General features: G+C 44.2%; 5 protein-coding genes, 1 non-coding gene and 2 pseudogenes across 21 annotated transcripts; 6 read left to right on the top strand and 2 right to left on the bottom strand.

Moving 5' to 3' along the window:
* Positions 1-30,228: 30,228 nt before the first annotated feature.
* Positions 30,229-38,857, bottom strand: ZBTB18 (zinc finger and BTB domain containing 18). Of its 2 annotated transcripts, none has more exons than XM_036016169.1 (2): positions 38,756-38,857; positions 30,229-33,910 (listed from the first exon to the last, which is right to left on the bottom strand). In XM_036016169.1, exon 2 carries the CDS (start codon positions 33,894-33,896, stop codon positions 32,328-32,330), a length of 1,569 nt encoding a protein of 522 aa, XP_035872062.1. In that variant the 5' UTR covers positions 33,897-33,910; positions 38,756-38,857; the 3' UTR covers positions 30,229-32,327. The 2 variants fall into 2 exon arrangements, with proteins under 2 accessions (XP_035872062.1, XP_028387201.1); XM_028531400.2 differs by lacking the exon at positions 38,756-38,857 and adding an exon at positions 36,299-38,389.
* A 156,879-nt stretch (positions 38,858-195,736) lies between these two features.
* On the top strand, positions 195,737-386,197 carry AKT3 (AKT serine/threonine kinase 3). The gene is made up of 14 exons (XM_028531272.1): positions 195,737-196,002; positions 206,496-206,652; positions 306,919-307,044; positions 319,056-319,167; positions 324,121-324,265; positions 329,827-329,958; positions 333,882-333,947; positions 335,290-335,358; positions 350,585-350,707; positions 354,727-354,855; positions 363,806-364,020; positions 369,747-369,834; positions 377,853-377,955; positions 382,623-386,197. The coding sequence occupies exons 2-14, from the start codon at positions 206,607-206,609 to the stop codon at positions 382,706-382,708; spliced, it is 1,440 nt and encodes a 479-aa protein (XP_028387073.1). The 5' UTR covers positions 195,737-196,002; positions 206,496-206,606; the 3' UTR covers positions 382,709-386,197.
* A 1,803-nt stretch (positions 386,198-388,000) lies between these two features.
* SDCCAG8 (SHH signaling and ciliogenesis regulator SDCCAG8) lies at positions 388,001-571,513 on the bottom strand. The gene is made up of 18 exons (XM_028531105.2): positions 571,302-571,513; positions 559,048-559,200; positions 558,269-558,354; positions 557,156-557,269; positions 552,474-552,599; positions 547,373-547,513; positions 545,780-545,844; positions 542,570-542,758; positions 533,452-533,590; positions 526,959-527,111; positions 520,804-520,938; positions 517,786-517,902; positions 490,454-490,596; positions 460,701-460,828; positions 458,537-458,645; positions 449,367-449,498; positions 397,847-397,973; positions 388,001-388,100 (listed from the first exon to the last, which is right to left on the bottom strand). The coding sequence occupies exons 1-18, from the start codon at positions 571,366-571,368 to the stop codon at positions 388,071-388,073; spliced, it is 2,154 nt and encodes a 717-aa protein (XP_028386906.2). The 5' UTR covers positions 571,369-571,513; the 3' UTR covers positions 388,001-388,070.
* A 689-nt stretch (positions 571,514-572,202) lies between these two features.
* CEP170 (centrosomal protein 170) lies at positions 572,203-672,072 on the top strand. Of its 12 annotated transcripts, none has more exons than XM_028531102.2 (20): positions 572,203-572,472; positions 595,513-595,658; positions 598,393-598,482; positions 605,348-605,426; positions 613,465-613,523; positions 613,612-613,774; positions 614,867-615,001; positions 622,790-623,266; positions 627,807-627,970; positions 628,157-628,450; positions 639,608-639,757; positions 642,373-642,499; positions 644,661-646,487; positions 653,401-653,527; positions 660,565-660,661; positions 662,887-663,057; positions 665,246-665,334; positions 667,313-667,406; positions 668,173-668,224; positions 669,729-672,072. In XM_028531102.2, exons 2-20 carry the CDS (start codon positions 595,554-595,556, stop codon positions 670,016-670,018), a joined length of 4,590 nt encoding a protein of 1,529 aa, XP_028386903.1. In that variant the 5' UTR covers positions 572,203-572,472; positions 595,513-595,553; the 3' UTR covers positions 670,019-672,072. The 12 variants fall into 12 exon arrangements, with proteins under 12 accessions (XP_028386903.1, XP_035872038.1, XP_035872040.1 ...); XM_036016145.1 differs by having other exon boundaries at positions 660,565-660,742; XM_036016144.1 differs by having other exon boundaries at positions 572,206-572,472; positions 653,293-653,527.
* A 118,256-nt stretch (positions 672,073-790,328) lies between these two features.
* Positions 790,329-790,458, top strand: LOC114512492 (annotated as a pseudogene).
* A 143,136-nt stretch (positions 790,459-933,594) lies between these two features.
* Positions 933,595-1,151,493, top strand: PLD5 (phospholipase D family member 5). 4 transcript variants are annotated; one of them, XM_028531292.2, is made up of 10 exons: positions 933,595-933,891; positions 1,021,184-1,021,320; positions 1,056,702-1,056,870; positions 1,071,985-1,072,096; positions 1,099,983-1,100,110; positions 1,129,946-1,130,143; positions 1,133,691-1,133,827; positions 1,136,104-1,136,272; positions 1,139,650-1,139,764; positions 1,147,772-1,151,493. In XM_028531292.2, the coding sequence occupies exons 1-10, from the start codon at positions 933,703-933,705 to the stop codon at positions 1,148,026-1,148,028; spliced, it is 1,611 nt and encodes a 536-aa protein (XP_028387093.1). In that variant the 5' UTR covers positions 933,595-933,702; the 3' UTR covers positions 1,148,029-1,151,493. The 4 variants fall into 4 exon arrangements, with proteins under 4 accessions (XP_028387093.1, XP_035872103.1, XP_035872104.1 ...); XM_036016210.1 differs by lacking the exon at positions 933,595-933,891 and adding an exon at positions 984,656-985,330; XM_036016211.1 differs by lacking the exon at positions 933,595-933,891 and having other exon boundaries at positions 1,021,208-1,021,327.
* LOC118498315 lies at positions 994,394-997,490 on the top strand (annotated as a pseudogene).
* On the top strand, positions 1,103,695-1,103,876 carry LOC114512489. Its single transcript, XR_003685801.1, has one exon. It is a non-coding gene; the product is annotated as a U2 spliceosomal RNA (small nuclear RNA).
* Positions 1,151,494-1,153,433: the final 1,940 nt, after the last annotated feature.

Raw genomic sequence — 1,153,433 nt, 5'->3', positions numbered from 1 at the left:
GCACATGCCGCTCAGCTCGGTGCTTAAAATAACGAAACAGCGCCATAGGAAGACAGATGCATTCCACTAGTCGGAGTACCCATCCTCCAGAGAGGTGAGAAGCCTTCAACACGACCAGGTTCCACAAGCGATGAACACAGCCCCAGAAAAGTCCCGGGTTCCACAGTTTTCAACCACTTTGCAAGGTTTTTCTATGCCTATCAGCAATTTTAAATGTATCCTTTTCTGCGGCCCCCTCCCCTGCCATGCTGAATTGGCAGCCTGCAAAGGAAGCCGAATCTCCTCTTTCCTGCGGGGCCTGCTCTTCTTGTTGATAAGAGCTGTGTTTAACGTTTAGTCTAGACGAGCAGAGGACAAGGGCCAAGGGATAAAGTAGATGCAGGCAGAGGGGAAGCAAAGAGAGGAAAAGCATAAAACATTGACGTTCATCTCGTGCAGAGCGAAGGAATAGGCAATAGACAACAGAAATTGTACCTAGCCTTTCTTGGCTTATTCGGGAAAAAAATATGGAAAAGGAAAGTCAAGAGGGACAAAGAAAAAAAATCTGCCAAACAAAGGAAAAGAAGGACTCTGGCACTAAGATAAAAAAGGGAGGCACACAGAAGTCAGAAATTCTAAGTACATCAGGAAACGCCACGGAAGGTAATCTACATGTCTAAATATACACACACGAAAGCCAAGGAAAAAATAACAAAAATGAATTTAAAAGGATTTTGATCTTCATTCATCTAAATTATTTGGCAATGTTGTCTGGTAACCTGAACTTCTTCTGGATAATTCCAGGAAAACTTCAACTGTCCCGGTGAGGCTGGGGAATCCTTGTCGACTTCGTCATTCTCGTTTATTGCTAGAAGACCATTTTCTCTAGCTGAGTGCAGTGTTTAGGAGCGTGGGCTCCAGAGTCACTCAAACTTCAGTTCAGATACTAGCTCTGCTCCTTACTGGTGGTAGGACTAGGGATATAACTAGCTAGAAGCAAATTGCTTATAACTCATCTATATAATGGGGATAACACCAGTAACTCATTCATAGGATGGTTATGAGGATGAAATGAGAGAAGGGGTATAAATCACTTAGTACAATGCCTGGCACACAGTAATTACTCAACAAATTTGTTGCTTTATTATTATTACAATTTCCACTTTGTAGAAGGAGCTATAAAAGACCTATCTGCTAGTCCAAATACAGTTGCAATATCCTTGATGGCTAGGGAGAACTTGTTTTCTGGGAAGGCTCAACTGTCTCTGCCTCTAAAATAGGATGTGTTGAGAGACGGGGTGGGCAGGCCGGGATGGGAGGGAGAATTGGACCAACTGGGGCTTACAGAGAGGTGGGCTACAGTTAATTTCCAAAGATATTTCCAATATAATGAATTAGAGTGTACAGGGTGAGGCAAAGGTAGGTTTATAGTTGTTCAGATGGAAATGATACAATAATCAATACACAATAATACAAGAATACAGCCTGTGTTTCACATAACCCCAACTATAAACCTACCTTTGCCCCACCCTGTATTTAGGCACAAAGTCATCTTTATAATTTATTTGCCATTTTCCTAATCATAAAATACAAATGTACTACCATTTTCTGTTTTATGTCTCCCAATACTGATGTTCTAGTTTTTAATATAACTCCATGGGTAGCCAATTGCCTTAAGCAGAGCATGACGCTTTCAGATTATTTTTAAAATATTGTTCAGCCTAAATTACTTTCCATAATAAGACAAAAACCAAGTAAACAAACAAACAAACAACTAAAGCACACAGCCTAATTTTTGTGGATCATTGACACGGGCAGCTCAGGAGCAGCTGCTGGCTTCCCAGGGACCCCAAGATTCCCATCAACCCACCTGAGGAAGCAGGGTTAGCATGCTGGCCCCCCACAAGGTTTGGGAAAGCCAGAGTTGGGGGGCAGACAGTGAAGAGAAAGTTTTCTGATGGAACCAAACTACGGTAAATTCACTGTAAATACTGTGGGGTAGGAAACTGACATCCCAGCTTCAACAGGATCCTGGGAAATCTGCTGGGTGAGTCTTAAAAAAACATACATGTTTGCAGTCCCCATTTTATGTTTCTTCTAGAAGACGAGTTGTACCAGCCCAGTGACTTCTCACATGACACGGATATGTCTTCCTTCCACAGGACTGACCCTACCTAGCATCCAGCAGCCGACAAAAGTCGCAGCCCACGATGGTGTGACAGCAGCATGATGAATAACAATGATTACAACCGTTGGAAAACTGTAGACCAGACTTCCCATAGAATGAGTCTACCACAAAACGCCTGGTTGACACAGGAGGATGGTTAGCTACCACAGAATTATTCCTGGCTTAACGGAATGAAATTGCTGAATGTCTCCCTACCCCTTTTGATGATTTTCACAAATCTCCGGTGACTTACACTGGAGACTCAGACCACTGATGTGAAATGCACTGCTTATGACACGAGTGTGTGATACTTCGCAGGGCAGCAACGTGTGCGAGGTCCTCTTGAAATGTCTGCGAGTGTGCGTGCGTGCGTGCGTGCCCCTGAGAGAACTCGGCTCTCTGGGTGTTCTCTGTGCGGGTCGCCTTTCCAATGGTGCACGCCCGGGGACCTCTGCTGCCGAGAGAAAGTGAGCTTTACACCCACCGCCAGAATGTTTTTTTGATCATTTGGGTTGTTTTGTTTCATCCCTGCTTTTTGTTGTTTAATTTCGTTTACAGTGCAAATAGCCTCGGCAGACGCTAACAATTAATTTTGGAAAACAGAGCCAGAATCTCCTTCTATTTCCTCCCTCCCTCCCCACAGGGCCCGGCTCAGCATGGAATAGAAGGGACCTTGTGCTCCTCCTCTCGCTGCTGCTGGAAGGAGGAAGAGCCCCGAGTCCATCCATGTGCTGTAGGACCGAGCGCCCAGGAGGCTCGGGACACTGGCTGCAAGACAGAGGGAGGGGACAGGAGCCAAGATAGCGAGAAGCAAGGAAAGGCTCCTCTTTCAGATCCAAAGAACCTTCCAGGCCTGGGTGAAGATGCCAGTTGGTGCCCGAGTCTTCAAACACGGCTCCGCTCTCCCTTCCCCGTACCAACGGGAGCGCCCTCCAGCAACTTTGCTTAATTACCCTGCTCCGAGAAGCTCAAAAGCCCCCTCGGCTGAGTAGTCCACACACTGAGCCTGAACTGCCAGCGGAGTCCTATTCAGAATATTCATTAAGCTCCCGCACACCCTGTGTTCCTGCCTCGCTAATAAAGAACCGGGATCCAAAAGAGGATGCATTTGCTAAGCAAGCCTGAACCCAGAAACCCTGTCCGCGAGAGGCCCCAGGCAGGGAAAGACGGAGAGCCAGCGCGTTTCTGTGCCATTGAGTTTTAAACTAGTGGCCACCAAATGGTCCTGGGTGAAGACAGAGGGGAGGAACTAGAATATTGCTGAGCCGGGGGTCCAAAGATCTGGGGTCCAATTCCTGCCTCCACTCCTCGCCTGTGCGCCCTTGGACTAGCCAGTCATCCTGGCTCAGTCTCCCCAGCTGTAAAACTGAGGAAGAAATTCACGAGACTATAGGAAGGACCCACGAGACAGCAAAAGGGAAAGTGCTTTGTGAACGCTAAGGGGCCGTGCGAACGTAAGATCTGTGTCTACGCCTTGAATGCACGATGGCGTTTCCTTGACATGAACCGACAGGACTGAGAAGCAGGTTAGGGAAGGCGTGACCCTCTCAGGCGCACCTCTGTGACCTGTGTCTCCTTCCCCGGCCCCATCGAGACTGCCAAGGCAGCTCTGAACAAATAAGGCACTGTGTATTTGGCACTGTAGAGGACATGTTTTGGGATCAGAGATACGGGGTTTAAAAATGTCTCTGCTCGCTGTGCATCATCGGGCAAGTTACGTAACCTCGCCAGACCTCCCTTTCCTCAGCTGGAGAACGGGGCTGGTGATGCCCTTTACAGCGCTGTGATGCTGGTTAAATGACAGGATGTATGTTAAGCATTCACTCCAGTACCTGATGCATGGTCAAGACCAATCATGGCTGCCCAGCCTTTGTCCCGGAGAGTCCACAGCATGCATCCCCACTGTTCTTCGTAAATACAGTTGGCCCTCGAGCAGCACAGGTGTAAGTGTGGGGTCCACTTAGACACTGCGATGCCCAGAGGAGCGATGGCTTGGTGTTAGCTGAATCCTGTGTTTGCAGCCATTCTACGGAACGTAACTCCCGCTAGTAATAAGATTTGCCCTCAACCCCTTCAAGGGCACTGACTCTGTTTTACTTACTTTCTTATTTTCCCATCATCCCATGTGCCCCTCCCCCCAGTGCCTAGGAGAGTACTGTGAACATAGCAGCGTTCACAAAGTTAACCGAGCTAAGTTATGAGTCTGACTTTGAAGAAGCATTAACAGCTGATTGTTGATTCCGACATGTTACTGTTTGCTCCCTCGTGGGATCCAACTCCTCTCGTGATCGTGGGGTTTATGGGAAAGACTGCCCCACACAGAGATACACGACGGTAGTTGTGGGGTACTCCCCATCTCTTCCTTGATGAAGCGAAAGAGTACAGCAGCAAACGGTCACGGACTAATACACCTAAATTGTTCGTGGTCTGCAGTCAAAGTACTGAAGACCTAGACCTGAAATTTTTAAGAAAGTTGTATCGAGTTCTAAAGGGAAGTGTAGCCAATGAAGGGGTCTGTAACTTTCAGAACACCAATTTGGGACATGCGAGAGATTCTTATTTTAAGTCCTGCTCAGGTGAACCTGAGCTAGGGCAGGCGATCCTGACAGATCCCAGACCAGAATCTGCGAAACGCAGACACAGGTGAAACAATTTGCCCCGTTATTAGTAAGAGGATGGGAATGCCCATCCTGTCACAGATGAGTCTGTCCCCAGGTCTGAAAAACATGGGTGTTTTTTATTGGCTCAGCGCAAAACCTTCTACTGAGCTCTGTCGTGATAGCCCCGGAGTGGAAAAGAATCTGACCTGGTCATTTTATTCGTGGCATTTGAGGAATACCATGTCTAAAGGGATCCAAAGAAGAGGGTGCTTGGCCCCAGAACACTGTTACTCCCTCCACTCCCCCTCCCACTGTCCGCCTCCATGCTCTTGGCTCTTGACCCCTGGCTGCAGGCTCTGGCCCCTCCCTTCACTCTGCCGGTCCTTCCATGGAAGCAGGAGAGGCTGCTTCGAAAGTGGCCTTCTTCAAAGTCAGCAGCACAGGTTCCTAAGTCAACAAGTGAGGCTGGGACAGGCCTGAACACAAGAAAGATGCCATTGGCATTTAACGGGCAACAGGCATAGCAGTTAATGACAAAATGGTGGTACATCCCGACAGCGGATGAGCGTGAGGTGTTGGACTATGTGTCTTTGGAGAAGAAAAAATGAAAAATCCTCATTCCCCTCGATGACACGTCTCTTTGGATTTGGCTAGTAAACAACATGTTATGTGAATTGAAAGGTAGATGCGAAAGAGGAGCTCAGGAAAAGAATAGTCCGAAAGGCCTGGAAGGAAGGTGTGGGGGGATGAATCAGTGCATTTGGGTGGAGTGCAGAGTACGGAGTCGAACTCAAGAGGGGAAGAGGGAATAAAACCTCCATTCAACTGGGTCTTGTGATAAAAGCCCATGAACTCGGAGAGCAGAAAAACATACTCCAGCAGGCAATGGAGCTCCCCTGGACGTCTCCCAGGAGGGACCACTATACTTTGAGCAGCAATTAGAAAATGAGCACCACCATGGGGCACAGAGGATTGCAGGAAGACCAGAACTGGGGAGAGGCGAGTGAGGAGGCTCTGGTGAGAGCTGACAGCAGCAAAGAATGAAGAGCGCTGTTTGGGTGGGAAGACACAGAGAAGACTGAGCCTGTGGCCTTGGAAACTGAGGGGGTGGGAGGGGTGGAGAGTGGCGCAGGGGGCGAAGGGGGATACAGTGACAGGGATTTGGAGCCCCAGCGACTGGGAAGCAGAGGTGTTTGGTGAGTGAGGTGGATGGGACGTTTGGCATGTGGGGTGGAAGATGCTGGAAGCAATTGAAAATTGGCAGAACCTGGGTATGACTTCATCTGAATTACATTTCAGATATTAGCGCACCAACTGTTCCAACTTTGTTTCTTTGTTACCTACCAGCGTTTCTCCAAGAAAGGATGTCCAGGCTTGACTTCTGAGAGCTTGGATGACCTACACAGAGCTTAGCCCGGCTCTGATGCACTGGTGTGTTAGAGCTGACATTTTCCCCAGAAGACCCTGAGCAGAGATTGTTACTTATAGAATGACTAAAATCTCTATCTTATCCTTTTTAGTTCCTTCCCTGTCCCCCAGTCTCATCCTATCAATCACACACACACAATATAGAGTTTCTATTATTCCAAGCCCAATGTTTGCATCTGCGAAGGATAGATACAGAGGTTAATAAGACACCGTGCTAGGCTAGCTTCAAAAGAGCTTGCAATCTGGTGCAGACTCCAATGGTTGGCTAAATTTATGGTTACAGAGCACCGACTATGCACTGAACACTGATGTAAGAGGCACCGAGAGGCAGTATTGCCTAGTGGTTAGGCATGGAAGATAGTGGTTTGTAGATTGTAGGCACTGGAGCCCGATTTGATAGACTCAAAGTCTTTCTCTGATGCTTATTCATTGTAAGCACGTCAATTAAATTGTTAAAGGACAGGGGGCTCAGTTTTCCTGTCTGTAAAATGGGAGTAATAATTACTCCATAGGGTTTCATGATGATTCAATAAATTAATACATATAACCTACCCCATTATGTGCTATGAACTCATACATATTCCTAATACATAATAAGCACTCAATAAACCTTAGCTATTGTTATTACAAAGTGCCTCATGAATATGATCTCCTTTCATCCTCATAGTAGCTGGGCAGAATTAGTACTATGTCCCCATTCATGAATGAGGACCTCAAGACTCAGAGAGAATCGCTGACTTGGCCCAGGTTGCCATTACACGAAGGAGCTGTGGTGTGAGTCCAGGCGGGTCAGAAGTCACTCAGCAACACTGCAGTCCCTCTGGCTCCAGGGGAGAGCGTGTGAAGGAAGACACTATACATTTCAGGCTGACCTAGTATCGCAAAACTGGTGACAATTTTTAAACGGCTGAAAATTAAACCACCAATAGTGATTACAGCTGCTAACATAATTCTCTAATTTAACTTTATTCCACAAGTAAGCTTTTAACATTATTTGATTATGATAATAAATTCGATTGGCCAGGTATTTTCCTCTTTGATTTTGTGAACTATCTCTGGAGACAGGGCTTATTGAAAAATTAGCTCCTAATTTCCTGTGGCTGAAACCAGTTTGCTAAAACGAGTAAATGAACTGATGGATTTTTAAATGGCAACTTATAGTCAAGCATTTAAAGGCTCTGTGTGATCAGGCCTAGATCAGAGAGGCTACCTAGCCAACTCATAGCACTGTGAGCTGAATGTATCACGGTCGCTTTAAACAATTAAGTTTTAGGGTGGTTTCTTACACAGCCAACGCTAACTAGTACAGACTAACAGACTAACACAGGGGTCAATAAACTTCTTCTGCAAAGGGTCCGGTGGTAAATATTTGGGTTTCGCAAGCTACAAGGTGTTTGTTGAAAACTATTCAGCTCTGCTGTTGTGGACCAAAAGGAACCGCAGACAGTATGGAAATAAATAGTCACTTCTGAGTTGGCCCGAAGGATGTTGTTTGTTGACCCCCGGTCTAGCACAGGAAACAGACATTACTCAAATAATCGCAGAAAGAAGTGTATGCATGTAACCTGCAGTCGCTGCCTCGCGGCCGAGGCTCACTGGGCTATCAGAAAGAATAACTGGAGAACCTGTCCCCGGCTGCTAATTCAGATAGTGTCTTGGTCAGATGTCCCCAGAAGCAAACCCTGAGATAAGGCTTTGAGTGCAGGCAGTCTGTTTGGGAAGTGACCTCGGGAAGCACGGTAGGAGAGTGGAGACAGGAGACACAGACGAAGCCACTATGGAGCAAGTTCATGAGCACGTTACCCCATGGGCAAGTGAGGCTTAGTCACTGAGGACCTTCAGGAGAAGCTCCGGGTCACCAGGGGCTGAGGGAGTTGGACTGTGTGTTCTCCAGCTCCCATCCATCCTTGGTGGAGGGTGGCTGCAGGAGGAGGTGCTTCCGCGATGTTCTGGCCTCCCCCACTCCCCACACTGCTGCAGCTAGAAAAAGCTCTTGGGCAGAGTAGCAGCAGTGAGCTCGCTGTAAGAAGCTGGGCTGGGAGGCGGAGTGCCAGGGGGCGTGGGTGGGTACCGACGGCATCTGCTGCAGAAGGCTTCCCTGTGGGAGGCAGGTCTGAGCTGAGCTCTGCGATGGGCAGGATTTCTAGGGGCAGAAGCCACAGCTGAAGCGTGGATGTGGGCGAGGTCACTTCGGCACACTGAGAAATAAGGAGAAGTCAGGAACTCAGTGTCTCAGAAACCTACGTCTAGTGTAGGATGAGCCTCAAAGGAGACTTGTATTAACCGAAATCTCAGCTGCTGCAAACAACAAAAATTTATCCTGTCACAGTCCTGGAGGCCGGAAGTCCAAAGTCACGTTGTGGGCAGGTACGTGATTTTTCTGGAGGCTCTAAGGGGGTTCCTTTCTTGCTCCCGCCTGGCTCCTGGTGGCTCCCAGGAACCCCCATCATCCTGCTTTTTGACGTCACTCCAGTCTCTGCCTCCATCATCACGGGGCCGTCTCCCCTCTGTGTCTGCACCCGAATTTCCCCCTTCTTATGAAATCACCAGTCATTGCATTAGGACCCACCCTGACGACCTCATTTCAACTTGTCTTCAAGTGTAAAGACCCTATTTCCAAATAAGGTCACACTTCCGGGTCCTGGGAGTTAGGGCTTGAATGTGTCTTTTGGGGGTCTTATCCATGACCATCATAAATAAGATGAAGACTGGGGAGCATTCACTGGATTGAGAAACATGGACCTGTGTTTCTTATCAAGAGCTGATTCTGTAGAAAAATGGGAGGAGAAGACTAGCCATGGATAAGGGACGAAGAAATAGAGTGAGAAACACTTTCAGGATGCTGGGCAGTGGAAGGGAAGGAATGGATGGAGGCGAGGGTTTATGGGGTTGAGGGAGGGTATTTTTTGAGATGGCAGAGACCGAGCGTATCAGTGGAAGGACCCGCTTTTGAGGGACATTCTGACTATAAAAGTGGCCAGGATAGTCCTCAGCAGATGGGAGAGAATGGACACCTGGGGCCAGGCTCCTCTGTTGTAAGAATTAGAGGGGAGGAGCGAAGTTCCAGAACTTTCTCCTCTGTGCTCCAGGCCCTCACTCTTCCCACCAACTGGTCCCATTTGCCCGTCTCAGGATAATCCAGCCGGTAACAACTACCACTGTTCTGCCCCCCAGGGAGAGCTGATGCCCACATTTTCCTGGTATTTCCCTCCCATTTGTGCCCCTTGGCCAATGTTTGTCAATGACCGTCTGCTGTGTCCACCACACCCCGTCTAAAAGGGCAGACCTGAGAGGGGCGGGCGTTGGGTGTAGGACCTTCGGTAGATGCAGCCATTAGTCCACTGACCTTGAGAACAGCCCCCATGGGAAGGCAGGAGAGGATTATTAGCCTCACTTTACACACATACGAAAAAAATTGAGATTCTAAGAAGGGTTTCAGAGGAGACCACGTGGATTCAAACCCACTTCCTCAGATATCTTTTGGGACTTTTTCCACTGCAAAGAGCTGCCTCCCTCAACATGACACCACGGGCAGTTTAGAAGTTACATCAGAGTGGGGATATTATGGTTTCCAGGAAGAAACGGGTCACTTTTTCAAGACTCGTAGAGTAACAAGAAATATCTATGGCCTTGCTTTCCTAGGGCTGGTGTCTTGGGAACTAAGTTTGCCTTCCTTAAGGAAACCATAAAATTGGATGATTCTGATAAAATTGCTGCGTAAGAACTATTTCCCCAGCATCTTAGATATTTATTTATCCAGCAAACATTTACTGAGCTCCTACTGTGTGCCAGGAGTTGTTCTAGGGATGAGGGATAGACATGAGTTGGGTATCACCTCTGTCCCCAAGGACTGCAGGACCCGGAGAACAGCCAGACATGTGGGGGCGGGGAGGAGTGTAGGCAGGCTACCCTGGGCACACGGAGCAACAAATCCTAGGAACATACTCATGTGTTTGGGGAACGATGGCATTTCAAAGAAATTCTGGGAGAAAAGAGGAGAGGGAGAGGAGGAGGCCCCGAGAGGGGAGGAAGAGAGATCAGGCCAGAGAGAAAATAATAGTAGCAATAAAAACATATATTTGGGTGGCCTTGGCAGCTTACGAAACGCTCTTATATAATTTTTTTTCACTTAATTTTCACAGCAGCTCTTGGAAAACTAAACAGTAAGTCACTTCTTCCCCACACGGGTAGCTCTTGGAGATGGATGGGCTTTTCCTAAGCAGCAATGTATTCAAAATGAATCAAGTACGAAATCTACCCATCTTATACTGCATATTCATTAGACTCGTCTTTCTGAATTGCATTTGACAGCTTTTGCCTCGTTTGGGAGGACTCGAATGTATCAAGCTTAGCCCAAGCAGTGCTCCTCCCTGTCTTGTCTTAAAGGTTCCCGATTCTGCCAACAAAACTCTGAAAGTTGGTTGAAGCCTCGGGCCCCGCCTCCCCTCGGTCTCTGCTTCCTAGGCCGAAGGACTGTGCTCCACCGTGACACAGCAGAAGTCCTTCCTGTTCTTTGGTTCGCCAGCGTGGGCACCAAGAATGGACAGCGTCGACTGGGAAACTCATTTAGGTGGCTCTCTGGGCAAGTGTCCTCACCATGGACTTCCCTCTTAATGAAGTGATTCACACACTGCACATTCATTCACCCATCCGTTCGTGTAACAAATGTATCGAATGTCCCCCACATGCAAGACACACACACAGGCCTTGTGAAGAATCGAGGTAACAAGATGTGCACAAGGTATGTGCAGTCTATTGGGAAGGGTGAGGTGAGCCAGCGAAGATTTTACGTGCCGGTGAAGGTGACAGGCGAGAAAAGGGAGCCAGGTGCATCCGTTATTATGATTTCTGCAGCACAAGTTAGGGGACAGGAACTTCGCCAGGTTCTTGCTCATCTGTGTGACCTTATCTGATCCTCAAAACACAGTGGTAGACACTCAGGGCTCCATTTTCCAGGCAGGAACATCAAGGTTTTCCTTATTTCCTCCCATGTGGCGAGGCTTCCTGGGAGAAGTTTATTGTTTTGGGGGGTGGTGCTCATTTGCTTTTTTTATTTATGGTTGTTGCTGTTCAGGTTTGAAGTCTGCATAGGATTTTAACCTTTGAGTAGAGGAAGATGTAACGTGAAGTTTCAGGGACCCTGGCTTCCACGGGTTCCTTTCAAGGTCCCAAGGGGGCCATAGAGTGTGCTCACACATTCATACATTTTTGTGAACTTTACCAAAGAAATATATTTGAGTGTTCTTTTTCTTAAAGAGGCTGTCCCAAGCTGAATATACTTTGGGTCCCACAAAATCTGGATATGCCTCTATGTTTAAAAAGAGAAGGAAGGGCAGGAAGGAAAAGGAACCCGATGAGCAAACGCAGCGAGGGAGGAAGGGCCGGTGCCCATGGGAAGAAGGGCCTGTGGCCCCCGCCGGCAGGAGCAGCTGGAGGCAAGGCCAGAAAGGACCAGGGAGAGGACGAGAGGAGACTTCCCCAGCTCCTGTCCAATCGGCATCGGCTCCTCCTGGCCTCCTCTTGGCAACAGGGCGATGCTCCCTACCCAGACTCCCAACGGGGGATCCTCTATGGACCCTTCCCTCTACCTCCTGGATATGCACCTGCTTCTGCCCTGTTGGCCCCTTCCCAACATCCCGAGTTCATGATTCCCCCATTGGAGGGGGGAGGGGGGAGGGGGGAAGTTCGGGAGAGAGGGAGGGAGGGGGGAGAGGAGGAGGAAGAAAGGAAAGAAGGAAGACCTCTTTGGAAGGTTTCTCCCCTCCACACTCAGCCCTGCTGTGTCTCCCCATTCTTGGCCGAAAGGTCCTGACGGATCGTCTTCACTTACTGTTTCCATTGTCTCACCTCGAATGACTACTCAACCGCGTGCAATCTGGCTTCTCCCCCGCCAGCCCCAGCTCCTCGGAAACTTCTCCTGCCAAAGTCATCAGCCTCCCTACTCGAGCCACGCACTGTGCTCTTCCGTCCTTATTTTCCTTGGCGTCCTGACTTAGGACCCACTTCCCCAGGTTGTCCCCTCCCTCTCTGCTCCTTCCCACACGCCCATCCCCCTTAAACACTGGTGCTCCCCAGCCTCCGTCTTAGGCTGCCTTTTGCTCGGTCACAGTGACTGTTTCTCACATGCGTGCCACGGGCTCTGACTCTCCTTGTGTCCTAAGCTGAGCTCACCAGCTCACACACCCCACCCCCACCTCTCTTGCTGATTCCAAAGTCAATGTAAGAAGACCCAAAAAAGGATTTCACAGCCAGAAAGACATTTACGTTCTCTCAGACAGCTCCCTCATTATCGGACATGGAAATGGAGACCCAGAGAGGTTAAGCTCCTGGTCTACAGTCACACAGCGGGCTCGTGGGGCGCTCACACTGGGCAAAACCGAGATCTCTGCAGGCCTCTGCTCTCCCGGCCACGCCTCTTTGGAATCCGAGGGTGGAGCAACAAAGGCAAACACACAGCCCTTTAAGTTTAATTCAGAAAGACACTGGACGGTCATAGGCCCGTTTCCCTCAGGCACTGGAACCTGCTCTATGAAACTCAGACTCCAAGGCTGAAGCTGCTGGCTTTCTCCAGAAAGCCAGAGCAGGGCCACCTCAGCTCAGATGATGCCAGACTTCAATTGAACGTAACCGATGCCTGGATGCGCAGCGGAGCTGAACCCGGCTGGGGCTGCCCATGAGGTCTCGCCCCCGCGGCACCGTGGAAGTCTGCCTCCTGGCAAAGGGCACGTGCAGATTGGCTGTGGGTGGCCCAGAGTGTGTAAGCCGTTGGAAATAATGCCACTACAGTTCGCTGAGTGACTCAGAGGTGACTACGATCCTTCCTGGCACTTCCATGGGCCGCAGAGGACTGGCGGTAGAGCTGTCTCCTTTCCCATGCTGAGTAGCTGATGGCACAGGGGCACTGGACAAACCAAGTCCCATCTCCCCACCACAACCCCGCTGTGTGACCTCAGGCTGGCAGCTTGGCCTCTCTGGGTCTCAACTTCCATACCCGGTGACGAGACCTTTGTCTGAGAGGCTTGAAATACCTTTCTGGCTGTACAGTCCTTTGTTAGGTCTCGTCACTTTGATTTTGGAAAGCAAAGGAGGCCAAAAGAAGCTGTGGCCACAGGCCCTTCTAGAGTGAGCCACAAACCCCTCAGCTGGAAAAGCTTCCTGCCGCCCACCCATCGGCGGTGTTCCTGAAAGTGTGGGTGTACATCAGGTGAGTGAAAACTGTACTGTTAAAGTTCTAGAATCACCCAAAGCTTAAGGATTAAAAAAAATTGGATTTTTTTTTTTTTGCAAAAGGAAAAATACTTCTGGAATGCCCCAAACTTCCTTTCATCTATTAACTTGAATTTCCTAATGCAGATTTAATGGGATTCAGCGTCAGCAGAATGGGACCGGAACCCTGGTTCGTGGAGCTGTTACCCTCTGAACTTCAGTTTCCTAGTCTGTAAAATGGGTATTTATACCCACCTTGAAACATCACTGGAGAGATTCGCAGGAATTTGTCATGAGTGACACAGAGCACGTTAAACATGGGGTGCCACTAAATGTCAGCTTTTGGGTGAGGGAGCAAGACGTATATATGCATGTACGTGCCTCTCCCCCGAGCCTCCTTCAGGTCCTCCAGGACAGGCTCGGTCTCTCACTCTTCTTGGTGAACCCCACACACTGCACCTTGCACACCACGCTGAGTGGGATGAATGAATTTACCAAATGATGAACTTACTCTTTGTTCTTCCCCAAGCCCTGCCTTCCTGGAGTTCACACAATTCCTTCCCTCTTCACAATCAGCATCCCTCTGAGGTATCTTCGAGCTTCCCATCAGTCTCTCATACACATTCGCCACAAGTCTGAGGGGCTGTCCCTTCACGGAGAGCAGTTCTGACATGTATGTGTCCCATCCCAACACACGTATTTGCATGAATGTCCCCTGCGAACCACGAAGCTCCAGGCGGCCGGAGGGTGGACAGCAGAGGCCCCCATTCTCCAAAACAGCGAGCTGTGAGCTCCCCGCCCCCACTGTGGGGCACAACGTGGAGGACCCTTCACCCAGGAAACCACCCGGGTTTATGCTCACGCTCCTAAAACATCCTTGTAAGCAAATGCGTTAGTCCTGCCTCTCAGCTTAGCAGACGTGAGTATGAATGGGAGGAAGGGTGCAAGAGATGGGTGGAGGGGAATGTGACCAATGCGATTGGCAATGTGCTGGAGAGCAGGACAGGGAGGCTGTGCTTGCTAAGGGGTGGCAGGGCCGCTGTTCCCCCTCCTGGGACTCAGCTAGCATTTCCTAGTGTCCTCCCGCCCCTGGGCTGGCCTGGAGAATCTAACGCGTGCTCTTCCTCGAGCTGCCGGTGCAGATTTCAAAGTCAGAGAGTGGAACTATGAAACGAGCCAATCAGGAAAGTCTGTGAGCAGAGGGCAGGTGGGGTCCCTGGTGGGATGAGCAAAGTCAGGAGGCAGAAGCCACAGAGACAGTCGGTGGTGTGTCCCCAGTCCTAGCACAATGCCTGGGCCCCTCCCAGTGGTGCCCGAGGGAGTGGAAGCACGAATGCAGGAAGAAACGTGTGAATGAATGAGTGAACCGCAGCAGGGACTACACCAAGCAAGAACCCAGGTCCCTCTTCAAGGGTCAATACCACCCACTTCACAGTGCGTTGCGTTCACAGCCTGGGTGGCTTAGGAGTAACAAGCGAGAGGATATGTGTTGCAGGTCCCGGGCCAGGGGAGGGGTGATTTGTGGGCAGGTCCCTGGGGAGAAAGACTGCAGCTGGGGGGCAGCCAGCTGCCCAGGAAGCAGATGGGTGAGAAGTAGGTGGTGGGCGCAGCTGAACCGTGGGGGGAAGTCCCGGGCAGGAAAGGGGGTTGGTCAAGCAAGGACAGGAGGGGAACTGGTACATTTGGGGTGCCCACGTGGTGATGGGCGCTGGGCCAAGCTCCCTGCCTGTGTCGCCATTTAATCCTTCTACGAGCCCTATGAAGTCAGTATTGTGATCTTCGTTTCCTTGAGGGGAAAACTGAGGCCGCGAGAAAGGAAGAAACATGTAACCGAGGTCAAGAAACTGGAAAGGAGAAGCCTTGGGATTTGAACCCAGGTTTTACCAATTAAAGGCAACAGTCTTTCTCTCTCCCAGTACTGTCTCCTAGGAAAAATGAACAATAAATGAGGGAGGGTACAGAGCATAACAATATGCACGATACATAATAAGCCTCCACCTCCAACCCACTGCCTGCCACCCCACGGCCAATCAGCCCAAGTCCCGTTGACCTGATTTTCTGGGGAGATTCGTGATCTGCTTCCTTCCATCCCTCTCTCAGCCCTACCTTAGCTTGGCCCCACGCTCACTCTCACCTGAGCCACAGCAACAGCCTCCTGATGGACTCGGCCTGGCTTGCATCTCATGCCACCCGCAGCCCTCGTCCACAATGCAACCTGTGCTCTTCCTAGAGTGCAGATTGAAGTCTCACCTCTAGCACGAGGTCCAGAGTCCTGGGACCCGGCCTTGCCCAGAGGTGCTCTGGACTACCTTCTGTCACAGATTGGATGGCGGCCCCTCAGAAGATATGCCGCAGCCTAACACCCAGATCCAGCATATGTTACCTCATTTGGAAGAAAAAAAAAAGTATTTGCAGATATAATTGAGGATCTTGAAAAGAGGCGATGCTCCTGGATTAGCCAGTGGGACCTAAATCCAGTGGCAAGTGTCCTTATCAGAGCAAGAGAAAAGACACAGATGTGGGGTAGATGCAGCCTCAGGGAACACCAGGAGCCACCCGAAGCTGGAGTTCAAGTGCAAGGAAGGATTCTCCCACAGAGCCTCCGGAGGGAGCCCGCCCCTGCTGGCATCTTTGTCTTGGACTCCCAACCTCCAGAACAGTGAGAGTGTAAATTTCTGTGGTTTTAAGCCACCAAATTTGTGGTCAGTGTTACAGCAGCCTGGGGAGAGGAATACCCACCCCATGCCCCCATGACATGCTTCGCACACACTGACTGGCCTGAGAAAGAACTCACAGGCTCCTCAAAGCTTCTTGGTTCTCTGGGCCTTTGCACATGCTGATCCCTCTGCTCAAAACACTCTTCCACCCTCTTCTTGTGTGCCTGACTCTTACTCTCCTGTCACTTCTGCTGAAAAGTCTTCCCTGACACATCAGCCAGGTGAGACTCCTCTTCCTGTGTGTCCCCACTTGCTACGTAACTCCTCTTTTCCTAACACTTACGATACTCTAACTTCTTGTATAATTGTCTCACTGACCAGTAAGAAAGTTCTAGAGGCACGCACTGTCCCCAGGGCCGAGTGTACACTTTGCCCTCGGCTGATGAGTTTCATCCTACCCTCCCACACCCAACTCAAACTCTCTTTCCCTAGGCAGGACCGTGAGCAGAAACTGTCCTCCTCCTTGGGTAGAATCCTTGGGTTCCCTGGTATAATCTCCCCCCTGCCCTGGCCCCATGGTTAGGGCTCCTCCAAACCTTCTACAATTCTACTTTCACCTTGGGGAGGCTTGCAATGAGGCTCATGCCACAGTGGCTATAAAGAAGTCATCCCACAGCCCCACACTTGCCCGGACATAGTGTCCGATGTCCCCGGTGACAGCGACTGGCTCGTGGGTACCCACATCATCAGGTCAGATGACAGCCTCCCCTTGGGACTTAAATACAGGTGTTCAGAAGGTGCCACCCTCTTCCTTCTAGGGTCACTAGTTGGGCCAAAGCCAGCGAGTGCCGTCTTCATCTTGCCCCATTCCCACATGACGTGAGGAAAGCCCGTATTTAGCTGTAAATACAGACATAGACCCAAGAAGGTGGGGTGGGGCTGGGGAGGAGAAGGAGAGACCTTGATGTCATCACGCAGTCCTGGTGCCCTGTCATCCCTGAGGACATGGCCGCCCCAGACCTCCTCCACAGGTGAGTTAAATTCCCCTCTTTTTTCAAGCTGGTCTCAGTCCATTTGCTGTCACCTGCAAGGCAATGGCCTGCTGCTTGAAGGGGATCATCTCACCGGTCCTCCCGCCCATCCACGGGGGACCTTTGGAACCCGTTTCAGTGAGGAAACGCTGGCCCACATTCGCAGCCATGGAGAGAGGAGGCTGGGACCTGAACCCCGCCGAGAGCACTCAGTGGTCTCCCATCCTGGCCTCTCACCAGGCTGGACAAAGGGAGGCTTGACAGGGACGAGAGAGGAGGCAAAATCCTTTGTCAGTCCCCAGAGTTCCCCGAAGGCAGATCACAACCATTTGAGCAAAAACAGCAGCAATGAAATCCATATCGGTGACACCTGGGGCCTTCGGCCTCTCCACTGGGGCCACAGGGACCGAACTCTAACCAGGAGCCTCCTCCAAACTCTGATTGTTTTGCATCTTTAACAATGCGGCAGCGAATGCCTAGGGGGTGATGAGCCAACCCCACGTCCGAACAGCCTGCACCTGCCATTCAAAGCACGCGATCCAAGTGCCCTGGGGAGGCGGGTGCACCTCCACCTGTGACACAGAGAGCGCCAGGAGGGTTACGCGGCTTTGTTGGAGCCCCCATGCTGGCCCCGAGGCCTCACGCACATGAATGACCTCCCGGTCATCCCACATTCTGGACTGGTGGATTCCTGCGTCCCCAGGTAGATGACACATTTGCCCTCTGTGACTGCAGCGCTCTTTGTCACCCCTCAAACAAGGAGAAAGGGAGACGCATCTTCTCTGTTCATTGTACTGCGTTGTCTGATCGCCACCTCCCCCGCCTCGCCCACAGGGCACCGAGGTCCCTATGAAATAGCTGAGAGGTAACAGGAGAATTGAGTTCCGTGGCCTCGCCAGGATGACCTAGGCAAGGATCCCATAAAAATATACATGGACTTGACCCCAGATTACAAAACGAGGGGTAACATGAGAGAGGTTAGATGAACTAAATTCAATGAAAATTATATTTTACAGTACTTTAAAAAACATAAATGTTCCCCTTCCCTATGGAGCCGTGGGTTAGAAATTAGTATCTGCTGTTAGACCTCCAGGGAGAATATGTTATTCTCATTTCCAGATAAATAATATTTTGTCCTTGTTTCCCTTTAATTTCGGTAGGAAAATGTAATGGGCCCCTATTGCTGTGTGATCCCAGCACCAGCCTCATTTCAGGAAATTGTTCCCTGTCCTGCCCCTCGCGCACATGTGGCCCCCCACGTGCCCTAAGGCCACCGCTGGGACTGCAGGTTGGTACGAGTACCTGCCCTTGGCACAGCCCATTGGTTGATTGCTGGGCGCCCGATCCAAACTGGCCAATCAGAATACTCCCCCAGGATAGGGGAAGTGCAACTGACAAAAGAAGTCAGCCCGTCCCTGGGTGTCTGAAAATGAAGACATGTGAATGCAGAAGCAGTTGGCAGCCCCGTCCCACCATGTGGACTGAGGAATAGAAAATGCCAATCAGCAGAAAGAGAATCAGAGGCAAGGAAAGGAGGACGCATCCTGACAGCTCTGAGCCCCTCCTGCAGGCTGCGCCCAAGGCCCATCCATATTTCCCTTCTGGATCCCATTGAATCCAAGTGGCCTTATCATAAAATTCTTTTTTGGCTTAAGCTAGCTTAAGTTGGATTTCTGTTCCTTGCAACCAAAAGAGTTTTAGTGAATATAAGAATGTAGTCCTATTTCAGTCTCGCTTACATGCTAATGTTGAATTCCTCAACCCTTTCACTTAGTGACTTCAGAATGAAAAAAAACCCAAGTGAAAGTGTTTGAGTTGACTCTTATATGAATTAGTTGCAATTGTTCTCTTGTACTGTGTTTTTTTTTTCCCCATACAGCATTCAGGTGGGGTTTTCCTCCACCTGGAATGGTCGAAGGACATGCTGGACACACAGGCAGTGGCTAGGTCAATGGTCTGGCTACCGATGGTGAGACAGGGGATTTTTATGACAGTCACCAAGAATTTGGTCCTCTCTAATGTTCAAGTTCATTGTGAATGTGCCGTGTTCTCTTTTGATGACCTACTTAGCTCAAATGCTTTTTGATTTAAGACCTATCACCGATCCCCTTGGACACTCTGGATTCCATGAACTATGTCCCAGACAGTGGTGTTTGTCTCTCCCTGTCCTGGGGAAGCTGCCTGTCTACTGGAGTTAGCCTTTCCCCATGCCAGGCCCTGCCCTGTCTTGGAAGGCAGCAGGGAGCTGTCCAACCAAGACTCCGCAGAGGAGCCGAAAAGCAGAAAACCGCCCTGCAGTACGAACAGGGATGGCTCCTTAGCCAAGAACCCTCCCACGTGTTCACAGCCAGTTCAGACAACGAACAGCAACGAAGGTGACATTGTCCCCGTCACCTGCCCAACAGTAGCTGTGCAGTGTGAGGAGACATGGAACTAGGTGAGCTCTTGCCTGTTATACTTATTTAGGATCCCTCAGGTTTCTCTGATTAAAAAATAGAAACGGGCCCCAAACCCAGTGGCCTTGGGCAAAGACACGGAAGCATACGTCTTGCATGTGTCTGGCATGAGCACATGTGAATATAGCTGGATATTAAAAATCCAAAGGCCCCTGGAAACCCTCCCCAGCTCTGCCCGGGCCCTCCCTCATCTGAGAGAGTCTGCCTTTGTTCCCAACGAGCCTCAGACGCCCGAGCAGCAAATTAGTCACCATGTCTATTCTAACTGGAAAAGTATTTTCACTTATCAGCCCAAGTTCAATCAGCAGTTCAGTTAAACAGGTCAGAAATACCCAAGAATTGAGAGCTGGAAAGAACCTCAGAGCCACTTGTCCCAAGAGGTTTATTTTAAGGACTAAGAAACAGGAGTCATCAGAGAGGTGAAGTCACTTGTCCAAGATGGCAGAGCCGGCTTAGGGGGGACAGGGGAGGAGAATGCGTGTCCCCCCACGCCCAGCTCCAGGCTTAGAGACCAGGACTACCCTCTCCAGGCTTCTTTAGGAGAGGTGCTGCCTCTTCTAAATTCTCCAGGGAGAACGTTCCAAGGCGCTGGGGGCCCTGCGGCAAGATTTCCACAGGCCTGCAGTGGGAGCCCTGCTCACAGGGATGAGGTCCAGATGTCCTCAGGTCCCCTCCGCAGACACCAGGCTCACACTGCTGCAGTCTACCCCACGCCGCAGCCCAGCTGCACCAGGCTTCCCGGAGCTCTGGGCTCCCGCTCCAAACGCACCTAGGGCCGCAGCCACAGTTCCCGCCTGTGGGGAAGGCTGCCTACTGCAGGGGCGTGAGGTGGTTGCAAAGGCCAGTCCTCTCTCCCCGCGGCTGCCTTCCTCCCCTGGCTGTTTGCTGTGACAGTGACACTGCAGGGCAAACACAAGTCACACTGACGCCTGACCGTGCTCGGGAGAGAGAGGGCCTGATTGCTAAGCAGCCCGAGTGGGCCGGGGAGAAAACTGTGGGGTTTTCACAGAGCAGGTAGAGCTCACTGCAAATCTGGAGTGACTTGCTAATCATTAGAGGTGGCACCTTTATTCCATTTCGAAAAGTGGAGTCTCAGGGGCATGCCTTTCCCTGGCAAATGAGCCCGTAAAGACAATATAAATTTGTCTGAGCTCAAGATGTGAAATAAACAGATGTCATGCCTTCTCAGCTTCCTGATTCAGGGATGCCGGTGACACCCTGCATCGCCGGAAGCTAAGACCCACCTGGGTAGAATTATGCATGGTCGTGGATGTCCACTGGCCCCTCCAGAGACGAGCCCGATTCTTCCAGATTCTGGACTCACACAGATGCACAGGAACAGTACCCTCTCCCTGCACCTGGCCTTCTATGGAACAACAACAGACGTGCCCAAGATGTGCGGGCTTGGGAGCTCCCAGCTGGGAGAAGGTTGTGGTGGGTTTCACCATGCAGAGGTCCCTCTCTCCGTCCCCACCTTTCCCTCTGTGTGTGTGTGGTGTATGTGTCAGCTGCTACCTGAGCAGAGGTGACAACTCCAGATAGTCTGGCTGACAGGAGAAAACTGTTCTCACTCGGGTTCTATAAATTACTCACATTCTCACTTTAATATCAAGTACGATATGTATTAGAGTGCACGGTTTGGGCTAGAATCAATTTGGAAGGCTGACAAATAAAAAACAAAATAGGCGAGTAAATCCAAAGTAAAATTCATGACATGATTTTACTCCCCTTGCATTTCACTTCACAAATGCATATGTTTTACAATATCTTTAATAATAATTATTAAACATAGTAAAATACTTCCAAACTTGGCTCATTGCATAATTGTACTTCGAGGGGGAAAAAAAAATGATCCGAAGCCTTGTCAATATGCCACTTCCTCCTCCCCCAGCTTTTAACAGAGCAGCCTCCAGTGGAATAATCCAAGCTGTGTTCAAGAAGTTGGCAAGTAGGTCCAATTAAATGTGGTTTTACTGTATTCTGGCGCTTGCATATCTAGTTTGCCAAGAAGTAATCTTTCACAAAAAAAAAAAATCTGTACTGGCCCAGACGCAGCCTGGATGGTGCAATGTATCACATAACTTTACCCCATGACTAAGATAATCATTTTTTCTTAAATAGCTGTGGAAAACGTATCACCCATCCATCATATTACTATATGAATCACAAAGCACCATCCTTAACGGAGCCTCTTCCATTTATACATGGCAAACCGAAATGCATCTTCATAGCTCTGTGTATTTCAATTATTAAAAGCAGAAGGGGTTAGCGTTTCGCCACCTGAGCTGGATGTATTTATGCAGGTGTACTCCAGCCGGATTATCTGAGCGAGGCTATAAACGACCCTATTGACTATTAAATGCCGCCCTGTCAAAGCAATGCTCTTGCATACGCACAAACCTGGGTACCTGAAACTCGGGGGAAAATGCTTCGCTGAGCTTTGCAAGTGAAATCCCAGGCCTTCTTTTTTTTTTTTTTTTTGGTCTGATGTTTGACTCACTCCTGATCTCTGCTGGGGTGGGGGAGCTGACTCTCAGAGACCCTTCCAGCCACCCGACGCGCTATGGGAACCATCAGCCGTATCCAAAGTCCAGATGGAAAGCTGTCAACCCAGAGCCTCCTTCCGCTCTGACTACCGCATGATTCATCCCTGGCGCGAGCACAGGCCCGGAGGTGGCCCCACCACCTCAACTCCCATAGGTGAGCCAGGACAGAAGCACAGGTGCCCATTCCTCGGGTCAGCAGGGAGGGATCAGGTTAGAAAATGCTGCAAAGCCGGCAACCTGGCCTTTCTTGGAAACCGCCATGAGCTCATTAAAAACAAATGCAGAAATGGTTAAACAAAATCCTCTAAACCTTTTACAAAATTGCCAGTCTATTAGAAAGACTGAGCTCACGGCACAGTCCCCCTTCCAGCGCGTGCAATGGGGCGGCTAATGTCCTTTGGACTCTTGTCTATGGCACCAAGCGGAGGGAGGTTGGGGGGGGAGGCTTGTTTGTTTTTGGTTCTTGTTGTTGTTTTTTTATCTTTTTAAAAAACCAAACCCTTACATGTATCCACCAAAAGGACCGTTTCACCAAACACGTATTGTTAAAGCCATCGCCTTAAGAAAAGACTCTCTAGAAATTATAAAATAAAAAAAGATTTGTGTCATTATATCCGGGGTCCGGGGGAAGGAGGAAAAGGAAAATGGACGCGAATGCTCTGGGGAAGTGGCATTGCATCCCAGAGCGGAGTGGACACACTGAACGGGGGTTCTGAAGGCTGTGATGTGGAAAAGTTGGATCTGGGCAATACTCACTCAAAGCTACAAGGAAGGTAGCAGCGTTGCATTGCATTGCATTGCATTGTGGACTCACCCAGGTGCACATCCCTCCAAATGGATTTGTGTGCCATGACCCAATAGGCCCATAGACTGGCCTTGCAGCACCACAACGAGGTTCTGCAGTCCCGTGAGCTAGCACATCAGGGATGTGAGCCTGAGCCTGAGATGCTCTGGGCTCTCACCTGGCAACGTGTCCCCTTCTCCCGGTGAGGTCGGAGCAGCTCATTCAAATCTCTGGGCAAGTCATTGGAATCCCTGTGCTTCCCTGGGGAGCTGTGCCTGTTCGTTACCATTATATATATATCAATCATACTTTTGGGGGGTTAATATGATGATGTGAGAGTAACAAATTGAAGCTGTCGGCCTTGGTTTCTTCAGCCTTAAGAGAAAACATTTCTGCATCCAACCTAAGTTTGGGAATTAGATTAATCAGAAAACTGAAAGACCTTTGAAAGTTTTGTCTGAAGGAACCCAGGGTGTGACGTACATTACAGGAAGTTTGCATACCAGGGCATGCGCACACCTGCAAACCCACCCGAGAACGTGGGATCCTTTTCGTTACTCTGGTACTTTAATTTTCACTCAATTTCCTGTCAAGATTGCTTCCCCCAGGCCCTCCTTAAAACTGAAATAAAGTTGAGACTATTAGTGCTTAATGAATTTTGATCATAAAAATCCACATTGGGGGAAAAAAAAATCCATGTTGGCGAGAAGGCTTCGTGACAAGGAGAAACTTCTAGTGTAAAAAAATTTATTATTTTATTATTATTATTATTATTATTATTATTATTATAGTGACATCACCTTAAATGTACATAGCACCTTTTTCCCCCCTGAAACCTTAATACTTTTTGTATATTCTTTTTCACATCCTGCCAAGGAAGAAGGTGAGGTGGGCGCTACTTATGATTCTGGTCTTACAAATGGAGACATGAGGGTGTCAGGGTGGGCCCCGTCCCTGTCGCATTGTGAGACCTTCCCCAACTTCCTCCTGAGTCTCCTTTCCAGCAGACGACACCGAGAGGAGGAGGTGAGAAACGGTCCAAGAAACCAAGGCTGATTTTCAGAGCGAGTGGGAAAATATTCAAATCCCTCATTCCAGCAGCAAACACGTTCTGAGGCTCCTATCCGGCTGCCACCCTCCGCCGTGCGTTCATGTTTCTCCTCTCTCGCTTGCACGTCCAGCACCAGCTCTGCCAGCCCTGCAGCGACTAGCCTGCAAGTAGCAGTGCCTCGCTGTGGTTGAACAAATAACATGTTTTGGAAACCTAAGCAACCCTTTCCTGGCTGGGGAGCAGGGTGGGAGGGAGCGTCAGTCAGGAGCGTCCTGCCAGGGTTGCGGCTCTTGGGGAGCCTGAGGCGGAGAGGCCAGACTCTGTCCTCTGACACCAGCAAAGAGTGTGCTGCTATAAGATTTTTTATATAGACGGTAGCATCCAAGTCAGGAGGAGAAACAGTACAGTTGCAACCTTGGACTCAGTGGGTAAATATGCAGAGTAGACAATGCTGGTTAAGTATAGATTTACATGATGCAAATTGTGTCACCTGGGCACAACCAGAACGTGGATTTCAGATTCGGACTTGATCCGAGATGTGCCCAGAGCAAGGAATTCGACCTTTGTGTGCCCCTAAAGAGAGGAAAGCTCGAGTCTAAAATGATAGATATCCGTGGTTTGGGGAATGTACAAAACATCTACAAGCCCTCCCTTCCCTGCGCCCAGCCCTGCACCTGCTGGTCCACTTCTAGGATCCTTGAAAAAACTGGCAGTGCCTCTGCCCCTCCCTGCTCCATGTTTTTGTGATTTTAGCTTAGTGTCTCTGGAAGAACATGTGGTACAGCGGTCTGTAAGGAGAGAATAGCGGACACACACCCAGGTCTTCAAATAATGGGGAATAATTGGGCCATTAGATTATTATCGAATTCTGGCCATTGGATCTTTGCGATCTGAATAACAAAGTTTTTAACTCATTATTTCAAAAGCAACCAGTCCAGAATGCAAATTTCAAAATTCAGGATACAGATGTAAGCTTGGAATTGTTGTTGTTTATAATGCTTAAAAGTTATGTCATTTCAGGAGAGAGGAAAATTATATATGTATTATTAAGTAAGAATAACAATATGAGGAGGAATGGCCTCATTCTTTGAGGGTGTTATTTCACTGACTTTTAAACAAAAACACTTCAATTATTTAAAGTCCTTCCACGCTGGTCCAGTCTACCAACCGCCGCTATTTTGAAGAAAGTATTATTTTTATTGCCAGGGAAGCACCTTTGCAAAGCTAACTGAAGAACTCAAGCCTTCCCTCCCTCCCTCCCCTTCTTACACACAGGATTCTAGTACCGCTCTCAGGCATCCCTCAAGTAAAATAGCATAGAAATAGAATGTGAGAGATCACCACATTTTCTAGACTTCACACTTAGTATGAAAAACAAAACTTCTTTGTGCTCCGACACCTCCTCTATTTTTTTTTTCCTCCTAACCTAAAGATTTCATCCACTTCCATGTTTATTCTAACGAGCCTCTGAAACGCCCCAGCCCCTCCGTCCACACGCTCCGGCCTCCCTCTCTGCCTGGATGCAGTTTGCTGGCGCAGGCTGCTAAATTGGGCCAATCTCAAACGTAGTTTTCATTTCCAGTGCGTTTCAATTTTTTTTTTTACCAAAATGGTAGAAATTCAGATACAAAGAACAACGTGGCTGGAAAATGCAGCTGTGTTACGGTGTCAGAATCAATCAATGCATAAAATGGATGGAAAAAGGACATTGAGAAAAACGGACCATGGGCTATCAAGTGGACCTTTAGCTGGATTCTCCACCAGAATAAGAACCTCAAGGAATCTCCCACCGGCCAGGCTTCAGCTCCTTTCACTTTACAGTTGCAAAATCTGGGGGATTTTGAGGAGAGCTTAAACATGTATTGCACTAAGGGCTTGTGTATAGTGTCTGCTTGGACTACAAACCTGTGTCATTTTTCTCCTTTTGTCACATCCTCAAGAGACCCTTTTCTCAAAGGCAGTTAGTTATAGAAATAACTTTGTAAATCAGATTTTCTTGGAATGTGGTTTTATGCTCCAATATCTTCCACTCGAAGTGGCACAGAGAAGGAGTTATAAATGAGGAAAAATAGTGATTTTTATACCACATACAAATAGATGGCACTAACTTCTATGGCTGTGGCTCACCAACAGTAAATACTTTTCATGAGTGTCTTAATTACGTATTATTGTGCAATGATGCTTTTCTCAGTGTTGTCCACACAGACAGCCTTGGGAGGCATGGTTGTCTAATACCGTGCAGTAGGCATTTCGGTGCTTACACGACCCAGGTCCAAAGAAACGGTCCCCTGCAACAAACATATTTTCAGCCTGCTTTTAAAGACACATGTAAGAGATTCGCATGAAAAGCCTAAACGCTCTTACTTTGATCAAAGGTCATTTCTGAGCATGAGACACACAAAAATATTAGGGTTGTTAAGGCTCTCAAAGGTGACATACACCCTGTACCAAGCATGATTTTTTAATGAAGTGACTATGTCCTTCTTCATAGCTTTAAGTAGTATATATCTTTATATATTTTTAAATCATCCATTCTGTCAAGCCGTGTCGCCTATCAAAAGTTAGCTCTGGTTGGGCAGAGCACACATAAATGAGGGCAGGTCATTTTTTTCAAGTCCATTACATATGCCTTATGTATGGAAACAACAGATTCAATCGACCCTATAGGTGTTGCCAATATTCAAATCCATTTTCCCACATACCACTCCATAGGAACTGCAAGTATACCTGTTACAAAACTTCAACATTTAGGCCAATCTGACTTTTTAAAAATCCCTATCTAGTCATTTGAAGCATGCATATTGAGATTTCATAAAAACAACTTGATTTAATGATTAACTACAGAGATTATAACAAACTGTAAATAAGTCATTTCCGTGAATGGACTCTCCATGGGTGTCACACCGCCTCTCAAAGCCACTGCTAATATCCTCACTGAAACTGCTCCTGACTAATGTGCTACATTTTAAAGCCAAATTGGGTTTTCACTCTTCTCCTGCCAAACCAACTACAGAGAATGTCTCCTATAGCAAAACGTAGGCCCCACCACCAACCCACCCATGATGGAACGGGGCAAGGGGAGGAAGTACCTGCAGAGTCAGGAAAAAAATTAGTTTCGAATTTCCCGTAAACTGTTCTCAGTCCAGGAAAGTACCTAGCTTACATAAACTTAGGAATTGTGATGAACAGTATATTAGTCCCTGTTAGAATTAAATCAGGAAAGTTAACTGGATAAACTATCCCTCTCAAAAAAACAAACATCTATTTCTTTCAAGCACTTGAATTTTCTTAGGAAAAAAAAATCTGAGCGTGAATTGATAATTAATTCAACAATTATGTGTAAGCAGCTACTTACAAGGTAGTTGGGCTTAAAAAAATTTTTTTTCGAGGTACTGTTCCATTTCTGAGACCTCGCCCTTTCCTGTGACAGAGTTGTAAATTTAAAGGGTTTGGCTTCTTGCACAAGAAATTACAAAAATTAGTGAAGATTTTTAGGGCGTCAGTATAAAATATATTGAAAAATATTGAAAAATATTTTTATATGTAAAAAATCTTGAAAGTTTAATTTTTAAAATGTCTCTGAGAAGGAATATTTCTAGAAAACTCCAGTGACCTCGGTAATTTCTCACTCCTTTTCTAATATTAAGAAAATCTAAGAAGGACTGGTGAGTGTTAAAAACATAAACTGCTTCTTTTTAGGTAACTAACTTCACTTTAAGTCAAAAGATAACTGTTGTGTGTATGAGACCACAGGATCGCATCGTTTTAGACCACAGGACTGCAAGCCAAGATATTTTTGCCACGTTTCTGAAGGCAAAAGTAGACAAATTTTAATCTAAGGGACAAAATCCTACTTGTGTAATAAACTTGGACTATAGCCAAAATGAAACTCCTGAAAGCTGTTTGTTTTTAAGAAGTAAACGTACTGCTTTATTTTTAAAAACGTATTATCTCTAGCATCGTAATGGCAAAGGACTTGCATGAACGCGACTGAGCTCTTCTGTCCTGGATTTCAAAATCCACTTGCTCGATGCACCGTCCCTTAGCAGCAACTTCAAACATTGCAATTATTACCACAAAATTCAGAGTAAAGCCTAAAAATGAAATCTAAAATTATCTAAGTTTCCTAACCAGAGGTATGTAAAAATTGCCCCCATTTTATATTAGAAGTCAAAGAATGTTTTAAGTTTTGTTATTTTTTTTTTAATTGTTGTTCAAGGAGAGTGGTCTGCATTTTCCTTCCACCCCTGCCCACTGTTTTCAGTTCTACAGGAATAAAATGTAATCATCCAATACAGGACATTTTGAGATCTTAAGACCTGAAAAAAAAATCTGATCTGATACAATGGGATTTTTAAAGCCTAGTTTTAGATAATTTGTATTTTATTGATAAAACTTGAGAGAACCAAGTCACTTCTTGGGTAAAAAAAAAAAAAAAAACCCTCTTTTCTTTGATGATAGTTCAAAAAGACTGACCCGAAGAATGAGTGTTTCAGCCATTTTCATGTGAGCTGTTACATAATTTTTAATACAGTGCTCACCTCTTTCTAATCTTCCAATAACCTGTTTGTAAATAGTTATGACAAGTCTGTTAAAGAAAAAGTCTACTTGATTCACCATTAATCTGACAGCATAATTAACTAGCAAGGAAATCCAAAACCAGTATCCTTAACATTTTATACTTCTTGGATATTCCCTCGGGTACACCTAGCATACAATGCTGGGCGCGCAGAGAACTAGGGCATAATTGATTATCTAAAAAAAACAGATGTTGTCCAAAGTAGATGAAACTACTTATTTAATACACACATATGTATTAGCCAGATGTCAAAGGGAGACTCAATTTGGCTTCCAAGATGGTTATTGACAAATTGTTTTTCTTTTTTAAAATATAGCAAGGAAATAATTGATTCCTTCTTTTATCAACTCTGCAGATTTGTGTAATATTCTGTTGTAGTTATGCAAAGAATTTATTTCTTCCAAATGACAAAGACATTGTTTTTAGAAGTATATGCAGTTGTTTAAGACAATGCTCTTCGTTTTAAATTAGATGCTACACTATGTTCTCAGCATCTTCAGAAAGCTTTGAGACACTGTGTAAGGCGTGTCCAGCTACCAGTCCTTTTTGAGTACGCTTGTAACTGCCGAGAAATTACTTTGTGGAGCTCAAACGTACCTTCCCCTTTCATGTGAAACGTTTAGTTGGTTAGAAGCAAGTGTGAGTTACATGTAGCAGAAATCCTGTCTCAACAAAAACAGGGAAAAGTAGAACTCTAAATTGTAAGCTACGGTGCTTTCTGGTAAAAAATCTTTTTTGGATTTCCACCCAAAGCCATCGGGGAGCTTACAACTGGTACACTTTCAAGCTCTGGACCTTATATACTCTTTTTCTATGGAAGGAAATTAACCTCACTATAGGCTATTTAACATAAATGCATTTTGACAGTAATAACATAAAACTGTATTTTTGTCTGTATGTTTAAGGCTGGGACTTACAGGCAATTACAGATTTCAGGACTCGCAAAAATTCTCCCAGGTCCATGCTGGCCCCGCTCACACTTGGGACCACGTGTGGCAAACCCTCCAACGGTCTGGTCAGCACATGTGAGGGTCCGCCCGTCCCTCCGGTCAACCAGCACTGTCCTTGGCCCGATGTGCCCAAGGATACACAACCACGCTGTCGGGGTGATCGCAGGAATTCAAGAACAAAACTTCTTTTAATGGTTGCATGTACTTAATTACATTTTTGAATTAAAGCTTGAGAAAACAAACCTGGGGGCTTTTGAGTTCACACACCAGCGAAAAGGATGTATATAAGTTGATCTTGACCCACTGAATGCCTGCTAATTCAATTGCCTAGAATTCCAGTCATTAGCCAAGCAGTCTTCCAAATGAAGACATCCGGTCTCCTTCAATTTTCCATTTAAAGCAGAACACAGAGCATAGATCTGACCAATCAACTTAGGGTAAAATTACCCACGAAAGTGACTGATGGCGCATGGGTGAGGAGCTGGACAGCATACCATGGAAAACCCTATGCTGCCACTTGAAGTTTCACGGATTCGCCAGTTTCTGGGGAATTACCTCCACACTCTTGATCTAGGTTGTAGAAAAAAGATCAGACTTAGAAACTGTGCAATTAGTATCTTCTCGAAGGGCTAGAAGCAAAAGTGTTTGCACATTTCCATCTGAGAGATTTAAAGCATTCTAATAATTTCACAAGCTCTGAATAGAACCCACATGAAAAATAAAGATGTCATGTAGGATACACGTTGAGGATCTGTGTAGTTCATAATCACAATTAACATCACACGCAGGAAATTTGAGTTCATATAATTTATTGCAGTTAGCACACAGTTTAAAAATTCACCAACACACCAATAGTACAAAACTAAACAGCATTATAAGTTATTCCCCCCTCAGGAAAATAAGACATACTATGATTGTCAAAGCTAGGTGTCAGTCTAAGTTTTAGAACAAAGGAAGAATGTGAAACTAATGAAAGGAAAAGTAATCACTCACAATGACCACAAAAAGAAAACCCAAAAGAAAGTCCGTTTTTTCACAGACATTGATTGTCTTCTCTAAATTAATAAAAATTATTTTAACATAAACTGTATTTAAAAAAAAACAAAACAACTAGAAACTCTTCAAGTAACTAAAGATAATGCTCCAAGGCCATTTTCACAGCTTTTTTTGTTTGTTTGTTTGCTTTAAATGCCATTACAGCCAAATTAACACACGTTTGACCAAATATTTCCAAAACAGTCCAGCAACACACAATGGAGTTTTCCATTCAGTATCTTAAGCACAAAAATAGGCTATGTTTACAGTAGTTAAGGCGATCAAATTTTAAACAAAAGCAATTAAAAAAAAAAAAAGGGAAAAACAGCAAACGTTTTCCATGCTACTCCCATAGACCTTATTTGTAAGTGCAAGACAGGAAAGCAAACACTGTGCAAAATGCTCTCGCCCCGTGTGCCGGTCATCACGCCGCACGCCGGGCTGCAGCCTCTGCTGCCGCGATCCACATAGTCTACTAACCCCCTTCCCCCTGTCAATCAAGGCAGTCCAGTCCTTTCAGCCTGGGGCTCTTTCAGTCCATAGAATCTTTTCATGAGTTGGGGGGTGGGGGGGCGGAGGGTGGGAGAGGGAGGGTGGGGAAGGAAGAAGGGGAGAGAAAGAAAAGGGGAGCAAAAGAAAAAAAAAAATAAAAGAATGACCTATTGTCAATTTGTGCAGTAGTTACTCTAAAAATGCTCAACTGGGTAAATGTGTACACCTAAACTTTGAGCTGGCATGGGTTCTGTGCAATTTGAAGTCAGTTATAAATGCACACTGCACATGCAAATCTTTAAGCCGTTTGTAAACATTTATATTCTCCTTGTTATGTAGCGAAGTTATCAATTTGCAGCTTAAGTTTTTATTCAGCTTAACAGTTTCAACTTAAAGACAGTGGGAAAGTCAATTTAAATTATATAAAATAAAAGTAAAAACAGTGCATTTACGTTCTTCATAACACCAGTTTTTTTTCCAAGTGGTGCTATTTTTCTAAGGAAATTAAATAATTTTAAACTCACTCGTTAAAGTTATACAATGCAAACAAAGACAAAAATATATTGAAACTCATGCATTTCTGTAGCGTTAATATTTACTTTTCAAGACTCAACTAAGAGCATCAATACAACCTGTCAAGTTCTTTGACACCCCCCCAGCCCATGTAATCAATTACAGTATACAAGAACAGTAATTCACATTTTTCAACACACAGTTCGACACTGCTGAAGCTGCAATATCCTTCCTCATCCCGAGCAAACCTTCACAAAGACAGCGCCCCAGCGATCCCAGTGTACGTTCATAATTTCTCTCGTTGGGAACCGTCAGAAAACCAGAAGTTGCCACAGAAAGTTTTAAGTCAACTGCTTGTTTAAAAATAGATAATCCAGCATTTCAGAAATTTTCCATTTGGGTCTAAAAGCATTCAGGTTTCCAACAGCCAGAAAAGATTCATGCAATTTTAGACATATAAAGAGGCTAATAAAACTGGAGGGAATTTCTACTTGGGGGAAAAAAAAAAGTGGGGAGAAAAAGAGCTCCAAAGACAAGGCAATGTTGACAAAATTAAGCCCTAAGAAAGCATTTTGCGACAGGACGATTTGTTTCAAAGGTTCTTATTGGCTTACTTCCCCTACACCCTCAAAGAAAAACACCTCTCTATTCTCCAACTTGCCCTAAAAGTTTCTTTTATCAGTATGCTAAATTAGTAAGATTTTCATGCTATTCTAAAGTGCAAAAACAAGTTAATATCCCAACTTTTTAGTTCCAGGAAACAAGACTGCTTTTAGACCGTACCACAACTATATAGAGATCTATGTATATATATGTATATATATATATTATTTATATATATATATATATAAAATTATTTCCAGAGTTCTTGCGAGCTATCTTCTAAGGTCCAGTCTCTGACAGCGGGCAAGCTCAGTGCTTCGCTTTTGACAGACAAGGAGTTCACCAACTCACAGTGGAACTTGCGGATGTGTCTGTACAGGTCCCCCGACTGCGTGAACCTGCGCTCGCACCACTTGCACGCGTGCGGCTTCTCGCGGGTGTGCACCACGGCGTGGCGGCTCAGGTTGTGCGAGTACTGGAAGCTCTTGCCGCACTGGGTGCAGGTGTAGGGCTTCTCGCCCGAGTGAGTCCTCTCGTGGCGCTTGAGCGTGTACATGCAGGAGAAAGTCTTCCCGCACAGCGAGCAGGTGGGCACGTTGACGTCGGCGGCCGGCTTGCTGCGGATGCCGTCCTGCTCGCGGAAGTGCGTGCTCAGGTGGATCTGCAGGATGTGCGGGCTGGGGAAGACCTTGTTGCACAGCGGGCACATGAAGATCTGGCCGGCCGGGCTCAGGATGTTGGAGACGTAGGGCAGCAGGCTGCTCTCCATGCCCCCCTCCACCTGCACGCGCTCGCTCTCGGGGGTCAGCATCTCGTCGTCGCTGGCTTTGTCCTCCCGCTCGAGCTCCCTCAAGACCGAGTCCTCCCTCAGCGGAGCCAGATGGGCCGGCTCATACTGTACCCTGTTATTAGTGCTCACACTTTCTTTCACAGTGCTATGTTCCATGTCATAGTCATTAGTGCCAACATCACTCTCATCACAGGAAGCCTCTTTCTCCACCTTCACCTGCACCAGGTTGCTTCTCAGCACGTCCTGTGAAGAGAAATAAGAGCTGTTCAGATTTTCAACTCCTGAAAGGCTGGACTTGACAGACAGGTCCAGCACGCAGTCAACATCTGCTGAATCCCTCACGGAGGTGACAGACCTCTGGGACAAAGACTCTGTTGAGCTGCAGGGGCTGGCTACTGTTTTTCCAGCTGCTGTGGCGTGTGGCTCTGCCTCTGCGCCCCCCTGGGGGATGCCTGCTGAGTCCGAGGGCAATCGCATCCACATGTTCCCAGGCTCGGCCGCCAAGTCCCTTTTGCTGGGCAGGATGTTCAATTTCTCGTCTTCTCCTTCATCTTCGTCGCTGGGCAGGTCGCCGGCCATGTGGCTGCTGCCATCCGAGAGACTCTCGACTTTGTCCGAACAACTTGAGGCGTCTTCCTCCTTTTTGGTGCTGTCTGCCTCCGTGGTGGCTTTCTCTTTCAGCTTCTTTTTGCAGACTTTGACAATGTCATACATGTGGAGATAACTGGCAGCTGCTAGCACGTCTTCAATGGGCAAGTCTTTGAACTGGAGTTTCCCTTCATACATGAATTCAAGCAGGAGAGCGAAAGCTGGGGCTGTAACAATGTCGCTGTTCAGATGAACAATGTCTCTTTTGTCCAGCTGGTCCTTGTAAAAGAGGTGGAAGTACATGCTGCACGAAGCCAGCACAGCTCGGTGCGCTCGGAACTGGGCATCTCCCACCAGAACAGTGCAGTCACAAAGAAAACCCTGATGCCTCTGCTCGCTCAGACACTGCAGCAAATGTCTACTGTGGTCTGGAAACTCCATGCTGTCTTCATAACCTGGGAAGAGAGACATTTCTCATGAAAGCCCCGTCAGGAACAACTTTACAACTTCTCCACGCCAGTCCCCATACAAATAATAATAATTCAGCTTGGCGGCAGGGGTACACGTCCCTGCATTTTAATCAGGCGTATGACCCAGAGGCTCCAAATCACATGCACGAGACCTAAATGGGAGAAGAAAAAGGCACACTTTCCAAACTTCCTCACCCCAATCAGACAGTTTCTAATGCATCCCTACCTTCCCTGCACTTTCAATCAAGTTTTTAAGACCTGAATTCCAGGAGAGTCTCTTATTGAGAGTAAGAATTTAGCTCTCTCTCAGAAGAAATTTAGATAGCGCTACTCATCAAATTATGTCCTACGAAACCTACAGAGTAGCTTTCACTGCCAAGGGAACAACTCCTACAACGAACAAAGAAAAGTCCCAAACACACTCTGGAAGATTCAGAAAACTTGTCTGAACATTCTTTTTATTACTTTTGGTCCTTGATTGCCCTCAGAAAGCACAATTTAAACACACACATTCAGCTGAGGGGGAAAAAAAACCCCACATAATGAAATTGCATAATTAGTCCAGAAATTAACAAACAACTTTCTTTTAAAGTCAGAGTCCTACAACGACAAACGCTCTGTATAAAAACAGATGTGAATGCCTTAAGATTTGCAGGTAGAGCACACATGCACGAGATCAGAAGGAACTACACCAACAGATGGGAAAGATCATCTTTACTACAAATAAATCCAAGTATTTTTTTTAATGAATTGAGAAAAAAATGGTTCTATTTCTTTGTAGACTCTGCACATCTAGAGAATCAGGAGCCAGAAGGGCTTTCTTTAAATCTGAACAATCTTATCTAAACTTTGATCCTTTGCAAAAGCAATATGAGTTCCATATTAAAATGAACTCAAACTTTTAAGTAAAGGCATACTATGTTCAAGTGAAACCCAAAAGCTTTACAGCTTCAATATTAAAAAAGAAAAAAAAAAAAAACAAACCTTGCTAGAAAAAGAGAAACTATTTTTTCCCCTGACTGTGCCTTACCTCTGTCAACAGAAAATACTTTGTTTCAACATAACTTGATATATTTTGTTTTCCCACTGGCTTCTATTCTTTCAAATAGGCATTGTTGCCCTGATTTTCTGGGGGAGGGGGGGTGTGACATGGAGGGAGAGGAAAGGCAAGGCTGTACAATGGGTCAAAATGCAACTCCTTAAAACTAAAGAAAACCCAGCCTCCCCTTTCAGAGGCCAGGGGACCAGAGGCAAGGCTGCACACCGCCCATCTCGGAAAGCACACTTTGGGAATGGGTACGTATTAATTTATCGTCTAAACATTCCTTCCCTGCTTTGTCTACCCTTTGCCCACGATCGACTCAAACTTTCACCCCAACCCCAGATACCTCCTGCAGAAGATGCCACTGCTAGAAGAAACCAAGATTTACAATACAATCACTTTAAGTGCCCCACAGCTAACATCAATCCTAATCCTTGAGAGGGCTAAAAATAAAGATTGGAGGGCAGCTCACAAGGTAGCCGTGATCAAATTAGGAGGCTGAGAGGACAGAGAGGGACGAAGAAGGAAGCTTATAAACATCTGATCCAGCTGACTGTGGCCATATGGCAGCTGCTGCCCAGATAAAGAGATTAAGAATAGAGGAGTGCGATTACAGCTGTCTGGCCAATTCAGGCAGCTCGCATCTACAAGTTCTAAATTAGTCACCACCACAAAAACTCCTGCAAATAATCACTGTTCGGCCCAAGTGAAAGATCTCTTAAATATATATTTGAAAAGAGAAATGAGGAAACCAGTCCAACTATTCTCCTGAGGACAAAAGTTTTTTTTTCCCCTTTAAAAAAAAAAAAACAACAACCTTCGGTTTCAAAAGCACTATACAGCTGTATGTTTCAGGAGTGCTGCTGAATGGTTTGAAGAATAAAGTTTCACAGTGGAATTAATTACACAACAATCAAGCTTCTTAACTGGAATAATCTTCTCATATAAGTTTGAATGCTGGATTCCAGAGAGTTTACTATTTCTGCCCGACCCCAAAAGCAAAAGGAATCTAAAACAGCAGTGAAAAACAACAGCATAAAGCATTTTAATCCAAAGTGATCTCGAAAAGCAATATTCCAAAGCCTTTCTTGACATTTCAAAACTTGAAATATTTCTGTGTATTAAAGTTATTTACTTGCTCGAGCAAAAGGGATAAAAATTACAACTAAACAAGCCCAAGACTTTCAACTCCAATAAGATGTTCATTTAATACTCAATTTCATACATTATTCCTAAACTGGGTTAGAAAAGTAATGTGATTTTTTTTTCAATTAAATAAACAAAACACCAAAACACAAATACGCTCCATCTAATCTCTTTGCTACTCCTACCTTTAGGACACATAAACCTGATTAAGTCCTTTCCTCTGAGTCTTGCTGGCTCCAGGGCTGTTACATCGGTGGAAAAAAAGCAGACCGAGAGAGACAGATGCAAAGTGGAGATGATGTTGGAGAGGAAAGAGATACCTTCTCCGCCACAGATCCGCACACACTAACTCCCTGTCTGTGTGTTAGAATAAAAGGCTGAGGGATGGCAGGCTGTCAGCTGCTCTGACATCATGTTCAGATGGAAATGCTACCTCCAGCTGTGCTCCTTTTAATGCCATATGCTACTCCTCTACACTCCTGCCACCAGCTTTTTCTTAGGAGAACTTTTCTCTTCTGTTAGTATAAACAAAATACTTCAAAGTCTCCCTTTTTTTCCAAACTTTCTAACAGAAGAAATTGAAAAACTCAGCATATGGAGTTCTACTGTATTTATGGAATAGCAACACTTCTGTCTTAAGTTGGTGGACTGGCTTACATACTGACAGCGCACTCAAGCCACCGTGCTATTCAGGAAATCCAGACTCACTTTTATTCAACTCCAACGTTTAGTTTCAAAGGCAGCTTAGGGATATTTTAAACCAACCCACTTGACATCTCTAGTCCCATCTCAACATTATTATGGTTCTTTCTTTCTTTCTTTTTTTTTCTGCTGAGATAATGCTATACGTGTCTCAGGATGTTGGGAGAATATTCTCAACTATTACTTCAGCCTGCTCCACCTTATTATTTCTCTCTTATTTACTACTTATCTACAGCTACCCTCTCATGAAAATTTCTCACACTGCCAGCTAATGCAAATTTTGATTCTCAGTATCAACAAACTGAAAGTGCACTTTCTGAAATCCTGGAAAGTACTTCAGTTCAAGAAGACAAATTAATAGTCATACAACCTGCTAAAGTCACTTAAAATGCATGCTGCACCTGCGTATCTGATCTTTTCTGCTCAGAAAAAGCAGAACTTCGTCTTCCCCTTAATTTGTGTCCCACAACAATCTGTTTTTGGGTCACTCTGTAATGTTCGTGATCACACGGAAACCTTTCAGGGAGAAAGGGAGGAGACAGGTCCAGTAAGTTTGGGAACTTTTTAGCTAGACTTTGTGGGCCTTTTCTAATGGCTGATGAAATCCCAGCGTAAGCCGGGCTAGGCTGACCGGTGTCCTGCAAGGTGCTGCGACATCTGTGAATGTCAAATACATCTCCACAGGCTCCCGGGAGGGTGAGGAGAGAAGGAGCTGGGCCTGAGGCGCAAGTGCTGTAGCCCTGGTGATAAGCACTCCGTTCTCATTAGAAAACCATGGCAAAGAGTTAAAGAGTAACAAAAAACAACGTCTCTGTCTTGTCCTTCTCGCTTTCCCAAAGTCACAAACCTAACTTTCTCTAACTTCGCGATGAATGACATAATTATGATTGCCTATTTCAGGAAGCACTCTTCGGAGATAAATTCCTTCTCAGCCACACAACCTATTCGCCACAAATGCCCTCGCCCCATTCCAATATATCAGACATTAATCACCCCATTTACCCAGTGGGGTGGGGGCTGAGTGACAGTTTAATGAGTCGCAAGCACCGCAATGGGTCGGCGAGCGGCTCCCACTCCACAAATCAACCCCTCACGTCCGGCTACCGCGGGTCCAGAGAGGTTGGTGAGATTGGGTTTTGTTTTTCAAAGAGGTTGTGGGGGGAACCCTGGGGAGGGGGGAAGAAATGCAAATCTCTCTATAGTTGGCTGTGCATAAAACACACGGGGAAAGAGGAAGGTTAAACCACAGGGAAGGAGGTGGAGGGCGTAGAGCCGGTGCAGCAGGAAAACACCTTAAACAACAGACGTGAAAACAGACCCGGGTCAAGGCAACAACAAAAGAAAAGTCGTAAGAAGAAGACTGGGGGAGGCGGGTGGTTGCTACCGCTTCCCCGCCGCCCCAGCAAGCGAGCCCCCGGGGCCTCCGGGCAACTGCACCAGCCCGGGGGGAAGGGTAGGGGTGGACGAGGGGCTCCCCCGGAGCCCCCTCCCCCCAGGCGCCACTGCAGCTGCACCGGTCCCCGGAGCCGCGGCCGTCCCGGGCGCCACTGCAGCTGCGGCGGCTCCCAAGCCCCCTCCCCCAGCCCGCCGCCCTCCGCACCCGGGAGGCGCCACCGCAGCTGCACCGGCCGGGAGCCCGCCCCGCGCCGCAGCTGCACCGGCCGGGGGGGCGCGGCGCGGAGCCGGCCAGCCCGCACCCCGCCCGACCCCGCAGCTGCAGCGGCCCCGTCCCCGCGCCGGGGCCTCCCGCAGCTGCGCCGCCCCAACCGCTCCAACCACACAAACTAACTCCACTCGCGGGGGCGCCCCGGCCCGGCCCGCCCTCCTCCCGCACTGCCCCGCCGGCCGCGGCCGCACAGCTGGCGCCCCCCGCCCGCCGGGAGCCGGGGCGCGGACGGGGCGCCGGGTCAGAGGCCGGGGGCCGGCGCCGGGACTCACACGGAGCAGCCCTAAGTCACCGCGTCCCCGCCGCCGCCGCGTCCTCCGCCTCCTCCTCCCGGCCGTCGCCGCCGCCGGACTTGGTGGGCTTCCTCCTCCTCCTTGTACCCCCCTCCCTCCCGGCCCCCCCACCCCCCAATCCCGGCTCCGTCGCCCGCTCCCCCTGCCCCCTCCCTCCCACCCGCCCCCGCTGGCAGCCGGAGGAGCGCGGCGGAGCGAAGAGGGCCCCACTCTCAACGGCTCCCCATGGCAGCAGCCCAGCGGCGGGCGCAGCCTGCCAGACACAGCGAGGGAGCGAGCGAGGGAGCGAGCGCGGAGCCGCCGGGCCGGGCGGGGGGGGGGGGGGCGAGGGCGGGGGGGGCCGGCGGGGGAGGGGGCGGGAGGACGCACCACGCACGCACGCGGCGGCGCCGGCCAGATGTTTCCCCCCCCCACCCTCGGTCCGCCCCTCTCCTCCCCATGACTCCCTCCCCCCCGGCGTTGGGCTTCGGCGATTGACCGAAAGCTCCTGGACGGGCGCTCCCGCCCGCCCCCAGGCCTCAGTATTCTCCAATAGGAAGACGCATTTTCAGGAGGGCGGAGGCAGCGGCGGGCAATCGTCGGACTGGCAAGAGGTCCTAGCCAATGGGAGAAGCGAACTGGAGCTGCCGCTCGCGCGTCCCAATCGCAGGCAGAAACTGTTGGGGTGGGCGGGGCCCGGGCGGGCGGGGACCGGTAGCGAACTGGTGTGAGGCGGAGTCCTCGGGCGCAGCGGCGGTGGTGGCAGCGGCGCCCCTCTGGGTGACTTGGCCGTGAGAAAGTGAAAGGAGCCCGCAGGCGGCGGCGACAGCTGCGCTGGGAGGGGCCTGTTACCAGGCTCAGAGGCCTCGGGCGCTCTGGGGCTGCGGAGCAAGCTCCTCAGCGTGCACCGTGACAACCATAAATAATACTTTAAAACACAGTGGAGCTTGGCCGCTCTAAGTTATGCAGGTGTCCTCGCAAAGCAGGGCACTCGGGGACACAGATGAATCGAGTCCGGCATCGGTGGCTCGGTCGGCTCCCTGTGCTGTAGGTGACGACATCCAGGTCCTTGCCTGCCCGAGCGAAGGGGGAGTAGGGCTAAAGGACGTTCTTGCCCTGTCCTGCGGTGTCCCGTTTCCAGGTGCACCTCGGGACGCTGAGGACGCGACCGGCTCAGAGGGTCACGGTTTCTGAGCGTCTTTTTCCTTGTGCCGTCTTGCTACAGGCGCAGAGCAGAGCGCCTGCGTTTCTCGAACAACCTCCATGTCACATGTCTGCTTGCACTGTTACAAGTAAAGACATTCCCAAGTGACCAAATTTTAGGGAATTACAGTAAAATTGATACTTGTAGAAGCCTTAGCCTGATCCCTTAATTGGTACGTATGAAGCCACAACTTTAAACTACCGAGGGAAGATGTAAGGCTCTTACATTGCTTTTCCTTCCTTCAAATAAACTTTTATTCGACTCCTGTTCTTTGCGATTAAACCGTGTTAATTATGGCCACGAAGAAATGTAGAAACTTACACCTTCAAGAAATTGGAAATCGTGTTAAAGAGGCAAGAATGACAAGTAAAAAGCTGAATAGCAAAGTGAGAGAAATGGTTCAAGAATGCAAAACAGAAAACTGCCGAGTGAGGAAGTCAGTGCACTAGTCATTGTGTTTATTCTTCGCCAACTGAGCCCGCACTGGCAAGCCTGTTGCTAACCAACTTGCCAGGAGACGTTACAACGGGGCAAAATGTGCTTTCACTTTGTTGCAGGTGAAATGGGTAAACTAAGTAGGAAGTATTGTGTGGGCAAATCAGACATGTTGAATTGCTAATAAAGTCAAAACAGGAGCACAGAAAATTGTGGAACTGAAATACGATTGGAGTGTCCTGTTAGAAGCAGTGGTGATATTCTCTCCTCTTTCTGCAACCTTTTCATATGTCCCCAAGATTGACCACTGAAGTCAAAGTCATCTCTATAACTAGAGTTTTTTATTGCATAAAATACAGGGTGAGGCAAAAGTAGCTTTACAGTTGCGAGTATGCATAAGTTTATTCTTGTATTATTTCCCATATAAACAACTGGAAACTACCCTGTATATTATTTCTGTGCTTCTGGTGAATTCCAGATCATTTAGTCTACCTGTAGGAGGCCCCGTTTCAGTCTCACCTGTTTCAAGTTAGGGTAATTTGTAAATGTTCTTGATGAATGAAATACCCATAAGAAAAGATGTGAGTATGAGTGAATGCTTGACTAAGAAGTTTGGGGGGAAACGGGGGGGGGGGGGGGGGGGAATGCGTCCTCAAAGGTGTTTCTCACTTACTAAAAGTTAAAAGTAACAGATCTCTGGATGAATAGAGTGAGTTGATAGTGCAAGCACACTAAGTAATAAATTCATGAGAAAAGTAGAATGTTCAGCATGTCCCCCAAAAGCTTCTAAACTCAGCTCTATGGCATCTACAGCAAAATCACAGCTCTGACAAAAGGTTTTACAGACCACACCTATCTGCAGAATAACAGATCTGATGGGGAGATACTGATCCAAAGTTGTGAGCATTGTTTTTTAGGTGTAACAGTCATTACTAGAACCCATTTTTGAGAGCTGAGTAGTATAGCCAGGAAATATAGATTGAGTGGGTATTTGAAGAAGCAAGTGTCATCCCTCAATATGTAAAAGATTTTATAAATTTATGGAAATGCAGGGAATATTCATATTGTCAAATCAAAAACATGTCTGGAGTTTTTGTTGTTTAAAGAAGGTACGCTGGTGGGGTACAGAAGAAAACAAAAAAGTGTGAGACAGGTACTCCCCTTCCTAAGGTTCAAGTTTAGTTGGGAAAGAAATGGCATGAACATTTAAAAATCTGAATCAACAGGGAAGCTAAATAACAATATGAGAGCATATGGATGACAGAGCTAAATCCGCCATTCAGTTGCTATGACCATCTACCCCTGGTCCCTGGGGTGGTTGTATTTTCTCTGCTCCCACCTCCTTTTTTAACTTTCTGACTTTAATGTGTCTTATAAACTTACTCTACAAATGATGCTTGTAATCATCTTTGGAAAGCCATCAGCACTCAAAGTGCAAATAAACAAATTGAGACAACGGTGGTGCCATAATACAGAATGCTTACTATTTTGGAGGGTACCCGCTGACTCTAAATACCTTTTTCAAGTAAGTGCCTCAAAGCGGGGTCTTTTTACCTCTGCACAACAGGTTTGGCAAATTAGCAAGATACAAAGCTACTTGACAGAATCGGACAGCCAATAAAAATGCCTCCTTTTTTCCTTTCCCACTGGGGAAAAAAAAGTGCCCAAAGTACAGTCTCTAAACTATCAGAAAATTATACCACTGCTCCCCTCTGGAGGGATTCTAGTCCTGTACAGTTCCCATTCATCCATACCTTTCCAGGAGTCCTTGTATTATAAACAACAGAAGTCAATCTAACCTGGTTAGATTTCTTGCCAGAGAACAGGTTTTATGTCTTAATACCACATGCATTTGACCAGCAATAATTTAACACTAATAAAACGGACCAAATAAAATTTAATTGGATGAACAGCTCTATAAAATTAATGTGAACTACAGGTAAAATCCCTGAAATAAATCAGTGTTTTTACTACACATTGTGCAACAGGACATGCTGGAAAATTGCTTATGAAATTAATTTTTGAATATTGACTTCTTATAAACTTCATGTGTAATTGGAATTTTTCTGTAAAAATTAGGGAGGCGAGCATTAAAAATAAAAGAGTAGATATCTTAAAGTATACTGTTTTAAATATAGTGATTATAAAATGTAATAAAGTGAGTAGAGGTGAGCCTAGTTTTGCACCTGGAGAGAAAAAGAACACTAACACTCCCAATGTAATCGCACGCATGAAATTTCAGGAACTTATTTATTCTCTCTTTCTCTCTCTCTCTCTCTCTGTCTCCGCACCCCATTCTCTTCTGGCTTTTACAAATGAACAGATTGAAATGACCTAAAGGGAGGAAGAACACGGAAACACAGCTGAAACAATAGTAAAAAAAGGAAATGAACAACCGGGAACCACACACACCACAATAATGAAATGAACAGAGAAGATATTCCTCAAACAGTGTGTGTGTGTGTGTGTGTGTGTGTGTGGTGTGTGTATTCCCAAAACATTTTATATACTAAATCATTCCCTGGATTATAAATTCTGTAATGCTTGAATCTGTTTATTAAATCCCTGCACTATGATAAACGATAAATAGGAGAGAATTTATCCAGGTTCTCAGCTCTGAAGACAGAAATAATGTTATCAGGAACTTTTGAGGAAAGGTCCTTAGCAGATTTATACCAGACATTAATTGGGGATGCACCCTCTGTGCTGAAAGCAGAATGAGCCACCACCAGTAATTCAAACCTGTTTGAGGGTTAAGGACAGAGAGAAGCAAAAGATAGCCTTCCCAGAACTGTTTTTCCTGTGTAGCCAGTTTTCAGTTGCTTACTGTAAATCAGTGCTTTTACGTGACCATCATAAATCCAGAGACAGCGTAATGGCTAGCGGAGGCTGGTAGTTCAAGGCTTGGTTGACAACAAGGCTGGCCACTTCAGAGAACTCATTTAGAAAGAAAGCAAAGAGCCACCCAACCCACACCTTCTCCCCTTTTCTCAGTCTCTCTTGTCTGTTCTCCCTGTCTCTCTCCCCGCCCCCCCTAAAAGGCATTATGCCTTATGGCATATGGAAGGGAAAACATACAATGATACTTTTTACAGTTAACTTTGCACTATAATGCATTCATTATTCATTTTGTGTATGATCCCAGGCAACTTTCAAACCCCAGGCTGGCTCTCTTCCTTGCTACACAGAACGCCTTCCTGCCAAACACTGATGTGAGTTCAATCAGTTAAGAATTATTCAAATACTATCCTAAACAAAATAAATTTGTACAGACATGTCTGCCGCCCTTGAAAAATCGTACTGTATGTCCAACATTCGGATATTGCAATTGCTCTCTTGTTTTGGAGGTTGCATTAATTTGGATAATACAAAGATGCTTTGATTTCATCTGTGGGATTTTTACGTTTAAAGTAATCTGATGAAATAGGACTTTTCCAGATAAATGGATTCTGTTCAAGAAAAATTTTACATGAAACCTATGCTATTAATGCCTCACTTTTAAAATAACAGATCTTTGAGTGTTGGTTTTTCTAAAATTCTGCAAAGATATAGTAAATAGAGGTACACTGTTTTGTTCAAAATGAAAGAATGCAACTTCTAAATATTTAAATGCTAATATTTTTAGTTATAATCATTTGCTTAAATTGGGACTTGTAGAAATTCAGGTGCCAATAAACTTAGAAAGGGTAAAGAGAAGAGAGATTACCAGTAGGTATGGATGCTGTGCAAAAGACAGTAGTAAAAATGTACTATTGTTACTGCTGAGGAAAAGATAGAAGCATTCACGTGTCTGCATTCCAATACGAGCAGAAGTTTTTCCTTCCCTTTATGCGTGGTCCGCCCTTGAATTCAGCACCTTCTTGGACTTTAAACCAGCAGAAAGGAAAATAATACATCCAAAAATTATTCACTGAGAACTTACATGAAAGAACTAAGGAATGCATTCTCACAGTTCTTGTTGTGAAATTTCCACCACATACTAGGTGCCAACAATACATGAAGCACTCATTCCCTTTAGATTTAGGAAGGCTTCGTTGTGCATGAATGTCACCGCGAAACCGCTGGACAGAGATTACATTTCATTTTTCTTCCAGTGGCTGAGAAATGCACACCAACCCGAACTATTGAAGTAATATAAAAATGCCCTCATAAAAACTTTTCTTATAAAGAAATCCTATACATTTAACACGAAAGTCTCGATACATACCAGATTCAAGCTATTCCTGGTAATCAGAGCAGACAGAGGGTTAAATCTCCTTCCAGAAATTGACTTCACCCTGGGTGATAACAGGCAACTCAGAAGTTACTTCCCTTACAAAGAACTAGCATTTATGCTTAAGACTAAAATGATTATTTTTAAAGTACCCATTTTACAATGCAAATGTGTGTCTAAATTAAACTCAGTAAAAATAAGCATTTTAAATTGAAGCTGCAGTAATGGCTTTATGGGAGACAATAGGCAAAGTGGTTCTTAAATATGAACTCAGAACAGATTTCCAATTCCTTCTAGGTGCCTCGAGGCTTTCTTTGTTCCTTCAAATAGTGGCACATGTTCAACAGAGAACCCATTGCTGTGAAGTTGTTTGACAAAACTGAGGCTGTTCAAGCAAGCAAAAGAAAAAAAAAGTGTTGAATCAAAACCTCAAAGCACAAAACTGACCACTGGTCTACAATGCAAGGCCATGTCTTAGCACTCGAACTGCGGGATAGATGCAAGAATACAGGCTCACCGAGACAGACTAGCAACAAGAGTCTGCATAACAAAGACACAGGCACAGTAGAGCATTTTAGACAGAGACAAATGACAGGGAGAGAAGAGCAATCTAAGGGACAACAGCTTTGCAGAGGAGAGGTGGAACAGTGAGAAGCTGGTGACAATGCAGAATGGTGGGAGAGAGGTAGAGAGAAGGAAAGATCCCAGTGGGAAGTGGCCTGTGGTAGAGACCTTAGCGATGGAGATGGTGTAGCAGAAGATAAAAAACTGGAGATGTCGACTCTCCTTCCTTAGCTCTCCAGACCCTATGCCACTCTTTCATTGCCAAAGCGTGTTTTTTTCCCTTTTAAATATTTTATCTATCTATCTATCTATCTATCTATCTATCTATTTATTTATTTATTTATAGAGAGAGAGAGAAAGAGAGGGAGAGAAACACCGATGTGAGAGGGAAACATCAATTGGTTACCTCTGGAACGTGCCCCGACTGGCAACCTGGTCTGCAACCCAGGCACGTGCCCTGACTGGGAATTGAACCGGCGAACTTCTACTTTGTGGCATGATGCCCAACCAACTGAGCTACACTGGTCAGGGCCAAATGGTGTTTTACTTTTTGTCCTTAAATAATGCTTTATGAAACAGCCAGCTCCAAAAGAAAGATCAGAATACGCTTGGCATTTAATGCTTCCCAGACATTGTTGCCAAAATCAGGGCACAGGCGTGCACACACCTCGGTCATTAGTTTGGCTGATTTTGCTGGTAAGACCAGTTTGATATAAATTAGATTTTCTTAATATAAAGTCAGAGCTTCATAGCATACTCATTGTGTAGTTTTAAGTTGGCCTTATAGAGAAATTGTGGGGAATGTATTGAATTTTCACTGAGGAATGGGAACTCTTTATTAACCTAACTAATCCTATTTCAGGAATTCATTCATTCAACAGTCACTAAACATCTGACACATATAGGGTTTCGTACTGGGCCCATCAGCCACCATATAAAATATCTAGCCTGGATCATAACCAGATGCAAGAACGAGCGTTGGAAAGAAAGAGGGTTGAGCTACTTCAGCAAAGTGAACCAGGAAAATCCTTACAATCTAAAGAATTTTACTGACTCTATTTTTTGTTTACTATTTTCATCGACAGGATATAAGCTCTCTCAGGACGGGAACTTTGCCTATGACATTTGTGCCCTGTGATGGTAACTGGCACATAGTAAGCATTCAAGAAAGTGTCAGAGGCAGGAGGGAAGGAGAGTGGGAGGGAGGGAGGGAGAGATGGAAAGAAATAACTTCCACATTTGCATTTTTTCCAGAGGCTGGAGGGAATAGCAATGCTTTACATGTTCAACTGCTCCCTTTAAACTCAGGAAGAAGGGAGAAGCATAGTGTATTCTGTAAACTATCAGAAAAGTGCTTTTCGGGGGGAACTCCGACCCACCATAGAAATAATTCAGATGGACTCAGTGGAGGCTTACTTCTGGTAAATTCATGGCAATTCTCTAGCATATGTAAAGAGTACTTCATCTTTGAGGCATTTTAGAAATGAGTTATTCCTCAAAACATCTTTCATAGGCATACGATGTGTTATTTTTGTTGCTCGAAAGAGAATGTTGATACGGAATGTTAAGTGGTTTATCCAAGTCCCCATATTTAAGATTGGTGAGTTGCAGGACTGGCTAGTCATCAATTCATTGTCCTCCTTCTTCAGACTTTTAGGCCAATCTGAAACTAAAAGAAAAACGTCCATTATTTTTAAATAAATCAGGATCTAATGTGCTTTGAAAAAATATATAATCTATCGGGGCTTTATCTTTAAGGAAAAAGTCCATGATCTCAGTTGAACTACACAGACAAGCTAAAAATATAATGAAAGAAATTATTTCTGACTTTTCAAATGTAGCTTCAACCAAAGACATATGCCGTTGGTGGATATAAATCAAGGTGCCTCCTAGCAAGACGCCTTTGCTCTTTCCAGAGATCCTATTGAGACAGTCGAGTCCTAATAGCAGTAAATCTCATGGAGAGGAATCTATAAAGCTATATATATGGGTGCATCCTGTGACTATAAGAGATAAAAGATTATATTTTCATTTGCATGGTTTGCTGGGTTTTATTTGGCAGATACAATAACACGAGCTATGCGGAGGCCATAAAACAAAGTGAGAACAGCAGCTCATTTGGTGGCAGCTCATAATGGTTATGGCTAAAGGGCCTCCACAATTCATCTCAAACCCTCGTGCCTATATTTAGTGTTGTTTAAATGAAAATCAAACTCTCACAGCCATAAGGAGGAATCTGGTCAGAAATCGGAGGCCTTTCCTTCTGACACAGCTCCTGGGGTTATCAATCCATGACACGTAAAAACAGCTCCCGAAATATCCAAGACACAGCATCCCTTACCTAAGCACAGGAGTGCTGCATTTTCCCAGTCCTCCTCCAAGCAGCTCTGAAACTCCTGCAGAATGAGAGTGAGTGCAGAGAGAAGCCCTGCTCATTCTTCTGACTCACAGTTCCCAGTGAGAGAAACTCAGAGCGATTGTAAGCCCTGGTTGAGAGATCATGTTTAGCATTCAGATGCTGTTTAGTGCAAGATAACACTTTGGGGAGAGGGCGCTGGGAGAGGGAACCCAAAAAGAGGGTCGAGGCACGGGATGTTGGCCCAGACCATTCACACAAGTTCAGTGTCTTTTAATATTATTAAAAGTATTTCTATCGTGTCACAGTTCTAAAAGATTTTTTAAATTCATCATTTGTAATCACTTTATTCTTGTCATGGTGCCAGAGAGAAAACTTTGGCGCTCAGCTGTAATTGCTCAAGACTGTAGATTTTGCTGTTTTGGGAAAATATATATTTTTAAATAATTAGAACTGAAAATAGTTGTTAAAGAAAAATAGGTACCATATTAGCAAATGTACATCCACATAAGGTTTTAAAAAGCAGTGATTATACCAATTTAGTGAAAATGGAACTACATGGCTTAAAAAGGTGTATAAAATAACATTATATGTTTATTTGGATGTAAAATATAGTATTGATATAGAAACATAAATTTTATAATGTTAATTAAAATCGTGCCATTTGATGAGGTAGAAATATTTAATATTATAATATTTGTACTTCAATGAGTCTTGAGAATAAAAGAATAAGTTACTTCAATCATTTTTTAAATGACCAGCATACACTCTCCATACAAGTTTCATAGGTAAAAAATAAATAAAAACATATGGCCTAAATCTTGCCTACTATAAGCAAGTTGCTATTTTTTGAAAATGGGTTATCTTTTTTGATTTTAGAAATACTTTATTATTTTGAGATAAGTCAATATGGATGTTAAAGCTATTAATTCTAACTTCCCAAATTTGAAAAATTTTTATACCATTTAGGTTGTTATACACACACAGGAATCAATTTGGAGGGGGAAGACAAAAAGAAAAAAATGCTATTTTATACCACTGCTAACTGCAAGTGAACAATTCATTTCTGTTTTGATTTTTTTAAAAGATTTTATTTATTTTAGAGAGAGAGGAAGGGAGAAAGAGAGAGAGAGAGAAACTCAATGTGAGAGAGCAATGTGCCCCTTATATGTCCCAACTGGGGATGGAACCTATAACCCAGGCATGTGCCCTGACCGGGAATCGAACTGGCAACCTTTTGCTTTGAGGAGTGACGTTCAACCCACTGAGCCACACCGGTCAGGGCAATAATTCATTTCTTAAATAATGAGATAGTTGGCAGGCTTCATCTTGCTTTGGTAGTAAGCCCAAGCAGTTTGTGTGTGTGTGTGTGTGTGTGTGTGTGTGTGTGTGAGAGAGAGAGAGAGAGAGAGAAAGAATAGCTTTGATTGTGTATTCCTCAATTTTAACAGGAATCAATAAGAAAGAATACCTCAATGAACATCTCCCCGAATAGGATATTACACATTTTCATCTGAGACAAAAATGCGATTGTCAGAAATGCATCACAACCTGGTGCTTCTACTCTTGTCAGGAAGATGTTTCATGGCTCGCTCATATTCATCACTCAATCAGCTGATTTCCATGGCCTTCCAGTGGCTGCAGGGAAAATCTGACCAATGAGAAGAAAAAAAAAAGGTAAGGTAACACTGGTGAAGAGGATTTGAGGGAGAAAGAGGAGAAAAGATGGAAAGGTGGGGGTGGGGGAAGAAGAAAGAAGAAGGAAGAGAGCCAAATAAAATTAGGCAAAATTTTAGGAATAAAACAGTGATACAGGTTTTCAGTTCATTCATTTATCCCCATCTATCATTTCTTAATTGGAAATAACGTGCCCTACTATTTTAATGTAAAAGAAAATCTCCCTTCACGAAACTAAAAAATGAGGCACTAATGCCTTGTAAACATGAATATTCAAATTCTCAGATTTCGATAGCGAAGGGGCTGTGTGCTACTGTTTGGGCTGCCGCACACTCAGGCATGGGTGGACTTCTGAAACAAGAGAGAAACATGTAAGAAAACAAAAAATATGTATCTTTTTCTTTCAAAGATATTCTAGCATGAAGAAGTATTGCTTTGTGAACCGCCTGTTATCAAGGCAAGAAGATGCTAGCGTGGTCAGAACAAATATTCAGATTCTAAATGAATGAACAGAGTGATTTATGGTCCCCCCCCGGCCCCCACTGCCATGCTATGTGCCTTCGAACCCTAACCTCCATCACAAATATTTTTCCTTAAGTGTTTTTTTCTTCCTTTTGAGTTCTTAAAGCATATTATCATTATTATTTTTAGTGGCACCATCCCCAACAATCCTTATTTTCACTCAAAATTACAACACAGGGGACTATGGCCAATGCTACGCAGATGGTCAAATAGAAAATAAAGACTCAGTTCATGAATAATATCCACTCAGAAAGAGGACAAAAGCAACAGGAAAAAAGAGCGCAAATTGGACAAAATGTGCGTGCTATATTTAAAAAAAAACCCACACGCGATCATTGTCAGAGATCATTAAGGGTGCCCTGTAGTTTTAATGGTATGCCAGTGGCACCAATTTGATGTGACTGTTTGCTCTTATAGTCAATAAAAAGAGTCATAACTGCCATCAAATTTAAATTTAATTTATTTTCTACACAGCCCTTTCTGTTTTCCTTGTTTTTTTTTCTTTTATAACATTAACACTTTTTTTGTTAAAAAAATGTGTGAAAGATTAATTTGTAGAGTGAGGGGAGCTGCGGGTGCACGGCACAGGACAGATGGCGTGGGTGGGACATGACAGTTTTCGTCTGTGGCATCATTTTGTTGTTGCTGTTGCAAGTGAGCAAAATAAAGAGCTACCGCTACCGGGCTCGTTTCTTTGGGGGGCCCCTCAGATAAAGCGTGTTGCTTTACTTCATGTCGGGCCCCGCCGCTTGGGGAGCGGGCCAACCTCTCTTACCCTGTCACGAGCCTACCCGTGGACGTTGTTAGCCTGCGAGCACTTGGATTTTAAAATGGCATTTATTACAGAATTCCACCTGACTTTTGTGTCCAACAGAATGACATTGACCCCTCTTTTGGTAAGCTGACTGCGTTGAAATGAATTCAGGGTCTGTCCTCCCCAAGATCCTGTATGGTAAACCCAAATGCAGGAAGCTACAGCAAAAAAAAAATTTTGTGAAGGTGGGTATTTTTGTTTGTTTGTTTTTTTGCATCCCAGGCAAAAAAAAAAAAAAAAAAAAAATCAGCTTGCAATGCAAGGGGCGAGAGAAAAACGGTGCAGGTTTGCATGTGAAGGTTTGACTTTTGCCTGGAACAGCCCTCGTTTACACGTAAGGGCTGTAGGAGTTCATTATTGTAAAGGTTCTTATTGAAGGATAAAGCAATTACCACAGAAAATCACTGTCATATGGCATACACAGACATGCGGGGAAAAAGTAGAACTTTGAGAAGGAGGAAAAGGGGAATTCAGGACAGCACGTGGGAGGGAAGATGCGAGTTCTCCTCATGCACAAGGAGACCCACTACCAACACCTTAGCAGTTCCCTTCTTTCGGGTAACTCAACCAACTTGCAGTGCCCAGGATGTGTGACCGTGATTGCTTGTCAGTGATCGGGAGGGAGGGTTATAAATAAGGGCCTGTCAAAAGCGTCTGTGGCATCATTTTGGGGGGTTGGTGGTTAATTCATGGCAAGACAAGATTTGTTGGAAGAAAAATCTTCCCCAAACTTTTGCCTCCGTCTCATGCTTCTGTCATAGGAAGGCAAGGCAGTCCACAAAAGGATGTTAGGGGCACAGAGTTGATCAAACCCGTCACCCTTCTGCAGTCCCAAGTCCACTTCGGCCTTGAGATCACTGCATTCCGATGGCTGCAGCACTTGGTGTTCAAGTCATTAGAGATGGTTACGTACTTTTCTTAATTAGACGGTAGGCCCTCCCCAAGAGGGGCTGCACCTCATACAGAATGTGTTTCATAGACATACCAGCACTGTGGGGTCACGGAGGTAGTGCACAGGATGACAATAATAGTGTGTACCTTCATTATAGGCTTAGTGGGGAGTTAAGAGATAGTCCTTTGTAAAGCATTTAGACAGTGACAGGCAGGTAGTTAATCAGCCCTAGTTTCCTAGGAGTCATGTTTTAGACACCCTCAAGACTCCATGCCCAAGAGCACTCAAAACCCCCAATCTTTGATGAGAAACATTTTACCTTTGTTTTCCTTAGGGTTAGTGTGGGCAAATACAGTGCTGGGATGTATAGGGGTGGGTGGAGAATTAAAGAGATGATAGCTACACTTTTAAACAGAATATTCAGTATTGATGGGGGAAGGTGTTAGTGATGTCATAGGAAATCAGGGGAATCTGGTGTATGTACTATATGCTTATCAAAGAGAGTCCACAGAAAGGACACGGGATAAAGAAGGGTGTGGACCACATATCTAATTTAAAGAGAGTTATCTGTTTCATGTTTGTTGGCAGTACCCAAATTTCTCCGTGATTCAATATAGTAGTAGGCGTTACAAAATGGAGTTCGGCAAGTCCTTGCCCTGCATAAATGGAAACAATGGCAGAGCCAGTTACTTATACTCATATGTGCATGTAATTCCTTATTTCTCTGCCTCCTGATCCTCAGAATGTAGTTTCTCTCTTCTTCCTTTGTTCTCGGATGCAGTTCGGTTTATTCCCCAAACACCGGAGAATAGTTAACGCGCTGATTCCGGAGGAATTCTGATGGGTTGAGACTAGGGTGAAAATAATAAGCAATAGGTATTACATACTTTTCAATATAAACAAAAATCTGTGTGCGTGTACACAGAGGTATATCTAAAATTACATTCTGTACAAGTCCATTTTTCCCTTCGCAGTACAAAGTTTGTATTTATGCAATGCAGTGAAGGCTTCTGAATTCCACCCTTACAGCTGTTCTCCCTTCTTCTCCAGTGATAAAACTCTCCATTTTTACCCAGGACATGGCTTCCCAAAATAAAACTACATTTCCCAGCTCCCTTTTGCAGCTTGGCATATTCAGATGTTCATAGGATAAGTTTTGGACAATAAGATATAAAGTGTTCCATGGCAGTTTAGAGAAAGTCCCCATGAAAATGGTTAATATGCCTTTTGACTCCTTGCTTCTTTGTCCCTTTCTGCTCTCTGGCAGTGATGGCTGCAGCTTGGCTGACATAAGGAACCGTGAGAATGACAGCTTCACTATAGGGAGGCCTCGAGGGGTGACTTGGGAGATGCTGCTGAATTTCATGACCTTCTAAAGTAACCATACTGCCCTGGCTGGTGTGGCTCAGTGGATTGAGCACCAGCCAGTGAACCAAAAAAGTTGCCAGTTTGATTCCCAGTCAGGGCACATGCCTGGGTTGCAGGCCAGGTCCCCAGTAGGGGGCGCGTGAGAGGCAGCTACACATTGATGTTTCTCTCCTTCTCTTTCTCCCTCCCTTCCTTGTCTCTAAAAATAAATAAATAAAGATCTTTGAAGTAACCATAGCAGCCCAGCACTGCCTACTTCTCAACTTTGTTTTTCTAAGGGAGAAATCATATCTGTCTTGTTTAAGGTCTGGCTATTTAGAGCTTCTTTAGGTGCCGCTGAACCAAATTCGAACTGATGATTTATGGACGCCTTTTTCCTAAAGTGCAATGGAAAGTAGAGCTATAGACACATGTGAGAGATATTGCAAACTCAGTTCCAGAGCACCGCAATAAAGCAAATATTGAAACAAAGCGAGTCACGTGAATGTTTTGGTTTCCCAGTGCAAATAAAAGTTATGTTTACACTATACTGTAGTCTATTAAGTGTGCAGTAGCGGTATGTCTAAAAACACAATGTGTATAGCTTAATCAACATACTATGGCTAAAAAAATGTTAATCATCATCTGGGCCTTTAGCAGGTTGTGATCTTTTTGCCGGTCGAGGGTCACACCTCCACGTTGATGGCAGCTGACTGACCAGGGTTGCAGTTGCTGAAGGCTGGGGTGATCATGGCAGTTTCTTAAAATTAGACAACAATGAATGTTGCCTCCTCGAGGGACTCTTCCTTTCACAAACAATTCCTCTGCAGCCTGTGATGCTGTTCAATAGCCTTTTACCCACAGAACTTCTTTCAAAACTGCAGTCATGCCTCTCGGAAGCTGCCACTGCTTTATCAGCTACATGTACGTAATATTCTAAATCCTTTGTTGTCATTTCAGCAATCTTCTCAGCATCTTCTCGAGAAGTAGATGTTATCTTGACAAACCCCCTTCTTGGCTCATCCAGAAGAAGCAAGTCCTCATCTGTTCTTTATCATGCAATCACAGCAGTTCAGTCACATCTTAAGGCTCCACTGCTAATTCTAGTTGTCACTGCTCCCATTACATCTGTAGTTACTTCCTCCTTGATTGAACCTTTCAGTGTCATCCATGAGGGTTGGAATCAATTTCATGGTGATACTTAGACCTTTTCTTATAAATCATGCATATTCTTAATGACATCTAGAATGGTGAATCTTTTTTAGAAGGTGTTCAGTTGACTTTGCCCAGGTCTGTCAGAGCAATTGCCCCTGGTGGCAGCTAGAGCCTTACAAAATGTATTTCTTAAATAATATGCCTTGAAAGTCACAATTACTCCTTGATCTGTGGGGTACAGAGTGTTTTACACTAACAGGACTGAAAACAACCATAATTCCATTGTGCATCTTTATTAGAGCTCTTGGGTGTCCAGGTGCCTTGTCAATGAGCAGTAATGTTTTGAAAGAAATCTCTTTTTCTGTGCGATAGGTTTCAACACGGGCTTAAATATTCAGTAAACCATGTTGTAAACGGTTGTGCTGTCACCTAGGCTTTGAAGTTTCATTTTTAGGGTACAGGCAGAATAGATTTAGCATAATTCTTATAGTAAATGAGCTTCAACTTAAAGTCACCAGCTGCATTAGCCCCTAACTAGAGAGTCAGCCTGTTCTTTGAAGCCAGGTGTTGATATCTCTCTTCCTGGGAAAGTCCTAGATGGCATCTTCTTCCAATAAAAGGCTGTTTCATCTACTCCCAAAATCTGTCATATCTCAGTTTGATCTTCTAGATCACCTGTTGCAGCTTCTATGTTAGCACTTGCTGTTTTCCCTTGTACTTTGATGTTATAGAGATGAATTCGTTCCTTAAACTCTCCTGACCAACCTCTGCCATCTTCAAATTTTTTTTCTGCAGCTTCCTCACCTCTCTCAGCCTTCATAGAACTGAAGAGAGTCAGGGCCCTGCTTTGGATTAGGCTTTGCCTTGAGGGAATGTTGTGGCAGGTTTGATCTTCTATCCAGTCCACTACGATGTCCTCTGTATCAGCAATAAGGCTCTCTAGCTTTCATATTATTCGTGTGTTCCCTGGAGTAGCACTTTTCATTTCCTTCAAGAATTTTTCCTTTGCATTTACAACTTGGATAGTTGGTGCCAAAGGTTGAGCTCTCAGTCTATCTTGGCTTTCAGCACGCCTTTCTCACTGAGCTTAGTCCTCTGTAGCTTTTGACTTAAAGTGAGAAATGTGTGACTCTTCCTTTCACTTGAACATTTAAGTCTATTGCAGGGTTATTAACTGTCCTAATTACAATACTGTTGTGTCTCACGGGATAGGGAAGCCCAAGGAAAGGGAGGGAGATGGGGAAAGAGCCAGTGCATGGAGTGGACAGAACACACACAGCATCTATCAATGAAGTTCAAGCCTTACATGGGCGTGGTTCATGGCACCCACAACAATAACAATGGAGACATCAAAGACAACTGATCATAGATCACCACGATAAATATAACAATAATGATGAATAACGTTGAAATATTGTGAGAATCACCAAAATGTGACACAGAGACATGAAGTGAGCAAATACTGTTGGAAAAATGACACCAACAGACTTGCCCAGGGCTTGATTGGGGCTGCCACAAATCTGTAGAAAAATGCAATATCCACGAAGCACAGTAAAGCAAAGTGCAATAAAATAAGGTGCACCTGTGTATTGCCAGCAGGGTTTGCAACTTTCAATGGAACATGACATCATGAAAATACAGGAACACAACAAAGGCTATATTTAAATACTAGATTCTAATATCCTTCCAAAAGCACATATTTAATACATGTAAAAATATTAGGGAAAATAATGTTAGCTTTTGGAACAACTCCACTCCCCGACCTCAGTGGTTTAATATACAATGGTTTATTTATGATGTGACAGTCTCATCAGACTTTTTGGGGTGAAGAAAGAATGCAGGAGCCTCCGCTCCGTGCAGTTTTTCGGAGACGAAGGCTTTTTCTGTCTTAACCATCAGAGACTTGGGTCATTCTCCAAGTCTCAACAGAATAGAGAGTGTGTAGACTCAGACATGGGGTGTTTTTAATGGTCCGGGCCTAGAATGGCATTTGATACTTCTGCCCACATTCCACTAGCCAGAACTCAATTATAGGGCCGCAAACAAACTGCAAGAGAGCCTGGGAAATGTAGTTTAGCTGTGTTCCCAGGAAGAAGAGAAGGAACATGAACCACTAGCCGTCTTGCCTAATATGTAAATGGAAAACCTAGCTTTTAATATCCCCGTTCCTAACTTCTTCTCCAAAGGCCAAATTAAACAAGGGCTACATGCTCAGAGATACAAGTCATCGTGTGGCCAAATATTCTTCTCTGGTCACTTTGATAATGAAACATCTAAGGCTCCAACATTTCTGATCCCAGAAGATGAATGCCCCTAATGGTGTGGCTTTGATCGCAAGCTCTGGCCAAAGGCTGTTTTTTTATTTCTTTTTAAAAAGTGTATTGTGTGTGTGTATATATATAGAGAGAGAGAGAGACAGAGAGAGAGAGACAGAGAGAAAGAGACAGAGAGATACTAAACACCTTTAAATTATTCTATGTAGTGTTGTAGCAAAGCATTATAGATTGGTTATGTATAACAAGGGATCAAGTCTGATTTTTCCTTTTATTTTATTTCTTAAAATTACCATGCGAAGGGGACATAAAGTATTGCATAGGGAGTATAGTCAATTATATTGTAATAGCTGTGTGTGGTGTTGGGTGGGGTAGGCTTATCAGGGCAATAACTTCATAAGCTATGTAAATGTCTAATCACTACGTTGTCGAAACTAATACAATACTGTAGGTCAACTGTTATTAAAAATTCAAAAACAACACTATGTGAAAACTTTCCCTCTAAGATACTAAGTTTAATATGCTTTATGTTTTTGTCAATCCTTTTTAATGAAACTCCAAAATAATTTTATAGCTAGATTATTATATAGGTAAGACAGAATATTCTTCCGATACAAAGACCTCTTTTTTAAAAAAAGTTTTTAAGCAGCTTTATTGAGGTACACTTGACAAATAAAAATGGCATATATTTAAGGTACACAAGATGACGTTTTTGTTTTTTCTTTTCACCTCTTGACCTTCTTCACCCATTTCTCCCACCCACCTGCCCAAACCCCCACCCCGGCAACCACAAATCTCTTCTCTGTATCTATGAACTGTTTTTCTTATCTCCTTGTTTGTTACTTATTTGCGGGTACCTGTTTGTTTTTAGATCATGAATGTCAGAGACATCACACAATGTTCGTCTTTCTGTGTCTGACTTATTTCACTTAGCACATTGCCTTCAAGGGCCGCCCTCGTGAATGGGAGGATTTCGTTCTTTTTCAGCTGACTGCTGTTCTTTCCATTCCTGCTCCATGCTGCTCCTTCTTCCTGTTCACATGCTCTTCCCGTGACGAGGGCTGATTCTTTAACATCTATGGAGGACATTTTTAAAGTTTCCATATGGCTTTACACCACTAAGCAAAACAATGAAAAATATGCTTAAGTGGTGGTCTGGGAATATACTGCTAGAGAGAACAATGGGCCGTTAAGGCAGACAGAGTTTTCCCGTTGCCTCTTAAACCACTGTTGTGTGTTTCAGAGGCTTTGTGATTCTACGCTACCTGATACAAGTGCCAACTAAGATCATTCAGGGTATTTTTAATAGGGCTAGAGCTTCCAAAAACAGACTGAGAGAAAGAGAGAGAGAAAAAGGGGTGGGGATAAATATAGGTAGACGGGTGAGTAGATGGGTGGATGGGTGGGTAGATACTACTCTATTTTTTCCAAACATCAATCATAATGGTTTTATTGAATTAACATTTCCGTCACATTCTGGGCAATTAACTATTTAATGAATCATGATTGGGATAAAGAATAAGAGATTTGAGCCCTGGCTGGCATAGCTCAGTGGATTGAGCTCGGGCTGCAAACCAAAGTGTCGCAGGTTCGACTCCCAGTCAGGGTACATGCCTGGGTTGCAGGGCATGACCCCCAGCAACCGCACATTGATGTTTCTCTCTCTCTCTCTTTCTCCCTCCCTTCTCTCTCTAAAAATAAATAAATAAAATCTTTTAAAAAAAAAGAATAAGAGATTCGAGAGGAGTAGAGTCCAAGATTCCATTTTAATTGAGTTACGAGATGGCTGTCTGTACCAAAGGACCAGCAATTACTGTCCGACACATTTTATCTTGAGAATCCTGCCTTCGTTTTTATAACAAGTTTACCAGCTCCACTTTCAGAACTGCTCAGAAGACGTTGCTACAGTTAACTATCATTTCTTTTCATGGTTTGACTTTGAAATTCAGCTCTTTTCCAGGGGTTTGAGGCATAGGATAGGCAGGAGGCAAATTTTAGAGTATTTGTCTATTTCCCAAGTGAAATATAAGACAAGATTTAGTGTTTTGGATTATTCACTGGAACTATGGGTGAATTTAATTTTTTATGTTAATGAAAGAAGGCTGAAGAATGAAAGGAGACAGTGTATAAAGGTGTTTTTGTAAAACCAGGAAGAATTTTAAGTTAAAAATAAAATGATTTTCGATTGACTTCTGTATGTTTCCAGGAAGCCCCAATTTAGAATTATTAGATTCGCTACTATTGGGGCCACATATTAGGATTATTTTGTTACATGCCTAATACGCCTAGTGTACAGCAGGCACTCAAATAGTTTTGAAGGAATAGGTTGACTGACCAGGAGCCCCGGGGCCTGGCAGAAGAGTTGGGGTGCTCTTCAACTCCACTGAGAAATGAGAAGACCCCCCCAGGATGCTGGGCCTGCAGCCCCAGCAGGAAGCGCACCTGGGCAGTGAGACTCCACCGCCCTGAGAGAGAGAGAGATGTACGGAGAAGGCTCCTAGTCTGAATGCAGTGACTACTCCGCTCTTATCTGCCATGAGGGAGTTACCGAGCATCTGCCAGTGTTTTGTGGCTTAGGAAAGGAGAGATTGTTTTGGCGGTCTCACCATGGCTCTGAGGTTTAGGGAAATCGTCAGAAACACTTCAGCCCTCCGGTGCTTTTTAGGGTGGGCTCACCCTCCGTTCCCTCGAGTCTTTCCCCCACGCACTCAGGCTCAGAGGTCTGGCCGCGGGCCTCGGCCACTCACTCGTGAATTTTGGTGCTCATTAGAATTACTGGGGGGCTTTCCCCAAAATGCTGTTGCCAGGATCCCTGCTCCCTCAGACTCACAGAATCCAAATCTCCAAGGGGAGGGGCTGGACAGGGGGTCCCAGGATGTGTGCCTAAAAAGCCTCCCTGTTGAATCTGCTGCTTGTCAAAGATCGAGAAACCCCGAAACCCTGGCCCGCCTCACCCCTGCGGTGGAATGAAACTCAGTGTTAATTGGGACTTTGAAGGCAGTTGTCACAGCTTTGGGCCCCTCATTAGCAACTGAGTGATCATGAGGAAAATGTCAACCTCATTGCAGTCTCTGTCCCCTCCTCTAAGAGGCAGGATAGAGTCTGGGCATCTTTATAATGTGCCACTGTATCAAGCATTTACAACTCATCTGACACCTAGCCATTTGGACTGATTTTATGTGAATGTATGAGCGTTAGAAAAAAGGAAGGTTAAGCAAGTGCAGGTGAACTGTTCATAATTAGAAAAACCGTAACTAACAGAACAAATACTCATTTAATACCATCAAAAGAGTTAGTGTGTTTCTTAATAAATAAGAGGCTAGAATTTGATGAAATGTGATTTTTTTTTAAAATTTAGAAAACCCAGAAAGTAGATTATATCCAGTCATGAACAATCTGGTCTATAACCAAAGACACTTTTAAACAAGAGGCCAAAGTCAAAATATTGGATTGCAGTGAGGAAACTATCAAACAACTAAAAAATGGAATCCTTCCCATTATTATTTTTCGAGTTCCTTTTATTGCCATGGCTTTAATAGGTTGCAGAGAGAAAGAAAAAAAAAGGACCCCTTGGGACTAATATTGTGTGGTATTTTTTATTCAGCCTGCTGTCTCTTTGAAATACCGATTTCCATCTATTCAAGCCTTTTGATATAGATCAGTTAAACTTGAATGAACAGAGTCTTCTCATTTAGTTTGCTTATCCAAACAACAGGAATGGAGTGTGCTTTTTCCCCCTGAATAGTTTATAAATAGTCCATGTAAAACTGCCCATTACCTTTTCATACATCTAAACTCGTTTGTGAAAAATTACACCCCCTCAAACCTCCAGGCCTTTCAGCAGCTAAAGGAAACTCTTTCAACTTAAATGTATATGGCAGGAAAAATCAGCAAGTACTAATGCTCAAACCCCAAGGGGGCAGCCTGCACACAGATGAAAATATGACCATGCACGAACACAGATTTCGCTGCGTGACACTGGGCCTAGAGCAGAAAACCACAGGCAGCACCAGACATCGCACTCACAGAAGTAAGAGGACCCAGTGCCCAAGGGCATCCACACTCAAACAGAAACTCAGAAATTCGAAATCCTGCCGTTGCCTCAGACCACAGCCCAAGATCGACGGTGCATGCATCACAGCACATTGTTGTTAATTCACACGGACTTGGTAGTGCATTCCACTAACTCTGCAGTCAGACGTTGAGGCAGCAGGTGAAACAAGTTAGTTTTAGGAGTCTAGCCAAGGACTATTTGCTCCTTTGTGAGTGGGTTCTAAGAAGGCCAAAGCCGGAATATCAAGACAGATCATTATCTGGACAGTGGATGCAGGGCCAAACCGCCCCACAAAGGGGTACCCTTGACCGCACAGGAAACTAGATGAGAGACAACGTGTGGTTAATACAGGCCCATTACTATTAGGGGAAAAACAACCACGAGCCCCAGTGCTGATGGTGGTCGGAACGTTTCGTATTCAGAGAATGGCTTATGAATGGCTTTGGCTACGGGCTTGACCAAGGGGCCTGCCATGCGAAATTCATCTAAAGACTAATTTGCTTCTTAGGAAACAGATTTAGGTAAGGGGCAAACAATAGTAGCACTTACATTCAAACTGAAATGCAATTTATTTGGTTCCTCTTGTTTCCTAGCTGCTACTGGGGCGACCCGACATAGCTTCCAGTCCGCATCAGGATGAATTAGGGCAAGTCAGAAGCTGTTTCAGGCTCACAGGGCGCCTTTGGGGTGTGATATAACAGGCGTCTGCTGGGACAGAGTGGCGATAAGAAATGTCTCCCGAAGTTAAGGGTGTAGCATGCCTCGTTCATCCGTTTGTTCAAGAAGGCTTCGTTGAACTCTTCCCACAAGGTGTGAGGGTCATCGAGACACACACAACACTGTGCCTTTTAGGCCCCTTCATTGATAATGTCATTGATTCTTCTTTGTCATCGTCATCATCATCATCATCATCATCACATAAACAAATGCTCCACACAACAAATACAGCTCCACACTCACCATTGCTATTCATTCCTGGATGATGATTCTCATTTCAATGACCGTAGCAGAAACGGGATTGCGGGCCACACTTGCCCCAGATGGAGCCAAGTGACTCATTCCGCCCTGCCCGGGGCTGTGAGCCTGTGAATCTTGCAGGTTGAAAACCAAAAGAAGTAACACTCAACCTTTCAACTGTCTCTTCTCCTGCCAGGACAGTCAAGGAGGCCTCGTGATGAGATGGCAGAGCTATAGGATCCCTTGACTGTCCAGTTACAGTGTGATGGACACACACCTGGGCTGGTCACTCAGCCTATAATGGACTTCCCGAGTGGGGAACAGACCTTCGTGGTGTTACGTCATTGACACTCAGGGGGCTGTTTTTTTACTGCAGTGTCACGTAACTTATTCTGCCTAGTACTATTTATTTATTTATTAAAGATTTTATTTATTTATTTTCAGAGAGGGAAAGGAGGGAGAGAGAGAGAGAGAGAGAGAGAGAGAGAGAAACATCAATGTGCGGTTGCTGGGGGTCATGGCCTGCAACCCAGGCATGTACCCTGACTGGGAATCGAACCTGAGACACTTTGGTTCGCAGCCCGCGCTCAATCCACTGAGCTACGCCAGCCAGGGCTACCTAGTACTATTTATTGACAAATGCCTATTTCGCTTAAGACTTTAGAGGAGACAAGCAATCACCAACTTTGTAGAAATGGGACGACCTTTACAAATATATCTCCCAATGGAAAAAAAAATCAACCTCTCCCCTGGGCCTTTTCCTCTCAAGCAACCCGGCCACACGGACTCTTCCCCGGAGGTCAGACTGGGACAGCCGCCGCCTCCCTCAGGCCTGGCTTCCCGGCGCACCCAGGTTCCTCCGGGCATTCTGGCCTCAGCCTACTGCAAGCAACATTGGGATTGGCCAGGCACAGCCCTGTTACCGAGAAATGAAACTAAAATAAACTAAGCACAAATGTATAGAAACAGATGGGTTTGCTGAGTGTAGATTTCTAATAAAAGTGTATTTGATCCTCCTCTTCCAAAGCATCGGCAGATGTTGGGCAGCGCGTGCGGCCCCCACCTATTTCGTGAAGGCGTGCGAAAGCAGGAAGCATCAGAAACACCTCGTGACTTGGTCAGATTCTGGCTTTGTTTCTCACCCCCGCAACCCCAAATGACAACACATAAAAAACACTCCTTTCTACGGAACAATCATATCGCTTATGAGCAATAGGACTCTTGAAGAGCAATCGTCTCGTTAATAATTAATTTGTGATTTTAGAGCACTTTGTATGTTCAAAGTAATGACTATGGTAGCATGAACAATAATACTCATCATCAGATTTTAAGCCTATTCACGCACAGAGGAGAGTAAGGAAGTTCTTTATGATGTAAATTATTCCTAAGCTCTAGAAAATTCAGTTCACCCTGATAAACATTACTTAATTTCAAATCCTTCTATTAAAACACATCCTTGTTGGGGCAACAAGCTCCCCATTTAATTACCAGTTCCTTCAAAATAGAACTCTAAGGAATCTTACTTCGGGTGGGAGAAGAGTGGCCGCAGGTGGAAAGTGAATGCTTTCAGGGCACGGTTTAACTCCCTGGGAGAAGTAACTCATATATATTTCTAGTTTAAAAAATCAGGTGCCTTTCTTCCTGTGCGTACCATGGTTTAATCTCCTCTAAACACAGTGTTTAATGGGCGTGTGGTGCACTGGTTAAGAGTGGAGATTCTGCAGTTAGGTTCATGGATTTTAATTCTCCCTCTGCCATTTAACTAGCTGTGTGACCTTGACCGTGTTCTTTAACCCTCCTGGGCCTCATCTTACCTGGGAAATGAAGATTACAGTGGTCCCGCCCTTAAAACGGGACCCTACACGGTACACGCAGTCAAGGGCTTGTTGACTAAAAATGAATTCATGAACTAGCTGTGAAATTGGAAAATGGTAAAAAATACCACCGACTCTTGATTCTCCATGATACTCCAAACCTGAATGCAGAAAAGTCTCTCATACCAACCCCCATCAATAGCCACAAAAAAATCATGGGTATAGGAACTGGCTGTTGAAAGAACTCAGATTCTGAGGACTCAGGCTTTGGGTAATTAGGTAATATTGCATTACTCCCTCAAATACGCTAACGTTGGGCTAAAGGTTGTCTAGGGGCCCGCAGGTCCGCCAGAGCCCAGCAAGCCCAACACAGGTGCCCGACCAGACCTGGCATGGGGAGCGCAGGTGCACACTCCCACACGGGCAGCTACAGAGTCCAGAAAGTTCTGACAACCGAATGGTGCTCATTTGTTTGTTTTTAGTGCATGAAGAGCAAACTCGCTTGGCATCCAAACGCCTCTGGAACAGAGACGAGGCCATTTGGAGTCTTTATTTCTCCGTCTCAGTGTGAATCTTCCTGTGTCTCACTACAGAAACGATAATGCGTTTGTTATGGGTGCTTCCCCAGGCCTCGCCGGGGTCTTGTGTGATTTACGCCCTGCGGTGTCTTCCTAAAATCTGAATCCCATCTGGCCCCAGCAGTTTCAGATAAGAGACTATGGACCCGAACTTGCTTCCATGTGACGCTCTCTGCTTGGAATGTTTGCACACGGGAAGGCGGTTCACAATGCTATGCTGCTCCGCTGTCTCCAGGGTGGAGATGTGAGTTCCACGGAATCTTTTCTCTCGCCTCCTCAAGGCCAGAAGGAGAAAGAAGGGCGCTTTTGAGAGAGAGGGGGAAGGGGAGGCTTTGACAAAATATTAGAATTGTTCTGGGAAGTCTTTTCTCCCAGGAAACTGCTGCTGGCAAGTCTGCTGTAGAGATTTAAAGGGTTGGCTGGGTGGGGGTGGAGACCAGGACACAGAGGCTCAGCAGCGAAATAGTCCCTCTCCGTAGGCCAGGGCTGTGAGTTAGCCCTGAGGAGAAAGAAGGCCGGTCCAGGGACAAGCCTGAGGACAACGGCAGACATGACTTCTCAGAGTTCTAGCAGGGAGGCTGGGCCGCTGCCCCAGCCAGGTCTGTGTGTGAATCCGAACACTGAGCTCTTCTTTAGTCTCGCCCACCTTGCTTGTTTTAAGGTCCCAGAAGGCAACCAAATTAAGGTGATGAGCAGCCAGACCCTCCTGCTCATCACTGGGATTTGAATCCTGTGATCACTCATCATTTTTAGGGGTTGACTAGATGGTTTCTAAGCTTCTCACCCATAGACTCACAACCCCAACAAAACGGTGTACCTAGATGACCCTAGGGCCATTGCCACCTCTTGAAACCAAGATGATTAGGACTCAGAGCCCCAGATCCACAGCCTGTAGAAGCCAAAACCCTCCGGATGGCATTGATGGATCCTGCCAGAGAAGGCCTGTCTTTTGCACGATAACCTCCTCCCCGAGTGATGTATCTGCCCTGCAACCAGAACCTACATGTGGCACTTAACATCTCCTCGCAGAAAACACTGTCACGTGGAGCAGATGGAGTACATGGTGGACTTCTGCTGAGATGTGGAGGTGGGCATGGAGGATGTTTATTTACATTGCTGTAGCTCAGACAAGTCCAGTTGAATATTAGACTCTGCTGTGCATTAAAAATGAAACCATTGCCCTGATGGGTGTGGCTCAGTTGGCTGGTTGGTCATTGTCCCACAAAGCGAAAGGTCACCAGATCGATTCCTGGTTGGGGCACTTGTCTAGGCTGCATGTTTGATCCCCAGTTGGGGCCTGGACAAGAGGCAGCTGATCCATGTTTCTCCCCTTCTCTTTCTCCTTCCCTCCCCTCCTCAATGAAATAAAATAAAATACAATAATAAAATAAAATAAAATAAAATAAAACCATCTCTTCGATTGTAGGGACATATTTAGCTGGTCCTCTTTATCTTACTAATGACTCTAGCCCAGCACTGTCCAACAGAAAAATAATACACATATGCAATTCAATATTTTCCAGTGGCTACATTTCAAGTTAACTTATTACTATTTATTATTTATTAACTTATGAATAAAAATGACTGACATTTTATTTAGTTCAGTATTATTAATGGAATGCTAGAATTTCAACATGGAATCAATAATTCAAAAATGCTAATGAGACCTTTGACACAGCTTTTCATAAGGTCTTCAACACAATGTACTTAGAGACACCTCAATGGCCCAAGTGGACTTGAACCATTGCAAGTGCTCAGCGGTCCCATGTGGCTGTGGCTGCCTTTTTGGGGGGGCGCAGATCTAGCCTGGTCTTCCGTCCACACCCACCTCTCCTTCTGACCCCCTCGTTACCACCCCCAGGGAATTCTGAATTCCTCTTGATTACATGAAGACCTTCCCTGGTTTCTACTCCTATACCCAAGACTATTTCTCCTTAGTCAACTCCTATTGAAAAAGAGCCACTTTTCTTAGAAGTTAGCTGTTTCAAGAGCAGCTTCTTTTCTCCCCTGACCTCAGAAACTAATGATCATCGCCATCTCACCGATAGGGGAACTCAAGTGCAAGAGTGAAAGGTTTCTCACAGATACACAGTCAGGCTTCAGCAAGACCAGCTGAGTCCACGACAAGGTTTTGCTTGTCCGTCATGAATTTGTCCGATCCGGCATCTGGAGTTGCTTAGAAAGAAAATCAAGTGCGTTCCCCTTATCACTGTGCTTCCAAACGCTTATGGGAAATTAGGATTTAATGTAGATGGCACGAACAGTTGGAGGGGAATTCAGTCCTTTCACCTTGAACTAATTCAAACCTAATCCAGGTGCTTCTTCTTATTTTATATAAAATGTATCACATTTACAAACAGAACGATTAGAGTGGTAACACAGACTTCAAAGTTTGGGGAAACTGGACCTTTATTTGTGTGATTTTAACTTAAACCTCCAGGTCGGTTGTGTGGCTCGAAGGGGGGACAGGTTCTCAGTACTTTGTGTCCATGACAGTCCCCCATTGAGCCTCTACACAACCGGGTTTGTCCACGAAGCCATGGTCAGGAAGTTTCCATCATGAATGAGAGCGTGGTGATGCCACAGGATGGCAAGTGGGGCAGGGAGGAGAGGTGACACAGAAGGAGGTTGGCTACCCAGCCCCCTTCATTCAGCCTGGAGGGGGCTGGAGTCCAGAGAACGAAACAGGCCATTATTGCAAGCACCCTTTCTACACGTGCTTAGGGCGGTCCTTGTCCTCAGAGCTCGTTTGTGGGCACCTTGTCTTCTGCTCTTGAGGATACTCATTAGCATCAGCTGCTGTGGCAACTCACGCTCGGTGAGGTCCAGTGACATGCTGTCTTCGTCCACCCAGGCTGCTATAACAAAAATGCCATAGCCAGGCTGGGCCAAACGACAAGTGTTTATATTTCTCAGAGCTCTGGAGGCTGGGAAGTCCAAGATCATGGCACTGGCAGACCCAGTGTCTGGTGAGAGCTCACCATTTGGTTCATAGACACCATCTTCTGGCTGTGTCCTCATGTGGTGGAAGGGGTAAGGGGGCTCTCTCATTTACTCTTATAAGGGGGTCTTATTTACGAGGGCACTAACCCTGTTCACAACAGCTCCACCCTCCTGACCTAATCACTTCCCCAAGGCCCCACCTCCTGATACCATCACACTGGGAGTGAGGCTTCCACACGTACCTTTGGGGGACACAGACCTTCAATCTATAACACGCACTCAAGGCTCAGGACCACGGCAGTAGAACCTGACCTGAGTTCTGTGCCCCCTGCTCTTGGTTCCCATGGCGCCGGCACATCCCACCATCCGTAGAAGCCAAGACCAACTTTCCTTGAAAAGCAGAGGGGTCCCATCTAGCAAACCAAACGAATCCATAAGCACATATCATGTGGGTATCTTGAGCGAAGGCCTGCAAACTGCTTGACAAGGCTTCAGCGCTGTTATGCAATGAATGTGACTATTGTTTCTCTCAGCAGATTTCATTTTAATGACACAGCACCGTCCCCAGCAGGAGACTGTCTGGTGAGTGCCAGGAGGGCCGACGGTATTTAAATCACTTTAGACACCATAGAGAGTCCAAGATGGGAGGATTCACTCATGAAAGTTTTGCTAGCTGACTGTCCTAACCATTACTAATCTCTCTCAAAGCGGGGCTTCTTCCTAGTGATTCAGGGTCCTGCCCCCACAGATACAACTCTGCTTTTGGAGGGTGTCGGGGGCGCGGAGCATAGTAAAAGATATTTAACAGATGCTTCATGAAATAAGAAGCGGAAGAGAAAGTACATCAGTGAAGCAGTTAACCCATTTATATTTATGTTTGTTTCAAACCAATTGTAATTAGGAGACAAAACAGAAGATTAATAAATCAGACCCATTATCAGCTGTCATGTTAGTCATCAAGCCATATGCCCATTGGGCTCCTATGAAGCTAGCTGAGCACAGGAACTGGGACGAGAATGAAGCGTGTCACCGGGCTGGGGGATGTGGTTTTCCTCCCCCCCAGAGCTAACTCTGCCACTAATCTGAGTGATAAAAACAATAATGTTATCCGTAGGGTTGTTGGATGTAGCAAGCTTCAGCAAATAAAACACAGGACACTCCATTACATTTAAATTTCAGATAAAAATAAATAATTTTTAGTATAAGCATATCCCAAATGTTGCATGGGACACAATGCAATATTTAGGACATACCTATACTAAACATTATTATTTAAAAATATTTATTTGATATTAAATTCAAATTTCACTGGGTGCACTGTATTTCATCTGGCAATCCTAGTTGTGTGCTCATTGCGCATAGAAGACGCCTAATATACATTTTTTGAGTTAGCATTAACAGAAAATTAATAATAAGTGTAGCATAGACATGGTCTTTTTTTCTTCTTTAAGATTTTATTTATTTATTTTTAGAGAGCGGGAAAGGGGGAGAGAAAGAGAGGGAGAGAAACATCGACTGGCTGCCTCTCACACGTGCCCGGGCCGGAGACTGACCCGGGGACCGAACTGCAACTCCGGCACATGCCCTGACCCGGAATCGAACCCATGACCTTTCACTTAGCGGAATGATGTGCAAACAACCGAGCCACACCGATCGGGGCCAGACACAGTCTTCTGTAGCCAGCATTCCACAGTTAAACAAAGACTTAGTTAATTCAACTCATACAATTTCCATCTCAGAAAGGGATATGGAGGCCCCGGCCCAAGGCCGCCCAGTTAAAATGCAGCGGAGTTAGGATCCAGACCCAGGTCTGCGGGGTGCGAGCCTGCTCTTCCCCAGGACCTTGCATCACCTTTCAGACCTCGAGCCTGACACCATGCAGAAAACCACTGCTTTAAAAAAAAATCTGGTAAAATAGATATAATATAAGATGTGCCATCTTAACTGCTTTTGGGGCACAGTTTGATGGTGCTGAGTGCAGGCGCATCGCTGGGCGCCGCGTCTTCAGGGTCTTCTCATCTTGCAAAGTGAAAAGCGCTGCTCCCATTGGACACCTCCCCATCGCCCCTCCCCCAGCCTCTGGCCACCGCCGTTCCACTTTCTGTTTTTATGAATTTTACTCTTCTTAGGTCCCTCAGAGAGGTGGAATCATACAGTATTTTTCTGTTTAGTACTGCTTTATTTCGCTCAGCATAACGTCCCCAGAGTTCACCCATGTCGTAGCGTGTGTCAGAATTTCCGTCTTTGTAAAGGCTGCATAATGCCCCATTGTATGTATCTATAACATTGTGTTTATCTATTCATCTGTCCGTGGACACTTGGGTTGCTTCCACATTTTGCCTTTTGTGACTAATGCTGCTACGACGTGGGGGCACAAAGATTTGTTTCCATCCTTTCGGGTGTGTACTCAGAAGTGAAACTACTGAATCACTTGGTAATCCTATTTTAGTTCTCTGAGACATCGCTGTGCTGTCTTCCACGCCAGCTGCAGCCTCTGACACGCCCACCAACGGTGCACAGGAGTTCCAATTCCTCCCCACCCTCATCATCACTTGTTATTTTCTGGGTGTTGTTTTTTTGTTCATTTGTTTTATATGATCCCTTATAATGGATGTGAGGAATCATTGCTTTCTGTTCCCCTGATAAAATAAAATAAAAATTAATCTCTCTCTCTATATAGTAAATATATATATATATATATATATATATTTACTGACTCAGTTATTGGATTTGCTGGAATCTGCAAAGACTATTTGACTGTTATTCTCTTTGCCACTGTAATTGACACTAAGATCAGTTATTATTACTAACAGTGACCCATGTGCACGGAGCACCTGCCAGAGGCCGGGCACTGCACTGAGGGCATTACAACCGTTCCCTCGTTCAGCCCTCACGTCAACCCTGCGAGGTGGAGGCCGACCATTACTGTTGCCATGTGACAGGCGAGGAAAAGGATGCTGGAAGAGAGGTTAAAGGTCTTGTCCAATGTCACCCGGCTTGGAAAGCGAGGATTTAAGTCCAAGGAACCTGACTCCTACCTTTCAACACCATCTTTCGGTGGATCTTGATAAGCCAAGCACCATCAGACTCAAGTGCACCCATTGGAATAACTATGTGTAATTACTTGGGGGAATTGCCGTGGTGACGTTTTATACCTGTATTGTCCAAAATGCTGGCTACAGGTGGATATTTAATTTAAAATGATTAAAATTACATAAAATTTCAGGTCCCTGAGTCTGTTCCATATTTCCAGGGGTCAGTATATATCTAGCATTGGATAGCACCGATTTAGAATATTTTAATCGCCACAAAAGGTGCTGTTTAGACAGAGCTGGTCGGGAGTCTCTGGAAAAGCCACCACTAAGGCAACTCCAGTTACGTGCTAGAAGGAGCTAAGAGAGGAAAAAACGGTGTTCCCATTTACAAATGATTTATTAAAACAGCAAATTCGGTGTACTGGGTGATTTAATGAATGCCTGTATCTATAACCATCACAGAGAGGTTAGAAGAGAGAGTAATTAACAATTAATGGTCTCCCGGTACTGTTCAGAAACGTAGGATGATGATCAAAACAGTGAAAGGAAAAAAGTAGGTATACTCTAGAGAAAAATGACTTTGAACATCTAGTGGTACTTTTAAGGAAAAAAAATAAAAAGTAGAAGCGGCAACATGATAAAACTTCTCTGCAGCATCTCCCTGCCTCTGGCTGCAGTGACCAGGCCTGTACCCAAGCCCAAGCTCCACGCTTACATCTGTGACATCGGGCCAGTTACTCCATCTCTCTTGCTGAGGTTCCCTCTGCTGTAGAATGAGAAAAATCCCGTAAAACACGTAGACACGCATCTAGCAAATAGTGAGCATTCAGCACATACTAATTATTATTATTATTACAAGAGGGTGACACAATATCATACATAACAGCCATTTGTGCCTAAAACCCTCCAGGTGACATCTCACTGTCTACAGAATAAACTCCGAGACCCCCAGAGCGGCCCGCAGGGCACAAGTCCGGTCTGTATCCACTGGGCAGGCTTTCCCTCTCAGGGATCCCCTTGAGTCTCAGCTTTGTTAACACCACACAGCTTATAGTATTTCCGAACACCATGTCGTTTTCTATTTGCACAGCTTGCTGGTGCCATCATCTGCCTGGAAGTCCTCTCCGGGGTCCTTGGCCCAGTTGACACGGACCAATCTTCTCAGATGCAAAGAAATCAGGTTAGGAGCCTCTCCTATGGATGTCCATTGCTTCTTTCCTACTGCTTAATACTGAAATCATCTGTTTAGATGTCTTTCTCCCCCAGGAAGTAGAAGACACTTAATATGTGCTAGATCCTGCTCTGTGCTTGGAGAGTATAAGGAGGAATGAAAATATGGTCCCTGCCCCCACTAAACAGAGTTTGGAAGCAGGGAGAGATTAGATCTGTGGCACCCCTTTATATCCTCAAATCACAGCACATGCTGGGCACATAGTAGGTGCTTAAAAATGCCAAACTAGCACGAAACTGAGATGTAGAGAAAGGACAGCCCAGCCCAGTACTGAACTTCCTCTTAACATGTGTTTTGCTTTGTGTTTTTAAAGGAGGAATTGAAATGAGTGAGCAGGGCAGATTCCAGCTAAAATTACGTAGCGTCTCTCAGGCACACACTTCCACCCTTGAAGCTTTCTGTCGTACTTCGTGAGGCCGCCAGGCCTCAGATGCCGGGCACAGCCTCCGCTACCCACGGGACCCTGGCCCCCTCTCCATCACAGCACTGCCTGCCTTCTGTTGCAAAGCAATGGCTAGACATGGTTTTGTTAAATAAATTTAAATGCATTAATTTCAGATGAAACAAAAATTTATTTAACACTTTAGAGCCTAAGTGTTAGCCTGTGTTCCTTTTTCTACAGGGGCAGCCTCTCGGACGGAGAAATTCCCCTGTGAAAGTCTCCTCTCACAAACCGAGCATGGAGCCGTCACTGTGCGGAATTATGCAGCTGGCACTCCTGCCGTAGAAAAGGAGTCCTTTGCCCGAGCAGAAGCTGCATCTAGACTATAGCAAATTTCTGGGAGAAGTACTTGAGAGTCTTGATGATTTCCAGTTAATATGGTTAATATAAAGAGAAACTGATTAAAGAGATAAGCTCCTTAAAGGACAATTCACTTAAGGGGGAGTTTTAATGCTGCCAATAGAGATTGTCAGCCATATGGGAAGACAAACCTATACGGAGAAGCATTCTGGGAGCCAGTGGAATCTTTCAGTGTCTTCAATTACAGCTAATTTGTATTTTTCCTGGATGGGGATAAGCAGGTCAGCTTATATATGTAATATTATTTCACGTTCTATTGGGTAATATCGTCTGACTAATATAATTCAGGAGTTCAGTCCCATAAATATTTCAGATAATGACTTAGTCATGAGGGTAATAACCTCGTGACACCCCACCTCTGGGTGTTTCCAATATACAGCCAAATGTAAGCGGGAATCACAAGCGTGTGCCCTGCTGGATGACGATACAGAACCGCTCCCCACTGCACTGTGAATTTCAGGAAGACAGAGCCTTGGGCCCGCCCATTCCTCTATGAATCTCTAATGCCCAATGTGGTGCCTGGCCCAGAGAAAGAACCCAGAACACCTCGCCGAATGGGAGAAGGATGCAGGCCAGCAAAGAAAGAGAGAAATAAAATGGGACCAAGAATCATCTCAGGCCCCTCAGGGCCATAGATGGTCCCTATCCAGGGACATAAAGAGAACGTCAGGACACAGTAAGTGGTATCATCCCAGCCAATGAGCTAAAAATGGAACTCCCTTTGGTCAAAAGGTACAACAGTTGAATTAAATCAGTTTGACTAAGAGCTCTGTTGCTTCATTCAATTATCACTTTAGAAAATTGCCCTTTCTGATTGTTCATAACTTTCTAAAATTTCAGAGTTTTGGCTCGCTTTCTCTTTTGGCTATCAGTCCTAAGGCAGCTTGAGAAAGGGTGAGAAAGAACTCTCATATTTTTAATCTGGTAAAAATGAAATCCTCATCATTTCCCCCCTTCCAATAAAACGCAAAATAGAAACAGAGTAGAGAACCAAATACCTTCCCAGGGTGAATCAACAAAAATTGGGGGTTCCAGTTAGGAAATGCTAATTACTCACTCTGAATCTTCAAAAAACTGATATTTTTGTGACATATTTTTCTTGGTCCTTTCCCACAAGCATAATGCCACTTTCCCTTTAAACAACCCCAAGGCCCAGTGTTAAATTACGTCTTCCTTCAAGGAGGATATAATTTCATATGGGCACAGTGCTTTCAGGCTCACCGACCCTCGTAGTTACGATCTTCCTTACAGAGCAGGAACTGCGGCGTGAAGAGGGGAGGCCAGCCTAAGGTCAGGAAAGCAATTGGGTGAAGCAAAGGAACCTGGGTGCTCCACCGGGAGAGCACCGCTGGCTGTGCTTTGCATTAATAATTAGTGTCCCTGCCTGGAGAGCAGATAGGTCCAAACTTGGCCTTCTGCATTGCTTCCATTTGGAGTTCAATTTTGTCTCTTCATCTTTGCTGGCGTTGGCCCCGAGCTTGCTCTTTTATGGCTGGCTCCCTCCGACAATAAAAGTCACCATTTGCAGAGTCAAACAACAGGAGTGGTTTTTAGGAAACCAGCAGCCAAACATCCACCGCCCTGGCTTCCTGCCGGGCAATGGATTTGATGCTGGGTGGCTGTGGTGGCGGTGATCCTGGGCAAGGGCAGCATGGCTACGCTCAGGACTCCCAACTACCGCCCCGCTGGCCCGGCGAGTTAAGGAATGTCTAGGTTGAGAGCAATAACGAAGGTGACTGGGCAAGAGCAGACCCTGCATTAAGTTGCTGCATTCAAAGTTGCCATAGAAACCCTGTCTGAATGTCCTCCCTTCTGCAGAATTGATTTGATGTTTAAATGTTAATATGCCTTCCTACATTTAACGATGTATAAAATAGAGAGCAGATGAACACGGAAGAAAGAAAACATCCCCCAATGTCTGGAATTCTTAAGAACTGAATGCTTTCCCGATACTAAGTCATCCTTTTAAACCCATGACCCCTGGAGGGGTAGCATGGGGAGCCAGGGCTGGGAGCTGTTCAGGGGCCTTTATGTGCTCACGTCAAATGCCGCCCTCTGGAAGGCACTGCTGTAATTCAACGAGCCCAGCTTGTACTTGAAGCCAAATGAAATGCAAAGTTGCCTTTTCAATAGCGAACCTCACGGAGGAAGTGCCAGTTAGCAATTGTGAGAAGTTTCAGCTACTGTATTTTCACATATTCCATTTTACCACTAAACGTCCGTGAGAAAACATTGGGAGGCCCTGTAAAGCTGGTTGCATTATCAATCAATCTATAGCATGTTTTAAATAAATATTTCTATTCAATGTAACAAAAACCGCCAGTTGTATTGCTTGCACCTAAATTATCATCATCATTGCAAAGCAGATGCAGAACGCAAGACGAGGCAGACAATCAGCACTGTAATTTGCCCAGTAACATTGTTTTAGATCTAATTAGTGCTTATGCAGATCCTTTACAAAAATGTGAAAACTGCACCAGGATGTAATTGTTTAATGAATTTAGTGCAAAGCACATCGGCATCAATTCCATTTTCGCTGAAAAAACCAAGTTCAACTGCTATTTGCTCCAGAGCCAAAACATTGTGAATTGTGCCCACTGCGTTCTAGCCCTGCTCTGCTGGCTTGGATATTCCAAATAAATACTACAAAGTTAAAGCCTCCAGCTGCAGACCAGCCCATCTGTAGATGTTTGTTATATTTGGCAGTATTGTAGAATGATTGTGCCTTCCTGCTGGAAAAAAAAAAAAAAAGAGGGGGCGATAAAAACAAGGTTCTGTCAGCAAAAAAAGAAAAAGTTTGAAATATGCATCACCAAGCACAAGTGAAGTCTCAAATCGGAGTCTGGTTTACCTAGCGGTGAATTTTAAACACCTGTTCTCATCCAGCCTCCCGTGGAAACCGAAGGATGCCCTTTCCCATGGAAACCGAAGGATGCCCTCTTTCCCTGTTCTCCCCAACCTTTCACTTCCGCTAGCACCACAGAAAGTGGGATCGGATGCAACTGTGATGAGAACGGAATTCGAGTCACTTCTTGAACTTGTCAGGGATGGCGGTAGTCACTTTTCGTGACCAGTGGTTGTCTTTACGGTTTTTATTTTTATTTTTTCCCTGCGGTAAAAAAGCATAGAACACAAGCGTTACCCCCTTAACCATTTTTAAGGGCACGGGAGAGTGAGACCCAGCCCCACTGGTGCGCAGCGGGTCTCTGAAATGTCAGTTAGGGGAACGGGAAGTTGTTCAGTGGGTGCAGAATTTCAGCTTGTGATCGGCGTTTAAATATAAAAATCCATAACTTCTAAAAAGAGATGAGTTAGTTGTGGATGTTGACATGATTGGCTGGAAAGGTAATTTTTTTAAAAAAAATTTTTGTTCCAGCTTCTGCCTTTTTGGTGTAGCGCAGATGAACTGCCAAAGCACAGCTGTCTGTTCTAAACGACCCCTGCACACACGGCAGTGGGCGGGGGGGGGGGGGGGGGGGGGGGGGGGTTGATGGTGGGCGGTAGGGAGATGCTTGGGCCTGAGCTAGACGAATTTTGTAAAGTGATAAACTGCACATACCATTCTTCATCACTACCCTGAATGTCCCCGTTGAGGCTGAAACAACCGTGAGAAGCTTAGCGTCTAGGTTCCGATGGAACCAGGAATGCGTTTGTTCTGTTTCCGTTGGTAATCTGTTGAAGATCCAGTCTCAGGCTGTGGGGGCTAAGGATCCCCAAGAAAATGACTCTGAGGAGGCCAAGATGTACCTGCAGGAAGTTTGGGGGTTGGGGAGTGTCGTGGGGACCCACACCTGTGAGGAACTAGACTTCCAGTGCAGTGACGAGAGACCTCAGCCACCCACGGGGTGCTCTGAAGCTGAGGTGAGCCTTCCGAGTTGGGAGGAATTGAGGTGAGGGGTGCTGGGCATTTTCACCCCCACATCAACCAGGGACCAGATGTGGGCTGCCCCTGGGCGGGGTGTGGGCCTGGGTGAGCGCGCCCCCTTTGGCTGACTGAAAGCTGGGGAAGCCAGGGCCTGGGTCCTGAGCCGGGGGTCTTGTGGGGGATCAGCAAAGGGGCTCCAGTCCAGTTCTCACGTACTTGGGTCCACTTTGTGTAATAACTTCACCCCACCTGGGAACTGGGCCCCCAGGATTCCCCTGGGCCTCTGTCCCTGCAGGAACTTCCAGGGGAAGATCAGTGTGATGAATGATACCCACTGAGGTTGTCACCAGTTTGGGGACTGCAACCCCTCATCTCCGCCAGCCCCCCACCACCCGTTCTAAATTCCCTTCACTCGCAGCTAGCGCCTCTGTTAATACAGATGGCTTATCTGGAGGGGAGAACCTGAGCCACATCCCTTTGCCCCTGGTCGACCTGCCTTTCTCAAGGCCATGCTGCTGTTCTTGTCTGTTTATCATCAGAATTTGCCACCGACAGACACTGACGGACATCACCTGGGGGGCAAGCAAGTTCTCCCCTGCCCCGCCGTATGACAGCGACCCTACTTCTCTCCGTGATCAGGCAATTCCTCCTGCCAGGTGGACAAGTCCTTTCCTTGCCCGGTAGCCTCTGGGCATGAGGATGCCGGAAAACACATTGGCAGGTACAGTCCAAGTTCAGTGAGACACTGGCTCTGCCCCCTGGTGGAAGCACTCCTCTGGGTGGAACCCAGGCCTCTCACCCTAGAAGCCAGCGTGGGCAGGAGAGGAAGTACCGACTCCCCAGGTGAGCCACTGGCAGTGATAGTAGGCGGAGCTCTTCCTCTCTTACTCTCTGCTTCCCACACCTGCGCATTCTGCCTCCCAGGAACACAGTGCCACGTGATGGTCATTGACTTCCGGTCCTCCTGGCTGCTGTCCCATACTTCCAAGGAACCGTCTTCAGGCCAGGGGCTCAGCCATTCCTTTTCAAGCCTGTTACATCTCTCCCTCAGGACCAGTGCAGCCCATGGTCAAATGCCTCTCGCTGCGTCTCCTTTGCCGTGCTGGATCACTTGGTCCCAGGCTACCTTACACGGACCCCGTGTCGGCGGGACAGACACTCTGTATGTAGGCCTTTGAAGAGTAGCGTAGGAAAGCTAAACCCACAGCAGGAAAGCTAACCCCCCACCTAGAACATGTGTCAATCTTAATCAAGATAAATCACTTCCCTTCTGGCGTGGGAAGGGTGCAATGCAATCAAGTTCCCACTAAGTGGCTGTTTGGTCTCTCTGAGGGATGCTGTTTCAACTGGGCTCAGCATTTGTCTCTGCGGTTCGCAGGGTGGGCAGTCTGTGGTGGTGATGACTCCCTGGGCCAGCCCCGAGGAGTGGGGTGAGCCCAGGCTGGGCAGCCCGCACGTAGGCTCCACCCCTGTGGTAGTGACTGCTGTGTCTGTGCATCCCTTCTGTCAGCCCTGGACCAGCCAATCACAGAGGCTGGCGGCCTCCAACTGGTGAGTGGCTTGGGTTTTGGTTGGTTAGTGTCCCTTCTGCAGTAGACACTCTCTGATGGGCGTGAGAAAGTGATAAAAAGGGCTCCGCCCTTTGTGCCTGCCCCCCTAGTTCTGCCCATAGGTCCCTTCCCCAGAGTCCTTGCCCCTGTCGTTTCCAGTCCTGCTGCTTCCGGGCCTCTGGATTAACCTTGAGTCTCCACATGGGCCCCGAGTCTCTCTTTCCCTGAGTCTCCCCATGGGCCACTTCTTTTTCCTCGGAAGTAAGTGACCAGGTGCGTAGTCCAAAGCTCCTCCAATGGAGGAGGAGTCCCCATTGTACCTGTCTCGGGAGGGGCTACAGTGGAGTCGCTGTCTATTTTTGGCTTGCACCACAAGCTGATCTGACTCTTCCATTTTTTGTTCTTCTATTAGCTGATCAGTAGGGGGCTATGCAGTTCTCATGCACACACATGTGGTCACCACAGAGGTGAGCCGAGGCAGAGGAGTTAGTGTGACCATAGTGAGTGACGTGAGTGGGCCTCCTGCTCAGGAAGCTCGCTTGTTCCCTCTTGCCCTGCTCATGCCCATCCTCACAGACATACCACCTCCGTCCTATGATGGCTTGTGCATCAGCCTGCCTGACCTTATGACTTGGTGGGTCAGATAGAACCCAGATTATCATGAGCTGTTCTGGCCACATGGCCACTCAAGGTCTGATGGTCAGGTGCTCCATCTAAACCAGGGTCCATTAGCCTGCCAGGAGCTTTTTTTTTTTTTTTTCAAATGCTCTATAATTCTCTGCTGTAGATGGTGTACTCTTGCTCCAGAACCCTAGGGACATTGTGAATCTCCTGTCGGGCTTGCCGTCAACTCCAGGAGATGCCTTTTCCCACAAGACACTCCTAATAACAAACATTTTGCTAGTCACACAGTCCCAGCACACAGACTCTCCTAATAACAGGGACTCTGCTGGTCACACAGTCCCAGCTGCACGGCGGCTGGCCTCACAGCCTGGACCTGCCACAGCGTTCTGTCTGCCATGGCCTCCCTCAAAGCCAGCTGGAGGTCATGTGTCATCAAGGTCTCTGGGTACTCGCTGCATCTGACTCATGTGGACCTATTGACTTCATGTCATCAAATCAGTGGGCCAATGTGATGCTCTTCATAAGTCCAGACAGCCCACGTTCTCCTCAGACTGAATTACTGCGGAGGGCAGAAGAGTCGAAGGTCCGAGGAGAGACGGTGTATTGTATGTGTACTGCTGTCCCCTCCAAGTGCATGTAAACTGCTTTCAGTGCTCTCTTCTGACGGGAAGGGAAAAGCACACGTTTGCGAGATCAAGGTCACATTCATGAACCTGGACCAGTGAATGGAATGAGGGCTATGATTAGAACCACTCTCCCCAGGTACTTTAAGTCTTTACGGGTGGCACTAATCTCTATTAGCCTCCCTAGGCTATGCTATTGTTTCCATCAAGTATTTTGGCCAGGGAGGGAGACCCAGCTTCGGAGGCCTCCTGTTCGGCCCTTTCTGCCACAATGGTTATTGCTCCATAGACTCACACACCAAGGATTCAATGTGAGGTTCTGCCAATGACCAAGTATGCCATTCCAATTGTATGTTCAAAGACTGAAGAAATGGTCAGTTGGTGGATGCAATGAACCTCGTGAATCAGTCCAGGTCCCAGCCTTCCTTTATCGTCTGGCCCCCACATGCCCTCTCGTAGCTGAACAAGCGTGTTGTTGCTTCAGACCTTCAGGTATCGGTTTGAACTTAGAACTGGTGGCCAATAATCCTGGAAATGCCTGGCTATTTTCTTTTGCCCACTGTATGATTACCCGAGTAAAGTACTAGAAGTCTGTTTGGGGAGAGACTGGGCAAACCACTATCATAAACAATCGCCATGACTAAGCTTCACGGAGTGGGGTTCTTGCAGTTTTCCATTGACTTTAATCACAGGACATGATAATACTAAGAGACACCCTAAACTTACTCTTCCTTACTTCTCTTGCGGAGCAGTTGCTGAATTTCCCCTCGGTAGTCAGGACCCCAGCCAGCATCCTAACTCCCTTCTTTGCCCTTCTTTGATTCTGAGACGCAAGGAGCCCCAAGTGGCTGGGTGGCCGTCTTAACATCCTCTTCAATGGAATAATTGTTATGTCTCCCGGTGGAAGCGTTCCTCCCTCTGAAACTAAGACCTCCAGGCCAGCAGAGCATAAAGTCATGGGAACAGGAAGCAAAAAGTTTGCAAGTGGGTCACTAAGGGTATTAGTGAGTGAAGCCCTTCTCATTTCCACCCCTTGGTTCCTGGACCTGGGGATGCTGGCTATTGGAGAGCATAAATGCCATATGCTGGATTCTGATTCAGAGCACAGCCAGCTTTCTGGAGAACCTTGGCCCAGACCTGAAAGGTATTGCAACTTAGCTGGTCCTATAAGTGAGTCTTTAAAAAGCCAGTCCATTGTTCTATCAAGCCAGCTGCTTTATGATGGTGGGAACACGGTGAGACCAATGAATCCCATTAACCACACTTGTACTGCTGGGAGGCACGTTCCTTGGTCAGAAGTGACGCTGTGTAGAACACCACGATGGTGGATAGGGCATTCTGTACGTCTGCAGATGGTTGTCTTGGCAGAAACGTTGCATACAGGGCAGGCAAACCTGTATCCTAAGGTAGTGTCTATTTCCACAAGGACAAAGCATCTCCTCTTCCACCATGGGAGCAGTCAATGTCATAAACCTGCCATCAGATACCTGGCTGATCGCCCCAGAGAGTGCTGCCACATTGAGGGCTCAGTCTTGGTCCTGCTGTGGGCAGAATAGGCACCCAGTGTCGGCCATGGCCCGGTCTGCCTCGGTGAGTGGAAGTCCATCGTGCTGAGCTCATGTGTACCCTTCTTTCCTGCCACTGTGGCCACCTTGTTCACGAACTCGCTGGATGAGGTAGTTGGTGGCTGGGGCCGGAGACTGACTGGTACTCACAGAACGGGTCATCCCATCTACTTGCTCCTAAAATCACCCTTTGCTGAACACTCACGTGGGACACCAATAACCTTCACATTTTTTTTCTTTACTTCTCATCACACACAGCATCGCTTCTGGTCAAAGGACTCACTTGCAGGAAGGACACTTCCTATAGGATTGAAGAGACCGCTGTGGCTCACAAGGAGAGTCCCCAGAATTGAGGGGCTCAATGTCACTGGTTGCATCAAGGTCTCCCCACACGTTCCCGTCCCAACTTGCACGATCCCATTTCCCCCAGTCTGTGCTTTCACTTTAGTATCAGGTACCCAGCGAGGCTGAGTGTTCGTCTTAGGTTGTAATTCAGCCAATGGCAGGAAGAGGTCCCAGGTCTGGATTTTAGCAGTTTCAACCCTGCCGCTGCGGGAGAGAAGCCTCTCCATCCAGCCACACACAGACGCCCTCAGGTCATTTCTACGACACTCCAGTTGGGAATTTGAGTCCCTGAGCTCATCCTTTTCTTCCACCACCTTGTTTGGCAACATTAAGAGCTACCAACTAATGTCCTTATATTCTTAGTTTTCCAAAAATGTTCAGAAGCAACACATACAGAGTCACTTAGCTCCTTGCTTCTTATAAGTGTCAATTAGCAGCATCCAATGCAGATACCTTGCCTGTGTCTATAAATAGTTGTGTGTTCTCTTTACTATTGGAAACAGTCACTGGCATGTTTCAATCTAATCAGATAAGAGAGTCAATTCTGGAAACAACAGAACTAATTCAGAAAATTCATCCTTAAAATTCTGTTCCTCTAGAACCACGCTGGGTACCAAAATCTACTCATCAGGCTTCTCCAGAGAAACAGAATCAATAGGAGGTATGTGTATAGCTATATTTAGGAGGATATGCATTGTAGGAATTGGTTTACACACTGACGAAGACTGAAAAGTCCCAGAGTCTGCAGTCTGCAAACCGGAGAAGCGAGAAAGCTGGTGGTGTCGCTCAGTCTGAGCCCCAAGGCCTGGAGCTCCATGAACCTTATAAATAAGTCCTGGGTTTGGTGTGCCCTTCACACGCTACCAAGGACATCCTCTGACTTCCACTCTTTGCCTTAAATTGGTGATTCTCCGCAAGCGGCCTTTCATTGTCTTTCTCCAATGCATCGGTGGCACTCAGCAAGAGCTCTCTGATGTCTTTGCACTTTTAATTACTAGTCTTCCTCACACCACAAACTCAAGCACCTGAGGACACCCAGTCCACCACTGATAAAACTTGTGACAACTGCCTCAGTGCCTGGTGTCAGATTACGGACGGTCCAATTCCCAAAGCCTTTTAGGATGGGCACAGTTAGACCTGCTATCCTGGCACTGCTTTTGGCCAGCTAATGAGTTCTAAGACAGGAATTCATATGCAAGAAATGTATTGAGGAGTGCCCAAGGAACAGCGCCTGTGAGGGGCCGAGAGACAAGCAGGGTCCGCTTTGTCTCACCTTCTCCTCGGCAGTCAGGCCCTGCTGGCTCCTATCATGTCCCGCCTCTCTGAGTAACCTGAAGTCTCCATCCTGCGCTCTTCGTGGAGGTGACCCAGGCTGCTGCCATTTCTACATGGATGCTAGATGAGGTGGAGATCAGGCCCCTCTGACTCAAAACGTTCTCCTATCAAACCACATTAGGACAGTTGTTCCCGCAGTTTCTCTCTCTGTCTTTCTCTCTCTCTCCTACCTCTCTCTCTCTCTCTTTCTCTCTCTCTCACACACACACACACACACACACACACACACACGCCACTTCCACCTCCAGCCTCTTGAGCCATCTTTAGCTTCATACCCACACCATTGCTTCCCTAGGTATTTGGGGAAACAAAAAATAAAAATTGCCTTAGAAATGATCATTAGATCATCGTTAGTTTCTTTTTTCACATCGTTGTTCTTTACTTTTTGTCCACACTGACGGATACATGGGAAGAGTAAGAGGTGGGGTGGGGGGCTGGGAGGGAGCAGCCGTTTGATCTCAGTGATTTCCACGGGTCCACATTCACTCACCGAATTCAGCTGACACGCGTTGCTAGAAAATAACATGATGTTCAGTGTCTTCACTTTTTTTCCCTTTGCCTCTTGAACAATGTCTCCTAGGAGTGGAGTTGTCTTTCTCAGGAGTGTGACCTGGCTTCAAAGCCTGGTGGCTGCCCTTGCGTGGGGCCCCCCCACCCACCGACGCAGACACATGTAGCATCTGCATCTTCAGCGCACTCCTGTTCTCGCTCATTTCTTGCCTTTTCTTGGGGCAACGGAGGCTTCTGTGAACACTTGTCCTTACTTGAATAGGTAAAAAGTTGACCTATTTTAGTAACTGTTCTCTCACCTCCCATCTGGGAAAGGACTGCGGCGGGGGGGGGGGCCCAGTTGTAATTATTTACAAATAAATTATCCCATCACCTGTTAGAAATCACGTGACTACAAGCAGAAAATGGAGCATCTGCACTAAGCGCTGACTCCCGTTGGAGAAACTGAAGTGGACGGGATGCGGGTGCGTCACAGGCCCGCGGCGTTGGGAAGACGTTTAGACGTTCTGACGTGTGTGTCATCTGCCTTTTTCTGATCAAAAGCAGGGGACACTTTTTTTTATCCCTTCCCTATCAGAGTTTATCAGGAAGGTATTGCAAACCATCCCTCCAAACGGGCCCAGCGCAGGGAACAGAGCCAAGCAGCCAGCATGGCAAGTCAGTTTGAGACGAGTGGTTATAATGAGTGGGAAAGCCATTCTGTGGCCACTGAAAAGAAAACAGGTGAACCAAAGTGTCGCAGGTTCGATTCCCAGTCAGGGTACATGCCTGGGTTGTAGGCCATGACCTGTGCAACCGCACATTGATGTTTCTCTCTCTTTCTCTATCCCCCTCCCTTCCCTCTCTAAAAATAAATAAATAAAATCTTAAAAAAAGAGAGAGAGAAAACAGAAATATAATCTGCCCACTGCTTTCTATAGAATCCCTAAAGATTAACCTTTGAAAGGACTAGCATAGGTCGGAGAAATGGACACACAACGGGGATGGAGTTTAATGGGGACCAGAATGGCGTCTTCCACCTGGGGAAGCAGATGTAACACGAAGCAAGAAAAGCGGCGTGGCCGGTTACTCGGCTGCTTCTTGGAAGCTGGAATAGCCCAGCTGGCCACAGTGAGACTTGGGGGTAGTCCTGATTTATGGGGATTCTGGGGGTCCTCTTGTTCCCTTTTTAGAGATTGGCCCTGGAGCAGACATGTCACCCACTTCTGGCCATTGTCTCCAGGGGAGATCTCTTGGTGGCCTCTAGGGCAAGGACCCATACCCTTACAAAGAAACGTAATGAAAAACACTCCCTTTGCTCCTGTCAGCTGACGTTGTGTCTGCCTGTCACTCACGGGCGCTGTAGCAGTCTTCTTACAACGGGAGCAGCCCGGGCAGCGGAGCAGAGCCGGGAGGCGGGAGGAACCCAGGCTGTGGGTGTGGCTGAGCCAGGAATCAGCCAGCTGTGGAATGTCCCACCTGCCTTACCTCTTAGGGGGATAATACATTTTTAAAAAGTTATTTCTTAAAAAGTTTTAGATTACGAAAAAATTCGAGAAGATAGCACAGAGAGTTTTCATATATCCCCCCCACCCAGTTTAATCTTTGCATTTTTAATACCTTACATTAGAATGGTACATACTTTATAATTAATGAAGCAATATTGACATACTACTTCTAACAAAAGTCTATCATTTTTATTCTTAAGGGTTTCTTAACTTTTACCTAATGTCGTGTTTCTCCTCCAGGATCCCCCCGGGATGTGTGGCATTTAGTTGTCATGTCTCCAGTTTCTCAGACTTTCCTTGTTTTTGATGACCTTGACATTTTGGGGAAGTGCTGGCAAAGTATTTTGCAGGTGCTCCTCTACAGGGGTTTTTCTGAGGTGTTCCTTCTATTTATGCCAGGGTTCTGAGTTTTGGGGGAGGAAGACAACAGACGTAAAGTGCCGTTTTCGTCACATCATGTCAAAGGCATGTACGTACTATCCACATGGCTTCCCTATTGATACCGGTCACTGGACCACTGGCCTGGGTAGTGTTTGTCCAACCTCCCCACTGTCAGTTTATTACCATCGCATACCATCACATACCTCGCATACCATCCTCTGTAGAAGGGCATCACTATGGGCAGCCAAACTTGAGGAGTGAGGAGTTACATAAAACATTTAGAATTCATCGGCACAGCAGATTTGTCTGTTTTCCTTCATTTGTTTACTTGATCAATCATTTATTTATAACAGTATGGGCTCGTGGATATTTACTGTATACTTTGTCTTATCATCCAATACTACTTTATTTGTTTTGTTGCTCCGATTGTTCCAACTGTGGCCATTGGAGGAGATAATGTGTTTTTTTAAAGTTATATCCAGTTGGGTTTTCCGGGGTTTTATAATAATTGATGTAGCTTCTCAAAAGAAGATCTTGCTAGATCATAAATCAGCAAAGTTATCTGGGTGGCGCTTTTAAAAATTTAAGCGAGGTATATACAGAGAGGCTTACTGCCTGAAAACATCACATTTACCCTTCTTCCTGTATCACTTGGACTAATCTAATTAGAAAAAAATAAGGCAACCATCCTACTCAGGAAATAAATACCAGTCCTTGACCTCCTACTAACTGGCTGAGTAGCATCCTGAATACGACGGTCAGATCTACCAGATGCAACGTTGGAACACCATAGTCAACCATACTATAGACATTTAATTGTATGTGCGGATGCCACTGGTAATGGATTACTTTTGTTAAAAGGAGTGAAATCACGGGAAAAGAGGTACAATTCAGTGAAGGTATGCATCAATGGACATCGTCTTCTAATATTTGACATCAGAATTTCCCTGGACGCCCTCCCACGTCTGGTGCCCAGCACCAGGCAAGTCTCTGGGCCTCTGAGACAGGAGATTCCTGACTGGTTACGGATGGACGATGTTCTGTCACTACAGGAGCCACAGGGCTAATTTGTAATGAAATGATACATGTACATGAAATGATAAGTGTACAAATGCTTTTAAAAACTTAAGTAATGTAGCGCGGGCTGGGAACCAAAGTGTCCCAGGTTCGATTCCCAGCCAGGGTACATTCCTGGGTTGCAGGCCATAACCCCCAGCAACCGCACATTGATGTTTCTCTCTCTCTCTCTCTCTGTCTGTCTCTCTCTCTCCCTCCCCGCCCTTCCCTCTCTAAAAATAAATAAATAAAATATTTTAAAAAAAACTTAAGTAATGTCACAATTTACAATAGCCAAGTGTTGGAAGCAACCTAGGTGCCCATCAGTAAATGAATGGATCAAAAAACTATGGCAGATTTACACAATGGAATTCTATGCAGCAGAAAGAAGGAAGGGGCTCCTACCCTTTGCAACAGCATGGATGGAGCTGGAAAGCATTATGCTAAGTGAAATAAGCCAGGCAGCGAAAGACAAATACCGTATGATCTCACCTTTAACAGGAACCTAAACAACAAAACAAAGAAACAAGCAAAATATAGTCAAAGATAGTGAAATAGAGAACAGGCTGACAGTGTGCAGTGGGGAGAGGGGAGGGAATTTCAGGGGAAGAGGGGAGGGGTTTACAGGAACAAATATAAAGGACACATGGACAAAAACTAGGGGTGGGTGGAAATGGGAGAGAGCCAGGAAGGGCTGGGTGGGTGGGCTGGGATGGGAGTAAAAGATAGAAAATTGTACTTGAACAATTATTAAAATAAAATTATTTAAAAACTTAAGTAATGTGCTGATCCAAGATGCAATTATTACGATAAAGTTAGCTCTCAATTATCCAAACTTGCGGACTAATGAGGGTATTGAGATCATGAAGTCCCTACCACTTCTTTAGTCCTTTGGCAGCATTGGGAATCTCAGACACGCCACATTTTTGGTAAAATCAAGTACATGAGCACCAAGAGCAGGTGGGAAGAAGAAAACAAGTCAGAAATGGCAGGAGAATGTGGTGTGTGTGGACGTGCATGGAGGTGTGTGTGTGTGCATGTGTGTGGATGTGTGTGTAACCGGGGTGAGCCTACCCCCAGCCTTGCCTGGTGACGGTAGTGGCAGCAGAGGTGTGGGACTCATAGAAGGTGAAGGGACAGTGACAAGGAATGAATAAGGGAGAAGTGAACAGACAGAGACTAGAATTCAGTTGCTCTTTTTTTTCCCAGGCTCAATAGGTAGATCTACCTCCATCGTAGCCACCTGTATTCCAAGTCTGGAGGCTCATGGCGAAGTGCAAGGCCAAGGGAACTCATTGTTTCCCAGGAAGGCCTCTGGTCCCAAGGCTTGAGATGACCATGGGGGAGGAGAAGGGCTCTCCCAGCCTAGATATTTACCAAGTTTCTGCAAATCTCTGTGCTGAGTACTCAGGGAGTGGGGGAGGGGCAAACATATTAGAATTTAATGGGAGCAAGTTTGCTTCAGGCGTGGTTAGATTGTGAGTAAGAGACTTTCTAGTGACCTACGCAGCCCTGAAAGGCTTTGGGAAGGAATGATCTTAAAACTTTTTAAGTAAGTGACCAAATCTAAAATTAGAATATTTCCTACTACAGTCTAGATTTCTGGCTTCTCTTGAAAGTGTGAGATTTGGAAAATCTTAAGCTGAATTACTTCTCATGGGGACTCTTAGCTGGAGTTGAATGGTGGCAGCTTTCTCCTTAGTCAGCGTGTCTTGGGTTCCCCTTTTTTAAAAAAATATTTTATTTATTTATTTTTAGAGAGGGAAGGGAGGGAGATAGAGAGAGAAACATCAATGTGCAGTTGCTGGGGGCCATGGCCTGCAACCCAGGCATGTACCCTGTCTGGGAATCGAGCCTGCGACACTTTGGTTCACAGCCCGAGCTCAATCCACTGAGCTATGCCAGCCAGGGCTTTGGGTTCCCCTTTTATTGTTGTCAACTTACCCTTTTAAAGTACCTGTGACCTTAGTTGTTAGTATTTTGAGCTTACAAACCCCGTTCTGTGGAGAAGGGCTGAAGAAACAAGGATACGGGAAGACAAAGAGGTGTGAGGAGAGGAAATTGGGCTTACAGGAAAATGAGCCAAAAGGGTTAAATAAAGAAAAAAACCGGAGTCCTTAAAAAGACAAAAGTCTTTTAGATGAATAATGCAAATTAGATGTTGGGAAATACTCCCGACCAAAGATTTTTGAGAAAAAGTTTTGGGGAAATCCAGCAGCTATCTTTCTGTGGTGCGTGAGCAGAGCTAGCACAGGGAATGAACTAATGCACTTTATCATGAAGGGTTTTGCAACACACACCATTTACAAAGCCTAATTTGGGCTCAGGATTCTAAGAAACAACCGTTTCCCATAATTGGGGATATTATTATTAAAAAATATTTCCCTATGCTCGGTTCAGCAGTGAACTCAAATCAACTGGGTATTATTTCAATTTCCGAAAAAAAAAACAAAGCATCTACTTGGTGTGTTCCTGTTCGTTTTTTAAAAAAGTGATTAAATTCAAGTCCTGGCTATTAGAATTGTAAAAAGAATGTAAAAGGCAGAAATGAATTTATACAAAGGTATCTCAGTAAAAATAGCCCAATTTGATTTAAAATATTCCCCATATGCCCCCCCCCCCAAAGCTCTTACTATTTAGGAATTAACTTACTGCAAATGAGCTGGAGCCACATGTGGCCAGAGAGGCCGACAGTGAAATCAGCAAGAAACTGCTTATTCAGCCTCTTCAAACAAAAATGAATTGTTTTGATGAATGAGAATTCTTTAATGAATTACCATATGACATGCCAGTAATTTTTTCAATGTCAAGCAGAGAGAGTTTTCATTTGTCTTTTGTTGGGCTACAGCTACTTAAAAATAATGGAAGGTCACGGCCACGGAGACAACACTTCCCATTATGGCCCTCCAGAGGCAGGGATGTGCCCACACTGGACCCAAGGAGCCGGGGGTGGGGCGGGACTCGCCTCTCCAAGTCTCTGCCTTGCTCTTGTTTTCTCTCTGTGAAGAGGTGTGGCGGCATTTAGCGAACCCGAGGAGGACATTTGGCTACCGTCAGATTTCATACACTCTGCAGTGTCAGCATTGGGTTAGGTGGCTGCATTTAGCACTCTGGCACATAGGTTGGGGACAGTATATGAAAAATACAAGGGCCCTGGCTGGCATAGCTCAGTGGATTGAGTGCCGGCTGCGAACCAAAGTGTCGCAGGTTCGATTCCCAGTCAGAGTACATGCCTGGGTTGCAGGCCACAGCCCCCAGCAACTGCACATTGATGTTTCTCTCTCTCTCTCTCTCTTTTTCCCTCCCTTCCCTCTCTAAAAAATAAATTAAAAAAAAAAAATACAAGGGATGTTGCAGGAGTGGGGGGGGGGGTGGCTTCTGGATCCAGAGTTGGAAAGAAAACGATAAAAGGGCACCTGAGGACCCTGGCAACCGACAGTCAGGAGCCAGGTGAGCGGCGTGCACTGAGATGCCCAGCCGGGAGCCTGCTGGGGCTCAGGTGAGCTCGGCATGAGGGCGCACAGCATTGGGCAGACTCCTCTCAGGCCTGACCTTTGAAAGGCCACCACCTTGGTCCCTTTTAATGCTCATGTGGACATTGGGGGGTCTTTCCTGCCTCTTATTGACCCCTCTCCCCACTCCGTCCACCTGGGTTCTGTGGTACTGGCCCCAAATCTGGCTCCTTGGGGAAGGGAAATTCTTTCTGCTGGGCCTGCTGAGAAGGCACGACTTGATGAGGCCACAGCTACTGACAGCCACTTGCGCCATGAGCAGGGAGATTACCTAGAACCAAACTGATCCAAGGGAAGGGTGGGGGGCACTCTCAGGAGGTCAGGTGTGACGGTTAACTTTATGGGTCAACTTGACTGGGCTGCCTTGTGCCCAGATATTTGGTTAAACATTATTTGGGTACATGTATTTGGGTGTTTCTGGATGAGATTAACATTTGAATCAGTAGACTGAGGAAGGCAGATTGCCCTCCTTAGGGCGTGGGGGGGCCTCATCCAATCAGGTGAAGGCCTGAACCAAACACAGGGGATGAGTAAGGGAAAACTGCTCTGTCTGCCTGTCTTGGAGCGGGGACACGGATTGGTCTTTTCCTGTCTTTGGACTCAGACTCGAATTGAAATGTACATTACTGGTCTCCTGAGTCTTTAGTTCATTGCCTTCAGATCTTGGGACTTCTCACCTTCAGCAATAGCGTAAGCCTATTCCATGCAATAAATAGATAAATAGATGATTGATAGATAGATGGATAGACAGATACATGCATACATACATGCATACATACTTACATACATTCACAGAGATGTGTGGATAACATACACACATCCTATTGGCTGTTTCTCTGGAGAATCCTAATGCACAGGGTAACCTGATACCATGTAAATAAATTGTAGTGATTGTGGAATTCTTTTTAAAAGATTTTATTTATTTATTTTTTTAGAGAGGGAAGGGAGGGAGAGAGAGGGAGAGAGAAGCATCAATTCACGGTTGCTGGGGGTCATGGCCTGCAGCCCAGGCACGTACCCTGACTGGGAATCGAACCTGCAACACTTTGGTTCACAGCCCACGCTCAATCTACTGAGCTACGCCAGCCAGGGCTAATTGTGGAATTTTTTATTACACTTCCCATGCATGAAGGAAATGGTGCCATTCCTGCTCCCTGGTTTGTTGGAACTTCCAGACCATCATGATGTTTGGTGCTGGGGGGTATCAGGGGAGAGGCTGCCGGGTGGTCAGCGAATCTTGCCCTCAAGCCAGGAACGCAGCTGGGATGATACTAGAAAGAGGATCCAGCTCCCAAGGGGCAGGACAAAGAGGTGGCGAGTGGCAGGTGGAAGGACAGCCGGGCTGGGATTGGGGACAGGCTAGGTCCCAGAAAGAACTTGAGTGAAAGCAAAAATATGGAATTATTGGTTAGAGTGAGAATCGTTTGCTTTAAAAACAGATACGAGGAGGCCAAGTTGTCACTTTTTGAGAAGGTGCAAGAAGAACATGCATATTTTCACCAAGCGAGAAGCCCCACCTCCCATACTGGCCGGAGAACTTGGGAAGAGCCAGTATCCCTGAGACAAAAGCATAGGCTCATCCTCAAGCCCTTGTACAAGCTCTTGGTCAGCATCTGCAGTGCACTTTGAAGAAGGAATGTCTAATGTGCGTACCATAGAAGTTCTCAGAGGAGGGCAATTTTGCCTTCCAGGGGACACTGGGTCATGTCTGCAGACATATTTGCTTGTCACAACCGGAGGAGGACTCTTCCTGACCTCAAGCAGGTATAGGACAGGAACGTTGCTATGTATCCTACAATGTAAATGCCCTACGGAAGAACAAAAAAAAGATCCAATTCAAAATGTCCACACTCCTGCTGTTGAGAACCCCGCAGAATGAGCTCATTCCAAAGCACACCTGCAGGGACATGAGTGGACTGAGCTGGTGGATGGGCGATGCACCTCCCACACCCACATCCTTCGCACACACTGGGAAGCCGGTGTGGCTGGGGTGGGGGCTGGGATTGGGGGGCCAGACAGTGTCAGGTGAACCAGAAGGCTCCCAGAATGGTGTTCCGAGGTCTTGCCTGCATGCTCACTTCCCCACCGAATGATGAACTCTTAGGACAGTCTTCTTCCTCTCCAAGTCCCCCGTTGTTTATTCACTCATTCAGAGGACATTTCTTGTAAGCCCATTTTGCATTAGATGCTAGAAGTTCAACCATAAGTAGGGCTTGCCTCATAGCCCACAACATGTAAATCTTGTTGAATGATTTTCCTATTAAATTTGAGAGTTTTGGGTGGGTAAAAGTATGTGAGAGGGTAAGGTGCTACAGGGTAAGTATTGGATTTTATTATGTGACGACATAGATGTTTAGGATGTAGGAAGTGTATGTAAATATGTGCTGACCCAATGAGAGCCTACAGACATAAAACTGGAAATCCCTATTTTAAGAATCCAAGGAAGTGTCTTCAATCAATGTGTGAGCAGATGCTAGGAGTGAGTGCAGGACCAGTGGGCCCTCTGCCATTGACTGAGCTCTGACCCTGACCCTCACCCCTGCACCCCACCCTGGGAAGCATAGCCCCAGGCAGCTTAAAGTATGGCTTCCCATGTGGCAGATACAGACCTGGCCACGCCCCTGAGAGACACCCATCACGTCTAGGGTCACAGTGCATAAACAAAGGGGGAGGCGTACAAAGGAGGAAGGACAAGAGATGGGGCATAATCACTGGAAGCGTCAGCGTGGGGGAGAGAGGTACAGTGACTCCAAGCCGTTCGGAAAGACATTGCGCAAATCCTCAGCATCCATTCTCTCCTTTTCAGAGTCAGCCGTGGTTTCCGGATCGAGGTCCGGGGGTCAGCGACATCACAATCAGCCCGCCGAGGAGCTCTGAAAAGCCCTCGGAAAGGCTCTGACATTTGTCCTTTCATCCAGATGATTCTAGGCCGCAGGGCTCATCCCAGGCGTCTGCACTCTCTGCTCTCAGCTGCCACGGACACCGGCATCTGCCCCTCTCCTCTGGGCCAGCGGACAGTTGGACCCTTTTCTTCTGTCCTTTTTTTACATTGAATTTATTGGGGTCACGGTTTGCAAAATCACGTAGGTTTTAAATATACAACTCAGTACAACCTCATCTGCACGCTGCATCGTGCCCTCATCACTCCGAGCAAGGCCTCTTTCTGCCCCCATTTCCTCCTCCGCTGTCCATCTCCTCCTACCCCACCCCCCTGCCCGTGGCCGTCCCCATGCTGTTGCTGGTGTCTGTGTGGCATGCACATCTGTTTTTTGGCTAATCCCTTCTGGATGAAAGAAGGCACTTGGACTCTTTCCTCTGGCTCATCACCTTTGGCTCCTCAGCTGCTTCTCAGCAAGAAAACACCTCCCCCAGGTGTGGGACCACAGTGCCTCCAGATCCCGAGTCCTGCTCCCAGGGCTTCAGCTGGGAGGAGCTGCCCTGCAGGAAGAAGGACTGGAGCAGGGACAGAACAGCCCCGGGTGGGCTATGTCCTGCCCCGTGGTGGTGAGGGCAGACCAGCTGGCCTGTGTTATAACCCCGGAGAGAGCACAGGCTGGCTGGGGGGGTTTCCAGCATGGCAGGGCAGATGGCAGGTGTGGCCTCCATTCACGCAGAAGCAACAGAACCCCGACCCCTTTGCAGTCCCCCAGGAAATGATCTGCCACCCATGGAGAGCTGAGCCCTGGAAAGTTCTTGGTCACTTCTTTGAATTACTCTGGAGTCCTTCTTGGGGGTGCCCTAGCTAAGGGTCCCCTAAGTCCCTTTAAGGGGGCCCAGGGAGTCCCTCTAAGTCCCTGGTTTCCTTCTGGAGGGCCCATTACAACACGGATTGCTGTTTTCATAGACAGAGTTCTGCGGTGGGGCCTGAGAATGCGCATGTCCAGCAAGAGGCAAGTGATGGAGAGGCTGCGGGTCCAGGGACCAGAACCATGGCTCTGGGTGTCTGATGCCTTGGGGAGGTGGCCGCTGGGGGAACTTCCCTGTGCAGCTCCTGAAGTTCAGGCTGTGTAGGTCTATACAAGAAAAAAAAAAAAAGGGCAAAGGGACGGGAAGGGAACCGAGAAGAATAGACAAGCCAATGTCATCCACTGTGGAATCCAACAGGACGCTTTCGGGGCCAGGGCTCTGTCCTCCACTGGCTGTGCGGCCACTCTTGATGAACACTTGTATCTATTTCTTTACTGTCAGGGAAGCTCCTGTAGTCCTGACTCAGGTGAACAGCAGGTAGCCCGGAAAGGATAGTTCAAGCCCCTGCCTCAGTTTCCCACAGTGCTTCCCACACAGTTTCATGAGGTTATGAGAAAATCTGGCAGCTCTACGCCCCATACTTCTGAGTATCCAAGTGGGGGAAAGTACTTCCATCCTTAATTTACCCTGTAACGTTCTCTGAACATTGTTTTCCACATGAATAGCTTTTATGTGACCGTCTCGCCCACTAGACAGAAAGAATTAATTCCATTTTCTCTAAAATCACTTACAAAGGGTATGTTTCCCAGGAAGATAGGTTTATCACTGTTGTCATTGGCATCAGCAGCGTGCTTGCCCCGTGGGGCGTTCTAATGGTCCTGTCCAGTGAAAAAGTGGCTGGAGTCTGTAAATCCCAGCCTCAACACTCCCTGATAGCTCCACGCATCTCCTTCCAAAACAGATGTCTGCCTCTGCGGAGCTCCTGCTCTCCTCCGTGGGGTCTCCTGACGAGCCACCACGCCTCCCGGCATTTTGGAAGAGTTGACTGTACAGTCTGTGAACTATCTAGATGCTTTGCTTCTCCTTTTTCTTTTCCCACAGCCATCCCTTTTTTGTCTCTTCAAAAACCAGGTAGAATGTTTTGTGCAAATGAGTTCAATAAATAGCGTTGTCTGGCCAGATAATGGCTTCTGCCTGCCTTTTCTACATGTTTCCGTTCCTAAGCTCCAGCAGAGTTGGAAAAAGCTGGAGGACAGTCAGAAGAAGCAGTGATTATTGGGCAGCTCTGAGAAATGTGGGGTGAAGGGCTTACACGAGCCAGAAAAGGATGCTAGTGGCTTAGTAGCCGTATTGAAGAATTTCCAAGACTGAACCATCCAGGTTCTTTCCTTCCCGCCTGTCACTGAGGTAGGGCTTGCACTTTCCTGTCCCTTCCCAGTTGTTTCACCTAATGGCCTTCCCATACTGCTTATCAGCTAGTTGAGAACAAATTTGCTCTAGAGCAGGGTGCTGAGCAATGAGTCAGTGCTCTGTGGAGGTCGCCAAGGTAGCCCATGAGAAGCACATGGAGGTAACCGGAGTGGTTTATGAGGGGCAGCAGGGGACCACAAGTGGCCAGAGGACGTGGCTTGGCTATGAGCATCCCAGCCGAACTGCCCCAGTTCTCCTTTCTCAGTGAGGAGCCATCATCCATGGCCAAACTTGAAATTCAGCAGTGATTCCTGCCACCTCTGTCTCCCACGACCCCTCCCATATCCAATCTGGCATTGTGTCCATCCAATGCAGTTTTACCACTTAACTATCTCTCACATCTGTCCATTTTCTGCACCACCCCAGTCAAACTCTTACCTCGCATCTGGAAGCCGTGAGAGTCCCCCGTCTGGCTTATTTGCCTGCAGTCATGCCTTCCGATCTATCCTCCACACTGTGGCAGAGTGGTCGTTGGCCTGAGATCTGATTGTGTTACATCTCTTCTTAGACTGGCTCAATGGCTTTCATTTGCTTTTAGGACAAAGACGAAAGAAACTCCACCTGGCCCTGGACAGTCTGGTCTCCGCTACCTCTCCAATCTCACCCTTCACCCAATCAATGCCTGATACAGAGGAGACCTCCATATTTGTTGAGTAATGAATGTGCCACATCTAACTGTGGATTAAAAAAGTAAATTAATAACTGAATAGAGAAATGAGCATGTCACCTTCCCCTTAGGACTCTGCAAAATAATCTGTCCATCCCTCAAGGGGATCTTGCAGGGATCTGCATGTCACAACAACAGACACAGGTGCTGATTACGCTCCACCATGACCTGGAGTTCTGGATTGCAACTTGCTTCACTTGTTCCATACCTTACAGCTTTTGGCTTCCTTTTCACAACCCGTCCTGGGAATGATTCTACCATCTCATGCATTTATCTTGATACACAATCTCATTTCTCAGGACTTAGTGACTCAGCTCCTGCACCCCTTCAATGCCGACTGTCCCTCAGGGCCCTCTCTTCCTTCTTCCCACATGATGGCTCCTACATGGCCTTTCCTAGGATCACAGAGGAGACCCACACATAGCCACAGCCCTAAATGTTTCAGGTGTCGAGACCACCAACTCCAGAGACACTAGTTCATGATCTCTTAGATGGATCACAGACTCTGTATTTTAACCAGCTCTCCAGATTTTTGTTTTGTGCTGTGTCTGGGTCACAGCGCCTGCCCCAGTTTTTGCCTAAGAGTCCGTCCACTGATTCTTTGCTTTCAGCTCCGTGTCTGCCAGGATGCTGACCTTCTCTATGCTGAAATCCAAAGGAACAGTCTAAGGACACAACCATTCCTCTGATACAATATTTCCTGAACCATCAAAGTATCATTGAACAAAGTTTTAATGGACAACGTAGTCCATATAAAATTTTATAACAACCAGAACTTTAATAGAACAAGAAGACGATGGATTCTTTCTTTAGACTATATGTTCATTGTCACGAAACGCATGACCAGATTATGCTTTAAAACTCTGGTTATCTCTCCCATAAAAGAACATCTTATGAAGGTCTTAGCATAGAGTCTAGCACAGCATAGGTGCTCAATAAATACTTCGTGAATGAAGAAATGATTCAAATCTGCTCTCGTCCACCAAAAACTGTCCTCTCTAGTCGTTTTATTAATGGATTGTCTTTGTAATCGGGGCTGGCAACCGCACAGACAGATGCCCTCACAAGCGTGTTCCCATTTTCCATATTTAGAAGTCGAGCACCAAACCCCCAGCCACCTGAATCCGGACAGGACAGCAGAGTAACTGCTTGATCTCAGTGCCTGGGCTTCCACCGAGATGAACTACTCATCACACCACTGACTAAGTTTTGAAATGGTCTCTTTCAGTACATGAAAGCTATTAAAGTTCACATGAAGTCCAACGGCTTGCACATTTCACTCTGGATGTTCTACCGATCATGTGGGAAAAGCTGTGGTTGAGATTAAATCAATGTTGCTCGCCTATTTGGGAAGACAGATGATCAAGCGTTAAGATTGCAAAACAGCAAAGTGGCCTGGGACGCCGACCCTTCCGCCCCGGAATCTGATCCTGGACTGAGAGACCGAGGAAGAGATGGAGCGACTGAGGCTGCAGCAGCACGGAGCTGCGAGTAACATGAGAGGAGTGTGGCCTGGACGCTGGAACCCCTCTTTCCTAATGTCCCCTTTCCGTCCCTTGTATTTGCTCAGGGTGGTCATTCCGGGCAGCAACATTAGCTCAGCACCTAGTAAAGGTGGTGCTGGAAAGGGGACATGAGGGCAGCACCAGTGCCACCAGGAAGCCCAGCAGAGAGCCAGGCAGGCGGGTAGGTGTAGGGGCACCTTCTCCGGCCACCACCTTTCCTGGGACAGAAGTGCCACGAGACTCCCCGGGGCACTGGCAACATCTGAAGTGGGAGAAACAGAAGTGGCTGAACAAGAGGGCAAAGACAAAGGGCCCATTCACCTCCAAGGGCAGCCCCACCCACTGAACCTAAACTAACCTGGGGAGCACTAGCGAGCTCTTCTTCCCTTCCCCAGGGCAAACACTGGGAGTCAATGCAGTGGGGAGTAAGAGAAGGAAAGATGAACTCACAGAGAAAAGTAACAGAACAATAGTTCTGGGGAAAGCAAAAGTTCTAGGAAAGACAGAGCAGTCGTTTCAAGTGAGCAGATGTAATAGCCCTGACACAGAGGAGGTGATTGGATGCCTGCAAGAGGAACAGTGTCAATAAAGGGAAAGCTGTTAGAAATACTCTGTACAGGAAAATACAATTTCCCAAGCCCAGGAGTCCACAGGTAGATTAAATATCAGAATGGATTCCGCTGAATAAAGATTTAATGGGTGGAAAGATCAAGTCAAGGCCCTCTCCAAGAGAGGGTCAGGAAAAACGGAAAGAAAAGTGAAGAGGTAGGAGAAACAAGTAAAACTATCGTTACCTGCAGAACAGGGGGGTCCACAGGAGAAAAAATAGTGAGAAAACCATTGAATAAATAATTTTCATGATTAGAAGAATATAGAATATTTAGATTAAAGGGTCTCATCTAGCGCTAAGACCATAAAACGTAACTGGAGAGATAGCGTAATGCAACTTAGAAATGTCAGAGCTGCTTGCGCTCTGACGCACGCACTTTAAGTGCACGCGGAGGAAACGGGACCGATGACCTTCACTGGAACAAGCAGCGGACTGACGCCAGGATGCTTGATAGAAGTGAAGAGACGTCTTCGAAGCACTGAAGTTAAGGAACTTTGAACCTAAACATTTCCAATTAGCCGGTATTACACTGAAATGAAGGTATTTATGACGTCCAGTGGGTCTAAGGAAAATGCGTGCCACAGATTTATGCCTCTTGGCAAGACCTCTTGGGAGAGAAGGAAGGGAAATTAATCCAGAAAGAAGCTACAAGGTATTAGGAAATAAAAAGAAACAAAACACTGATATATGCTATAACACAGACGAACCTGGAAAACAGTCTGTTAAGTGGAAGGACCTAACCTAAGGAAACAAATCTTCTATGATTCCGTTTATAGGAAATGTCCAGACCAGGAACATCCACAGAGTCAGACAGCCAATGAGTGACGCCGGGCGCTGAGCAGGGGAGGTGAGGACCGATCACCCATGGAGCTGAGGTTTCTTTTGGGGGGCAATGAAAATACTCTGGAGTTAGATCCTGGCGATGGTTGCACAACTTTGCGAATATGCAAAAAAAAAAAAAAACCCACGAAATTGTCCATTTTAAAATAATACATTTTAAATAAACTAGGAAAACATATTAGGAAAGTCAGTTTATAAAAAAAAAAAAAGGAGCAATGATCTACTTTCCCTTCCTGTGCCTGCCAAAAATGTACATAACACTTCAGTCTTCAAGCACCAGACAACCGCAATGTGCGGGGAGGAGAGGGTGGGGGAGAGCAGACCAGAAACCACACTGAAAGTTTTCTTATTCAGGGCAAGGATGTAAATATGCATAAGCTTCAAGCATCGACAGGGAAAAACAAACATCACAGGGAATCGAAAGACAGCTGGAAGTTAACCCCTGAGAAACAGCGAGAAACAGCGGTATCTGGTGTAATTGAGTTCAAGCACTTACATATCTCAATACATATTACTTTTTGACAAACTACTTTCTGTTTATCTGCTTCCTTTTTATATTTCGTAAAACTATTTTATATATGTATATATTTTATATAAATAAAATACTCCATATAGAAATCTACTCATATTTACCATATATGAACTAAAATATTTTCTATTGATATACTTACATAAAATGTATTTAGAAATGTACTCTGTATTTGAGGTGTGTTATCTTGTTCACTTTTTTAAGTATTTTTTTAAAGATTTTATTTATTATTTTTAGAGAGGAAAGGGAGGGAGAAAGAGAGAGAGAGAGAGAAACATCAATGTGCGGTTACTGGGGGTCATGGCCTGCAACCCAGGCATGTACCCTGACTGGGAATCGAACCTGTGACACTGGTTCGCAGCCTGTGCTCAATCCACTGAGCTATGCCAGCCAGGGCTATCTTGTTCACTTTTAAAAATTCTATTTGTAGACAGGTTATGTTATCAGAGTAATAAATGGAAGACAATGAACTTTTTTAAAAAAGAGCTGTGTGTTCGGTGGGGTTGTTCTAAACCACCTATCATCTCACTACCTGATATCTTTCATACTGACTTATTTGTGTGTTCCCTGGCCCTGGAAGGTGGGCTCCAGGAGTGAGGTCACTACCTGTCCTAAATGCCTAGAAAGGCTGGGCGCTCGGGAGTCACTCATGAATCACGACTGTCCCTTCACACTGCTGACCCTTGCAGAGCAGAGCCTGAAAAAGCTTCTCCCAAGTATCCAGGCCGGTCAGCTCCGAGCCCCCACAAAGTAAGGAGGAGGGGATCGGAAGCGCTTTAATTCAAACAGCCCCGGTGTGTGACGGCTAGAGTCCCTCCACCGCTGTAACAACGAAGGGGCTGTCCGTCCCTAAAAAGTGAAAAATGTAGAGGCAGCCACTTTGCACCCAGCAACCACTGCCAGGGCGCTGGGTTTCCCCAGCTTTGCACTTGGAATGTGATTCCCAGAACAGCCTCTTCCCAGTAAGCATTGTCCCTCTGCAGAGGACGTGGAGAGTCCCCAGCCCCCACCTCATCCCCCCGGATTCCGTCAAAACCCTGTGGAGACCGTCAGAGCCTTGGAGACAAATAGCTCAGCAATGGAGGGGAGGAACTCAGATAAAGCCCACCCTCTGGCACCTTATCAGCAGCCCAAGCCACAGAGAGGACCACCCTGGTTACACAGGGGAGCTGCTGCCTGCACCTGCTGTAGGGATGCAGGAGAAAAGGTGTTGCAAAGGCTTGAGGTGTGTGGTGCTCTGTAGGCAATCAGTAACCCACTGACCCTAGATGAAGAGTAAATGCGCCCAGTCCAGTGCCTGACTCACGGCTGTCATTCAATTCAATTAAAGGCAACCCTTAGGGGAAGAGAGACACAGGGACCCAGGTTTGAAGGAGGAGGGTCAAGAAGAGCAAGGGCCCCTGGCTGGCGTAGCTCAGTGGATTGAGCGCGGGCTGGGAACCAAAGTGTCCCAGGTTCGATTCCCAGCTAGGGTACATTCCTGGGTTGCAGGCCATAACCCCCAGGAACCGCACATTGATGTTTCTCTCTCTCTCTATCTCCCTCCCTAAAAAAAATAAATATATAAAAATCTTTAAAAAAAAAAAAGGAAGAGCAAGGAACCTCTGAAGTTTCTCTACAATACATTGGAAAATAAATTTGTGTAAAATAAATTTATTTAGAGAAATGTCTTCACTTCATCAAGTGGTTCCTGGCTTGATAAAACATTGACCATAGATGTGCTTTAAGAGCTAAATCTTTTTCAAAATATCATCCCACGTAGCACAAATTTATTCACGCCCCACTTTCCTGAATAAATATATTGTTTTGATTAGATCACACATATATGAATATTTTAAATAGCTTAATAATATAAAAATGGTGAATGAATGCTTACTGCTTCACTGGGGAAAATGGAAAGAAATTAGCTTAACTGCAGTCGGAAGGGTTTAGTGGAGGCAGGAGGAAAAACACATCGATATGAAGGCAACCGTAACACAAAGTAATTCCCAACTAAATTTATCCTGTGAATACCTTCGCATACACCGTTAAAGACACCAAGTAGCCCTCTGACTTTGGTGGGCTATTTTGGAATCAAGAGAGTCAACTAGCAGAGATCCTTGATAATCACAATTTCTGTATTTTACAGATGTACTTCCTATTTGGATTTCGTAAATGCTTAGTTAGGAAAGGAATCTGAACGGTCATTTAATTGAATCCTAACCTGTTTACAAGCGGAACCTGACACACCAGCAGGCTGAGCTGGTTTGTTAGAGGTCGCATAGACACTCAGCTTCTCAGGGCGGGGACCAATTTCCTCAAACATCGTTTCAGTGTTCTTTCTAGCACATTCTATCATTGCCACCTTTTTTGTCTTTCATGGGAAATACGCCCCAAGTCATTCTAAGTCTTAATTCATTTAGCTACGTCCCAGTCTGCGTGAAGTCCAAGTTGAACCTCACACCCCTTTCCTCTTCAAGCTTTCTCACTCAGGGTCAACAGTGCACCCTCGCTCAGCACCTCATCCATTTTACGTTTTTGAAACCAGAATCTCACTGTGTGAGGGCTGTATCTCCTCCAGTACGGCACCTTCCAGAAAATATATTCACTGTGTTTAATACCAATATTCACGATATTTGATTATAGGGATGAGGCTTTATAGGTGTAAATTATGACTTTTACCATTGAAACCATAATTTTTAGAAATGGGAAGAGTAGTGTGGGAAAATATTCTCACCACTGGTGAAAAATCACGTTTTCGCAGGGTTTGCAAACAGGGAAATATTTGTGGTTTTGTCTCATATGTTTTGCTTTTTTTGGCAAAAGCAAAAGGCAGTTTTCTTTGCAATAAAAACGGCCTTTCGTTTTCGCCAATGCTTCACATCCATTTTTGCCAAGCAAAAAGCTGTTTTCTCAGGAGGAAACAGCTCAAGCTGAAATAAAAGTGAAGCACAATTTGTAAAAATTCCCCTCTTTGAAAACAAAAATCGCACCACTCCATGCAAATGCCACCTAAGGGGCCTTGCATGGGGAAAGACAATGGGCAGGCCACGGTCTCAGAATACACACGAACACGCATCCTAGGACGCGCAAAAATAAACCCCAAGTCATCTGGGTGGAAATTTCTAACTCGTGCCCAGAATTAACACAAAGAGTCTAACCCTCACCTCTGCCACCCAAATGTGCCTCAAGAATAACGCTTAACACACTGCTCAGTGGCTCCATCAGCACCGTTTATTCTGGATGGCCTGGGTATTGATAACCTCTTCCATATTATTACCATGCCATGATCCATTCTGATGTTTAACAAAGTCGTGCAAATGAAGAAAACAGGCATTATCGGCACTTGATGTAACGTCGGCGGACACTGAATGCAAAGGAAGGTGCGGCATCCCAACAGCTGGCTGAGGTCAGGACACTGAGCTCACTGGTGTCTCTTTGCCAAGGTGAGTAAGTGCCAGCCCATGGACTACAGCCCAGATGTTGTGGCTCCTTCTCCTTCGGGCTTTACCTCGGCAGCCTTTATAATAAACCCTGATCAGAAGTTCCCAGGGTGGGTCATGGAGTTGGTTTTTATTTCTGTTCTATTTCCTTTTGCTTTGCATTTTCCTAAGTACGATGATGGCTCTTGTACCCTTTGATGTGTCATAGCGTGACAGGTCACCTCTGCTCTCAGTGAGATGGCCACAAAAGCCTGTTAAAGTGAGTGACAGTGTAAATGAAGGAGGTGAGCACTTTCCCTCGCTTTATACTCGTTTCGAGCTTTCAGGAAGCTAACAATCAATCCAGTTAAGAAGATACAATAAATAATGGACACAAGTGAAACACCCTTAACAATATACAATTCAGTGGTAATTTTTCTAAGCGAACAATGATATGCAAGCTTTATTTTTAAGCTCCCTAGATTTAAACATGGCCTTGGTTAAAATCAGCTTCTGTTTGTCCCTTATTTTGTTGTGGTGGCAAATATACACATAAAATGTACCATAAAAATGCATCATTTTTAAGGGTGCAGCTCTGTGACATAGTGGTAAATTTTGTAAGGTGCACTAGAATGGATGAAGAAAGTGGGAAACGTGGGAGGTCAGAGAGGTCAGAGGCTCTCAAGAGGTGTGACTTGAGCTTTGGTTCAAAGCAGATGGTGCAGGACCCAGACAGACAGCAGGGGACGGAGGTGAACCACGTGTCTGTGGTTCACCAACGAAGCTCACCTGCGTGTCCTCATCCAGGTTGGAATTGATGCAAAGTATTTACTCTTATCTTTTGTGGCTGCTTGAAGTCATTTATGAACTAGTAATTCTGGCAAATATGGAATTTAAAAGTCAAAATCCTATTTTAAACAAATGAAGACTTGAGGGTCATTTCGCAATCTGGTTCAAGATTTGTTTAAATATGTTCAAGGCAAAATTTCTACAAGGGCTACAGCTCGAAGAAGAGAACATTACATATTGCTATTAATCAAACACGTTTCAATCTTTCTATTTTTCCATGTGATAAATGGTACACTTGTATAAAGGTGACGGTGGCTATATCATCTGTTTGCAATTGGCATGGTTACTGGAAATTTCATTATCCATAATTACACTTTATATTTGTAAGGAGATTTCACTGAAGCAAAAACGGAACCTACCATATGGTAGTAAACAGCAATTTCCCGTAACTCACTGTAGGGTGTGGTACCTTGGACAGCGCCTCGGCGTGCTGTGGGCTTCAACGTGCATTCCATGAACGGAGTGGGATGTTCGATTGAGTCAGCCTTCAGAAAGCAGAGGGCTCAGGAAAGAGGAATCAACAAGGATGGGAGTAGCATGACAGACAGCGGGGCGATGATGCTCAATTAGTGCATTAGCGCATCTCAGAAACCCCGAGGGCACCACTTGGGGCCCTGTGCTTCCTGTCTCCATGCGTATCACAGCAGGCCTCCCCAGAGCCTACATCAGTCAGATGATGGCAGGACATCTGGAGCGTGTCTGCCAATGCTGAGTCACCTACACTGACAAAGGGAGAGGGGACTGGGCCAGCTCCAGCCATGTGGCTCTACTGTGTGTCCTCTGCCCTCCGGCAGTCAATGTGGAAGTGCCATCAGTTCAGCGAGGGCATGATGGTGTCTGTCATCCTTCCGGCTGCAAAGTGAGTGCTGAGAAACTGACATGTATCAAAATGGACAAACACTCGCTTCCAGAGACGTGTGCCCTGAGATAAGGGGACAGTGAAGAACATCTAGAAAGTTGGTGACAAGAACCAGAGGCTCTGGAGACAGTGCCTCTGAACATAAGCTTTCATTCCCACTGTGCATGACACTTTACTGTGCAAGCCCTGCTATTGCCCTGCAAGAAGGAAATCCCGGGTCCATGATCTTATTTTGGGGGGGTGGGGGTGGAGGGAGCAGCGTGCAGGTTTCTCCTTGAGCGACATCCCAGAGTCTCAGCCTTTTGTTTCTTGTTTCTCATGCACAACAGTTCATTTATATTCCACTGGGTTTCCGCACATAAAATTCATCTCTGTGTGGGTGGAAGTAGCCCCAAAGTCCTTCCGTGCTGTTCGCAGAGTTATTTTCATTATCGGTACACAATGTGCTATCTCTGTAACTCACTGCACTCGAGAAACAAGTGTTGGGCTCTGGAGGGGTGACATCCAGTTTAATTGCCTTAACTCTCTTATTGCCATCAGCGTAAATGTTGCTCTCCATCACCTGTCATCAAATGCCTGCATCGCCAAACCTGGGACTACGCTTCCAACAACAAAACTGGTGTAGATTTCAGTGACTTATATTTTCAATTGTGCTCAGTGTCCTCTCTTCCAATCACACAAATGCAAATTGGTAAACTAATCTGGTGTGTTCTGTATCCCCTGCTGAGAAAGTTACGGTGACACCATGCAAGATCTTGAACATAATTTCAGCCTTCTGCGGGTAAGGATTTGGTCTGGCCTCAGGAGACAACACGAACGCTTATGGAGTGACTTCTACATGCTAGACATTTTCTCAGGTCTCATTTCATTAGTTACACCCACAATAGTTTTGCAGCGTGAGTAGTACTCGCCTCACCTTGTGGATGAGAAGACTGAGGCATAGCATGGAGGTTAAATAAATTGCCAGTGGTCATGCAGCTAATGAGTGGGAAAGCCAGGATTAAAATCTAGGAGTGTCTCTTTCTACGGCGCATGTCCTTTCTGCTCTGCTGTGCCACTTCTTCCAGCGAGTGCAAGGCCTGGGGGACCAGAGCTGCCATCAGGCATCATGTGGAGTGCAGCAAGGGAGAAAGCCAAGTGCACCCTGTTCAGGAAGTCAGGCAGCCATACACGCTTCTCGTTCTGCCCTCTGCATAATGCAATGGTGCTTGTGGAGAGAAACAGGCCTCCCTGCCTTCAAACCCCATGGGAGGCTGCTGAGTACAGCCAGATCACTACATACTTTCTGTCAGGTTTCTTGGGCACCGTAAGGCACTGTTAGCCTTAAATTACTCCTTAATATCTGACTCCAGTTTTTCTGCTTCCAGACCTAAGACAGTGTACCTGAGAGGACTGCAAAAAAAAAGAAAAAAAATCTCTTCTCAAAACCAAGATCTCAGAATAAAGAGCATGACGGTTTTTGGTCTCTACCAGCTCTGGAACCTGCCTGCCTAGTTTCAAATACAACTCTCCCACTTACTAGCGGATGGATCTTGGCCTCCGCATCTGTAAAAATGGAAATAACAGCAGTGCAGGTTTCAGAGGGGTGTGGCGGGGCTTAGTGAGTTAATGGACTCACAGCACGTGCAGAAACCTGATCCTTTGAAGGGACTGTTAGCTATTGCTTCTATGCGGACAGATTTCTCCTTTACACTTGTGGCAATGACCTTGGGGGAGCTTTCCTTGCCTCCCCTAGAACCATGGCCTCGCTGACCCGAGCCCTAATGGGTACTTTGACTCGTAAGGGTTTGAAAAATGCAGTTGTTTTCTGTTGGATATGCTCTTGACACAGGCCTGGGCTCTTTCCTGTGTATCCACGAAGTCATTCCTCGTCTCGGGTTTCTGCTATCTGAAAGAGTGAGGGGGCAGTGCTAGATGCCTCGTGCTGGTCATGGTCTTCGACTGAGAATGGAACCTCCTCACATCCTTCCCACCAGCCCTCCCCTGGCATCTGTCGGGACAATATTCCATTCTACTTCAGCCCATTCCACAGGCTCTGAATGTGTTCTGTGTCCTGCAGTTTTAGTGAATTCAAAACAATGAATGAAATAAAGGCTCTTGACCTCAAAGACCTTCCAGCCCATATCTTTTTATTTGTCCTCCGATTTCCTCTGCATCTACCTATTGATCCACCTGCCTTTGCATTTAAAAAAAAAGAAAAAGAAAAAGAAAAAATCCAGCCTATTGATTGGTTGCTTTTCTGAAGATGGTAGCCTGGCATCATGTATGTATTCAGATGAGTTTGCTGAAGGTGGTAACTTTTATTATAACCTGATAGTTTGGTACCGCTGTAGTTATGAGACACGCCTGAGTATCTTCCAAGACAATTATTTTTAAGCCTCTTTCCTCCTCCATTTCTATAAGTAGACAAGTTGGAAAAATAAGTAATGCTTTCATAAAATTGTGTCTATTATTTAAGGAATAGTGGCCCACCTTTATGGGCCAACTGTTGTTCTTAGCACTGGAAAAATGTGAAGAACAAAGCGCATAAACCCTTTGCTTTTGTGGAATTCGCCTTGTGGGAGGAAACAGCCAATAAGCAGGCAACCAGAAAAGCAGGGTTATTTGTGTCAAGTACAACAGAGAAAAAGGAGGCCGGGGCAGAGGAGAAGGGAGGAGGGAGCAGGGAGAGCAGGGTGACCTAATGGAGGGTAGGTTACAGGAAAGGTCACCACCTTTCTGAAGCAGTGACATTTAAGTGGAGACCTCCAGGGAGGAGAGAGCCATCCACTCATCCAGCTAGGGGCCAAGCATTCTGGGCAGAAGGAACCTGCAGAATCCCAGAAGCAGAAAAGAGCACAAAACTCAAGCCAGAGAAAGCGTACCAGGGTGGCCGAAGCTAGGAGGAGAGGAGTAGGGCCCATGGCAAAGGTTTGTGTGCAATGGTGGAAGCCTGTCTAGCAGGTTGGCAATTTATACCGTGTTCTAGGCTCTACACAAAGTTGCTTCCTTCTTCTTTTCCTCCTCCCCCTCCCCTACCTTCTCCGTTTCCTCCTCCCCTTCCTCTTCCTCCTCCTTCTTCTTCTTTAAACCCTCAACCAAGGATATGTTTATTGATTTGAGAGAGAAAGAGAGAATCATTGATGTGAGAAACACATTGATCAGTTGCCTTCTGCATGCATCCATCCAGGGATGGGACCTACCACTGTAGGCATGTGCTCTGCCCTGAAATTGAACCTACAGTCCTTTGGTGAATGGGACGACACTCCAGCCAACGGAGGCACTGGCCAGGCAAGCTTGCCTTTGATGTGGCATAGTCCGCTCCAACTTAACCACTTGCTACACCAAATTTTCCAAGGGCGCTGGAAGAAAAAAGAAAATGCCTAGGGAGGAAACAAGTTTTAGAGAAACTTTGCCAAATTTGGGTGGAAAGGTAAGGAAATAAATCTTTCATTGAGTACTCGTATTTTTAAAGTTGTAGGAGTTTTCGTCTGCCCAGGGACAAAGAAAAGGCTAGGTCAGTGAACTGCAGCATAAGTTCCTTTGAATAACAGCTTTCATTGTTTTACAGTGAATTAATTACTAGTATCACAAAGGGCCAAGTTTACCTGTTACAGATGCATCCAAAATCCCAGACATAATTCATATAAATAACATAACTTTTCCTGGTTGCTGGATCTGCACTTAAAATGAGTACAGCGAATTTCTCTGGTACATGCTCAAAAACTCAGAGTCCAGTGCTCACAAGCAAAACCTAGAGTAAAAACAAATAGTAGTACAAATACTTTCAATAAACTAAGTATTAAATGATATTCTGGATAGTTATTCTGTATAATGTGTTAGTTTGCACACTAAAAGTTAGTGCCCCATTAAGAAAGTATCTATTTCTTCTAGAATGTGGTCCAAACTTTATTGTAAATAGCTACACAAACAGTATTTAGAAAATGAATGCTCTTTATTTTTGAAGTCATTTTATTGTTTGCTTTAATTTATCTGAAGACCCTGCTCTTGCAATGTGCAAAGTAAAAAGAATAAGAAAACCTTTAATAACAATGCCACGGAGAATAGATCCCTTTCCCCACCACAGTGAATAGAAGAGAAGCCCCCCCCCCCCCCCCCCCCCCGCCCAGATTTAGGAATAACTTCCTCTCAGGCCGATTTAATTAAATATGTAAAGGTTACTAAAACATTTGTCAGTGGACTATTTGATTGCTTTGAAAGCAAGACACACGCCCACGTTCGTTTTCCAGATGAGAAAGTGGAGAACCACACGATTCAGGAAATGGTGTTCAGGACAATGTACTTTATAATCTGTAACAGTAAAGAAATCGTCTTAACCTTCTGTTCCTTGTGCAATAAAACTAAAAGCCAATCATTGTCCTTCCATGCACTGGAAGCCAGGAAATAAAGATCCCCCCCCCCCGAATTTGGGGAATAAAATCACTTTTCTAACAGTCCCTTTTAGAATGGGCTCCAAATTGCAAAATAAAAAAAAATACAGCGCCCATCCCTTTGCCGTATTTATATCTTCTGTATTTACATCAGAAGTGAATTTTAATTTAGGAAGTGCAGCCACTTGTATTTTTAAGAACAAATTAGCCTCATTAGCTGGTACAAAATGCTGCTGCTCCTCCAGCAATGATTTTGAGGTTTCTTTAAACATCAGATTCCTCTTCCCTTGGCTATCGGAAGCCAGCCCTCAGATTAAATGACAGCCTCCGGTCACACACACAGATAATGTGGCAGATCGATCGTTGCTTTCGGTCACCGCCTTTGCAGATATCGGGAACACCCAAAATGATGGAAGATAAGCCATCTGCCACAAGCATTTATAGAGGGAGTACCCTATTACCAATTTTTTAAAAATAGCCTGAGTGGAACAAGCTTCCGGGGGATTTCTGAGGTTCTGACATCGCTGCTCTGCGTTGAGGGGTCACGGCCAGGGTCACTCTAATGTCTGTGGAATGAAAAGCATGATAACAATGCGAACTTGTGTTTTTTCAGCCATGGCCTCCTTTTACTCCCCTGCAAGATACTTTAATAATCTCATCGCTTTCATTCAACTGGAAGTTTTTCCTCTGGTAAATGTCAGTCCTCCATTTCAAACGACAATACCTACTTTCATGCTAATTACTGCTTAATCCCTGACTCACAGGTAGTAGTAGGTCAGGGGAACATCCTTCCATTTAAATGCGCCGTTCCTGTGACCCTTTTAAGCCAAACTGCACAGTCCGTTTTTCTCATAAATCAGCTCATCTCTTGTTAATCACGTTTGTTGCTTTCTGCTGGTTTCCCTCTCTCTGTCCGTCTGCTCCCAGAATACATAGACCTGAGCACAACGTTTCAGGTGCGTTCCTGCCAAATGCACTCAATTACTCCACCTCTCCCTCACGACGCGACGCCTCTCCACAGACAGCACCAAATCACATTAGCTTCCCCGGCATATTGCAGACGAGTCTAATTTGTTGTCCACCCCCCCCCCCCCCCCCCCCCCCCCCCCCCCCCCCGTCTCTCCGGCATCACTGTGGTCTGGGTTTTCCCCGCTAGCTGCTTGCTTCTGCAGCTGCTTGTTTTCCCTCCGAAGCGTTAGGGTCATACCTGTCTGCCTTCATTCTCATTCTGTTGGATCCTTTTCATACTTTGAACCTCAGGAACCCGGGGCAGCATTTCTCTTTATTCACTGGTGTGTTTCCGTTGCTTCTTGATTTAATTTCATCTCTAAATCTAATTAACGTGCTGTTGGCTACATATTTTTTTTCCAGGTTACAAATGGACGTGCTCAGGAAAAAAAAAAAAAAAAAAAAACCAGCGTAAACAGGGATTCCCGGGGCCCTTCTCCGCACCCCCGCTACTGGGAAGGCTTCGGAAAGTGCAATTAACTTTCTCCAGCCCAGGGGATGGCTGCTCCAGCCACTTCACACCATTTTGACGGACAGCTGGGACTCCCCCTTAATCAGGCAGTTTGGAGCCACAACAATTACAAAAGACAGCAATTACTAAATGCAGTCTGTCGTTGGGAAGATGGGGGTTGGGAGGGGGAAGAGGAAAAAAGAAATGGCCCAAGTTCAGAATCAGAGGATAAAGGGGATCTCAGCCCTTTTGGGGGAGTGGGCCTAAACGGGGGAGGGCCCTGAAAAGTGAAGAGACCCTGAGGTTTGAGGAGGTGCAAATACAAGGACCTGGTTTTCGGGCAACCCTCCGGTTCACCCCTGACCTTCCAGGAATCAGAGACTAATGACAGCTTTTTATTGTGTTCTTAAAGAGTCCAAGAGTTTCTGAAAATCCTGCTCTGATATGTAAAGTTAGTCTTAAGATACTTCCTTATGTCTTTCTGATGTTTCCTATTAAAATGCACACATATTTCACTTTGTTTTTTAAAGTGAATGCAATGACTGGAAGTGGAGATAATACAATCATCACCAACCCCGGGGCTTGAAGAGCTGTCCTCACCCTGTTTCTGCTTTTCAGGCTTGGAAATGGAAAGTTCTTGATCTTTCTCTAAGTTCTCTTCAGCAGTTGGGTCAAAAGCACTGTACACTTTCTCGGTATCCAGTGAGAAGACCCCAAAACAGGATACGGATCAATGAGAAAATATTATTTCTCCATTGTAATGCTCAGAGTCTTATCACAAGATTAAGAAAACAAAATAACAAAAACAACACGTGTGTCTATTTCCGTATGTGTTTCATTAGGATGATTTCTATTTAAATGTGTTTTTTGAATATGGGAGCCTCGGAACAAGAAAGGCCATTTTTTTTACATTGGGTCAATGGAAGAAGTGTCAAAAACTGGTGGACCTTAGTAAAGAAATTCTCTCCAACATAGACTGGACATTCAGCACGAAGGAGAGAAAAACAAACTGAAAAGATGGTTGCCAGAGAAAACTTTTATGTTCGAGGGGAAGAAAAATCTCATTAGAGGATCTTATGAATATTTTATGAAAGTCTTGAACCTTACTTCTCTCCAACTTTTTTCTCTGTGATTATCAAAGAAAGAAAAGGAAGGGGAAACCACATAAAAATCCAGCTTTCCCACGAGCATTAAAAGCAGAGAACGGTCTTGAGATGGGAGGTGCCCGGCGGAGACGAGAACCTCGAAGGAGATCAGCTGTCCTCTGCCGGGTTAATAGAAGGCCGGTTGCGGGAAGCTTTCGCACCGAAGCTTACGGGAATCCTGAAGCAGGTGGAGCTCAGACTGGAAGCCTCCAGTTTGGACCGGCTAAGGCTTTAGCATACCTGGAGCTCCGTAGGGGAAGGCAAGTTAAGGGTCTTCTCTGTGTGCCGGAAGTCCAAATCGGATTTAGCAGTGATCTGAATTACTGCCTCTGGCCTTTGTTAGTCCCGCGGCCTTGCTTAAGACAATTGGTTTCTCCCTGTCTCATCTATCTCGTCTGTTCAAATGCCCTCTCCCACAGGATTGTGCTAATGACCTCAAACTTCATACAGGAATAAGACATTTTTCATAATCAAGGTTCCACAAAAATTTGAAATGTTTTCTCGTTACTGAGAGTGTTTATGGTGACCATTAATCACCACTAGAAAAACATTCAATTTTATATTCATTAATCCTAGCCCAGTAATAGTAACACTTTCATTTGGGGGCGGGGGGGGGGTGGTGGCGACCAGGGAACAGATGAGAATTAAACATCTTAAAGCATTTGACGTGTCTAATAAATCTGTAATTGCATACACTTCTAATTGCATTTATTCTGTGACGATCTATTTAAGCCCGTCAAATGTAGTACGCAGTCTTTCAAAGGCTTTCAGGCTGAATGTTTAGACTTTGGCATTATTCTATCCTGCAAGTACTTCTAAGTATTTTGCTATATTTCAATTTATTCTATTTCTTTATCGGTGATGTGAAGTAACAAGCAACTCCTGTCATATCAACCATATTGAAATTAGGAAATATTTGACAATCACAATGATGAATTTCCAAGCAATAAATAATATGGTAGGAGACTTAAATTCATTTAGCCATTAGCATTCCTGAAACCCCTGGACCTATCACTTGTGGACAGGTTACATATTAATGCACAATTGACCCAATTTGGTTGCAAATATGACTGAAATTAAGCAAACTACAAATATTTACTCTGATGACTGCAATTGCTAACTGATCAGTGACCTAGCCTATTTTTCATTGGCCAACCAGCACATGGCCTGTGCATTTGGACACACAGAACATTTTATAATTTCGGTTTAGCCCCCAGCAATGCATAGGCCAGAAAAACACGTGTGAAGTACGCTATGGAAAAATTCCAGATGCATGTGTGTGAGTGAACTTGATAATTGCCCATCGGCAGTCCTCTAATAAAATGAATATCAAAGTATTTTTGTTAATAATTCAAGGATTCCTAGTAATTACATAAAGAGGCTGTGTTATCCATATGAGGAAAGAAGTTTGAGGAAAAATGAATATGAAGGATCCAGAGTATTATACCCTTGAACTCACTCGTCAGTCTTTTTTTTTTAAATATTTTATTTATTTATTTTTTAGACAGGGAAGGGAGGGAGATAGAGAGAGAGAGAGAGAGAAACATCAATGTGCGGTTGCTGGGGATTATGGCCTGCAACCCAGGCATGTACCCTGGCTGGGAATCGAACCTGGGACACTTTGGTTCGCAGCCGGTGCTCAATCCACTGAGCTACGCCAGCCAGGGCTACTCGTCAGTCTTAGCGTGAGCAAATGTGGGACAGCAGAGTGTTGTCAGTCCCATAAAGTGACGAAACAGGAAGACACAACACAGCACCAACTGTGAAATTCTCCTGCTTCAAACTTGAACCTGAATTTAACCAAGCCCATAGCTCTAAATACCATTGTACAGGAAATTCAGTGATAGAGAGGCAGGTTCAATGTCTTTACAAGGAAGCAGTGGATCAAACTCAGCATGTAGGACATTCTAAAGACAAATGACCTGATTTATCCCAACTAAGCAATGTCATGAAAAAGAGAATAAAATAAACTTAAGAGACATCATGAAGGTGTTGTGTCGGATCCATTTGAAATAAACCAGCTCACAAATGCACCTCTGAGGTGAGCAGGGACTCGGAGGATGGACTAGAAATTAGATGACTTTGAACAAATACTGTTACTTTCGAACACTGTGGTGGGGTTTTTTTTTTAGATTTTATTTATTTATTTTTAGAGAGGGAAGGGAGGGAGATAGAGAGAGAGAGAAACATCAGTGTGCGGTTGCTGGGGGTCATGGCCTGCAACCCAGGCATGTACCCTGACTGGGGATCGAACCTGCGACACTTTGGTTCGCAGCCGGTGCTCAATCCACTGAGCTATGCCAGCCAGGGCTGTGCACTGTGTTTTTAAAAATTGCCCTTGTTCATTAGGAATGAACACTGAAGGACTTCAGAGTGAAATGACAGTTTGGATTTGCTTTAAAATACTCTAGGAAGGGTGTGGGGGGCAGTGTGTGCGTAGATGACAGAGGAAAGGATGAAACAAAATGTACAAAATGTTCATAATCTTAAATCTAGGTGATGAATACTCAAGAGCTCTTTCTTCTAATCTATCTACTTATGTTGTAAGTTTTAATTTTTTTCATACTAAAACATGTTTAAAGGAGTAAATGTTTCTACACTTCAGTTAATTGTCTATTCCCAGAACACACTGACAGATATCAGCATCACGATTTGGGGGAACAGATTGGAGCTGAAATCTTGATTTGCTTGCAAGTTCTAAACCACAGATCGCTAACAATAAGCTCAATTCTAAGCTCCAGTGAAACAAGAAGTCAATCACCTCCATATAGGAACACTCTGGTTTCCATGTTTAAACACACGCACGTGCACACACATACACACACACTATCCCACCTTATTCTTACCCATCTCTCCCACACTCCTTTCCCACTTCCAACAGACTAACAAGAGTGGGAGGTTTTGTGATTGTGTCATTGCATCTTGTTTATCATCACACAGCCTTCTGTTGTGGGTCACACAAACTAGCTTGGTGCCGTACCCAATGTGTGAGTTGACACTTAGGACCCCAAAGAGGCACTGGGCCTGGGGGGTCTAATCGAGGGCCTGCAGCGGTTGCAGCAGGGGGGTCCAGGAAAGGTGGACGGAGGTGCCCAGATATAAAATGGCCTCAATTCTTGAAATTAACATTAACATTTCCCTTGGATTTTTGTTTCACATTTGGAAATGGTTTTATTTTAAATGGCTATGCTTTATTTTTGTTTCCCATCTCTCCAACAGAACAGATTTTTTTTTTAGCCTAGGAAAAATGTATCTCAGGTTGCAGAGACGAGAAGCAGCCCCCAGGACAGTGGGAAGGGGTGACATGCGGTGACTGTTTGAAGGGTCAAATGCAAGCACATCCTGGCCTCTCAGAGCTCAGAGAAGGAAGAGGGTATTTACATTAGATGAGACAACAATAAATGGCAGTGTTCAACGTGCTTAGAAATAAATAGTGGCTGGGACAACGACAGAGGAGGCACATGGCTGTAGCAGATTGCGTCTTTCGTGTTTAATTTTCATTTAGTTCCTGGGCAAGGCAGAGGCTCAAAGGAATGACTCACCCGCCTTCTCATCCTTCAGAAAAACTTTTGTCGACTGCTCAAATGCCAAAGCCTGGAAATACCCGTAAATCTGTTACTCCTCTGAACTGGTCACTTTTCGTCTGTCTTTTATTGATTGGAGGCGATGTACTTCTGAGGTCTGGCCACCACGTGGTGTTCGAGACCAGGTGAAGAGGTACAAGGTGGACATTTCCAGCCTGTTCAACTCAACTCATTCCTCCGTCATTATCTCTGTGCCCAGAGGGAGAGAGCAGGAAGCCTTTCTCCTACCTCCCCCTCTGTCTCTTAGTTGCTCTATGGCACAAAAGTACAGTTAACAAATGAAGGTATTTTATCTGTTCTAAGCAGAAACATTTTTGTCATCTCAAGTCAAGAAATGAACTAAAGTTAAGTGATAGAATTAAACTTCTGAATAATAAGAGTAGTTGAGTTGGGTTCACCATGAGGTTATAACACAGTAGCAATAATGGGGAAATTGAAATCAAATACGTTTAAATGACTTTAAACCGTTTTTTAAATTACATACAGGTAACAATATGCAGGGCCATCTGGAAACAAAGACAGCATAGCTTTGAAGGTCAAGAACTTGACATCCAGTGAAAAATAATGAACCCTTCTTGTCCTAAGTCTTGGAACACACACAAACCATTCCACTGTGTTGCGTTGATTATAAATAGAAGCTGATTTTAGTTCGAGATAAACTGGAAAACCCAAAGAATTTGGGGTTTACTTGGGGACTAGATGACAGCCAACTAATCTTTTTTTATCTATGATTTCCCCTGAAGGAAAAAAGTTAGCCAAAATGTATATGTCAAGTTTGAGGCTTTCAGAACTGAGAATTAGTTCCCTTTGTTTCTTCATTAGCCATTACTATGAAAGGCAATTATTGATTTTATTTTAATTATGAATTTTGATATTCCTTAGGCCATAAGTTCACTTATTCAACAAGAATTTATGGAACACCTACCATGTTCAAGAGAATGAACATATAGCTTTAACACCATTATTTAATCCTTTAGCTTTTAAAAATTACTTTATAGTTAGGTAATAGTTTTTGGCTTTACCATTATATGAACAAACTCTTGTTACAATAAAAATATTAGAAAAAAAACAGTGATTCCTAGCCACTAACAAACAAGTTGCTTTGTTCTCTCCACTTTTCCGCTGGTATTAAATGTTGTTGCTCAAAAGATTATGCTATATTTTACTTTTAATTCAAATCCAAATTATAGCATTTTCAATGAAATTAGAGCCAAGTCTCACTGGTATTAGCAAGTGGTAATGTCACGATTTCCCCATATTACGTATTCCAGCATTTTTTCTGTTTTCCCAACCTGTTCTGTGGACAGGTTTCCAACTCCGTACCACATCTTCAAGTGTGATTCCACAGGAAAATTCGTATAATGGGGAAATATTCGCTATATTTCAGAAACAAACAACCCTCTGACTTGATCATGAATTTGGCGTTCAATGCAAAATATACTTTGATTTCTAGAATCTGGCGCTTATTTCCCATACAACTCCTAGGAAGAAATTTCATTCACGAGTTTTTATCTATAGCAGAACAAAAACTATCTAATTGCCTCTCCTATGAAGTCTGTATTTATCAATTATGGCTTTCTCAGGGAAATTCTAATTTGCAAAAAACGCTCCATATTCCAAGCTTTAACAGTTGGAGGTGGATGTCCTTAAGGATGGAGGGGGAAAAAGTTCTTTTTTAAATGGCACATTTACTAATTATAAAATGCTCTTATCTCTCTGCAGCCAAAGCCAAAATGAACATGTGCCTTGTACTAAGAAATCCCAGGGTTGTCACAACTTGTGCCAGCTGTTGCGGTTATGACACCTGTGCCAGCATCGCCAGCTCTGCCCACTGTCATCTGTTCCAACTGTTCCATCTGCACTGTTTGTACCAATTCTCCCATTTCTGCATCTGCACCTTCTGCAGAAATGTGCCCAACAATGCCAGCTGTGTCACTGGTGCCAAAGATGCCAGATGTTCTATTTGTCCACCCTGGGCCAAATCAATGCAGTTTTGTGCTCATTAGTTTTAGCTGGTAGATTCTATTTTACAATTTTTTGAGATGTATTTAGATTGAATCCAGGCAAAAAAAAAATCCCCCTTACAACAATTTTACATCTATCTATCCATCTTTTTGCCACCCCAGGTTTATCCGATGACATAAAGTAGGTCAATATCGCCTTGACCGTGAAAACCAGTTCGATGTGAATTGTGGCAGGGCATGTCCCACAATGTAAAACTCTATCAAAGCAAATATTCAAATATTGCAAAAGCTATGGGACACAACGATAAATTGGCAAGTCATTAAAAAAGAATAAACTTTGTTCTGATCAATGAGTTGAGAATGCTCAAAAAGCAGTGTGTTGAACGGATTAATCTATGGCATAATGTTCTATTAAGCTGCCTGTTTATTGGCTTTTTAATTGACAAAGCTTCACATGCGGCTTAATGCGTGTGTCATGCACTCCATTTCCTGGGTTCTGCTCTGCAGAGTATTAACCAAGGGTGCACATGGGTGGTCCGGCCAGACCTAACGCACCTACCACCACTTCCTGGTCGAACTAAGCAAGTTCTGGTCCTCTGGCCAGAAGCTCACCTCCCTGTCCTCTGTCCAACGTCAGTTCTACCCGTCCCAACAGAAAGCAGGCCGTGAATGAGAGTGCTCTTGCAGCTTTGAAGGGGGAAAATTTTTTTTCTTTTTTGTTCAAGATTTTTTTATTGTTATTCTATTATAGTTGTTCCAATATTTCCCACTGTGTCCTCCTCCACCCACCCCCCTCCCTGCTCCCACAGCCCCATCCCCACACTGTTGTCCCTGTCCGTGGGTCATTGAAAAATGCTCTTTGATGAGTCCCTCCCCCTTCTTTCCACCATTATCCCCTCCCCCCTCCCCTCTGGTCACTGTCAGTCTGTTCCATGTTTCCTATTCCTTTTGTTAGTTTATTTAGTTCATGAGATGCCTTTCATAGGTGAGATCCTATGGCATTTGCCTTTTACCAAGTGGCTTATTTCACTTAGCATATCCACACGCACAACCTCAGTATAGAATACTGTAGAACATCATCAGAACCCAAGAAGAGTGTTTTCTCTTTCCTTTCCTCATTCAGCCTCATTCAGGAGAGCCTTTTCTTAAGGAACACGAGCACTTAATCTCTGGATTCTAACTTGGATTCTTTTCTCTCAAGTCATTTCCTGGTGTGCAGGATGAGCCTGGAGCCTGTCACTTGAAAACTGATGTTTCACCAGGAATGTGAGGTCCGGAGGACACCAGGCCACCTCCTGTTTACTCAGCTTGGATTGTTCAGCTCGCCCTCTGGATGACAAAAGCTGCATCTGTTCGCTGCTGCTGGAACACGTTAACCACGAAGGTCTTGACAACGGGTAAAATGCCGGCTCACAGTTCCGTCTCAGGACGCGTACTGGCTGTACGTGCGACACGGTATAGCAAGAGAATGTCTCACAGCTTTATTAGGTTTCCAGAATCCATGCAGATAACGCGAAGCTTTCACAATGAATCACTCCATGACCCTAAAATGAGCAAAGTTTATCGAGATCTTAGGCTAAAAATCCTGGTGATGTCATTCCTTCTCAGACATGGTCTCTATATGTGCCAACCTGTCTGTGTGGGCAGGACACCCTCCACTCGGTCATACTTTCCTCTCCTCAGGCCAGTAGCTGTTTCTCAACACCTCAAGTCCTTCAAGCTTCTGCCCAGATTGTATCTGTTTCTGACCTTTCTCTCTGTACTTTTCCCCTAATCTTCTCTGAACATGGACAGGAGAATGAATAAAGGTCGGTGAACTGAAATGGTGGCTTGCTATCAAAATATGCCCACTACCTAGTTTGTGAGATCTAATCTGACCCTGTTGGCCTTGCTTCTAGAAACACCACAGACTTTTTAAATTCTAATTCCCTATGTTGCTAGATGCTAGGAGGAAACATCCTTAATTGGGATTAAAATAATTTTATGACTCATTGGGAGTGCACCCTGTACCTCCTCAGAACGTTTTAATTAATATAACTTCTGCTCCCTGCTGACAAAGATATTTCCAATGGTGTTTTGCCTCAACATATTTACCGCCTTCATTGATGTGAGTCATTGGAATACTTGAAGGAATCCGTAAACTTCATGGTTTTATGTGACATAGAGAATTGAGTGTTGCAAGTGCCAGGTAGCCAGGTAAACTTTGTGAGTTATTAATTACACAGCTGAGAATCATTTCCATCATCTGTCTGGCCTCCTTTACCCCAGTTCTTAAGGCAGTAATGATGAAAACACCCAGATTTGCAGGTAAAGAATAGAAAACTACACATTTCAAGATTCCAATGGCAAAGCAGAGAAAAGGACCCGAATGATTTTGAAATTTGCTATCATTACATGTAGCTTGCCTTTAGAGAGTTTCACAGGAATGGATACGTCACCAGGAAGAATACTAGCAATTGGTTCCTAGCCGTTGGGAGTAGTGAGCCATATCTGGGTCCTCTGAAGTTGCTTGAATATTTTTTTTCCTAATATCACTGCCCACATTTTCAAATTTGGAAAGAGAATGGAAAGTTTTAACTTTGTAGTTGCAGGATTATTAAATGCATTAGGATACTATCAGTATTGTTCTTTAAATCACAAGTATAGTAGCAGTTCTATGATCAACACTGGTGTAAAGATGATAAAAGTTAACAATAACTTACACCACAGCACCATGGCTCACCTGGTTCTATTGTCATTTTGCTCATTTCCTCACTCATTTCTACCTATGTTATTCTCAGGCAAACAATGTTGCTTGACTCACTGATGTTCCAGGCTGTTGTATCCCACTCCTAAATGATAGCCCCCAAACTCCAGTGTTGATGTGTATTAGATAAGCAACCTACATCTAAAAGTGAAGGACGTCTGTCAAAATGTAGAAGAGTTTGAGAGAACAGGAAAACACGTTCACAGAAAACAAAATAGGGCATGAATAGAAAAGAATGAATCATTGCCCCAGATCAATAAGATAAATTGGCAGAAGTGGGTTGTCTCGGTTAAATGAAACAAGGAGAGTAGAGATCATTCGGAATTAATAACTCACAAAGTTACTGCCCCACCAAGTAGAAAGCAGCTTTGGAGACTCACTGATCCAATCAGAAAACAGGTCCTCGAAGGTTAAGTGACAGGTTCATGCTCACACAGCTCATTAAATCCAGAATCAACCCATCCTAAGTTTCCTCATCTATAAAATGAGGGTGATGATAATAATAGTATCTAACCCACTGAGCTGTTATGAAGATTCCATGAGTTCATGGCTATAAAACATTTAGAATAAGATAAGGAGACACCGTATGTCAGCTATCATCATCATCATTATCATCAGCAGCGGCAGGATGCTCTATAATCTTGCTAAATCTTGCAAAGTTCAACATCATTTAAAGCCATATTTTATCTTTGGCTATACCATCTTATTTCCATGCTTGTTTTTGACCATCACATTTGTCCTCTGACCAGAGGAATTTAGCATATGAGTCTGGAATTAAGCAATGGCTCAACCACTTGATTTCCTCTGTCCTACCTGGCACACAGTGCATTCAGTCCATGCCGAGCACTGAGGTGCCCATGTTCATGGAAGAAAGCAAAGGCATGGTTAATCTGCACTAATGAAGGACAGAGAAACAGCAGTATTTGGCTCTAGAAAGCAAGTATCTCTCAATCAGTAGCATGCTCACAAATACTCAGGCACATTCTTTCCAGTGACCTCCTTCGTGCCAACAACAGGTATGCGGGGCTTGCCGGGCAGCAGGCAGAGTAAGACCACAGGGACCCCGGAAGAGAAACCTCCACTCCAAGCGGATTGAGTTAAGCATGCTGGCAAATTAGAAGGAGAAGATGGAAAGGCAATGATAGCAGCCATATAATAAAATGAAGGTCTCGTGTTTGTGAAGCCCTTCATACTTCTCAGTGTTTCACTATTATCTTCCGATTCTGGGCTTTAGCATTCGGTGTCACAGCAGAGCCGCCTGGGGGAGGAAGCATTTGCAAAGTAGAGTGTCGGGCCAATCGGATCAGAGTCTCTCAAGGCTGAAGACCTGGTGTCTGTTTCTAAGAGGCTCACCAGGCTACTTAGACGTGCCAGTGGGTTAGAAACACTCTTATAAGTCCAGTCAGTCCTCTTTCCTCTTCATTAAAGCAGCCTCCTCAAAAAGAAATCTAAATAAATTAAAATTAATTTATTTTAGAGCTTCAGCATTTTGAGCTTTCAACATGAAATGTTACTTCAGGGAAAGGGCCCGGGTTAAGCCGGGTTGACTTTTCCTTCCCTGGCTTCTGTTTTCATCTTCATTTCTTGCCTCGTTTCAATACATTCAAGTTGGATTGAATCACGGAAGCCAGAGACAGAACATTAGCTCCTGAATCTGCTCCATATGCTCCTGTAGGAGCCTGCCTCATTGTTAACCTTGTTACCACTCAAGATCCATCATAACAAGTGTTGTGATGGGCGATGACACAGACGGAAACGTGCTGGAGAGATAGGTCAGCGCGCTGGTATTTAGTGCCATTGCGAACACACAGCGGTCCACCCAGATCTCATTCAGAGCATCCTAAGCATGAATCCACAGTGGGCTGGGCATATACTAGACAGCTTTTCTCAAGCAAATCATATTTAAAACAGTTCCCAGCACTTCCATGCATGGAGGCAGGGTTTTTCAGCCCGCGGACGATGGCACACTCATGTGGCCCAGATGGCTCGTGGGTGTGCCAAGACAGTGACCCCTGTATCCCGGGGGCAGCCAGAGCTTCTGGGCTACTCGCCTTCAGACATCAGCAGCCTCGCCCCATTGGCCGTACAAATATGACCATTTTCTGTACGTGCCGTGACTCGAAGAACATTGGAGAACACAGAGCAGCAAAAGTCAAGTGCTGGGCAGAGCTCCCCAAATGAGTTTTTATTTTGTTTATATCTCAAGTTTTTATTTTGGATACCGACACAAAGCCACTGTGACCTGTGACTATCGTTTCATAAAAGAAAGGGGATTACTGAGCTGCTTGCTTCTAAAAATACTTTCACTTAAAACTAGTTTACGTCATGCAAGAGAGTACAGTCCAACTATGTAATGCCAACAAAATATTGTAGCAAGAAGAACCAGACCTTTTCTTCCTGATTTTTACTTGGAAATTTTTTTCAGTCCTACTGAAAAACTGAAAATACATCATGATAAATATCCATATTCCATTTACCTAGAGTCACAAATTGTTTCTATTTGGCCTCATTTATTTCATCTCTGTCTAGCTTTTCTTTCTGTGGCACCATTTGAGAGTCACAGACATCATACCACTTTACCCATAAACACGTTGCCACACTCCCCTAGGGCACAGAAGAAAGAAAACATTCTCCCAAACCACCACAACCCTGTTGTCCTTCCTAAGAAAATTAGCATGCATTCAAAGTCATCTAATAAACAGTTCACACTCAGATTTCCTCAGTGGTTTCAAAATTCTCCTTCACAGATATTTTTCCCATCCCAAATTCAACCCAGTTCCATACGTTAGATTTGGTTGTGACAGGTCTTCAGTATCTTTTATCTAGAATGGTGCCCCATGTGCTTTTACAATGTCATTTGTTTCTCATGATGTTGACTCTTGGAAAGGATCCAGGCAAGTTATCTTGTAGAACATTCCACGTTCTGGAGTCATCCGTTTTGTTGTGCTTAGAATCAGGGAGAAAGGGCATTGCCAAGCTCCTGAATATAGGGGAAAAGATCATCCAGACCAGGGATGTCCAACCCTTTGGCGTCTCTGGGCCACACTGGAATGAGAATTGTCTTGGGCCACACGTTAAGCACATTGCAGCACATAATCACAAAAAAAAAATCTCATAACGTTTTAAGTGAATTTACGATTTTGTGTTGGGCCACATTCACAGCCATCCTGGGCGTGGGCCACAGGTTGGAGACGAAGTGAATGCATTGAACCTGATGGAGAAATCCCCTCCACAGTCTGTGTTTTACTCCCCGAGGAGTGTCAGGGACGCAGAACGGTGCTTTCCACAGGCCAGCATTAGATAACCCCGTTTTACAGAATAAAAGGGACCCATCGCAGGACGCCTACCAAGGCATGGCGTCCCTGGGAAGCGGGGCCAGGTCGTCGGAAGTCTTACAGGGGTTAAGGCAGCTGCTAATCCCCATAAATGTGTGAGGCTGAAACGGCCTTATCTTACCCTGGATATTGTCTACGATCAAAGCAAAATGCACGCTACTAAACAGTTGCCAAAAAGAGACCAGAATAGACAAACAAACAAAACAGAAACAGACTCGTAGATACGGGGAACAGACGGACAGCTGTCCGCGGGGGTGGGGAGGAGGGGGCTGGCTGCGAGAGGTGAGAGGATTAGGCAGTGCAGACTGGCAGTGGCAGAACCGCACAGCGACGACCGTGGTCAGTAATATTGTGGGAACTAGGTATGGGGCCAGGTAGGTGCTTGGAGGGGTGGGGGGCCCCTCTGTAAAGCACATCATTTTCTAACCACTTTGCTACACCTCTGAAACGAACACAGAATAATAGTGAATATAAACTGTGGTTGAAAAATAAATTGTAAAAAATAATACATTTTTTAAATAAAAAGAGAGACTAGAATTTGACACCTGACCACTTGCGGAGGAGCCCCGTGCTGCGTGAGTGTCCGAGCCCCCTGGCACTCTGGAGGGACAGAAGGGACAAGGCTCCCAGGTGACACAGGGTCAAGGGGCTCTCAATGCCCTGTCACCCACCCACCTGCTTCACAAACTTGCTGGGTGCCAGCAATGTCCCATCACCCACCCTGTTCGTTATAGAGCTTTCAATCATGGACAATAACATAGGAACACATTCAAGCTCGAGCAAAGAGCTCTGTCGTGGTACACAACTTCCATCAAGGGACTTCCATAGTTATGCTGATTAGGGTTATCGAGTGTGACCACAGAGTCCAGGTCAGGGACAGACTCCAGGCAGGGCCATTGTTCCCTCTCTGGGCAGAGGGCCCCGGCTCCACCTACCAATCTTGGCAGTGCCAACTGACATTCTCCCAGGAGGGGACTGCGGCCCTGGGGTGCTGCCCTCCACGCCATCCAGGGTGTTCCCTCCTCCCTACAAGGTGCATTCAACGGGCAGGTTAGAAGCCAGCTGGTAGGTCTGCCCCCTCCTCAGCCCGCCTTCCACGCAGCTGCTGTGTGTGCCGCAGGGCGAACGAGAGCAGGGCAGCGCACGCCCCAGGGTCACGATGCAGATGCTGGTTTACTTCCAATAGACACTCGTGGGCTTCTGTAACAGGGTTTGCCCGAGGCTTACAGCACAGGCACCTCTCACCGTGGTCACTCCTCTCTCCTCTGACCGCTGCTGCCTCTGCTCCGGGCCGCTCTCGAATTCACTGCTTCTCCACCACCCTGGCAGGCGGCTGCTTCTCAGACCCGGATCAGCCAGAGATGGCACTTATGAGCCCATGGCCTGCCCCCTTGGCCCCGGCCCCATGCCCTTCTGTTCATTCACTCACTGTGCATCACCCACTGAGTCTTAGCAGGGTGGAGACTGAACTCCAGGGCTTGAGACACGAGTTATAATCAGGCTGGAGACATGGATACAGTATCGACAGAGAAGGTGGTGAGGGTCTTACAGAGGGAGGGATTCTAGCTGCCCACAGTAAGTGGTGGTTAGGAACCACAGAGCCTTTGCACTTGAGCCAGAAGAGACGGTACGAGCATTTTTCAGCGAATGGTCCCTGGACAGGCTCCGTAGGCTTGACAGAGTGACTGACCAATCAGATGCGGGCAGTGTCAGAGAGAAGGATCGACTGACTTAGAGGTTTCTAGCATGACAACTTAATCTGAAGGTCAGTGCCATTAACCGTGAAAAGAAAGTCTGAGAGATGGGCTTCGGGGTAGGGCAGACGAGCCTTTAGTCATTCATCTTTCAGAAATACTTCCTTCGCGCCTTCTGCATGCTGGGGACTGTGCCGCTTTGTGACACATTGATTTTTGAGGTAGCGTTAGAATGCCTAGAGGAAATGTTAACCTAACAAATTTTCAACATGAACCAAACTCAAAAGAGCAACTGTGGATGGGAATTTTATTTATTTATTTATTTGTTTGTTTATTTATTTATTTAGATGCCACCGTCTTCTTTCTAGAACTCACCAAGCCAATGGTCACACCAAGGGGACACATCTTCTCTGTTGACCATATCCCTCCCGTGGACCCACTGGCTCTGTATCTGAGTTGCCGTACGTTTATTCAACGTATTTAGTAGACAGTCCAGCCCCTGTTCGTGCACTGGGAGAAAGACTGAGTGTTACCTTCCCAGTATGGCTGATTGGATTATGCTCTAAGTTGGAGAGGGATCCTGCTATTCCAGCCTACAGTCTCCAAGCAAGTTCACTGCAGGTTAAAAACAATGGTTTGAGGATAAGAGTGAAACTTAAACAAATGGAGAACACTTCGGACTCTGTTATACGAAAGGACCAAACTGTACCGAGGAGCTCATTTTCTTACCTCCTGCGATAATGTCACCCACTCTGCCATTTTATAGCCCACATGGGCACCTCGTTCTGCAAAAAATAATAAAATGTGGTTGTAATGTAGACCTTGGACAAAACACATGGTTTATGATGTTAACTCCAGACAATCCCCACCAGGATCGAGGGATGGACTATCCTAACTCCCTGCCCAGTGAAACGTGCAAACCACCATAAAATAAAACAATACAATGATATCAAATGCCGCCATCTTGTTTCTGGAACTCAGCAAACCAGCGGTCAAACCGAGGAGGAGCATTTGTTGAAGACAAAAACCAGGCAACCCTGGTGGGGCCATCTCACGGAACTCTCGTCCTTCACGGGCATCCCAAATGATTAGATCACTTACGATGGAAATCCCCAAGTTATTAACGACACAGCGGCACAAGTTTGTGAGACCAAGTTCCCAACTTTTGGTAATAAACAGCATTGCAATCCTCTCTGGCTCGTTCCTTAGGCTGTTTCACGCAAGCCCAGTAAACCAAGACGTGGGCTGACATTCCTCCGGAATTCCTTGCATCCCAGGAGATAAGAAGTCACCGGTGAGACTCAGCTTGCCCCTATCAGAAATCACCAGAGGTGCTCAGAAACCCCTTGAAAGACAAACACTGTCTTAGGGACCCAACATCGGACACACACATTTAGGAGAAAGAAGGTGTGTTAGTTTCTTAAAGCCACGGCAATAAAGTACCACACACTGTAGGTGGCTTAACACAACAGAAATGTATTTCCTTGTGGTTCTGAAAGCTTGAAGTCCTGACTCAAGGTGTTTGTCACCACAGAGGACTCTGGGAGAGGATCCTTTCTTGCCTTTCCAGCTTCTGGTGGTTGCCAGCAATCCTTGGCATCCTGTAGCTGGAGGCGCCGCACCACCAGTCTCTGTCTCTGTCATCACCTGGTGCTCCTCTTGTGCATCTGTGTCTATGTTCAAATGTCCTTCTTTTCACGAGGGTGCCAGTCACTGGAGTCGGACCTACCTTGGTCTAGCGTGACCTTGTCTGAACTTCATTACATTTGCAAAGACCCGTCTTCTAACTAAGGTCCCGCTCACTTCACAGGTGGCGGGGCGGGGACCTAGACATGCCTTTTTGGAGGACACCCTTCAACCCACAGTAAAAGGAAAATGCAGCTTTTCTGCCTTTGTTCTGGGCAGTAAGAGGAGACATAGAAATGGTTTTGACTAAGCTCAGAAGGCCACTAAAGCTTCTAGGGAAAAATATTTTAAAGTGACATGAAATAGATTATAACTTTAAGATGTCCACTAAAAAATTAAAAGATGTAGCCTGGCTGGCATAGCTCAGTGGATTGAGCTTGGGCTGCGAACCAAAGTGTCGCAGGTTTGATTCCCAGCCAGGGTACATGCCTGGGTTGCAGGCCGTAACCCCCAGCAACTGCACATTGATGTTTCTCTGTCTCTCTCTTTCTCCCTCCCTTCCCTCTCTAAAAATAAATAAAAATAAAATCTTTAAAAAAATTAAAAGATGTAAACATCTGAAAATGTTATCTGCTTTTATTGATTTTATTGTGAACTTTTCATGTGGGGGTCAAATAGGCTGACGGGATGGGTGACAACCTGCAGGGACAGACACACCACATGGTGGCAGTTGGGGTGGATCAATGGGCAGACATGGAAGTCAAAGTGAAAACGGTTTGGGCTCCAAGATTGGAAGTCATGGTTTTAGCACCTCGAGAGATCATCAGTCATTTCCACCATGGAAGGCTCTCCTTGCAGAAACATGGAGTCAGAAAGCCGAGGTAGTGTGGCTATTTGTGATCTCATAAACTGGCCTCCTGTCATCAAGCACCAGAAATACAAGAGGTGCCTCATGTAAGCAAACACTAGGCATGGATGCCCAGACCCAGACTCTAAATCAGCAGACAGCACTCCCCCCGCACCCACCGCTTTGAGAAGAATTGCTATACGCGATACACTTTCGTACAATCATCACTTTCGCTGAAACCAAATTGCTCCATCATCTCTCAATCCAGATCATTACAGTGAAATGGTTTCAAAGCAATTTGCAGCGTTTTGCTTCTGAGGACCACACCCTGCCTGGACGGTCACTTTTACAGCGATCATTTTCTCACGGAGCTAAAAGGGGGAGCATTAGCCCCCGGGGTACCGGAATCCTGAACAAATGCATTTGTAGCCACTCTAAGATTGCGGGCACACGCTGGCACTCTGGCTAATACCGGGAATCACTGCGTGTGTACAGGGCGGCAGGACTGTCAGAAAGCAACACTTGGACAATATGAAGTCACTCCGTCTCTGGCTTTCTCAGCATCAGCCCCACTGGGTGCTATTTCCCACCAAGGTAGGACTCAAGGATAAATTAGCAGTCACTTTTTCCACCATTCATCTGGACTCCTGGGAAATAGCTCCATCTCAGGCCTGACTGGTGTGGCTCAGCGCGCTGGGCATCATCATCCCACAAAGTGAAAGGTTGCCAGTTTGATTTCAGGAGGGGGCAGGTGCCTGGGCTGCAGCTTTGGTTCCCAGTCGGGGCATGTACGAGAGGCAACTGATCGATGTTCCTCTCCTTCTCTTTCTCTCCCTCTCCCTCTCTGTAAAAATAAATCAAATCTTTTAAAAAAGAAGAAGACAAGAAGAAGAAATAGTTCCAACCCAGCTTCTCCCTAGTGGAGAGCAGGAGGAGACCTCGGCCATCAGCTGGTCCAGGACAGAAAGTCCCGAAGAGCGAGAGCCGACCTCCTAAGTCATCGGTCAGGGCCTCCCTCGGTCCAGGTGCACAGCGGACTTTTCAAGGGTTGTCGTCCGAAGGACATGCTGAGGTTCCTCTGTCCTATGGCATTGTCTCTGCCAGCTGCAACCAGTGTTTAAGTTCCCCCTTGCTTTCCCCCAGGTCCTCTTTCCAGATGCCCTGATTAGCCACACTGTGTGTCTGCTCTTCCCACGAGGTGACAGGCTGCTCCAGTCAGGAGTCAGGGACCTTCCCTTAGTGATCCCTGAACCCCCTCCAAGGCCTAATTCAATGACTGACACGTGGTAAATGTCTAGCAAGTTCTTGCTCAATAAAAGGATGTGTCCTGTTTAGGTCAGCACGTGAGGTGTGCCTTCACAATCGGAGTATAAATTCGCTGTATTGAAATGTATCAAAGCAGTTATTTCACAAGTCACAGAGGGAACGAGAGGTCATCTCAATGCATATGTTTCCATAGGGACAGTAGGAAGAATGGAGTTATAGTTTAGGGATCTATTTAGAAAAATGACAGGGTTAACAGCAAATTCACATCATCAACAGGGTAGGGTAGGGCAGTTGACTGCCAGGGCTGGCTGAGGGCACTGGGGGTCCCACAGGGTGGGCAGAGGCTTCAAGATGGAGAAGTCAAGGCCCTGGAAGCAAGCATTGCTCCACCTTGTAAAGTGTCTTAAGACTTTTCATGCTATTGCTCTCCGCAGCAGGTCGGGCTAGTTCAAGCATCTTTGACATTGAAGGGATTTGACATGCATCGCCCGTTGTGTGGCCTGCGCTGTACCTGTCAGCGACCACCGTCACCTTTTACAGATGAAGTCAAGAAAGCATCTTCGCTGACACCAGAGAGAAGAGACAGAAGACCCGCCACTTGTCTGCCTTGGTTGTCCCTCCTCGTCTTTCCCTGTACTTGTAGTCACATTTAGTCTTGCCCTGGTGGTCTCTCTGGCAATGAACTTCAACCTCTTTCATCCTCCCTCAATGTGTGATCCGAGTTGGATGCCTTTTTCCTCTATTGGGTCAAATTAGGTCATAACTTGTACAAGCAGCCCTGTATGAGGGGCCTGGCATTCAAGAAGAGGGGCTGAGAGGTGAATACGGTTTAAGATTCAGGGCCCTACACTTGCCCAGGATTCCTCTGAGACCCTGGGAGGATCCTTAGCCAGCCCGCACTTGTCCCTGCGAAGTGTTCTTGACACGTGTGAATACGTACATGTATGTACACAGACTGATGTTTTGTACCTCCGGCCCCCACGCCAGCATCCATCCCTGGTCTTGCATAACAGTCCCACATAGTCACAGCCCTTCTCGGGCGAGCTGAGCTGTCAGCCAGCCGACCTGGCCTAGAAAACCTCTTTCCCAAATCCAGTCCCCGAGGCTCTTCCCAGGCCCCTCCGCAGCCGACAGCAGCCTCCTAGTCTCCCCATCTGTTTATCACAGATTACGACTTCTCTCTGATCTCGCCGAGCCTTTCTTGACCAGAATCTGGGGTTGTGCAGATAAGACCGTCGTCTCTGCCTTGGCTTGCTTCTTTGTGTGTTTTTGTCTTTCTCTAAGACTTCATTTTTCTAGTCATTTTTTCTCCCCACAGAGAATACATTTCTCTCCTGCTTTGAAAGGCACATGTCATGGTGCAAAACAGAATTCTATTTGGTGGTAAAAAATTCGCAGCCCTCCCGAAAGTCTGGATATAAACTAGGCAGCGGAATTCCAGGTCCGCCTAAGACAGATTTCTGAACATTTTTTACCTTCCTTTGAAATGATTACTTGACGTCAATTCCGAATTATTAGTTAGCCTCAGTTATTCAGTTAGTTCCTCTTCACTTGGCCTTTCTCCCTCCGCAGGATGATCTCAGGGAAGCAGCTCTCACAGCCTCACTGCATAGAAGCCTATTTTCAATTCTTCCAGGGAGCAAGCTCCTTCCTGCCCCAGGACATTGGAACCCACTCCCCCCCCCCACCCAAAGCACGCTTGTCCTACGCTTGTGAGTATGCCAAGTCCTTTCCATCCTTCACGGCCCAATTATAAACACCCTCTTAAAAAGAGACCTTCCCTGACTGTGCTAAGTCCATTGTCATCCTCTCTTTGCATCTTTTCTTTCCTTATCAGACTATGGAACCATACATTATTTGTTAGTTTATGTCTTTTTTTCTCTTCTGTACTTTCCTTCAAACCATAAGCTCCACAAAGAGAAGGGCCATGGCCATCTTTTCCCCACAGTCTTCGAAACACAAAGCATCATCTGAGGAAAGATCGCCATCTCCGTGGCAATGGGCCAGATCACCTGGCCTGTCCTGGCTTTTCTTGAAGTCCACACAATAGGGGTGTACGCTGTCCCAGGCTCCTGGGGGGGGGGGGCTTGCCAAAAAGGGGCAGGAATAAGGGAACTCTGTTGTCAGCATCATCACTCTTGGAGCTCAGCAGTTTCCTTTGAGGGTTCACTGGTGCTCATGTTGCCTCTCTAGGAACCTCATTTGCTCTCCTTCTGTGACTTCCCCAACAGGCCAGCTCGTCTGTGCTTGCTTGTTGACTCAGGTGGGTCCGGCCAAGGCCAGAGGCTCTCATCATGGTCTGGCTGGTTTTACCAAGCTCCCTGGGACTTGCCTCCACAGCAGAGAGGGGCAAGGATCCGCTTCAACACCAGGGACAGCTCCCCCAGGCGTAAGGGAGGCAGGGGGACTTCCTGGGCCCTGGCACGGAGCCTTTCTGGGACTCAGCCCTCTGTCCCTTCCTCTTCTTTGCTGCAGCTTTGAGCCATTCTTCCTCTGTAACAACTTCAGAGGCTCAGAGAGCCATTAGAAAGTTGTTCTGGGTTCGCCCTGGCTGGCGTAGCTCAGTGGATTGAGCTCGGGCTGCGAACCAAAGTGTCGCAGGTTTGATTCCCAGTCAGGGCACATGCCTGGGTTGCAGGCCATGACTCCCAGCAACCGCACATTGATGTTTCTCTCTCTCTCTCTCTCTTTCTCCCTCCCTTCCCTCTCTAAAAATAAATAAATAAAATCTTTAAAGAAAAAAAGAAAGTTATTCTGGGTTCAAGGCCAGGCTTCACCCAGCCGCAGAGCTCAGGAACTTTCCCTCAGAAGGGGCATCTCAGACTTACACCTGCGTACACTGGGAAGGTAGCATGGCGGGGTTGGGGGGAGAGGGCGGGCTCAGATTCCCAGCTTCTTCTGTCAGGAATTTTGAGACGGAGGGGAAGGGAGGGAGAGAGGGGGGGAGAGAAACCTGGATAGGAGGAAGAAACATCGATTGTCTGCCTCTTACATGTATGCAACTGGGGACTGAACGCACAACCCAGGCATGTGCCCTGACTGGGAATTGAACCCACGACCTTTCAGTTTGCGGGACAGAGCTCCAACCAATGGAGCCACACCAGCCAGGGCTCCATCAGGAATTTATTGTCTGGCCAAGTCCAGGTTCATCTTCACAAACTATGAACCTGGAAGTTATTTGCTCTGTCTGACTTTCCCTTCTGTTCCTCTCTACGGCATGGGATATTTGTATGAATGCTGGCTCAGAATCTAGACCCGGCCTCTAAGATCAATGGGAACAAAGTAGGATCCTTAAATGTCTTGGAAATTTCTAGGACCCAAATCCTCCATTAGCCTTGAAGGATATGAATCCTTAGGGAAATGGGGGTCAGGACAAGACTCAGAAACAAGTACTATTGTCTCTGAAACAATCACTCCAAGGCAGTTGTGACATGTCTGTGGCTCTTACTCCAGCATAGCTCTGTGGCCAGTGTGCCTCGAGGTGTCCATGGAGATGATAGCTCAGAAGGGGACAACCTGGTATCCTTATGAGCAGTAGATGGGAGGGAAAGCCGCCAGCCAAGATCCACATCTGATGCGGAGCACACGGTTTCCTAGGGGTTCTGCACTGCAGAATATTGCAACCCGAGGGAGGAGGCAGAAAGCAACTGCAAAAGAGACCTTTCTTGGACTTCAACATTGTATTGTGTTCTGCTTGTATTTTTGGTATCCGTGGAGAAGATGCATGATGACAGAAAGATGCTAGGAATTCGGTAGTGCCTTCAGGTGCATTTGTATCTAGCCAAATTAGCTGCAGAAGCACCTACACACATTTTCAAACTGTCATGTGCATAGTTACATAAGATAGCCTGCATTCAGTGGACACGCAGTCTGTGATGGACAGGTGGATGTCTGGACCGCTGGCAACCCCTCCACACTGTCCGGGCATGACAGCGCTCATATTCTAGCCATGCGTCTAAGATACGATGTCAGAGGGCTTAGTCCTTTAGGCATGACAGACAGGCATCAATAGGGCTGGGACAAGGGGGTGACAAACCCAGGCAGTAGTCATGCCCTCCGAAATCAGAAGCCAGGTGGATGTTGGGACTGCTGACCAACTAGGGGCAAGCAGAGGGTGTGGACCAGCTCCGGGAAAGAAAGCTAGCAAGAGCCAGGTGTGGGATGAAAAACCCGTCCAGCAGGCTAGGGCTCAGGGCAGGACTCCGCTCAGTAGAGGCTGTCAGAGGTAGGAGTGTTAGAACAGGCAGGCAGCTGACAAAGCACCACGGCGCATGGCAGGATGCACCGTTCCAGGGGCATCCAAGAGATAGGGGCTTATCCTTGGGGTTGGTTGGGAGCAAAGGACATTGGCAGGCATGGAACGTTAGCAGCTGTGGCACAGCTGTGGCATCCTGAGTCTGCAGGGCATCTGACTTAGTTCCCAGAGTCAGTGGATGGCGGGGAGGGCTGAGATTGCTGACATCTTTGTATCGTTGGGATTGATTCAGGACCTGGGGCCAGACGGAGCCAGCCAGTGGGGGAGGCAGAACACTCAGTTAAAGGGACTGAAAGCAGCGGCTCCAGCAGCAGCCCAGTGCTCCCAACAAGCCCTGGAGAATCACAGAACATCCCAGACTCGTGAAATAGTATCACCTGGACTCACAACACATCAGCAGACACTCCCTAAGATGCTGGAGACCCAAGTAAGTTACTGAGAGAAAGAGAAAGACAGAGAAAATGAGAGAGAGAGAGAGAGAGTGCGAGAGAGAGAAAGAGAGAGAGAGAGAGGGAGGATAATTTCTGAGTCTCCCTTCTTTTATCACCCTATGTGCATAATTGCATTCAGTGGAGGGAAACATTAATACTTGGGGCCTCACTTCCAAAAAAAGAAAACGAGGGTGAAACAGCTTTAGGGGCAGAATCTTTGTGGGCTCTCTTGATTCAAATCCTTATTGTAATTCAGGAGCCAAAAGCTTTTCCACACCGCCCCCACAGCTCAGCCCGAAGCTGCCTCTCCAGACTGCAGAAATGCAGAGACGGCTCCTGGAAACGGCCCCCCTCCCCAAGCCCAGCAGAGCGTTTCCACATCCTTTGTCTATGTATCAAAACCGGGATGATTAATGTCGATGGTGGTGATGCTTTAGAAAGGATCCCTGAGACCCAGGGATGTTATCTAACTGCAAGTGTCTCCACAATGTTTTTCACACACCTCAAAGCCCTCTCCATGACATGCGCCCAGCGGAGCAGCCACGGAGGAAGGCCGGCAGGGACGATAAACCGAAACGAGTGATGTTAAGAATAGTAAAGAGTCCTTGGCGTGGCCTGAAGTCAAAACTGCGTCGTGGTGGGGAGGGAATTCTGCCCAGAGACCGGCATTCAGGAAGGGCAATAAATAAAAACTTTGGAGAGAAGGCAGCAGCCCGAGCCAGGAACAGGGCAAGCGCACAGCTGGTTGGGAGCCGCGTGGCGGCTCTGACAGGTGACACACACTGCCCACTGCACCTGAGAAGGGTCGCTTCTGGCAAGAAAGGACTGTAGTTAGTTCAAGAGCAAGTCTGCAGGGGAAGCCCCTGAGCTTTCTGTTCCGTGCTCGCTCAAATCCTTTTGAAGCTGTGAAGGATCCCCACTCAGACCGGAGGTCCCACGTGGCCCATGCATGAAGGCAGGACCTTGGAGGAGGACCCTGACCCAGAAGCTACTTTTAGGAATTGAATGGGGATCTGCCTCAAAGTGAAAGGGAAAGGCTAAGTTTCTGTCCTTCTGGCTACTCCTCCTAGGATGGAATTTCCACAGGCAGGGGGAGACATGGCTGGTCCTCTCCTGACTCCACCACCTTCTCCCCCCACAGAGGCAACGTTCAGAAAGTTTGGTTTGTCCCCCCAGTCACCGGCCTTGAATAAATAGTAACAAGGACAGTGCCCTTTACTATCCACCAAATGTGGGCCCAATGCCACGCACTGTCCACAGGAAAGTGACTCCCCAGTGGCTTCTGGTGTAGGAGTCACCTCTGGTTGCCTCTCTCACCCTCTGCTTCTGCCTTTCTAGGGGATTTTGGATCAACCTCTCCTCAGTGAGGGGCAAGGGACACATTAGAAACTGATCCTGTCCCCATCCAGGTGCCTATGGGTCACAGTGAGCCCATTCTCCTTGCCAGAGACTGGCTCGGGAATACAGGCACGAGCTCACGGCCTTCCTCTAGCGGCTGTTACTATTACTAGTTTAGGGGTGGTCATGTGACCTAAGCTGGTCCAATCAGCCCACAGGAAAGAACCGACCCTCCTTCTCCCTCTCCATCCTGCCCCTGTTGCTGCTGGCAGTTAACTTAGGACCCTGAGGAAAGCCATTCTGAGAAAGCACGCGGACACTGCTTAGGGAAGGAATCACCTAGAAGTGGAACCAAAGGCCTAATCATATTACACCTGGAGCCTGCCCGCCCCCGGGGCTTCCGGATGCGAGACGCTAGAAATGCCCTTGTTATCTCAGCCGGCTGGAGCCAAACAGGCTGTCACCTGCAACCAGAAGCGCCTTAACTGATATATCTGGAGTAAAATTGCTTCTGCCCCATGTTCTCTCCATATTCTCTCTTTCTCTCTCGCCATTCTTCCTTTCCTTCCTTCCTTTCTGAGGAGGAAGTCGAGCTCTGCTGTTTTCTAGCTGTGTGACCTTAGGCAAGTCCATCGACCTCCCTGGTCTCCAATGTCCTTGTATTTAACGAAGGATCTGAAATAGAACGATGGGTAAGGTCCCTTTAGATGCTAACATTTATGATACAAAAATGAAATAGTATACTACTTCTACTAAAAGGACAAGGGTTGCATGGAGTGGGTAAACCACCGAGATTAGTCCGAACTAGTTCAAGCTCAAGGTGGAGGGTTGCCAAAGCAATAAAACAAGAAGACTCGAGAAGACACGCAGCAGCCTCCCGCACACAGCAGGCTTCAAGTCGATGAGCACAGAAAATCAATGAGGCGAAAACCATGTGCCCCTGAGAATGAATGAGGTGAAAATAAATTGACCACAAAATCGTACGTTCCCTTTTCTGCTCGGCCAAATAGACGCTATATTCCCAGCCACTCAGTCGTGCCCCCTGGCCCTGGCTACCCGGAGAAGATAAGGAGTGAGGGACCCAGTGCCTTCCTCACGGGGAAGGACAGGAAGCACTGGAATGACCGGAGAAAGAAGGGGCTGTAGATGAGCCAAGGGGCCCTGAGAGTTGACCTTAGTGGCATTTCTTCCCCTTTGCCATTGATGTGGACGTTTTGACCACGTCCAGTCTCCAGGGCACACACAGCAAGGACCAAAGGCTGCGGCGGCTGGGAGGTTTTGCCCCCGTGAAGGACTGTGTGCAGAGGCTCCCTGCCCTAGCCGACCCGATGCCTCCGACGCGGCAGGCAGCAGTGGAGGAGTCCCGAGCACACGTGACTGCAGGGCAGGCAATTTAAAGACAGGAGATGCTTAAGGATCCAGGGACAGCGAGGCATTCTATGTCCCGAGTAACTGTGCAGGGAACCCTCAGGAGAGGTGCCTTCGGGACTCGAGCCAGGAATGGAAGAGATCTTTACTCGGACTGGGATTCCTTACAGCGGGACGCTCCATCGTTCAGCAGGGTCGTGGCATAAAAAGAAGCATCGATGACGGAAGTGGGTAAAAATACATAACTATCAATGAAGATGCCTCACAGCAACAGGGTTTAGGGGAGATTGAACAAGGCAGTAGCTGGGGATTGCGCCTGGAAAGAATAATGGACTGGGGACCAGGGTGGCGGAAAAATATTTATACTTAGAGTCTCAACTTTGGTTGCACTTAGAATTAACTGAAGGGTTAAAATATAGCAGTCATGACGCTTGGACTCCACCCCAAGGAATTTCGGTTCAGCTGATCTGGATCTGGCTTCACGTTTGGGACCACCGGAGGGAGGAGTGAAGAAGGCATGGTTTGAATCAGCTCTTACGACCTGCTCTTGCAGCTGACCCGGTCCTAACAAGCAGTTGGTTGGGCGACTTTTCTAGTAGGAGTGTGTCTGTGCTTTTGTCTCCACGTGCCACCACCAGGACCGTCTTCCCAGAGCCCTCTCCTCCAGGACCTTCACGGCTCCCCATCACTTGCAGGTTAAAAATTCCGGAACAAATTCATGGCTTTCTCATGCCTTCCATTCTTGTGATTCAGCAACAGTGGTTGAATTCTTTCCACTTAGACATGTTCCCAGGAGGTTCCTGAGTTGCAAACATAAAGATTAAAAAGAGAAAAAGAACTTTTCAGAAAATCGAGGTATGAGCAATTGCTTCAAAGGAAGAATCCAGAAAGGAACCCATGTAAAGATTTGGCTCTGGGTGGATACACTTGGAGAAGCAGAGGAGGGGCTAGATAAGAAATCAGTTGGAGAGCATTTAGATTCTTGACTGCCAGTCCACTGAGTGGGTGGGAAGCTCATCTCCCAGAGGCAGGCTCTCTTTAAGCTCATTCAAGTTTATTTTAAAATTACTTAAGCATTTTATCAGGAATATTAATTCTTTCCCAGGGGAAATTGAGAAATATAATACATCATGCAAAATGTTCTATCCAGACCAGCTTTGGGACAACTTTTCCTTTCCAGAGAAAATCTTACAACTTTCTGAGAAACTAAAGCAACTTGCTTTGTTTACATGGCTCTTAAAGCCAAGAAAATCATTCTAGTGCCATCTGATATTCAACCGTAAAGACAGGAGACTGTGAGCAATGCTTGCAGACTTTCTAGAAAAAAAGTTGTATGATTCAAGATTTTTACACCTGACAATCAATTTTTCCTGTGTTCCTATGTAAGGGCAAAACTAAGAATATAATTCTGAAATTATCCTGTTTTACTCTTTCTGAAAAACTCACTCAAGGAAGTGCTCTAGCAAAACAAAAATAAAACTGGAACAAGAATTTCTCGGAAGAGGGTAGCACACTGTCTAAGAATTATGGTAAGCAATTGAGTAAGTAAAATTTAGAGTTAGATAGGCAGTGGGCAATGGTAGTGTAAAATGCAAAGTAAGTGCTGACAAAGACTTCTTAAAAAGACAGAAGCACCTGGCTGGCGTAGCTCAGTAGATTGAGCACGGGCTTCGAACCACAGTGTCACAGGTTCAATTCCCAGTCAGGGCACATGCCTGGGTTGCAGGCCACGGCCCCCAGCAACCACACATTGATGTTTCTCTCTCTCTCTTTCTCCCTCCCTTCCCTTTCTAAAAATAAATAAATAAAATCTTTTTTTTTAAAAAAAGAAAGTGGAGCCGTGGCTGGTGTAGCTCAGTGGATTGAGCGCGGGTTGCGAACCAAAGTGTCCCAGGTTTGATTCCCAGCCAGGGTACATTCCTGGGTTGCAGGCCATAACCCCCAGCAACCGCACATTGATGTCTCTCTCAGTCTCTCTCTCTCTCCCCCCCACCTTCCCTCCCTAAAAATAAATAAATAAAATCTTAAAAAAAAAAGAGAAAGTGGGTTAAAAAAAAAAAGACTGAAGCACATAAAAGAAGAAACAGCCCCACTCCTTCCATCGTCTTCTCTGACATCCTTCCCCTCCCTGCTGTGTTGCCGCATGGCACCAGGGAGCCTAGAGGTCAGCGGTCTGTGAGTCTTCTGCCCAGTGGGCTGAAGTTTTGTTACACACTGATCTTCGTTCGCAGCAAAGCGCCTGTTTCCTCCAGCAGCATCAAGGACTGAGGTGCTCTCACCTCATTCCTAAGCGTGGCGTCCTCAGGAATAACCCTAAAAAGACATTGGAAAAATAAAGCAAGAACTGAGAGGAAGGATTTCTCCTCCTAATCTCAAAGCATAGCGCAAAGATCAACTCTTTCGAGATGTCTTCCGTAAAGAGGTCTGGTGCACTGTAGCCAATCCATGCTTTTTAAAATAAAGGAATTAAATAGAAACAACCGATTTACTTGATTTACGTTTCCACTCCAATATTTGGTTAAGAATACTTTCCATAAGTCATGTGACCACAGTAAATAATAGTCAAGCGTCTCATTCACCTGATTTGCTGGAAGTCAAATCACAGTTAGAACCCCCACCTTTGGTAGGAGTGCTCCACCCCTTACTGTAAGCTTAGAACTGGGATGTTTGGGTGAGGTGGGCCAGGTGGGAGGGGGTCTTGAGCATCCCACAGCCAGAGGAGGAGGTCACCTGCTCAGCCACAGCCTGCAGGGTCTCAGCCCCTCCCCACCACACCCTTGGAGCCCCTCCCTATTGCCCACAGCCTAGGGGCCCTGCCCTGCCCTCCTTTTGTCTAGCTAAAGGCAATTTGAAATTCAGAGGACCCATTGAATGCAGCCGTGGTTGGAAGCTACCAATTTATCTTAACATTTTCACAGATGTTGAAAATGTCAAGCTAAGAAACCTCATTCCTTAGACACACACACCCACACACCCCTTCTCTCTGTGGCACCCACTGCTCCCTGATACAATAGCCCACTCCAGCGATCTGAATTACCGAGAGCTACATTGATAAGTGACCTGAGCCCACTCACCTGGCCCCCAGGAACCAATGTTCCTACTTGGTACTTTGGGAGCCGTAACAGAGTAGAAAGCTCAAACCCCTTCTGATCCTGGTCCTGCTTGTTGCTATTTTTTTCACTCTGGACCCTCTTATCTCTGAGTGATAAGGTACAGAAAGTGCCTAACCCCCAATGTCACTCTCCTGCTAAGATGAGTCATGGAAAGTTTCCCATTAGATCTAAACCTGCATTTCCAGAAATTTCAAACATATGCTTGGAGTTTTCTCTTTGGCACGTTCTCATCGATCTTTTTTGGATACAGTCCCTCTTGAAACATCCAGCAGTTTTGCCCAGATGCTGTATAGCTTGCCGGCCCGGTGAGAATTCAGAAAAAAACAAGAAATGAGCCTTTCACTTGGAATGTAGGTGCCCTGCGGCTAGGGCGGGCTTAGCAGGTGGGACCTGCGGGCTGCTCACTGCCGGTCTGATCTCAGATAGGGGCTGTTTTCCAGCTCACCCTGGGGAATCTCAGGAGGAATGGCAGGAATGAGCTATGGTGATAACAGCACTTTCATAGGCGCCTGGCGTCCTTCAACCACTGGGACAAAACTCCCTCCTTGTGCCCCGAGGCACTGCTGGTTCCTCCCCTTCCTCCTAGCTGGCTCCTTAGGTCCCTGTCTGATCCAGTTCCTGAGTGACCCCACATCCCCACCTGGGGCGATGCTGCATTCTGAGGAGAGCCGAACCCATGGCCCAGCCAGATCCTGGGGCCGCGAGGGGTCGAGATGCCCGTCATCAGAACCTTGAAACAAAGACACTTTCGGGCCCCTTGAAAGTGGATGCGGCTCAGCTTTAAAAATTTAAAAAATAAAAATAAAGCTGAATCCATGCTAGGGGTCCAGGGGAGAGGACTAGAATGAGCTCTTTCAGATTTACTTATTCATTGCTCAGGGTGCCAAGAATTGGTCCCAAATTCCAGGGGCGAGAGCAGAATGGGGCTGGGATTGAACTTGCTGCTTTGAGATGACGATTGGCCTGTACTATCCTAGAGGACACTGCAGGGTAAAATTTAGAAGAAGAGAGGCCTGTAGGAGACAAGGAAAGAAGACAGTGGTTCAGAGGAGGAGGGTGGATGAAAGCTGACAGGTGGTGAAAATGACAAACTGTCACTGAATGCTACCTGCGGGCAGGTAATGTTCTAGACCGCTCCATGCAATGTGTCACTTAACCTCCCTGCATTTCTGAGTTCGGGGGTAGATCACATTATTCCCGTTTTGCACAGGAGGCTGCCGGAGCACAGAGGTATTAAACCAGCTCTCGATCGAGTGGAGATTTGACCCACCGGTCCAGCTCCAGAGCTGTGAGCCCCGCCCCACAGTACTCCCCTTTTCTACTTTGCAAAAGCAGGCTAGCGGGTGGGCCCTTGGGAATTTACCTGGTTTGAGGTCAGCTCTAGCTCTACGGCTTAGACAAGCCGTTTCATCTCTGAGTCCCAGTTTCTTTATTGGGAATGAGGGCGGTGATTGTTGACTTTTCAGGAATGTTGTGAAGATCAAATGAGATCATGCATTTGCATTTAGTTTGCAAAGGGGAAGGCACTCACCAAATTTGAGATAATGTCCCATTGTCCTGGTGCATCCTGGGACGGAGGCCTTGAAAATACCTCCTGAGAAGGGCACCCATGGACACCCACAGCCCTCAGAGAAACTTCCGCCCGCACTATTTGTTATACAAACGTGGAAAAAGCCCCTATTCCAAGTAAATCTCCTTCCCCTTTTAACAGAATGTTTTGTTCAGTATCTTGAATATACTACCGAATTTAGGTTGCTTCCCACAGGTATTCCCTTATAACTTGGAAACAAATTACTAGACAGCATGTCAGTTCTATGGTTAATATCCAGGTCCGGGGTGGGGAAAAACCCAGTTCTGTTTTGTTTTTTTTAAACACAGGGTCCAGCTTAGGAGACCAGCCACTACCTCACTGTTCACGGCCTGCGTCACTGCGTCACAGCTCTACAGCCGTTGTCAGAGAGTAGGGGGGTTCCCAGGCCCACCCCTGTTTCCTGCATGGGGGTGTGTCCAAAGAAATCAGCCAGGAAAGCTCAGAGGAGATGGCTCAGGAAAGGACAGGGCAGCGTGTAAGATTGGGCCCGGGGCTGGGGCATCAGTTTGCTAGGCTCCTGCAACGACCGTTGTACCACAGACGGAGCGGCTTCAACAGCAGACACTTATTACCTTGCCGTGCTGGGGGCCCCAGGTCCGACGAGACCAATGGACCAGCAGCAGGACCGGTTCCTTCCGAGGGCCGGGAGAGAGGGATCTGCTCCCTGCCTCTCTCCTGGTCGTGCAGACGGTCACGTTCTCCCTGGGTCCTCCTTCTGGACAAGTCTGGGTCCCGGTCTCCTCCTCTGATACAGACACGGGGGACACTGGGTTGGGGCCCATCCCGGTGGCCTCATTTTAATTTCATTGCCTCTGCAGAGATCCTATCTCCTATTATAGCCACAATGGGAGGCACTGCGGGTTAGGACGTCACCTGAAGTGACACCTTTTGGGGGACACGATTCAGCTCACCCCAGCTAGCCAGGGAAGGGCTACCTCCTCTTCGACACAGTGGGGGGCGAGCAGACGCTCCTTTAGAACCAGCACACGGAGATCTGAGCCCGCACGACAGAATCCCTCTGGTGCGCCGGGCAGAGGCACAGGGTAATGCAAGTAGGAAGCCTCTACCATTACGCTTATTAGTTAAGATTGTTGCCTAGTGCCTGTTACAAGGATCCATGGCCTCTGAAGGTACACAGTAGGAGTCTTATGAGGGCCTGAGAGGCAGAAGACACTGTATTTTTTAAAAGTGGCATTTTTTTAAGTGGTTTGCGAAGTTTTTTTTTTGTTCTTTTAGATTTTATTTATTTATTATTTTTAGAGAGGGAAGGGAGGGAGAAAGAGAGAGAGAGAGACATCAATGTGCAGTTGCTGGGGGCCGTGGTCTGCAACCCAGGCATGTACCCTGACTGGGAATCGAACCTGCGACGCTTTGGTTCGCAGCCCGCGATCAATTCACTGAGCTACGCCAGCCAGGACAAAAAGTGGCATGTTTTTGTTCCCACAAAAATGTGAATTCGGACATTGAGACCATTTTACAATGTATTATTATTTCCTTATATCCTGGCTCTGGTAACCAGGCAAGCTGGATCCACATGTGTCCGTCTCGATAGCAGTATACGATGTTTATGACCTAGGTATCACCATGCTACCTTGGATTATGGTCTTCCAATCCTACCCTCATTTTCTCTAGCCCCGATCCTATACTTGCGTGTGTCTCTCTATTATTATACTAGCTATTGCACCCAGCCCCTTGTGGAACATGTAAGGAGTAGAAATGAATAAAATTAAGTTTCTATGACCCTCTGACCGGGACTCATAATAAAATGTCACCAAAGGAGGAGCCGCCTGTGCTCTGTGCCTGGCCCTTCCTTTCACCTGTGCAGACACTGACTTATAGGAATTCAATGAGAATTACTGGGAGGGAACTTTAACTACTTCAGATGCAGAGAATTTATCAATAAAGCCACAACAACCAAGGAAGTTAATATTCTTCTGAAACCAAGTAGCAGTCCATCTCTCTCTCTCTCTTTTTCTTTTTTTAATCCTCACCAGAGGACATTTTTTCATTGCAAGAGAGGGAGAGAGAGAGAGAAGGAACTGTGTGAGAGACAAACACTGATCAGCTGCCTCTCTTATGAGACTGAACCAGGAATCAAATGCACAACCTGGGTAAGTGCCCTGGCCAGGGATTGAACCCATGACCTTCCAGCACAGGATGAAGCTCCAACCGACCGAGCCACGCCAGCCAACGCCAGTCCAGCTCTTGACATCTCCCTGCAGTCCTAACCTGCTCTGCTCCTCCCCCCAACTCAGCTCCAACTCAGTTGCTTCCCTGTCACAAAATCTGTGGGGGAACCACTGCCCCTCCCCCCACCGGTAACTTACACAATTGCCCCTCGGGATCCTAACTTCAGAACATCTGGTTAGCAAAGCAAAACCCAAATGATCAGAGGCAATACTGTGTACTGTTGTCACGATCAGACGGGGGTAGAGAGTCTGCTTTTGTCTCAGGCGCAGTACGGAGAAGTAAGGTAGGCTGTCCAAATATTTTCCACCGAGGTGGCAGGAGATCACACACGCAGCACGAGAGCCGGTGCCACCTGAAGCCACAGGGTCCCTCAGTGTGCACAGTGGGCAGCTGAGGTCCAGAAGTCAGCATCAAGCTTCTCGCTAGCACGACGAGCCATGGCCATCTGTCCCTGCAAAGCCAGCCGGCGTGACCTTCAGCTCCAGGCGTTGCTAGCACCGCTGGTTCCCACGATAAAGGATGAGAGAGCTGCCCTAATAATCTGTTATCAGCGACAACAAAAACCAAAGTGCTCGTCCTTACTTTTACTACATATATTTTTCCAAAAAAAAAAAAATCATATGAAGAGTCAATGGAAACCTGGACAGCAAGTTAAAGCTTGGCCATGAAGTATGATTTTATTTTCTTGGAAAGAAGACGCATGCATAGAATTAATATGCAAATGAAACAGAACATATGCATTGCACCAGAACATTCCTTCGTGCTTCATCCATCGAAACTACACGAAAATATGTAGCCGGAACAAAAGCCACACATCAAAACCTCAGGCCACTAACTCTCTATTGACAAACAGCAAGTCACTCTCAACTCGCTGGCTGCTGCTGTTGGCATGGAGACAGTAAACAATAACAGAGGTAGGTGAGAACAAATCGCTACAAAGATATAACCTTGCCAGTGAGGGGTTTGTCATCTAGATTGACTCGTTAAACCCTCATGTGAATCGAGTGCATTCCCCATTTATCTCCTGCATTCTTTTCTGTATCTGTCATACTGGGCATCGTTAGCATCGTCGGAACAAAAAGGGGACAATAAAGCAGGCGGCTGCTTCTCAGTGGGACCCCATCATGTGAAAGAGAGTAACAACCGTGTCCAAGATCAACAGAACTGGAGGTTATAAAATGTTTCTTTAAGTCCCAGTGGTTCCCACAATATCAAGCAAATATGTATGCTGCGTGTTATTTTTGTCAAGAATCGCATTTTTCCATAACCTTGTACTTAACTCTGATTTTTTTTTTAAAAGTTGGTTTTTTAAAAATGTAAGTCATCTCCTAAGAATGTGGTGTCATAGATCACTTAAAGGAAGTAAACACAGAAGAGTTGTTGGTGTGCATCCCTTAGCACGAGTTTTGGCACGCAGAAAGCACCGCCGGACCGTGGCTTAAGCTGTAAGGACGGGTCATTGTTGGCCTCACAAGAGTCTGGAGGGACGGGTGGCTTCAGGGTACTTCTGCAGCAAAGAGTGGACCCTCAGAAGCCCAGACTCTTCCCACTCTTCTGTTCCATCATCCCCTGTGTGCTGGCTTTTCATCCTCATACTTGTCCACAGAGTACAGAGTGGGCTGGCGAAGCTCGGGAAGCGTCTTCTCATTGGAATCCCAAAGCAAGGGAGAAAGGGCAGCGACACTGATTGGTCCTTGCTAGGCTCCCTCTTTTTTCTGGAAGGGATGCCCTGTGCAGATTTCCCTGTGGATCTCGTAGGCAGAGCAGGTCTCTTGTCTCTCTGCAGACCAATCGCCGGTGGAAATGAAAACAGGTTTAGACCAATCATGCTTCCCTTCCTGGATGAAATCTTTGCCTGATACCTGCTGGGGGAGGGGGTGGCGACATGGGCAAATGGCGATTGGAAGGCAAGGAACACAGCCCAGCCCAAAGGGCCAGGTCCCAGACCCCTTTCCTCTGCATTCTCCCAAATCTCCATGCCGTGTGGACTTTCCTTGGACCTTACCAAGCATGGCTCATGTGAAAGAGCTGCACACCGGATGGGATATTATATTCAAACTCTGCTTCCTTTCTGTCTCTCCAGGCATTTTCTTGTTATTTTTCTATTGGTCTTGCTATATCAGTTTTCTTGTGGATGCATCTGTCTGTTACTCTTGGCTTTGTCTCTCAGCCTTGTCTCTTGCTGCCTCCCATGTTTGAATAACCTTGTCCTTGCACACTACAGGCCCACTTCTCTCCCACTGAGATAAAACACTCAGGTGGGTCTGCTTGTAGTCCAACACTCGGATTCATGTGGTTGAAGCTGTGACGTCAGTCTGTGGGATCAGAGCTGAAAACAGCCAGACAAGTGCCCTCAAAGGGGGAGGCGCCAAGGCAGGTTGGCGGAGACGGGGACTCACTGGGGACTCCTGTTGCTGGACCGGACCCTATAACCTACCCCACCCACCAGTGTTCCTTCCTCATTGATCTCCCATGAGCATCTATTAGATGCATTTAGTAGGGGCAGGAAACACCTTATTGAAAGAAGGGTTCCTGTCACTGTCCAGTTACGAAAGCTGCTTTCTGCCCCTCCCCCATGGCAGGCCCCTCCCCCATGGCAGGCTGCACCTCTGCACCAGGTCTCCAGGACCAGGGACAAGACTGACCTGAGGCAGGACATACTCAGCCAGCTCCACTCCTATAGTCTGTGGCTCTTGTTGCTCCTCCAATCTTAATAGAACATTATCAGAAAACTATTGGCTTCCTAAAAAAAAAGGAAACAAAGAAACCCAGATCAGCCCAGGCGGGTCCACAGGGAAGAGCAGCCGGCCCTTGAAGTCCTGAGCAACCTTCTCTGTGAATCCTCTGCACTGTTGGCCTCCGCGTAAGCCCGGCTGGCCTCGCTGGGGCCGTGGCGGGAGGAGGCTGCACTCTGTCCCCGAGGCCCGAGTGTCCACACCCTCAGTCCACACCCTCTTGGTGTCCTGTGCTACAGCGGAGGCCAGGGTACAACATACAAACAAAACTTTTCTACAGAGGCAAGAAAAAGGGAATAAACAGAAATGATAGCAGATGATTTAGCTTACAACAGATGTGCCCTGCACTCCCCTTCCCGTATCAGAAGCCACCTGCGACAGAACGCTAACCCTGGGCCCTGCGGGGAGGGGCGTCCAAATGCTGATGCTTCTTGACTCGGGTGGATCTTGCCCCTCCGCTCCCCTGGGGATGCTTGCCAATTTCTGCAGATGTTTTTTGGTTGTTACAACTGGGGTGATGCTACCAATACCGACCTAATGAACAGAGGCCAGGGCGCTGCTAAACCCTCTACAGTGCACAGTGTGGACGTAAGGGACGTGCAAACCTGTAGGGAATTTTTTAAAGAGTTTATCTGAGCCACAGGGACAGCACATGCCCGGGAGCCAGATCGAGACTGCTCTGGAGAAGAACAGTTTTGCAGCTTCGCCAATGCATCTGAAATTAAGCAGGGACATTAAAGGAAGATTGGAGAAAGGGAGTTGGGACTGGCTTACAAGACGGTTAACAACATTGTGTGCTCTCCAGAGGGTTAGCCCTTCTTCAAGGGGCATTACTTCTGGTATTTGGGCAGGGTGTTAACTGAACTTAGATGCAAAACAACTGATGGAACCGGCTTAAAACCACTCACTAAGGAAGTCACAGGCCTGGGGCATGGTGACTCACCCGGACCTGCCCAGTTAGGAGTCTGTGATCAGATCACCCTTGAGGAGTTCCTTTTCATAGAAACCCCCTTATTTTCTTTTGTCCACGGCCGGACAGGCCTTCCAGCAAAGAATTATCTGGCGCCAAATGGGCTCGGTGCTGTGGACCAGGAAACCTGCCCTACAGACACTAGCTCACCTTTGCAGGAATCACGGGGAGGCTGTGGCCCCGGCTCCACCATCAGCCCGTCCCCTACCTGGAGGCCTATAAGGGCAGCGAAGGGGACGCCAAAGGGGCCGTGTCTGAGAAGGTCATCCGTGCTCTCTCCGGGTCCTGGGAGAGGGAGGGTCCCCTTCCCTCTCACTTGATGCCCAAGAGGGGGCTTCAAGAAACACATCCCACCAACTTGATCTGGGTCCTCTGGAACTTAGGGGGGAGAAAGACCTGGCATTTGGTTTTCCTGGGGTAAAATAACAAATACAATTGGCAGACTAGAGCTGATAGAACAAAGAGAGGAAGAGCTGTACTGAGAGCAAGCTACTGTGCTACCAGCAGCAGAAGAGGCCTGGTTGTCTTCAAACAACAACAAAATAAAACCCTACCTGCAGGGAACCTTTGAAGGAACAGACTTCCCTAGCTCAGGGGTGGACGGCTAGGTAGGCTGAAGGATGGGCCCATTCCCTGGGGGGGTGGGGGCAGGGAGACCTCCCCCGAATTCTCTCCCACCCCTGGAAGCCGAATCCCTGGGGTGCAGCCTTGTGAGAGTGCTTTAGGGAGCGAGAGCCTTGAATCTGCCCTCCTGCTTTTCTTTTTAATTTCAGTGCTTGGTTTCATCATAAATTACTTATGAATACGCCTCGCAACAAATTATTCACAATCTGGTGATTGAGAACTGGAGCCAGCTGTTGAAAAGGAGTTTTGCCCTGGATTCAAATTCTGGCTCTGCCACTGGACAGCAGGGCCTTGCCCTTGTAATCTCTGTGCGTCGGATATCTGTCTAGTAGGTCCGCAGGTTTTCTGTGGGTCGGTAAGACACAGCACTTAGCACAGAACAGGTGTTCCATAAATTGTATCTTTCTGTGTAGGTGGATATGGCCTAAAATGGCACCCATGGAACTGGAACACATGGAATTTTCCTTTAATTCTGCCTGGGCTCTTACCGGAGGACAAAAAAAATAAAATGATGAGACTCTTCCTGCTCCTACTGCCAAACCAATGTATATGTCACAGTGCTTCCGTGGCCCACATGTGTCTGCAAGGATGCCTCCAGTCACCAGAACAGGAAAGCAAACTGAATGCATCTTAGGGCATAGAACGTTTATTAGCTCACAGAACAAGGCTGCAGGTGGGAGAGTTCTAGGGGAAATGGGCAACCAGCTCTTTGTGATCAGGAAGCTTTCCACTCTCCCATTCCCGGTGTTGTTGTGCCTTTTGTCCTCAGCCTTATTGCCTCGGAACCTCAAGATAGCTGCAGTAGCTCCAAGCGTTTCATCCTTGCACAATACCCTAGAGAAGGAGGAAAAGGAGGACTTCCTCTCATGTTTTCTTCTGAAAAGCAAAAACACCTTTTCACAGATCTTTACTCAGCAATGTCCCTTTCACATCGAATTGGAATTGGCCAGAATTTTATCACATGCCCCTACTTAATCAATCACTGGCCGTGGGAAATGAGACCTCCAGAAAAGGCTTGGGCCAATCAAGGTTCACCCCAGGAGTGAGGTGGGCCTTCCTCCCTGAGTATAAGGACAATGGGAGATAAGTAGACACGTAATCCTGGTTGCTACGCTGCTCAAAATATCTCCGGGCCAAGATATTGTGAGATCACCGTGAATTTTATCCCCAACGCTGGGGATAAAATAAAAAATCTCGAGGAAGGGCTATGTTCCCGAAGAATTGAAGAGGGTGCACAAATCCCCTTAATTTAATTTTAAAAAGTCCCACCGTCAGGTTAGATTTAAGGAAATCTTTGCCTGGAGGTGCAGCATTAAATGTTAATGCAGACAGAAGGAATGAGTCCTTTCCAATGTGCAGCAATGAATTAAGGATTAGGAAGGGAAAATAACCAGAGGTGGTAGGAGCCGGGGTAGTCTTTGTCAGAAACTTTAATTCTGAAGCAGAAAAAGCTGAATATCTCCTCCGTTGAGAAAATGAATAAATCTTTCCATTCCTGTCTTTTGGCACTCAGTAACAATGGCTAGTTACAAGGCTGAAAATAGAAAGGGTCAGTTGCTTACAGTTCGGGTCTGTACCATAACTTTTCCTCACAGAGCATCTCAAAGGCTTTTTCTGTCACTGCTGACCATAGGACAAGCCTCCCTAGCGACGTATTTTTGTAATGTATCTGCAAAATAATTACGTGGACTTATAAAATAAATATTCACATGTGTGTCTAGAGTTTTACAAATGATAATTCACATTTTATCTAACACTTTGCATCAGACATTCCACAATCCCTAGAAAAATATTTGACTAGCTGCGTTCTGTTGACTAGATACAGTCTAGCCGTGTGTGTGTGTGTGTGTGTGTGTGTGTTGTTCTTGGAAGGGACCTTAAATCAAATACTGTAATGCGTTCCCTCCCCCCACTGATTTCTACTCGAGTAATAAAAATGTCAGGCTAAAGGAACAAACCAATTCTAGACCTAAAGGCTTTCTACACAGCAGTTGCAGAAATACCCACTATATACTTTTGGAGCAAATGGTTTAGCCACTCACCAGTGACCAAACTGGGTCTTTCTCACCTCTGTTCCGCCTGCCCACACGGCTCCTTTAGCTCCACCCACCTCCCTCCCAGCACGGCTGCCGCTCTGCTCTAAATGGGACCAAGTCTCCACTGCACTGCATGCGACCGGCTCACCCATTACCTTTTTCAGTACAGGTCCCCCGTCCACCCTCAGAAAGTCTAACTCAGTAGGTGGGGGATGAAACCAGGGAATAGGAATTTTTGCCCTCTCCCTAAGTCATTTTAAAACATGCAGTGAGACAGACCATTGCCATCACCCTCCTCAAGTGCCACCTTCTCCTGGAAGCTTTGCCGAATCTCCTCAGCTTCTTCCACCTTCTCCCAAGCATCCCATATACACCTTGTAACCTATATCTTAGCACCTGCTTCTCCCCCTCTGGTCCCCTTATAGAGAACCCTTAAATCTGGATCTCCATCATGTGACTCTTTCTGTTCCTAGCACAAGGTTCAGAATATTGAAGCCCATTGTACATGTTTGTGGAGTGAATTAATAAGTCAACGAAGCAGGAAAAACGGTCCACGGTTTTTGAAGATGAAAGATTAAGATGCCGTCCGGGTATTGAAGCCCATTGTACATGTTTGTGGAGTGAATTAGTAAGTCAACGAAGCAGGAAAAACGGTCCACGGTTTTTGAAGATGAAAGATTAAGATGCTGTCCGGTCCTTGGTACTCAGGTGTGTCTGCTGAGACCCTCTGAGTTTCTCCTCCCAGGCAGTCTCGAACCTTCAGCTGCAGGTCCCTTCGCACAGCACCTCTCCACCCCTAACCCACCCTCCAGCCCCTGCCGGCCAGAGGTGGCCCTTCTTGGAAAAGCCCAGACTTCAGGGGCACCTCCCAGATGGTTTTTCTTTCCTTCTGACCAGAAGTGGAGCTTCAATGAGAACACCCAATTGTGCAAAAACTGCTGTCTTGAGATTTCAGGCTCTGAAATGTATCAAACTCTGATGAAAGAGAAATACATGTAATTTGGGGGAAAATTCTAAGTACATTTTGAGAGGGTTCAATCCATCACTTTATCTTCTGGATTCCACAAACACCATAATACTGTTGTCCTTTCCTGAGAGCTAACTGTGAAGTTGGACGTGTGTGGGCAATTACCTATAAACAATCTTCCGAAATCCTCACGGGCACTAGACGGCAAAGTGGTTGCAGGAAGAGAGAAGAAACAAAACAGAGGAAAAGGGGTGCAAACAAGGGTATTATGCTCTCCAAACGCTCAGTCTTGTTTTTGTGGCCAGAAAGGCCGCCTTCAGCCGCGTTGCTGTCTGTGACAGGCCTGAATAAATGGGAGGGAACAGTGCCCCTTCCAGAGAAAAAAAAAAAAAAAGCAACAAGCAGCCAGAGGACGTAGCTGTTTAGGAATGCCTGCATGCGGGTTTCCATTTACCACGGCGGAGTTTTAAGCCTCGCTGCCTACGCGGTCACAATATAAACAGGAAGGATTAGAGTGACCCCACGTCCCCAAAGACCGAAGCCGTCCGGGAACAGCTCTAGTTACCTTGCATCCTGAGCAGCCTGCCCCTTGATGACAAATGTCCCAGATTCGGGCGTTCTTTTGTAGTCCATGGGAAAGCCCGACTAATCCGTGCAGCCCCGTGCGCACACACATCGGCTCCATTCAGCTCGGGCGCACAAAGCGCTGGCTGCGCTCCCGGGACGCGGGGCCCCGACGACAGAGACGACGGCGGCTCCTGGCTCCGGGCCGGACCTGAGCCGGGCCCCCTGGCCTGCGCGCCCCGCTTCACCTTCACGTGGGCGTGCCACAGACTCCCCCCGGCCCCCACCCCCCAGTCCTGCGTGCAGAAGCGGGCAGGGGCCAGGAGAGTCAGGGAAAAAAAAAGAACATTCCCACCCCTTCAGGGGTGAATGAGGTTTTTGAGCAAAGAGAAACATAGAACTGATGGGGGGGGTCTTATGCCTCCAACCTTTCTTGTTCTGTTCTAGCGGGGTTCACCCCACTTTTGAACCCTCCACCCTCCTCGCCTCTGTTCTCTTGGTTCATTTAGCTTTTAAAAAAATTATTGACTTTAAGACAGAGAGAACCATTGATTTGTTTTCCACTTATTTAGGCATTCCTGGGTTGTTTCTTGCATGTGCCCTGACCAGGGATGCAACCACGACCTTGAGTTTACACCGCGAGCTCCAGCCAGCCGAGCCACGCAGGCCCGGGCTCGTTCAGTGTTTTTCATGTCAGGCTCTGTTTTAAAGCCTTCCCGGGACCGCCCGACCTAACAGTCAGGGCAACCCTGTGATGTGGGTACCTTTCACAAGTGAGGCACACACCAGCCCTGCGGCACTGGACACGCAACCAGGCTTCCGGAACTCAGAGTCTTCACCACCGAGCTCCCCGCTGCTGGGGGCTGCCCTTTGCATAGAGATATCCTGCACCCTGCCCTGGAAGCCTCCTTGATTTAAATACCTCTGTGATCTGTGTTTCCATCTCCACCATCTCATTTGGAGAGAGCTAGGAGTTCCCTCACCAGTCAAATAAATACACCAGACGGGGCAGAAGAGGCAGGAGAAACGGCTCATCATCCAGGCATCTTCACCAGCGAAGGCAGGCCGGGAGGGACGGTTCCTTGCTGATGTAGGTGCAGGTTCCAAGAAAGCCCTCACTCCCAGCTCTAGCTTCCTTCCTCATTTAAGGAGTTGAGCTGATGTCTGTACTTCTGAGAAGAGGGCTTAAACACCAAGCTGTAAAAACATGCACCGTCTGTCCCGGCCACTCTCGGTTGGATGGATGAAAACAGAGAGGGTGGCCTACAGGGGTTTCTTAATTGGTGGCAAGTGATCTCCTTGGTATCTGGGGAAAACGCCCCAAATAGTATGCTAGGTACTCAGGAATAGCTCGATCATTCAGAAAACAGCAAGGCAGTGAACAAAATCCAAGGAAGCCCAGGCAGATTTTTTAAGGTTTGGGGACATATCGGAAAACTGCACTGAATATGCGTGTTTGGGGATGGGGAGGGATCATCTTTTTAGTAATTCGAGGAATAAAATTAAACAGCAAAAAGATACTGAATTTTGAATTTTGACCTGGCCAGTAACAACGACAACAACAGCAGCTAACGAAGCAGGGTGCGCCAAGTCACGCATTGCTGGTGAGAGTGCAAGCTGGACCGACCTTGGAAGAGCTGATTTGGAAATACTTAACGAAAGCCTTAAAATGTAGATGTTTTTGACCCATCAGTTCTACTTATGGAGTTTTATCCTAAGGTGACAATTTAAAGTAGGTCAAATAATTTGGATAGAATTTTGGTGCCGTTCACAGTGCGGGAAGAATAGAAACAGATTCAGATGTCCACCAATAAAGGACTACGTTGATAAATCATAATAATCTATTCAAAGAAAAACTGCTTGCAGTATAGTGATAACAGAAGAAAAGCAGATTTTAAAAGAGTATGTTTTTTTTAAGTACAAACATGTCTTGAACAGCGTATAAAATGTTAATATGCAATGATGTGAGTTTTATTTTCTCCTTTCTGCTTTTCTGTGTTTTTATTTATTTTCCACTACTATGACAAGGAATAAAGAAAAACACCACATTTATTTGTAAGGAAGAGGCAAGTCTCTCTCGATCCCCCCACAATCGTAAAAGCGAGCAGCCTCTTGAGCCCTTGGTGGGACAGCCAGCCCTCCACGTGGGCAAGCACGCTCTTCAGGCTTCAGGACCTCAGCAATGGAATGTGACCCCCGCCACCTGGGTGTCAGGGCCCAAGCACAAGAACTTCCCTCATCATCAACCCAATGCATACATGGGACTCGGGCTCTCCCCGGGCAGTTTAACTGCGAAGTGTAGTTATCCGACTCTGCGAATGCCCATCCAAGAGACGCGCGATTTCCGAGAAGAAACCTAAGTAAGGCGCTCACCGGCCACTGCTCCCGTAAGCTCAGCTGCTCCGCACCAATCAGGCCCTTAGCTCCGCGCGCCCACCGCATCGCATTAGTATTCCCCAGCAGTGCCTCTGCCGGGGTATGCTTTCATGCTCTCCCCTTTGCCTTCTCCCTGGGTTTAAAATGAAACAGTCGTTTGAGGATTCCCTTTTCTAGAAATCCTTTGCTGCAGGCTGTTTTTGACGTCAAGGGGTTGATTGCTCTGTGTGTGGACTCTCCTGATAAAGCCCCCTGCGGAGGGGTGGTGTTTAACCCAGGCTCCCTGGAGCTGCCTGGGGGCCGGGGACCCACCCCTCTCCCGCTAGAGGACTCCCCTTTGGCTGGTGCTGCCACAGATGCCAACTATAGGGCAGTTTCGCCCCCTCCAAAATTAACCCTCCAAAAGAGGAGTTCATCTAACATCTCTTGTATTTATTTTTTAGCACAAAATATTATTTTGGAAGGACATAGACTAATACCATTTCAGTCAAAGCAAGTCTTTAAAAAATTTTTTTCCAATTGTATTTATTTTTAGAGAAAGGGAAAGGGAGGGAGATACAGAGGGAGAGAAGCATGGATGTGAAAGACATACATCGATTGGTTGCCTCTCACATGCCCCCAACGGGGAACTGAACCTGCCACCCAGGCCTGTGCTCTGACAGGAATCGAACTGGCAACCTTTGACTCTGGGGGATGCTGCTCAGCCACCTGAGACACACTGGTCAAGGGCAAAGCTAGTCTTGAATGCTTTTAAGTAAGGTAAAGAATCTTTTCAAACTGGACAAGTTTTAGAGGATCATAATGGGAAAGTGGAATGTTTATTATTTCCCAGTTAGAGGGAATCTTGAGTCTGTATATTTTATGCCAGTTGGGTGGTTCTTTTAAATGTGTAATTTCCTAAAACTGATTAGAATTAGACTTTACATAGTTAGCTTTTGCCAGCAGTTTTAAAAGCTAAAATAGGGGAAATTGTAGAATGAGTGGATTGTCACTGCTAAAAAATTAATGGGGGAAAATTTCCAAAAGTATTGCTTCCTTCCCTAAATATTGATTAAAGCATTAAAGTTATTTCCGTGTGTTAAAAAATAAAATAAGATAAGATAAGAGAAATTGCATACAGATTTAAGTAGCTATTTCTGGAGAGATGACCTAATAATTGGAAATTCCTGGATGCCTTTTAAAGACCATTTGTTAAAAAGCAATAAAATAAATGATTATGTTCTACAGGCCTCCAATATGTACTGTGTTTTTTCCCTAGGACTGTCGTAACAGAGCCCCACAACCTGGGTGGCTTAAAACCACAGGAACTTAGTGCCTCCATGATCCTGGAGGCAAGAACTCTGACACAAAGTGGTTGTCAGGACCACGCTCCCCCTGAAACCTGTAGGGAAGAGCCCTTCCTTGCCTTGTCTAGCTTCTGCTGTTCTTGGTGATCCATGGTGCTCTTGGCTGATGGCTGCATTATCCCCTCTCTGCCTCAGCCACCCTGTGGCTGTCTTTTCCCTGGGTGTCTCTTGGCTCTTCTTGTTGATTGTTGGCTCAAGGGCCCACTGATTTCCAGGATGACCTCATCCTGACTATATCTACAAGGACACTATTTCCAAATAAGGTCACATTCTGAGGCACTGGGGGTTAGGGCCTGAACATATCTTTTCTGAGGACACAAGTCAACTCATAACATATCTCTACAGAAAGCATTAAAAAAAAAAACCCAACTGTCTAGTCTTGTGTAAATCATATTTGTGTCTTGAGATAAAATTCCAATGATTTTATCCTACAAAGATTAAAAAACTGCTGGATCCCAAATAAATGAGATGAACAGATAATGTTCTTGAAAGAAATGTTGCAGATGATGCAAAAAGCAGTTCTGATGGGTGATGACACTGGAGGATGGTTCATTTTAGGTGTTAACGTGACCGGGCATGGGCTGCCCGGCTTAGACATTATTTCTGGGTGTGTGTTTGAGGTGTTTCTGGGTGAGACTAGCATCTGACTTAGGCTGCCCTCCCCGTGGGAGTGGTCACCACCCAACCCACCGAGGGCCAAGATGGAACACAAATGGAGGGAGCCCTTTCCTGTGTCTCGCTGCTGTGCTGGAGCATCTGCTTTCTCCTGCGCCCACACTGGGATTTCCACCATCGGGTCCCCCGGTTCTCAGGCCTCCAGACTGGGGCTGAATTACACCATCGGTGTCATGTACATTGTACCAAGGTAATTTCTATTTGTATAATCACGTCGAAGAGTTAAGTTTTATACTCCTGTAAATCCACACCAATGAAAAGAATGGCTTTTCCGAGTCTCTGCCTTGCAGAGAGTGGACTGAGGGGCTGCCCGCCCTCCATAATCACAAGCCAAGTCCTCATCGTAGATTTCCTTCTGTAGAAATATAGAAAATTTAAATATGCAAATATGTCCAACGATCCTATTGGTTCCGTTTTCTGGAGAATTCTGCCTCATGTTAATGATTTATTTAAAGAGTTTAAATAGACTTATACCTTAATATTTGAAAATGAAAAAGCACATGTTTGGAATTAATATTCTATTTTACATACTCAGGACCCCTTAGTATATACATTGAATTCCCAGGGGATATTTCACTTGAAAAGGATCCTATGTTTTTAAAGTATGAAAATTATCCTGGATTCTTGGCTTGGTATCTTAGTGCATAGTATCTTCCCATTCTATATGATCTGCACTTTTTAATCTGTTTTTTAAGGAACCCTATTGATGGGTGATATATATATATATATATATATATATATATATATGAAAATACTTGCCAAACACAGGGGAAATAGTGAATAAGGCAGACATGCTTCTTGCTTCTAAGGAGTCCCCATTATTTATATTGAAAATCGCATTTAATTCTCTTTAGAAGTGCATAAATTAACACATAAGACACAATAAGAAAGAAACAGTAAGAGATTTTGAAAAGAAGCGACAATGCAGCGAGGGTTACTGGTAAGTAACACTCGACATCTCTAAAACGACTAATTTTTAGAAATCTGTGGCCAGTTTCCTCATATCTAACCTGGTCAAATACGAACTAGAAAAGAAAAGAAAGAAAGGGCGTGCTTCTAGCCAGTCATTACAATGAACTCTGCAACCGTGACTATGAGCACAGAGTGAGCTAACCCCAGGATTCTTATCAGCCTCGTCGTTCTGGGCCTGGGAGTCCATGGCCTGCCTGCATCACGGCTCACTGGGCTGACCGATGACTTTTTTCTCATCTTCTTCCCCATCCACTACCACAAACCTGTTCCCCCACTATTCCTCTTGGCAGAAAATGGCACCATCGCCTGCAAGGTTACTCCAACGGACAAATCAGTCATGACCCCTCCCTCTCCGCTATGCCTATCAAATTAATCTCCAAACTGGGCATCGCCACCTAGTAAGTGTCTTCTGAATCCTCACACGTATTCCTTGTTCTCATAACCACTGCCACAACCCTCGTCTTCAAAACAGAGATTAGCATTTAGTCTATCTCAGCCATAATTTAAACTCTCTATTTATATGAACTCTTTTTAATCCTGACTACATGTCTACGTGGTAGATACAGCTGTTATCTTGATTTTGGAGATGAGGAAATGAGGTGAAAAGATGTGAAGTCACGTTCTTAAGGTCACACAGTGAAAAAAGCGGCAGCCTGAATTCAAACCACGGAAGACTGCGTGCAGAGCCCACGTGCTTGGTGACACCACTCTTCCCTGAGTGTCTGCTTCCCGTGTCAGGACTGAGCACTTCAGTCCTCGCGTTCCCCGTACTCCTCACACCTCCTTACTCCTTTCCCCGCTTCCTACCCTCAGAGGATGACCTCGCCTTCCTCGAGAAAAACGGGAGCTACGGATTCCACAAAACAGCCCTCATCAGTCCCCATCTTTGCTAGGTCCCTGGTTATAATGAAAGGGGTGCCCATGGAAGAAATCCAAGAGTTTTATGAACTTAGATGGGAAAATATTACATTTCTGTTTTTATTAATTGAACAAGCTGCAGTTGTATTAGCAAGACCTGAAATCTTTATCAGCAGTAGAAGTCACAAGGGTTTTGTTCTGGCCAGGTAGGTCAGTTGGTTGGACTGTCAGCCTGTACACCAAAAGCTCACAGTTCAATTCCTGGTCAGGGCACATACCTAGGTTGTGGGTTCGATCCCTGGTCAGAGCACATACAGGAGGAAACCAGTTCATTTTCCTCTCTCTCTCTCTCTCTCCTTTCTTTCTCTCTAAAAGCAATGAAAAAATGTCCTCAGGTGAGGATAAAAAAAAAAAAAGAAATCACAGCTATTTTGATATTACACTACAGTTTTGCAGGTATCTCCAAATAGCATTTATGCTTCATTGCAACTTTAAAATTATAGTATTTATTAGACCCATTGTAAAATCTTGTAATGTAATACATTAATAAAGAAACACACCATGACTATATAATAACTCGTCTCTTCTAAAACTGTATTTACTGTCAGACTCCTCCCTCAAGCACCAAACTCATAGAACCAATTGCCCTGTCACCTCTAATTAAGTGTCTAGTAGACATCTCAGAGTTCATACATCCAAAACAGAGGTCTAGATTTTTCTCCTCAAACCTGTTGTTCTTCTTTCGTCAGCCACATCTCAGTAGATGGCTCTACCATCTACTTAGTTGCTTATGCCAAAACCAAGGAGTCCTCCATTCCTCCCTTTCCCTCCACGCCCATTACCAAGTTTACCTCTTAGTTTGCCCCTGGCACGCTGTTCTCCCCATCACTCAGCCTCACAGACCTTTCTCCTGTCCCTGAACACTGCAAGTGTCCTCTCTTCTCGGACTCTTGGCCCTCACGGTTGCTTCTGTTTGCATCTCCAGATTTTCACCTGCTCTTACTTCCTTATCATCCTCCAAGCCTCAGCTCACATGTCCTGACAGTAACTCAGGTTCCCACGTATTTTGCTCGTTTCTTGTCTGTCTCCCCTCTAGAACACGAGCTCTGTGCAGTCAAGGACCTCGCCTGCCCTGTGCACCGCTGGGTCCCGAGAGCCTGGGTGTGGATCCCATAACACACCAGTAACTGTGTACTGAATGAGTACGTGAATGTGTGGCTACTTTGAAAAGGAATGAAAATAGTGCCAGTGCATCCCTGTGCACCGTCCCCCCACATGGGGAGTGCTCAATCTCTTTCCCCCAGCGAGCCTTCACTTCCTCACCGCAACGGTGGCGTGAGGAGAGCTTCAGGTGGCTCTGACAAATGTGTCCTCCTGATGGCACAAACATCAAGCTGGAATGTAATTAAAGTCACGGAAGAGGACACTGCATGCACAGACTGAAAAATATCTTTGGGTAAATTTAAAACAAACTCGGACGAGGAGAATGGACTTCAGCGGCAGGTGGTCCTGCATTCAAGTCCCCGTTCCTTTCCTTCCCGGGTGTGTGTGTTGGCAATTTCTTCACGGCGCCTGACCCTCGGTGTCCTTGGCTGTCTAGGAGGGTAACAATAGCTATGCTACAGATTGTGGGAGCCGAGTGTTACAATAGGCTAAGGGGAGTCCATACATACCAAATCCTCTTTATAGTGTCACTTTCATCTGCCACTATAACAAGTCCCCTTAAAAAAAAAAAAAAAAAAAAGCAAGCACTGAAGAGTTGCGCAGAAGCTGACAGAGCATTTTTGATATTTAATGTCATACATAATAGAAGTCTCCTTCTTGTTTTTCTTTCAAATCTACACACTTCACAAAACAGACTGTTGCAAACAAAGGTAATTTACCAAGTATTTAGGCCGTACAAAATTTTTTTTTCTTTCTTGCCAAAACTGCATTTGAATGAATCCTTTCCCCAGTAATCACGCTGACATGAATCCATATCTGTATTCAGCTTAGACCGCCACTGTTCTTTAGGGATAATTTTCAAATCTTTCTACACAAGTCGACACCTGGTTCCCATTGATAAATAACAGCCTGGCTGCTTCCACCTCCTGCGTACTATTTTGACAGATCGCCACCTTGAAGAAGTTTCTTGTGTTTAAGGAAAGTGATTTGTCTAAAGAAAGAGGGTATTTTCAAACCACACTTGTAAAATACATCAAATGATAGGAATAAAAGGGGAAATGAGCTTTGGAGTAAAAGCAATAGCACCTGAATAAAAGAAATCTCAAAATAAAAGGAATAGAAAAAAAAATCAAGAGATAACACGAAAAGGAAAGTAGGAACCTAAACATTTATTAGAGGTAAAAAATGAAAGTGTAAGTGTCTTCTTATCTAGTGGTGAGAGTTTTAAATTACTTGGCCATGTTAATAGAACGGGAAAAGTGATATTTCAAACCAGTGGCTTTGCCCTTTGAAAAACTGTCTTTTTTTTTTTATGAATTCCAGGATAATGAAAACCAATTGCTGGAGTTAATACACAGACACGATTCCTACAGTTGGAGTTGACTGATTTTCCATTAGTAATTTTAATACAAATTACAACTTCAAATAGAGCTAAGAAATTAAGTGACAGTCTAACCCCTGACTATACCAAGATGCGAGTCACTAAGACATTCTGTTCACTGAAGCTCCAAATGACTTCTTGGTGCTCAGAGGTAAACTCTGCGAGCCCTGCCATGATTCTTTCTACACAACCTTGACCTGCAGCCTGTGTTTTGGTGATTTCTTTGTTTTTGTGATAATAGACTTTTTTTAAAAAAAAATCCAAAACAGACTTTAACTTTAGAAGGGAATTTCTTCTTGGCCAAACCCTTAAGGCCAATGTCTTAATGAAATGGAAACCCTTTTCCCTAAGAATTCATTTCTTAGCAACCCTTCATAGTTTTTGTAAGCCTATCTTTAAGTTTCTTTTTTGAATCACTTGCCATTTCGCTTCTTCATGTTGGTGTGTTACAACTGTTCCACATTCCATCTCCCCATCCTAAAAAATCAATGATCTTTGCCGTTGGAGACACCTCTACATGGGCAGTAAGGTGAGACTTCCATTCCAAACAAGCCATTCTTGTAGCTGTTTAAATCTTCATGCCCTGAGTTTGGTTTATACATATCAGGGCTTTTGCTAACCAAGCTCTTTTAGTTTGGTGACCATTTATGGGAAGGAGGTTAATTTGATGAAGACTAGTGGGTACCCGCTAAGAATGCTGTCCCTTTGAATGCTTCCGGGGCAACTGACACTTCAGTTATTTTGCCTAAAGTCCAGGCATTTGTAAAATTTTCAAAGATGTTAGCAGAATTACTTAGATACTTCATACTTATGCACAATTTATGGCATGTAGTATGAAATAATATAGAAAGAACAACAGCCATGTAAAACTATAAGGCAATAATTTACACTAAAGTGTGGCATTTAAAAAAAGGATATTGAGCCCCTGGCTGGTGTAGCTCAGTGGACTGAGCACAGGCCTGTGAACCAAAGGGTCGCTGGTTCTATTCCCACTCAGGACACGTGCCTGGGTGACAGGCCAGGTTCCTGGTGGAAGGCACACAAGAAGCACCCACACATTGATCTTTCTCTCCCTCTCCTCTCCCTCCCTTCCCCTCTCTCTAAAAAATAAATAAATAAAATCTTTTAAAAAATAAAACTAAAGAAAGACTACTGAAGGATGCTGTGTTCAAGTGAAAGATTGTCATGGTAGTTCTATCTGTACGTGTGTTAATGGTTTTCATGAAGAAACATTCAGAAAGATTAATATTTATTGGTCCAACCTGGTTTTACACATAAATAATACAAAGCACATTGGTTCTGTTAGCTATTGGACATAAGAGACATGTACATGATAATAAAGACACAGTAAAAGACAGTGAGAATCCAAAGTTGGACCCTGAGTTCTTTGGGAGAAGGTTATGAGACTCATAAATGGAGGCATCAGCAAACGGGAGGGGTAGATATGAATTTCAAATGTGTAGGACCATACTAGCTAGTCATTAACTTATAATGATTTATTATTATTATTATTTTAAAAAGATTTTCTTTTAAAGATTTTATTTATTTATTTTTAGAGAGGGAAGGGAGGGAGAAAGAGAGAGAAAGAGAAACATCAATGTGCAGTTGCTGGGGGTCATGGCCTGCAACCCAGGCATGTGCCCTCACTGGGAATCGAACCTGCGGCACTTTGGTTCGCAGCCCGAGCTCAATCCACTGAGCTATGCCAGCCAGGGCAATTTTTTGAGGGCCCTTATAGCTAAGGATTCTATGTCTGTATATATCTGTTGCTAAAATATCAAGTTTAAAAATTCAATCATTCTGATCTATTTTTCATTTGAGACTTAAAAAGAAAACCATTGGTATCTAGAAACCTCACGTGATGTGCTGAGCACAGAAAGGAGACAGTTTACTAGCCCAAAGCCTGCCTGCCTCCCTGTAGCTCAGTCATAATATCAATCACTGAAATAAGTAAAATATATTTGGTCATTTTCTTTTATGCTTGAGTAGCCTGTGTCACAGTCAACTACTTCGCTCACAAATTTTGCCACCTTTCTCATGTTCTCCTTTATTGTTTTCATACATTAATAGGAGCTCACATATATTATGCATCTATGTTCCAGGTATGATATGGTAAGCACTTTCTGCACATTCTTCTTCACCTGCTGTGATTTCCATTTTATAGATAAGAAGCTTGAGGCTTATAGAGAATGAGGCACTTGCCTATGATCACCCCGCTTTCAAATATGGCCAGGAACAAAGGGAGGCTATGTGGGCAGAACCACAGTTCTGCCACTAAACTAGTCTGGCTGACGCTACTGGGCAGTCCATGTCGGACACGAGTCACAGTGACCGGCAGCCCCAACGATGCCAGCACAAGTCACCAGGCATTGGTGTCAGCCCCAGGATTCTCGGTTCTCTGGACACTGGGTGTTGCACCCACCACGGCTACCTCCAGAAGGAATCTTTCATGTTACCTGCTGCTTAGGTTCACCAGATCCCAGTCAGAAGTCTGGGGCAGGTGAGCCTCACTGACTGAGTCTCGGTCACGTGTGTGGGCCCCAGCTGCAAGGACAGTGGAGAAGTCAGTAGCCTGGCCTTCTCACTTCACTAGTGGGAGGTGGCCTCTAACTTGTCCAAGATTCTCAGGATGAGAAATTTCCCCCAAAGAGGAAATGGATCATTCCCTTTTGCTCATCACCATCTCTCAAGCATCTAGCGCAATACTGACACTAAGTAGATGTTCAATAAACACATTTGAAAGGCATAAATGAGTATGTGGTCCAGTTGTCTGTGGGAGAGGAACTAGGAAAAGCAAGAAAACACTATCAATAGCTGGTAGCACTATGCACATGGGCAAACAGGTAAACCAGACTCGACAGAAGGTTCTGAGTGGTGGATGAGTTAAACTGGAGCCCTCACCCCAGAACATGAAGCTGAAACTGACAAGGGAGGGGGGTTGGCTGAGCTGCTTCCTTCCTTCCTGGGTATGTCATTCTCCTGGAAGAGAACCCCACTGAAGAGCCCCTGTACTGGCCATACCGCTGTCTTCAACTAGGGCAGCACCAACTTATTTGAAAGCATGCAGGGATCAGTGGGTGCTCGCTATTAGGGGCTAAAGGTTGTGTGCACAGCATCCCATGGGATCATCAGAACAACCCTGAGGAGTAGCTACTGTTTGTAGTTCCATTTGACAGAATGGAAGAGCAAGAGCAAGGCTTGGGGAGATTGCCTAAGGTGACAAAACTAGGAATTGGCAGAACCTGGCTTTGACCCCAAATCTTATCGACTCCAAATCTACCCTCTTAAGCTATGCATCGATATACAATGGAAACTGTAAAAGTAGGTTATTGTGCAAGGCATTTGTGTTACTAGTTTCACTGTTAACTTACCCCGTTATTTCTTATTTCATATTTTTACAGGAGAAATCAGCCTACTCTTGAGCTAGCTCCAGCCAGGGAAATGGAGGGTTGAGCCCGTGCTCTCCAAGGTTCTGAAAACCAACGTTTGCAATTGTAAATGCAACTGCCAGAGCAAAGGTAGCATAATTTTATATTGGCTCTTTGGTTTTTACACCCAGGGCAAAGCCATCTGTGAGCAGATGAAAAATGAAATAATTATGAAATTTAGGCAGTTCTTAAGAAACTTAAGTTTTCAATACACCCACATCCATTCACTAAAATTAAGGGAGATGAACTCGGAAAACAGACTTCTTTTATACACAGTTGGCTTCCCTCCACAGCTAGGAAAGTCAGTCCATGCCAGTAATGTCTGAAATCATGATGGGAATTTTCTGAGTGCTGCAGTAAATATATCCTCCTGGTTATGCATCATCAGCCCCGGAATGCTGCGGAGGCCAGGGTAAGCATCTGGAACCAGGGAACCTGGTGGTACAGGCAAGAAACAGCCAGTGGGGTGAGTGAGGATCAGAGTTAGAATTGGCAGCAAGAGAGTCTGCGAGAAGAAGAGAAATCAAAGGGAAAGGAGAGGAGTCATGATATGAAATAAAGAGAGAGAGAGAGAGAGAGAGAGAGAGAGAAAACCCTTAAAAGCTTGAACAGGGCCAGTCAGAAAGGAGCTGAGGTTGCGGCCATGGCAAGTGGTGGCTTTCAGTTCCTGGGGAGAAAGGTATCATCTGCTCTCCCTTCACTCCTAATACCAACTGCAGTGATCTCGTTTCTTTCCAAGTCTTTCTACATAGCTCCACAGGGGTTGACACTGGGCTGGGCTGACATCTGCTGCTACTTCTTGCTGCATTCTGTGCTATTTGGAGATATTCTATTGATATCATCCTTCTTTGACCTTGCTTCACTCTTCCCCCTCCTAGCTCTCCTTCCGCTGTCCCATTTGCAGCAACGGCTTCAGCGCACTAACAAGGGCCCTTTTATCTCTCGGTCCTGCTCCCGCTTTTGTTTCTCTCGTCTATTTGGAGTGAGCTTCTGGATATAAAGCCAGCACGAGTTCTCTCTTGCCCTTGAGAAACTGGTGAACGGAGCTGCCTTGCTAGGACTGGCAGGTAAAAAAAGTACTGTCCAATTCTGGAGTGGATAGCGGTCTGTTAAGCAGCCTTAAACTTTAGATAAGCAAATAACCATTTTCCTTTGCAGAAATTATCGCTGCGCCCTTGTAATCAGAGCCCCAAACCGAGAGTTACAGAGACCACATGTGTTTAGAATAAATAAATAAAAAGGACCGAGCTCCTGTCATATGGATTCTGGCGTAGGCTGTTTGGGCCCTGCCGCCACAGCTGAAGATGGGTTTCTGCTCACAGAATACTAATTGCTGTGACTATTCTGAACCGATCCGTCTTGGGAAAGAAAAATATGAGAGGAAAGCTTATTTTGGATTGGTCACCCAAGACCGTAAGCTGAGTTGGTAGAAATTCGATGTACCAGAGATACAGGGGGTTGGCAGAAGTGGGTTTACGGTTGTTTGTATGGAAAAAAGCAAATCGTACAAATACATAGAGCAATAATGAACAGATAAAAAATACGAGGATACACTGTAAACCTTCTTTTTCCCATCCGTGTGTGTGTGCATGCCCAAGATTTTTACGGAAGTGCCTGTGGATTTGTACCACGTCAGAAGTATCATGACTTCTTAGCTGTCGTTTAGGTTTTGTGTGCCGACTTTGTCGCAGAAGTCTGTCACCAGTGTTTACCGAGGGCTCGTTTGTACACAGCGGAGGGGAAGGCTGATCTGACTGTTTGTCTGATTCTGTTTAGATAGAACAAATTGATCTACAAGCGTGTTTACCGGAGAGTCACCGTTGGTCATGTCTCTGATGTACCTTCCTTCCTGCAGTGGATTTAACGTCAGAAGTCAGCAAACTGGAAGAGGAGAGGGAAGTAGGAACTCTTGCACCCAGATGGAACCTAGGATTCCCGTCAGGGGGACCTAGCATTAAACCCTGGCTCCTGTGACATACAGGCTGCTTGAGCCACAAGTAACTTAATATTTTTGAGCTCTCGTTCCCCATCTCTAAAATAAAAGTAAAAACCCTACCCTGACTATATCACAGGATTATTGTAGGATTAAGTGGGATCATGATGGAAACCAGCTTTTGTAAACTGTAAGATACCCTACAATGTCGGGGATTCAAAACCCTGATAATAATTTCACACGGTGACTATGAAATGCACAAGCTGTCAGGATTAAAGATCGCAGTTCAGAGGATGGCCACTTTAAACTGTCAACCTGTTTTCCCCAAGTACAAGTTAATAGTATTATAATAAATTCACAATGTGCTTCAACTTTTTCCCTGTGGGGTTTCATTCCATTGCATGAATTAAAACTGAAAAAAAGCGTTAGTAACTTGCTTCAACAAAGCTCTTTTCATTTTAACAATATTCTATACCTACATGCATGGTAAAGAGGATTGTTCGAAGAATCTAAAATATATCTGAAAGCATCACACCCAAAAGTGAAGCAATTCTACACATTTCTGGTTAGTTACCTCCTCCCAGGCACCTAATGCAGCCAGCCACGCCATTGGTGTGACGTCTGAAGTGATGCATTGAAGGGAGTTCTTTGAGGCCTCAGGGAGCCTTCTACGAACATTCTCTCCTGATGGGTGGTCTCTGGGAAATGGGGTGTTCCCTGTATCGGGCAGTGACCTTGCAAAGACGAAGCAAGATTATCCCAGGAGAACTGAGGAGGGGTTCAAATGCTAGACAGAGGTTTGGACTAGATCAGTAGTTCCCAGTTTAGGGCCATCAACATTTTCCACTGAAATTTCAAAAAAAAATCACCTTGGCTGGTGTAGCTCAGTGGATTGGGCACCAGCCTGAGAACCATAGTGTCAGAGGTTTGATTCCCAGTCAGGGCACATGCCTGGGTTGCGAGCCAGCTTCCCTAGTTGGGCGCATACAAGAATCAACCCGTCAATGTATCTCTCACACACCAATGTTTCTCTTCCTCCCTTACCATCTCTCAAGAAAGAAAAAAAAACCAACCATCACAAAAATTTCATTTTTTAGAAAAAGCATTATCTGCATATGAAAAATGGGATAGCTATAAAATCACAGAATAAACAACAGTCTGCAAGTATAATCGTTTAGCTTTTATTGGAAAAAAATCACTACATTAGCCTTAGATTTTGCTTTTATTGCAAAGCAGAGAAATTTCCTCTCACCCTGGTGCCAGTTTGGGGCTATTTGGTAACCGTTCAGGCGTCCTTGAGTAGCTATGATCACAAAGACATGTTAACACACAACTATTTCTCAGTCGTCAAGCACAAAATAATGCTTTTTGGTTAGAGTGTGTGAGCAGCTATTTGTAAGATTAGGGATCATTTCAAATTTTAAGAGCTTCTGCAATCACTTCGGGTTTTGATGAAAAAATGGTTTGATGCTTGAATTCTGGTCACTCACCACCTTACAATGAATTCACTTACAGAACAAACAGAAAAGTAGGAAGAGAAAAATAAACTAGAGGATTCTGCAGATTCCCTGCATTGACAGTGTTGCACAAGCTGTTCAGATATTGTAAAAGGGGACATTTGACATTCTCTCCAGGTGGAAGGAGGCGGAAGGTGCGGTTTCTCAGGAGACCGCACCAGTGATTTCAACTGCGCTTTGCTGGAGTACGGGATCCATCCGCTCTCTTCTACTTCTATTAGCTGTGAGTTTCTCTGTATTCAAGTTCCAGCTGAGAACCCGCCTAAACTTCGCTCATCCCAGAGAGGACAGCGCCTGCTGGGAAGGTGTCACTGGATTAAGGTCTCATGACCTAGGTACCTGTGAATGGCAAAGCTCTGCCACTTTGCTCAGCACGAAAGAGAAAAAATATATACGAAAATATGTTTTTGTTATTCCTAGCCATAATCGGATATTCACGAGGCTGGACCATTTTATATGGAAGCTCAAGAATCAGGATACACTGTTTCTTAACAGAACAAAGAATTTTTTTAAAAGACAAGTGATGTATTTCCTGTAAATGGCATGAATAAGATCGTGGCTGTGCTATAATATTTCAAAACCTTATAAATGTGTTATTGATGGCACGGGCGGTGAGGGGCCCAAGTGCTTTCTGCCTAGTGCAGTGGCTGCAACACATAATAATTGTCCTTTCAAAATCAGGGTTCCTTTCTTAAAGCTCCTGAGGGGACTGAGTGGATTTCTTGTCCTTGTTTTCTCCCTGTGTTACAGCCCATCCTGAACCTCAGCAAATGTAGGACCGCGAGTTCAGGGAAAATGAACCCAACGACACTGATGCTCACGTATTCATCCGCGCACTCATTCTCTCTGCGAGGATTTGCTGAATGTCTGAGCCATGCGAGGCACTTGTGAGAAGTTCTGGGATTACCAAGATGAAGAGTTTATAGCCTGGGGGGATCTCAGTTAGCACCTATCAGCTCCAAAGCAGTCAGCACAGTATTTCTCAAAATCGAACCTTTTTTTTTTAACTACAATCCACAGTAAAAAATAACCTTCATTTCCCGATGTGATAGTCATATACATAACTAATTGCACAAACATGCAAACACCCATGGAACCAACACTCAACTGAAAGAATATTTGTTGAGTCAAACTTATTATTCTTTGTACACACGGTACACTGTACTATTTTCTATTTCCTTTCATTCCATTTTGTTAAAGGGTGATATGACCGACTAAATTGACTTCAGAGCCCACTATCACATCATGCAATTTGGGAAACAGTGGTCTCAGATAAGTCAGCATGCAGCTAAAAATATCAAGAAAATTTTCCAAAAATATCTGGGAAACAAAGGTCATGGGTTCGGTCCCCGGTCAGGGTATATAAGGGAGGCAACTGATGTTTCTCTCTCATGTTGACATTTCTCTCTCTCTCTCTCTCTTTCTCTTTCTCCCACATCAATAAACATATCCTTGGGTTAGGATTTTTAAAAATATGATAAAATAAAATAAAGCACAGGAACCAAGACCGGGAACTGTGTTGTTCTGATTTCATGAGGTCTGCCTGTGCAGTGACGGCCATGTTTACATGTCTTCCTCCTTTCCCTGCGAGACCTTCTAATAGTCCCCTCGAAGCAAGCAAGTCTCTATCCCTTCAACTTGACAGAGGCTGACCTTGCTCACCTTTTCTAATCTTCCTCCTACATGACCGCAAGTGATTCTGCAAAATACTAACACAGAGACTCGTCCCTGCCTCACGAGTCTCTAAGGCTCCCCTTCCCAACAGGAGAAAAAGTTCAAGTCCCGAGCGTGTCCTGACGTCCTGCCTTTTCTCCCTGGGCCTCAGCTTCTGGCCACCAGCCCAGGTGAACACTAAGCTGAGGTGTCTCGCACGCACAACTCTGAGACTCTCTTCCCTTGGCCCCGAATCCACCGCCTTGTCCCCCTGGTAGACTTTCTCGTTTGTCAAGTCTCAGCTTACACACTTTTCCTACAGTCACACCTTTCCTGTCTCCCAGACGGTGCCAGATGCTGCAAAGTTCCATGAAAGCGGCCATCATGTTCTCTGTACATGTTCACAAATCTGTCTAGTCTGTCTCTAGCTAGGATGGGGAGGCGGGGCTTGCTTTGTAACTCCTAGCAGTCTTTCATTCTTTCCCCTTTTTAAAGCAAATACTTACTTGAACACTTAACTCTGCACTAGCCTCTGAAAAGGCAATAACTAAGATAGTCTCTGCCCTCCTAGAGCTTGGGAGGAAAGCTCAGCATCGATAACACAATGGGATGGGCGCTTTTGCAAAGACAGAACAGGGCCTCCTGGGAGCCAACAGCGCAGCTGGGGAAGGTCTTCCACGACCTCGTGAGGAGCAAGCTCAGCCGGAAAGAGTTTGGAGGGAAGGAGAAAGGGGGGCGGGGCCGGGGGTGGGAAAAGTAGCAGAAAAGGAAGCAGCACGTGCAAAACCATTAGGGCAAGAGAAAGGTTGGAAGTTGGTAGAAAAAGTGAGATCCTCGGAGGCTGGAGTGCCCAAAGGCGAGTGGCCGTCGACGAGATGAGAGAGGCGGTAAGCTGTATCCCTCTTGTTATGGGTGTGGCATTTTCTTCGAAGGGCAGTGATGGCTTTAGAGCAAATTTTATTTCACATGATCAACTTAAGTATCAATTTGAGGGGAGGGGCGAGGTGAGTTGGAGGCCCTTTGGAATATCTGGTGGCAGTGGAGGTGAGCGAAGTGAAGGCAATTAGGAGATTAAGAGTCAGAATGACTGGGATTTGGTGACTGATTTGATGTAGGTGGCTGTTTTGCCATGCGTCATCTTGTCTGGGGTGAGCTCCCAAGAACTCCTTTTCCTGTGTGGTCCCTGTTAAGGTGAGCCACAGAGAGATTCTCATGGGAAATCTGGGGGATGGAAGTTGTTAAATTAATTAAACAAGGAGGCCGTCAAGCCGGGTGACTCGAACTTCCTGGAGGCCAACGTAAGGCAAAACAAAACCTAATCTTGTAAATGTCTCAAGGTGACAAATATCACAACCCTCAGGACAGCCAATCACAAACAGCCAATTAGGCTTTCAACTATAGCCAATCAAAATTTCCTTTCTTTGCTTCTACACTTTCTCCATAATGTCCCTGGCTCCTGACCACTTCTGGCTTGGCACCGCCTGGTTGTAATTGACAAATCCTCGACGAAACCCTTAAAAATTTTAATAGGTGGCCCTTCATATTTAACAAAGTGAAGCGACAACCATTTCATAGCTCACAGGCGTCGTCGGCAGGCTCCTACGCCTCTCCGTGATTAACTCAAGAACAATTTATGTCAAATTAACCCTCTCTGTTAAATTGATCTCAGGTCTTTGGATTACAGTGCTGCTTTTTCAAATGCTAGCCTAGCAACTTGTCCAAATTATTGTATCCTTCAAAATGGGCTTGTTATTCTAAGGGAATAATATATATTTGCAGAGCCTGTTTTATTACAAAAACACTCTTGAGATTTTTCTTTACTGGCCTAAGTAAACAGTTCATTCGGGTGCATTTGCAAATTCCCACTTTTAATATCAGAATTCCAATATTTAAAGAGCCCTTCCCAAAAGTCCTTTAATAAATTCAAAGAATTCTATGTAATAAAAACTTAAGCCTTTGTTTTCTTTTTTATAATCTTTTACAGAGTGTAAAGGAAAACAGGAAATGTTGCAATAATCTCAATTTCCTATAGTAGATACTTAGTTCATTCTCACTGTTCTTCACCAGACAGGTCAGCATTGAGTTCTCATATTTTCCAGGGAGGAAGAAATACCCAGAAGACAGGTGACATGTGACAACATAATAAGCAGCTGTGTCAAAACTAGAATTAACAATTTTTAATTCTCAATACCCAGGGTATTCAATATAGTCCTACACATTTCCCTGTTCAGTAATAAATGTCAACTATGTTATGCATCTGACTTGCAAAATAAAATCTGCCATAGCATTCCATTTACCATTTAACTAGAAAATTGGAAAACACAATCCAGGAGAACGCAACTATTAAAACGGTAGATGATCTTCTTACAAATTGAAAACAGCTTCTTGAAGCAATTCTGTTAGCTAATGACAACCCTCAGCTGTTGGAAATAACCGTCCTAATAATCAATACCGTGTTGAGACTTTCACCTAAGCATTTATTGTAAAGGATGCCTTGCTTTTGAACAATCATTTTAAATCCTAGTAAACTGAAGAATTAATTGGAAAGCACAGAGGCTCAGCAAACTAATACTTTAGTCTGTCCAACCATCTGCTCAGGAGCCCCGTCCTCAAATCTTGGCTCCGTGAAGATGGGAGCACGGTGCGTTTGATGCGTATGATGGTAGATGAGCTGTCCTTCAGCATTTAACCACCCATCTTACAAATGCTCACGAAGAAACTCCGTCTCAGGAATACGCTCATAAAGGTTCTGCTTCCTTTTGCGCTGCCGTCAGCACCGCAGTGAGGTCAGGCTTTCTTTAAAGGTGAGGATCTGATGAAAAATGACTTATCCACCCAAATGACTAGTGTGCTTTTCAAAACAGGCCCCTCAGGAGTCGCTAGCCTTCGTCTAATCATTTCTTCTCCTCAGACCGTTTTTTCAAGTTTTATTTTTGGAATTTTGTTTTGCATTGTTTCGGCCGCTCTTTCTCGAATAGTGGGGAAGAATCCTAACCTGTTTTGTCAGGTTGGATATTCCATGTAAAAATGTTACGTGATGACGAACGAATGAGGCAAATTTCATGTTCGAGTTTGTCAACTGACTCAGTTCAAAACTGGAGTTCAAAAAAACAAACAAACAAAAAAACACAAACAAACCGTGTTGAGTAAAAGGCACCATGATTTGAATAGATATATAGCTTCCTAAGGGGGCTGCTCCTGTTTGCTTGCAGGGACTTGTTTAAAAGGAAAAAAAAAATGTCTCATGTCCTTGAATAAACCCAACATACTTACCCCTTAAAGTGTAAACCTGTTGCTTTGGCTGCTCAGCACCTGTGCTTTCCTCCTCTGACAACATGTCACTGATTTCCTTTGGGAACGAACCCCTCACCCACTTTCCTTCACTTAACTCCTGGGGAGGGTGGACCCGTCTGGCCGGACCGGTCAGGTGCTTTTCCGGTCACGAAGGCTCCTGTGACTGATGTAGAGGTGGGCCCCTGACCCAGCCTGAGGCTCAGTTCCAGAGCTTTGGCAGAAACCATTGCAAAGGAGAAACCTGCTGTCTTCTGAGGTTACCAAGTTAAAAATAAGAATCTGTAACTGCCAGGAGCCATCATGGGGAGAGGCCTTCCTGGCGGTGAAGCCAAAGATGGAGAAAGGGAACCTTGATGATACCATTTGAGTGACGAAGTCCAGCTTCCACCCAAAGCAGGGCCCCTGAACGACTTGGTCACAGGAGCCAGAACATTCATTTCATAAACTTACACCCACTTAAGCGTGTTTCCCTGTATAATGGGTTCAGTCAAGGCATAAAAAAAACAGGAAATGTTGCAACTTATACAAATATAAATGCAACATGGCTTATGTTGTGCCCACTTATCTTGCCATTAAGTTGAGTTTCACATCTTTAATCATGTATATTTCATTTTTCAATTTCCTAGCCACACAGGGTGTTTTTAATTTCTGGTTTATTTTACAGCGTAGGAGGTCTAGCGGTAGGGGTGGTTAATCTTGAAGACTGTTTCCATCAGTGGCTCCTGAAATGCAGGGGTATAATGGTTTGGAATAAGATGCGTTTGGAGTCAGCAATGTTACCTTCACAGGCCAGGAGAATTTAAACCAGACGTCAACCCTGACATCTTTTCACATTCCCTGCATGTGACAGCCATTCAGGTCAGCCGCTCCTCGAGTCTTTCTGGCAGCATACTTCCTGGGCTATCATAAAAAAAAAACACTCCTGGTCTATCCAATCCAGCACAGTAAACCCATCTGCAGGCTGTTTTTCTTGAAAAAAAAATCTGATCAATACATCTGTTTCCCCAGGGTAGAGAAAGAACAAACAGCCGGTCCCGATAAGCCTGCTCTGGCTTTGCTCATTTCCTCAAAGGCTATACATGGCTCACACTTCTTACTTCAGGCCTCTGCTATTAATAAGCCTTCTCAAGGAAGTACTGAAGCTCTCATTCCATCCAGATGCAAGCAGCACACCACCCACCCCCGCTCCTCATCCCTGATGTTCCAGCAACATTACCCAGAGCCCATCGTGACTCTGCGTTCCCAAAAATTCTGCTGTGTCCTAAAACCCAAAACCAGGGAATCTGCAGCAGGTGGCCTTGGGGCCATTGGCGCTTCAGCTCCTGTAACTGATATCCCACCGTGCTGCAACATTGTGTATATTCTCTCCCCACAGAGGAAGGCAAGTCAGCATGAACTAGCTCAGGACTTCGGTTGCACGTTGCACATCGTTCAGGTCACTCAGAGGAAAATTACAATGCAACTCACTGCAAATTCCCGGCATCATCAAAAGAGGGCATGCAAACAAGTCCTGGGCTGTGGATTCCAAAATATTACCGCATTCCACAGAGAGCCAAAAAAGTTTTATTCTGTCAGGTGCCATGGAGAGAAATGAGCATGCATGCATCAGGCAGTCTCTTGCATGTTGAATGGAATCCTCAAACACAATGGGATGATGACCCTCTGATTTCTTTATGTTTCTTTTCTATAGGAAACAACCTCCTGGTCCCCATTTGCTCTGCAAAACTTACCCCTCTGTCTTTTCTCCCATGGTTCCCACTCATAGCGACATATATCCTGGGTAGTATGCACTGCTGAGCTATCCATGCAAGAGCATTGGATAACTAGTGAGCTTTTTTGACAAGAGTATTCTGGAAACTTGGCAATAAAACGTTTAGGAAAAACTTTCAACCATTAAAACTTCTTATATGAAGAGCTTAACTAGACCCCACCTTACCCATAGCAAATAAAGTTACTTTAAAGGGGAGTACCTGTTCAGAAGAAAAATAAATATATGGGAGACTACCACTTGTGTTTGAGAATAAGCACTCGCTGTTTCAATAAGGTTATAGCTGATTGAGGGAGGAACAGCAAACCCTGGGAGGTTTGAAAAGGGCAGGGTTTTCCTGGAACACCCTTTGCCCTATTAAGGATGTTTTGGGGAGGGCAAGTAGAGATGAGGAAAGGTAACAGTTTTACTAAACGAGTGAGTGTTCCTATAAAATGTTGTTGAGGAAACCACTACTTAGCCAAGAACTGCCACGTCTTGAATTCATTTCAGATTAAGCTCTCCGTTTAAGATCTTCAAAAGTAAATTTACGCACCTCACACCAGTAGTTTGAGTTGTCTTTTGTCGTTGTGCAATTGCCAACTTGGAGGAAACTACTAGTATTTATAGACAGTATTCACAAATTACGCAAATCAAAAAAATGCAATCGACCTTTAGTTGCAAATGTCCGCACCACCACGTAGAGTGACTAATTTTTCAAATTCGTAAAGGAAGTTAGAACTGTGAGTCAGGGAGTGGATTGCTCTGATGAATGAAAATAAGATTTATGCTTCTCCCAGCTGGACTGCATTTTATTTTTAAAATCTTTGTTAAGGTGGATTAGTTTTGTGCCTGAATTTTTATTTTATTTTATTTTTTATTTTTTTAAAAGATTTTATTTATTTATTTTATTTTTAGGGAGGGAAGGGAGGGAGGGAGGGGGAGAGAGAGAGAGAGAGAGAGAGAGAGACATCAATGTGCGGGGTTATGGCCTGCAACCCAGGAATGTACCCTGGCTGGGAATCGAACCCGGGACACTTTGGTTCCCAGCCCGCGCTCAATCCACTGAGCTATGCCAGCCAGGGCTCTTGTGCCTGAATTTTGTTAATAGTTTCCCCCTATATGCATCTCCACTCTTCAGGATGCAATAGTTTCTATACATTAAGTCTAATATTGAATCAGACCAAAAATGGGTGTTGCCAGATACTACAGACTTGTGAATGGTACAGTCTGTTCTAACTTTCTCAGAAGTACGGGTGGATCACCACATTCTACGCCACACTGTGGAAGCATCACAATATGTAACACGAGCACTAAGGCAGGAAAACCGTGCTCCACTGCTAACCTAAATGCCACCTACCGAACTATAAAAACAATAACGAAACCATGTAGACATCTATTTCTTCAGACCTTGCCAAATTTTACATGGAATTAGGTTTGTGTAGCAGGTCTTATGCTATGAAAAAAAATCTTATTTTAGACTGCAGTGTGTTGCATATCTATTAAGCAAACATTCTTGAGCACCTACTGTGTGTCTGGCACTGGTGTAGGTATCGTCGTGACCAAAGAAAAATGCACAGCCTCTGTGTTTGAGGAGGCGCACCCAGGATAGAGGCGGTGGTGTATGCAACAGGTGTGCTGCGTACAGGCAGAGCACTGTGGTGTGCTTCCGGAAGTACTCAGAAAGAGCCACTGAGTTAGTTCATGGTGTGCCAACTAGTAATTACAAGGTTCTAGTATCAAAAAAGCAAAGAGTCAAGATGAAGAGGAGCAGCTGGGGCAACGATGGATGTCTTTTAAATTTACAAAGATAAAAATAGCCCCAAGATTCTGGAGACCAACATATGGAGATCGATAATGTGGCCAAAAATGTTTTTTAAAGAGAAAAGTTGAGGTCCCAAGGGAAGGAAGCCTCAGGGCCTCGCTCTAGTAGCAAAGCGAAGTAGAAACGGAGAGCGTAGAACAAATGCTGTGAAGGGCCTTTGTCCTACACAAACACCAAAGTTCTGGAGCTGTGTAGGAGCCCGAGTGCAGTTAACACAAACCTGATGTGATGAGCCCAGTGCCGTCCGAGGAAATAATGAAGCCACCTTTTGATTAGGGCAGCTGAGTATTGTCGTCCAGAAACCTCTTCACACCAACCGGACTTGAAGTCACAGAACCGTGCGGAAGGGGTCTCACTCCCAAAGTGACTCAGCTTTGGTTTGAGCTCCTCCTCCTATTGGTTGTTGTTGAATTCTAAAGGGAAGTGGGGCTGGGATAAATAAAGACTACAAATAGATTGGTTATAAAGGTGCTACAGTTGCCTAGGTATTTGTATTTCTTTACATTTTCCTCTAGCGTAGCCCAATGGACTGTCCTGTTCTTTAATGTTCACAAAGCCAGTGAAATAAACACATTTATATAAACAGATATGTGATTGGAACTAATAATCTTTTTAAAAAAAGATTTATTTATTTATTTTTAGAGAGGGAAGGAGGGAGAAAGAGAGAGTTAGAAACATCAACGTGCAGTTGCTGGGGATCATGGCCTGCAACCCAGGCATGTACCCTGACTGGGAATCGAACCTGTGACACTTTGGTTCTCAGCCCGTGGCTCAATCCACTGAGCTACACCAGCCAGGGCTCTAATAATCTTTTCAAATCAGTTAGTTAGGGTTATGGGATACCTGGGTATCTGGGATCCAAAATACCCATAAATCAGCACCCCTTCACACACTTATCTAGAAGGGTGGCTTATCTTAAATGTAGGTGAGATATCAGAAATCACAGGAGAAGCGGACAGCTGCCGGTTCCGTGTTAATGATTTTGCATGTTGAATTTTTATTAATTCTGTCAGCTACCTTAGAATTTAGGAGCCATAATCCTCACCATCTACATATGAGGAAACTGAGAAGAAATGTGCACAAGTTTGCACAGGTCACAAAGGCAGAAGCCAGACGTCCAGCCTGGAGAGAACCTGGCTCCAGAACCCAGTGGGAACAAACTCGTTTGCATTTTTGAGGTTTAAGGAGCAGGTGGGGACTGGCTTCTAAGTAAAAAAGAGAGAAAACTGTTACAGGTAGAAGCACGAAAGTGAAATAGGAATGGAAGTCGTGAAGAACAGAGAGACAAAGAGTGGTGAGATCCCAAAAAGGAACACAGCAGAAAGCAGGGAACAGATTGACAGTGACCAGAGGGGAGGGGGGAGGGGGATAATGGTGGACAGAGGGGAAGGGACCAAAGAGCAAGATACAGACAACGGTGCAGGGACCTGACTGTGGGAGCAGGGGCCGGGGGGGTGGGGGTGCAGAGGAGGGCAAAGCGGGGAAAACTGGGACAACAGTCACAGAATAGCAATAAAAAATTTAAACAGTAATGTGGTCACCGAAAATAATTTTAGTGAGGGCTTCCCAACCACCTCATTCCCTTCTCACCTTTGTCCCTGTGACCAAAGTCTCTTCGTGTCCTTCCAAACACTCATCCCAATCTGTATTTTTCCTTTATTTTTAATCTCGATTCCCTCCCACACCAGAAAGTCTGTTTTTCCCCCCACTGTGCAGATAGCACAGAGCTCTGCCTGGCATGTAATCAGCAAGCAAGAAGCATTTATTGAATTAATAATTAAATCAATCAGTTAAATAATATAATTTTCATAACTGAAGGCTACGTGCCCAGTAACATTTTCTTTCTTTCTTTCCTTTTTTTTTTTTTTTTTTTTTTTTTACCACTCTGCTAAGAGTTATGTCTGCTAATCACTCGCAGCAAAAGAGACACTACCCAAAACATATTCTCACGGGCTTGGTCTCTGCTTCTTGGGAGGACAATTCAGAGTCGCTTAGCAGTCAAGACTCAGGGACATATGGAATGGAGGGGGACCGGGTGTAGGGGGGAGAAGTATGGGCCTCTTGGAGATTAAAGATAGATTCTCTTGATTAGTAGACTCTGTGCTTCTTAGATTTGTCATCAGAATGGTTGCAGAATTGCGTGCCCAGAAGAGGTGAGCTCTGCTGGGGAGTGTGTAGGAGAAAGGTGATGTCACATGGAGGAGAGAGTTTATTTCCACCGCGTCCGGCCCTGCGGAGGGACGCGAGGGGGCGGAACTACAGGGGGAAGGCGGGAGTGGTGAGCAGTTCTGACTGCGGAGAGTGGAGGTAGCAAATGTGGCAAGAGAGAGGAGCGGCAGGACCGAGCTGAGTGAGCAGTGGGTTTGACAAGCTGGCACTGCACGGGGAGCTAACGAGGCCCACCTGGAGTGGTGAGCGACAAAAGAGACATTTGTGACTCACCGAGAAGGTTTACTCAAGGAGAAAATAATAGGATGTTTGGCCAGCATGAGGCTCATGCTGTATCTTGGACCCAGCTCCTTCTGGAATTTTGAAATGGGCAAGAAATGACTGACATGTTGGTGCTTCTGGACTGAAAACTTGTTTCTTCGCTGGTGTTCCAGCGCGGCTCCCCTGCCAACACCGTCCTCGTGCGTGCGCTCCACAGCGACTCTGCCTTCCATGTTTCTTAACATGAGACATTCTGTAACGACGGTCTCCCTTATTAAAATTGTTTTGTTTTAGTCTTTAACTTCTTGGCACAGATGCACTTTTGGGATGCTAATGATAGATTTGTTCCTTTCAACTTTTTCTTTTCAAGCTTTTCCATGAAGAGTTCAACGTCGCTTGGTTCTTCTTTCTGCTGTGTACATAACATATAAAAACCTGCCTTCCATTTTTGGTCATAAAAACCAAGTCTGAGGATTCATTCACCTTAGAGATTCCAACACCTCTTTTTTTTTGCAAAGCCTACAGTCCATCTGTTACCATCTCCTCTGATATTAAATTCTATTACCCTTTGTCATTTCCTCCAACTTTTGGCAGAGGAGACGATTCTCCAGCAAGCCCACTTACTTTAAATGACAAGAAATGTATCGAATTTTTATCAGCCTTTGCTGCAGATACATCATTAAACATGCCCCCAAACATCTACATTTGCCACTTCCGTACGTCACTGATGCCTTCCAGGGCCCAGGAACATCTCACCCCCTTCTGATAAGGCAGACTTACGTAACCTGAGGAAATGTGCGGGGTTGGGGGGAGAGATCTCCAGAGCGAAGGAAAGATGCAAGCATTAGAGGGCTGTGTTAGTTATCTTTGGCACTATAACAGATTAGCGGTATAAAACAAGGTAAATGCACTGCCTTGCAGTTTCTGTGGGCTAGGAGTCTGGGCACCATGTAGCCGGGCTTTCTCTGGGTCTCCCAAGGCTGCAATCCAGGTGTCGGCCAGGCTGCTTCCTCTCTGGAGCTCAGGGGCCTCCTCCAGGCTCCTGTGGTTGCTGGCAGAATCCTACTCCGTGCAGCTACAGGACTGAGGTCTCTGTCCTCTTGCTGGCTGTCAGCAGGGCGGCTCTGGGCACCCAGAGGTGAGGTGCATGTCTCCGGCATGAGAACCCTCCCAAGTTCTCCTCTCACAGGACAACTTAGCAGGAGAATCTGACTGCATTCTAGAAAGACAGACGTATGTAAGCTGTGGTAGTCACAGGGATAAACTGTGCTCAGTACCTTTGTGACTGTGCTGTGTGAGCAGAGACCCCGCCGTCAGTAGTGACCAGCTGGTCCTCCCTGTCCCCTGCGGGGTGGTGTCAGAGGGCGCCTTCCGCCTTTGCCTCACACTATACACAAAATTTTAACCAAAAGTGGCACCAGACGTAAATGCAATAGGCAAAATTACAAAATGTTTAGAAGAAAAAAAAAACATAGAAAAACATCTTCATACAAAGATTTTTTTTAGATGGGACACACAAAATATCAATAAATTGGATTTCCTTAAAATTAAGAACTTCTGTTCTTCAGAAACACCACTAAGAGAATAAAAGGCAGTCTACCAGCTGGGAAAAGAATATTAGCAATTCTTATATTTAACAAAAGATTTGTATCCAGAATACACAAAGACACTTACAACTTACTAACAGAAAAACAAATGTTCTAATTTAAAAAAATGAGCAAATGACTTGAGAGGTCATTTCACAAAGTCAGAGGAAAGCACAGCCAACAAATACAGAAAAAATTCTGAACATCATTAAAATGAATTAAAACCAAAAGGTACAGAGAATAAGTAGCATAGATGGTAGTAGGTAGAAAATAGACAGGGGGAAGGCAAGAATAGTATGGGAAATGTAGAGGCTAAAGAACTTATGACACATGGACATGAACTAAAGGGGGAGAATGTGGGTGGGAGAGGGTATGCAGGGTGGAGGGGAACGAAGGGAGGGGGAATAGGACAACTGTAATAGCATAATCAACAAAATATATTTTAAAAAACTATCAAAAAATAAAACCTCCATAAGATCATACAATACCCCCCAAAATGGTAAAAATTAGTATGGCTGACAATACTAAGTGTTGGCAAGCCCAGGGAACAACTAGAAGGCTCAGACATTGCTGGGGAAAATGTAAAATGGTACAGCCACTTGGGCAAACAGTTTAGAGTTAAGCATATAATGCATATGGCCCAGCTATTACACTTCTAGCTGTTTAGCAGAGAGAAATGAAAACATACGTCCACCCGAAAACTTGTACAGAGACGTACATAGCAGTTTTATTCCTGATAGCCAAAAGGTAGAAACAACTACATGGTCCGTCAGCAGATGAATAACCATCGTGCCCCATCTACACAGTGGGTGGTACGGAATGACACGTGACACAGACAATAGGGGTGCCTCGAAGACAGTAGGATGAGCAAAACAAGCCAGATACGAAAGAATACATATTGTATGATCCCATTTATGTGAAATTCTAGAAAGAGCGAAACGAAGTAGTAGTTGCTGAAAGCAGATAAATGTCACCTAGGACTGAGGAAGTGGGGTGGGGTGGCTGACTGGCAGCAGGCTCGGGGCCACCCGTGGGGGGTGGCCGTGTCCTTTATTGCCACTCTGGTGGTGGTCGCCTTTACATAAATCTCTTAGCATTGTGCACTTCAAAGCACTCTTTTATGTGATGGAAATAATGCCTTAACAGAGGGTAATTTTTTCACAAAAGAAGCTGGGAATCCAAATGTTAAAAATGTGGCAGCTAATTTAAACTTTTAGAAAAATACTCATAGGGGACTTAGGTAATAAATGCATCTGTGACCCAGAATTCGTCTCTAGAGTTTAGTAAGCTCGGACAGCTTTGCTACAACCATTGATCTAAATACTATCATTATGTCCATTTTACAGACGACAGAACGGAAGTCTTATTACATAGTTTGTCCAATTTCATGTACTAAAGCTGGGAATCAAACCCAAAGCCTGAGTCTTCAACTCTTTATTCATTCCACTCTGTTATGTAGCTATTTGCAGGCTTTTCTAAAAACATATTAATCCTGAGCCTCTTCTTCCTTATTGCTCTGAAGAAATTAATGAGTGACCTCAAACAACATTTCTTTTTCTCCTTTTGTTCAACAGGAATAATCTTAAAATTGTTCTTGGTGTTGTCACACTTCCCTGGAGTTCTTTCTATTTACTGACTATGTAACAGCTCCTGGCATTAAGTCTCTCGCTAATCCAGAGTTCTTCGGAATTTCTTAGTGATTTCTTAATGACTTCCCTTATTTTATGCTCACAGGATTCCAATCTTTTACCCTTTTCTATCACATACTGTTAACAAGCGTAACATGGCAGAAAAAATGTCCTAACCTCCATGATCTAAAGAATAAAGGAGCATAAAATGTTATACAATTAATAAATATTTTATCTCTAGAGAAAGCACTGCCTCTCCATACTATATTAGTGAATGTGAGTCGCTGGAAAAAGAGCCACTTATTGCATGGCAAAATAATGCAAAATAATATTTCTTAATAAGATAAATATAATAATTTATCTGTAAATTGTTATACTTATAAATATGCATACACATATGTGCTGCACAGTTACTGTACTCAAAACAAATTTGGAACTTGATAAAGTTTATAATAAAGTTTTGAATACATTTCTAAGTCAGAAGTATTAACCAACCTAGAAAAAAAGAGAACGGTTCTCCTGCTACGAAATATGAATATAATTAACACAAGTTCTAGTTTCTGGTAAAGGTGGGTTTGCACATGAATAAACACTTTTGCAGCAAAGTGGAGTGTACGTATATCTTAGGACCCAACATTCTCATTCCTGGGTATTTACCCAAACAAAATACATACACTTGTACACCAAATATCGTGCAGAATGTTCATAGATGCTTTGTTGATAACAGCCCCAAACTAAAAACAATCTAAATGTCCATCACCAATAGAATGGAGTTTATTTTTCAACATGATATAAACATACCATGTAATACGATACAGCAATGACAATGCACTAAATATTGCTACAGCAACAATACATGAATCTCAAAATATTGAGAGAAACATGCTGTATTTAAAAAAATACACACAGTGTAATTCCACTGATATAAACTTCAGAGCCAGGCAAAACTTATTTATGATATTAGTAGTTAGGATAGAGGTTACCTTGGGAGAAAGAGGTGGGGGCAATGACGTGGAGGGGGAGGAAGGGACTCCAGGAGTGCCGGTCATGTTTTCTAGGTTGGCTTTGGATACTGACCTACGATTACATGGGTAATCTGACTTGTCATGATTTATTGAACAGTGCACTCATATGTGCAGTTTTGTATGTGTATTTTACTACATGAATAGTTTAATTTTAAAAGTGAAGGTTTTAACCCTGGCTGGCGTAGCTCAGTGGATTGAGCACGGGATGCGAACCAAAGTGTTGCAGGTTCGATTCCCAGTCAGGGCACATGTCTGGGTTGCAGACCATGACCCCCAGCAACCGCACATTGATGTTTTTCTCTCTCTCTCTCTCTTTCTCCCTCCCTTCCCTCTCTAAAAATTAATAAATAAAATCTTTAAAAAAAAGTGAAGGTTTTAAAAAGACGTTTCATCCACCTAAAAATTGAGCGTGCATTACCAGCAGGGAAGGGCTCACTAAGGAAAATGTTAAGGCAGTTCTACTCCAAGTCAGGTCCATGGACTAACACCTGTCCCTGGGTGCTGGCCACCAGTCCAGATGAGAGACGCCCAGAAACTGGGAGTAAACATTCAGAGAATTCACAGCAGTTTGACACAGTACTTGTATCTGTTCAACGTAATAAAAAAAAGTAGGGCTTGTATTTCGTATGTCTTTGTCTTTTTCATTTAACTTTCCAGTAATTCATTGTATTGTAATTAAAACAATTAGCCTATGGTGATTTAAAGATAGGGTGTCCTTTGCTGTGGATAGTTTGGGAAGCACTGGGCTGAGGAACATGCTTCTAGAAGGGGAGCACTCGAGATGCACAGGGGCAGAGAGAGCGTAGAGAACGGTAAGTGCTTGGCTAAGTAAAACAGCCACCGATTGTATAAACATTAATAATAATGTCCTGCAGGAATTTTTAAAAAAAGATTTAATTAAGATGTATGGTTACAAAAATATACTAATTTGGTAGCTGTGGGAGAGATTTGGTTCAAGCATCATTTTTGCTTTTATTTATTATTTTGTCTCCCCCATTCACTCCGAGAGGAAGAATAAAGGTATTGATTCACTTTGGATATTATGTTAATTTTACGTGTTATAATTTCTGAAGTGATTACTAAAATAATAGACAGAGAGAGTGATTGCCAAGTCAATAGAAGACCAAAACAGTGATAAAAAGTAATCAGTCAGAAAGAGGGTAAGAAAGGAGGGCCCGCAGAGGGAGCTGAGGGAGCTCCAGAAAGTAGGCAGAACGGAGAAAAACTGTCAAAGAGGACAGCGGATTTCTTAAAAACCCAATTTTGCTGATTACTGTACAAAATGTAAAAGAATTAGGTGCTCCAGTTAGAAGAGAAAATTGTCAGATTTCTTTTTTTTAAATCCATATAAAGCGAAAGTATACAGAAAGGCTTAAAGAAAGATTTAAAGTAAAAGGATGGAAAAAATCATGTAAATACTAACCAAAAGAAAATTGTTATAACTTTATACACACACAGTCCTCTCTCACTAAATAGACATACATATATATGTATACACACACACACACACATATATTTATATATAAACTTTAACATGAGACAAAATAGATATTATGGTCAAAAGCATTATTAGAGATAAGGAAGGTCTCTTCATAATGATAAAAGATTGAATTACTTATGAAGCTGTAAGAACTCTAATTTGTATGTTTCTACTAGCATCACCTTAAAATATATTTATCAAATTTTTTAAAACGTCAAGAAAAAAGTGATCAATCCAGGTTATAATGGGACACTTTAATATATCTTTCTCAGTAATTGAGGAATATGGAGACTGAAGACATCAGTGAAGATATAAAAGATTTTAATAATGTGGTTTTTAAGATTAATGTACATATATATGTATATATATACACATGTATATGTATAGACATATGGAGACATGTATATATGTATACCCAACAACTGCAGAATACATTTTGTTTAAGTCCACATGTGAAACATTTGTGAAAATTAAGCAAAAACTGGGGCACAAAACAAGTCTCAATAAATTTAAAAGGATTGTAATCATTTAACATACACTCCCACATTTGGCGGAAGTAAGAAACATAATTCTAAGCCAAAATCAGAGCCTAAACTAAAATTACTTTGAACTAAAAGATAATGAAAATATGACCTCTTAAACCATATGAGACATGGATAAATAAATCATTAGAGAAAAAAGTGTCTAGCCTTAAACAGATATTGAAAAAATAAGAAAGCCTGAAAATGAATCAAGTAATCATCCATCCCCAGAGGTTAGAAAAAAGAAAGCAAAATAAAACCAAAGGAAGGTATGAGACAGAATAGGAGTAAAGGTAACCCTGGCTGGTGTAGCTCAGTGGATTGAGCATGGGCTGCGAACCAAAGTGTCACAGGTTCGATTCCCAGGCAGGCCACATACGTGGGTTGCAGGCCACAGCCCCCAGCAACCACACATTGATGTTTCTCTCTCTCTCTCTCTCTCTCTCTCTCTCTCTCCCTTCCCTCTCTAAAAATAAATAAATAAAATCTTAAAAAAAAAAAAGGAGTAAAGGTAGCAGCAATTCATGAGTTATAAAACAAGTACCAGTCGTCCCCTCCCCTGCCTGCACTGTCTGTCCTTTCTGAGTTTGACTTTTCCGTTTCCACTGCGCTGCCGGCCCCCACCGGGCTCACTGAACGGACAGCGGGGGGCCTCTCTCTAGGGGCGTTGTTCAGTTGTGAAGCATCGTGTGCATTGGAGACGGGCATCAGGTTAATCGTGAGGAAATGGAGAGAAACAAACCTGAGTAGATCTAAAAAGAAGTTTTGAGTTTGAATGCGCTGTGTTGTTGATCTGTCCTTCATTGTACTGAAGTCTGAATTGAAGTCTGTATTAAGGGTTGAGCCTCTATTTTGAGACAAAGCGTGGTCCGTTTTTGTTTTTTTTTTTTTAATTTTGAGGACATTAATAATGTAATTGGTAAATGGATTTTTAAAATACTGTGGGGTCAGGATCTTGAAAGGCCTTCAGATGAGCATGGAAACACAGACAAATAAAGTGAGGAAAGAAGGTGAAGTCTGAATGTGAAACCTGACCTTTTGGGGAAGAGTTGAGGTTGTTGCTACCCCTGCAAGCAGTCCCCGGGAGGGGGGGGCAGGATCGGTCTTTGAAGGCATGCCTTGACAACTTTGAAGGCAATTCAATTCTGGAACTGCAGTGGAATAAGGTACTTAGTGGGAAGCCAACTTGCTTCTTGTTCTGCTTCCCACACCTGGGGGGCATTCGTTTAAGCATCATTGGCAACAGGATAATTATTATTTAATTTTTAGGGATCTCCTGACAGTGATTTGGGTTGCTGCGTAGCTCGTACGTGTGAAAAACGATCTCTTCCTCTTTCTAAAGTTACGACGTGATTTGAAAACACTTCGGTGGGATCCGGGGCAGCCGTGCTCGAACACAACCGGGTCCCACCGCTGAGTGGATGGGCTGACAAACGAGGACACGGTTACCAGTTTAATCCCCAGATGGGCCAATTAGTTTCACGTAGAGAAGAACTCTGTTCCAAAGCCACAGCTTGCACCATTAACCCCAGTCAGCCGTCTCCAAATGGTGTGTCATTGATCACAAGAGGCCCAGGTATGTCGATTGCGCAGAGCAAACCCGTCATCACCTCAGAGAGCAGAGTCATTTTGCCATCTCGTACATTCTCTGTTGCATAGGTGACCCGGGACATGGCAGGGGTCATGGAGACAGTGAAGGCCTCTGAGTCCCCCATTTCCTGCTCTCTGTAATCTTACGATAAACGGTGAAAATGTTCAATTGCTTCTATTTTTTTTCCCCCAAGAAACCTGGATGCTTTAGAGGAAACTGATGAAAAGCATTATGGATGAGCAATACCAGTGGCAAGCAGCACATGACTTATGGACTCACTTCATCAATATTTAATAGTACCGTAGAAACCCAAACCAATGAGAAAAAGCCAATAACACACTTTCTAGCTCTTGAAACCTTATTGCATCTGGTTAGTTTGTGGAGTGAGAAAAATGAATATCAGAAGAAGAATGATGAAATCGTGAAATCTGCAAAACGCATCACTTCGAACATTCAGTAGGTCTAATGTAAATTTTTCTTAATCTTGTTTAATCTCAAAACAAAAAAAAATCTTACCTAATTCCTTGCTGTGGAGAAAGCTTCTGAGCCATCCTTAATTTGGGACTAAGCCTGGAAAATTATCTCGAAGGGTAATTTGAGGTAAAACAAGGTCAAATTCAAGTAATTTAAAAATAAGCATTAATAAAAACAGTGTCATGCTCACCATCACTCCTGGAAACCTACAATAGATGTTTTGATATGTGGATCCATTTAGCATACTTATCTTTTGGTAATAAAATGTAATTAAGTTAATGGTAAAACTTATTTTAGCAAAAAAAGCTGATGCAGTTCTTTGTCACAGAGCCAACACTCTCGGCTCTTTACAAATCTTTTGAATTAAGGCAACAATTTGGAGAATAAAGAACAATGATTTAAATCGCATCGCTGGAAACTTGGGTAAATCCCCTTTGTGACTCACGCCTTCTCTGGGGCAGGAACTTTGCATGTAAGACCAGAGCTCGTGAACATTTGCTCAGTATTGGAACCGTTACAGTTATCTTACACTCCACGTCATGTTTATTTTTCACATTCCCTGTCACTCTTGCCATTTCTCACCCCCGGAGTCTCCCAAACACTAAATCGTGTTTCTTTCCCTTTCGAGACGGGTGCAGGGGTAAAGGTTGCAAGGGAGGAAATTTGCTCCTCTCTCTCCTTCTTGAGAAACGCAGCACACAAGGCGGACCCTGGAAAAGAAAGCGGCAGCTTTACGTTAGTGGAAGTTGGGCTGGAGAATGTGCATCTGGGCCCGCAGGCCAGGGAGGTGGCTAACGCTCCAGCCCGGAACCAGAAAACCACAGGCCACGCCCGCAGAGCAGGTGTCTTTGGCAAGTGGGGAGTAGATTTGTCCTCTAAACTGGGGGACCCCAGGATGAGCTAAGTGCCCAGTGACTTCCCCCCAAGGTCCCCAGCAGATGCATCTCTCGGGAGAAGGGAGTGAGGGATCAGAGCGGTCAGGACTGTAATTTTAATCCACGTGGAAGCAAAAAAACAGGGGAAATGGAGGTTGTTCCCACCACAGAGCTGTTCATGCAGGAAACCCTGATTTTCCCAAGGCGTCCTGGCAGGTTTTGTTTCTGAGGTTGGATTCCCAGTGAGCCTGAATCAGAGATGGAGATTAGCTTGCAGCAAGTTTTTTGGGGGGCTCTCAGGATAAATGCCTGGCAGGGGGTGCAGGGGAAGAAGAGAGAGAGAGAGAGAGAGAGAGCACTGGGGTGAGGGGCTCTGGGAGAGCTGTGGGGGCATGGCAGGTATGGATAAAGATTTGTCTCGAACTGAGACAAGAGGCTGGACCGAGCATCCCCGGACTGAAAGGTCACTGGCAAGGGGATGTGACCTGGGATCCGGTGGGTCTCTCAGTAGACGGCAATTCCTAGAAAGAGGACTTAATTGAGAAGGGTCAGTGAGCACCATTCCCAGCAGCCGGAGGAATGTCTGTTTCTGTCCCTAAAGGAAAGGTTGCAGCTCTGGGCCTAACAACGTTGAAGGAACTCAATCAGATGCGTGACGCCTGATGTTCAAGGCACTGAGCCGCAGGCATGATTCGGTCTCCATCCTACTTGCACTCTACAGGCATTGCCACTCGGTCCTTCCTCCTTCCTGCCAGGACACACCAGCACTGTCCTAGTCTACCATGGCTCTACAAAATGCTTTCCCAGTTCACTCTTATCTTGGAAAAGTAGCCACCTCCCTTTCAAGCCTTATCTCTTTCTCTTTCTTCTCCTTCCATTATCCTTTAGAATTATTTCCCAGCAGATAACCCCCCTTTCCCTTCCTGTTTCATCTCTTTCCCCCAACTGGCTCTTTCTCCTCCTTTCTCCATTTATGTTGTCTAAGTTCTCTTCATCCTCGAAGAAAAATGAGTGTCCCAACCCAGGTCCCCTTCGGCTCCCACTCACTCTGCCCTGCCAAACTTTTTGACAAAGCAAAGGGGTTGGGCGGAAAAAAAAAAATGCTGCCTGCAGTGTCAGACGGACCCTGGTGTGAGCCCCGGCTTTGTCCCTCGCTGGTCTGGGAAAGTTCCTTAATCTCTCTGAGAGCCTATTTCCTCCTGCATAATGTGGGTGTGGCGGTTCCTACTTAATGAAGTTGCAGTGCTTTGGATCAAGTGACCTAGAATAGATAGGGTGGGCCTGAGTTTCATTTTCCGAATGCCAGGGTTTAGAAAATGTCGCTTTATTTCTAGGACTCAACTTTATTTCCATTTTGAGCCTCCGTGTGGCCGGGTGGTTAGAAACTTCCTTCCTGCGGGGGTCCTGATAGTGTCCCAGAGGGAAGGCGGAGGGGAGAATGGCTCCCACGGTATCCGTTCACGGGGGAGAAAGGGCTTCGGGTCTTGGTCCCTCGTGCACACGGGCATCCTGTGAGTGGTGGGTCGTCTCCATTGCCCTGTGGCCGTCAGTCCTTCGGAGTCGCTGTAGAGCTGTCATTCGCTGACGGGCTGCAACTGCTAGGCTGATCCTGCATAGTAGTCGAGCGTGGGGACCTCAGACGTCTGCCTAGAGCCATATGCAACCCCAGAAATCCTGGTCACACGGGAATGGTTGTATAGTTGTCCAAGTCCCCCTAGGCTCCAGGAAGCTCGGTGGGGTCTGAATGCCTTCACTGACCATGGGGACAAGTCAGCCTCTGGCCCTTCCCTCTCTCTAGTCTTACAGGGAAAGAAACACAATTTCCCTCTCTCCCCCCTCCCCCCTCTTTTCGAGTGGCGGCTGGAATCCTAAAGGCTATCAGTTTATTTACTCATTTTCCCAGAGGTTGGCTTTATAGGGCAGGACACAGGGCCTGCCTTCTCCGGAAACGCATCCATTTATACCTGTGCTCTTCCTCTTGCAGCCTGAAGAACTTTCTTGCCGTGTCCAAGTGCGTGAAGCCTTGTTCTCCGCGTCACCTGTCTTCCCAGGTCTGCGGCCTTAAGCCAGAGAGTCATTTCCATGTCTTCCCAAGGGCTAGGCTTTTGAAAGTGAAAAGCTAAGAAAGGACTCTTTCCTGCCCAATTGGCTCTGTGATCTCTTTCCTGAGGCCGTGGCTAGTTCTGTAAGTGGCAGCAAGGAGCTAGGGGACCCAGAAACCGGGAAACAATGGTTAATGTTTCAAAATAGCCTCCTGTCCTAGGGAAGCAGCTTAGCTCATAGTAGGTGGCAACAGCAATTCTTTTCTACTCCTGTCACTCCACGGTCCCCTCTTCCTCAGCTGGCCATTCATTTTCTCTTTACCTCAATTCAGTGACGTTTTCAACCCCCTTCCACCATGAAATTACGCCCACAAGAGTAACCGATAGCTCCCCCATCATACAATTCAGTAGGGACTTAACAGATTTTCTCTTTCGCTTGACTTCCTCTGCCATCTTTCCACCGGCGAATGTACCCCCCCTTTTCAAAATTCTCCACTATGCTTGGCTTCATAACTTCTTGTTTCTCTTCTTACTCATTTGGCTATTTTTTCTTCATCTCCTTCTGCCCTGCAGTGTTGGCATTTCCCAACCTGCTTTCACCACCCCTCTGCCTACCATCTGATTACTCAGACTGCTGAGTCTACATCATGTTCCTCTGGCAGAAGATCTTCCTCCTTCTCTCTCTCCACCGCCCTTGCGTAACTGTAGTCTCTTTTCTTCTTCTAATTATTGAAGCCCAGCTCAAATGTCTTTACTTCACTGGAACCTCCGCTGCACCGCATTTCCTCTTCCTGGAGTCCCCACTGCTAATTCTCTCCGGCTTCACTTTGTGTTCCTTTCGGTGCCTGGAGTGTCTCCTCCCACCCGATCCACCGCTGACCTTATTTAAACGCTCCTCTGCATTGTCATTAACCTCTCTTTAGGTTGACCCGACTTCGTCCTTTTCATCCCACTGTTCATTGTTTCCAGGGTATGCTCTCTCCTTCTTTCATACACATGCCTACTATTGCACCTGTTTGCATTAGAGTTGCTTATTAATGTCAGTCTCCCAGTAGATGGAACATCTTGAAAGTGGGCACTGGGTTGGACTCATACCCGTCTCTAGACCTTTGTCCGTATAGAGTCCACCAGCGCTTGCAAAAGTAAGTTAAAGTGATTGTTAAAATGTGAACGGTGTGATCTGTGGTCTAAAGCATTTTGTCAGAGCTGACAGTAGAACTTGGCAAATAGGCAAGTAGTTTTATGAAATCATGATTCGAGATTTAAGAAAGGGAGGTTATGATAACCCATCGTTAAGGAGAAAGTGCAGGAATAGTAAAAAGTTGGGGACTTTGCCTTTTCCCTCACTTTTTATAGGTTGTCCCTTCCTAATGATCTAAAGATGATGTTGCTCAGAAATCCGATTTCTAGGTGTCCCGTAACCTGAGGGTTTTCTCAGACATTTGGAAGAAGACACCCACAAGGAAGTAACTTCTCAGAAAACGAGAGGTGGCAGGCAGGGGGCCTGCTGGAGGCAAGCGCCGACGTGTCCAGCGAATTGTCATGCTCTGACTTGTGTACTCAAGGCTCGGGACAGCCCCTGGAATGGAGCAAGATAAGGTTAAGGAGTTTAAATGAGACACCAAAGTCCAACCATTTTCTGGAATTTGTAAATATTTTGATATACAATAGGACCGAGGAATGCCACTCCTCTTTGGTAATCACAGGCGTGAAGGAAACATCAAGGCAGTCTCTTACATGAAAAAGAAAAATCCACCTGATTTGAGATTTGTGCCTGCATCTGAGGGTTTTCGTGGCTCAGTGCTACATTTGTCCAAGTGAGCGACTGAGTCCAAATTGTACTTCCAAATTTTTATTTTTGATTTGTGGCACATTTATATAACATATACTCTTTAGAGATGAAATTTAATACTGTTTAATTATATATATTTTTAAAAAATGTTGAAAAATAACAAAGGGAAAAAGTCTAAATATGTAATATCATTAATGTAGGTAACAATGCATGAAAAAGACAATTTGTTGTCACATATTTGCCAAGCAGAAATGCAAACAAATGTAGAGAAGATACTACTTTAATTAATTTGTGACCAAATAGCTGTTCATTTTAATATATATTTTTGAATAATAGCTCATCATCTTTTTATACATGTGAGCACGTATCTGCATGAGAAACAAAAAGCACTTCTAATACCACAGAGAGAATATGCTTTTTAGTAGGGATTTAAAGCTGGAGTTTCCACTGAGATTCCCAAATGCAAGAAGTATGAAAGTTCAAGTGAGGTTATTTGAAGATATTATAAAGGAAAGGCCTATTATTCTATGACTCAAAGGCTCTTACACGCTTTAAGAATATAAAATAGTGTAGCACATTTGAGATAGAGGGGATTTGTGAAGGGATTATAGTGAGGGAAGCTGAGCTCACCGTCTCCAGAGGGGAGAGAGTGGCTTCTTCGGCTCGTGCAGGGAGCTGGGTGTGTGTTCCCTGCACTGGGGGGATTCTGTGAAAAGTGGGGAACGGGCTGCCCAGCAGCATCTGTAGCAGAACCAAGAGGGAGAGAATGGCCTGCAGGGCAAAGAATGTGTGAGTGTTGCCCGTGGCCCAGATGAAGTCCCCTGGGAGAGAGAGCGCTGGCCTGGGGCCACGCTGAGTCGTGCCTGGGAGACCTCCTGCCCGAGGGTGAGGGGACTCCAGGTGGGCTACGAAACAGAAGCTGAGGGACGATCAGGAGCAGCCAGCTGAAGAAAAAGGTGTATCACCCATGTCATGGGGTATTGACGTTTAACGAATAGCAGATATTTCTCCGGCAAAATGGGTTATTGGGAACAACAAAGAATTGCAATTCAGGGCATGCGGTCTAACGGTGAACCACATGTACGTCCAGAGAACTAGAGGAGGGGATCGCTCTTTTATGGACTCGGGGGGTGGGGTGGGGTGCTAGGGTGAGGAAGAGTCCTGGGAAGGAAAGTGGAAGTCCAAGATATAAGGACATTTCTTTGGCTGAGTTAGGGCAGTCTCTCATTCACTGATCTGCCACTGGGAAAGGCGGAATCTCTCTTCCTCCTGCTGAGGCTGTGTCACTTCCTGCTGGAGACACAAGGTGCACCTCTTCCCACTGGGGTCGCCATGCCTGAGAGTTCTCTCTTCTAGCTCTGACTCCATTTTAAATGAGGTTTCTGTTGATGCACTTCCACGCGGGGCTGCTGTTGCAGGAGCCCAGAAGCAACTCTGCAAAGAGGCCCTGGAGAGCCAGCCTCAAACACATGCCAGTAGCTTCAGGGGTGTGCGACCTGTACACCTGCGCACGGGGACCGGCACTTGGTTTAATGCTCTGCGGTGGCCATTTGAAATTCTTAATTCTTTTTCAATCAGGGGTCCAGCATTTGCATTTTACACTGTGCCCTGCAAATCCTGTATCTGGTTCTGTGCATCAGGCTGAGAGTGTGCAAGGCTGGCTTACAGTGGTACCAGCTGGATAAGAACCGTTTTGTCCTTCTCCCGGAGACTGATTCGTGTGGTGGAAGAGAAAAAAAAAAAACAAACAACAAGATGGAGAAACAGAGAAGCTGAGCGTGCCTGCTCTCCCACTACAGCCTTTCAGCCTAAGGAAGCCTTGAATTCTAAACCAGATCCAGTGTTTTCAATTAAAATCTAATATCAGAATTGAGAGAGATTTTGCAACTTAAAGTGGCCATCATTCTGTCTAGTAACTAACAGTCAACAGAAAAATTCTGAGGCTGAATTTCCCCCTACTATGCAAAAGCCAACCAGCATTATTTAATACACATTACAAATTCAACAATCAAAGGACTTCAGAGTGGGTTTTTAAAATTTATTTTTACCCTCCCGCAAGGACGTGCTTATTGATTTTAGAGAGGGGGGAAAGGAGGAAGAGTGAGAAAAACATTAATGCGAGAAAAAAATATCCACTGGTTGCTTCTTGTACGTGTCCTGACCAGCGACTGAACCAGCAGCCTGGCCCTGCGCCCTGACTGGGAATCAAACCTGTGACCGCATCGGTTTATGGAATAATGCTCTCACCAAATGAACTACACCAGCCAAGGCTCATACTGGGTTTAAAAAAAAAAAACTCGGGTGTAGATATGAAACTTTCCAGTTGATTCTGAAAGTATTTTCATTAGCAGAAGACACTATGTTTCAAAAGAGATGGGGAAACTTTCTGGAACAGAGCTGTATTTACATGAGATAACTGAGAAAGGAGTTGCGGTAATTACCCAGATGAGGGTTGGAAATTTTCTGTCATTATTTCACTGCGAGCTGTTGTATTGAAAAATTCAGTCCCCACACAGAGCAGATTCTGAAAGAGCTAGAAATGCACACCACTTCAGGAAGTTAAAATTATAGCCTGAAATGAGGCTTTGGGATTACAATAGGTATGTATTAGTTTTATTACACACCTTGATTCTTCCACACAGCCGGGAATAATAATTATGTACGCTTGCCGCTTTGGAATTAGAACATGAGTTCTAGCTCAATGCTTCACAAGCAGTTATTGTGGTCAGTAACTTTCAGTGACCCAAGAGTACTGAAATACTCAATGCAATGCCCAGGGATTGCTTAATCGCTAACAGACTCTGGCAGAAAGGGAGAGAGAGAGACTATGAATGAAAAATGTTCATTCATTCTCTAGTAACGTAGCACGGGGGAAAAAAAAAACCTGACAGTGAAATAAAAGGGAAGTTTCCAGAGAGCTTTAAGTATCCCAGTTTTTAGATTCATGGCATACCTGTTCCTCAGGTATTCTCATGTGTTATTAATACAATGCTTGACCTACACCTTAAGACATCTGTGAAAAAGAGAAAAAGACAATTGGTACTGATAGCGATTGCAACGGACTCTTCTGCTACTTATATATAGATTTCGACTATGCACTTTTGGAAATTGCTCTATTAACCATATAAGATATTCACTAATCACAGCTATTGGCTTAACGTGGTTTTTTTCCGGAAATCAACGGTGGCAGAGACTGGCTGGCTGTACTTTGAGCTTATTTCTGTTTCTTCCTGGGCAAGAGTCCCCTTCATGGCCTGCCTTGCAGTTAGGTGGCTTGGGGAGTTCTAGCTGGCCAATGGGAGGGGCGCGCATAAAGCCTTCCTTGAATGATTCTCCACGCTTTCCCTGCTTCTGCCAGCTCGAGGTTGTGATTTTGTGTTTAGCACATCAGAGCTCCAATGTGGAAGACATTTGGGCCCTATACGAATAAAACGCTTCCTTCCTTGCCTGCTCTTCAGAGTTTCACATGGGTGAGAAATGCACTTGTACAGTTAATGTGCCAGGGTCGGTTTTGTATTTGTTTGTTGTACAGGTAGTGCTATGCTAATGGATGTATCCACATTTATGCTCAAGGGATTTTAGCTTGCTGACCACTCGCCGTGTTGTTAGATACGACTGAATATTTTATCACATTGAATTCTCTTCATAAGCCGTTGAAGTATAGTTGTAACTGTCATTTCACAAATGAGGAAATGAAGGTTCCGAAAAGTTAGGCAACTTGCCGGAGACATACATTCTGTTGAGATGGGATTTGAACCCGGGTCTGCAAGTCTCCACAGTGTGCTCAGGATCTTCCCAGTAAGCCATCCAAGGGGGAAGTACTATGCAAACTGCATAGAGAGCACAGATAGCTGTATTTCTCCATTCATTCATTCACTCACTCATTGATTTACTCAACAAACACTTATTCTGTTTTATTTTGTGCCATGTCCTAGATGCTGGAGCCAAGGCATCCTTTTTAATAAGACTGACGCAGTAACTTAATTTTTCTTACTCGATGTCCTGAAATTCTAATTGTACCTTTTAGTTTACATTTCCCCCAAGAAATGGTAGAAATACTCAGAAATAAGCCCTCAGTATCTAATTTACTAATTTCTAGTCAAGAAGAGTGAATACTTTTTTCAGAGGCATAAATTACTGTGCTGGCCAAGTAGCGTAGTTGGTTGGAGGTCATTGGGTACCCTGAAAGGTTGAGGGTTGGCTCCGTGGTCAGGGAGTGGGTTGCAAGTCTGAGCCCCCAATTGGTCTGGGTCATGGTGGGTCGGTTGGGGTGCATGTGGGAGGTAACTGACTGGTTTTTCTCTTTCTGTCTCCTGCCCCCCTTCCTCTCTCTCTAAAATAAATGAACATATTCTTAGGTGAGAATTTGAAAACAAAAGGTGCATACATTACTACTACTGAGAGATGTTAGCCTTAAGAATATCTGGCTTCATAACGAATGGGGGCTTTTCCCCCTGAAGTTTAGGAGGGACATTCTCATGGATGAACATGCTGCCATTCGCACGTGTGATTGGGGTGTGATGACAATTAAGAGGAGAGTTCCAGTGAATGTTCTGTAGGCAGTGCCGCCCCACCACAACAGGTGGATCCTGCCCAATTCATGACGGTGCAGTCTGAGGGAAGGAACAACGTCATTGAAACAGATAATGGCTCTATAATAAATAACAATTCTGTATTAAAAGCTACCAGGCTTTTATTATAGAAATTTACAAAACCCCTACGGTACGAGAGCAAAGTAAAACAAAAATAAAAGTTTACAATTTTTCAATACTCTACATGAAGCCTAGAGCATATAATCCATTGTTTATACAATACTTAATTTTAGGGTTTAGTCCAGCTAAGATTTAATGGACTAGGCAAAGTGTTTTGAGGCAGTATGGCTCACGAGACAAATTTGGCTTTAATAAGCACATGGATATTAAAATTGGAAACAAGTGGAATTGAAATTGATGAGATATCTAGCAATTCAGAGCACCACAACTCTCAAAGTTCAATATTTAAAAGCTTTCCGGACACTTTTTTTTTCTTTCAGCACAGGTGTCATAAGGAACAATTTTCTTGAAAATAAAAAGTAGGTTTGGGTTACCGTTGAGTTAAAAATACGATCTTTTTTTTGTGATTTACAGCAAGAAATCTGTGATGAAACCATGTTGCCAATAAGTACTGTTAGAAGTCTGATAATTATGGGAACAAATTATGCATATTTTATACACAGAAAAACTGAATAAAATTAGGATACAGTCTTTTACCTTTTCAGTTTACATACCAGTTCATGATGTGTTGGGAAATATGGGAAAAGGAAAAAAGCAGCAATTGAGAACTTTTTCTCTTAGGTAAACTGTGTATCTTACAATGGCAGATTTGCTCTAGCATGGTCAGGGAAACATTACCCTTAACAAGTGACTATGAAAACCAAACTAAACCCAATCCCCGTTTATTTCTCATAGGTTTCACAATCCCACCCGCAATCCCACTACATGTGATTTCATAAGAGAAACGATGTGGACATCGATGCGTAACTACAACTCACTCTGTAAAGACCAGGAATTTAGTATGAAAGGATAAGTACCTGTACAATGTTGTCAGGACATGAAAAAGCAGAGAAGGAAGTGCAACTCAGGAAAGAAAGAAGCTAAAAGCATTAAGAAGAATCTCGCATTGGGACACATGTAACAGGTAATTCAAAAAGGCTAGAGCCCTGTGGCGGAATACTTTCCCCTCCCCCCCCGCCCCCCACCGCCAAAGTGTTCTAAAATCGACAAAACATGGTATCAGGGAGAAAAAAAAAACCCAGAAACCCTTTTCTGGAACCATGGAGTGTGATGTATGATAATATATGGCCATTTGGCCAAAATAGAGTCTCCATTGTGAATATTCTCAGGAGGCATGAACTTCAAAAGAAAGAAATGGTTCTTTTCTTCGTAGTGCACGCAGAACATCATGGCTTCCCCCAAATCGGTGAAAACTAACATCCCGAGAAAAGGTGTCATTTTAAGAGTGAATCAGGATCCCATCGCAACCTGTGTCTCTGTGTGCCCTCTGTGCTGGCGGGAAGCACCATGGGTGGCTCTCGGGAGAGGTGTTCGTGGTCTGGACGGTAAGGTTTTCTGAGACAGTGAGAAATGGTTTCAGGTATTGGGCTGACTCCTGGGGTGCACAGGGGCTAGGTCCCTCCACGCCGGCTCTAGACTCCTGGGGTTATCTCCCCGCACAGGACACCGCACTTCCAAGTGGGGGGGGGGGAGCCCCCGCCGGCACGCGCCAGCCCGATCTCGATCTCCCCGGGAGTCGCAAGGGGCGGGCGGAGATGCCTCGGGGCGCCCCGCTTTACACACGCCAGGCGGCGGGCCCCTCTCGGGGAAGGGAGCCTCCCCGCCGGAGCCCCAGGTGCCCGCCACCGGCCACCGGCCACGAGGGCGCGGGGAAACCCGGCACTTCCCGCCCTAGAACGACGGCCGGGCTCCCAGCCCCGGCCGGCTGGGGGGGATGTTCTCGCGAGAGGAGAGGGGGCGCGGGGCGCCGCGGGTTTGGGGGGCGCGGGGAAGCCTGAGGACGCGGGCCTGGCGGGGAGGGGAGGGGAGCGGAGCGGAGGCGGCGGGCCGGCCCGGGACGCGGGGAAGCCGCTCCCGCCAGTCGCCGAGAGCCAGCCCCTGACGTCAGGAGTTTTCCTCAAAGTCAACAACAAGCCCCGCGGCGGCGGCGGCGGCGGCGGCGCGGCGGCAGCGAGAACCGAGCGGCGGCCCCAAAAGGGAGGAAGGAGGGGCGGGGAGGCGGCGGCGGGGTCCCACGGGCGAGGCGGGGCCCGCGGAGGAGGCCGCATTCCCCAGGCCAGTGCTGGGGGCGCCCCGGGGCCCGGAGCCGCCGCCCGCCGCCCGCCGCCGCCTCGCTGGCGTGGCCCGGCCCCCGCCCGAGCGGTGTTTTCTGGTGATGAATTGAATTTGTAGCCGATATCCGATTCCCATGTAGAGTCTCCGCCTCCTCCTCCCTCCTCCTCCCGCTGCCACCCGCCGCCCGCCGCCGCCGCTGCCGCCTCCCGCTCCGGCTCCGCGGCCCGGCCCAGCCGGCTCCCTCCCTCCCTCCCTCCCTGCAGCCCTCCGCTCGCCCTCCCGCCGGCCGCACCGGGTTCCAGGGGGGCCAGAGGCTTTGCGGGGTGGGGGGAGGACAGGAGGGGAGGAGGAGGGAGGGGGGACCCCCGAGTCACCCCCTCTCCTCCCCCCGCCCCCCCGGCTCCATCCTCCGCCGCCGCCCGAGCAGCTGCGGGCCGCCACTGCCGCCTTTGCAGGTAACAGCCACCGCCCCCCACTTGCGCCCCTCTCTCGGTTCGCCGCCAGTCCCTCTGTACCCCCAGCCTGGTCCTCCCTCCTGTCCTCCCTCGGACTGGGGGCAGCGGTGGGGTGGGGAGAGGCGGGGGTGCCTGGGCTGTCACCGCGCCGGGGGCGTGGGCGGGGGCTGGGTCAGTGGAGGCTTTGGGTGTGGGTGGTGAGGCCGGGGGATACCCGGCCCTGATGACACGGGCACCCCCTCACTTTCCGGGAGAAGCTGGGGGGCAGCGGTACGCGGGGGGCGCGGGAGGGTGTCCCCGGCCTAGCGGTACCATCCGTGTCTGGGTTGCCCCGGCCCTGGCGCCTCCAGTCTCTGCGCAACTCCGCGCCCTCCCCTCGGCCCTCCCCGCCAGCCGCGCTACGTGGGGAGGGGGCGCCCGCTCGGACCGGGGGTGGCAGCGAGGTTATATAACGCGTGGAGCTCGGTGTCAGTGTGTTTGGGTTGGGGGGAGGGGGTTGTCTGCCGCGCTGCCTGCGCTGGGGCCGCCCGTGCGCGTGGGGTGGGGTGAAGGCGAGGATGCACCGGCGTCCCCCGGGGTCTCCTTCCTCCTCCACCCACCCGGCTGCCGGCGCGCAGAAAAGACGGCGCTGGTGGGGTGGGTGGGGATGTGCGGGGGGAGGTGGGTAACGTGCTTGTCTGTGTTTTTAATAGTAGTGGGGTTTTGATCCGCTGGGGAGTTGTGTGCTAAGAATAGAAATGTGCGGAAGATGCTGGGTTTGGCTGATCCAGTGATGCTGTCGCTGCTGCCGGCGGCGGCGGCTCTGGCTGCAAGTAAACAAACCAGCCTCTTCCTCGTCCATCGCCTCCTCCTGCGGATCGGTCTGCATCAGCCATGATGCTGGTGGGGCCCTTCAGAGCCCTAAGTTGAAGCCTCGCTGGTCGTTGTGTTCCTCCTGACTCCTTGGCAGGGTCACCCCTTGTTTGGGATTTCCCAGGAATCTACAGTTAGGCCAGGTTGAGTCTCTTTAGGGCCAGGTTTTCGATATTGACATTGACTGTTTACCTTTGAAAGCAAAGGAAATGTTTGCACATAGGTCAAAGTTAGGATGCTCACGTTTCTTTCATCAAAATCATGTTATGAAAATAAAACCAACTCATCCCACCAGTGTGGTGATTGGTTGAAAGCCCAATGGATTTGTAATTCATATCGTTTCCAGATAGAAATTTAGCATTGAATCCTATGTCTACAGGTTCATTACTAGAATTAGCAAAATGGTCACATTTTAAAGCTCACCCTAAAGCTAAAGGGTATGAAACAATGACTTTTTGCAGTTAACACGTTGCCAACTGCCTCAGATCATCAATGTAGATACATGTTCCATATTTGGAAAAGGGTGGTCATATAAGTTTTAGCACACTGTAAATCATTAGAAAAGTGCTGGGTTTTGTTTCTGGTGGAAACGCACTGAAGTAGATTGTACATCGTTAGGAAATAGTTGAAAAACCGAAGGTGGAAGAGTCCAATAAAGATGGTTTAGGAAACTTGGTCTTCAGAACTTCAGTGTCATTGCAAAATATGTATACATGAATATGACTATTCCAAGACGTGGTCGTGTAAAACATGAAAATATTTATTAACATGTCTATTCATAAGTTACTGGTGTTCTAAGGTATATGACCGAAGGCACAATTATTTGCATATAGACAGAGTGGGGCGAAAGGAGGCTTGCTTACAGTTGTGAGTGCGCAAAAGTTTATTCTAGTGTTATTTATTGTATTATTTCCCACACGAGCGACTGTAAACCTCCTTTTGCCCCACCTTGTATACATCAGGACTCTAGGGTTTGTTTTTCCTCCTGATGATATGTAACTTTGACTTTGAAAGTTTACCAAGGAGATTGTGTTGAAGATCTGCTTTGTGTTTTTCTCCCTCGGTTTGACTCTGCTAACTCTGATGGCCTTGAGCTTCTGGGTTGAAAGTGAGGCAAGTGTGTGTCTTACATGATGAGACAACATTGGAAATGAAGTGAAGGTTGACTTTTAGCTTAAGCTGTGTGTTTCTGTTGTGTATTTGCAGTACCATGTTTGCTTACAGTGTGTAAAAAGTGCTAATGTAATTCTGCGAGATAATTTATGAAACCACTATTTGTAGTCACTTTGTCCCATACGCTTAGCCTGTCCATGATTTGGTGAATTCTGTTCCAACTTAAGTTTTGGTTTGACACTGAACTTAGTTTAAGTTGTGTCTGTCCGAGTACTTAAAGGCTCTGCTTTGGACTTTTTATTGTTCGTGTAAATGTATGGCTGTAAAATATTTTAAGTATGTTTTTGTTCATTCAACAAGTATTAGGGTGTGAGCTGTGGGATAGGGGCTGGTTTGATTGGAAACTTTTCGTATTTACGGGAGATCACTCCCGTGAGAAAGGAAGTTTGTTTTCAGGTCACTGTCAGTCTAAACATGTTTGGTTAAACACATCACAGGCAAATACACCTAGCGTGGAGTCTTGTGCAACATAAGGATCTAAGATTTTATTTAAAGTTCTCCCCCTGGGGATTATTTATTAATCTTAGAGAGTGAAGGAGGGGGGGTGGAGAGGTAAAAAACATCAGTCGGTTGCCTTCTGACTGGGGGATTGAACCCTCAACCTAGGAATGTGCCCTGACCAGGGACCAAACCTGAAAGCTGTTGGGTGTACAGGACGTTGCTCCAACCAACTAAGCCAGCTGCCTGGGGCTAAACTCTAGCTTTTGATGTAAACATGTGAGAGGGTGTTTTTTTCTTACATAAATTCAATGGAATTTTCCAACTATTTGGGTTATTTTAAAGAGAGGAACCTGTTTTGCACATTGATTATGTGGAAGTTTAGAGTTCGCTTAAACTTTCCATAGTTTTGTGAAAGGGTAGCCACACTTTTTTTTGCTGTTTCATGTTTTACTCCAAGAGTTCACCCTTGGGAAGATAAGGCAGTTATTGTGAACAGCATGTTCATTGGATTTTTAGCATGATTTGATAGGATCTTGTCTTTATAGCGTGCTTAAGTTTCGGGCATTAAAAAACATTTCATTCGAAACCATTTAGAGTTGAATAACATGCAAGAACGAAAAAAGAATCCATTGCATTTTGCTGTGACCAAATCAGTCTTGTAATTTGACTTGCATTTTCATTTTTCTTAAGTTAATACAAAATCAATGCACATAATTAATTTTTGTAGATTTGTGTTAGAATATTTCAGTCATTTAGAATTGTTCTGCTTTTAAGCCGAAGTTTCCAGAGTTTACATCCTGGTTTCACGCAGCATGCACTGTTCTGTAGTCTCCGGGAGAGATAGTCCTGAGTCATCTGATAATAGTTATTTGATTATGGTCTTCTGTGTACGCTAGAGCTAGATTCAGTGTAGGGTTAATGGCAGCCAGTGCTTGGTGAGCACTTGCCATGTGCCAGGCACTGTTACATGTGACTAACCTGTACATTCATTTCGAGTCAGTGACGGCCTCGGCTGCACTTTCCAGAGTGATTTTAACATGGGAAACACTTACTCTGGCATTATAAAAACCCATTTCATTTTAACTTCATTCTGAAACACTTTCTTTTGGTATTTTTACTAGTTTCTAACTATTCGAGTTCACAGCAACAGTGCGAAATTTTGATACAATAGTTTTCCCAGAAGTAAGTTAAAGTAGTAAAGACAAAAGTTTATGGACTGATCCATAACATCCTTTTTCATTTCAGTTATTTCAAATGCTTAAGTACATGCCATAAATGTTTACACATTTTATTGTAGCACCAGCCTCTCAGTATATTACATGTAAATATATTTCCTTTGCCCGGTAATCTTCAAGTAGTAGTTGATTGAGAAATTAGGGTGTTTCTTGACCCATGAAGTTGCTTTTTAGTTCTTTTTCTTTTCATTATTCTTTATATTTATTTATTGCCAACAGAAGGTATTTTGCACATCTAAATAGGTACATTTTCCTAATATTCAAAGGGAAAGTAAAAAGATTTATTAGAAGAAGTCACTAGAAGACTTCCAAGTGAGAATTTCTCTCCTCTATCTCAGGAAAGCCTCTGACTACATTTGTGGGGTTGTAGGGTAGGAGGGGGAGGAATATGTATTTTGTCAGTTTTGGAGTTTAGTTCAAGTTTTGGCTGAATGAAGTTGGTGTTTGAATATTGTGTCTTCCCAACCATATTAGACTCTTGTGGACAGGAACATGTATCATCGTGACATTGTTAGCTAAGATGCCATTTATAAATGAACTGGACAGTAGATTTGAAATGGAAGAATCATGAATATTAGCTCTGGAAGAGCTGTGGGGCTATTTGGAGTTCATCTGACGCCATAGCTTTATTCTATGGCTAACTAAACGGGCACAGAGAATTCAAGGACCTTAGAGTGCATCACGCTGCGTGGGGCAGAGCTTGGAACAGGGACCCCAGCCCTTTGGCGGGTCCCGTGCTCTTCCCAATGTACCAGTGTGATGAACTTGGGTAGAGGTAACCATTCCTGCATGTTAACTCATTTTAATTGGTGGTAAAAATCTGCCACGCTGATTCTTGCCATTTCATGAACCATATACCAATTGTATTTTGTGTGTGTGATTTTTTTTTTTTAAATTTTATAACCAGGGAGGTCCCCAGGGCAGAGTTTAGAAGGATTTTACGTGTATATCGGAAAAATATGGCTAACCGTGTAACCAGAATTCTTTTAGTCTGCCATTGTTACTGTAGGTACCCTGTTGTTATAGGTACCTTGGCACAGACACTAGCCGCATTTCACAAGAGAAATGTAGGGGATACTTTGTCAATAGCTTGTCCAGTGTTTCAGGAACCAGAGGGATCCAATAAATGTTTTCCTAGTTATTCCATGTTAGACTATTAAATGAATCACTCAGCACAAGTTGCTTTTCTGTTTGATTAACGATGGCTGTGTCCATTGAAATGGCACTCAAATGCCCTAAACAGGTGTAGGAAAGAGGGGGAGAGTGTTTTATGTTTTAGGACATATATTTCAAAATTTATAAAGTTGAATTTTAAGAATTGGCAATTTTGACGAAATGATATTTTGTGTGCAAGTCGGAACCTTGCCTGTGTTTATTCAGGTGTTTTCCCATAATGTGAAACTCGCAAAGATATTTACAGAAAGACTTTTAGGAAAATCCAAAAAGGTTATTATTGTGCTCTGAAGAGATGAAAGGTATTTGAGATATATAATTTGTGTGGCTCACTTCCCCATATATTATGTTTTTTTTTTAAAAAAAACAGGATAATAACTCTTAAAAGGGACAGACTAACTTTAAGTTACTTGAAATACAGAGCAAGTTAACTTGAATTTCCCTTCCACTTCAGTACTTTACGTTTTATATAGCCTTACACACTTACAGCATGTATTTGTTTCACCTAGTTCTTGCATGTAGGTGAGTACTATAAAATTATATCATGGTTACCCTTGACCATCATTTGTATTTCAAAGTAGCAATGTTCTGTGGTATCTGAACATGAATTACCTTCATTAATTCAGTTGACCAGCATATCTAAAGTATATCAAAAATTGTAGTGTACAGCAAGTATATTCCACATAATATTAACTCTAGCCAAATTTATAGTTTAGAGAAAGTTATATGACAGAATTCTATTGTGGCTTTTTACCTAGAAATTAACATAGGAAATTGTTAACCTGTGAATTTTGCTCTTATTTGTATAAAAAAGAATTGCTGAGGTACCTTTAACTTTGTCCCCCTACTTTTAGTCTTTTGTTATAGTTTCATTTGTGATGGCACAGTTAACAGTATTTAATTTTTAATTTGTTTGAAAGTGTTGTGCTTTACTGGACTTTTGAAGAATAATTTGATCCAGAAAAAAATGTCCATGACTATTCTCAAATGTGATATGTATATTTGAGAGTTCATATCACGTTATTTTGGTAGAAAGCATGCCAACCTCGATAGGAGATTTGAATTGCATGTGAGTCACTCTCTGTCACCAGTGTGTTCTGGTAACTGGGAAGTGATGTCATTATTGGTTGGTCATGATTTTCCCAAATTCAAAATTGTAGATGCAATAGCTACTACACAGATTTGTTTTCAGAGTCAAATGAGGTAATAAATGTGAAAGCATGTTGATAGCAAATTATTAAAGGTTTGGAAAAGATTTTTAAACACTTTTTTTTTTGCTGGCTTCCCTGTGTACTCAACACTATAGTCCCTGTCACAGAGTAGATACTCAGCACATGTTTATTAACTGAATAAATATGTGGATATTATGTTTTCTTGAGTGAATGATATTTTTAAAAGATGTTTGAAGAAGTTTGATATTTGCTTAAAATTGAATAGTTGGTTGTCATAAGGAACAAATGTCTTTAAAATGTTCTTATAAGTATCGTTAAGAAAAGATGCCGTTCTTTCTTTTTCTCTCCCATAATGAATCATCTTGGGCAGTGTCAGTGCTTGATTTGTTTAGGGATAGAAACTTGAGCATCCTAACAACAACAACAACAAGTTGAAAATGTTAAGAACAAAAGGATAATTTTAATATGTGATAGTCTTTACCCCTAATGGAAGTCTATAGGAAATATATTTCAATGAATGGGGAAGACTATTTATTATAATTTTAATTATTTATATGTAGATGCCTCCATAATGTTCAAATTCAGGTTTGGTTTGAAGATGGCTTAATACCATTCTCTCTGTTGACTCAGAATATTAGTTTGCTTGGTCTGTCCTTTATCAAGGCTGAATCCTCATTCCTTGTTTAATCCGCTGATTTATTCCATGTTTGTGGAGTGTCTCTTACGTGTCAGGCACTGTCAACTTGTTTTACTAATAATAATGCTATTGAATCAGGTAAAAGATGGGAAAATGTGTTTTAAATTGTAATATGACATTCAGATGCAATTATTATTATCATCAAATTCTCAAATAATTGTGAACAAAAGCACCTTTATTATAACTGCTTTGTGTAAATTCTAAATTGTATCTGCCAAGAATTTTGTGTGAAATTTTTTATAAGAACGGGGAAAATTAGATTACCCAGCAATGGAATGCTTGATGAGATAGGCTTAGAGGAAAAATGAACCAAGTTCCGGACGTTATAGGACAAACTTCTACACTGAGGTCAGGGCTGTCAGGAGGAGGGGCCGCTCCCTCTGCCCTTGGGAACAGGTTACATCCTGGAACCCAGCTCATCCTTCCGCAGATCAGTGTTGGTAGTGACACGGGATGCTGCGCCGGACAGAGTAGGTGGCTGTGGCGCGGGGACGGTGCCGCCGCAGGAGAAGTCGAGAAGAGTACAGGTAACTCTTTATTAGGAGTTAATAGCGTTGTTTCTGTGCACAAAACAGCATTTATCTCCGGTGAGGGAGCACAGTTTTAGGGTGGTATACCTTTGAATGTCTTTGAAGTTACGGGCAAAGAATGTGTTGTTTTAGTCAGTAGAGACTCAGGAGCAATTTTTAAAGGTGAAAATTACGACTGGGTAGAATCCGTTCACATTTGCAGATGCAAATGGATCAAGTTCTCTATAATGTGTAGGGTTCACTGGCCCTGATGAAGATGACAAATTTTGTCCTATTGATTTAACATATATTTTAACAGTTTAATGTAAAGAAGCCCATTTTCAAATCTAAAATACTCGTGTTTGAAAGTGTCTTTGTAAAGCAAGATTCATTGACTTGGGGTTGATCGGGCTGTCTCAGTGTGTGGTTTCGTGCAAGAGGCGCAGTGCTGGCGGAGAGGACTCGTGCCTGGTCCCCGCTCGGGTCTCTCACGGGTCACTGTGTGACCTTGGGTGAGTCACTTGCCCGAGACTGTTCTTGACTCTTTCCTCAGCTGTGAACCAAGGTCCGTTCCAGCTTTGAGATTCTTACAGTGGCGTGTCCACTTAAAAAAATAAAATCAACTTTGACAGTAGTTTTGTTTTCCTGGTGTTTTTCTTTCAATAAAGGTATGGCAGTATAAATTATTTAACTAGGAAAGTGTGTGTTTTAAATATGGGCATTGGATATGTGTTATTTTTTGGTTATTACTAAGTGTTGATCCCTGGTCTCATCCATTTCTCATCCCGAGGATATTAAGATATAAATCTCTTTTTACCCAAACTGTATAATGTGACTGTCAGAAACCAAGAATTGTTTAGATACATACGAGGCCCTTGCTACAGCGCTACCGACGAGGAGGTCTAAAGGGCAGCCCCTCCAAAGACATCCTTTTGTGCTAGTGTTGCCCATATTGAACTTCCTCATGATTATTTATGTAAAGAGTTCACCCTTTTACTTATTTAGCTCCATATGTATTATGTAGTCAGTTGACCATGTTGAGTTCTTTAGGTCTCATAAATGAAATTAAAATGATCTTTGGATTCTGTACTGAAGGATTTTTTGGTTTGTTGCCTGTTTTGAATGGTGAGACGGGTCTCGTCTTGGATGATGTGGCCACATCCTGTGGCCGTTTCCAGAAGTGTGTCCTGTTCCTATGGATGTTAGTACGTGTTACCATAGGAGAAAGAAAGAGCCCTGTTGTTCAAATAAATTTAGGACTTGCGGAGATGTTTAATATGTTAATAGTGCTGTTTCAAAAGAAAGACGTGGTGTGTAGAATTTTCCCAACTTATTTGACCAAAGAACTTTTCTTTTTTTATCTTCCTTATTTATCCAGAATTTCCTTTCATATTCTGTCAAGCATATGTGGGGAAAATACACCCAGATTCCAATATCCCTTTGGCTGTCCACAGTAGGAAAGCCGATGGTTTGGAGGACAGTCTTGGCCTGCTGCCCCCTGGCCCGTGAAGGGGGTGGTCTTCTTTTTAGCCACGCAAACTTTGTCAGACTGTCATCTCGATGCCCGACTGCTGCACGATTCGTCTGTGCACTTAACAGGCGTTGGGAAGAAAACTGGAATTCATTTTAGTGCTAGCTAAGGAGTCCAACCTTTGTATTTGTCCCAACCAGCTGGAGAAAGTAGCAGATGAGTATTGCATAGTACACCCATCATTTTTTCTGGCTAACCTCTGCGCTTGTGTTCCTGGACCACGCTTTGGTCCCTTTCCGTGGAAATGTGCTCACTCAATTTTATCTCGGTGTTTTCCTTTTCAGGTTGAGAGGGACAATAAGAAATTGCCCTGTAAAACTCATTGCTATTTATGCGTGGGGGTATTTTTGAGGACTTTGTTTTTTACACTATAAGGTGTCTGTGAAGACCCATGAGAAAACAGAATTTCAGATTTTTGTCCCAGGAAGAATTAGTCCTTCTGAGTAACGTTTTTTTTTTTTTTTTAACTAAAAAAAAATACAGATAATGTACATATTGAAACCATTGTGTTTCTGTATTTGCATTGCTTCTTGGAAGCTCCTGCTAAATTTGTGGCCCATCTTTCACAAATACATAAGACTTTTTACTTCGGCTTCTTTCTATTTTTATTTAAGGCAGTAATTTTCAACCTTTTCCATCTAATGGCACACACAGACTAATGACTAAAATTCTGCAGCCCGCCAAGAAATACATTTTTTGCTGCTCTGACAAAAAATAAGTATCGTTTTGATATATTCACGCTGTACGGCTATTGTTGTGTTGGCTGTTGTTATTTTTTTATTTGGCCGCCTGAGGAAAAAGAGGTCCGCGCCCCAGACCAAACCATCAGGTAGAGCCTGCTTTAAAAATTCTTGCTGCATGACGGCTGAAACTCGCTGGTTGAAGGTAACGCGGATTTGGAGTCGAGAACGCAGCCGCTGGGACGCGCGTTGTGGCTCCGCCGTTCCGTTTTCAAATCGGGCAAGCTGCTTAATCTCCGTGGCCCCCCAGAGCCCCCACCATTTGTGAAATGCAGTTACTCGAACCCTCATCAGTTGGTTGTGAAGATTACCTGAGAAGAGTAGGTTTAAGCGCCTCTGCGCGTTCTCGACACACCTTGCGCGTTCCGTACTGTTTTCCACTCTCACGGTTCCTTTGTTTCCCTTTGTCTAGTTTAAAAAGTCATTGATTTTATATCGTTTACAATATTTTACTTATTGTAATCAACCTAAGATATTTCTCGGAACAAGGCAAAGTAAGCATACATGTGAGTTTCTCAGCACATGTGATTTTACATAAAATACAACCATTAAAGACACTTCCAGTTGCTTTCCCCTAACTTTTTGAGTTTACAGAGATTTTGAAACTAGACGCAGGTGAAGATTTACTTTTAGTTCACTTTCATTCTCTTCCCTTCCACCTGAAACATAATCACTAAACAAATTCTCTGTATTATTTGTGTAGGTGTGACAGCGGTTTTCTTAGGACTTTTTTTATTACAACCTCTTAGGGTAAAAGTTTCACTATCATTTGAAATCTGTCACAAGACCAGGGAAGTGCATTCATTATACAACTCTTTAATAAATAAGTTCCCCAGTTTGAAGAGCTAGACTTTTATGTGAGGTCAGGCCAGTTGAAGACATTTACAAAGAATTAGTTGTTTGTTATTGCTATGTGAGTTGCAAGAATGGAAAAAAAAAAAGAAATTCTTTCTTCAATACTTCCTTCCAGGCTGAGTCATCACTAGAGAGTGGGAAGGGCAGCAGCAGCCGAGAATCCAAACCCCAAAGCTGATATCACAGAGCACCGTTTCTCCAAGTTGGGGGCCGGTGGGGAGCCATCATGAGCGATGTTACCATTGTGAAAGAAGGCTGGGTTCAGAAGAGGGGTAAGTGTTCACCGCGACCGAAACCATACGGTTGGTAAGTGTGCGAACAGTTGGTGGTGGTCTGGAAGCTGATGGTTTTTCTGATGCTGGCAACAAAGTGAACTGACATGCTATGCCCAGTAAGAGAGAAATGATGTTTTATCTGTGTGAGGAATTTGCTTGTTATTTAGGGATTCTTTGTAATTCTTGATTTTGATCATTTACAGTCAAGTTTGGCTTTCTGGCCTGTTGTGTGGTGCATGCATGTTACAGAAAACTCTTGTTTTTTCTGTGTTGTCTACAGACTCTACAATCCAAAGAGAAATCTTTAGAATGCTTTAATATCTAAAAAGTGTCTTTAACTTATATGCATTTCAAGACATGTAAAAATAAATAAAATTATTGAATTATATTAAGCCAGTTTGGGTGGTGGTAGCGGGGAGGGTTCCCCCCCAAACTTGCGGATCTTCTGCAGTCTCATGAGTAGGTAAGTAATGTCCTGGGGTAAAAGACCAAATGAGGGAAGGGTTTGTGTGTGTGTTTGTGTGTTAGTGTTTACTTTTATGTTTTTATTTTTCATGATCTACTTTTAGTATTTCTTGTTCACTCCTACTTTAGGTAAACAATTCAATGCATTATTATACTTTTGTGTTATTGAAGGAAGAACTCTTCAATGTAAAACTTAAAATAAGTTTACATCCTCTATGAGATCACCTGCTAATGTGGTCAATGTGTTTATTAGAAATCTAGAGTTTAGATTAGTTGCTAGGCAACTATTGTTTATTCACATGGCCAAGTTGAGTAGCATGAGGGCCATTTTCATTCTCAGGACTTGGAAGTGGCGTGTATCTATTTTCTGGTTAAAAGTTGCCTCTTAAATAGTGATTTTAATAATCTTTGAAAGTTTGTATTTCATACCTATGTTGAAGAGCTGTTAAGAACAGTTAAATATGTTTATGTATCACTGAACATTTTAAAAGTCAACCTTAATGAGTTATTTATTATGCATATAATAAAATTCACTAGTTTTAAGTCTACACTTTGATGAATTTTGCTAAATTTATGCAGCAGGGTAACAAACGCTATCATCATGACTTAGAACATTTCTATCACCTGAAAAAGTTCCTGCATTGTCCTGGTAACCACTCACTGGCTGCTACTCTAATTTCGCTTCTCTAGAATTTCATAAAGTAGAATCATACCATATGTAGTCCTTCGTGTCTGATAACTTTCACATTGCCTAGTACTTTTAAGATTCATCCATGTTGTTGTGTATATCGTTAGCTTGTTCATTTTTATTGTGGAGTAGTGTTTTGCTGTCTGGGCATAGTCCATTCGACCCGTTTAACAGCTGATGGACCTTTGGGCTGTTTCCAGTTATTGACTGTTATGAATAAAGTTCCTGTGAACATTTGCACGCATGTCTTTGTGTGATGTCTTCATTTTTCTTGGTCAGTAACCTGGGAATGAGATTGCTAGGTCACTTGGTAAGTGTATGTTTTACTTTATAAGAACTGCCAAACTGTTTTCCAAGGTGGACGACTATTTGTGTTCTGTTTAATTTTTTATGTTACTTCTCATATTAGAAATTGGGAAAGCACTTTCAGATTTCAGTGCTATATGAAGGAAGGTAGTTTTTGATTTATTTTCTAACTTATCCATTATATTTATATTTTTCTTTGTTTTTTTTGGCAAGTCACTTGACTCTAGAAGTTTTACTTTATTAATCTCTAAAATTGTTCTTAAAAGTTTCTTGTGAAGATTAAATAAGATGATATGGATGTTTGGATAGTTTTAACATAAATGTAAACTGTTACCACCAGCGCATTTTATCACGGGTTTAGGGTAGTTGTTGAACCTGTTTAATTGTGTCTTCTCTGAAACACCAGTATAGAAGGTTGGAGTGTAGTGCATGGGATATAGAAAAAGGAAAACGAAATCAAAAAGAATTTCTTGGTGTTTTTCCTGCATTGGTTAGGGAGGGAGGATTCTAGTGATGGTGTATGTTTGTGTGTGAGTACATGTGTGTATTAATTTTAGGAGGTAATAGTCTTAAAAACGTAAGAATTGGAATAATGCGCAAAGGTATAAAATGAAAAGTGAAAATCTTTCTACCTCTACCTCTTTCCACTAGTTTCTCTCCTCAGAGGTAACCATTTTAGATCTTTTGTATATTTTTAATTCTTCTGCTGATTATTCTAGTCTTATATATAATAGAATACTATGTTACACTTTATTTTTGACTAAGTAATCTAGTATAGCCCCACTATGAAAAATGAACAATTTTACTTGCGATACTTACTGTTCATTTTTTGGGCCTTTTATGGTTAAATTTCTAGCTCTTGAATCATTAATTCCATGAATTACTTAGACATATTTTGTCACTTTATAAGTTAAGAAAAATCAGTTCCTATTACAACCTTTCCCTTGAATTCCACACATTTCTTTCCCGATCTATGGTAGCTGTAGCATTTATTTCCTACTATTAGGGTGTAATAGTTATGCTCGTTGATCCCACAAAGCAGTAATCAGCGTTATGCTGTGTTCAGCAGTTAAAGAACATTAACTGCCGAACCAAGTAGTGTGATGAGCGTTGGGGATCCATTGAGAACAAGTGGATTTTTACATGCTGCTGGTGCTTGGGATCATGCCGCATTTTAGTGCGGGCTGTGACTGTTTCTCCTGGATTTTCCGATTGCCACATTTCCCCCCACTGGTAGAAGGGTGTATGCCTTCATAACGTCACTTGGTTTTCCATCTTTAGTTTTTACTTTTTTTAATCACCATTTATCCCCCTGCCCCCGTGCCCTCTTCTACCTCCACCCACCTCCTTCCCGCCCGTAGTCACCACGCTGCTGTCCAGTTACCCATCTTTGAAATGCTGCCTGTTGAAGTTCTGATAGGAATTGCCTTTTTATCTGTGTTTGGTGCTCAGCTAATACTATGCCATTTAATTGCATTCTTGGACTAGTCCTGTGCTCTGAGACATACTTTCTCTTTTTGTTGGGGATTTATATTTTGCAGTTTTCTGGGATACTTCCTGCAGTAATTTTTCAGAAAGAGCATGTGTGGGGGGTGCTTGTCAGGTGAGAAGGGTGTTTGAAAACGTCCTTTTCACCCTCACACCTGACGCACCTTGGCTGGGTACAGAATGCAGGTTGACATCATTTCCCTCCAGAATTCTGAGGGTTGCATTCCATTGCTTTCTAGTAGCCAGGGTTACTGATCAGAGATGTGGTGCTAACGTGAAGACTTGTTTGTAAGCGACTTGTTCTGTTCTCTGGAAACTTCTTCTGTTGGTGCCCCTTGACCTTTGGCATTATGAAAGTTGAGGATGAGTTATAGTCCTTGTTAATTCATTCTGTAAAGTGTTCGGTGGACTGCTTGAAAATGCAGACTTTTAGTGTCTGTTCAGATCTGGAAAACCTGTATTTCTTTTATTTCTTCCCTTCTATGTTGTCTGTATTTTATGTTTAAAAAAAAATTTCCCCTAGAGCTTACATATCAATGCACTGTTTTCCTTTTTTTTTTTTTTCCATTTTCCATGCCTTTGTTTTTTTTTTTTCCCCCCTTTGTTCTGGGAGATTTCCTTGACTTGTTATTCTAGCCCTTCATTGAATTATTTATTTCAGCTATTACTTTATATTCCTGGGAATTCTTTATAGTTTATGGCTGCCTGCTCTTATTTTACTTATATAATATAATCTTATTTTTGGGACACTAAATAGATTTTATATTTCTAAGTTTTTTTCTTCACTTTAAGTAATTTTTTTCATTTGTTTATTTTCGTTCTTTTTTGGTGGTAGTAGTTTCCTTCAGGTAGCTGGTGATCCCTGCTTGTCTGGCTGCGTTTGTGAATGAAAGACTGGGATTGCTGGTAGTGTCCTCTGTTTTTACAATTCATGTATTTTTCCCTGTGCTTAGAAGAAGTTAGATTCACCGCCAAAGGATCTGTATGGTAGTTTTTAACTGTATTTGAAAGCCTTAGTTGAAATTTTAGGGAAACCAAATTGGGCAGTTTTTTTTCCTCCACCATTTAAATTTATTCTTTAGACATTTTCAGTACTATTTTAATAATAATGTTTTCGTCAAGTAAATTTCGCTATATAATCTGTTGGTGTTTGGCTACATTCCGTTCAAAGGATTTCTTCTAAATGAGCACTGTTGTTTGCTGCCTGTTTACCTGGGCAGGTTGTTTTCACCTGAACTATGGTGTCCTTGTTTACGAACAAATATGATAATACCTGCCTTCTTTACCTCGCTGTGTGGTTTTAAGCATTAGGAGATAATGTGTATAGGGGAGTGTTTTTAAACTATTAATAAAGGGTGTTGCTATAACATAGTTGTAATCATAACCCTTATGTTGAATGTCAGTCCTTCTTCTCAAACCTGTATTGCTGAGTCAGGTCTTGTAGGCTCCTAGTCAGATATAATCTCATTTTATCTTTACTTTTAGTGCAAATAAGTTGTTGTTCAGAAAATATCTTCTAGGAAAAGGAAAAAAAGACTTAAAGATAATTACTGATATAATATAACATAAATGCTTTCCTAACTTTATTAGTGGCATATAGTAATGAAGCTTTTTTTTTTTTTTTCCTGTACTTTTCTGGAGCAATTGCAAAATAGTGGATATTAATTGAGATAACACATTAACATTAGTATTGTTGATGTTAGAAATGACAGTAAAAGAAATACAGTGTAGCAAGCATGGAGTAAAGTGTTGTCTGCATTTTCCTTCTTGGTGGTCTGGGCTGCACATTGGCATAGGAGTCATCTGCATATATATTAAACACTTGTTACGTTATCTCCTTCCAAGACCAGCCTATAAAGTATACTCCAGGTGACTGGGTATCTCTAAACTTGATGTCAAATTTGCTTTCTTATTTTGTTCCATTAGAGCTAGTGGCAGTATTTACTCTGAAGGAATTTACTGCATTGATGAAGTTTTACCAGCTTGCAAGATTTTAGTTATAGAAATAAGTAGATTGCAATACTATTAATCAAGGTACTATTGCAATTTATAAAATTTTATTTGCTTAATGGCATCATTTCTTAAAAAAACCTGAGTACGTAGTCTCTTGTAAATGTGGACAGCTAGTTCCTTGGTAACAAATTATAATCTGTGATATATTTCTAGTGGACTCATAATCTCACCTTGGTACAAATTGAAGGATACCATTCATTGAAAACATTTTGATTGATGAAAATGCTGCATGCATGTGTTAATTTCTTACGCTTTTTCTCGTGTTAATATCTGACGATTGAACTGTCCTATTGTGTTCTGTATATGTTAAGCAGTTTGTGCTTTCAAAGAACTTTTTCCCTAAGTTTGCCTTGTTCTCGTAATAGTTTCCAATGGAGGGGTATCTGTAAACTGTCCTTGGAAAATTACATGTCTTACATTCTGTGAGGTGGGTTGTTTAGATGAACTACAATGTTAGTATTTGGTAATTCCAACCTAAAACTTTATAACTCCATGAGTTGTCATATAAAATAGCTTAATCTCGCTGTGCAAAATATACTTCAGTAACAAAGAGTGTAAGCTGAGTTATGCTTTAACACGTGGCTGTTGTGACGTAGTCTAGCATAAGTTGTAGAAAACAGAATGCATGATTTTGGAGGTACTCATCCAGGTCCAAGGGCCTTTCCTTCTCCTTCACTTCGTATGTACTTGTGTACTTTTAGTTCTTGTTTTATTCACCAAGTGACTTTTGAAACAAATTATGAAGTGATTAAGGAAAAAGAAAGTGGCCATATGGTTTCCTGTTTACCGCTCAGCAGCCAGCGTTTTCCATAGAGAGTAAAGGGCTGCCGCCGCGGCATCACAACTTTGAGATTCAGGGCGTTTGCAGTGCGAAATTTGTTTTTCTTGTTTCAGTTAGTTTGTGTTGAAAATCTTAACCAAGGAAACCCAAGGCAGAGACCCATCAGATGACAAACCAGAGTCACAGAATTACAAAGTTGCTGTTCCACTCACACACACACACCTTCCTTCCCAGTCAACAGTTGAGTTCTGTGTTCTGACTTTTATCCTGCAGCCTTGTTCAGTTCGTACAATATTAACGTTAGCTGCCAGCACTGGGAAGGTTTCCTGTGCGCATGGTCAAGGCATCTGCAGAGCGCCTCAGTTCTGCTCCTTTCTCTCCAGTATTCGTGCCTTTAATTCATTTTCTGGTTTTACCTCTCCGGATAGGACTTGCAGTACAGTGCTGAGTAAGACTGTGAGAGTAGGCATTTCTGCCTTCTCATCTTATGGGAAAGCATTTACTGTACCATAAGTATCACATTAGCTGCACCTTTGCTGCCGTTTATCGGGTTGAGAGACTTGCTTTCTATTCCTAGTTTGCTGAGAGTTTTTATCGCAAGTGGGCATTCAGTTTTTTCAAAAGATTTTTCCCACATCTATTGAAATGACCGTTGGACTTTTTTCATTCTGTCAATACGGTATATTACTTTCATGGCTGGAATAAATCCCATTTGGTCGTGATGTATTACTACCTTTAATATGGTACCAGTCTTGATTTACTAAAATTTTGTTAAGAATCTTTTCTTTTCCATTTACCAGAATATTGACCTATAATTTTTATTTCAGGTTTTGTATAATGGTTATGCTAGACTCATAACATAGGTTGTCATGGGAAATATTCCTTCCTCCTTTCATTTTGAAGGAATTTGCATAACATGGCTTTTATTTCTTCCATCTTGATGAAATGCATCACTGAAGCCATCTGGGTTGGAGAATTTTGATGATTAATTCAGTTTCTATAGTGGATATAGGACTATTCAGATTTTCTGTTTTATCTTGTGTTGGTTTGGGTAAATTGAGTTTTCTAAGGACTTTGTCCATTTCAACACAGCTTTTGATTTACTAGGCATAAAGTTCTTAAAATCTATAGGATTATGATTATCCCCTTATTAAATTCTAATATTTGTATATTGTGTTCTCTTTTTTTCTTTGACCAATCTTTCTAGGTGTTTATACATTTTATTGATCTTTTCAAGGAGCTAAATTTTTGCTTTGCTTATTTTATTTGTCATTTGTTTTCTATTTTATGCTTTTGCTCTTATTTTAATTTGCTTATCTTTTTTTCTAGTGCCTTAAGGTAAAATATATCATTGATTTTAAACCTTTTTTTAAAAGAAATATAAGCATTGAAAGCTATGGATTTATCTTATTTCCTGGCTTAACTGTGTCCTGCAAATTTTGATAGTACTGTATTTTCATTGTCATTTAGTGTAAATGTTTTCTAACTTCCCCTGTGGGAAGTTTCTTTGAACCCTGGGTTATTTAGAAGAGTAGTGTTTAATCTCAGAATATATGGGGTGTTTTTGATATCTTGGTGTTATTGATTTCTATTTTACGTTTTGATTGTAACTTTAGATGATACTATGTCAAATTTCAGTCATCTGAAATTTTTCGTGATGTTTTCAATGGTTGACTGCCATATGGCTCTCCTTGAGTTTCTGCTGGTTTGGGTGCAGTGTTTTATAAGTGCATGGCTAGGATGGGTGACAGAGTGAGTCATCTCTTCTGAGTCTTTCCTGATTGTTTTCTTGAGTTCTGTCAGTTACTGACAGGTGAAACTATGATTGTGAATTTGTTTCTTTATTCAGCCTGTTTCGCTTTATGTACTTTGAAGCTCTGTTATTCGATGCATCCACATTTATGGTCATTATATTGTCTTGATACGTTACATCTTTCATCCTTCTGAAATGCCCATCTTTGTTTTTGGTGATGCCCTTTGTCTTGAAGTTCTTTCTGTGTGTCTGATACAAATGATAGCAGCCTGAGATTTTTTTTTGATGACTGTTTACATCTTCTACCTTTTTTAAATGTCGTTTTACATTGAGTTGATGTCTTATATTTAAACTGCTTCTTTTGCAGATAGCGTATGTTTGGATCTGATTTTTTTAAAAATGTTATTTGACAGTCTTTTCCTTTTAATTGGGTGTGTTTAGACCATTCATATTTATTAATGGAATTTTTGACATGGTTTCCTATTTTTGTCATGTGGTCTTTGTTCCTTTTTATGTTCTTGCTTTTGCTTTTAGATTTAGCATTTTTTTACTATCCGTTTTTTTCCCTTCCAGTATTGGCTTGTTGGTTATGTCTCTTAAACATTAAAAAAATCTATATTTAATGTTGTTGTTGATGTGGTTGAGTTTAAGTCTAATGTTTTGTTATTTATTTTTTATTTGTCCCATTAAAAAAAATTCCTCTTTATATTTTTTTGCCTTTTATTGGGTTAATTTAATTTTTTTAGCATTTCATTTAAATTCCTCTATCAATATGCATTCTTTATTGGGGGGATATCCCCTCCAAGGAGCAATAATTGTTTCTTGGTGTAATGTGTGAAAAAACTTAGATATTACAATGTTTAGCATCTCTAATCAGGCATACTACATAGATAATATAAAGCATATCTGTGGTGTTCAGAATTTATGTGGGAGGCTAGAGTTACTAGGAAAAAAAGTAAAAAAAAAAAAAAAGAAAAAAAGAAAAAAAGCTTATCAGGTGAGCCCTAATGGAAAAAACCTGGGGAGACAGACGCTGCTCTGTCACCGTGTTAGCTTGCCTCCAGTAGTTCGCAGTGGTTGTGAGCAGCGGTTTCCGACCAGGGGACACCTGACTGCGCTGGAGACATTTCCGATTTTCGCTGCTAGGGGTGCAGGTGCCACCGGCACTAGTGCGTAGAGGCCAGGGTGCTGCCGAACACCTTCCCACGTACAGGACAGTCCCCCCCAAACAACACGTTTTCCATGCCAACATTTGAGTGGTGCGGAGGTTGAGAAACCCTGCTCCTGGGATTATGATACGTGCCCCTAATCTGTCACACTCTGCACGGGGTTAATGTTTTACTGCTTCATGTAAAAGACAAGATCCACGTGATACTGTGGTCATATTTACCCACCCCTGAGTGCCTTGAGCTGCTCTTCTTGTATATATTTAGATATAAATTTGTAATAAACCCCATGATACAGTTTTTTTTGCTTTCTGTCTTTTAAAGAAGAGCAAGATAAATAGAGCTTTAATCAGTACTTACTTGGTTTTTTGATTTCGTTGTTATTGCCTATAGATTGGAGTTTCTGTCTAATATTACTTTCCTTCATCCCGAACAAGCTTTTATTAGCATTTCTTTTAGAGCTGATGTGTTGGCAACCATATACTCATTTTTTATCTAAAATGTTATTTCGTCTTCACTTTTGAAGGCTTTTTTTAATAGCATTCAGAATTGTGATTTGATAGTTTTTATTGCATTGCTTCATAGATATAATTTCATTTTATTCCGGTCCCCATTGTTTCAGATGAGAATCAACTTAATTTGTGCGTTCCCTGTTTATAACAAGTCATTTTTCCCTGGATGCTTTCAAGACTTGTCTACCTTTTGTTTTCAGCAGTTCGCATATGATGTGGCTTGGTGTTTTCCTGGTATTTATCCTGTTTTGAGTTTGCCGAAATGTTTTTGATATACAAATTTATGTTTTTTTACCAAACTTGGGAAGTTGGTGGTCATTATTTCTAAAGAACATTTTCTGCTCTGTTCTCTGACCTCTCCTCTGCTTTTGGAACTCTGGTTTTCGACCATGATAATGCTTCACAGGCAAGTTAAGCACTCTTTTCTTTTTTCAATATATTTTTTCTCTCAGTTCTGTAGACTGGATAATTTCTATTAAGCGATTAAGTTCACTGATTCTTCTGCCGTCTCCAAACTGTTAACCCATACAAAGAATTTTTCCACTTGGTTCTCTTTAAATTAAAGTTCTGTTTCTCTGTTGAGATTTTCATCTGTGCATTTATTGTGACTATATATTTTTAAGTCCTTGAGTATTTTTATAATAGCTGCATTAAGATCCTTGTCTAATTCTAGCATTAGTATTTTCTTGGAGTTGGTTTCTGTTGACTGTTCCCTTTCTTCTCTCTGCCTATGATCACAATTTCTTGTTTCTTCATTTGTCTGGTAATTTTCAGCTGTGTGTATGTCATCATGGTGATATATTGTATAGTTTCCGCATCTGTTGCTATCTTCCAAAGGTACTTGCCTTGGTGGTTTTATTTAATCTCCACCCTTTATTTCCCCTCTTGGGAAAAGCAGCTGATATCTCTGCTTTTCTGCTTCCCCCTACCCCCACTTTTTGATTTTTGCTTTTAGGCTCATTTGAGTCTTTCCTATATGTGCACAATCGGGGTTAGCCAGAATTTGGGCAAAATTTGTAGGTTTGGGGCTTCCCCTCTGTGTCTTCCTCTTGTGTGGGTTATCCCTCTCACTTTCCAGCCATTTCGGCAGCTCTGAAATCCATCATCTGACTTCTTCAGCCAGTGAGTCTATGGTTTTTGGTCTGAGCTTTATCCACTCAAATCTGAAGACCTGGGGGAACCCCGTAAGCAAAAAGCCACACACATGCATCATCTCATCCACTGCAGTTCCCTTCTTTCAGGGGCCAACTTCCCTCCAGTTTCTGCTTGCTTTTGGTGCTTTCCACTGCCTTCAAATAGCTGTTTTTACATTTTATACAGAGTTTATAATTTTATGCATGGCGAGGTTAGTCTAGTAAAAATCACCCTTCAACCATTGGAAGTGGAACTCTGATAGGTATTTGCTTTAATGTCTAGATATAAAATTTTGTTTAAGCTTTATAGTCACTTAGTTTTAGTTGTTATGTAATGTAATTGTTCATAACAAGATAGGAGGAATAGAACTTTCTTCTACATTTATAGTCGAGAAAATTAAAGGTTTAAACCAGTTAAGCTCCAGCCACCTGGAAATATAGCTGAACGTTTTCTTTTTTTTTCCCCAAGGGAATTTATAGTCTTTTAAACTACAGGAGACTGGAAGTTATCTAGCCTTACTTATCTTACAGATTAGAAAACAGTTCCTGTTTTGAGTTGGGGGCAGAGCCAGGGTGAGTAATTGGGATCTCCTTATTGCCAATTTCATGATATTTTTTTTTCTTGACACGTGAATGTATCTAAGTTCTTTTTTGAACATCATTTATTAGTGCTAGGTTCGGGAGGGGCTCGGAACTGTTGAGCAGAAGGGTTTAAGACCCTAGAGAGTGGCAAGTGGGGCGGGTCTCTCTCGTCTCGTGCGAGCCTTGCACTGCCCGAGCGGTCCCATTCGCTGCTCTCCGTCCCCGCAGGAATGTAGCGCAGCTGCACCTCTCGACCTGCCGTGTTACCTGCCCTGGAGAGACCATCCCCGCGGTTCCAGACTCTCCGACACAATCACATCACCTCACTGAAGCGGCAGTCGCCGCCTACCGCTGTGTGTTCTTCCCTGGACGTTTTTGCTCATGCCAGTCCTGCTGGGCGTTCTTTCCTTTGTCTGTGTCCGCGAAGATCTTGCACGCCCTTCAAGGCCAGGTTCTCTGTCATGTCAGCATTTCTTTCTTGGGGGATCAGAGTCTCAAAGTTAGAGTGATTTCTGTTGCCTAGAATATAACCTTACTTTCGTGCCTTTGCTTCCTTGTGGCTGTATGTTGACTGGTGATTAAATAAATCCATTATTTCTGCTGCTTCATCGTCAGCCCCTTGAGGACAGGAACTGTGTTGAACACAACACAACTGTATTTCTTTCCCATATGGAGTCTACCAGTACCTTGAAGATAGTGTGCTCCTAATCACCCTTTGATGAATGAATGAGGAGGAGGAAGGAAGTTCTAGAAGCAGTATAGCACAGATTTCAGGGCCAGGAACTAGAATGGGGACAGCTGTGGCAAGGCGGGGCACGCAGCATAGGTCACAGTTGTGAGAGCAGCCTGCACCTAGGACAGGGTCAGGGTAGGGGCAGTGCTGGGATCCTGGGCTAGGTTGGATATCCCAGTCTACAGGTTTTTGTGTGTGCGAAAGGGTAGACATTGGTAGAAGCTAGCTGAATGGTTATTCTTGGTGGAGGTGGCCGGATAGAATGCTGATAGTCCCAGAGTGGGGTAGTCTACAAGGTATCTAATCTGAGTCAGACCACAGGACACTGTAGTGATAAAATAGTAGAGGTCATGGTTCTAGAAGATCACCCGTATCCAGGGTAAATTTCGCTTTACTCTTAGAACTGCACAGCACTTTCACTTTTGTGAAACCTAGCCCTTCAAACCTGTGAGAAGAATCTTTTCTACTGTGTTTCTGAAGGATTGTTCATCTCAGATACTACGGGTAGCTGAAATCTAAAATCTCGCTGTGTAAGGCATAACTCGACCATTATTTAACAGCTCTGAGTGCTAGTGGTCTTTGCTTTGTCCTCCTGAGCAATATAAATGAGTATTTTTCCATGTAGTAGGCCTTCAGATATTTCAAGATCGCTCTGATTTTTTTTTAAGCAAAAAAAATTTTTTTTTGTTTGTTTACTGTGTGACATGACGTCCAGCCCTCTCATATACAGTCTCGGTGTCCCGCACGTTTCTCTTACACCGTGGTGCCCGGACGTGCACAGAACACTGCGTACATGTCCCCACAGGGACGTGCGGTGACTGTGCTCCCCAGTCTGTCACTGCAGTCTCAGGCGCCGTCACTGTTCCAGCTTCGCCTTCTAGCCGTGTCATTCATACAGGTCACTTACAAATAAATACCGATTGGTTGTCCAGCTGCCACCAACTGACTTTCCTAACACTGGCTTGTAAAAGGTTCTGCTTTCTCATCTGGTAGCCACCACCGGGTGTTACTCTTTTCAGTTTTTGCCATTACATTGCTGTTTTATTTTACATGTCTTTGCTACTGAGGTTTAACTTTGTTTTCATGCTTGGAAGTCATTTTTTAATCAAATGAATTGCTTGCTTTTGTCCTTGCTCAATTTTTGTATCTGAGGCCTGTCTTTTGTCAAGTTTATAAGTTTTATAGACTCTTATTTATTTGTAAGAGCTTTTCATATATTTCCAGTACCATTATTTTTTAAATTTGTTATTGCAAATATTCCTTCTGGTTTGAATATACCATTTAACTTTACAGTATTTTTGGTCATTAAAAGCTTTCCATTGTTACACCATCTAATACATCGGACTTTTCCCTTCCAGCGAGGCCCCTGAGCTTGTGCTTAGAAACTCTTGCTCTGTTTTCTCTGGGCACCATGAGAATTTAGGAATTTTACATTATCTGAGTAACAGATGAATTCCTTTTGTAAAAGATTCAAGCAGTAAATAAATAGAGTATGATATGATTTCTTCACTCCCACTCTCTTGAAATAACCCCTGTCAAGTGTGATGTGCCAATATAAAGCCAAAATTTTCCTGAAATACTTGAGAGCCAGAAAGATACTTACCAAACTATAAGTAGTATTTGCTTCTTGACAAGACATTGGGGTTCAAGAGATTAGGGGACAGGAGGAGGGATAATTAAAGAAATGATACGTTTACACTTTGTTCTGTATGAACATTTGGATGTTTTTGTTTTGTCTCACTTTACATAAATGGCATCATAAGGACTTACCAGTGTGTCTTAGAGATTTGTGTGTGCCGTTACAATGTGGTAACTCAAAAGAAAAATGAGTAGTTTTATAAAACTTGCTTTAGGTGCTTCTGTTCTCACCCATCCGCTCGTCTTGTGTCTCAGGGGCTCAGACACCGTCAGTGTTGACCAGTGCTTCAAAGGGTGGGGCTTAACTTCAGGTCTTAGCTTTGCCATTTGTTAGTGACCGTGGGCAAAATGCTTAACATGCCTTGAATGTTCTTCTGTAAAATGAAGATGATAATGTCTGTTTTATGTGGTTATGAGACTAGAGGATCAGAATGTTTGATGAACTCTTACCATAGTGCATGGGGCAGAATAAATAGGTAATAAACAGTAGCTGCAGCTATTTAATAATCTGCTACAGGATGTTGCTGAATTTAATATCAGGTTTACTGATATTTAACATTTAGGCTCATCCATAGTTTTCTCCTGTAAGCCTTTTTCAATCGCTTATTAAAAATACCTTTCTGATGCTTAACATTTCGCAAAGGTCACGACGCTAACTGGAACTCGCGAGTGGCCATCTTCTCAGCATCTTGGGCATCAGTGTTTTTGCGTTTGATGGTTTCTTTCGAGTAGCCCAGTGTAAATAGTCACCCTTCCTTTCCTGTCGTGCGGCCTGAGTGTTGAGCTTCATCTTCCGTGCCTTAAAAGTCGTGTTTGTCTGTAACAGTGCGCTTCGATTCATGATAGGCTTTACAGGCTCTGTTGTTTGTTTTCTGTGTTTGTCCTTTGTTACGCTATTTCTCCCATCTTCCGCAGTTTTTCTTAATTAAATGAGATAGTGCTAAAGCAACAAGTCTGTCCACTTTTTTTTCTTTCTCACTCAGAATTGGGTAAGACCAAATGATAGTCACATCTTATCCTGTGGTTGAACTGAAAGGTTTGCCATAACACGAATTTCCTTTCAAAAGAGAAAAAGAAGAGAACACTAACTTTCGTATCTCGCACAGTCGGAAAGCTAAGGCATTCTATCTCAAGTTCAGGGGTCAGAAATAGAGGCTTAAGTCTGTTTTGCTAACATTATAATATCAGCCACGAGGAAAACTAAAACCGAAAATAAAAGGAATAAAAACCGGGAAGAAGGGCAAGGGGGAACTCAATTCTTCACCTTCGCAGTGAGAAGTCACTCGGTGTGGCCGCAGATGATAAATTAAGAAAGAGAGTCACACTGCCAGAAGCCTTCAGGGCGGTTATTTTTGAGAAGTGGAACGGAGAGGGAGCCTGTGTTTGTGTGTGTGTGTGTGTGTGTGTGTGTGTGTGAGAACGGGCGGCGGAAGAGGCACTTTTGTTTTCGTCATTTTCTGTGTGCTGCTGAATGATTACCTTGTGCCTGTGTTAGGTTATAATAACAATAAACTGTGTCTTATATGATCCCAGTTTATAGAAATAAAAAAAAGCATATTTTATATATACAAAAATATTTAAAGTGATTATCTCTGGATAATGAGTTTTTTTTCTTCATTATATTTTTCTGTATTTTGTAGTAAAGTGAATATGTTACTTTTATCATCAGAAAAATATTATGAAGGGAAAATATCAGGGACCTCCTGGATATAATTTGTCACTTACTTGGCATCAGTATGACTGTTTTTTATTTATACAAGTGCTGTATAACTTTTTTTCAGTTAAAGGAATTCTACATCGTATTCTCTACATGTTTGTAAGTGTATTAGTAAGACAGGCACTCTGCTAAAAACAACAGAAAGTCCAGCCAACATTAACACAACAAAGTCAGTTTTTTGTTTTTTTTTTTTTCACTTAAGAAGGGTCGAGGTAGGCAGTTGCTGGCTGTTTACTAGATAAGAATAAAAGCATCAAAGCTCCAGTTGTGTCTGCTTTTTCACTTTTACCTCGTTGGCTTTGCATTCTTACCCTCGTCGCTTCAAGGTTGCAAAGTAGCTGCACGGACCAGCATTACACTCCCGTGCAAGGCAGACAGCGGGAGACGGCTAGTGAGCCGTGCTGTCCCGAGCGACAGCTCTCTGGCGAGCCCACCGGCAGACTTCCTTTTCTGTCCTGTGGTGTAGAACGGGGCTCTGTGTCCCCTTGGTGAGAAAGCAGGTATCTGGCTCTCGGTCCCTGCAGGGGGAAGTGCAAGGGCAGAGGGAATTGGGAACTGATAGCGTGTTAGTCCGCCAACAGAGTCTGCCACAGAAAGTTTTGATATTAATTATGCTGTTTGTACTTCAGTTCTCAGTCAGACTTTCAGGAGAGACAGCAGCCTTCCCAGGGGTCTGATTGAAAACGTGGCACACAAGCGTTGTCTGAAAGTCAGCCCCGTGGAGATTACTCTAAAGTGCAGCCCTTCCGCCTGGGCATAGGAGCACTGAGCTTGTACTCCTCCTCGAGAAAAGATAGTCTGGTTGGTATCTGAGGAGACAGGGAATGAGCAGGTGTGTTGTAAAGTAGTCCCCGATTTGACTTCATTCTCCTTGCAGAATCCAGATTTCAGTTTCCAGCCTGTGATCTGAGGATTCAGAGTTTGTAGTGTATCAGCCTTACAAGGTTCTCATTTTTGTTTGTGTTTTTAAGCCAGAGTGTGCAGTGAAACTGGTAGTCGCAGGTTTTATAGCTTATGATTCCAGCTATACCAACCCAAATAATACTGGGTCAGCCCCAAATACCCAAATTATATCATTCAAAGTATTAGGTTCTCTGTTTATTTGGATTTTGTATGCACATATTTTAATGGTTGTTACCCCTTATTTTCTTATTCCTCTGTCCCTGCTTAAAATGACATTTTGAATTGCAGATCTGTGTAGTTGTCATTGTGATATTTATGGGTTCCAGCATTAAAATGGTGCTGAATGAATACAGGCCCATCAAATTAGACTTGCTTATAAAATTTTAGGTCTTAATAGTTGTGTTTATCAAGGAATTGATAAGCTTTGATCTTGAGTTAACTTTTTACAGAGGTATCTACTTAGGTCCAAGCCACTTTTTTTCTAGGTCCAGAAGGTCTTACCTGTCACCTTGTGCTTTTGAAGAGTGAACAGTTGTCCTTGTGAAGTAAATGAGCATGTTCATTTCTAGTACTCAGATAAACTCATTTCTTTATTTAATTATAAAAAAACATGTGCCACAGATTGGGGAGGAGGATATGAGGATGAAGATACAGGGCACCTGTCCTCATCAAGGCTGCAGGCTGGTGGGGGTCAACACTATTTAAGAAGAGTCAGTGTCCTCACCTCCACCTCGAGGATAACGAGAGTTCTACCTGCATCCTGAGGGTTATTGTAAAGATCGAGTTACATCATGTAAAAGGCTTAGAATTATGCCAGGTACACAGTAAGTGTTAGCTTACTATGTTAGCTGCCATTGCTATTATTATTAAAGAAGACAGGCTCGTGCAAAGTGCTTTGGGAGCAGAGACCATGCCGGGTGGACATCCTGGAAAAGTTAGGGGCGTGATAAAACTTTTACCTGCCTCAGTTCCACGTCATAGTTTTGGTGTTCATTTTTGCCGCTGCGTGCCTAGCGCTAAGTCAGTCCTCAACAAGTGGTGGGTGAATCAGTCAGAGAATGTGATAGACTCACACAACTGGAATTTTCTTAAAACATCTTAAAGTAGATGTCAGTAAAATGGAAAGACTGTAATATTTATAGTCCAATCTTACATGCCTGACTTAATCCTGGCATAGAATTTGGAATATTTTTTCACGTAAGTAAATAATAGAAGACAATTTAAGAAATTGAAAAGACACTCCTTTCAAACAGGCTTTTAAAGCAAACTGGGTGTTGAACAAGTTAAGGGAATATTTTCTAGCAAGGGTTTGAGATGCAAATATTCCGTAACTCTTACTACAAGCTGAAAAGATTTTGAGGCATCCGTGAAAGCCCAAGGAGCCTCAGGCTGTTAGTAGAGCTCTGATGGCTTCTGGGAAGGAGTGAGTGAGATCTTAAAGAAATGTGAGAAAAACGTTATCGGAAAACTGCGGAAGGAATCTGTGTTCTTTGGTGGCAGGAAGTTTGGCGGCTCCGTCACTGCGATCCCACGGGAAGTCTACAAATGGGCACGATGACCTAGGCGAGGTAGCAGAGGAGATTTCTAAGCGGAGCGTCGGAGATACTCCTGGTTCCTTCTCGATGCTTGTATATCAGGTGGAACAGGAGAGCCAGCCACTTAAAGGAAGCATTGTTAAGCAAAAAGGAGCAAGGAGCCGTTAAGCTTGAGAATCCTCGCCTCTTCATATGACCAGTGTTGCTAAAATTAAGAAATAGATCCCGGGGAAGATCAAATCAGGACACACTCAGGAAAACATGCTCAGTAGATGAAGCTTTCACATCCCTGAGGGCCTCAGAAAGAGCCCTTGAGAGAGCTCTTTGGGCAGACAGTAGGGGTTCCGAGAACGTTGACAGAGTTGCCCCTTGGCAGTCTCGGCAGACCTTCAAGAAACACGGGGACTTGACTCAGAGAGGTTTTTGGGTGTGGCCTTTACTTCACTGTGGAGTAGACCGTAATAAAATTCACAGGAGACCCACGAAGTTTTATCTTTTCTTTCCTTTTCTCTCTCGTTTTCTTCTTTCTTCTAAAGAGGATTGAATTGGAAGGGAGACTGTCAGCGGGGACCGAAAGGGACAGAGACAGTACAGAGGAAAAGGGGTCTTTGGATCCCTGGATCCCTGCTGGCAGGAAGCATTCTGAGAATACTCCATAGCTTCAGACAGAAGCTACCCTTTTAGAAAAAGGGAGGATGCCTCAGAAAGCCGAAGCAAGAACTTAGAGGGCCGGACCAGGCCTTGCCCTGGCATTGGAGTTGCTTGTATTGTATCGGATTTCAGAATCCCTACGGGCCAGGGACTGCCACCGCCTCCCGCTGTGCCCCTGGAGCGCAGCACAGTGGCCATTCCCCACATCCTTCACACTTGGCCGTGAGCTCCCGGCCCACGGGCACCATGAGATACTAAAGGTTGACTGCTATTTTAAAGCACTGAGTTTTGTAGTAATCTGTTATGCTGAGAAACATAACTAATGGAGTAACAGTTACGTCTAAATCGGAAAGCTGAGAAGAAAGCTCTGCCAGGGTGGCAGGCAGTGGGGCAGGGGGAGAACGTTGACACCGAGGAAAAATACGGCCTGTGATTTCAAAGGTCACGAGCTATTAGAGTCACAGGATCGCTACTTGTTGTTGGAAAAAGATGTGAACTCAAGAATATTTACAGATGTGTGTTCCGTTAAATATCAGGGAGAGGGATGACCTGACCAGTAATTATCCCTAAGAACTACATTTCTATGTGTAAAACGAGGAAGGACTTTTTCTACCTTTTTAGTTTATTTAGACTTGTTTCTTAGTAAGCGAAGTTATGTTTACATAGTGCATACTCTCAGAGGTTAACTTATTTTTTAAAAGTACTTAAAATAAATGTTAGATACAGTAGGGGTTTATACTCAGCTCTTATCAATAAACTTGTCTGTAAAGTGAATAGAAAGGAATAGAAATTACTTTAACTCCTTTTTATTTTGTAAATGTTAAATACACAGAAAAACTAAAAGTAAATAGGGTTAATGAGCACACAGACATCCATAAAATGTTGTGACACATTTGCTTTACATACACTTTTTTGCCCTAGATTTACTCAGGTGCACTCGGCAAATAAAAGTTGTATATTTTGATATATGTTTACGTTGCAGAGTGATTACCACAATCATGCTAGTTAACATATCCATCAACTCACAGTTACAATTTTACTTTTATTTAATGTATTTTTGGTTGAACCATGTGAAAGGAAGTTGTAGATATTGCTCCATCCCTAAGTTGTATTCGCCTGAATTTCCAAGGTATGGTATTCATACCTATAACACCATTAACACAACTACATCAATATGTTCCATAATCACATCTCATATGGCAGTCCAAAAATTTTCTTATAACTTAAAAAAAATCCAGTATACATGTAGTATGTTTCTTATACAGTATTATTTCATTCTGAAATAATAAAACTCTGACATTTGATTGCTTTTTATATGAAGGAAGACCCCCTAAAAGCCAGAATTATGTTCTGGAGGGCAGGCCCCTTGTGGTCCAGGCCTAGCACACTAGGTGAGTATTCTAGGAACACGTCTGTGTCAGTGCACCAGCTGGCGTTGTTGTGAGAGTCTGCATTTGGCTTCAGTGAAATTTTTTTTGAAGACTCAGTGCCTTTGCCCATTTCATGACGGGTGATTTACGGGCGCACCTGCTCCCACCGCGCTGTGTGTTCAGCACTTTCTGACCAAGAACAACATGACCCCCGTGCCTTCCCTTTTCACCCGATCTTGCCCTGAGCGGGTTTTTTTTTTGTTGTTGTTGTTTTCCTGGATGAGAAAAGTCCTCAAAGGGAAATGTTTTGCCCACGTGGAAGAGGTGAAACAAAAATGGCAGAGGCACGGAGAAGCAACAAAATCAACACATTCCAAACTGTTTGAACAGTGGGGAAAAATGTCTCCATAGGTGTATTGCATTAAATGGAGAGTGCTTGGAAGGTGACTCAAGTTTGAACATATAACAGTAATAAATACTCGATTATTTATGAATTCTGGGTTTTTGGGGGGTGGTTATGTGTTAAGCATTTGATCTTGTCAAATATCCCACATCCTGGATTTGTCTGATTTTTCCTCATTAGACTCAGGCTGAGCCGTTTTTGTCGGTGAGAACACTGTGCAGATGATGTGTATGTGATCAAGGAGGTGATTTCCGACCCCACTCACAAATCTGTGGGGTCACAGTTTCCTGCAGCCTTTCACTTTGGTTTAAAACTTTCATTGATGGTACTTGCCTGATCAATTTTTACATTGTGAATTTTAAGGAAATTGCTTTTTAATAGTCACATGTAGTAGATCATATTTGCAAGGAAAGATGTCCTACCGCCATTGAAAGAAGCCCTTGTTGCTTTTGCTTCTGAGAATAAATATGTATTTGGGCTGTGGTTTTGAAGATAGTTATTTTCTGCATTCCATGCATGTTTCTTTTCCTTAATAATTGCGAAAACTTTGATTTAATTTTAAGTAAAAATGTTACAAAGTTAAAAGCAAAGTTAATAACAGACCTACCAGATAATTTTTAGAATTCCCGAAAGTCAGGCTCATCGAACAGACGTGCAGTATGTAGTGATCAAGGAATCAGTACAAAGAATCAGGCCAGATAGTTGGATGTACTCAGTGTTACAAATTGTAGCCCTCCATTACTTACCTAGTTGAGAAGATAAGACACATATGACAAAAAGAAGAATATTTACAGCAGGAAACAGGAAATGCCAAATGACTGGTCAGTCAGTAAATGCCGTTGGTGTTCAGAAGCTATCCAGTTGGACTGGGGCGTGTGCAAAGCAGTGTAGGTGTGTGAAGTGTCTTAAGACGCCACTTACACTCTGAACCTGGGTTTTCGTGCATACTTCCCAATAAATACTGAGTGTTTCTCACAGTACAGCAGCCAAAGGAATGCAAAGAATAAAACACATTTATTGCCCCTGAAACACAGTTACTGAGTGAGGTATACATTCCTGTGTTTACTACGTAAAATCATGGCAATGCATTCATGGAAGTGCTGTAGTGAAGTTACCTACGTAGTAGCATTGCGGCACAGAAGAGAGTACCAGGAATTGGTGTTGCTCGGGAGATGGGCGTGCGGCAGGAACCGCTTCACAGAGGAGGTGGTGGCATTTGAGCCTGATAGGCAGGTTTTAGCCTGAGAGTGGAAGAGTACCCTGGCCACTAGAAGGTGGGCCAAAATGCCCAGGTATGTGATGGTGTGTGCCCTGGTGTTAGACTAGTGATGCATTTTCAGGAAGTTTAGTGGGAGTGGTCCTGATGTGAGAGGGGATGATGGAAATGGTTATTCACCCTCGTGTGTGTGTGTGCGGGTGTGTGTGTGAGAGAGAGACACAGAGACAGTTTTTTTTTTAATGCAGGAGAATAACACTTGAAATTTTAATGTTAGGTACAATTTTTCAGAAAAAGTATATGGGAAAATGAGCAGTGGACTAAAAGCGTGAACTCAGAAAACACTTGACTAAGAATTGGGGAATGAGAGGAAAAGAGAGCTCTTTAGAGAAACACAGCAGAAGTTATTTATTAGGCAGGAAGAGAGCTAAAATAGTAATGTCACTAGAACCAATGGACAAAAGATTTTACAAGAGGATGGCCAATGTCATACAATAGAGTGTACGAAGAAAAGGAAAACTAAAACTAAAAAAAGGCCACTGGATTTGACAATGGAGGAATGCCATGAATTCAACTTCAGTGATTTGGGGGCAGGGGATGGAAGACATATTTCTGGGGAACGAGGAGAGAGATCGATGCTGAAGTGTATTTAAACATTCGTTTGGGAAAGTGGGTGGTGAAAAGTAGGGTAGGGATGGAAAGAGGATACTTCGGACACGTGGAGGTGATTTGAAGTTAGAGGAAACCTCAGGTACAGTGCGTGATGGCAGAGGGGCACATGCAGGTGGGACAGCAGGTGCTGGAGCTGTCAGAGGAGGAATAACTGAAGGAGCAGAAGGTTGGGAGCAGATGAGAACCCGGGAGAAGGGTCAGTCTTGGGAAGCAGGAGAGGCAAACTTCCACTTGGTCCAGAGGGAAGGAATTGAGCAAGAAAGAAGGGAAGAGAGAAGGAAGGATTATTAAGGAAGAGAAGGGGAAGAAGGGAGCTCCACATGATGCCTATTAGGTTCTCTGAATTTGGAGAGAGCAAAATCAGGGTGGTCTGAGACTTCCTTTTCTATTTCTGTATCTCAGGAGCATGAATGGAGGAAGTCCCCACCCACCCAGCGTGACCCGCAGTTGGAGAGGGCATGGCAGAGGGCTAAAGGGAGTAGACACGTGGTCTCTTCTGCCATCAGAAAAATTTTAATATAAAGAAAATAATGGCCACCAAATACTCTAATATTATTTTAAAGTGCAATATTTGTTAATGCATAAACATTTAGCCCTGGCTGGTGTGGCTCAGTGGGTTGAGCACCGGCCTGCGAGCTGAAATGTTGCAAGTTCAATTCCCAGTCAGGGCACGTGCCTGGGTTGTGGGCCAGGTCCCCAGTTATGGGCGTGGGAGAGGCATCTGATAGATGTTTCTTTCACATATTGATCTTTTTCTCCCTCCCCCTCTCTCTAGAGATGAATAAGTAAAATGTTTAAAAAATTTATAATCACCTTATTTAGGAATATTAAATGTATTACTGAGTTTAAATTTTATGTTTTAGTATATGAACCTAAACATTTTATATAGATAAAATAATTGATCTAATTTTTAAATTTTATATATACATATATGTATTTTTTTTTTATTGAGGGCTTTTCTCTAGGAGGGTAATTAGTCGGGAATCTTAAAAGTAAGCAACCAGAACGCAGCACAAGCTTAAGCACTGGACAGTTAAAAGTAGGGAGGGACTTATCACGTAAGTGAAGAACCCCAGGTGGGCTGGTCTCAGGCGTCCTGTCCTCTGCATTCTGCCCGTGTCCTCCTGCCACGTTCCCACTCGCCAGCAGGCTCCTGCTCTGCGGGAGGCACGTGGTTACCGGCCGCCCCAGGGTACTGTCATGACTCACTCTCCCCAAGGAAGATCGCCTCTTCCCCACCAGCCGTGTAGTAAACACCGGGGCAGATTCTGTTTGTGTCGTGTTCCCGTCCCTCCTTATCCCGTAGCCGGGCGCACGGCACACCCTGAGAGTCCAGAGCCTGGGTTATAGGATCGTTTCTTAGAGGAGGTCCCCATGGTTGTGAGTTGGAGCGGCTGGCTCTAACGTTGGGGCACATTTCCTTTCACTCTTAACGTGTGTGTGTGTCTGCTTGTGTGTGTATTCTATAACAAACCGAGTCGTCTAATGAAAGCCTTATGGAAGAATCAGCCTTGTTTGCTTATATAATGAGTCTTCACAGTTTTTTCATATTATGATTTCATAAAGCTAGTGTAAAAGTCTTTCCTTTTTTGTAAGTAAAAATGCTTTTCCATACTACATGTCACAATATATTTGGCCTTTATAAAAATGGAGCCGCTGTACCTGAGTTGATTTCAGTAGTAGGGAAAAGGCACAGAAACAAACGAACACATGCGCGCGCATACACACACACACACACACACACACCCCTACCCCTACCCCCATCCGGTGTCTGGTCAGCTGACCTTGGAGTCCGACAGGTCTGGACTCTGAAGATTGCTGGGAAGATTCAAGATAACTAGGGAGAGTACGTAACACGGGGCTAAGCCCCTAGTCGGTGCTCGAGAAATGATGGCTATGGTAATTCTGCATGGTGAGTGTCGATCCTTTGTGACGTTGAAGAGAACTAGATGTGGATCTAGCTGACTTCGTGTGGTTCCGTCTTACCTCTTCAGTGACCACCTGTGTGTAACCAAGGCTTGACACTGCTGGGCATCACCGGGCCTGTAAAATAGTCAGGTGGGCAGGAGCACTCTTCTAGCTCAACGGTTTTACTATTTTTAAGGGACTAATTTGGGTTACAGAAAAATATGAAAAAGTCCTGGTACACTGTTAAGAAAATTAATGATCTTCGTTTTGGAGCTAGACAGATTTGGGTTTGAATGCCGATTACTCACCAGCTGTGTGAACTTGGACAAATGGCTGGACCTTGTGCCTTCATGTAAAGAATGGCAATAATAATAACAGTACCTACCATAAAGTTTAAGGATTTATGCTCATAAAATTTTATTTTGATTAATATTTGTGAAGTCTCTTCTATGTCCAGGATGAACTTGATATTTGGAATTATTTTTGTGACATGATACTTACTTCTTCCATCATTTCTTTCCTGGTAAATCTAGCTGGGAAGACTAATGTACATTCCAAACGTGTAGTTCTGTGTAGCTTTGGTCACAGCTGCACTGTGCCTGTGACCGGCTTCCCTTGGAGACCACGTGGCGTAGAGAGAGTCACGTGGACCTTTGTGTAACAGGGTCTGAGCACTTTAATGGTTAGCTACCTTGCTGGTAGTTAGCTTAGTAGTGGAGTTTGTTGGAATGTACTTGATAGAAGGTAAATCATGCCAGGAAAAAGAGGTGTACAAACTTACAAAAAGAGAAAATCCCCATCAGGCATTTGGAGATGAACTGTGGACTTGGGATCTGCTAAGATTCCCACAGTCAAGCCAGGTGTCACTTAAAATAAAGTCGTCACGAAGATCAAAGGAAACGAGTATGCAAGCCCTCTAGCATTGTGTTGTCCATGTACAGAGAGTGTTCTCGTCATTTTTACCTTCTCGGAGTATTTTTTTCCTTATGGTCCCCAAGCCACATTTAGCCAACAGCAAATCTGATGGAGAATCCAGTGCAGTTTTAATCCAAGGATTCTACTGGGACCTCATATCAAAAAGATCCCCCCAAAACAACTAAAACTCACACACACTGAGGAAGCTCAGTCACATTCCCAGACTAGAATGTCACTTTTTTGTTCTCACTTTAATTCTCGAAACCATTTCTCATGAGAATGTTTTTTAGCATTCATTCATCCATTTCATTCGTTCAGTCATTGAACAAATGCTTATTTAGTGCTCATGGGCTGGGTACTAAGGAAAAGCAGTGAGCATATATAGGAATATACTCTGTTTTAAAAAATAAGCCGATGGCTCATTTTAATTTCCTTTTATAAAAACTCGTAGTTGCAAAATACTTTACCTGAACCTATAAAGTCACTCAAATACATTAGTACAACACTGACTTCTGGGTAGAGTAAATGGCAAAGAAACTTGTTTAACTTTGTTTAATTTGGTGTTTCTAAACCTTTTTTGACCTCTTCAGCTCTTCTCCCCACTTGACTGCACTTTCGGAATACTAGTATATAAGTAGGTTTCCTTGGCTGGAAACAAATAATATTAAGTTAACTATATTTACAGGGCAGAAATGGTCACATATCAACAGTATTTCATGGCTCTTCCTGCACTAATTGGATGACTGTCCTGATTGGCCTAGGACAGTTCCGGTTTCTGCCTATCATTCCCGTGTGATTATTAATAGTCTCCTTTCTAAATCTCAGAAGTGCCCTGGTTTGGATGATAAATTATACGTCTCCCCTGTAGCTAACACTGTCGGATCTCTTACTGTGCTTTAGGCAGCATGCTAAGCATTTGATACATATTAACTGAGTCCTCACAATGACCCTGGAAGGTTCTGTTTTATCCTTTTATTTTACAAGTGGGTCACCTGAGCACAGAGAGGCTAAGTGTGACGTTTGCGTGCCTAGTAAGTAGTGGGGTCAGAATTCCAACATGGGTACCTCTGGTCCTGAGGGTTTGCTCCTACCCGTGACGCAGCTCTGGTGCAGTGAGATTGCTCGGTGAGTGGGCTCGAAGGAAGAAGGGTGGGACCAGGACTTGGAGAATACTGACATTTAAATCAAGCAACGGGAATAGAAACTTGGAAATAAGGCAGAGAGGAAGAGCTATGGAAAAATGAAGTTTAAGTTGTATAAAGTAGAATTGGGTGATTTTGATTCTCTAATTAGAGGATATAAATAACAAACAAGTCATGAATAGACAGGATAATTTCATAGAGCAGTAAGTGCTCCAAAGGGATGTGAACCCATGGTATGTACTAGAGAGTCTCCCTGGCCCGGGGAGGGGTATGTTTGCATGGAGTGATCTTGGAAGGAGTCTCTGAACAGGTGACTTGTTTTTTTTAAATTTATTGACTATATATAGAGAGAAGGGAGCAGGGAGGGAGGAAGGGAGAAAGAGAGACAGAGATACACTGACTGGTGGTTTCACCCATTTATGCGTTTGTTGGTTGATTCTTGTATGTGCCCTGACCGGGGATCGAACCATAACCTGGGCGTATAAGGATGATGCTCCAACTGACTGAGCTACCCGGTCAGGGTGAGGTGACTTATGTTTTACACCTTACTTTGGGAATTTATTATTTAAAATTGTGGTAACACATCACAGAAACTTGACCATTTTAAACGTTTGTAAGTGTCCAGGTTAGTAACAGCAGGTATTTTTGCTGTGCAGCCATCCCCAGGGTCCATCTTCAGAACTTTTTTCATCTCGCAGGACTGAAACTCTGAACCCACTAAGCAGTACCTCCCCATCCCCTTCTGAGTGCATCACAACAGGAGACAGAAGATGCTGCACTTTTTTGAAATAAGGACGCAGGTGGACAGGAAGTAACTGACGTAGTAGAGGAACGGTCCTAATACCTGCAAGAAGGTGTAGTATTGCGTCCTGAAACCCCCAAGTGCTCAGCATCAGGAGGCACCAGCCACTCCAGAATGGAAGGGTCACAGTGGATCTGAAAACGGTGGGGGTGGGGTGGGGGTGGTTGGAGAATCTGTGCGCTTACAGCTTACAGGTGGAATCCTTAGTTCTCTCCTCGTATACCCTGTAGCTAGGAGACCCCCTCCACCACCAGCCTGTGGCCCTGGGAGAACAAGGTTTATTCTGTATAAAATTAACAGAGTGCCAGCCTTCAGAAACCAGGGGTCGTGGGTGGCTGGTCGATTTCCAACGAGAAGATTAAGGGGCATCTTCACGCGGACCCTGGGACTCCTGGCTTGTTCCTGTGCTCTCCTTCAGAACTCCACAGTCAGGCCCACCCAGCTCATCTCCTGCAGAACACTCGGGGAGCTCCAGGTGCCGGTGGGCTCTCCGCCAGAGCCCCTCAGTGAGTTCCGTCATCAGCCAACAAGCCCTGTTGCCCCCATGTCTTTCAATTGATACTGTCAGAACCTCATTCTTAAATACAAAGTGACAATCCAACACCAGTGGGCATTTGGGGAAAGCCTCCATAAAAAAAGAGGTCAAAATAAGCAAACAAATGAAGAAGGGAGGAGGAGGAGATGCTACTTGAAGTATCCAGAGACTGCAGACACTGTAGGGATCAAAAGAAGTCAACACCCTCCCACCACCGACTCTCTGATAATAATATCAGAGCAGTCACATGTTTCTCCCTGCACTAGAATGATGGAGAAAACATAAATCCAGGAGGATGAGAGGTGACAGCAGATGAAAGACACCACCTGAAAATGAAGCTCGGAGCCTGGTGCACGAGTGACACTGATTCAGCGGAGCTGAGAAAGCCAGAAAGCTGGTCCTATACTAGGGCTAGTTGTGCAATCAGAAGTTGGTCTTCGTTTAATTGTGGTGTGCTCTGCTTTGTTTGGACTGCTGGTTCTCGTTTTTTGAGTAGTAGACTCTTCTCCTGGGCTGTTCCCCAACGGAGAAGTTGAACTTACTGAAATGTAGTTCTTGTTTTCTTAGGGTTCTTTTAAGTGGTCATGCTTTTCCATCTTCCCTAGTGTTTGTGAGCCAGCATGTCACAGGAGTGGATAGCTAATACTTTTCTGGGTGGCAGTGACAGTGGTGTCACAAAGGATGCTGAAAAGAAAATGACAATATTCAGCCTAAATGTGTGTTCTACATGTTTGTAAAGCAGCTTTAAACCTGGGGCTGGTATATGGTGACGGAAGATGCTTTGACTTTGGCGGCAAGCACACAGTGCAATATACCAATCAGGTGTCCTAGAAATACACACAACACCGGTATAATCTCATTAACTAGTGTAAACCCCAATCAATTTAATTAAAATAGGTAAAATTTATAGCATTTTAAATTAAAAAAAACTTGGTACTCCTTTTGAGATAATGTAATTAATGATTATTAGATCCCCAGGCTAAACTTGAGAAGACTTTTCATCAGCAAGTAAATAGGTGTTGGCGACTTAACTGCTGCGTGTACTGCTCTCCGATGAGGAAACGCTTTTTTCGTGATAAAGTGGCTGGACGGGTTAGTGTAAGATAGACTTGAATTCAAACGATGGATGCCTCTGCTGTTTTTCTGCTGTGTAACCATGGGTAAATTGTTTGATATTTCTGAGTCTCAGTAAAATGAGATAGTAACATCTGACTCAGAGGGCAGTTTTTGAGTAAGTGAAATTAAAATAGATAAAGCACTCAAACCTAGCTCCTTGGACCCTGGAGGGTCAATAAATGGTAGCTTCCCTCCTTCTCACCTTTCTGTGTGGGGTAAGAGGGAACGGTAGCGCAGGTCAGTTGAAGATATGTAACGCGTTTGAAATGGAATACCTGTGTTTTTAGATTTCGCCTTATTGATTTAAAGCGCGTGTGCTCCTTGTCACTCGATACATCTGCCGCTGTAATGCTGTGGGAAGAGCCGAGCAGTGGCCTCAGGAGATGAGCGCCTCTGAGCTTCCTTTTCCGCTCCTGACTTGGGGTCTCGTTCCAGATTTGCAAAGTGAAAGTGTGTTACTGCGAGATGATGGTTTGTTTCTGTGCGAATGTTATCTGATCCTGTGACCTGGAAGCCGAAGCTATCTTTTTGGGACCTGGGCTTCATGGGCTGTGGAGGCTTGGGATGCATTTATTGTCGTAAACTCCGTTTCATATGTTTGGAGGGCTTGAGGTGCTTGGATGTTGCTAGAGTAATAGCTGGCTTTCTCATTGGAAAATAGTTCGACTATGAACTGTTTTTGAGTGGAATATACCAGGAGTGGCCATTGCTTTTCTTCTAGAGAGATAACCATTGTTTTCAAAGTTCTATGGATTTACAAATGTTCTTGCAACCTCTTCCTTCCAAACAGTTGTGGGCGTTCTTATTCCCAGGATGATTTGGGGTGTGCGTGTGTTTTACATCACGTTTAAGGTTTGTTATGCTAATCTCAGCTACCAAAGAAATCCTTCTCTGACTCTGGGCTAGATCAGGTTATTTGTTTACACGGTAGTTTTCCCTCTTCAGAGTCTGGAATATCTGATTTCATAATATCTTCCCAGCTAGTCTGGAGGGCAGCGATGGGATCGCTCTCGCTGACTTTGATCTATAATGTCTGGCACATAGTTGACATTCAGGACATATTTTTTAAAATAAATGAATGTTAAAATTGTTTCCCAGCAAATGTTAAGTGAGTAGAAACATAATGGTAAATAAGAGCTCACATGCTTCCTAGAAATAATGACCGCAGTCTTTGCTGTTACCAAACAGTAAGTTTACAAGGGAAGAATAACCAAGGTGGTTGTATAAATGACTTTTATTATTGTTTGTGCAAGAACAGTGAACATTCCCTAGTACAGGAAGCAACTTTTAAAAATTGCTGGCAGAACGAAGAAGTCAGACTGTCCTTGACCCTTAGATCAAATGTTTTAGAGCTTGAATTTCCTTACATCTTCTTCAGTTTGGGATAAACATTCTGACACAATGAAAGATTGACTCTGTGATTTTTGGTCTTTCTAAACAAAGAGCTTAATTAATTTGCTAAAACAAAAATGAAAACCTTTCTGATTTTTACTAGGGCCATTTCAAAAAAAAAAAGTTCGTTTCCTTTCAAGTGCAAAACACTTTAAAATGAGCTCAGCCGTGTTAGATAAACATGTTGATTCATTTGGCCCAGAGCTACTGAATGAAGCTTGGAGGGGCACAGTCTGTTCCCTCGCACGCCCGGTGGCAGCACGGTTTTTTCCTCCCCTCCTCGCGGAATGGGGGCAGGATGGGAATCAGGGGCTCCCATAGTCAGGGTCACCTGAATTGTGTAGGAAGGAAGGGAAAAGATGTCTTCACAGTTCACTTCTTTTTCTTATTTAATCCTTATCATTGACAGAGAGCACATGCTTCTCACCAGAGCTCGCCCTGTGCAGGGTGTGGTAGTGGTAGCCGACTAACCTATGTAATGTCTCCACCCTTCAGAGCCATTTGACTTCATGCTCCGTTTTGAGTAATGACTCTCAAGTGAATCTCTTTGGAGTCAGAGGTATCTTCACTCATATACAGTGAATAGTGACAGAGATTTTATGAAGTACTTAAAGAAATTTTATAAGAAACCTAGGATGATTGTCGGTATTTTGGAATAGTTTTTAGGAAATGATCAAAATATGGGGCTCTTCCCCTGACATGAGCCATATAAGTAATCGTTCCGCTTGCGTTGCTTCCTGTGGCTTCACGCCAGGCCGCATGTGCGTCATGAACATGCGAAGGTCCGTAAGAAACACTCGCTGCCCTCGGGTGGCTTACCGTCTCCCTCCGCACCATTTCCCAAGGCGCACACCGTAGATGCGGGAGGCGTTCCCCTGGGATAGGTTTTCGCCATTGAATAAGTTTTGGAAATAATTGGACTAAACAAAATAGAGGGTTTCTTCCATATAAGGTTCTCCAAAAATGTACATTTTAAAATTTTAAAAAGGAATTATACTTTGTAAGGTTGTCCAAAGTGCCATGGCAGAATTGTTTTCTTACGAAACTTACCGAGTGGGACCCCAGGGGAGGGGCAGGTGAGAGAGGGGCGGCGGCAGGTGCGGGAAGAGGGCCAGTAGGTAGCGCAGCCCGGAGCACTGCCTGGGGAGCACTGGGCTCCGTGGTGTGTTCCTCCAGCCCGTACCCCCGAGCGCCCTCTCATCAGCCTAGCATTTGCTGCAGAGTCTGCTCACACTTCTTAATCCTGTGCAGGGTGGGATGAGGGGCTTAGCTCTTCTGAATTAGGAAGTTGGAAGTGGAGATGGCTGACTAATAAGGAAAATGGTACCTGTTGGCTCAGATGCAGCCTGCCTCAAAGCAGACGAACCATTCCTTCCGAAGACTGGAGAGTCTGGGGTTACTTAGGATAAACAATAGTAGATAAGTAGACAGGGTTAACTAGCTAAAACAGTAAGTGAACGAGAAACCAGACAATTATTCATTCTAAGGAAGACAAAGGTGGTGCAGGAAAAAGGGGGGTAATTACTATTTACTGCTTGTCCTCAGCTCTGCGTGTCCTGCGTAAGTCATGAGGATTTAGGCCTTAAGTGTGGACCTAACCAGAGTCCGTAGACTCTGGGGGGTGAAAGTGTGGAGGGTGGGAGGACTGGGAAATAGCTAAATCTTCAAGTCTATCAACAGGCAATCAGTATTTAGCTCCCCAACTGACCATGTAAGAATCATACTACATCACTTAGAGGTAGGAAGATAAATTTCAAAACAACCAACTAAAGAAAGTTTTTTAGGAAAGGAAATGTTGGCGAGAGGAGGCTGGAGACTGGTGTTCTTGGCAGACCTTGTAGATCTCGTTGATCTTAATAAAGAAAAACTCTAGTTGGGTGTGTGACATTTATTTCTGAAACTTATATTTTGGAGAACCCATTCACCTTAGCAGATTTTTTTCTGGATCAGAATTTTTCTGATTGTTTTAGCTTCTCAGTTAAATGTTATCAGAGGTAGCTCAGAGCTTCTGTAGTGTGTACTTGGATTTGAAACAACTTGTCTTTGTCATTGTCTTCATTGTTTAGCGTCAGAGGCCTGACTTCGGGGGTGAGGTGATGGCCGGCAGTTCCTGCACATCGACCCCCTTCTAGGACCAACGTTCTCCAGCCTAACCTGACCCTGCAACGCTTCGGCCTGTCTCTCACTTCTGAATGTGCGCATTCTATCTGTGTTAAACTCTTTCGTGTGTGCTGCATTACACTGCGCTCTCAAATCAGTTCTTATATGGACACACCCCCGTTTCCTTCCTTAATTTCCTTTTCTTTGCAGCGTCTATTTCGTTAGCATTTCAGCAGCAGGGATACTTGGCGCGGGGAGAAGCTGCTGGGCTCCTTTCCTGAGACCTCTTCCCAGAGCCCAGATCGGTAGGTCCCAGGGCAGAACAGGAGACCTGGGAGGAGGGGCAGGGGCTGAGGAATGCGGTCCCCCTCCTGCATTTCTGGTTCCACAGCTTCTAATCACCTTTGCCATCTCTACTTCCAGTGCTTTTAATAACTTCAGGGTTCATGATTGACTGGTTTACTTCTGCATTAGATTCCGAGTTCGAAATTGGATGTAAAAATTAAGTTACTGGTTAAGGTTTGCTCATTCGAGCAGAAAAGGGATCTGCTTGGGATACTGGTGGTCCCCGCAGTGATGCGCGGCCAGGCCGTGAGGGCCAGGGCTGTCCGGCTGCGCACAGCGCCCCGGCTCCTGAAACAGCCACCAAAGAACAGCTGGCGGCCGAGCCTCCTGCTTCTGAAACTCGTCCTCCTTTACTACATTCGTGTAGCTATTGTTCTCTTTAACGATAAACTTGTAAGTGAAGAGATTATTGCTTTTTTTTCAAGGTACAGGCCCTTGTCTGGGAAATGATGGCGTGGCTGATTTGTGTATCCTGGATTTTACATCCAGAGATGGGGAGGAAGAGGATACAGAGGTTTCCGGGGGGTAAAAGCACAGTTTCGGTCTGCTTTGTGCTCGAATACCCCTCTCTGAGCAGAGTTACGGGCTATGCTCTGGTCGGTGCATTTCTCCGTGTGTCCTGGCGAAAATGTAGTTCAGATCCCGTGATTAAAACTTCCACTGGTTTCTTGTCTCATGTAGTGACAGTTTTACTTCTTCATTCCCAGCTCGGATAGATTTTATTTATTTTTCTTGCCAGATTCCTCTGGCTAGGACTCCTGGTACTATGTCAAATAAAGGTGGCAAGAGTATTCTTAGAGGAAAAGCTTTCAGTTTTCTACCATTGAGGACGATATTAGCTGAGGGTTTGTCGTCTGTGGCCTTTATTATGTCGAGGTACTTTTCTTCTATACCTACTGTGTTTAGGAGGAGGTCTTTTTGCATTAATGTAGTTAGGTGTTCTGCTAGAGTCCTGTATGCTAACGTTTAGTTCTTGGATGTTGTCATGAATGATTTCTTTGAGTAGGCTTTCTGTTCCTGTCTCCCTCTCTGTTTTCCTTAGGCTGCTCTTTCTAGTGTAGTCAGATAGCCCTAGTAGAGCTGTGTGAAAAACAAAAATAAAAACCCAAGCGCTTAGCTGTCTACATCCCCCCAAGTCATTACTGCGTGTCTGTCTTCGAGTTAGCCGGTTCTCTCTTCGGCCTGGGCCGCTCTGTTTGCAGGGGTCTCTGATGCACTCCCCATCTTGTTGACTGAGTTCTCCCGCGCCAGAATTCGTTGTTTTCCCTCTCATACTTTCAGTCTCTTTGGTAAAGTACTCTTTTTGCTCATTAATTTTATTCCTGAGGTCATCGTATCGCCTTTCCGAGTTCTCGTATTCCTGAGTTATCTGCATAACTGCAGTATCAGATTCTCTGTCATGTGGCTCAGGCGTCCATGACTTTCGAGTTTGGTTTCAGGAGACTTTTTATTTTCTTTCTTTGCTTCCAGTTACCTTGGTTGGTCATGATAGTTGATGGGTTTTTATCTCTGTTAGCGCATTTGAGGTAGTGATCTCCACTCTCTTTTATGTATTGTTTTGTTCTCATGGAGTCAACGAGTTGGTAGGTAGGGTATTCTCTTTTGTTTTCCAGTAGGTGGTGCTATAGTGCAAGTTTCTGTTTTCTCTTACCTGCACTCTTTGCCCCTCTGGGATTCTGGTGGAACAGTGTGGCTTTAGCTAAGGAAAATGGCAAGTACTCACTGCAGTGGTGGTGTCCTCTCTGTCACCAGGTCACTGTGGTTATGGGGCACTACCCTGTGGCGGGGGAATGTGGTGGGTGATGGAGAACTGGCTAGAGCTGCCCTTTTCCCCCCAGCTATGTTTTTCGTTTTTGGCTTTACCTGGGCTCTCCCGGGGCAAGCAGGACAGAGGGGGCAGGTCCATGATCTGGTAGCTCCTCCCCCTTCCAGGTAGGCAGTTAGTACCCCCTCTACCTGGCTACCTCCTGATGGGGTAGGGAGGTAAGGGAGAGGCCTTTTCTGAGAGGGAAGCTGCTTCTGTCCCCACAGGCTCCAGCCTGGAGCGTAAGGGCCGTTGCCTGACCTCTCCCCTGGCAGGGCGCTCTCGTCCCCATCTGTCCCCCTCCTGACGGCCCTACTGTCCAGTAGACCCTCCTTCCAGGTGTCCTGATGTGGGGGTCCCTCAGGCGTGCTTGTGTGTGAAGCAGAGGGTCTCTTGTGGTTGTAATTGCCTGTCTTGTGAATTTGAGGGAGCAGCGGTGGTGGCTTCTCACTCTGCCAGGGTGCCAACTGCGACCCCAAGTTTTACGTTTCAGTTAATTGTTTACTTTGTTAGATCTCTTCACTATATACTTGACAGTGGTGGACAGTCTTTTCTGGCTTAACCTCCAGAATCCCACAATTCTTTTTTTTAAACTCTTTGACTGTTTATCTCATTTTCTTCTGGACTCTTCCTCCTTGAGTAGGCTTTAAAGGGTAGACTCCCTAGAATTCTGTCCTTGATTCGGAGAACCAGGTGCTGTCACCACTCGGACATTGTGGCTGCGGCGGCTGCACTGCTTTCATCCCTCCAGGGGCAATTGAGTAATATATATTCATATCACAGTTACATGCTCCCAGCTTCTGGGAGTGTGTCTTTGAGGTGTGCTTACAGTTCATAATGGAGAGTCTGGCACAAATAACGCCCTTTTTATTTCCAAATGATAAGCACGCAATTATGTGACATAACAATATCACACTCAAGCACACCATGTGACATGTAGGTAGAATGTCCAAATTAAAACTATAAACTATTACACCCATAGTAATATGGGTGTAATATCCTACCAACCATGCTCAAGCAGGTCTTACTTCTTCCGGACCTTGTATATACAGGGTTATTTATATGAGTATTATAGGTAATAGCAAAAGGTTTGGAGGTTACCCACAATAAGCTGAAAAGTTTATTAAGTTTTTGCTCCCTATTTGTTACTCATATCTACATGAAGCTAGATTTTATTTATATATGTCAACCAAAACAACATGTTGCAACAGAATGGAAAAAGCCCAAATGTCCATTAATAAATAGGAGTTGATTAAATTATGATACAGCATTAAAAAGGAATATTATGCAGTTGAAAAGGAAGAATAGTATTTATATGGCAAATCACAGAAAAATCACTGCAGTTACAAAGGAAAAAAGCAAGGTGCAGAACACGTTATACATTACTTTTTCTGTGCAGGAGGTGAAACAAGATTATATATAGTTGTATCTGCTTATATTGGCGTAAGTGACCTCTGGAAGGAAAAGCAAGAAACTGACACTTTACCCCAGGAAGCAATGCACCGACTGCACAGATGACAGGCGTGGGTGTGATGAGACTCTTTATTGTATACTTTTTAAATCTCTTCTCTAAAGATTTTTTTTTTAAATTGATTCCAGAGAGAGGGAAAGGGGGGAGACGAAGAGGAAAGGAGACAATGGCATGAGGGGGAAACATCGATTGGTTGCCTCTCATACACACCCCGACCGGGACTGAAGCTGCAACCCGGGCATGTGCCCTGGCCAGGAAGTAAACCTGCGACCTTTTGGTTTGTAGGATGACATCCAGCCAACTAAGCCACCTCGGCCAGGGCCTTTTTAATCTGTTTGATTTGGCATGTGTGAAAATGCTACCAGTTTAATTCAGTTTTTAAAATGTCTCCTGCTGTAACTCACACCTAGTTTAGACATAGCCTGAGTTTCTTCTTTGTAGAGCGAAACCACTGGCCACCGCATGTGTTTGGTAACGCACGCTGCAGGGCCTGCTGTCTCTGTAGTTTGTACTCGGACACTTCCATCTCCATCCTTGACGTTCCTTGCATTTCTTGCATTTGTGTGTGTTAGTTATGTCTTCTTCACATTTTAAGAACCAGTTTGCCTTCATCTCTGGGAGGCCATTCTGTGCCCCTGCAGGCTGAGTTAGGTGGTTCTCTCAAAGGACTTGTGGATTTGTGTATTGCTACTCTTACTGTACTGCGTTGGCCCGCCCCCTCATCGTACCTGCGCAGGGGCGCTCAGAGGTGGGCTGCAGTTTTCCTCCTTGTTTCCCCTGTACTATCAACCTGGAGGGCCGGGGTCAGCCCTGGGCCTGTTGTCTTCCGTGGAGACAGACGTGCGGAAGTGAGACTAACGTAGGACGGAGTGTAGTTACGTGGGCGTCAGGGGCTCAGACATACGGATGTTGGGGGGCGCATGTTCTGCCCACAGCACGGCCTCACACAGTCCTCGTGAGGAGGAGCGCTGTGCCTCTGAGGTAAGAAGCGCTGCGTGAGTTAACCTGTCATCGTCATCATTTGGGGTCAGCACGTATACTCTGCATATGGGCTAATGGAGGAGATTGGGAACGATCGGGTGATTTTGCTCTTCCCCGAGGAGCATAAGTGGTAACGTGAGTGAAGAAGGAAAATGTAGGAAGAAGAGCAGGCTTGCAGGTGTGCTAGTGGGAGGCTTTCTGCACTCTGCTAGGGGAAGGGGGAGGTGGATGCCAATGTCAGGCTTGTCGAGTTAGCGAAACTAAGAGCGAAAGAAAAGGGAACCCTGAATGTTCTTTATAGGTACGTGAGTGACCTTAGAATGCAGTTCTTAATTTGTTTGTATGCAGATCTTCATTTTCCCTTCTCTGACGTCATTCGACAGGTCGACTTTTCTCATGAGCCTGAGAAAGCAGAAGCGCAATTTAGACCTTGATCTGCAAGTCACACTGAATGTACTTTGCTGCATCTCGAAAAGTTCTGTTTCAGACATTTTGAATCTAAGCCTTATTTTGATATTTTAAAATTGGAGTATAATCTCTTTGTACCCTCTGGCTTTCAGATTGAGGCTTTCTTCTTTCTGAGTTAACGAATCAAGGGCCCACTTTCTTAGCCTTTCTAGAACTATTAAGACTCTCTTAACTCTTCTACTTTGGGCAATAATTGTCTCCACATTTACTTCATAGTGTCCTCCTTGGTGGAGCCACAGGCAGGGAGGGAGCACGGGATCCTTAAGGTGGTGGGCGGGTGGGTCACTGAGGACAGGGCCAGAACTGGGGGAAAGAAGTGGTTGTGGTCACTCCTGAGTAATAGGAATAATATTTAAGCGTATACATCCGGACATGACCTTGTCTTGGTGAGGTCCATACAGATAATGAAATGGTTTGGAGTGTGTTCTTTATGTGAATTGTGTTAATTTATATGGCATAGCTATCATGCCATTGGTTCTGTAATTTTACAGAAATTCTCACAGTGACTCAGCACACGGTTGACAGTTGGGAGTTTGGGGAAACCAAACAAATAGTTTATGTCAGCGGACATCTTTGGGGATAGTGGTCAAAGATGCATCATTAAATTGTGGTGGAGGACTGTTATTTTTTGTGTTTGTAACAAAAATTTAATACATATTATTTTACTTGTGACAAGCAGACATATATGCTCTGGAAACACTGAAATCAAGCATAAGAGAAAGAAAAGAAGAAAACTTAGAGTCTCTAATTAATATTAACATAAAACAGTCATCAAGTGGCAAACATTTTCATTGCAGAGAAAAATGATCTGTGGCCAAGATCAACTTTATTATGATACACATTAGATACACTGAGAGCTGAGATTTCACCCACTGACACCGGCGTTGCAGCAATGATACTAACGAAGGAAAGAAGGTAGTAAGTCCGAGTGGTGAGCGGAGCGCAGCCTGTGAAAGTGGAACCTGTGGAAAAGAGGAAGTCTGTGGGTCCCTATCTACGGCAGGTGTTTCTATTCCTCATTACAAAAATAACCTTCACTCGGTAGACTGGTTTGCTGATGAATGTACCCAGCTTCTGTGAGTGCGTGTTGTGGGCTGTGTTGGAGGAGACTAATTGTAAGTAACAGTCTGAAGGAGCAACAGTTTGCCTCCAGGATCCTTGCGCGGCCTGTTGAGTTGCTCCTTGGCCTTCTCATGTGGTTGTCGCCCTCCGTGGGCCTTGCCCTGCCTTGTCACCATCCAAAGGCTCCGAAGATAAGCCTGGACAGCCTATCTTCGAAGGACAGATAGACACACCGGTGGCAGATGGTTTTACATTTCATTGGGGCCTTTGAAGACCCAAACAGAAGTTTCTCAGGGTCAAACTCCAATCATTGAGGTCTATTGGGGGAAGTATTTTTAGAGAAGAGGATTTCACTCTGCTCCTTAAATCACAGCTGGGTGCCGGGTCGGAAGGGAGTTAACACCGTTTCGGGCCTGGTATGTGCGCCAGTGTCTGGCTGCGTGCGCTGGGCCCTCAGTCTACGCAGTATCGCTGGATCCTCACGGTGAGCTTCTGAGATCGGCATTGCTGATCGCATTTTCTAGAAGAGGAACTGAGAGATAAGGTGACCTCCCTGAAGAGGTCACAGTGGAAGCACAGCTTCAGTCCAGGACTTTCCGGTTCCAGAGCTCTCACCTCCTCCACTAGACCACCATTTCTCTGTCTTTAGATTCTTTTGTTTTACCGTACGTCTTTTTGATGAACAGGCAATATCTGGCCCTCAAGAATTTGATACTGGTCCATGGAGATGGTGCCCCAGCTCCCTCGCCAATCCCATCAGGCTTTGCTGCTTGTGGACGATGAGTCTCACTTGAACCTTTGGTTGTGTTTTTGTCTAGGAGTCTAGAAATGCGTTGATAGCAGAGATGGCCGGCAATTACAGCATTCATTTCTAAACATATGTGCTAGGTGTTTGTTCGCTTTTTAGCAGATTGCCCAACTCAAGTTTGTCCTTAGAGTAAGGTAGTGTTGATGAGTTATGTGTGAGTTACCATGTTCTGGAACGATTACAGCAAGAGTTAAATTTCTTGTTATTGGCACTTGGGAACAGATGCGCTAGGTACTATGAAGCGTTTGAAAATGTTCCTTCAACAAAGTGTTTTAAAGCGCTTAGTATGTGCCTGGGCTGTGCTAGATTCTGTACCGAACACAACACCGAAGACGTGGCCTCTGCCCTCTGCCCTCCGTGAGATGATAGCTGGGAAGGGAGACAGACATGTCAGGAAACTATTAACACCCAGATAGTGACAGTGGTAGAAGTGGGTGGGAGGAGGAGGGGGGGCGCCTGCAGAGGGAACGCTTACCTGTGCCCCGGGGGCTCTGGGACAGAGGCAGAGACGCAGTGGTGGTTTCAAGCGAAGCTTGAGTGCATTTGCGACGACAAGAGAATTCACGGTCTGCTGATACGTAGCGCACATGCTGCGTTTGCACAGACAGCACACGTGTGTGCACGTACGTGCAGTATTAAGGTTGAACACTTTTCTTCCCATTTCCCCTAAATCACACACAATCATTGCCCCCCGCCCCCCCCAACCCCGCAATATATTTTTTAGAACACTTCTCTTGTAGCTGCTCTCCAGCCCTTAAGATTTCCCTGTTTTTTGGAAGCAGGCAGACTGATTTCTGGGTGGTATGGGAAAGTCAAATTCATGTTGATTGCGCTGTTTCTGAATTCTTTACGACACGTGGACGTGAATGAGGGGTCACAATGGTGGAGGGGAAATGATGAGCAGAGGGGGTGATGGAAGTAGGCACCTGATGGCTTGATCATTTTTGCTGTCACACAAATGGCTTTCTTCTCTGTAGAATAATCTGAGGACCGAGAGTGTGACCAGCTATGTCCTGGTGCAGGAAACAGTGAGAGGACAGGTGTCTGGAGAAAAGCGTTGTGTTCAGTGGTCTATTATTCTCTGGCCCGTTTTGGTTGCAAGGCTTTGGGTTCCCCTGTGATTAAGCATTCACATCCATGCTTATCTCCGTTTCTCATGTGTGCGCGGTTCCCCGCAGGCCCGTGGGCAGGTGTGACAGCAGTTCGGTTGACTTGACAAGCCGCATGGTCCTTCGGAAAGAGTCCTGCGTCAGAAGTTAGGGGAGCTGAGTCCTGGTTCTTCCTCTGCCTCTAATTAGTTTGTCGACCTAGTCAGTTAATCTGTGAGGTCTCTGTTTCTTGCATTTTAAATAATGGGGTAGGATAATGTTCTCTAAGGTGTTGGCTCAGCTCAAAAACTTCATCATTTTAATGTTGACAGGGGTATTCATTCGACTGTGAAGTCTTTATGGAGCCTTTCGCACCCTCCAGGCCCAGTGTGCTAGGCGCAGAGGAAAGGAGCCGCTGGAGGGTAGACGTAGAGCTCGGTGGGAGAGAGTGGAGAGCCCAGAGCAAACCCACACCTCTCTGGTCAGTTGACGTACAACAAGGTGGCAAGGCGATTTAATGGGGAAGGGTCTCTTGAACAGCGATGCTGGGACAGTTGGCTTCTTGTGTGCAGAACAATTAATTTGGACCCCTACTGCACACTATTTAAAAAAAACAACCCAGTGAATCAAAGACCGAAGTATAAGAGCTATTGTAAAAGTATAAAACTCTTAAATAAGATGGGTAAATCTTTGTGGCCTTGGACTGAATGTTGGTTTCTTGATTTGACGTCAAAAGCACAAGCAGCCAATGAGAAGTTGACAAATTGGGCTTTATCGGGATTAAAAAAATACTTTTTTAAAAAAGATTGTTATTAATTTATTTTTAGAGAGGGAAGGGAGGGAGATAGAGAAAGAGAGATAAACATCAATGTGCAGTTGCTGGGGGTCATGGCCTGCAACCCAGGCATATGCCCTGACTGGGAATCGAACCTGTGGCACTTTGGTTCGCAGCCCGAGATCAATCCACTGAGCTACGCCAGCCAGGGCTAAAAAAAAAAACAAAAAACTTTGATGTGTCAGAGAATACTATGAAGAAAATGAAAAGATGATTCACAGAATGGGAGAAAATATTTGCAAATCATATCTGTCTGATAAAAATCTACTACCCAGAATATATTAAGAATTTTTTTAACTCAACAATAAAAAGGTGGCCTGAATAAAAAATGGGCAAAGGGTCTGAACTGATATTTCTCCAAAGAAGCTACACAAATGGCCAGTAACACATGACAAGATACCCAACATCATCAGTCATCAGAGAAATGCAAACCCAAATCACGTGAGATTTTCCCTCACACCAGCAGGATGGCTGTAATCAAGAAGACAGAGGTGCTGGGGAGGCTGTGAAGTCACTGGAACCCTCACAGGCTGCTTGCTGTCGGGACTGGAAGGTGGTACAGTGGCTTTGGAAGGGAGTTGGCAGTTCCTAAAAAGCTTAGATGTAGGGTTACCAGATGGCCCAACAGTTCCACACCTAGATATATCCCCAAGAGAATTGAAATAATATATTTATACAAAATTCGTACATGCATGTTTATAGTAGCATCATTTATAATGGCCCCAAAGTTAAAATGACCCAACTGTCCAATGACTGTTAGTGAATAAATAAAATATGGCAAAATCCACGAAATGGAATAGTATGCAGCCAGAGAAGGAATGAAGTGCAGAGTCATGCTACAACGTGGATGTACCTTGAACACTTCGTGCCAAGTGAAAGAAGTCAGACCCAAAAGGCCACATAACGTATGATTTCATTGACCTGAAATGTGCAGAGCAGGCAAATCGACAGAGACACAAAGCAGCTTACTGCTTTCCAGGGGCTGGAAGGAGTGAGGAGCGGCCACTTGTGTGTGCAGGGTTTCTTTTTGGGGTGAGGAAAAGGGCTGGGAGTCAACAGTGGTGATGGGCGCACGACTTTGTCACTAAAAACCACAGGTCTCATACTTGAACACGGTGGTTTATGCCCAGGGCTGCCCTTGTTCTGACTAACTTGAACATTTACTTCAACCTCAGTAGGAGCTTTGGAATTAACATTTAACTCTTTATGAGATGGGGATTATTTTTAGATTATCCATTAGTCAAGATAACCAAAGGAGGAGTCAGCCGAGTTCCGTGTGGCTTGCCAGCTCTTGTTTGTGGTTTGTGTGATTTTGGTTTGGTTAACAGTGCAGTTGGGAGACATTAGCACGTAGTACTACTAATATAATGTATAATTTATGTATTTATTCTGTTTATTTTCTCTTCCCATTAGAACGTGAGCTCTCTGAGTACAGGGTTTTTTCAGCGAGTATGTGTTGAATGAACACTTAGGAAGTCATTGGTCAGCAGTGTGGTTTAAGTACAACAGTGGGGACAGAAGCCGGTTTACTGGCTGAGGGTGGCCTGGGCTGGCAATAAAAATCAAACAGGAATAGTTCCCCCTTTCCCACTTAAAAAAAATTGGTAAAGAGAATATTTACGAAAATTTTCTTTTTATTCAGGGTTTGGTTTTTTTTTTTTTTTTTTTACTTCTGGTAGCTTGTAAAATTATCCTAAAATTCATGTGTCCTTTTAGGTTTCTTTTTTATAATTCATATCCATTTTGTAATTAGTTTATTACTGTGAGCCATATGATCACAACTTCTGATGACATTTTCCAGTTTTTAGGCAAAGTGAAAATTTTAGGTATTCCCTTCTTTAACCTAAATGTAGCCGCAAAATGATATTTAGAAATGGTTTTAGACCTTAGATTAATTTGTTTTTTAAAATTAGTAAGCAAATGTGCTCCAAAGTAAATATATGTGTAAATGACTTTCCATTATTCAGAATTCTAGAATTAGACATCTGTCTAATGGTTGCTGTTCTAAATGTTGCTAAATGATTAATAGTAATTAAAAGGTTAAATATAAGCTGAGGAAAGCTTTGAATTTTGAAATGTTTGCAACAGCTAGTAATCTGACTGATGCAGACGTTTTTGTCAAAGTTGAAAAAAGTTAGAGCTAATTAATTTCTTGGGAGACATATGATGAAATTGTAGGTGTGATAACATATTTGAGTAACATATGGTGGTTACGGGGCACCTTTCTAATGACTGAGCAGCCATTTAAATATAGGCTTTTTGGTGTTTTTCTTTCATTACCATTCTTCCTCATTGTGTAATTCAAAACCGGTTTTGTTTTCTGGAGGTCAGTAGTCAAGATTTAATGATTTATATTTAAAACATGAGCATGCACTTGTAATTCTATTCTGAGTGGTGTAAATTGTAGTAAAAAGATTTCTTAAAACTGTACCAGTCATTTTTTCCCTTTGCATATGCATGCATTGTGCTTATATGACTAGGTAACTCCAGTGTATGGGAGAGTATATCTCAGTGCATGTTGTTCAACTCAGATCACCCTTGACTGAGGAAAAAAAAATGCTGTGAGGTTACCTCTGTTTTACAGCACAGATAGGTACATATTTTTAACATTTATCCGTATTTTTCTCTTACAAAGATTCACTATTTGCATTTTGCCTCATTTTCTTCCATTCTTACTTTCTGAATATTGCTTAATTACGACAACAGATTAAAAAAAGAATTAACCATTCTGTTATTAAAATAATATCTAACACTTTGGTAGAGGAAATTTTGAGTTAAGAATTTTGCAAATAGAGGCAATTTAAGTAGTGAATTATATAGTTTGTTTTCCTTTTTAAAAGTTGGATTTTTAGCGCAGGTTACATGACTGCAAAGTGGTATATAAGTCTCAAACTTCCTAACTGTCATTCGGAAACACCCACCGTGGACTGAAAGTTCAGGACGGAAGTGCTCCCGCCAAGCCCCAGAGCCCGGAGCAGGCCCTGGCGGGCGCTCCAGTAACTGTTCCCCCTCCCAGCCTCACTCGGCTGGGTATGGCGAGGAAGTCTAGAAGTAAGCGAAGGCTGTGCTCTTCCAAGCACTTCTGAGATTAAAGAACTTTGGGTGTCTGAAATGAAATAAACCGAAGGGAATTATATAACTTTGAACTTCAAAGGAAAGCTGGTGTGTGAGTTCTAGAATGAGAAAGGAGGCAGCTATCACATTTCTTTGATTTCTCCTCTGGACGCTGTTAGGACTCTTACTGCATAGACTTACCCCTTTAAAATTCTGCATGTACTAGAGGGTCTCACATGTCCAGAAACCTCCCAAATGGATTTAATAAACTTTTTGATATTCCTGTAATTATTTTCACTTAAATTTGAGTGTCCTATGAAGGATTTTGGTATGGACATCTGTTGTATGAATTCTTCCTTGTTCTAAATCTGTTGCAAAATTTTCCTTGTTAATTGCCATGCTTTTAGCCAATGCTGATAAAGACAAATATCCGTGAGGGAACTGCTGGAATATTTTGTTCCATGTGGGCTTTGAACTGAAGCCATAAGTTAAATAATAAAGGTGAATTCTCAGGTGATTCACAGCAAAGCACTAACTTCTCATTCATTTAATAAAATTTGTAAAATTTGGATTATTACCTAATTATCTGTGAACACTCAGTTTTAAGACAGCAGGATTCCCTGAATTATAGCTTACTTGGTTTGAATAAGGAACTTTAGGGACTTATTTTGAGGTTATAATCATGAAATAATTTAATTGGTTAGATTGTTAATAGTAATTAGAATCTCCAGAAGCAAAATCCTAGTGGATAGGCTATTCACATTTTAAAACATATGGTGTTTCAGTAGAGTAAAATGATGCTTTAGGAATTAATAGATTGGTTTTATTAATGATCAACAATAATAAAATAAACTTTAAGTTGGATAATTTTTCTTTTTTTGAAATATGTTTATTGATTTTTAGAGAAAGAGTAAGAGAGAGAGAAATAGCTTTTGGTTGCCTCCCATACATGACTCCCATACATGACTCAACTGGGGATCGAACCCGCAGCCTAGGTGTGTGCCCCGACTGGGAATCAAACCCATGACGTTTTGGTGTACAGGACAGCATACCAGCCAACGGAGCCATACTGGCTGGGGATGGATCATTTTTCTTTATTAAAGTAACAATCCATGCAGTTCTGTGTAGCTACTAGGCAGTATTTAATGAAGAATTGAAAGATGATAATTTTAAGTTCAGTAGGAAAATTTGATACTTGATTTGATTTCATAGTTGAGTAATTACACTTAGAAATACCATTTTTTGCTTTTATAAGTTGTTAAGATATTTCCATTCAGATACATTTTAGAGTGTACCCTAAACTGTATAAAAGTAAGCGATAGGTAGCAGTTCTCTAAGTAAACGTTAAAATTCACTGTAAAAAAGCTGGCCCCAATCCTGAACGCTGTCATTCATTCTAGAGATGTTTCTGGAACATCGAGCATGATTTTGGAAGATTAGAAGATTGACATTTTAAATGCAGTGTCAACAGTCTTTACCTCGCTGCGGTAATGTGCACTGCCAGAGGTGCTGAGGGCGGGGTTTGAACCACTCAGGATCCTGTTCATTCTGTGCACTTAGGAAGTCTCGACAGGACTTTCGATAGAAAAGAAGGGGTTGAGAGAGAGTATGTTAATGGTCTTATTCACAGCGTGGCAAACAGTCCATTTTGAGGGGCATGATGCACTCTGTCACACAGAAATACTTTTTTTTTGGATGCTTTCATAGCCTTCTGTAGAGAGTGGATCATTGATTTGTACATAAGTCAGATTACAAAAAGATAATTTTGACATTATCTTTCCTTCCTGAATACCTTGCTTCTGTAAAATAGTGTGTCGACTTGATGAAATCATTATGAAGGAGTCTCAAAGCTGGCAATTTAAAAATGATCTTTGAGTACCGTTGCTAGATGCTCCAGGCCCAGCTCTTCGTGTCCCTGCCCCAGCTCTGGAATTAGCTGTGCTCCAGGGGATCCGGTTCCTTTTGACATAGGGGGGAAAATGCTTAGAACTCAAATATGGACACTAGTTGTGTTCACCATATTGGGTATCACTGTTCTGAGGCCTTTTCAGTAAATAGCTGGAAAATGGCGTGTGTGTGTGTGTCTGTGTGTGTATGTGTATGTATGTACATTTGTATGTATACTGATTTCTGCATTTATATGTTGATAACTGAGTTTATATTGATCTCTCACTTCCTGTTTTACATCGCAGAGTTCATTCTAGCTTCGCCCTTTCTGTTTATAACTTCCAGTGAGAAATTTGGTACCGTTATCTTCAATATATTATTTATTTGATCAGTCCCTTGCAAGTAACCAGTCTCTCACTGAATCCTCGGGGCCACTAGGCTGGAACCCCTCTGCCTCCCCGAAGGAGAGGCCGAAGGAGCAGTAAGCTCACCGTCACACTTTAATGCTTGCTTTGGAACTCTGTGGCCTCGTACAAGGATCTTCTAGGTGAAACTGCCGTAGAATAGGGGGTTCTTTCAGTGTTTTGGTATCCACTCAACTTTGCTGGTGTTTGGGGTATGGATAAGTCTTAGGTTTTTATACTGGTCTTTATGGACATTGTTTGCTCTGTTCTGAACTTACCTAATGGCTTGCTTGAAGCAAAGACAAGAAAGTTGTTTGGAGAATCCTGAGAAGATTCTCTCTCATTTAATTTGTAATTCTAGTAACATGGAGAACACCATTAACATGAAGCTCATCGAGCGAATTCGCTCTTTTACCCGCTCATCTCTCAATGTGTTAACAATTGGAGCATTTCAAAGACCGACTTACACTATAACCTTTAATTTCCAGTCTTCCACGTGGGTTTGTAAAAGTGACAAAAGGCAGGCAAGGAGCAAGAAGGAGCCAGTATAAGAAGAATTAGTGAAGGACTTGAGTGATGCATTTATTCATTAATTTGGCAAGTATTTATTGACTTTCTCATACTCATCAATTCTGCTCTGCTGGGAAGATTGTGAGTCAAAATAGAATTTGTGCCCTCATGGGACAGGGTTTCTCGCCTTAGCATTCTTGGACCAGATATTTCTTCTCTGTTGTAGGAGGCTGGCTTCTGCACTGTAAGATGTTCAGCAGCATGTCTGGCTTCTACCCTCGAGGTGACAGCAGCCTCCCTCCTGCTGCCCCACCCCCCCAACAGTCGAGAGAACAAAAAAGTCTCTCCATACTGTTGCCAAGAGTCCACTGGGGCTGGGGAGCGGAATCACTGCTTGTAGTCGAGTGTCACCATTCACAGAGCTTAAAATCAAATGCAGGTGCAGATATTAAACAGCTGAGCATTTAAAACATATATATCTATTATAAATACAAATATTTACATATTTTCAATTGTATATACAAGTATCAACTGTGATAAGTGCTAATTAATAAAGTACAGAGGACCATGAGACTGTAATCAAGAGAATAGTAACCCCATACTAAATTTGGAGTTCAAACAGATCAAGTCTTGACTGAGTATACATTACATCCTTGATGTGAGCAAAGAGACTGAAGGCATGTCTGTTACTTTAAGGATGGACATGTACGTAATACATCATCGTCCAAACCGGGATGACAGGAAGAAATGAGGTGGGAGCAACACATGGACTTCTGGAACCTGCTTCCAAGCTCCCACTCGGGAAAAACCAGTGCCTGAAACACATAGGGAAAAATTCAAGGCCACGCATCAGTTAACTGCTAAACTGTGTCGTGTTAGTAACATTGATACATCAGTCTCTGTCATCTAATTGTCAGGCCCCATTCTGATGGTCAGCACAAGAGGCGGTTCCCTGTTCCTTCTCCACCTTGACTCTGCAGAAGGCTTCGTGGAGAAAGACCGCATTCTGAGTCTTCAGTTTGGTTGTTGAGGTTCTCTAACAGGACTCAGCTGCTCCTATTAGTCCTTACGTTCTGGGACTTACCCTCCTAAACTGCTGAGGAGTTGGAACTTGATGTCGCCGACAATAGAGAGCCAACTGCGAGTCTTCGTGAGGGATTTAACATGATGACACAGTTGCGTCTCCTGGAAGAAATGACTCCTGTTAACCTGGGGTTCCCAAAGAGCAATGTTATGCAACTATCAAGTGTATATGCTGAAAGAAAAATTCTTTCTTAAACTAGATACCATAAGTCTCTTATTTCAAAAAACTGATTCCTAAGGATCATTTTAATACTAACTTAACTTTGTATCCCCTGATTTTCATTTTTAAATGGTGGTTTTATTTTAACCTCTTATACTACTTAAGGCCCCATGCATTATACATTTAAGTTAGTAGCTATGCTATTTAAAAATCTGAACTATACCTGTCTAAAGGTTTAGGTACGCCTTGTCACTTATTCCTTTGAATCAGTTTGCATTCTTCCGTTGCCTGCTGAGATCAGCTGTTGGTGGAGGGAAGACTGTAAAATTTGAAGTGTGGGCACTAGGAGGAGTTAGGTAGATCAAGATGGTGAGACATGATGGAAGAGGCGCGAAGACCTTGAAACAGATAGAAATGATAGCAGGATGTGGCAGAAAAACATGTCTTGGGAAAGGAAGTAAGAAATATGCCAGAGGCACATTTGCCACTTCAAGTATTTGCTTACAGCCAATTCTGTGCCTGGGAGGAAGGTTAAAACCTTTAATTTCCTTCTCCTCGCCCTTCCATTCCCATGACCTAGATTTGAGGCTGGCCAGGCCGGCACCAGTTCATCGTGTTCAACTGTGCTCAGCAGACCTTTGTGACGGCACCTTCGAATGAGCAGCTGCAGCATCGTTCCCGGATACACGGCATTGGAAGCCCCCAAAAGCCACCAATGAACTTAGAAGAGTACAAGCTACTTAGAAACCAGGGGTCTACCTGCAAAGCATTTCTGCTACTTAAAAGTTTCCAGTCTATCTGAGTTTGAAAAAAAAAAACAAGTTCAGAACACCAGAGCTAAGACGTGTGTGTAATGGAAACGAGGTTGTTTTAGGAAATTAAATTTGGCAAGTGATTACTCCTTAATAAGGAATAATTGTTTTATCTATTTTAGGGAAAAATTAATTTAACAAACCTATTATTATGTGAAATTTAGGTAATGAACATGGGCAGTACATAACATCCGTAACATTTTTAGCATCGACCGCAGAAGAGGCTGAATGGGTATCATCAGACACAAAGAACGCTCATTTTGGAATCAAAGCTGTTTCGGAAAGTGCGGCTGGTGACTGTGGTTAACTCGGCGTTTCAGGACCCGTCACAGTGCTGTGTCACACACACCTTTCAGGTGCTCACGTGCTGGATTTTGGATGAGAACCGTATTTTTTGTACTTTCCAGTATCGAGTAGTTTTTTTTCTTAGTTGAAAATGTTCTGTCACCTGGTGATTTTTGGTTTTGTCTCAAAAGCAGAGAAACTTCCAGTTATATTGTGCAATAAAACAGAGGCCTCCCAGGGAGCCCTGTTTCGGACCCTGTGCACAGCGTTGGCCCTGGCTCAGCACCTGCCTGTGATTGGCCAGCCAAACTTCTGCAGGCGGGTTCTCCCTCCTTTCCCTGCCACCAGGGGAGTTTTGATTGGGTGGACTATCAACGTGAATGGCAGATTGGCTAGTCAGAGTAGTCTTAGGCAGTTGTGGGTTCCAAGGTGAAATTCCTGGAGGCCAGCCAGCCTCCAGAACCCTCCTTGAGAAGGAACTTAACCTTGAATACTTACCCGGATTCTGCTTCTCTTTGTACCCCCCCCCCAGCCCCCTGTCCTGGTTCTGTTTCAGTTCTCCCATGCGCCCCTCAGGCCCATTCCTGCCCCTTCGTCTCCATTTGGCATTTTGAATCAGAGACCCCCTGTACCTTCCAGATCGAAGCACCCCTCTCCCTTCAGCGGTGGACTGAGCCTGCTAAGTTTAGAACAGGGCCACGCGGCGAGTACCCTGACTTTCTCTTCCCTGGAAAACAACAAACGGAAACAGTTGATCATTGAAAAAGATGGATATAGCATTCCCCCTTCAAAAAAGGAACTGAGAGAATATTATGTACATAATATTTAGGTATAATTTCACCTCTTAGAGTATTACTCATTTAAGCATTCTCGATACTTAGACCCAAATTTAAGCATTTGGGAAGAACCTCCTCTTTATTTATCACTGGCTTGGATATCCTTAAACAGTCCATGGGTCTTTGTGTATACGTTGTAACTGGCCTTGTGGCAAATGTCTCAGATTCAAAGTGGGATAGAGGCTTGAAGTGTGTTGTTGTTCGTTGTGATTCTGTCCTCATGATGTTCTTGAAGTTCTCTTCCCTTTAGAGGTCTTTTTTGGAAACATTTAAAACATGTATGTCTGGTTTGATGTAAATTAGAGTTGTGACATATTATAGAACAGTTTTCACAAGTAAAATTGGGTTACAAAGCTCAGAATTAGTAATTTTTTTTCTAAAGTGTTATCTCACTTCCTATATGTGTTTATAACCTAACAGTGTGAGTATGAGCAATTGAAGCTAAAGGATTTCAGTTTTTCTTTCTCTTTTTTAAAAGTATCATTTGATTCTTTCTTTTTGGTGAATTGACTAATTATTCAAGTAGCCAACAGCCTTAATCAACATCAACAGAAGTTTATTAAGAACCTCACATGTAAAGAGTAGCATGTTTAGATTCAGAACATTTGAAAGACATGCCCACAGTGTGGGGGCAAAGGCATTGAGCTTGATACCCTTGTGAATTATAGTCTATGTGTGTGTGGTCAAGATGCAGAGGGAAATTCTGGGTTCAAGAACGATATAATCACACTTACATAACCAGATCTTAGCACTAGATGACAATGAAAATGGGACAAGAGTAGGGGCCAGCCCTTGAAAAGGAAGAGGTTTGTGTATGTCCTCCTTTGAAACGAGGGAGAAGGGTATTCCAAATAGACTCTTTCAGATAAAGTGGTGGGAGGCTGAGGTTACTTATATCCAGTAGTTGCCGTGTATTGTGGAATGAGACGGATGGGGTTGGGGGGAGTGGGGCTTGAACAGGGTAAAGAAGAGGAGGCAAGGTTGCTTTTGGTAAATAAGCATCTATCCATTTGACTTGGTAGGGGATCAGGTCAACTAGAGACAAATTAAACTAAATAATTTCCAAGGTCACATGCATGATGGTAGATCTTTTTAGGCTTGGTTCTGTGATTTAACGTAGCAATACCCTGAACAATTACACAGAAAGTAGATTATATAGTATACGTCGGGTGGATATTGATGGAACGTGTACCATGAAAGAAAAAGGAGACAGAAGAAACACAGGCTGGCCAAGGATTCCATAGATAATGAGATGAGTGAGTGTGGGTAGATGGGAACTTACAGACTGGGGAAACGGGGAAGAATAAAGGGCCGGACATGGTCAATAGAAGGAAGGAGGGACTTCAGGAGGGGGAAATTAGAATATCGGGTTAAAATATTAAAGGCAGACTAGTTTATTTGTGCAGTAGCATCTGAGTACCTACTATGGGCTGGGCACTGTTCATTCGTGGTTCTAACAGATGCAGTGCCCGGTATGTACTGTTCAACAGTGGCCACTAGATGTCACTGCGACTCATATGGCAAGGCTAGCCTTGAGGGATCCTCAAGACAGGGCTTTGAAAGTCACACGTCTATAAACAGACAATCAGTAAGAGTTTATGCAGGGTGATTCTTGATTGTACAGGTATCTTATTTGTACACCTACATCTTGAGAGAACAGAAGCAAACCCCGGAAAGTTCGTGCGGTGCCTACTGCTCTGTGCCGTTGATTTGTTTTGCCATGTTAATCACACTAAATCGTTAGTTTTCTTCCAGTGAACTTTAAAATTTTTGAAAGTTTACACCAAAGTTTGTGAAGTTAGCTCCTTTGCTTAACACCGTTGTAGTTATCTGTTGGCTAGATTGGTTCTGGCATTGTAAGCATTCATGAAGCCGCTGACTTCTGAGTGGTCAGCACTGCGCATGTCCGCGCCGTAGCTGTGCGTTAGTTTCCCTCTTCCGCCGTCAGGAAGGACACAGCACCTACCCAGCTCTTTTTCATCCCACCCGAGTTTTCTGTTCCACCCGGGTAGGGTCACCAAGTTTAGTTTTGCTTCCTTAGCTTTATGTTCAAACACAGGAGTCATGTTTAAAAAGCTTGTCAGACCTCTCGGTTACCCACAGGGCGGGGGGCGGGGGGCGGGGGACCTTCCCAACAAGGTTCTTGCAGAACCTCTGGACAGTTTCGGGCAGCTGTGCAATGCAGTTATTAAACAAACACGCAGAAGACACACGCCGGCAGACTGCGCTGACTTCCTCAGAAACACCTACATAGGCAGCGCCCAGGCGCACTCTGTGTTTTACGGGACTTGCCTGTGTTTTTATGTTTCACTCATGACCATTTTTATTTATTTGATGGAGGAGGGATTGCTAGAACCATCGGGTCTCAACAGGAAACAATTTGGAGAACATTGTAATGGAAAAAGTGTAGTAGCACCTTGTCTGCAGTTGATCTGCCTGGCCATGTGTCTCAGCGCTGTTACACCCCTGGCCGCATTGCTGATCCTTGGCTTGCGCACTGTTATGGTCTTAAATCATTTCAGCCATGTTTGCAAAAAAAAAAAAAACAAACCTGTACTATATCTTAAGTGAATTATCTTAAATTTGTCCCTTTGAATTTTATTGTATTTATGGACAAAGTCAGTTTATATTTTAAGGCAGTTGTCTGCAGTACTTTTCAATGTAATATTAACCCTTTTATTTGGAAAGGTACCTGTTTACAAACATTACTCTAATTTCTATAGAAACAAATGTTAATCAGGAAAGCCCTCTGCACCGCGTGGCCAGAACAGAGCCTGTGGCGCAGATGTAGGGGAGACGTTTGAAGTAACTGGAAATAGGCAGAAGGTGCCTCTGCAGCTTGCTTTGAGAATGTTTTCCCTTGTCTGGGGAGAAACATTTTTTTTTCATTGGTTTTTAAGACTGGATGTTGTTAGGTAATATTTGAGCCTGTTAATTGAAGATATCTTCCTTTAATCTGCTCATGTCTCTTAGAAAAAATTGCTTTGGTTTTTGGACAAGCAAACAGGATCGAGTCGCACCTGCCGAGCGTGCAGGAGAGAACGCCTAAACGAGAGGGGAGGCCCGGACGGACCTCCCGGGGCGGCACCGCACTGCAGCCTTCTTAAGACTATGTCAAGCCAGTCATTCTGGATGATAGCCTCTGTGGTTAAGGGGGAAAAAAAGCACTGAAATGTGATGCAAAAATGCTCTGTTAATAAAATTCTCTGGAAACTGTCATTCCTTCTTGACTCTTAAATTCACTTTGCCATATAATTTTCAAAGTGAAACTTTTTTCTGACATTTGTGTTGGCACATTGAAAGAGTGTTTATTTCATTCCTTTGTTTGGAGGTCCGCAGTGAAAATATTACATATTCCTCCTTAGGACTGCCTCCTTTGTTGTGCTAGGAACAATGCGGTTACTTAGATAATGGCCATCCACGCTCTGTATCTCTAATCCCCAAAGGCCTTAACCTCCATTAGGAACAAATGTAGATTTTTGTTTGCTTCGAATAGCTTCCTGGGCATGTAAAAACTCTTTTGACATCATTATTTAGGGGCGCCCATCCTCCCAATGGAATCACGGCCTGATACAAAAACTTTGCAGCTGGTCAGCTCCCAAAGCCCCTTTTGATGGTTGTTTTGAAGCTCAGCATGGCAGCCTGCAGTTGTTTCTCTTTCCTGCGCTCGTGCCCCCAGCCCACCCCGTGTTCGTGTTATTCAAGACAATGAGGATTCTCCAGAGGTAGAGTCCAGGGCTGAATGTTTCTGATGCCGCCTTCACCCTCTCCTTCCTAATAACCCTTTTCATTCTAAGCATATTCATGAAGTTGACTGGAGATTTTGAATGAAAAGACCTTGTTCCTTATCTGTCTTCTCTCTCTCTTTCTCCCTCTCTCTCCCTCTCTCTCTGTCTGTCTGTCTTCTCTGATGCCTCATTGTCTTTAGTAAACTCATGTCTTAAAATTAAAAAAGAAATCAACAGCAGCAAATATCCAGAAGTGATGGGACCCCTCTATAGAGGGGGTTGTTCTATGTCTTGAGTTCACTAGATAGTGTTTGAGACAGACAAGGGATCAGCAGCTCAGTATGCAGTTCTCACTGTGGCCTGGTTATCAAACTTGGGAGGTTTTTGTGTCGCTCACTATGTTCTCTGTTGAAGAAATGGAGGACGAAGTAACTCAAACAATAGGCCATTAATGACATTAACTCAGTGCCACACTGATTGATAAGAAATTACCTCTGTTGTTTTTTGTTTTAAGTTAAAGTAGCTTTATCACATAGAGGCTTGTATTGGTATTATTTAGAGGAAAAATATTGCTCGAGATAAATCATGTTCATTGAAATACAAAGTTGAAATGCATTTTAATGGAATAATCAAGTAGGATATGATTTGGATATTATGAAAATATATAACATAGCCATAATTGAGAAGCTCTAAAAAGACAAATGACTAAAAGGCCAAGTTAGAGATAGATGTTAAACCACTGGAAAAAGTATATAGAGAAAACATGTTTGAATATAAAGTACTACCTATTTTTGAATTCAGTCAAATAAATGTTGAACTATGGCTAATTGGAAATAGAAACAGAGCAAGTAGAAAACTTACTCAATGAACCTGAAAGTTTTTTTCATTTTGGTTTCACATTAGGAATTCATGTTTTTGCAGTTTGTTGATATTTGTATTAAAGTTATATTTTGCTAAATTGATTTTTTGAAGGTCTACCAAAATGCATTTTAGAATGGAGATATAATTGACATATAGCATTATATTAGTGTCAGGTATACCATGTAATGATTTGATGTTTGTATATATTGCAAAGTGATCATCACAATAAGTCTAATGCATTGTTTCTTGAGAGCTGTTTTCAAAATGAATACTACTGCTTCTGCAGACGCTTTGTATGGTTGTTCTATGTCTTGAGTTCACTAGATCGAACTGCTGTAACCTCCAGCCCTAGCACCAGTGGTTATATGGGCAGAAGACTAGTTTAGGGCAAGACTACTAAACTCTTAGTCTGCTGAACTGAATACTAACATCATCTATTATCACCCATTTTTGTCATTTTGGACAAATCACTCTTCCTGTTATTGGTAAAATGAGAGGAATTGACCCCAATCACCTCTAAAAGCTGTACATGTTTCAGCATGGTGTGTTGTTTTGAATGCATTGGTTTGGGCGTCATTTTATTTTCTTATAAAGATATGCCCCATACTTCTACTTTAGAACTGAGATCTTCAACAAGATCCTAACAAGAGATTTAAAAGCCTCTCTTATTTCTGGCAAGAGAAGTTAATAAAAAATATATAAAGTTAATGGGTAAGCACTAATAAGTGTAGTTATCACAAATGAAATTCCCTCGAGGTAACAAGAACAAACGTTTCAAAAGTTACCACGAGCACAGGGCGGACTGTTGGAACCAACAGACGTCAGTGCAGAACGTGATCCATCAAGAGTGTGAATTTGTGGTAGGAGTAACAATTTTTCAGGTAAACTTTTTCTTAAAGGGTAAGATGCATACAGAAAAGTAAAAGGATCATAAGAATACCCCTGGGAGGTTTCACAGAGTGAGCACCCCGTGGAGCCGACACCCGTGTAAAAAACAGCGTTACCGCTGGCTGCCCTCACAGCCTTCACCGCCTCCCACCGAGGCACCCACTGTCCTCCGCCAGGCTGTGGGATGACAGCTTTTGAACTTGGAATCATAGGGCTGCTTTTTTCCCCACAATTATTTTTGTGACATCCTCCATGTTGTTACGTGTAACAGCAGTTTATTCATGCCCATTCCTAAATAATGTTTTCATTGTTTGGCGATATCACAGTTTACGTATCTGTTCTCCTGTTAGGTATCCGGGCTGTTTTTACTCTTTGGCTAAATATCTTGGTGTGCTACATACAGATTTCTGTTGGTTTATCCCTGGAATCAGGACTGCAAATGAGGATGGTTTGCTCCTGTAGATATGCTAGATCCTCTCCTGGAGTGCTGGGTTTTGACATCCCCACTGGCGTTCCATTGGTTTTTTCATCAACACCTAAGATTGTCTTTTTCTTTGTTCTGGCGGTGTGGAGTGCTGTGGCATTGTGGTTCATTTTGCATTTTCCTGATGACCACTGGAGATGAGCACTTTTTCATGTGTTTGCTATTTATTTGGAGTACTAAAATAATTTTATCACACTGCATTTGAAAGAAATGAAACTCGCTTATGTTAAGAAGGGACACTGTACATTAGATGGTACCTGAAGCATTTGGCATCATCACTTGCTCTGTCTCAGTATTTGATATATTGTGAAATTCTTTAAAAATCTTTTCAAACTTGATGAAACTTCTCTCTGTGTTTCAAACCATAAAATTAATTTCAAATGCTTATTTTTGTGTGTGATTAAGACTCCTTATTGATACTATTTTTGAAAAAAACTACGCAAATGAAGTAGTTTAAATAAACAGAATAATTTTATTCTTCTCTAGGAAAAACTACTAGACATTGTTGAGAATGTAATTGGAAGTTGATCTACATAACCCATCTTCAGTGTCTGTTCGCCCAGAGCTGGGACGACCTGGAGCGATGTTTTAGAGCCGCGTTTTGGAGGTAGAGGCCAGCCTCTCTGTTTGCTCCTGCGTTTTCCAGTTCCATGCGGTTAGGCGGATCCGTGGGGCAGGTTTCTGGACGATGGGCTGTGTGAGTGACAATCTTCAGTGTCACTTCTGGGCTGAAACAGGGTACCTCCTCCCTCTATCTGTTCTGGTGTCTGGTGACCTCGGACACCACATGCTCCCGAGTGTGTGTGGTGAGCCCTCCGACCCTTGTCCATTGTGCCGGTTAGTGCGGAGTGACCTACCACACTCCACAGTAGTAAGTGGTCTGTGCATTTTCAAAAGAAAAATACCCTGACAGCCCCGACATGTTTTTATGTCCGTGATTTTTGTGAGCAGAGTGCTGTCTTTTTGAACTACTTCAGGAGAAGTAGGTTTCTGTTAGGAAAATAGAGAAGACCAAGAAGCGTATCTTACTGTGCTACCAAATGCGAAGACAACATAAAAACAAAAGTTTAAGGCGTCTGAGAGTCATATTTATCATTCATATGAAATCCCATTTTTCATATGATTTTAATTGGTTTGCTTTTTAAAAAGATTTTCAACTTAGGAAGGTAACAGCTCTCACGGGAGGCATATATCACATAGTGTATCAAAAGGTTATGAAAAACAACCTACAAGAATTTGTTGTATATTGTGAGTACAAAGGGCTTAAATGAGCCTAGGTGAGATGAAAAATATTTAGAAAACTAAGGTCTTTTTTCATTTGCATGAAGTGATTTCTTTGAAAAGCTCTAATTGGTTTATTTTTATTCTTGATTTTGTTCTAGAAAGAATTCCCTTCAGCCAGAAATAAACCTGGGTTAGTCCTAAGGTAGGAAGTATTTTGTGTGCCACGTTATGTTTGCGAATCCTCTTGTGTTAGATTACTGAGGACACTGTAGTAGGAAGCTTTGGACATGGGATGTGTGTAGCATCAGGAAAATGATCGTAAATAAAATAAATGAAATTGGTTGGGAAGTGGAGATGAATAAGGAGCATGTGACAAAAATGTGCAGTGCTCTCATTGACCTATTTGAATATCTTATGTGCAATTCTTGTTTTATAACTAACGAAAGGAAAATCTTAGTTCCGTCTTTAACTTCACGATAGTTATTGTCAAGTCCTGATACTGTTGCATGTCAGTTTTCACAAGCATGTGTGACAGAATTGTCATTGGCTGAAGGGGTTTAAACAGTTTAAAACAACATCACTATGAGGAAAAAAGACAAATGCTCCTTAATAAATTATTATTAATTTTCACTAATTTTCACTAGTTTTCACAAGTGTTACTGAAAATAGGTGGTCCAGTGCCCTTTGTGAGTAATATTGATTTACTTAGAGAACAAGACACAGAGAGAAACATTCAAGGAAACAAAAATCTATGATGTTCAAGACTAACAAGCTTTTTGGGAAGATCCAGGTATATGTTTTTATAAGACAAAGGTCTAACATGACAACTTACGCTATAAGTCTTTAAATTAGTAGGCTAGAGGTTAGACTGCTAATGTCATTTATTGGTAATAAAAGGAATATAAATATAATTATATGTATGATGAAGTTAACATTAGTGATATACATTTCTTGGATGTAGGGCCAACATTTCCTTCAAAATACAGGTTTTTAGATACTTTATAGGTCGCACAAGTACTTGACTAAGACCTCTTCCCTCAAATTTCTCACCCTAGAACTTAATAAATGTGCCTGGAAAATTTACCCAGATAAAGTGTTGGGTTTCTAGAGGGCACAGTATAAATAATTACTTTTTCTTACCTGCGTTCTCTACAGAACCAGATATAAAATGAAGAGTAAAGATGGCGGCCAAAGTGTACGTCCGAGAAAGATTAAACGGGGGTCCTAGTACGACAGTCCAATGAATACGGACTGAATTGCAGAATTCGGCAGGCCTTCCCAAGTGCACTGCAGGCAGAACACCTACGGCAGTGCCCTGGGGCACGGGCCACTCTGTAAAGGGCCAGATAGTGAATTTCTGTGCAGGCCCTCTGGTCTCTGCCCCAGCTCCCCCTACTCAGCTCCGTGATCCTAGTGCAAGAAAGCAGCTGTGGAACAGTGGTGGGCGTGGCTGTGTTCCAATAAAACTTTATTTAGAAAAACAGGCTGCAGGCTTTGTGTAGTTCGTTTGCTGATCTCTTGCAAGTGGGAACAAAGGCAAATTTGCATTTTCTGCTACAGAATAATTTCAAAAGTTAGAAAAAGGGCTGAGCTTAATTCTGCACACCAAGGTTTTTTCCTCCAAAATCTATACACCAGATAAATTACCCTGTCTCACAAGAATTAGAGTGAAGAAAGAGAGAGAAAGAAACCTAGAATTATGCTAATGAGCTCCCCTTCTAAGGAATGCAGGAAAATTTCCTTCTGATCTTAGGAGGCGTCTTCCTTTCCCGTGGATGCACACGGGTCAAGGCACAGAGTGTTGCTCCGCACTGAATATTCCAACTTGGCATGCCTGGGGTTTTGGTGTTAATTTTGGCGTATTTTCTCAGGGTCAGCCTCTTTGGGCCAGTGAGAGTGAAACCTTTAATGAGCTCACAGGAGGACTCATCTTCCTACCACCTGTGTGAATGCGAGGACACGTCTCCAGCCCCCTCTGACGGCTCAGATTACTCTGTTGATCGGTTCATACTTACCGAGTGTCTCTGCAGTGCCCAGCATTGTAGTAAACGCTAGGGATGCGGCAGGGAACACAAGTGACATGTCCCTGCCCCTGCACGAGCTTGTGTCCTGTGACAGGAAGGAATGCGGGAAGAGGAAGAGATCTCCGGGCTGAAGCATGAAGGAGGAGCGGGATGTGGCCAGGTGGACAGGGACGAGGAAGAATGTGTCCAGGAGAAGGAGCAGCACAGGCGGAGGGGGCAGAGCTCAGCACGCTCCTCGGAAGAAGTGCAGGGGCAGCGCAGGGAGATGGGCCTGGGAACGGAAGGAGTGCGCGGTGCAGGACCGCTGGGCGAGGAGAGCCCTGAGAAGCGGTGGAAGGACTTGGGGCCGCAGGGAGATGCAGAGAACAGCCTGCGTTTCTTCTGAGTCGGTGGAGTCTGCGTGGGACGAGGCGTGGAGGGAAAGCGGCCGTGGGCCTGTGGGGAGGATTTGGAATGTGGCCGTTGTGGCCCAGGCCCTGGATTCTAAATTTTACTTAAGAAAAACTGAAGCGATATAAAATATTTTTCCTTTCACTTTATTTCTTTGGTAGGACTATGCTGACACTTAAGCTGTTGAAAATGTAAAGCCTAAATTGAGATGCTGTAGGTGTAAAATACACGCGGGATTTTGAATTTGTGCTTTGGAAGAGAAAAGAATAAAATACCTCCGTAATTTTTTTATTGATTACTTGTTGAAATGATAATATCTTGGATATATTTGTTAGGTAAAATATATTGTTTAAAAATAATTTTACCTGTTTCTTACAACCTTTTCAAATATGGTTTTGGGAAAATGTAAAACTCTGTACATGGCCTGCATTCTGTGTGTGTTGGACGGCTCCGGTGGAGGTCGGTCAGGAGACCTGCAGGGATCCAGGTGAGACCGCCAGGGTGCGGCAGCAGGTAGATGGATACACCCGAGAGCAATGCAGGGGGTGGGACGGAGATGATTTGGCATTTGATTAAACAGGAGAGATGGAGGCTCAGTTACAAGGACTAAAAGGAGCCTCCACGCCCTTAAATAAGGAAATGTATGGTGATGGCTGATAGGCAATCAGTCAAAAAAACAACGTGCATTATTGTTTTTCACTGACGATTGAAATGAAACTTGTAGTTAAAACAGTATTTTTCACTTCAGTTAGCATTTTTAATGTTTGCTATTCAGTAGGGACTACCTAGGAATTGGTTCCTTAGAGTTATTAATTTTGCATTTTTTAGATTGTATCCAAACGCTAAACTTTACAATGAATGGCTTATGGTCTTTATATCCTCGTCATTCGTCCCCCTGGATCAGTTACCAAGTGGTTAGCAGGATGCAAGTTTTTATATTTGGATGATATAAATTCTCTGAATATCCTCAGATTTGATATGATAATTAAAACTTATTTACACCTTTTCCTTAAGATGAAACTTATGCCTATTTAAAGGAATAGGCGCTTATTTACATATGAAGGTGTGTCAGACCCCTCTCGGATTCATAAAGTCGAAGCCCCCAAGTATCTGATGAATGCTAAACGTTTCATACTTTTCCCTGTTGTCCTCCTAAGAAGTAGGATGCATTTCTAGCTTCATTTTCCAGTCTCTTAAGCGTATGAAAGTAGTCGAGACAGTTTGTTGACCCCAGAGAGACCTTTTAGTCTCTGGCTTGTTAGACAGCAGGGTCTGTCCCCTTCATTGGCATTCAGATCGCAGGCGGCCACTGGGCTGGGGCAAAGCCCAGCACAGCTTTAGGGTTTGGACAAAGCCTCTCTGGCAGAGGAGCCCAGTCGCCAGGGTAGCTGGCGGTATTGTAAAGAACTGTTGCATAATGGGGAGACCGAGGAGAACTATTAGGATGCAAATGTGAAAAAAATGGTGGCGCTAACCTGCAAAAACAAACATTTCTTTTTTTTTGGTGAAGAGTCTGTTCATTGTGCTTTCTTCTATTTAACTTCTCTGGGCTGCAGAGGTGGTTGGTGCAATTTGAGTCTATTAGTTTATGTTAATCTCTGGTCGTGATGCTGCTCTGTATAATTTTAAAACGAACGGCTCATTTGTATGGAGAGACCAGAGTACTTTTAGTGTTTTGGAATCTTTTCCTAATTTACAAGTGTGTCCCATTTTAGCCTAGATCAGTTTTTATGTGTGATTTTTATTCCCAAATTAGGACAAGGAATCCTTTTGGCCCTTTTTTTCATTTCATCTGATTTATACCAAAAGAGTATTCTCATCTCCGACACGCAGGAGCTTCCCCCAGTGGACTTCTGCTGTCTGCTTCCATGGAGAATCTTTGCAGGCTCAGGAGGAAAGGACCGAAATCCTGAACCCAGGAGCTCGGTTGTGCTTTGCTGCCTTACTAAGGAGTCTGCTGCCCTTTCCCTCGTCTCTTTCACTCTTTGTTCCTGTCTCAAGTGCCCACTTTCCTCTTGCTTTCTACTTTCTTCACTTCTCTTTCTCCCCTTCTGCTTTGCATCTTCCTTAGCAAATGTAACAGAGCCCACAGGTTGGCCAGTGCTGCAGCAGGAAAAGAGATATAATAATAAAAAATGTTTTGTAAAAGGGGCTCTTCACCTAGACTTAGGGGGTCAGAAATAGCAAAGCTAGCTATGCTTTATTAAGCAGCTACTGCTTGCCAAGCGGTATTTTAGGTGCTTCCCATGAATTATCCAATTCTCCCAACAGTCTTGGAGGTAAGATGATCATCATCCCCGTTTGCAGGTGAGTATACTGAGACACAGAAACAGTGACTTGTCCACGCACGTGCTTGTCGATTGCAGTTAGAGTCAAGAAAGGCTTTCCAGAGGTTGTGAAGGTGAAGCTGAGGCCTCAAGGAGGAGCCAGAGCCACCTGTTCCACTGTGAAGGGAAGCAGGCTCCTGGCAGAGTCACCGGCAAAGGGGGACAGACTTTGGGACCGTCCTGGCGGTGCAAGTAGATGGGCAGGGCTGGAGGCGGTCTGTGAGAAGTGTGCTGGAGAGGCAGACCGCTCTGTACACAGGTAGGATTTCCCACATGCCATTCAAGTGTGCTGCAGCCCACTTACTCAGCACACATTCGCAGTGTCCGCAGAGAGCCGGCCACATGGGTCCCGGCCATCCGACGGGGGAAGAAAATGCCCAGTACAGGTAGCGTCCCCCTGACAGAATCAGATGCACGTGAGCGAAGTCTTCGTTCCTCTCTGTTTCATAGTATGTTGTAACCTGGCATGTTCCTTGGCTTTCTTATTTTGTGATTGGGCTTCCTTTTTTTTTTTTTTTTTTTTTTAATCTTAGCACTGCGTCAGTTGCCAAGGTTCCTAATTTCTTTAAGAGTATCTATTGCTGTATTCTCCATTCCTGTTTTGGTCTGTCTGAAATCTCTCTAAGAACAGAATTGTTCTACAGCTGGTGTTTTCCTGACTTTGAAAGCATTGTCTACAGAACTATTTTCTTCCCAGTCTTGCTATTTGTTTTCTTTGGGGAGTGTGTGTCTTTCAGCTTCCTTTCGTACCTTTTATGTTTTTAACATTGGGCTTCGAGGGCAGCCGTGGAGGCCTAGTGTTTTTTCCTTAAGCTCAGTTTTCTTGAATCGGAATGTTGATTATTGTAGCTGATAATGATTAGTGGTTATAATTTCTCAAACATATTGATCACCCCTACAGTATGTGCCGGGTACTCTGCTGATTGCTTTGTATATATTATATAACTTAATTCTTATAACAACTTTATGCGGTGGGCATTATTGTGTTATTGTCTGATTTTGTAGTGAAAGAAATGGCACTTTAGGTGGGTTAACTTTATCTAGGCTACACCGAGAATAAGTTGGAGTGTCAGGATTTGAACCCAGGTATCTGACTACAAAGCACATGTTATCATCTGAAGCCTTCTGTCAGGTATTTGCATTTTTTAATGTATACAGATTTGTACATTTTTAAATAACTACGTAATGGATAATTTGAACTAAATATAATCAAAGCTAAATGTATCCTGCCCTCCATGCCCCAATTACCTATCACTATATTTAATATTTATTTAGGACATGCTTTGTGTTATCGCTAGCAAAAGGAACTAATTTCACTCGTTAACAATAAGTGACTTATTCTCAATGTCAAATTCATTCTGCCATTCTCCTTATTTTCCCATGGTTCCGTGCTGCATACCTGTCATCTTCTACCTCTCTTCCCCAGGTGCTTCTAAATGGGGCCCTTTCGTTGGGTTCCAATTCTGTTTTCCATGTGTGACTGTGTAAAGCGGATACAGTCGTGAGCCGCTTCTGCAGCTCAGTCTAATCAGAAAGGATAGAACTAGCTGAACAAACTGGTAATAATGACGACAGTGATGATAATGACCGTGACAACGATGATGATAGAAGACTCAGCCACTCAGACAGTGAAGTTTGTTGCCCAGTGTGCTACAGGAGTCTCTGACAGTGAAGAAAAACGGTGGGAAATGTTTTGAGGAGAAACAGAACAAAATATTTGTCTAGCTGTAAAGTATTACCTGTTATTTTCAGTATGAGTAGCTTGTTGTTAAAGTTGCAGATGTCTTAGTAAAATGATATTTTAACAAGCATTGAAAAATAATATAATGTGATTTACTTTTCCTTTTTCTAGCTCACACTTTTAAATACAGTGTTTTGGCATTTCTGTTTATTTGTGAACTTTATGCACTCACACATGCGTGCATTTACTCAGAAAATCTTGGCCAAACGCTGTTTACTACAGCGCTAGGCGAGGCACAGGAGACACCCTGACACACGGGGCTGACACAGTCTCCACCCGCGTGGACGCGACTGTGTGTCTCTGTTGGATTTCAGGAGGATCAGCCCAGCCAGATTTTCCCAGTGAGAAGCCCCGACATGTTTCCCTTTGGGGCTCTGGGGGCTTTGTGTTAATGCATTTGAAAGTCCTGACCTTAGAGTTAGGTTTATAGTTATGTAGATATGGATTCGGTGCCTATGTACTTTTCCCGGTGGTTGGTTAGCCCTTAGTTCTTGGCATTCTGAAATGTTCCTTCTTGTCCCCCCACCCCACCTCCCGCTACCTACAGCTCCACACAGAGTGCCGTAGACCCATGTAGGTAGAGCTGTAGCTACCAGGAGCCATGCCTTTTAACTGCTGTGTAGTGTTCCGTTTCAGTAAACAGCACTAGGTGGTACTTACTCTTTAATGAATGGCGTTTTAGAGTATTTCCACTTCTATTTAATTGTTGAGTCTCTTCTGAGTCAAAACTTTAAACAGCTTCTGAACAAAAACTACCCTTTGTCTCATGAACATACATTTTAAAACAAAAGTTTTGAGTTTTTCCTTTAGTATTTTGGATCGGGCTCTCTTGCAGAAGGTGCTGGTTAAAGAGCTGAAGTTGGCTCTGGCCAGTCCTCTTTCTCTCCCTTCCCATGAAAGCGTCAGAACGGTCATTTTGCTCCGAGTGTGTGAGCTGGCGCAGCCCAGTGCTGAACAGGTAAAAGTAAACACAGTGCAGGGAAGCAGCTAATTATAGTCATTGCAGCTGGTTTCAAAGCACTCCTAACAGTTTGTGCGTGCTGCTTACTTGAAAGCATCAAATGGGTGCGAGTTGTGAAACAGAACACCTGTCTGTTGTTGGGCATGTGTTTATGCAGATGATGGTTGTTGCCAAAGCACCTTGATGTCGAGGAGCCCTGTTTACATTTGCATTCTCCCCAAAGGATTAACAGTGTTCTCTCACCGCGTTTGCGGTCTCTTCTCCTCTCAAAGGCTGCTGTTCGGAGCGTGGTGTGAAAGAGGCAACAAGTGCTCGCTAATCACTTGAATATACATAATTAGCTCCAGTCGGGTGCACTGGATTCTTTGTGGAACCATTACAATGCTGATTGGCAAAGCACATGACAGTAGGCCTGTTATCCTGTGGGTCCTTGTTGTCTGTCCATGGGTATCGATTCTTTATCTTTCTGAACTTAAGTTTGTATTATCAGGACACAGACTCTTTTGTTGTCCTTTTTAGCGATACAATGTCGATTATACAACCTGCTTTAAAGTCACCAGTAAGTAGCAGTGTTGCAGACTTCTGCATCACCTAGAGTCTGTTACTGTTTGAAAACACTTTTGAGATATTTAAGTAATTCCAGAGATTAAGAAACATTCAAGCTTATTGGAAAATTACATGCCGGAAAAAAACACATTAGAGGATTTTTAGAGAAATTAAAAAAAAATGCAAATGTAAGATGAAGAGATCTTTCCTATAAGCAAAGAAACAATACATTCTCATGTTTCCCAGTGTTCTCGCTTTGCATCACATTGTTGAATAGCTCTGTTGTTGGAATATTTAGATCCCAAACTTTGCATCTTGAAATATGGGTGCAAATGAGGGTCACAGGCATTTCAAATAGCCTTCCATAAAAGCTGGTAGACAGTGGTAATTGTTTTCCTTCCCCACGCCCCACCTCACTCAAATCCATGGAGGCCTGGTCTCTCTCAAGTTGTGGACAGATGGTCACTCACAAATTTAGCTTTCTAGAGCTCTGAGTGTGGTTGTCCTCCCTCCATGGAATATTCTGGTAGCACTGTCAGACTTCCCAATTCTGACTGAGAAGTGTTAATAAAGAAGACACTTTTCACATAGATGAGAAAGGAAGCTTGTTAACTTGGGCTCCCTAGGAGGCTGTCGTGCTGGCGGAATGGAACTGAGAATCCTACCCATGGCCGCCGTTTCCTAAAGTGTGACAACTGAGACTAGTTGAGGTGGCACAAGGGAGAACGTTTTAAATTTTAGAGTTAAGTATTTGTTTTTATATATATTAGGAGAAAATAACTAGCCTAGCAATGCTGTTCTTTCACGGGGTGGGTACCCATACAAACCACCCCCAATGCAGAACAGACAGACAGTTCCTTCAGAGCTTGCCTAGCAAAGGTGCCAGCCACCTCACCTTACATTTGGGCCACCCGTGAGGCAGGCAGAGGAGCGGGAAAGCTTTAGAGCACAATAAAAAGGGCCCGCCTCAGTGTGCCCTTTTGGCGTGGGACGCCAGGGGCAGGCATCTGACGTGATTGTTTTGGGGATTATGGTTAACGTTCTCCCTTGGGCTCCCGTTGGAAGCAGGGGCGCACCTGTGGGAACCGGTAGTCATGGACCAAGTCCTGACTGTTCTGCACAGTTTGCTGCAGATCCTGTGGTTTTGGCTTTTGGGGCTGGTTGCCAAGGTCAGAGTTGTGTCGTCATGGATAGTCTGGCCATTGTCTGCTTTCCTAGCCAGACTTCCAGTAGGTTGTGTTTGAAGGTAAGACTGAGTCTATTTAGAAGAAAAAATGTAAACCTGTGTAGAGAAAAATACTGAAAAGGTAATATAGGTAACAGGAGAGGTGACAAAAAATTGTGAAGGTGGTAAATGAACGAAGTTAGGGAAGGAAACTAAAAATTGATAAATTATAATTATGTATCAAGTTTTCCCTGAGTGTTTTTTATAGTTTACTTCCTTTCATCCTTGTAAGAGCTCTACAGGTAGAACATTCAAGTGCTGGAATTAACAATGAAGATCGTGGGGGTTGGTGAAATGAACGGTCCCAGGTCACACAGCTAGCAGACAGAAGGGCTAGAATTCTAACCCTGAGCCTTCGGATTGGAAGTCCCTAAAAAGACGCCTGAATTCTTAGCTTACAAATGTGATTGATTAATCCATGAGCTGAGATATTTGGGTATATGAAAATTATCTTTCAGTGTTTTAGTTATAGTGCCTCCTTTGTTCTCTTGATCTTCCCAGACCGCTTTTGGTTTTTGATCAAGTGGGGGCTGAAAACTAATTCCTCTGTGGGCTTGGCAGTATCTGGGACTGCTGGCTCCTCAGCCAGTGGCTAAGTGTCCCTTGTCTGAGGTTGTCCTCACTCTGCACGTGGAGGAAACTCGGGCTCATCCTCGGGGCTGTTGCTCCACTGAGATCATCCAGCACGAGGAATCTGGGTTTTGCCCGTTATCTCTTCTTCTTGCCCCCTCTTCTTGTTGCCATGTCAAGTAAATGTCCTCTGAATTCTCATGGACTGTTCTCTGTGGCCGTCCCAGCCGTGAGCTCGTCACGCCATTGTAAAGTGTGCACGAGTGAACTGCCACCACATGGTAGCTGTAGCAGGCCATTGCACTCTTGGCTTTTATTGTGGCTTGTGGTGATTTCTTTGAATGTCCCAGATATTTACATACACAGTTTTATTTTTATAAACAAAAAGAACCCAAAGATATTTTAGAAACATAAAAATATGTAATGCTCTTAGGAAGGAATAAATAGAAAGGGAAACATTGAAAATATAGGCGAGATGAAAAGAAATTATTTTATTCTGGTATTTACTCTGGTATGACCCATTCTCATTGGTTGAGGGGAGTTAACAAATATATATAAAACAAAGAAAAGTGTATTCTTTATGTTTTTGCTGTCCAGAGATAAGTTATGAGTATTTTGATGTCCTTCTTCTATTGTCTTTGCACATATTCATATATATTTGAAATCCAGCATTTGGAATTTTGTAGTTACTTTTTTCTCTTACTACTATAAACATTTTTTTGGTGTCCTTAAGGACTTTCCATAAGCATTTTATACAACTATGATTTACCTAACAGTTCTCCTTAATCATTAAGGAGAATGAGTTAAAACTCATTTTGAATTTTTTTTTTAGATAGAATTACTACAAGTGAAATTACTGGCTCAAGGATGTAGTTGTTTTCATGGCTCTGTGTAATCTCTAAAGTGCTTGATTTTTATCTGGGAAGGCTGTTCCCACCACGTTCCACTGTTCAAACTCAGTACGTGCGCCCTTCCTTCTGCACGTATCTCGGATTCCCTCCCTTTCCATCTTCTCAGAGACATCCTGGCCCAGTTTCCCCTGCCTGTGTCACCAGGCTCCCCGACACCACCCGGCCACGCCCACCAGCGTGGAGACATGCACTTGCGTCTTCTCTCTGAAAGGGGAAAGCCCTCCTCTGAGACCTCGCTTCCCACTCCAGTTTCGGCCTGTGTGTCTGCACCCCCTGTCCATGGGCGTTCTTGCAGGACCCGTCTACACAGGCGGCTCGGGCTCCCTCACTGCTTCTGCGTGCGAAGCCACTCACTCTCCGGTCTCTCTGCACTTCTCAGCGCCTCACTGAGGAAGCTCTTCTCAGAATCATGGGCATCCGTGCTTCCCAATCCAAGGGGCGTTTTTTTCCCTCCCCGTATCTATCTTCATTTCTCAACATCATAATTACCAACTGGTCCTTGAAGCATCTCCTTGGCTTCTCTTAACTCACTGCTCATTCCTTTTTGATCGCTCCTGGCTCCTGAAGCTGGACTCGATGGCTAATTATTGGGGGGCCTTTCTCTCAGTCTAGGGCTCTTTTCTCTGGGGAAAAGCTAGGTTCCTCTCCTGGCAAGTCTGGCATTTAGCTCCTGCCTTAAAGGCCGCAGCTGGGTTTGCAAACTTAAGGACATGTGCTCTAGACTCTAAACTCTTAGAAAGCTTTCAGATTTGTGTTTTTTGAAGTTTTCCCACAACTGGCCATCCTTTGAAACCTTGAAGAAATGCCAGTTTTTCTCAAAGAGCCTTGTGATTGCCTGTCTAGCCTTAACTGTTCTCATAAAGTTTTAAATAAATCAAGTTTTATCATCCATATTCACAGTTGCTAGTATGACACATTTGCAACCTGAAAGCTCCCAAGAACTCTTTAAATTTTTTCCAGAATTAATTACACTGTATAATTGGCATAGCGTCACATGCTGGCTCTTCTAATATTTCCCACACAATGTGTTGATAAGGCAAAGCTGAGTTTATCACTTACTGCAGGGAGGGAGCACAGCACCCGGACAGAGCTCTGGTGATACCTGGGCTGTGTCTTGGAGGGAAGGAGGCAAGGTCGGTGTGTCCTACTGAGGACCGAAGTTTGGTTTGAGGTGGGTCAGTACAGGATCATGATGGAAGAGCATGGGATTCAGAGAATCTTAGAGAGGAAATAGTTGACGCTTTCCAATGAGTAGTTGGCGGGTGTGTCAGGAAGTGGCTGTACTGACCAACCAGACTGTGTGCCTGGGCCACGGGCTCCAGGGAAGGCCAAGTCCTCTTAGTTGCAGCCCGGAAGTTGTGTAGGGAGTGGCGAGTTCCGGTCTTTAGCATCCAAGTTGTATGTGGTTGCTGTTGAGCTAGTCATGTCATAGGGTGCAATGTTTTACTTTAAGCTGTTGGAGTGGCAGTTTTTCATTGTTCTGGAGAGATGTAGCTGAATGCCATACAGTTACGTTGATTATAAAGTGTCAGCATTCTCCTACGGGTAACGGTCAAGTTAGGATTATAATTCTCTTCCTTTTTTTTTTTTTTAAACTCAGGCCAGGGTCAGATCTACTAAATTTTCAAATTGATATTTATAAAATATTTATGATACTTCATTTTCCAGGTTTTCTTCTTTTTGCCTTTTACTAGAAGTACTTTGGCATGTGAGGGTGAAGTTCTTTTTCTGTAAATAAGATGATAAGAAATGAGGCTTCATGAGTTCAAATTACCCCTCCAGCATTGTTCAAAGAATAGGGTTTTCAACTTTGCATGTTTCTGCCCATAAATTGCAGTTAAAGACAGAAATCCTCATAATAATAAACCTTTGGTACTGTAGGTTGAGGTATGAAGATGGACCCTGGGATTAAAGGGTGTCTGTGTCTCCCCTTTTGTTCTGGCCAGTGGTCTGTATTCTGACCTAGTATGGATAATGCAGGTTGGGTTCCCTTTAAATGTTCCTGTGTTCACATTAACTGAAAACATTTACACGTGTGTGAATCGCTCCTTTTCTGTCGTGACTGGGGGTGTGGAAGGAACCCGTTGAAAACAGAGTGGGGCTGGGGACTGGGGGCAGGCTTCCTGCAGTGCTGACACTTTTCCCCTGGGCCCACGCAGCAAGCCTTGGTGAGGCCGCCTGCACCGCTGCCGAACGGGCAGGGCGGGGTTGGCAGAACCCATCTGGGCTGGCTTTGACTTTATGCGGGCAGACTTGCTGGAGGAGGCCAGGGGTTTGTACAAAATGAGTTCCCCTTTGCTCTCCGTCCCTGTCCCTACTAAATTGCCAGGTTTTTGATGAGATGCTCTGGCTTCTAAGGGCTGTGAGAGCCATGAAGAAGACAAATTTGACTCTTAATTTGAGCACGCTGATGCGTTTTGAACTTCATATCTTGCACCTTTGGTTCATTTTATTCTGAATTTTTGTGACAGCTTTTTAAAAAAGATTTCATTTATTTATTTTTGGAGAGAGGGGAAGGGAGGTAGAAAGGGAGAGAAATATCAATGTGTGTTTGCTTCTCTGGTGCCCCGTACTGGGGACCTGACTTACAACCCAGGCACGTGCCCTGACTGGGAATTGAACTGGCAACCCTTTGGTTTGCAGGCCAGCACTCAATCCAGTGAGCCACACCAGCCAGGGCTGACACCTCTTTTATGGTTGTGGGACTGTGATGTGGACAGTGGGGTCTGTATGTTGCGGATGCGACAAATTCACATGGACTACAGAAGTCCTGTGGAGAAAAAGGGATGGCATGACCACTTTCTAAGTGAGATAGTGCCCCAACTCTTGCCTGGACAGGCTGTTATTGCTTTTCTGGGAACATTACCTCAAGGAAAGTCTTCATTCATCATTGTCAGGCAGTAATGATCAAACAATAGATCACTTTCAAAGAACTATGAGAGCTTATTCTGAGTGAGGGTCAGTTAGCTAAAGGGCCTTAAGACTTTGGGAAACAAACTCATTTCGAGCTTGGACCCTTATCATTTAAATTGAGGGTATTAGCAAAGCAGGTTTCACAGGATCTTACGCATTCTTTCTTAGGCCTGATGGCCCTGGGGAACCCGCCCTTCCCAGCACAGAGCCGCACCCACCTCCAGCATTGTTTCAGGCTTAAGTCAGTTAGGGGAAGTAAGGCAGCCAAGAGATTAGGAGACTTCTTGGAGACAGAATGCGGACTCAGGCTGTGTCAAAGCCGAGGGGCGAGGGTCCATCACCGCCTTTTTCTATAGCCCCCCAAGTCCTTCCCTGAGGGCCCCTTCAGGACCAGGCTTGTCTTAGGTCGTCCCTCCCTTGAGGAATCTTACCTGTCATTGGCTAACTGGTCATCTGCCCTGGGACCAGGCAGGGCGAAGTAAGAGGGGGCAGAGGCGGAGCCCCAGCCATGGAGATAAGCTTTGTCTCCTTAGTGGCTTATGGTCCCCAGGTCCTTTTTAACCACGTGGTGGTTTAGCTTCTAAAACCAGGCAGGGCGGTTCCCAACAGGACTGAGTGCTTACCCATTGATAAAGAACTTCCTCTTGGGATGAGAAAGAGAATATTGGTTGATAAGCTGAACAACTATCAAGTCTTTAGGGAAAATTATTATATGTTATTTTGAGAAATTACTCTTGGAAGTTTGTCATGGAAACAGAACTTAGGTATTACTAAAAAACCCTATTAAATATTTGCTATATTTCTAGGTTGTTATCTGCATTAGTTATTATACTTTAATGTGTAAGATATTTTTACATCTAGTAGGTAGGTCAAATGATAAGATTATTTAAAACTGATTCTTCATCCAGGGAATTTTCCCAGATGTTCCGATTGGAATGGGTTTGGCCCACATATTGAGGAGGAGCTTTTCCTCAGCTGGAACTCCAAATTCATCAGACCTCAGACTTGTCAAGATGCCCAGCATCAGAGCAGTCAAAACAGACTTGCAAAGACCACTGGCGCCCACCTGCACCACACACAGGTTGTTGGTGGGGCCGTTAGACTCCAGGTCTGCCCGGAGTTGGGCTCCTGTAAGCACGCCCCTCGGGACAGGGCCAGGGGGCTTCCCGACCTTCTGGGCGCTTGATGGATGGGGGAACCGGGGAACGGGGGATGCACGCAACCGTGCTTCTGTGTGTACTTTCAGCGACGACTTCGGAAATTGTGATAGCATGCTGCTTATTCATTTTGAACAATTGTGGCAACTTTTAGCCACATCTGTGTGGCATACATATTCTTTTCATTAATGTATACAAATCTTACAAGCTGATGAGCACTTTCACCAATTTTTCTTGGCAACAGTGCTCTAGAAGAGTTACACATACAGTTACACAAGAGTTTAACTGTATATTGATAAAGTCAAAGTGGCCTAGGGTGTCCCAAAAGGAACGTAAAGATTCAGGATCTCTTACTTAGATTATTGTAGTTTATTTAGTGGCTGGTGAGGACCACATTTCAGTGGTTCGTGCCCCCACCCCTAGCCCTTGCAAATGAGCATGTGCAGCGAGCAAAGTTACTCGCTGGGTGTATTCTAGTCTCTGAAATAGAGACAGGAAAAAAGGCTGAGAACTGGTGCCCAGCCATCCCGCCAGGTGGCGCACCCTCACCCCCGGAGTGGCCTGCACTCGCTTTCCCTGCCCCTTGCGGATAGCACCTTTGCCTCCGAGTGTTCTTGCTTCGCTTCTGTCAGAGGGCGGAGTCCTGCCCATCAGTCCTTCAGGGTGCAGCTCAGGCTCCATCTCTGTTGCCCAGTTTCCATTGTCCCCATGTGAACATGACCTCGCCCTTCTGGAACTCTGCCAGCGCTTTGTCCCAAGGTCTACGCACTTACCTTTTTGTTACCCGTGTGCCTGATTCCCCTTTCTGTGCTGTAAGGTGCCTTTTACTCATCTTTCCCCCCAAAACACCTTATACGTTTTTGCTGACCAACAATGTGCTGAGTGAAGCGTGGATTTCAATTTAAAATTCAGATATGTTCTCCCTGTAGAAATGGAGTACTTGCTATTATTTCTTAAAGGGTGGACTGTGACCCACCTGTATTAGAATCCATTGGGATGCTTGCTAAAAATGCAGTTTTCTAGAAAGCAGAATTAGAATTTCTAGGTTTGGGATCCTGCAAGATGGGTACGTTTGCATTAGGTACCTTGGTCATTCCTATTTACACTAAAATTTAGGACTCCTTAAATTTTGTTGGAAATCAATAAGAAAATGTATTTCAGCTTAGAGGTGTTTATTTAATACATAATCTTGTCAAAATATAATTAGCTTTAAGTTTAGTAATTTTTGTAATACAGAAAAACTCCTCATATTTGTATTTGAACGTCTTTGAAACTAACTTCCTTATTGATCCTCAGTTTTTTATTTCGATCACTGATTTGTTCACATAATAGTTCTCTCGTGCAGGGAGGTTCATACAACTAAAAATACAGATTTAACCAACTGATTTTGTTACTGTGTAAAGCAGAAAAACGTGTACTGCACCCTCAGTAAGGAGCAGTCTTACCTTTCTCCCAGTTTCTAGTGTCCGTCCCCCCGATTTCTCTGGATTTCTTTTGTCCTGCCTCATGTGGTCTCTGTCGTGTACCGGCTGCAGACTCCCCTTCAGGGACCTCAGGGACGGCCCCCCCCTGCATGCCCCCCCCCCCCCCCCCCCCCCCCCCGTCTCACATGCTGTTGGCACAATGGCTCAGAAAAGCACTACTGATTAATTTGAAAATTATTTATATGTTTCTTCTAAGATGGAATTTGTTGGATGTGACACAGAAAAGATTGCACATTTTGTAAGAATTGATTTGAAATGAAGTTTCGTGATACAGACAACTTTATTTAACTTGACTTTTGTAGAGTCATCTGAGAAGCCGATGAAAATCCTCCATCCTTTGTCATGCTGTTTTCCTTGGGGGTGGCTGGCTGACTGTGCTTGTATCTCTTACCTAGTTGTGAAAGGGGTGTCCAGGCAGGTAGAGGCTTCCAGTGTAGGGATCAGGTCCTTGAGTCAGTAACGGGGTGGAGTGGGAAGCGTTAAGGCGGCCTATCGAATTATCTCGAGTTCCAGAGAGCACCTACCTGTGTCCTCAGATCTGGGGATGGAGGGGCAGTTGGGTCGGAGTCAGTGGGGTTCCAAGGGCTCGGTGCTGGGTTTACCTCTTCCAGGGCACATGGAAAAAGAAAACAGCTTTGAAAGGGTGGGTCATTTTCAGTATTTTCTTCCTGTTGTTGTTTTTCTTCCTTTCCCTTTCTTTCTGAGGAGTGACAGGCATCCATGAATAGTGATGAATTCAGGAAAACTCCGAGGCTCGACGCTGTCGTGACAGCTGGCGGACAGACGCTCCCGATCGGAGTGTGAGACTGAGGTATTCAGAAAGCACTTCAAAACGCCCTCCTGTGCCAGCCGCTTTATTTTTGTTATGTTGAGACGGAATATTTAGCCGCTTTATAATAATGCTTCTTGATAAAGGACCCAGTCAGAACTGGGTCAGATATTTATGGTTTACTTATTTGAGTATGACAATATCTAGTCACTTCCATAAATTGTCTTCCAGACCTTCTCATTACTTGTAAGGTGATACAGAAGGGGAAAAACCCCACACCGTTTACCTAGCAGCAATTTCACTTTGGACGTTTTAACTGGAAACAAGAAATGTTGACTGGGAAGTGCCTTTGACAGTTTTGAAAAAGAGTGTTCAGATTTGTTTCATCCATTTTTTGAGAAAGATTAATTACTTCCTAGACAAGTGATATGTTTTTATATTACTCGCGTCTAATATCAGAATTGAGGTATGATTTGTCAGGATGCTGTTTTTTCTGAGTTAGTTGATGTTTTACTGAAGATGTGAATCTTTCATTCATTTTTCTGCATTTAGGAAGAAAGGCTCCCCATCCACTGGGGTACGGGCAGGGGGTCCCCATCTGGGGTCCTCCAGTGTGGAATTTGTTCCTGGCAGTCTGGAAGCATCGGTTGGTTCTCTGTGGGCCCTGTATGGGCCCTGTATGGGCCCTCTGACTTCAGTCAGAGGCTTTGCCCTGGGTGCAGTAGCAGGTCTGTGGAAAAGATGAAGTTTTGTCATTGCGGAATGCCTTCTGTAGAACGGATTTTGGTAGCTACATTTTTTTCCCTCCTTACCACTTCATTTATATGTCTGAACTCAAAAGCATGAATAGAATATGTTTTAGAAATGGAAGAAAATTAGATGTAACTGCCTTGATAGAATTATGACTTTATATTATAAAGTGAATTTAGGTTTGTTGCTGTTTCAATTTAGGCATCTATTTCTGTAAAGTTTTGTGTTATAGTATGTTTCTCTTTCATGGTAACAAGTTCAAATGTAAGCATAACATAATAATAAAAACTTAAGCCAGCAGTCTAGTGCTTGCAACATGAATTTAGCAGATGTGTCCAAATGTATGAATTGTTCTTAATGTCAAACATTTTGTTCATGAGAATAACATAACATCTGCTGTGACCTTTTAAGCGATGTAAATTTTAGTGACTGTAAAATTAAAATGTATGCATTTCCGAAATGAGTTATGAAATTATTTGGAAGGTTTTATGCTTGGCTCTTTGAGAGATGTTATTATGTAATACGAAGAGATTCAGATCTGGCATAAAAACTGAAGTATGTCATAATGCCCACGTTTCTTTTATCTTTTTAAAGAGTTATCTGTAGGGGAATCTCCCTGATGCACCTTGTCCAGGAGTGACACAGAGCGTTAACTGCACTAATATCTCTTCCTGTGTAACACTGGCATTCTTGGATTCTGCTAATCTACTGATACCTTTTTAAAAGACAGACAGGATTACATTGGCATAATACATTTTCCGGGGTTGTTAACTCCCCTGTCTCCCCCTTATGCAGAAAGTTAGAGCGTACAGGATGATAGGGGACTACTCTTTGTTTTCGTGGCCCTCTCTACCAGTGGAATGTGGAGCAGCACGTACTGTAAAAGAATGGTTTCTCTTTCACGGCAACAAGTTCAGGTGTAAGCATAACATAATAATAAAAATTTAAGCCAGCAGTGTGGTGCTTGCAACATGAATTTAGCAGATGTGTCGGAATGTACGAATTGTTCATACGTTGTGCTTGTTTTTGCTGAGATTTACACTGAGCTAGGAAGATACAAAAAATAAAGAAGGACAAATGGTGATGCATTTTGATTTGCCCTAAATTGCGTTAATCCTTAATGTTTATTACTACAGTTTAACTGATTATAAACACTCGAATTAAGACAATATCATGATATTACTAAGTCTGTTTCTTTTTTTCCCTCCTCACGTCTTTTAGACCAGAGCAACTGGGCCAAGTCAGAGACCCACTTAGGAGAAATCACTGAACTTGATGTTAATATGGGCAAGCACAGGAAGAGGCTACTCATCTGTTAGCTTGTGTTTGATACTTGCTCAGAATTGATTTAGTCCTTTTATATTGAAATAGGTTTTTGACTATTTGGGGTGCGTGTGTGTCTGTCTTACCAAAGTGATTTTAAGTTCCTCAGGGGCAGACAGTGCTTTCATTTCTTTCACCTTTTTTATTTAATTGTGATAAATTCAAACATGAAATTTACCATTTTAACTATTTTTAGTTGTACAGTTGCTTTCATTTCTTATGTGTCCCTCATAATACAAGGTAGTTAAGTAAGAATTTACTTAGGCTCTGCATTAGATGTGTAGTGTACCAGAGATTGGCGACCTGGTCACCAAATCCATTCGCTCACCCTCTCCCGCCCACCCTGCACCCCGGCACAAAGCTGGATGGTGTTTCCCAGATGCTTTGATGTCAGCTGTGCCATGAGAGTAAGTCCTGGCCAATGAGGTGAGAGCGGCAGGGGAAGGTAGGCCGCTTCCAGGCGTGGCTCGTGAGCATCTGTGCTCAGCCGTCTCTCTCTATCTCATCTCTTCTGATGGCCCTCCTGTAGCCAAGGAGATTAGGAAGCCTCTCTAAGGAAGGAGTCGGGGTCCCCGAGTCACTGCCTGGAGCGGAGCCACCCAGAGTGGAGATGGGACGTTTTGTTTAACTTCACAGGAGCCCAAAATAAGGTTTGGGCTGTGTCAAGACACTGTGATCTCATGGTTTATCCCTTTCAGCAGCTCAGTAGTGCCCTCAGCACTTTCTGCAATGAGTCATTGAGTGCATTCAAAGTTTCAGCCTCGTTGGTTGGGAAGGGGAAGTGGGAGTCCAGAGAACAACGTGGGAGTGGGGAGTGAGAAGTCGAGTGTGGCTCCGACTGCAGGGGTCAGGGTGGCACTCGGCGAAGGGAGATGAGGAAAGGATGGTAAGAAACACCTGGGCGGTTGTGTTAGCGAACCGAGACGGAGAACCTAGGGCGGGGGCCACCGTGTGAGCACTGAGGAGCTCGGGCCGTGGGAACTGAGGGGTGGGGGACACTGTGAAATGAGAAAATCAAGTGGTGGAGAGTTGGATGGGATTTTAAATGGTCGTGGTTTTTAAAAAAGGAATTTTGCCTCATTCCACATGTAGTTTACAAATGTGGTTTTTGCTTGTTGCAGGTTTAGGTGGTGAAGATCCTGACAAAACCTGATATTCAGGAAAAGGTGGCTTGTCTACCTGAGCAGAGTTGCCAACCTACATGTCTTATGTGTTGCAACTTAGATTTATAATTTGAATTATTTTCTGAATGAGTTGTTACCTTATGTATGTGAACAGAATTGAATTATGGCTGTTTTATGCGTATGTAAAATACAGTGTATTATATAGTAGTTTTACGATGCCTGCATACAGCTGAAACGTATCATGTGTTTTAGAACTCCCCCCAGAGCCAGAAGTGTATAGAATTTTGAATAGACTATTGAAAAGGAAAACAGTCATCACTTCATTTATTCATATTTTAAGTTGGTAACTATTTAAGATTTTGCGCCTCAAAACTGGATTTTTAAAAATAAGATTTTATTTACTTCTGGAGAGGGGAGGGGAAGGAGAAAGAGAGAGGGAGAAACATCAATGTGTGGTTGCCTCTTGTGTGCCCGGAACCGGGGACCGGGCCCACAACCCAGGCACGTGCCCTGACTGGGTATTGGACTAGTGACCCTTTGGTTCACAGGCCGGTGCTCAGTCCATTGAACCACACCAGCCAGGGCTCAAACCTGGATTTTATAAGGCAATAAAAAAAAAGCAGGTTGGTAAAATGTGGCTTAGGTAGCTTTAAAAAAAACTTCAAAAATAAAAGTTAGTAACATGTATAAGTGAAAAGTGTAGTACGTGACCAGTCTGGTGTTTCTGATTTTCATCTCCTACGTAAATGATTACAAGGAGAACATATGCAGCCATTGACGAGAATGCCCGCATCCCAGGTCCTGTGCGCGGTGGTGGTGGCTGTAAGATGCAGGGATTTTCCTACCCCCGGTCACAGGTGCTTCAGCTGCGGATGGAGTTATCTCTTAAACAACTGGTGAGAGACGGTGTGACCTGCGCCTTGGGCATTGCTGATGTGGGAACAATGGCTACTCCTCATGAAAGGGAAAGGTCTTCCTTCTTCCTGTGCCTTAGATCCAGCACAGGAAGAACGTAGCTTGCTCCTTGAGCCCTAAACCTACTCCCATGCGTGTAGAAGACATAGGTGTGTTGTGTTGTGTTGTGTTGTGTGATGTCCTGGATCCAGTGTCCTGGAGCCGTTTTAAAACTGAGATGCTACTACAGGTGCGTTGAACGTCCAGGGTTTCGTACAAGTACAATACAGAATTCGTGCTTTACCGTCTGCAGTCCTCGGGAACTGCGTGCCCTGGAATTGAAGTCCAAACAAGGGTCCACTGGCATGTCTCCTGACAGCTCTACACCTTGGTTTCTAAATGTGTAAAGCCATAACCCTCTAGAATTTTAGTGTTAAAAGTGAACTAAGGAGCAATTTGCCACAACTGTCCACTCCAAGGTCTTTTCTCGTATCTTCGGCATGTGGGCATCCGGCCATAGGAAGCTCAGTATCTCATTCTTGTCTCTTACCAGATGTGTGGGGTTTGGAACTTCTGACCAGGACATCTCTCCAGTGTCCCTTGTGCGCCCTCTACAGAGCAGGGGTGGCCGATGGGGATGTCAATACCCTGCCTGCTTCCCAAGTTGAGGGGAGGGTGGCATAAGTAATGGGTGTGAAAAAAAGAGACGGATCATAAAAATATCAAACCTTATAACTACTATGAGGTAGTGTTTTTCCAAATAGTGACCTGTGTAGGAAGTAACTACCATTTATATTAGTAAAGTTTTTTCTATGGTAAACTAAGTTTTGGACCTCTGATGAATTAAATAGTCATGCGCCACATACTGATTTTTTGGTCAAGGAAAGACCACATGTACAAATTGCGTATTATAAGATTATAATGGAGCTGAAAAATTCCTGTCGCCCGGTGACAAATTCGTACCCTCTGAGCACAAGGCATCACTGGCATGTGTTGTGGTGCTGATGTAAACAGACCTACTGCGTGGCCTGTTGTATGAAGGCGTATGAAGGTGTAGCACAGTCACGTGCAGCACATACTGGAGTCATACCAGGTCAGTAATGACTGTTACTGGTTTGTGTATTTACAGTACTTTTTATCGTTATTTTCGAGTGTACTCTTTCTACTTTCTGCTTATTAGAAAAAGTTTGCTGTAAAACAGTAGTTTGTGTTATACAGGCGGCAGCCTCATACCTCTTGTGTTGACTGTGTCTCTTTAATGTACCATTTTCTCTTGTGCTGATTTAATCTCACATTGTTTTGTTCATCATGGCCCCTAAACGCACAAAATGCACCGCTAATTGTTGCAGTGAGAGGCCACATGGAGGGACTGACCCGGAAAGGAAAGGAAAAGTGATGAGGGACCGTGAAGGTGGAAACCAGGGGTGGTTGGTGGTCGCCACTCAGGCAGGCCCCTCCCGCTGCAGCTACGACCCTGGAGAGCAAGAGCGTCTGCCCCACTGGAGCCACGAGGCCGACACAGACTTGGGGAGGGCCTGTCTCAGATGGGGAGAGACCGCTCCTGAACACACTGAAGACCAGACAGAAGTGTGTCCCTCTCAGCACCGTGAAGATCGTGGTCAAAGCAGAACGTTTGCTGGCGATGCTGAAAGAAAAGGCTGTCCCCGACGGTGATGCTGACTGTACCGCCGGCTCTAGGTGGTGGGAAGGACTCAAGAACCCACGTTCCTTCCTAAGGCGAGCGTGAGCAGCGAGGCTGTGAGCGCCGGCGTGAAGGCAGCCGAGGATGTTCAGAAACCCTGGGTGCTTGGACTGGGGAGGAAGATCACCTGCCAGAGAAAATACTCGGTGTGGGTGAAAGCCCCCCATTCTGGAAGCAGACTCCTGGAAGGACTTTCATCCATGAGCAGACCGAGTCAATGTCAGGTCCCAGGCTTTGAAGGGCAGGTGACATCCTTGTTTGGGGCAGTGCTGCAGGCTTACATATCGAAACTGTTTGTGACCGGGCACAGGGAGAACCCAGGGCCCGCAAGGTCATCAGTGAGTGCACACGGCCAGTGGGCTACGGGGGCAGGAAGAGGCCGTGGTCCCCCTCCCGTGCATCCTCCTGCATTGCTAGGACAGCGAAATGGAGAACGACTGCTTGGAGAACAGGATACCTTTCAAGAATTTGCTTGTGGTTGACTCTGCTCCCAGATATCATCCTTTTATTGGTGATCTTCATCCTAATATCAAAGTGCTGCTTCTCTTTCCAAATACCACCTCTTTGACCCAGTCAGCGGATCAGGGCGTTTCAGCGGGTCTCAGGGCCCATAGCCTGAGGAGCACCTTTGCCCTGGCTGTCCCTGCAACTAAGGAAGATGCCGAGGATACCCGACTGCAGTCCTGGAAGGGCCGCAGCGTCTGTGACTGCATCTGGGACGTTGCTTGGGCTTGGGATGATGTCCCCAAGGAGTGTGTGAGATGCGTGTGGAAGAAGACACTCAAGAGGTTTGTTTATGACTTCGGAGGATTTGCCAAGGATGCGGAGGTTGCAAATACCTTCAAGGCTGTGGTGCAGCTGGCAGGCACCTTTCCCCTGAGGGTGGACGTGGGTGACACTGAGGAGCCCTGAGAGGTGGATCCTGAGGGGACTGGCCAGTGAGGAGCTGTTGGAACTGGAACAGGAGTGCATGGCTGAAGATGAGGCCAGAGAAAAGGGAATTGCAGGAGACAGAAAGGAAGAGGAACCCCAAGAAAATTTACAGTGGAGGGTTTGTCAGAAGCTCTTGCGGACCTCGACCAGCCTCTGACAGGGCTGGAAAACACGGACCCAGCACCGAAAGGCTGTCACTAATGGAGAGGGAACGTTGCTGGGGTATCACTAGCTTACAAGCAAATCTGTGCTGAAAAAGAAACCAGACAGCCCCCCATGGTCGTGCTTCTGAACAGAGGGAGACCTCCTGAGGCAGGTCCTTCGGGATGTGTCCCAGGGGAAGGCCTTGTTGTCACCGGAGATGATGGCCCCGTGCGTGTTGTGGCCCCTGGAGGCCCCGCAGTTGGACGAGATGCGGAGGAAGACGGGGATACCGGCGATGCTGGCCCCGCGTAGGCCAAGGCAGACCTGTGTGTCTTAATTTTGAACAGAAGTGTGGAAACAGTAAAAAAAGATTAAGATGTCTAAAAATAGAAACTAATTTATACAATGAAGATACAAAAAAGAGGATACTTTTGTACAGCTATAAAATGTGTTTGTGTTTTGAGCTATTACTACAAGTCAAAAAGTTTTAAAAAGTTAAAAATGTTATAAAGTAAACATGCTAGAGCAAGCTAAGGCTAATGCATTATTGAAGACATAATTTTTTAAATAAATTCAGTGTGACCGAAGCGGACAGTGTTTATGAAGGCTGCGGCAGTGTTCTGGGCCTCACATTCACTCACTCCTCACTCACTGGCCCACAGCACCCTCCGCCTCTGCACGCTGCATCCATGGTAGGTGCCCTGTACAGGTGTGCATGTGACCCACCATTTAAAAACTGCAGGACGAGACTCCTCTTGGGAAGACATTTAGATTCCCGATGCACAGTGGTGGCAACTAAAGGCCTGTGATACAAATAGGACTTGTATTATAGTCAAACAGGAATCACTTAGACACTTCTGCCACAAGATTAGTATTATTATTTTTAAGTCTGACTTACTTTTAGAGAAGGGAAAAGGAGGGAGAAAGAAAGGGAGAGAAACATTAGTGTGTTGCCTCTTGAGCGCCCTCTTGTGGGGACCTGGCTTGCAACCCAGGCATGTGCCCTGACTGGGACTCGAACCAGCAACTCTTTGGTTCATAGGCCAGCACTCAGTCCACTGAGCCACACCAGCCAGGGCAGATTAGTGTTATTTTTGAATATATTAAATAAAACCTTGACTAGTATAAAACATGACCATTTTATAGTAACAGTGAATGACAGACTCAAGTGGCTTTTGCCTGGATGCCTTAATAGTTGTCTTAATAGTTCTGTCTAGTAGTCATACAAAACAGAGGAGTTTGGGGGTAAGTTTTTGCTTTTTACATATTCAGAGACTTATTCTACACTGCCTTTAATTATTAGTAATTCCTCCAGTTTCTGCCCCTAATCCAGCAACTAGAAATCTGTTCCCTGAAATGCACACAAATACACAGAGTCAGCATGACTGAGTGTAGCCCTCCCCAAGGGCAGCCTCTCCGCCCTCATCTCCTGTGGTTCTGGGCGGACACCCCTGCCCAGGTCAAGCTGGTCAGTGGACATGTGACCCATGAGCTCCTCCCAGGAGGCAGAGCAGTGGAAGACTGAGGCAGCTAAGAGATGCAGAGGTACCACTGTGTTGCGGCTAGAATTGCCGTTTTGGCTGAACTTCCTAAGTTCAGCTCACACAACTGGTGAGCAGACCCAGGAGCCAGTGAGTGGAGAGAATGTGGAAAACGCAGCAGACACCCTGGGAGCTGCAGAGAGGGTGGCAGGGGCCGTGGGACAGACGGAGAGAAGAGAGAGATGAGGGACCAGAGACCGAGACCAGACCGCGCACCGTCCCTGGACGAGACTTAGGGAAGTGATGTCGTTCGCCAGGTCGAATTTGCCGCAGTTCTGCATAGCTCTCTTCCTTGGATGAGTGTTTGTGTTCTTACAGTAAAGCCGCCTTGCTTGTGTCAACCTCAGTGGGGTTTCGTGCCTTGCGCTAAGTGTAGCCTGGGGTCAGGCTGCCATCTTCGTTAAGGCACCAGCAGACACCAGCCACCTTGTTTTTCTTATGGTGACAGACTTGGACCAGAGATTTGCAGATACATTATAAATTGTGTGTGGTACCTGTTACACCTCTCACGCAGACTTCAGTTACTCTCACTGAGGGAGAAAACATGAACTTTTGGCTTTTCTGGCATACACGAATGAACTCTGAAAAAGACACGTTGCAGGTCAATCGACATGAGAATGCTTACCAGCCACGCTAGGTTCGTTCGGTTCCGCAGTCCTTCACTTATGAACATTTTCTGAGCAGCACTGTTCTGTCTGGTTTAGTTTTCCCGGTCGCCACGCCGCCTTAGGTAAAGGGCAGTCTACTGAATTGCGGTTGCAGGAAGGAAGCGTTCTTCTGAAACTACTCTCTGTGCTCTTGAAAAATGCTTCTTATTAGAAGAGGCTTTTAAGACGGTCTTAATTTATCCCTGTGGACAATTTGATTTTCAAATTATTATCCCTGACCTAATGCAGAATGGCATCAGAGAGTTAAGAAGTCATTTCTAGAGTTGGGTAAGAAAAAGGGGTGACCAGAGGCGGTAGGCAGCAATACTTCTCTGAAGCCAGGCCGGCCATTATTCCGTTAGATGTCCAGGTCCTGCGTTCCTGGCCAGCATCCTCAGTATGGTAACGAAACGGAGCTCTCAGCCCACAGACATTTTCTGAACTTGGTTTTCCTAACCAGAAAATCAAGGTCTTGTTTCACCACAAAGAATGGCTCTTTATGCTTCAGTGATGAAGAGATCACTCATCAGTGGTCACATCTTTCTGCCTCTTTTCCGAACGGGACAGGGGTGGGCACGAGCAGGTTTACAGTTGTGTGTATGGAAGACAATGCAAGAATAATCTCTGTGTTTTGCACACTCAACCGTAAGCCTCGTTTTGCCCACCCCTGTATTTTCCTTTTGCTCATTTAATTGACCAGGATACTTACTATATAATTGCATGCAGTTTTAGAAAAATGTTTTTTTCTTTTTTGTTGTTGTTGTGGACTGAACCCTTGTTAAACACCAGTGCCACGACCTTGTTGATGTATTAGGGTCCACCCGGCTTGAGGGGATACCCATAGACTCAGACACGTATTGCCCGTCAGATAGTTCTGAAACAAAACAGCAGTGTGTATCAGACCAAATTCTGATCTAGCATAATAAGCTTTTAAGACCCATTTTAATATTTTAAACTTTAAATCAGAATACAAAAATGAAATTTTATCTGAAGGTAAATTGATCGGGGGCCCAATGCTGGTCACTGGTAGTATAAAGGATAGCCACTCTACTAGTAGTGGGTGATACATTTTATCTTCTGAGATAGAGATTTATCATAGAAAATCACTGGTGGAAGTTGGATGGGAATGCTCCTCCTGAATGTAATTATGCCTACCATCTGTGGTGGGTTACAATCTTTTAGTATAGTATTGTGATGTTATTACCATTGATACTGATAAATAATTTTTAAAGACACAGATTACTTCAAGCTTGAGTAAGGACTTGAGTTCTATATTGAGCTAATAACTCCTTAAAATATTTGACTTCTTCATGTTTCAAATATATTGATCCAGAACAGTAATTGTGGATACATGTAAATTGTAGAAGTTCAGACCTATTATTTCACTCCATTTGGAATTTTAATGATTCATATGAGTTCTAGTCAGGTATTTTGGAGTGTTTCAAACGTGGTTCACAGAAGGTAGATAAACACTTTACATTTTTATCTAAATGGCACACAGCTGGAATTAAAATGGATTTGCTTACTAGAGAAAAACTAATAATTATTTACTACACATTTTTTTGTCAGAAGAATGTCATTTTGATATACACTGGACCTTGATAAGCAATATCCTAATGTTTTCGAAGACTTTTCTTTTTAAATAGGAGGCAGATTTTTAAAGAATTTTGAAGTGGACCAACAAAAATACTAAGTCAGTTTATGCTCTGCTTTTATTTTTAAAATGTGAAAACTTTTTGACATTGTATTATTTTCCCTGTGCCTAGAGTGGCATTTGCCATATAGTACTTAATAACTGACAGATTTTCTTGAAAAAAATTTTAAGACATCCACAAGGAAATTCTGTTAGGCCTGTGTTACTGATCTGTATGGAGGCTTACATCTGCTTCAGTGAAATACAGGATGAACCAGATGGTCCTAATGAAGGTCCTTCTCTTAGTGATTTGGTATCTTTGAAATGGGTTGGTAGAATCTTTCCAACAGCCATAGCTTATTCTTTTGGAATTTTCAAAATATACCATACCTTAACTTAGCTACAGTCCAATGAACCTGTATCCGTTCTTTTTTTTTTTAATTGAGTTAAAGAAAAAGCATTTTACAAAGTGGACACATTGTTTAATTTTGTTTTGCATTTACTAGATTGCAGTGCAAGGCCAATAAATTAAACCCAGGCAGTTCTGTTGCTAATTACATACAACTTCTCTTGAGTATCAGATATTCAAATCCGTTTTATGAATATGGTAGAGAGAATAACAACTGTAAAACAAAGCAGTGTGCATGTAAGTGACTGTTAGCGTGCATTTCAGAAAGGATAAATGCTCACCATATGGTACAATTACTGTGTCCAAGTTTTCAAATTAGCTTCTCTCATCCTCCTTATTACTGTCTTTAAAAAGAGAGAAGAAAACCCAACGTGATTTATCTACTCTGCAGCAGAACTCTTGACGCAAAACAGCAGCCCAGTTCTGTCCAGTTTTTTTTCTCCCTTCGCATAATAGAGGCTGTCGGACTTTTTTATACTAATTACTGTGTGAGCCTCAGATGAACCCCCTCCAATTCACAGGGCTTTGTTCAGGGAGGAGCTGTCAATGTGTCTGCCCGTTTGCAGCTGTGCTGTGGCTTTAGCTTGCTTAACATTATGCTGCTTTTTAGACTTGACAGAAGGGATTTTTTTTTTTTTTTATTAAGGCAAAGCAGCCTTGTAGCGAAATGGTTTAAGCAGCTGCATTGTAGGGAAGCACAAAGAAGTTATTATTGTGTCTGTGGAGGGGGGCAGGACAGAGGGGGAGATACTCGGCTGCTGTTGAAGCGATTGTTGACTTGCCATCTGCCAGATAGGGAGAAGAAAAAAATGACGGCTCCAGCAGGGTGTTCAAGAGGTTGTTTGGAGAGACGCGTAAACATGTGCAGATGTCGGACTGAATAATGGCTCGAACTTGAGACGGTTTATGATGCGCTGATGTTTGTGCACATACAGAATGAATGTATGTGTGGGTTTGGTTAACCAAGGGTACATACTAATTATCATTGTTTTCCTGCACGCCCCCGCTCCCCTTATTTCGTTAATTAGTTTAGGGGCTTAATACTTCCTCTTCCTCCTCTTATTCACATCTAGTTGGAGAAAGCAGCGACTTCTTCAAATGGCAGTGGAAACTTTTCTGGGTTTCCACAGGGACCATAGCTTATCTATGTGGATGGCATTACGTGCAAACTGCTAACTGATAACAGGAGAGTCTGACTGAGAACTAGGTGAACTGGCACGCTCCTAAGGCACGCATTACTGTTTCATATCCTGGTCAGTGTGCAAACGGGCATCCGAAACGGAATGGGTTTGTTTTATAGCTCACCACTAGGGGGGAGAGAGAGAGCTCCAAGTGTGTTTCACTAAGTGATCCCATTCTGCTTTGAACTTAGGTGCCACTAGTTGGGAAACAAAGCTCTGTGGGAGCTGGGGCTTCTTGCTTAATACTCTTCTCCTCCTGGTTGTCATTGATTCCGTGAACGACGGGCTCCCATTCGTATTACGGAGTAATCAGTTGGTCGTATACTTCCTTCTCCCTTCTTGTCACTGGGTAATAGAGATGTCATATATCTGTAACGTTTTAAAAGCTCGAATAGCACATATTCAGGGTGAAGCGAATATGTTTATTTAAATATTCATTGTCTTAAATAATTGAGAAAAACTAAGGACGTTCAGTAAATTTCCTCAAAACTTCTTATATTCTGGAACAACTCAAATTTTTGCAAAATTTCAAAACTGATCATAACATGAATAAAATTACTAGAAAATGAAAAGCCCTGACTTTTTTTCTCCCCTCTCCATTGCTTTTCTTTTCCTATTGGAATTTATATCACAAAAGATATCTGTGGGGAATTAGAGAGTCTTTATTTTGACTTTTGGTAAATTCATGCTTTCCTAAAACATTGGGGGTTTTGTTGCACAATTATTAAGCAAAAATGTTTAGAGTGTGGTTAAAAGGCAAAAAAAAAAAAAAAGGCCGGGGGGGAGGGGGGGCAGAGATTTGTGTCCAGAGTAATGTCTTTCAGAAAGGGCTGATGGGAGATTACCTGTTGTTTTCTACTCTTCCTAAAAAGGTAGAGCTCAGATCTAGTATTTAGAAAAACTTTCTCTCTGACTGTCACTGCTTCCTCAAGACGCCTGAGTCTGATTTGCTGAAAAGGGGTAGAGAATCGTCAGCCAGCTACACTGAACTTTTCCTTTGTCTCATATCTTTAGTTTTTTCTTTTATTTATAAGGCCACGAATGTGTTCATATTTTTGCATGTAGACGCATATACAGATACTCAGAGTTTCACTCAGAGTCAGTCCCGATACACCCGCCAAGTCTGGGAGCAAGCCACGTGCCCTTTTCCTGTTAGAGGTATTGTTACTCTGGGAGAGGCCGCTCGGACAGCGGTCAGGGTGTTCGCGAGTGGCCGAACAAAAGCACGCTGCCGCAAGAGAGGACTTGCAGGCCGTCCTGGGCTTTGTGCATCGTGTCACAGCAGTTCCCATGTCTTCAGAGCCGGTTGCAATATCTGGTAGTACGGGCATGTGCACATGCTAAGGGACTGCAATAGTAAAGGCAGAGTGTGTTTGAAGTTACCCAGCTCAGAGTGAATATCACTTAATTTAGATGAGTGACTTTATGAAAGTCCCGTAACCTATTTAAGTGTCCATTTCTTCAGCTGTGAAAGAAGGAAACAATAGCTGCTATTCAGGGATCTCAGGAGGGCTAAATGAGATAATATACTTCGAATGTCTGGAGCGGATGCAATAGTGGCTGTTAGTGGGCTTTCGTTTTTGTTAGGTGTGAAGTATGAGTCTGAAGGTCTGTAGCTGTTGTCATTGGGGGGGGGGGGGGGGGGGGTGCTCTGTGGCAAAGTGAGCACATGAAGTTCCAGAGGCCGTGTAAGAGACACAGCTGTTGTCTTAGAGCCCTGTTTGTGTAGTGATGGATGATTGTTTCATAAATATGAAGGGAGATAAATCATCTGAAGAATGTAACTATTTCGGCGGGTATGGTGTGTTATTCAGTAGTGATGGTTTTACGTCGTATCCCATAAAGCTACTTTTCTCCTTAGAAACCCCAGCATGAGATTGCACAAAATTGTACTCATTCTCGTAATCCAGTATTAATCTCATTATTCCAGAGTGACGTTTTCCCTGTCACGGCCAATCCCTAAGCTGTATTTGGATTATAATTATTTTCAAAGTTACCAGATAAGGATGATGAGGAACAAACACCATGAGAGAAGTGTTAGCTCCTGGTGGCATCTCCAGGCGTCCTTGGGTTGCCGCCACTCTTTATTTCTCAGGGACGGAGCTGACCAAGCCCACGTGGGACACAAGTGCCGGCACAAGCAGAGGTCTTCTCAGGGAGGAAGTAGCTTCGAGTGACTTGAGGGTGTCAGGAATTCAGGGTAGAGGGGCCAGTGCCCACACTGATATAGGTGGTTCTTCAAGATTTTTCTTTGCAAGTGGTTTCTGCTGGGCATTCTCTCTTTACTAAATATTAATACTTTCGGATGCAGAGTCAGGGGACCTCGCTCCTGGGAGGGGAGCCTGATACAGTTTCCCAGAGTGGGGACGGGGCTGGACGTGGTGGCTAAGGACTTCTGCTGAGGTCTTGAAGAACTGGTTATGCAAAAAAAAAAAATAATAATAAACCTCAATTTGAATGCTATACAACACAATGCTAGCTGTATATAAGGATATTTTAATGTTTAATAGCACATGGTAATGGATGCCAATGTTTATATACAGATAGTGAAGTGTTATAGCTTAGTTTTTTGGTTTTTTAAAATAATGGTATGTTTACCAAAAACAACTCGTATTACCAAAGAAGCAGAAATATCCCCTGGTCTGTGAAAAGTTGTATCACAGATTAGGATGAGACTGTGTAACAGTGCCGACATTTTCACATATGAATGAAGCTGTACTTGGTATATTTTCAAGGTACTTCAAAAAATTTTTTAGGAACTTCTAGCTTTAATGGTATATACATGTACTTGAATTGTGCCTCAGAAAAATCCTGCATGAATAGTAATTTTTAAAAATATTGGCCAGTAAGTTGAAAACAGAAGAGTATTTCACTGTCTGACATATTCTTTAAGGCATCTTGCTAAATGTTTTGGCTTAAAATTTTTAATGTGTTGTAGTTTCAAGGAAATCTGATTAAAGATGTTGGTAAACTTGGTAGCACTTTTTAGAACAGAAGATGATTAAGATACAAAGGCAGAAAGGCACAAACCGTGAAGTTCGAGTATTTTCTTGGCGAGGAAGCCACTTATTTGTTTGAGACTGCAACACAGCCTCAGAGTTCATGATTTCATACTTCTGAGTGGAAGCACACAGAACAGCAGCTGTTGCCGCCTGGCATGTTTCTGAGGAGAGATTCAGACTCGAGTACACATATTTGTTAGAGAGGGAATCTTGGGAGATGACCCCCTTGGCATCTGCATGACGTTTAACCAGCTCCGTCAAGGTAGCTGTGTGTGTGTGTGTGTGTGTGTGTATTTTTGTAAAAAAAGGAGTTAATCAACATTTTTTCTTCGACCTTAAAATTCTCTATGATATGATATTACTTAAAAAGAACAAAACCGTTTAATTCCAGGGGCACATATTAAAAACCTCGTTTGTTTATACTTCTGCCAGGAATGGAGTAGTTCCTGAGTGGACTGTTACACCTAAAGTTATAGAAGCAAGATCTTTTAAAAAAGTAAATGCAAATTCTGAATAAAAGCGTAATTCTACTAAATGAAAACCATGTCTCGGGAGATCTTCCTGTGTGAAAGTAAATGTTCTTATTTACCTGCTGGTAATCATTGGGATCCACCTCGAGCAGGTCCCTCACTGTGAGAACTCTGTGTTTTTCGGCCTGGGTTTGTCTGGGTGGGGTGGGGGGGTTGTAGTTTAGACTTGCATAGTCACTAATGAACTTACCCAGGAGACTCTGACAGGAGATTAGCACTTCCTCTATTCTTAGATGTCTTCCGTGCTGCTGGATTATATAGGGTTAGTTATTCAGTGTTTCTGTGCATACTAAGAAAATCTTCGACAAGTGAACGCGTGCCAGAAAACTTTCTCCTACTTTTGGGAACTAGGTACTTTCTGGGGAGAAGGAGTGAAACTCCCTGCATATTCCGTTAGGTTCTGGAAAGGAAATTGATCGTGCTTATGCCTCGTAAGGATTTTTTCCAGTTTCAACATCAGCCTGAAAAGTAAGTGGGTGCTCTGATCCTCGGCACCAATTCATCATGCGTATTATATTTTATTAATAAATGAGTGACTTGTGACAAATGAGTCTGTTGGCTGGGTGAAGAAGAAACCCCGATCACCTACATATAGTCTGGGGCTGAATGTTAATCACGTTGAATTACTTATTCTTTCCCCGAAGGTCTGTAGGTTCTGATGTTCTGCAGTTTTTAGAGAAATTATTCTACAGAGACCATTACAATAGGAACTTAATGAAATATTTACACAGTGCAGAATCACTTACACGATTTCTTTTTATTTCATTGTGTTTTGAGTGTCTTCCATGATGTGGAGGCTTCCAGTCATTTTCTCCCATGGATGCCTTAATTTTAAGAGAATCTTCCCTTTCAAACTCAGGAACTGTTGAAAACAAGCTTCATTATCTTGTGGAAGTGTGGACAGTGGCAGGAAAGAGACACACTCACGCCTAATTGGCAGCCGTACTCCTTTCAGGTTTTTAAAAACGTGCATTTGGATTAGGACGGTAGGTGAAGAGCAGTTTCTGAGATTTCTCTCTGTGTGTTAGGTAATACTGCCCTCAGAGGGCCAAGGTAAGGAAATTCATTTTGTGCTCTGAGAAGCAGCTTTGCTGCTGCTCCTCGGATCTGTACGTTTGTTTTGGGAGGGAGAAATGACTTCTTTAAGGAATTGAATAGGGTTTCATTCATGGTTCTATTTTTTTTTTTTTGCCCTGTTCTCTGAAAAATGTTAGGTATATCTGTACACTTCAGCTTGACAACAGCATTTAAGCACATTTAGTTCTTTTCTAAGAAAATGGTAACAGATGCCAAATGAGATCAGTTTACAAAAAGGATAAGAAAATTACCTAGGAAAGTTAAGGTGATTTTTCTTGGGCGTATTTTACTTTATATCCCTTTGATAACAGGTAATGCTGGCATTCAAAATCATTTGAGCCGTACTTTTGAAAATACAGCAGCATTCACTGAAACAGGCATTATATTCCCTTCAGTTTTATGAACTTAAACATAATCACATGTTTAAAATACAGTATAAATCAAGAGTAATTTACTTCACGGGATATATCATTTTTAAATATAAGTATACCAGAAGTTGCAACGTACCATTATTCCTAAGCACTCATAAAAGCCTAACAGTTACGTGTGGCTTAACATCTCTGAAGCCAGAGTATTTGCGATTAAATGATGATTAACTTGTGCAATGAAAGCCGAAAAGTCAGAAGGGCCTGATGTCAGAATACTGAGTGGTACGCTTTTGCTTTTGCTTTTTGTATGTAGCAACTTTCTTCTGAAAGGAGCATTGAGATATTTAATAGTCGTATCCAGTGAGGTGCAGGCTTTTTCTCTCTAGATTTACTTTTGATACTGAATTAAGAAAGACTGTTTATTTCTGGGACAGCATTATCAGGTTTTAACAAAAGATTTCAATTGGCTGCATATAAACGATATGTAACTATTATCAGTAATTATGGAAAGAGGACATTTGTAAAGTGAACTAACAAAACTTGGAGTTTTACCCACTAAAAAAAAAATAGCACATACTTTGATCAATAAATGCAAAACTTATTGTTTGGACAAATGAAATGAGTACATTTTATTTTATTTCATGTACTTGATTTATTTTTGTATAGTTTAATGTATTGCATGTATTAGGTACTTACTAAATCTTTTTTGATTGGCCATATTTTAAGACGTTTATTCATTTAACAGATGGTTGCGTAAGGCTGACTGTGAGCACGATGTTGCTCTATGTGCTTTACAAATATTAATTTGTGTCTTCCCCACTATTACTGCCCCCGTTTCCCAGAAGAGGAAGCTGAGGCACAGAGAGATTGAGTGATGTGCCCAAAGGCACGTAACTAGTAAGGAACAGTGTCGACATTTGAACTTTGACCTCAGAGTTGTGTTCCCAACCTCTATAATGTACAGTGAGGTCTGTCTGGAAAAAGACCAGCCATTGTTAACATAACGAGAATGGTTTGGGTGACATCGATGTAACCCGGCACCCAAGGACAGTGGACTGGAATGCACATGTGTGAACAGTGATGACTTCACTGTTCTAGTCAGTGGGGGCAGTGGGCGCCATTGAGTGAGCATGTGTACTGTGTGGCTGTCACATTCAAAATGACTGAGCGAGTAGAGCAGCAAATCTGCGCCAAATTTTGCATTAAGCTTGAACATTCCTCTGTGGGAAACGTTTGAGTGATTCAGAAGGCCGCAGCTGTGGGCAGCTGGTGATTGGCAGCTTCGTCACAACATCGTGCCTGGTTTTGTGTCACCTCTTGTGCACAGTTTTTGGTGACACATCAACTTACCCAGGTGACTCAGCCCCTGCTAAAGCCCAGATTTGACACCCTGCGACTTCTGGCTTTTCCCAAAACTAAGCCCATGTTTGAAAGAGGAGAGCTTTCAGAATGTTGACAAGATTCAGGAAAATATAACAGGCAGCTGATGATGATTAGAAGAACTGTGTGAGGTCCTAAGGTGCCTGTGTTGAAGGGGACTGAGGCGTCATTGTCCTGTGTGCAGTGTTTCTTGTATCTTCTGTAAATATCTTTATTTTTCATAGTGCATGGCTGGATACTTTCTGGACCAACCTCGAGTGCTACTTTGTCCTGAAAGCCTGAGCAGTGTGGCAGGGTAGGGTTTTATCGGTGTCATCAGCCTTCTTCTCAGACCTCAGCCTCGTCCTGCACTTGTTCCCGTGTCCCGCCCCTCAGTGTGGCAGTCTGCCCCAGGCGAGGGCACCAGCCCCAGCCCCCACCTGTGCTGGGAGGGTCTGTCTCGGGGAAAGCCTGGGTCGGTCCATTCAAGGGTCCTCTCCCTGTGCGCACTCCTCCTTTTCTCCACGTGCACACTGTGCTGTTCTCTGCAAGTGTGTCGCCTGGGAGACACACAGGAGACGGTGCCACAGACTCACCTTCAGGATAACCGAGGGTCTGTGGTTTGACGCGGTGTCATTTTTGGGTCCCACGCAACGGAAAATTCATCTAGGAGACAGTCCACTGGTGAGAGTCTGTTATTTCTCGTTGAGTTTGATTCTGTGGAGCCGCGATTTTAATAGAGGGGTGAGAGGGTCATGTCACCTGAGGGCTTTTCCAGGTGGCACAGGCCTCCTCCTGAGGCGCCAGCCCGCCAGCCTCTGCCAGTCCTGCCGCAGCCCTAGGGAGACGCCAGCATTGGACGTCCTGTCCAGCAGGTGCGTCATAGCCCCCGCCGCTCCGCTGTAGGTGCGGGATACGTGGCGAGGAGGTTTTTGTTACGGACTTGCTGCCCCCATGTTTGGTATCTGTTCAGGCATTTTAACTACAGTGTGTATATAACACAGGATGCTGATGACACTGCTTTGTGTATTTAGAGACTGTGGTGTGGTGGGATGGAAAGCATGTATATAAGGAAGTTGTAAATTTCCTAATGCAGTTATCTTGTACAATCGGCTCAGTTCTTGGAGGAAGTCTACAGACCTATGGCTACTTGGTTGAAATAGCGCAGGAGTGGCTGTGTGTTGAATGCAGTGTGTAGAGTGGAGACTTTGCTGTAATGCAGAAAGCAGATTAAAGGGAAAGCTCTGCTTTCACCATCCACAAAGGCGTAAATGTAAGCAAAATAATAATTTAGCTCACATTTAACCCAGCAGGAAGCTGAGTACAGATTGGGCAATTCTCCACAACATATCTACAGTTATGTAAACTAATCTCATGGTTTATCCTCATTAAATTGCCAAGATGCAGTTTTTCTGTTGGCTAGTTTGTATGGGTGCTTGTTTCTCTCTCTCTCTCCTCTCCTCTCCACCCGCCATTGCTTTTCTCTCACAGTAAAACTTAATACTGTAAGTCTATTAAGATGTTCCATGTTTAAAAATAATAAGTAACATATTTTTGGTTTAAAGCGCAGTGTTCCCTAAAAACAAAGGGAACGAGGATTTGATTGACTAATTTACAGAGCCCCAAGAAACAAACCCCAGAATGCTTAGAGGTGGATGGTAACTGTGCAGCTCTCCAGGTGACAGCAGAAGGTTACGGAGGAGAGGAAGTCCGGCTGCAGCGGCCGTCCTGAGGTCCTTGAGGAGCCAGTGTTCTGGCGTCTCATGTTCAGGGCTCAGGCCCTTTTCTCATCGCGGCTTCAGCTTCAAAGCAGACCATGGAGCCCAGCCTTCCTGAGGAAGTAGATATGAAAACTATTCTTAATATAAAAATGACAAGTTCATGCATTATGCAGTGGAAGCGAAATGTCTTGACTATAATATACTGTTCAAAATAATCATGATGGAGCATATGTGATAACGCATAGGAATGTGGGTACATCTGGAAAGCTTTTAAGGCATCTTGGAAGCACAACTCGAAATCACCAAAATTGTAAACACCTTCCATCTGGCCAGTGGCAGTGGTAACATTGACCAGGACAGAGCAGACAGATCTCTCAGGGACCTTATGCGATAGACGACCTGGAGGAAATCATGAAGATTTGAGCGTTTTGCTGTATGACCTTTCTAATCAATACTGTGTAGAAAATCAGGAGAGAGAAAGACAAGCGCGGGCAGCATCTTGCAACTTGAAAGGCTGAGGTGTGTTGTGTGTTACGCTAGATGAAAGCAGCGTGATAAACTGTGTTGCCACGTATTGTCTGAGGCTTCAAAGAGGAGTATGTGCGGTGCCTCGTCTTTCATGAACTATTGAAGGACCAGATGCCGATATCCCTCCTGGTCCCTTCGCCCACTGCTCTGCATCAGATAGCCAGTACCAGGGCTCACCCTTTCTCAAGGCACGTGGATGCTATTTGGAAATGCCAAGGCACGGGAGATTTTGCTGTCCTTCAGTATGGCCCTCTGTGTCACCAAGAGTGACCAAGAAAGAGGGAGAAATGTTCATTTTGAATTGTAATCGCTCAGATCATCCCCTTCTCTCCATGCATGCTCTCTTTGCATGGCTGCCTGCTACACTTCAAGCTCTGTGCGGGCAGGTCCGATGCCTGTATGGTTCGTGGCTGCATCCTCAGTGCTTGTACTTACTTTGACACTATGTTTGAATGAATGGTCCATTAGAAGCCTGTCTGTCCCTACTCTCAGATGTAAATGTTACAGAGCCTGATTTTTACATCCACGTTGCCACTGAGCAGTACCTTGACGGAAGAGCAGGGGCACATCTGGCAGTCATCATCCGCTCTGAGAGTCAGCACAGGTCCAGGGCGGGGATGAGGCTGGTCAGGGAGGTGACGTCAATGGTGCCATCAAGTTGAACGCTTTCAAGTTGCCCAAGGGCAAGGAAAGGACGTAGTTGAAAGGTCTTAATAAAAGGAGAATGATCGCCGAAAAACTTAGGTTGGCAGGACCTGGAATACCTAATCAACATATATTTACTAAGCACCAACAATATGCAAAAGCATTTTCCTATTTTTTAAAAGCTATAGTTCAGATGGTCCCTGTGCAATCGAGAAATTATGATGCTATCTCCTGGCAGTGTAGGTAATAGAAAAAATCCTTCAGCATTATTTCCAAGACACATGTAAATGGGGATGATGGCAATTCAGTGAGAAACACATTTTTCCTGCTCCCTGAGAGACGTTAATGGGGCTTTTACTTAGGACTAATTGGAACATGGGATCATGGTCCACTGTGTAAAAATGTAACAGGCAGTTTCAAAGATTGCAAATGTTTTATTATGTTTTGCATGTATTTCGTGAGTAACTATATTTTGTTTCAGGATATTTAATATATAGCATACTATTGTTATTTATATATTCAGTATTTATTTGTTTATGGTGCTAATACTTATTTTATGAAAATCCACTAGTGGATAAATACTCTGCTGTCTTTCTGTAGGTAGTTCATCTATGTAAATTTAGTTGGTATCTGTCAACAAGCAACTACATATTTACTACATTGTGAATCATGAAAGTGAACAGATTTTATATTGAAATTAGCATTAAACCTTTTTTGTCTTAGGTAAAAATTGACCCTTGAAAACATGTACTTAAGATTAATGATTTCTTAAAGTCATATACCTTAATTTTTACTAAAAGCTGACATTTTTTTGGTTTCAAGTTCTTTGGAATTTTTTAAAATACTTGAATGTTCATGGTATTATACCCTGTGTATGCTATTTATTAAAAACAATTCAGAGAGACCTAAGACTTTTGCTCTGATATCCTACTCCTATCTTAAAAAAGAAGTAAAAGTAAGAAATCAGAAGAGTGTTTGGATATTGGGTGGCCTTTTCATTAATTTGTTTAGATAGGATTCAGGTCTTATATATCTGACACTAACTAATGAGACTTTTTAAATTTTTGCTGATGGAGTAAATTTATTGCTGATTGTTGCTTGTTGCCTCATTTATGCAAATACTCCTGAGTAATGTGAACTCGGAGATGGATTATGAATGATACTACCAGGAGTGATAGCGGCTCCCCTTAAACATAACATTGTGTAGTACTTGCTGTGTGCCAGGTATTGTTCTAAGTGCTTTTTACCTTACGTCCCTATAAATACCCTACAGGCAGGTGCTATTACAGCCCCCACCTTCCAGATGAGGGAGCTGAGGAGCCGAGCGGTCAAGTTCCTGCAGCTAATAGGTGGGGGAGGAGTCAGGGTGCAAACCCAGGCTGTGCACCTCCAGAATCCTGGCTCTTGAGTAAGCACAGCCGCACTTCACCTGGGGGATTTTAGCGATGCAGGGGAGGAGAAGAGCTGGGGCCTCCTTCGAGAGGAGTGTTGGTCCTATATTCACCGCAACAATTTGCTGTAACTTCTTTCACACGCCCTAGCGTTTGTTTTGGATAAAGTTTCTTTTGTTTGGAAAGTGTAAATACCAGTGGCTCTCTCTCTGTAAATAATGAAGGTTCTATTTAGAGTGGTTTTTTTTTTTAATCAATGTATGAATTAAGTGTGGCTATCATCTATTCATTTTTCCTCTCAGAGATGATAAGGACAAATATAATACATCTTAAAAACTTGGATAGGGATTAAATACGGAGTAAAATATACTTAAAAAGCAATATTATCAGGGGAGTTAAGTTTATCATTGTTTCGGCTTCATGGTCCATCAAAACAGTGAGGCCTCTTTCCACACATGCGCACAAGGATGCCTCCACCCTCTTCCTAGGGAGCACTTACATTTTGAAGCCTGTGTTACAGCCAGTGTGAGCGGCCTTTGGTAATTTAAAAAGCTGTGTGGCCTGTGTTTATTACTGAAATGAGAATTTGAGTTTGCAGTATAACCGTCGGTAACCAGCATCTTTTGTTTTCTTTATAATTTATCCCAGGAAAGGAGTGTATTTTTAAAATGACTCTTGTGTTTCGTCCAGTTGAATTCTGAAGGATCGTGGTTTTCTGGGTTTTGTGGAAAACAGTGCTGCGTGGTACGGGTGTCTTTTCAGCTGGATTGGGTCGGTGCCTGCTTCAGCAGCTCAGCTCCTCCACCTCCGTGTGTGTTCAGCGTAGCTCACAGCACCTGAGGCTGGGCCTCCGGGAGGTGAAGGAGTAGTTCTCTCTGTTCCCAGCCAGTTCAGAATTCACTGTGCATCTACCTTCTACCTCTTGTGACGTCACAGTTAGGACCGGGTTCCAGAAACCACCTCACCTGAGAGTGGAGTCAGGTGCCCGTCAACGTGATTCCTTGGTGAGGGCACAGGCTGAGTTTATTCTGAGGCTCTTTCCCCCATTGGTATGTCTGGACAAATGTAGACATTTCCTACTCATTCTAGGTGTAAGACCTTTTAAACATTCAAATCGGCCCATTTTTAGTCCTTAGACACTGTTGCTATAGCTCCTGCTTTGGCACCTTCTGATGACTTCAGCATCTGAAAAGTCCAAACGTGGTCACTCTATTTTTAATTTTTCGAGGAGCCTCCGTGCTGTTTTCCCCAGTGGCTGTACCAGTTTGCCTCCCCACCAGCAGTGCATGAGGGCTCCTTATTCTCCACACCCTCCCCAGCACTTACTACTTGTCTTACTGAAGGAGCTATTCTAACAGGTGTGAGGTGGTATCTCATTGTAGTTTCAACTGCATTTTCCAAGTTGCTAATATATCATAGAATTGTATGATATCATACATGTCATTGTATGATATCATAGAATTCATTCATTTAGTAAATTATTGAGCATCTGTCAGGTGGCCAGCTCCAGGCTGGGCACTTGGAGCACATCACAGCAAGGAGAACTGACAGTATTTACTGCCAATGGTGAAAGTCAAGTTTCCAGGCAAAAATGCAAACTTTGGAGAACGTATCTGCCAACGTGAGCCTTACCGCTTCCAGGGCGTACTTCTCTGATGAGATGTGCCGTGATGATGGATGTGATTATACAGTGAAACGTGTCAATATTTGGAGGGTTGTGGGACCAGCGTTTTTGGAAAGACCAGCGTGTCTCGTTACACAGTCATGCACAGTGTAAAAGATTCATTCAGGGCCCCCCAGACCAGCGGCGCTTCACGTTGTTCATGGTCTCTAGGTGCACACTGCAGTTAATCTTCCTGAAAACTGCCACTCGTCAAACGCTGGTGTAGTATCAAAGAGAGAGACCCATAGCTCTCTGAGCACTCTCCCGTTTTCCAGCTACACGTCTGTCCGAGCCAGGTTTTCTCCCTATGTTTCAATGAAAATAGCACACTGCAGCAGATTGAATGCGGAAGCAGATAGGAAAATCCGACCATTTTCTTTCAAGCCAAACCTTAAAGAGATTTGCAAAAATGCAAAGCCATTCTACTCTTCTCACTAACTTTTCTGTTTGAGAAAATATAATTTTCTTTATAAAAATATTTGTGACATGTAATGAGTTTGTTATTTTTAAAAGAGGGAATAAAGGAATTGTTTCAGTTTTTAGCACAGTAAGCATTATGGATTTCCTCTGCATAAACAAAACTTTTGGAGGGTTCTCAGTAATATTTATGGGTGTAAAGAGACCTGAGATCACAAGTCTGAGAAGTTCTGATTCAGAGGAAGGCTTCCACGTTGAAAGATACTGATGTAGCTGGGGGAGATTACGGGGGAGCTTGCATTTTATGCTGAAAGACTTGCACTTCCCAGTGAAGAGTGAGGAGTCGGAATGTTTGAGCTGAAAAGTGACGTGAGTACTCTGGAGGTGACAGCCGCATTGGGACAGCAGCCGGGGCGAGTGAAGGGACAGGGGTCCCACCGCCTTAGCAGAAGGGTCGAGGGGAGGGTGTTAGGTTCGGTTGAGGTTGGGCCCCATCGGAGAGACTTCCGGCGGCAGCGCTGGTGGAGCCACTGATCTGCCGAGTTAAGGGAGCAGTCAGGTGTTCTGTCTGAGCTCAGCTACCTGGGGTCAAGGGAAGCCGATTCGCAGGGAACGTTGAACTGCTTCCAAATTTTTGTATACTGGGATCAAGGCTTTGAGGTTGCGTAGCCAGGTAGAACTAACCAGTGAAGGACTGAGAATTGAGACCAGGTGGCCTTCCAGCTCCTGTGGCATCGGTGAGCACCTCTGTTGCTTAAAATCATGAAGAGTTGTTTTTGACACAAGACAGTGGGGATCCGGTTGCTAAAATTTTATGTGTTGGTAGCTGGAGGATAGCTTTTATCAAAATCCACTGAATTTGTTGGCCATTATGTGCTTGGCACTGTGCCGTGTGCTCTTGTCGTTACCGTGTTGGTGTGCGTGTGAGCGTGCATGTGGTTTTTAAGCTCTGTTAGCCTCGGTTCTGTCATTTCCTTGACTTACTGACAGCATTGTGCAGCGGGTTATTTTCCTACGTAGAACAATAAAATGTTGTTTAAACAAGTTATGATCAGGATCGAACAATGAAAATAGACTCTTCCCTTTCTTTTTAAAAAAGTGGCACAATCAGTCAGTGGTGCACAGGAGAGAAACGTCTATTTCCTATCGCCTCTTACGATAAGTGCTTTCCATAGAAATTCCTCAATACTGTGTGGATGGTTTACCAGGGCTTTTTAAAACGACTGAAAGCATGCTCTCAACAACCATCTGATAAAATGAAAAACTGAACAAAATGTGTACTCAGACGAATGATTCTCTGAAGAAATAATGGTGCAAATGAATTATCAAAGTGTGAAATCACTAAAAACAAAACATGTTTGGGTTTTTATTGAATCATAATTGCAGGCTTATGAATTTTCTTTTGTAGGCTAACTTAAAAGAAAATTGCCTAACTTAATTTTGGGAGGCCAGTGTTGTAGGACATACATTGTACCACGATTTATTTTTCGCATAAAAGCCGCTGTTCACTTTTTCCCTCCAGCATTAACATGCACGCTTTCCTCATGCAGGAGAATACATAAAAAACTGGAGGCCAAGATACTTCCTCTTGAAGACAGATGGCTCATTCATAGGCTACAAAGAGAAACCTCAAGACGTGGACTTACCTTATCCCCTCAACAACTTCTCAGTGGCAAGTAAGTTCATTGTAACCGTTGACTCACCTTGTATTTATTTGTTCGCATGACCTTATGTGGCAGATACCTTAGTATACATGAGAAACTTTTAAAAAGTTTAGGTTAGTATTTGATAGCAGAGAGATGTTAAGCTGTGATAGACTTTCAATTCTGTAGCATAGGGATGATCACTAATATGTGGTTTTATATAATGAATTATTTAATGTGTTTTTTATAGTTAGCACTTGAATGTGATCATTGTAATCCCCCAAATATATACTTCAGGTGTTCCCGTACCAAATGTAAATGAAGCCCTTTGAACCTGGCCGCTGTGGTGAGCCTGGTTTGAAGATGAACAGAACTTAGTGCATTGCTAGTCAGTTTCCTAGCATAACCTTGGGTAGCTCTTCTGACTGAGCGTGTGATGAGAAGTGAGTGATTTTCGTTAGAAATCACTTTCAGGGGAGATTTTACATTTGTAGTTAAATCTTTCTTCTGTACAAATATCTAACAAAAAGTTTGTAATTTAAACTTACTGAGCAATTATGTGCTTGCTAGAACCTAGCCCAGAGTAAACAGAAAGACGACGGTGGTGGTAATGACAGCGGTCGTTACTGTTTCACTGCGACCAGGCACTTGGGACTGCAGGTGATCGGTCATCAGTGGGAGGGTGTTCTATGCTCAGTTCAAAGCGAAGCATTTTAAAGTTGTGTCAAGTTAAAATAAACCTGCCTAACAGCTGAAGTCCGTACCGTTGAGACAAAAATCTTTAACTGGACACAGTTCTTAATTTTGGTTTTCATTGTAGGTTGTCATCTATTAGCTGCATGTAGAAAAGATATGAGGGAAGATTAAAGCAGGAACAAATAATAAAAAATACAGTAAAATAGTAACAACAAAAATCCAAGATAGTGGAAGTCCTTGAATGTTATAAAGGTCATTTTACCATTATATAGGGTTCCAGGCTTTTTAATGGATACTATCTGTTAATTTTTTTTTCAAGAATAAGAGAAAATATAAACCAATGGGTTTGTGAAATTGTTTGAATGATAAAGATATAACCTCAAAAAAAATGTGAACACTTACATGTATAAATTAGTTAAGGAAATTATTTTTCCCACCCAAAGACTCATTGCGTAGTTGTAGCTTTCCTTCAGTAGAAAATTATTTTTTTTTAAATCTCATTGTCAATTGCAAATATCTTGTATTTTGTGTTGATTTAACACGTTTTCATTTTAAAGATCCTCTGGGCGAGCATTTACTTTAGAGGGACAGCAACTGACTTTAAAACACCAGCTGCATAGATTGTCAGGTACTTCCTGCAGCCACTACAGTTCCTTGGTTTCTCTCTTCTACTAGCGATTGCTATTGGTTTGTCTGACATCATTTATAAAAGTATAGAACTCCTGTATCTGCTGATCAAAATGCAGCATTTTTTGACCTTATGAAATTTCACACCCCAACAAATTTTAAAGACATGCTGTATGCCACAATCTGCCAACATCTGCTCCCACACTTGCACTGGCAGAGGCTGGAATAAATGCTGCGCTCTCGGGGGGAGAGCCCGTGCGGCGGCTGACAGTCAGCTCGTCCTGGAAATGAGTATTAGCCGACATCTGCACCCTCTGCTCGCGTCGGCGGCTAGGAGCCGCAGGCAGTGGACACGAACCCACGAGTGAAGTTGCAGGCCTGCCCCTCCGCCTGCAGAGGTGTGTTCACGTGGATCTTGCACTGGATACACCGTTTTAAGTGAACTGCTCTTAAAGCTTGGTTTATTGTGCTCTTAAATCTTTTAAGTGATAGTTAACTCGGGAAATAGTGTGGTAAAACGGGCACTGGTTGAAGTTCAAATGCCAGCTTTGCCAGAAGCCGTGAGTGTGGCCTCGGGTACGTCGTTCTCTGAAACTCGGTCTTTACGCCCTTCATCAGAATAGCGAAGGCGCTTGGGCTGGATGAGCTTGTGAGGCCCCGTGTGTCTCCGGCATTCTGGGGTTCTGGGAGCGGGGGGTTGAGCGGGCCCTTGAAGTGTGGATAGGAGTTAAATTAAAGTAGAAGAGAAGGATATTCTCAGTGGGGGTGGGGGTGACAAAAATGTTTTTGTGAGACATTCTAAGAAAGAACAATTGGAACAGGAGAGGATTACTTCACCAATGGTTTCTCTGCTTCTCAGTCCCTATTAGTGCACGAGAAAAGGGACTAGTTTACAAAGCATTTCTAAGGTCTATTGGGAAGTTGTGTGCGTGTGTGTGTATTCTGTATATTCCATTGATAGCTGCAGTATAAATCTCTTGTTTTTCCTGATAATTAAAAATGTTACTTAAACTTAATCTATGTGGGTTTTAATGGAATGTTATGAAAATAGGCTTTTTAGCCATATGAAAAAATAAAGTGAGAACTGGTAGGGACTTAGAATTGATCTTTTCAATCTTCATTCAATTTCTGGTTCCTTTCTTTTGAAACCCCTTTTATTTAGTAACTTCTTCAGTGGCCACTTCGTTTCTAAGGCTAGCGGATGTTGTTCAGTCGTTCTTTCCATTGATTTACGTCAGGGCTGCACTTAACACCGGTGACCACCAGCTCCTTCCTGGGGCGATCTCCCTCATCCCTGTCTCTTCCTTCCGGAATGCCTCTTTCTCCTGGTTTTCTGCCTTTGCCCATTGCATGCGTCTTGGGGTCCAACCATGTTCCAGCACAGGACTCGTCTCCCGTGGTACCCTCGCCCTGGGTGGGCACGTTCACTTGTAAGGTGCTAGTTACTGCCCGTCTGCAGCTCACCCCCACACTTACATGTCTGCAGGGCAAGCCTTTCTGCTGAGCTGTGGGCTACTCTGTTCCCTGATTTCTGGGCCTCCCTACTAGATATTTTGGGACTCAACGTGTACTAAGTTGAACTCAAGATAATTTATCAGTTTTTCCCCTATGTTCCCCTATTTTCCCCTATCTCTTTTCTGTCTTGAGCTGAATCCATTCCATGCCTTCCCCCCTCACATCTTCACCCCACTTCCAATTTACTTCTAGTCCTGATTTTGCTTCTTATTTCTCAAACTTACTTCCTTTCCTGTGATTACCCTGAAACAAGGCCTCATCATCTCTGCTATAGATTCTTAACTAGATGCTTTGCCTCTAGTTTCGGCCATTTGTAATACTACCTTCACGTGACCGCCAAAGTGATCTTTCTAAAGTCAAATCCTAAGGGTGCCAGTCCCCTGGGAACGCCCCGCCCTGGGTCCTCGTTGTCTGGTGCATAAAATCCAGCTCCCTTAATCCGTCACACAAGGACCTCCTCAGCCTGGCCTCCGCTCTCAGCTCCGGCTTTGCCTCCCGTCTGTGCGGCTGTGCGTGGGCCGCGCTGAACTGCTGGCCACGGTCGACGCTGCGCACTCGGCTGCTCTTCTGCCCCGAGCCTGCGTTCTCGCTGTTCTCTCTGACTGCAGTGTCTGCTTCTCTAATTTGCCTGGATCTTTTTTTCTTTTCGTTCCTTAAGGCTTTATTCAGATTTAAATTCCCAGCCTACTCCCTCGCTAGAGGTCTCCTCTCTGCCCTTCCCAAAGCTTGTTACCTTTTGTCGTTATCACAGCTTTTCTTGGTTATCTGTTCAAGAGCCTGTCTCACCTGTTCACTGGGGAGTTACTTGAGGGGAAAGAGCCGGTGTTTCTTATCTTCTGTGTCCTCGTGCCCACACGCCAGGGCTTAGCAACTGTTTTTAAGTGAATATCTGAAAACATCTGGTCTGTATTTTTCACTTTTTAGATGAGAAAAATGAAGCCTTTAGAAAGTCAATGATCTTTTTTAAAGTTATTTTACTAGATAGCAGTGGTAAAGTATCAGATCTCTCTACTGTTATTTAAAAACATGATTCCTTTCCCCAGTCACCTTCTGTGACATTTTTTACTTAGATGAAGAGCCTTGAGATTTGATTTTTGGGTGGGAGTGCCCACACTTACACGGTTAGATGTTCTCTGTCATGCCGAATTTTCCAAGCCCTGTAAGATGCGGATCGTAACATTTGACCTTCATCCTTTGGGTAGATCAAATGAGAACTATATGGAAAGGTGCCCTCTAAAAGTAGTGCTGTAGAAATGTAAATAAAAATATATTTTAAACACAAGGTACATTTTTAATCAGAATTATAGTTGGATAAATTGCTAAGTGTAGACTGAGATTATCTTTGCACAGGAAATAGTGCATTTTGACTGAAAAATAATGGACTCACACCAGCATTGTCGCAAAGCTGTGTTCAAAGTTACTTTGAGTGCAGTAGCCTGTCTACCCAATAGTTACGGTTTTTAACATTCTGACAGCTATCAGTCCGACTCAAAAGTAGAAACAGTTCCTTCGTGGAGAACTGGAACAGTTGTCCGTATGTCTTGGGACTCAGTGTCGCTGGCAGCGGACACCAGGGAGAAGTGCCTGGCTGTGTCCACAGAAGGACCGCCGAGAATCCTGCTTCCTTTGCTCGGGGTTTAAATACTGCTCGCCCTGACGGCATCGCTTTCCTCCCTGAAACCTCTCAGCAACTCCTTTTTTAAGAAATTAGGTCGGTCTGCATTTTAAAAGTGAAATAGAATGTTTACTCATTAACCTGTTTTTCTTCTTCTGTTTGAAAGAAAGAAGGAAATTATGGGCCTTACACCTACCAAAAATTTTTTTACCTCTGAATAAATATTAGACTCAGAGATTATAAAGGTGAAGACAAATATGTTGATTCCTACTAATGCTTCCACCGTGGCTGTTTACGGGGAGAGAATAGCATAACACACCGTGCGATCCAGAATGGCAACCCCATAATCTAGAATAACCCAACACTATGTAAATATATAAGGATTAGGAGAGAATAGAATTACTCAATTTCAAGGGTTTATTGATCATTAGAATCAGACTAGATCGTAAAAGGAGTATTCAATACAATTTTTTATGGAGGAATTTGTCATTGTATTGGATGTCTGGAAGACATACACTTAGGACACGGAGCAGTGGGAGGGAAAACCAGATTAGTTGCCACCATGAACGGTACAGAGAATGAAGGCTGCAGAGGTTGGGAGAGCAGGTAAAGGTAAGCTGGGTACTTAGCCAAAAGCGTGTCCGTGAGCTGAGGTTAGCACGGGCCTGGAAGGACAGCTGCTGTGGGTGTCTGGAAGGAGGGCACTCATTCTCTGTGAGGTTAAGGACATGGGCAAACAGGTAAGGTCTGGAATTAAGGAGTAGCTTGTCTTGTGAACAGCACAGGCAACTTCCTAGATGAACAGAGAATTTATTGTAGAAAAGTAAGTTGAGATGAGATCAATTTTAATCAGACTGTGAAAGGTCTTGAATACCAGTTGGATGTTTTTAACGGGAACTTGTGGAAGTCAGTGGAGGCTTTGAGCATTAGGTAGGTGTCCAGGTGAGTATTTGATCAAATAAATAACAATAACCCACCTGGTTTAGTGTGCGGTGGAAGGGGTCCATCCACGGACAAACAGTTCTCTCTCCCTCCTGAGTCAGTCAGTCAGCTAGGTCCCGTCTCGTTTTCCTTCCTTGCCCGGCTCACCGCTTCCATGCTGGTGGGGCTCTTCGCCAGTCCCCCTGGGTTACTCTGATGGTCTCCCAGTGGTCTCTTGCCTTCAGATACTCTCTCCGGAATGTTTGGGAGCCGTGCATGGATTCACTTAGATTCGTCTTCCAAAAAAAGTTCATTTGCAAATACCATCTCCTTGCTCAGAAAAATCTCAGATTTCCTCCATTTTTTATGAGGAAGATGAATTATTATTTTTTGATGTATTGTACATCAATAATGAAACACTTGGCACAATCACAACTACTTTTATACTCTGTGTATTGTCAGTATTCCTTTTTTTCCTTCTATTACTCCTTAATGTCCCATGCATTTCCTTTTTGATATATGCTGCTGTGTTCTATGAGGCCCAGTTGTACATGAAACTCGTAACCCTGTTTTTATTTAAGTGCTTTTTAGACCATTTTATATACTTAGTCATTGAAAGATCTGGTGCTTCCTCCTTCTCCACCCCCCAATTATGATCATATTTTAGACAAAGTTATGTCTGGTAAACTCTGCATCTCCCTGTAAGAAATAGATGCCTTAAAACCCCATCAGAAAGTGAATTGCCCTAAATTTAATTTAATTTACCTCCTATCCTTTATTTCTATTGGTGGTATTTTATGTATGTATTTGCAAAATTTAACCCATAAACCAACTTTAGAATGGGAAGTGGAGAAAACCTTTTCAAAAATCACTTTAAAAGGAGGTGGTTCTTAGCAGATTACAGGGAGTAGTAATGCTGCGTGGAGCCACAGCCTTCCTTCCGCTCCTTCGCACCACACCCCGGTGGGACAGTCTCTGCCCGGCGGAGGTGCAGGCGGAGGTGCAGGCGGAGGTGCAGGGCAGGAAACACGTGGTCCCGCTTGGTGGACATTCCCAAGGTGGTCAGGGCTTCAAATCGGGTGCCTGGGTGTGGGAGCCATCTTCTGCATCTCTGGAAAGTTCCGTCTGTTCTGCGTCTTTTATAAATCTAAATTTATAGATAAGCTAGATAAGCTGACTGTTTTACTGCTTCCCTCTCTACAGCACTCTTGGTGGGCTGCTCACATTGCCGACACAGCCCGCGTCTCCCCTGCTTCCTTCCCGATGGCGCACCCTCTGTCCTGATTCACGCCGGAACCCATCTGCGTGGGTGCCGTTCTTACCCTCTTGGCTCCATTCATCGGAATATAAATGATTCTGGGGCTCACGTAGAATCGTGGGCAATGATGGACAGCGATTTGAACAGCTCACCTAAAATGTCCTGTGGTGTGCCTGAGTGTGATATTGTTATGTTACAGAGTCACATGCTTAGGATTGTGTAATAAAACTTTTTGTAGTAAAAATCAGGGGCGGTATTTGTGCCGAACCCTGTGTTTACCAGAATGCCATGCCCATTTCAGACACTGTTTCCTCAGGGTCAGAGTTAGGCACTCAGTCCCCTGGTTAGCTCACCTGGTGCTGTATGGGCAGTTTTTATAATGATGTCTGCTGTCCATCTTCCTTCCTGGTAGAATATCAAACAAATTTACTGATGAGAATACGCACTCCCATTTTAAATCCTATCTTAAAGATATTATTTTCTTTAGTTATAAAGGTTTTTTAAAAAGAGTACAGCATCTCCTTATCTGTTGATTGAAAGCAAATCCCATGACCTTTACGTAGGAGAGAGGAGGTGGTGGAGGGAGGGGGGTTGGGGGTGGGGGGGCCGCTCGCCGCCTGTGTGCAGTGAGCAGTGGTGGTGGATTTGTCATAGCTTTTCACGTGAGTGACTAACAGGTCCATACATGTTGGCTTCTCAGGCCAAAATTTACCGACTGGAAAACACTACCCAACAGCAGCCAGCCTTGGATGCTAAGGACCCTTGTCCTGTGCCAAGGAGCCCCTTGTTGTATGTTATTACTATTCCCAGCCTGTTCCTTCACCCTTCCGTATCTGAAGGGTAAAAATAATTCTGTCTGCACACCTTTCTGACTATGCTATGATTGACAGTTCATTTTTATTAAGTTTATTGCAGATACACACCTGATTTATTTGTCTACTGTTTATTTTTTAATTTTTTATTTTCTAGAAGGTGGAAGTGGTGTAATTTTCAAAACTGTAAATTAAAAGTGAGTACATGCCCATCATGTTCGGTGCTTTAATTCCATTCTTCCTTATATGCAAAATTAAGAGGGACTTAAGGAAGGAAAGAAAAAAGTTGACATTTTTAAGAACCTACTTTGTACGAGGTGCTTTATTTATATGATTACATTTTTTGGTGACAAGAATTAACATGAAATAAATGTTACCTTAAAAAAACAGACTAGATAATGAAACTAAGATCTAGAGAGAGAGATTAAGTAACACCTGGCTTGGATGTACTTAGTCACGTAAAGCATTCAGCGGTGACAACTGTCTTGAAATGGTGTTCAGTCAGCACCCACAGAAATGTGGCATGCCAAGTGTCATACGCAGCCAGTGAGAGCAGACTCTTGCTGTTCTCGAGGGGCTGTGTAAGTAACAGTGACGCGTGATAGCAGAGGGGCAAGTGGGAGCCAGTGGCTGATCCTCTGATAGGACTGCACTGTGTAATATTGGGTCAGTCACTTAACCACCCTGGGGCTATGTCATCCATGACGTGAGGGAGTTAGGATGAGGGATCTCTAAAGTTCTGTCTTCTAAAAGTCAGTGATTCGCCTATCACCAGCAGATAATTTCTTGAAACATGAAGTCTCTTGGGAATTAATAACAATAAACTACCACTTGTTGAGCACCTGTGTGCTGTGCACTCTCCATCCATATGGTTACTCCTCTAGCACTTTTGCAGGGCTCGTTGTGTCTCCGTTACAGCTGGGGCAGCGAGGCTCACGGGGTTTGCCAGTGGTCACATTACCGAGTAAGCGATGGAACTAGAAGTGAAACCCACAGCTTTCCGGCTTCGGGGCCGGTGCTTTTCCCACACCGCTGCTCAGCTGAAGCATCTTGGGCTGCCTTCGTCGGGGTCCAGAGGTGGAGGTTTTCTGGGGTGCAGAAGTGTGGCCTTTCCCCGCCTCCAGACCTGTTTATGTCCGCGTCCTGGCCCCAGCCTCGCCATTCTCACCTAGAACATGAGTATGTTTCAGAGCTTCTTCGTCAGCTGAAGCTTAAGGCAGAGGGTTCGCTAGTGTGTGCAGATTTCAGCCTTGTTCTTCTGGTTCTGTCGCACAAGTCATAGGAGAAACACTCATTTTTAGAGGCAGAATCATCGGGATGTTCAGTATGAATTGTGTGGCCACTGCATTTCTAACAGCCTGGGCTTGAGGGTCACGTGTCTTGTTGATCTCTGCAGTTACACACCAAATCACTGCCTTTCTATTTTTTCCCCTGTGTCTTTATGCTAATCTAAAAGCACTTGTTATATTTTGAGTAAAGTTAAATGAGGCCTAAGGCCACGTCTGGGGGCAGGACCGCTAAGCCTTGGACTTTGGGAGAGATGTGGAGGCATTCTTCTGGGCTGGAAATGATACATAATCGAGCACATGCTAATGAAAAAATGAACGTAGGGACAGAGAAAAGAGAGTGGGGCGCCTCTTTCAAAGTTTTGTGGAGGAGAGTACATTGCCCCTTGATTACGATAATGTTTCTGCTCTATAATAAGGTCTTTCACTGCAAGTGCAGCTTTTTCATTCATTTGTTTTGTGCTCTGCTTCCTGTCACTAATTGTCAGCACAATAGTCCTCCAACTATGAAGTCGCAGTGTCCTTTTGGACCAATTTGTCATTGTCTCTCTCCCTCACCCCCCAACCCATGCACTCAGAATCTATTACTCTGGTTGCATTTTTAGACATTTGCTATGTTTTCAAATGGCAGTGCTTTTGAAATAGGCTGGAATAGTTCGTGATAATTGAACCATCCAACCAGCAACAGTCTCTGCTTCCAAAAGCACACGAAGAAGGCTTCTCTCTCTGGAGGGGACTCTCAGAAAGGAATTAAAAGTAAACACATAATACTCTCTTTATAGAATTCTTTTGTATGTGCTGTTTCCTTTGAGAGTTTCACAGTTGGCCTATGGAAGAAAGTTAAAATATTTTTGTTAGCCTGTATTATTTACACATTGACTGTTTACCTCATACAGTCTTGGGAAACCCGTGCCTTTGGAAAGTTACATTTTTCCTACTAATGGCTATTGTTACAGTTTTATCACGACTGAAGACCCAACGTGCTCTCCTTGACGTAAGGCCTGAGCAGGTCCGTACGTCAGCCCTCAGGCAGCCGGAAGGCGTCACGTGTTAACTCATGTTGGGTTCTTCACATTTTGGCCAATAAATAGTCATGTGGGCTTTCGGCCTTGTAGCCAGGATCTCGTATTGACAGAAAGATATTTTTCTAATGGAACTCCTAGAAATAAATCCTGAAACAGTTATCATTCCTTAACAGCTTATTATCTATCACCTAGAACTTCCCCTGTCTTATAATGGCATGATCAAAGTATGTTGTTTTTATTTTATATTATTTTTTGTGGAATTTTTGCTAGACTTTTTTTTATTTTTATTTTTACTTTTGGCAATTTTGTTTATTTATTGTTGTTCAAGTACAGTTGTCTCCATCTCCCCCTCACTGCTCCCCGCACCCCAGCCACTACCACGTCCTGCCCCTGATCTCACCCCCCCTTGGTTTTGTCCATGTGTCCTTTGCAGGTGTTGTTGTTTTTAAATGTAACATTCCCAAATTAGGGGGCACTTTTAGTGCATGAATATTAAACAAGAAGTTTGGTCACTTTTCTTTGGGGGAAGACTATTCTGATACTCTCTCTGTCACCTGTTTCTATCAATTTAATTGCAAAAATCTAGAAAGGGAAGTATATAAAGCTTATTATAAAGAAACAAACCCTTATTTCCTCTCTCGTAAGCAGCTACCACTCCTAAAACAGCATGTGACATACTAAGAAGAGACAAGAACTCAGAGCTAGAAAACCTGGATTATAGATCTTCAGCTTTATAACTTTAATGACTTCATGATTTTGAATAAGTGACTTAAAAATCAGACACAGTAGGACTTTATTAGGAGGATTAGTGAGAAATAATGCACATAAAATCTTAATGTTCTGGAGGAGCAACTGATAATACACTAAAACAATGACTTAGTTGTAATTATTTCAGAAGAATACATTTTGGAAAAAAAATAATGGAAAGGAAATTTTCTCTACTGACCTAAATTGGCAAAGATTTCAGATTTTTTTCTCCTATTGTACTAAGGATGAATGGGCTGATTATTCCAAAGTTTGTTCTTTATTTAGCTTGCAATGCATCAGTTAAACCAGATTTTAAAATAAAGTGTTTTATGCTAAAGACCCAGAGACCTCTTGACAGCTGTGGCTGAAACCTTTTAAATTAGGAAAACTTATTTAGAGTCAGAATTCTTAAGTGGAAAGAGAGACATCTATGTCCTTTTTAAGTTTTAAGACGTGAGAGAGTGTTTTCTAGATCTGTCAGATTCTAATAACCCTGCTCGTTTTTATATAAAGGGTCCGGCACAAATAATGCCCCCTTTTATTACACAATCTTCTATTACAAAATCATAAGCATGTGCTTTTGTAACAAAACAATGGCACATGCAAGCACCCCATATGACACTTTAGGTGAAATGTTCAAATTAAAGCTACAAATTATTACACACACATTACTACCCCACCAACCACACTCAAGCAGGCATTACTTCTGCCAGACCCTGCACATTTTTAATGAATTGCTAGGATTATTTACAGTCTTCTAAAATTCAGGGGTTTTTTTGTCTTTATCATTGTTGTTGTTTTTGCAAGTCTGTGCTTTGCTTTGAATGGATAGGTCTACCTTTTTATTTTTCTCCGAGGGAAAATATCCTGTAACTATTCTGTGGATCTAATTCTACCAGTTTTTCAAGGGAAAGAAAGATACCTGTTAGGTTAGAGCTGTAACTATGTAAATTGAGAATTTGATTAGGCTTCTAATTTTTTTCAAATTAATGTTATTAGGATTTGGCTATACATCAATATCTATATCTGTATATGCTTAATTGCATGTGTCTCGTATACAGTATTTAACACTAATGTTCTCAGAGATAGTTTAACTGGACCATTTAGGTTTTGAAGAAATAAGTATTTCAGGTTTTAGGGGGGACAGATCATAAAGTAAATTTTGTTTCCGAAGGAGTGTGGATTTTAAATACTGAGATTGTGTTACAAGGAAAAGAGAATTAGCTGTGATGCTTTCTTTGTATTTATGGTAAGGAATAACCTTTGAAAAAGATTCAGGGTTGCTAATAAATAGCTTCGAAAGTCAGCCTAAGAAACTGGAACGTTGTCCTAGAGAGAGGGGAGTGTTTCGGATCGGGGTGGACCAGGCTGGCAGCGGGCACGGCGCCTGGACGGGTCACAGCGCGGACCACCCGGAGCGGAGAGGCCCAGGACGCCGCGAGCCCCCCATGGCTGTTTGGAATAGAGCTCTGTAGCTCTCAACTGTTTAGTTCTTGGTTTGAATATAAGTCTATTCAAAGAGACATTTTGTTTTCTTACTAGAATGCCAGTTAATGAAAACAGAACGACCAAAGCCAAACACATTTATTATCAGATGCCTCCAGTGGACCACCGTTATAGAGAGAACGTTTCATGTAGACACGCCAGAGGAAAGGTAAGAAAGTCATCTTTGTTCTTCCATTTTGTGAAAAAGCAACAGTCAATCTAAAAAACCCATGTGCATCTGACCTCACCGTTTGTAAAAATATGTATACATATTTGTAAAATGCTATAGTCCCTTAATTATTATTATTATTATTCTGGTATAATCGATGAATAACTTGCAAAATACTAAATCAAAACTTTCAAAGTTCTATAAGATATACTTAAGAGAAAAACAACATTAAAAGTTAAAATATAAATTAAAGAAGACATGTTTATAACTACTTCTTTTTAAAAATGGTAGCATCCCTGGTGTCTGTGTTTGGAACTCTGAGGCTGGAGGGAGCACAGGGTTACAGGCGGCGTGCCGTCACGCTGGCAGCTGCCTGGACTCTTGTGGGGAAGGCTGCTGAGGCTGGGTCGGGGAAGAAAACGCACCAGGATCGAATGCCGTCGGCTGTCGTCATTGATGAAGACGGGAGCGGCCACACATTTCTAACCAGCTCACTGGCCTTTGTTAGGGCCACATTTTCGTCTCCCTGATCCACTGTTCATTCCTGGAATTCTCTCCCCCTGCCGCCCCCCATTCAGTGGAATACCCTTTCATCCGGTTGCTCTGATACTGGGTTAGGCCCAACGGTCACCACCACAAACTCACTTTCCTACACATGTATTATCACATTTGACTAAAAAAAAATAGCTCTGGGAAGTTAAATGTGTTTGGCCTATTTTTCAAGTGAGTAAATTAGTTCTTAAAAAACTTGTGTGAGTCCAAAGGAAAACTTCCCCCCAAAACCTAGTAAATAGGAAAGTATTATTTTAATAATACTTTTTTGGTCAATAAACAATAAATGGTAATGTACGATTACTTCAGAAAACATAGAAAAGAACTAGACATTACTCATGATTCTGATTCTGTAACCAAAGCTGAAGGCCGACAGTTTTTTTTACACACTTTCGGTCTCATTCGTGAGCTGGACTAGGTCTTCAGCACACTCTCACTTTCATGTGCCGTCCGTCAACACCCACCCCCTGTCCCCGGGCGTTTCCAGGTGCTGAGTCCCCAGTCTCCTTCCACCGTAGCCCATCACTGTGGTTGGGCTCATTCCTGTGTGTATGTCACATCTGAGCTTCACATGTCCCATTTCGTACGAAACCTCTGCCTCTTACAAAAACCATATACTTACCTATCTCCTTGAAGCTTTTGTGTCAGAGATATCGTTACTATAATCTTTGTTTGCTTGTTCAGTAGACTAAGATTCTTGATTGGCAAGGGCGTTGTCTTCCTTGCTCATTATTTTATTTTTAGCACACAGTGCGGGGTCCCACATAGCGTTCGTTGACTTGTCGAATGAATGGGACTTTCCCGTGGCATCGTGTAGTCTGTGAATATGTTCGTCTCCATGGACTTATAACATCCCCTGTAACACGATTCCTCTTGCCTTCGTGTTCGCGGTGCTGGACTTCAGCCGTGGCTTAAGACTCTGAAACAGTTTGCCGTTCCTGCAATACCACACCGCTTTTCTGGGTAGCCAGTTTTCCTTTGCGTTTGTGACTAGAAGGAAGCAGTTTCAGTGAAAATGAAAAACAGCATGTTTATATTTATGTTAGAGTTTGTTTTTCTAAATTCACCTACAATTTGGTGTTTCAGTGTTGTATATGACTTGAGTGTTAATGAAGACTTAGATGTATTGAGAACAACTCTTTATCTTCTATGTTCTTTCTTCCAGTCACAAATCCTTACCTGTTGTAAACTAAATGTATATCTCAATCTATCTTTAAAAATCTTGTATTTATTTCTTTATATAAGTTTAGAATCTATTTTTTCCAAAAGATGAGCCTGTTCTCACCTCCGTTTATTGAATAATCCATTCTTTTCTGATTATGCCTGTCCCATGTGCGTTTACATAAATGCTTGTATTTTTAGATCTTTTCTTTTTTCCCTCAATTATTTTTGTCCTTCTAGCACTAGGACCACATGGTTTTAATTAAAGAAGTCTAATAAAACTTATAGCTTTTAATAAGGCAAGCCTTCCATTATTGCTGTTTTTTTCCAAATGTTCTTAGCTTTTCTAGACCATTTTTTCAAATTATGATTAAAAACACGAAACATGACATCTACCAAGATTCTAAGTGCACAGCACAGTACCGTGAACTCTGTCTACAAGACTGTGTCTAGAGTAGCTCTCGGGAACTTTCTCGTCCTGTGTGACTGACACTCCGCACCCGCTGAAGGGCAGCTCCTCACTCCCCTCTCTCCCCGGCCCCGGGCAGCCGTCATCCTGCCTCCTGCTCCCGTGAGTGTGACTGCCTGCGGCATCTCGTGGGAGTGAAAGCGTACAGCACTCGTTCTTCTGTGACTGGCGGATTTCACTGAGAATAATGTCCTCAGGGTTCACCCACGTTGTAGCATGTAACATGATTTCCTTCTTTTTTAAGACCTAATAATATTCCACCCTGTTCACCCCGTGTTTTCTTTGCCCCTTCATCTGTCAGTGGACATGTAGGATTTTTTCATCTCTTGGCTATTTGAATAATGCTGTAGTGAACAGGAGCAAATATCTTTCCGAGATCCTGATTTCATTTTATTTTGGCTAAATACCCAGAAGCAGGGTTGCTGGATCTTATGGTAGTTCTAATATTTTTGAGGAACTTCCATAGTGTTTTCCATAGTAAATTAAACCCAAGACAAACAGAAAGAAGGAAACAATAAAGATCAGAAATCAATGAACTTGAAAACAGAAAAATAATAGGGAACAATCAATAAAACAAAGCTAGTCCTTTGAAACAAAATTAATAGAACAGAAAGATTTTGGAAGGCTGTTAAAGAAAATAAAAGAGAAGACGCAGTTACTGATAGTGACCCAAGAAAAAAATATAAAAGGTAATCTAATATCAGTGAACAAAATTAAACTAGTAACTAAAGTTTGTTTTTTTTTTTCAAAGAAAACTCCCAAGTCCAGATGGCTTCATTCTGGTGTATTCTGTTAAACACAGTCCTGCAGAATCTATGTCAGAAAATAATGGAGAAGAGAACACTTCCTCATCATTTTATAAGGCTGTCAGCCCCGTTCCAAAACCAGGCACTATCACAAGAAGAGAGAGCTGTAGCCCAGCATACTTGTGAACATAGGTGCCAGATTCCTTCACAAAATTTTCACAAACAGAATCGCAAAATACGTAAAAAGGTTAACACACCATGACCCAATGGAGTTAATCCCAAGAATTTAGTTTCATTAGCATCTGAAAATCGTTCAAGTAAATTCACTATATTAATAGGATAAAGGAGAAAGACTGCATGATCATTTCAACAGATGCCGAAGACATACTTGACAAAACCCAGCACCTTTTTAGAACAAAAACTGTGTTGAATAGAAAGAAAAGGGAACTTATTCAGCTTAAGGGCAGTTACAAAAAAGGTCCCACAGTGTAAGCAATGCTCAAGGTCAAGGATCAGTGCTTCCCAAGAGAACAAGGTAGGAACGTCTGCTCTCACCATGTTTATTTAACATCGTGCCGATGGTCCGTCTGACCTAGACTACTGTAAGGCAAGCAGAAGGAATAAAAGGCAAACATACCGTAAAGGAAGTAGTAAAACGTGCCTTTCCTTGTAGACAGCATGGCTGCATGTGTTGAAAATACAGGAAAAGAAAAGCTCCTGGAACTGGGCAGTGAATTTAGTATGTCTGCAGGAGAAAAGGTCAACACACAAGAACAACGATATTTCCAAATACTAGCGAGAAAAATTAAAAATTAAATTTTAAAAACCCTCTATAATAAAAATATACTTAGAAATAAATTGAATTAAAGATGTACAAGAGCTCTGGCTGTTGTAGATCAGTGGATTGAGTGCAGGCCTGTGAACCTAAGGGCTGCCCGTTCAATTCCCAGTCAGGGCACATGCCTGGGTTGTGGGCCAGGTCCCCAGTAGGGGGCGCCTGAGAGGCAACCACATATTAATGTTTCTCTCCCTCTCCTTCCCTTTCCCTCTCTAAAAATAAATAAAATCTTAAAAAAAGATATACAAGACCCTTTCACAGAACATTACAAAACATTCCTCTGAGAAGTTAAAGACAAACATAAATGCAGAGCTATACCATGTTCATGGATTGCAAGACGACTTATTAATATGGTAATTCCTTCCAAATTGATCTGTGGACTTAATGCAGTTCCATTGAAAATGCTAATGGACTTGAAGAGAAAACAAGCTAATTTAAAAATTTACGTGGAAATAAATGATGCTTGATGTGTTGAGACAACTATCGAAAAATAAAAGCTTTATATTGCTGCTCAAGAGATTTATTATTTAAGCTACAATTTATGTCTATCATTAAAAAAAAGGTACAGTAAAGATTAAATTAAAAAATAAAACTCTAAGAGAAAAACAAGTTGGAAATCATGAAAAAAATGTATTCAATTTTTTCCTCAAATGTAATTCTTTCTGTTTGAAACATTAAACATTACTTTCTAGAATAAAAGGGAACATTACCTATGATCTGGGAGCAGTGCGAGGCTTTGGCTTTGAGCACTTTTCTTAGGACGTTGGTTGGGCTGCAGCGAAGGTCTTGGTGTGTCATTGACGGACTTGATAGTGGCCGAACAGAACATTCAAAAAGCGCAGCCAACTTTTAAGGATCATTTACTTTATAAGTAAGATGTACACAATTAACATGTTATTACCCTTTTAAAGGGTTTTAACTGAGTTTTCTTACAATCCTTTTCTTCTTTTTCTGGTTTAACATACCTCTGAATAAATGGTACGATAGACTTTAGGCCGTGATGGAAATGCCTTGGGGTTAATCCCACCTTGGAGTAAGGATGGGGCTGTGTGTGTATGTGTGTGTGTGTGTGTGTATGTGTGTGATGCTGGAGTAGACCTTATTTGTGCCCATGTCATATGTCACAAAAAGGAAACTTGAGTTGTTTGCCATTCTCCCTTAATGAGAAGTCCTGCTTGCCTTTCCAGGGAAGAATGGACAGAGGCTATTCAGGCTGTGGCAGACAGACTTCAGAGGCAAGAAGAGGAGAGAATGAACTGCAGCCCGACTTCACAGATTGACAACATCGGGGAGGAGGAGATGGACGCGTCTACAACCCATCATAAAAGAAAGGTAGAAAATAGTGACTTATCCCCCTACCTAGCCCATTTATGTGGATGGAAGGAACATGCTAAAAACTGCAATTTGCAAAAAAAAAAAAAAAAGTCAGCCTGTTATCTGGGTGTAGGTAGTTTTTATTCAGGTGACTCCTAATACCTGTTGTTGTTTAAACCCACATAATTAAAGCTGCATTTCTGGGCTTCGGCACTTGGCACCGGCACCAGCGCGGACAGGGCTCGTTAGGGGCTGGCGACCGACTGCTGCGCCCTCAGCCACTCTCTGACTCGCATCCTCCCCTTATTGTCTCAGACGCCACCTGAGAAACTTGGAGCTGGACCGTTTTCCCTAATGACCCGGTCCCTGTCCGTCTGGCACCCCGCGTGCCCCTGAACGCGGAGGCAGGGAGGACTGCCCGCGCCTCCCTTGCGGCCTGGCCTCACTCCTGTCAGCAGGAAAGTGAACAGTCTTGGAAATAATCGTTTTTTTTTTTTTTTAATTTTTTTATTTTAATGGAATCTCATGAGCCAGTGAGGGAAACAGACTTTTCCTCCCCTCAGTGCTCAGAATAATAAGTGCCAGTCTATATATTTATTGCGAATTGTTTTTCGTTGCTGTAGAAAACTGAAAAGCAACTTCTTTGTGAAAAAAAAAGACATTTTAAGATTAACCTGAAGGTATAGGTGTTCAAAAGAGATGAACATGCCTTTTACCATGTTAGGATATACTTGTTATAATAGATTATAAATTAATCTTCAGGAAGGAAAACACCAATTTTTAAGGTGATTTTTCCTATACTTTCTTATAAGCACAGTGACTCAGAACTCTTTGGAATTGGACTGCCTGGGTTCAAGTCCTCCTCCTTCTGCATGCCAGACATGCAAAGTAGTGAACTAATACAGTCACACAGTTAGTTCATGATCTCTTTCCTCTTTGAAATTTCTGTCCTAATTAGAACCACATTCTGTGTTTGATCTTGGCCAAATGTCCAAGAACCCTTTGTGTATTCCTTGAAGACTTATCCTCTCTTTGTTGATTAAACTGAATCTCTCTTTACTTTTAAGTCCACTTCCCCGCCCCTTGTTCCTCAGTCATTGCCAACATAAAACAACCCAGACCTACCACACACTCAGAGATAAGACTGCTTCTTTTCCAAGGGTGTGTGCACGTGTACAAAATTAACATGAAATTTAACCCTGCTTGTGATTTAAAATCAGATTCCTGATGGTCTTACCTTTTGAATTAAAACTATCCCAGTTAATAACAAGCTGTGCCAGCTCTACCCTGTTTAATTCTGGAAAGTCCTAAAATCTTCTTAGTAGCAAAGATTAATAAGATACTGTTGAGGTAGAGGTTGAAAGTAGGGAGTTTGTAACACTCTAACTAGAAATGTTGTCATTGATGGATCGAAGAATTCTGGAAATGGATATGGAAACTTACTGGAAGAATGCTGAATGGAGACAAAAGATATAAGAATGGAAAAGTGTGTCAAGATTTTTTTTTTTTCTGTTAGGGCTGGTTATAAACGATTGTGTAAGTATAATACATATTCCCCTTTTCACAATTACTAGTGTGGATTATCTTAGAATTCATCATCTTCCCTGATTGACACTTGTAAGCATTTATTATAAGCTTTTTTTTATTTTAGGCTCTGAGCAGTATTTTATCTCATTTATATTATCTCATTAATCCTCGAAAGAATGTCTGTCATTATCCCATCTTACAGTTGAATCATCTGACACTCAGAGAATTTAAGTATCTTGTTCAAGCATATGAGGACTTCCAGTTATGCACTGTGCAACTTCAGTGTGCAACTGATTTCTTTTTATTGATTCAAATATCTTGAGTCTTGATAGCCTCTATAATCGCTATACTCATAATCAGTTTCTATTAGAAACAAAATTATACCAGTATTCATTTCTTCTGTGATTGCACTCTTTTACAAATTATTGTTTCAAACTGTTGGCCTGATGTAATATTTGGATATTAGTTAATTCTATTTATATTACAGGCCTCTTGGAAAAATCAGTAGAATTTTAATATTAACAGGACAGTGGTCGGTAGTGGGGGTTCACCGTGCGTGGCGGTGGGAAAGTTTCTTCATCCCTCTGTTCCTCGGTCCCCTCATCTGTAAAGGCAGCGGCAGTGGTGCTCAGCTCACACGCTTGTGAGGTTGAAAGGAGGGGCTTCGTGTGAAGTGCTTGAACGCCGAGTCCTCAGTGAGGACTGGCTGTTAGTGTTAGCGAGCGTTCCAAAATGAAAACTCGATAGTATTTTGAATTTGGGGGGCTTTGTTGTCTTACCTGTCCTGTATCTGATTTCGGTTGTTCTTTTTAGATTTCATTTTGTCTAAAATTGCATAGCATAAAGTGGCTTAAATGGCAACGAGTTCAGAAAAAGAGAGAACACTGCACTTCTCCCTGTTCTCTAACGGCCCTAGTAATTTGGTTAGAAGCAGGGAAACCACTGTTGTCCCTCGCCCAGGTAAATGGCTCTCGGACTGTACTCTTTATGTATATAAAGAGAACTGTGGAAGTTCAGATGACTTTTCATTTCAGACTGTAAACACAGACATTCCGAAACAAGAACATCCTTCTCATAACATACAGAACATGCTTTCTTCTGTGTTCACGTTTGAAAACCGAGCGGTGGGATGAAGCGAATAGCTACTGTTCAAGGGAGCTAGGTGACACTGGGGGTGGAGCGGAGAGCACAGGCCTCACAAGCAGAGTCGAGTGCTGTTCTGTGTTTAACAGGTGATGCACCAGAAGCATTCGCCAGGAAACTTGACTTGGGTGGTGCACACCCAATACAGTGCATAGATGTGCTGTGGCTCGTGCACCTGAAACCGATACAATTGTGTTAACCAGACTCACCCCAGTAGATTCAGCAAAAAGGAAAAAAAGATATTCTCAATACAGTTTTAACTTTATTTTTTTTAAAGTAAAGGATTTGCTGGGACTCAGAAGTGCTTGATTTGGTTTGCCAAGCTGCCGTTCTCTGGCCCCATCAGCAGGGGAGGGGACGTGGCCTTAAGGGACCAACAGCCAGACGAGAATGTTCTGCTTAATTTTTAAGTGACCCCTGTAGGCCTCTCTGGGGGCAGCTGGCGATCATCTCACGTTTTAGGTGTAAAGGGTAGGCCATACCTCCAATCTCCCCCTAGAGCCTGGCTCCAGTTCTTGGCCTGGTATTACCTGATGCCTGGCTACAGTAGCTCAGAGCTCCATTAGCATCTGGACAAAGAGAAGAGATGGAGAGACCCGCTGAAACCGTGTGATCTCTCACCGCCTGGCCTGACCAGTGCCATAGAAACTGACTGATTAAGTGACAGTGTTCCCTGCCGTGAGGAAGAGGACCAGGGGGCGTGGGCAGAAAGGTGGACTTCTGGAGAGCCCCCCCTTTTAACTTAGTGTCCCACGGGGCTGTAGTTGGGTTAGTTCTCCCACTGTCAGTGTGTATGGAATTGACCTGTTTTGACTAAATTTACTAAACCTCTGTATTCTTTTCCGAGAGATTCCTTGTATTCCTCTTCAATTCTGTGTTCATATTTTAACCTAGTTTTTGGACCAGATATTTAGTCATCTTCTTATACTCTAGTGTCTGTGATTTCAATACACTTAGGAAGCATGTTATATGCACGTGTATCTGTTAGCCTAAAGCAGCCCCGTTGCCATGTGAGACATTCCGTAAAGGAAAGAGTATGACTGTGAAATGTTTACCTGCTGGATTTCTAGGATTGGGTCTTGGGAGGTTAATTATCCTGGAGAGTAACCATGGTCTCATTTTTTATTAAAATCTCATTGTATCTTTCCCCTTAACACCATGCAAAAGAGGAAAACATTTTGTTACAAGTTACATTTCACTTGTAAAGACTAGATAATTACCATGTACACCGGCTGAGCACGAGCATTTGGTATCAAAGAGGCTTTTACGGTGTTCTGAAGGTTTGTCAAAACAGATACCATACCTGCTTCTGATTTTATCACACCGAATGCTTTTTGCTAATACCAATTTCCAGGCAAATTCCTTTTTTAAGACTGGCAGGATCCCTGACGGAAGCTGTGGGCTCTCGTACCTTTTAACTCTCTCTCTGTCCCACTGGGTCACAGTGCTAAAGGAGCACAGTGATATTTTCTGATGGCGTATTACTTTTCATCTGAAAACATCATAAAGCTGTTTAAAAATTATTCTTTGATTCTTACCCCTAAGAATTCAGCTTCAGTTTATACGTTACTGAGTAACAGGACACGGCGAGTATCGCTTTCCAGTTCTCTTAGATTAAACTGAACGGTGAGCACACTGGTCACGGGAAGCTTGAAGCAGCACAGTGACGTGGCCTATTGGTGAAAATAACATCTCTCCTTATTGCCTACCCAAGTTCAGTGTCTTAAAACAGTCAAGTACATCATTTCTCATGCTTCTGTGGTTTGCAAGGGCAGTTCCGCTGGCCTCAAACGCATCTCTCAGGCAGCTGCATTCAGCACGTGGGCTGGTGTGGAAAGTGCAGGAAAGCCTTGCTCACAGAGACCGTGCGTCCCCTCACGTGAGCTCCCTGCTCGTGGTGTCTCGCATTCCAGCACCTCTCTGCACAGCCCCCCTCTCTGGCAGAAGAGCCTGGACTTTCTGCAGCGTGAGAGCTGGCTTTCGGGAATGACAGGCTCAGAGGCTAAGTCTGGGACTGGCACCGTGTCACTTTGATCCCACTCTGTGTCCAGGGCAGGACCCAGCACCAGCCCAGGGAGAGAGAAGGCTGACTCCACCGCGGCTGGGCAGACGGGCCTGAGCATGGACCAGAGGTGGCGCCAGGCTTTCGAGGCTACTGAGCACAAGTAGCTTTGTGGATCGGTAGTACTCCTTGATCTTTAAAATCTATTCATGAAAACGAAAGTATCAACTAGCTTTTTAAACCATAGTCTGTATATTTAGTCCCATTTATTTGATTTTTAGTTGAATTAGTAAATGTACTTGATTGTTTTCCTGATGTCTTCGCTACTTTTCTCTTGAACTAGAGATATTATTGAGTGGTTCACACATTATAGCTTGACATTTGGAAAAGTTACAGGCAGCATATAATGTTGAAAATGAACGTAGACATTCACTTGTAAAATTTTTACAATTTTTTACATAGATTTAGTTACATCAGGGATATTGATTGGCTTGTCATTTTCTTAAAATGTTTTTGTCTGGTTTGGTGTCAGGGTCATGGCGACCTCGTAGAATGAATTGGGAGTGTTCTCTCCTTTTCTATTTTCTGTAGGAGTTTATACAGAATTGGTATTATTTCTTCCCCCAAATGTTTATAGAACTCACCAGCAAAACCATCTGGTCCTGGAGTTTTTCTTGACTGATAATCTGAGTAGCTGAGGGATTCTAGGCTCAGAATTATTGTCTCCAGTGTCTGAGAATTGCTGCAGCGATTTCCAGCATCCACGACTGCTGATGAGACAGCCGGTGGTTCTTACTCACTTCAGAGTGTTGAGAAATTGGTAAACATGGCTTTTGAGTAGACATGGCAAATGTATCCGTATATGTTTACAAAAAATCTCATTGACTTTTTAATTTGTATTTTCCAGACAATGAATGATTTTGACTATTTGAAACTACTAGGTAAAGGCACTTTTGGGAAAGTTATTTTGGTTCGAGAGAAAGCAAGTGGGAAATACTATGCTATGAAGATTCTGAAGAAAGAAGTTATTATTGCAAAGGTAACTGAAATTTTTGTTCGTGCTGTATGCACATGTATGCTCACATATGCACGTGATCAGTGTGGAATTACACTAAATAACTAAAGTATTGATTATAGGCTACTGCTACCAGGATACCTGTATGGTAATATTTATCATATTAATACTTTCAAAAGTTTATAATATTATCTGAATATTATATACTGAAGCTATTTTATTCCCTTGAGGAGTTAGAAATATTCTGTGTCTGTTTGGGAGAATGTTTTTATTATATATTTGTGATCTGTATCACTAATTATACTAATGTTGCTTTTTATTTTCCCCCCAATGTTCTGAATTTCTTATTAAATAACAGGGATTAGTATAACAGAAGACTTGTACTCATAAATTATACAGCTTATTTGTGTTGAATGGAAAAGCATCCTTGAAAGATTTGAAAATACTAGAATAATGAAACTAACAGAAATGATAGTCTTTGAAATTCTTCCTGTAGAATGCCCTCCTCGTGACTTCATTCACTTACACCAATAATTAACATGTTAATGATGCCACTCCTCAGGGTTCTAAATTAAATCCCACTTCCCTCCATAGACAGATTTGATATGCTTTATAAATTGGTCCATGCCTTGCTTAATTTAGCAAGTGACACATCATATTATTGTTATACTTTACAGACTGCGTTACTTACATCAGTATGTCCTCATCTGGAGTGTACTGCCCCCCCGTGTGAAGTTACATGCCCCCTCCCCCCCAGCCCTGTGTCGTGCACATTGGTTTCAATCTCAGTTCCTTCGCTGTCAGTCTCTGGTATTGGAAATGACATTGACCTAGGGTCAGACAGGCCCAGGTTTGTATCTCAGCTTTGCCTCTCATCACCTGATGACCTCTCACCACCAGCTGCTGAGGGCGTACCAGTGTCTCAGGGACATTTGGAAATATCTGTGCGTGTGGGGCGGGGCGGCGTATGTGCTGTCAGAATGACTCGGGGGAGGGGAATGCTGACAGTCACCAGATAGAGCCCAAGCATGCTAAAGAGCCCGCAGCCCAGGAGAGTCTTAGTTTTCTCATTTGTAAACATTTTATTTGTCAGAAACAACCTTCCTGGACAAGAATATTATGTTGAGTAGGGCATGTGAAGGACTCAGCATAACACCTGGCTCGTATTATAATTAAGTTGATGTTTTCTGGGAGGTAGCACAGGTATGGTGGGCTCTGCTCCGTACTTACGGATGGGTCCCCAACAAATCACTCAGCCTTGTTTTTGCCGTTGTTTGCTCATCTGAAGAGTGAGGATGCTAATAGTGTCCCTTTCACAGGCGGGTCATTGGCAGGATTAAACGAATGCATCAATAAATGGAATAGCATTTGCCATCATTAGTGAATACACGTAGTTATATATGTATACATAAGATAAAGTTAAAATTAAAGTAGCAGTAAATGAAAATAACTGTATTATGGTTACATGTATTTTCCGTGCTGTCATTACCACCTACTGGTGTCATGCATGACTGAACGTCGTTCCCATCCTGTGTTTCCTTTTGTGCACAAGCCTCGTTGGATCCTGTCTGACCTCACTAATTAATTACACTTTCTGAGCAACTGTTCAAAGCAGGGTATGCGTCACAAATGATAGGGTGTTCTGATCTCTGTGGAGCCTCGCTGCTTTCCCCAACAAGCCCACGTATCCATTTCTCGAAGGAAGAGATGCTTTTCCACAGTGAAAAGATAAACAACATGACATTCCAGCGTCTGACAAGACCTGGGGTCTGCATGCCGAGGTGCCCATGTTGGCATCGTGTCAGGAGTGAGCGACACTCACGTGCCTTAGGGGTGCCGGCATCACCTTGTCACATAGATGCTAAGCTGTGTGAAGATGGAAGGCGACACAGTGAAGTGGAAATGACCATTAACATGGGACTCAGACATGGGCTCAGCCTTGACTTTCTCACCTGTAGCCTGAGCTGTGGGACTGCTATGAAACGCACCTGCAGAGCTGCTACAGGGATGCAAGAGGATGCCACCCTCGGGGTCCCTGTGAATGGGGTACAGGCATTCTCTTTCTCCACTTCTGTGCCATTTCCTGCTCCTCGACCCCCCTCCCCCCTGCAAAGCCCAATTACCACACAACAGTATGAGGGGCAACAAAGGGAGAATTTTTGGTCATGGGTAGTTGGGGCCGGATAAATGAGAGACAATTGCAAAAATAAATATGGGGAGGACCATCCTGTTATTTCATGTTCTCAAAGAAATAAAATCCCATTTTCAATACGCTTCTCTCTGTGAAAACAATTATGTTCTAAAATGCATTATTCAATACTTATCCACAGATGAATATATACAGTCACATGCTGCCTAGTGATGTCTGGGTCAGCAATGGACCACAGACAAGACGGTGGTCACGTAGATTATTATGCAGGAGCTGAAGAGTTGCCGTCACTTAGGGACATTGTAACGTTGTAGCTCGTGCACTGCTCACGTGTTTGAGGTGAGGCAGGTGTAAACAGACTGATTGGGCCGCCAGTCCTACAAAAGACTACATTCAATTATGTACAGTCTGTAATACTGACAATGATCATAAACGATTGTTACTGGCTTACGTATTTACTACACTCCTCATCATTACTGCAGAGTGTACTCTCTATTTGTGAAAAGTAAGGTTTGCTGTGGAACAGTATGCCGTGTTTGCCAGCCGCAGCCTCATAATACCTCTCGTGTTTACCACATCTCTCAATGGCATCATTTTCTCTTGTGCTGATTTAATCTCACATTGTTTTGCTCATCACGGCCCTAAACGCACAAAATGCACTGCTAATTGTTGCAGTGAGAGGCCACATGGAGGGACTGACCGGGAAAGGAAAGGAAAAGTGATTAGGGACTGTGAAGGTGGAAACCAGGGGTGGTTGGTGGTCGCCACTCAGGCAGGCCCCTCCCGCTGCAGCTACGACCCTGGAGAACAAGAGCGTCTGCCCCACTGGAGCCTCGAGGCCGACACAGACTCGGGGAGGGCCTGTCTCAGACGGGGAGAGACCGCTCCTGAACACACTGAAGACCAGACAGAAGTGTGTCCCTCTCAGCACCGTGAAGATCGTGGTCAAAGCAGAAAGTTTGCTGGCGATGCTGAAAGAAAAGGCTGTCCCTGATGGTGATGCTGACTGTACCACCGGCTCTGGGTGGTGGGAAGGACTCAAGAACCCACGTTCCTTCCTAAGGCGAGCGTGAGCAGCGAGGCTGTGAGCGCCGGCGTGAAGGCAGCCGAGGATGTTCAGAAACCCTGGGTGCTTGGACTGGGGAGGAGAATCACCTGCCAGAGAAAATATTCAACGTGGATGAAAGCCCCCCGTTCTGGAAGCAGACTCCTGGAAGGACTTTCATCCATGAGCAGACCGAGTCAATGCCAGGTCCCAGGCTTTGAAGGGCAGGTGACATCCTTGTTTGGGGGCAGTGCTGCAGGCTACAGATTGAAACCGTTTGTGACCGGGCACAGGGAGAACCCAGGGCTTGCAAGGTCATCAGTGAGCGCACACGGCCAGTGGGCTACGGGGGCAGGAAGAGGCTGTGGCCGCCCTGCTCCCCCTCCTGTGCATCCTCCTGCATTGCTAGGGCAGCCAGATAAAAGGGGGATGTCCAGGAGCATTGTCAACAATAAGCAAATTCTTGAAAGGTATTTTTTGGGTGCTTTTGGTACCATTATTGATACACTTTGATTAAGTATGACTGACGTTATAAGAATTTATGCCTTGTAGCAATCTGATGAAAGTCATTCAGTTGATTTTTTTTTTTTATTTTGGTATAGCAGAAGTTTAGCCATAAAGGAAGCATGTCACTGGGGCATAAAATCTTTTTCTGTTTCCAGGTTTTTGCCTTCGGGCCTTAGGGAAGTGGCGAAATTTTTATATTACTAGTGCTTAGAACATATATTAAAGGTTTGCCGTTTTCTTTCGCAGGATGAGGTGGCACACACCCTCACGGAAAGCAGAGTGCTAAAGAACACTAGACATCCCTTTTTAACGGTGAGTGAGGACAGGGCAGTTGTTACAGCCGTAACGTGTGCCGTTCATGGGAGTTCTACAGAACCGGGCTAAGAAAAATCCATTTTAAGTAACATTAATTTGGGTATGGCGTTTTCCGTGTGGAAAGACCGTAAGTCAAATTTCTTCAAAATTACCCAAATGTATGGATTGCATTTATAATATTGCGTGCATTTGTAATCCCTCCCATTCTGCACCTACTGCTTGGAGGTCTCTTCCTCCCACGAACTTCTCTACCTCTAATAACACATTTCATGCAGCAACTAAGTCACCCGTGGCATTTTAAAGAGGTCACTGAGAAAATGGTGGACTTAAAAAAAAGTTCTACTAAAAAGATTAGTAGTAAGTGTTTTTATATTTCTTTTGTTTATCCGCTTCTAATAAATGTGTAAATGATCGGGTGCATTGGCTTTAAATATGCAAGGCAGAAATGTTTACTGAGTATGTTTTTTTTTGTTAAAATTGAGACTTTAGTTATAAAGTACTATAAGAAGTACAGGACTACTCCAGTAGATTAAAATAAAAATAGGCTAAGTCATGATATTTCTTCACTAGACAAGGTATAAATGGACTTGTTATGAAACAAACTGATTATTTTTAGTCCTGTTTTTCCTAGAATGCTTATAATTGAGGCATAATTTGCAAAGCTTCTCTGTATTTCAGTGCAGTATATTAAGATAAAAATAACAGCTAGACTTTCAAAAGGAGGCACCTCTTAAAGATTTAGGATGGCTAAAAGTGGGAGTTTTCAGAGGTGTCATCAGATACTTAGACCTCATGTGCTGCATTGCTGTGTTTCCCAGCCAGTGTACTAAGATAGTTCTGAAGTTCCCATGTCTTTATAACCTGTGAAAGTCCATGCACAGACTCCATTAAAGTGGGTCATGGTCTGTGACCTATATGCAGAAAGTTATGTCGTCACTATATCAGACCTCCAAATATAACAGCTAGGCCTATATTCCTCGGACTTCCGCTACAGTGATTTGTCGCCCTCACTTTAAGGTTGCGTGGATGAGAACTTTGCGGACCAGTACAAGATGAAATAGATGACCCAGTAGATTGAGAAGTTTTTATCACAACTTCTAAGTTAATTTTCACTTAAATTTTTACTTTTTCCCTAACAATACCCAATGCTGATCTAAACATAATTTGTTTTATGTTTCTCATACACTCTCACTTAAGCACTCTTAAGGAATAAGTAGACTCCTAAGGAAGAATAACAGTTCATTTCCTCAATCACGCTTACTGTCTCAAAGTATTCTGTTAGGTACCATGATAATGGTGGAGGATTATAATATAACATTTTTTTTCTTTTTCATTTCAGTCCTTGAAATATTCCTTCCAGACTAAAGACCGTTTGTGTTTTGTGATGGAGTATGTTAATGGTGGAGAGGTGAGTTGCCACGTAAACCCAGCCCTTGCATCTGCACGGTAATACTGTCAGTGGTCTTAAAATGTTATTTAACATGTAAGTTACGGTATCACAGTTCTCTCCTTCTTGGGAGGAGTTTGTGTAGCTCTCTCTAATACTGAGTGGATGAGAGCTGACTAACTCCTAATGAAATGCAATGATTGTTTATCTTTTAATAACTACTTTTACATATTGGTAAGTGTAATCATATTTTACACTTTTTCTGTATTTTGCAACTGTAAAAATTTTTAACAAAAGTGAAATCATGAAATCAGGTTATTCATTTTGAAAATCAAAAATATAGGATATATGATGCTTTACAAAGTTCTTCCTCCAGTTTTTGTGAAACTTGTAAAAAATTATTTTACTCATTTTAAACTCAGTTGAACAATACTCTAGGCACATGGTGAGTGAATTTTTTTTCTGCAAAGTAGAGTAATCCTGACTATAAAAGACTTTTAAGAGGTCTTGCAGTTTTAAAGAAAAATGCAGTGATTTTAGTAGTGTATTTCACTCATTCCTTTCTCCTTCCTATTTTGATCAAAATCAATGTGAGAGAAAAGTAAAATTTACTAGGATAGTTCATTGGAAATATTTTACATTGTGGGTTTTCTGAAGTAAATTTAATAAATAGGGGATTGTATCTCAGAGACTTTAAAACTCTTATTTATCAAAATAAATATCCTCTATAGAACATTTTCTCCTGTGAAATTATCTGACTTGTGGGAATTAGTTCATTGCAAAGATTCATTTACTCATTTGGGTGAGCGCATTTTCCATGCCTGGGCGGTGTGGGGCTATCTTCATGTTTAAGACAGCATCCTTGTGTATATAATGTCCCAACTTTTTATTCTTTTAGGTTATCAAATGTGCTTTTACGTTTTAAGTGTACTTTATAAATACAAATAGTTATTTAATTGGTGGGACTTAATAGGATGATTTCAATTCTTTATCATTTCTGGGAAGGAAACTTTAGGAAATCTATGGTGACTTATTACTTTTGGGTTTGCTTTAGGTTCACCACGTCGTTTATTCTGCCTAGGGATGCTTCCTAGAAGCGCAAAATACTCAACTGCTGTAGCAAAAATTCTAAACCTGGTACTTAGGTTTTTGAAATAAGATGGAAATAGAAAGGAGTCAGGGGGGCTATAAACCCACACGAACAGTCCGCAGCTACAGCGGTATCTAGGTGCTCCCAGGAGGAATACCTGTAGAACAGCTAGAGGGTGTGAGCCGGAGAAGGCTGTCCTGCGGAAGGGTGAGCGCTGGCGAGCTGACGGTGCCTACCCCGATGCAGCACCCCCAGAGCTCTGCGTATGCGGTGCCCGTCCTCAGACCGGCTTCTTCAGTGGCCCCGCTGCAGTGGCGATGCCTGGCCCCGCTCTCACTCAGCTCGTCCGTACCGACTGCTGGCGGTTAACTAGCAGCAGCATCCCTCCAGCCTGTGTGCGGAAATGTTTCTCTCAAGTGTAAATACAACAGCGGAGACATTTCTTTTCTTACACTTTCTTCACGCGTTGGGGATCTGTGGGTTTCTTTCAGCCTAATACACTGCATGCTTGGTATGATTACTGCGTTTGCCAGTGCTGTTTAAAGCAATAAATAATCTTGATGGAAGTGGATTTTGAATAAACACGGGTTGCAAAAAATCAACAGTGGCCACCTACAGGCCTATCAATGCAATGGAGTCCCATCATAACCACATTTAACTTACACATAAACTCAAAGAGGCTCAGCAAAAGATAGGATGGATGGATGGATGACTGGATGGGTGGATGGGTGGGGGGACGGATGGATGGTGGGTAACTATATAGACAGACAGACAGACAGACAGGTGTAACATGGTGATTCTGCCATCCTTCTGGATGAGTGTGTCCAGAGAGGGACCTCAGGATAAGAGATAGAAATGTGCGATTCTTCTACTCCCTGTCACTTCCTGTTTGCCATCCTTAGATTTGCAAGGGACATATAAACTCTGGTGCTTTACATCATTTTAATAAAACATTGTCATTAAGTACATCTTTGTTACATGTGTTCATCTAAAGAAACTATTGTTTCAGTGACGGAGGAAAACCGTGCTGGGCGTGACCATGTGGAGACAGTATGCTGGTCTCCAGTGGAGTGCTTGCCCAGGGAGTTTTCCAGGGTGATTTTGATTATAGTGGATAATTTATGTGCAAACTTTAGAATCCACTACATTACAGTTCATCTGCTTATTCAACATGTAATGGGAAACTCCTATGGGCTGGACCTCAGGGGTTCGAAAATAAAGAAAACATGGTACTGTCCTTGAGATGATGAATAGGAACTGCCAGGGAGTAGGAAAAACCAGAGAGTGATGTACTGCCTAGTTTATTTTAGTTGGGGAGACAGACAGGAGTGTGGGTACAGGCTTTAGAGTGTCATTGTTACTGCGATGACACTGGATAACACGAGGAATGGGCTCTTGAATCTAACAATCCAGATGGAAATGAGAAAGAGGAAGGGGGAGAATGCTGAGGAAGGAAGCCCTTCTTCAGGTGGTTGCTAACCTAAGACTTAACTATAAGTCAGACCAGTAAGGTTGAGGAGGAGGACGGAGCTACCCAGAGGCGATACAGAATGTGTAGGTGTGCAGGGGCGTCCAGTTCTGCCCCCACCGCCCAGGTAACAGCGCAGTGCGGATGCCACAGGAGGTCCTGCCGGGGGACAGCCAGGAGAGGTTGAGCCTGTTGTCAGGGGCTCACTGCGACAGGTCTTCTCTCCCCAAGGCAGTGGAGCATCATGGGAGGATTTCTGCATGAAAATGTTGTAGAAAGAATCATTCAACATCAGGATGAAGCTCAGGTTGCATAAGACAAACTTGGAAGCAGGGAAACTGGGAGGCTCCTGCAATTAGAAGGTTTTCAGTAGTGCAGTTACAAAAATAATCAGGTCATTAACTGAGACAATATTAGTGAGAAGTCAAGTTCTACTGATGTTTAGGGGCTAGAATTTCCAGGATTTAATGGCCAGACAGAAAGTAGTATCACACAGTTTCCTGTTTGCTGTTGAAGGAACTGTGTGGACACATTCAGAGACAGGAAATGGAGGAAGAGGAGTGATTCTGGAGTGATCATCCTGTATTTGAGGCACCCCGGGGGGCCTGTTGGAGAGGCAGAAGTGAAGAAACGTCAGTGTGAGAAAAGTAGGTAGAGTTAGAACATTATTGGTCGAGAATCGCCCCAGGGGATACCAACACCAGACGTGTGGTCCCCGGAAAAGCAGAGGAGGATCCCGGACGGGGGGCAGAAAAGCAGTGTGCTAAGACTAACGGCAGAGCCTGTGGGGTAACACGGAACAGTCTCCACTGGGTTTGACATCTGTCTGTGCCAAAGCCGGATACCGCGGATCCTTCCTTCCCCCTGGGCTGGCACAGGGGCCGCACCTCGGCCGCAGTGCAGGCCGTGCCAGGGGCGGTGCGGAGCCCGTAGAGCAGGGTTATGAAAGTGGGTTTACAAGTGAGGTAAACCGGCATTTGCAGGAATAGTTACAAAAGCACCGTCATGATCACAATGCTGCTAATAACATGGCCAAGCCGCTGTGTTTTTGTCGCTTAGTCTCACCAAATTCACAGCAGCAGGGACGTGTTCTGGGGTAAAACGTAACCTGGAAGCTGAAGTGGTGTTGTCGCTGAGTTGGGTTTACAGTGTCTCCGCTTCGGACTGCTCCCCAGACCCCGCTCACAGCCGTGTTCCTTGCAGGCCTGTGAGCCGGACCCCAGGAGTCTCCCTCACGGCTGAACCTCCTGGGAGTTACGATGCTCATTGGGGGGTGAAGGAAAATCATTATGTAGAAATGCTGTTCTTCTGATAAATTACCCACATTCTTCTACATTCTTTACGTGGGTACAAATGAACACTTATTTACTATTCTTGTCCATATTTAGCTCATTTTACACTATATATCAATTTATTTGGTAAAAATTCATTTTATTTTTTTTGCATATGACTTTCAGTTCCATGCCAATCTTGAGATCTTCTCATACTTATTTCAGATTCTCATTATTTGGCTGGCATTTTGTCTTCAGCAAACCCAAATCATCTCATTTTAAATTTACATAAGGCAGAAGTGCTGGCAGTCAGCATTCTAGTTCTAGTTACTAATTTATGGAGGTGTGATTTGGGTGATTTTTGAATTAAAAGTATCACTTTATATTCATAGTGATGATTTTTTATATTTTACTAAATTTATAGATATATAAATATCTTTATTGTCAAGAATCTGACAAGCTAATTTCTTTGCTGACTATTTTGTTTATTATACTATATAGTTATATCAGAGTTTTGTTACTTTTAACCAAAGCTTTTTAAAAAAATTCCCAAAGGCAAAATAAACTTGGGAACATTTTTAGTGTATATTTTCACAATATTTCAAGGCCACTTACCTGAAATAAATCATGGAACCAGTATATTGATGCATGTAAAGTAATAATACAAAGATGCAAGTAGCCTCAATGTCCAAGATGCTAGTTTTTATACCTACAATCTCAGATTAAGGTGACTGGAGCTGCAGGAACTAAAGAGGTATTTGTGTGTTTCCATTAACCCTTTCCACATGGAAATCTCAGGGTGGTCACACTTCTCACATGAAGGTCAGGTGACCCCAGAGTGAGCATTTCAAGAGAAGGAAAAAGGAAGATACAATACAGTATAATTGGAGACCATACGAGAAAAGGCAGAACAATAGAACTGAACAATATTTAAATATTAGAAACTGTAATCCCGGAAAAGTTTGCAGTCATTTGTGTCCTTCACCTTTCATTTAGCGTCTTCACCTTTCATTTAGCGTAATACTTTTAAAACTCGTCAGTGTCGTCGTATGTATCAGTAGTTTGTTTCTTTTCGTGCCTTTAGTTTGCGGTGTGGATATATCCTAAAGTGTGTCTGCAACCGCGAGTAGAGAGATGTCTGGGTTCTTTGAGGTTCGGGGTTACTAAGGAAAAGGCACTTGTGAATATTCCAGTGTAAATCTTTGTTCAAGTGTGCATTATCAGTTACTTTAGCTAAATACCTTGAAATGCAATTTCTGTGTCATTTGGTATGTTCAACATCAAAAGAAACTCAGCTGTCCTATTTTGCATTTCCTGAATGTTATTTAATATCATAATCACACTTGGAATGGTTAACTTTTTAAAGTTTTACCCATTCAAGTGGGTATGTAATGGTATATTGTAGTTCTAGTTTGAATTTCCTGAATGAATAATGATATTGAACATCTTTTTCTGTGCTGATTTTCCATTTGCATATCTTCTTTATTGAAGTATCTATTAAAATACTTTTTTCATCTACTTTTTAATCGGGTTGTCTCCTTAATATTCAGTAATCAGACATCTTTATATATTCTAGATACATGTACTTTATTATATGTATGTTTTACAATTATTTTCTCCCAATGCATGGTCTGACTTTTCATTTTTTACCATGGAATTTTTTCCTGTATATATTTTTGTATAAATTAAAAAAATATTTAAATATAAATTTATTTTTTGTAAACATCATCTTCTTCATATAAAGTTTACATTCAGTAAACTTCATCACTGTTAAGTCGGCCATTTCATGAGTTTTGACAAAGGTAAAAAGTAGTTTACTATCCTTACCATCATGATGCAGAACATTTCTGTCCCCTGACCGTCTTCCATGCCCCTTTAAAGTTGGTCCCACCCACCGCCCCGCCTCTGTAACCACTGACACGCATTCCTACAAGTGTTTGAAGGACTCGACTTATGAATTAGATGAAATATAACCTATCAGTCTTTTTCTTTTGTGGTTTATACATTTTGTGTTTAATTTAAAACATCTTTTGCTAATCCAAATTTATTAACATCTTGTTTTCTTCAAGAAGTGTTAATAGTTTTAGCTCTTATATTTCAGTGTAATAGTTTATTGATTTGTGTTTTTCCAGGAATTTTCCCATTTCGTCTACATTTTATAGTTTGTGTGCCTTACATCACTAGTAATGTTCACTTGTTATTGCATGAGTGTCTGTAGGATCAGTAGCTGACTTCTCTCATTTATTCTCTTTTTGTGTCTTCTCTTTTTAGTTCTGTTTGTCTTTCTAAAAGTTAATATTTTTGGTATTTTTAGCTTTAGGTTTCATTGATTTTCCTTTTATCAATTTTGGGTTATCTATTTCATTGATTTTGGGTTTTTATCATTTCCTTTCTTCTGATTACTTTGGATTTCCTTTCTTTTTCTTCTTAATGTGGCAATTTAAAGCACTTATTTAAACCTATATTTTTCTAATATAAGTAATGTTATAAATGTCCCTGTAGCCACCAAATTTATGTTATCTTTATATATGTAAATATTGCAGTGTATTTTTAATGTTACATGTTTTACATGTTATTTAATGTCTATTATATCTGCTGTTCTTTTCCCAAATTTACTAATTTTCCCTTGTCCTGTTTTCTTTGACTAATGGACTATTTAAAGGTGTACTGCTTTCATTTTAAGTACCTGAGGGTTCCCATACATCTCTTAACTCGTCGTTGAATTTACCTGTGTTCAGAGAACATGCCGCACAGTTTGTATCCTGGTACATTTGCTGCGATGAGGGTGCTGGCGCAGGTGCTGTGTGCTCCTGGAAACAGCGTGTGTTCGGTGTGCTGGGTCGCGTGTCCCCCCCACCAGCCGGGATGGCCTGGCTGTTTGATAATGTGACGCCCTTCAGGTGTCCTCTGCTCTTACTGATCTTATGTCTACTTAAAAAAAATTCAAGTATCGAGAGTACTGTTGAAATCTCCAGCCACAGTCGGGGATGTATCTGTTTTTCTTTCATTTTCTTACAGACCATCTATAGTTAGTTCACACTTCTTCATAAATGCAGTCTGATCGTTTCTGCCTTTTAAATCTGGAGTATTTAACGTGACCATGCAGATTGTTTGGGTTGCATATTGCAATTTCTTTCATTCACCTCATCTGTTCTTTGTTCCTTTTTGGAGAATCTGTTTCTGCCTTTTTTGTAATGACTGTTTTTGCTGTTTTTCCATTTCATGCTAACTTTTGGGTTAGCCCCACTGCTTTGTCTTGTTCCGTACAATGGCTGTGTTAACAGAGAGTTCTCGAGTTCCTGTCCAGCTGCCGGCCCCAAGACAGCCGCTGCACTGATGCAAAGATCTTTCTCTCGTGTAGTTCACACAGTGCAGTTATGAAGAAGGCTGGGAAGTGAACTGTCTTGTTAATGGGATAATTTATTCATTTGTTGCCTCAAATGAATAAAAACTGTACTTACTTAGTATAATAGATGACATGCTTTAGAGACAGATGACCTAAGTGTGAACTTCCACTGTGCCATTCAATAGCTATGTGATGCTAGGCAACTTTTATAACATCTCTGAGTCTTAGTTTTTTTCATCTATATGATGGAGGTAATAATTGGGCCTACTTTATAAGGTGGTTCTGAGGATTAAATGATAATAGTGCAAACAACTTAGCTCAGTGCCTATTAAGTAGCTCTCAAAAATAGTGCTATAGTAATAACTTATATTTATTATATTTAATTACCTGTAATGTGGAGACAGCAGTATGTAGCTTTTATGATTATTATTAGAATGGTAAGTTCTTAATGCTCAAAATGATACTCTTTATTGCTTTCATTGTATTGGTAGTAAATATATTTCACAAACAACCCAGGTATTTCACATATATGCTAATAGATTTAAATATTTAAAAGCAGTTGCCTTTATAGTTTTTGCAATTTTAAAAGTATATTTTATTCTCTAAATGAAGAATTTATTAATATTTAATGTGGTAGAACTGAGCAATCTCTACTTCAACCTTATTAATAGAGTTTTAATAAAATATTTAAACAAATCACTTTAATTATAGAAATACATTTGGAATTAAAATTATTTTTAAAATAGAAACTAGCCCTGACTGGTGTGGCTCAGTGGATTGAACACTGGCCTGTGAGCTAAAGGGTTGCCGGTTTGATTCCCAGTCAGGACACATGCTTGGGTTGTGGGTTCAGCCCCCAGTTGGGGCATGTGTGAAAGGCAACCAATCGATGTATCTCTTACACATTGATGTTTCTCTCCCTCTCTTTCTCCTGCCTTCCCCTCTTTCTAAAAATAAATAAATAAAATCTTTAAAATAGAAGTTGTTTTTATACTTACCACATTATTAAATATTGTCATCAGGTGACTTTTAATCCTCCTTTTCTCTTGCATTACTTCTTTAAAATTGTCACCTTTGGGCTCCGTTTTCAGATACCAGGAAGCAGGTTGCTGATCTAGAATCATTTTTACATTCCAAGACCTGCAAGAAGAGGGCAAGAGGTAGAGGAACAGGTGTTTAGCTGGTGATTTATAGCGAATACCGTTAACTGCCGAATAGCTGTTTCAGGGTTCAGTTGTCCTGTAGCATCCTAAGCATTTAACTCGTCTTGGGAAATTTAATATTGAATTATGTTATTAAAACATGACACTTTTACATTTATATCCCGTGTCTATATGACTTTTTTCCTGAAATTTCAAAAACTAAGTGTAAATTTACATTACTTCACATTAATTTTTCTGTGTGAAATGCATACAGACTGTGAGCTCAGCTTGTGAAAAGAATAGACAGTGTCTGAAGATGGTAGTATGATTTACCTGCTAAATGTCAGAGTATGTTTGACCCCATAAAAGTAATACTATTACTTTTATATTGTAATACTATTCCAATTGTGTACTATAGTATTTGCTGGAGACTGAATATTGGTTTCCCCCCAAAACTCCTGTGTTGACACCTAGTCCCCAATGTGATGCCAATTGGAGGTGGGGCCTTTGGGGGGTGATTAGGTCAGGAGGGTGGTGCCCTTGCGAATGGGATTAGCGCCCTTGTAAAAGAGGCCTCAGAGAGTCCCCTCACCCCACCCACCACGTGAGGGCCCAGCCAAGGGACAGTCCCCTGTGAACCCAGAAGCAGGTTCTCGCCAGTCCCCCCTCTGCCAGGGCGCTGGTCTTGGGCTTCCCGGCCTCCAGACTGTGAGACACACATTTCTGTGGTTTATCCACCACCCACTCTACAGTGTTCTGCTACAGCGACCAGGCTGACCACGGCAGCCTTGTTGATTAGTTTCCCCAGAGGTGAGCGAGAGGCATTCTCGTCTTGGGTCTTTGTACAAACCCCAGGGATGCCATAAGCAGCAGCATTTCACAGACCGCCATGTCTTATTGCTTAATTAATCGCTTGTCTTTAGGATACTCAGGTTCCAACTTCAATTAATGTTATGATAATGAATGTAATCATTGAAATTAATGGGACTCCCATTGAGCAGATTTTATTACTTTCTAGCTAGCCAGTCTTTTCCTGTTACAAAGGAAGAAGCTCTCTGTGTAGGCGTTATTTGTAAGAGAAATAAAAGATAATTCAGTTTAAAATCTAAGTTGCAGTGATAATTCTCAGGACATTTTTAAACTCCAGATCTTATTTTTGGGGAAGTTTGTTGCATTAAGGATATAACTATTTTTGCAAAATATAGCAGTTGTCAAAATAAGCATTCTGGGCTTGTGATGAAATACAGATCTGTATATTCAGTGGGTTAAAATAATCTATTTACATTGCTATGTTTTTACAGCATGGCTAAACTCAACATAAAATACTTAGTCTTTGCCTAAAGGAACTTAAATTTTTTGAGATATGTTTCTTGCTTAAGCAGCAAATGCCTTACTATTTTTATATAAAAACAAGTTTATTCATTACAGTGTATGATTTTTTAAAGTTTCTAATGAAAGTACTTTACATTCAAAACCTTATTTTCCTTATAAATAATTCTTTGGAAAGTAGTTTTGAATTTAACTTTATTCTTTGTAATGCATATTTATTAAGCATGTAATATGAGCTACATATTAAGCTCAGTGCTGAGGAAGCAAAGCTGTGGAGTACTTGCATAATTTTTCTTTTTTCCCTGTGCGTCTGTCAAAACAAAGATTAGGGTACTAAATTTGTCATAAGCCTAAGTCAGTACAAGTATTCACAGTAAATTTATTAGAAACCTTTACATTATGAAAGTAACAACAGTACATACTCGTTATGGAAAACATCAAGAAGCCACAAAGTTATTTCAGTTCAATTGAACAAAAAGCCTATTGACCATCTGCTCTAAGCCAGTTACTGTGCTGTGTACTCAGTACGTTCTCGATGACATGAACCAGACAGGGAGTCTCCGCATTTCAGGCAAGCACAGTGTTCCGGGGAACAGAGTAAACAAATAATTATAAGTAATTTTCATGGTATAAATCAAGACAAAAACCATTCTAAATCTCGCTATCTAGCAATAATTGCTATTACCATGTTAATATATTTTTTCTGTTTTTATACTGTATGTATATTTTCCAGTTTTTTCAATATTATAAAATATATACTAGATATCTACTAGTTAGTTATGTCGATGTACTATAACTTACTAAATCCTTACCAAATTTTTGAACATCTAGATTATTTCCATTACTTAGCTGTAATCGACATGCAATACAAGTTCACTGTTAGATGACTTTCGACAGACATCTACACGTGACACTAAAGGTTTGATTCACTGTTTCTAAAATTTCTCAGAAGTGGAGGGTACAGTGTGGACTCCTTTGTGTCTGCTGGTTTTCCTCAGCCTAACATTTTGGCAATTATGCCTTTGGTTGCATTCCTCAGTAGTTTGTTCCTTTTATTGTTGAGTTACGATCCATATGCGTGACTCTACCAACATTTGTTCATCTGTCTGCTGGTGGTGGACATTTGGGTTGTCAGACTTGCTATAAATATTCAATTTTATTTATATTGTTGCTGTTCTATGTGGTTAATTTTACCAGTTTTCTCTCTTAGGGTTTGTTTCATTTCTTTTTTTTTTTTTTAAAGACTTTATTTATTTATTTATTTATTTAGAGGAAGGGGAGGAGAAAGAGAGGGAGAAAAACATCAATGAGTGGCTGCTTCTCACACGCCCCCTACTGGGGACCTGGCCTGCAACCCAGGCGTGTGCCCTGACTGGGAATCCAACCAGCGACCCTTTGGTTCACAGGCCAGTGCTCAATCCAGTGAGCCACACCAGCCAGGTTGTTTCATTTATGTCCTGCTTGGGAAATCCTTGTTCATCCTGCAACCAGATAACCATTGATTTATATTTTCAGGTTTTAAAAAAATAGCATCATATTTGATATTTAACTATTAATTTCATCTTAAATTTATTTTGTTGCGAGGTGAGATGAAAATTGAATTTTACTTTTCTCCAGATTTGACCAACTATTTATGGCACCATTTATTAAATAGTCACTTTTTCCTCATATGCTTTGTCGTATACCGTCATCATCCATGTTGTCATATATTAAATACTTATAACACAGCCTGTTTCTGGTTGTCTGATTTCATTGCTCCTTTAATATGAATTGTCACTTTTATAGCATCTCCCGTGTTCTTCGGGCAACTTTTCCTGAAAGCCCTGCTCAGTATGTTGCAGCAGAAATCTCCTGTTTCAGTAACATCTCGGCTCACCTCATTCATTTTTCCCGAAAGCGTCGCGCACCGTTTCTGCCTTCACGTTCCCGCCTTCACGTTCCCGTCCCTGAAAGGTGACGCAGGACCTCATTCCTGAGCCCGGCCAGCATCCTTCCCGAAGTGTGCTTTTCCTCCGTTCCGCAGGTGTATTCTCCTTTCCTCTGACACTTCCCTCAGGACTTTGTCACAGTGTCCTGCTCTGCTCCCTTTTTTTTTTTCCACGTGTGCAGTGACCCTCGAAGATTCTGAGCTTACTTCTCTTTTCTGTTTTCCTGGGCTACACCGCTCTTCCTTGGTCCTCGCAACATCTGTGGAGCAATGTCTCTCGTGTCCACTTCTGTACCCTGGGGGCCCCTGATTTCAAAGCTGTGGTATCACATGCTTGTTGATATGTTAACAGGTCAAAATAAAATCAGTGGCTCCTCTGTCCCTGTCCCCAGTTGCTCCCTCGATACCGCTACTGCAATATCCGCTCAGCCACCCACAGGGAAACCCAACTTCGTTCTTCTCCCCCGGACACCCCAGGGGCATAGGCGAGGCCCTCTGGAATCATGACTCTTGAAGTGCCAGTCACCACCACTCTACTTGAAGTCCTTCGGACGCTCCTACTCAGCTCCTGTGTAACTCCTGATACTGCCTTCCCGTACTCGAATGTGCTCTCTGTTTCATAGCTACCGTATTTCTAGTGGGCTTGTTTATGCATCTGGCTGTCCCGGTCCAGGAGTGACGTCCTTGCAGGCTGCTGCCGTTCTCTTGCCGTGGCTGCCGCTCGCCACACAGGTGCGCTGACAGGTGCTCAGCAGGTTCTTGTTGCAATCCGTGCGATGTTTACCGGACCCAGTCCGAGACCTTTCTCATTGATTCTCCGATTGCTGCCACGGTGGTTTTTTAAAATTATGCTAATTGTTTTAACACCAAACTCTGGGTCTCCCCTTGTCTCAGAACAAATCTCAAGCCCGTGTCTTGGCAGCCAGGACCCTAAGCTATATATCGCCTCATCTCTTTTTCCTTGAGCCCTGTCGTTGGCCTGAATGCATGTCATTCTTCAGCTGAGTGTTCCTTTAATGTTTTCTTGCCGTTGCTGCTTTTTTCTCTTTAGAATTAATTCTTTCACAAGCACTTACTAGTTATCTATTATGTGCAGGTACTGTGCTAGGCTGCTAAAAAGATAAAGATGGATAAAACGTGAAGAGCAGTCTTTTGTAGGCTTCCCTTTGGAGCGTCTCTTTGTGAAAAATTCCATCCTTTAAAAAAAGTCCCATTTTTAATTGTGAAGTTTCCTGGGATCATAAAGATTAATCATTCTTTGCCTCCAAAGCATTTTTAATGTCAGAATGGAAAACTTATCACACGGCCCTCTCGCTTGTACCTGTGCATGAATCTCCTTCTTTGCGTTTGAGTGTGTTGGGGGCAGGGGTTCTAATCATTACATATGTCTTCCTTTTCTCTCCCCTGGGCCCCACAGAGTAAATTTAACATAATCAATGCTCACTAAATGGAAAGCTGGTTCAAAGCCAAACAATATCGAGAGGGCCAGGTAGAAAGTCAGGGGAGAGTCCTGTTGCCAAAGCCAGAGGCGGGATTCGGGAAGGTCAGGCCATGGCTGTGGCACTCGGCTCCAGAGAGGAAGACGGGTTGAGACCGTCAATAACTGGGCTTGGCAATTAAGAGGTTCTTAGTTATCGTAACGAAAATAAGTCCCATAATGTAGCAAGGGGAGGTATCAGAGGACGGCAGATTGAGAAATAAATAGAACTCTCCTTCAGTGTAATTTTTTAGCATATATTTTTATAGACATTGGCTGGGAGACAAATCGAAGATATATGTTCTAAATAAAGATCCAGAAGCCTGCATGTATTATATGGATTTCGGGCATCCGTGTCTTTTGTACAGTAGATGAGTGGGTGGTAGGCTCGACATTATTTTAGGACAATTTATAAACTTAACCACTATTTTCATTTTGCTGGAACACTGCCACAAATCTACATAGAGGTGACAAGGGCTCCTTCACCCAAGGTGGTGATGTTTTGCATAAAGCGTGGCAGAGATGATTCTGACCCCGAAGTCATTCAGAGGGTCTTTACTGATGCGCCGCGCTTCTCACTCCCTGCGCTCGTTTGAATGGTTATGTCTATGCCTGTATAACATGAATGAACTTTGAAAAATACTGCCGGGTAATTGTATACATTGGTTGGACTTTTGGCGTTGTGTATTCGACCCTTTGTCAGACACACTTGACCTTTCTGTAGTCAGAATGCCTTTTCTGTTTGATGGTGGGTTGTAGGTTTGATTAACTTTTCCCCCTTACTTTGTTTTAACATAAGACAGTGATGGAATCCCAGTCAGTGGCATCTTAGCTTTGATAAAATATGGCCATATAACAGGCAGCATCGAAGTTTAAAGACCCTCTGCCTGATGTTTTAGTTTTGCTCTAACTAATGTTGAGCGAGTGTTTTTGACAACAGGTGCATGATACTACCTGTCTCTCTTTAATGTGGCCATTGGCTCTGCACGCAGTTTATGCCGAAACCATGATAGACTCTTCAGTGGAGGGGAGGTGGGAAAGGAGGAGAAGGAATCTGTAGGAAACCTCTTGTGTGTTACCTAAGCTCTGACTTGGTCTGTAGGCAGCAAATCTCGTTAACCGTCATGGCCGTAAATTTGCAGAAGCACCAAGAGTCGCTGAAGGCAGAGCTGATCTCGGATCCTGCGGCGAGGAAGGAGCACCTTGAAAGGCTGGTTCGTCTCTCTAACCGCAGACGTGTTGGGCATTTCCTGTGACACCTGGCAGGGCATCTGCATTGGCAACAACCTGTCCCTGTTCTTGGGGGTTTCCTGATGCCCTGGAATAGTCCAGCAGAGGTCAGCTGGGCCTGAAGCCTACTCCTCACCCACACTGTCAAACTGAGAGATGAGAAAGGCAGTTTCCTACGTAAAGAGCAGACTAAGATGGAGAGCCAGATGCCTGGCCACAGTGAGCCCCCCGATAGGTGCTTGTCGGCTGCTGAGTGGAGGTTAACCAGGAAATGGCTGGGCTTCCAGTTTAAGTGACTCTCTGAGAAAGATTAGTGTCGTAGTTTATTCTGCAAACAGAAAGAATAGACACTGAGAATTAGAAGGGGAATAATGGGAGTTTCTCAGCCCACGTTAGATGTGACTAAAGTCAAAACTGAAAGCCTTACAGCTCCTCACCGTAGAAAACACCGGTTCAAACTTTGGGAACACTTCTGCAGATACGATGCATCAACAGATGGAGAACAGAACAAGTTCACGTAAATCAGCTCCAGCCAATCGGCAGTCCCGTCTCTGAAATCCCATGTAAATCAGATAATTAAATAGAAATATTACATTTATGCTCGTGTTCATTTATTTGAATGATGTCTCAACACCTAATCCTTGAAAGGGTGAAAACAAGTCCGGTGAAGGGGAAATGCAACCCGACGATGCCTACTCTTTTCCTCCAGTAACGGAAGGTTAAATGGTAGCAGGCAGAACGCCTTAAACAAGATTGGTATATTGATTAAAACGCTGATTTAACAGCTCGCCGTCTCCCCTCGGAAACCTGGAAAGATAAGCCAGCTGCCGTCTAAGAGTGCCGAGCGTCCGCTGAGAGCACACCATCTATCATCACAATATGGTGATGAGAGGTGTTCTATGTTTGTGTTAATTTCCCCACTAAATCAGTAATTATTACAATCCTGTCCCTGCTGTTTACCCTGCAGCTGTTTTTCCATTTGTCGAGAGAGCGGGTGTTCTCCGAGGACCGCACGCGCTTCTACGGCGCGGAGATCGTCTCGGCCCTGGACTACCTGCATTCCGGGAAGATTGTGTACCGGGATCTCAAGGTAAAAAAAAAAAAAAAAAAAGTAATCAAAATTTTGTTGTTTGCAGAGACTAGAGGGACAAACAGAATAATTACAAAGTTACACAGTTTGGAAAAAAGCAGATTTAATTGGGGGAAAAGCATTCTGTTTAATAATGTAGTTTACTGCCTTTGAGATGAAACTTCCTTCACTGATGTGTATGTAGCTCCTTCGTGTCCGAGTTTTCGGTGGGGAAGAATCGATGAAGGATGATCTACCAAGAACAGTTTCAGTTTTCTGTGAAAGTTTTGGGTAACGTTACACAGCTGATTAAACGTCAAGTCACTTTTCAAGTGATGCTTTAAAATAAGTTTCATTGTTATAGTCTAACATCCTCTGATGGATTGTGAAGAAACTGAAATAAGACTTTATTGGAGGAAAAGATTTGGTTTAATTTTGGTATTCATTTTTTTGGTATAAAATACCTGGAGTATTGTAATGTAGCCTTTTGTTTGTTTAACTTGCGTTGTAAAAAGCGCTGTATTTGTTTTATTGGTAAGAGTGAGTCCACTTCTCAAACTTCCTTCTGGATGAGACCTTCAGAATAGCTCTGGGATCGGTAAAGGTCAGATAGGGTATATTTTGGGTTTTGCTGCCTGTGTGGTCTCTCTGCAGGAGGCCAGATTTCACCCATGGGTCCCGGTGTGCTGACCCCTGGACTAGCCCCTCAGGGGTGCAGTGGTTTCATGACACTGTTTGGACTCCGATGGGCCACATGAGGACATGTGTGCCCTGACACCTGTGGAACAGGTTCTAGATGTGGCCATCCTGCTTTCTCAATCAGTAAACCATGTAGCAATGCTGGCCTGTTAAAATCGGACACAGGATTGCTATGTTTATTTATCAAGGACTCATTTATTTACAGTGTAATTTGATTTGTAGAAATAGGAGTTAGGTGAATCTTTTCTGAAATTCTGTTTGTATCCGTATTACGGCATAAAGAAGAAACCTCAAGGATCCCCTCACTCTCTTGTCTGGGCACCCAGGATCCTTCAGTTGTCAAATTGTTTAAGCAGTTGTGGAGGTTGTTTCAAGATGTTTCTATCACATTCCTTTATGTGATGAATGACCCTAAAGAGTAACTATCTCACAAAGTATTATTTTACATAATGACAGTGAAATATAGTATGTAGGTTTGCATAATATTATCATTAACCAGAGTTATAAGGAAGCTGTAAAATACTATATTTAGGAAAAATGAACCGTGTGACGATGACTGGATCAGGGATGGCCAGCCAGGTGCCACAGTGGGCCAGGGCTGCACACCAGTCCACGGTGTGGTTGTACTGAGCCTGACGCTTCTTATCACCAGGGATGTCCGGAGTCAAGCATCCCTGTATCTGGTGTCTGCGTGGCCAAATAATCCTATAATGTTTCAACATCTTGAATTAGGTTTTTTGTTTTTTGTTTTTTTTTTTTTCAAAAAAATTAGCTATATGGCATTTCCAAATTTACTTAGAAATGGTTACTTCTTCTCTGCCTGAATCGCCTCCCTTCATTCCCACTTTGTATTTCATGAGTTCTCTTTGAGAGGGAAGGGGCGGCACACCCTGGAGTTAAGGAAATGAGAATAATTTCTGAAGCACTTGGTAACATATCCACAATGTTTGAAGCTGGAAGGTAGACTTACTAGCCTAAAGAAACAAAGTAAAGAATGCTAGCATTGTATAAAGAATGGTATAATCAAGATGGTCTTGGTCAATATTTACCATTAACAGAATGAGCATGAACATATTGGTGTATTGAAGTTCATTAATGTGGTTTTCATTGCCCCACCCTTTCTGATGGTGGAAACATTGAATGTGTTAAACTGCAACATAAAGAACCTGCTTTACATGTGAATGGGAGTCATACGGTTACCATATGCATAAACCACTAACTTTGCTAAAGAATTAAGTGATCCCTGCTAAGGTTATTTTTTTAAGTATAGCCTTACCTTAGAAGTCTTAAGTAAATATATAAAAACATGGGACAGAAACATGAATATATATCAAGAAGAATATGCACAGTGTAAGCAGCCAAACATTAAAAATTTACACAATTCGACTTGTATCCATATTACACAGGATTATCCATAATAGAGTGAGACCCTTACGTGGTATCACAGAAAGTTAGAGCGGATCCTTAGTTTACAGGGGAGGTCCCTGACTTCTGGAACCCAGTGAGTGACTTCAAGTAGTGGACCGAGTTGGTGACATGGTCAGGGTCGTTGGAGCCCGCAGATCCTCGCTCCAGGCCGGAGGTTCTTTTCATGACGTCCCTCCAGAGATGGAAAGGAACCTACAGGGGGAGTGCATTCAGATCTCAGGGAGGGTGAACTATATGTTGAATAAAGTTGGCGAAGATCAGAGGATGAAGGTTTTAAATAGATGTATACCGGCCGTATTAAAAAAAAAACACCACCAAACACTGACCTGGGTGTCCACTGTGACTGATCCGTCTCGGATTTGTCTCTGTCATCTCCTTACTAATGACTTCGTGTTTATTCAAGTAGAGTGAGATCATGGTAGACTCTGTGACGGTGCAGAGGGGTGGGTTCAGAGCCTCGTTTACCACAGCCCCCCCACCCCATCTCCGTCAGCTCCCTGCCGTCCACCCCAGCAGACCCCCAGTCTGAATGAAAACAGCCCGCTTTCTTCACCTGCCGAGTCTCAAGATGCCTCCCCAGTTCCCACTCCAACCACACAGCCCCTCGGGATCCCCTCCTTCACAGGAAGGTTAAACCACTGTTGTCAGGAGAACCCCTTCCGTCTCAGAAATGAAACTGTATTCCTTATTCAACAAAACAGCAGACCCTCCAGCATGTACTGGACTTCTGTTCCTCACTGTGGCAGTTTATGGGAGGGAGGCAGAAAGAAGGAAAATGGGAGAAAACCAGAAGCGTGAAGAAGAGAAAGGCGAAGGCAGAGAGAAGGAGATCGTGGGAAGAAAGAGAAGCAGACAGAGACACTTTCTGGATGTTTCTGTTGGGTTTTCATGTTCAGGACTCGTTGCCATCTGTGCAAATTAGGCTTGGATTTCAGGTTCCAGTTAGTAGAGAAGCACATGGAAGATGCAAGATTTCTGAATTTAGATAATAAAAGAACTTTTATTTTAATTTTTAAAATATTTTATATATTTGTTTTTACAGAGGGAAGGGAGGGAGATAGAGAGAGAGAAAGAGAGAAACATCAATGTGCGGTTGCTGGGGGTCGTGGCCTGCAACCCAGGCATGTGCCCTGACTAGGAATCAAACCTGCGACACTTTGGTTCGCAGCCCGAGCTCAATCCACTGAGCTATGCCAGCCAGGGCTATTTTAATTTTTTTACAAGATCTTATTGAGGCAGGTGATCTCGCTATTCGGTTACATCTTTAATACTGTCTTTGGTGTTTTGTCACTAATGGCTTCAAAGACATTCCAACTAGGTAATATTTGTGCTATATATTTTCATTAACTGTTGAATGTTGGGTAATTCTTTTTATGTTTAAAATGGTTGGTATTTCTTCATTACAAAGAACTGCAAAAGAGGATACCCACCTTACTTTGCATAATAAGATTTAGATTTGATTACAACAATCAGCAAAAAAGCGTTCTCTAAGTGAATATTTTATAATAGCAGCAGATCCCCAGGAGAAACTGTTGAAAACCATCTGTATGTCTCCAGAAGAAGATGCTCCTCTCTTTGGGACTGTTTGGATCACAGTTCATTTAAATACAAAGAGGATTGGTTTTTGTTCGGAAAAGTTCATTAGGCTTTAGTTCTTAGAACTTACACCATAATGGCTCTTACTCCCATTGGTTTAACAAGTCAATAATTTTGTTATCAAAGTATTTAATAAAACATGTTTCTTTTTACATATACATTCAGAAGCCACAGGGTTTATAAGTACTGAAAGCTCTGTTCACAACTGTGTCCTCCTCCCAAAGTGTCTTACTCAACACTCAATAGTGGTGTCAAAACAGCGTTCTCCTCTGTTCCAAGAACATGGGGCAAGTCGTGTTATTTCTCTTCCCATGCAGTTGGAGAATTTGATGCTGGATAAAGATGGCCACATAAAAATTACAGATTTCGGGCTTTGCAAAGAAGGGATCACGGATGCGGCCACGATGAAGACGTTCTGTGGGACACCGGAGTACCTGGCCCCGGAGGTAGGTGGGCGTGGCTCGGGCCCCCTCAGTGTTGTGGGGGGTGGGGGGGGAGCGCTGCTGTGATGCTCTGCAGAGGAGGCTACTTACGTGCTCAGAAATTGCAGGTCCAACTGTTTTTACCTGAAGTTCAACATGAACCACATCTTATTTTGCTCCCACTTTAAAAAAAAAGATTTTGTTTGTATATTTTTAAAGAAAGGGGAAGGGAGGGAGAAAGAGAAGGAAAGAAACACCGATCAGTTGTCTCTCGTTCACGCCCCAACTGGGGACGGGGCCTGGCCTGGCCTGCGACCCAGGCACGTGCCCGGAACCGGGGGCCTTGTGCTTGGCGGGAGGTGGCCCAATCAACCGAGCCGTATCTCCAGGCCCTGTCACTTACATAGCATGATATTACAGGGCAAGGATATATATGCCTATTCAATTTTATAAACTTTATGGGCACAAAGGCATTAACTACAGTAGAAGTCCATTTTTAGTTGTCAGCCATACACATTTTATTTTTTTTTATTATGCCCTTTTTGATTCACTTACTAAACAATAATTGAAGGACTTCAAAAGTATTTACAGTTTTACAAACCATTTGGATTTGCCTTAGAAACAAAGGAACGGATCACTTGGATTTGTGGGATTGTGGGTTTTCATAATTACTGGGAAGTATTTCGTTGGGAGAGTTCATGGAACGACAGTAGCCACAGTTTGGAGTTCAGACCCAAGCAGCTCCCACGGACGACCCGTGCTGAGGGTTCCAGAGTAGCTCATTTGCACGTGTGTTCGGCAGACATACTCGGTGCGCCTGCCACGTGCTGGGTGTTTTTCTGGGTGGTGTGGCTGCGGAGAACACGGCACCAAGGAAACCGCTCTCAGGGAACCTACTCTGGACTCGGAGTGTCGCATGACTGTCGTGAGAAACAGACTTTTTGTTCCTCTGGAGTTCAGTGTCCCCTGCCTTCATTGGCTATGGGTGATGCTGTCCCAAATTCAGAATAACAAAATCGGCTGTGTCACAGTTAGGGGAAATCATTTCTTCTGAAAAAGGTAAATACATCCAACTTTAAAAGCAGATGATCTAAGAAACAAAGATGTTGTTCTGTAGGCAAACATCATCAACCAAAGAACAGAACCAAGGACATAATGTGAGAAGGGCCCACCCAGTTGTTTCTAAATGGAAAGTTTACATACAGTTCGCAAGAAACTGATCATTTAGTTTTAAAGACAAGTAAGAAAACATTTCTCTCTCTGTGTATATGTATATATGCACACACACACACATTTTTAATATTGTAGAAGCCTGGTGTTTAAAAGCAGTTTATATAACTTTGGCTGTTACGTGGTGATTCATAATTAAAATCTTGACACCTCATTTTTATTGGGGAGAGTGATCATTGTAGTTACTTTTTGAGGATGACAAATCCTGAAACAATTCATTTCTTGTGCAGTTGTGATTCTTTCATTTTAAGTATTTATGTCACACGCTGCATGTTTGTTAAATCAGAGTAACTCTGAATGTGCTCACTCTGACTTTGACCAACAAGAATTGAGGTCCTTTCTCTGGTCTTCGGTATGAACCATTCCACTGAGAACACTCATCCGTTCACTGAGGAAATAGTCACTGAATATTTATTAGGTGCCACACATTATGTTAGGTGCGGGGAACACAAAGACAGTAAGAAAAGGTTTCTGTCCTCGAGTATCTTACATTTACTAAGGTGACGCGGTACGGAGCACAGTGACTACTGTGCAAACACTAAGTGCTCCGGTGGAGGTGCGGGGAGGGTGGTGGAGGGAAGGGAGAGGAGTGGGGGCTGCGGGGAGGGTCCGGGGGCAGGAAGGGCAGGCAGGGAGAGCAGAGGGGGGACACGTGGACAGGATGGAGTTCGGTTTAGGTTGCATCTCCGGAAGAAAGGAAAGTCACTTCTGCACTGAGAGCGAGGTGACACTGTGATCAGACAGACGGTCAGAGCGAGGGAGGGACTGCCCGGGGCTGGAACGAGCTCTCTCCTCACTTCCCTGGGTGTGTCGCACCTCTTTTGAACCCTGAAATTTCTCATACTTACCCTTGTTAATCCAGACTTTTCTTGATGGGCTCTAAGTGCTAGTTTTTTTTTCCGCCTGGAGTGCATTTTTCAGACTGCCTCTCTGGTGCATGGCTCACTGTCAGCATCGTCCCTTCTGCTCTCCTTGTGCAAGCCTTGTTTCCCCGGGCCGGGAGCTCGGACTGTGCCCTCACAGGGCTCACCCTTTCAGTTAGTTTAATCTGGTGGAAACGCTTTGCTGTTTGAAGGTGAAGGGTGTTTAAAAGATGCTTCAAAAAGACTAGTGGAAATCGGTTCAAATCTGATTCCTGTCCTGTATATCAGATTTATAGCTGATTTGTAAATAAACTTAAGCTTTAAATGAACTTAACTTTCTTCTTCTGGCAAAGACCACCAGGAAAAACAGGTCTTACAGTATAAAAGTGCCATTTGTTGAGAAAACAATATTTTAAAAATATTTGTTCTTTTACCTCTTTTGATGAAGAATTGTAGAGGTTTAGTGTTACTGGGGCGGGGGAGGGAAGTCATGTGTTTTCTAAGAGACTGCAGACGCAGAGGCCCAGCAGGCATATGGACTAGGCACTACTGGGCTCCAGCTCCAAAATGCACTTGTGTCTGCAGTTATACATGAATGTGTTTTTGCTCTTACTGATACTGGAAGGGAACGCACTCGACCTGCCACTCTCCGTGGACAGTAGGATATTTTGAAGGGAATTCGGTTGTGCAAACTCTACTCTACGTTCCCACCTAGAAATTAAAGAAGAAATTAGAAATCGCGTCTCAACCCTTACTGTTAAGTTTCATTATTTGAGTTGGCTCTCGTCGGATTCAAACCATTTTATACAGTGCTAATTATTTAGTCTCAGCTTTGCTCTTGAGTTAGCAGTACCTGATCGACTTTCCAACTGTAAAACAGTTTGAAAATCAAATGTAGCTTACATGCAAGACCCAACAAAATTAAAAGTGTTAAGTACGTTTTGGCAGTTCACTTTTATTATGCCCAGTCCTCAAATGTACCAGCAGATAATCATCTGAATGTTAGTTATTTTTCACATGTTTATGTGATCACACAAAAAGTACATGCTAAAAAGAAGCAGATGGTGACAGATGGGGAAGGTTGAATAAGGTGGTTTTGGAAACCTAGAGAAATGCACTTCTGTAATAGTGTAAAAATAAAAATTATTTGATAATCAAGTTAGAACTAACAAAAAGATTGCAAAAAAATGACTTGAATGTTGGAAAATGTATAGCCTCTAGTGTGATTGCTATACAGAGAAAAAAAATGTTTATAATTTTGTTTCATATAAATGTAAAAAAAATTTTCCAGGGGCTGAAAATGTATTTTTGATGCATTTTTGGTTCTTAGAAACAAATTTTTAGAAAACATTCACTTACTGTCATTTTATTTAATTTTCTTTTAAAACCTACTATCTTTATTGTATTTTATCTAACCCATATTTTGAAAATATCTGAAATAGGCCAGAATATTTTGGTAACTATGTTGATACAAAGGTTCACTCAAAGTCATTGTGATGCTATGTATTGATAAGAGTACAAAGGGAAATTAAATTCTGTATAAATTTCAAGCCAAAGATAGAAATTACCTTCTTCAGAAGGAGCTGGGAAATCATATAGAATACGGGCAAAGGTAGTTGGCAGCATGCATTGGCATAGGCAGAGGGGCAGTTAGAACCTGGCTAAACTGAAGTGTAATGAATGGCATTTTATTTGCTTATTTTAAACACAACAAAGAAGAAATGTAAAAGGTGTCATTTTCTGGGTTGTCAATACAGTCTTTCAGAGATCTTAAGAGAAATAAGTGAGGACAGAGTTTCTTATGTTTGCACATTTAATCTGTAGGTAAAAATAGTACACCACGCATATTTAACATTTTGCTTAACCTTGGACAAAATTCTGCCGTTTCTACCAGACTGTGAAACTAGGTCTTCAAACTTGGAAGATTTTTGTGAAAATAAAAAGTTGCGTTGGTACCCTTTCTAAAACTGCATACACCTCAAATAGTTTGTTTAATTATTAATAACCCACAACACACCTGTCCTTAAGGTGCTTCTGAAAGCCTTCTCCTTCCTGATGGTTCCGGAAACGCGTCATCGCCAGCATTAAGGGGCATATTAGGTCTTCGGTCCAGGTAGAAGTTGTGTGCTTTGTCATGAGAATTAATATTAAAACCTCTTGTTACATGTGTCCACTCACTATCTGTACTCTTTCTGGATATTAAAAACCATCCCATTCTGGCTTGAAATTGAACATTTTTAAAACATGATCAAAATGGTATTTTTTTAGTTCGACGTTGGCATCTGTCAGTGTCTGTAAGGAGCAGGTTTTCCTTGTGTCTGTCAGTTCTTGTAGTCGCTGTTTTTCACCTGAAGTTTTTTTTCAGTGCCATGTGGTCTTTTGTTTGCAGCTGATACTTTGGAGTGGTTCTAGTTTAGCATAAAATTTAATTTTAAATTCTCCGAAGCATAAGAACGTATGCGAAAGTAACGCTAACTGGTAACACCAGGGATAAACCCGCAGTATTTTACAGTGGCTATTTTTATTTGGGTCATAAAGACCCAGTTTCTTGGAGTCCCATAAAGTGTGCTGCTTCGGAATAAAGAGCAAGTATAGAAAGCTCTGGGAAGATACGTGTTAAGTATGAACCAGTCACCAGTGTTATACCCACTTAGCTTTTCTCTTGTTCAAGAACGTTGCCTGTTGTAGCCAGAGATTGCTCTGGAAGGTCCGATGTAGGCTGTGTGCAGGAATTGTGTGTGAATGCTAGGAGCCAGCCAGAAAGCTTATAGCATTCTAATTCCCAGCAGGTGGCAGTTACAATCTCTTAAAAATTATTAGAGAACATATATTTATGAAAGAAATGCCAAGAAACCATGGAATCCATAATTCTTATGACATATATACTTCTCCCGAATCTGCAGTACATTTTAGAATATGAATTAGAATATTTATAGGTCTTTTTAAAACAAATGTCTGTGATGTTAAAATGTGAAGGACTCCCGTAGATGATAAAGTCTGTAAGAGTGTGTGTATATATATAAAAAACACACACACCGTCAGCTACCTGAAATTTAAAGGTTGCCAGGAAAAAAATTTCTTTTGCATTAGCGGTAAATTGGTTCATCCAAGTTCGCAGTTTACTTTCACAACATAGGTGGGCAGACAGTTTGTTTAGATGTTTAATTCCTTCCCCCATCTGTTCTGCCAGGGTTACTGATTGAGCAGTGAGCCACTCTAGGGCATGCGGAGCCTCCTTGCAGTTGCTTCCCTGGGTGCGTCGTGCGGGCCTGGCGAGCGAGCAGGGGGAGGCCTTCCTGCAACTTTCCAGTAAATCCCCACGGCAAACCAATAGCGGGGTGAAGATGTTTTTGAAAGTGCCCATTGGCCAAATCAGTATTTACGTTGGGAGTGTCAATTGATGATATCATTTCAAAATACATAGTTTATTATTTAATACCACTTTTTGAAATTAGTCACCATTCATTCAAGAAGTACTTACGGTGATTTTTTTCTTAAACCCACCTGGTTGTTTTATAGATGAAAATGTCTACGTCATATATTACCGGAATATTTAATAGCGATTGGTACCTGCTGTAACCTCCTTGAACCTTAGGTTTTATTTTATCAGAAAGCGAGATTATCTCTGGGTCCTGGTGGAAACAGTGAGATTACGCCCCATCTTCCAGCACGGCTGCTGTTTGGGTGTGGCTCTGAAGTGGCCCATCACCATTTGTCATCATTTGCATTTCCTTTCGTGTTCCAGAGCCTCTCTGGTCCTTCTTTGTCTGCTTGGGCATTCGTGTTCAGTGAAGGTAGAGCTACACCTGTGGTCCCAGAGAAGCAGGGGATTAGGAGGAAACGCCGAGTGTCCGCACCCGCACCCGAACCTGGAGTTCGGTGAAATGTCAGCAACATTGGCTTTACGGCCTAGAGACACTTCTTTAGATTAATTATTTCAGATGATAAGTCTTTGAGTGGATGTTTCTCTAGGAGTAGGTTTTGGTCTGCATTTCTGTCCCAGTTATGTGACACTTGTCGCGGAGTTGAAGAGCACACCACCATTGCACCCCTCTGTCACCACTGACCGTGCCTTTGCATTAGTTCTCGTGAGAACCACACAGTGAATTGGCCCTTGTACTGGGGGAAGAAGTCATCGGAGGTGGCCAGAAGGAACTGCAACTCTTAGGTTCAAGAATCTAAATTGTGCATGTTTCTATAATTTTTGAAAAAGAAGTGCTTTGAGTAGGGGAGAAAATTGTCTTCCAAAAATAATATAAAGGGGCTGTGGATTTTAAGTCCACTCTGGAATTTCTAGAGCATTTCCAGGTGCTATTTGGAAATAATTTATATTGAAGGAGAGTGAAAGGACATTTTATGAACAGTGATGACACGTACATTGTATATCTACATGTAGAATATCAGGATCCCTTTCATTCCTCGTGTATGTCAGCTTGCAGCTGCTTGGAGGCAGGAGCTGAGCAGAAGTCTGTCTTTCTAGCCGGCAGCAAAGACTCAGATCAAGTACGCTGGCTGCGCTGGTGGGGTGTTTTCTCCTCAACACTGCTTAAGCTTGTGTGTCAGAAAGATAATACATTACATCAAATTTGTTCAGTACAAAGTGGTTCAGCAAGCAGTTCTAATTGTAGCATTCTAGCTCTATATCAATTAAGGCACATTATGTTCAGAAGCAAAACCACTTAGTTGGAGAGTCAGTATTCATTTTACAAAGCTAAATAAAATACACTTTATTTTATCAGATTTTTTTACAGTGCAGTTTTATTTTTCAAATGCTTATTTCTCTTCAAAAAATCCCCCCCCCCTTTTTTTTTTTATGTACTCACTTTCCCTTCTGGCTGCAAACCAGGTATTTAAACAAAAATAAGGGATTGCCAGTTTTGCCAGCTGGGGAAGAGAACCCGGCTGGTGAAATGTGGGTTCGGGAGGCAGTTAATCCAGCTTTTATGCTTTTTATGGTTTTATGAAAAAAAAAGAGGTTAAAAACCACATTTGGCTCTTTTTTGCGTGTGCCTCTGTTCTGTTGGTGCTGTAGGAATGCAGAGAAAGGTTGCTTAGATTTAAAAATTTTTTGTTATTAGGTAAAATCCTGGATCTGTTAGGAAAAGGCCCACAAACAATGCATTCAATTAATTGGATGTGAGAGAGAGTCTTGAATAATCAAAAGTCACTGGTATTTAAAAAATACATTTTCTTTGACTTAAGTACAGAAGTAGAATTTGTCTGCTTTGTTAGGTTATTTCTTATTTTCTGTATGTTCTCACATTACTCCTTTCAAACAAACAAGCATATGAGAATTTGCTGTTTTTCCTGAAAACATTTTGGTTAGTTTGTGATTTACCAAAGATTTTTGGAACACGTGGGACTGGACCCGTGTCCATCTCTTCCCAGTGTTATTGGTTCCCAGGCTTCTGCAGCCACAGAACAGTGATGCAGCTGAATTAAGAATCCTTCAGAGCACCTGAAAACATCACTACATGTATCTTCCAGTAACATAGTGTTTTTCTTGAAAGTATATGCTCCATCTTCAAATATCCTGTCTTCCGAAGTGCCTTTGCTATCCAAAATGTCATGCACAGTTCTGTGAAATTATTGGTAAATTTTAAAGAAAAGCCACATAGGAGTAACCTTCAACAGTGTATTTACTTATTCCAAACTAAGGAAGTTTGGGATATGACACTGCTTTGTTCTCTGTCAAGTTCTTTCCTAGGCAGTCAGTCACAAGATTTTTTTAAATTAATAAATTTCACGTGTATGGTTTGGTTGATCGGTTTATCCCAAAGGTAAGAGGCTCAGAAAAAATAAGCTTTAAGATGATTCAAATATAATAATTAAAAATAAGATATTGAAAGTTCCAAGTGAATGAAGAAAATTCCATTGGCCGAGGAACACACCTAATACAAAGGCACAGTCAAATGTCTCCCGAGCCAGTGGCAGGTTACCACTTCCCGATGTGAACAATTTGCTCGAACAGAGCCTGATACTTTCATGTCATTTCTTCCTAAATTTAAATTGCGTGTAATATATTTTGCAAAGCAAATTTAAGGTATATACTACACAGGTATTCGATGCATGACTCTTCTTGTCAAAGTGTGTTATAGCTTAGACAATACATCTTCACATTCACCTTGTGGACTCAGGATTTCCTGAGTTTACACGTGGAGGGGCCTCCAAAAGGGGTCAGATGTATTTTCACGGTGGCCGTGCCCTGTGCTCTGGCTGGTGACACCGTTGACACCTGTCTTCCACCATCTGATGGGTGTCGCTCAGCTCTTCTTGGTGCAGCAGTGGCAAGACGCTCTGGGGTCAGCACACCTGAGCTCTGGTTTGCTGCTTCAAGTCCCCTTGGTGAACCAGGACAAAACATTTAGCAGGCCTGGGAGAAAGCGTGCAGACCTGCCCACGGTTTCCCCCCGCCCCTCCGTGCACTCACGTACACACTGACTTGGAATCGGTGGCACGGCCATCTCTGTGTCTCTGTGGCACATTCCAGGTATTTGGTGTGATTTACGTCTATGGTAGGATGCTTCATAGTTTAAACGTCAAGATCTACAAATTGCAGCCCTGGCTGGCGTAGCTGAGTGGATTGAGCGCGGGCTGCGAACCAAAGTGTCGCAGGTTCGATTCCCAGTCAGGGTACATGCCTGGGTTGCAGGCCATGACCCCCAGCAACCGCACATTGATATTTCTCTCTCTCTCTCTCTCTCTCTCCCTCCCTTCCCTCTCTAAAAATAAATAAATAAAATCTTTTTAAAAAAAAGATCTACAAATTGCCTGCCTAGGCTTTGGAAGGTAGAATGCCTTTGTATGTAAAAATCTTCCGTTCTACCCACAATGCTTTCAGAGTTAATGTGTAACAGCCTCCTCCCCGATCTCCCTTTCAGGTGCTGGAGGACAATGACTATGGCCGGGCCGTGGACTGGTGGGGCCTGGGCGTCGTCATGTATGAGATGATGTGCGGGAGGCTCCCTTTCTACAACCAGGACCATGAGAAACTTTTTGAACTAATACTGATGGAAGACATTAAATTTCCTCGAACACTCTCTTCAGATGCAAAATCGCTGCTTTCAGGGCTCTTGATAAAGGATCCAAATAAGCGGTAAGCCACCGACGACACCCCGGCAGTCGCTGATGCGTGCGGCTCGCAATTGCAGTATGGAAATTAATTCAAACACAAGTGGCTCCAAGAAGCAGTGTATTTGGTGTAGACATCTTCCAACTGAGATGCTGGCTTATTTTTAACTGCATAATAGAGAACATTTAAAAAATTCCCTGCACTGTTTCCTAACTTGGAAGTTTTATGCAGATTTTACCAAATAAGGATTTGGGGAGTTTTATCCATCTTATGTGTGTTATCCATATTGCGAGCGAGCTTTCTTAATTGCCATGGCGCTTCTATTGTGGGATGAGACCATCCCTTTTCTTCTTCCAGTCTCTGGACCTTTGTATTTCTGCTGATTCACGTTACAAACGTCCCACACCTGTCTCTATGCTCTGCTCACCCCAAGATGTTTAACGCCTTTTTTGCTTGTCCCTTTGAAGATACTCTTTTCCATGCATGTCTGGAATGAATGGTAGAAAAAATCTTTATACACTTTGTATTTCTGTTTTTGTAGCTTCAGCTTTGGCCTGAAGAATCCTACAGCCCTTTTCTCAGTGAGCTATAGTGTTCTTTGCTCATGCCTGTGTATTCATTTAGACATGCACTTTGTAAGTCATATAGGAAATGACTATTAATTTTGAATACCCCTTAAAGTAGGTGTTTATGTGTATCTATATATATATACATTCTTCCATCTAGATACATATGCATTTTTTCTGAAAATATCTTAAGCATCCTAAGGTTAGACCATTTCATATATTGTGAATCTTTTATAACACCCCACATGTTTTTTCTTTACAAGTGCTGTTCATGGTTGCTGCTCGTATGTATTTGTTGATAGGCTGAATTCAGGAAGGAAAGAATAAATGAAGCTTAAAATGTGGGCTTTGTCTACCGTAGAAATGGTTTCCATTACATGCTTCTGGCTTTCTCAATTTGTGAGGAACACGATTTTACCGTCAGCAAAAATAAGCAAACATAATAAAAGAGGTACCATTTTTTGCTTTGTGAAGAACCAGTCACAAATGCATTTCGTAATTCTGGTAACGGGGATTGTACATTCCATTTGTAAAGTGATTTTTTTTTTATTCAGGCAATTTTGTATCTGTTGCGTTCCCTGCTGGTTCAGTGCCTTGCAGAGTAGGTAGGTAGGTAGGTGGGTAGGGTAAATATTATTCTCATTTCCATAAAGCCTTCAGGGATTTATCCCAGGCCTCACAGAATATTCTTATGGAGCAAGAGTAGAGATCAGGTTTCTTGGTGCCTATTTGAAATTCTTATACAGAGTGGGACAAAAGTAGGTTTACAGTTGTTCATATGGAAAATAATACAGCAGTTAATAAATAATCACCCAGAATAAACTGTTTCATGTACTTACAGCCGTAAGCCTGCTTTCGCCTCCTCCCTGTGTGCCTTACTCACAGCACACCAGTTTGGGTCTTGTTTTGAAATATATTCCATTTAATGTGATCATTTCACAATTAATGTCACAGGTAGCACTTGATGACTGGCAATCAATAAAAAGAGTCAGGATTTCCATTTTAACTACTTGATTTAGGGACCTAATATTTGGTTTGTGTTTTAAGGGCGGTGAGTTTTTATGCTGTCCTTTCCTGGCTCCTCTGGGTGACTCTGTGGCCCCCGCTGTATGTGGCTGGTGGAACAGAACTGGACTGTGCTTTTCATGTCTGTGTCTCATTCGTTTTTGTTCTCATCCTCCCCGCAGCCCACCCAGTGAGTAGCACACAGTAGGTACTTAATAATTACTCAATAAATGTGAGGTAAATTTGGAACGTTAGTGGCCTGGTAAGTAGCACAACTCTTAAAGGTTCGTGCACCCAGAGGCTGGGATTGTCTAAAGAGAAGGTGTGGTATTTTCAATCATCTGCTATCTCCTTTCGTAGTAGATGCATCAAGCAGCCGCCACCCTCCCCGCCAACTACTGCATTAAAATACTGGGAATGCGAGGATGAACAGAATAGAATAATCTTCTCTAGATGTTCATACAGAATAATTGGGGCACAAGACATATTCACAGGTGCTCAGGTTACACTACATACGAATTGCTTTTGAAATTATTAGCTCTGTCTGGGGGGTCGGGAGACCGGAGCTGACTCAACGAAGGAGTTGGGTTTGCATCGGCATTCGTGCCGAGAAACTTGCATGTAAAGAACTGCAGACGAGCGTGGCATTTGAGAGGCTCAGTGACTACGTGTAGAATATGAGTTGGGTAGCACTGGGAGATGAAGCTGACGTGTTAGATTTTGAGGACCTTGTGTTTTTTAGAAAATATTTAGTCTTTATTCCGAAGGAGATGAGATGCCACTGAATTATTGAAAGGGTTGGAATGTTCATCAGATTTGTGTGATGACAAGATAACTCTGGCAGCTCTGTCCCGGGTGGATTAGGACAGTGCAGGGCCAGGTAGTAGGAGTCGTCCAGATGAAAGGCAGGGTCCTTGGCAACGGGACGATAGATGGAACTCTGGATGGTGAAGTAGAAATGGTGGGGAAGCGGAAGAAGGTGAGGGGACCCCCGCTTTCTAGCCTGGTGACCAGTTTGGAGAACGGAGTAGTTTTAACAGATGGGGCACAGGCAAAGGAGGAGGCTACACGGGGTAGATGCTGGTACTCGCTTCCACTGTACCGAGTCTGAGGTTTCTGGAGAAACCCAGATGGGAAATAGTATTGCTGCCTAATAGAAACCCAGGAACCGAATGTCTGGACTAAGGATCCATCACCATCTGGGAGGGAGCCAGAGCTGTGAGGGTGGTGGAGAGAGTCCTGGGAGACCAGGGAGCCAACCAGGAACCCCAAAAACTCTTTGGAAATATACTCAATAATCGCATCATTGTGTATCTCCTCATTATTACCCTCTTCGGCTATTTTAAATTCTGCCTGCATTTTTCTGACCCTCTGTACTGAGTTGCTATCATTTCTGCCCAAGGGTCAACTGTCATTTCACTTTTATTTCTTATCCTCCATTACTTCATGCTCATTCTGGCAGCTCGCCTTTATCTTCCTCGGCAGGCGAGTATGTGGGGAAAGCCTTACTGCACACCGCCTTCAGCAACGCCAGGAAAGCAGGAATTCCACAATGTCCTAATAATGAAGATCTGTAGTAGCTGAGGGTGTAGTTTGGTGTTCCGATGTTGGAGTTCAGTGTTCCTAGACATAAGTGTCTTCGTGCAAATCATATTCCGATATTGTGCCGGAGTCCGAGGTTGTATAGTAGGCCATCGCTGGCATTGACATTTCTGACAGCTTCGTGCACTGAGGAAGCTTGCGTTACAGAATCTCGCCCACCTTTTGAAATGCAGTCTAAGGTTCTGTCCTTAGACTTTGTGTAGCATTCATGGCTGATCCTTTAGTCTTCTGTGTGTCTGATAAATACCAGTGAAATGCTAGCTGTGTCCAGAGCCGAACTGTTGCTACAGAACAGACAGAAGAGTGAGGCCGCCGGGCTGGGCCAGAACCTTCCTTTCACAAGAGGTCTGAGGTGGTTCTCCCAGCCCTCACCGCAGGCTCCATTCGTACTTGATTCAAAGTGAAAACAGCATTGAGACAGTGACAAAGTGGAGGAAAATACTACAAACTTCTGACTTTTCTCATGCAGACTACTTTGATGCAGACTTTCAAATGCTAAATTCTTCTCAGAAACATGTGTTTTGGTATTTCTGCTTGTCTGATTCCCGCAGCACAAGCTTAAAATGCTTTTTTGGGATAATTCAGTAGTGCTCCGTGTCCTCAAAAGCATTCACCATCTAGCAAGACACATGCAACCTGACGGAGAATGGAAAAGGGCGAGGCCGGGGAGTGGGGTGCTGCGGGTCACCCACATGCAGAGCAGCTGGTCGGGAGCTCCAGGTGTGCACACAGCCCCCCTGAACCGGTCCACTGGAAAAGCCCCGAGTCGGGGGTGCGGTGCCTTCTGTGTGAATCCGGACTGTGTACCCGCAGCTGATCGCTTTATGCTCCATTCCAACACCGTGTGGGGGGGGTCCCGGGTTCTTCGCCATCTCGAGTTTCTCATACCTAATGAGACCAAGGATTTGCCTGAATGGCACAGTTATGACCTGCTCGTGTCCCTCCTCCCCAGTGGCGTGTGGGCGCTGGCACGCGCCAGCTCACAGGGGCCGATTGTTACATTTCCAGAATTGGGTGAGCTGGTGGTTTTACAGAGTCATCACTAAAACCTAAGTTATATAAATTTGTAAGTTAAAATATTAAAGTCAAAGGTAGTAAATACTCAAAACTCATCTCTCTTTAATGATCTTGTTATATTTTACTATTGGCCGTGGTGGGAGATATTTACATCACCAGAATTGGCAAACACTGCAAGTCAGGGCTTGATTTATTGTTTTGTCCATTGTTTAGACTTAAAGTGACAGGGAAAATATTAATAATACAGACTAAATTTTAAAGGTTGTTGTAGCTATACCCATTACATTATGAATGGCCCACAAAAAAAGGAAATGTCCTTCTACTGTTCCGAAACTATTAACCATTCAGCAAGGAAGTCACTCACATGTCGTGCACACAGGTGGAGCTCTGACATGTGTGACTGTTGTATGTCACGTTGTTCTTAGTCTTTACCAGAAACAAATATCAGCTAGTACTCTCATCAGAAATACTCATTAGTCTGTCGGTGGCTTTGGACTTCAGCAAAAATTAACACAAGTTTTCTGGAGCATCCACTGGTTAATTTACTTACGATAAAGAACGTTGTATATTTTTATTCTTTACAAATTCTGTGCTTTACATCCTTTATATAAGTACAGTTCATAATAAACCTGTCCCGTGCATATTACTGGTGCACGATTTCCGCAGAGGCCTGGGTGTTAAGCACGGTCGCGGGCACGGCATTCCTAACCGTGAACCAGACCCGGGAAGCTTGCCGCATCAGCGTCAGATTTGACTAGATTCCCTTCCCTCTCTTTGCCTCCTCCTTTCCCTGCTCTTCCTTTCTGCTCCCTCGCGTTTCCCTGTCACCCTCCCTCCCCACTTCACTCTCTGTTTTTCCTGTTCCTATCATTCTTTCTTCGTCATGACTTGCATGCACCGTATGAGCTGAGGAAGCCAGGAAACACCTGAACTTCATCTTGTGTGAGGCATCAGTTAAATGAGAGCACCTTCGAAGATGCGGGAGGGGTACCTTTACACACTTTGTAATGTATATGGCAACCTGCCTAGCAAAGTACACTGTAATGCTGTTTCACAGATAAACAGTTCCATTTCCGTGGAAATTCATTCGACATACGAAAATAGTCTGCGAGTGTCTGTCTGTTAGTGGTGCTCTACAGATTGTTTCTCTAACCAATTGAGACACTTCAGAGTTTATGTCAACAAGGGTGCGTCCTGACTTGAGCCGTTCTAGAATAAATTTGGTTTATAGACTTGACAGCGATAACAGCTAATCTCAGTTTCCTCATCTGTAGAATGGGGGTGATAAGTAGGTTTTCCATCGTCGCACACAGACTCCCGAGTTGGGTGCCTGTTGCAGGTCCGCCGCCCAAGGCTGCATTCTTCTTAGATGCCGCACTATCCTGAGTTAAGAGCGCATGAGGGAAATTAGATCTTACCGTGGAAGATTTTTATTTTTATGACCGTTTATCACAAGAACTATTTATCACACAGAAAATTACGTTCCACAAAAGCTCTTTGTGAGGCATTGGGCGTATGTAAACGTTTCATGCTCATTTAATGTCCTTCCTCTCCTCATAGCCTTGGCGGAGGGCCGGACGATGCAAAAGAAATCATGAGACACAGTTTCTTCTCGGGAGTGAACTGGCAAGATGTGTATGATAAAAAGGTAAGCCCCTGCCATAGTGTGGTGCGTGTGTGTTTTGGCTAAAAGGAATTTATGGCGAAAAGATTTTCAAGTGGATACAATTTAGTGTCATAATGATATTTTTCACTTCTGCACTACCATTGATTGCATAAATTTTGACTCCCAAATACATCCTGAAATTCTATTCAGTACAGTCAAGCCCTTGCTATGTCTCAGAGAAATAACACACGGTCAGAGGCTTCCTTTGGTGCCCAAGGCTACAAGCCACCACCAAATATCCCTTTGCTACCCCCTGTCCAAGAAGGAGTCAGAAAAAGAAAGAAAAAGTTCTTCACGAGACAGCGGCAGAGCACCAGTGTGGCATCGCTACCTGTTAGGAGACTAGGAACGCTACCATGATTCCCTCCTTAGTGTCGGGCTCCTCGTGGTAAGTGGTAGTTTGGCATCGCCTGCACAAAGCTCTGAGGGTCCACCCAGCACACCAGTGAGGAAGCCAGGCTCACCTGTCTCTGCAGCCCCCGCCGAGACAGGCCCAGGTGGCTGCCTGGTGGCACATGGACGGAGAGGTTCGAGGTGGGGTGGGAAAAGGAACTCCCGAAACACAGCCTCAGACAACGCTAATGGAGATAGGAGAAGCAACAACCAAAAAAATGACAAAGTTCCGTAAGTAATAGAAGTCCTCGTGGGCTGACAGCTCTTACCGTCTCCTGGGCATCAGAGCTGCTCAGCAGCCTTGAAGAGTGACAGCCTGGCCGCAGTGTCCCCGCATTTCAAGTCTCTTTCAGTCGGTAGTTAGTGTTCTCCACCAGTGGGACGTAGGTCTGGTGCTCGCGGTACGGCTGCGTCTTCATGCTAGCACGGGGGGGGGGGGGGGGGGGGGCGCGTGAAGGGTGTGTGTTCCTGCTGTGTTTGTGCGTCTTCTCTAAGCCGAGCAGTATTTCCGTGTAACAGGCGGTAAAGGTTGGATGTTACCATAGGTTTTCTGTACCTCCTTTACCAGTTTGAGGGCTCTCCCTCTGTCCCTAGGGTGCTAGTAGTTTTTATCATGAATAGGTGTTGCGTTTTATCAGAAGCTTTTTCTGCACCTGTTGCGGGGACCGAATGGGTTTTCTCCTTTACGTTCTATTAACGTGGCGGAGTACATGGGTGGGTTTTCTAATGGTGAATGAACCTTAGATTCCTTCTACCTGTCCGTGATGTGGTCTCCTCATTTCAAATTGCTGTGTTTCATACAATGTGTTTCTTGAGGACGTTGGCATCCTTATATCGTGAGTGATGTTGGGAGTTGTCTCACTACAATGTCTGTGTATGATTTTAATTTGTAGCCTGTGTTTCCCTTGGAAGAACAAGGTGGGGAGTATTCCTTCCTCTTGGGTTGCGTGCAATTGTGTGTGTAGACGGTGTTGTCAGATCCTTAAATCTTCGGTAGAATTTACCAGGGAAGCCACTTGGAGTTTTGACTTGGTTGGGAGTTGTTAACAATAAACTCAATTTCTTTAATAGTTATGGGGCCATTAAGGCTCTCTGTTTCTTTTTGAATGAGTTTTGGTATTTTGTGGCCTACAAGGAATTTGTTGTCTAAATATTCTAATTTATTAGCTTTAAAAAGTGTACAATCTTCCCTTCTGGTCTTCACAGTATCTGTTGCATGTGTGTGGTGGCCTCGCTTTTAGTTCTGATGTTGGTCATTGGTGTCTTCTCGCTCTGCTCTTCCTCAGTCTGCCTGGAGGTTGGCGGTGTTGCTGAGTTTTCCTTAAAGAGCCAGCTGTTGGTTTTATGAGTCTTGTGTATTGTTTTTCTGTGTGCAAATGTGTTAATTTGCTCACTATTTATTCTGCTTCTTTTAATTTATATTCTGTTTTTTTTCTCTCTATTTTCTTTAGGAAGAAGCTAAGGTGATGTTTTGAGTCCTGTCTCTTTTTCTAACATAAGCACTAGTGCTACATGTTTCTGTCTAAAGATTCAGCCATGCTTTGCAGATGTTGATGTTGTGTTTCCATTTCAAAGTATTTTTAATTCTCCTTGTGATTCTTTCTTAACTCGGGTTATTTCAAAGTGTGTTGTTCAGTTTCCAAATCTAGAGATTTTTCAGTTCTTTCTGTTACTGACTCCTAACTTGTCTTCTGTTTGGAAAACATATATGATATTAATGCACTTAAATTTATTCAGTTGTATAGCCTAGAAAAAATGGTTTCTCTTGGTGTATGTTCTGTGTCCACTTGAAAAGAATATGTTCTCTGCTTTCACTGCATGGTGTTCTGCCAGAACCCATTATGTCTGCATGGTTGGTAGTGTCTTTCATGTCTCCTACATTCTTGCTAATTTTTTGTCTACTCATTTTATTAGTTACTAAAAAGGGATCTTTAGCTATAATTGTAAATTTGCTGTGTTTCATGTATTTTGAAGCATCTGTATTAGCTGCACACGTGTTGAGGATTATGTCTTCTTGGTGAATTTATCCCTTCAGCGTGATGAAGTGTCCCTCTGTACTCATAGCATTGATATGTGTTTTGAAGGCTACTTTGATAATGAGTACTCCAGCCAGCTTTTGATTTTGTGTGATACATCTTTTCCCATTATGCTACTGTTAACCTGCGCTATATATTTAAGTGAATTTTCTTTCAGATGTCGTGTAGTTGATTCTTGCTTTTTGTGGGGAGGCGGGGGTCTTAATGTATGATGCTCTTTATTTATAACTTTGTTGGCCAGAAAAGAAGAGGGGAAAGTTTGAAATATGAGGCATTGCAGCTGATCCTATCAGCTATATTTATAATCACTTATATATGGGGGAAAAGTGTAAAAACGCATGTGAATGATAGACTTGAGAACAAAATTTACTTGAACCATATATAAGTCATTTTGTAAGTTAAAAATGATTGAACAGTAGTGAGAGTAAAGGAGTGGGTATTTAACCACATCTCTACGTTTTACATCTTAAAAAAACAAGTTTCAAAGTATCTGTTGATGGAATGAAGTAAGATGTAAGATGCAAATACACGAATAGTGTCCTGTAAGGCTTTTTTAATCTATTGAAGAAGAGGTAAGATGTAAGGAAAAGGCAGCATCAGTGAGGCCCAGCTGAAGGATTAATGAGCCCTCGCAGAGCGGGCGGGCCCTGTGCGGGGACGCGGGCGGGAAACGTTGTAGACTTGCCCACGGCAGCACACGTGTGCGTGAGTACCTGTTCCGGAAGCTGGGGTGGCTGCCGCCTGGAGGCCCTGCTGTCCTCATTGCAGGCGTCCTCTCCTGACAGTGAGCACAGTGTGCGGGGCCAACCTCAGAGGCCGGAGGGCAGGCACTGGGGGCGGGGAGGGGGCTGCAGAGAACCCACCAGAGGTGCCGGGTGCTTCTGGAGGGCACAGCCGAGGCTGGGGATTTCGGAATGCAACTGGAAGCCGACTGCTACAGCTCTGTTCTTTGTAAGGAAAGCTAATAACAACACAGAGCAGAAAGAGTGAGTACTTAAGGAAGATTGATGTGGAACCTTTGGCTCCCTTTGAGAACCATCTTCTATTTATTATACTTGTTCTTATTTTCCAGAGAAAGGAAATTTTATTTTCCAAAAAAGAGGAAACTCGCTTTTAGAGAGTAATTTAGGTACTGGCTAGTTTATTTTGGTCACGTGGTTAATATTCATTTCACTGGAATGGCAACCGTTTAAATGAGAAAGACTCATTTTATCACTTAAGTGTGAAGAACAGAGAGGGGCCTGAATGAAATAATGCCTCTTCTGAAAGCACCTAAACGAATCTTCGTACCTTATTGTATTAATTTTAAGTCTTTAGTTCATTCATTAGACTGCTGTGTTCCCATTTGAAGATTAATCTTCGTGTCTGCCCCAGATTTTGAGTTAGAACTTTTAGTGTTTGTATAAAACTGCATGTTTACTGTTTCAAATGCTCTTTGTTCTTTTTTTTTTTTTTTGAGTAACTTTTTTTTTTACGGAGATAGAATTCTCCCTGTGAAAGACACACTTCAGGGGGTGCTGGTGCAGTCAGAGCTCTGCAGCCCTCCCAGCCTCTGACTCCAGAACACCTTCGTCTCTTCCTTTTTTCTGGAAGGTGCAGGCTTCTCTCTGATATTATTCCCCTGTAGCCTAAAGAATTTCCATGATCATTGCTCGTGCTACAAGTTATTTGGAGTTGGAATTTGTTTTCTTTTATCTGATGATGTCTTTACTTTGGCTTCATTCTTCAAGGATATTTTCCTGAATGTAAAATTGTGAGTTGATAGTTCAGTGTGAGCTTATTCAATTATTCATTCCTTGTAAATTAGGTGTTATATTTCACTCACTGCTTTCAAGGTATTTTTGCTTGTGTGATGGCCTTAGAATATGCCAGTTTGGCTACTCTGAGCTCCATTTCCCAGAATTCCCTTTGCTAACGAGGTTCTTGTGGAGATTAGGAACAGGGTGAAACAGTAGCATTCTCCAGCTCCTCCTGCTGTTGCTGGTCTGTTAGCTCCGCCCTCGGCTGGAGCCTTGGTCGGGCCTGCCTCTGTTCCATCTCCCACTGGGTGGACCCCCTTTTAGATTTTCCCATTCCTGGGCCAGGGAGTATTTAGCTCCATGACAAAGGTCCCAGTTCACGTAGGATATCCCCACCGTCACAGCCGGAGATGGTAAGAAATGGTGTGGGTTTCCATCTGTCCTTGTGTGCTCCAGCCCAAGCTTTTTTAAGGCCCCATGTTGTTGTTCTCCTGCTTTACATACGTCTTCTCACCTCCCTGTCCTGTGGACGCCAGGCTCTGGCGAAAGAGTGAGGACAGCAGCCTCACAGAGAGTGTGCGGACAGCTCCTACAACTGAGTGGGTTCAGATCTCCACAGCCCATTCAGTGACCCACTCACGCGCATGTGCACTGCACGCACACACAGCGTGCTTCTCTGCTCCCAGTAACAAAAGTCCAAGTACGTAAAGCAAAAAGTAATAAAACTGCATGGAAAAATAGATGAATCTGCAATTAGAGTTGGACATTTCAATACCTGTCTCTAACTAATTGATAGATGTTAGGGAGAAAATCATTAAGTTTATAGAAGAAGTTAGCAGTATTGCCAACTCAATCTAAGTGGCATTCATAGAACACTATACAACAACAGGAGAATACTCGTTTTTTCAAGGTTATATAGAACATCTAGCATGATATACCATATTTTGGGCAAAAAAACCCTGTAAGTTTGAAAGGATTCAAATAATTCAGAACATGTACTCTTTGAATAAAATGGAATGGATTTAGAAATCAAAACAGAAAGATATATGGAAAACCCCCAAGTACTGGAAAGCTTATTACACATTTAAATGATTCATAGGTTAGAGAACAAACCAGAAAAGGAAATCAGAAAGTATTCTGAGCGACTGAAACGGAAAACAAAGCACATTTAGGTCTGGGGTATAGCTACTGTGATGCGTTAGGGGAAATTCGTAGTTCCAAATCATTATATTCAAAAAGAGGGAAGATCTAAGATCAGTGACTTCACTTTCTTCTTAAGAAACTAGGGGAAAAGGGGAAAAATTAAATCCAGTGGCCAGCGTGGTAAGGCAAGAAAAAGAAATAAAATGCAGACAGGTAGAAAAGAAGTAAATCTGTCTTTATTCATAGACGACCTGAGAAAATATTTGCGGTATTTAGAAAATCAGATGAAATCTACAAATAGCCACTAAAGTTTAACCCATGCGTTGCTTAATACAAGATAAATATACAAAGGATTGCAGGATAAAAAAAATAACTGTAATTTTACACAGCAGCAACAGACTAACATGAAAGTCAATAAAAAATATTATTTATAATAACAAATATGAAGTACTTAGGGATAATTTTGACAAAAGGTATGAAAGACCTTTATTCTGAAAACTAAGACATATTGTCGAGAGAAAGCAAAGAGAACCTAAAGCAATGAACAGATCTGCTGTGTGTGTGGTTTAGGAGACAATATTTTTAAGGTGTCTGTTCTCTCAAAATTGGCATGTAAATTCACCACAATCTTAATGAAGATGCTAGCAGGCAATTTTGTAGAAATTGTTAGGTTGATTCAAAAAATTATATGGCATGCAAAGGACCTAGACCAGCCCAAACAACTTTGACAAAAAACAAAGTTGAAGGACCTGTACTATCCAACTTTGAGGTTTATTATTAAGCCACAGTAATCAAGACAGTTTGTTATGGACAAATAACATCTTTATTTGACCGTAAAGATGGGTGAAGAAGTCAGTGCAACACAATAAAGAATCTGGAAATACGTACACACGTACGTGGTGAATTGACTTTCAGTGAAAGTACAGAGATAGCTCAGGTCAACAAATCCTGCTAAAACAACTGGACATCTGTGTATTTTTTAAAAAAAGAATTTGCAACGTACACAAAATTAACTCCACGTGGATCGTATTCCTAAGTGTAAAGTCTTCTGGAAGAAAACACGGGAGAAAATATTTGCGGTATTAGGTAGGGGCAGAAATTTCGAAGATGAGGACAGAAGCATAATCTATAAACAAAAATTGGTAAGTCAGACTATGTCAAAATTAAGAACGCCTGTTCTTTTTAAAAGACGCTTGTAGAGAAAGGAAAGCACAGACCGGGAGAATATTCGCAAATCCCAACTCTGACAGGAGACGCACACGCAGAGTATGTACAGAAGTCTCTGAACTCCGGACAAGGAAAATACACACACGGGTAAATATCTGAACAGACATTTCACCAAGGAAGAAATAAACTCATGGAAAAGATGGCTACTCGTTAGGGAAATAAAGTTGGGACTGCGGTGCAGTCCCGCCGTGCCTTAGCGGGTCTGGTGCTGGGAAGGCGGACCCGCCGATGTCGGCAGGAGCCCGAGCCGCCAGACCTGCCCTCCTGCACCGGGCCGTGGTGTCGCCTGGGATCCTTGAGTTTGAAAACATGCTTTTAATTCCCCTTCTCCCTGTTTTTCTTAAACATAGCCTGTGTAGAAAACAATGTAAAGATTTTTGCATTATTTAACATAAATTTGGTGACAGTAAGAGTGGGAAAATGCATTGATCTAAAGCCAATCGTGTATTTATGTTTCTGTAAAATCTTTATAAAACATACTCACTTCTGTCCTTCTATTGTATTTTCCGTTTTCCGTCCCCACGGGGATTTTATTCTAAGGGCAGCATCTCCTGTTCCCAGCGGTCCTCATCAGAGCACACACACTGACTCGGGCTTGGGGGGGGGGGGGGTTGGTGGGGGCTGGGCTTCCCGGGCTACAAAGAGCCTGCAGGCTGTACGTGGAGGCAGAGCCCTGCGAGCAGGACCCCATCCTGGCCCGCTGCCTCCCACCCCCACCCCCACCCTGGGGTGGTCACAGAGGTGGAGGCTCCCAGGGCTCAGGCTTCTGAAACCACCACTGTTCAGAATCCAGCCCCCACCCCGTGCCTGCAGCAGGTGTGAGGCTGAGGAGTCCACTTCTGTCACTCCCAGAGCAGTTAGTTACTCTTCGTCTCTCCTGGGCACAGCCCCCTCCGAGGGTCTGGTGAAAACTGGGCAAATGTTGGCTCGTAACTGCCGAGAGCCCCGTTCCGGAGCAGGCCAGGCATTCGTGCCCGTCTCCACCAAGCAGAGCTCAAGTTCTTTGCCAGGTGTGAAGGCAGCACGCTCTCTGTGGCCCAGAGAGTAACTGTGTTTTAGGTTGTATTTTGAATAATACCTTGTCCATGGGGCGCCAGGAAGAGAGTAGCAGAGAGCAGCGAGCTGGTGCCTTCTTCGCTGCACCAGGAGGAGCCTGCATTCTGCAGCTCGTCCACCTCCATCTGGTCCTGTGCATGGGTGCTGTTGGGAAAAGATGGGGGCACGCTCTTCAGTAGCTCCTCCCACCCTGTTCTTGGGTTCTCACGTGTTCGATTTCACATAACCCCTCTCCTTGTATGCAGAACAGCCGTCTGCTGCTGTGCTGGCTTAGACGGCTGACGGGCAGCCTCATCGACCGTCCACGGTGACTCAGCGGTCTTCAGTTGTTCGTGCTCCCATTTTTCTTAAAATCAGTTTTCCTGAAGCGAAGTCTGTTAACCATACTTTCTCTTTCTTCTTACAGCTTGTACCTCCTTTTAAGCCTCAAGTAACATCTGAGACAGATACCAGATATTTTGATGAAGAATTTACAGCTCAGACTATTACCATAACACCACCTGAAAAATGTAAGTAAATCTGGAAGGTGATTCATAGCAAGATAATAGAATCGAAGCAAACGGTCATTTTTTTTTATCAGATTTTCAAGAACAAATTCTATAGCAACTTACTTCATTCACTTAAGAATGGAGTTAGTTCCCAGTGTGGAAATACCAAGAAAGGTAGCTAAGAGAAAAGTTTTTCTTTCCGGTAGGAAAAATTACATACGGAAAAACTGTACATGGAGAATTACAGGCTCCTTAGCTCCTCCGTACTGTTCTCCGACAGATTCTTTTGACATCAGCTAAAAGGATTTTGAAATAGAGACTTTCAGTGTTTCCCATTCACATACTACCTCCAGAACTTCCCTCATTTTGGTCTCCTACTACTAGCTTCAAAATTCACTTTCAGTTGGATCATTCTTTTACTTACTTAGATTTGTCCTAAGCAAGAATGTCTGTGAAGACAGATTTAGTTTGCTGGTAGTTTCTGGTGCATATAAATTCAAGTCCCTATCTGTTACAACTCTGTGTCTGTGCACCAGTTAGAGTCACCCCCTCCGTCAGTCTGCGTCCCACACGTCGATAAGGGGCCTAAACAAACGGCTCTAATGAAAGGGAGGTTATCAGATGGAACCTAGAAACATCCCCACAGGCTGACAGAGGCGCAGGCCTGTCACCATGAGTTTAGAAATGAGGGTCGAACTGAGTTTCAGGCCGTACTTAGGTAGCTAAAAGGTGTCTTCAAATCCCACATCTGGTGGCTCGCACAGTGACTCCATGCCAGTTTTTCTCTCCTTTTCTTTTCCTTTACATTCTTTCCTGTGTGTCTCTTCCTCTCGTTCCTTTATAAAAGGCAGGTCCGCTGGTAGCGGAAATGCACCCCGAGGGCCGGGAGCAGAAGAACCGCAGTGCAGGGCGGTGCCTGCCGCGGGCACCGCAGCAGATCAGAGAGGGGACTGTCCCCACTCCTCCTCCCGGGGCATGCGTGAACTGACCACTGAAACTCTGCGGCACTCCGGAAAATAACAGTTTTTGCTGATCTGACAAAAAAGAAATAAGCATGATATTGATTCATTCATGCTGGACGGCTATGGTTGCGTTGGCTGTTTTCATTCCTTTTATTGGACAGTCTAAGGGGAAAGAGCTCAGTGCCCCTGACTACATAGTCAGGCGTTGCAGGTTTTAAAAATTCTTGTGCTCATCAGCTGAACATGGCTCACTGGGTCAGAGCGCTGAAAGGCAAATGTGACGTCACATGTCATTCTGGCCAGGAGTTTTGCCTCTGGGGCTCATGGCCTGACAGCAAGGAGCTGGGAGCAACCTGCAGTGAAAGATGGGGTTCTGTGTGCTCGTGTGCTCCTCCTTCACACCTGCAAAAGGAACCTCCTAACTTGTGTGTGAAAAGGGGAGAGGATGAAACCCAGGGACACACTGAGCCTCCCCCAGCCCCACGGGGAGTGTCAGCTGCCGCCAGCGAGACTCAGCAGCCTGGCCGCCGCCGGGTTCAGCTGCGGAGTATCAGTCAGTGCAGTGCCACGTGTGGTTTGTCACCCGTGGTCGGGCGGCGGCCTCCCACGCTGTGCTGTGTGCCACTGCCAGACCCCTGGGGTCTCTGAATGTCGAGGACAGTGTCAGAAGGCCCGTGGAGTCGTGTGCAGGTGGCTGAGGACTGAGTGGGGACAGCGGGCACAGGCCTGGCATGGTTTGCTGGCCCGGGGTGGACGGGGGCAGAGGGACTGAAATGGTGGGTGGCACCAGTGAGTTGTTGGGTTGGCCCGAGGGCCCTTTCCCCCGCAGCGTCGGTGCTCGGGCTCGCAGTCCGAACGACTGATTCAGCCTCAGCCGTGGTCAGGCCGCATTGTTCCCCCACTTAAGCCCCTCCTGTGGCTTCCCATCGCACTCTGAATCCACACCGCTCACACCGGCCCACACAGCCCTGTCCGATCTGGGTCCCACCGCCTCTCCGACCTCCTCCTGACCCATGTCCCCCTCCATCCCTGCGTTCCAGCCACACCTTGAGCCTGCATCAGCTTCTTGATCCACAACACAGTAGAACTGAATGTTACAACATTGTTTTTTCAGGCATGTCGCATTTTACCACTAACAGCAACTCTGTTCTTGAAAGAATGTATGCCGTTTCAGACATGGGTTATGCTGGCTGAGCCCAGTGCCCCCGTGTCTTAGAAGAGGGCAAGGCTGAGACAGGGCAAGCCCGTACATCGCAGTAGCTCCTGGAGTGGCATCAGAATCCACCTAGGGTTGCGGGCCTGGTCTCATCTGCGTTTCCTGGGCATAGGTATACTGGCCTTGACCTGGGACTAGGCCACGGATGGCCCCCAAAACGTGTGTGTCTAACAGGTTTGCTAGTCTGGAGGACACTGTGAACTTGCCCTCTTACTTCGCAGTCCAAGGTCTAGAGAGGAAACCAGACGAAATTGCTCAGCGGAGTGGGCTGAGGCCAGGTGACCCCAGCGGCCTGTCCTGTGTGGCCGGGCTCAGCGGGCCCGCGCTCCTGCGGCCGGGACTGGTCTCGGGCCATGAACCACACCCCGGGCCCTTCCAGGGCACACAGGCAGTGCTCGTAGGTGGGTGGTCCTGGCTGTGTATTTCATAGGTCCCATTAGTGGACGGGTCACAGGAGAGTCGGTGGAGCCCGGCACTGGGATTGCATTTCCCGCCATCTTTCATGCTCCAGCTTGGAACAGCGGCGCGGGGGGGGGGGGGGGGAACCACGTGGCACTCCCACCGCTCAAGCAGTTTCGTTCGCACAAGCACAGCGGCACCAGCGCCATTAGGGCTTGTCTTCCCACTTGCCACCTTGCTTTCCTAAAGCAGAATGCAGTTATTTTTGTGGGACAAATCAGCAGTTAGAAAGGCAAAGTGTTCCTTTTGCACAAACCACTGCAGTAAGGTTCTGGGGCGTCCTCGCTGGTGTTAATTCACGGAGCGGGTTTGGGAACGGGTCATCCTGCATTACGTGCCTTGGTGGTGCTCTGCTTTCCTGTGCAGAAAAGGAGGATTTCTGTGACATCTAGTAGCTTTTGCTGCCATATAATTGCATTTGTTAAATGTTCTGAGAATATTAGACAACAGAGATTTGGGCGTGGAGGGCTGGGATGTGGAGCTGAGGCTTCTCTTGGGGTCTTTGGGTTTTGTTTTGTTTTTTTAGCATAGTTCACGTTCATTATCGCCATTGTGGCCTGTGAAGCTCCTCTCAGAACAGGAATGTCTGATGTCTGCTGATGGGGTGTGGCAGGCTCTGTCAGGCAGTTACCCATGTCACTGTCACCTGCTTCCAGTCCTCTCCCCCTGCAGCCCCACCTGCCCATGCAGCACGGAGGGCCCAAGACCCCGAGGTCCTGCCGCCTCGGCCCACGGCCCCTCCCTCAGACCAAGTGTGAGGAACCAGGAGCTGACTCTAACAAGGTCAAGGTCGGGCATCCTGTATAATCAGCTACAAGATTTAGTTTCTCTACCTTCAGAAGATTTCAGTTTCCTTTTCTCTAGAGTTTTTATACTTTGTGATTCGGCGATAGATACACCGTCCGCAGCTCCTACGTCTTTAGTAGAGGTAGAAGTGCTGTAGGAAGTGTTTCATCTAGAAGATGCATGTGGTTTGCCTGGTGCCTGACCGACACTTCAGACTCAGGAGGCAGAGCTTCCTCTGAAGCACAGTGGTACTGAGAAACGTGTCATTAAAAGGGGAGAAGCCCTTGGAGGTCAGTGGTTCGAGGGGAGCAGGAGCCACAAATCCACTCTATTCTGTGTTAAGAATAGAATACAGAAAAGGAGAACGGGAAAAGAGCCGAAAAGTTCCTTCTTCTTTGGAGGAGCACGGAGCATCATCCTTTGTGTGTGACGGGGGCAGTGCCCACGATTCGGCGGGATCTGGCCTGTGTTCTCTCCCGTCACACGGACCTGGTGCCCCGGAGACAGGCTGGGGAGCGGAAGGAAGGGCCGACGCATCTCCGCATGTGCCCGAGGAAGCGGAATGACTGTGTTGAAGAAGAGACGGTGGGGTCTTTGAGCTCAGCCTCACCTCACTCAGTCTCTGCTCCCTGTTTGTTCCCTGACAAACCCGCTCTTAGACGCTGACCTCTTTCCCTCTTTCTCTCTTCGTTCTAGTTTAAAGTTTTAGCCTAGGAAAACTGTGAATGATGAGGAAAGGCAGATACTACATGCAGAATAAGTGTAAAATCTTAAACGTGTAGTCCGGGACTCAGGTGAAGTGGAGTCACACGAAGCTTTACTTTTCAGTCACGTGGGAAGTGCCCTGAAGGGAAAGGACAAGCCTGTGAAGACAGTTGGCAGTGGATTCTAGGCAGACGATTCGGGTGCCTCAGATTCACTGCATCCGTCGTTCTGACGTGCACAGTTTCATGAAACTAAAGGATATTTGTTCCTTCTAATTAAAAAAAATCTTGTTTTCTTCAGTAGTGGCTTTTTAACTTACTGAGTCTGCGAACATGTCTTGAAGGTGATGCTTCGATGGTGTTATTTCCTCATAGGTCAGGGGTTTGAAATGGAGAGCCTTTTGAATTAAGTCTAGTTGCTGCGTGTTTCACTGATAAACGCGAGTTTCTAGGAGCAGTCGCCGCTGCTGGTCTTCGTTACGTTAGAAGTCAGACCCGTGCGGACGGGGCGGGGGGGCCAGAAACAGGCGTGAGACTAACGGAGCCGCTTGCCGCCCGCAGATGACGAGGATGGCATGGACTGCGTGGACAACGAGCGGCGGCCGCACTTCCCGCAGTTCTCCTACTCGGCCAGCGGACGCGAGTAAGCCTCCCTCACGCCGCCACTTCACCGTCACCTTGGGTTGGTCACTGAGAACAGTTCCCGGACATCACCCCGGTCCTCGCCCTGACAGACGGCAGGAGCGCCTGCAGCCACGAGCGGACCGGTCCCAGGTCTTCGCCCCTCGCCGCCTCTCGCCCACCCGAGAACACCCATAACGCAGATCCACTCGACTTTTCGTTTTTGCATGAACTTGTATCTCAGTCTAAGGTCTCATGCTGTTGCTGCTGCTGTCTTACTATTATAGCAACTTTAAGAGGTAACTTTACAATCTGGGGAAGTCATGAGCCCTCCACGGTCCGTTTGTGCACCAACCGCATCTTCTGACCTTTCCGTTTTCCCCTGACAGTGAAGGATGAGTGAGATACACTGATTCTAGGTACACTTGTTAACTTTCTAGAAGAGAAATCAAAAACTAATTAGACTAAGAAGATTTAGTGTATAATCCAGAACAAGCAACTGTGGAAGGGTGGTGGTGTGCATATGCAGATTTTAGTCGAGCATCTCAGAGCAGTGCATCAAGTAAGCATCTATCACTAAGATCTGGCGGAAACGCATCAGGAAGCGTTGGCGGGAAGGACTGAACAGCTGCTGAGGTACACGTACGTGTGTCTCTGTGTGTATTTAGGTTCCCGCCGGAGACCGCAGAGGAAGCTGGCGTTCCCCGTGGACGTCACGGGCTCTGCGGGGAAGGAAGCAAGTGCGTGCACCGCCGAGCCGGGGCCCGTCGAGGGCCTGTGGCAGGCTTGGCACCAGAGAGCCTTCTCCCCCCTGTGCTTGGGAACCTCTTTCCATGATAATATTTATCGCCTCTGATGGCTGAAGAATGTAGACAGGTATCATGATCCTGCTTTTCACCAAAACCTGTACACCAAGGGAAACAGCGTTTGCCGTATTTGCTTTGATTTTTAATTTCAGTTCTGCGGGAGTGAGCTTTTTCTCAGATGTCAGAACTTGGAATGTCCTGTTACGATTTTGTTTCTATCGCAGTAGTATTTATTTTTTAGTGATGAGCATCTGTGTCATGTTAGCCAATGCAGCTCCAACTTCCATAAAACAGACGTACTGCAGTTTCTTTTGACCCACGTGCGGGAATGCACACGTGGGGAGATTCATGCACTTTTTTCTCCTTTGTGACAAAATGGGGACGAGGCTCTGAAGTTGTACACACTGACTAGAATTTGGCTTTGGGAGGAGAGATGCTGTCATCTAACCCCTTGGTGCTAAAAATGAGGAAGCCCCCAAGTGCCCAGGCCAAGGGGTGAGCGGAGCAACGGGGTGGTGGCGTTCCCTCGTTGGAGGACTGAGATGTCAGGACAGCCCGACGACAGAATGAGGTGAAGAAAATTGAGACCCAGACGATGATAAATGAACCGACTTGGCAAAATAAACACATCCCAAGTGTTTCCGGAGGAGGCGGGCAGAGATGAGAACCCGGTGTGTTTATTCCGGTCCTGGTACATTTATCACTGAGTTAAGCCATCAGGGACACAAAACAAAACGAAACAAAAAGAACACCTCCAGCTTTTCTTTTTCTGTATATACTCACGTCCCCGAGTTCCAACATTTCTCACCGAACGGGGACCCGTATGCAAACCTCATCTTTCTCCTTCATTGACGACGATCTTCAGATTAAACCCTTTGGTGCTAGGAGCTGACGTTTTCCAAAGCAGCCTATGAGATCCGGGGGCTGGGGCCCTCCTGGCGCGGCAGGCGGGGGGCCGGTGGCCCCGTGGAGTGACCACGGAGATGTGTCTTAGGTAAACTATCTGACAGCTCCCAAATGGAAGACCACAGTGCGATGTAGTGTTGTGATGGCATCACTGGATGAAAGAGCAAGTGACTTTCTGAGCGGGACGAGTCACACTCTCATGCAGATGTCTTAGCCTCTGAGCGCCGGAAGTGTGGATTCACAGCCAGGAAGCCACTGCTGGCGGTGGGCGGGCCGCTGGGACTGCGGGGGCTAAAGGGCATTCTACTAAGGCAGCTAAGACATATTCAGACATAGGTCTTATCCTAGTTTTTCATATCTCTACCTGAGTGAAGTTCATCCTTAGTACTGAGTAGGAAGTTACAGTAAATGCTAGTTCACTCTTACACATATCGCTCCACTTTTTTTTTTCCCCACTTGGAATTATGTTGAATGTTTCACCGTGACAAGAAAGTAGACTAGAAGGTGTGTCTTGTAAGTTGTCTTGCATTCATTTTCTAAGAAAGAAGCAGATGGGAGGAGGGGGAGAGAGCTGAGACTGGCTGCTCACAGCATGGGGTCTGTTCAAGGGGAGGCGTGGCACCCGACACTGAGCGCATCGGTAGGTTTGGTTTGGTTTTGTTTTTTGGGGTTTTTTTTTTTGGTCTGTTTGTTTTTTGGGATTTTTTTTTCCAAACCTTAAAGTGATTTCCATGACCTTGGCCAAGGACGCAGCGTCAAGATTGGTGACAGCGTTGACAGTGCCCCAGGCTGGCCACTCCTCCCAACTGGCTGCCAGCCCCCAGCCCCTGATAGGGGCTGCACCGCCCCGCCCCAGGATTCTGTGCAAGTCCAGCCGGTGTTTACTTGGCTTCGACCTTGAGAATCGTCCCTTCCCCTCACTCCCAGGTGTCAGTCAGCTGGCGTGGAGGCATGAGAGAGAGACAGGAATGTGTCAGGGGAGGTTTCTCGAACTTCCCCTGTGTCTGCCCGTAGCTGTCGTTTGGATCCCGGCCGACAGAGAGGCCCGAACCCCGGCATCGTTCTAGCAGAACGCAGCTCCCACGGAGCAGACTCCACCTTGACCTGCGGAGCGGCCGTGACGTCTGCCCTCGCGGGGACAACGGGCCACTTCCGCGCGGCGTTTCGGCAGGGTGGCCCACAGCTTTGCTTTACACACTAATGCCATAGCATCATCCCAGTATTGTTTTCCATTTCCCACACCTGGTTTCCGGCTTCTTAGAGCTGACTGTTCTCGCAGGGGCCACTTGCTTCTCCTAGAGTACAAACCAAGGTAAGGCCTTCCTTACTAACTGCAGGGTCTATATACCACACCTCAGCGTACACACTTTGCTGCTACGTTTGTACTGTCTTCAGTAGAACTTCCTGACCTTGCTCCCGGTAGTGCATTACAGGCAAGCATGAAATGTAAAGTATTTATTTAAATAAAAAGAAAACCTCTAAATTGGTCATTGAATTACCTCCCTGTAGCTTTATAGTTTGTGACATTTCTTGACTTCTTTCATTAGATCCACGCAAGATCTAGTCATCTGGGTAAGGATTTTAAGCGGACGCAACCATGAACCCAAGAAACTGTATTACTCTTACCGTTGGTCATACTAAAACTGTTTATTTCCTGAAGCATATGACCCACAAGGATGTGAAATAAACTACAAGAAACTGTTTTTGTACACTGTACATCCTTAGTATTTTTACACGTATATGATAGGGTGCACATTATTTTCCTCGTACAGACAGCTCAAATAAAGCACTATGTCAATCTGCTACTTCTCTCTTTATTGTTGTTGGACGTGGTTCTGTGATCTCAGAAAATTAAATACTGTTCTGGAAAGAAGAAAGATTTTTAATAGCTCCACCTGGTATTGACCAGCCCTGTCTAAAGCGTGACAGGGAAGTGCGTGAATTTCTTAGGGCTCAGAACACACGTGGGATTATTTCGTTACTTTGCAGAGATGGCCCTAGTGCAGTTGTACCAACTTTGGTGAAGGACTCCGTCCAGAGGGGCGCCACTGGGCTCCCTCCTGGGCTGGGTTTAGGACAGACCCACTGTAGTAAAGCCAGGGGTGGGCCGTCTCCCTGGAGGTCTGTAAGACCCCAATCATCTTCATGCCAGACGGTCTGGGCCCAGAACTCTTAAGGCGTGTAGTTCATCAGTAGAGTCCTCCCAGGACGTGGCCCTGCGTGCTGCCTTTCTGAGAACTGATGCTTAGCGCTTCCTGGCAGATCCAGGTAGACGGGGTAACGGACTGGTGGGGCGATCGGCCGCCTGCAGTCCTGGTGGGTGGGGCCTTTCTCTGACTTTACCTCACAGACTCGCTGTCGCTGTCGTGGAACCTGGGCTTGCTCCTGCGGCTCAGCCAGCCCAAGGGACGGCTTGGGGACCAAAGCTGGTCGAGCACGAATGTGCAGGTCACACCTACATGCGCTCTTCCTTCACGAGGGCCACTGGGGTGGACGGTCCGGGAGGCTGACATCAAGTGACCTCGTATACTCCTTCAAAGGTGCTACTTTTAGAATATTGTATAACTTATTTCCTGTATTCCTAAACCAGAATTAGGGACAACTAACACACCTTGTGTAATAGCGTTTCTGTCTAGCACATTCGATGGCATCACAAACCTTCTGACTCTGAGTAGAAGTTCGGCTCTTGCGGGCGTGAACCTTTTCATGCTCCTGAGATGTGGGCGGTCTTTGCCCGTGTGCCGCCCCACACCCTCCGCAGCCCAACCCGCGCTGACTCGGGGGGCTGAGGCGGAGAGGGCGGTCACGTCGGCCGGCCATCGGGGCCTTGTCCCCGCGGCAAGTGCTCCGTTGTCCTCCTTGTGGCCGACACAGCATCTCTCCCACAGCATCTCGCCCATTTCTGTCCCTCCCACGCACTGGAGGGCCTCACTGTGTGTAGCTGAAACACTGAACTAAAATAAAGACCCGTGTCCAGACACTGACGAAAACTCTAAGGGATGTTGCAATCTCACCAAGTATGTTTTTCAGCCCCTCTCCAGTACTGCATGGGGGGGAAGACCCGACCCCACCGAGCCAAGATGCTTTTCTGTGTGTGTGTGTTGTTAGCCAAGTGGAGGGGCCAATGCCCAGGGTGGCCGGGTGCCTCCCCACGCACACCAGGTGGCAGGTTGGGGGCCCTCGGGGTCCTGCGGGACGCTGATGGGGGCAGAGGGGGCGGTGGTGTGCAGATTGCGAGGAGGGAGAGACACCGAGTGGCAGGGGAACAGTTCGGTCCTCGGTACCCTCTGGCCTGGTTAAAACATGTGCCTTTTCGGTGTGTTTTGTTCGTTCCGAGATGGAAAGTAAACATTACAACTCCAGTCTTTTCCAAAGCTCATTTATTGAAATCCGTGTGTGTAAGGTAGCGTACAAACGGGCAGGTTTAAAAATTCAGCGACATGAAGCCATTTCCTCACACCCACGCCGGGAGGTCTCCCCACGCCAGACTTCGGCTCCAGCCCGTCCGCCGTGCAGGCCCCGCTCGGGAACACGCGTGGTGGCGGCGACGGCGCGGCCCCTGCCGTCCGAGGCGGTGTCCAGCCGGAAGGTCGCGGTGCGCTGCGGCACATTACGTACAAACCAGATGAATGTAAATAACTCTTTGTAAGTCATTTATTTCACTGTTTCATCCAGGTCAGCAATCAGATTGTGGCATGCTGGGTAACTGGAAAAAAAAAGATAATAAAGAATAAGTTTAAATAGATCACGTTCTTCGATGTGATTTGTCTTCTCACTGGTTAACTCTCCTTTGGGTAAAAATGTAGCAAGTGTGTGTAAGCGACTGCACGGGAAGCTTGGTCCTCACCTTCCCCGCGGGCCAAAGCCCTCGTTGACGAGGAACACAAGGTGAGCTGCTTGTCAGTGCTTCAGCTCTGAAAACAGCCTGCATTCCGGGTGTCCGTGTCCCTTAAATACCAGCAGCCCGAGGGCAGGACGAGGCCCGGGCGCCACCCCTTCCCCGTGCGGGGAAGGGAGACCCAACCCTGCCAGGATCTGGTCACTGGCGACGGTTCAGACCCAGCAGCGAGTGACCCAGGGTGCAGGCCACGAGTCCCTGAGAAATTCCTGGGGAAACCTCCGAACTGGTAGCTGTAGACAACTCATTGTAATGCATAGACAGGCATCTCCCCCTGGAAACCACCTCCCGTGTTCTGGAAGAGGGGATTTGGTGCCCGGGGTTTGGTAGTTTTTAAACAGGTATCGCTGTTCCAAAACCGGCTCAGGAAAGGGAGGCTGAGGAGTCTCGAGGTAGCACTGAATTCCGCTGCCTGCCCTGGCCGGGAGCCTGGCTGGGCACGCGCGTTCAGACCACACCGGGGAAGGAAGGCAGAGGCCACTGGAAATGGTAGTGGTCCACCGAACTCGAGTCCCTGCCCTTGGCTGTGTGAGAAGCCGAACAAGATGCAGGCCTCCCGGCACAGTGCCCAGTCCCTCAGCTGGACGGGGCGGGACAGAGCTCAGAAGCGATCTCCCGGATCCCAGTTTTCACTCCCGCAGATAAATGGGAACGTGATGGGTGCAGAGCCAGGGGCCGGCCCAGTCTCTGCAGCCCGGGGACAGGCGGCCCTCGCACCTCCCGCTGCAGGTTTCTGGGAGGGGAATTGGAAGAGGTGGTGCTTGTGAAGCCGACTTAAGCCGCGATTGCTCTCAGAGGAGTTCCAAGCCAGGGCGGTGTCCTGAGCTGAGACCAGAATTCATGTGAGAGACGCGTGTGAAAATCAGTCTGCTGGCTTTTTTAAAACCGAGACAAGAATGTTTACATTTCAGGGAGCTTTCCCAGGTATGCAAGGCACACTGCTCATGACTACAGAGCGTGAGTCTGTCGACAGAGTGCAATTACAGTAGTACGTGCACACCCACCGTGTGAGGGCTGGGGGTGGGGGCAGAGGTGGGTGGACCCTCTCCCAGCCCCAGAAGGCTCTGTTCTCCGGTCTCCCTGAGTGGGCCACAGGGAGCCCCCAGTGCCCCAGGGCCCTGCCTTGGCAGAAGGGGTCCCCTGCTGTCCCGAGTCTCACACTCAGTGCAGAGGCTGCCTGCTAGCAGCTCTGTTTGACCGTCCAGCACGGTGTCCACTGAGGGGACCAGCCCAGGGCGGCTCTGCCACGCCGGGCTTCGACGGCTCTCTGCTCTGCACTCACCTGGGCGCCCTGGAGGCAGGCTCACTCTCTAACCGTAAAACCTGAAGGATGTCTTTGACGGGCATGAACCACAAAAGGCACATTTTCAAATGAAAAACTGAATGCACCCATGACACACCCGGTTCAGAACAGTGGTCAAGTCCTGAAGGCGACGGAAAACGGATGACGGGGTTCGCCTTTCTTAACCCAGGCTCTGGGAGGCGCATTTCCCCTGGTGGGTCCTGGTGTGGACTCCGGGGCCAGCCAGGAAATGGTCACCACCTGACCCGTTCCCAGCCGGCGTGCCAACGGCTCCGCTGCGCCAGGGACCCCCGTCCCGTCCAGGGGGCCCGCTCAGGAGCATGCAGAGGTGCTGCCCTCCGCAGGGAGCAGCCGCACTGAGTCCCCCGCCCCCTCCCCGCCCCCGCAGCAAGTCTGCCGTCACTTCTCTGCGACAGCTCTGTGTTCTCTGGTTTTGGTGAGAAGGCTTGCCTTCGCCCTCCCTTTTCCACGGTGTCACTCACTGTCCTGCACCGGGTCCCCGGCACCTGCTAGTGCCCGGCTTCTGGCGACGTTCGGTCAGCGTCTGGCTGAGGAGAGGGTCGACCCTGTTGCATCACCGTTTTGTCTGCTGCCTGCAGCACTGCCCGCCACCCGCCGCCTGCGGGAGCCCCGGGAGAGGACACAGCTCAGTGCCTCCCCGTCCTGTCGGACGTCTGGGGAAGGGTTAGCACAAACCAGGGGGAGAGAGGCCTCAGGTACCTCCCAAAGCGGGCTTCTCGGCCACCGCTCCTGGGGGATGTCAGCCACACTGAGTTCTGGAAAGTTGGTTCCTTCGTGCACTCGGCAACCACCAGGGTCCGGCTGTGCGGGAGAGGCGGGGACGCAGGTGGGGACGCAGGTGCCCGTGGGACCGCAGCTGTCTGAGATCTGAGCTATGGCTTGAGCCCTGGGCCCCCATCCCCCCTTCCTTCTGCCTTTGAGCTTGTCACCAGGGCTGTGGCCTCCTGGGTAGCGTGGCCACATCTGCAGTTGTCCGTGCTGCCCTACAGGTCAGAGGGGGGCCCGCAGGGCGCCCGGCAGCAGCTCTCCTGAAAGACTGTCCACAGCTGTCACGCCTGCCCCATCCACGGCCAGCCCATCAGGGCTAGCCCATTTCCTCTCTTCTCCTTTCCTCTCTTGCCCTTTGAAATGCTGACTGTGCCTTCTCTCCACAAACCCTGACTTTTGTGTCTAACGTATTTCTCAAGTCTGACTTTAAATTCAGAGTTAAAGACACGAGGCTCTCCTTGACCCTGGCTGTTCCCCAGGCACACGCACTGTGGGGGGCCCAGTACAGCCTTTTCTGCTGCTGTGTCCCCAGGCATGGGCGTGCGGGGCCCAGGGCACCCCGGGGCCTGCTCACCAGAGGCACTGGGGGCTCCCCAGCCAGGTCTGCGCCCAGCCTCTCAGCAGCCTCTTGGGCAGCCTGCTGCTACCCCCTGCTGTCTACCTTACTCTGGGCTGTTTCTGCTTCTGCGAGGCTGCGGCAAGGGCCCTGTCTTTGGGCCTCCGGCAGGAGAGCATCTATTTTTAACTAGAGGGCAGATCCACCCCCCTTCACCCCCACGGGGCGTTTCAAAGCCTGGCCAGGGCTGATGGAGCTCCAGGACTGCAGCAACGCCCCCACCCCAAGTCCTGTCCTCAGTCCACACCCCCAGGGCCCAGCTAGGGCCCCTCAGGCAAGCCGCCTTGCCCTTGGGGGGGACGCCCGCCCTCTTCCACCTGGCCTTGGCCTTGGCCCTGGCTGGGCCCTGTCTCTCTAGAGATTTGGTTGCTACCTGTGGACTTCGCAGTTCTGTTCGCTTCACCTCTCCGGGCCTTGTTTTCCTGTTTGTGTAAAGAAGTTGTTACACGATTCATCCCTGAGGCCCCTTCACGCCTGCCCCAAGTGTGGGGCCAGCGCCGCTGGCTTCCTAACATCCCTACTGGGCACAGGGTGACGCAGGAGCTCCCTCTTAAAGGGACGCTGGTTCCACGGTTTTTTCAAACCGGAAGCTGAGTGACATGGCAGCTCAACAATCTCCCTGAAGTGCTGCGGAGCTGAGACTCGAACCTGGCAGTGGAGCGGCTGGGCTCTTGCAACGCCACTCTGACCGGCACAGTGAGAGCCCACGAGCAGCTCGGCTGCGGCTGTGGGATTCAATCAGGAGCAGTGCACAGGCCGCCTGGGGTTAAGGCGCCCACCCAGGAGCTGGGGGCGGCACCGATCTGGCCAGGGGGCGGTGCCCTCCGCAGCCCTCGCAGGACTCCGTGGAGAGGTGGTCTCAGCTGTGACCGCTGAGCTGTGTGACAGCAGTGGCTTCCCACCCAGCACAGGGCACAGGGCCGCCTCTGGGTCAGTGGAGTCCTGCCTCCCCTGCCCCTCCCCGCCAAAACACAAGTGACCACAGCTCCGGCTGGGCCCCTCGTCCCTCCACTGGGCACAGGCTTTCTTGGATTCTGCCTGTTGCCAGCTGCAGAGCGGGCAGGAGGTCAAGGCTGAGTCTCCTGGCCCCAGCTCCTCCTCCTGTCCTCCTGGGCCCAGGAGGGCCATGACCACAAAGGGCCCCAGTGGCACTGCCTCTGGGCTCCACAAAGGGACAGACTATGGAAGCCGCAAACCCGAAAAGGTGCAGGCAGGAGAGCCTTCCTTGTAGAGGAGGCAGGGACCCGATTCCTCGGTTTTCTGGGAAACGGCATCTTGGGACTGGACTTGGGGCTGGGCCGTGGGGGGAGGCAGGGAGCCGGTGCCAGGAAGGGAGGGGTCAGTCGGAGGACGCGCACGCCCCAGGGCCTGGCATCTGCTGGGCGCGCTCTCCCCTCCCCCGAGCTCACGCAGACTTGAGGAGTCCCGTCTGCAAGTCGCAGGGCCGGGGCCTGCCATCCTGCGGCTTTCTGGAGCCCCAGAAGTCGCGAGGCGTCCCCCGCACACGGGCAGGTGTCTGTGTTTTCCCTGAACCACGTTTCCATGGTAAACAGAGCCTGAGAATTCCCCAAGGACAGACCGTGTCGCCGACAGCAGAGAGAGGCGCCTCTGGCTGCCTCGTGCTGGAAAGCGTTGAAAATCAAGACGTTGACATTTGGGGTTGCGATGTGACGGAATCACAGCCTTTTAAAGGCAAGAACCACTTATCTATCCACCCTGCATGCAATATTCAGTGTTTTGTTCACTTGTCTAATTGGATTAAAATATTTAGCTCCCTTTAAAATCTTGATTGCGAATTTATATTGCAAAATGGAATGTCTGACTCGGGAAGCGGTCCGCGGAGCACATGTATCTGCGGAGACACACATTTCCATTTCCTTTTCCCCCTTGAGTCTGCCTCGCAGATGACTCGCTCTCGGACACAGAGAACCGTTAACGGGAGAGGGAGTCTGGCTTCAGAGGAGCCGGATGCACTTTTCAACAATGAGCCCGCACGGGGCCTGCGGCGTGAAGACGGGAAAGTTAGACGCCGCCGTGCGCGTTGCTCGGGGAAGCTTCGGGGGCGTTCCGGACCCTCAGGGGAGCCGCGCAGCGCCACGCCGGGGTCTGATGTCATCTTTGCAAACACCCAGGCAGCAGGGAGTTAATGACATTTGAGCTGCATATGTTCGAGTGTGTTTAAAAAAATATGCAAGTCACTTTGGTTGACAGTGTCTTGTACACAGTTTTGAAAGAATCAGGGCAAACTTTAACAGAGTCAGTTTTTATTTGAAAAATATTTTCTGGGAATGTATCAGTGTTTATTTTTGAGACTGACAATTCGGGTGAAAATCAGGATAAAAACAAAAAAACAACAATTTGGTTGAAATCAAATTGTTTGTTTTCATCTATTTAGAATTCTTTCCAAAAAAAAAAAGAGAAAAAACTTGGTTTGGGAGGAGGCTTTTTAATTTATTTTATTCAGTGTATTTGCTGTTCTATTAAGCACCATCTGTCTTCAGGTAGCGAAGTTCACGAAAGCACCTGCACCCGCTGGGGACGACCCCACAGACCCTGTGGACCCCTCCGAGTCCCGCTCGGCCTCGCACAAGTCCCTGGGCAGGCCCTGCCTCCCCACTGGCCCCGCCCCCAGCTGGCCCCGCCCCCACTGGCCCCGCCCCCAGCTGGCCCCGCCTCCCAGCGGCCTCCGGGAGCTCTCCGTTCTGAAGCTGTCCCCTCCCTCGGCTTCAGGTCACAAGTGGGCCTGATTCCCTTCATCATCTCCTGGGCCTCCGTTTCTCGAGCTGGGGTTTCAGCTCTTCCCCAGCGTCCTTCGGTGGGACCAGACCAGGCCCGTGACTCCGAATAGAATCACATGGGGCTGCGGGGTCCACCCACACGTTCCCATCAAACTGGAGATTAGATTCGCCGCCAAGGAGGCTCAAGGGTCACAGGGCCACCGGGGGCCTCACGGACGAGTCAGTGTCGGGGCCGTTTTAGAAACGGTAAGAGAGTCATCCAAAAGGGACCGCAAAGGACCCGGCCCCGGCCCAACGGAGGACGGAACCAACCAGCCTGTTGGGTGGCTGCTGTCAGAAAACCCAGATCGACCGAAATCACCTTCGTCACCAAACACGCCAGCGAATACAGGAACCGTGAGGGACGAGACGGCCCTCTAAGTGGACAGACGGCTTCGCTCCTTTCCCGCTCTCAGAGGCCATTCTCCCCACAAAGGACTCTCATTTCTTCACCAGCTGGCACCCCCTCCCTGGCGGGGGGCTAGTGTCCCGGGGCACTGGGTCACGGACTCCTGCCCTGCCTCCCAGCCCTCAGGCCTCGCCTGAACTCCCCAGGGACCCGGGGTCCTGTCCTGGACACCAACCAGGTCTGCCCCCGCAGGAGCTGCCTCAGTGAGCGCGGGACCCGCATGCAGACCGCGGCAGACGGTGGCACCAGGGGTGTGCCTGCCAGGGCCCGTTCCTAAAGTCCCTCCCACCCCGAGGGAGGCAGGCGGTGAAGATAGCCATTGCTTTTCGGCAGCACTACACCAAGAACAAGCCGCTCAAGGAGCCTTGAGCTCAGTCAGTGGCTGCACCCTGACCCACCGCCCCTGGGGCGGCCCCAGGGCCCGCCCGCTCTGATCGGACTGGCGAGGTGGGACCTCTCCCAGCCAAAACTGACCCCGAGGCGCAGTCAGGCCTGAGACCAGCTCCCTCCGCCAGATGCGCTGTGGCGCGCGTTTCAGAACTAAGCCGACACGAGTCACAACCATCCGGCCTTCTAGGCAGACTACATGTTTCCTGTCAGAGGCCACAGGCCAGCCTGGGGGCCCGTCACCTGCTTCAGGGCACAGGGCTGGGTACAGGGGAACAAACCTGGGAGGTGACTCAGCTCAGAGCCGCTGCCCCGGCCAGGAAATATCCGCGCTCCTTTGCATCTTAGGTGCGCAGAGATTTTCAGAGTCTGACGTTGACATGCAAAATTATGTGATTGTGCTCAATGCAGCCAGGCTGAGGAAATGCAAGCCTTTAGCTGAAAGCATCCCGAAACCAGAGAATCCTGGGGCAGGCGGCAGCCTTACTCACTTCAAGGGCTCGTTGGGAGCCGGGCTCACCAGTCAAGTTTATTGCGTGGCCAAAGTAGGCGAAGTCCATGCTTGGGTGGCGGGAGCAGGCCTTGGGTTTAGATATTCGGCAGAGAGCTTGTTAACCCCGGTCCCCCCTCCTCTCTGAACACCCGTATTGGCTGCTGCAAGCCAACGGTCCCTCAAACAAGCTTCTCCGGTCACGTTCATACTGAAATTATTCCCCAGGGAACGCGTGGCTCTGAAAGACCCCCCTCCCCCGGCCCAGAGAGGAGCCAGAGAGGCTAGTGTCAGACAGCACAGGACGGCCAGACCGTTATGTAGCTTCAGGCGAGGGAAGAAAGACCTGCTCGTTTTTCTGAGGGTTGTTTTGAGGTTCGGGGGTTTTTCTTTAAGGATTTCATTTGACCACTCTCAGAGGTTTCTAAGCACCGAGGGTCCAGGGGAGGTCTGGGTGGACATGGGTAGGCAGGTGCGGAGTTAAAAGGCCAACCCCGTGTGATAGTGAGCCAGTCCAGAGCCCAGAGGGAACCGCCCCGCAGAGAGGACGCCCCGCAGTCTGCTCCTTAGGGAGCTCCTGGCCCTGAGAAGCCGAGACCCACTCAGGCCATGAGTCGCGTCCCTCCCCTGTCCCCGGCGGGAGCCTGGTCACCCGTCCAAGGCCCAGTGCCTTGATCTTTGGCCGGCACCACCCAGGGTGTCCCACAGGACGGGCTGGACCGTCAGGTTCTGGGCATGTCTGAAGTGTGGGGGTGGAAAGGGAGCCCTGCCACCCGCTGCCAGTGCCCCTCCCCCCCGCCCCACCTCTGCCTTCCCTGGGCTCCTCAGGGTCTCTCAAGTGTGGGGGGGGGGCGGGGACAGAAAGAGGGACACTCGACGCTGCCTCAGTGTACTGTGTACGGCTGTCCCCCACTCCAGTGCCCCTTCGGGCTGGGCTGGTCCAACGCTCATTGTGCAGATGGGGAAACTGAGGCTCAGCAGAAACGTCAGGGACTTGCTCAGGGCCACACAACATGACACAGCGGGGAACCATTCCCCGTTCTTTGTGCCCGCAGACACTGCCAAGGCTCTCAGGCCTCCGTGTCCCCCCAGATGACCCAAATGGCCTGTTACAATGCAGAGCCCAGGGCCCTGGGCCAGAGGTGCTGCCGCGGTGTGTGTGAGCCAAGGTCCTGGCAGCTGAGGTCCTTGTGCTTATTTCTTCACAAGCACCTCCGATGACGGTGCGTGGTCTGTGCCTGGGACTGGGAGCCACGGGCACCCCCCTTCCCTGTGAGCAGCCGCAGAGGCTCCGGGGACAGACAGGTGCGCGTGCGTCCCCAGCATGGGCTCAGTGACCGGACGGGTGTGTGTGGGGAGCGGGGGAACGTCCCCTACTGGCTGGGAAACAAATGAGCACTTTGCAGAGGGATCTGGTGGGCTGAGTGGGAAAGATCACTCAGAGGACAGTGGCGCCGGATACCCATTCGGCACATGGTCATTTTGAAAGGACAATGAGAGACGATTTCTCATCCTTTTCATTTCCAGATGCATTTCCCCATGAATCATGCCCGGCACGTGCGTGTGACATGCCCCGGGCACTCGTGGGGCACCTGGGCCCAATCCTGATGACAGGCGGGGGCCACGGCCGCCCACGGACAACCCTGGCGTCCAGCAAACTGCAGGGTCGGGCGGAGGCTCCGCCTCCCTCACCGGGAGAGAAGTTATTTGGGGGGGGGGGGCAAAGGCCTCACTCTGTGCTCCCAACTCAGCTGGAGGTGCTTTCTTTCCTCTGCCAGCTGCGGTATCACCCGGACAGGAGACGCCTGGGCCTTGGAGTCAGAGGCTCCACGTCAGGGTCCCTACTTGCTAGCTGTGCAGCCTTGCTTGGGCCTCAGTTTCCCTACCTGTCGAATGGAGACAGTGGTCCATCCTGCAGGGAAAAGGGAGTGACTGTATGGTATGTGGGACCCTGCCAGCATTCCAAACCTCCCTCTCTTTTTTTGTTTGTTTGTTTCTTTTATCCTCAGCTGAGGACATTCTTCTTTCATTGCTTTTAGAAAGAGAGGAAGGGAGAGAGGTAGAGAGAAACATCAACGGGTCTCCTTCTCGTATGTACCCCGACCAGGGATCGAACCCACAACTTGGGTATGTGCCCTGACCGAAAACGAACACACAACCTTTCAGTCTGCAGGACGGCGCTCCAACCAACTGAGCCGCGCTGGCTAGGGTGGCAAGTTATTCTTTTTCTGCACCTTTTATTTTTCAGTGAACTTCTTTTGTTGTTGTTTGGTTTAAAAATGTCTTTTTAAAAGGGCTTTTTTAATTCTCCCCACCCCCCAGAAAGTCTTAGCTCACTTACCAGTCAGGTCACTTAGGATGAGATTTGTGCATCCCACTCCCGCTAACCTCCCTCACTGGGGGCACCCCCTCCCCCAACCGGTGCAGGCGGTAGGCCTCCTGCAGGGGCCCCTCCGGCTAACTCCCAGACGCCTCCCCACCACCCAGCCCTCCTGTCCCGGCCTCCTGCAGGCGCAGGTGCCGACGTTCAGCACGCGGTGCGTTTTCTTCATTCTCGGGCCTGTGCTCCGGCAAACATTCAGCTCCCTCGGGAGGACAGGCCCACCCTGTACCCCACCTTTCCCTGGGCCCACACTGTGCCCCACCCAGTCTTCAGGACCGCCCTCCTGGCTTATCAGCTGCCTGTTAAAATGCAGACAGACCTCGGTGTGTCCTGTGTCCACTGGGGGGGTGAGCCTGCCCAGACGCCCCCACCCGGCCCTGGGCGTGCACCTGCACTGTACCTGGGATCTCAGTTGCTCCACCTCCTCCGACAGGGTCTGCCTCTCCAGCAGGAGCTGGGTCTGCCTCTGGAGTAGCTGCACCAGCTGCTGGGCGGTCGCCTGGCCGTGCTTGTCCAGCTGCCGGAGCCTGGAGGAAAAGCCACCACGGAATCAGACAGGGGTCCTGAGAACAGGGGCGAGGGCCAACTGCAGCCCTGTTGACGTGGCCCGTTGCTTGCGCGTCCCAGGCAGTGCCTGGCAGTGAACTTGAGCTGTGGTCGAGGGTGACCCTGAGGAGGGAGGCCTCGGCCAGCAGTGGCCCTTGGGCTGCATTTGGCAACGTGAAGGGAGTTGTACCGAGTGGGAAAGGAAATAGGCGGACTCCATCAGCAAACACACAGATCTGGTTGGATAACTAGAAAACCTGAAACCTTACACTCACAGAGGTCAAAGGCCTCCATTGTTCGTCTGGAACTATCTGGCCCCAACGCCAGCCCAGGCCGGGCCAGGGGCGAGGAGGGCGGGGACGCTGGCTCTCCACCATCCACCACTCAGTCGATCACGCGCAGCAGCGCCGCTGACCAGATGTCTTCAAAGATCCTAAATTTGTCATTCTGCTGATGGGCTCTCCTCTCCAGACTTGCTAATTCACTCCAACTATTATGCTCATTTGCCCACAGACGCTTCCTGTGCAGCGGGTAGCACACCCGCCGAGGAAAAGTAGGTTTCGGATTAAATTTAGAGTTGAACAAGTAGCCAGAACTAACTGTTCTGGAGAGAAGCTCGCCGTCCGCGCGCCCTTCCTTGCAGTCCTCGCCCGCCAACAGCGTCAACGGTGAAATAAACGTGTATTTTCCACACGTGGAATAAGAGGATGTTTACGCTCAGGATGCATCTCCAACTCCAGGCCGCCCGTCCCACACCGACTCCAAGACCCGAAGCCTGTTCCGCAGACAGCGGCCTTGGCTGCCCTGGCTTCCAGCTCCCCGGCGGCAGGCTTCGCGGGAGGGATCTGGGCACAACTAAACATTCACCAGTGCTACCCAAACCCAGGGGGGCTTGCCTCCTGGGGTGCTCTCTTCGACAGTGGGGCGTGGTCGTCCTGGGGAGTTTTACTCACTCCCAGCGAGCAGCCGGACTCACGCCCGAAGCTCCGCCTCCCAGGAGGCGGGCTGTCCGTGGGCTACTCTTCCTGGGCTGGGTTCCTGCCGGGGGTCACCCTGTTTACAGCTGGTCTGCTACATTTTACCATTTGGCAAGGAGAGCCTTTAGGAAGCACGCGTGGCCTAGGCCTCGAGACCTTAGTGCTATCTAACAGCAGGACAGAGATGAGGCCTTAGGCGTGGGCAGGCTTTTCACTCAAAATGACGCGGCCTCTGGAGGCAGCCACTTTGTGCAGGCCCTCCTCCCCACAGTGTCCTGAGGCGTGGGCACTCTCAGCAGGTGTCCAGCTGGCAGGGAGCAGGCTCACAGGGCCCTCCCACCCCTAGGTCCCAGCCTAGGCTGACCACGCCCACAAGCCCATGCCCCGCCCACTGGCCTGCACTCCACTGGTTCCAGAGGAGAGACAGGACTGAGGGCAGGACTCGCTTCTTCCTTCCTGTCTCTGTGGCTGTTCAGGGTCAGGTTCAGGTGCTCCCTCACCCCCGCGCCTGGGCTGCAGGACAGGCCCTACCCAGCCTCCCAGGAACGGGCTGGGGGCAGAGCTCCACCACAAGAATCCTCCACCCAAGGGCACCCTCCCGCTTCTAGACTGTACCAATGATGGGAATGTCCCCTTTCCCTGTCACCCTCCTCTGCTCTTGGAGGAAGAAAAAGGTTTCCTCTGGGGAAGCCCAGGCTGCCTCATACCCCAGCACACGGTCCAGTGGGGGCAATTTTTCCTGAGAGCACAGTCTCAGGACCACCCAACTGGCATCAAACCGAACAGAAGTTTCTCTTTGCTGCCTCCTGAGCAGGGGGCAGCTGGGAGGGGCCGGGACATCCTGGGAGTCAGAGAGGCTGGGCCAGTGGGCCGGAGAGGGGGTAGGGGAGGGCTGGAGGGACTGGGGCAGGGGGGACGGCAGGGGCATTCTGCCCAGACTGACTCACTGGCAAAGGCCATTGGCCACCACTCACTGGTGCAGTGCAGCCTTGGAGTGGCACCCACTGAAGATGCAGAGATGAGAGCAGCTCATTTCCTTGAGAAGCACACAGTAGGTGCCTTTCCCCCTCCCCTCAGGCCATGGGTGTGCGGAGAGCCACAGGCTTAGAGCTCCTGAGGCGGTGGCCCCTGGCTTCGTGCTTGGCAGAAACAAATGGAAGGGAACAGAACCACAGGACAACTAGATGACACCGCGAAGGCTTAACCAAGGCCAGAAGGCACCGAGGATGGCCAGCTCCGCGTGGGCTCTGCCCCGGGCTCGGGCGAATGAATGGGCAGGGTCCTGAAGACGGATGGGTTTCGTGTGTGTTTGGGGCTCCTGAAAGGAGAGGGCCGCCCGACCCAGAGCCGAGGCTCAACGAGAGCCGGCTCAATTGGCACAGAAAGCTGGCGAGGTGAGGGGCCGTCACCACGGCTCACCACTCGAGGGGGGAGGGCGGGGCAATTCCAGCCTAGATCCCCACCCCCACCCCGTGGAGGCCTCAGAACTTCAGCTGGTGCAAACTTTGCAAACTTTGGCCCTGGGATCCCTGCAGCCATTACCCAGAGGTACCCAGGCCCACCCAGATGGGCTGAATCGAGCCTCCTGGTGCTGGTCCGGCACCCCAGCACCCCGGCAGGGAGCCAGCTGTCGGGGTTCTCCTGCAGATGTCCCACTGATGCAAGGAGCAAGCCACTGGGAGGGGCTTGCCGTCCCTCTGGGAGGCCTTCGTTGGCTTCCCAGCTGACGAGCTAAGGATGGATTCGCTTGGAGTCAGCTGGGCCAGCTTGAACGCCCCGCAGCTCCCGGGTGTCTCAACCGTTATTAGTGGCCAGTTAACTGCTGCGTTACCTCGACAGGCCAAGCGACCCTCGGCACACGCCCTCTCAAGAGTGTTTTTCTCTTTCCAAAAACTGGGCTCCACCCTGGTTGGCGTAGCTCAGTGGATTGAGCGCGGGCTGCGAACCAAAGTGTCGCAGGTTCAATTCCCAGCCTGGGTACATTCCTGGGTTGCAGGCCACAACCCCCAGCAACCGCACATTGATGTTTCTCTCTCTCTGCCTATCTCTCTCCCTTCCCTCTCTAAAAATAAATAAATAAAATCTTAAAAAAAAGAAAATTAGGCTCCTTTTTTGAGGCCCCCCTCTGTCCTGTCAATCCATGGACAGCAGTGATGCCAATCAAAAGCTTAGAAAAGGTAAAAATAACAACAAACCCAAACCCACGTTTGTTTAAAAAAAAAACAAACAGATTTTAGGTAAAGGGGACTTTGCTAAGGAAAATATATTTCGATGGCAGCTCTCTCAAGGCCTATTTTGAATATTTATAAAACAGATTTTTTTTTTAATTAAAAAGGTTTTTTTGGAACAGCCTTGCCCAAACACGGCAGCGCCCAGGCTACAAGCTGTCCGTGGCTGTTGCGTTACCATCAGTGAGAAGAGATTTCTTGGCGTGTCCTGCTGACAAATAAGCTGTCTCTGATTTTCCGTGGTGGTTACTGCTCTCATTTTGGTTGTCCCAAGTTCATGGGTACAGCCAACCCCAGCTGCAGTGGCCACGACGCCGGCGAACACTTACTGAGTCCCAGGCTTACCCCTCCACGCTGCTCACCTAGTGAAAAGTTCACCATGATCCTATCAGGTGGGTGGTAGCCCCCATTTTACAGATGAGAAAACTGGAGCTGAGAGGTCCTGTTAATGTGCATAGTCACACAAGAAGTGGTGGAGCGTGGAGGCAAACCCAGGCAGTGCTCGGGGACCTTCACCATTATTAATGGCTGGTTAACTCACTGAGTTAATTCGGCAAACCAGGCGCCCCTCGGTCAACACCTCTCGTGGGGCAAGTACTGAGACGGGTGGGTCCTGGGAATACATCAGGGATCACAAGCGGTCCCTGCCCTCTGGGGGTTCCCAGCCAGTTAAGGAGAGACCCACTGGTCACGGCACTGACACAGGGCACTGTGAATGCAGAAAAGCCAGTGTCTACAGGGCAGGGGCCAGGCCCAGGGTCATCGTCATCATCATCACCGCCACCACCATCATTATGATCATCATCCTTGCCATCATTGACATCGCCATCATCCTCCTCATCCTCACCATCATCCTCATCCTCATCCTCATCACCATCAGCATCATTGTCATCTATCTAGTGCTTACTATGTGCCGGGAGCTGTGCTACGTGCTCACCGTTTATGAACCTTTCAGTGCTGACGACAACCCCATGAGGCAGGAACTATCATTGTCCCACCTTAGGGACGAGGACACGGAGGCACAGTCAGGATAAACCACTAGTCCAAGGTCACTGGGCGGGCAAGCTGGGATGTGGGAAGATGATGGGTGTTGCTGGTCTGGCAGGGAACGGGCGCGGGGCCGCCCGCAGGGAGGCAGCAACGGTACCGGTGCCTGCAACCTCGGAGCTCTGAAGGGTGGCCCAGCCGGTGGCGGCCCGGAGAGGGCCATGTGGGATCCAGGAAAGCTCTGCCGCCACGCTAACTAAACAGGACATTGTCCTTCAGGCAACCGTGGTGCCCCTCACCAAGAAAGAGAGCGCGGAGGAGGGACCGGCCTGGGCAGCAGTTCCAGGGGCAGGGGGAGGTGCCTGGGAGAGACTCACCCGCCCACCCAGCAGTTTCGTGGCTCGGAGCCTAGGAGGGGTCAGGCTCCAGCCATGAACTTGGGCAAGATTCACCCAGGAAAGCCTCCAGAGATGTCCAAGTTCACTGAAAATACAGATATTCCAGCAGACCCCTCCTGTCCCTTGACTCATTGGCTAAGAGCCTTTGGGGCCGTGGGAGGGAATTAGGCCAGGATGGGGCCTTGGGGGACAGCTGCATATAAAGGCTGGCAGAGGACAGGGGGCCAGCAAGACACTGAGACGGGTGACCAAGAAGTAGGAGGGAAGCCAGGAGAGAAGAAGAACCTGGAGCTGAAGGAAGAAGAGGTCCTCAGAGAGGAGGAGTGAGCGGTCTGTGTGCAATGCTGCCTGGTGGTGGCGCACGATGGGGCCGTGCCTGGCCAGGCCTGCCTGCCCTTTCAGGAGGAGGCATGGCAGATGCCTGATGAGAGGGGACGGAAGAGGGGACACCATTCTGGAGAGGGGCTTGGCTGGGGGCAAGGTAGCAAAGCAGGTACAGAGGGCAGAAGGAAGAGACTCAAGTCAAGAGCAGGGGCTTTGGAGGAGACAAGGGAAATCCCCAAGGCCAAGGGTACGGGCTTTGCCCCAACAGAGACCCTCCCTGAGGCGAGAGGAAGGCAGGGACAAGAACCGGAAGCTGGGGGAATCCCCAGCTCAGAGCCTGTTTTCTGTAGAGGGCACAACCGCTGGCTGAGGAAGGAGCCACTGTGAAGAATGAGGGCGCTGGCCATGGGCAGGGACACCCCCTTCTTGGCCCCAGCAAGGCCCAGACCAGTAGCTGCGACTGCTGCTCTCCAGCCCCTCCAATGCCCGCTGCTCCTCCCACCTACAGCCCCACACTGGCTGCTCCCTCTGTGCGCAACAGGCCCTCACAGAACTGGAAACTGGTTTGCAGTTCTCAGGTCTGAGCATAAGTGTCCTTCCGGGAGGCTGCGATTTCTTGATCTGTGTGGGTCCCCTTTGCTGTGCCATTTCCTCTACAAGCCATGAGGTAATTAAAGGACAGAGCGAGCTGCCACCCCCGGGCCTGCTGCAGAGTCTATTTAGACAGCGGCCTCTCCTGCAAGGAGCCCCAGCAGCCTGCAAACCACACACAGGATGTGCACAGCAAGAAAGGGGGATGGAATCATCAGATGCAGAGTGCAATCCCTATTTAGGACCTTCTTCCCCAAGACCTGTGTGTACATACTCAGTGCAGTCACGGTGCCCAGGGCAGCTGAGGGCAGGGCAGGCCCATCCCTTCCCATGAAGCACCTGGTGTTCCCCGGCCTCGCGATGCTCAGCGGGGTTGGCCACTCCACGAGGAGGGACATGCCCATGCCACTCTGCCCCTCAGACTGGCACGCCCATCCTGATCACAGGTCCTGCGGCGCACAGCTGGGCAGAACTGGGGCCCCTGGGGGGAGCAGAGCACCCATTCTGAGGCAGAGCCGTCACCAAAGGCTCCCCAGGAGTTGCAGGCGGGCAGGGGCAGCGGCTTCCCTGGGGGACACGCCACTGTTCGGAGAAAAGCACCGGTAGGTGGGCTGGGCCCAGGCACGGCTCTATTGGTCCAACAGCGACTTCTCCACCACACCCCGCAGGCACGAGCAGAACCAACACTTACAAAAATATGCAAGACTTCGAGATAAGATGGAGCAAGTGGTGAAAGACAAAAACCACTTTTTAGAGCCGAGTGGGCTGCGGAAAATATCTTATGCAAAACAGAAGCAATGCAAGCGGCCAGCTCCGGTCCTGTGCTTCAGACACTCATTTGCTATGAATACTGTGAAAGCAAGTGAGTACATACATTTAAATTTTTTATGTTGCATGTGATGCATACGAAATATATGCAGTGTATAAGTAAGCTAGGAGGCACCATCACCAAATGAACACTTGTGAACCGGGTGCCAGTACCACCGGGCCATCCCCTATTTATTTGTCTGCGGGCCAGAGCCCTGGTGCCCGCAGGGGTGGCCAGTGTCCTCATGCACGTATGTTTTTTATTAGACTTTTAGTTTGTTTTTTTTTAAGATTTTATTTGTTTATTTTTAGAGGGGAAGGAAGGGAGATAGACAGAGAAAGAGAGAAACATCAATGTGCGGTTCCTGGGGGTTATGGCCTGCAACCCAGGCATGTACCCTGGCTGGGAATCGAACCTGCGACACTTTGGTTCCCAGTCCGCGCTCAATCCACTGAGCTACGCCAGCCAGGGCCAGAATTTTAGTTTTTAAAAAAATTTCTTATATTCATCCAAGGACACTTTTTTCATTGCTTTTAGAGAGGCAGGGAGAGAGAGAAACCTCAATGGCAGAGAGCAGCATCGGTGTGTTGCCTCCAGTACGCCCCCTACTGGGGAATCGTACAACATGCCCAGGCCAGGGACTGAACCCTCTACCCAGGCTTGTGCCCTGACTGGCATCGAACCCTCAACTTTTCGGTTGCAAAACTGCACTCCAGCCAACGGAGCCACTCACACCACAGCTGGTCAGAAGTTTTAGTTTCACTCGACAGTTCACCTGGGACCTTCCTACAGACACTGTGGGCGATTTTTGTTTCTCCTTAAGGTGGTGGTAAAATGTCTCTTGTCCTGACACGTTTTCAGACCGGAGCCGCCTCCTTTGGTCACTCCAACCCCGGTAAAGGTTTTTCTTCTTCTTAGACATGTTCTCGAAGTGCTGAGGCCACACTTCCCCTGGGAGAGGAGGCCTCCTCGTGCAAATGAGGAACGTTTTTCAACCAACATACGGATTTAAAAGGTGCAAATATTTTGACTGTAAAATATGCATTCGGTGTGTTACTGTTCCCCGTAGCATGCCCTAACGTTGACTGAGCATTTACCACGGGGCAGGGAGCAACATAGGCATTTTACATTCACTAACTAGTGTAATCCACCCAACAATACTGAGCAGCAGGTATTATCTGCGTTATCATCGTCCGCATCATTTCCTGCACGAGAAAAGCCAGGCCCGGGGCAGTTGGTGGTTTTCCCAGGCTCAGCCACTGGAAGGGGTAGAGGCTGCCTGGTCACAATGGCACACTCCTCCTTCTGTGTCCCTGTGCGACGCATGGGACCACTCTTGTCACCTGTCTTCCAGTCCTCCTAGCCTCCTCCCTTTCCGCCCACATCACCCAGCCCCCCAGGGTTCTGTAGATCAGTGCCTCCACCCGCCGAACCTCTCCGAGGCCCATTCCGTGCCCCCATCCACCTGTGCCCCCCTCCACACTACTGCAGGCATTGCTGTCTGCCTCTCCCACTGAACTGTGAATCTTTAAAAAATATTTTTACAATTTATTTTGAGAGAGAGGGGAAGGGAAGGAGAAAGAGAGGGAGAGAAACACCAGTGCGTGGTTGCTTCTCGTGCACCCCCTACTGGGGGCCTGACCTGGCCTGCAACCCAGACATGTGCCCTGACTGGGAATCGAACCTAAAACCCTTTGGTTTGTAGGCTGGCGCTCAATCCAATGAGCCACACCAGCCAGAGCTGAACTATGAATTTTTTAAGGACAGAAATGGGACCTTGTTCAGCTTTCCACCTCCAGCACTTAGAGAGGTGCCTGACATTTAGGCCGTGCTGGATAAATAGGCCAGAATGAACGAACCGCTCACCAGAGACCTGTAATGTCATCCACAGTACAAATACGCTTTCCTGTGTAATAGCTTTGTCCCTGAAAGAACAGAACCTATACATTAAGTTTAAGTGTGCTATTGCAATTTGCTCCTTAGTTAAAAGGCTCCTGGAATAGATGGATGAGCGCTGGACTATAAACCTGGGTTTCACAACCCCACCACAAACTATGGTTTCACTTGGGCAAGAGGCTTGATCTCCTCGACCTCAGGTTCTCCGTGTCTGCACCTGAGAGAAGAAGACCTCCGACTCCTTAAGCTGGAACTGCTGGGTGGGCCCTTTAGTGAGCGCCCTGGGTGATTCCGGTGAATTCTCAGAGGTTGTGGACCACTGGCGTGCTACCATGCATGGTATTAACTACACACGTGAAATGAGGTCTTTTGGAAAATAACTGTTTTGTGCAGCTCTGATTCTGATCATCAAAACAGCCAATGGCCTGAGTGAAGACTCCCCTAGTCTACTCCGAAGTTCTGGGGTCGGTCACAAGAAGGTCAGAACGTTGAGAGGTCGTGCTGAGCCTCAGTTTCCTCGCAGGTGACAGGACAGCAGGTGCGGGAACCAGGTGCAGCAACCCTCACGCCCCAGGCCACACCCCGCCCGGGCCACCGCCTGTTTTTCTACCATCTGCCAGTTAAGAGCGGCTTTTACATTTTTTAAGGGATTGAAAAAAAAAAAGGAAAAGAAGAAAAATATTTTGTGGCATGAATATTCTATGAAATCCAACTTTCCTTGTCCCTAAATAAACTTTCATTGAAACGCAGCTCCGCTTGCTCATTCAGTGTCGTCTACGAGGGCTTTTGCACTTGAACGGCAGAGTTGAGTGGCTGCGACAGAGACCATATGGCCGCAGAGACTAACATATTTATTATTTGACCCTTTAGAGAACAAGTTTGCCAGCCTCTGGGCTTGAAGATGACTAAGTTCCCTCTCAGTCACAGACGTCTGCAACGCCGTGACTTCACAGAGATTTGCTAGGTTCCTGTCTTCAGTGCTGACATCATCACCACACATCTACGTCGTCCGAGCTGAAGTTTGAAAACCCAGTTACTCTAATCGCTGCTCTAGGTAATCCATTTCGGTGGATAAGCCATACTAATTTCAAGTTGCGTACTTTGTTCCCATACTCAAGAAGGGCTGCTACGTTCGACATAATTCCATCTCAGAGAGTCAGCATAAAGAAGCCACGTGCCTCGGAAACGGGACCACATTCCAGCCAGTTCACCTCACCTAGAAAATTGAGGCCGTTTCAGTGGCTGGCGGTGTCGATTACATTTCCTTTGCCCAAATCCACCCTATTCAATAACGATTGCAAAAGAGTCCTTCGCCCTAAGGATCATGCCATCCGGGGGAGAATTTACATTTCCAATAAAGAGAATTTACGCTCCTGTACTGCCCCTCTGAGTTTCCCTTCTCTCCAATTTCCCACCCGCCGTGGCTGGCTGTGGAGGGTGAGTGGGGGCTGTGGAGGGTGAGCGGGGGCTGTGGAGGGGCGGGTATTGCGGGGGAAGACCCCTGCTCTGCTCTTCAAAACGACCAGGCCCTGTCGGGGCCTTAGGTACCTCAGAGGTCATCCGGACCTGAGGCCCAGAGAGGACAGGCGACTTCCCCAAGGTCACACAGCCTTTCTGTAGTGCATCCAGGTCTGGGACTCTTGCCTCTTGGGTCCAAATCCAGTGTGTTTCACAGCATTTCAAAATCCTTTTATTAAAAAAAGGAAAGACTTCTATTCCACGTGAAAAAATTAGGATGTGAGGCAGGGGCCTTGAGCCAGGTGACACGGGCCAGCTCCCTGGGAAACGGCTATGGCAGCGTCATCCTCTGAGGCCCGGGGGTGTGGCGAAAAGGAGGGAATCCCCAGGCGAGAGCTCTTCCACCTAGCCCAGTGAAGAGGAGCGGTTTTGGTTCTGTTTTTGTTCTTTTTAAACTCCCACTCCTTTGCTGACTAAGTTTTGAAGTCCAATAAAAATGTTGCGGGCCCCAATTGCTGTCATAATTTCTAAATGCTGTCAATGTCTGTTCCCGTGTCGTCCCCAGCCAGTGTGAGGACTCCTGGGGCTGGAAGCCACCCTGACCGAGTGCCCAGACGGGCATTGGCATGACGGGTGCAGACATTGGAGGCTGGGAGCGACAGAAGACCAACGTGGCTCCGCAAAGCCACAGCACCCCCGGGGACCGGGCACTGGGCCACAAGGCAGGGCCCTGAGGCCTGTGATGGCTTTGGGTCACTCAGGCTCCGTTCTAGACCAACTGCTTCGAACAGAGCTTCCAGGGACACGAGGCCGAGCCCTAAGACCCGCCTTAGCTCGCTTGGGAAGTCTGCTGCATTGCCACCTTGAACTCTTAAAGGGCCAGAGTGACGTAACACCCCGGGAGGGCTGGGCATGCATAAAGGACCCTGGCACCACACAACAGCAGGGACAGGAGAGGACACATCGAGAATCTGAGGCTGAAGCACGCAGGAGCCCAATGGCCTTGAGCCTCTGTGACCTTTAACCGGCTCTTCCAAAGCAACAGCAGGGTCGTGGGGAGCACAGCCCCACTGTACAGAGAAACGGGGCCCAGGCCCCATGAACATTGTTGGAAATCACCACCTTCGCAGAGCAGACTCCAGGCCACACCTGGCTCACGGCCAGTTAGAAGCACTAGCAGAAAAAGCCGTACTGCCTCCCAGAGCATACCTATCTAACCCCAAACTTAAGCACCTCTTGTTAGAAACTGTGCATTTGGAAATACATTCATACTCATAAAAAGTTGCAAGAACAGTACAAAGAATACCCACATACTCTTGATTCAAATTCCCTTCTTATGATTCCCACCCCCCAATTTGATTTATGATTCATTCTCTCTCTCCATATATTTATATATGCATGTATAATCATATGTCTTTTCTGAATCATGTCAGTAAGTTGCACACGCCACAGTCCTTTTCTTCTAGGTATCTGTGTTTACTTCCTAATGACGACGGCACTGTCATATAACCATAGTATAGTAACAACGGTACTGTCGTATAACCATAGTCTATCAACCTATGGAACCCCAGCTTTGTCAGTCGAGCCAACAATGAGCCTTTTCTTCCCACCAGGAAAGATCTCTTGCACTTAGTTGTCTCATCCACCTAGTCCCCTTTAATCTGGAACAATGAAAAGGCCCATTTTATTTTGACACATGCTGTTTGCAATGAAAGCAACCGTTGCCTTCAAAGAAGACACGGGCCGTCAGACGACGTGGGGGTCTGGCCTGGGGGCCCTGCGGGGTTTTTGCAGCCGGTGTGGTGCCCCGTTCTCCCGAGGGCTCCCTGGTGCTCTCACAGACTGAAAGCCCGGAGAGCGGTCCTGCTGGGCATCACGTGCCTCACTGCAGTGGGGTCCCCTCTCTTCCCTTCGTGTCTGGCCCTCCTCGAGGTCCCAAATGGCCACAGAGGTGTGATGGAGGACAAGGGAGCCCACGGCAGCATCAGTAACCAGATCCGATCATCACTGTACACTGATTGGCACACATCTTAATTAGGTTTTAATGCAAGTAATTTGATAACTGCTCCTGGCCATCCACGACAGAGCTGTCGCTGCCGCAAGCTTTTTATTGAGCTCCTCTTCCCTCTGTACCCAGGCAGCCTCCCTGCTGACCCTTGTCAAAGCACCCCATCTGCTGGTTGCCACGGTAACTGAAGGCGACCAATTGAGCTGAACAGAGTGACTCAGAAATAAAATCGGCAGCCAGAGGAATTCTGCGAAGAGTAATAAATCATTTAGTAAAAGGGGGTCCTCCACACAGCGATGCGTGTTGGGATGATAGGATGGCACAACTCTTCCAGCGAGAAGGTCCGTGGCAGACCGGAGCGATTAGGCCGGCTGCAGGGCCCACTTGGTTTCCAGCGGGCTCCAGCAGTCCGAGGGCCGGATCCTGCCCAGCTCCGCGCCATCGCGCGGGGGGAAGGGACCTGCAAAATCATCGGTGTGATGTTTGCGCCGCGGAATTTTGAATTTCAAGAAGTGGCAAGAGAACCGGTCAAGGCTTCCAGCACTCCATACTCGATTTTTTAAAAAGTAGCACAAGTAGATAAAATGCCCACGTAGCCCAAGAAACCCCTGTGGCCTCGAGGAAGGTGACCAAGAGAACACACACATTAAGATTGCTTTGGCATGAGAAAGCCTAGCCCCTTCTGCTCGTCCGTCAGCTCTGAGGGGCCCCAGGCAGAAACCTTCCATGTCTCTGCACAGGGCGGGCAGCCGCAGAGAAGGCAGGGGAGGGGCGGGTTGGGTTCAGGCCTGCGGTCCTGTCACAGGTTGGTCTCAGAAAGCCTCGGGGCCCCTTCCTCTCGACAGGCAGGAGCGGTCCGTGTTCCTAACAGAGCAGAATGTGCGTCTTTTCCTCCTGAATAAGGAGGGCAGTGGAGAGGCCTTCCAGGGGCTGCTCTGGGTGACAGCAGGCGACAGGATTCTGGGGGCGGGGGTTGGGGTGGTGGCTAGCAGGGGCCCCTCAGAGCACAGGCCACAGCTCCCAGCCATGGCCCCACTCCTGGCAGTCTACCTGCTGTGTAGACTAGGAAGCACCCCACCCAGATCTGAAGAAAGAGCCATGGACACGCTACATCGTCCACACAGCATGCAGTCTCTAGATGCCAGAGCCCCAGTGGTGGTGATGGGTGAGCCAAGGCTCCAGGCGGTAGAAACAACTGCCCCAGCGGCGAGTGCCATAGGGAGGGGGGCCTGCAGGATACAAGGAAGCTGGGGAGTGTGCTGGGGTTCGTGGAGGGGGACTCAGGACAGCCTTGGCTTACATTCCGCCTCCTCACCCTACGAGGGATCCCCCCTTTAAAGCAGTGTGGGGCGGCACAGTGACACCCTCCCGCCCTTGACCCACGCGGACCCCATGGACTAGTGGTCCTAGAGGTAACTTCTCGCTTTGGAAAAGAGCAACTGCCAATCAGCAGTTATTTGTAGCTGGGTTCCCGCATCCTAGAGGCTGCCAATAAAAGGATTCTTCCTCCAGTTTTAGTGATATTCCGTTGACCGAGTTAGTGCCCGCTCAGGGCGAGCCGCTCCCATCGCCCAGCTTATCCAAAGAGCCCACCCAGCAAAGTAAAAAAACGCCTCCCGTCGCGTCTTCCACCCCCATGCAGGGCAGCTGTGCTCGGGCAGGTTGGAGAGTCGCAGAGCTTCACGTGTGCCTGGTGCCATGTGCAGACCCTGCGTGCCGACAGCCCCCCCGCCCCCGCCACCCCCGCCTGGCTCTGAGCGCCCTGCCTTGGGCACCCCGGGCTTCTCCCACTGCGGTCCCCCGCCTGACCCAACCTCCCTGCGGCTGGGCCAGCCGAGCACCCCGCTGTCCTGGGCAGAGCCAGGTGCTTCGGGAGCTGCTCCCGCACCTGGAGGGGCCGGCTCCCGCGGAGGCGGGGCGGCTGCGGCGGAGGGTGGGGGCTGGGGGGCTGGGTGCAGAGCATCTGGCTTGAGGGCTCCGCGGGGGCTTGCGGGGCCTCTGGACTTTGGCAGCAGGAGAGGATTAAACTGCGGTGGCAGTTGAGGGCAGGGGATGGGTGAAAGCTTCATTAACTCCTAGCTCACGTCCCAGTTCCTTTTCCCCTGAGAAGCAGCGAGAAAAAAGTTGGGTTTCTTTGTGATGAGAAAAGGTGCTGCGTGATTGTGTTTGCTTTTCTTACTTTTTAATATCTTATTTGTAAACAAGAAATATGAATCATTGTTTGTTGACGGTCGTGGAGGACTCGAATTTTAATTAAACAGGAAAAATCTTGGCTAGTGGAGAGGACGAAGAAATATTACAACCCGTTTTAATTTCTATGTCAGTGACTAAGCTCATGTGACTTAATTGAAACTGGCAAAGATCTCAGGAACTCAAAGAAATGAAAATTAAATGGTGCTGAGAATGTCATTTCTTCGAGTTTTCTCCCATTCTCGTCCAGTAACTAAACTGATTTTACCCTAAACGGTGCCCTGGAAAAGAGGCCTTCCTCTTTCATAAAACCATTTTTAAGTGAGCACTGTTTTACACACAGCTGTTTACAGTTGAATTCCCTCTCCCTCCTCACCAAGTTGCCATTAGTTTCACTTCTAAACCCCACTTCCAGTTCTTTGTCTCTGCTCACTCTCCCGGAGTCTCCATATTTCAATTCCCAGACACTCTTGAACTTTTTGCACACGCTGCCAGTTTGAGCCTGCACAGAATAATCAGTATATTAATTCCCCTCGGAGACGGCGAGATTTTTCTAACACAATCTGCCCAACCTGAACCCTTGCCTTCAGAAACACTTCGCCTTTAAAAAAGAAACTCCCAGCGTGAACTCAGGGGGAGCGACACGTAACAGGCAGTGCATGCCGCGCTGGGCATGCAGCTCAGAATTAAAAGAGAATTCTCGACTTTGTTGCTTTGGTTCCTGTGCGTAATGTACATGTGGGTGAAACTGACATCAGACATTTGAAGCAAAAAGGGGCGGGGGGGGGGGGGTTGGGGGAAGGGGGAGGTGATCGTGGTGGGAAAGAAAGAGAAAATATGTTGATAAAAACAGTAACTTCTGTTAATCTACATTTTTCAGTTACTGTCTAATTAAGAATGTTAGGAAATATGGTGCAGTTTAATTGCATTGTTTCAAGAAATTCTAGTGCTGACAAATTTGGGACCATGTACACTTGGAAGGTGAAGGGGATTAAAGGGGTAATTTCTCCCGTTTGCTAGATAACAGCGGGAATTGTGCTTCCCAGTGGCAGCCCCGCGTCCTAAATTCAGGAGACAAAGGCAGGATATCCCAACACTTCACATGTTCGGAATGAAACCAGCGCTGAAAAAAAAGAAACAGGGAATATATTCTAATTTTAACCCATGTGTATGAGACGGCAATAATTTTTCATAGAAATACAAAGAGTTCTCGAAGTTGAAATAGCAGTTTGCCTGAAATCCCTGGGTGACATCGTTATCTCCGCAGAGAAGAGTTATTTACGAAAGAAGTTGGTAACCGTCTCGAAACGGTTCTCAGGTGACCTTGTCTGAGAGACAGTGAAATCCTTTAGCCTCAGGCACGAGTTCATAAAGACGATGACAGGTGGAAGACATTCAGCTTTCTGGAACCTGTGCCCTTCTTACCTGCCCGGTCACACTCGCTCCAGGTTTCATTTATTTCCCTTTTAGGGGAAGCCTTTACCTCGTTACCCAGCCAAAGAAAAATCAGAATGTATTTTTCTTGCCCAGGGTACCTTGGAGGGAAGAGCTCATAGACATGGTAGCTTCCTGTTTCCTACGGTTGACCCCACCTAACTCACTGGTCACCTGGACGCTGCCTTTCTAGCGGATCCCACTTTCTGGGGCCTGCACAGGTGGGCTCACTGCCTGTGAGGCGCAGGTGCCCACCGCAACCCTGCAGCGGGTGTGGCTGTGCGGCGTGCCCCGCCCCGAGGGGTGCAGCTGAGCCCGCGCTGACCACTGGGTGCACGCTGGTTGGCTGGTCTGGTCAGATAAGCGGGCCAGTCCTTTGCCAGCCTCAGCTGCTCATTTCACCTGCCACTCACCACAATTCAAGGTGCACCTGCAGCCTCAGAGTCCGTCCGCTGTCCCACCGAGGAGGCAGGCCTAACTTTTCTAGGTGCTGAAGACCCTACCCTGTATGTGCGACAGCCTTGAAACGACAGCAGAATAAGATCTGGTTGCCCTAAAACGTAGCTGGACTGTCCGAAGAATTTGGCTAAGAGGACGCACTGGAAAGATCTGCTCGTGCTGGGCTCCTTCTGCCTCAGCCTCTCCAGACACGAATGCTCAGAGCCCTTGACCGTGAGCTGCTGGTACACAGTGTCTCAGCTCTCACGCTTGTCTCTACACCCTGTACCGGGCAATAGCTGAGCCAAGGGCGTGTGTGACCTAAAAGTCCAAAGAGCCCACCCCTGTGAAATTAATGTACTTTTTAAAAAATGCCACACACGAGGTCCAAAATAGCAAAGGGTCCCATCTCTTGTGTGCTGGACACCTGGGACCACAGACAACTCTTAGTGAACGCACGAAGAAAGAACAGATTTTCCGTCGCCTGAGGTTTCTGAAAAGTCTGGTGGGAGGGTACAGGCCCCCACGAGCTGGATGAGTTCCCCGAGAAGGGCCTTTGTCAGGAGCCACCGGAGGCTGGTGTGCAGAGCCCGCACCCCTGCAGAGAGCCTGGGAGGGGACAGGGCTGGACAGAGGGAGCGTTGTTAATCACCAGATCAGAGTGAGAGAGAGAGAGAGAGGGAGGGAGGGAGGGAGAGGACACAGGCGGACACAGGCGTGGGGGAGCCCACGCGGGTAGCTGTAAGTTGCAAATTTCTGAGTTGATTTTCGGAGTCTGAAGAACACTCAAAGAAGAATACAGAATGCTGGCGGGTGGGGGGAAGGGAAGCAGTACCCGCCCGAGGGCCAACTGCCTCTCCAGCAGCGGCAGGGCTGTTCCTGGGCTCACAGGACCATTTGTTCCATTACACAATCTCCTGAAGCCATTTAGAGAGAGCTCAAACAACTGCCTGTACCAACACGACACATGGCTCCCCATCCCGACTCTTTGCTAATCCAGACGCTCCAACCATCTTTCTTTAAGATGCCATATGGTTGGCAGAAGTCTGTGGATCTAGCAGCACATCTGCTTGTACGTTTCTTCTTCCCTCCACCCCCCCACCCCCCAACAAAAGGGGGCTGGAGAGACAGCCCGAGAGGAGGGCACCCGTGCAGACCTCCGTCCGTCCGGGCAGGGATTTCTTTTCAAGCCCGTCCCTAACCACACAAAACCGGGAGAGGGATGATCGCAAAGATCCAGGGCTCGATCTTTTTTTTTTTGAACCCGACAACAACGTGGCAATTTATTTGCTTGTCAATGATTTGAAACGAGATTAGAAAAACAAAGGGTGGATGGTCTCCTTCCTCCAAAGGACAATTACTTGGAAACCTGCTTCAAAGTTCTCCCTCTGGGGACCCTTGGGGTGCTTTCGGCCCCGGGGACAGGGGACAGGGGACGGCACCCTGGGCTGAGCTCTTTTTCCTCTTCTTTTTGGTCAAGGGAGACAGACTCGCTGAGAAACCAGCAGATCCCCGCAGCCTGCTTTGTTCGCAAGCACGTGTGGCTGTATGCTAATGAGTCGGCACGACACACTGCTTTTTTGGTATGATGAGCAAAGATTGTTGACACTGCTGAAATCCTGGCTGTCCTGGCCTGTGAGCACATGGGCTGCCTCCTTGGAATCTGGCCCCCAGTAAGACAGGCTGCAAAAAAAAATAATACATTCTACCCTCCTGATGACTGAAATCTGGCCATTTGCAACTCGGAGCAGTTGGGGGTGGAGAGAGGATTAGAAAAATAGTCTGGAATATCCCATCAGGCCAGGAATCGAAAGGACACAGGTGAGAACGATGGGTTTCTTCCAGACGACAAGTTAAACCCGGTAGGCACACGTGAGTGATGAAGGCCAGGATGCGGGCTGGCTCTGGGGGCCAGAACCGGAAACGCAGGGGCGAGGGGCAGCTGTGGGGGCCTCTGCCACACGGGGACACGGGCTCCACATGTGGGGGAGGGCACTCTGCCGATGGGACAGCCCTGTGCATGGTCCCGTCTCGGTCTCGGGTGAAACGCCAAGTTTCTTCCCTGCTTATAAATTTCTCCGAACCACGTGTTGGTCCGTGGAACTGGGAGACAGCAAAAAAGCAGAAAGCACATCTTCCACGGTTGCAAAAGCAGACTTTTTTTTTTTAAAGACAAAGACGAGTGAAAAGGGAAGCTATGTCTTTTGGAGTGTTGAATACTTTAAATAAAATATCCCTTTACTGGCCCAGAAATTCTAAGAGGTGTTATTATTCCAATTTAACAGATAAGAAGACTGAGGCTTAGAAAGAACTAAAAAGACATATATATATATATAAAAAGAAAAAACCTCATGAAACTTTAACAAAACTCTACAGCTAGGAAGTGCCGGAGCAGAGCCCAGGCCGCTCCTGCTCCAGCCTCGGACCCCAGCCAGGGCAGGGACACCGACAGATACGTTTCCTTACGGATCTGCCCGGGTCCGGGTGTCGGCTGAGCAGGTCGCTGTTGGCTGGTGGGCAATGAGCTAGCTACAATTTGTGTGCAGGCAGCGGCATCCAGTTGTCAATTCCGTTTCCTTGTAATCTACAATACGAATGAAAATTCATGTAACTGAAATATAAAAACACGAGGAGTGATGAAAAAAGCATTGACCACTTGAATAAAGCTGGCAGCATGCACCCATTCAAAAAGTATGCCTGTCACACTAGTCACCTCGGGGGGATGTGTTCCAATCACACTGCCATCGCCTAGGACCTGCAGACACGGTCCTTCTTTCTGGAACTTCTTTCATGGCCCAGGGTCCAGTGGGTGGGTACTTGTGTAGGCTGGTGAATGAGTATGCATTATTAAGTGCATTTCATAATGCATGTGGTGTGTGCTGTGCTACTGAATGTTGATACAGCAGCCCAGACTAGTTGATAAGAGCTCGGTTCCACCACCAGTGGAGACAACTAATTATTATGAGCAATTCTATCATTGTCATTGAGACGTGCCTATGTAGGATGATGAGTTTAAATTTTAAGAAAAAAATCTAGGTTGAAATCCCGAGTGTGATCCCAGGCAAACTCTTCTAGCCCTGTTTTGTTTCCAACACAAACCGATACTGCCCATGTCACAGGACTGTCGCGAGAATCAGAGGTAGTTTGTATAGGGCCTGGCAGAGTAGATTCTCAATAAACGAAAATACGGCGATCACTGTTGTTATCCCTGACGGAGTGTTTCGGAGCGTTCACAAAGCGCTTCCACATGCATTAGCTGGTTCGATTCCGGTGACAGCTGTGGAACACAGGGGGTGTCTCTTCCGTCCCGTGAACGGTGACATGGAGACTCAATGAGACAGCTGAAGCAACAAGCACTATGTCATTACTACCTCGTTATTGACTGAGCCCTTTCTGTGTGCAGCCACTCCACTGAGTGCTTTTCCGGCCACTTTTAAAAGTCAAAACAGCGCCCCCTGAAGAAGTACCGTCGATGTTACTACGATCCTTACATTACAGACAGCAAGCTGGGACTAAGCAATGCCGCGGGCACGGTGCCCAGGGGCCGGGCTGGACTGCAGTTCCGGCTCTGTCTTCTAAACCCCCGGCCCTAACAAGAGCTGGAAAGTGGTGCAGATGGGACCAAAAGCCGGATTCCTCTGTTTAAAATCCGTCCCCTTCTATGTATACCACGATGTTCCTGGGTGGCGTGTACCTAAAGCTACAGGATATTTGATGAGGGAGTTTCCTAGCATAGAAAAATCCTTGTCCTCACCAAAATTCCAGGTGAGCTACCAGATTCCATAGGTAGGGCGCGTGGTTCCCATCTCACCTGTGCTCATGCACACTCAGGGAGAGCTTGGGGGCTGGGGGCTCCGCGGCGCCGTGAAAAATCAAGGCAGTGTTCGTCACTGGGGGGCCGGACAGGACACGTGTCCTTGAACGCACCACAGACACAAACACGCACCGACCACGCTGTCATTACATATATGGAGTCGGAGTCAAGGTCACCGAAATTGTCAGCCACGTCTCCTCAAGAGAAGAGTCTTTCGGTATAAACTGGCTATCAGCCGAAGGCTTCCCAACCAAACTTCTTTGCTGGGGATGCTGGAACATTTGGAGGTGGCTGGTCAGACGCCGACGTGAGGAAGGGGGAGCGGGGGAGCCGGAGCCTGGATTTAAGGAGCACAGAGGTGCCCCCCCCCCAACAACTGTCCCCAAATGTGGCCGCCACGCTGCCCCCGAGAACGCCCGCTCCGGATGCGGTGGGACACGGGGCTGTCATCCCAGACGGGCTTCTCTCCCTCCGCTGTTCTCTCCCTCCCTGCGCCTCCTGTATCCGACTGGCCCTGACTGTTACCTGAGGGTCACGTCCCCCCACTGGTCTCCCCTCTGCTCTCACAGCTTCCGGGCTCCCGATTTCTCTGCTGACTTCCACCCAACAAACAAACCAACAAACAAACCAACAAACAAACGCCTTTGCTCTCGCTCCAGTGCTTCCGAATTCGTAAGTCTCTGACCACATTTTCAGGCAGGGGTCGACAGCAGTTAGATTGTGAATGGAGGCGTCTTACTTGGAATTCAGCACTGTGTAAGCACAATGTCCGCTCCCCCCCACCCCCCCGCCCCAGCTGCAAACCTAAAAGATATAAATCTTGATGGCTTCGCAGGAGCACTTGGGATGTTTCATTAGGAGGCCGCGCTCAGTCTGCCAGGAGCAGACACCTGCGTGTCCACTGTCCCCCCGAGAGGGACACCAGAGGCAGATGTTTTAAATGCTTTGTCTTTCATCAGTTCCCTGGGCCGACATGGTCCTGGGGTACAGCATGAGAACAAAAATACCGCTTTATTCCAAATCTGCTAGCGGTGTGGGTGGGATCCCCGCCCCCTCCCCCCCATCAGACTCGGCAGGGTGAGCCTTCCCAAACCAGCTAATCCACTCTGAACGGGACCGATTAACATCCTCTGCCCGGGTTGTAATGCAAGTCCCGACTTCCTGTCACACGGTGTTCCCCGTAACTTCAGCAGCCCACACGGCCAATGTTGGCTGAGCACTTACTACATGCCAGGCGCCGTTCTCAACATTGCTGTGTCATGACTCACGTAATCCTCCTAAGAAGCCCGTGGCATGCGGCTGACGTAACTGCCGTAATTTTGTAGATGAACAGGGGCAGGCCCACGGCAAAGAGCTTGTCCCGGGTCACACGGCACAGAAGGGGGAGGGCTGGTGTTTGAAGGCAAACCGTCTGCACGTGGAATGCATGCTCTTAACCCCCTCCCCCCTGACCCTCCTCCCCCCCCCCCCCCCCGTCACTCTCAGTTCCGTGGGAGCGGGTGAAAAGTAAAATATCATTTTAACAGTCCTTGTCCAGCCCATCCATTTCACGGGGTCGTTAGGATATGTAATTATCGCACCCCCAACCCCATGGTCACTGCTTTCTTTTCCCGGGGTGCAAAGGTCTTTTCTAGGCCCAAGTGGGTCATGACCCCTTTGAGGGGAGGGGCCAGGATCTGACATATGTTAGGAGCCACTGTAGCCAGAGCTCACAATGAATTCTCGCCGTCTCCATCACAGCCTCGTAAATTGCCACCTCGGGTGCTAATTGGGGCCCCCAAGATGAAAAACCAAGGATCCTCTGCTTTGCCAAGTAAACGCCAGGGCGAAGACATGTTCGTACTGCCTTTGGTGTTGAAATGCTTTTTCCAAGCCATCTCGGATGGATGGAGAAGGCGGTGAAACCGGCCAGCCTCGCTGACATACGAAGGGAGGGCCTGAGCAGGAACGGGGGGGCGAGGGGGGGCGAACTGCTCTCTCCTCTCCTGGAAGCAGCGAGGTCAGCTCTGTCACCTGCCCAGGGACAGAAAAAACACCAGCACTGCCGCTGAACACAGCTAGGACAGCTGAACACAGCACCGCTGACTGAACGCAGCTAGGACGACGAGAAGGGAGACGAGATTACGTATAAAGCAGAAATGCTGCGTTTCTGGAGGCAGAGGAAATTGTTAATACAAACGAACAGCTGTCTGGGAAGAAAACATCATTTTCAAACCCGGACAAAGCTCTATTTATGACATTTCAGAGACACGTAAATTACAGCGTCTGAAAGCCGTCCTATCGCCGGTATCTGTGATACCTAAATTATCCCCAGACTGGAAGGTTAAGCCACAATGAAGACTTGACTGCGAGAAAGTCTTACAGACAGAAAGTTCCTCTTTCCTTTCTCCCTCTCAAACGGGCCAGTAAACCCGCTGAGGAGCACAGCCGAGGGAGTACCAAGTTCCAGCACCGAACTTGACGAAAATCCAATGGGATATCAAATGCAAAATTCACTCAGAAATGTTAATGCTCATCTACGCTACTTTTAAATCTAAATGCAAAGTGCACCGTTGCCGTCGGTCTGCTGACATTCTCCAGTCTTTGCTGGTTCTCCGGCGTGAGGCTGCGCCAGGCTCCGGGCTGCCCCTGGGGACCCCACTGAAGCCCCGGCCAGTCCTCTGGGCTCAGGTGCCAGGCCAGGCCCCTCCTGGGACGTTCTGGGCAAGGCACGCCAGGGCTCCAGTCTGTCCCCATTGACCCGACCCTCCCAGAGGGCACCGGGGCCTCCGGCACCCTTCCCATTGACCAGCACGGGCCTGACCTCTCCAGAGAGTGAACTGTCCCACTCTAAGGAAAAAAAAAACTCTGGTTAAGGAAATAATAAAGGAAATAGTGCTTGACTGGGCCTAGGGGAAGGGAGGGAATCACGGCCACAGTCGACGGCAGGGTTAACCGTGGGTGTTTTTGGTGTATCGCCGCAGCCGAGTCAGTGCACGTGGACTGCGGGCTCCGGTCTAGGCTGGGAAGACAGCAAAAGAGCAGCGTCGGGAACAGCCTGAGGTCCGTCGTGGCCTGTGACATTTACGGGCACCTCCAGTCTCGCTTGCCTGTCTCTGAGTGCCAAGGGGCCGTCCAGCAGGGGTCTCTCCCGCCCACGTGAGCGCGCTTGCCCGTCCCGCTTCATCAACTTGTTGATTGTTCTACCTTCCCTCCCACACACCTCACCGGGTGTTGTGCCGCTTAGGAAGTTAGCGAAGGCTTGCGATTTTTCTAATAAAAGGTGTTATGGCGTTATGTAAATACACAGTATTATTTTGTCTTTATTCCAGCATTACTGGTTTGAAATAGTTCAGTGTGTGTAAATATGCTTAATAATGTGTATTAATTGGGTTTTTTTTTAAGTAATCACCTGACATCCCAGTTAACTAAGTGGGAGCAGGCTTCCTTGCTCAATGAAATGACTCAGTTCAGTCTCACACAGCTATTCATTGGACTTTGTGTCTTTCGAATCGAATTCCAGCTAGCTGAACCCACTAGTGTTCAATTTGCCTGAACACGAGACAGAATCATGAAGCTGTGACCTCCCGTGAAAATAAACAGTGGTAGGTGCAAATGTTCAAGTTCACAACACAGCCACCAGCCCAGCCCAGAGGACAGGAGCTCCCTATAAACAATGAGCATAACCGGAAAGCCTGAGTATGCACCACTCAGAAAAAAACGTTAAAGTACCACCAAATACCAATGCACGCTTTAAATGGGGATTTCCAAAAATAAGTGTTCCTCTGAGGATCAACTGTCCGTCTGGGTTACGTTAGCTCGCGGTGGCCACCTTTGTTCCCCTCTGAACGTCATGTTGTCCGACCGCGTTAGCAGACTCCGGTCAAGAGGACCCAACCGCGGCAACTCGGCTTCCCCCACCAGGTTCTGAACACAGGGTGAGTCCCGGCCTTCTCTCTAGGCAGCGGCCCCTGCATCTGCGGGGCTGCTCCTGCAGGAACACTGAATATTCACATCCGTTCCTGCTTTAGTGGCCGCGTGGGCGTGTGCCCGTGTGGCAGAACGGTCTTGCTGTCCCCTCTCTGTCCCCGATGGCGGGCAGAACCTCCCGTACACACGGAGTCAAAGGCTCAGGCTCTAGAGCTACTGTAAAGATGAAGACAAAGTGTCCATAGTTTACTGGAAAATGCTCAAAACTCATCAAGTGGCGAGTTTAATGAGTAATGTTACTATAGATACTATTTTTTAAAAGATTTATTTATTTATTTTTAGAGAGGGAAGGGAGGGAGAAAGAGAGAGAGAGAGAAAAACATGAATGTGCGGTTGCTGGGGGCCATGGCCTGCAACCCTGGCATGTGCCCTGGCTGGGAATCTAGATACTATGTTTTAAAAAGATTTTATTCACCTGTTTTTAGAGAGAGGGGAAGGGATGGAGAAAGAGAGAAACAGAAACACCGATGTGAGAGAGAAACAGTGATCAGCTGCCTCTCGTACGCACACTGACAGGGGACCTGGCCCCATGCCCCAGGCCTGTGCCCTGACTGGGAATCGAACCAGTGACCTTGTGCTTTGCAGGCCCAACTAGCTGAGCCACACCAGTCAGGGCATATCAGCAGTATTTTTATGTGTATTATTTTTTCCCTCCCCAAATAAAAATCTGCCTGCAAGTCCATGCTGTCATTGGACTGTGCTGCACAGGCAGGACAGGAGTGGCTTGAGTCAGGGTGGTCTGTAGGGCTGGGCAGGCACAGGGACAGTCCAGGCTGGCTGGCTGGGTCAGCAGGAGGTCCAGTAAGGCGCAGAACCACACCATGATCTTGGAAATAGAAGCATGGTCAACCACAAGTCATATGCTGCTTCTCATCTTGGGTCTTAAGTCTAAAATGGCCTTTCAAAATGTGGAATCCAGAGAGTTCTCTAGACACACCTTGCATCTGCTTAGGAGTCAAGCATCACTCCCCTTTTCTGGTCACCCGGCACCTGTTCCTTCTTCCGTGTTCCACGCTGTGGCTCTTACCACAGTGCGTCGTGACGGTCTGTCCCCTGAACTAAAATGTTAGCTGCTTGTGAGCAGGGGCGGACCCCAGCCCAGTACCTGGAAGGAGGAGATAGAAGGACAACATCACAGTCCACAGGACTGAGCTTCTAAAGCACCTGTTGGCCCGGGGTCGGATGACACCACAGTGTAAATGGAAAGATCTGGGTTCTGGCTGGCGTAGCTCAGTGGATTGAGCGCGGGCTGCGAACCAAATTATTGCAGGTTCGATTCCCAGTCAGGGCACATGCCTGGGTTGCAGGTCATGACCCCCAGCAACTGCACATTGATGTTTCTCTCTCTCTCTCTCCCTCCCTCCCTTCCCTCTCTAAAAATAAATGAATAAAATCTTTTAAAAAAATTAAAAAAAAGAAAGATCTGTTCACGCTTCTTACAAAGATGGCTTTCAAAGAACCGCTGGCAACAGCTGCCATCTCCACTCTCGGCTGGAGCAGTGAGTTGGTTGCACTTGCAACAGTCATGTTACCTTTGTGTTCCAAAGATCCTGGACTTTTTTTCCCCTAAATTAAAACTAGATGCAAAAAGTCAATGCCTTGTGCATAGAAGGCCTTGGGGACTTTCTAGAAAAACGGGGATTTTCTAGAATTTCATTGGCAGCAGCTGGAAACCTAGTAGCACTAAGATTTTGCTAGAGCTGTGTGTTTAAATGCCACCCACATTTACAGATGCTTGTGCCGTGTACCTGACCAAGAGACGAGGACTTCGAGGCAGTGCGAAGAAAATGCCCCGACAGTCATTTGTTTTATTATTCACTCATTCGTCTGCTTGACAAATAGTTACCAAATGTCTACCATGTGATTTCTCGTGGCTATTGGGAAACACTGGAGAGTAAGATGGGCAAGACTTTGCCCCGAGAAGGTGGTATAGTTGTTAACAGGACCCGCTTGTGGCAATTTTGCAAAGATGCTTCTTGGAACATGGTAGGAGAGCAACCTCACCCGTGCGAGGGAGACACAGTAAATCTAAACTTTGGATTGAGGAATCACTTAGCGGTCTCACACTGAAGACGATGTGAGACCACCTTAATTAAACAGAAGTCCACAGATATTGCTGAGCTCTGGCCACTGTGGCCACCAAAATCTATTCAATACTGGCCCCTCCCTCAAAGAGGTCTCCACCCATTTGCGCCCAGAACAGACCTTCGCACGTGGGGAAAAAGAAAGCAGTGAATGCGCATGTGTGCAGGCACACTGGCCGGGGTGAGGGAGAAGTCTCAGAATTCAGAAGGGGAATTCATTCAAGAAAACTTCTCCATGGGCTCTGACGCATTGTGTGTGTGTTGGCTGAAACATGCACAAGGGAACATTCACATGCATGGATGTGAAGAACGGGGTGGAAATGAAATAGACCGTCTCACTGGGAGCAAAGGGCTCGGTGTCCTCCAGCTTGAAACACAGTAGAATGCACATGTAGCTCAAACCCAACTGGATGTGCCAAGAAAGTGAACGTGTTTCCCATTGATGCAAATCTTTTCGGAGCCTAAGAGAGTGGACTTCTAGAGATTCTGCAAGTCATGCCGCAGACAGTTACAGGAAGTGGGAAGTCCCGAATGCCACGCTGCAGGATGACAGCGGGGACTTCAGCTGCCTCTCTGCCCCGCCCACCTCCCTGGGGTCACGAGGTCAGGGACGCCTTTTGGGGCCCAGACTGCAACAGTCGGACTGACCCAACGTACTCTTCCTTTGATCAGCCTTACATTTGACTGTATTTTAGTAAATTATCCATGTAGTTGTATTTTGACAGCTCTCTTTACAGCAGTAAAACAAAATGTGTGCATCGCAAATGGCAAAGATTCAAATTTCAGCTATGTTTATCCAAAATAGCACTGAACTGCTTCTGTACTTATGCTATACTGCCTACAGCTTTACGGAAGGGAAGACAGATGGGATGAATTTAGCAGGGAAACAGCTGTGGCTTGAAGAAGAGACAAGCAAAAGTTTTGCTATCAGCCTTCATTATGTATCAAGGTACCAGTAAAATCTGTATCCATAAGGCAGCCAAAAAAGTGTTTTTCATTTGACTGGTGATAATTACCTTTTCTCAACAGCTGACAATGTTCTAAGTAGGTATCATAATTAAGCAAGGAGATGCAACAGGCAGTGTCTTGCTGGGAACTGTGGTGCCCCTCAGGTGTGCTGGGGGCAAAGGCTGATGGGCCACTGGTTCCAACCACCTTAGCAACTCAGGAAGCCCAGGAATCTGCCGGGTAGAAGGGCAGGGGGAGGGCCACACAAATAGGAAACAGGAGAAAAACTGTCCTGGGAGGCTGGGAGCTTATTTGTGTGACCAGGGCATTATTGAAAGCTCCACCCCCTACTTTTTCACCTATTTCTTTCTTTTTTTTTTTTTAAGATTTTATTTATTTATTTTTAGAGAGGGAAGGGAGGGAGAAAGAGAGAGAGAGAGAAACATCAATGTGCGGTTGCTGGGGGCCGTGGCCTGCAACCCAGGCATGTGCCCTAGCTGGGAATCAGACCTGTGATGCTTTGGTTCGCAGCCCGCGCTCAATCCACTGAGCTACGCCAGCCAGGGCTTTCACCTACTTCTTACTAAGGAATGGGCTCCACTCATGCTTGGCCCCAGCCGGCTGGACCTGGCATATCTCTGGCTCACAGGAATGGAGAGCTGGGCTGTTCATCCTCTGAATCCTCTTTGTCTGTGTTAACGTGTCCAACTGGATGGTCTTCAAGACTGACCCGCTTCAACATTCTGCGAATAGGACGCTTGCGGCTTTGACCTTGTTGAGCTGGTGATGGGCAACCTGCAGGCGAGGCTTGCTCAGGGTGACTGTCCTTGGCTGGCACCTATTGCGTCCTCGCCCGTGGCCCAGGGAAACTGTGTAACAAATGTGCCCCCTCGGATCCTACAGATCCTCCTATACAGAGCGACGCCCACTGCACAAACTTTGTGTTTAAGGTTAGAAACTTGCATTTGTGAAAATGTGGCTCTTTATAAATTACCTTAAGTAGAGGTCTCTATATGAGATGACTACATACATACCACATGCATATTATTAACACCTGAAAATCTTGCTTTATGAAATAGATTTTTCAATAAATCTAATTTGTGCCACACTGGTGAATGCCATGCTCCACCCAGATCAATAACATTAATATTGCTATAGTAACAGAAGAAAGAAAGGCAGAGGCAGCCTTTCAAAGACAACAAAATGAGACGTGCATGTAATAAACCCTGTTGTGATAGTGCTATTTGTGGATACGAATTTTTCCTAAAAAGTTGGAAATTACCACATCACCACTGAGTGGTCATAAACAGAAAGCATTAACAGACCTGAAAGCAAGTTTCTCACTGGAAACTTACTTCCTAAGCATTTTACCGTCACTCTTCCCACTCTTTCCAAAGGTGGTGCATTTGGTTTCCTTTGTGTACAATTACTTCCTCCCCGCAGCCTTTCGACAACACTTCTCTAGTTTTTCAGTGACTTGTCTTCCTGGCCACACTCCTCAAGCGTCCTCCCTCCGACTGCATCTCGACAAGCCCCCAGTACCACCGAGCCCAGCGGGCCCTCCTTCTGTCCGGAGGCAGAAGGGCAGCGAGCTTTCAGAGCACAGCACAGGCTCCGGGTCGGGCAGACCTGCCCACTTCTGGCCGCGTCTCCTGGGGGCTGCACGGCTGCACCCCCATCTCCTCCCTCGGCACCTCAGTCTCCATGCTAGTGAGCTGGGACACAGTTTGGGGGGCTGGTGTGGAGAGCCGGGGGTACTGTCGGAGCGAACTGTCAGTAACTGGGAAGGGCGTGTTTTATTATGGGAAAAAGTCTGCCATTCTCTTCTTTTAGACTATTGCTTCTCTTGTTTTTCTTTTCACTGTTCGTCAGTCTGGCTTAAATTTAAGGTACCATAAACATATTGGAAACTGTTAATATTTTACTTTCTCTCCCACATTTTATTCTACCAATCAGAATATATATATAAGATGTTCATATAGAGACACAAGGTACTAATGCTCAAGATATGTAAGCGAGGCACCGATGTGTAAGGCACCGATGTGTAAGGCACAGATATGTTAGGATCAGATGTGTAAGACATAGATGTGTAAGGAACAGATGTGAAGGCACAGATGTGTAAGGAAAGCATAGATGTGTAAGGCATAGATGTGAAGGCTCAGATGTGTGAGGAAGGCACAGGTGTGTAAGGAAGGCACAGGTGTGTAAGGCATAGATGTGTATGGAAGGCATAGCTGTGTAAGGCACAGATGTGTAAGGAAGGCACAGATGTGTGAGGCACAGATGTGTAAGGAAAGCATACATGTGAAGGCACAGGTGTGTAAGGCACAGGTGGGTAAGGCATGTAGATTAGGACTCAATTCAGAAACTGACCAGATGTTCTTTGTGGGACAATCGTGGCAGTTTAGTGGCAGGAAAATAGTTCAGAGCGCAGAGAACAGGCACACAATATAATGCCATATCTTACCGGAACTTCCAGGAGGAGATTTAAAACAACAACAACAACTCACTCTTAAGGGAGCGAGCCAAAATAGTTCGAAGAGCCCTCATATCCGCATCCCGTCCTCAGAGGCTGGGGAGGGACACCACCGGGCTCAGGTTCTCCCTCCGTCCTGGGTCTGAAGGCTGGCCGCGAGCCAGTCTCTTAACCTTGCTGGGCCTCCTTGGTAAAAAGCGGCCAATGCTAGTAGTACTTGCCTCGGAGGGGTGCTGCGAGAATGAAACCTCTTAATTAAGGTAAATGCTTTTAGAAGGAGAACAATGGCCAGTGCATCGTAAGTACTACCTAGAATTACTGCTGCCCTAATGATGCTTATCATGATAAACGTTACGGTGCCTCTATTCTATGTCGTATGATGTAATTGCATGCTACATAGTAATTATCGTGACTGTAAGGAGGGCCGGGAAATGTGTACGTGGCAGCAAGGAGTTTCACGCAACCTTCAACGGCTGCCAAACCATGGAGACTGAGGGGTGAAGAGGAAGAGTAGGAACCAAGAACACTCAAAGCGCAGAACGAGAGCAGATGCAGGGTTCCGGGCCTCGGAGGCTGCAGTGTGGGCACCTTTCCCTTACGGCGAAAATCTTAAGACTGTCTTTGTCGAATAGTCAGGCTTCCTCACAAGGAGCGTCTGCTAAACGTGGTGACTTGCTCAGGCCCGCACAAAGGTCAAGATCGAGTAGAACTCTGTCTCGTGCCTCCTGAGACTTCGTTTCGAAATGGATCCTGAAGGTTGCTGCAGAGATCCATGCCAGGATCCTCGATGATATTCTGACAGAGAGAGAGATGTCTTGGCGATGGCAGCCAAAACGAAGAAAACACGTAACAACAGTCTAGCGGCAGCGCCGTCTCACAGCGTAAGTAAAAAAATCCCCGTCTCTTGGTTTCCTCAAATTGTAAATAATAATAACGCCCTCGATAGCCACTTACCAGAGGGGTTGGACAGTGCCGACTGACACTCACCAAGCACGCCTGAGGTTGCAACAGTGTAAACACAGGCATGGTCTTTCTCTTAATTCATTTTGAGTGACTCAAATCAGTGTGTTCAAAAGAAAAGTTTTTTAAAACCGATGAAAAACTGGACTTCGTAGACACTGTGCTTTGACATCAGCCACTGGCATTATTGATGTCCCATTTGCACAAGGACTGCCACCAGCAGGAAGTTCAGAAATGAGGACGCAGCACTTGGAAAATGACCCCTCGGTGCGTGACGCCCGTCGGCAATGGGAAGTGGGTGCAGATGGGGAAACGGAGGGACCCGGCAAAGCCTACCCGGGTGGACCCTCTCCCTACACAGTATTTTCTGCGGGGCCTCTCTGTGGCATTTGAAATTGTCCGCAGTAAATGATCAATTTAAAAGGAAAGAATTATTTTACAATGCGGACACTGAAAGGAATTGGTTTTAGTTCTGTGACAATTTTCACTGCTGATGAGACACTAAGAATGACCTCTCTCATGTCTTCAGGATAACAGAAGAGACACGCAGTGAATTTGAATATTTAAAAGACCCTTTCCGTAAAGAGAAATTATGAAAGAATAAACTATCACCAAAAACAAACAAGTAAACTGTTTCCCCTGCCCTCCCTTTTTTTAAGTGCTGGGAATGATTCCCTTTGACCTTGGCATGTTGGGGTAAAAATAAAAGCTGAAAGACTGGCTTTCTTTATATACTATGTTTGCATGAAAACAATTACAGACATAGCTAACAGCTCATTTGGGTTTCTTTTATCATTTTCTCTAAGCAGATTCTCCCATAATGGTTTCATTACAATTAGACTTGCCCATTAAAAAAATACTATTTATGTTGCCACTATAGCCCCAAATTTGTCACTAGACTATATTTCTGCAGGTTCCTTAAACTAATCTCCTGAGATGCCCCCTTCCCCTCCCCCCCACACACAGCTGTTAGCTTCGAATAACCTGAAGGGCCCAGTGACCTTGAGTTACCTGCATGACCCAGGCCAGCTACAGAGTTAATACAGGAATTTCCCCACTGGCCAGGCCAAGTTCAAGAAGGACCACGGGACCGGACCACTCTCCTCAGAGCTAATCGTGTCATGGGTTCCCTTTCAGTGAGGAAACCAAGGAGCAGGGCTTTGCACGCAGATGAACTCTGCTTCTCATCAGCTGGTGGACGAGCAGCTGGAGGGAACGGACAACCTGGAGTCCCGAGGCCCGAGAAGGGAGTCCACGCTCAGTCCCGGCCGCTGGTCCCTGCTCCTGGGACGGGTGTAGCCTGAGTGCGGAGACTGTTCACACCCATTGTTGTGTTTCCCTGGGGCCCAGCCCGGTGTCCCACCACGCACGGGGACAAATCGGAAAGTGCCGGTTTGTTGGGTAGCACTATGGAATGTGCTCTGCCCATGAAATGTGGCACCATCAGAGTGTCCCGATCGACTGAATCACATTTATAACGAGCATTACGAGGGGAACCTGCTACACCAAGTCATGCTGTTGACTGAAGAATGACCACTTAGCTCGTCCATTTTTAAAAATTTGGATTTAATTTATTGGGTTTGATGAAAGTGAAAGAGAACGACAATGGCTTGGCTTTCGATCAAGCCGAATCTGGAGTACGACACTTTGAATTAGGGTCATTTACTCAGTCCCGCGGCCTCCGGTCCCCCGGCGCCCCTGACTGTGATCGGGACAGACAGAAGCAAAGCAATTAACTGGCCGGCAGTTGGCCCACTTCTTCGTGTTTGGCAAAAATAAAAGCTCCAAATTCCCTCGGACATTTTGGCTGTAGCTTTTCAAACTTTTCATCCCTTCATTCTGAAATAGAAAGATTCCCTTCTTTAAAAATAAAAATGTTCTTTTCTTTAAAAATATGCCCCAGATTTTTCTTAAGAATTTCGGCCCTTTTTGTTTTTCTTCGTAAATAGTGCATGTCACTTGAAAGTGAATATTGATGTTGATTATTGAGACGAAGACGAACCGTGTTATGAAGTTACGCGAGGGTGGACGGTATTCAGGTCATCGAGCGCCTACCTCCCCCTCTGTTAGGAAGCTCTCTCTGACCGACCCAGACCCCCGGCACCCGGACAGCACACTTGTTGTGTTATATTAAAACCCTGAGTGGACGAGCGGTCCGTGTGCTGTGTGGCTCTCTGTGCAGGATGCAGGGACAAGTGAAAAGCTGTTCACTCGGGCTGCTGCCCACCCGGCAGGGAAGGCAGGTCTCTGCGGCCAGGAGGCAGCGTGGGTTACAGATAGAGCGTGGGGTTCAGGAATCTCAGTGATTTAATCCTCTCACCTCTTCTCCTCCAGGCTTTGCCTTGACCTTCAGTGTCTGCTCTTGTCAGGCCTGCACTGCGAATCGTGTTGGTTCAGCGAGAGTCCACCACCCTGGCTATCTGGTCAACCTAGATGCCTGATCAAAGTCCTTTGTTTCCCCTTCCCCAGGGTGGTATATGATCTCTGTGGCCTGCCTCTGGGGAGAATCCCGTGAGGTTGGTTTAGCCAGAATCCCCCCTTACCCCTGACGTTGCTGCTTAGTAATTTTCTATCTACCCATCTGCCCCGACCCTGCTCCTTGGCTATAAACCCCCGGTTTTCTGTGCTGTACTTGGAATTGAACCCTGTTCTATACCGAGGTGCCTCTCCCACTATTGGGATAGTTCCTGAATAAAACCTGTGTAACGCTTTAATGCCTGCCAGCCTCTGGTTTCTTTCTGATGCCTCTCCAAGGTGTCAAAGAGAATACGCGCCCCTTTGAAGAACAAGATTATTATTAGCAACGAAAATAAATGCGATCACATATTACCCTTAGCAGGAGCCACATACATATTAGCCACTCAGAACACACCACTCTCGTCTTACTCATACTTCAAATATACGCTCTAACACGCCCCACCGCGAAGGTGCAGTAATGTAGACTGTGGTGTGTTGGGCTGCAGGACAAGGAGAAATGCATTTTGAACGGATGCCTCGCCTCCCGCAGCCCCAAGGAAACCGCACGTGCAAGAGGCCTCTCGGCCCGGATGACCTCGTGTGGGCCCGTGAGCGGGAAACTCCGGATTTCAGCCCTGTCGCAACTGGTTGCCAGGTGCTCTGCCAGGGCCTCTGCGTCTCAGACTCATCGTCTCAACGAGAGGACAATACTGATCATCTGTCTCGCATGAGGTATATGAAAAGAAGAATCTATTTCACGTTTTAAAGGTCATTGAATATATAACAGCTAGATAGTTGAAGCAAAATACCATATTCATCAGTGGAATAGAAAAGTTTAGCAGCCTTCATCTGTTCTCATTTTAAATTTACCACAGTATGTAAATTAGGGGATTTAAAAAAGCATCAGGCAAAAATCTGAGCTAGGTGCGAAGAAAAGCACAATCAAAAGCAAATCTCCGACTGCTTGGAGTGTAAGAGATTGCCAAATGGGCTGGTGCTTAGCTTTTACTACTAATCTGAGTGTATGCAAAGCCAATAGAAAGATCCCAATTATTGTTAAATACCCAGAGTAGAAATTTGCTGCTAAACTGCTGTATAGTATCGGTCTCAGGTTGGCTTTTATAAACATCTTACTTCATGTACTGAAATTATCCCAGGAATACCGCACACAAAGCTGAACTTTAAACACACGGTCCCAGCCATAGATGCGGGCTCAGGAAAACACACCGGATAGAATTTGGATTACAGGCTGAATTACCTGATTTCACAAATATTTTGCTGCAGTGGGGAGAATCTCCTTAGCCAGGATCAGCGGTAATTCGACCAACTGAACACTTTCAAATGCGGCTGATGGCAAAATGAGGTAACCTGATCATTCTTAACAGGATTTTCTGACATCCAGAACGTTCACGCGGCAGCAGAAATGCACAGAGGCGGGTCTGGGATTCACACTCTTGGAGCTCCCAGCGGGCCGATATGTTGTTGCATGGAGACATCAGCCTACTATTTAAACACCCTGCCGAGTTTCTGTGGAGCAAACTACCTTCAAAAACCAGATGAACCGCATGGCATGAAGCGAAAGGGAGAGCGAATAAAGGGTGTCTCACATTCTCTGATTGAAGAGACAGGAGACCTGGCCTTTCATGCTTTGCTGCCCTGCTGCCCCGGCCTGGGGCCTCCGGCCAGCCAGAAAGAGTGTGATTGAGAGGGAGTGACGGCCTAGGTGACCGCAGAGCCAGTCCGAGAAAAGGGGAGACCGATGTCCCCTGTGGTGCCATGCTGAACCCTGCCTCGAGACCAGCTTTTTTCACAAGACTGAGTGTGAACCCCAGACTCACTCCCTAGAGTCTCAGGATGCTGTGGATTGCCTCCTCAGGCAACATCGTGGTACTTAACCCACTCTGCAAAATGGAGACAATAAAATAAATGTCTTTTCTACTTCACAACACCTCATCACCCAACGGGTCCCTCTGTGGAGCGCCCGCCCAGTTTCAGGCACCGTTCTGGGCGGTAGGAATTGGGGGAGGAGCAAGACAGACAAGGAGAACACACGTGTTCCGCACAGAGAACGGGGGGCCAGGAGTCTTCACCGTCTCGAGAGCCTGGTGAAGGACCAGACCCAGAACCTTTGCTGGCAGAGTGTGGGCACTCAGCAAGGATTCTGAAGAGAAGTGAATGCACGTCAGATTTTGCAAGCATTTCCTGGAGATTCCCAGCCGGTGGACTTCCATTTAAGAGCCTCGTTGCAGAGAAAGGGGAGAACTGGGCTGTGAGGTGGACGAACCAAACCAAGAAGAAGGGGGTGAGGAGCAGGAGGGACATGGGCTAAAGACAGGTCACTGTGGGGCAAGGGCATGGGGCGGGGCCAGAGAAATCAAAGGGCTTCATCAGGGACGGCTGACAACGCAGGGCGGACCCTGGGCTGAGCCTGTACATTTTTTCTTTATTTTAAAGTGTTCCTGTTTACATTTCCTTTTACAAAAGGAACACGTGACACATGCTTGGTGCAGCACACTTAGAAATCGCTGGGAAATGTGAAGGGAGAGAACAAGAGAGACAGCTCATGCATTGTAATATCCTCATGAGTGTCCTGGTGTGTGTGTGTGCATGCTCATAGGCACACACACGGGTGTGTGTAACAAGATGGAAACAACTATTCACATGGTGACTGAAAGCAATACTTTGATAATCTGAGAAGATCCCAAAGGGGCATGAGGAAACGCTGTGGTCATTCCACAGACCTCTATGGGAGTTTTTCAAACTTTGGGTTATGAATCACGTGTAGGCCATAAAGTAGAAAATACGGATTGTACAGCCCATAGTAAAGCTAAAGTACAGTTTTACTAAACTTTCTGTGTGTGTGTATTTGTGTGTGAGTGAGTGTACAAGGTTGCGATGTTACATTTACTTTTTACTTGAGACACAGGCTAGTTTGAATGTATGTGCATCTGAGGCAAGAGCTGGGGCAGAGTTGGGTCGCTCAGCACATGAGGGGTACAGCGCCGTGGTCCCCAGAGCATGAGACAGCAAAGAATTAGAAAGTGATGAGAAGCAGAAGACAGGATAAAGTTCCGGAGTGGAAACATGGCCTAAACGGAAAATTGAAGGAGGGTCCTAAGGATCAGCAGAGATCCTTACACCATTCCTTTCTCTTATGGTGTCCTCAGGAAAGTCCAGGGTGACGCAGTGCGTTTGTGACATGAAATTGTATGGAGAACTTGAGGAGACGCTGGGTTCCACACGCAAGCTGGCCCCGGGAAAAACCGGAGTTCACATGTGTGGGGTACAGAGCTAGAATGTGGAGAAGGTGGGATATTTTGGGTCTATATCTCTATCTCTATCCCTATGCCTATCTTTTCTTTTCTTTTTTCGAAAACACGAAATCATGGAATATATACGACTTTTATCCTATTACCCCTTGGAGATATGGAGATATATTTCAAACCTTTGTCCTGACAATAAACACTTCCGACAAGTGACTGAACTGGAATTTTAGCACCACTGTAGGGTTAGACATTTTGACTGTATAATACTTTGATTTATTTTCAATGTCCTTCTGTTTAGGGCACTGTTAGTTAGGTTCTGTGCTGTAAGGGGGACTGTCACCCGGCACCAAGGACAATGCCGGGTGTAAGGTAAGAGGCAGCGGGGAGGGGGCCCAGCTGCGAAGGGAAGGGAAGGGAAGTCTATTCACGGGCATGTGTAGGAGCTGGTAAGTCAGGTACAAATTCTTCTGATACAGTCCTTGATACCCATTTCTTAGGAGTTAAAATAGAGTAAAAGCTATAAATCTAGTTTAAACAGTCATAGAAATAAGGAGTATGTGAATTTGAAAATAAAAAAAGCAGCCTCGCTTTGGGGAAATGGAAACTGAACAAAGATATGACCAGCACATGCCATTTAAAAATCACTGGCTTGTTTGGGGCTTCTTCAGGTGCATTCCCGGAGATAGAGAAAGGAGTCCCCGGGATTTAGATCAAAGATGAAATCTTTAGTAAGAGGAAAACAAGGACTTGTTGTTCCCTCTTCCTTACGTCTCACACCCCTTCAATCACTCGCCAACCCGACCTCCTAGCTAGCTCTTCGGTCCACCGCTCCTCCTCTTCTCAGTGTCCAGCTCTCATCACTTCCTGCCTCGTCTCCTGGCCGGTCTGGCTCCCTTAAAGCCCATCCTTCATGCTGCCACCGGAGTGAGCTATGAAACGCAAACCTGCTCTGACGCCCTGTGTGAAATCCGTTATGGGTCCCCATCCCTAGAGGGCGAAGAGCCGCGGGCGGCCGGCGTGGCTCTCCAATGCAGCCCTGCTCCGCCTTCCACTCCCCCAGCACCGACCTGTTCGCATTTCCCGCACCGCATGCACTCCCTTCTCTCTCTAGAGCTTTCCCCCGCTTCTCTCCGGCTGGCATGCAGCCTCGCACAGCCTCGAAAGTCAAGTTCTGGCACCCTTTTCTCCTAAAAGTGCCCCAGCATCTCCCAGGCTGGGTCTGTGCCTCTCTTCAGTGATCCTTTGCTGCTACCTGTGGGTTCTGTCAAGTCTGTGCCCCAGGGGTCTGCTGGGGCTGGTGCGAGGGCTTCGTGCCTCGTTCTCCCACCACCAATAAAGAACCAGTGGAGACTGGTGATTGTTTACTTTCTCTAGCCCCGTGGCCCGCAGTTCTGATCGTGCGGTAGGGACTCAGTCACTTCTGCTTGCTGGTTTTTTGTTTTGAATGGGCCAAACTGTCCTGTAACTCAAAAGGGTGGAACTCAAAAGGGTGGAAAAATAGCAAACAAAGCCAGGTGATTCAAATCCCAATGACTTGGTAGGAAGAACAGAGCCCTCGTATGGGATCAGCATACAGTAACCCAAACCATGGGCTGGCAGCTTTTCAGTGAAAGCAGTGTCATTCCCGGAGAAGTATTCACCGGTTCAACATCATTTTATCTTGCGGGAACTTTGGGGATGGAGAGCATGTGGCTCATGTTGAAGACTTCCCAGAGTAGTGAGGGAGAAGGACACGGGATGTCGTGGCCGTAGTGCCGTAAGTACTAGGAAACAGGAACCTCGACTACAGAGACAGGAGGGGGACTAGCTGGAATGGGGGGCTCTAGAGGAAGCTCCAACCTTCTGTCAGTCCCCTCATCCAGAACCCCCCAAATCCTCCCCTGAAAGTACCGTATTTTGCCCTGTATAATGCACACTTCTTTGCCCAAATTTTTGAGGGAAAAATAACTTGAGCATTATACATGGGTAGTGCTAATTCTGTATCTATATGAACGTTTTTAATGCTTTTATTTATGCTCATGCATTAAAAGTGTAACTCGAGAAAGCAGTGACAATATCCATATGCAAAAGAATACCTCAGAATATGATAATTAGGTTTGTTTCTAAATATAAATAAATGGATACTTGAATTAAAAAATTAAAACAAAAGATTTTTTGTTCCTGAACGTCTGGGCCAAAAGCATGGGTGCGCATTAAACTCGGGAGTGCTTTATATGCAGTAAAATACGGTAGTTCTCATGGGAGCTATCTGGCAGCAGAGCCCAGCCCACTTTCTTGGGGGGCATCTACTCTCCATACTGAAGTGGGGGAGGGTTAGAACCCAGTGAGGGGAGTGCGGACTCAGGGAAAAGGGCCAAGGAGGCTCCTGGTCTTCCTCATCCGCAGTCTCTTAGGGCCCTCAGCTCTGGGAGAAAAGCCAAAAGCCATCTAGGGTTCTGTGGTCCGGCCAGATAACCCTGCAGGTGAACACAGCGGCATGACTCAAAATAAGAAATGGGCAATGCCGTGCTAACAGTGGGTTTCAAGGGCCACGTGGGAAAACTGGAGCACTTCCAGACCCGGGTCGCGCGGAGGGTTATTGTACAGTGGGAGAGACACCGAGGTGTATTCTGAACCAGAAATGGTGATTGATCTCTTTCCAAGGGCCGCCTCGCCTGGGTGTGTAAAGGAAGTGTTTCTCAGCTTCAATTTTATATTATCCCCTTTATCTACGACACAAAAATTACTAGCATTATTTAAAATGTCAAATATAGCTGATTAAAAAAAGCCCTTAGAAAATTTGCAACTTAATAATCTTTCTTTAATATTATCAGGCCACTGGGGAAAGCAAAAGCTTGGAAACCCCATAACTCATTCCCAATATAGAGCCAATTCCAAATGACTGCCATAAAATCTGTAAAGTCAAAGTCATTTATGTAACTGCTAACAACCTTAACAAGCACCTCCATTAAACATGACCTGTGAACCTTGCAAAATAAGGACTAATAACACAATGCGTAGTTAATGGCCTCCATAGACTGAGCAGCCATTCCAGTTTTAATGAGATCAAAGCATATTTAATGGTTGTGATGAACACTTATTGAGGGCTCACCGGATGCAAATCATTATACAATACGACTTTGGGTGAATAATGACTTAATTTCTATTACACATGTATTGAGTGGTTTTTCCAAACATAGAGGATATAGAGGAGAGATCATAAAATATTTTTTAAGAGTTGTACATACACATCAAACTCTATTGTGGTCTCATCATTTGTTCCCTTCTGTAGAGTTGAGAGACTGAAAAAGATGAGCTGGAAGATAAGAAAGGTCCCACACTCAGTTATTACGTGCCTGCAGGCTGGAGAAACAGAGATCGCTAGGATGCGATTCCGGTTGTCAAAGAGCCGGAGTCTGAGGAGTCAGACGTTCAGAGAGTGGTTGTGACCCCCCCGGGAGCTGGATCGAAGAGTTGCTCGAACCAAGTGTGGGGCAGAGAGTGGCATGAAGGGACGCTTCGCTGCAGAGATGACAGCTGACCTGGCTCTTGAGACAAGAGGTCTCCGGGCAGAGAAAGGAAAGGCGTTCCAGGCTGCCGGACGCACGGGCAAGAGGGCCTGGACCGAATTTTCAAAGACAAGGGCCAAGCCGGGGGCACCTGTTTAATCCCTCAGCCTAACGCAGGTCTGTTACTGATACACTCAGTAGATATCCGAACAGTGTGTGTATAAGCAGTGAATGAACAAACTAGCAAACTCATGAACACCCACCTTCTTTCCCTATGTATTCAGAAATGATTCCAGATCCCCGAGATAAAGAAAGACCATAATGACCACAAAAATTCCCTTCGGGGAGCCCATGAATGAGGAAAAAATAGATGTTTACGCTCTCTGCCCATTATAGCCAGGTGGGTGGTGACAGAGGTGACCCGGTCCCCCAGGGCCTTTTCCTCCCTAAATCCACCCCTCGACACAGTCTCCGCGGCCCAGATTAATCGTGCCCCCAGTGTCACCTGTGGATGACAGGCTCGAGTTGTTGGCGGTGCGGGTGCGGGCAACAGCGCTGGCCACGAGCCCCATTCCCAAATAGGAGTCAGGAAGCGTGGACTTGGAGTCGTGCCACACGCCACACGGAAGTAAAGCAAAATAAAAGTCAGGGCGGAAGGGAAGGGAGCTGATCGCAGAGCCAGGGAGAACCCATACAGGTCCCCTGAGCAGTGCCACGGTGGGTCATTCCCACGCTCAGTGCGGTGACGTCTTCTCCAAATACGGCCCCTGCAGGGCGGTCTGTGGCCTTTGCACCACATCCTCATACCCTTGTCTGCAAAGTTTGAAATTTTTACCCATGTTTTTATTTATATCATTACTTCAATTGAAGGCAACTGGAGCTTTAAAACTGGTGAATAATTTTTAAGACTTATCCAGGCTTTGACTACATGAACGTGAACTTAGACTCTCCAAAGAGTGGACAGTTTTACAACGTGGGCCCTCTTCTCCAAGGCCACTTCGTAGGACCCACTGGCCATGGGACAGCCGTGGACGACTGCTGCCCACCCCTGTGGGCCACGGCACTGTGGCCGCGGAGAGGAGAGGCAGTACTGGAGCGCGTGTTTTGGGGAAAGCAGCTGTGTGCTATAATCGTCATCTTGATAAATACTATGACCTACTTAAGAAAGGAAAATGCAACGGATGCTCGGACCAAAAAAAATAAAATAAGTAAAAGGAGAAGTGGAAGCATCATCTTCACCCAGTTTAGGGAGAAGACAGTTGTTCGTTACTTGTTGATTCGTTCACTCCTTATTTAGGAAGGAGACGACACCCCTAGGGCCCTTTAAAAACCAGGCATGGGTGTTTAACCCAAGAATTCGTCTAAACCCATGTTGAAACCATTTGCATTTTTAGCAGCATTTCTTCCTAAGAAAGCAATCCTTCCAGGACCTTGAGCAAGGAGTAGATCCGCTCCCTAAAGGAAGCAGGACCCCCGAGTGCACCCAGCTGAGTAGCGGATCACCTAAAAGTCTGTACGTGGGGGCGACTCTGTAGGCTGACCAGGGGCCGCTGCTCTGACTGCCAAGCGGCTGTGGAGGGTCTACTTGGCATAAGGATGCCCCACTGGCCCAGCGCGGGGAGTCGGCAGCTGGCCTCCCTCACCCAGGGGGAGAGAAAGCAAAAGGAAACAAAGACAGTCCCTTTCTTCTGCCTCCAGGTCTGTCTCTCTCTGCTACGAAGGGGACAATTGTGCATGGAGAACTCGACGCAGACTCTTCTTACAAAACTAGTTAGGATGTTGTCCATCCTCATCTGTCTGACTCTAGGAGCTTCTTCCAAAGGACGGCAGAAGCTCTCTGAACAGCCAGCCACTTGCACTGGCCACCTCACGAACAAGCATGTCCCTGTTACATGTGCTGGATGAGGTCCAGGGTACAGTCAGTCCTTATGTCCCCTGGCTGCCGCTCCCGGCCGACCGGGCACAGTTGCACCCCCCCCCCCCCCCCCCGCTCCACCCCCGCCCCCGTTCCACCCCCCAAAGTCGGCTGTGTTCCTTCCCGAACATGTTTATGCTGCGCACAGAAGCATGATTAATTTTGAGGGAACTCAGAAGTATGATTGTTTAAAAAGTTTGCTGATTCTATGAAAACAAAGGAAGGCAATTCAGAAAAAGTCAACAGAGCTGAGTTTTTCGAAATGGCCGTCAAATTAGATGCGCGGAAATAACTGTTAAGGACTTGGCGGAAGAGGGTCATTAGAGTTGTGAACTCGGCATGGAGGCCACTCCCCAAGTGTCTGTGCTCTCAGCCAGCTTAGAAAAACCCAAACTGGGCGCATCAGATGATGCAGTTTCGGGGTGGTGGGTTCAGGAAAAAAGGTGTGCGCTGCAACTCAGGTGATCTGAACACAGAGGGGACATCTCGGTCCAACACACGCATCATATAAGCCTTGTCAGGATTTCCTGACCTGTCAGTTAACCGTCCAGATTCTGGTCTCACGCTTATGGGACAGACAGCTTCTGCTAGACATCGTATCACTGATCCGCACTTAGCGTCCTCCTTCTGGTTATTAGTACTGGGCCACCTCTGTTTCTGGGAACGTACACATGATTGCGTGGGCAGAGTAGAAGACGCTAGACCAGAAGTCGGAGAACTTTGACTCCAGTCACCTTATCTTTTGGGGCCTCGGTTTCCTCAGCTGTGTGGGGAGTAAGGACCGAGGGTGAGGGATAGGTGATAAGAGAAGGACTTGGACTACAAAACCTTTTAGGCCCCTTTTGAGTCTTTAAAATGCCATCCATGCAATACAAGATGGGTAGGGGCCCATAAAACATTTATTAATTGTTATTTGTAATATAAAATATAAATATTTGGAAAAATATAAATCCACTGTTAATGTTAAGAATAGGTAAATTTTCTCAAATAAAATAAAAATTATTTAGAAACTTTAATTACAAAGAGATTATATATAAAATGATTAAAATAAGATTTAAGTTACCAGTGTAATATTGATTATTGTTATCTTTATAACTTGAAAATAGGAATTTGTATGCTTTCAATAATAAAAACTTTCATGAGAAGATATTCCTATTAATTTACAGTTCCAAAGTAGATTACAAAGCTGTTGGTCTTGGAATAGCATGCAATATAAAATTATTTAAATAATTTCCAGTATTATTTTTGCAGATGCAAAGCTACCAACAATTACTGATTGGAGAAAAACAGTTCAAAGAAACATATGCCACCTTCTATAAAATCTTTAGTCCTGCAACAGCACTAAAATGAAAAATTAAGCCAAAGACTCAATTTAAGTCACAACTGAATTTCTTTAGCGACAACGAGGCTTGACAAAGTATGTGTTTCTAAATAAAAAGGAAATGATTGAAGAATGCTGCCTAATGTACTGTGTTATTGCTTTCATTTTAGTTGTGAGGACGGCGACCGAGTTCCTCTTTGTGCCACAAAACTCACGCAGCTGAACTCAGATACAAAGGCGAGAGATTTCGATGCGAGTACCTGTCCTCTTTTAAAATAACCACTTGCCATGGGCGAGCGGGAAAAGTTAGCAGCGTAACGTTCCGTTTATTCGCTGCCTTGGGACTCCATGTCAATTTCCAGTTTTATGATTCAGCTATTCCAGGAGTCTGAACATATTTCATTAAAAATTAATGTGTGATCCACACAAATGGCAAATATTGAAAAATAAGAATGTAAATAAAAAAATAATAAAAATAGAAACTCTACTAATACCGAGGCGGAAGGAAGACAGGAGGGGGTGGTGCGCATGCGGGAAGGAGAGAGATTTCAGACATCCGGTTTCTATTCTGGACCGTTCGTAGACACAGACAGACACAGACACAGCGAGTGGAAGCCAAATGTATTCCTGCACTCTGGCGGGATTTGCTTTCCATCTCATCATGATTTGTACTATATTCTCCCTAATAATATCTCCTGATGGACAATACCAGTCTCATTGGGACCTTCACACGTGGGTGGGTTGTGGGGATTCGGGCGCACTCGTGGGCCCTGGCCGCCTGGAGGTTTGAAGTTTTCCCAGGAACCCTTTGGCACAAAGACACGCAACCAGGGCACCTTCCTTCCCCACCCTCCGCATCCTTCCCACACCCCGCTGAATGAGCACCTGGTCTGCCTCATAAAGGTAAGGATGAACGCCTGAGGCCCACGTCACTCGGGAAACGTGCCCCCTCTTTGTTCTTTTCATGAGACTGACTCCATGTCAGACAGCAAGCTAGTGCCTACCTTATTCCATCTGAACCCTGTCGTTTTAAAATGCCACTGGGAGAAAGCCACGTTCCTTATTAAACATGCAGCCACGGACACACGCCTGTCCCTACGTCAAAATGAAACACAATAGAGCTCCCCCTACACCAAAGATAACGAGAGAATTATTTTGAAAATATGAAAGATTTGTTTATGCAGACTACAAAAACATCCCTTTGCATCAAAATAAGTGTCTCTCTTTATTGCACGCTGATTATTTTCTATAGAATTTAAATTGTACATGAAATTATAATTGTGCCTTGTTTAATGTAAATTGATTGTCTCAATTATTAGGAAATGGATTTGAATTTTAATGGACTATTTTGCTGGAGACGTGCCAAGCAAATCAGCAAAAACTCTGGCTACCATTGGAGGTACACAACCAAACATTTATACAAATCAGGGAAGATTGGGCCTCTCAGATTTGACCCGGAAGTGGTCCAGAGCAGTGAGCCTTGCTCTGTGAAGAAGCCAGCTGTGAACTTTCAATGTTGGAAGATTCTGTGAGAGTGAGGCTGTAATTTGGTTTTTCTCTCTCAAAAAATTAGTAAGATCCACATACTAGTAGAAAGAATACTTGTTGTTTTTTTAGTGTTCTCCCTGCAGATTAGGTTATCTGTGAAAATCAGGGCTTCACCCTGAAGGCAGAACAGTCATAAAACCCAGCAGCAGGGTGTCACACAGGCACGAAGACGCACTGGAATGTGATGGCTGAAGGTCTGAGGGGCGGCCACCCCAGGAAACCGGCTGCAGCACACCCGCAGCATCCCACGGAGTCACTGCTTGACATCTCTCCTTTATACAAACCCGGTGCCTGTGAAGTCAGACAAATCTCCTCCGTACTTCCAATCCCGGCGAGCACAGACCTCAGCCGTTTCGCTATCCAGATGGTTGCAACATTTTTATAGTTAAATTACAGCCAGTGACGCCGGAGGTGCAGATGCACATCTGCCCGAAACTGCCAGCCTTCTAAGATCTTTCTCTTCAACCCTGAGCCTCAAGGAGCACTGTGGATGCAGGTGAAACCATCACCTCTCCGCACTCTCTGATGAGCTATTTACTACGCAACCACATTTATACATAAGCTAAAAGCCATCATATATTTATGGTAATGGCTATCTAATAGAGATATTTTAGGAATTGAAATGTAAGGTTTTATATTCATTTCAATCTTTAAAGAGCTTCTTTTTTTTTTCTGGTGGGAACCGGACATACATACAGATGTCATATACAGAGTACAAATTAAGATTTGGGTCAGCGAATAAAAACTTCTATTCATTTTCTGAATGAATTTCCACGATGTTAAAGAATCGGGCTGATTACTTGGCATTTCTTTTTATAGTGAGATTCAGAAAGGGCAGTAAATCAGGACCAACTACAGTGCTGATTGACTGATTCCTTCACAAGGGCCGATCTGACTGGTGCAAAGCACATGGAAGTCCATGTGAAGACAGTTCAATGCCTACACGTCCTTTGACTTTTTAAAAGAACAGCTTCCTGGCAGCTCGGTAGCTGATTAAAAATCCATGTTTCATAATGAGTAAGTCTCAGATTTTAGATAATACAGCCTAACCGTATAAATTCTAATGCTAAGGCACCACCGTTTTACTGTAGAAGAGTATAAAATCTGGCCACAAGCGGGTAGCCAGAAATAAAGACCCAAAGCAAAGCAACAGAACCATGAAAAGAGAGAGGAAAAGTATGTAAAAAGTGAGTGGGGCGCCAAAGAGGGGGAAGATGAAGAAGTAGCAGATAAGTAGCACTGGCTGGTTAGACAACAATTTCGCATAGCAGCATTCTTGGCATCTTAATACCCATCCACACCCCACCCCGCCCCCATCCCCACATTTGCAGAAGACGAGCTGAGCTTCACTTAGCAGCCAGAGTCAGCGATGCATCAGCTAGATGGATGTCTACTTTCTCCTAATGACACATTTTCCTGGCGTATAAACATTAAAATTTGCAGTTAGTGGGAAAAAGTGACTCAAAAGCCACTTTAATGCTGCTTTGCTATATTTCTACAAAGTGCCTTTGAAATACTTGCTCTTTGAACTGCTGTTTATTTTCCAAGGACGATAAGGAGAAAATGGTTCTACCCTTACACCCTTCATGGGTAACAGTTATTTGTAAAATCAATTAATTTTTGGAAAACAAAAGCCCAGAAAATAGCACCCTGTGTCATGAAAATATTATCACAAAACCAAGCATCCTCTTCAATCTGTTAAATGTCCACCACCAGCAGTCTGCATGTTATACACGGTGAGAACAATTCATGAAATTGCTTTTCTTCCATAAATATCAACATTCAACAAAACAAAGGAAAACGCTTTCCATAGACTAAAAGGTATTGTTCTCCTAACGTGATCACCCCAGAAGTTATTTTGCCCAAAAGTACCAAAGAAATGTCAAAAACAACATGGACTTCCTCAAAAGAGTTCATTCATTACCATGCAGCTAAACAAAGAGCAATTTTATAATTAGAAGCATGAATGGCGGCATTCGAAAGCGAAGACGGCCTCAGTACAACACTGATAGTGCAACAATAACAACACGCCCTTCCCCCAAGTCGTGGGAAGTCAAGCCGTCGAAGCTCATGGGGCATCACCTCCAGCAGCTCAGCGAGGACTGGAGGCAGCCTGTGAAACGGGGTGTTCCCATTCTCAGTATTCTACCCAGAGTCCTCTTGGCTGCTCCCAAGTCTGGGCAACTATGAACACCGTTGTTAGAGACATCCACGTGCAGGTTTTGGGAGGGGGACGAAAGTGTTTAACTCTTTTGGGTACACATCAACGAGCTCGACTGCTGGGTCATATGTTTAGTTTTGTAATAAATTGCCAAACTGCCTTCCGAAGTGACCACACCATTCTGCACCCTCGCCAGCAACAAATGAGGTCATGCTTCCATCTAAAAGCCATCGCCGGACCGAGGTCACCTGGGTTCCCTTCTACAGGTTCCATTGTTTGGTGTATTGAGTCTTCTTATTCATGCACATGGAATATCTCTCCATTTCTCTGGTTCTTCATTGATTCCTTTCATCAGAATTTTAGTGTTTTCCTCACACGGATCTTATAGATGTTTTGTTAGATTTATACCTAGGTATTTCATTTTTGGGGGAGTGCCAATGTAAATGGTATTGTGTTTTTAAGTTTAAATTCCACTTGTTCATTGCTGCTATATATGAAAGTGATTGATTTTTCTATATTCACCTAATATGCTGCAACCCTTTTATAATTACTAGTTCCATGAGTTTTTTTTGTTGATTTTTTCACACTTTCTACCCAGGTGACCATGTCATCTGTGACCAAAGACAGTTTGCCATCTTCCTTTCCAAGCTGCATATCTTTCCTGATCGTGTTAGTTATAACTTCCAGTGTGATGTTGAAAATGAGTCATGAGACCCAACATCCCTGTCTTGAACCTGACCTTGGTGGGGAAGCTTCGAGTTCCTCACCATTGTTAGCTGTGGGGTTTTGTGTCGATATTCTTTATCATGTTGGTGAAGTGTCCCTCTCTTTTGATTGTAGGTTACTGAGAGGGTTTTTTTTTAAAAAGTCATAAATGGGTTTTGGATTTTTCTCAAAATTTTTTCTGCACTTATTGATATGATCATGTAATTTTTCGTTTTTAGCCAATTTTTCATAGTTAGATAACATTAACTTATTTTCACATGTTGTACCAGCCAGGGTAAATCCTCCATGGTTAGGGCGTACAATTCTTTTTCAACATTGTTGGATTCTATTGCCAATATTTTCTCTTATTATTTTTTTTTAATGATGAAATGAAGTTGAAGCTCTCAGGCTTCTATTTTCAAGTACTTCTCTGAAAAGAGTGCATAGTCTTAATTCCCCCAAATATGAAATGCCAAATTACATAAAAATCAATGCTCTATTTCCTATTTCTACATTTTTTTGAGGAATAAATTTCCTAACAGAAAAACAGAACTGACAAATTTACCAAAGATCATTATTCTGAGGTTCGTTTATAGTAGACACCAATTGTAAACTCATTATTGGTTTGTTACTGTTCAATCAGCAGCTTCGTGTCTTCAGTCTGTGGTTTCCACGCATATAATTTAGGTAACACATTCACGTAAGAAAGAAGGAAGCTATGTAAGACTGTGTAACTGACAAGCCACCAGGATTGCTAGGGTTGGGGACCTGGTGGGACTTGACCTTGTGGGACTACATGAACCTGCTCTAGGGCTTGATACCTCTGTGCGTGCTGCAGCTCTCAATGGGTCTGTATTCTAGGGCAATACATGAACTGATACTCAGTCTGAAACATAACTAGAAAGAAATGCCATTGCTACTTTAACATGAACGACCTGGGCTGCCCCTGCGGACACCAGGAGGTCCACACCAGCAGCTGGAAAACGGCATTTGCCTGACTTTACACCTTTAATGTTCTCGACCATCACAATCTCATACTTTCCCATCTACTCCGACTTAACACGAAAAGTTTCCTGTTCCCAAATGCCGCTCCCGAAATGTCCTCCCACCACCAGACGGCAGGCGGGCCTGTCTCTCCCGCTTTCCCTTTTCCCTTACAGTCAAATCTCATGAAAAAGAGGTTTAAATCTGCTTTCGGTTCTTCAATTCACACTCACTTTTCAGTCCACTTTAATATGGTTACTGCTCTTAATCTTCTGCTAAAAATGTCTTTCTTAGCATGACCAGTGGTGTCCGCTCGTTAAGCCTGATGGCTGCTTTTCTGACATGTCAACTCTCTCCACAGCGCGTGGTTGGTCGGTCACTTCCTCTTTCCAGAAGCATTTCCATCCCTTAGCCAAGGTGGTGGCAGTGACAACACTCACTTCCAGTCTGCACTCACCCCTCGGGTTCCTTGTCCCCAGTCTCTTCTGCCGACCTCTGCCTTACCTTTAAAAATAGTAGTGTTCTTGGGGATTCAGTAAGCCCTTTTTTCTTCTTGATTTTCTCTCTAGGTGACCTCATTTACTGCCAAGGTTTCAAGTATCCTCCATAGACTAAGGGAGACTTCTGTCTCTAGCACAGACATTTCTCCCAAGTTCAGGGCCTTACACACACCTGCTCATTCAAGGCGTCCATTCAAACACGACCAAAACCTAGCCCTTGGTCTCATCCTGACCCCAGACCATCTCAGCCAGAAACTCACTTCTTCTGAGTGTTTTCTAGTCCTCAGGAAGTGGGGCCACTGCTCATGTCAGAAGTCTGACATGACATCCTTGATGTCAAGGGTGTCATCCTTGATATGCCCACTTTCTCTACCCAACACGGCCAATCAGTCAGCAAGTCCTGTTGATTAAACTTCCTGAATATTGCGCCAGTCTGTTCACTTTTCCCTGCGTCATGATATGGTCCCTCCCAAGTGAGGGCCGTTGCCACCGTTTGACTAAACGCGCCACTAGCCCCCTACCTGGCTTTGTGTGAACGCCGTGGCCCCTGATTCAATCGGTTGTCTACCCTGAGGCTGCAGTGCTATTTTTAAGTACAAATTTGATCATATCATCCCCCTTTAATTTCTTCCCTTTTGTAATAGACTAGTAGTAAAAGGTTTGTAATAAAACTTCAAGGCCCCGCCTTTAGGTCTGGCCCCGGCCTGCCTCTCCAGCCTCATCCCATGCCATTCTCTCCCTTATTCTTGGTGACAAACACAGTTTCTTCCCCTCTCTGGAAGGACTACCTCAGGACCTTCACTTTCATAGTTTCCTTAGGACAGGAGCTGGCAAACTTTTTAGGTGGTAAATATTTCAGGCTCTCGGGCCAGCAGGTTGCAGTCCAAGACCCAACCACTCAGCTCTGACCTTGGGGGGTGGAAGCAGCCGCAGACCCGGAAGTGAATGCGCATGGCCACGTTCCTGTACAACCTGGCTGTGGGCTTGGGCATGGGTTGCCAGCTGCTATCAAAGGCCAACAGTCCCGACCCAGTTGCTGGCAGATTCGTTTCAAGTGCTGTTTTCTCATTGAAACTTTTCCTGGTCTGGATCAATCCCCATAGAAAATGTGCTTGCACCACAAAGTGGATGTCTCTTTCCTAGCAATGACCATTACTACAATCAATTAGTTATTTATAAACTTCTTTTGTCAACATCCCTCCTCCCTATAGGGTTGGAAGCTCCTCCAGATTCCCTGTTAGACCGGGAACTGCATTTACTTGGCTATTTTATTGCCAGCATGTGGTGAAGAGCATGGCACATACACGGTAGCAATTAATAGATGTTTGTTGAATGAATGAATGATTACTTTGCTCTCTGACTTTCAGGTGGTGACTTTCTCTTTCTGAGCCTTAGTTCTTCACCTGGAAATGGCAGTGACAACCACAGCTGCTTCCCAGTTTTGTTTCAAGGTAAGACAATACGCGTGAGTGTGTTTTATGAACTCGGAAGCCATATACACATGTAAGAAAAGCAGAATTGGAAAGATGCCTTCCTTGCCTAGCACGGGGCAAACACAGCCCAGGAGCAAATCAACCCTTTTGCTTGTTTTGCTGGCCCTCTAGCTAAGAATGGTTTTTGCTCTTTAAAAGGCTGTGAAAAACAAAGATAAAATCGAAACAAAGACAACTTCGTGACCCAGACCACGCGTAGCCGCCAAGGCCTAAAATAGTTTACTCTCTGGCCTTTTCCAGAAAGTTGGCTGACCCCTGGCCTGCCTGGGCTCCAGCAAACATTTTAATGAGCCAATAAACGACTGATTATTACTCCGCAAATATACCCTTAGCTTAGTGCTTTGGTGCCCGAGGAGCTCCCGCCGTTTTCTGACTTCCTTTCTTTGATGCCACAGAGCGAGTGATCAAAGTGGTAAGTGGCCCCCCGACCCCGAGGACTCGATGTTTGCTTTAAATTAAAACACGAAACAATAAAAGGATCCTATAAACATTTTCATTTCCCCTCCACTAGAGCAGCAGTTGGTTTTGAAACAGAGACGAGTGGGGAGTGTGGGGAGGGGTCTGCGATGGGAGCTGGAGGCCTAGGGATCCCCTTCCCTCCTGGGGGGTGACTCTGATGGGTAGGTCTGTAGGTGCAGAGTGAGGAGGTCAGAGTGCGGAGGTCAGATCTATGGAGACCTCTTCACTGTGTGGCGTCACATACTGATCCTCTCACCCCCCAGGAATCCATCATTACACAGAAATTATAAATGACACATTTATAGGAAATAATAAGGGGCTGTGTTCATCACCAAAAATACTGCACAGAAAAGAAGAGGAATTTGGAGTCAAAAGATCAAGATTTACGTTTGAACTTGACCCACTTCATGTCACCTTGAGCAAATTCATTAGTCTCTCAGCCTGGGTTTCTTCCTCTAGGAGAAGAGAGTAAATATCGCTGATGCTGTTTGGTGATGGCTCTTATGAACTATCTGCTTTACACATATTATAGTTGATCTTTGCATGAAACTGCAAAGTAGGTACTATCAGCCCCAACACATAGATGAGGAAACTGACGCTCAGAGAGGCTAAGTAACTTGCTCCAGGTAACACCGCTGGGAAGAACCAGAGAGTTTAGAGTCTAATCCTGACTCCAGCGGTACTATCAGTACAACCTCTGATTAGATCTGTAACCTTCTTGGTCCTACAACATGTTTTATCTTACAAAAAACATACATATACAGCCTGAGTGCTAGAGAAGTTTTGAAATCCCTCCATAGACATTACCAACACACACCTTAACGGTGGGTGGTTTTTCTAGTGTTCTGTATTCCATGTGATTCTATGTCTTCAGAGGCTAGTAAAAGGGGATGTGCTTTGCTCTTGGCATATTACAAGAACAACCTAAGTGGAAGAAGCACAGATACATAAAAGCATGAGGCTGTGCGCGTGCGCATTAAGTAGCCTCGTCATCACGATGTCTGTTCACTCCACAGCAATTCTCACTCTGTCTGTGACCCGCACACATTCGGTATCCGGCGCGTCGGCCGGTCATTAAAGCTTCGTTACCTTTGCTTCATCATCTCATGCAGCCGCCCGTGCTGCACGCACTGCTCCTCCAGTTCACCATTCCTCCTCTGGAGCCGCTTCAGCTTGTCACGTGCGTACCTCTTTTCTTGACTGAGCTGAGCTATCTCAGACCTAGAGGAGTGAAAATCCAGAAGTAAGCGATGTTAAAGGTTCTTACGACGAGAGCACGTTTTGATTGTATAGGCTTAACATGGTCTGAAACTCCATATTTAAACAGATCTGTGAGTAAAAATATGTCACATAAAATAAAATATTTCAGAAATCGCAAAATTTCTAGCAGAGGGATCCCTACTGTAGGGACGCAAGTGGTAGGCAGATGGAGGAATGACAACTCTAAGTGAGGTGTCCTCTCCAACGGACAGGACAAAAATGATCACGATGAAATCCCTTTTAAAAAAAGACTCTCATTCATTTACTGAGTATTTACTGAGTGCCTATCGTGGGCCAGCCACCACGCTGTAAAAGGAGCAACCCCAGGCCTAATTTCTATGATAGCGTATAGTTTCTTTTAATTACCACAGCTAACTTAATGGCACGTGGTTAAAATCCCATAGTTCCGCAAGGCACAACACTGAAAGAGGGCCGTCCTCTGTCCCTGGACGCCTCCATCCCGCTCAGTGGTGGCAAGCGCTTTCAGTATTTTTAAGGCGATTTCTTCTGGTATTTATCTTTGTACTTCTTTTTTTTAAGATTTTATTTATTTATTTATTCATTCTTAGAGAGGGAAGGAAGGGAGATAGAGAGAGAGAGAGAGAAACATCAGTGTGCAGCTGCTGGGGGCCATGGCCTGCAACCCAGGCATGTACCCTAGCTGGGATTTGAACCTGCGACACTTTGGTTCGCAGCCCGCACTCAATCCACCGAGCTATGCCAGCCAGGGCTTATCTTTGTATTTCTTAATTTGCTTCTATCAATACCTCGTGCCCCAACAGTTAAGAAATTCCTATGATTCATTGCTGTAGGTGAAGATGAAAATCTTTTATATGCCTGCATCTCCGCCTGGTCCATGATGTAATTGTTAGCATTTCAGCTTGTGGTTAAACTGGTATCGGTATTTATGTTGTAATGGCCACCTAAGTATCAGTCCTAGCTGTCTCAGTGGTGTGCTATGATAACGTTTGCACTCGTATACATTTATTTTCCCTAAACAGGTGGGCTTTAGTGTCAAGTAAGTGAGCAGCAAGCCATCTTTTCCGAGGGGAGATCCCCAAAATCAGTATTTGTGATTCTTTCCACTGTGGCCATTCTGTTTCTTGAGAGAAGAGACCTCCAGGTCCCTTCCTGCTGTGCACGCCCTGACCGTCAGCATCCTGGGAGCTGGGTGGGAATGGAGTGCTGGGGACCTCACCTCTCAGGACTCGGACTTTCTCTTACTCCCCCTATTCTAGCTTCGGTGCCCCTGTTTTAACCAGAGCCTGCTGGCTGAATCTCTTCAGAGAGGAAGCCCCTCGTTTTCCGACTGGAGGAGGCACAGTCACCTGGCTGCATGGGGCGGGGGTGAAACCGACTTTGAGTTCAGTGCTATGTGTTGCTCCGGCCTCCCAAGGTTTTCTGGAATCCTGGGAGCAGACCAGCTTGCTTCAGTAGACGCTCGGCCACGTCAGGTACCATTCTCCCCCATCTTCTCTCTGTCTCTACACACTCCATCTGCGACTATAGACACCTGCCCTGGTGATGGCGGATGTCCCTCAGGAAATATGTTCCCTTTCCAGTATCTTGGATGACTCTCTCGAATCTCAGAATTTTGAAGGTCAGATGTCTGTCCAAGAAAAATTGTATCCCTGTCCTTCTTTCAGTTAAGTATTGTCCCCAGCACCACCATCTTTTCACGATCCACTGCCTCACAGGTTAGAGCTGAGACTTGGGAACTCTTGCATATTACAATGAGTTAACAGTTGGCTTGTTTCTTGAAGTTTAAGACAGACACCTGATGTACAGTTATCTCCCTCCAAAGAGAGGATTCCTCCGTTAGGGGGGCTGAGCCTGTTTGTTCCTCCTGGTCAAGAAAAGCTCTGGGGCTGCCAGGGGCGTTCATCCCAAGGGCCTCGCTGCCTGCACCTCCCCAGGAGGAAGCGGCCTCGCACTGTTAGCTCCTCTCAGCCCTCGCTTTGTTCTCACCTGGGTTCAAGGGTCACGTCAAAGGAAGCCTGCCCTGATTAATACCTCGCAGCTCTCAATATGTCAGCACATTTTCTGAAGCTACCTCGAGCTTTCGCGCATACATTAGCCTGTAATTTATTCCTCGGAGTTGCGCACCATGCCTCATCCTTCTAACTAGATTATACACGAGGGCGTGAATTATCTCATTTTCAAGCTCAGATCAAACGCTCAATCTGCATTTGCTTCGCCCGATAAGAATGTACCTGTATTTGAAATAGTCTGAATCAATTAATAATGACTTACATTTCTCCTCTCAAAATCTCATACAATATAAAAGAATTTAGGGGCAGTTTTCTAAGACATTCATTGAGCGTTCTCCCAAGATTTGTATCTCCTATCATAATATGCACTAAGATAAAATTCTGAAAGTACAAAAAAAAAAATACCGTTAAACCAAATGAGGGAAAAATGCAGACGAATATCTGTTCTTAGGTACTTTCCCAGGACAAAAGTCACTTTTTAAAAGAAAAATCACGAGGGAAACCTAGATTTTATAATATAAAAATATAAGACTTTTTCTAAAACAATCATAGTGTTCGCTGTGGCACTGTTCTGTGGAACAGCATTGCTCTGCAATGCCGTGTCCAACTGCGTGCATGTACAGCGATCAGAACGCAGGTCACACACGCACGAAACAGGCTCATATCTTCGGGCCAGCCACCTGCTTTGAGGCACCTCCACTAAGGGAATCACTAAAACTTCAGGTTTATGTACACAATTACTGTCATGTTATTCACAACAGTTGAAAATGGGAAACATCTTAAATGTCTTAGGAATACAAATGACTCAAATAAAATTCTATTTCCAAAGTATTTCGTGATATAGAAAAATGTTCCCTGGATAATATTAAGTGAAAAAGCAGAATGCAAACCTGTTCCTATAGTATAATATAATCTCACTCACAATATACATGCATGTTACATATGTATTTATATGCACATGGAAAATGATGGAAAGGAAACATGTCAATAGGTAACAGTAGTTAGTTGCATGGTGATGTCAAAGGGAATTTTTCCTTCATTCTTCTTTGTACTCACATCCAAATGCCTTATACCGAGAACGCCTTATCACAGGACCAAAGAAGTACAGTGTTATTTGTAAGGTTACCTAAGTATTAGGTATTTTGTTGCCACAATATTTTTTCTGCTTTGCATATTTTGGGGCTTTTTTCTTTGTTTATAATGATAATTTGCCTACCAACTTCCAATGTACAATAAAAATTTGATACGTGTTCATGGACCTCCTTCTTTTCTCTGCCGAGAGCCCACGACATAGTTAATGAACTAGTCGTTTGCAAAGTTGAAAGAACAGACTCACAAGTTTCTGTGTTAGTTTGCGATTACATCTGCAGCATGATTATCCTAGTCGTATAAAAGGATAATTGACTCTAATTCATTTCCACAGAAAATTTAGGTGCTTTCTGGCTTTACAGAAACTCGAACTTTTCCCTGCATTTTTATACACCAGTTACATTGTGTAATTGCATTGGCATGAAATATAATAATATTTTACTGCTGTCATTAGGATTGCAGTGATAATCACTTTTTAAGAGAAAACATGACCCCTTAATTTTTTATTCTATTCGATTCTCATTTGACTTTTGGTAACAATCATCAGAGGCCGGTATCAGTCTCCCCTCGCAGAATATAATTTCTGTAGCATTCCAACCTTACATCTAAACATGCAAGGGAAAAAAACTAGTTCAGCCGGGAGTGTGTTCTTTACTTCAATTAAACTCACACAGTTGGATACCTACGGTTGCCAAACCAGTAATATAATTTATACATTATAGTCCACACAGTAAAACTACACTAAAAGTCATTTAACAATATTTATAACACCATAAAATCCAGTGTTAAAATATATGAACTGCAATATGTACCAAAATTATAAAATTTGTTTCTCATCATCAGTGATTAAAACCGGGATCATTGCTCTAGCCTCAATACCCACAACCCTGGTGACAGATTAGAATTCAAATCTTAATGATCAATTTACAATTAACAAGATAGAAGTGAAACAAATTAAACCAACCATTATATATAACGAGACCCAGTGGACTCCCATTGTTCCTCTTAATTACAAAACGCAAATCACCAATACACAATGGGCAGGGTGAGACATCAATCCACCAGCCTAGCAACCCAGAAAGCGGCGACGACGGAAAAGAAAGCAGAGACGCGAAACCGCGCCGCCCCCGGTTCTGCGGTCTAGAGCCGGGTCTTTTCACCGTGCAAGTGCAAGTGCTGAGAGGCTGAGACCCGGCACGTGTTTGATCTCCACTCCGCAGCTGGCGGAGGTGGCTCGCTCCGAGCCAGCGCCCGGCCCTCCGGGGCCCCTCTCAGGCCCGTTTTAGATCACGCTGCTGCAAAATGCACTGCGAACATGGCACCGCTGATTCATCTCAGTGCCTGGGGAGAGGGGATGCTTCCTTCACTTTGATAAAAAAAAATCACAGTAGCACCAAAGGTATTTAAATATCCCCACTTACCAAGTTCAAAAACACTCCTCTAACTGTAGTAAACTCTCAGAGCCCTGCGCGATAAAGATGAAAGGGGAGCTAAAGTTTATGTGAGCTACAACGGAAATCAACCAGGATGCCTGCCTGGTGCCAATGGAAAAGAAGATGAAATTCATTCCTTTGCCTGATGATCAAACATGAGCTATATAAAATGCACAGGATCGGCAGCTCATTTTTAGTTTCAAAACGGGGCATGCCGTTCGCAGACCCTGGGGTTACGGACCGCGCGAGCCGTGTGCGAGGCGCAGTGTGCGGCGCAAGGTGCGGAAAGTCCTGTGCTAATCACGGTGGAGGGGGTCCAGAGAAGGAAGCGACACGCACTGCTACAGTGTGGACTTCGGGAGAAAACACACCCAACAGACACGCACGCACACGCACACACACATGCACGAGGGGACCGTTTCCACGCACCCTCCCGTGAGGCTGGGGTGGAGTTGGAGTGTTCAGGCGCTCAGATTGCCAGCTTTCCCAGTCACTCTGCACGGCTCTAGTCAAATGACTAGATCTGTGAGTTTTTTAAAAAAGGGGGGGAATTTTGAATGGTATGTATCCATCAGTTTAGTACGGGATTTTGAATCACACGAAACTCTTAGACAAATGTCACTAGTGAGAAAAGAGGAGCAATAAAAACTTGCTTTCAACTGTTGATAAATACAAAATACACACACCTACTTGCAGGGGAAATTTTACTGTAGTACTCAGAAGCAAACCTGGATTAAAAGTACCCTGTGGTTTAAATAATTATTTTGGAGATTGTGCTTTCATTATGACAAGCTCATTATGACAATTCTTTAGAAAACTCAAAAAACTGCAAGCTCTCCACACCTCAGAGTACGGGGGAAATTTCGTATCCCCAGAGTCTGGTAGGGCGTGAGGAGGGGGTTAGTCCTGGACAGCCTCTCAAGGGCTTAATACGTTTATAACTTGTATTTAAAAAGAAACATGCTGAGCCCTTCAAGTTTTGTAGGTGGTTTCAAAGCAGAAAGCAGTATTAAAATGCAATGTTAAATTTTGCACAAATTTTGAAAATTTCATAGTCTATATAGAGCTGGGTGAGGGGGTGGGGTGGGGAATGAGACTGGATCAAGAAATTTAAGAGTAAACAAATCAACAAAACCCTGAAATCACAATTTACCCTGAGTATTGTTTTCTCGTGAGACCCAACTTTATGAAGCCCTTTCAAGTTTTAACAATAATAAGGAACCATTTATTGAAGGGTTACTCTTTGCCAGGCCTTAGTTTTAGATTATCTTGTGAAGTTACAGGAGATGCCTATTCAGTTCTTCGGAGTTACAGAACAAGGCGTTGGCCAGAGCAAGACCTGCGTCACAACCAGATCCACATTTTCCTGACCCTGCTTTGCCTTTTAACAGAAAGGTTTTCATTGTGCTGTCTCCGCTGCGCCTCTCAGGAAATGGCACTCACACCCTGGCACGAACAATAACAGCTAGGTGAAGCGGCGTCCAAACTGCCAGCCAGGACCCTTACAACAACGCCATCAGGACGACTCGAGCAGTTACCGTCTACTTCTGTGTCCTGGGCTGTGTCCCCGGCGCCTTGTGTGTGTATCTCTGAGTGTCCGAGTCCCACAGCAACCCTGAACGTGGTCGTGGAAATGGGCTGGAAGATGGGAAGCTGAGGTCTGGAGGGCTGAGGCGGCGCACCCAAGGTTAACGAAGCTGAGTGGCAGGGTAGGCCTCAAACCTAGTTCTTTCTGAGTTCCAAAGTGCTTTTTACTGCACATTGGCCGTGTCATCAACCAAGAAACAGGCAGGAACCAGAGCCAGATCAGGGTACCAGGGCAGCACCACACAGTTTCATTCATTCATTCATTCCTGCATGCAACAAATGTAGATTGAGTGCCACCTGTGTGTCAACTAAAAAGGAACACATTTAATTTACAAGAGCTAGAGGAATCAGCAGCAAGAGGAGAGCTGTTGAAGTTCAAGTTCACTCGACCAGCACAGGGCACGTTAACAGATGTACAGCAGGATGACAGGGACCTAGCAGGACAGGGCACAGGTAAACCCAGGCTCACACGTTAACCCTCACCTGTCAAGCATGCCCACTTCTCCATGGGAATTTAAAGATTAATCACCCCCCGCCAAACTGCCCCATCATAACTACTTTGGCCTGGATTTTCTTTAGTAGTCGATTTAAAATGTTGCACTTATTGTAAGCAAGATCAGAGGCTTTGGAGCCAGAAATACCTAAGTTAGGACCCCAGCGCTCCCACTTACTGGCCACTAAACCCTCTGAGGACTGGTTTGCTCATCTGCAAAAGGAGAATATAATTCTTGCGTCCAGCTGCTGAAAGAATTGAACAATACACGCCAAGTGCACAGTACCCCTTTCCGTTTTATCCGCTTCAATTTCCTAAATTATGCCTCTTTAGCAAGCAAGATAATTAACCAATCATCGGTCACAAAGCAACCTTAAAATAATATAAAGTTGTACACCCCAGATCAATATAATTTTTTCTTAGATTATATAATCCCGTTTGTTTGGATGCATGTGAGGCAGATCCAATATTTCTGGTTAGGAATAGCTACTGTTGATGTTTTATGAGTCTCTTTCAAGACAAAATGTGGGTTTCCTTGCCAGAATTCCTGAAAATATCTGGTATTGTGGCACCCCGAGTATTTTCTGTACCCAAACAAAACATTTAATTAGTATTGCTACAAAGGAGCAAATATCAGGCATGTTCTCAGTGGTTATAGGAGCCTCTGTCTTCTTGGGAGCAGGAAGAACTGGGTTCAAAAGCCTTCTGATTCCCTGAAAGACTCAGAGATGGAGATTCTGTTGGCTCAGCTGGTTTATTGATGGAGGAAGCCACAGCCACGGTAGGGCTCAGAGTGGCCACAGGCTCGGATCCACCGAGAAATTCTTTCTGAACGAGATACCGAAGTCCCTAGGTGTGCTTGTGAGCCAAAGTGCTTGCTCTGTGTCGATTTAAGTGAGCTTCAGAAAAACACAAAAGACAAACTATACAGGTTATTTTTGTATTAGGTTATTGTGTAGTATGACACTTGCTATCTAGCTAATTAGGTGAATGTTGCCTGTTACAGTTCAGTCAAAGGATTCTGTCCAATTCTGTTCATCTGCCAGATGAACCTGCACGCTGAGCTTACACAGTTACGTCAGATCTGAGATGAGAACCCAGGCTTCTTACAATTTAGATTATAAAGTAACTCATTCATTGAGATAATCTAATTAGAAAGTATGTAGAAAAAAATTCCTTAAGAGCCCAATCAGTGGATTTATAAAAGAGTGGTGTGCAGATAAAATGCATTATGGCTATTTTATTAAAATAAGACAATTTTATAAAGTGAAGGAAAGGATAGTTTTAGTTCATTTATTTCAAAGTATCATCTTTTGTTTTTGTATATACACATCACATATTATACCTCAGCCTAAAGATAGCTTTTGCATGTTTATAGCTAAAGAGAACTGTGCTAATAGATTAAATGTGCTACGTGTGTCAACACAAGGCTCTAAAACAGCTCGATTTGTCTGCACCCTTTATCGGAATAATTGCTGTCTCAGCCTTTGAGTTCTGAAATTTCATAATTTTCAATCCTAACCATTAAAAAAAGTCAAATAACAGTATGTACACAAAGCCATGGAAAAACACCAAGGTTCTATATGGACAATGAAGAAAATGTCCTTCCAGGGAAAATATTTCCACAAGAAGCACATCAGCACGTACAGGAGCCCCCCTTGTCCACCAGGCGTATGTTCCACGACCGCCACGGGATGCCTGCAAAAACTGTCCCTTCCTGTACATGCATACCTGTGATAGAATGTGACTTACACATTCGGCACAGTAAGAGATTAACAACAACAATAGGAAAAGAGAACAATGATAACACCGTGCTGTAATAAAAATTATGGGAATATGGCATCTTTCGCTCTCCCAGTCTCTCAAAAACCCCTGATTGTACCGGGCTCACGCTGTCTCCTAAGGGAGGCGTTCACAGCTCCTTCCTGGCGTACTCACATCGCCAGCACCACTGAGTCTGCACCTTGGGCCCATCACTGAGTAAAAGAGGGTGCCTTGGACACGCACACTGAGGGACCTTGACAGCTGATTTGATAACGGAGACGGCTACTTAGTGCCTAATGGGCAGGGTCACATAGAGTTCAGACGGGGCTGGACAAAGAAACGACTCCCGTCCCGGGTGGGACAGAGTGGGGCTCCTCCCGATTTCACTACACGACTCGGACCCATGCACAATTTAAATCCGATGCATTATTTATTTCTGGAACTCTCCATTTAAAATGTTCAGACCATAGCTGACCACAGTGAACTGTCACACAGCAAAAAGTGAACCATGGATAAGGGGGGACTGCTGCATCTCATTTTGACATTAGACTGTAAAAGAGTGGAAATGCTGTCTTTTAAGGGAAAAAAATGTACAGGACTTAAACAAACAGGCCTCTGAAAGTATTGTGTAATATTACCTACCTGCTTTTTTTGGAGATTTGTTCCAGTTTCTTGGCTAGTGTACAGCACTCTTCCTTTAACTTTGTCAAAAATGTATTCTGGGAGGTCAGCAGTGAATACTGTTCATTTTCTAGAAATAACAATAAACACCCCACCAGCATAAGATGTTTATGGTTGCAACTCTGCGGGGCTTCCACATGCAGAGTGGTGAAAGCACATCCCCCACTAGCTACTAGGTCATGGTCAAAGGCCCTAGTCACCTGGGAAGACACCGAATCTTGTGAGACATTTATTTTTAGAATATTTACTCACCAGAGACATTTTCGATCATACCAGCATGGTGTAGTGTTTTAACATGTTAACAGATCATCCAATACCACGGTAGAATCATACATGCTTATAATATCTTGTCATAGGCAAGCTACTATATTTTATTTTGACAGTTTTACTATAAAGTGTCAAACCTTATTATAATTGGATAATCAAAACCTAAGATATTAAGTAACTCTCTCCTATACTATAATTCATGCTTCACATTTGCTCACGTATTTCATTACCCCCCACCCCAATCTGGCACATACTTGTCTCATGCCAAAGGTGAAACACGGAATTTGATTTCACTGTCCATGGTATGAGCTTCAGTGAGGGTCTGGTCAAAGGAATTGAAGACAGTGAAGACAGTGTTTTTGTGCAACATAAACAGAAGTATCGTTCAGATGGTTCGAACAGTCCCATACTCTTATCTCGCTCAGAGATCCTAATGCCACGATTGCTAAGCTGCTGCTTATAAACAATAATTTAGCCTATAATTTCCTCCTTTCTTTTCGTGAAAAACATCTCATAAGTCTGGTGAAATGTCATTTTTTTTCGGGCCAAGTGCAGGTCTCTAATGAAAGTGCTGGAGCGAATTACAAGTCACAACGACATTTGCCTCTGTATAAGTAAAGAGATTATTTAGTGGATTTCACTGTAGCCATTTTTCACCTGCACTGTGGGAGAAGCAGTACTTTATTACCACGCCACGAAACATAGCATGCATTACATGATGTGAAAATGACTTTGCAGTGTAAGGCCCTTTATTTCTTTTCCATTTTAGCAAAAAAAAGCATAGAGTGTACACAAAGCAAAATAAATTGAAGCACCAAAAAGTAAGCAACGTCTTTCTGGAAGAGACGGGATCAATTCAACTTTTGTTTTAATAGGACAATCAGCCCGAAGTGCGTGGTGTGGAATTATAATGAGCGACACGGCCTTGTTTTGACTGACACTGTCTGCGAACACCCAACTCAGAAGTGAAAAGAACTCCATCATGCTCCGACTGAACACATCAAACTGCCTATTTTCCAAGTGCATTTTACTTTCAAATGAAAGGTAAGGAGTTACTGGCCAGCTCAGCCTGCAGAACGGCGCCAATGTGATGAAAGATGGCAATTTTTAGCCAAGCTGCCAGCTGTGGTCCATGCCTTGTATTAGTGAATTTTAACAGCAGTTGTGAGAACTTGAAGAATGCAAAGGATTAAACATCACTCTCGATTGGGCTGCGGGGGTGGGGGGAGGGGAGGTGGGGGCATCATACAAATGCTAAAAATGTTCGAAGCTGCAAAGATTAAATAAAGGAACATATCAATTTGGAGCCACTGAATTACATCCAGCTGCGACAGTGAATTAAGAACCGATTAATGGCTAAAGCTTTTCTCCAGTTTGGATGCTGAAGCAAACTCATTAGGCTTTTAGAGGAGCTATAATGTGTGTGCTGTGGGAACTGTTCAATGCTATTCAGGAGACTTTAACTGTAAGCTCAGAGCGTTTCCCGCAGAGCTTCTGATGCTATTTTCTTTATATAACATGTGTGCCTGAAAACCCAGCCAAAAACAAGCCCTTTGTTTTTCTACTTTGTTGTGGTCTCTCTCAGCTTTACGTTTCTTGAACACAGGTAAATAAACTCATAATCCAGATGGTGCAGCAGATGTGAGAGCAGCACTCTGAAATCAACAGACAGTGGGCAATACTTTCCATTTTCTCTTTTAAACGCTAACTAATATGTAATTCGGAATCTCCGGTGTAGTTAGCATCTGCTCCCTTCGGCCAGCCAAAGGTTACAGGTGTTCCTGATGTCATTTCACAGTAAGGCGTGGGCCTGGCTCGGGAGCCCGCGCCCCGGCTCTAATCTCTCCCCACCACCTACCAGTTTTGTCATGCTGGGCCTCCATTTGCTGTATCTTCTGTGTCAGCTCCCGCTCCCTTTGCCGGGCCTGAAGGGCTTGGGCCTTTGCTTCGTTGCTGAGGCTCTGCTGAATGCTCTCTTTTTCCAGTCTACAAAGCAGAGAGGAGACAGACAGAAATTCAGCCTACAGATGTACGCACCCCCACCATTTCCCCTGCGGACCGCAGAGCGCTGATATGGAGGAATTGTTCCGCATAAGAAGACATCGGTCTTTCCACTCACCACCCCCCGGCCCCCATTTAGGGGGGAAATCCAAAGGACCTTGCATACAACCTTAAACACGTACCATACATCCAAATGGACTAAGTATGCAACATTCAAAATCGAAAAGTAATGGTATTTTGTAACTTTAAAACACAAACTCCTTCCGCTATAACATGCTTAATGTTTTGTACCACGCCAGTGAGTCTTTTATCTGATGACTGGTTAATATTTCCCAAAGATTCTGGAGTTACAGGAATAGCAGGCTCCATACACCCAGACAGAAATTCTGGAAATGAAGCTTTGTAGATTGCCTCTGCTTTTCCTCCCAAACTTAAAATGGAATGTCCAACATAATGTAGGGGATGCTATCTAGAGGCAAGTAAAGGATGCTGCAGTACCACGTGTTTAAATATTTTCACACACTGGGTCATGTAATGTAAATATATATGTGTGTGTGTGTGTGTGTGTGTGTGGATATGACATGAATAGCTTCCCCAGCACTTCATCATAAAACCCCTTTGTGGGTCACACTGGGACTGCAGGGTAAGGAGCTTACATAGTCAAAGACACTATGCCATCCCACTGTGACGGGATATTGACTCAACCCGTTGGGACTGGATGGTCAACGTCCAATCACAGCGACTCCGGAAGAGGGCGCCTCCCTGAACGCTGGAACCTGCAGGATGCGAAGGGCCTCCTGGCGGCCCGCACCGCGGGCGCCGACACTGTGTGTGCGCGCGCGCACGCTGTGTGGGTTCTTCGTGCTCTAAATATGAGTGAGACAAGGGTTTCCGTCAACTCACTGGCTCAGCTCTTTCTAATCCTGATCCCCTTGTGGGCATTTCTCATCCATGCTGCTTTAGTTTACTAATTGAGATATTTACTGCCTCGCCTTTGCCAAACTAAAAATAAACAGTTCCATAAAGCTATCACTACTAGTGTATGTACTGCTGCGGAACTTCTAGTCGCTGGCTTCTAATTATAAAGCAACATAAGGAAAGCCTGCATTGAACTTGGTCAATGCATGCGGTAATGTCGTAGTGTAAAGCTCCAGAATGAAAGCACACCCACACCTCACTCAAATGGAGCCATCAGGGGTCCACGCTGAAAATGTGAAAAAAGGTCCCTTCTGGTGCTTCTAATAACCATACCCCCTTGGATTTGCTCCAAGGTCTTGCCTGAGACTCCGCTCCAAACTGGTACGTCACAACAAACAGAGAGTCAGACTGAGGCCCGTTTTGCCTCCCTAGTCACACCATGTATTTCTGGCCTTGGATCCTTGCATGTCCTTTTGTTTTCCTGGGATGTCTCCCCCACCCCCTTTATCACCGCCCCTGCCCAGTCCCTGTCCCCTGCTCTGTGTACACTACTCCTTTAAGTCCTGCTCAAAATACCCCCTTCCATTTTTTTCCTAAATGAATTTTATTCTTTTTTTCAGTGACCTCAATATATGTTGTGCATGTTTACATCCTACTAACACAGCATTGTCCCACTTAAGGAACTGGTTTACACATCAGCCTCCTTCGTCATCTTTGTCTTTCTGTTCCCGGGACTTGGTACACAGGACGTGGGCAGACAGGGTCCACTGGATGGACATTCTCACAGCCTTTCCATGCCAGGGAGGCAGGCTGCGGTCTGTACACGACGCTGGAGAGTCTGCTCAAGTCTTCGTTTTGGAGGCACAAACTTCTCGGCTGTGTTAGAATAGAGCATCCAGAAGAGATGGCTCTAATGGCCAGCTGGGGACCACGCTGCCGAGTGAGTCAGCCCGAAAGAACATTGTGGACACTTTCCATGCGTGACATCCCCACATTAGACCCAACGCAGAGCAGGGGATACAGGGAGGGAGAACCCTGTATCTCTTATTAGGGGCTCTGAGGTCCCTAATAATCGGATTGCTGCACAGTGCATTGTTCAGAACCAATACCCATTGGAGAGTGAAAATGGGCACAATAATAGTAATACAGGGACAAGAGGCATAATGGGGACTGTCCTTTGCAACTGGGGCTGATGTCCCCTTACACAAAGCGGTTGGCAGCCTCACCATCCATTTTTAGCAGGAAAAGCTGCCTAATTCCTGATGCCCCAAATTCCCTGAAGAGAGAGAACCACGGTTATTGTGGTTCTCCTAACACAACAGTTTAGAAGAACGCGCTACCAACAAAGATTGAGTTACCCATCAACTTTTGTTTCCGTTTAAGAAAACACACATTTTGTTTTTCACTGCATAAAAACTTGGCATATTTTTGCTCTCCTACCTCCTTTCTCTGCCTTCCCCCTGTGTTGCCTTCTCCCCTCGTGGGTTCTTTCCAACGTAGTAGGCTTTTCATAAAATCTTAGAATGTTAGAACTGAAGGGGAATCGAACTTGTTTACTCAAATCCTCTCATATTATAGGTCCCAAATAAGTAAAAATCTGCTCAAAGATTACATTGTCAGTGATGTAAAGGCAGAGGTAAGATTTGCAACACTGTGATTTAGGGAAACTTATTTGATAACCCTCCAGGGGGAATGCAATAATGGATTGAAAAAATTCATTAAAACCGCTTGGGGATCCAAGGAAGAAATTAGAGAAAAATCCAAATAAATACAATCGAATATTTATTATAACTCTACTAAGTGAAAGGCAATGGTGAAATGCACCCCGAGAAAGGTGGAAGGGACACACTACCGAAGCATAAAAAAATGAGAGGTTATTTCCAGCTAGGTTTCAAGAGACTCGGAAAGAATAGCTGAGCCAGTTCTCCCAACGGGTTTCCATTCAGTTCTCAAAACACGATGACCTCATTTCACCAGATTTGTGGTTCCCCATATTTTACAAATCAGAATGAAAGCTACGGTGGCAAAGAATTTCTTGGTTGTTATTAAAACGAGACTGAAAGATTTATTCATAAGAGCTAAGATCTGGAAACAACCTAAGTGTCCGTGAACTGCTCAATGGATAAACAAACTGGGGTGTAGCCGTACAAAGAAATGCTCTCAATGGCAGCGACACAAGGGACTGAGCTACTGTTACCCACAACACGGGGGTGAACCTCAAAAGCATATACTTACAGCAGGCAGGCACCTAGGACATACTGGTGACTTCATTTATATGACATTCTAGAAAATTACACGCCAGAGTGATGGATCAGTGTGGCCACGACCTGGAGGTAGGGGACAGGCACAAGGGAACTTTCTGTGCTGACAGAGATGTTGTGTAGCATGCTTATTGTGCTTAAAACTATGCACTTGTCAAAGTACATTTAAATGCACACGTATAACTGTTGATTTTTATGATATTTAAATTTACCTCAGTAGAGCTGCTTTTGAAAGGAGTGAGTACACTACGATAGGAACGTCTATCCTTTCCTCTGAGTGAGCCCGTCCCCTGGGGTCGCACGGGCATGCGTGGCCCACGTCAGTGTTTCCTGAGGACAGCTGAGAGTTAAAGGGAGCACACAAGCCCGGGGCAGGCCTCAAACACGGACTAAGTACACACAGGGGGTCAGGCCCTCCTCGTTCCAATCACAGTTCTGGTTGATTCTATTTTCCAAGAATGTCTGCGATATTATCATCCCATGAAAAAGGGGCTGAAGAATAAACCTGACGCTCTGGATCCCCAACTTTTCTACATCATTTATTACTTAATATCTTGCTATCTTGAAAGCACCCATTCTGCAGAGCAAAAGTGACTCATTAAAAAGATTCTGGGGCACATGTTCAATTTCATAGCTACAGTAAAGACAACAGTTGCTGATGGTCCGGAAGTTGGTCAGTGCATCTGGGACAGACACCACCCAAGTCTCGAGCCTGACCTGAGAACAAGGCCCTGGGAGCGGTGGTGGTTTGAGTCACCAGTCCCACCTGCCGTGTTTCTCTTCAGTTTTCACTGGGGACCGAAGTCCCAGTGTTGGGCATATCACCTTTTTGATGAAAAGAAGGTCCCCTTTTACAGTACAATAGAGAGCTCTGTGACGTGGCAAAACTCAGGAGGACACTTATAACACGTTTACTCTCCCAGGGCCACTCACGCTGGACGTGCAGAGAAGCAGCGGAGGGGCCCAGGGGCTGCTGTGAGCTAACACACATGAGGACCATGTGTCCTAGTGTTGGTGATAACACCTTTGACCACTTGGTTAACATCGTCGGTGTGCTGCACATTTAACATTTGATGTCCAGTGCCGGGTGGCGGCATCCCTCGTTTATCGTATTTGCCAATTTTCAGTGCAAATACTGCTACCATGGCCCGTTGCAAGCTACCCGGGTGTTGCTGCCGGTCGCAGAGTTAGGAAGAAACATAGATGACTGGCGTCATGAGCAGTGTCCCTGGCACACGCCTGTAAGTGGTGCGGCGGTCTCTCCCAGGCTCCTCCATCACAGAGTTGCCCTTTCCTCGTTCGTACTCACGTGACAGGTGACTTGTTGGGAGACGCTAAGACCATCCTATTCGTCATCCACCTCTCCTCTACCAGTGTCACATCTAATGAGGACTGTTCGACTGTAGCATTCTTTCTTATTCATTAGTTAATATTATGCTAAAAGGAAGAGCTTTGCCCTTTTTCTTACTTACTACTTTACTGATACCAGTATAGAGTCGTGGGTAATGCATGAGGATCATTATTTACTTTTATGTCCAACTCATCCTGGATTTGGCCGGTGGGAACCACACGAGCTGGTATATAGTATCTCTATTATTCTTGTTCACTCCTTGGCTTTCTGTCCCCACAAGATGTTCCAGGCTCACCTTACGTATTTATTTATTTTTTAATTTTTCTTTCTTTCTTTCTAAGATTTTATGTATTTATTTTTAGAGAGGGAAGGGAGGGAGAAAGAGAGAGAGAGAGAAACATCAATGTGCAGTTGCTGGGGGCCGTGGCCTGCAACCCAGGCATGTATCCTGTGACTGGGAATCAAACCTGCGACACTTTGGTTTGCAGCCCGCAAACCAATCCCGCCATAGCTCAATCCACTGAGCTACACCAGCCAAGGCTTATTTTTTTATTTTTCAATCCCAGTTTACATCCAACACTATTTTGCATTGGTTTTAGGTGTGTAGCACAGTCGTTAGACAATCTCATCTGGAACTGCCCTTGCACCAGTCTGAGAACTGGTGTTGGTTTATCCAAGGAGCTCGTGTGCTTTGTAGTGGAAAATGGTCCTTAGCAACCAAGCTCTGTCAATAGGGGGTGCTCATTGCTACTGAGCAGTCAGCTGTGTGGTCACCTTAGGAGACACGGCCAGGATGTGAACATGCACATAAATGTATAAACACAAATATCTTCCTGCATGTGTTTATAAGAAGACGTACACATGCATTCATGCTGTTTCCAGTCCCCACCGACGGCACGGCGGGACCTGTTCGCCCGTCGTAACCGACGTCCCTCCTCAGCAGGGAGCAACGTGGCTCCCGCTGCCTTCAGCACGTGTACTCGCTCACTCACTCACTCTCTCACTCAGACCCAGAACACACAGAGCACACTTTCAAAATTGCTCACCTACCATGGAAAGCAAGTCTACTCATAACTAGAATTTAATATTTGCTCACAGCTTTTATTTTTCAAATGCATACACCATTTTCAGTTGGTTCGCTTTGGGTTTTGGGAAAATTACATCTCGAGAGGAAATGGAGTACCGTGGACATCTCCGGGCTCGAGGGTCGGAGCGGGGCGTCTCTCTCCTGCTGACCCAGTGCCCACAGACAAGTAACACTGCTTTTAACCTTGGCGTTCTTCATTTGAATCGGACAGAAAAAATCCTATCCTAAAGGACTAATAGTGTGTATTAATGTTTCCTTTAAGCTAAGCTCTTTACATGTAATCCTTTCTTCAGCCCCCATGCAACCCTCTTATGAGCTTGACTTTACGCATGAGGAAGCTGAGGCCTAGAAAGGTGATGCAATTTGTTCAGAGTCCCCAGTTATTATTGAGGCCCACCTGACTCGAAATAAAGGCCCACAGTGTGACAGTTTGAATTTCTGTGCTTCAGTCTCTTACTTGATCAGGAACGCAGAGACATGAGAGAAGGCTGAAAGGTAACAAGAGTCTTATTTCCATGATCCGCACGCGTGTGGCCCATGTGGCCCCTCCCGACCCCCAAATCCCAAGTTAGCTCTCCTCCTCCCCGTTGCTCTCGTATGTTATTGGGCTACTTCCTCCTACATTGATACCACCGATTATGTGTATCTTCCTTTAATAAACATACTGACCTTTGCAAAATCACTGAAAGGCTCACAAATACATCTCCACCCTCAGGTACGTCACGGAGTCCCAGGGCAGACAAGGCATGCACGTCTTACCTGGAACTGATGTGCCTGAAGAACAGAAACCTTTGCTCTGATCACTGATTTGTCTCAAGAGCCTGGAATGGTGCCTGACACACAGCTGTGTGGCCAACACATGTTTGGTGAATGAATGAATGAATGAATAAAGAACTGTTAAGAGGAAGTATTAAGTATCTTCACAGGTTTAAGCATCCTCCTGTCTACTGATTCAAAGAAGAAAATGGGATAATTCCTATTTTGGCCAATAATTTAATTTATTATTGTTATTGATGATGATAAAATAAAACCAATAGTCAAATTAGTAGAGAGCATGACATCTTCCATGTTTGAGACACAGGTCATGTAGTTGTTTACTGCTAAAGGGGCTTGTTCTCGTATGTGGCCAAGGTAGGAATACAGGGATGGAACTAACAGGGCCAGAAAAACACAACAGGACTTGGGTTCAGTAACCCCTACTTCCTCAAATACGCAGAAAACGTAATGGCATCATACATACTTCCAAGAGCATTTCTGTTTGCTTCACCGAAAAAGTATGTCAGAATTTTAAGGCACAGCATTGAAAGATAAGTTATCAGACAAAAGCACAAGTCACTTCTAGGAAAGGGAACAGAAATAGAAAGGAGGTCAACTTCTTTCAAAGAATCAACACAAAAGAAAGGAAATGCCAGCAACATCCCCAAAATAATTTTCCCTCACATAATGTTCTCTTACAGCATCTCCAAAATAATTTGAAAACTCCTGAAGGCGTGCTTGACTAGATATCACCAGCTCCCGTTACACCTTCTGTACAGTTCTCATTTACTTAAAACAAGGCCCAGCTCTGACCATCTCATGCCCACGTGCCTGTGCTCCCTATTTCCCACAGCACAAATTTGCTGACCTCTCGATTCTTCGCAACAATCTGGCAGGTCAGGGAGACGGGGCAGGTATCGCTGTTTGACAAGTGAGGCATCTCACGCTCAGACAGTAAGAGATTTGCTTGACGCCACACAGCTAGTAGTACGGGGCACAGTCGGAACCAGGGCATCCTGTCACTCCATGTTCGGTGTCCTTTCCACTCCATGGCCCCTCAGGAGGGGCTCAGTCCAACTCTGTTGGCCGTCATTCAGCAAATACTTAAACTCCACTTTGTGCCACATGAGAGAGAATGGGGATGCATCAGTATACAAGACATGGACCATGACCACGTGTTCAAAAGGGTCACAGTCTAGTAAAGGAAACGGACAAGAGAGAACCACTAACGTGGTATGGTAAATACTAAATTAAGGCTAAATTCCTGCTATATCATACAGGTGGGTTGGATAGGAGTTGAATAGCTAGGTACAGTGAGAGAGGACTTCAGGAAGCTTAAAAAACTTGAGGCTTCAAAGGAGGTGTAATTAGCCATCAAAGAATGAGAGGGACATTGTTACAAGTGACGTAGCCAACAGTGCAAAGATGGGGGAGGACAGGGAAGCAGGTGCCCCTGGAAAATTGCAAACGGCGCCGGCACAAATGGAGGGTTGAGTGTATATGTAATGGGGCAGAAGCAGGCAGTTGGTGGAGGGGAGACTGAAGGAAGATGGGGCTGGAGATGTAGGCAGGAGCCAGCATGGGCAGCTATTTTTAAGGACTTCATCCTGAGGGAAACGGGGAGCCAACGTAGGGCTTGAAGCAGGGGAGTGTTGTGATCACACCCGAGCTTTAGAAAGATCACTCTGGCTGAGTGTGGGGAACAGATGGGGAAGGGACAACATTAGAAGCAGGGGGAGCACTTATTACTACAGCAATGGCAAGAGCAATTCCTGTCATTGTTTCCTAGAGGTAGCGGATACCGCAGGCAGATACCCAGACCGATCGGGCATCAAACACACATTTCAGTAACTTTCAGCCTTACTGTTTTTTGATAGCTCGGAGGCACCTGTTGCCCTAAGTGATCACATGGAGCGAAGTTCCTGTGGATGATCAGGCCCACCTAAATTCTACCTAGCAACTCCATGGGCCCAATTCACCAGGCTAAAGAATATAAATCAGATCATGACTTGGCCTTGGCATCTTCATATTGTCAAAATAGTCACGTTTTCCATCTCTGACTTTTCTGTGCATACTGGTCACTACTGTCCATCCAGGCCTTTCCTCTCTGGAAAATATCAGTTTATCAACATATTCCCACTAATTAATGTTTCTGATGAGGAACATCAAATTAGACACCAGTAGGATGCTCGTTACTGTATAACAGCACTTCCGTAACCTGCCGAAGGGTATGCGTCACTGTCGATTGCAGTGCAAGTGATTGAAAGAGTTTCTATTCTATTATTAAAATGCTTTAGAAATTAATTTTGAGGACCCATGACTACATGTGGAACACGGATTACTTCATGGCTATAAATTTATTCAGAAATATGCTATAATAGCAATAACTGCAATTATTAAGTACATTATATAATATCTTACTTCTCAAGCATGGAGTAAAGCTTCATTGGTCAGGAATGTTGGCAGATAAGATATTCCACCTGAGAAAAATGCCCAGGTATTAGACCCACAGGAATATATTTGCAGTAGAACTATGTCTGAAATATATGAATTGCATCTCTACACCAGATCTAACAAGCTCTTCTTGATCATCAAGGCCCGTAATTTCAGAGGAGGTGGGCCTGCTGGCTGCTGCTCTTCCCGCCCCTGGGAAGCTCCCAGGGTTCCCTGCTCACCGCAGTATGTTTGCGTGCATCACAGAGTGGCTGGAAACAGGAGGCATCTAATCCTGGTTGCACCGAAGGTCTCAGATGCTGCTCTGAAGAACCAGAAAGCATGGAGGCGCAGTGACCTGCTTCTTGTCATTTTTATTGGTTGTTTTGCTATGATTGGCTGCCATACTTTTTGTTTTGCTTTGAATGGTTTTTTATTTTTAATACCTAAAAACAACGCCTTAGGAGAGTTCCCACTGATTCCACACAGAACAGGGCAAGGGCTTTGCAATAGATATTTGCTTCTTAAAAGAACCTCTAAATTTCTATCTCGGGTTATCACTATGTGTCAAATGGCCGTATTCACCAGAAGTCTGCGTTTGAGTAAGCGGGGAACTGTAGTGATAAGGATGGTCGAGTTTTCACTACTGCGGAAGTCATGTGCACTCTCAGTATGGGTGTATGCAGAAATTAGGATTGTGTTGTGTTCACTAACCTTGGCTTGAAAACAAAAACAGTTTGTCGAGCTTGACGGAGATCCCCATTTCTGCCCACTTCTGGGGTAGAGAAGTTAACACGTTTGGTGGAGAATAGTACACATTGGATGGTGAAGAATTAAAGGCATCTAAGAAATAATTTATATTAATGACGTGTTGACGTGACACTATTTTCTATATATAGTGGGTTAAACTATGTTATGACCATGAGTTTCATTTGCTTCTTTTTACAATATGGCTATTAGGGATTTCAGCTCCGGATGTGGGTTGCATGTTGTAGCTCCCATTGTATTTCTATGGGACAGCGCCGGCGTGAATGTGACTCCTCCACCTGCTTCCCTAGAGCGAAGCGTCATTTTTAACTCTGTTGCTCTGGAAGTCAAAATAACCACGTTGCCCCAGACTGCTAGTGTTAAGTGCCTCGTGAAGACAGAAAATATTATATTTTTTTTTATAAGAAGCAAAAACTATTCAAATAATGGATTTTTACCTGGGTAAATTTCTCATTGAAGTCAGCCAGTCACCGCTGCTTGAAGAATTACTTCAGGGAGAATTCTGCTAGGACTAAGAATGGCGGGTGCTGCAGTAATGGCACGATTTGTGTTTTTTTTTTTTTTTTGTAAATCAGATCTGACTTGAAGCATCTTCCAAAATACATATTCATATTTAAAATCAAATTATCAAGATATTAAAAAACTATTCAACGCTGCCAAGATGGCAAATTATAGAAAAATGTCATTATGTACATGGATTGCAGATACCTGCTTATTTAATGTGCATATGATGGGGAAATCTTTATCATTTAATAGTCTTTCCCTAAGTGTTGCATGGGAAAGAGCAAGTTCTCTAAGAGATTCTTTTCCCCACAGATTTCTTCCCAGAATCTGCAGGAATCGTCCTCATATTTTAGATTAATTACTTGTTTCTTCTAAGAAACTCCTCCTTTCGAAGTTTACCAAGACACTGGTAGTCGTAGCGCCAGCCCATCAGGCAGCCAGTGTAATAATTATCCCACTGCCTGGTGAGTTCATCTGTTGCCTCCGTAGTTCTCACTTTTTGCAAAACGTTATCTGTACTTTGTGGAATACAAATAAGCCCGTGTAGGGTTTCAAAACCCTACAGAAATTGCTGGAGCTTATCTGTGGTTGGAAATACAATTCAAGGAACCGGGAAAGGGGGCAGGTGGGAAGCCCAGGCCCAAACATAGTGTGCCTTTGTGAGAATCACAGTCCCGGTCATTATCATCATTACAAGACCACGATTTTAAAGAAAATCTCACCCATAGAAGCTGCTTGATGTGATTATGAATTCAAGTGTATTTACAGGGAAGTGAACACGTTATGAGTGCTAAACTTCCTGCCTTCTGGAAGTCACTGCCCGTGAGTTGCGTCACTTTCTCACAATCCATGAAGGGAAATACAGAGAAGGGAGGGGCACCAAACACCAAGGGCTTGGGGAGAAGAAAGTCTATTTCGGAGTCTGATCTGGGGGCCTGTACTTCATACCAGTGCCTGTAATTCCTGGCAGAGGACTATCTAAAAGGATTTATATGCCCAGATATCCATAACCTATTATTCTGTGAAATTGTATTACAAGACTCAAGCTTTGAAAGGTACCCAAATTCAAGCATCTGACTGGCATCTAGTACTTAATTGTCGAATTCATTTTCAAGAACTATTACCATAGGAAGGCAGAGCTGAGGCAGCCGGTATGGAAGAACTTGCTGTAATGTGACTTCGGCACACCTGACTGACCAGCGATTTTCCGCCAGCGTTCTGCAAGAAAGTTTAAAACGTGCACCACCTGAGTATTTGGTCAGGGCCACTGACCTCATTTCCCTTAGACTGTCAAATAAAAAATGACAACAGCCAACACAACAATAGCTGTCCAGGGTCATTAGTTTGTGTGTGCTACAAGATGAAAAAGGTTGAAAATCGCTGGTTTAAGTGATGGTCAAAAATGCTCCCCCCCCACTTCCGATTTAGAGGCCCGGCTGAGTGGACATTGAAAGGCACCTGCCCCCTGCTCTGTTCGCGAGTGAAAGGCAACCCAGGGGCCTTGCCGGGGAGGGAGGCTCCAGAGGCACTAGCGAGGTAAGGGCAGAGGTAATTCGCATGGGACAATTTTCAGCGGTCCTACCACCAGATAAGTTAGATTGGTTTATCCCAACATACACTCCCCTACACCTCATTCCTGAAAAGCATGTGGGAACTTACCAGACAAGCTTCCATAAATCACATTAAGTCTGGAGAACACTGGAAACCAAGCCCCTCTCGAAGACAGTCGCCAAGCCTGTGAAAGGCTCTGGGCAGTCCTGCTGTCACGGCCCCCACGTGCTTCAACTTCCCCAGAGGAACTGATCACATGACCTATGTTTTCACAACATGTACCATCAGAGGCAATAATGCACAGAGCAGACGAAACTCGATTCTGGAACCTGATGGTCCTGACTTGGATCTCAGCTCCACCAGTGGGTGGCGCCATGACCTTGGTCAAGACACCAAGCTCCAGACACCTGTTTTCCTATCTGTACAATGGGGCTCCCAGCAGCATTTGCCCGAAAGCCCGTTTGGGGACTAGGTTAATGTGAGTGATGTGCTCTCCATGGACTAAGTGAGCAGTGTGTCCCGAGCTACCTTTACCACCCACCCGGAAGGAGCTTTCCAAAGAGTTGTAATTGCTGTTTGTGAACTGATGCTCTTCGTTTTTGTTTCAAGAACTAGTTACTATGTGTCCAAGTCCAAAAAGAAAATCATTTCCCTTCAGCAACAGATTGTGCAAGACCTCTAAAGAAAGATTCTAATGGGGTCCTTCAGGTAAGTCGTATTATCCATGAAGGAAAAGGAGCCAGGTGTGGATGACAGGGAAGAACACGACGAAGGACAAGAAGACGCGGAACCTACTTTCAGCTTCTGCTAAAACAACTGTTGACTTTGGGCAAGTTGCTCAGCTTCTCTGCATCTCGGTCCTCACGTGTTATGATGATCGTTGGACTAGACGGGCAGTTTCATTAAGTCACTCATTTACAATGATCTTGCGTTAGGAAAAGTTTATAAATCTAAATATGGCTTTTTAGATTTTACACACACACACACACACACACACACACACACAATATAGTTACATTAACCTTAACTTTGTGTCCACTAGGTTGTAGGATACCTACAAAGAAGAATCATGCCCTATTCACTTCAAAAATGTACAGTGCCTAGGGTAACTGCAGTAGAACCTGCACTCAATAAAGGTTCAATGAATGTCTGTTCAACAGCAATTCACCTGCTATCTCTTCATTCACAAAAAATTCAGGACCTCTGTGATGTAAACCAGCATGCTGGGTACAACTAAGTCCACGTGCTTCCGGAAAGCTATTAACTCTACCTATAGAGAGCTTGTGAGTTAATTTGTGGTATGAATATCAAATGGTGACACTAATTGCTGCTGTTCCTTTTTCCTCCCTTTCAATTTGAACCCCATAATTCAGGGGAGGTTTCTGATGTTAGTTCACACCGCACACAACACTAGGAGCATTATTATATAAAGGTGTTCAGTAACTATGATGGAAGAGATGGCAACATCGGTACGTTACAATGACAGCAAGTATGTCCAACCAATTTTATGTAAAATTTTACGTTAATAAGACTGTCTAGTATGATGATAACTTCTTAACAAATGGGGGGAAAGAGGGCATTTTGAAGCTGACTTTAAAATATGGTTATCAATTCCTTTTATTAGAAGAAATCACCATTTTTTTGAATAGATAAGTTGTATGTAGTCTCATTCAGTCTTTAAAAAAAGAGGACCAAAAATGTTGATCTCCATAAACTACATGAGGTGTAAGTAAACATCTGTAACTCTAATCACATTTCAGTTCTTTCTTTTTACTGACGGAAGCATGTCACGGGTCACAAACCTTGTCTCTGAAGTCACAGTGTCCCCAGACACCCACCCTAGTCAAATGCAACCTTTTGATCCAAGCTGCTGAGAAGGGAGAATGTGACTAGAGTGTGCGTTGAATTTGCTCTGAGCATCAATCTTTGTGAAAAGTGTGCAGAAATTCTTGTGGGTCAATTACTACACCATTAAAATCTGAAAATCACTGTGTCTCTTCACCGTCCTTCCTGGTGAGTGTTTCACAACGGCTCCTTCTCAGCTGGCATCTCTTGATCAGCAACATCGTGAAGTCTTCAAAGACAACAGCCGTACACAAGGACCCACGTAAGTGGCGTGCATGGGAGCAGGCAGACGATTAGCAAGGATGTCTTGGGCTTGCAGAGAGAGAGTTTAATTTTAATAGGTCTAGGAAAATAAGGAAGTCCTTCTCCCTGCCCCACTGTCTTCTGTTCCCATTGTCCATGCTACTTGAGTTTGCAGGTGTCTGCCCGAAGGCAGGTCACTGAAAGTCACCAGAAAGAGGGTCAACCTCAGCCACAGAAATTAACCTGCATATCAGGGCAGGCAAACGAATATCTTAGAGAGCATTATTCCAGCCCAAACCAACACGCCGGACTTTGCAAAATGAACAGAGACTCAGAACAACAAAAGCAACCGACATCTATCCTAACTTGCAAATTTCTTGGATATTACAGATGTCACTCAGCAAAGGGACGCACGGACTCCCCGCGTGCGAACAGAACTGAGGCAGCACGAGATACATTTGAATGGGATGTTAACCTGCACTTAATTTTTTTTTTCCTTTTCCTCGCTGAGAACACAATTTTAGTATTATGGCAATGGAGCTTCTGGCTGGAAAAAAATTAAATTAATGGATGGATTTTAAGAAGCTTAGAAACTTAAAAAAAATAAACAACTTTTAAATATCTCTCCTTGATGGTGTCAAGAGCCAAGATAAACGTATTTCAATTGCAACTTCCAAACTAAACTCACAAATTACTACCATTATGCTAAGTGTTAGCTACCCCACTGTGCAGTTTTGCTTTGTGAATTTTTACCTTCCTCTACGAGCACTTTTAGCCACTGATCGCACAGCCTTTCAATGTTTTCTGCCTTTTCCTTTAAATAAACTGGCTCTGGCTCCTTCCATCTGGTTCCCCTTCCGTCAGCAACCCTGCACCTGTTCACACCTCCTCTCCTGTTGGATTCCACTGAACATTTCCTCCTCTGCCAGGGCTATTCTGGCACTCGCAACCTTTCTGTCATTCAATCCATCTGTCAGAAGTGAACTTTGTTTACCGCAAGCTTCTGCTTTCTTCTTCAAGAAGCAAAGCCCCTCAAGGTCATTGTCAAATGAACTGTCGGCGTGGATTTCAATCCTCCGCTGCTAACCAGCAGAAGAGGAGGCTCTGTTGTGTAATGTACTTGTGAAAATTACTTTTGGGTTCGGGAAGACAATCATTTGGAGTCAGGGTAGTCAGAGAGGGTGTTTTAATGATCATTTGTAAAAGCAGACAGCTGATATGTGTGCTTCCTTCATGTGTCTCTGCACTTCTTATTATATCGAGTAGGAACTAGATGCATCGGAAGCAAAATAAAAGTTTTAGAGTGAAATCAAAATATCATAAACAAGCTTACACTATATAAAAATGGCTTCATACTATATAGCATTAACTTGAGGGATAAATATTTTCACTAATGAATTAGCCAAGGGGAAGCGTATTCCAGTTAAGAAATTTTTACACCGAAATGCTTAAAATGTACAAAATGTGTACCATTTCAATTATAAGCTATATATTGACACACAGCTCCATCACTGCTTTGAGAAACTTAACCCATAGTATACAAATCAAATCATGTACATTTAAAATGCCATCATTTAAAAATAAGCAGGTCTGCTTAAATAATACTCAAATATATTCTACCAAACAAACACGTGATCTATCTAAAGAAATATAAGTTGTATCAGCTGGCCATTCTGAGAACCAAATAAACTCCTAGAAATTAGGTAAAAATCGTGCTCTCAATTGAATTTATTCTGTGTCATCTACAGCTATCAGGTATTCATCCTCCTTCGTAAATCAGACACAAAATCACCCTATGTTGAATTATGTACCTATATTTTAGACAATCATGTTCTTTAGAAAAAAACAATCAGTCGACTGAAATGCCTTAAAAACAAAAAGAGAAATCACTTTTTAGGGGAAAATACATGGCAAACATTTTACCAGAGCAAATGTTTGAAGATAAATGTGAATCCAAATGGTATTTCATTCATAATGCTGCTGTGACAGTATGAAGAATTATCTCAAGATTATTTTATTAAGTAAAATTAATCAAGTCTGTAAAATGTCCTAAATTCTTTTCGGAAAGAATAAAAATTCAAGTTTTTCTCACTGACAGAAAATTGAATGCAGGTTTTATGAATAAAAGCAGTCTAAAAAACAGGTAACTTAAAATTTGTATCTTAAGGTTTTGATTGATTAAATTTATACAAGATAATTTATGAAAGATACTTTACCAGAGCAATTTTTCAGATGTGTTAAAGACAACTATTGGGATGCTAAATATAAAAGCAAAAACAAAAGAACAAGAAAGACAGTTCAAAATCCAAACGCAGAGACATTCTCTTTCGGCTCTAGTTCAGCTTCACTACCCATCTCCAAAATGCCCTGCATCCTATAAATCATTCTTACGTAATATGTGTAAAACATAATTACAAAGCCATATAGATATACGGACTTGGAACATAAAACATGTTTTCTAAGAAGTGCTTTCCCTTTCATCTTCCTAAACATTATTTCTAAATAATTTCTCTTCATGGGGAGAAAATCTCAGAAACAGTGTCTCCTTTACCCAGAAAGTTTGTTAGTACTTGACTGGCCATTTTTTCCCTTTAGTGCTTGATGGCAGTCTGGTTACCTGCACCCCTGCTCGGGAAAAGCATGGGAAGGGTGCTGGTAATTTGATCACTGCCACGGTCCGATTTGCTATATAAAAGAAAAATGTATGAGAGCATTGCTCGTTTAATAGAGGCTGCTTAAGTCACCGGCAAGGAGCTCTTCGTACTTAGCAAACTGCATTTTAAAAAAACACACTCATAGGCTTGTTTGGGAAAATTTGTATGGTAAGAACATAAACAAATGAAAAACACTCAGTTTAGCATCACAGTCGCACACAGATGCACGAATGTGTACACACACACACACACACACACACACACTTTTCCCCTCCATAAATGCAGAAGAAAAAGAAAAGGGAATACTATTGTGATTACTCTTACAAATGATCTTTTAAAAAAATTCGAGAGTACTGTTTATCTGCTTAATGTGCAACATGCTTAATATTATTTTTTTTTTAAAATAGGGAAACTAGGGGAAAGTTTTAGATAGCTTGATCCCGACACCTGAAACAGATTTTGCAGGAGAGACGCACGGAGGCATTGAAGCAGAGCTGCCAGGATGCACGACAGAAGAGAAAAGCCGTTTCTAAGGGCGCCGTGAGGCGAAGACAGGAGCTGACGCTGCTCCTGTTCTTTAATACCAGTTCTCCTAAAACAGCATATGGACGCAGGGTGGAAGGTAAAACACTTAAACTCCTCCATAAAGAGCTGACCTGAATTCCTCTGCATTCTGAATGACTAACAGTTCCACTTTTCTGAGAACTGGAAAGGATGAAAACACTGTTAGTTTTCCCTGGTTTATTGATTTGTCTGCCTATTCTATTCATGAAGTCTTTGGACGACGGAGGATATTCCTTCTTCCGCCCCCTTCCTCAGTTACCTTAAGGCAAGACCTTCTCTCGGACGTGGAAATATTTGCAGGACCGCAGGACAAAGAACTGAGACATTTTCACAGACTTGATCAAGGGGAAAAACGGATTTGCGAGATTCTGTTAAGAGTAGGAAGAGACTAAGTGACAAGTTTAAATCTGCCACAATCATTTACTAATGTGCTGCTATATCAAATAAGTCTAATTTTTTTGACAGCACCAAATTAGATTTATTGCAGAAACTGCTGCATAAATAGCATATGGCTATGTTATACCACCTATTTCAATTTCTGGTAATGTTCCCCCTCCCCCTCTGAAATGAACAAATTGAGCCAAGCTACAAACCTCTTGCAAAAGAAAGAAATATACCAGTTCAAAACCAGATGTAGAGGTCTGGGTTTCTTTGTTAAAGTAATAGTTTTAGCATGGATGTCCCAATTCTATATTAAAAACACAACTCCCTAATAAGTGATTAAATTAAACAGGTCTGTTTTTTGCTTCCATGTCTTTCAGAATGACTCAGTTTTTGTTTTAAGGATTGGGGCTCTGATTTATGCTCAGCACTTTGATGTGTAAGCCACAGTTCCACGGAGGGAAAAAGAAGGACAATTAACTATGAATCAAACATGGTTTAAATAGCTTGTGGGAAATTATTAAGCACAAATGCATGTATCTCATGGTCGTCTTTGGTCTTCATTTGTGAAACACATATGTGGTGGAAAGCCTATCAAGAAAGGCTTTTTCTAATTTTAACTGCAGGCTTGATACTGCACACTCTTTGATGCATAAAATATATACAGCGATCATTCCATGTGCCACACTGTACACATTAGGACGGCAGAGCCCCACAAACAGCGGAAATCAAAGTGCCGGGGACGCCGGGACTGCAAATTCACACACCAAATCCCTGGACGGACGGTGCTTCCTTCTCCACCTCCACCCCGAAGCCCACCCCCACCCCCGCCCCTCTGCTGAGATACAATTGCGACTTGATTTTTCTCTTCGAACAAAAGTTTCAGCTCTCCCGAACAGAGAGAAAGACATTGCAAGGTCTTCTCTCAGACCAATGGGCACACCACTGCAAACATCATGGCACGCGGCTACCCCGCAGACTCCCTCTCTGTGGTCAGTCTTCCCAGCTGCCCTATCTGTTACTGTCTGATTAGTTCTGCTAAGGAGCCCCTCCCCTGCCAGCTTTCGGTGCCATCTGTTCTGTACAAGATGGCTGCTGCCCAGCAACCCAGCACTGCCCTCCTACCTGGCACCCGGCTCCCATCCTTACCCCGAAGTGCTAACACAGGTTCTCTCTGCTGGCAGAGGCAGGGTTTCATTACTACTACTTTGACAAGTGCAGGGTTGTTTGTAATTTCTCTTTTATCCTGATTTTGATTGTACAACCACCTCCCACTGATTCAGTTTGCTTCAGTTTTGTTGCTCACAGATTTTACTCTCCACATTAATCTCCCTCTGGCATGTTACTGCATCTGTTCCCTTTTTTATTATTAATTTTCAAATTCCCACCATTTTTGACAAAAAGGAGGTAATCTACACTCTGTTTCTGCCCATTTCATTTTCTTTAATTTGGAAGATAAGTAGGAGCGCGTGCCAAAGAAGTTAATTCTCCGTTAACAGTTTATTTTCTGGCACCCCCAAGCCTTTGTATACGAAAAACAGACAGGAATAAAATGTTGACTGAGTGACAGCGGCAGCGTCGCAAGCCTTCCTGAATTTAATGAAAAGCAAACATATGAAACGGCATCTAAAAAGTTTATTAGTTGCACGAGTTGCCTCATGCTGTCGTCCTTTCTTCCCCTTTTAGCAGATAATTAATTTCTTTGTGCAGATCCGTCCGAGGGCAGCACTCAGGGCCCTGGACGGTCCTGCCGTGGGTCTACGTCTACAGTAGTAGGTGACTTTCATTGTTCCTTAATATCATTATCGTCTTTCCCCAACCCCCAAATGACTGTCTAATTCAATAGCGGACGATTCGGAGCAAGTGCCTTCTTTCAGAAGTAGGTTAAGAATAGAGAACCGCCAGCCATCGGAGCAACAAAGCAGGCTGCTTCCGTCCCATCTTGTTTGACAAAGAGTTGAGGTCAGGAACGGCAAGTGGTTTCAAGACAAAGAGGGTCGAGTAAGAGTTAGGGGACAGGAAGTCCTGTCTTTAACAACAGAGTCTCTCTGTGTCCCTCCCTGGACGACGTCTCCACCTTGCCAAAAAGGCCTTGAGGGATTTGATCATGCCTCAGTTGCCCTGGAGTCTTCTAGACTGAGCATTGCCTTGTGACTGCTATTAGTTTATTTTATGTGAATTCATTTATAACATGATAATAGCACTGGAGTCCTTCAGTTTACAGAAACCCGAATGACCTTCGGTGATTTTTATTCTATCTAAGCCTCATAAAAGTCTCGGTGAAGCTATGCAGGACATAAAGCACAGGAGCAGATTTTCCCCAAGGTCATAGAAGATAATCAGAAACTCCTAGGACTACTGAGTGTTGAGATCAAGTGATGCTCAGCCCGGTGAACCACGCTTCAGATCAGCTTCCAGAGAACCAGCAAATCTTGAATCCTGCTGAACCCATCTGCCTCATTGTGAATACCCCCAACCTTCACCCTTTGTATATATTTCAATAGTGACCTGTTACTTTATTTTACATACTTCTTTTGTCGATATATTTATAATAAGTACTGCTTCCAAACAAAGTGCATTCTTTTGATAAATCTCCTGGTCAGAAACAAGCTTCTTGGAGATAGATGCAATGCAGGTGTCGGAGGGAAGCTTTACTTGGAGACTGGGACCCTTGCTGGAGGAGCCTCTTTGGTACCACGCCTGTTTCTCCTTGCTCTGAACTCCGCCCTCCCCACCGCGGGTCAGGGAGATAGAGGATCAGCCCTGCCAGCTGGGAGAGGTCACTCAGAGTCAAGGTGGAGCAGCCTTCCCCTCAGCTGGACACTGGCTTTGCCAGCTTCTTCCAAATGTTTTCTGACCCACTTGGTGCCCGCTCTGCGGAACTACACTCAGGGAACTGTATCCTCTGCTGAGCTAGTTGAGCGGAGCAGTGGCTTAATACAAATGTGTTTGCTGGCACTGGGTCGTGGTCCCCCAGGATGGTTGTCCGGGATGAGCACCGAGGAGCCTGGATCGGCTCCAAGCCTCTTCTTTTCTCAGATTCCTTAAAATCAGCTTCGATTCCAGGACCTATCAATCAGGGAACCACTGTGTAAGCTACTCGCAGGTATCAAGGAGACATTAACAAACACGCGAGCCATGCCTAATAATCGCTCTCACCAACACATCCGATTAGGAAGAGGTGTTTTAAGAAGAAATTAGACATCATTACGTTGAAGATTTTTTTGTACTTCTTTCACACTAACATTGGAGATCAGAGCTTTCGTTTAGAAAAATATTCCTACTTCAGGCTACTAGGAGAACAATTGTATGGTTTTGGGTTTTTTTCTCCCATTTTCATTGAACTTGATGTTCACTGCTGTTGAGTCAGGCAAGTGGTGTGGGCAATACTTTCTCGGGTTCCTCTGGGCTTCTTCAGAAAATGAGCTGGCTGCAGCCACCACCACGCTCCAGGCGCTGGGCCTGGGCGGCAGGGGAGGGGGGTCCATCCCCAGCGTAGATTTTCATTGCGCACACATTTGGGCTTCACAGAAGTGACAGGAGTGAGCCAGGGACCATTAAGCAGGGCCTGCGGAGCCACAGTCCCTGGCAGCCTGTGACTCCAACCTCTCCCGCCCCAGGCCGCACGGAGACCGGGGTTCCTGGCCCGCCGGACAGGTGGAGCGGAGCAGAGCGGGCTCAGGCACCGTGGCGTCCGTCCGCGCACAATGAAATGCCTCCTCTTCCCTGCCCTCCGACAGCCTTTTCTCGCTCACGCGGGGTAAGGCAAGGAAAAGAGGACACAATTTAAAACAGCACCAAGGCCCTCTATTCTGGGACTGGATGTCGGCTGCACACGTATCCCTTTAAAATTATTTTTGACATGTTCTCTGCTTAATTTATTCAAGGAAGGAGTACCAGAGAAACCAGGAGCTTCACTCTGAAAGGAAACTCTAGACTAAGAACTCTTCAACAAGCTCAGAGGGAGAAAAACGAAGATAACGTTCCCTGGGAACTAGGAAGGCTGCGTGTCAGTGGTACACTACCTCGGTGAGTGGAGAAGGACCGAAAGCTTGGTCTTTCGACCGAAGCCAGCTGCCACCTGAAGAGGACAGCGTCTCCTTCTTGGTTCCCCCTACAATAGAGGGGAGGCAAGTTCATTCAATGCGTACGGAGAACCTGCTAGACTCAGCCTCCTGGGGGGGGGGGGGCACAGAGATGAAAGAGGCCTGGCCCCTGGCCCATGGGCTCAGATTCTACAACGACAAAAGCATTTCTCCTCAGCTCTGCAGCACATTTTGTGCTTATTTGTGAAGACAGTCACAAGTACAGGTTCTGGAGTCCGACGGCCCCCATTCCAGCCCCACCTCCTCCGCACTCCCCTCCCCACTTCCGGCTATGAGGTTTCACCCCTCTGCTCCCCCAGACTCAGTGTCCTGGGACCTGCTACGGGGATCGAGAAGGCAGGGTGACCCAAACTTCTTGTGTAAAACATCTTTAAAAAAATACTTCTGATCCCAGGCAAAGCAACAGTGCTGTAAGATGAAATAAAAAGTCAGTAATATTGTAATAACTATGTATGGTGTCGGATGGGTACTACACTTAACGAGGTGACCACTTCACAAGTTACACAAGTGTCTGTCTGATCACGAGGCTGTCCGCTAGTACAATATTTGAATATTTGCTGAAACTAATTTAATATTGTATTATAGTTCAACTGTAATCAGAAAATAAAGGTTTAAAAAATGAATTACTGGGAAACACTTAAAAGACACCCGATATAGCCCACTGATCATGCACTTGGATATTTAAAATGGGTACAGAAGTTCCCGAATGCTCTCAGTTTTTGTATGCATCTTGCTGCAGACAGGCAACATGCGGACGCTTAGTACAGCACAGTGCCCGGCACGTCCACCCATTCGTTTATGCACCTTTACATCGCTCTTGTTCAAATTCCGAGGACTCTCTACACAAGCGCACGAAGAGCCCCTGTGAAGACCCGGCCGTGCCTCCTTGGATGTACAGCATGTTGACCGTGGAGAGTATCACTCCGAAACCAACATGAACAGACATGCAACTCCCCCCCGCTTTCCTCCTGAAGCCATGCCTTAGTCAAAGGGAGAATCAGGAATTGTATTGTTTTAGAAGGCAACAGAGGTAGCAGAGGAGACACCTGCTGTTTCGTTTACCCGGGGTCCTTGACATCCTTCCCCTGGGAAGGTCACCTCCCCTTACTCTGGGGGTTCTTTGGGGGCTGCTGGCCACGACCCCCAAAAGGGTGTGTGTGCACGTGGCTGTTGTGAAATCTGAACCAAAGGTTTCGACACTGGAAGTGGCGGAGCTAGGGAGTCACGTTCTTACAGTCTAAAATCAAGGGCACCTACTTCGTCTTGCGTTCAGACGAGGGGTGGGACTCCCGGTGCGGAGGAGCCTGAGAGGACGAGCCCGCGTTCCCGCAGAAGTCGAGCCCTGCGAACGACAGGAGAGGAGAGCAACCTGGCGCCGCCTCGAGTCCCCGGTCCAAGAAGCCCTCGGGCCGGCTGCACCTGGATCCTCCATGGTCTAGTTCCCAAACTAATGAAATCCTCCTTTTTGGGCTTCTGTGACCTCAGCCACAGAGTCCACACTCACACTTCGGGGAATCTGAAGGTCAAACAGCCCAATGCGAGAAAGCGTGTATAATGGTGAGTGTGTGGAAGCTAAAACGCTCTGATTAAGAAACTGAATCACCTCTCGCCAGGTAAACCACCGCCGTAATAGAACAACCCAGTGGCTTCTCTTTTGTGCCCTTTCTCACGTGCAGAAAGATACAGATGCCGCATGCAAGGCGCTCCCAACCTCGGTCGCAGGCAGATCTTCCCGTTTGGATCACCAAAGTAGGTCAGAGCGTAACTCCATGTTACGGGCCTCACTTAAAATTCCTGATCCGATACACTCCTTGAAGTGCATCACTGAAAACATCATGTTCAAGGGGAAATGAAAGTGTTAAAGGTAGCCCTGCTGACAGAAGCTGGAGCCTGCAGGTTGGATGGCGGGTCAGCTCTCCTGCGCTTCAGGCCATGCCATTTCTAAACTCTCTGGAGCTCACACAGAAGAACTTCTGTCCGAATTCCCCTCCAGGCCAGATTTGAGAAGAAGATGCAGGGTTCAAAGGCGTGTGTTTCGATACATGTACGATAGATAGGTATGGAGACACGTGTTTGCCTCAGTAAGTAGTTAATAACAATCACAGAGATTCAGAAGCGATGGTTTTGAATGTCACTTCATCAAGTAATCGACCCACATGCACGTAAATGGCAGTCTTGTCAGAGGGATTTATATCCCGTGGCTCTTCAAAGATCTTTGAACATGTCAAAAACAAACATGAAGGAATTTCCGCTTTTTTATGAAAGCCTTTCCTCGGGGGGGGGCGGGGGATGAAGCGCAGAAGTTGAGGAGAAGGGCAGCTGCGTGACGACACGTAAAACTACTAAGGCGCGTGCGGAGCCAAAGGGCAGCTTCTTCGGATGAGCCCCAGGCGGGACTGAGATTCGCTGGCCTGTGTTTATACCAGAGGAGAAGGGAGCAGCCGACACTTTTTCCTGTGATAAATTCGTGTAACTGTTTTTCTCAGTTGTGTTTTTGGGGACCAATTGCATTAACCCATTTCCCTCCTAATTCACATGGGTAACAGCATAGGCTTTGTGGGCCAATTGCTGGGATCCAATACCGGCTTCCACAACATATCAGCTGCACGACCTTAGATGAATCATTTTAGTTCTCTGTGCCCTCGATGCTGTAAATAGGGAAAACACAGCCTATTGTTCTTGTTTAAAGAGCCACTACACGTAGCATGGTACCAGGAAGACTCTGAGATGAATATATTCTTAACCTCAGATACAGACACATTTAGATATTTAAATGACAGGTTGTATGTCACTTTCTCTCATGTATGCACGTGTACCTCTCCACTCAAATGCCATTTTCTCCCTGGCATTTGCCTTGGGATGCCCTCCACCCCCATTTTTCTATGTGCCAATGCTGCCAAGGTCAATAAGAAGTTATCTGTTCCTCTGTCCCTGTAATACTTTATCTGGAATCTCCCTACTGGATTGTATCAGTTATCTTACTAATACATATTGTACATATATACACACACACGTGTATATACATACTGAGCTTTGAATGAATGGTCACGAACTCACAATATATTAAGCATTCTATCACAGTGACTTACTGAGCTCCACCTGTTTGCAAATGACTGAGCTAGATGCCCTGAGAAATCTGACATCAGTAAGACCTCTCCCCCACCTTGAAGAATAAGACATTCTAGATGGGTACTGCAGAGAAACCTTTCAGTATTCATTTATTCATTCATTCAGTCAGTCATTCAGTAGGGAGTTGAGAGCCTTCAGCTCTGAATGGGCAGGAGGACCCAGAGGGAGGCCCCTCCCTTCCGGCAGGAGTCACCGGGGAGGGCTACAGTGCACAAGTCAGGATGTCGGGGAGACCTGGAAAAGAAGGTGAGGTCACACCAGGGCTAGAGAAGGGTAAGGGGGTGTGCTAGGTGTGGAGAATAGTGAAGGGGGAGAAAAGTCCAAAAGTTCAAGGGGGCCGCACCCGCTTAAGTTTGGCCGGAAGTCAGCACGTGAAAGTCGGGGGACTTCGGGGCATCCGTAGTGCTGAGTGGCCCGGGCTTTCTGTACAGTCAGCATGGCTCACGGAGGGAGTTGAGAGCAAGAGACGGGTCAGGGCCGGGCTCGCGAACACTCACTCGGCCGTGGTTGGCACAAGAGACGGGAAGAATGTTCAGGGACTGTGTTCGGACCCTTATGGAGGTCAGCCTCAATGATCATGAATGTAAATGGTGGGTGTGAAGGACATTGCTACGAAATCTCTGAAGTTTAAACTAAGGAAACATCTTAAACAAAGGATACTACAAGCAATTTAAACGCTGAACGTCTGGAAATAGGAACTTAATACACTGTCTGAAATCACTGTTAGGATCGCTGACGGTCAGGCCTGAAGGAAATTCAGAAATCGTGCAGTCCAGGCTCGGTTCACAGGTAAGCCAGCAGGTTCAAAGAGTGAAGTAATACGAGAAGAATGGCCAAGACAGGGAGTGCCTGGGGAGGCAGGGAAACTCGGTTTCCTCCACCCCAGGAAGCCTGGGGCCTCCCCAGGAGGGGTGTATGGGTTTGTAATCCCACCAAGGCTCCTCGGAATCATCCTCCACACACTGAGGCCCGTCTCAGTGTCCCTGGCCCTTCTTCCCCAGCACCTTAAAAAGAGGAACTCTCTTCTAGGCGCTTCCATGACTCCCGCGGCTACGGCGATGGTCTTTCTGTGAAAGCAGCCAGACCGAAGCCCCCAGTCACGGCCTTCCTCCTCACATCAGGCCTGCACGGGACATCGGCACCTGAGTTCCGAAGCAACATGTGTTATTTTCCTGGGCGAGTCCTTCTAAGTTCCCTAGCTGGGTTAATGGGCCATCCTGTTAGCTCAGGCTAGAAACTGTGGAGTCCCCTTAGATTCTGGCCTCTCTGATTCACTGACCGCAGTGCCTATTGAAGGTGCTGTTCCCTCTCCACCTCATGGGCACAGCCACGGCCCAGGACCACGGTGGAGCTTACGTTCCAAATGGGCCCCTGCCAATCAGCTCTTCCCCAGCCAGTCTACTTTCATGGGGCCTTTGAATGGTCTCTTAAAATACACATTTGAAAGCCTGGCTGGTGTAGCTCAGTGGATTGAGCGCAGGCTGCAAACCAAAGGTATCGCAGGTTCGATTCCCAGTCAGGACACATGCCTGGGTTGTAGGCCATGACCCCCAGCAACTGCACATTGATGTTTCTCTCTCTCTCTCCCTCCCTTCCCTCTCTAAAAATATAAATAAATACATCTTTAAAAAGAAATAAAATACATATTTGAGCCCATCATAGTTCAAGCTCTCTTGACTTTTTGAGTTAAACAGCCTCCTGAGGGCTTGTAAACTTTTTCTGTAAAGTAAATGGTAAACGTTTTAGGCTTTGAGGACCATATTCGAACTGCACCGTACACAATGCCATAAAACATAATGGAGGCTGTGCCCAGTATAATTTTATTTATGAGTGTATCATTTTTTACAAAGTATTATTTTTCCTCCCCTCCATCATTTAAAAGTATAGACACCATTCTTAGCTCAGGGAGTCGCACAAAAACAGGTGATGGGCCAGGTCTGGGCCGTGGGTACCGACTGCCCACCCCCACCCCCCGGCCTCCTTGTCCCCACGATAACTCTCCCAGCTCACTCTCCACACCGCTGTCTGAGTGAGGATCCCAGCCCAAAGACGGGATCCTGTCAGACGCCCTGCTTAAAATGTGACAGTAACCCATTACTCTCAGAATAGCCCAGACCCCCAAATATGGCCCTGGAAAGTACAAAGCCTTTCCTCTGGCCCCCGACCCCATTTCCAGGCTCATCTCTCGCCCAACATCTAACCTGATTGCAGCTTACGCTATCTCCCATCTTTACGTCTTTGCATACGTGATTCCCTCTAGATGGGACACTCACCCCACCCTTGTCCTTTGATAACTGCTATTGGTGACCTCATTAGTCAAGGTAATTACCAAATATCTCCTCCTCCAGAAAGTTCCCCCATCCCCTTCACTTCCAATGTGGAAATAAGCCAATTCTCTTTGCTATGTGCTCCTACAGTGATCTGTATTTCTATCATTGCACTGTTATCACACACTAATAATAATATGCATCTGGCTCCTTAATGGAATGTGAGCAACCTAAGGGTGGGACCTGAGTCCCTTTTCTCTCTGCCAAGAGCTAAGCAATGCGTTTAAAAGATAGTAGGTGCTCAGTAAATATTTGTTGAATAAGTGAATGTTATACTTACCAGTTGGGTCTTTCAATAACAGTCGAATTTCTATTTTTTGAAGTCCAGTTAGGCAATAAAGGGAAACCCCCCCAAAAGTGATAGGTTATTTTCTTTTCACATTGATCTACCGATTTCCTACTCCAGTTTCAAATTTTCTTGGCCTTGGAAGATTTGGATCCTTATTTCATTATTACTTTATAACATGGTTTTCATAGTCCATTTTAAACTTGTTTTAGAATATGACATGCAAGGTGTTTAAGTTACAGCTGAATGAAGAGCTACCTGTATGGGATTTATTTCTTTCAGCTGCTACACTGGGGGGAAAAGACACAACGTTTCCCAACCACACACCCGAGTACACTGAATCCATAAAGAATGGTGAGGGGCCACAAACTCTAAAAAAGTCCCCCAGAGCACATCAGAAATATTTAAGCCCCAAACCAAGCCACAGTTTCAGTGCAAAAGAGAGATACCCATGGTTCCTTGCACTTTTTATTGCCATCTCACGTTTATGGATTTTACCAAATAAGGACAGAGAATAAGTGTAAAATGCTTACAAAAAAGTACTGCACTTAGAAAACAGGTAATTAAGTTTTGTTGCCTGTAAAACTGGGTTGAATTTTTGTAACTTGGTGTAAATAAAGCTCAGTAGAAAAAGCTTTCTACAAAAGCCAGCAAAACCATTTTTCTTAGAACAAAGGGATTAGTTAGTTACCACTCGTCCACATTCAGCAGTTGCTGTATGTTAATCTGCTCTCCTTGCAAGAACTTGATCTTGTCAGACAGTACAAACTGAGACGGTGCAGGAAAACTCTCCATGGACTATGACTTCAGAAACTAACTCTCCGAATAAGACAGAATGGCAAAGGGGGCAAAACCAGCATTAATATTTATTTACGGAAGCTCGGCCACACTGAGACATTGAAAGCTGTCCTATTTCAGTGGTTTAGCAGTGCTTAGCACACAAATGATTGCTCTCAATAGAAGTCTGGCAGAGAAGAAAAACTATTAACTATCACGATGAAACCAAATTCTGAAACAGCTAAGATTAAATAACCACAGAAGCTACGCTGAAGTTACATTCTCTGTTCTACAAGGACAATGCTTTAAGTGGGCATTAAAAGAACAGTTATTATCCTATAGTATTAGGCAATTTTTTTCTCATAAAAGTGTTTTATCTATTGGGATTTTTCCAGATATCACACATGTAGAAATGATGTTTTCTTTTCTCTTTCTTTCCTTCCCTTCCTTCCTTCCTTCTTTCCTTCCTTCTCTTTTTCTTCCCTTGTTTAAAAGGAAAGTTGGCAAACCATTTGGAATATTATCATAACAAAATGTTAACAAAGTTTGATTTTAACAGAACTAGAGGCATCTTAACACTACCCTAAAACTTTGGGAGGTTCACCAACCTCTAGAATATTTTTTCCCCAAATGCAGGCTGTTCAAGTGGTGTTTTTCTCCATCTGTTATCATACCGTGCTCAGAATTACATTGTCATATTTAATGTAAAAGGGATCAGTCCCCTTTCATAGTTTAAATTCAACATATTACTATGATTAGAAGACCAGTGTTTTTCTAAATTATGAACCAAACCAAATATAAATTTCCATGCCCGTTTAGACAAAGTTCTCTCTAAAAAACTGAAAACTAAAACTGAACAAACCCAAAGGCTTGACCTGAAAACTGAAGAATTTTATACTAAAATGAAAAGTGAGAAGCAATCCCTTACAGGATAAGGTGAAAGAGCTACAATCTCAGTGTGAATTTTTCTCTGCTGTATTTCTGTGTCCATGTGTGTTTTCAGTACAGCAAATTATACCCGTTTGCTGTCAAAAACACCTTATCGTGAGTTAGGTGAACCTGAGTTACATGTTCACTGAAGCTTTATGACGGTGAGCATAGCACAGTATCTTACGATAGAAACAATGTCCAGTGAAACCACAATGGGATAAGCCTGGGTGTAACGATGGTTTAAACAAGAATAGTGCCAGTCCATTTCGTCTGGAAATTTTACACGTCCCTAGACTCAGGTTCCTTATTTTGTATCAGTTCCATCTCAATTTGCATCTCAGGATGTCTTTTGTTTTGTCTCTTTCACCACTGACAGCATCTGATTATTTTCCAAAGTGTATCACTCAGATCCTTCAGTTCAGCGTTTTTATTAGGCATAGAATTAACAAGAGAGGTGGTGGTAGGAGAAATATGTCATTTTGCTTATACTGATAGAGAATCGCTTAAATATTGGAGCACTGTGCATGAGAGGTTTTGTGATATATCAGTAATTTTCTGCCACACTTATCATTCACATGTCTGGGTGTTTTGCTTACCACATCCCCACTTTCCTTAATATGCCTGCAAACTGTGGGTGAACTGAATGACTAAAACGAAGTCTAACAACTGTTTGGAAGCCTGTGGCAAAAATCAGCCGGGTGAAATCGGGGCTCCGGTGCGTAATGGGATTAGGGAGTACCTGGTGAGGTGCAGTTGGTGCTCAGCGTCGCCCAGCCGCTCTGTCAGTTTCAGGAGCTCCTCGCTGGCCCCCGCCGCCTTCTGCTGCTCCCGCTCCAAGCGCTGCTTGCTCTCACTCAGTTCCACTGTCAGTTTCTCTATCTCCTTAGGTAGAGAGGCGAAGGAAAAAGCATCCATATGAAACACATGCCCTGCAATTCAAAATCCCCTCACTTTTGTTTTTGCCATGAATTTTTTTCTAATGAAAAAATTATTAGAAAATTGAGGCTAGCTTCCATTTTATGACAAAGGGAATCAACAAAGCCAAAAATGCACATTAGTGAGGGGTTTTTTTTTTTGGATCATAAGATGAAGTCATTTTAAAAATGAAATAATTAAATGAGTTAAATGAGAGCAGTCAAAATGGATAGTATGCACTTTCTTTCTAAGGCCCAGTCCCTTTAAAAATAATATTAACTTAAAATGTCATTGCTTTTAAAATGTAACATTTTTGTTTGTGAGATTACATCAGACAGAAGCAGTGATTTACATCAAATATGTGGTTCTCTCCTGAAAGATATATTTATGGTTTTATTTGGATATTTTGAGAACCAGATGAAAAGATAAAATAATAACTTAAGATATCCTGTAGAAAAATGTGAGGTATAAAAGAAGGAGATCACGCTGATGCTCAATATTATTCAGAAAAAAATACAGCATGAGAACCTTTAAGCATTTAAAGTGTATAAGATTTCTGAGCTAAAATAATACTACATTAAAATTGCATTATAAAAAGGCAACAACAAAAGCAGTCTCAGATTGATAAATATGAACATCTAAAATATATGAAAATTTATGTTCATTACTTTTTTGGTCTCAGGATGAAACTCAAACATTTCAAAGCAAATATGCCTTACACAGAACATAGTTTTAAATTATTTATATATTAAAGCAGAAATATTTCTTTATTATAGAAGGCCTATAAAAATTTTTAAAAAAAGATCAACATTTATACTATTAAGAAAAACAAAAAAATGGAAAATAAAAGGCAGAAACATTTTCAAATCAGCAGCAAGAAGCAATTTAATTACAAAAAAACTGTAATCCCCTTTAAAAAACAAAATTATGCCTAAGTAGATTGCTATAAACTTAGTATTTAAATACATTTCAAACATCCTCATATCATTACTCAATATTCAGAACAATTTCCAACTATATTTAATATATCAGGCAATAAAAACTAAATAGTTCTTTTTTAACATTTATTACACTATAAATATTCAGTTTATCCCCATCAAAACCACATATTACCAGCAGTGTAGTAAAACAACTTATTACAAGTCCTCAGATATTATTTTTATTTTAAAAAGCTATGTAATAATGAATGTATCACTTTCACTTGGAATAGATTTTCTACATCTTTCAGATTAGAATACTAATAAAATGTATTTGTTTCTTTTCTTTAAAATATTTTAAATTGCTAAAGTTATACCAATATAATTAGTGTCATAATTAAATATATTTAAAGAGATTAAAAACTAATAGAAAAATTTTCATTTTGTCTAACATTTGTGAAATAAATAAAAGCAAAGAAGTACAGAGTATAAATTGCATGTGACTTTAAAACTATAAAAATTAATTCATTAATTTTTCTACACCGTGCTATATGCACATGGTACTATGTTGGACTCCGAGAGTTTCCATCTACACCCAGGAGTTAACGATTCATTGGGGTAAATAAGACACACACACACACACAAAGACATTAAAATGCAAAGCATATAGCATATAAAAAAACAACAAATGAGTATTGGAGAAAATCTGTGCATTAAAAGGCCTGATTAAAAATACTTTAGCATGGGCAAGAAGGTGGGGAAGAAAGTAAGGGCACATAAACTCATGGAATGATAGATTAGACCCCATTATGAAAGGTCTTGATTTCTAGGTTAATAAAACTATATTTTTCTTACATATGATAAGGAAATATTAATGGTTTAAACAGGTATGCAATATGGGAGAAGCTCAATGTGTAGAGTTGATTTAAGATGGCAGAGACAGCCAGCAGGGAGATGGCAAACAGTCAGCTGCAATATTCCAGACATGAGGAGTAGAGACTGATGTATATATTACAACAGAAATATAAAGAGAACATGTTGAGTATATGGAAATAAAAGGAGACATTGCAGGAGACGTCCAAGATGTCTCTAGAATTTTGAATTCAGAGGGTACAAAAAAGAATGACGGAAATAGAAAGTGTATAAAATCCCAAACTTCCTTAAAAAGAAAAGATGCAACCATTTTTACACGCACGACTCCAAGACAACATATGTAACCTTACACTGATAATTAGGTTGCAAGTATAAATGATGTGCTTTTTTTTAAAAAGATTTTATTTATTTATTTTTAGAGTGGGAAGGGAGGGAGATAGAGAGAGAGAGAGAAACATCAATGTGTGGTTGCTAAGGGTTATAGCCTGCAACCCAGGCATGTACCCTGGCTGGGAATCGAACCTGCGACACTTTGGTCCGCAGCCTACGCTCAATCCACTGAGCTACGCCAGCCAGGGCTATGATGTGCTTTCTTAATCTCATGTGATAGTGACTCAGAGGCTGCCCTGGAAGCCAGTCACACGTGGAGATTAAGACAGGCCTGAGAGTCCCCACAGACCAGGGTTTCAGACACAGCCCTGGCACGTGCAAGCTCTGGGACCCGGGACCAGCCACTCAGCTTCTTCAGTCTGAAAAGGGAGTGAACTGCAGCATGCTCCCAAAGCTACTGTGACGATGACATGAGATTCTGAGTACTAGCAGAGCGCCTGGCACAGAGTAAGAGCTGAATTAAAGACTGCAGGTATCATCATTATTATTACTGACTCCTTCTCTTTCAAGAACGGTAGAAAGTGGCAAAAATGACCCACTTGAGGACACATGGTTATCACTGAGGACTAAAAAAGTTCTTGATTTAATTCAACAACATTCCCCCCATAAAGCACTATTTTGGTGAAAACTGAATAAAACTTTATTATAATTTCCAAATGCAAGAAAGCATTTTTTTTGGTTAGGAAAATAGAAAATTACAGCCTGCTTCTGATGACCTGTGCCAGAAAAAGAGTTTATTGGTGCAGATAATCAAAATCAACAAATAATCTCACCAGCTGGACCAGGGCTCAACACCTACTCCCCGAGTTGGGAAAAATCTGCCACGGCACCAACTCCAACAGCCAGAAGAGGACTCTCTTGCCAGAAATGCCATGCTCCCTCTGGCAGGGTAACCCTTTGCCTCGCCCAACTAGGTCAGGGCTGCTTGCCTGGCTGCACGGAGAGGCTCAGGGGTGGAAGACCAACACCAGTCGTGGGCCGATCGCACATCACTCTCAAAGTGCACTTTGAACCTGCAGGGTCTGTGACGCGTGTGATGTGGCCATCTCTGCACTTTGCCAAAAGAGACGATACATTTCAAGTCATGAAGGTGGCCACCAGGACAACGAACAGGGGAATTGTACCAAGGACGGAATGTGGAGAAAGGAGGGCTCACGGCTGTTCGTTTATAAGTTTTTTCTTAGTCATGGACACGTGGAACTTTATTATCATTGTTCTTTAAATTGTCCCACTCAATGGCTCACAACAAAGGAGGGAGGTGCCTGTGCTCAACTCCCCCCCCCCCCCGAATCCTCAAAAGGCATGCACTATCCACTCTTCTGATATCTGTCTCCATGTTTTTAAACGACGTGCCTACAATTCTGCTTCTTGAATTTTTGCAGTATTAGCCATGGTCTATTGACTTCCTGGGTTACAATAGGTAATGATTTACATCTTTTATCCTGCCCGCCCCATATAGCTACCTCATCCTCCCGTGTAACAATTTTGGTTAAATCTTTAGTCAGTAGTCCATTTACATTATAATGATGACAGGAATATTTTTCACTATGGAGACAAGCATTATTTTGCTTAAAGTAATTTTCATGTACATATTTTATTATTGCTGGAATTAACTGCTTAGTTTTTTAATATTTTCTTTTTCTAGGTAACTGACACCCCCCACCACAAATGATCAAACAGAACTGTCCAACAGTCATCAATAATATTTTTCCAAATAATGAAACACATCAGACAAATTATCCGTTTCTTTTCAATGTTTTTCAGTGATATCCTTCTTGGTGCCTTAAGTCTGGCCTGGTTGGACTATGCATTCGGTCAAGCCTTACCCAGACTCCTATCAGGGTCCCCTGTTCTCTGGGTTGTAAGTCACTCTGCTTTTAGCTTTACTTTCTTTTAGGTGAACATATATTCTCCAAGTAACTTTCATAAAAAAGGGTACATGAATAATACATTTTAAAGTATCTATCTGCCTGAAAATGCTGTAATTTTATGCATATACTTGATAGTTTGGCTAGGTATAAAAACCCACATCAAAATTAAATTTCATTCAGGATTTTTAAAGGACTACTCTACTGTCTTCAATATTCTAATATCTCAGCCGAAAAGCCCTTTGCTAATTTTGATTCCTAATGCTTGGTCTATGCTTTCATTTTTGTTTCTGAACACTTTTATAATTATTTTTCCTCCTGGTATTTTGAAATTTTACAATGTTAAGCCTTGGAATAGGCCTTTTTCATACTTTGTGCTGTGGGGACTCTTCTAAATCTGGAGGTTTTGTTTCTTTAGTTTAGGGAAGTTTCCTTGTATTATTGTGCGAAAACATTTTGATGCCATACATTTCCATATTTCCTCTTCCTGGACCTCCTTTTGGATTTCGGCTCTGTTGAATTGGTCATCTAATTTTCTTATATTTTCTATCTTTTCATCTTCTGATTCTAACTTCTGGAATATTACCTTGACTTCATCTTTCCAAGCTTCTACTGAATTGAAGAAAATATTTCTACCACACTTCTCATTTCCATGCACTATTTCTTATTTTCATTGTTTTACATAGCATGGTATTTTTATTTTATTGACGTAACCTCTTCTCTATTAAAATATTTTAGTGTTTTAAATGTTCTCCTCAGCTCATTCTAAATTGCCTTAGTTTCCCTTTATTCTGTGTCTCTGTTGCAGACACTCCGTGATGTTAGAGGTTTTCCCCGAATACATAGTGGCACTGGGCTGTTTCTTGTCATATTTTACGTAAAGTAGTTAACACAAGTTTGGGTGTCATGGTTTGGGGTAATGTGATAGTTTACAGTATTGTTCAGCAAATAATCACTTCTATCTCCCTTCCACTGGGAATGGCATGCACTCTCTCTCCCCGATGACTCTGGGCTTGGCCGTTTTCTTTCACTTGGCCTGTGGAATTTTCACGGTTGTCGTATAAGCAGCAGTCATAAATAAGGTTATGCGGTTTGGCTCTGCTTTCGTATTCTGGTGGTTCTCCATGAGGAAAGCACGCCCTGGGTAGCTGCTGCCCCTTTCGCCTGGATCACAGGGTAAATGCATGTGGAGCAAAACAAAACAAAACTAGAGCCCAGACAACCCACAACCCACAACTTGAAGCGCAGCCAAGAGTCAAATGCAGCATAGATCAGCCAAACCCCAGCTGACCGGAAGACTCATAAACCATTGCTATTGTAAGCCATGTTTTTTTTTAATATAAACTAATTGACAAACCACTTTAAAGAAATAAGGAATGCTACAATTGTGTATCACCTTAAAATTTTACTGCTCTGTGAAATGCCTGCACGAAGCACATAGGGCAGTTATCACTGTTTATGTAAAAAAAAATTGAGGGTCAAAGACATTGAATCATTGTCCAGAAAAGTAAATCTAAGCTTGAAACAGACCTGACATCATTGCCTCCCCACCACCCACAAATTAGACAATGGCTTTCAATCTCTTTTCTTTTTAACCATGATCCATAGTAAGAAACCTATTTTACATCACAATTCAGAAATACACACACACACACTCTCTCACACATATGTATAAATGCAACTAGCATTTCATAAAACCATATTAATCTTTACTATGTGTGAAATGCTCAGATATATCCTGTTTCTTCTTATTCTATTCTACTTCTTGAAAAACTCTTCCCGTTTCAACCCATAAAAATGATCTCATGAGCCTGCAATTTGAAAAGCACTGAATACACTTGATAATTTTAAAATACATTTTACATAAATTAAGTAGAATCAAATAATGAGTTTCATTAAAAGAAGTTCTATTATATATTTCTCCTGCTTTCCTAAGGAAAAAAATATCCGAAGAAATGAATGTAAAACCCATTTGAAAAATTACATATCACCTTAATACTAAAGGATAACTTTGCCTAGGAAGACCAAGTAGCAAATAGGAGCTCTTTTAACCCAATAGCAGTGATTTATCCTTGCTGCCGAATATTGTGTGACTGAAAAATCCTTTAATAACCCTTAATATAGGGTAGCTTATTTGTGTATGTTTATGAGAGAATGGGAGAAGAGAGAAGGATGCAGAGCAGTAAGATGAGTGAACCCAAAGCATTGCACAGTGAGAAAGAGGTACCTATGTGCTTCTGAAGGTCACAAGATCTGACGGTGCGAACTTATCACTCAGAAACCAACAGACAGATTCATAGAATATATTTAGAAAAGTAAAGCGGTATAGGATATTGAAAAATAAAACAGAACAATCTATCTCTTGGCAGAGAAATAGTAGCCTCTATCAGTGTCTGCGTGGATAAAAAGATTGCATTCATTGGAAATGGAGTGTTCACCAGCTGACACTTTTATTAACTCGTAGATGTTAAGAATGACTTTACCAAATCGTTAATAAGGTTTTGTCTGGAGCTACACTAGCTACCTGTGGCTATTCAAATTTAAGTTAATTATAATAAAAAATTGAGTGCCTGGGCCGCATTAATCACATGGTGAGTAAGTAATAATAGCCACATATGGATCGTGGCTGCCATATCATACAGCACAGAGATAAAATGATTTCATCATCACAGATGATGTTATTGGATAGCACTGGTCTAGAATATAGCAAATTTATTTCTAAGACGTACTCTCTAAACTAGACCCCTGGAAAACCAGCGTAGGTGAATAAAAGGATGTTATACGGATGTTAAACGATTTAAAAGTCACTTCAGAAATGAACCAATAGAGTTGTCCTCTTTACTGCAGTGGACGCGGAAGGTCACAAATGGGGCTCCAGAAGTTCTGGTCACGGTTCTCGTTGCTGAGGGCGCAGAGCGTTAATTTAATGTCCTGAGTGCGGGCCTAATGGTAACACTGATAGGAGCTACCGTTTTGAGTGCTTACCATCTGTTCCAACAGTGGAAGTAAGATAATACGAAATAAAAAATTTGAAAAAGAGTTTGAATGTTTCCACGGTGGTAAGAATCTATGGCTCTAAATACATATAAAGTCAATACATGCAAATCCGGGCAGACTATGTGAATTACGAGCGATTTTCTAAGATTTTTCAAAATTAATGTTGACCATACGAAATAGTCACCTTTCAAACTGAATTCAGAAAATAATCTTCTCCTGAACGGTTACTCTACTATAACAAAACATCCTGAGTTTATTTCAGCAGTGGGGTTTATTTCAACAGCTTCACAAACAATTTCAGTTTTGTATTTATAAACATTCTAGAGGTTGAAGGGATTAGTTATACTTTATTTAATGGGAAGAATTTGTTGCTTTTGCTATCATTGGCGAAGACCTCAGGACCTGTCCCTATGATAGCAAGGTCTGCTGTACCTTCAGAGCTTTGAAAACAGCTTCCCAACACCACCCCCTGCACCCCCAGCTGTGAGCTGACTCCATCAGTAATACCTGACCACTTGAGAACAACTAAGTGTAGTGTATCTATAGGTAAAAACTTTCCAGGAAAGGCTGCTCGATGACTTACAGATCCACCTCACTGAATTATTATCCAAGAGCATATTTCTGTTTTCTTTATAGCTTTATCATGGAAGTTATGGTAATGAAGTTAATAAACTCAAATCACTTTAGACCTGTGGCAGTTCCTAGTTTTACAAAGCCGGAAATCCTATGGCATCCATTCTGCTATACATACTGTAAAATACCATTGAGACACCAAAATGTGACAGTTTTGTAATGTTCCTGGAGAGAATGTAACCAAAAAGACTCATGCAGGTCTACATTTCTGAGTACCTATAAAGGAAACCCCTTAATATGCTGGAATCACCCCATGTTAATAACTTCTGAATTTAAAAAAAAAGGCTCAAAGAAGTAACAGTTTGGCTTCTGATTTTTTTAGAAGGAAATATATGCCAGCAATGTACTTAACAATGCAAGTTAATAAAAAGAGAAACTATTTTACACTTAAAATGTTAACATATAAAATTAACTTCACGGGAATGTAAATTAGTGCAGACTTATGGAAAACAGTATGGGGGTTCCTCAAAAGTTAAAAAATAGACTACCGTGTTATTCAACAATTCCACTGCTGGGTATTTACTTGGAGAAATTGAAATCACTACTTTGAAACTGCATCTTCACCTTCAAGTTCATTGCAGCATTACTTACAACAGCCAAGACAGAGAGACAACCTGTATGCCCATCGACGGATGAATGGATAACACAAGTGTGGTATCTACATATCTGTATCTGTCTACACATACCTATATCTATCTACAGCTATACCTATATCTACAGCTATACCTATATCTCTACAATGGCATATTATTCAGCTATCAAAAGGAAGGAAATTCTTCCATTTGTGATAACATGGATGAACCTTGAGGGCATTATGGTAGATAAAATAAGCCAGACAGAGGAAGACTAATACCATATAATCTCACTTATATGTGGAATCTAAAAAAAAATCAAACTCACAAATATAAAGAACACACCGGTGGTCGCCAGGGTGAATTGGGTGAAGGGGGTCAAAAGGTACAAACCTCTAATTATAAGTTCTGGGATGTAGGGCACAGCATGATGACTAAAATTAACACTACATTGTGTATTTGAAAGCTGCTAAAAAAAGTAGATCTTTAAGGTTTCTCATCACAAGAAAACGATTGTAATCATGTCAGATGACGGATGTTAACTAAACTTATTTTGGTGATCATTTCACAACATATCACCATGTTGTACACCTAAAAGTAATGTTGTATGCCAATTATATCTCGATAAAACTGAAAAAAAAAATTTAAACTTACATATTTACATTGATATTTAAATATCTACATACATTTTAATGTATATATTATACCATATATGCATGCATTTTTAAATATATGTAATATATTCATTATATTTAATAGAACAGAGGTCAGTAGGATCCTTGGGGCCAGGATCCTTTGGCTGAGAAGCGAGAGAGGGTGGTGGGGGAAGGTGACCGCACAGTTTCGGAGGCGAGAGTCACCGATGCCAGAAGTCTTTGACCTGCGTTTCCTCACAAACTAACACAATACTTTCTGATAGTAACTAGGCCTAACTCTAACTAACCCTTTTGCATGTACTTCAAAAGTATTTTGCTTGCTACAATGAGTACACTCAAAAGTAAAATAAAGCAGCCCTGCCCAGGCAGCTCAGTTGGTTAGAGCGTCATCACAATATGCCAAGGTTGTGGGTTTGACCCCTGGTCAGGGCACTCAGAGGAAGCAAGCAAGGAATGATTGAATAAGTGGAACAACAAACGGACGTGTTGATGTTTCTCTCTCTCTCTCTCTTTCTCTCAAATCAATAAGTAGAAAATGAAAAAGAAAAAAGTGAAATAAACCTGGAGGTGTTTCTTTCAAAATGAACTGCAATAAAAACAGGAAGATTTTTGTTTTTGAGGGGATATCCTCATATAAAACTATTGATCTTTTCAAAGCCCCACTCCCTCCAAAAATGTTTCATATGCTCTTCTCTCTTGTGCAAATTAAATATAAAAGCTGGGAAATAAAAGAATTACTACCGAAAAAAATCTACAAATAGTTACTCCAAACTCAGATGTTCACAAAGTTACTGACTTTTCTCACCATTTGAAAGTTGCTTAATCACCCACTGAGAAAATAATCCAAAGCAAAAACGGAATAATATAACATAATTCCAATTTAGGAAAACAAACTGCTAATGTATGTCCTTAAACAATAATTCCTTCCCAAGTCCTTAAGTCAATACAGTAAATGCTTTGGAACACTTCCTATGTGCTTGTTCTGTGCCTGAAACTGTATAGCATGTATGTTATATTTTATAAATATAGTCCAGATGGCCAACTACATATATATCCCCAATCTGTCCACTCTTCACCTCACTCTTTCCGTCCTTCATAACTATTAAAATATAAACTAATTCCCTACCATTTTGATAAAAAGCAAATGCAATGATACATCTAATTTATCATCTCATTTCTTCCTCCACTATAAAAAATAGCAAATTATTACAACACGCTTGTGTAGTTACTATAAAAATTTATAGCAGAAAGTGTCTTAGAAGCATTAATAGTAAGGCTTCAGGATTCATGTTTAAAGGAAGTCTAACCATAAGTTTCACATCATATTACTACACTTTGGGCTACTTTTGTTCCTTTTATCTCTGTATGCTAAAGCTATTAATATTTTCCAATAGAATGATTCAATTGAAAACACACTGAAATGTAAGATGAAAGTAACTGGTTGGGTTGCCCACTCTATTTAGTGTGGCTGCCACCACAGCCTTCCCTGTGTGTAGAAACATAACTAAACACAAACAGAAAAATCAGACTGAATATAAAACCACCCTAGAACGATGTTAATAAACACGAGAGTGAAAGTCATTCTCAAGTAAGCTAAAGATGCTTTCACTATCCATAAAGAAAAATACATGTAAGTGAAATGAACTATTGCAATTTCTAAAGTTATATCTGGTTGTGCCACAGGAAAACCTAAGTAAACTTCAACATGTGAAGTTCATTATGTAGTTATGGTTCAGAAAATATCTTTTTTATTTTTAAATGTATTTAAATGCCTTCGGGTTCTCATTGTGAGATTAAAAATACTTAAAATACACCAAGAATATTATCTATAACACTAAATTAAATAGTCATTTTTTGAAAGTTCTTTCAAAATTGACACTTTGAATGAATTGCAGCATAAAAGTTATTGCAATGTGGGACTGCAACAATTTCCTCTATTCCCTATTTATGCTTCAAGTGTAATATTTTTTCTGATACTATAATTACAGAAATACTAAGATAATATTTAAGTATGCTTTCCAAAGTCAAAAATTTTTAATAGTAGATATAAAAGTACTGACAACTATGAAATGAAATCAATTTCCTAAGAAAACTAGTTAATAAACTCAGTAATATTCCAATAATAAACATGGCTTTCCAGTTATTGCATCCACTATTAAAAATTGTATAAAATAAATCGACCTATTTATTCTTAGCCAGAAAAACAGGCAATTCTGGCAAAGCAATTTTTCTCTTAGATAATGCACACATTTGTATTACGTTTCAATCAGAGCAAATAAAACTCTTACACTCACCCTTACTTTTTTAGGAGTAATCAGAAAAATATCAGTTAAATATTCTGTTTCCTAAGGGAAAAATACAAGGAAGGTTTTGGGTTATTGTGCACCTAACTGTCAAGACTTCAGTGTACACTTTTATCAAATAAAATTCCTTGTCCGTAAATATTGTGCTATTTTTTCTAAAAGGTGCTCCCACCAAAACATTTGAGAGTTCACTCCCCTGTTTACATCAAGACAATAATAAAAACACAGGCCTTAAAAAAAAGATACAGTTAGAGATAGAAGAAGACCCCCAGCCATATCTTTTTCTACCCTCTCCCCTCACAGCCGAGACCCCTCCGGTCCAGCAAGATTAAACACGCCCCTGGAGCCCACCTGACCGGATGAGAACCCCGGTTTCAGATTCCTCTCTGGTCCCTATTTCCCTTCCAATGTGGACGAATGCCAAACCACAATGCTAACTCAGTTACAAGCACCGACAAGCTCCTATTGTCAATAACTAATTTTTTAAATGCGATCAAGAAAACACATCATCTGTTTCTCCTCTGACAACCGTTACTCGACAGGAAGTTTCTCTCTTTGCACTGTGAATGCTCTTGTGAGTTAAATTCCGTCCGCCCCTGACAATCAGAACACATTTAAGACTCGGATCCCCTTTTCAGAAAACCAGTCTCACGAGACTATGTGTGTTATTTCTTAACTTAGAGAAAAATATTTTATTCAGTTTTATTTTTATCAATATTTCTGTTTAGTGCTGGTGTGGGGGCAAATAAAATATTTCTTTTCTCTCAAACCAAGACAAGCTCAAACACTGAGACCTAATTCAAGATTCCAGTCTTTCACTTCAAAGTGAATGAGTTTATTTTATAAGAAATTGTGTTTTTATTTCCCCCCCCCCACAAAATCAGCTTCAAATGGCTGAGAAAAGGAAACCCTTTATCTACATAGTCTGGACTGCTTAACAGTGCAGACAGTGAAATCCACAGCTTGTCCTTTTCCCCACACAAATATACTGGACCTCGGTGAGGTCGCCTCTCTCTCTGTCTACCCATTTTCTGCTACAGCTTGGTGTGCCCGATCCCAGGGAACACCAGTATCCATGCTCTGGCTTTAAGACACTACAGAGAGTCAGAGAAGCAGAGGATTACTGAAAGCATACCTAGACCGTTCAAACCTACGGGCTCGTCAATGCTTCAATTCAAAATATTTTGACCATTGAAACAGCTTGTCTCTGCTGAACTCACCTTTCAGCTGCCACTCTGCCTGCAGGTGACAAGTATCCTCTTCCATGGGAAAACTGGACAAATCAGCCTTATCTTGTTGGAAGGTTTTCACCCAAATTAATGAGATGTTCTTATGTGAAGAGGAAACAGCAAATTTTAACAACAAAACTAGGTTTATTTTTAGAGACATAACTGATTGAAAAAAAATAAACCCTTCTGTACTGAGACATGGATTACGTGATCTCACCTTATGGGGAGTTTTTAGAAAATTCAGTTTAGCTGTGGGTTATATAAATATTTCTATAAAATTCTATTTGTGGAACTTCAGACTTTATCAAACTTTGCTTTAACTCAAAAATAACCTACATTTCTAACTAAATTTGGAAAGAAGCTTTCAATGTAAAGTAGATGTTTTAGTTAATAAACAATTTTGAGTACAGTTCTTTTAAATTAACAGCATCTACATATAAGGAAGTAAATCCATCTATTTAATTTATTGAGTACCTAGTCAATCATAATCATTTTATGTACATAAACAGCTTTTCATAGCTTAGAGAACACCTTCATATGCATTACTGAATTTCTATGTTTTGACAATTAGAAAAATGACATAATTTCTGCTGTTACTCATTTTCCTAAGGAAGAATAAAATAGGTGTAGAACAGATAAATACAGGGTAATGACTAGGACAGAACACTTTTTCTTTGAGATATAACTGACTTATAACAGTGTATTAATTTTAGGTGTAAAACATAATGATTTGACAGAAGTATATGAAAAGAACACTTTTAAAAGGATTCATTCAACGGAATGAATCAAAGAAATCTCAAAAATAATTTTACAGATTCTACTTCCTCAAATTTCTAATTAAGTCTATTTTTCCATGAAAAATAGATGAAAAAACCTGAAACTTCCAGCAGGCCCACTCCCCTTCCATTGAGAGTTTCCTAACACAGGTTTAAATCCTGCCAACTGCAAATCTCCTCCGTATTTGCACAAGCACTCTGATTTCTTCGCTGTCCATGCCTAATTTCTTCATTGTCTGCCAGCACTGTAACCTTCTGGTACACGGCTCAGTGCTACCTAAGCATGCTGCTTCCACATAGTAGGTACAAAAGTAAACATCTTTTTGCTTGAATAGAGTTATTTTATTTTTTTATTTTATTCATTTATTTTTAGAGAGGGAAGGGAGGGAGATAGAGAGAGAAACATCAATGTGCAGTTGCTGGGGGTCATGGCCGGCAACCCATGCATGTACCCTGACTGTGAATCGAACCTGCGATGCTTTGGTTCCCAGCCCGCGCTCAATCCACTGAGCTACGCCAGCCAGGGCTTGACTAGAGTTATTTTAAAGGAGGCAAATGGTCTGGTTCTTAACCAGGAACACAAACATATCAGTTGAAAAAAACACATGGAAGCTAGACAATGTCATGCTATAAGGAGGTTTCAGCTACAGGTTGCAGGGCTATCTGCCTAAACCACTGATTTCAATGAGCACACCAATGACACGCTAATCAAATTCGCAGTGACGTAAACCTGAGAGGAATCATTTGTTACAGTGAGAAGCCAAAGATAAAATCCAAAAGGGTTCGGGCAATGATGGCCCCAGACTGAAGTGATCTTATTTCAGAGAGACAAATAAAAGTCCCTATACCTCCTGCCCAACCGTAGGGCAGCAGGCTGGGTGACATTGGGGGCTTTCATTAAACTCATGAAGCTCAAGAAGGGTTCACAATGAGACCTGTTGGATAAACACGTAACCCAAATGATAACTGGCTCCGAGTTAGATTAATGTAAGCTTAGATGACAGTCCCACTTGCATGTATTGGTTGGGTCACACCCAAAACACCATCCCCAGTTATCACCAGGACTCTGAAAGGCAACTAGATAAAATGGAGCAGAGTCAGGAGAGAGAGACAAACATGGAGACTGTGAGTAATAGCCATAACAGCATCAGTGAAAACAATAATTATTAACACCCATAAATCAATCATTTTTAAAAATATTTTATTTATTTATTTTTGGAGAGAGGGGAAAGGAAGGAGAAAGAGAAGGAGAGAAACATCAGTGTGTGGTTGCTTCTCATGCACCCCCTACTGGGGGCACAACTTGGGTCACAACCCAGGCATGTGCCCTGACTAGGAATTGAACCAGTGACCCTTTCGTTTGCAGGCCGGTGCTCAATCCACTGAGCCACACCAGCCAGGGCTCATAGATCAATTATTATATGTCATCTACTATACTGAGGTTAACACGGCTTATCTCAGATTTGACAAAACCCTCTAAAATGGGAATTACAGCCATCCTCATTTTATAGATAAGGGAACTAAGGCTTGAGCACATCAAGGACTTCCCCCACATTCACCAGGTCGCAGGTAGAGAAGCGGCAGTCTACTTGTAGGGCCCGAACTCTTGGCCCGAGCCTGTCCATCCAATTGCTGCGCCCCTAATGTGCGCTAGGATGAAACCACTGGAATGCGAGAGTGAGTAAGACCAGGAGAAGCCTCTGAGCTCAAGAAACCTACATCTCAATGGAAGAGAAAGACTCTTTAAAGTAAACAAATAATAAAAAAGTAAAGCAAGTTCCACGAAGGAAACAAATAAGGTGCTACGAGAGAGTAAGGGGCAGGTGGTGCGGGGAGGAGAAGGGTGTCTGTTCCTAGTTACAGAAGCGGAGGCATTTAACAGAAACCAAAGAAAGAAGAGAGTCGGTCAAGTGCAGGAAGAGCGAGGAAGGACACATGAGGCAGAAGCCTGCGCCGGCGTGTCTGAGAAGCTAAAGGAAAGGCACTGAGGCCCGGGCAGGGGACTCCCGGAGAGGAGGTGAGAAGAGGGTGGGGAGACCCGTGGGGGTCGGATCGCACAGGGCCTCATAAGCTTCGGGAAGCAGTTGGGCTTTGTTTCTAAAGGGAATTGGAAAGCCACTCCGAGTGGTTAACTGGGAGAACGACGTGATGCCCATTTTGTTCCTGCGACAGTGTTGAGTATGGACTGAGGGGACATGCTTCCATGAAGCTAATGTTGCGGTTGGGGAAGACAAAATAAGTGAGTAAGATAGTAAAGCAGAAAGGCGAGTTGGGGGTGTTGGAAAATGGTGTACAGTTTAAAATACAGTGGTCAGGGAACGGCTCACGGAGGAGACGACGTTAGAGCACTGGCTTAAAGGCATTCGGCTCGTGATTTCACAGGCCACCGTGGGGAACAGAGTTCCTGGCAAAGGAGGACAACGAGTGCAAGGGCCCTGAGATGGAATGTGCCCGGTGCATCTGAGACACGGCAAGGAAGCCAGGGTAGCTGGAGTGGGGATGGGCGGGGGAGCAGGAGGTGACGGCAGAGAGGCAGCAGGAGGGCCAGACTGGGCAGAGCCTCGCAGATCACTCACAGAGACGGAGACAGGGGACCCTGGGCAGGGTCATCAGAAGAGTGACAAGATCTGACACGGGGTTTAACAACATCCCTCTGGCCTCGAAGGGACAAAAATGGGGAGAAACAGGGAAGGGGGAAGCCAGTTAAGGCATTATTGCAACAACGCCAGTGACGATGACGGTGCCTCGAACTAGAGTGTAGCAGTGGGGACAACTGAAGGAGCTAGACATACGGTGGGGGGAGGGGTGGTGAAAAGATGCTCAGTGCTGTCAATCATTAGGGAAATGCACGTTAACACCGCAGTGAGGTACCATTACACACTCTGATTTCAAGTGGTCGACAGCCACTTCCGGCAAGAAACTTCAGTATCCTGAGCCTCAGTCTTTCTACTCCCACCTACTCCCACCCCTTGTACCTCCTTTGCCCCCGGGTGTGCCTGAACAGTGCCTTCGCATACCCTGTCCCTTTTGCCTGAATGGCCTTCCCTTCCACTCTCCCCCACCCCCTCCTGACTCTGCTGAAATATGACTTTACAGCAGAATCTTATTTTTTAATAGCAGTTTTATTGACATAATCCACATACAATCCTACCATGACCGTGTACAACTGAATGTGTCTTAGTGTGTCTGGAGGCAGGCAACCACCACTCTGATCAGTTTCAGGGCGTTTTATCACCCCAACGAAACAACCTTTTGTACTCATCAGCAGTACGTTCCATTCACTGCCAACTCCCTCAGTCCCGGGCAACCACGAATCCACAGTGTCCACTCTGCGGATTTCATTTAATGGAACCATGTAACAGGGTGCAGCCAAGGGGGTGGGGGGAAAACAGGGACTCATAATGGGAGCTAGAACTCGGTGTCCAGGAAATATTAGAAAAATATATATATATATAGGAATGTCCTCATCCCCACAAGCCTGAGCTGGGGAATGGGATGCATGGAGCAGGACCATTGGGAGCTGTTTTGCATAGCAACAGGTTTGCAGGTAACCTCTAGAATGGTCATTTAACACAACTATAACCTTTAACTGGTTTCACAGATATGTTAAACAGCTGTGGCCATGCTTTGAGCCAGGGGGATGGGAGTGACTTCAGCTCTTGATGTAGCTGGGAGGCAACGCCCCCTGGTTACAGCGCCTGTGTGAGAGCTTGGAGATGATTGGCTCCACACCACAGGGCCACACCTGCCCGGACTTACTACGGCAGCCCAGTAAAGCTGGAAGAATACGGGAATGCTGGCAGGTGTGGCCCATTGTGGGAGGAGCCGGAAATGGTGCGGCAGAGGAGGGTGGGTGCTGGGATTTAAACCCGGGTGCGGCAGCCATTCCGAGTCTTTTTGGGGACCACGTGGCTTGCGCAGAGGAGAACCACGGACTTCTGTTTCTTTTTCTGAGATACGGTACCCCAGACTGGGCAGAGGGGGAAGGAAGGATTGCATGTTTGTGGGTATTCTAAAGGACTTCGGGATCTCAATGAAGACATTAGGTTATTACTCTTAAGTTTGTGTAACTCTTTAAACAAATAATCCCTTCCCCTTTCACCCATCTCTGGCATTGAGAGACATCTTTCCCTGGTGGTGGGCAAGGTGAACCTAGTATGGGGTTGGGGACCTCCCAGAGCACAAGGGTGGGTCCATTCGGTAATAGTATATCGTTCACCCCTCCCCCCGGTCTGTTCTGTAACAGCCAAACAATATGTTGTCTTCCGTGACTGACTTCCTTCACTTAGCACAATGTTTTCAAGGTTCACTCTGCTGCAGAATGCATCGGTATGCAGTCTCTTTTATTGCCAGCGTGTGCAACAGATACAGATGTACACAGTCACATTTTATTTACGCATACATTCATTGGTGAGTATGTGGATTATTGCCAGTTCCGAGTATTATAAATAATGCTGTTTGAACATTCATAAACATGCTTTCATAAGGTCATATTTGATTTCTCTTGGGTACATGTACCTAGTAGTAGGATTGCCAGGTCCTAATGGTAACTCTAAGTTGAGGGTTTTAAGAAACTTCCCGACTTTTTCAAAGCAGCTGCACTATTTTAGAATGCTACAAACAATGTATGATGAGTCTCCAATCTTTCCACATCTTTACCGACACTTATTATTATCTATCTTTTTTATTGTAGCCACCCTAGTAGGTATGAAGTAGTATCTCATTTCGGTTTGGATTTACACTTCTCTGATAGCTAATGATGACGAGCACACTTACACCTGTTCATTTACCATGTGTATAACTTCTTTGGAGAAGTATCTATTAAGATTCTTTGCCTTTAAAAAAATCCTTTGAACACCTCTCCCACCACGATAAGCCACTCCTTTTACCGAGCCCTCACCTATCACATTTAATGTCCTTATCAGACCAGACTACATGACTTGTATGGGCAATCAATATATTTTATTTGCAAATAAAATGACGTCTGTCTTATAATGAAATTCATCTGTTTAAAAGGCTAGACGTTTTATCGTTCTATTATTAATGCTAATGTAAAGAATATGATTGAAAATTGCTGACAGTAAAATTGCATTCTTATTATCTTAAGAGAAGTGTCACATTTACAAAATCAGGGTGAATAACTGGGGAGCTTGCAATGACACTTGAGACTCATGTAATTTTTCAATGATTTTATTAATGCTTAATGCATAAGGAGGTGAGGCAGAAAAAAATGTCCTATGTTTCTAGAAGCACCCCAGGAATTTAGAGCTAGAGGAAACATTAGCTACCACTTATCTAGGCTTCTCACTTTCCTGGGGGAGAAAGTGAGTGGCTGAGACATTTGCTCGGAAAGCTAGCTGGAAAGCCAGTGCGAGAGAAGTCGGGTCTTTGGACTCACGGCTCTCAGCTAAAGTCATACCCTGTACACTCCGTGCTTCCCCTTCCGTCACTAGTGATGGGGAAATCTTCTCTAAATCATCCAAGTAACCATTAGTTCTTCATTTCCAATATGCCAATCCTGCTTGATTCCAAGATGGTTAATAAAATGACATTTTATTGGATGTTATCTGAAATTTGCAAACCTTAACATTGTCCGCTACACGGAGAACACCACAAAGGAAATGAGAAGGCTGTGCGAACGTTCCCCGGCTGGACTTCCGTGCCTGGCTGCAGGGTGTGCAGGGTGCTAAAAATGGGCAATGGCATTGAGACTCTGACCCTTGCAGAAGCCCATTTTCTATGGGGGATCTTTAGTAACAGAGATTTGTCACTTAAGGTAAACTGTGTTCATTTATACAAGTATGCTACGGAATCAAAAGACACATGTGTTGCTTGAGTGCATCTTCCCTCCCCGCCCTGCCCCACCGCACCCCTCCTTCCAGCCCCCAAACCTTTGCTCAAGGTGCCCCGCTGGACTTTGCCCCCGAAATGCCTTTCTCTCCCATCTATGCTGGGCAACCTCTCAACCATCCTTCAGGGATGCCATGTCTGCCTCCTCTAAATCCCCACACCGTTTTGTTGTTTGCTGATGGGAGTTACCAGGTTCTCTCTGACATACAATTATCTGCATCCCTGTCTTATATACTTCCCTCTTTAAGAACAGAGATTCACCTGAGGCCAGCATGGTGTAGGCAATACATGGTTGCTGAATGACAGTCTTGCCCTACACAAGCGAAGTTTAGGGCAAGAAGATCCTAAATTTGTGACTGCTTCTTACTTTACAAGTACACATATTAAAGGCATCTCCGTGAAGGATAGGCAGCCCCACATAAAAATCCTTCAGATATTGTTAAGTGAAAAAAGTCAGAAGCAAAATTATATCTAGGCTATGTTTACTCCTTGCAAATATCATATATGCATATGGACAAAAAGTGGAAGGTAAAACAGAAAAACGAAAACAATTTGCTCTGTTGGGTGAGGGAATTATTGGCTTCTGTGAGTGTGTGTATGTTTATACAATAAATATTGTTTTTAAATATATACATATGTGGTAAGTAGTCATATTTTCACTGGATATGGGTACTAATATACCTGAACTGTAAAAAAAAAAACCACAAAAGTATTGTCCTCTGTCTGATGCCTGTCCCGCAGGGACACCCTTTGAGGAGGGGCAGACTCGGCCCCTGAGAGGAGACTGTGCGAGGCTGGCAGGCTGGCCTGGTGAGTCCAGCTTTTAAAGTCAAACCAGACAATTTTTTAAAGACTAGAATATGTATCATCCAATGAAATGGAACATTTAGAAAAAGGTTGTATTTCTTCAGGGCCAGTTGGTGATCAACTTTATGTCTTCCTTCCTTAAAACAAAACTATTTCTTGAGTTCAGCTTACGGTTTTATATTCCTGTCCAAAGGCAAACATCTGTCTCTAAGCACTTACCCCATCGGGCATCCTATGGGGTAGGAAATGGGCTTGTTTTGTTCCCTAATTGTGTCCTTATCTCCTAAATAGCCTCAAATGTCTATTCAGATATAGTTTCTGCTTATATATTGACTTTTTAAACTATATTATTAGGGTGAGCAGTATTCACATCTTCACCTAAAAATCAAATACTTCTTTCTCAAGCACATGAAGTGTTTCTATGAACCAGGTATGTACAGTCTGGCCTCTAAAGTCATGGCCCAAGTCGTTAACACAGTTGGTAAATGCTACATGCCCCAAGGAATCCGACTCGGGGTTATTTACTGGACCAATCTGGCACTGTCCCTCTTTGCAAAAAAAAAAAAAAATTCAAACTTACTTTTTAACTGCTAATTTTGTGACTGTAGCAACACAATTATGATTTAAAATGAAGAAATGAGCTTTATTTCACATGGTCTTTTAGAAAAATAATAACTCCAATCATCTTGTATTAAGTGGAGCTGTTTTGCATTATTTACATAATCCTATTTGTCCCATTCAGACATCACACCAGGCAAGAACAAAAGAGGCTGATTGATTAGACATACGCCGGGCTGAAGAATTTTCTCAGAATTCTTGGTGAGGCGGTGATAAGAACACAAATTTCTCTAAGTATGCTGAACAATGCTTTAGGGCATACTTAGGGAAGATGCTATGAAAAAAAAAAAAGCTTTATTGCATCACACACATGGAACCAGATTCTCCCTCTCATGGGCTGTAGCCAGCACGAAGTTCACACTACATTAATTTGCACTTGTCGATATGCTGCTTTGCAAGTATTTTTAAGGCATGTTCAAATGTGTACTCTTGTCTCCTCGCCTAGAATATAAACTCCCCAAGGGCAGGACCTGGGTCTTCTCGTTCTCACCCCGCGGGGTCCAGGATCCTGGCCTGGGCAGGCCAGGCCTTCGGGAAGGGCTGGTGTCAGAGCAGGGCGCAGGGGAAGGAAGGTGCGAAGCCTCCAGCAGTGACAGAGTGTGAAGAACACTGGAGAGCGTCTCTGTCATCACCAGGACCGAGTGATTACATGTGCGAGCGACGTGCCCACGTGGCCCCTCTCCCAGGCATCTCTGAGAGAGAGAAGTGAGACTGCAGGTGGTAGTTGGAAAAAGTCTCTGAAGTCTACTCTCCAGAAGTCATCTATTACCTCAGTATACTCCCCAAAGCCTTCTGAAGAGAGAATACAGAGTTACTGACACAAAGCAGAGAACGGAGACGAACAGGATCGGACTTGAGTCTGTTGGTGCTAAAAGGCTAATGCCACCCCCGGCCCCTTGAACAGACAGAGTGAAATATTTCTAGGGTGTTTCCAGAACCAATTAGAAGACAGTGGACCTCAGAGGTCTTTTAGCAGGATCTCCAGGTAACCCATGTTGCGGCTACTATTTAAAAGTAACATTTCAGAGGAGGAAGCCCCCAGCTGCCTGTTGCAACAATCTATTCCAATCTTCCTACTGTCGCAAAGTCCTTATTTCCGGCTATCGTGACCTCCAGTTCCCGAGATTAAATCGCTTTGTTCTTATTCTTTCCATGTGGAAGATCAAGAGCAGGTGGGTCCTTGAGAGACTCTGCCATGCCCTTGAAGACAGTGAGCAAGAGTCCAGTCTTCCCCAAGTAAAAAGGTTCCGTCCTTCAGTTTTTCTTGATTGCTTTTATTTCTCTGGCTTCAAGTAGGACTTATTTTTAGGACTTGCCAGGCTTCCTCTCGTCTTCACACAAAGCCAGACAATATAGACACACTCCTTCCCACCATCTAATTAATTCAGTTGAGCCTGGGAAATTACTCCTGTGTTGATACAGTCCATGTTCAATGTCAGAATTATTAAACCGCTGAATCACACTGCTGTAGACATAAGCAAACCCCAAATCCTTTCTTGCCCTATTTTTTCTAGCCAGAATTCCCTCATCTATTTCTTCTGTACAAGCGCTCTACCCTTAACTACCTGCATTGATTACCCCACTCAGGTAAATCTGAATGTCAGTGCTCCCTACCCAGAAGTAGCCACAACTCCAAAATCATAACTTTCACAATATTGGCAAGAGAGTCTCACCTATGGTATTTTTACCAACATAAAAACAAAATTGTAAATATAAAACAACTTTTTATACGTATAACCCCATTGAAGCCATTATTAAGCCACGTGCCACTAATAAGATAGTGGCCCGATACCCAGCCCTTCGCCCACTGGGCAATGCCATTTGATGACTGAGAGACCAGGGGTGTGGCATACTTGCTATATTGGACACATGCTAATGCCACGAAGGTATAATTTAAGATTGGGGAGTCTCCTACCTCAAGGCTCCACGTATTTCCCTATCGGATTTACTGGGGCGGCACTGGTAAATAGGATCACGTAGATTTCAAGTGTACATTTCTACGACACGTGATCTGTATATTGCACTGTGTGTCCACGTGATACGTGGCCTGTGTATTGCACCCGAGCTCCACGTTCTCATAGGCGAGGGAAACTCGAACAGCTTTATTTCTGTCCCTCGGGCAGGAGCTGGCAAACTTTCTGTGATGGGTCAGACAGCAAATATTTCAGTCTCTGAAGAGGCCCACGCGGTCTCTGCCGCAGCCCCTCAACTCCACCTTCGCCGCCGCGGGGCAGCGGGGACGCTGCGTTAGCGAGTGGGTGTGGCTGGTTGTACTGCAGCTGCGTCTGGGAAAGCCGGCAGCAGGTCGGATTGGCCCGTGGGCTGCGACTGGCCCACCCGTGTCTGTACACGGCAGTGGGGATGTATGCGTGGGCATCAGAACCCCAAACCTCTCTGTCTGTCCACCCCCACAGCCACGGCAGCTTCTTGGCTATGTGAGCAGTGCTTGTGGTTTGATGCTCTGTGGCTGACGTCTCGGAAGGAATGCTTAAGGATTTCCTACCGGAATTCGGGTTCCGAAGTGCAGTCTGATGGAGGGGGTGGCCTGGCTCCCATGTGTTCTTGTGTGTCCTGGTCTCTCTCGGGAATCCGAGGGCAGGTCTCAAACACTTGTGTCCCTCCAGCTTTCTCTTCCTGGCCCTGCGACCTTGCTGTCCTCCACCCAGGGTGGCACCGGTTCTGCTGTGTCCCTTGCCCCGTCAGGAGCCTGGATGTGGCCGGGGGAGGTTGGGATGAGTGTGCACACTCCTGGCATCTCAGGGCAGGACATGGAGGCAACCTGCCTGTCCCAGGCTGGCTGCACCACAGGCCCGCACACCAAGGGGACTCAGTGCGGAGCCTCTGCTCCCCCGATGCAGGGACCAAGCGTGTCCACACTGGAGGTTGCCATCTCTAGGGGCCGTGTGTCTGACCAGCTTGGGCAGGGGAGAATGAGTCCCTCTGCTCCCACTGGGGTGGTGTGTGGGTCTGCGGCTGGTGGCCAGGAGCGCCCAGAAGCCATGGGCCTACTGGAAATGTGGGGGGCCCACGCTCTCCCACGGTCACCGCCAGCCTGGAGGGACCCCAACATTAAGTAGCAAACAGAAAACCCCATGAACAGGTTAAGCGAGAGACAGACAGCAGAAGAAAGGAACCGGTTTATATTTTTATACCTCGAATTCATTTTCTGCCTGCCTTTTGAACAAAGGGCCCCGTGTTTTCATTTTGCAGGAGGCCCTGATCAAAGGTTGGGGCTATAAGGACCATCTTCTGAGGTTCGTCTACCAAAATGGGAGCTGACAGAGAAAATTCCACTCATTTTCAGAGGCAGCTAACCTCGGCCGTGCCAGGGCGCTAGAGGGCCTTCCTGCAGCATTCCTAAGTCGTCGGTGTAAGGCTCTGAAATTCATTATGTTATGAGTTTCAGACGCCACGGGGCTCCTTTCAGGACATGGTGGGGGGGTGGGGGCTACTGCATGGGGCGTGTCCCTCAAACAGTCTCCCGCAGGACCAATTCATCTTTCTTTCAAATGATGGCACCTCACAAATACAAAGCACAATCGAGTTATCATGCATGCAATTTAATAAAACAATAGGCAAGGAAAGTTGAAAGTCTGCACTGTTTCCCTTTATTTCCTATTAAAGAAGGCAATACTACAACATTCTTCCCTATTTTCCTGATTTGAATAAACCAGCTGTAAAACAAGGATGGTTGAGGTGGTGGGAGAAATTTGAATATGGCTTGGGCATTGTGTGACATTATAGAATTATTGTGAATATTCTCAGGTGTGAAATGACATAGCGATTGTGAAATAATATTTCATAGATGCACACAGAAGTATTGATGGGTGAAGTAACAATGTCTGAGGTCTTTTTAAAATGCCTCAGCAAAAGAACGAGTGCAGGAAGAAGACGAGAGGAAGATGAAAGGGAAGACGGAGACGGAGGGGACAGAGTTGATGAAAATGAAGACACAGAGGAGAGGGGGGACAACAGGGGAAGATGGGACAGGGCAGGCGAAACGACGATGCTGAAGGAAACGTGGAAATGCATTACCACACTCTTCATCTTCACGCGTGTTTTTAAATTCCTGTGATGGGGTGTGTGTGCCTGCCTGTTGCCTACAAAACTTTCTAGTAAAAATCAAGATACAGATTATTCCATTCTCCTCCAAACCAAATATCCTTTTATTTTCTTAATTGTGGTGTGTGTGTGTGTGTGTGTGTGTGTGTGTGTGTAAGAAGCCCCCCGGAGTTGACAGGAGCGCTCTAAGCTGAAGCGTACAAAGGAGAGGACGGAAAGGCTAATCCACCCATGGATTCCTGACACAATATTTAAAGAAAGGGAGAAAGTGGGAGGAAGACATGGTCATTGTTACTCTCCTAACCTTTCTTTCTAATTATGCCACAGTCAAGCCTCGGGTCACAAGGAAAATGATTCTGGTGGTCAAACATTTGCCCTGTTTTGGATACATCAAAAAAGCCCTTGTTCTCACCGCATTCCAATCTCCGTTTCCCACCTACTTTGGAAATGTACCAAATGGTCAGCTCAACAAAAATATGGGTAAAACGACTCTATTACAAGGATCACCCTTGTTTGTGCCCCTAGAGAGAGGCTTCCTGCTATTCTGAATTGCACGACCTGCAACCCTGAAAAAGTTAAACCCACTTTATATTATTCCAGGTATTTCTGATAAATGCTCTGCATGCCCAGCTGCTAAAAGTTAAATGTAAATTTCCTTCCTGAGTGCAGATGGTGGCCATGCAAAGTAGCTCTTGGGTCTTAGAGACAGAAGGTCAGGTCATGGCCGAGAGACCAGAGAACAATCGTCGCTTTGCTACCCAGATCGTCCCTGGAATGAGACACCGCCACTGTCTTTTCTGAAACTGTCTGCTCCGTACAAAATAGTGACAAAGGCTACCTATAAGACTTCCTCACGTTCTGTCCCAGAAAAAATGGTAACGAGGACCTCACAGCACAGACACTTTGTAACCATGCAGAGGTTTAATTCCTGACCCTCTGATCTGCTAAAGAGGCACATCTCTACCGAAAAACAACACTAAAAATCATTATAAAACTGCTCATGTTTCCTTATCTAGCAGGAAATATTTGCAAATGAAAACTCCTTTTAAAACCCCGCCACTTTAGCCTCCACACCATTGCCGGTTAATTAAAATAAAATAAGATGTGGGATATAATGCTAAAAGACTAATATTATACACACATTATTCATTTACAAGTGGTATTATAATGTCATTGTTCCTATAGTGTTTTTTTTCTCTTTGGAACATTATAATGTAAATTTAAATAAGTCAGAAAATCTTCCTTGCTACATTTTTCCAGTCAGTCCTAAACGTTATGCTGGCAGATGTTATTATATAGCTTTGGTGGTATTTTATAAGTATCATGAGGCCGTGCCCACATGGTCCTTTAAAAACGAGCCACAGTGCATCAGCAAAGGAAAGTTCTGTGTTTGGTCTGGTAGTTCTAACCTTCGGTCCCTGATAAAAAGAATTTTCAATTTCACTATCAGGCACGCCCCCAACTGGATGGAAGAGAATAGTTCTATTATTTGCACATGTTCGTAATGAAAATTCTTCTGGCAATGTAAAAACCTGTAACACTTTGAATATAATGATACAAAAGCAGAATTTAATTTAATTTAATGCTTTTAATTTAATTAAAAGCAGACTTTAGATTTTACTTCAGAGCCAGGGATTTCAAGTTTTGACTTGAAAAACTTAGTACACTGTTTCATTATTACTTTTACTTTCAGTATTTTTCCATTTGTGTGAGTGTCACAGCTGATCAGGTTGAAAGAGAAAATATGTTGGAGAATATAAGGAAAATGCTTTGAATTAGAAACACGTTTTTTAAAGTTTACTTAGGGCTACCTACTTCTAAATTGCAGCAATTTCTTTAAAACATTGATACTAAGACCTCGGTCTTATTTTAATTGAATAGATTTATCAACCTGCTTTCCTTGAATATAAAAAATGAAAGCCTTCAATGTTCTGTACTGTAACATAAAAATAGAAAATCAAAGTTAGCCAGCCACTTAGAGCAGCCTTGCTAACCCTTTTATCCGTGTTGTCAGTTAAAATTGGGGCATATATATGATTGCGACAACAATTTAATATGAAACACCTGTTCAAACTGAAGGAAGCGGAATTTTTCTCTAACATTTCTAATTTCACTGTGTTTGGGCACCCTGAGCAAACGTATTCATGCTTACTTGGTGAAAACTGGTTTCACTCTGCCAGCAATCGATGTGATTGACATATTTACATATCAACTCATCCCATCTTTCAAATTTTAAACTTTTTCACTTAAAATGGGATTCGAGTTGGCATCTTTCAAGAACTTTATGTATGTATATTTTAGGTTCAAACTGTGCATTAGAACATTTTTCTTTACTTTTGTACGTAACAGACACACATCTCCAGAAGTGTACTTATGACCTGTCCGATTGCAACTCTGTATGCATGTGGTGGTGTTCTCACCCGTACACGTGAAAGGTGGTAATCTGAGGCAACTACAAGTGAAATTCTTTTAATAGTCTAAAGCAAATAGTTCTATTAGTTAGAAACAATGTAATAGAAACAAATGGCTTAGGAATAAAACCACATCAACTTCAGATAGAACATGAGTTATGTGTTAACTGCTGGGGGTCTGTGTCATCTCTTACCTGATCTTTAATTTCAAGATCCCTTGCAGTTTTTATTCTGTACTCTCTGTGCTCCTTTTCTGCCTCATCTTTGTCCAGTTTGGTTTTATTCAGTTGATAGCGCATTTCCCCACACACCTGTTAGAGTATAAAAACTAGATCAGTAGCTCTCGGAATCTACCAGGCATTGCCTACAATTAGATCTTTTAGTGCCCCCTAGAGGTCATATAAATAAAATACAATAAAACTTTTCTAAGAAGGGCACTTTCTATTAGAATATTCAATATAATATTCTGTTAAGATGTGGAGGCAATATCAGGTATTGTTGAGTCTAACAATTTCAGATTACAGATAAAGAAATGCATAACTAAGAAATTTAAGTCACGTGTCCATGATTTATTATGTAAAATCGTAGTTTCAATGGCATATTACCATCCAAAATGCAATATCATCTCAATTTGAATTAGGTAAAATTATTAATTAAAATATTAAGCTATGATATTATTTATTTAAACTTTTATGGTTAAATATACACTTTATATTATATAACTTTCCTTTAAACACTTTATCAATTAGGCTTTTATTTAAGGAAATTTGTAAAGAAATTCTGCTGCCTGCTAATTGACTATATGACTGATATTTAAGTTTAGTAGCCAGGACTCACTGCAAGCTTTGCAGATAATGTCAGTCTTATCATGCACAGTGCTGCGCACTTAAGAAAGATTGTCGGGTGAAGGTCATAGACTGAAACTAGGCACGTTCTGTATCAATAGCCGTAGATTTGACATCAAAGGAAAATGCACATTTAACTGAATGTGAAATAACTCTAATGTATCATTAAATAATGAACACACATAGTATCTTTAAAATGTCCATCATAAATTTTTTCAATCTGTCATCTCTACAGATATAAATATATTTGGAAAAAAGCAATTAGCAGATAAATCTAAAGGAACTTTAACACTTGGGGATGAGAACCTGTAGAGAGAGGAATTAATACACAATTCTAAGTCAGCCTCTCATTTACAAAAACAAGTTTTAAAAATCATGTATCATGCAATGGTTGTATTTACTTGAAACTATTCAAATTTGGTATTTCTCCAAACATGATGGTTACAACTTTGGAAATTAGTACCATCATTATTGAAGTTCTAGAATCTTAGAAAAGCTATATGTGTTTTCTGTGTTCAAATAAAAAATACTTTCAAAAAGAAACTGGCCTGCATTCCAAAGTTCTTATCACTGTGACAGGACAGAAGAAAAAGCCACTAAGCTTTTCCCCTCAGAGAGCTAGGAAAATAACAAAATTACTAAAAATTCTATCTACAATACAAATGCTTTCAATGTGTGAGTTGATTTTTCTTGTTTCAAAAAAAATAGCAATTTGCAAAAGTTATTCATTTAAAAGCTAAATAAAATCTAAAAATTAAGAATGCAAAAAGAAATTGGAGGGGCCTTAATTTACTTCCTTTCTGAGTTCTGCCTTGTTTCAATCTATCTGATGTATGTACATGAATGAAATGAAAATATGCAACTTGGTAACATCAGAAATAGTAATTGTACAGCCATGGTGTGTAAAACTGAACACCAACACAAAAGTATTATATGTAATAAATGTATAAGCATTAGGTCTTATTTAAAATTATTTTACCCTTTGATTTAATTTTTAAAGTTCTCTTGCCTTATTTTCAGTTTAGCATCTATAAGTTTAACCATAATATTTAAATCCTATCTAAAGTAAATCCACAAATTAAATTGGACTAGAATTATCTCAAGGTTGAAAGCAATGTCAGGCACTCTTCTGATGCCTGAGTCCCTTTGGACAATTCTAGGGACAGATTATGTTCATTCTTTACTGTACACGTTTGAACCGGAAGTTCTTTCCCTACAAAGAACTGAAGACTCTTGCCGAAGTGTTCATCCATGAATCCAGCTTAACCATTTGCATCCCTCCGCATCAATTCTCCTACTTCTACCCGCCCCCTTCACACCAACACATCAATTACATTGGCAAAAATAATACTTTTAAACCTCTGCACTTGCTAGTTTGATTTTACAAAACAAATGATAATTATATAAACTCAAGGAAGAAAAAGGAAAAATGGGCTCCCTTTCCTAATGTATATCAAAGTTCATTCAATTACTAAATTATAAAACAACAATGGCATTAAAATGTGTCCAAATTTAGGAAAATATGTCGAGAAATAAAATTCAATACAAAAAGGGCATGCATTTTAAAATAATCTGTATATTGGTCAAAACCAGATTCATTTATTATGTCATGCATGCCCATATTTAGTTTCTTAGTGTTAAAACAACTGATTACTGAAATCTACATAGACTTCCAGTGTTTCTTAAATATGGACCTTACACTGGTCAGTTAAGATCATCAAACACTTTAGTTCCAGGTTCACAAGTCTGTGAAGCCCATACGGCAAACACTGGCATTTTACAGCATAAATTTAAAGACCAACAAAATAATGAGCTGTAGTCTTAGAATCTTGATTTTAGAGGCCAAGCCTGAAAAGGAATGGGAGGTACACAATTTTTTTGTGTGAAACATATTTTTCATGTCGTAAATATGTCTTTCAGTGTCATTGTGAAGACCAAACCTATGCTACCTCTGGCAAAAATTACTCCTAATTGGCACATTTAGAAATCCTAGTTTTATCAAATGTCCGATAACGCAAGTAATAAAGCTGGCTTGTTTACAAGCCCGTCTCAGCCACCAAACTCTGAAGCTCTGTGAGAACACAGCACGTGTCGTAACTGATCTTTGCACCGTGTCTGCGGCACCCAGTGAAGGAAGGGCCTGCCCGTGGCTATGTGCCATATTCGTTTTGCCGAATGACAACTAGGCGGACCTTTATGATCTTGAAATAACAAAACTTTTCTGCACTAAACTTCTTTCTGAACTTTGTATGTTAGGGGAAAATGTGTCAGAAAACATTTAAGTAATGATTAAACTGAAATCTTTCTCTGGGTGGAGCAGAGTGGCACAGCGGGAGCGTGCTGGGCCCACAGAATCTTCCTTTGTACCTTTGTGGCGTCCATTTCCCGGGAAGCAAGCTGGTTTTGAATTTCCTCTAGTTGGTTCACAGCCAAAACCTTCTCTCTTGTGAGCTTTTCCACCTGGGCCTCGAGTTGGGCAATATTCTGAGACAGAGTCAACATCTGCAAGGGGAAATAAAAGTCTTGAATGATAGTGGCACTTGGCAAGCTCGGTATTAAGAGGGTGTGGAATTCATAGCGCCTCAGCCACCAAGCTCTCTGGAAGTGGATGCTCTGTGCGTGGGGTCTGTGCACTTGACCTCTTCCACTCTCTGTCCCGTGTGACTTAAGTGTGTGCTTCCCTGGCCTCTTCCCTCATTTTGGAAAACATATAGCATGGTGATAAAATCAAAGGTTTGGGTGAACTTCCACGGTGGCAGCAGACGCCCGTGGAAGTTACGGAAGAGACTGACATGAATGAATTTCAGAGGAGGACTCAAACTCTTCTCCCATCCGGAGGGTATAAAAGGAACCGATTAGGAAAGCTGGGGAGGCAGACATCTTCCGAGACAGCTGCTGGTGGTCTATGAGCCAGTATCGCCAGTACCACCAAAGTGGGGGGGCTCTCCGCAGTTCCCCAGCCTTCCCACTACCTAGCTGGCCCTATGTCTCCCAGGGTTCTGCTCAGCCACGATCTCCTGTCCACCGGGAAGGCTTCTTTGACTCCTAGCTCCCAGCACCAAGCAGAAGCCCCTTCACGTACTCAGGGCTGATGCTGAGCGAATGCATACTGGGGTGGCCACGCCTGCTGTCGGCAGCAGCGGTCCATTCGCATAGGTCGCTATCCATGCCACGCTCGCTGGCGGTTTAGGGTTTGACCAGCACTGTGACGCATGCGCCTACAACCACCTCCGTGTGCCATATCACGCCCCGGCCCTGCATGCCTCCAGCACAGCTCTTCTCACTGCGGTTTCCCGTCTCCCTGTCTCTGCCTGTTTCCTCCGGAGACCGTCGACGCTCAGCAAGGGCACCGAGCGTTGGGTAAGGAACATAGGAATGAGGACACGGGGTTTCCTGAAGGACTATGGGCACCAGGCTCTCAGCTTTTCTTCTCAGTGTTGGAAATACTTCCTAGAGCTCAGATTTAACCTCTCCAGTTCTGTTGTTTGCAACTGCTTCCTACTCTTCCCCAGTTAGTAAAAATTTTCTAGACCCTTAATCTCTTATTTCTATTAGTAGTTTTAAAATGGTGAAAAAAATGCTACCTTACCCCAGAGCAAAACATATAGGAATATCTATCAGTTCTAACCTGTTAAAACAAGAGCCGATCATGAATTTGAAATAACAACATTTGAATTCTGCCGTAGTGCACTGCTGTGGGTGTAGATTCAGTTTTACGACTAAAATCAGTAACTAAAACTTTGTGATAAAATCAAGATTGCCTCTGAAATATACAACTGAAGTTAACACATATGAAAATAGCCACAGGGCTATTTTCTAATTTAGATGGTAGTTGTAATAACTTTTCTGGGGATTGTGGAGAATTGCCTATTTGACTTATGCTTGTTTGTATGTCCTTATCATCAAATGACTGGCTACGAATCTAATTTGTACATAAAATCACTTTTGCTGCAAACCATCCCTATGCACATTAAAATCTGAACCTAAAATTAAAGGTTCAGGTCAAAAGAGGTTAAATGAAACAAACTGAATATACTAATTTAATTTCCTGAAGGTACAAAATCAAGTTCATGGATATCAACCTTATGAATGTGTCATTAAAGCCTTTCTGGAATTCTACAGCAGCAACAAACTTTAATTGCCACCTACTGAAAACTGTATATTACTTACCCAGAGCCATATTATATGAGAAACATACTAGCATTGTGTGGTTTCCTAAGTAACTCTGAGGCACGTTAGCAAACATGCTCATTGGAAATGCTGCGTCAGTTTCTATTATAAGGCAGGCAACAAATCACACTCCTTTCACTCTGCTCTGCCACCCATCACTTCTCTCCTCTGCCCATTACCTGTCTGCCCCCTCCTGGCGCCCACTTCCCGAGGCCTCCCCTCCCGCCGTCACACCTCCTTTTCCCCACGCCCACCATCTGGAAGTCAGCACTACCCCGCAGGAGCTTCTCCACGCACATCTGTTGCAGAGACCGAAGCAACACAGACAGCTGCGACACTGCTGGGTGTCCAGGCCGATGACATCAGGTAAGTCCTTTACACTTTGACAGGGGCGAGCAAGAGACAAGGACACCCAGGCTGGGAGAGCTTGACAGCAATTTCTGCACTGAAGCCGTCCCCAGCGTGCTGGCCGGGGACAAAGAGGCACTCCCTGTACGAGGCACAAGAACTAGGGACTCCAGCAAAGCGCTGTTATCCAGGGGACCGAGTGAGAAAGTGCAGGGACCGCACAGGGCGCTCAGGGAAGATATGATGAATGGCTGATGAAAGAACAGACCTGAGGGGCTCAGCGCGACCCAGGACCGTCGCGGAAGACAAGGAAACTCACAGCAAGCGCCTTTTGAGGGGGAACAACTCAAAACCTCAAAGCCTGTCCAGGTGGGAGGCGTCTGCTTGCCTAGAGCTTGCCACACAAGTGAAATTTTTCTAAAAAAGGAGAAAGAAAGAAAAATAATGATAAAAATAAAGAGAGAAAATTTAAAGTCTTGCAGGCAAGCCTTCCTTATTGCTAGGAAAGCAGGGTGCTTGCTCTAGCACTAGCTCCAGAACACTTAAGACATTCTGATTAATTGGCCCGTCTCCCTGTTCCATTAACTGTCTGCGCTAGGCAGTATGAGACGCATTCTCCCTTAATCCCCCTGGAGACAGAATGATATTGGATTAATTTTTGATTGAAAAAAATGAGATTCAGTAAATTAAGTAATTTGCCCAAGCTAATAAATAAGAAGTAAAGCCGAGCTTTGTATTCGAGTCGGTCTGCTTTTGCTCACACGGCGATCCAAGAAATCCGTCTAACAGGACCACCTCTCTCTCCTCTGGAGTGAGAGTGACAATAGCCACAAGCTAAGAGTTATTCAATGTCCCCTCTAAGTCAGGTATTATATTAGGTACTTTCAAAACACGTCCTCATTTAATCCAATCAATCCCTCGAGTAGATGAACTCCATTATTGACTCTTTTGTCATTTGCAGAGGTCCAGTGAATTCTTCAAGGTCACAGGAAGGTCAGTTTACATTCAACCCCAAAGCCACTTTCTGCCCTTGGCTGCGACAGCTGGCACCGCCTCCGGCTCTTCATTCAGACACCTGTATGTAGGGCAGGGCCTTGAGGTCAGGTGACAGCCAAGACTTAGTGGGGGCAAAACAAATGACTCAGACTCAGGATTACATTGTCTTTCTGCTGTCACCTTTGGTCACAAAACAACTGTCAGTACAGAAAAGAGGCTCTGTTACCTGTGAAAGCACCTGGGACACTGCCGGGCACATTTCAGCCTTCCTTTGTCCTTCCTTAGCAGGAGTTCTCATCCAGATATTTTTATACAATAGAACTACTCTGCACGGTAAAAGTTTCCACTACACAACCCAAAAAGGAAGACCTCCGAGGTGTGAACCACAGTTGGTCTCTGCAACTGACACCCTTCTCTCTCACATACACTAACACTCGGTTCCCGATGTTACCTCCCTCCTTGCTTTACTCCCGAGGCCAGTATCCCTCCCCATACCCGCACGACTAACTCCTCCCTATTCCTTGAAGCTCAGTTAAGACGCCACCTTCTTCACGCAGCCTTCTGTGATTGCTTACAGACAGGGATCCATTCTGATCATCTGAATGCTCAGCATTTCACTCACGCCTCTGATATTACATTCGGTCATTCAACAAAAATACATGGGGCAGATTTTATGTGAGAGGAGTGTCCCAGGATGTGAGGATGTCGAGAGACCATACAATTAAGGGGCTCCTAGTAAAGTAGGGGAGACAACCACTCGACAAGACCTCGCAATAAATTGTGTTATGGGAGCTCACAGGAGAAGTTCCCAGTTCGTCTCTGGGAGGCTGTGACAGGAGGCGGGGTCAAGAAGAACTTTGGGGGACCCATCAGAGAGGGCAGAGGAAGCTTCCTCTAGGCAGGGTGCAAAGCACAGGCAAAATCCTGGAATAAAAATGTAGCCTGGCAGAGCGGCACCCGTGCATGCCTGAGAAAGTACCAGTGGATCGAGATGGAGGCGATGAAGAAAGGGGGAGGGGGGTGAGACTCGAGAGCCAAAGAGGGAAGGAAAAGGTAGAATCGTTGTGCTACACTAAACGATCCTACGTGTGAGCCCAGGGGCTGCAGGGAGACGCGCAAGAACCATGCAGCACAAGGCAAGAGACTGACCTGCCGGGAGGTTCCTTCCAGAAAGATCGTCCTGTCTGTGGTGTGTGGAACACCTGGGAAGGAGGCCAGGCTGGGAGTGAGGGCAGTGCCCGGGCTGTGGAACCACGGGAGGGTGGGCTGTGGACAGCAGTGGGCCGCAGAGACAGGCAGTCTCAATTCCTGGGGGCCTGAGTCTCCAGAACTCAGTGACCTGATGACAAGTAGGGTTAGGGAGAGCGAGGAGACAGAGGACAGTGAGACTCGGGAGCTGGGAAGCCGGGGGGACGGTGGGTCCACCAGGAGGGGGGAGAGGGGGAGGAGGCAGGCTCGCAAGCTCACCGGAGAGCTGAAGGTCTAGAAATCGGCACCACGTATATCTGGGATTAAAGCCACAGGGGCACTAAAAAGAGCTGAATCAATAGCGCCTGCTAAGTCCTGGATGCCTTTCCTAGCTTCCCTCTGAATGTCACTGTCACTGTGTCAAAGACACTTGAAACCCAGAGCAACGAAAAGGCGTATGTCATCATTCTCTCAAGCCGGGAACATCGACTCCGAGAAAACAAGAAAGAAAACCGTTCCAGGAGAGTAAGAACGAAGACATACTCAACAAAAACAGCACAAGAAGGTCTTCGGAGCGGTGGTGACTCCGTTCTCGTAGGCACAGAAGCTGAAATGTCCTGCGCTGAAGGGCGCAGGGGAAGTGGAACAATAAACACGACACGCCTTTAAGGACAGATCCTTAGAGAAGCCGGGCCGTGACGGGGAAGAGCGAGGAGGGACGTGGAACTACTGGGGTGGCCTCCAAACCTGGCCACACGTCGGGACCACCCGGACGGCTGTAAATAACACCGACCCCGATCTTCCCCGCAGCTATTTCCACGCAGAGGGTTTGGAGCGCAGGCTGGGCCGTCAGAGCTCTAGAACTCCTGTGTAGCCAGGCTCAGAACCGTGAGATGAGAAGCAAGAGTGTTTCTCCCAACAGGTGAGCGGAGGTGGAGAGTCCTCTTCCTGGGTGAGAAAGAGGCTGTCGCGAAGGACCCTGTGAAGGTTCGGAGGAGGGGGCGGGACTCGGACTGAGGGCCCTGGGGTGGCGGAAGAGAACGGGACCCAGAGGAGAGGGAAGGGTCAGGAGGAAGTGTCTCCCGCCCCGATGAGGTGGGGATGCAGATGAAATTTGACTTCAAGGCAGAGGTGAGGGGAAGATACATAGGTGAGGAGGCAGTTACCACCTCACAGCTTCTGTTTTCTTTGTTAGGAGCCATTCTCTGCTGAGAATGAGGGAAAGTGGTCCAGGGGGAACTTGGGGATGGATACAAGTGATCTGAAACAGCCCTGGGAAATGGGTCTGAGATGCCGTCACTTCCCACCCGGACCTACTGGAGTTCCCTCCTGCCTGATCCCCAAGCACGTACTCCGGCTCTCCCGCCAGCCCATCCACAGAATGACTTTCATCGACCACAAGTGGCATCGTGACGCTGCCTAACTGAGAGCCATTCAGTGGCTTTCCACCCCTTTTTGGATAAAATTCCAAGTCCTTCCCGTGGACGCTAAGGCCCTGCGTGACTCGGCCCCTCCAGGCTTCTCCAGGCGCAGCTCCCCCAGCCTGTCCCTCCCGTCCTGTGCTCCAGCCACCCGGGCCTTCAGACGGATTGCGGGAGCCAAACTGATCATTCTGTGTGCAGAGGTCAGGGAATAGAATCCACGGAGAAACACATGGAAACTAATAGAAACACTTCACGAACTCCAAGTTATAAGAAAAACGTGACTCCTTGCAAGATTTTAAAATAGCAAGTTCAGTCAAGAAGGGCAGCCCCGGGACCACCCGGGACACGGCCCCGAGCCCTTCTTCCGCCACGTGGCCGGCGAAGGGGACGCAGTACCTTGGCCCTCGTGTCCTCCCTTTCTGCCGCGAACTCCGTCCTCATCGCCTCTCTCTCAGACGCCCTTTTCTCCTGCTGAGCCGCCAGCTCCTTCCCCAGTCGCTCTGCCTGCCTCTGCAGTTCGCTCTTCAGCTGCTCGGTCTGGATCAACGCCTGCCGGACAGAGGCACGTGGGAGCTTAGAGTTCAGGACAACCAGGGGGAAATGAGACGATGCAGCTTTATTTCAATTTAAAATCGTTAAGATGCAGTATCCATTTTGAAAGGCAATTCAAACACTCTTATATTATTCGATAGTACCACTTACTGATATAACATACATTCATTCATTCACGTATTTCATTTTCATAACTAAGGTTACATTAACTTACAGACTAATAAAGTTCAAGTAGTGGGCCGTGATGAGGGCCACTGATGAGTAGGAACTCCAAAAAGGGGATCAGAAAACTAAAGTGTTTTAGGACTTTCAATTATATACCACATTTATGTTACCTGAAATATGTAACTGCAATTCAACTGACTTTTCACTTGCTCATGGTTAGAGTTATTTGAATGCTTTAAATAACAGATAAGAATTTTTAAATGAAGTATTGAATTTATCATTACATAGAAGCTTCTGTTTTTAATGTTAATAACCAATTTCTTTATAAATAAGTTTAGTTCAGTCTACACACATAACTATAATAAAAATTAGGCAGTAATCAAAAGTTAAAATAAGACTCAAAACAGCATTTGCTGCTTAGTTTTATAACATGAAATTGTCATCTTCCATTTCTAGTAATTTAAAAATCCATAACTGACCATTAGTCTAAATTTCTCATTCTGCAATCCCAGAAGTAAAAACTCCATAATTTAAAAAATCCCAAGAGTTTGCTTCACACAGAAAGTCCGAGTCACTCGGAGGTGTGTGAGTGTTATTCCAGTGGCTCTTCTGCACCACATTTACCTCGCCCGTGCTCTACTTCCCCCGAAGGAAGAAACCCAGGTGCTCCGTGACGCACGGACTGCGATATCGCAGGTTTCACGGCTGCGTCTGCTGTTCATGGCCACGGCCATGGCCACGGCCTCCGTGGGCAGGGACTGCGAGCTCTGCTTCCCTCCGGTGAAAGGCACCGAGAGAGCGGACAGACGATGCCCATCCGGGCCCAGTGGGCTCTCCTCCTCTGGAACGCACTAGACTGCGGTTTCTGCTAAACTCTTTTGGAAAGTGTCTGTACCCCCGGAGAAAGCACTTACTTATCGGTTACTAAATGGCTGATTCTCGTAGGGAACTAACTAGTCCCATGGCCAATTCTCGTTGAGAATGTTTTTAAAAGAAGAGTTAAAATAAGATTTTAAGACAAATGAAAAGTATAATTTTTCTAAAATGTACGCCCCTGGAACTTATAATATTTAGAGACTTTTGTGCTTCAGAGTACAATTGCTCTTGTGAAAAATACTTTATGTGAACCAAATAAAAAATGTCCATAATTTTTGCTTACATAACGAATACCACTGGTATGAAAGAATGAAACTACTATTGAGTATAAATCAACATATCCAATCAGAAGATTTTTTAATCGGACAACAAGTCAGGAACCGACATCACTCAGTGCAGAGGCAGCAGACGGGGCCGCTGTGGACGGAGCTCAAGGTCAGGCCGCCGTGAAGAGCAACGGAGTCCCTTCAAAAAATCCACTCCGGGAGCAGGATGAGCAAATGGTCCTGACAAAATAAGAGGCCTAACGCCAAGACGAGACGATATAAAGCACAAGGTACACAGCAAGACGTTGTAAATGACTTAAAAAAAAAACATTGCGGAAGCCTTGGCTTTGAGGTTGGCCTTCTCTGTAGTAGGACTTATTAGGACTAGCCAGCAGTAATGAGACACCGAATTAAAATATCAGATTAAAAACTGCTTATTGCCCTGGCTGGTGTAGCTCAGTGGATTGAGCTAGGGCTGCGAACCAAAGCGTCGCAGGTTCGATTCCCAGTCAGGGCACATGCCTGGGTTGCAGGCCACAGCCCCCAGCAACCACACATTGATGTTTCTCTCTCTCTCTCTTTCTCCCTCCCTTCCCTCTCTAAAAATAAATAAATAAAATCTAAAAAAAAACTGGTTCTCAATGACTCTTGGCATGTGCCCAGTGATTCCATATTATAATATAGCATTTGCTTTTATTCATTTTGATTTTAATACAGATGCCAGGTCACAATGAAGAAAAGTACTAGTGCTTAATAATGCTTGGAACTAAAAAAGTGATTTTGAAACAGGGTGCAGCCAAGAGGGGGGCCTCAAACAGGGATTTGTAATGGGGTCCAGAACTCAAGGTGTCCAGGAAATATTAGGGAAATATACAGAATGTCCTCACCACCCCCCACCCACAAGGCTAAGCTGGGGGATGGGCCACATGAGCAGGGCCATTGGGAGCTGTGTTGTATAGCAACAGCCATGCAGCTAACCTCTGGCATGGTCATTAAACATATCCACAACCTTTAACTGATTTCACAGATATGTTAAATAGCTGTGGCCATGTTTTGAGACAAGGGGATGGAAGTGACTTCCACCCAAGATGTAACTGGGGGGCAGCTCCCCCTGGTTACAGTGACTGCGTGAGAGCTTGGAGATGACTGGCTCCATGCCATGGGACTGCACCTGCCTGGACTTACGATGGCAGCCCAGTAAAGCTGGAAGAATACGGGAATGCTGGCAGGTGTGACTGATTGTAGGAGGAGCCGGAAATGGGGCTGCAGAGGAAGACTGGCGTGGGATTCAAACTCAGGCTCGGCAGCCAGACCTGAGGGAGAACCACGCAGCTTTGGCAGAGTGGGGACCCCGCAGCTTTGGGGTGCTCCATTTTGCTACATGGCTTAGGAAGCAGGAGAGTGTTTGCCTGGAAGAAAAGGGGTGAAAGGACTCTTGCTGGTGGGCTGTGAGAAGGTGTCACATGGCTGTGGATTCACTGGAGATCCTGGTGGCGACACAGCTGATGGTGCCGGGAACCCAAATCACGGACTTCTACTTCTCTTCCTGAGATACGGTACCCCAGATTAGGGCAGAGGGAGAAGGAAGGACTGTGTGCATCTGTGGGTGTCCTAAAGGACTTTAATATCTTAATGAAGACATTAAGTCACCGCTCTAAGTCTGTATAACTTTAAATAAATATTTCCTTTCCTTTTCACAAGTCTCCTGCATTGAGAGATGCCTTTCCTCTGGTGGTGGGCATAGCAAACCTAGCTGGGGGGACCCTGGAGAAAAAAAGGGGGGTCCTTTTGGTAATAGTATATCATACACCAGCCCTCCCATCTGTCCTGTAACAATTTGATCTTACCATGGATAGCACTCACTAGAAAGGTTTGGTTCTACTGAATAAATACACTATTTCTATTAAAGCCTTTTCTTTTTAACTCTCAGGCTCCCGCTCCTAGCTTCCAGAACCCCAGTGCACCCTAATTATATTCACCTAGCCATTGACTAACACCATAACTGAATTCCCACAGGCTGGGTCACTAAATGGTCGATAATGATTAACTGTTAGATCTCCACAGGTAACCAAGTGATTCCAGCCTGCAGCTCCCATTTCTCCCAGTAGTTGCCCAGGTGAGGGCTCCTCCCCTGCTCCCCCACCCCCAGCACAACCCCTGGGAAGGGGGGAGATGGCTGTAGGTGATGAGGAGCCAGGAAACTCCACTTTCTTCCCACCCGGCAGACTCAGTCCTTGAGGGACCTTTTCTCTGCTGGGAAATGTCTTTATCTTTGGTCATTTTATGTGGTTGCTCTCGGTATTCCCCGTCCTGGTTTCTTAAACCAAAGAATATGCATTACTATCTTAATAGGGCCAAAGCATTTTCTAAAAGAAATTTCTAAGCCCTGGCTGACATAGCTCAGTGAATTGAGCTTGGGCTGCAAACCAAAGCATCACAGGTTCGATTCCCAGTCAGGGCACATGCCTGGGTTGCAGGCCACGGCCCCCACCAACCACATACTGATGTTTCTCTCGCGCGCTCTCTCTCTCTGTTTCTCCCTCCCTTCCCTCTCTAAAAAAATAATAAATGAATAAAATCTTTAAAAAAAAATTAAAAAAAGAAATTTCTGTCTAGTCAACTCCATTTTTAAAACAGGAAACCCATTTTACAATGCAGAAGTGTCCTTCCCAACTGCCAGGGTCAGGGTCCTAGAAATCCTTGTGATAGAATCCATTGTTAAAGATCCTATGAGAAACACGTTTTTCACTTATGAATACAAACTTTAAGACATATGAAAATGTCATTATTTTTAGGAAATAAAGCCCACAAAAATACAAATGGTTATCAACACGTTTGAAGCATTTAACTTGTGAATAGCATAAATGACTGATATTTAATTCATAAATTCTTGCTTACCAGAAACCTATAAGCCAGTCTTCTCCCTATCCCCCATTTTCAAGATATTTATAATTTATCTTTATTTTTGTGGTAGATAATGTACATATCAAGAAGCATTATTATCTATGCCTGTTACTACAATCAAATATTCAATGCTTTTATGATTTTTAAAAAAATTTGGGGTTCTAATTCCTGCCTTTCTGATTCTGCTGTCACCCAGGAAAAAGAATAATTTAGATCCCTGAAAAGAAGGAAAGGCTGGAGGGCATTTATCCAACCCACTGAGTTGGTATTTTTGAAAAAAGTCTTTTTGTGGAAGATCATCTCATGTATAGATGCTAATGGTAACTTCGTGCCAAAGGGAACAATTTCCAGATTCGAACAGGAGCCTGTGGGTCTCCAGCCCAGTTAATAACCTTTTCATCCTGGAGCTTAACAAAGGCATCACTGGAAAGCCTCTAGTTTTCCCCCCTCATTTATCTCCAGGTTAATTTTTTCCTCTTTTAAAGTTATCCCCGTTACAATGACTTACAGTTTTCAAAGAAAAACAAAAACATTTATCGAGCACTTACTATGTACCAGATCCTTTACTAAATGACATATATAGAATTTAACTCCCTCACTAAATGTTAAGTGATACTTACCGTTCAGTTAAAGACACTCAGGCTTCAAGACATTAAGTAACTTGTTTAAAATAAAAAACCTAGAGAATGGCAGAGTAGAAATTTGATCCAAAGTAGTTTTATAATGGAATATATAGGCATGGAATTATTATTTTCTAGTTTATAAATTTATTATCTTACAAACTTCTCAGGTGTTTTCACTGCTACTATAAATGTAAGTATATAATTAAAAATAATTCCTTCTACTTGCATGCAATTTGCAAAATTGAACACTAGATGGCGGAAATGTCAAGGAACTAACCATCAGGACAAGGTATTTTATAGCTCACTGATAAAGTAGTTGGTTTTAGAATTAAAATATGTATCTCAGTTTTTACTCTCAGAAAGCAAAACTACTAGTGTGTTTTCACATACCTTAGAGATAAAACTGGTAGACTTGCACTGCATCTTGTAAACTATTTAGAAATCAATCCTTGCATTATTACTGATAAAAAATGCTATCCATTCATTATGGCCTCTCTAGTTCTTAACCATTAATTTTTTAAAACTACTAACTACAAAAATTCATAGTGAATGCTAATAATTTACTTCAATTCAACACACACCTATTATGCAATTTGTACCTAAACGACCAAGGGAACAAGAATAACACAATGGCAGCTGTCAGAGACCCGATGTTCAAGGCCTTCTGGTGGACACAGACAGGGACACACGGTCACACGCAGCGTCTGCAGGAACACAGAGGAGGAAGAGACCAGTCCAAACAAGAGGAGGCTGAAGGGCACGGCCACGGGAGCAGAGCCTCACAGGTTTGAACAGACATTTCGCAGATGGAACGCCGGGAGGGAAAGCAGAGCACAGGTCACTCAGGGAAGAGAGTGGTGAGAGGTCAGGGTAGAAGAGTCGGGTCAGGCCGTAGTGGGGCAGGCCTGGACGGCCACGCTAAGGAGCCTGTCTTGTCTTCTCCTGTGACAGCAATCCCCTGGATTGCTCCGAGGTCCCAGCACACCGCCTGGGCGCTGAGTGTTAACCACTGCTGTCGTCATCGTTGCCAGTGAACACGCCTGACCTAGCACACAGTGGGTCCAGGCCCCTAGCTAGGGATGCTACTCAATGCACACATACTATCACCTGCGGCATAGTTGGGTGTTCTCAACATTTCCTGTGTGCAGAGAAATGCATCTGTCTTTAGCCGTACGTGAACATACACCTAGGGGTGTTAAGATTTTAACAGCATTACAAGTTATCAGCAAATAAAACGATTAAGCATGCAAGCCTCTCATAGTACTTTACCACGTGGTACTATGTCCGCTGAATAGTGTTATAACAAGAGTGTTTGCAGAGGAATAAGAACTCTCCAAATAGCAAATTGGTTTCATTTAGCAAAGTCAACATGAACAGATCAGTATTCACTTTGCATGTTTGGAGAGAAGAGTTTAGTTGTAGAAGAATAAGTAAAGAAATAGTCGGGGGCCGGGGGAGAGCAGTCCTGGCACGCCTCCCATTTAATCTCCTCATTAGACTTGCCTTGGTTTTCTCAAAGTTGGCTTCCTCGGTCATCTGCACGGCCTGTTTCACCTGCTCGTATGCGCTGGCTTCTCTTTGCTGCACATCGGTCAAGCTGCTCCTCACGGAAGCCAGCGCGGACATTAAGTCGTCTCTTTCTCTGTCGGCACAAAAAGAACATTCAAAACCAGAAAGGACCAAACGATCGTGTAGTCCTAGGGCAGAGAGGGAGAAGCATGGAGGCGCAGAAGAAGAAGAGCCGGGGCGGGCCAGCTGGGCACACGCTGGTCTCAGCACACCCTGGAGAAAGACCCTCTGTCCTTCCTCGGCTAGGGGCTGGCAGGGCAGCCGAGAAGGCCATGAGCATTCATGGCAGGAAGGCGTCTGCGGGGACAATGACCTATTGTGCGTAGGGCTGGCACACTGAGGGATGCAGATTGAAGCCCAGCAAAGAGGAAATTTGTTTAAAAGTAAAAAGGGCAGAACAGGAAAAAAAAGCAACAAGGTAGGGAAGCTGGGGGCTGTACCCCAAAGTAGAGGTAAACATAGTAAGAAGGCAAGACTAAGGTTTTGTTTACACTATGAATTCTCCTCTCATTTACTGGAACAAATATATGTCCTTCCTCTTCATCTTCTTCCTCAGCCCTCTTTTTCACTCTTCCCTGCCAACTAAATTCTTTCACCTACTTACAAGCACATTTCTTCTTTCCATGGGTAGGACGGTTGATCCCTCAAATGTTCTGCTCACCCGTATCATTCTCATAAGGTAACAAAATCTTATCCCACTGGGTCCCGTCAATGCCTGGGCCCGCCCCATCCACAGAGTTCTCCGAAGTACCCTGAACTGAGCTATTTCTCAGGGAGAGAAGTGAACCGAATGCCAAAATGCTTTGGCATGTACAATAGTAAGGATCCCTTCTCATAGGTTAGATCAACCCCACAGAAAAAATTCCAGGATATTGGGGATTTATCCACTGGATAAAAAATGACCAGTAGATCCAAGAGAAAGCGAGGTGGGAAACTTTCTACACACACAAAGTTGTTGTTGTTGTTTTTTTTTTTAAAGGAAAACACTGTGATGTTTAAGGGCTGGGATGTGTGTTTTGTTGCAGAGCTCAAGTTCAAGTTCAAAGTGTGGTTTCAAGTGCAGCTGAAGTAACTGCTTGCAGTTTCCTTTTCATTGCCAAGTTCTAAACGATCAGAAAAGAGCCAACTGTGATTTTTCTCTTTAATTTAGCAAACTTGGAGTCATAATTTAAAAGATTATAAACTCCCAGCCTGAGTTGCTTTCAGAACTAACCAATGACTCCATTAGAAAAGATCTCTAAAAGATAAAATGGTTTAAACTATTTGTGGTATTTGGAAAGCAGCCATATTTTAATATGTAATACTGAACAAAAGTGCAATTATTAGCAGTTTCATAAAAGCTTTTTGTTAAGAAAACAATAGATTGCTGCAAATATTACAAAATTCATGGGAGCATGGTGACCTTCGTCTTAGAAATCTTGACATGTTTGTTTTAAATTGAGAAATATAATTTATTTTTTTTTGTTGTAAAAGAAATGAAAAATGGAGTTACTTATTTTTAGAAAACATAATCCAACACAATGATTACATGAAAAAGTGGAAGAGTCAAAGCAAATTATTTTAGTTATGTAATTAAGTTAAATGCAAGCAAAACTGAATTTATATTTAGTTACATTTTAAATAAGCTCTAACATAAACAGAGACTAGCTTCACTGAGAACATGAAATCCAACCAGAGCCTATAATTCTAGAACAAAAGAAAAAGTCAGTCTTCAGGACAGTACTGACCCCTGCTGAAAACCAGTTATGACTCAAAGCCACCCTTATCTGTTCCTGATACCATGTCGACATCAAAGCCGAAGTTCCAAATAAAAAGAATCAACTAAAAAGCTCACTGTTTATAAGTATCACAAGATCAAAATGTAAAGAATTTGTGTCTCATGTTTAATACATTCAATCCCTTTTCCGTGCACCCTCTGGAGTGGTTTGCACACTGTACCAGGGGTTCCAACCTTTTGGCATCTCTGGGCCACAGTGGAAGAAGAAGAGTTGTCCTGGGCCACACATTCAATACACAAACACTAATGAGCAAAAAAAAGGTTTTAAGTCAATTTACAATTTTGTGCTGGACCACATTCATAGCCATCCTGGGCCCCAGGCGGCCAGCAGGCTGTGGGTTAGAGACCCCTGCTACATGCTCACTGAAATAAACCACCAAAGAACGAATGGACGAATGAAGACTGCCTGGGGGCATCAAGAGAGGGGAGCCCAGCTGGTGCGTGAGCCTGGCTGGTGTGTCTCAGTGGGTTGGGTGTCGTCCCGCAAACCGAAAAGGCCGGCCGGCCCGCTAGACTTCAGGTCGGGGCACAGGCCTGGGTTGCAGGTTCGGCCCCCAGTTGGGGTGCATACGGAAGGCAGTCAACTGATGTTTCTCTCTCGCATCAATGTTTCCTTCCCTCTCTTTCTCCCTCCCTTCCCCTTCTCTCTAAAATAAAAAATAAACATGAAATTAAAAAGGAGATGAAATAAAACCCCCAGTTTTGATTTTTTTATGATCTAAATTTAAAAAGTCACCAGATTATTTGGAATTGGAAACTAAAGAGTTTAGTAGCTCTGTTTCAAAAAGTTTTTCAGAATATCAGCTCACCAACTTCAGCCTCCTATCAAACCACAGAAAATCATCAGAGATAAACCCCCCAAACACCGAAGGCTTGTTCCGCTCATCCTTCAACAGTGACACCATGAACATCTGCGTGGCCACGGGGTGACACACTCTGGTTTTCCGTAAGGGAAACGTGCTCTCTGCTTTACGGCAGCGATCAACAGAGACTCCTCCACTGTACACACACGTGTGGGTGCAGGTGGCAACTTTGGCAATTTCGGGCTATCCACTCAGTCACTACAGTTTTGGTTTTGTCTTATTGTGTTTTCTTCAGTTTCAGCTCAGCCAGCCCATACACCAAACAGCAAGCACTAACAAACAAACAAACAAACAAACAACATAAACCCAGCGCGGGACATGGCAGCCCTGTCCTCAGCACAGGCCTTGCTTCCTGTCCCATTCCTGTGTTCCCCCCGGCTGTCACCTCCCTGACTTAGCTCCCACTTTTCAGCCCCAACGACTCCTCACTGTCTGCCGCTCAGAAACAGCCCACGCCGGCCACGCGGGGCCCGCACCCAGTCAGCTGCGGTCCTCCAGATCTCCCAGTCCCCAGGTCCAGCCCGAGGCCAGGCCTGCGAGGCCTCTCACCGTGGGGACTTGTACAAATACACGTGCTGTGACAGTGTCAGAGGGAGAGGAGAGTTGTGCACATCACCATCTTCTGCGGCAAAAGTCGTGTGAGTGCTTAGAAACACCACGCAGATGTTTGGATAAAATGGGACCGGGCAGTTTTCTGGAGCACAGTGCGCACATCGCATTACCCCTGCGCCAGTCCTGGTCCAGATGCAAGAGCAGCAGAGGCAGAGGATGAGGGAAGCGGCGTGGGTGTGAGCTCTGGGTGTGAGCCACACTAATGAGTGTGTAGTATTTAAGGGACTCAGTGGAACGATCAGGGCAAACAGGACTGAGCAGGACCGAGGACAGTCTGGGCCAAGCGTTTGAAATAAGGGAAAGAGAGATTTATCTGGTATGCGTGTGCAAGCTTCACCCTAAAATATGGAGTGCCTCAGAAGTGTCTTTAATTCCTAAGTTAATGCACAGTTTTTACCAGCTGTAGGCACTCTTACGTCTTATTCATTAAGTATTATCACTGTGTTTAAAAAGAAAGTCTAGAAGGCCGACTTCATCATTTCCTTGTTCCTCATTTCTGGGAAGTCTGGGCCATGGTCTTTCAAAGCCAAGTATACAGAACACTGCCAGTGATCCGCCCCCAAACTGCAAGCTGGACAAAAGTCCCAGGACAGTAGGGTGGTGATCATTTCTTCTCTCTTGAAAAGTGAAACTTCTCCAAAGCACCAGGAGCTGCAGAAAGAAATTTAATACAAAGCAGTTCCACCTTGATGACATTCAAGGGTGTTTTGATCACAAAGCAAGAAAATTACTGCTGCTCTTACCTACCTCATGGAATAATAAGGCCCATGAGGACGGTGAATCAACTTTTCAAAGATATCCAATGTCATCAGCAGGAGTTAAGTATACTCTCCAAAAAGTCCCTAAGGTCCTACCAAAACGCCACAAACACACGGGGGGCCTGGTCCCCTTTTCGAGTGCCCAAGTCCCTCCTGTGTCACATACTCGATTCGTTGCAGCCTTAACACGTCCACGCAGGAGCCCAAAGGGCTGTCACAGGAGCACGTGTCCAACAGAGGCTGGGAAGCTGTTTTGATTTATCATACTTTTAAAATTTCATGTGCAAGTCATGCAGGAAATACTATGATACAGCTCATTGCGGGGTCCTACTGCTAATCATGCAGAAAGCTAGAAATCCAAACCCCAAAAGTGCTGGCTGCCCTTCAAAGTCAGCACGACACTCAGTGTTCAGCGTTCTGCCTCAATAAGCTGGAAGAAGCCGAACACCAGCTTGGGCCAAGGGAACCGTGTGGACGGAGACTCTCCCTGACCCAACAGGCGGAACCGTCCCCTGCGTTCTGCTGTTAAAACAGAGCCTGAGCCCAAGACACGCTGACCAAGCAGAACACTGAACTGAGAAGGCTGACGCTTGTTTGAAGAGGCTGAGAGCTGAAATTTAAAACCAGAGACAAAGGGCTGTATAACTGAGAAGGAATCTAATTTCTGTGTGGCCGCCAGACTTGGAATCAATGTAAACACTGTCGTTTCCTTTTAAAATATTTTTCTCATGATCTGCAGAGACAATATAAAAGGCAATATAATAGGGGGGAAAAGCTTTTTTTGTTGCTATTGTTGGTTTTGCTACTTAGTTTTAAAGTCTGACTGTTTTTCTCTGTGTAACTTTGAATATCCTTTGTTATTTAATCTTTTCATTACATTCTCTTTGTAAAACCGATTACCAACTTGGTTAAAGCCCCTTTTGACCTATACTTCCAATTGCAGTGCCTACTTCCACGTCTCCAGCGATAATCGCTGTTAAATGCTGCGTGTTTGTCCTTCCACATATTTTTCTATGTGTCTGCATGAACCTAGAGGACTATATAGTATGGTTGTGTATGGTCTTTTAAAAAATACACATGGTTTCATGCCAGGTGTGTCTTTCTCATTTTATTTTGCTTTCTTTTCTTCTCACAAGAATATATTTTGGAACTTAATTCTATTTTAGTATACATATAGATCTATTTCATCTTCTTTTTTTTTACTGTGCATACACTGCAGTTTCTCTAAACCACAGTTCGGTTACCCTCCTTTGAAGGATATTTACATTGTTCACACCTAAAAGGAAAACCTCTCGTTTTCCTCTATGGTCAGTTTCTGAACTCACAACAATTCTGACACCAAATATGTGGGTTTCCCGCACCCAGCAACTCTCTCATGCTTGGCAGACTCTGACTCCAGTCTGACACTAACTGCCTGAAGTTAGCAACGACCCTGCAGGTTGAGGCTCGGTCCCCCACAACTGTCCGCACTTTAGATGCCAGTTGCAAGTCCCAGGTGACATGTCATCCGTACCTGTGACAAACTGGCCATAAATCGGGGGTTCTCAGAACCCCTTCCTCGGGTTCGAGGACTTGCTGGGACAGCTCTGGGAACACAGGAAAGCGCTTTACTTGCTATTCCCCATTCATTATAAAAGGATGTGACTCAGGAACGGCCAAATGAAAGAGATGCATCGGACAAGGTATGTGGGAAGGGCCTGGAGCGCATGCGCCCTTTCTACGCGCGCACCCCCCCCCCCCCCCCCCCCCCCCCCGGCCCCCGCAACGCCTCCACTGTTCACCAGCCTGGAAGCTCCCCAAACCCCATAGTGCGGGGTGTTTATGGAGGTTCCATAGGCACGGCTGATTCCATCATTGGTCGTAGGTAATTAACTCCATCTCCAGCCTCTCTCTCCTCCCCAAAGGCTGGAAAGTCTGATCCCGTAATCATACGATGGCTCCCCTCACAACCAGTACCCCCCTGCTTAGTGTGTTTCCAAAAGTCCTCTCGTGAACATAAACTCAAGTATGCTTAAAGGGGGCTTGTTAAGAAAAAAGATGTTCCTTTCACTTTTATGCTCTGGCACTATATGACAGGAAGGGGGGAAGCAAATATCACAGCAAAAGATGCTCGTACGACTCTTTTCATTTATGAAATTACAGGGGTTTTAGAAGCTCTCTCTATGCCAGAAACGGGACATGAAGACCACATATGTATTTCTTATCTCACAATATCACTACACTATTAAAAATAATGCTGTAAAAACCATTCCCCATAAATGACCCATATGAACCTACATAAGTTCTTGAGGGTAAATTTTTGAAATGTGCAACGCACAATTTAAATGTTAATGAATGGTGTTACATCATCCTCCAAAGGAGTACCAATTTATAGTTCCACCAGCAGGGCATGAAAATACTTGCATAATCATGGCCCCACCCATTCCTGTGATTGTCAATCTTCTTTAGCTTTTACAGATTTGATGGCTTGGTTTTATTAAAAATTGTGTTTCCTTGAACAGTAGCAGAACAGACACCTTGCTGTGTTCTGACATCTTCTTGTTTCACTGTTCAGCAATGGCCGTTCAGCTTGCAACTGGGCCATTGGTCTTTTTCTGTTAGTTTCAAAGGGAATTCTTTACATATCACGTCAATTGCTTATTATATAAGATGAAAATATTTTTCCCAGTCTTTTCATTTAGTTTGCAATATTGTATCATAAGAAGGTTTTTTTAATGGAGTCAAACGTATCATTTTTATTCCTTTATGACTTCCGCTCATCATGTCATGCTCAAAACTTTAGTCTAAAGCTCTAAAGATATTTTCTATATTTTCTTCTAATACTTCTGTAGTCAAGATTATATCTGGGTCTTTATACCATCCTGAATTTATCTTTGCGAGGTATGGTTCTACTCTTTTTCCCCCAAATATAAAAGGTTTGTAAAGTGGGGGTAAGAACATTTATCTCATAAATGCTTTGCTATGAGTAAGAGAGATACAGTTTTCAACTTCCTGGCATTCTGTAGCATATAATAAATGCTAACTGCATGTTAGTTGGATCTGAAAACATATTTAATGAATGTTATAGTTATACTGAATCTATATGAATAATTTAATAGTATAGTTAATAATTAATGTAACATTCAACCAAAACAGGACCGTCAGCACAGGTCAGAAAAATACCAGTCAGTCCACGCTGGCGAAGTGCGGTTTCTGTATAGAGACCAACAGGTCAGCCTTGTGTGGACCCCACGGCTTCCAGACGGTGTGGCTGCTCGTGGGGTGTGGGAGGAGCCAGGGGGGATATAATGTTCACAGCAAGGACTGTTTTAAGCATTTATATCAGTATTCTCTCAGTGACCCTGTTACTTAGGTACTTTTATCTCCATTTTCAAAATGGGAACTTGAGACAAAATCACTTAAGAAACTTCTGTGAGCCCCACGGTAAGACAGTAGGAGAACCAGAATACGAATCGAGGCAGACTCTCAGCAGCTATGCCCTAGCCACAGGCTAGGCTGGCTCGGCAAACGCCCAAGGGGTAGGTAGGTATCACACCTCCAAACAACAGAACACTTCAGACTCCAGAAGGAAAGTAATCTGGTCGAAGGTCAAAATGAAGAGCAAAACTGGCCTGACTTGAGCAGTGGCAGTCTTTGCATTCTCCAGGCCGGCTCCGGCGGGAGGGCGTCTGACTATGACACGCAGGAAGTGCCAAAAAGTGTCTTGTTTAGTGACTGCTGACATTTGCTGAGCGCCCACCACAGGTACTCCGCTAGAAGCCGGGGACACGGAAATGAACGAGACCTGGCTGCTGTCTCCAAGGAGACAGGGTGTGTTGTAAGATCACAGAAGAAAAGAGTCCACGTCGGTTGAGAGAAACATGGGGCAAGGCTGGTGGGAGAACGCTTGTGGGGGAAGTGACGTCGGGCTATGTGGAGAGCCCAGACAGGGAGAGAGAGAGGTGACCGTGAGCACAGAGAGAACAGGGGGGTGGGAGAACACACACACTGTCACTCATCGCTGGGTGACACTGTAAGTAATAATTCTCGACTTCCCCAGAAAAACGGGACCAAAATAGGTGTACACAGGGAACTGCAGTATGTCAGTCCAGATACATGTTTTTTTAATTCTCACTCAAAGATTTTGTCAATGCTTCTAGAGAGAAAGGAAGGGAGAGAGAGAAACTTCGATGTGACAGAGAAACACTGATCAGTTGCCTTTTCACACGTGCCGATCGAACCTGCAACCTAGGCATGTGCCCTGACAGGGACTCAAACCTGTAACCTTTTGGTGTGCAGACCAATGCTGCAACCAGCTGAGCCCCACTGGCCAGGGCAATGAAAACTTTGATTACATAAAAGCTCATCTGTAACTTGCCCTTAATCAGTCCTGGAATATTAATTAACACAGGAGCACAGTGGGACTTCCTTCTAATGAACTGATAATATCCTTCAGGACAGGTATGTGATAAAGGCACAAAAATAATTCACTCTACCTGTACGCCAGCAGGCCAATCCAAGACGGGGCAAAATCGAAAGAATTCCTCTCAGACTCAGTTTAGATAAGAATAGTGCTGGATTGGCAAGTACAGAGTCATAGAAATGGACAGAATTAGAAAGAATATCAAGATGAGAATGAAACCGAGAGAAAGAAAATCACTTGCCCAAAGTGACATGATACCCGCAGTTGGCAGAACTGATCTGTTCTGTTTCCAAGAAAGCGACATGCAGGAACCTTTAAAAATCCTTTTTACTCAACCCTGGCTGGCGTAGCTCAGTGGATTGAGCTCAGGCTGCGAACCAAAGTGTCGCAGGTTCGATTCCCAGTCAGGGTACATTCCTGGGTTGCAGGCCATGACCCCCAGCAACCGCACATTGATGTTTCTCTTTCTCTCTCTCTTTCTCCCTCCCTCCCCTCTCTGAAAATAAATAAATAAAGTCTTATAAAAAATCCTTTTTACCCGAACCATCCCATTCAGCACATGTGACTTAGTGTGGGACGAAAAGAATGCAATGCCCCTTGAAAGAAAATTCCCCATGCGCCAAAGACTCCGTGCACTCACTTGGTCAGCCTCTCAATGGCCTGCACGTGGAGGTCGCCATGGGTGTGGGAAAGAACGGCTTCGTGCTGGGCGCACTTCAGACAGAGGCCGCCCACGCGGTTGGCAACGTTAGCCGCAAGGAGAGACTCTTTGTGCTTTAGTCGCTCTTTAAGGTCTTCGCAATTTTTCTGATACTCAGCTAAGTCCTTCCTAAAAAGAAGGGGGAAAAGTTCCAGTAAATGGCTAGGTCTCGTCAGAGTGATGGCTACTACTGTTACTTATGGGTGTTAACCTCGTGGTGTGCTTTACATACAGTATCTTAGTAAGTCTTAGTACCCCAGCCCGGAATTCCAGGTGGATGAGGTCAGTTAGGGTTATCCTAATCGGCATTTGAATAAAATGAAACAAATGTATTAAATAATTAGTCCAAGTTTGTAAGAGTAGTGTGCCTGTGATATTGGCTCTCTGTTCACAGGATCCTATGTCTCGTATTTGGTCCACAAAACAAAAGGAAAACTACAAATGAAAGTTCTAAGTAGTTTCATCTAATAATGGGGTGGGGTGACAAGACAACATCTTTGATCTGAGGTAAATACCCGATTTCAAGTGTTTAACCTCTTGAAACTTACAAAGAGGACCTTGAAGGATCACATGGAAGGCATGGATCCTATCATTGTCCATTTTTCTTCAAGATGAAAAAAAACATGAAAAAGTTATTGAACCACCAACTTCTACCAAGAGCTGTTTTGAAAGAGAGTGGGCTACGGGAAGAAGTTATATGAAACTTGCCAGCCTTAAGATTCCATAACTTGCAGATATGAGCTGGAAATATGCAGCTTGCTTGAAAAAGGGGGCTGGGGTGGGGCTGAGAAATTGTGGGGAGCTGCTTTTACTTTATGGGACAGTCCTTGAAGATGTTTTTCTCCAAGTTTTGGTCGAGTCAACTTGAGCCACTGAGCTTCCTTGCATAGACATCCCTTTCCTATTGTATAAAAAGAAACTTCCCAGCTCTGAAAGGAGAATGCCGCCCTTGAGTTCTTGGGCTGCTGAAGGCAGGCACTTGATCGCTGGCTCTGTCTACTCTCTGTTGTCAGTGTCTGTTACATTCAGGGACCTATAAGCTGTCCCAACTGACTCACTGTCACAGAGGAGAAGCCAATAATTATGACACCTGGCCATCACACATGACCTCAACTATGGGGTCAGGGGATGTTTCCGGCAGCCTGGGGGAGGTGGAAAAGATCCACTGGTGAACTAAGGATTAAAAAAGCTAATCTCATCAGAGTCCGAAGTTGGAAAAAAAAAAAGGAACTGTTTTGGTCCTATTCCCAAGATAATATCTCCGACATAATAAGATTTCTTTTTAAGTATCACAAAGAAAAAGTCTGACTTTCAAAGGCTTGATTTAAAAAAACTTGGGAAGCATATTCCAAAGTAAAAGAGTGTCCCTGACTATTTCTATCAGGTGCAAATTGATAACACTCAAGTAGCTCTGATTATTTATAATGGCAAATAATAATAATAATAAAGAAATAATTGCCATAAAGTGAGAGGTTCTGAGAGTAGCGATTTTATTTCTTTCTTTAAGAAAAAGGCCTCTTTCATTAGTCTTAAATTATACCAAGACAAAATAAAGAAACAGAAGGATGCAGGGAGCAAAGTCTAGTTCACTGTAATGTAATTAAAGATGGCATATTTGAGTTCTGAATGAGAAAAAATAAATCACAGGACCATAAATATAATCAGTTAGAAACATATGACTTTAAAAACTAGAGAATCAAAACACAATATATTTCAAAATATAACAAAAATAAAAAAATGAGAAAGCAAAAATTAGACTACTCTCTAAATATTAGGTTTCTTCATGGAAGAGTAAAAATCTCTCCACAAGTCTTAAAATGAATACGGACAAGGTATGAAAAGAGCTTATTGCCCTGGCTGGCGTAGCTCAGTGGATTGGGTGCAGGCTGCGAACCAAAGTGTCGCAGGTTCGATTCCTAGTCAGGGCATATGCCTGGGTTGCAGGCCTTGACCCCCAGCAACTGCACATTAATGTTTCTCTCTCTCTCTCCCTTCCCTCTCTAAAAATAAATAAATAAAATCTTTTTTAAAAAAAAGAAAAGAGCTTATTGAAATCAGTGAACCATAACATGTGTGGTGAACGCCCATGTGTTCTGGTTCTTAGCACTACTCTAGTGATGTCTCTAGACACACATTTGTGGAAGACTTCCAATTTTGTCTCAGATTAGACTACCAGAATAAATTAATCATTAAACATATTTTAATAAATAAAATAAAATTATTAAAGTAAATTTATTATGAGTATTTTAAAGTTCATTTGATTTGAAAATATTTCATTACTATTGCTTAAAATAAACTTTAACATAGGAAAAATAATTCCTTGTATCTTTTTGTATAAAAAGTAACTTTCTAGCTCCAAAAGGAGAACACTGCATTTCAATTCTTGGACAATGAATACATAATAAATCACTAATGGTTAATCTATAATACATAGCTTTTGTTCAGATTTTTGAAAACACATGAAAAAGCACATGAAAACTCATTATGTATACACAAATTCACCATGTATACAAAAAATATTCAAACTATTAAATTACTATTGCAATTTTAAAATTAAATAAAGAAAAATCAATAAAGAAAAAACTCTTACATGTAATTTGAAAACTAGAGTGCTTTATTTTCACTATTTATTTTAAAAGCTTAATTTCTTTAAGAGCAGCTAACGATTCTTATTTGTCAGGAAACACAAATATTTTACAACTGGTGAAAAAGTAAAACTTGTAATTTAGTTCATAGTTATTTCAAATAACATTTGGAAAGGGACTTCGCAACTTTATGCCTCCTTATTCTTTAATAAAGAGAGAATATGTCTTATATTGTAAACAAAATGTCATCAAATAATTCTTATATTGACTAAAACTAGGACTTCAGCAAACATTCAAATATACGGGGTCCAGCATAACTAATGTCCCCTATTTATTACAAAATCTTTTATTACCAAATCATAAGCATGTGGATTCTGTAACATAACAATGTCACACTCAAGCACACCACAGGGCATTTTAGGTGAACTGTTCAAATTAAAACTATAAATTATTATACCCATGTCACTAGTGTGACCACACTCAAGCAGCCATTACTTCTGCCAGACCCTGTATTTTAAGATCATTATGCTTTTGCTATGATTTTATATAAGTGGTAATACTTTACCTCAAAATCCTCACTTGTGATTCCAGGATTTCACACTTTTCTTCATACGTAAGTTTCAGCTTCTCCTTCAGAAAAGAAAAAAAAATACATTTCTTCTGTGCCATGTGTTTTATAGGCAAATTTTAATGATTAACACGAAACTCAGCATTTTCCCAGGAGGAAAAGTAATGTGAGCTCTCAGGGGCCACTTCCTCTCGTCCACCTAAAGTTTTCCATATTTATTGAGTGCAATGCCTGCACGAACTTCTGAGCCATAAAATGGCAATTACAGAGAAAAAGTTTTGTTCAAACTTGCATCAACCAGGTCTTTCTTTAAAGACTGTGATGCTAGGAAAAACCGATTATAGCCAACAAGGTTAATGAGGACAAAGATCAAACCCCACCGGAGCCCCCCACTGTGACTGCTGTAGATGTGAAGCATAATAAATACGCATACAATATGTGTACCTGACACACAACGGGACGAACAACAAGAGGGAGGTTGTAAAGCACGTGATGATAGATAGGCCTAGCTCTCTGCAGGCCCCAGCTTGCCGCTCTTTCATTCGACAAGTGCGTACTGGGCACCTAAGGTGGGGGGGCCTGCAACTCCACGGAACCAGATTCCAGCAAGGCACAGAAAGACAGACGAACATTCATTTACACAGAATTTGTGATGGCAAGGTGTACAGAAGGTAAAGTTACTTGTAATTCAGTCAAAGGGAAGTAGAGAAAACTTCGTGGAGGCGGTGCTAAGACGTAAAGCATGATTTCCCATACAGCAAGAGGCACACAGGCGGGGCACGGAGAATGCCAGGCGGAAGAGTGAACCGAGATGGCTTAAAGAATACAAGCATGAAGACCTTTATTTGGGCAGCTCATATCGTCTCCATCTAGTAGAGGTGCTGGAAGCACACTGAACACTTTTGACCAGATTTGAATCGTAAACAAATGTTTTGTGCTTTTCTCTGTATCAGCAATGAGAACTTGGAAAGTGAAATGGTTGTATATGCTACAACATGGATGAACCTGGAAAACATTACGCTAAATCACATGTGCCAGACACCAGAGGATTGATATGGTTTGATTGCGCTGTGTCAGGCCCCTAGAACTGGCACATGCATTGAGACAGAAAGGACAAGAGGTTACCAGGGGGTGGAGAGAGAAGACAATGGGAGTTACCGTTTGATGTGTACAGAGTTTTTTGGGGGATGATGAAAAAGTTCTGAGAATGGACAGTGTTGATGGTCACACACCATTGTGACGGTACCTAACGCAAATGAGTTGTACACTTAAAATGCTAAAATGGCCTGGCTGGTGTACAGTGGACTGAGTGTGGGCTGCGAATCAAAGTGTCGCAGGTTTGATTCCCAGTCAGGGCACATGCCTGGGTTGCAGGCCATGGCCCCCAGCAACCGCACATTGATGTTTCTCTCTTTCTCTTTCTCCCTCCCTTCCCTCTCTAAAAATAAATAAATAAAATCTTTTAAAAAATGCTAAAATGGTGCATTTTAAAATTATTAAAATGTTAAATTTTATGTTTTGTATATTTACCAAAGTAAAAAGTACAAAAATAAAAGTAGATACATAACACAAAGGCTCCTAAACACTTACCAGTTCTAGCTTCCACCTCTCAGCCTCGCCAGCACTCGGAGCTTTGACGACATCCGCACTGCCGTGGGGCAGCGATCTCTTGGCAGCTTCCTCCACCCCAGAACTCTCACCTGCTGTAATCCAGGAATTCTGCATGTTGCCCTAAAATGCAATGTGCCGGTAATTGCAATCAACATTTACCTTTAAATCAACATGCATGCTTTGCAAATGGAATAACTGATTCTTATCTACGATAAAAGGATTTTAGAAAGCAGATCTTTCCAAACTACACATCAATAATCACTTCACATTTTCCAGCTACGAGGGTCGTACTCCACAGCAAGCACTACAAAGTCAAAGATGTCAGTGCAGTGAGCAAATGAATTTATCTCCGACTTCTCTGAAGACATATACTCTCGAAACACACAGCCCTCTCTTAGTTTGCCTTTCATGTTTCACATTACAGAAAGGCGTGACTAATAATAGCTGCTAATACATATGGTGTTTACTCCGCGCCCAACGCTGTTTATGTGCTTCACATATATTAATTCATTTGCTCATTACAACAACCCTGTAAGATTCATTGTTATCTCCATTTTAGAGATGAGGAAACTGAGTCACACGGAGTAACTTGCTGCGTTACAGAAGTAGGAAGTAGCTAATAAGTGGTATGGCTGGGATCTGAACCCTGACAATCTGGCTCCAGAGTCCATGCCCTATGTCACTATGCTCTTTTGCCTTTCCAGAAAGAAATCTTTATCTTCAACAAGCAAAAGAGCACATGACATGTCAGGGACTCAAAAGGAGTGGTGGGGACCACAACACACCACCCAAAAGAAGCAGCCACTTCCACCTCCAGGCAATTGCTGCCACGTGTGGATGCAAACTCGTATTCCCAAAAATCTTTTCATGAAAAAATAAGCCAGGGATCTAGATTTTCATTTGGAACATTGATACATATTGGCTCAACGTTTGTCAAACAAACTAATAGGCCCACAGATGGAATTTAGTGAACCCGTGGTCCATCTTCCACCTCTGGCACCCTCTCAACATTCAATGAAGTAAGCAGCCCAAGATCTGTGCAATTTATGTGCACAGCCAGGACTAAAATACTTATGTTCATTCAACGAATAATAACTAACTCTTGCTCAGAGCCAAAGAGTACAGTAGTAGCCACAAGAGAGGACAGGTCCCCACAAAGACAACTATACTGCAGTGTCATATTGTGCTAGAGGGCAGTAAATGACATTCCTTCAAAGTAGAATTCTGAGATTCCATTCCGTATTCTTCTGGAAGTCCAGTGTAATGTGAACATTTCTGTGAAATACCTACTATATCAGGCACTGTGCTAAGAGCTCAGAGGGTAAAAATAAGCAAGACTAATCTTATCCTTAAGGAGTTTAATGAGGAAAGCAAACACTCTGGCAGATAATTTCAGATAATCAGCTAAGTGCAAGGCCAGAAGGGTGCATGGGAGACTGTTCCAGAACGGAGGAAGGACACTAAGAGGGACAGGAGATTCAAGGAGGATTATTTGGGGAGAAGTTTAGACACTGGTATGATATCCTGAGGATAAATAAGAGTAAGCTATGCGGGAAGGACATGCCAGGAAAAAGGGCATATGGCAAGAAAAGTCACAGAGGTGTGACACAGGCTGGTTGCGGGGGACTCAGGGAATTCAGCATCCTTAGATACTGAAGCACAAGGCAGTGGGTGTCAGAAGGGGAAGCCAGAGTCAAATAAGGACCTGGAGACTATGAGATAATAAGCTTGAACTTGACTGGATAGGTAGGGACAAATCTCCTAAGACTGGATTGCACCCAGAGTTGCCTTGGAGAGCAATAAGGAAGGATGGTACCAGACTTACGGGGGAATTGGAGAAGCGTGCAGACCCTCGGTCACTAGTGTGATAGAGACCCTGCCATTCTTGGGAAAGGCGTGCAAGTCTGACCGACACTTCGCTCCGGCGCAGACAGCTCTTAAAAACTTGAATGGTATTTGATGAAGATTTAAAAAATCTGATTACATTTACATCCCCGAAGACTACTGAAAACCTTTACTTTCTTCACTGAGCAGGAAGATTGGTAGTGGTGGGGGATGAGAACAGACGTGGGAAGAAATGGCTCAGAAATCTGCTACTTAAAAAAAAGCTCCTAGATCCTTGAGTATACATGCTGAAATTTCTAGTAAATAGTATCTTTTAATGTTATTATTTTTGAACTCTCACAAAAAGCCCTCCGTGAAAAGAAATTTTATAAGAGATGAAAAATAAAAATGGAAATGGAATATTCTTCAAACATTTTAGTTTTTTTTAAACAATCTGCTTTCTTCTTCAACTGCTAAGTCAAAATCTAGGCTAAAAGCTAAAAGTCATTCAGACTACCATTCAAGTCCAAGGTTAAAACTGAGAAACAATAAGGAGGAGGCTCTTGTCTTCTGAGGGAAACCTTTTATCCCAGGACAAACAGAGATGGTTTGGTTCAATACTGACAAGTCGTTCCTAATTTATGCGGGCAGGCGGCATAATTCAAGGCTAGGTGGATGGATTTGGGGTCAGGCATTCCCATGTTTGAGTCCTGGCTTTGCTATTTTCTAGCTTTGTGAAATTAGACAGGTTACTTTGGTTACTTAACCACTGTGTATCTTAATTTACTCATCTGAAAATAGACATAGTAAGAGTGCCTTGTGTGGCTAATGTAAAACTAAAATAATAAAATGTAAATAAAGTGCTTAATATAGTGCCTGGAGCACCATAACCATCTAGTCATCAATAAATATTAATTATTACTATATAACTATATTATTACTATATAACTGTTTAAATTAATTTTCAGAAGAAGGCTTTAAGAAGAACTGAAAATCTATATTCAAATCCATGAAGAGCTTTGGCAAGATCTACCACCTACATGGCAATAGATTCATTAAAAAGAGTTCAGAGCCTTGGCTGGTGTGGCTCAGTGGACTGAATGCAGGCCTGTGAAGCAAAGGGTCACCAGTTTGATTCCCAGTCAGGGCACGTGCCTGGGATGCCGGTCAGGTCCCCGGTAGGGGGTGTGCAAGAAGCAACCACACATTGATGTTTCTCTCCCTCTCTTTCTCCTTCCCTTCTCCTCTCTCTCAAAATAAATAAAATCTTAAAAAAAGAGTTCAGAAAAAAAGGAAGATGCCATCTTTTGATCTGTTTATATTTAAGATACTCTAAAAAGTTTCATTTACATGAAGACATGTTTTTTTAAGACAGCAGCATGCATAGGTTGTTGAAATGCCTCCTTTGACCTATACAAGTAAAAAAGTGGGGGTCGCACTGCTGGAACAACCAAGCAACACAGACGACTGACATTGAATAGATGGCAAGGTCACCTGGCACTTCTGCAACAAATGACTGCAATATTTGCGTTATATTTTAGCTCATGGGAATGTGTAAAAAGAGAAACAACAGAAGCTCTATAGGAGTTTGTTCTTTCTCTGATTGTGGCTGCAGTTTTCTTTAGTAAGTTGCCTTTGTTCACGTGGCAAAGCGCATGTGCCTTTTCGCCATCATTTCCTTCCCCTTTCGCATTGCTCACCTCGCTCCCAGTCTGATTCACTTGCCTGCCTAATTTCCTTTCTCACTGCACTTCCCCTCCTTCCACTGCTTTGCCATTGTATAAATAATGAAGACTATGAATAATTGAGTCACTGTTTGCTGAATGACTACACATTTGGAAGAAAAGTAAAGGAATATATGTATTTAAAAAATGAGCTCCTTCTAAGTACTTTTTTGTGTGGCTATGTCATCTTCGAATTGATATTAAGATAATAAGCAACTAAGGTGGAATTTTGAACTACCAATATGAATAATATAATGATACAATTATTCAGAAAAAGCCACAGTGAAGGAAAATAGCTGATCACAAACTGAAATGTAATTGCAGAAAAATAAACTGAAATCCTAATCAGCTCTCTTCGTTTTTCAAAGTTAACATGGTCAGCTACTTCTAAATAGCAAATTCTGACACACAGAACTCAAGAATTATAAATGAAATATCAGGCCAGGTAAATTTAAAGAAAAACTTCAGAATCAAAAATCAGATGACACCTAGGTAAAACATTAAGTCATTTTTTTCTTAACAAAACTGATTTACCAATGACAACTGTGTCAAAACCCCCAGAATCCCTTGCAAAGTAAAGCTGCAACAGGCAAGTATTAAAACTTCCCCATGGAAAGCTGAATTTGTCTCAAAAAGCAGAACAAGCTCTGCTTAACTGATTTCCGCTGCAAGAGTGAAAAACATTTTCAAGGCAAAAGTATCTCTGACAAGTCATAAGGAGATAACTAAGTTTAAACACTATTTAAATACCATCGCAAGAATTATAGAGACCACTTAGTCCACTGTTGTTCAAAATGTGGCCCACTGAAATAGAATCACTTAGGCAACTTGTTAAAATGTCATATTTTTAACTCAAAGATTCAACCCAACAGACTCAGACTCTCTGGGGACGGAGCTCAGCAATCTGCACGTGTAACAAGTACCCAAACTGACTACTACTCTGTTCAAGACTAAGAACTGCTAATATAGGTGAATCTTCTCAAATTGCCAGTAAACAGAGGGCCCATGGGGTTAAGCCACGTTTGAAAGTCCTGCAAAGTTACAGCACTTGCTAAACACCCAGTTTATAAGAGACAATGGGCAGACTAACATTTTGATTCTTACACCTTCAGGACAGTGTTTCTTCTGCTACACCAGGCTTGCTAGTTAGACTTAACTGGAATTCAGAGTTCAAGAAACATTTAGAGAAATATAACAGAAATCTACGTTACAGTTCTGAACAGTTTCTTGATTCAACAAAGACCTTCCCACCTCACACACTCCCTGCATTCAGACCTCCCCTGTCCATATGGAGAAAACAGGAATGGTAGGTTCCGAGAGGAACCCCAAGCAGATAGGAGGCATCCCTGCATCGCGTCATTTGAGGATTCATTCCACCCTGGTTAATTTTAATGTTTGAGGCCCCAAGCACATTGAAGCAGAGTACTTTTGCCAAACTTCAAGGAGAAAATCTGAGGAGTTCAGAGGGCTGGGCAGGGAGGAGGAGGGAACATTCCAATGAAAATACAATTGTGGTTTTTAAAAATGCTCACAGTTGCATCCAGAAGTGTTTGCTCCCTCATCGCTTCCTCTGGTCTCTGCAGTTTCAACTCTTGTTGGAGCTGTTCGTTGTCAAGCACAACCACCTGTAACCTCTTTTTCATTCCAGAGAGTTCCTCCTACGAGAAGCAGAAACCGATACAAAATACATTCAGCATTTGGAAGCAGGGCTTGTGTTTGTTGATTGCTAGATGACCTGACATGGTGAAATGCACGGAAAACTTATGCTCTCTCCCCATTTTCTGAAGTTCTGCAATTGTGTTTAGACAGACAAATATTAGTTAACAAAGAGAAGGCTGAGGGTATGCAGTAGGGGGCCTGCTGAAGGCCTTTTCACATAGGCGTGTGGTCTGACCATTTTTTCTCCAAGGGATTAAGGCTTATAGAAAAGCTTTAATTAAAGGGGTTATCAAAAAGAGTTTTGAGGAGTAAGACTACTGAAAACTAAGGTAAGATAGAGTATTACTCATCAAATGCCAAAAACTTGTCGAAAACTGACAGAAAACTCAGTAATAGTTCACACATGACTCTGAGAATAAAAGGCCTGGAAGTTATAATGATTATCTATGAACCGGTAGCCAGATGGAGGGAAATTATGAGTGAAATACTTTGGTGGAGAATTCTGAAAGAGTATTTTATTAGCCTTTCAGGGTGTAATATAAGGCATTACAGAGAAATAGCGATTAGAATAGCTACTAAATGGCATTTCATTTTCTGCAAAATGTCAAAAATTATCAATATGTTGACAGTATGCTACTTAACTTAGTCTTCATTACTAGTGTAACCAAAAGCTATTATGCAATATATGCAAATTACATTCAATTGTTTTATTCAGAAGAGAAAACCAAAGCTGTCATTGAAAGCTGTAATTTTAACAACATTGCAGACTTAGCTTAACCTTTCACCTTCACAACAAGAAAAACGCTGAACAAGCTGAAAAACCAACCACTCTTCTTAGATTCATCAGAGAACTGAAGTCACAGGAAAACTTGTACCCCCAGCTTGGAGAGACGGACAGCCGCTCCCAAGAATCACAACGTACAGAGAACTCCGGGGAAAGAGCGCTGGGCTAGGAGCGTGTGATGTGCATGTGATGGAATGCTCATTATCGGCAAGCTGAGAGTTAAAAACTTGAGGGGGGCCCAGTGTCGGGGGAATCCTGCACTTTTGTGAGTTTCGTCGCTAGGACACCAGGTTCCTGCAGCGAAGACTAGGGAGAAATCCCACATGCTTCCACCAGCAAGAGAGGAAGAGCAGCCATTTTGAAACATGCCCCAAGCATCCTGTTCTTTTTAACAAGACCTTCCTCCAAAGACACTATTTTACCAGAGCCTGAATAACTGGTTTTTTCCGGTCCTTACTGACCTGGGGGAAGGGAGATACCCAACTCCAGCTCCTTCTAGACTTCCTGTCTCACTTAAAGGGAGGGGAAGACTGGCAAAAAACTTGTGAAGGTCATGGCCAAGGGGCACAGGCTGACTAAAAAAGCTGAGACGTGGTCACAGGACTAGAGAATGCTTCCCATGCTCCCACATCTTACCACTCCATCAGAAGGGCTCCTATCTAATGACAGGGAAATGCACTAAATTAACTGCCCGCCTTATGTCCTATTTTGGAAGAATTCCCAAGGGAAGCCCAGAGACAACAGGAGAGACAAAAGCCAAGACATCACAGGAAATTTTAGCCTCTGACACCTACAGCAACAGCAAACCATACCATACACACAGTCTAACTCCCAGCCCAATAAGCATAAAACATAAACATAAAACAAATAAACATAAATCCTCACACCAAATGTCGCTTTCCCTCAGTTCCTTTTACCTAATACCCCATGTCTAGCATTCAACAAGAAGTTACAAGGTGTACGGAAAGACTTAAAACAGAGTTTAAAGTGAGTAAGCAAGCATAACACCAGGCCTGGATATGGCAGGGAGGTCGGAATTCCAGATGGGGAGTTCTGAATATTTATCATTAATATGCCGAGGAGTCTGGTACGGAGAGTGGACTGCATGCAAGAACAGATGGGATATACAAGCAGAGAAATGAAACATCTAAAAAAGAATCAAAAGAAAACGCTGGAAATAAAAAGCACAGCAACAGAGCTGAAGAACGCCTCGATGCGCTCATTAGCAGTCTGCACACATCCAAGGAAGGAATTAACGAGCGTGAAGAGCTGTTGTTAGGAACTTCCCAAACTGAAATGCAAAGAGAAACTAAGGATGAAAAAGAACAGACTATCCAAGGATTCTGGGACAATCCTAAAAGGTGTAACGTGTGTAATGGGAATTCCAGGAATAGAAAAAAGAGATACAGGAGAACAAATATTTGAAGTATTAATGATCAAGAATTTTCCAAAATAAATGATAGACCACCAAATCACAGGTCCAGAAGCCCAGTGAACACTAAGCAGGACGACACCAAAAAGTCTACATCTAGGCATATCATAGTCAATTGCAGAAAATCAGAGACAAAGGGAACATTTTTAAATAAAGAAGGGGGAAGGGGGAGGGGAAACCATACTTAAAGAGAAGCAAGCATGATTACATAAGACTACTCTTCAGAAATCACGTAAGCAAAAAGAGGATGGGAACAAATATTTAAAGTATTGAAAGAAAAAAATCCACTCAGGTAATCAAAAATGTAGGGAACTTGTTACCAGTACACTTGCCTTACAAGAAATATTAAAAGTTCTTCAGAAAGGAGGAAATTTATACGGGTTATAACCTCAGATCTACATTTAAAAAAGTGTTAAGAGGAGAAATATATGGAGATAAAATCCTTAATTTGTCTTAGTCGTAATTGATATAGGACTCCATATTACATATAACATATTACATATATATTACACATAGCAGTTTGCTCAATGTCATAGTAGCAACAGCGAATGTAGAGATTATAGCTTCTGTGTAACTGAAATGAACAACGGCAATGTTAGAAACAGTAGAAGGGAAGACTCAAGAATGCTCTGTTATGAGGAATCTGCCCTAACCCTGAAGTGGTCAAGTTTTGTTTGAAAGTAGACTGAGATTAGTGGTAAATGTAACTGCAAACTCAAGGACGACTGCTTATTAAAGTAAAAAAAACAAGTCCATCTGATATAAGAGAGGAGAAAAAAATGAAATAATAAAAAGTACTTAAAGCCAAAGATAGCAGAAAAAGAGTGGAAGAAAGAAAGAAAGAGAGAAAGAGAGGAAGGAAGGAAGGAAGGAAGGAAGGAAGGAAGGAAGGAAGACAATGAACAGACAACAATAACAAATATGCTCGATACTAGAGATATCCAAGTATATCAATAATCACTGTAAACCTCCATGGTCCGAACACACCGATGAAAAGACAGAGACTGTCAGAGGGAAAAAACAAGACCCAAGTGTATGGTGTCTACAAGAAACCCACATTAAATATAAAGATACAGATTGAAAGTAAAGGATGGTGAAAGACATACCATGCTAACATAAACCAAAAGAAAGCTGGAATAACTATATTAATTTCAGGCAAAGCAGACTTTGAAGCAAAGAAAAAAAGCAGAAATAAAAAGGGGGCAATTCTTCAAGAAGACATAATCCTTAATGTGTGCGTGCATGGGCCTAATAATAGAGTACCCATGCACATACCTCTCACAGAAGATCTACACGTGGAAAAGAAGCACGTGAAAAAGTCCAGTGTTATATGTCATCAGATACTAATTGCAATGAAAACAGTGAGCTACCACTACACACCTCTAGTACTCTAAGATCCAAAACACTGACTACATTTGTCCCCAATGGGACAAAGATGTGATACAAAAAGATACCAGTAACCACTATAAAAATATCATATGCCCTGATGCACTGATATTGACAGAGGAAAGAAAGAAAGAAAAAGTAAAGCACTAACATACTTCAGGAAGTCAGAAGGACTCCAACGGCATGTATGGCATTACTAAACTCCAAATAGTCGAGCAATATCACTGTCTAGTGTTTTGAGCCTTAGGGGACACATAAGGCTTTCGGATCATTGTTCTCAGCACCCCCATGAACCATTCTTATCATTCAAAGTCAATGTATCAACCTTTTTTTTTTAATCTTTTTTATTTTTTTTTAGAATTTTATTTATTTTCAGAGAGGGACGGGAGGGAGAAAGAGAGAGAGAGAGAAACATCAATGTGCGGTTGCTGGGGGTCATGGCCTGCAACCCAGGCATGTACTCTGATTGGGAATTGAACCTGTGACAGTTTGGTTCGCAGCCCACGCTCAATCCACTGAGCTATGCCAGCCAGGGCCAGGTATCAACCTTTATACTGACAATGGAGCAGATTTAGTCCGTTAGCTGAAGTCCCTACCTGCTGTGCCCAGCTTAATAAGTTGAAAAAGGGGGAGGGGGGATGACTGGAATTACTATTCCAAAGCATTTGCCATCAGCTGGGCTGAAGTAAATGGAGTGGAAAGAAAAAAATTCTGAAACATGAGGTCATATTACCAAGAGATATGAGACATAGCTCAGTTACGGGCTGCTGGGAAACTAAGCAGTGAGAAACAGCACGGTCAAGGGCGTCACTCCCCAGCCTGCTACATACAATCACAGCGATTGTGAATGTATTGCTATAAACACGAAGACTAAGAAGAGCACCTTTGCATACAAGACATCATTCCTGTAAACTTTAATTTAGGTAGCTTTACATTTTTTGTGAGCAACTCACCTTGCAGAACTTGACTTCAGCCTCTAAGTGGTGGATGTATTGGGACTGATCGTGGATGATGGGGACGAGGTTGTGGACAGTAGGCACGCTGGTGTCCTCATATTCTGGGGACCTCTATGCAAAAAACAACAAGTGCAGCGTGTTTGGATTTAGCAAAGAATCACCAATATCACCTTCCTATTCAATTTAGCACCGATGTCATATAAACAGAGACCAGATTACATGTAGCTAGTAGTATTTATTTCTCTATCCTATAAATTCTGCAGATAGATAAGATTCAGGGACATGAACATTTTTTAATGGAAAGTGAAGGTGGTGATGGAAAGCACATGGCATATGGAAAAATGAAGAGACGAGTCTCTCCAAGGAAGCTCCGTGGAAGAGGAGGGCCAGCGGAAACTGCAGAACCACTCCCTGAGGATGGGCTTCTTCGGACACGTGTTTGATGCTAAGGGTGTAGTGCCGAGTAAAATTCTACCTTCACTATTATTTCAGCCATTTAAACCTGGCCAAATCCTTTCCTCACCCTTTCTTCACGCCTCTCTTAGCCTTGAGGATAGCACATTTCTCCCATCAGGAAAAATATAGCCTGTCAAAGCAATGGTGATAAAAGATTTCACAAGAAATAGGGTGTAACTTCTTGTATCACACCATTTTACAACCAGGTATTTTTAAAACGTAGAATAAGATGACATACTTTGGTTTTGACATTTATAATAAAAGAATACTACAAAGGACAGCTAGAATTATCATTAAGTAAATTCTAAAATGATCAAACACAGATATAACCTTCTAAAAAAGAAATGGCTAATCTTTTCCACATTTTGTTCCTTTTTTATAGTTGCTAACAATTGCCAGGTAAATTCTCCCAACTATTTCCTCACTCACGTTTTTCAAGTGAATAATGAATTAAAAAATCAGGATTCCCTCTGCCATAGAGGTCCCTCTTGTGCAGCTAAAATAATCAGAGAGAAGGCCATTTCTTTTAATGCTGCGCACTCTGACGGCCCTGCTCAGAACTGTCTACAACATGTACCACTAAAATGACATTGTAAAGTGAAAACATAGTGAGAAAAATAATGCTTTGGTTGGGTTGCACACACTGATACTTACCAAAGGGGACATTTTTCGTCTTCTTGATGGAGATGCCTCACTTTCCTTAGCTGCTTGTTGATGCAACAAAGCTTTGAGTTGATTAACTACAGGGCAGAAGCAATGAATTTATTAATCTTATTTGAGATCCATAGTTTATCATCACCCATCCATTTCTTCCACCCTTCTAAAAAATATTGTTTAAACCCATATTATGCATGAAGAACTGGGGATGCAAAGAAAAGATGGGAAAATCTCTCCCACTTAAGAGCTAAGAATCCATTGGGCAAGAGTGATACACTCATAGATATAAAACAATATAAGTGTGTATGTGGACCCAGAGCCATACATAGTGCTACAAAAAGAAGAAGCACCTAATTGTGCCTATTTCCACAGAGAAGATATCGCTGTGAAGGATGGACAGGAAATCACTAAGCAGAGAAGGGTGAGAAAAATTCCAGTAGAAGGCATGCACACGCGGAAGCACAGGAGCAGGGCCAGCAGGACGTGGCTTGCAAGACAGATGGTTGGACGGAGGGTGGAAACGTGAGGCTAGCAAGGTAGCTTGGAGCCACCTAACAGAAATATCGCTATGATGCTAGGATTTTGGACTTTGGCCTAGATAGACATTGGAAAGTCAAAGAAAAAAAAATAAGCAAGGGAACTGTATTATTAGCTGATTTGTATTTCAGGAATAAAATCATAGCAGTCGAGCGGAGGAAGGGCTGGAGTCATTACTGCACGGAGTTGAAAGAATTCTCTGCGGGTCATCCAGGGCAGGGCCACCACGCTCAGCTCACCAGCATGGCTGTGCTGTAGCTCGAGCCAGGCAGTCCCGGTGTCCTCGTGTCCTGCGCTGCCGCTTAAAGAAGGATCCAGAGCATCTTCCCCAACGCTGACTTCGCCTTCTCCCAGGGTGCATTTCAGCTGGTGAATGCTTCTCTTGGCGCGTTCTATGACAACATGGTAAAAGTGAGGCTGCTGAAATCTGATGACCACGTGACGTGCAATACTTGGGCAGTTCCTGAAGGAGAAGCAAGACTTCTGATACTCTACGGCAAAAGGCAGAGTGCTGTTTCTAGCTTGCTGAGGGATGTGCTAGAGGAAGTGAGAGGTTAAGTTCATGGGTTAAAGGTTACACTTGATGATCTCTAAGGTCCCTGACACCTCAGTGGTTGATATTCCCCGTGTATAGTACTGCCGGCAGGAGCTTTGAAGGGGAGGGCTCCTTCCCCACCCACACCTCCAAACAATAACCAACAAAGCAAAGCCCTTAAGGCTCCCCTACTCCACCTGGAGGCACTGGGCTGAGTGGGCAGAACTGACAAGGGGGACTCCACCATACTGGGCATCTGCCCAGGGAAGCCTCTTTGTTCCCGTGGGCCCGCCCCCCACCACAAGACAGCCAATTGCCTGGCTTGGTTTTGAATCAAATTTTGAATAACTAAAGTGCTTCCAGCGGTGAACTCTGGAGCGCAGCTCTGCAGATGTCACGCTGGCTGACTACATCTCATGCAGAAATTCCTGGCTGGTGCAACTGGCTAACCCTAGCATTGAAGCTTTAACTCACCAGCACACACTGAGCATACGGTCTAAAAGGAAGTGTTTTAAGGCACATTGCTCTCGCAGTTCACCTCTGAAAGTGGTCCCCACGGAGCCCCGCCTCCTGCCCTTCTCCTCTCCCACGTGGAAACTGAGCAGGTCTGTCAAGCGTTAACCAACACAATGCAGCGGGAGTTACACCAGGCCAGACCGGGCTTGTCTTTACAATGTCTCACAGGCTCTGCTTCCTCCCTCCTGGAAGGATTGTTTTTGTGAGCCCCAAGCCACAAGCAGGAAGTCAGACTCCCCTGCCAGGGAGGCCATGAGGAAAGGAGAGGCCCTGGGACCACATGGAGAAGGAGGAGCCCAGCCCGGCCAACTGCCCGGTGGAGCCATCCAGGCCGCTCCAGGGCCAGAGGCCATCGGAATGCAATGGCACGAGAGAGGCCTGAGGAACAGGGGATCGCTAAGCAGCCACCGAGCTTCAGGGTGGTTTGTTATACAGCAGTGTATACTGAAATTACTATTAGGGAAACAGCAACCCCAAACCAAGGACTTGAGTCTTAACGACAGAATGACACTGGAGACACGGGTGATGACAGGCCTCGTCCCTCTGCCCGACTTTAACGGGTGTCTTCACACGCGCAACCGCTGGAGGACCAGGCAATAGACTGGTCGCTTCAGTCATTAAGGTCCAGTTCCCTTTTTAGGTTTAAACTTCTCATTGTTTCTCCCACTCTCCTGATTGAATTCCCTGGTTCCAATCCAGAAAAGTCAATATTTCAAAAAATGTTTCTCGTCCATTAGAGCCGGGACCCAGATTTCAGTCGCCATCTGCAAATTTTGACATCTGTATTGGAAAGTTGTTTTTCACCTCATTAATTTACCATTTACATATATATAACAGACATTTCTGTTGGAAAAAGATGGATTCCCACACAAGTTCATGGGCAGCTATTATCTGAATACTTCAACTGGATTCCCTTTCCACAGTTCTTAAGTTCTTCAGAGATGGCGTTTTCCCTAAGAACAACTCAGCACAAAGGCAGAAATGAAGTCTTTCTCTCTTCCGATCTCGGCTCTCTTTGACAATGTGGGCCTATTTTTCTCCTGTCCTCAGGAGGAAAAGCTTCTGTTCTTTACTACCGATTGGGAACTGGAAGGAAGCTATAAAACACTTATAGTTTCATTACCAATTACCACTGAGAATATCTTTATAAGCATCCAGGACATTTGAAAAACAGATTCCCTACTCTCCAAGCTCACTGATTTCAAAATAGGAAACAGAAAAGATAACCGTAAGTCAATACAAGAAAATACACCCTAAAATACACCGTATATGCCAAGGTATCTAACGTAGGTCCTTCACCTGCAGAAACTCATTTCCTACCTGGCTTAAACTAAAGCGAACGGGTCTTTCAGGTCAGAGTTCAACACAAACAGCATGACGCGGTATTACTCATGCACACAAGTGACCCAGTGACTTTCTCACTTCATTTTCTCGGCCCCGCCCCTGTGTCCCCACGGACCTCGCTCTGGCAGGAGCCTGGTGCTGCGGACAGCACAAGCCCATCCTCCTGTGACTCATCCTGAGTTTAAGAGCAGTCTGGAGAAGACGCATTCCTGATTTTAGCAAAATAAGAAACAGCAATGGTTTCCCAGTAACTGAGGAACGTGTTTTGTAAAGAGACTTGTTCACGGACAAGGAAAATCAAAGTGTTACATGATAAGCAGTTCGGTTCGCGGAGCTTTAGATTTAAGCACTTAAATCTATGAATAAAGCACTTATCTCCCAGGCATCCGTCAGAAAGGAAACAGAGGGCTGGGCTAACATTAAGAGTGTGCTCCTCGGAGCTATCAAATGACTGCGCCTCTAAGACAAAGGATTATTATTTATTTATACCTAATCTGACTAAAAGCTAATACGCTATATTAAGGAAAACAAAGGAAATCTAAAAAAATAAAAAACCCGCACAGTTGAAATCCCTATAGGTAGAGCCCTCTCTTTCATCAGAGCGTGATGATGGCAGAGTTTCCTGAGCCCATGTAATCAATCCTGTTTGTAATGCTTCCAATGTCTCGTGTCGTCTTCTCGAAGTTATGACATTCAGAGACAACATGTCACATTGCACTAGGAAAACGGTGTTATGCGGAAAACTGAGATTTTGATAAGTGATATTTTTATTTCAATATACATTGCAGAACACGTGCTACACGCTGAACCGACAGAGTTAATCCTGAGGGATAAGCGGCCCCGACGGTTCCAGACGGACGGAACCCCTCTGCTCTGCGGCTGGAGCCACTGCGGCGGAAGGCCCGAGGCCCTACTCAGAACACGACCCCCCAGACGCAGTATCTGCTACTTACACAGCAGGAAACCAGGTTACTCAGGAGGTCCAGTTCCTTCCCGCCCCACTGCCCGTGCGCCCAGCTTTATCTGCCTAGAACCAAGAGGAAACAAGAAACGATATTCCTTTCCTCTTCTCTCCTGAGAAGACAGGGCATTTCTCCATATGTCCTGATTCCTTCTTCCTAGTTCCAAACCCAGGCTGAGCATAAACTTAATTATGAATACAAACACCGATAGGACCACTGGGCCCTACAGAATCACAGGAACGGAAGTTTAAGTAAGTAATATCTCTGCTCGTCCACTAGCCAAACATCAGCCACCACAATGCGCACTAGACGGGTCAGTCAGCTGCTGATTGCTGATGATTGGTGTCTGTCTTAGTCGTTTCTGCAATCCAGTTTCCCCATTTCTAACTCCTAGCTCGCCTCCGGGCCTCTCTTCATCGAGGTGTTTTTGAACAAAAGGTAAGCATGTCCCAGACTAGGAGGCATCATCGCTTCCACACATACTGTGAATTATTAATTTCTACACTCTCCATCTGTACTGGGAGAAGTGGAGGGGAATTATCCTGGTGACAGGGCTGGGGAGCCACACCCTGTGAAGCGCCCAGCTGTCTCTGAGAAAACGTGCAATCAACCAGACCTCCCTCGGCTGAGACACACGAGATGCGCCGCCGTTCTCCAAACAAGCCCAGACTAGGGCAGGCAAGCGGAAAAATGAGACCACAGCGAGATAAGAGATACATGTGTGTGTCCACCCTTGCCTGGGCCTCAGCCTAGTTCAGAGGATTGCTGTCCCTGTTTACTAAGGGACTGACAGCTAGTACAAGCAAGATAAAACAGCATATTCCAAAATCAGACAAAGCCCGCTTTGTAAATGGCAATGACAATAGAGAGAGAGATCAGAAGTAGTGCCAGATAGGCAGTACAGAAATCTCAAAGAAAACACTATCAGAAGACTCGTAAGAGCTGACAAATGTGCTCGAGTGCTTGGCGCCAGGGCTGAAAATAATCCCAGCAAGAATGCAAACATCTTAAGAAAGCAGTGTCTGGAAGATCATTAATGATGCATGGATGTTGGCAAATCAAGGAGACTGGCTAGATGCAGAATGAGGGGTACACCTGGTATTCTTCTGGCGCCGACTGGGAGGGCTTATGCACCTGTCACTTTCCATTGATAAAGAAGTCATCCTAGCCAGACTGGCAGAACACGGGCAAAAGCACCAGCCAATACAATCTGTATCCTTAATCGTAATTACTCTCCATTACGATTCCGGCAGAGCAAGGGCTGTGGGCAAAGCCATGCTGCTTTGGGGTCATGGATTCTCAACCTCAGCACTATTGACAAGTGGCCCTGAAAATTCTCTATTGTAAGGGGCTGTGTTGTACATGTTCAGCCGCATCCCTGGCCCCGATCCACTGGGTGCCAGCTGGTAGCACCCTCCCTCTCCGAGGTCTGACAGACAAAAACGTCTCTAGACATTACCAATGTCCTCTGGGCAGAAAACAGCAACCTGGCCGAGAACTACCGGTGTAGATCAATCTAACAAGACAGCTAGTGCTCAGTCTCGAGGAGAGACGTCCATCAAACCCACCACGTCGCTACATCGTGACTGCAGCCTCCTCTTGATGAAAAGTGGGCAGGACAGTGAGCTACTCTGGCACAGCGGTGGTGTGGGGCACTTCTGGCCCAGATGTCCAGACGAGGTGTTAGATCGCTCCCCACTGTGATCAAGAACCTGGAATCTATATTTAGCTCCATTTCACGGCCTAACCCACGAAGCAGTTGTTGTATGCTAAGGCCATTTTTCAGAGCTACCTTAGGTGATCATTCCGTTAAATATTCCAGTGGGCCTGGGTGAAGCTCGGTCAAAATCAAGGTTGCTTTGGTAAGCGCACAGGTGCGTTTCCAGCTACACTCTGAACCTTTGGACCCTGAAAGGAATATCATTAACTGAAAATGATAAAAAGTAAAACACACACACACACACACACACACACATCTTAGCAAAGTGCTTAGAGCATATCTTTTAAACAGCCCAAGAGAGAATATAATTATTCTCAATATCTCAATAGCTTGAGAACAACTTAATCTCTTTTTTCTGTCCAAGAACCTGTGAAAATGCCCTTACAATTTCATAACACGGAGCCACATTTGATTCTGGGTAATGCTAGAAATGACTAGTTACGTTTTGGGATATTAAGTCCTGTCTCTTGCCCATTTTACCTGATTAGAAATAGGAAAAGAAAACTGAAATTCTACTGGATTTTTCTCACACTGGTAAAAGAAATGGTCATAAAAGTTGAAACTATTTAAAAAAAGCCATATGAGTCTATCAAACAAACAATAAAGAATGCAATTTAAATTTCATCAGCAAAAAAATGAACTCAGATGTTTTCAAGTTTTATTTGCATTACCAATCCTTACTTAATAGCCAAACCATGCCATTTCCTTAATTTTTTAGAAAACAGAGATGGTTCAGTCTGCACTGAAATACCAAAATAATTTTGTCATTTCACAGTGAATGCTTCCACAGAGGCTGTATTAGCCTGTTGCCTGTCTTGGTCTCAATGAGGCTGATAGTAAATCGAAAAAATAAGCAAACATTAGCTGTGCAGAATGTGTATGTCTATGTGTGTACATAATATACATACTGTATATGGCATAAAATATTCAGAAAAGATTCAAGAAGGGCAAAAAAGAAAAAAAAAGGAGGTGGAGCTGGAAGAGGAGGAGTAGGAGGGGCAGAAGGGAGGATGAAGAAAAAGAAGTAAAAGAAGAGGAAATGAGTTTGATAAGTAAAGCTGAGAAAAACAGCTTTTGCTTCAGTTACACACATATTTTTGTAAGCTCGCCAAAGATCCAGATGATATCACTGCTGGTTAATTCAGTGACCAAATTATTGGCTAGTAAGATTACCACAGGCCTCCTGCAGATGTGAGCCCTTCCCTGGACAGAAAGACACCCTTTGTAGGATTTAGGGAGATGCGTCAATCATATACAAGTAAAACATGGGACACTGGCATTATCTTCGGTTTTCTCAAAGGATCACCCCCAAGTTAGACACTTCCATTTTCAGCCTTTCACTTTCTATGAACTAGTTCTACTCTTTACTGTTATTTCTTTAAATATATTTTATTGATTATGCTATTATAGTTGCCCCATTTTCTCCCTTTTATTCTCCTCCATCCTGCACACTCCCTGCCACCCTCATTCCCCCGGCCCCTTAGTTCATGTCCATGGGTCATACATATAAGTTGTTTGGCTTCTACATTTCCCATACTATTCTTACCCTCCCCCTGTCCATTTTCTACCTACCATCTATGCTACTTATTCTCTGTACCTTTTCCCCCACCATCTTCCCTGCTGATAACCCTCCATGTGGTCTCCATTTCTGTGATTCTGTTCCTGTTCTAGTTGTTTGCTTAATTCATTTTTTTTAGGTTTGGTTGTTGATAGTTGAGAGTTGGCTGTCATTTTACTCTTCATATTTTTTATCTTCTTCTTCTTAGATAAGTCCCTTTAACGTTTCATATAATAAGTGCTTGGTGATGGTGAACTCCTTTAACTTGAACTTATGTGGGAGGCACTTTATCTGCCCTTCCATTCTAAACCTTAGCTTTGGTGGATAGAGTAATCTTGGATGTATGTCCTTGCCTTTCATGACTTTGAATACTTCTTTCCAGTCGCTTCTTGCCTATAAAGTTTCTTTTGAGAAATCAGCTGATAGATTAATGGGAACTTTTTTGTATATAACTCTCTCCTTTTCTCTTTCAGCTTTTAAGATTCTCTTCTTAGCTTTAACCTTGGGTAACTTAATTATGATGTGCCTTGGTGTGTGCTTCCTTGAGTCCAACTTCTTTGGGACTCTCTGAGCTTCCTGGACTTCCTGGAAGTCTATTTCCTTGGCCTGACTGGGGACGTTCTTCATTACTTTTTCAAATAAGTTTTCAATTTCTTGCTCTTCCACTTCTCCTTCTGGCACCCCTATGATTCAGATGTTGGAATGCTTGAAGTTGTTCTGGAGGTTCCTAAGCCTCTCCTCATTTTTTTGAATTCTTGTTTCTTCATTCTGTTCTGGTTGAATGTTTATTTCTTCCTTCTGGTCCAAACTGTTGATCTGAGTCCTGGTTTCCTTCCCTTCACTGTTAATTCCCTGTACATTTTCCTTTATTTCACTTTGCATAGCCTTCACTTTTTCCTCTATTTTGCAACCATACTCAACCATTTCTGTGAGCATCCTGACTACCAGTGTTTTGAACTGTGTTTTGGATAGGTTGGCTATCTCTTTGTTGCTTTGTTGTTGTTGTTGTTGGTTTTTTGAGCTTGGATCTGTTCTTTCATTTGGGTCTTTTTTTTTTTTTTTTTTTTGTCTTGGCGCTCCTATTACATAGTAAGGGGTGGAGCCTTAGATATTGGCCAGGGCGAGGCAATCCATGTCGCTGTGTTGTGACGCAGTATGTGAGCCAGGAGTCTGAGAGGGAACAATGCTGCTTGCTCTGCTCTTGTCTGGCTTTCAGTCACTTCCCCTGCTGCCCACAAGCCAAGTGGGCCCTTCTGGTGCTGATTCCAGGTGGGTGGTTTTGTGTACATTCTAGGATTCTGTGGGTCTCTCCAACAAACTCCCCTGTGAGGCTGGGAGTTTCTCCTGCTGCTGCTGCTGCAACCCCCACAGGTGTTTTCAGTCAGAGGTTTGAGGCTTTATTTTCCCCCTGCACTGGAGTTTTGGGTTGCGTGGTCTGTCTCGCTCCCCAGTTTTTCCTCCTGGTTTATCTGCATGTGAATGTGGGATCACCCACTCCACCAGCTACCACCTTATCCGGTCCACCAGCCGCTGCCTCTCCTGTTCTGTCACCTGCTGCCTGGCCACGAGTCCTCTCTGCCCTGCTGCCTGTCTCCGCCCCTCCTACCGGTCTGGATGAATGTTTCTTCTTTACCTCCTTGGTTGTCGGACTTCCAAACAGTTCAATTTTCTGTCAGTTCTGGTTGTTTTTTGTCTTTATATTTGTTGTTGTCCTTCTCTTGGTTGTGCGAGGAGGCATAGTGTTTCTACCTACGCCTCCACCTTGGCCGGAAGTCCCTCTTTACTCTTATTTTTACTGGAGAGAAACAGAGCTGTTGTCATGCACATGGTCCAGTCCAGTGCTGATGGGAGGAACATTAGAGATCTGGGGGTCTGAGAGGGGTGCCTGGAGTGGGAAACGGGCTCCCACGTGTGTTTTGTTTGGCCAGTACAGTGGGGGAGGAAGGGGGAAGAAAAGGGGAAGAGAAGGAAGGAAAGAGGAAGAAAGCAAGAGAGAAATTGGATTGTTTTTAGAAAAAGTATCATCTGCCCAGCGCTGCCACAAGCCTCACCATTCCCTCATGTCTTCCATTGATGCCATCACACATTCTGTCACCTGTCTGGCTCCTAAAGGCAGTAATTTTCAAATCTAGTTCCAATTTTATTTTATAGATGAAGACGAAGAATCCAAGAATGGTTGATTAACTTGCCTAAGGTGACAGATGGGTATCAGCAAAGCAACTGTAAGAGATGGTGAGCTGGCTCCTAGGGCCACATTCTCCTCCTCTGACTTCATTGTACTCTTCCACGAATTCAGTCTAGAGCTTGAAACACCAAAATGGTGCAATAGAAAGGGGAGCAAGCATATGTAATGCACACAGAAAATAAATGACATATTCCTATCTCTATGCAAATCTGTTCCATGTTTCTTTATGTGCACCTGGCCAGAGAAGGCCGGGAACCAGGTGAATAGATGAGTCACGTACACAGGCGCTGATGAAACTTGCCCTTAGCTAACACCGCAGCAACAGACTAGGCGTGATTCTGTTACTGAGGCCGGGACACTGCATTTCTAGTAAGTTCTTCCCTTCTTTCTAATATCATACCCCTACATTCAAGTGTACTTAAAACAGCCTGGGATGCCCATGATTCTGCTTTTTCGTACCCTTTCTTAGCTACAAACTAGTTTACTTTATACTTCATGGTCTTGTACAACGTGTTGAATTTAAATGAGAAGAGAGACCTTTGCTCTTCTCCCTAGTTACCTATATAGTTCTCAGCCATTCTGTGGGTCTTGAATAATAGTTGTCTATAGGGTGAATGAACCCCAAGCACACTGCTGGGAGACCCCCTCACCCAAGGCAGTTTCAGTTCTATATTAAATTCAGTGACTCCCAGGATACCTGGGTTATGGCTACTTTTTTTTTTACTACATTTCATATCATTTCATATCATTTACAGTGTAGGGATATCACAGCTTTGTGGGGCAGTGAAGTCTTCCAGTTTATTTTTCCCCAGAACTCTTGCTCTGAAGAAATGTCATTAAACCTTTCCAATTTCTTGCACTGGGGGCACAGACAAACCAAAGCAGAGATATCTTTAGAGGGGAAAAATGGTGACTACATCTGAAAGGGCAAGGGACAGGGTGAGAAGTAAGGGTGGGATCTGCACATGGACTCCCTATTTCCAGGGCTGCTCCAGGATCCTTGGAGTTAAGGGAGCAAGACTTCCACTCAAGGTTTAAAGGCCAGAACTCTGGTTGCGCTTTTTACAGCAGAAGTTTAAATTCTAATTTACTATAATAATACCAGACTTATATTTAAAGCATATAAATGAGGAAAATATGAGGGACTAGCATGGAAAACTGTGAAAGCATTTTGCATTTTTATGTGGCTACTTTCTGGCTGAAGAGAGAGGAGGGGATATTAGTAATGATGACATGTACAGTTATTTAGAAGTCAGAGGAATAACTTGCAAGGGAAAACCAAGAATTCTTATTAGCTTTTTCTCTAATCCTGAACTAGGTAAGATGTTTTGGGGAAGTAATGGCAGGTAGACAAAACCAAATAAGCCAACAGAACAAACACAAATCAATTCAAAAGAACTTAAATTATGTTTTATCTAATTTTATAGTAACACAATTCTCAAGTTATTAAGCACAACCACTCAAAATCATGAAGTTCCCCATATATAATAATGTCACCATATTTTGTTTATTCAGAAACAAATTTTGACTTTAGGGGAATTATCCTATTTGTAAGTGGTAATTTATATGTATGACATGAAGAACCTCTGATTATGCTCTGCTTCAAAATTATCTGTTTTGTTTCCTTCCATGAGGTGTTAAATAAACTAAATAAACATGAAAATAAAAATGTTTCTAAATAAGTAATCAAATAAGTCCTGAAAACCCATAAAAAATCAGGTTCCATTGTTGATTCATTATTAAAGCAATCACTAAAACTTTTTAAAGTGAGCTTGTTTCTTTGCTTTTTGTCTGCTTTTGATTATGTCTTCACTATCTTATATTATTAGCACACTGAAATTAAAATGTATTTTAAAACATATTAGCTTTGAATGAAAACTCTTCACATTATAATCACTAAAAGCAGCAACATGGGTATTAAACATAGCACTAAAACATTAGTTTGAAATTAACCACTGCATCAAAATGCCTAATATTAAATGGCCCCTAATACTTACATAAAAATTCAAAACAAGGTCAAGAAGGAGAAATATTAGGAGACACAATGCAAAACAACAATTTTTAGCCAACCTCAAAAATTAAACAAAATCACTCATATTGTCACCGTGCACGGTATTTTTGTTGCTTTCAAAGGAAAAGTTAGAAGTGGTTATTTCTGTATCTAACAGTTCTTGAAACATTAGCAGGGTGATGAAGGCATTCATGAAGACCAATAATTTTACTCTTGCAGTTTGAATACTGAATGCTGGCGCTTTTTCTGACGCTGCTGACAGATGGGAACAATAAACAATAACTCTTACACAGTCTCGAGTCACTTGAAAATAAACTTTCTAATCTCCTTGAAAAATCTTCACTTTGGTGCAAGTACCAATTATAAGTAGCAGCTAACATGTAATGAGTGCTTCTTATGTGCCAAACACCGATCTTCACCCTTAATTTCTACCAGAGCGACCTGTAATTATTTTGTTTGCTGTCTTTCTCCCCCACTAATCCAGAGGCTCCAAGGGGACAGGGACTTTGTCTAGTTCCTCACTGTATCCCCAGCACCTAGTATGCCTAACACACAGGCACTCAATTAATATATGAGTCAGCATTCTATGTGCTTTAAATAATTTTTTTAAATGGTTGGTCATGGTAGAGGGTTAAGAAAGTGCAACAGAATGTAAAATAGAGTGTATTACATATTATATCTAGTAGAAGAAATATTCCTTAATGAAGCTTTTCTTTTCTTTTATATATATATATATATATATATATGTATATATGCGCTCCATACAAAATGTACTTCTGATGAGGAACAGAAAAAAAGTCTGAAAATTATTGCTTTACATGGATTATTTCATTCGCTCCTCACAACAACCCTGTATACAACATCCTAACTTCCACTTTAAAAGAACAGAATTGAGGTTTCTAGATGTCATGTACGATATCCAAGAAGACAGAACTCTTTACAAGTAGGGACTTCATTTCTATACATATTCACTCACAGAGTACTCTACGAAAAAAATCTGATTTAGCTAAGTAAGGTTTCAGTCGTAGTAATTGTGGCATGATTAATAAAGAAACACATTAGCTTTTAAAACAGGTCTGACTGAATTTAATATCTGACTGTGCCTGTGTGGGGTTTGTCCTCACTTAATGTCTTTACACCTCCACTCCCCCGTGTGTAAAATAGGTATATTCATAAGGTTGTTTGAAGTTTTAAATGATTTAATATATGTAAATAGCCCAGATCACTACATATAGCTGTTGTGATTAAATTAATTATTAGTGCTGTTTTTTCCCCTGGTCCAATAAATCCCATCCAATCCATTACACCATAATTTGAATGTGTAAAAAGCATGAATCAGGAACTTATTGGGCTAAAGAGCGAAGTAGGAGAACTGTGCAAAAGTGGCATAGAGCCATCCAAAAGTTTCTGCGGGCGTAGTATGAGAAAGACATCTATGTCAAGATCAGAGTGGGTTAAGGTAACCAAGGGAATCAATGGAAACGCCACTGGTTAATAGTAAAAACAAACAAAACTACTCCATCCTTCATCAAAAACATCCATCTTCTTCCTCCGCATCCCGGCTGGGGCCGATCCAAGGCATTAAGAAAGGCACCTTGCCATCTCCCGCCCACTAGACCATGGTACCAAGGGGCTATGGCACAGGGGTTTGGAGCAACTCACCCCGGAGACTCCGTTGGTATTGCCCCAGAATCTCCTCCAGGGTAGAGTTCTCCGGGGACTTCGCCATGCACACACTCGGGACCTAGAGATGGGAGTTAGGTGACACACTGTCCAGTGGTCTCCCCTCCCAGAACAGGAGGCCTTAGCGCCCTGGCAGAACCCACCAGCTTCCTGTTGCTGCTGTCAATGGGGAGTCAGGAACCCTGGACCGCGCTCGTAGGAGCTCATCCCACCCACCGGCCCTCCTGGTGTATGATGGGACTTGTGGTTCACAGACTCGGATTTGCAGTCTTGACGTTCCTGAGAGCCCTTCCAACAACACTACAATTCCCAGAGGGCACCGCGCTCCGAGCGCAGGCTTCTGCCGTTTGGTTGCCAGATCCGGTTGCCAAGAAACTGCATGGAGGCTCCGCCCTTTTCCTGGCTTAGTCCTGCCTTCAACTCATCCTGCTGTTTGGACCACCCCACTGACAGAAAGGGCTCACTGAAGGCCTTGACCCTTCCAAATCTGCTAGTAAGCATTCGATCCTTCAAGCTTGTCAAGGACGCAAATAAGCTCTACACTCTTCAGCCACGACATTTGTCAAAACGGCCAAATAAGCAAGAAAAAGAAGTTCTAAACCTTCCAAAAAGCTGAGTGTGAATGACAGCTGACACTACAAATCCTAGCATGCCCAGCAACCCGACCTCTACTTGGATTTGGCGCACTGCCCGCTGGGAATTGTAGTCCTCGTCAGTTGCGGTCCCTGCTAATCCTGGGGTCCTCTTCATTGTTCAAGTTGGTCTGTGAGGCACGCCTGCGCAGTAGGCAGCTGGAAAAGCCAGGGGTTGAGACCCTCTGCACAACCCCTTTTCATTGTCTGCTTTTGGCGCCTGCGCAGTAAGAGATCGTTGGATCGGAGCCGGAGAAGGGGATAGGGCCGGGCTCCTCGCCCTTTTCCCAAGCGCCTGCGCACTAGGCGGCCGCTCTTTGCCGTTACCGCTATGTGTGGGGCGTGTGTGGAATAACGTATTGCCCAGCGGAGCTGAGAGGCCGGGAGCTCGATCGCAGCGACAGCGACGACGAAGACGACAACGACAGGGTGGGGGTGGGGGAGGACGGCGTGCCAGAGACTCGCGGGACGCAACGCGCCCCGCCTTTCCCGCCCGGTCCCGCTCTCAGCGGTGAGGGGTAAGTGATGCGCTCAATCGCTGGGGTCAGGCGCTGCCGGTGCCGCCGCCGCCGCTGCAGCCGCCGCTCTTCCACATGCTCTTCCTTGGGATCGCAGCCGGGGCTCCGGCCGCGGCCCGCGGCGGGGCGGGGGGTGCAGGGCCGGGAGGCGAGGGGGCGCTTCCCGGATGCTCCGCGCGGCGCCGCCACCCCCACGCACCGGATCCGGGACTCGGCGGGGCCGCCCCTCCAACCCGACCCGCCCGCCCGCCGGCCCTCCGGTGCCGCCGCCGCCGCCGCCTGGTTCCCGGAACGTATCGAATCGTTTCAGCTCGCGCCGGGCTTTGTGCAGCCCTCCCCCTCCGCCGTGGCAGCGCGAGGGGCGCGGGCGGAGCCTCGCAGGGAATGGCTGCGCCGCCACAGCCGCCGGGACGCGGTTCCTCCCGGATCCGAGCAGCCGGCAGTCCCGATCCCTCTTTGTGGTCGCTTCTGGGATGTGGGGCGGTTGGCGCGAGGCCAGCCGAGGGGCCTGCGGACGCGGGCGGAGGGCGTGGAAGCCGTGGTGTCACGCACCCTGCCAGGCGACTGCACCCCGCGCAGGCTCCGGCTCCGTAGTAAAAACCCCGGGGAGGAGAGAGTGGCTTCCTGTCGGCTTCATTGTCCTGAGATTCAAATTCTGGTTTTGGATAGTTGCCTTCATTTCATTACCCGGGGGGGGGGGGGGGGGGGGGGGGGGTTGGGGCAGAAATCTTAGCAGTTGACCGAAGGCTGGGCGGGAAGACGTGGGGTTTGGATGCTAAGTCACAGGATCTCTGTTTCCTTGGTGTCCAGTGGAGTTTGATTTATTAAATTGGAGGATGTCAGCTCCTGCAGGACAGGGACAGTGCCCGTGCAAGCGTTGGCGAGGTGATCAATGAAAAATTACTAGATGGCGATGCGGACTGGGCGGGGAGGGCGGACGACGGAGCTATTGTGTGGCCGGGAGATGAAGCAGCAGAATTGTTTTTTCATTGGGTGGGGAACGCATGCACGCTCCCGAGTGAATAGATTAGGATACAGCTTGCTTTTTTTTTTTTTCTTTTTTAAGCAATCAAAGCAAACAAAAAAAAAATAGGCCTGGTGCATTTCTACTTACGAATTTGTTTATTCATATTTTTATTCCGTTTATGAAAATTCACTCCCATGTGAGGGAAATGTGCTGAAGCAGAAGATACATTGAAAATGTATCTTTTAAAATGATTTGATGGTTCAGCTTGGGATGCGTCCGGACCGTGTGCCGGCGTCGGAACCAGCAGGAGAGAGAGAAGCGGGACGGGGAGGAGCAGGTGGGGGAATGATGTGCGAGGAGAGTTGTGTGACGGGTGCAGGTCTGGAACTTCCCTGCTGGGATCCTGCCTGGGGGCGCTTCCAGGATTTAGGAATCCGGCCCTGGAAATACTACACTGCAAGTTACAGACCATCTTGTATTTGTCTGCCATTGTTTTTTTTTTTTTTTAAGTTACACCAGGGCTGCTTGTACTTCCCACTAACTTTATAGATGTTGTTTGATTTTGCTATTTTAAAACCGAAGAGTTCAAGTGCACTTGACAGAGGAGGGCACTAAAATTGGGAAAGTTAACTGATTTGTCTACTAAGCCAAACTGCTAATGAAAGGCAGAGCCAACTAAAACCAAGGTCTGCCCTGCAGAGGCTCTGTCCACTGTGTCCCTTAGTCCCCTGCCCTGTGGACATGGACGGAAAGCTTCCCTGCAGGCTGAGTGGTCTGCGACAGTCAAGTTCATTGGTACCCGGGTTGTATTACTCAGATCCTTTGTAATGTAAAAATAATAATTCTACTGTAGTGGAACTTTAGTTTCATAAATCAGTGATGTGGGGAAAGATACTACAACGTGGGCGTTTCATAAAAACAGGAACTTGGAATTTTCCCCTTACTATTTATTAGTGTCTGTATTTTAATGTTTTATGATATTCAGTAGTACTTTATGTTATGATCAAGTCTATAAACTGTTAAAAATAAAATTGCCAAGTAACAAGAGCCTGTGAAGTCCATTCAACTAATGAATTATTGTAAACAAAAATTTACCTTTTCAGGAAGAAATTTTGTTGAACTCAGCAAAAGTAAACTTATGTTTTGTATTGAGTTGATATTGCCATAAAGTACTTTTTTGTCACTTTATAATTTTTACCCTTAAATTCTGCATTGCACTTAATAGACTTTTAAAACTAATGGTTCTTTCGAATTTAAACTTACTTGAAGATAATCTGTAACTATAATCAGTATGTGGAATTATATTAAATCACACTTGAAATGTATTTCACTGGTAAATTTCATGGTGTTCTAAAATTACTTTGTATGGAAATAAATAACCATCTGCATGGTTTTTTGTCTTAGCATTAGAATAGTGAAATTTACACTATAGAATTATTGTACATTATTCCTATAAATGCAGATATCAGGGTGCTTCTAAAAAGTCTGTGCTTAATGATTTGGTTTATTTGTTCCAAGTATGAGTTTCTGGTTTTGTCACTGGAGAAAAAAAACACTTGTTTTATTATTGCATCAGCTAGTAATCAGATGTCACTCATCTAGTCCTGGATACTGTATATGTTTAAAGTTGTCACCACGGTTTTTATTCAACAAAATCTATTCCTGAACAATAATTTTTACTGTTTTAATTAGTGGGTAATGTTTTAGTCTATAAGGAACACTAGCAGTGTTAAGCTATCCTATTAAATCCCTTACAGACAGCATGATACTAAATTGCCAGCTAAAGTAACCATTTAGTTGCAAATTACGTTGTAAGTGTGACAAAAGAGTAATTACATACTATCCGAAAAACGCTCCCTGGATAAATACTGATGACTGGAGCATTGAATGTTGATGTGCTTCAGTACAAATGAGTTTCCTCTTCTAGAGAGAAATCTCAGACTGTATTTCATAAACTTTTGTTAATGATCAAGATTTCTAACAATGAACTAGATTTGGTGGAATGGGTTTTTAATTGATTTACTCATATATTTCTTGAGAGAAGTGCTCAGCAACGAGTTGCCCTGTGTGAGCAATACGAAAGAATAAGAAAACATGTCTAGTGGTAAGGTTGATTAAACTGGATATATAGTCTAGTTCATTGAAATGATTGTCGAACCATATATTATAAAATTGCTTTGGGGCAAAATGAATAAAATAGCCAATAGGTACTGAAGGTAAAGCCCACTTTTATGTCAAACAAAAACAGACAGGAAACTAACCAAAGTAAGGTTCAAGAAAACTTGTAAAAAATTACTAACATGCAAATAGGGGTTGCGCAGAGCATAGAAGTGGAAAAGAATACCAAGCATGCATTAAGTTTGAAAAACCAGAACTGAGTTACAGCAGAGAAGTCCATATTTGAGTGTAACAATAATCAATAACTGGTATAGGAAATGTTCTCCTTTGGTACATGATGTTTATTAAATAAATGAATAATGTCTACCATGTGTTAAGCACCTACTAAGTGCCAGGCAGTGTGGGTGTGATCCAGGCAACAGTCTGGTAAATAAGACACTATTTTCTACATTTGAAGTTGAGAGCAGCTGCGGCCCAGAGTTAGGGGATAGTTTTGGCTGGCACATTGCTAAGTGGAAGAGCCCACTTCGTCTTTTTGAGGAAAGCCAAAATTCTTCCTGCTCATCTTTTGTAGTAGGTTCAAAGGGCAACATGCATTCCCTCTGATTCACAAAACTTTAGAATTAGAGGAGACTTTAGAAGTTCTGTCATACCTATTACTAATATCCTTGAGATGTTATTGAATCCAGCTTCTCCATAAACAGCGCTTCCATGAAAAAAAATTTGGCATTGGCCGGCTCACTTAGCATTTGAAAAGTTCAGGAAGATCTTAACTTACATCGTGCTTGTATCTGCTCTGCTCTGCGTCATGTGACTTCCCAGTGGCTGTCTTTAAGAGTGAGACACAGCAAGGTTTTCCTCGACATATCGACATATCGGGTCCGTGCTAGGTTTTCCCTTTTCTAACTTAAATGTCACAGCCCCGAAAACTTCATATGGTATAGTTTCCTTTACCTTTCTCATCCCTGTCAACTGGATTCAGTCAGTTTTGCTGTTTTCTTCTGATCTAGTTTCCACGTTTAATTCTTCAGTTATGGCCTGGATGTGGTATAGTGAAGTTATTCCTTGTGTAAGCAATGCACGTGTGTTTACAGTCTAAAATTGTGTTAACTCTTGAATAACAGGAAAAAAGGGAGAAAAATGTTAGCTTTTCAAGTTATATATATGCAATTCAAGGGTTTATATTTTTTGTTGAAATTCTGTGTTTCTACTTCTCTGATGTTAAAGTGACCTTTCTACATCAAATGATTGTGTGTGTGCTAAGTTTCTTTGGATATTTGTGTTGGATTTTTTTGTTCTGTTTTAGTGTTCTCAAATAAACAATAAAGAGTCAGCAGCCTTATGTTGTTTCTCTTTGGGTTTTTTTGGTTTGTTTTGTGGGGGTTTTTTGAAAAATTTATCTGGAAACCACTGATACAGTCAACATAAACCAGCATCTTTTTGTGTTAAGATTTCTCCCATTCTGTATATCTACGTACATGGTGTTTTTGAAGCAGTATTTGCTTTTAACCCTTTCACAACCACCTCTTTGAATATAGCCATAGTTAAAACTTGTTGAGATCTTCTTGAATCATGATTCCGTCATCCAAGGGATTAGCTTCCCTTCCTGGCTTTTTGACATTTATAAATGTAACGCGCCAGCCTGCTTATGTCTTTATCCTGGCCGTGTACTGGATATAGCTCAGGACAGAGCCTTGCAGGTTTATAAATAGAATAAGTGTTACATAAATAAAACATGCTGGAGGTAAAAGATGATACAAAATACTAAAACCCTTTGAATGGGTTTGTTTATTTGTTTTTAAATAAGAAGATAACCATTCTATGCTCTTTATGTATTTATCTTCCAAGCAAATTTTTTAAAATTTAAGCAAGTAGTATATGTTCTTTTTTAGGAGGGTTTAAAAAAATCTTTATTGCATATTTTTCCATTACCTTTTAGTCCCCTTGTACCCCCCTCCCCCCAGCGGTCACCACACTGTTGCCCATGTCCACACATCTGTTTTCCTTTCCGCTAATCCCTCCACCCCTTGACGCCCCGCCCCGCACCCACCACTAGCTGTCATCCTGCTCTCCATGTGAGTCTGTTTCTCTTTTACATAAAAAATAGCCTCTTTATATAACATTCTGCACCTGACAGTTACTGCTTTAGAGAGTGGTCCAGGAACATGTCTCCGAGAAGGTGACACTTAGCAGAGACCTGCAGTAGGTAAGGAAGCCCGCCACGTGGCAGGTGTCTGGTTAGAGAGTGCAGTGGGCCTGAGACAGGAGTGGGGCGGGTGAATTCTGAAAACAGAGAGGCCGCTGGCTGGAGGTGGGTGAGCGAGGAAGGAACAATAGGAAGAAATTATGTTGGATAGCGATTGTACTGGTTGGTTTTATTTAAACTGCTTTGGGGGTTCGTTGGAGTGTTTTGAGCAGGGGAATGGCATAAGAACTGGGTTATATATTTCAAGAATGGCTCTGGCTGTTCTGTGGATAATAGACTGGAGAGAACAAGGACGGGACCTGGGAAATGAGCTAAGAGACACTCGGAGTGATCTAGACTAAGGTGTCGATGGTTTGCACTGCAGTTAGTAGTGTCAGTATAGTGGGAGTTGCCAAGCTGGTTTTAAAAGGTCAAGAGTTTGGGCTGTAATGAGTTTAAAATGTCTGTTTAGACATCCAGGTGGAGGTATCAAGTAGGCAGTCGAACACCTAATCTGGAATTCAGAGGAGAGGTTTGGACTGAAGATATTTAAATTTTAAGCAGCATCGGTAGACTGGAAAGACATCGTTTAGGTTGAGGGTTCATTGATTTTAGGCTGCTGAGAGGTCCAGGAATGGAGACTTGCTACTACAGTGAAGGCTTAGCAAGGGAGAAGGAGCTATCAAGAAGGATTGCCTCGAAGTGGCCAGTGAGAGGTCCCAAAAACTCAGTACAGAAAAGTATTTTTACATGTAAGGAATGATCAGTCACCTATACCGCCTTTAATCACCTAAATACTTAGGAATCAGGTAATATCTTCTTTCCTTACAAACCGTCTCCGAGAAAGTAATTCTATTAGATCTCACTTTATTGTAGTTATCCGTGGGGATGTTCCCAGTATCTTCCCAAGGAGCTTCTCCGTCTGAAGCTCTGAACAAAGTGTTAATCATAAATAGGCCTTTGCTGTTTCTTAGGTGAGTGGGCCTGGCTGCTGCTGCTGGTGCTGCTGCAGAGGTCTGAACGGGAGAGGCAGTGCCGGTGAGGTTTGCTGGCTGTCAGCAACGTACACTGTGTGGTCTTCAGTGTGCCGCTTGAACTTCAGAAGCTTAGCTTCTTCATCTGTAAAACAGAGCTAATGATAGGCCAACCACCTCTAAGGTTTATTTTGGAAAACAAGCGAGATAGATGTAAGAGACAAATGAAAGGTGGAACGTGCAGGTAGCACTCTCCTTCCTGCATTGCCCCACGTGTGGTACCCCTTGAAGGTGTTAGATTTGAAGACATGTTTTGGTTGGGGTGACAAATGAAAACTTATTTTTTTTGTTCTGGCTCTGTAAGAATAGTTTTTTTACTCCTTGCCCATTTCATCCCCATAGTCAGTTTTTGCACATCATCTTATAATATTTTTGTTGGGTGGCGGAGAGGGCATGATGCTGGGGAGAGGCTTTGAGATGATAACTTTCTCTAATTGAAACATCATTTAATTCTAGGCAGAGTGTCTAAATAACGGGAATGAGTCAGGCAGGCTTGCTTTTTCCCAGTCCCCTGGAGAATTCCCCTCCTTTAACTGGCCTTTTCTGGCAGGTGTTTCACTGGGTAAGAGTTTGTCACATGCTCCATGGAATAGAAGAAGTGCAGATTCAACACTTAGGAGCTGGTTAGGGGTCTTGAACTCCAGGCAGCCAGCTAGAAACTGATTTGAGGAAACAAATAGGGGAAATGAGCATACTTGGTGACGTAAGGGTAAAGTATGACATTTTATTTTGGTGAAAAAGGAACATTGCAAATAGAAGACTTTCGGTAGCAACTCTTTAAGGCAGTAACTTCAAAGTAGCTATCTCAAAGCCCTTATATAATATTATTTGCTCTGGTTACCCAATAAATACTTCTTATTGTATAAATAATGCATTGTAAACTGAAGGCCACCTTATTTTTTCATACTTTTCTTTATTTATATACTACAAAACTAATCCTTGCAGAAAATTTAGGAAATACCATTAAATCAGGAAGAACACACCAATAATCCCGTTAGCCAGTGGCATCACCGTTATATGTTGTTTATTCTGGTTTAAATCTGGTAGCATTTTATCATGAAATTAAACTTTCTGACTTTAAATTTTCATGGAGGTATAGCAGTCCATTTTATCAAGCTTGTAATTTACTTACAACTTATGGAAATGAAGGATAGAAGCTCCTTTGCAAATCAGTATTTTCCTTTGCCAATATTTCAATAAATTAGTTGTATCAAAGCACATACAGAATTCTAAAACCTTTTCTAGTTTTCTAGTGAAATCCTCCACACCCCATCTATGCCAGTGCACACTTCCACAATTGGTATATAAGATTGTCTTTGTATCTTTTTGTAAGTTTTGCCAACTTTATAAACTAAAAACCTCTCTAAAATTTCTCTTATTAGTAACACATATGAACTTTTTTTTACATCTTCACCTGAGGAAATGTTTATTGATTGTAGAGAGAGGGGGGGGGGACAAAAAGAGACAGACAGACATCAATGTGAGAGAGAAACCTCAATCGTTTTCGTCTGTATGCGCCCTGACTTGGGGTGGAACCCACAGCCTAGACATCTGCCCCGACCGGGAGTCGAACTTGCAGACTTTCTGGGTATGGGACGCTAGTCCAACCAGCTAAGCCACCTGGCTGGGGCATATTTCTGAACATTTTAAAATATGTATGTTTATTGGCCATTGTATTTGTAACCTGAGTTATTAGTATGTGTGCTGAATTTTTTGCTCAATTTTTCTAAGGGAATGTTCATCACTGTCTTCACTTGTAACAGCTCCTTTATCATGTATGTTGTAAAATATTTTTCCCCAGATTGTCATTTCCCTTGTTAATTTCTTATTTTTACCCAACAAAGATTTTAACTTGTATATAGCCCTGTTTGTCGTTTTCTTTTCGTTGTGAAGTTATCCCACTGCACAAAATTTTACTGAGTATTTAATCTATATTTTTTCTTGCACAATTTATGATTTGAATTTTTACATGCAAACATGTTAATTTATCTAAAGTGTACATGGGGATCTAACATAGCCTTGTGTCTCAGTATCATTTACTGCATAATTCTTTATCTGTCACAATTTAAAATGTCTTCATAGATTAATTCCTAGTTCTTCCATCTACCTGCCTGCTTATTCCTGCACTGCTACATTGTTACCATGTTTTATAGCATAGGTTTATAATATCTGCTTACAAATGGACAGGCTGTTTACACTGCACTGGTTTTACAGAATTGACCTCATTATCTTTGTATGCTTATTTTTTCCAGATGTGTTTTAGAATTATTTTGGCAAGCTCATCTGGAAAAAAACTCTTTTGGGTCAGATTACACCTAGTTTACTGATGCGTTTAGGATCTGAAAGATGACAAGGGGACTCTGGAACAGGTTTTTCGGGTCCTTAGTTTTTTGTAGCCATTTCAGGTCTGTTCAGGTTTTACCTGTTTTTGAGTCAGGCACATCATTTTCGTTTTCCTGGAAGTTTATTCACTTAGTTGAGAATTTTAAATTTAGAGGCACACAGTCATAAAGATAATGATTTCATAAATGTTTAAAAATCATGTCCTTTTATTACAAAGCTAAATGTTTATGATGATTAAAGAAAAAACTGCTAGGGATATTAGTACTTTTTTTAAATTTACTTTTTTGATTTATCTTTTTTTTGCTTTTATATTTTAAATTTATTAATTTCTTTTAAAATCTCTAATGCTTATGCCTACTAGCTTGTTGATTAATACATTTATGTTTATGTTTATTTTTTTCTGGTTAGTAGAAAACCTGTTTAAGACTATAAAGTTTTTTGTACAGCTTCGAGTGCATTCCTTAGACTTTATGCATACTATTCTCAGAAATTTTACTTTTTAAACTGTTTATTTCCTCTTTTCACTAGAGTTAATTTGCGAGCTATTTGTATATTTTTTTAATGCAAGTGATTACTTATATATGATTGTTTATTCTAGATTTTTTCTAATGTTTCTAATGAAAATTTTCAAATGTACACAGAAATTTAAGAATTTTGTAGTGACCATATGCTTATTATATCCACACCATCTTGATTCTGCTAATAACATTATATTAGTTTGATCACATTTCTGGCCACATATGTATTGTGTGTTCATCAAGCCATTCTTCATTTTGACGAATTTCAAGGTAAACTGCAGGGGTGTGTGGGGGCACCTGTGTGTGTTTCAGAAAATGACTCTTAAATCATTTGAAATTGTTTCCATTTTAAGTTTTCTGAATATGCTATTGAAATATTTTCTAACAACCAGTATCGCATTAAACAACGTTTGTAAGTGGAATACACTGTTTTCTATTCCTGGAATGTCACTGACTCAGTTTTGCTGTGACGGACTAGCTGACAGAAGTGACACTGAGCTGTCCCTTTTTGGGGTCAGGGACCTGTGTGTAGGCGTGTGTGCACTTTGACAGAGGGACAGTAAATAGAGTTTGGTTTGAGTTTGTGTTTAAGCTGAAGAGCTATTGAAGGAAACATACACTGTTTCTCTAATCTAGTGATTCTCCTGTTTCCTTCCGGAGGAAACCCAGGAGTGAAATCTTTGTTGTTCGTTTACTCACTACCTGTCACTTCCACTACACTCTACCTTCACCTGTGTGGGGCATTCTGTGTTGGGCTGTTCAATAAAGATAGGAGCCTTTCCCTGAAGTGAGAAAGCGCAGTTTGACCCTATGTTTCCAAGTGGTGCATAGCAAATTCCAGAATGTCAAAGCCACTGTACAAAATCTGGAATGTAAAATTAGTCAATTGGAGTGGTGGGAGCAATCAGAATGCAGTTAAATGAACTGTAAGTAAAATTTAGAAATTTGTTTGCATTCTGTTACAAACTTACTGTCTGATGACACGATTTGAGTTTTTATATATATATATATATACACCGTTTGCTCTAAAACGTTTACTACATGACAAAATTCAAATATAATATTAAAAATCACTTCTTAAAAATGTATAAAAACTTGCATACACCTATGCTGGACCCAGCATAAATGAAGAAAGCAAAAGTAATGTTTATCAAGCATATCAGTGTCAAAAATAGGGATAGAATAAGGGCTGATGTCCAGAACAGGGAAGAACAATTAAGAAATTTACGAATCAGTTCATGGGCACTTACTGGGACCAGGAAGTCATTTACTTCTTTTCATATTTTGAGTAAGTATGTGTATTTAATCATGTAGAAGTATATTATCTAATTTTCTATAGGAAATGAATATGAAATTAATGGATATCTGAAAAATGCAAGATTATTATATCTTGTGCTATGATTCTTAAACACCTCTTGGAAGCAAAACTATAGGGGGAAATACTGGGAACCACATGAAGGCAGGAACCAAATTAATTTTTTGAGACAACCACTATATAACCCTAAATTTGTTTTATAAACACTGATATGTGTTTTATAAAACACATATGTCATTTTATTTGATAAATACTGTCATCACATCCACTGCAGGAAAACCAGACTGGCAGCTTGGTTCTTTTCTGTCGCTGATGACTTTGGAGGTTGTTTCCTGACCCTAGGATAAACACACAGAGACACAGACACACACACTTTGTCAACACGATGTGAATAAAGGCATACTTTGCACAAGGAGTCAGAGCTTCGTTTTGGTTTTGGCACCGCTACTATATGATACACGATACTGAACCAGTCTTGAATCTCCAGGCCCAACACTTAAAGTAATATTGTGCACGTGACCATTTAAAATGTTCTTCAGTGTTCTGTTTCCGGCCCATTGTGTCACAAAGAAATAAGGGACAGTCGAAGGAACTGGAAGGTGAGTGTGGTATACGGTGGTGCACGGAGATGGGACGAAGATGGAAAGGGGGCTAGACAGAGGAGGAAGGAAAGGCAGCACTGAAGAAAGAGAAAGTCTTTGGAAGGTAAACCTTTTTTGGCAGGTCCTACTACTCACTTGGGCTTGGAGCGTTATCTCCCAGTAATATTGTTAAAAGTACCACCAATCTATTTTAGTTGTTTTTTTTTAATCCTCAAACTTGCAAAAGCTCTTCTCCGAATGGAATAACGGTCGATAGGGGATCATCTTTAGTTATGCCTGGAGCTATACCCTCTTTTGAAAGAAGTGCCTTCCCAGAAGTATTCCCATTACAAAATGTTTCCAGCAAACAATTACAGATCTAATGGTATTCTGGGAATGGTGAGCCTGATCACTTAGCATCAGTAGTCTAATGGACTGTAATATATGAAAGCATAGACTTACAGATACAGTAACAGTCGAAGTGATTATTGAACAGTGTCAGCCAAAAGATAGTCTTGGTTGCTTATGTAATTGACTAATCTGTGAATCTACTACTCCTAGTGACATATGACCTGGAGAGGTTCTTTTGATACATAGTTGTTCAGTGAGCCCAGAGATAGCTGGCAGTTCTTTCGGTTCAAGGTTTCTATTCTGTGCTATAGCCTGATTTGTAAGTCATTCCTCTAGATGGGCCAGCTGATAAGTGGGCTCTGATTGTAGTGTAAACTGATCGAGTCTTATTCGTCTGTGAGCTTCTCAGGGAGGGAATGTTCCAGCCTGCGGGTGGCCAAGCAGGAGAGTAAGAGGTAAATTGAAAATGGACTGATTATCCGTGAACCGTCGGTGCTTATTGCTCAAAAAGAAAGTGTCAGAGAACATGTTATTAGGTAAAAATATGTGGCTCTGTAGCCATTTCCACATTCTTGAGCCAAATCTGAGTCTCAAGGAACTGGGGTCATTAACATCATTTGAAGATATACTTGAAAAACATACAGAGGGGATAGTGGTTGTGGAAAAGCCTAGAAGTTGGTATTTCAAAGCCCAGGTTTGAGTCCAGATGGCTGCTGTTTATACGACCAGATTTGTGACCTTGGGCAGTCATTAACTGCAAGGGGAAAATATTTCTCACATGCTTGAGGGAGGAGAATGAAGAATGAAAGCGTAAAAACCTCACACAGTTACTGGCACAAAGGAGTAACTTCATAAATGTTTGAATCTAAGTCTTCGTTGACTTATTGCTGTAAAACGGCATTAATTTTTAACACCGTTTTTACAGTTCTAAAAAAGAGAGCCAGCCAGACTTTCCATTTTTCCTAAACTGGCAGAGAAAATTTGGCAAGAACTTTGAATGTCTAGATAATTTATGGAAAATTATAACTTGTTTTCTCAAGCATTTTCTTTAAGTACTTTATAAAATGATTTTTATGAAGACATGATGTATTAGTACATTACTATTTTTTTCCATCAAACCTAAGTCTTTTGAAAATATTTAAGAAGCTCAGATATAGTTTATCTGACTATTGTATATTTGGCATATCATCTTCACCTATTTTTTATGAAAAAAATTTTACGGTCAATTGCTATTTCAGGCAAAAGTTGTAAATTACCTTTTTTTCTTAGTACACATTTGCTTTAACTGTTTTTTTAAAAAATTATATAAATGACAAATGATATAGGCAAAATTTGGAGCACTCATTCGAAAATAATCAGCAGTACATGGAAGCAAGAATTTTCCCAGTGCGGAGTTTGTTCACATAAGCCTAGAACAAGCATCTTGGTGGGTATCCAAAAAAAGCACAGCTGTGGATTTATTTTTCTGGATTGGCTATACAGTTTCAAGTGGGGGTGGAGATTTAAAAGAAATAATTTTTTTCCCAAGAGTGTATTTCATTATCTGTCCTGAGTCAAGTTAATTACACAGCAGAGCCGAATTTTTTAATATGTTCTAAGTGTGTGTCACTTTCTCAGAGATGTTTCCCTGGACCACCCAGCACCGCCCGGAAACTGTTGCGTCATGCATGCTCTTTGTCTTTTCACGTTCCTGTCTTTCCATTGTCACTGAAGCGGTTTTATTCATTTACCCAACTTTCCTTTATCTATTACTGCTTCTGTGACATCAGAAACTTTTTCTACCCTGATCATCACACTCTGTTATCTATTGTGCTTAGTACTGAAATACTTGCGAATGAAGATAAGTGATTAATTCATTTTATAGTACTCTCTATAATGGAATCCTCTTGTGTACTTGATGTATCGTGTTAAGGTTCATTTTCCAGAACTCATACAATTTTTGTGGTTAAGAACAATGTGTGTATCAAGTTATTAGAACATTGGCACAGAGTAAACGCTACCTACTATAAGAGATGATTGAAAATCCTGTCTATTGCTTTTGTAACATATGATCAGTCATATATGTACCTTATTTGATCTTGAGTCCTTAGCTGAAATGCAACCCCAATAACTTAATTCATTTTGGAAATATGTGGGGTTGAAGGGCAGAGATTTTAGTGTTGAGGATATTTTCTATTAAGGATTTAGTAGGGGGAAAATGTTAAATATGAATCCTAAATATACATTTCTTTAAAGTTTATTCACTTACCTTCAGTATACTTTGTATGATGGGATAAAAAGACACGGTATTTATAGCAGCTTTATTCATAATTGCCAAAGTTTGGAAGCAACCAAGATGTCTTCCAGCAGGTGACTGGATGCACGAACCAGGCTACCCCCAGACAATAGGATATTAATGAGCACAGAAAAAAAATGAGCTATCAAGCCATGAAAAGACATGTAGAAACCTTAAGTGCCTGTTACTAAGTGAAAGAAGCCAGTCTGAAAAGGCTGCACACTATATGATTCCAATGACATGACATCCAGAAAAGGCAAAACTATGGAGAGAGTGAAAAGACAGAAGATATTTAGGGCAGTAAAAATATTCAGTGATACCATAATGGTGGATACATGCCATTGTACATTTGTCCAAGCCCATAGGATGTGCAATACCAAGAGTGAACCATAATGTATTGTGAACTATGGACTTTGCATGATGATGATGTGCCAGTTCAACAACTGTAAGAAATGCATCACCCTTGGGGAGCACTGTGCATGCATGGGGGTTGGAGGCATCTGGAAATCACTGTACCTGCCCCCCCACTTTTGTTTTTCCATTATCTTTTAGTCCCCTCACACACCCTTCCCCCCACAATCACCACGCTGCTGTCCGTGTTCGTGAATCCTTTTTCCTTTTTGCTCAAAGACATGATGGACACTTTAAAAGCCTATGTAACAATCAACGCAGTCACTTAGTGCATTTTAATTTATCAGCTTTACTGCTTGTTCAGATGACAATTTCAGGAGGTGAACTTTATCACTCTTCCCCCACCCTTCTTTTAAAGTTTTTGTTTTGTGAGGAAACCACATCTTCTTTCTCCTACTATTTATTCATTCAGGAAACCTAGCACTAGCCAGGCACTGGGCCAAGCCCGTGGAGATCCTTGGCACCCTCTCATACCTCTTGGTAGAAGGAAAATTGTCACGTGGAAGCATACACTGATGATATTTCACTAAAATGAGGATTGCACAGGTCCGAGGAAAGCGTTGTCAACTGTGTAGATAGCCCTAGTGCGAAGTCAGTTATTCCTTCCTCAGTTAGCAGGGGTCGTGGAGTAGGAAAAGGTTCACTCTCTGTAAAGCCATCTGGTGGGGAATCAGCCAGCCAATTGCCAGAAGCATAAGGGTAGACTGTCCTTCTTAACATGTGTTTCAGCTCAAGAAATTGCGCACACTGATGGTCATTGATATAATAGTTGCTTTTATTTCCCCTAAAACCTAATACTCTGAGTAAACAGTTCTTTGCCATGGGTTGTGATGTATTAGTTCATAGTTGTATTATAATGTTATTATGTAGCAAGGGCACTTCTGTTATTGTCTCAGAGCTTTATATAGTAATTAAGATCACTCAGACTCTTATTGCCATCATTCCTCAGTGTGAATTAGAAGTGACTAGAAGCAACATTTCTTAGTATAAATAAACCAGAGCTGAAAGTCATTAGTACAGTGAGGCTGTGTCTCTGCTGAATATCTGCAGAGTTTTTGTTTTATTTTTTAAAATCTAAAGCTTAAGTATTAAATTTTTAGTTCATAGATCGTGAAATGAGCTCTGATCTAACAGGATAGTCCGTTTTTAAGGCTAATTACAGCCACTAGGAACACAGAAACGGCCCTGGGATGCTGAGTCAGTGTTTACCTCCAGCTGACCTTCAAATGTCAGAGCCTTAAGCTTTGCCTATGGCAGGGAGATAAAGAGGGTGCGAGAGGCAGAAGAATGGGGAGGGGCGCAGTACCTAGGATTTTTTTAATGGCTAGATTTAATTGTAGTGAAGGTTCCATGACTAATTTTTAACTGCTTATCCCTGGAGGTTCAAGATTATCCTCACCTCAAAAAGACTTGTAAGCAGCTCCAGAGCTACGCATTCATTCATTAAAAATAGCTTTTGAGACACTAGATGTGAAACTAGGCTCTGAGGATACAGAGATGAAGAAAGGTCTGTATTTCAGCTCTGCACTTGCTTGGAATTATACCACCCCTGGTCTTCCTATCCCAGTCTGGGGTAATGACAGCTGCTTGTTTGTTCTAGTATCACAATAATCTTGTCTCCTCATGGCATCTACTGACTGGCAGTCAATACAAAATAGAGTCAATGTAATTAGAGTTTTGTAGATTTTTTTGGAATTATGTGTGAAACTTTTAAGACTGTGAATCTGTTTAGCTTAATTCTGGACCTAAGCCATACAGATGTTAATTATATGAGTTACGATTAATGGGTTAATATATGCCATATGGTCTAATCCTTGAAACTTTACTAGTAGGTTTTTGGACTAATCTTTTAATCTCTTAAATTCCTTATTAGATAAATTCTTATATTTTATCAGATAGCAAATAGTAATAGTACCCTGGCTATATTCTCATTTAATTTAATCTTTAATTTGGAAGGTTGATGCTTTTACAGTAGCATCTCACCTGAGACTTATGTTGCCTACTCACTAAAGCTCCAAAAATAAAATAACTAAAGCCTTTGGTTTGGTATGTCGTATATTTTTTTCTTTTGTCTCCGTATTGTCCTGTTCTCTTATGATCACTTCTTTTACACATTGGCTGTTGAAGAGTGTACTGTTTAATTTCCACATATTGCTGATTTTCCACTTTGCCTCTGTCACTACTGATTTCTAATTTTATTCCATTGTGATTGGGAAAGTTGTTTTGTAGGATTTCAGTCTTCTAAAATTTGTTAAGACTCGTGTTAGGCCTCATGTACTGGTCTCTCCTGGAGAATGTTCTATAATGTACTTGAAAAAAATGTGATTCTGCGCAGTTGAGTAGAGTGTTGTGTTTACATCTGTTAGGTCATAGTGGCTTATAGTGTTGTCAGGTTCTCTGTTTTCTTACTGATCTTCTGTCTGGTTGGGTGTTGCATTCTTAAAACAGGGATATTGAAGTCCTCAACTATTTTTGTATTAGTTGTAATTTATTCTTGAAAGATAGTAACAGTTTCAAGTCTTTAAATATGTCATTCCACTGCCTTCTGACCTCCATGGTTTATGAGGAGAAATCAGCTGTTAATCTTACTGAGTGTCCCTTGTACATGACCAATCTTTTCTCTTGATGTTTTCAAAATTGTGTTTTTCTTTCAGTTTGACAGTTTGAATATAACATGTCTTAGTGTGGATCTTTTTGTTCATTATGCTTGTAGTTAGTTGAGGTTCCTTAATATTTTTAAATTAAGGTGTATACATTTTTTTAGGCATATTGCTGTCGCATTTATAGACAATATAGTATAAACATAACTTTAGTGTGCACTGGGAAACCAAACAATTTGTATGACTTGCTTTATTGTGATATTTTCTTTATTGCAGTGTCTGGAACCAATTCCACAATATCTCCAAGTTATGCATGTATATTCATTTATTTTCTATAAATAGGTATATTTATATAAAGAATGAAAGGAAGAGGGGGAGAGGGAAGGGAAGGAGGGAGAACTGACACTGTAAGACTTATGTTATGGTAAATCTGGAATTTCATTTGTCCCACTCCTCAGGGATTGCTGAATCTTTCTTGTTGAGTGCTTAAGCCAGTCATCTTTTACTTTTCAAAACTGTTTTTGCAAGTGGTTGTGTTGTTAGTCACTGAAATTTCTGTTCTGTCATCTCTGTGATCAGAGAGTGAGTGACTTGACAGAGATTTCCTTAAGTGCCTAGCTTTCAAAAGGGGAAAGAAAACAAACCAATAAACATACATTGTCTCTTTAAATTCTTTGAAAGTTGCTTCAAGCCCATGGGAACTGAAGCAGTGGTGGCCAGCTCAAAGGCTCAGTGATCAAAAGCAGCAATCAGCACACAAGCATATTTGGAAGATAAAGTTTTTATTGCACATCCTGGCCCCAGAAGGCCACCTGCGAAATGTAGGGTGCTCTCCCCAGGCTGCTTCTTAACAGCTTTTGGAATGGAGAATAGGAGACCATGTGAGAGACTGAAATTCACTGAAAATTACCAAGCTCTTTGAATAGACACCAAAGTCCTAAAGTAGGTACTTTAGACAGTTCTTAGGCAATTCAGTAGTTGTTAAGGTGGAGGAATGGGGTGTGGGGCTTCTTATTTCCATATTCCACGATGCCCCTATGTAGCTTCCATAGAGTTTACCAAGGTAAGGGTTAAGCTGGGACAAATGATGACAGATTTTAATGTATTTATGATTTGACTGCAACATCAGCTGCATTGAGGTAAGGAGGTTTTGTTCATTGTTTTGTCATCAGCTTCAAAAATTATACCTGATAAGGGCAGAGTAAGTGCCTAATGACAGATGTATTTCAAAGTACTTCCTCATAACAACCCAAGTTTTCAACCCATTGATTAGTTTTCCTTATCCTAACTTCTTTCCAAATTCATGCATCTACCAACAATAATCCCTTGGACATTTCACTTGAGAGTAAGGAAACGTATTAAGCATAACATGTGTTCTATGGCAAACTACACTGTCCTCATTGCTCCAGTGACTGGGGACATATCCAGAGTTAGATTAACATGACTGGTGGAGACGTTTGCCCCTTACATTTAGTTGCTATTGCATGATAGATGGTGCTTGCAATAATACTAGTACCTAACCTGAAATTTGAATTCAGAAAAATAAGAATGAAATAGCCAAACTACAAACATGGAGAGCAGATATTATTATTAGAAATTTACTTACCTTAGAGTAGCTAAAATTTTTGACTGATTCTGCAAAAAGAAATAAAGGAAAAATTATAGCACATAATGAAAACTGAGATAGTACATAGTCATTGAGATATTTTATTATATTCTGCATAGCTGTTCTACTTTATCTCTCCTGTATTTTATTTCAAAAGCATGTTAGCTAGGCTTAGAAAATGATAGGCTTTTATATCTTGACATCTATAATAATCATAATCATCAGGACATTTATGTGCCTGCATATAATTGAATAGAAGGAGGGAAAGCTTCAAGTAACTAAAATATTACTCATCAAGTGTTGTTCTAGGAATGGTTTCACTTTTATTTCTCTTGTTAAGAAAAATAAACAGGACATGTAATAAATAGAACCCCTGGAGTTTTCTCTATCCCTTTCCAAAATTTCACTAAAATAAACAGAGGAAACCACTTAGGAAGAGTGAAGTTGAGAAAGTTCTGGAAGAGAGGAAGCTTTTGAAGGAAGATAGTGAAACCTAAGTGCCTACTAAGGAGGTATAAAGAAGTAAATGAATTCTCACAGAGTTGTGGCTAGACTTGGGAATTTGAGATAACCAGGAATCTTGGAGGCAGAGATCAGGTATGAATCAAAAACAAGATCAGTTGAAAGTCCATAAAGAGAGCACTTAGGGCCAACTGCCCAAACCCCCTTTCCCACAAGAAAGTGGGGGTGTATTATCTGAAATGAGTAAATCAGAGAGACTCCAAACATGCAGCCGTCAGTTGCAGGCAAGGATGGGGTACGGTGCTGTGCTGAGCTAAGGGCATTGATGCTCTGCAGGTCATTCCTTGACTCATCCCCTGTACCATCAGCAGCGTGTTTATTGCCCGTTGTTGGGGGAGATTGTAAGATTCTCCTGTGGACATATTGTGCTGTTTCGGTGGGGGGGTGGGGGGTGGGTGGTGGTGGTGGTGGTAGTAATAAATTGTGGGTGTTCACCTTTTTCCTTTTTCCTAAAGAAAAAGTGAGCTTGACTCTTCTCCCACTGCTGGATTCTCCAGTCGTTGGATTCTTTATTAAAATAAGCCACAAAATTTCTTCACTCGCCGTTTGTAGTTCTGTAATGCATAGCAGCCTTACGTTTGTTGTACCAATGGATGCTACCATTGTGAAAAGAGTAAACTGAGGGGAAAAGACAGCCTCAACAAAAATTCTATTTGTGTATTCTTTTTAAAAACATTCAAGTGAGTGTATTGGATTGTGAATGAACTTTTTTAAAAAAAATACTGTGTTTTAGTAAATGATACTCACCTTCCGTACATTATAGTCAATGATGAAGCACATCATCTCATGTCTCCCAGTGGCGTCAAACAACAACCATTGCTGTTGCTGCTCTTGTATCTGTCGTTTAGCGAGGGGTTGGATGGTATACCGAGGACTGGCTTCACTTTGTACTTCAGGCCTGTGTCTGTTCCATGTGTCTCTCATTCACCTTGAACCAGGGCATGTTCTTTTTCTGATGACGGCAGAGGCAGAAGAGGGCAGGCCCGACTGCACAAACACTGTGCGTAACCTCTGATGGTATCACGTCTACTGACATCATCCATTGGCCAAAACAAGTATGCGTCAGAGTTACGGAGTGGAGAGCCCCTTATGAAAACTGAGAGACAGTAGCTTTCTGTTGTATCTCCCTCCCTCCCATTCATTGTAGGGAAGGCAGAAAAAGGACTCACCCCAATAACAAAAAAAAATACACCTCACCTCGAGGATTATGTGTGGTTTTTTTGTTTTTCATAAAAGTTGTATTCTTTTAATTACCTTTTTAAATAATCATTGTATGTCAAAAGGGTCTAAAAAACCATGACTTTTTAATATTATTATGTGCTTATGTTGGAGTTTTATATTATGTTTTGTATGTTATGTAATTATGCTTGATATTTTATGAATGCTTAAAACAATGTTTTTGTAGCATAAGAATAATGCTTATGTATAACTTTGTGATTTCGAAAATGTTAAGAAACCGTGCCTGTTGCCTATGTTTGCCTCAGGTGTTCTAGTTTATTTAGGTTAATTTGACTTCCTTTTAACATCTTATGGTAATGTTTTTTCTTCACTGTTCTCAGATAATCGTAAAGCTACTGACCTACTTATTAGTGTCATGTTTTAAAATTGTCCTTCCTTGAAAAGGCAGTATGCAAATTATATACCGTATTTAGATGAGAGGCTTTTTCTCAGGCAAAGTTTGATTCTCTCCGCTTGCCCAGGAAGTGTGTGCGAAATACTGAAAACCGATTTGACAGCAAGTAGACACGTGGGAGGCTAAGAACACCAGCATCGGGGAGTTAGGGATTGAATGGAAGATTAGAGAGGCCACATAAACTGATCATATCAATTAGATAAGCTAACGGGAATAGGACTTTTAGCTTTACAGAAAACATATGCCTGTTTTGTTGAAACCCTTTGTTTCATGAATGTGTAGATATATTTGTACCATGTAAGATTTTTACCTTAACACAGAATTCTACATTTGACAAGATTTTGCTTTAAAGTACAGCTATATTTCTCATTTTAGAATATCTCATTCCACTGTAGTATAGTTTGCTTCTAATTAAACTGTATCAGAATGTATCACTTTATGGAAAAACATTTACAGGCACTGTTTTTTTTTTTTTATTTCATAAGAAAAAACTGTTGAGTAGATGCTGTCATTATTCTCATTGTATAGAAGAGAAAATAAAGGGACGTGGGGTGACTGGCAGGATCAGAAGTGGTGGCACCAGGAGTTGAACTGCTACTGTCGGTCTGTGTGACTCCAGTGTTTCTGTCCTTAATGGCAGAACCACATCCTCCAGGACAACAGTGCTCAAAACTCCATCCATTAGACCTTCAGGAGTCCTGAAACCGTGTCAAGGTCACGAGGTTAAACTTGTTTTTATAACAATACAAAACAGTATTTGCCTTCCTATTTTACTGATACTTGAATGGAGAGCACGAACAGATGGTGGGTAAGTTGCTGGTCCTTAGCACGCACATTGAGGCATTAGCGCCAAACCGTGCTAATAGTGATTGTGTTCTTCAGTGCCGTGCATTTGCTGGTTTCACTCGGGAATGCCCTGGATGAAGTGGTAAAAATGCTTCGTTTTATTTAATCTCGACCTTTGAGTCACAGCTTTCTCATATTCTGTATGACTAAGCGAAAGCGCATACAAAGCACTAATGCTGTAAACCAGTGATTTGCAGCCTTTTTCATCTCATGGCACACATGAACTAATCACTGAACTTCTGCAGCACACCAAAAAATGTGTTACGTATTTTGCGGATCTGACAAAGAAAATAGGCATAATTATGATTCATTCACACTGGATGGCTATTATTGTGTAGGCTGTTGTCATTTTTTATTTGACAGTCCAAGGGAAACGATGTCGCCCCTAACTAAATAGTCAAGAGTCGCACATTTTAAAGATTCCTGCAGCGTACCACTTGCACATCGCTGCTGTCTCCCGAAGTACCACGGTTGTGTCAAGGGAAAGCATTTGTGCCACGGTTGGAGTTGTGAGCTGAACTAGCCATTACTTTCCCAGAACACCATTTTTACTTGAGGCAATGATTGACAGACAAACTGCAGTTTGTAGACATGAGTACAGATGCTTCTCAACTTATGATGCGGTTATATTCCAATAAACCTATTGTGAGTTGAAAATGCATGTAATACACCTAGCCTTCCCAACACCATACCTTAACCTACCCTACAGTAAACGTGCCCAGAACACTTACTTTAGCCTAACAGTTGAGCAATTAATTATCTTGAGTTGCACCTCAAGGGCAATTGCCTTCCTTCTTTTTGTCATCATAAGCAGATGTGTTTCATTGGTATGATGGGATGCGAAAACACAATATCCCCAAAAAATGGCATCAGCACGGCACACCGTAGAGTATCAGTTGGCCCTCCTTTTCACCACGTGGCTGAATGGGAGCTGTGGCTGGTTGCCGCTGCCCAGCCTTACGAGAGAGTATCGGACTGCATGTCACTAGCCCAGGAAAAGATCGAAATTTTTGAAGTACTTCAAAATTTGAAGTACTGTTTCTATTGAAAGTGAATTGCTTTTGTACCATCATAAAGCATGAAGTTGCAAAACCTTAAATGGAACCATGTATGTCAAGACCTTCTGTATTTGGAAGACATTGAGACTCTCACTCCAAGGAAAAGTATTGACAAAAAAACTTTTGCCAATAATAGTTGAGCTTTTGAGAAAAAATAAGAATTTCAGGAAACTCGACTCTGCCACCATGAGCCTAACAGCTGGCCTCACTTGGTAGACAGCAAAGCAATTTCTTTGGTTTCCATTATTAGTTCTTAATCAGGTATCAAATATATTCATTTGAATGTAGTCTTTCTCTCTCAAATCATTTATAAGTTAGACATGTACTTGTGCAGTATTGCTAGTATTTACTGATGTTAACATCATGCTAATGTGACCGTTTTCTCAAGGACTTCTGGACCTTTATAAGTGATGCTCAATCTTTCAGAGGTGTGATAAAAGTATATCAAGTTGACTGTGTACGTAATTATCTAATATCTTTAGGTGAATGAACTCTTAGAAGAATCTCTGGGCTTCACTAATTTGGTAGACATGTGATTTCCTGGGACCTGCAACTGTCTGTAGTCGGGGATGAATGTTGAGTGCCGCTCTATTCTTAGACCGGGAGATAGGGTTCGGTGGTTGGATGCTAGTGCTAAAAATATCTGAATGTGTGTGTTTCCGAACATCTCTCTGCAGGATGACGTAGCTTTGCCAAAGACTTAGAAGCTAAGCAGAAAATGAGCTTAACATCCTGGTTTTTGGTGAGCAGTGGAGGCACCCGCCACAGGCTGCCGCGAGAAATGATTTTTGTCGGGAGAGATGACTGTGAGCTCATGTTGCAGGTAATTGGCCCAGCTTTCTGCGTGTGTCCACTCAGACTCTGGGATGGGTGCGAAGTATTTCTCTGTTCCTTTGGAGAAGACTACTACATCGATTTGAATTTTCTGGCTTTCCCTCTTTTAGCTCTAGCTACCAGTTTAATTAGTTTTCTCCTCCTTGAATCATTTAAAAATAAGTTCTAAGTCTTGGGGAATTATACAGGGTCTGGCACAAATACACCCCTTTTTTATTACAAAATCACAAGCTTATAGTTCTGTAACATAACAATATACACTTAAGCACACTATATGACATTTTAGGTCAAATGTTCAAATTAAAGCTATAAATCATTACACCCATATTGTTACCTTACCAACCACACTTAAGCAGGTGTTACTTCTGATGGAGCCCTGTATTTTGAAAAATGAAATTTCAAGAGTAGAGAAGTTGACCCTTGAGAAGTAAGTTTTACATTAAGCAATTTTAAAATAAGACTTGTAAGCAATTCATAAAATTAGCTTAGTAAAACTGGGTATCAATCACGGACACTTCAGCGATACTGATACCAGTTTCACTGCTTCTTTGGGAGATGTTCTTTATGATACCTTCCAGTAGTTTGAGCATAATTTAATATTGTTGGTATTTACTGAATTAGGTTTAAAGGAGTTAGTTTTAAATGTAAGAGTCCTGGCCAGTTCTCAGCTGGTTGGAGCATCATCCCACATACCAAAAGGTTGTGGGTTTGATTCCCAGTCAGGGCACATGCCTGGGTTGCAGGTTGCATCCTCGGTCAGGGTACTTACAGGAAGCAACCAATTGATGATTCACCCACCAATGTTTCTCTCTCTCCTTCCTCTCTCTGAAATCAATGAGCATGTCCTCAGCTGGGGAAAAACAAATACTTTTAAGATACTTTTGAGTGAGATAATTAGCAGAAGAATGGATCTTTAGATTTTTGAGGAATAAATATTTTAACAGGTCCTGGCAACCTAGAATAAAATTTTATTCCCTTGTTTCTCCCTCCACCCCCTTTTGGTTAAACGATGTAAATAAAAACTTAGAGTAGAAATGTTTATTAGCCCAGTGGTTCTCAATTGGAGTATCCCGCCTCCCCAAGAGCATTTAGCAGTATCTGGAGACACTGTGATTATTACAAGTGGTTGGTGGTTGGCAGTGGTTACCACTGACATCCCGTAAGCAGTGAGCAAGAGGCCAGGGGGCACGCTAAGCTTCCTGCAATGGACAGCATCCCTCTCCTCACCACTACGAGATACACATGACGGAGAAGGATCTGGCCCAAAATAGTGATGTGCTGAGAGTGAGAGACCCTGAATTACCCCTGGGAGAATCAAATTTGTATATGCTTATTACATTTTTACTTGAACATTGAAGAACTTACAGTTTTGAGACAGTAAAAGTAAAGCCACTGTATAGCTTTATGAATAGATGAGTAAGTTGCATGGACAATGCCACCTTAATGAAACAAATTCAGTGAGAGAAATAGAACAGTGCAGGGTTTTCTGGGCTCCTAAGTGAGATGCAGCAATGAGAGTGGCAGCTGAGAAAAAGACAGTAATGATTCTTTCTGGATATAGGCCCGCTGGGCTGGACCGTGTCTTAGTTTCAGATGGGGGAACTCATTCATCAGAAAGTGAAAGGGGTGCTTTCCATGTGTCATCCCAAGAAATGTGGGAATGGCTGTTTAGGAGCTGGCAGGGTAAGGCTCTTCCTACATGGAGATAAGGAGAATTACGAATGGAAGCTGAGAGTCCAAGGAGACCAGCGTGGGTCCCCAGTATCAGAGAGGAGAGAGCTACCCCAGGGGAAGCTCGGCAGAGGGTCCTTTGCGAGTATGCACTGAGCACCAATCAGCACACACGCGTGGAGATCAGATTCACGCTGTCACAGCTGGGAATGGTGCCTCTAACAGCCTGACCCGGGAACCTCACTGTTCACAGGGCACTGCTCTCTCCCACCTCTGTAGTGGGCCGTAATTCACCCTAGCCTTCCTCCCTTCCTCTCAGTTCTTTCTGTATTTTTTTAAAGATTTTATTTTATTTATTTTTAGATAGAGGAGAAGGGAAAGAGAAAGAGAGAGAGAGAAACATCAATGTGTGGTTGTCTCTCTTGCCCCCTACTGGGGACCTGGCCTGCAACCCAGGCATCTGCCCTGAGTAGGAATCGAACTGGCGACCCTTTGGTTCACATGCTGGTACTCAATCCACTGGGCCACACCAGCCAGGGCATAATCCATGTTTTAAGAGAGGATCATTTTATTCAGGAAGATGGCACACTGTGTCTTTTTTTCTCTAAATCTTTGGCCTTTCTTGTATAATTTGTGTTGTAGTTTTCAGTATTAAAAGAAGAAAATTCTATAGGGTACTTTTTTTTTTACAACATACATAAAACATAAAACGATAATTTGCATGATTTCCATATAACAGTTTTAAGTTATAATAAAATATTCATGCATGCCACAAAGCCAGCTGATTTAAATTCTCTCAAAAGTAGAATGTGTGAATTTGGTAGGGAAGAATGTCTTGAAATTCTGGCTGCTTTCCTCTGTGGGGAGGAGGCCAAGTTTGCGTTGTGTAGTAACACAGCTTAAATACAACTTAATGTACTTTTCCTTTGACATTTTCCTATCCTTGTCTACTAAGCTATTAATATAATTAAAATATCTAGCCCAAAATCTTTGGGTTTGTTACTTAGTTCGGTATTTCCTTACATTGATTAACTTTCAAAAATGTCTTTCAGTCTCGTAGTGTGGATAAGCAGCATGCTGTAATCAATTACGATGCCTCTGCGGATGAACATTTGGTCAAAGATTTGGGCAGCCTAAATGGGGTATGTTAAGCATTTATTATTATTTTTTGTCTTATTTGATTATTGGTGTAAGGTTGCATGAAGACTAATCAGATTACATTTCCTGTATTGTATTGTATTGTATTGTGTTGTATTTCTTTTACTTTTTTTGCATTTTACTTTTAAACACTTACCAGGTCCATAGCACTTTGGGGACCATGCAAGAGCATATGAAACTAGCCCGTGTTCCCAAGAAACTGCCCAGGAAATAAACTCAAGAGCTCAGAAGTTCGTTGGCTATCGCTTCTCATGCTTCATTAAGAAAGTCTCCTTTAAGGAGATGAGATGAAAACTTGGCCTCACCGAATAACTTGAATTTATCTGTGGGAAAGCAGCCGGACGCCATGGCAGTGAGAATACAGAAAAGCATTCCTGGGAGGCAGAGAAGTGTGGGCTAACTTGAGAAAATAAAGGTGGAGACGTGGTTTGGTGCTAGATGGTGGGGGACTTTGGACTCTCTATTCTAGAGCAACAAGAAGCAAAGCACACCCACTTACCTGGGCCAATATGCTGTAAACACCAGTGTTCATTACTGTTGCTTTGGGCTCCTACTTTGAAGATATTTTTGTGACTGCAGTGAGTTTTTTTCCCCTAATTCTTCATTTTATTTTTCTACATCAGCAGAACATAGTAGTCACAGAATGAGAGAAAGCTGCAGGATTGAATAATTTATCTTATTTTTTCTCAATTTTCTTATGGCTCTGCTAACATAAGCAAATACAGTATTGTTCATATTTGTGCTGTTGAATATCTTAACATGAATGTAACAGAAACTAAATGTATCCCAACTGCTTCTAACTGCTTCTGCTTCTCAAAACATACATTAAACATTATATGCAAAAACATATGCAGAAAACTGGCAAATAGAGTGAAACATTTTTTCTTGTTTCGAATTGGCCTGCTACGGAAGGACTTTTGTGTTTATTCTTTGAGATGATTTTTGTAGACTTGTTTTTCTGTTGGGTTTACCCAAGTCTTTGTTCCCCATGGCACAAAGAACTAAGTGTGCCTTCTCCAGGTTTGAACTGAAAGATCGCACATTTGGCATCATCCACATTTCCAGAGTCAGGCTGCGTCACGCTTCCCCTGCCACACCTCCAAAACGGCAGTTCGTGCAATGCTGTCTCCTCCAGAGAATGCATTCGAGTCCCTCCAGCCTGGTCCTTCTCCCATCTGCCTTGTCATTTATAAAATTCGTACTTATTTGTAAAAGTAAAACCCAAATTCCACTTTTTCATGAAGGAAGCAAAGATATTTAGGAATGGTAACTAGCTGATGCTGTTCACACGTTGAATGGATTAAAGTAGAAGGGAATGGGCAGAGTAGGCAGGAAGTGTTTTAACATGAGACCGACAAGTAAGCAAACAGTTTTTCTTCCAGCTCCTGTTTGCAGAATTACTGTCTTCCTTCTCCACACCTCTGTGTTTTGGGGTGCTTGATTCTCAGCCTTGTGTTAAATCTACTTTTGCGCTCTGTTGTTCTGCTGCATTTTGTGCTCCTGAACAGTTCGAGTGTCTTTTGCTTTTAGAGTGACTAGCCCCGGGCCCTGCGTGGTGTGTGGACCCGCTGAATCTCCTTTGGAAGGAATTGAATTAAATTTCTATACGAAGAACTTTACAGAGGAAGCTTTTAACATACTTCCATATGCAGAATATTTTACTAATGTTACATTCTGTTTTTAAGACCAGAGTGTTTGACCTTGACCACAGTGCTGTTCAAAGGTGTCTTGACATTATTACCTTGGAACGTAAGAAGTGAGAATGACATCATAATGTAATGTGTAAGAGATTATGACCAAATATAAAAATCATTTGGTGTTGATTGTAAAATCAGGTGAGACGTTAAGTTCTAAGTTACTCTAGGCTGACCTTTCTCATAATTTGATTATATCGAATAGTTTTATGAAATACAATAAATCACAGAGAGCAACATCTGCATTTTGAACTTGAAATTGGGACCTGAATTTGAATCTCAGTCTGTAATTTACCAGTGATCCAACCTGTGACAAACCACTTAATCTCTCCGAACTTCAGTTTCCTCATATCTATTCATAATAGTTCCCAAAGTTGTATGAAAATGTAGTGAGTTCAAGTTTATGAGTTTTAAGACTCAGTGCAAAATTTAGTTACCTTTCTTCAGCTTTAAAACAGTGAAACAAGAATTCCCTGTGTGTAGTATTAAAAGGATTAAGTTTGACCGTACATGTGGGTACGTGCCTGTTATAGAACTTCAAAGCATTGCACAAATGATAAATGTACTGTTTACCCAAAGGACAGCCTCGGACATGTGCCAAAGTCTGTGAACCACCGACTGTCACGCATTTTATTCATGAGAGAATGTGTAGGCTATTGTTCGCAGCCTACTTACTCTTAATATTCATATAACTCTAGAAACTTGAGCATCAGGTTAAAAGTAGTAATTTCAGGAGTAAGGGGATAATGTAGTGGGTATGAGCCCAGCTTGAAGTCTTACAAGCGATATAACCTGAGACAGGTTACTTAATCATTCTGCTCCTCAATTTTTAAAAAATAGAAGTAGTAAACTGGTAGTTCTCTCAGATTGTTGTGAAGCTATGGATAAGTTCATCATTTAAATGCTTTTTTAATAGTAAGCATTCGTAAATGTTAGTTGCCCTCTTGGCAAGAAAAGCAGGTAAAACAAGCTTAGCACCCTGTCTAGCCTATATACTTTCTGTAAATACACTGTTGTATTTTTTTTAAATATTTTATTTATTTATTTTTTTAGAGAGGGAAGGGAGGGAGAAAGAGAGAGAGAGAGAAACGTCAATATGCGGTTGCTGGGGGACGTGGCCTGCAACCCAGGCATGTGCCCTGACTGGGAATCGAACCTGTGACACTTTGGTTCACAGCCTGTGCTCAATCCACTGAGCTGTACCAGCCAGGGCTTGTATTTTTTTAAAAAAAGCATTTACCAACTAACTCAGTTTTTAAATAACTCTCCCTATTCCCACTTCTATTCCTTTTTCATTTTAACCTAAAATACACCCCCAAGAGACCTAGATCTAAACTTAATGTTGCTGGCCCCAGAAATGAGGTTGCCCTGCCTGGGGGAGCAGCCCCTGGATCTGTAGGGGGCGCTGAGTCACTCCCCTGCAAGCCCCTGGAGCCCCTGTCCCCGAGAACCCTTGCCTGTCTTCGGTTCTTCCTGCTGCCCCTCCTCGTGAGCACTCGCCCCTCTGATAGCACCGGGCTCTATGGTACCCCTCGCATCTGTTAGGTTCCGCCCGTTGTTACTGGGCTGCCCCTCAGCTCCCTGTGTTCCAGCTGCTGCTGGGACCCCCTTTCCCGCTGCAGGTCCTGCGAGCATCAGACCAGAATGTGGAAGATGCAAGGGAACGGTCTGGGAAGGAGAGCAGACTCATCGTGGGCAGTGTGGTGGAAGTGGTGGTGCTCCCGGCCACTCGGCTCAGAGTTCCAGGAAAACTAATGTATTGCATGGCGGTTCTGAGATGTCATACTATCAATTATGTAATTTAGTCGTATAGAAATTAAATAGGTGTTTATCTAGTTGGGGTTGCTTCTGTGAGGTTAGTGGTTTGCACGGGGGAGCTTGGGGCTCTGGGTTGGGCCCCAGGCTTCCTCGGCGCGAGGAGAGCACATGGCACTTGTGGGTCAGACACCTGACTTTGAACTCCCCGGCTCCCTTCTGCCCCTGGGGATCTCGGCTGTCACTTCGCTCTCTGGGCCCGGCTGTCCTGTCCGCCCTGCCTTCCAGGTAGCGGTCCGATCAAAGGACGCAAAGAAACAAGACCTCTTTTTCTCTCCATATTTAATGTATTAAAATGCTTTATAATTGCTGTAATAAAATGATTTTTTGCATGTGTTGCTCTTTGAAATTTTCTTCCCTCCTTTTATAGTTTTAGACCTTCAGGAAACTATTTTCTGGCAGCTGTTTTCACTTGCATTTTTGTGAGCTGAAACTTCGCGTCTGGCTCGTATTTCCTCAGTCTTTTTAGACCTTGGGGAGTATTTCTGTCATAAAGGTCAGCATGTTAAAACTGTGTGTTCGTTGATCTCTGGAAGTACCTAGTCCATGTGTTAAACACACAATAGGTACTTAATATTTAAGAGAATTGAGCAATCTTAAGCTTTAAAATGGATTTTACAGATCATTTTAAGCACTTTGAATAACTATGGTATTTTAGATTGAGACAGTTTTAAATAAAATTGGCTTAGAACTGTGGTATTCCTCTTACACAGTGTACCTAATTGTCTTCTGCATACTACACATTAGTGAATTAATATTTTCTTTTATTCTTCTTCTATCATTTACCTCAGCTTTTTTGTTTTGTAATTATAGAATATTTTGACAAACTCAAGATAAAAGTTTTAAAACACTGTAAAATACTCATTTTGGAAATTAACCTGAAATTAGAGTTTTAAATGCCTGAAGCCTTTGCATTTTCTTTGTATTAACGTTCCAATCTTTCTGTGAAGCAGGGTGGATCATACGATTTAGGATTACTCACAGACCAACCATATGAAGTGTGATCTTGAGTTTAGCAGTATTACACTGTCTTCAAGTTACCCGTGCTTGATAAAAATTCTCCTAAATTTTTTGTAGTCTTAGAAACTAGTATCTGTGACATATTACAAAGTGCCAGTTATGCGTAGGCATTTGAGAATGTGACCATGATAACATGTATCATGTTAGTATATTAGTATATTTTACTGAATGTCATTCAGGACCTTCTAAACTTCCCTACCATTGAGGTACTGTGAACATCTTAAGCTTAATTAAATTGAAGATGGAAGAATGGAATTCAAAGGGAAAGAGTAAAGTAACTTTTAAAGTTTCAACTTATCAACGAAAACCTTGTGTATTTTATATGATGTTTGCACTCTGGGCATTTAAGTGTGCCATTGTTACGTGTTCTGTAAATTTAGCAAATTGGAGGTCTTTAACTGCCAGCAGGCCGGAAATAGTTGTCATCACTGCGGTCCGTGTCTGGGGGACCTCTGACTCTTCACAAATAGTCTGTAGAAGTAAGCATAAAAAGGTAATGAAAAACATGAAATTGTAATAAAACATGAGGCATGACAGACTCAATATTTTGTGCATATTTTTCTGCTTTTGAAATGTATGTACTACATAAAATGGTTTATGTTCTCTGAATACCATGAACTGCTCACCACTTGTCATGCATTCTTCTGGGATATATTCATTTTACAAATGTTGAGTTTTGAATTCAGATTTCAGGTACACCTCCAGCTGGTATCTCATTTATCATTATTTTTAGTTCTTACTCTTGCATTGTCAAGATGCATCATGTGGCTGCTTAACATTTTATTAAGAGGATGACCATTTTGTTTTGCAATTGCAAAAATTGTCTTAGTTTTAGATTTATAAGCAACAGTTAGAAGAATCATGCGGTGTTTTTTCAACAAAAACTAACCTAAACCATTATGTATTTAGAAAGCTTTTGACTGGATTTTTAAATTCTTTTCATGCTTATGATCTACCCTCTATATAAATGCTCTCCTTAAGCATCTGTTTAGTACTTTCAAACTAAATCAAATAAGTGTTGGAACAAAAGCATCAAAAATTGAGAAAGAATCCACTCAAAAAGTTTTTTTAAAATACACGATGGTTTAGGTTAGGTTTTTGTTGCAAAATATTACATGATTCATATTGAATGGCTAACTGAATGAAAAATACTCTAAAGTTATTGTCTTTGAAACATTCTGTCTTCTTGAGTTAGAGAAATTCTTACATTAGAGAAAATTCATTGTAGGATTATCTTCAAGGGAGACTCGTGGTCTGATATGTTGCTTACATTATTATCAGTTTTATCATTGTCACTGTAGCCTGGAGTGATGCTCTCTGTCTTTTTGACTTCATCTTATAATTGTGAAATATCTGCCTGTTTTCTCCTTTCCTTTATGGAAATTAAATGAAAAAAAATTAGTTTTGCTTTTTTAATTGAATTTATTGGGGTGCCACTGGTTATAATAAAATTGTGTAAGTGTCAGGTGTATAGTTCTTTAACACATCATCTGTATAGTGTACTGTGTGTCCACCAGCCCAATGAAAAATGCTGAATTCTCAGTTGATAGCTGAACAAACAAATAAAAAAAAAGACAGATAGTGTCTCCAGATGTCTTTTATATTTTCTTGGAAGGATGGTGCAATATTTTGGGCAGTGGAGTAAGAAAACTGGAGGTTGGTGCAATAAATGATGATTTATTTCACAATTGCATCATCCTGTTCTATCTGTGCTTTGCACTACAGTTGCCACTAGCCATATGGGGCTGTTGGGCACTTGAAATGTACTTTTTTAAAAAGTACCAAAAAAATGTGAACTTTCATAAAAGGGTCCAAAGGAATCATGGTAATTGTAAAATCGAATGGGTTTTATTCAACTTTTTTCAAAGTAAATTTTCTTTTTGTTCTTCTGAAAAACTCGAAGAATGAAAGTAATGAAATAGCGACTCTAAGAAATAATTCAAATTGCCCCAAGAAGCTAACATGGGTTCAGTACATTCTGATGACGTCAAGAGTTAGGTACCCTTCACAGGTTGCCAGCGTCAGACTGGGGGCTCTTCTTGGCGGTGTTGTCAGGTTCCTGGGTCTGCCTTGGCAGCGCTGGGGGCCTAGAGCACCCGCAGCCCGGCTCTCCGCGTGTTACAGTAACAAGATAAAGGGCTTAGTGTGGGGCATTTTATCAGTGTATGAGACGTGTGACACATTTTATGAGGCACAAACTGTGTTAGCCACCCTATGATGTGTACTCTTCTAAGAATCAGTTTGGAGGATCTGCTTATCTGAAATGCAGTAATTAATACTTCATATGGTACCTAACATCTGGTTTTTTTTTTCCTTGTAGACTTTTGTGAATGATGTAAGGATTCCAGAACAGACTTACATCACCTTGAAACTTGAAGATAAGCTGAGATTTGGATATGATATCCTTATATGGTTTTGTGCATTTATTAAATTTATTCAAAAATCTTTACTCCAGTGTACATTAACATTTCTTGAGACATAAAAATTCACAATATGGGCATGCTAGAAGTCCCTGTGTCTTCCCATACTAAAATGCACATTTAAAAATAATATATATATATATAATTTTTGTTACTATGCCTGTTCCCAAAAATAATCCTGGAAAAGTTGATATACTCAGCTTCTCCCCCTGCCCCCAATGTGTATTTTTAGCAGAATGTCTTCCAGCAGTGCTATTACATATGTAATTTGGGTATCAAAGAATGGAGCTGGGAAGAGAGGAAAGTGTTTAATATTAGCTCAGCCGAGAGATATTTGGGGGGTGAGGGGGGTTGGATAATGGCACACACCAACCTCCCGGGAGGAATGTGCAAATTTAACCCTGCCTTTCCTTCGTTCCTACTTTTATTCCACTTGATTTATTTCATCTCTTTGTCTATTTAATTCAACATTTTTAATATCCCATGTATTTTAAGACCCATGCTGCCTTATTAAGTATATCATGCACTTTATATTTAAAAATCGTCTTTTTAAAAAACAGGGTTCTAAGAACTGAACAGGGACGTGACTGGTCTACTCCCTACGGCAGGGCAAAGAATCACTAGTGAAGAGAAGGGACTGATTGATTGGAGAAGAATAAAAACATTTCTATCTATACATGGCAAAAGCTTTGTAAAGAGGGCTTACTTATATTTAAAATTCAAATATTTTACATAATGGTGAAAATTCCTGTTGAGTTTTAATTTTTTCAATTACTACATTTATCTAGAGTTGGAGATTAAGGGATGCATTAAACACCTTGGCTTCTTGGACGGATTTTTATCACTAGCAGAGAAAATGTAGTCTCGGATAAGCAGAGTTGATACTTGGGTAAAGTCAATGTACTAACACTATAAAATCATTCATAGAGCATAACAAGTTTTTATTTTATATTTAACTTAAATCTTTATGAAAAAATAGTTTTGTAGCACATCACGTAACCTTGATAATTGTAGAGTGAAAGGAACATGTGAATGCAGCCATTAAACATTAATACTTTAGAGTTGAATAGTTTAAATCCTTTTTAAGATATATATCACACAAAGTATTTAAGAATTAGCAGTAAAACCTTGATTCACGGGTCATTTTCCACCAGCATAATACATTTTATCGAAAAGCAAATGCAAGTGTACTTTGTATCTAAGTACCTCCTTAATCCATTTGGCACCAGCTATTTCAAAACATGAGAAAACAGTAAGAAATTGGGGTTTCAGTGAAACTCTTTAAAGTTTGCTTCAAGTTTTAAATTAAGAAGAAACTATTGAGATATAACTCATGACTCACAGGTTGTACAATGATTACTTAACCGTGAACTACCATTTCCTTCTCACTGTATAGACACTCAAATAGCTGGGGAAATGTTTTGTTCTAAAACATGTGTTCAGGGTTGTAAGTCAGTGTTGAGCCCGAACTACAAACCAAATCCTCAAGTTAGGCTCAGTTGATTTTATTATTTTAAAATAGTATATCAGCCCTGGCTGGTGTGGCTCAGTGGATTGAGCGCCGGTCTGCAAACCAAAGGGCCACTAGTTCGATTCCCAGATCAGGGCACATGCCTGGGTTGCTGGCCAGGTCACCAGTAGGAGGCGCACGAGAGGCAGCCACACATTGATGTTTCTCTCCCTCTCTCTTCCTCTCTTCCCCTCTGTCTAAAAATAAATAAAATCTTTTAAAAATAGTATTTCATGTTGCTAATGAGTTTTGAGCACTTGATATAAATGAACATTGGACTGTTACAGTGGCAGAAATTTTATATAGGATGAATTCAAAATAAGTCATATATTACCTTTACTTGTTCTGTATTTAGCTACCCTAAAGTGCTTTATATGAAAATTAGACATAATAATTAGCCAATGTACAAATCATTATACCTTGGAGTGGGAAAACTACTCTAAAAATACTACAGCCATAGAAAGAACACTTTACCATAAATTGGGACTAGAACTAAGAAACAAAATTTATCTGCCAAAAATGCTTTTTCTACTAGAGTAATTAAATATTTGGAAAGCAAGTAGTGAAATACCCAAGTTTAAGAAATGACTGTAAACTCAGGAGGGATAGTAAAATGTTGCAGTAATGAAGATAAACTTCAAAAAGAACTCATAAATCTCCCAAGTGGCCAAAAACGTAGCAGATAAGCAAGCCTATGTTCATGCATTTCAAAATTTTTTCTTAAATGTCTCCTCTGTGCCAGGCAGAGCCCGCCCCCATCGTCACATACACACAGAAGGGTCGTAGAGGGGGTGAGAAGTTTTATGGAGAAAAACTGAGTGAAGGATGCAGAGAACTAGTGGTGGTGGCTGCGAAGTTACAATTTTGAAAGGGATATTCGTGGAGACCTCTCTGAGGAGCCAGTATGAGGGCAGAGAGGGGGAGAAAGTGAATGTGACGGCCACAGGGTATCTGGGGAAATGGCTTCTCAGGCTGATGGAGGAGGTCAGGGCAAAGGGCTTGAAGCAGAACCCGTCTGTCTTGTTTAAGGAACAGAAGGACTAGGGAGTGAGGCTGGAGCCCCGCAGAGTAAAACAGGGGAGGCCAGAACGTAGATCGCTCCAGAGTCATTAGTGAAAAGTCAGTTACCTTTTAAAGAGATTTAACCAATAAGAAGAAGTTTGTGTTCTTATGCTCCTTGTACTCATATCTTAAATGAGGGTAGCTGCCTCGTCTCACGTTCTTCATTTCTGTAGATTCATATTTTCATCCAGTATCATTTTCTTCCTGCCTCCCATTTCTTGTAATCTAGTTTGGCTGGTGATGAATTCTTTCAGCTGTCTGGAAAAGTATTTCACCTCGGGTGCTGGCAGTTGTTATTGCTGGGTTCAGAATTCGAGGGGACATTCCTTTTCTTCCCACACTTTAACACATTGCTCCATGGTATTCTTTTTTTTTTTTTTAAGATTTTATTTATTTATTTTTAGAGAGGGAAGGGAGGGAGATAGAGAGAGGAAGAGAAACATCAATGTGCGGTCGCTGGGGGCTGTGGCCTGCAACCTAGGCATGTACCCTGGCTGGGGATCGAACCTGCGACATTTTGGTTCGCAGCCTGCGCTCAATCCACTGAGCTACGCCAGCCAGGGCTCCATGGTATTCTTGAGTGCACTATTTCCTGTATCCGTGATTCTGAGCCATTTGAATATGATGTCCCTGGGTGGTGTTCATGCTTTTGTGCCTTGGGTTTGTCCAGCTTCTTGAACCTGTAGGTTCATGGTTTTAATCAAATTCAGAAAGATTTTCTGCCATTGTTTTTTCAAATAGTTTTTTTCTGTCCTCCCTTTCTTCCTTCAGGAATTTCAGTGAAATGTATATTAAATTGGGCTACTTGAAGTCACCTCCCATCTTATGTTCTGTTTATTTTTTAATTATCTGTTCTCTTTGTTTCAATTTAGATGGTTATTATTGCTATGTGTTTAAGTTTACTAATCTTTGGTGACATCTATTCTGTATAGCTTTCACCTCTAGAAGTTCACTTCGGATTTTGGTTTTCACACCTTCCAAGTTTCTACTTAACTTTCTGAACACAGGAATACGGTTATGATAATTTTAATGTCTTTGTCGATGTGTGTGTATGTCAGTTCTGTGTCAGTTTCAATTGAATGGCAGACATTGTGCATTTTACCTGGTTGAGTATTACATGCATATTTTTGTATTTCTACTAACATTTTTGAGCTTTGTTCTCAGGCAGAGGTTACTTGGAAATATTTTATCACTTTGGGTCTTGCTTTTAAGATTTGTTAGGCTTCTAAGATTAGTCTGAACTAGTTAGTCCCCACTATAGAGGCAATGCATTTCTGTGTACTCTACCATAGGGGTCAGCAAGCCATCTGGCAAATCTGGCCCTCAGCCTGTATTTGTAAAGAAAGTTGTATGGGAACACAGCCACACCCACTCATTTACATATCCCTATGGCTGCTTTTGCACTACCCAGCAGAGCTGAGTGGTTGCAGAAGAGATCATATTTCCCTAAGAAACCTAAAATGTTTACTTTCTGGCCCTTTACAGAAAAAATGGACAGACCCACGCTTTGTCCAGTGACTCACAATTCATGAGGTTTTCCAGCCTGGCTGTTGGGAGCCGACACTATTCCTGGCTCTGTGTGAGCCCAGAAGCACTGTTCCTTTTCATTCTTCCAGGTGGTTCTTGCCCCAGCCCTAGGCGGTTGCTCTCACATGGATGTGCTGACCAGACCTCCGCTGCACACTTGAGCAGGACCCTTTGATGATGCCTGCAATTCTGTCCGTGCAGCTCTCTTCTCTTTAGACTCAGTCCCTTGATCTGTAGTCATCTGGGTCTCTGCACCCCAGCTCTCAACCTAGGGCTCCAGGGTGCCCACTGGCCAGGATTACTCCCTTTCGCACTGTGACCCGGAAGCTCTCTTAGGGCAGTGAGCTGGGGTAGTGACTGGGCTCAGCTTGATGTTTCTCTTCATTCAGGAATCACTTCTTTTGTTGCTTGATGTGGCTTGTCTTAGAAACTGCTCATATATTTTGCCCCCGTTTTTGTTATTTTAAAGTGGGAGAGTAAATCTGGGGTCTGAGGACGTCTGGCAAATTGAGTTTGGATATTTTGGACATACAGGTGGAGTCCAGGGGAGAGGTATAGTGAAGAGAGAGATGTTTGGGAATTTTCACTGTATAAATAATATTTAAAACCTCAAGACCAAATAAGATCACCAGGGAATTGAATACAGATTGGGAAAAAGCCCAAAGACTAAGAAATGTCACATTCCGTGGTTAAGCGGCGGGAGAGATGAGAACTAGTAGGAGGATAAAGGGCTAAGGAGGAACCACTGGTGACCTGGGAGGGACCTCGGAGTCCGGTGTGGTTTCTCCATTCAGTGGGAAATGATTTAAACACCACTTACGCTCCTGAATTCTCACTCCTCGCCATCCCAGTCATACGGGTTTTTGTAAGATATTATATATAATTACATATTATATATTTAAAAATGGAGTTATCTTTTCCCAAACTTGCCTCCTCCTGCCATAGCGGCCCACAAATGTTTGGGTTACCATAACAGAAGCTTGGTAAAAATCATGTCACAGCTTAAGGTGGTCGTCTGGGGTAGTGATCATGATTTATCCGTACTTGGGACACCGTTTGCTCGTCCCAGGCAAGGGCTGCTAAGACGAGATGGTTTAAACATAATGAAAAATGTGCTCTTCATGCAGAGAAATTAAGATTTCCCCTGATTAGTGTGGTAGGTATCCACAACAAGACAAAAGCCCATTTTTCAAATTTTGAAAGTCAAGGACATTTACAAAGCATGAAAGAATGAAATTTAAGAAATTGAGATGAGCCATAAAGCCACAAGGGAAAAGTTAAACTTGGTTGTTTAAACACCGTGTTTCTGTGGAACAGGGTCTTCCACAAGCTGGTATTCATCTGCTAAAATAAAATGACATATTTTTCCGAAGATATGGGCAAAATTAAGCTAAGAGATTAAAATTTTTCCCTTGAAAGGTTTTCTGCCATGACTTTTTTAAACCTTTGACGTCCCTTAGAATCTTAGTACAGTGTGGACTCTAAGGTAGCATTCCTGTATATTTCGTTAGCAGATATCATCAAATAAGGGAGATTTCTTACTTCCTTAATGAGAAGAGTCAAAAAGGAAAGTTTTGGGCTAACTTTAGGGTGAATTTTTAAAAATAACCTTATGAATATATTTTAAAATAACAAAAATATATGTTTAGAAAAAGTGCTTTCCTCCCATTCTTCCATTGTATAAAATAATTGTATTCAAATATTTTTTCTTTACATTGTCTTCAAAACCATATCACATATTTTAGTAATAAGTTTTTAAGGGAATATTAAATACCCATCTCAATTGTTTGAGAATACAGCACTTTCCAAAACATTGGAAATCTTGTCCCAAGTAACAAAATCTCATGTAATAGTTGGAAAATTTAAATTTTTTTCCTCATTTCTTCTGTGATTGGTATTTCCCTAGTGAAACAATTTACTGAATTAATTTGTAAAATAATTTTGAAAAGATGTGCTCACAAGGATGTCTGTCACCTGGTGTTTTAAAGCCATACCAGACCCCAGGAGTAACTGAAACTATTTAAAATTTTACTCTTGATTATCATTAAGATAAAGAATGATGTCAAGAAACATTACTAGTATGTAGATGAGTTCCATGATGTCACTTTTAGATAAACATTTCCTGAATAAATTTAACATAGTTATGACTTAGAATAACAATCATAGTCTTAATGTAAAGAAACAGAAAAATAGCCTATAAATAATATTTTTAATAACCAAGAATTGAAACTTTTTTATTTTTAAGAATTCAGATATGATTGACATGACTATAATAAATAATACTGTTATATAGTTTGTAACTTACTGACATATCATGAATAATTGTACCTCAGTTTGTCATTTTTCTTAATTAGCAAGGCAATCACTCAGATCTCTACCACTAGAGAGGTGGCAGCTTTGCGGATAAAACCCGGGGCTGGGGCAGCCCCAGAATCTCAGAGTCATACCAGAGTTCTCAGGCAAATCCATGAACTAAACAAGAGGGTTCTTGATTTCTTTGGGAGTTCCGCGCACAGGAACCTTCTTGGTAGGTAAAGCGTGTGAACTGTCTGTCAAGTTTTCCCTGATCTTAGAGAGTCTCAGTCTAAAGATGACACCCCGTATCACCCTTGGGGAATCACAGTTGCCCAGGAGTTGACTGCCAGCACCAGAAAACCCTCACAACTGGCTAAAATCATTTGTGCTTCCATTGAAAAAAATAGAATTGGCTTTTAGTTTTTAAAACGTGCTGTTTTCCATTGAGAACGTAAGAATGTTATAAATCTTCTCTAGCTGTTAATGAGTTTCTTGGGGAAAAACTTTTATTTTTCATTAAATGTACTTAGTCATGAAATACATACTTGCATATCTACCAGCATATGTTCATAACAAAAAAGGAACTTTTTAATATTTCATAGCTGTAGGAAGCAGTGTGAAGTGATGGGGAAGCCCCAGACTGGGATCAGGTGAGCAAATTATTGTCTTTGGGTTCTGCCCTTTCCTTAGTCCTCAGGTTCCTTAGCTGTGGAATAGGAAGCCAGGTTAATAGAATTGAAGAGTATATTCCCCCAAAGCTCTTTCAAATTCCAAAAAAAAAAAATCTGAGCTTTTATTATCTTAATGAGTAGAAATATAGGTTAAATACTCTTTTACAAAGGTATTGCTCCTTAGGCAGGAGAGGTCTCCCTGCCTCCCCAAGTAGTCGTGGTAATTACAGCTTTCTACCCTTGAAGTCATGGTGCTCTGAATTGGTAAAGAGTCAAATTTAGTACATGGTTATAAAAGTCCTTTCATTGCAGGGTTAAGTAATGGTGGGAAATGTGACCTCCACTGTTTAGTGGGAGATCTCTTTAATATACAGAGGCATTGTTCTATCCTGACATAATGATGAAAGCGTTCATTATATCCGGCACTTGCTTCTAATCTGTATGGAATCAGTTGTTTGATAATGTAAGCCGACCCTGATTGCAATTCCACGGGGGGAAGGAGGTGGCAGTGGTGGCTGTAAGGACCCTAATTACAGCCTTTCTTTCGGATTTTCCACACGGACTTTCTTTTTATCAGTGCTGGTGGAGTGTGAGTCATCGAATTCCTTCAGGGTTTACTGATGGGTAATCACGGATGAGCTACTTCCTTTCGCAGTTTTGTGATTACCTATCAATATAATTTGATCCAGGTGCCTTTTCTTCTTTGTAATCATATTATTGGACTGAAAATGTCTTTTGTGCTCTGAGTATTGATCCAGGGATTTGCTTGTAGGCCATTATTACCTAAGTTTAGAATTACTTGCTAGACTTCCAGATTTCCTTTGGTAGTTAAAAATGAAAATTTTTATATTTGTGAGCATTTAACGCTTAGGGGAATATAATAATTCTGCTTTGATGACCCGATGATACAAGTACAATTTTGAAATTATGTTCTTCCTTAGCCCCTGTTCACATACAAATCTTTTCACTGTAGTACGAGGAGAGATGAGGGTCCCTGAAGAGGCTCTAAAGGTAAGAAGTTTTGCCTTATTTCTTTCGGAACCCTACCATTTGCTGGGGTTGATTTCACCCGTGGATGTTTCACTTAAATATTTTATAGCATGAGAAGTTTACCATTCAGCTCCAGTTGTCCCAGAAATCTTCAGAAGCAGAGTTGTCAAAATCTGCGTGTGCCAAAAGCGTGGATTCAAAGGTAGCAGATGCTGCAGCCGAAGTACAGCACAAAGCCCCAGAGGCGCTGAAGGCGGAGGAGAAAGCCGCAGGTGTGGTAACCTCATGGGAAATGTCTTCATGCTCGATTGTGAGGGAGTGGCAGGTTTTGTTCTCAGAAACTCGGCCATGTACGAACAGCTATACTAATGAAAATGACGATTTCAGAGTGGGTTTTAATGTAGCCAGTGTTTCACTGCAAAGCACTATAAAACACATTGTATGGCATTTGTATGTGTGTTTAATATTTCAATATTTTTTAAAGTTTTCTCTTTTTTTAAAGATTTTATTTATTTATTTTTAGAGAGGGGAAGGGAAGAAGAAAGAAAGGGAGAGAAAGAAACGCCAATGTGTGGTTGCCTCTTGCACAGCCCCCACTGGGGACTTGGCCTGAAACCCAGGCATGTACCCTGTCTGGGAATTGAACTGGTGACCACAGGCCCACTGGGCTTAATCCACTGAGCCACACCAGCCAGGGCTGATGTTTCAATATTTAAGGGACCTAAATGTAGCTTTCCTTATAGCATTTTTACTAATTCATGTTTGTTTGCTTTTTCTTTTGAATTATAATCATTGAAATGAATTAGTAGGAAATATCCACTGGTGCTACGTCATCATAATTATCCTATTTATCATGTTCCAGAAACTGTAAGAAATGCTTTATAGAAATAATTCCATTCATACAAAAACAATTTTTAAACTGATAGATGTTACCAAATTTGTTCAAATGTAAATCTATTAATCCTATTAGTAGCTAGTTTAAATTTAGTTCCTCTGTAATTCCTTATAGCTTTAAACATCTTTTTAAATGCACACTCATACCAAAATTTAGTTTAATCTTTATACTTAGATTTAATGAGTCACTTCTATATACCAAAGAACTGACTACTCTGCCGTAAAAAGTTACTGGGCTATAGCAGTTTCATCACTTTGATACTAGCAAGTGCAAAATTTCATTTATGTAGTCATGTCCAACATTGAATAAGATCGTACACAAATACTGAGTTTTTTAAGTACTTCTCAGCTATCTAGACTGTCCTTTGTTTTTCATTTAATAAATCAAGTAGGCAGTTCTAACATTCTGCAAAAGCATGTATTTTTTCTGTTCCATATGCCTTAGACAGATTTTTCCTGCCTCTTTCCAGATACTTCTGCCATGCCCCGTGGCACTCCATTGTATGGGCAGCCTGCGTGGTGGGGGGATGGTGAGGTGGATGAAAAAAGAGCTTTCAAGTCAAATGGCAAACCAGAAGAAAAAAATCATGAAGCTGGAACATCAGGTAAAAAAATCTAAGATTATGAGATTTGGGGATATTTGGGGAAGAATTTATTATGAAGCTAAAAATCTGTGTACCCTTAAAAGAGATATGTACTACTATTTAATTTGATTTTTAAAAAATGGTTGATGAATGTTTTAATGGCATTGACATTTTAATTTAAATGCACTTATTCTGATTGATTCTCACATAAATTATTAATCCCAGTATCTTTGGAAATCATTTAAAAATATTTTTTTCCTCTTATTTATGAGATTGTTAAAACAGGAAAGATAATAATGTAATTAGACATTGTAAGTGTTTTAAAATAATTATTAAAAATGTTTCAATTGGACCAAAATAGGAGCTAGAAACTAATTTGGTATGTTTTCATTACATTCACAAAGATATAATTGTATTTTGATTTTATTTTTTAATAGCTTATTTTTTATTGTACTTTTTCTATTATCATTTATCCCCCTTATACCCTCTCGCACCTCCACTCACCCCCTCCCCACTGTAATCACCACACGGGTGTCCGTGTCTATGTCCATGAGTCCTTTTTCTTTTTTGCTCGGTCCCTGCACCTCCTAAACCCACACCCCCGAGAGCTGTCAGCCTGCTCCCCATCTATGAGTGTGTCTTTATGTTGCTTATTAGTTCAGTTTGTTCATTAGAGTCTACATATGAGTGTAATCATATGGTATTTATTTTTCTCTGACTGGCTTATTTCACTTAGCATAATGTTCTCTGCTGTTGCAAAAGGTAACATTTTTTTTTTCTTTTTTATGGCCAAGAACTATTGCATTGTGTAAATGTACCATAGTTCTTTTATCTACTCATCTACTAATGGATGGGTATAGTAGTTGCTATAGTAATGAGCTACGTGTCCATAAACCAGCAAAGCAAGATTTTCAGGAAGTAAATGGCAGTACAAGCTGTCAGTCACAGAGGACTTAGCAAAGACACAAACACAGAAGGCCGGAGCAGGCCGAGTCTGCGGTAACAGCAGATAAGAACCCAGAACAGGCCCCAGGGAGCGGTGTGGGAAACCCACTCCGACTCTGGGTCAAGGATAGATTCCGTCAGAACAACCCTCAGTGTCCTACCTTTGGCCCTAGTTCTACAAGAGGAATAAGACCTTTTCATTTAGCTGGAGAATGAGACCACTGGTTCTTTAAATGTGCTCTGATTTTTCCGTGACACGACTCAGAAAGCTGGTTTTATCAACTTGGTTGTACGGTGCCCTAAACTGAAATTAATCAACTTTGCAAATAAATTCCCTTCGCAGCTTCCTCATTTCTAAGCTGAGCACAGTTTTCCTCACTCGCAAGCTCAGAAAGGTACTACTATTAAGGAGCATACCCTCAGGAGCAAATAACAGAAATGCTTCCTAAGACCAGACAGGAAAGGCATTTACTGACTTGCATAATTGAATCTGTTCAGCAGTGGTGAATGCAACGTCTCAACGGTGACATCAGCTAGCTAGTCTCTCTCTCAGCCCTTCTGTCCACCATGGCTGCACACTGGGGAGTGTCCCCTCATGGACATAGGCTGCCTGCCAGCAGGTATCGGGATTCTGTGCTACTTAGATCACACCCAGCAGAAAATAGCAAAGGTTGCTTCCAGAAGACCCCCAGCAGCTGGAAGAACTTTCCCAAAAGTTTCCAGCACCTCTCTCGTCCCATGGACTCTCACAGGCCCAGGAGTAGGTCACCTGCTTATTTCTGAACCGGCCCGTGGTAAAGGTTATGAGACTATCCTTCGGCTGGTCTGGGCCCCTAGGAAGCTGAATGTGGGGTTAGTTTCGCCCAAAGGCACGTGAGGTGTGTCAGGGAGGGATAGACCCCCGGGGATGCTGGAGTTCAGGAGGAGCAAGGCACAGGAAGTGGGTACTGGGAGGCAATCGGGAATGTCTGCTTCATTTGGAATCTTCGTATCTTCCCTTCCCTCACCTAATACTTTACCTACCTCTGTTGCCTTTTCCCCGCACCAGTTCCTAACTGAACATCCTACTTCCAGTTTCACCCTCCTGTAGTTCATTTTGCATAATGTATTTTAGCTGTCATTTTCATTAAAAAACAAAACAAAACAAACTACAGTGGCTGCCTTTTGCTTGCCAGATATACTTTCCTGAGAGATCCTTATGTCCCACTACCAATTCTTTTTTAGTACTGTCCACCAATGCCTTCCCCCCTAAATTACACTATAATTCCTGCCTACTTTTCTCCCACAGATATATATATATATATATATATATATATATATATATATATATATGCACATATATCAGGCTGATCGAGTAATCTAAATAATATATCTGGATATATGTGTCGCTAATATGTAACAGTGTGATTCAGTATTTTGTGTGTCTGCCTTCCTATCTAAACTGAAATTCCTTATTTCACAGACACATATTGTCACTGTGTCCTCGAGCCACCTAGTAGAGAGAAGGGGGGAAATGTACTGGTTATTAGATGGGTAGTTGAAAAGGACGCAGGGAGTCTGACTTGCCAAATTCTGAAAATAATTGTGGTACTGATTTTTATCTCGGCATTAAAAATCCACTCCTCCCCCGTCACACACAAAACAACTTTCGAATGAAGTGTATGTGTGACTCTTGTCCTGGGGACAGAACTGGGATCGATTAACAATCCCTAACACTTCAGTGGTCCTTGCTTATCCAGACACCCTTCTAAGTCCTTTCCATATGTTCAGTCATTTGATTCTCAAAGCAGTACCTAAAGGGAGTGTTATTTCCCTCATTTTATAGATAAGGAGACTGAGGTGCAGTGATGTGAATTTACTCACCCAGCAAGCAAGTAGTGTACCTGGGATTTGAACCCGGGCAGCTTGACTCCAGAGTCCAGCTCTTAACCCCAGGCAGTTCACCTTTCAGCAGCCATTACACATGCTTGTACACACACACACACACACACACACACTCCAAAAAAGACACACTTCACAGAGAACAAAGATTTAAACAAATACTCCAAAAATAAATTGGCTTGAAAACTTGATTATATCTCAGCATAATAAAGTCCATTTGAAACTGTGAAGCATCCAGTTTGTGAATGAAACTAAAGTCTTAAATGATCATTAGCTTGTCTGGCCTCTCATTGAGTATCATTTCTGCCAGAAGACAGAAACGGTCTCCTAATCTTGGGATTATTTTTGAGTAAGAAGGAATTAAGTGATTCACATCCTGTGTTAAATAGCTTAAAGCTGGCTGTCAGATTCAGCTGATTAAGAGCATTATGAGTCTTGCTTGCTTTCTTAGATGAGACTATCCGATCGTGGTATTAAGGATATTGTTTCAGATTTATCATGTGTAGTTTTTTTTCAAATATAGGGTGAGGGAAACAGTTTTCTGACCTGAAATAATTTATTATGCCAGCCATTAACAGTGGAATCAATTTGAAAATACATACTAAATGTTCATTTCACTTCATCCTTCTGAAATTAAGGTGTTTTCATAAAAAAGAAATCTTTCCAGTTGTGAAATACAGACAATTCATTATTTGTTCTCTAAGCATACTCTTTTGGTAAAACAGAAAGGCATTTACTTCTTGGTTACAAATTTTTAGAATGTAAAATCTCAGTACTAAATCACGACAGGTGAACAGTCCAGAAAAGACAATCGGGTATCTGCTACCTGGCTATTTTTGATGTTCCTCTTTGAGGGTCCCCATGCATCCAGAATCTCTACAGACTTAACCAAATAGCAAAAAAAAAAAAAAAAAAAACCCTGGAAGCAAATGTGTGTGTCAGAGCAATCAATTTCTCCTGAAATCCTGTGAATATCTTGAGTTCTGTTGAGAAAAATTAGTCCTCATTTTAGCTACTCGTATGCTCTTCCACCTGCTAACTGGGTTGAAACATTTATTTGGGTCACAATGGAAGGCCTTCAGTGGTGAATACATTTCGAAAAGGTGTACAAAAAACGCTGAGATTTTTGTCTCTATTACATTGATTTTTAGTCTCATGAAACTAAACTTGAAAATTTACAGGTTGTAACTCCTTTTAAGCAAAAGTGGTTTACCAGTCTTTGTTATTTTAGGTACTTGTATATAGTAGGTTGGATGGATGTCTCATGTAGAATAAGCCTTCATACTTAGACTCTGTGACATCCTGAATTAGTGTAATATTTTACTTAATTAGTACAGAAGAAGGAAAGGGATATTTGTTTCTGTATTATATGTAGTACAAGTTTCCCTGAAAGGTCACACAATCAAAAACTACTTTGAGAAGTAAAATATATTAATAAAATACCTTAAGAAGTTAAGGATATTTTCACCGATTGCTCTGGTTTAGGTAAACATAATTAATTCTAACATAATTAGTTATTAAAAGCTTTAAATATCTATAATTTAATAATAGTATTGGTATAAATACAATATTAGTATAAAATATTAGCATAAATAAAGTATTAGTATACTTAGTTTAATTTAGCATAAACAAGATAGATTTTGAAAGGAATGAATGTTAGAGTCATAAATTCCAGTGTGTTCTGCCCTTGTGCTGAGAGAGGAGAGCTGTTTTATTTCTCTCTGTATTTAGAAGACCCCTAATAATTTTCCTAGTAGGCCTACATTTCCTAAGTGTAGTAGGCCCACACTTAACCCGTTTTTCTTATCTTCAGAGAAATAATTCCTTTCCATAATGAGTTTTCCAGGTGACTGAACTTAACGTTTATAACCAACAATTTTTTTTACAAAGTTGAACCATTTTCTGTATTTCTATTAAATGAATTACCCATATCACTGCCTTTTCAAGCAGAGAAGGCTGAATGTAATTAAAATTGTTGCTTTACGGCTCGGAATCATTACAGATGTTGAGTGATGAGGACTGAACTGGGATACGTTACAGGGATGTCCTCGGAAGAGTCTGAAGGGCTGTACGCACCCTCGTGCGGGCAGTGGTTCCAGGCTGGTGTGTCTGCGGGCCATGCCTCCGCTCTTGGGCGCTGGAGACTTCTCCCTACAACTTGACCCTCACTCCTGCCTAGTGTGTCTGACCTCGATCCTCTCTTCTCCACCCCTCCACGTTTGCCACAGGTCGTCTGAGTAAGAAGTAAAAAGACTCTCAAGAGGGACTTCCTTTTTAGTAAAGTTCACAAATAGGAAAGAGTAGGCGTTGTCATATCTCTCTTGTTTTTTTCAGAGTTAAATTTGGGGTTTTAGTTTTTGGTTTCTCTGATTCTCAGCTGTGTTAGGGATCTGGGGGAGGGCAGGAGAGAATCATTTAGTTGTGTGCCCACTGGTGCCAGGCTTTGCTCTGGGTAACTTAACATTATCTCATTTTATACTCACCTCACTAAGTATTCACAGCAATCTTATGGCCAGGTATTACTGTTTCCAAGAATTAAAGGCTGGTGGAGACAGGACGTATCTGATTTGAAGCTTGTCCCTCCTTTCACTAAACCAGGCTGCCTGGCTACAGCCATGAGAGCTAACACGCTGCCGTCCCCCTCTCCTGTGCTACTCGCAGTGAGATAGCCGGTTCTGGATAAAGCAGGTGTTAATGTGTACAAGCCCCGAGGTTCCTAGCGCTTGGAGAAGAGGCGATTTTGAAGCAGGACTACCTTAAAAACAGTGGTGGGCGCTCGTTGATCTCTGCTGTAATGATGTGAAAACTTGTCGAACGCCCGTTAGTATTAAGTGGGAGCTTTCCATTCACGAAGGAGGAGAATGTTTCTTTGAATGCTGAGTGGCAAGCGGATGATAAATTCTATGTCCCTGGATGAGCTTTTCTGGTTTTTGCTAAGTAATTCCTCCACATCATTAACGTAGGGGTATCCAGGTGGTGCAGGTAGAACGCTGCCTCCCCTTGTCCCTGGCATTTTCTGTTATCTGAAGGATGAGCGAAGCAGTGAATGAACGAGTGAATGCATGAGTGTATATGCTGGCGGTACGGTTTATAAACCAGCTGAGCTGTATGGAATTGACCGAGTACAGCACACTGTACATAGTAAATCAGTCACTGTATGAAAAAGTGAAAAGTAACACCTATTAATGAGTTTATTACTATAGGGGGAGTGGTTAATGCATTTTACTCTTCCGGAAATTTTAAGTGACGGGCCTGCAGAGTGAACACTGAAATCCAAGTGCACATTTTATTATTAAGATAAAGATCCATTAACTTTCTAATAAAGAAAATTTTAAAATGTGACTCTAAATTATTAAGATTCTTGTGTAACCTCTCAAATAGCATGTAAAATACTTGCCCTGATAAGGTAGAGTTTTTCTCGATATAATTTTTGTTCATTTTCAGTGGTGACAAAACTAAGTCAATTTTGAAAAGGATCGTTTTTACATTGAAAATTGTTTCTGTTAGATATTTTCATCTTCTGTGTAGATTTTGTTTTTGTTTTTATTTTTTTTTTGAAATGAAGCCTGATGTCTTCTCCACCCCACCCCACCCGCACATTTGATCACAGCATGTTGCTCTCCCGCTTTGCCGTGACCTGAGAGCAAACAGCGTTGCAATAGCTTCGCATCCAGAGCACCACCAAGAAGTCGGTTACAGCCCCTGAGGAATCCCATCAAGATTTAACATGCACAAAGATGTTTCAAAAAGACGATACTTCACTTAATTAGAAAATGATTGGCGACAACTTGGCATCCTTATATTGCCCTTTCTTCCTAACAAATGACGTGCAAGTGGTTTTGACAGGAATTTATTTTTAAAAGGAATGCTCTTTGAGCTTTCAGGAAATAGTTTGCACTTGAACTCACTCTTTACCATCCTGATAATAGGCGTGGTCATTTGCTTCCTGAAACTCAGGGCAGTTTAATCTTGTATGTATGTATGTATATATTTGCACTTGTGCTTCTAATAACACGTACTTAAACCATTTCAGTTAGCATTTTCATTTCTATACCTTTACATGTTTTATGTATAAGTGTGTTTCTTTTTCTACCTTTATATTCGTTCCTGGGGCAACAGCAGAATAATGATAGTGTTCCAGAGTTGTTTGCTTCTTCCGCCCACTCTTGTTGATCTGAGATTTACAGCTCAGCTTTTTCCAAGGATTTTTGACACTTGTGTATATTCTGTTGTATAGAAATGCATGCATTTTCTTCTGTGATTAATGGCTGGCATCTGAATTTCTATTTTTATCTTATTTTTTTCCACACCGCTGCTTGGATTGCAATGCTGCAAACAAACCACATGTTTTGTCTTAAACATTCTTTGATTCTTTATAAAATGTATCTTCTTGCAAGAGTCACACGTCAGTATGTTATTTGGTCATTCTGAAAGTAATGGTTCTGAATGTAATGGTGAAGGCTGGTAAGCGGAACCATTACTTCCGGCACATCGCTTACATACCGACTTCACATCTGTTTTTTCGCGTGAACACGTGTTCTCCTTGGGAGCTCTGCCTGTGTTCACAGATGTTTCGGCTCATTCTCCTTACTTGATAAGGACATTCATATTTTTTTCTGTCACTTGAGATACATAATCTATACATTGCACATGCATCTTCATCTACATTTGATTTCAATTCTTTTGCACCTCGACGATTTCTAGATCTGAGTTGGCAGAAGCATTGCCCTAGCCATTCCAGAGCCATCTCTTAACTGCTTTCTGTCCTTCACCACTGCTGCTGCTTATGTAGCATCTCCTGTTGGTCACCGAGTGCCATGTTTACAGCCGACATGATTTCCTCTTCGCGACATTTGTCACTGTTTTCCATCCAGACTGTGATCTGACTTCTGGTCCTCTTGAAATACAAGTGGCCGTTACTGTACTCCCTCAAATGCTAGAAGCTCCCAAGTATTTTGAATTTTCTCTTATTTTTCTCATTAGGGTGCAGTTTAGATGCCAAGCAAGTTGAGGAACAGTCTGCAGCGGCAAATGAAGAAGTACTCTTTCCTTTCTGTAGGGAACCAAGTTACTTTGAAATCCCTACAAAAGAATTTCAGCAACCATCACAATTAACCGAAAGCACCATTCACGAAATCCCAACAAAAGACACAACGAGTTCCCACACGACAGGTGCAGGGCATGCTTCCTTTACCATTGAATTTGATGACAGTACCCCAGGGAAGGTAACTATTAGAGACCATGTGACAAAATTTACTTCTGAGCAGCGCCACAAGTCCAAGAAGTCTTCACCTGGAACTCAAGACCTGCCGGGGATTCAGACCGGAATGATGGCACCGGAAAACAAAGTGGCGGACTGGCTCGCCCAGAACAACCCTCCGCAGATGGTGTGGGAGAGGACAGAAGAGGATTCCAAGAGTATTAAAAGTGACGTTCCAGTTTACTTGAAAAGGTTGAAAGGTAAAGTGAATTGATCATTTCAGAACTTCCTATGTTATGATAAAGGAAATTCAGTCTTCACAGTTGCCAAACTACTATTGCATAAATAATTATGTGGCAGAGAACTGCTTTTTTGAAGGTCTATGTTTTCTTTTAAAGCTCCAAGGCGCGCCACACTGCCCACGTCTAACTTACTCATTCAAAACAGTCAGCCTTCGTGTTCTTGCCAAAACCAGATTGGTTTTGTAAGTGTAGATTTATGCCACTAAATATGTCTCTTTTTCCTGTGGAAATCACAGTTTTATCCAGTTCACCAGTAGGGTGCCCTAGAAGACAATTCTCATCATTTTCTTGACTTAAGGGAAAGATATTCAATGCTATTCTTCTCGATTGTGATTCTTCCAGTAAACTGTCACTATCTAAATTTTCAAAATTTTAAGCCATTTGATAATAGGTCAAAAGGTCTTTGATAATATAGCCACATTGCTGACAGGGTGTTTCAAACTGTTCTCAGTGGTTACTCATGAAACAAGAAATTTTGGTGTAGAGGTAACTTACTGGGAATTAATTGAATAATTTTATTTCAATAGTCAATCAGACCCGTATGAAAATCATAGTTGAAATATTTATTTGTGAAATAGTTTTTTTATATGCTTTACTAGTATAACACATAGCCGAAAATTGCAAAATCTTTGTATCTGAACATCGAGGTATTAGCTAATCAATTTTTTTCCATTGGTTTCGCTAATTAAATTTACTTTAGAATTTTTGAATACAGTTTTGTGTTACTCTATATTTTATTTAACAAGCTATCTATAAGGGAAATGATTGAGTGTTAACCTGGTTATTCTGTTACTGTAGAAGGAGTTAATGAGCATGTAGAACAGTGCTCACTGCAGCCAGAAGTATGTATTACTTACCTTGTATTCCTGACACTTCACCTGAGACTTAACTACATGATAGGTACTCAGTGATTAGAATAAACAATCAATGACAAGACTGACTCTTGCATAATTCATACTTTATGCCCTGGGAATCTGATCAAGTAATGAAGAAGTACCTATTTCTGATTTGCTTTGAAGCTATTTCAGGATAGTGAGATGGTGAGATTTTACCTGAATCTTTGTTGAGGCCTCTTCCTACATTTGATTATAATCATAAGCAGTTACCTGGCATATATGCTTTGACATGTGATTGTTTTCTTTTCCTTCTACTAAATAGCATTAAATACAGAGTTGAGACCTACATATGTATGTGTAGGTTAAAGCTTACAGACAGAAGCTACCCATTGGTAAACCAACCAGTTTTATGAGTTGGATAAATAATACTGATGTTTTAGTATAATACTCAAAGTAGCGTAAACCTTGAAAATTTAGAAGTAATATTGTCTTTTTAAAACCACTCTTAATAAATGTATAAAAAGTGAGCTACAAGATCCTTTTTAAAAGCTACCATTTAAAAATATCCTTTCTTGTAACTGTTTTTCAGTCATTACACTATTTTCTGTATTCACTGTTATTTTTGAAGCCATCATCTTGTGCCATTCTCTGTTCGTGAACAATCCTGATTCCAGGTAGAGGCATTAACACCCACATTCTCACTCCATCTATACTTCACTGGTCATACAGGGCCCGGCAGAAGTAAGGCCTGCTCGAATGCAGTTGGTAGGGTACAGGAATGTCTCGCACAAGATTGACAGCAATTTGAGCATTTCTCTGAAAATGTTATATGGTATGCTTGAATGTGATACTGTTATGTTACAGAATCACGTGCTTACGATTTTGTAATAAAAATTTTTGTAACAAAAAAGGGGCATTATTTGTGCCGGACCCTGTATATTTGAAAGCCTTATCAGAAATTGTGCAATCAAATCACTAGCGTTGCTCCGAGGTGATTTAGAGTAGACATATGTTTTATGTTGCCATTGCTTGGAACCCTTCTTTCGCATATGCCTTCATACCATTTTATTAGCCACCTAAAAAATGTCTTTGTGAATATAACTCAGTTTGGTCCAAAATATACCCATTATATTACTCCAGATATATTTACAAATGACATTTGATGTTTTCCCAGAAACTTGAAAGCAGGCTAGCTGAGACAAGACAAAAAACTTTGCGCCTGCAAGAGTAAAGGGCACGTGCTTTGGGACAGTGAGGAAAACAACGTTCATAAAGACTGATTACTTTTAACCCTTCAGGGAGTTACAGCTTATTTTGGCCACAGCTACTGATGTAGTACAGTTAACCTACCCCCCAAAATACTTAAACAACTGTAGCCTATTTAGGCACAATTGAGCACAGATGAAACAGAAAGAAGCTTGGTGAGGTGGGCCTCACAGGGATTTTTTTGTTGCATGAAAACAGAAATTGCAGTTCTGATCAGATGTCTCACCTTGTGTGACATTGAGAAATGCAAGCAGAAATAATACATTTTCCAAAGAGGAAAATGGCTTCTCTATAAATTAAAATACAATTTTTAAACTATAACTTAGAGGAAAGATACTGAAAGTGCCTGACACCAAGTGCCAAATTTTATACATTGTTGCGAAAACTAAATTCTGTAAAAATGGTGTTTCCGTGTTATGTGTGTGTAATAAGGGTTGTTTGTGCTTCTTATGTAGGAAATATTGGAGTTTAGTTATATCCAGCTCTTACAAACTGGATTTCTTTTCAATATATCCCACACAACAATGAAATAAGTTGTAAAAGATCATGTTTTTAATGAATTTGGTATTTGAACTAGTGGTTTTGTTTGGTTTTGCATTCCCTGTGGTATCCCTAATTCTTGGCTTCATTACTTGAGGCAAGGAGTCTGTTAAGTAAACAAATGGTTTTTTTTCTTTTCAGATTGCATTTTTGAATAGTTGCTAATTTAAAGACAGTTTCAGATTGGTTGTCGTAGCTGTGGTTTATAATAGTACTCACCACTGCTGTGCTGAGAGAGCTCCCTAAACCCCTCAGTTTGGTCCTAACTCCCTTTGTGCCCCTTGGCCATTTTCCAACACTTCGCCCTCTTTGTTGTGTGTGCTTTGCCTTTCTCTCTTCTGAGGCTTCTCAGCTAGTCCTCTTGCGATAAGTCATTGGCACCAGTTGGTAACCTCTCAACTTACAGGACAAGCCCATGAACATTAAAACTCAGCCATTTCCTAGGACATGTGTGTGTTGTCCCTCCCTGCCTCCAAGTCTTTCATTCTGATGGTTATCTCCGAGGCCACATTATTTAGCAAGTATTCAAATTTAAGCCTGTAGCCCAGGAGCATGTAACAATCAGATTTGGTCCGGGAAGCTCTGGAATGCACCTGGTTGACGACATCCGTTTGTAGCTTCCCCCGAGGAAGCCGGCCTCCAAGCCCTCTTTACGCTTCGGTCTTTAAACATGCAGAGAGTGGCTCTTAGATGTTCCAGTGATTTTATGCTGCAATAATATAATAATTCTTTAACTATTCTAATATTCTTATTATTTATGTAATCAGAATTCCCTATCAGGGGAAAAGCAGGTAATTTTCATAAAGTTTTACTTTTTTTTTTAATATTTTATTTATTTATTTTTTAGAGAGGGAAGGGAGGGAGATAGAGAGAGAGAGAAATATCAATGTGCGGTTGCTGGGGGTTATGGCCTGCAACCCAGGAATGTGCCCTGGCTGGGAATCGAACCTGGGACACTTTGGTTCCCAGCCCGCGCTCAATCCACTGAGCCATGCCAGCCAGGGCTGGTTTTACTTTTAATTCCTAATACAACTATGAATGGTGGCAAAAACCTCTGTGAGAAAGCTGATGTTTCAAAATTCAAATATATTCTAAGTTGACCCTGTTTGCTTTATGGTGAAGACAAGTAGATTTTTCTATGGTTATACCTAACACCATGCCATTTGCCCAGTAGCTGCTTAGGTTTATATAGGATTTTATAGACAGGCATTTTAGCATGCCTTCTTTAACTCTTCAAGGCCACCAGAGTTCAGAGCTCAAGGGCAAATATTCCAAAGTTCTCATAGCTAGGAAGACATTTGTAAACAGTTGTATACTAATTGGCAGAAGCTATAAAGATGCTATACTTATGGATGTAGTGCGTATCATCAAAAGTAAGATGGGTCGCATATTTATGGCATTTGTATTCTCTTTTCATGTGTGATGATGAGCATTTCGGTGGGATCACCCTTTTCCCATCTCTTCCTCTGTGATGCTAGACACATTTTTGGTTGCTTAAATAATACAGTATAAGTTTTGAAAGTAGGATTAATGTTTATTAATGTACATACAGACTATCATGAATGATAGAGCATTGCTTATCTTTTAAGGCATTGATACATCACTATAAAGTTAAAATGTGGAGAAAGAAAGACAGTCCTATTCAGTCCTTCATACAGGAGCTCGTTGTTGGGCGGTACAATCTGAATGTAAGCGTTGCAGTGGAGGGAAGTTCGCAGAGCCTGTTGCTGAAGAGGACATATGACTTTGGGTTGAAAAGGGGATGGGGCAGAACAAATGACACGTTTGTGTATGCTTCTCATTTTCTACGTGGGAGTTTTTCCTTCTCTATGATGCGGTTTCCTTTTCGTGTCCAGGAAATAAGCACGACGACGGAACACAGAGCGACTCCGAAAATGCCGGGGCTCACCGGCGCTGCAGCAAGCGCGCGACTCTGGAGGAACACTTCCGGCGCCACCACTCGGAGCAGAAAAAGCTGCCGAAGGGCCAGGCTCCCGACAAGCATCAAGACCAAGCTGTTGTAAGTCAAACTGCTTTTATGGTTGCGTTCTTTGATGAAGACAATCCCAGAAAAAGAAGGTCACATTCCTTTTCTCAGAGTGCGGGAATCCTATGTGAGGACACTACTTACTCAACACCACACACAAAACTTGAAAAACCCAAATCTCCAGCAGCAGACGCCAAAGTGGTTTCTTTGTCTTTACAGACTAGCTCTGCGCATCACAGAGGGGGGCATGGTGTCCCACATGGGAAATTGTTAAAACAGAAATCAGAGGAGCCAGCGGTGTCAATCCCCTTCCTACAAACTGCATTGTTAAGAAGTTCAGGGAGTCTCGGGCACAGACCGAGCCAGGAGATGGATAAAATGTTAAAAAATCAAGCCACTTCTGCTACTTCTGAAAAGGATAATGATGATGACCAAAGTGACAAGGGTACTTATACCATTGAGTTAGAGAATCCCAACAGTGAGGAAGTGGAAGCAAGAAAGATGATTGACAAGGTAAATAACTGGAAATCGGGTATGGCGTTAGTTTTCGTGGGGTGTGTTTGACGTTGGACATTGCTGGCGAGTCAGCATGAGACGCTCTCACGCAGTCAGCGGTGCTGGAACTCTGGGGCTCGTTAGGGAACTGCGAGACTGATGTACTGAAGCCAGCGGCCCCTCTGACGTGATTCCGCTTACCTTCTGAACACAGGTGAAGTCCTGTACATTCACACTGTCAGGACCTGTTAACGCTGTGTAAATCTAAGATACGATTTTAAAATAGTATTCTTTGTTTGGCCGCTCTCACTTTGCATTTATTTGAAACTAAAAAGCAAACCAAACCAAAACAAAACAAAACCCAGATTGCTGTGACCGTTAATATTGATATAAACATCAGTGCTAGCTGATGATAGTTAATCACAGGATTCCTGCCTACTATTGCATGTTGGAAGCAGATGAAAATGCATATGTTTTAACCCATTTTGTTTAGTCAGTTTGCCCTTGATACTCTGAGTTTAGCGAGTGTCTGCGCAGGCATGAATACCATTTACATTTCAGATCTGTTCTGTTATTGGTTAATATGTGTAATGATTGTTCTATGGGTGAAAACGTAGTTTTTCTCAGTTTTGCTCGTGGTAATGGAAAGTTGACTCTACGGTCAGCTGCTTATTTTACTCCAGGAAAAATAGCATCCTAAGTCTGGCTAAACCTTTGTCTCTTAAATTCCTGTTACTGGGTGTTTGAACAACATTAGCATCATTTGAGAGCTTGTTAGAAATACAGACTCCCAGGCCCATCCTACACACACTGAATCAGAATCTGTGATTCGCATGCACATTAACATGAGGGGCACTGATTTAAATGATGTGTTTACAGAGTGGGCTGTCAGAGGGTAGACAGGTAACACTTTGGGACACGTGCAAACTATCAGCACTTAGGTTTTCTATTATTTCATTGTTTATATTTCCATTTTGGAGTGTGTTCTATAGTTACATGGAAGCAGGTATATAATTTCTAAACATGCAGTTACTGAGCACGTGCTCCACAGTTTTTACTGTTGAGATGTGCAGCCCCAAACTTTGGGGACCCATTAGTCTAGAAAATAGGGGTTATGTGAGCAATTTTATGATAGTTGTTAATGAGAGAGGTACGGCAAGTAAGAAACAGACTAACCAAGTGGGTTTTATGATTACATTATATTAAAGGAAGTCTAAGGGCACAGTGGTAGCATGGAAAATGACTCTTGTGGATTTAGAATTATTTTGATCCTTGGGAATTGATCATGACATTTTTCCCCAATTATTTTAAAATTCCTAAGTTTTCCTCTATGGAAAGCAAGTATATTCCTATTTAAAATACTGTCAAATAGAACATAGAAGAATGGGTTTTGAAAAAAAGAGAATGGTAAGAAGTTTAAAATTCAGGTTAATATTTTGTGCCTGTGATTGGTTTATGGATATAATATTTATAGTGATCAGTATTTTCTCTATTAAAAGATACTTCAGCAAGGGATTCTACTGCAGCACTTTAGAACATGAACACATACAGATGGACGGATCTGGGCGGGATTAAATACAAGCTCTGGGTGGTACCAGATGTACGCCCTTGAGTAAACGAACCTCTTTCAGCCTCTGTTTCTTTTTGCTCCAAAATGGAAGAACTTTCTCTAGGTTATAAAAAGAATTTAATAAAATATATATAATGCTTTTCACCATGCCTATCTTTTTAACAGTTTTTTGAAAGGTTTTATTTATTTATTTTTAGAGAGAGGGGCAGGGAAGAAGAAAGAGAGGGAGAGAATCATCAGTGTATGGATGCCTCTTTCATGCCCCTCACTGGGGACCTGACCTACAACCCAGGCATGTGCCCTGACTGGGAATCGAACCAGCGACCCATTGGTTCGCAGGCTGGCACTCAATCCACTGAGCCACACCAGCCAGGGCCACCATGTCTGTTGTATAATAAAGGGTCTATAAATGTTAACACCGTTACTAGAGGTTTCCACATATGAATCTTTACCCGAGGCACTGGCAATCCTGGAAAGTTCTTTCAGCATTCAGAAGGTCAAGTCTGCACCCCAAGGGGAAGAAGTCCCAGTGCGAGGGAGCAGCCTGGCCAGATGGCAGGGAGCCCAGAGAGAAGTGGCTATGGCTGCTGACACTCTTTAGGAAACCGCTGGGAGGAGGGTGTCCACCAAACCTGGTGTCCACCTGCTGTCTACAGTTATCCAAAGCATCTTCTTTCTCCTTCTCAAAAAGAGTCTCCATTTCGAAGGCAAATTATATGGTCAGACTACTGATCTAGGAAAGCAAGATTTTAAGGCAGAATTTGTTTAAGAGAGTAACAGCACTATGTGACTGAGCAGGTAGTTCATAGTCATTCTTAGTTTGTATAAACCGGAAAACGAAGCTGAGGCGGTAAGAGTAGGGATAAAGAAGAGTCCCCACACTAGCTCGTGAATACCAAAGAAAAGGCTGAGGTTCCACTAGCTGCGGTTAAACCAGAAGGCCAGTTCAGGCCAACTAAAGTCAGGCTCTGGGGGAACCAAAGCAGGGAAGCAGGAATCAGCGTCTGGGGAAGATGAGGAGACCCGTGGGTGTGGAGAAAACCAACCCAGGTATAGCCAGAATCGAGGAATAAGAAGAACTTGGGGAGGAGTAAATACAGGCGTCATACCCAATGGCTGGTGAGCTCTGCCGTCCGTTCCTTTCAGCCTTTGAACTTGGGGTATGTGGGGTGGACATAGGGGTCATCGGCTCTGTCCATCTGAATTTAATTGTTTGGCCCTGCAAACCTTTCTGTGGCCTCCTTCCTTTCTCCATCACATGAGAGCTGGTTTATTTCACCATCTTTGTTCACCATCAGCTATGTGCCAGGCTTTATGTTAGGAGAGATTTCAATGGAAGAGACAGTTTCTCCCTTCAGGAAACGAGTATGTAGAGAGATGGAACTGCGCAAGTGAAAACCCGAATTAAAATAGCGTAATGAATGCTCTGATAGACATAAGCCACTGGAGGAAGGGCAGCAGCAGCTTCCCAGAGGGAGTCTCAGGTTAAATGTCCCTTCCTCCTAAAGAGAAGTCTTGAGCTGTGCACTTAAGGAAACCTTCCTAGTTACTGTCAAATCAGCTTGTTTCATTTTAGTCGTAAGCTTTATCACTACTTAAAAGTTTGCTATTTATTTATTCACCTCCTCGCTCCCTCGTATCTCTCTCGCTCTCTGTCTCTGTCTCTCTCTCTCTCTCTCTCTCACACACACACACACACACACACACACACACACGAGAATATCACCTCCATGACTGCAGGAACTCCAACCCTGCTTGTGCCTGGCATTTTATATGTTCTCAATAAAAATGGAACTTAACTGCCAACTGAGCTCATTTTGAAACAGGTGGCATTAATCCCATAGCAGGCATGGCTGAGAAGGGTTTTCCATATGTTGCTACGTGTTTCAAAACATGAGAGGCTGGAGGACTTGTTTGGAGAACCACTGTTACTTTTAGGGACGAGACTGGACTAGATTTTGAAGGCTCTTGTGCATTATAGTAAGGACTATAGATTTTTTTTTAATGCTGAAGGCAGTGGGGAGTCACTGAAAACTTTTAAGTAGGGCAGCGACAAGGTAATCACTGTCAGAAGTGTGAAGGATGAATTGGAAACGGGAAAGAGCAGAGAAGGCAATTAAAAAGCTGCTGACTTGTCCAACAGTCAGTTGAATAGAAATGTCTGGCTCTTAGGCAAGAGGTTTGGGCTAAAATACTAATTGGGGAATTATTAGAGAGTAGCTGAAGGCAAAATAATAGGCGAATTCACCTAGAAACAATGTATAGTGTGAAAGGAGAGAAAGTATGAAGTTCTTAGCAACACCAACACTGATGGGCAAAGGAATAAGAGTAAAGATAAAGGAGCCTGAAAAAGATCAAACAGAAATAGCATCTTGGAACCCAAAACAGAATCAAAAACAAGCGAGTAGTCACAAGAGTATCTCATAACACACACTAGCGGTGTTAGCGTGAGACTCAACGATGTTAAATATGACAAGTACTGAATGCCTTCGTTTCCCCCCAAATACATTGCATTCCTGGGTCTAAAGAAGATAAGCCGGACATATATTAGTGCCTTAACTTGGAAGAAGTTGCGTACAGTTTTAAAAAGAATGTCTTTAAAGAGATGACCGGACAGCAATGTCACATACTTGTTTTTCTGTGCTGGTTGTAGTTCAGTGGCAGTGAGAGATCCCTCCCCCAAGCCCCAAGTGATGGGATTACAGCATTTTGGTTTCTATTTTTGTGCTGTGTGTTTGTCAGTAGGTGATCTTATTTTATGCATTGTACCCAAATTTTACTTCTTATAGTATTCATACAAACGCCTGTTACTTATAAAGCTCTGTTAAGTTTCACATCCAAGCTTCCACGGAGAAAGCGCTGCTGACCGCCCGGAGTAAAGGTAATCGTCTCCCCAGTAGTCATGGCCTCCCCCAGCCCCGCTGCGTAGACATCCCTGTTCTGCCTGCAGAACCCAGCGTAGTGTCGATAGATAGGACCAGTTTCTTCTCCCTGCTCCTCCATCAAAACAGGCGCTGCTGAGGGAACAGGAGAATGCTGTCAGAGCCGCTTCCTAGCCTTCCGGGCTACGTGACAATAACTTACAGTGAGCACCGGAAACTAAATATGAAATGAACAAGAAAAAAATCGGCCATTGTTGAGGGCCTGAGGCTCGACCTTTGCGGGGGAGGGAGTATTTCTCCTTCCCATACATTTCACACCCTAGGGCAATTCTAGCAGATACTCTTCCTGGGCCGAGTCTCCATTCCTAGCATCTTATCTTTCCTCATGGAATCTTGCTATCTCTCAGTGCTGGCTCTGTAGACAACAGCTGGTAGGGGAGAATCCCGGGCCAGGTGAACTTCAACAAGACCAGAGACACAGAATAAAGAACATCACAGCATTGAGCCAAGTGACCCAAAGAAAGTCAACACTGAGAACCTGGATCCAGGTGTAAGCGGTTTGGGATGGGGCTGGTCCAGACCCTGACGTTTACCGCAAGATTTTAGATCAGAGCCAGGGGGACCACAATAAACCGGAGTCCGAGTCTAGGCGGACAGTGCCAGACGGCACCTCGAGGAAACCAGCACCCTCAATGTCCATTCAGACAAAACCAGACTGGTGTGGGACGGAAGGAGTCGGAGATCAAATAAGAGCCTTGAGTGATAAGAGAGGACCTTGATAACTGGCAGCCTTTCAGTTTGGACTTGATATTTTTTTCTACTTCCCGCCAGTCCAGAAATAATCTGAGTGAATGGGCAAAAACAAGTAGTAGTTCTGAAAAGGTAAATTCTGGCCGTTTGATTTTTCCTTCTGTTATACTAATCTTTTCGCTTGCCCCCTATTCACTGGGCAATGTCAAAAAAAATTTTTTACCAGGAGAATTTGCTTTTGGTTGCTCTGTTTGATGCTCCTCTTCCCTGCTTAGCCATCCCCGCATCCTCCTCCTTAGGGGCAGGGAACCCTTTCCTGCCGGGGTCGGTCCCACAGCCTCACCAGGGGGCCTCAGCCGGAAGCTTAGTGTTTAATAGGTTGGCCCCCATTTCCCTTTTCCGAGTTCCTGTGTGAAATCCCGCTTAGTTTCCTGTTTCGGAGGCTGTTCGCATCCTGTGCCCTTGGTCTAGTTCAGCCCTTCCCTGTGCGTGGTGTGCCTGGCTTTGTCTCTCAATTACTTGCGGAGGCTTTCTGTCACTGTCTGTCCAGAGTAGTCCCAGCGTTTAGCTTTTATGTCGCCATCTGATTCCCGTGTTTTATTTTCATTCTAGAACTCACCACTGGTGGTTTCTTTTGCCTTTACCTTCTATGAAGAACATGTCTTGATCAGTGTTGTATTATTTTGTACCTAGAACAGTGCCTGGCATATAGTAGACACTCATTCTCTTTCTTTTTGACGCTCAGTATCTTTTGAATGACTGAATGAGAAGAAAAATTTGATACACCTTTTCAAATTTCATTTCACATGGAATTTCATATACCATTTCATTTCACTATTTCATACTGACTTCATTTTGTCAGTATGTGTATGTGGTTAGCTTTATACTGGCTAATTTGTTTTGAGCACTTTATGGATTGATCAAATCCAACCAGGCCCCCACAAACAGGTTTTCCTATATTCGTATGTGCCGAAACTATCTGTTTCTATCTTGATCTAAAGTCACTTGCTAAAAATGTATAGTTTAAAACCTTGTATAAGCTTAGCATCTAACAGTATGAAAGGTGCAAAAGGGTATGGGTTGTGTCAGAAGAGATGTGTGAGTTTCACGTGAATTGCCTTGATTAGTGGAAGACTAGAGAGACCGTTGGGTTTCCAGCAGTCCCTCAGTAATGACTTAGCACTTAGAAATCTTCTTGGCAAAGAAGGGGTAAGATGGTCATCGATGAGCTGCCAGATTTAGGGATGGAAGGAATGTGTGACGAGGAAATGAGCCATGAAGAGGAATGAATTTAGACATTTTAACTATAGAAACATTAGCTTGGACTCGAGCAGGATGTGAAGCTATGAAAGGAGGTTCTAAAGAAAAAGAATGCTGAGCAGTGATAGGAAAGGAAGAGACTGTGGATATAACACTCCTAAGGAATGGGAGGACTCGGGACACAGGATAGCTTCAGGGAAGGGGGCAAACATTTGGATGGAGGTGAAAGGGGAAAAGAAAGTCAGATAGTGCCTTTAAAAAAATGGAGGTAAAATTCACATAACATTCACCCTCTAGGCCATTAAAGTATATAATTCCGAGGCTTTTAGCACATTCACAGAGGTGTGCAGTCATCAGCAGTATCTAATTCTAGGACAAAACTTGAATCCCCCAGAAAGAAATCTCACACCCGTTAAGCAGTCACTTCCACTCCTCTCTCCCCCAGCCCCTGGCACGCCCCTGGCAGGTCCCTGAGGATTTGCTTATTCTGGACAGTTCATGTAAAGAGAAGCATTCAGGATGGGGCCTTTGTGACTGGCTGCTCACACTCAGCATGTTTTCAAGGGTCATCCATGATGTAGCTAGCATGTGTCAGTACTTCATGCCTTCTGTGACCGAGTCATGTGTCTTGTGTGGATGTATTTGTTGCTTCCACCTTCTGACTCTTGCGAGTAGCATTCTGCTGCGGGCATCGGTGTACCGTGATCAGTTACAAGATGCCTCTCCTACCTCCATTCCGAGCTTTCCCCTGCTGACAATTTTGTGTAAACCTTACATTTAAATGCTGATTACACGTGTTCTACAAATCCTGTGTTAAACATTCAGAAAGACTTATTCCACTGAATTTTAAAGGATTTTAAGTGAAGTTAAAATTGCCTGGAAAATTGCAAATTTAACAACATTCTTCTCTATTAAGTCATCCTGATTTTGCTTTCTGATGTTAGCAGCCAGACATCTGCATAGTTTTTAGAGTAATTATGTGTCAGTTGATTTTCATAGGCAGTGGGAACCTCTGCTGTGGAGTTGAACTGGTAGAGATTGTATTTACAGACCAGTCTCCCTGCTTCCTCCACCCCTTCCACACTGGCGTGTACTGCCTGTGCCAGTAAGCACGCCCATGGAATGTAATCTGGCCTCCCTGTGCAAGTACTCAGGAGGTGTGAAGGTTACCCCCATGAAAGTTGGCCCTGTGTTTTTTAGCTTTATGTACCATCATTCTCCCCTCCAGTTTCAGAATCAGAAGCTGTGGGCATTTTCTGTAGAGTCTGAGCTTTTAAATAATAATGACTATGATAATAATATGCTAGTGAAAAAAAAACCAAAGTCAAACTTCTCATAAGCTTGGTTTGTTTTATACACACTAGTTCTGTAGCATCTGAAGAATATTTAGGCTTTTTTTTCATTCAAAACTAAAATCTAAAAATATAGTTTGGTTCTTAGAGAAGTTTTATTTTGACTACAGAGTACCTCTGTATGGGTCAGGTGACTCTCTCTCTCTCTCTTTTTCTCTTTCTCTCTCTTTTCATAAGCTTCTGTATGAGACCTAAGCTCCTTGAGAGCAGAGACTGCCATAACGGTCATCCTATGTTATCTGCAGGGGATTGGTTCCAGGATCCTTTGCAGACACCAGAATCCAAGGATGTTCAAGTCCATTGTATAAATGGCACAGTATTTGCATAGACCCTACACACATTCTCCTGTATACTTTAAATTATTTGTAGATTACTAGTACTACCGAAGACTATGTAAATACTATATGAATAGTTTGTACATTATATTGCTTGGGGAGTAATGACAAGAAAAGAATGTCCAGTACAGACACAGTCACCGTATGCCTGACTACATAATACAGGCCAGCAGTGTGACTTTTTATGGAAAAAAAATTCAATTTGTGGTTGGTCAAATTCGTGGATGTGGAACCCACAGATACTGAGGGCGGACTGTAAGTTATATACTTTCTGGTGGCCAGCACAGTAGCCTACAGATAAGTCCCTAGCTGAATGAAAACTCCAGAGATTGTACCATATATCAAGTTGGGCATTTGATTGAGGCCAGAGTGGGGAAGAGGAGAGAATCAGGAGTCTGTGTTAATACTGCTCTGGAAACACCTGAGTCATATAGGAGGTGAGATGACAGGTGAACAGTTGTCTGTGGTTGGGAATTGAAAGGAAACCTTGGAGGTGGGTGACACCCCCTAGGGACAGATTCCAGAAGGAAAAGAGGAGAAACTGGAGCAAACTTGTCCTCTGCTTTGAGCGGCTCTCAAGTTCTGTTGAACTATGAGATCGTGGCACAGAATATACGTGCTCTTTTCAATGTGAAAAGTATACCTTTAAAGTATGTAGACAGTACAAGTTTTTTATAGCCTCTTTGTTTTCACATGAAAGTTGTCACCAAAAGCTGTTTTTGTTCCTAGACACAAAAATGATGATACGGATTTCAAGCTAGGCTAGTCGTTGCTCTCGTTAATTTTTCAAAGCACTGTCAGAAACAAGGGATGAACTTTGAAGGCGTCATTCCCCTTGCAGTGGTAGTTCAGGTTCTCTCCCTTGTCTGGGAGATAAACAGATGTCACCTCTCTGACAGATACAGGTAGAGCTAGCTGTCTCTGATGCTTTCAAGCAGGGCAGTCCAACCTGCGGCCCACGGGCCACATGCGGCCCAGGATGGCTAGGAATGCGGCCCAGCACAAAATCATAAATTTACTTAAAACATTATGAGATTTTTGTGTGATTATGTGTCCCAGTGTATTTAACATGTGGCCCGGGACAACTCTTCTTCCAGTGTGGCCCAGAGGCACCCAAAGGTCGGATGCCCCTGCCAGGGAGTCCGTGGAACGTCATCTAAATGCGCTCTCTGCACAACTCCACTCCCCCTCCTGAAGCATTGCTGCTCACGTGTGTTCATGTCTTTTGTTGTCATCTCAAAACAGTGTCAGAGTGATTTGGAGAGATTTATTATATCTTGTTAGAAACTGCTGGCGCTTAAATGTTTGAGAAAGTCAAGGTTTGGGAAGTCCCTATGAGTACGATTAGGAGGTGATATCAGCAAATCAGAAATTCACTTAAGGTGGCTTGTAAATTAGCATGCCAAAGAGCTACAATACACAAATAACCATCACATGTGGTCATTTTCATCTTCTACTGCTAAACCGGAGTTAGATTTTTTCTAGCAGTTTTTATAAAAATTTAGATTTTTTATCTAGTAGTTTTCTAGTAGTTTTTCTAGTAGTTTATATAAAATAAGGAGATAAATCAGTACATTTGGAGTTTAATGACTTGCTTTAGAAAATGTTTGAATTTTAAATGGTCACAAATAACTTGAGTAGCTCTAATTTGCCTTCTGTCCAAGTGGGGTTCAAGGCAGAGCACATAGAAAAGGGCACTTGGTGTTCTCACTGCTCGTGGTCGTTAAACTCACTCATTCTCCTGCGGAGCAAACGGAAGCAGCTCTGTCCCTTCTTTGTATTGTGCTTCTGTGTGTTATTAAAACTCCTACTTGATTTAAATTTGATAATATATCATTTGCTCTTAAAGCAAAGATAATTTGAATACTGAGTGGTTCGAGAGACTATGAAATCACAGTTCTTTAAAACTGTAGTCATATTTGAATGAAATATTAAGTGACAAGGCCATCTAGTGGTAAAATTCCCAGGTTAGAGTTACTAAAAATCTGTCCTCTGCCTTACTAAATGTGGACTTCAAAATGTATCAGATAGATGTGCTGGATAATCATTCCAAAGTTTTCCAGAAAATAGCTGAAACAAAGGTATTTTTCCCCTTTTGTACAGAATGAAGTCTCTTTGGTTTATTGTTCTAAAACTCCTTCCTACAAAGTGCTAATTCAAACACAATGTTGTTCTTGGTTGTAATAATTAGAGCCACAACCAATACCTGTAAATAATAAACAGTGGGGACAAAGGGAGACTGTGGAGCGTTCAAGTTCACGTAGTTAACCTTTCTGCAGCCTCTTTGGCAAAATCGGGGCCCGTTATGAGCCAGGAAATGAGTAAGCCTGAGGTCCTGCCCTGAAAGCACGTGATTGCTGACTTCTGTCTGCATGCAGAACATTTCCAAAGTGTCTGCCAGAGACAGTCTGCTCATTCGGAATGCCAACCTGTGAAAGGAGACCCAGGAACGTGCTCTTCAGATGAAGGCCTGTGAGTTACTGTAGGTGACTGCAGTTCGAGAATGGTCCTATACCCAATATGCAGATCATACAATAAAATCTGTTACGTGCGAACTTACTTATATGTACAAATTTAGCGCGTGTATGTAGATGCTAAACATGTGGTAGGGAAAGGACACATAAAATCCATCCTGCATTTGTAGTTTTCCAACATGCTTCTCAAAAATCACAGAACAAAGAGACAGACTAAAAACAAGCTCAAGCGGTATGCTTTTTAACTCTGCGGTATTTCCGTGTTTAACATTATTGCCATCTTTTAACAAATGACATGTAATATCCTGACTATTTCTTACTACCAAACAGTACCTTTGCTAACTATCAACAAGGGGCGGTTACAGTTACATGAGCTGCCACTGTCCGCTCTTCCCTCCAGCTCTCCCTGCATGGGGAGGCTGCCTCGTACGGAGCTCAGGGTTCCTCTCACTGTGGAAGGTAATGTAGGATACCTTGATTTGCCTCTGAAGTGACTGAGAGTATGCACATGCTAATCTGAGTTTTCACCTGTGAAATGATTTCTCCTCCTAGGTCTTTGGATTAGATGACAATCAGGACTATAATAGGCCTATTATCCATGAGAAACATAAAGATCTGATAAAAGACTGGGCTCTCAGCTCTGCTGCCGTAGTCGTGGAAGAAAGGAGACCACTGTGCACTCCTGGGTTTCACAACTCAGAGGTATTCGTCTCCCTCCTGCCGAGCGTCGTCCACGCACACCTGTGCATTTCTGTCCCTTGTAATCACGTGACGTTCTCGATCCGCCCCCTCGTAAAGTCCTTCGGAAACCTAAATCCTCACGAATCATTTGTTTCCCCTGAAAGCCTAAAGCAGTTTTGCAGTAATCCCATTTCAGTTTTTATTACTGTGTTCTTTCAAATTGACATTGTTTTGTAGCGAGGGAGAAAATGTTAACTGTTGGTAAGCCGTGAATGAGCTTTATGCTCGCTGCTCTAATTGTGTTGAGACAAAACAAAAAATATACGCTGCTTACACTTTGTAGGACGTCACGTATGTGGAATGGAGAGACTTATCATGCCAGGAAACATGCAAGGTAGTGCCTCACAGATACAACTTATAAACCTCAGGCAGTGCCGTTGCAGTACAGCTGGGATGCAGTTAGAATGATGTGAAGTTAATTAAGGATGGCTGGGTGAAGGTAGTTTAGACTCAGTGTGGTATTGCACAGCTAGAGAGACCTGAGTTCAAATCCCAGAACTGCCACTTCTGACAGCCTGCCTTTGACTTAGCTGCTTCCCCTTTGGTCTTCGGTTTTCTCATCCCTACAAATGCTGAGAAAATAATTTTTAATAAAAACTGTTTACAGAGAGTTTAATGAGGTATATAAAATGCCCAGCACAGTAACTGTCTGAGGTTTATGCACTTAAGTGTTCCTTCCTTTATTGGAAATGATCTTAGAATTTCATTCCACACTGATGTGTCCAAAAGAAATCTAAAAAATGCATGTAACTGAGAAGTGTTAATTAATTATATAATTTATTCAGATAATAAGAGCTAATGTTCAGTGGGAGCTTTCTGTGTACCGTTTTATAAAGCAGGAAACTGTAGTATGTAATAATTAAGTTAGCCAAGGTCTTAACACTAGTACCTTGTGGAGCTAGAGTTTGAACTTTAACTCATTGTGCTCTGCTGCCTCTCAGGAAATGAGTTAATTTAAAATATAAATAAATAAATAAATATAAAATAAATAAAATCTTAAGGTATAAATAAAGCAAAATATAATAGTTCCATTTGTGTGAAGTATAAACAAAATATTTTCATAGATAGGTAAATACACCTACGTATATGTTAAAATTGTCCTTTTATGGTCTGCCATTTCCTGAAAACTGTCAAAGTAATGACTGGGCTTTAGTGTTCTTTTTTCCCCTTGATCTGAAAGAATTGTTATTCTGTGTTACAAGACACAAGAGGCTTCATTTACTTACTGAAACCCAGCTGTACTTGTTTGAGGCAGGGTTTGGTATTAGGAGAGGTTCTGGTGAACGTGAACTTAAGTAGATTCTCTCTTCCTTTCTCATCCCCTCAACCCATGCCAAGCAGAATTTGTATATGGCCCCAGTACGTACCCGCCTTTGCAAGAGTCGCCTAAAGAGGCCATTAGAACAATTTTTACACATAAGTATGTGCCCGTGAAACCCACTCTGTTCTGGGGATTCCTGGCACGGTGTAAATGGCTGAGGTCCTTCCTTCAGTGCCAGAGCTATGGGCACTTACCATAAAACCTTGAAAAGGAATTGAAGGATTTGGCAAGAATTCCTTAGGCTTCATTGTATGTATGTTCTTATGTAGACTTACTATTTTAACGTATTATTTTTGAAATCATAGAGTATACAGTCTATATGAAATATTTTCTTCAGCAGTTTCTAGCCTGTCATCAGTAATACAGTAAATCTGGCACTTTTAATAAAATATTGTTTTTGAATAATTCAAAACAAATTTTCAGCCTTAGCTTCCTACACTAGTTGTCATTTAAGTTTCAGTATTAAGCCTTGGCTTAGATTCTTTTTACACTCCCTAGGTCTTCCATATTAAATGCCTAGATGGCTCTGGTCTTAAGAATCCCCTTGCTGTGTCCATAAGTCTGTGGGTCCCTATCATGAACTCAGTTCCACTGCACATTTGACTGTGAGGGTTCAAGAGCCCTTGCTTAAAGGATAGACCTAGACATGGGCAAGATCTGTAGGTGTAGGTTCAGACTGGTTGTAGAAAAATTCTTAAAGGTTGGGTGATTTCTTCTTTTTCTGAAAATATTAAAGTGTCATCGAAAGAAGTGCTTAGCTCTGGGTTTGTCTTTGAAATCCCTGAAGACGTGGCCTGGCAGATTTAATACTCCTTGAGACGCTGGAACTACTCCGGGTCCTGGAAACAGTTAGAGGGCTGGAGAACAGCTTAGGGACAGACCTTTAGACTCGCTCTTCTGTAGGAGGGAGTAGAACTGACTCCACTGTTAGAGCCACGAAGCCGTGACAATACACCTAAGTTTACCTAGCAGCAGTAAATGTCAGGTCCAAGAGTTTATTTTAGTACCATGGTTACTCTTGCATAAGTTGATTTATACTCCATTCCCAGCAATAATAAAATGTTGTTGTTAAAGGGGGTAACTAGAGAATATTCATTTTATACTATATGAGGAAGCTTAATAAATGAGAGTACAAGAATACGAGTAGTAAATATTGCTTTGTATGACAGGTTAATGAGACGAACTGGAATTGTCTCTCATGAGAATCAGATTTGACCAGACTGTATTACTTTGTTATTTTATTTTTCTTCTCCAGGAAGTCCCACCTTCATCCGGAAGCAAGCGTTGGGTTTCACAGTGGGCTAGTTTGGCTGCTAACCACACGAGGCATGATCAGGAGGAAAGGATAATGGAACTGTCTGTACCTGTTCCTTTAGAGAACGGTATTTTCTTTTCGTGTGTGTGTCTATGTGGATGGGACATCCGTTTTTTAAACACAAGCTGAATTATGTAGTGAGAAGTAAATTAAACCTAAATGAGCATTTTCAGATATGATCATGCTTATACTACATGTATAATTTTAATTTAACTAATGTGGAAATCATTCAAATTAACTCTGATGATAAAGATAATTTGTAGATGAAGCACAGAATATATACAAATTTGTATAACATGAAAATTTAAAAAGATGACTAACATATTCCAAATTATCCCATTCATTAATACAACAGATATGTAAATGCTACTTTTTGTGCCATACATCAATTAAAAAAGAATTTACTTAATACATAATTTACTTACTACATCTCTTGCATTTATGTAATGTGATTTTTATTAACTTTTAATTCTATTTCTATGAACTGAAATACAGGAAAACAAATTTTATGATCCTGGATTCTAATGATATTAGATTCAGTTCATTACAGTCTTAATTTAAAAACAACATTCAAGGAGAATTTGCATGTGGCTTTACATTTATAGTCTTAACATTGTTATCCTCAGAAATGGAAACAGAAATTTATTTTGTCTCTGACTTGTGGTTCCCTAAAAATCTGGTTTAGGAATTTTGGAAGCATTAGTCAGCATTATTTGACCAAGGTACAAGACAGGGTACAAGCTGTATCATTTGACCAAGGTACAAGACAGGGAAAAGCTGTATCATTTATCAGTCAGAAATCAAAGAGACAATTAGAGTTTTACCAAAAATCTTTGGAAAGACAGGGATTTACAGGTTGTTTCCCAGAAACCAGTTCGAGTTTGGGAAACAGAGACCAGGCGGAGGACCGAAGGATGTTTATAAGAAGAAGCCACTAGAACATTATTAAGCATTAGCTCTGGAAAGCAAAATTCCGCCCCTGCTATAAGAAACAGTAGACCACTTGGCCTTCATCATCTCATTCCGGCTTCACATTGTAAATTAATTTATTTAGGTAAGCTGATAAATCCACTTAAATCTAAAGGGTTCTTGTTAACCATTTACCCGGTATGAGAAATGCTAGAAAAATACAAAAAAAAATAAAATAGCTATTATATTTTAGATACTTCAAGTAGCAAGGAAATAAGCCATAATGAAATAATACATGATTAATTGCTAAATTATATAAATTATTAAGTTTAATATTTTTTGCATCATAATCATTATATTGCTATGAAATTTTAATGCTAAACTTTAAGAATTGTAAAGGAAAAATCTATAGAAGCTTTATGTAGCATGGTTTCCTCAGTTATTTTAAAAAAATTAGCATCCTTTCTATGTTAATTTACATTTCTCTGAAAGATGTATCCCTTTTCTCAAAAACACATTCCATCTATTCAGGAAACTACCCCTTAAGTATTCTCAAATTCTCTCACATGGAAACATTAATGTATGTATTTTCTCACTGGCTTCTACTTAACTTGAAAAAGAGAAAGTGATTGTGTATTTGTTTATGAGGCCTTAATGTACCAGGCAGCCATAATTTAAAATCCCTCCATTTATAAAATTAAAACAAGTCTTATCACCTTCCATACTTATAATTTTAAAAAATTCTTTTAATCAGCGTTGGATATTATTTTTAGAAAAACATTAAGTCCGACATTTTTTCATTTTACTTAGGACATCCAACATATTCTTTCAGTTAGATAATGATGCTTATTAAAAACAGGATTTTTGCTGTGTAAATTGAAAGTATAACAAAGAAACAGTGTTTATTAGGCATTCTCTGTGCATCTCTACAATAAATACACTGGTTAGAGTCTGATGTCATGGGCCAAACTTAGAGGATGGGATGAGCCCCAAAGCCAGAATAAACACAGTGAACTTCCATGAAACACACTAAAAGAAAAAGAGGCACAACAGCAGTAGGTTTCAGATCAGATGACCCAAATGTCCGTCTCAGGCAGTTTGGTTTCCTGGCTCCCCTGTCAGCAATCTGCCCGTTTGTGCACCTGGCATTCACTGTGCTGCCTTTTCAACTGCTCTGTCACAATGCTGGCTTATTTAGTCCAAGTCTTATTTTATACTCAAGCCATCTCTTGACTTACACTTCAAAACCTAGTGTAAAATGGTACTCTTTTTCTATTTACTTTTTGCCCTAATTTCTTCTTTGTGGTTTTACTTCACAGATGCAGACATCAACGAATCGGGCATTTCCATGCGAAGCGCTGGCTCGGCCACGTCCTTGGCCAGTCAGGGAGAGAGGAGGAGACGGACCCTCCCCCAGCTTCCGAATGAGGAGAAGTCCCTGGAGAGCGCCAGAGCCAAGGTGATGAGCCAGAGGTCAGAGATAGGAGAAAAGCAAGACACGGAGCTTCAGGAGAAGGAAACCCCTGCGCAGGTGTACCAGAAGGACAAGCAAGATACGGACAGAGCCCCAATGAAACCGAACAGGGCGGTCAACGGGGAGCCTCTGAAAACTGGGGGGGATGGTAAAGTCCTGCTGCACTTGGTCAGCTCCTCCCCTGCCAAGGAGAAAGGGGAAGCGGACAAGGAAACTTCTTTGGTAAAGCAAACATTAGCTAAACTGCAGCAACAGGAGCCCAAGGAGCAGGCCCCGTGGACACCTAAACTATCTTCCAAAAATGCCCCGGGTCAGGCAGAGAGAAGTAGGGAGGAATCTTTTAAACAGGAGTCACTGGCTCCAGAAAAAATTCCGGGACATTCTGCAAGCAAAGGAGAAAGAGTGATACAAAGCGAGGGCAAGCGAAGAAAAGCTGAGGACATTCTGAAGGGTCACACTTCGAAGGGAGGAGACAAGAAGGAATCCTCCAAGTCCTTAGTGCGACAAGGAAGCTTCACCATAGAGAAACCCAGCCCCAACGTCCCGATAGAACTTATCCCCCACATCAATAAACAGACTTCGTCCACACCCCCGTCTCTGGCGCTGGCATCTGCCAGCAGAATACGTGACAGAAGCGACTCCATGGAGACTGATTCCAGTATGGACACTACCCTTATTCTGAAAGACACAGAGGCGGTGATGGCTTTTCTCGAAGCTAAGCTTCGCGAAGATAATAAAACGGATGAAGGCCCAGATACTCCCAGCTACAACAGAGACAACTCCATCTCACCGGAGTCTGACGTGGACACAGCCAGTACCATCAGCCTGGTGACCGGGGAGACCGAAAGGAAGTCAACCCAGAAGCGGAAGAGTTTCACCAGTCTCTATAAAGACAGGTGTTCTTCGGGTTCTCCTTCCAAGGATGTTGCAAAATCATCTTCTGGTGCTAGGGAGAAAATCGAGAAGAAAACAAAAAGCCGATCCACAGATCTAGGCTCCAGAGCAGATGGGCGTAAATTCGTCCAGTCCAGTGGGAGGATCAGACAGCCTTCGGTGGACTTAACCGACGACGACCAAACCTCCAGTGTACCTCATTCTGCTATCTCTGACATTCTGTCGTCCGATCAGGAAACCTACTCCTGCAAACCTCATGGAAGGACTGCCCTTACCTCAACAGATGAGCACGCGCATTCCAAACTGGACGGAAGCAAGGCCACCAAGTCTAAGGCTTCGCCTGTCGCGCCTGGTTCATCCAGTAAATCCACCACTCTCCCAAGGCCACGGCCCACCAGGACTTCCCTCTTGCGCCGAGCACGGCTTGGGGAAGCGTCAGACAGCGAACTTGCCGATGCGGACAAAGCATCCGTTGCTTCTGAAGTGTCCACAACAAGTTCCACATCGAAACCTCCCACGGGAAGGCGGAACATCTCTAGGATTGATTTACTGGCTCAGCCTCGGAGAACCCGGCTGGGCTCGTTATCAGCCCGCAGTGACTCGGAAGCCACCATCTCTAGAGGTAGTGCCTCTTCACGGACCGCGGAAGCCATCATTCGCAGTGGAGCCAGACTAGTTCCTTCGGATAAGTTTTCTCCTAGAATCAGAGCCAACAGTATCTCTCGACTCTCAGACTCCAAGGTCAAAAGTATGTCCTCCGCGCATGGCTCTCCTTCAGGTAAATTGAATCCAGACTTTTTTTACAATATTAGCATATTTATTTTATGTGTTGGGATTCTTTTCTTTTTTTTAATTAACTCTCCAGCATTGCTTCTCAAAATATTCAACAGAAAAGTTACTCTAGAGAGTTTTTTCCTATAAAAATTATTTTATTTAGTTTAATACATAGAAAATTCAGATGTTACATACACTTCCAGTTAATATCCTGGAGTAAAATAGTGATTTCAAGATTAGAGGTCTACTGAACTGATACAGAAGATTTAGTTGTCTACTTGGTGAGCCGTCTGGATTTGTATGTCAAAAATCAGATTAGGAATTACTCTCTAGTATAGATAATAGGAGTCTACATTGCGCTCCTAAAAGCATGTCTAACTTTCAAATATCTAATTCAAAGCCCTTATGGATCTGAAGAAAAGCAGTGTACCTTTTATTACTCCGAACAGAGTTAAATGAAATTATCAATGTTTTACCCTTTTTACCTATTTATTTTTGATATGTCTTATACACCTTACCTCGGTATGCAGTCTTGTCTTATACACCTTTAAAAGTTAGATCTGTTGGTGGGTGGGGCAAGTGAAACTGACCCCTGATTTATTTCAGTGGAAGAAGATGGATTCGTGGGGCAGTCACTTAGCCCATGTGTCAAACTGGGCTATAGAAGTTAACAGGTTAGGAGCTTCAGCTCATAAAGCACTGTTACATCATTCAAGTATAGTCGTTAGCTGTCATTACTTGTAGTCTTTACAAAAACAACGTATCCCCCACCAGATTTTAACTGCCTCTGGCATATGTGTCTGTTTACATACTTCATATTGAGAGCTGAGGCCCATGAACACGCATATGACCCCTTTGGTCCAGAGACAGACATTTGTGTGTGTCCAGGAGACACGGCCTCATTACCTCATAATCAGCCTCCTGCAGGGGTGTGGCCGAACACTGGGTGCGGGGAAACCAGCTGTTGCAAACTTGGATGTTTATTATCCTCAGCCAGCAGGCATCTCAGTGAACCCTAAGCCCTGAGTTAGAATGCAGGGAAAGTCGGTATGTGGTCTTACCTTTTTATTTTGACACCTGCCACAATATAGCCTACAAGACCCCAAACTAACAGTGCTTTGCATGTGTCACTTTTCCCGTTTTTATCCCTCCTCTTCTGTCTCCGCTGCTGGTTCCCCCACTCTGTTCCCATTCCATCTCTGTCCGGGTCGGGGGGTGCGGTGGTGGCGGCAGTACCTGTGATGGGAGTGTGTGGAGTCATTACTTACGAGCATGATTCCAAAAACAATAGGTGCATCTCCCTTATTACCCCCATCCTCTTGTTTCTACGCCTCAAGCTTTGGTAGGCGGTTCCTAGACTCATTGCCAAGTATTTTCAAACTAACTGCTACTGTCTCTCGGTTTATGCTGACTCAGCGTTATTCCATTGCTCCTTATGGCCCTGCCTCTTCACGTTTCCTTTGTTCTTGCTCTGGTGTGTGCGCTGATGAAATTTCTCTGTCACATTGTGTGTTACGTCACCTCATCTCTCAGGTCATAAAAATGTGTAAGTGTTCTGCAGGCTTAACACAGGCTGTAACACACGCTGTATGTTATCAAGTTGCTTGGAACAACTCTTCCTTCCGTCCTGGTTGTCAAGCTCTTAACACCTGCGTGACGTGGTGTCATTCCTCAGTGTTTAACTTCAGGTGCTTATTTGCAGTGCAAACCAAGTGTGATTGCTTCTGCAAGTCTAAGAAGTGGCTATAAGATGTCATATTATATACATGTCTTTAAGGATAAGTTTTAGTGTTGGCTTCTTTGACTATGGAACTTGATAAACATGCAATTTTCTGTGTTCAAAAAGTGCCTTGAATTAGTTAGTTACTGAAATTCTTTAGGGCAGATCGAGGCACATAATTTTGGCCTACTACATATATAATAGCAGTATATTAAATAATTAAAATCATGGAATTGAACAGCTAAAAGGGTCATTCGGTTTAGATAGCTAATAGGTAAGCCCGAGGAGAAATCCCCCGCCCTCGTCATACAGTGTGGGAGGGAGGGGATGAGAATCCAGGGCTTTTAATTGCTAGCCTTTCGCTTCTTTTGCCACATCTAGTGTAGCCCTGAAAAACAGTCTCCGTCCGCTTGCACGCAGGCTGCCAGGGGACTGCTAGGCTCTGCTGGATTATCACCAGGAGTGTATCTAAGGCCAGTATGCAATATACGGGTCTTGGGGTCATTCACTGTAACATTTGTCATTCCGATGACTTACAAGTTCACGTTCCTCCTGATGAGCCTAAAGCCACAGTGTGACCCAGGATTGTATATCCAGAATCTCTCAAGATGCCCATTTATGATATTTTATCTAGGAAAACAGTGGCCAGGATATTTCAGTCCATGGTAACATATTAAAATATAGCTACATGGGGTAGGTAGTATAAAAAAACAAAAAACATACTTTTTTGATATCGTTAATTGAGGTGTCTCTGATATTATGATATTTCTATTAAAGATAATCATAATATCTTGAATAGGAAAGGAAAATAAAATTCTTAGCTTCCGAAATATGATTTAAAAGAATGTGAAACCATATTGATCAGTGCTGCTATGCATACTACAAACTTTATAGATCTTTGAAATATCTGAATCTAGAACCTGTGTGATGTTGCCCATATTAGCATATGCAAAATCACTCTGTAATAACTCAAATTTTATATTTTAGGTTATGCCAAAAAATATTTTTCAAAGAAATGTATATGACAAAAATAGAATGGGAATATCTGGTTTAGCAAAAGTAAGAGTAAAGGTCCTTTAATATTTCTTTATTTCTGATGTAATTTACATTTAATTTAAATAGTTTTTCCCCCTAAAGTTCTTCAATGACCTTTAACATCAAGGTATATAGAAATATTCAGGTCTATTTTAATAAGATATATTTGAAACTAAGTACCCTGAATTATCAAAATAAAATAGTTGGTTTTCATTATGTTTTAAGTGCACGTTCTAGAAAATAAAAACATCATGTTAACATCCTTAGAATTTTTTTAGACTGCTTGCTTTCCCTTTTTTATTCTAGTCCTCAAACGTCATAGAGGGTAGAAATTAAATGATGGGCATGCATGGCTTAATTTATTTCTTCATTTGGGTGGTCAAAGACCATTATGAGAACATTGTCAGGGATTCTTTTCCTCAAAGGATGTTACTGCTACATGCTCATAAATATGTATGTAAACGTGTTTGTGGTTTAAATTCCCAGAAAAATATTCTTATATAAAATATGAAGATGCAGTGTTTGTTGTCTGAATGCTTCTGTTACATCTGTAAATGTGGATGCGTTTTAAAGTCAACAAAGTTTTGGTGACAGTAAAAGAAAACGGAGCATTCACAGATAAATGATCCTAATAACCCCTTTTCCCTTTTTTAATTCTCTAGACTTCATGATATGTTTTTATAATGCATATATGTCATTACTTCCACGAGAGGGAGTGTTGCATCATTTTATAACCCAAATAAGTTGATAATTAATATAACTGATCAAAATTTCAGGTCAGCTATGAAAGTAATTCAGCCCATCTTGGAACATTCTCTCATTGTTTGTATGTGCTAGTCAGCATCACAGCAACCAAGGAGCCTCTCAGAGATCAGCCTTTCAGACACCTCAATGCGTATTTTCAATGTAATGATTTATCTCAAATGCCTTTAGTAGTGCTGGCATATCAAATAAGCCTAATGATATAAATTAAATTTAATTCCCTGGGTAATTTTACCTAAGCAGAATAAAATTCAAGAAGAAGAAGTAACATTTTTCTTTAGCACAGGTAGAAATCAGAAAACCTACCGTTCTATGAGAAATTGAGGATGCCTTTAAAAAAATAGTCTGACTGGAAATGTAAAAAAAAAATGAAATTTTCTGACATTTACTTGTAAAGCGACTGGAATAGTAAGGAATGGGATTTGAACTCTGGGAGTCAGTAGACCTGCCTTAAACTTTGAGTTACACAAAGCAAGACCTCTTTGGGTGTGTTTCTTCTCCATAATTTGAAGATTTTGGCCTATTTAATACCTACGGTCATTCTGTTCTGAAATTCTGTGAAATAAGTAGGCTTTGGGATTTTCTTTAGATAAAATGGATCGCTGCTATTGCTTGGGAGCAAAGATTAAGACAGCAAAATGTATTAAAAGAAGGTTTTGGAGAAATAACTCATGAGAGGTCGTGGCATTCAAGTCTCTGTCCCAGCCCCTTGTTGTCCGGAGTCACTTTCACTCGTCTGACCCCTCTCTGTGCTGTTATTACTCAGGCCAGGTGGTGTCCAGAGGTCCCCTGAGCTTTGCTGCCGAGCACACGGTGCATGACGCGGCTTCCTGCAGCAAAGCTGACCCTTAGTTGCTGGGAGAGTATCCATACTTCTGTCTCTCCGCTACACCCTACTTTATCTTCCCCTCTGCCCTAAATTGTAAGGGAACAAACTTAGAAATGTTACCTTTCAGTTTTTTAAATGTTTTATTCTTTTGGTTGCTCTTCCTTTTAAAGATATTATTAGAAGCTATCACTATTCTTACTGGCTCATTGGGTAGATCTAAAAAAATACCTGGAAAGTTTACAAATGTCTTTGGAAAAGACAGTTTTTCTTTTACTTTTTTTCTCTGAAATTTCTCTACAATTTTCCGATCTTGGGACTCAAAAAGACTATTAAAATTCTCATGAGGCTTTACTTATACATTGTCATGTGACATTTAACCCACACTAGTAGCCCTTGGCTGTCCGTCTCTCCTTCTGCTGCTCTGTCCGCTGCCACTCAGGACTGTGTCGGCTGACGTGGCTGTTCTTTCCACGTTACCACTGACCCGCCCACCTCAGTCCCATCATACCTGCTTGTGGTCTCATAACTTCTGCAGTTCATTACAGCTCTTGGTTATTGGTGTTGTTCTCTCTCCAAAGAGTTTTCAGTAACAGGCGTGGTTACCATCGTTTCCAAATCAAAAATTGGGAAATCTAATCTAACAAAAGATCTTTTTTCTTATTTATGCATTTCCTTTAATGAATCATATTCTCAAGTGCCAAAATAAACATTAGATGAAATGCCTGTATTGAAAAGTACAAATTTGTTTTGCCGTATTTCTGATTTGCCATGTTATCATTGGTTTGCCATATTTCTGACCTTTTTCTAAAACCTCTTTGCTCTTGTTCCTAAACTTTTTCTAACATTGTTTTCAAGCTCTCAGGGTCAGTTCAATTAATGGGTGATTTTAAATATCTAGAAATGAGTAAATTATGCCCAAGGTTAAAGTATTATTTATGTTAATGATACAGTGTTGGAATAAGAAATATTTAATCCCCCCTTCAAAATACAACTCTGTAATTACCCAGAGTTCTGTACATGTGTTTGCAGACACTTCTATAGAAAACCATGAAGTTTCTGCATATCTTTATGCTCTTATACCCATGAATCTAGTTCTTCAGGAGCTTCAGCTAGGACCGTGAATCAGGACAACTGGGTAGACTCTGATTTATGGTGGATTCCTGATTACAGATTTCTCTGTTTTATCGGAGAGCAGCTGAGATGCCAATTTTTATCCGAGAGCCAATGCAACCTTACAGAGCCCCATGCAAAAATGTAGTTGTGGAGGAAAAGACAGGAAGGGTGTAAAGTTCTAGGGGAATAACATGAAGGCATTCTAGACCTCACCGGCCTACGCAGCCTGGGGTGAGTTTGAAGAGAAACAGAAAAACGTTCCTTGTATTAACAGCAGTTAGAACTTACAGCAGGTGCTAAGGTTTTATTACTTTTAACCACCAAAGACATCTCATGCTTTTGATTAGATGTTTCCTAATTCAAGAAAAGCAAATGGTCACTATCCAGGAATTAACTCATTTATTCAAAAACACTAAACACTTGCTAACCAGGCACTCTGCTTAGCTCTAGAGCAACACATTAGTAGTGGGTTAAACAGACATGGTTCCTGCCCTTGTGGAGTTCACCGTAGAAGCACCATTACCTCCTCGTTTCTTAACCTCTATTTAAGCTTCACAAATTATGGCCGGTTCTTAAAGTAACAGCAGTAGTGACGTGTCTGCATTAACCTGTCTGCTGAGTTTTCCAATGTGATCCCTGTGCCTCGGTGTCAGTGGTTGTGAGAACAGCTTGTACAGTTTTGCTCCTCGTGGTTTTTATGCCATTGTCTATTCTCACTGTATGCTCTGTGTCGAAGCAGCAGAGTTGTACTGAAGATGCGTTGTCGTGTTTTTGCCGTGTAAAAAGATTTTTTCCAATCATAGCATAACAGGATGTCGAATGGCCGAGGTAATGTGTTGTTTTTTTTCTGCCATAATTTCCACAGCAGGAATTATGCACATTTGTATGTGGGGAAAAGAGGGTTTTTACCATCTCCATGTTGAAAGTCCATGTGGCATGAAGAAATCTTTTCCCTTAATTTTTTGTTGGTGTTGTTGTTATTGTTGCCGTCCTTTTTTAAAAATCCATATCGTCACTCAAATGAGAAATACTTGCAATTAAGTAGTACCTGAGCTTGCTTACCTGTTGCCCATTAGTGAATTTTTCATCTAAATGTTTATTCACCATACTGCAGAAAATGATCTACTTTCAATGATCGTTAATTATTCATCGTTTCTGATTCACCCAACCGTAATGTTTCTATCTTTAAGGAGTAGTAGACTTATGGTTTTTGTGAGGTATGTGTATGTCAGTTATTGAAAATCGTGTTGTGTGTGCGCTCATGGTGTTTTTGAAATCATGCTTTTTTTTACTTTATCTCCTTTAAAAGACAACATAATAATTCTTTTTTTAATAATTAAACTAATTTAGTAAATTCAAGATGGAGGCGCTTTCCTACTGATTATGCTTCCACCTCAGAAGATGAATTTGGATCAAACCGTAATTCCCCTAAACATACCCGTCTACGTACTTCTCCAGCCCTGAAAACCACTCGGTTGCAGAGCTCTGGGTCAGCAATGCCTACGAGTTCTTCGTTCAAGCACCGGATCAAAGAGCAGGAAGACTACATCCGCGACTGGACTGCGCACCGAGAGGAGATAGCCAGGTTGGTTTGGTGGGTTGTCTTTGAGAGTTAAACTTTTTTGCCAACATTTCAGCTTGATAACAAATTGAGCTTGTACCTGATTGGGATGAATGGTCCAAGAGATGAAATCCACCGGTAACTGAACTAACTTAGTTTTGTCGGATGTAAATATTACTTTCCATCCATTATTTTTTCAGATTTTCCAGTGCCAGTGCTACTAACAGAATTGTGGAATTAATTTATTTTTACGACATTTTTATTTCTAGCAGAGATGCAAATGAGTTAATATAACTTTTCAAAGGGAGTTAGTATCAGCTCTACATACTTAAGAATTATGTAGCTAACTTCTTTTTTAGTTTCACCTGTCAAAGAGGTAACAGTGTCCTTGTTAGAGGTATGTTGTTAATGTTCTCTGGAGAGTTAGAGTGGGCGGGTTTTTCCTCACACTTTTATGAGTTTATTGTTTAGTTCAGCCTGGTAATAATTAAATCAAAATATGTTTATTTTCGGTGTTCAATAAATGTCTTTATTATAACCTTTAGGTTATATAATAAAAAGTAAAATCCATGCTGCAGGTGTGATTTTTAACCGATAACTGATTGTGGTTGAACGTTGACAGAGGCTGTAATCAAACATGCTATAGTGGTTAAAATAAAACTTCTTTAAAGCTTGTGAGACATTAACTTTTATTGCAGTAGACCATATGTTACCTAAACGTTCTCACCATATATATGCTAAAATTATGAAGTCTTACATTTGGCAACATTATTAAAGAATTCTATATTAGTCCACAGATGCTTTGAAAAACCCCAACAGACTAACAATATAATGTTCTTTATCTTTTTTTTTCTTTCTCTGTTCACTCCTGTGAATTGGGGGGTTTGACTTATTTTAATATAATATTTAGAGTTTTTGTCTTCAATGATAGTTTACTTATAATTCCTTAATTGCTTGTAAATCTCAGAGAACTGCCCTTCTAATCCCACGGTGCTGCTTAACCATTGTTATTTTACCATATAAATAGCATTCCCGTGAGAATAACTGTTGAAGCATGGAAACCCCATTCTAGTCAGAGAAAGGGCCGGGATTCTGGGCCCACAAAATGCCTATACTGAGAGGCCATTGACACCTTTTTTATTCCTGTGAACATAGCTGGCAACAGCAGGCCTTGCTCCTGTCTCCTCCGTTTGTCCTTTATGGGGGAGATGGCCCACCGCTCAAGTTCAAGTTCTACCTCAGGGACCAAGGGTGTATGTCTTAGGAGGCTGCCTCTCTCAAGTTCTCGACACCAACTAGAATGACTGAACACTTTCTTGGCCAAACCCACATCCTTGCCCCCAAACAGAAGAGAGGAAAAGGAACAGGAACAGTGTATTTTCCCTTGGTCCCACTGTGGTATTATGTGCCTTTTATTACTATTGTCTGTGTGTGTTTTATTTTCTAGAGCGGGGCTCTAAGGCCAAGCGCATTAACCTTGAATGCTTGATTGTATGCCTTCTCCCTGCAGCTTGTCAGTAGTACAGTATTAACAAAACTTGCCTTTGAGATTTTAATTTTTCGAGATACATTTTTCTGCCATATATCTCAAAGCCAGAGAAGTTTTTATTTTTACTTTTTAAGAATCAAAAAAAAAAAAAACCAACAAAAAACCCCCAGATGGATAGGAAGGAGAGAAAGCATGGAAGGAAATAAAGTTTAGGTTGATATTTAGTGTTCCTTAGTGTTCCTCTAGGACACTGGTCAGGTTGCCTAACCGAAGAAGGTTTATTTTGAAATAGCTCTGAGTCACAGACTGAATGGAATGGGAGAAGTAGTTTGATTTCCCTGAACAGGTTACCCCCATTCTGGGGGCAGTCCTCACTGAGAAGTAGTGAGTAAGGATATTTTATTTCGAAATCATAATGGTGATTTTAATTTATTCCAAGATGTTTTGTGCTTTGGCAATATTCTTGTTGTTTAGAATTTAGGGCTATATCACTTAACCAGCGCTTTGTCCATCTCTACATAGTAATTATTTACCTGCATGTAAACTTAAAGCACAAAAACAGGGTCCATTTGGAATATAAAGTGTATAAGCAAAATACTATATTTGGTTTTCCATTAAAAAAAGAAACTTTTTCTGGGTACCTCTGATAATATGGTTTTGGTAGTTCCTGCATTAGTTTCTCTATTATAACATGGATACAAATTTCCTTCTAGTAGAAATTTGATAGATATATTGGTTTTATGAATTTTAGAATAAACAAAGCTATAATACCACCTTTACAGATGACCAAATAAAAGTACATTTAACCTGTCCTAGCTGGTGTGGCTCAGTGGATTGAGTGCTAGCCTATGAACCAAAGGGTCACTGGTTCGATTCCCAGTCAAGGCATATGCCTGGGTTGCTGGCCAGGTCTCCAGTAGGGGGCGTGTGAGAAGCAACCACACATTGATGTTTTTCTACCTCTCTTTCTCCCTCCCTTCCTCTCTGTCTAAAAATAAATAAATAAAACTTTAAAAAATACATTTAACCTAAAAATTATACTAGAAGATGATTCTATTTCCATTTGAATCAGAATGTGCTTAAAGACATTTCATTGTTTTAGAGTCATTATTGCACATACCACTGTAACATTACATCATTTTAGGAGAAGTTTGAATTAATATCTTATTAACAGAATATCTTATTTTGAGCCTTAGCAACAAGTTTATTATGGCTATATTACATAAGAGAATTAAATGATGAAGGTGATGTCATGTTTTAGCCTACTCTGGACTGGATATTATTTGCAAAGGTCATAACATTTTGCTTTATATACCTCTGAAGTTCTGTTTTGGATCATATTTACATATATATACATATATATACTTTTTATATATATTATGTACAGACATACCTTGGAGACATTGCGAGGCAGCTTCAGACCACCGCAGTAAAGCAAGTGGCACAATAGAGTACATGTAAACTTTTGCTGGTGGAGGGTCTTGCCCTCAATTTATAAAAAAACACAACATCTGTGAAGCACAATAAATCAAAGTGCAATAAAGTGAGGTGTGCCTGCATGTGTACATAGTTCCCACACACTCTACAAAGAAGTCTTAACCAACTCCTCTGAGCATGGCAGAGGCTTTAGCCTGAGTGGGCCGTGAAGGTGACTTGGACGTGGATCCAAGTCAAAGGAAGTTCACAGTCAAAGGAAGAAAGTGAAGGTGTGAAAGGACCTGATAGAAGGCAGAGTGACAGGAGAGGTTTAAAAAAGTATGAAGCTTTGCTCAGGTGTAAGATGTGAAGGAGTACAGTGAAGGGAAGACCAGGCTGAAGACAGCGCCAAGCCAGACTGATAGCGGGAGACTGTGAATGCCAGCTAAGGAGTGTTGTGCATGTGATTTCAAGTTCAAAGGATAGTTACCGTTCAGATTGTTCAGTTTTGCAACAATTCCCAGTACTGCACTCTGCTTTCATCATAGTCCCTGGCCCGAGGGCACCTTATGCTACTTCTCTGTGTGTATTTGCACTGTCTCAAATACTGCTCCCTGAGTGAGGACAGCACTGTCCCATCGGGTGACTTCAGGCCATCTTCTTTTAACTGGCAGGCGCTGTGTCTCTGGTGGAAATGGAATGGTGCTTAGTATTTTTAATGAAATTTTTCTCATTCAATTAAGAAACATTTATTGATGGCCAGCTGTGTGCTGAGACCTTCAAAGCTATCCTTTTACCATTACCTTTTTATTTATGACTTGTTCTATATATATATTTATATGCATATAAGTATTTATAAGCATATTTATGAGCCTAGTTTTACGGCTCTTTCCACATTTCACCAAATATAGCTTCTCTGTGGTGCTAAGCTAGCATTTGGAGTTTGTTTCATTGACAGTGGGAAGTACCTCTTTCTTTATAATTAAATACCTCTTTTGGTGGCCAGAAGCAAATTCCAGTAATTCATTTCTTGTCTTGAGCCACTCATTAAATTGCTCTGGCTGCCCAAGAGAAGTCTCCAATTTCAGCTCATTATTCTCCCACCCTGAGCCAGCCTTTTGTGGCTCATATTACCTGTTCGTCCCAGTTCCTCACACTTTCACTGAAGGTCCACAGGAGATGTGGTTTGCCATAATTCTTTCATTAAGGTTTTGCAGTATTGGGTCAGAATGCCACCCCCATGTAATAAATATAACTGACAGCTTCCTCCAAGAGTAGAGAAAGATGTTATTGGTAGGAAACGTTTTTGTGAACCTTCCCTATAGACTGCACTTAGAGTTAAAGATTAACCATTGAGAGCTTGATTTTTTCATAATAGTGTCAGGTTCAACACACTTTTTAGGAATGGTCCTTGAATGTTTCTTGTTAAACTGATTTTATATTTTATCACTTGTTCTTTTAAAACTAGACTAAATTATTAGTTAAAAGCTAAGTAATTGAAGTTGCAGTTATGATCTCTCATCCACTGTGAAAGAAAGCAACAAGCTGTTTGATTTGTCGTCATTAGCTTCAGTGGGAGGACTCTAAAGCTAGTGAACTTCATTCATAGCTCCTCCGTCCCTTTCTTCCGGTAATAGCAAGGGTAACCACATCGTAATGGTTTGTAGGTGTATCCTTTCGAATTCTACTTAGATATAAAAACTTTTGAAAGTTCATATGCTATTAAAAAGATAAAGCAGACTTTACCCCTTTATAGTTCATTTAAAACCTAAAAGAGTGTTTTTGTTGTTGGCAATTTAAATCAATAAAATCTGATTTCCATTTTTAGATCACACTAGTAAATATTGCATGTTTAATAAGGTATATATTTCACAAGGACTCTGATTTTCAGTATTTCTTTTAAACTTCCAGTACACCCAAAACCTGTTTTAATATATTTTCACTCCTGTACTTAACCCTTTGGTGAAAAAATGACTTTTAATTCATTTAAACAAGAGAGTGGTATTACTGAGATCCTTTATGTAAGAAAATCCCAAACTTCCTCATATTATCCCACCTTTTTACAAGTAATGCACATTTATTTCTACCCAAACTTTTGAAATTGGATCATGGGTTCTGACACTGAGGAAGATGAGGAATTAGCACTGATGTTGTAGACCTTAACCTTTAACTGTATTTCCTTCCTTTGGGACTGTTGTCCTGTTCACATTTTCTAAAAAGGAAATGAAATGTGAAAATTTGTTTATTAGTTTTCCAAAATCGAAGGCTTGAGTTTTGTTAGTATTGCAGATGAAGCAGATGGATTGCAAAGCTCCAAACAAAATGTGTCAGTTTAGAATGTCCTCCTCTACCAGATTCGATGCTGTGGAGACTGAGAATAAGAACCGACATTATAAACATGGAGTTTAAAGAGCACAGATACAAGAGATGTGAGGAAAGCATCACACAATTGATTTGTGAGCTTAGATTTAACAACCTTAGGAAAAGCTTCATGCCCTATATTGGACTATGAATCTGCTATTTCTACTGGAAGATATTAATAAATTGTATTTTTAATATAACTTGCCTTTTACTAATACTGGTTTCAGTAGATGTTGCGATTTTTAAGCAGCGTGGATTTAAATTCATTTAATGGCCTATATTATTAAGTCAACTTTAAATTAGGAACGGCCACACAAAGAAACAGCTGGTGAACACACAGCATACCTGCAAATTAAAAGGCTTTTTGGTGTCTCTTAACTGAACAATATTGTGTTGTATATACACTGAGTTGTTCATTTTAATACAGTTTTACTACATGACATGTTGGGATTGCCGTGGTCTGTGTTTTTTCTAATTAATTCATACTACTTTGTACAAATGTCAGAAGTTTCATTGTACATGTATGTGCATAAAAAACCTTTAAAGAATAAATGGGTTTTTGGAGAAGCTGATGATTATTTTTTATCTCATTGAGCCTGGTTATTCTGTTCTGATCCTACTTCTTTCATTTCAGGAAATTGCAAGATCTGAATATATTATCGAAGGAAACACATTAAACCCTTTTTCAAAAGAATTGTATCAGTGGTTAACCAATTTTTAAAAATTACATATAGAATGGTAATGCCAGATGTAGCATGACATAAGATCTGGTTAGATCACTTACTACTTGTGATCTTCACCCAAAAATGGTCACATAACCTCCGCTTAGCCTCACTTTCCTCATCTGTCAAACAAGATCAGTACCTCTCTTACAGGTGGTTGTGGGAATTAAATGAGTTGATGAATATGAGGCTTTTTAATGGTGCTCATTATATTATAATATAATGGTTTTGACTACATCATGTTTTACTATAATGTGCTCATTACGTTTTTCTAACCTTCTTAGGACAGGGACCCTATCTGCTTCGTTACCTCTTAGTGCCTAGCACAGTGCCTGATGCATAATAAGGGACCAATAAAACCGTGTACCTGTAAATTAAAAAGGCACTGGCCACAGATGGCTTCTGTTGGGCCACAACCCTCAACTTAGCCTCTTGTTTTCAATTTATAGTTAAATTTTTATGCAATTACTGCATTCTTTGTAAGTGTTTCAAGCTCACATTTTGCATAAGTTAAAAAAATGCTACTTTGGACTTTTAAAGTTGCAAGGAGCTTTCACGTGTACTTTCAGAATGTTCTGTCTCTCTCAAACCTTCCCTGTGGAAACGGCCAAAATGGAGTTCACGTGCAGCGGCCGCGTAACTTAGAAAACTTCCAAGTCTCCTTGAACTGGAACTTTTTTGAGAAAAACATTCGTATCAGTGGTAGATTTTGTAAGTTCCCGCCCTCTTAAAAATGTAGCAGTAAAGGAAACATTTCTTCTTTTGATGATCATTTAGTTCTTCATCCCTTGCGGCTGATAACACGTGTGGGTGGCTTTACGGAAATGAGCTCTACGCCTGGGGTCCGGTCCCGCGGTGGCCACCTTCCACACAGGCAGCTACAACCTCAAGTTGTGTGGTCACGAGCAGGCCACTCGGCTTCTCTGAGAATGTGTCCTGATTTGTAATCAGTTAGAGAAGTCCTCTAAGTCTTAGGTCTGGGGTACACATCTTTGGAGACGAAACATGCATAGCTGGTGGTTTCTAGAGCTGTTATTTAAAAGGGCTTAACCTGCTTTTCTAAAACTTGCCAGGATCAGCCAAGATCTCGCTCTCATTGCTCGGGAAATCAACGACGTAGCGGGAGAGATAGACTCGGTGACGTCCTCGGGCACCGCCCCCAGCACCACAGTAAGCACTGCTGCTACCACCCCTGGCTCTGCCATAGACACTAGAGAAGAGGTAGGAGACCCTCATGGAGCGATGCATAAGGTTCTTTCTTTTCTTTATTTCTTTTGCTTTTAGCTTCTCGCTTAATTTCTTTTACTCACATCCTCCCTCCCCGTGTGCACGAAGCTCTGCATTTTCCGTCTTTGCTTTCACAGATCTCTCTCATGTTTGGTAACACCACTAGCCAAGGCTAACACTGGATCTGCTGTTAACAGGAAGTTGTGATATTATTTCAAAGAAGTACTTTGCTAATTATTGGTGCATAGTTTTACTGAAAATGTGAGCATAAATGGTATGTGAAAAGCAAATCTGATAAAGTTATTATATAAATCTTCTATAAAGTTTGGCCATGAAATACCTCATTTTGAAAGGTATTTTCAAAGCTAGTGAACTAGGAGATAGCTCTCATAGCAAAGAAAGAAAAATTCTACAGTGTTCGTACTTTAAGCATTCTGTTGATGCATATACACGCACTCACAAACACACGGACACACAAGCATACTTTGAAAATCGAAATGTATGTATACATACACAAATACAGGGGTTGGGCAAAAGCAGCTTTATAGTCATGTGTGCAAAACGGTTTATTCTTGTATTATCATTTATCAGTTATTGTATTATTTTCCACGGGAACAACCGTAAACCTCCGTCTGCCCACCTCTGTATATACTCAGTCTTGAAACATCCTTGTAAACTCTGCAGGATGTAAGTTAGCAGAAGGACCCTTGTCCTTCCAAAGCCAGGGCTCCTGCTCTCCAACTGTAGGGGCAGCCGTCACCTACCATTGCTCCAGGAGGCACCTTTAACATGTGACACAAAATTGATGGTACCCTGGTTGAGTTGGCTCTACTGACTGGCATTTGAAAGAGTGAAGGTTTGTCAGAACAAAGCCACACTCGTTTGTTTACTTATCTTCTGGCTGTTTGGGGCTACAGCATCAAATAACAGTGTTGCACAGAGACTGGTCGGCCGCAAAGCCGAAAATATTTATTCTCTGGCCCTTTGCAGAAAAAAAAAATTGCCAGCCTCTAATACTGATGATTCCACTTCCTTACTTTAGAAAATAAAGTTCTCAATAGTAACCAAAAATGGCTAGCCTTTTTGACAAACTTAATTCTGGTAAACTATGCTAATACTATCTTTGGTTGCTTTTTGTCATGCATGTGCCTTTTATAATCTAATTCTTGAATGGTCGTGGTTTTGTTGTTGTTTTTGTTGTTTTTTTTTTTTTTTTTTTGGTTTTTCCACCCTTTATGTGGTTGTCTAATTTGGTGAATGATGCTTCATCCATCTGTGTAGTTTTGTTACCACACTGATCAATTGTAAATGTATGTAAAGTCATCCTTGTTGGTGAAAAACAAAAGGATCTTGGTGGCAAGACATACACGGTTCCTCCGGTACATTTACAACGATAAAGCTAATATTTTCTCAGCTAACTAAATTTTATCTAACATGATTATATATTCACTCAGACCCAGTAAAATCATCCAAACATCTCATTGAAGAGACTTTTTTTTTATTTTATTTCTGAATATCATTCTAGGGTTTATTCCTTCTTCAGTAAACCTTAGTTACTTTGTAGTGTATGTGCATAATTTGCACTGTAGGTGGCAGTATATCCTTTTTGTTGGAACATGTAGTTGCTGTAGCATTGTCAGAAGTTTATCTGATTAAGACCAAAATGCTTATTTTGTGGATTTCAAGTTTTTTCCTTTTGTAAGCTTAATTGGAATTTGCAATTTATGTATCTGTGAAGAAATTTGTCACCAGGATTTGGTGAGAAAAAAAAAGGAAAAAACAAGATAGGAAACTAAAAAAAAAGGTTATTTTCCTCTGGTAAGGCAATGTGAGTAAAATGATCTCCTTGTCCATCTACATGGCCAGTTTTCAATCTTACCGCCTGTTTTCATTTGGGGGAAATCTCATCTACAAAAGAATCAAATTTCTAATACCTATCTATTTTGGATTTTGAAAATAAAATCTATGTAGATGAACATCTATTCTATAAAACAGACACCTTTGAAATACTTATAAAAAGAAAGAGTAATTGGTTTATTGAAGATATCATGCTTCTCTTACTACTTGAGAATGAAATAACTTTTGTTTAATCATAAAAAATTATAATGCCAATACCTGTGCTTTTTCAAGTCATTCTCATAAGGGTTTGTTTGCTCTTGTCCTACTAGTTGGTTGATCGTGTTTTTGATGAAAGTCTCAACTTCCGCAAGATCCCCCCACTGGTTAATTCTAAAACACCGGAAGGAAACAACTGTCGATCTGGTGACTCAAGGCCCCAGCCAACGGAGCCGCCCGATCACCTGACCATTACAAGGCGGAGGACCTGGAGCAGAGATGAAGTGAGTGAGCCACAGCCAGTGTTAACCCCTGGCAGGGGCGGGGTGTCCCCCCTGTGGGGAGGGGGGAAGCTGTTGGATAAACAGGGCCGGGGCTCATCTCGGGGTAGAATGGAATTGCATCTTGACACCACCTCCTGTGCAAATTATGAACTCCAGATGAATCTGGTCTCTAACAGGTGAAAACAACACTTTCAAACTGGTAGAAAAAAAGATTCTAAATAGCTTTCAACATTCCAGTAGGCATTGATTTTTTAAAAGACAGAAAATGTTCTCACTTTAAAAGATTGATAAGTTTGAGTATATAAAGGACTATTGTGAAACATACAGCTAACAAAGGTATATTAACAAAGATCCAGAAGATATGAAGAACGCTTACCAAACATTTAGAAAAACAAAACAACCCGATAGAAAAATCTGGGAGAAAAAACCAAAACATGAACCAACACATGAGGTAACTGAGGAGTGATGCGCAGAGGCGGCGCCGGTGCCAGTGGAGGGGCCGGTAGAAGGAGGAGACCGGAAGGGGCAGTCGGCAGAAGGGTGTGCTCCTAGGCGGGCATTGTGTATCCCGGACTTAAGGAACAGGAGCTGAAAGTCAGCATGCATAAATACCCAGGTTTTCAATAGGACCGAGTAGCAGAAATGTACCTGATGGAAGAGTGTGGCTATCCAGCGCCTCAGGTGCAGCTGCAGGAAATTCAATGGCTTTATTGCACCCTCTCTCTGGCCTGGCCTGATAATGATTCGAAAAGGACCCTTCTCCTAATCTTATCTATATGGTCATTCTGTCCTGAGGTCCAGGAAGATCAATTCCTCTAAATGTAATTAAACTGTGTGGCAGTTTATATTTTTAAAGAGAATGGAAACAGCTAGATTGATAGTGATCTCAAGATTAATATCACAAAATCTTTAATATATTGTAACACCGAACTGCACTTTATGGGGGTGGAAAAGAGAGATAGCCTTTTCTGTTATAATCTGTCCTTAGTCCACCTTGCCCTTTCTCCCTTCATCCTAATTAATACATCTCTTCCACACTTTTTACGTGATCCCTCAAGACTCACAAAATACCAGTGTGCTTATGTAGCCTTTCAGCACCTCGTGTGTCGCTTTTCACATTCTGAATGACTTTTTTATCCCCCTAAATTCAAATCTCTGTCATGCTCAGGACTACTTCCCATGATGCCCTCCGCATTTATCCCCTGTGCCAGAACTCCCTCTCGTTAGAATGCCTGCAGCGCCGAATCACAGATTTAGTGCTTACCTCCATTCGTATAGAGCAGTAGTATCCCCTGCGTATTGCCGTGATCTCCCCGCACTGGCCTTTAAAGCTTTAACAAAGCCGTGTGTTATTTTCTGGATTGTGTTCCAGTGTCCAGATGCAGTTCTGACAGTCTCAAATTTGGGAACCCACCCTTGAGCCCTAAGCTTAGTCGTTTCTGCAGCGTTCTGCACTAGCTGTGCCTCCCATGGGTTAGCCCCTGACAGAGTGCAGCCCGCAGGCCAAATCCAGCCTGCCACCCGGTCTGCCAGGTTTTACTCCAGCCCACTTGCTTGTGCAGACCCTGGAGCTGCTTTCACGCCACAGTGAGAGCTGAGTTGTTGTGACCGACACCACTGGCCTGTGTGTGTCACTCTGGCCTTTCACACAAGCGTGCTGACCTCTGGTCTTGCTCGTGAGCTTCAGCTGGGGAGGTGCCGACCATCATCATAAAAACTTGTATCCTGAGTAAATTTTAAAAATATGTCTATCCCATTAGGCTCTGCCCTGGGGAACAAGGACTGTAATCTTCTGCATCTTTCTATTGATGTTGTTTGATGAAAGAATACCTAGCAAATTTAGTATTCTAAGTTAGTTCCGCTGTCCCTGTTAAGGGTGATTTCACTGGAGGCGTGAGAGAACAGGATCTTGATAGCAATGGATGGTAGGACAACATGGAGGGATGTTTGGAAGTGATATGACAGAGACAGCATGGAAACTTCACAAGTTACTTAATAAAAAGGAGTTTGTTTGCTGGTATTTCTTTGTCAGTGTAGTTATACAGGAATTGTGTTCTTCACTGATCTTTTATTAAAACTGGCGTCCATACTAAAAGCCCCCGAGAACAGTGAGCCGTGACTGGTGTCCCGGTGACAGCACAAGGCAGAGGTGATACTCTAATGTCCGCTGTTTCTTTGGCTGCCGCAGGTCATGGGAGACAATCTGCTGCTGTCGTCCGTCTTCCAGTTCTCCAGGAAGATTCGCCAGTCCATAGACAAAACCGCCGGGAAGATCAGGTGCTGTTTGTCCCGCCAGCCTCCCTGCTTGTGTTACTAACCGCCGCCTGTTCCCCATTCTCGAGCCTGCTGCCGCCACAGCTCCAGGGAACCAGGGAAGTCAGTGGCACCGAGTCCTGCTTCTACCTCGACCACGTTCCTCCCTTTTCAGAGAGAAGTGAGAGCCGCAGGCCAGTGAGGCAGCATGAAGGGGACAAACAGAGAAATAAATGTCCCAGAGAATCACATACCTTATCATTGCAAGTGAACAGCTGTAGTCACTTAGGTTAACTTAATTAATAACCAGAAACAATTTCTCTTCCATGTTATACTGGTATTTTAAGTTAACAGACTTTTGGGGCTTCTTTTGTAAGACCTCAAACTTTATTCCAGTTTGATCTTCTTCATCAGTGAAGGGGACAGTTTGCGTACTCTTTAAAGAGTCAGAAAACATATGGAAAGGGGCTTTATGCAAAATATGTGTAGTTCAACAATTTGAAGCACAAACATTTTTCCCAGTAACCATTTTCTGGCAAAATTCACTGTATTTTCAGCACTGTGTGGCTAATCACAGACTTCCTGTTTAGTACAAGACCATTGTAGTTCAGAGTTGGTCCATGAAATAGTCATTGTTTTCTTACTTCCCACCAATCCTAGTGCTGTTAGGACTCTTACAACACACGTAATAATTTACTTATGCTGTAATATAATAGTCTTAAGGATAACAGCCCTTAGGTGTCTGGCAAGGATGTTTATTTGGGGGGTTTAGAAAATTCAACAGTAGCCCTGCTGGTGTGGCTCAGTGGGTTGGGTGTCGTATAGCAAACTGAAAGGTTGCCAGTTCGATTCCTAGTCAGGGCACATGCCTGGGTTGCAGGCCACACCTCCACTTGGAAGCGTGCAAGAGGCAACCCGTTAGTGTTTCTCTCCCTCTTTCTCCCTTTTTCCCCCTCTCTCTAAAAAAATAAATTTAAAAAGATTCAACAGTAGATCAGAATGTTCTTATATCGGATTCCAAACCCATTATTGCCTTTTTAAGCGTGGTTATGAGTAATCATAGATATTTTACACCTGATTTGATATTCATGAATTTCTTGTTTTTTAATAAGTTGAACCTGGCATATTGATCCTTAAAGAAATACAAGTAAGTAATTTACTTGTGCAGTGTTGATGTTTACATAAGGCAGGAAATTAGATTTCCAGGCTCAATAAAGAAACTTAAAACAAAAACAAAAGGATGCCTGGCATTTACATCTTTGTAAAACTGCTGAGTCACGTCTCAGATTCCCAAGTAGTGGGGCAATGTTTGAATAACAAATCAAAATGTGGGGTACTTTATAAGTTAACATATTTGAATTTAATTTCTAACATAAGGATAATTATCTTTATTGTGATTGTTTTTATCAAAAGGATAGCGTCTTCATTCCTAGCAGTTAGTAATGATGTGCAGTATACTAATATGAATTAACATTTTTAAAGAAAAACACAGTAAGCACTCCAGTTTTTAACCTTTAAAATAATGTTCACACTTCACTCATCGGTAAGATCCCTTTTCCTATATAAAGAAATCTTGAGAGACACAATTATTCATATCTAATTCAACCTGTTTTAATCTTAATTTCATCTTATGTTTATGCTGCATATGTTCTGTCTGAGCAAAGTTTTGTTTTCATTATAACTGGTGGTTAATTACAAATATCAGATAAAATTTGGGGGGTTATAGCATCATCTACATTTGTTTTACATTTGGTTTTTAATAAAGAATGAGATAAATACACAAGAGCGTATGTACATATTCACAACCACTCAGTTACTTTTTAATACAGATCTCTCACATAAAGGAGTTTGTTGGTGATACTGGCTCAGGATTTTATTTGCAATTATTCATGTTTTAGTGGTTTCTTCATCGTTGTTTAGCTTTGAAAAGATACCTTGTTTTTGTATTATTAAAAATGTGATAGATTTCTAAATTAAAATGCTTCTGTTTTTTGATTTGTAGAATATTATTTAAAGATAAAGATCGGAATTGGGATGAAATAGAAAGCAAATTAAGAACTGAAAGTGAAGTTCCTATTGTGAAAACCTCAAGCATGGTATGGTAATTTTCCTTGACTAGTAAAATATCTTAGTAGCGACGTTTTATTTTAAGGGATTGATATGCTTATTTTTGAGCTGTTTGTTGATTTACATTTTTAAAGGAACATATGAATGCAATATTGGGGAATTTTATGCCTTAAACAGTCTTTTGCAGGAGTTTAAAATACTGATTGCTTTGAAGTTACAAGAATATGAAGGAGGAACCTTTTGTTTCTTGTTATTATCGTGCACTTGTGTTCTTATAATAATTGTACATTCGAAGCAGGCATTTTTGAAATAAGAGCCAAACTCAAATATAAGTTGACATGAGTCGTTTCCATTTGCTTAATAAATTGCTTGTTTTCACCTCAAAATTGGCATAGATTTTCATTGATCAGAGAATCATCCTGAAAACTGAGGCTGGAAGCTTACACATTTTTCCAAAGAACATCGAATCCTTAGGCACATCTGCAAAGTTGTTGTAGTGTGGATCAATATAAGTTTTTCAAAACTTCTTCTTAATTGTAGTATCATGTTGAACTCTCCATCTTCTATCATTGTCTCATGGAAAAAAGTAATTTTATTTTAACATTAATTGAAAGATTTTAAAATTGGCATCTTGTTCACTGGATCTCCTAATCATTTCATATCTTATTGCTATAAATGTGGTGCCATGTAGAGGATGTTAAGTATCCCAAATAAGATGAGTCTGAGAATCACTGCCTATCAAATAAAGATGTTTTTCGTGAAGTCAGGTCATTTTTGTCGTTGCTTCCCCCACAGGAGATCTCCTCCATCTTGCAGGAGCTGAAGAGAGTTGAGAACCAGCTGCAAGGTGAGTCTGCTGTTGATTCAGTGGAGAGAGCTGACAGTTTAGAGCAGTGCGTAGTGAGTGGTATTTCTTAGAGGATTCTTATCATTAGAACGTTACTTGATTAAATATAATGACATAGATAAAATTATAGAGTTGTGATTATCCAAATTACTCATAAAAAGAAAGTTTAAAGCCCAATATAAATAATTTAAAAGACAGCAAAGGGAAATCTTGGGCATACTGTTAGATGTTATAAACTAATTTATAGTCTTATATGTATTACCTATTAAATATACAGATACTAATATGTGAGAAACATGTAAAATAATGTACTAAAATATGTGTGTGCAACTGAAAATGCTTATCGAGAGTTAGCGTTCTGTCTTTGGCCTGGCGGTTCTTAAATTGTACTGGTGGTGGAACCCAGGTGAACTGGGAACACAAGCAATGACGGTTGGGTAAACAAGAAATGAGTGCATCACTCTGACCATGGGGAACAGAGGAGAAAGCGAGAAGAGAGGCTCGGTTAGCCGCCTCCTTGGACAGGGACCTTGTGTCGGCTGTGTCCGATCTCAGTCACACATCAGGGCCTGTGTAGGCCTGGACCCAGAGGTCCCCAGTGGTCCCCAGCGGTACCACAGCTAATTCTAGAATGAACTGCTAATTCTATTCAGTTTTTGTTGCTTGAATTATCATAGACATGATATGTGAGCCCTACCTAGGTGATTTTCAATCTTTATTCAGCCTCAACACCCCTGAGCGTTTGGATGAACCCCATGAGTAAAAGTGGCTCTGTTAGCTGGTAGAATGGGGGTACATCTAGAGGACCTCTCAGGTGATTCCTAAGTCTGTCGGTGCTTCCTTCTCCCAAAACCCCTCTCTACCCAAGGCCAAGTTGAAAATCACTGGTTTTAACTAGCCCTTCCCATGGAGGTAGCAAGGTCCATTTGGCTGGCTGGGGCTGCCGGGGGATCCTCAGGGCTCAGCGGCACACACATGCACACTTGCACGTGGCCAATGTGCTGGCACTGTCACCAGGACAAATGACAGCATGACATTGGTGGCACTCAGAGTGGGCCCACATTGTTCAGTTTCCCAAGCCTTCAGGTTACTCCAAAACCCATCAGTAGCAACCCGTCCCCAGTTTCCAGAGTGGTTAATACCGCCAGGAGTCTGGACTAAAATTATAACCGGTATTTTCAGTCATCCCCCTTAAAAAAAGGAAAGCGAATTTTAAAAAGATTTTTTCTGAATTCCACATCTCCAAATGCCAGTCTTCCAACAGGCTCTGAAATGCCCGAGTGAGCCTCTCAGGGCACCAGAGAAAGCGCTCAGGTCTGTGAACTCTATAGATCAGCCCCCAAATCACTGAAGTGGGGTTTAAACAGTATAGAAAGGATTAGCCAAAATTAAGCATCATATGCAAGCATCAGTAGTCAAAATATTATCCAAGCATAGCGGTGTCCCGCTCCAAACCTCACCGCATTGACGGTTGTCTTTCCCCTCCCCCTTCTCCCTCCGCCAGTGATCAACGCCATGATCGACCCGGATGGCACCCTGGAGGCCCTGAACAGCATGGGGTTCCCCAGTGCCCTGCTGCCGTCGCCCCCGAAGCAGAAGTCCAGCCCCGTGAACAACCACGGCAGCCCGGGCCAGGCGCCCGCCCTCTGCCCGCCGGAAGCTCGGGCCCTTCACCCCGCCACCGTCTCGGGCTCAGCCGAGTTTGAGAACGCGGAGTCCGAGGCCGACTTCAGCATCCATTTCAACAGGTTCAACCCCGACGGGGAGGAGGAGGACCTCGCCGTCCCCGAGTGACTTTCTGGGGGCTGTTAGGAAGGAACGACCTGTGGAATGACCGGGAATACTGGCAGCAGCGTGGTGTCGACTTGCACAAAACAAGACAGCTTGGTCAAGTACAATCTTGTTATCTCTGGCTTTTTAATTTTATTTATTTATTTTCCCCCCTCTAACGTGGTATCATAGTCATCCCTTCCAGCCACTTAGATACCCACTTGGTGCACACGTAGGAAAAAGCAGATCGTGGCAATTTCACCTTTTGTGGTTTATGGTTTCCAAATTGAATATAATGACATCCTTTCCCTGCACAGATTTTTGTTTCTGTTTTTTTAAAGCCGTGCTGTGACCTCCAGGCAAGCTAAATGCCCAGCATTTCTGGCCCCTGTGTCTCCGTGCCAAGCTGCTCCCCGAAACGGACTTTCCCTTCACCTGTACAGATTTGTTAAACACTTATATTTACTTCTCAGTAATAGGATTTATATTAGTACTCATCGCCATTGGATACAGTGATCTATAACTCTCCACAGTCAAACTGACCTTTTAAAAAAAGTCATTCTTATGTTCTAAAATTTTCCAACATACATGTGATTTATATAATTTTGTTGCTACGTAAATTGTCTTGGGGTTTCCGGAGATGAACTATTATGTTTGCACTAAGATTTGCTGGGAGTGGTAGGCGGGCGTATCTGTAGATCAGTAAGGACTAACCGCCCTTTTTTGTACATAGGAGACTGATAATACTGTATTCATTTTAACCCTACAGCGTTTTACTCCACTTTCAAAAAAGATGAATTTGGCACTTTTTAAACATTTTTTTTTACGGAAGTAAGATTTTTCTCTCTCGCTTTAGGGCCAATGATAACTAGAGAGATTAAACTGGACAGATAGTGTAGGTGGAGTCTATTTTTAAAGCTAAGAACATGTATATTGGTCCCGTGTTACCGAGTTTCTATGTGACGGTTGAAAAAAAAAATTCCCCGAAACGATCATGAAGTTAAAATTTTCTGTGTTAGGACACTTGGAGAACCAGTAGTCGTAAGCTTAGTCGGTAGTCTCACTCCCAGGCAGAGTGAATTGCTTCTGTGTGTTTCCCTGTAGGACCCACTAGTGAATTCCGTCTCCGTCTTTCTTCCTCGTTTATAAGGACTCTGCGAGACGACAGCGACAAAGGGCCTGTGTCACTGAACGGAAAGCCAGTGACAAATGTCTTCTGTAAACCTGTTTTCTTCTCTTTCCAGTAAGGTCGCATTTGGATAAGTTTTCAAAGAAAGCAAGTACCTTCGTGTTTCCAGAACACTATAATTTGGGTGAATCTTAATTCAGTTAAATGTTATTAGTAGACTTGGAGTTTTCCCTTGACGCCATCAGTTTATAAAGGTTAAAACCGCAACCTTTGCAAATTAATGAAATGGTCCATAATGTATCAGCAATAATCCTGTGCTACATTTGTGTTAAGAAACTAACTATACACTGCAGAACTTTACAGGATTTTATAAAAATCCTGTACTGTTGGGCCAGTTAATAAAGATGCAAAAAGAACAGCAAAAAATACCCTTTTGTAGAGATGTAAAAACAGAAGTCTGTTGTGTGATGGATCTCATGTTTTTCTTTAAAGTTTTTTTTCAAAAGGGTAAATGAACTATTTTCCTGGTGAAGCTAAATACCCCGTTCTAATAAAGGAAGACTGAAAAAACGTTTTAAAGAACATGAATGGAAAGACACAAATGCTTTGAAGAAATAAATGAAACTTTAAAACAGGGTCAGTCCATTTGAAGAAACAATGAAACAACATAATCAATTGTCCCTTCTTTTATTGAATGTTTGGGTACTGATTATGTCCCCGGGGAGGGAGAAGGTAAGGAGTTGATTAGGAACACATTAGCATCTGTCTCCTTACATTATTGTTTAAGTGTTTACACAGGTTTGTTTAAACATTTGGCCTTTTACTATGTTATTTTTATTTTTTAATGAATACATTATTCTCCTTATTTATTTTTGTTACATTTATTACTTATGTTATTTTGTTATGCATTTACAACTCCATTTTTAAATAAAGTGTTTCTGGAACTTTATACAGTGATTGCACATTTTCTTTCTTCTACCATCTGGATCGCTAACACTTCATCACTTTGACAAATTGCCATTTAGACGCCATTTTCTCAAAGCCTAGCAAAGGAAAGAGGCCTCAGCTCTGATTAATGTGGGAGAAGAGCCACGAGGTAAGAGGAGGTGCAGGTGGCCCTGTCTTCTTCCAACATTTCTAAAGCAGACGCTCCCAGACTGGACCCCGGCCACCACATCAGACTGGAACATCCATGGTTTCCATGCTGTTATCCCAGAGCGGGGTCCACAGCTGTTTCCGTTGCGCCTGCCGCAGCTCCAGAGTGGCCAGTGGCCTGCGTGGGAAGTGCTGTGCCTGCCCAGTTTTGGAAGCAAATACAAACGTCAGAAGAAGAACTGGAATCAGAGAGTATCCGAGCCCGTGGCTTAGATGGGGAAACCGACATCCGTATCCAGTATCCCCTCTTCTGGAGGGACGCAATGTTTGACCCATCAGACCTGGGAGTATTTCATATTTCCTAATAAAAATAGCTCACGGCCGCTGCTGGGCTGCCTCCGTGTCTCTGGCGACCTCTCAGAAGTTGCGGCACATTTTGCTAGTGCTCATCACCAGTATCGATGGGCGTCGCTATAGTTACGGGCGTGGGCGAAGCGGTGCGCCACGGTGCTGGGGAAGGCAGGTGGGCTCGCTGAGGACGAGGTTGGAACGTGTGATCACCGTTAGGTAGATGCCACGCCAGCGCAAGTTCCCAGACTGGCCCTTGAACACACAGAAGGATGTCAGGGGTGGAAATTACAGCCAGGTCCTGACCCGTGGTCTAGACCATGAGCTCCGTGAAGACCTGGAGTGGCTGGCAAACTTCGGGCCCACGGAGCACTGTGGCCGTTTCCGGGGACTTCACATTGGAGGCCAGCAGGCCAGGACCTAACAACCAAACGCGTGCAGCCGGCCCAAGCAGAGCCAGGGTTTGAGCCCAGATCAGTTCCCCTCAAACGGTCCTGGCACTTAGTTAACAGTCCCCCCTTCGCCCCACAGTGTCTCTGTTTGGATCGCACACGTACACGTTTACCCAGGTTTGAGGACAGCGCTGCCCACCACTTCCTGCTACCTCGTTCTCCAAGGCAGAGCGCAGGAGGGGTGCCCGTGCCCGACCCCAGGGGCCACGCGCTGAGTCAGAACCCGGCTGGCCCCCTGAGCCACCTCAGGGAGGGGAACCTGGCTTGGGAAAGAGGCGAAGTATGAGGAGGAAACAGGCTCTTTTTCCAGAAGTGAGTTTAGACGTGGATCCTCAGCTTTATGAATCACAATGAGTCTCAGGCCCCATACCTTTTCCTTAAACACCTGGTTGTATTGTTACACTGTCCTGAAACTGTAGGGCACCAAAATCAAAGAGGCAAATCTTAAGAAATACTCCGAGAGAGAAGAAAGATTGGTTGCTCGTTTGTTTGCTTTTACCAAGAACTGCAACTAGACTTCCCAACAGTAACGAGAGTGAGAATGCAGGGAACTAACATATTGTTGATGGGAGTGTGTTTGTACAGAACTCCCAGGTGTGTGAGAATGATGGTACTATTTTCTGAATTGCGTTATCCCTGCAGATGGAGGGGAGAGGAAGGAAGTGGACATTGGGTGAGGCTTTAGCTGTGCTGAAATATTTTCTTTATTAAAAAATAGTATTTCTGTTTATAGTATTATAAATAAAATAGAATTATAGTACTGAAATAATGCACTCAAAACAAATAAGATAAAGTACTAATAGCTGCCTCATCTTGCTGATATGCCATTAAATTTATTTCCTGTGCTTTTTTTTGTATGCCTGAATTGTTTCAAGTTTTAAAAAATGTTTTAAGATATATTTCCTTCCCTTTTTAAAAAAGTTAATTTGTACTTAAAGAATGTCAAACAGTATCACAAATTGATACTGAATTTATGGCATGTCTAACAAGGAGAGTGATTTACCAAATCTGCTTACACTTGAAGGAGTTAAAATGTAAGCATGGAACTGGCACTGAACTCCAGAAACTGGACTAGCATTGCTGAAAAGAGCAAAATCCATTCAGCTCTTGCAACCGTAGACACTGGAGCTTATATCCAGCACCCAGGCCTCGGGATCCCCTGCCTCCTCTTCAGGAATATGTCTTCATTGATTTCCAGAATTTTCTAATTATGGGAAGTGTTCCCAGAAAACAGGAGTGAGATTTAGGGAGAAGGAACCCAGGAAGGAGGAAAAGTTAGTAATGTCACATCCTGAGGTCATCTCTCTTATGGGTAATGGGGGGTTTGACCCCCACCAGGGCCACCTAACGAACAAGGAGACTGAGCACCGGAAGGGGAGGAGCGTTTACTCGCCAGTTCCCGCCTCCCATCCTCCGAGGGCTGCCCCTGCGGCATCAACTCCCCCGCACATTCAGGTGGTAATGGTGTGAGTGCTGGGCTGGTCCCTGCGGGCGCCTCACGCGGTGGTGCCCGCAGGAAGAGAGACGCTCCAGCAGATGGGACGTGGCGCCAGGTTGCACCTGCTCAAAACTGGTTGCTGCAGCGATGGCTGGAGCGAGGGGTGAACCAAGGGGAGGTGAGGCAGGACACAGGTTTTGTCCACAAGTGGACGGTGCAAAAATGGCAATCTCCTGAGTGGTGAAAAATTAAAACCCGCGTATCTACTCTTTGTTTCAATCACACAAGAGACGATATTGGGCAAATCCGTGTCACTAAGGGAGCAAAACGACATCAAGGTGGCTGACTGTTCACAGTGGAAATCATTAGTTTTCATTCCTATGCACTTGAATGGAGACAGTATTGTGTAAAGTAGGCCCCGCCCTGGTTTTCCATTCAGAATCCCTCAGGAGCGCACCGATACAGTGTGCCTGGACAAGACGCACTCATTGAATGCCATCAGGGCCATTTCATTCTTGAAGTAATAGGCAAAGCATAAAGTCTTTTTCTCCACATGCTACAAGGACAAGAACTCAGGGCTTCACAGGGCAATGTATGGCTTAAACTGCATTTTTTATTTCAATATTCAACTTCGGATTCCCTAAGTTGCCAAGATTCACCCTCGTTGGGTTTGGAGAAAGAACAAAATATCTGAAGACACGGTTTTTGCTCCTGGACCCCAAGGTGCTGATGAAGAATTTGTAATAAGGCTGTCTTACAGATAGCTGCCATCGCCACCGGGAGTGCCAGTGTGCTGGGCGCGCGGTGCTCACACACTTGTAATAACCGTAGGCTCCTTGGAAAGTGCCTGTCCCCAGAGCAGGCGATGCCCTCACCGAAGCCGGATTTCCAGGGCAAAGGGCACTCCCCAGAGGCCTGAGTGAAGTAGTTTCCAGACAGAGTAACTGATGGAACTATTTTATGCTTCAATAGGAAATTGAAGGGCCTCATTTTGCCAGGAAGATAATAGGATTGTTACAGTTTTACCTTGTTTCTTTTCCAAAGATTTTATTTATTTTTAGAGAGACGGGGAAAGAGAGGAAGAGAACCCTCAATGTGTGGTTGCCTGTAATGCACTCCCTACAGGGACCATGGCCTGCAACCCAGGTATGTGCCTTGACTGGGAATCAAACCAGCGACGTTTTGGTTCACAGGCCTGAGCTCAATCCACTGAGCCACACCAGCCAGGGCCAGTTTTACCTTTTTTGTGTGATAAGATATATATAACTTAACATTTACCATTTTAACCATTTTCAGTGTCCAATTCAGTGACATTAAGGACATTCACAGTGTTTTACAACTATCACCAGCATCTATTTCCCAAACTTTCATCATCCCACATAGGCACTCTGTACCTTTAAATAATAATTCTCCATTCTCTCCTCCCTGGAGCCCCAAGGAACCACTGTTCCACTTTCCATCTCTGAACTTGACTCTTCTAAGTACCTCACATAAGGAGAACCATACAATATTTGACCTTTTGGGCGGGTTCATTTCTCTTAGCAAAATGTCTTCGATGTTCATCCATGCGGCAGCATGTGACAGAGGCTCGTTTTTTCAAAGGCTGAATAATAGTCTGTTGGTTTTATCCATTGCATTTTATTTACCCATTCATCTGTTGGTGGACACCTGGATTATGTGAACCCCTACAAGCCCTTGGACTGTGATGCATACGTAACAATTATTACCTTGCTTTGCACTTAGATGTGTACTTGATCCTCTTTCAAACTAGGATGTGAGCTTTGGAAAGGCAGATACGTGACTATTTATATTTGTATTTATCAATAAGCTTTGCTCATAGGGGCTAGCCCATTGTAGGTGCTCAAATGTATACCAAGGGCATGAATTCTGTTAAGGAACTTACTTAAGATACAAAATTAAAAAAACATCCATTCTACTTTTTGTATTCTTGTAAAGGTTTGAAATGCTTTTATTTTCAAAGGAGTACTAGATTCACACAGGAAAAATGGCTCCAATCACTAACATTTACCCATTTCTGTAACTCTCACCCTGGTGCTAAGAGTTTAACAGCATCAGGTACCACACAGACTCCGAGACATTTGCTAACACTGTTGATCTGTTGGCACCTGACCAGACCATCGGCTGTGCCTGGGTGCTGCCCCCTCCTCTTCTCTCCGCCCACCCCTTACCTATGGCCAAGTGAAAACCACAGCGGGCACTCTTGTGGCCCCCAGAACTTACCTGATAGGTCACTGGAGCCCTCTGTCATGCGTTATCCAATGTTTGTGACAAATGCCAACAAATGTAAGTATTTTGTTGTCTAAACAGTTACTACATATGTGTCTGCATGGCAAGGCTGGCTCTGAAAGGTAAAAATGATTCCTGCCTATTGAGCAACTCCCATGTACCCAAGGCCATATAAGACAGCTATTAGGACTGCTGTCTCCATGTTGTAAAAGAGAAAAAGCCGAGACTCGGAGGCATGAACTGACTTCACCGGTGTCCCTCAGTTACAAAGTGAAACAGCCAGGGTTTGAATACAAACTGTGAATCACTGTGCACCAAGAACTGTGAGGGACGTGACACTTTGCCCTACTTGTAAGCTAAGCAGTCGCCTGCCACCATTCCACAAATCCTGGCAGGAAGTGCAAGAGGCTTGGGTCAGAGACAGACTGTGTTACTCACAGCAACAGGCGTAGCCAGAGTGTCAGCACTTTCCTGAGCTGGTTCCCTAAGCCCCAGTTCCCACGAGGCAACGCATGGAGCACCCACCCAGTGGCCGCTGCACACACCCTGGGGTGTGATAGGCGAAGAGCCCCGCTCTCAGGAGCCTGACTGTTTCATACTGGACAGTGAGCACGGCTGCCCGTTGTGGTGGAGGGAGACACCATCTCTATCTTCCACGCTGTAGGAAAGCCTGTCCTTTGTTTTGGAGACATTATCATTCTTCCATGACTGTTACTAACAAAAAACACTCTGGAAAAGGTGCTCTAGAAGGAAGCCCTCTTTTCTCCAGACAAGCAAGTGCAAGACCAGGGACACTAGTCTCCCAGCGCGAACTGCCTCATGATGCATCACAGACATGTCTCCTCGTTCCCTCCGTGCCACCTAGTGCAGCTTTCTTTTTTAATTATTATTAATTTTTTATTTTATTTTAATCATTGTTCAAGTACAGTTTTCTTCAGCTTTCTTACTATGCCCAAATTTTTCCGGGCTGTGTTAAATTAGGGCCAAGAACTAGCGTGTGTGCGCGCGCGCTATCCATGGTGCTGAAAAAGTCATCCAGCTGGGTTGCAACGATTTAAAAAAAAATCTCATCCACGGCATGTTTTCTTCACGGTCTATTTTCAGTGAAACAGACATTTATTGCCAACTGCCTATTTTTTAAAATGTAGAACCGTGATGATCTATGTAATCAAAAACAACACTCTCAAACAAAAGCCCTAATGCCGTCCTTGAAGGAGTTTGAGAAAATGATTTTAATTCTATAAAGGACACAACACATGGTGTGATAGCAGGTGACAGCCTATTAGGAAGAGCAGACTTATTGGTCTGCAGGAAATAATTACAGGCTATTTGTGCAGGGAGCCAATAAAATGGTAAATAACTTTGAGGCGAATGACTGTAATAACACAAGGAATAGGACAAGGTTTCAACTCTTGTTCATAATATCAGATTCCTCTCTTGACAATGACACTGAGGAGTATTTTACAAGAAAAAATGTCAGCTGTCCTCAAAAATACAGAGCAATGTCATTTTGATAATAATACCGTCAGTCGACCTGTCATTCCTGAATACAGTAAAACCTTTCCAGGGCTGATTCATGTTTTCAGCTGCTGTTACCCCTTGGTAGTGAAGAGAGGGATATGTGTGCTGGTTTCTGTGTTAAATGGCATAAATTGAACCCTTCGGATTCTCATTCATTAACAGACACAAGCGCCTCTGTTGCTCAGGTATGAGACAGGTGCTGATAGAATGGAAGTCTCGGGAAGGCCCATGACTAGAACAGTGAGTAGATGAGCCAGGGTAGAATAAAGACACACCCAAGTGCTAGAGCAAATAGAAGGGGACACGAGTCTATAGAAGTGGCATAGAAAGTGGTCTGTGCATTTCTATGAAACTTGTATTCACTGAAAGAATATAAAGGGCAATTATTGTTTATATATTTTAAAAGGACTTTTTGTAGCCCTGGCTGGTGTAGCTCAGTGGATTGAGCACAGGCTTCGAACCAAAGTGTCGCAGGTTCGATTCCCAGTCAGGGCACATGCCTGGGTTGCAGGCCATGGCCCCCAGCAACTGCACATTGATGTTTCTCTCTCTCTCTCTTTCTCCCTCCCTTCCCTCTCTAAAAACAAATAAATAAAATCTTTAAAAAATTACTAAAAAAGAGGACTTTTTGTTTCACAAAAGAATTTTCCATAAGACTCCTCTAAATGGCACTGTTCCTGATTGAATTGGGCTGTCATTTGATCGACCACAATTGAATTCACATGCAACTTGGCCATGTGTTTATTGGGTAAAAGATGGCACTTTATAACCTTTCATTTGTGCTCAAATTACATTGAGTTTAATAATAAATATTGAGTGGTTTCTAAAAAGGCAGGATCTCTAGGGTAGAGAGTCGCAAGGTAAATAATTCCATTTAAAAAGACAAAACACTGCCTGGCGTAGCTCAGTGGATTGAGTGCGGGCTGCGAACCAAAGTGTCGCAGGTTCGATTCCCAGTCAGGGTACATGCCTGGGTTGCAGGCCATGACACCCAGCAACTGCACATTGATGTTTCTCTCTCTCTCTCTCTTCCTTCCCTCTCTAAAAATAAATAAATAAAATCTTTTAAAAAAAGACAAAACAAAGTAAAACAAATTCCTGTTTTGTGTCCAAGAGTAGCTCATACACATGCAGACCAAACTCAAACCTCATTCTCTTATGTGTTCTTTCACTTCTTTTTTTGCCCTGGGACATTGTGCAATTCCTTTAAAATAGGCATGGCAGAAATATAATTACATCAGGTAGACAGTTTTAATCAGCCTGGGGATGCAAAGTTCCAGGTGGCAGTGCCAAATTTCAATTTTGCTCTGTGCTGGAATTCTTTATCGCTCCCCATGAAACAGCCGGCAGCTCCATATTCTGGGTGGCCCACAGTCTACCTTAGACATGTTCTCCCAGCAATGGCAGCAGCCCAAGAGGGCGAAGGAAAACAAGTGTAGCCTCACAAAGTTCCTGCACAGAACTAGCAAACTGGTACTTCACCCCCATCCAATTAGCCCAAAGTTGTAGATCGGGGTAGCTGACATCTTTGGTGGAAAGGACTGCATACCTACATGGCAAAAAGTGAGCGGTGGGGGCCGACAATCCAATCTCCCACAGTCGGAGAACATGAACGGAACACATTTTGACACTGGCTGGAGTACAGAATTAGAGAAATGGGGAAACAAAACAGTTTCACTGTGACAATGAATTACTCGCATCATTGATTCATTAGGAAGGTTAATGTGAGACTAATTGCAAACTCGAGGTGCTTGATGAAGACCGGTAGTGGTAATTCATAACATCTGACATTCTTTAACAAGCCAAACACAAAAATATCAAGGGCCAGCCACAGTGTTAAGCAGAGAAGGAAAAAAAGAGAATATTCTATTGCACACGTTTGGAGTCCTCTGGGATTTCCCGAGCGGTGAAAAGCAATCCCGTTTGTAATCATGCTTTTCCTTTGGCGACTCGGAGAGAAATGCAATCACGGAAGTAGACGTGGCTACAAATGACTCGTTTGTGATTCGACACTTGATGAATGTCACTAAAACCTCAATAATCTTCAGTTAGTCACAGCGGGCATCTCACATCTTACTACAGTTTCCTCATCCTGGGAAACCAGTAGACCTTTCCGGGCAGAGGCAATTATGTCAACAGGCAGGACGCATTGTGCACCTAAGTGCAGGGCTCCGATCCAGCACAGAGCTTCCGTGGCGGCGTCTGTGCGTCCCGCTTGACGCTGCTTGGTGCCTGGGACTATTCCATGTGCAAGGGTCCCCAGCGCGGCTCCACCGCTGCTTTTAGTAGCTGAGTGTTGTGAAACCCACCCCACCCCCCGGCTCTGGTTGCTTCAGACCGGTGTTGCAAGGATAGAAAGAGTATGTCAGCACTTTTACAGGGAACAGGACATTGGGGCAAAAATCTGAGTCCCTAAATCTCCCAGAGATAAGAAATTGAAAATGCACATATATTTGGAACTTGAAGTATAGGAGGTAAAACTCCATTTCAGTGCATTAAAGCGCACACACAAAACTCCCCAAGTTTCCTGGGATCTCTTGTGAATTCAGCGGCCCTGGAGTGACATGATACAGGCAGAGCTCGTTAACACTGTGGACCACCACCAGCCATCCAGCAAGCATTGCAATGTAGAGAGTCACGGGAGTTTTGGGTACCCCCGTGTGTACGAAAGTTATGTTTATACCATACTTTATGGTATAAACCACAACAGCATGAAACCACGCTTCATCTGTTAAGTGTGCCATAGCATTATGTCTAAAAGAGCCAGTGCACATACCTTAGCCTTAAAAAAATACTTCATTGTTTAAAAAATGCTAGCCATCCTCTGAGCTTTCAGCGAGTCAGAATCTTTGGCTGGTGAAGGGTGTTTTGTAAAAACACAAAAGAACAAACAAAAAACCAGTATCTGCAAAGACACTACAGTAAACAAGTCATTCCAGTGTATGCTTCTGTTCAGTCTTCGTGGCTTTTTAACCTTACAGAAATCAACATGGAGGAGTGCCTTCTAAGTATTGTCAACACTTAGAACTTGAAGCCTTATTGTTACATTGTCTGCCTCCTCCTTGAACAGACGTCTGGGTGGTGGTGACAGTGTTGTCTGTGTGCGGGCGTGTGTGTCTTTCTCCCGTGGTTCCCAGAAATGCTCCCTCTGTTACCAGCTGCCCTGCACTGTTACTTTGTAGCTACCAGGTGTTCCTTTACCGGGTTCCCCCATCAGACTGCGGAGGATCACCCTAAATTCCACTCTCTGCAGACTATTTGCAGTGTGGCTGCCTCTCACAGGGCAGCCCCGTGGGCTCTGTGTCTGCGGAAAACCGGCTGCCGCTCTCCCCAGCTGTTAGCACCGCTGAAACACCCTGCCGTCCCAGGCAAGCGGTTTCCAGATCTTTCCCCTCACCAGGGAGAAGGGCCTCCCGGCCATCCACAGAAAAGATTTTGTTACCTTGTATTTCGGGACCACTGAGTTTTTCTCTGCATTACACTGAATTAACCTCCAGAGCTCATGCTGGGGAAAACAGCCTTCAGAAGCAGCCAAGATTCAAGTTCATTAACTACCTTAATTCCATCCCGGTCCTTCTGCAGTTCACCAATATCTATCTTCCTTTCTGAGAGCACATACCCTCATGCCTTTCCTGTGACCTTGAGGTTTGAGGGGGAACTTCTCTAGAGACAGAAGCTTACTTTGGCATTCTTTAGTGGGCTTGTCTCTAGTACATTTTTGGGCCCAGTGCGGACCCTCTGTACTAAAGCTGCAGCTTGCACCTGGTGACCTCACCACTGCCTTCTGGCAGGGTTTCTAGCCACAGAGGAAGGTGATCATAAAACAGTTCATTATGCAGTCAGCTTAGGTAGCCCACCCACAGACACATTTTAGGTTATCAATGCTAATTGAAGCCAGAAAGAGCCTGGGTAATTGAAATTCTCTGCTATCCCACAAAGACTATTTTAGTTGCTATGGTGGTTTTTTAATGTGGCAATTAGGTTGAATTACATTTTTGTGAAAAATCTCCTTCCTGTTGGTTTCTGACTAAGCTAGACCCCTAGGCAGATTTGGGGGGAGCAAGGGATGTGGCCGCCAATTTTTAGGTCAGGCACCTGTCACTCCTCTTCTTGCTCACCTTGTTAGCATGAGGCAGGTGTCAGGTCTGCAGCTGCTCCCCCCTCCCCTGGATCCCTTTGCGCCCCCCACTCCCGCTCTGGCTCTGGGATGAAGGGCCGTGGCTTCTGCAAGACATCCATTCCCATCAAGGTCAGGTGCGGCAAGAACTGACAAGGACTTCCTTCCACTGTGGGCTCAGGTTCATGTTTGTGGGTTTCACCTTGTTCTTGCTCTCCCCTGCTGACATCTCTCTCCCTCTCCAGCTGCCTGCCCCGTGGGTCTGCATCTCCTGTGAAATCTCCTAGTGGTTCTGCTTCTCTGATTGACCTTGACGGATACAGTGGCTATGGTCAGAGGTCTCCCAACCAAAGCACAGCAGCCGAGGGCAAGATACGTGTTCAGGAGGTGGAAAAGCAAAGAGTCCTATTCTGGAGTGTAACAGGGTGTGGGTGAGAGCAGGGGGCTGTAGAATATAGAGCAATTCTGACGGTACTTCCCAGGTTTGGGCTAAGTCTTCTTCCACTTCCTGGTCCTTGGGCTGCTTTAAATATTCTTTTTTCCTTGAAGACTGGTTTAAATCAGTCTGATTATAATGCGCCTCGGTGTAGTTTTCTTCATGTTTCTGATGTTTGGGGTTTTGCTTTTAGATCTGTGGGTTTATAGTTTCCATCGAATTTGGGGGGAAACGTGGTTGTTACTTCTTCAGATGTCTATTTTGTTACTCCGTTCCCTCGCTGCTTATTCAGGGATTCTAATTACTTGTGCACGGGGCCGCCTACAGTTCTCTTGACACGCTGTTTATTTTTAAAGTCGTTCTCTCCCTTGTTTCATTTTAGATAGTGTCTATTGCTATGTCTTTAGGAGGATTAATTTTGCCTTCTGCAATATTTAATCTGCCATGAATCCCTTTGGTCTATGTTTCATCTCAGATTTTGTGGTTTTCATCTTTAGAACTTGATCAGGGTCTTTAATCTTTTTATATCTTTCATGACTATTTAACATAATCTTTATCTTCTCAAATATATGGAACGTCGTTTTAATAACAGTTCTCTGTTTTTTGCCTACAAATTCCATCATCTTTGTCTTTTTAGGGTTTATTTCTATTGATTAATTTTTCTTCTCATTAGGGGTCATTCTTGCCTTCATCTTTGCATGTCTGGTAATTTTTGTTTGAATGCCACACATTTTTAATTTGACCCTTTCAAGGGCTGGATATTTTTGCATTTAAAAAAAATATCCTTTAGCTTTGTTCTGGGATATAGTTAGTTATTCAGAAACAGATTAATTTTTTTGAGATTTGCTTTTGTTGGGTGGGATTAAAACAGTCTTCAGTCTAGAGATAGTGTGGCTTCTTTGTGAGGCAAATTCTTCCCATTCATAGGCTATCTCCCCAGTGTCCTATGAATTAGGAGTTTTTTCTACTCTGGCTGGGGGTAGGAACACGAACTATTTCCAGCCTTATGCGTTCTCCCATTGTGGTTTTCTCCCACTTATGTGCTGGTTAGTACTTGGTTAAAAAATCAAGAGGATACCCTCACCCCAGCTGGTATGGCTCAGTGGATTGATCACCAGTCTGTAAACCAAAGGGTCACCGGTTCTATTCCCAGTCAGGGCACATGCCTGGGTTGTGGGCCAGGTCCCCAGTAGGGGGCGTGTGAGAGGCAACCGCACATGGATGTTTTTCTACCTCTCTTTCTCCCTCCCTTCCTCTCTGTCTAAAAATAAATAAAATATTTTTTTTTAAAAAGAGGATACCCTCTGCAGGTTTCAGTTCTTTCTTGGTTCAACTCTGTCTCCTGTGGTACTGGGTCCTGTGACTTTAGCCACTTTGGATTCCTAAGTCTGTGTCCTCATGTCCTGGAGATGGGTGGGGTCCACTTGGGACCCCCCCTCGGGCTGCAGCCTGAGGACTGTCCAGGCGGCAAGTTGAGGCCATTGTAAGACTCAAGTTTCATATGCCCCTCTCCCAAAATGCCTGATGTGCAGTGTCCGAAAACCCTTATTTCAAATATTTTGTCGGCTTTTCTTGTTGTTTAGAAAGGATAAATCTGGCTCCTGGTGCTGCATCTGGGTTGGAAGTGAAAATCTCAATTTATATAAGCGAATTTTGAGAGAAACATTTTCCTAAATCTGTTTAACCTAAGAGTACCTTGTCATTGCAAGTCAGCTATACAAAATAATAAGGCAAAATACACAAAAAGCCCTGTTGCTGCATGTAATTAAGTTTGTAGGTACGTCATGACTTTTTAACACCAAAACACAAAAATTGATTTCAATGACAAGACAAGAGCGATGTAAGAAGGCTATTTAACATCCGGAGCCCCCAATCTGAAATCCGTCATTATTATTATTATTATTATTATTTTTTATTAGTTACCCTGACAAGTCAGTGCCAATGTATATATCTAAAACACACTTATAATCATGGGGCACTCTTTTTTTCTGTATAGAGAGATTGTAGCATTTTTCCATATGAACTTATTGTTAAAGCATGCTCCTATACTATTTTTATTTTTTTAACAAAAGGTAAAAAACAACAACTGTTTCAGGCTCTGACACGGAAACTTTCTTCGTGACACTCATGAAAGAATATGGGGTGGGGCCGGTGAGGGACAGGGAAGGAGGTGAGCTCAGTGACGGCGACAGTGTGGCAACTCAAGAAAATGAGTAGCGTCAAGTCCTCATGCCGAGTCCGACACAGGCTCATTTCCAAAGCAGTGCTGTGCAAGTTCAAGATCTCACCTTCAGCCCTGGCTGGTGTAGCTCAGTGGATTGAGCATGGGCTGAGAACCAAAGCATCGCAGGTTCGATTCCCAGTCAGGGCACATGCCTGGGTTCAGGCCATGGAGCCCAGCAACCGCACATTGATGTTTCTCTCTCTCTCTCTCTTTCTCCCTCCCTTTCCCTCTCTAAAAATAAATAAATAAAAATCCTTTTAAAGATCTCAGTTTCACTGTGTCCCTTTGCTCCACACAAGGATTTCCCAAATGCAAGTTCAGATGTTTACAGGGCCAAAGCAGTCCTGGGAATAAGTTGGGGAGAAACCTTGCAAAAGCCTGCATGTGCTCTTCCATTCCAGGGTATGCACAAGGCATATTAAGCATAACAAAACACCACAGACTAAGTAGTTCATAAATGACAGGAATTTCTTTCTTAAAAAAAAAGCATCTGGCAAGCCCTGTTTAATTCTGGTGAATAAAACATTTTGTTAAACTTAGTATTTCCTGAGGGGAAAGTGTTATTTGTGAAATCAATTTAGGAAACTCGGGTGTAGATGTTAAAATATTTATAATAATAGTAAGTGCCATTATAATTGTCATCATCATTAGGACCCTTACTTAAAATATTCAGTGTTCCTACTTTGCCATTATTCTAATGCTGCTCTGTGTAATATGTAGCCATTAGCCACATGTGGCTATTTAAATTTAAATTAATTAAAATTAAATACAATTTAATATTCAAGGCCTCAGTCGCATTAGTTACATTTAATGTTCAACAGCCACATGTAGGGAGAGCTACATTATGGGATGGGGCTGCTCTAGTGTGTTTTGTTAGGGCCAAAGCAAACACCTCATTAATGCAAATCTTCATACATTTCCAAAACATGCAGTGTTGACACTATTACCCAGACTTCTCGATTTATTAATCTTCATAAAAGCTTTGTGAAGTGCTAAGCATAATTCCTTCCTGGAGAGAAGATCTCAGGTGTTTTCATTTAAGGAAGTTTTAATTGCGGGATTTGACTTAATTGATCAATTAGTTATTTGTAGAAGTTCCCCCTGGTCCTCTGAATGTGCAAGGCAATAAATATACAAAGTGGGAGGCCAAATCCTCACCACTTTATAACAGAAAGTGGGGGAGCCCCATGCTTTCTGGGTTCCCTAACAGGTACAAGTAGGGATGGGGATGTCGTGTTTGCCCCTATAAACCAAAATTAATTTAGTTAATTTTTTAAATTTATTGATTTGAAAGAGAGAAACATCAATTTGTTCTTCCACTTATTTACGCATTCATTGGTTGCTTCTTGCATGTGCCCGGACCAGGGATTGAACCTGCAACCTTGGCAGATAGGGACAACGCTCTAACCAACTGAGCTACATGTCCAGGGCCCAAAATTAATTTTAGATTACAACAAATAATACAAAACAAAAGGAGCTGTAGCCTGGGAGGCACAGATTCAGGTAACACTTTACATTGTGCTCCTTGGAGACACAGGGGAGGCCACTTTGTATGGCAAAAGTTCCTAAGTAGGCCTACTTTATGTAAATTAGCTAGCCACATTGTGCAGTTCTGATTGGACAGGCAGGTCTCATCAGTCCATTGGTGGGAAGGTAAAACCAAGGTTCTTCTGCAGTGGCTGATTCAGTGTAAACAAGCCGGAAACGGAGGGTCCAGTCTGAGCTTTTCCCAGCATGCAGAGCATGTGGGCAGACTTGTCGGTACTTGGCTGCTGGACCATTACTATTTATACAATGTGGGCCCTTCGTTCACCATGGGGAGCTCATCTCAGCTGGAAAAGTCTCTCTCAGGGTTCATGTCAAATGAATCTTTCTTCTCTGTTTGGGGTCCACACTCCTGATCTTGGAGTAGGACTTGAACTTTCAACACTTCTGCCGTGGGCAGCCAGGCACTCTTCGTGGCTCTCGGTGTTAGGATTTGACCAAATTCCTATCCCAAACATCTGTTTCCGCAGCATAGCAGGGTTAAAATTTCCACTCTCACACTGTTTCAATGTGCCCAGAAAAACATAGCTTCTGTTATTTCTTTACAGCTAGTCTAATTAATCTTCTCCATGAGGCCCTACCTGCAATGGGGTTGGAAAAACAGCTTCGACGTGACATAAAAATACTTATTAGAAGACGCCTGGAAAATAGCATGCGGCATGTAAGAAATCAACTTCTCCAGAAAGTGTTGTGCCTGACTGATCAAACCCTAACGTTTGCAGAAAAGTTGTATACCAGTGCAGGAGTGAATACACAGAGAGAAGATAATTAGTTCTTCAAAGCTCTGAGGAACGCTTGGGGGTAAATGTTGCCACTCAGAGGAGAAACAGCAGTACGACCCTGCAATCCACTTAAGATGAAAAGCTGATCTTATGAAAGTAACAAATAAACAGAAATCTTCCAGTCTTGAAATCTTCCCCTTGCTAGGGTTTTGAGACACAGGTGACCCAGGGACACTACTTCTACTTAAAGGGATATGAATCCCTTCCACACCCAGCAAAACAAAAGGAAACAAAAAGAGAAGAGGGGGAAATGGAAAGTAGGAGGAAAGGGGGGTGCTCACCAAAGGTCACAAAAGGTTGTTTTCTTCTTCATGGTGGGGGAAAGAAAGTTCCCTGTCCCATCAGAGAATTCTTTTTCAGGGTGTTTGTGAAGTCCCTCAGCTAAGTACTAAGGGTGAGGTAGAGTTGCTGATGCATAGTGATTTTTTAAAAAGCAAATGCACTTGCCTTGGCCAGGTGGCTCAGTTGGTTGGAGTATTTATTGGCTCATACACCAAAAGGTTGCAGCTTCTTTCCATGGCACATACCTAGGTTGTGGGTTCGATCCCTGGTCAGGGTGCATGCTGGAGGCAACCGACTAACTGATGCTTCTCTCTCTCCCTTTCTCTCTGTCTAAAATCAACTAAAATCATGTCCTCAGGTGAGGATTTAAAAAAAACCCACTTTTACTCAGTTTTATTATTGTTTTTGAATTCTCTACACACAATGCCTTCTTGCTTACCCTGTGGGGGCTGACCATTCCCTTTACCCCTGCGTTTGGTACGTCCCTGGAGGAAATCTGGGTTTGATAAAACAAGCCATTCTGAGCCATAATTACATAAGGGAGTTTGGGGGCAGAGCGACATGCAGCTTAATTCCAAAAGGTGATTGATTAATCGTGTGTTTTTTAAAGGCCGCTGCCTCTCCTGACTTGCTCTTTGTTCTGAATCACCTACTCGCCTTGGACCACGGTGCCTTCCATTTTTCAGGCTCTGTGCTGCTGAAAGTCACTCCTGCAGCTCGTGACCCATGAAAACACGCTAGCGACAAGACAGCACTCCCGAGCCAGGGGTCCAAGCCAATGTTTACGTCCCCTCTAGGCCAGAATCCAAACGTGGCAAAAATAAGGGCATGTTATCCTTCCGGAGTAGTCACGTTTTCTGAAACTGCCCAGTTACGCAGTCCTTCTTTCTCTTAGACAAAGAAAAGTGAACAGCACAACAGAAAAGTTATTTTCCTAGTTAAAACACACGTTTATTACGGAAAATGTAGGAAGCAAAGGGAAGAAAACAGAAGGCAACTATGATTTCACTAGTTAGAGATAACTATTATTTCTTTGTGTGTGTGTATGTATGTGTGTGTGTGTATATTTATACACACACACATATATATGTATATATACATATGTACACACACATATATATACTTTTAGACTGTCTATAACTATACATGCAATATAGATATATAGATATACTTATAGACTTGTATACTGTTTCACCTTTTCTCACTGAATAGATTATGAGCAGTTATATACATTATTACCATAGCATTTTTTTTCTCAAAGATATTCTAGAATCAGGCATTTGCTTCTCTTTCTGGAAACCCCATGCTTTCAACAGGTCTTTATTCTGTCTGTTGGAAAGAGCTCTTCTGGCTAGTTATGGCCAAGACAGGGAGTGTAAGATGACATGGAAGTTAAGTGTGGACCTGCTCTGTTTTGATGACTATTTCATTGTTTTGAGAGGGTTTAGAAGCATGCTGAGCTTCACGGCATTTGCTCACCAACCATTAAACTCCCTGAGAATTGCAAAAGCTCAAGCATCTTTCATGGAGGGATGGGCAGTTTAACACCCACATGTCAGTCGCAGAGTAGACATGTGAACAAATTCAGACTCTTGGGTCTTGTCTCCATGGTCCTTAACGTGAAAGACGGACTAGTGTGATTAGTGCTGGCATCAGAGGCTGACTTAGAATCTCAGATGGAAGGGAGATATCCCCCAAGTTCAGGAATCCCTTCTACAGTGGCCCCAACACCAGGTGGCAGCCTAGCTTCTGACTGAATTTCATAAAGATTTACTCTTTCAATTGCACCCCATGTCACCGATGGATCATTCTAGAGATTAGGAATTTATTGCTTATGCTGAGCTAATTTCTGCTTCCCAATAACTGTCTTGCACATGCCTAATGTCTGACCACCACAGATTAGTCTACTTCTGCACAAGCCTTCATACTCATTTTTCCCGAGGCTTTTCCACCCTAGAGAAAACTCCCTGATTTCTGTAGTGGCTGGCAGACCCACTGGATCCTTTGATGGTATGTACTCCTTGTGTGAGTTTTCTTCTCTGTGAGTTACCAGATTGCACACGACCTCTATCATGTTTGCTTTGCTCTGCGTGGGGAACCATAGGGCTGAGCTCTCTGGTGATCAAAACCTAGAACACATATTAATACACCTGAGACTAGAAGACTGGAGTTGTTTGTTCGTTTGTCTTTCATCTGAGTTACTGTGTTGGATGATCGTGAACATGATGGTCATTCTGTTCATTCCCCACCAGCTAGATTCCCCACTTTGTCTTCCCTGAAAAATTCCTGGGGAGGCTGACCTTTATTGGATATACCTCTCAGGTTGCCCTGCTCTCCAACTTCTGGCTGCATTTGGCCAATGGGAGACCCTAGCAGGACAAAGTACCAAAAGGTGTTGAGCCATTTGTAGTAAGAATAATTGGTGTATTCTTCTACCCATAGTTTCAGCTCCTGTTAGGAAGCTATTGTGCTAGTCTCTGGGTGATTTGCCATACCTAATTAGTTGACTTAACTCTGTAAACTGTCCTTCATTAAACTCTTCTTAGTTCCATTTGGACAGTGCCACCATTCCTGCAGGGACGCAGATTGACATAAGGATCAGGCAAGAACTAAAATGATGAGACACTTCTCAAACAAGCAGGACCAGAACAGATCTGCTGATTCTGTGTGTGTAAAACCATTCTTTTATCTCCCAAATATGGTACTTCGAACTAAGTGGTCAGAGAGTTCGTTTATGTTGACTTTGACCAGTCCTTTCAGATTGTTGAGATAATTTGGATCTTGATTTTATTAATAATCTTAGCCTTGTTTTTTTCCAACAATCTGTTCATGTGTACAGATTTTTATTAATATGTGCTCTCTATCTCTTTCCACGGAGAGGCAGTATAACATTGTGAGGAAAAAATGACTTTGAAGTATATAGAGTTAGGTTTGAATTACTAGCCACGTGACTTTGGATAAATTACTTAAACTTTATGAGCTTCAATTTCTTCCTCTATAAGATAAGCATAATTACTGAAAAAACTGGTGTGAGTATATCCTGAACATATCAAAATTCGGTGTTTTTTTCTAGTCATAAGTTTTGCTATATAATTTTATGTATGTGTATTACAGCCTCTAAGTATTTTCTTTGTTGCATCCTTTGTCTACTTGGGACTAAAGATTAGGCTATAAAGTCTCAACATCATTTTTTTCTATATCTCTGCAATTCCTGAGGTTTTATCTTTGTTGTGAAATTTTTATATATAAGAAATCATGCATAGAGCTTTTGTGCATGACATTTGTACTTCACCTTTATAAGCTACTTTTAGCTCCCCTTGAATCTGACCTGGCCTGGTGTTAACAGCACAGGTTGAAAACTCCAGGGAGAAATTTGATTAGTGTCAGGAGGATCTCAGAATTGCAAACAGTGGTTCAGCACCACGGACAGCTCCCCTCCAGGACCCATTTTTGTTCCCCTTATTTCAGTATCTTGAACATTGTAAATCACAGAGTAAAGAAGAAATTCAGAGAGTCACCTTAAAATGATGAATTGATTTCTGGGCTTGTATAAGACTACACAGAAGGTTAATGGACTCTGCAAGTCCAGAAGCTGTCTGAAGGTGAGAGGTCATTCTTTCTATCCCATTGGGCAAAATCATCCCTGTTGTGAGGAAGACTACCCTGAGCTGTGTTTGGCTGAAGGATGTTTCTAAGCATTTATCCAATGAACTTCCTCATTGTGGCTCCTTGCTCAATAAACATCACTGTAATGATGATTGAGCGTCCCATATAATTCCGTCTGCAGGGAAGAATGCGCCAGGCACGACGATGCTGACATTCCAGCCCACGTCACTGCAGACATCTCAGTACAGATGTGATAACTCGGCACCTTGGTTCTGTCTATTGTTCTCTGTGTGCTTAGCTGTGTCTCCAGCTATGGCTCCACTTTCAGGAATAGTTGTTCTTTCTCAGATAAAGGTGAATCAGCTCAGCATCTGCGAGGTTGGGAGTCAGAACTTAAAACTTAGAAAATTCATGAAGATATCACTTGTGATGGTAATCTGTCAGCCTGCACTTTATGCTATGATATACTTTCCAATAAAAGCAGGGACCACATATGATCAGGGGAGAGCCTTGTGGTACTTACAATTTCCCCCTTTGGAGGGGGAACTTGGGTTCACACTGACTTATTAATTAATGCTGACTATCACATAAAACAGCGTAACTAAATCTGAGTGCCTGGCTCGAGGGCTAAGCAGTAATGTGGATACTCAAACAGGCTTATTTCCTGGGAGAAAAATTTTAGTTTAAGATATGTATCTTGTAACAAATGTTTATATTCTTCTAAAGAAAAGCAAGTGAGCACTTCATTTATAAATGTGCTAATTACCCTTTTCAGCTGAGAACCTCAGTGTTGAATGCTTGCCATTATTTTTCAGATTTTGCACAGAATAATCCCAAGGACTAAGCGATTTTGTGCCTACAATGGGCACTGAGGAATGGCCATGAAAACCATCCTGAGGCTGTCGCGGTGGCCTTAGCTCTTTGGCTTGGGCCTTGGGAGCATTTGTCTTGACTGCAGTGTAGTAAACTTGGGTCTTCTTTATCACATGCACACACACACACACACAGAAATACGCCGAGGTTCATTTACATTCAGCTTTTTAAAAAACCTGTTACTAGGAAGGCACATCAATGCATTCCTCCTTGTGCTGAGAGTAGTTAAGGCACCTTGTCCTTTTTCTAAGGCATTTTCTTATGTATCAAATACTAGAAAAAGGGCATCCCTTAATTTTTATGGAGACCCTTTCTTTATGAAGTCAATCTCAGCCAGCGATATCTGCTAGAGACTGTCAGAGCAGAAGGAAACAACAGAGAATCACATTTTACAAAGACCTTCCTTCCCCTGAGTGTGCCAACTTGCCACCTCCTAGTGACAATGATCATGGGCTCTCTTTTCTACTGCTGTCAGTCTCCGGCTTGTGGCTGCAGGGAGTCCAGGTCCCCATGTCGCCTTCCGAGAGCCCTTGCATGACCTTTCTAGAAGGGAGGTTCTTGGATAACAAAAAATTTTTCAAAACTGGAGTGAGTCAGCAGCAGTAGCAGAAGGAGAAAAGTGTGTGAGGTCTCGCAAAGAAGCCATCTGGCAGGCTATGGAATTTGAGGTAACGCCTGGTTGAAGGAGCATGTTGGAAGTCACTAACATCATGTTAGGACAGGATGGTAGAAGGTTAGGGGTCTTGGGGATCCATTGACTGATTTCTTGCCTGAATTCTGGTGCAAAGAGTAAACAGTACTCCAGGGACTTTTGCTTCTACCCCTGAAGGTTACAACAGGTCCTCGAATAAGGTCATTCCCCTCAGTCTGGTTTCATTATAAATGTTGATGAGAAAAAGCAAAATTGATTCCTGGGTGGGGCCCCTGTCTGTGTGGAGTTGGCATCTTCTCCCCATGTCTGTGTGGGTTTTCTCCAGGGATTCCGGGCTCCTCCCGCATCCCTAAGGTGTGCATTCAAGTTGAACTTGGGTGTCTCCATGGTCCCTGTTGAGTGAGTGCAGGTGGCAAGATGGGGTCCCGCCTCATACCCTGGGAAGACTCTGGCCGTTGAAGCCCTGAACTGGAATAACAGGTTGGAAAATAATGTCCTTACTTGTTCTTATTTGTTTTTCTTAAATATATAGCTCACATGTATTTCAATGTTTACTATTTGAAGTGTCTCAGGGCCTTTATTCAGAAGGTTGGTAATGTTCTATGGCCAGAAATATGCTGTAGAAACTTAACCCTTATTTGCACCAAACAGCCTGGGGCATAATCAGTTTCACTGCACATCATTTTGCTTAGAGTTGCAGTTTCCAAGAACCTTTTGACAGCGATCTTCCTTCATTAGGAATTCTCCCCTGCGAGTGAGGACACGTGACTCAGTCTGGATGCTCAGGCATTCTCTGTGAGGCTTTAGACAGTGGAGGAGAGATGGACAGTCTTGCTACGTAAGCACAGGTAGACTAGAAAGTCTGGGGAAGCCTGTATTTTCTGCTGCCCAGCGCCATCGGGGAATCACTTTGTTCTGACCTGTTCTCCAAGCCTTGTTCTCCAGTTCTCCATCAGTCCTATGAGCCTCTCTAGCCAGCCATACTTTAAAAAAAAATCCCTTATTTTAAAATCTATTCAGAATAGATTTTGAGACTTGCAGCCTAAGACCCTGACTAATGTGTTCTTCCTCAGCATTGAGAGAGTCTCCACCACACATTTCTGTATTAAAGAGTCAGGATAGGCTACGTTATGCTGTGCTAACAAACATCCTCCACCGGGAGCTCTGCTCATCACTGGCATGTGGGAACCAGACCTCCGGGTGTCAGGATCCAGGAGGTGCGAATCACTCTCAGGCTCTTACGGATTCCACTGGAGATGATACATCCCTTCTGGTCATATTTCATTGACCAAAACAAATCACAGAGGCCTGCCTGCCCTCAAGGCTGGTGTGGAAGGATGTGACTGTCCCCAACCACAGCCACTGCACTTGGTTATAGCCCATCTTATAGAGTTTACTGTGTTCTCTTTGTGTGGTTTTCCTATATGCCCAGCTGGAAAGGAAGCTGTTAAGTGGGAAAATCAATGTAAAGTCCCTTGAAAAGATCTACTTTTGTGACTCTGACATGGTGGACAAATATTCTTACTGATGAAATCAATTTCCTCAATAAAATGAAATATTGAGACATGGCTCAAAATTTAAATAACATAGACTAAAAGAAAAAAATGAAATGACCCTTTAAGATAACTGAGGCCACAACAATTGTGGATGGACACAATTCAATTTAATTATGTATTAAATAATTTTGCAGAAAAGTGAAAACTACTGAATAGCTAAGTCAATTACTGGAAGAGCATTCGGTTTGGATTTTTTTTTTTTTGCTGAAGTTGACAAAAACCAGTTAGTAGTTGCACCATACAAAAACATAGCCAATGCAGCTTTAGAAAACAAAATTTGTGGGTGGCGTTGTTTTCAAAAACTGGGGCATTTGAGTCACCTTCTGTGGGTCCTCATCTTGCCGGGAAGAAACATGAGAGATGGCACAGAGCCGACCCAGGGTGTCATTACGGAAATACAACCTCGGGCTGATGTATAGTTCTGGCTAAAGATGGCGCTCGTATTTCTTACAGCTTACCATCTGCTAAACAGAAGACCTTGGGCTGAATGTGCTTATTCTTTATTTCTCATTTTCTCACCGCCTGGTCCTGAAACACCACACACACACACACACCCCCTAGCTCCTGGAATTTCATTTGTGTTGACAACTTTGCTTTTGTTAGGAATCAGTCTTTCTCTTTAGAGCGACTAAATAAATCCCAAAACTCATTTCCTCTCGCTTAGTCTACTGGAACTTTTAATGGCTCAATCCTCCTCCCTAAGCCCAGTGTTCATCTTTTGAAAAGCGTGCTTGAGCCCATTCTGCTGACACCCAGAGGCTCTGGTGAATTACTTTCACCCCAGGGCGGACAGAAGCGCTGGCATGCACCCTGAAGCACAAGTGCCCGTTTGCCCTCCAGAATGGCTGCCTGAACTAATTTATTGCTCAACGTGAAAAGCCATCTTATAAAAAAAGATTTTATTTGTTTATTTTTAGAGAGAGGGGAAGGGAGGGAGAAAGAGAGGGAGAGAAACACGCATCCATGTGTGGTTGCCTCTCACACGCCCCCTACTGGGGACCTGGCCCACAACCCAGGCATGTGCCCTGACTGGGAATCGAACTGGTGACCCTTTGGTTTGCAGGCCGGTGCTCAATCCATTGAGCTACACCAGCCAGGGCAAAAGCCATTTTATAACTCACTGAGGAGGCCACAATCTAGCCAAGAAGTGTGACTAATTCCAACTGTCCTGCCTCCTAGCTTTTGGGTAGCAGGAAGCTCCAGGGTCTGGGGAGGAACTCCCATAGCAGTTTGGATGGTCTGCCCCTCTGCTCCTACAGCCACACCGGGCAGCATAACAGAACTGGTGTTCCTGTCTCCCTGGAATTCGTTTGATTGATTCGTTCTTGGATGGACTCACTTGCTCCTTATCCGGTGTAGCTTGCACATCTGCTTTGGGGCTTGGCTCCCAGCTTGACTCTGGGCTTGACTCGGAGCTGATGCTATAGGCCAGGAAACCCACAGCCTTGGCAAAACCGGAGACGTTGTGTATTTTGTGTTGCGACTCAGGAAGGTTGAGTATCTTTAACGACCATGACTTCTGGACTGCTAGTTAAAATCACACCTAGCTCTTGACAGCGCTTCACCGTCAGGCTATGAGATTATGGGAGGCATTTATTGTCTTCTTTAGATTCACCTAGACTTTCTGCAGCAGGCAAAAATCAATAAAAAAACACATGATGCCATTCAGAAATTGCCCTTTGTCATATTGCTGTGGTTATTGGTGCTATTGTTTCTGATGGATAGGAATCAAGGCAGGATATCTAAGCAAAATAAACAGTGCTTAGTTTGATAAACATTCTCACTTCCTCACACTGGGGAATTTTGAACACAAATCCCTTGGCATTGAATGACTAGGGCCAGAAAATGGATGGGGATCTCGGTTGCTTCCTTCCACCCCTCCCTGTAGCTGCCGCGGCGCACAGCACTTTGGGAATAGTGACTATAGGGAAAAGCACCACACCTTCTTGTACGTGGAACACTCAGGTCCCTCCCATCGAGTGACAGTCTCTCTGCCTGCAGCTAGCCACCGTCCCAGGCCTCCTGGATGTCACTGGGGCCAATGGAGTGGCCAAGGTGCCTTTGGTTTCTCCTCATCCCCTTTGGAAAGCACTCAGTTTATGTACATGTCTCAGACTGCAAAATACAGTTGCATGATCCTCCCGACCTGGGCCGCACGTCCCTTTGCATGAGCGTGTGTATGTGACCTTGCCACTCCTTCCATCAAGGGCAGGAGCCTACTTGATGGAATCTGAACAGGGCTTGCCACTTGTCGCAATAAAAATATGGAGGAAGCACTGTCATGTGACTTTCAAGGCTAGACAGCAAGAGACCTTGGAGTCTCTGCTTTTAGTGTCTGCAAATGCTTCGCACGAGACCGTTGTAAGTAAGATGGTCCAGCCTATCGGGGATGAGAAGTCAGTGGGTGAACACTGAGGTTCCGGGTGAACTCACAGTCATGTGAGTGAGCCCCTTGTGGACCTGCCAGCCCAGGAAAACTTTCCCCCACAAGCAGTCCAATGTGGGAGTCCAGGAAAAAAAGAAATCATGCGGTTCGTTTTGGAGTGATTATTACACAGCAATAGATAAACAAAGCCCAAGGCAGCTATCCGAGGCTGTAGGCAAGAGAGTAACATGGCTGGATTTCCATTTTAGAAAGTCACTCAGAAATCCAGGCAGAGAATGGATTAAAAGGTGTCAAGGCTGGAGAGGGAAGACAGTTTTGGGAAGACTGTTTGGGAGGCTGTTTAAGAGTGGACGGTAGGCTGAGGAACGGGTCAGGCGTTAGAGGAAAAAGTGGATTCAAAGATCTGAGAGAGATGAAAGAGGCAGAGTGGGTGGGGCCTGACTGGCTGAAGAAACGGGATGGAGAACCGTGTCAGCCCAGAGATGGAGAATCCCCGGAGCAGGGGAGGTCAAATTTGGAAGGAAAAGGATAGATGCCAGGTTTCGTTTTTTAAATGTTGTCTGAGGAAGCGGCATTCGGACGGAGAAGTCTGAGGGGCAGCTTCATACCGAGTGACATTTAAAGAGGTCAGAAGTGAACCTAAAATACAATTGAAGCCACCAATCACTGTTGATTTTAAATTAAAAAAGTATTTTCTTTCTGGATACAGCAAATATACATAGAGGTCAGAAAGCTAGAATCTTATTTTTTTCTGGCCAAAAATCATCACACAACTTATAGATCAGAACATAAACACCGATTTTAAAAATGATTTGTAAAGCTCATACAAGAACAAGGAAGATGGCATTTCACGATTTACGAGGAGTAACATTTTAGAATTCATTTCACAAGGGAATTCACTCAGCCGATACATAGCCATACCATTTTAACTGTAGAATTTAAGTGTCATTAATTCTAATTTTTTAATTAGCAGAAGCAAATAAAGAGAGCTTCATTTCAACTCTGGGAAATCATTCTTCTGTACTTCAAGTGATTTCAAATTTCTCCGATGCTGCCATTCACATAACCGCAGGGATTATCAACATATATTAATTTTTCTGAGCAGCATGTCTATTCTTTGTCTCAGTTTCTGTCCTATACGTCGGACTAAATAATGGGAATAATACCTCTTAATAGTCCTTATTGATAGCCTTCTTATGTATCAGGCACTGATTCTAAATCTTTCCCCCGTGTTGGCTGGTTGAATCCGCAGAGCCCAATGGAGTGGATATTCTATGCCTTTTTATTTTACAGATGACGGAACTGAGGTGCAGAGGGTTTTGGTAACTTCCTCAAGGTCACCTGGCTAGTGAGTGGTGCCACATGTGTTTCACGTGCCTCGAAATCAGAAGTGACAGGTCCTTTGCAAAGGAGTCCCCTGGATGAAACAACGCCTGCCTAAACAGGAAAGGGCTCCCGCGGGAACTGAGCCTTCTCCTCTGCTCCATGCTCCTTCTGTGATTCTATTTCGTGTGCTGACAGCAAGGCATCCCGGTGGACGGAGCTTCTCTTTGATGTCGAGTTGACGGGTTGTCCAAAGAACAGGCGGGCATTGCCCTAGCCTCATCTCATAGTGTTTCCATTCCTTCTATTTGGCAAATGGAAATGATGCTCCCTGCCTCTCCAGGGGACCCCAGGGGCTAGGTGGTGACTTGTGTCTGGTATCCTACAGGGGACCCGGGAGCGGTGCTGGTGGCTGTCTATTCGTCATAGAGATGACCCTTTGAGCGTATGAAGCTCTTAGAGATTGTCGCAGGGCGTGATGTGCTGAAGGGGGAGGATGGTGACAATGAGAACTGTATAACTTGTGCTGTTCATCGCCTCCTGGGTTCATACACATCCCTACTCCAAATAGAGCCATTATTTGCACTGAGAGAAAAAGGCTGCCGATAAAGTGCTGGCCGTTGAAGCTCAGAGGGCGGAGAGCCAAATGGGTTTGGCCCCATGTCCTTCTCCCAGAAAAGACCCCATTTCTTGCAACCCTTCCAATGGTGGTTTCCATACCGGGTGTGCAAGAGACTGTGGACGAACCTGCAGCATTAGGAGGGTACGGATTCGGGCCCAGGTGAGCTCACTCGCTCAGCCACACCAGGGTTGGGGCGGGGGCGGGAGGGGCGGCCCTGCTCCTGCAGGTCCCAAGGAGTACCAAAGTGGCTACCCAAGGTTTTCTCTCCCCATAGCTCAAACATGCCCTCTGCTGGACAGATTTGGAAAGGTGGCGGCATTAAACCGGGGCTACCCTCAACACCGGGACGTTCTGTTTCCATGGCAGTTTCTTTCTCTTCAGATTTCCCTTTTTCTTTTCAGTCTGTTTCTCTTCCTGGAGAAGCTGCTCTACCGACGGTAAAGGTGGGCAGCTCTGCATGCCTGGTGAGCCGTGCCTGGGCAGAGCTGACCGAACCAGGGGGGTGGAGCCCTGAACTTCTCTCCTGACAACTGGGCCTTGGGAGGGAGACAACAGGCGGATCAGCTGGGAGGTCCTGCTGACTTGAGTGACACCAAAATTACGGTGCCATTTTGGAAGAAGTTTGAGGGGCCCTGAAATGAATGACTGAATGGAAAAATCAGTCTGAAGACAGAAAGAAATGAAAAAAGAAGCACAGAGAGAAACAGACAAAGGTACAGACTCCCAGCTATAAGATACGTGAGTCCTTGGGGTGTGATATTCTGCATGGTGATTATAGTTTACAGTCCTGTGTTGTATATTCAAAGGTTGCTAAGAGAGTAGAACTTAAAAGTTCACATCATGAGAAAAAAAGTTGTACCTGTGTGTAGTGATGGGTGTTAACTAGACTTATTACGGTCATCATCTTGTGATACACACATATAGCACATCATAATGCGGTACAGCTAAAATGATTACAATGCCATATGTCCATTATATCTTAATTTAATAAAAGGAAACTCACAATGACTATTAGTATATTAAAAAACGTTTTGGCCTTAGGATTTAAGTATATATATTATACTTTATCTTATTGAGGAAGTAGCCAACTATCATTTTCTTGGGAGTGGAATTTTGTTAAAGATTTTTCAGTATTTATGGAGATAGATATTATGCTATTTTTCTTCTAAGACCTATTCATACAGTTTATTAATAAAAACATTTTTTAAAAGAAGCAGAAACCAGAGATTGAACATCCCAGAGAGAGGGAGGGAGAAGCTACAGAGACGGGTCCTGGGTTCTCAGCTGGGGTCTGTAAGGTTCCTGGGTCCGCACAATAGACCTTCCTTTGCTCGAGCTGTTCAGCAGGCTTCTGGCTTTGGAGTGATCTCTGAGTAAGACGTGCGGTCTTACTCAGCCTGACCCAAGAACTCAAACGAGTATTGACATCCTTAGATGCAGGTTCATGTCAGGTACAGACGGTCTCCAGGACAGGAAGCCCCGGCTGCCTAGCAACAGGCAAAACAACGGAAAAACAAGGACCCTCTGCCCAGATCATGTTTCCTCCCCCAGCATATTGCTGACCATGCTGTTTGGACCTCCCCTGACCTTGCCCCCCCTGGCATGCTGTTAGTCACGCAGCTTAGACGTCCTCAGAATAAATGAACGACGGGGCTGGAGAATAGCCCTTAAGCATTAAGCCCCCAGGACAGGGAGGTTCTGATCTGCCTCAGATACATTTAGGCCTCAGCGGTGTTTCAGCTCCCGGCCCCCAAAAGCAGCAAAACCAGACAAGAGATGCCATGGCTGACCTCAGGACCAGCTGCAGTGACTACTGACCGGCTCTGGCACCAACCAGTCGGTGGAGACCGTGACCCTGAAGGGACACGCCTGGAGAGCTAGTGAATGTCCTATTGAGATCCTCCCCTGGGACCTCCCCTAAGATCCCCTCCCTTAATGGCCCTCAGGACAGAGGGCCCAGCAAGTTGCTCCCACACCGGTACCTTTCCCTTTTCCCTCCTCTTCCCCGCAGACACGTTACCTTTACCCCTCTCTCTCCCAGGCACCAAGGGCCCGTTCTGTTGCTTCTGTATCTTGTTTCCTGAGCCCATGCCTCTACTTCTGTGATTTTCTAAGTAAACTTTATTTATTTCTAAATAAACTTACTCCTACATTTGAGCCTTGGCTCTGACTTCTTTCCTAGCGACAACTCAAGTACGGAGGTTGCAGAACTAACACCTGGAGCTGTTCTCAAACCACCCACAGGTATAGGCCTACATTTCTGTGCAGTGAACACACACTTTACCTTACAACGCGTCCGTAGTGTGGCATTCTTAGGGGAGACAGCACCCACCTATGTGGCAGGGCACGAGGCAGCCATATTCTGTGTCATGCGAGTTCAAGTTCAGAATTGCCATTGAAGTCTTGTAGATTTGATAGGGGCTTAAGACTTGGGAAAATTTAGCTTGGGAAAATTTATGACTATTTACCTTAGCTTAAGGTAAATAGTCATAAATCTAGCAAGTAATGTGTATGTTAAGTTTTTGTTTCAGTAACTACAGATAAGGCCTATCTTGGTGCCTAAGAATGAACAGATGACCTCTTGGAGATGTCTGGACCAGGAAGAAGCAAGCGACTACCCTTCCCCCTTGGAGGCAACTGTTGAATTTCAAAGGCTTTCGCTGACACCTTGTTTGCCCTCCCCCAACCCCCTTATAAAAGATCTGGCTGGGAAAGAGAGAGGATGATGGTTTGTTAGGGTATGAACCCGCCATCTTCTCGGATCGCCGGCCATCTGAATAAAGCGCCTATAAAAGATTCAATCACTGTCATTGCTTATTGGATTTGGTAGTGACAGGCAGCCCAAATGCCGGTGTCTTTTCTGGTTACAGATTCTCTCTGGCTTTGATAGAGTGTCCTGTGCATTCCTGAGCCTTTTGCAGAGATCAGAATGATGGTTGGCTCTGCCTGACCAGGGTGTGGTGGTGGTTAGCTTTCCAAAACCATAGAGACTGAGGTGAGGGTAGTCGTGGTTCATTCTCCAATAAAAATTGGACCCTTTCTGGGAAAATAAGTACCCTATTTTCCCAGAAAGTAGAGTAAATGGATGCTAAGTGGCCCCACGCGGGGGAACTCACTTTAGATGCAATGTGGTCCCAGCAGCAAAGGCATCTGGGAAATGGAATGTTGCCCAAAGATAAACACCACGCCCCCAGGAAGAAGGTGAAAGAACGTATAGGGTGGATCTGTTAACTTAGAAATGCATTGTTCTCTCCGGTGGTCTATGTGACCACCCACCACACGGTTTTACTGTCAACCCCCATACAAAGGGACCCTGTCCTGGGAGGGGTGTGGATGTTCTCCCCCATCAGGCACCCCTGGGAGCAGCTGCTTTGCCCGTGTAGGTAGGTTTCTCCTATTCAAGCTCTTGCGAATTTGAGTAAGGCTGCGTGCCAGTTCTTTGTAATTGATCTGGAAATTAGACTTGGAGGACTCTTCCCTAACACCCCCAAGTGTATCCAGAAAGGACACTGGCGTTCGGGCTGCCTGCCACTACCAAATCCAATAAGCAATGACAGCGACTGAATCTTTTATGGGTGCTTTATTCGGATGGCTGGCGATCAGAGAAAATGGTGGGTTGGTACCCTAACAAACCATCTTCCCCTCTCTTTCCTGGCCAGATCCTTTGTAAGGGGTTGGGGGAGGATAAACAAGGTGCTGTGAGGACTTTGAAATTCAGGGAAGATTAGGTGAGCCGAAGCTGCAGCCTTCCTGTTCTCGGCAGTTAGATGTTCCCAAGTGGGGGGGGATGGTCACACAGAAGGCCCGAATGCCTCCAACTTGTCCCCAGGTGCTAATCTGTAGCCAGTGCCCCAGGAGGTCGGCTGTTTCTCCCAGGAGCCAGGATGGGCCTTATCTGTAGTTTCTGAAACAAAAGCTTTAACCTACACATTACTTGCTAGACTTATAGCTTTTACCTTATGCTAAAATTTTCCAGGTCTTGAGTCCCCTATCACAAGGAGCAATTACCCACTTACCCCCTTGTGAACCCTGCCGGGACTCCCGGAGACTGTTGCTGCTACGGCTTGCAGGCCCCGCCCAGGACACGCATTCACTCTGCTTGGGAAGTCCCCACGGCTCCCTCATCCCCATGGCCTCTCCCACCCCAGCCTTGACAGTGATGCCCCTCTGAGTGCCTACCTGTCTCAACAGGCCCGGGTTCCTCCAACCTGCCATGATTACCAGTACATAGACCCAGGTGCAAAACGGCATTTTCTTTTGAAATCCAGAGTGGAAGCTAATAAGCTTTCAGACAGAAGACAGGGTGAGAGAACCTCTTTTATTAGATTCCTTTCTTCCCTCTGGTGAGAGGCCATTTCACTCAAACTGAAAAGCTCAGGGTGACTCACCCCCAACCAGGCTGCGCTGAGGGGGCCTAAGGCTCAGGAGTTGATTGTAAGATAAGAAGCTGCCCGTCAGTAAATGAATGGATCAAAAAACTATGGTACATTTACACAATGGAATTCTATGCAGCAGAAAGAAAGAAGGAGCTCCTACCCTTTGCAACAGCTTGGATGGAGCTGGAAAGCATTATGCTAAGCGAAATAAGCCAGGCGGTGAAAGACAAATACCATATGATCTCACCTTTAACAGGAACCTAAACAACAAAACAAAGAAACAAGCAGAATATAACCAAAGACAATGAAATAGAGAACAGTGTTCAGAGGGGAGAGGAGAGGGAATTTCAGGGGAATTTCAGGGGAAAAGGGGAAGGGTTTACAGGAACAAGTATAAAAGACACATGGACAAAAACTAGGGGCGGGTGGAAATGGAGGGAGGTGGAGAGGGCTGGGTGGGCGGGCTGAGATGGGAGTAAAAGATAGAAAATTGTACTGCAACAACAATTAACATTTTAAAAAAAGAAAAAAAAAGATAAGAAGCTGCCCTTTGCTCCCCGGAGGAAGCTGCAGGTGGAGAGGCCTTCCCAACAGAGCACTGGGCTGCCTGAGGGCTGACCCCAGAGTTACAGGGAATGAAAGGGGCAAGCAAAACAGGAGACTTGGCCGGGGACCAGCCTGTGTTCCCTGGGCCTCGGTGCCACAGGACTGGGGACAGACCCTAGTGGTATGCAGCTCACAGTGCTTTGTACTGTCTTCTGGTTGGGGACAGGGCTCCTGGCTGCATCTCACTGCCCCAGGGAGAGGTTAGCTGCTCACCTTTTGCACCTTTAGATAGACCGAGACAGATTTCCACAGAGAGTAGCCTGCCAGTATACCGGAGCAGGGCATTCCCCAGCGAGCAAATGCAATCAAGCCAGACCAAAACAAAGCTCCCAAATCCCAATGAGGTGCAAAGCCCTGACTTACAGTCAGGCTTTCTGCATCTGAACAACCAGGAGACAGGGGCTGAGGCTGTCCTGCGGTGTGTCCCTTGCCAGGCCTGTGCAGGGTTAATGTCGCTGGACTAAAAGGGCCCATTTGCCTGCACACATCAAAGCCCAGTAAGATACCATTGGGACTTTGCAGCAAAGAAAGGAAGGGTTTCTGTTTAGGAAGTGGCCCACGCCCAGAGTCATTGGTGAGCTAATGAAGCTGCTTGAAGACCCGGATTCCCGGAGGCTTCTGGAGAATGGGTTATGCAGAGGAAAAATGATGAATTACAATGAGTAAGGGAGCTAGGGTCGTGGTCAGGGTGGTGGTCTCTGTTGACTGGTCAGTGCTAGGGGTCAGGTAGCAGCTGATCAGTGTGTTTGGTCCCATGACAGAGACGGCATTTCTGTGTCTGCTTCTTGCTGCCTTTCTGGGCCAAGAGCTGAAACACAACCCAGGCCTAGATGTTATCTCTAGTTTGGCTGGAGGAATCAAGACTTGGAAAATTTGACTTTAGGTAATGGGTAATAAGCTTAGTAATCAATGCAGGTAAAAAGCTATTGTTCCAGGAACTGAAGGGATGACCCACCCTGACTCCAGGAGACCAGAGGCAGCTCCACCTTTACGCCTCAGGAGGATTGCAGACAATTCCAGATGGTATCTGCGCCATTATGCTCCAGGGCTGGCCAGGAACTTCCACAGACAGGCATGCAAATGAGTGAATGCTGTAGCTTTTATCTGATTAACTTTTTCCCTGAATTTCAAACCCCTTACCTACACTTTTCTTCTCCTTATAAAAGGGGTTGGTCTGAAATGGAATTTAAGGTGGTCCGTTAGGGTACACAACCGGCTGTGATCTCAGTCACCAGCCATCAGAACCTACTGCCCAGAAAGATGCAATCCCTGTCTCTGCTCATTGGGTCTGGTAGGTGACATGCTGCAGGAAAGCCAGCTTTTCCGGGTTTCATTTTGACTGAAATTCTGTCTCTGTGGTCAACAGACCTCAGGCTTTGTTCCTAAGATTATCTGTTGCTGAGCCAAACGTCATGGTCCTGAGAGAGAAGGAGGCAGGTGAGTCAGGGGGGCTGGATGGAGCCAGTTTGCATCTGAGAGGAAAAAAGGATTAAAGAGCACATTGAAGAAATGAGGTTCCCACGTGATTACGTCAGTGCTGGGATTGAGAGCTGCACCTTCGATTCGGTGATTGGCTTTACACTTCCCCCAGTTCAGAAGCTGTGGAGACGGGGGCTCTGTGATTTGCTTATGTTTGCAGTGTCTCCAAGGAGGAAGGTCTGTTGGTGCTTGAAATTGGATTGTTGAATGTAACCAGTGTGCCAGAATGACAGGAAGAAAGCAACATAGAGATGCCTCCCCCTCAACTTCAGGAGACTTGTCACCAGCAGCTGACAGCTCTTCCATCCTCGCTGCTGGGTGGAGGAAGTGCAGAGGTGAGCGAGGCTGGGTTGGATCAGCTCACAATCCAGGAGACTGCGCCCAGGGACTTGCAGAGTGGGAATAGCAAGACCAGTGGGAGAACGGGATTTACAGCTCCCAAAGCAGGGAATGTCCGCAGTCTTCCCTGGGTGGAAGTATTCTGCGTGGGCAGAAGCATGGTCGGCTGGGGAAGAGGTGACAGGGGCAGTTCCGCTGGCTCGTCTGGCCAGCTCACACTGGAGGGGGTCTCAGCCAGCGCCCAGGAACCTGCAGGTGGCGGCCTTTGAGAGCTCCCAGGCCTTGGGTGCAGGGCCTGTGGACTCTGAGAAGAAAGATTCATTTGATGTAAACCCTGAGAAGGAGTTTATCTGCTGAGATGGAACCGAGGGCTCACATTTTATAAATAAAAACCTAGTGGCCATTGGCTGACAGGGGCTCCTCATGCCCTCCAGGTGCCAGGAAGAACCTGAGGCTGAACTCTCCGCCTGTTTACACTGCAGGGAAACCCTAGTTTTCCCTGAGGCCTGCCCCATCCAATCGGAACTATGTAAATGAAATCCTCATTTGCATATGCACTGACCAATCAGAACGGCATGATTTAGACCAATCAGAACTGTACAATTTGGATAGCTTCTGTACAGAAAACAGTCCTAATTGGGAACCTGGGTGGGAACTTCCGCTGCCAAATATGGCCGCCCCTTTGTCTCAGGGAAACACTATACAAGTTCCTACCTGAACCTATGTCTCCCGGCCTCCAGGTCCTCTGACTCAAACAAGTGCTTTTTATTCTTGATTACAGTCTAATGTTTATTTTGGCTTACAGGCCAGGGATTTGCTTTTTACTCACATGTCTCCAGCTGCTGAAAAGTGAAAGAATATGGAGGAGGAAGATCTTATAGGGTTGCCTTTGGTCCTCTTACTGGAAAACCAATATTGGTTATGAACAACGGGCCACAGCTGGGGTGCAGAAATATGAATTTTCTAAAATGGTGTTTCAAAAAGTTTCTTGGAATCTTACAAAAAGCAACCCATCCAATTAGGGATTCAGTCATTTAAAGTGCATCAGCCGAGGATGCCTATCGGGCTTCTGAGTGTCTGGTTCCCCGTGGGAAGCATATGTTCAGCTTCTTTGTATTCTTGCGTGAGCGCAGTGTGTGACATGGGCCATTAATATTGACTTTTTTCTGTTTGTTTTTGGTTGAGTGAGGAGATGAGCCAGGGATTAAAATTCCATGTTTGCTTCCAGTCCTGACCTGTACAGCCCATTTGGGGAATCATTTGTTTTCTTGAACCTATCCTCAGATTCCTTTGCCTTTAATCAATAGAACCAAATGGATTTTTAGAAACTAAACAGAAAAAGCTTCAGGGAGGCCAGGTCACAAGTAATTTTCCACAAATCCCTGGTCACTGCTGCCCTGTCACCTCAGTTAAAGGTATGAAAAGTTTAGGCTCCTCCCAGCGGCTCTGGCCTAGCGGGGTAGTGTTGCTCAGAAATAAATTAGCACTTTGGCTTAAATGTAACTGTCTTGGGCTTTGAATCTGTGACATCGAAGGCACCCAGAGTGGCGTGTGCATAATTAAGTTGTTTGGTTTATTTCACATAAAACAATCACCTCCACTGAGTCTTTGATGACTTGAGTAGTTCGATGCCATGTCAGCACAGCCATTATTGAGTCCTCCTATTCGATCTTAAGGCATTAAAAGGCCCCCGACTTTGAAATATTTGGGCCGTTGATCCCCTTTTGTTCCCCTTGGGGGCCGAGGATGAGGTATGAGATAGCAAAGCCTACTCTTAGGAAAATCTGTTAATTCCGTTCTACCAAAGAAAGAGAGACGAGAGAATGCGTTTCCATTTACTACCTAAAGTTTTATTTGCTTGTATTGCTTTGGGGAATGAGATGACTCTGCGTGCCTGGGTTATGGTTAATGGAACCAAGGATCATTTCACACCGTACCTGAGAAATAAGAATTTCGGGAGCTACATAAAAATAATAAAGTGGGCCAGCTCCGTGGGAATGTGCTCTGTCCCTGGAATCCCACTTCCATTAATTTCTATGAATAATGCCTGCCCTCACTTTATGGTTCTGCGCCTGTCGGCACCGTCTTTATTAATACATCCCTGGACTTTTATTTCGCAGTTGCACAAGGCGATGCGAATAGTTCCAAGAGAGATGCTGTATATCCAGGGAGATGAAGCTTTAAAAAACAAACACTCTAATGAATTGTGAACTGTTTCACAAAATGGAGGCTATTTGGAATGGCCTTCCCGTGGTCCAGGCTCAGGGGACAGGACTGGCCAGTGGGGGGACACCTGTGAAGCCGAGTCCAGATGTCTCTGGAATATTCCTGGCTCCTGGGGCTAGTGCTACGCTGCTGTGTTGGTTCTTATCATTCTTTGACTTTACGACCTTGGTTCCAAATGGTGGAAAAGGAAGAGGATACCCATCACCAACAGGAAGCTGAAAGGAATGGTCATATTAAATATTCACTATGTGCCATCCACGGTTGTTGGCACCTTACCTATTTAATTCATGGCATTTTCAGGTCGACCCTAAAGAGGCAGGTCTTGTCACTTTGTCCCCTTCGCAGGTAAAGGAAGTGGGGCTTGGAGAGGACAGACCACTTGCCCCAAAGTGCATGGTCAAGATAAGAGCCCGGGCAGCCTTGAACCTGGGTTTCTCACAAACCCCTGCTGTGTCCTCCCAATGAGCAGTTGCTTAAACACTACGTGCCTGGGACCCTTAAAGACACAGGACCAAGGGCGCTTCTTGGGTTGTGCCTATATATCACCTTTCTGTGGGCCCCTCAGAAGGCAATTACATTCATTAAAGAGCAAACAGAAGTAAATAAAGAAGCAAGCCCCTGAAACAGATAAAGCTATCTCAAGTCTTTTACTTGTTTCCATATCAGTTAAATTGGGGCTTGGTTTGCTCCACACTCTGTTGCTGAGCAGGGGATGTTCCGAAGCACTTGTGGTTTGCTTTGGTCAAGACCCAGACGACTTCTCCCGGCTCAGAAAGCTTTCCTAGACCCATAGGAGACCTACCTGATGGCCGAAGTGCAATGATAAACTCGGAGATCCTAAAAAAGGAGGAGAGTTTGGTAAGGGATTTCCCCTTTCTCCTTCCCAGGCCCACCACTCATGTTCTTACTGTACAAAATCTTTAAGTAGGAAGCATTGCATGAGGTTGTCTGTTGGATTTCTAACCCAAGCGTGGAAGTCCAGCACTCAAAGCTCGAGTGCTTGCCTGCACCCGAATCCTGGCCCTACCACTTGGCACGGAATGACTTTTAGGAAGTTATTTAACTTCTGCAAGCATCAGTTTCCTCCTAGAAACTGGGGATAATGTTAGTACCTACCTCATAGTATTCTTAATGGAAAATATGGAAATAAGTGCTTAGCACATGCTAGAAACACAATGAGCACTCACTACATGTACCTACTATTGTTGTCAAGGTCATCCCCTCAAATACTTTCAGTGATGTGAAATACACTGCGAATACCCCATGAGCGAGCCGGTTGAGAAGTTCTAGTTCAAGGAATCTTAGAATTCAAGATCTGAGAGGCCGATTAGTTTCAGTTTCACTAATTCACAGGCAAGAATTCTAAGGCACAGAAAGATTCAATGGTTTACCCGAGAATATACCACTAGTCAAGGGCAGAATCCACACTAGAACTCCAGAGCTTCTGACGGCTACTCCAGTGTTGTCTCCTTTCTTAAACCATGGCAGAGGCCAACTCCCTGCATTTTCCCCCCTATGGGTTCAATTTTCTTCTTGTCGTGGCTCTGGCAATAAATATCGGGTCCTTTTAAAGCACACGTGTTGAAGTGAGATATCACATTGCCCATTATTGGACTTGAGTGAATATAAGAATTCTTGTCTTCTTCTTGACACTTGTAAGAGCCCCACAGACAGGTTACAGAACCAAAAGTTGTGCTTTATAAACCCATCATGGCCCAGCTATTTCTTGCCTCCCCTGGTCATATCTGTCAAAGAGGGGTCATGATGCACAACTGCCCAGATTCTCGGACTTGGTCTTATTCTAACATCTTATGCATCCTTCAGTCTCTCCCTTTCTTGCTCAGAATAAGTCCTTACTCTTTGCCAGAGACTGTGGCAAAGAGTAAGTTTTGCACACAAACAAAAACTCATGCTCTCTGCTCCCCAGATGCTAACACAGGCCCATAAACGATGGTAACTTAGCACTAATTAACACAGTGAAGGCAGGTACATGGTTTCCTAGGAACATAAAGAGTAGAAGTTTGATCTCTCTTGGGTTAAGGGTGCAGGTGGAGATGTGGGTGGACCCAGGAAGAGAGTCAGGTGGGGAGGTGACCTGTGGCCATATGGAGGTAAGTGGTGCCATTACTGCGACAGACACTGGCTAGTTGTTCTAGAATCTATCTGCTCTTCTTCCTGGGCACGCTAGCCCTCCTTGTGATCACGAGGCTCCACGACTGAATTTTAGCCAATAAAACATGAGCAGAAGTGTTCAGTGCTGCTTCAAAGCCAGGCCCACACATTCTCCGCCATGCGATGCTTCGTGTGCTTTCTCCATCTGCAGTCTGGAGGCAGACAAGGACGGTGACCTGGAAGCCACATGTTGCAGGTGGTGGAGCCACAAGACGGAAGGGGCTGGGTCTCTGCCTCAGAAGAGGGTCTCCTGCTGAGCAGGAGCACGTGTTTCAGACTCTGTGGACGCCACAGATAAACTTTGAACGTGTCTGAGCCATTAAGCGTTAATTTTTTACTGTTGAAGCAGTTGGTATCACCTCTATTGCTGCATTTACCAAGCATAGGGGTTGGGCTTTATTTACACCATGTGGAAGCTGGTCAAAATAGTCATGCCGGTTGACCAAGATACAAATAGTGACACTGTCTTCTTGGTCTACTAGGCCGTGAGCTAACTCGGGGGCTAGGCTCACAAGGTGTTCCTCTCCTGGAAAATTCCATTTGAGATATATTTGGCCCCTTATCCTTAAAGAAATCATTTTTATTCTGATTGAAATATCCCTGCTTCTCACAGATAAATGGCTTACTCTAGAGCTGGTTGCTACTGCTTGATTTTTTTTTTCTAAGCAAAAAGGAAGAAACAGGATGCAACTTTAGTCCTTATAAAGGGAGAGCGAACTGGCAGCTTATGTATGAGTGTGGAAAAGACGAAGAAGGGAGAGTATTTTGCCTGTTGTTCAGTGTGATTTTTTAAAAAAGATTTTATTTAATTTTTAGACAGGGGAATGGAGAAGGAAAGAGAAGGAGATAAACATCAATGTGTGGTTGCCTCTCACGTGTCCCCCCTGGGGACCTGGCCGGCAGCCCACGCATGTGCCCTAGACTGGGAATCGAACTGGCAACCCTTTGATTTGCAGGCCAGTGCTCAATCCACTGAGCCACACCAGCCAGGGCAAAGGTTTATCAGGACTTTTCCTTCAGTTAACTAGGCTTCCCACATCTCTAAGTTGATCTTGATCATATTATATCATATTTGATTATATTTTTATTGTCACTTTTGACCATTTTGCCAGAAAATAACTCATGGAATTCAATCATATAAGGAATACATCAAATAAGGACACAATCAAATAAGAAATACATTGGAGAATTCTTTTTAAAAGAAAGATGTCTGGATACTGACATTCCCCTGATATAAATGCAACACATTTTCTACTCGTTCATTTCTTTTTTTTAGATTTTATTTATTTACTTTTAGAGGGGGAAGGGAGGGAGAAAGAGAGAGAGAGAGAAACATCAATGTGCGGTTGCTGGGGGCCGTGGCCTGCAATCCAGGCATGTACCCTGACTGGGAATCGAACCTGTGACACTGCAGGTTCGCAGTCCGTGCTCAATCCACTGAGCTACGCCAGCCAGGGCTTACTCATTCATTTCGGCATCTATGTTAGTTACTTATGGCTAAATAACAACTTATTTCAAACCTTGGTGGCTTACAGCCTCAGTCATTCATTAACTTGCGATGTTCCAGATTCTCAGGAATCTGGGAATGGCTTAGGCGGATGATTCTGGCTCAGGGTCTCTTATGAGATCGCAGTAAAGATGTTGGCTGGGGCTGCAGTCACCTGAAGGCTTGACTGAGACCGAAGGACTTTATCTGAAGGTGGCGCACTCACGAGGCAGTTGGCTGGAGGCCTCGGTTTCTCAGAAGGCTTGCCTCACCATAGAGCTGCTTACAGCATGTGAGATCACTTCACCCAGAGTGAGTGATTCAAGAGAGAACAAGGAAGGAAAAAACCATCGTGCCTTTTATAACCCAGTCCCTGAAACCACACACCATCACTTTTGCTTTATTCTTTTCAGGAGAAGTGAGTCATAATTCCAGCCCACACCTGAAGGGCGAGAGGACTTAACTTCCTCCTCTTGAAAGGAAGCACATCAAAGAATTTGTGGATGTATTTTAAAGCCACCATAGTGTCATATTTATATAGTACCTTCTTTGTACCTGGCAGCAGGTAAGGCACTAGAGATCCAGAAGCAAAGAAAACAATGAATACGTCAGCAGCATACATGCCGTGAACTTCAATAATGAATGTTAATGGATTAGTCGGGAGACCGTTTTCAAGGCCCCCTTTCCCACAGTAGGTTGTCATGTCAGACATTCAACCAATTATGTTTGCTGACTGAATGTCTACTCTGTCTTGAATGGGGCAAAGCAGGAACACATTATATATGGAATGTTTCATTGTGGACACACCACATTTGTCATTTTCCACAGGGTATTTTGTAACCATACGTGTACACATTTAGATATGCTTCTGATTGTGTACTGAGGGGTATCAAAGAGGCCTTCGTGCAATGAAAGAGTTATAGCTTTTCCCCACAAATTCTGTTTTCTGGCCAAACAATCTTCTGATAAAGCAAGTTTCAGATAGAGGAAGAAATAGAAAATAAACCAAAGAGAGTTAGGATAACTTTCATGACATCCGCACAGTGGGTCACATAGGACTTATGAAAATAGTGACAACCTAAAAACTCATGCACTCACGGTGAAATTGGTGAAGTCAGGGGGCTCCTTCCAGATGATGGCCTCTGAGGAATGCATGACTGAGGTGACTTTGAGCCACCTTGGGTGCTCGGACGTGAGTCAGCTCTGTCCTTACAATTCTAAGAACTGATTCTACCTCACCCTAGCGGCTCTGAGCACCCGCTGAAGTCTCCTGGAACTACACTTAGAGGTGGACAGGGCCCTTGGGTGTCAACGGACCCACCTCTCGATTTTCCCACCACGGGGGCCGAGGCTTAGGGAGGAGAGGCGACTTGTCCTGAGTCATCCAGTGGCTGCGGGCGGACAGGAGCTTGCAGCCCAGATTTCTTGGTTCCAATTCCGATTTTTTTCCCCTCTGGAGTTCATTTGCCCTCTTCCAGTAGAAGTCCCCCACCACGGCGACTGATCGGGGCCAAGGCCATGTTTCAGAGGGAAAGGCCGTTGGTTGCTCACCTCCGCAGCATTCCTGTTCTTTGTAAGTTGCCACCCAAACATCCTGTGGAATGCAATAGGAGCCAATGTTTGTGGACTCACTATTGCCAGGAACTGTTCTCAGACTCATTTAATTCTCATAAAAATCTTATGAGGTTGTTCATACTATGATTATCTTTGAAAAATATGTTTATTGATCTTAGAGAGAGAGGAAGGGAGCAGAGAGCCAGAGAGAGAGAGACGTTGATGTGAGAAATATCGATTGGTTGCCTTCCATACATGCCCTGACTGGGGATCAAACCCACAACCTAGAGATGTACTCTGACCTGAAATTGAAGATGCTGCAACCTACTGAGCCACACTGGCCAGGGCTAAGATTATCTTTTTACACCAGTTTAGCTCTAGAGCTCACACGCTATCACTAGGCTATTTCTAGTTGTGATTCTGCTTGCCATCTATGTTGCTTTTCTCTTTGTACTTAAACTTTTCCTAGTGGGGTTCTGTGATGGTGTTATGTCCCAGCCTGGAGTCCTCCTCCTAATTAGCCTTTAGGACCCACAGCAAGTCCAATCTCTTTTCGAGAAGCCTTCCTGGATTTCCACCTGGTTGTAAGGCAATACTTTTTGCCCCTGCATCTTTTTTTTTCCTGCAAAAAGCTTTATTGTTTCCATTTGGTCCAAGGCCTGGGAGAGGCTCCGGGGTGGTGAGAGGCTGCTTAGTGGTTGCAGGGAGAGGATCAGGTAGGAGCCAGACCCCAAGGGGATGCAGAGGGGCCCCTCAAGGGCCTGTAAGCTCCACAGGCTCCTAGTGGTGCTCAAGGGTGAGCCTTTCAAAGAGACACTCGCCCAGCCCAGCCTGGGGAACAGCCAGCCTGCAGAGGTGAGCCAGGTGTCAGCACCTTCTTGCTAAGTTTTACCTGCTCATCCAGAAAGTGGTTCTTCCAAAAGTCGCAGAGCTGAGGGTCTGTGTGGGCAGGACTCAAGGCCTGCAGATCCACAGGGACCTGGGTCGGATTCTTCTCCAGAACCAGGGCGTCTTCCATGGTGTCCTGAGTGTCACCCCACTTATTGTGAGAAGGCTTCTGCATGTCCTGGAAGAGGCCACAGCCACCTGGCTGGTAAGAGGTGCTGGGCACCCCCGAGCTTTTCCTCAGCCAGCTGTAAGAAGGAGAGGCCCCTGCCCTCCAGGCCCCATCGTTGTGCTGGAAATACAAGCCCAGAGAGAGGTAGGTAGGTGCAGGAGGCCCGCGGAGGCAGGCTGACGGAATGATTCTGACAAATTTGGGGGCTCATGGTTGCTGGGCAATAAGGAGCTAAGCTCAAAACATGGTGTTGGCTGGTCTTGGAGGCTGAGATTGCTAAGATGGTGCCGAAGGTGGTGACCGGAAAAAGGTTGGAGGGCGGTCGGAGGCTGGAAGAAGAGGCGTTCCTGGGTCTGTTGTCTCCAAACACAGTTGAAGCAAAGACAGATGGGACGACCTCCAGGACACTGAGGCTCCCAGATCCTTGCAGGAATCCTCCTGTAGCGCGTTCCCACTCTGTGTTGAAGCAGAAGTTTCTTCACACAGTCAAACAATAAATAGCTTAAGGCAGGGGGTTTGGAATAGAGGGCCTAGGAGCTGTTTCCTGTTGTGCCACCCATGTGCCCAGTGACCCTGGAAAGCCTGCCAAGCCACCTGAGCTTTCGGATCTGTACAGACAAGTGTTGGCTATTCTGCAGTCCCCAGTGAAATTACCGACCCAGGCGGGGCTCGTCAGTGTATGCTAAAACATGAAGTGAGACGGTGCTGGGGAGCAGGCTGTCTCCGCATCTCGCCCCGCAGCTCACTTACTATTTGCAAAGGAAAGCACACCTTTACTCTGGAGAGACCCAAGTCACCATTTCACCAGAGGTCACAATGAGCATCATTCATTAACTGTGGGGCAAGCTGACATGATGAGCCTCTTGATGTGACACCATATGAAACCCATAACACTATCTATGATGTGTTCTCTCTTTTTTTCAAATAGCTTTATTGAGATTCAACTCACATGCCATACAGCTCACCCATTTAAAGTGTAATATTCAATGTTTCTTTTTTTTTATTCGCAAGAGTTGTGTCGTCATCCCCAGAATCTAATTTTAGAACCTTCTTATTGCCCCCAAGAGAAGTTCCACACCCATTAGCGGTCACTCCCATGCCACCCTCCCCTGAACTAATGTGGGTCCAGTTCTGGGGCCTCTGTTCTGTTCCGCTGACCTCTTTGTTGATTCTTTCCCCAACACTACGGCACCACACAACCGCAGGGCCTCGGTTATTCGGTTTCAGAGTAAGTCTGGAAGTTGTACAGCCTCTGTTCTCCAGCTTGTTTTTCTCCTTCAGTGCTGTGTTGGCCACTCTGAGTCTCCTGCTTCTTCATATAAACTTCAGGATCAGTTTGTCAATATCCACCACACCACTGGCTGAGATTTTAATTGTGATCTCGTTCATCTGTAGGCCAAGTTAAAAAGAACGGACATCTTGACAATATCAAGTCTTCCTGCCCATGAACACATCTTTCCATTTATTTAGCTCTTTGATTTAATTTGTCAGTTTTGTAGTTTTCCTCACATAGATAATATACATATTTTGTTAGACTTATACCTAAGTATTTCATTTTGGAGGGGATTACTAATATAAATGCTACTCTTTCTAATATGAAATTCCACTTGTTTGTTGCTGGTATATGGGAAAGCAATAGATTTTTCTACATTAATTTTGTCTCTTGAAACCTTGCTATAATTGCTCATTACTTCCAGGAGGGTTTTTTTTTGTCATTTCTTTTGAATTTTCTGCATAGGTGCTCATGTCTTCTGTGAATAAAGACAGTTTTATTTCTTCCCAGTCTGTATACTTTTTATTTCCTTTTCTTGTCTTACTGCATTAGCTAGGACCTCCAGTAAGATGCCGAAAAGGAGCCATGAGAGGAGACATTCTTGCCTTGTGCCTAATATGTTTAATGTTTTTAGGAACTTCCAGGCTGTCCTCCAAAGTGGCTGCATCATCTTACTTCCCACCAGCAATGCATGAAAACAGGAAGTTTTCTTGCCAAATGTGTTTAGTCAAGATTTTAGGTCAAACTTTCAGTTTACAGGAAATATCCTTACTGTACAGGAGGAAGCAATTAGAAAAACCAGAGAATCAGAAAGTGGGACAGTCTTTAATTAGCCTGATTGCATCAAAGATTCAGGGAGCCAATATTATGAGAAAAAAAGAAACAGTGGCAATTAACTGATACTCAGAAAAGTAACAACTGAATTTGGTGTGTGAACCTTCATTGGATCCTGGTTGGAGCACAACAAAACAGCTCCAAAAGACATGTATTGGGGGGGCAAGCTGGGAAGTTTGAATACGCACTGGATTTTCAATGGTATTAGGAAATCATTACAAAATTTCTTAGATATGATATGTATACTGTGATTAAACAGGAGGAAAACGTTCTTATTTCCAAGACAGGAGATGTGGCTGAACTATTTAAGGGCTTTGAGTGGAGTGGTATTGTCAACTTACGTTCAAGTTGTTCAACAGTCTCTCTCAACACACAGCGATAAAGCAAATAATGGCAAATGTTAGGTTTTTTAAAAATAGAAGTGATGAATCCACGAGTGCTCACTATATACTCTTTCTTCACTTTTGTGAGTATTGCCATTTTTCATAATCAGGAGTTGAAAAAGAGACTACAAATGCCATGGTATGTAATTTTACCTTTGTCTCCTCAACTAGCCTGCAGACCCTAAAGTTTTGTACCACTCCAGCCCCAGTGGCAAGCCCAGCGTCCACCAGTCGTGCCTCAGTTATACATGGCTAGTCATGAGCCAGGAAGCAAGAGAGAAACTCCCACAGACTGGCAATTTTGAAATTGTCACTGGAGTGGAAGGAGACACGGACATCCCTCACTCTTTATAGCCGGAGCCTGGAAAATGAGTGGGTGGTAATTGCAGCCCTGTTCCCGATGCCTGCCAGCAAAAACAAACTTTTATAACTTTGCTCCCCGGAGCAGTTAATGCGAAAGAAAACAGAAACCAGCCAGCATCCCAATTAGCATCCCTCATGTTGATTGCTGCGTCTGCCCAAGCTGAAGCAAGTGAGCTAAACCAAATCCCGAAACCAAACGAACCCCTGGGGTCCCGAACTACCCCGTTGTCCTGAAAGAGAGAGAATTGTGGAAAGGTGCTTGGCAGACAGGTACCATTTCATTACAAAGGGGGCACTTCTAAGACCAGCCCCGGGGGGAGGGTGAGTTCCTGAGGATTTTACAAAAACATCAGGGTCCCTGGAGCCAACTACAAGCAATCTTAATGTAATTATTGTCAGCCTTCCCTTGTCTCTCTGACCCCCATTGCCAGGAGACGGGAAAGAATTGTCTTCTGTCCATGCAGCTTTCTTCATTTCGAAACAGAAGTTGAGTCACTTTCCCCTGCAGTGTGAGTTTTAGAATTATGGCCGAGCACTAGAGATGAATAACATGTACCGCTGGAGAAACAGAGAAGTAAATGCTTGAACCAGACAAGTCTATTTGGCCATTCCTCATTCAAAGACGGCGTATCTCGGATTTCTCGGAGACAGCTAATTTCAAAAGTTCTGCCTTGTTAGTCCTGTACACTGACAAAATGTCCTCGGCACTCCTTTATTTTGGAATTGAATCTGTATTGCTCCGATGGCTTATCTCCAGCTCCTTGTGATAAAAATGAAAAACTTCTCTTTGCCACGCTGGATTGTATTAGTTTCTGAAATGCGTTGTCACCAGGGAGGGTGTTGGGGGCAGCAGGCTGTTTCCCGGGAAGGGAACGGCTTTGTTTCGTCAGGAAGTCCGACCTCAGGCTCCGAGCTCCGAGCGCAGCGCTGTTTGAGCACACTGCCGCATTCGTAATCTTCCGGAACCCTGGATGTCCATCTATAATTACATTTAGTTATTTTACCAGTGATTTCCCCTGCGAGTCTGTCTCATGTCAATTAGACCAGCCTGCCAAAATGACTTACAAAGGTAGAGGAGAATTTTTTCCTCCCCTCCACATTCATGAAGCTTCTATAACTGTTAAATTAGATGATCTAATAATAAGCACCTGGTGAATATTTGCTAATGATCTATGACATTGTCATCACTAGCTTTCCAGCTGGTCAGTGGCAGAGACAGCTCGGGCAGGTCCTCTGAGCCCTCCTTCCCCAACAGAGAATGCGAAGAAGCTACGGCACTAATGAAAATGTGTAGCTGCTAAGCAATCACCATAGCTTCAGAGAGGCACAAACTGATGACTTTTGTATCTCCATAAGGAAAATGCGTTTCTTCTTTGGAACAGTCTTTACCACAACTTGTTTAAATGAGAAGGGCAGGCAATGCCATCTAGTTCCTGCTCTGGGTTAAGTTCTAAATACTTTTTATTGAATTTATTGGGGTGACATTGGTTCACCAAACCATACAGGTTTCAAGGGTGCAACTCAATAAAACCTCATCTGCACGCTGCATCGTGCACCCAGTGCGTCAGGCAAAGTCTCTTTCTGCCCCCATTTCCCCCTCTTTGCCCACCTCTACCTCTCCCCAACCCCCAGTCCTCTGGCCATCAGCACACTGTTGTCTGTGTCTATGTGTTATTTACACACACATACACATACACACAAAGCTGTGTGTGTGTTTTGCTTAATCCCTCTGCCTTCTTTCATCCAGACCCCTCACTCCCTCCCCTCTGACAGCTGTCGGTCTGTTCCATGTATCTGTGCCTCCGTTTCTGTTGTGTTTGTCGGTATTTTTTGTTCATTAGATTCCACATATAAGTGAGATCACATGGTACTTGTTTCTCTCTGACTGGCTTATTTCACTTAGCATAATTACTGGTGTGTTAATGTAGGAGGGTGCAGCCAAAGGGTCCCCAAATAGAGATTTGGAATGGGGTTCAGAACTCAAGGTGTCCAGGAAATATTAGAAAAATATATAGAATGTCCTCACCCCCCACCCCAGGGGAAGGGACAAATGGAGCAGGGCCATTAAGAGCTGTTTCCCATAGCAACAGCCTTGCAGCTACCCTCTGGCGTGGTCTTTTAACATATCTATGGCCTTTGGCTGGTTGCATGGATGTGTTAAATAGCTCTGGCCAAGCTCTAAGCCAGGGAAATGGAAGTAACTTTCCCTAGTTACGGAGCCTGGGAGGCAACTCCCCCTGGTTACTGCGCCTGTACCTGTGTGAGAACTTGGAAATGATTGGTTCCATGACATGGGGCCACACCTGCCCAGACCCACAATGGCGGTCCAGTAAAGCTGGAAGGCTTTGAGAGTTCTGGCATGTGAGGCCGAGTGTGGGAGGAGTCAGAAATGGGGCTGCAGAAGAAGATTGGCGCAGGATTTAAAAACCCAGACTTGGCGGCCATTGAAGAGAGTACCATGCGGCTTCAGCAGAGCGGGGACTCCCGCAGCCGTGCAGACACCGTCCGGGATGCAGCCGCCTGCAGCTCCTCTACCACCCGGCTCCGAGCCCCAGCCAGCTCTGCAGCCGAGGCCGAGAGAAGGGGCCACCAGTAAGTGACTCAGGAGCACCGGATCACTGCCCGGCCGCCACAGCCACCGCCAGGCCTCCGCAAGCTGCGCCCGCGCTCTCACCGCTCTCGGGCTCAGCTAACCTTGCAGCCACCTGCTCTGGCCAAGACACAATGAGCTCCGCGCTAGCCCTGTCGGTGCTGCTGCCGCCGCCGCCACCGCTGCCGCCGTCACTCTCCCAGAAAGAGGGATCCCCCCCACCCCCCCCACCCCCCCCCCCCCCGCAGCCATGGGAAGAATCACCACGCGGCTTTAGCTGGTGATCCTGGCAACACAACCAGTGGTACTGAGAACTAAGGAAGGACTGCCAGCTGAGCACAAATTACTAGGAAAAACCAGGAGCTGCCTAAGCCACGGACTTCTATTTCTTCTCCTGAGATACGGTACCCCAGACTGGGCAAAGGGGGGAAGGAAGGACTGTGTGTTTGTAGGTGTTTCAAGGGACTTTGGGATTTTAACAAAGACATTAAGTCATTACTTTTAGTTTGTATAACTTGAATAAATAACTCTTTTCTTTTTCACCAATCTCTAGCATGGAGAGCTATAATTCTCTGGCTTAGAGAAAGGTGAACCTAGTACAGGGGGACCCCAAGAGAAACGGGGATTAATTCCCTAGCATTGTGGGACCCTCTTCCCTGGTGGCTAATAGGGGAGAATCATGGAAAACCACATGCGCAGTAGCTTTAATGCAACTACTTGTACACACTCAGTAAAGCCCACCACAACTAGCCAGGAAGGATCCGCTCTATAAGCATAAAGTCCCTCCAGCCCATGAGGTCAATCTCTGCTTGGAGTTGGCCTGCTCCCATGTTCTCTTCTATGAACTCTGGGTGTTCGGTTCAATTCTTTGTCCCGATCACTAAGAACCTGGTTACCTGTGCACACCTGTGACAGTTTTTGGCGAGCCAGCCAGGAGAAGACACCAGAGTGGTAAGCCCCCTTTGCTGCTCTGACACCCAGGATGCCCTTTTCTGTTACCACCTATTCTATTTCGGTGAGTCTGATGTTCCCTGTTGGAAGGTCAGCCACTCCTTCAAGAGGCATAGTTGGACCTTCCATACGGGATATCAGTCACCACCTCGCCTGCGCTATGACTTCCTTTTGCAGTCTCCTCATCAGGCCCACAGATAGTCTTTTATGCTTTTCCTCCCCAACTGACTTCTGGTCTTTATACCTTCACTCATACCCCACTTGCCTTTTATGTATGAAGGGTTTCTGCTATCTTTGTACTAAGATATCTACCTTGGGGTCATTGACAGGCTAGCACTAAGTACAGTTGCAGGAATGAGCCACTCCCATCTTTGCCACGTGTATACTATCATTGTAAGCAGCAACATCACTCAGAACTGCACAACAGATGCCTGCTGGTCGCTGGTTACTAAATGGCTGCGTAGAGCCACTCTTACCTAACTAATTGAATTTGGGAATCTAAGGTGGTTTACTTGTTCCTATAAGGGTATTTTAATTTCCCCTCTCAGTCCATTGTCCCTCTATGAGATCCGCCTCCAGTATAAAGGGTGGTGTTTTGGACATCTCTTGAGGTCCCTTCTGCGAGACTCCAGACGCAGGTACAATTTCTTAAAGCTCTGGAAAATTACATAGAATATTTAAGGGTCTTCTTTGTGATCTAGAAAAGAGTCATTTTATAATAAGATCATCTTGGTGCTCCTCTGAATGGTTTACAGGGCCAGAAATTATTTTTCCTCGTAAGACACTTCCTTTGCCCCAGATCTAAAAGTTTACAGGCTAGGATTGTCAGGATTATAGGCAAAGGCAATTGCTCAAGAATGCAGGACTGGTTCCTTCCCAATAGTTAGAAACAAAAGTAGACTGTGGTGATTCTCTCAAGTCTTTTAGATTTCTGTCGGCCGACACTCACTAGGATTTCTTTCGCCAGAGACGTCTGGTAGTTCGGTGGGATCCCAGGGGACGCCCTGTGGCCCACTAGGAAGCTCCTGAGGCAAGAAAAGGGGGACGCCTCTTGATTGCAAGGGAGTATCTCTCTCACTAGAATCTCTTTCGCCAGAGACGTCTGGTAGTTCGGTGGGATCCCAGGGGACGCCCATGGCCCACTAGGAATCTCCTAAGGGCAGCAAAGAGAGGGACGCCTCTAGTCTGCAAAGGAGTATCTTTGTGTTTCTTCTCTCTTAGGATCACTACAGTCGAAATGGGAACCACACCTTCCATCCTTTCTAAATCACCATTGAGTTGCATTCTTAGCTATTGGGATAAATTTAACCCAGAAATTTTTTTTTAAAAAAGAAAGAGATTAGTTTTCTTTTGTAACACTGTTTGGCCCCAGTATAAATTAGGGGATGGAGAAATATGGCCTGAGAATGGGAGCAGGAATACCATCCTACAGCTAGATCTATTCTGCCGGAGGGAAGGCAAATGGTCTGAAGTTCCTTACGTACAGGCATTTATGGCTCTGTACCGAGATCCCTCATTTTGCTCCAGCCCCACCCTGGCAAAACCTACAGGTCCAAGTGTTGATCAATTAGAAGATACCCTCCTTAGTTCCCCACCTGTCTCTCAAGGGAGATTAAGGGAACCCCAGAGTTCTGGAGTCTCTGCCCCTACCTTAGAGGGAGCGACCTCTCCACCATCTTATGCTATGGGCAACCTAAAGCTGCCAGCTGAGGAAAAACTCAGCCCCATGGGACATACTTAAATGAAAATATGAAAGTTTTAGAAAGAAGTTATATGGTGTTAGTAATAGAAGGTATAAGGCATGGAGATACAATCTTGGTGGATATCAGAAAGTATAGAAAAAAGAATAGAAGGTTTGTGAATGTTGCAGAAAGTCTGTACAAGTAAACGTGTTAAGAAAAAATTATGTAGTGTGTGTTAGTAATAGAAGGTATAAGGCATGGAGATGCAATCTTGGTAAATATCAGAAAGTGTATGAAAAAGAATAAAGGGTTTTTGAATGTTTCAGAAGGTCTGTGGAAGTGAAAGTTTTAAGAAGCCTGGTGGATATCAGAAGGGAAAGGATTTTCCTTCACACTCTATATTTTTCTCCCTACCTGATCCCTCCAGAATTTGGCATTCTGAAGGAGTGAATGATGACATAAAGTTTCTTTGCATAAATCCAATAAGATCAGTCATTATAGTGGTTTTGTTAACCAAGACTTTGGCTGGAATGTCACGCCTGAAGAAGGCATGTGTGGGTTCTGGTCATTACCGGAAAGCCCTGAGGAACTAGGATTGACTTGTAAAGCTAGTGTAAGCCCACAAGAAAAGCCTGGTACTTTGGTTGGTTGTGTGGTTCATGGTAGTCTTTCCAGGGAAGGAACGAAGGTTGCTTTCCTAAAAGATGGCCAAAAAAGAACCTACAAGCACAATGGAAGCCTCAAGGATCTGAGTGAGACAACTGGTACAGGCAATGACAGATGGCAGATGTGTGGCTCTGCTTCTGTGCCCCAAGGGGCGGACTAAGAAGTCAATCTAAAGGTTCCCTGTGTAAGTTCCAGCAAAGCAGACTTAAAGATCATAGATAATCCAGGCTGCTCTTGGTGTGTTTATGCAAACTAACAAGCAAAATTAAAAACTGGACTCAAATGTAGTCCCTTCAATAACAGTGAGGGTAAACTTAGGGAGAAAAATCATGGTTCAAGGAAGATCACAATGCTCAGTATTGTATATCATAATGGTGCGACTAACTGACTTAAAAGTTTGTTTTCATTTCAAAGTTGAAACTGGGTTTGTAATATCACCAAAGATGTTCAATTTACAGGCATAAGGGACCTGTCAAATTGCCACTATTAGATGTTCATTGTAGCAAAGGCCTTGCAACTGGATGTCTTCCCAAAAGACAGGCTCACAGGCACAGAGAGACTGGTTTGGGGATTGTTGTGTGAATTAACGTGTGTGTTCTTCTGTTTTCATAGGGCGTATGCCTATAACTTCAGTACCTGAGTAATTGGTTGAATGAGTGAATGAATATAAACCTTGCTTAAGGAGCTCATTTTCATCATCACCCCCAAGACTCAACGGTTTGGCTGAACTAAGTGGTTGGGTTGGTAAACGGTTTGGGCAGTCTATGGGCTTCACCTAGAACTGATTTTCCCTTTTCTGTCTTGATGGCTTGGATAGAAAAGGCTCAAAAATCTGAAAGGAGGGAAATCCTAACATATTCCCCTCAGCCCAAGTGAAGTGTAGTGGGCCACAAGAGTTTTGGATAGGTGTAACATGCCTTGTACACTTTCCTCCTGATAAGCCATTCTTTACTTAAGTCCTTGCCTTTGTCATTTAGTGGTTATGATTTAATTGTTTCTTCCAACTCTTTCCAAATCTGTCACCTCCAGAATATAACCAGGATGCCAACGGTCCAGTAATGCCAGCCGTTGGGCACCAAGCCTGCAACTTCATGGTGACAACCAACTGACCAAGATTCTGTAAGGTCCTTCCCCTTACAAGAAGAACTCCCTCTGTGCTGCACCACCCCCCCCCCCCCCTTTCAGGGCACTCCTGACCCACGGGTAGGTAGGACAACATCCATGTCCAGCTAGAAGCAGTTACAAGAAGATGAGACCTTCGTCCATTGTCCTTTAAAAGAATTTAAAGTGGGTATATCTGAAAGGAGGGATTTGTAGGAGGGTGCAGCCAAAGGGTCCCCAAATAGAGATTTGGAATGGGGTTCAGAACTCAAGGTGTCCAGGAAATATTAGAAAAATATATAGAATGTCCTCACCCCCCACCCCAGGGGAAGGGACAAATGGAGCAGGGCCATTAAGAGCTGTTTCCCATAGCAACAGCCTTGCAGCTACCCTCTGGCGTGGTCTTTTAACATATCTATGGCCTTTGGCTGGTTGCATGGATGTGTTAAATAGCTCTGGCCAAGCTCTAAGCCAGGGAAATGGAAGTAACTTTCCCTAGTTACGGAGCCTGGGAGGCAACTCCCCCTGGTTACTGCGCCTGTACCTGTGTGAGAACTTGGAAATGATTGGTTCCATGACATGGGGCCACACCTGCCCAGACCCACAATGGCGGTCCAGTAAAGCTGGAAGGCTTTGAGAGTTCTGGCATGTGAGGCCGAGTGTGGGAGGAGTCAGAAATGGGGCTGCAGAAGAAGATTGGCGCAGGATTTAAAAACCCAGACTTGGCGGCCATTGAAGAGAGTACCATGCGGCTTCAGCAGAGCGGGGACTCCCGCAGCCGTGCAGACACCGTCCGGGATGCAGCCGCCTGCAGCTCCTCTACCACCCGGCTCCGAGCCCCAGCCAGCTCTGCAGCCGAGGCCGAGAGAAGGGGCCACCAGTAAGTGACTCAGGAGCACCGGATCACTGCCCGGCCGCCACAGCCACCGCCAGGCCTCCGCAAGCTGCGCCCGCGCTCTCACCGCTCTCGGGCTCAGCTAACCTTGCAGCCACCTGCTCTGGCCAAGACACAATGAGCTCCGCGCTAGCCCTGTCGGTGCTGCTGCCGCCGCCGCCACCGCTGCCGCCGTCACTCTCCCAGAAAGAGGGATCCCCCCCCCCCCCCCCCCCCCCCCCCCCCCCCGCAGCCATGGGAAGAATCACCACGCGGCTTTAGCTGGTGATCCTGGCAACACAACCAGTGGTACTGAGAACTAAGGAAGGACTGCCAGCTGAGCACAAATTACTAGGAAAAACCAGGAGCTGCCTAAGCCACGGACTTCTATTTCTTCTCCTGAGATACGGTACCCCAGACTGGGCAAAGGGGGGAAGGAAGGACTGTGTGTTTGTAGGTGTTTCAAGGGACTTTGGGATTTTAACAAAGACATTAAGTCATTACTTTTAGTTTGTATAACTTGAATAAATAACTCTTTTCTTTTTCACCAATCTCTAGCATGGAGAGCTATAATTCTCTGGCTTAGAGAAAGGTGAACCTAGTACAGGGGGACCCCAAGAGAAACGGGGATTAATTCCCTAGCATTGTGGGACCCTCTTCCCTGGTGGCTAATAGGGGAGAATCATGGAAAACCACATGCGCAGTAGCTTTAATGCAACTACTTGTACACACTCAGTAAAGCCCACCACAACTAGCCAGGAAGGATCCGCTCTATAAGCATAAAGTCCCTCCAGCCCATGAGGTCAATCTCTGCTTGGAGTTGGCCTGCTCCCATGTTCTCTTCTATGAACTCTGGGTGTTCGGTTCAATTCTTTGTCCCGATCACTAAGAACCTGGTTACCTGTGCCCACCTGTGACATTAATACCGTGAAACTATAGCTTATTCTTGATTTAAATGTTTGTAACATTCCTGTAGAGGTCATTTGTGGAGTGAATATTTATATTTTGAATTCTACTGACTTTAATCTTAACTTTCATAATAATTTTGGAAATCTATCGCCATAGGCAGAAAAGTCAAGATTGATTGTGCAGCCAGGAACTCAGGCGCCCAAATGGTCCTTTCAAGGAACGCTTGGCATTCTTGTGTCTTCCATTTCCTGCACAATTCCTTCAAGAACCCAAATAATCAGACCAGATGATTTTAGACGTTAAAGCATACACGTATTTAAAGAGTCATGTTTTTTTCATTCCCCTGGGGTTGTCACTGTTGGGAATAAGGAAATTAAGAACTAAATTTCACCTTAGTAAACAAGAACCACATTGTAGCTAAAAGGAAATGATAAAAGAGACAAAGTACAGTTAAGCAAACATCCCGTGTCTAGCAGACGCTCTCCCCTGAGTAGGCTAGATAAGCAATGCTTTGTAGTTTTTAATGAGAAAATAGGAACCTAGCTAGCTAGAGCCAGGAGATTACTAGGTTAATGAACAAACATCCTGCCTTCCCACCTTATGCAAGAATGCTTGGTTTGAAATTCCCCTGCGCGGTCTTTGTAAGCGAATTGCTAACTGCCACGTCTGCTTCTGTATAACACTTGCTTGCCCGCCCCTATATAAGTTGTAAGCGCTTGGGGCATCTCTCGTTTGCAGCTCCTTGTGGGCACTGTGTCGCTGGACACTTGGAGAGTTCGCCCCTGTGCAGGTTAAACTAGGCCAATAAAGTAACATCTTTGATAACCTGAAAGTCTCCGATATTTGTTCTCGAGTTTGCTGGATGCTACAGTCACAGGACTTTCTTTGGATTTAAAAGCAACTGTCGTCCAGAAGTTCAGACAATTACAACAGTATAAGCACCCCCGATTTCCATTCTGACCGTCAGCAGCAAGACAGAAGGGCTTTGCAGCCTAGCGGAGCAGGATTCCACTGAGAACATTATTTCACTTTGCTAAGCTTTGATTTCTTTATCTGGGAAACAGTTTTACCTCCCGCAGTGGGTGATTCAAGACATGAAAGGCACCAGGTACTCAAAGTGTGGACAAAGCACGCGGGACTTCAGCTTTTATTATTATCAGTGAACAATTGTCATGTGACTGATAGATTTTTTTTGTAAAAAGTGGTTTAGCTTGATGGGAAGTTTTGAAATGCTAACGAAGCCTGTGGGGTTCTCTTCTGCTTTGTTCTTCCTCAGCTGCCCCCACTTCTGGCCTGCGGGTCCCTGTGGGATACTTGCATGTCCCAGCTCCTTGGAGCAGCACGATTCGAATTCATTAGGTTGCTTTTACAACCGCTGCCCTCTGAGAGACTGAAGATGTTACTCTTTTGTGGACTCCATGGCTTGCTGTGGTTGTTGGGGTGGGGGTGACATTCTCTTGTGACTTTTACCTCCTAAGCCAGAGGGGACACCCCGCAGGGCTCCCCTTTAACCCCACTGAGGGCTACTCCTCTGACCTTTGCTGAGCATTGGATGGGGAAAAACACAGTAGACCACCGAATTGGACCGCTGACCACCTAGGCGAATCCTGTGAGAAGTGCGTATCCTTGAAGGGATTACTTATAACGTTACCTTTAAAATGCACGAGTCAGGGTTTTAATCATCCGGCCTCTGTTTTCTGGTCTAGTGACCAGGTCGTTGCACATGTTTCCTAGTAAAACCCCAAACCGGAAGTGCTTCTTTGTGTAAAAATGGGTGCATCTCAGAAAAAGGGGGTCTGGTGCTGTCTCTCAAACAACAGTGGGCTTTTCTTATCTTCTCCCCCCACTGTGCTCTCTCCTTTGTGATTAAAACAAAGACAAAAACAAAACAAACGCCCCCGAACAACTCAGCGACTCTATGGAAAGCTTCTATTTTACTCAACAGGGCCAATATAAGTAGATTTTTGTTTTCCCGGTTTTACCCTTTACCTGGTGCCCATCCATACAGTTATTTTTCTCCATTTATAAGCAAACCATCTTATGTCATAATAAAATGGAAACAGATGCCTTAGTCCACAGATGTGCTCATCATCTCCGAAGGAAATTCCTAAGCTATTTAATCCTTTTCTCATTGTCCTTCTGAATATCAAATGCCAGGCAGTTTATTACCTGGTTTTATGACTTTATTAGAAGGATATTATATAATCTCAGCCACATGTATTCTCTAACCACTTTGACTTCATGATTCTCCTGAGCCTCTACTCTGATAATGAAAGAGACACCTAGATTAAAAACAAATAAATTTAACTAGCAACTGTGCTCTGTACTTGTTAATAACATCCCTACCCCCAATTTCATTGCTGAAGAGGACAGCGCTTCATTCTTATAATTCACTGCTGAGAGTTGGGGTCTGCAGAGAGTAGGTAGGACTTTGGAGTGTGTATCTGTGACGGCGTGTTGTTGTCCGAGCTCACTAGAGTACGGAGAGAGTGAATATCAAGGACCCAGTTCTCTCCCCAGGTGTGAAGAGCGAACACTCATTCAACTAGTGAACCAGGGCAGGAAAGTATTTGAATCAAATTCAGGTCAGCAAGAGACCAAACTGCTCATTGATAACAGTAGGATCCGATCATCAATAAACTATAGTCACACTCATATTCTTCTGGGCTCTAATGGAAATCCATTTTCCTCTGGCCTGTTGAGGGTCCCTGAATAAAGGGTTGTTGACTAAAGCAAGGGCAGATCTTAGCTTTATTTCTGCTGTTTATCTCTGATCATCTAGACGCTGGTTTAAGGCTAAATAGATTTTAATTAAGGGGCGTATGAACATGGGAAAGGCAAGGAGAACAGTGTTGTAAGGAGTAGGGGGGAGAGGAGAGACTTAGCAAGTTCTAAAGCAGAGCCAGGTTGGGATATAGCCCTAGAAAAATAGGATGCACTTCATAAGACACAGGGAGAGCTAAGCAATCAACAAGAAGCCAAGATACAAGTGAGGGAGTCCTGTCTGTTTAGTCCTGAAGAATTTTCTCATTGTGGGCACCCGCTGGCCTGGGATCAAAAGTGTCAAACCATGTGGGACTTTGCAGCCACCCAACAACACATCGATAGGAAGGCTCATCTAAAGAGCAGATGAAGCTAATTTGTGTTTCATCGTGCCTACTTGTGTCTTTAAGGATCAGGAGCATCTTAGTGCTCTTGGATGTTGGCAAGGTGGTACTGAATCCATCAATCATTGGTAGAGGAACAAGCAGAGCTGGACACTGGAGGCGGAAAGCAGCCGGGGGGATGGAGCTGGGCGGAATGCCACGCCACTGCTATCGCTCTCGGGCCGCAGGGCAGGCCCGTTGTTACCCTTGGGCCTGAGTCGGAAATGGATCCATAGATGCCAGTGAGTATCCGGGAAAAAATGCTGGAAGAGCTGGTTGAGCAGGGAGGGTTATCATTGAACCAGGTGGTATGTCCTGTGGCACAGCTACCGCTCTTGTCCCAGTTGGCCTGGGTGCGGTCCTGCTGGGGGTTTAAAAAGGAAGAGCCTGTTCTTTTGAAAACACCATCCAGCCGCATAGGACTCGGGTACAGTTTATTTCTTAAGAGAATTATCAGCCTGAGCATGATTTGTGGTTGGCGTACCGACTGAGCCGCAGCCTCCAGGAGCAGCCCCCGCCCTACCCTGGTAACAAATCCATTCTTCGCCTTGGGGTCCCCTAGCCTGTTTCCAGCCAAGATAGCAGTCCCAAGGGGAAACGTCCCGTGCCTCCTCTCAGGCTGCAGACGTGGTACCCAGGAGCAGACAAGGGTGGGGGGCAGGCAGGAGCCACCTTGGTCTTCCTCTCCATCCGCACTGTCCAGCACCAAGCCTGGTGAGTAGCGCTTCACAACAGTTGGCCAATAAATAACTACAAGAAATGATTGGATGGGTGAAGGCATGTTCTTTAAGCTGTAGCCTCACGCTTATTTGCAAACTGAATGGTTACGTTCAATCCAAATAATTATATTACGTATGCTTATTTGCAGAGTTTCCTTGAGAGTAAAAAAGAAAAAGTGAACATACTATGGAAAGGGCAGATACCCTTTTTAAAACTGAGATGGAACTGCTATAAAACACTATATTAGTTTCAGGTCCACCACCACCCATAGTTACACATTTTTTCCTTATGATGAGAACTTTTAAGATCTACTCTCTTGGCAACTTAAAAAAATACAATGTAGTATTATTAACTGTGGTCATCATGCCGTACATTACAATCCCAAGTCTTATAACTGGAACTTTGTACCTTTTGACTTTCTTTACATTTTTCCCTCCTTGCCCCACCTCTCTCTCACACCATCAGTCTGTCCTCTGTATCCATGAGTTCTTTTCTTTCTTTCTTTTTCTTTTTAGATTCCACATATACATGAGTTCATACAGCATTTGTCTTTCTCTGTTGGACTTATTTCACTTAGCGTAATGCCCTCAAGGTCCATCCGTAGTGTCGCAAATGACAAGATTTCTTTGCTGTGGCTGAATAATACTCCATTGCATAGACATACCACATTTTTTATGCATTTAATCAATGGGCCCTTGGTTTGCTTCCAGGCTGTGGCTGTTGTAAGTAATGTTACAATGAACAGGAGGGTGCAGATATTTTTTTCAAGTTAGTGTTTTTGTTTACTTTGGATCAATACCCAGAAGTGACATTGCTGGATCACGTGGTAGCTCTCTTTGCAGTGTTTTTGTGTGAAACCTCCATCCACACCGTTTTCCAGGGTGGCTGCCCCAATTTACATAGCCACCTACAGGCTCAAGGTCTCCCTCTGCTGCCCGTTTTCAGCAACACTGGTTTTTCCTGCGGCACCTTTCTTTCTGTGAAAATAGGCTTCAGTTCTGCCAGACGGTAGAAAGCGGTGCTTCTCAAATCTAGTCACTAGAAACATGTAGGGATATTTAAAAGGATACAGATTCCTTATGACTCCTAGATATTCCTAACTCATTGGTTTGTAGTGGGGGCTCAATTACTTTGATTTTTGAAAAATCTGGTCTAGAGTTTTCTGATGAGTTGCGAGTAACAAACTACGGGCCCTGCTGTGTCTCCCTTCCTAAGGAACAGGAGTGTGGGATCGGTTGCTCTGGCTTCCTTTGCTTTTCCTGGGCAGTGGCACCATTTCAATAGAGGCAGGACGAAGAATAAGGGACCACGCTGATTTAAGTTGTGAAACAAGTGAGATTTGTATCCACCGTTCCTGCTTCCTGTCTGTTGTGGGCTGGATTGTGTAATTACACTCCTCCCGCCCCAATTCGTGTTGAAATCCCAACTCCCAGCCCCTCAGAATACGACCGCATTTCGAGACTGAGTCCTTTAATGAGGTAAACTGAGGTCATTGTGGGTCTTCATCTCCCTGTGTTGTAATAGGAAGAGAATCTTAAGACATGCACACACGGAGGAAAGACCGTCTGGGGACACAAAGAGAAGGTGGCCGTCTTCCAGCCGAGGAGAGGGGCCTCAGAAGAAGCCAGACCCGACACAACACCTTGATCTTGGACTTCTGGCCTCCAGAATTGAGAGAAGATAAGTTTGTGCTGTGTAAGCCATGCAGTCTTTGTTATGGCGGCCCTGGCAAATGAACACACTCTCCCTTTGGCAACCCTCTCCTCACTCCTCGCTGCCCCCAACCAGGGACATCCTTCTCTCTCTGACCCGCCACCTCTCCCGAGACAGCTGCCTCCCCTGAGGCTGTCTCTGCTGCACGGAACCCCACGCTCGAGATGCACGTCTTTCGTTCAGTTTAATCCCCTCCGGTAGGGAGAGTGTCCCATCCGGGAGCCGGAAGAAGGCCGGAGGCTGGGCGAGGGGGTTAGGGGGGTGGAGCAAGGGGCTGGTGGTGAGCGGCCAGGGTTTAGGAATTTGACACTATCACCAGAGTTGTAAAAAAAAATTTCTTGTTTGATGACCTCCTATAATGCCACCTTTTCATCTTTAGGGGATGTGTTTTCCGGTCCAGGTGTCCTTTCTGAGACCCTGTCCTGCCAAGCTTGTGCCTGGCTTCAGCTCAGATGGGCAGTCTTTCCAGTAACCCTAAGGATTTGGGTGTGTGTGTCCCTGAGCAACTAATCTTGTGCATCCTAGCATCTTCATGCATGTGTGTGCAGCATCCCCACACCTGAGATGGGATTCTCAGCTCCTAAGAACACACTTACATCCATATGGAAATCAGTCTTAGGGTTTTGGCCACACCTTACATCTTTGTGAATCCCCTGCCCAGCAGAGCTTAACCAGAACTTCACTTGCTGCCTAAAACATTATCCCTGGCTATATCTCCACTCTCACCCTAGACAGTCTTCTCCAAGGGGCGGGATCCAGGGCCGAACCATCCTGTGCAGCCAGCACAGAGAGTCCCCGAGACTGGGACCTCATCCCTTAGCTGGGGCCCTTTATCCCCCCCACACTCGGCAGTGTTGCTCCACCTCCACAGAGCGGGCACACGGCGGATGTCGGGACTAACAGTTTAAGTCAAACAAAAACAACGTTAAGTCTATATTTTGGCCTAGAAGGGGTTTCATCTTACATTATTTCCCACTTTAAGATATCGGATGGCTTGTGCTTTAGGGGCCTGAGGAAGGTGTCTTTCTGTCCGTGCTGCTGGTCACAGAAGACACGAATCCATCAAGGGAGTGATGGACACTTCGTTTGGAACATGCCAGAGACTCTGAGTCTTCACAGAACACCATCAATTAGTAAATTGTGCGTTGGGTACAGTGTACCTTGGGCATGGGTGTAGTGTGGTGGATAACAGTGACTGCTTTGATTCACAGTTTTCTTTGTTTTTTTTCTCTTTTAGAAATTCATCACTTTTGACAGGGTTGCTGTCTTATTTGAGTTACTGAATTGCATGTAGTCCATTCTTTTTTTTTAAGTTTTTAAAAAAGATTTTATTTATTTATTTTTAGAGAGGGAAAGGAGGGAAAAAGAGAGAGAGAGAAACATCAGTGTGTGGTTGCTGGGGGTCATGGCCTGTATCCCAGGCATGTGGCCTCACTGGGAATTAAACCTGCGACACTTTGGTTCACAGCCTGTGCTCAATCCACTGAGCTACGCCAGCCAGGGCTGCATTTAGTCGATTCTAAGGAAAGGGATTGCATCCTATTCAATGTTGTATTCTGACACTCGGCACGGCGCCCAGCGCACAGAGGTGCTCCTGGATAGTTGTACGGATTATGATGGAATTCTAGGGTATGTAGACACTTCCTGTTTAAATTCTTTTCTTTTCTTTTAATCCTCACCCAAGGACACCTTCTCATCGCTTCTAGAAAGAGAGAGGAAGAGACACAGGAAGGGAGAGAGAGAAACATGGATGCCAGAGAAGCACTGATCGGTTGCCTCCCATATGCACCCAGACCAAGCATCGAAACTGCAACCTAGGTGTGTGCCCTGACCAGGAATCAAACCTGCAAGCTTTTGGTTATGGGACGGTGCTCTAATCAACTGCACCACACCTGCCAGGGCCCCTGCTGATATTCATATATTGGTTACTGTTGGGAACAAGAAAATTAAGAACTAAATGTGACCTTAGTAAACAGGAACTGCATTGTAGCTAAAAGGAACTAACAAGGGAGACAGAGTGTAGGATGTAGTTAAGCAAACGTCCTGTGTCATGCAAATATTCTCCCCTGGGGCTGCTAAATAAGCAATGCTTTGTTTAGTTTTAAAATTTGAATTTTACCCTGTTCCCACGTGTGGTCTCTGTAAACAAATAGCTAACTGCCACATCAGCTTCTGTAAAACGCTTGCTTGCTTGCTCGCGCCAAAACCCCTATATAAGAACCTAGCTGTGAGCGCTCGGCGCGACTCTTTCATCTGCAGCCCCTGTGGGTACTGTGTCTCTGGACACTTTAAGAGTTCGCCCCTGTGCAGGTTAAACTTGGCCAATAAAGCAACATCTTTGATATCCTGAAAGTCTCCGACATTTGTTCTTGCGTTTGCTGAATGCAACAGTTACATGGTACTGAAGCTTTGAATGCATCTCATGACTCTGAGCCATCATAAGGCCTTTTCTAGATCTGCTGGTGGTGTGAAGACTTTAATCTGGGAGCAAGTACTCTGTTCCTGCACCCTCCCCTGGACTGGGAGGTCCTCATAAGCCTGGGCCCTTGCAGAACAGAACCTCATCTTACTTTCTTCTTCCTTTTTAAAAAATTTTATTGATTTATTTTCAGAAAGAGGAGAAGGGAGGGAGAAAGAGAGGGAGAAAAACATGGATGTGTGAGGAAAACATCAATTGGTTGCCCCTTGCTCACCCCCAACTGAGGACCTGGCCCGCAACCCAGGCATGTGCCCTGACAGGGAATCGAACCAGCGACCTTTCGGTTAGCAGGCCGGTGCTCGATCCACTGAGCCACACCAGCCAGGGCATCTTACTGATCTTCTTAATTATTTGTCACAGTCCTGGGTATATAGTAAGTACATTTCATCTGTGTGGCAGTGAGTGAATGCGTTACCAGAGCAGGAATTGGCCCAGTTCCATGACCACGATCACGTGAGCAGGGAGTCGTCACCCGTGCAGAGATTTGCTCCGGCTCAGAGTCAGCCTCGGAAGGCTCGTTCTCCGTGCTGTTGTTAGACGCCACCGTGATAGTGTCTGGGAGACTCTCGATTTTGAGCATTTGGTCAGCCCGTCAAAGCGGGTCCCGTGGCTGCCTGGAACTGAACTCTCTTCTCCTGCTCAGATGGGAACAGATCACGCTCTTTGGTTGTCGGGGGCTGCATTTTGAAAGGTTCCTCACGGCTTCAGTGACCGCAGGTAGCCTTAGCCATCCCCAGAGTCCGTGGTAGAGATCCAGCAGTCTGGCTTTGAATACAAACAAGTTCGACAAGCCCCAGGGGAAATATTTCATGGCAAAGGCCAGGACAAGCTGTGTTTGTAGTAGAAGCTGTCAAAATGCTCTGATTGGAGTAATAGGGGGAAAAAAAGCCCTTGACTCTCTCCACACACCCAGGAACACCGCCTCTGTGCCACAGAGCCTGAAATTCTCATCTCCTCTCAGAGACTGGGACGTCTAAGGGAGATGACACGTTTGATAGTTGGCACAGTGGCAGGGATCATTTTAAGTAATGTGCCCATATTTTTTAGAATCCTGTCTTAGACTGAGAGAGTAGGTGTCAGTAGGGAGGTAGGATTTAAAGATCCAGGCAGAGCTTAAAATCAAGGAGGAAAGGGAGAGGAAGAGAGAGGAGAGAGAAAGAGGGAGAGAGAGTGGGGGGAGGGAGAGAGAGTTATTCTATGCTTAATGCTAAAAGCAGCTCATAGGAATTAGAATACCAAATTTACTTATGCCTTTATATCTCATACTTTTTTGTTATTAAATCTTAAGGTGACATGAGGAAGGGTGCCAATAAGCTGAATATTCATGTTTCAGTTAGCTAATTGGCAAGAATGTCAACCTTTGCCTTTTGGGGGCGAGAACTTATTTACCAATGTGTCCCCAGTGCCTGGCACCTAATAGGCCCTAGACACATATTTATGGATAAAAAATAAATTAAACACTACCAAACATTTATAGAAGGATTAGTGCCAAGTCTTTGCAAACTCTCCCCAAAAAATAGAACACAGAGAAATGTTTCCCAACTCATTTGATGAGGCTGGGATTGTCCTGACAGCAAAACCAAAAACATCCCAAGAATGAAAACCACAGGTCAACATCTCTTAGGAAGATAGCAGCAAAAACCTTTAACAAAATGCCAGCAAACTGAATCCAGCAACATATAGAAAGGATCATATACAACAAAGACATAGGATTTATCCTAGGAATACAAGGTTGGTTTAAAATATGAGATTAATTAACCTAATACACCATAGCCCTAGAATAAAAAGCAAAATGTACAGGATTCTCTCGATGGAGAAAGTGTTCAACAAAACCCAACAACCTTTCATGATAAAAGCACTCAACAAATGAAGAGTGGAAGGGAATTTCCTCAACCCGATAAAAGGCACCTGCGAGAAACCCACGGTTAACTTCATATTTAACGGTGAAAGACTGGATGCTTTCCCTCCAAGACAGGAAATAAATCAAGAATGTCTGTTTTCACTGTTTCTATTCAACACGGGACAGGAGGTTCTAGCCAGGGCAATTTGGCAGGAAAGCGAAAGTAAAGCCATCCAAATTGGAAAGGAAGAAGGAAAAGTATCTTTACTCACAGACTATCTGATCTTGTACATAGAAAACTCTAAGGACTCCACCAGAAAGCTACTAGAACTAACCAAGTTCAGCAGCTTTTCCGAGTATGAGATCCATATGTAAGCAGTAACCGTATTCTTATATATTTTCTTTTTTAAAAATATTTTATTTATTTATTTTTAGAGTTGGGAAGGGAGGGAGAAAGAGAGAGAGTGAAACATCAATGTGTGGTTGCCTCTCATGTGGCCCCCACTGGGGACCCAGACTGCAACCCAGGCATGTGCCCTGACTGCAAATCAAACCTGCGATGCTTTGGTCTACAGCCCACGCTCAATCCACTGAGCTATGCCAGCCAGGGCCTCGTATTCTTATATATTTTCAATGAATAATCTGAAAATAAAGTGAAATAAAAACAATTACATTTACAATAGAATAAAACTCTTAGAAATAAATTTAACAGAAGAAGTGCAAATCTTATACCCTGGGAACTATAAAACTGTTGAAAAAATTAAAGAAGATCTCAATAAGTGAATAGGTATTCCATTCTCATAGATTGTAATATTGTTAAAATGGCACTCTTCCACAGACTCATCCACAGATCTACCATAAGTCCTATCAGAATCCCCTCTGGCCTATTTGCAGAAATTGACAAGCTCATTTTAAACTTCATCTGTAATTCCAAGGAAGCCAGAATAGCCAAAACAGTCTTGGGGGAAAAAGTCAGGAATTTCACGCTTCTTAATTTCAAAACTTACTACAAAACAATAGTAATCAGAAAAATGTGGTACATGCTGGCATAATTTGGGCCATATAGATCAATAGAGCAGAATTAAAAGTCAAGAAATAAAACCAGGCATTTATAGTCTGTTGACTTTCAACCAACTTGTTGAGGCCACTCAGTGAAGAAGGAGTGATCTTCAACGAATGATGCCGGGACCATTGGATATCCATGTGCCAAAACCTGAAGCTAAATCCCTCCCTCACACTATATGTACCATTAGTTCAAGATGAAGCAGGGACCCAAATGTAGGCACTAAAAAAAAACTCTTAGAAAAAAAGACAGTTCAATATTCTTGACCATAAAGAAAACAAAAGCACAAGCAGCCAAAGGAGGAAAAAAATAGATGAATTAGACTTCATCAAAATTAAACTTAAAAACTTTTGTGCTCTAAGGAATGTTATCAAGCAACAGAAAAGACAAAAAAGGACTGATGCAGCCACAACAGGACCACTGAAGACATTATGCTAAATGAAGGATGCTAGTCTCAGCTGACATATAATGATGTTATTGATAGGAAAGGTGTAGACTAGGTAAACCTCTCGGGCCAGTAGCTTAGTGATCGCCTATGGAGGGTTTGTGGGGTGATGCAGCTAAAGAGTTTCTATGTGAAGCGACGGAATGTTGTAAAATTGATTGCGGTGATGGTTGCAGAACTCTGAATATACTAACCACCATTTAACTGTGCACTCTAAATGGGTGAATTTTATGGACTGTGTAGAGTTCTGTTATAAAAAAAAGGTTGAATTAATAACTTGAGGGTTTGGGGACTGGAATAGAGCCTATTACATAAAGAAATAAGGTATATATCTACGTTCTAAAATGAATCAACAAAACTTGTAGAAAGCATAGAAGGTTTCTCCTTCAATATAAAAAATTAAGCCTCTGAGAATTGGATTATACTTACTCTAAAGTCCTGCATAATACTTAGATTCTAAGGAAGTAAATTTTAAGGAAGAACCTCTTATTAGCCGATGTTGAGACAAGTAAAATGACATAATGCATTTAAATACCTTTTCAACTGGTAGACTTGACTTGGATAAAACTGTAACAGCCTCTTTAATTCGTAGGAAGCTGAGATCCCCGGTGGTCCAGGCTTAGCACAAGGTGGCGTTCCCAGGAACATCAGGCTGACGTCCAAACACAATATTTGAAAAGCAATTTCAATATTATGAATAATTCCCCAAGCCATTCTTAATATAGAGCAAGCTTATTAAAATTTCTTTCCCATTGCCTGTCTTTCTCAACAACTTTTGCATATGACAAGTACCCTAATAACTCTCTCCTCCCTTATATGAGCCCACTCCCCATCCCTCTAAAACAACCCGCTTTCCAATCCTACCTTGGTGGCTCTTGATGTTTCCTTTCTATATTATCTTCCATATGTACTCTATACTCACGGGCCAAGAATTCTCTGTCATTTCCAGTGTAAATCACTTCAGTCCATTTTGACGCCTTAGAATTCCTCCTCTCCCGCATTCCCCTGTTTCTACACAAGCAAGCTCACAAGGAGAGAATTCACGTCAACAGGCAAAAGGAAGGAAGAGGCTATTATGTTATTTTTCTAGTCACATTGCCCAATATATTAAAAAATTAGAAATGACAGGTTAAGACATGTAGGAAGAGGAAGTAGGTCTCACTCTCTGCCTTCTGGAATCCTCTACTTACCAGGGCACCTGGAGCATCAGATGGAAGTGGGGGGAGGGGGTGTATTCCTCTGTGCATTCAGTGACTGTCAACCCAATTCAAATAACTGTTTTAAATCTTAGAAGGCATGACTCCTCTATTGTACACATTAGTCATCTTAGGTGCACTGAGCCCAAGCCTTTGAGGTCAACAAAATTCGAAGGCTTCTTAAAGATCTAAAAAAATCCCCGATGACCCTTTTCTTTAAAACAGAACCCCTGAAGATGATGTTTCAGACGCCAGGCTAAAACAGGATAACAGAGTTAAGAAATCATTAATTCCAAGAGCATCCAGACTGCTTTTCAAGTTACTTGCCAGTCAATACATTTATTGAGTGCTGTCCTGGTGTAACAAGCACCCAATTAGCCTTTAAATGAGAAGTTCTGCCAAAAGGACTCTCTCCCCGCCATTGGCTAAGTAAGTACATCTTCTTTTACAAACGGACTCCTTCGGGACTTCCTGGCCTTGTGGATGCCTCTGCCCGGGGTTAGAGTTGGCGCTCTGATCTCACATACGTGGAAGAGGCAGACTGTTCTCCATCATTGCTCTGATTATTCCCCTTTAAGTGGGTAAGAACATTGTAGTCAGAGTTGAAATCTACACGGGGGCAGCCTAGGGTGACTGGAGACGGGTCATTTGGTTGCAGATGGTTTTCTGCTCTGCTGTCTCTCTCTCTCTCTCTCTCTCTCTCTCTCTCTCTCTCTCTCTCTCTCTCTCTCTCTCTCTCTCTCTCGTGTTTAAATCTTCCCATCTGGTGTCTTTGAGAGTCCACCCTTTCTCATCCTGTCCAGGCCTCTGGGTGTAACTGTTTGAAAAGTCAGCTGCATTCTCTACAGAAAGATGCCAGGTAAGGGCCAATCACTTAATGAGTCTGAAATCAGTTGGTATTTACACTCATTGAGAGACTGACTTTTTACAGGGGCAAGGATCCAGTTATTCCCATTTGAACCCTTTCTTCCTCTGTTTTCTCCTCCCAGCCACCTTGTGGCTGTTGTTGAATTTGTTAGCACTGGTGAATGCCGGTGAAGGGAGAGAAAAAGTGAGGAACAGCGAGTCTCACTTAGTCACACTCAGGTGAAATGTTCCGGGGAGGATGATTTGAAACGATTGTCAGGGTTTTGTTTTGTTTTTTAAGTAGCCATGACTAGCCCTGACTGGGTGGCTCAGTTGCTTGGAGCGTCTCCCCATGAACCCAAAGGTTGCAGGTCCATCCCTGGTCAGGGCGTGTATAGGAGGTGACCAATTGATGTTTCTCTATCATATGAATGTTTCTCTCTCTCTTTCTATCTCTCCCTTCCTCTCCCTCTAAAACCAATGGAAAAATGCCCAAGGGGACCCCGAGACAGGTGTGTTGTCAGAGGGCAGATGAATGGGCGGGGCCACTCCCAGAGCTCCTGGGGAAGACAGGGAGCTCAGACTGTGTCCCTGGCTTCACATGCTGCCTTCTTGGAGCGAGACGAGAGGCCCAAAGAATCGCGCATTTCCAGCTGATCCCTGGGACATTACAGACAGGAACGGCCCGGGGATTTTAAACTCCTGCCCTAGTCATTTTCTGTTGGGAAACTTCAGAACCTACCTGTAGAGATCCTCCCTCTAGGAATATATTAAAAAATAATGTTATCCTGTGGCAGGAAAAGAAAACCCCATGAAAAAGTTTCTATGCTCTGTAGCTTCTTAAATAAACAGTGCTCTCTGTAACACCTGCAAAATTCTCACAGTGCCTTTGTTTTAATGTGACGGGACATAGCTGAGCAGAAGCTATTTTTAGGTAGGAGCTGACCAGCAGTCGCCGTTCCTAGGGTAACGGCCTGGCCTATTATGTCAAGGCCAAAACACTGACCTTCGCTTCTGCTTCTGCTTTAGCAGTTCCCCCCTCCCTTTTTGCCTTGTAACTAGTATATAAACACATTGTTTGCGGGGAGTTTTTATTGCGCGCTCTATACCAGTCAATGTAAAACGTATAAATACGTTTCCCGCATACAATGTGTAAAGAAAACTCCAGCTTAAACTCTTTGCTCAAAGGATTTGGATGGTTAACCCCTCTGAGCCCGCGCTTAATAAAGGATCATGCTTCATTTTCTTCCCGTGTGTGAGTGATTTTTCCGCAACAATCCCAACAGTAGTTTGCCTTAGGTTTTATTGTTTCTCCCCGTGCAAGGGAAATCTCACTCCTTTTCCCCAACATCCCCCTTTACCTCCTGGGGGAATTACCAGAGTCTAGGTGGTAAATTCTATCGATTCCATGGGAGGAACACAGGTCTTGTCTTCTGTAGGAATTCTTCTGTGTGCCTTTAAATTAGGTGACAAATGGATGTCCCGAGAATCAGCGAATGACTTACTGGGAAGATGCCATCAGCCCATCTTTTAGAAGAAGCTTCCAGAAACAAACTCAAAGACTCCTGCTTGCCCTCCGGGCTGAGGGATGCCATTCGTGACATTTTCTCTGAGTCTGCGATGTGGTTGTTTGAATCCTCTGAACGTCGGCCTTCTTCAGTACATATGTGGGTTTTTTCTCTTCTGCTTTATTCACATGTCGTCGACAAATACAGTGTATATTTCAGCTACACAAAATGATGATTTGTTTGATGTAGCTATCCACTGTGAAATGATTACCACAGCAGGTTAATTAACACAGTCAGCACCTCACTGGGTATTGTGTGTGTGTGTGTGTGTGTGTGTGTGTAGAGCACACTGAACAGCTACTCTCTTGGCAGATTTCAAGTCTGTAACATGGCACTGTCCCCTGTAGTCGCCATGCTGCACATGGGTCCCCACAGCTTATTCATGACACATATTTCTTCAGCGCTAGCTGCGAGGCAGCATCCCAGTGGTGGTGGGGTGTGTGTTGGGGGAAAGCAGGAGACACACAAAATACCTCTGGGCTTGAGGACCTCCGTCGGAGGAGCCTGGACATGGCTACTCAGCTCTCAAGCCAACAGAATCCGTTTTCTGTGGTTAGACAGCTATAGACAGCTATGGGGACTCAGGAAAGAGGGGGATGCTGAGCCCAGGGGATGCTGGGAAAGGCTTCGTATGGAATGAGGTGGCGTCTGAGTCTGGCTTTGAAGTCTGGGCCCGTTTCGAAAGAGGTGTTGGGGATGGCTGTGAGCAAATACAGTGCAAGAAGAGCTCCCGGGTATAACAAGACCTAGAACAATCCATGTGGTTCTGTAGAGCCAAAGAGGACAAAACATGGAGCAGGGGGTTAAGAATTGGACATCTCGGTTTCCACTTCTGTGTCCACCACTCTAGCTCTGTGGTTTCGAGCGAATTGCTTAACTTTTCTCAGCTGAAGTGTTCTCATTCCTATGGAAACCCTCAGTGCTATGCAGTGTCTCATAGGACTTGGTATTTATGAGCAGCTAAAAACCATCTGGCTTTGATGAAGATGGGTGCTCCAGCATCCCATAGACATTCTTTTTCCCCTCATCAGTTCTCTGGGCTGGGCTAAGGCAGTGTTGGGGAGCCCCTTCTGTGCCAGGCCCCTCCCCTGACCTCTTCTCCTGAGTCCCAGCTCCTTCCGGTGGTGGCTCCGGTCTCCGAGACCGGGGATTCTGGCTTCAGATAGCTCAGTGTTGCTCCCTTAGGTGGCCAGAGCAGGGGTGTCCAAACTTCTGATGTCTCTGGGCCACACTGGAAGAAGAGCTGTCATGGGCCACACGTTAAATACATGGCAACACATAATCACAAAAATATTAAATAATGTTTTAAGTAAATTTATGATTTTGTGTTGGGCTACCTTCACAGCCATCCTGGGCTACGTGCAGCCTGCAGGCCACAGCCTGGACACCGCTGCACAGGGCTCTCACAGCCTGTGAATGGTAGCACCTGCAGACAAGCCACCTTTCCTGTTGCCGGTGCTGGCCAGATCCCCAGAGACGTGAACATGCACAGAATCTCTGCTGTTTACCCTGAGTCGACCTTCCTTCTAATCGGGCGTAAGGAAGGGGAGCGAGGGGGAGCAGTGGCAGCAATCAGACTGCATTCTTCCACAAGTACAGTGGAGACAATGCAAGTACTCGCCTCGGGGGCAGTTCCCCAAATTCAGATGGGGCAAGGGCAGGCAAAGCCACAGCACCGTGCCAGGCACAGAGCGACAGAGCAACAGAGCGACAGAGCGACAGTCCAACAACTGCTGGCAGGCAGTCACCCGTAGCACTGCAGCCAGGCCTGGGATCGGAGCGCCTTGGAGAGCTGAGAGGCTTCAGGGATGAAACTGAATCTCCCTGGTACCTTTGCTAGGCCCTTTGCTAGCTGCTTTACTTAAGCTGTTTCTAACAATCCTGATGGGAAACACTGCATTCGTTAACATTTTTTTTGTTTGTTTGCAAACAACCCCACTAAGGCCAATTGAATCAAAATGGAATTTTTTCAAGGACCATTGAAGTCCCCCATGGAGTCCAAACTGATGGACCACAAAGACTTGGAAAAGGTCTGAGGAATCTGAGAAGCGGGACTTTGTGAATCTTCTCCCCACAGGGTTACCTCTCTGGGTCTCAGTTTCCTCATCTGTTAAATACAAGTACGTAGATTGGCTCTGAAGATTTAAACAGCATAAAGAGAGAGCTTAGAACAGTGTCTGGTACACAGTAAACCCTATCTGTATTTACATTATTATTATTGTTATTATTATTATTATCTCCAGAGACTTCTAGGTTTCTGTGTGTCTGTGTGAGTGTCAGTTTGCAGGGAGGACAACTAGTTGCCTTACACAGAGCCAGGCATCGCTTCGGGATGAGTCAGTTGTGGCAGGGGTGGGACAGTTGTGTGGTGCAGACACGGCCACGGGAACCCACATCCCATTGTTTGCAGAGCAGGCAGCGCGGAAGAAGCCGTCCACTGCAGTCACCATCCCCGCTTTACAGATGAGCAACTAAAGCTCAGACGTGTCCGGTCACGTGCTCAAGGTCACACCAACTCATGAGCGAGATGTAGAATTTAGCTTAAAGTGTAAATGGTGTGCCTTTTAAGTTCACAACCCTCTATCTAGTCTGCCACGCCCCACACCCCCTCTGGGCAGGTGTCCCTCTCGGCGGGCGGGCATCACCAGCGGCCTCTGGAACAAACGCTGTGATGTGGCGGGTTCTTCTTGCTAGAAGAAACCATAAACAGTAAATCATGGCAAGCAGACAAGAATATACTAAGACCCACTTCACAGTAAACTGAAGAGAGGAAACTTGAAGTTCACTTTCCCATTTTAAATTAGGTTACACAGGCCATTAAGCCAAGTAATAATAGATTTTTGGACAGAGCATACGGTAGCCAGAACTTATTGTTATGCAAACCCAAACCAGACATTCAAGGTCAAATACCATGAGTCCAGTTTCAAACCAGCCTTGTTGCCAACATTAGCCATGCAAGAGAGGATAGGAAAGGCTTTTAGGCATTTATCTTGACTCTTTTAAAGCCATATAATTATCTCCTGTATGTTTTCTATTTGTAATGAAACTATTTAATTTCTTAAAATTAAAAAAAATGATCAGGACATAGAAGTTGTGCTGGCTTGGAGCTCGTACTGATGGTGGGGGTGGGGTTCTTATTATGAAAATGATCCTCTCAGTGGTTAATGCCTTCAACACAGCTCATTCAGCCTGATGCTGTAACACTGAATGTATTTCAGGAGGCTGCATAGAAAATTGTGCAAGTTCTGGATGTTCATGGGCTCTTTTTAAATTCTCACCTTTGCCAAGGAATATCCTTGAACGAGAAATGACCACAGAAATGCATACACTGGGCGTAGATTATTGCTTCTCTGCGCACCCTTTGTTTTACCATTAGACCGAATCTTCCTCGTGGTCAGGGACCTTGTCTTACTTGCTCATTGTTGTCGCCCCAGTGGCTGGCAACGTTTTGGGCACAACCAGTATTTGTCACAGTGAATTTGATTCCGGGAACTTTGGCTTTTATTACCTTGGAATCGCTATACACAAATAAGCCGCCAGGTAGGGCAGACATGGGTTCAATATTTGAGAGACATGTACACCGAGGCAGGAAAAAATGATCTTCCCTGTCCCAAAGTCAAAAACCCAGTGAGTGAACAGGCAGAGGCTGGAGGCCAGGGCACATGTCCCCGAGCCTGGCCTTCTCCTCCAAGACAGAACTCACTTCTCCTGGTCTCTGTGTCCCCAGCCAGGACAGTGGGACCCATGCCCATATTTTAATTGGATTGTTTGATTTTGGGTGTTAAGTGGTGTGAGTTCCTTATATATTGTGGATATTAACCCCTAATGGGGTATAGCATTTGCATATATCTTATTCCATTCAGTAGGTGGTCTTTCTATTTTGTCGATAGTTTCCTTTGTCGTACAGAACATTTTCAACTTGACGGAGTCTCATTTGTTTCCTTTTGCTTTTGTTGTCCGTGCCCATAGAGACAGCCAGAAAACATGGATGGACTTAGAGGGCATTGTAGTGAAGTAAGTCAGAGAAAGGCAAACACTGTAGCATTGCACTTCCATGGGGAATCTACAAAAACAAAATAAGGAAAACAGAAACAAGCTTACAGATAAAAAGAACACACTGATCAGGTCACCAGATGGGAGGAGGGTAGGAGGATGGATGACAAAGATGAAGGGGTTTAAAAAATACAAATTGCTGGGTATAAAACGAATTATGAGGATATAACTAGAACATAGGGAATATAATCAACAGTATTATAATAACTATATGTGATATCAGGTGGGTGCTAGACTTACTGGGACAATCACTTCTTAAGGTACATAAATGTCTAATCCCTATGTGATACTCCTGAAAATAACATAATACTGTTAAGTGTAGTATAATTAAAAAATGAATTTAAAAATACCTATGTGTGTAACCCAGGAGTGGAGAAAGCAAGAGAGGATGGAGGACTGGGCTTCTCCTCATGTTTGGAGGAGTTTCATTGGGCTTCTTGGACTTGGAGAAGGACAGACTGAGGGTCGATAATTTTCTGTGTATGAGACAGGGAGTGAGAGCAAGAGCAGGAGGGGGGAGGGGGAATGAGAAAGAGAATAATTTCCTGAACCACAGCACAGACTTAGCAGCCGCGAGGGGCTGTGCAGGCCTGGAATCGCCTCCTTGAACGGGAGTCTCAGGCGGGGCTGGTCCATCCATTACCGTCGAGAGCAGCTGTCAACACAAGTATTCTCAGCCGTGTTGAGCACTCTCTCCCTTTCACTGGTCAAGCACAACATTTCCTTTAAGATTCTGACTCCTGAGAAAGCCACAGGCCCTGAGAAGGGAGGTTTGCTGATGCCTCAAGTTTTAAGCCTCCGTGAGTCACGGAAGCTTCTGTGTGAATGCATTTCCAGCCCTGACATGAAATCACATTGAATAGGGGTCCCTGGGCCCACCGACAGGGATGAAGAGGTGACCAGGCGGAGCCTCATCTGTCCTGAGAGAATATGTCAATGTCCACTCACAATCTCAAAGCAAACAGTACCGGATTGGTGGATTGGTTCACTAAGCTCCTCCCCTCATTCACTTGATTGGAAAGGAGAGTGCAAGAAAGGGGAAGTAAATGACATTTTCTTTATAGCTGTGTAAGTGGCTTGGATTCATTTTCAGTCTTACAGTTACCTCTGCACATTGGAGGAGAGATCCACCACGACATTTTTCAAAGATCAACTCTTTTATCTTAGTTTCCCTCTGGTGTGGGGTTTTCTTTGTGTTGAAATTCATATTTGAGTTTCTTTCCATCATGTCCTCCCCACACCTGCCGCAGTCAGAAGGAGCAGATGTGTACAGCCTGGACCACACAGAGGACCAAACACTGGATTTGGGTACCTGAGGCTGAATCTCCGCCGCCATTGGCTAATGGTATACACACTAATAGGACGCTCTCAGCAAGTTATTTTTCTCCTGAAAGCCTTAGTGTTTTCACCTGCAAGATGGGGACGATGACAGCGAGGTCACACCCAACAGGGTTGTGTACAGTGAAAAGAGAAGACAGTGTGCACAAACCAGGCACCAAATTCAATAACCACCGGTTGAATCAGTGCATTTGCGGATGCGTGAGCCTGAGCTTGGGTTAGTGACGGAATGAAGACAAGTATGATGAGTTTCTTTCCGATTGTGGGGCTGTTTCTCTCCACAGTTAGATGTTGGTTTTTAAGAGCTCAATCATCTGAAATGTCTGTGCTTGTAGTGTGCGTTCTCCATACTGTGTGGTGGAGAATGGCATTTCAGTGGCATCCAGGTTTCTATGTGGCAAACTCAACATACCAACCTTCCTGAGAGAGGAGTGTATTTCAAGCAATGCAGAGCTTCCCAGCCAGTGCACCTCAGTACACCAGCGTGTTGCTAATGGGGACACAGGTGTCCAGCCCCGAGGAAGCCTGGGGTAGCCGGAGTCCTGAGCTGGCTGCCTTCAGCTGTGCACAGCCTTGCACCGGGTGCTGTGCTCTCCAGGGCTCTGCAAACACCGTCGCCTTTCATGCACCACGTGGGGATTCACTGCCCGTATCACCCTGTGTTGGCTCTTTCAAAGCATATGACTATCTGTAGTTAACGAATCTGTGTACTAGTTTATTTCACCTCCCTCCACCAAAAAGGGACTGACTTAAACCTCTTTTGTTCATCTTTGTAATTCTGCAATGTCTAAAATAGCACCTGCCACACAGTAGGGGCCCAATATTTATTTGGTAAAAGAAGGAGCCCTCTTTAATGTGCAGACAGCAGCAGGGAGAGGAAACCGGTTAGGATTTGGGATGAAACTCAAGCATTGTGCAAGTGAAATACTCCAACAGCTGTTGAGAGGGTACATTAAACCTTAATTATTTTAAGGATGTAAGCTACTACTACAAGCCCAGAAAGAGAGTAAGTGTAGTTACATAACATTATTTCCAGAAGAATAAATTTATAGCAAGGTCAGCAGTTTGAATAGAAGCTGTGGAAAGTTCTGCCAAAATCAGCATTTGTGAATTTGTATTTATTTAATATTTAATACTAAAACCAAACTGCAGAAATTTACTGAGGTAATAACTTGCATTCTTTGAGGAGTATAGGAAAACCAAGCTATAAAAATAAGCTTCCCTTTTTATTGTGAGTTTCTGCTTCCCATAAATTGCAGCTCTGAGTTGGTAGATAAATGAGTGAAGGTCAAGGCTTATGGCATGAATGAACAAAATTACGGCCATCCTTTTGACAGCTGACTACTGATTTTTTTCTTCTCGAAGAAAAAGCACAGGAGTGCAGAAGGGGCTACCATTCTATGTAAAAGTTAAGCTATGCTAATAATAACATAAACAGGATGTCATGGATGAATTTCATCTTCTGTCCACTGTAAGAGTTTTACCATTGACGTGCACACAGAAAAGTTCCCTAGGGGGCAGTTTTCCTCCCCATCTATAAAATTTACAAGAAATTTTACAAGAAAATTTACAAGAAATTTACAAGAAAATTTACAAGAAATTTTGTATGTGATCCACCCCTTCCTTAACTCATCTGATGCACACTCGGGCAGACAGCAAAGGTCTTTTTAATTTAAGGGACAAACACGACCTCTGTTGCCAGATTGGTAAGAAATATTCTGACAGTGGTCTCGGCCACAAGACTTCAGAGAGAATCATTCCCCGGGGAGCCGGCCCACTGCAGGTCCTGTTGATCATGTTGGTCAGGTTTCACGTCTATCTGCTCTGATAGGGAGCTGTGCACGGGCAAGGCTGTCTGCTCTATCGCCATTCTTTTCATTTTTCAACAATTGATTTGTTGTAAACAGGTTCCAGTATTCTGGAGGCATTACCAGCTGAGAAGGGCCATTAGAGAAAACCAATCTTATGCTGGGTCGACATGCGGTCTCTACAGCCTTTATTTTTAGACAAGGGAACCAAACAACCCGCGTTACTGACTTTGCTCCAGTAAAGAACTGAAATTACGCCTGAATCAATGCATCAGTGAAAGACAGTAGCTTTTGCCAACGTTGCAAATCAAAGAGAGTGGAAAAGAAATTGGGCAATTAGATTCTGCAGCAGGTGTACCTGGAGGAATCTTCGCTTGAGGATTGTTCTGATTGAAAGTAAACACCTGTCACGCTGTGCTGCTGCTAACGCCAGAGGCTAGTCTGGGTGACAGCGTCGTCTGATATTTTCTTTGTGACCCACGGTGAGGCTGAGCCTTCATTCACCTTGAACCCCTCTGTCATGGGCAGTCTCCTTGCTGCCCTAATAATGAACTATCCTCACTTGTGCCCCTGAACCCATGCCTACATTGCCATGCCCTGCATAAATCATGAAGGGCTTGTGAAATGCAACACTGAATAATCAGTTCTTTGGCTAGGTGAGAGGTCCGCTTTTGGCTGAAATGGGCATCTTTTAAAGAATTGGTCACTGTAAGTTATTCCATTACAGGGCCTGGGGTTTCGAACTTACCTGTAGAATAAAGTAGCAGTATGCCTACTGAATGTGGTTCTGGGAGACAGCGTGGGGGGAGGGGGAGGTGCGGTGGGGGTGGGGAGGGCAGGTGGGGGTGTGGATTCAGCATTCCGTGTAAGCAAATAACCCAGAGGGGTCTTAGGTCAGGCAGGTTTATCAGGCAGAGCTGGCATGGGAGTCGGACGGTGAGGGGGAAAGCACGGATGTTAGTAAAATGCTCTGGTTTCTAGCTGACGAAACTGCTTAAGGCTACACTTAGGCAGTAGCTCCTCCAATCCTCTGTCCTGGGCCTGTGAAGCCAGTTCTCAGGGCTTGGGTTAGCCGGCAGTCCAGAAGCAGCTTGGAGCTTGTGCTCTGGCCTCAGTTTACAGAGGAGGAAACCGAGGCTTCAATAGCCCCTTAACCCACATCAAGCATCAGAGGAAGCGCTCAGATCACCAGTTCAAGGCCAGTTTCATGGGCGGCATCATCCCACGAGGCCCTGCGCCTTTAAGGGCTCTACCTGGGGGATTGATTGCTCTGCTGTTGCCATTTCGAAATCCTTAATCTTATTTTTGAATCTGTGTTTCCTAAGGGACGCCGGATGGGGCAGAAGAGAAATGCACGTCCGTGCTGTGTCACACCGCTGGCACGTGCTGCTGGTGCTGCCCCACAAACAGAATTCGGGTGGCCCACGGTGCACGGGAGCCTAGGAGGTTCAAAAGGAGTACAAGGTAAGTGCAAAGCTCCCCCAAAGCTCATGCTTCCCATTTCAGCTATAACCTGCTCTCAAAATAGAAAGAAAATGGTGTTTCAGAAACCCCTGTGACAAAGGAACACTATCATACTCTTTCCTACTCAAGTCCCCTGCCTGTACTGGCCAATCACTTACACTGAAAGTGATGTTCTAGAAGCAAAGGCAAAACCTGTACTTCCTCCTCCTCTCAGTCCTTTCTTTCTCATCAGTAAATTGACTGTAGGGTGTGTTGGTGGAATGAGCCCATATAAAAAGAGGCGAAACAGAGCTGAATTAGTTCAGCGCCGCACGTCAGCTGTTCTGGTAAGACAAAGAATGACATGTATGAGCCATGAAAAAGGAATTGCCTAATTTCTATGATTCTGCATTCATTCAATGCTCTTGTTTGCATTTCAGATGGGCATTCTGAAGATAAGCAAGAAAAAGGTGGACAGCAAAATTCATCCTACACGTTTAAAAATTTAATTTTGCTTTATTTAGAGCAACATTACATTGCACATAAAAAAGCACCATGACGAGGTGAGTGAGGCTGTGAAAGGAAGGGTAAAGCTTGCTATTTTAGCATCTTTCACACTTTTTTGTTGCCTCTTGAACGAGGAGCCTGTGTTTTTCTTTTGCAGTGGGTCCTGCAAAGGCCACAGCTGGCCCTGACCCGACTCCCACTTCGGCGGCGTCTGAACGGCGAGCTTCCTCCCCGGCGCCTGGTCCTGGGAGGGATGCAGCGAAGGCCAAGTGGACTGAAAACGAGGCCGGGAGACAGAGGCAGGAGTCCCTCCCCAGACACGATGTGTCACTCTGGCTTCTATAAGGAGAATCTGTGTGGCAGCTTTACCTCGGTCTCCATGGAAACTAACAATGTATTCAAAATGAGGAGTTAAAACACCTTTCTGCCAGCTCTCCCTCTAGTAAGGAATCCCCTTTTGAACTAAAATATGTTAATAAATGCAGCCAAGGTGCCATGGTTCTGTCTTCCAGCGCAGGCCCCCCGTGAAGCGCTTACCTTTGCTTTTCATCCTTTCATTCTGACAAACAAGGAAAGAGGAAACTAGAACCAATCCATTGTCTTTCCATGATGGGAGTTTCGGGTTTGTCTTATGACACCTAAAATTGAGCTTCCTGGCCTCCTGGCTTTCTGTGAGGTTGTAATTCTCGATTTTCTTAGAACTGAAAGCCAACATCTCTTGCAAGGCTTTGTTTATAGTTTGGTCTGAGCCAAACCCGGAAGACTGAGTGCTCTCCTGACCTTCAGCGGACTCTGGGGCGAAGACAGCGAATTTCAACATTCCCTCCCACCTTGAGGTTCAGCGGCATCTGCTATGACTAAGGAAGGAGGTGTCTTTTATGACCCAGGATGACAAAGACAACCAGTTCTGCTTGGCCACTGGGTCCTAGCTCCGGGAACTTTTTGTTTACCAGTCTGGCCGTGGCTGGGAAACTTTGCAGGTAGTTGTCCCAAAAGGACATGGGGGAGGACAAGGAATTATAGCCCTCCCCCATCCACAAAAATCCTCCGAGAGCCCCTCCTCCTGAATTCAGCCAGGTTGGCCTCTAATCTTCAAGGATGCTGATTAAGCAGGGAGGGAGGGTTCTCATAATCAAGCATCCCGAGTTTTCAAACCACGGAACCCTGTCGTGAGATTCAGACCAGGTTGTCCTTCTCCTCCCGCCCCAACCCCCCCCTCTCCCAGGTGGAAATAAATAGGGAAATGAAGAGAAGCGTCAATGCGGCTTCAGATGAACTTCACTCTGTGCGCACAGCATTAGCAGTGACATAGGACAAAGCAAAATGGAACAAAACACCCCCATCCTTCCAGCCCTCCAAACAATGCACCCGCAGCTTTGCTGCCCACAAACTCACCTGTGGGTCTTACTCAGTGGGCAAAGAAACAAGCTAATGGTGTGCTTCTGTGGGGAGGAGATAAGTGCCCTCATTAGGAAGACTTGGAAAATGAAGGATTGAGAAGTTCTTTGATCCGATTTGGGTATCACTCCTGTCTGAAGCCTGAACACATTAAGCAGCTGTGAATTATGGGAACAGGGGCAGGCTTCTGGAAGGAAATGGGAAAGGTCTGTTGGGGAAGAAAAGCTTTAATGAGTTTTCTATTGAAATCACTAATAAATGGCTTGTTAGAAATAGGTCAGGGGAATAATATATTCATATATTCACTCTCCATCCATTCTTTGTGTCTGGCTTGCTGTCCCGAGAGCTTTAGCCCTGTGGTCTATTACCATGAGAACGTAACATGACAGAATGGTCTGGAAGTGTCGTGTGCTGGGATTCGGGCTGATATCTTTGCAGGGATCCTTATGTTGCCCTTCAAATCCTTGCTGAAAAATAAACTCCCACCTCCTACCATGTATACCTCCTACATCCTGACATGTTAAAAAACGTCCTTTTAAAATGATCATTTCTTTTGTCCTGGCTTCTGCGATTGCCATGGGATAGTGTGGTGGGAAAGGCGTGGGGATGTGACTCAAACTGGCCTATGCCCAGAGACCAGCTCTCTTGCATATGAGCCACATGATTGGGGGCAGGAAACTGTGACTCAGTTCTTCAGCTGTAAAGCAGGGCTGATGGTGATCCTCTTTGGAACTGTGGTCATAGGATTTAATTGAAATAATGCATGTGAAATGCAGAGGGTGCATTATAGAGCAAATGTGCAAGATAATTATTTAGGCACCAGCCACCTGCGCTATTGTGATAGTTGACATCCACAGTTTATCTGAGCTTGAACCCAGGGAGACCTTGAGGGTTATTTGTCCTCAAAGTTGAAGATGCTGCACCTGCTCACAGTAGCAAATGGTGGACCCAGCACTTGAGTCCTGGTTATTTATTTGGCATCTCAGTTTGTCATAGGTGCTTTCTCATGTCCCTGTTAGCTGATGGCTTTCCCATCAGGGTCCTCCAGTGGGGCTTCTTGGTTCTTTCATGTTCCTGCCTCTAGGAAATGCATTTCTCTTGCCCGAATCCTTAGGGACCTACTACTCAGTGCCATGCAATAGTGGACATTCATGTCTGAATAAAGCAATTCATACACATTGAGGAAACACGAGGCCCTCATGGAACCAAAAATGCCCGTGACCTCAGATTCCCTCTACAGGTACGAAGTGTTGGCCGTGAGGCAAACGAAAGGGAATGGATCTATGGGAGACTCTTCAAATCACGTCACAAAGAATTGGCCTTTTTGGCTCTTACCGTTGGGCAGTCATGTGTTAATGGTGCTGCAGAAACTGCTAAAAAAACAAAAACAAAAACAGGCTGCACCCTGTTTGGAGATTGAAATCCTGCAGTGGTACAGGTTAGTGAGAGTAATCCTCTCGGAAGACTTCTGTCTCTCGGTATGGGTGGCATCTCATTGCCACATGCAGACTTCGTGCACACAGAACCACCAGGCATTGTGGGTAACCTGATTATTCAGGATATTGATAGATCTTAAAACATGAAATGAATAATGGTTTACTTGACTGAATTAAGAGCATCAACTGTTTGACTAGTGTACCCATCTGGGTTTAAGAGCAGGTAATACACACCACTCTGCTTTTTTTTTTCTTTTTGCTTTTTAAGATTATGGTAAGATACACATAACATATCATTTGCCATGTTAATCGTCTCAAAGTGCAATTCAGTGGCATTGAGTACATTCACAGGAGTGAGCAGCCATCCCCACTGTCCGTTTCCAGAACACGTCATCGTCTGACACAGAAAGTCTGAGCCCATTAAACTGTAACTCCCCATTCGTTCCAACCAGGACTCTCTCAGCCTTTCTCATAGGGCAGGTCTAGTGCAAAGAACTCCCTCAGCTTTCATTTGACTGAGAGTGTCTTTATTTCTCCCTCATTGTTGAAGGACATTTTTGCAGATATGGAATTCTTATTTGACAGTTTTCTTCTTTCAATACTTTAAACGTTCCATCCCTACTGAAAGATTTCCCCTGAGAAGTCCATGGATAATGTTATTGAGAATCTCTTGGAAATGATGAGTCATGTCGCCATCAACTATTTATTTCCCTAATCCTCAAACTCCGTCCTCCATTCTCCCTATTCAAACCAAGTCCTCCAGACTTCTCTGTATTTCTAGAACGTACCCCTTTCTCTCTGTCTTCATTGTCACAAATTAGTTGGTCATCTCTTGTTAGAATTTGCTTCCTTACTATGTTTTTCCAAATATGCTTTTGACTTTCTCTTACTGCGTTCTCCATGTTCCATACATTTGCTCATCGATTCTCCCTTGCCTTTAGCCAAGTCCAAACTTCTGGCCAGGACCTGGGAGGCCTGTTATCACAGGGGCCCCCAGCCTCACCAGTCTCCCCTCTCTCTTTGCCCAGTTTTCTCAGGCCAGCTCAACTACCGGCAGTTTCATTCTAGTGTTGCGGGCATCTTTCGTAACAGTTTGCCTGAAAAGTCCTCTCTTTTCATCTTTGCTTGTAGAATTTCTACTCACCGCTTACTTAACATTTGGCTTAGGACACACCATTTTCTCTCCGCCACAGATTCAATACTTCTCAAGATTCCAGAGCCTCTGGCCCATACTTTTATCACACCGCCTAGCAGTCTGCATTGCGCAATGTTTTGATGACGTGTTTTCCCACTACAACAGTTTTTATTTAGTTTTACGATTTGGATACCTAACAGAATGTAGGCTCCATAAATCCCGGGGAATGAATAAATGAATGAGTCACCACCATCCTTATTGTAGAAAAGCATTTTTTAAAGAAAAACCATCAGCATTTCTCTTATCTTTAGAAAAAAATAAATTAGTTGCACTATTATTAACACCTTATAAATCCCCGATAGAAGGATACATGGAAACAACATGGCTGGTTTTTATTTTCTTCCAGAGAAAGAAATGTAATCCGGTACCATGAGTAATTTCTTTAAAGATATTTTTTATAATGTAAAAATTCCATTGTTTTATTTCTATAGGATAATAAATACAGACCATGCTTTGCTCTCCGTCAATTAAATGCTTGTGGATTTGTGGCCCGTCCACATATTTTATATTAAACTGTCCTCTCAGTTCCTATTGTTTCTCTAGCAGCCATTTTTATTGTTTTGTTTTGTTTTTCTTCATACCAGCTTCCAAGCTCCTATGACCTGAAGCAGAATTTATTTTTCCCTTTACTGGGGAAGCCTTACTTGGGGCAGGACCCATGGCTCTTCCAGCGCGCAATTCGCTATGGCATTACCTGACATTCCATCCCTGTGTTTGTTGAGTGTTTCTATGGGTCGACTCGCGCCATAGCTCTTCCGTAGGCCTGGGCTGTCTTTCAAGTTGGGTTGTGATGGCAGCTGATCAGCCCGTCCGGTGGGGCTACAGCCCTGCACTCCGCCTTGAGAATGGCTCGAGGAAAGAGTGTTGAATCGAATGAGGCTGAGTCCTTCAAGAGGGAGTCACACAGTGCCCCTGCAAGCTGGCCAGCTGCTTTCCCAGCTGTCACTTCTTTTCGAGAGGACCCCCAAAATTAGACCCTAAAAAAGTGGCACTATTTCGATAAAGGGAAAAAGGCAGCTTCAAATTTCCACGGGACCAATTGTTGAACAGATTCCTCGGAAGAAGCAGAAAACAGAAAGCCACCCTCAAATTGATGCTACACCCCTCCTCGTTTCTTTTCCTCGAGCTCGCGACACTGTAGCTAAGTGGGACTACTCATCCTTTCCCAGCCACCTCCCGAACATTCTCATTTCTACGCTTTTAAGTGCGTACAATGACCTCTTCCTGGAAGACACCCAGGAGTGTTCTGTTTCTCCGAGTTCCTCCCACTCTAACATGTGACTATTTCCTTGGAACTTCACCGTTTCCCCATGAGAGGGCCTCTGCTTGCTTCTTGAAGCCGAAGCACTTGCTTCAATCTCCATCTCATTATCCACCCTATGTTGAGGTTATTTATTTTTTGTACACCGTGCACCTTAAAATCTTCTGTCTGGGCCCAGCGCAGGGCCTGGCGTCCAGCAGGGGCTCGCTAAGCGGATGCTGAGTACGTGCTGCAAACGTGCACGGGTCTCGGTGCCGTGCAGAGCCCGGAGGGACACCCAGCGCAGAGCAGACAGACCCAGGACCAGGGCGCACACGGAGGATGAAAGACGTCAGAACCGAGGAGCGTTTCTGTAACTAAGACATTAAAGGAAAGGTGCTGAGTCAAAAGGCACATTAGAAACCAGAGGGCTTTGATATAGTCCTGCCCTTTGGGAGGAAGGGAAACAAGGAGAAAGAGAACCAACGTGATACCCCAAGATCCTGCTCTATTCATTCTGCCCCGTTCTGGATGGGAGTTATTCTGGGAAGAAAAGGAATGTGACCCCCAAGGTCAAGGAGGGTGAAGAAGTCCAGCAGGACGAAGCGTTTTATGTGTCTTACATTGAACACTTGGGCAAAAACAACCCACACTTTTTCTCTAGGGAGCATTTAAGCTACCCTGGCCGCCCTGAGGGATCCACTGGTGTTTGAAGAAGAGGTTCCAGTGTAAGGAACACCGGCTCTGCGCTCTCAGCTCTCCCAGCGGCGCCGAGGTCTGTGCAAGGTTTGCTGTTGTGGAAGGAGGTTTGATTTGCAAAGTCCACCTTCAGCTGCGGTTCCAACCTTGAACCCCGGGGTCCCGGACTGTTTTTTGTATCCCCAAGCCCCTAAAGGAGCTGCCATGTTTACCCTTGACCAGGCTGCTCGGGCTAACTAAAATGTCAGGTTTTTACTTTAGACTGGACTGAGATCCATTCTAGGTAGAAACACTCTCATGATCATTTGAAGTTGATTGGTAATTTTTTAAAAAATGCCATTTCTTTGCTAGATAAGCTCTTTCCAGCAGTGGTTTTCCACACTATTGGGACAAAAACGTCAGAATATTTTCTCTCTTTTGTTCTGTGAGGAGATGGAGGAATGTTTTAATTCCCCAGCACCGAGGAGTTCTGTGTTACTGTGTGCTGTCTATTTTGACAGGTCCAGCGTTCCCTTTCCTCTCTCTCACTTACCCACTGCGTGTTGAGAAAGCTAATTAGCATCCGCTTACTTTTTTAGGTGCAAGTTTGCCAACAGTTTTAGGCTTTTATAATCTGCTAGAGCCATTCATCTAAAAAGACTGGTTCCTCTTTTATTCCGAAAATTTTAAACTCTTCTGAATGTGACAATGTACAACATGTTAAAAAAACCCTATAGGATGATATTTCTATCACTACATATGGAAGACGATGTACTGTTACTTTTATTTTTTCTTTTTGACATTTTAATTCAAATGATGAGGTAGCAAAGAACAATTCCTTGGAAAAAATTGTCACACATGATCCCACAACACTAACAAAATGTTTTCATTTTTGCACTTTATTCTTTAGTATTTGCTTACATGATTTATAGGTTTCAGTGGTGTTGGAATCATCGTATGCATGCTGTTTTGCTTTTGGTGTTCTTTAACTAAAAGCTCCATAGTCTCAAAATAGTAGTTCACCTAAAAGAAAAAGGTAAGAAGTCAAGAAGATAATAGTAAAAATTAGTATGCTGCCCTGGCTGGCATAGCTCAGTGGATTGAGCACGGACTGCAAACCAAAGCATCGCAGGTTCGATTCCCAGTCAGGGCACATGCCTGGGTTGCAGGCCACAGCCCCCAGCAACCGCACATTGATGTTTCTCTCTCTCTCTCTTTCTCCCTCCCTTCCCTCTCTAAAAATAAATAAATAAAATCTTTAAAAAAATTAGTATGCTGAGACAGGGGAGGGGAAAAACCAGGGAAGGGAATGGAGGAAGTTAACACTTAGGAATTTTCTGGGTAACTGAATTTCTTAGATTTTAAATAACTTTTGGTATATACATGACAATGTCAATGATACTACATTAGCTACAAAACATTATAACATCGCGAATACCTGAAGCCCACCACCCAACTTAGGGTCTTGTGCGAATAGCCATAATTGGCATCTGCCTATGTGTCCTACCCTTATCCCGTCCTACAGCCTACCTCCCAAAGGCAATTGCTCTCCTGAACTTTGTGTTGATTGTTCTTTGCTTTTGCTATGTCAGAAGTTGAGTTTCTCAGCAATGTAGCCGAAGGTATATGACTCAGTGACACAGCGAACCCCATGTAGCGCCCAATGGAGACTATAGACCTTTCCAAGTATCAAGAGAAAAATAAAGGAAAACACAAAATCATAGAAACAAAAATAAAATACAAGAAATACCAAAAGCAAGTTATACACATAAAATAAAATGGGTTAAGAACTAAACCCTTTTCAGAGCTGGGGACTAAAAGGCGAATAAAGCACGCCATCAAGCAGCTTATGTTCTGCTCAGTCAAGGGGTTTATAAATGACCATGAACAATGAACCAGCAGCAAATCAGACCTCAAAACCCTGAGAGGACTACAAGCAGCATATTATAGGCCTTCAGAAGAGGGAGGTCTTAGGGTTGAAACTTGACTGTATTCTTAGACCCTTCGCCGCCTCTCCGCACCCTGTGGATATGAAGGAATTGAGAGTTGCTGGAGAAACAGAGAAAGCATCTTTGGAGCGAGCTGTTGGATTATGTCAGTGTCCTCACCTACAGGGAAGTTTGGAGGGGGTGCTTTCCCCTTGCAAGTTGTGAGCTTGAAATGTGTCATACACAGTGCGAGGGACAGTGACCTTGTGTCCAACTCACACTGAGAAGTATAACAGGGCAGAACCAGAGGCAGGCTGGCTTCTCTGTGGCCGCTGAGGGGAAATTGCACGTGTGACCTGCATTACCGATGGGTTGGGGCAGAGTGTTATTAGTGGCCAGAAGAGGACACGCACGACATCGGCATGATGTTATCTTACCTCTTGTTAAAGAGGGTTTGCTTCAATGGGGTACCCAATTTCAGCAGAAAAACATGGCGTAGCTGCATATTTAGGCTACAGAAGCAGGTCTCAGTTGTTGTGGTCTTAGAATCTCTTTACACCTTTAAAATCATGGTGGACCTTGAAGAATTTCTGTGTGTACGGGTTACAGCCATCAATTCTTACTGTCTCAGGAGTTGAAGCTAAAAGACATTTAAAATGTTTATTAATTCATTGAACAATAGCAGCAATGACATTTTAAAATAGAGTAACTCATTTTTTAAAATTGAAAAGTAGTTTGGAGAGAAAAGTGGTACAGTCTTTCATAGTTTTGCAGATCTCTTCAACGCCTGGCTTCACAGGAGACTGCTGGGCTCTGCCTCTGCATTCAGGCTGCTGAGATGTACTGTTCAACTGCACACAGATACAGCCTCGGAAAAAGAGGAGTATTGAACAGTCTTTTTAGATACTTGTGAGGACCTTACAGAGCCTCTGCACACTCCCCGGTGCTGCTGTGAGAGAAAGAAAATGAGGAAGGTGAAGTGCATCTTGTTAACAAATTTGTGTGCTTTATTGCTCGAGAAGGTGCCCATGAAGATGATGGGGGACCTAGTGGTTCCTCAAATCCGTCTTAAGAAAGTGTAGAGTTTAGGCTTCTTCTAAGTCAAGGGAATGGGGGAAGTGGGCGGGGCAAGAGGTGATTGATGATTGCAGGCACCTGGGCGCCAGCAGGGGTCCACGGAAGATCGAGCTTAGCCTGTTGACTGTCATGGATGTGAGTTGGATCATGAGATTCCTGCAAATCTCTGATAAATAACATATAATCCTCTTACCTCTTCCAGAGAGGCATTTTCTGGTAAAGGGGTGTTTTTGTGAGACTCAAGCCTCAAGCAGAATGCCCCTAACAATTAGCACGTCTATAATCAAGGCTAAGCAGAAGCTATTAAACAAAGTAGGCTTGGAGGCAGAGAGGCTGAGCATTGCACTCTGTTCAGATCTGTTGTTTCTCTGAAACAGTCTCAAGAATCCCCAGGGATCCCTGGCCCTACTTAGGACAGTCTGATGCTCAACTCACCGGGGCATGAAGTCCTAAGGACTTAGTGATTAAGGGAGTAGGCATGCAAAACACCTTGGTGCTGTAAGACTGGACAGAGCTAGCTTGCATGAAGGAAGAAGTTGTATTAAAGAAAGGAAGTTCCTGTACGGTCACAAGAGCTGAGCTCGAGGGAGTGGAAACCAGCCAGTCAGGTGGAGACCTGTTTGTCCTCCACTTGTGATGGAGGTCTGAAGACACATTGGCAAAGTCCAGAAAATAGCACTCAAGGAGGGACTTTTCTGTGGTTCTTATCTCTTCTTTCTCCTCAAGCTCCAACTGTGGAAGGGTTGGAAGAAGAGGTAGTCGATGTGGAGGAGGAGGAACAGGAGAAAGGGGAGGGGCATCTAACCCCACATCCCTCCCGGAGGCAGCCTTCCTGCCCGCAGTGAGGGGAGAACCCTCCCCTTGGCCTTAAGACCGACTTTCTAAATAGAGCCTTTTAGTTCAATTCCACAGGATCTTTTCATTTTTATTTTTAAGATTTTATTTATTTATTTTTTAGAGAGAGAAGGGAGGGAGATAGACAGAGAGAGGAACATCAATGTGCGGTTGCTGGGGGTCATGGCCTGCAACCCAGGCATGTACCCTGACTGGGAATCAAACCTGCGACACTTTGGTTTGTAGCCCACGCTCAATCCACTGAGCTACGCCAGCCAGGGCTTCCACAGGATCTTTTATTACCTACAGTGATCAGATAAGATAGGACGACCACCTGAATTGTCATTCAGGTATGGAAAAGAAAAAGATACCTGTAGAAGAAATGTAAAGGCATAGTGGATGAGAATTAAAAATAAATTTGCCTGATCGGAATTTTGGTTCAATGCAATTTATTATTATTATCATTATTATTTTAATTGTTATTGAGTGTGTTGGGGTGACATGACACTGGCTAATAAAACTATATAGGTTTCAGGCGTACAGTCCTATAACACATCGTCTGTATTGTACTGTGTGCTCACCGCCCCAAGTCAAGTCTCCCTCTGTCAACGCTGACCCGCCCCTGACCCTCTTCTCCTTCCCCACCCCCCGCTTCCCTCTGGTAATCACCATGCTATGTGTGTGTCTATGAGGGTTTGTTTGTTTTGCTTAATCTGTTTACCTTTTTAAAGCAGATACTTACACGAGGCATTGTGTAATATCTATGACAAAATGTTTTAGGGATAAATAACAGTGGCACCTAATCTAGTCTCGGGAAGAGGGTCTTTATTGGAGACAAAGCTGAAGTGACAGACAGGCCTGGGGTCTTATGGGACGAGGGTTTGGCCGCCTGTTGTAGCCACTGGTGCTCAGCTTGCGAGGCAGTGAGGGCCACCGGAGCCACGTGAGGGGACCTGCTTTGTGTGGCATCGCTTTCTCCTTTCCATGGAGAGCAGGGGCCCTCCCAACCAAGACGGGGTCTAACAAGGCAGTGTGTTTAACAAGCCTTTTAAGTTTTTCTCCAGAAGCATTCCTGGGCCTTTCAGCCATGCATAAAATCTGTCTTTTACCTTCCCTTTGGATAGTGGGACTTACTCTCTCTAATTCTGCTCATGGCAAATCCTACTGCTGCCAGATATGGAAAACGCTGTGAGAAGAAATTCCCTCTGTACTGAGTTCATCCTGCGGGGCAGTGGCCTTTCATCGTATTGTTACATTGTTCCTCTTTCCTTTGTATTCTGTCTTGGTACCCCAGCTCCTCCCTCCTCCCCCGTCCTTGGTCCTGCTCACCCCTCTGCACCACTCCAGTTTTCTGACCTACAAGAGCTCAGGAGCCTGGAGCTGCTCGGAAGCCTCATTAGCGTGGCTTCAGGTACCACCAGGTCAGAGAAACGAAACAGATCCAGAGCCAAGCAAATTAGAGGCTTATCGGGGGCAGGTCCTGGTGTATGCTTGCTTCTCTCAGCGCTGCCCTCCACGAGGAGGGCCTGCTGGTGGTGGCCTGTTAACACATAAAAGGAATCACGGGCTCAAATTAGAGTCGTTTGCCCCATGACAGCAGACCAAACTTAATTGTAGTATCCAACCTTCCCAACAATTTGATCTTTAAACAGTCAATGTGAAATTTCCTCATTGGCTTCAGTGACCCCTGCCATTTCCTTTCCCACAAAAGATGTGCTGCAAACGACCCTTTGTTTTGTGAATGACCTCTTGTCCTGCCTAGTTTCAGTGGCCCGGTAGCGGCCATTTGGTGCCACTCCTCAGAAGCGCCCTTCTAGTTGCTAGGCGGAATGCTGCTCGATTAATGAATCATTTAATAAAGCCAATCAGATCTTGAAATTTACTCAGTTGACTTGTGTTTTTAACGGAGCTATGGGAATAAGCCCATCCTGGCTTATTTGCAGAGAAGGGCTCAGGGCTCTGGTGAAACGTGCTGCATTTGAAAGTGCGCTGCAGAGCCCAGCTTTCCCAGGTGGACAAAGCTACCGCGTTTAGCCAGTTATTTGTAAAGAACCTGGCTCCAGGGCCCTGGCTGGCGTAGCTCAGTGGATTGAGTGCGGGCTGGGAACCAAAGTGTCCCAGGTTCGATTCCCAGCCAGGGTACATTCCTGGGTTGCAGGCCAGAACCCCCAGCAACCCGCACATTGATGTTTCTCTCTCTCTCTCTCTCTCTCTCTCTCTCTCTCTCTCTCCCTCCCTTCCCTCTCTAAAAATAAATAAATAAAATCTTAAAAAAAAAAAAGAACCTGGCTCGAGATTACTCTATTCAGGAAAGCTATCATTTAGAATGGAAGGGCAGATAAGGTGCTTTCTACACAGGGTAAAGTTAAAGGAGTTCATCATCACCAAGCCATTATTACATGAAATGTTAAAGGGACTTATTTTAAAAAAGAAAGATCAAAACTATGAACATTAAAATGACAACAAAGTCACAACTCTCAACAACAGACTCTAAAAAACAAAAATAAACTAAGCAAACAAGCAGAACAGGAACAGAATCATGGGAATGGAGATCACATGGAGGGTTGTCAGCTGGTAGGGAGATGGGGGAAAAGCAGGGGGAAGGTACAGGGAATAAGTAGCATAAATGGTAGTTACAAAATAGTCAAGGGAAGGTTAAGAATAGTATAGGAAATGGAGAAGCCAAAGGACTTACATGCACAACCCATGGACATGAACTAAGGGGGTGAATTGCTGGAGGGAAAGGGGGTACCAGGTGGAGGGGGGAAACAAAGAAAATTGGGGCAACTGTAGTGGCATAATCAATAAAATGCGCTAACAAAAAAAGCAAAGAACTGGGTGCCTAGGGGACTTCACTACTGATGGCTGTTGCCTTTGGCCAGGCATAATATGGAAGCATCTCATTTGGCTCTAAGAAAACCCTGGGACTAGGTTCTCTCCTCTCCATAATGCAGGTAAGAAAAGTAAGACAGGAAAGATGAAATGACTTGCACAAGCCACACCACTAGTAAATGGCAGAACTGCACATGCAGGACGGGCCACTCTACAGCTGATGGGCTTCAACGTACAGCCCGAGCGGGCACCATTCCCGCCGCCTAGCCATCAGCCACGTCTTATTAGGAAGGAATTACTTAAAGGACAATATCAGGTCAGGGTTTTCTTCAAATTTATTACATTACTCTGTTTTGGGGGGATCTTATTTTTCATGTTGGCTTTTAAATTTGGTAGGTAGCAGAGGAATAAAAGCAAGGATGGTTGTTTTTTTTTAAGATTTTATTTATTTATTTTTAGAGAGGGAAGGGAGGGAGAAAGAGAGAGAGAGAGAGAAACATCAATGTGCGGTTGCTGGGGGTCATGGCCTGCAACCCAGGCATGTACCCTGACTGGGTTTCAAACTTGAGACACTTTGGTTCCCAGCCCGCACTCAATCCACTGAGCTATGCCAGCCAGGGCTAGGATGGTTGTTTTTATCGATCGATTCTGAAAGTAGTTATTTTCCTTTTAGGAAGAAGAGTCACCTGTGTGTAGAAAAATACATTTTTTCTTTCTTTCTTTTCAGAGGTCTCTAACATGGTTTTGATATTAAAAAGTTTGACAAAAATACAGGACAGTGGGAATAACAATACAACGAATACCCATGTCTCTCCAAATTCTCCTGTCTGGATTAAAAGCAAGATAGCTCTAAAAATACCTTTTCCGTGCCCTTTCCGTGCCCACCAGTGCCCAAGAGAGAAATCGTCTCCTGAATATGACTTTAAATTAAGATCCGATTTTAGCTCCTTCACTGGAGGTCACTTAGCTGTTCTCCCCAAAGATCTGAGTTCTCTTTTCTTCAGCCCCTCCCTTCCCCTCCTTTCTCGAACATGGGAAAGGTCTGTGGTAACTGTCTTCACGGGGTATTTCTAGAGTTAATGAGCAGACATGCCATTTTGAGCTTCTATAGAAAAAAAATCAACGTGCAGCCTATTTTTCCTGCTTCCGGCGTATTTTTGGAATGAGAGACGGTCTTATCATCCTCTTACACGTACACGTCCTCGACAGGCATCCCTCTCGCGTTCATTGAAGGGTGGAAACTGGGGCAGGGTCGCTAATTGAATAACGATAATAAGAAGAGATTCAGGGCCATTCGGAAACATGAAAGTCGGAAGAATAATTAACTGATAATGAAAACGATAAAGCCAAACTAGTTCTCCACTTATTAATTAGTAAGCAAATACAAAGCACAAGAAAGTTACGTGTGATGGCAACATGCATTTGCTCATTGATTTTTGGCCTGGGAGCGGCTAAGCTTGCGTTATTCTGTATAGTGCTACAAAATAGCGAAAGGCAAGGTGCCTCCGCTCCACCTGTATTCGCTGCATGAACCTGAGCAAGTCATTTCCACTTTGCAAGCCTCCCTGTCCTCATGTGTAGCATGGAGATAATAAAGGTATGCATCCCATCGGGCGTGGGGGTGAAATAACTCATGCGCGTTGCCTGGTTTACTACAGGTGCCCGGTGGATGGGGGCTGCTGCTCCCGTGCTAATTACAGTGGTTTCAGCCCCACAGCCAGGAACGCCCCCGTCCCATCTCAAAGTGGCACGGGAATTCCGGAGCATCTTGGCTCACAGCACACAGGGAATGGCTTTGCTTAGATTCCCCTTTTAGCTGCAGGGAGTGTGGTTAACAAACGGCCTCCAGCTGTTTCAGGGTCTGCTCACTGCAGAGACCTGCCTTACCTGAGGATGCCCCCCCCCCACCCCCCGCCCAGGGCAGCCCGCACCTCCTGGGGACCATTTGACACAGAGACAGAAAGGCCTGGCCATTTCCGGCCAGCGTGGTAATATCCTGACCGGCGTGGCTGATTCCAGAGCTCCCCCCACCCCAGGTTTGCTGAGGCCTCACAGGATCTGTTTTAAGAGGCATTTGAAACTGCTGTCCCTGGCTAAGGAAGTAAATCAAAACCAGAAGAGATTAGTACTGACCTGAGGGATGTAAAGGAGGCAGGGGTGGTGGCCCCTGCATAGTTCCATGCAATTCATCTGTCTGGCCCTGCAGAAGAAGCTAGATGGATTCTGCAAGCCCAGCCGAGTCGTAGCCTGGATCCCAGCTGCCATTCTGCACAGTCGGTCTTTGCCAGGCAGGTAAGGTAGCCTTAGGCACTTCACCTGTGGTTACTGATTTAGCAAATGCATTGCTTTCTCTCCGCATTATAAAACAGGATCAGAAACAGCTTCAAATCTAATGGAATGGACAATGCTATGAGTATTTACAACTTTTGCCATGGCTATGTTAACTCTCTTGCCCTCTGTCCATACCTGAAGAGATTGCGATCATCCGGACACCAACTATATCAAAAAAGCTACATTAGTCAGTTTGATGAGCAAGAGGCAGCACGCACGCCAGAGATCTTGGTAAGGTATGAATCCCCCAGAGAGCGGGAGACAAATCCCCTCCAGGGTTAGGGGATAGTCACACCTGGTCACAGTGTCCAGGGGTCACAGGCATGTTGAACTCTAAACTAAAAGACAAATAATTGAATCTCGGACCTCTTATCAAGAAGAAATGAGTGCAATGCCTGGTGGACCTCTTTGTGTTCTAAAGAGAGCTCAGGACCTCCGGCACTGGGTGACCCAAAGGCCGACAGCTCCGAACGTGGAGCCAGGGGCAGCAAAGGGCTCTGAGAAGATCCAGGCTGTGGCGCAAGCAGCCCTGGAGATGGGCTGTAGATGCATCAGGGACAGAAAAGAAAATGCTGTGTGGGGTTTGCGGCCAGCCTCGGGCACAGGGTCCCAGGGCAGGGCCCTGGGTCTGGAGCGTGGCTTTGCTGTCTTCAACAAAGCCTGGCATGCTGCTGAGCCTGGGGGAGGCAGCCAGCCAGGTGATTGACCCTGACCATGGACTCCAGATGATCAGGTAGCTGGACTCGCTCACCACGAGCTGGAACCTGTGAGACCCATCAAGTCACAGGGAATTCAGTATAACTCAACCTGCGACAGCACCGGTTTCTATGTGGAGCTATGAGACTGATGACTTCCACATGCTATCCGGCCCCTAGTTTTGTTGAGTCCTTTCTCACTTTACTGGGTATGACTGTATTTCTTACTCAGAGTCATTGGCTAGTTTTTTACTCCTATATCTCTTAGTGTCATTTGCAAGAATCCTATGCAAGGACACATAGGCATATTATAAGTTAAGAAATAGAAATAAGTTCTGACCAACTAAAGGAGAAGGGAAAGAGAGGAAAATCTGAAAGATGCTGGAGCAGCTCACAGAATCCCATTAAAGCAGTGGTCCCCAACCTTTTTGGCACCAGGGAATGGCTTCGTGGAAGACAATTTTTCCATGGACTTGGGGTAGGGAAGATGGTTTCAAGATGATTCGAGTGTTTCACATTGAAGCTCACTTCCCGCTGTGCGGCCAGTTCGTAACAGGCCCAGACTGGTACTGGTTGGCTTACAGCCTAGAGTTTGGGGACCCCTGTGTTAAGGCACCACCAGGGTGTTTAGTAACAAGACTTCTCAGACCTCTCCTCCCCCCAAAGTACTGTCATCAGTACGATGTCCACTATTACGATTCTCCATTCCAAGGGTCAGGTTCACCAGAAAGGAAATATGATTCGGCAGCCTTGTCTGCTTCGAGGAAGACAGAGAGGCCGTTGGAGTCCCCTAGCTGAGAAGGGACTGCCCCGTGGCAGGGAAGTCACTGTGGCAACCATTCCTAGAGGCAATTACTATTTTTGGCAATAAATCAATGAGTGGAGAAGGTGAGTTGCAAGACGTACTTGGTTGTCACGAACTTTGTGAGCAGAGCTGGGAAAAATATAGAAAGCCCAAGCTTGTGTTTTTTTGGTGTTTGTTCTCTTTTAGGGTCCTGCCCATCTCACTCTTCCGTTCTTGGGTTTGGGGGAGTTTGGACACAGTCCTCTGATTCTTTTGATGCCTAGAGATGGTGCCTTCCCCAGTGGCCACCTGGTGGCCACATTGTGGGGGGTTGGGCTCTTCTTCCCCTCTCCTTGGGGGGCCATGCCCTCCCAGATCAGCAAGTGGGGGGTGGGCACAGCCCCTGTCACCCTGTCCTTCGTTCTCACTGCAGAGGGCAACTCTGAAGCCCTTGGACCCTCAGTGTCTACGGGACTTGGGTGCAGAGAGGCATCGTTTCCAGGGAGAGCTCTGTTATTTCAAGAACAACTGCATTTCTGAGGAGAAATTTACGAGCTGTATGATGTCAGAAAAGCAAAGCCAAGTAAGGGACATGCTTCTCTTTGCCTTCAGCGGCTGGAAAAGTTACATCGGGAAGAAATTCCCAAGGGTGAGCATTTGTTTGGCTGCAGCACCCACTAGCACCTTCCTTTCCCTTCCTGAGCTCCTGGAGGTCAATGTCTAAATGTCCTAGCATGCCTTTGTGCTGTGTGTCAGAACCGGGAGCTGGCCCCGAGTCCTTCTGGAAACGCACAGCGTATAAATCTCTAAGTAAACGAAGATAAGCCCTTCTCTGCCTCCGAAATAGAAAACAGCCATAATGGTTTATTTGAGAGATAAGGAGACTCTGAGGTTTTGATGAAAGAGAAGTGACCACATTGAAGATAGCTGGTAGCCCTTCCAAAGCACGAGGTGCCTGTTTACAGATAGCACACAGGCTCTTGGGACCGGGAAGCAGTTTCCAAACACACAGCCTTTGCCTCTGGGGCAAAGGGGAGCCCCCGCTTCCACCTGACATAAAGGGGTACCCATGTCTCCCCTCTTCTTTTTAAGTCAGTTGAGCAAAAGACCTGTCGGTGCATACTCTGCATTCACCCCAAGGTCTTTGACAGCTAATCCTCTGAAAAATGGTTCCTTGGGGCTAATATCCCTTTGGCAGAAAGTAGAGTTGCGTTGATATGTAAATTTTCTTCGGTGGAAGATTTTCCTTTTAGGAATATCATTTTCAAAGGAAACGGTCATTTGTGTTCCCCTTCCTTGGACTGTTACCGTATTTGCGTGGGTCATCAGGGCAAGGCAGCCGTTGGTTCAGGCTGTTTCTATGCGTGGGACGGAAGCCTCTGTCCCAGGGTCTCCCTGCTCTGTCCCATGTGGCCAGAGAGTTCACCTGCATCCTAAGTAACCGTCTTGTAAATGACAAGGTGAGGAGCTGGGAAAGAAACCGTCCAGTTCTCTGCCCATGTGAACCCCAGGAGTTTGAAGGCAGTCCCCCAAGACTACTGAGGGCGTGACTTGTCCAAAGCAAAGGCACATTGATGCAGGGGTGAAGGGGTCCACACAGGTCATCAAGGGGACCCCAGGGGATCTGGGAGGGACACTGACATCAGTCAATGGCCACTCCTTTTATAGTCAGAGCCAAAGATCACTCCACCTTGCCCCCAAATTCTCTAAGATGGCGTTTGGACACACTTTCTGGGGACAGTCTTATAAGTGAAGGGGCAATGAGTGTCACTTGTTTGCTACGGCTGCCATAACAAAGTCCGCAGACTAAGTGGCTTAAACCACAGAAGTAGGTGCTGTTGGGGGAAAACTGAAGCATTGGAGGGGTCGCCGCTGCTTGGAACGTCTCTGGCATTGCTCATGTCCTGTGACATCCGGGAACCTGCCCCAGGGAGCATCGAAATGGAGCTCTGGGAATTCTGGGTCCAATGCGCTGGAGCTCTGCCATTTCTACATGATGAGGGCTCTGTGTTCTCCCCTCCGCTGTTCTCTCTTTGGTCTGGCTAATATCAGTGTCCCTGTGAAAGGAAGAGGCAAAGCCATTGGACTTAGGTAGAGAGCTCACTGTTGGCAACTGCTGGAGATTTGATTATTCTGGAGTTTTCTAAGATGGTGGATGTTAGGTCGGAGTTGCTCAAGAAACCAGATGGATGCAACAAGCCAAGGAGCAGGGTTTATTAACAGGGAATAAGAGGGAAAGTGGGACCAAACTAGGGAGGTTGGGGAGCCAAGCAAGGAAGGTTAAGACTCACTTGGTTGTTCTTAGAGCAGGGTTTTGAAGCACAAAACCCGAGAAGGGTAACTGGTTGGGGTGTCAGAGTCTGATTGGCCAGAGCTGGTTGCTGGATGCTATTTCTGCTGACCATTGTTCTTGATACATCTTGTCAGGCTCAAGTGAAAGCTGCATCCCGTGATGCCAGATAGGCCGACCCCAGGCCCCAGTCTTCGCCGGGCATCTGTGTGTCCTGGGTAGGGTCGCAGGCAGTTTCCCACGGTCCCGTTTCCCGCCTGGTGCTTTTCCATCCCTCCTAGGCCTGCCTAGCTCTGTCAGTTGAGAATTTAACACTGTAGACTTCCAAACTTTAAAGCAATTTTAAAACATTTTTTATCGGACTCTTTCTCAGTTATACCAGTAAATACCCATGTCTGTTCCCAAGGGGCATCCTTTAGAGAAAACAAAGTATTTGCATTCTGTTTTTATCTCTAACTGTTTTCACCAACCCTGTGTTTCTTCATGTCTTTCAGGGTCCCTTTATCTTTAAGGGACACTAATGAGCTCCGCTTTCCAAGCCGAGTTTAATCTGAAGTGTCTATTTCTACCTGAGCAGTTAAACTCTCAGGCAAAGCGCTTTCTCATAATCTTTTCAGAACTGCGTTTCCTTATCTGTTCTACCTTTATAAAGCTGCGTTCTAAGATAGAGAGGGGGTGTGAACAGAAAGAGACTCTAGAAGCAGGACGCTTCTGAAAGGCAGGGAAGCAAAGACATTTTCCTACAGCAAAGAAAGCCTCTGGTTCACACTGAAAGGCCTTGGAACTGGATGTGACTTCTTTTTTTTTTTTTTTTTTAGCCCTAAAGAGCTTTTGTTAAGCAAATGCCTTTGTCTTGGACTTGTATCTAATGTAGGCAAAGTGACTTCAAAACAGTGCCAGCATTTAAAGAGATCTGGTTGTTTACTGTAGGTGAAAAAATATTTGAAGGAATATTTTCAAATCTGGGTGGTTGATCTGTAAAATGACCTAGAAAGGATTAATTGATCCTTTTAGTCATTTATTCTACAGATAGGTACTAAAGACTCAGCTTGCCCCAGGTTCGAGTACGCGGAGGGATCTCTCTTGATCAGACAGAAGGATCCCTGCCCAAACGGAACATTTGTCTAGAGGCGAAGGCAGACGAAACAGCACTAGTAATGATGTCTGACGCACGTGGTGACAGCGTTTAAGGGGGCGGGGTCTGGAAGAACAAAGCAAGGGTCCAGCACTAGGGACGTTGCTTCTCAAATTGTGGGGGCTAAACTAGTGGAAAGAAAACAGTTTTTACTAATTCAGTTGTTCTGTTAATCTCTGAACTCCTTGTGCACCCTGACTCTTACCTCTGGTACCCAAAAGGGGTGCGGTGGGGTGGGGGTGGGGGGGTGGAGCTCTAACATTGGTAAGGAATGAGACCACAGGAAATGGAGGTGACTGTGTTCTTGAGCCTCTCAATGGGAGGTGATAGGATTTGGGCACTAAATCCAGTGATGGCTGAAAGCAAGACTTTGTTCACATATTTCTTCCTTTCATCTTCTTCCCAAGAGCTTAAGGCCATTAAACATGTTTTCTAACTCATCTTCAAGACATGCTCATAAATGTTGGGCCAATTTCTCCTCCCTTCCCTGATTTTAATTTATTTCTCCAGCGCCACATTTCTTTCTGGGTTTGACCCTATTTCTAGCTTTCGATAAAAGTTTCCTGTGACTTTATATTCCAGTTGTCTTAGGAACTTTCTTGAATGCCACACTTGACCCCCACTCTGAACCTGCCTGCCCTGAATTAGGGTTTCTTGCTACTGGCCCTTTTCCTGGCCCCAGTTGCCACTTCCCGGCCTGCCCGGTCCTTCTGGGTTACTGTCTCATCTTTAGCATACGTGCTGCTGAAGACAGCACTGGGTCAATGTGTCATTAAGGCTATATTCTTTAGTCTTGGCTGTGACTTTGCCTCTAGACACCATCTCTGGTCCCTGTCAGCCACAGTCTCCGTGGCCCTCTGCCTAGCCCAGTTCTTAGTCCACCTCTCTCCCAAAACCTCTGTCAAGGTCATTCATTACCCATGGCCTCCACCTTTACCAGAGGGGTTTGGACTATGTCAGCTGAACTTACTAGAAACAGGTCAGTTTGCTCACACTACGTCAAGCAGTTAAGGATTGAAACACACATAGCAAATAACTCCCTAGTGAAGATTTTCCTCTTAACAGGGGCTAATACTTTAAACCAAAGCAACAAACAGCTGGTAGTTGATTTTCACAGAATATGAGAAATTGATAAGCAAAGAGTGAAAGGGAAACAAAAAGAAACTAATGGAGGGAATATTTTCATGTGAGATGGTTACTCTCTCCCAGAGTTGGTAACAACTGAAATGCTTCCCTTTTTCACGTACAGCTGGATGTAATTTTAACATTACTTTCTCTTCTGTGGTCATGATGGAGGGTTTCCAGCTTCCCATTCATATTCCTAACAACCAGTTATGCTGAAGAATTCAGCATATCGTTTAGCCATGTAAATTGGCATACAGTGGATACTGACTCACCGAATTGGGTTAATTGCTGTCTTTGTGTTGGGGAGACTTCTCGAGTGTGTAGGTATATGCGTGTGTGGGCGGAAGTGCATGTGTGTATAGCAAGAAGGTGAGAAGGGTGATTGATAAGGGGCAGGTGCAGCCACAGCTCAGAGTGTCCCCTGTTGGTGTACCCCCCTGGGCTCCTGAGTGGTCAGGGGTCTAGCTTGTCATCTGTTATTTCTCTAGTCCCTGGGACAGGGCCTGGCACAAGCTCAGAATTCAGTCCTTGTGTCTAAACCAGATGAACTGGTGAGAATTACAGGACATTCCAAAGGGCATACAATCACATGGGACCTAAAAGGTCGAGAAGATGAAATCCACATTTTGCAGAGAGAAAGTGCAGCCAACGGAGACAGTGTGATTGACCCTAGCTGCCAAACTTGGATGTTCTTCTGATTGTGTTCACTCTTTCTTCCCAGGGCTCTTGTCTGAAGGGGTTTTAAAGAGTAGTTTGCAAAATCAGATAACATGTAATATAATAAAACTTGGTTTAACTTTCTGAGCCTAACATTTGAGACTTTTAAAACAAGTGCAGTATCTGAAATTAGCCATTTCCTTCTAACAAAGACCTTTCCACAGGGAAATGAACTAGAAATACTACATGAAATTGCTTCCTGGTGTTGCCGGATCTTGCTTCCTAAGCCCAGGAAGGTGATTTAGTAGCTCTTGAATTAAATGGCTTGATATTAACATTTTTCTGTGATCTACTTTTATATGAAAGATTGCGTTGAGGGTAAAGAAAGAAACAGACATAAATCTACATGAAGAAATATGTATTTATGGAAAAGGATAGTTGAGGATTTTCATTTGAAAATATACTAAGGAAATCGCAAAACCAAACGAGAGGATGTATAGTATCCTAAAGAAGAAAACTGAATGTAAATTAAAGTCACCAAGTGCATAATGATGCTATTTCTTATTTTCTTCTGGTTTATGCTATTTCTAAACTTTTGGGTTGGATGGAAAGAATAATAACTCTATCTCTTTGCTACAAAATAATTTCTAGTGACCTTTGGTCATCATTAGCTTAAAAATGGAACTTCCATTTGCCTATCGATTTTTCCAAATTCTGATGGCAGACAGGAGTATAAAAGATTTCAGATTCTTAGCCCAGAACTCAGGGGAACGTGCCAAATAGGTTTCTTTTGAAATGCAATTATGCTTTTTTTCCCAAATTTATAGGATGTTTTGTACATGAAGGATGAGATGATCCAACATTTACTTTACAGAAAAATTATGTCTTTTACTACAATTTGTGGAATTGTTCCCTAAAGGTTAGTTGGCAAGGTGCCGCTGGTTGATGTCAGACTATAGGAGAAGAATAAAAATCATAATGTGTTTTCCGTGTCAGATAAATTGCTTGTTTAAAAAGATTGGAATCCATTCCTGGAGATTTGTCTTAATTAGCAATCAATATCTTCCCATTTGACTGAATGCTGCTCAAGAAGTTCATGGGTTTGTCAAAAGGTAGAGTAAGAGAGAATCTTAAAGACAACCATAAACCCCATCCTTTTTAGAAATCAGGGAACTTAGAGATCAAGGTTAAATAGCTTGTCCCAAATCCCAACCCTAAGAAGTAGCTGGGACAAGAAATTAACTCTCCTGCCTTTTAGACTAATTGCCCCCTTGCAGTTATTTTTATTCATTTAATTAGAATAATCTCCCTCCACATGAACTTCAGTAAACTATACTCTCTCATTTCACACATGGTCTGATAAATATAAGCCTAGGTTTATGGGCAGGAGACAGAGGAAAAAACTTCAGAAGATCTGACTTGATTTTTCTTTTTAAATATTATTTCAAGCAGGGCATTGCATAAATAGATCCAGAATACACAGGAACAAGAAAGTGGCCAGCATGTAATGCTGGGGTGTGGGTGAAGAGATTAAATGAATAAACTTTAGATTTATATTTAAAACTGAATCAAGTCTTGGGTGATGGCGTTCACCATTTCAGCACTGGACAGCTCCCCTTCAGACAATAGATGGCTATTTCCAACACAGAGCTTCTTTATAAGTCTGGGTATTTATGGGAGAATGTAAACTAACACAGCTTAGTAGTGTTTTTTTTTTTTTAACAGCACAGTTTGGAGCAAAAGGAATTTTTTGTTTAATCCAGAATTCATCAGGACATTAAATTAGCCAAATTACTCTCAGCATCTGGATTAATTAAATTTTCAGTAGGAGAGAGAGGCACATACACTGAAGAGGACATTGGGATGCACAGTGGGACTCAAAGCGGGATGTGTTGTGTCCTGAACTTGGAAAAAACCTGTCAGGTGCTGAATGTCAGAAAAGCCTTTAGCACTGGGGAAGGCTCTAAGGGGATGCAAGAAGGTTCACTGGGTGACATCATGGGCATCAGAAAGTCTGCTAAGGATTCAAGCACAGGACACTGGGTCTGCCACTAGCTGATAGGAACATTTGGTGAGCTAGTTATTTTGTCTTTGAGAAATGAAACAATTCACTTCACTTTCATTTTCAATGTTCTGTCTGACTGTATGGGTGTGTTGGTTCTGGGTAGATAGTAGCCTCATGCTCTACCATGTATGAAGCTCCCTACCGTGAAGCTGCACCAGGGGTCAGGTTTCTCTCCCAGCTTAATGCTGAGACTTGCACACTGGGTTCACTTTGGGCGTAACTCTCCCACCTTCGCCCTTAACCTGAATGAGAAAAAGTCTCATTTAAATTGAGGCGTGGCGGCCTCATTGCTGCACTGTGAAAAGATCTCGGGTCACCCTCATTTTTCTTTTGAGGATTTTCATTAAATATGAGCAAAACTTGAGCTTTGGTTTTTCTTCGATTTCAACTAAGTTAAACATTAGTTATTTTATGAAATATATGGGACCTACAAAGTTTGTTATTACCCTTGAGCATCGAGTCCAATAATTTACTTCCTTTCAAGCATAAAACTATGGCATCGGGGATCTCTCTGCTCTTAGAAAAATGCTGAGCTGGGAAGATCAGGACTATATGTGTAAAGTGCACAAGTCACTCCGGTTGCTTGAATACATTTTCCCTTGAATCTCCCACTATTCTCTTACTGATATGTAAAAGGGCAGCAAAAGATACAGTTCATGGCAATTGCTTGGTTTCCAGACATCTGCCTGGCCCATGTCTCTCCATTCTGAAGGTTAAGGAGGATCTTCCTCACGCTGATTCACAGAAGACCCACTCAAGGCTGGTACTTACTCCCAGCTCTTTGAACTGGTACCAAGTCTGTGGAGTCACATCCTGCTTCGCAGATGTCTGGAAGCAAAGGGCCACCAGTGTGGAGGGATAACCGGTCCTTGGGTCACCACATCAGCCACTGGGCACCAGTTGTTTGTAGCTCTGAGTAGTCAGTTTAGGGTGAGACATCTCATGTGCAGTCTTGTTGTCACACTGTCCTATGCTACTCAGGTTCTGGAGTCCCATTTTGATTGCCAGCTCCCCAAGCACACATTAGAGCAGAAGCCAGCCTTTTTTTCTATCATACTTAAACTATAGGGAAGAATCATTTGTCCCAGAGGTTTTTATTGCAGAAGGCAGTGAGAGTCTTTTGCACCATGCTAGGATGACAATAAATACTTTCAATAAGCTGTTAAGGCCACTTAAATTAAGGAAGAAAATTTAGCATGAAGAAAGCTATTAAAACGTTTTCTTCCAAGTACCAAAACCCAGCAAAAATGATAACAGTGAGGCGACTTTCATCTGCAGAGAGAAGTTGGTGTTTACAGCCACTGTCTCAGTAACGTCTTTTTATTTATAACATCTTTTCTCTCCTCTTTCGAGTAGAAAAGGCATGGGCTTAGACGGGGTTGTACAGTTTTGGAAGAAGCCGTTTGTTAATTCTAGTTTTAGAGAAAGGTCAGTTGAGTACAAACTTCCGGTTATAAAAGAAACAGACACGAAGATGCGGTGTTCAGTGGGGGAGAGTAGTCAATGACGCGGTGACAGCTCGGCAGGGTGACAGGGGACTGCAGACTCGGTGCGGTGATCACCCGGTAAGGTACACAAATGCTGAATCACTGCTGCCCACATGAAACTAATAGACTATTGTGTACCAGCTATCCTTAGAAATTAAATGTATTATAGAATCATACACTTGAAACGCATAATCTTACTAACCAATAAGTCCCCCCAATAAATTTAATTTTAAAAATAAAGAATGATTTGTTTGAAATTGGCAGGAGTAATCTAATTGTGTCTGTAAATAGTTACAAAGACTAGCAACTTTACAAGCATAAACGTGTGTGACTATGGCAGGCAGGGCCTTGGACACGCGGCGCTTCCGCTCCCAGCTAACTGCCCCAGCGCCGTCTAACTTCCCCGGGGCCGGGAAGTGTGGGCTCCCATGTGCCCAGGAAGGAAATGAAGACTGGATCTCCACCCCACCTCCCCCGCCTACAGAGTCTCTATCTCCTTGTTGAGGTGATGTATTTCCTGCCTTTTAGGGGTCCATGGGCTCCGGGCTCTATCCAAAGTATCTCCTTAGAAAAAGGAGTGAAATGCTGCATAGCTGAACCCACCCTGGAGGGAAGGAACCTCCGGTTGTTTTGGCTTTTAGTCTGGGCCACCAGGAGCCGTTTTTGCGGACGGTGGCCTTTGTGTCGTGGTTTCAGAATCACCTTTCACGTTGGCTCCCCAGGATTCGGTGTCTACGCACCAGCTAAAAAGCAAACACAAACCACCCACTTAGGCAAATGAATATTTTTAAAGATATTCATTACAAATATATTTAAATGATTACATTTAAAAATAATAAATGTATTTTATATCAGTGAGTGGGATGATGTTTTCAGCTTCCGCCATGTAACCCTACTGAGGGCACATAACTTGGGAGATAAATTAGATTTCATGTCATCTTTGCTTTTTTTTTTTTACTTTTTATTTCGACCACATTGGAAATTCCCAATTTGCAGTGACAGTTATCTAGAATGGCTGTAAGTATTCATCTGGTGGCACTGTCAGTTCTGGTCGCAATGAAACGCTGAACATTTAAAAGTATAATTTGGGAAATAGTAGAAAATAGATTACTAATGAACTCCCTGGCTGCATGCGGTTCTGAAAATTAAAAAATACTCTGTTCAAATATTTTAATGTGATTTTGCATTTTATCATGGCCCATGATTAATTCCTTCCTCCAACAAGTAAAAAAAAAAAGGGCGATATCAGGCCAGAATTGACTTCTTAGCAATTGAATTATTTAATTCATTAGCTGGACTTCTAAATCCTGATTAAAACCACGAGGCTCGAGTCCTGTCATGATATGTGTGGGATACTCATGACCCCACATACATGTCTGAGTTAATCTCTGCATTTAAGCCACCTGAGATCACAGAAATGGTCTTGACTACAATTGCCACGCCATGAAGACATGTTTATTTCTTCCTTCATTTCAGAAACTCACGTCCTCATTTTTTTTTCTTAGCAGTGAGCAAGGTCTTATCCTCACGGCCCATTTCTCTGGCGACACATTAAAGATGTACAACCTCGAACGGTTTTAATGGAAAAACAACCATTCTAACAGCTTTTACTATTTCCTTCAACACTGAATCAATGAGAAGAGGCACATTCTTGTCGCCAGTAGTTAGTTGTCTGTTAATAAAGCAGTATGCAGATTGAGATTCAGAGAGACTTCTATTCAGGAAGCTTGGTGTTCACTAGTAAGATTCCACCACATATTACTGCAATCTAAAAATGAGGCCAATAAATAATTATTGCTATTTTCAATGGCATGATTTCCAACACTCGCCAGATCAAAGTCTCCCTTTCAGATGCACTGCGCATTTGCCGAGGGCCAGCGCGTGCTTTTCCACCAGCGGTATCATTCGTTCCCAAGCACACACGTACGATAGAGATGATTCCTCCGCATCGCGGGCCATTGCTTTGCTTGACGTTCCATTTCAGAAAGGACTTGTGCCAATGGCACATTCTGCGTTCTCTCAGAACATTACTGTGTAGACCCTCCTCCTGTTTCATAAGACTCCTGGCTATCATGGAGCTTGCCCCATGTTGGTTAGAAGGAATGCAGCTTTGGATGATAACTTTGTTGTTTTAGTTCTTTACTTTCAGTGACTAACCTCATTAATTTTGTACTATAAAAGCATTATTGTGCAGTTGGTCCAGGACAATGTCATTAGTTTATGAGTTAGGACATTGTCTTTGCAAATGATGAAAAATTCCTCAGTGGCTTTCTCCCCACATTGACAGAGTTTCATAACAGATGATGCCCTGGGGGCCCCGGAAGCAAGTTTTCAGTAAAATCCCATCTTTGTGTATTCATTATTATATTTCCTGCTCACATGCTTCCCTATCAGTTGCTGCGAAATCCTCTTTCGTCTCGATGCACTGGAATTCTTATCCCTCTTTGTGATTATTGTATCACCCTGGGTTGTATCTGGGTTCTATTTTCATCACTACTTGTATGCATCAATGCATGGTTTTTAAAGCCAGTAACCCCTTTTTGTCAGCTTGGGAATGGAATGCATCAAAATAATCGTGAGAAACAGTATAAGTCAAACAATAAAACATCATATGCCAGCGACATGAAAGCACACTAGCCAAGATGCAGTGGGCCTTGGAATGTTAATGAAGATAACCTGATTCACCAGCTCTTTTAGCAGAAACAGATCATTTAAGAATATAATCATTATTAAAAATACACAAGGTGGTTGTTAAAGAAATAATTCATTTTTTATTTCTAATGTAAAATATATGCATAATAAACTTGGCCCACAGTTTTTTGCTTCCCAACTGCAAACAACTGGACAGATTTGCAGGGATTTCTGGGAATACCCGGGAGTCAGAGAACCTTCCTTACCCGATCTCCGACCTGGTAGGGAACCGTGGAAGCTGTGGTCCTCTGCCCGGAAGCTCTTATTTTTCCCTCGGGACAGAAGTTTACTTTTCTAGGTGACAGGACATTTGGCGGTTGACAGCTCTCCGCTAAGTCTCACTCAGGGAATTGCCCTTGGCTGAAGAGAGCCGCTTGGTCACAGCCCAAGGTCACAGCCCTTCTGAGGTCAACGCCAATGAATAGCGCATGTTGGAGAAGACGTATCTAGTGCTTTTAGTTCAATGCAGGGCAGTTTGGAAGCATCACATTTACCCATTCTCCTGTTGATGGACACTTGGGTTGTTTCAATTAATTTGCTTTTATAAATTAAGCTCCATGAACCCTGCTTTGATGGACATATCCACTTTATTTCAGGTATACATCTAACCATGAGTCACATGGTTAGCTTTAGTAGACAATGCAAAAATAATTCCAATTTTTCCAAGTGGCTGAGCTAATTTCCCTGAATAGCAGCAGTATTTAAGAAAGCACCCACTGTTTCACATGTTCCCTGTTCCGATGGGGGTGTGGCAGACGTGTATCATTGTGGTTTTGATTTGTGTCTTCCTCACAAGGACCAGTTTTGAGCAACTTTTTATATACCTATTTGACATTTGTATATCCTCTTTTGTGAAGTGACTAGTCCTTCGTTTATTTATTTTTTTTAAAAAAATTTTTTTTAAAGATTTTATTTATTTTTAGGGAGGGAAGGGGGAGAGAGAGAGAGAGAGAGAAACATCAATGTGCGGTTGCTGGGGGTTCTGGCCTGCAACCCAGGAATGTACCCTGGCTGGGAATCGAACCTGGGACACTTTGGTTCGCAGCCCGAGCTCAATCCACTGAGCTATGCCAGCCAGGGCCCTTCATTTATTTTTAAAGCTTAGACTTTTCCCCATGAAGCTGTAGGAGTTCTAGATACAAATTCCTGTGTGTGTGTGTGTGTGTGTGTGTGTGTAGATTACAATACGCATGTCCGACTTACTTTTATGAAAATTCAATGACTGCTTTCACCACTTCCTAAACAATATAGTATTCTTGCAACAATTAAATCCCATTCATCTTCTGTCTGCCTCTGGGCTATTACCGTCCTGGTTCACATGAATAAAAGAAGGTAAACCATTATTCTAACTATTAACTCGAATACCTCTGACTCTATGTTATGTCTCACTGGATAGCTTTTTCAGAGATCCTTTTGCGGTCAGCTCGAATCACAGGAATTAGCAGTTTAGACAGTCAGATACTGTACCAGTCTGCTAAGGCTGCAATAACAAAGTCCCACAGCCTCGGCAGCTTAAGTAATGGAAATTTCTTTCCTTACAATCTCAGAGGCTGGAAGCCCGAGTCAAGGGGTCAGCAGTGTGGGTTTCTCCAGAGGCCTCTCTCAGTGGCTTGCACATGGCCGTCTTCTCTCTGTGTTTTCTCACGCCCCGCCTTCTGTGTGTGTTTGTCTGAATCTCCTCTCCCTCTGGCTCCCTGCATGACTCCCTCTGGCGTCATGCAGACGCCAGTCACGCTGTATGGGTGCCCACTGTCAAAACCTCACTTTAACTTAATTAGTGCTTTGGAGACCCACATCCTGAGGACTGGGGTTAGGACATTGACATAGGATTTTGGGGGGATGCTTAGGGCACAATTCAGCTCGTAACAACTTTTCCTTGATTTCAATAGATGGTTTTAAGTGATAAAAAAATGTTCCATGCTGTAGTACCTGCAAACGTAACCCTTTGGGATCAAGCCATTTTGTCCTTCCTGTTTCTAATGCATAAAATATCAGAATGGCAACAAGGGCTGAGTTCTGGTCCCTCCTGTCCACCCGTGTGACTTGGACAAGGGAAACCTTCTCTAGAGTTTCCATTTGCTGATCTGTACCGTGGGGCTAATACTTTTTATCTTATAACACTGAATTGTTCTGAGGATTAAATGAGTTAATGTTTGCTAAGTACTTCCAACATTCTTGACGGATGGGCGGAATTTCGAGAATCTCATAACAGAGCCCGGACACTCTGAGGCCTTCACCCCGCCCAGCTCCTCTGTAACCTACGGCCGCACCGGAGCCCTAGCAGCCCCCATCCCTTCTCTTCTTCATTCTCTGCTGCCCCACTTCCTCCTCCTTGTTCTCCAGGCTTACCTCTCGTGGTCCCCCGCTGGAGCCCCTCTTCTCAGACTGCTGGCTATCCCAGTGGCCCGTTCACTTCTTCATGCTTTTGCTCATCCCTGCTCCTGGCCCCCCTTGATTGCTCTAATCCTTATTTAAATCTGTCTTGGAGCATAATCTGGTTCAAACAGCACTCCTGTTGGAATCACGGGGTCACCCAGCATGCCTGTGGTGTGCATCCTTCAGAACCTGAATGAGGCTTATGGTGATGCTTATTCCTTTGCTCTGCTCAATATCGGGCTTTATTTCCACGTTGCTCTCTGTGTGATTGCCCTCACCAGTGCTAAGCCTGTTGATGAGCCAGTGCCGTCGCAAGCTCAGGGCTGCCCGCAGTGGCTGAGTCAGTGACACATTGCTGTGAGTCTGAAGCTCGCTTCTTGCTCCACCTCTCAGATGATAGAATGAGGTATGAAACCTTCCCATTGCCCATCAGAGTATTTTCCCTCCTGAAGACAGTGTTTATCTCTCTCTTTCGCCCAGCTGACAGGCTCACATGAATTAATATTTCATTTATAACAACAACAAAAGAGCTTGCCAAGGAACTGCCTGATTTTGTCAGCAATGGAGTTTTAAAACCCCAGCTGTCACCTGCATTTGCTGTCTCTGAAATGTCCCTTCTTTTCACTGCATTTTTGCATGAGACGGGGGGGCAGTTTTATTTAAGGCTAAGGACCCAGGCTTCCAAGCCGAACAGCTCAAGTTGCAATCCCAGTGCTTCGGGACCTCGAACATGGGACTTGCCCCTTTAAGTTGCAGTAATACTTTACGTGTAAAATGGAGATAAAACTACCCGCCCTTTTTTTTCTAAATGTAAGCTATAATTCGTGTTAAACAAGAACTTCAGTGATTTTTATATCCAGGTTGGCAAAATAAAGGTCACTGTCTTTTGTATCAACTTCTGTGGACTGGTAATGGAAAATTGGAGTCCTGTGTTGGAAATGGTTTTGAGGCTTTGGTTCCTGGTGGGAAGGAGTATTTGACCAATTATTAGTATCTGCCGTGGACACGAGAATCCTGGTGGGACAGCCTGCCGGTCTTATATTTGCCGAGTTTTTATCATTTGCCAAGGCCTGACTCCTGTGGGGCGGTGAATCAGGCGCTGAAATCGCCTTTGTTCTGCCTGAGTGTGATGCCAAGAGTGTATTGCGGAGCTCAACAAGCTTCATCACATAGACACAGCTGCACAGTCTGCTGCTGCAAACCCAGGAGAGGAGGGGGGACTGTGGCCAATGACGCCAGATGAAAAGTGGCAGACTTTTTTTCTAACAACTTAAAAAAAATTTATGCTACAGATTTTTTCCAATGGCATCAATGTCATGTTGATATTAGCCTAGCTCTATTTCCTTTTCTCTTTGGAAGGTACATTCTAGATGCTGAGATATTAGCATTGTCAAGCTATAATATGATATACAAGGGAAACTAGAATTACTTCCTTTGAGCCCACCTCATCCCGCTTGGTTTAGGACCCCCAATTCTATGTTACCAACTCCTGCCCCCTACCCTTCCTCCCACAGGGACACCGTCCTCGTCTCCTTGGTCTTTAGCGCACGGAACCAGGTCTTTAATACCCATGCGCGAGTGCCCGCTCACTCCGCCAGCACTCCAGCCCTCCCACCAGGCTGCCCCTTTGTGAGGACGCCCTCCTGACCTGCTTGGTCTCCTGGCCCCCTCACCCACTGGGGCTCTGACTCCCAGTACTGGGCTGCCCTCTGCAAAGGAGCCCCTCTTCCCCTTGCTTGGGTTCCCATCCCCCATGCCAGGCATCCTTCCTATATGATGCCCTCCTCACCCTACATGGGCTTTGATGCCCCACTTGGTGGCATTATGGCCCACCCCTCCCCTGCCAGCCTGTCGTGCTCTGCCTTCACTAACAGCGTGAGGACTAGATTGTGCAGGGAGGCAAAGAAAAGAGAAAACAGCTTAACCTTTTTGTTTATTAAAGTATTTACTAAAAATATGTAAAAATAGAAAAAGCAAAAGGTAGAAAACTCAAATGGATCACAGCATCCACAGATACCCCAGCGATCAAACAGTGATTAATATTGTGCTCTGTATTCTTTTTAAAATTTTTATTTATTTATTTTTAGAGAGGGAAGGGGGGGAGATAGAGAGAGAGAGAAACATCAATGTGCGGTTGCTGGGGGTCATGTCCTGCAACCCAGGCATGTACCCCGACTGGGAATCGAACCTGTGACACTTTGGTTCACAGCCCGTGCTCAAACCACTGAGCTATGCCAGCCAGGGCTTGTACTCTGTATTCTTTTTCTTCTTTTCCTGTGCCTACGTATGGGTATCTGAAATTAATCTACATTTCCGTCTCTATTTATCTTTATCCGTCTCGTACCTTTCTAAATGTCAACTATGCTGGTCATTCCTAAACCCAGAAAGCAAAAATAATATGGGACTTCAGAGAAGGAGGTGTCTTGGTATTTTTAAGGCTGAGACTTGGTCAATGGCAACCAAATAATCTTTTATAGACAAACTCCATCTGGACTTTTTCAAGGATTTTGGTCAAGGAATTGGCACAGGAGCTGAGCTGGCCTATCTCAACCGCTCTGTGCCGGGGCGTTCCCATCTGTAAAAAGAGCCTAACATCCTCATATTTGAAGTGCTCTTAAAATGCTTGGAGTGCGTGATATGAAGATGGTCAGTGTTTAGCAAACATTTAAAGAAAAGAAGAAATTATTTAATCTATCTTTTCTAGTTTTCTGTGAATTGTAGGCATCTCAGTGAGCATGGAATCAGCTTTAAAACAAATAAAAATCAGGAGGCCTAAAAATATTTTAATTGTGAATTTAACCAAATTGCCGTTAGAGTTCAAAAATATAAACATGTCTTCCAGGCAAGAGAATAGAAGTGCAAATTCAGGTTTTTTTGTTTGTTTTTTGTTTTTTTTAAAAGATTTTATTTATTTATTTTTAGAGAGGGAAGAAAGGGAAAGAGAGAGAGAGAGAGGAACATCAATGTGCAGTTGCTGGGGGTCATGGCCTGCAACCCAGGCATGTGCCCTGGCTGGGAATCGAACCTGCGACACTTTGGTCTGCAGGCCACGCTCAATCCACTGAGCTACGCCAGCCAGGGCAAATTCAGGTTTTTAATAATGCTTTCCTGGACTCAGTTTTGCTTTTTATTTCTATTGGGTGTGTGTGTGTGTGTGTGTGTGTGTGCGTGTGTGTGTGAGAGAGAGTGTGTCTCTTTATAAATATTTAAGGTTGTTAATATACAGGGTCTGGCAGAAGTAAGGCTTGCCTGGTGTGGTTGGTGGGGTAATGATATGGATGTAACAATTTATAGTTTTAATTTGAACATTTCACTTAAAATGTTATATGATGTGCTTGAGTGTGATATTATGTTACAGAACTACATGCTTATGCTTTTGTAATAAAAAGGAGCGTTATTTGTGCCAGACCCTGTGTGTGTGTGTGTCTGTGTATAGTAAGAGGCATGTGGTTCCCCTCCTGCAGATCTGTGGGTGCTCTTTTGAGTGAGACATATGGTGTTGGCGCTGATGGGGTGATGGAATCGGATTTAGCACTTTCATAACTCTAGAAGATGAGTCAGGAACCAGGACTGTTTCTAACTCCCCATCTGAGCCGGTAAGAACCGGCGGCCCAAAGCACACAGCTGAGGGTAATAAACCTGTGATGAAATTTCTATCCAATACGAATACCTGTCCGCGGGTTTGCTTTAGAATTGTGAGTGGGGGAAGCAATTCTTCAGAACTCTGTACATAATCAGGCAATTGCCAACTCTAAACAATGTGGGACGACAGAAATAGCCAGCTCTCCAGACCAGAGTGGCCGTTTCGCTCAGGATGTGGTCAGCAGAGCCCACTTCCGGAGAGCATCTCTGGCTCGGAGACTCTCTGGGGACCCACGTTTTTGAATGCTGGCCCTTACAGTCTCTGCCAGCACCTCGCTGTCGAAATCAGCACACCTCTGTTCTCAGCTGCATAAATATTTGTATCACTAAGTGACAGAGCCGCAGGGCTCTTGCCGATCTGTAACTTCTGTGCTGTTCCTCCCCTCCCACCCGCACTTCTGCGAGTGCGCTTGCGCGGAGTACACCGCCAGGGCCCATTGCGGAGCTCAGGATGGTCACCTGGACGTTAGGAAATGCTGCTCTATGCTCGAGTGGAGGAATTAGGAAGCGTGCTGAGCATTGAGCCAGAGAGATGTTGCAAAAGACAGGTAACGAGCCCTGGTTGCAAGTCTGGTTCCACTGCCTGGTGGATCGACCCCTCGGGGTGTCCTTCCAGTGATGTAACCAAGGGAATGTGTTTCAGTCCTTTTGAACCCTTTGTGACATTTGGCAATATTACTCATTCCTTATTTTGATCTAGTTCTTTAGTGTCATGGAGTTATTACTTTTTCAACTTATTTTAGTGCTAAATACTGTATTAGTAAAATTTTATTAGATCAGACGTGTCAAATAAAACTAGGGTTTCTCTTGACATCTAATTCCTCAGAGTAGGGGTTTTCAAAAAAGCCATTAAAGCATTATCTTCAAACACAAGTTTATGCAGAAGCTCAATAATCACTCATTCGCTAAATATTTTTGGAGTACTCAATAGTTTAGGCAATGAGTATAATTAGTAAAAGACAGGTACTTGTTGACAGTTACAAATCCCTATTTGTGTCTAGGGCTCAGTCCTTGTATTTCATTTCTCTTCTCGAATTACCTTGATGAGCTCATCCAGTCTCATGACTTTAAATTCCATTCTCATGTTGATGGAGCCTCAGTTTCCGTCTCTAGCCCAGACTTTCCCTGAACTCCAGGCTCCTGTATTCACCAACACATTAGACCCATTTCCTTGACCGGTATCTCAGATTGACTGTGTTCAAAGTCAACCTTTTGATTATTTCTCTTATAAGCACAAAATTTTCTTAAGGAAGGACATTCTGAAATTGACATATACAGGGTGCGCCTGGGCGGAGCTCTTTGGAGTGACAGCTGTAAGGGACTGAATGAGACAGGGTTGGGTGGAGGGCAACATTACGCTGTCATGTAGTTACAAAAGAAGCCTCAGCTCTGTGGCTGGTGTGGTCATTCCAATTGTCCCAAACTGGGGCCAGGGACCTTGACCTTGATAGGCTCCCCACCCCCGCCCTCTCCTGGGTGTAGGCTGCTGGCAGGAGGTTATCTATTTACTGTCCCATGAGGCAGCTGTCTGCACCAACAGGCGTGTTTTGGGAGGAAAACTCTGGCCGGTAGAGTGTGTGTGCCTTCAGTTTTACTAGATTGTGTCAAACTGTTTTTGTTTTGCAAATTGGTTGTGCCAACTTCTGCTGCCTTCTGCAGTATGTAAGAGTTTGTATTGTTACTCTCCCTTTCCACATTTTATATGTCTTTGTTTCCTTGTGTTATTTTTGGATAATTTCTACAGATCTTTCTTGAGATACAAGAATTATCTCTTCGGCTGTGTCTCATATGCATTTTAAGTCATTGAATTGTTTTGTTTGCCAAGTTCTTATTTCTGAAGTTTCAGTCATTTCTTTTAAAATACATACTTTTTTCATTAAAAAGCAAATCATTTCTTTCTTATGGTTTGTTTTCCTATTTTTAATAATATAAAAGTTATTTCTTATACTACAGTAAGTAGTTATATTATTTTTTAAAGTTCCGAAGCTCTATTTTCACTGGTTGTTATGTCTGTTAATTCTCATGCAGGCTTGTTCCTTTGTATCTGTAATTATGTGACTGTGAGTAACTTGTAGGAATTCTGTACTGCCTGGATTGTCCTCCAGAGAGATTTTGAATCTGCTTCTGCCAGGAAAGCCAGAACCCCATTTCTCTTCTTTTAATAGACCTTAGAGCAGTTTTAGGTCCACAGAAAAATTAAGCAGAAAATACAGAGTTCCCCTGTCCCCTTCCCTCCTACAATCTTCCCACCATCAAAGCCCCTTGCCCAAGGGATACATTTATTACAATGGATGAACTTAACATCCAAACAACAGTGTTCGTGATTTACATTAAGGTTCACTCTCGGTGGCAATTTCTTTTTTTAATTAAAAACTTGGTGTGAGTGTGGAAAATTTCAAACACATATAAAAATATATAAAATATTACAGCTTCATGCAAGAGAGTCTTAGTTTTAACTCTGTCTCCATGGATCAGTTAACATCCAAGCTGAAATCAACAAAAATATTCTGAGATCAAAAATATGTCTTCACGGCAGGGAGCCGGTTATTTGCTCCCCCTCTCATTGTAACTAATTTATTAGAAGCTCAGCTACGCATAAAAATATTTTTGTTGTATATTATACAGCTGATCCAAGCATTTTGTAACAGAAAGCTTTTTGGGTCATCTACTCCATCATATTTTAATAAGGAAGCCTCTTACGTTTTCCCACATTTAAATTGCTACTTATAGCCCTGGCCGAGTGACTCAGTTGGTTAAAAGCATCATCCTGATACGCCAAAGTTGTAGGTTCGAGCCCTGGTCAGGGCACATACAAGAATCGACCAGTGAATGCATAAATAAGTGTAACAACAAATCAGTGTTTCTTTCTCTCTCTTTCCCTTTCTCTCTCTCTAAAAGCAATACATAAAAAATTAAAAGATATATGTTTTAAAAAACAAAGAAAAGGAAAAAATAAGTTGCTACTTATTTCCTACCCCTTTTCACGGCCTCCTGTTATTTCTCCTGCCCCAAGATTGTGAATGGTTCCAAGGATTCCAGCTCAGCTCTCTTCTCGTCCGCGCCCAAGTCTTCAACCAAGATGGTAATTCCCAAATTAGTACTTCTAGTTAAGACTTGCTCCTCACCCCCAGACCCAGATGCGCAGGCACTCACTGGGCATCTCCACCTGACCGTTCCACAGTCACCTACTCGTGTGTGCCAAGCTCAACACTGATTTCCTTCTTGTTTCCTACTGACTGGCTTTCTTGAGTTATTGCCTTCAGTCCGAACATCTGTAAGTCACAGTTCATGGAATATATACACAATTCACTAAGCTTTATAGATGGGCCTATGAATGTAGGTTTATCATGTCTTGGGGTCTATCAGGCGCATCTCCGTGTGAGACCACAAAGTTGACAGTCGTGTCCAACCAGGAGTCAAATGCAGTTCTGGAATCCAGGCTTTTCAGGCGCAGGGCTGCTGCCTTCACTTAACCCCAGGGGGATTGAGCTTTCGGGGCCAGATAGCAGCACATCTGTCCGAGGTCAGTGTGCACTGGCGGGACCTCGCTTCCTCAGCTTTGTTCTCATCCCCAAACTCACGCAACCTCAGCCCTCGTTGGGCCTTGTGTCGGGGCTGCCAACTCCATCCATGATTCAGAAACAGGGATGATGGTAAGCTGCAGTATCTTTCTTTTTCCCTGCCCTCGGGATATCTAGTCTGTTGCTGGTATGTGGCAGACTTCTAATTACTGGTTGAGTTGAATTGAATCAATCCTAATTCTGACTACCACCGGGGAAAAGTAACCTGAACTAGAATGAAACAAAACAAAACAAATCCCAAACATGTAGCTTCCACGGTGAGACATGATGAGCTGTGACATGTTCATACAAAGGAAAAGAGATCAAAAGCATGTTAGAAGTGCTTCATCTAACATTGTTGCTTTAGCTAACCTTTCTCCTTGAATATGTTGACCCGTGTTGGAGATATAGAGGCAGACGGGCACATAAGTGCAGTGGGCAAGGTATTCTCTCCGAAAAACAAGAGGAGAGTTAAGCCAACCACGAGCCATCTTTCTCAATAGTGCCGCACCAAGGAGCATATTAGGTCATTTGAAAGTTTTTCACAGTTTAGCAATCTATTTCCGGCTTGTGCATCTAGTTCATAGCTCAAATTCTGTTTTGTTATAGGTCATTCACAGTCTGGTAATCTGCCACCAAGTTTTGATGGATAAAGCAAGGTGTTCTTGGGACGGGAACATGAGCACCTATAAATCTGAAACCTTGAGGAGCTGAAATATGAGACACCAGGCACACTTGTCCTTATCGGATGGGGTAGAGAGCTGAATCTGACCTGGTTTTGCATCGCTTGGATTTCCTTTCTTAATGATGAATGAACCTTTTTAAAAGAGAAAGAATGATAAAATGAAGTGCAGGTACTGGAAATGATAGAGGCTGGGGAAAATGACAGAATTTGAATGAGCCAGAATACAGTGCTAGGAGAAGGAGGTTATCCTTCTACCCAAAGTTCCTTTATGTGTGGTTTTGGAAAAATGGTACAAATTCAATCCCAGTGTTTTGTTTATAATACAAACAGAACAAGCTCTGCTTTAGAAAAGTTTTCTTTAGGTTGTTGTTTGTGCTTTTGTTCAAGAGAAGCAGGAATGATTATTTTATTTTAAAAATGTGCAATACACAGAAACATGCACAATGAATCAACCCAAACAAATATTAATATTTGCTTCAAAGCTTTTTGGATTTTCTTTCCCAATTCCATGGATTTCCCATCCTCCGCAGAGTTAAATATACTTATGAATTTGGTGTTTGTTCAGTCTCTATTTTTAAAAAATTTACTATACACAAATACACACACACACATACACAATACATTGCTATTTTTAACAATTACACATATAATAGGCTACATGTAATATTTTGCAGTTTTATTTCTTTCCCAAACATTCTCTCTCAGATGTTGCTTCATGCTGATATGTGTGAATCAAATTCAGTTTAACAGTCAGAGTATTTTAATGTGGGTATATGATAACTTATCTATGCCTTTATTAATGGTCCTATATTTGATCTCTATTTTTTTCCTATGACAAATATAAAAGCAGAACTTGACTCAGAAGCCCTTGCTTGGGTATCAAGTGCTAAGCCAAATATCAAACCAAGTGCTACAATTGGTTCTAGGAATTTAAAGCTGGTCAGTGATTAGAAACTTGGAGAGACCTTGGTATGTCAGTGGGGTCACGTTTCTTGGGTCAGCTCTTGCATCCCACCAAGTTGCTTCTCTTGGTCTTGGTGGAGGGAATACTCTTAGCTGGGGAAACACATGTGAAAATAAGTTTCTTCACTGATTAATGCACACCTAAAGCTTTCCAGCTACTCCAGATTAGTTCTTATGGCCCTTGCTGCAGTATTTATACAGCAGATATTATTGACACAATATTTGGGGGATTAGTAATAAATCCATGAAATTCTCAAACTTTATTATAAAGTTCTGAGATGTTGCCTAAAGACCCAGATCTCCAAACAGAAGAAATGTTTCAATACTGCTCTCTCAGGTAGGTCAGTGGTTTTTGTTTTCATTTTTTTTCAATTAATAAATGCCTTGAGATGGTGCAAAAGGGAGGAAGAAAGAGCTAAGGAGTGTCTTTTGTTTGGGTTGGCTGATTCATTCTATTCAGATCAATCCTCAGCGAGGCTCTCCATTCTCATGTGTCACTCCCTGTGTTGGCAAATCATTAAATAATTGAACTGGGGCAACTCCTTATTGGTAATTATTCTTCTGCCAAAAGAAGAGACCCGTTATTTTCTTGTCACTCCCAAGGCTGCATGTCAGAGGACATCCCATTTAACCAATTATCAGCTGTCAGCCAGGACAGAGTTGCTAGAAGGATGAAGCTAACGATATGTTGGGATTGATGACTCACTGCCCACCAGAGATAATGAGGAAATGGAAATTCACCCTCTGGTCCACCACTTGGGCCTAATTAATATCGCATTATTTAGTGAATTGCAGCTTAGAAAAGAGGTGTTGAGTGAAGACTGCAGTGAAACACAAACCGACATTAGACGATCAAAGAACCATTCGATTCTTACTTTTCCTTCTATGATCTGGTGAACCAACTCTAAACACAGGTCTGTTTGTCTTGCACCCGAAGTGTTCCTTAGCACATTTAATACATGCCTGCCTGGTTTCTCTTGTGTGTCACCATTGTTTAATTTTATTCTCCTGGTCTAAAGAAAAGCTTGTAATAAATTAGGCAAGAAAGCAAGTATTTGGTATCATGATTTTTTAAAAATTTTATTTTAATCATTGTTCAAGTACAGTTTTCTCCCTTTTACTCCCAATCCAGCCCACCCACCCAACCCTCCCTTCTTCCCTCCCATTTCCACCCTCCCCCTAGTTTTTGACCATGTGTCCTTTAAATTTGTTCCTGTAAACCCTTCCCATTATCCCCTGAAATTCCCTCTTCTCTCCCCTGTGACCACTGTCAGCCTGTTCTCTATTTCAATGTCTTTGGTTATATTTTGCTTGTTTCTTTGTTTTGTTGTTTAGGTTCCTGTTAAAGGTGAGATCATATGGTATTTGTCTTTCACTGCCTGGCTTGTTTTGCTTAGCATAATGCTTTCCAGCTCCATCCACACTGTTGCAAAGGGTAGGAGCTCCTTCTTTCTTTCTGCTGCATAGAATTCCATTGTGGAAATGTACCATAGTTTTTTGATCCATTCATATAGCTTCTCAGCCTTTTGGCTAAGATCAAGTGTGGTATCACCATTTTTTAATGATTGTATGTCCTCAATGTTTTTAATGAAGGAAAGGAGTGCCAGGTTTACAGTTTTATTTTGAAATTTTTTAAATTTATTGATTTTAAAGAGAGAGAAGCAAGAAGAGAGAGAAGCAGTGGTTTGTTATTCCACTTATTTATACATTCATTGGTTGATTCTTATATGTGCCCTGACTGGGGATTGAACACCCAACCTTGGCGTATAGGGATGGTGTCTACCCAACTGAGCTTCCTGTCCAGGGCTCAGATTCACAGTTTTAAATGAAGCCAGGGGCTGAAAGACCTAGCTTAGGGCAGAAGAATACAAGAAGAGTCCACAAATAGGGTTATGAAATAGAGTTATGGACACCTCACCTGCATAAAAAGTACCTTCCCCCTCTGTTTATACAGGTGTCTGTAGGAAATGCATGACTACATGGCTTAGTTTGATGCATAAGAGAAACATCATTTGGCAATTAGTAATGCATTCTTCTTATTGCTATAATTGCCATCAAAATGATCTTAAAGTATCCTCACCTCACAGAGAGTTCAATAGGATAGGGGACAGTCAACACTTGTATAATAGGTAGGATATATGGACCACGTGCAGCTGTGGTCTTTGACTTGTCTTTTTACTGAATTATTTCTCTCTCTTCATCTTAAAGAACTTGAAGGGACATTTTCCAAGGCAAAAAGTAAAATACTCTTCTTTATTATCTCATCACGGAAGAGAGAGTTCAGACACTCTAGATCAGCAGTGACTCGTAAGCATCCCATGGGCACAAGATGATGGATGAGGAGAGCTCAGCCAGTGGCACTCTGGGGACATAGAATAAAATGCAGGGCTCTTGTACCCACTGCCACGCAGCTTGCGGGCTGGGTGCCGCATTTTCCTCTCACAGCACACTTCACGCTGGGATTGGTTTCATTCCTACCAATTCTTCCTTTAGAGGGGACCAGCGCGGGCTCCTGAGTCTGACCACGTGACCACACGATGGCTAGGGCGGGGCTGTCTGAGTTATGCTTCAGGGCAGTGCTTCTCCGGGTAGGGTTCTTAAACCCGCTGCATCGGAGTCAGCGAGCCTTGAGAATAACAAGTTGAACGAGCTCCCTGCACGAGCCTGGCTTGTATTAAATTTTGAGAACTGCTGCTTCTGGAAACACCAGGGATCGCCCATGGTCCAGGATCGGGGACCACCTCCAGAAAGAGTGTTTCAGACTGTGGGCCTTAGCTGCTCCTCCAACAAACTGCAAACTCTCCTCACTGCTTCCCGGTGATTCCATGTTGCTGTTCTTTTGGGGATTCCCATAGGGGAAGTGTTTGGGCTTAGGCTTTGGATTGGTGCTGTGGGCTGAATGTTTGTGTTTCCCCCTAAATTCATATACTGAAGCCTTAATTCTTTTTTTTAAATTAATTTATTTTGGAATGGAGGGAGAAAGAGAGAGAGAAACATCAATGTGCGGTTGCTGGGGGCTCATGGCCTGCAACCCAGGTATGTACCCTGACTGGGAATCAAACCTGTGACACTTTGGGTCGCCGCCCGAGCTCAATCCATTGAGCTACGCCAGCCAGGGCTTCTGAAGCCTTAATTCTTACTGTGATGGTATTTGCAGGTAGGGTCTTTGGGACGTAATGAGGTCATGAGGGCGGAGGCCTGCATGATGGAATCAGTGCTCCTGTTCTTATAAAAGGACACAGGACACAGTCATCCGCAAAGCAGGAGGAGAGCTCCCAGCAGGCCTCACCCAGGCTAGAACCCCGATCTTCAACCTCCCAGCCTCCAGAACTATGAAAAATCAATTTTTATTATGTAAGTCACTCGGTCTCTGGTGTTTTGTTCTAGCAGTCTGAGCTGAGAGAGTAAGCAAACAGCAAAACGGGGTGAATGCCAAAGGGGGAAACATCCTTGGTATGTGGGTGTGCCTGTGTCTGTCTGTCTGTGTCTGTCTGCCCACCCACCTGTCCATCCTATCTCTCTGAATTATTTCCTTGTAGTTGGAAAACTCCACCACTCCATTTCAGTTGTAGTTCTTAAGGCAGCCTAGGACTCTTGTGTTTATGATTTTCTTTGCTGTTTCTCTCTAGTATTAGGGCTAGACTTTTTCTAGTCTGCTTTACTTTAAAGGTCTGAAAAAGGCTAGTGGTTTCCTCCATGATCTGTCTGGAACAGTTCCAAAGCTGCCCCTTCTCTTTGGAACCACTTCTGCTATAAGTAGAATCCCTCTGGGTATCTGTCTGGAGTAAGCTGTAAAAGGAAGGGTTTGGACTAGATGAGACAAAGCTGTTTTGCAAGGTGGTCTGAATGGCCTTTGGCTTTGGAATCTCACATCTTTCTGTTACCTTATCCATATGACTGCCTTTGGTCGTCAGGGGGTGAGGGGACTCAACATAGCGATTGTCAGGACCCTGGACTCTCTGCGTATCATTTACACAGAAGTATGTTTGAACCCTTTAGCCCCAGCAAACATTAAGAAGCCCATCAATAGATGGAGGTCCCTGCCTAGTGTTACATATGAATGAGCCGCTGATACCCCTCTGTTGTTTATTTCTTTGCTGCAGGCAGAAACGCATTAGCTCAAAAGCTTGCTGGTGCTAAACTCAAAGGTTTATACAACCAGTTGTTTTAGAAACAGCCCAAGTGAGCAGATTTTCCGATGCTTACAGCCTGCCTATTTGCATACCCCGGGAAACCTCATGCAGCATCTGCTGCCCATTGATAAGAGAGAGTACCAAGCTGCCACTGCCCTCTGACCCAGAGAACCCCTGCTGTGCTGCCGAGATTGCTGGGAGCTGGGAAAGGCTTTCTTAATGAGTGGACATTTGAACTGCAGACTGAAGGATGGGTAGGAATTAATGAGGTTCAAGAGAGGGGAAAGCTTCCAGACGGAAAATATTCATGCAAAACTAGGAGCTGATAAGTACTGTGGCTGCTTTGCCTGCAGGGCAAAGTGGCAATAGATGGAGGGTCAAAAGTCCAGGCCAGTGCACTGGCTGGATCTCGCAGGACCTTGTCAACAAGGGAAGGACTCTGTGTGCACGTGCATGTGCATGCGTGCGCACTTGGCACTTTGACATGAGGAAGAGGTAGCAACGTGAACCTCTTGCCTCTGGGAACTCTGCTTGCAGGCCCAGAGTCCAGGAACTTCGAACCCGACTTACTTTGGAGAGATCATTTAGATTTAACATGGAAAGACATAGCACATTGTCTGGGGAAAGACCACAAAACCAAGCAAAGCAAAGGTTACAAATTCCTGGCCTGCAGGGCCTCGCTGTCCCCAAAATTCATTGTGTGGAGTCGTACACTACTGTAAATAAATAAACTTTGAGTAGCTCAATGTATTTTTAAGAATGGAGATATTTCTTTTAAAATATGAATGCGTGGCTCCCTTTGAAAAATTAGGGAGACGGAAACACCGATATCACATTCCGGCGTAGAAGCGCTCTGGTGGAAGTGAGTAATGGCAGTCCCTTTACACAGTGCCCGCTGAATCACTCTCTCCCCGCCCCCGCTCCTGTTCCCCAGCACCCTGGCCCTCGACCTCTTCATGGCCCCGTGGGCACTGGTGTTGATGATCCCAGAGTCGGAGCACTGAGTCACCCCCTCCAGTTGGGACAGTCAGGGACCATGGCCGCTTACTGCCATATTCATGGTGTCTATCTAGCACAGTCTTCGGCACGTCATTAACATGCTCATTAAAATATGTATTAAATTCAAAAGTGAGCTAAGGCGGACAACAGAGAGCATCCTTCTCTCTAAAAAGCATTGGTTCAAGGTCAAAATTTTGGGCTGTCACACTGGTCTGCAGAGGTGTTTAATGAAAACTTTACAATGACCAATTCTCCCATTCGGCATTAAGATGACCTTGGAAGAGTTGAATGAACTGAAGGTTTTCCTGCGGTAATCAATTTCCTTCTACCTTGTCAAAAAATCTGATGGTTTTGCTGAAAGTTACCAACATGAGCAAGGAAGAAAACATATTACGCCCAGTAAGAAGTTTAAATAGGTTCCTTGAACCAATTGTCTTCTTAGGAAGAACCAAGGTGGAATTACAAGATTAAGAAATAACATCAGCGTATATTTCCCCACTGTGAAGCAGCATTATCTGAAGCATTTAAATATGCAGAACCTAATAGTAAAGTGTAAATTATATAAAGCAGCATGGGGTATATTGGCACTTTTGTTCTTTGTCTTAACGCTGTTTATGTGAATTTCACATCCCACCGCAAAGCCAAACATGCCTTACTTTTCTTTTTAACATGGATTGACTTATCATTTAATTTTAATTATAAAATGTGCTCATTATAACACATATAGGTCAAAAAGTATACAGAAAAAAATAAAAATGACCCAAACCCTAGCCTAATACTGTTGTTAAAGCCCAGGCTCTGGTGTTGAGCTGCCTGGCTTCAAACCCTTGTGCCCTCAGCACGGCCTCTGTGTAACCACGTGCCCCAGCGGCCCCCCCAACCCCCGAGAATGAGGGCAATGGGCTTATCTCAGAGAGCTGTTATGTGTGTTAGTGTCTTTCACATAGTAAATAACATTTTTGTTAAATAAATGCAATAAATAAGCATTAAAATTTTTATGTAATTTCAGACTTTTTTTCTATCTACACACAGATATAATTTACACAAACCCATTTTTTAGTGAATAAGCTAATTTCCAAATAAGATTTCATCATCTGTATGTTTGGTGGGTTTCTATATAAAAATTTTACCCATGCTAATTTCATAATAATTTAAAACCATTTTTGTCTCTTTAGTTTGTATTATAAAATATTTCTTTAGAACTTAAAAAAATGCATAGGTAAAGAATAAAATAATATGACAAAGCTTAAATATTTTTCCATAAATGCCCTACCCACATTTGGTAAGATTTATTCCAATTTACTTTTGTGTTGCTATTGACTAAAATAGTACTGGAAGTTATATTTTTTAACTGGTTATTAATGTGGAGTAGAAATGCAAAATTTTTTTTGTATTTGTCTTATAGCCCAGGTCCTTACTAAATTCTGCTATTAATATTGAGTTTTAAGGTTTGCTGTGAGTAAACATCATCTGATCTGTACCTAATTAAATTGTATTGTTTTCTTATCCAAATACCTTTAAAAAATTTCTTTTGTTACTTCATTGTTTCTCTAAATAGAAATGTCCATAAGGACCCATTTTGGTTCTTCTTCATTATTTTTTCGATGGAGAAATAATTTGCATATAACGTTTGCAAACTCAACCTGTGTGACATGGTTGTTTAGTACATTTGCAACGTGATTACACTACAGTAGCATTAGCTACTGTACTTTAATTTTTCTGTATACTTTTTGACTTATATGTGTTATAAGGAGCACATTTTACAATTAAAATTAAATGATAAGTCAATCAACTTTGGATTAGTACGGTAGCATTAGTAGATTAGCATCTTTATCATGCAACATATCTATCCTTTCTTTTCTGTGTTAAGAACAGTTCAGTTTTAGTCTCCTGGTTACTCTGAAGTTTATAACACAGCATTGTTGAGTATAATCACTGCATTGTGAGTTAGATCTCTAGAACTTACCTACTAGTTATAAGTTTGTACCTTTAAAACACATCTCCCTGGTTCCCTCACCCTCAGCCCCCGCTAACCACCATTGTACTCTGTTCTTATAAGTCCAGGTTGTGTTTTGGTTTTAATATTTCACATATAAATGATACCATACATATTTGTCCTCAGTCTGACTTATCTCACTTATCCTGAAGTCTTCAAGTTTCATCCATTTGTTATACATGGCAGGATTTTCTTCTTTCACGAGGCTGAATAATATTCGTGTGTGTGTGTGTGTATGATCGCATCTTCTGCATCCATTCAGTGTTGATGGGCACTTAGGTCCTTCCCTTATCTTGGCTGTTGTGAATAGTGCTGCAATGAACGTGGCTGTGCCGGAATCCCTGCGAGAGACTGATTTCAGTTCCTTCAGATACATCCCTGGGACTGCCGTGATAACTGCCACAATTTACACTTATACCGACAGTGTACCAAGGTTCTCTTTTCTCCACATCCTCACCGACATTTGTGATCTCTTGTTATTTTTTCTTTTTAAATAAAAGCCGTCCAAACAGGAGCAAGGCGATATTTCAATGGGGTTTTGATTTGCATTTCCCTTATGATTGGTGATGCTGAGCACCTTTGTATATATGCCTGTCAGCCATTCATATGTCTCCTTCGGAAAAATGTCTATTGAGGTCCTTTGCCCATTTTTTAATTGGGTTACTTTCTTTTTTGCTGTCAAGTTGTGTGAGTCCTTTATATATGGTGGATATTAGTTCCTCACCAGATATATGACTGGTGAGTATTTTCTTCCATTCTGTAGGCTGTCTTTTCCACGTCTTGGTTGCTTTCTTCGCTGTGTGGAGCTCATTAGTGTAGCCCCGTGTGTTTATTTTGGTTTTTGTTGCCTTTGCCTTTGGTGACTTATCCAAGGAATCACTGCCTAGACCAATGTCAGGGATCTTCGTCCCTAGTTTTATTCTAGGAGTATTACTGTTTCAGGTCTTATATTTAAAACTTTGGTCCATTTGGAGTAAATGTTGTGAGTGGTGTAAGGGAGAGGTCTGGTTTCATTCTTTTGCATGTGTGCGTATCCAGTTTTCCTGGTACCAGTTGTTGAGGACAGTATTCTTTCCAAATTGTGTGGTTTTGGTGCCCTTGCCAAAAATTAGTTGAATATATATGTGGGAGGTTAATACTTTTCTTTAAATTTAATTTCTTTTCTTACAGTGCTCTTAGGACCTTTAGCATATTGTGGAAAAGAGGATCTTTGTTTTTAGCTTTTCTGTGTTATCTTTTTTAATCAACAGAATTCCTTTGAATATTTACCATTGAGTTGATCTCTGTTATTTTTTTGGTAGATATCCTTTATTAGATTTAGGAATTCCTATAAATTCTTAATTGTATAAGAGTTTTATTTTCTTCTATTTCTTTCATGCACAAATACATGGGCAATTTTTATTTATGGTATTAATATATATATATTTCCTGCAGCTATCAAGATAATCTTGCCATTTTCCTCTTTTAATCTATTAATGTGATGAATTATACTGTATTTTCAAATATTAATCCCATCTTTCATTCTGATTTAAAAAACACTACACTTGATCACTCATCATGTATTATCTTTTATTTTATGCTAGAATTTTTGCATGTTTTACATGGATATCACTGGCCTACAACTTTCCTTTTATGTACGAATCTTGTTATAATCGGGTATTAAGGATATATACCGTATCATAAAATGAGTTGTATTCTGTCCTTTCGCTCTCTCTGTAACTTCTTTTTAAGTTTTGATTTACCTATTTCTAGAATCTATTTTACCTTAATATCTCCCATGTTGGTGCACATGATTCTAAATTATCCTTTTTAGTGGAAGCATAGTGATTCATTCATAAGATATGAATTCTTGTGATAATATAATTTATTTAATCAATTTCTACCAAGGGACATTTCCACTGACTTCAATTTTTTTTGTGTCATAACAAAAGTACATTATTCCACATTGAACTTGCTCCTCTGGTAGGTGGTGATTTTTAAAGAATGAGTTTATTTCACTTTTACCTCTCCCCGTTTAGCAAATAATGTGCTTTTATTCTAGTACCTTCCCCACGGGGACCTCTGATATAGCATTCTGATTCTAAAGGTCATAGAGGATGGAGTGCAGAAATACAATTTTTGGATTTGTGATCAAATAGCCTTTAAATGAGGGGAAAGAAATGGACCTAAAGTTATTTATAACCTAGTACTCACATTTTAGCCTGCCCTGCTGTCTTGGTGACTTAGAAGAGCCCCATCAACTCTCTCCCAATCCCTACTGCAACATTTATCCCTGAGTGTCTTCTGATACTTTCTCATTTTCTTAGCTTTGTTGTAAATTATAGTATTGTTGCATTACCTAGTCATAGAATTTTCACTTTTCCTTTGCTTTCCTTTGCTTTGCTTTCCTTTCCTTTTTTCATCCCTCCATATCTATCATCTCTCTATCTGTCTATCTATCCATCTATCATCCATCCATCCATCCACCATCCAATTTTCTATAACAGGGTAATGGAGATGGGTGTAAAGAAATGGAGGGAAAGCAAACAAAAATTTCCCTACATCTTCTGAAAATGAGAGAGTTTGTTAGGGTTAGGACACTCAGTTTTAAAATGAGAAAACTTCTGGGAACCTAAAAGCTATCCATGATTCCCCCATTGCTATGAATTCACTGCTAAGTGAGTTTCTTTCCCTGTTTGTCCAAGGATAGCATCATTGAGAAACTGAAGGTTTGGTTGAGAGGAATAAGAAACAGTTTTGGAGCATGTCCACTACCCAGGAAGAGCCTTTAATACCATGGATGAACTCAAATTCTTACATTATTGGGGCTTAGTAGGGTAAAGAGGAGAGAAATACCAGGGAAGGAAGGGAAATTTAAAATACAACCCCGAACGGCTCCAAAACTTTCTTAGGGTCAGCCCTGAACACGCCACTATTAAATCTCTGGAGTCTTTTTCTGCCCTTGATATAATAGCAGCTAAAGCCACCAAGAGATGCTACAAAACTAGTGTGTTTTGAAGCAGATATGAAGGACAAGAAAGATTCTAAACTTGGGGAACAAGGACAGGGTGAGTGGCTCTGAAAATGTGAGGTGGGCATGGTGGGTACTATTGCCAGAACCAAAACATTCCAGAAAATTCACTCAAACTCGACTCAGAGGAGCAGCAGCCCTCAGCCTTTGTATTATTCAAGGTTGGGTTGTACGGGAAGGACCCAGAGGACTAATGGCTGGTTAAATAAGTCCAACATACACGGGCAATCCGAGAAGCCTTGTCATTTTTCCTTAGAAGACACCCCTGAACCTCAAGCCAAAGGCAATGTTTGAGCTCTTAAGATTTTGCTTTCTAGTTGCAACTTGGGTTTATCAGATGATGTAGGAGAGGAAAATTACAGCAGGGAGGGTAGGCAAGAAAGTTTTGTACATTTTATTGGCTAAGGCTTGAATTATCTGTGGGTTATAACAGAAAAATAGGTAGTCATAATGTTTAAAATGGCTATTGCTTTAAACCATATTATTGTGCTATATTTATCCAGCCTGGGTCTCAGGTTGCTGTCAATGCTATGCTCCTAGGAATCATGTCCAGCACGAAGATGACCCCAGTGCATAGTCAAAGGGCATGAGTCATCCAGGTGAACGATCCAGCTGTGCTGGACTGAGCCACGTGGGTAAAATCCAATAAATTTATGAGTCATTCTCACACTCCTAAGTGAAGCAGAATAAACTAGCTTTCCCTTTGATTTTACAGAGATAAAAAAGGAGGCCAACTGGAACATATTAGAGAGCAGTACAGTGGAATAAACTATGGTATAGGAAATCGTTAAGCTAAAACAATGACTGCGACAAAAAACAGAATGAAACAAAACAGACCCATACTTTTTAATGCATTGCAAGGATTCCAAGACATTAAAGAAATTTTTTTGATTCCCAGCCAGGGCACATGCCAGGGTTGCAGGCCACGCCCCTCAGCAACCGCACATTCATGTTCCTTTCTCTTTCTCCCTCCCTTCCCTCTCTAAAAATAAATAAATAAATCTTTAAAAAAAGAGAAATTTTAAAGTTCCTTGGTTTCTACATTAAAAAATTAGTTAACCAGAGAAGGGAGGGACAAGCAGCAATCAAACACAAATGGTGACGTTTTTGAAGGCAAAGTTGAGTATCAGCCCTATAATTAAAAGACTAGTCTGTGGGCCAGCAGCGAAATAGGAGAACTTGGCCAGAGGATCCCATGTTAATGCTGGGAGGGGCCTGGAATGGTCATAGGTCGGTGGTGTACCTCTGGAGCTTGGGGAGAAGAAAACAAATCTTTCTGGAGAAAAGTCTTCTAAGATTCCCATGGATAGCAATCAATCAAATATTATCTCACAAGCATCCATCAGCAAATGCACAAGAAAACAGAGTAAAAAGAACATAAAACACTTAGAACCCAAAGACTTTGGATAATAGAACCAACAAACATGGGAAAAAAGATAATCATGTATAAAATATTTAAAGAAATAAGAGATAGGATTACAAAAATAAGCAAGAAACAAAAGACTTACAAGATGCCTAGGCACTCTACAAAATAACAAACCAGAATTTAAAAAAATGAAAATATAGTGGTTGAAATAAGAAGTTCAATTATTAGACTAGATACCACTAAAAAAAAATCAGTAGGATGGAAGACAACCTGAAAGAACTTACCCAGAATGAAGCAAGGAGATAAAACGACATAAAAAATATAAAACAGAGGGTAAGAGCTATGGAAGACAGAGTGGAAATATCTAACCAGCAGCTAATGAATGTTCCAGAAGAAGAAAATAATGAGAATGGTGGAGGGGCAATATCTGAAAAAGGAACAGCTGAAGAAATTGTAGAACAATGTGCACACAGAAGAATCAATGAAAAGAACTCATAATTTAGTGTGAAACACTAAAGACAAAGAGAAGAGCACAGAAATGCATGGGGAGAAAAGGCAGATGACCTAAATATACAGTGAAAGTAGGCCAACAGAACAGTTCTGCACAGCAAGAATGGGTTCTAGAAAAGAGTGGGTTAATATCTTCACCATGCTAAGAGAAAATATCTATTAACTTAGAATCGTGTGGTATAAAATAAAGACATTTTCAATAGGAGAAAGAGGAGTTGCATTTACCACCAAGAGGCTCTCAAAGAATTGATACTTCAAGGGTATCAAAGAATTGATACTACAAGTGATACTTCAGGAAATCAAAGGAGGCTGGGAAGATTTTTCTGAGATGCAAGAGGTATGGGAGCAAAAAAAATTAAATGTAAGTAAATCTATATTCACATTGTATTTACAAAGTACATTTTTAAAAATTATCTATCTTTAATTTGTGAGGTTTAAAAAGGGAGTGAACCAAATAGTTCTTAAAAAGAGCAGGTAGGGTATGAGAATTAAAATTAAGCAGGGAAGATAATGAGAGTTAAAAGGCTCTAAAGTCATTGTTCTGGGAACACTGTTAAGGGGAATATTTAATTTTTTTTGGAAAGCCACTAAGATAGCACACACAAAGGGATGCTGGGAGAGTAGTTGTTCATTTTCACTTCCATGGGATGAAAAGTCTCCTCCAAAAGAAGCTTTTATGGACTTGTGATTTCCTATTATTTCTTTTTAATCCCACAAGGAGAAAGGGACAAAAAGTTTTGCAGTGAAAGGACAACCATTCTTTAATAAAGCCAAGAGACGCAGAGAATTACAAAGGAGAGAATTACTATTCACACAAGAAAATTGTTTATTTTGCAGAAAAAATAACCATTACTTCTATCATCCATGCACAAGATTTAGTTTTTACACAAGACTTTCAAAAAGTTGTGAAACATAGATTATAAAGAGGGTGCATGGAAACACATGTGTAGAGTTTAAAGACCAATAATAAAAAACCAGGATGTTCTGGCCACCACACCAGAAAATGGATTCTCAGACCCTAGAGCTCTCTGCACGCCTTCTCCCATCACCTTCTACACTACACCTGCCAGAAGCAGTCACTGAGCCAAATTTTGTTCCCTGGTTTTGCTTCGCCGTTGTTAACTAGACATTTTCATATCTTCATACAACATATGGATTAATTCTGACTGTATGGTAGGATTGGAATCATACCTGTGTGTTCTTCTATGACTTCTTAAACTTATGTTTTTAAAATTCATCCATGTTGATCTCTTCTCTGTACTTCACTCATTTTTATTGCTATAGACCATTCAGGCAAACAAAATTTATTGCCAGTGGATGGACTTGCCAACGACTCCTTTGGCGAGAAGAAGGATGGGGAATATTCCCGGGGACTAATAGAGACTCTATGGGGAAGGCAGTGTGGGGAGCTGGGGCCCCAGCCAATGGGGACAGCTTTGTGTCTGAGCTCAGATTTGATTTCCGAGACAACAGGAAGACAATGAAAGTTTTTTTTTCAATTGGAGTTCTATTATTATTTTGTATTAGTTTCAGGTGAACAGTGTAGTGTTTAGACAATCTTATACTTCACACGGTGGTCCCCCGATATTTCTAGTACCCACTGGCTCCATACATGGTTATTACCATATTATTGACTATATTCCCTATGCTGTGATTTACATCCTGGTGACTATTCTTTAACTGCCAATTTGTACTTCTTTTTTTTTAAACTTTTTTTATTGTTGACATTATTGCAGATGTTCTCCTTTACTGTTTTTTTTAAAGATTTTATTTATTTTTTATTTTTAGAGAGGGAAGGGCGGGAGAAAGAGAGAGTGAGAGAAACATCAATGTGCGGTTGCTGGGGGCTGTGGCCTGCAACCCAGGCATGTGCCCTGACTGGGAATCGAACCTGCGACACTTTGGTTTGCAGCCCGCGCTCAATCCACTGAGCTACGCCAGCCAGGTCTAATTTGTACTTCTTAATCTCTTCACCCAGTCCCCAACCCTCTCCCTTTGGCAACCGTTAGTCTGTTCTGTATGTATGAGTCTCTTTCTATTTTGTTTGTTTGTTTATTTATCTCTTACCAGTCAAGTTTTTAAACAACAGCTGGGTGCGACCCAAGTGGCTTCTGCACAGGGTGGTTTTGCAGTCTCACAGAGGACAAGCTGGTGTGAAGGGCGTCTATTAGCAGGACAGATGGACAGAAGGACCCAGAAGGGGTCCAGGCAGGACAGCGAGGGGCTGGAAGGAGGCAGTGACAACAGATATGCGGGGGTGGGGCTAGGAAATAAAGATGTCTCTAAGGCTGAAGGCTGGGATCCAATGGCTGATGGGCTGCAGGCTGCAAGCATGTGGCAGCTACAGGTAAATCATGAATATAATGGCTTATAAAGGTGCTGATAAAACCAGGGCTGCTGTGGCCAGTGGTTCAGTTGGTTAGAGCATGGTCCCTGATACAGCAGGGTTGTGGGTTCGATCCCCGGTCAGGGCATATCCAAGAGTCAACCAATGAATGCATAAATAAGTGGAACAACAAATCAATTTTTCTCTTTCTCTCTCTCTCCATTTCTCTCCCTCTAAAATCAATTAAAAACAAAACAAAACAAAACAGGGCTGGAATCAGGGACTTCAGCTCCAGTTCCAGTGCTGTGACTAATTGGCTACTGGGCACTGGCAAAACCACATCCTTTCCTGGGTTTATTTATCACAGGAAGGGGTTAACTGGGAAATGCAATGTTTCTTCCAGCTGGAAGATTCTATTATTCCAAGCTTTTATTCCCCCTTCATCATACTTAGTTCTAAAAGCAGTGAGTCATGAAACCCCTGGAATTTTTCTCAAAAGTAAACTCAGAAAAATATCTCTTGCATTGCCTTTAAGACCCTGAAGGTTCAACATTTATTGAAAATGTTATGAGGCAAACAGTGAGACACATGACTTCCCTTTGGAATTTGACCTTGACAAACCCGCGTATCATAAACTTGGGGAGGAGATGAGGGGAACTCGGAGATAAGTCAGGAAATTTGAATTGAGCAAGATAATTAAACATTGAAAACAGTTTTTCTTGCCTGCTATATTTGTTTAAAGCTCCTGGGTTATGGACATAGTGAACTCCAACTCTGAAGCGAACCATGTAATGAAACCAGCTGATGTTTAGGCTGATGGGTGACTCATAGTTTTTTAATCATTACGAGCGCTTCTGAAAGATTCTAGTTTCTCGGAGTGGAGAGTTTATAAGATCTTTGGCTAGGGGCTCCATGATCTTAGGAAAGTTCCAGAATAAGTACAGAGAGTGGGCACAAACCACACAGTGAATAAGACTTATTAGCAATAAAAAACGCATCCACTTCCCTCCATGTGTGGCAGGACCGCCTGATGAATGTTTTACGTTCATGTGCAAATGGTCTTCTCGGTCGGCCTGATTTTAGTGAAGCAGCTGGAAAATATTTCATCCCACATTTCAAATATTTTGTTCCAAGGATATTGAATAATAAAATGTACTCCCTGGCATCTTGAATAATAAATCCATTTATTCAGGAGGCAACGCATTTTGTAAACTAAATGAAATTTAGGTTTTTCTGATTTGCTGTAAGATTTCCCAAAAAAGAGGAAGGATGGGGAGTAAACTGACTCTATTTTTTTGTTCCTTTTATTTTTCTAAGTGTCACATTAAACCCAAGAATGCCACACAGGCTCTTAAAACTGAAAAATTGGGTATTTCACTCAAAGGCCTTTAGGCTTTAAGCTTCAATATCCTTAAAATCGACAATGGGCTATGTCGGTGATGGAGGATGAGCAGGTGATAGCTTCAGTTGGGGAGAAACACATTGTCAAGCTTCCCATGCTGCGACAGCCTGTAGGGACGCTGAGAGAGAAAGGGGCAAAAATCGTGGGACGCATCTCCTGGGACTTCAAGAGGAGGCCAAGAGAGAACCTGTAATTACCATTGCTAAATCACTGGGCCAGGTGCTAACACCACTTTGACTTGGCCTGGAATTTGGCTAGGGACCAGTAAAAGGCAAGGGTATACAGGGTTAGCGCAGGTCTGTTGGTAGCTGGTAAAAGTGAGGGAAGTGTAGCCCTGGCTGGCATAGCTCAGTGGACTGAGCTCAGACTGCGAACCAAAGTGTCGCAGGTTCGATTCCCAGTCAGGATACATGCCTGGGTTGCAGGCCATGACCCCCAGCAACCGCACATTGATGTTTCTCTCTCTCTCTATCTTCCTCCCTTCCCTCTCTAAAAATAAATGAATAAATTTTTTTTTAAAAAGTGAGGGAAGCGAGAAGCTTGTTTATATGAATTCATTCACTTATTCATTCACCCAGTCATTTAATGCATATTTATGGAGATTTAGTATGTTCCAGGTATTGCCGGGGATAGAACAGTGAACAATACAGACTAAAGCTCTTGCCTTCAAGGAATCACATATCAGTGAAGGAAACTAAACAATGAACAAACAATGAAAAGACACAGCAGAATGTGATGAGTGTTATAGAGAAAAATGAAACAAGAACGGGAGATAAGGTGTGCTGGTGGGGACCGAATGTCATTTCCCCCTTTTTAAAATTGAATCCACTGGGGTGACATTGGTTAATAAAATTATATAGGGTTTCAGGGGTACGATTCTACAATATGCCATCTGTACATTGTATTGTGTATTCACCACCCCAGGTCAAGTCTCCTTCCATCACCATTGATTCCCCCTTTACTTTCTTCTACCTCCCCCGCCCCCTTCCCTCTGCCAATCACTGTGCTGTTTTAAAGAGAGTGGTGAGGGAGGGTTTGCCAATCAGGTGGCATTTGAGAAGTGGAGGAGGTGATGGACAGCCAGCCATCAGGGAAGAGACAATTAAGGAAAAGAGCCTCACAGGAAGAGGACACACAGCATGGGCAAAGGTCCTGGGGCAGGAGAGCTCTGGCCTGTTCGTGAAAGCAGATGGCTGGAGAGGGGTGGACACAGGGGAGCCTATAGGAGGGAAATCCTGCACAATCGTGTGTGCATTGGGGGGCTGTCCCCAGCATGCAGTGCCCTGCAGATTCTTACTCTGCCTGAGCTTGAAGAGGAATAATGTGATTTGATGTGGATTTTCAAATAACCACTCTGGTTGCTGTGTTGGGAATAGACTGTGGGTGGAGGAAGGTCAAGGACAAAAGCGAGGATACAGCTCTATGGATCTTTCAATCATTACGATGACAGATGGCGGTGGCTTGAACCTGGATGAAAGGAGTGGAGATAAGAGGTAGTCGGATTTTGAGTATATTTTGAAGGTGGAACCAATGGGATTTACTGATAGATTGGATATGCATTACAAGAGAAAGAGAGGAGTCATCAATGACTAAAATAAGGTCGTCTGAGCAACTGGATGGATAGCCTGGCAAGACCTTGAAAACAGAGGAAAGTTCAAGGGGAATGGTTATGACTTTCTTTCTAAACCTGTTAAATTTGGAATGTTTCAAAATGTGGAGGGAAAGCCAACAACACATGCTCTCCCTCAGATTCCAATATGCATCGTCTAAGAGTGAAAATGTGTGTGATAGAAGTTGACAGAGAATCTCCATTTTACACGGTCAGAGGGTACGTGTCAGACTTCTTTCCAGACTCAAGTTCTCTCGTTGCAGCCCTGCAGTCAGAGCTGTGGGTTCCCCCGACACCCCCGAGAGCTCTTCTTGGCTTGTTCCTCCTCAGGCTGGACCTGTCTTCTCATGACTTCTAAGATGTCATTCACTCACAGCTTTCAAGGGTGTGGGCCACTCCTTTCTTCTCCTTCACCCTGTCTTTTTGTGGGGCCATAGAGTTTCAGTCCCCACTGTTCATTGTTGTTGGGGAAGAGCCATTTATGCCTGGCTCAACAATCAGCCACAGGGCTGAGGTTCCACCAACTTTCTCAGTCGGGGGCCCGAGCGACCTGCTGTTTGTGTGAAATGCCACCTGCTCTCATGAGAGGAACTCCGCTCACCTGCAGGGGATGAAAACCAGAACAAAACACCGAATGCTCCAGAAACTTGCCAGGCACGGGGGTCCCCACTCCCTTTGGCTCTGCCTCCTTTTAGTCCCTGACCCCACAGAAGTGCTTTCACCTGATGCAAACGGAGCAAACTCCTCTCTGGACTGAGCCTCGGAGACAGTGGAGAATGTTAGGGCCGTGGGCTAACCCCTGACACTGTACAGTGGAGACACCCGGGGGCCCCGCTGTGCCCAGAAGCTGCGGGCACACACCACTTGGCAGAACTCTCCAGCAGGCCAGCGGGCCAGTGCAGCTGGTTAGAAGCAAAAGGCCTTTGTCTCTCACGCATGTGACTGCACCTAGCCTTCTGACTGGGAGGCCGGTGGCGGCATGTTCAGTGCTTTCTTTTGAGAAGGGAGAAGCTCGATGTTTGGGTCCCTGCTAGGACCTTCCAGGACAGTGCTAAAGCTTTATGTCCTGCTGTGGATTAGGAGATGATTTTCAGGTTTTTATTGTCTGTCTTCTAAAGAGCTTTGAAATGCATCCAAGCACATATTTAAATTCCATCCAACCTCCAGGTTGTAAATATAGAACCAGGAGAATGGACATTAAACAGCATGCCCCCCCATGCCTTGCAAGCCGGAGACAGGGTTTGGAGCAAAGTTCAGGACCCTTTGTCTTAGCTGGCTTTCCCAGAGACCCTAGTTTTGCCAGGAAGATAAGCAGATACTTTTTTAATTTTTAAAGATTTTATTTATTTATTTTTAGAGAGAGGAGAAGAAAGGCAGAAAGAGAGAGAGAGAAACATCAAAGTGTGGTTGCCTCTCATGCGCCCCCTACTGGGGACCTGGCCCACAACCCAGGCACGTGCCCTGACTGAGAATCAAACTGGTGACCCTTTGCTTTGCAGGCCAGCAATCAATCCATGAAACCACACCAGCCAGAGTGAGCAGATACTTTTTAAAATGCTGTAACCACTCCTTGGAATTTCCAATGTTTATGAAACTTTCTGACTCGAGGCCACAGTGATGGATTTCCAGGATTTTTGTTTTTATTAAAAAATAAAAACAGTTAAAAAGGCACTAAAGATTTCATGGGCAAAGCTGAACCTGTTCAGGCTCGAAAGAGCGTAATCCGTCATGAGGGACAGCCTGAATGATGAATTAATAATGAACTCATATAGCAAGTCCGGGGTGGAAATTGGATGCGTTGCATGTGAATGACGAGAGCAGGACAAGGTGAATGAATTGATTACCTATGATCTCACGCAGAATTCTGATTAGGAAGTTTCTTTCCGATAGTCCTAGCAAAACAAAACTCCTAAATACGCTATTAAAGATGCCTTAGAAGTGTCACCAGCACAATATGGCCATTGTAAATTGCCCCAGATTAGTGTTATATTTCACGAAGTGAGAGATGTGTGGATGGAACTTTCATAGCCTAACGAGGACCCATAGTTTTGTGCTGAGAATTCTAAGGCCACGTCTCTAACTTTTGGAATTTCCAAACTACCGCTTATTATGATAGGGTTTTTTTCTGGTCAGAGGTGTTTTTTTGTATCTTTCTCAGGTCAGCGAATATCAAGGAAAGGGGGAGGGGCTAATCTAATCATCATCGTGTGGCAGACTAAACTGCTGGTCTCAGTTTACCTTCCTTTGCATTATGGTTCTTCTTTCACAACCTTGGCCCCACGAAGAGCGGCGAGGACTCACCCACCCTTCGTTTGGGCTCGACCATGTGATTCGCTTTGGCCAAAAGAATGTTTGGGTTCGTTCTCTCGTTGCTCTGCCATTGCCGTGGAAGGAACCTGGCCCTGATTACCCAGCAGCCCCAGGGGAATGAGGCACAGGGAGCAGAGCTGCCCCAGCCAGTTTGAGGACGAGCAACCAAGACATAAATGCTTGCCTTTCTATGCTGCTGGACTTTGGGGCAGTGAGTTACACAGAATTCTTGTGGCTGTCACTGACAGATCTGCTCAGCAGCTTATTTTCTTTGCCAAACAAGAGCAACACAAGACAAAAATTCTCTTTGTTAGTGCCATCACTTCACAACAGACAAAACATCTTTTAACTAAAAACCAGGAAGAACATAACTTAGAAGGAAGGACAGTCCTTTGAATGGAAATATTTAACGCTATGAAAAACACGTTGCAGAATTCCCATCTTCCTCGTTTTGGGGGGTCCCGTGAAAATGTTATCAGAGGCTTGTAGCTGTCTGGGGGCAGCTGGAAGGAGTCTTTGTAGGACAAGAGTCCGGGCACGGGTCCCCCAGGACAGCTCTGTGATCTCCGCACCACTGCCCCCAAATATGAGTCAGAGTTTCCGCTTATTTCTTTGCTTGTATAACAGGGTATGATTGGGGTGTGATGTATCTTTCATAAAAATCTCTTTTCTTGAAAAAAAAACTCTTCAAAGGGCAAGCCACGGCCTTTGTATTTCCAGTACGCTGTTCTTGCAAGGCTGGCGTGTGCTGAAACGCCTCAGCCTAATGGGGCTCCCTCAAGGGGGCATGTATGTGCCCCTACATGGAGCAAATGGTGTCCTTGCTCCACTGGGTGCTTTTGGCTGCCGACACCATTGAGTCTCTGACTAGTGGTCCTCCGTGAGAATAGCCTGATCAGCATTGCCTAGGCAGTGTGAGGTTTGTGTGTTTTTTGCCCACGTCGCTTGCCTTTCTTATTTTTAGCACCACTGTTTACAAAGAAAATAACCATCCAAAAGATTGACTATTGAAGCGCTGGTTGCAGAATATAAATTACAGCTCAAGGGAAGGAATTTGGCTCTTCTTCTTGTTATAAAACATGGAAGTGGCTATTCACACAGAAAATCATGGTCTAGGGAAAATAACAAGAAAAGAAAATCAAATGGAAGACCTTGCCTGGGCAGGTTGGAAGCTAACTGAGTTCTCTAGACAAGAGCAAAATCTGAACTGATTGGTTTCCACCAGTTCTGCTGCATGCAGCCTGGTACTCCAAACAGGCTCTTGGGTGAGCCACCGGGCGCAGGGCAGACCAGGCAGTGACTAGATGCGGCTGTGCTGAGCTCCGCATTGCAAAATCCTCAGAGTCTTTTGGTTCTTGCTTTTGAAATTTAAAAAAAAGGAGCAAACTATGTATATGTATACAAAGGCATGCATATAAAAATGCTGAAAATGGAATAAGGTCTGTAGTCCAGTTTTCAATATTGTACGGATGTCAGTGTCTTAGTTTGGGTGTTATAATTAGCGTTGCCAGATTTGGGGAATAAAAATATAGGACATTGAGTTGAATTTGAATTTCGTCTGGCCAAATATGATATTGGGACATACTTATGTGAAAAATTACTTGCTATGTATCTGAAGTTCAAATTTAACTGAAGAGCTTATATGTCATAGGGGCATCCTAATTTGACTGCAGTTGTTGGCAATGTCACCAGTGGAGTGAGTTCGGTGAAGAAGACTTGGGACAGTGTGGACCACTCTTATAGCACCCTGTAAGTCTGTGTGTGTTTCAAACTAAAACGTTGTAAATCATTTCCTCCTGGAGTTACCATACCTATAAAACTATAAGAATAAGAACACCGGCGTCTTCAGATAAGCAGGGAAGGAAATGGATTTCTCTGCCTTGGTGGTCTGTGTTTTTCATGGAGCTACCGTGGGTTGAAAGAAGCTGGGTACATTTCTCTCAACTGTAGGAAAAAGCAGTTAAGAGCACTAATCCCATTTGCATGTTAGAAAGCCAAGTATTATTGAATTCTTTCTTCTTATGAAAATTGAGGTACAATTGATATATACCATGACATTAATTTTAGATATACAACGTAGTGATCTGATATTTGAATGCCCCTCGGTGAGCATTTGATCAGTGTGATAAGTCTAGCTAACCTCCATCATTGTATATGGTTACAGATTTTATTTCTTGGGATGAGAAATTTAAAGCTTTGCTCTTTTAGCAATTTTCACCTATATGATGAGTATTATTAGGCTGAGTCACCATGCTGTACATTACATCCCCCGGACTAATTAATTTTATGACTGGAAATTTGTACCTTTCCATCCCTTCAGCCATTTTGCTCACCCTCTCTCCTGCCTTCGTACGGCCCTTCTAATCACTTCTCTATATTGATCTGACCTCACATCTCCCGCCCCATAACTCAACCAGTTATACACATTGCTTCTTTTCTGGCTACTTTAAAGAAAGCAGAATCTTAGCATTCCTAGATTTAACATAGATAGTGTGAGGTTTGTATGTATTGCCCACATTGCTTGCCTTTCTTATTTTTAACACCGCTGTTTACAAAGAAGATAACATCCAAAAGATTGGTTCTTTTCACCCTGGTTCTTGAAAGTTCATGAAACAGTTCGTAAGATTTCACCCTGGTTCTTAGAAGTTCATGAACATGAACTTGTTCATGACTTGAACATGACTTTGTTAGGGCCGTGCAGGTGTCGGATCCCTGTTCATCTGTAACAGCTTGATTGTGTTCTGGGTCATTGTGATGTGGCGGGGGGATCAGGAAGTCAGGGTCGGGTGTTTGGTGCAGAGATGGGCAGGGGGGTGGTGGGGCGGGCAAAGTAAAGCAGGGAGAAAGTAGTAGAAAGGTCTATAACCTTATTGCCCAGTTGTGTTGGCTGGAAAATAAAAGTAGACTATGTAACTTCTAAGGAAGCTTCTTGCTTGAAAAAAATCTATATTTATAACTTGAACAGACTACTTCAAAGTCTATCTCTTACTATTCTGCTAAGAATCTGTTCCAGAAATGCAGCTGATTAAAAGCTTGAAACAGACAAATGTGACCCCAAATTATCTCATAAATCTTACTCTAATGAGTTCTAAAATAGCGTACTTCACACAGACTTAGTGATACTGACATGTTGAAATATTTGCAATTCAAAATCTCAAGATTTTGATTTAAAATACAGTTCATGGTTCCAGTCCAAGATGGTAGCACTGAAGGGTCTATACTGAGCCTCCGCCCGTGGACACACTGAATTTACACCGTACCTAGACAATTTCCTCTGCAGGCAATCCAGAAAGTACACATCGACTCCTACACATTGGGTGAATAAGAAAATACCCACAGAGGAGTGTGTAGGAGGGACTGAGACACACTCTCCATGAACCCCATCCCAGGCAGAGTGCCATGCGCCCAAGAGGGGACTTCTGCTCCCAGCTGCCTCCTGAGGAGGAAAGGGTTTGGACCCACAACTAGTACCCCATTTTTAAGACTTCCATTTGAGGAGTGAGCCCCCAAAACATTTATCCCCAAAAGCCAATCAGGCTTGTATCCACAAGACCCATCTAATGATTGCAAAGAAATAGGTCTTAACTAGCTTGTGAGGACTCCCCACTGCCATGCCCCAGGACTCAGCAGAGAGGAAGCAGGCCAAAAAAATGCCAATCTCCCAGTCTTTCCTTGAAAGGTGCCCATTTGCATACTTTAAGTGTTGCTGCCTAAGTCAAGCTTCTGACTTACCACACATCTAAGGAAAGGACTGCTGTGATCCTCCCCGGAGTCAGGAGAAGCCAGCAGATGCCACCTCGGCCTTTTCCTTCCAGATCACTGCAGGTTACAAGTGTCTGTCTCTGGATGGAGCTGGTATACACATCTGCCATCTCAGCATTTGCAGCTACTACCCAAGGCGTGGGTCCCTGCATTGCCTGGCTCTGGGAGTGCACAGGAGCCACAGAACTTTATCAAACAAAGAATTATGTTATCAGGCATAAGGGCACCCCCTTCCATGGCTATAGACCCTGGTCTACCCACCTCCCAGTTTCTCCCTGGAAGGGCACTCACTGCACTGCTCTGCCAGCTGCCTGAGTGCCCAGCTTCTAACCATCCTGCACCTAGGTGCTGACTGTGATTCTCCCCTTTGCCCACTGGCAGGTCTTGTCATATCCTCGACTCCTGGGAGCCACTAAGAACAAAGAAGTTGTCTTGGACAATCACAAAGGTTTAAGAGTCAACCAAGAGCTTAGACCAGTTTGTGGATAAGGTCTATTCCCTGCACGAGACTGGGAGAGGTGGCTGGTTTATCTAATGCACAGAAACCCACACAGAGAGTCAAGGAAATGAAGAAACAAGGGAATATGTTCCAAATGAAAGAGTGAGATAAACTTCAGAAATACAGTTTGGTGCACAGAGATAAGTATGTACTTCATAAAGAGTTCAAAACAAGGATCAGAAGGATGCTTACAAAGGTCAGGAGAACAATACCCGAACAAAGTGAGAATTTCAACAATAAGATGGAATATCTTTTTGATGTTCCAAAAGAGAAGTACCAAAGAGAAACTGTAGAGCTGAAAAATACAGTAAATGCACTGAAAAAAAATTAACAGAGGGTTTCAACAGCAGACTAGATCAAGTGGAGAAAAAGATCAGTTTATGGTGATTAAGTGCCTATGTTAAGAAAAAAATCTCAAAAACCCAACTTAAATTTATACCTCAAGGATCTAGAAAAAGAAGTAAAAACTAAGCCCAAAATTAGCAGAAGGAAAGCAATAATAAAGATCAGAGCAGAAATAAATAAAACAGAGGCTAAAAAGACAATTGAGAAGATCGATGAAACTAAGAGCCGGTTTTTAAAAAAAATAAGCAAAATAGACTTTAGTTAGACATACCAAGAACAGAGAGAGGACTCAAACAAATAAAATTAGAAATGAAAGAGGAGGCATTACAACGAATATTACACAAACACAAAGACTCACTCATAAGCGACCACTGTGAATTATTATACACCCACAACTTGAACAACCAAGAAGAAATGGATAAATTCCTAAAAACATACAACATGCATAAAGACTGAATCATGAAGAAATAGAAAGTTTGAACAAATCAATTAAAAGCCTAGTGAGGAGATAAATCGGTAAATAAAAATCTCCCGACAAAATCCAGTCCCAGATAGCTTCCTTGGTGAATCCTACCAAACATTATCAAACAATTAATGCCATTTTTTCTCAAAGCCTTCTAAAAAATAGAAGAAGATGGAATACTTCCAATCTCATTTTATGAGGCCAGCATTAACCTGAAACCAAAGCCAGACAAAGATACCACAAGTAAAGAAAATAACAAGCCAATATTCCTGATGAACATATATGCAAAAACCCTCAAGAAAACATTAGCAGACCAAATTCAACAAGACATTAAAGGACAGTTCAACATCCACAAATCAACCAACATGGTACAACATACCAACATAATAAAGGATAAAAATCATGTGATCATCTCAATAAATGCAGAAATGCTTATTTGACAAGATACAGCATCCATTTATGATAACAATTTCAATAAAAAGGGCCTAGAAGGAAAGTACCTCAGTGGAATAAAGGATGTTATGACACACCCATTGCTAACATCATACTCAACAGGAAAAGCTGAAAGATCAGGAACAAGACAACAGAACACTACTTATATGTGGAATCTAAAAAATATATATCAACTCATATAAATAAACAATGGAAAAGTGTTTCCCAGGGGCTTGGGTGTCAGGTAAATAGGGTGAGGTTGGTAAAAGGATACAAACTCTCAGCTAAAAGATGAATAAGATCCGAGAATCTAATGTATAACATGGTAACTATAGTTGACGACACTGTATTATATAATTACATTTAATGAAAGAGTAGAATTTAAATATTCTCACCAAAAAAAATTACCCAAATGAGACAAATATATGAAGCGATGAATGCAGTAACGACAGCAGGAATCCTTTTACAGTGCACACGTGTATCAAATCATCCTGAGGTACACCTTAGACATCTCACGACTTTGTCAATCATAGATCCCAAGAAAGCTGGCAGAATCATTTCTTGTAAGCATACCTTTTCTCAGGCTCTCAATTGGAGGACCAAAAAAGAATGAGCTCAACTGCCACTTTTTCCCATAGCTTTGTAAACGATTGCAACAGTTAGGATTATATTTGGCTGCATAAAAACACAATAACTGGAGCGTAAGTGAGTTAGAAGTATATTTCTCTCTCATATAATCAATCCTGATGGAGCTAGTTGAGTCTGGTATGATGGCTTCACAGTCAGGGAGGACTATTCAATTCTCACCTCTAGTGCTGTTTTATCATCCTGATCACATCATTGTGATCGCATCGAGAATCACCTCTAGATCACCTCATTGTTCAAAATGGCTGCTGGAGCGCTAGGCATCATGCCTGCATCTTGTGACAAAAAACATTCTTTCTAGGTAAGTCCATCTTTTTAAGTAACCTTCCTAGACCACAAACACATCATTTATCTATTCATTATTAGAACCTAATGAAATGACTTCACCTCGATGCAAGGGAGGCTGGGATGAGTATAATTTCTATTAGAATGTACTGCTATCTGAATAAAAAGTGTCAACCTATCCTGAAGACAGGAAGAAGGGATGTTGGATGGGAGATAGCTGCCCCTGATACAATGGTGAAGAAAAGAAGCTGAATAGATAGCTTCTTCTGTCTGAACACGGAAGACACATGGGGTGCATCTCCCCAGTTTAGTAGATGCAGAAGAGGCCCGGACCCCTTCAGCACCCCAGACATTCTCTTTAGGGTTCAGTTCATTGGAAAAAGCATGGGACAGGGATCAAGAAGACTTTGGCCTCTGTTTGTCCTCCACTTATTACCAGTGATATGTCTTGGGCAAGTCACATGCCCTTTGAGTGTATTTCCTTACTCAAAAATCAAGAATTTTACATGCCACCTGCTCACCTGGTTGTCAGGGTTGACACAAGACTCAAAAATGCAATAAATTAACATTTATCCAGGATTCACTGTATTCTACTATGTGGGCTAAATGCTTTACTCACACTATTTCATTTCACTAAGAGCTTGAATTTGCACTCAATATTTTACTAAATACTTATTGAGTGTCTATTATGTGCAAAACATTTGGATTCAGTGGTAAATGAAACATAGTGTCCCCACCTTCCTAGAATCACATTCTGTCCGAGTCAGACAAGCATCACGTTTGCAGAGTAAGCGTTTTGTGACAAATAGTCTGTGTGTTGTGAAGACAAGGCTCAGGTCCTACGAGGGCTGAAGGCAGGGTGACTTACTGTGCAGCGAAAGGGGAGGGTTCCTTGGAAGGAGATGTGGGGCTGATCCTGGAGGAGGATTACGAATTAGGCGAAATTGGTGCAAGATCTCCACACACGAGACGTGACATGTGAAAACTCACAAACGTGAGGAGTCAAGACGTTCGAAGTTGCTCATTTCTTCTGTTTCCCCGAGTGTGTCCCTAAACACTTCCTCCTTAACCTCAAAAAGAAAACTGAGCTAAGAGTTGCATAGCCATTAGTCTAACTGGTGCTTATTTTTATTGATAAACTGAACTTCTTCGATCCTAGCCAATTTTGCCCTGCCAAAATCCCACTGAAGCCGAACGTGTAGATGATCTAAGAAACAACACCTCGTACTGTGTCCCCACACCGTCGGGAGGCTGTGGTGCTTGCTGTCACTTTGCAAATCTGGATGGTGCCCGGGCCCAGGGCCCAGGAAAGGCCTTTGTCAGAAAGTAGACCAGAGCCGACAGTTGGTCATTTTCATTATCAGCAAACCTCCCCAGTCGGCTCACACAAAATTACGATCTCGGCCAGGAAAGATGGTAGAGAGGAATTGAAGCTCGGTGGGACGCCAACCAAAATGCCAACATTCTTTATTTGCTGATGGTTTTCTTGCCAGGTTTGAGAAAAAATGACTTGTGTTGGATGTTTTCTGAGGAGTGAATGCTTCTCTGGGCATGTGCGGGCCCTGGAAGTGACCTTCAAGAGAAGTGACCTTTTTAAGAGAGTTGGCACCAAGTCTGTCCAAGTGGCTGTTCCCCGTGTTCAGTGGTTTAAGGACCTTTCCGCAGCGTATTCCCAATTTATCTCTTCCGTTCTTCGTGCTATCTTTCATGCATTTTGTATATAGATGTGGTATAAAAACACAACATATTGCTACTATTATTGCTTGAGACCATTATCTTTTGGAACAATTAAAAATATAAAAAAATAAAGCCCTGGCTGGCGTAGCTCAGTGGATTGAGCTCGGGCTGCAAACCAAAGTGTCGCAGGTTTGATTCCCAGTCAGGGCACATGCCTGGGTTGCAGGCCATGACCCCCAGCAACCGCACATTGATGTTTCTCTCTCTCTCTCTCTCTTTCTCCCTCCCTTCCCTCTCTAAAAATAAATAAATAAAATCTTTAAAAATATATATATAAAAAATAAAAATTTTAAGTTAATTTATTTCATTTACGATCATCTATTTCTCTGTGTAAATGCCAATTTCTATCCGGTATCATCTGCCTGAAGATTTCTTTTAACATTTTTGTGGTGCAGATCTGCTGGCAATGGATTCTCTCAATTTGCTTTTGCCTGAGGTGGGGAAAAAATAATTATTTCTGCTTTATTTGTGGAAGATATTTTTCCTCAGTATGGAATTCTGGGTTGATAGGTTAGTTTTTTTTCTTTTTAGCACTTTAAAGGGATGCTACTCCGCCGTCTTCTTGTTTGCGTGGTTTCAGACACATTCTGTTGTAATCTTTACCTCATTCCTTTTCATGTAAATGTGTCTTTCTTTGCTTGCCTTCAAGATTTTCTCTTAAAAAAAAGGGGGGGGGGGCCCTGGCTGGCGTAGGTCAGTGGATTGAGCACAGGCTGCGAACCAAAGTATCACAGGTTCGATTCCCAGTCAGGGCACATGCCTGGGTTGCAGGCCACGGCCCCCAGCAACCGCACATTGATGTTTCTCTCTCTCTCTTTCTTCCTCCCTTCCCTCTCTAAAAATAAATAAATAAATCTTTTTTAAAAAAGATTTTCTCTTTATCTTTGGTGTTGAGCATTTTGAATTTGATGTGTAGGCGTTTTTCTTTTAAAGAACATATACTTACTTTGGTGTGGTCTGAGCTTCCGGACCCTGTGGTTTGGTGTCTGTTGTTATTTGCAGGTTTGTCAACAATCCCAGCTGCGTCTGCCCCAGGTAAGCAAGGGCGCAGGTTCCATTTCTCCGGAAAGGTGCCCATCTCTCCTTATAGTTCAGGCTACTTGGCTGCCTTACTGTAACCTCAGGTTCCTGAGGATGGATTCAAGAAGTCATGAACTTGCAGTTTATCAGGCCCTTGGTTTTGTTGTAAGGATAGGAGCAACAGTCTTTCTAGATCTCTGTGCCCCAAGCGGAACTGATAAATCCCCAAATTCATAAACTAACTTTGCAGAGAAACACATAATGCAGTGAGGTGATGCAAACAGGTTTCGTGAATCTTACCACGTACCTATTCCCTGTGAGCCACTGGCCCTGGTGCAGATGGAGTGACTCACGGAAATCTCTGTAAGCACTGGCTGGCTGGGGAGCTCACCTCCGGGCTGCAGTCTGCGACCAGTTTCACTGGCCCATATATTGTCCAATTTCTCCCTTAGTCAGAACACAAAGGTTACCCGACCAAAAGGTAAAAATAAACGGTAGAAGCACCTCATACTATTTTTGAAAAACGTACTGCCTTTTCCTCTGCCACTTGGATATTAGTTTCCAAGGAATACATGCTCTCACTATGGGTTGTCACCAATATTCCACAAGTTCAATGCTGAAGACCGCCACCTGTTCATTAGGGCTCCTTAGGCCACATCATGAATATGAAGCAGAGGGTTGCCATGCACAAATGTCTGTCCCTTCACCACGGCAGCAAGGAGAACGGGTCAGGAGAAGAGGAGATCCTCTGGGGGCCGTTCTCGGTGTCGCCAGGCCTGGAAGAAAAGTTGATTCAAGTCAATAGCCACATCCAGACGAGGTCACCGAAATTCTGGGAATGAAGCGTTGGGTCTCCCTGCCAGGTGTAGAAACCTGACCCTCCTCGGAGCTGGCTGAGGATGTGGGAACTGAGAACAGGGCATAGAGAAAGGAAATCACTAAACCAACTACAGCCTTATGAACAGCTGCAGAATTAGGGATATAATGTTGACTTAATATATTTTATCTCTTGCTGCAACTTGTATATATTCTAGATTTTAAATTAATGTTACTATTCCATCACCCACTTTTTAAACAACGGGTATGCTGTGCTGATTTTCTTTATAATTTAGTTCTTAAGTCACGCAATATCAAGATGAATCACAGAATAACTAGATTTTGTTTGTGTTTTGGTTAGCAGGGCTCATGAATTAGAGTTAGTCACTGGAGTGAATCAAAACTTCTGAGCTTCTAGGTTTGTGGTTAAGAGGTTGGTGGCAGGAATAGTAAAGCATGCCGTAAATCATGAGCTGTCTTTTATTTCGGAGTTTTCTTCCAATCAGGTCTGTCCTGTGTGATGAGTTCTAGCTATTGGTCAGTGTGAGGGAGCGACAGGGGTTACTGCTGGGCCAAGGCAGTTCAGAGCCGTGTGCTTCTTTCTCTGTTTTCTCTCGCCACCACTGAAATCACAGAGGCCCCGTGTCCAAGGTGATGCAGCTGCAGAAGAAGGCTGAGCAATCTGCATATACCTTCTATGAGTCAGAAGTGAAATTTTACTGTAGTAAATCACTGAGATTTTGAAGTTATTTTTATCATATGTAACCTAGTCTACCATGATTAAGACTGAAGAAGCACTGATGGATAGATGCCTGGTTATCTTTTATGATGTGCTTAGACTCATAGTCTTCATATAGTTTCACACTGGCTTTTTCTATTTAACGTGGTCTTTCTTTTGTATTTAAATAGAGAGCCATGAGCGTCCCTATCATGTGTTATTTATTTGCTACCCCGTTAACCTAGAAATCTCCATCTCTACGCTATGAATTTACATGTTTGCGAGTGTGGGTATATATATATATATATATATATATATATATATATGCTATAGAGAATAGATGTAAATACCCATACACATAGGTATAGATATAGATCTTAACTGCATCCTTTCTTGGAAGCAATGATTCAAAAATCAGAGCAAGATAATATACCAGATTCTTCCACTGTTATCAGTGGGGCCCCTGGTTCCTTAAGCAAAATGCAAGCCATGCCATCCCTTGAATCAGCACGATTCAGGAGACAACTCCACCCATACAAAGCCTCGCAGGCACTTGCCCATCAGTGGGCTCTAAAATGCCTAAGGATAACAGTAAATGCTGAGCATTATAGTTATTTTATTAATACTTTCCAAGGCAAAATAAAATCGTTCTAATGAAGTTCTTCTTAGAATACGAAAGACCTTTTCATTTCTCTCCCGTTTTCTCCAGAAGAGGTTTAACAATAGGACAAACATCTGTGTGTGTGTTTCCGCCGAAAGATCGGGAAGCAGGTACAGGTCTGAGGCGTTTTGCTGGCTCTCTCATTTGCAAAATAAGAACAGTTGGATCGGGTGATCGCTGAGGTTCTCTTCTGCTCTAAAACTCTGTGATTCTGCTATTGAGAAATGCAATTTTCAGAAAGCATGTCCAAGGTTCATTTCATTTGTGGTGACCTTGATGATCTTTCGACTTTCCAAGTAATGTCATTGAACATATTACCTCTGGAGAAGAGCAGCAGACATGGGGGCAGGGGAAATAGGAGCCCGGAGGAGTGGCCATCATTTATTTTTCACAAAAGGTACCTGGGGGCATATCTGCTGCGTGGTAGCGGGGGTGCCAATGAAGTCAGCTACACCTGGCTCCCGGGGTGACAGGGAGCCCGCAGAAAGGTCTGTTTGGCTAAACACATTTCTTCCCATCCTTCCACCGGGCTGCTCCTATACCCCTTCAGTACAGCATGGCTATTCTCCATTCCAAGGGGGGCTGCTCTCTCAGGCCATGAACTTCACTGGCAGACAACCAAGGACCTATTATCTGGCCATGCCCTAAATAAAATTAGCAAGCCAGGGAAATCCCTTATTCCACCCACAGACCCTCCTCCCCATCACCCCACCCCATTATCTGGGATAGAGACCTGTCCCTCCAATTGGGAAAATGGTTTGACAAATGCATCCTCATGATGTTGTAAGGAATTAGTGCACAGTCTCTCCAAAGATAATTATATTTTAAAATAGTCCTAATGGAAGAAGATAGACTCCATCATGAAGAACTGAGCTGCTAATGCTGCGATTTCATGCATCGGGCTAGGAAAGGAGGGGCAGGCTTCTGGAAAGTCTTATGTTTCGAAGTAAAGAGACTGTGTGACCTGCCTCAGGCCGGTTTTGTTCTTGAACTTAAACTTTGAGTAAATTCTTTAGACCATCCACTACTTCCAAGCCCTTTCTGACACGCTGAAGGCTGCACTTAATCCAGATGCCTCACTGAGCAGACCCTCTCTCCTGGGTAGATTTTGTTCATCCTGGGCTCACATCTTTTCCCTGCTTCCACTCACGCGATAATGATCAACCATCATCTTCAACCTCAGTGGCAAAGAGGCAGATAAAATTAGTCCTCTGTCTTGATAGTTGTTCTCAATGTCTTGGCAAAACTCCTCATGCAGGAACTGAACTTGGTCCAAAATCTAAGCACTTTCCTCCCGGGATTTCCCTCCCAGACAGGAGCAGTCTCTGTGGTCAAGTCCACACACCCTGGCTGTTTGGGGCTGTGTAGTAAAGTCCTTATTCACGGTTGAATGTGCAGGACTTTGTCATGATATAGAAATCCTAAAACCCACCTATAAAATGACCCGAGGTCCCACTCTTAGAGTCTAGTTGTCTGACGCAGACTCTATGATATAAATAAACAACAAACAGGCAAATATTTCAGTAGAATAAAACCAAACCAAACCATGAGGTTTGGAGCCAGAAATTTGTGGATGAAATTTGTCAATTTAGTGGGGGTATGGCCTCAAGTAATGAACTTCACTTCTTTGAACATCTACTCAAGAGCAAGAGCCAGAGGCAACAATGGTGGCAAATGGGATAATATCCATCATCTATTACATGTGCGTGGGTTAAGGGCAAGGATTATAAAATGCCTGACACAAGACAAGATGGGATCAGAGCTTCACCCCTCAGCAGTCATCTGCCACAGCTGCAGCCTCCTAGTGGATCAACAAGATATGTATTAAGCATGCGCTGTGGAAAAAGCAGTTTTCTACATGACTTGCAGAATACAAGAAAATAGGAGGTTGAACTCACGGTATTTGTACATCGTGACTTAAACATATGGAATTGCTCAGTTTCATAGGAAGATGCTACATAGAACAATTCTCTAACTTAACGGTGTGAAAAGCTCCCAACTCTGGCCTCATTCCAGCATTCCAAGGAAAAGGAGACAGGCTTCTTTCTGCAGCATTTGGACAACGATGTCTTCTCCATGATAAAAATTTCAGGGTTGGACGGGCTTATTTTATATACAGAGTCCGGCAGAAGTACCTGCTGCTTGAGTGTGGTTGGTAGGGTAATGATATGGGCGTAATGATTTACAGTTTTAATTTGAACATTTCACCTAAAATGTCATCGGGTGTACATGACATTTACACCCAATGTAAATGTTGAATGTGATATTGTTATGTTACAGAATTACATGCTTAACGATTTTGGAATAAAAGAGTTTGTAACAAAATAGGGGTTTTATTTGTGCCAGACCTTGTACATATGCAGAGTTGATTATTATACGAGAACAAACGTTTCACTAGATGAATGAATAACACACCCTTCCTTCCCATGGGTTCTGGGCACTGCATGCCCTCCAGTAGCTGCCAAGCCCCTCCATGTTGGCCATTCATGCGTTCCTTGAAGTCTTGTGTCTGTCACGTTGCTTATTTTTGGTTATGGCCTATTTTTTTCAGCTTATCAGTAAAATTATGGAAATTATGCAATTCAAGTTTAGTATGGATGGAAGATTTGAGGTCAAGTTTAGGTAACTATTCCTCAGGAGACATACAGATTAAAATATTAAAAATGAAGCTTATGTCAAATTTGGTATGTTTTCATGGGTAGATAATTTACATTTTTTTCCTCACAGAGTAGGACAAGGATGGCCTTGAGCGAAGTGTGTCATGTCTTCTACACTGTCACCTGCTTCCGTCACTAGCCTAACTCATTCTTCTGTTTTGATGAAAAACACATATCATGGGTGATTATAAATTATAGATTTACTTCATAATTACCAAGCTAGTTCTACTCAGTCATGCATAAATGATTATACTTTCGAAATTTTACTAATATTATTTATTAACAGAAACACTTTCCTGTTCTAAAGACTTAAAATGATAAATTCCTTACTGAAGAAAACCTAACAGTACTATGGAAAAATGAAAAATACATGGAAATGAAAATAAGATAAAATTAAACCTTTAATCTCCTTCCTCAGAAATAGTCACAGTTAACATTGGCTTTTCATCTAGTTTAAACTTTTAAAATACTTAAGGAGTATAGGGCTATGTCTACTAATTTATATTTTTGAATATTTATCCCATTTAGGCAAAGCCTGAGGTTTAACCAAACTTTTGCGGTGTTTTTAATTTTATATGGTTGCCGTAGCTCTCATGCACATTGAATTGTTAATCCGTCACTGTTAATCCGTCACTGGTGTATGTGGCAGCTCCTATTCTGTGCCCTGGAGCGACAGTCATGAACACAGCTATGTCTCTGTCCTCAGACACTTCACAGGGACCTAGAAAGTTACCAAATACACAAGCGAACATGTCGCTGATAGTAATAATGCTATGAGAGGGAAGAGAGAATGAAGAGGTGGGGAGGCGGGGCTGCTACTTTAAAAGGGAAGAAGAAAGCCCTGGCTGGCATAGCTCAGTGGATTGAGCGCGGGCTCAAAGCATCACAGGTTCGATTCCCAGTCAGGGCACATGCCTGGGTTGCAGGCCATGGCCCCCAGCAACCACACATTGATGTTTCTCTCTCTCTTTCTCCCTCCCTTCCCTCTCTAAAAATAAATAAATAAAATCTTAAAAAAAAAAAAAGGGAAGATGCAAGGAGGCTCGTCCTAGGACAAGGCACTTCCCCGGAGAACTGGATGAGTGGTAGGTGAGCCATGGGGACATGAGGGGACAGACATTCCAGGCAGAATCAGGAAGGGAATACCCAGGAAAGGAGATGGGAGGCTGGGAAGAAAGTACGGAGGAGAGAGTCCTAGGAGGCTGGAGGAGAAAGCGTTCAGCGAGGAGCAGAGCGGTCCGCCTTGTCTGATGTTGAGGACGGCGGGGCTGAGACGACCCCATGGACCCGCCTGACCAAGGCCTGGGTTTGGATGGAGCCGGTGGGTGACTTTGGGAAATGCTGCTTCAGCAGGGCGGGGCTGGGACCAAATGGGGACTTGGGAAATTTGATTAGAGACTTTGGGTGGGTTGAGGAGAGAACGGTAAATGGGAACACGAGTGTCATCAACAACCTCAAGCCGTTTTCTTCCAAAAGAGTATGGGGAAATGGAGTGGCAGCAAGAGGGGGTGATGTGAAGGCACGTTCACAGGCTTGGGGGGGGCAATTCAGGGGATGAGAAGATACCGATGGTGGCAGGAGAGAGAGGGGAGATTTGTGAGACCATCGTCCTGGGGCAGATGCAAAGTATGCGGGCCCGGCACGCACTGGGGCAAGGGCCTGGAGCAGGTGGGGATGTCTACTTCTTTGGGACCAGAGCAAAGACAGAGTTGGCAGCTACAGACAAGGCGGGTTTCTGGGTTTGTTGAGAACACGAGGCGGTAGTGTGATCCCCACTGTGCTCTCAAAGAAGTCTGAAGTGACAAGTTAAGAGGGAGGGGGAGGGGCCTGGAGGCACGAGGAAAAAGGCACCTGTGTGAACTGGTCCCCTTGGAGACGGGGAAAGGGGATTTCTATTAAGCACAGACTTTTTGTCTTCCGTCCAGCCACTGTACTGATCTCATTAAACTGGGTCATTTTTCAGGGCTGCTTCTGGGTTTCCGGATGAAAAAACGTGTCACTTCTGCATACAATAACCATTTACTATTTTCTCTGTTCTGTTACATCTTGTTTCCTTGGAGAAAACTTCTACAGCAAGATGATGGGAGGCATCTTTCTTTCTTATTTCAATAGACATCCCTCTCAATCTTCTATTGCTAATTATGATGTTATCTCTTGGTTGGAAATAGATACTCCTTATTGAGTAGTAGTATCACCCTATAGCCAGTTTATTTAAATGTTTCACTAGAAATGATTGTCGAATGTCCATTCATTTCTGAATATTGCATACAAGCTTTTTCTTTCCTTGTTTTAAAGCTTTAATTTTAGTCTTTCAGAGCCCAGTGGGTGATTTCTCCTTCCCCTGCTTTCCGGCTCTAACTGGAACCGTATTCAGATTTACCTGATATTTGGTTAGGCATTCCTCCAATCATTCCTGCTCCCCGCCCCACGCCAGCTCCTATCTCTTCATATCGTCCTCTTCATTTCTCTGTCTCTCCCGCTGGACTTGCAGCTGTCTCAGGAGTTGTTTTATTTAGCATCATACCGTCAGCTCCTGGAACAATATGTGATGATAGCTGAATGAATTAATGCCGTAGCTACCTGAGTGCTCGGTCTCTTTGCCATTATTAACCTTCCAGTTACACTCACCCTAACGTGTGGGCTAGCAATGTGCATGTATGATTATTAACAATAAGAACCACCACTGTATCAGACGCACTATATTCCTCACCTCGCTTAATTGCTGCAATGATTACACAGAGATAATTACTATTATTATCCCCATTTTTGTAGATGAGAAAATGGGGACTTAGAGAGGTTAAGTTGGCCAATTTCTTTATGAACTAGAACACACCTTATAGGCTCTTATATTTGCTGCATTATTTTATTTCTATCCACACCTCCCTCTTTGTTGAGATGTTCTGTGTAATTGCTGGCACAATAGCTGAGACGGAGGAGGAAAGGGCTTGCTGAATTGAGTTGATGATAAGATTGATGATAAGGGCACGTGTGGGACCAAAAGGCCTGGAGTATATTTTGTTTTAAAATTTCATCTCTCAGAAAACCTTTCTGTTTTCTACATGGATGTTATTTATTCATTCATTTCAGGTCTGCTGTCTTCCAGCTCAAAAAAACAAACAAACAAAAACAAAACATTTTTCATAAAGTTTGACATAGACAATTTGTCTACACCGTTTTTCTCAGATCATTTTATTCTTAAAACAATCGTATAAACTAAGTACTCTACTGTCAACCTTTTTTTAGATGAAGAAACTGAAACAGAGCAATGGTTAGATCGTTGAACCAGAGCTGTAAAACTAGCGAGTGACATTGAACTCGGAAGACAGTTCTTCAGTCCACTCCACTACCGTCCTTGTTATAACCTGCCCTTATGATCACTTCAAAATTGTGTATTAGGTATCCTTATCAAAACCTGGAAGAAGACCCATGTGGTGTGTCTCTCATATTACGTAATCCCTGTAGACTTGTGTACACCCATTCCCAATAGCCTGAAGCTATTCCTCCAGGGTGCATACCTTCCGTAACTTCCGTGACAAAACCCGTTCATGCCTCGCATACCCTGCTGGCATGCCACTTTCCTCTTTTAGACACTACTAAGTCAGAACTCTGCACCGAACAGCTTTCTCAACTTGACCTGGCCCTTCGGATAAACCTGGCAGTTCCTCCGCAGTGAGTACTGAGGGCCAGAAAAAGAGTATTTCCCCACTTCGGCCGGCAGAGAGTGAAAAGCTGCTTCTCTTTGGTTCTCTCAATGGCCTTCCCCACCAGCAGTGAGCCCAGGGTGAGGCAGAAGAGCTACAAAGGTCTGGTCAAGGTTTCGTGACATCTCAACATGGAAGGAGCAAATTGCTTCACTGAGAAAAAAGCCTCTGTCTCTGTCAACAGAACTCAGGCTGGACCTGGGTCCACTGAGATATTTTAGCTCCAGCTCAATATCTTTGAAATGGCTTTCTGGTGTTTTGTGTCTTCTCCACCGGGGTGTCTGGGTGAATGTGTTAATATTTTCTCATCTATGGAAATGTAATGAGACGATAAGATAGGAATGCATTCACCAGGGAGGAGTAACACTGGCTACTCCAGATTATTGTGAATGAGTGTATTCTAGAGAGGTTAGATAACCAGAAAGACACACCCAAAAATGAGCCCTTTAGGGATGGGTCAACTGCTTTAGCTTTCTAGGTATTGTTCTGATTTTTTGTCCCTCTCCAGTCTTGAAGAAATCTGTGTGCTCCAATAACCAAAATTCTTATTTCCAGAGAAAACGGCCAACTAGCATTTTCCATGGAATACATGAGCCAGTAAGCAAGTATGACAATGTCTCCTCTTCATGACCTGAGCTCTAAGCGATCATATCCTTTTATAGGCACTCTCGTATTTCCTTCCTGTCAATGGTTCCCAAATATCTTTCTCTGGACAGACTGTGCCACCTTGGTCACTTAGGAAAGCTGTAGATTGTCAGGTCACATCCCAGATCTACAGAGTCAGATTCTGTAAGATTTGGCTCAAGAATTTATATTTTTATGGGCTCTTCAGGTGAGGTGTTTTAATGTCAAGCATTGCTACCATTTAACCATTCTGCTTGAATCCTCTAGAATCTCTTCCCCAGACACCTTTAAGCACAAGGACCTCCAGTCCATCGATTCCACTGCTTTTCCCCTAAAACTCTCTTCCTTCGAGTCCTGGCTTTGCTTCTTACCCTGTTAGACACCACAGCTCAGCAACCTCAGTTCCTGATACCTGTTCTCCTTCTTTTGTCTTTTGTTCCCTCTAATTAGAATTAGAAAAAACTCTAATTCTCTAATTCTGATTTTTGTCTAACCATCTTCCTACCCCATGTCTACGCCTGAGCAGCTCACTAATGCAGAAGAAAAGCACGAAACTAGGTTGGCTGGTCAAATTTTAATGTATTACCATAAATTTCCATATGACTATTCAAGGCTGCCAGAATATCCTAAGATCCCTCCCCCACTCCACTATCTCAGACCTTTTTTTCTTCTTAAGTCTCTAAGCCTCTCCTCCAACTCTAAGAATAGAAACTCTGAGGAGAAACCCTTCATCTTGCCACCAACTAGTCCGGCAGCCCACCCGCATCTCAGGTGGTTTCCTCCCATACCTGCTGTGCTGCGAGGTGCATCCTGCTTCCATCTAAAGCCAACCTGCCCCCTTGTCCTTTGGGTCCCACTTACCTTCCATTTCTCAAGGACCTTATTTCTACAGTTTGCCCATAGTTGCCCTTTGGCATCATTATGCTTTTTCTCTCCTCTTGATCATTTCAATCAGTAGATAAATGTGCCATCATTGTTTATATTAAAAATGCTTCTTCGATCCCATGTATTTCTCTACTTACTACCCATTTTTCTGCTCATGTGACAGCAAACCTTTTTGTGACATTTGGCTGTGAACTGACTCATGTTTTTCATGCTCCTGTCTCATTCGATTCTGAAAGCACCATTCGCCCTAACCACCACATCATGGAAATATCAGTTCACAAGATCCCTAATGAGTTCTGTCTTAACAGAACCCACTGCCAAATCCCTGTTCTTTCCCTTATTCTATATCTAATTTGATTTGGCTGATATACTTGATCATGCTTATCTTTTGACAAATATCTTCTTTATTAGGCTCCATAGTTGTCTGGTTTTCCTTCTGCCACATGTTTATGCTCATTAATCTTCTTTGTCAAAAACCTAGGAGTCATGTTTGGGTCTGTACTTGAGTCTTCATACCCAGTACCTGATCTACTAGCAGTTTGGTCAGCATTACCTCAATATACATCCTGAACACAACTTCTCAGCTTTCATATTGCTACAGTTCTAGGTCAAGCCCCTCCCATCTCTCACTTAGATGACTAAAGGAGACCCGTTTCCTCTACTTCTTTCCAGTCTTGATCCCTTGAAATTGATCTCCACAAAGCAAGCACAGTAACGTTGCTGAAGCATGAATCTAATGCCATCATTTCCCCATCTAGTTAAAATTCTTCTCTGGCTTCCTATTTTAATTATTTAAAAATGCAAACATCTTACCATGTTCCACGGGGCCCTACGCTTACTCACTACTCAAGAAAATGTATTGAGTATCTATGAGCCAGATACTGTTTTGGGTACTGGGAGAGGGTTACTCAACAAAATTAACATCTTTTCTTATGAGGCTTACATTTTAAAGGGGGAAGGCAGGTAATAAAATATTAATATGGGTTATTAGATAAGTGCTCTGGAAAGAAAGAAAGCAGGGAGTGAGGAAGGGACTTCAGGGGCATAGTGTTTGTACAATATTACTTCTTTGTTTTTTGTTTTTATAAAGTTTTATTGAGTTTATTGGGGTGATATTGGTTATTAAAGCTAAATTGGTTTCAGGTGTACAGTTCTATAATGCATCACCTGTATATTGTATTGCGTGTTTACCACCTCAAGTCAATCTCCTTCTATCCCCATTTATCTGCCCTTTACCCTGTCCTGCCTGCCCCCACCCTCCTTTCTCTCTGGCAATAAGGTGACGGACAAAGACATCCCCGAGAAGGTGGAGGATGCACCTGAAAGTGACCCAGAGGAAGAAAGAGGGAAGTCAATGGGCTGTCTGAGGGGAAGGGCGCTCCAGACCAAGGAGCCTTCAATGGGAGGGTCCTGTTGCGGGATTGGGCTTGTGGATGGGGCAAGAAAGGCCAGGAGGTGGTGTTCTCCAGCAAGGGGGCATGTGCAAGGCGGCAGCAGGAGGAATAAGTTAAAGTGAAAACCCAGCAAGCAGGGGAGGGTCAGAGGTAGAAACTGTGGATCATTGTCAATCATGTTGAGAACATCGGCTTTTAATCTGGGTGAGATGGAGAGCTACTAGAAGCTTTGGAGCTGCAGAAACGACTAACATTTTAATAGGTCACTGTGGGGTCTCTATGTTAAGAATAGATGCAAGGGGCTGAGGTCAGATTTGGGAAGATCCACTGGAAAATTGTTGCATCAATTCCCCGGAGAGGTGCTAGAAGTTTGGATCAGGCCAGTAGCAGTGGAAGGAGTGAGAAAGGGTCAGATGCTCGGTACATTTTGAAGGTGGGGTCATCCAGATTTGGGGACAGACTGGAGGAGGGGTATGAGAGAAAGGGAGGAGTCAAGGATGACTCCACCATTTTGGTCAGAGTCATTGGAGGAATGCAGTTGCCATTAACCGTGATGATGGAGATGCAGAAAGAGCAGTTCACTGAGAGCAGAAGTTGCATTTCAATTATGTTATTTCAAGGACACATAACTACATACAAGCTCTGGCCCCTGTCCACGTCTTCAATGAGACTGTGACCCTGGTGACATGTTGGTTCCCTGTGGAACTCTGCAGCAGGAGAGAGACCTGTACCCAGACCTCTGACCCACCAAAGCTGTGAAATAATAAATTGTGGTTTTTTACCTGCCAAGTTTGTGGCGCTTCTGTTACATAGCAATAGGTAACTAGTACAGGAAGAGTCTGCTGCTCTGATTGGCTTGATTGCCAAAGGATTTCATTGTTTTAAATAGTGATCTCTTTAGTACATTCAAAATATGACTTATCAAAATTAAATATAAAATTTATCAGAATAACATGTAAGCTGTCGAGTGAGGTAGACTTGTGTTAAGGTCTCCACTTTAGGATTTGCAGAGCTTTTAAAGTATTTTTTCCTTTGGAAATTTCTATTTTATTCATGTTTTCAAGGTTCTTTTTGGAAAGGATGTGCAGTTCTCTAAGCCTGGTTCTTTCGTCTGGCATCTTCTCATGTGGGTTCAGTCAAGGGAAGCTCGAAACGCCAAGATGAACATGCTAGCTCATGCTAGAGAATTAATTTTACCTGAAAATTCAGGCAAATGAAGACAAATTCTTATGTCATTGCAATATTTTGTAACATAAATGCACCAAGAAATTCAGCAGATCAATGTACACATATGGGACAATCTATGAGGAGCAAGAGGCTGAAACATGAGGTTGTTTTGAATTGTTAGGCAATATGATGCTCTGAGCCCTGCTGGTAACAAGAGAGCTCAGAGGGCAATAGCGTTGGGCTGGCGCAGAGAGGGAGGGCTGCCCTATTAGCATGCCCAGAGATGCGGGACTGGCTGGCGAGGGAGGGTTCGGTTTTTGCTTGTTTGTCTTAATGCACATTTCACTATAAACAAGTGATTTTTTTAAAGCATCTAATTAGACCAAAAAGCCATTAGCTCTCATAAATCAGTCTAACTCCCTCGCCTTGATCACAATAAACCATTTCTTGATCAGCTTGCAACTGCACTTTAATCTACTTCCTATTCACTGATTTTGCCAACATTGTTTTTTTTTGCCAAATGTTATTCTTTCATAAATTAATGTCAGTATTTATCTTCTAAAAGAGAAATAACTTCAAAAATTTCATTTTGAGATGGGGACATAAAATTATAGCTAGCAACAAGAAGTTAGAGGCCTTAACTTGAAGCCAAAGGGAAGTCTCAAGGGCATACCGCGTCAGATATCATCCGAGGAGCTCTCTGCCATCCACCTGGGTATAGAGAGGGCACCCCTCAACACCCCTCCCCAGACAATCAATGGTCATGGGAGCGGCTGAGCCAAAAAGTTTTTCATTTTTAGGGGGATGCAAAGAATACCAAGCCATGTGAGAACCTATCGCACCAACAGCATGCAACCCGTAGTTTCAAAATTAGCAGTGTTCGTTTACAATGAAACACCTGTACCTCAACAACACACATCTTGGTTAGGTCATAGTGAGAAATACACTTAAATAAACAATTTTTAAAAGTGTTTTGATGCCTCCAATCAAGTCAGTTGCAGTGCTGCGCTCTAGGTTCCGGTCATCTACAAGGAGACCATTGGAGGAAACCCGGGATCTCTCTTGGGTCTAAAATGACTGCCAAGCTTAAAGGAGGCACTTATTATGAGACACTATTATGTGATACATTTTAACGTGCTCAGCAAACACACTTAAACAGCTGGCTGAGAGGCTGGGGTTGACCTGGTTCCTTCTGTTACAGATGGCAGAAGGCATGGGCATGAATAATGTGCTTGTTTTGCTGGTCTTAGGTTCGCACGTGTGTAATGATGTTGTCTGTGAAGATGCTAACTTAGGGAGGACTTTTGTCAAAATAACTGGTAAAGACATTCTTGCAAGATGCATGAGGTGTGTAGCAAGCACTGTATTGATTACCAAAAAAATCTCACGGCTGTGTGCCCAGAGGGGGGCTAACCCTGGAAAGGCCAAGCAGAGAAGAGAGACCCACCGAGGGGGTTAGCACACCCAGGACGAGACCACGACCCACGGGGTCTTTCCCCAAGGTTCCTCAGCTCAGAAAGTGTGCCCTTCTTTGGATGTTTCCATGGGGTGGAAAATTAGGACTCTTCTAAAAAAAAGAATTGCTTAAAAATCTCTACTTAAATAAACTTGTTGGGAAACCAGAGATATTTTTGAAAGCTGTCTGTATTGCACCGACATAGTCAGCTGGCTTGGCCAAGGGGAAGCGTTTGTCAGAATCTATTTTTCCTAAGTGGACTTCAGGAATACAATACTGGTGAGTCATCGGTCTGTTCAAGCCATACTGTCACCTTTAATTTACCCCTCAGTCACTTTTTATTATTTACTTGGAAATATATTTTAAGAATATGATGAATACCTATAACCTCACCACCCAACCCCAGAACTAGACCAGTAACAATGATTTACATCAACCAATGAACTTCTCCTGGTCCCATTGCCCTACCTCCTCATCAACATCTTGAATTTTGTGGTTATTGATTCCTTGGTTAAAAAAATAGATAAATATGCACGTATGGAGTACGTTGTTGGTTTCAGTTGATTGTAACAATTATTAAAGTTTTTTATGCTATATGTAGTCCTCTGGGTACTTTTCACTGATTTTACTAAGACACTTTGATTGTGTTATAGGTGGTTTTGTTCATTTTCACTATGATGTAATATTTTATTGTGTGAACATACTAGATAAGATAAATCCGATTTATTCTGAATGTAATGTCTTCTTTATTCACTACTGAATTTAGTTTGTTACTATATAGTCATGTGTTTACTGTGGCGGTGATTTTCCTTTGTAGGCTCTCCCTATCCAATTTTGATGTCAAAATTAAAATGGCCTAATGGAATGAGTTGGCCTATTGTAATGAGTTAAAAATGTTCCTCTTTTTTAAAAAATAAAACCTTTTGTTTTGAGATCATTGTAAATCCACATGAAGTTATTAGAAACACAGAGGGATCTCACGTGTTCTTTATCTGGTTTCCCTCAATAGTAACATTTTGAAAAACTGAAGTAAATATTACAACCAAGATACTGATGGCACTACAGTAAAATACAGAACACTTCCATTACCAAAGGGATTCCCCGTGTTGCCTTCTTATAGCCACGCCCTCTTCTTCTGACATCTTCCCCCACCCTAACCTCTGGCTCCCGCTAATCTGTCCTCCATGTATATGATTTTGTCATCTCAAGAGCACCATATATATTGAATCATGTAGTATGTGACCTTTTAAAATTGGATACTTTTTTCACTTAGTTCTCTGGGGATTCATCCAAGTTGTTGCATATTTCAGTAGTTCTTTTTTTTTTTTTTTCTCGCTGAGCAATATTCCACAGCATGGTGTATTTAACACAGTTCATTTAACCACTCACCCACTGGGAGACATCTGGGTTGTTTTCGGTCTTTTGCTATTATGAATAAAGCTGCTATAAAAATGTGTGTGCTGGCTCTCGTGGGAACATACGTTTTCATTTCCCTGGGATAAATACCCAAGAGTGCAGTTGCTGGGTGGGATGGTAGTTGCATAATACTTTCAAAACATGCTACGTTTTTTTTTTCAGAGTGGCTGTATTGTTTTGCATCATTGTGAGCAAGGAATGAATGGTGTGGTGTCTCTGCAGTCTTGACAGAATTTTCTGTTGCCACTACTGCTTGTTTCAGTCGCTGTGGTAGGTGCGCAGCTGTATTTCATGGTGGTTTTAATTTGCCTTGCGCCAATGGTTACTAATGTAAAATATCTTTTTATGGGATGACTTGCCATCTGGACTTTCTCTTCAGTGAAATGTCTATTTATGTTTTTTGCCCATTTCTTAATTAGTTTCTGTTCTTCATGTTGTGTTGCGAGTTCATTATGTTTTCTAAATCTTAGTCATTTGTTGGATTTGTGATTTGGAAATATTTCCTCCTGGCATGTAGACGTCTTTTTATCATTTTAACAGGTCTCTTTGCAGATCAAAAGTTTTGCAGAAGTACGGTTTTTATGAAGTCCGGTTTATCACTGTTTTCTTTTACGGATCATGGTTTTGGTGCAAAGTCTGCGGACTCGTTGCCCAGCCCTAGAGCTTGAAAATGTCTCGTGATTTTTTTCTAAAAGTTTCATATTTTTACATCTAAGTCTATGATCCATTTTGAGTTACCTTTTATATTAGTTTTGAGCTTTAGGGAAACATTTTCTTTTCTTCTTAAGGATACCCAACTGTTTGTTGAGGATATTGCTCCTTCCCCTGAAAGGCTAATTTCTGGGCTCTGTGCTCCGCCTCACTGACACGCATCTCCCCCTCTGCCAACACCACAGCCTTAATGAATGTAGCTCTGTAACCATTCTTGAAGTGAGGTATTTGCTTCTTCCCACTTCTTTTGAAAGATTATTTCAGCTACCTTAGTTCCCTTACCTTTGCCTATACATTTTGGAATAACCTTGTTATAGCTACAAAACATCTCGGTTGGACTTCAATGGGTCTATTTATACGTGTGTTGATTTTTGCTCCATTGGAAAGTATACGGTCGTTACTTCTTTGATTACTTTTTCAGTCCTGCCCCTCTTTCTTCTCTTTTCCTCGGCACTGCTGACATGACCAGGTAGGTTTTCTGTTGTATTCCCACGGGAATCTCAGCCTCTGTTCAGTTTATTTCCATTTATTTTCACCCTTGAATGCAGCCCAATTTCCCAAGTTCGATAGATTCAGTGCTATGGCAGCCTTTTGCCTAAACAATGAGCTTTGAAGAAAATCATTTTCCCTGAGAACAAGTGAAAATGTTATTTTTATGGTAAACCACATGAGTATACTATGAAAAATAGCTTGCAAAAATGATGGATGTTCAAGATGAAACACTTACCTTGCAGTAAAACACTTCAGTCTAAACCGATATCAGATCCATCAATAAGGTCCTTTCCCCTCTGCCAAAAGTAGTATTTTGGGTAGAAATGTTTGAGGGACACAGTTCTAGTTCAGTAACCTACCATGCTTTACTTGACACTGTAGCTGAGGCTGAGCGTTACCATGTTTAAGTAAGATTTTAAACTCCTGTGCACCGACCCCCGACGGCCACGCTGTACTTTGGGAATCAAAGCCTTTGTGCTCACGTTGCTGTGGCCCCTCGAAGAGTTCCTGTTGGCTTCCAAATGAGGGCGAGTCGCATGATGCAGTTAACAGCATGACTTTCAAAGAGTTCCAATCCCTCTAGCAGTGTTTAGAAATACTAGTACAAATGTTTGGCTTGATCGCATTGAAAGGTGTGGCTGTGGGAGGCAAACAGCATAGCAATTGAAGTGGCGTTTTGACATATTTTTCAAGGAGGGAGCTAGAGGGAGGAGACTGGGCGACATCTCTGGAGAGCACCGCTGACTGAAGTCAAAAATCATTCTCCAACTTTCCATCTGCTGCGTACTGGCTTTCTCTCGCAAATACCGAGTTTAATGAAACATACATCCTGCATGTAAAACACAGCGAAGACAGAATGACAATCACCAACTTCTGCTCATCTGCGTGTTGACTCTGATAAACGACTTGCCTGCACAGATGTTCTGCTTCATAATTTGTCATGGTGGTTAGTCCTCATTCCCATCCTTCCAAATGTTTTTCAAAAACCTTGAGAAGAACGTTTGGCTTTTTAATTGAGCGGATGAGTGATCATCTTATTAGCAAACTCAATAATAGTTTTCCTTTACTAAGTGGCTTCTCTGTGAATTGTGGAAAATCCTGGCACGTCAATGCCCCTAAACTTTCAGCTAAAAAAATATCTCACCTACACAGAAAAGTCTGTGTGATGCATGCTGTTGTGAATATGGGCTCCTGAAGAAACGGGCAGCCTGGATAGATACCCTGAAAGTGATGTATCAGTCAGTTTTGCCATGGTAATGCTGCATAACAAGTCACCTGAAAATACAACTAAACCCCTTTATTTCTAGCTCATATATGAGTGAACTTGTCTGGATTCAGCTGGGTTTGACTGTAGGCCAGGTTTAATTTAAATCTGGCCCAGGTATTTCATTGTTCTAGGACAAGTTGATGCACCCCTGAAGCATGCTGTTCTCACGGGGATGGGACGGTCCAGGAGTGTCAGCCTAGTCGTGCAGGTACAACGGATCGTACCCCACTCGCCAGAGCAGACATGTTACCCGGCCTGACCCAAGGGCCAGGGAAATGTATTCTGCCTCTAATGGAAAGAACAGCAAAAACACAGGGCAACAAGTGTGGATAGAGGAGACGATGAAGAATTGGAGTCAATCTACCACATGAAGCTTTTCCTGGAGTACGTCAAATTATAATAAAAGAAAATTTTCAATTTCTCACCATGAAGTTACAGCATGTACACACCCATTTCTTCTGTTACATGCCCAGAGATGAAATCTTTTTGCTACAGTGTAGGGGCAACAATTCAACAATGGCCTCATTTTATTAGTTTTTTAAAGTATCATAACTCCCCTTTAAAGCAGTTTTGTGGTGGGGCTGCTTTAGTGGGCAGAAAGAGAGAAGAGGGAGTTAGAGATAGGGTTTCTAGGTGAAACACAAGGGTTTATCTTAAATTAGAATGTCAGGGAAACAATGACTAATTTTTTTAGTATAAGTATGTCCCATGGTATCCTTCTCCTTTTCTCCTTTTCTTTCTTACCTCCCTCTTTCCTTCCCTCCTTACTTCCCTTCTGTCCTTCCTGCTAAATCTGACACCTCTAGTTGAGAGCACCTGTAACTGTGCCCCTCCCCCCACCCCTTCCTACCTGCTGCACTGAAATTCCCCTCCACGCCTGGCCTGGTTAACCAGCCCCTGACCCTCTCCCTCTCTGGGCAGCAGGAGCAGCAGATTCCTAGGCCTTCCCTGTCTTCCCAGAGCTCTTCCACGGGAAACAGAGTTCAGGAGTGCCTCTGGGGCCTCCTAGTCCTGCCCTAGGAAAAGGAACTGGGGAAGAAAACTAAACGAACACCGGAATGAAGCCAGAGCCTAGAAGACTGGACCAGAGACAGCTTGAGACAGCTGGAAACTCCCCCAACAGTCCCCGGTGCTAGACTGCAGAGTGAGCACTGAAAACAGAAGCCACATAAATTATTTGGAAAAAGAGTTCTGGTGCTTAAAAAAAAATTACGGGAAGGAGTGTTGAAATCCCATGCCATTCTAGTTTCTGATCAGTGTAGTGATGGATTCTTCTTGGAATACCTGAGATTTTCATCTTTGTTCAAGGTGGAGGTGGAACGGGCGGGGTTGTGATTGAGCCCCAGCTCCCTGTCCCCCGCCCCCTGCCACCAATTTGTTCCTCCTCACTAGAGCGGTTGCACGTTCCCACGCCTCCTGTATTGAAGTTCTGAATAACCTGTTCGAGAAGGTCACAGGTTCTTAGTGGGCCAGGCAAGCACCAAGGAAGCTCTTCTTTGACTTTTAGAAGTTGGCCTTCTCTGACCCTCTGACCACCCAGAAGTGAGCTCCTTACAGTTTTCATAGGAAAAGCCAGCCCCGTTACCATGGATGCTATTGGTACTCTTCCCTCAATTCAGGGACTGACATTACGGGCAGTCAGGGGGACCTCAGCCACAGTGAAATGGGAGTTGCTTTACATCTGTGTCTCTGTACATCGTTACCAGATGGGTACCTGGGAGCCCGAGGACAGCTGTAGTAGAATAGTCCTCCTTTAACAGTCCGCTAGTCGGTCTGAAGATTTTTTAAAAGATTTTATTTACTTATTTTTAGTGAGAGAGGAAGGGAGGGAGACAGAGAGGGAGAAGAATATCAGTGTGTGAGAGACACATCAATAGGTTGCTTTTCACACGCCCCCAACTGGGGACCTGGCCAGCAACCCGGACATGTGCCGTGACTGGGAATTGAACCGGTGACCTTTTGGTTCACAGGCCAGCACTCATTCCACTGGGCCACACCAGCTAGGGCTGCATGAAGATTTTAATGAGTTGGAAATATTGAATCTACTTTCATGCAGACCTCAACAGTAAGCTCAAAAATTTTGAAAAAAAAACCTCCAAAAACCAAACTAGCCACTTAGAAGCAGTTAAATGTTTTTGCTTTTGTGGGTTGAATTTTCTATATTGAAGGGAAGTCTGTGGAAGGTAGGTGTCTCTGGAAAACCTGGATGGAAGTCTTGCTGTAGTCAGATCTGGGGTGGGTGACAAGGAGGGACAGATGGCACCCTCGGGCTCCCTCCCTCATTTCCATCCCTTTCAAGGTGAAGGCTCGAGCCACAAGCACCCTGTTCTTTGGTCTCCTGTCAGTCCATCCAGAAGATAAATAATGCATTGGTTTTATTTGTTTATTTCAAACAGTAACTGCAAAGGGAAAAAAGCAAAGAGCTTATTCATGTCTCAGAAATGACAGAAAACTCTAAACGCTTTGGAGAAGGAAGCCTGCACAATAAGTGGAAATATTGGAGCAGAGTGAGAAGGGTGTAATGAGGGCTAGAAAATGAAACAAGACTCGATCTGCAGTGATAATGAGTAATGTAGTAACTGTCACTTTAAATGTGCATTGAAAACACTCAAGATGTTTGTTCTCCTCAGTCTTGCCCTTTAAGACCTGAAGATTTCATTTTGTTTTATTTATTTTTTTATTTTAGGAGCTGCAGCAAGCTGGAAGTTGTCATTAAGGCTGGCTGGGTCCTCCGGCTTTGCAGAGGTCTGTAAAGGACTCAGGGTCATTGGCATGCCATGGACATAACCTTCTTAGATGGCCCTGATGCCAGTTTCGGAGAGGAAAGGAGTTATGAGCATGCCTGCAAACGGCTTTGTGCGCACACAGTGCTCTGTAGAGGCTCAGCCCACTGGCCATGACAATTTTGCCAGCAGTTTCTTCCCATTTGGATCAGCAAAAAGCACAGTCCAGGCTCTGCCTTGGAGACACCAAGCATTGCTCAGAAACAGAATGCACTCTCATTTTATAATTTAAGTGAAAGACATTCAGGAGATCCTGTTGCGTAGGTAGTTCCGAACTGTAGTTACAACATTAAGGTTGCAAAGTTTTTATTGTCTTGCAACCCACACGGTGTATTTGATGCTTCTAATTAAGAACTGCGAGGCCATGGGATAAACCGGTGCTTGAGGCAAGGTGAAAAATGCCATAAGTGTATATAATAGCCGTGGGGAAGGAAAGAGGGAGAGGCAGGGACTCTTTATTGTTCATAGTAACACTGCTCCTGGTGTATTACAGATGCTTTTGTGTCACCGTTTAATGTAGAATAGATTTGCTTTCATATTTGATTATTCACAGAAGATGCTAATGATAAATAGGTAAGTTTTTTTCAAGGTGGGAAAAACAATCTATATTGTTATTTTCTTTCTGATAAATTTGCCCACCAGTATTTTTTTTAAAGATTTTATTTATTTATTTTTAGAGAGGGAAGGGAGGGAGATAGAGAGAGAGAGAAACATCAATGTGCGGTTGCTGGGGGTTATGGCCTGGCATGTACCCTGGCTGGGAATCGAACTTGCGACACTTTGGTTCAAAGCCCGCGCTCAATCCACTGAGCTACACCAGCCAGGGTATAAGTATTTTTATACATACCCCACCTTTTCCTAGAATGTCTTGCCCAAAGGCCTCCAGGTAGGAAACAGACAGTCTTGGACTTGAACCTAGCTCTGTCCAAGCATGGAGTCCTCTCTCCACTTCACTAGCAGGTCACCAAAGTAAGAATGGCCCTGAATCTCCATTGACCATGCCAGTTTCCTGAAGGCTCTGGAAGATACGGAAGAAGTCTTTCATGCATACAACCTCTTTTTAAAATTCTCAAAGCCTGGCAGAATTATGTGTCCGTTGTGGTCACGTGTGGTTTTTTCCCCCACATATCCGTTTTTCAAGTGGTACCGTACTCATTCTTTTTTGACCCAGAGGAAATGGAATAGCTCCTCCAAGATTAGCTGTTCTGTAGAATTTTACAAAATATGAAATACTGCGATGCCCCCTGGGAAGGCTCCGCGCCAGGCATCTGGAGACTCGGTCTTTGAGCCATTATTTGTCATGGGCCTTTTAACACACACTTGGTCTTCCATGATTTCGTCACCTGTAAAATGAGGACAGCAAGCGGAATCCAGTGGACAGACCCCAGACTGGCATCTCCGGCTGTGAGGCAAGGCGGGGAGCAGAGGCGATGAGTTTGCTGGGTGCAGCCTGTTCGGGGGAGGCTCTCTGAAAGCTCAAGGACATTCCCTGCTGACCAAAATCAGCCACCTCTGAGCAAGCTTCAAGGAAATACTGCCGAGTGCATCTCCCTAAACGTTATCGTCCCTAACATTTGTCCTCCGAAAATCCAGGAGATCAAGTTTGCCCTGAAGTCTCACGATAGTCTGATTTTACCTGTGTAATCACTGGGGAAGGGAGGAGAGCCCCAAATCCTGCCAGACGTGACCTGGGGCACAGAGCACCCAGCAGAATCCGCCCCTGGGCTGAGGGGACCCTCTGTACAGAGTGTGCTGCTAACTGTTCACGTGTGTCATTTATGGGCTGTTCATAGCACATGCGATGCACCATTATTATTAGCCGTAGTATTACTATGATTTTCTTTTTTTTTAAGATTTTATTTTTATTTATTTTTTAGAGAGAGAAGGGAGGGAGATAGAGAGAGAGAGGGAGAGAAACATCAATGTGTGGTTGCTGGGGGTTATGGCCTGCAACCTACGCATGTACCCTGGCTGGGAATCGAACCTGTGACACTTCAGTTTGCAGCCCGTGCTCGATCCACTGAGCTACGCCAACCAGGGCAGTTGTATTACTATGATTTTCAGTGCCGTTCTGCAGAAGAAGAAATAGAGGCTTCAACAGCTAAACCTCTTCCTCAAGAGGTAGGGCCCGGGCTTCTCTCTAGATGGGCCGACTCTGAAGACCATATTCCCAACCATAATTCACTAGTTCATTCACTCAGCAAGTATCTGTGGATCACAATCTCCCCGTCAGGCATGCTCTGTGCATGCAAAACAAACAAATCCCTGCCCGTGTGCAGAGTACAGTTCAGTTGGCGAGGCTGGGTGGGTATGAGGCAGGCAGTAAATAAAATCAGGAAGAAACAGCATGTCAAGTGGTGACAACTGCTCTGAAGGACAGTAACATGAAAAAAAATGATAGAGAATATTGGAAGAGTTTAACCATTTAAATAGGGTCAACAAAGGCCCTCACTCAGGTGAGAACTAGGATATTCTAACTAATTTTGTGGTGGGGGAAACCAACCTTGGATAGAATAAAGAAAGATACTGTTAAATCAGAAGGCATTGAATTATATTAATTCAAGAGGTCAAGGGTCAAACGAGCACGACCTTGAAAAACAAGCCTTGGTAGTGGGTGGAACTTACAGGCAGTGGCAAGCGCAGCATGACTCCGACTTCAGATGCATTTAAAAATGGATTCCCTGTGTTGGCTCCTTTGTCTGGAGGGAAATGCTTTACTACAGATGAAAAATGGGTCATGCACAGGCGTGTGGGGTGTTTGCCGAAGCTTTGGGGTGTGGATTCCCTTTGTGATCACTCTGGGCATGCTCCTCCCGACCCCCCAACCCCCCCAACCCCGCTGGTTCAAGCTGAACGTCGCGAGTTTTGTTCCTTCACAGGTAATCTCGCAGTCGTGCCATTGCAAATCCAAGCCGGATCTGATACGTTTAGCACTGACTAAAGAACGAAATCCTTGAGCTGTAGGATGGGTTAAGGTGCAGTTGCTGACTGAGCACAACTGATTTCTCTCCTGCTTGGGGAAATGGCTTACGAGGAAAGCGGGATGCAAACCCTGCCATTGGATCTCAAACTTCTTAAACGTGCCCGTCAATGCAGGCAATGGTTTGCTCCCTAAAGAAAACCTGGGTTCTCTGTGCGACCACTCTGTGCTGTCTGTGAGTCACGTGCTGCCAAATGGCAATCACCGACGTCAAGCTGAACCGCAAAGGGAGAAGCGAGACCTGAATTTGTGTTTGTCAGGCTGGCTGGGAGGTCACAGTTTGTAAGCAGAAGGGGTGATAGCAGTGAACTAGAAAGCCTCGTGGAAGCGATGATTGAATTAGACACCGAGCAGGCCTTCCGTGTGGGCAAACAGCCTCTCACACCATCAAGTTCAACAAGCAGTCCCTGAACGAGGACCGCGTGCCAGGCCCCGCGCAGGGGGCCGGGTTCACAGTGATGAATAGCGACGGTGTAGTAATTACAGGGTGGCTGAGCATGGACGTGTCATCGCCAGTGGATGGATACAAATGCTGCACCGAGCTACCTTTGAGGCAGTTCTTAGCGCTAGAGCATTTTCTCCTGGAAATCCGTGTGAAATGCAAATGAAGATTTTCTCCTGAAAATCCTTGTGAAATGCAAACGTGTTATCCAGAAAAGAGGAAGGTGTTAACTCTTCCCTGTGTTAGCAGAACTCAGAGCTGTTTTGCGGTAGAGTGGGAGCTGCATTCTTTCATCTGTGGGTGACTCGTTTGCTCGGTTATTTCTCTAATGTTGACTATGTGTCAGGCACTGTTTGAATAAAACAGAAATGGACTTCCTGGTGAGAGGAAGGAAAGAGAAACAAACTAAAATACTCACATGTTGTGTCCAATAGTGAGAAATAAGTCAGGGGAGAGGGGTGGGGGGAGCACGACTGATTTTACAGGGGACCCTCAGGAAACAGATATGTTCCTTCTTCTTTTTTTTAGATCAGGTAGCATTTGAACAGAGACTGAACAGCAGTCAGGGAGGAAGACAGGCAGCAATCTGGGCTGGCAGACCTGGGAGTGCCGAGGCCTCGTGGTGGGAGGAAGGCCGGCTGTAATCCAGGAACCCGGCTCGAAGTCCCGCGTGGCCGGAGCAGAGGGACCCGGAGGACAGTCTTAGCTCAGCAGAGATTTCACTCACAGGCCGGAGAGAGAGGACCCTGCAGGAAGCTGTACCAGCAGCTCCCATGGGGAGGCGGACCTTGAGGCAACCAGCCTGTAGGCACCAGACAGGAGCGGGGAGAGACCGAAGAAGAGGGTGAGTTCAAAAGCAAAGTGGAAACGGAAGAGGGAAGTCAGTGCCCAAAGACAGATTTCTCCTCTCTCAGGTTTTTCTTTGCAGGACTGGTCCCTGTCTACACCACATGGTCCCCGCTAACATCACACTCCCCATCTTGCCCGTGTGCTGAGTCACAGCTGGCCCCAAAGCCCCAAATCCATCTGCTTTTGCTGCTGCTTCCCTCTGTCTCCCGCCCCTGAACCGGCCCCTGGGAAAACCAGCCAAGCACATTGAGAGTCGGAAGACGTGGCTTCTAGTCCCGGCTCTGCCATGTGACTTGGGGCATCTCCTCCCCTTACAGGTGAGAGATCCCGAGGCCGGCGAGACGAAATTCAGCTGCAGAATAGAAAGCGATGGACGTTGCAGAGAAAGTAAAAATTCAAGAGAAACTCTCTCCAAGGGAGAGGAGAGGGGGGAAAGCCAGACACCGAACCTGTGGGCGCCGGCATAATTGAGCACCGGGAAGAGGAGGAGGAGAGTGGACGTGGCAACTCGGTACCGAGAAAACCAGAGCAAAATAGACCCTGTGGGAGATGGGGTGGCCGACGGCGTCCAGTATTCTAAAGGTCAGGCGGGATACGGGCTGCGAGCATTTAAATCTGCCTTCATTAGCTTGACCTTCAGTATTTTCACAGTGAGACGGTCTTTTGGGTCGGCAGTTTGGCTGTGTGTATTCAGTGTGTCTAAAATATTTATATTCTTTGACTCAGCACTTCTACTTCCAGGAATGTGTCTTTAGAAAAGAGGCAAAGATTTAAATTAGGAAGTCAAAACAAGATAATTGTAAAAAATAAGTGAAGTATTGTTTGTAACAGTAAAATATAACACAGACGTAGATAAACAACCACGGGAAGTAGGTTAAACCGTGACTATCCCTATGGTCAAATACTATAGAGTCCTGAAAAACTGTGTTTTTGAGTAAAATTTTAAGACAGAAATGTAACATTCATGCAGAAGAGTGCAGCAATCCTTTTCGTGAATTTTTAGAGTGAGCCCACTGCGGACCCGCCATGCACGTCAAGAAATAAAACGGCAGCACCCAGAGTTTCTCTCATGCACCCCCCAATCATGAACCCTCCAGAGGTGTTCACCATCCGGAGCCCTATCAGCATAGATCAGTATTGCGTATCTTCAACCCTGTAAGTGGAATTAATGGTGTATACCCTAGTGTGTGTCTTCTTTTAATCAAAGAAACGAGATTTCCCGATGTTGTAGCATGCCCGAACAGTTCATTGTTGTGTTGTATTCTGTTCTGTAAATACATCCAAATATATTTATACAGTATATTGCTGATAGACATTTGGGTGGTTTCCAGTTTTTTAATGATTGCAAAGAATACTGCCATTAACATTTTCACATCTGTCTTTGGAGCCTATCTATACTTATGTCTGCTGGTGCGTACCTAGGAGTAAAACCGCTTTATTTGACAGTGTCAAATTACCTAAAATTGGACTTCCTCTGGCAATGTTCGAGAATTCCATTTCTCTTATATCCTTGTCAACTCTTTGTATTGTCAGCCTTTTCAATTATAGCCATTCTGGTGAATGTGCAGTAGTATCTCATACAGCTTTATTTTATATTTATTGATGACTAATAAGGTGAAGCAAATGGTCAGTAAATATTTACTGGTCATCTTACAATTTTTTGTGAATTTTCTGCCAGGGTCTTTTGCCTGTTTCTCATTAGGTTGACTTCTTTATATTACTGAATTATAAGTGTTCTGTGCTCATTCTGGAAATGACTGTTCTATCGTGTTGTGTGTGTCTCCTCCAATTTGTTGGCTTGTCTTTTCGCTGACTTGTGTCTTGTGATAAAACAGAAGTTCTTCATTTTAATGTAATCCAGTTTCTCAATATTTTATGGTGAATGTACTTTTCCTGTTTAATATTGACTCACTCTAGGTAATGAAGACATTCTCTTGTTTTCTGTAAGTCTTGTTGTATCTTATATAGCTGTAGCTACAATCTCCCTGTGATTGATATTTGTAAGTAATCTGAAGTAGAGACAAAGAACTGTTAAAAAATCATATCTCCAATTGACCAAGCACCAGTTATTGGAAAGGCTGTTCTTTCTATACGGCATCGGCGGGGTGGTGGCAGCTTCTTACATGTCCGGTGCCCTCCGATGGGTGGGGCCATTCCTGACTCTCATCTCCATCACAGTCCCATGTCTAACATATAGCCAATATCACACTGTCCTTCCTCCTACATGCTTGAAGTTTAATGAATTGATTTTTGCTAGTTTCTTGAGATAGGTATTTAAAACATGAACTTTTTAATCATGCATCTGGTCATTTTTAAATGTTGTGATTTTGCATATGAATAATTATACAGATCCTCCCTACTCTTTTCTTGAAATAAGTATTCATTTTCTCCTGGAAGGCAGCTGGAGTAGGGCCAGATCACCTGGACGTCAGCAGACATTTCGGTGGTGAGATGGGCTCATACCCTTTGTGATGGCTGGTCCTTCCCGGGTTTGCTCGTTTCCTAAGATGTTGCTGATCCTGGGTCTCCACTGAAGGCCTACGTTGTTTATGGGGATCCCTCCTCCATAGGGGGTTCTGAACCCCAATTTTTACCTCCCCAGCATGGTGAGAACACTGAAAACTCAAACGTACTTAACCCTTCATGTTTCCTTAGCCACTTCCGATTGGCTTTGCGGCGTCTCACTCTTTTTTTCTTTTCTTTTCTTTTAATCATTGTTCAAATACAGTTTTCTCCTTTTTACTCCCAGTCCAGCCCCCCTCCCACCCCTCCCCACTTCCCTCCCATTACCACCCTCCCCCTAGTTTTTGACCGTGTGTCCTTTAAGTTTGTTCCCGTGAACCCTTCCCACTGTCCCCTTAAATTCCCTCTATTCTCCCCTGTGGTCACTGTCAGCCTATCCCCTATTTCAGTAACTTTGGTTATATTTTGCTTGCTTCTTTGTTTTGTTGTTTAGGTTCCTGTTAAAGGTGAGATCATATGGTATTTGTCTCTCACTGTCTGGCTTGTTTCACTTAGCATAATGCTTTCCAGCTCCATCCATGCTGTTGCAAAGGGTAGGAGCTCCTTCTTTCTTTCTGCTGCATAGAATTCCATTGTGTAAATGTACCATAGTGTTTTGATCCATTCATTTACTGATGGGCATCTTGGTTGCTTCCAGCGTCTAGCTATTGTAAATTGTGCTGCTATGAACATTGGGATGCACAGGTTCTTTTGGATTGGTGTTTTAGTGTTCTTAGGATAGAGTCCCAGCAGTGGAATCGCAGGGTCAGAAGGCAAATCCATTTTTAGTTTTCTGAGGAAGTTCCATACTGCTTTCCATAGTGGTTGTACCAGTCTGCAGTCCAACCAGCAGTGCACTAGGGTCCCCTTTTCTCCACAACCTCTCCAACACTTGTTGTTTGTTGCTTTGTTTATGATGGCCATTCTGACTGGTGTGAAGTGGTATCTCATTGTGGTTTTAATTTGCATCTCTCTGATAGCTAGCGATATTGAACATGGTTTCATGTGTCTTTGGATTTTCTGTATGTCCTCCTTGGAGAAGTGTCACTCTTCGTGACCTAGGAAGCGTCGTGTGCTTTGAGGGGAAAAGCAGCGCAGAGAGTTTTGCTTTTGCAAATTTGTTTTGTTTTACCTCTGCCGTTTTGTTTTATCTTTCTGCAGTTTTGTTTTATCTTTATTTTTTGTTTGACTCCTGAAGTCCTGGAGCACAGTCATTTTTTGCCTCTTGGCTTTCTGATCGCCTGTGCGCACAGTTCTTATGGACAGATAAACGACTCAAGAGGAGCTGCGGGGGAATATTGATCTGACAACAGTGCCTTTCCTTCCTTTCTGGGTAATGGCCCTTAGGCCTGGCAGGCCTGCTGCCCTCCAGTACCCTCACACAGTGTATGGTGGGTGTATTTCTGATACGTTACCCAGCTTGTGCAACTGCATTCTGCAGAAGGTTGATCTGAAATAACCTACTCCCTTACAAGGAATTCCTAAAATTCGATGTTTAAAAAAATATTTTATCATATAGGAATATGCTCACAGCATAATATTGAATTTAAAAAATGTCGTATTTTAAAAGGTAGTCACAATTTTTAAAAATATCCTAAATAAATAATATAGACCTTATATATAATACATATTACTTATATAAAATATATATGATACATATTATAATATAAAATGTATATAACAATAAATATTGTTTATATAATATATATTTATTATACATATATAATAAAATCAGGATTTATATACCTATGAAAGAAATAAACTATAGTGATTGATCCTGAGTAATGATATTAACATGCTTTTCAACATCTTCCAAGTTTTCTGCAATACTTTACTTCAGCAGTAGGAAAAAGGCCTGTATTTATAAAGAATTGCTTTAGCAAAGTATATGTAAGAGGCTCATCAAAGCGAAGCTGCTAGGCACTTTACTTTTGGAAGGAGGCCTGGGTCAGAGAAGGTTTCATTCGGACCGGGTGACTCTTAGGGGAAGGTCAGCTTTCACTGGCCCGGGAGCAGACTGTACGTGTAAGCAGTGTGGGAGGACAGCAGGATCATATTGGTCTTTTCAGCAAGTTTTGTGTGTGCTTCAGGAGTCAGATGAAACGGAACTTCCTTTATTGAGCTCTGCTGTTACCATGGCCTCCCCCGTCTGGGCCCAGCGCCTGGCGTTACGCCCATCCTGTAAATGTACTATCCCCTCAAGGATGACTCAGTGTATTGGGGGAAATAAATGCAGTTTTTTAAAAGATTTTATTTATTTATCTTTAGAGAGGGAAAGGAGAGAGAAAGAGAGAGAGAGAGAGAGAAACATCAATGTGCGGTTGCTGGGGGTCATGGCCTGCAACCCATGCATGTGCCCTGACTGGGAATCGAACCTGCGACACTTGGTTCACAGCCTGCACTCAATCCACTGAGCTACGCCAGCCAGGGCAATAAATGCAGTTTAATCTGGGTATTTTTTCCCTTTTCTAACAGAAAGGAGGAACATTGTTGTACCACAGTATCTGAAGCATGGTAACTTTTTGGAATTTGCCCATGTCTCAGAAGTTTTAGACCCATGAAAATTATTCTCATTCCCGGGTATTTCTCTGGTAGGACCATGTCTCGTGGCTTATTTAGTGCAGTGCTTTCTGCTTCCATTATTCTCAAATCAAATTGGCACTAACCCCTTAGAATTACTCTATCTTACCTCCATAACTAACTTTAATGTAACTTTGGTGGCAAACATAACACAGCATGGTAGAGTGGTTAAGCTTCCAGGTTCTGGGTCAGACTGGGTTCAAACTCCAGCTTGTAAGTTTGTTCATTAAAAAGCAATTTTCAGTTTTCTATTATGAGTTCAGTTGTGTTCTAGGAAGTGAAGACATCCCAGGGATCAGTGGTGTTATCTTAGGCAGTTCACTTAACCTTTATGGGGCTCAGGTAGAACAATAACAGACGTTTGCACTAGACTAATTGTTTGCCGTGTATAATTTCTCGTACGTTGTCTCCTTTGACCACACAGCTTAGTGAGGTTGTCAGGGCAGGTCTTATTGTCTCAGTTTGTTATACAGAAGAAGCAGCTACAGGTTGATTTTAGAGGTTTTAATGATACCTAGTTCTTCCTACTAATTTTACAGAAAACAAAACCGGAACTCAGTGGCATTTCCTTCCTCATAAATGCACTAGTATTGATGGGCATAGAACCACTTCCTAACTGTTTCAGACACAATGCACACTTACACTCTCTGTTTAGCATTATACATAGAGAATGCTAGAACAGAAATCATTCATTCTGTTTGAATGTGAATAATCAAATTTAAAATGATTTTGAATTTGAACCATCAAATCCCTTTTCACCGGATTGGGATTTACGGGAAAATGTCCAGGTCAAACACCTGGCCTTCTCCTCCGCCATTCCTTCCTTCTCTTCAGCTGGGGAGCAGTTGTGGTCCCTCGTTCAGCACCCTCCCCGCCCCGCAGCCCAGTTCATGAGAACACGAAGTCATAGATCGAAGACTAACGGTGACTATGGCAAGCAGCCCTGTGGAAATGCGACTGTGAGTCACATCCCAACGCCCTCTGAACCAGCCACACTTCTCACCTCCCTCTTACCAGTTTAAAGCTGAGCTAAGAGTCAGGTTCTCATCTAAATACTTCTCTTCATTCTGCCTTTTATAAATCAGTTGCTTGCTGATGCCTCTGGTGTAAGGGAATCCATATTTTTCTGTGTATCATTAAACAGAATCTAGGTAAGATGATGTTGTTTTCACAGAAGTACCATATTAGAACCATGAAGTTGAAGTTGAATTTCAGGCTGGCAGACTCCTATGAGGGGCATGCTCACGTAGTCATGTCACCTTTGAGAGGATCTCCATTTTGTGACCTGTCCATCTCTCTTTTTAACTCCTTTCCTCTTTTACTCCACGTATTCCAAAGTTTGGAATGTTGCTTATTCTAGTTTGGTTGTGGATGCCACCATTTAACAAAAACGGTGCTTTGGAAAGTCTGCAGGGAGTCTGACATTGCCAAGTCCAGTGGACACCGGTCTTTCCTCGTCTCCCTGCACCCTGTCGGTGGAGGTTTACACAGCCGAACGCTTACCTCTTTGGGAGGCTCTTTCCTCTCTCGGCTTTGAGTCACCACACTGTCTTAAATCTCTTCTGACATTGCTGGCTGATGGTTCCCAGTCTGCTATGCTGACTCCAGCTCCTCTCTGACCTCTAAATGCCAGGTTCCCTCATGGCTCCGTCCTGCATCCTCCTGGCGACCTGCACCCACCATCCGGGCTCCACGCTTCCACACCTGCCTGCAGCGATGAGGAGTCCAAAGGGGAGGGCCCGTCCCTGGCTCCTCTAACGCTCTAGACTCGTTTGTCTGGTTGCCTATTGAATGTAATATGTAGGTATTTAACAGACACTTCCAACTTAATATTTCTGAAACAGGATAATTGACCCTGTCCTCCATTATTTTGTATTTCCACTTTTCCCACCCTATTTTTTCCTCTCTCAGTAACTAGCATATCATCGATCCAATCACTCAGGCTCAAAACAAACATACGTACAAATCAAACAAACAAAGGGAATCACCTTTTATTCCTCGCCTTTCTTCTTGTCCCCCATTGGACCCATAACCTGGTTCTCCCATCACTTACGACTGTCTAACATTCTCTGTGTTTTACCTGCTTACTACTGTTACTATTTTTTCCTCTGTCAGAACATTCATCTCATGAGAGGAGTAGTTTTGGCCTGCTTTGTTCCCTTCTAGAACAAAGTCTGATCCAAACTCTATGTGGACATACAATAAATATTTGTGGAGTGAAAGTCCCAAGTCCCTTCGCCTCTCCATGAGCACATAGCAGCCGGAAAGGCTCTAACATTAGACCTCATTTGTTCATTCAGGACAAAGGGCTGGATGACAAGTAACACAGGTGATAGTATTTCTGTTAAATTTCAACATTAGTGATCTCTTCATATACTATTTCATTTGTTTCTACTACTATAAAAGAAATGGATGAAAAAACTAATGAATTTGATAAGAGAGAAAGGCCACAGCACAATAGCTTGGTTTTGCCCCGAAGGGCTCGTCTTATGGAATGAGTTCTCGTTCCAAAGCCTCTACTGAAGGCAAATAATCCGAGGCTCAGAGTGGTGAAGTCATCTTCTAGGTCACAGAGCTGCATAGTGGTCCTACCCAGGCTGACTGAGGTTTTCTGGCTTGTAGGCCCCAGCGCTGACAGATAGGCTCATTCATGTGCCCTGAGCCGCAGAACCTGGCACATGGCTTTTTAGAAACACATATGATCAGGTGGATCTGTGCACTGTGTGTTATCCTGTTGCTCTTTGCAAATGACCATTGATTCTCAAAACCTATTTCTAGAGGAAGAATCAAAGCGCACACGATGTAGCACATGCGTGCTCATGAATGGGGCCCCAGGGTAGACAGAGGTCCAAGAGACAAGTTTCTGGGCTAACTACATGCTGAAGGGACTTGCCAAGGATTAATGAGCATGTGACTGAGCTGCAGGAGTTTCTAGAAATAAAGGTGTTAACTGACTGTCAGAAATTTCCCGCTTGGGTTTGACGACAGCCCGAGGGTACCTTTCTGGGGGAGCCAAACGTGGTATGTCCTTGATTCATCCATGTGAAGTCACCGCCTATTTGTATCAGGATTTTATTCAGAGATTGAATGTGGGAGAAGTGAATACATTTTAAAACATCAGAGGTTGGATATTGGGGTTCAAATTTAAATGGACGAATCTGGAAACAAAACCTAAAGATCCCGGTGATCTCGCTTGTCCTGTCACTGTGAGCCTCTATGATGGGAGGGATTGTGGGAAGCTTTTCCCCCTTTTTTTTTTTTGAACTGAAGCTAAGAGCCTATCGATTGGGTTTCACTTATTATGTTTCAGAATCTTGATTTTAAAACCATAGGAAGCAAATAGAGGGTGGTAAAACCAGAGCTTTCATCTTAATAAACATGGACAAAAGCAAAAACGAGTAATTTAAAAACATGCTGAGTGCACAGGAAGAGGGTTTTATGGCTAAACGCTTGTAATGTAACGAACCGGCAGTGGAGAACTAATGTGCCGGTATACTGGCGTCTCCTCCAAGTGATCTGTCATTTAGGTAGAACTTTCTGACTCTGTGTCAAGGGCTGGGCTCGGGCAGGGAACAGCTGCATATAGAGAAGATGCCTGTTCCGTGGCGGTCAGAGCCCCAGGGGTCAAGGTCACCTGTCAGGTCAGCGTGAAGAAATTCTCTCCCTCTGGATGATGCACGTTTCAGCACAAAACTCACCTTCCCCCGAAAATGGTTTCGATCTTTTTTACACTAGGTCCTTGTAGAAACTTGTGTTTCCAATAGAATTTTGTCTTTCTCTCTTCAGATCCTTGACCTTAGTGTATTGAAATCATGTATTTTCTTTTCTGACTGTCCTATTGAGGCCAATATATTTTTTTAAAGATTTTATTCATTTACCTTTAGAGAGAGGGAAGGGAGGGAGAAAGAGAGGGAGAGAAACATGATGTGGGAGAGAAACATCGATCAGTTGCCTCTGGTACATGCCCCAACCAGGGACTGAACCCCCAACCCAGGCATGTGCCTGGACTGGGAATTGAACCATCAGCCTTTTGCTTTGCAGGATGACACTCAACCCACTGAGCCACATGAGTCAGGGCGAGGCCAAATATTGATTCTTATTTTCTATTTTGTCTTTAGTATTGCACGTAGTAGATATTCAAGAAATATTTGTGGATAAAACACATGCATGAATAAAAATATGTACGTGTGTATGGGTGCGTGCATGTACATATATACACATACACACATCAAGAACACATAGCAGTAGGAGAGGAATCAAACGTGTATTTCAGAACAGCAGACGCTGCGGGTGCAGGTGAAGGCAGCGATGCTGAAGGCTGGGTGCTCTAAGAAGCTCGGCGAAAGGAATTAGAGTCGCTGGCGGGCCTCGAAGGGGGAGAAGTAGGATTCTTGATGATGAGTAGGCCAGACAAGGAAAGCCTCAGATTAGGGTGGGAACTGGGATAAAAGTCAATCCCGAAACTTGGTCCCTGCCTGTGCATCTTGGGTCATGTCATGGGAGGGTTACCTTTGACTCCCGTCTTTTCCCGTCTTGCGGGTTGTGTGTCTCCCACTGGGACAGCGCAGATTCTTCCGAATTTTCCCAGAAGCCTTTGCCAGACCACCACCTCCACACCCTCCTGTGTGTGCGTTGTTCTCGCGGCAGCTTCGCCCAACAGAGGATTTTATTCCTCTCCTCACCAGTTTGCTCTATCAGCCCCATTCAGTAATTGTATCGCTCGAGGAAAGGACAATCTGAGAGCACAGAGAACTGCTATAAATACCACTTAATTACCACTGTATTCTTTTTGCCTCTCCATATTACTGAGTGGAGAGAGGCGGCATCTCAGAATAAAGGATGAAGATGATGCCTGGTAATAAGGAACAGATCCAGTGACTTAACTGCCACTCGGGAGGCTGTGAAAGAGGCAGCGAGCCTTGGCTGGTCCTCTGTGCGTGCTCCAGATGTGTGCCTGGCTCACCATCACCATCGGAGGTGGACAATGAAAAGCTGGCAAGGGACGTGGTTTGGAATGAAAGGCATTTTGGACACAGCGCTGAGATGAAGCAGGAGACGTGGGTGCAGGGAGGCTGCAGAGCATTGATATGGAAGATTTGCACCGGCCCCTGCCCCTGCATCAAGAGAAACTCTCACCTCTTTGAGGAAATGAATCATGTAATAAACGAATCAGGGCAGCATCCTGGACAATTAGTTGCCAGGGCTATCGTACAGAGTATATTAATTAGCATGATGTTTCTTCTTTCCTATTAGCTAAGCTTAATATAGCAACACATATGATTATGTAAAACCACTAATGATCACATTCTGGCTATTTTTTAAGCAGCAAGTGCAGGGGGAAATGCAAAGATGAAGGCCTGAAAGTGTGCTATTTGCGCCCCGAGTCACAGCTAGGGTCTCAGAGTGTGTGGAGAACAGGGGGAGTTCAGGGATGAACTAAAATCAGCTCTTGCCTTGGGAGTGGTCAGTCAGTGAAGGGCACGTATGCCCAGGGGTGGGAGGAGGGGAGGCCCTGAGCCCAGCTCCTGGCCTGACTCCAGGCTGCGATGTCCGGTAGGAAACGGAACTGAACTTCTCCACAGCTTTTGTCTGTAACGATCTCCTGACCTCAGAGAGGTGTAGCAAGGATAATATTCAGCGGAACTTGAGAAATGAAAGTATCAAACAAGTCAGGTGGAGCTGTTGTTAAGATGGCATCCACTCAGTAGCCAACCATGTAAAGTCTGAACTAAGATCAGTTGAGGCAAAAGCAACTGATTTTGTGCGAGAGCCAATGTAGCTTGGCAATTAGGTTCAGAAGAAGCAAACACTTTTGTTTGCAAAGTGAAAGCTCACTTATGGATGCACTGATTGAAGACGAAACATAAATAATTCTGTGTGTATATGGCTTGAGGTAAAGAAAGCTTTCCTTCCCACTTAAAAATTTCCATTCATTCAGTAATGTCTCCCTTCTGTTGCTCCTGTTCGATGCTTAGCCTCTGCCCACGAGTCTGTGTTCTTTATTTATTTTTAAGTGAACTCAGCAGAGAGGCCTTTCCATGGGGGAGGAGAGCAGGGTTGTGGCCTTTGGCAGGTGTATTGGGGAGATGAGCACTATGGTGCTTGCTTTGAATCTTCTGACCTTGACCTTGAGCTCGGACTCCTACCCAGGACTCCAGCAGCGTTCACACTGCCCCTTGCAGACTGATGCCAACCAATGTCGATCTCTGCCCAGCTAAGGCATCTGCGGCAGGTGGATGGTTTCTGATTATGCGCTACTGCTGTGGTCCGATGAGTATAAAATACTCACATGATGCGCTGCTCCAAAATGCACCTGGAGCCCCCTCCTTCCCGAGAAAGTCCTGAGCTCGGTGTTTTCCTCTGAGGTGGAGACAGTCCAGATGGCAGGTTGTAAAGGACTGAGCCCAGCGACTGCGTCAGCCCTGTTTTACGCTCCACACGCCCGGTGCCAGGACCTCTCTGTCAGACGCTGAGGTGAGGAGCTTAACAGCTGTTGGCGTGGACCTACCAAGGCCTGACCTGCTGGGCGCTGTGCTGGGCCAGTTTGGCTTTCTGTAACTCAAGGGGAAAAATTCTGCTTGTCTCAGGCTTGAAAGAAGACGTGGAGGCTATTTTAGGGAGTTCACCTGAGCCTAGAGAGTCTACATGGAATGACTGGGCCCACAGCTGTTATTCCTGAATAAGCTTTCACTCCCATAATTACCGTATTTGGGGTGCATGATGTGCTCCCACGTGTAAAACACACCATGTTGTCGTGCGCGTTATATGTGGGGTTATTATACCCATAGTGTGTAATCACTATACCCATGTATGATGGGCATTCTTATTTTTCCCTCAAAAATTTGGGCAAAAAAGTACGTGTTATACATGGTACCATACAGTACCTCCTCCTCACACTGGGGTCTGAGAACATTCTAGATTTGGTTTGACAAGACAGACATGCCTTGTTGCCGCAGGAGTGGGAAGCTTAACCCCAAGGGCAACACGAATGAATGGGCCCAGGTATTCACCCCGCGAGGACACTGAGCACGGCTGGAGGGTTCTAGTGCTGGGCTGAGAACAAAAAAGGAGTACAATTGTGGAAGGGGACGACCAGTGCTGTGATGGGGTAAGCCAAGGGCCTACCTCAAGTGCAGAGGAAGAGACTTCAGTCCAAGCTGGGTTTGAGGAAAGGCTTCCCAGACAGTGTGCCCTGTGGCCTGGAGCTGGAAGAAACGAGCCAGGCGGAGGAGAGAAGGGTGGGGCAGAGGGAGGGGGCTGTGCACGTGCTCTGGGAGTCACACAACAAGCCTGAACTCCCCACGTGATGAGCGGACCTACGACCTTGGTCTCTCATGGCCCTGGAGGCCCACAGTTTGAGTGGCTGACAGCGTGGAAGGTGTGTGCTGGGTTGGTTCCAGGACACACTTTTCTAGTAAAGGTGAGGTCTCTTTAGCCTTGTGATTGACTGTCTTTGGCAACCCTGAATATTTCTGTATCTCACACATAAACACCAGAGCCATTTGCGTTCCCTGCAAGATAAACCTGGGGTTCAAGGTAATTCAGAAAAATACTTTGAGCTATTAGATAGACTTGGTTTGGGGGGAAATATAGAGAAAAATGTGTTTCACCAGATGTCAGAAGATTAGAATTTAAGTCCTGGCTCTAATAATTATTAGTGTTTGATTTTTCCAATGTGCTGCTTATCATCTGTAAAATGGGCTGAAAAATACCCAGTCTCTCTTTCTCGTGAATAGTAATGAGATTAAAAAGAAGTGATCTGTCTCAAAGTGCTTGGAGATGAGAGAAATAAAATATTTAAAATTTAGTTAACTTATTAATGATTTTATTTATTATTAATTGTGTTTTTAAGGAGTACAATGTGATTTTGATTTACTTATAAAATCTTGTATTAAACATTTGTTATATAAAAATCTGAAGATGTTATCCTTAGTTCACTTTATTTCACTGGTCAGTCCTACTAGCTGGGAGAGATATCTCAGATTCCTAGATTTAACTGACAGCTGGGTACCGTTGAATGAGTGCACTACATCATAGTGTTTATTTTAAATCAAATTCTCTGGGTCCCTTTTTGTCTTGAAATTCTTTTAGCCCATTTCCATTTTCCCACATGTCAGTCAGTACCCAAGCCAACTTATTGAAAGGTGCTACCTTGTATTTCCAACAAATATAACTTAAAACCCACTAAAATGCTTCATTTGAAGGGATGTTTTAACAAGTTGGGACATTCGGATTCCAAGTTGAAGTGCGTGGCAAAGGGAGGCTGAGTAAGTGACATGCACTGTGTCAGGCCACAACATTTTGAAACAACAAACGTATTTCCAGTCGTGAGTTTTTCAAACGTTCTCATCATCACGCAAGTTTTTTCTCTTGAAAATTAGTTCTTCGCACTCATTTCTCAGAAGTCACCTTCATAGCGAAGGGACCAAGTAACTGTATTTGTTTTGTGAAGAAGCATACCACGAACTTGTCATCACAGAACGGCTGAACACTTGAGACATTTGTGTTTTTATTCAAGGAGAATGTGTCACTCATCATTGCCATTATCAGTGTCAATCACAGATAAAATATTTGCAAGGCTTAATTTTCTATAATTTTGGGGTGTTCTCTCTACATAAAAGTTCCTTCAGTCCTTGCTGTGCCCCCAGGAATCATGGGGGTTGTGTGCCCCCACGCTAGAACCGCTGCTCCAATCGTTGAGGAGAGGGCAGCTTTCCCCACCTGTTAGGAAGCCAGGGCATTGCTACTGATGGCCCGACATGCAGAGGGGAGGCTCAGGTCCTGTCTTCATCCTTCGTTGAGTAAAGTATATTGCAGAAGATGGTGGATACTCCATCTCCCCGCTCTAACCTGTGTTTCTGCCACCAGTCAGTCACGGAACCCCCCAAATCTCCATCTGCGTAAGGTCACTGGCTTCTCACCTGCCTAGCACTCACTTTCACGTTCATCCCCCAGCCCCCGTTGCTTTTGACAGATTCTCAAATCTCAATGCTTTTCAAAAGCTGTTGGCTTCATGAGACTAGCCTTAAAGTTCATTACGAACCCGAAGCAGAAGGCATATAATTCTGTGAGTCAGTTTCTTCGTGTGTGAAGATTCAACTATATTTCCAAGGTCTCCTCTATCTCTGGGAATCTTTCTAAGTTTTCTGATTCTCCCTATAAGATGTACCAACTGATATTCACCCTGAATGTCTGGACCAGCTCCCCTGTATTCTCAATATGAAGGTTGGTACTTCATCCTGAGTTCATTGTTATAACTGCTGAAAATATCTGTTGGAGAGCTTCGGAAACCTATGAACTTCTTTCATTATATACTCTCAACTACTTTCATTCATTCTCAGGTTTGAAGTAGGATTGATCTATGTGTATCTTGTGCTGCGTGCCCTTTAAATGATTTCACACCCATTGTCATTGACCTTGCCTACCATTTATATGACATTTAATAGTTACAAATTGGTATTGCAGTGCACAGAATTATAACAGCAGCTGGCATGATCACCCCTTAGGCTCTGGCAGAAGTGTTTCTTCATTTGCTATTGTCCTGTGGGTATTGTAAACACAAGTCCCACTGACCTTTAGAGCTAGGTGTCTGGGTGGCCCACCCTTCAGGTGCGTGTCTTAAAAGTCAGGACACTAGCTTTGAGTTCCAAAGCCATTACTCCCCAGGGAGAATCTGGGAGTTGGGAGCTCCCCCTGCCCTCCAGGATGGGGCTGCACTGGGGCTGGGTTTATGATGAGCGTGTGTCTCAGCTTTTCCTTACCAACTTACTGTTGGTGTTTTCTCATGCCCCTGATGCGCGGGAGTCACTCAGCTAGTTTCTGGATTTCTTTCCGGGGGAATTGCTCTGTGTGTAGCTGGACATTTGGGGTGTTCACAGGAGGAGGGGACTCGGAGGCCTCTTATGTTGCCGTCCTAAACCAGAACCCTATATACAAAGTCTAGACCATATATTTTGAACTTTTGCTAAGATCATAAAGATTTTTAGCCCTGGCTGGCATAGCTCAGTGGATTGAGCACGGGCTGTGAACCAAAGCATCCAGGTTCGATTCCCAGTCAGGGCACATGCCTAGGTTGTAGGCCATGACTGCCAGCAACCGCACATTGAAGTTTCTCTCTCTCTCTCTCTCTCTTTCTCCCTCCCTTCCCTCTCTAAAAATAAATAAATAAAATCTTTAAAAAAATTTTTTAAAAGATTTTTAATTCCAGAGGGATTATGACATTAGCCTTTAGATTTGTCTTATTTATTTAAAGGGCATTTATGTTTATGTTGTGAGGTATGGGCAAAGATTTATTGCTTCTTCTTGCCTATAAATGTCCAATTATTTCAGCACCATTTGCTGAAGAGCCAGTCCTCTCTCCCTACTAAGCTTCATTAGCATCTTTGTCCAAACTCATCTTCTAGAGCAGCAGTCTCCAATAGAAGGTCCCTTGTGGATAGAAGTTCTCTGTTTGGTGCTCGCCGATAGGGTGCTAATAGCCACATGAACCGTGTGCACTTGAAGTACAGCTGGAACCAAATTTTTAACTTTATGTAGGTTTCATTAATTTGAATTTATAGTTAAATAGCCACACATATCTAGAAGCTACTATATTTAACAGCACATCTCTTATATTTAAGAGGTTCTGGAATCTCTTTCATTCCATTGATTGATATCCTTGCACCAATGCCAAACTGTTCTAATGGCTGTAGCTTTATAATATATATTGAAATCAGGTAGTGAAGTCCTCATTTTTTAAAATAAAGTTTCAAAACTGTTTTGCCAATTTAGGTCATTTGCATTTCCATGTACATTTTAGAAGCAGCTTATCGAGTTTCTGTAATAATAGCCTGCTAAGATTGTGATTGGGATTACATTAAATTATATAGGAATTCTGGATTATCTGGCATTAGTTCTTTTTTAAATTTTTCTAGCAATATTTTATAGTTTTCAGTGTACATGCCTTGCACGTATTGTATTAAATATAAGTATTTTGTGTTTTTAATATTTGTAAATGATGTTATTAAATTTATTTTTTTAATGTTTCTTGCTAGTAGTATATGGAATTTACAACTTATTTTCCTATATGACCTTATATCTTGTGATCTTGTTAAATTCACTTCTTCTAGTAGCTTTTTCATTGATTCCTTTAGATTTCCTATATAAGGTTATATAATTGTGTCTTCTGCAAAAAAGACAGAGGACCTTGATTTTGGATCTGGCACATAAGGCTCTTAGAAGTTCCCACTGCAATCTAACTAGTGCTAGAAACCTGAATAAACTGCAAATCAACTTGTCTTGTATCCATCAGAGAACTGAGCCACAGGGTCAACTGCCACCCCTTCCCCAAACTGGAGAGAGTGACAAACGCCCAGAGAGTCACCAACCTCCTGCCCCAGAGACCCCAGAGCAGAACCTCCCACAGGCAGCAGCACTGAACCCTAACCGGGAATTCCTGCGGGTTCAGCGTGGATGAGCCCGAGAGGCAAACTTCCAGGGGTGGCAGGTCCCGCCCTGGGGAGGGAAGCCTTACACTCCCGGGAGTGCCATCCCCAGGAGCCCCACCAGGCTGTCCCGACCATGACTGGAGACAATCCCTCTTGCTTCTGATTTGGGGAAGAGAAAATAACCTCTTTGAAACACACCAGGGGATCCTGTTTTTCCTGACAAGAACTTCCTTCCCTCAAGAGAAACTATTTTATCGGAACCAAAACCTAAGTGACTGGAACCTAATCAGTTAGGTTTTTATCAGAATCGAACCGACCTGAGGAAGGAGAGTACCCAACTCCAGCCTTCTCTCCTAGCCCTCTCCTGCCTACGGGGGAGGGGACACAGGAGAAACCCCCTGGAAGGTCACAGCCCAGGGCACAGGCTCTCTAAAAGCCTGGAACCCAGTCGCAGGTGTGTATGTAGAATGTGTTCCCCCTCCAACACACACACACACACACACACACACACACACACACACCCCTTTGCACCACATCACTAAAGACCTCTGCCCAGTACTTCTTGTACAGCTTCCAACAGAAAATTGCAACACGTACTAACAGCTAAAGAGTTCAAAAGACGCTTTATGGTCTGCGACTGTTTCCAGAGGGAAGGGATGGTTTAACTCTCCACTAAATTATACAGGAATTTCCCGATGTAACAATAACCTCAGGTCCTCTAACGCAAAGCACAGCCTCATCCAAATGGAGGGTCTGGACTCTTCTTGTTGTAGCAAGTAATGAGGCCAAGGTTTATACCGTGTCTCCCGCCCCTGAACACCCTGGTGTTGGAGAAAGCCTCTGGAAAAATCTCTGAGGTCTTCCTGGGTGAGCCGTGGTCGAGCTGGGTGAGCTGTGGTTCTTTAGAAGATGGAGAACACGTGTTTCTCATGGTAGACTTCTGGGGTCACTGCCTGGAAAAATTCTAGTGATTCCTATTGGACCTTTTCTCCTTTCATGGCATATAATTTCTGTGGAGTTTTTTTTAGGGGGGGGGGTTATTTTGTAACTTGCCAGAGAATTCCACAAACACCTCACTCTAAGTCTTCCCTGAATTGGTGATTTCCATCCCTTTCCTGAGGGTCCCTGGTTTAAGCTCTTCCATTAGGAAAGGAGGTTGGAAACAAAGAACCTCTTTTAATAGGAAAAGAAACAAACATTTTTTACAGTTATTTTGCCTTGATAGCAAAATGCTGGAGTCAAACTCATTTGCCCCATTTCCTCGACCTCTTCTCTCATCCTCTCCAGAGACACGTGATTTGCATCTTGCATTCTGTCCTTGTGCAAGACCCAACCAGGCCACTGAGTAAGTGGACCAAATGAATCGCTCAAATTGTTCACATTACTCCCTTTCTTCTGTCTCTTGTGTCCCGTTGTGCCAGTTCCCCGGATGAAAACGCCAAGGGGACAGATAAAATGTAAAACCAAACTGTCCTGGTCCCACCGCCAGACAGAGCTCCAGGGCCTCACGGAAGTCTCTACGGCACCGCTTGACCCCTTTGTGTGCCGGGGACACAGCAAGCCATTGATCATGTAGGTGAGGCTCCCTCACAGCGTAGGCTTCTTCTTGGTCCCTGCTGCTGGCCTTGACCTGAACTTGGGGGCTCAGAAGCTAGTCTCTTGGGAAAGTAGAACACATAGGTGCTAGACATCAGACTTCCTTGTTTCTAACGTGAGAAGAGGCACCATAATTGAAAACGTTCCCCTCGATTTAGTGTCATCATTGTATTTGCTGTACAGGGAGCTACACACATCCTTGAGGCTGTTGTGGAACACAGTTCCCCTCCGCCCACCCTCGGGGCCAGCCTGCCGAGCTTTCTCCATCCTCCTCTTTTCTCTTAATTTCCGGGCTCATCCTTCACTGCCTGAAAGTCAGATAACACATCTCGCCGTAGGTGTGCTCTTTATCAGCCACATTCTCTTCTCATTTGTTGTGGGCAAATGACCCCAGTGAAACCAGTTTTTAGACACGAATAGAAAATAACTTGGAGCTATAGGGCGGTTCCCTTCTTGCGGCTTCACCATGCGATGCAGTGAACCTGCAAGCAGGGAACCACATATAATATAGCAAGGGAGGACCGATACTTCACTGGATCCATCATGCTACAGAGTCTGGTGGAAGTGATACCTACTGGAGTGTGGTTGTCAGGGGCCATGAACACCTCCCAGGAGATGGACAACAATGCAAACATTTCACCTAAAATGTCATGGGGTGTGCTTGAGTATCTATTGTTATATTACAGAATTACCTGCCTAGGGTTTTGTAATAAAAGATTTTGTTGCCCTGGGAAAAAAATGAGCTTGGAAAACCTACACTTACAGCTGATAGGCTGCAGTGAATGGCACATGGAATTGGACTGTCATTACTCACGCTCATAGACTTTGGACATTTCTTTTTATGTTAAGCTGCCTTTGAGAGGAAATTATTTGAAGTCAAGTATCATGCTGGATTGTTACCATTGGAATTGTATAAACTTGACAGCAAAGTTCATCTTAACACTCACATGCTATTACACTGCTCTGTCCATAGTTGAATTGCGAAGGACAGTGCCCACTGTAGCTGGTCTACCCAGCGAGGAAGGCACTGCAGACTCACAGAGGGTTTACAGAACCAATGAGAGGCTGTGAAGACGCGGTGGTCTGGCTGAGCTTCCCAGAACAGCTCTCCGCTCCTGGAACTACTGTGCGTGTGGCCATAAAAAGGGGGAAAGCAGTTCCTGCCACTACAGACTGCAAAACCACACTGTCCCCAGCACAACCCACACCAACTGAAGTGATGTCCCCATGCCGCGTGTTTCCCTCCACACAAGTCCCATGCAACAGATGAGTGGAATCTGTCACATCCTGAACCCTAGCTTCAGAAAGGCATCCTGGGAACTGTAGTTCTAAATTCAGGGGAGCCTGGGAGCTATAGTTCTAACTTCCCAGCATCAGCACCGCAGCGAGTAATGCTGGAAAAGACTCGGAACCTGTGTTGAGTGCCAATGCAGAGAAATCTAATAACCTTATCACACAGTTCTTTTCAAGGATCAAATCACCTGTTACAAAACTGTGAGAAGAAATTATAAGAGATGTGCGAATGGCTTAGGTGTGATAAAATTTTTATTCTTTGATATTTTTATGTGTGTCTGAGTGTGCATATGTGTGTATATGGATATTTGTACATATACAATATATATTTGAAATATGTATATACAATAAGCATATAGGGGGCACTATAGTAGGGAGCAGTCATCTGGTACCAGACATGGCTGACTACGATGCTTTATTATTTTCTTGACCATGATGCTCTGGTGCAGGCATTAAGGTGAGGACCAAAGCCCTCAGAATGACTAGAAGTGAACAGGAATTTATCAGCCTCTGGGCCAGGTGCTAATTATACAAACAGTTTGGCCCATGTCCTTGAAGGAATTCATATAAGAGGGAAATATAAATAATTGTAAGACAACAGGGTACATTTTATCCTGCAAAAATACAGCTTTAAATTTTTCATCAAAATATTATTGATCTACAGACAAAGAAAGGATGGAGGTGTGGCTTACAAGGACCCCTGTAAAAAATGAAATTATGTGTTATCTCTCACTTTATCTTTAAAATTCATGTGAATTTTGTGGTCTATTTTATATTTGTTAATTACAAATTTATATATGTTTTGTTCTAAGTCACTTGCCATTGTAAAAAAAAATGTTATCTTTTTGGTGCGTGGGCAGAGATAGCATTACATTGAAGCCATCATTATCAGAAAATAGGACTGAACTGAAAAGGGGTGATGCTGGATGAGGAAGTTCTTTCCTCTGTCTGGCTCTCAGAATATTTCTAAAATCTAGGCCCACCTAGACATATGTTTATGAACGGCAACTTTTCTCAGGATTTTGAGAGCATTATAACTTCGTGATTTATGCTCGATTCTTGAGATTAACAATGAACTCATTCACCTAATTCAGGTTTTCCTTCTTTGTGACAATTTCTTTTCGAGGAGAAACACAACCAGGAAAGCCTCAGTGTGTGAGCTGTGTGTAGCACCTCCTCCTGCTAAGGCTGCGTTGAGGCCTGAAACGGCGGGCGGTGCCGAGCACGGAGGCGGGTGCAGAAGGGGTGTGGGCGGGGCTCTGGGAGAAATAGATATATGATCGCTGAAATTATCTGCAGTTGCCGCAACACGTGGTGATGATAACAAGCAGATCTCCTTTTATGGGCTTTGCCGTTGTTTTTCAATTTCCTGCAGACAATATATCCCTTTACTGCGTGTCCCTGGGGCAGATGGCTGTCGTGGCTTAATTTAAGAAGTCACTGCTATATTATACGGGCAAGGCTTCTTCTAGTCACTTGCCGTTGTATTGTTTTTTGTCTACGAGATGATTATTTAGTGCGCTCTTTCCTTTATAAAATGTATCATTTCGATCACCTCATTGAACATGCACGAACACTTTATAAACATCATCTTTATGAACCTGGGGAACAGCTCGCGGGGACCCGGTACTCATTCAAATGTGATGTCAACAACTGGGTTAAATTTGTTTTCCAGCCAATGACTTACATATGTCTGTGGGTAACAACCAAATAGATCATTTGACAGTACAGGGGTATCTGTTATACTTTATTACTACTCTTTGAGCCTGAAACAGCTTTAGCCCGAGCTGCAGGTGCAGGTTCTGAATTGACCCTTGAGTAAAAAGGGATCAGAGGCACCAGCCTTGCCCACTGCCACCCCCCACAGTCAACAATCCACCTGCAACTTTTGACTCCCCCAAAACTTAACTACAAAGAGCCTATTGTTGACGGAGAGCCTTACCAATTCTATAAGCAGTCCAGTAATGCATATTTTATATGTTATGTGTATTCTATACTGTATTCTTCACGAAAGCAAGCTAGAGAAGAGAATGTTATTAAGAAAATCACAGGAAGAGGAAACACATTTACAGTAGCTATTGAAACAAATCTGCTTGTAAGTGGACCCGTGCAGCTCATACCCATGCTGTGCAAGGGTCAACTGGACTTGTCTTGCAAAATGCGTCTGAAACTGACTTCAAAGAAGATCTCAGGTAATTTCACATGTGCTCGTTCAATTGCATTTTACTATTTTCTTCTTGGTCAAGACTTGCTTCTCTTCCCTTGCCAACCTTCCTGAGATTCTCTTTAAATTTCCACATATCGGTTTGAAAATATCTCCACAGTAGTGGTAGTTTCATGCGACAGTCGCTGGGGTGTTTGAGAATGGAAGCGCAGGTCGGGCAAACATCAACTGTGGCCTTTCTCATGACCCCGAAGGACCAAACTTTCTCGTCATTTCTAACCAAGAAGCATTGTTTACTTCTGGGGCTTTCCCCTGCCTTCCCTATCGTTGTGTCAGTTAATTTTTGCTGTGTGACAAGTCACTCCCACATGCAGAGGTTTAAAGCCAAGGTCATTGATTTAGTACACAATTCTGGGGGTAAGCAGTTTGGGACTGGGCCCTGCTGGGCCATGTTTTCTGGATGTGGACGAGGCTGATCTCTTCTGGGGCTCACTCGAGTGTCCTAGTGAGCTGGCAGACCTTTGGGGGGCTGGCTGACAGACAGCTGGGAGCCCTGGTTCTTCCACAGGCCAGCCCAGGCTCTGCACCGGCCGGCAGTGTTCTGAGAGCAGCAAGCCCAGTGTTCAGTGCTCTGGAAATCTTGTTAGCGTCACATTTCACAGCTGTCAGGATCCTCCCAGACTCCAGGGAGGGGAGAAGACTGTATCTCCCCCTGGGCAGGGCTACAAAGTCACGTCTCAAGGGTGTGGATAGAATTTGTAGCCACCTTTGCAGTCAGCTACACTTACATTCATATCAGACACATGCAGACACGCAATGTGAGGAAAAGCAACACGGGAAAAGTGGAATTCTACAGACCTGTACTTGATTAGAGGTGCATTGCAACTGTTTGAGGTTACTTATAGACAGAGAGCAAGATGCCAGCTAAGGGGGGGGGGGGTGGCAAGCAGGGAGTGGAGAGATTGAGCAAACGGAAAAAGGACTCAGGGACATGGACAACAGTGTGTTGAATGCTGGGGGGAGGGTTATAAGGGAACTAAATGGTAACAGAAAAAATATACATTAAAAAAATGTTTCCCAAGTCTTCAAGTAAAAAGGATGTAGAAGGGAGGTATTCTAAGTGTTCTGCAGGTTGGGCTCACTGCCAGGTACCCCTGGGAGTGAATGCACCCCAGAAATGAATGATCAGACGTCGGTAGCAAACGCTGTGATATCATATACGATGCAGGCACTACCTGTGCCTGAGAATGGGGTGTCAGAAAAGAAATGGGGAGTCAGATGGTGCTGACTGGCAGGTAAAGCTTGAACCGGGATTTAATGATGGGTAGGTGGAAGGCAAAGTGGGGAGAGGAGCCCCCGAGACCAGTGGGATTTGCAAATACAGGAGAGGAACTCGCTGCGTAATCTCTTTAACATAGCTGTTCACCCACACAATGTGAAATCGGTCCATGCAATACGTAGGTCTCTGTTACCTGTCACTTTGCAAAGCTTATGATTAGGGTTTCAGATATTTCCCTAAAATTATTTTTAGAGAGTTATTTGAAATAACATAGAAATAGACCCAGCAGATGATGCTATCCGCTTTCTAAAGGATCATTGTTCATTGGCCATGTTGTTCGAAGAGAAGTATTGTAATACGAAGCATAAATAAATACCATGGGAGGAGGAGATGGAATTCTGCCTAGAAATTCTGCCTAAACGTGGAACGTTCTTTCAGAAAGCTTCATAGAGGAGACATTTAAGCCAGGCCTAATAGTGTGATGGGTGAATTAGAATGTCTCTTAACTCCGTCTGGGAGCCTGCCAGGACTGGGGCAAACTGTGGACAATCACCTCGCTCACCAGAAACGTCATCTGTGGTGTACAGGTGCTTTTGGAGACAAGAAACAGGAAGCCAGAAAAATCAGTCCTCCTGACTCATTGGTCAGAGGCTCCCTGTGCTGGAGTCACATGACCCCGAGTCGCTCACCTCGTCTCCAGCATCTGCTGCTGGTGGGGGTGGTACAGACACGCATCTCTCAGAGTTGAGTGCCGTTCACTCCTCTCCTGCTTACCAGGCAGCAAAAATGCATAGAAAACCACACAGAAGGCTTAAACAGGCCCTTACCTTAGGGACTAGAGTCCATGCTACTCAGCAAGGGTGCGGAGTGTGTGTTTACAGGGAGGGGTGGTGAGGGTTTGCTGTGGGAGCTTCAGTGTGACTCTCAGCCCAGCCTCGACTCCACGCCTGGGGCCTCCCTCCCCAGAGGTGCCCTGCACGCCCGAGTTAACGCTCCAATGATGCGTGCTGGGAAAAGAGACCTGGGCGACCTTAGCAGGATGTCCCTGGCTAAAGGGTTAGTTCCAGTGTGTGAACCCAAAATCTAGGAGACAGGGCTTCCTGGACAATGTCATCCACACTCCGCTACCTGCCGTGTGTGGGGATCAGCAAAACCCCACCTGAAGACCTCATCTATTGTTCCGGGCTGGAGGGCTGGTGCGCAGCGTGAGAAATGTGGGCCCGGGGAGTCCCGTGGGTGTTTCTGATCCCCCTCGCTTTGTCTGCGCTTGTTGGTTGACTGTGTCTTTGAAATAATTAGCCAATCTTGGTATTGGATACATTCTGAGAGTTCACGCCAGTCTGAATCCCCAGTCTAATCCTATGGGTTCACTCGGACAGGAGTTCTTGCCCTTTGTGGAGCCTCCTTCCACCCTGGGGAATCCCTCTTTCTTCTGATGGTCCAGGCTTTGTTACTGAGTCAAGCTCAGCGCGTTCGAGTCTGGTGGTTTGTGAGCAAGGCTGCCGCCAGGCTGCCAGGATCTGATCCTGGTCCCTGTCCTTATCAGCTGTGGGATGTCACGCCACTTAATCAACCTTCCAGAAACTCAGCTTCCTATCTGTAAAGTGGGGATCATGATGGTACCCACCTTGTGGAATTATTGTGCTTAGAATACGACGGAGAACCCCCCAAAATGGAATTATCTGCTGGAGGGTGGGGCCTTGTAGTACAGGCTTCCCCGCCAGGTGAGAGTTCTAGGAACCCATCTCAGTGTACCAACTGGTGTTGTTGTGAGAGGCTGCGTTCAGCTTCAGTGAATTTTTTCTGAAGTCTCTTTCAACACATTTCCCCATTTCATGATGGGTGATTTCCAAGTACACCTGCCTGCACCGCACTGGGTATTCAGAGTTTTTGACTAAAAATGGCATGACCCCGGTGCCTCATTCTCCCTATTCACCTGATCTCGCCCTGAGCGACTTTTTTTCTGTTTGTTTCCTTGGATGAACAAAGTCCTCAAAGGGAAAACGTTTTGCCAGTGTGGAAGAGGTAAGACCAAAACCAGCAGAAGCACTAAAAGGCATCGAAGTCGACAAGTTCAGAAACTGTTTTAAGCAGTGGGAAAAAATGTCTCAATGGGTATATTGCCCCAAGTGGAGAGTACTTTCAAAGCAAAGGAAGTTAAAACATGTAAGAATAAACACAATTTTTATAAATAAATGCTGGTGGTTTTTGGATCCCTTCTTATAAAGCTGGCACGTGAAGCAGCTACATTAGTGCTGCTATTCCGTGAGGATTTTTTCTTTCTTTCTTTAGGGATCTTAGAAGTCCTTAGTGCAAAATTGCTCTGGGTGGCTGGCTAGCAGATTATTGGACGTGCTTGGACACCATTCACGGACACAACTCCCGCGTGAACCAACACCCTCCACGCACGTGGGCCAGCTGTACTTCCGTGTATGTGTCTCACGGACTATTCGAAACTGAAATCACATTTTAAATTGCCTAATTTCTAAGACAATATCGATTTGAGTTTTAATAAGATATTTATTTAGTGGGATTCTTCCCACAGTCAGAGGTTCAAACTTCCTTCCTAAAATAGCAAAAGCAGGTTTAGATGGGGAATGATTACCCAGCCCACTCACATCTAATTTTAAATATTATTACTTCATTTGCTGTAAGAGGAATCTCCCCTGTGGATAAAGTGATTACAAAATTATATTGTAAATTATCTACCAAAGTTCACACTCCCTAGGGTAACCTCCGGAGGCATGGTTTGAATGGGGCCTCAGGTGTTGGTTTTTGAAATGCAAATGCAGCTCAATTAGGCACAGCAGCTGTGGCTAGCATTGCCCACCCACACTGCAGGTTCGCTAGTGTTCTGGGCTGGTTCTCTGTCTCCTCCCAATTTCTGAAGCGAAGTGATTCTTGCACAAGAGCCTGGTATTACCTTGTCTCGTAGACATTTTCGAAATTACTTTTCTGAGCAAAAGCTTGTCTTGCACAATTTCACTCTCCTTATGCACCGAAGCCGTGGTCTGGTACATGGTGGACACTCAAGTAATACTTGTTCATAAATACTTAAGTGACCAAAACACTAACATCTGACAGGTCAACGAATTTGCCTAACTCGTGCCTATATTAGCTTTTGTAAAATTACTTTTCCTTGTTCTGCAAAGAAACTAGTTTCTATATTCTTCCTAAGATATTGTGGCATCCTTTTTAAAGATTCTTTTTTTTTAAGATTTTATTTATTTATTTTTAGAGAGGGAATGGAGGGAGAAAGAGAGAGAGAGAAACATCAATGTGCGGTTGCTGGGGGTCATGGCCTGCAACCCATGCATGTACCCTGACTGGGAATCGAACCTGCGACACTTTGGTTTGCAGCCCGTGCTCAATCCACTGAGCTATGCCAGCCAGGAGGCCCTGGTTGGCATAGGTTCTTTTTTTGTTGTTGTTGTTTTGTTTTTTAAATTTTAAAGATTTTATTTATTTATTTTTAGAGAGGGGAGGGAGGGAGGGGGGAGAGAGAGAGAGAGAGAGAGAGAGAGAGAGAGAGAGGGAGAGGGAGAGAAACATCAATGTGCAGTTGCTGGGGGCCGTGGCCTGCAACCCAGGCATGTGCCCTGACTGGGAATCGAACCTGCGACACTTTGGTTTGCAGCCCAAGCTCAATCCACAGAGCTATGCCAGCCAGGGCCTGTTTAAAGGTTCTTGATCAAACTATTGAATGACATTGAACAGACAGCCCTGATTACCCCCATTTTCCAGGTGAGAAGACTGAAACTGAGGGTGTTTTAGTCCCTTGCCCTGCGTGGCTCCACCCGTGACTGGGAAGCTCCAGAGCCTGCAGTTTTTCTTTTGCTTCAGGACACTTAAGACAAATTATAGGCAACACCACTTAATCAGTAAATATCTATCAGCTAGAAATAAATGGAAGGAGAGAAGCTGAAGCAATTTAAAAACTGTCAGCGAAATCACTGATTGGAAAATGTAGTCACAGACCGTTCCGAGGAGCAAACGCATGCCTTTCTATTCCCACACCCCCTCTGCAGAAAATGTTTAAACATGAGGGGCTTCCGAAGGAGCGCTCCGTGATGGAGAGGTAGATACACCCGAGTCCATTTATCTGGGTGCCTCGAGCAGAGCCTCTTCCAAACCTCTAGACATCTAGGGTCAGTTCTTCTTAGGGAGTCAGGAAATCTTTCTTTCAACTACCCGAAGCAGAGGACCTTCTACTAAAGGTCCTTGGCTGGTGGGGTTCCTGCCAGGAACAGCTCTAAAAGCGTGTGGCCACACACCCAGACCGAGCAGGTCGGATCCCAGAAAGCTTTGCCACAGATAGAAGCTACCAATCAATGGACCACCTACCCATTCCATGGAGAGAGCGCCCACTTTTCTCCACACCCCCCGAACAACGTGTCTTCTCTAATATGTACCTCTCTGTCCAGCAGAAGGCCGGTCTTTTACAACCAAAAGTCAGCTTTACCCGTGTGGCTTAGACAGAGGCCAGAGATGGAATACCGGGGCTGAGACTCAGTAACTCGGCCATCACACCTTCAAGAGGCTTCTGATCCCCTATGTAGAAAGCAGTGACTGGGTAGGAAGGCCTGTGTCTTCCTTTGCCATACAGTATAAGGAACCTGGTCCGACATCCGGCTGAGACCTAGGGTGCCATCTTTTCCAACAAGAGGGCCCTCTGAGCCCCTTTCTGGGGAGCAGGGACTCTGGAGATGACCCCATGACTCCAACCAGCAGGAGCTAAATTGCCTAAAGATCCGGAACACATCAGGGGCATCCCCCTGGAATTTCCTTGCTCTTTCTAGAAGAACAGGACTATGCAGGATGGACAAGAAGATCGTTCAAGGAAATGATTCAACGTGCCTTAAAAGGAACATTTTCTTAAAATGGGGGAGGGGGATAACAGCAATTACCTCTTCCAGAAAAAGAGGAAATGCTTTAAGATACTATCCACAAAGGCTTTTGCACAGAAAAGCGTGAGCCATGGATAAGCTTAACCAAGATTCCATCTTTGAGATAGAGAATTAGGGATGGTAAGGTCCTTATGTTTAGAAATATATATGTATACTAAACAGGTACTTAGAACCTACTTATATTACTTGTTTTGTCTTTAAATGTTGGTGTGAGTTGTTTTATTACATATTTCTAATTAGATCTCATCGGTGATTTTATTAACTGCTGAAGAGAAAGTTTTCATTTACAGAAAAATTATATTGACACGTAACTGGGTAAGACATTTCCTAAATTACCCACGCCTGTGGAAGATGGACTTTATAGAGCATGTAACTGTAACACGGAGACTGCATTTTATCCAAGTTTTACGTGTGGGAAGCGAGGGAAAATAAGGTTGCTTCTTGCACGCTGGCCTTGCCAGCACAAGGCTAGGAAGTGAAAGGAAACTTCCAAAACTGGAATTTCAAACCCAACAAATGCAATGTGTGTTTGGCTTCATAGACAAACAAATGAAAAAGTGTGAAAAAGAACGGCGTTTCCTTCTGAAATTTTGGAGGGTTACTGCTGCTGTCGTCAGTGCGCATGTCTCAGTGACGTTCCCAAGCTAAGCATTTCGGTGCAAACGTCATCGGATTTGGTAATGCGTTACATAAAGCACGGCCTCCAATCTACCCTGCAAAATGCCGTTAAGTAATTGGAATGCAATTAAAGTTTAAGATGTTAGAGAAATTCTGCCAAGATTCATTAGCACCCCGAATTACCTCCGGTGTTTATTTGGTAAGAAAACAATGATGGATGAAACTCAGGAGGTACCTTGGGTGACCTTGAAGTGTTGGGTTGGAAACTCGGGATATAAAACCCAAAGGGTTTCTTTTTCCATTTATTTTAACTAATGACTTTCATTATAATAGAGACAGGACAGAGCCTGTGTTTATTTGCCTGTACACATGCCAGAATTTTTTTTTTTAAGATTTTAAAAGGGAAGGAGAGAGGGATGTATCAGTGTGTGGTTGCCTCTTGCTCACCCCTTACCGGGGACATAGCCCGCAACCCAGGCATGTGCCCTGACTGGGAATCGAACCAGCAACCCTTTGGTTCACAGGCCTGCAGTTAATCCACTGAGCCACACCAGCCAGAGCCACATGCCAGAATTTTATTTCTAAGTTCATAACTGCATGCTAGAATGGCGGATTCTCATGGTATCACTTAGACTAACTAGCTTATTGCTGTAGTAACAACCAATCTCCAAACGTTGGTGGGCTATTTTTGTCTCATGCTTCAGGGGCACTGCAGATTTGCGGGGAGCTCTGCTCCCTGTCTCCTCCTTCCAGGGGTGATGGTGCCAGAGCAGGCATCCCCTCAAATATTATTGTTTTGACAAAGGGAGAGGTTTCTGAAGACCTCCCACCAGCAATGAGATGCTCTGTTCTAACCGCAGAGCTCCTCACTGCCACTTGTAGCTTATTGGCCAGGTCAGTCACGTGACCCCACCCAGCCCTAAGGGAGCCAAAAGGTGCATCCACACCTGTGCTCTCCAAGTAGCCAGCCAGAAATACTTGTTGAACATCATTAATGACCGTGACGCATCGAAGTAACAAATACTGAGAAGAGGAAGTCCAGTATTTAGAAAAACAAACCAACTCTTGGAGAGGATTTTCAGGGAGAAGAAGGAAAAGGCTGAGACCAAAGCACGAGATGAGAAAATACGCTGGCGTCACGCATTTCGGAAAAGCCTTAACACGAGAAGACTTAAAACATCACTTCGTTGCTTGTCAGTGTGTACGATCGCAAAAGCTTGTGTTGCAACCTGCAGAGGAAAAGGAATAGAATGGAATAAAATGATCTCATAAGTATCCCAGAGTGGTGGCGAGATAGAATACATGCCTGAAACATATAAATAGATAGGCTTTTTTTTTTCTGAATACATTATATACTTATGGAAAGGAAAAGGAGGAATACTTCAAAATCTAGAAAATTTCCTGGCACCTAGTAGGCATTCTCAGGATTGGCTGAATGAAAGATTTCTTTATGTGAAGAAAGTATGTTCCTCACTTACTGTCAGAGAAATTCATGTAATTAAAGCCGGCACAGGGAGAAACCCCAGTCGCCTAATGGATACGGCATCGGCCTCCTGAAGACGGCGCCGGGGTCAGTGTCTGCCTGCTGGGGGGGCGGTTGCTGCGTGGTGCGTGCTGTATTCTGTCGAGTTGCATGTGTTGAATTAATGAACAGATAAAGACGGAGACCATGTGAGTTAAACGCCCAAACAATAAGAGAAAGTGGACAATAGATAAGCATGTAAATGTAAAGATTTACAAAGAGGTAAGGTCTAGCAGCATTAGGCTTTGTCAGCTAAGTTGGCATCTATTGTGCAAAAGAAAGAGCATCTGACTGTAAATTCCTGACTGGCCCTGGTCACATTTCATCTCTCAGTTTATAGGAGATGGTAGAAAAGCTGGTATCCCATACTTGTTTCTTTTTCATTCATCAAAATCGTTAGTCATTTAGAAATTTTAAAAAATCTTAGGCAAACTATGCCTGAAGTTCACTCTACAACAGGTTGTAAACACTGGACACAAATAATGAAACATATATCTAGACTTCAGGAAGATAAACATCAGAACTACTCGAAAGAATTAAACTTTTTATTCGAATGCCAAAATTTGGGATAGGGCATATAGCTCACAAAAGGTGGAGCGTCATTAATAAAATGTACCTCTGACCACCCAAGAGACGTCAAAAGACCTCAGAGTAGCGATACGCAAGAGCATCCTGATGAAAGAGGACAGCTCTGGAAGAATATGTGACCCCCAAAATGACACACGTGTTTTAAGTGTCAAGACTCGGATGAACCAAAACCCAGGATAAGAGTCAACCATGGGCCTTTCATGAAAAAAAAAAAATTAAAAGCAAGGGCAACAACAGCAGAGAGATGCTTGAACCGCTAATAAATAACCAAGAGGCTGCAGAACAGCTTGGCCGTGACTTTGCTTCACTGTTTTTCAGTGCAGACAGCCTCCGTGCTCAAAGGTACAGAGCAACTGGCTCGCAGGAGGAGTAACTCTCCACGATGGCATAGCCAATTCTGTGTGCAGGGTCTCCTATGTGGGAGACCAGATCCTGGAAGGTTCTGGGATCCAGCACATCCAGGTGCTGGAAGACGCATTGCTGAGTGGTTTTTCAAGAGTGAGTGGGGGTTCTTCAGCCAGAGGAAGACAGAGGAATTCTGTGCCTTCGTTGGGCTGGGATGGGCACAGACCCGTGGTTTCCAACAACAGGGTGGGCGGCCCTGTGAAGTCCCTACATTGTACAGGGAAGCGGGATTTGCTTCCCCCGAGTGTGTCTCTTTAGTAGGGGGACTACTTTGAGCTAAAGACAATTGAGACCCAAAAAACTCAGGAAAAGCTTTTTGCTGCCCTTTCAATGGCCTAGAAGAAGTTAGATGAAGGGCCAGAGAGAGCAATGAGATCACTGGAGTTGTCTACAAAGAACACGGGCCACGTGTGGTGGGGGGAACTCAGCGAGGTGGAGACCAAAGTCCTCTTGTGTCCCATTGCCTGCGTGGCGTAGCCACTTTTTGTTCAGCAAACATTTGTTTCTTGTCTTTTCATGAAAGGCCGTCCTCCCCTTGCGGTCCCAGACTGCTGCTGTGTTCCTTTATGAATGGCATGCACGCTGCACTCGCCTGACTGCCTGGAGCTCTCACAAACGGGAAATTAAATTTGTTTTTTTTCCATCCTATTACTCTGTCTTGGGTTCACTTGATTATTAGTCCAGCCAAAGAACCTGGAAGGGTGGAAGGAAGGCTTCCTCCCAGCAGTATTGAGAGGCAGAAAGTCAGGAGTATTCACACTGGAGAATCTGAGAGGCCTCTCAGACTTAGGAGAAAAGGGCGAGAGTTTGGCCAGCGGTGCGTGGCAGCGTTGACGCGGGAGAGAGGGTGCAGGGTGGTGAGGCTTGGACACTTGCTGCAGAATTGGAAGTCGGAGCTGAATGGGGGGCTATAAAAAGATTGCCAGAGTAACAACAGCCCACACGAGGCTGGTGTCCAAGGCTTTATAATAGCTCTGCTCGCATTGGATTGGGTATAACACAAATAACAGTTCCAGACAAAGAGAGACACATGGGAATGTCAAGCCAAGACAATTCCAGGACTGCCTGTTTTGCCCGTGGGTGGGGGGGTACAGATGGCGTGTGCCCTGTCAACTGGTCAGACCAAAGAGCAAGCTGAGGGTGTTTGTTTAGCCTGGTTGCCAGGAGCGTCTCACGTTCCCTGAGGCTCCCTTTGCAAGCTAGCAGCCCCCATGTAAGTCTTTTCTCCAAGAACTTGGAACCAAGACAATAGGGAGGACCCCAGGAGTTTACAGCAGACAAAGGGAAAGATGCCACTGGCCCTGAGGGTCCAGCGAGGTAAGGACAGGAAATTGGACGCAAAAAACGTGGAGCCCTCTGAGGGGTCACACTCCTGCAGCTATCAGAACTCTCTTTCCTTTCTTGCGGGGCATGAAATACCTGCCGCAATCATTTAAGTCCTAAAACCCAGTGTTCACAGGTACACGAATCCCCCTTTCTCTTCCTTCCTGACCATTCTATTCCCTCCGTTCATCTCATTGATTTTTCTTAGTCCTTTTCCTTTCTTCCTCCCTCCCTGTGTCTCTCTTCCTTCCTAACCTTAGACTCATGATTTTTCTATTGGGAACCTGGCTGCTGTACAATGTCAAAGTACACAGAGCAATTCTCACTGACATGGGTATGTGGGTGCCATCCCAAGTATCCTGATTACAGGTGCTGCTGTGTCCTGAGTCTTTTTCTGGCTCTCCGTCTGTCTCAGGGACGCATACACACCGTTTAAAGTCTTCGAATGTCAGGACTGTGTGTGACTTGGAGTCACACTTTCTATCCCCGCTGCCCACCCCTACCCACCATCACACTAGCTGATCCACATGGAGTTAACAGGGGATGGAGGAGTTTTAGATGACTTTCAGACCTAACCATTGATATTGAAGGAAAACAACTGGACTCAGAAAATCCAGGGGATCCCTCTGTGTTAATATTTGACTAACTTTTAATGTTCATATCCTGAATATGTAGTATCTAGACTTTAACAAGCAAGTAAATATTTTCAAGTTTGGAGAAAGATAAAGTCACAGAGATGGATTTAGCAGGAATCGTCTGCCCTACAAGTGTAAAAGGAAGCCACCCTGGCAATGAATTGCCCAGTCTGTACCTCTGTCCTGGTACCAGGATAATTCCATCTGAGTGCAATTTAAATCCAAAATACCAACCTAAAGCTCCCAAGCACTGATGTTTAAAACAAAGAGTGGGAATTACGTTCATAAAAACAGACAAATGTTGGAACCATGGCTGAGATAAATTAAGAATTTTTTTAGTTTAAATTTATTTCCATGTTTCTTGCATTGATGTTTCTCTCCCCCTCTCTCTCCCTTCCTCTCTAAGAATAAATAAGTAAATAAATAGTGTTGGTATACAAGCTTTTATTGGTTGTATTAGTTTTGGTATTAGTATTGGTATATATTGTGATTTGACATTTTTATACCTTGCTATCTGATTATCCCACGAATTCTAGGAATCATCTGTCACCGTGTAAACCTATCACAGTATCATTGACCAGGTCTCCCTTCCTCTTTCCACCCATATCCTTACCCCTCCCTCCGGGTAACCATCCCTTCTGTCTTTGTTTCTACGAGTCTGTTTTGTTTTTTTTTGTTTGTTTTTTAAAAGATTTTATTTATTTATCTTTAGAGAGGGAAGGGAGGGAGAAAGAGAGAGAGAAACATCAATGTGAGGTTGCTGGGGGCCGTGGCCTGCAACCCAGGCATGTACCCTGACTGGGAATCGAACCTGCGACGCTTTGGTTCGCAGCCCACGCTCAATCCACTGAGCTATGCCAGCCAGGGCAGTCTGTTTTGTGTTGTTTTAGATTCCACATGTAAGTGGATCCACATAGTATTTGTGTTTCTCTGCCTCACTTATTGCAGTTAGTAGAATATCCTCTAGATCCATCCACGTTGCTACAAATGTCACGATCCCATTCTTTTTATTGCTGGAAATATCCCATTGTATGTACATTCCACAACTTCTTTATCCATTCGTGTATTCATAGACACCTAGGTTGCTTCCATGTCTTGGCTATTGTAAATAATGCTGCCATGGATGTAGGAATACATATACCTTTTCAAATTAGTGTTTTCAGGTTTGTTTGGTATTTTTTGATAAATACCCAAAAGTGTGGCCACATAGTATACCTGCTTTTAGCTTTTGAGGAATGTACATGCTGTTCTCCATAGGGGCCGCAGCAGCCTGCCCTCCAACCGACGGTCATGCACAAGGGTCCCCTTTCTTCCCGCATCTTCACCAACCTGTTGTTTGTCAACATGTTAGTTGTTGACTTTTTGGTAATAGTTTTATGGTCTCAACTCAAGTCTTTAATTCATGTTGAGTTTATTTTCGTACATGGTGTAAGCAGATGGTCTAGTTTAATTTTTTTTGCATACACCTGTCCAATTTTCCCAACGCTACTTATTGAATAAATGCTGTATCCCACTATATGCCCTTGTATCCTTTTCCAAATATTAATTGCCCCTACAGGTGTGGGTTTATTTCTGGGCTCTCTATGCTACTCCATTCATTTATACGTCTGTTTTTATACCAGTATTCGGTGGCCATTCTATATGTCACCATAAATTATTTACAAATGCTTTTCCTGAAAATACAATCTAGGTTTTCAATTTCTCAGAACTATAAAAACTCTTTAAAAAAACACTTTGAGCTGTGTAAATCTTGAGCTATATAAACGATGGAGTACTGAAGAGCATTGAAAATTGTAAACTCATCTATGGTCGGGGAGGGGAAAACTATTGTTTCTTCTGCTGTTCCATTTTGTTTTGTTTTGTTTTGTTTTGGCCAGTCCAATAACTAAAATGACATAAGACTGATTTAACAGAGGGATATTAAATTTAATCCTACAGTGAATTCACATCTACATGAGAGATTCCAAAGACAGTCAGGCACAATGGGGTACAGATGTCACCTCGGACTGAGAAGAAGGAGGAAGAGGCTTAGGACTCCAAAGGGAAGGGAGGCCATTCATGGGAAGATGGAGAGAGTTCATGTTCGGTGAACAAATGTTTGCCGGACCATTCAGAAACGCTGGGTCCCAGCGAGGACTTGCATCAAATGGGTCCCGCTGAATGCCTCCCTGTCCATCACACTTGGTTCATACTGAGCCTTAGCTGCCTCTGGTGACACGGCCCTTCTATCCAGGTTCTTTCAGACAGCTGGGGAGAAGGTCAAAGCTTCTTTTGGAGTCTCTGGGGCCTTGATTGTTCCGGCTTGAAAGAATCTGCCTACCACAGTGGCCCATGTTGAGAAGATTTGTTCTCAACCTCTACACTGGCCTTCCAGGTCACCAGAACCTACAGCATAAAGTGGCAATGGTTGCTTAGATAGGCACTGTGTTCTAGTTCCCTGACGGTCTCGATCCCACATCACGACCATCAGAAATAGTGACAGATTGCAGTTATTCAGAAAGCAAAAGATAAAAGTAAACTCACATTCCAGATATATATGCTGCAGAATAAAATCATATCATTTTTTAAAATATGAATTTGTGAGTACTATAACACTGCATTGTAAGCTTCATAAGAGCAGGGATTTGGTCTATGTTGGTTACTGACCAATTCCCTGGGCCTAAAAGCCTGCCCAGCAAGAATAGACACCCACTGAATATTTGTTAAACTGTTGGGTAAACATTATTAAAAACAAAGTCTCCTTCTAACCCAGAAATTCTTTCCACAAAGGAAGTGAAGAAAGAGGAGCCTGTGATTATTGCACAGGCATTCAATCAGAATGTGAAGCTCACCTGGGCAATCCCCAGAGAGATCCATAATCCCCAAAGATAGAGAGAAATCTCACCCTGTTATGCAGCCAAACACACACATGCATATCAACCCACTACATACATGTTCCCAAGAAGCAATAACTAGTCCTCAAGTATGAGAACTTGACAATGCTGTGTGTTGCCTGGCCTTTATCCTAACTTTGCCTGGTAGTTGGGGTGACCATCTGTGCCATCGAATTGGCTTTATCAGGAGGATACACCAAACTTCTCACAGCCCCCTGATGAGGTTCGTATCCTCCCACAGAAACTGGGGTGAGGGGAAGCCAGCTCCCAGGTTCCTGAGAAAGGCAGTTCTGGGTCTTAAAGCTCACCAAAAAACCTGTCTAGTCTTCACAAGGGTTTACATACATTTCAAAGAGAAGAGAAAAACATGAACCAGGACAAGCTTTCTAAGATGAAGGCTCCAAGAAAAATGGGCAGAGTGTCCATTGCCTTATTTTGAACCTGTGTTTATCTTTCCAGAATGAGGAAGGTATTTCTACCACCCAGATCGCATTTGGTCCTAGAAGGCAAACATCCCTGTGGCCTCAGTGACTGGTGACAATATTTCTGAGTGTTTTACCATAGCAGCAGGATTGGGAAAAACTCCAACCACAGCATTATTTACTTTTAGTAACAACAAGCAAAATGATTTGCCTTCATATCACATGTATAGACCGAACCCTGAATGGTAAGCTTGCTAATTATTATTTCCGATTGTTAATGGCAGTGTGTATCTGTGTAACTATGCATGCGACTGTGTAAACATTCACTAATGAGCCTCTAATGTTCTTCCAGGGTCAAGGCAGGCTTTTCAAAGCGACTGAAATAGTGTTGCAAAGACACTGATTAAATTAGGGGAGGCGTGTGAAAGTCACTGTCAGATTAATCACAGGTACAGAAATGCTGTCTTAATTGAGCTGAAGAAATTCTGTGATTAAAGTTATCTTAATGATGATTCCAGTTCACTTTTCATATGTAAATCAAACCACAGGGTGCTCGGAGATATTAATTGGCCATGAGATTAATCGTTCCGTGGGGTTCAACTCACTTGCTACTAACCCCTGTCTTCCACCAAGATATTGAAGAGGAAGAAACCGTTCCTTCTCTCATCACCACACACCCGGGATGGAGCCCTGAGAACTCCATCTTAAGCTCCTCAAACAGAAAGTAAAGATATAATAAACACTGCATTGTCCTATAGTGCAGAATTTTCTTCTACCCCCTTAACCTTCTTTAGGTGTAAAAATGGATTAAGTGGCACTAAGTGTGAGTATGTCTTGGGTATAAATGGCATGTTCCTGGGCACTAGAAGGATTCCCAGAGTTCTTGGGTTCTAAGTTTAAGGACTTTGTCAGTCTAGATCCACCCACAGATCTCATCTATAATTTGGCCAAAATATTTTAACCCTCCCGTAGGAAAGCCTGTCACCGAGCACCCCCTGGGCCAGCCATTGTGCCTGGGGTTCATATGCATTATCTTGTGTTGTCCTCACGGAAATCTTATGAGTGCATTTTCACAGATGAGAGATGAAGGCTTGGATGTTAAGTGATGTGCCCTAAGTCACGTAGCTCGTAAAGAGCAGGATGAAAATCAGACCCTCATCAGTTCAACCTCAAAGCACATGTGCGATAAGGCACTTTTCTTCTGCCGAAAGCCGTGGCCAAGGAAAAATAAGTTTCATCTTCGTCCTTTAGCCAAGACCGCTTAAGGAAATCTCAGATCATTAAGTATTAACAACAGGAGCCAAGGATTAGCACCACGAGGACCAGAGGAGAGGTGCAGATAATCGGAGATAATAGACGCCTGCCTTGCTTTCTAGGTTTTCTTTTGTGCGTTTAGATGTTTGCTTCTTCAGGCGACGGTGGTGGATAGCTTCCCAGGCGGGCAGCGTCTCTCGGTCACCCTCCCAACCACCGGGGCTCCCAGTGCAGAGCCTACTTTGGAAACAGTGCAGAATTAACAGTGAGGGCATTTCACTTTTATGAACCAGTGTCTTCTGGGTAATGGAATGTGTTCATTTTTTTTTAAAAGTGACAGTAAAAGCCCATTGGTTTGTCTAATTTCCCACTAAGGGAGCTTAAAAAGAAATGAAAAAGGAAGGTGCTTTTTTATCTCTCGGGGTAAATGGGTTTAAGTTACAATCAATCTATTGAGTTAGATAACCCCAAACCGTTCCCAGGCATTGCGTCAGGCAATCCCAGCAGCCACGTGGATGACCTTTTGCTCCTTGGCAAGGCTTCAGTAGGAAACCCCCCCATGACCCTATGGTAAGTTTACAACCAGCTGCAAGATGACACCCAGAGCTATGTTGCTCTGCATGGAAACAGACCACAGCCGTGTCTACGAGCCATTCCACAGCACGGAACCACAGGAGCGCTATCTCCGTGTTCAAGTTCTTGTCTTCAGAAGAAAACTTCAGTGACATGACCGAGATTTCCGGAACCGGAAATATTCTTTGCCGAAAGTCAGAACTGTAAAATATTTGTTGCAAAGAATGAAACCGAACATAAATATAGAACTAATCAACTGATCAAAGTCATTAAAATGTCTTTCAATCATAGGTATTGATGCACTAACTTCAGAGGCATTTTCATTAGCTGGGAATAGGATTCTGGAGCACTTTTAAGGACTGTGCTAAGAGTGGTGTTTCCCTCACTATTTTCAACGGGCTTGGCTGGCCAGGTTTCAGCTTCAGGAGTCAATGTGAAGCAGACGTAGAACAAAAACAAAACAAAAACTACACAGGAAAAGCCAGTACATGCATATGTAAAAAGTGGCTGCTCTGTTAGGAGATTCTTATCTCAGGTAAATATGTGTTTATTTGAAACCTGGCAGGCCCATGTTCTAGGTCCTGACACCGACAGTCCCTAAGGTCTCGGAGGAGATTTATGGCAAACAACCTCAGATTTAGGTCCTTTTTAAGTCTAATGGAGCTTCCTAGAGAGCTGAGAATCCCCTAAAAGCATGTGCAAAGTTGTGTGCAAGTGTGTGGATTTGTATGATGTGATGTGAGAAAATTTGCAAGGAAAAGGGTCATAGTTTCCATCAGTTTCCAAAAAAATATGCGATTCAATAAGTTTAAAAGCCATATTATATGGATGTTTTGGGTATGTAAGTCTAGAGTTAATGACAACAAAGGACCAGTGGAGTTTCCTAATTTATTGAGTTGGAATCATAAATTCAGAAGAAATATCTCTTGTTTCTTTGGGAATATAATTTTCATTCTTTAGTCTTAGATAATATTGGTTACTACACCAGAAACAGTGATGAATAATTAGAAAAACTATTAAAAACTAGAGTGGCAAGTAAAAATGAGTGTTTTTGAATAAAATCATCACTTAGGCCCAAATTAGAGAAGTACCTAGAATCCCTGTTTCATGGTGAAACTTGGGAAACTCTACATAAATATTCAATTTGTACCCCCTGTTTTCGGCTCCTGAAAACAGCCATCCTAAGTTGGCCGCTTCATCGCTAATAAAGCAACAGCATTACATCTCATCCGAGCCAATTTGCCTACTGTGAATAAAAGCTCCTCGCATGATTCATTCTGCATAAAATCATCTGGTTTATGCTCGCTGCAAATAATTGATTCTTGGCACCAGAACTTGAACTGTTTACAGTCCACGTCTGTTGAAATGACATTGAGATTTAGCTTAAACAAACAGAACCGAAGTCAAGGGTATGTTTTCTTCATGCTGTTGGGTGCACCTGTTGTAATGAAATCTTAAGATGCCCGCAGAGATCTGTAGTAGCAATGGCAATGAGGAATTCCAAATTCTAACCCAATGATACCTTTTGACTCGATCTGTACATGAAGAAGAGAGGACACTGAAGCCCAAGAGGAGACTTCTTTGGGGAGGCATTGGGAAAGGTGACTTTCTGTGAGTCAGGAGCTCATGGTGTGATTTGAGGGTTCACCAAGTCCAGTATCACACTTAAAGGCTCCTATAATAATATCACCTTATTGCCCTGGCTGGCATAGCTCAATGGATTGAGCTGCGAACCAGGCATCGTAGGTTCCATTCCCAGTCAGGGTACATGCCTGGGTTGCAGGCCATGGCCCCCAGCAACCGCATATTGATGTTTCTCTCTCTCTCTCTCTCTCTCTCCCCCTTCCCTCTCTAAAAATAAATAAATAAAATCTTTAAAAAAACTTATAAAAAATGGCACCTTATTTAAGAAGCAGCATATCAAGCAACTATGTTATAATGTTGTAGCATATTTTATTGACCTAAGTAATCTAATAAAGAACTCTAGCAAATTCTGGGAGAACAGGAACTTGGACAGCAGCTTTATGGTACTGAGGGGCAGAAGTGAATCAATGTTCAGCTGGGAAGTGAGTGTAAAAATAACTGAGAATTAACATGTGGTGAATGAATAACACCTACTAGGCATTGTTTTAAATTATTAGGGCTAGATAGATGAATACGTAAAAGATTACTTCTGCCCCTGCCTGGCATGTGTAAATGCTCACTGTATTAACTATTATTATTAAGGTATTAATGTTATTAAAGGCAATCTCAGCAGTTATTATTACCTTGTTCACTTTGAAATCAAATGTAATTTTTACTGAGGTTTCAGATGTAATAACAATGATTATTTTAATTACTACTTCTTTTAAAAATGATTATGTGTAAACTCATAGAACAAACATCAACAGTTTAAAGTGCTTAGAAGCTTTGGAGAGTTTGAAACACAGAGGAGAAGTTCAGCGTGGTTAAGTTTTGGGGCAAATGCCTATAACAAGGTATGCAGAGCACTGGAGCCCGGAGCTGTGCAGGCCCCGAGTTCCTTTGCTGATGCTGCAGACTCGGGGCCTGGTGCTGGGCTGTGCTGGCCAGGGCGGAAGACATCACCATCAGAGAGGGACTAGAACCCCCCGCGGTAAGGGCAGAGGGCTAGACCACCTGACCTCCCCCCCCCCCCCAGAGGGTTGCAGAGAAGGCCCTGCTGGGGCTGAGCAAAGTCGAAGAAAGGAAAAAATGGACAATTTCCAGGAAATTATGTGTCTTCAGTTCTCTGCCCTCTTGGAGTTATATAAAACCAAGTGATAATGTATAATGAGTTTAAAGGAATACAAATAAGGTAAAGAATACCAGATACGAGTAACATACAAGTTTCTAAGAATATAAAAGGAATTAAATGTTCTAATGGTCACACATTATCTTAGAAGAGGATAAAATCTAGATTAATTTTAGGTTTGGATAAGTTTAAGTAAGAACATTATCATTTCTACGGTAATCACTAAAATAATAGAAGCAGAATGAAACTTTCAAACTGGTAGAAGTAAAAGTAAAATAATAAAATATGCTTAGTCCTTTTAAAAAGGTAGGAAAGAACAGTTAAAGAACCACTAAGCATAGGAAATGAATGGAAAATATAAAATATGACAAAAGGAATCCAAACAGATTTGTGATTAATGTTATGTAAACAGAATGTTGAATTAAAAGACAATCATTATCAGACAGTAAGTATTTTAAAACAAAGCACAATCAAATCTAACAATATGCTATTTGCAAAAGACAATTCTAAACAGATACCTTCAGAAAGGTTGATTGTTCAGACAAGCATGAATAACATAAATGCTAATAAAGAATCAATGAAATTAAACTTGAAGTGACATCATATCCCTACTGATAAAGTTCACTTCAGCCCTGGCTGGTGTGGCTCAGTGGATTGAGTTCTGGCCTGTGAACCAAAGGGTTATGGGCTCAATTCCCAGTCAGGGCACATGCCTGGGTTGTGGGCCAGGTCACCAGTCGGGGGTGCATGAGAGGCAACCACGCATTAATGTTTCTCTCCCTCTCTTTCTCCCTCCTTTCCTCTCTCTCTAAAATAAATAAGTAAAATCTTTAAAAAAAGGGGGGGTCACTTCATAAGTGTAAAAATTTTCATTTACCATGAAGATATGATAGGTAACAGCTTCAAAATATAGAAAGAAAAAAACTGACAACTGAAAATAAGAAGTAGCTAAATCTATAATCATAGTAGAAAGTTAAAGTACACAATCCTGGCACTTCGCAGCATGGGCAGACAACAGCTCACAGATTTAGAGAATATTTGAACAGCGCTATTGACACACTGACTCAATGTGGTAGACATTGCTCCGTGCACAGAATGGGAGCCTAAAGCTCTTCTTGGCACCCTGAGTAGGGAACCTTCCCATTAATCAAAGGCAGATATTTTTATATAGTAGGCATGTATAGTTTGCATATAGTCACAGAACACAGAAAATAACAACATTTGCTCAGTTGTTCCGTCTGCCTCACGCCTTGCTCGCTTTCCCTGTAATGGGAGATCAGGACCTAGAGCACCTTTAACTAGTTGACCAGTGGCCAGAGCGCATGGCACAGTTGGGAAACTGAGGCAGAGAGGATTCTTGGGGGCTTTCAAGGTGGGAGGGTCCAGGGCTTTATGCCAGGCTGCGGTAACAAGTTACCAACAGTTCGTGTCCTGTGTTTCATGCAGAAAACCCTGTGTGACCCCTCTTTCACCTCCCTCCGTGCGGTACCCAGACTGGGGTGTGGCCCCATGACGCTGCCCTCCCGGCTGCCCAGCGGACGCACACATCAGTAGTTACCTAATGTGAAGGTCAACCGGACACTTTTCCAACTTCTTAGCCCATGTCAGGCTCTCAGATTCCATATCCATTCAAAACCGCCCCACAAAGTCCAGATATTGTGTTGGATTCTCTTGCATGCACCGTGGGCAGGAACAGAAACGTCCCAGAGGGCTCACGGGGACTGTGGCGGCTGGGCCACGGGGGAGGAGTGACTAAGCCCCTCTGCCGCACCAGTGCCCTCTGTGTGTGCAAACCAGCCTCTTCCTCCCCAGCACTGTTCTCCGGGGGCAGCCACTGCGGTGCGCCCCCAGGGCAGCCATTTCCAGCCTTGCGCATCTCTTGGCGCACAGAAGCGAAGGACTCAGGTTCTGTGGCGCACCAAAAAATGTACTGTTGGCTGACGTGACAAAAAAAATAGGCATAATTTCGACTCGTTCACACCAGATGGCTATTGTTGTGTTGACTGTCTTTTTTTTAATTTGACAGTCTCAAGGAAAAGGGGTCAATGCCCCTCAGTCAAGTCCCTTACTGCCTGTTTTAAACCCTGTTGCAGCACACCATTGAAAATCGCTGCGCTAGAGCATCTGCGTTGCCATAGTAACGGGCACGTTTGGTTACTAGATTCGAAGTAAGAGTGTCCCACTACATCTGAGGTGGGCGGAGGAGAGGGCTGGAGCAACCTGCAGAGGCTTCCAGGGCATTCGGACTGCGTGGGTGGGAGAGGCAGAAAGATCTAAGGATTAGGTCAGTCCCTGGCATAAGGGGCACGCGAGAGTCAGAGCAGAAAGCCTGGCCGCAGGGATAGGGTGGACCTGGGAGCAGCGGATGAATGCAAATCCAGCACCGGGGCCCTAGGGAGCAGGGGATGGAGCCCAGAACAAAGGCAGATGAGACACGAAGAGGGTGGACGTTCCCCAGAAGGAGGCTGGGCCTGAGATGCATTCCAAGTGGGCACCACAGAGCCTCGCAGACGTGGGGAGAGCCCGGGGCGGTTTCCATTGTGTGAGGCTCCCGATAAAGTACAAAGGACATAAATAAGGTTGGAGAAGACTCAGAGAGAGATCAGACTGACGGTAGCCAGAAGGGAGGGGTGTTAGGGAACTGGCTGAAAAAATGTAAAGGGATTGAAAAGTGCAAATTGGTAGTTACAAGGTAGTCACAGGGATGTAAAGTACAGCACGGGAATATAGTCCATAATATTGCAATGACTGTGTCTGGTGCCAGCTGGGTCCTAGAACTATCCGAGGGACCACTTTGTATATGATTACCTGACCACTATGCTGTGCACCTGAAACCAATACAGAATGATACTGGATGTAAAGTGTAGTTGGAAAAGAAAATAAATTCTTCGATATAGAAAAGAACAAAAAGAACAGCTAATACAGGGTTATGAAATAATGACATATTTTAAATGATTATATTTACCAAACTAATATTTTAACAAGAAGTTCATGCCATGTATGTGATACTTGCAAGGTGGTTATAGGTTTTATTTGAAACATAATGACCAGTGTCTAAATCTAAAGCCCTTAGTGAATGGAAGGGCAGGGACTCACCACGCCCCTGCCTCACCCCACTGTGATGTCTTGGGTACCAGGCATGACGTAGGGCCGGGCTGACCTAATTGGGCAGGAGATAGAAGCAGAGCAAAGCATCAGTCAGGGGGAAGACGGCACTGGGAGGGATACAGGGAGGATGGAAGGACAGCAGACGGAACAGATGCTATTGTTAGTGCTCCCGGGATCATTCTGGAAAAGCAGACCAGGCCCCCGTCTGCATCCTTGGTCACCACAGTCTGACTCCGTACTTAGATGCTGTGTTACTTGAGGACAGTACCTCAACCTTGGTCTCCTCTATTGCCTTACGCAGTGGAAAACGGAGTATGTTTTAACACATGAACTGTCAGTAGACTAGGCAATTGAAAAGTACTCAGCTTGCTAGCCCTTGCTTCAGCTAAGCCTAATGAAAACAATCTCTGCCCTATAAAGAAGGGCTTCTGCTAGATTTCAGAATGAACAGGCGATATTTCAAATTGTTTCATTGAGGTATTTACTGTTCTCAGTTCACAGCAGAGACAATAGACCTGTGCATGGCCCTTGCAGTGCAGGTGAAGCAGCAGGTGTTTCTGAAGGCCCCCAGATGTGCTTGCACCCATTGCTCCACCCACCCAGGCATCTCCTGCTTCTAGTAGGGCGAGCCGGCCTTGCGGTGGGCACTGCCTCCGAGGGCTCCCAGGGCAAACGCTGCCTTGTATCCTAAGATGTTTATGAAAGACCGTAGATGCCCAGTGAAAACAGCCATGAACTTTTAAAATACAGTGCACTTAAAAAAATGCAGTGCAATATAAATATCATGTTAATAAAATAATGTTAACCTTTACCCTTACGTAAGTGATTTACATTCTGAGTTCACTGGACTAGTGGTGAATGCCTGCATTTTCTCCACTTGCCAACACACATTCTTTACACTCACATTCTGTTGGTCACGTTACCCATGTGACTTATTGGGAACATGTATCCCCCCCACCCCACCCTCTACACTCGCAGGCACACACACCTGTCTCTTTCATGCTGTCATTTCTGCCTGTTTCAGTAATACCATCAGGATGCCTTGCTCAACACAGAGAGACTCAAGTCCCAACACCCATGGCTGAGAAACTTCCAGAAGCAGCCTCCACCACTCCCATTGTGGCTTCTGGTCCACGGTTTGTTCTGGCGGCAGTGACGTGGGGAAGCTTCTCTTCCTTCACTGTCCCATGCTCGGTTCAAGGTCTTCTGCATTTTTTGTATGCACCCACAATATCTTAAACCTGCAGTGTGCCTGCAAGTACACCAATCAGACACTACCTCCTTATCTTCCCTGGTCATCATGCTTCTTGGTTCACCTCACCCAAATTGCCCCCCTCCCAGTCTTTCTGTGTAATTTCTAAAAAGTAGGTTTAATGTTTTGTTATATAATAAAATGCACAGGTATAAATTTCTTGCATTCCAATCAATTCCAAGTAGAAGACAACAAATCCTTGATTCTGAAGACATAATGTAATTAGACCTCCCTTTTTTTATTGTAAGTTCCAAGTGAGTTTTAAAACCCACTGAAGTCCACGTGACCTAATATCAGGCTGGTGTGAACTCACAGAAATGCAAGAGCATCCTCTTTGAAAAGCGTGATGACCTTTCTGCAGATATAAAATTTCCAGGAAGTGATAACACCAGACAGAAAAATGATGATAATGTCTGTTATTGTCACTTACAGTCATCTTGTATAATGCAATAAATCTCTTCCTCAAAGTCTCAGTTGACCCTGTAGGCATACACCCAGGAGCAACGGGAAGAAAGTACACGAGGGGTTCCTAGTTCATGGGGTTGTTCCACGGAGTAAAGGAAATGATACTTGTTGAGTGCTTGGCGCGGTGCAGACAGAGAGCTCAACTCAACCAGCTGTGGTTACAATTATTGCTTCATCCAGCCTCTCTCTCCATAACGTCCACCCACTTGCTCGTGCCGGCCTTCTGGAGGTTCAGGTGATTAGTGGAATGTCTCTTCCAACTAAATAATAATCCAACTTAAAAATGGCAAAAATGGCCCTGGCTGGCATAGCTCAGTGGATTGAGTGTGGGCTGCGAACCAAAGTGTCACAGGTTCGATTCCCAGTCAGGGTACATGCCTGGGTTGCAGGCCATGACCTCCAGCAACTGCACATTGATGTTTCTCTCTCTCTCTCTTTCTCCCTCCCTTCCCTCTGTAAAAAATAAATAAATAAATAAAATCTTTTTAAAAAATGGCAAAAATGTATGAATGGGTACTTCTAAAAAGCAAATGGGCACGTGAAGAGATGTTCAACATCATGAATCAACCTGAAAATGCAAATTAAAACCACAGCAAGATACAAACAGGCACTCTGAAAAACAGTTAAGGAGTTTTTTAAAAATTGAAACACCCACTTATCATTATGATGCAGAAATGCTACTCCAAGCTATTTACCCCCCTCCCCAAAACGAAAACATGTTTACACAAAGATGTGCATAGAAATGACCAGAGTAACTTTATTAGCAATAAACAAAGATTCTGGAAAGAGCCTTACCACCCTTTAATGAAAAGTGATTTATTTAATACAAAGAAATCTAATAAAATTAAAAAATAATATTCAGAAATTTAAATTTAAAAATGCAGAAAAAAGTAGAAAAATGACTGGATGGATGAAGACCGAGGTCTATCATTGTAACGGAGCGGCATTCGGCAGTGAGAAGAGAGGGAACTGGGACTGTGCCTGAGGGCACGGATGGATCTCAGAAGCGTATCCTGCTAAGTGAAAGAAGCCAGACACAAAAGCCAACATATTATCAGATTCCATGTCTATGACATTCTAAAAAAAAGTGAAATTATCATGACAGAAATCAGAACAATGGTTGCCTGGGACTGGGGCTAGCAAGAGGGTATTGATTATCAGGAATTGTTTTGTGGCGATGGAAGGGTTTTATATCTTGATAGTTGTGTTGGTTAGACAATTCTATGCATTCATCAAAACTCATTAGCCTATACACTCCTGTGAGCTGTTGTTTGTACATTATATTTCAGCAAACCTGGTTTTAAGATACTGGATATACAATCTCCAATATGTGTGTACCCTATAGAACTCTATTTTTAAAAATGAAGCCTCTTTGCTCAGAAATTAGAAAAATAAAGACACGAAGGGAGGTGGGCATGTGGGAAAGAAGGAGGAAGGAAGGTGAGAAGGAGGGAGAAGGGAGGAGGAAGGGAGGGAAAGGAAGGAAAATCAACCATCGCTTGAAGCACAGGTTGGAGCCCCCAAAACCCTGCCCATTCAGCTCCCCTGAGTCCCCCTCCACTCCTAACTCCCACCTCCGAGGGCCATTCCAACAACCTCTGAGACTGAATGGTACACAGTTTGAAAACTGCTGTTGCCCTGGCTGGGTGGTCCAGTTGGTTGGAGCATCATCCTGAACACTGAAAGGCTGCAGGTGCTATTCCCGGCCAGGGCAAGTACCTAGGTTGTGGGCTCCATCCCTGTGTGTGCACATACGGAAAGCAACCGATAGATGTTTCTTTCTTACATCAATGTCTGTCTGTCTGTCTGTCTGTCTCTCAATCAAGAACATATCCACATATCTTCTGGTGAAGATAAAAAAAACTATTTTTTCAGAGCAGCTCTCCAGTTCAGGAGCAAACGTTAGAATACAGGAAGAGAGCAACGCAGCCATTTGAATTGTGCCTGGATATTTCATTTCTATTAGGTTTTTCTCAATCTAAAATGCCTTTTCCTCTGTCTACTACCGCTAGAGACCCTAAGTACCTGTGAATAAAATGCCCACCTAACATGCCAAAGCCAACACAACTTCCTAAAGCTTTATTCGTCCCATATGTCTACTAACGTCACCTCTCCCAGTGACACTAGATGACGCCCTTTGTGGCTCGAGATTTGGTTTTATGGCTCAGGTGTCCATTACTTAAATGTATAATGACCAAACTCCTTTCTCTGAGCACAGCTTGGGGAATATGTAGGTAAGACTGCAAAGTCACGGGGACTACTTGTGACTGTCCTTATTGAACCCAAGGTAGCAAAAGCTGTAAAACAGAAGCAGTCATACTGCGAAGCAAAACACTGACCAATTAGCTTTGTGTATGAGAGTTGAAGCGTCTCTTACCATGCAGGAAAATTAACCTGCTGTGTTCTACTCTTTAGGGGACTGAGAAGCAAAATAGCAAAACATGGAGATGACAAATAAACCTCAGTCCTTGCTAAAACGCCAACTGTGCCAGTGATACTGTCTTTATGCAAGTGAAGTGTTTTTTAAAAAAAAAATTTTAAAGATTTTATTTATTTATTTTTAGAGAGGGAAGGGAGGGAGAAAGAGAGAGAGAGAGAAACATCAATGTGCAGTTGCTGGGGGCCGTGGCCTGCAACCCAGGCGTGTGCCCTGACTGGGAATCGAACCTGCAACACTTTGGTTCGAAGCCCGTGCTCAATCTACTGAGCTACGCCAGGCAGGATGGTAGATCTTGAAATGGCAACAAAACGGATGTAGTTACTGCTCATGTTATTTCCCTCAACATGTGTGCAGTAGCGATAAGGGATTGAACTGAGAATGAAAGACAACGGACTTACCTCCCTGTCTGCCACCGATTCTCTCATTGGAATGGTCTCGGGTGGGTCATTTGAACTTCCTTTATTTGTAAAATAAGATTATTCGACTCCACAAACTCCCCCATTGTTATTTGTGCTAGAGACATGATGCCCTCTAAACGTTGCTGAGGTTGACCCCATCCACGGCACCTGCTCTTTGACCCCGCCTCATTACATCTTAGAGACAGGAAGACCGTGAAGGGAGCGGGGAAAAGAAATGGGACGTGACATAAAGACTACCCAGGTTTAAAATCAGCAATAAAAATGGGGACAGCAGCTGGTTTGCCCTCCTTGCTTGTCCCCTCTTGCCCTGGGTCGCACTCAGATCTATGGGAAACACAGAGAAAAGTGTCAAGGGCAGAAGGTCATTCCCGCCCCACCACCAGATGCCCTCCTGTGTGCAATGTGTGAAATGGAGAAAGGGAACCCCAGAGAGCTGTCCCATGTTGCTCATAATGTACTGCCACAGTCCAGAGAGGGAGAAAGGCAGGGGGAAGGAACCAACGGAGAAAGAACCCAGCAAATGCTGACGCCATGGAACTCAGCTCCCCAGGGAGAGAAAACGGGCTTCCGAGACAGCGATGGGTGAGGTATTGGATTGCAAGCAGACTGGAATTTCATCAACTCTCTGAATAGCCATGGATAAGACCTTTCTCAACATCTTGGCTTGCCACCTACCTATCAAGGGACAATACAAAAAGTCTATTACAAATATTGATCGAATATCTTCTCTGGCTAGGCACATGCTCTAGGCACATACACCCTGGCCTTAAGTAGCTCACACTCCAGTGCGGGTGACAGATGCACTAAAGCAACAAGAGCCATGGTAGAGGCCAGGCAAAGTGCTGGGAGCCAGAGGAAAGAGAGATGGCTCAGCAAAGCCTTTTCCTTTCTCCTGTCTGGGACAGGACAGCCTGTCCCCATCACCTGCTGGATTTTCTGGAACGAAATCTCTTCTCCGGACCTCTGGTCATTGGCCTTTGTCTTTCTGTAGTTATTGCCAAGCAGCCCATTAAGTGATCACTCAAGACTGAATGGACTGATGGTTATCTTTTATTAAAGATGACATTGGGAGAGAGTGATCAACCATGGGAACTGTGGTGGACAGGGAGACAAGGGGAGCCCCTTTCTACCAAAGCCTCACACAGGTTCTGCCCCCCAGGACTGTAATTGCTCCTGATCCCTGCTCACTACCTGCATTCCCCGGGCAGCAGAATTTTCTTACTATTTCAGAAGCAGCCCTGAGCCATATGAAAGCACATCAAAACCTTTTAAAAAATAATTCGCTACTCTTTGGGGGGTGAGGGCTTTTGGATGTAGGGAGAAAAGAAGGTGGAGGAAAATACATACAGAAAAGTGATTTTCAGACTTCTTGGATAATTCTATTTAGCTCAGTTCTCATAACCATGAAGTTACCTTTAATGTATAGTCCAAATTGCTCTCCCTTAATCAACACATTCTACCACTACCCTGCCCTCAGTGGAGAAAGGGATTTGAGAGGCCCTTCTCCAACCCTGTGGCCTCTAGTAGGTCTATAGCGTTTGAATTCAGTCCACCTGGATTTGAGGCACAGGTGCGCCACTGACAATGGCTACCCTCTTTGTCTGAGCCTCTCTTCTCTTTTGTGTCCTCGTTTTCATCTATACAATGAGGCTAATAATTGCACCTCTTTCATAGTGTCGTTACGAGGCTCCAAGGAGATTATCCATTTAAAATGCTTGGAACAGTACCTGGTGCACAGCGCACACTCGGCAGCATTCACCGGCGCTGTAGAAGGTGCTGCTCCCCGGGGTGCTCGCAGAGGCTGGAGGAACACCTCGTTTCTGTTGTTTTAGAGCGTCCAGATCTTTACCCTCAAAACAAAAATTCCAAAAACAAAAAATTTGTGCTATTCAACTGTGGGCTTCGGGGACATTTAAAGCACAATGATGTCTACTGGAGTACATGTTCTGGTGCATGATTTTTGGGTTTCATCTTACGAAGCCTACATTTCTTTCTCTACCAAGTGGGGACAATGTCTACTCCATATGTTTGTTGGAAGGATTAAGTGAGCTAATACATGCAAGTTCCTTAGCCGGATACTTAAATTCATCAATCGTGGTTCCTGATTGGCTATGGAAATGGTTCCTCTCAATGTCTCTTTAGATACATTGGTCTTATAGTTATATACATCTTATAGCAAGGTCCCTACCAGCTGTGGCTCGTGGGACTTGAGCAGCACCTGAGTTAAAGTACCCACAAGTTAACTTGGTATAAGAAGAAACATGCCTAAGAAAGATGAGTCGGACCCATCAAATGCTTGCTTTGGGAAACTTTATTTGAGAAAATAGGAAGGAAATTAACTGTCTGCAGTGGAATAACGAAACTAGGAGAGATAATGAGATACAGTCTAGACCATGAGGGAGCATGACAAATTTAAATTATGAATAATTATGAATAAGCAAAAGCTTTGATCATGAGAAAAGATATACAAAGTAGAAGCCAAAGAGGCCAGCAAGAAGAGGCTAGAAGGAACAGTTGGCAGTATCTGAGTTCCTTTAATGGTGATATACGTAAAAGAAGACCCATAATATTTTGCTACTGACTTCCCTAAAGCATCTTCTTTCTCAGACTGCATCAAAATTTGGGTCCTGTCATTGGCTCCCTAAGCACCTCTCCCATCCTTGATCTACAATATGCCTTCTCCTCTCTCCACCCCCTTCTTTTCTTGGGCTAATTTGTAGGAGTCTCTGATATAGGGGCAGGCATGTGGGACTGGAGCCCTTTAATTGGGAGAATCTGACACTAGCTTTAGGTTCATAGTGTCAGAATCACATTCGATTGTTGGACGCCTGGTTGGTGGCAAAGAATGAGAAAATTGGTTATTGGTGAGAAAAAAAACTCAGACCTTGTTATATTTCTCTGTTCCCTCATTTTTAACTTTGAACATGTAGGTATTGAATGAATGGACTTTGTTTGACTAGTAGTCTAACAATTGTGGTGGGTAAATGTGTGCGTGTGTTTGGGGAGGTAAGTGTTGTATTCATTATCTAAGACACACAGGTGCTTGCTGCTTTTGAAGAATGAGAGTTTAATAAGCTTAGGAATAAATAGCAAGGGGAAGCAGAGTTTGCTACCCCAAAATATGCCTTTTGGGGATATCGATTATTTTAAGCTGATTATTTTTAAGACACAAAGGACTCGGAGAGCACCTTTGAACTCCCCCTTTTACTTGAAGGGGATTTGGGTAGGAAAACCTGCTTAAAGAAAAGGGGCTATCATCTTAACATAATAGGATGCAAGTGTGGCAGACAGGGAGGATCCAAGCAAAAGTCTGTTTGATACTCTCCTCTGTGTCCCATTGTGTCTAGGTGGCCCCGTGGCCCAGCAAGAATTTACTTTGTATTGTTCGCTCTTTGTCATCTAGCTGTGAATTATCTACTTTCCCTTTGAAATCCCAGACCCCTGCCCCCCTCTCCTTAGCCCAGAATGCCATGTAAACCTCAACTGTCCAATGCCTCCTAAGACCTCATATTCATAGGGAACCCCCATATGTGCATACAGAATAAAATTTGATTTTCTTCTGGTAATCCATTTCATGTCAATTTGACTCTTAGGCCAGCCAGAAGAACTTAAAAGGGTAGTAAGAAAATTGTTTTTTCTCTCCTCCAGTTTTCATGAGCCAACAAGGAGGAGGAAAAATCATTTTCCCCAAAAGGCATGTTTTTGGGTTGCAAACTCTGCTTCCCCTCAATAGCTATTGAACCGGAATTTATTTCTGCATTCGATTGTTGATGCTGCCACTTCTTCAGTAGCTCATGAAGTAACAAGTGCCTAGCGACTAAGAAAGAATTAATGTGTTAAAGGTAGACATTTTAACAATGCCACCATGCACTTGCATGATATTTTACAGTTTATAAAGAGCTTTCATGTCCTCTAATTGTATTTTCACAGCTCTGTGAATTAAGCCCATATGAGAGTGGGGAAATGAAAGTTTAGGCCATAAAGCGAATAAACTGTAGTTCCAGCACAAAGACCTGTTTCTTTTCATGCCAGCTGCAATATTTGAGTAGGTGACACTAACCCCCAACTAAGCACGGACCAGACCAATCCACAGAAACCAAAAGAGAGACATCACCTGTGAGTTAAGCGAGGGAGAGGTGCCCCAGGGCATAAGGGAGTGGCATTGTGTTGGGGCAGGACCTGATTCTCGGGCAGAGACAAGAACAGAACAGGGCTCAGGAATCCACCCATAGATGTGAAAAAAAAAAAAAGAAACATTTACCTTGGAATATTGTCAAAATACATCTATCCCAGCGCTCCTCTTCCTCAACAGTAAAGCAGTCTAGAAGTCATTGGGAATGCAAGATGTGCAGTGTGCAGAGCGTCAACTGTGCAGAAAACTTAATCTCTCCAGTTAAACTCGGTTGGCTGCCTGCAGAGAGAACAGGCATACAACAACATTTCTCTAATGGGAGACGGAATGTTTTCAAGGGGTTTTATGATGCATATACATGAAGAACTAGAGGAGATATACATATATTCATTCCTTGGCTCCCTCCAGAGTCTATTACCGTATTCCTCTATCTTAGACCATGGATTTACCCTCCTCCACAATTCTTCTTTTCATACTTAATCTTCTCTCTCTGTTCTAGTAGAATATCCTTAGCTACTGCTGTACTTCTATTTTTTATGTTCTAATAAATGAATAGCTACTAGTCATCAAAGACTCTATATTCCACACACTGTGCTATGTTTATTCATATATTATCTCAATTTTCTTCCCCAAACTCTATGATGTAGGTATTAGTATGACCCATTTGGCAAATGAGGAAATTAGGACAGTGAGAATGAGCAGAAGATTTGACTCCAGGTTGCCCGTCTCCAAAGCCTGTGCTGTGACCATGAAGCTATACTACTTCCAAATTCAGCCCTTTCTGCTCCCACAAACCCACCAACAATCTCTCCCCCTCTATACTTCCTTCCTTTCTCTGACTTTCTTCCTTTGGAAGATTACTGCTTCTCTATACTCAGGAACCACCCAGTAGGTGCAGTTCCAAATCCTAGGGAGCTCCCTGAGGTACCTCCAGCTTAAACCTCTCCCCGTCTTTAAGCCTATACCTTTAACAAACCTTTTCATTGGAATGTCCCACTACAAGCTCAAAGCTGACATCCATTACCAATTCCATTTATTTTCCCCACCACTGTGGATGACACTCCTATTTATTAAGCTTCAAACCTGGGAACAGCCCAGGACCAGGGCCCTCATCAATCAGCACTAGCCGGGTGGCCTCCTTATATACAAATCTTTATTTTGGCCAGAAGTATAGCAGAGGCTTGGGGGCACCACTGTTCCCAACACCCTTTCTATCTCCACTAGAAATATCACGACTGGTAGGCGATTAACTCAGCTTCTCTTTGGGAATCTCTCTTGCCTCACTTTCTACAGATATTTCCCGATGAGCAGTTTGCCTCTTTGTTCATCCCCATTTCTACGCCACTCGGGTTAGTGCAATGCACATTTATTACAAATGTGGATAGCATCCCACTGTGTATGTTATGCATTGTGCTGGCTCTGCGGGTCCCAGTTCAGCGACCAGCTTTACCCAGGGAAAGATGAACCATGGTAGGAACATGCAGCAGCCTGCCCGGCCTCTGCTCAGCGCTGTGGGCTCATTACACGTTGTGGTCACACCTTGGCCAGGGGCTGCGTACGTAGCACAGAGATTCCCTCTTCACAGTGCCCCGTGTCACTGTGCTCCACAGGGTACTGTTTCATCATCAGGGCTGTTTTTGCAGCATCTGGCTGCTCTCGGTGCATTAGGTGTTCTCATCACACCGGCGATGTTTCCAAGTCTCTGTGCAATCACAGGTCCCTTCTGAATGTGGTCCAAGGCCAAGGCGTGGGCGCTGGTGTGGGGACAGCTCCTGAAAGCAGTGGTTCGTGACAAATGTTCGCAGGCACACACGAGTGTTAGGAGGGGGCTGTCATTATAGGTTGCCGTTTGCTCAGACACTCCATTTAGTGAGACCTTGAGAGAAAACACGAAAAGCCCTTCATCTTATGCAAGAAATGCACTGGCACGGAATGTTTATCCAAAGGGGAAAGAAGAAATTCTGCAAAATGGCACTGTCTCCAATGCAAATGAAGTGAAATCCCTCAGGGAAATTAAGGAACTACCTGCTCTGTATATAAAAACTAAAATGAGCTCACCTTGTGTTCACAACCGAAACCCACGGTTCTCCACCATCTCTCCTGTCCTCTGAACTGTTTGAAGTTGCCTCAGACAGCTCCCTTCGCCAGTAACTGAGAAGTCCCATAAAAGCACTTTGGACAAATGCTCTCTGACACCTTTTATCTTCACACTATCAGGCACTTGGGTTTCCTAATGAGAAAGACTTCATTTCCCACAGATAACTCGGAATACAATTGACTTCTGATGCATCCAGCCTCGATGTCTTCTGGCAATCAATGCATGGGTGCAGGACACGGCTTTGACCTACCTCAGAATTAGGAAGATACATACTTGAAAGAGCAAAAAGACCAGATAAGTAAACACTGTATCAGAAGACTATAACTCTAAAGTGAATAGATTTCATTTTCATTCTTTAAGTGGAGAACAAGGAAATCCCAAAAAAGCAGATGTAAAAGATAAGGTCATATTCCTCCTGAATGTTTGCTCAAAATTATTTAAAAGTCATTTCCTTTGCAATTTTTTAAAAAAGATTTTATTTATTTATTTTTAGAGAGGGAAGGGAGGGAGAAAGAGAGAGAGAGAGAGAGAAACATCAATGTGTGGTTGCTGGGGGTCATGTCCTGCAACCCAGGCATGTACCCTGACTGGGAATCGAACCTGCAACACTTTGGTTCGTAGCCCGTGCTCAATCCACTGAGCTACGCCAGCCAGGGTTTCATTTCCTTTGCATTAAATAGCCTCGTACCTACATCATTTTTTTCTTTTCTTTTTCTTTTTGCCAGTGCAACTGGGGAGTATTCCTAGAAATGAGATCGCTGAGTTGAAGAGCAAATGGGTATAAGTTTTGCTGGATATTGCCTAATTCCCATAAATAAACATTGTGTGCAGTAACTGTTTAAACTCCATGGGTCAGTGACTTAACATAAAGGCACTTTTCTTTTGTGGTTCAAGCTTCAGTTTCAAAACAGAGGAGCAAGAGGCGGGCATGCTGAGCTGTGCAGTCGCAGTGACCAACTCAGGGAGCCAGCTGATGGGGGCTTCGAGCTTTGTCCTGCCACCGTCTCAACACTCAGACGTCACCAGGTCGGGAAGAGCTCACGGAGAACTCAGCCTGTCTTCTAGGCTTTGTCCACAAAGTGACATAGATGACATCTACCAGAATTTGTCACATGAACCTGTTGGGCAGCAAAGCGTCAGAATTTGGAGGACCACGGATTGTGGCTATTTGAATAAGCAGGTATTACTCTCCTGCCATTTGTGTCTGCGGATGCCACCAACAGACACAAAATTTAAACTTTGGAAATATCAATTTGAATAACATGAAAAATATTATATAACCAGATAAATTTCACAAAACTGGACAAATTTCTATGCAGAAAACTATAAATATTTTTAAGAAAAATTTTAAATGATCTGAATAAATTGAGAGGTAGATCACCTTCCTGGGTTGAAAACTCAGGATTTTTTTATTTATTTATTTTTAGGGAGGGGAGGGAGGGAGATAGAGGGAGATAGAGAGAGAAAGAGAGAGAGAGAGAGAAACATCAATGTGCAGTTGCTGGGGGTTATGGTCTGCAACCCAGGAATGTACCCTGGCTGGGAATCGAACCTGGGACACTTTGGTTCCCAGCCCACGCTCAATCCACTGAGCTACGCCAGCCAGGGCTGAAAACTCAGGATTTTAAAGATATTCTTTATCCACAAGTTGATTTATAAATTCCCAAGTTTACATACCTCGATCAGCTAATTTGAAAGTATACAGAGAAATATGCAGCCAAGAATAAGCCAAAACACAACTGAAGGAAAATAATAGGAAAAAAATTGTTCTACATGATAGTAATATGTCTTAAAAAGTGGGCCAATCTATTGTTGTTGTAGCAATAGACAAAACAATGAAAAGAAGGCTCAAACACAGAGTCACATATACGGACATGATTTATGGCAAACGCAGCATGGCAGAGGAGTCAGGAGAGAAGAGCCTTCTTTGGGGACGCTGGAACAAATTCTTGGAGTGAAGAGAACTTGACCTCACTCCGAAAATCACTTCCAGGCCCAAGTGTAAGAAGCAAAACAAAAGTTTTGGAGAATACTATAGGAAAAAATGTTTAGAATATCAAGATCAGGGGATACTTGTTAAGCAAAAAAAAAAAAAAAACAACCCAAAACTAAACACAATGAAAAAATTAATTGCATACATTTAAAAGCCAATACTTCTTTTTTTAAAGATTATATTTATTTATTTTTAGAGAGGGAAGGGAGGGAGAAAGAGAGAGAGACAGAGAAACATCAATGTGCGGTTACTGGGGGCCGTGGCCTGCAACCCAGGCATATGGCCTGACTGGGAATCAAACCTGCAACACTTTGGTTTGCAGCCCGCGCTCAATCCACTGAGCTACGCCAGCCAGGGTTTAAAAGCCAATACTTCTATTAATCAAAAGTAATCACTAAGAGAGAGAAATGGCAAGCCCCTGAAAGAGAAAAAAATATTTGGAACATCTATAACCAACCAACATGCTGATATCCTGAGCATAGAAGTAACTATAAATCAATTAGAAAATCAGACATCCCAATGGAAAATTTGGCAAGAGATTTGAATAGACATTCCTAAAATTGGATCTTCAAATGGCCACCTTTTATAATAAGCTGTTAACTTTATTAATATCAGGAAAATGTGAATTAAAACCACCATGAAATACCAGAAATGATGGTAAGAAAATGACTGAATACACCACATTGTTGGAAAAGATGTAGAGCAACTGAAACCATCTCGTGTTGCCGGAAGGAGGGTAAATTGGTACATTTATTTAACTAGAGTTAAATATGCACTCGACTCAGTAGCTCACTCTGAGGTATACACCCCAAAAACAAAGATGCCCACATACTCCAGATGGCGATGTGCTGGGACCAGCTTGCACCAGCTCAGGAGAGATCTTGGTGCACACCTCTTCCCAACACCACTCTCGGGGACTTCTCATAGATAGCTTGAAATCAGCCATGGTGGAAGTATTTACACCATGGAAATAGCCAGATGCTACAAATCAGGGCTTTTCTCCCTGGATAGCCAGTTGTTAAGTATTTGGCAACATACCACTGGCTTCGGGAGAGTGAACATAATGTTCTTATGTATAAGAAGCATTACGTATAATATACCATAACAGGAGCCATACAGATGTTGTTTAAGGATAGCATGGGTAATTAATTCGTAACTATTAACACAACGGCATACCGTATGCAATGCAATGAACAAGCTGGAGGTGCACCCAGCAACGTGGATAACTCTCCAAGCATGCTATTGAACACCAATGAGAAGTCACACACAAGAAACCTATTTCTACAGTAGATTCCATTTAAGTTCAAAATCAATGAAAGCTGAACTGTAGTCTGTAGAAATGCCAAATAAGGAGATAAACATTTGCAGGAAAGTAAGGGAGTGATAACCGTGGATATTGGGGGAGCTGCTGAATTCAGGGGGGAAAGGGGGTGTGATCAGGAGTCCACAGTGTTGGGGGGGTGCCTGTGCTTCTGCGGTGTGGACAAGGGTCTACTTTTCGGCCTTGGTGGTGGCTGCACAGGTGTTTGTTTTTCATTATGCTGGATATTTAGTTTTCAGATACTTGTATCTAAGGGACTGCAGTCAATCATAGTTTCTACCGCCCAGGATGAGGATAAATCATACATGAAAAGCTCTTTGAAGCATAACTTGGAGTAATCACTGATTAAAAATGAGCACAGAGTGGTGGGTGGCAGTATAAAATAGGACTTTGAACTGGAATCTATTTAAAAAAATGGTAATCTTGGTATAAGGGAGTTAGAATGGTACTCCGATTGGATATGAGAATAATAAAGGGCATTTTGTATAATTGAAGCCACCTTTTTTTCTTCTCAAATACAGACCAGGCCCAGTGGTGGGGGCCAGTTAAGCCAAAGTAAATGAAACATAGTCTTTTTCTTTGAAGCCAAAGTTTAGCCAAGAAGAAAATTTGATTACTCAGTTATTAATCTAATCAACGTTTGCTTGGTCTCTATGATGTGTCAGGTACCAAAGATATAAGTAACGTTTCCAAGGAAAATACCTTTAATTCTGAAAAGGCACACATAAGTAAACACATGTGACTGCAAATGCTGTGCTGGAAGAATGTGATGAGGGAAGGAAGTAGCTATGATCCACCCGTCAGGTAAGTGATGTGCTGGAGACCCTGAATGCACTCACTCTACCTCCATGCCACACTTGTACTAGTCAAAGACATTGACCAGCTAACAACTGTATCTCTAGACTCCCTTGCAACAAGGATTCTGAGTGTCATGACTCTCAACTACATGCACTCATGAGATGTGCAGGACTGGGTGGGGCCATCCTTGACAATGACTGGCCCTTTCTGCAGGTGTGTGAGACCAAGGAAGTGGAAGGCTCCCCTGCAGCGGGTCCTGCATGCACTCTCGGTTTCCTGGGTGTCAAGAAGCTGTGGAGGCGGCCACAGGTCCAGGAGCTGGCTCCTCGATTCCTGGTTTACAGTTAAGTTTCCGGCGCTCTCTGCCGAGGCATTGAGGACCAGCTCAGGCAGTGGCAGCTGATGACTGCCAGTGCAACTCTGGGGATGCCCTCCGAGGTGCCATTCTCTCCAGTGGGACAGCTGTGAGCTGTTCTAGAATGTACGGAGGGCCCAGATGGAAACAGCTCCTTTCGTGAATTTCGTTAGCACCTACTTCCCTAGACAGAATCTCTTTCTACTTCGAGCGGCTTCTCATTTCTGCACTGACTCATGAATAGTACGAATGGAACCTCAAGTCTTCGTTTACTAAAATTCATTGGAACGAGGTAGTTTACACACTTCTCATCGTGACTGCCACCAAAATAATGTCTATTGTTCTAACTGCCATTGTTGCTTGGGAAATGCTCTCTGCAAGGGCCAGCGCTACAGGTGCTTGACCGAAGGTGAACACAACACGGCAGGCACGTCTTTTCTAGAATATTCCTTAGTAAGACATAGGACACAGAACTGCACCTTTCTTATTGCAAAAAAACATTTTTTCTTTTGTTGAAGTTAAATAGTTTTATGTGCCAGATGTGTCCGAGATGCTCATGCTATGTATTTACCTCTTGGAAACTCCTGGCGTGCAAGGAGAGTTGGCTTACACAAAGAGAGCAAAAAGCGGCTGATAAGGTTTCACACTTACTGCCAAGGATGAGACAAATCAACTAGATAAGTAAATAGGCCACACACACCACCACCAGAACCCCCACTATTTCTTCGAGGAATTCTAAGCAGTGCACTGGAAATTTTCCTAGAACAAATCTATTTCTTGAATTCCCAAGAGCTGGGAATAATGTGATTCGCCAACACATTGCCTTAAAAAAATGGTCCCTGTGAGCATAAAAAAAAATCATCCAGGTAGAATTTACTCCTCAATCTTCTAATTAGGGAAAACAAGGTGATAATTGTCTTGTGTTCTGCCTAGAACTTCCTGAGATGGGGAGAGTCCATTTAGGGTCTATTTTTTCCTCCTCCTTCGGGTATCCCCGTGGGGCTGGATTCGGAAGAGAAAAATACAGAGCGAAGCTTGGACACAGTAGGCTGTCAAAGGCTGTATCCTGAGCTGATTATCAGGCAGGACCCGAAAGGCGAGGCAGCCAGTCCCCGGCCTCTCTGGCAGGACGGGCGCGTGGACCGTGCACGCGGTGTGCTCTCCCCTCCGGCCTGTGCCCGCAGTTCAGGCGCACTGTGTTCATCGGCCCTCAGGGGGGCCCTGCCCCACGGCTTCTGCTGCTTTTCCTCGTTCACAAATGAGGAAGCATCGGCCCCGAAAGTGGCTGTTGCTCAAAGTCACATCACCTGAAGTGTAGAGCCCAGAGTGCCAACCGGGGTTGACTTCTCTCACACACCGCAGGGGTGACTTGTCATTGGCATCGTCATGCTGCTGCAGCCCGTGATCGGCTCATCTCACAGAGTTAGCTCCTCGGAACTCCCGAACAGTCCGTGGTCACTGACTGCTGCTTTCAGTAGATTGGGGTTTCTGAGGGATGGGGGGCAGAGCAAGGACAAGTCTACAACATGATTGTTCCTTTTAGAAAGTCAGGTTACAGGGGCACACGTGTATACGAGGTACAATGTCTGCATCGCCGCCTAGGGGGCGCTGTGTGGCACGCAGATGGAACCTGCGGTGGGGGTGGGGACATGATACACAGAACTAGGAGGAACGGGCGGGACCATGCCCAGTGCATCAGGTTTCATGGGGAACTCCAGTAAATTCTAAAAGGAAAAGATCATAATGCTCTTGTGAATAAAGAGTTAACAGTAAAGGTTAATCAGTTACGTCCATGAATCCTATTTCGTTAAAGCTCTACTTCCCTTCCCTTTGGACACACAAAACATACTAACTCCAAATTCCAACGTATGAGGGACACAGAATTTTTTAAATCCTCACCTGAGGATACACTTACTGATTTGAGAAAGAGAGAAAGAAAATCATTGGTGTGAAAGAGAAACATTGATCGGTTGTCTCCGGTATGCACCCCAACCAGGGTTCGAACCCACACCCTAGGTATGTGTCCCGACAGGGAATCAAAACCACAACATTTTGGGGTACAGGATGATGCTCACCCAACTAAGCGACCCATCCAGGGCCATGTGGATGGAATTTTAATAGTGTAGTCACTTGTATCAACCCCCTTAAGGCAAAACAAGACCTTCCGAAGAGCCGTGTTATTGCAGCTCGTGGTGCACATCCAGACGAGTGCGGGGCGAGAACCTGGGACAACATCCCAGCTACTCTCCTGTTGCTGATTATCATTCTCATGGGTCAGCTGCCTCCCCGCTGTTCCTACAGTTCAGTTAGGACAGTACATAAGTAATTTGGATCGGAATCTGGTCACTCAAAGCCCAGAATCCTGACAAAGTAAAGTAAGATCTCCTATTTATTGAGCGCCCACTTTATCTCAGGCGTGGTTGGGTATTTTACATACGCCTATTATCTTACATATAGTAACAAAAATATTGCAAACTGGGAGCTGTGATCCTTATTTTGCATATAGGAAACTGATGTTCAAAAAGTTAGTTGCTCACCCAGTGCTACAAGCTAATAGGCTGCGCCAGGTGTGAACCCCAGATGGCCAATGCCTGGTTCATGCCTTTTCTACCAGTCTGTGCCTTACCTAGATGACTGTTTCTTCTCAAAACACCTTGAAACATCAATAACATTGTCACAGAATTTTTCAGGACCAAATGATACATGTGCAAACACTCTCTAAAAACGGTAAAAGGAATGTACAACCACCAAATGTTACTACTGCTTCAGATACTACCTCAGCAGGTTTTTCCACTGCAGATTTAAATGAAAAGGGTATTGCTTGAGAGGAGCGGCCACACTCTGGGCCAACTTAGAAACATTCCTACTGAAGATGTCTCGGTAATTTCAGGTTTGAAATGACTTTTTTTTACTCCCTGCTTCTCCCAACTGATAGCTTTGGTCGGGGGGTGAAGTGTGCCCCTGCTGGTTCCCTGTCCCTGCTGTGTCCACTCTCCCTTCCCCCCGGATCTCGTCTTCTCTCCTTTGCACCCACTCCTGGACTGACAGCCTCGCTCTGTGATGTACTCAGTGCCTACCACGAGGGCGCTGTTACACTCAGTTCTGAATTCTCAGAGTCCTTAAGACAGTCCATCGGACCTGTTCCAAATTTTGCATCAGCTCTTATAAGCGGGGCGTCTGGGGCTTGTTCGTTACTCTGTCCTTCTGTGTTATCAGGAAACAGTGCATGTGACAGGCCAGGGCCGAATGGTTCTGTGTTGCTGCAAGGGCGCCAGCAGCTTCCATGCTTTTATCTTCTGTATGATGCTTTCTCTTCTGGAGGACTCCTCCTCCTCTCGTCATTTCTCCTGTCATTTCTCCGCACCGCCCTCCCTGCGTCTGCATTCTGTGGTCTACACAGCATCCCGTTTCCTTTCCTCCTCTTGGGAATGCATCCCCAGGTGCTTGCACAAAGCTGTGCTTCCTTTCTTTCCTGATGGGGCTGCTGCAGTCTGCTGTGGCCCTGCAACTCTCTCCTGTGATTCAAGAACACCGTGTAGTGCTTCAGACCTGGGCTGAAGTCCAACCTACTGAATTCTGGTGTTGCGCTTTTAGTTATGGTGGACTCACTTCACCACGCGAGGGGCCATTTAATTAGCCTCTATTTGCAATGGTAACATGGTGGGGTGTTCAGTGGCATGGGGGTTTGGCTCTGAAATTTATGGTTTCCACGTCAGAGTCCGCTACTCACTGGGTGCATCGGCCCCTAGAAAAGTTGCTTGCCTAGCCTGCCTGAGTCTGAGTCTGCAAATAGAACAGAGATGATCATCCTATTAACTTGTGTGAGGTTGAAATGAGAGAAAATGTGTTAAAAGTTCTTTTTAAACTAGGGAAGCACCACACATAGATTAGCTGTTATTCTCGGAATAAACCATTCTTGTGAAGAAAAGGGCGTGATCTCAGGAGGAGCCCTGAGAAGGGCCATTCCCCTTGGGAGAAAACAGACACACTGGAATTCCCACAGGTGCTTTCTGCGACCTAATGTTGGTGATCTACAGTTCAGGGTGCTGTACTTTCCACTTCAAAGAACCCAAGCAGCCTTTCCCTCAGCAGAAGCAATTTTGCCTTTTTCTCTTTTGCACTTGCCTCTCTTTCCAAGACGATGAAAGTCTTTATTAAACCAACATTTGCATCTCTCACTTTGGGTAACTAGTGCGCAGAGAAATCCATACTAATGTATATTTATTTAATCTGGACTCTGTAATAATCATAACTAATGCTTAGCCATGGTTTACCTTAGCTCCCTCCATTGATGAGAAACAATTTTTTCCTTCAAAACATAATTGCATGGTAAATACTACCTAGTTATAGTTTCAGATATGTAAATAAAATAGCTATTTTTAAAAACATATAGTTTGCACAGGTAACTAATAATAGCTGGTACTATATGACAAGCACGCTTCTAAATGCTGTATATGAATTCACTTACCTAAAAATAATTGACTTGATGATTTTCAAATATTCTCATCTAGCCATTTAATCACAGGAGAAAGGCAGCTGGATGAGGTAAGTACAGAGAAACTCACATGGAGATGCACCACAGCCAAAGAGACGAAAGTGAAAGGTTAAGAAGACATCTTGAAATCACCCATGGAAACAACAATCTGAATGGCTGATACTTGTGATCACAAACAATGGAGCACAGGAGACGGGGAGGGGGCGGGGGGTAACACCTTTCCATGAAAAGCAAGAAGTTGCCAACCCAGAATTCTACATCCAGCAAGAGATCTCTCAGAAACGAAGGAGACATTGCTGGCGAGAATGCAGACTGGCACAACCACTCCGGGAAGTAGTTTGGCAATTTCTTACAAAACTAAGCACGCTTTACCATACAACCCAGCAATCTCCCTTGTTGGTAAATACCCACACGAGTTGAAAGCTATTTCACACAAAAATTTTGTTCTTAATAGCCAACACTTGGAAAAAAGCAAGATGTCCTTCTGTAGGTGAATTAAAAAATAAACTGTGGTACATCCACACAGTGGATATTACTTAATGATACAAAATGAACTATCAAACCACAAAAAGACATGGAATCATCTCAAATGCATATTACTAAGTGAAAGGAGCTGGTCTGAAGGAGGCCATATACTATGCATGTCAGTCATGTTCTCCAGAGAGACAGGACCAATAGGAGATACATTTATAAATAAAGATAGACCCACATAAATCTATATCTACCTATATGCAGGATATATATATATATATATATATATATATATATATATAAAGCTTTATTATAAAGAATTACGGCTCAGACAATTATGAAGGCTAACAAGTCCCAAGGTCTGCGGCCAGCAAGCAGGAGACTCGGAAGGGCCAGCAATGGAGGTTCCAGGCTGAGTCCCAGTCTTCAGGCAGGAGAAGATCAGTGTCCCAGCTCCAAGACAGTGAGACAAGGAAAGCTAATTCTCCCGTATCCTGCCTTTGTGTCCTATTTAGGCCTTCTACATTAAAGAGAGCAATCTGCTTTACTAGTCACTCGATTTAATTATCAACCTCATCCAGAAACACCCTCACAGACACACCCAGGATAATGTTAAACCAAATATCTGGGCACCCTATGGCCCAGTCAAGTTGACACATAAAATTGACCATCACCCTGTGTGATTCCTGCTAGATGACGTTCTGTAAAAGACAAAACTATGGAGATTTAAAAATATCAGTGGTTGCCGGGGATTCTGGGGAAGAAGAGAAAGATGAACAGGTAGACCGCAGGGAGTTTAGGGCAGGGGGTTATAGGGCAGTGAATCCATGCCATGAGTTGCTATGGTGCTGGATACATGTCCTTGCACATTTGTCAAAGCCTGTAGAATGCACAGCATGAAGACTGAACAGTCACGTAAGCAGTGGACTTTAGTTAGCAATACTGTATCCATATTGGCTCATCGGCTGTAACAGCTACATCGAACTAATGTAAGATGCAATAACAGAAGACAGAGGGAAGGCAAGAGGGGGTTTGTGGGAACTCCCAGTACTTTCTGTTCTATTTTCTTTTGCAAACCTAAAACTGCTCTGAAAATTCAAATCTCTTCATTTAAAAACATAATGAAGGTGAAATAAGACGATTTAAAATTAAAGAAACACCAAAGTTTCTCAGACTGAATGGAAATGGCACCAAATAGAAACAAACCTTTTGGAAGGAATAAAGAGATTTAGAATTTGCCCTGGCCAGTATGGCTCAGTTGGTCAGAGCATCATCCCATAAACTGAAAGGTTGTGGGATCGATTCCTGGCTGGGACACATGCCTGGGCTGCTGGTTTGGTCCCTGGGTCAGGGCCTGTGCAGGAAGCAGCTGTTTGATATTTCCTCTCCTTTTCTCCCTCCCTCCCCTTCTCTCTAAAATTCAAAAGTGTGTCCTCAGGTGAGGATTAAAAAATAAAATTAAAAAAAAAAGAGTACTGAATTCCTAAACATGTGGGTAAATGGGAAAAACTGTCTTTTCCCTCTTAACTTGTGTTCTAATCACCCCTATTAGTCAGCATGATGTTACCCTGCGGCTCTGGAATGTAAATACGAGAAAAAGATGGAAATGAAGTTCTCCAAAATCGTTAATAATTTATATTTCTATAATTAAAAAATTTTTCATCCCAATTCAGTGGAATTCATGGGAGTTCCCTTAAGAGAATATGCAGGATGTCTAAAAGAGAAAAGTTAGATTGTGAAAATATGCGCTCTCGGTCTGAATCTGATTCCTTCCGCCTGGCCTCTTTTGGCCGCCATGGGGTGGGCCAATGAGTCCCTCAGCAAGGGAGGGCCCCTGAAAGGGTTGCAGTCAGCCGGACAGTATTCAAGGGGACGGGAGACCCTGCTGTCCTGGCACCTGCAGACAATGACAGAGGGGGAGGGGCAGACTCCGGGGGGCGGGCCGGGGGCGGGGCCTGGAGCTAGATCCTGCTGTGTCTTGTCGGCCACCGGAAGAACTGCAGAGTTTACTGTGGATGAGATGCACAGCCAGCGGGATATTTAGAACAGAGGGAAGAGGGGATCTGAATCACCAGTTATCTGGATCTTTGGCTGCGATGTTGAGCATGGAGTGTGGCTAGACAAAGGTGCGCCCTCCCTGCCCCATCCCCACCCCGGGCCTCTGTCCTGGCAGCTTCTCCTGCTGAATGCTCCTCCTCCACACATCAGCATCTCAAATCCACCCCCACCCTGTTTTTTTTTGTTTTTGTTTTTTTTTAGAAATTGATTGCAAAATTGTTCATGTCGCGAATGAAGGTCCATTCTACCCTCTCTTTTTATTCGGGAATTGGCACTGGAGTGTGTTATTACATTCTATAAGCCCAACAGCGTATTTAAAAGTCACCTCCCCCACCCCCGCCAGCTGTTCTGTGGGAGATCTGCTGTGTGTCAGATTCGGCTGTATCCCTAGAAGCAGAATCCCACCAGAATTTTTTCTTTCCAAATTTATCAACTGAAGTAAGTCGAGACGTAGAACCTAAGCCCTAGGTGACCAGGCCAATCGGGACACTGGGACTGGATAAGCAAGCCAAGGTTGGGGCTTGGAAAGTTACTCAGCTAAGCATGTACCAGCCTTGATGCAAAGCAGCTCAGAGTGAGAAGCAGCTCAGAACTGTGGAAAACCAAGTGACAGGCCATGTATGGCCTTGGGCACGACACGGAGCCTGTGTGTGTCTCAGTTTCATCATCTCTCAACTTGACGATGACGGTAAATTGTAGGGCACGGAAGAAGTAAGCAAGGTGGTTTCAAGTATTTTGATGACTTAGCACAGAGACAGAGTGCAATAAATGTTAACTCCATCATCACCTTTTAAAATATAAAATGTGTTTTCTTTTGTTTTCATGCTCAGATTTTCTACCTTAATTAAATTTAACTAATTTGTGCTTTATCTATGTACATTATACATATAGTTACTTGTTCATTATTATATTGTTATTGTGTTTACCTAAACGCAATAGACCTTCCTTTATCCCAAAGCAGCTCTCTCTTTACAGGCATGGCAGAGGGTGTACAGGGCTGCAGAGCTGGGTGTCTTACTTTTGAGGGGGCCAGAGAAAAGGCTCATGTGCTCTGCCTGCGGTGCTCCCTGCAAAAGTCTTCCCTTCATCTTGGTGTGTTAGCCCAGATGCCGAGATTGGGGTAAATGTTTAGAGATGTGATTAGGGGAAATGCCTGTGGGAGGAAAAATAGTAAGGGTGTCAGAGAAGCTGGAGAATTAATTGTCAGGCTGGTCCCAAGTAAAGAAGAGAGGGACACAAGGCAGGGAGAAGTGCCCTAGACTGTTGCCCTGCTGTCACAGGTAGGTTTAGCAACAGCTTCTGGAAACGGCCAATCCAAAGTCAGCCATCCTAGGAGTCCCTTCTCTTTAGTCAGGGGTTTCTTCCTCTGAGCTCAGTTCTGAGGCCTTAGGGCATTGGCTGGGCACAGTTGATGGGGCATGGCCTCTGGCGATGTCCAAGTGCAGCTTGTTCCAGTGAGGGCTGTGAGGTGTATTCTCCTGGCTGCCACACCTGAGCAGGAGGATAAACAGAAAACAAGCCCCATGTAAACTGGAAGCTGAAGAGGAAATGAGCCACACCTGAGCAAGGGGTTGACTAGGAAATGAGCCACACCTGAGCAGGAGGTCGACTAGGAAACAAGCAGCAAAACTATGTTGCATTGGGTATTGATGTAATCCAGTTGTTAAGACTGGGCTACATCAGTAGGCCTGTGTTTTCAGCCCTATTTATCCTTATTTTAACCAGGAGCTTTCATTCTCAAGCTTAATATTTTTCATCGGCTTGAGTGGTGTGTTATTCTAATGAGGTGACAGCTTATCTGCAGAACCTAACAAAATGTTCCGTGCTTGAGGAGCTTCTCGTGATTTACGGAGTCCTTGAACCCGTTCATTTATTTCACAGTCATGCATCAAGTGCCTCCTACGTGTAAGGGCGATAGAGACGCCGTACTTACTGCCCTCAAAACGGATACAATGTACTTTCTGTGCTGGCCAGCATCTCTCCCCTGGGGTGTGATGGACCCCAAAGACCAATCCCTCTTAAGGTAAGCTTGAAAGATTACAACATTATATATTTTTAAGAATTAGTGTCGCAGGTTCGATTCCCAGTCAGGGTACATGCCTGGGTTGCAGGCCATGACCCCCAGCAACCGCACATTGATGTTTCTCTCTCTCTCTCTCTCTCTTTCTCCCTCCCTCCCCTCTCTAAAAATAAAGAAATAAAATCTTTAAAAAAAAGAATTAAAAAAAAGGTACTCACCCATTTAAGGGTTCGGGTTTTGTTCTCACTGAAAAATCTTGGCAGAGGTGAGATACTGGCCTTTCTGAGTATCATCCGCCTCAGCCAGCTCCCCACCCCCACCCTGCACCCAGCCTCCCTCGTCTCCGACAGCAGGCGGTTTCTGGGTTCAGACTTCATCCGCTGACAGGTTTGATGCGACTTGCAATAACATTTGCATGCTTCGTGTCAAGTCCTGGGCTGCCTGATTGAAACCCAGGTCGAGTTTTGATTAATGTTAGCCCGTATTTCTTCGCCACACTCTCGTGGTGGAATGAATGGCTGTTGCGGGGCTCCAGGTGCCAGGACCGGCCTCGGAATGGATGAGCACTACCTGGGGCCCGGGGAGTAGAAGATTGCTTTTGCAGTCGGCCCTTCCCCGAGGGACGCGTTTGTCAACAGAGAAGGAAATTTCTTTACCAGATTTATACGCAAGTGATCCTCAGTAGTGCAGAAAGTAGTGAGTGCCATAAATCTTGGAAAACTTTACGTGTCTGTGTGGCTTGGAGCCTTTTGCAGCCTCACACCTTCCTCTTCACAAATGGTCACCCACCCACGGGGAAAATCAGAGTTAAACACTCAGACGCCCTAATGCTGGTAGAGGAGTAGGGATGAGGTTACCGATTGTTTGATTCTGGTAAGGAAGGTCCTGAAAACCTAGAGTTTATCTGATATCAAGACAGGTGTATATTTGAAATAGATGTAGAAATCAAGGTCACGTGCTTTGAACAGAGTAGAACGAAGACCTCATGATTGCCAAACCCTGGCAACACTCCCACATACTGAGCATTTGATGAGAAGTATTATTGCGTTAATGAAGTAAAAAATCTGAGGAAGATTTTCTTCCTCTAAGCCTGTCTCAAGTTGATCATTCTAAGTGGTAAACTTCGGTTCCCTTTTTAAAAAAATCCTCTTAAGGGTTTTAAAGATTTATTTATTTATTTATTTGAGAGAGAGAGCGGAGGAGGGAGAAAGAAGGAGAGAGACATTGATCAGACATCCCCATGCCCTGACCGGGAATCGAACTGGTGACCTTTATTTTGCAGTCTGGCACTCCATCCACGGAGCCACACCAGCCAGGGCTGCTGCCAGAATTCACACACCAATTTCACCGGAGCCACCCTGGTTTAAGCCACTATCCTCCCTTCCCTGCGTCACCGCAATAGCTTCCTAACCAGCTTCTCTGCTCTAGGACCCAGCTGCTGCCGCTCCCCAACCCCTGCTTCCTACTGTCCTCAAAACAGCAGTGAAGAAGTCCTGCCCGTCTGGGAGGCCGATCATCTGACCGCTCTGCGGGGAACTCTCTGGTGGCTTCTCTCATTCAGAGTTAAAGCTAAAGACTCTCCCTCTCCCTCCGTGTTTCTCAGTCAGTGAGCCCACAGTGAATATACTGGTGTAAAAGTGTGAAAGTGTAAAAGTTGTCTGCGTCAGTAGTTTTCTTCTGAGTAGTAAAAACCGATACAGTTAAGATCAGTTGTTTCTGTTGAGAGGGACTTTTAGTGTGCTTCAAAATTATGTTTATTTCTTATTGAATTATTTTTATTTCTTGAATATGGAGGATATTAACATGGTTCAAAGGCACGACATGTGTTTAAAAAGGTATACTGAGAAAAATCTTCTTTCTTCCCTCTGTAGCCACTCCCCACCCGCCCTCCCACCGCAGGTAACTAATTTCACCACTTCCAGTCTCTCTGTCTGTGTTTCCTTTCACTGTATTGTGCAGAACAAACTGCAAAGGAGCCAGGGTCCAGCACAGAGGACAGAGTAAAAAACTGTGGTAGACTCACACCGTGGAATGTTACAAGGAGTGCAAATGACAAGACTGCTTCAAAACAAGCAAGTGTGGATGAGTCTCACAACCATGATAATGAAGAAGAAGCAAGGTCACAAGCCAGAAGAACTAAACGTTTGAGAGAACATAGATACACAATAAAATGCAGCATAAAGCAGAGGAATGGCGATCACAGAAGTCAGGGATGCAGACTTGGGATGCAGTCAGGTGGGCGATGTTCTGTTTGGTTATCTGGAAGTTTGCTTAATTTTTCATGCTTCAAGTACACATATACATGTTACATAGTCCTCTCTGTGTACAACATATTTGCAAGTTCAAAAATTGTAGCCCAAATACAGCATTTTGACTAAAAAACATAGATTTTTTTTACTAAAAAGTAAACTTCAGAAGATAGTGTTTTATAGTCTTTCCCACTGTGATTACCTTTATAAATTACGCTTACTGACTATTAACTCCCTGGTCCAGTGTGAAGCTCACAATTACCAATATGAAATTGATAAGAAGGGAAATGAAAAGTTTATTTACATCTCCATGTTGGACTCTGGGAAGGTAATGAGGCCCGGGTCCTCCTCGGCTGTGGGATGAAGGGAATAGTCAGAGCGTTAGCTAAGGCTGCACATTTCTCACTGTGACATTTAGGACCTGGCTCATCTCATTATTTCCGCCAATTATTTCCAAGAAGGGGTGGAAAGATAAGAAAAGAAAAAAAGGTCTCCTCCTTTGGTCATTGCAATTTATAGGCTAACAAATTCATTTTAATGGAAAGAAACTGAGAGCTGCTCCACAAACGGTAAGCAATCGATCATCTTTACAGCGCCGGGATGTGATGGTCATGCTCAGTCCCTTCTGTCTACAATGCAACCTATTCCAGAAACGTTATTCCCTGCAGGCCACGCCCGAGACAGTTTGAATACTTACATTGACAGATGAGCTGCAAGAGGGACCCAGAACCCAGTGTGATTTGGCTTAAATGGTAATGCGATCATCTGGGGTTGGTGACCCCTGAACTTGTGGGGATCTATTGCATCACAGGTGTTAGGCACAGAAGCCCCGCCCACCACCTGGCGATGATTAGTGCCTGGAGGGGCAGCCTCTCCCACCCAGCATCTGCTCACTGCCTTAGCCCAGGAGTGTGGCAGCCATCACTGTGGGGTCCCTATGGCTCTCCGCAACCAGTTTCCCTAAGGGCTTTGTGCAGTCTTGGCTTCTGGACTCCTGGTAGCCCCCCTTAACAACTGACTGGGCTCAGTACTTCATGTGCCTATGTTAAGCACAGAATCAGAGGTGCTGACCTCTTTAAAAAAAAAGATTTCTCCATTTTCATTCTCCTATGCCCTTCTCGACTCTTTTTAATGTTCAAAGTAATGTTATATCACTTAATGCTCTATTTTGACATTCACAACAACCTTGGCCTTCGTAGGTTCCCATGCAAACAGAAGAGAAGGACCAGGTGTAGCAAAGCTGGAGGACTTGGATTAAGAGCCTCTGGCACAGAGAACAGCTCCAGTGTACGGCTGAGTACGGCTCTCAGACAGCTTCATGAAGCGATCAGGATCCCACAACCGACATTTTGGTTCTCATCATCTAACGGCTAAAAGTTTTCCGTCTGCTTCCTCTCTGCCTCCTTCCCTCCTGTCTGTGTGCTGATGAGCAAGGTCCAGAGCTGCTACAGCAGAAGATTTATCTGCTGTCCTTGAAGTAAATAGAGCTCTTTGGGCAAAGGGAAAATCCGATCAAACTCCCGCTGAGTCCTCCTTGAGGCCCATGACTGGCCGATTCTGCATCGCCTTTTATCCATGGTGTTGCTCTGCCCTTGCTTCTTCTGGAATGCTGCACATGTCAGATCAATATGCTGTCCCTTCCCTCATTAGCTAGCCCTCCCTGAGCTGGTTACTTGGCTCTCTGAACTGCATTTCCACATCTGCAAAATAAAAAGAAAAATAGCCAATTGGGAGGATTCTCATGGGTATTAACTGAAATGAGGACCTTTGACAAATAGCTATTTACAGGAGCTAGTATTGGTCTCTACCCAAAGTTTGCTATCTCTGCGCCATGGAAACACGCTTTATAAAGTAGGTGGAGCAAGTTGGTGGGCAGTGGAGGGCCCGAAGGTGGTGAACAAGTACCCTGTTTGGAGTGAAAGTATGGGCACAGCAGGCTTGGGGAGGGGGTTGACCAGGTTTCCAAACACTTCCTCTAAGGTCGATGCAGGTGGAAGTGCTTCTTCTCAATTTTTCCTTCTAGTCCCAACCCAGGTGACTCAGTGGCCTTCCTGGCACCAGCAAGGGCCTGACTGACTTCTCCATTCCCTATTCCTCCAGAGACTATTCAGGCAGTGGCTGAGAAAATCACACACACACACACACACACACACACACACACACACAGGAAGCAGCGCTGAGTGGTAGAGTTGGGGTCTGAACCCAGAGCTGAGGCTGACCAGTCAGGTGGTCGTTACTCTCCACCGCAGATACTAGTGTTAATAAAATTACAAGGTGAAATTCTGTGTTTCTAATCACTAGCATAATGAAAAAGCCAAGAAACAGAAACCTAAATAACCATCGTTAGTTCTAGAACATTCTAGAGTTGGCAATGAATATGTTATGTATATATGTATGCATATGGATACTCATACATGTATGTGAGATATATGTGAAATGTGTGGGTACACATCTGTGTGTGTTTCATATGCATTGATATATCCATTTAGTATGTATACATGTATGTGTATACCTACAGAACCATATACAGACTGCAAATTTTATCAGTTCTATTCATATTGATATTGATTTCAACTTGGTTTTTGCTTGTCCCTCAAAGAAAGTTCTTATATTAAAGACATCATAGCCATGGTTTTAAGGAGAAAGAACATACTCTAGAAGGATATTATCATTTATATATTTTCATTCGTGCTAATGAATTACAGTCTTACTTATTGAATAAAACATAAAAATAGCAAAAGAGAAATGATTGGCTGAATCTCGGTACCACAGCAAAATGCCCATTAGCATTGGGATATCATTCTGCCCAGCCCCCTTTCTGAAGGAATTTTCTCTATAATAATCTTTTCTGCCCTGGCTGGCGTAGCTCAGTGGATTGAGTGTGGGCTGCGAACCAGGCATCGCAGGTTCAATTCCCAGTCAGGGAACATGCCTGGGTTGCAGGCCATGGCCCCCAGCAACCGCACATTGATGTTTCTCCCTCTCTCTCTTTCTCCCTCCCTTCCCTCTCTAAAAATAAATAAATAAAATCTTAAAAAAATAGTTTTTTCTGTATACCTCTTGGTGAAAGTATTTTAAATAAATACAATAACTCAATCATCTGACAGTACTAGCCATTACTTCTCCCAGGAGATTTTAAATTTCCTTAGACAGGAACCATGTCTTCTTCTATTTCCGATATTTCTCTCCCCACTCCCCTCCAAGGCCTACCATGGTACCTGGTACCCAGCAAGTACGCAGTGAGTCTTGCTGAGTCATATTTTGCTGAAAATTGTAGAAGACATAAAAGGCCCTGGGACTAAAGATTCAAGTGTCAAATGAAAGATGGGTTTTAAACTGAAGACACAGTAATAAAGCAGCCAGACTCTTCCCTGGAGACCAGCCTGATTCCAGATGTGCACTGAACGCTGAGATTCCCATTTTCTCCCAGGTAAGCGTTCCAGTTCATTGGGTCCATTCATACCTGGGGACAGATTCCTGTCATTCAAATCAAGTTGGCCTAGAGCAATGGATTTACGCAAGTGGAACATGCAAAGTGGATTTTTATTAACAAATGTCCCTGTTCAGTCTCCGAAGAAAGTGGCAGAACTGGTTTTTGCATAATAAAAAGGATTAACTAAATGAAGAACTGCAGCTAATCTGAGAGTTTGCCCTGGCTGTTCTGGGGTGCTCTTTTTGGAAACTGGAAGGTCTTGATCTCACCGGCTTTCTTTTTCATTGCACCCTAGTTCAGCCTGCAAAAGGAGTTGCAATGGTGGATGAAGTGTGCGTGTGCATGCACTCATGTGTGTGACAGACTGTCACACTTATGTTCAAGATTGTTTTACTTTAAAATATTATCATTGTTATCGAGCTAAAGGGGGGCATTGCCTGTGTGCATCAAAGCCCAAAAGACACAAGCGGGAGTTTGCAGCAGAGAAAGTAAAAGCTTATTTAAGGAAACAGTGCCAAACCTGGCTCTGTGACGGCCTCTAGGGGATGGGTCTTACAGGGGACTGAGGGAGTTAGGCTCCTGGATAGGGTCAGGCCATGGTCTCTGCTGATTGGTGGGTGCTAGGACAAGGGGTAGTGTGATCATTCCACCTGGTCCCGAGGTCAGCCCTGGCATCGGTCTGGTTTCACAAGGAGGTGGTTGGTGGGGACATTTGGCATTTCTGAACCTGGAGCTAGAACACAACGGAGGCCTAGATGTTATCTCTAGTTCGACTGAAACTCAGTCTCTGTGGTCCACAGACCTGAGGCTTTGTTCCTGAGGTTATCGGATGTGGATCAGAACCTCATTGTCCCGAGGGCCTAATGATGCAGGGAGTGGCCTGCAGGGGTGAAGGAGGCAGGTGGGTCAGGGTGCTGGATGAGGCCAGTTTGAAACGAAAGGGTACAAGGTCAGATTAAAGAAATGAAGTTTCTGCGTGGTTGCATAATGATTGCAATGCCAAAATAATGTGAAATTTTGATAGACTCATGGTACCTGTCAGTTGGTCATATTATCCATTCCTCCTCCCGGTATTTAAGTGTGCATAGCCGTGGTCTCCCAGCCTGTGCTTGAATGTTTTCAGCGTTGGGGAATTTCCTACCGCCCGCCCGCAAATCCATCTCTGAATGCAGAAATTTCTGAAGACTGTTTCCCCGCACCTTCTGCTCACTGGTCCCCCACTAACATTCCCTTGAAGTGGGGCTTGCTTCCTACCCCTCCAGGCCCACCTATGTGCCCACGCGCAGAAGACTCAGGTACTGAGCTAAGGGGGTGGAAGACACACATCCGGAGACTGTCAGAGGGAGATAAAGCAAATTTTTAATGGAAAGATGGCGGGGAACTGGTCAGAGGACAGAGAAGGAAGTAAAGTCCAAAGGAGACGGTCCTCTGGGACCCGGGGAGGAGGCACAGAGCACAAACGTGAACAGGCTTTTGATTCAAATTTTGAACATCCTAGAATTTCCACTGGATTGCCAACCCTGTAGCCACACTCATCCCATAGTCTCCTGAGCAGCAAGGGGAGGGGATGGGGCGGTGGGCCACCCTCAGTGAGCTGGCTCCACAGGGAACCATCTAAAATAACGCTAACAACAGCTACCATTGTTAATGAAGTGCTGAGGTCTTTATCTCTATTGTCTCTAATAACCCGGTTTGCAGCCAACCCTCTTGAGTTATCCTCACATTACAGGTGAGCAAACTGAGGCTGAGAGAGGTACGGAATATGTGAAGGTAGGACAAGTTAGTTACAAAACCAGGCTGTAAACAAAGTCATTTGACTCCCAGAGCCAACGAGCCCAGCTTGAGGCCACACTGCTGGAGCACCCACTGTGTAGCTGTGGACGAGTGGTGGTGGGGCGGTGACCGCAGGGACGGAGTGTGTCTGTGTGCACTGCCCTCTGCCCAGCCCGCCTGTGGACATGTGCAGCTCCGGGGGCCCAGAGAACGTCTGTAATCAGAGAGCAAACTCAACTGAGTACTTGGAGTCTAAGAGAGGAATAGAGAGAGACGAGCATTTGTTGAGAATCAGCATATGCCAATCAGAGTGCTAAGAATTTAAGATAATTCTAACACACAATGGATCTAATAAACTAAACAATAAATAAACTCTGTCCTGAAAACTAAAAATTTCCCCAAAGAGGATCTCTAACAGAGGAATGTTATTGAATTCAAGGCCTACAGAGGCCTCGCTCGAACACCATGCCCTTAATGCATTTATCGAATTAATAACAGGTGCACAAAAATCTCCAAAAAAGGTAAAGCTAAGATTAAGTCAGCACTGTTTATGAGCACCAGCAGGATTGTATGCAAGTGACACAGGGGACATGAAAGGAAGGTGACACAGCCCCCTCCCCTCACAGACACGTGCCAGACAAGACGTTACATGCCAAGTCTCACACACGACTAGACAAGTGACAGGAAAGAGGAGAGGTGCAGGTTTTACGTAGGAGGGGGAGAGACAAGAGCCTTTTCCCTGTCCTTGAATTTCAAGGCTCAGCTCTGCAAAACTGGAAAAAGAAACTCTTTTGTTCTCACACATAAAACAAGTCCCCAACTACCCACTACAATGACTAATGATGACTGAGCCAGGGCCGCGCGTTGGGAGCCGTCTGTGAAGACACACTGCTTGCGCTTGTTTCCCGCGGGAATTACAGGGAGGGGGCTGCTCGCTGAGCTTCAGATCAGGTTCTTCTCGGTTCCTGCTGACTGCCGTCCCGGTCAAATGAACGACCATCGCAGGGGCGGGGGGTGGGGTGGGGGGTGGGGGGCGGTTACGCCCTTTGGTCTTCACACCATCCCTGCTGCCCTGGGCCATTTCCATTTCTCCCTCTAGGGGCAAAATGTTTACTCCTTGGAAGCCAAACACAGTTGTATATTTTTCTTTGTTTTTTTTAACAGATAGTCCTGAAAGCACTGGTGATTCTGAGTGATCTATTTTGGCCATTCCTTCCCAAGATTCTGATCGTTTGTCTCTATTATTTCCGAATGCCTTCAGATTTGTGCGCAGGAAAGCTGAAAGATTGGCGTCCAGGGGCGTCACAGAAGCCTGTGCGTGCGCTATATGCTAACGGGATAGAGGCGATGTCTGTGAGTCTCTGCGTTTGCTTTTGAAGAAAACGAGAGTCACAAAAGCCAAGATGTAAATCGTATGGAGGTAAGCGAGCAAAGGGGTGTTGTGGGACCCCGAACAGGCTTCTTGTGCTCACAGGTCCAGGATGCCCAATTGTGGTCCCCAACTCCAGCCCTCAGGGCCAAAGGCGACACTGGTTGCAACAGTTATATTGCCTCCTCTTTTACCGATTCCACCGTGAAGGGAGAGACAAAATAAACACAATAGCTGCTTAATATGCTAACCAATAGGATAATGTCGCAGGGAGTCTGTTCTCTTGTTCATTCTCATCAGGAGCCAGTCTTGTAACCAGGTAAGCAGCATGCTGGTTTTCAGACGCATCTATGCAAACCACGAACTAATATTTTATTTTATGTTTATTTTCTTTACCTCCCACCACCCCCCTTCACCCCAGCTATCCCCACCTCCTTCCCCTGATTCCACGCCTCCTTGGTTTTGTCCATGTGTCCTTTATAGTGGTTCCTGAAAACCCTTCCCCTCCCCCACATTGTCCCCTCCCACCTCCCCTCTGCTTACTGTCCGATTGTTCTTAATTTCAATGTCTCTATTTATATCTTGCTTGCTTGTTTGTTTTGTTGATTAGGTTCCACTTAAAGGTGAGATCATCTGGTATTTGTCCCTCACCGCCTGGCTTATTTCACTTAGCATAATGCTCTCCAATGAACTGACACTTTAATGAAATAAGACTGTTGCGTTGTAACGAAGCAGGAACACAAGCCACGTTTCTCTCTTCTTCCTTCCTTCTGTGTGTAGTGGTGTCTGGCGGATGTTTAACAACCAGCTCTTGGTGATGGGGGTGGGGGGTGCCGATATGTAGTGTTCACTGATTTCCATGGTGTAAGTACTCCCATTGTTGCTGAGTTCAAGTCATCAACCCGAAGTCGCTGAGTGTGGACTAGAGACGAACAGCGCACACTGGCCCTCGGCAGCCTATAGGGGGCAGCTCTGCCCCGACATGGGCCGACAGACACAACTAAGTGATTAATATTCTACAGGCAAACAATCCTACAGCGAGAACTCTAATATTCTTCATGATTGAGTCCTGACTTGGCAAGCTATTACCTTCAAACTAAGATGAATGAGTTATTTACCGTGATATCATCACAGTGAGTATTGAATTTTTGATGTATATTTCCTGTCCAAGTGTACTGTAACACTCCGATTGACTCTAACAATAAGTCCTCCTCTTAAAGCTGACTTCACATTGCCTGTATTCACACATTGCTCTGTGCTTTCCTGGCGGCAATCATAACATTAGATGCTCTTTTGGTAAATGATGGCAATTTCTTAGGTGGCATTTGTATTCCCAGGGGAATTCTGGGAAGAAAGTCACATAACCTCATAGGGAATTTCTTTTGAATTTTTTTTTTAACCAGAGGATTCTTGTTGAGTCTTTTAAAATAACTCCATTCTCTTTTCTCCAGATAGTCTGCCCATGGAGTCCAAATTGCTGCAAAATTGAGGAAAAAGAAACTCTTCTGATTGAGAAGACAGACAGAGGCAAATAAAAAGAAATGACTTTTTAAAGGAAAGGAAAGAAGATCTTTGGAAAATATTCTATGTTCTAAGGTTAGGGATTGAAGGAAATAATGAAAAGTGTTGAGGTTTAAAATCCACCGATCCCTGGATAAGTCCTAATAATACGAGAGAGTGAGAGAGAGAGAGAGAGAGAGAGAGAGAGAGAGAAGAATGGGGAAATGGGGAGGGAGAGGAAAGGGAGGAAGTAAAGAAGATGGAGAGAGAGAGAGGGAGGGGTTGGAAGGCAGCAAAACAAAAGCAAAGACAGTATCTTTCAAGTGATAAGCTTGTACCAGGCATATGGTCTTTGACGCTTTTCTCTTGGACCCTGAGGTCTCCATCCTAACCCCTGAACTATTTCCAGGAGGTGGGAACAGAATATATCACTTCCATCAACATGACATCAGGTGAAACAATAGGTGATATCAGTCATGGAATTCTGCGTTCTCCCCACAGACTTCCTTTCTCACGGCTCTCTTCCCCCTCCTCCTGCAGCTCGTACCTTCTCTGGGGACTAGGGTCTGTAGCAGTAACTTACCTTCCCTTGGAGTCATGATTTCTGCACCTGTTTAAAATAGAGGTATTGCCCTGTTGCCAATCCCACTGGCTGCGAACTTCCCTTTGTCCTCGGTTTTGGCCCGTTAGTTCTCACAAGGCGCGTGTTCTCACCTCTGGGCTCTAAGAGCACAGGGGGTGCAGTGTGGGGTGTACAGAGAACATACCCTCCGCCCAGGGTGCTCTGCCTCCGGAGATAAACGAGGTGCCAGGGCAGCAAAGCAGCGCCAGCACTTCGGAAGGGTCTCAATGTCTTTGTAAGACAGAAATGTCATTACATGCCTTGACTCCTAATCACACTTTGAGGTGAGGACATTCATACTCTTGAATCGCCCCGTGCCACCGCTAGCAGCAGAGAAATGGAATGGCCACTTTGCCTACCAGGTTTTGGGCACTTTCTTGATTTAGATCGTTTTAGTGCGCCCCCTGGGAACAATAAAATTCCTTCCCTTCGAAAAGCACAGAAGGTGATGTTCACTATTTTCTCTCTTCCTAGCCAGCTCATACTTGGAAATATAATCAATTTTGAGGTAGAGGCGGGGGAGAGAATTCCCAAACTTTTTTTGTCAATGCTTTCCTGTGCCTTAAAGCTCCATCAGATCTCTGGGGTCTTGCACAGAACAGCTACTCAGTAAAAAGTACTTCCTAAATAAATGACACTTGAGGGACAGAGCGTTCCAGCTTGACCACCTGGAATCAATCCATTAGGCATCACACAGAGAGGTCGCCGTTGCTGCGTCCCGACCCAAGAGGGACAGGGAGAGGTGAGGGGCGGGGGCATCTTTTCTGTGACTCCCAGATGGTGGTTGTTACTTGAATGTGGTCAGTGCCTGTGACCATCACTGATGGCTCTTTGGGTTTATTTCTTGAGGACTAGGGGCATTTTGCTAGCGCCAACCGCCTCATTGTCTCTTGACCCTACCACTATATTAGCCTGGGTTGGCTGTGCGAACCTTCCCCTTACTTTGCCAGTTGCTATTTCCTGCTGACCAAGGAAATAAATAAATCGATAAAAAACATCTGTGCACCTGTAAGGAAGCTCTGCTCAAGACATTGAATGTTTCCTGCTGGTGAATGAGAGAAAAGCCACAGTGGGATAGAGACTGGGTTTTCCCCACTCAGGGCAGACTGCTTTGGGACTCTCGGTGGGATGGGATTAGGCTCAGTCACGTCCAGGGGCACCTGGGGGCTAGTTGCCCCTACGTGCTCTGCCCAATTACTCATGTACTATTATGGGGAAGGCGGCTTCTAGCACACCTTATGAAGCTGCCCACTTGTGCATTGTGGACTGATCTGTAAAAGCCATTTTAAAATCCAGCACTATTCTTTTTTTTTTAAGATATTTTATTTATTCACTTTTTTTTAGAGAGGGAAGGGAGGGAGACAGAGAGAGAGAGAGAGAGAGAAACATCAATGTGCGGTTGCTGGGGGTTATGGCCTGCAACCCAAGCATATACCCTGGCTGGGAATCGAACTTGCGACACTTTGGTTCGCAGCCTGCGCTCAATCCACTGAGCTACGCCAGCAGGGGCAATTCTAATGTATGGTATTGTTATCCATATTATTTCTACTGATTATAACACCTTATGTCTTGTGCTTCACTGAGGACTAACACACAGAGGATGTTGCCCGATATCCTCTTAGACTTTATGCCCGCCTCAGCCAGAAGATGGGGGCCAACAGGGCAGGTGTTCTGAACTCACCGGTTCACAGGGTGAGAATTGCACTGAGTCTCTGCTAAGCCCCAGAGGCCTCACGAGAACTGAACAGAGATTACCAGAAGCCGAGGCTATGCTCCTTGGTAACAGTAACAGGTACTTGGGATTCGAAGTCATTTTTGCTCTTAACCAGCTAGTGGGTTGACATTCCCGCCGGCACATTTTAAAATTTATGTATCTGACCAGGGCTCTGGTGTTGATTGTACAGACTGTGTAACCTTGTGAAAATTGCCTGTCACCGCAGGGGAAAGTAAAAAGCTCGACGTTCTCAAAATGCACGCGTGAAAGCATGGCCCAGGTGGCTGGGGCACGCCATCAGGTGACAAGAAAACATAAATATCTTTGGGCAGGGAGATTGCTCAGGCTCCTGTCTTCACAGTGTGACATGTGAAAATGGAGGCAGTGTTATTACAGGGCGGTTGAAGTGTTTAGCATACGGGTTGCATGCTCTCATTGCAGAGGAGATGGGCTCTGTCTCTGGCCCTCCAGAGGGGATGCTCGCAGGGCTGTGCCGTCCACCTGGCTCCCCACAGACTTCTGGGATCCAGCAGTTCCTGGCCGGAAAATGAAAGCATTCCTTAGTGGATTCAAATACAAAATGAGAACACAACCTGGGCCATTCCCAAGGAGAAAATGGGTGAGGATGGAGCTGGGTTTACACGGTAGCATGCATATTTGCACAACACAAAGTCCAAGATCCTCATTTTATTAAGCTGACAAATTTCATTGTCAGAACATTTGAACGTAGTTTATTAGCAAAATAGACACTAATTTTTTAAAAGATTTTTAAAATTTATTTCTAGAGAGAGAGGAAGGGAGGGAGAAAGAGAGGGAGAGAAAAATCAATGTGTGGTTGCCTCCTGTGTGCTTCTTACTGGGGACCTGGTCCACAACCCAGGCACGTGCCCCAGCTGGGAATCAAACCAGTGACCCTTTGGTTCACAGGCCTGCGCCCAATCCACTGAGCTACACCAGCTGGGCTTAATACATTTTTTTTTGGATTGAATGATGGGTCATAGTAATGTGAAACCATTTGAGATACATAAAATAAAGATTAGATGGGGATTAATGTCCAAATCCAGTACTCAAGGCCAGTAGTTGGCTGAAGTGTGATGTTTGCAAGAACTTCTGTCAGCCCTGTCCTTTGAGCAAACCAGCAATTTGGAACAGGCTCTGACAGCTGAGGTCCATTCTAAATCAAGTAAGTGATGACGTGGTACGGATGGGATACATTCAGCATGGAGCACTGGGGTCATGCCTGATCGGTCCCTACTTTGGCAAGATCCTGCCGGCCATGGCGTGTAATGTCAGTCTTGGCAGGAATAGCAACTGGGAGCAGATCTGCCTGTTGCTCTACTTCTCTGACCTACTCACCATGTATATCCATCTTCCTTCCTTCCCAGGGGCGCGACCTATAAGCACTCTTCCTTGCATTAGAACCACAGAGGGCTTTCAGGCCCCTGTGGGCAGGTAAGTGAAAGGCAGTCTAGTAAGACTTCATACTGAAAGGGGACTTGATGTCCCAGATTGGCAACAAAGACATTGGTTGGGAATAATACCACAGATGCCAAGTATTTCTGAGGGGCTAGACCAGCCTGGCAACAGCCTACTTCAAAACTCATGCTTCCAGGTCAGCCCCATCATCTACTTCTAAACCAGACCAGAAAAGGAAGAGAATTCACTGACAAGTGAAGAAGCTAGGTGACAAGGATTTATCAGGGGAAGAGGTGTTTTCTCCGGTCACCTCAAGCCAAGGGAGGGGTCTTCCAGAGAACCGGTTTGGGAACTTGAGGGGTGAACCCTGGAGTTCATGGGGACACTTAGGACCCAACCCTTTCCTGGGAAAGTCTAGAGATGGAAGTTCAAGTCTTCCTCTTGAAGCACACAACGTCAAGGCTACACTGAAAAGGTCTGACCATCTGGAGTTCAGGAGCAGGGATGTCTGACCTCCTGGTCTACAGTAGAAGCTTTTCCAGCATTGACTGTCTTTGAGAGCTCCACCCAAGAAGCCTACTTGGAAGGTGACATGACCCAGAGAATGGGTGGACTGGAAGAAATCAGAATGAACGGGGGCTGAGAGAGATGCTCTACGCTCTTAGCCTGAGAACACCTCCCCAACATCAGAACTACAGGAGTGAGGAGCTTGGTGCCGAGAAAACCTCCAAAGAACCGAGCAGAAGAAAGCAATCAGCATTCAGTCTACTCAAAGAGCATCAGGGCCTGGTGACTCCTGTCAGGAAGCGGGGTTCTCCCCCCTTGCCCTTCCTCCCTGTGGCGGCGGCCATGGCGTGCCACGGAGATCCGTTTTCAGAAGAGAAAGGCTTATCTCTAGGTTTCATAAGGGTTGCCCGAAGATGGTCCTTGGCTTATCAGCTTCCTTTGTGGATTACCTCAGCTGAAGAAAACTCCCTCGGTCAAGGTCACGACCCTTCCCAAGGCAACACCCCATCCGATGTCATTAATGGGGGATACAAATAAATTCCCAGCCCCTTGCTCCGTCTCAGGCTGCCCCATCTCCAGAGCGCCCCCTGGAGTCATCTGACGCCCTTGTTGGGATTCACCTGTTTCTCCCTCTGGCCCCCTCTCTTCCACAGGTGTTGATCCCCAGCACATTCCCTGGCATTACTCTCCGCAGTAGGGTGCTCCTGGGGGAACCCACCTGCAGGTCTCCACGTTCTACCCCCGACCTGAAGGGGCTCCAAGCAGCAGGCAGTGAACTGCAGTGTCCACAGGACCGCCCTCCCCCGCTGCAGGTTCCCAGAGAGAGGGGAGGACCTTTCAACTGCAAGCAGATTTGGAGTTTGTGATTCTTAGATCAAATCTTCTTAAAGTGAAAAAAACGACAAAAATAAACTGTGAAACATGCCATAAGTGCCCACCAGGAGCAAGGAGAGAACAGGTCCACAGCCCAAGTTCAACAGGCAGAAAATGCCCAGAGGCTTTCTGCTCACTTCCTGACCTGGTTATAGCAGAAGACGTCATGTCGAGAACCTGGGCTTTGAAATCAGTCCTGGGTTGGATTCCAGTTCCGTCACTTACTCTTGTGTGACCTTGAGCAGCTCACCTAACCCTTGAAGCCACGATTTCTAGCCTGTGAACTGGAGATGATAGTAGTTTGCTATGAGGACTAAGTGAGGAGTATGCAAAGCTCTCAGCACAGCTTCGGGCAGGGGGCGAGTGTTGGGACTTGCTGCTCTACTGAACAGCTTCTGCACTCTTAGCCCAGCCAAGGATCTCCCAGGAAAGGGAGGATGCGGAAAACGACATCTCAGGCTGGGCTCCGTCTCTTCTCACAGACGAGGAGTGTGACAGGGGGGATTGTAAAGAGTTTACATCAATCACGTACCAATTTACTTCCCCTGATGAGACTGTAACTGGAAGCAACGGTTCTTTGCAACTTCAATTGGCTGGTTGCAATCATATCTTTTGCTACACGGATTCGTGTAGCAATTTACATGCAATTTACGAGACCCACTTATCAGCAAAACCAGTTTTTCACCTGCATTTGCTAGGTGGGTTCTTACCTAGCTTCGGATACCTGATTTTGTTAACCTGTTTTCCGTCTTCTCCCATTCCATCTGAGACCCTGGTCTTTAGATGTGAGTCCTTTTGTCTCTCCTGCACACTAAGGGACACCTTGGTTTACCTGTCCTCCAGGTACTATGGTTCCTCTGCTGGCACTTACAGCCTCCCTCAGCCATTGCTTGCAGGTATGTGAACACTGTGATCTCTAGGTATAGGTCAGGGAGCTTCCTTCTTGGAGAACCCAGAAGTTTCTACTGCCATTCTCTCACAGTGTATACCTTGGCTGTGAGATTCTCTCCGTCCAAATTTTAGGAATTGCACGGATTCAGAGGTAACCACAGATTTAACAAATAGCTTACAATAATTTAACTTTTTCTGTCAATAAAATTGTAGCCACACAATCACTTGGAATAATCCAAGTGCACTATTGGTTTAATATATTAGAATTCTAGTTTTTAAACCTGTACTAGTGAAATAAGTAAATGGGCAATTTGCTAACAGGATTGAAAGGGAGGTGACTGCATGCACCTGTTACTACAATGTTAAATTTAAACTACTCCCCACGTGTCCATTCCCAACAAGGACACTGCAGTCTGCAGAGTTTGCACTATCATTCCGTAGCTGGGAATACTGCCACCTATAACCCCAGGCCCAGGCGATAGCAGATTCAGGAGATGCCCTTGGCACGCACCCGATTTCACAGTGATACCTTAGCTATGTCAAACAAATTAGTGTCTCCCTTCTAAAAAAAAAGCCATTTCACTTTTTGTTTACCTCTGTTCAACAACTCTGAGAGTAAGCTTCCTGCCTATAACCTACTGGCTTTTTCCAACCACTTAGACCTGCCTTCCCGGACCAGGTTATGTATGCCAAACTCTGGAAATGTGCATTTTTCAACAGCATAAGATGCTGCCTCATTTGGGAATGAGTGATCATTTCTTAACATTTGATCCTATCTACCATTATTTATCGTTTCATGAGGATTTGTCTAGCTTTAAGACTGTGCATTCATTCATATCGGGGTTTATGATTTCTCAGAATTGTGAATCCGTTGTGCTCATTAAACTCTAAATACACACTGGAAGCTCAATACATGCTTGTCAAGTTGAAATTATGAGTTCAATTTAGCACAGCCCAACTGTCTGTTTTTGCTAAGATCTTCTACATGTGTAACTACATTTTCATTTCAGAACCTCATCCCCATTTGGGTCCTTTTCTCGGGCACAGTTCCCTCAGCTCACCCTCCACCCACAGTGGTCCCCTCCGCCCCCATGGTTGTGTTCTGCAACAACACTCATTCGCGTGCTTCCCCAGCCAGATCAAGCTTAAATAGTGTTTAATCTTCTTGTGTTTTATTTATCCTGTGTCTCCGTGGCCTAGCACACATCAATTACCGAAATGAATGCTTTCAGAAAGAACGGGAGTGGCCGAGCATAATTAGAATGGAAATGTTAAAAGAAGGAAATGGACGGTATTTGATGTGCCCTGTCTCTACTTGTATATCAGTTTAATAGTTTTATAACCTGAAACCAATCCGTTAGGTTGACATATTGACAGGCAGTCTTGGTTCATGACAGATGAATAGATTAACTAATTCTTCATCTATTATTTATACTCTGCCTATATTTAACAAAGCCATTAGCAAGAAAAGAAAAGCATTGTCAAGAATCAAGACAAGGGCAAAGAACTAGAACAACGTAATAAGGAGAAGAAGGATCTTGTTGGCCAAGGCCTAGAAAACCTAAGAGCAATGGAGATTCTAGCAACTGAGCATAAAAATTAGGTTTGAGGTTTTTGAATTTCATTGCTGGGAACTGATTCTATTACATCCTACCTTCAAAAGATTTCCATAATGTGCAGAAGCCATCAACACTGAACTTGGACAAGCATTGAGATAATACATATCAGCCTATATTTGTTTAAGTGATTTGCAGCAGAAAAAAAAAGTACTCTTATTTGCCAAGAACACTAAAAATCTATGGAATCAGTGCATTCCTCTTTAGCACAGGTGAACAGGCGGGGGATGTCAGAGGTGTCCAAATAGTTTTATGACATATATTAATTCCTTTCTGTTGGTCTCAATAACAGCAATAGGCTCAAAAAAAAAAAAGTGAAAGAAAGCCATGAGCACTACCGGGGGGAATAAAAACATGAGAAACCACACTGTCAGCATCTGTTTTCCATAGGCACCCAAACGCCACAAATATACCTCATTCTCACATCACTTGACTTAATGTTAGATTTCAGTTTTCAGAATTGAGGGACAGGTGAGAATTATGGGGTGACTTACCTCATCATCAGATAGTTCCTTTTTTACTGTTGAGTTGGACATGCTTAATATTGGATACCGTGATAGGTATGTGAAAGACAGTCCCAGGTAATCATAGTAGCATTGAAACTATCAGGCTGACTTTGAAGAATTCACAGTTCCAAGGCGTTGGGCATGCAGGCCAAAGGAAGTAATGATTTGAGCAATTATCTCATCTTCTTAATCCATCCGCACTAGAAGTTAGAATAGTTCAGGGGTTTTTTTTTCCCTACCAGAAGATTTTAGTTGTGCTAAGTGTCCAGTTAATCATTTCAACTATTTTCTTAATTTTTTTTCCAGCATAGACATTGCATAATCTTTTGTGACAACAACATCAGACGTGTTAATATGGTGGATCTGTCTCATGCTCCCCGTGAGCCCCAACTTTGTATTTATACCTTAGCCACGTGACAGGTTCAGTGAGTAAGAACAGTGCGAGTCCCTGCTGTTGGCTGGTTAGCAAGTGAGCTGGCCTTGGAAGCAAGGCTCCTAACTCTCAGAAACATCCCAGTCTGATTTGGTTCTTCTCGGGTGAATAAAATGGGAGCCTCCCTGTGAAGGTGGTAAACTCAGTCTGCAAGGGCCTCATGCTGGGGGCTAGCTGACTCTCTGGCTACTCTGCAGCTTATCTCCGGGTCACTCAGGAGCTGCAGCTCAGCAGAAATGCAAGGGGCCCCACAAGGCCAGGCAGGCTTGTGCTGTGTGAAGGCAATGAGAGTTGAGCCGCCCCGAGCTTCAGTCATAATGGTGCCTCCTGTTAGTATGTCTCTGGGGCATATGAGACTTTCTGGGTCTTCGTTTCCTCATCGGTAACACGGAGGTGGGTGATGTTTGCTTTGCAGGGTTTTTATGAGAAACAAATGACATAATGCTGTTGTTAATGGACCAACACAGTAAACAGAACACAGCAAGCACTCAAAAAATGAGTTGGTAGTCTAAAATAAGTTTGTGTATAGATGGATTTACTTTGTTAACAATTTAACAAAACAGTTTAAAAATCCACATGATCGTTTTATAGTTGATCAATAATATCTACATGGCTAATGAAAATACTATATATAGAATAAAAGATCCTTCTCATAATGTACTACATTCATGTTTTCAGGAAACATGCTAAATCTAATACTACTTTAGTTTTGTTCTAATGGTATTTTGTTATTCAAATGTTCTCCAGCGATAGTCTTATCATTAACATATGTATTTTTAAAAAATAATGCTGTCTAATACTCCTCAGTGCTTGCCCAAAGGAGCAGAGAGCTTCCATCCACACAGAAACCTGCATGTGATGTTCACAGCATCTTTATTCATCATCACCCTGGCTTGGAAGCAACTGAGATGCCCTTCAGTAAGTGAATGGATGAATAACTGGTACCTCCAGGTAGCAGAACATTATGCAGAGCTGAAAAGAAATCTCTGTACTTTCGTCTGCATTTTCCTGTGAACCTAAAACTGCTCTAGAAAATAAAGTCTTAAAAAGAAAATGATGCTGTCTAAAACTGCCAGACTTACTTCTTGGCGACGAAGAACAATTACTGGGGTCAGTGTTTTAATGTGGCCTTGCATAATGGGAGGGTGATTAAGGACGTCACAATGCAGACTACCAAGGAAGGTCTCGTAATTGAAATGTTTTATTCATCAGTAACAAACCTTTAATAAAAGCTGGTCAGACGCAGTAAAAACACACACACACACAAAAATAAACCATTTAAGTACTAAGAAGTATTTGTGATTTTTTATCTGACTCAGTAAAAAAACATAAAATCATTTATTCAGAGTCAGTGAACCTGTCAGCCAGATTCTGCAGACGCCTAGCTTTGAGTAGGTCATTTAATCTCCATAAACTTTGGATTCCTTTTTTTTAAAAAAAAAATGGAGATGGTAGCAACACCCAAGATGACTTTGGGATAGTTTTCCCATTAAGTAAATGTAATCAAGGGTGTGCAAACATGCAAAAAAGTATGAAATATTATGGAAATGGTCATGATCGCTATAAAAGTCTTCATAAAATACTCCCAGTTAGTTCTTGATACTTCCCGCCTTGGGTTTTATATCCACGCAGACCGAGTAGAGACAATAAAAGTTTGTGCTTTTCCTGATGTTTTCAATCCTAACAAACATTATCTCTAAATTGATAATAATGCCCTCTTCAGTATTTTGCCTGTAACATATGTGCTACCAGGATACTCTTTCCAAAAAACAGAGATGGTGGCCACCATTTGAGTGATTTCCCTGTAAAGGCATAGTTTTTAAAAAAATAACTTTGACGTGAAAACCTGATTTGGCATGGACACCATTTGTTTAAAGGGGACACTTTGCTCTTACTCTGAATTGGCTATCTGTCACCTGTCCAGGTTTGGAGACGTCATCGAGCCTACGGTATATATAATCCTATAAAGCAAAAATCAGAAGTATCCTTTGCAGAAAGGCAGTCAGGATTTTGCAACACTGATATTATCAAAGACATCTATATTTCTATATATAGCTGTCATTTATATAATTGGGTATATATATAATTGTAGTCATTTAAATTGTGCATTTATACTTAGAAAAAAGCAAAATCAGTGAAGACTAAATTGTAAGGAGCAAAAAATGGGAGACAAGGCCACAGGGTGTGTGGCATTCACAGCCCTTTAATCCTGGTTCAGGTCCTTGCTTTGAGGCGTAATTTCTGCTTCAGCCTCAGTTCCCTCACCTCGAGAATGGGGTTAATAACCTTTACCTTGCAGAACAGCTGTGAAGCTCAGACATAACCCACCAGCGGGGTTTCACTCCTAAGAAAGCCAATCTAGAATAACAAAAAAATTTTGTGTTATTTGTATTGAGTTGTTCCATCCCCAAATTGAAATAGGATTTTATTTCAACTACTGGTATTACAATAACATCTTCTACTGTAGATGCTTTGAAAAGGTATGAGACACAATGCTTGCCCTCAGAAAACTTCAAATTTCTCAGCAGATTTTTTTTCTTTGAACCCATCGGGGCGCGTTGGACAGAGCTGAGTGACAGCTGCCCCCCACCCCCGCCACCCGCTCCGGGGCTGGAGAGAGAGATTAGTTACCCTTTGCAGCTGTTTCTCTTTAAAATTTCCACAATACTTCCCCATCTTTCATACATTTCCCAAGCTTTTAAATGGACCCGAGGGACCCTTAACACTAGTTATTATTATATAGCGTTTCCATCAAACCACAACATGTTTGAGATGCCAACGCCAAAGCTAGCAAAAGATAAAGATTTAAGATTCAGTCATTGACATGCCATCTTCTTTCTAAAGTCATGGTGCCTGGCTGTTTTAAGACTGGGCCTGGGAGGGAAAGCTGGTGCAGAAACCACCGGGGAGGAAAGGCTGGTCCCCGGGACCTGTGAGCAGAGTGAAGGCAGAGCGCTCTCGGACAGGGCCCAGGTGTCGCTCGACTAGGAGCCCGTGGGGTGGCGCCGCCTGGAGCTTTGTTCGAAGTGGACGCAGGGTGGTGAGCGAGCCCCGCGAGCCTGGCCGCCCAGCTTCTGCACCGCCAGATCCTCGCAGGAAAGTAGTGTGCAAGGCTCTACAAAACAGATGTCCTCATGGCCTTTTGCGGGGGGGTTGCTAGGCACCCCCTGTGCTCTAAGGCCTGGGGGAGGTGGGAAGTTATTGAACTTTCAGAGTCAGGGGGCAGGGAGCCCGAGGAGTCAGGGCGGGCTGCGGGGGCGCTGCAGGCTGGCGGTGGGGGAAGGGCGGAGGTGGCTCCGGAGCTTCTCCAGATCCATCCCAGCGCCCGGCCGCAGGCGGGAGGAGGCGCGGAGAGCGCGCTCTCTCCTCCGGGGGGCTGCTCGCCTTCCAGTGAAAATGCGGGAGGGAGCGTTGTAGCCAGTGGAGGACAGGCGGGCCCGCAGCCCGAGTCAGCCGCTCCGCCGGGGCGCGGCTGGAGGGGCGGCGGCGGCTCCACACTGCACCAACCTGCGGGCTCCGGCGGGCTCCACCGCGGCGGCCCCTCCCACCGCACCGCCGCCTCCCCAAGCTCCCGCTCGCCGGACCCTGGGTCCCAGTCGGTGCGCAAGAAGCCGGCGTGCGGAGCGCCCGCTCGGGACGCCGCCAGCGGGTGACAGTGCGGCCACAGCGCGCGCACCGGCACTTCTGCTTCCCGGAGCAAGCTCCCTTGGGTCCCTGACTCCCTGTCGTACCCGCCCATCCTCCCCATTTTTCCTACACCCCTCTCCTCCCCCGACCTCGCCCAGCCCACACCCCCCCGCCCCTCTGCTCCCGAGCTGCCCCTCCCTCCCGGTCGTGCGCTCCTCGCGCTCCCCGCGCTCCCCGCGCCCGCCCAGTCCTTCTCCCGCTCCACCCAGCCTCCCGCTGGCCCTCGGTGCCCCGCTCTCCGCGACCATCCCAAGCCCGCTGCGCTCCGCCCGCAGCCTGGTCATGTCAGGATGGAGATCCGGCAGCACGAGTGGCTCTCGGCCTCCCCGCACGAGGGCTTCGAGCAGATGAGGCTCAAAAGCCGCCCCAAGGATCCCTCGCCGAGCCTGACCCGAGTGGGCGCGAACTTCTACAGCAGCGTCAAGCAGCAGGACTACAGCGCCAGCGTCTGGCTCCGGAGGAAAGACAAGCTGGAGCACGTAAGGGCGCCTCGCTCCCTGGGGCCGCGGGCCCGCACCTGCCGCGCGCACACCCACCTACCCCGGTGGCGGCCGGAGCGCGAGGTGCTCGGGGACCACCTCGGCCGGTGGCCTGACTCGGAGGCCGGGCGACCGGGTCCTCCTTCCGATCCGGGGCATCTTCTCCTGCACTTTCTTGCCCTAAGGACCGGGGAGGGAAGGGGAGATACCTTTCCCGGGACTGCCTGGCCGCCGCCCACCTCGACCTCCCCTCAGGCTTCCTCGCTGTAGGGCTCGTTTGCACCGTGCCTTGGGGTGCGGGGTGACAAGAAGTGCAACTGCCACAAGCGTGGTCGGAGGAACCCGGCGTTGCGCGGTAGTGGGCTTTAGAGGGGGATTTGTGCGCATCTTTGGAGGCTATTTAACTCCGTCCACACACTAACAAATTAAAAAATGCGTAAAGTTGTCGCCGCTGGCGACTCACCCTAGGGCCACGTACCATCAGAGTTTTCTGTAGAGTGACCTCTGGGATGAGTAATTGCCGACCCTCTCTAGCTGAGCCCAACTCGGGTGAGTTTGGCGGATTGCCAGGAGCAAAAAAAAAAAAAAAGAAAAAGAAAGAGCAGGTCGCCCAGCTCCCCAGGAACCCGCCACTGGGGGGTGGGGGGAGCTGAAGGGCGGGGACCTCCACTCCCATTCAGTGCAGGCTTCCCGCCAAGCATATATATATATGGGCTCTGGGCTGAGCCCCTGAGGCTCGTCATTCCGGAAGGAAGGTCCCTCCAAAGAGGCGTTTAGTGGATCCACAACTTCAAACCTGCCCCAGCAGCATCTCCTTAAACCAAATATTAAAGTGACATAAAGAGGGTTATCTCGAGCGCAGCACAACCCGCTAGGGAGAGGATGGTGTTTCTTCCCGTGGAGCTGCATCATCTGAATTGAGTCTGCTCCTGGAAGGTGGAGGTTCCCTTGTATTTGGGTCACAACGCCAGTTCTGCTAGAAAGGTAGGAAGGAGAACTTCGGGAACTCGCGCATCTCCTACCGCTGCACCACCTGAGTCCCATTTGCACCCTCCCCCCACCCCCATCCTCCTCCTGTCCCTGAGCTTTGCTGAGACACAAGGAGGGAGCCTGCAAAAAGGTATTTCTCTTACACTCTGAAAGGAAGGTCTCTACCGTTTCTCCAAGGGCCTGATAAAGTCACTGAAAGCTCAAATTTAAAGCTTTGATTTGGAGGATGGCTTCTGTCTTGTGGGTAGAGAACCGTTTCCTTAACAGCAAAAGCGTGTCTCATCCCTAAGACCAGGGAAGTACTTAATTGAAGATTTCTAGGATGGCGAGTTGTTGGAGAGGGAACTGTATCCACTTAAAAATGCAAGCTCTAGAATTAGCAAAGGTGGTGTTATTAGTTTAAAGAGGAGCGGATAGCATCCTCATGTAATTTGGCACTCGGTGTTACCTGGTTTGGGTACCAGGGAGAATGGTCTGGCCTTAGGATGGTGATGCATCTTCATTTCAGCTTCCCTCGGAATGTGTGTTCATTTGCAGCTTGTGCTTTTAGCTGATCTATTTCCATTATTCTCTCACTGAAAATCAATAGTGCAATCATCAATAGTGCGGTCTCCTATGAGTGTGTCCCCTTGAGTCATGACTGCATGCATCATATTTAAATGGTTCCCCCGATTTAGATTTTCACTGAAAGTATGAAGACAGACTGGTACCAGCTGGGCCCTGGCAGCATCACCTTTCTGGACAAGTAGGGGTTGCTCAGCCCTCCTGAGAGCTACAGACCAAGGAAAGGGGACGCTGGTGGTCTGGAAGCACGCGGGGATCTGTGCTTGCTTCTTCGCTCAGGTGCTTCAGAAGAGAGCATTGCGTTCATTAAACAAATACACACACACATACATGTATATAAGTATATGCATATGTATAATATGTATATATGTATATACATACATATATACACATATATAAATCACCTCACCTGTTATTTAAATTAACATATAGTGTGTTTGTTTGCTTTCTCAAATACATTTCTTGAAACATATTCTGCTTTCCTCTATACTTGCTTTTAATTAGAAAGGGGGTTTTGCTTAAAAGAAAAGTTTTCATGATGTTGTTTTGCTCCTTTGAAACGTGCAAAATTAAATAAAATAATATTTATGAAAGCGTTATGAAAAAGTTAAATTAGCATAAAAATGTAAATTTCTTTGAACTCCACTTCTGGGTGTTCAGAGTATATATCAAATGTTGTGTATGTATTAGGATGTTTCAGGTAGTTTGGTGTTCGTTTCAAATTAGATAGTAGAAATTTAAAAGCCCATAATAAATATTGCTTAGTGTATCATGGCCCCACAAAGGGTGAAAATGGAATGCTGACTGTATTGTAGACGACGTTCTGGACATACGTGGCATCTTCAGATCTGGGTGTTGCAGAAATTAGGATGAGCGTGCCATGTGAAGTTCAAAGGTGACAGTAGCTTAGAAAAACCAGCCTTTGTTCTGTCTAATCAGCTGGATGACCAATGGTTTTTATTATACTAAAAGTGAATTAATAGTTGTTATGGAGATCATGTGCATGAAAACAACCCACTGTTACCTTGCTGGCGCTTGAAGAGTCAATCTAGTATTAAGGGCAAAAATAAACTAGGGCTTCAGATGACGCTGGCACCGGGTCACTGAAGTGACGAGATTCCCTGAAATGAAACGTTGAGCCGTGCGTGGGCTCTGTCCAGACTCCAGAGGCATTGCTCCCTCTGAAAGTCAATAGCACAGGGAAAGCTGACAACTAAAGAATAGATTTCCGCCCACTTCGCTGAAAGTGAGGATGCGTAGCTTCTTTCTCCTGTTCTAGTGTAAAGACTGCGTCCCCAGGCTGGACAAGAGAAAAGTGACATGAGCTGGTGCAGGGTTGGAACACTTCTGTAAATTTGATTCCTGTCCGTCAGTGGTCGGCTGATAATTAAGATGAACACCCATGCAGAAATAAATGTATGTGAGGGAATTCTTGCCTTCTTAAGTCACAGTTAGAAGCTACTAGGAAGACCGGTTTACACCGTGGATTCTGGACATTGAACTCCACTTGGGAATTTCAGGGACAAGTAAAATTGCTGGCCATACGTAGAATGTTGTCGTGCTACCTACAAACAGCATTTTTGGTTCTTTGACTATTTTCCTTCCAGTTCTGCATCATAATGCCTGTGGCTTTAGAAGGGTTAGGTTTGGGAAACAACAGAAGTCAATTCTCTGTGGGATCTGTATTTACTTTAGGTATAATGTGCAAGTGAGGTATGTGTTCTAGCAAAGCCAGAGGAGCACATGGACACCTCTTCAACGCCCCAGCCCTCCTCTGCTCAGCCGTCCCTCCCTGGGTCACTTGAGAGTCACCGCTTCGTGTGGTTTCACCATCCAGAGACCAGCGTGACATTAGACTAGTGTCTGTTGGTGGTATGTGGCCTGTTTGAACTTCTTTTTTTTCCTGCAGAGTGGGAGAAGCTAGGCTGCTTAGAAACCTGGTTTTGTGTCAGTGGCATGCATGTAGAAGTTCCCAATGCCTTGTTTTCTCTCGTGCATATTCGGTTTGCTTTGCTGAAGCATGGATAAGAGCGGGGCTCAGCGTGGACAGACCTGCATTTAGACTCTGATTCTACCTCTTGTCAGCTCTGTGGCCTCAGGCAAGGTACTCACAGTCACCAGGATGTACGTACACAGTCCTCTGTAAAGGACTTGCAGGTTTGCTGGGATGATGCAAGGAGATCCTGGGGTGGCATGCAGTCCCCTAATGTCGGGACTCAACATGACAAAAGTGTATGTTCCCCTCATGCTTCCCGCCTGTGGCAGGTTGACAGGTGACTTGGTTCATTCGGGCTGCTATCACAGAGTACCTTGGACTGAGCAGCTGATATACTACAAACATTTATTTCTACAGTTCTGGAGGCTGGGAAATTCAAGATCAAGGTGCGGGCAGATTTGGTGTCCAGTGAGAGCCTGTCTCCGGTTTCATAGGCAGCCCTCTTTTCGTTGAGTTCTCACATGGTGGAAAGGGTGAGGGAGCTCCCTGGAGACTGTTTTAGAAGGGCACAAATCCTACTCACAAGGGCCCCACCCTCATGACCCAGTCACCTTCCAAAGGCCCCACCCCCTGAATGCCAGCACGCTGGGTGTTAGGATTCAATATCTGAATTGAGGGAGTAGAAGCATCTGATTCTAGGGGAATACAAACATCCAGTCTGTAACAACAGGAAAACCTCATTTTAGTTGTCTGAGCCAATGGAAGCTTCCCCCTACTCAATGTTTTCATGATTGTCAAGGTTAGTTAAAGGGATGCTGGCGAATCACGTCATGCCTCTCACTGTTTCCACCCAGAAGTGATGCATCCTTTGGTCCCTTTTTATTGGCCAAAGAAAGCCTCATGGCTAGGGCTGCTTCAAAGAGGGTGAAGGGCCCTAACTGGTATGGCTCAGTCAGTTGGAACATCGTCTTGTGCCTGAAAAGCTGTGGGTTCGATTCCTGGTTGGGGCACATGCCGAGGTTGCAGATTCAATCCCCAGTCCTGGTGCATATGCCCCCCCGGCACGGGTGCGTGGAGGCAGCCAATTGATGTCTCTCTCTGGCATCGATGTTTCTTTCTCCCTACCTCTCTCTCTTCCTCTCTCTCTAGAAGCAATGAAAAATGTCCTTGAGTGAGGAATATACATATTCTTTCCTGCAAGGGTGGGGAGAGGAAGAAAGGAAGGCAGACTCAGCCAACACCCAGAAGAGAGAGAAAGAGAACATGCAGAACTAGCTCATTAGAATGACTACAACACCTAGGCACCCAGCACAGGGTATGGCCCGTGTTCAATCTCACCACACGGTACCCACGAATGTAATTTCTTCTCAGACACTGCCTGCCTGTCTGGCTGGCGGAGCCCTCGCACTGCGCCCAGAGACCTTCCACTCTTCCAACTGGACATCAGCTTGTCTGTATAATAGTTCTGGACACAGGGTGTGCGGGTCCTTCGGCCAGCAAAGCCAACTCACCACCTGGAGCCTGTTAGGCTGCCTCCTTGCCTGGCCTCCGGGCTGTCCCCTGGGGGCCCGACTCTCTCCTGGGCAGTGCAAGTGGGCCCCTGCTGGCTCCCTGCCTGGCCACTCTGTGGCCGCCGACTCTTCCCTTTCTCGCTCTCTGTGGTCTCTGCTAGCTGAGACCAGCTCCTCGCTTGGTCCCCAACCCCTGCTTTCCTTTCCAGCTCTGTGCACAGTGACTCAGAAAGCCTATTTAAAATTAAGAGAGAGAGCAGAAGAGATCATTTGTAAAGAGTGGAACTTAGAGTCTTAGAGGTTCACATTTGTACGCAGCCTTACTTTCATGCTTGGTTTAGTAAGTGCCTCGCTTAAAAGAAACGTCTCCTCTATGTGCGAATTTGCACCTGCTTAAATAGAGTTTAGGTTGCCAGTGAATAGTAAATAAATGCCAAGTGCGCTCATGCCTCCTGGAATAAATTATTCACATGATGAGCAAGGAATAAATGGATGGGAGCAAACTTGGTCGCCGTGGTCTGGGCTGTCGTTATGTAAGGCTATTTATGTCCCACAGAGCAGATTCATGAAAGTATTACACCCCACAGAGCAGATCGGTAAAGCACCAGAAGATAAAGTTCAACCGAAGGGAATGAGTCTTTGAAGTGTTCCATTAAAAATCAATCAAACAAACAAGCAGCAAATATCCCTTTCTATGTTTATGCATTATTGGCCTGACCGGATAATTTTAGTCGGGCAAACATTTACAAACATTAACATTTACCAGGATTATTTGCTGTGTGATTTTAGAGAGACAGAACAGACAGAGCCCGGGCCGAGGCAGGACTCGCTGCCTCTCTCTCTGGTTAAGAGATGAAAGTTGAACTGTTGGGTGGGTTCTGATGGATCTCACTGTTGTGTCCATTGTCGTGTGAGTTACTCTTGTAAGTAGCGTATTTACCCCATGCATGGGCCTCTCTCGCTGTGGGCTGACATTTCAGTTTGTTTTGGAGAACCTTTGACTTCTTTGAACTCAGCTGGGTGTGGCTTACTGATTTATTTCAACATCACAGTCTGTGGTATCATGTTTAATATATTTACCTCGAGACGTCCAAGTTATTGCATTTAAGATTTCTTTCCTTCCTTCTTACCTACGTATCCTAGCCACATACCAACTTCTGGCTAGTTCCTCTAAAAAGTTTGTACTTCTCTTTACAGACTTCTGTATTATTTATCTCAGGTTTAAACCTACGTGACAGTTTTTCATTCTTCTATTTTTAGCTCCAAAGATTGAGAAATCGGATGAATCTTTTGAACTCCTGAGTTAAGGCTGTTGTGTTATGTGTTCGTACTAAATTGGCTGATGGGGGGCTAGATAGGTGGACGTAGACCTTGTGCTGAACTCTCGGCCCAGAAACTTTGCTTTCGGTGTGTGTATTGGGGACATTTAAAGCCACTGAATTGCCTAAGAGTCACACCTGCACAGACTGTGCTGTGTGCGTTTAGAGGCATAAACGTTGAGAGCAGTGAAAATGCAAAACCGTGGTTGTTGAGAGACAGACCTTTTCTTGCCAAAAAAGTACGCTTCTGCTTTCTCAGAAACACAGAAAGATGGGCCCAGTTTCTAAACTCACATACCAAGCCCTTGAACTTGGCAAACTTCCCAGGCAGACTTATTCATGTGCACTGGAAAACCTCACTGCTGCGTCACACGTGAAGGGGAGCCACCTGACCAGGTATCGTGAGGCTGGCTGCCACGGCCACTGGGTGATAAATATGGTCTGTCACCCTCTAAGGAGACAGCGAGCCTTGTGCACACATGGTTCCTCTGCATGGAGGCATCGTTGTGCTCCTGCCAGTAAGTCCTTTGGTCTGATTCTTTGATAACATGAGGAGGTAAGCTGAGAAGATGGGCCTCATAGAGATAATAATTTCAAAAGCACTAACTGGCAAGCTCATCATTAACAGGCATTTACTGAGAGTATCTTGTGCGTGAAAGACACTTCGTTAGGAGAGCGTGAGTACTTCATTGAACAAGCATTTGTATGGCCTGCAGTGTTCCCAATGGGGTGGAACATAGAGTGATAGAGCAGGGTCCCTCCCTCAGGATGTTTCAGTTTTATAAGTACAGTTATAATATAATTACAGTGCTGTGAATAATACAGAATAGTGCAAAATAGTGTAAGACCCTGCCTGCAAAGGTGTTGTTTAGACAAGGATAATATACAGCTAAAAAATAAGTAATGAATCCTGTCACATATAATGATAACATACACCCAAGTTGTATTTATCCCATGATGCAAAGTTGACATAAAATTGGGACATCGATTAATGTATCACATTAACAGAATGGAGGTAAACCCACGTGATTATCCCAATAGATGAAGTAAAAGCATTTGATGAAATTCTCTACCTGTGATTGATAAAATTCTAAATGACCTGGAAGTAAAAAGAAACTTAAATTTTCTGATAAAGGATTTCTTTAAAAAGATCAGAGTTAATGGTAAAATATTGAAAAATTGTGTAGATCGTGAGACAGGGATGTCCACTCCCATGATGTCTGTGCAGCATTGTACAGGAGGTCGTAGCCAATGCAATAAGGCAAGAAATAGAAATAAAGATACAAGAATTAAAAGGAAGTAATAAAATTGTTATTATTAGCAGATGAAGTAATTGTGTACATTTGAAAATCCAAAGTGAACTACAGATACAGTTAATGAATTAATGATAATATCTTTGGGTTTATCACAGACACTGGATACAAAGTCAATACACGAAATTAAATTAGGAAAAGTCAATTCCAAAATAAAACTGAAAACCATTAGCGTTTACATTAGCATGAAGACATCAAATACTTAGGAATAAATCTAGCATAAAAGTTTCAAATCCTTAATGAGACTGGTAAGGTCTCTTTAATTCTCTCCCAGATTGATCTATAAATACATTTTCAATGAAAATCCCAACAAGTTTGTGTGTGTTGAAAAATGGATATACAATTTCTGTGGAGTTGCAAAAAGCCAAGAATAGCCAAGACAATCCTGATGAAGAACAGTAGATGGCTCCTGAAGATAGCAAAACTTATTATAAAGCTAGATTAACTTATTCTAAAGCTAGGTTAATTAGAGCAGGGTGGTTTGGTGCCAGGGTAAGGGACTAGATCAGTAGACAGAATGGAGAGTACAGAACAGACTTGTGTATGTTGTTGACAGGTATTGATCGATGACAAAAGTGGCAGGCACAGAAGTGCTCTGGGAAAGAGATGGGCTTTTAAAGAATGATGTTGAGTCAGTTATGTAGCTACATTAAAAACGGACCTTGAGCCCTGGCTGGTGTGGCTCAGTGGGTTGAGTACTGACCTGTGAACCAAAGGGTCACCGGTTCGATTTCTGGTCAGGGCACATGCCTGGGTTGCAGGCCAGGTCCCCAGTGGGGGGCATGTGAGAGGCAACCACACATTGATGTTTCTCTCCCTCTCTTTCTCCCTCCCTTCCCCTCTCTCTAAAAATAAATTAAATGGACCTTGATTTCTCTTTTTGCCATGCACAAAAGTCGGGTAGATATGGGTTGCAGGACTAAATTAGAAAGTGAAACAATGAAACTTCTAGAATATAATATAATAAAAAACCTTCATCAAGTTGGATTAGGAAAATACTCATAAGAAGTTTAGTAATCCCAATTTGTTAAGATTAGTAAACTGAGCTACATCAAACTTCAGCAATTTTGCCTATAAAAGAGTCCATTAAGAGAATGAAAAAGGCATGCTACAAAGCAGAAGGATATATATTTTTTTTCCAACACACATTCTGATAGAGGGTTTTAGCCAGAATATATAAAGAGCACCTACAAATCAATAGGAAGAAAATAGACAACCCAACAGAAAAGTGAGCAAGATGTTTAAACAAGAAAGTGTGCTTGATGTCATCAGTCATCAAGGAACTAAATAGTTAAAGTCATACACCATTATACAATCATCAAAAGGGCAGAAATTTAAATGATTGACGGTAACAAGTTCTGATGAAAACGAGGAACATCTCTGGCTTTCATGAGTTCTGGTAGGGCTGTAATTCACAGGGCCACTTTAGAACTCTGTTAGCAGTATCTAGTAATTTGAATACAGGTACATCTATGACTCAGCAGTTTTAAGTCTGTACATATCAAACAAATATGTTGTGTTCATGTGCACCAAAGACATGTATCTGAATGTTTATTGAAGCTTTGTTTTAGTAGTTCCCAATAGGATGCATCCATAATATCCAGTATAGTTGAATATTCCATGTTCTAAAATCTAATATCCTAATACCCAATATAGTTGAATGGATAATGAATTCTAATTTATTCCTACAATGTAATACATTAAGCAATGAAAAGAGTTTAATTATAACTATACATCTCTCTCTATATATATGCATTAATGTGGATGACTTTCAGACAGATTTATGAGTACACCATAGGATTCAATTTATGTGGAAAAAATAGGCAAAGCTAGATTATGGATATAAAAATCAGAATTAATGACAACCTTTGAGGGTAAAATGGATACAAGGGAAGCTTCTGGAGGACCAGTATAGTGTTTTACTTCTTTTTTTAGGAAGTGGTTTCAGAGCAACATTTATCAAGCTGTACCCTGAAGATTTGTGCACTTTATGTCTGCTATACTTCAATGATGGCTTAGTAAAAATAAGTAAAATGTGGCTAGCATCCTTCCTTTGCTTCCTGCTTGTCTCTGGCTATACCCCTCAGACTCTATGCCTCCAGCCTACTCTCTCCAGCACATAGACCTGGGGTCGTGACGCCTCCTGTCATTGTTGTTTCCACATGGGTGACTCTTACTTGTCACCTCCCCACATGTGGCATCCTGCATCCTTGCGTCTCCTCTCCCGACCACTAGCTTGCAGCAGCCTTCCTTGTCCTCCCTGATAAATATTTCACTCTGTGTTCTGATGGTGTGTTTATTTATCTTTTCCACTGGACCGTTCATTCTTTAATAAATCCTTAATGAGCTCCCTTCAGGAGCAGTTGTTTAGTGAATTGTGACTCCTGGGGCTGAGAAACCTTGAATCGCTCCTGTCCAGAGAAGGCGTTCAAAGGAGGCTTTGCCCAGGGCAAACATTTGCATCGGGCCTTAGGTGCCCAAGACAAAGCGCTGCTGGGTGGAGGACTGGCGTGAGCCAAGGCTTTGAGTGGAATCTTGGCAGCAAAAAGCATGTTCGGAAGACCAGTGAGTTAACTAGCATGACCAGGGTTTGCTTAAGGGGACGTTGGCTGTGAAAACACAAGGTAGATCAGGATGAGACCTTAGAGGGTTTGAGGATTTGAATGGTAAGCTGAAGGTGTTGGGCTGTATTCTATAACAAAGGAGAAATATTTAAAGAAATAGACACTTTATTTAGAGAGTTCAGGCTTCAGAAAATCTGCTGGTGGCATGAGGTGTCTAAGAATGAGAGCTGGAATTGGGAGGGGGGTGCACTGTCAAGGTTCTTTCAGTGGTAGAGATGGGAAGTCACGAAAATGTGTGACAGAAGTAGAAAAGTATGCCCTGGCTGGCGTAGCTCAGTGGATTGAGCATGGGCTGTGAACCAAAGCGTCCCAGGTTCGATTCCCAGTCAGGCCACATACCTGGGTTGCAGGCCACGGCCCCCAGCAACTGCACATTGATGTTTCTCTCTCTCTCTCCCTCTCCCTCTCCCTCTCTTCCTTCTCTAAAAATAAATAAATAAAATCTTTTAAAAAAGAAGTAGAAAAGTGGAGCGGGGGACAGATGCAAGAACTATTGTGAACTCAGAGTTCATGGGACTCGGTGCTTTGCTGGGTGAGGGGAGTCTGAGAAAGCTCAGCCATTCAGCAGACACGTACTCAGGGCTGGGGATGTCCCAGGCATTGTAACTGGCAGGCTGGAGACAAGTACAAGGATGAACAGGGAAAATTCCAAAAACTCCTTGAGAGTTGGAATTCTGCCCTATTCATCTTTGTGTCTTGGACCCAAGCCACTGCTACTCTCCTGATCCATAATACCAATGTTATGATGATTATAATTAATGAAGATTCTGATTCCTGCTCCCTGCAAGGAGCTGAGCTTCAGGCTTGAGAAGATTCCCATGTCTACGATTGGGCCTGTGGCCTCAGTTGCTTATGATCGAGCCCTTCAGAACTCAGCTTAGTTTTCACGTTTAAACCTAAAGCCTGGTTAGGTGCCCCTCCTGTGTGGTCCCCTAACATCAAGGGCAGGCATCTTTCATATCACTTAATGCGCTATTTCTTTAATTGCCTAATTCATGGTCTGTCTTTTACCTTCAGTGGAAAATGCGAAGACAGAAATGTTGCCTTATTCACAATGTACCCTTAATGCCCAATGTGGTGGCTGGTAGACATCCAGCATTGATTGACTTGACTTTTACTGAAATAGTGGGTGAATGAATGAATGGTTGAATGAATGAATGAATGAATGGTTGAATGAGTGAATATGTGCTTAGGGAGGCAGGACTTACAAGTGGAAAAGAACAAAGTGCCACATACTGCTTGCCAAAGACATGCTACAGACATTAAATGCAACAGGAATTGAGTAGAAAGAAACATCAGAAGCTCCATGAGAAACTACTGACAAGGGTTATGATCAGGTGTCAGCTGGAGAAGAGAATGCATCAGGCTGCATCTAAAGCATCCACAGGTTGAGATGCATTACATTTGTTTTAGCCTTGGGCAGTGGGGGACTCACAGCCACTGTAGTGGCCTATTCGAATGTCTAATGCTATTACTTAGAGTGAATTTTTTGGTTTTAATTGCTATATATCTTCATTTTTATGAGTCAAGAGGTGAACATTAACTTTTTAACTTCTCCCAAGTATGCTTTGGTATAGCTTGTTGTCATTTCTAAATCTGCTTGTTCATTATTTAGCATATGCCCCGCTCTGGCTGAGTGCACTTGATTTGAGATTGTAAGACAGACACTCCGCAGCAGGGAGTGTGTCAAAATGGCCCAAATCCCCTTAAAGACCTACCAGGCTTGATCCTTAAGAATCTCCCACTATGATTTCCGGGCTTGTCTGTTTCTAAACTTTTTCCATTCCCTAAGATCTTCTTGCTCTAATCCATGACAGGTGCATGCATTGCTTAAAACCTGCCCTGTAAGGGTCCTAATGTATCTTTAAAAAAAATAAACTTTCATTTTGGAATACATTTAGATTTCTGGAAAACCTGCAAAGATAGGAAGGATGTTTCCTGTACATTCCTCACCTATTTCAGTTTCCTATTAAATTCCAAACCCTAGGCTTTATTAGAATTTCAGCAGCTTTAAAATTAATGTCCTTTTCTGTACCACAACCCAATCCAGGTACCACATTCCATTTAGTTGTTGTGTGTCCTTAGCCAACCTCTGGTCTGGGAAAATTTATCATCTTTCATGACCTTGATGGTTTTTTTCCAGCTTTATTGAGGTATAATTGACTAATATAATTGTAAGATTATATTAGTGAACATTGGGGTGATTTGATGCATTATGCACATATTGTGAAAGAGTCCCATCATCATATCACGGAAAACATCCATCATCTCACATATTTATCGTTTTTTGGGGGTGGGGTGTGAGAAGATGTAAGTTCTGCTCTCAGCAAATTTCCATTATATAACAGAGGTATCGACTATAATCACCATGTATCTCTTGAATCCTCAGAAGTTCCTCATCTTGAAACTGCAAGTTTGTCCCCTTTACCAGACTCTCCCCATTGCTTCCAGCCCCCCAGTGGTTCTCCTCTAGTCCTATGAGTTAGACTTTTTTAAAATATTTTATTTATTTATTTTTTTAGAGAGGGAAGGGAGGGAGATAGAGAGAGAGAGAAAGACATCAATGTGCGGTTGCTGGGGGTCATGGCCTGCAACCCAGGCATGTATCCTGACTGGGAATCGAACCTGTGACACTTTGGTTCACAGCCCGAGTTAGACTTTTTAATTTAGATTTTACATATTAGTGACACCATGCAGTATTAGTCCTTCTCCATCCAGCTTATTTCACTTACATAATGCCTTCAAGTTCCTCCATGTTGTTGCAAATGACAGCATTTCCTTCTTTCTTGTGACTGAATAATAGTTCATCTCTCTCTCTCTCTCTCTCTCTCTCTCTCTCTCTCTTTCTCTCTCTCTCGTCATCTGCTGATGAACACTTAAGTTGTGTTCCTGTCTGGGCTATTGGGAATGATGGGGTCTTCCTTTCCTTTGGACAACACCCAGAGGAGAATTGTTGGATCACATGGTGGTCCTATTTTTAATTGTCCGAGGAACCTGTACAGTTCACTCAGTTTCCCGTAGTGGTGGCACCAACTTACACTCCCAGGAACAGTGCACAAGGATCCACTTTTCTCCACATCCTTGCCAACACATATTTTTTTTTGTTTTTTTGATGATGGCATTCTGACAGGTGTGAGGTGATTTCTCATTGTAGTTTTGATTTTCATTTCCCTGATGATTAGTGATGCTGAGCATCTTTTCATGTGCCTGTTGGCCATTTGCATGTCTTCTTTGGAAAAATGTCTATTCAGATTCTCTGCCTACTTATTTATTGGATTGTATTTTGCTGTAGAGTTACCTTAGTTATTTCTATATTTTGGATATTAATTCGTTGTCATGTATGGGATTTGCAAGTATTTTTTCCATTTGGTACATTGCTTTTTGAAACATTTTAATAATGGTTTCCTTTGCTGTACAGAACCTTTTTAGTCCAATGTAATCCCACTTATTTATTTTTGTTTTTGTCGTCTCTGCTTTGGTGTCAAATCCAAAAAAAATCACCAAGATTGATATGTAGGAGTTTACTGCCTGTGTTTTCTTCTAGGAATGATATGGTTTCAGGCCTTACACTCAAGCCTTTAATCCATTTTGAATTAATTTTGGGGCCTGGTGTGGGACAGGGCTCCAATCTTATTCTCTTGCACGTGGCTGTCCAGTCTCCCAGCGTCACTTGTTGAAGAGACCATTCTTTTCCTTTTGTATATTGTTGGCTCCTTCATTATAAACCAATTGTCAATTGACCATATTATGCATGAATTTAATTTTGGGCTCTTTTTTCTGTTCTGTTGGTTTCTGTGTCTGTTTCCATGTCATTAGCACACTGTTTATTACCACAGTGTTGTTATTTTGTTTGAAATCAGGGAGCATGATGTCTCCGGCTTTATTCTTCTTTCTCAAGATCGCATTGGGTATTTGAAACCTCTTATGGTTTCATACACATTTTAGAATTGTTTGTCCTATGTGTGTGAAAAATGCCATTGGAATTTGAATGGGAATTACATGAAATGTGTAGATTTCTTTGGGTAGTATGACCATTAATTCTTCTGATTCATGAACGTGGAATATCTTCCCATTTATTTATGTCTTCTTTGACTTCTTTCATAAGTGTCTTATGGTTTTCAGTGTACAGGAGTTTTGCCTTTTAGCAAAAACTCATATGAGGATTTTTTTAAAGGCACCAAACAACAAATGGGTCAAAAAAGAAATCAGAAAGAAAACTGAAGACAGATGAAAGGGAAATACAGCACATCAAAGCATATGGGATGCACCAAAAGCAATTTTCGAAGGGAAGTTCATCGTGATAAATACCTCCATTAAGGGGAAAGAAAAAGCTCAAACAAGCAATCTACTTTACTCCCCAAGACACTAGAAAATGAAGAAAAAAACTGAACTGAAAGTTAACAGAAGGAGATCAACAACAAAGATCAGAATGGAAATAAATGAAATATAGACTAAAAGAAAATAGAAAAGATCAATTAAAACTAAAAACTGTTTTTTAAAAGATAAACAAAATAGGCAAACCTTTAGGCAGACTTCCAAGAAGAAAATGGGGGATAACTCAAATAAAATTAGAAGTAAAAGGGGAGATAACTACCATGGATACCAAACAAATACAGAGGATCATGAGACCACTAGGAACAATTAGAAACCAAACCATGAACAACGCAGAAGACCAAGGCAGAATCATGAAGAAATATAAAATTTTAACAGACCAGTTAGTAGTAAGGAGATTGAATCTGTTGTTGAAAACCTTCTAACAAACAAAAGTTCAGGACCAGATGGCTTTATTGGTAAATTCTACCAAACATTTAAAGGAGAAGTAATACCAACTCTTCCCAAATTTTTTCAAAAAATAGAACATGAAGGAACTCTTCCAAACTTATGAGTCCAGCATTACCCAAACCTAAATGAGGATATTACAAGGAAAGAAAATTACAGGCCAGTATCACTGATGAACATAGATGCAAAAATCTTCAACAAAGTCTCAGCAAACCAATTTTAAGAGTGCATTAAAAGAGTCAAACCCCATGATCAAATGGGACTTATTCCAGGATGCAAGGATGGTTCAACTTCCACAAACTAATTAACGTGCTACACCTCACAAACAGAATGAAGGCAAATAATCATATGACCATCTATTTCAATAGATGAAGAAAAATCATTTTACAATATTACAAATCCATTCATTGAATGTTCTGTAAACATCTAAGTCCATCTAGTCTTACATATAGTTTTAGTTCAAGAATTCCTTATTGATTTTCTGTCTGGATGATCTAGTCATTATTAAAAATGGGATATGGAAGTCCCCTAATATTATTGTATAGCTGTATATTTCTTCTTTTAGGTCTGTTAATATTTGCTTTACATATTTAGGTGCTCCTGAGTTGGGGGCCACATGTGTTCTATCCTCCTTTATCATTAGCAAGTCATATGTGTTGACCTCTTTATCATTGTATAATGACCTGCTTTGCCACTTACTGCAGTCTTTGACTTACTGTCTGTATTGTCTGATGCAAGTATAGCTGCCCCTGCTTTCTTCTGGTTTCCATTTGCATGGAGTGTGTTTTTCCATTCCTTTACTGTCACCCTGTGTCCTTGAATCTGCAGCGAGTCTCTTGTAGGCCATATCTCTATGTCTTTTTGAATCCACCATTCACTCCGTATCTATTGATTAGAGAATATAGTCCATTCACATTCAGAGTGATAATTATTGTTAGATGTGGACATACTATTTCAATTGTGTTCATTGTTTTCAGACTTTTTTGAGATTAATTTGCTTCTGTTTCTTTTGCTTTCTGACTTGTGACTTGATTCTTTTTGTAGTGGTCTGTTTAGGTTCCTTTCTCTTAATCTTTTGTGCATATATTACATGTTTTTGCTTTGTGGTTACCATGAGGCAAATAAAAATGTTATATATACATGTATATATGTGTATATGTATTTAAAGATTTTATTTATTTATTTTTTAGAGAGAGGTGAAGGGAGGGAGAAAGAGAAGGAGGGAAACACCAATGCGTGGTTGCTTCTTGTGTGCCCCACACTGGGGATCGGGCCTGCAGCCCGGGCATGCGCCCTGACTGGGAATCGAAACAATGACCCTTTGCTTTGCAGTCCAGTGCTCAATCCACTGAGCCACACCAGCGAGGGCAAAATATGTTATATTTATAACAGTGTATTTTAAACTAATACCAAGTTAAGTTTGAACTTGTACTGAAGTTGTATATTTTTATTTCCCCTGCAGTGTTTTATGGTTTTGATGTCACTATTTACATTTTCACTTTATGTATCCATTAATAAATTATTGTAGTTATGGTTATTTTTATTTCTTTTGCCTTTTAATCTTCATGCTAGACTAATAACTGATTTGCCCTCCACTACTGTAACATTAGAATATTCTGCATTTAACTCTGTATTTACCTTTACCTGTAAGTTTTACATGTTCATAGGTCTTCCTGTTATTAGTTACCATCCTTTTATTGGAGCTTGAAGAGTCCCTTCAACATTTGTTGGAGGGCTGGTTTAATGGTAATGAATTCCTTTAGCTTTTGCTTGTCTGGAAAACTCTTTATGTCTCCTTCCGTTCTGAAGGACAACTTCGCTGGGTAGAGTGTTCCTGATTGGCAGGGTTTTTTTTTCCTCATTTGTTTATGGGGTAAGGCAAACGTAGGCTTACCATTGTGAGTACATGAAACAATTTATTCTTGCATTATTAATTATTTTATTTTTTTCCATATGAACAACTGTAAACCCACTTTTTCTCCACCCTGTATTTTAGCACTTGGAATGTATGGTGCCACTCACTTCTGGCCCATCAAGTTTCTGCCGAAAAGCCTGCTGTTAGTCTTAGGGTGGTTTCCTTACGTAGAGTACGTTGCTTGTTTCTTGCTGCTTTTAAAACTCTCTCCTTGTGAGAACTTTTGACAATTACAGTGTGTGTTGGGGTGGATCTCTTTTGGCACATTTTATTTAGAACTCTCAGGGCTTCCTGGATCTGGATGACCGTTTCTTTTCCTACGTTAGGGGAGTTTTTTTAGCTATTACTTATTTAAATGAGCTTTCTGCTCCTTTCTTTGTTCATTCTCTTCTGTCTCTGCCTCCTCTCTCTCTCGTCTCCTTCTGGGACCCTAGAACGTGGATATTGGTCTGCTCCATGCTGTTCCATAAGCATTATAAAATACTGTTAGTGGTTAAAGACTTCCCTCCCCCACCAGAGATCACCAGCCCACGTGTGCTAATGAAACATCTCCAAGCAGAACCAAAAGAGCTAGGCAAAAAGAGAAGGAACTATGATGAGCTAGACATTGAGATGCTTGAGGGCGTGGAGCACTCCGAGGGGGACATACTTCCGGTGTGGCATTTCAGCCGTGCAAAAGTGGGGAGAGTGTGCATTTGTCTCTGGAGTCTCCCAGCCCTCATTTCAAGATGCTTCTTCCCAAGTGCGGTCAACCTGCACGCCTGCTGGGCTCCCAGCAAGAAGCCAGGCACGTCTGGCTTTCTCGTCCTTCTAACTTTCTACTTACACCATGAATGTAGACCTAGTGGGCACTTATTCATAGGGGTATCCCTTAAACCAAGAAAATGAATCATCATTATAATTGTAGCTCTTTTCACTCTAGGAAATGTTACAAAAAACAGAGTGATGGCCAGATAACCGTTCCTAGGACTTTGCTTAAGTGGCTTGTGAAAGAAATGTTTTACTATCATTCCACCTGTTTTCTTGAACACAACCAAAGGTGGATAGGGTGCTTATATATCTTCTGAGTGTAAAGAAAGATGAAAGGAAAGGAGATGCCCAGGGCCATGTGGGTTGGGTACAATAAAGCTGATGGAGTGGCGTCAGTACTGTTGGAGCATCAGCCATGAACTACACACACACAGGGAGCATTTGAAAGGCAGGCCTTGCCTTCTACGGCTTGCATAAGGTTGCCTTTCTGATTTTTTAGGACACCTTTTTTCTATTTGGATACATCACTTCCCCTGGTTTTATGCTGGGTTTACAATAACTATCCAAGAATTGGTGCTGAGGTCAAGGAAAGGAAGTTGAGAGGTGGGGAGAATCTGAGCATTGAGGAGATAGGCAGGCAGCAAGGCTTGGAGGTCCAGACACACTACTGGGGATGGGGGAGTCTTCGCTTCAGTTTAGTCTTTTGTCTCTTTCCCGTGTTTATAGGGTAGCACGGGAGGGTGTGCTTCTCGTGCACAGAGCAAGATGAGAAACTCGCCAGTGTGGCAACTTTTAGAGTCCCTGGATTTCCGATTAAGACCTTGACACATAATGCACTTGGCTATTTTTGTGTGCTCACACAGGGAAAGGCTGGTGAGAGTGAACATGCATTTCCTTTACTTAGGATCTTGACAAACTATTTCCGTAGAGCTGCTGGTCAACAATGAAAATGGATTAATTTTTTTTTCATTGATAAAATTACTTAAAAGGGAAGTTCAATGTCTTTCATGGATCGAGAATAGTGACTTCTTATTTCTGTACATTAGCTTTGATTCCCGCTAAAATAAACAGGCCACTACCTTGCCTCACACCTATTCTGAACCTCTCGCTTACCTGTTTCACATTAAACATAAGAAGGTAAATGGACTTCAGGGTAAAACTTTTGGGGGGTTGTTTGTGCTATTAATCTAGAAAGACATTTCCTTTTTTGTATCAGCAGAGTAGATTGATGATTACATTGAATTGTTTCAGCCAATGGGCTTCGTTGGAAGAGAAAGACGCATCATATGATCTTTGCCTGAATGTAATTCCAAGATTACTTGTCCAATCCGAGTAGGATATTACATGAATGGACTTATCATTACATGAATGTTTATGTCTATAGCTTGGGATAGTTACCAACAAGGGGTGGAAGTCCACATGGGTGATTTAGTATTTTATTGACTGTCACCATCTCCACAGTGAAAGGACTGTCATTCTCACAAGCAAGGATCTTTCTAGCATAGTACCTTCCTAAAAAGAGTTGGAGGTCACAGCAAAGGCGCCCGGAAGTGTAGAGGCCGGCTCGTCCGCTAGCCTTGCTCACTCCTGCCCAGCACCCCAGATTCCAATGTCCATCTCAAAGGTTACAACCATCACACTTGACTGAGTTTCAGGGTTGCTTGTCAGAATTTAGACCCCAGTCTATGAAATCGCTAAACAGCAGTGGTCTGCTGTCCTCAGAGCTTTTCTGAACCAGAAACAAAATTTTGAGTTTTAAGATCTGTAGTGAGGAGGTATCACAAGAATTTCTAGACACCAGCTCTACTCAGGAGCTGGGTTGTCAGGGGAGAAGCATGGACTGGAGGGGCAGGCTGCCCCTCCTGGGAAACGGGCGCTTGCCAAGGGTGCTGATTCCCGCTGCCCACCAGCGCTTGACACTTTCAGAAGCGTGGTAACCGCCCTTCCCTTGAGTTCCCGAGAAGAAAAACAAGAACATGTGTATTGTCTCAAGCAGGTGCTACATATTTGTTTCTTCACTACTGTGGGGTGTATTTTTAAAGCCTGGTACATTTTCGACACCTATGGTTGTGTTTGCGGGTCTTTCACTCTGCTCCGACGCGCTGGGCTCCGAGGGGGGAAGGGTAGCCGTTTGTCGGCAGACTGATTGGCGTTTGGACGTGGAGGTGCTTGAACTGTGCAAGCTGAGGGACAGTGGCTGTCACCTTGTCTGTCATCTCCAGGTCAGACGATGGCATTTGCAGTTCCCAGCTCAGATGGTCTCTCTTTCTCTGGTCCATTACGTGAAATCACAGGATCCAGAGATGATGCCCAGAACCTTCCCGTGGTGTCGGTGGGATACAATAAAATCTCAAACATATTAAAAATATGTGCCCTTCGCAGCTGCTCTTAGAAATACATCTTTATTTAGAAAAGCCCCCCTGACGCCTAATTAAATTTTCTTGTTTTAAATAAACCCATTTCCCCATTGCTCTGGCCTCCTTAGAACAAAATAAAAAGCACAGACTCACTCTGTAGTTTTTTTTAAGGGGAATCGCTTTAAAATATCAATTTAATTTCATATTAAATGTTAATTTTTCAAATTTTAAATCACATGTTACTCTGCATTTCAGCAGTAAAAAAATTTTAAAATTCAGAATAATTATAAAAACGAAGTTTTTAAAAAAGTCTGTGTGAAAAATGAAAACCTAAGGAACAGTATTTTTTTACCTAGGGGGAAACCACCTTTTCCCCAAGTAGTCAAATGGCATGTTTTAGATATGTAAATTTCTAGAGCAGAGATGAATAAACATGGATGCTTAAAAGTGAACTTGAGCTACGAGATCACTCTGGAGAGAGCTTGGAGTTTAGTTGTAGATGTTACAGTGTAAGGAGTGCTTCCACAGGTGGAGGCGGGGATTTGACAAACACCCCGCCTCGTGAACGCTGGGAGCTAGTCTGTCTGCCCTGCAAAGGCACTGAAGAGCATTCTGGCTGTGATCTGGAATGAGGACCCCTATGTGGGCCTGTGAGTCGCAGAGTCCAGGACGGGGCTCCTCACACATGTTGCAGTTTAACAGGCTCTTGAAGGGTACTCGTTGACACCCTTTTTAAATTTTTTATTTATTTTTTTTAATTTAATTTCTTTTTTTTAAGATTTTATTTATTTGTGGAGAGGGAAGGGAGGAAGAAAGAGAGGGAGAGAGAAACATCAATGTGTGGTTGCTGGGGGTCATGGCCTGCAACCCAGGCATGTACCCTGACTGGGAATCGAACCTGCGACATTTTGGTTCACAGCCCACACTGAATCCACTGAGCTATGCCAGCCAGGGCTGACACCCTTTTTTTTAAAAAAGCTTTTATTTTATTTTATTTGTGGGACCCTTTGGACCCACGCTCAATCCACTGAGCTACGCCAGCCAGGGTTGACACCCTTATATGTCCATTTTTTTTTCCCTAAGGTAAGCTCCTAAAAATAAATCAATTGAAGAGAAATTAGTTGTTTTTGACAGAGCTTTATTTTAAAGACTGGTGATTTAAACAATACATTCTGAGAGGTACCTGTGGAGGCACAAAGCATCATTATTTCCTCCCACCTTTCTAAATTCTGTCTGAGCTTATAGTCAGATTAACACGGGACAGACGCAGTGGTGCCATAAGAATATGAGAACCTAAGACTTATGGGGCAGTGGAGGTTTATGCCATTTTGGACAAAGGAGAAGGGGTCTGAGACACCAGAGGTGGATGAGAAGGAGGAAACGTATGGGAATCAAATTCTTTCCTGGCCACTCAGAAACTGTGGGCACCGAGGTAAGGTTGATGAACAGGCTATGCTAGATTGTTCATGGCTGCCATGTTGAGTTCATATTATGATGCTAAGGTGATGCTCCCTCTTTTTTTTTTAAAGACTTTATTTTATTTATTTTTAGAGAGGGAAGGGAGGGAGAAAGAAAGAGAGAGAGAGAGAAACATCAATGTGTGGTTGCTGGGGGCTGTGACCTGCAACCTAGGCATGTGCCCTGACTGGGAATTGAACCTGCGACACTTTGGTTCGCAGCCTGCGCTCAATCCACTGAGCTATGCCAGCCAGGCAGTGATGCTCCCTCTTTAAGCAGGTTTTTCTATTCGAATTCCTTTAGGCAGGTAAATAGAGAGGGTCACAAGTTCTTTCTGAGTCTTTGGTTTCTTTTTCTTTTTCTTCTTTTAAACATTTTTTTTAAAAAGATTTTATTTATGTGTTTTTGGAGAGAGTGGAAGGGAAGGAGAAATGGAGAGAAAGAAGAATGTGTGGTTGTCTCTCATGTGCCCACTACTGGGGACCTGGCTTGCAACCCAGGCATGTGCCCTGACTGGGAATCAAACTGGCAACCCTTTGGTTTGCAGACTCACGCTCAAGCCACTGAGCCACACCAGCCAGAGCTCTTTAAAAAAATTATTTATTTATTTTTAGATAGAGGAAGAGAGGGAGAAAGAGAGAGCTTCGCTGCTTAATGTCGCAAAGTTTAGGAGTGGTGGATTTCATAGCTGTAGATAATTGGAACATTTCCTAAAAAAAAAAAAAGAGAGATGGTAGTTTTCAGAGTTCAGCCCTTATGTGGCCCATCCTACTGCCGGTTGCATTACAGTAGAACGAATAAGCAAACCGAAGTACCAAGAACAGGAGAAAATCTTAAAAGAAAGAAAAAAGAGGTAGAAGAGGCAACACATGTAGATACAGATAACTATACAGATAGACATAGATAAAGGCTCAGGTTCATTATTAGCATAACTGTTTATTATTAGACTCTGCTTCCAAATTCTTGGTAATACCCAGTTCACTTAGTTAATTAAGCCCTTTGCTACATTTGGTATCCTTTCTGCTAATTTTTGTTTCTTAATGGAATCTACTTGTAGCATATTAGGGCCTGAAAAAAGAAGCAAATGTGGTCCCAACTTTTCCCTAATTATCTCCTCTGAGATATTAATGTGCCATAAACACACAAAAATGGCTCATTTAACTAACAATCAAGGAGATGCAAATCAAGAGTAAAACTTGTAAATGGTAAAAACCCCTTTCTCTAATAATTTGGCAACATACATCTAAAGAATTAGTACTGGCCCTGGCTGGCGAAGCTCAGTGGATTGAGCGTGGGCTGAGAACCAAAGTGTCGCAGGTTCAATTCCCAGCCAGGGCACATGCTTGGGTTGCAGGCCACGGCCCCCCAGCTACCGCACATTGATGTTTCTCTCTCTCTTTCTCTCTCTCTCCCTCCCCTCTCTAAAAATAAATAAATAAAATCTTAAAAAAAAAGAATTAGTACTATTAATACACTTTCTCCCAGAATTGTCTTCTTTTATAAATTTATTAGAAGGAAATGGATAGACATGCATACAAATATCTTCAAGGTGTTCACACCATTCATTCTTTCATTTACTTGGTCAAAAAAAATATTGGGAAAGCTAAAATAAAGAAAAATAAATATTTATTGGCATTATGATTCTAACACCAATTCCGATGTGGGCGTTCTTTCGGCACATTAAGCTCTTCTTCGACCAGAGCTGGGTGTTCGGAGCTTCAGCTCCGCTCCCACGGGGTCTACCTGGAGGTAACGCCAGATCCTGCAGCCTGAGGGCGCAGCCCCGCAAGACTGGCTCCCCCTTCAGAAACCCATTGAAAGTACAGCCTGTTACCTCTGCTTCTGGGGCACTGGCTGTAACCAGAGCCTTCCACCCTCCTTGGGTTCCCTTAAACTTGCTGCAGCAGCTCTCAGAGCTCAGAAAAACGTGTCACCTCCCAGATCACCGGTTTCTTATGAAAGGATGTAACTCCGGAAGAGACCCACAGGGCACGTGGGAAGGCCGTGGGCGATCCGTGCTCTCTGAGTGTGCATCCTGCCCAAATCTTCAGGACGAACCTGGGCATGCGCCCTGAACGGGAGTCGAACTGGCGCCCCTTCGGCGTGCAGGAGGATGCCCAGCCCACTGAGCCTCACCAGTCAGGGCAATGTCGGTGACTTTTAAACTGGCACTTCACTCAGTGCTCTCATAGGAGCCATCTCTGAACATGTGATGAAGTGAAAGAGAGGGACTGTATCTGGAAATGCTTCTTACAAACCTGCCAGTAGGAAGATAACCCAGGGATGTTCAGTAAAGCTGAAGTAGGAGCTATCAAATCCTTACCTTATATGACATTAAATAGCAAAGAACTGCATATTGAAAAATTATTGGAAGGGGTGTCCGTCTGTTCCGGCAGCAGTTTAACTGACTTTTTCAAGAATCATTGTAAGGAGTATTATTTTCTTCCGAGCTGCCTTCCACCTCAGACGAGCAAAATTCAAGCAAGGGAGGGTTTTTACCCCCCTGGCTTTATCTTCTTTATGCATTAAAAAAGAATTAAGCTTATTTTAGCTCTCTGATTATTTTTGCCCATTGCAAAAACTTTCTGGTTGGAGTGTAACCCGGTGTTCTGAGGTATTATTGTAGCCTGAGAAGTATCCATGGCTGCACCACAGGACATTAAAGAAATGCCTGTTCTTCCTTCAGTGATAACAGCAAAAGCAAAATGGAATGTTTGGGTGTAAGTGCTGGTGGTGATTTCTTCTTCAGTTTATGTTAAACCACCATGATGCCAGCAATAATGGGAGGAGTAAGATGATGTCATTAAATGTCAAATGTGGCAACACGTGGAAGGTTAACATTATGTCTGTAGCTCATAAGTTACCATAGGGCCTGATTATAAATGCCACGTGTGTTTACTTTGGTAGTTTTCACCACACAAATAATCAAAACTTTGTTGATTTAAATCGGTGTTCTTTATGTTGTGAGTCTGGACCCCAGATGAGGCTGTGTTTAGTTTGAAACCCGTGATTGTCAGGCTTGGAGATCTTGCTACTCACATGTGGCCTTCCAGGCCTCTCTCTTCTTGTTGATGTCTTCACTTCTTCCCCATTCTTCGTCTTGACTCCCTTACTCATTCAGCACCAATATGTCTGCAAAATGGCAACGACATCTCAGCAATATTAAAGATAGTATTTCTCTTCTAATTTTAGAAGGCCTGTTATAGCTTTGCTGTGTTTCTGCCTGGGATATTGCTTAGAGCTATACCTTTTTAAAAAATTTTATTTATTCACTTTAGAGGAGTAGAGGAAAGGAGGGAGGGGGGGGAGAGAGAGAGAAACATCAGTTTGTTGTTCCACTTATTTATGCGTTCATTGGTTGATTCTCCTGTGTGCCCTCACTGGGGATCGAACCCACAACCTTGGCATATTGGGACGATGCTCTAACCAACTGAGCTACCCGGCCAGGGCTAGAGCTTATACCTTCACTGCTGTTTTCATTTGTGAACTGGTTGGAATCCAGAACCACCAAAACATGTCTTTTTCTATGACTGGAAAAAAAATCAGTGGGCCTCCTGATTTATTTACCCATAAAGGCAAAAAAATTAAGTACATTTATGGTAATGTTAGCTGATTTTTTAACAGTCTGATAAAAGGAAGGTTTGCAGCAAAAAAAAAAAAAAATAGGCTGCGATTATTATGTAAGAGCCCCCATAAAGAAATAATCGGTGATGATGGAGCCATCTTCTCTTTCTGTTATTGAGATTCCATGGATGAGAGAGCCAGAAATGAGTTTGGGAGAGTTTTCGGTCATTTTGGAACATAAAATGAACCTTGGCTCGGGCTTGGGGTGGCGCGCCGCAGACGGCTCTTAAGTCCCAGTCGTTTTTGTTACGTAAACCCCATGCACAGTTGTGCGCATGTGTGGTCGGCCTGCACTTGGATTGTGTGACTCTGGTGATCGGACGGACTCTGGAGATCTGGGGAGGCTGTGCGACCGAGAGCAGATCAGTGGAGCCCTTCGGTTAGGCTGTCGCACGCCTAAGGGTGCCTGGTGTACAGAACAGGGGCTCTGGGGCACGTGGGCAGAAACGGGCATGCGGCACCCCCGGTGAGAAGGGTGTGTGAGTGCCCTTGGCCGGCAAGTGGGAGGGACACCTAACCTTAAGAACCAGAGAGAGAAGCAGGAGGCACCCCAAACGCCTGGGCAAATCTATCAGGTGGGATGAGAGATAAAAGGAGTTTTCTGTGACCTGTGGGCTCACTCATAAGGACTGCACTGTAAGGTAGAGTGACTCATGGCTTAAGTCCCTTTGGGCAGAGCGTACCTGTAAGAAAAGACTTGCAGTCAGGAATGCTGAGAAGCACGCCATGGGGAATATTATGTAAAATCCTTAGCGATGTAGGTCCCTCGCTGCTGGAGCCCTGCTCCAGGACAGGTCCCAAGGAGGTGACAGCCTCCCTGCCTGCCATCGGGGCGGGCTGAGAGTGAATAGTCTGCCGCCATCCTCTGCTGAGCCCCACAGGGAGGGGTGTGGGTGAGAGCAGCAGTTCCGGCTCCCTGGGCTCCCTCGAGGCCCAGCCAGGGGTCCGTGCGCTGGCGCAGACAGGCCCGCCCTCTCTCCATCTGCCCCCAGCGGCTGTTTGGCAGCCCCGGGTTTCTGAGGCGGAGGGGAGTCTGGCTTCTCTTGCCTGGCTTCTGCCTGTCCTTTCTGCCCATGAGGTTTCTCATTTGTTCTGGGCCTGCTCAGCCCACCACCTGGAAATTTCCCTTTGAGCCTGCACACGGGCACTGTCCGGAATGCGGTATGCCTCTGCTCACCTCTCTCTTCCTTCTTCTACTCGGGCCCTTGTGTACTGATGTTTGAGCAAACGTGGGTTTGCTGTGTGTCCTCTACGCTTGGGACCTTGGACTTGAGTCTCAGGAAGAGGGTGGCACCAACCCCTTTGTCTCTGTGGGGTTTCGCAGCTTCTTCCTGGTCAAGTCCAGGGGTTGCTCTGTCGTCTCATTTCAGGAAGAGTGTGGGATGTGACCAGGGTGAAGACGTGCATGACAATCACAATGATTGGCCAAGTAAGATATTCTGAATACAATTTGGGAAAATTGCTGACTTTTTTTTAATCCTAAAGGTAATAATGAAGTATTCTAAAACAGTATGGATTGAAACATTTATACCTTCTTGTTGTAGTGTGCTTGAACTAGAAATTTATATCTGTATCTATCAGGTTTGTTTCTCATTCTTTTTTTTTGTCATGTGTTTAAAACATAGTGTTAGGGACTGAATGTTTGTGTCCTTCCCAAAATTCGTATGTTGAAATCCTAACCCCCCATGTGATCATGTTAGGAAACGGGGCCTTTAGGGTCGTGAGGGTGGAGTCCTTGTGAATGGGATGAGTGCCCTTAACAAGAAGAAACAGGGGAGAGATGACCCAATCGACGGTATTCTGATAAAGCAGCCCAAACGGACAAAGACGCATAGTAACCATGTAGGTTGTTTTGCAATTTCATCAGAGAGATGGGATTACTATACCATGGCATACTGTAGCAACACTATGCATACTATTACTATATACACCGTGTGTTTCCGTTGGTGGCTGGGTAGGAGAGACAGCGCATCAGAGGAGAGAGGGGGTATTCATGGAATTCTCAGCTACGTGCCTGGATAGGAGACATCCTCATTCGAAATGACTGGACATATTGAAAATCAGTGGACTGTGAGATAATAAGAAACAATTGCAGGGAGTAGAGCTTGACACGTTGCTTACACAGGTAAAAATGGTGGGGCTTAGGGAAGAGACGAATTGTGAGTTTCAAGCCTGTGATACGTAGAGATCTTGAGCTCCAAAGTTCGTAGAATTTGGGTAGTGGCTGCTCCATGTGAATGGAAGTGGGAAGGGAAGGTATAAACATACCAAGTTTTAGGAATGCATACGGAAATTTACTCCAACTGTTTCTTGGAGACAAAGTCGGGTAACATCAAAGGGAAGCCAGGCGTGGCCTGGAGTCAATTTCCAAAACAGCAAACAGGGCGCCTCAGGGTGACCCTGAGGTCATGCAAAGCCCTTCAGGCAGAGCTCCCGGAGGAACAACGAGGGAATGGCCAACTGATGAAGGAGAGCGAAGGGGTTGAGGTTGGTGTAAGACGGTGGGCTCCCCGGGAGATTTTCTTTGTGGAGCAGAGCCTGGTTCACAGGACGATTGAAATAGTGGAAGCATTTAGACAACACGATGACTACTTTTTAATTTTTCTACTGTTTTGTGCCACTGGGTTTTCAGCTCAGTAGAACTGTATCTAATGTGTTTTCCTTCTGAAGGTTTGGTGGCCTTTGGAGTTTTATTTTTCTTAAGCTGGTCAGTGTGTATACGTGTATATATCTATACCCATGTATCTCTGTCTCTCAATCTATTTGTCTGTCTATCTATAAATAATATGGAAGAGAGGAGGGTAATTGGGTTTTCTCATCTGGAATCATAATTAGGAACTCAGAGAGGAAAATTTTACCTTAAAAAAAAAGACCTAGTAGATGAATGGGCGTGGATTTGGGAGCTCTAACACAGAGAAAGAAGGGGCTGTGTGAAAGCATACGACACTAGGAACAGGACCATGAAAGACTATGGAAGATAAGGAAGATGCAAAGAAGGTTGAAGCATGCCAGCTTACTAGTGAGAATTAAGAATGTAATTTAGATCAGTTTAGCCTGAAGAATCTCTTAGTTACGGTCAAGGGAATAACATGTTTCTGAAGGGAAGAGACGGCTGTGCCCCAAGGGTGTATAGGTGAGGAAAGACCGAAGCCCAAGTCTAGCAGCTCTTGTTAAGCCTCGCTACTCCGAGTGCGGTCCAGAGTGGCAGCCTGAGCATCTGCAGAACTCTTGAACCTAAGATGCCTCCCTTCCGGTTTACTGAATCGGTTACCAAGATTACGGGGTGATTCGAGAGTCCATTACAGTTTGAGAAGCACTGTTTTTATGGGGACTAAATAACAGTAGGTTTGGTGGAGAGTTTTTGGAGGATATTGACTTTCTCAGGATTAAAGAGATGAGTCATGAAAAAATTCTATAAAGTAGATGTGGGTTCTAGGCAAAGGGTTACTGCAAACTGGGGCGTTGGTATGTCGTCCCAAAATTAGATGGTTTAGGAATAAAGTTAATACAGTAGAGGAGCTGTTAGAGCCAGCCAATGAGGAACACAGGCTATTAAAAGAAAAACACATAGTATGAAGAAAATGTGTAACTGTACAAAACGGAAGAGGGTCCAAGACTAGACATCTTATATTCAAGTTATAGCCTTGAAATGTTATGTTCAAAGGAAAGGCTGAAAGAAAATGTCTATGTATACAGACCATTGCAATATAAGCAAAAATGGTATTTGGTTTATTTTAGCAAAGCCATGGTCCCTAAGAGCCAGGACACAGCTTGCTGATTTTGACTGCATGCGTTTATTACAAATGAATGCACGAAAGCCTTGAGGCGAGACGTGATTCTGGGAAAACAGGTGGTGTGGAATCACCAGTGAGACCCAGCACCCAACCAGAGACTGCTTCTGGAGCCGTGCTGCTGGCCAAGGGTTTTTACTATTTGTCCACGGCGGGCTTCAGAGCGCTCCAGCGTGACAGTGGCCATGGGCAGAGGGGAGCTCGGCCACTCCAGTGGGTCCTTTGGAAAGTTCTGAACCAGATGGCCCTCCATTAGTGATGCGCTGAAATCCCAGGCTGGAGTGGATCCTTTCTCTGTGTTTCAGTCAAGAGTCTGAGGACAAAGAAGCCTTGTCCTCTGAATGACAACGTCAGTGTTCTGTCTTCAGGAAGCGCCTTTCTTCCTTCTCCACGTGCACGTCTGCGGAAGTCAAGTCGTAGGGTGCAGCTGGGTGCGTTTCCGCCAGCGTGTTCGCCGCTGCAGCCAGTGTGTAACTCAGGATATGTGTTTAGTGGGCAGCTTGTTAGATTGATCCTAAGTCACGCGTGCCTCTATGGTCCTGGCAGCTGTATTTTTAATTGCAGTCATCAATTTTTCATTGCATTTGTCAATTTTTCATCGCTCTGTATATGCAATGTAGATCAAGGTTCATTGTCAATTGTGTATAAAAATACAATTCATTTTTTTTCTATTGGGCTCATTCATTTCCTGCCTCATTTCCTGTGCTGTCTGTAGGCCAACGTCTGAATTTTTTATGTGTTTTGTTCGGTTTTCTAATTATGAACAAGGGCAAGGCTTGTGTGGTACAGTAATTATCAGGCCCAGAAGAGGGAGTTTTGGGAGTTTTACTTTAGCAGAATTGATCTTATTCCACGTATCCTGTTCAATATACCACGTTTTCGTTTATCATTGTCATGAACACATCTTCATAGCATTAAAATTTCTTCATAAAAACTCATTCGGTGGCTGTTCAGCTTTCTATTATATAAACGTTCTATAATTTATTCAAGTAGCCTTTTATTATCGGACTATCACGTTGTTTACATTGGTTTCCATATTGCTATAGCAAACCTTTGTATGTTGCCTTCTTGTATTTCTCATCCATTACACTTATTTCCGGTACAGGAATTCTCTCTTTGTACTACGGTTTCTTTCATGAGAGTCTCTGTGAGGAGATTACAAAGGATTACAGTTTCTCCATCTGCCCTGGTGCCTAGCTGCCCGTGGAGCGTCAACGCCCTGTAAACTTCCCATGAACACATGGGACTTGGTACTCCCCGATCGTCACACCTGCGAAATACTACCTTTTATTTCTGTAAGCTTGGATCTTTCCAAGAATCACCTACTCTCTCATTGGACCCTCACATTCCTGGGCGTCAGTATGTTGGAAATGAAGAAGCCGAGACACAGAGGGGTAGAAAGTAAGGCCGCTGAGTTAGTTGCTGGCAGAAGGAGACCAGGGTACCAGGGTTCAGCCCCCTGCCCCCTGAGCCTGTACCTTTCCTCCCAGCTTGCCCTGAATCCTCTGAACCAAGCCAGCCTTCCAGAAGCCCTCTGAATTTCGGGGCCCCTGTTCTGCACATTCTTTTCCCGATAACAGCTGGTGCCGTGAGCTTCTGAAGGCCTTTTAAGACCAAGTTTTCCTCTGGGAATCCGGGTTTCGGGGTCAGAGCCTTCCCGAGAGCCCATCAGTGGTGATGGTGATGAGCGGAGATGCTCTGGCTGACCTTGAATGTATCTTGACCCCGCTGTTCTGTCATGTTCCATTTGGCAGTGTGCCCAGACTTAATGGTGGTCTACAGGGTTGCTTTACAAGTGTGTGCTTTGAAACATGCTTTAGAGAACGTGTTCTTGTGTAGCGCTTTTACACAGTCAACATCCCCAGACCTCACCAGCTGTGGACACCAACTAGAGGACACGTTACATTTAAAACTCCATATCCAGAGCTCCGTGCTGTCCATTTGTGTCGGCACATTTTAACATCCCCCATATCTTTTTGAATGCTCACCTGAGGATATGTTTATTGATTTGGGAGAGAGAGGAGTGGGGGCGGGGAGAGAGATCAATCAGTTGCCTCTCCCACATGCCCCTACTGGGGATCGGACCACAACCTACATACATGCCCTGATTGGGGCTTGAACCTGCAACCTTTTGGATGACACTCCAGCCAACTGAGCTACACTGGCCAGGGCCATGCCCCGTACCTTTTAGTACAGCTGTGCACTTGGGGTACGGCTCCTATGCTGTTATGGATTCTTTCAAGGTTGGACTCATGTCTCTGACCCTTTGCTCCGTGCTGTTCATCGTGTTCCACCCGGGCCCTGACTGCACCAGCCCCATCCTTTGTTTGTCCCGAGCCTAATGACCTTGAGCGTTGGCTCACTCTGCCACTCGCCATTCTCTCGTCCACCAGTGAATGGTGTGGTCGCTTAGCCTGCACCGTCCGTAACACTCTGGTGCGTGACCTCTGCCCCCAGGGCCAAGCCACCCCTCTGAGCTGCTACTGGTCCTCTCCAGATGCCATTCCACGCTGCTGCTCGTCTGCGGGTGTAACCCGGCATGCAGGGGTGACGTTGGTGCATGACATAGTTCCTTTGCTATACTCCTTCTTCTTTTAGAGTGGTCTAGTACCGTGTCGTCGGGTCCAGAGTTGCGCAGACTCCCAGAAGGCGGCTTTACTGATGTGACATGTCTTTTCCTCTCCTCATGACACACACGTGGTCAGTGAGTGGCACTTCCCATCTCTCTTTGGCCCTGGCTACAATGTCTTTCTCTTCTTAGAGATGTGTCTTCTCATGCTTGTCCCCCACACACCTGGCCTGTATATGTGTGAACCCCAATAGTGGACAGGTTTGGATTCTTTTCCTGGGAAGTCTTCCAACCTGCATGTCAATCAGTGGAGGAGGAAGAAGTAGATGGGCAAAGACCGGGAGGTATGTAACGGAAGTGTCTGAATTCCAGGGTCTGACCTTGGTCTCTGTCATACGGTGATATTTCCCATAAAGCGTCACCTATAATACTATCCACTTGTGGAGGTGTTTTGAGTTCCTACAAGGCAAATCTTAGTCCTGTCTGTAATTAAACATTTTAAAGAGGAATATCTTTTTTAATGATTATTGATATCAAGACCAGAAGGTATCTTTAAAGTTAATGAACTCTGCCCTGGCTGGCGTAGCTCAGTGGATTGAGCGCGGGCTGGGAACCAAAGTGTCCCAGGTTCGATTCCCAGCCAGGGTACATTCCTGGGTTGCAGGCCATGACCCCCAGCAACCGCACATTGATGTTTCTCTCTCTCTCTCCCTCCCTCCCTTCCCTCTCTGGAAATAGATAAATAAAATCTTTAAAATAAATAAATAAATAAATAAAGTTAATGAATTCTGAGATGAACCTTATTTATTTATTTATTTATTTATTTTTAGAGAGGGAAGGGAGGGAGAAAGAGAGAGAGAAACATCAATGTGCAGTTGCTGGGGGCCATGGCCTGCAACCTAGGCATGTGCCCTGACTGGGAATCGAACCTGCGATGCTTTGGTTCACAGCCTCTGCTCGATCCACTGAGCTATGCCAGCCAGGGCAAACCTTCCTTATTTTGAACTGAAATACAGTAATTCTAGGAAAAAATGGGATTTTTTTCTACCTGCCAGCCTTTCAAATACTTGAAGACATTCCTCATGCCTCACACATTTGCTCTTTTCCTTACTAACCCCTCCCCCCCATATAGAGAGCACCTATTAGTTTTCTAGGGCTGCCGTAGCAACATGCCATAGTCTGAGTCACTTGAATAATAAAATTCAATTTCTCACAGTTCTGGAGCCTGGAAGCCCGAGATCAAGGTGCTGGCAGGGTCAGTCCTCTTGGAGGGCCGCGAGGGAAGGCTCTGTCCCTGGCCTCCATCCTTGGCCTGCAGACGGCTGCCCTCCTACTGCCCCTTTACATGTTGTCCCTCTGGGATGCTCTCACTTGTCCCCGGCGTGTCTTCCTCTTCCGGTAAGGACACTCGTCACTTTGGATTAGGGCCCACGTTAAAGGCCTCCTTTTTTTTTTTTAAATTGATTTCCTCTTTTTTATTATTTTCTATTTTTTGTCTTTCTTTTTTCTTTTTTCTAATTTTTTAAAAAAATTTTATTTAAATTGTTGTTGCAGTACAATTTTCTATCTTTTACTCCCATCCCAACCCACCCACCCAACCCTCCCCTCCTCCCTCCCATTTCCACCCGCCCATAGTTTTTATCCATGTGTCCTTATACTCGTTCCTGTAAACCCTTCCCCTTTTCCCCTGAAATTCCCTCTCCTCTCCTCTCTGAACTCTAACTTAATCACCTTTTCAAAGACTTCATCTGCAAATACGGTCACATTCTGAGATACTAGGGTGGGGACGACAAAGCAGGAATTTTGGGGGACACAGTTCAGCTGATAACAGTATCGTAGTTTTTTTTTTTGCTGCTTTGGTTTGCTCCACCGAAGATACTGCAGGAAACTTGAACACCTTGGTGAACAAGGACAGTTACTTGGTTATAGGTTTCATCTGAAAAGTTGCTGTTAGCTCCTTACATTTGCTCTCAGGGTGAAGCCTTTTATGGCTTTCTTGATGTCCCCCTCCCCGCTCCTTTCCCTCTCTTTCTCTCTCTGTGCTTTCCTAATTGTTACTGGTGCTTAGCAGTAGGTCTCTCTTATGTGACACCCAGGGAAGATAGCAAAGGGGCTCTAACTTTTCAATTCAGCATTCACCCCTGGAGCACTGTTGTCACCAGGCACTGTGGTAGACATGAGAGACATAGGGCTGACTAAGCAAGAGCCCTGCCTGCTGTGAGCTCATCACTGACGGGACAGTGAATATACACACATGTATTTATAATGCAGCGTGTCAAGCGCGGTAACAACCAGGAGCCAACTGCAGAGGTAGCAGAGAGAAGGTAGCAGTGAACCTGGGGCAGGCGGAGAAGACTTGAGGGAGAAGGCGACTTCATGTCTGGGTTTTGAACGACGATTAGGATTTGTCTGCTGGGTCAAGTGGGAACTCGAGGGTGCATTTTGACCACAGCAGTAGTTATGGCTATAAAAGGAAGGTGAGGGGTGGCAGAAGTGAGGATGCCACAGAGGAAGGAACGAGGCAGACTGGGATGTGGGCCATGCCAGTGAAGTAGAGGAAAACAGCCAAGAGGCTGGCGGAGACTCCACCGCAATATTTTAGATGAGGCCTAATAGGAAGCTAAATGAAAATAATGGTGGTGGAAATGGGAAGGAAGGGACACAATGGAAGCCTATGTAAGAAGTCATTCTGGAGGGGGTTGGGAGGACCAAATACGGGGCAGGGATGGGGAGCAGCCTGGCTTCTGACTTGAGTCCTGGGAGCTTGGTGGTACTTCTGGCTGGTCATAGCAAATAGAAGAGCTGCAGCTTTGGGGGTGATGATGAATTCCATCGTGCACGTGTTGACCTGGAGGACGTGGGGGAATCCATCTGGACGTGGCCACTGGCAGCTGAAGGAGGGTGTGAGGCTTGTTCCTCATTGATCTCTCAGCTCACGCTTACTTTCCGGAAGATGATAATTCTACGTGAGTGTCTCCTTAGAATTAATTCTGTAATGCCTAACTAATAAAACTGTCATCACATGGGTTAGCAGTTTGTTTGACACTGGGTTTTCTGGTACCTGTGACTCAAGAGGTTGAGAGGTAAATACACTCCACAAAGTTACTGTTTTGGGAAACGGAATGTTCCCTGGTAGTTGCAACTCATTTAAAAAAAGAAACTAAAGAGCTTTCAATTGTTTGTATAGGTGCCTCTTTCAAGCTCTCACTGTTTTATGGAGATGTTTCCTAGCTCTTTGATAGAACCCTAACTGTCGTTTCTTTGAATGCCCACGAGCCGCCTTCCGTTTTCTTCCCTCGGTGTTCCCAGAGAGATGATAGATGTTCATGCTTGTATCTAATTCCAAAGCTAATCTATGGCTCTCCCTCTAGGGAGAAAAATTTTTATATGATTTTTGTTTCTCTTGTTTAATAGACCCCATGCTATGTTATAGAACACACTTATCCTCTTCTTTCGTAATACTGGAAGCACAAGCCAAGTTGTTAATTTTCCTGACAGCGTGAGTGTTACAGCTAGCCGGGGTGATGTCAGCCTTTTACATGCTTTGAGCGTACGGTGTATTGTCTTATTTATCGTCACACTGGCCCTGTGTAAAGGAGTGCGTGTCAGTCCTACTTGGAAATTGAACCACCGTGGAGCGGTTGTGTTTTATTCAAAGACATACCGCAAATTTGTATTGAAACAGAGCCCAGAACACTGTTTCTCTGTCTTCCCAACTCTGTTTCTGTCTATTTGCCTGTTTTAAATTCCACTCTCTTTTTTTTTTTGACTGAAAGAATGATGTCTCACTGACTCTTTAACTCTAGACTTGGGAACTCGGACAGCATGGGAGTGTACTGCTAACTGAGTCCCTTTTGGGTGTCCTTGCTAATTTAACTGGTAGTGTCGGACACTTCTGCACAGTACCAACCGTAAGTATGAGAAGTGAGACTTCATTTGGACCAAGGGAATATGTTACTATACGTAGGCAACTGTGTGTGTTCCAGCACACAGACGTGTGTGTGTGTGTGTGTGTGTGTGTGTGTAGGAACTGAGGTGTCGGTTGTTCTCACATTTGCTCAGCATCAACGATGCATTTCTCTAAGACGTAAAGAAGAATCACCGCTCACAGGAATAAAGTCATTCAGATTGGATACAATGCTTCGCGCGGCTTATCAGTGTATTATATGAACAGCGCTCCAGAGCTCTGTCCTTGATGCTTTGAGCTCCATCACGTTAGGGAAACAGAACAACTTTGGAATTCCAACAAAAAGGATTGTATTACAGTTTGGCACATATTGATAAAGGTATAACTTCTATTAAAACCTGAAAACAGGAGAGGAAAATCACACACACACAAAGGAAAATATCCTCTGCGGTCACTTAGTAAACATCATGGATTCCTGAAAGCTGTCATGCAATCTCAGACCAATGTCTTAGCTTATCCTTGAACATTTTTACTCATTTTAAAATAAGATCTCAAGGAATTTGGAGGTTAAAAAAATAAAATGAAACATTCTCTTTTCTCTGGATTTCTTTTTTAAAATGTTCTTTAACATTCAAGCAATCCTACTGTTTTGATTAAAATAGTCAAACCTGTAATTTTATTTGGGATGCATCTAAAATTATTTGTTTCATAGGCTTTGTAATCTGAAATCCATACGTGTTTGTAACACATGAAATTCAGAGTGGAGACTTGTAATGAAAAAAATATATAAATTATATATATGCTTATTTAACTTTATTTTTGTCAAAAATAGTTCTAGGCTTAGTTGCTTGATGAAATAAAATTATATGTATAGTTTATTTAATTTTATTTTTTGTAAAACAATAGTTATAGGTTTAGTCAGCTGGTGAAATGAAAACACTGTTAGATTATATTCAAGCCAGGGAATGCTGCATTTAGAAGAACGAAACCAGCCTCTCACTGAGAATACCAACTAGAGAGCTTCACATTTGGACTCCAGGATTCCACGGCTGAAAGAATTACTCCATTATTCTAATCCCCACAGCCTTGTGAACACAGTTTGTTTTTTTCTTTAGTAAAACAAAAACTTCTTTCTTCCTTCTCTTCTCTTCTCTTCTCTCCTCTCCTCTCCTCTCCTCTCCTCTCCTCTCCTCTCCTCTCCTCTCCTCTCCTCTCCTCTCCTCTTCTCTTCTCTTCTCTTCTCTTCTCTTCTCTTCTCTTCTCTTCTCTTTTCTTAATTGTTGTTCAAATACAGTTGTCTCCAATTTCCCACCACCGCTGTCCTCCACCCCACCACCCTCAATCCTACCCCCCTCTGGCTTTGTCCATGTGCTCTTTCTCCATGTTCCTTGACGACCCTTCTCCTCCTTTCCCCATTGTCTCCCCTCCCTCACCCCTCCGGTCACTGTTAGTTTGTTCTTGATTTCAGTGTCTGGTTATATTTTGCTTGCTTGTTTGTTTTGTTGATTAGGTTCTACTTATAGGTGAGATCATATGGTATTTGTCTTTTACTGCCTGGCTTATTTCACTCAGCATAATGCTCTCCAGCTCCATCCATGCTGTTGCAAAGGGTAGGAGCTCCTTCTTTCTTTCTGCTGCATAGAATTCCATTGTGTAAATGTACCATGCTTTTTTGATCCATTCATTTATTGACGGGCAGCTTGGTTGCTTCCAACACTTGGCTATTGTAAGTTGTGCTGCTACGAACATTGGGGTGCTTTGGTTCCTTTGACTTAGTGTTTTAGGATTCTTAGTGTATAATCCCAGCAGTGGAATCACTGGGTCAAAAGGCAGTTCCATTTTTAGTTTTTTGAGGAAATTCCATACTGTTTTCCACAGTGGCTGCACAAGTCTGCATTCCCACCAACGGTGCACTAGGGTTCCCTTTTCTCCACAATCTCACCAGCGCTTATTGTTTGTTGATTTATCTATGATGGCCACTCTGACCGGTGTGCAGTGGTATCTCATTGTGGTTTTAATTTGCATCTCTCTGATGGCTAGTGATGCTGAGTATCTTTTCATATGTTTCTGGGCCCTCTGTATGTCCTCCTTGGAGAAGTGTCTGTTCAGGTCCTTTGCCCATTTTTTAATTGGATTTTTTAAAAATTTTATTGTGGTTGAAGTACATTTGTCTCCATTCCCCCCCACACCTCCACACCCCAGCCATCCCCACCTCCCTCCCCTGATGCCACCTCTCCTCGAACAAATGTCCATTTGTCCTTCATAGCTGTTCCTGAAATCCCTTCCCCACTCCCCCCTCAACACAGTTTATTTTCCACAGCCAGCGGTACCCAGACCTTGCCCTGCACTTGGCCACTGAGCCGGACTTTGCAGGACAGTTCTTCACAGGGATGAAGACCAGGGGTCACTTTCTGCTCGGTCAGCCCACCTTGACATTGAACCAGATGCCGGGTCCCTTAGACCGGTCCAAGCAAAGTGGGCTCCATGTGCATCAGTCCTTTGGGAAAATCTTTGGAAACTCTGTGGTCACGGAGCCCGTACATCTTCAGTTTTTCAAATTCCACGATTCCACTCAGCCCGAGCAGCTCAGCGGTGGGAGACGAACAGTCTCCAGGTTCCATTGTCTGCTCCGTGACCACGCCCCACGTGCGGGGGAACCCCTGCCCTTCCGTGAGCGAATTGGCGGGGCTCACCTTCCTTCCTCCGTGACTTCTAGGTTCAACACGCCGAGATGTTTTTGCAACACCAAGGAAAGGACCCGACCTCGTGGGCTGTTGAAACCCACCGATTGAAGAGCCTTTCCGAGCCCTTTAATTTCAAATCCAGGATCTGCGAAAGCCATTCAGTAAACGAGTTCAACAAGTTTCCAGCACTTCAATGACTTAGTTAAAGCAAATTGCTTTCAAGTACAGGACAAAACACACTGGGGTGGCTGAGGGTAGGAACACGAGGCAAAATTATCCTCTTGTTTTTTTTCTAGCCCATTATGAAACAAGCTTGATTGGCTTCAAAGTTCACCAAAGGACACATTTTATTTCCCCTAATGAATGCTGCCACCAAAACAGTCATAGCTCACATAAGGCTCCATTTCAGAAGTACAGCCGGTGCCGTTGCTCGTTGTGTGGGGGTGGCATTTATGGTATCGGATGGAGGAGAACGGCTGACCCTGGCAGCTCCAGCAGGCCGGGGGCAGATGCTGTATCCACTTGGTTCAGGAATGAACCCCCTGAGCTCGGAGGCCTGCCACAGGCATGCACGTGTACCTTGACTCCCTGTTGCCCGTAAGCAGCTAGAATGGGCTGGAATCTGCAGGAACTACCTACCTCGGAGGAAGGTCCCTTGTAATGTGGTAAGAGTAAGATATCCGTGAGTGACCAGCATCGTTTTTACTGAAATAATGCCTTGCATTCTGCATCAGTTAAAGGACATGGGCGGAGGGGAGGGACTTTGGAGTAGGGGAAGGAACTGGGAGGTGTAGGAGGTAAATACCCCTGCAGTGGTGAGGTGGCAGGCAGCCCCCCTGGGAGGCCAGCTGTCTGAGCGAAGGGCCTCTGGGTGGGCCCAAGGAGAGGGAAAGTTGAGAGCCCAGGCCAGCTCCACTAGGGAGCCCTTGAACATGCTCCGTCTTATGTAGGTTGGCAAGCGGATGCCCTGAGAACCACTGTGGTTTGGAAGGGGATCTGCCCTCATGCCGGTGCCAGAGGCCTGGCCACACCGTCTTGGACAAAGACTAGTGGCAGAGAAGCCCGCTAACCTCAGAGGAGACTGTCTGAGTCTGGAGCCAGCGCGCCACGCAGGAGCCAGAGGGACTGGTGCCCTGGGCACAGCCAGACTCCTGGACAAGGAGAGCGAAGAGCAGGGCAGATGAGGGACTCAGACTTCCTACTCATTGGGTTCACGGAGCTAGAGGTGAGTTTTAAGTTGAAAAGTAAAGATCATCACCTAGTTTTAGCCATTGCTCAGCTAGCAAAGCCGGTCATGTCCGTTACATTTGGTGAATCAGGACATTGGTTTCTCCTTAATCACCATCAAAAATATTAGTACAGTTGACCCTTGAGCCATGCAGGGATTAGTAGGGCACTGACCCCTGTGCAGTTGAAAATCCACATATAACTTTCGACTCCCCCAAAACTTATTATAGTCCCGTTGTATCCACGGAGGATTGGTTCCAGGGCCAAAACTGTGGATGCTCTAGTCGCTCATATAAAATGGCCCTACATCAGTGGGTTCCCCTCCCCGCCCCGTGGCTTTGCATCCCAGTTGAATTCACAGATGCAAAACCCATGGATCGGGAGGGCTGATGTATACTTATGGAACATTGTCCAAGTATGATTGGACCTGCGCAGTTCAAACCTGTGTTGTTCAAGAGTCAACTGTGTTGTTAACCATAACGTAAATATGATTATTCAGTATTAACAATTGGATACCTATTGTGTGGCCAGATTCTGTAATAGAGACTTACAGACCTTGTTCCTTATTTCTTATAACTTTGCATGGTAAATTTTATGATTCTTGTTCCACGGAGACTTGGACACTCGAAGCAATTAACCAATGAGCCCAAAGCCACCCAACTAGATAAGGGAAAGCTCCAGAATTCAAGCGCGGGCCAGTCCCATCCTCTGGCCCCTCCCACATGGTCTTGGCTGCCATCTTGTTTGCTTTTGCCAACACATCACATTGACTGAAGGCAAATTATTTTCCACGGGCAGATCATGAGCTATAACGTCATCAGCTTCCGTATCTCCCTGTTGTGCTGGTGATTCTGACCTGGAGGAAGCACCTGTAACGTCATGCGTGCCGGTCTCGGCTCTTTGCACCTGGACCTTACACAGCAGCTGTTCCAAGTGCTGGGAGGGGCTCCCCCCAGGTGGGTGTTCACGGGGGCCACAGTGTGTGGGGTGAAGAGCTTTTACAAATCCACAAGAGCTCAGTAGCATGATGGGCCAGAATATGAGAAGACTAAGTTCCAAGGCCAATCAGTACAGAAGGACAGTAAATGCCCGAGATGCTGCTCCCACTTGTGAATGACCAGGGGCCTGCGAATTAAAGCGAAACCACAATGCCGTTTTGTGTTCGCCAGCGCATCTGGTGACACCTGGGGTCAGCAAGGGGCAAGCAAACAGCATCGTTTGGAGGAAATGTCACCTGGCCAGGCTTTCCTAGAGGTGAGCAAGGCATGACCTCCCTAAATTGTCAATGCCTGCACAAGCCATCTCACTCCTAGAAATGAATCGTCAGGAACCATTGATACACAGGTTTAGGGTATTTACTGCGGCATTGTTTAAAAACAGTAAACAAATCTAAATGTCCACTTCCCGAGAGATTGTGGAGAGCCTCGTCGGTCTGACGTGAACTTGGAAACCATGAACTTTAGAACCAGCCTGTCTGAGTGTGAATCGCAGCGCCACCTCTTAGCAGCTCTGTGACCTTCAGCGAGGTATCTGTCGCTTCTGTGACTCAGCTTTCCCATCTGTAAAGACAGTGATGGATAGCACCGAACTCACAGGGTTGTCACTCGCCACTGAGTTTAACCATGTGAAACTCTTGGAAGCCAACACGTAGTACGCAGGATAGAAGTGTTTCTACTGTTGTTTTTATTCTCCTGGGAGGTGCTATTGGATCATCAGGAGAATGAAACTTCCGACCTGGACTATTCCAGCAAAAAGATGGTATGTGACTAGAAGAATGTTTCAGAACAACGTACGTGGTAAAATCCCATTTACAAAAGTAAAACATAAAGTGAGGTTTTTAAAATCCACAAATACATGCAGAAAGCTGCTGACACTAGTTTTAATAATTTGAGGAGCAGGACAAAGAGTGGGCAAAGGTAAACGGAGCTACTTTATTTTATGTGTCTCTAAAGTACTTCTATCTACTGCAAACTTGTATCACTTTCACAGTGAAAAAATAAGAATATCATACCTCTCTGGCCAGTGTATTATGAGCATATTAATATGCTTGTATGTTTATTGGATTTTTTATTTTAATTATTGTTCAAGTACAGTTTTCTGCCCTTGTTTATTGGATATTGATCTGATTATAATATGAGAAACACTAGAAGTTCAGGCACAGCCTAAAAACTGCATTGTTTAAAATTTTGTTAAGTGAGGCATTTCATTACAAATGCCTAAGTCAGTAAATCGCTATGAAAACTCAACCATTTGGGGATGTGAGTTGTTTTGGAACTCAAAATACTTTGGCTACATTAAAAGACTTTATTATGAAAATAACAGATTTCCATTTCCTCTCTAATTTTATAACTCTTGGCAATACAACCTTTGTTGTACTGTGAAAGGTTTGAAAAGTGTAACATACTGAATTTTATCTTCTAAAATAGATACATTTAAATTTTTTGTCTAGGGGATTGAAAGATGCTGCGATATCATGGTATCTCTTGGAAGGGGGTTTGCAGAGCAGGTCGGGGAGATGCGCCTCCTTCGGGGCCCTAGCTTTAAGCCTGAGCCCCTAAATCCCAGGCCTGCGGTCACAGCTTTAAAACTACAAGCTGGGACATTTGACAACGGTGTTTGGGGGTGCTTGGGAGGCCTCAATGGGTAGTCCTGGTGCCCACACACGCACGCCACCTGGTGGGCTCTGGAGGTAATGGCAGTGGGTGTGACAGGAACGCCAGCCCCTGTTGCAGCTTGAATTGTCCCTGTGTCATCCCGAAGCGTGGAGGTCAAGTGAATGAAGGTCGTATTTCTGTATCATAACTCTGATCATTCCTTTCTCCAGTGATAAGAGATGGAAATGACTATAGTCGGTCAACAAAAGACATTGTTGCAGGCGGGAGAAATAATAACATGGGTGTGCTGATAGGCGTGATCTGTATAGAACAAAATAATAATAATAATAATAACAACTTTTGTAGAAAAGGGCCTAAGTACTGAGGAGACATCGTTGAGTAGACACGAGGGGTGGGGTGTACTGTACAACAGAGGGACCCCCTTTGGTGGGGGAGCATCCTTGCTCAGGGGCGGGAAGGCGGGTCCTGGGTATCCAGGTCCCAGGAGGCAGGAAGCGAAGTAAGATCAGAAGCTGAGATCAGAAGCTGAGAGTGAGGATGAAGAAGGAGGCATTGGAGGTTTGGGGTGAGATAAGAAAATGTGAACCAGCCCTTCCGGAGAGGAGATGAATGGCCGGGCAGGAGAGGAGATTGGCTGATGGCCCCACCTGTGGTGCCAGCATGGAAGTGAGTTTGCGTCTCTCCAGCCTCACCTGGCTGCGCAGGTGCAGGAGCAGAGAGTCGGGGAGGGCGGGGACAAGCAAGCAGGACAAAGCAGGGGATGTGTAAGGGATTGGAGGGTGTGGGCTGGTTGTGACCGCCCTGGCTGGTTTTGAGTTTCAGCTGGGCCAGGGGAAGAGAAGACAGCAAGGGCCCAGGTACAGAGTGCTGTGCTGCTGTGATCAGTGGGTCGCCAGCCTTGGTGGGGGCAAACATCGCTGAGGTCAGCGTAGCAGAGAGAGTGCAAGGGAAGACAGGGGCTCGAGGGCAGAGAGTGGGGTGCATCGCATGGAGACTACGGAGTGTTTAGCTAGGGGCGGTGACCTGGGAGAGCGTGGCGGAGGCCGGGTGGAGGTTCATGAAAGGGGTGGTTCAAGGCAATGGAGATGCCAGAGAGCTGGAAAGGCCATTAACATACAGAAGTTCTCGGGATTAAGACAGAAATGGTGATGGAGACGTTCTGTCACAGTGAGAAGAAAACAGACAAGAATGGCCCGGGGACCAGCAGATGATGGGGACAACAAGGATACTTTGTATTTGATGATCTAGTCTGATGGCATGAGACCCCAAGGTGGGGCTTTGGGGGGGGACAAGACAGGGAGAATGAATGGTCTCAAAGTGGCCGGGAGGAGCAGGGAGGACACCCACCCGCACCTCCTCATCCAGGGGTACGAGGACCGAGGGGGAAGGAACAGCCCCCTGAGGCGGCTGCAGGGAGAAGGGTGCCTGGGGTTGGTCAGCGAAGCTCCTCTTGGGGCAAGGTGGGGAGGGAGAGGTCGAGGAGTAGGTGGTGTGATAACAGTACAATAGATACACTCACATAATAGATATTATAGATCATATAATAGATATGTTATGTAAGATAATATAATGCACAGACTATAGTATTGTGTGGGTGCAGCTTTTTAAAAAGGCCATGAGTTATTCAAAATCAAATTCTTCTTGCAAGAACACAATTCTTTCCCAAAACATTTGACTCACGACTCCGAGTGCCGGACCTGCATGCTAAAGTGTTTCCCCAGCAGAGCCCGGTGCATGGAAGGCTTTGTTGAATAAATTAATACAAACATCATGCCGACAGGCCGCCATCAAGGGGGCTGCGGCGGAGGCTTAGCGTCTCTCAGCAAGTGTTCCGTTCCCCTGCAGGCTCCGTCGTTCCGGGTCACACATGCTTACTGAGACCTGGGTGCCCGCTCCGTTCCGGCTTCCAACAGGACCCAGAGAGTCCCCGCTTCAGTGGGGATGCGTTTAGATGGGTGCAAGGCATGAGCATAAGATTAGATTTGTGAATGAACACCCTTGTGTGGTTGAGATGTTTTTCCATTTATTGACCATCGTACTCACAGTGGGCTCATTTTTATTTATGCATGACTGGACTTGTATCAGCTCCGCTGTCTCTGAGGGTCCCAGGCTCCCGTGCGAGTGTCTGTGTGTGAGTGGGTGTGGTGTGTGGTGTGTGGGGAAGAGCAGGGAGGCAGGAGACAAAGGGGGGAAAGGGTACACCTCTCTGTCACTTCTCCCCTCTCTTGCCTCCCTTCCTCTCATCAAATTTGAAACTCTAGAGTGTGGAGTACAGAATTATTGGAAAATAGGAGGTTTAAGCTTATTTTGTAGTCCACTAATCCTATTGTTATAGATCAAAGAGTACCATTTGGATAAGTGAATGGAATTTATCTATTTAAAGATATGGAGGGAATAAGTAAGAGCATTCTAGGTATCTTTTATGATATTGCATTATAGCCACACATTTTTCAATGCTAGGTATATTATTTTGGTTCCATCCCGGTGCACGTGCAGCAGGAATGGGAGGAAAGCCCCGCCCCCGCCCAGTGCGGCGCTGGCGGGGATTGGGCACTGAATGGAGGCGCGTGCTTTTGAGGGACAGCAGCTCCTTGACTCCGGGGCTGTGCTGCAGGGCGGGGAACGCAGGCCCAGCGGGGCCGGGTCTTCTATGTTTTAAAAAGAAATCAGAATACTAGATGTTTAAAGGTTGGAAACTATTCCCTCCGTGTTTACAACATGACAGAAACCCCCAAAATGATCCATTCCACAGGTGGCCAGCCTGCATTTCTGATACAGACCGTCCTCTCCAAAGCAATGCTGCCAGTTATCGTGTCTGGTAACAGCCAGGGTCCCTGTGGACTGTAATTCCGAATGAGCAGACTCACCTGTGGATTCATTCATCCTCCAGAACGCTGTGCGGTGATGGGGATGTTCTGTGTGTCTGTTGTCGGATCCCGGAGCCACGAGCCCCAGGGGACCACTGAGCGCCGGGAACAGGGCTAGTGTGAGTAAGGAACTGCATTTTAGGTTTGTTTGAACTTCAATTGAAATAGCCACGTGTGGCCAGCGGCTGCAGAGCCTTATCACTTGCATAGAAACCGGACCAGGAGCTACCGAACTGGACCAAACCGAGATACCACACCTTTGATTTGTGAAGCGGAATGAAGAGAGAGGGGAGCAAACCCACCCCAGTATCGGCGGGGGCCAGGGCAAAACTTAATACATCACATATATGGAGCCGCTAAATCAAGCGGACACACTCTTAACGTGTTTTTTCCTCCCACCTGCAAGGCCAAGTTCAAATTTAGATGCCTGGACTCCTAGGGCTTCTGCCCTGGAGCACGGTGCTCAGGGAGAGCAGGGCCCTTTGTCCCCAGCCCAGCTCCATCCTGTGGCACAGATGCCCTGGGCAGAGTGGAACTCTAGGACCCCAAGGGCCATCTGTGGGACAATTCTCCGGTTCCTATGACATGTACCGCCTTCCCCCCCAGTTCTCCCCCCGCCCCCACCTCTTGGCTGTAGCTGAATTTGACTTTGAGACACTGTGCACAGCTTTGTAGAAGCGTCATATAAAATGAGTTCCTGTATCGATCTGGCAGGGACCGTGGGCCTCCCCCGCCGCATCGCCATTCATTCAGCAGATGCCTTTTGGGGCCCGCCCACTCACTGCCTGGAAATGGAGGGATAATTGCTTTTGTAAGTGGGCTTGTGCTGAAGTCTTCAGAGGCAAATTAGAACTGAACTTGGCTCCTGCTTTGAAAGAGCGTTTAAAAGCTGAGACAAGGAATGGGTACAAGTGTGACTTTGGCCAAAGGTTTGCAAGGAGAGTCCCCTTCATTAAACGGCTTGCTTGCCATCACTAAATTGTCTGTGGCAATCATTGATGCCGAAAGGACTGGGGAGTGGAGGATAAGTTGCCCATAGCTTATAATCCACGTGTAACCCAGTCCACTGAGTTCCATGCGATTAAAAAAGTTAAGTGTCTGAATGCTTAGGATGGGTAAGCGGATTATCATCTCAATGACATCATCCAGATGATTTATATTACAAAGCCTGCTATTAAGGTAGATAAAAGGTGAAAAGATTAGTTGCAGGAAATGCGCGCAGGCATGTATGTGTGGCCCTGGAGCAGTTTTCAGTTGGAGGGCAGCTTCCAAAGCTTATTTTAAGCAATGGACGGATCACCTCGTTTTCTGGTTGGGGGCACTTCCGCCCCTGGGTTTAACCGGGGATGGGGGTCAACTTTCCCGCTCTGAAGGCTGGAGAGCTCCACCCTGATTGTGCTGCAGCTCCCTCTTGTGGTGAAAAGGAAGAACAGGCGCGCGGCCGTGACTGAGAAGAAGTAGGTGGTCCCGCAGAGAACCGGAAAGGGTAAACGGAGGTGGTCTGCCTGCCAAGACTCGGGGCCACTAGTCAGCGGTCCCTGTAATTCAGGAGACTCTGGAACAGGTTGCGTGTTTTCTGCAAGACTGTTGAGACCCGCAAAGGACTCTCTTTTGCGATTGCTGGCACCCCTGCCCAGGGCAGTCACATCTCATTTCTCCTGAGTTTTCTCCCTACTGTCCCCACTTTTCATGGTTAGAAACGACCTTGCATGATTTCCTATCTCACAAATGCTACCATGATGGGAATGAATGTAAATATTTTACTGCCGAAATACGCTTTCCCTTGTGTAACTGTGTTCGTAATATAAATATTTGGCGATCTTGGGGTGGTTTTAGGATGTGACGGTTTCTTTTTCTCAGTACCTTGACCTAATTTCTCCTGTGCCAACATCAATTTCCATCTACCGAAACAGAGACTTTTGAAATATTATTAGGGATTGAAGGGCATCGCTACATGCTTTGTGATTCTTAGACTGAGTGACTTTGCTCGAGATTGAACTTGAAAGCACCATCTGGCCGGTGCAGTTGTTTCTAAGGGATTCTGTAACCTCTGGTCCATGCCGAGCTCTCTGAGTCCTCTCTCTGAAGGGGCTGCAACCATGGGGCCGTTCAAGGGTGAGCGGGTGAGGCCACCCTCAACCAATAACAGGGCAAAGCATCCAGGTGACATGGAAGGTGGGGTGTGGGGTTCACGCTGGAGCTGGGAGAAGCAGGGAACGAGACACAGTTCCCAGCAGGACTCTCTTATTTTGAAGGGGTGGATGGGCCTCATTCTGCCACCATGGGATTCGAGGAGTCTGTAGTCTGCATCTCCTCCGGACTCTCGCCCACAGGGGGCCCTGGGTGGTGGCAGAAAGGCTGGGTGTCACAATGGCCACACGGAGCTTCCAGTCTCGATTGTCTACTTTTTGGGGATGCCGCATAAGCATTTTACTAATGCAGGACAAACATTTTAAAATACTGAGTAGGGTGGAAAAAGGAAGGGATTAAGAAAAAAAGAAAAAAAACTTCCTAGACATAAAGAACAGTGCGGTGATTGCCGGAGGGAAAGGACGGGGGGGGCGAAAGGAGAAGGTAAAGGGGGGATGGATACACAGTGACAGAAGAAGACTGGACTTCGGTGGCGAACCCGCCATATAATATACAGATGGTGTGTTATGGAACTGCACACTGTGTCATTTTATTAACCAATGTCACCCCAATGAATTCAAAACAAATTAAAAAAATAAATAGTAAAGCCCTAAGTCGATGAACAATCAGCGCTCTTTGGAGGGAGGGAACTGTGTCTTGTTGGTTTTCTCAGATGCATTTTAAATATCTTTTAAAGGTGCAATAAAGACTTTACTGAAAAGGCAAAGTGGATTTGTTCTGTAAGAAAATATGAAATAGGTGCTATCTGTACACGTTTGTGAAAGAATTTCTCTTGTACCCTTCCAGGTTCAAGGTCGGGGCAGGACACACCTCCACTGGGCCTTTAGCTGTGGATCTGTGATTCTTCGGTGTGGCACCCTGCAGCCCCTAGGGTGTGTGTGGGGGGGGGGGGGGGTGTAGGGCCTGGGCGATTCAAGAGGAAAGGACTGGCTTTTTGGATGTCCACATTTTTAATGAAAATATGCAATCTACTGTTTCATAGACTATTTCCTTTTTTTTCTGCTTCTCACTTCCCACACAGATTTTTAGCTTTCTTGCCGGTGGGCCTGGGGCTGGGTGTCCATGCAGTGGTTGTGACTCACTGATTCAGTGTGGTCTGGCCAGGTCGGGCTGAGAAGCCTAACACTGGTGATGAACACAAGTGTCCAAACGATCCTTAGCGTCAGTGGCATCCGGATTCAGTCAATAGACAGACGAGCATTCGGAAATCCTTCTTCGGAGTCCCTTGTGGGTTATGCCCAATGGTGACTTATTTGAAGAAAGTCTGTTTTTCTTGGGGAAGAATAAGGCCAATGCCCTGTGTGAGCATTGCTCGTTGCAGAAAAAGAACTGAGCGGAAACCTACTAGGTCTGTGTGCAGGGCTCTGGCACGGCTATTGAAGGCCCCCGGCCTCTGGGTCCCCGGGAGGACCTGGCGAGCGGCCCAGAGAGTGAGCGCGGCAGGAGGAGGCGGGGCGCCCCCGTGGGAGCATGCGCAAAGGCCTGGGAGCCTGTGGGAGCACAGAGATTTGGGGGAACTGCGAAGTCTTCTTCGTCACTAGAGCAGAGGTACTGGCAGGGGCCTGGGGGGAGGGGAAACTTGGAGAGACTACTCATAACTTCCGTGATGAGTCATCTGCTTTAAAACAGAAATTTTTATTGCTTGGTTTTAGAGAGAGAGAGGAAGGGGGAAGAGAGAGAGAGAAGTGGTATCATTTTGTCATTCCATGCATTCACTGGTCGATTCTTGTGTGTGCCCTGACCCGGGATTGAACCTGTAACTTTGGCGTATCGGGATGACGCTCTAACTGACTGGGCTACCCAGTCAGGGCCCCATAGTGGGTCGTCTTAACTTTCCATCTTGGAGTCAGCAGGATGCCACTTATACATTTTACACAGGAATAACATGCTTAAACTTCAGTTAGGTGGTAAGAGAGGACAAAAAGTCAAAAAGCAAACAAAAGCAGTGGCATCTGACGGGCATCCGACGACAGGACGTGATGGAATGTGAAGTGGTTGTGGGCCAGTCATGGAGCAGAGAGGTCGCTGTGGGTTGTGGGTCGAGGGTCGCTGTGGGTCAGGGGTGTCTCCTCGATGGGCGAACAAAGGACATCACACCCCAAAGAGCAAGCAGCAGAGACGGGAGGAGCTTCATCGAGGCGGGTTGGGGGGCGGTCCCATGGCTGACAAAGACAAAGGCTGGTGGAAGGTGGGGGGGAGGCTCTTTACCTGGTCACCCCAGAGTCGATGTCCCCACCTCATTCCACGTGAGTCCAAGGGTGGGGACAGCTGCAGCAAGGTGGCCAAGTGTCCGGGAGATGGGGTCATCAACGGAGACCCCAGACCAGGGAGTGTTGGCTCCTCCCAGCTTGAGGACTGGTGTCCGACCTTCAGGAGTTGCAGGCAGTCCTGTGAAGGTTTCTGTGAACACAGTCAGTACCCAGAACCTACTATGTGCACGCACCGAGGTACCTCTTGGCCACAACAAAAGTGGGCTCTGTTGTCTCACCTGGGCACCCGATCTGCCTACCAGCTCTGCTTCTCTGCTCCGGAAGACCTCGGCCCAAGGGGAGGAAAACGTGAGCAGTTTTCTGGGTCTCTGTTGAGTCACAGCTACTGCTTGATGCCATTGGGCCTGAACCATGCCTCGGACTCTTCTTAGAAACCAGATGTCTGGGCCGTCAGTGTAACCGCACAGCCAGCTCAAATGGCTCCTGCTATGTTTCTGACAAGACCAGGAACCAAAGTTGGAACCTTGGATACACCGCTTGGGAGGAACACTTGTGAAACACCAGTCACCAGTAAGCCTGGGAACCCTTAACCGCCACCCCGCACCAGCCTGCCTCCTGCCCTGGGCCAGGGAGACAGATCTGCATCTAATATCTCGTCTCCTCCCCAGTCCATTCTCAAATCGACGCCTTTCCTTCTCTCCAAAGCCGCGGCTGCGGTATTGGCTTCTCTGCACGTGGGGCAGAGAACCCCTGTTCGGCAACCCGAACGCGGACTTTGACCGTTGGGTTGCACTTGCTCTGGGACTGGTATTGACCTTTGCTGGAGGCTGTTCCTGCCCTTTCTGGGCCTCACCCTTTTGGGGGACACGAACCTTCCCTTTTTGATAAGAGAAAAAGCAATGATGGAAAAAATACATCCGATGCCTGGAACACAGCAGTGAAAGGAATTCTACTAGTTTGTGGGGCTCTGGCAACATTTCCAGCCATTGTGGGAAATAATTAGTTGAGCCGATCCCTACCCTACAGGGGCGTGGATGCTGTGCTGGGCGTGGAGAAGTGACCAAAATACACGTGGGGGCTGTCCTGCTGGAATTTTCAGTCAGTGGAGAAGCGAAGGCAGGCGAACAGCTGGTGACTGGTAGATGTTTTGCTTTTGTATACTGTCATTTTACTTTGCTTGTTGTTATGTTTTAGTCCTCACCTGAGAGTATGTTTATTGATTAGTGGGGGAAGGGGGAGAGAAAGAAACATCAGGTGGTTGCCTCCTGTATGTGCCCTGACCAGGGATCGAACCCACAACCTAGGTATGTGCCCTGATAGGGATCGAGCCTGCAACCTTTTGGTGTATGGGATGACACTCCAACCCACTGAGCCACCCAGCCAGGACTGTGTACTATTATTTCAAAGAGTCCTGGCCTGAGCTTCGCCTGAGGTCCCCCCTAGGCCACGTGTAAGTTGTGTGAACAAAACCTCTGAGATGAAATTTTTAAGCACTAAAATGTTGACAAAGCATAGGGAAAACAAAGAGCGCAACAGTTTGATACAGTTTAATTAACTGTTTGATACAACCCAGCTGGATTCTAAGAGTCCTAGCAGGTGGGGTTGCCACACTTGAACTTCGTTTGTCCTCCAAGATCAGGCCGTGCTCCATGGGATCCGTGGATGAGCAGAGAACTCTTCTCGCCTCTGCTGGAAGTCGGCTGGGCAGGGTTCAAATATAGGTCTGATGTGTGCTCCCCAGCGTGCTCTGCAGACTCCCAGCAACAACGGAGCTGCTGAAACCCGGAGCTCTCCGCAGCCTTACCCTCTTCCTTCCACTCCTTCTGGAAAGGATTCTCTTCTCAGGAATAGCAGCCAAGTCTGGTCAGGTTGGAGGCCAGCTCACTGCCTGCCTCCCCTGGGTCAGCAGGAGCTCTGGCCATAATTTCACTCTCCGAGCAGCAAAACCCAACTCGGTTGAAAAGGGAAAGAGAGAGAAAGGTAACTGAATGGAGCCGCCCTCGCCGTTCGCTAAAATGCTTAATGAGGGGCCCACCTTTTGAAGAGCAGGTTCCCCGGGGAAATTCTGAAATGCAAGCTGCAGCCTTCTTGCTCGGCTTGGCTGATTGCCAAGGCATCCAGGCCAGCCACTGAGGGACGGAAATACAACCGGTGGCGATCCCTTTGCGCCACACAAAACCGCCTCTGCCGCCAAAGGCTCCGGTGGCTTTGGGAACAGCAGACCAGCAGCAGCCCCAGGCTGCCCGGCTCCACGGGGAGGGAAGGTCGCGTCACCATGGTAAGAACCTCTGACTTCCCCAGACCTACTTTGTTCCCGGAGGCAGAATACTTAGCAGGTGCTGATGACCGTGGCTGTTGGTGGCATGAAACTGACAGTCACCTGAGCTCTGGAGCACTGTCAGCTTTGCATTAGAAGGGCAGGAACACCTTTGCAGCCAGCACACTGAGTTTGGGAAAAACGATCCCCTTCATGTCAGGGGTAACGCTGCCTCGTAATTGAGAGTGCCGTTTGCTGGGCTCTGCCAGGGAAGGGACCGTCCTACAGGGACCGCAGATGTGAGCCCTGCTGAGAGCTGTCTCTGAAGTGCACGCTTTCGTCTGGATGTCATTGTCGTTCTCAGGAGACTTCTCCAGAGAAGTGCCTGCCTGCTTTCTTGGTATTTGCGTGTGTGGGTACAACAAGCCTGTTCGTACTGAAGCCGCTTTCTGTTCTAACCAGTGAATTGTGTCACCGTGTGTGAGCTTCACTGCTGACTGGAAGCATTCAGTGTTATACAGCAAACTTCTAAGTGCTTTTTTTCCCTTTATGCAGGCAGGGATGCCAAGAGCCCACACTGTATCAGAAAGTGTGGTGTGACTTTTTGGGGGGAAAGTTTGTTGGATGCACGGGGCAAGGCAAACAGTGCCAGGGTCAGGTACGCCTCCGTGGAGACAGGAGAGTAGACTTGGCCTTGGAAATGACTGTGGGCTTAGTTCATGGTCCCTGCTCCCCGTGTGACTTCTCTTCATCACTCAGGAGAAAGGGAGGTGGCGGTGTGCTGGGCTAACAGTGAAGTCCCTACACGTTTTCTTTAAGGAATTCAGGATGAAGGACATTGGTAATAATATTACATAACGTTTAGGAGAAAATAAAACCTACTACTATATAGAGAGAGTGCCTGAAATACACTTATTTGACTGCACAGCTGATGTGTGGGAAATGATTATTCCGTTCATAATCCAGATGAATGAAGGGAGCTCTGGGTGGCAGGGTGGGGTAGGGGGTGTGGTGGGGGGACGTGGGAATTTATAGAAGTCAGGCTGCCTTTCCAGCACCTCAGAAAAGGGGGCAGTGGGGCCGGATTTATGAGACCATTTCAGTTCACTTCCTGCCCCCGGCACCCACCCTGGGTCGTCCCTCATAAGCAAACAGACCCCAGGAATAAAGCTGCAAAGATGAGGGTCAGATTCTTTTTCTCCCCAAAATCCGGTACCATTTGCCATTCCTTCCACTGTAGAAACCCCTTTGGCCTGAGCAGAAGTGGTCACACGACAGGCACCTCTCCTGAACCGGCAGGGTGGGTGAAAACCGACCCATCCATCTTCCTGAGGATTACACGGGGCTCCTTAGTGCTCGGGAATGTTTTGCCTGGTTTCTTGAAGCGTAATCGTTCTCTTCTTGAGCAGCCTGAGAACATTCTTCGGAGGATTAAAAAGCGATAGAGTCCCCTGCCAGTGCCCACCAGCGCGCGCCAGCGAGGGCAAAGCGGGAGCACAGTGACAGTCGCGTGCAGTAGTCGGGAGACACGCCAGGAAGGGGTGGGGGGGGGGGGCGGGGGGCTGGCTTCGCTGGAACGCAGCAGCACAGCCTGCTGGGAAAGTGCGCTGACCTCCGAAGGAGCCCCCTCTCCTTCTGAGTGGGGGGGCAGGGGCCCTGGGAGCTAGGGAGGTGACTAAAAACGGGGGGCACGTGTCACTGCAAGCTGCTTGCATCCCCACCGTCCCCTGGTTATTCTGAGTAATCACTGTTTAGAGAGTGGGCGGGGTGGAGGGGCGGGGGATGACCCAGTTGTAGGGAAGCTTTGGTCTGCACGAGTTCTTGTAGCTGCAAACACTGAAATGATAGCACTTCTGTAGGGGAGACGTCCTGACCAGCTAGCTTTCCTTTCGGGGAGAACTCTGTCCAGGAAGCAGTGGGCTCGCAAACCAGCCTCTGGTTGTAAGGGGAGCGAGTCACCCAGATTCGTTCCGTTGCTTCCCCGATGCGGAGGAAACCGGCCCGTTGCCCGATGTGGTCGGTTTTCTCATCCCGGAGGAAAGACGCCCACTGGGCATGCAGCCCTCTCCTCGACCTCATTCAAGTCCCGAGCCCGTCAGCACTTGCTGGGTGTCCTACCAAACAGCTTCTGGTGGCTTATTTGGTCTTAACTACAAATTTTAAAGGCATGCAAATGAGGAAATCCATACTACATTATTACAAACAGCTCTATTCCAAAGCAAATGAAATGTCTAGATGTTTTCAAATAATATTTTATACATATGTAGGACATATGTGCTATATGCCGAGTGTTTTAACCACGCTAGTAATCTTCATCTTTCCTTTTAGACAGATGATGTCATTAGTATCATCATCGTCATCATCACCCTGATTGCACTGAGGTACGGCTCAGAGAAGTTAGGCAATTTCCTAAGGACACACAGCTAGTCAGAGGTAGTGCCAGGGTGGGAACAGATGCAGGACCCTAACTTCTTAAACTCCCTCATCACACACCCTTCGTAGAGTGGAGGGAAGCCAGGCCAAGCCTGCAGTGACGCAGCCTCCAAAACTCCCAGTCTCCAACGCGTCTCTTTCTTCCTCACGTCCAACCTGTTTCCAGGGTCTGTTCTTCCTTCTTGACGCCAGCTGTTCTGGGGTCCTGGCATTTGCGTTCTGTGGTCGTGGCATTTATAATAGGACGTATGCATTTGGCCTTTGTCCTGTTCCTGGCACAGAGCTCCTCACACCCGTGGAATTTCCTCAGTGATAAGAGCAGTAGAAGTGTCTTAGGTTTTGTGAGTGAGGTGACTTTGGGACTGCACCTAAGGATGGGGACCGAATGCCGAGAGAACCATCTGTATGATTAGAAGACTGGAATGTTCAGTCCCACCCACTGACCTCTGGGGAGGGGAGAGGGGCTGGAGGTTGGACCAATCCCAATCCCCAGTGGGCAATGACCTAGTCAACCGTGCCTATGTAATGAAGCCTTCATGAGAAACCCAGGAAGATGGGGTTAGAGAGCTTTGGGGTTGGGGACCACGTGGAGATGTGGGGACAATGGTGCCCGCGGAGAGGGCACGGAAGCTCCTAGCCCCTTCCAACCTACCTCACCCTCTGCACCTCTTCCTCCTGGCTGCTCCTGAGCTAACACCCTTTCACAGTAAATCAGCCATCTAGCAAGGGACCTGTTTCTCCGAGTTCTGTGAGCCATTCTGGCAACTTAATGGAACTCAGGGCAGCAACCTGTGATTTATAGCCACTTGGTCAGGGGTACTGGTGACAACCTGGGCTTGTGGCTGGCATCTGAAGTTCATGCGTGGGCCAGTCTTGCAGGATGAACCCTTAGGCTGTGGAATCTGATGCCCTCTCCGGGTAGACAGTGTCAGAACTGAGTTGAATTCCTGACCCCCAGGCAGCATCAGGGAGCTACTTGGTATCGTGTGTGTGTATGCAGGCAAGCCCCCCTCACCCCATCCCCATGTGGAAATTGGAACCTGATGTACATACCAGCACCTCAATTCATACCTTACGTTCCCACTCTGGCCACCTCCCCTTTCTTAGGTTATGGAATGAGAGTGAAATCTCTGTGCTACCCACCTGTTATTGTGGGATTTTTAGACAGTATTTGTTCTAATTCTTTAACAGCTACTGTTCTTCCCTGCAAAGTGGGGATAATGGTCTTGCCTCCGTTGGGTCATTGTGATAATCACGTTAATGTCCGTCTAAAGGAGGATGTCTGGTGATGCTGGGGACCAAGGCAGACAGGGGAATGGGAGAGAAGCTTTTGAAATTGTCCAGGAACGAGATGGTAAGGATTTAAATGAGGACAGTGGGGCAAAGATGGGAAAAGAAATCAAAGTAGGAGATGACGTGAACCTAAAATTCATCTGCAGTGGCCACCGATGGGCTGTGAAACATGCAAAAGAAAAGGAAAGACTCTGACCCTTGAAGCAAGTAGCTCAAGAAAAGTGGACACAGGTCCCGACTGCAATTCCTACATTCCCTGGCAGGGTGCCTCATAACATGGCAGGGTCTGTGCGTCGCAAAGTGAATGCAAAGGTGACGTACGTCAAGGAAGAAAAGTCTGGCAGTCAGAATGTATAACGGACGACTTCTATAGCTTGTGATCCAAACTCCAATAAGGTATTTAGAAGTGAGTGGCAACGTGGTGTGTCTGGGAAGGATGGAGAGGCTTAAGGTAGAAAGTAGTTTTTTGACTATGTCCCTGAGAAGGTGGAGGTTATACGCACCTCCAGCCATTTGTCCACAGGTTTTGGAAGTTTGAAGGTGACATGTAGAGGACAAATGGTTATAGCTGGGACATTACTAATAGCTGCAGGGCAGTTTTCTTAATAATTGATCACCCATAGCTGCACGGATAAGATGAATGGGAAGACCTGGAGGACAGTGAGTGGATAGGAAACCCGCTCTTCTCAAAAATAAAACCACATAGAATAAAGGGGTGAGTAATTGTACTGATTACGGTGGGGAAAACACTGATTGTCAAGAAAGGGGATATCGCGGTGACAATTTTAGGGAATGGAATGTGTTGGTGTCTTTGAGTTTCTCCTTGAATATCGTGTCAAGAACATTAGAAATGATAACTTGCTCTCATCAACAACATAACGTAGAAGAACAGTCTCTCTCATTCATTTTTCTGTGGTCTTCTGTGAGGGAACTGTACTCAATAGGCTAAAGGAAGCACAAAGCTGAAAATAAGCAAATATGGACTTGGTTTAAACTTCCATCCCATTGGTCAGCCTCGCTGGTACAGGTGATCCGTGATGGATGCTGGACCGGTGCCATTTGGCGGGAAGACCCAGAACAAGTATACAGGGGATGATGGAGAGAAGGCATCCTTTGACATTGCTGCTGATGGAGCATAACGTTGATTGTAAAATCAATGTGCTCGATGGAAGACCTAGAATAAAAAACTAATCAGTCAGATAACCCAGAAATTAAATAGGTTCAAGATGGATGAAGTCTCCAGAGAGATGCTGAGAGGAGTGGAGAGAAATGGTCTAGTTCAGGTTGTTAACTTTAACTGTAACTTTATTTTTTATTTTTTTATTTTTTAAAAATTTTATTTAAATTATTGTTGCAGTACAATTTTCTATGTTTTATTCCCATCCCAACCCACCCACTCAGCCCTCCCCTCCTCCCTCCCATTTCCACCCGCCCCTAGTTTTTATCCATGTGTCTTTTATACTCGTTCCCGTAAACCCTTCCCCAACTGTAACTTTAAATGCCCTCTTGCTGACGTGGGCATGGGAGTCACACCAGAATCCTCCTTAGATCTTTCCACTTGAGCTTATAATAGTCCAAGTTCACTGTCCTCTGCCTTTCATTTTCCTCCTTCAATAGTTCACATTCATGGGCGTTCCCAGGTACCTATCAGTGTTTGTCTCTGCCCGTCAGCTCGTCCCATCTTGCTTTTGGCATTTAGCCATCCAGCATGTGGATACTCTGCCCAGATGTCCTTGGCCGTGGGCACCTGTTTCTCGGCTCTCTGAGGGGCCCAGGCTGCCCAGAGCACAGCACCCTGTGACCCTCTCTTGTGGCCCCACTCTAGAAGGGCAAGTGCATCTATTTGAAGAACTCTGGTGTTGGGATTTTGAAGTTTGCTGTGGATTTAAAGCTTTCACTACAAAAGAGCTGGGAATAGCTGGGAAATTTGAAGATTGATTGTTGTAATTGCCAAAATCATTGTAGCTTGGGTTAATGCCCTCATTTATTTAATTACTGTGTTTAGTTCCAATAGTGAAATTGAAATATACTAAAACATGTATAGAAATGTTTTAAGAACTGGATAAAATCTCTGGTAAGGAGAAAGGGGGGTCACATCCGTTAAACAAATCTCACTTTTATACTAGCTGTTATGCTTTAGATACCTGATTTTTATGTTTCTTATAACACTTTGGGGAAGTGTTTATTCAGGTCCTTTGCTCATTTTTCAGTTGGATTGTTTGTTTTTTTGGTGCTAAGTTATATAAATTCTTTATACATTTTGGGTATTAACCCCTTATCAGATGTATCATTGGCAAATATATTCTCCCATTCAGCGGGTTGTCTTTACATTTTGTTGATGGTTTCCTTTGCTGTGCAAATACTTTTTAGTTTGATGTAGTCCCATTCATTTACTTCTTCTTTTGTTTCCTTGCCCGAGGAGCTATGTCAGAAAAAAATATTAACAGTGAGAAATGCCCAAGATTTTACTGCCTATGTTTTCTTCTAGGATTTTTATGGTTTCAAGTCTAGCATTTACACCTTTAATCCATTTTGTATTTATTCTCGGGCGTGGTATAAGAAGTGGTCTAGTTCCATGTTTTGCATGTATCAGTTCCATTTTCCCAACGCCATTTACTGAATGGACTTTCTTTATGCCCTTGTATGTGCTTGCCTCCTCTGTCAAATATTAGTTGACCATAAAGGCATGGGTTTATTTCTGGGCTCTCCATTGCATTCCATGGAGCTATCCATCTGCTTTGGGGCCAGTACCATGCTGTTTTGATTACTGTGGCCTTGGAGTGTACTTTGATTTCAGGTAGCCTGATTCTTCTAACTTTGTTCCTCTTTCTTAAGATTGCTGTTACTGTTTGGGGTCTTTTGTGGTTCTGTATAAATTTTTGGAATATTTGTTCTAGTTCTCTGAAATACACCATTGGTATCTTGATAGGAATTGCACCGGATGTAGAGATTGCTTTAGGTAGTATTGACATATTAACAATGCTAATTCTTCCTTTCCTGGAACGTGGTATGTGCTTCCATTTATTTGTATCTTCTTTAATGTCTTTCTTTAGTATCTTATAATCTTTCAAATGCAAGTCTTTTACTTCTTTGGTTAAATTTATTCCTAGGTATTTTATTTTATTTTTATTATGTTTTATTATTACTTTTTAATCCTCATCCAAGGATGTTTATTGATTTTAGGGAGAGAGAAAGGGGGAAAGGAAGGGGGGAGAGAGAGAGAGAGAGAAACACTGATCAGCTGCCTCCCACACACACCCCGACTGGGGATCGAACCCACAACCTGTTGATGTACAGGATGGTGCTCTAACCAACTGAGCCACACAGCCAGGCATTTTATTTTTTTTATGTAGTTGTAAATGTGATTGTTTTTCTTAGCTTCCCTTTCTGATAACTCAGTATTGGTGTATAAAAAGACATTGATCTTTTTGATATGATTCCCTTTACTAAATAAAGGCCCCCTGGGAGCAAGGACATTATATACAGAGGACCTGGGTTCATGCCTTGCAACTGGTGGGTGTTCGGTAGATATTTGTGGAATGAATCAGTGAAACAGCAAATGCAGAACAATAGACTCAGTGCATTAAAGGGACAAGGTAAGGAATATGGGTGTGGATTGCCCTATTTGCATGAAAGGGGGCAACACAAACACGAATATGGCCCTATATTAGGTGGAAATATAAATTCTGGGGCATTCCCAACCTGGTAGGAGTGGTTGCTGCTGAGACAGAGAGCTCTCTCAAGGCTGCCTGTACCATCCCCCCCAAACAACTAAAAAGGTTAAAAAGAATATCTTACTTAAAAACCCTCTGTATTTTATGGAAGAATTAGAACTCCAGGGGACTCGAAGGTACTATTGCTGGATTCCTACGGGATATGGGCTCTTGGTATCCTTTGTGTATTTTTGAAAGCTTCTGTTTATTATAGGGAACAAGAATTGACATTTTGGGGTCATTTTACTCCTTGCCATCTGTCATGAAAACTTTGACACGGGGATGCTATGGGCACGATGTCAATTTGGCAATGTTTAGAGTGTGATTTTTTTTTCAATCTGAAAAATTCAAAGTGTGTATCTCAGTCTCATTTTCAATGGCCACATTTTTTTGTAAACTCTGCCTTTTGTCTTTTTGGCTTTTTTTTTTCCTTAACCCCTGTGGCTTTTCCCCTATCGCTTTTCCATTGGGGTTTTCTGTGCCACAAACCTAACTGGGGAAAAGTGGACAAAAATGCCCAGGAACGTGGCATCCATCAGCACCCCGCCCCCTCGCTTTTCGGTGGCTCTCCTGTGAGCTCCAACCCTGGGGTCCAGCCTCACACACTCAGCAGCCTGCTAGGCTTTGTGCCAGGGGAGCTGTCCTAGGGTCGTGTTGGGAAATGAGAATACCATTTGCTCCTCTGTGGTCATACTTAAACCCTCATGACTGGTTGGAGAAGTTTCAGGGACACATTGGTGGTCCTAAGCTTCAACTTTGGATGGCAGATTTATAAGGACTTACCCTCTGCCCGATGAGCACGGGCACCGGCCACACACAGACAGGGTGAAGGCCCTGCCTCTATTACCCCATGGTCCCCTAGACTTCATGAGGAATCCCCTAAATTGGAGCTTCCCCTGTGACCCTGTCTTATAAGAAGCCAATTTGCTCCTTGAACTTTCCAACAGGAATCAGTGACTTCTAATAGTCATCCTTGGTAATGTCAGTATGTCCCATTAACGTTACTCTATTTCCCCCCTCCTGTCCTGCCCAGGAGTCTCTGCGGTCTTTGGACTCGTATATACAGGGTGGGACAAAAGTAGGTTCACAGCTGTGAGTACATGCAACACCAGGTTTATTTTTGTGTTATCATTTATTAATTCTTGTATTGTTTTTCAAAAGAACAACTGTAAACCTACTTTTGTGCCACCTTGTATAGTAGATGGACTGAGAAAAATATTTTTAAGGCCCAAAAGATAACATGAGATAAAGTAGCCACCCTAGTTTTCTACCCATGGTAAGTGGCTGCTCCATCAATGTTTCTGGGCTGTGAGGCCGTAGTCATTACACGTGGAGTTACGTGGCCTTCACCAGTCCACGAATCCCGTTTTCCACGTCCCTCTGCTCCTTCACATCCCTGGTGAGCCGGGGTCACTTCTCTTTAGCTCATGGCGAGCAGAGCAGGCACTTTCTCGGATCTGCTTGCGAGGTCCTCTGGCCATTGGGGCCTCTGACGTAGCTCCCAGGTTGGGGTCAGGGTACGTAAGTGATTCTGAGCAGCCAATGGTGCAGAGAGCGTCCCTGAGCCTTCTGACTTGAGCCTCCCCTTTATTATCTTCTAACGAGTTGTGGGTAGGGGTCTGATTTTCACTGGCACCCAGTGAAAATGGAGTACCTGGGGCATGTGGCTGTCCAGGGGTCTTGGAACCCGGGTTAGTATGGCTGCAAGGATGAAAGAAATCTACAGGTTAATCGGATGCTTGTCTCTTCAGATGTTTGTGACCTAAATTTCTGTTACTCTGTCGTCAAAGTTAAATCCATCTGGTAGGCCAGTGACAGCCAGTGTTGGTCAGTGTCGCTGCTCTTCTTCTTGTGTTTGTTTCCCCCTAAAACAGCTAAAACAAAGGAAAATGTGTAAAAATCAGCCATGGATGTGAACTATAACAGGCACACCAGGGACACAGGCCACGTGGATCATTGTTTGAGGTCCTAGTGAGAATAAACTATGAAGAGCTTGGTGGGTGACATGGATGAAAGATTTAATCAGTGGGTTGGGCATCATCCTGGAAAGCAAAAGGTCACCGGTTCGATCCCCGTCAGGGCATATACCTGAGCTGTGGGCCAGGTCCCCAGTTAGGGGTATGAGAGAGGCAGCCGATTAGTGTTTCTCTCACACATTGATGTTTCGCTCTCTCTCTCTTTCCCTTCCCCTCTCTCTAAATTTAATAAATAAAATCTTTAAAAAAAGAAATCACGACCACACAAAACTTTAACAAACATGCATGGTCTTCAGAGTCTGTGGGATGACCCAGACCTGTTTTATGGAGCAACTCTTAAATCAAACCCGCATTTCTTTGGAGATGCGTTGAATTGCTCAGGCCTTGGGTATGAGGCTTGTGGTCAGCTTGCGGGAACATGGGAGAGACAGGGCCAGAGGATGTGCTGAGTCCATGGACACATCCTGCCCAGGAACGAGCACGGAGGCCCAATGTCAGAGGCGCCCTCTGGAAGAGCTATGGAGCAAGCAGGGGTCAGGGGATGCAATGCCTTTTTCAGAGTTCACCCAGACCAACAATGGTTAGAGCAGAGTGATGGGCACTCAGCAGCAGTAGACTCCAACGAGAAGGTCAGAAGTGACTGCCACCACCAGGTTTTGGGGCCTGGGCCGTTTAGGACAGGAACCCCATCGTAGCAAGGGACAGAGAGCCTACACGAAGAAAGCAGCTAGCCACTAGGAGCAGGAAGCAAGTGGGGGTGTATGTCAAGCGCATGAATGACTTGTGGTCATTTCTGGGGGCGATGGGCTGAATGTTTGTGTCTCCCCAGATTCATACATTGAAGTCCTCATCCCCAATATGCTTGTGAAGTGCTTTGCTGGATTTGGAGGTGGGACGTTTTGGAGGTAATTAGGTTTAGATGAGCTTGTGAAGGTGGGCCTGCAGGATGGAGTTAGTGTCCCTGTACGAAGAGACCAGAGCCCCCTCTCTCTCTCTGCCATGGGAGGACACAGGACAAGTGGCCGGCCACCTGCAAGCCAGGAAGAGAGCCCTCACTAGGAAGCAAATTAACCATCACCTTGATCTTGGACTTTCAGCCCCCAGAATTATGAGAAAATAAATTTTACTTTATGAACAAATCCTCATAATGATTTAAAGGTGCAGAAGTAGTGATTAATCTTGAACATGAAAAAGAAGCAGGTGAGCTGAGGGGAGCCTGGGACTAGACCGGAGGCTGAACTTGGGATCTGACAAGGTGGCCAGGGTGCCTCTCCGGATTACCAAGGAAACCCAGCATTTGCTGGCAGAACTGGTTCCCGGCATTAAAGCAGAACCACATGAGAGCAACACCTGCTATTTTCATGTGGTCATGGCTAGCCCCCCAAACTCCCCCTTTGAGGGAGGGGCTTTTAAACTTGAACTATTTCTTCCAGAAGAATACCCAATGGCAGGACCCAGAGTGCATTTCATGACCAAAATGGATCATCCTCATATAGATGAGGTGAGAAGAATGTATTTAGATATTTTGAAAGGGAAGTGGTCCCCGGCACTGCAGATCCCTACAGTTCTGCTGTCGGGCCAGGCTTTGTGAAGTGCTCCCAATCCAGACGACCCATCAGCATGTGACACCGCAGAGCAGTGGGAGACCAACGAAGCCCAAGCCACGGAAACAGCTGGAGCACGGGCTAGGCCGTGTGCCATGAATAATATTTACATCGATCTGATCATCGAGTGTGCATCGCTTCTGCTGTTCTGCCAAGACTTCTTTTTTTTCCTGTTTGTGTTGAATGGACACAGTCTTAGAAACATTACAGAATCAAAGCCCGACATCTCCAGTTGTTTGGTGATTAAATGCACGTCGGCAAATCTAAAAAGAAAGAGAAAAGACACGGTGATGTAGACGTCACTGAGATAAAAAGCAAAAGTGGTGATCCGTCAGAAAAACAGCCAACACATGTTATATGATTTTCCTGGGTTATTCCTGGAGCTCTGTGGATAAATATTGGAAGAATATTTCTATTCTTGTTTACAGAACCCATAGTTAAACTTTGGCTGCTGATTTTTTTTGAGGGTTAAATCTTTCCAGAAAGTGTCTTCTCGCTCCTGAGTTAAATGCAAACATCTTCCGCCGAACTGAAGTTAAACTGCTTTTGGCCGACGTCAAAGTTGGATCTGCCTCAAAGGAAATTCTGTTTGGCTTTGAGGGTTATTTGAACTTTCTCGAGATCAAGTTTCCCTGTTCGTGTTAATATCATTTGTGACATCTTGTTTCTCATTGGATGACTTTCTCGTGGCCATTCACCTCTGACCTGTAGCGTGTTATTCACAGAGCCCTGGCTGGACGCCAAGGCGTAAAGGGGCCGTGAAATGTCACCCAGCCTGGCAGGACCACATCCATCTTCAGAGGAGGCTGGCCGCTTGTGCTGGAGACGGATTGGTGAGAACCTTGGCCTGGATGCCTCAAAATCCATCACAGAGGAGTGCGGCTGCTGACCGCAGCCCCAGGGACAGTTTTGTCATTTCTGGGTCCTCCTTCAACATTCCTCCGCCTGTTTTACTCACTCACATTCTTATCATCATGCCTTCTTCTCTGATCCTTTCCTCCACCTCCTCTTCTACAGTGAGGCCCTGGCTAGGCAGCTCAGTTGTTTAGAGCATCCTCCCAATACACCAAAGTCATGGGTTCGATCCCCAGTCAGGACACATACAGGAATCAACCAATGAGTGCGTAGATGGGTGGAAGAACAAATCGATGGTTCTCTATCTCTATTTCTCTTTCTTCCTTTCTCTCGCAAACAAATTAATTAATTAATTAAAATTAGTACAATTTAAAAGTCTGTACGGCTGAAAGTTTGTCCCACAAATTTGTTTTCGCGTGTAGAGCTACAATGTGAGATTACAAAGTACTGGGAAAAGAGAGGACAGAGGGCAGAGGGCAGCTGCTGGGGTTCCATGTGACATCCAATGAGCACATAATTGCCGCCGAAGAGCCCAGCTCATACAGGCCACGTGGTATGCTTCCAGATTTTAATGGTAACCTGGTAGTTTGCACAGACGGGAGACTGGCCCGATCAGCCATTTGCAGGAGTTTCTAGACGAGGACTGATAAGCCCCTCTCATGCCTTTTTCTACCCACGGTTCGCTGGTAACTGTACCCACCAAACTCATGCTTGCTTGGGAATAAATATCGGAAGAGTGGTCAGTCTGTTCTTCTAGCCAGAGGGTAAATATATCCTCATGGAGGACAAAATTATGAGACCGAAATTCGTGCATCAGCCAAGGCTGACGAAATGGGAAGCAAGTTTGGCTTTTGTTTCTGTGACCCACCAGACCTCATTTAATTTTAAATGCTCGCTGCGTCAGTCAAAATAGGTGTTTCTTAGAGAAGGTTTCGGTGGCACCTCCTCTTCCCTAAAGTCTGTTGGAATTTGGTGCGTCTGCTTAACATGGAGACTGGAAGAAGACGAGTATTTGGAAGTTTCTGAAATTGTTCTAGGACAAAACATCCTCCATATTAGCTCTAGAGGAGTTCCTTCTCTAGAATGGAGAGGGAGTCGGCTCTGTTTCATTCTGACCTCAGTTATTTTCCTCCCTGGCCCCTCCCACTTTGCAGCTCGGACTTTGGTTATTTAGACGAGGGAAAAACTACCAAGACCATTGAGGAAGATCTGTTCATCAGATTTGTTCCTTAAAATAGGGGGAAAGAATGAGGGGAAAACCAACTATTTTTAAAGATTTTATTTATTTATTTATTCAGAGAGAGGGGAAGGGAAGAAAGGAAGAGAGAAACACCGATATGAGAGAGAAACATTGATCACTTGCCTCTCGCACACATCCCAACCTGGGACTGGTCCCTAAGCCAGGGATGTGCCCTGACTGGGAATCGAACCGGTGATCTTTCACTTTGTGAGACAATGCTCAACCCACTGAGCCACATCAGTCAGGGAAAAGCCACCTGTTTTTCTACAGCGCACATCTGCTCCTGGCATGGAGGGGTGTCAGCATCGGCTTCCTGGGGCTCTCATGTGTCTAGAGTTCCAGCAGGTGAGGGGAAGCCAGTCTGTCAGCTCACCGTCACTGTGCTCAAAGTGATGCACGGATGGTCTAAGAATACATATGTGAACAAGGAAAGCAGTTCATTTTCTATATGGGATAGTGTGGTTTCTGCTTTGTCCAATTTCCAGGAGCATGAGACTCGCTGGATTCCAAATTATGAAGAATAACTAGAAAGCCTTTCGCGTCCCCATCTGCCATCACTGCTTTTACTCTCCCTGAAGTTATGTGCTATGAAGTTGTTATTAAATCATGGTAGAATGAAGCTTTTCAAGATCTCTATCCTTGTTGGTACATGTGACACATGACAGTGGGGATAGTGTAGAAGACAGGAAGAAAGGCACCCAGGCAACAGTATTGCTTGGTAATGTCAGTAATTGTGTTATTAGTAACACTATTATCAATGTTGACAATATCCCCTGGAGTTAAACCCTAGAAACTTTCCATAGTATCCTTGAAACTTTTGATCCCCAAAACGAATGACATTATGTGCTAGACAAAAACAATTCTAGTTTATAATTATGTATTATGAGACAGCTATTGGGTTGATTCCCATTTTATAGATGGAGAAACTGAGGACCAAATAGCCTAAATGATTTGTCGGAGGTCTCCCGTTAGTGTCTGCTGGTGTCTCAGTGTAAAAGTGATGCCATGGACATTTAATCATTCAGATGTTTTGCCCTGCTATCCTGTCCTCCTAGGTGTACTGCCTCCTGCCCTTCCAGCCCACCCCACTTTAGCCACATACCCACCTCACCTTCCAGCTCAGCACAAGGCTGTCCCTCTTGGGAACACCTCTTTTATCTTCCATTTTTCTGCTGCATTGGCATTTATTGTCTGCCATGCACAGCACTCTCTATTTTTCTCCTTTCTTAGTTTTGACTTGTGGTCCATGCGACATTTAGCCTTTCACAGATACTCTTGGTTTCTAATTGCTGTGAAATACGCTTTATCTGCCTGCCTGGGTTGTCCCGTGTTGTGGGCAGAAACTTCAGCTTTTGCCTCTTTGTTCTCACAGTGCTGAGTAAAGGAGGGTGGAAACTGGGGTGATTTGTAATGTTTAGATTTTCTGTAGCCAACGTTGTACCCCAAAATGGGGTTCGCAACCCTATTCTGCATATGCCAGGTGTCCACAGTCTACTGTTATGTGTCACTGCAAAAATGTTTACAGGAGTGCGAGGTAAGGGGGGGATTCAACTCCATTTTTCCTAAATAAATCCCACTATTGCCTAATGAAGTCCTGTAGTTACAACTTAAGGGCATCATATATATATGTGTATATATATATATATATATGCGTACATATATACATGCATAGATACATACATATATAGACATGTATATATGTATATATGGGCAGTGTACTGCCAATACTGGGAAACTTATGTCATAATCATTTTCAGTGCTCATTCACTTTTCATAAAAATATTTTTTTAAATTACCTAGTCGTGAGCTGCCCTTTCTCTGTTGTATCCCAGGAAGAGGAACCTGTCGGCATGGTATGTGAGGCGGCTCTCTGATAAATGGAATGCACCCGCAAACACTTCTGGCCATGAACTTGGCGGTTTGCACTATAGCAGGTGCTCTCTTTCTGTGCGTGCTCTTTCTCTCTGATTCCTCTTCCTTAGGATATATTGAGTGCTTTCCATTTATCGGGGACAAGACCAGTGCGTTGCTTGAAAACCAAGTGCCTTAGCAAGAAGGGGCAGAGCTGCCCATAAGAGTTCTTAGGAAGCAGGCTGCAAATGAGGACTTTCCAGAACCAGCCTAAATTAGAATACAGTATGAGAATTGATGGGCGGCGAGTCCTTTCCATCACATTGCTTCCCTTCTCTTCGGTTGAATTTTACTGCGTTTTTAAAGGCAGGATGAGGCATCCCCGAATCCAAACTATTATAACACTGAAGAAAATTTTGCATTTCATAAGGATTCCTTATTTCATTCGATCTTATTTTCTTTAAAGCTGAGCTTCTTTAATACATTCAAAGCATGCTTAGATTTAGAGAAAGCAACATCATCAACAAAATTATATACAAATGACCTTTGAGGAATTTTGCAATGGAGTGACACTAAATCCTCCAGACCGTTGCCTTCTAGAAGATTCCCTGGATGTTTCCTGAAGTCCTCCCAGCTTGTGCTTCTGTAGTATGCAGGGGACTCCATGGTTGTTCACATTTCCTCACTGCCTGACCTATGACCTCCCACACCCCAAGCTAAGGCGTGCCATGTGATTTGCTTTGGCAAATCGAACCTCAATGGTGTGTACCTCCAATCATTTTTTAGTAGAAACATTCACTGTGATTGCAAAGTTTAGGTTGGCATCCTGCGATCCCATGTTTTTTGATGTGATTTGGTCTATCCAGATGGGAGCTGCTCTTTCAATCTTAATTTCCAAAAAAGAAGATGCTGTAACAGACCCCAACCTGCCCTGTGGCCTGGAACACCAATTACTTATTTGTTTATTTATTCATCAAATCTTTAGAAGACATCTGGGCACTAGGGATACAGTTAGGAGCAAAAAAAAAACGGTCCTTATTCACATTCAGCTTAACATTAAATAATAAAAAACATTTTAACACTAAAGGAAGTGTGAATTAATTCTAGAATGTGAAAGGGACATGTATTTTTTTAAATGATAAAATACTAGAGTCTTAAGGACGTTTATGGTTCTGATGGTCCAGGTTGACAAGCCACAGAGGTACGCACACAACATTATGACCATTTCAGCAGGAAATTTGGGAAGCATTGACTCGGAGGTGTAAGTCAGTCCGAGATGAAGGTGGGGTAATGAACAGGCCAGGAAAGCAAGACAGGAAGAAAGACAGGGGAGTTGGAGGCCTTCATGTGTATGTATCCTTCCAGTGCTGAAATAGTTACGTCCACACAGGAGAAGGGATTCTAAAAAGCATTAACGTTTCCATTCACTTGCATCATAAGAAATGAGCACAGAGGTTAACTTTTGAGGGGTATTATTAAGATAGGCCAGTTTGGCATTTGTTTGCTTACTTGATTTATGATGACTTTTGCCAACAATAGTTTATTATTACTTTTTGATGTAATTATATTCATCTATTGTTTTCCTATTTCTTCTGTATTTTGAATAACTCTTGGAAAAGTTGTTTCTACTCCCCTCTTGTAAAGGGAGTCACACATACTTTATTCTAGTTCTTCTTCGGTTTAAGTTATTTACATCAAAATCTTTGATCTGTTTGGAATTTGTCCTGGAGTATCCAGTAAGAAAAGGAACCAATTTTTAAATTTTTCTATACAGCTCTCCCGGTTTCCTAGTACAACTAATTATAAAGTCTTTCCTTGTCCCTAAACTGATCCGAGATGCAGCCTTTATTGCTTTCAAAATTTGCATTTGTAATTTAGTTGTCTCGTCTACTGCTTAATTAATTCAAAAATTATTCACATACTTGACTTATATTTTTATGATTCCACACAAGCCCTTTCCTCTGGGAAAAGTGGAGGAAGCTGTGGCTATAATTCTTAAGCTGAAATCGTTCCATAGGAGTGAAGGTCACAGTCAAATTGCCCTTTAGATTTAATAATCTCAACATGTGACCTTTCCTTCTCAAATCTCTCCTCCCTTGCCGCAACCTTCAAGCAAGTGAACTTTTAATCCTTTTGCATTTCCCAAGTCATACTCTCGTTAATCTTAACCTGCTTTTCTTCAATCGCTCGCATTTAAACAACACATGCTCGCAATTTTTGCCTCCTAGTTATTTCTCCATGCTTCCCTATCCTTTCCATTCTTTTTTCCAGTGTTGTATGTAGTTTCCACCTTAGACACATCACACTGGGACAGTGTCAACAGCTTTGCACGTGGCCCATCTGCTTGCCCCTCTCGGATGCGCCTTCCCCCCAGCTGCCAAAGGGATCTGTTTCCAACAGCCACCTGACCCGCTCGTCCTCACTTCATACCTGTTATCTGCGGGACAGAGTCCCGTTTCCTTGACAAGTCCTTCAGGGCCTCCCTGTGCCCTCTCCTCCCTCATCCCCTGCCCTCTGTCTCACGTAATCAGGCTTCAGCAATCCCACGCCGCCTGCAGGTTATTGGACGCTCCAGATGCTTCAGATGGGTTCCAACCTCCCTCCTTGGCTAAGGCCAGCCCCTACCTGGAATGCTCACCAGTCCCTGCATCTGCATTGTCAGACCTCACTTCTTCCACACGGCCTGCCCTGCCCTGCCCCAGCTCTAGCCCTACCCCCAGGCTCTTGCACTGAAATTGTATCGATGCCTTTATCCTTTATGTTACTGTAAGTCTTGGAGTGAGAACTACAGCTTCGTGAATGGTGACACTGGCCTGCAATGCACAGTAGTGTAAATGTTCATTGTTCTTGGCACACGTCTCTGTAATAACATTGAGTGTATTGTGTAGTGTGCATAGTTGCTTATATGTTCGTCCCCCTAGAGATGACAAACATCTTGAGAGAGGGAATCTTATCTTTTTTGTCCGTGTATTCCTAAGCCAAGGATAGAATCCATTACAGGGAATAGGAACTCAAGAAGTACATGTTTGGGGGTAAAAGAAATCGGGAGATCACGATGGCAAAGGGCCTGTAAAACATGACTTGGGAGAGGTGGTCGAAATAACTGAGAGTGTCCACCTCAGAAAAAAAGAGCATTTCCGAGACAGGGAGGACAGGGGTGGGCACAGAGAGAGGCTGTGCGGGTCCAAAGAGCAGAACTGGGGTCAGAGCAGGGAAGTGACGTAGAAGCACGTCTCAGCTTCATGCACAGTAAGCGGGAGGCTCTCGGGGGGACTCATGAGCCTGCTATTCCGGGGCTTTCAGAAAAGACTGGGCCGAAACCCCAATGAGAAATCACTACACACCCACCCGAATGGCTAACATAACAAATAGCAGCAGCTCAAAATGCTGGTGAGATGCAGGGAAACTGGGCCGCTCCTGCATTGCTGGTGGGAATGGTGGGAATGTTAGATGGTACACCTCGGGGAAACGGTTTGACGGTTTCTCATAACACAAAACGTGCCTTTACCGCATGACCAGCACCTGCACACTTGGGCATTTACCCCGGAAAAAAATGAAGACTGGTGTTTATACAGAAACCTTATTTTTAAGTTGGAAGGATTTATAGCAGCCCCAGACAGGTGAATGGTTAAACGAATTATGGTACGTTTATGCTATTTGTATTAGTCAAGGTTTTCCAGAGAAACGGAACCAATACGAGAGATTTATTGTAAGAAATTTGTTTATGCCGTTAGGCAGCTGGGAAGTTCGAAGACCCAAAGTGGGCGAGCTGGAGGCCCAGGGTTGCAGAAGGCGGAGTTCCTGTCCGGAAGTCCTAGGCTCCAGACCCAAGAAGACCTGATGTGGCAGTTACTTCATCTCAGGGCCTGAGACAGGAAAGGACCAATGCCCCAGCTCAGGTGGTCAGGCAGGAGAAGCTACCTCTTCTGTAGCCTCTTACGCAGTGTTTGCCCTGGAGACACGCGGCATGGGGCCGGAGGATCTCAGCACTAGGAGGACGTTCTTAGTCCCTGCATACGGCCTCTTACAGAATGTCTGCAGCCCGCCAGGCACCTGAATTAGGCCATAATTTACCTGCCAGTGTTTAATGGGATTCACTGGGCTCCCCTTAGTTCCTGAGTGACACAAACTTATTCTAAAATAACATTTAAAAACTCGAAACAGTTGTTTTCCGAACTCCTTTTCTTCCAGCATGTCACTTACTTGTTTTCTCCTGCTTTGAAATACAGAGTGCGGCACAGAGCACTATCTCGAGAAATTTGGAGGTGAAGACATACTGTAACAGATCACATATATCAGAAAGTGAATTTTTTTTTGGGGGGGGGCTGTCCAAGCAGGCCTTTTCCTATAGTCGCAGACCCCCCTTGGGCGCTGAGTTTTGAGATGGTTCTTGCACAGCGACGATTTCCTGTGGACCTCAGCTGCGCCGTCCTGCCTTGGTTCCTCACGCGGGAGCTGGAGATGCTCTGTGTTTCAGCCTGGTGCGGCTCCTGCCTGCAGTGAGACGCACCTCCCCCTTCTGTGATGAGTGAGAGTAGGGGAACGGTCTTCCTGTTTCGTGACCGTTGGCATTCGCCCTCGTCGTAAGTGAAATGGACCTCAAGAACCCTCTAGTTCAATCTCCTGCCCCTCGCCCGCTTTTTACCTTGAATTGGGACTCATGTTTCTTATTTTTTTAAGATTTTGTGTATTTATTTTTAGAGAGGGAAGGGAGGGAGAAAGAGAGAGAGAGAGAGAAACATCAATGTGCGGTTGCTGGGGGCCGTGGCCTGCAACCCAGGCATGTGCCCTGGCTGGGGAGGACTCATATTTCTTCAAAGTGTTTATTGCACTTGATAGGTAGAAAACTGCTAGGGTTACTAATGCGGATGAACAGACTTTGACGGGTTGTTTACCCGAGGCCAAAACTCTAATCGTGGCGATGCTGGGTCTAGAACCCACTGCTGGAACTTCCCTCCAGGTAACCCTGGCTTTTCAAAAGAGAGCAGCTACTGTTCAGCTGACTAGTGTCCATAGTGACTAACCCTTCTCTGCCAGGAAACCCTTCTCCACTTAGAACCTGATCCCTCCTTCACTCCACAATTCCGCTTCACCATCCTTCACCATGACACATGAATCCTCCTCTAGTAAGAACAGTGGGATTTTTACTTTCCACACGATTTATGGTTTGAAATAAATGTACAAGAGAAGCTAGTCATAGAGGATGCTTATTTTTAAGTTGTTGACCTTTTAAAAGAAATTGTGGTGATCCATTATACTCCAAAACACTGCTCAGCGATGAAAAGAATCTCGAAGACTTAGGCATACAAAAAGCAAGTAGCAAAAAAAAAAGGTGTATCGCTTGATTCTGTTTTGTTTGATAAAAAAACAAAACCAAGCCAAACTGTATATTTACACAGGACCATACCTTTACAAAACCGCACAGAGGACACTGCAGACATACAGCATGGCGTCCAGCACAGTGTCCGCTGTGGTCATAGGGGTTGGTGTAAACTATGCTAGACGGTATTTCAGTCTGAAAACAGAAATGTGTGATATATTACTTGAGAAATTTGAAAATGTCACAGAAGGACCAAAAAGCAGGCCCACACCACACAAAACAAGCCCCCGGCAGCAAAACCCAACAACCGAGCTCAGTACCCAGACCTTCTGCAAAGTGCCTGTTCCGGTCTGGGAGTCGTCAACTTCCTGTGACTCAGACTCCCGCTGAGTAAGAGAAGGAGAGAGGAGGAGAAGCCCATCGAAGAGTAAGTCACTGAGATCTCCTTCCCACCCACGGGCTTCCAAACATAGCGTGCCTCTCAGACCTGCCCACTCAGGGGCCCCGGGGAGAAGCATGAACCCACGGCCTCCTGCCTCCTCGGGTGCAGAGCTGCCCCTGCAGTGTGCACTCCCCGCACCTCCAGCCTGTGCCTGTGTGCTTGAGGGCAGATCGTCCAGGGCAGAGGGTACAAGACCCCTGGTGTGCTTGAGAGCAGATGCTGTCGGTGAGAGGCAGTCAACACACCCACACACCCCTGACCTCCACAGCCATAGCCAGAAGTGGAGACAGGGAGCGGGTAAGCCAGGGCTCTGGAGGCTGCGGTGAGCCACCCTCTACCCACCCTGGCAAATGGCCCTCTGACCTGGGGACTGTCAGCTAGGCGCTGTGCCAAAAGTGCTGCCGTGTTTTCCCTAAACGGGAGACTGAACATCTTTGAGGAAGAGAACCCTGGCTCCACCTGTGTTGTGTGTCTGAGTCTGGCGCGAGCCGCCTAGGGTGGGTAAGAGGAGAGGGTTTCTCCCGGACCCCGCTGCAGAAGCCCTGCAAAACGGAGGCTTTGACGATCTCTCCTGTAACAGGCACTCACTACTGTGTATAAATTTATCACCCTCATAATTCGCTGGCACCTCTTGCCATCGTTTCTGGATCTTGAAGGACTCCACCCCCACTCGCTAGGCACAGTGTAATTTTATTAGTTTGCATATTGGCAGCTACGTTCGCCCCCACAATTCCCAGTCTCCCCGTAGTCGCTGATTACTACATGCGGTGCTGTTTGTCACTTTTGAGAGGAACGTCCTCTGGTACGTGTTCATACTTTAGAGGGAAAAAATGAGCTTGAATATTTAAGAAGAAAATACACTGGGTTGTGGGGAAATTTTTCTCATGGTGGACATGGTAAATAAAAATAAATCTTCTGGGTGTCCAACCTTCTGGCATCTGTGTGCCACATTGGAAGAAGAAGAGTTGTCTTGGGGTACCCATTAAATACATTGCGACATGTAATCACAAAAGTCTCATAGTATTTTAAGTACATTTACGATGTGGTGTTGGGCTGCATTCACAGCCGTCCTGGGCTGTGTGCGGCCCAGGGACCAAGGTTGGACATCCCTGGTTAAACCTGTATTTTTCCAGAAAAGTACCAATAAAAATTCTTTTTTCTCTACAGCTAGCTAAATAGTAAATGAATACTATAAGCTTCCAATAAATGAGTGTTGTATAAAATAGGCGACCACATAATTTGTCTAATTATTCACATTTTAAATTGTTTTCTTTGTCTATAGATAAAGCGACCTTTACCCCTATCATCACTTTCCTCATCACTCTTTATTTTTCATCTTTCTACAATGCACAAGGCATCTTAAATTTTTTAAACAACAGCTCTTTGGAAAACTTTTGATTAATACAGGGAAGGTCAACATGGTGAAGGTTTGTGCAAAAAAAGGTCTTATTTCTATTATTCTATTTTTGTGGTGGTAACTGAAATTATGAATAATTCTGTTCCATTTATTCTCAAGTCGATGTAAATTGTATCTTACAGTTATCCTGTCACAAACGCAACTGACTAACCTTGCTCCTGAAATATATTTCATACCCTTGTCTCAGCATGAATGGGCTTGAAATCCCTCAGTCATTTTCTCAGCCAGGTGATGGCAGGGGGAGCTCCAAAGCATTGGAAAAGAACAGAAATGGAACAGGCTGAGGCTGTTGCCAGAGAATATTCTTTTTTTTAAAGATTGGTTTATTTATGTTTAGAGAGAAGAAAGGAGGGGGAGAGGAAAACATCAATGTGTGGTTGCCTCCCATGCACCCCCCACAGGGTATCTGGCCTGCCACCCAGGCGTGTGCCCTGACTGGGAATTGAACCAGCGACCCTTTGGTTCGCAGGCTGGCACTCAATCCACTGAGCCACATGTGCCAGGGAATATTCTATGTGGAAAACAAATGTGCCGTTTTTAAAATATACTTTATATTCTTTTCATTTTCAGTTGCAGTTTACACTGAGTATTATTTTGTATTAGTTTCAGGTATGCAGCACAGTGGCTAAACAGTCATATATCAGTACTTATAAGGTGTTTCTCCTACTATTGCCAGTACCCACCAGGCACCATATATAGTTATTACCTTATTATTGACTATATTTCCTATGCTGTACTTTACATCCCTGTGACTATTTTGGAACCATCAATCTACTTACTTCTCAATCCCTTCACTTTTTTAAATCAAGCAACAAGCAACGAGTGCTGGGGAGGCTGCAAAGAAAAGGGAACCCTCGTGCACTATTGGTGGGGATGCAGATTGGGGCAGCCCCTGCGGAAGCCAGCATGGAGTAACCTCAAAAACATAAAAATGGGACTTCCTTATGACCCAGCAATTCCACTTCTGGGTATACATCCAAAGAAAAGGAACACACTGATTCAAAACAATGTACATACCCCTGCACATTGCAGCGTTCATGGCAGCATTCATGGCAGCGTTATCTACAATAGCCAAGCTGTGGGAGGAAGCCAAGTACCCATCCATAGACGAGGGGACAAACACATTCTTTTCCATGACTCTAATCTCATTCATTAAGCAATTCATTCATTTAACAATGTTTACTAAACACAGTTAGAACCGCTCTATCCATTGGGGATACAGTGACGAACAGGACAGACAGGACCCTGCCCTCATGGGGCAGATGAGCAGGAGGGTGGACGGGGTGAGGCAGTAACAGGCTTTCAGCTCAGTAACTGTATTTTGAGGAAGGGAATCAGGTCAGGGACCCAGAGTGCAGGGGACACTCCTTGTGGGACAGGACTGTCAGGTGTGGCTTCTCTGAAGAGGCAATGCCAGAGCGGGATCTAAACAAAGGGAGAGCATTGTAGACACAGAGACCAGGAAGCATAGGTGACGGGAGGACGTAATGTAACATCAAGACCCACGTGGCTGGAAAGTCCTTCGGGGGAGAAACGTGACAGGACGTGGGGACAAAGAGCCCGCAGAGGCTGGGCAGTGGTGGCCTCCACAAGCCACAGAGCAGAGTCTGGCCTTTGTCCTGAGTGAAATGGGAAGTCTGTGGTTGGGGGCGGGGAGGTGTCAATATGGTCCTGTTTCTGCTTTCCGAAGACCACTCTGGCTTCTGGGTGCACAATGGACTGTAGGGGGCAATCCTGTGGTGGGGGCCAGAGGCAGGGACCACATTTTGGAATACATTTTGGAGGTATTGTTGATGAGGTTCAGCGATGGCAATCCACATGGGTACAAGAGCCAGAGAAGCATTGAGGATGACACCCAGGTGGTCGGCGCTGGCACCATTCACTGGGTTGGGGACGGCGGGGAGAGGAGCAGGCGTTGGGGGCAGCAGAGGTATCAGGAATTGTGCCTTCCCCAGGTCTTGTATTCGAGTCGCTTACTAGAATGACACTGGGTGAGCAGTGAAAGGTAACTGTGGATCTCAGGGGAGGGGGCAGGGCTAGAGATAAAAACGTGGGCAGCACCGTTATGTAGGCGATAGTTAAAGCTCCAGGATCGGTTCTATCCCCTTTCCTCTTTGTGGCTTCTGCTTGCTTCAGGATTTCCTTCTGCTCTGGCTGGGTCTCCCTTCCTTCCCAGGGCTACATGCAGAAGGGGCTTATGCCCCTGGGAGCGTATTTGACAGGAGATTCCAGGAGGCTGCCATGGCAGCCTGGTCCTGGAGAAAGATCCCGAGATTTTTGGAGAAGATTGGCTGTAGGTCCACGATGAACCACTCTCGTCTTGAGCTTCCAGTTCCTTCTCTGAAAAACAGAGGTAGTGATTGATTTCAACTCACGTGATGCCGTGAGCCTTTGTGTATGTAGTCATATAGCTACAAAGAGATTTGGGGATAGGAAGTGCTTCATAAATGTAGTTAAAACTGAATTTGAATCTTATCTAAAGTGTAGGGTCCTGCAGATCAGGAAGTTACCTATTTATTCTTCCTACACCTGAGGTATTTAAACAAGTTTGTTTTTTGTCAGAGGCAAGACATATGTTTTTTTATTTTGTCCTTCATTAAGCCTCAATATTTGGGCATTTAGTTATATTGAACAAGCTAGGATTATCAACTAGTGTTTTTTTTTTACATTTTAGCCTCCATTGCCCACCCCCACCCACCAGGCCCAGAGGCAAGAGTTAAAACTAAAAAGAATTGTTTTGTGTTTTGTGGTTATTCAGACATGTTTTTTGAGACAATATGGCTTTATTCTCTAGTAATATACTTTTCCTTCTAGGAAAGAATGAATAGGCTGAGCTCATTTTACATATCCGGCATTTTCTTGTTGTGCCATACGTTTTTGTCCATAATGCATTTAATTTGGAAGCATTCCCAAGCTGTGTCAGAAGTGAGGGCCGACCTCTTTTTCAAACACAAATTGGATTTGATCACGTTTACACTGGATGCATGCAATTTAGTTATTTCTTTTCCACATGAATTCTCTCTGCTCATGCTGAGAAAACCTCCAGCACAGTGACACTTATTATAGCTTCTCTCAATCAAGCCGCCAACAGTTATTGAGCCCCTACTATGTGTAGAACACAACACTAAGCATGCGCGGAGTGCAAATCAGAATCACGCTCAGTCTTGTCCCCCAGCTCGGGAGTTCATTGTGGGGGAAGGTTTACCTTTGTGAGAAAAGGAAATTGCTAGAAATTTAATAGCGGGAGGAGCCTTAGGATGCCACCACCTCCCCTGTCGCTTAGTGCACGTGACTTGTCTGTGGTTCCCCCCACCTCATGGTGTCGTCTCCCTCCGTTGATCCCTACTCGCGAAGGGGCTCACCACCTTCCTGGGTTTCCTGCTGGAGTTTTAAAATTACGTGCTGATATTGTATAATTGTATAAGGATTTTCTCTGTGTTTTCCCTGTGACCTTTCTGTCACATGCCAGGCCTCCAAAAATTGGAAGATCTCTAAAGGGCCTTGCATTTTAATAACCTGGATTTATGCTGTACTGGAAGTTTGCAGGAAAAGGGGTTTCCCATGTGTTTCTCCTCCTTGTAATCATGAGAGGTAGGCGTCATGACCCCCCATTTCGGAGGTGAGGAACATGGATCTTAGAGTCAGGTGCCTAAGCTCAAGATCACACAGCCAGCATAACAAGACTTAAAAGTTGCAGTCAAAACTCTGGAATCTTTCTTCTTTCATTGCGTGCTCTGCCTCTGATTACCATTTGCTTTATTCTCATTAATATTCCATTTTTGTAAGGTACACGTCTGATTTCTAGAACAACCAAATGTGGAGTAGGTTCTGGGAAACCCTATGGAAACCTTTTTTTTTTTTTGGTCAGATTTCTTCTTGGTTATTGGTTAACTTCACTCATGGGGTTAAAAGAATACAATTCGCTTCTTGATGTCTAGCCTGCTCTCGTAACCCAAACTGCCTCCCTAAACAATACTTTCCCTTTATCGTGCCCCCAATTTAACATCTCCCACATCTTATTTTTCAAAATCAATTTCTAAAATTCCCCACTTGTTTTTCCGTTCCCATTTCTGTTACCTTACTGCATTGTTGCAATACTGAAATAATGACCGCTTTATTACAGCAAACCCCGGTACGGTACTGAACTGTTAAAAAAATCTACTGCCAAGCCCTTTTTTCTCTGAAGTGACTCCTATAATCAGGCACAAATACACACAGCCAGAGCCGTAACTTTTAACCACCATAGACACCTAATCCTTTGGTCCTCGTCCGGGGCACTGTCCCATTTTCCTGCCATTTCTCTGAGTCTTCTACATAAAACGCTGAGGATTGCTTGTTGTTCGGAAGAACACAGCCTTACCCCCAGGCTAAGTCGGGGATAATTCTGGCTGGTCTGACTGGGGACTGATCTGGTGGTGGCGGATGGCACCTTGAAAGGTAGAGCCTTTTGATATTTCACTGTGATGACGCCCACGTGGAATCAGATACTTCTAATCTGTTACTTCCTCCCTCAGCTGCGAACACAGCATCTCATTATTTTCAACCTCTCAGTAATTGGAATAAACAACTACACCAAACCCATTTTGATCTTGGCATCAAATAATCGATGCTTTGCGGGATTTTGATCATGGAAATGTTTTCGAAGTATACATATATTTTTTTATTTGCCAACAGAGGGAAGGGGATATAAGGATTGGACCTAAGATGAGAGCGAGTGTTAAACAGTTCAAGCAGAGAACAAGGAAAGAGATAGTTTTTTTAGCGTATCTCTCCTCATTTCTCTCTAACTGCAACTTAAGTATCCCCACTATAAGGATTTTTGTTAGTTGGCCAGGGCCTATTGTGTTATCTGGGCAGGTTACTCTCAGCAGGAACTTTAATTAATAATTTGTCTTATTTTTCCTAGTGAACTGCATCAAACCTTTTAAACATTCTAGCAATGGTATGGAGCAGAGTCTAAGAGCGTTCTGACGAACACCAAACTTGTGCTGCAGATAGGATTGTGGCTCTCTGAGCTCATAAAATAGAAGGGTAGCTGACATTCTGGGTTATTCGGTTCCCATAAATCCATGGAGCTGTGAAAGGGGTGCTGATGGGTGTTAGGGGGCCCCTGTTTATCTTCATCTCCTGTGAAACGTGACTCTGGCCTCTATGGGGAGAGAGCTGGAATGGATGTCTATTATTCAAACCAGTTTGGCTGGAGTCTTGTGTCATTTTATATTATTAAAAAGGAAGGGTGTAGCCCTGGCTGGCGTAGCTCAGTGGATTGAGCGTGGGCTGCGAACTAGGCATCGCGGGTTCGATACCCGGTCGGGGCACATGCCTAGGTTGCAGGCCATGACCCCCAGCAACCGCACATTGATGTTTCTCTCTCTCTCTCTCCCTTCCCTCTCTAAAAATAAATAAATAAATAAAATCTTTTTTTTTTAAAAAAAGGAAGGGTGTAAAAAGTCAGAGTGGCATATCTATTTCTCAGTCTGCTGCTTGCATGCTGCTCTGAAAATCTTAAACAGATTTTTTTTCCCCTCTAAGGGTGTTTGAGGGATTTATAAATTCTAGCACAGTGAGATAGTCATTACTTTTTTGGAATTGTATTAGACATTGTTTTAGATGCTACATATTATCACACTAATATCATAAATACCATCTAAACAGGGTCCTTTGGAAGAGACAGGCAGACATTATACTGATGACCCGGTTTATGAAAGCTGTTGGCATGGGTAATTACAGCATGTTGAGAGTGCAAGCAATTATAAGCTGTACATTAAAATGCAAATGCTCCTTTTATTAATTAGAAAATGGGCCTCCAAGGAATGTGTATGCCAAGGCCAAGAATTTAAAATTTGAGAATAATTGTATTTTCCTGCATTCAAAAGTATTCATTAACTTACGAGGGGAGGCCATTAGTTACTACTAATGGAAAGTGGCTACAGATTGAAAAGTGGCTTGCCGTTTGGCAGACTTTCCTCTTCTCGAAGACTCGTGTCGTTAACCCTCCCACATCGACGCGAAGGACTCCCCCAACACCCTGGCTCCTCGATGACTTTTCATTGTCGTCGCTTGCGCTCCGTGTCCTTCATCCGCTGCTGTGATTACACCTTCGGTGGAGTTACTAGCAGGACAGCATCACCTCTGATACCCTGAGTTGTATCTGCTCTGCTTTCAGCTCACGTACAGCGTGAGCCTATGGTATTCAGTACGTAGGCCCTTTTGTCCATGTGTCTGTGCGTGCATCTCTGGTTAATTAGGTCTTTTTTTATTATTTTTTTAAAGATTTTATTTATTTATTTTTAGAGAGGGAAGGGAGGGAGGGAGGGAGAGAAGAGAGAGAGAGAGAGAGAGAGAGAGAGAGGGAGGGAGAGAGAAAGAAACATCAATGTGCGGTTGCTGGGGGCCATGGCCTGCAACCCAGGCATGTACCCTGGCTGGGAATCGAACCTGGGACACTGTGGTTCACAGCCCACGCTCAATCCACTGAGCTACGCCAGCCAGGGCTGGTCTTTTATTTTTTACATACAAGGAAATATTACTTGACCATTAAAAAAAATGAAATCTTATCATTTGCAAAAACGTGGATGGACCTAGGGGGTATTATGCTAAGTGGAATAAGCCAGACAGAGAAAGACAAATACCACGTGGTTTCACTTCTCTGTGGGATCTATAAAACAAACAAACAAAACCAAAACAGACTCTAAGGCACAGAAAATAAACTTCATGGTTGCCAGATGGGAGGGGGGTTGAGAGACTAGGTGAAAACCGTGAAGGGAGTGAGGAGTACACGTTGGCAGTTATGAAACAGCCACGGGGACGTCAAGTACAGCACAGGGAACACAGTGAGTGGTACTGTGATAACTACGCACGGTGCCAGGTGGGCACTAGACTAAGGGGGGATCCCCTTGTAAACTGTGTGAATGTCTAACCTCTACACTGTACACCTGAAACTAACAAAATACTATTGGATGGCAACTGTCATTGAAAAAATCAAATTAAAATTTTAAATTAAAAAAATTATGAAATGTTTCCAAAATGGTACATTTTCACTCGTATTCACCGCCTACCTTCAATAATTGTTAAGGTCTGCTACATCTACTGTGACGATAACTGTCCTTCCTGGAAAGTCAGGTAAATGCGTACTTTTCTCCCTTCAGGTATCGATTCTCAGAGTAAGAAATTGGTGTGGCCATGTCTTTCAGTGATGACACATTAGTTTAACTGAACACATTTGAAAATACATTGCAGACAACATGTAGAGTTCACTTCTAACCACTTTTGAATGTAGCCTCCTCTTCAAGTGCTATTCACAATGGCCAAGACTTGGAAACATCCTACGTGTCTTTCAACAGATGATTGGATAAAGACGTGGTACCTACACACAATGGAATACTACTCGTCCATAAAAAAGGATGGAAGAAGCGGTACTGGATTTTCTAGTCTTGGCGAGAGTTTGCCCTCCTAATGGTGCCCAAAATGCTAGAACTAAGAGGAAAGTAATTAGCAGGGTTTGTGCGTATGAAAATCGACAGTTTCCATTCAAAGATATAATTGAACAAAAGGAGAGGCAGAAGCTTCTGGAGCAGTAAAGAAAAAATAAACAGAACATAAAGGCAGAAAGAAATGCATAAAAAATAAACTTGGTCCAAAGGGAATGCCCTCAAAAAGGAAAAGCTGAGGGGAGAAATAAGCAAAAACAAGGAGGGGGGTAAAAAGACATGAAAGATCAGGGCGTGGAACAACTTCTTAAAGATATGAAAGTCCTGAAAGTTCAAAAAGAAACAGCATCAGTGAGGGGAAAAATTGAGACGAGCATGCTAAGAAGTGACAGAAGAAAATCCAACATGGAAGACGTGGCCTGGCAGGAAGAGGGAGAATTGCTGAGTCAGCTTCAGCAGTCCTGTGCCGAGGGAGAGAAAGAAAAACCCTGGACCAGAAGCCTGGTGGACAACTCACACTGGTTTCCCTGGAAACCCAAGCCTCTCTGAAGGAGCTACTTCTGCCTGGAGAGCTACCACTTCACACCTAAGAGAAATGATTTTTCCTGTGACTCTTTTGCTAAAAACACACCAGTCCTTGAAGACATTTAATGGAAGAGATGTAACATCTATTTGAATGGAATTAATAAATGTCAACATTTATTCTGATGAAGCGCATATAATTAAAGATCCTATTTTCCTGTGGATGAATTATATCAGTTTTTAATATAGGGGCACCTGCATGTAATCAGTTAATCAATATTTTATTAGCCATTTTATATTTTCCATTGGGAAGGTGTCGCCAGATAACTAGGTCTCCGTGTCGCCTTAAAGATGTTCATTCATTCATTCATTCACTTTTCATTTTCCTCCAACCATTCTTTCCATGACAACAGAAGTGTTTTTATCCAGGTCTACCGGTGATTTCCACGGGACTTCTCTCTCAACTTACAGGCATGTCAGCAGCTCTTGACATGCTCAAATGTCCCCTCCTCCCTGAAGCTCTCTGTGCGGGCTCCCCTGGCAGGCACCACAGTCTGACCCCATTCCCGTCCCCCTGCTCCCCTGTACCTTTCCCTCGCCGACTCGTCCTGCTCTCCCTGTCCCAGTGGTACAGTGCTTCAGGGCTTGGCCTCTGCCTGTCTTTTCATTTTGATCTTTATTCTTTTCTTTGGCCGTGTCTTTTAGTCCCGGTGACATGAAATGGCACTGTCAGTGCCGGTAATGATGTCAGTCTGTGCATCTTCAGTACGGACCCCATCCCTGTGCTCAGGTTCATAGAGTCAGCTGTTTACTGGGCATGAGCCTTTGTGTATGACCAGGAATCTCCCATTAACATTCCGAAGCATAGCGCTTGGTAACTTGCACCTCACTGCGAACCTTCCGTCCTTGTGTTTTCTTACCTCCGTGAACGTCCCCACCATCGGCTGCTGAGGTCAAACCCTGAGAGCCACCCGCCATTCCTCCTTTTCCCGCTCACCCCACCCACTCCACCAACCTGAGAGTCACTTCTCCAGCTCTAACTCCAAAACAGGGTTTGAATTATTTCACTTGTTTTTCTCTTCTTAAGTCGTTTGTCGACTGATGTGGTGAATAGATGGCCTCCTAACTGTTCCCCCTGATTCCGCTCTTGCCCTCTGACTTCACTGGGTTCGCAGCTTCAGTTCTCGGATGAAATATCCCTTCTTTGCTCTGACTGGTGTGGCTCAGTGGGTTGGGCGTCATGTTGCAAACCTAAGGTAGCAGGTTCGGTTCCCGGTCAGGACACGTACTGGGTTGCAGGCCAGGTCCCTGGTCATACGGGAGGCAACCTATTGATGTTTCTCTCTCACATCAATGTTTTTCTGTCTCTCTTTCTTCCCCTATTTCCCTCTTTCTAGAAAAAAATTAATAAAATATTTTAAAAATAAAGAAAATCAAATATCTCTTCTTCAAGGAGGCCTCACTTAACTACCACCAACAGTCACCAGCATGTCAGCCTACTCATTGTCTACATGGCATTTTTCAACATTGGACGTTACGTTGCTTACTTACCTGTCTACCCGTTTATGCCTCTCCGATTGGAAGGGAGGCTCCAAGGGAGAAGCCATGTCTGTCTTCTTTGCTGCTAAATCTCCAGGGTCCAGGATAGTGTTGAGATCGGCTCTGAACAAATATTGGTTCACGAATTAATTTTTGTTCGACCCTGCATTTTCATCATTAGGCAGTCAGGCAAATGCAAACCCTCCATGCCAAAATATATCTATGTCAGATATCCCATTACGTGTGACTTAATTCATTTTTGGCTTGGAGAACTGAAGTATACCCAAATGAGATTTTGTTTATAATTTTATTGTTTCTTTCTGCTGAGACAAGTTCTTATTTAAGGGCCTCCGTGCTTGTTATGAAATGAGAGATAATGTCATTAAAAGCCCTGGCTTCCACTGCTGGAAGCTTCCACCGGACCCTGGCTGTGGGGAAGTTCCTACCTATTAGTGACCCTTTCTGTAGCTTCAGCAAGCCAGTCTTTTTCCACTGTCCAAAAAGAGACTAATAGTTTGAATGTCTTAAGATGAGCCTTTCATTTAAGTACTTTTCAATATCATATCATTATGGAAAATCTTGCCTTTTATTGATGAGTATATCACTCGATGGTACAAATAGATATAACATACAATGTTCTGTTATTAAATGAGATTATATAATATATATTATAATAATAAATAATAATATATAATATACATATAATCTCATTTAATAAATATCACACCTCTCTCTTGGCCATTTCATCAGAAGAATGGCATAGAGAATTACATCATTCTATGCCAATTGGATTCTAACCCCAGTGTGATTTTTTTAATGTCAATATAACACAGATTTGGCTTATTAAGATATAGTATCCTTAGCAGGAGGTGGGTTCACAGGCTGCAAACAATGGGAGTGTGGGTTCACTGGAATTAATTAGCTTCCAGATTCTCTTTTGGTTTTTACTGTTTCTGAGTTAAGATTGGTAGATAGGCTATTGCACTGTAGTGTGTATTATGGTGTTTTCTTTTTTCTGGATCTGATGATGCTGTAACATATTAGGGGCCTTGCCGATTCTGGAGAGACCATCCCTCCCAGGGCTGGCTAATTTCTGGAGATAGCAAACAGCTTCCTTATGCGTAAGCCTTACGTATGGAAACCAGTCCATCCAAAGTCCAAACCCCCAGCCACCTCCTTTATCTTATTTTCACACACCAAGCCACCTTTCTCCTGCCCTAAAGTTACCAGACACCTGGTGACCATCCCTATAAGTCGGAACCCACCAAAATTATTCATGCAATCCAGTCTTGACCTTGCTCACAGTTGCCTACTCGGCCTCGTCTGTGCCTTCCCATGGAAACCGCAGCAAAGCCTGGGGCCCAGGCTGTCTCTGCTGACGGACTCTGGTGCGCCCCCATGAGGCCTTCTGTGGTGCAGCACACCCTCTCCTCTTCTTGGGAACTCTTAAGTAATAAACTTTTCTTTCAAGGCAATTTGCACTTTGTTAACCTACCATATCTGATTAAAGTAAATCCAGGGTACATTTAAAAACAATTGTACAGCACAGGAAAAAATGTACTTTTCATCTCCTCTTCAGAATCCCCAAGGACATCCGATCTGATTGTTTGACACCTTTGGTAGCAGACAAAACTTTCTCTGTCTCATTCTATTTAGTTCTTTTTCTCAGTCTTTTTGTGCCATTATCTGTTGCCATGAGTTTTGGCTGGAGGAGGATTTTGTTGTACTGTAACCTCCAGAGAAATGCTTATTCTTCAGTTCAGACGTATCTGAAGTTCAACAATGAAGGTAGCCCTTTGCACATGAGCAAGCACTTGAGTCATATCACAAGGTAATAATAGCACATAATTGTGTTGAGAAATAAAGCGAAATCATAGAGCTATGGGATGTACCTCCTTCTCCAGAGCAGGCCCTGAACACGATGATGAAAGTAGATTTTCACAAAGGTCCTGATTGAAATCTCTGAAACATGTTATGGATGAATTGATTTAAAAGATTTCCCAGGGCATGGTTCCCAAGGTATTTTGAATACAGATGTGATAAAGTTTGGAAATGATTAGTAGACATCAAGATTGTTCAACAGTTAGCTGGGTATTAATGAGCAATTTAGAACTTGGATGCAGAAATGTGTAGGCTGATCTGGGACGCTGGTGTGCTAGGACAAAGCGAAGAAAGAGAGAGAAGTTTCCAGGAAGGGCATTTAGGATGAAGGAGGGTCATCGGGGCCCTTGAAATGTTAACTGCGGACATTGCTGCCCGGTTGTAGTTCAGTGAGTTTGCATTCAAGTTCTACCACTCGCCAGATGCCAGTCCCTGGCAGATGACTCATCTTGTTAATCCCCTAACCTGTACCGATGACAGTGACCATGCAGCGTTGTTGAAAAGAGCAAGCCTTTCCAGGGAAATACTCCAAAGGCAGAAAAAAAGCTCTCATTACTCCCAGGGGCTTACGGGCATACTCAGTGGAAGTGAAAAATCTCCCAGTAGCCTCATGTACTCCCTTACAATCCAGGGGTGGGCGAAGGTAGGTGTACAGCTGTGGCACACTGAGCCGGGCAGGAGAAGCAAAGAGTGCCATCTATAATCAGCACGTGTGGACTTCTGGGAACGTGGAAGGAAAGTTCTGAAGTGTGAAGTCCCAGGAGTGAGGTGAGAGTGGGCCAGGGCCAAGAGGAAGGCGTTGGACTATGGAGGGAGAGACCAGGGTAGGGAGGAAAAATGAGTCAAGTCCAAAGTCAGCAGTGTTTGTCAGTTACTGGGCTTTCTCTTGTTAAAATCTTTTTGTTGTAAGGGGTTAAGCAAAAATAAGTACATAAATAGAAACCTCATAGACAGACAAGAGCATGGTGGTTACCGGAGGGAAAGGGGGGTGGGGGAGGTAGGAGAGGATAGGGGACAAATGGGGACGGAAGGAGATGTGACTTGGGGCGGGGAATACACAATGCAATGTATGGATGATGTGTTACAGAGTTGTACCCCTGAAACCTATGTGATTTTGTTTACCAATGTCATCCCAGTAAGTTCAATTTTTTTTAGATTTTATTTATTTATTTTCAGAGAGGAAAGGGAGGGGGAGAGAGAGAGAGAGAGAGAGAGAGAGAAACATCAATGTGCAGTTGCTGGGGGCCATGGCCTGCAACCCAGGCATGTACCCTGACTGGGAATCGAACCTGTGACACTTTGGTTCTCAGCCCACACTCATTCCACTGAGCTACGCCAGCCAGGGCATCAATAAGTTCAATTTTTAAAGAATCAATGCTTATTCTTTTTCTCTTCCTGGTTTGACCATTTTCTAATAACTTATTTTGTGGCTCCGGAGTTGGTGAAGTAGTTGACTCTGCTTCTGAGGGAGTGATAAACAGATCTGCTAGGAAGGTGTGAAGGCTTGAAGAGCAAGCTCTGTGAATGGCTAAGCCAGGGGAAGATTTATGAACAGCCACACAGCGACTCGGCTCTACTCGCCTTCAGCCCAAGAGCACAGCCACCTGCTGTCTCCCTGCAGGAGGCGGCTGACCTCCGACTCAGGGCGGTGCCGTATACAGATGTTCTTGTACTCCGCTCGGCTCCACGAAGCAGTGTTCTTTTTTTTATTTTTTACTTTATCCTCCCCCAAGGGTATGCTTTTATTGATTTTGGAGAGAGAGGGAAAGGGGAAGAGAGAGAAACACTGATACGTTGCCTCCTGTATACTCCCTGACCTAGGATCGAACCTGCAATGTTTTGGCGCACGGGACAATGCTCCAACCCACTGAGCCACCCGGCCAGGGCACAAAGCAGCATGTGGAAACAGCTGTACACATGGCTGGTCATGGGCTTTCACCTGAGTCTTTGGGAAAGGAGGTTGATAACCTAGAGTTTGGAAGGTGACGGTCGAAACAGGGGCTGGAAAATATTACTGAGCCGCTGTGTTTCATTGTTAACTTGCAGTAATGGGTCATGGAGTGAACTTGACCGCTTTTGAGGAGAAAGAAGAAAAGCAAACTCATCTGGAAGTCTTGATACAGCGGGTGAATTGTCGAACAGGCTGTAACATAGTGGGGTGTGAAGTCAGTGTTGAGGAATAAGAGCGAAGGTCTCGGGCGTGCTCACCCAGAGAGCCGCCCTTCTCTGGCTGTGAGCACGGGAACTCTTTCCCAGCGGGTGCGCATGGAATCAAGAAAAAGCTACCGAATCTCGAGTTTCCTCAGCGGAAGCTGCTTCTCTGACTGTTTCTTTCTTCATCTCCTGTCCCCCCCGCAGTCCCAACAGAAGTGCATCGTGATCTTCGCCCTGGTCTGCTGCTTCGCCATTCTCGTCGCGTTGATATTTTCAGCCGTGGACATCATGGGGGAGGACGAGGACGGGCTGTCCGAAAAGAATTGTCAAAATAAATGTCGGTAAGAGGTAACAAACAAAAATTCTCTTTTAGGGGGTGGGCAAGAAAGCCAGAGGGCCCTGGGCTGGGGAGAGGAAGCACCCTAACCACACGTGTTCATCCGAACTCGCCTTGGGCTTTAAGCAGAGGCCTGATTCTGGGTCCGCTGACCCTCTCATTTTGAGATCGGGGAACTAAAAATGAGTAGAGATTCAACTCCCTTTGCAATTTGGGCAGATTCTGTGCAGAGGGGTGGTGGACAGAATGGTATTTTGTACAAGTCTGCATTTCTGGAGGATTCTGTGTGTGAGGATTTGGCCTCTTTGGGGGATGGCTAAACACGAGGGCCCCAGAGGGACAGAGGACACCGTGGTAGTTGTTCCATCAAATGGCAGTTTGAAAAACACCAACTTGAAATGAGGGGTTAAATAGATGAACGTGTCTCTGAGGACGCACGGGCCTGCTCCGTCTGACCCAACGTGGGGCACAGTTTATCCATCTAGAAATGACGGTGGCTTTGCCTTTATGTTTCTGAACAATGTTTCTGCAGTCACATTAAACAGTGCCTCCCTGGGGTTGTTCCTGGGGATGGCAAAGCCATCACAGCATGACTTTACCCCATCGGTCTCCTCCTCCTACTCATCCCCGAGAGGAGGAGGAGGATGCTGGTCACCGGGAGGGTGTAGCAAAGTTCCGAGAGAGGGACAGCGAGATAAGAGGTCTATTTTTACATGCGTGCTGCTGCGAAACTGAAGTCAGCCCACAAAATCACCACAGTTATTATGAATCAGTGCTTCTAATGCATTTTAATTGTAATTTCCCTTCGTGGGAAGAAACATTAATCTAAATGTCCTCCTTTCTAGCTTAAAATCAACCACCTGGCAAGGTGGATGTGAGTTTTTATCCTGGGTATTTTGCTTTGAGGGTTGAATGGCACAAAAAAAAATGTCTGAAAAGGGCAATGGAAGTTTGTTTTCTTTTTAGCCCACGACGTATTAAGAGTCTGGTTACCAGGCAACTGCATTATATACAGAACAAAGGATGCAGGAGAGACATCAGTATACATTTTAGATGTATTCCTTCATGTTCCAAAGGTGTTTCTAAGTGCATTTACTTCCCAGACTGAATTTGGGAGAAAAAGTGTATCGGGAGCACAAGGAAGGCAATAGAACAACAGCGATCATTCACCACCTCTCGCTGAAAGCTCCGAACTCTCTGTGGACGAGGGGCCAGGGACTCCTCATTGGACTGGCTGCCCCTCCCTCGCCTCACCCTATAATGAAGACTGCTGGGCCCTTTGAAGGGCAAACCCCAGCACCTAGAAAGCAACTTTATAAAGGCCAAACTGTAACAACTGCCTTAAGACAAAACACCCCGTACCTTTTAACACACATTGCCACCTGTAGGAGGTAGTTTCCAACAACAACAACAAAAGGGAACCTTAGAATTACGTCTCTTTCACTTGGGGGAAGCTATAATTGAATCTAATTTTGACTTTGAATTCATATGATTGGAACTTGGGTCTGGTTCATTCTTCCATCCTAATCAGCCACTCAGCTGATGACTCAACACAGCTTGCCCCTCCTTCCAGAATGTATTCGTCAATGACCAACCACTCCCCTGGGCGGTTGGAGTCACGGCCTGGCTACTGGGTGCCACCCCTACACCCGGCTGTCTTTTCTAGAATCTGCAGCCCCTCCAGGTCTTCCGGTTTTCTACAGCCTCTTCTCCCGCGTCCTCTGCTTCTGTTCTACGTCCTCAGCCATGTAATAGGCACGTTCTGTACGTATGTCCCTTGGACCTTCTGCTTGTTGGGCAGCTGCGAGTCCTGGTACCCCAATCCGCTTCCGACCTCTGGTGGGACCCGGTCCATTGTCCCGCCATCTTGTCTCCATCCTTCTCATTTTAATTGGATGGCATTTTCATACATCAGCCACTCCCCTGTCATTATAGACAACCTGCTGTTCCCACGTCCGTCCGGGACTCTCTCCCACCTTCTTTTGTGCCTGCCTAACAGACCTCTAGGTGGCGGTAGTGAGAGCACTGGCTGCTCAGCCTCCAGTTGCCTTTTCCGTAGCTCCCACCGTTGTCTCTTCATGCTTTTCTCCTTGGGCATCGCTATCGCAAAGGGGGCTGCCTGCTCAGCTCTTTGCTGAGATCCTCTTACTGTGTAATTAAACTCCCTTTACCTTCCTACCTCTTCTCACTCCGGAGAGTTGAAAGAATATCAACTCTGTCAGCAGTTTCTCACTGTTTTGACTGTGTCTTCCCAAGTTCTCCACCCTCGGTACACTCTTTCCTACATATATTATTTAATTCTTCTCATCTCTGCTACTCCAAGTCACACCGCTCACTTTTCTATGTCTTTCTAAAAAAAATGTATCTCCCTATAGAAAATATCCTATTTATAATTCTTCTGTCTTTTATTACTCTGCTGCTGTAATACTGCACTGGTAGTAGAATAATGATGCCCTCAGTGATCATAATTTCCACGGGAATCTATAAAATGAAAACTGCTCTAAACTTATCCTCCAAAGTGCTTTGGGTTAAAAGCTCAGTTGTTATGCTCAGAAACAAGATCTTCTGACTCACTAAATGACTTTGACCTATTCTTTTGTTTCTTTGTACTGAATTTCTGTGTACTTTTCACCATTTCCCAGGGCGTTTGTCATTGCTGATTCAGTCCCTTTAAATATACGCCTCCATGGCCCTTGACTACTTAAGGGGGTGAAATGTAAATCTCTCGTTTCAACTAGGGAATTACATCTCGGTGGGCTCTGGAGCCTCACTGGAGAATTAAGAAAGGCTTATTTGGCCCTGACCGAGTGGCTCGGTTGGTTAGAGTGTCATCTGGATAAGCCAAGGTTGCGGGTTCTGTCCCCAGTCAGAGCACATGCTGGAATCAACCAATGAATGCACAGATGGGCGGAGCGGCGCATCAATGTTTCTTTCTCAAAGTGATTAAAAAAAAAGAGAGAGAATGGCTTATTCTGCCAGTTTAGATTGCATATGTGCTGTGGCTTGGCTGTTTTATGATTTACTAGAGCCCCTACTTATCACCCTATGACATTCTTGTAAGAGTTAACTGTGCCCTGAAAAGTTCCTACACATCACACCCCCAGGGACCTGCGGAGACGAGGGACCTTACCTCCAGGTGCTACTCAGGTGCAGAACACCTGCTCTCAGCGGAACGCCCGCTCTTTCAGAGGCCAGGCTTCTGTTTTGAACTTTGCACCTACATCTGTCTCACCTCTCCTGGAGCCATCCTACTCTAGTTGTTTTAGGTTTTTACTCACCCACTTATTGGACGAGACACTCACGAGAAGAGGACCTTTCTTGACCACACCTCCCTGATAAATCCACCCAGAACTAGCCTGCACCCTGCCCCTGCCCACCACCGGCCCAGTTCCCATACCAACATGGGAGTTCATTTCTGCAAACTCGCTAGATAAGCTGAGTAAACATAAAATTTGGGGTGGGTTACCACTGCCTTTGGGGGATGCCTGCCGCCTCTTCTGCCCAGGTATTTATGGAGGCCCCTGCTCCTGGGCGTCCGCACACTTGCCCTTCGTCCTCTTGAATCAGCCCGGTGCCTGGGAGGTCACTGGCTTACTTCTGTTCACTCTTGCCCACAAATCTGTGTGTGTGTTTTCTCTTATTCCCACTTGTTCTGAAGCAGGAAGGCAATGGACCAACTCTGTGTGCATGTGTGATATCCACTGTTCCTGAACCCAAGAGACCTTTTTCATCCTCAAGTGAATGGACTTGGGTCTGCAAAAAACAGGACCCAGGGAGTATCTTAGGTTGGGTCCCCAGTGTGGAAGTTACCAAGTCATTCTTCAATAAGGGGTGGCCTAGAGCGCCAGGGTTTGGCCACAGAACGTATAGCAGGCACCAGACACAAACACACTTTTTACATATACTTTCTAAATTGTTTAATTTCTCTATTAAAAAGCTGACTTTTTGCCCTAGCTGGTGTGGCTCAGTTGGTTGGAGCACCATCCCATAGACTGAGGGGTCACAGGTTCGATGCCCGGTCAGGACACATACCCAGTTTCCAGGTTTGATCCCTGTTCAGGGTGCATACGAGAAGACAGCCAATTGATGCATCTCTCTCTTTCTCTCTCTCTCTCCCTTCCTCTCTAAAAAGCAATGAAAAAAAAGCTGACTTCTCTAAGTTCTATTTTTCACATACTTTGTGTTCTGAATTTCTTCCTCTGATCCATTATTTTCTTACTTAAAATAATGATCTTTGTCAGTGCCCGTATCTACACTGAGAACAGAGCTGTACCTCCGCTGTAGGACATGCGTGATTCGGCTCCTCAGGGTAACGCTAGTAGAAGACAGCACTGAGACCCCCGTCGCACTGTCAGTTGCCTGCTCGTGTTCTGTGCTTTCTTGTTTAGTGTTTTGTGACCTTTGAACTGTCCAAACAGACTCCACTGGCTGCGACAGAGTTTGATCATTGTTTTTTCCTTGAATGCCCAAGTTGTTTTTATTTAGCTAGACAGGGCTGTCTTTTGTACTTCTTTGACACTATTCCACCTGTTTGAGATCAACCTTGCTTTCTGGCAACAACAAGCTGGTTTCACCCCATTTTGCCTGTTTTTTCTTTTTGTTTTTGCTCTGAGACATGGTATTATCTACTCCCTGGTTCCTTTCATGGAGAATGCTACTAAAGACCTAAGTTCCAAAGGCGGCTCTGTTGGAACATAGATTGCCCCCAAGGATACTGGGGAAAAAACACAATGACACCAGAACAAAACCTCTTTTAATTACTTCTGTGAGTGAGCAATACCGCGCCCCCCCACCACTTCCACTCCCTTCTTTTCATAGTATAGATGGGAGACCATGGTCTGAGAGCCCCAATTACCCGGGCCTGACTCTGGCTGCACCGGGTAGGAGACTGAAGGTCTTGGGCAAGTGTCTTACTTGTCTGTGCCACATGCTTTTAATCTGTCGAATGAAGGCAGTTGCGGTGCCTTACTGGAAAGGTTTCCGTAAGGACTGCATATGCAAGCCCCTTCAATAGATGATCAAGCTATGCTGGCTCTTATTCTTTTTATCAAGGGACAAGAGTTCACTGCAGGTGTTTACCGACCCCTTCTAAGTTTCCTCTTACTTTGTGGATAAAAGGGAAAAATGAGGAAGAGGTTACAATGCATGTTTTATCCTTTTCTAAAATGATGGGTTTTCCTTTTGAGATGCCTTTTATCCACATGGACTTTGATCTGCCGAGCTTTGTGTCGGTCACCCCAGTGGTGTCTTTCCCCAGCGCCCCCACATGTAGACGACTCCATTTGGTTTGGGCTTCCTGTTTGATGTCTGAGCGCTTGAGCACCGTCTGGAGAGAAAGAAGCTTTCTTCCACACCTGCACACCCCAGGGGGACACCGCAGACGGAAAAAGCCCAGCGCACCTGGCGCTGCTGATGGATTTGCCACGTACCACACGGTGATGGAGATGAAAGGGAGAACAAAGGCCCAGCGCTTGCGTCTGACATCCTCGCCCACGGTCCCCATTTGAAAACACAATGAACCCGTTTCCTTTGTAATTGTCTTAGTGTGTTTTTCTTTTATACCATTTCTATTTTTTTACAGAATCTTCTAGACTCTCAAGAAAGAGAGGCAATGAGCACTTAGGCTCAACCCACTATATTAAACAAAAGCGAGCTGTTTTATCCGTTTCTTATTGACTCCCCCTTGTCTTTCTGTTTCTAAACTCCTTTCGCTTTTCTAAAGCTCTAACCTTGACATCTGCGTCCCTGTTCAGAGGTGACATTAATTCAGAAGGTGGCGTCCCCCCGAGACAGCTCCTTCAGCTTTCCTTCCGGCGCGGCATCCCCGTGGGTCCTCACTCATCCTTCCCTCCTCCCAGGCTATTCACAGGAAGAGGTTTCTCCTGCTTTCTCAAAGCCAGCCTCTGTCTGTGCACGTGACCCTGCAGAAATGGAGACTACCAAGTGAGAACGCGAAGGCCATTCATCCAGGGCGTGCTATAGCAAGAGGGGCAGCCCCTGTCACGCGCATGCGGTGGAGACGCAGAGGCAGGCAGAGGGGTGGGAGTGCTTTAGGGAGGGAAGAAGGAAGCCCTCAGGTGTGCTCTTAGGGGGCCGCTGGGCTGGGGGAGCTGGAAGCTGGCACCTTATATGAGTGGCCTCAGAAGCATATTTCACTGCCTCTGGTTGGTCTTAAGGTGGAAGCAGGGACAAAAATTAGGAAAGCTAGCTGTGATGAACCCAGTCCTGGCCATTTTGGTTATAAACATTTATTGTTTGGGTTTCTGGATTGTTACTAGAGGTAGTTACAAGTCTTCTTACAAGTCTGACTTACGGCAGATGGGCTTTCTGGACTGGTTATGGTAGATGATGGGCTGGTGTTCTGAGCAGGGTGCTTCGGACTGTGGGTCTGACCAGATATATATATTCTATCCATGAATGATATATATGATATGTGTATATGTATCCATTGCCCGTTTGTTATTCAGTCTCTCTTGGCATTTCCACTGCCCACTGCCACAGACAGACAATACTGGTTATTCAGATCATCTTTTTTTTTTTTTAGTAGTCTTTTTTTCTTTTTTAAGATTTTATTTATTTATTTTTAGGGAGGGGAGGGAGGGAGAGAGAGAGAGAGAGAGAGAGATCAATGTGCGGTTGCTGGGGGTTATGGCCTGCAACCCAGGAATGTACCCTGGCTGGGAATCGAACCTGGGACACTTTGGTTCCCAGCCCGTGCTGAATCCACTGAGCTACGCCAGCCAGGGCTTATTCAGATCATCTTATTTCTCTTTTCCCACTGTCTGCTTTGGCAGTTTCTAACCCCTTCCTATGACCCCACCTCTGCCTCTTGTAAAGGGATGCCACCTTCCCAGCTCAGGCCATGGCTCCTCCCTTTTCTCCTCTCCTCCCCTTGTGCCCCGCGGTCTAGCTTTCTCTCCCAGTGTGGCGTCAGTGTGGAGCTCCCGGAACCCCTCTCAGTATCAGTGAGGTGCTCACAACGTGTTGCTTTCTTTCTGTATGGAGCTTCTAGTCCTTGTCCGGGCATCTGCACCCCCCCAGGGACCTGGACACAGGTACCCACCTGCTTTGACTTCTCACTCCTTTGTCCCGTTTCCAATAACACAAGGCCATCTTGTTTCTGTAGCGGAAGCTTAGGCCTTCTGTTGGTTTTATCAGCGTTTCCATCTTCCCATCGTCTCCTCAACAAGATCAGAAACTCCCTGAGCATAAGAGGCCTTGTCTGTTTTCCTCTTTTGCATCTTACGGAGTCGCTCACACATTGGAGCTGAGCAGCTACTCCTTTAATGGGCAATAATTTCCATGTAAAAACAGGTATCAAATACAGCAATACGGTTGTTCATTGAGATAGTATGTATTATCCAGATTTCATGGGGGATTCACTTTGGGGGACCGACTGGGGGTTATGAGAGGGGAAACCGAAGTCAATAGATTATTTATCTGAAGACTATCCTATGGAAATTAGTCCAAAAAAGAAAGCCGCTGAGGAATTGCTACAATGAAATAGTATAACCTAACATGGATTTTTTTTCTAACTAGCATGCAATGAATAACTTTTACTAATAATTGGGAATGGGAGGTAAATGTTTAATTTTAAATGAAGGGGGAAAAGAAGCCCTCAAGCATTTAAATGTGGATATGTCTATACTTCTGAACTCCATTCTCATGTGAAATGGCACCTCTTAGCATATTTCACGAGCAAGTCAAGTAAAATTTAAATTTCCTGAATTATGAGAGATGTCATTAGCTTAGTGCCCTGAAAGTAGTGTTTATATTCCCATAGTGACGATCTCAAAGATTATTTTAAAAATAATCTTTTATCCTTAGCATCGAATGTTTAAAGCAGGAAATCTGAGAGATCACGACGTCCCTGATGGTCTGTAATTACCGCCGTAGGAAGCAGCAGACGCTAATTACTCCGAACTATTAATTTCAAAGAAATTTCTATGATTATCGGTGTTGACATTTCCTGTCGCCAGATTTGTTCTCTAAGGAGATTATTGGAATGTGGTTTATATTTGTCAAAAAGTTCACTGCACCCTGCCTCATAGGCACAGCTGTATCTGATCATCACAGACAGTGTCGGGGACAGAAAGCACAGGCGTCTTTTCCAGGGATGGCCTGTTTCAGCTGCCTTTGCAGAAGGGCCTTTCGCAGTGACCGGGAAGAGCTGGCCCTTAACCTAGGGCAGGAAGAACACTGACCGAGGGAGTGAAGAGGATCAACAAAACCCAGGCGGATGAGCCTGGTGGATATTCTTGTATTTTCCCTATAGGTCTATCGTTTATAATCAGAACTTCCAGTTAAAGTCGTTGCCCTCATTACGAAGACTATATTGAGAAAAACAAAGCTTTTTACAGAATTCACAGGAACTCAGCTTCTGAAGGTGGAGAACCTTTGGAGTTTAGACAAGCTTCCAGATTCGGAACACACAGCATTTAAAGACGGGGGTCGTGTTTCAGAAGAAAAACTTGGAGCCTAAAAGCCCCGGCTGCGAGCGGTAAAGTGTTCTGTGATGAAGCCTCAAGCGCAAATCCGGATCTGGTTTTCAGGTGTCGCTCCCACGTCAGGCAGCGGTGCATGTAGCGCACTGAACTAGGGCTCAGACGACCTGGGCGTGGTCCCGCTTCTGTCCCTTCGAGCTGAATTAGACACCTAAACGAGGCCTCAGTATTGCCATGTACAAGTTGGTGATACTTGTCCTTCCATCCATGCTGTTGTAAGATGAATGTATATACAGTCGCATATCACATAGTGGCATTTCTGTCAGCACCGGACCACGTATTACAGGGGTGGTCCCATAAGATGATAATGGAGCTGAGATGTTCCTGTCACCTAGTGATGCCCTAACATCACCTGACAGCGCATGCCTCACCTGTCTGAGGTGAGGCCGGTGTCCATAAACTTCCTGTGCTGCCTGCCCTATAAAAATGTAACACATTCGATTAAGTACAGGACAGTATAATTGATAATGACAATAAACAACTGTGTGACCAGATTATGTATTAACTATATTATGCTTTTAATTGCTATTTTAGAGCATACTCTTTCTACTTACTAGGAAAATAGTTTGCTGTAAGCAGAACACTGTGTTGCTGGCAGCAGCAGCCTCACACCTCTCCTGTTTACCACATCTCTCGATGGCGTCATTTTCTCTTGTGCTGATTTAATCTCACGTTGTTTTGTTCATCACGGCCCCTAAATGCACAAAATCCACCGCTAATTGTTGCAGTGAGAGGCCACATGGAGGAGGGGTTGACCCGGAAAGGAAAGGAAAAGTGATGAGGGACCGTGAAGGTGGAAACCAGGGGTGGTTGGTGGTCACCACTCAGGCAGGTCCCTCCCGCTGCAGCTACGACCCTGGAGAACAAGAGCGTCTGCCCCACTGGAGCCTCGAGGCCGACACAGACTCGGGGAGGGCCTGTCTCAGACGGGGAGAGACCGCTCCTGAACACACTGAAGACCAGACAGAAGTGTGTCCCTCTCAGCACCGTGAAGATCGTGGTCAAAGCAGAAAGTTTGCTGGCGATGCTGAAAGAAAAGGCCGCCCCGATGGTGATGCTGACTGTACCGCCGGCTCTGGGCGGAGGGAAGGATTCAAGAACCCACAATCATTCCCTAAGGCGAGCGTGAGCAGCGAGGCTGTGAGCGCCAGCATGAAGGTAGCCAAGAACGTTCAGAAACTCCGGGTGCGCAGACTGGGGAGGAAAATTGCTCACCAGAGACAATATTCAACATGGATGAAAGCTCCCTGTTCTGGAAGCGGACTCCTGGAAGGACTGTCATCCATAAGGAGGCCGGGTCAATGCCAGGTGTCAGGCTTGAAGGGCAAGGCCACAGTCTAGTTTGGGGGCGGTGTTACAGGCTACAAATGGAAACCGTTTGTGATTCCTCGAAATGGAATTAGTAGGTTAAAAGGCGTATGCATTTTAAGTTTAAATAGGTAGTACACATTTTATTCCAAAGCAGCTGTATCATTAAGATGTCATTTTACTTGTTTTCTCCACTGTTGCCAACTTTGTATATTATCAAATTCTGTACCTTTGCCAACCTGATAATGAAAAAAGTGGGTTTTTAAAAAAATTATGAGTAAGGTTGAACATCTTGACCCATGTTTGTGAGCTGTGCCTGCTTTTCCACCTGTGGCTTGGCTGTTCGGGTCCTTTGTGTAACACAGTTAGGAAAGGCGTGGCCTGCGAGATGACTAGAAAAACACTGCAAGGTATCTGAGAGCAATAAAATAGTCATCACGATAATTGTGACCGTAACTCAGTAAATGATATCACACAGAGCAAGCCTGTTTTATCAGAGCAGTATAATGAGATTTTTGAGTCTTTCTTTTCCATTAGACTAGAAATATCAGCCTGTAGAGATATTCACAGGTAGTTACTAATGCGCTTTACTTTTGTAGAACATGGGCAACTGATGTTTTGTGCATCTGTGAGGAGAACCTCCACTGCCATCGCTTTGCTTCAGTAATTGAGACATTTGCTGCGTAAGATGAGCCAAGCTTGTCCTGTATTATAAGTGAAGGACATGATCCTGAGCGCTCTTTTGGAAATGCTGCAAGCCGGGATATTTAGTGGTCCTACTATTATGCAGATGTTTTCTTGTCTCTAGTATAATTCTCAGTGATGCTATTTACTAGCAACCGAGAGAAAAGTCAGCTGTGATATTGTCATTTCATTATCACATTATCCTGGTGGCCAGTTCTTATCACTCAAGGGACTTGGAACTGGATTTCCAGATGGTGGTGGACTGTGACCCATCACAAGGGAACATTTGTAGATATTATTTGGTTTTGTTATTATGTCTATCACTTCTCATATACCCACCATATCACATGCCAGCTACTATATAAGGTAGCTAATGTTATCTTGCTGCTTCTTACAATCAAGCAGTTATTTTTATTCTACGGACAAAAGGATACATTCAAAGTTATTAAATAATCTGCACGCCTACTAAGGGCTCAAGATGAATTTGAATCCAGATCCCGCCGACTCTTTTCTTATTTTTATGCTCCGAGGGCCAAGTCAGGGCTGCTGTGACAAGGGCTTCCCACTGAAAGGGGGGGCAATGTGTGACATTTGCACATTGTCCAATACCCATGCTCCCCATGGGACAGGGCGCTTGCATGACCATGTCCTCTGGGCTTAGCTTGCCATCAGTCTCCGCCTCCTGGCTTTGCCCGTTTTATCCAACCACGGGAGCATCTGCCACCCACCGCTAGGCTTCAGCTGTCAGAGCAGACCCCTGTCATGTCCTGCTGGGATGGGCTGGAAATGTGTGGATTAAGACTGATGACAATAGACTGGCCTGTGTCCATTCATGGCCCCAGAAGACATGAATGTTCTCAATCATCACAGCCCCTCACAGAACCTGCTCACATAGTGCTGTGTCCTGGTCCAGAGCTCTGGGCTCCTCTCTGCATTTCCCCAACTTAAACCCTTAACCAGACCCTGGTCCAACCCTCTCCCCCTCCTCCTGGGAGACCCTCATCCCGAGGTCTCAGTGTGCTTTCCCCGGGACCCACCACGGGCATCTCTCAGAGGAAGGGGACACTTTCCAGTGGACAAGTTGCTGACTGTTGACACCTCCCTATTGATTCCACTCCTCAAAAAAATCAATCTGTTTTTGCACGTTGCAAAGCATTAAGAGGTAAATACTTGCACTGCATTTTTAACCTAAAATTCATCTGAAGGCTTGCATCTGGAGGTTGTTTTTCCACATGAAGTAGAAACTTCCTTTGAACCTGAGGGAGTTCCTTTGCTTTTTTTCTGCTTGAAGTTCTGAGCACATGAAAGCCAAGTGCCCTGCCAGCCGTGTCTGACATCCCCTCCTTTCTCCCATCCCAGGCTGTGCTCTGGTCGGTCAGAGGTGACCCTGGGCCCTGATAGCACCACGCTGGCCCTGGCCTCTGTGCTTTGTTACCTGTTGCTTCCTTCCCTGGGCACGGCTTTTCCTCTTCCCTCCTTAGGGAAGCCATCTCTCGGCTTCACCCGAGGCCACACCCCCCACCCCCAAAGGTTTGCCCCAGTCACCTGGGTCCCTTTGACATTACTGAACTGGGTGCCACAATAGCGCTCAGAGCCGACACTCCTGTAGAACTTGTCATCTGCTGTGAACACCAAGTAGTTGTTTCCAGTAATGTAACCAATCGCCACAGGGAGGCTAATTTTACAAAATTAGCATCTTGGAGTCACTGAAAATTCCCGTTAAATATGTGAACTAAAACACTTCTGTTTAACTTAGTCTGTAATGTTGAGCTAAGCTACTTTATATAAAAGCTTCTTTGAGAACTCATTGTCTTTCCTTCTGTATTAAAAATGGTTAGGAGCCATAGGTCAGAGAGAGAGTTTTTGGAGTTCCGAAAGTGTTCACACCAAATGTTTTGTATCTCTCTAAATCTCCTTACGTAGATGAGTATTGAGTTCGGTCTTGGTTCAAGACAGAGAATTAATGAAAGTTCGGTCAAGGGGTATTTTTAAAAATCTAAGACTCTCTCAATTTATGTGTAATTCAGTCTAGCCTGGAAGTGTGATACTAAAGGGCGATTGCGTTGCTTCCTGACTGCTGGGTCGGTTTTCAGGCGTAGGCGTGAGTAATGACGTCTCAGAGGGCTCAGGTTCCGCTCTCTCCTGGGAGTCACAGGATGACTGACAGGCCCCCTTCAGCGAGCGGGCAGTTTGGGGGAGGAAATTTCATGACATATGGAATAGGATGAGACTTTTCAAGTGTTTCCTCATCACAGCTTTGGTGAAGAAGGGAGCAATGACATTCGTCCTTTGTATACAGGGGCCCCAAGTTTCCATCCCGTGGTTGGCCCCAAGGATGTCATGGACCACCCATTCGGTGAGGCTGGTAATGGCCCATATGGGGCATCACATTGTCATTGCTGCACCTTATTCTGTCTTCTCATCTAGACTGCAAGCTTGTAGGGTAGGGAACTCGGTCATAAGAATATTCACATAGTTGGCAGCTGGCACAGGGCCGGGGTGTACCAGTGCCCAAGTGCTGGTGATGGGTGGAATGAAGAAACGCAAGGCTGGGGTGACGTGGGGGCCAGTGCGTCAGACAGAGTGGTGCTCAGATTACCATTCATTCCTGGTACATTAGAATAAAGGAAGAAAAAGAACAAAAAATAAGCGACAAGGGGCGGAGAAAGGCAAACTAGATCAGGGAAAGAAAAGCTTTTGGTTTTCTGTGCACCTGAGGAATAAACTGGGGAAGGTCACTTAATTCTTCCAGGTTTTCTAATTCTTACAGGTCTGTAGCATGAGGAGACCACCTAACGGGACCAAAATCCTCTCCTTCAGTAATTACGTGAGTCCTGGAAATGCCAAAAGATTGCTATAGTTGATCATATATTTTCTCAATCTGTATGAAATACCCACATATATCCATAGAAGTTTCAAGCTTTTAGGATTATTTGCCAAAATTCAAGTGATTGACTCATTTTATTTTCAGTTGGCCCAGATAGGGATAATCTGATTCCCGATCAGAAATAATAAGTGACTATAACATAATAAGATCTCCTGGCTTATATTTGGCTCCCGTGGTAATTTTCAGGAGTTCCCAGGAACTTCTGAGAGCTGCAGGATTGCCAGGGAAGGGGTGCAGCTCCCCAAGTGGAGGGGTGTGTGTGAATTCTGCCAGTTCCTCTCTGTTACTTCGGTTACCCCAGGGTACACAAGCCTTTGGTCTGGTGTAAGGAAACGTGTAAGTTATAGTAAGTTATAGCTCTGCGGAGAACCAGCATGCATGATGCCGAAAGACAAGGATTCAAGTGTATTATTATTTTTAACCCCATGCAGGCTGAACCATCCTCCTGTATGGAGTCAGCCACAGGCCGTAACTTGGATCCCTGCTTTCCCGTTAGAGCATGTGGGTGCAACAGAAGTTAGCTCAGAACGTGGAGAAGGTTGGAAAATGATAAACCAGAGTATGTGCTTGTTTCACGGAAGATTCAGGAGGACCTTTTGGACCTGTAGGGTGTTTTCTAGCTTTATGTCCTGTAAGTGTTTCATCACCACTACATATGTACTCCACAGATTTACTTTGTTTTTAGCAAAGGGTAATTTGAGTCACTTTTGCTTGGCATGCAAATTAGCTATTTAATGGAAATGTGGCACTGCCTTTGATTGTGGTAAGGAAAGCATCTTGCTACCTGGTCTCACCTTATCTAGATTTATCCCCCTGTCTTGCAGTGGGCTCTCGTTTACCTAATGGTAATGTTGAGGGCTGCCTCTGCAAATGGGCCTTCCAAGGGCTGGTTGCTTGAGGAGGGGAGGGTGGAACTGAATTGAAATTGATCAGGTTCCTTTCTCTCTGTCAAATTTTATTTTTCATTGTATGCATCTGGCGAAGATAAAGATTTGAATGCTAAAGGATCTGCCTCTGCAGGGATTTACTTACTCTCTTTGTTGAACGTGCAAAGATTTCACAGGATCAGCCTCCAACACACTGCATTTGTTACCTTTCTTTTTTTTTGTTTTTAAGTCCTCTCTGGCTTTTCTGTTTCCTCCTCACCTGTCATAATCCTCCTTGGACCATCTGGGAAGCCTCTGACCCTATGCTCAGAGTCCACTGAAATATTTTTGTGCTCCAAGAGCACACACATGAAACTGTAAATTGTTTTTGCTACTTTTACACTGGGATCCAAAAGGCATGTCTTCATGCGCTTCCCTGTTGGGGAAGGGTTTAGAGTTTACCGACTCACGGGCAGAATTCTGACAGGGCCAGCGGCACCAACACACCTGGAAGAGTCAGAGAAAGGCTCCAGGTAATGCCAGCCAAGGGACTAGAGCGATCTGGGTGTCCCCTTCCTTACCCACGTGACTGGTGGCAACCGTGAGGAAGGCGCACCAGCTGCCCTGCCCGAACTGCTGTGGTGAGTGAGGGGTGGGCTCCTGTTTGAAGGACCTGCCATCGCCCTTGGGCTGTCAGACTCCTGTGGCTAAATTGAGGGAGATGACTGTTAGGCGCCACCTTTGAAGGTTTCAAAAGAACATTTAGTTAGAGGGAGGGTGATGGAGGTAACCAAAGGCCTGAATCAGCCGTCCTCAGCTTTGCAGGCCGCGTAGGTGACCTTCATGTTTATATGTCACGAAGTAAAAAACCCATGGTAGCAATGTCATTAACAACCAATTAAGATATTTTTTTTCTTCCTCTATACAGTTTTTTCCTTTACCTGTCTTTTTATCTAACAAAATTAAGCATCTTTTAACTTTCTGTTTTTCAGAATAATAGATTTTGTTAACCTGAGTAACAATAATGGCAATAATAACTTACTGTAGTATTTCCCAAACTTTTATGCATTCAACAGTTATTGCTTGAGTACCTACTAAATGTCAAACCTAGTTAGGCATTGTTCATTGGCGGGGAGGGGGGCGTGTGGGGGCAAAGAGAGAGAGATATTGAGGTCAATTCCCGACCTTGTGGAACTTAGATTCTAGAGGGAAGACAGACAACAAATTATTATCTAGATAGGTAGACGATAGATGGATATGAGATAGATAGGTAGATAGATAGATAGATAGATAGATAGATAATGGGTAGATAGATATTAGAAAGCGACAAGTGGAAAGAAAAGGATGGAGCAGAGGGAAAGCCACAGGGAAGCCGGCGAGGGAGGGGCCGGTGGAGTGTGGCCTCGGGCAGCGCTCCTAGACAGAGGAGGGGAAGGCGGGTCAGAGACGAAGGCGGTGGCTGTGTATCTGCAGAAGGGCGTTCCGGTGGGAGGAGAGGGCAGGAACTGCTTGGCCTGTTTGAGGAGCGGCAGCGGGACAGGGCGGCCACGCTGAGTGACCATGCGTGCCCACTCACTGCGATCGTGGGTGAGGCAGTGGCAGGCTCCTAATCAGAGCTGCGGTTCCAAAGCTCTGAAAACTCCAGTCTGCCTCCGGTCGGCTTTCACTGCTCCCAGCGGGCACAAGCGTGGGCACTTTCTCAGGTAATCCAGACACCTGTGTTCTGTGGCTCCGATCGCGTTACCTCACATCGGACAGGTGTCCCATCGAGGAGCAGAGTGGCTTTCTCCTGCCACCACCACACAGTTTTATAGCGAGGCAGGAGCACTCCCTCATGGCCGACTGTGCACTGTCTGTCTTCCTCCACACGGACTGCAGATAAAGCAGCTTGAGAATCTCTGCTGGGAGGGAAATTTTCCTGACGCCTCGGTCTGCCTGTTGAGCAGCGGTTCTCAACTGAGCTACATGCTAGAATCATCTGGGGAACATAAAAAAAAGAAAAAGAAAGAAAGAGAATACTGCTGTCCAGGCTCCGCCCCACACACATCCAGCCCCAGGTATCTTAGCTTCAGCCACCCAGCTGGTTCTACCGGGCCGCCAGGGGCCAGAACTCCTGCTCAGGGGATCTGTCCTAAAATGATCACAGGGCCCCTGTAGGCTGGCACCATAGATGTTCCTTTTTGTCTTACGATACGTCGGCTTCTCCCTCTTGATATTACCCCGCCTCCAGGGTCAGCAGACCTTGAAAACTCTCTGTCCGCTGCTCCTCTCGGGCTTCTCATCCCAGCCTCACTTAGGTCGGCTCACAGACTTCATGTTCGGAGCCAGAGCTGGTTGACGGCCAAGCCCTCGTCTGTCTGCAGTGTCCTGGTCAGATGCTCAGACTGGACGGTGACTCTTTGGATGTTCATGTGAAGGGCTCCCCAAGTGCAGCGGGCCAGGCGGCACCCTCATGCCTGAGGTTTCTACCAGCCGGGTCGGGCTGCCGCCACCCCTTTCTCCGCGTCCATGAACCGTGGTGCTTCTGTTTTCATGAACAGGCCGGTGTGCACGGATATATTTGAAATGTGCTCAAACAGTTGTTCACAAGTTAGACATTAGAGCTCAACTTCTTGTCGCACTGTTCGACGTGAACCCCAGTTGACTCACTTAAATGAAAATAATGATCATTTACAGTGTGGTATCATACATAAAGGATATGTTAAGTTTTTTGTACTTATGCTTTAACAAATATAACCATATGCATCGGTGTGTATGCATATATTTATATATACAGATACACACAAAAATATACACCCTTATGTATATGTATTTCTTTGTATCACTATAGATTTATAGTGATTACATATAATCTGAATTACATATAATCTGAAGGTCAGCTGACCCTTCTTGAAAAAAGGCTATTTTTTTTCCTCGGATTGTGTTCTTTTTATTGGTGAGGATGTTAAATGAGGATATATTTAAGTTGTAGGGTTACCAAGGATTCTTTTCCTTGGTAAAATAAAAGTGGGCAATTCAATACTATCTCAAGGTGATTTTTATTTAATTTTACTGGTGTATGGTATTAAAAGACCTAGTAACTCCATGTTAGGGCTGGAAACTCCCGTAGTCCGGGTGGGTTTCTCCACAGCCCCACCTGGCCCTCCCCGGGACTCAGAGCCGCCCATGGGACTCAGCTCCACTCCTGTCCAAGGACTCGGTGTAATTCCACCTTTTAATCTCTAACTCTGTGCTAGAAAACATTCCTTTTTTCTATTGTTCCCTTCCCTTTTCTTGATGCTCATTTTTCTATTTTCTAATTAAAACCCAAATTCCCACTGTTAAAAAAAAAAAAACAACCGGCCCCTTTTTCTGTGCCACCTCCCACTTGCCCAAGGCTGGCCTCTCCCAGGCCCACCTGGGCTGTCCCGATGTACAAGCGTAGCTCCAGGCAGACTAAAATGATCAAAGATAACTTGCCAGCAAAGCAGAGGGCCAGCTGGTCACGGAGCTCTCTTTCTTTCTGCCCCTCGGCGCACTCGTTTGGGAGCTGACCCAGGCGGGTCCAGGTCCTGGCAGTGCTCGCCGGCCGCACTGGGCAGGTGTGACAGCAGAGGAGTCTGGGGAAAGCAGGCTGCGTCTCCCTCCGAAGAAGCCGCACGGCGCTGCAGGTCCCAGCCTCACAGAGAGCTCGCTCCCTGGGGGTCGCCCCCCCTGACCTCTCTGTCGGCTGGGAGAAGGAGTGTGCAGAAACACAGTGTGTCTGGCCACTACCGTTTCTTTGCTCGCATTTTCCTTTACAGCCCCGGGCACAACCTTTTGTCCTACTTAGTGTCACTCTGCTGTCCCCTTGGATGTTTTGTTCTTAGGCGAGCTGCTTTTCACGAATATTCTTGACAGCCCATCCTAAATGCCCCCCTTGCAAACTGCAGATAAAAAGCACCAGTAAAAGCAAGCCTTGAAATATTTTCTTGACCAGCTGCCGAGGACCTCATTCCCACTGAGCGTGCTTATTCAGAGGCATTGAGAAACAAGAGGAGAGTGGTTTGCTGCTGGTCCTCCATCAACAGGGATGGCATGAGAGCCGGCGGGCAGGTTCCTGGCCCTCGTGGCTGTCCGGGGCGCGTTTCCTTGGCCAGCATTCCTGAGGGCAACTTTTCTCAGAAGTGTCTCATGATTGCCCCAGAATAGAGAAAGGAGTTTATTTTGAACACGAAACATGGCCAAGTTTTCTTTTTTTGAAATGAGATTCTTAGCCATGGACCTATTTGTTTTTTTAACTACCTCTGACCTAGTTCATAATATCCCCAGAAGCAGAGCTAATGGAGAACCCGGTCCTTGCTTTATAGACAAGTCATAAAGATCTTAAAAGAAAATCACAGTTCATTCTGAGAGGAGATAGCTGACTTCACTTTGAGCTTCTTTTTACAATTGTTAGAATAAGAGAAATAGGAGGGGCTTATATTTTTCTGGAGGCAAAGATTGCACATACTCTTGACTATTTCCCAACTATAGATTCTTTGTAAAAATGGATTACAGTATCTTACCTAAATGTTAACAATAGTAGCATTTCTAAGTAGATAAATATGTCATAGAATAAAGTATGCTAAATGTGAGAAGAAGCTTAAAAAGTCATCTCATCCAAAGTCTGCCCAGTACAGGAGACCCTTGTGCCCAGTCGTGACAAAAAGCCAGAATGCCTGTGTGGCCATCTCCGGGGACAGAGCGCACTGGGTCCCGAGACAGCAGCTCCCCTGCTGGATGCCACTGTTAGAAACTACACTGAAAACGACATGGTGACCTTGAACTTGCTGCCCCCCAAACAGGCACTGCTTTTAAGTGTGCTAAATGCTTAAAATGTAGTAAACCATTTAATGATCAAATAAGAATGATAACTGACACCTATTGTGTGATTACTATGTGTCAGACACTGTGCTAAGTAAGCACTTTATATCCGTTATCTCATTTATTTCTCACATCAATGTTATGAAAACCGACTGCTTCCCCTTTGGACACAGAGGGAAATAGGCAGGAGAAGGAGTTCAGGTACTTACCAAGGAATTTTCCCTAATAATCTGTGGTGGCAAAATCTTACCTAAATAACAGTTGGCTGCTTAGGTTCTTCATCTTGCTTAGTGTGAAGAGATATGAATGTATTTAGCTAACAGTGTGTTTTGTTGACAGTAAAGAATCATAAGCACACGTGACCCCAGGAGTGTCACATAAAAGAGCATGGATCGTTTGGTGAATAGGAGCACCAGACAGCAGTTCCGGCAGCCTCAGCTGAAACCGGACCCAGCCCCGTCACTGGCTGGCCATGCTGCCTCGGAAAGCAACGAGCCATCTCTTTGCCTTGGTTCCTTTCCTGTTGAACCAAGGACTGAAGTAGCAGGTCTTACTTACAACCTCTTCCATCGCTAACGATTAGTGCAGGCTGTGCCTGGAGCACGCATTTAGGGTATTTTCTTGATCCTCGTATTTCAGTTGCAGATAACGCTTCCCTGGATACTAACATCCTATGTACCTGCCTCTCCTGTCTTGGTACACAGAAGCTAAGTGTTCTGCCCACATTGATTCATATGAATTGAAAAAAAAAAGAAACTATAGATCAGTCAGTAGTCTTTGTCGTCTAGGGGAAGCTAACTGAATTCAGGAGGATTTGGTTCTATTAAGTATGCTGGATGGAAGAGAAGTAGAAGAATTTCATTGAGGGCTCTGGGAATGTACCCAAGAGACAGGAGTCACGTCCGTCTGCCCATCGCTGTGGAAGGAAGGGAGTGAGACAGGTGCCCAAACCATGTACTGTCTGCCCCCAGCATGTGTGTTTAGGGAACATGAGACCGGGCTGAAACTCTGCCCGAGCTGCCTGCCGTCTCTAATACTTGATAACATCCTGTTACAACCGGCGTTGCTGACTTAGGCCCAGCAGGCAACACAAGGAAGTTTGGAGCCCCTGCTGAGGGTGACTTCTTGCTGAGAACAATCCATCCTACAGCCAAGCAAGCGCTGGCATTTAAGTGTGGACAATAAAAGAACGGTGGAGTATCCTGATTCAAATTTATATGGCTCGTTTGTCTTTTATCATGAAAAGATGTTCTCTGTGACCTTCTCCGGGTAAAATATCCTTCCATACTCTAAGAATAAAAAAAGAATCCAATAAGTTAGCAATTCCACTCAGATAGCACATGGCTGAAAATATCCGTATTGACCAATAATCAAAGCCTTGGAAATTTTCATCCTTAAACTTGATTGGAAGTGACAGATTGAATTCCAATGAGAGAATCATGGAAGGAATGAAATTAGGGAAGTATTTTCCTGTAATAAAGTTTGAATTGTAGAAAAACAGTCTACAGGGTCTCTGTAGCCTCTACTTCGTGAGATATCCTGTCTCTCGGTTGAAGTTCCCATTTGCTAAATGCCACCTTCGTCTCTCGTGGAAATGCCAGGACACCAGTGTTCCCTTGATGGCTTATACGTTTTTCTCTCTTTTCTGTTTTCGCCTTAGGGTTTAATTTTATCCCTACCCTTTCCTTCCATCTTCTCATTCCCTCCCTCCTTTTCTCCCCCACCCCCACCCCGCAAAAAAAGATCCCACAATAATAAAATGCAGAAGAGGATTCATGGTGTGTTCAAACTTGAGGGTGGATATTACATATAATGCTATCTATATATGCATAGATATATAGATATATAGATATCTATAATGCTATATATGTATAGATATATACAACTAGTAATATTTTTAATGACTTTAAATAGTTTTCTGAGTTTAGAAATCTGTAAGTTAGAATTGTTAACTCTGGAAGGGACCTTGAAAGGTCTCTCTGGGACCCTCATTGTTCTGTAGGTAAAGTTGTTTTCGAAGAAATAACTTGCCCTGGCTGACATAGCTCAGTGGATTGAGCGCGGGCTGCAAACTGAAGTGTCACAGGTTCGATTCCCAGTCAGGGCACATGCCTGGGTTGCAGGCCATGACCCCCAGCAACCGCACGTTGATGTTTCTCTCTCTCTCCCTCCCTTCCCTCTCTAAAAATAAATAAATTAAATCTTAAAAATAAAATAAAATAAATAAATAAATAACTTGAGCAGGAGACAGACTTTGCCCTAAACCCAAGTTCCGACGACCTAGTTCAACGTTCCTCGTCCTCAGCCCTCGAGTCTCCTGTGCAGATTCTAATTATATCTTATGAATTTTTAAACTTCCCAGATTAGAGAATTGCAAGATTGAAGCTTTTCATAGACTGGTTGTAATGAGAGCAAATATAAATTAGAAGGTGATTTGGAAGTGAATCTGGGGCCTAAATTGATAGCTTCTGGGATGCTACTTAAATTAAAAAGTTAATTATACTGTGAATACGAATGAAAGGTTTATTGCTCATTCTTTAAAATATTTACATATTTATAAGAAACGTCATCGAACACTCCAGTGTTCATTTTTCTCGTGTCTGTAATACCTACTAACTGTTATACTTTATAATAGGGTTCATAAGTTTTAAGATACACCTACATCCGTCAAGAGTTCAAAGCGAGAAATTACAGCCCTTGGAGCTCTGAACACTCTTTTAAAGGACAGACAACAGCTGCTGGAGAAAAGTGGGGCCACATTTGTCTAATGAGTGTGGTTCTTTCAGGATTAGAAACCCAGCAGTGTGGTCATAGACACTTATGGGTAGGGAGAATAAGCACGTTTTATTATATCGCAAAAAGCGAATAAAGGAGAAGCCCCACGCGTTGCTATTTATTAGTGTCAGTGTTCACCACGTCGTCCTCACCCAGGCAGCGGCTGGCTGGCGTTGTCACAGTCGCCCTGGCGCCATCCTGTGCACGCTCAGGAGAGAGGCTTCCGAAGGGATGGTGCGGGGCAGGTTTGGGTGCCAGCCAGAGCAAGGTTTGAAAACTGATTCTACTGCTGACTGGTGATGTTGGGCCTCCTACATGACGCCATTTCCCCAAACCTCATTGTCCTCATCTCAAAAATGAGAGTACGGATACCTGTGTCACAAGGTGATGTGATCGCGTCCGCAAAGTACTTGGCACATAGGCATGCTCAGGAAGTGCCAGCTATTACTAATCAATAGTGTCATCATCATCATCATCATCATTATCATCATCATCTTCGCTATTTTTCAAGATATGGATGTGTTAGGGAAAAAAACCAGTTTTTCTGTCCTGTGTGTCTCCTTTACTGCTCCTTGACTGCTGGTCACTGAAGGCATGGGGCTTTCCCATACCAAGCAACTATGCAGAGCCAGCTAGATGTCTTGCAGTTTAACTCAGTTCTGACACTGTCTGTGTCGAGATTGCTTCAGACCCCACAGGTTCCTTCACCTCAGTCCCACAAGACTGCCCCCCCGACTTCAGATGCCAATCAGAAGGACCAGGTCCCCAGGTCACCCCAAACATCTGCCTGACTGAGCTATAAATCGGACATTTCCACAACCCCTTCCCCCTTAGGTTCATTTACTTGTGGGAGCAGCTTACAGAGCTCAGGAAACACCTGTGGCCCCCGGTGTAGTGAAGGGCATGAAAGAGGTCCGTGGACAGCCAGGTAAAAAGACTCGGAGGGTCGGAGAGGATCCTGAATGCAGGAGCCTTTGTCCCGGTGGAGTTGGGTTGGGTCACACTCACAAGTGGGTTCACCCACCTGGAAGCTCTCCGAACCCCATACTCTCTTCACGGAGGCTTTGTCACATGGACACAATCGATCACTAACTCCATGTTAGCCCTCCTTACTTCTCAAGACAATGGTGGGGGCAGGGCGGGAAATTCCAAGCGGTCCTACTCATGACTCGGTCTCTCTGGTGACCAGCCCCCACCCAGGAGGCCACCCAGAGTCACCTCCTTAGAACAAAGACACTCCTCCCACCCAGGAAGTTCAAGAGTTTCAGGAGCCCTGTGTCAGGAATCGAGGACAAAGAGCAATAGAAATTTTCAATTATTTCACAATGACTATATGGGTATTGATGTGCATTTTTCTAAGTTGAGCAGTCATGTTCTTTTGACAGATAGTGATCAGCTATCTGACTCAGAAGTTACATTCTGCTTGTGAATTTATTCATTCCTGGAGAGGGATTGAAAGTGTCATCGAAAAGGGAGCCCCAGCTCCACGCAGTGCGGACAGGTTGCTAAACAGTTAAAACACGGGAGGATTTGGCTTGACATTCCGTGTGCAGACCACATGCACCGTGAGCAGCTGGGGCTTCCTTTCCGGTGACATTTTCAATCCCTCGCCAGGAACGAATAAGCCATTGACCGCAACTTTGCCCTCCAAACTGATAACAAGAAAAGAGCAAATGACAGCTTAGCCCAGAGCCCACATCTCTTAGCTCCTCCATGCCTCCTCTGGGATTTCTGTGTCAAAAATTGATGGGAACTGCATGGATGTCATGTAAAGGGTTTTGTGGGGTGAGCTAAGTTTTACCTGAACTTCCTGTTTTTCATCCATACCTAAGTGTTTGTGTGTATAAGTATGTGTGCGTTTTAACAAACTTATATTTCCTTTGGTGTGTGATTGGGTTTTTTTCTCCTTGTTGCATGGTGGGTGAGTTTGTTTGTTTTGGGAGTGTTTTTGAATTTTAATTTTGTATGTTCTAACTCTGACTTAAGAGAGGAACAAAGGCTTATTTGTGCGGGAAGACAGGCGTGGGTTATGTTCAAACTGCCACTGGTTAGAGACCACCACTTCTTGCTTGCAGAACGTTTCATAATGAGGCCTCTGGCCCCTGCCAGAATGCTCCAGCTGTGGCCGAAGGATGTTCGGTATGGACCACGGGAATTCTTTGAATGTAAGCTTTGTGGGCTGGGGTGTGGTTTAGGATTGAGGTGTCTGTCCGGACCGTTGTAAGACCAAGTGCCACATTTGTGTGATGAGAACAAATCTCAGCCCCCAAAACTCAGAGTTAAAAGAAATTCCACTTAGGTCATTGCATAAGATCCCAAATTGTCACTGAACTGCCAGGCTGATGGCTGGTGGGAATTCAGTCTCGGCGCCGACTGCCCGAGGCGGTACAAGCTCCCAGAGTCTTCCCCGGCAGCAGATCACCCGGAGGCCTGTGGCAATGCACAGTACCCTCGCTGGTTACCCTGAAGCCATCAGCACCATCCGCCTGATGCTCCTTCCATTCCCAGGGGCTGTAATGGTGGAGCCTCAGGGCCTAGGGGCCAGCCTCCCTGAGTGCAACACAGGACTCCGACCGCTGGGAGCTGCCCACCTTCCCGGCAGGACCCAGGCCAGGTGCTGGGTCCTGGGCTGCTCGCAAAACCCCTTCACCCTATCAGTCATGGGACTCTGTGCTCTCTGCCTTGGTGCTTCTCAGAGTCACTCTCCTGTCCCTTCCACTGAGGGGCACACAGTGTCATCTCTTCAACACCTCAGGATTTTGGACACCATAATAGAGGAAGGGAAGTAGCCTGGGGACAGCCTCTGCCCCTGGCCTTGAACTAAACCTCTCCTGAGGTCTTGACTTCCTCCGGATGAATCCGTGAAGGAAATGCATGTCCAAATAAATTACCCAGCATGCTTTGAAAGGTCCGAACATAGGAAGTAGGTAAGTTAATGAATATGTATGCAGGAAATATCTTAGCTGAAAGAAATAGCAACTGGTCACCGTAGTTGGCCACTGGGGCTGAGACCTGAAAAACAGAGTGACCAAGAGCAGGGGCAGAGTCTTACTTTTTCACTGGGGATCACCTGTAGTGTTTGACGTATATATCTAATATATATATGTAATGCTTTTTAAAAAAATAAAGACATTTCCTTGAGTCTGCGAAAGAGATTAATAGCATGGAGTCACCATCTTTCCACGAGGTCCTAGGCTGTTATCGCAGTGGTCTTCTGATCTGTCTCCCGCCGTGACTCTTGTCCCCTGTAGCCTTTTCCCCACAAAAGTCACTACAAAATTGTCCCATCCCCTCTAACATCTCAACTCAGAAGAAACTTAAGGCATATTTGGACTGTGAAAAGACACTTTTAGAAAAACTATTTTAAGTCTCTGGAAATGGCACGTGTTCTGCCAGATGATGCTAGCTGCCCTTGGTGGGCTGGAAACACAGCAGCCAAAATGGTCCCCTGTGCTGAGTGGCTACACGCCAGCCACCTGGGCCCCCTGTATGATCACTTCATGATTACTGCACCCAAGGGGGCCACTTTGTTGGCACGTCCCTGCTTTTCAGGAGCCCTTCTTTGGTTCTCGAAGTAGCATCAGCTATATACAACTTTCCTAAATAAGAAGCTGCTATGTTCCTCTGAGGAGTCCTCTGCCCGGTCTACTTTCTTTCCAGGGTTAGAGGGAGCTCATTGAGGCACAGAGAATTTACCCAAAACAAGCTGTTGCCTTCTTCATCGGCCACCAGGCAGCTTGTCATTTAGCTGGTGTCAATGTGATATGGCCTGTGATGAGCAAACAAGAATTTGTCAAATGATGGGGTTTATTAGTGTGACCCCAGAGTCTGAGAATTGCTGAGATTCAAGATAGAGGAGGAAGGAAAGTGTAGAGGGGGACGGGAAGGCATACAATCTCTCTCTCAGGGAACAAGCCTTACACCCTGGCCCTGGCCAATGACAGAGCAAAGCTCTGTTGCTGGGTAGTTAGTTACTAGGTAAGACCTAGTATTAAGGTCTTGAAGGGCTCTCCTATCTTTGTCTTTGTCCTTTGAAAACAAGCATGAGAAATCATTGATGGCAAGTCTTCAATTGCTAAAAATTTCACTATGCTTTCAAGGAAAGAGACAACGTGAATCAAAAAAGTGTTTGAGCCAAGAACTTATTTTAAAGTAAATCCAGTGATAACTCCTGAACTCCACTGAGTTGGGCCAGCCTCCTCTGTCTTCTACCAACTAGTGTTCAGAAGTCCTAAGGCAAAATTGGAAATCATAAAAAAGAAATGTCATGGTTTGTGTCAATTTTACAAAATAGTATTTATCTATTTTAGAAATATTTCTAATGAAGTTCAAAACAGAAATGATTTTCTGGGCAAGTTTGGGCTAACCAGAAAATGTTCATTAGCTTCAGTTACATGGTATCTGCAATCCTAGCTGGTAGCAGCTCCCTGGAGCCCGAGCCTGGGAGAGGTTTGAAGGCCAAGGCCAGGCTCAGGAAAGACTATCATGATTGATATCAGGCCTATGTTGCTTTAAGAGTGGGAGGAGAAGCACATGTTTGTCATACTAGCCATCATTTTTCTATCAAGTCAGGAACAGAATTAGGATTCTTAAGCTAATAAATCAGGCATTGCCTAGCAACGGTGCCTTCCCCATCATCATTTTCTCAATCTAATCTCTCCAGTGCAATTGTTCATTCTAGATTCTGACCTGTGGTTCCTCATTCCATCAAAACATCCAGGAGAACGTACTCTATCAGGCTCCCAGCTCCTGTCGATTTTAGATTCCCCAGTGGGGCTCAGTCAATGTCACCCTTCTCCTGAGCAAGTGGACAATTCTGACAAGAGGAGCAGGTGGAGGCTACACTGGGAGAAGCGCCTTAATGTGAGATCGCATGGCCTTCCTAACGGAAACACAGAACTTTCCAGACTCAGCGCCCAGCCACGGTCAGCACTGGACTAGGGCCAGTTGGGACTGTGGGGCTTGTCCAGGCACAGTTTGTGGGGCCGGGTTGGGGATGCCCGTCCTAGGAGGAAGAGGACGCTGAATACCCAGTCTCCCGACCTGGCAATTCACGCCTCTTCTCTGGGGCAGGGTGAGTAAAGGTCTGGAGAGAGGCGAAGTTGCGTCACGCCCCCGAGCGACCTTGAACCTGGACGTGGCGTCGGAAATGGAGCAGAAGCATTTCCCTCCATAGTACCTGTATTCCTATCTGCTTGACCTTCAAAACAGGGTCCACATCTCCCTCCTTCTCTCCACCTCCAGGACTCTCCTTCTCTCCACCTCCAGGACTCTCCTAATGGAAGCCACCACCATCTTCACATAGGCCCTCGACGATGGCAGTGGTCTTCCATTCGCCCTTGTGTCACCTCTCATCCCCCTGCGACCCTGTGGTTCTCGTGGGGAAACCACAGAAGTCAGACTCATCCGTGTAAACTCAGCAGGGGTGTCCAACCTTTTGGCGTCTCTGGGCCACACATGAAATACATTGTGACACATAATCACACACACACACACACACACACACACACACAAATCTCATAAGGTTTTAAGTAAATTTACGATTTTGTGTTGGGCCGCATTCACAGCCATCCTGGGCTGCATGTGGCCCGTGGGCCGTAGGTTGGACACCCCTGCAAGGGCAAACCAGATCATGTTCCACCCCTACCCAGTCGGTTTCGTGTCCTCCCATCGCATGCAGTGTAAACCGCGATGGTGTATACACAAGCATTGTGTAATTAATGGAATTTAGTACATGCTACCCCAAAATAGGGCACGTTGGCATCTGAGTATCCTAACCTAGAGGAACTGAGAAACAGCACGTTCAGGAAGGACTTTCTTTTTTATTTTTAAAAAGATTTTCCCTGGCTGGCGTAGCTCAGTGGATTGAGCTCAGGCTACGAACCAAAGTGTCACAGGTTCGATTCCCAGTTAGGCTACATGCCTGGGTTGCAGGCCACGGCCCCCAGCAACCGCACATTGATGTTTCTCTCTCTCTCTCTTTCTCCTTCCCTTCCCTCTCTAGAAGTAAAAAAATAAAATCTTTTAAAAAATAAGATTTTTATTTATTTATTTTTAGACAGAGGGGAAGGGAGAAAAACGTCAATGTGTGGTTGCCTCTCGTGTGTCCCTGACCAGGGACCTGGCCTGAAACCCAGCCATGTGCCCTGACTGGGAATTGAACCAGTGACCTTTTAGTTCTCAGGCCAGCACTCAATCCACTGAGTCACACCAGCCAGGGCAGGCAGGACTCTCTGACTGTCCTCGGAAGCAGGGCATTTTAAAAGTTAAATTAGTTGCCAGTATCCAGGGTTCCGAAGTTTGAACAGCAGACCCTGGGTTTCTGGTTGCCGTGGGATGACCGTCAGTCTTCACTGTCATTGGGCCGGTTGGCCGAGCTGTCCCTGGCCCTGCCTGGCCGTGGCAGTGCTTGGAGTCGGCTCTGCCCGTAGGGCCGATGGGCGGGGAGTAAAGGGCGGACTGCGTCTGTCTGTGTTGGTGGAGAGTCGCTGGGCAGATAACTGCTGCTCCGTGGGCCTGACCTGCGGCGGGCAAATGCCTCTTCCAGAGGTTCCCAACGTCACGTAGCGGGAAGCCTGCCCTCCAAGAAACGACTCGGCTGGTGCCCAGAACCAAGGGGGAGACCTAGTGAGGGGCACACGGTCCACCCTCCATCCTCAGCCAGAAGTCCCGGAGATGCTTCTTGGAACATGGCTTGGAGACCCCTGTCTGGGGACAGGGTAACCGAGGCCCAGAGGAGAGAAGCTGAGGTTTGGTCTGGTTCTCCCAGAACAGCTTATATCTTTAGGGACACATTGACGCCTCCATGTTTCACTGAGGAGGTCCCCACTAGACCTGAAGCAGACACTGTGGAACTACCCAGCGCCCTGGCTCACCTCTGAGTTCCCCTGTAGCTGTGGTGAACTGTGCCTGCAGTAAAAAGCTGTCTCTGAGCCCTGGCTGGTGTAGCTTAGTGGATTGAGCGCAGGCTGCGAACCAAAGCATCGCAGGTTCGATTCCCAGTCAGAGCACATGCCTGGGTTGCAGGCCGTGGCCCCCAGCAACCACACATTGATGTTTCTCTCTCTTTCTCCCTCCCTTCCCTTTCTAAACATAAATAAATAAAATCTTTGAAAAAATCAATAAAATAGAAATTGTTCAGCCAAATAAAATCTTAAAAAAAAAAAGCTGTCTCTGGTCCCTGGGAGCTGGCTGGGCCGTCACTGGACAGCCAGGAAGTCTGGGGTGTCGGACAGCCTGGGGGCAGCTCTCAACTTGTGTGGGCTGGGTTTCCCAAGGAGGGTTCCACACAGTCCCTCTGGGGGCCGTGGCTGTGACCTGCTCATTCAGAGCTTTCTCCCTCCACTGACTCTGCCCCCTCATTCCTGCTTTGTGGGGGACCCTTCCCCGACGAAGGTCTTACATCTGTGTCTCAGCTGCAGGCTCAGCTCTGGGGGACCCGAGGGTCCAGCTCTCGGGCTTCCCCAGGCCCTCTGATTCCTCACAGGGAAGCTGAATCCGCCCCTTGGCTGGTGAGTGATCATCTACTTCAGTGTCAGAGACTCCGATTTCTCTTTGGGAAAGTTCACTTTGTGCCCTGTCCATGCTGAGCCGCCATGGCAGCCAGCTGACCCACAGTGAGGCCGAGAATGTGCATCATTCCCCTTTGCACATCTAACTGTACTGATGGACGAAGGGCCTCTGGTCAGCTCCACTGACGAATGCCGTCAGACAGCCAAGGTCTCAGGAGCGGAAGTTGATGAACCAACTGCCTGGCAGCCCAGGTAGAGCATCAGATCCCAATAACAGACCCATCCATTGTGCTAGCAACAATTCTAACATGCTCCCAACCGTGCTGAAAATATCATGTAGGTCCCGGCTTATAAGACACTCCTTTTAGCCAACGTATGTAGATTCTTTTTAGTAACTGTGCTATATCAGTTTGAGAACTTGAAGAAATTTTTTTTTTATTGTAAGTTTTTAGACTGTAAGTTACTTCTGAAAAATTCTGTCTTGAGTGCTGGCTGTGAAACAGGCACTGAGCAAAGAACTTCACCTAGATTATGTCCTCTAATCTTTGTAATAGCTTCTTTTTTTTCTCAGAAGCGGACACAGATTTAAAGAGGTTAGTCAAATGTCCAGGGCTTCACAGCTAATAACTAACTGGCAGAGCTGGGTTTTGTCTGCCTCCTTGCAAATCCTTTCCTCTTAAGCACCTCTCTCTGCAATGTTACCAACGTGAGGTGTGACAACCTAGTACTTGATAAAGGTTCTTTTCTTTTTTAAAGATTTTATTTATTTATTTTCAGAGAGGGAAGGGAGGGAGAAAGAGAGAGAGAGAAACATCAATGTGCGGTTGCTGGGGGCCGTGGCCTGCAACCCAGGCATGTGCCCTGACTGGGAATCGAACCTGCAACACTTTGGTTCACAGCCTGCACTCAATCCACTGAGCTATGCCAGCCAGGGCTTTGATAAAGATTCTTATGTTGAACACATGCACGTATGTTCTAAAGCTAGCAAATGCTGAGACTGTGCTATTCAATAGCATATTCGAGGGGAACTATAGATATTTCTCTTTTTTTAAATCCTCACCTGAAGATATGGAGTTTTTTGTTGTTGTTGTTGTTTTGCTTTGTTGTTGTTGCTATTGAGAGAGAGACAGACATCAATGTGAGAGAGAAACAGCAATTAGTTGCCTCTGTATACACCCTGACCACAACCTGTTGGTATAGAGAGAATGACACTCCCACCAGCTGAGCCACCCGGCCAAGGCTAGAGATATTTCTTTAAAAAGGTGGAATATAACCCCGGCTGGCGTAGCTCAGTGGATTGAGCGCGGGCTGTGAACCAAAATGTCACAGGTGCGATTCCCAGTCAGGGTACATGCCTGGGTTACAGGCCATGACCCCCAGCAACCACACATTGATGTTTCTCTCTCTCTATCTCCCTTCCTTCCCTCTCTAAAAATAAATAAATAAAATCTTTTTTAAAAGGTGGAATATAGTCCCTGAATTGAAAGAGAAATTTTGATGATCACATTAAGTTTGGAGAATAGATACAGTTAATAAAAGCAGAATTCTATTTTAAAATCTACTAGCAACGTAAAATGCTTTTCTTTCTATTTATTCCACTTAAGCTCCCTAGACTCACAGTTCAAATCACTTGTAGTTTTGCTCAAAGCACCACGAAAAGCATGAAAATAGTTCTGCTCTATTGTGTCTCTCTCTGTACAGCTTTCCCCCTAGTTATTAGGCATGAGAAATGGTGCTACAGCCTTTGGGCACGATTCTCTTGGAGGTGGTTTCCGGCATTCCAGGGATTTGCCCGAAGGTGAATTTTAATGAGCGCTGCCTACTCCCTTCTGTACCAGCTGCTGTCCTGTGGGAAGGAGTCCCACGTGGATGCTAATTAGATCTGCCCTGGAGAGAAGTGGGCTGTTAAGGTTGTTAAAGGAAGTAAAATGATAGGTCATGGAAATACGTGTTGTCCAGGCTTTTCAAAGCTGATTTCGAGAGGCTTTTCCTAGTGGGGCTTAGGAAACAGGCTCCGTGGCACAGAGGGGTGGTCAAGCTCCCCCGGCCCGTGGAGAGGGTGGCCAGTGAGGGGGCCAGCAGGGTCTTCATCCTGAGCACTCATTACCCAAACCTAAGTGTGCTCCTCAGAGCGGGGCCTCCGTTTTTATTTTTATTACAATGCATGATTTACACTGACATTTAGTAAAAACCAAACAGTCAGGAACTTGGTTTTCCTTGGCTCCCAGGGAATTTCACTCTCCTTTGCCTCACGTCTTTTCGGTACTTTCTTCTTATCTTTTCCGCCTGCCCCGCTTTCTCTACCACCCAGAAGGGATTAGATGTTTCCTGTACTTGACTTTGACCCAGTTTTCTTCTTTTGAAACTCTCTCTTGGTGCTCTTACCCACTCCCAAGGCTTCGATAAGGGGGAGAATTTTTTATAAGAATGTGTATGACTACTATTCTGATTTTGGTGACCTACATTGGTAACTGGAGGGATGTTAAATTTCAGCTAGAGATGAGGGAAAATAAAGATCAAGCTTCCAGATCCCCCCTGAATCCCATGGATCACAGGTTAAGGACTCCTGGTTTAAAGGTTTCGAAGAGAGAGAATCCTTATTTATATGCCTATCACAGAAGCCACAGGGGATGGTGCAGATCTGTCTACAATTACACAGTTGCTCCGCATCCCTTATTTCCTGCGTTTGGTCTCACTAAGTTTCATTGGCTTCCTCCTGTCTTTCTCTGCATGCCTTTGATATCAAAGTAAAATTGAAACTAGTCAGTTCTGTTTCCTAGCAGCTGTTGTGTTTTGGTTTTGGTTGTTTGGGGAGATTCTTTTTTGTTTGATTCTTACATATATTCATTAGTTGTAGGGGATGCTGAAGGTGCTGGTTAGCTGGGGTCATTTCTTTACTCTGTGTATAGCTTCTATTAACGTAGGAAACTGGACTTAAAATGGGGTAGAATTAAAAATCCAACTTCAACCTCTGTCTATTGCCTTCAAAGGTTTTGAAGCAGATAAAAAAAATCTCTTGCCACCTTTTTGACCCTGCCTCCCCTTGGCACCCCAAACACTGCATTCTCCTGGACCTCTCTTGTCTTCCCAACTCCCAAACAGTCTCATCTGAATCTTCCCATTTCTCTACCAACCCAAAAAACACAGGCATTTCCCTCACATTAGACTTCCGAATCGTTTTTTTTTAATAATCTCTCCCAATCCTCACTCTGCTTCCTTTCCCATGTTCCTTGTCATTTTCAACGCACCTCACTGCCTCCGTCTTCCCAGTTGTTCAGAGTTTAATGAAACTGAGCAGATATTCTTTGGATACTGACGGCGCCCTGAGCAATACGTTAGGCACTGGGGCTCCACTGCTGAAGCAGGGGAGCAGCTCCTTGCTTTCATACACCCTATGGACTGGTAACCACAACTGAGTAATTTCACGAGTGGTGAGTAGGATGGGGAGGGGGTAACAGGGCACTGTAGGGGTTGATAATAAGCCGATCTAGCCTAGTTTGGGGGCGTAGGGAAGTCCGTGGGAAGTGATGTTTAAATTAGGACTTTGAAAGTGAATTGAGAGAGAGCTCAATGAGCAGTGTAGGAATGGAGATTAGAAGAATTCACATGCAATGACAAAGTCTGGAGAAAACAGCAGGGAAGGAGAAGAAGAAAGAGGTCTGGTGTGGCTTTGATGTAGAAGTCAAAGAGGGTGCTTGAGTCCAGTGAGGCCGGGAAGAGGCAGGCCAGACTGGTGAACGCTGTCCACCATGTTGGGAGTAATAGAGGGCATCACCCTAAGAACAGTGGAGAATCCCATTGGAAATTTTAATCAGGCAGCAGAATGCTTAGAGTTACATTTTTAAGCGATTAACTGAACCGTAGTAAGGAAAACGGTTTGGAGGGGCAAGAATCCATGTGAGCAGACCGCTGGAGGTGACTGTGGCAGCACTGTTACAAGAAAACACGGGGACCCTGCAAGAACACCTCGGTTATTGTTGACTTTCATCTGTTTCTACGTTACCTGCTTCCCTTACCCAGCAAGCATGCAATCTTTTAAGATTTGCTTTCTAAAATCTTCATGACGCACATGCCTCTTTTCACTCCTGTTGATCTATTCAAAACTTCCCATTTTTATTTCCGGAGCTCTGGCAACGGCCTCTGCTCTCCACTGGCTTGTCATCTTCTAGTCTCCTTCATCTTTCCACTAGCGCCCAGGGGTGCTGTCAGCCTTGGGTCCCCAAAATGTACTAGGATGCCCTCAAAGGCACCAAAATGAAGCCCAGACCCCTCTTCCCGGTTCACAACCTCTACAGCGCGGTCCCTACGGTGCGCCAGTAATCTTGGCCATTGTGAGCTCCTGCTGTAACTCTCCTACCTCACCCTCCTCTGGGCTCGCCAGTTCACAAATGTCTGAATGCCCTGTGTATTACAAGCAGTCCCCTCTGCCTAGAATACCTTTCCCTTCCAGCTCATCCTAAAAATTACATCCCTGAAGACTCACTTCAAGACCCACTTCCTCCAACTCTAGATGTCCCAAGTAGAATTAATTTTTCCTATGTGCCCACGCCCCAGTGGCGCTTTAGATGACGCAATACCCATTGAGTTAAACTTCCTGCTTTTGTTTCACCGTTTCGTAGAGTCTGCCTCCTATTTGAATGTTTATGTCTGAAGCAGGCTGTTTCACTAGACTGTAAATTCCAGACTGCTAGGGAGATCTGTCATCGTCATTTCTGTGTTCCGTACAATGGTTTGCCCGTTCTGTGCTTGTCAGTGCTCAACCAGTGTTAAATTCAACTGCTGCTGGTGGTGGGGGGCGGGGGGAAAGGGATGACTGGCCCCGGAAATTGTGACTGTGTCTGGGTCATGTGCCCAAAACCCATTCTGGCTGTGACGTGCACAAGGACATTTTACTAAAAGCATTGTTTTTTGTTTCTGAAACTGGCAAAACGGAACTTGCCTCATTAAGAGAAACAGTTAACAGGTTACAGTTGACAGCGCAAGATTCCATGTTGGAACCTAAAATTCATTCTCTATTTCTTGAGCTCTCATTATGTTCCTGGCACGGAGGATGCCCAGCTATAAGTAAAACAGGTCTCTGTTCTGGGAATACTCACAGGTGTCTTTCTAAAAGATTGGAGTTCTCCCTCAAGAGTTTGGGAGAATTTACATCTCTTAAACTTGAAAACTTAGTTCATTTCTTTATTAAAATGTCATAGGTGTCCCCTGGCTAAGTCAGAAGTAAAAACCATACAGCCTCAGTTGCAACACCATGGAGAGCCAGGCACATGGAAAAAGAGAACACACATTCATTAGGGTATCGCCCACTGTAGTTTATTTAAGGCCTGATTATTGCTGGTATTTTCTACATTCCTTATCTCCATCTTTAATAAAGTCCTGCAACAGGCAGGTTTTAAAATTTCCTTCTCAGTATCATTGTATGCCTTAGGCTGAGAAACATCAATAGAGATGTTAAGCAGTAAACATAACATTTATTGTTTGTGTTTTCTAACAGTAATGAAACTAAAAACATTATAGCTTATGAGCTAGTTTTAATATATGCCCAACATTGTGTTAGAAGCTGGAAATGTGCATAACTTACTTTACGGTCTCAAGTAGCTCACAGAAGTAGTATCTTACATAAGAGGTGCATTACTAGAGGGAAAAAAGAAATATTATTGTTAGAGGAATAACATATTCTTCTAATAACGTATTATTAGAAATATATTATTAGAGGAAGATGCTTGTGTAGGAAGCTCTGAATTTTTTCAAGGCTAATTTAAAACCGGACATTAGGGACAAATACCATGGTTTTATGAACTATGAATGCTAACTGGGGAAAACACAGCATAAACTCTTAGAACACGGTAGCTTAGTATAGGAGAAATGCTTAAAAAGACTTTGGTGGCAACTGTAAATTATGAGAAATGTATACACCCAGAAGGAATAAAGAATATTTTTCAGATGTGACTGCATGCATGTATAAAGATCCGTGCCTTCCAATTTGACTAGATGTTGTTTGTTTGTTTTTCAAAATCTCTTCTAAGAATTGCCCTGGTGGAAAATATTCCTGAAGGCCTTAACTATTCAGAAAATGCACCATTTCACTTGTCACTTTTCCAAGGCTGGATGAATTTACTCAACATGGCCCAAAAGTCTGTTGACATCGTGTCTTCCCATTGGGACCTCAACCACAGTCACCCGTCGGCGTGCCAGGTAAGCCGCGTCCTCTGTGCGTGTGATGGTTTTGCTGATGTACCTGGCACACTCCTTAGTATTCTTGCCTCCGCTTCTCAAGTTCAAGCCCATTTCTTTAGTCTGCCATTACCGGTAGTACATGTACATCACTACATTTATATGTGTGTGCTGTTGTTAATCCCGGGTTGCTAAGCTCCTGCTAGAATGCGTGGCTTTCAAGGGCAAAGCCATGTTTCATCTTTGCATGCCATAGGCTCTCTACACAGCATTGCCACACTGGGCGGCTTTGGGGGACGCCATTAACATTACGGTACCTGTTGGTGGCATGCCCCAGAATTCTTCTATGCACACCGTGCGTGTTTACAGTTCTAATTCCATTCACTGCTTGTTGAGGCATTTGGTTGGGTCATTGGTGTCGTAATTTGCCGTTCAGATCTGGAGCCAACTTTTTTTTAATAGTAGAGTCAAACTTTCCAGTATAGTTGTGTATTCTTTCTCTTTAATTTTTTATTTTTCCATTTATGTTGACATGCAACATTATATTGGTTTCGTGTGAACAATGTAGTAATTAGACATTTATATAACTCATGAAGTGATCACACCATTAGGTCTAGTTTCCCTTCTGACCCCACACACAGCTTTTACATTATTATTGACTGTATTCCCTCTGCTGTCCTGGATGTCCCTGTGACTGTTTTTATAACTGGCCGTGTATGCTTTTTAATTAGTTGTACATTCTTGACTCGGTCATATTTGGTGAACAGGAAAAAGAAAAGTGCTAGTTCTAATTACAAGAACAACCTTTAGGAAACTGACTAAATGATCTAAATACTTTCTAACTGACACGTCCTGGAGATAAGGAAATTCTTCTGGTCATCTTTAGGGTGTTTCCCTTTATACTGGTGTGACCGCAATAGCCCTGAGCTATCCAAGCTATTCTATCCAGGCAGAGCACCTATAATTCAAGGCCCTCGACAGGTCAAGGATGAAATGTTTTGTCTCTTTGTACACAAAATGTGGTGTCTTTAAGCCTATCTAGGCATACCTCATTTTTATCACACTTCGCTTTATTGCACTTTACAGATGTTGCATTTTTACAAATTAAAGTCAAGACCCTCCACCAGCAAAAAGATTAGGACCTGCTTTATTGAGATACTCACCAATAGCAGTGGTCCGGGACCAAGCTTGCAGTATCTCCAAGGTATTCCTATAACAGGGATCTCACTGGTGCTTTGAAATCTGTTATTCAACTATACTATTTTAAAGTAAAAATATATTAGAAAATAGGCAAAAACAGACAAACACCCACAAAGGCTATACTAGAGAATTGAATAAATTTACTACAGATGTTCCTTTACTTAGGATGGGGTTACATTCCAAAAAACTCACTATAAACTGGAAATATTGTCAGTTGGAAACTCACATAACACACCTAACCTACCAGACATCATGGTTCAGCCTAGCCTACCTTAAGCAAGCGAAGAACACTTACTTTAGCCTACAGTTGGGCGAGATTATCTAACCCAGAGCCTATTTTATAATACAGTATTGACTTTCTCATGCAATTTGTTAAATACTATACTGAAAGTGGAAAAGCAGAATGGTTGTACGGGAATTATTTTCCCACTACCGTAAAGTCAAAAAATTATTAAGTCCACCCATCATTGGTCGGGTATAGTCTGTATTTGTGTTCTGCACTTTTCTAACTCTACTGTTTAAGCAGGTGTTTCGGGTATTTATTGCTGCATATATTATCCTTAAACTTAGTGATTTAAAAAGTAACGGTCACGTATTTGTTCATGATCTGGGCAGGGTTTGGCAGAGAGAAGTTGTCTCTGAACCACGGTGTTGATGGCTGAAGTGACTTGCCTGGGGCTGGAAGACCCAAGGTGGCTTTCTTCCCTTATCTGGCATCTTACCTAGGGCGGCTGGGATGTCCAGTGGCTGGCTGGACCTTTCTCTGCCCGTGTCTCTTGTCATTCAGTAAACTAGCCCGCAATTCTTTATAGAATAGTTTCACCTTAAAAGGGCAAAAGCAGAAAGTCTGAGGATCCTTAAGACCTAGACTCTGGAATCCTCTTTACTTCTACCCTATTCTGTTCATCACAGCAAGTCTCAAGTCCAAGATGGGAATAAGGAGAATGGTTGTCAGGAATCTTTAGAAATTAGGTACTGCAGCGCACTGTGGCCATAGCAAGCCATAACTCTTCCACAACGGCACTCATCTCCCCCTATGCTTTCATCCCATGACGGCAAGGGCTCCGGGTCCGGGATCTCTTCGTCTGCATCAGGTTCAGATCTGGAGGAGGCTCCTCCTATGGGTTTCTCTTGGTTTGGAAACCTGTGAACCCATTCAAGACAAGTTCCATACTGCCACCAGCCAATGGTGGAACAGGGTAACGTGACTATACTAGATATTTCTGTTGCAAAGAGGAGAAATGAGAGCACGTGTCAGTCACGAGTCCACAGCAGTTTTGAAATCCAGCCCAGCACAAATCAGTTCTTCCAAACTCTGGAAACAGGGAATGTTTCTAGACTTGACTCCTTTACTGTCTAAATCCAGTGGGTTTTCTGTGGAGTCTTGAGCCTAACTTCTCTTCGACTCCTCACAAGGAGAGAGCTGCACTTGCAGACATGAGAATAGAGGGGCTCTACTTGCTTTGGAAATTAAACGGATTCAAGCAGGCCATGGGACCCCCCCCCCACCTGTTACTGGTCCCCACTAGCATGGCCCATGGGAAAGGCAAACGATAAGAAGGAATGAGGTTTACAGCAATGTCTGGAGGGTTTATAGCCCAGCAAGATAGTGAATGTCCTCTTCTTCCTCTAGTCCTTTGGGAGCCACGGGACTGTTACTGGGAAATCCCAGGCACTTGGTCCTCATGGGTCCAAATGCCTCCCCAGGTGATGGTGGCCCTTAAATAGAGAGCAAGCATGTGGAATAGAGAGTGCTTAGTGCCCGGTTTGCTCCACTGTGCCTCTCCCCTCGTCTGCCCCTCAACCCCAAGAGCGCTGTTCAAAACAGGGCTTCGAATTTAAAGGGCCCAGGGGGGCACTTGTCTAAATACCACATCTTGTGTTTTGTTTTGTTGTGTTGTGGTTATGGTTTTTTTTTAATTTTATTTATTTATTTTTAGAAAGGGAAGGGAGGGAGAAAGAGAGAGAGAGAGAAACATCAATGTGCGGTTGCTGGGGGCCGTGGCCTGCAACCCAGGCATGTGCCCTGACTGGGAATCGAACCTGCGACACTTTGGTTCGCAGCCCGAGCTCAATCCACTGAGCTACACCAGCCAGGGTGTTGTCTTGTGTTTTTAAATATTACTTTTAAAGAGCCTGATTCCTTTCCCTGCTCCCTCTCACCATGACAGTATGGGGCGGGGGGATAGTTGTGCAAATATGGAGAAAGGAAACCAGGCCCCTGTACCGACCTTTTCTTTGTTGGGGCAGTTTAAGAACCCCACATCCTGTTCTCCAAGCCACCAGGTTTTACTACTTCTAAAGAAGAAGGTACTTGATAAAAGCTTCTTTGATCTAAATTTTTCCTGATATTATCTTTCAACTGGAATAGGAAATTCAGGACAGTACTCAAAATGTTACATTTGGGGTACCCACTATTTGGGCCTCTGAGCACATTGTTATTTCCACTTGTAAATATCGGCAGACAGTCATGGGCTGGCTTGTCGGACTCAAAAAAAAATGCCAGGAAAAAAAATTCACACCCTAACTATTCAAGTGAGCTCATTTAAATTTTCTTCAAGATGTTCTGGTGTCAAGAAAATTGGCTCGGGTTCACAGATATTTTTAAAGGAAATATTTTTATTTGGGACACTAGAATAGTCGAACACGGCATTTACTTCTAAATCAGCAGAACCTGAAAAGTCCTAGATGGAAACCATAAGTGGCACATAAATAAATAGGAACTGGAACCCAAAAAGGGCCCTTCCACTTATTATAATGCCGCTGTCAGCAAAATGCACCGAGGAACAGCGCTGCTGGTTACACGCAGGCCCCGGCTCAGCAGAAAACAGATACAAATAAACATGGCACGTGACATCTCTGTCTTCCCTAGACAAGAAACGATTTCATAAGAGTGAGCGATGGTCGTTATTAACAGAATGATGAATGCCTGCTTTTTCTTTTTTCATTTCCAGGGAAACAGGCACATACATTAAAAATGCATTTGTAATCTATGTCTCCAAAAAAAGAGATACTGGGTATTTTTTTATCCTCACCCCAGGACATGCTTAATTGATTTTAGAGAGAGGGCAGGGGAGAAAGAGAGAGGGACAGAAACATTGATGTGAGAGAGAAACATTGATCAGTTGCGTCTTGTACTCGCCCCAACTGCCCCTACAAGGAACTGAACCTGCAACCTGGGCATGTGCTCTGATTGGGGATCAAACCCACGACCTTTTTGTTTATGGGATGACACTCCCGCCAACTGAGCCACACCCACCAGGGCAAGAGTTCCTGGTGTAACTCCCACCCTGAAAACCTCAGCTCATCTTTCCTGCCTCTCCCTGGGTCGTCTCTCTGTGTTTGTTTCTTGCTATGCAGACAGAAAGTGGGCAGGAGCTTCCCTGGGTATCACAGCCAGGTTAAGGGCTGGTGAGGCATCCAGTTAATTCCATGGGAACCATATTCTCAAATTTCATCAAACCACATGGTCAGGCAATACGTTTTGTTTCTCTCTGTCTGATGATGAGTTTAGGCCCTGAAATAGTGAAATTTCTAAGACAACCTGATTGTTAATTTATGGAATAAAATGACGCGAATTTCTAAAGTCAGGACTGTTCAGGAAAAGCCAGAAAATACCCCTTGATGAAGACTTATTAGTAAAGTTACCTAATTCACTGGGTAAATAGGAAGCCCCATTCTCGCTGAGTTCGCTGTGGGAACCAAATAAATAAAATGACAAATGAGCTGCAACAAGTGAATCTTAAAGAGAGGTCTTCACGCTAGGTCAATTAGCTATTGGACTGCAGTGAGCCACGCTTGCCAATCGGATAGATACAGATATACGTAAAGATATAGAGTATGTGGAGATTGATGATAAGAATTGGTTTACTTGTGGAGGCTGAGAATTCCCACGAGCGGCCGGCCATCTGTAAGCTGGAGATCGGGGAAAGCCCGCGGTGTCATTCAGCCTGAGCCTGAAGGCCTGAGGACCAGAGAGCTGATGCTGTAAGCCCAGGTCTGAACCTGAATGCCGAGAACCAGGAGCATTCACCCAAGGGCGGGGGAAGATGGATGACCCAGCTCACACAGACAGCAAATTCGCCACTCCTCCACCTTTTGTTCTGTTCGGTCTCTCAGGCTGGGTGATGCCCGCCCGCATGGTGAGGGCATCTCCTGTACTCCGGTCCTCAGACTCGGATGCCAGTCTCTCCAACAGACACGCTCACAGACACACCTAGAGACGTGTGACCAGCTGCGTGGGCATCTCAGCCCAGTCAGGCTGACACATACAGTTGACCAGCACATTTGTTATCTGGCAAGATTATGACATGTTTGCTCTTAGAACAGTATAATTTAATTTAAAAAAAAAATCTGCTGCAACACCAGTGTGTACTTGATGAGGGTTTGAATTTGATGCCCCTGAGTTGAAGACCCCTCTGAAGAACTGATGTCTTGAAACTTGACTACATCAGAAGCAACATGGTGTTCTTGAACCTACAGCCGCCATGGACTTGGGTGGTTGGTTGGCTGGTCGGTTTGCTGTTTTTTTCAGTTGAAGATCCCTCTGACCAGACCACATTCAGCGATCTCACCTTGACGTTGGTGCGACGCGCCCCGCCTCCACGCGTGACTCGGGTCTCCAGGCTCTGTCTGGCAGCCCACTTGTTCCTGACTGGCCATCTTCTTCCTACCTTGACCCCAGCACTGTAGGTTCACCAACAGACGAGAACTTTTGTGTCACCTGAATGATAAACCTTTTCTTTGTTGTGTTTGGTTCATGGCCATCTCTATGGTTTGTTCATAAATGATAGTATGGACAGTTTCTATTCTGATCACTGTATATGTCGACCAATCACGCGTCTTACCCATCCTCAGGAAGCCCGCAGTCTGGAGTCAGCCACGACCCCACACACTCGGCCCCGCTCACTCCCGTCCCCCCATCATTTTGTTCATTCTCCGCCTTCGATGTTCCCCTGAGCCCACTGTCCTTTCTTTCCCATCCCTGCGGCCCCAAGATGGGAACAGAGGGTCTCTATTCCCTCTCCAAGGCTCCCAAAAGAAGCTTCATGCAAACGACCGGTATCTACTGTGTAACGCAAGGGTACTTCTGGAATCCAGAAAAATCCAATTGTGGCCTGATCATGAACTATTTCATTAGAATGCCTTTTGTTACTGATTTTTTTTTGTAATCCAGAAAAAATAGAATTACAGCAGTTCCTGCTTTTCATTTTGCCTGGCAAAATGAAAAGATGAGCACAGTTGACGGAGACTGGATCTTTTCAATAACTGACATTTTTTGAGCCTATTATAATTAGTAGGTTGTAGGGAAGCAGCAGAAGCAGGATATTTAACTTTTTTTTTAAAGGGCACAGAGAAGAGGAAATGAATGGAAACCTAATTAGGATACATACTCATGCTCTGCTCTGGTTTGAATCGGTTTAGAGTAGGTTATGCTGTTTATTTTCAGGGCGCGGAGCTTGGTGTTGCAGAGAAAGCCAACGGGCAGCATTATTCGGGAGGCATGCATCGCAGTGCAGCTCACGGGGCTGCACCTCGGCTAAATGGCACCAACAGTTTAGCAGTTGTGGCCACTTTAGGCAAATGTCACAACCCTGCTGAGCCTCAGTTTCCTCATCGAGAAAACGGGCACGATAATGCCTGTCTTGTTTGGCTGCTTTGTAAAAATCTGATCGGTTCATGTGTATACAACAACAAATCATGGAGCTTGTAAAAGAAGGCTGCTGTTTTCATTGTGTTTTTCTAGGCACTCCGAGTAGGAATAACTTTCAGCTATCCATTAAAAGATCTCAACTTTTGTTATAGGAGGTTAAGATAATTCTACTCAGAGTATTAGTTCAAGTTCTTTTACAGGGTTTAGGTTAAAAAAAAGGAGAGAGAAAAGTGGGCCTATTTTTTAGGTAGATTCTCACCTTCCTCTCTCAGCTGGGCAGTTTTCAACCATGGCTGCCAACCTCCCGGGAGCTACTGAAACATATTGATGCCAGCCCCATCCCAGACCAGGTAAATCAGAATATTTGGAGAAGGGCTCAGGCTTTGATACTTTTTTAAAGAGGCCTTGGGGGATCCGTGGAGCAGCCAGGATTGAGACTCCTTGCCTACACCACTCCAGTCTAATAAACGTTGTTTGATTTTTATAGATTTCAAGACAAAGGGCCAAGTTAACCCCCTCCCCCATCCAGCTTGCCAACCTAATTTTACCTGCTTCAGTTTAATCCTGTTTATTCCTACTGTTCTCTCAGCGATGGTGTGGAAGGGCAGCAGCTAGGATTTGGATTTTCGGCATATTCCTGGACTCGAGGGCCTGTGTCCTACTAATTCTTGTAGTTGATTGCCTGGACCCTGGCCAGGAAGACAAGGGACGGCTTGTGGATTTGAAACCCATTTCTCTTCGGCCTTCTCCTCCCCGGGATAAATATTATTTCAGTAAAACTGGTGCAGTGTCAGCATGAAAATTACATAACCGCGTGGAAAGAGTGTCCCCTTCTTTTAAAATAGCATCTTTCCCCCTGTTCTACAAAATCACCACTCAGCAAATGCTTATAAATTAGCATTCTTCCCCTTTGAAATGTGGCTACGGAGTCATTTTGAACGTGCCTGTGTTGAATAAATATTTATGAAGGTACTGGGCTGTTGCTGGGGAGACAAAATCAAATCAGCGGGGTCCCCACACTCCTCTGCCCCGAGTGTCGTGGGGGAGGGCGTGGAAAGCCCGGGTAAGAGCACAGCGGGGGGGCGGGGCCTGCCGCAGGCGGAGGCGGCCGGCGGCCTCTGGCTGGGCTGCTCAGCCGAGCTCCGCGCCTGTGAACTCCAGCCCTCCCTCCACGCTGTTCTTTCTCGGTGCATCGCTGCTGCTTCTCCACGCTTCCATTCCCCCATCTGTTGAGTAACTCTAATTACGTTCTTGCTCACTTCCCAGTGTATTTCCAGGGGAAATCATCAGTCTGATATAAACTCATAAGCACTCTGATTAGCAGGAGTTTAACCTCTTTAATTCTCTGAAATCCAATCACAGAGACATGAATGAATGATGAGCCCAGACGGTCTCCCCAGTTAGTTGGCTCGAAGGGTGACTTTTCTTTAAAGTTGTCTGCCTGTACGGTTGATTGTTGTCTCTTTAGATCTTCCTTTCTCTAAGGTCAACTTATGGTTTTGGAACTTTCTTTTTAAAAGAATAGGTTGGATTTCTTTTCTCGTTATAATGGTAATAGTTACTTCCTATAGAAAATTTAGAAAGCACAGAGAAATGCAAGAAACAATCATCTATATGACTATCAACAAAATGTTTTAATAGTTTGATATTTTATGTAGAATTACATACATATGCTTATATTCGACAAAGAAAGGTATATCTAAATTTTGAACATTACGCTACACCGTACGCACCTTTCAATGTTATTAGAAACACTGGTTCATTATTTAACCTGGCTGCATAATATACAAAATAGCAGATGCACTACATTAAATTTCTCTATTATTAAACATTAACGCTATTTCATTTTTTTTCTGTTTCTCAATAAACTCTGCTGCATGAAATATCTCTGTGCAAAGCATTGTTTTCTTCTGGCTCATTTGCCCACGGTTAATTCTCAGAAGCAGACGACTAAGGAGTCTGAGCTGCTTTCTTAAGACGGTGGGACTTCCAGGGAGAACGGGGAGCCCCCTCATGGTCGCTCCCTAGGGAAGCTGGGTCATCATGGGGACACAGGGTGTGAAGGAATTCTGCCTCCGCTCTGGGAGGGGCCCCCTGCCCGCTTGAAACAGTGACCCTGGAAGAGCTGAGGGTTTGGCAGGAGCTGGTGTCCCTCCCTTGCCCAGTCGCATCCCCTTCCTCTGCAGCAGGAGTGCTGATTGGCTGTGCCATCCACATGCCTCCAGATACTGCTGAGTGGCCCCGCCAAGACCAAGTTGCTGCAAAGGGCCTGCATTTTGCAGCCAGGGGAAGCACTGGAGCAGACCAAGAGCTGCTTTGTAGCGACTGTGGGAAACCAGCTGCTGAGGGCCCTGTGATTGGACAAACATGCTGCTCCTGATAGGAATTCCTTGCTGTGTCCTGGGTCATTATTGCCATGGTGAGCTTACTCATCTCTCTTCATCTGCCCCTGCCAGGGATGGTTATGCTCACACCTACGGGGAGCATAATTGTGGTAACCATCATTAGGCAAGACCTTACTGATCACCTGTTCAGAATAATTAAACCCCTTCATGGGGTGGAACCTGGCAGCCCGCACCCCATAGAGCAGACGGTCTCTGCTGGCATCCAGTAGGCAGTCCTTGTTGCTCATGCCCCCAAAGTGGGTATGCCTTACTAGGTTCCTGAGCTGTGACTGGTCCACAAACTCAGGACATTCGTGAACTGGTGTAGCGACCACCGTCTTCTGGCTTCAGATGAGAAATCCCGTATTGCACAGACATGTCCCCGAGAGCTGCTGGGACTCCGGCCACCATCCCCAACTCCATGGTCTGTCTCAAGCCCAAGCCTACCCATCAAGTCCATCACCGTGCCATCCCCTACACACCCAAGATCCTTCCGATGACTGGATTGCCGTTGACACTACTCTCAGGCCCCGTCTCCCGCTGAACCACGCGCCAACCTTCTAATTCAGCCTCCAGTCTTGCTCTGTGTCATGTCTTCTCCAGTCTGCAGTTGCAGGGTTTCCTTTTCTTTCTAGAGCAGAAATTCGCTTGTGTCCTTCCCTGTCCAACATCCTGAGGAAGTCCACACTGCTTTCCGGATGAGGTCCCAACCCCTTCCCCTGGCTTGCGAGAGCCCGCTCACCTCTTTGTCTCGGGTCTCCACCTGGAGCATCCTTTTTCTTTCCTCGCTTCCTTTGGGGAACTTGCCCCGTGTGCCTCGGACTCGGTCATGGTGCCCTCGTCACGTTTCCCTAGCCCTGCACTTCTCCACCCTGGCATCTGACATATTGGGCTGTATTTGCTAAATTGTCATTTATCTCCGGCACATAACAGGCATCCAGTGAGTGTGTTGAGTGAATTGGCTTACAAAACAAACGTCTTGAATGAATTTGCTTAAAAGACACTGTCCTGTGTGTATGAATAGAAGTTGACACTGACAGATACACAAGGAAAGAATACATTGATGTTTATATCCCTGGGAAACTCTGTATATCCTATGAACAGAAATTTTAGTACATGTAAGCAAGTAAGAGACCAATTTTACAGATAATTCAACTAGTTGGTTAAATAAATAAACTAGAAAACTGAGACAAGAGGTGATTTATGCATGTGTGGTCTTGTCTCCTAAGTCATCAATGTTGACTATATGGTCAATGTTGACTGTTGTCGTAAAAACAACAGTCACAGCAAATGTATTGCTCAAAAAGGACCCAAATGGCTTAAAACAAATCCTTGTTTTCTTGTGACTCTATCATTAAATATTTAATATGATTCATCAGCCACGTGTCCTTTTTATCACTGAAATGTTATACACACATATACAAATATATGTAAGGATCTATATGGAGAATCATAGTACACGCACGGTATATTCTGCATTTTCCCATGATCATGTAATCGTAAATACATACGCACCCACGTTTGGGTGCCTGTGTTTCTTCAGGGTTGATTTCTAGGTGTGGATTCCTGAGTGGGATATGTCAGGGTACCCTTTCCTCAAATTACTAGAAAGAATAAGTGTTGCCACTCATAAATTTTTTCCAGTCTCTCTAAGCACGAAAGAAACCTGTTTATTGCTTTGCTCTGAGCCTCACTTGACTACATAAAGCATCTCTTTATGTCTCAGCCACAGAGGTTTGCTTTTCTTTGGCATGCCTCGTCTCATACTTTGCCCACATTTGATTGGGTTATTGTCCTTTTCTTATGAATTTCTAATGTATTTCCACAGAGTCCAGTTATTAACCTATTTCTCATTTGCACAACAAATATTCCAAATTTTGCTGGTTTTCATTAACTTGTAGTATTTTTTGCTATATATTTCTTTAAAGTTTTAGAATTCCATAGTTCTGTGTTATCTTTTATTGCTATGGCATAGCTAGCTTGTGTATTCATTTCCGGTGGCCACTGTAACAAGTTTATACAGACTGTGGCTTAGGACACAGAAGTTTATTCTCTCGCAGTCCGAGGGGGCAGGAGTCTGAGGTCAAGTTCACTGACCAAGATGAAGTTGTCAGCCATGCCACGTTCCCTCTGGAGGCTCCAGGGGAGGGTGTAGGTCTTGCTCCTTCCCACCTCTGGGGGTGGCTGGCACCCCCTGGCTTGCAGCTATGTCACTCCAGTCTTTGAGGCCAGCACCTTCACCACTCTGCTCTCTGTCACACTGCCTCTGTCTCTCGTTCAAGTTCACAGTGACTGCGTTCAGGGTCTACCCGGATAGGTGATCCAGGATAATCTCCTCATCTCAAACTCTTTAACCACATCTGCAAAGATCCTATTCCAATAAGGTATCTTTTACCTGCTTCAGGTTAGGTCCTGCATCTTTGGAGGTCATCATTTAACCTCCTACAGCTGATAAGGTTTTCCCCACCCTAGGACTGTACACGTAGTTGCTTAGATTTTCTCTAAGGTATTAGTATAGCCTTATTCTGCTGAGAACATATATTTTTTATGTGGTATGATAGAGGGGTCCTTCCACTTGGGCCCGATTCAACCACTTTATATTTTTCCAGACTAAATTAAACTAGCACTTTTGTTGTTGATAAACGTCACATTTGCACCATTTCTGGATTCTCTATTAAGTCTTAGTTTTATTTCTCCATTCCTATGCCTCTGCCAGATTAATGTGGTGACTGTGACTTTATGGCACTTTTTTTATACTACTGAAATCATTTACAGCTGTAAGCTCCTCTCTGACACAAGATATTGCTTCATTTCATGGCTTTGCAATGAAGTGTTCGCTTATTCATAGGTTTCTAGAGAATACAAAAATTCACCTTTTCCCCATTGATTTTAGGATAATACAAGAGTGAGTTTTTCATTCCTCAAGTAGCTAAGATTTGTTCTGTGAGTTACATATTAATGGTCTGCTTCTCATTTTGTTAGCTTATGGGCAGAGAACAGTGCTGTGGAATACCTCATTTTAACTTCTGTTCAGGTTTTCCGATGGCATTGAAGAATTTTTGTGCGTGTTCCACAGACAGCTAAAGATCGTTTTGAGGGGTTTGAGCTATAGAATCTATAGAAATATATGCATTAAAATCAAGTTTATTCATTATGCTTAGCGAAACAAGCCAGGCAGTGAAAGACAAATACCATATGATCTCACCTTTAACAGGAACCTAAACAACAAAACAAAGAAGCAAGCCAAATATAACCAAAGACACTGAAATAGAGGACAGGCTGACAGTGCCCACAGGGGAGAGAAGAGGGAATTTAAGGGGACAGTGGGAAGGGTTCACAGGAACAAACTTAAAGGGCACATGGTCATAAACTAAGGGGAGGGTGGTAATGGGAGGGAAGTGGGGAGGGTGGGAGGGGGGACTGGATTGGGATTAAAAAGGAGAAAACTGTATTTGAACAATGATTAAAATATAATAAAAGAAAAAAACACAAAAAAAAACAAAAACAAAAAAACAAAACAAAAAAAATCAAGTTTATTGATAGTATTATTTAATTGTCATATATCCTCATTTATTTTCTATTAAATTGGCCCAAGTTTGAGAGGCGTATTTAAAATGACTATATTGTGCTAGTGTTTGAATTACGTTTCTGCTAACTTTTGCTTTATGTGTTTAGCTGGTGTGCTGTCTGGGGCACGCTACTTTATAACTGTCATAGCTCCGTAAATTGTGCCATTACGTAATGATGGCCTGCTTTTCCCCATGTAGTATAGTCAAGTCCTCCCCAAGTCTTATCCTCATGTTTACTGAGATTCTTCATCCCGTTGGTTATAGATGAATGCTTCTCAACTTTCTTTTCATTATCACCTTACAGAGGAGTTTTATTAGAATTTTTTCCCTAAACTTGCCCCCTATGAAATTTTAATGCTACAGATATATTGCACATTCACTGGATGTGTATGTGTGTTTTAATCATAAAAGCAGTAATTCACACACACATGCAAACACACACACACACACACACACACACACACGAGAACCAATTCTCAGCTTCTTCTAGGTGAGAGCACCCCCACTGAGAATGCACGTAATGGATTCTCAGCAGACTCCCCCTGTAATGTATCTCTTCTGTTTCCAGAATCTTTCCTTAGCAGGTACGCCGATCACATCTCCATACCATATTGCTCATCGCTTGTGTCTTCTCCCCTTCATCCCCCTTGATGGTGCTTGGTGTTGTTTACTGTTTGGTTACAGTCCATCCTTGAAAATATTCAAGGATGAGTATCATTACCTCATACAGGTAATGTAGGTAATCTAGTCTCTAATCTGTATATATCTGCAAATATTTCTTTCACGCTGGCACGTAAAATCCTTGAGTGAACGTCAGTCTTTTTCTTCCATAGCCTGAATTGACTTCGTGTTACAGATGGTAGGCTCCGTGCCAGTCGGCTCCACTTGCCTTGATAGGTAATTGTTTTGTTTCGTTTTGTATTTGGCCAGAAGTCTGTAAGAATTTCTTTGTCTCCCTGTTGTTGAGTCCTTTTACAGAATGTGCCTAAATGTGTCTTTCTGCATTCCTCTCGCCTCCCTCTTCAATTATCTTTACAACAGGTAGATGCAGGGCTTTCCTCAGTGAAACAATTACTCTTCTGTTATTTGCATACTTGTTCCTTTCACCTCTTTTTCTCTTCCGATGCATCTGTTAGTCCCGTGTTCTAGCTCTTAAATGTATCCGTCATCCTAAAGCCTTATCACCCTTACGTTTTCCTGCACGCTCCAGAGCTTTAGGGTTTTCGTCTTGGGCTTCTCTCTCTGCTGAGACTGAATTGCAGAAATCCCTGCTCTTCCTCCTCATTCCTTCTTCTCAGCCTCCAAATCCTTTCTATATAATCCCTATCAACAGTCCCTTCATATCAAAGTAAGATAACACTTTGCCACTTAGGGAGCATTAAGACCAAAGCCTTCTTTGCCTGCCTGGCCCCTGAAGGCTTTTGAGTTTATGGCCAAAAAACAAAAATACTGAGAAATCGATAAAAGAAAGCCAGTTCCCTTTTGTGATCCAGAGAGGGAGTCCATATAAACACACTAGGGAAAATGAACGGGATGATGTCGCAGTCCACCCACCTGAGGTCAGGTAATGACCGTGCACCGTCACTACCCAGGTTCCCCCTGAGACTAAAACTTACCATGATATTTATATGCTGGTTAAAATGCTCTTTCAACAATCGTTTTTACTTTGCTTTATTTCCATTATTTTTAGGCTGTGCTAATGATAGGTTTCTAGGCAGAACATTAATTGAATCCAATAAAACAAGTTTTAAACAACACGGTAAATTCAGGCAAATCACTAATGAGTAGTGGTGATTCTCCCCTAAGAGCTGACACTGAAGGGATACTTACCTACTACTAACGCCTTTAATTCTCACAAAAACCTTTTACAGTGGATACAAATGCCTACATTTTACTTAGGGGAGAACCTGGAGATTAGTGCGATTAAGAAAACCATTTGTAAACTGGAAAACTCGCTGGAATCCAGTCTCTTGGGGCCCAAACACGACTGTTTAATACTCTCTGCTGTCTTTTCTTGTGTAGAAAACCTCAGAAGTTCTTGAAACAGTAAAACAAAGGGGAATTTGCACTGCAGCATTCAAATTATTATTACAGTAATTATTGAATTGTGCAATGCAGTACTCAAAAAAGATAACAGACTATAATCTGTGTTCGTATTACTATTCCATATAAATTCTCTGATAGAATTTGCAAGAATACCAATTGCTGAAGTGCTTTCCTTTTAAAATGTGAATGAATAGTTCAGTTTTTCATACATTTATGTATGCCTATGTAAAGTGGCATCCGTTTTGGTTTTCTGACTTTCTTTGTCTCTGACTATTTTTTCTAGGGTCAACGTCTTTTTGAAAAGTTGCTCCAACTGACTTCGCAAAATATTGAAATCAAGCTAGTGAGTGATGTGACCGCTGATTCAAAGGTATTAGAAGCCTTGAAATTAAAGGGTAAGGCCAAGGTTGATATGCTACTCTACCACCGGGTGTTCTGTTAGGATACCTTTCATTCATTTAATATGTAATTTCTTGATAATGAATACATTTCACTTAGTATACTCCTTATTTCTCCTTTGAAAAATAGTCTGAGGAAAGCCTGTAGATGAAAGTCTGATCAATCAATGACTCAATCAATCACTAATCAATCAATACTACTGGGATTTTTAATAGTGTTGCATATGAGTCTCTGTGAAATCATCTCCCAGCCACTAGACAATAAGTAACTACACAGAAGAATGTTGCTCTTTTTGAGCACCCCGATGATGTGGTTAGAGAAAAGAGACTTTACTGGTCAGAACAAACGCTGGCATTCTGTTTCTCTCTTGCTCATCAAATGGAAATTGTCCTCCTGCCGCATAGAAATCAAAAAGGTTTGAGTCTGGGAAACTTCCTGATTCACAACTTTTAAGATAATTTCACAGGAGAACATCCTGTATCAGCCACTTTGCAGTACGGCTCACAATCCCGTGAAAACGGAGAGTAACATTAAGATGACTTTCTAGATGTTGCTGTAATCTTTGCTAACGAAAGTCTCATTTCCAAACATTTGTACCGATTTACAATGCAAACAGTAAGCCTCTGAAAGGAATTGGCTTGTGTGAGCCAATGAGAAGTTTTCAAGAGGCGGGGCATCCCCAGGGGAGGACAAGGCATTGGCCTCAGTGGTGACCTCTCATCTGACATCCTTACACTTCATCCTGGTGCACTTTAAACACCCTGAGCATTTTGTGCATCATTTCCCCTAATCATTAATTATATAATGTTAATATTATATTTGTATTATTACAGGCACATGTACTTATCGCCACGCATATTATTTTTCTATGCACAGGACAATAAAGAAAACTTAGGAGAAACGGCTAGATCTGAAAAGCTTCACTCCGCTACTGGAGTGCAGCATGCTATTTTTTAAAAACTAGAAAAAACCCAGTTTAGTGCATTAGCAGATACGATTCACCTGGATCAGAAATGTGTTATTACTTTTCCTGTTTAGAGAATATGAAATGGGGTTCCCACCCTCTGAAACTTTTTGTTATCTGACATGTTTCCAAAAATGGATTCCTTCCGGTTAACCCTGAGTACCGGAATTTGCAGATAAGTGTTCTTGTGGAAACTATTCGCGTGCCCTTTGGGTTTGATTATCCGGGACACAGGAGTTCGGAAGGGGGGTGGGGGAGCAGAAGAGTTCTGTGACTTCTTGGCTGTCCATCCGCCAACCTGTTCTGTCCCTCTCTGCGGTAGGTAACTCATCCTCAAGCTTCTTAACTCAATCACAATTAAAACTAGGGAATGCGAGGGGCCGTAACAGCCTTTCTCAGGTGCTGCGGAAGATTTGGCCGCTGTAGATAGGACATTGCTGCTAATGAACTTATGGTAAAGGCATGGTTTACATTTCTGCTGTGAACTATGAATTAAAACTTCATTACAGTCCTTGCTTCTCACAAAAAGGAAGTGTTTGACTATCACAAGTTTGTGTGTATATTACTACAACTTAGGCTCAAGTTCTTATCAAAATAAGACAACAAATAATTTCCTTTAAATCGTGGAGCAATCAACAGGGCCCTAATTTCTCACAGCTGTTTCCCAGGTACTGATGGCAGGCCTATCTGGCTTTTATTAATATACATAATGTACATATGTGTATACATATATATACACACAGTTGTATTTTTCTACCTCATCCCCTGACAGAGACATTTTAAATAATAACAATGATTTTAGAAATAATTTTTTAAAGATTTTTATTTATTTATTTTTAGAGAGAGAAGGGAGGGAGAAAGAGAGAGAGAGAGAAACATCAATGTGCAGTTGCTGGGGGTCATGGCCTGCAACCCAGGCATGTACCCTGACTGGGAATCGAACCTGCGACACTGTGGTTCACAGCCTGCGCTCAATCCACTGAGCTACACCAGCCAGGGCTAGAAATAATTTTTATGAAATAATTTTAAATCTGTGTTTGAAGACCTTGCTCGAAGGTTATCTTTTAACAATTTTAGACAGAAAGCCTGGTCTTTTGCTGAAGTTCCGGGAAGGGTTGTCCAGAAATAGCCCACAAAGACAGATAAGCACCGGGCAGCCACAAGCAGCTTCCGCTGTAGGCAAGTCACTGCACATGACGCTAGTCAGACATCCTGGTGCAAAAATAAGAGCGAGGCTTCCCCAGAAATGGCGAAGTTGAGCGCAGGTGTGGGCCCAGTGAGGGCCCGGCAGGCTGGCAAGGCGGGGCATCCCCTCCCCCCAGAGCCACAGCACCCTCCACGGGTGGGGTGAGACCCCCGGCCCTTCCCGGTTCCTCCCACTGCCCTTTCCACACCTCTGGTCCAGACTGAAAAGTCAGAAAGATGCCCTCGGGTTTGCTTACTAGGCCACCAGAGCATTAGAGCCACTTCAGTCTGTCGCTGCCTTGTGTCATTAAATTAAATTAAATGCTCCCCCAAATCAGCAAATTTCCCCTGTCCCTTCCTTGACATAAGTGGCTCGCCATGACCTTGAGGAATATGTTCCCACATAGGGTTCACATCTCACTGATGGTGTGTTAGATGATTTCAGGTCTTCCTGGATTTTTTAAATGTATTCTTTTAATATGTGTTCGTTAGGCTAAAGTAACTCGATACCTGACCCATCATGTTATGGATATTAATACTTAGGGCAAAGCTAAGTAAAAAACATCACTCAGTTAAAATATGATTTAAATGTAATTTAAGTAAATGTAGTGCAGATGAGAGACAGACTTGGTTTTTAAAAATAATAAAAGGCAACTCTGGGACTTAAATGACAGCTTGGAAAAGATAGCCCAGGAGTTTATAAGGCATGACGCAATTTCCATAGAAATATATTAAGGATTGCCACATCCTCTGGGTTTTGGTGGGTTTTATTGTGGGTTTATTTTCTTTTTGTTGGTTTTGGTTTTTTCTCAAACCGAGGCGAATTACCATATCAGTGAACCTGTTTATAGTTGTAGCTGGGACTGTTATTGTAGTTTCTTTGGTAAAAATCCACATTTCCTGCTTCTTTTCACCTTCTTATTTAAATTTTGGTTATCTGTTCTCTGTGTATATACCCCCATACACTTAGAATGTTCATGTGAGAGTGTGGTAACAGAATGCATTTTTTTTAGGTTTCCTTACTTTCCAATTTACTTGAAAAAGGTAACTTTGAATGTATGCACTTAGGACACATGACTAATAGTTTCTGTTTCACAGGTAATTGAAATCTGGTTGGGGCAGATATTTGAGGCAGTTCAGAGTTCTAGAAAGTGCTGTTGTTATGGATAGGAATACGTTACTCAGAGGAGTAACGTATGCCCCCTGGGCACACGATAAATACTATCTGATGAATTGGAAAGAAGCAAACAAGAAATGGCTTTGTTTCCCTTTGTTACTTACTCTCTTGGACTAATTTTAAGTCTTTGAGGGCAATCACTGAGTAGGTTTATAATGTACATGACAGAAGTAAGCTTTACGTTACCAAAACCAAGACTCAGCCTTTAGCTTTGCAAGTTTTACCTTCCCCTTAGTTCTGGAAGTAAATTCTAGTATTTTAGTTGTCACGTGTAATGAACACATTCAAGATGACATTGACATAGTGCCCACGTGACTGTTCTCACTTGTAAGACTTGCCCCTACTTCTCGTTACTGAGAATTGACCCTGGACAGTATAATACTGCAAGGTCAAGCGTTAGCTGGTAAAGTGATGAGACTAATATATATTGGTAGTTGAATTTAGCAAAGAAATAGAGATAATTGCGATTATACATATTTTTTACAGGAAGAGATGTAACTTGAGTATGTGTCTACAGGAGTAATAATTGTTTCCAAAGAGTATATTTTAATGGAAAAATATGAGCATGAATCACCTCTTTAGTATAAGCCATGGAGTAATAGCTGGTTGTGAATTATAGTGGCACCAGCCAGCACCTCTGTGAGCAAGGGTCTCCCAGTGTCTCTAGAGCAAGCCCTTCAAGGGTTTGTAATAGGAGCAAAATCTCTTTCTTGGCTGAAACGGAAATGAAAAGCCTTAGCTTGGAAGATAGATTTTTTTTCTAACTATGGAATCTAAGTATTTTACCCTGGCCAGTGTGGCTCAGTTGGTTGTCTTCAGTTGGCAGGTTCCATCCCCAGTCACGGTGCTTACGAGAAGCAACCAACCAATGTTTCTCTCCCTCTGTTTCTCCCTCCCTTCCCCTCACTCTAAAAATAAATTTTAAAAACCTAAGTATTTTGACCCTTCATTTCTGAGGAGTGCAAAAAGTTGGAAGGAAGAAGTTTTATATTAAATATTTCAGTGCTCACAAAACCGCAATCACTGTGTTGTATGTAGTGACTCACAGGTCGATCACTCATCATAATTGACACCAAGGCTTTTATTAAGAAAACAGCTGAAAGATGAAATCTTGAAGTAAGTCTGGGGGGAAATGGCCACTGTGCAGACACATTGATTTTTTTTAGAGCAATAATGAAATTAAGAAGGAAATAGAGTGCTGTTGGCAACTTGTGGGGGGAAAAAGATATTCCAAACCCCCCGTCAGGGTTTCCCAGGAAGCCTCTCTCCCCCACACCCCTCCAAGCTGAGTCTCGTCCCCTCCCATCAGCCCCCGGGGCTTCCCTCTTTCACAGCATCTGCCCGGAGCACACAGTTCTACTTCCAGGCTTTAAGCTCAGTGAGGGCAAGGTGGAGACTTCATACGTGGCTCACGCAGGCAGCAAATTAATGTCTGTTGAATAAACAGCTGGAGCGCTTTGGGTGTGTGAGGAATCTCAGAGAGCAGCTCTCAGATTTTTCCCCTCTTAGCTTGAGTCTTCATCTTTGTAACACTGGGTATTCTGTATTTCTATGGAAGGGACTTAGGCAGGTGGCAAGTTGCTACATTTAGAATCAGAAGATTTAGAAGAGCTAACGAGTTTGGTCCGACATGATTAAGTTTTGGATGGTAACAACGGGTAACTTTCTCTGTACCAAGAAACTATACCAGAAAGGAATCGCCCTTACTTAAAGGTTATGATGGTTCTCAAATGTTATGCTAATCGGGAAATGATGCTACAGGCCTTTGAAAATGTAAATGTTATGTAAATGCTGATTTTCATAGAAATTTACATACCACCTTTCTTCTGATAGAAAATAGTAAAAATGGCCTTTGAAAGGTTGACAAGATTTAAACAACTTTGGTTTGCATTTGTGTTTCTTTAATAAGCTCCCGTGGAAATCGGAGATGGGAACATTATTTTGAATGTCGTTTTTTCTTGTGGCCATTTGCCCTGTTGGAAGATGGGGTCCAGACCAGAAATTAGAAGAGTGTGTGTGGTTTGCGGTATTCTGGCTGCTCCATTCATTCCAAAGGCTAATTAGCCCAGACTTAGGCAAAGGCATTAATTAAGTGATTCCTTCTCCACGGAAAGCTAGGTACTCCTGATTGACTACCCTGATCATCGCTTTGGCTGACTGTTTTTCAGCTCTCCTCGGATAAGGGTTTGAGGGTGTATGGAAGTACGTGCTTTTGTAGAATTATTAAGGAGACTCATAAACTCTGTACATTTCCTCCTGAGGAGAGTCTACATGCAAAATACAGCAAAATGTAAAATAACGAATAAATATAAAGTAGCTGCATAATAAACACATAACTGTGTAGAAACAAAGACAGGCAGACAGACATAGTTCAGTAACTATATTCAGTTACTATGAATAAAGTAAGCTTCATTCATAGCTATAGCACGCAGATAAGAGGCGGCGAGGTCAGAGGCGCTGTGTGTCGCCATGGGATTTGTGCCGTTGGGAGACCCTAGTCTCCGCTGAGACAGGATTCACGTGGGGTGGGGTCCTGCTGCAGCCAACCCCCCACCTTCAGGCCTTTTCCTCCTCTGGCCGCTCAGAGTTAGGTTGGCAAAGATCGTGTACATGTGTGTACATGCAGCCCACTTCCTAAGCGTAGAGAGAACTTGGGTGTGTAAACACTGGGACATCCTCGTGATGGAACACCAGTCACCCTCCAGAAGTCAAGTTCAGGGGGAATAGTCACTGACATGGAGGAAACATTCAGATGACATGGCAGCGGAGAACTGCTGTAGTATTTCACTTTCGTTCAAGGATAATCTAGTTTCATGTATGTGAAAAGATCTACTCTAAGTTTTAATAGGGCTTACCTTTAAGTGATGAGATTACAGGTGATGTGTGTGTGTGTGTGTGTGTGTGTGTGTGTTGTCTTTTCAACATAAGCATAAGGCACAGGCTAAAATTGGATTTTAGAGTAGGAATGTGTTCCTGGCTCTGCCACTTGAGTGACTTCTGTGAGTTACTTGACCTCTCAGTCTCCATCTCCTGATTTCTATGGTGGGATGATAATAGTAGCTACTGTGTAGTGTTGTTCAAAGCACAAATGAGATAACGTAACCGGAAATGACACCGGCGTTCGGCCTGCCTGTCACTACCAAATCCAATAAGCAATGACAGCGATTGAATCTTTTATGGGAGGTTTATTCAGATGCCCCGAGATCCGAGAAGATGGTGGGCTCATACCCTAACAAACCATCTTTTCTTCTCTTTCCTGGCCAGATCTTTTATAAGGGGCTCGGGGAGGACAAACAAGGTGCGGTGAGGGCTTTGAGATTCAGAAGCTGCAACATTCCTGTCCTGGGCAGTTAGCTGATCCCAAGGGGGAGGGGTGGTCGTCTGCTGTCCCTGGACCAAAGGTTCCAATGTCCCCAGGCGGTAACCTTCTATCAGAGCCCCAGGAGGTCGGCTGTTTTTCCCAGGAGCCAGGATGGGCCTCATCTGTAGTTTCTGAAACAAAAGCTTTAACATACACATTACTTGCTAGACTCGTAACTTTTTACCTTAAGCTAAAATGTTCCAAGTCTTGAGTCCCCTATCAACAATCCATATAAAGTATTTAATACAGTACCTGGCACATGATAGGAATTTTTAAACGTTTTTCCAAAAATGAGTATGTTTTATGGATGGGAGCATGCTGTCGAGAAAGGAAAGGAAGGAGAGGAGGGAGCTGGGGGTCAGGGGGGAGGGTTCACTCTGTGGATGCGGCCTGAGGATACCAGCCACAGCGGGGCTTGTGTGATGGGGGAGCCACAGTGCAGTGCTTCGCCCCAACTAGGGCTGGAACGGGTTCTCCTGCTCAGCAAGTCTCCACTTGGGGCGTGTGGCCTAAAAACTACCACCCCCATCTCCACCCCTAGTCTCCCAGGGAAATTCTCATTTAAAGGGCTTCTCAGCTGAAAATGCTAACACTTACAAATGCTGGATGAGTTTAATCTACCAGTGGGGGCTAAGCCCTCCCTGTGGTTCTGAGTCGGAGGGTGCAGGGGGTGCAGAGGCAGGAATCCGTCACTCATCCTGACCAGCTGGAGGACGGGTCTGCGCTCCCCTGTGAAGCCAGACTCATGCCTTCCCCAGGGAACCCGCCCTGCTCAGCCCCCACACACCCACTCTGCTGAGCAGGAGGCCCTTGATCTGAGGCCGTTACATTCAACCAAGGGCTGGGGAGTGAATTTAATTATTCACAAAGCAAAGCTGATGAAAGGCAACCACCCACCTGCCAACCTGCGAAGTGACGCATCTATACCCCACTATGGATCCCTTAAGTGAATTTTCTATAACGATGCCTAAGTGAAGACTGTTCGTACTCAGTTTGGGAACACATTACTGAGAGAGTTTCTGATTCACCTTGACTCTGCTTTTATTTATCACCAAGTGCAAAGTATGCTTATCTTTGAAATTAACCTTCTCCTTAAGGCTTCTTATTTTTTTTTCTTTTCTTAACTGGCACAAGTCAGTGTTACACTGGTTCAAGTTTGAAAAACAGGAGTGTCCTATGTGCTGTTAAAAAACAACCACATGCCTGGCTGGCATAGCTCAGTGGATTGAGCACAGGCTGTGAACCAAAGTGTCACAGGTTCAATTCCCAGTCAGGGCACATGCCTGGGTTGCAGGCGATGACTCCCAGCAACTGCACTTCGATGTTTCTCTCTCTTTCTCCCTCCCTTCCCTCTCTAAAGATAAATAAATAAAATCTTTAAAAAACACAAATGAATAGGGCATACCATTTAAAAAAAAACAACCACATGGAGCCCTGGCTGAGTGGCTCAGTTGGTCGGAGTGTCATCCTGTACACTAAACGTCTGGGGGTTCAATTCCCTGTCAGGGCACATACCTGGGCTACAGGTTTGATCCCCAGTCAGGGTGCATATGCGAAGCAATCAACCGATGTTTCTCTCTCTCTTTTCCTTCCTCTATCTCTAAAATTTATAATCATATTTTTTAAAACATGGAAATTTACTTGGAACAATTTTTGAGGCTTCTAGTATAATCAGTAATGATAAAACATTCATAAGCTGAGTAGTTTTACATGATTAACTTATGTTTGTAAAGTAACGCAATAACATTTGGAAGTTTAATTAAAGTTCTGAAGTCCCATTTGAATTTCTGAGTTTGGTAGTCATCTCATTCTGATTTGGAAATTCAGCTCTAAGTTTATATTCTCATTGGTTGTTATTGAGACCGCACCTGAGAAAAGATGTTTTGGTCAGGTACTGCTCGTGGCTCAGAAGTTTCTACGAATTCAACAGACAGTGGGGGACCACCTACCAAGGCCTCGCGAGAACCTGAGGTCTTGACCTTTGAAACCTCAGAAAAAATGGCGAGCTGTACCGAGTTTTCAGGAGCCCATTCTCCAAAAAGAGATGGCAATCCCTTCCAACACCTTCCTCCCTAATAGCAGGTGGAAATCACGCCCCAGTTATACTCATGCCCCTCAGTGGTCTCCAAACCCACAACTCTATAAGAGACTGACGTGCAGCCGCACTCATTCAAAGCTGACCCTTGGCTGGGTGACTCTGTTCTTAGCTTAAGTTCACAGTGAGTTTTTCCCACGTATGAATTCCTATCAGTATCTAATCCATGTCACACATTCTGTAGCTTCACTACATGCCACTTTGTTTTGCCTCCTAGTTGTCTCCATGCCTGTCTCCCGTCCCCATGATCAGGGAATCACCTCTGCCACATTGTAAGTCCTTCGGGGGCAGCTTTAGAGCCTGCTGAAGGCTCCACCCTCATATGAAACTACAGGCTAGATAGAGGAGCACAGTCCCTGATTTCCCACACTGCCGTGCGTGATGGCTTTGGTGAGCATTTTCTCTGTCCCCAGTCATTCCCTACCCAGCCATCGACTGACTCCATCGCAGGTCAAATGTGCATATATTTCACCTCCCATGGAGAACACATGCGTTCTCCATGCCTTGTGGGACTTGGAAAATAGCCTGGAAGATTTGGGAGCTTTGAGGGACACGGAAGAGCTGCTCCTGGGCCTCCTCCATCCCATTAAACCCAGGAAATGGAAATGTCAGTTGCTGTCCAAAAACACCGTCCGAGAAGGAGCTGGGATGTGAAGACGTGTGATATCGAGGTGTTTCAGATGAAAACACAAAAGCTCTATTGAGTCCTTAACAGAATAGTGGCGAGACAGGCTAAGATCGTTTATGTGGCTTTGAGCAAAGAAAGAAGCCCTACATGCACCTGACTTCTGATTTTGTGGGCACAGAGAGGCCACCGTCTGCAGAAGATCTAGAACGGACAAGAGCTGACTCAGAAGGAGTTCCCAGAACTCCGCGTCTCTCCTCGCCTCCCTTGCACAATGCCCTGACCTAGAAGGCACGTGGTTGGCTGCATTGAATTGGATTCCTGCTGCGGACATACAACCACCGGTGCTCAGTATATATTTACTGACTCAGATCTCAAGACCGGATGGAAATTTGGCTCTCCAAAACTGAGAGTAGGCTCCTGTGACAATAAACACCTCTTCCTGAATCCTGCATTTCTTTGTCCTCTGGTTTAACGCTCAGTGTGTATGTCCCCTCTGTCCCCGTGGCAGCAAGTAAAAGCCACCTCATTCTATTGGCACCTCAGGGGAAACTGAGAATGTCATTCACTTCTAGATTCCAGATAGAAGTCCTGCAGACTCTAGACCCCTTCTTCTCTGACCGCCTGGATTACAGACTCTTCTTAAACTATTTTTTCCGGCAGAGCCTGCTCCCTGCTCCAGCCCAGTGTTCAGGGCCACGTAAGTCCCCAGCAGGCACCAGGCATGTGCGTTCAGTACGTGCCAGTCCTCCGCCGTGGCTCAGCAAGCTGCCTGCTTGGCAGCCCCAGATGCCTCCTTTCCTCGTTTTCACTGTGTTAGGAGTCTGTTCTGTCACTGAGATAGAATTGCCAGAGAAGCCATTCTTTTTTAAATCACATGTATGTTGGCTCCTTGCTAGGTGCAAGCTTTTAAAGCGGTGAAAGAGAGAGGTGAGGCACAGACTCTGCCTACAACCACCAAGGGTGAGATACACATTCAACTGTGACTTGCTAGAAAGCCTCCAGCTTAAGGGTAATAACAGGGTTTACTAAAAGTCTCTTTTCTTATCAAAACGTTCACCACACAAAAAGATAATCTATGTACATTTGCAATATAATTATAGTTAATAATAGTAGCCACTAACGGTGTTGTTGTATATACTTTACCTGTATTCGCTTTTAACCTTCTCTCATCCCTAGGAGGTAAATGCCATTATTATTTCCACTTTCCAGATTAACTGAGTCATAAAAAGGTAGAATCATGTGCTGAATGAAGGTCCGTGGTTAGTGGGTGATAAAAGATGTCTGTTATGCTCATTCTTGGCAGAATGCCCCATGCATGTGATTTTGGCCAATATTATTGGATCTTTATAAATTATACGTTTAGCAGGGAACTTAGAAAATTGTAAAAACATTCACCCTCTTCAGTTTAGCTCCTTTGCCTTCAAATGAAATGAAATGAAAAAAATGTAAGAAATTTGATTGTGGTACCACTATGCACAAAATGTAGCTATTTTATAAGATCTATTTTAAAATTTGGCAAAGCATGGTTGTTGGTTCTCAGCGACACCTATTGAAGAGTAAGGGCTGGCGACACGCCTGGTCCTAGGTAAAGGTGTTGTTCGTGATGAAATAAGAGACTCGTGTCAAATCAAGCTCTGAACCATGAGCAGATCTCCATGTATCATTTTCAATCATCCATTTATTCATTCATTCTGTCTTTTAACAAATATTTATTGTGTCCTTACAATATACCACTGACGAGGCACTGATGGAAATAACTTGATCTGATTTGGACTTTCAAAAGATTTTTTTGGTTATTGTGTGGAGAATGGATTGGAGGGGAATTGAGGCAGGGAAACCAGGTAGTGGGCTGTTGAATTCCCCCCAGGTAAGAGATAAAGGTGGCTTGGGCAAGGGAAAGTAGAAAACATAAGTATATTTTAGAGAGAGAACTGGCAGACTTGGATAAGGTGTTGGCTGTGGGGATGGGGTTAAGAGAAAGAAGGAAATCTAGAATGACCCCAGGGTTTTAGTCCGAGCAACTGATTGATTAGAAGATGCTATCATTTACTGAGACAAGAAAGATAACAGGATAAATGGGCTGGCATGTAGGGAAAATAAAGAGCTCTATTTTGAGCATAGTAAACTCTGATTTGTGCCTATTAATGATGTATGGAGAGAGATTCATCTAGGTCTGACCCGTTCCTATGAGCCAAGCTCCAAGAAGAGTCAAGCCCTCAGATATGATGTGGGGAGCTGTCAGTGTAGAGATGGGATTTATAGCCACTGAGCTGAGTGAGGTTCTCCCAGGACCGAGTACAGCTGTAGAAAGAGGCCCAGGACCAAGCCCAGGGGCTGTCTAACATTTCAAGGCTTTATAGAAATGGAGGAGCTGGCAAGAAGACTGAGGGGAGGAACAGTGAGGCAGGAAGAGGAGAGAAAGGTTTGTCTTACTTTCCTGAGAAGTAAAGCTAAGAGTAGAGAAGGGGCCACTGGATTTGGCAGCATAACGTTCTTTGGTGAGTTTAACAAGGGCATCATCAGCCAGATTGATGGGCATTGAAAAATGATTGGTTAGGTGAACAATCAGAGACAAGCATGGATAACTCATTGCAGGCATTTTGCTATGAAGAGAAACAAAGGGGAGAGGTAGCAAGAGTGGGAGAGAGAAATTAAACTTAGTAGGGATATGAAAAGGATTGTCTCACAGTGTGGATTGTCCATTAGAGGCTTGTGATCATAATTTCAAATCGAAATGCAGCACCACGATTGTGAGCTTTTTCTCCAGCAACCTTTAGGTATTCTGCTGAAAGCATAGGGGAGGTGAAAGGTTGAATTCAGCAGAGTTTAAGATTTTCCTAGGAAAATGTTACAGAGCAATGACCATGGAATGCAAAATTGATCAGGAGGGAAGGAGCCACGAGAGTTGTGTGACGGACATTGAAGAAGTGGTAAGGTCAGTGATTTGCAAACCTTAGCAATGTCCCAGTGGGACCCTAAGGCAAGCGAGCTGGGAGGAGAGAAAGCAGAGGTCAGAAACTGTGAGCCTGAGCCCTGGCTAGTGTGGCTCAGTGGATTGAGCGCCGGCCTGCAAACCAAGGGATCGCTGCTTCAATTCCCTGTCAGGACACATGCCTGGGTTGCAGGCCAGGTCCCCAGTAGGGGAGGCATGAGAGGCAACCACACATTAATATTTCTCTCCCTCTCTTTCTCCCCTCTCTAAAAACAAATAAATAATAAAATAGAAAAGAAAGAAACTGTGAGCCTTAAAATTGACATTTTAAATGTACATTTGCTGGTAATAACAAAGTCTAGGATGCTATGGGAATGGGCTACTAAAGAGAAAAGGAGAAAATGATCAGTTGAGGCATAAAGACAAAGTAGCTAAGGGGCTAGAGTGTTGAGTTACCCATGTGGTTGATTTTATCAGTGGCAATCCTACAGGGGTGGTGATGAGCAAAAGAGAGAGCTATTAACTAGAGTCTTGAATGATAGAGAACCAGAAGGTTGAGCAAGGGGTAGCAATGGGGAATACAGCCAGAAGGCATGAATTTTAATATAGTTTGGGATTTTGAAAGATTAAGGAAACAAAGTTGGGAAGTAACAAAAGAGATTAGAGAGAACTCCTACTCTACTTTCTAGCCCTGAGGTACTGGAAGTGTAAGACATAAAACAGCCTCCCAATAAGGGAATTGCAAATGAATTAAGGACCTTAGAATCGCTGAGAAGGACTTTGATAGAATAGCTTGTTTCAGACTAACCCTCCTGCGGAGAAAATACAGTCACACGAAAGAGAGCTATTTGACTGGATCAGGAGCAATTAAACCAGCAGGTCCTTGTGGGGCCAAGATCTGAGAGAAGAAAAATTCATTAGGATGAGCCCTGTATTCACGACCAACTTTCCTTGTGAGGCATTTGTCAGTAACATCTCAGGGAACAGAGGTCAAACAGAAAGCAGAATCCTGACCTTTGCCTAAGGATCACTGGATTGAGGAGACAAAAATTGGAATCTTTTAAATACAAAGTCTATTATTCTATCGGAAATTACCAGACATGTGCAGGCACAGCAACAACTAACTGAGAGCCAAGCAAAAAGAGAGGACATGAGAAGCAAAGCGACAGAGACCAGCCACTGGGGAGGGACTTTGACACCCCTATCGCTAGTGTGTTTAGGGAAACAGATTAATGGGATGGGGAATCTCACCAGAGACCTAGAGTTTTAAAAAATCAAATGGAAAACCTGGGAGTGAGAAATACGAAATCCACAATGTAAAATTTCATAGTGAGTTTTATTGCAAATTAGACACGACAGAAGAGAGGATTAGTGAATTGTTGGCCAGTAGGACATGTCATTGGCCAGTAGAACATATCCACAGAGGTGTATCACAGAGGAAAAAAAAGATGAAACACAGAAAAGAGCAAAAGAAAGATATGGAACATGGTTAAGGAGCCTAACACCAGGATCTTGGGCATGAGGTGAATATTTGAAGAGATACCGCCCATAACTTTCAAAACTAACAAATGACACCAAGGCATTCTACAAATACCAAGAAAGATAAATACAAAGATAAACATACCCAACCATGTTATGGAAAAACTGATGGAAACCAAAGATAAAGAGAAAAAGCTTTTCAAAACACTGGGTGAAAAAGGACATATGACATCCATAGAAAAAGCAACGAAACTGGCAAGTGTCTTTTCCACAGAGCTTACGGGGCCTGAAGACAATGTAGCGACACCTGTGCTGGAAGAAAACAATTGCTACCCTTCAAGTCCATTCCCTGCAACCATGACCTTCAAAACCAAAGGCAGAATAGAGATATTTTTATACAAGCAGAAATTCAAAGCATTTATTTGCAGAAGACTTAAAAAATAGAGTCAATTTTTTAGTTAAAAGGAAAATTACTCTAGATGTAAGCAAAGGGTGGAGGGAGGAATGAAAAACATCAGAAAGGATAAATATGTGGGCGAGTATAAGCGGATGTTGACCATATAAAATAATAGTAATGTCTTCTGGGGATTAAAGTGCATGTAGAATTAACAGCACAAATAGGAAGAGGGAGAGAATGGAGTTCAATCATGCAGGTCTTTGCATGGTCCAGGATGTTGCAAAATTATCAATTTAAGGTGATCTCTAGGGATCAAGGAAACAGTTTACTTTGGTCACTAACAGACCAGGTTGGATAAATTAAAAACTAATTGCAAGATGATGTTTTAAATCCAAATTTGTTAATAATTATATTAAATGTAAATTGTCTAAATTCTACTAAAAGACAAAACTCATCAGGCTATATATATATTTATATATATTTACATATATATTTATATGTGCTGCTTACAAGACACCCACTTTGCATATTAAGACACAGAGAGTATGGCAGCAAAAGGAATGGAAAATATCTTACATGTAATATTAGCCAAAGGAAAATTAATAAAACTCTACTAACTACAAAATGGACTTTTCATACAAGAAGAATGATCACAGATAACGATGGCCATTTCATAATGACCAAGAAGTCAATACAATGGGAAGATATAACTATGCTCATTTTTATATAAACCCAAAAGCATCCTCAAATGATAAAAACCAAAAACTGGCACAAGCAAAAGAAGACAAGTTTGTAATCATGAAGATCTGAACATAACTTGTAAGTAACAAATTGCACAACTATATAAAAAAAATAAAAAAAATCAATACAGACAGGGGGATTTGAAAAGTTAATAAACTTGACCCACATAACATATGTAGAGCACGACAACTTACAAATGCAGAATACGCATTCTTTTCAAGTGGAATGGAATGGGATTTTTGTCTAAAGAGAGTATATGCTGAGTCACAGAGTAAATCTTTTAACACATTTCAGAGCATTTGAATCACATGGACTGCATCCTTTGGCTACAGTGGAATTAAGTTAGAAATGAGTAACAACAAAATAACTAGAAAATCTCCATGGCTGGGAGAGACGCATTTTATGACTTATTCCAACTAATGATGGGTCAACAAAAAATTACAGTGAAGATAAGTAACTTTAAAAATTCTATTATAATATATCAAAATATGTAGAATGCAGATAAAGTAGAAGGAAAATTATAGTCTTAAATGCATGTTTTAGGAAAGAAGAAAAGCTGAAAAGCAATCACTTAAGCCTCCCTTTGAAGAGAATCCCCTTGTAGGGCCTGGGCCACTGAAATCATGTCCCAGGACTGTTGTTCCAGAAGTTTTACGGCGTGTGAATAAATCCCCTTTCTGTCTGTGATAAAATTCAACTGCTTTGTTTTTTAAAAAAGGGTAATTAATTTGAAGGGGTTTTTTTGTGCAGTTTTCACACCAGGTGAATATGAATGAAGTTTTTCATGGTGTGTTAAAAGTGTTTAACCCCAAGCAAGTAAAAAGGACAAAATACTAAACATAAGAGCAACACTTAATGAAATGAAAAGCACAACACAGAGAAACCCAACAAAACCAAAAGTTTGATTTTTGAGAAGATTAATAATGTCATAAATTACTGAGGAAAGTGGTCAAGAGAAAAAGGGTAAAAACAAAACCTAGTGATATCGGGGGTGAAAAAATCATCCTGCAGATAGTAGAGCCATCATAAGAGGGTGTTACAAGCAACTGTGTCCCAGGCAGTTTGAAAACTTACATGAAATAGATGAATACCTTGAAAACGACCTAAGAAACTGACACAGGAAGTACAGGAAAACAGATCACTCTCATGGAGTAGTTGTAGGAATTAGAGGATAATTTATCCAAAGCCCTTAGCATTGGTCCTGACATACATTCAGCTCTTGATGAGTGACTGTTATGATTGGAATCATCGTAGATGGTAGGAACAAGGTCACAGGATGCTGGTGGGGAAATGATTAACAGTGAGGTAGAGTCGCAGCCCACGGGCGTCCTTCTGTGTGTATCGGGGGGATGGGGTAAGAACCAGCCGTGTGGGATTTATAGGTCAAAACAGAGCCCCCTGCACAGATTAGAAGTGGGGGGAGGAGGTGGCAGGGTTGGTGCCGGGCAGTGACAAATAAGAATGTCACAGGCAGGGGCAGTTACCACATTCTCTGTCCATTAAGAATGTCACACCGGCATGAAAAATATACCAGAAACAGCCTTGGAATGAATGGGATAAATATAAAGGAAGGCTTTGTGTGACATTTATATTATAGTTCTAACATGAAAACCTATTCATTTGCTCTTATAATAACTTTAGAAATTAATACATAGCTACCTTCATTCACAGCTTAAAAATATTCTTCTGATGTCTCAAAGGCACCTTTTCCTTGAGCTTAAAAAGTATGCAGGGTGTGAAAGGCTTATGTTCTTAACATACAAAGACCTTTTCCTACTCACTACAAAAGAAGAACAATTAAATGCTTAAAAATGAGATCAGGACATGAAGAGAAAACTCCCAGGCAAAAATAATTATAACGTATCAATGTAAAGCACCTATAAAACAAGGTTCTCAACTCTCAACTGCAGTCACATTTCAAGAAGGACCCATTAAAACAACAAACAGATACACTTTTTTTTACCTGTCAGATTTGAATTTACTGGGTTTGGGGCAACTTATTCCCTCTGCGCTTTTGTTTCCTCATTTATAATATGTATATACGGCTAGAGGGAAAGATAGAACAGAAAGCTGGATGGAAAGACAGACAGAGATGATAAACACTTCACGGGATATAATGGGGGGGGTGTAATTTTGTACAACAACTAATTTCTCCTTCAAGGCCCTCCCTAATATCCCTAATACTTGCAGAGGGCCTAGAGATAAATCACAGGGAATAAATGAATTTTTGGCATGTGTGAACAGGTATGTGAATGAGTTAGTGGACTGACAGTAGCCGGAGAGGCCGGCACCGAAAGCCCCCTGGCATACTTACGACTGAGTGTGCCCTTGGGACAGCCAGGCCCTGCTTGGAATTCTTTTTTCCCCGAAAAGTTTAATTCCACAGTTTACTCACCACAGGCAACACAGTGACAGCTTTTAGTCTGTCACTGTGTTTGTCATTTCAGCACACCCAAATAACCATGCTGTCAAGTCCGGGAAGTTACCTGTGAGCTTCTCTCTAATAAGGTTTGAAAAAAAAGATAGTTTGTCAGTCGGAAATAACAGTTGGTGCAAGACGAGAACATTGTGTTCTGGTATTTTGCTAGTGGTCTTTCATTTGTAGGTTTTTGGATTGAATAGAAGTCCAGGGACTCTTTAAGATCTTATAACTTTTGGGACTCTAAAGAGGTAATCACCAGGGTTTAAAATGTAATCTTTTTTTAAGATTTAATTTATTTATTTTCAGAGAGGGAAGGGAGGGAGAAAAAGAGAGAGAGAGAGAGAAACATCAATGTGCGGTTGCTGGGGGTCATGGCCTGCAACCCAGGCATGTGCCCTGACTGGGAATCAAACCTGTGACACTTTGGTTCACAGCCCACGCTCAATCCACTGAGCTATGCCAGCCAGGGCTTAAAATGTAATATTTTTCAATACTACAAAACGTAACCTCAGATTTCTACCTTTCTGTGGGCTGCTTTCCCGACATCACGTGACTGCCACCAACGCTATTGGTGTGTCTGCCCAGCAGTGTCACAAGAAAACCCAAACCTTTGAAGTTTGGCAAAATTTACATTTTGGGAGGCCACCCTCTAGTTCCTGCCTTGGTCTAAAGTAGTGCCCTCTCCCATCCTTTTGCTTTCCCTTTCTAATGAAACTGACTGCAAATTCATTATTAAAATACATCAGTGCAAATCATACTCACCTGAATTTGTCTTCTGTCCGGCACTTACCGTATTATGATTACACTTTTTATAATGATAACAAGTCCCCTTCCCAGCTCTGATCCTTGAGTCTTTGATGGAGCTGAGATCGAACTTAAAACAGGGAATGGGCTGTTCCAGAAAGAAAGTCAATACCTATTGATAGAATGAGGGAAGAAAATTAAAGATTTTTCCCTGAGGTTCCTTCTTTGCCACCGATGATTCTTATTCTTCTTCCCACAGTCTCTTCCACCTCCTTCTGTTTCATCAGCTAGTCCTTTCTGCCCCATGACCTTCACCTTCACTCTGGAAATTCTTTAGTTTATTCGGGTAGCACTTTCTTGCTCTCCTTAAGCCAGAGATGTTCCGTTCTCTCTGACTGTGGGCCTAAAACTCCCCAGCCTTCATTATATACTTATCTCCGGCCTCAGAATAGCCGTATCTATTAGGGAGGAGAGAACACCCACCAGTCCCCCTTACCACAACCAGAAAGAGACCATCTAAATTATGTATCAAAACACCAATGCCATCCCAAGGTCATTACATTTACTTTTAAATGATCTACAGGTCATTAACTTCCCAGACTGTGGCTTTCAAGCACAGCTATGGAAGGAGATAAATACTAGAAATCATTAACAATGTTTGGGGGAAATGTTTGGGGAACCGGCGGGGGTTGGAATTGAACCCAGCCGTAGAGTGATGAGCGGGAGGAGGCGATGGGGTGTGGAGGCTGCCGTGGTGCAGGGGGAAGACCGCAGGTATTCCCAGGTTTGTCCGGGGTGTGCTGCCAGTAGGTGGTGGCCAGTGGAGGGATCTTGGAGTCAGGGCGGTGGAAACATTTCTAAGGACATGAGCGTTCTTACACTGGCCACTTGCCATGTGCAGTGTAAGATAAAAGCTTCATAGACAAGTGGGAAAACCCTGAAGACGTTGGCAGTTGTTAATAATCCCCTGACTCTGACACTAGTAGTAATAATAATGACGAGTATTTATGGAGTATTAAGTGCCAGTTATTATCTCTGCTGTTTTTGTCAGCAGCTTTAAGGAAACTATTATCATTAGCATCTTGCAGGTGTGGCTCTGAGAGGTGAAGTGACTTGTTCAAGGTGACAAGTTAGTAAGGGGCAGATGTGCGGATTGTCCGACTGAAAAACACCCTCCATCTCAGCGGCGCCTGCTGCTGCTGACTCAGGCGGCCTCAGCTGCCTGTTGTGAGATTGTGGTTCTGCTACACACTTTGTGTTCGGTCTTGTGTAAAATTCTGATGATAACCAGAGTAGTCATACGTGTTACAACCACTTCCCTGGCCACATAAGTGAGGGAAAAGTCTTCAGAGACTGGGTCCGCTGCCTCGCATCATTCTGACGGTGGTTAGAAAATAAAATACTTTGTCTTAACAGATGCTGCAACAGGGCTGTGGCACACGCAGGCATTCTGGGGCATGGAGTCCGCATCAAAAGGGCGCCGTGGGACAGTTATCACGTGGCTAAGCAGGGTGGCAAGTTTGCCCAGGGACCTTGTGTCCTGGGTGTGTAGCTGGGGCCAAGCACCTGTTCCCACAGCCACGCGGCAGCTGGAAACAGCAGGTGGTCCCTGCCTCCTGCCCTGTGGCTTCAGCCGCTCTGCCCACCGGGCAGGACAAAGGCTTTCAGGGCCTCCCCCCGCAGTCACAGGGCAGGCATTTGAGGGTAAACGTGAAAGTGAGGCAGCCAGCTGATAACCAGCACCTGACGCCTTCTCTCCCTGCCAGCCACAGAAAGTGTCTTTATTTACCTTCTTTATAAGGTCCCCCAACTCTGATGTAACAAAAATCAACCAAGATACCGGCATGCCTGGCAGGTGAACTCACGGGAACTCAGGAGACTCAGGTGGAGACAGGGTTGGCTGTAAAAAACAGTAAAAAGAAACTCTCTGATTTCTGTGATAATTTGAGATATAGGGAAATTAATTATTATCCCATTTGGAATGGACGACGACATTGTAATTTTTTTTCTCGAAGAGGAAGAAAAAGTGTTGAAACTGTTGGTTCTCAAAACAACGGAGGTGCTGGGCGTGTGTGTAAGGCATGTTGGTAGGTCCTGTCAACGTGCCCGGATTTCCCTCTGTTGTGACTTCCGCTTGGAACGGAACCAGAGTTTCAGCTTCATATAACCTTACCTCCCACCTATATAGAGAGTTTTTCTTCTAGCTTATTTCCTTTGTGTGGCTGGGTCCTTCAGGGACCTAACGTGTCTACTCAGAATTTGTGCTGGCAACTCCACAGATTCCCTTTGGGGGGTAGATCATGGGACAAATGGCTCCTTGTTTTCTCAAACCATTGCATTTTCTTTCGAGTCTAAATTTGTTCTCTTTTACTCCAAACTTCTAACTTCTAAATAATCCTTGGTTTCACTTTTTCATCAACTATTTTAGTGATTTCTGACTCATCAGTTGCCAAAGGGAGGAAATACTGAGATACAAAGAATTCAGGAGGCTTTTCTGCAGTGTTTTGATTGTAGCTCAACTATTACGTTCTGTTACCCAGGAGTGTCCAACCTTCTGGTGTCTCTGGGCCACACTGGAAGGAGAAGAGTTGCCTTGGGCCACACATTAAATACATGGTGAGACGTAATCACACACAAAAAAATCTCATCTTGTTTTCAGTAAACTTAGGATTTTGTGCTGGGCTGCATTCATAGCCATCCTGGGCTGCCAGTTGGACACCCCCGGTTAGTTATTCATGGAGAGAAAGACAGACTGGGGTGGGGGACTTGGGGTAAACAGGGTAATGTGGGTTTTGACGAGAAAGCAAACTCCTCCAAAGATACTGGGTCCCCATCCTGCTGTCCCTGCTGCAGCGCTGGGCTCTGACAGGTCACCTCCTTCCTGAGCACTGGAACCGAAGCGGAAGCCTCCAGAGTGCTCCTCATTGCCCGCTCCCCATCGTGGTGGCTGTATGAATAGTGGTGACGCCTCAGCAGTGACGGGCAGGAGACAGGAAGTCGTAGCATGTGCTGTGGCTGCCAGCCTCCCAGACCCTACATTTTAGTGTAACTGATGAGCCGCTGTAGATCATGTTTTTGCTTCTGTGTTTTGAGCATGTAATTTTCTCTTTTATGTGTAATTAATGCAGTATGATTTATGCAAATGTTGGATTTTTTTTAAGCCTAGTAGTTTCTTAAATCAACCATTCCTATAAATAGCTGAACCATTGGACTCTAAGGCAATAACCAAAGCATAGTATTTCCTGAGAAGCAGAATATTCTAATTCTAATAAAAACATGTGGGAGACAGGAGACAACTCCTCACAACTACGCTTGTGAGTCTAAACCCAGAGGCTGGAAGCAGAGTATCAAAGGCAACCTGTGAGAAATTCACAACAGTTTTGACAGTGTTCAAATAGATATGTTAAAACTAAAACTGACATGTGCCCTAAGATTCATTTTCCCCCCCCAAACTGGAACATGTAATTGATGACCTTAAAATTGTTCTGAATACCACTCCCTGAACAATTTGAAAGTGGAGCTGTGTCATGATGAGTGATTTTTACCCTTTGGTATTCCCTTTCACCTTCAAGCCAACGGATTCCAAAAATGTTGCTAATTAAATTGATTCAACTGTACTGGTTTTATGAAAGCTCCTGAGAACAGGCTAACGATGACCTTTTTCGTTGCTTACACCAATCAATATATTCAGAAAAGAAGCATTTGATTGATGAGACAGATTCCTGCTGCAAACTTTGCTTTCAGGAAAGATCTGAAAGCCTTCCCAGAAATCTATAATTATTGATGCTGATGCATTTCCATTCCATACACACCTGAGGCTCATTAATACTCTGTTTAAAAGCTGGTGATCAACTCTTTTGTATAATACTCTTAAAAACACATGTGCATGTGATAAAATATTTAAAAACAAGACAATGGTTACATCAGAGCGAAGTGGTGGGAGTATGGGGTCAAGCAGAAATTCACATGAGACTCGATTGCAGGATTTCAAACTCTTGGGACTGTCTGTCGGCATTTGGGCAGGCTTAGTTTTTGTTGTAGGAGCCGTTCTTTGTATTGGCAGCATCTTTGACCTCGACCCACTGAATGTTAATAACACTCCTGTCAACCAAAGATGTCTCCAGATATGACCCAATGTCCCCTGGGGAGAGGGGGACAGAGCTGCCAGGTTGGGGAGCACCACTTTAGTAAGACGGTGAAGGTTCTAGTTTGTAGTAAAATGGAAGGTTCACAGATATCTGTGTGTAGATGGCGCTTCCTAATTTACTGGTAATTTACATATATTCTCTTGAATCTATAAATGTTAGATCATAAAATATATTAAAGCTGCTGATAATATACTTCCAACAGGTAACCTTCTAGAAGTAAACTTGGAGGTGGAATTTGTTTGTTTTTCATCGTGATGATCCACAGGGATGGTGGAACTTTATTTTTCACTTTTTAACCACCACATTCTGGCGTGTTTCTTTTTGTGTCATTATGATGAGTATTTTGACAGGATGTTTATTTTAAATCTTCAAATTTTGAAACATTCAAGTGTGCAATTTGTGCAACTTGCTGAATTGCAGAGCTTTTCAGGCTAGCACTGAATATTTTCCGTCAAATATTGAAAACATATGTATATATAACAATTGTGGGACTTCTAGAATTATGTGTGCACAAAATAAAGTCGAAAATTATCTGATTAGTACCGTAAAAGTAACAGTGAAGAAACAGAACCCCTCTGAAAGCAGCTTAAAAAGCAAGAAAGTTCTTGTAGAGATTTAGATGAGGTCAAGGTCCCAAGTGAATTGGTCTAAGGGGATGGACAGCCACGGGCCCTACCCCACCACTGCCTCGTTCTCCATCCACTCTCTTGGGAGGACAACGTCTTCTGTCTCTTCTCTTTATATACCTGGTTCTCTCTCGCGCTTGCTCTTGCCCTTTCTCTCAAGCTTGCCTTCTCCTTGTGCCGTTAAAGGGGCACATATGAGATCATGGCCACTTAATTTCGAAGTTCGGATTTGCAGACAAGAAATACCCAAAGTCAAAGGTGAATAGTTAAGCGCTTTATTAAGCGAGAGCAAAAAGAAAGGAAGAATCAAGAGTGTACATCGGGAGACGGGAAATCACCAACACCCGAACACAGACACTGGGGAATCCCCAGAGGCAGCAGTGGTCGGGGTTTGTCTGGGAACAGTTCCAGGGGAAGCATCCTTCCCTCGGGTGGGATTCCAAAGTCTCACTTTGGGGGCTGTGGTTAAATATGTTTTAGACAAAAGTGGCTACGCACCAAGGGCCTAGTGTGATTTTGACTAACTGGTCCCTGTGGGAGAAGGGCCAGTTCTCCCCAAAAAACAGCTAGAGATCAAAAGGCAATAATCTCCCGGGGAAAAGGGCCAGTTCTCCCAGGGAGATGGCACGATATTTTGCTTTTCCAGTGAAGGTCACAGCTCAGGCATAAACAGGGAGAATTCTCAAAGCCCCTTTAACCCTTTACTCCTACGGACTTGGACAGGCATGTTCATACAGGTGCGACTGTTCAGCACAGCTTCCGTAATTAACTTACCTTGTGACCCAATATTTAAATCCCCCAAAGGGGAAATTTTATTGGTTTAGCTTAGGTCACGTGTCTACATTTAGTTCATCAGCTGTGGCCAAATAGAGACCACATAGATTGACTTTATACCTAGATCGCTCCCCTCTGCTCACGTGGGTGCAGCTCGCACTCGAAGAAGAGGATGTTGACCAGGAAGAAATTGCGAACATCTAAACGATACATAGCATTCGCTAACAATGATATCCTGTCAAGATTTTGTTTCCCTCCCGACAGAGACAGAAGGAATGAGAACTGCTATGTATGTGGGAAATACATCTGGATTTCATAGGTAGAATTAAGCTCTTCTCATCTACACTGGAATTAAAAAATAAATTCTTCAACCAAATGTCTTCTGAGTTGCTCATTTCCCCCTGAGTTAGCCTCCTTACGGGTAAGGGTACATGAACATCCCGATGTTCATCTTCAGAATCGCTACCGTTCACTCCATCTGCCGACACTGCTTTCATGTTCATCTAGAGAGGACGGCATTTCTGGAGCTTCACAATGGAAAGGATAAATGATGAAGTAACTGCCGTTCTTTTTATTTTGTATTAGTTTTGTATTTTTAAGTTGATGATAGAGAAGAAGAGTCACAAACACAACCCCATCCTAAAATCAGTGTAGTAGTCACGGATGGAAGGACAGTCCCCGAGTCTGCGTTGTAGGAAAGTGGGCGTGGCTTTGAGCTGCACACGTGTCCTGTCGCCCCTGTCTGCATCACACATGAGGGGCAACCCTGAAATCAGCCTGGAAAGCAAACATTAGTGTTCCTGCAAAAAATACAGCTGTAGGTGAGACCGTTGTTAATTCCACTAAATGGGACACGGGACACATCCCATGCTATGCTTCGTCAGTTTGATGCTGGCGAGTCTTCCTAGAGGAAGGCTCCACAGAATATGCAGGCAACTTGGTTCTCCAATGTTGTAACATGAATCTCCAATCATTGTCACGTTAAAAAATGTTACACATTTTTTAAAAATAATTTTTAGCTCGTAAATAAGTTTTTAGCGACCATTTTCATTTTCCCTATGAAATTTCAATGGGGTAGGCTTTTCATGGAAATCATGTATGTTTGAAACAAAGCACAATGTTATCTGGTTAATACCGTAAGAGTAACTTAGAAAAGGAAAATAATCTCTCTGAAACCGGAAGCATTTTCCATTAAGTTTCAACAGAGCATCTCTGTTAAAGCTCAAGGGAGTCATCACAGTGATTGGGAGTTCCTGATTTTTAATGTTTTACTTCCCAAGAAGGATGTAAAACATGGGGATTACCCACACACTTTATCTTTGTTTAAAGTATATTTTATGGAGTATGCTATTACAGTTGTCTCATTTTTTCCCTCCCCTTTATTCATACTCCCCCTCCCACCAGCATTTCCCCCCTTAGTTCATGTCCATGTGCCATACATATAAGTTCTTTTACTTCTCCGTTTCTCATACTATTCTTAACCTCCCCCTGTCCATTTTGTACCTATGATTTATGCTACTTATTCCCTGTACCTTTTTCCCCCATTCTCCCCGCTCCCCCTCCTCACTGATAACCTTCCATGTGATCTCCATTTCTGTGATTCTGTTCCTGTTTTAGTCGTTTGCTCAGTTTTTGTTTTAAGGTTCGATGCGATAGTTGTAAGTTTGTTGTCATTCAAGTGTTTATATTTTTGATCTTCTTTTTCTTACATAATCTCTTTAACATTTCATGTAATAAGGGCTTGGTGATGATGAACCCCTTTAACTTGACCTTGTCTGGGAAGCACTTTATCTTGATTAGCGACCGACGGAGACCTGACTACCCACCACCACAGCAGCACATCTGTAGCTTTCTAAAAGGTTTCATTAGGACTTTCTTAGACATCATGAACGTATTTTGTAAAGCAATCATAGAGACAAGCACATACTTTCATTTTTCCCTTTTGGCATCTGAAAACATTAGTTTGAATTGTTAATCGTCCTATTAACCATTAGCTAATCAAACAGATGATCAGGCTGAACCAGGAGCATCTGCAGGGACCAGACCCCCTACCACCGCCAGTCCCATGCAGCCGCCAGCCGGGGGTCCCGGTGTGTCCCCGTTGCTGTGATGTGTGCCTCCTCCATCCCCGCCCCCCCGGCATCCTGGGGCCTCTGCGCCCTGGGTTCCAGGCTGCAGACAGAGAGGCTGGCACAAGATTATTTTCTGTGAGAAATGAAATCTAAGAAAATGAAAACGGGTTAATCAGACTTAACTAAATACAGTTTTCAACAGCGTTGAAAACTGTATTTATTTTGAACTTAGCTCATTTTAAAAGATATTTTGTAACTGTATAAGTCTATAATATTTACTATTTATATAAAAATATATGGGACTCTCTTTGCCAATTAGAATTCTAGCATAACACTAGGAAGTAAACTGAAATTCAGTTTGTGCAGGTAACACTACTACTGAAATAAGAAGTGCATTTAAAAAAAGAGGTACATGAAAGACTTTTTGTAGTTATGTTATACAGTCAGACACATTAGATTTCAGATTTAACCATCTCTTTATAAATCATCTAAAAACACACAGTAGAATGAGGATAACTTCTGTAACTAACCAGCAAAGATATTTTAAAATAAACTATTTTGAGTAAAATATTGAATAATATGCTTGTAATAACCTGAGGGACATATGGAATATGACTAAATGCATATCTATCCAGGTACAAATTAAGATAAAAGCATGTCTCATTAGAGATAGCTAGAGAATACATTTAAAAAAACAAATAGATCATTCTTAAATGGGAAGTGATATTATACAAACCATCGGCAGGAAAATACTTTTCCAGATGTACCATGAGATAATTTCAGTTGATTATTTGACCGCGTCCAGTAGGTAGTTAGAGGCTACGATGGGAGAATAAAACATACAGCGGGGGTTATTGTAACATAGATATCTCGGCATGGAGCACACAGAGACGTTTAGCCATGGGGGTTACCTGGGGCCTGTACCTGTTCTCTGGGTGTTACTATCTAGGATGGCTGGAGGCCGAGGGACATGCCCCTTCCCTTCTAGAATAAAGAACTCCCCCACCCATGAGAAAATCTGCCCAGTGCTCGCTGGCTGGCCCTCGGTCCTCGCCCGACGCTGTAGGCTCTTTACGTCCTCCTGCCCCAGGAGTGCAAATGGGTACTTCACGTTGTCTGAAGGGTCCCAGGTTAAGGGTACAGTGTAAATCGCTCCTCCTTGCCGGTACCCCAGAGTGTATCCTCATGCGTACAGTGCCTTCCTCTGGTCAGGAAATTCTGACAGTAAAGTGACCCCCTGCGCACAGCCTTTTCATCAATGCTGAGTGTGTAGGACAGAATGTGTAAGTTGGTTCATTAAATGGGTGCATGTGTGTCTCTGATTTTAAAGAAATGGACCTTTAGCAGAAATTTATGTCTAAATGGCTTTGTGTTCAATGGACCATAGAATTGTACACTTGAAACCTATACCGTCAAAATGTCACCCCAATAAATTTAAGTTGAAAAAATTTTTACAGAGAAAAGAGGACAGAAGTTGTAAGTATATAGCCCTGAGGCTTGACAATTGATCATGATACATTGTACGTAGAACAGCTGGTTACATTCAGCTCTTAAATGCTTTTTTTAAAAAAAACTTTACAAGAGTCTGAGTGACCTGGTTAACCCTTCTAGGCTGCATGTTAAGACTTGAATCATTATTGCTTAAATTAAGAACTATCCAGTAAAGAAAGGTGAGGATGAGACCATGTCAAAATTAAATAATGAAGAGGAAAAATGAAGTAAAAGCCAGTAAAAGGTGAAAATATGTAGAAGGTATGAGGTGGCCATTTTCATGTTGAGGAGAGCTGTCACACCAAACAAGACTGGTCATTTTGTCGATTGCAAAATCCTATGAAAATTATCCCAGGAGACAAAGAAAGAATGTGGTATACCCGTCTCCCATCTGATGTGAATCAGATCCAACCCTTGTCGCTCAGCAGAGCCCCTCGTCCTACCTGTAGGAAAATGCCCCTTATTCTTTTTTCCCTTCGTGTCCCTCTTTCTGAGAACTAGTAACTCCTCAAGGTTCTTCTGTGCACCAACCTAATACAAATATTCACCTTCCCTGAATTGTGATCATGGCAAACCATGAGTATTGGGGCTGGTAGGTGACCGATTGCTAGCTCAGGGCCTTGACGGGATGTCCTTGAACTCCTAGGAGCCGAGGTGACCTACATGAACATGACCGCCTACAACAAGGGCCGGCTGCAGTCCTCCTTCTGGATTGTGGACAAACAGCACGTTTACATCGGCAGTGCTGGCTTGGACTGGCGCTCTCTGGGACAGGTAATCTTTCCGTGTTCTATAAACTCAAGAGTTCTGTGGGCGTCGAACCTGCCACAGCCACACGGCCCTCAGTCACCTCCGCTGTGGCTGAGGGAAAGAGACACTTTGCATGATCATTTAACATCCCATGAGCTCCCCTGCATCTGTGAGTCAGCTACTGGAGACTTCTCTCCCATCAGCACCCACCCCTTCTCCTCCTCCACACTGAGCACAAATGCCATCTCCTACCTTGTCCACCCCTTTCTCGAGGTTCTCCATAGTTGGGATCGTGTTATTACACTTAGTCATTTCCCTTAAATCAGCCTCCCTTTCAACAGCGCTCGACTCCGTGGGACTTTTCTTGGTCGACCTCAGTATGACAAAAGCATGCACAGCAGGAACCTTGGGTTAGAACAGATTTTAATTTGAGCGAAATTGTGTGTGAAGCTAACAATTACACGAAGCATTCTAATGCATTCTCCAAGTGTCAGATTCAACCTAAGCCATCAGCCTTATGTATTTGGTGACGTTTTTCTGGTGGAATCAGGTTATTATTGCCTTCAGTCTATGGTAAATAGGAGAAATAGTAAAAATACCACCAACAGCTTCAGGGTATCAAAGGATTGCTGTATATTAGGCATTCTTCTAAGCAATTAAAGAGTATGAACTCATTTTATTTTTATAATAAGCCTTTGCTGTAAGTACTACTGTCATCCCTTTATTTTACAAAAGACAGAAGCTAAGACACAAATAAGCAACTTACCCAACCAAGGTCACCTTCCAGGGAAGGCAAAGCTAGAATTCATACTCAGGAAATCCAACTCCAAACCCCTCCATCTTATTTCACTGCTAATAATTTTTTAAGATTAGTTACATTCTTAAAAAAATCATTTTCTTCCATGATGTTACAGTACGCTGAGCTATAGATTTCCTCTCACACACTTTTCCTTAAGTAAAGCTAACGCTATTTATCAAAAAGACCCTTCGCTCATTCACATCTTTCAGATGCCAAACCCAGGATGACGTGAGAGCCAGAATACGATAGGAGGCCTCCGGCTTGAATTTCAAAGACTAGGAAGTCAGTACGTTTGTGTTTGAGCTTCTCTCTCCCCGTCCTCCGTTCAGGGTCATGCCCTAGACTCCGTGGCCGCAGGGAGTCCTGAGGGAGGAAAAACAGCCTCCACAGGCTTTTCCAAACAGGGGTCTGGATTTGTGAATCTCAGGAGCCCCTAAAAACACCATCAAGGAAACCAGCAAAAAAAAAAAAAAAAAAAATACAGCACTGATAAAGCAAACGAAAGACTGGCTAGTGTGTGAAGCAGGAAGAAAAGGGCACAACAGTCCTAAAACCACAGGACTCTGGGGACGCAGTTCTCAAATAGGAGAAGCTAAGAAAGAAAACATGAAAACCTACGTTTTGAGAAAAAAATTACTTTTGTTATTTTTTTAGCATCCCCTCTTAAATGAACTACTAGCCTGGAGTTGAAGGTGGGATTACATAGTTTCACTGATCTCAGGAATCTGGCAATTCTGGAATAGGGGAGATTTTTCAATAAGTAATATTTAAAAAAAAATAATGGCACTAGCAGGAACGTGCCATTTAAACTCTGTTCACATGTATTTTCGTCTTAGTCCCTTCAGTCCAAAAAGACCGGAATGGCTCTTGGGGTGCACAAGCTCCAGGGAAGCAGGAGGAGTTCTTCCAGCCACTGCCCATCCCTGAGCTGGTGATGGGACCTGGCAGCCCCCTGGGATGGGGCGTCACAGTGGCTTAGCCAGCTGCCCAGACCTTGTCCTGTAGCCTGGATGGGGAGAGAAAACGGACTGGCTCTGATGTGACTTGGTATCTAGTCTCGCCGACTAGATCATTTTTTCATCTTGGAAATTACCTCAGAGGACAATCAGCGTCGTGTTTTCCAAGGCGTGCTCTGTGAAACGCTATTTCAGTGACATGGCGGGTCACTCCCTGAGAGAACGGCTCTCTGCCCCTAAGACTGAGAAGCTCCGGGTTTAATTTAAATGTGCTTCTTCGCTGTCAGGTTCCCGTGAGCTGTTCACAATGCTAATAAGCTTCGTGACTCTCTAAGGGGGTTGAGAGTCTCCAACATTCATTAAACCTGTTTGGCTGTGAGTTAGTTTTCCTCGCTAGCTTTCTGGATCAAATACTCCTTGAAGCCTACCTATGTCCACCAGTGGTGGTCTGAGCCCACCCCCCCCCCCTTTTACAGATGAGAACACTGAGGCACGGATTTGGAGAGGTGGGGTGGGTGGATACCAGGTCAGTGACATAGCTTCGTGGCAAATTTTAGGACTCTCAGGCAAACAGTCATTTCACTACAATGTGCTACCTTAAGAAAAATATGTGATTCCAAAGCTGTGAACCGTAGGTGGGGTCTGTCTCCTTAGCAACAAAAGAACTGGACCACTGGCAAGCCACCACTTATATGTTAAAGAAAACCAACAGATAGTCATTGCATGTTTACTGTACTCAGGCAACTGCACGTTTGAAAAAAACAACATAAACCCACAAAACATCTCAAATTCCCTTTGAAAGCACTCTTGAAACATGACCACCCAGGAGATTTGCCAAGCAGGGCCAGCCACATAATCTGTGGGACCAGCACAAAATGAAAATTTGAGGCCACCTGTAAAAAAAATTATCAAGAATTCCAAGATGGCAAGAGCAGAGCCTTAAGCCAAGCACGGGGTCCTTCTAAGTCAGGGCCCACCCGAGTGTGGGGCCCTGTGTGTCTCGGGTCCCATGTGTGTGAACCGTGCAGAGGGGAGTCACCAGTCAGTGTTTGGGAGGCTTGGGAAGAAGAACATCCCAGCAGACTAAACAGTGAAGGGCCCAGCGACGAGATGGATTTTGAGCTGAGACTTAAGCAAGGGATTCGAAGGGTGAGTGAAGACTCGGGGTTGGACGTGCATGTGATGTGTTAGAAGAGGCATGAGCACTTTCCTGCAGCTGTCCCAGGAGTGTCCCAGGAGTGTCCCAGGTATTCCAGGTCGGGAATCTTGGAATGTAAGGCTGGGAAGGACAAGGGCAGGCTTGGGAAGGACTGTGAGTGGCCGCCGAGCACTGAATATGGATTCAGACCTGCAGGCTGCCATGGAACCGCTGACCCCCTGTGGTCAGAGCTGGGACCTGACGACACTGGAACAGATCTGGAGCGCACTGGCCGAGGAGTGAGGGGAGCGTGGAGACAGACAGCCGGTGGCTGTAATCAAAGAGGGCAGGGACAGGACTCCATTTGAATTAGGATGCTGTGAAAATGAATTTTCTGTGTCCACTTGGCGAGGCTATGATGCCCAACTGTGTAGTCAAACACCAGTCTAGAAGTTGCTGGGAAGGCATTTTTTGGATGTGACTGACATTTAAACCAGCAGACTTGAGGAAAGCAGATTGTCCTGCATCTTGTGGTGGGCCTCGTGTAATCAGTTGAAGGTCTTAAGCACAAAGATCAAGGTTTCTAAAATAAAGAATTTGGTCTCGAGACCACAGTGTACAAACCCCACCGGAGTCTGCAGCCTGCCAGGTTGCCTATTGAATTTCAGACTAGCTCGCAATCACGTGAGCTAGTTTCTTAAAATAAAGCCCTCTCACTGCTTCTCGGCCTTTTGGCTAAGATCTAGTGTAGTATCTGTCCTCATCACTTTAATATCTGGTGTGTCCTCTATCCAAGGACTTTATATTAAATGGAGTTTTGGAGCTGGGAGATGGAATAGGAGCTTGCTCCTCGCATCAGCCCGGTGTTGCAGTACTTCTAGGAACAGTGTACCAAAAGAAGAAAAAGAAAAAAATCTCCCTCTCTCTCTCTCTCTCTCTCTCTCTCCATATATATACACAACTGATTCTGTTTCTCTGGAGAATCCTGATTCATACAGATGGTGACAATGAGACCTGGAAGGAAATGACACAGGACAGACATGGCAAAGCTGCCTCATAGTGACTGACTGACTGTGAGGAACCAGCCACACGAAGCCATCACCATTATTATTTCCAGCCTCTGGAGAGGGGCCCACTGGGGGAAGGACCGTCTTGTCCACAGACATGGGGAGTGTCGGGGGGAGAGGCAGTCCCGATGTCCAGCGGGCAGCTGACGAAACAGCCTAGAGATTGGCTGGTGCTGTGCTTTTCATCTAATAGCTTGAGCACCTGAAGAGGGATGGTTCTTGACCGACCCTGCAGCTGTCGATTTCCCGGTAGCTGCTCTTTCTGACGATGACCGTCTGCAGGGTATTGAGCAGGGCTGCGCCCCTCCAGCCTCGCCCAGCCCGGATGTCTTTCAAGTCTCCCAGGGGGGTTGCAGCCAGAGCCTCACATTAGCGACGGGAAAAGGTGCTAAGACTTGAGGAGTCTTCGATTCCCTCTTCTTGCCCCTTTTAAAAATTTCAATGAAAAGAACAAAGAACTAAGGAACAGTTTTGAAGACCCAGTGGGCATGCCAGTGGGCAGGAGGAGGTCACTGTTTTTACCGCACCTCTGCGAGCTCTACGTCAACGTTTTTATCAGAATTTATGAGCTTATAAAGATAGGTCTTAGCTCTTAGGGACGTGGTGCGCTGCTAATGCAGATCACTGGGTACCGGAACCGACGTAAAGATGAGCCACAATGAAAGGCAATTCGACTGCAAATATGACAGAGAATGATTAATATTTCTTAGGCAACGTGTAATGAAGGAAAACAGAGGGTGGATTCTCCCAGTATTGATTTAAAAGATTAGCGAAGCTGCACAGAAAAGGTTATTTTTGTTGGCATATGCATTTCACTTTATTTTTTTCTCAGTTGAATAAAGTTCTTTTAAATGGAATTTATTGGGATGGCATCGGGTCATAAAGTCACACAGGTTTCAGGGGTAGAGGAAGTAGGAGAGGGTAGAGGGGATGGATGGTGCTGGAAGGCATACACGTCTTAAAGAAGATGAGGAGATGGTAAGCGCTGTTTCTTACAAAAGAAACGTATTAGCAGGCTGCATCTTCAATAACAAAGTTCTGCTTCTTTTCTGCAATTTCTAAAGTAACAGCTTGGTAGATAATCTTGTTTCAAAGAGCCCATGTAGGAAATCCTGTTTCCCGGTCTCCCCTGGGAGACACTCTCGCAAAGCTAGTTTATGTCTGTTATAAAATAGTCTCAAGTTGTGCAATTAAGTGAAGAAATAAGAGCACCATTAGCCACCCTCTGCCTGCATTCCCTACGATGAGATTCAGTCAATAGGTCCCACTCACTTCCCAAATCTTCCCTCATGGGAACCTCCAACCCTTACTGTAAATGGCATGATATTCCGAGATGTCCATTAAGGCTCCTTATGTGACATGCCTTGAGATCTCTTATCTCGGCCACTTTTTTTCCCCCTAGATATAATCATTTGGTTAATGTCCCTCTTAAAATGGGATGCTTAAAATTCAACAGTAGCTCAAATGTAGCCTCCCCAGGCGGACTTCAGCTTGTAGTCACGTGAGCATTTCATTTCTGGGAACACAGCTAAGGGTAGAGCCACCGTTCGGCCCCCACCCCAAGTTATTTCTGTTGGTTGCTACTAAGCTCACTGTTTGGCAATATAAGGTAGTGGTCGGAGTCCAGGAGGACTGAAGCTGAACTTTTTTCTGCCTTTAATAATTATATGACTTTGGGCAAGTTATTTTTTCATTTCTGTGAACTTGAATCTACAATCAAACTAATAATACCGACCTCCTACAATTGCCAGGGTGAAATGGGATGTCCTGGCACCCCCTAGCCCTATGTCTGCAGCAGGGTCACTGCTCAATGATTCGCAGCCTTAGAGTGGATGTCTAGAAAACTGTTTTTTCCTCCCTTGCTCAGGTATCTGGATGAATGGATCAGGGGAATGCCGGAGGCTCTAGTGTTTATTTATTGTCCTGGGCAAAGACTGCATTAATCTCCTCCCTAGGTTCGTCCAAAATCGTGTGGCCTAGTTACCTGCAGAGTAAGGTGGGCAGCGACACCCAAGGGGCATGGACCACGGGCCGTGTCCCTCTGAAGGGAGGTCTCCGATGCCCCGCCATTGAACTATAATCTACATCAGGTGCTTGCTGTTCCAAGTTGTCATCACTAATATGTAGAAAGCAACTGCCCAAGTTTACAAAATCGGAGGGCCAGAGCTTAAAACTCAGTTTTCAGAAACATGACAACGAGATTTTAGCGAGTGAGTCAGACCAATGTCCACAAGAGGATATTGAATGAGGGTGTGAAATAAATGATGCCCATCCAAACGAGAAGAAGCAAAAGCACTGATTCTAGAGAGCGGGAAAGGGAGGGGGAGAGAGAGAGAAACATCCACCATCCCGGCCAGGGACTGAACTCACAACCTACACAGCACATGCCCTGACCAGGAATTGAGCCTGCCACCTTTTGATATACAGGATGGTGCCTCAAACAACTGAGCCACACTGGCCAGGAAAAAGCCGTCCATGACAACGGGAATTGGAGCTTGGAAATTGCAGGAGGAAATTTGTGTCAGTGTAAACAAGGACGTTCTAACCCTAAAGTCATCCAGCAGTGGACAGGCCACACTGGTGAGGGAGTTCGCTCCCTGCCCCAGGCAGGAGAAGAGTGAGAACCTCCCTGGGATGCAGTGGAAGAAACGTTTTGGTGACGGGACCAGAAAGAGAGGGCAAGGAGCTCTGGTCTTCATCAGAGCTTAACCATATTGAGCTCAATAAATGTGAGTTGACACCATCATCGCTATCATCATCATTATCATTACTTTATACAACTTGCTACACACAGCAGGGAAGATGCTGGACACGTCTGCCTCCCATCCCTGCCTTAGGGACCAAATTACAGCTGTGTTTATGCCCAAGGGCCTGGCCACACCCACTCTGTATGTTGGGCTTGGTGAGAGAGGAGGGACCTACCCACAAAGCTGGTCCACACCAGTGTAGTAACATTCCTGACGCTGGCCTCAGGATGGTTGAGAACATATTATTCATCACAAAAATAAGTTCTTATATGCAGAAAAACACCACTTTAAACCATGGAGTTTTGTTTCGTTTTTAATATTGAGGTAGAACTCTAAGTGGCAAAGCTCACTGAAGACATACAGATTTTATTTTCTTCCACACAAGTTTATTAAAAACGTTTCACTGGATTTCTTTGAGAGTTTAGTCAGACTAAGAAATGCATTCATTTTAACCGCTTTATTTAAAAAGATTCACTTAAGTGATTTTTACTGCCCCGTTTTTCTCTATGGCTTTCGTATTTTAATTGGAAAAAACTAGAGTGTATTATCTTGATACAATGACTTGCAAAAATACTACTCTTACACCCATAAATCATTCTGCATACTTCAGGTGTTACAGCTCAAGCACCTATTGTAATTAGCTGTCACTTCGGCCCTTTACTGTTGAACTCACCAAAACATAGCTGTCATAGATCTTAAGACATTTTCTGGAATTGAATTCCCTCAGCAACCTCGTGTGAAAAATTAGCTCCAGGGCCTGGTTCCATTGTGACGTGGCCATCTCACCCCACACCCACAAACTGGGGAAAATATTCTTCCGGTTCTGAATTGCCTGTGTGGCTGGGTATGTTCGTTCTAGAAACGGTGGGTCTGAATTTCATCCTCAGAATCCTGTGGGAAAGGGCATGCTTCGTGATAAAGCAAGATTCAGACGGACAAACACATAGGTACAAATGTTAGTAGATTCGTCGTGTTCAGTAAGAGCTCTATACTCTTGGGGAGTTTCCCATGCACATTGATTTGTGTGGTCCTCACGGCAGCCCTGTGATGCCCAGGACAGGCTGTAGATGCTGCATCTTGCAGATCAGACAGCGGTGTCCAAGAGGCCAGTGGGAGAATACCCCAGAATTATCCTATCAGCTAGCATCAGAGTTAGGACTGGGGCCCGGACTTCTGGTTTATTTAACAGTCCTTGGCCTGGGTCACATGCTTTCTCTCAATAATCTGCTTTGCCCTGGCCTGGTGGCTCAGTTGGTTGGAACATCAGCCTATACACCTAAGGGGTGGGTTTGATCCTTGGTTGGGGTGGGCACGGAAGGCAGCCCATGGATGGTCCTCTCTCATGTCAATGCTTCTTTCTCCCTTCCTGCCTCTCTCTCTAGCATCAGTGAGTATGTCCTCAGGTGAGGATTAAATGTATGTATTTGGCTGAATCAGTGGTCCAGATACACGGTGGGGCAAAGTGGGTTTACAGTTGTGAGCACACAAGACACAGAACTCATTCTTGTGTGATTATTTATTCATCATTGTATGCTTTCCATACAAACAACCGTAAACTTACTTTTGCCCCGTCCCATGTATAGCAACATCCCACATTTACGGTGAGATCCCAGAGGTCTAGAAGCTGGATATTGGAGAGGTGTCTCTAACTAGAGTATGACCAAGAAATATATATATGCAGATTTTGGGCCAAAAGATCGCCAGTTCAATTCCTGGTAAGGGCACATGCCTGGATTGCACGCTGGGTCCCTGGTTGGGGACAAATGGGAGGCAATCAATTGATGTTTCTCTCTCACACTGATGTTTCTCTCCCTCTCTTTCTTCCTCCCTCCTCCCTCTCTAAAAATAAATAAATAAAATCTTTTTTTAAGTTTTAAAAACAAGAAATAGTTAATGAAGAAAGCAAGTTTCAAAATTCTATATGCAGGATATATACCGTATTTTACTGTGTATAATGCACACCTTTTTGCCCAAATTTTTGAGGGAAAAATAAAGATGCTCATTATACATGGGTCGTGCCTGAAGTACCTTGTATGTGTTCTTGTGTTTTGTCATTATTTGTCCCATAAAATTTCTTGCACCATAATATTGCTCAAAAATAAATGCTAAAATTCCTTTATAATACAAAGAACAAATATCTAAAAATAAACAAATAAATAAATAATTGAATGAACAAATTAAAACAAAAGATTTTTCCCCCTGAAAGTTTGGGCCAAAAGCATGGATGCGCATTACACACTGGAGCACGTTATACACGGCAAAATACGGTGTATGCACATATACATGTACCTGGCGTTAATAGTGTATTTGTCAGTTATGAATATGTCCAGATGCCAGTGACAATGGTAAAAACCCACACTGGCTTACGTAGATCAGAGTTGGGTGGTTTTGCACAGCAAAATGACCTGGCGGCTCAATGATGCCACCGAGGACCCTGACTCTATCTCTCTGCCTCTCTGCTCCTGTCACTTGCAGCAGGGTCGAAGGGTAGATGACAACCTGTAGCTGCCTCCTCCGTGTTCCAGGAAGCAAGTGGGAAGGACAATGGCACTTCAGGCGGAGGACAGAGGGGCTTCTCCCACTGTGGACAGGCTCTTCCTTTGGGAAGGGAGGTGCCCCAGGCATTTCTGCATCTCCTTGGTTGCCACGTGACCATCACTAGCTGTGGAGGAGGGGCCGAGGCTGGGTGCTGGGTGCTGGGTTAACCAACAGACAGTGCTGGCCATAGTGGATCTGGTGGAGGATTAACATAAACATTGATTTTATCCTCCTTTGACTAGAATAATACACGTTACTTGGATATTAGTGAAAATTTGAATTTTTTAATAAGAAACTATCTAACCCTCATACTTCATCACAAATGTCACCTCCTCTTTTAAGCCTTTGTTTTAATAAGTAGATGCTGTGCTTATGTGTTTGTTTTCTTCCCCGAAGGAAGATGCCATTAGACTTGGTAGATCATGAGTTCAAATTGCTCGTGTGTCCAGGACAAAACTGTGTAATTTTTAAAAGCCTCAGTTTTCTCATCTGTAAAATGATGATTATATACTTTATGGGGATTTTGCTGGCGTTGCATGAAATTAGATGAGAAAATAGAGAAACAACTAAGTAGCTTTTCAGGAACTAATTATCTTTCTCCTTCTGAAAATTCATAAAATGCCTTATCTTCCTCATGTTGCCACATTTCGCCTTCTGTTTTAGCTGTTCGTTTTACATTTTCCAGCTTTTCCTTATGAAGCACAGTGACTACCCCTCATTTTTGTTTCATTCCATGCAGAATATAGAATAGCACCTAGTACATAACATCTCATCCCCCCACGTATTAAAATTGAATTCATATTTTATTAAAAACACGTGAGCCCTGGCCAGGTGGCTCAGTTGGTTGGAACATTGTCCTGTGCACCAGAAAGGTTTCTGGTTCGATTCCCAGTTGGGGCACATGCCTAAGTTGTGGGTTTGATCCTCGGTCAGGGCACATGCAGAAAGCAACCATCGATGTTTCTCTCTTTCTCTCCCCTCCCCTCCCTTCCTTTCTCTCTAAACTCAATAAACATATCCTCAGGTGAGGGTTTGAAAAACACTTGAGTTATACATCACAGGGTAACTCCCTCCCGCTCCGCCCCCCCCCCCAAATTGATCATATTACCTTTTCCTCCACACTCTGGGTTCCGATGTGACTAATGAATTGGAACTGTCACCAGGCACCTATTTATGAGTAATCACTCTGAGTTGTGCTGGCAGATGCTGGCTCCATAGTCGTCATCAAGAAGCCACAGGGGTCTCAAAACTTCTGGAATCCTGTCAACATCCGAAGCTGTGAAGGTTTTCCATTCTTTCCAAGAAAAATGAAGGAGTGAAAGAATCTCAGGTTTAAAATGCCATCCTTAAAAAAAGTAAAAGGCAGAGAGCTTTTTCTCTCCAATTCATTTCAGTAAGATAGCCATGAAAGGTCTAATTAGGGGAGTTGAGAGACCCTTAAGGAGCCCCTGAAAATGAGTTTCTGACAAATAAACAGTTTCCCTTCTGTGCTATCTCTCTGACCCAGGCAAGCCTTGCAGAGCAGCCTCACCATTTCATTGTTCTGTTTCACCTGAAAATAAGGCAAACTCTTGCTTACGACCATCTAGAAAAGAGTTGTAGGTATACATTTGCCCTCCTGCCCCCCACTGAAATGATCAAAAGAACATGAGGAAGTCACAGTTTATTTTATCAATGTTCTTGGTCAGAATTCTCCTAAATAATATATACGTCTAATTATCCTGTTTTAGAAGCTTCCTGACTAATGTGTTGATCATTGCTGTTACCCAACCTTTCTCCCTTTCCCTCTTTAGTTCCTCATTTTTAGACATACCCAGCATGCGATAGGTCCCTTGCCTTTGGCAAATGACGGGTTATTGTTTATGATGGCGGTGTGGGGCGGGGCTGCTCTGCTTTTATGGGGCCAGGTCATTCATTTGAGGGGCACACTGTGATGAATGTACATGTTTCCCAGGTGGATTCCAAATAACATAAACATAGGCAGCCGGCTGTCTCCACACATTACCCTTGTTTCATGCAGTGGGGTCCTGAGGAAGTCAGTTAAGCTCCTTTGCCCCAGAAGCCTGCTACCAGTCAGAGAAGGAGTCAGAGTTGAGAGAGGGAGTCCTAGGACTTGGAAGGGAAGTTCTTACGCCCATTCCAGGCTCTAAGTTTTGAATCACATCTATTGATGATTGCCTTTCATCTCAAGAATCCACTTCTGCTACCCCCTATGAAAAATAGCAAAGTACATGTTGATGTAAGAACATCCAAACCTATGAAAAAAACTGTATGCGTTTATTAGAATTTATTTGAGTCAAACTGACGATGCGCCCAGAAGCATAGTCTCAACCAATGATAAAATACCCCAGAGAGTAATAGTTTGGCAGTTCTTTCTATGCATTTGGAATCAAAGTAGGGTATGTAGGGAAGGTTACATGAAATCCATTGGTGGCAGGTGAAGAGGTCTGGACAAAACAGGGCAGAAAAATCTCTGTGATGGGGTAAAAAGTAAAATGGAGAGAGGCATACGCCTTTTACATTGGCGGTGGGTACAGGGGAGTTAATATTTAACATTTATAGCGAATAGGGGTGGTATCCAGGCTACAGGTCATGTGTTCTCTCGAGGGTGGTTATGCCTCTGAGGGGTGTGGGAAAGAGGGGTACCCTGGCATTTCATAAATGCACAAGAACTATGGGCAGGGCCGGCTTAGGGCAAAAATTAACCCTTTACTAAGGTAGTTTTAGGGCTGGGTTGTGACTACTCACTGTGACCTGCCCACTTAGAAATTTATGATGAGATCACCCTGTGAGGTTACTTTGGGTCACTGAGCTTGTCAGGCCTGTCACGGGGCCCCTGGACTTGTCAGAGTTGCCACGTGACCCCTCTTTTGTTCACAAACTTAAATGCTTCTTGACCTCCTGTGCACAGTCTCGCTCTTTTCTGTCATTCTGGCCTTTTTTTTTTTTTTGACAATGCAATGGGATTTGAGTTCCAACAGTAGAGAGTAAGTAGTTTCAAACTTACAGTTGAAAACCTTTTGAGTCATAACTTCTCTGAGCCAGAAGATACCTCAGAGCTGGGGTTCCCAAACTGTTCACTGAGGCACCCTGGATTTACATGTTTGAGGAAAGTATAGCAAATCTATTGGTCTGGTTACCACAAAAGTTACTAGCTCCGAGAAGTTCATAATTTCAGCCTTCCTCATGGAGCTAGGGGTTTGGCAGTGGCTCTGATAAAAAGCAGTACTGGATAAGAGTCTTTGAGGAGCAGGACGGAAGGCGGTGCCCAGCGTCATTCCAAGTTCTGAGTTGTGCCAAACAGATGCTCACATCCATTCATAAATAGTTGTGGTTATCTGGGTGTGAAAAATATATATTTAAAATGTATTGGTACTTCTTTTAAAACAACTATTAAGTTGTTAGTACCTCAACAAAAATGAACCCATTTGGTTCTAGCTACTTAATAAATCAAACTCTTAGGTGTTTCTTTTGACTTAAAAATCCTGTACAACAATTAATGAGACATGAAGGGTCCTGTGATCTGAGGAAGTTTGGGCACCTCTGCCTTAAAGTCCAGCTAGTCCAGCTAGTCTAGCTGCCTATTTGATGGCATTAAAATACTTAATAAGGAATGATATTTTAATAAAATACTTAAATTATAATAAAGCAAAACATGCTATAGTTTATAACCAGCTACTGTCATTAAAGGAAATTACAGGTTATGTTCAATAATAAATACTCAAGTTAAGGATGGAGTTCATTGACATTGTATTAGTGTTCAACTTTTCTTATCTTAGTTAAGACAGAGTAAAATAAAAGCTGCACTACCTCTTCCCGTTATTTAGATGATGTTGTGGTGACTTCCTGATAACACTGATTGTGTGTCAGAATTCAGGGACAAAGACCATCGCAAAGTGAAATGACATGTAATCAATGGTGTGAAGAAACATAGGAACAAGTCATGGAGATGAAGAGAGATATGGATACAGCCTATTTTAAAAGTCAGTGATTTTACAGAAACACTTAAAACTTACATCCATTTTGGTGCCCTTGAAGAACCTCTGTGAGCTCCCTGGAACCTCAGGGACACCCCATGCTCAGTGTCAGAGTACAGCCTGCTGGGTTTAACCTGCGCAACAGGGCCGCTGTGAGTTCTGGGCCACCAGGGAGGCTTCCTTAGTTCCCTGAACTGTAGGGTTTTCTGCCTTTGGGGAAGCGAGGCAGACTGGGTAGCACTTTGAGCATCTTACGTGTAAATATCTGTCCTGCATTCATCTTCACTGATATCACAGGAAGGGGATGGAAACTCATTAGGCCTATAGAATCTCATTAAAGATTATCCCCCAAATTTCTACCCTTGAAGGTAGAAATGATCACTCTGACTTTTACCACTGAGTAGAGATGAAAGAATCGACACTAAAGGGGCAATTTAGAAATTCACTTTTTTGATACTGACCAAAATCATTATTAATCAAACATTCTGCAAATACTTCTGATCCTTGTTCTTAGGGAAGCAATTATATATGATTTGGGAAAGGAGGTTGAATAGACTGTGGATGGCCTGGAATGCTAAATTTAAAAGTTGGAGGTGGATCTTTGAAAGAGTGAAGGGCCATTGATGATATTTGACCTTGACCTAATCAAAGAAGTGTTTCAGAGAGATGCAGATAAAAACAGCAGGAAGGAGACATTTATGCAGCAGTTAGTATTGCTCTAAAGTCCTCCAATGCCGGGCTCGGGAGGCACAAGAATTGAATGTCCTCTACAGCAGGACTCCAATAAAATTGGAAAGAGCTGCACGTGTGTTATTTTAAGTTTCCTACACATTAAAAAATTTTTTTAAAGGTCAAAATAATCACAATTTTATTTAACCCAATATGTCTAAAATGTTAGCATTTCAATATGTAATTGATATGAAAAATGGAGATATTTTACATTTTTCATACTAAATCTTTTAAATTCAGAGTGTCATTTGCACTCCTGAGCACTTCTCGATTCAGACTAGTCACATTTTTAACTGCTCGGTAGCCTCACACAGCTGTCCGCTACTTTATTGGGCAAAGCGTCTCGAGGGCCTTGCTCCTCTACCCATGGTCTGCAGACCCGCAATATCGACATCGTTGGAGCGTGGCAATTTCTGCCCCGTTTCTGCACAGTTCTCGTGTTGCACCCCCAACCTACTGAATCAAAGCCTGAATGTGAATAACAGGACCTATGCAATTTGTGTGCTTGTGAAAGTTGGGAATCACTGTCTTCTAGAACAACGCTTCTCAACATGTGATTTGTGGGGCCAGAACCAGCAGTATCGGCACCACCTAGGAAATGTGGGGGCGCCAACACAAACCTATTGAATTAAACTTCGTCCAGAAATCTGAGTTCTCCCAGGCTCTCCAAATGATTCTGATACACGTTTGAGTCTGAGAACCACTGTACGGGAACCTCTTTCTCTGAGGAGGACACTAACAATCAGCCTCGAGTTCTCAGTCCTGCAGCAAAGTATCTTTGTGTTGGAGTAGAATGTGGTAGACCCCAAGCACACTATTTTTTTTTTACTCTCCTTTATTTTGAATCTTTGAGTTATCTGTAAATAAAATCCTCCAGATAGTTTATCATCAGGATTCTCTTTCTTATTTTCAGATTAGATTATTAGACTGATTTCTTGGTCCGCCTGCAAAAGTTTGTTTTAGTTACTTTTGTGTGTAGCGGTCCCACCAAGAAAGCTCAGCATTTTCCTGAGTTATGAAAAGTGTATGTCCTTTCTGCACATATGGTGAGGCCGGTGGCTTCTGGATAAGGTTAGGCTTAGTACTTATTTTCTAGTCCATTACCATTTTTGTTTCATTCTATAGTACAGACTCTACAGCATGGCAGCAGCTTGTAATTCTGTGGAGATTACATTGTGATTTGAGTGTTAATTAATGCGTTCATAGCTGGCAGCATATTTTGAACATCTTGCTCTATAGGCAGAGAGAATAATTGAAGTGGCATCTTGTCTTGCTCAAAAGCCTGTACTTGTGAACCACCTGGGAAATTCAGCATTATCTAGGAAAGTAGGAAGAAAAGAAGGGAGTCCTAAGATGGACTCATGAAGGAAAATTCCCATCTTACTAGGTTCATTGTTCTCCAAGACAGAGTGACAGACTCCGTAGATAAGAAAAAAGCAAGTGGAGTGTTTATTTTTAACTGAACTGCTTGGTTGCACTGCACTAGGACTCCCAGAGTTGCGGTGAATGGAGGAGGGGTTCTCTCTGACCGGTGCTGGGCATTGGAAGTTGGCCATGGGCTAGGCTAGGGCACCAATAATATTTACCCAAAAGTACAGTAGCTGGGGTTTGTAATGGATACATATGGCAGGTCTATGATGTGAACAATCACAGTAGCATTTATAGTACATAGACACTGGTCAAAGAGTTGGTTCTAGAAGCTGGATACACTTAAACCTGGAAAGCTGGTTCCTAGCATTGCTCAGCACCAAGGACAGCGCCCAGCTACATTTGCCCTCAGTTAAGGGCGTCATCTAGAGGCAGACCCCAGGTTAACACCTATTTCAAGATGTGAGCACAGGCTCAGTGGTAGAGGGCTGATTGGTTCTACCTCGTCTGGGTTCTCAGGGCTGGAGCCCAAACCTCATTTGAACAAGACATTCCCTGTCATGTCCTCCGAAGGTAGACCCCTTGCTGGGTTGTGTGGTGACCCGCTACCCAAGCACTCCTCGGCTCAGTGGTGAAAAGGGGTGAAGGGAAACCTATCCGTTGGTCTTTCACTGGAATCTTCTGTCTCAAGGGCTTGTTAGCAACTGGCACCTGGAACCCAGCAGTGGGGGTGTGGCCTATTCCTGAAAGGTGGATATTTTTATTCAGAGATTTCATGGAAAATTGTGAGGCTCTCCACAGTTCCCCGACTGAAAAGAAGAAGCCAATGAGGCTGACCCTGCTGTAGTTGAAAACCACTTAGTTGGAATGGTTTCCTGTGCTTGGGGAGCTAATCGTTGGAACAGGGAGGAGATCCCTGACGTGTGTTAGCGGAGCCCTTCCAGTGTTCACCTGCATTGTGTCCGAGGGAACCCAGGCTCTCGCAGCGTCTGGGGCGGGCTGGGATTCTTCGTTCCTGACACGGTGGCCTCCACTGATTAGGGCCTCTTCCCTTCTCTCTTCCCTTTGGCTTTGTAATGAGTGGTACAGGCCCAAAAGTTCGTTCTAGAAAACATCATTAAGTCAAATGGTTACAGGTAGAAAATGCGAATGAGTGAAGTCTCATTCAAAGAAGTGTTATTTTATTACTTTTAAGTGCATATATAATGTAACATACCAAACCAGCTAGAGCTGCAATTTCCAGGGTGGATGTTAAGCAGCGGTTGTTGCTTTAATGAGCAGATAAGTTATTTTTAATTAGTGTGGTTCAATCGGGTACTCAAAATAAGCTGGTTCTTTAAAACTGGTCAAAAGATGCGTTCCTAAAAACCTCCAGAATCTCAGAAACAAGGCAAAAGTATACTGTACTTTCAGTCCAATCATCATCTTAGACTTGTGTTGTTTAAGTTAATAAGGAATTACTATATATATTCTGCTTCTCCTATAAATTTGGATTTGAGAAAAGACCAATTATGTTTATCATCTCCTTTCTGACCAAACAGCAGTGGGGTTGTTACAGCTTCAAAGCACATCTTTTTCTATTATCTGAGATACATTGACAGTTCCCAGACTGTAGTCTCAGCAGAAAAACATTTATTCTCAGAAAAAAAAAAACATTTATTCTCAGAAAAAAACAGACTACATTATCAGCAAAAAGAAAAAAGAAAAAAGAAAAAACAACCATTAAGCCAAAACAAAAAATCTGGAAATTTTTTAATTGACATGTTTATATTACTCTGGTATTATAAAAGACTTGGACCTTTTATTGGTTGGCCCAATTAATATATTCTTTGTGTTCAGCCAAAGGCTTTCTTTAAGGTTATTTTTCAGTTATCCATGATATAAGAATGAATAAACATCGATAAGCTTATTAAAGATCTGTTGATCTTAATTAAGAATCGTATCTTTATCACTTGATTTTGGTTTGTTGGTTTGATTGTTTTGTAAATGCTGGATGTTCTGTTTCCCTAGGTTTGTGCTATTGCCCTAGTATGCGCATTCTGAAAATGCTTTTCCAGTATATTCTGTCGTGCAACTTGGTGCAGAAGCACCCCCTCAAGGAAACATTCCCCGATGTTTATATGTAGCAACATACACTGACGTGGCTTTCACCTCTTTAGCCTCAGCGGCAATTGAGTAAACAATTATTGAAACGTTTTAAAGGCAGACTGCCGGTCATCCAGAAAGCACCAGCCCTATTCCACCATGAGTCTCGGCACCAAACCGGTGTCTCACACATGCCAGATTATTTTGTTTGTTTTCATCTCGGCCATGATGCGCTTCATAGGCTGCTTTCACACGGCCACACATGCCCACAGTGTCAGTCCCTGTGACTCTTTGGCCTTGGGTGACCCATCTGTAAAATGGGGATTAAAAAACAGAACACCAACTTTGGAGTGTTGCTGTGAGATTTAATGCAATTAAAGATTGCGTAAATGTTAGTCCTTACCGTCGTCACCATGAGCACTGCTGTCACTGTCACTGCTGTACCGGATCCCATAACGGCACCTCCTTTTCATCCCACCCCAAAAAGGCTGCCAGAAAGCAAGCGACTGACAGTGACTTTACAATAAGGACAGTCTGAAATCGACTCTATTGGGCCAACATAGGTTTTAGTCTTTGGTTCTTTCCTTTGATCAGTAACAGAGTTTTATGTACCACTCACGGCTCAAGGAGGCGGGTAAGCACACCCCAACACTGGCCGTGGCAGCCTGCGAGGTGTGTCATCTGCCTGTGAACGGTGAAGCCAGGGGACACTTCCGTTTTCCCTGAGCTGGCTTCCATCCAGAGTCACTGCTGCCAGCCAGCACCTGTTCAGTCAGTGATTTCAAATAACAGTTGGTCAGTTCCTTGAGGAGAACTTTTTAAATTTTCTCTCTCCATTGGAGGACAAAATGGGGAAGGATTTCAAGAAACTGTCAGTAACTGAAGAGGTGGAAGGTCATTTGCTGAATAAAATCAGTGTCTCTCCTGACATGCTCTCCGATTTTAATAGATCTTGGAATTTGTGGAGGCAAAGCGGGTAGATTTATTCTTTTTTCAATTACAGTTGTCATTCAGTATTATTTTATATTATTTTAAGGTATACGCAGAGTGGTTGGACAATTAGTGCCTTTATATAATTACAGATTGATCCCCCAGTAAGTCTAGCACCTACCTGACTCTGTACGTAGTTATTACAATGTTACTAACTGTATTCCCTGTGCTGCATTTCACATCCCTGTGACCATTCTGTGCCTACCAATTTGTGCTTCTTAATCCCTTCCCCTTTTTCCCCAGCTCCTCCACCCCCCTCCCATCTAGCAGCCCTCAGTTTGTTCTCTGTACCTAAGAGTCTATTAATATTTTGTTTTATTCATTTATTTTGCTCTTTAGATTCTCCACACAAATGAAATCATACAGTATTTGTCTTTTTCTGTCTGACCTATTTCACTTAGCATAATACCCTCTAGGTCCATTCCTGTTGTTACACATGGTAACATTTCATTCTTTTTGTGGCCACGTAATATTCCATTGCATAAGTGTGCCACCATGTTTTTATCCACTCGTCTGTTGATTGGCAGTTGGTTTACTTTCAGATCTTGGATGTTGTCGATGAAGCTGCAGTGAACCTACGGGTGCATATGTCTTTTTGAATTAGTGTTTTGGATTTCCCTGGGTATATAGCAAGAAGTGAAATTGCTGGGTGATAAGGTTGTTCCATTTTTAATTTTTTGAGGGGTCCCCATACTGTTTTCCACTGTGGCTGCGCCAGTCTGCATTCCCACCAACAGTGCACTGGGGTTCCCTATTCTCCACGTTCTCCCCAGCGCTTGTTGTTTGTGGGTTTATTGATGATGGCCATTCTGACAGGTGTGAGGTGACCTTTCACCGTGGTTTAAATTCAAATGTCTCTGATGATTAGTGCCCTTAAGCATCTTTTCATATGTCTGTTGGCCATCGGCATGTCCTCTTTGGAGAAGTGTGGGTTTAATGCTGCTCTGTGCCCAGGAGAGAAGCCTGGGGGTATTCAGTTCCCCGTCAGTGCCTGCGTGTGGGAGCGTCTGCACATGTGTGTGAACAAAGGCAAGAGTGCTTTAGAATAGCTTGAGCGTATGGTGTTTCCTTCATTACACACCTCACTCGGGTAAGGATGTAAGGGCTTCTCGTGGCTTCCAAGTGTTTGCCGTGGTAAAGATGAAACACGCTTTTTTGGCTTAGTCCATATTTCATCTCCAGCTGGTTGCTGGGCATTTGTTTTCCTTAAGGCCACACACACCTTTGTGTCAGACTAAGGATGCGAAAAGGCTTTAATTAATTTTCCATAAATAAAAGCAACTCCTTGTCCTGGAGAACGTGCCTCTTCCAAAAGGGCATCGGAACCTCCGGATGGTGAAAGCTGCTTGTCCTAGAAAGACGGCTACAGAAATGAACCCCGGTGCAGCCTGCCGTCATTCTGTTTTCCGTTGTGTAAGTAAAATACTGAGGCCTGTTCTTGCTCCCTCTCAAAAACAAACGTTTTGTGTATGTGAAAGGCATACAAGTAAGGAGAAGAAGACCCTTTCAGTGGTTAAGGCATTGTCCTGATATGCCCAGGTGTGGGTTGGATCCCTGATCAGGGCTCTTACAAGAAGCAACCAGGAAATTAGTGGAACAACAAATCAATATCTCTCTCCCCCCCCCCCCCCTCTCTCTCTCTCTCTCTCTAATTAAAAATATATGAAAAATTTTAAAGAAACAAAAGAGGAGGTGACAAGGAGTTATTTCTACTGGGAAAATCCTCCAGCCCCAAGTATATACCCCACTGGGTTTCTCCTCCTCCTCCTGAGGGAAAAGTCCTTTGTCGGTTGATACTGGCAGGTGAAAAGACGAGTACTTGGCCATGGCTGGTGTGGCTCAGTGGATTGAGTGCTGGCCTGTGAACCAAAGGACTCCCGGTTTGATTCCCAGTCAGGGCACGTGCCTGTGTTGCAGGCCAGGTCCCCAGTGGGGAGTATGCACAGGCAAACATACACTGATGCTTCTCTCCCTCTCTTCCCCCGTCCTTTGCCCTCTCCAAAAAAGAAATACGTAAAATATTTTTAAAAGAAACCAAAACAGGCATTTGGTCTGTGGAAGAACATAGACAGAATTTGCGTTTTAGTCAGAGCAGCATGAAATCCATAACAGAAAAGTGCCTTCGAAGATGTACAAGTCAGCATCCAAGCACGTCTAATTAATCATGCGTAACCCAAGCACAGAAGCACTAAGCAGCTGTATGATAAGTTGCAGGAGAAACCGGAGACCAGAGATAACGTAGGCAGGGCTTCCCAGAAGTAACGAGAAGGCCGAGAAAGAGGAGACGGAAGGAATGTCAAGGCGGTACCATTTCCGCCACATCTATATAAACCCACCACACCTGTCAAGGAGATTAACTAGCTCACTGAATGCTTGCTACTGCTTCAGTATAAAAGCAGACAACTGCATGTGAAGTTGAGTTCTCCAGAAAGCCGTTTCTAAAACACCCTTACCTTCTAGTGTCTTCCTGTGGCCTCGAATTCCATTTGCAACAGAAATAGGGTCATTGACATGACTCACGTTCTGCAAGATGTCAGCGCGTCTGTGGAGTAGATGCGCCTCAAGGACACTGCCGGAGAGCCTTGTTAACTTTCTAAAACATTGGGTGACTCACTGGATTAACTTGATAGAACTTTCCAGGGGTAGACACAGTTTCGCTTGCAGTAAACTACAGACATTTTTTCACATACAAAATTAGACTTAACACTACTTCCCACACATTCACTTGGGCTGTTTATATCACTGGGGTTGAAGGAAATTTGATTTCCAAGAATAAGAGGTGATTTTTCTAGACTTTCCAAAAGTGCACACAAATTGCATGAATTTCATTTTGTTACTTTCAAATACATAACCAACGTACGGGTATTGAGGGTGTTACCTCCTTTACCCAAATACCTCCTTTTTTAAAGGTAATGGCTTTTACAGACAATTATTTATCCCTTGCGTGTACAAGATTTTCTAAATTTATTCCCTAAAAAGCCTAAAACTTTACCATCATCAGAAATTGAATGATGAAATTATCAATAGACTCCTGAAGGCTTATTTACAATTACTAGAAAATATCATATATATATATATATATGCATTATTCTTTAGCAGGTTCCCAAAAGAAATAAAATAAAAGATCCTATTTATTTTCTGAGATGAAGGCAATTATTCTCTGCTGTTCTTCCTCTCTCCCTGTTCCTCCTCCTCTTTGCTCATCTTCTCTTCTACAAATCTTTTCTCTCCCTCCTTTTTTCTTCATTTTCTTTCACCTTTTCCTTTCTCTCCTTCTTCTGGGTGGTTGAGAATGCACATTTAACCCAGCCCAAGTACTGAGACACAAAAAGGCAGGAAAAGTTCTGGGAAAGAGAAAGAATAGGAGCAGGTTTTATATTATGGACTTGAGGAGTTAAGTGAAGTCACTGTCCAAGTTCAGATGTATAAGGAAGGATCCCCTTACTTTTCTGACTTGTTGATCAAGCATCCTTCCCCCTTGATTTCCATATTTTGGTTCTTTGAATTCTAATTGAATTTTTTAAACAAATCCCCACAGAATCTCTGCCCTCTCAATGACAATAATTAAGGAAAACACTTCCTTCTCTCCTTCTCTTTGTTTATGCTTCCATGGATTCTTTTGTTATTTTTACAGTCCTAAGATGTTTATGGCATGTAGAACCATCTGATGAAGATCAGGAGACACAAAGATGAGGATGGACCAGGTCAGAAAGCTGCAGGGTCTCTGACGACTATTTTTCGGAAGGATGATGTTGATTATTGCTAACATGATTTTTTTTTCATGTATCACTCTTTCTTCTTCTGTGGTCAGAACATAAATGGGAGACTCAGATGCCCCTCTTCATCTTGCCAGGTTGGAGGATCCTTTTGCTGCCAGCTCACATCTCCTCCCTGCAAATATTTATAACCTAAAAATAAAGCATGTGCTTCGTGATTGCGGTATGACTTAAGCTGCTTATTCTTTCTAATTGAGCAGAACCCATGTTGACAGGTTTATTATTTTAAGCGAGGCGGAGCAGGGCTCCTCATAGCTTCTTAGTACCACAGCCTTGACCCCGAAAGAGAAGCTAGAAAAGAAATGTTTGTTAGAAATATTCAGAGGAACTTTCCGTTATCATTCATCGCTGGGGTCTCCTCTTTGGGCAAGTCTTTTACTCCATTAAAATTGCCTACAGGAGTGAGGAAAAAAAAACACAGCAGCCTGAGCAGTAAACACATATTAGATTCCTGAGAATTTACCGCCAGACAATTTTCTCTGTGCTTTAGCTCTCTCAGTTACACAGCGACGGAAATCATATTGACCTGCTTCCTAGGTAGTGGCTGAAGTCATTGCACAGCAGCTTTTAAACTAATAAATGAGCGCCCTGCCAAGGGAAAACAATTGAGGGAGTGGAACAATGAAAAAGCACTTCGGCAGTGACGACACTCAGCCCAAAGCCTCCAGTACATTCAGAGCAGAAAGAAATGCTCCTTCCTATTAGTGGCAAACAAAGGGCCCCATTTCTGTGTTCCCTGCTCTTTCACCAGTGACGTCAGCCTTTGGGAATTTTAATTGGAAATTTAATTTGGGCTAAGACTCAGAGGAGAATTGAACTTCCAATCCCGGCTTGTTAGTGGAATTAATGTTGCCCCGTCTTTGTGATTGAATTCATCTTATATATATTTTTTTAATGATGCCAAATAATTATTTCTTGCCAGCTAGGCCAGAAACAGCCTGTGAAGGATACAGGAGATGGCGGTGTTTGCTCCACGCTAGGGCTGAGCAGCTGTGCATCATGCCTTGAGACGTTCTGTTTGCAAGCCCAGGGCGTGACCCTGAGTGGGACTTTCTCTGTTCCTGTGTGTGGCAGCTCTGACCTGCTCCGTGGTTGTACCTGAGTGTTCTTCCCCTGGACTGAGAGATTATGAAGGCCTCCAAATATATTTCTAATAGCCCTTGCTAGAAATGTATAATCTCTACTTTCTTGAGATCTCTTGAGCTGACAATTTCCTACTGCCTAGTGACATCGTCGCCATTTGTAAGGTGGTAATGCAACGCGTGTTGCAAAACAAACCTAACACTCCACCAGACCTACAAAAGTACAGCACGTACAGTCATGCCCAGTACACAGTACCCGATAATGATAATAAACGACTCTGTTTCTGGTTTATGCGTGTACTCTACATTTTATCATTAGAGTATATTCTTTCTATGTATAAAAAAAGTTTGCTCTGAAGCAGCAGCCTCATACATCTTGTGTTTACCCCCTCCCTGGATTGCTTCACTTCGTCTTGTGCTTGATTTAATTTTGTGTTGTTTTGTGCAATAACATGCTGGATAGGCTTGTAGCCTCGGAGCAATAGACTACCCTTCGAGCCTAGGTGTGTGGGAGGCTGGGCCGCCCGGGGTTCGCACTCTCTGATGTTCGCTCAACAATAGAATTACTGAACAAAGCGTTTCTCAGGACATGTCCCCGTCAGGAAGTGGCGCATGAAGGATGGGAAAATAACAACACCCCTCTTTCATCCTACAAATGAACCCCCTGTGTGGGGTGACTTGATCAATAAGGCTCCGCTTTATTGAGCAAAGGGGACCAGGACCGGAACTTAAGGACATTATTTTGTGATCTTGCAAGTCACTTTCCCTTTGGGGTCCTCTGTTTCCTCGATTTCGAAATAAAGTTGAACTAGCTGTTCTCCAAGGTTCTTCTAGTCTTCTCTCTCTTGTTCCTCCTGGCATGCATTACTGTTCCCATCTCCCAAAGACAGCAAGAAGTTAAGGGGTATGGACCACCCGCTGTGGCAGGAAAGGGGCCAGAGAGGACATCTCAGAGCTACGGGCAGCCTCTGAGCTGAGATTCAATCCTTCCTTTCTGTTCCCAGGAACAAAAACTTCACCTGGAGGGCAGACGCAAAATCAAGTTACAGCTCCTAGCAATTACATTTCCTGCAGTAACTCAGAATATAAATCAGCAACCAACTGGAACCACGTTAGTTGATCACAGTTGAGGGTTCTTTTGTCTCTGTCAAGAAAATCAAAGACATGCTTGTTCGCATTTTTATAAAAATCATGAAAACAGCACACCGGACGTTTGTAAATGATCAATTGAGCTGTGGTTAGGCTAATTAGTATTAGTCATTGTGTGTTACAGCGAAGAACAGTGCGGATGCCTCTCCTGTCGTTCTGCTTTGAAACCGGGGACCACTAACGTAAATAGGAATTCCAGGGCAGCGTGGAAGAGGACACACACAGAGACAGCAGGACTTGCCTCTTGCCCACAGGATGCTGTGGTTTTGTGGGTGTTCCACTTTATAAATAATTCTTCCTGAAAATGAAATACTAAGCCAGTCTGTATCATACTCCCAGCCTCCCTGCTCTCTGGCTGGACATTTGAGCCAGTCCGTTGATCTCTTTGCACCTCAGTTTCCTTCCCTGTAAAATGGGTTGTTGTAAGGTTCCAATAACTGCAGACTTGTAAAGCGTTTAGGACAGTACCTGGTGCCCGGTCAGCGCTATATTGAATCAGTACCTGTGGTTATTTCTCCCTATGCAGTAGGATGATCGTATTAAACCCACGTATTCCACAAGGTCTCCCTTTATGTCCAAGTGCAAGGGACAGAATGGAACCATTGATGTAACTCGACTTTATTAAAGTCATTACTCTTAGAACAGCCTCTTGGTAGGGCACGCAGGTGTTTGAGGTCCTAAGCCTCTCTCAGTGATCACTAATACTACATCCATTTTGTCAAAAAGACCATCAGTGTTTTCCTAAGAGTAATTCTCTTCCAAAGAATCATCAGCTGGCAAAACTCCAGCCTTTTCAAGATTATTGTATTCAAACAGTTGAACCACTCAGTCAACCGTGTGATTGAGCCTAAAAGTCAAGAGAGCCCGTCAGGATGCTCAGTGGGCATGTGGCTGGCGTATGGCTGGTGTGATGCTGACATGTGACTGGTGTGATGCTGACATGTGACTGGCATGTGGCTGGCATATGGCTGACATGTTGCTGATGTGTGGCTGGCACATTGCTGGTATGTGGCCAGGCTGTGCTTAGGGACCCACCAGCAGGCAGAGAGCTGATCCTGGCAGGTAAGTTCTGTGCTATTGATCAGGCAACTTTAACAGTGACTCAGCTCATGCATCAGTCAATCAATTTAGCTTTTTGTTCCTTGGAAATACAGATGTAGAAGCCCTTCAGAATCCCGAATCTGTGTCACTTTTCCCACTACCAGCATTTTAAGAAGGTTTGTTCCTATACTTGTCCTGAATTCTTTTGTTCTGGCTGAAAAAATCTGCAAAATGAGGCCAGTGCCTTTTTCTCATCTTCGGTCAACACCAGCCTGAACCAGGCAGGAATAATTAGAAATGGGCATGAGTCATTGTGAGGTTGAGAGCAAGATGCTCGTAGGCGGTGTCATTGTCCTTACATCTCCAGAGGGCCAGGCGTGGCTTCTTCCCTCGCCTTCAGCTTCTACCGCTGCAATGAAGTCACCGAACAGTACGCCGCCAGGCCCGCAGAAAGCAGCTTACACAACAGAGGGAAGGGAAGGCTAAGCCTTTGCTCAGGATGGGATTGTCAGCAATACCGGTGGCACCGACAGTGACCCCTGGCATCCTGATGGTGGTAAATGGTGCACGAAGAAGGTCCCAGAGATGACAGATTCTGCGATGTTCATAATTATGCTTCAGATGAAGATCCGATGGTGCATCAGGGACAAACATCACTCACTCGTAATCGTGGTGCCATTAAATAAGACATTTTATGCTTCCCGTTTTTCCATTCGCTCTTAAGGAATTGGTTCACCAGATTTCCAGATTCAAATGTGTGATGGTAGACATTCCCAAACAGGGTACGCAACAGAGACCGGAAGACAGAGCAACACTGACTGTCTAGGAGTATCCTTGCGCCCTGGACTCTAATGCGCAAAGCTGCCTTCCTAAGCACAGCCCTTCTTTAGGCCTTTGTTGCCTTTGTTCGCTCCTTCCCCCTACACACCCCTGCTCTGCTGCCCGGGAACTTCTGCCCCAGCCACAGTATTGAATACCTACCCGGTCGTGTCCCCTACAGTGACACTTAGCAGAGAGCAACAGCATATGCAGTGCGGGTCACTGTTCTCTGCTGCACTGGCTCGTTGTCCTCACAACACTGCCGTGTAGGTGCTGGGGGCACAGGGGGGTGTCACTGACCCCCAGCAAAACGCAGGAAGCGCGCAGAAGGAAAGGTTGCCATTCCGGCAAGTCGCCGTGGGCGGGACTTACAAAGCACTTGCTGGGACCCGGCTGGTGCTAGGTACTGGGGCGGAGGGTTTAAGGGGGCAGAGCTTTGCTCGCGGTTGGGTGCTATCGGGAAGGAGGAGCAGCTTTGTGACTAGGGATCTTCGTCAGCCTGTTTTACGTGGGAGGGGAATGAAGTGATGCTAAAGCTGTAATTGGTAACAAAGCAGCACTCACATTGGCCATGATGGGGCTATCTGGTCACCTTTGGGGCTTAGACAATGCTCACGTTTTGTCCGGGTTCAGACTTGCATGGAGTGGTCTTGTTTTTGTTTTGATCCATCCTGGACGGTCACGGGTGGTCCCATCTGATGTCGGCGTCTTGGAAATAGCTTATGTTTAACAGATCGCCTGGGCTCAGCCGTGATGCCAGGCCGGTTCCTGGAAATGTCAAGGCCACGCTGACGGTCACATGCCAGCATCTGGACAACAGGGACTACCTTTCTCTCTCTTAGTGGTGTAAATAAGGTGAGGCACTTGTCCAAACTCATACAGCTCATGAGCTGAAGATGCGGAATGTTAATACAACTCTATCTGGTCTCGAAGCCCAAACTCTTAACGATTTGATCTCATTTTGCTTTCATGAAACTTCTGTGTTCATCTCCCTGGATTTCTCAAGGAAATCCAACCAAGTTTCCTGGCATCTTCTGTGCACAGAATTGCATTGAATCTTAAGAACAACACTGGCCACTGACTTCAATGAGAACCCAAGCTTGATGGGACCTAAGCCCACTCTGCTTCAAGGGCAGCTTCTTGTCCTCCGAGTCGCACTCCTGTGTCAGAAGTCAAATTGTGTTCAAGTGTCACATTCATGTTACAAACACCTCTAGTCAGCGCTTTCCAGACTTCCGGCTCCAGCCACCTCATTTGGTAGGAGGGCCTGTGGAAACATGGAGGAGGTAGGAGGGGGGCCGCTGTTCCTTCCACGGGGCCTCCCTTCCCGTGGAGCCTTTCACGAACACTCTGCAGATCCAGAGAGGAAGTTTAAAGGTGGTGCAATCATTCTGCTCTTGACACTACACTGCCCCAAACCTCTGGTTACTCTCCTGCCCCGTGGGGACCCCTCGCCAGCCATTTAAGGCACCCTGTGATCTCACCTCTTTCTACCCTTTCCCCGTAATGCCTGCATATACACGCGCTGCTCCGGCTACGTAGAGTGACACGTCACTGTTTGAGCATTGCTGTGTGTGCGCAGCTGCTGTGCTCTGCTTACAACTCCCCTGCCATCACCTGCTAAAGGTTCAAGTTCATGAGCAGTAAAAACAGACCTGGAGAAGCAAGCGGGAATGTTCTGAATCACACGTGTGAAATAGCCTGGCTGCTGTGACCACTCAACTAGCCACGAGTGGTTTCTAAAGAATGAATTCTATGTCCTCACACTTGGGACAGAGTGTCCGGAATCTGTTAAAGTAAAATTGTTCATGGATAAAGACTTCTGCCACATCTGTTCCTTGATCTGAATGACTCTTTAACCCTTTAGGGCAAGGGTGTAGTAAGAAACATCCTCAGAAGGCAGAGGGAAGGCGGGGCTTGGTCTAGTCCCCCCATATTCATACACATGCACCCCTGTCCTACTCAGCTCCGATTGCATCCCCGTCAGCCTCAGTGCCTTTGCACACGCCTGCTGTGCCCAACATGCTCTGCCTCCTCCTGCTTCCTTAACCTCTGATTGTCCTGAGTGTGTTTGTCCATCCAAGTCTAGGAATCTTGAGCAAAGAATTACTTGCCAGGTGCACAAAGACATATGCACAAGGATGCTCATTGCTTTATGTCTGAGTTAGGGAAAAAAAATAGGGACAAGTCCATGGGCAGGTCAGGTAACTTGCTGTGTCCATCTATTCTGCTGTTAGTGTGGGGCTGATAATAGGACGCCAGACTGGTACAGATGAATGTGGAAGTTCTCCATGACACACTGTACTGGGGAGTCTTAGGGGCCAAGGTCACACAGTGGGTGACCTCTCCTGCAATCCTGGACAGAGTCTTGAGTAGGGGACTGGAGGACAAGATAAGAGGGGAGTCTAACATCAGTAGACCCCAGCTCCCTAAAGGGTGAAGGCACCCCTAACAGAGCCCTTACTGGGTGTTCAGATCATAAATCGTGTGTATTTACACTGTTCTCTCATGACCAAAACTTCACTTTGTCACTTTTATTGATGGAAGCAGAAGTCATGTGTAACTTTTACAAAGCAATACTGGACCCAAATGAAGCCAGGGCTGCTGCGATCCTGGGTGTGTTTGATCAAAGTCAGGAAACCTGCACTCAAATTCGTCTTCTACTGCTCACTAGATCTCTAGTATTTTTCTTGTCTGTGAAACCTTTATTTTCCTTGATTGTGAATCTTAGGAGGTGGGCAAAATAAGCTCTATGGTCCCTTTTTTAAAAAGATTTTAGAGAGGGAAGGGAGGGAGAAAGAGAGAGAGAGAGAAAGAAACATCAATGTGCGGTTGCTGGGGGCCATGGCCTGCAACCCGGGCATGTACCCTGATTGGGAATCGAACCTATGATGCTTTGGTTCACAGCCCACACTCAATCCACTGAGCTACACCAGCCAGGGCAACGGTCCCTTTCTTGCATGGTTCCAGGTCTGTTCCTCTTGAGGCTTGGGCGGCATTGGTAGGAATATTAATTGCAATGCTTTTTAGTGAATACCGTAAGATGGGCACTCTTCTCAGCCCTCTACATGCAGGCCTAGAGAATCATAGCAACTCTTCGGAATAGATACTATCACGTCCGTTTTGCGGAAGAAGAAAATGAAGCCCAGAGACTTAAGTTTCTTGTCCAAAGTCACACAGCTAGAGCGTTGTGGAGCTGGAACTTGATCCCAACCAGCCTGACTCCAGAATCCGTGATCTAAGTCACTGGGTTGTGCTGCAGTTAAAAGCCAGCCTTTGTATTGCTGCATGATTTAAGTATTCATACCAGAAATTAGTGTTAAGGAAACGAGTCTAAAGAGCTGATGGGAAAAGTGTAGGTGAGTGTGGGAAAATTACTTGTAAGAGCCCAAATGCAAAAGGAAGGCAAAATTTTACATTTTAACTGTCTTTATGAGGCGTCATTTTCTTATACCACATTGTGACTATACTGACATACTTCTGTATAAAAGTACAAAAAGAAAGCCTCACTACTACTTTATTCTTGTGCATTTTTTTTCTCGGAATCTAACGCCATCAGGCGCACGTGGCATTGATGCTTCCGATTTTAATTTCACAGATGAAAGAACTCGGTGTCATCTTCTACAACTGCAGCTGCCTGGTCCTAGACTTACAAAGGATATTCGCGTTGTATAGTTCATTAAAATTCAAGAGCAGAGTGCCTCAGACCTGGTCCAAGCGGCTCTACGGAGTCTATGACAATGAAAAGAAATTGCAGCTTCAGTTGAACGAAACCAAATCTCAAGCGTTTGTGTCGGTGAGTTACCCTCCTTCTCCCCCTCCTTTCCCCCTGCATGGGCCCTGTATTAAGTTGGAATGTTCCAGTGTGACCTTATGCTGGGCAAAAATGAACTCGGCAGATCCGTTGTGCTGCATTCCTTGAAGAGTTCCTGTGTGTCCATTCTTATGCTCAGTCCCATGCTATCTCTGTGATGATGACCATCCTGTGATGATGACAATATTATGTATTAATAACCATTCCTAATTCCAGATACTTTGTGTTAACTGATCTGACCCTCACTGCTGTCCCTGAAGGGAGACCCAGGATGGAGAGCCACCAGCTCCTAGGGCTTCCACACCAGATCCTCTCTCTGATGCCCTACATCACTGACGCCCAGACTTGTTTTTAGCAATCAGACCCTTTTTTTAAAAGATTTTATTTATTTATTTTTAGAGGGGGAAGGGAGAGAGAGAGAGAGAAACATCAATGTGTGGTTGCTGGGGGCCATGGCCTACAACCCAGGCATGTGCCCTGACTGGGAATCGAACCTGCGATGCTTTGGTTCACAGCCCACGCTCAATCCACTGAGCTATGCCAGCCAGGGCGCAATCGGACCCTTTGATGGAATAAATCTGAGAGAGCCCCAGTGTGTAAAGCAGAGGAAAGCGAAGCTGTTGTGCAATACTTGCCGGAAGCTGGAGGGCAAGAGACCCACCCAGAGGGGAGGACCCCTGGCAAAGCTCTCAGGCTGCTGACTTCCCTGAAAAACCACCACCCCACCCGCCTTCACCCACCTTGCCTGCCACCCCTCTACCCACTCACCACCCTGCTACCCACAGGCCCCAGCTATCTCCACCGTGTTACTGGCCATGGCATACAGCCCTGTCGTCACACTTTAAAGTGCTCCAGAACCAGCTGGGGACCCTGTTTAACACACAGACTTACAGCCTCCCCGTCCTTACCCAGGACCCGATCACGGCACCTTGGGTGAGACCTGGGAGTCTTGAGTTGCATCCAGCTTCTGAGTAGATCTGACACTTAAAAAAACATCTAAGCTTTAACTTGGCTGTTTCTCCATTGATTGATATCAGTGCTTTTGTGCCAATGACTTTTACATCACTGAACAGCATTTCGTTGAAGAGTGATCTGTGTCCTTTTAGCCTGTTACAATGAAAGCACACTTTTCCACCGTCTTTCCGTGCCGACATAATGGTGCACGTGAAGGTCCCGGCTGACGCTCTCAAGAGCATCAGTAATGCTGAAAAGAGGGGCGAACGCCAGGTTCTTCCTCACGGGGCCGTGCTGCAATGTCAGCGTTTGGTTTCGGACTGTGATGATGAAACATGGCTGCCTCGGCAAGGCAATAGCAAATGTAGAGACCAGCCACTCTGTACCTGAGTGAGTTCCTCCTGGAAAACAAACCCGGCTTCTGGGATGTGCAAGGAGCTCGAGAAATTCCTAGCTGAAACAGAGCGTGGGTATACGGATGCCTTTCAGGGATGCTTTAGGATCCCCTCCAGAGCTCACATCTTCTTCTGCACGCTAACCTGAAGGACATTTCAGGCAGAGCCAACAGGCTGAGGGAATAAAATAACTTGAATGCTTAATTTATGAATAGAGGTAAGAATGAGTAAGATGCAATCCCTAAAATCAAGCTAGGAACAGTCTAGGCAGGGCGATGAGGCAAGGGCAAGTTTATACGTTGGAATATGCTGAACAGTTTAACAAGAGCATCCTACGATGGAAGGAAAGCAGAGGGAGACAGGGCCCCTGGGTGGGGGTGTAAGAAAGTTTCATGGGGGAGATAGCATTTGAACAGGAACTCAGAGAATGTATAGGAGCCTCATAGACAAAAATACAGAAACACATCAGCCAGAGGGCTACTGGTGCGGAGACGCAGAGGCACACGAGGTGGGAGACGGCTGTGGGGTGGCAGTTCTTTCCATTTGGGGTGCAGATGGAGTGGTAGCCGGCTAAGGAGGGAGGCAGAGAAAGAGACGAGGCTGCAGATACGCCCCTGCCAACGAGACCAGACCGGACTCAGGGACCAGGAGTCCTGAGAGTGACACGTGTGTGTTTTTCCACATCATAGAAACGAGAAAGTGAGTTAGGGGGACATGCAGGAGCCCCCACGAGCAGCACTGGTGCCCAAATGAGGGGACCGGCCATCGGGAGCAGGGGGGACAACGCAGGAGACACTATAGGAACACCGGCCTTCTGTCTTGGTGACAGATGGAGTATCTGCGTGTGTGCTGGGGAGAGTGTGGACCCAGCATTGGCTTCTGTTTGGCTGGTTTTTATTTTCTTGTTGTTTTTTGGGGAGGGGCTTGCTTGTTTATTTTTTATTAGTTTTTTTTTTTTTTTTTTACTTTGGAGCTCATCTTCATTCCAAAAGAAAAATATCGTAAACCCACTCTGAATGAGTGGATTTTGATCAGAAACCCACTCTGCTACTCACCTGTCAAGGTGACTCTCTGGGCAAGGACACTGGGAGGGTGTGTGACCCTCAGTGCTCTCCTTTCTTCCCCCTGTCCTCCTCATCCGGACAGCAGGCAACAGCTCCATCTTCCCTCTGTCGGAGCTGGGATGGGGTCCCCGCCAGCACCGTGTGGGCTGTTGGCCCCCAGCATCTGAAGAGGAACCCTCACCACCATCACAGGGGAGCATTTGATGAGGGGCCCAGTACGGGCTCTCCGGGCAGTTCCAGAAGCTGTTGATTGGGCCTTTTGATGTTAAGCGCCTCTTACATTTTTTGCGCTCAGCACTCGCCACAGCCTATTGCTTGTCAGAGTAAGACACAGACTACAGAAACACCATTTTCAGTAGAAAAACCATGAGAAACTCAAAGTACCTCTTTCCCTTTCTATAGCAACTTGGTCTAAAAACACCAGTCGCTTTTTTAAAGATGGAAAAACCACTTTGAACAAGAGTAAAATATACCTCAAGTATAATTTGCCTCTTTTTCATTTTGTTTTCAAGTCTTTTAGAGTATCTTCTTTTCCGCTGTCTCTCCTGACGAATTTGGGCATCTTAATAAATCTCTCAGGTTTCCCTCTGGAATTATTGATGATCCTTTCTCAACTACCAACACTCCTCTTCCTGACCTAATGAAAGATTAGACGGAAGGAAACAAGCTTTTTAGATTGTACTGAGTGTTTTTATGGCCACATTACCGTTCCGATGAAATGACTTCTAGGGTAAATTGCTTGCTATATGTATTATATGGTAATGCCTGAGGAAATTCACAGCTATAAACTCCAGGGTCACATAAGTGTAGAGTTGGAGCATTTCTCCAAAAATCAGGGATGTGTGTATGGAAAGCAAGAATTCCCTCCCAAAATAGACTTAAAGGACAGATTTGAGACCCGTTCCGCCACACTCCAACCTCTACACGCCTCAACTCTGATTAGATTGAAAATACATGTGTCTTTTCTCATAGAGAACTGGAAAATAGGTTTACAAACATTTAGTGAAAGCCAAGATCCATTAAAACAGATTTTAAAAAAAAAACAACAACAAAAAAGAGAAACTCCCAGATGACAAAAGTTAATACTCTAAAAGTTTGGTTTTTGTGTCTTCACAGAATTCTCCCAAACTCTTTTGTCCTAAAAACAGAAGCTTTGACATCGACGCCATCTACAGCGTGATAGATGATGCCAAGCAGTACGTGTATATCGCCGTCACGGACTACCTGCCCATCTCCAGCACGAGCACCAAGAGGTCAGTGCATGCGTGACCTTGACTTAGAACCTGTCTCCAGGGCCAGGCACTAAACAGGGGACTGCTGGGGAAACCAGCCCGGACGCTGAGATGCCATCAGATGATGTTGGCTTGCTCATCATTCATATCGGCTGAGTGTGCACGCGCAGCTTACCCAGGATGCATCCCTTCCCTCAGTCCATTGTGAGGACTCAGGGTCTCACCCTACACAAGTACCTCAGTAGTTTACATTAGAGGCATAAGAACAACTTCATTCTGAAGAGCCAGTTGTTTTCAACTTGACAATTATTTGAAAACTAAAATAAGTGGGAAATAAAATAGCTTTTTGGGGGAAAAAATTGAAAAATATTAGTTGGGATGTGCCTAAATGACTTACTACAACAGAATAGGTCTGGCAAGAGTTTCCTTAAAGGGTGTCCCACCCTGTTGTATGCATGTCGGTCTTCATCAAACGCTGAACTGTCATAATACCTTTCCACTTAAAGGGCAAGGAAACTTAAAATACGTATGTTGTCTGTCAATCCATCCCTCTGTATGAGGAAGGGAGCATCTTAAAAATGGAGACTTTTCAACGATTCCTCATTGTTTCAGTGTGGAAATACATGGGATAAACCTAGGGGCAGACTGCACGCTCCTACACCACTGAGTGCGGGAATTCGTGGCTCCACCCCCAATATTTCTCACTTTGGCTTTCTTGCTGGGAATGCAGAGATTCAGGTGCCTTGGGATGTTTTGAATAATACACTGAATCCAGGAAAAGTGTTCCAAGTACACATTTCTGGGAGTACAACCTGAGGCCTTTTTAATTTGGAAAATTGCAATTTCAAAATAACCATTTATTGAAGTTAAGTGATTAAGAGTGCCCTACATGGCTTGAGTATTTTTCACGTTGCCAACCTCACATATGCATAATACGCAGTTTCTTTGTGCTAATGACTGTAGGATTACGAAAGGCGTATTTCCCCAGAAAGTGATTATTCCTAATGACTGTTAAAAAGCATTGTAAGGTGCACGTTATTAAAACACATCTACTTTTAAATATTGGATATCTTTTGAACATTCATGTTTTTTTCACATTTTTTACCCCTCTTTTTCATGTTTTAATATATTTTTTAAGATTTTATTTATTTATTTTTAGAGAGGGAAAGGAGGGAGAGAGAGAGAGAGAAACATCAATGTGCGGTTGCTGGGGGTCATGGCCTGCAACCCAGGCATGTGCCCTGACTGGGAATCGAATCTGTGACACTTTGGTTCACAGCCCGTGCTCAATCCACTGAGCTACGCCAGCCAGGGCCTGTTTTAATATTTTTTAATTCATTGTTTACTTGGTTTTAGATTCAGTTCTGTACTTCAGCTTCCCTTAGGGAAGATTTTGAAACATAGCAGATAGGTTTCACCTGGTTTTATTGTTCAGAAGGAGAATGTTGTCAAGGCTGGGTTAGGGTTGGATGATGATTCCTCATGACTGACAAAATCTTCATTCCACAAAGTTCCACAAACAACATTAAGATCCCTTCATGGCCAAGGAGAAGGATTAGTGATTATAAAAAATCCTGGAAATATAAAAGTTAGAGAAAACTAAAAGAATGTTAAAGAACTGAGAACGTAACCTGAAATTTTGCATTTTCATTTTTAATCTATCATTTCAGCCCTTAGTCCATGAGCATTTTTATCATACTTTGGTATTTCAAGACTTCTAATGCCTCCAGCATTCAAAATGAAAAGTCATCAGAGACCTAAGAAGTAGTTCAAACATCCAGGTTATAATTAAATTCTATGAATAAAAAATACTTTAAAAGTCAGATTGGTTACCTGTCTTTAAATCATCCTGGAAACATTTTTTTAGTTTAGCTCTAAAGACACATAGAGCAGAAGCTCATGCTGGGGACAGTTAGCAAGAGAAGGGCAGGTTGAGCAGTGTTTGGGGAGACAGCAGTCACTCATGGCTCCTAACGAGCTCTGTCGGAAAGTTGATTCTTGGTGCACAGGTAGGTTTGGAGGTACAGAGAGGGTGGCAGTCTGTCTGTGCCCTCTGCCCACGTAGCCCGAAACCTTGTGGGGACACCTCTTTTGTCCAAGGGCAGGTCTGCATCGTCCCTCAGTGCCCTAACCCCACAGACTTGCATTTTTTTCAACGTATCCTACAAGGTCATGTATATATCGCAGGACAAAGTAATGATCAGATTCACATCAGTGTTCTCGGAAGTCTAGTTCATTTACTTTCCAAAACTGACTTGCTTTCTTTATTTTTGTCCATATGAATGTTATTTCCACAGGACTTACTGGCCAGACTTGGATGGGAAAATAAGAGAAGCGTTAGTTTTGCGAAGCGTTAAAGTTCGACTCCTCATAAGCTTCTGGAAGGAAACCGATCCCCTTACATTTAACTTCATTTCGTCTCTTAAAGCTATTTGCACTGAAATAGCCAACTGCAGTCTGAAAGTTGTAAGTACTTGGTTATTAATGAAAATGAATTTCTTCCCTTTGCACACCTGTGAAAGCTATAGGCACACACGTACATATAATCTCCCTATAAGAACTAGAATAACAGTCTTTGATAGTGAAAGACACTGGAAAAGGTAGGGTAGGCAATTTCTCAAAACAATCACAGCCCCCCAAAAGGGGACTAGAACCCAACTTTCCTGGCGCACTCAAGAGTCTAGCCCTCCTTGCACACACTTCCTGTTGAACCCTTTCCATTTCCTGTGAATGGCCTCCTTCACCTGCTAGTCTTCTGGGTAAGACGTGCCCAACAGAGCACTGGGCCTCGCACCAGTGCAGGCTCACCCAACTTTGGAGTCCCCTTAGCCTGGCATCCTGCCCTCGCTCCAGGTCTCGTGGGCTGACCCAACGCTCCCTGCCCCGAAGGAGGCAAGACTGGAAATTGTTACACTCTGGATGTGCTGAGTCTCTGGCGCAACTTGGTCCCTCCTCTGGTCCTCACATGGGCATTCCCTTCCTCCCCGCATGCTGTTCCCTCTTCCTGCAACACTCTTCTTCTCCATGCTCCAGCTGATCCACACCCACTAATCTTTTAGCCCAAACCCAACTGCAGCCATTCCACAAGTGTGTGCTTTGAGACCCTGCTGTGCCAGGCCCTTTCCTTAGGGGCCCAGGATGACAGGGGCTCTGCCGTCAGCTCTGACACATGGCTTCCAAGATTCCTGAGCCTCAATATCACAGAGCTAACCGGAAGGAGAGAGAGACTGCAGGCCTGTATGCGTTAGGGGGTGAACGTGCCCATAGACTCCATTCCTCCGCCCAAGTATGACCCAGCCAGCCACATGAGACCGCGAGGGAGGCCTGGGAGTGTGGTCAGAAAGGCGGCTGTGTTCCCAAGGACACAAAGGGACAGCTTTGTAAGTGGTCATGGTCTGAAAGTCGGGGCACCCAGTGCCCATTTTACACTTTTCCCACATGGAAGCTGGTCGGCCCCTCATGGTCCCTGCGTAGCTCCCCAGGGATGTGGCCTCCTCGACAGCCAGTCTGGGTGTGACGCCTCCTCTCCTAGTGACACAGAAACGAACAGCAATGACAGCAACCTCTAAACCTCCAAATCCAGATTGAAGTTACTTTCTTCCCACACAACCAGGACAGGACAGGGACCGTAAACCCTCCCGCTTCCTGACCCCCACCTGCCACTGAGGCCCTGTCCGCTAGAACCTCTGGTGTGAAAGGTCAAGGGCTCTCCTGTAACACTCGTAATAAATGACCAGGAAAGTGGATCCACCACTTGAACCTCCACAGAGCTTAGCCGGCTTCATCCATCCATCCAATGCTGACGGCCGTATCGTTTGAGCAAACCACATGTCCGCAGCTCACTGTTGGACATTTTACAAAACAGAGACCCCAAGCTCCACTGAAGCCAGGCCATGCCCTTCTAAGCATCCCACAAAGATGAGGTAGAGAAAGAGCTTGTGGCCCCCACAGCTAGGGCACGGATGGGTGAGGAGCTTTTCTAAGCACAGTAAGTGTCGGAACTTTGCGTGAGGCGTGGCTGCAGGAGTCAGGGGGCACTGATGAAGCAGATGGGCTGGGGTCAGGGCAGAGCACCCATGTCCTTCGAGGAGGAGGCACCCACCCCTCACTTAGTAGGTCTTACCCACGAGGGGGCTCATGGGAAGACACTGCAGCTCACCAAGGTGTCCACGTGAGCTGGGTTTTCATTTTTTAATTCACTCACAAATCACTTTTAAAATGTCTTTGCTGTCACAGCATATTCGGTGTCTGACATTTTGTCGGTGAATACAATATAATTTCTACTGTCATGTTTGTCTCCCAGATAAAGCTGTTTCCCCTCTTTTGCACCATTTTTGACTTTCTAGAGCAAATGGGCTCTCGGTAAAGCCGCAAGCTGTGATGTTGTCCCTGACTTAAATTAGGATGTATATTTTGTTCTCTTTTGAATCCGTCTCAATGCTACAATAGCTTCCTCAAAGGGAAAAAGGTGTGTGTGCAGACACGTGTTGGGACAGTGTCGGAGCAAGGTCACTGCCGGCTGTCACCAAGTGGTGGGAAGCCTCAATGCCGACACGGCCTCACCTTTGACTTGAGCGCACTCACAGGGTAGTAAACCAGGTTGGAGAGTCCCCAAGACTCTGTGTGAACCCTCCAATGATGCAGATTTTACAGAAGACAGGCACCTTGGAAGTAAGGTGATTCTGGCTGTTATAACCATGACGATATGGCCCTGGAAGAAGGTTCCCCAATGAGGAGCAATACCCCATTCTTAGGTGGTAGATTTTGGCCTGTGCACTGTGATTTTAAGGTTCTATAAAAAGTCAGAATAAAATTAGCAGGGCTGGAGAAGACCCTAGTGATCATCTAGGTCATCAGCCCCTTTGTCACCCCGGGGAAGGGGAAGACAGGTCGTCATTTCCTCACACCCAATGGGAACACCTAAGTTTTACAGCTGTAAATGATGTTTCCATTCCTAGGTGTCATTCCGTTTTTCTCTCAAACACATATGGTCCCGCCACCTCTGGAAGGCGTTCCAGGAAGGTTCCGTGCGGTTCTGAAAAGGTGCAACGTTTCCCAGCGTGACAGAGACTTGAGCCCTGGTCTTCGGTGGCTCTTCCTGTGAGCTCGGCCGCCACTGAAGGCTCATCCAAGCATTTCCATTTCCGAGCGATTCCCGAGGCACCAGCTTGCCCACTCTTGCTGTCAGTGCCCCCCACCCCCGCCCCCAGAACTTCCGCATCCCCAGCAGGAGGTGATCCGGAGTGCTGTGTTTTGGGTCACATAGTTGAAATTCAGGATTCATGATTTGCGGTCGTGATTTTATTTTTATCTGCCTATTAAAAGAGCTTTAGACCTGGGTGTTTCAATGCAGAGTGTTTGTTCCTTTGGCAAAATCTCTTTTGACCTTTGCAAATACCCAGTTTAATCAGCTAGTCCTTGACAGGGGCCTGCCGCTGCGCCTAATGGATGCGGCACGTGGGAATACCCATTCAGGTCATTGGCACGCTTGACAGAAAGCACCCTCGGGCCCACTTCAATGCCCGTGCACCCCGATGAGTAAGACAAGGAGGACTTAACAACCTCCTGGCCCTTGCCCTATTGAAGGAACAAATTTTGGGTTCATTTTGTACCTTAAAATGTTAATTATCGTCAAGCATGCTCATTTTCTCTCCTGCTGCCTATAGAGCTTGGAGAACCAAAATAGCTTCCTCTATGCAAAGTGACAAGATTGTGGTTTTAATAACCCAACATGAGGTCTGTTGTTGATATTTGGATAATGAAACGTTTTTGTGCTCTTCAACGAGACCGAAAATGTTCTCTATTCACCTGCTTCACTGATTTATTTATTTTTTGTCTTCCAGAGATTTTTTGATCTGGAAAGAGAGAATGCTTGTGCCACAAAAGAACAAAGGGATCACACCTTTCCTAAGTTGAACCGTAACAAGTACATGGTGACGGACGGAGCCGCTTACATTGGTAGGTGTGGGGCCGCAAGGCATCCTGGGGCATCATGCAGGTTCGTGGTGGGGGAGCTGCGCTGCGTACCCCGTGGCGAAGAAGCAGGGACTCTGGAGGCCCCACCAGTGAGGGGGACAGGGCGGCCCCCGAGGTCAGGAAGCAGGAGAGACATGTTTACAGCTGACTCACCTACTCAGAGACCGTGGGAGATGTTTTTTCATGAATGTTTTGCAGAAATTCTATGGTCCCTTTGCCTCGTTGTATAGGTGAGGAGGTGACTGACCCATCAGAGGTGAGTCCCCGCACTCGGGCGAGCGCAGCGCCCCTCCCCCGCTCACAGTACCGCGGCCAGCCCGCTGTGAGTGACTGCAGAGGCCATCGGAGCTGCTGCCTGGGCAGCTATCCTTCCCCTGCCTTTTTTTAATAGTCTAACTTTATTTTTTAAAAGAATTTATTTATTTATTTTTAGAGAGAGAAGGGAGGGAGATAGAGAGAGAGAGAGAAACATCAATGTGCGGTTGCTGGGGGTCATGGCCTGCAACCCAAGCATGTACCCTGACTGGGAATCGAACCTGCGACGCTTTGGTTCACAGCCCGCACTCAATCTACTGAGCTACGCCAGTCAGGGCAATAGTCTAACTTTAGACATTTTACTGAAGCTCCCTGAACCTCAGCGTTCTCATCTGTAAGGTGGGCTCATAATAGCTTCTACCTCATTGGGGGAAGATTATGCAAATATACATGCAAATCACCTGGCACATGGATCATCCCAATTCATGTTAGCTCTTTTAATTGAGGTGGTAAAGCTCCAGATGCAGAAGTCCCACTTTCTGGTGGAATTACTTACAAACGTATCAAATCTGCTCTACTTTGCCACTGTGTGTGTATGTCCAGGGTAACCCCTTCGGCTGGTACCATCACAGGCAGAATGGAAATTATCTGTAAAACCAGGCTGCGTACATCTCAAAGCAGCAACATGGTTATTATGTTGAGTAGATAACATGGCAGGGTTAAAGCAGAGAGGAAAAACATGCGGATAGCAGGAAGTACTATGGAGACTGTATTTGTTTTCTAGATTCAGCGAGTGAGGAAAAAATATGCCTTTTTAACTTTGTAAAGTACTTTGTCTTATTTTATTCTTCTGGCAACATTGCCAATAGCAACGTGGTTTTTCTTACCTGCAGTTTAGAAACGAGGAGACGTGAGCCGTAAGGTAGGAAAGGACTCCCACGTGCAGGTGTAAAGGGAAAGGAGCAGGGTCTGGAATCGGGGGGCCCAGACCCCCCGCCCTCTGCAGCCCTCCAGAAGACTCTGAAAAGTCCAAAACAAAAATAAAAACCTTGCAGACAGACAGACAGCAGTATGGCAATGACCAGAGGGAAAGGGGGTGGGGGAGGTAGAAGAGGGTTGGGGCGGGGTAAATGGCGATGGAGTTAGACCTCCCTTGGATGGTGAACACACAATACAATATACAGGTGATGTGTTAGAGAATCATAAAACAAGTTAAAAACAGACAACGGAGACACTATCTCCGGCCGTTGGAGAGTGGCAACCTCCCGGCTCAGCGGGGAGATGTCCTGCCGTGTTCCCTTTGGACTCGTCACGGGGTGCATCAGTAGAACCGAGCACTGGAATTTTTTTAAATGTGTGCCGTGTGGGTTGTTCTAGAATATGGGCATATTGTTTTGTTCACGGTGCCCCTCGCAGTGCCCCAAGAGGTGGTCGTCTGAAATTTCTCATGTTCATTAACTTATGCAGCGTAGAATGAAGTCAGCTACTTTCTAAACAACTGAAAAAAACAACAACTCAAAATTGTTTAATCGACAGTGAGAACTTTTGGCTCAAGTATTGGGAAATAGTCGGATGTGGGGGCTCCGGTCTGCACATTTCGCCTGCAGGGTTTACTAAAAGTAAGGTGTTGTGTGTGTACTCAGCAGTGACTCGTGCCTGTATCCAAAAGTGCTTTTCTTTTTAAAGATTTTACTTATTTATTTTTAGAGAGGGAAGGGAGGGGGAAAGAGAGAGAGAGAAACATCAATGTGTGGTTGCTGGGGGCCGTGGCCTGCAACCCAGGTATGTGGCCTGACTGGGAATCGAACCTATGACACTTTGATTTGTAGCCCGTGCTCAATCCACTGAGCTATGCCAGCCAGGGCCAAAAGTGCTGTTAATGAATTGAATAAGTGTTTTGGAGTCAGACGAACCTGTTTTGAATTTAAACACCGACACTCACCAGCCAGAAGAGAGTGGAGAGTCATGCATCCCCTCTCTGCTGACTCCTTATTCGTAAACTGGGATGATTTTATCCCACTCCCACCCTTTGGTGGTGACACGAGGAACAAATGAGATAATATATGAAAAGCCCCTAACACTGTCTCAGCTCTATCTACGTAGATCCTTAGTAAATATTCATTCTTGGCCGTGTCCCTTCTTCCCTTATAATGCAGTCTTTTAAAACAGGCTGTATTTTTCTGGAGACGTTTTAGGTTTGCAGCAAAACTGAGCACAAAGTACAGAGACTTCCCATACGCCCTCTGCCCCCAAACGTGCACGGCCCCCCCACCCTCCTCCTCCTGGGCACATTTGTCCCAGCTGATGAACCTACACAGTGATGCATCGTAATCACCCCAAGTCCACAGCTTGCATTAGGGTTCACTCTCGGTGCTGTACAATCTCTGGTTTGGGGCAAATGTGTAACGACAACATTCTTTGATGAGTATGACGTCATTTGTTATTATAGCGACATGCAGAGTGTTTTCACTGACCCCACGACCCTCTGTGCTCTGCCTGTTCATCCCTCCCTCCCCCCAGCTCCTGGCAACCACTGACCTTGTCACTGTCTCCATACTTCTGCCTTTTGTGAAGTATTGAATATTTGGAATCATATAGTGTGTAGGCTTTTCAGATTGCCTTCTTTCACTTAGTAACATGCACTTAAGTTTCCTCCACGTTGTTCAATACTGTTCTATTGTCTGCATCTACCACATTGCATCCATTCACCTGCTGAAGGGACATCCTATTTGCTTTCAAGTTTTGGCAGTTATGACTAAACCGCCATAAACATCGTGTGCGGGTTTTATACTGAGGAGCATGGTTGCTGAATCGTATGGTAAGAGTGTGTTTAGTTCTGAAACACACCACCAAGCTGCGTTCCGAAGCGGCTGCACCATTTCGCATTCCCACCCGCAATGAATGGGAATTTCTGTTGCTCCGTGCCCTCCCCTGTACGGTGTTGTCACGGCTCTGGACTCCGGCTGTTCTAATGGGTGTGTCGTGGTGTCCTGTATTGATTTACTCTGCATCTCCATGGCGACAGACAGTGTGCAGCATCTTGTCATGGACTCGTTTGACAACCGTATATCTGCTTTCCTGAGGAGTCTGTCAAGGTCTTTGGCCCCTTTTGTGATTGGGCTCTTCATTTCCTTATTGCTCAGTTCTAAGTGTTCTTGGCAATTTGGGGTAACGGTCCTTCATCAGACGTGCATTTTGCAAATATTTTCTTCCAGTGTGTGGCTTATCATGTTCTTTTCTTGGCCATGTGTTTCACAGAGCAGAAATTTTTAGTTTTAACGAAGTTCAGCTGATTGATTATTTCTTTCATGCATTGTGCCTTGATGCTGTATCTAATAATTCTTCACCACCCCCTGCTTCACCTACATTTTCTCCTAGGAGTCTTATACTTTTGCATTTCACATTTAGGTCTATGGGTCTAATTTTTGTGAAGGGTGCGAGGTCTGTGTCAAGATTCATGTTTGCATGTAGGGACCCTGCTGTCCTGGCACCAGCACTTATTGCAAAGACTGTCTTTGGTCCATTGTATCGCCTTTGCTCCTTTGTCAGCATCAATTCGCTGTATTTCTGTGGGTCTATTTCTGGGCTCTGTGTTTTAATGCATTTTAATTGCGTTTATTTTACACCTAGCATTTGAGCAAAACATCAATTCCCCGGAGTGAAGCATAGGTCTAGTATAAAAATATCGAAAGGGCACCAAGAGGAAAAATTCATTGATAATTTAAATAATTAGCAGCATGTTCTGGAGAGCTGTTAAGTCAACACTCAGACACCAGCTGAGAATTCTGAATGAAGAAAAATCCACACTACACCTTGCCTAGAATTATAGCTCTATTAAATTTCCACAAGACTTGCAGAAGAATCCCCAAACAGTGTCATCTCTCTACTGTTTAATTCTCCAGAGTATATTTGAGTTAAGGTTGGCAAACTCATCTGGAAGAGGGTTTGCATTAAGAGAGGACGGACAAGGGGGTGGTGGGTTGATTGAAGACACTAAGGAGGGTCATCGAGGCCCACGTACCTTCCCAGTGAGTTCACCTGTGCCATCAGCCAGTGAGTTCACCTGCACCATCAGCCAGTGAGTTCACCTGCACCATCAGCCAGCGAGTTCACCTGCACCATCAGCCAGCGAGTTCACCTGCACCATCAGCCAGTGAGTTTACCTGCACCATCAGCGTGGCGTTCCTGAGGGGGCACCACGGTTCTGGCAGGTGGGGCCTACACCTGCGTTCTGGAAGCTGAAATGGCTGTCCCCAAAAGAGCTGGTGAAACCCTCCCAGCTGGAAAACACACTGAAGCGTAGACTGTGATGTGGAGGCGGAGCCAAGCCCCCAGGAAGGGAAGAAAACACCGGGTACAGGAACGCCTCTGAGAGACTTTGAAAATGGCCTGCAGCTAGCATTCCTCAGAAGACACTTCCACCTTTTGAGAACCAATAGATATACAGGATTTTGGCTTCATGTATTGTATTGAAGGAAAAAGCTGAATCTCACACACACACACACACACACACACACACACCAAGGCTTCAAAATCTCATCCCTTCTCTCCCCTCATCTCCCTCCCTCATGCTACCCCGAAGCGCATTCCTATGGGCTTTCCCTTCAGAGAGTGTGGTGGGCAGGTGAATGGAGCAGAGCTCCCAGTGTGGCCTGAAGCACCAGCCCTGGGGGCTGACGTTCAAGTCCACGGTGACGTGCATAGTCAGCACAAGATATGTCTGTAGGATCAGAGGGCACAGGGAACAGAAGTGAAATGCAGACCCCGGAGTCAGATCTGGCTTTGCACCTCGCCCTGATGCTTTTACACTCCCACCTTAGACAAACGGCTTAGTCTTCCTGGGCCTTAATCTCCTCATCAGTGTAATGGAGTTCACATTATCACCTAGGAGGGCTGCAGTGAAGATTGAATGAGATAATGTTGACGAGAAAAAAATGTACTGCCTTTGCTCCTATTTCTGGCACTTTGCTGTAGGGATGAGATTTTAGTTCTTGCAAGGAGGAGCCTTTTGTCTTTGTAACAAATAAACGATGCCAGCTGTGAGCAGGCTTCAGAGTAACTCTCAGCCTGTGGTAGCTGCTCCCCCGGTAGAGGTCTCAGCCCTTGCTCGCCTGGCACTGGGCCTCTGCTCAGAGCCGCAGCCTCTGAGGGTGGCCGTGTGTCTGGGAGCACATTGTGGGGAACACAGCACCAGCAAAGGGGGTCTGTGCAAGGAGACCCCAGTGTGGTATTATGAACCACGTAGTAGACATCTCACCCATGTATAGGAATAAAATTCATCCAAAATTATGTCTATCGTGAAGCTACGGACAGCATCTTGTAGTGTTTTGGGGAGTGGGGTAGGGGCGAGATGGAGGAGAGAGGTAAGGAGAAGAGTTCCTTCTGTCGGCTGATCACATCTGATTTAGGCACCTGGCAGTAGGCCCCGAGTCAAGTGAGAGAGACAAGGGAATCTCCTTCCCGCATCCCAGGGGTGCCGTATGGAAAAGGGAGTCGATAGGCGTGAGGTCATCTTATTCAGCAAATTCTCCTGCAGCGCTGCCTGAGACGCTGCTGCGGTAATGCAAAGCCAAGTTCACACTGCACACGCCTTCCGCTCTCATGTGGAACCAGCTCAGGACCAAAGAGGGGAGCACAGCTGAGAGCTTAGACCAGACCCAGGTTGGCGGTGATTTAGGAAATAACCTTGTTAGTCTGGACACAGCGAAATCTTTTTTAGGAAGAATAACTTTTCGTGAATGGCATTGTGGATCGTTTATGGAACTGGCCGATCGGGTCCACCCTTGATTAGCCATGTGATGGGCAACTTTATTCACCTCTTTGAGTCTCACATTCCTCTTCTGTGAAGTGGATTTGAGTCCTACCACCACACGAGAAAATGTAAATAACAGGCCCAGTGCCGCCCTCATAAGAGACACTTAATAAATGACAGCTTCTCCACCCCCCAAGTCCTTTGTCCCATCCTCATCCCTAGCCCCTCCCTGCCATGCTCCAAGATCCGAATCACATTTTTATCACGTCCTTTTGGGGGTGTGGCTCCCTAATTTCCTAATTAATAAATGTCTATGCGTCTCCCATTGCTCCATAAAATGCCCCCTTCTTGACTTGTCCAGCTAGAGTTAGATATTTCTTTCTCCTTCCGACTCCAAAATATGGGAGGAAAAAAGTCGTGAATACAATCAGTTTGATGTCAAAACCTTATTCTTAATTATAGAAGGCATTCCCAAAAAATGTTTATAGAAACTGATTTTTATAAGATTTTATTGTAAATGAACAGAAAAATGTCTATTAGAATTTTGGTAAAGTTTTCATAAATGAAAAATCTCCACCTTGCGAGGGGAAAAAAAGAGAAATTTCTCGCTCTCATGGCATCGTCTGCACACATCGGGTGTGCTATCTCGTGCGCTTTGTGTTATAATTATTGTGTTTCCCTCCTGGACTCCCCCAAGGCAAGGACGGTCGTTTCTGGGTCTGTATCGTGCCCCCTGGTCGACATTAATTAGACGCTCAGCACATGAGCGTTAAATGAAGGGCAGAGAACAAAGACAGACATGGAGCTGTTGCCGCCGGAGGAGAACTGTGTCCCGCTGGGGCCTCTCCCGGTTGGATACCAGGCACGAGATTTGAGTGGGAGTTCTGGGTGGCTCAGCCCTCGGCTCTCCTCCCGCCCCGAAGACTGACCACGTGGGAGTGACTCCGATGTGATGAGCCCCTCCTGGGACACACCCAGCCTTAGCATCTGTTACAGGCCGAACCATGTCTCCCCAAACCCATGTGGTGAATGAAGTTCTAATCCCCAGTCCCTCAGAATATGACCTTATTTGGAGACAGGGTCCACACAGAGGTACCCAAGCTAAAGTGAGGGCATTCGGGAGGGCCCCGACGAAGTTGACAGGTGTCCTCTAGGAAAAGGGGACATTTGGACACAGACACGCCCAGAGGGAAGACAGTGTGAAGCGCCGGCCACCCATAACCAAGGAGAGAGGCCTGGGCAGACCCTTCCCGCACAGCCCTCCCAGGGAACCAGCCCTGCCCACACCTCGCTTCTGGACTTTGAGCCTCCAGAACCGCGAGACAGCACGTTTCTGCTGTTCAAGCCGCCCCGTCTGCGGTACGTCCTTACAGCTGCCTCAGCACACGGATGCACCTTCTAACACCAGGGGCACTCAGAGTGGGGAGCCCCCGGTCTGAGGAGAGGGACCCAGAAACCGGATTGGCTGAAGCCCGAGCAAGGTGTATATTTGCATATTTAGACAAGAACGGCTTCTCTTTCTGTGGCTTTTTCTTTGATACGAAAGCATCCGAGCATGATAATTAGAACCCCTCCTGTGTCCCTGTGGATGAAGATGTTGTCCCCGCAAAGGCAGTGATCGTCCGCAGGAGTTTCCAGTGGATTCCTGAATGTTGTAAATGTTGCTGTGTTTACTGTGCCTTGCGAATGTCAATAAGAAATAACATTGACAGAAAAGAACCGCAGATTCCTTGTTTTCAGTTTCAAGAGGAGCGACGCTGAGGAAAACGCCAAAATAACATGCAAATATTAATCTGCCATATGTAAGGCTTCTGGGAATTTTTTTTTCTGAGTTGTCAACACAATTTAGCCTCCCTGACGTTATCCCCGGGTGTTTATTATGTTGTTTTTGTTTTTTTTTTAACAGAAGCTGCTGCGTATTTCACTATATGGGGAATAGTCTCCATTAGGGACTCACCATTATTTCCTTTGTTTGTTTGCAGGGAATTTCGACTGGGTGGGGAATGATTTTACCCAGAACGCGGGCACGGGCCTTGTGATCAACCAAGCAGACGTGACAAATGACACAAGCATCATCAAGCAGCTGAAAGACGTGTTTGAGAGGGACTGGTACTCGCCCTACGCCCGAAGCTTCCAGCCAACCAAACAGCCGAACTGCTCCGGCCTGTTCCGATTCAACCCCACCTCCGACAAAACTGTCACTTACAACGCGAGTGGGAAGGACCCCGCGGGTGTCTAACACGTGAATGAACACGCTGGTGGGACTGCTGGTGTTTCATATTTATACCTAAAGGACTTGAAGAGAGAAAAAACCATTTAATATGTCTTTTTTTAGGGAAAAAGCACACTTATGGAAAATAATCTCTGATGCACCATGTAATATCTACCCGTATCTTAGCGGCGTGTACATGCAATTTGAGACTTTTGTATTTGTTACTTCTGACAGAGAATGTCATTCCAGCTTGGAAGTTAGTTTTTATGTTTGCATACCGATTTTAAGACTTTGATGCCTCTTTCTAGTTTTAGGACTTTTTCTGCTGACTCACGTGGTCAGTTCTTAGGAAGCTTAGCATGAGGTAAGCTCCTGACTATTCTGAGAACTACCGACTTAGGGAAGAATGAGGAATTCACCTTAAACAAGAAACCAAAACAAGTATTTATCCCTGTAAACTATCTCTGAGACCTATACAGTCATCTTAGCATGAAGTTCTCATGCCACCCTTTAGTACTCTTGAAAAATACCTTTTTTTTTTGCCTTCTCCTTTTTCATTTTCTCCTGGTACCATAAATGTCTTCCATATAATTTTCTCTTCTCACAAAATGTTCTTATGAAATAGTGTCTTATATTCACCTCAACACGAGGTCCCCAAGTACGTCAATATTTTTTGAAAGTGTATGAATTCCTCAGAATGGATACCAAATGGAAATAGCAGCCTTTACGTTTCACCTTTCAGCTGCACTTTTTTCTCTACCAAGTGGATATTTTAAAATCACAGCCAGCAATATGTACCCTTTCTCTCAAGCTCAGAAAAATTATATAGCCACCTGCTAATATCCAGCTAGCTATGAAGTCTGCATTATAGAGAATAAAGTAGTTTTTTACATTTTTGTTTCGTTTACAGTATTAGAAAAGAAAGATCTCTATGCGTTAGCGGGTTTCAATTTCTTTAGAATCATCACGCTGTTAAGAGTATGCCAGCAAACGTTTATAGAGCTATTTAATATACCTTCTGCTATTTAATATACCAAATGCGATTTAAATACTCTGCTTAACATATTTTACTAAGAGACAAAAATATTGGATTATTGTTCTATAATGTCCTTGTGTGTTGTTTTATATCTATCTATACGATGTGTAACCCTATATTAACAGAGACTGTTGCCACAACAGAGAGAGAGGCGTGGCCTCTTCAGAGCCCAGGCGGCCTCGGGATGCCCAGTGTCCATGTCGCTCCCGACTCTCTCCTTGGCCTCGGGTTTCTATGGGTAATGCAGGGACAGGATATACTCACCTACCTCGCGAAGATGTTGTTACGGTAGGAAATATTTATAACTTGTTTTGAAATCAAACGAACCTATATAAATGCTAAGCATTATGATGTAGAATCTTTTTTCTTGAGATAATCTTTGTGGTACCCTGATAGAATCCATCTACCAGGTTCTCCCAGAGAACCAACAAGGGGAAACAAATTCACAGCTTCTGGTTGCAAAGGTGGAGGAATACAGTGGCACAAAAACACTGCTGGACATCGCGACCGTCACCCTTGTGTTGGGTTACTTTGGCATAAATAACAGCAAAACATAAAACTCGACATTGTGCGAAGGGCTGTTCTTTGGGACTGGCGTGTCCTTGTGCTTTGAGAGCAAAGAATTGGAGTCTTCACGACATTTTCTTCTATTTCTAGAGATCTGATTTCTAAATATGCCGTAAAGTGACGGAGGAACCCGTGAATCTTATCCAGTGGGTTTGCTTGGTGTAGAAAGCCTATTGTTAGGTATCTAGCAACCACATAGCTCCTTTCCTTGTTGTTCCCAAGTATTGCTCTACTGAATATTTAACAGACAGCGAAGAGAGCTGTATTTTTTCAGGGTAGCATGTTTTTTATGAATGATTGGAGGATTTGTAATGAAATTCTTCATCAATAATAGCCGGCCCACAAGGCTCCAAATATTCACCATATACCCAATCCCTGTTTGAGTGGGAAGTTGTCCAGCCAAGCAGCTTGGTAAAGTAAAGGTGGTTTGGTTGGTGATGGAAAGCCAGAGCAAGCAAGCAAAGGGCAGGCGTGGAGACAGACACCACGTTCCGTCCAGGGCAAAGAAAGGCAACCTGGGCTGCGTTTGAGAAAGACATATGAATGGATGACAGATGGCTACCTGGCTAGTTTTGTCTCCTGGGGGGTTTGTGACAGACACAGGAGGAGTGCCAGCTTGGTGTAAGGGGCCCCTTTGTTGTCACTATCTTCCACATGTCATGGGAGAAGAGAATCTTGTCCTCTATGAACTGACCATCAGTGCCATTTCCCTCTAAGCCCCTTCAGAAGGTAGCCCCAGGACCTGTGCTCCGGGACTTTCTGCCATGCGCCAGCAGCATCAGAGCCCCGCTTGGCCCAGAAGCCCCCCTCTTCAAGGTGGCCCAGGCCGCCGACCCCAAGAGGTGACGCTGGCCTTCTGTGGCAGCCCGGGGAACAGCCCTGGCGCAGAGTGTTGTGACTGGCTCCACGTCTCCCAAGAGGACATTTCATCCTGCAGAACTTTTTCATTTGGACGCTTTGTCTACCCCTCCAGGAGGGGTCTTCCCCGCTTTTACACTGTGTCTGTGCTGGACAGACTACCGACTTCCATTTCCCCCACAAACGTCCCAGGGATGCCCTCCCCGGGGATGGGGGAGGGAAAGCAAACACAAATCTGACTATACTTTAGATTTCTGTGCCACTTCCATCAACCCAGTGCCTTACGTAACCCCAAGCACTGCTTTTGAACAGTGATTCGCTGCATGAGAAACTTCTGGTGGGCCCTCCAGGTGAAAACTTGCATTCAAGTGTCTGCACATTCCATGCAGCCTGCTCTTTCCCAGCCACACAGATCAAATCGTTGACACACACTCAAATATCAATTCTGTGGGTCCCCACGGCATTGCCACAGGCCACTAGCATATCAAATCATTGCATTACTGCTTATCACACCACTGTAGAGGACACAGAACATTCTGGATTATATCCACGCTCTGGAGACAGCACACTTTGAGTACCTGAAAATGACAGAAGCAAGGCACACTGAACATGTCCCCACTGTCTTTAAAAGACCCTAGAAAGAGATACTTCAAGGACTTCTGAAGTCTCATGGGACATGGAAGGCAAACCAGTGTCTTTAAAAAGTCAAGGCAGAGCCAGTAGAAGAAATGAAAGGGCTGCGGGTGAACTTGGTGTCTGTGTAGCACTGGGCACCCCTTTTCCCATGGGGCTGTGTCTGTGCTCTTGCTTGTCTCGCTTCTGATCTGGTCCTGGGGGAGATGAGCCCGATCACAGCTCTGGTTGATCTTCCCCTTTGAAAACTGCGTTCTGTTGCTGCAGTTCAAAGTGCCTCGCAGAACCTGGGGTTGACGGCAGCGCCGCTCCCCAGCCTGTGGTTATTCTCAAGTGACTTTGATTCATTCTGAGTTTTCTGTTGGGGTTTAAGAACTTTTATTGAACTCAGTTCTAAGGGAAAAAATGAAAAGACTGTAAGAATTTCTCGATAAGATCAGACCCAGGGTCTGGCTGTCTCAGGAATTCTATCTCAGAATCTGCCTTTGTATCACGTGTGACCACTTGTGTGAGTTTCTTTGTCCGAAATCCATTCCATTATGATTAACATATAAGGAGTGCAAAAAGCTACCTTCACATGCAACGGAACAATTATTGTCCGTAGTGAAAGGTATGTTGCTGTGGGTTTTTCAAACTCAGTCCCTTCTCTATATAACAGCACCATCTATTGTGCACAAATGTACGATTCTTCAGTTTTCTGTACTTAGTCTCAATGAGCTGGTACACTTTAGTATAAGCATTTTTAAAATTTATTTTTATTTGAGTATAGCTGGTATACAATCTCGTATTGGTTATTTTAGTTTCAGGTGTACAATATAGTGATTCGACATTGTTACATCTGACAATGCAACCAGCCCACTAATTCTAGCACCCATCTGTCACCGTATGAACTGAACACAGTATTGTTGACAAAATCCCCCTTCCCCTTTCACCCCGCCCCCATCCCTCCCCTTTCCTTCTGACAACCGTCCCTTCGGTCTGTTTCTGTCTCTTTTTGTTTTGTTTGTTGTTTGGTTTTTGTTTTTAGATCCCACGTATAAGTGAAACCATGTGGTATTTGCCTTTCTCTACCTAACTCATTGCAGTTTAGCATAATCCCCTCTGGATCCATCCATGTTGTTGCACATGACAAGATTTTATTCTTTTTTATTGCTGCATAATATTCCATTGCATATACGGACATCTTCTTTATCCATTCTTCTATCAACGGACACCTAGGTTGCTTCCATGTCTTGGCTGTTGTAGGTAGTGCTGCAGTGAATGTAAGGGTACACATACCTTTTCAAATTAGCGTTCTCATTTCCTTTGGATTAATACCCAGCAGTGGCATTGCTGGGTCATATGGTATATATCTAGCTTTTGTTTTTTGAAGACTATCCATATTGTTTCCCATAGCGGCTGTCCCAGTTTGCAGTCCCACCAACAGCACAGAAGGGTTCCTATCAGCCTTTTTGAAGGAGAAATTCATATAATGTCCGTTTGGCCTAAGGTAGGTTGGATAAATTAATTCATATTTAGCACTGTTCCATCGGCTGAGATCTGGCATCTTTTCCTTGTGTGTGTTGGTAACCAAGTGGGTATTTATTGCTTTTACCTTATTCCTTTACATTGGCGGGAGCCTTCCAGCAGCCCTGAAGCCAACCTCCGTCCCTAGCCTGCCCTTCCCACTTGAGAGAATTTCCATCTTTGGCCGAATCATGAAGACACTACTTTTTATGGTGACTGCTTAGGTATCCTCCAGAAGTTTTTCAAAATTGTAAAAGCCGGATTTTCTTATTTTTGACCCATTAGCTGTCTTGTATTTACAGAGTTCTACAAAAAAGGTCACTGATGGCTTACGTGCCTTCTGGCAATTTGATGAAGTGTGAGAGTGAATAGGCTTGATGCATTTTCCTTTACTATGCTTAACTACTAAACTTCTAATTCTCTTATGAAGGACATCTTGAATTTTTAATGTTCCTTTATGTAAATAGGATAAAGTTGTACCAGGACATACCTATATTATTAACCTTAAGATACCTAAATAAACTGGTGTGATAAAGGGCTGAATTTGGGAACATCATTAAAATTCTGAAACCTTTTATACAGCCAAGTGCTCACTTTTTTTGGATAAGTATTATATATTTTTTCTTATTCCGTGAGATGAGGCATTAATGTTTTTCTTCACCTTGACACCACGTCCCTCTGAGTATCCCAGCTGTACTCCAAGGGATGAATACGTACATGCAGCTGCATCCGTGGGCTATGTCCCTGCCATGTGGTATATTTGCCCAAGGAGGCATCTTTGCAACAACATCCCTGTCTCTCTAAAAAATAAGTCTGTGTCCAACATGTCTTG

This window comes from Phyllostomus discolor, chromosome 15 (genome assembly GCF_004126475.2).
Source record: "Phyllostomus discolor isolate MPI-MPIP mPhyDis1 chromosome 15, mPhyDis1.pri.v3, whole genome shotgun sequence".
Classification (NCBI taxonomy): domain Eukaryota; kingdom Metazoa; phylum Chordata; class Mammalia; order Chiroptera; family Phyllostomidae; genus Phyllostomus; species Phyllostomus discolor.
The sequence above is the reverse complement of the archived record's forward strand: the minus strand, read 5'-3'. Positions and strand labels throughout refer to the sequence as shown.

Bases quoted from the DNA above. Each gene is read 5' to 3' on its own strand.
- AKT3 (XM_028531272.1), top strand. From the start codon at position 206,607: ATGAGCGATGTTACCATTGTGAAAGAAGGCTGGGTTCAGAAGAGGG. The intron at 324,266-329,826 runs GTAGAAAATAGT...TGTATTTTCCAG, and splicing joins CAACCCATCATAAAAGAAAG to ACAATGAATGATTTTGACTA. The intron at 333,948-335,289 runs GTGAGTGAGGAC...TTTTCATTTCAG, and splicing joins CTAGACATCCCTTTTTAACG to TCCTTGAAATATTCCTTCCA.
- SDCCAG8 (XM_028531105.2), bottom strand. From the start codon at position 571,368: ATGGCGAAGTCCCCGGAGAACTCTACCCTGGAGGAGATTCTGGGGCAA. The intron at 552,600-557,155 runs GTGAGTTGCTCA...TGCTTCTCGTAG, and splicing joins CTGAAGTCAAGTTCTGCAAG to GAGGAACTCTCTGGAATGAA. The intron at 460,829-490,453 runs GTACTCCCTAAT...TCTGCTTTGTAG, and splicing joins CACCAACTGCACCTCACCAG to ACTGGAAAAAGAGAGCATTC.
- CEP170 (XM_028531100.2), top strand. From the start codon at position 595,554: ATGAGCTTAACATCCTGGTTTTTGGTGAGCAGTGGAGGCACCCGCCAC. The intron at 613,524-613,611 runs GTAAGAAGTTTT...AATATTTTATAG, and splicing joins TCCCTGAAGAGGCTCTAAAG to CATGAGAAGTTTACCATTCA. The intron at 639,758-642,372 runs GTATTCGTCTCC...TTTCTTCTCCAG, and splicing joins CTGGGTTTCACAACTCAGAG to GAAGTCCCACCTTCATCCGG.
- PLD5 (XM_028531292.2), top strand. From the start codon at position 933,703: ATGGAGATCCGGCAGCACGAGTGGCTCTCGGCCTCCCCGCACGAGGGC. The intron at 1,130,144-1,133,690 runs GTGAGTTACCCT...GTGTCTTCACAG, and splicing joins AATCTCAAGCGTTTGTGTCG to AATTCTCCCAAACTCTTTTG. The intron at 1,139,765-1,147,771 runs GTAGGTGTGGGG...GTTTGTTTGCAG, and splicing joins GGACGGAGCCGCTTACATTG to GGAATTTCGACTGGGTGGGG.